Source organism: Miniopterus schreibersii, assembly GCF_964146895.1.
Source record: "Miniopterus schreibersii genome assembly, chromosome: 9".
Classification (NCBI taxonomy): domain Eukaryota; kingdom Metazoa; phylum Chordata; class Mammalia; order Chiroptera; family Miniopteridae; genus Miniopterus; species Miniopterus schreibersii.
The window spans coordinates 45997629-47151061 of record NC_138118.1 but is presented as its reverse complement, the minus strand read 5'-3'; the positions used below and the strand labels follow the sequence as shown (position 1 = coordinate 47151061).

The following is a 1153433-nucleotide window of genomic DNA, read 5'->3' as shown; positions in this document are numbered from 1 at the left end:
ACACACCTTCCAATTATTTCTGTGTTATCTCATCATACTGGGAGCACCTGGATTCTTGCTTCTTGATCTGGATTTCCAACTCTGAACAGCACAACTTGCTTTGTGCCTCAAAGAAGTTAATGGGCTAATGTGAGCAAATGAGCAGCTAGCTATAAGATAAGGACTGGGGAAAAAAGAGTTAAATACATATACAGAAACAAAGACTGGCACATGAACACACAGATACACAGATATATAGCAGAACTCAAATTTTAAATTTTTTATTGTGACAAAATAACTTATATACTCAAAAAGTACATGAAAACATATGGATACCTTACTCAATTTCAAAGTAGACACATATGTAATTATCAACCAGGCTGAAAAATAGTGAGGGACTCTTTTAAGTCTGGCACAGATTAAATATTTGCTACATATACATTTTTATTATTGTTTTTATTAACTGAGGGATATATAAACATTTTCACTGGTGCTCTGGAATTCTCATTCAACAAATATTTATTAGGTGTTAGCTATTTGCCAGGCATGGTGCAAGGTGCTGAAGCTATAAAGGTGAACTAGACAGAGCTACCCACACCACAGAGAGCTTAGTCTTTTAATCATCAGGAAGTTAACTCTACAACTAGTTACATAATTGCAATTGTAATGAGAGCTACACAGAAGTGAAGAAACCAGAGGTGGGTCCAGCGGGGGCCCAGTGGGGCAGGAGACACATCTGGGAAAGCTTATCCTAAGGACTTGGCTTCTGGACTGAGAGCTGGCTGAACTTGGGCAGGTGTCAGAGGGGGGAGTCCCAGACTCAGAGAACAAGGTGACCAACCCACCCCAGTTTGCCAAGGACTGGCCTGGTTTTAAAACTTTGAGTTGGTATCCCAGCAAACCCCTCAGTCCTAAGCAAACAGGGATGATTTGGCCACCCTAGAGGGAAGGCACATGGACCAGGCTGGCAAATCTGAGGGCCAGATAGATGTGGTTGCCTGGGGAGCAAAGGATGATGAGAATTTGCCAGCAGGAAGCTGGAGATCCACAGCACCCAGATCTCATAGGGGCCAACAGGGTCTCCATTTGAAAGGCAACAGGAAGCCAAGGACAGGTTTTCACTGGGCAGAATGATCTGATGTGGTGTGGGTTTCCTGTACATAACACTTTGGCCTGGAGGGGAGACCTTTATGCGCCCCCTTCTCCCTGCCTCTCTCCCTTGACCTTTAATCCCTCTCTCCCAGACTGCTGATGCTGAGCTCAGCCTCCCCCAACTTCAGTCTCAGGCAGATGCCAGCCTCTCTGGGAGGGCTCAGGGGGCCTTGCTGGTGAATTTGCAACAATGTAAAGAACTCTCCTGGGCAGGTGTCTAATCAGTATACAGACTCACAACTTTTGTTATAGGTTCTCTGTTTTTTCCCCATCATCCTGGTTTAGATTGCAGATTCATCTCCTGTTTCTACAATTAACCTTCACAATGCATATAATGGGTGCTCAGTGAATACTTGCTGAAGGTTAGATAATTTTTTCCTAATTGGCCTCATCTCTAAATCCAACATAGTTTCCCTTGAATAAGAATGGTTTTCAATACAGTAAGTGGCTCTTACTAGTCAGAGTGGATAGTTATTTCTACAAAATTCTGACAAAGGGGCTTGATGTTGTTATTTGAGCAACACTTAGGATGAAGGCTAGGTTCTGCAACTCACCAGGTCTCTTATCCAAAATAAGCCCAATAACTATTTCCCCTTCCTTCTGCTCATGCTCAGTCCCAGCCTCTTCCCAAAGGCAGCAGGGCCTTGTGTGGGGCTTGGCTCTAGCTCATACTTAGGGAAAGGAAGTTCAGGATCAGAGCAATGGTGACAGAGCAGGTCTTCTTGTTCCAGCCTTCCTTGCTCAAACCCAGCAGAAATTTTCCACTAGTATCCTTGGCTGAATTCTAGCACACCAGGTCCAGCTGGTCAGAGTTTCTTAGACTAATTTGGCCCCTTCACCGTAGATGTTTGCTGGAAGCACACAAAAGGCCCCTGTGGGTTTTGAACTTGGACTAATCCGGACTCCCTCTGCCTCTCTGCTCTAATTGCAGCTCCTTCCAATTACACACACACACCATGTGTCCCATTTTACTTCCTGCCCAGGATCGTCACTTGAGTCAAGCAGCCATTGAGTGACCATATTTTGGCGGGGCTATTCCACTCAACCTCAGCCCTGAAGCCTATACCAGGGTCCTGATACTCACCCACAAGCCACTTTGATTAAGAGACTCTGAGCTCCCTGCATTGACCTCTCATGTTCAAAGTTCTTCATGGTCTGCTCTCCACTAACCTTCCCACCAGTTGAGGCAAGTCATTCATGACCAATCCCCAAACATTTTCACTGTCTGTTTTAAGTCTGAGTCAACAAATACAAGACAAGGTGTGTGTGTGTGTTTGCCATTATCAAGGAGCTAATGGTATGAAGTCTTGGTAGAGTTTTAAAGTATAGTTTGGTATAGATTTCTTCAAGCATGAAGGAGCCATCTGGAACACATTAAGGGGGTGGCGGCAGCCAGGGATGATTTTGTCCTGAATTACTCTGCCAGGACACTTTCAAACAGAAGCAGTGAATTGTCTGACCCACTCCCAGAAGACTAGCTGCTATAACAAATAAATCCCACCCCTGTCCCCAGAAAGGCTTATTTATCACTCAAGTGAGGTCAGAAGTTGCTGGTTGAAGAAGAGCTTTTCTCTGTTTGGTGGTTCAGAGATCCATGTTCCTTTCATTCTTTGGCTCCACCCTCCCCTAGAGCCTTGCTTCTGAAAGAGTAGTCACAGTGCCAGCAGCACCGGCATCCCCAGGCAGCTTGTTAGAAATGCAAGACCTCCTGCTTCACCCTGGACCTCCAGACCAGCCATGCATTTTAAGAAAATCCCCAAGTGCGGGTGACTCATATACATACAAGTTGAGAAGCTCTGCCTAGAACCTCAGAACCCCCTGAATCCACATAGCCACAAGGGAAAGAGGGCATGGAGGGAGCACAGCCCCTTCTTTGCTTCATTTAAGCCCCAGCCTACAAATGACAGGTCACTCCCAATCTTATTTCATTGGTAAGAACTAGTCCTGTGGTCGCAACTGGACACAAAGGACTCTGGGAAATGTAGTTCCTGACTGGGCAGCTATCTGGCAGCTACCACTTCACACTGTGGAATTTGGAGGACAGACTTTGGTGGACACACCAACATTTTTGACTCACGATATTTTTTGTATTTTTTTCCATGAGAAGAAAGAAGATGTCCTCCTCTCCCCTAGAAACTGCCTTGGGGTAAGATGACATGGGAATCTTTCCAGTTTCTTTTGTCCCCCACCCCCACATTTACTGGGGAATAATTGACAAATAAAATACACATATTTACAGTGTACAATATGATGACTTGATGTATATATACCTTGTGAAATGATTCAAGTTAATGAACACATCTATCACCTCAATTTGGTTAACTACTTGTGTGCACAGTGAGAACTACTTCCAGCAAATTTCAGGTATACAGTACGGTGTTGTTAACCATAGTCGCCACGCAGCTCCCTTTGTGAAGCTGACCCAGCCTGTGATGTATGGGACAAGAAGATGTTTTCCCACAAGCCATCATATCCATGAGGGTCTGACCGCACGTGGTTTCCACCAGTGCTGCGTCCCTCCTCATGCCAACACAGAGGGCCTCCTGGATGACCTTATCTCCTGAACACATCCAAGGCATCTGACTAGGGATCAGCAAACTGTTTCTGTAAAATGTCAGATAATAAATACTTTGAGCTTTGTAGGCCGTGCTGTCTCTGTCACAATCACTCAGCTCTGCCATTCTAGTGTGAAAGCAGCCATACAAAAATGTAAATTCATTCACATTATATGAACACAGTATGGGAGAACTGCTTGCAATTCATGTCAAAAATCTTATTGAGCATGTGTTAAGCTACTGAATATCTCTGATCATGGTCAAAATGTAAACTCTGCGAGGGCAGGAGTCATATCTATCTTTTTCCTTATTATAGTCCTTGAACATAACACCGTAACTGACATATTTATAGAATGAAAGAATGAATGGTTAAATGAATGGCAGAGAAGGGAACATTTATAGATTAGAAGAGGTGTAGCAAACTCTCTGAAGCCCATCCTGGCCAGGGGACCTGCCTAGTCAGGATGGCCATGTAGCACAGAATCAGCATAAGACAAGAGAAAGTCATCATCAAGGTCATTTAGCTGTGGTGTCTGGCTCAGAAGAGGTTTTCATCTTCTTGTCTGATACATCAGCCCACTTAGCACCAGGTTGAACCATCTTTATAAAGAAAGCTGCACAGTCACTATAGTTAATAAAACGGTATTGTAGACTTGAAATTTGCTAGGAGTAGATCTTCTGTCCTCTCCACACCACCTCCTCCGAGAGCAGGCAGCCAAAGGGGAGACACTGTTTTGACAGCAAATACCTGCACCAGACCCTGCTCCGCATGTGTGTGCAGAGGAGAAATAAGCAGGACTCTATTAGCAGAAAACTTGTCACAGTGAGACTCCCAAAGTCAGATATGTAGGCTCTGAGCAACTTCAGAAGTAGCACTGAAGGGATTGCAAAGAAGAGAAAACTTGGTTAAGGTCAGGAGCAGTAACAAATAATGAGGAAATTAGCATTTAATTAGCACGAGCTGTGTGTCCAACACTTTCACATATGTTGTCCAGTTTTATCCTCACAAACATTCTCCCCACTCCTCCAAAATACTGCTATCTCATTCCAAGACTTACTGTAAAGTTACACAGAGTGTCCCAACCTTGGCAAAATTAACATTTTGGGCTGGATAATTCTTTCTTGTGGGAGGCTGTCCTGTGCATTGTAGGACACCACCTACCAATTATGACAACCAAAGCCATCTCCAGACATTGGCAAATATCCTGTGGGCTGGGAGGAGACAAAAGTGTCTCCAGCTAAAAAATCACTACGCTACAATAATCAAGACTGTGAGGTATCGGCAAATGACAGACGCACAGATCAATGGAACAGAAGAGAGCCCAGAAACACATTCATACATATACAGTCAATTTCTTTCCAACAAAGGTTCAGTGGCAATTCAAAGGAGACAGAATAATCTTTTCAACTATTGGATAAACACATGCAAATAAAAAAAATTAAGTACCTTGATGCATACCTCACCAATGTTGTAGGCATACCTCAGAGATATTGCAAGTTTGGTTCCAGACCATTGCCACAGAGCGAATATTGCAATAAAGCTAGTCATACAAAATTTTTGGTTTCCCAGGGCATATAAAAGTTATGTCTATTATACTAGACTGTATTAAGTGTGCAATAGCATTATTCTGAAAAAAAAAAACCAAAAAAACACACAACAACAACAATGTACATACCTTAATTAAAAATACTTTATTGCTAAAAAATATTACCCATCATCTGAACCTTCAGCAAGTCATAATCTTTTACTGGTAGAGGGTCTTACCTTCAACTTGTAAAAAATGACATATCTGCAAAGCACAACAAAGTGAAGCACAATAAAATGAGGTACGCCTGTAAATGTCAGATCCCGTTGACTGATCTTGCTGTTCAGTTCAACTGTTTCCTTTCTCATTTTCTGCCTTCTGGATCTGGCCTGGCTTAAATTCCATGCTCATCACATTACCTCCTTTGCACCTTGTTCCTATGCATTCACTTACCTAAACCACAGCTCTGGTTCAGTCCAACTCTCTGCATATGCCTCTCCTATCTCCACACATGTTGACTATGGTCAGAAAAAACACCCAAGCATGCTGACTGATGTCTCTTTAAATTCATGACCACCGACTTCAGGTGGGCCTTGTATGCTGCCCAGCAAATAGACAGACATTTTCTGGCCCATTTCCAGGGATCAACCCATTCCCCTCCCACTCTCATGGATGACTATTTCGTACGTTCTCATTACCCCTCAAATCACTAACACCTCCTTACTAATCCTCACTCCCTTTGCTTTCCAGTTTACTGAGAAAGGAGAAATTCTCACCACCATAGTTTTCAAGGCTTTGACTCACATTAAAAAATACATTCCGCATTATGTCTCAGTACACACACATATATCCACATACATACTTATACAAAGGTTCCACAAAATAGTATTTACCCTATAACATGCTCTCATGGTTTCCCATTCTGCTCTATTGCATTTTCTAAAATGTGGATAAGACCCACTGATAGGTCTTAGAGAACCTTCGAGGCAGTTCTCCACGAAGACCAATCCTCTCCATTGTCAAGCAACTTCCAGGTTTGGATTGCTGTGGGTTTGACATTGTCCTTCCAGGTGAGTATGGTGAGGGCACCCTCTGCATTGCCTGGAAAACAGAACCATCTGCCTTAGCAGATAGGAGAGCTGCGGGCAGGGCTGGCATTTTCTTGGGAAACAGAAATGCCTGAGGGTGAGTGTGCCTGAATTGAGCTCCTTGCTTGCAGCTGAGCCACAGGAATACAATGGGGCTGATGCTCATCATTGGTCTGGATGAGTGTTTATACATTTCAAAGACTCACAAAACTGCTACAACTAATCTTTCTTATGGTCATATCTCAGATGTCTAAACGGTCTCTGAGTCACTGGCGTTTGTTGCTTGAATTTCTGATTGTAAAGTGTTTTTAAAAAATCACTAAAACATTAGCCAAATGGCATAATTCGTGAAGCTAATGAAAAATTATGGCAAAGCACTTTTCACAAAGTGCGAACTCATCAGTGAGCCCAGAAAAGCCGATGTTGATGAAGTACCATTAAGTTACAGCATGAAATGCCACCTGCGGGTAAATCTGGGTCTAATTTGCCATTTTGCAAGTAGTTTTCTATTTATTTGAACATGAAATGAATCCAAAAGATGGTAAGTAATAAAGATGCTGCCCCTTCAAAATTTATTTTATTTTAAATGTATTTGCCCTTTTTTTTTAACATGTGGCTAAATATATACGTGTGTGTGTGTGTGTGCGTATAAATATATGTATATTTAAATCTTTCTTAAGTTTTAGCTCAGAAAGGCAACCAGAAGGGGCAAAATGCCCCTGACAACTATCTTGCTGCCCCTGCCCCCGCCACTCTGCCTGAGGGTTAAGATGCCAGGGAAAGGAAGGTGTGCAAAACAAAGAACTCAGAAATCAGGAGTAACAGAGGTTCTGGAGAGTTTCTTTTTCTCTCTCCTCTCCTTTTTGGCCCCCATTCCCCTCATCTTCCCTGTGGACTGTGCCCACTTTACTGTGATTTCTTTCCTAAGGTCAGGTGGCCTCATCTCTCCCCTCTCTTGTTTCCATTAAAACATTTCTGCCTTGCACCCTGGCCGGTGTGGCCCAGTTAGCTGAGCATCCTCCCATGCACCTGAGAGGTCGCAGGTTTGACTCCCTGTCAGGGCACATGCCCAGGATGCAGGCTCCATCTCCAGTAGGGAGTGTGCAGGAGGCAGTCGACTGATGTTTCTCCCTCTCTCTCCTTCTCCCTTTCTCTCTCTCTATAGAAAAATCTATAGAAAAATATTAAAAAATAAATAAACATACCTGCCTTTGGGTCTCCCTCCTGTAGGATAATGGATAAGTTTAGTGGATTTCTCTGTTCAGGTAACACTTTTTGTCACCTGAAGGAAGTAATAGCCAAATCCACAATGTAGGAAATTCTACAGGACAAATGGCCGTTTTTGCCACCACATGAATAGCATGGGGGTGGGGAGAATAAAGGTGTGCTGGGGAGGGGGGAGGAGAAGCTGTTATAAAATAACAGACAAAGGACATGTTAATCAGATTCAATCTTCTCTCAAAGTAAAATGGATCTTTAATTGCCCATCACCCAGCTTCAACATTTATCAATATTTTGCTCTTTTGGTTTCAGTTATTCACCCCAACAGATGTTTGTTTATTTGTTTGTTTTGTGAAGAATTTTAAAACAAATCCCAGAGTTCATATTATTTCATCTATAAACACTTCAATATGCACCTCTTGCAGAAATGTGCTTTGGCAAGAAGATTTCACCCTTCAGAGAGGGTCTCTACTGGGACATCTCTGTGGCTGAATGAGGGTTTGCTCTAAGGACATTATTGACATTTATAAAAACATGTTGCTCCTCTACACAAACCTCAGGATAAAATTCCTTCTGGACTTGCCTTAGAAAGGACACAATCTCCCAAAACACTGAAAAGTCAGTACATAATGATTTTTTTCATACAAGATGTGCTAGGAGCTTAGAGACAAACCTGTGGCCAACCATGGCACATGTCTGCACACTCTAATAGGAAGTTTTGTATTAACATCATTTCCAGCTCTAATATGGCCCTCTCCTCGTTGTTCCTTTTTCTTTCTCATCTACTTTAAATCCATGTCACTTTATTGCATTTGTGTATCCCTCTCAGCAGAGATGTGCTGGTGAATGATTCACCACTGGTTCTCTGAAAAAAAAAAATGCATATAGATAGATAGACAGATACATACATATATAAATTTATTACAAATTTTGCTGCTATAAATGTATAATGCACAATGAGTAAATAATAAAATACACAATGCTCATTATTGTCAATTTCATGCAGCCAATTGATTCTCATAGACTACTTTCATTGATTTTTGAGCAACTCTTTATCCATAGCTAACCTGTGGTTGCAATCAATAATCAAGAACAGTTCAGACAGGAACATTAGTTGATATTTTTATTACTTTAACAAGGAAGGTGAAAGTGAAACAACAAAGACCTATCTCATATGTCAGAACTTAATTCATTCCTCAATGATGTGAGAACATTCTTTGTTAAATTGGTTGTTTGCAAATACTAGAGGATATTTCCTCAATTCTTTTTGCTATTCAAAATGTCACTGCTGTAAACAAGGCATATTTTTAAGTTTACTCTGCACTGTTACCATTCTATCCATCATTTTATAAAGTCTAGACAATCGATAAAGCAATAAATACAGCCTTGATTTGGCACATTTGCATAGTGTAAATATTCCCACCAAGGCCAATTTCAAGACACCCACATGAGGCTGCTCAGCATGGGTTAGGAAGGTGTGCAGTAGGAAGTGTGCAGTAGGAAGGTGTGCAATAGGAAGTGTGCAGTAAGAAGGTGTGCAGTAGGAACCATTCTGTAGCATGTTCACCACATAGATGCAATAGGCATAAGTGACCTCAACAATATAAATAATAGTGAAACACCATTAGGAAGTGATTAATATATTTATTACCTTTGTTTTTAATATGTTATTTAATTGCAAGTTAATATAATTTAATTCTTAATAATGACTATATTTAACAAACAACTTGCAAGATTCCTGAAAGTTTAACAATACATGTTTTATAAGGCTGTACAAGATAACTCCAGCACACCACTGGAACCACCTAAAGTAATTTTGGAATTAGTTGGGGTATGAAAACTGGATAGGTCAGCACACTTGTGGGGATTCCTCTTCTGCTAGGATTATGGGTTACTATTGTAAAAATCCCTCCCTGAGAATGCTAGGTCCTGCATTACTTATGACGAATATACTTCTTAAAGTACAGCTGAATTATTTACAATAGCCAAGATATGTAAATAATGTAGGTGTCCATCAATGGCCAAATGGATAAAGAAAATGTAAAAGACACACACACACACACACACACACAGAAGAATATTACTTAGCCATACAAAGGAAGGAAATCTTGATATTTGTGACAACATGGATTGACCTTAAAGGCCTTATGCTGAGTGAAATAAGTCAGACAGAGAAAGACAAATACTGTGTGATCCCTTTCATATATGGAATCTAACAATAACCAAATTCATTGAAACAAATCAGATTGGTGGTTGCCAGAGTCAGGGGGAAAGGGGATTATCCTCAAGAAGACAGATGAAACAACCAAAATGAGGGAGTTTTGCACCAACAGAACCTGCACTAAGGAAGGATATACTTCAGAAGAAAAGACAGAGTTGAATATGGACTGTGAGTAAAGAAACTGGTAAACACAGAAGTAAATATAAACACTGTACAAAATAATAACAATTTCTAATTTTTTAAGGTTAAAAAAGGTATTAAAACATTCAGCAATGGCTTGGAAGTAAGGAGAGGATGCTCTGAGTTAAAGAGTCAAATGTCCTTAATTCCTTATAAGAAAAGAATTAAAGTATGATTAAATTTGTACTTTGGTAAGTTATGTATACATGTTAAAGTATCAAAGCAAACACTAAAAAAATATAGAAATAGGAAGTATAACCTCCCGACAAGTAAAGAGGGAGAAATGGAATAAGAAAAGCAAGCAAGCAGAGAAAGGAAATCCACCCACAAGAAGGTAAGGAAGATGAAAAAAAATAGCTGTGTATTTAAGTGGTGAAATTGAGGACAGTCACCAGGAGGAAAAGACTAACTTGGGGTATCTAAAGAGGAGTATTCCTTCCCTTGACTCATGGGCATCCATCCCTCTGCCCCCTTAAGCCAGGCTGTCTCCCAACTCTGTAGCCACCTGGCAAGCATGTGGGCAGGTGGGAGCAAAGGGTGGGCAGTCACAGTGCCCAGCTCTAGACACCCCTCCTCTGAGAAGAGGGAGGCTCTGCCCTTTGAGTTCCAAATCCATAGACTTCCAGGGCCTCCTGAGCAACTTTGACTCAGTCCCATTCTCCCTCTCCCACCTGCCCCCCAGAAGCCTTTGTCGAGTTACAGCAGTGTGACGTGCTGTGCTGTGTCTGTTTATGGCTCAGGCTCCTGCAGCACAATAACAATTAAGTGGATGGGCCTGGAGAGCTGAGTGGCCCAAGTGTCAATCCCTGCCCACCCATTTGTGCAAACTCAAGACACAGGTATCATCTCTACATTGATTTTCCTCATCTGTGCAAACAAGGAGGTTGAACCAGACATTCGGCCAGGTCCTTTATAGCTCTAATATCCCTTGATTATGCTCTTCATTAAATATGCATCAGATACATTCAGTTGTAAGCTTTATTTTCTGATAATAGTAAATTCTGTGCTTTGTGTATGGCCCTTGTAAATTGCTTATATAACATGTTCATTTGCTCACAAAACACGATAACAATATTCTCTCTAATAGCCTTGAGTTCAGTTATTGCCTTTCTTCATATCACTTTTCTAGGACCTCAAATGAGATCTTAAAAAAATAAAAAACAAAAAAAGTAAAAATCCCTCAGTGACTCCACTTTACTTTGATCTGTCTCCTTGAGCCTTTTCTCGTATGTTCAGGTGCATCAGTTCTGTTGAGTTGGCTCAAATCTTTTTTTTAAATGTTTTTATTTATTTTAGGGAAAGAGAGAGGAAAAGAAAGGGAGAGAGAAACATCGATGAAAAAGCAACATCGACCAGCTACCTCCTGCATGCCCCTTAACAGGGACTGAGCCCAAAACCGGGTCATGCGCTCTGACTGGGAATCAAAGCTGGGACCCCTCGCTACATGGGAAGATGCCCAAGCAACTGAGCCACGTCGCCAGGGCTGGTTAGCTCAAATTTTAAGTCCTCCTCTCGGGGACTTAGTGGACCTTTATCTGTCTGGAGTTAGAATCCAAGTCCTACTGACAGTGCACTATTAAGAGTTCAAAAAATGGCCTTTAAGTGGCTGAATTAAACGGTTGCTGTCCACCAGGATTCTACCTGATTTAAGTGATGCTTTGGATTCAATTAATCACAGAAAATGGCTTCACTAACTGTCCTCATTAAACTTTCAAGATTCTGCGCTCCAGTCTCTGATGTGTTTACTCCTGTCCATACCTTTCCCTCAGGCGGGTTTAGTGCCCATCATTCTAGCGGAGGCACCCCAAAGCCTGATGCTTCCAGTTATTCTCCTTCCAGTACCTCTCAGGCTCAGACATATCCACCTGCTTCACTAGAACAACAGTTGAGAAACAGAGCAGCCTCCTCCTTGAGTGACCATGCACACCTCCACCCATCGCCACCAGCCCCCTTCCTTGTCTCCGGCATTGTGCTCAGGTAGATGGCACAGATGCCACCACGTTCAGATTTTAAGACTAGGATGCCAGCCTCTTACCCCCACCATCCTGTATTTATTCTCCAAATCTGTGAGAATAGTCTCTCCTTTAAGGTCTTAGGAGTGTTCAAGAAATTCTCACCTCAGACTGACTGTTTACACCCTGTGTAATCTCAGTGAAACCACTATGTGCTATGCACCCAGGACCATCATGACAATCCTGTCCACTTGGCATCACTGTGACAAGCCCATTTTATTCTTGTAATACTGCCAAGAGGGTTGATATTCAGCTGGTCAGCACCAGGAAGTTTTAATGAGTGATTTACTATCTACAACCATTCTCGTTGGTCTGCGCTTATGCCACACCAGTTGTGAAATGCATTAAATATGGCCTGGAGGTAGATGCCACTCACGATTTATAAATGAGGAGACTGAGGCTCTGAGTTGCACGGGAAGAGGAGTAGGACACAAGGCACCCATTTTGCTGGTGCAGACCACGGCAGAGGGGGCCTGGAGCCAGGGGGATGTGGCAGCTTCCTGGCCGCAGTCAAGACAGCAACTCTTCGGCAGCGCTGTTCAGTAATGTGGTCTGGAGGGTTATTCCTGGAAGCCTGACCTAGAGTTTATTTCTTCAAGCCCTCCTAATTCTGTAAAATACTTCCCTTAATAAATGCTTTTGTGCATAAAGTAGTGCTGATGGATTCTGTTACCTGCAACTAAGAACCTTTCCTCTTCCTTTCTTTTTTTTTTTTTTAATATATCTTTATTGATTTCAGAGAGAGGAAAGGAGAGGGAGAGAGAGAGAGAGAGACATCAATGATGAGAGAGTCATTGATGGAGCCCACAAACCCGGGCATGTGCCCTGACCAGGAATTGAACCCTGTGAGAGAGAAACAACTATTGGTTGCCTCTTGTATACACCCTGACCAAGGATCAAACCTGCAACCTAGGTATGTGCCCTGACTGAGAATCAAACCCACAATGTTGCCCCAAACAACTAAGCCGCCCGGCCAGGGTGGAATTGTTTTCTTAATTTCTCTTTCTGATAGTTTATTTTGGTGTATAAAAATGCAACTGATTTCTGAATATTAATTTTGTATACTGATACTTTACTGAATTAATTTATCAGTTCTAGAAGTTTCTTGGAGAAATCTTTAGGGTTCTCTGTATATAGTATCATGTCATCTGCAAATAATGACAGTTTGTTTTACTTCCTCCTTTCCAATTTGGATGCTTTTTATTTCTTCTTCTTGTCTGATCGCTAAGGCTAGGACTTCCAGTACTGTGTTGAATAAGAGTGGGGAAAGTGGACACCCTTTCTTGTTTCTGATCTTAAGGAAAACACTTTTAACTTTTCTCCATTGAATATGATATTAGCTGAAGGTTTATTATATATGGCCTTTATTATGTTGAGGTATGGTGTCTCTGCACTTTGTTGAGAGGTTGTTTTTTTTTTATCATAAATGGATGCTGGATTTTGTCAATGCCTTTTCTGCATCTATTGACATTATCATAAAATTATTATCCTTTAATTTGTTTATGTGATGTATCACATTAATTTGCTAATATTGAACCAAACTTGCATCCCAGGAATAAACCCCACTCGATAATAGTGTATGATCTTTTTAATGTATTTCTGAATTAAGTTTGCTAATATTTTGTTGAGGATTTTGCATCTGTGTTTATTAGGGATATTGGTCTTTTCTTTTTTTTTTTTTTTCTTTTTTTGTAGTGTCATTGTCTGGTTTTGGCATCAGGGTAATGCCGGCCTCATTTGAAATAGTTTGAAAAGAGTGTTAATTCTTTTTTGGATGTTTGGCAAAATTCACTTGTGAAGACATCCAGTCCAGAACTTCTGTTTGTTGGGAGTGACTTTTATAACTGATTCAATTTAGTTAATAGTTATTGGTCTGTTCAGATTTTCTGTTTATTTTTTATTTAGTCTTGGAAGATTGTATGTTTCTAGGCACTTATCCAATTATTCCAGATTGTCCAATTTGTTGGCATTTAATTGTTCATAGTACTTTCTTATAATCCTTTGTATTTCTCTGGTGTTAGTTGTCACTTCTCCTCTTCTATTTCTGATTTTATTTATTTGGGCCCTCTCTCTTTTTTACTTGATTCATCTGGTTAAAGGTTTATCAATTTTATTTATTTTTTCAGAAAAAGAATCTCTTCCCCTGGCCAGTGTGGCTCATTGGTTTAGCATTGTCCCATGCACCAAAAGGTAACTGGTTCAATTCCTGGTCAGGGCACATGCCCAAACTGTGGGTTCAGTCCCCAGCCAGGATGCATATGAGAGGCAACCAATCGATGTTTCTCTCTCACATCAATGTTTCTCTCTCTCCCTCTCCATGCCTCTCTCTAAAATCAATAAAAACATATTTTTAAAAACCTCTTGATTTCAGTGATCTTTTGTGTTCTTATTTTTTAGAATCTATTTTGTGTATTTCCTCTCTGATCATTATTATTTCCTTTTTTTCCTACTTACTTTGGTCTGTTTTTTACTCTTTTTCTAGTACCTTTAGATGGAAACTTAGATTGTTTATTTGAGATTTTTCTTGTTACTTGAAGTAGGCCTACAAATTTCCCTCCTGGGACTGCTTTCACTGTGTCCCATAGATTTGGGGTTGTTGTGTTCTCATTTTCATTTGTTTCAAGGTAACTTTTGATACTTCTTTGATCTCATTGTGAACGTATTCAGTTTTTAGTAACATGTTATTGAACCTACATGTCTTTGTGTGCTTTTCAGGTTTTTTGTTTTTTTGGGTTTTGGGGGTTTTTTTTGTAATTCATTTCTAGTTTCATACCATTGTGGTCAGACTTCAATTTTCTTAAATTTATTGAGACTTGTTTTGTGTCCTGACATGGTCTATCCTGGAAAATGTTCATGTGTACTTAAAAAGAATGTATATTCTGCTGCTTTGGGGTGAAATACTCTCAAAATATTAATTAAGTCCATTTGATCTAATGTGTCGTTTAAGGCTGCTGTTGAGGTCAATGGGTAGATTGACTGTATTATTGTCAACCTCTCCCTTTATGTCTGACAATATTTGCTTTATATATTTAGGTGCTCCTATGTTGGATGCATAAATGTTTACAAGGGTTGTATCCTCTTGTTGGATTGATCCCTTGATAATTATACGATATCCTTCTTTGTCTCTTATCATAGCCTTTCTTTTGAAGTGTATTTTGTCTAAGTATTGCTGACCCAGCTTTTTTTTTTTTTTTCATTCACATAAAATATCTTTTACTATCATTTTATTTCCAGGTTGTGTGTGTCTTTTGATCAGAAGTAAGTCTCTTGTAGACAGCGTATGTATGGGTCTTGTTTTCTTATCCATGCAGCTACCCCATGTCTTTTGATTCGAGCATTTAATCCACTTACATTTAAATTGATTATTGATAGGTACATAGTGTTTGTGATTTTATTATTTATATTTATGTTCTTTATTTTTCCCTTCTTCTTCTTAAAGAAGTCCCTTTAACATTTCTTGTAATACTGGTTTGGTGGTGATTAACTTCTTTCACTTTTCCTTGTCTGGGATGCTCTTTATCTCTCCTTCAATTTTATTTTATTTCTAAAATTTTTATTAAAATTTTTAAATTTTTATTTTATTTTATATTTGTTTCAGGTGAACAGCATAGTGGTTCGACAATTATATAATTTACAATGTGATCTCCTTCTATTTCAAATTATAGCCTTGTTGGGTAGAATAATCTTGGTTGTAGGTCCTTAGTTTTCCTCACTTTAAATATTTTGTGCCAGTTTCTTCTGGCCTGAAACCTTTCTGTTGCAAAATCAACTGACAGTCTTATGACAGCTCCCCTGGTGGTAACTAATTGTCTTTCTCTTGCTGCTTTTAAGATTCTGTCTTTTTCTTTAACCTTTGCCATTTTAATTATGATGTGTCTTTATGTGGGCCTGTTTGGGACTCTTCTCACTTCCTGGATGTGTATGTCTATTTCATTCATAAGGATAGGGAGGTTTTCCATAAATATTTCTTCAAATAGGTTCTCAATCCTTGCTCTCACTCTTCTCCTTCTGGAACCCCTATGATGTGAACAGTTACACTTGATATTGTCCCAGAGGTTTCTTTAACTATCCTCATTTTTTAATTCTTTTTTATTGGATGTTTTCTGTTACCTTATCTTCAACTTTCTGATTTCAATACTCTTCTTCATTTAATCTTCTGTTGATTTCTTTATTTCAGTTTGTATTCTTTATTTATTTTTACTTTAAATAATTTTTTATTTTTCAATACAATTGACATACAATATTATATTAGTTTCAGATGTACAACCCAGTGATTAGACATTATATAACATAATAAGTGATGACCCTGATAATTCTAGTACCCATCTGACACCATACATAGTTATTATAATATTAATGACTATATTTCCTATGCTGTACTTTATACATCCCCATGACTATTCTGTAACTACCAATTTGTACTTCTTAATCCTTTCATCTTTTCACCCATCGCCCATATGCCCTCTCATCTGGCAACTGTCAAAATGTTCTCTGTATCTATGAGTCTATTTCTGTTCTGCTTGTTTATTTATTTGGTTTTTTAGATTCCACATATAAGTGAAATCATATGGCATTTGTCTTTCTCTGTCTGACTTATTTCACGCAGCACAGTACCTTCTAGGTCCATCCATGTTGCTACAGATGGGAAGATTTCATTCTTTTTTATGGCTGAGTCATGTTCCATTGTATATATGCACCACTCCTTTATCCATTCATCTACTGGTGAACACTGAGGTTGCTTTTTTGGCTATTGTAAATAATGCTGCAATGAACGTATGGATATATATGTCTTTTCAATTTAATGTTTTGGGTTTCTTTGGATAAGTACTCAGAAGTACAATTCCTGGGTCCTTCTTTGTCTTATGTTATATAGCTTTTATTTTAATTTTTTAAAATACGTTTTTACTGATTTCAGAAAGAGAAAGGGAGAAGGAGAGAGAAATAGAAACATCAGTGCTAAGAAAGAGCCATTGATCAGCTGCCTCTTACTGGGGATCGAGCCCAAAATCTGGGCATGTACCCTGACCAGGAATTGAACCGTGACCTCCTGGTTCATAGGTTGACACTCAACCACTGAGCCATGCCAGCCGGGCTAGCCTTTATTTTAAAGTCTATTTTGTCTGGTATAAGTATTGCTACCCCTGGTTTTTTTCCTCTCTTTTGCTTGCTTGTTTCCATTTTCATGAAATTGTTTCCATCCCTTTACTTTTAGTCTGTGTGTGTCTTTTGATCTGGAATCTTTTGTACACAGCATGTGTAAGGGCCTTGTTTTGTTATCCATTCAGGCCCCATATGTCTTTTGATTGGAGCATTTAATCCGTCTGCATTTAAAATAATTGCTGGTAGATATGTATTTATTGTCACTTTATTTTTCATACTTTTGATCTTTTTTTTCCTTCTTAAAGAAGATCCTTTAAGATTTCTTTGAAATACTGGTTTGGTGGTGATGAACTCCTTTGGCGTTTTATTCTCTGGGAAGCTCTTTATATGTCCTTCAATTCTAAATGATGGCTTTGCTGGATAAAATAATCTTGGTTGTAGGTCCTTGCTTTTCATCACTTTGAATATTTTTCCCCAATCCCTTCTGGTCTGCTAAGTTCTGTTGAGAAACTAGCTAACAGTATTATGGATGCTCCCTTGTAGGTAACTAACTGCTTTTCTCTTTCAGCTTTTATGATCATCTTTTTTTTTAATCTTTTACATTTTAATTATGATTACTTGGTGTGGGCCTCTTTGCATTCATCTTCTTATGGGCTTTACACTTCCTGGGCTTGTATATCTATTTTCTTCACCAGGTTAGGAAATTTTTTCATCATTATTTTTTCACATAGGTTTTCAGTTCCTTACTCTCTCTCTTCTCCTTTGGGCAACCCCATGATACAAATGTTGGTACTCTTGAAGTTGTCCCAGAGGCTCCTTATACTATCCTCATTTTTTTGAATTCTTTTTTCTTTTTGCTGTTCTTATTGGCTATTTTCTGCTTCCTTATCTTCCAAATCTCTGATGTGATCCTCTGCTTCATCTACTCCACTGTAATGTATTGATTTTCTGTAACATATTCTTCATTTCAGTTAATGCATTCTTCATTTTGACTGGTTCTTTTATATGTTTTCTATCTTTGCTTTTATGTTTTCTATCTCTTTGTTGAAGTTCTCACTGAGTTCCTCTACTCTTCCCCTAGGTTCACTGAGCATCCTTATACCAGTGTTTTGAACTCTGCATCTGGTAAATTGCTTGTTTCCATTTTGTTTAGTTATTTTTCTGGAGTTTTGTTCTTTCTTTTTTTTCTTTCATTTTTATAGAGTCTGTATTATCTTCCCAGGGTTGTCATAACAAGGTGTCCAAAAGGGTGACTTAAAACAACAGAAATGGCCCAGCCAGGCATGGCTCAGCGGTTGAGTGTCAACCTAGGATCCAGGTGATCAGGGTTCGATTCTCGGTCAGGGCACATGCCCAGGTTGTGGGCTTGATCCCCAGTCGGGGGTGTGCAGGAGGGAGCCGATCAATGACTCTCTCATCATTGATGTTTCTCTCTCTCTCTCCTTTCCTCTCTCTGAAATCAGTAAAGATATAATAAAACTTTAAAAAAACACACAAAAAAACCTGACCTTTAAACAAACAAACAAAAAAACTCAAAAATGTATTTTTTCCCAGTTATAGAAGCTAGAAGACTGAAATCAAGGTGTTGGCAATGCCATGCTCCCTCTAAAGGCTCTAGGTGAGGGTCTGTTCAATGCCTATCTCTTAGCTTCTATTGATGTTGGCAATAATTGATGTTCCTTGGCTTGTAGATGCATCACTCCAGTCTGTGCCTCTATGGTCACATGGGGTTCTCCCTGTGTGTCTTCATGTCATTTTCTCTGTGTGTGTCCTGTTCTTTTATTTGGGACATGTTTCTTTGTCTCCTCAATTTTGCAGCCTTCCTATGTTTGTTTGTAGTGTTCACTTCTGACTGGTTCTTTTTCTGGTTTCTATGTCTTTTTTAAGCTTACTATCTCTCTGTTAAAGTTCTCACTAAGTTTCTTGATCATCCTTAAAACCATTGTTTTTTTGAACTCTGTATCTGGTAGATTGCTTGCCTCCATTCCAGTTAGTTCTTTTTCTGGAGATTTCTCCTGTTATTTTATTTAGGTCATGTTTCTTTATCTACCCATTTTGGCTGCCTCTTTATATTTGTTTCTATTTATTAGGTATAGCTTCTATGTCTCCCAGTCTTGGCAGGGTGGTCCTATGTATAGGTGTCTTGTGGGACTCAGTGGTGCAGTCTTCCTGGTGACTTGCGCTGAGTGCTCCAGGAGTGTGCCTTGTGTGGGTTGTGTGTGCCCTCCTTTTTGTAGTTGATTCTTGAATGTGTTGGCACATCAGTGGGTAGGATTAACCCTCAGGCTGACTGGCTGTGAGAACTGCCAATTCCACAGCCTATGAGCTGCTGTGCAAAGGCTGACCCCATCAAGCAGGATTAGCCCCTGTGGGGTCTGGTGCCTACCAAGACTACTTTTTGGGTGTGCTGCTTGTGGAGTTAATCGGGTGGTACTCTGTTGTGGTCTGAAGCTAGCCACCAGGTATGTTAGTTCTGGAGTCTCTTGGGAGGAGCTCTTGTCTCTTGTGCAGGCCAATGTCAGACGCTGCCTGTGGCCAACCCAGAGCTACCTGTTTGGAAGTATAAAGTGATTCATGGTTGGTATCTGCCTATGCTGGGCCCAGATGCATGTGGGAGAGGCTATACTGCAAACTGAGGCTGACTGCCATCAGTACTGGACCTGGGGCTTCTCAGCAAAAGGCACAGGGCACCCCAAGGGCTGCCACTGTCTGTAAGGCTCAGCTACTGAAAGTGCATCAGGAGGTGCTCAAGTTGGGTGGGCAGTTCTCAGGGAGTCATCAGGGTGGAGTGAGTGGTATTCACCAGGTTAATGCAGATTCAGATTTGGCCATGTGGGGAGAGGGTTCAACACAAAAAAGACGGTTCCCACCTTCTGGCTGTGTGGGAGGAGGGTTCAATTAAGGGACAATGGCAGCTGTTTCTCTAGCCCTTGACCTGAAACCACACAACCCAGTTTCTCCTTGTATGACTCTGGCACCCCTCAAGCCACTGTCCCTTTGCCAGAGCCTAGGATGAGTGCCTGTGAGCAAGTGAGTTACACATGGACTCTAAAAGGACACCTGGGTTTTCAGCAGCCTTCCTTCTCACCTGGATGGACAGAATCCCCACTTATTTTCACATCCATATGTTGTGGAGTCTCCCTTTTCTGGCACTGGTGTTCTGGGCTGGGGAGCCCAATGTGGGGCTGGGATGCCTCACTCCTCTGTGGGGGCTTCTGCAGCTGAGATAGCCATCCTCAACTGCCAAACATGGGTGTGGGACCTGCTCATTTTGTGTCTCTGCCACTCCTACCAGTCTCAACATGGCTTCTTTTTATCCTTAATTATAGGACTTCTGTTCAGCTAATCTTCAAATGGTTCTCTGGGTTGATTGTTCTATAATATAGTTGCAATTTTGATGTGGTCATGGGAGGAAACAAATACAGTGTTTATGTACTCTGCAGTCTTGACTCGAACCCATATGTAATCTTCTTAACTGCAGTTTCCTTTGGTGAAATGGGCTAATTTTATAGTGGACTTTTGATGAGAAATGAGCTAATGCCTGTAGGGATAGCATAGTGCACACAGTAAAAGTTGGCTAGTATCACTATTATTGTGTTATCTGCATGAGATTATGAGTTTGACTGCTTTCAAAGGGCAGCAAAGATGTCTAAATGCTAGAGTACCTGTACCCAATGACAAAGTATCAGAATCTAGAGTTTTAACAATATCCTGTGCCTGACTTACCTTATCTACAGAAGAATAATCTAGCCCTTCAAATGTCACTCCCAGGCTGCTTTCCCCCTGACATCCACATGCCTTTAATCATCCAAGTGATTAAAGTCACGAAGAAGACTAAGGAGCTATAACCACAGGAGAATTATAGCCTCTAAGACAACTTGAGACTTTAAACTGTGCTATTTAAAAAACTGCTCAGCCTGGCCAGGCATGGATCAGCAGTTGAGCATCAACCTAGGATCCAGGAGATCGTGGTTTGATTCTCAGTCAGGGCACATGCCCGGGTTGCGGGCTAGATCCCCAGTTGGGGGCGTGCAGGAGGCAGCTGATCAATGACGAATCTCTCATCATTGATGTTTCTGTCTCTCTCTCGCTCCCTCTCCCTTCCTCTTTCTGAAATCAATAAAGATATATATTTTTAAAAGTAAATAAACAAAAACTGTTCAAACTCTAAAAATTCAAACAATCCAAAAAAAGTGAGAGGAGGATCCAAGATGGCAGCAGACTGAGGTGGAAACTACACTGACACTCTCCCAGGACTAAACTGTAATTACAACTAAAACATAGAAAAACCATCTGGAAACCAACTGAAGACTAGCTGGAGAGCACCTTCATAACCAAGGAGGAAAAGTGGAGACTGCACAGAGACTGGTAAGAAGTGTGGACATGAGAGGGCTGTCTGGGCTCCCACAGGCAGCAGCTGAAGGTCCAGAGGGATATCTCAGCTGTGGGGGTTCCCACTGAGGACTCTGGGGCCTAAACCCCAGGCTGGGCTTCCCAGCCCAGAGCACCAGAACTGAGAAAGGTGCCCACATAACATCTGGCTGTGAAAAGCAGCTGGGTTTCTGTCTGCCAAGGAGAGGCAGCTGGAACTGCAGGCACCATCTTAAAGAGCCAGTGCACAATGTTTCATGTGCAGCCACTCACCTTGGGCTCTGGCAGAGAGGAAGTGCAGTAGACTGGAGCTGTGTGAGGAGAGTCTGGGGTTGTGGGCTCTGGAGAGTGAGATCAGGGGACACTCATCTGGATTCCTGTGCTGAGTCATTCCCCAGACTGTGGAAGATATCTTCCTTGGGCTGTGAATTTTTGGCTTTTGCCTAAGGGGGGAAGCAGTTGCCCTACCCTGCTGGAAAGCCTCTTGGCCTGCCCAGAGGAGTTTCTATAACCTGAGGCTTGTTAAGAGATTGATAATAACCAGCCGCCCCACCCTGTGGAGCTTCTAGAGCCTGAGGTTCATTAAGAGAATCAGATTAATCAGTCTGCAGGCAGAGGCAGACCTCAGGGTGCTTTGAGTCTTTGCATGATCAGCTTCCAGACCCAGGCCTTAGAGAAGTAGACTTTGGTGTGCATGTTGGTCCTGTCCAAACGCACCCAGCCCCAGAAGTGGAGACCTCAAGCCTAAAGTTGTTGATAACTCCAAACAGGGTACTCAGAGCCAGTCACAAACTGCGCCTGAATTGGCTTGTACCAGAGACCCTCCAAGATGACTGAGAGTCCTAGTAGATCTACATAACACTTAAAAACAAACCCAAAAAAGTGGCCAAAATGGAGAGACCAAAAAATAAGCCTCAAGTAAAAGAACAAGAGAAGTCTCCAGAAAAAGAGCTAAATGAAATGGAGATAAGCAATCTCTCAGATATAGAGTTCAAAATACTGATTGTAAGCATGCTCAACAGCGTGAAAAAAGATATGGAAACTATGAAAAATGACCAGTCAGAAATGAAGAATGACATAGCAGAAATAAAGAATACATTGGAAGGAATAAACAGCAGATTAGAGGAAGCTGAGGATCGGATCAGTGAATTAGAAGATAGGGTAGAAAAAATCACTCAGAGACCCCAAAACAAAATACAATTAAAAAACAGGAGGACAGTCTAAGGGAGCTGTGGGACCGCATGAAACATAACAATATTTGTATTATAGGAGTGCCAGAGGAGGTAGAAAGTAAGCAGGAATTAGAGGACCTGTTTGATGAAATAATGGCAGAAAACTTCCCTAACCTGGTGAAGGAAAAAGTCACACAAATTCAGGAGGGACAGAGAGTCCCAAGCAAGAAGAATCCAAAGAGGCCCACACACAATATCATAATTAAAATGCCAAAAATTCAAGACAAAGAGAGAATCTTAAAGGAAGCTAGAAAAAAAGCAATCTGTTACCTACAAAGGAGTTCCCATCAGGCTGTCATCTGACTTCTCACCAGAAACTCTACAGGCCAGGAGGAAATGGCATGAAGTATTCAAGGTAATGCAAAACAAGGATCTGAAACCAAGACTACTCTATCCAGCAAGATTACCAGTCAAGACAGATGGTGAAATAAAGAGCTTCCCAGACAAAAAAAAAAAAAAAGGCTAAAAGGCATTATCACTACAAAACCAGCAATACAGGAAATGTTAAAGGGACTGATATAACTAGAAGCAGAAATAAAGAGAATGAGAAACATAGGCATAAAGAAACAAAATGGCAGCCCGGCCAGGCATGGCTCAGCGGTTGAGCATTGACCTAGGATCCAGGCAATCAGGGTTTGATTCCCGGTCAGGGCACATGCCCAGGTTGTAGGCTCGATCAATGACTCCCTCATCATTGATGTTTCTCTCTCTCTCTCTCTCTCTCTCTCTCTCTCTCCCTTTCCTTTCCTCTTTTTAAAAAAGAAACAAAATGGCAGTAGATAAGTATCTCTCAATAATAATCTTAAATGTAAATAGATTAAATGCCCCAACAAAAAGATATAGGGTATCTGAATGGATAAGAAAACATGACCCAAATATATGATGTCTACAAGAGACCCCCCTCAGAAAAAAAGACTCACAGGATGACAGGGAAGGGATGGAAAAAATTTTTCCATGCAAATGGAAATGAAAGAAAAGCTGGGGTAGCAATATTCATATGTAACAGAACAGACTTCAAATGAAGACCATAATGAGAGACAAGAAAGGTCATTACATTATTATAAAGGGATCAATCCAACAAGAGGATAAAACCCTGATAAACATATATGCACCCAATATAAGAGCACCTAAATTTATTAAAAAAAAAACTTCTAGAGGACTTTAAGGGAGAGATCGACAGCAATACAGTCATAGTAGGAGAAATTAACGCCCCACTGACTTCATTGGCTAGGTCTTCCAGACAAAAAATCAACTAGGAAACTGTGACCCTAAATGACACACTAGATCAGATGGATTTAATTGACATTTACAGAACATTCCACCCCAAAGCTACAGAATATACATTCTTCTCAAGTGCACATGTGACATTCTCAAAGATAGACCACATGTTAGGACAAAATACAAGTCTCTACAAGCTTAAGAAGAGTGAAATCATATCAAGCATCTTCTCAGACCACAGTGGCATGAAGTTAGAAATCAACTACAATAAAAACACTAAGAGACATTTAAACACATAGGAGGCTGAAAAGCATGTTTTTAAACAATGAATGGGTTACCAAAGAGATCAAGGAAGAAATCAAAAACTTCCTGGAAACAAATGAAAATGAACACATAATAACTCCAAATCTATGGGACACAATGAAAGCAGTCCTGAGAGGGAAGTTCATAGCACTATAGGCCTACTTCAAAACACAAGAAAAACTTCTAATAGACTCTGTAACCCTACAACTTAAAAACTTAGAAAGAGAACAGCAAGAAAAGCCCAGAGTAAATAGAAGGAAAGAAATAATAAAGATCAGAGCAGAAGTGAATTACATAGAGACTAAAAAAACCAATACAAAAGAACAGAAGATCAATGAAACCAAGAGCTGCTTCTTTGAGAAGATAAACAAGATAGATAAACCTTTAGCCAGACTCATCAAGAAACAAAGAGAGAGGACCCAAATAAACAAAATCAGAAACAAAAGAGGTGAAATAACAAGTGACACAACAGAAATACAAAGGACTGTAAGAAAATACTCTGAACAACTATATGCCACCAAGCTGGACAACGTGGATTAAATGGACAAATTCCTAGAAAACTACAACCTTCCAAAACTCAATCAGGAAGAGTCAGAAAGCCTAAATAGGCTGATAACTGCTGATGAAGTTGAAGCAGTAATCAAATGGCTCCCAGCACACAAAAGCCCTGGCTCGGATGGATTCCCAGGGGGGTTATACCAAACATGCAAAGAATAATTAACACCTATCCTCCTCAAACTATTTCAAAAAATTCAAGAGGAATGAGCACTGCCAAACTTTTTTACAAGGCCAGAATTATCCTAATTCCAAAACCAGATAAAGGCACTACAAAGAAAGAAAATTACAGGCCAATATCCCCAATGAACATAGATGCTAAAATCCTCAACAAAATATTAGTAAATCAGAATCAGGAATATATTAAAAAATCATACACCATGACCAAGTGGAATTTATTCCAGGGATGCAAGGTTGGTACAATATTCTCAAATCAATAAACGTGATACATCACATTAATAAATTGAAAGACAAAAATCACATGATCATATCAACAGATGCAGAAAAAGCATGCAACAAAAGGCAACACCCATTTTCTATAAAAACTCTCAGCAAAGTAGGAATAGAGGGATCATACCTCAACATAATAAAGGCCATATATGACAAACCTACAGCCAACATCATACTCAATGGGCAAAAACTAAAACCATTTCCCCTAAGAACAGGAACAAGCAGGGGTGTCCAATTTCCCCACTCTTATTCAACATAGTACTGGAAGTCCTAGCCACAGTGATCAAGACAAGAAGAAAACATAAAAGGCATTTAAATTGGAAGGGAGTAAACAAAGCTGTCATTATCTGCAGATGACATGATATTGTACAAAGAAAATCCTAAAGACTCAACCAAAAAACTGCTAGATTCAATAAATGAATTCATCAAGGTAGCAGGATACAAAGTTAATACCCAGAAGTTGATGGCATTTTTATACACCAATAATGAACTCTCAGAAAGAGAAACAAAAAAAAAAAAATCTCATTTCCCATGGCAACTAAAAAAATAAGATACCCAGGAATAAACTTAACCAAAGATGTAAAAGACCTTTACTCAGAAAACTATAGGACACTGAAAAAAGAGATAGAGGAAGATATAAACAAATGGAAAAATATACCATGTTCATGGATTGGAAGAATCAACATCATTAAAATGTCCATACTACCCAAAGCAATCTATAAATTGAATGCAATCCCTATTAAAATACCAACAGCGTATTTCACAGATCTAGAACAAACACTTTGAAAATTTATATGGAACCAAAAAACACCCCGAATAGCCAAGGCAATCTTGAGAAAGAAGGACAAAGTTGGAAGGATCACAATACCAGATATCAAGTTATACTACAAAGCCACTGTAATCAAAACAGCCTGGTACTGGCACAAGAACAGACGTATAGATCAGTGGAACAGAACAGAGAACCCAGAAATTGACCCATGCCATTATGGTCAATTAATATTTGACAAAGTGGGCAAAAACATACAATGGAGTAAAGACATTCTCTTCAATAAATGGTGTTGAGAAAATTGGACAGGTACATGCAAAAAATCGAAACTAGACCATCAACTTACACCATACACAAAAGTAAATTTAAAATGGATAAAAGACTTAAATGAAAGATATGAAACCATAAAAATCCTAGAGGAAAACATAGGCAGCAAAATCTCAGACATCTCTTGTAGCAGTATGTTTGCTGATACATCTCCTAGGGCAAGAGAAACTAAGGAGAAAATAAACAAACGGGACTACATCAAAATAAAAAGCTTCTGCACAGCAAAAGAAACCATCAATAAAATGAAAAGGGAGCCCATTGTATGGGAGAACATATTTGCCAATGACACATCTGATAAAGGGTTAGTATCCAAAATATATAAGGAACTCATACAACTTAACAAAAGGAAGACAAGCAACCCAATTAAAAAATGGCCAAAGGACCTAAATAGACACTTCTCCAAAAAGGACATACAAATGGCTAAAAGACATATGAAAAAATGCTCAACTTCACTAATCAAAGAGATGCAAATTGAAACCACAATGATGTATCACTTCACACCTGTCAGAATGGCTCCCATCAACAAATCAACAAATGACAAGTGTGGCGAGGGTGTGGAGAAAAGGGCACCCTAGTACACTGCTGGTGGAAATGCAGACTGGTGCAGCCACTGTGGAAAGCAGTATGGAGTTTCCTCAAAAGATTGAAAATTGACCTGCCATTTGACCCAGTGATCCCACTTCTAGAGTATATTCTAAGAAACCTCAAACACCAATTACAAAGAACTTATGCACCCCTATGTTCATAGCAGTGCAACTTGCAATAGCTAAGATCTGGAAACAGCCCAAGTGCCCATCAGTAGATGAGTGGATGAAAAAGCTGTGGCACATTTACACCATGGAATACTATGCAGCTGTAAAAAAGAAGGTTCTCTTATCCTTTGGCACAGCAGGGAGGGAACTAGAAAGTATTATGCTAAGTGAAATAAGCCAGTCAGAGAAAGACAAATACCACATGATCTCACTTATATGTGGAATATAATAAACAAAATAAACTGATGAATAAAATGGATACAGAGACACAGAAGCATGGAACCGACTGAGGGATTCAGAGGGAAGATGGGGAGGGCGGAGTGGGTAGGGAGAGATTAATCAAAGAACTTATATGTTTATAAGCATAACCCATGGACATAGACATTGTTATGGGGAAAGCCTAAGGGTGGGATAGATGTGGGGCAGAGGGGATCAATGGGGATAAAAAGGGAACATCTGTAATATTTTCAACAATAAAGATAATGGAGATCTAAAAAAAGTAAAAATAAAAATAATTAGAAGAATTAGAAGTTGAAACTGATCTTCATATATTTCAGTTACAATATTATCTAAACTATTTCATTTCAAAAGCAAATGACTTTTATGTAAGTTTTGCTTAAAACTATGTGAAACTTTATTATTCAATTATTCAAGGATAAAGCATTAAAAACCCCACATTACACCAAAGTATATTAATCAAAATAATGAAATGAGTTGGAAATATTTAATTAAATGATTGATAAGACATGAAATATTTTTTTAAAAATTGAAATTGAGGCTCAAAAGCTTTACTACCTTTAAAAAAAAAAAGTGATTTTTAATATTAGCAAGAGAGCTCAGAAAACCATAGCCTATAGACCTGTAAGTCCCGTGCCAAATTAGACAGGGGGCTCCCCATCAAAATGAAAAATGTAAGGTAGGCTAAAGCACAAAAAGGAGGTCACCCAGGAATGAGCAAGTCCAGCTTCCCCTCAGGAACTCTCTGGCTCCTCAGACTCCTAAAGGCAGAAATTTCCAGATTTTATCAGTAGCAGGGAAGTTGGAAGGGGGAGAATCTAACAACAAGCCCCCCAGTGTTTCATTAGCCAGGCTCACTGACTAAAAAGCAGGGCAATTCCTATAGGAAAGTTCAAGGCCAGAAATGAAACTAGGCCTTCCCTGTCAAAAACTTTCCCCACAACAAACTCTGTTCTCCATTCAAAGGCCTCTGCCGGGGTGCTCCAAACTACTCTTCTCATCTTATTCCAAGGGGTCTTCATCATGAATGAATATTGCTGGAACCTCCCAGATATTTATCCTCCCCATTCCCCAGGTGCCACTGGGCTGCCCTTTTCCACCTATCAAAATCGTATGTTTATGCTTATAAACATATAAGTTCTTTGATTACCCTTGGAAATCCAGTTCAAATCACTGCTCTCCATGAATTCATCGCTGATCACCCCAGCAGGAAGCCGAGACACTCCTTTGAAATTCAAAGGGAGTCACTGGCTAAACGTCCTCTATAATCATCTGATGAATACATATGACAAGTCACTTCAATATTGAAGAAGACTGTGAAGCCATGAAGAGTAGGAACTCTGCTATTGTGTTACTATCCCCTTCAGTACCAAGCACAAAGAAGGGGCTTCAGAATGAACAAATGAGTGAATGAATGAACGAGTGAACAAACAAAAGAATGTCTGAACTTTATGCCTCAGCTCAAGAAACTGTCAACCCCTTAAAATGAAACAACTTTCCTCTGAATGACAGTTTTAAGCCATGTACAGCTCAGACAATATACTGATGGACCAGAGAGAAGATCATCAAAAATGTGAAGCACTTTGTCATTGACACTAAGTACAAGTAACTTTATTACTTTTATTTTTCCCTCCCTTTTTGATGATGAGATAAATCCCCATTCTAGCAAATGGCAAATCTCTATTCTTAAAGTGCACTTGGACTTTACTCATTTACTTTGCTTATACGTAATTCAAAGGGAGATTTTATTTCAGTGCTTTATTTGAGCCTTCTAGTTGTTATTCCTTCTGGAAATGGTCCTTCACTTGCGTTAGGTCTGAAGCTCTTCTGCAGGTTTTTTGGGGTCTGGGTGTGTTTTTAACTACATTCTCTTAAGCCTGTGAAGTGGAAGAATCCATCTGGGTGATTGCTTCATGGTGATACTCAGTTTCTAGGACAATATAACCCTAATGAGGAGCGGGGGGGAAAGAAGAGGGATGAAATGTTGAAATACCAGAATACAGGCTGATGGTTTCTCGGAAAAGATCTTGTTTGAGCCAGAAGTCTCTAATTGCAGAGGAAATGGCCTCATTCAGAGTTTAATAGGCATTTCTCTTAAATGCCAGGAACTAGGTATCCCAGTGCCTGAATAAACACGATATTTTTAAGAAGAAAGAAAGAAATCCATCTTACCCCAGCACTGTGATGTAGGGAACTCTCTATACTGTGGGGAAACTACAACAAGAATCTCAGTGGCTTAAGAGAAAAGCACTGAAACCCCCAAGAGGGGCAGGCGAAGAAGAGAGCCGCCCCATCCATCTCTGCTTCCCAGGCTGCCTCCTTTCAAGTTGGATGTAATTATTGTGCTGTCTGTTTCCCGAGCCTCTGTGGGAGCAGAGATAACCCATAAGAAGCTTAGATAAAACATGATTTTAAATATAGTATTCAATTGCATGCCCAGGGCATCAGGAAGGGTATATGGACAGAGGGGGAAGGGGTCAGAGAAAAGAGGCAGAAGGTCAGATTTAGGGGGTGGGACTATCTACCAGGAAGTCTGACTCTGAGGAATCTTCTAAGCCAGCAGAAGATCTAACAAGGCCACTCCAGGCTGCTTTGCCCAACAGTGCCCCTAAGGCCACCTCTATGCTTAGGCCCTTATCTCAGGCTTTTCAGAGTTCAGTACAGATCTGCCCTTGACAGAGATCAGGGAGTCAGACTTAGTGGCAAAGAGTGGGAAGTCCTGGAGACCAATGAGAACTTTAATGGGCATCTGTGAGAAGATGAGAATAGGCTCTGAGAGGGGCAAAAACAAAGGGAGGCTGCACTGAGAGCACAGCCAGACTGTTTCCAGAACCATATGGCTAGAATGCTGCCGTGAGGTGCCAGGCTCATCTCTGTTGCTGAGGCCACCTGAGAAGGCTTTACCTCTGCCCTATCTTCATGTCTGTTACTCTTAGTGGCTAAGCCCTGGCATGTGCCCACATTCTGGCTGCCCCTGTGCTTCCCCTAATTTGGAATTGTCTTCCAATAGGAAAGTTTGGATACCAGGCAGCCCAAACAGCAATTACAAGAACTACTTTGCAAGGTCCAGGAACCTAAAGTATGAGGTCCCATGTGCCAGGCTGAAGCCAAAAGTCCTTAGCACCATGGCAGTCACTCAGTCCTAACCTCCTTCCAAGAAAGGCTGACCCAAGGCTGGCTTTGCCTCAGGTCATTCAACAATGGCCTCTAGCTAGACCACAGTACCATAGACTAAAGGGGGCTGGGAGACCATCCAGTCTAACAACCTGGATGAAGAAACTGAGGCTTCCAGAGATCAAGCCCCTGCCTCCTGTCCTCTGACTCCTGAAGGCAGAGCCCAGATTCCTTGCATCTCAGTGGGAAAATACACCCTATGGCTTTAACTTGCATGGTCATTGGCTATGAATCAGTCTGAACTCAAATGCATTAAAATATAATAGTTTTACTACCCTCAAAATAGAAACCCAATTTCTTTCCTGACATTTTCTATCTACCATTCTCCCTGCTGAGTTTTTCCTTTAGCTTTCTGCTAAATCTCTTGCTGAAACAATTCTGCCTGTTACACTCCTGAAGAATATGCCATAACTGCCTGGTGTGAATTCATTAATATTAGCCTAAATCCAGAGCTCCTCTGTGACTGGTGTGGGGCGGAGTGAGGGGAGGATGGGGAGATCTGGTATTATCCCAAGGATTTGTTTGGAACAAGTGTTCAACAAGGTAAGAATAAGACAAAATGACATTTCCATTTACAAATCCTTCGAACACTATAAGACCCAGTCAGTCCTCTTGGTGTTGTCTGTCATGATCTGCTTAATGACTGAGCCCTTGTTTTATTTAATCAATTCAAGAAACATAAACTAGCTTCATTTCATTAGTGTTTAAAATACTATTAAAATTAGGGCATTCAGCGGTGAATGGTTCTATTTGTGTTGTATAAAGTGAAACATCTATTTTAATTGTGATTAATGCTCTCAAACTAGTCAACTAATATCTTTAAGTATTGATGGGAGGAAGAAGACAAAAGGATGTTAAAATGAGCTCATCAAACATAGAAGGATATACTGTCTTTGACTTCAAGACTCACTTTTTCGAATTTAACATCTTTCAATCAATGGCAATCCTTTTTCTTTCTTGGTAACATATAAAATAATGATATATTTTACAATAGATGGCATCTTAGATTCAATAAAACACAGTCTGGAAAGCTACTTGTTCATATGTATGTATAATTTGGAGGGGAAATAGAATATACCCATTTCCTTCTACTAAGATTTGCATGTGAAAAATAAAATTATTCATAATATGTCTATGATGTGATGAAAATTCCAAGGATGATTTCCTTTGCTCCATTCCACTGTGGCCCACTTTACATTCAGTTTCTGGTAAGACCAGATGCTCGAAGGCTTCTATCATCTCTAACATGTTTTACTCTATTAGAGAAACAGACAAGTTTAGTGATCACAAGTGTCAAAGATGGTCTGAAAACACAGAGAAAAGTAAAATATAAGTTAACCTAGTAGAATACACAAAAAACTGAGATCCTAACTTCTACTATAGGATTAGTAGCATCAGTAGTTTTTTTTCCTTTTCTTTAAAAACACCACCACCATCACCACTGTGATTCATTTGAATTTCAATATTCATGATGATGATCTGCCCTGTTATTAGCACTTGCTGTGCTTAAAGATGCTTAACTCTCCCAAGGTGATAAAAGCTATCCTTAGAATCCAAAAGATGGGTGCCAAGTCAATTTTTTCAGCCTACGTGTTATAGCTGGAGCATGATACAGACAAGTGGCAGCTGGTTCAGACATGAGCAACAAATGATTTTAACAGCTTCGATGGAAAAGTTGAAGAATAGGGGTTTGACTGTGATAGAAATGCCAGCATTTCATCCCCATTTTATTTCTGGTAACCTTTCTAAACAAACTATTCACTTATACACATAAGGTAATGAAGTCTCGGGGCGGGAAAGAGCTTCTCTAAGATCTCACCACTGTTGAGTGGAAGGTGGGCCTGGCACCAGGCCTGTCTCCAAGGCCTATCTCCAAGGCCCATTCATGCTTTTACCTGATGTTACTTTGGGTGGTCACAGCCCTCTGTAGGCTTCTAACTGTGACTTTGTTCTTGAACAAGTGGACTACAGTCACAAAGAGCAGTTTCCTCAGGCTGGGTCAGAGATTTAAGTGCTAGCACACTGCACTCTTCTCAGGAGCCCTCTCCATTGACAGGGCTGTGTGTGCTGGGCAGACCTTATCCAATCCTGACACCTGAGCCACAGCCCTGGGAAGGGGGGGGGGGTCCTGTAGCGAGTGGTGGGGTGGTCCTGCTGGCATGCAGTGAGTATAGGCTACATAGATGCTTGAGGAGAGAGCTTGGGAGTGAAGGGCCTGCTTTCAGTGCAGTGTGCCTGTGTGGCTCTTCCTTCACTCTTAGAGAGACATGCTCCCATCCGCCTCTCACTCCCAGAGGCTAAAGGAAATTCTCTTCTTTTTGATACAGTCTGAAACTTTGCGAACTGGAGTCCTGAACTCAAGCTCCAGAGTTCCCTCTGGGTTTGTCCTCAGAGGCCTTACAGTGCTTGTGAAGACAGGGCTCCTATAGCCCAATGGCACAGCAACGGGTCTCAAGGTGAGTACGCATGACAGCCCACCTGGGACACTTCCTGCAGAGTCAAGGCAGAACCAGGGTGCCCAGAACGGGGTTCAAGCCAAGGAGTTTTCTGGATGGCAGTCAGTTTCATTCAGTATATATAAATAAATATATATATAAATATATATACATATATATGCCATATATATATATATGGTTGTTAATCCTCACTCAAGGATATTTTTCCATTGATTTTTAAAAATATATATATCTTTATTGATTTCAGATAGAGGAAGGGAGAGGGAGAGAGAGAGAGAACCATCAATGATGAGAGAGTCATTGATCGAGTCCGCAACCGGAGCATGTGCCCTGACCAGGAATCAAACCCCGATCACCGGACCCCAGGTAGACGCTCAACAGCTGAGCCACGCCCGGCCGGGCTCCACTGATTTTTACAGAGAGTGGAAGAGAGAGAGGGAGAGAGAGAGAAACATCAATGTGAGAGAGATACATCGATTGGTTGTTTCCTGCAGGCACCCTGACTAGGGCCAGGGAATGAGCCTGAAACCCAGGTTCATACCCTTGACTGGGAATTGAACTCACGACCCTTAGGTGTGAGGCTGATGCTTTATCACTGAGCCACACAGACCAGGGCTTAGTAGGTATATTTTACTCAAACACAATTTGATGTACACTAAGAACTTTTACAATTCAGCTTAGATGACCTCTAGCTAGACCATGGGAAACTCTGACAGCATCCAACTTGATTTTTTAAAAACTATTTTCAGCCGGCCGGGCGTGGCTCAGCAGTTGAGCGTCGACCTAGGATCCAGGTGATCGGGGTTCGATTCCAGGTCAGGGCACATGCCCGGGTTGCGGGCTGCAGCCAATCAATGACTCTCATCATTGATGTTTCTATATCTCTCTCTCCATCTCCTTTCCTCTCTTTGAAATCAATAAAGATACATTTAAAAAAAAAACAAACACAAACTATTTTTATTATAAAAGTGGCATGTGAACAGTGGAGAAGAGAAAATTAACATCACACATATTTTCACCTCCAGAGACTTTTACTAACGTTTCGAGTATTTCTCTCCAGCACCATCCATTTATGAGCATGCAACAGCTGAACGCCAGATTCTTTTTTTTTTTTTAATTTATCATCATTTGTTGAAAGTAATACAGATGTCTCCTTTTCCTCTCCATTGACCCCCTCCACCATGCTCCTTCCCCCTCTAGGTCTTCACTGTACTATTGTCTGTCCATGGGTTATGCTTATGTGCATATAAGTTTAGATAATCTCTTCCCACCCAACCACCCCCCCTCTGAATTATGTCAATCTGTTGATTGCTCAATGTCTCAGGATCTATTTTGTTCATTCGTCTATTTTGTTCATTAGAGTCCACATATAAGTGAGATCATGTGATACTTGTCTTTCTTTGACTGGCTTATTTCACTCAGCATAATACTCTCCAGGTCTCTCCATGCCATCTCAAAGGGTAAGAAATCCTTCTTTTTTACAGCTGCATAGTATTCCATTGTGTAAATGTACCACTGTTTTTTAATCCATTCATCTACCAACAGGCACTTGGGCTGTTTCCAGATCTTAGCTATTGTAAATGACGCTGCTACGAACATAGGGGTGCATAGATTCTTTCTAACTGGTGTTTCAGGATTCTTAGGATATATTCCAAGAAGTGAGGTCACTGGATCAAATGGAAGCTCCATTTTAAATTTTTTGAGGAAACTCCATAGTGTTTTCCATAGTGGTTGTACCAGTCTGCATTCCCACCAGCAGTGTACTAGGGTTCCTTTTCCTCCACCTCCTTGCCAGCACTTGCTGTTTGTTCATTTATTGATGGTACCCATTCTGACAGGTGTGAAGTGGTACCTCCTTGTCATTTTAATTTGCATCTCTCTGGTGATTAGTGATGTTGAGCATTTTTAATATGCCTCTTGGCCATTTGTCTGTCTTCTTTGGAGAAGTGTCTATTCAGGTCCTCCACCCATTTTTTAATTGGGTTGTCTGTCTTCCTTTTGTTGAGTTGTATGAGTACTTTATATATTTTGGAAATTAACCCTTTATCAGATGTATCATTGGCGAATATGTTCTCCCATACAGTGGGCTCCCTTTTTGTTTTGTTGATTTCTTTTGCTGTGAAGCTTTTTAGTTTGATGTAGTACCATTGTTTATTTTTTCCTGTTTCTCTTGTCCTAGGAGATGTATCTGTGAAAGTTCTGCTATGTGAGATGTCTGATACTTTGCTCCCTGCATTTTCTTTCTTTTTAAAAAAAATATATCTTTATTGATTTCAGAGAGAGGAAGGAAGAGGGAGAGAGATAGAAACATCCGTGATGAGAGAGTCACTGATTGGTTGCCTCCTGCACTCCCCCAATCAGACATGTGCCCTGACTGAGAATCAAACCCTGATTGCCCAGATCCTAGGCCGATGTTCAACTGCTGAGCCTGCATTTTCTTCTAGGATTTTTGTGGTTTCACAATTTACATTTAAGTTTTTTACCCATTTTGAGTTTATTCTTGTGTATGGTGTAAGTTGGTAGTCTAGTTTCATTTTTTTGCATGTACCTGTCCACTTTTCCCAACAGCATTTATTGAAGAGAATGTCTTTACCCCATTGTATATTCTTGCCTCCGTTGTCAAATTAATTGAGCGTAATGGCATGGGTTGATTTCTGGGTTCTCAGTTCTGCTCCATCGATCTATATGTCTGTTCTTGTGCCAGTATCAGGCTGTTTTGATTACAGTGGCTTTGATATCCAGTGTTGTGATCCCATCAACTTTGTTCTTTCTCAAGATTACTGAGGCTATTCAGGGTCTTTTGGTCCCATATGAATTTTTGGAGTATTTGTTCTAGATCTGTGAAATATGCTATTGGTATTTTAATAGGGATTGCATTGAACCTGTAGATTGCTTTGGGTAGTATGGACATTTTAATGATGTTAATGCTACCAATCCATGAATATGGTATATCCTTCCACTTGCTTATATATTCTTCTCTCTCTTTTTCAACACCCTGTAGTTTTCTGACTATAGGTCTTTTACCTCCTTAGTTAAGTTTATTCCTAAGTATTTTAATTTTTTTGTTGCAATGGTAAATGAGATTTTTTTTGTTTCTTTTTCTGAGAGATTGTTATTGGTGTTTATGAACACCAGATTCCTGTCTCTTACAGAACCATGAACTTTAGCTGGATCTATGGAAGGTTAATGTCCTTAAATTTAATACTAAATATAAACTTTTAGCTAGACTATAGCATTCACTTGGCATGTTGCCTTTTCATTTTGATAGTACCAATCTAAATATAACATGTACATAAGCTACATTCTGAAACTATGCCTAATATGGCACTATAGATCTTATTTTTCCATGTAAACAAATGGAACAAATGTTCCACGTAAACAAATGTTCAGACTCCCCATTTTTGTTCAGTCCTAGTGGACAAAAGGGAAAAACAGAGGAATGAGAATCCAAAGTGGATTGGTGGAGCGAGATTTTTACTAGAGGCTGCTGTTTCAGGGAAAGCACAGCATATTTTGCATACTAAGCATTTGTGGTGCAGTGAATAAGTCTTTCACCTATGTGCTCATTCTACTCTGCACTTCCAAAGAGGCTGGAGGTGATTACTCAACTAAATACTAAATCTGACGAAGACTCCACGGCAGCAGGAGATCATCCTCTTAGTTTTTTTAATGATTTGTAGTCTTTTTATATCAACTCTGACTCTACACCTGTTCCATATTAGGTTAAAGAAAAGACTCAGGTAGAACGGAATTAGACTTGAAAGGAAGCATGAGTCTGCTGCAGGAACTGGAATCTCTGACGGGGAATGCTCTGGGGGAAGCTGACTCTATTCTTGACATAACAAAAGTTGGTAAAAGGCCTCAGAACAAAGATGAAATCTAAACCATGCAGATGAAACACATGAAAAGCAACAGGAAAAGATGAAACTGTTCCTAAGAAAAGAATTGGGGACTAAGAAGAAGATGTCAAACTCCCAACATTGCTATAATAGCCACAGGGCTATATTTCTTTTTAAAACCATAAACACATAATAGGCATAGTTTGCTTCACTTCATGACACTTCAAGGGTTAGCCTGCCCAGCACCGCTCTGTTTACTCAGCTGCCCGGCTCCTTCTATGTGGTTCTGATGGGACTGCCAGTACCAATTTGTCTTCCACTTCCTGCTGAAGGAGAGGGCACATAACCCAGTCTGGCCAGCCTTGGTTCTCCATGGCCCTGTGTAAGGGTCAATGGTTCCGAGGACAGGCATGTGACCCAAGTAAAGCTGATGAAAAAGTCTTCAAGGGACTGGGCCTGTGGATGCGGGAAGAGTGCATCTTTGTCTCTGTCTCTGGGCTCATAAGCTCAAAGATCCATATGAGTTTAGAGCTTCTGGGGACTATTCTGTGGTTTAATGAAGAACAAAGCAAGCATAAGAGGGCAGAAGGGAATGGGTAGAAAATGGGAAGGAATTGGAATCAAAGGAGGAAGAGAAAGTAGAGTGAAGCCAGGAGACACTGTTCGAATGCCTGGTTTGCATTATATAGGTCTACCTAACCTATTAATAAGATGCTTAAAGAGGGTTAAAAAAGTAAGTTGTAAACAGAAGGTCAAACTAAACAATGCACAGAGAGCCAAGTGCAAAGGTTCTGTAACTACCTGGCAAGGTGGCATTCAGAGTCTAGTACCTGATAAGGAGTGGAGCATGGAGAGAGGGATGAAGTGGAAATCAGTCAATGATCCCATCTCCCAATCCTGGGATTCACCTATTTAGAATGAGGCAAGGCTGTAGAAAATAAGAAAAAGTTGCTCCCAAGAGCTACATTTTAGATATGGGTGAAAGATCAACGGGAGAAGAAACTGCTGTCCCCAGGGCCTTAAATAAGGGAGTACTAATAAGAAGTGGTGAGCTCTACGGTCAGAAGGTAAAATGCCTGAATTAAGGCACTGATTTCAAGGAATTAGGAACACATGAAATTGAAGAGTGTCTTGCCTGAACACCAAGTCTCTGTTTCAAAGTGTGATTGCTTTATCCCAGCAACCCGTAACAAATGAAAGCTCACTTGGGAACAGTGAAAAAGCCTAATTTGCTAAAGAGATGGACCATGGTAAGAAACAAAAGTGTCTGTAATATATTACCTATCCCATAAAAAATATGTTTCCTCAAATTAGAACAATAGATTAAAACAGACTTCTGTGAGGAGATTGCGGTTTGATTCCTGGTCAGGGCACATGCCCAGTTTGCAGGCTTGATCCCCAGCACGGGATGTGCAGGAGGCAGCAGATCAATGACTCTCTCATCATTGATGTTTGTCTTTCTGTCCCTTTCCCTTCCTCTCTGAAATCATAAAATATGTTTAAAACCAAAGCCAGACTTCTGTTAGAATAATAGCTAAATTTCTCCACAAGAAAACCTTTTAATTTCCTTTTAGAAACTAGATGCTTGTAAATTAAGTATTTACATTAGAAAATTACAACTGCAGTCTACTTTCTGAGAATAAAAGAATTCTTAATTCTACTGCTCATTAATAGTAGAGAAAGAAAATGTGAAGACAAAAGTCTCCAAATGGAAAAGCTGAATGGGACTAGATCGAGTCTAATTCCATCCTATCTTTATTCAGACAGAGGGTAAATGGCTACTTCAAGTCACCTAGGAAATCAGTCTAAGAGCAAAGAAACAAACCTAGGCTCCTGATACTCAGAGCAGGACCTTCCTTCTGTGATGCACCTCACTGTGTATTCAATTGAGATGAAAGCCATTATAGATGAGAAAAAATGATTTCAGGTAACCCACTAAGTAACAAAAGCACATGTAGAATCATAATGTTGAGGAGGACCCAATGCATCAAATAAGCTGGTGTTTGTTTCCAAGAAGGTGAACTCCACAATTGCCTAAAGGGTCTCTAGAGCTGGGACACCCACAACTTCTATAACATCCTGTGCTGAGGAAAGTACTTTATTTTTTGTGTGTGTGACAAGCCGAAATTTCACAATGCAATTTAAAGTATCTGTTGCTTGAAATCCTGGGGTTGATGAAGAGCAGCTGATCAGGGCCTTCGCTATAAGCTGTCACATGCTTGAAGACAAATGTAAGCCTTCTGTTTTTTTCATTCCCATACTGAGTAACCCAGGTGCTTTCTCCTGAAGCCTTGTTTTTCATGCCTTTAACAGTTTAGATTTCTTTAGACAGCTTGTTTCTGTGGTTTATTTTCCAGTTGAATAATTTCTTCAGTTTACTGAGATCACTCTGAATCCTTGCCTATTTATTATCCAAAAGGAATGCTAATAAAAGTAACAATGCTAATAGTTAATAGTTATTGGTTAATAGTTATTGTGAGATGACATTATGCCAGGCACCAAACTAAGCACCTTCCCTAAGTGGCAGGATAATTTGGGATAATTGCTGCAGGAAGAGACTCGAAAGAATGAACAATGTTTTCCCCTCCACTACTCTAAGAAAATAGCCACACAATCTTATTTTGAGCTTTGATATCCTCTTCTCCATGGTATTGTCTTTGGAGCTTCTGGATGGAGAACAGAAGTTGTGAAGTCCTGGAAGACAACTCCTCAGCCGGGCTTTGGGCTTGAGAGCAGCGTGTGGAAACAGAGAAGGTGGGAGCTTCTGGGAGGGTCCCCCAGACAGAATGCAGATGTGCCCCCTGGAGCAGGGCTGTGGGGTGTGTGGGGGAGTGGACGAGCACTGAAACCCAAAGCCTTGAAGCAAAGGTGAGGCACGTGAGGCTGAGACTATGGTGGGCAGGGGAGGACTTCTATCAGAGCACCTCTGGCCCATCCATGTCCAACAGACACTGGAGGCGTCGGCCCGGCAGAAGCACCACGATGGAGGAACAGCCGCCACAAAAATATAAGGACCAGGCCACTTCCGTATTTTCCAGGTACTCGCTGAATCCCCTGGGTTTTTACAATGGTCTAAGGGACAAGGGGCTCCTCCAAACGTAACAGGTTGAATTCTTGAGAGTCTTTTGAGTAGGTGCTCAATGCCAGATTGTTTGAGGACAAATAAATTGATGTTTTGTTGCCTGGGAAGGTTGGGGAACGAGTCCATGCCCGTTACACAGCCCTTCTCTGATTTTGTGCTCACAAGAACTGCACCGGCTCCAGCATTAGCAGCTCTCCACTTCATTTTATAGGTGAGGATTAGGGAGGTTAAGTAATTTACCCAAGGTCATACACATGGTGCACAGAATCCCAGCTCTGCCTGATTCCAGAACTCATATTCTTACCACAGTGCAGATGACTTGGGTTATTGGGTAATTTAGAAAAACAACTTCACTTTGCAAATAATTATAATTTAACTCCACCACCCAAATGTGGAGAAAGAAACTGAGGTCAATTTAATTATATATTGGATACAAATTTATGCCTTCAGATTTTTGATTTTGTTTTTAATTACACAAAAGTTCTAGCATAGTCCTTAACATGGACTAAAATTTTAAGTTTGAAAATTAATTCTCAGACTAGAGCTGTTCACAAGTGACCTAGTGAAGAATGTGACAATTCAGTTTGGTACTCACCAAGCAACTCTGATATGCCGGTGCTGGGCCATCCTAATCTACAAGGATAAAATTGAAATTCCTTGGCTCCACAGTCATTTCCAGCATTGTCTCCCATCCCTGGCCTATGCATGTCGTTTTCTCCAGCCATACTAAACTGCTGGCTTGACACTTACACTGGCAACTCCATTACAGCTCGTACTCTCTACTCACTGTGATTTGTTTACATGACTCTCTTCCCTCTTGGCTTCCGAGTGAAATGAAAGGAGAGACTAGAGTTTAATTTCTATATCCCTAGTACCTTGCTCAGTGCCTAGCACATAATATTAAAAAACTATTCATGGAATAGATAAAAACTGAATAAAATTGGGAGTTTTAAAAGTACTTGGTGTGTTTCTCATACTTCCTAGGCTAACCTCTCATCCTACTGTCTTCCCCTGAACAGCAGAATTCATGTTATGAGACTCTTTCAGCATCACTAATCTGACCTGGCAATTCAGGCTAAGAGCAAGAAGGGTATAAACAGAGAGCAGGGTAGCTTCCCATTCAGTCTGCATTTCTAGTAAAAAACAAATAAGTGCATTTGCAACTATGCAAATTGGCTATAGCCTTTAGCAACAAGACTATTTTGCCTCAATGTACATTTCTTAGTACCAAGGTTAGGAAAACCAGAAATTCCCATATATAAGTGATGAAAACTTGTAAGAGATTTGACTAAGACAACCCCAATTCCTAAAAACCTCTTAAGATTACTAAATAACTACAGAAAATTCAATGATTAAATTTAGCAGTATGAGTTGAATTTAGCTGTAAAAGACAAAGCCACTAATTTAAATTTCAGGTCATTGTTGAGTACACATAATTGAGTAACATTATAAAAAGGGACAAGAAAAATCTTAGCATTGAGATCGATAATTGTTTTGCAGACATAGGTGCCTAAATATATTGGAAGAGTAGACAGTGTAGATAGCCAAGTACTATTCTTGAATAGGTACTAGTAGAGATATATAGAGGGAGAGCCAGTTAGAGAATATAAAGGGCGTAAATTAAACAGTCAGACAAACGTGTGAGGCTTGCTGAGGCTGCAAGTCATCCTTTGGTTACTTCAGTTTATCATGAGGACATCTGGCCTCACAATTCAGGACACAAAATGAACCTACCCCAGTCTGAGATCAGGTCTAAGTAACCAGCAGCACCCCTGCCAAGCTATCATCAGAACTCTGCTTCTGCCAGTTTGGAGCAGTTCCTACTGGTTTTGTCTCCCTTCTCCACTATTACTACCTCTTCTCTAGTACTTTCTTGCTTTGCTTAATTCAAAGGCTTCTTTGGGGTCTCTGCTTTTCTAGCAACTCTCCCTGCTTAACACTGTGTCCTGCCTCAAACCCACAGTTAATAGACTGAATGGGTCTGCAAGTCACCGTCAAGGAGAGTGAGTGGCTCTACTGGGCAAAGCTCTCCTGCCTGCATGTCTCATAGGTTAGTCACGGGCCCATAAAATGGCTGGCTGCTGTAGGGCCAGGCACCAATCACTGACTCATTCAGCTGTGGCTGACAGGTAGTGATATCGTCCAATAAATCTTGAACACAAGTAAGTGACTTGTTCAGATGAGGGCAGAGAGTACAGCATGCCATCTATTATACAATGGTTCCAACCAACCTATAGACCTTAAATGGTGCTCTCATACTCTAGATTCAAGCACCTCTCATTGTAAGTGGCTGGTAACATAAAATCAGGAAAGGAAAAGATTAAAGATGGCAAGGGGAAAACTGAGGAGGTGTCATATAGCAGGCAGGGACAGAATCCTGAGCACTGATGGGGAGCTGGCCCCAGAGAGTAACATCTCTTTCACAAGCTGAAGAAGGGAGAAGATAGAATTCATGTGTTATGATTTTTATCTTTTTGGTGAAGTCAGAAAAGAAAAATGCTGATAGTTATAGACTAAGAGGAATTAGGAGCATATAAATGGACAAGAGATTAAAATGTCAAATATAGGACCAGAAGTTCCAGGAATATCCTGATAAGGATGATTTGTAGTAAGTCAAGTCAGATGTTCTCCACCTACTCAAAGCAGACAACTTAAGGTTGAGGGTTGAGACCAGGAAGATAAAAAGACTCTAGGGTGTTACTAGTGAGGGAATCCACATATAAATGAGACAGAGATCTAATAATAAAGACATGAATGGAATACACACCTGAGAGTTTAGTGAAATTACTCATAATTGGATATAATATGTAGGCTTATAAAAGAATAAGAAAACTTCCCTTCCACGTTTAAGTATGTATGTTTATGAAGAAAAGGAATGAAAACCCTGGCCGGTGTGGCTCAGTGGGTTGAGTCTTGTCCCATGCACCGAGAGGCTGCCAGTTCCATTCCTGGTCAGGGCACATGCCCCGGTTGCTGGCTCGATCCCCAGTAAGGGTCGTGCAGAAGGCAGCCGATCGATGTTACCTTCTCACATCGATGTTTCTCTCTCTAAAATCACTAAAAACATTAAAAAAAGGAAAGTCCAGTCCTTGTAAAAGAGATCAAGTATGATAATTTACATGAAGGATGATTGTTAATTATGTCTCATATTTGGCAGGGATGCATATATCTTATGTAATATGAATGGTTTTGCTTGAAAATTTTTGTGACTTGTTCTTGGCAATTACTTATTTGAAGGGGCAAGAAAACCACCAGTATTTGTGCACAACCAATACATGTCAGTTCCTGTTGTAGGTGCATTACCTGTTATCTCATTAATCCTAATAGCCCTGTAAGATAGGTATTACTCACAATAATTTATAACTGAGAAAACCAAAGCTCACAGAGATTAAATAATTTACCCAAGATTATAAAATAAGTCTAACTCCAGAGCATATGCTCTTTCCACACTGCAAAGTTAAACAGGGAGTCAAATGAATTCTGACTTTTCTATTGCCAAGGATTATTAGTTTATATATATCCTCACTACAAATAAGGGCAGATAATTTATCAATATCTTTGTTCTCTCCAGAATTTGCCTATGATTAAGTATTTTGATCAGTCAAGAGGTAAAGATATACTATTACAGAATATACCTTCAAAGGGAATAAAGGAGAGTATAGGTTCTATCATTAACTAACTAGTTGTGCAAACTTAGGCAAGCTTTTTAACTGTTTCTGTGGCCTCAGAATTTTTATCTAGTGAAATGAGGACTTTGGACTAGGTGATGTTTAAGGTTCTATTTGACTCCATCCAACCATCCACTCATTCATTCAGTAAATAGAGATTTTTCTATGTATCAGGCACTATATTATGTTCTAGGAATACAGTGTGAATACAATTAAAATCTCATGGAATTCACATTCTATAAAATTACTAATCTTAAAACAGTAATTCTCAATGTGGTGAGGAGCAACAGGTAAGACAAATTGCTTGGGGTATATTTTTACTGCCTCCTCAATTTGCAGTCTACTACAGAGGAAGCACACACTGTGGGGAGTCAGTGCTATTGATAAACATTTTTGGTATCCTTCATTCAAACTTGGCAGAAAAAAGGTTAAGAACTAGTGTTCTAAGTGATATAGCAAATCAAAGAGGAGTCAATCATATTGCTCTAGCTTGAAATCTGAAGGGAGACATAAAAGGAGTCAATTCTAAGCTTAAAGTTTGAAAATGCACTATAATTAAAAGTCCCTGATTAATTTAAGTTCTATAAACACTTGTACCAATCATAATGCTTACCCATCTTATTGTTGCCATGATCTCTTATGCTGCATTCATGTGGAAAAATTGTTTGATTAAAAACACCACTATCTGCTCTGGCCAGTGTGGCTCTGTTGGTTGGGCATCATCTTGTGTACCAAAAGGTTACCAGTCAGAACACATGCCCAGTCTGCAAGCTCGATCCCTAGCAGGGGATGAGTAGGAGGCAGTGATTGGTAGGCATTACCCTTTCACATTGATGTTTCTCTTTCCCTCTCCCTTCCTCTCTCTAAAAAAATCAATAAAAATTCTAAAAAAATAAAAAATAAATAAAACACCACTGTCCTTCTGACAAAGAGTTTTAATATCCCAGTGTTCTGTATTTAAATACAAACATGCGAACAAAAATTAATGATGTCAAATCATTAATAATAGGTCTGTGTATGTATTATGTTTTCATGTTCTGAGAATCATAACAAAATCTGAAATGTTGGGAAGTTTTAAAAAATTTATTTCCACTCCCCTCAAATCTAAAATCTATAACTAAAGCTTATGCTATAGTCAAACAAAATTATCATAGAAATGTACATGATTTGAAAAAGATTTTCAAAAATGCCACCTCCAGTTTAACTCTGTCAGTCATACAATGTTTTATTTTAAACTTGCTGTTCAAACTTTCAAATACAACATATGTGGCAAAGAAATAGTTAACACACAACATCTGCCACAATTCTATCTTTGAACTACCTTTTCTGTATTACGTGATATGTTACAATTTCAATTTCTTACATTCATGGTGTTCTTAAAGGCAGCAATGTCAATTTTTCTGCTTTGAAAACAGTTCCATTAATGTTCTGAAATTGCTTAAAATGACTTTTTCCCTTTAGTATTTCACTGTAGCTCACATTAGTGAAACAACTCAACATATTATTAATAAGTTGTTGAGAGGTATATGGTACTCAATAAGTCAACTCCCAACTCCAAGTTAAAATGAACTTCAATCCAAAACAAGCATTTTCCTAAATCAGTATACTCAGCTACTTTTCTCAAAAATATTTCCATTCTGAAATAAGTTTTTTTTGTGAGATACAATAGTTTCCTCTTTCATTCTTAACAGAACTCATGCTGTACTTTTTTTCTCAAAATATATTTGACATATTCTGTGCAAAATGTTAAGTTCTGAATAGCTTTGTACCTTATTTTGAAAAAGTTTATAAAATATAATTCCTGAAAACAACCTTAACATTAGACAATAGAGGAGGAAGAAACGTATCAGACAAAGCCTAATTTTTCACATGAGAAAATAAGTATGTTCTTAAAGCTCCAGTAATACATTCCTTGAAAAAACTCAGAATGCACTTTGGTCATTATTAAACATAGGCAAATAAAACACAATGCTTTTGTTGTTTTTTACAGAAAGAAAATATACTACAACGGCTGAATTGAGGCTGATCAAAGGAATGGTAGGAGCAAAGTGATATCATGACATGGCTCTGTTCTCTACGCATTCCTGATTTTAAGATTATGATATAGGGATTAAAACTGCACCAAATAAATCATTTACAATTAATTATTTTAAATTCCCTAAAATGTTTTTAAAAATGTGAAGATATTCAACATGATACACTTTGCACCAAGAAAATTCTAGGTTGTTTCAAATAAATTATTTTAAAAACTAGATGTCCAGTTTTAAAAAAATTGCAAATACATTTCATGTTTCAATTATTTCCTAAAATATTCTTGATTGTACAAATATAAGAACTTAAAATCAAGGCCCAATAAGATACCATCATATTTGCCCTATTACCTAAGGTGCCAACACAATAAGTTCTCATTTGGACACTTGGCAAATTATGTGGGGGGGTGGGTTTGGGGGTTGGTGTGGTGGGTTAACCTTCCAGGTTAAAAACATCTAAAATAGCCCTTATATAATTGGGTGGTGATGGGGGTGGGGAGAGGAGGAAGAGATACTAGATTAAGTTTAGAAGACAATTTATAAGCTGAAGCTGTCTTTTCTGAAAATTTAGGTATACAGTACTTTTATAATTATCAATCAGAGAAATATATCATTGGTTCTTAAGTTGTCATTTAAGTGTGGTATGAATAGCATACACTACAGTGTACCATGGGGGGAAAATTATTTTACTTAAGTAAACATAATGTACTTTAGTAATATCAATAGGCACTTCACTTGTGAGATGAGTAGATACCTCACTCAAAAGGATACCATATCATGCCCTAGTACACTATAACATATCCCATATAAAGATATGCATTAAAAGTAACAATTTTAAAAAGTGCACATTTTGAGCATGCACAGTTAGAGCTGTGCAAACAGCCCAGTGTTTCAAATAAATACAATTATTACTAGTAAATTTTTATCAAAATATCTTACAGTATGGTAACCATTTACAATTATTGCTCTATTAAGAGTTTTATCATCAAAGAGCACTTTGTTGACCTGCTACGTAATACTATATATATTAATACTGAAGGGTGCTTAACTGCAGCTTAATCAGTTTAGATCCTGGCATTGTTCCAAAATAATTCAAGAGAAACCCTGACTGGATCTTGATTTACTGAAGAAAATGCTTAATGGGTTTAGCTGAGTCCACTGCAATATTTCAAAGTTTAAGAAGTTTTCCTCAAGTAAGGCAAGTTCACGGCATTGATAGAGAAACAGTGCTGAGCAATGGCTTCTATTCTCACGATTTGCTGTTTTGTCAATTATTTATGAGCAAGTACCAGGATCTCAAGTATCTGGATATCAGTTTTATCACCCTTTTCATCAACAATTAAGTACACGTCAATGCTAAAAATAAAATATAAAGACTGGAGTAAAAGTTAAAAAAACAGTGAACAAGTAAAATAAATATAAGAATTGCACAAAACAGTGTGATGTAAACACTTCAATTTCCCAGCTGAAACTCCTGAAGCAGAGTCAGTGACTGCTTTCAGGCAGCTTAGTTGGTACTCTTATTCTGGAAAAGAGGCTACATCTTCTTTCCTCTGAATTGTCATGATTTGATCTTCCACAGCTAGTGAAAAAATCAGAAGTAGTGACCATTAGAGCCAGTTCTAATATCACAACTTATTAAATTATATCACATAATACTATTTTTATATAAATTTCATTCATAAACAAGTATTCGTTCTACTTTTTAAAACTCCTTTATCTTTTTATTTTCAAGGAGAATTCACCTTAAACAAGTAAAGGGAAAATCAGATTTCTCTTGCTTTCTTTTATAGGGAAGTGTCAATACACATATACAACTAGTTTAAGCTGAACAGTCTACACTTTATTCACGAACAGCTGAACGTATGTTCGAGGACGTACACATTGCTATATAGATAAATAATATAACTTTTGGCCAAAGAAAAAAAATAGGGCTCTTCTTTTTCTTTTTTTAATCACCTAAATTAGATTCAGATTATATGAGTAAAAATAAATACCTACACTTATTCCACAAAGTCCTATTTGTAATGAATACTGTTCCAAATTATGAGTTCCAACACTATTATAAATCAAGAATATTTATCATTCTTTGAAATTCAATGTGAAATTATTTTCACTAATTGTATACAATATTATCAAAATGATTCCATTACCGTGCACCTGAGATCTCAAAAGAGTGAGAGGGTAAAGAAATGTTACAAAAATGTAACAGGGCACTAAGTAATAAAAAAATACCTGTAAGTTCTTACCTTTAAATTAAATCCAAGCAAGTCACTGATAACACCAGAAACGGCTGACAGAATGACAACCTGGGTGATGTTATAAAGCAGTGGATTCATTGTAAGCCCATATAACCTAAAGGGACTGTCCAACTCCTAGAAGAAGAAAAATCATGAGCCCAGATTCATTAAGAAATATCAGTTAAACTAATTCAGGGAAATATATAATGAGGATTTAAAAAAAAAAACAACTGTTTTGAAAAACAGTTATAAGTTACGGATAGTTTTAGAAAAGATAAACACCCGAAATAAATAAATATACTTTAAGGTGTGTGTTTTTTTCCTGTTTGTTTTGTTTTTTTAAGGAGAAAGTGACTTCCTTTAAAAGAACTCTGTAACTAATTGACGGTTGCCAGATGGGAAGGGGGTTGGGGAGGATGGGTGAAAAGTGAAGATTGATTAAGAAGTACAAATTGGCAGTTACAAATAGTCACAGGTTGAAAAGTACAGCACAAGGTATACAGTCAATAATATTGTAATAACTGTGTATTGTGTGAAGTGGGTACTAGATTTATCAGGGCATCACCCTGTAAGTTACATAAATGTCTAACCATTTATGCATACACCTAAAACTAATATAATATTGAATGTCAACTATAATTGAAAAATAAAATAACTATATAATCTAAATTTGAAGCTCTAACTTCTATCCCAAATTAATGACTAGAAAAATATTGGTCCAGTAGCTATAAGGTTTGAGAACACTTTTTAGTATAATAATATAAACCTAGTATCTTTTTGCAGGATTATAAATGTAACTAGCCAATATTCTGCCAATATTAATACACACATAAAAACTCCCCTTTAAGACAATTAATTTTCAAATACATGAATTAATTAATTAATTGACTGATTCAAACATTTAACGTCCCAGGCCCTGTGCTAGGCTCTAGGAAGTTAAGATTCAGTTCCTGTGCTAAAGGACCTTATAGTCTAATAGACCTGCAAATATATAATTCAACTATAGAGTCCCACAAAAGAGGTATATAGAAAAGGCAGTGGGCCATAGAGGAAGGTACTCCTGAAACTTAGTGGGTAGGGAGAGCAGGTATTCCATCAAGACATCCAACAACATGGCACCTCTGAATTGCTAGAGGTTGCTCAGCATTGTTAGAGCCCAAGTACAAAGGAAGAATTACTTCGAATTTATAAAACTGGCTACTTATATAAGGGTCATTCTTTAGGCCGATTGTACTGACAGAATGGCACTGAAGGAATTTAATTAGGGGAGCGGCATATCAGATGTGCAAGTGAGAAAGATCACCAGGGCAGCGATGTGGAAGATGGATGAGAGCAGTGAGACCAAAAGCAGAAATACCTTAAGAGTTCAGTGTATCTAAAGCTTAAGAAAGATGATGAGGTCTGACTTAGGGTAGTATTGAGAGGGAAGAGGGGATGAATTGGAAGATATATGAGAGGCTGAATCAATGTGCCTGAGAGTGTCTTGGCTACAAACAATGAAAGAGAAGGAGCAATTTATGTTAAGTCCCAGGTTTCCAACTAAAAAACTGTATATGATAAAAAAGAATCACGCTTGTGTTGCATTTTAGTTATTTTTATATTTGTCTCTACTTTGAGATAGCAGCTGCTCTTAAATCTCATCTTTATAGCTTCCTCCTGTTCAGCATAGTGCCTACACTCTGAAGATACTCAATATGTATGTATCAAACAAACCCACCCTTCTCTTTTGAGCCTTTTCAGTGCCTAATATACTGTCAGGCACAGTCTACAGCAATTTAATACATTTTAGTTGAGTGAAGAATTAACCATAATACTGAGGCACGACTAATTTTATACTATTTTCTGAACATTTATAAACTCTAAGAATATTTCATTTGTTGTAATAACTGAGAAGTTAAAAAATATTTTCCTTTTAAGAAAAACATTACTAACACTGCAATGCAGTGATAAAAATATTTTATCAAATTACCTCCAAAGAGGTATTATGAGATGAGATATACTGAAATTATATTCTTTTTGATTATTACCAAAAATGATTTGAAAATATAAATGTTTATTGGTAATATGTATTATAATGATTTACATACTACTACTTTTTAAGTTAACACAAGCCAAGCAGAAGACTGCTCTAAGAAATATAAAATGAAAAAATTTCCAAATGTAACATCAAATCTCCTTTTTTGAAATCTATTTTAAGTTCTAGGAGGCAAAAATTTCCAAAGATGCCAATGTCTACAATATTCTAAACATTATTAAAAGTCTTGAAATTTTAAGTTATTAAAATTTCAAAATTAAATAATCTGGATTACTTTGTTTAGTATTGCAATGAGAAGTAAAATGTAAATTGTGTGAATGTGCTCAAACATAACTTGGAAACAATGTGGATAATCATGAAAACCAAATACAAGGTAGGATCTACAAACAAAAGACTCAGATATAATGCCAGAGCAGCATATTCTACATTATATCCATTTAAAATTTTTTTTTACCTTTAGCAGTTTAGTAGCCAGTTTTAAAACATTATTCACTATTGTCAGTTCCTCTTTTTTGTTAGGTTTCTTCTCCATTTTCAAGTATAGGTTTATCTTTTATTAAAAAAAGCAAACAAAAATACTTAAAATTTTAACAAATACTCATTTTTAAAAAAACCTGAAAGACATTCACTATAATATTAATGGTACTTCTCTGGTTATTGACACTATAGGTGATATTAATATTCTTCATACTTTACATTCTAAATTTCCTACAATAAACTTATTTTAGAAGAAAATAATTTAAAAACATTTTCAAATATAATTAAAAGCTGCAACAAGTAAGGAAAACTGGATGTCATTACTTAAAAGAGGAAACACTTTAATCCCAGAGCCAAATCAACCTGAAGAATAAATAATAACTAAAGTAAATCAATTGGTTTGTTTGCTATTTTCCCCTTTCATTTTAACTGAGCTCATTTGACAAGGTTACCAATTTTTTAAAATCAAACTATCCCTGACAAAAATACTCAAGTTCCCTGGCCAAAAGTTTCTTTGAATAACTCCTGTAAAATAGTAAGAAAGATATTAAACAAATTCATACAAAATAAAACTGACCATCAACATTATGATGCTTTATCCTTTCTATTGAATAAAAATTCACACTTATTCAAACATGGCTCTGCTACTCGGCAAACCAAACATATCCCACTACTGGTTTTAAATCCATCATTTTTATAAATTGTACTTACTAAGTGAAAATGGGACATAAAAACAGTAGATTAGATTTGAAATCTGCACCAAGGCAGGAACACTGAAGAAAGGCTTCAGGTTTTGCTTTATAACACAATGGTCCTAATCTAGGTTCCTCAAAAAATTTGAAAGTAAATGAAAGCATTTCAGTTTCATATGTATGCTGAAGACATTAACTTATAACATAATAAACATGTGTCCTCACCTGTTCAGTAAGTAATATTGAGGTATTGCTATATTTTTTACTTGTTTCTGATCCAAGGGTAACAAATCTTAGCAGAAAAAGTGTTAATGAGATGCACCAGATTACCAGCTCCCAATTGTAGTGACAATCAAGGAAGATCTCATGCACATGAAGCAACTAAAAGTGTTTGAAAAAGACAACATGAAGAAGCAATGTCAAACAATTTCTTAACAGAAAACAACATTTTACTTCATAGATTGACCATGAATATAGTATTGCATTTTAAAAACACTTCACAGTTATTATGAAATATTTCAAGCACATAGAAGTATAATGTAATCAAAACCCATGGGGCCTCTACCATTTTTGTCAAATCTTAATATTTTGCAATACTTATTTCAGATTATTGAAAACTAAAAGATAAAAGAGTCAGCTGAAGCCCCTTCAAACTTATCCTTAATCATGATTCCATTTCTTCCCTATCCCCTCTGTAAGGGTAATAAATTTTGTGTTTATCTTTTTCATGCAGTTTATAGTTCAGCTACACATATATCTTTAAACTATATTATTTTATATATTTTTTTAAATTTATAAAAATGTTATATTTTCGACATCATTCTTCAGTTTGCTTTTTATTCCATTGAACTTTGGTTTCAAGTATTATCCATGTTGATACATGAAGCTCAAATTCATTCAAACTCCTATAAGGTATTACAGTGAAAGAATCAAGCACAATGTATTGGCCTCCTCTCTCCATTAACATTTATTTTGTCTCCAATTTTCTGTATTACAAACAATGCTGTAATAAGCATTCTTTTATGCGTCTCTTTGTGCACAAATGTAAGGCTTTCTTTAGGAATTAATGTGTAGGAGTAAAATTGCTGGGTCCCTTGGATATTATTCACATATTCAACTTGATTAAGTATTATGAATTTGTCTCTGGAACAGTTGTCCCAATTTATACTCTCAGCAGTGTTATCAGTCTCCTTTGCCTCTGATTTTTGCCTACACTTGGTATTATCCAACTTTTTACTACCTGCTAATCTGATGGGTATAAATTGTTTTCTTATTGTTTTGATTTTACTTCTCCCAATTCTTAGGGAGGATAAGTATGTCTCCTATGCTTATTGATTACCGGGTTTCCTCTTCTATAAGTTAATTTTTTCTATTGCACATTCACTTTTTCTATATTAGGTTGTGTGCTTTTCTTATTGATTTCTGAAGTAATTTATATATTCTGAATAACAATGCCATTTAAGTCACATACTTTGCCAATTTCCTTCCCCAGACTCCCATTTTGTCCTTATGGTGTCTTTTGTAGTACTTAAAACTTTAAGTGAGGGGTGAGGGAGAAGAATATGAGACTACATGAGTCAGGCAAAATTCTAAAATATTTGCTATTTTACAGAGGAAGTTTGCTGCTCTCTGGCTTATAGGGATAAATTGATTTTTTTAATGCTGACGTGACCATTTTTGTTGATCCTTTTTTTTTTTAAATCCTCACCCGAGGATACTTTTTTCCATTGCTTTTCAGAGAGTGGGAGAGAGAAACATCAATGTGAGAGGGACACATCGACTGGTCACTTCCTTCACGAGCTCCAACCGGGGCCAGTATCGAGCCTACAACCAAGGCATGTGCCCTTGGCCAGAATCAAACCCAGGGCCTTTCAGTCCTCGGGCTGACACTCTAACCACTGAGCAAACCAGCTAGGGCCATTTTTGTTGATTTTGATCTTCTAAAAAATGTATCATATTTTATTTTGTCTATAAAGTCACTTGAAGTGCTATACAATCATTTAGTCTATGATTTGTTTTTTCCTTTTCAATCTTTATACAAGTCATTTCTTTTTCCTGTCTTTACTGGTTAATACCCTCTATCAAGTGGCAGAGAGGTTAAGTGTGCTATTTTTGTTTTTCAAATGAATACCTCTAAGGTAATAAATGTTTATGTACAATGTTTGCTATAATTTTTGAAAGATATACTTTATCAGATTAAAAACAGTACTTTCCAGACACTGCATTATAAATCTCCAATAAAATTTACCAATTTGTTTTCTGCACCTATTGAGATTATCAGACACTTCTTTGTCCTTTAACCACCTAAAGGAGCACAAACTAGATTAATGGATTTTCTAAAGCTGAAAATTTTGCATTCCAGGAATAAACTATCTTGATCATGGCATATTTCTAGTTATTAAACTGCTGGTTCATCTTTCTAGTATTTTGCATCTAAGTTATTAATAAGAGAAACTAACTCATCGTTTCCCATTTTCATACTGTCTCTCTGGTATTGCTATCAAGGTCATATTAGCTGCATAAAATGAATTGGGGGAATATGCCATTTTTCTATTCTTTTGATATTTTGTGTAGGATTAGGACTACCTGTCTACTTGAATATTTGGCAAAATTCACCTGTAAAACCACATTGGTCTAGAGGCTTTTTGTTGGTGGCAGATTTTTAAACTACTGAATCAATATTGCTTTATGGTTACAGATCTCAGTTTTTCAATTACTTTTTGAGTCAGTCTTAATAAATTATGCATTTCTATTAAACTGTCCACCTAAGCTTTCAACTTTAATGACATAAAGTAACTTACACCGGTATTCTTTTTAAAAAATCCTCAACTGTGCCAGTATTTCACAGTTTAATACTGTGCTTTTTATTTTTAAACATGTTATTTATGTTTTAAAATTTCCAAATGTATGAGGTTTTTTGTTGCCGTTACTGTTTTCTAACTGCATTACAGCTATATCAGTGGCCCATACAGTATCAGTTGAAAATTACTGTGACCTAGAACATGGAAAAGTTATAGCTGTCCTTATGCCTGAAAAGAGTACATATTCTCCAATTTTAGAATAAAATTTTGACTATCTTGTTTAGATACATATCTTCATTATATTTTTTTGTCTGCTTAACCTAGCAATTACTAAAAGAAATGTGTTGAAACCTCCAAATGTGGTATTTTGTCAATTTCTTACTATAGTGCTACTGATTTTGGTTATATATAGATATATTTAAAGTTATATGATCACATGCATACAAATTGGTCTTCTTGATGAATTATTCTTTTCATTTTTGTCAGGCTTCTTGGATTACAGTCTATTTCATTTGATATTAATGAAAGTTTACCAGCTTCCTCTTGGCTAGTGTTTGCCTACAGTAACTTTTTCTATTCTTTTACATTCAAAACCTTTCAATATTATTGTTTCATGTCTTTTGTTGCTAGCAATGAATAGATTTTATGTTTATAAAAGACAGAAGAATTATAAGATGCACTTCAGGAACATGGAAATTAAACCCTGAAGACAGATGCAATTAGAAATTTTCAGGACAGAAATCAGTCTTTTTCTTTTGGTTGCTTTTAAGATTTTGTTTTCAGTGTTCTGCAGTTTCTTTACAACGTGTCAAAGTGTGGTGAAAATTAATGTCTTTCATCAATTCAGAAAAATTCATAGCCATTCTCTCTCCAAATATTGCTCTCCCTCTTCTTTCCATCTGCAATTCCTGTTAGATGTATGTTGGATCTCCCATCTGTCTCAATTCCCTTTTCATATTTCAATCTCTTTATCACTGTCTTATATTCGGGGTAATTTTTTCCCTTCTCCCAGCTCACCATCTTTAGCTGTTTTTAATCTGCTATTTTTTCTGCTTGTTATGTTTTTAATATCAATGCCAAATTTTTTACTTCTCTGAATTATTGTTTGGTTCTCTTTCAAAATTTTTTTTTTTTAATAGTGTTACCTATCTTTAATCATTTTAAACAAGCTAACCTTATAGTTTCCATCTGATCATTCTATTATTTGAAGTAGCTGGAGATCTATTCCTGCTGTTTATTGATCTGTTGACACACTCATACTGTATTGTTTCTTCATGTGTTTTGAAACCTAAAGAGGCTTTATCTGTGAAAATCTTTTGAGTCCTAGGATGAAGTCATATACCCCAGAACAATCTTGGTTTTGCTTCCACTAGGTATCGAAGAGCCTAGGGCAACTTTTCATATTAACTTAACACAGGGGTTACAGGACAAGACCTATAATGTGCGTTTTAACCCTGAACCTGTAATAAGTGCACACCTACAGTTCTTAGGAGAGACTTTCCCCCACTTCCTTGCCAGAGTCCAGGCAGAGTCAGAGACAAGATTCCTTATCATCTTCCTGTGCTGGTGGGCAGACTGCTTTTCTTATTCCACCTTTTCATGGAGACTACAGGCCTGTGAGGGTTCTGGCTTTATGTGTAAGCATGTATAAGAATGTATGCATGCGGGTTGAGGCCTCATCTTCTGTCTTCATGTGGGCATAAAATCTCAAGTCTTTAGGATACTAAGATTGAAAATGTACCTTACTTTCTTATCCTAGGGCTGCTATGCATTAACACATATACTTAATTGCTCTGTTTTTCAGTTTTATCTTCATTTTGGTTCCTACTGTCTTATAAGCTCTCTCACACACACACATACACACACTACATACATATATATAAATAAAGCTGGGTTTTATTTTTCCAGGACTGTATGATGTTTTAAAGCAGAAGAATTTTCAGGTAATCTAGTAATGTCATATTACTTGAAGTAGAAGTTTAAATTTTATAGCACAAACTATAGGTCATGGTTCGAGTCCCAGTCAGGGAACATGCCTGGGTTGCAGGCTTGATCCCCAGTAGGGGGCAGGCAGGAGGCAGCTGATCAATGACTCTCTCACATCGATGTTTCTCTCTCTCTCCCTCTCCCTTCCTCTCTCTGAAATCAATAAAAAACATATTAAATCCTGAGATACTTCTGTGTTTCCTGACTAATCTTGGTCAATGAGAATTATTTTACAGAGAATGAGGCAGTCAAGTCACAGTGACAACTCAGATATAAAATAATTAATATTAAATGTGAATAAAGCAGAGATCCATAGAAAATTGTATGAAACAATTTATAACTATAGTCATTCATAAGTTTGCTTTGGGAAATAAAGATAACCAGGTGAATTACAGACAAAAACTAATTATTATATGTCCAATCAATAGACATCTGAGAATATGCTATCCACTAGTGTGGCACAGAGATGAATAAGATGCATTTATTTATTCTACTGAAAAAAATAATAAACTGCAAAAAGCCAATTTCAAAATTGTGTGACTCGTTTTACTTATATTATTACTTGTATTGTTTATTATTAGGAAACCTTTGAAGCTGAATATTTATAGCTCTGATTATATAATATCTATACAGAACAAGTTAACTCACCTGGGCACAACAGATAAATACAACTGAGATAGTCAACAAGAAAGCAGAGGAAACTATTACATCAACTGATCGTTGAGGACCTCGACGCTGGAGGAAAAAAGGGAAAACACTTTTAAATATATTTACTAATTAGCAGCCAATTCCATGCTTTCAGTTAAGGTGCTATCCATAACTACAGGTTAATCATAACTTACAATAATGAAAATATACCTAATTTGTTATATGAATTTTAATTTTAAAGTGTTACTATTTCCTGAGGATTTGCAACACAGTGGAAATGGTGAATATATAGCCTAGAATTCTTAGCATAATTTCCAAATATTTCATTTTTTCAAACACAAGTTATTCATTCAACAAATGTTTCTTAATCACCTACTCAGAATGAAGTACTGTGCTAGGTGGTGGAAATACAGCAGAGAACAAAACAAACACAGACCCCACCTTCACAGGAACTAATAGGGCGTCAGACATCAATCTCATAAGCACAGATATATGTGATAAGTTGTGATGAGTGCTATGTAGGAAAAGTATAGAATGCTTTCAAAAAATTGGTAGGGAGTTTGATATAAATATCGCTTCCTTAGAGAGATCTTTCCAGGCTCACACTCCTAACTCCCAATGTAAGATTGTATGGGCCTGGGATGACCTCCCTAAGAAAGTGATATTTATACCAATCTAAGGTGCAGGGAGGATAAGAAGGCACATGGCAATGTTCTTGGCAGAAGGAAGAGTACATGTAAGAACACAGAACAGGAAAGACCATAGTGCATTCAAAGAACAGAAGCAGTCTAGTGTGGCTGGAATGTAGGAAGAAAAGTGTTTAAATATTAGACAAGAAAGACAGGCTTTTGGCAAGAGCTGGGTCATGAAGGGCATCATAAGCCCTGTTAGATTTTGTTCTTTATCCTAAGAGCAATGAAGGTCCTCTAAAAAGTTTTAAGAATTATATGATCAAATCTACATTTAAAAAAGATCTCTGGTGGTAGACTGAAGGAAGTGTTAGAAGGAGGAAATCTGACTGCTGGAAGGCTAGTTAGAGGCAACTGCAGTAGCGCAAACTGGTTTCAATTAAGGTAGTGGAGATAGAAACAAATGTAAGTAAATGAATTCAATATATATTTTGGAAGCAAAGGGTGGAAACTGGTGATAAACTGGATGTTGGTAATGCAAGAGAAAGAAGTAAATTCCAAGGATAATTTATAGGTCTGCGGTTAAATGTCACTAAAGTTTAAGCTCATAAGAGTAGGGAATTTCATCTCATGGATAGTGGATGGCACATGGTTAGTATTAAATAAGTGTTTATTGAATAAAGTAATTCATGTACAAAAGAATGCAATACCTACGTAGGGTTGATAAAGGGAAATGTGGGGTGGCTTCTTGCTAAGTCATATTCATCCCTCCATACAACAGAAATGTCACAGTGAGAAAAAATAATCTACCCCAATTTGTAGCATTTCCCAATGGAGACTTAGTTGAATTTAACAAGTTAAATAAGCAGAATAATGAATATTTTAAATAGAAGGCTAGACAAATAGTGCAAAATTCTTTTCATTTCTTTCATTGTTACTTCAAAATAAAAAGTGTTAAAGATCTAGCTATGTTAGAGGATATTTGGTCTTTGGGTCAACTCTGTACATAATAAAATTCATTGCTACTCAATGCAATAAATAAATAATACTCAGAAGTGTTTTCCTAAAATTAATTCAGATATTTCCCATTTCTTCCTGAGTTGTGTTTTTTAAATCTACTTCCATAATTAGAAACGTTATTTTAAAAGATTAAAGAAAAGAACAGCATGAAAAGAATGGTTTAGAATTGCAAGCTAGTATTTTTAAATAGTAATAGGCCACTTCATTGAGGTGACTCTGATTACAAATTATTTTTGAGAAATTCTTTTCTAAGCAGTGGGCTCCCTCTGCTGGCTTGTGATAACCATTCTAGACAGAAACAAAATCTTTAATCTAGCTTTTGAATGAGTAGATGTTGGTGAGATTTATGAACAAAGATAAATTTAGAACAACCTAACCTCGAATCATCTACCTCAAATGCATTTAAGCCTTCTGGTGTTTTAGTAGAACCAGTTAAACATTTATTTTGAACCAGTTAAACATTTATTTTGGAGTTCTGCATATGGAGCATAAAGAACACGAAGTACGGCCACACAGCACTACGTGAGTACATACGTGAATACACATCTAGACATACCTACATATTGACAAAGAAAGGGGAACTCTGAGAGGGAGCCAGCACATTAAGAGTACTTTTATCACTAGCATTCTACCTTAAGATAGGACCGAAGAGAGAGCCACATTTTTATATTTTGTACTTTCTTCAACCTGAAATGAGGAACCTCAGATTTTCGAGCCCTCCTTGCCGATGTTAAATGTCCAAAGAGTTTTGCAAAAAGTAAGCGCTAAAAAAGATAAAGATAAGGATTAATTTTCAAGTAGATTACCATAGAAAAACAAAAATCAACAAAATATGGATTGTTATGATTTAGTTAAGTGCTACAAAACCAAAACAAGAAAAGAATTAGCAGCTCAGGGTGATTTAATGAAATGCTAAAATACTTCAGAAATACTTCGATTAGGGAAAGGATGAAGTGTTCTCTACTCAGAAGTCTGTTTATACTCACCTGTTTATAAGTTCTTTCTGCGACACAGAGCAAAAAAAAGAAAATCCACACAAGAGACACACGAACCACAAAACTTATAATAACCATACAAAGAACTATGACATCTTCATTAGAACCAAATGCAATCGCGGAAAGTTCTGAAGCCGAATGTGTTGTGAGTTGTTCCAAGTCTGTAGCTTGGGAGAGTCGGAAAACAAATGGAGTTAAACCCAGGATTAAAGAGATTGCATTTCCAAAAATCTGGTATCCTATTCCTGGTATATGGCTATTCACCTTTATAGAGAGAAAAGAAAAAAGAAAAAAAGACTTACACAAATTTCACCTACAGTAAAATGAACTATTAAGTAAAATTTTATTTATAGCAATATGAAATCAGTCTGTTAAAATATATTAATTTTAATACATGAATAATAATATTTAAATGTACTCAAAGTTTAAGAGCCTATTATGTGTAAAAAGTAAGCCATTATTTCTTCATTTTTCAAAAACAGTTCATTATCAGATCTCTAATTCACTAATAGATGCAAAACAGATGAACTATCTTGGTCTTACCGAGATCTTGAAAAAAATTCTATGTATCTCATTATTTCAAAAGTTAGAAATACTCACAAATACTGCAATATTAAAAAGAATGAGATCTCACATCTACTTAAATTTAGTTCATTAAAGAAAATGTCTAGAATTATACTTATTTATTTAATAAATTTATAATTTGTATTTTCTTCAAAGAGCTCAATATGGACGTCTCCATAAATTCTAAAACCATTATAGAAGAGAAAAAATGTTGGGGGGGGGAACAATTAAATAAGAGAAGGGAAAGAAGGTAGGGTTATTATTAAAAAGGAAACTAAAAATTAAATAATGGGAAAATATAAAAATGGTAGAACGAGGAGAAACCTTAAATATAATCTAACTAACTTTTATCATTCTACACATTATGTAAACAATCTGCTAGTTCACAGATAGTTAAGATGTAGAGCACCAACTAGAGACTCCTTGCCAATAGCTTTTCATTGCTCACACTGAGATATGAAAGAGGAAGTAGATCAATTTCTATACTGTTACTTTAATTCCTGTCCTACATAAAGTGTGTACAACAGTTCTAGCATAACAATGCACAAGAAATTTAGAACTGCAAGTTACATCATGACTAGCCATCCAGAGGAATCAGGTAAAAATTAAAAAGTAGCAATGATCTGATTAAAAAATGTAACGGAAACTGAAGTTAAAATCCACGGTATTTATACTCTGTTTCCAACTACTCAAGATGTTTACCTCTAGCCGCATTACTTCTATACATTTAACTAGGCAAGCAAGTATCAATACAAATTTTCTTGTTTGAATTTTTTAAAGTTCTGGGTACTAATAAACAAATGAGCCAGGAGGGATAAAGAAAAATAAATCTTCATCAAAACTTGTATATATCTAGCAGCTCCTCAACTTGATCCACTGAAAGCAAAAGAAAGAATAACATAAAAGAAGAAAATTTTAGATTGTATCTATTCTTGGTTGTAAGACTAAAAACAATAAAAGATGAGAGTGGTTTGCTGACAAATCACTGTTTAAATCAATGCGAAAGGCAAATACAAGTAACTTTTTTTCAGGTTGAAAAATGAGGTGAGTAGGTTATAAACATAACATTCCAGTAAGTATTTAATATATTAATAATCACTGTTTTATCCGTGAACTGAAAAACTCACTCTGTTCATTATCATTCCACTGATTTCAAGTACAGACATGTCTGCTTTCTTACAGTCATTGCCTTCCCATACTATAGCACTTATTTTTTCTAATCCCGGGTGGGAACTGTGGAGCCAGGGCAAATGACTCTATAAAAAAATAAATAGAAATTGGTGAATACGTTTATCTTATTTCCTAAATAAAACATACACATACACACACACACACAATTTTAACTACATTAAAAAACAGAAATAGGTGAATGCATTTATATTTTAGAAATAGAACATACCTGTGTGCTTAGTATCTATATTTATAAACACAGAATGTTAGTGACACTAAAATTCTATCTTAAAATTAGCATATACATTAAACAGATGGCATAAGATATTACAGTTATAAAAATGTATATGTTAAGAACTTCCTAAAACAGATATTAGGTGATATATTGTTCAAAACTACTCTAAAGTATGTCACCAAAAGCACTTAGCTGTCGATCTGTCTGTACAGCTAGTAATATACTAATGTTCAAAGACAAACAGATATCACATTGTTCATATTACTAACTGTCCAACTTATAATCATTCAATACAAAAAAATGACAGCTGAGATTTGAACCTCTTGAAAGACTAAATAGTGATACAATCTCATCCTGAAAGAGACTCTTCCTCACACACCTACCCTTAATACTTGACTTACTTTTCCTGATATTTTAATCTGGCACTATTCCAAAGGATCAATTTAAGTTTCTTTTCCTCAGAGCAAAAATTGTAAACTGAAGCACAAATAACTAGAATTACTTTCCCAAGTAATATAAAGTATTTCTTAATGTTTTAAGAAATAAAAAAAAAAGGTAAAAAGAAAAATTAAAAGCTTTAATGCAAAGAATCAGAGGGTAATGTTTGTTTTAGATCTATAATTAAAGGAATAAAATTTCAAAATAGGATAGTTGGGGGTTAATGATAGCAACAAAATTAATGAAACTAATTTTTATTTAGCAGATAGTGATAGGAGAAATAACACTGAGATTAGACCCAGAATGGGATGAATTTGTTGACATTATAGTACTTCTAACTTATTTTTATAACATATTTCATTAAAATAACTTCTAACAATGAACAGAATAATCTACTCTAGTTATAGTTATTATTTGGAGGACAAAATATGATTAAAATAGGATAAAGATATGCTTCTGTAAATTTAAGGAATATATTTCCCTCTAGGGGGAGTAAAGTGGCATTGATTCATTTTGATTAAAGGTATAAAACAGTATTTCAACAATACGTAAGAAAACATAAGGGAAATTATTATTATTCTGCCTCACACATTAATTTTATTTATGTAAAGCTATATATACCATGTTTACTATAAACAACATAAAAGCTGATGAATAATTACAAGCAAACCATAATGCCTGTAGTCATGCTATTGACAAAGCTTTTACATGTAGTTATTTGACTATCAAGAGGTTTCCTCTAAAAATTTATCTTTCCCAAATACATAGTATTTTAATATACATTAACCTTCATAATATATATTTTACTACTGGAGAACCTTAAGGGCTATGAGATACTGGTAATTAACCACTTTTCTCAAATGATGTTCCATAATTTATCTGCAAACAAAATATTCTTATTTGGGGTAGAAATAATTTGTACCAAAATATGTATCAAATTTTCCTTGGAAGCTTAATAATTATGAAACATAAACTAAAAAGCTAGGAACAAATGCAAGAAGCTGAATGGAAAGTGTTAAGCCTGAGAAGCAATAGATTGCAACCACTGACACTCAGGTGTGTGTTTTTTTTAAACTCTTAGTCTGTAATAGTGAATTAAAGGTTTTCCAATTACATGAAGCAAGGCCTATCAATACCAAGAAGGTCCATCTACAGAGAGAAATAGAAATCAAGAAGTTCTTCATTCTCCTTCCGAAAGTACTCATTTTGCTCGCCTACCTTCCCAGTTACTCTAACTAGATTTGTTATTATTTTCCTATTTCTAGAAAGCCAAAAGGCAAAAGAGAAGAGAGTTAATGAAAAAGCCCTATACCTGTGTATATGTTTGTCAAATGCATATATTCTAAAAAACAGTCTTGTTGAAACATGTACTGCCTAAATGTATGGAGAGCAGCATACATAAAACATCTTTTAAAAAAGGCTCAGGGAAAACACTGAAGCAAATAATTTCATTTTATAATTATATCACACAGATTCCTCTCTGTATACTTTTCAAACTAAAATCTGGAACTCCTTTAACGACTGCTTTTTATCCTCACTCTAGATCTTAACTGCTTTGCTTCTTGTTCATTCAAAATTGCCTGACAACCATAAAACTTAAACAGTGGCAGGTTTTATTTCAAATAAATTCACCATGACAACTGCTTTACTGGAGTTTCCACCTGTGGGAACTGTATCCATTAAAATCTGGCTTTCCCCACTAAAAGATGAATTTCACTTGAATATGGTTTTATATTTTATTATATATTCAGCTATGACTAGAGGAAGAAAATTTTCTCCTGTAGAAATGTTTCAGTTACTATTTACAAAGAAAATAGAACAAACAATGAAACAAAAACAGATTTGGTCATCCTGACAAGAATATGCTGATTCAAATGCTTAGTGTTTCTTTGTAAGGGATTTTTGAGTCTTAAAGTAGGCAGAAAAGGGTCCTCCAAACCTAATACAAGAAAGCAGCTGGCAGATTCTCATTAAAGGGAGCTAATTTCCATTACATGACTACTAGTAAAACTGAAAACCTGAGCCTATTTTTCAGAAGTCTGACAATAAGAAGTGTACGTAAAATCTAGTCTTTCATCCAAAGCAAAACCAATAGAAACCTAGAATACGATCAGATATGCAGAGTAGAACATTAAAAAATCTTTATCTTATCAAAAAAGGAGCAGAATGGTGTGAAAAATTTAGGACAAATTTATTCTGTATAGTATTTGTTAAAAACAATTTTTTAATCATTTAAGACAGGACTAATCAGCATGCTTTGAAAAATTTTTATTTCGTTTCATTCACTCAACTTATATTTATTAAACACCTACTATGTACCAGTTCTGTGTAATACAACAATGAGCAAAAGAACACATGGTCCCTGCTTCTATGCAGCTTATGGTACCCTCTGGGAAAACAGTTCACAGCCCAGCCGGGCGTGGCTCGGCGGTTGAGCGTTGACCTAGGATCCAGGCCATCGGGGTTCGATTCTATGTCAGGGCACATGCCCGGGTTGCGGGCTCAATCAATGACTCTCTCATCATTAATGTTTTTCTCTCTCTCCCCCTCTCCTTTCCTCTCTCTGAAATCAATAAAGATATACTTAGAAAAAAATAGTTCACAGGCATTTTCTTTTTTGAATGTTTTTGTTGTTTTTTATTGATTTCAGAGAGAGGAAGGGAGAGGGAGATAGGAACATCAATGATGAGAGAGAGAGGGTCATTGATCGGCTGCCTCCTACATGCCCCCCACTGGGGATCAAGACCAAAACCTGGGCATATACCCTGAAGGGAATCAAATCATGACCTCCTGGTTCACAGGTCAACGGTCAACTGCTGAGCCACACCAGCCAGGTATCACAGGCATTTTTATTTTTTTTTTTACTTTGCACAGTGCCTGGCATATAGCAAATGCTTATTAAATGTTTGCTATTATGATTACAACTATATTCCAACTATGTGGAATGAACAACTATAAATTCATGGTTTAGATTCTAGCTAGACCTTTACCAATGTGACTGTGACTTTTTAAATTGGCTTGAATACATGCACACACATACTCTCTCTCCACTATCTCCATTTAGCACAAATGATTATTTCAAGCCTTTATCACCATCCACAAGTCCCCCACCCTATCATCTCACTTCTTATTGTTAATAGACCCCCTAACCTCCTGCACTCACAGAATAGATATCATCAGGCAGTAACTCTCTCATCATCTTAGTGTTTCAGGCACTCTTCCTCTTCCACCTCCTCCTATTTCAACAGAAGATGTATTCCTCTTCCTATGGAAGAGGTATTTAAGCTTCCTAACTAGGTTTTCCTTCAAGAATCCTAAGAAACATCATTCAACTTTTTCTCCTGTACCTCTTCAATTTCCCCACTGATTTTCTCCTATGCACAGATGTGCTTAAATATTTCCTATCTTTGGGAGGGGGTGGGGACCCAAACTCTCTTTCCTCACCTAATCAGTACTTCATTTTTTCCAAACTTTCTCAGCCATGCTTCTTAAACCTCATTCCTCATTCTCAGTCCTCAATCCCTGTAGCAAAGCTTCTGTCCCCTGACACTTTCCTGTAGCCAATACCAAAACTAATGAATATATTTTAAAGTGAAACATTTCAATAAGAAAATAATAACACTCAGTTTTATCATATTTTAACTTTCTCCCTTATTTGCTGCAGATATTTTAATTTTAAAAATATTACAAGCAAAATTGAAACTCACTTTGTACAACATTTCCTTCTTATATTTCCCAGATTTATTATCCTAAATTTGGTGTTTACTAATCCCTTGCATGTTTTTATACTCTTACTGCATATGCTTTTATCCATAAACAATATATAATATAACCTGCATGTTTTAAAACTTTATATAAATGGCGTATTGTATGTATAGTTCTGGAACTTGATTTTTTCATTCAAAATTATATTCACAAGATTTGTTCCCTTTGATATATGAAGCTGAGTTCATTCAATTTCACTGCTGTATATTGTTATATCATATGCCATGGTTTATACTACTGTTGACTATTACATTATTTTTAATTTTTCACTATCATGCACAATGCAATACCATACAGATATAAAATATTTTTATATGTCTTCTTTGTGTCCAGCTTCTAAAGTTTCCTTAGAGATGAAAGAGTCTCAGAGTATGCAGAACTTCAATTTTACTCTATAATGACAAACTGCTCTCCAAAGTAGTTGTACACATTTATATTAACATCAGCATTGAATAAGAGTTCTTTCTTCACATTCTTGCCAATGTTGAAATTTATCAGATTAAAAAAATTTAGACAACCTGATCAATATGAAATTATACCTCATTGTTCTAATTTACATTTCCCTGATTACTAACAAGGCTGACTTGACCATTTTTACTTATTATATATTAGTCATCTAGGTGAGTTGCCTGTTCACATCCTTTGTCCATTTTTCTACTGAGTCACTTGTCTTTTACTTTATTCACATGTTGAAGTTCTTTGTGTGCTCTGTACAGTAATACTTTGAGTTATCATGTTGGAAGTATCTTCTAGCCTGTGACTTGTCTTTTAACAATATTTATGGCTTAATTTGTACCCAAAGTTTTACATTTTAAGATATTCAAATTCGCCAATTCTCTATTTTTTGTTTTTTTAGAGAGAGGAGGTGGGGGAAAAAACATCAATATGAGAAACACCAATCAGTTGCCTCCCATAAGGGCCCTGAACTGGGATCAAACCTACAACGTAGGTAGGTACCCTGACAGGCAATCAAACCCATAACCCTTTGGTGTAGGAGATGATGCTCCAACGAACCGAGTCACACCGGCCAGAGAAATCCCCCGATTTAGATGTTTGCTTTTAGATGTTTGCTTGTGCTTTTTCTATCTTGTTTAAAAAATTCTTCTCATACCTGAAGAAGCAAAGATTTTTCTCCTATACTTTCCTTCTAAGTACTTTTAAGTTTTGCTACTTCACATTTAAGAATGATGTGGAATACAGTTTTATGTATGAATAATCATTTGACCCACAACCATATACTAAATAATCCATCCCTTTCCCAGTGATTTGTAATACCACTTATGCCATATAGTAGGGATCCATATAAGCACATGTCTATTTCTGGGTTTTCTATTCTGACTCATTGGTCTGTTTGTTTATACACTGTCTCAGTTGGTTTCGGGTTGCTATAATAAAATACCATAGACTGGATGGTTTAGAAATAGAAATCTTATTTCTCACAGTTCTGGAGGATACAAAGTCCAAAGATCAAAGTGCCAACAGATTCAGTGTCTGGTGAGACCCCACTTTCTGGTTTAGAGACTGCCCTCTTTTTCCTGTAACCTCACATGGGGAAAGAGGCAACATAGCTCTTTGGGGCCTCTTTTATAAGGGCACTAATCCTATTCATGAGGGCTCTACCCTCATGGTCTAATTACCTCCCAGGTGCCCCACCTCCAAATAGGATCATATTGGGGATTAGGTTTCAACACATATATTTTGGTGGGGACACAAACATTCAGTCTATAGTATAAGTCTATATCATACATCTTAATTACTATACTTTAAAATACATTTTTATATCCAGTATGGAGAGTCCCCTGTAGCTCTTCAAAATTGTTTCTGCTATTGACATTTTGTTCTTTAATGTGAACTTTATATCTCTCTAAGTCCAACTGAAAACAGAGAGATAAACATACTGGTAGAATTTTCATAGAAAAAGTAGTGATAATGAGTATCTCTTGTCTTTAATAAAAATGCTCCTAAAATTTCAACATTAAATATATAGGTTTTTAGAAGATTGTTTGATAGCTACCTTTTATCAGATTAAGGAAGTTCCCTTCTATCTCTAGTTTTCTAAGTTTACTTGTTGGTTTTATTGTTAGGATTTCATGAGGACTTGGATAATAGAGAGAAGTAAGGAAGAGTTGACCACCGGGTTTCTGGACAAGTGAGTAGATGGATAGAGATGTCATTCACCAAGATTCTGAGTGCCATAAGAAAAACAAATTTATGAGGAAAGATGGTATGTTTGGTTAAATCTGATGTAATGGTGAAACATTCAAATGAAGATGTCCCATAGACCTGTGTTACCCACATAGACCTGTGTTACGTCCTACTCACATGTGGCTACTGAGCACATGAAATGTGCTTAGTCCAAATTAGATGTGCTATAAGTGTTCACAATAGATTTTGAAGACATTCGGTATAAAAAAATAAAAAATATTTAATTAATATTTTTCACATTAGTTATATGTTGAAGTGATATTTTGAATATACTGGGTTAAATAAAAGATACTAAAATTAATTTCAACTTTAAATTAATTTAAAGGCTACCAGAAAATTTTAAATTACACATGTGACTCATATTTCTATTGGTAGCACTACTATAGGCATTTGGAGATACAATCTGATATTCACGAAATATAGATTTGTGAAGTGAAGGCCACAGGTATAGATAAATCTGACATGAAGTATGTTGAGTGAGTAAAAGACTACTGCATCTAAAACACAATTTGACTTAACCAAACTCCATTTACCAACTTCTCAGAACATATGTTTGCAAGGTTAGAGACACAACCATAATATAAATACTGAGATTCTATGTTCCAATGAAGTCATCACAGCTCACATTAAAAAAATTTAAAAATTACCAGAATATTATTTTAATTGAATGTAAGCTCTTTTTTCAATCTCTGTAAAATTTGTACATACATTCAAAGGAGAAAAAAACCTGTAGAAACCACCAGTGGCTTAAATTATCTACTAATAGAAATTAAAATCAACCTGGAGAATAAAGGGAAAAATAGCCCATGAAAACTGTAAACCAACCTGGTGAAAAGGGTCATCTCTATATTCTTTTTTCACACATGGATTAATCTGAGGATTTTCCACATCTGTCTCACTGGTACAAGATGATCGGCATTCTGCACAATGTAACAAGTCTTCCCATAATATATCTTCTGTTTCAGATTCTGGCCTTGTGCTCTCAGAATCCTGTCTGGAACTTGAACAGCGAGAGCTGCAACTAGTACCCGATTTAGGGGCATCCTGAAATCAAGATATTCTTTGACATTAATACAATTTATGTACCGTTTTCAATTCAAAGGATTCTATTAGAACCATATATGGCTACTTTTTCCTAAAATAACATACACACTGTCAAATGACAGCGAAATAGGTAGCAAACCATTAAAAATACATACTAGTTTTTAAGGTGTAACAAAATTTCCTCATATCAAAATTTATTTCCAGTTTCAGCTCAAGTGTTATTTTGCATGCAAAGATTGTGCCTTCTTTCTCTTAAAATTTATACAAAGCTCAGAATTCAGGCAGGCAAAGACTAGCCTAAAGTGGGTGGATTGCATAGTAACCCACATTAATTGATGTGTTTAATGGTGTTTTCTTACTTAGTCTATTTTAGCAACAATATATTTCATTTATCTACTGTCTTTGTTTCTCAAACGGCAAGTTCAATAAATTGACAAAATTAACAGATTATGTATATTATAAAGTGCCAATTCATATGTTTGAGATAATCTATGATATGAAAGTAGAAAAATAAAAGACAGAAATTAAATAATTTTAATCAATTTACTTTTTTCATTGGAGTTTTTAATGTACAAAATAGATAGTTTTCAGTAAAATTTTAATTTCATGAATTCAAAATAACTTTTAAAGAATGATAAAAGTATCAAAGATGGCAGCAGACTGAGTGGAAGCTACACTGATACTCTCCCGGGACCAAACTGGGATTACAACTAAAATATAGAAAAAACATCCTGAATAATCAACTGCAACTGAATATGAGCTGGACAGCACCCTCATAACCAAGGAGGAAAGGTGGAGATGGTGCGAGAGGGCTGGTTGGGCTCCCACAGGCAACAGCTAACGGTCCAGAGGGATATCTCAGCTGTGGGGGGTTCCCACTAAAGACTATAGGGTCTAAACTCCAGGCTGGGCTTCTTAGCCAAGAGCACCAGAACTGAGAAAGGTGCCCACATAACACCTGGCTGTGAAAAGCAGCCAGGTTTCTGTCTGCCAGGGAGAGGCTGCTGGAAATGCACGCACCATCTTGAGGCGGCAGTGCATAAAGTTTTGCGTGCAGCCACTCACCTTGGGCTCCAGTAGAGGGAGGGCAGAGTGGACTGGAGCTGTGTTAGGAGAATCTACGGTTGTGGGCTCTGGAGATAGAGTTCAGAGGGCACCCCTATGGATTTCTGTGCCAAGTCATTCCCTCAGATTGCACAGGACATCTTTCTCAGACAGACATTTTGCTTCTTTTGCCTGGTGGGGAAGCAACTGCCTTACCCTGCAGTAAAACCTCTTGCCCCACTCTAAGAGTTTCTACAGCCTGAGGCTCCTTAAGAGACTGATAACAATCAGCCATCCCATCCTGTGGAGTTTCTATAGCCTGAGGCTCATTAAGAGAATCAGATTAATCAACCTGCAGGCAGAGGCAGACCTCAGAGTGCTTTGAATTTTTGCCTGATCTGCTTCTGGACCCCGGCCTTGGAAAAGCAGACTTTGGTGTGCATCTTGGTCCTGTCCAACCGCATCCTGCCCCAGTAGAGAAGACCTCAAGCCAAGGGCTGTTGATAGCTCCAAACAGGGTACTCAAGGCCAGTCAGCATAGCATCTGACATTGGCCTGCATCAGAGAACATCCAAAAGACTGAGTCCTAGCAGATCTACCTAATACACAGAAACAAACCCAAACAGGCAGCCAAAATGGGAGGGCCAAAAACAAGCCCCTAATGAAAGAACAAGAGATGTCTTCAGAAAAAGAGTTAAATGAAATAGAGATAAGCAATCTATCAGATAAAGAGTTCAAAATACTGATTATAGGATGCTCAACACCATGAAAAGATATGGACACTACGAAGGAAATTAAGAATGACAGCAAAAATAAAGAATACATTGGAAGGAATAAACAGCAGATTAGAGGAAGCTGAGGATCAGATCAGCGAATTAGAAGACAGGGTAGAAAAAATCACTCAATCAGAGATCCAAAAAGAAAAAACAATTAAAAAACAGGAGGGCAGTCTAAGGAGCTGTGGGACAACATGAAATGTAACAATATTCGCATTATAGGAATGCCTGAAGGGGATGAAAGTAAGCAAGAGTGAGAGAACATGTTTAAAGAAAAATGGCACAAAACTTCCCTAACCTGGGGGAGGAAAAAGTCACACAAATTCAGGAGGCACAGAGAGTCCCAAACAAGAAGAATCCAAAGAGGCCCATGCCCAACACCATAATTAAAATGCCAAAAATTCAAGACAAAGAATCTTAAAGGAAGCTAGAGAAAAGCAATCTGTTACCTACAAAGGAGGTACCATAAACCTGTCAGCTGACTTCTCAACAGAAAATCTATAGGCCAGAAGGGAATGGCATGAAGTATTCAAGGTAATGCAAAACAAGGATCTGAAACCAAGACTACTCTATCCAGCAAGACTATCATTCAAGGTAGACGGTGAAATAAAGAGCTTCCCAGACAAAAAAAAAAAAGGCTAAAGAAGTTTATCACCACCAAACCAGCATTGCAGGAAATGTTAAAGGAACTGCTGTAATTAGAAGTAGAAATATATATGTACAGAGAGAGAGACATAGGCATAAAGAATTAAAATGGCAATACATAAGTACATGTCAATAATAACCTTAAATGTAAATGGATTAAAGGCCCCAACAAAAAGACATAGAGTGGCTGACTGAATAAGAAAACATGAACCAAATATATGTTGTCTATAAAAGACCCACCTCAGAACAAAAGACACACAGGGAGAGAGTGAAAAGATCAAAAAAAATTCCATGCAAATGGAAACAAAAAAAGTTCGGGTAGCAATACTCACATCTGACAAAACAGACTTCAAAATGAAGAGCATATGAGAGACAAGAAAGGTCATTACATTATACTAAAGGGATCAATCCAACACGAAGATATAACCCTGGTAAACATATCTGCTCCCAATATAGGAGCATATAAATTTGTAAAAACACTTCTAGAGGACTTTAAGGGAGAAATAGACAGCAATACAGTTATAGTAGGGGACTTTCACACCTCACTAACTTCACTGGATAGGTCTTCCAGACAAAAAATCAAAAAGGAGGTTGGAGGAAGATGGCGCCCTGTGAGAAGCAGCAGCGCCCCCGCTCCAGCCACGGACTTGATTTCCTCTAAAATCCTATGTAACCAGCTTGAAAAAAAACAGAGAAACATACCTGAGTGGACGAAGTGTGAGTGGGGAGCACTGAGGAACCATCACGGAGTCCGGTAAGAGAGGGGGCCCTTGGAAGGGGGAGTCCCCCCGAAGCCTGTGCTGGGCTCCGAGCCTGAAGGCTTGGAGGCTGCAAAGCTCCACAGACAACATTCAAAAGCAGGGATCCCACACCCGGAGCAGAGAGAGGAAGGAGCGCCCCGCGCACAGGGCAGGGGGACCCAGGGGAGTGGTGAGTCCGGGAGGAGACAGCGCCTTCCTAGGAAACAAAGCCTCTAGTGGCGGCTGCGACCGGCGTCTGGTGCTTGGGGTGCTGACCATAGGGAAGGCTGTCCCAAGGCCTGTGGCACCCAAGTAGTGAGGGACCAGAGGACTGCGCTGAGCACCCGCATACGGGGACCCTCTGCCTCCCTGTGAGGCACTGTGTTGAGCCCCAGAAAGCGCTGAATCTGCGTGGCATGGGGGAGGGGAGGAGCCCTCCCACCCTGAGCTCCCGGTGCTGGGAGGCTGAGTTCTGCAACCAGCCCTGAGGGTGTCCTCCCGCCCTGAGCTCCTGGGTGCCAAGAGGCTGGGATCTGTGACCGGCCCTGAGGGGCCCCCTGGTGGCCTGTGAAGCCGCTCCACCTTTGCTCAGACCAGCGGTGTGGAGAGCTGCGTGGAGCTGACTTTGGGTCCCCTCCGGCTGGGTGCCTTGGAGCAAGGGCGGCGGGACCTTGCAGGGCGGACTCTCCGCCTGTGTGTTGCTTTGTGCCTTTGCGAGTTTGATTGCGGAACTGGTTCCCACCTTCTCGGCGTGCACTGCACAGACTGACCAGCGGAGGCTGCCATTGGGGTCTGCACAGTAGATGGTCTGAGGGGCGGGACTGGTGCGACCAGCCAACCAGAGCTGAGCAGGGAGGGGCGGAACCCGCAGGCCTCTCCTGCAGCAGGGAGCACCGTGCCCAACAGGAAAGGGGCAGGTCCCGCGCACTGAGGCCCCAGACACACCGGCAGGGCACAGTCCTGAGGGGGAAGGGAGAGCACCTCATAGGAGGGCTCTGCAAGAATAAGACTCTCGGGGACTGTCATTTGGGAACTGGAGGAAACACTGAAAACCCCTGCTGGGGGCTGGGCAGGCAAAGGGCCCACCAGAATGTGTTCTGAATCGAACCCACTGGGCCCTGGCTGCTGAAACAGCCCATACTGAAAAGGCAACAGGCTGAAATCAATCTGAAGTTGCAGCAGGACAGAGCCTGGGGAACTAGAATCAGAGGACAGGGTAGGGACTAAAGAGCTGGCGGTGGAGCAGAGACTAACTCCCGCAGAGTGAGCGCCTGACAGCGACACCTCTAACGGGAGTGATACCCCAGGCTACACTAGCCACCCTGTACCCTAAAGACTCTACAGAAGACTCTGGAGCAAGGCCAGACAACTACAAGGTTGCAAAATAGCTGAAAAGAGGAGGTGGCCCACTGAGAATCTCAGATCAACCATCTACGTAAGGACACCAGAGCCAAACCTAGACGGCTCCTCACATTGGGTGATACACAAGTACCTCCCAGGAGAACTGAAATCACAAAAAACAGCGACCCTCAGACAACATAAGTTGCCCAGAGGAAATGCACCTGATTGACTACCTTTTTCTCTGCTATTTTTTTGTCTGGTTTGGTTTTGGGGTTTTTTGGTTTGGGGGATTTTTTTGTTTGTTTTTTGTTTGTGGGTTTATTTTTTATTTTTTCCTTAGGAAGAAGAGAAAGGGGAGAAAATTTGTTTTTTCTTCTTTTTAAAATTTTATAAAAATCTTTTTTCTTTAATTTTTTTTAAACATTTTTTAACTAATTTTTTTCTTTCTTTTTTTTTTTTTATAAAATAATTTTGTCTTGCTCAGCTGGTTTTTGGTTTTGTTTTCGTTATTTGCTTTGTTTTGTTTTATTCTTGCTTCCACTATCAAGACTTTCTTGATATCCCTGCTTAACAACTGGGACTTTATCATTATAACCAAGTTTACTGCTTTCCTCTATAGTTTCCCCCAAATCTCTTACCAGACTCCCTGCCTGCCTGGGCTTTATCTCTCTCTCTCCTCTCAATCCATTGGCATAACGTTTTTCTTCTTTTTCTTCTTTCTTTTCCTACTTTTCTTTCTTCTTTCATTTTGCCCCCTTCTGTTTTCCTGTCCAATTGCTAGTTTCTCTTATTCTCTTTACTGTATTTTTGTTTTCTCATTTTCAACTATTATCCTATTCCTATTCTCTCCCTTAATTTTGTGCTGGCCCTTCTTTCAGAATCTTTTCTCTGCTTCTGTTATCCCCCAGTAGCTTCTCTATTTTTTACATTTTAGTTTATTATTATTTTCTAAATTTTCACCAGTATTAACAACAATATATACCTCTGGGCTCGACTGGACCCACAAGACAAAATTCCACCCCACAAGACTGGGACACAGCAAATATATCTAATATATAGATATAAGCACTAAGACCTACCAAAATGGGGAGACAAAGAAACAACCCCCAAATTAAAGAAAAGGAAACATCGCCAGAAAAAGACGTTGATGAGATGGAGTTGAGCAAGTTATCAGAAACGGAGTTCAGAGTATTGATAATGAAGATGTTCAAGGAACTTAAGAAGAACTATAGATGATAAGATCGAGAACCTTAGTGAAAACATGAAAAAAGAGATACATACCATAAATACAACTCAGACAGAGATAAAGAATGCTGTATCTGATATCAAGAATGCACTGGAAGGAATTAAAAGCAGGCTCAATGAAGCAGAGGATAGAATAAGTGACTTAGAAGACAAAGTAGAGAAAATCACACAATCAGAGCAGCAAAAAGAAAAAACACTTAAAAAGCATGAGGACAGTCTAAGGGAATTTTGGGACAACATGAAGCAAAACAACATTTGCATTATAGGAATGCCAGAGGGGGAGGAAAGAGAGCAAGGGATAGAGAACTTGGTGGAAGGAATAATTATAGAAAACTTCCCTAGGCTGGTGAAGGAGAAAGCCACACAAGTTCAGGAAGCACAGAGGGTTCCAAACAGGAGGGACCCAAAAAGACCCACTCCGAGACACATAATTAAAATGGCAAATGTCAAGGACAAAGAGAAAATATTAAGGGCTGCAAGAGAGAGACAAGCAGTGACCTACAAGGGAACCCCCATAAGGCTGACAGTTGATTTCTCAAAAGAAACTCTTCAGGCCAGAAGGGAGTGGCATGAAGTTCTCCAAGTAATGAAAAGCAAGAACATGCAACCAAGATTGCTTTATCCAGCAAGGCTATCATTTAAATTTGAAGGTGAAATAAAAAGCTTCCCAGACAAAAAAAGGCTAAAAGAGTTCAGTACCACCAAACCAGCACTGCAAGAAATGCTAAAAGGACTGCTTTAAGAAAAAGGAATAAGTGAGAGAAAGGTACATCAGCATAAAGGGGAAAAATGGTATTAAATAAGTTGATATCAACAGTAACCTTAAATGTAAATGGAATAAATGGGCCAATCAAAAGACAAAGGGTAGCTGAATGGATAAGAAAACAGGACCCAAATATATACTGTCTACAAGAGACCCACCTGAGAGCAAAAGACTCACACAGGCTAAAAGTGAAGGGGTGGAGTAAAATATTCCATGCAAATGGAAAGGAAAAGAAAGCTGGAGTAGCAATTCTTATTTCTGACAAAACAGACTTCAAAATAAAGACCATAACGAGAGACAAAGATGGTCACTACATACTAAAGGGATCAATCCAACAGGAGGAAATAACCCTTATGAACATTTATGCACCCAATACAGGAGCACCTAAATATATAAAAAGTCTCTTGGGGGACTTCAAAGGGGAGATTGACAGCAACACAATCATAGTGGGGGACTTTAACACCCCACTGTCAGCATTGGACAGATCATCAAGACAAAAAATCAACAGGAAAACGCAGACCTTAAATGAATCACTAGACCTAATGGATTTAATTGACATTTATAGAACATTTCACCCCAAAGCAGCAGAATTCACATTCTTCTCAAGTGCACATGGAACATTCTCAAAAACATACCACATGTTAGGGTACAAGGCAAGTCTCTATAAATATAAGAAGACTGAAATCATATCAAGCATCTTCTCGGATCACAGTGCCATGAAACTAGAAATCAAACACTATAAAAAAACTCAAAAATATTCAATCACATGGAGGCTAAATAGCATGTTATTAAACAATGAATGGGTTACCAAGGAGATCAAGGAAGAAATCAAACAGTTCATGGAAAGTAACGAAAATGAACAGACAACAACCCCAAACCTATGGGACACAGCGAAAGCATTCTTGAGAGGAAAATTCATATCATTCAAGAAAAGCCCCGAGGAAGTAGAAGGAAGGAAATAATAAAAATCAGAGCAGAGATTAATGACACAGAGACTAAAGAAACAATACAAAAAAATCAATGAAACCAAGAGCTGGTTCTTTGAAAAGGTAAATAAGATTGATGCACCTTTAGCCAGACTCACTAAGAAACAAACAGAGAGGACCCAAATAAATAAAATCAGAAATGCAAAAGGCGATATAACAACCGATCCAACAGAAATACACAGGATTGTAAGAAAATATTATGAGCAACTGTAGGCCAACAAATTGGACAACATAGGGGAAATGGACAAATTCCTAGAAGCATACAACCTTCCAAAGCTGAATCAAGAAGAGGCAGAAAACCTGAATAGGACGATAACAACTAATGAAATTGAAGCAGTAATCAAAAAACTCCCAGCAAACAAAAGTCCTGGACCAGATAGATTTACAGGCAAGTTTTACCAAACAGTCAAAGAAGAATTAACACCTATTTTATTCAAACTATTCCAGAAAATTCAAGAGGAGGGAAAACTCCCAAATTCTTTTTAAGAGGCCAGCATCACCCTAATCCCAAAACCAGATAAAGATACTACAAAGAAAGAAAATTACAGGCCAATATCCCTGATGAACATAGATGCTAAAATCCTCACTAAAATACTAGCAAACCGGATCCAGCAATACATTAAAAAGATCATACATCATGACCAAGTGGGGTTTATTCCGGGGATGCAAGGCTGGTACAACATGCGCAAATCAATAAATGTGATACATACATCACATAAACAAAATGAAGGACAAAAGTCATATGATCATATCAATAGACGCAGAAAAAGCATTCGACAAAATCCAGCACCCATTTCTGAAAAAAACTCTCAGCAAAGTGGGAATAGAGGGATCATACCTCAACATAATAAAGGCCATATACGACAGACCTACAGCCAACATCATACTCAATGGGCAAAAACTAAAACCATTTCCATTAAAAACAGGAACAAGACAGGGATGTCCACTTTCACCACTCTTATTCAACATAGTACTGGAAGTCCTCGCCATAGCCATCAGACAGGAAGAAAACATAAAAGGTATCCAAATTGGAAAGGAGGAAGTAAAACTGTCATTATTTGCAGATGACATGATACTGTACATAGAAAACCCTCAAGACTCCATAAAAGTACTACTAGATTTGATAAATGAATTTGGCAAGGTAGCTGGATACAAAATCAACATCCGGAAATCAATGGCATTCTTATACACCAACAATGAACTTTCAGAGAGAGAAACTAAAAAAGCAATACCATTTACCATTGCAACTAAAAAAATAAGATACCTAGGCATAAACTTAACCAAGGATGTAAAAGACCTGTACTCAGAAAACTACGTGACACTGAAAAAAGAAATAGAGGAAGATTTAAACAAGTGGAAGAAGATACCATGCTCATGGATTGGAAGAATTAATATCATTAAAATGTCTGTACTACCCAAAGCAATTTATAAATTTAATGCAATTCCTATGAAAATACCAACAGCATATTTCTCAGACCTAGAACAAACATTTCGAAAATTTGTATGGCACCAAAAAAGACCCCGAATAGCTGCAGCCATCTTGAGAAAAAAGAACGGAGTGGGAGGGATCACATTACCAGACTTCAAACTATATTACAAAGCCACTGTAATCAAAACGGCCTGGTATTGGTACAACAACAGGCATACAGATCAATGGAACAGTACAGAGACCCCAGAAATAGACCCTCGCCATTATGGTCAGTAAATATTCGACAAAGGAGGCAAGAGTAACCAATGGAGTAAGGACAGTCTCTTCAATAAGTGGTGCTGGGAAAATTGGACAGATACATGCAAAAGAATGAAACTAGACCACGAACTTTCACCATACACAAAAATAAACTCAAAATGGATAAAAGACTTAAATGTAAGTCACAAAACCATAAAAATCCTGGAAGAAAACATAGTAAAGTCACAGACATCCCACATAGTGGACTTTTCACTGATACATCTCCCAGGGCAAGAGAAACAAAGGAAAAAATAAACATATGGGACTACATCAAACTAAAAAGCTTCTGCACAGCAAAAGAAAACAGCCTCAAAATACAAAGGAACCCCACAGTCTGGGAAAACATATTTGCCAAAGATGAATCTGATAAGGGGCTAATTTCCAAAGTGTACAAAGAACTCATAGCACTCAGCAAGAGGAAGACAAACAACCCAATTAAGAAATGGGCAAAGGACTTAAATAGACACTTCTCCAAAGAGGACATACGGATGGCCAAGAGACACATGAGAAAATGCTTGACGTCGCTAATCATCAGAGAGTTCCAAATTAAAACCACAATGAGATATCACTTCACACCTGTCAGAATGGCCGCCATCAACAAATCAACAAACAACATGTGCTGGCAAGGGTGTGGAGACAGGGGAACCCTAGTACACTGCTGGTGGGAATGCAGACTGGTGCAGCCACTATGGAAAACGGTATGGAGGTTCCTCACAAAATTAAAAATGGAGCTGCCGTTTGACCCAGTGATTCCACTCCTAGGAATGTATCCTACGAATCCTGAAACATTCATCAGAAAGGATATTTGTACCCCGATGTTCATAGCAGCACAGTTTACAATAGCTAAGATCTGGAAACAGCCCAAGTGCCCATCAGTAGATGAGTGGATAAAAAAGCTGTGGGACATTTACACCATGGAATACTACGCAGCTGTAAAGAAGAAGAAACTCGTACCCTTTGGGACAGTATGGATGGACCTGGAGAATATTATGCTAAGTGAAATAAGCCAGGCAGCGAAAGACAAGTATCACATGATCTCACTTATACGTGGAATCTAAAGAACTTAATAAACTGATGAACAGAACAGATTCAATGACATGGAAGCATAGATGAGACTGATGAATGTCAGAGGGATGAAGGAGGGTGGGTGGGTGGAGGGGGAGAGAGTAACCAAAGAATTTATATGCATATATGCACAACCCAAGGACACGGACAATGGTGGGGAGAGGGACTGGGGAGGGGAAAGGAACGGGGTGGAATGGGTCATTGGGGAGAAAAAGGGACATCTGTAATATTTTAAACAATAATAAAATTTAAAAAAAAAAAGTAAAAAAAAAAAAATCAACAAGGAAACAGTGACCCTAAATGACACACTAGATCAGATGGATTTAATTAACATTTACAGAACATTCCACCCCAAAGCTGCTGAATATACATTCTTCTCAAGTGCACATGGGACATTCTCAAAGACAGACCACCTGCTAGGACACAAAGCAAGTCTCTACAAGTTCAAGAAGAGTGAAATCATATCAAGCACCTTCTCAGACCACAATGGCTTAAAATTATAAATCAACTACAATAGAAAAACAAAAAGACATGGAGGCTAAATAGCATATTTTTAAACAACGAATGGGTTACCAAAGAGATCAAGGAAGAAATCAAAAACTTCCTAGAAACAAATGAAAATGAACACACAACTCCAAATCTATGGGACACAATGAAAGCAGTCTTGAGAGGGAAGTTCATAGCACTATAAGCCTACTTCAAAAAACAAGAAAAACTTCCAGTAGACTCTGTAACCCTACAACTTAAAAACTTAGAAAGAAAAAACAAGAAAAGCCCAGAGTAAGTGTAAGGAAAGAAATAATAAAGACCAGAGCAGAAATAAATGATACTAAAGAGACGAAATAAAAGAGACTAAAAAAAAAAAAAAAAATACAAAAGATCAATGAAATCAAGAGCAGGTTCTTTGAAAAGATAAATAATATTGATACACCTTTAGCCAGACTCATCAAAAAACAAAGAGAGAGGACCCAAATAAACAAAATCAGAAACGAAAGAGGTGAAATAACTCACCCAACAGAAATACAAAGGATTGTAAGAAAGTACTCTGAACAACTATATGCCACCAAGCTGGACAACCTGGATTAAATGGACAAATTCCTAGAAAAATACAACTTCTCAAAACTCAATCTGGAAGAGTCAGAAAATCTGAATAGGCCAATAAGTGCCGATGAAGTTGAAGCAGTAATTAAAGGGCTCCCAGCACACAAAAGCCCTGCCCCAGATGGCTTCACATGGAAGTTTTCCCAAACATTCAAAGAAGAACTAACACGTACCTTCCTCAAACTATTACAAAAAACCAAGAGGAAGGAACACTTCCAAGCTCTTTTTACAGGGCCAGTATTAACCAATTCCAAAACCAGCTAAAGACACAACAGGGAAAGAGAATTACAGGCCAATATCCCTGATGAACACAGACGCTAAAATCCTCAACAAAATACTATCAAATCGGATCCAGCAATGTATTTAAAAGATCATACGCCATGACCAAGTAGGATTTATTCCAGGGATGCAAGGCTGGTACAATATTCGCAAATGAATAAATGTGATACATCACATAAACAAATTGAAAGACAAAAATCACATGATCATATCAATAGATACAGAAATAGCACGCAACAAAATGCAATACCCATTTTTGATAAAATCTCTCAGCAAAGTGGGAATAGAAGGATCATACCTCAACATAATAAAGGCCATATATGTCAAACCTAGAGCCAACATCATACTACATGGGCAAAAACTAAAACCATTTATCCTAAGAACAGGAACAAGACAAGGGTGTCTACTTTCCCCACTCTTATTCAACATAGTACTAGAAGTCCTAGCCACAATGATCAAGACAAGAAGACAACATAAAAGGCATCCAAATTGGAAAGGAGGAAGTAAAATTGTCATTATTTGCAGATGACATGATATTGTACATAGAAAATCCTGAAGATTCCACCAAAAAACTACTAGGTTATTTAATAAATGGATTTGGCAATGTAGCAGGATACAAATACCCAGAAATTGATGGCATTTTTATACACCAATAATGTACTCTCAGAAAGACAAACTACAAAAAAAATCCCATTTACCACTGCAACAAAAAAATTAAGACACTTAGGAATAACCTTAACCAAGAAGGTAAAAGACCTGTATTCAGAAAAGTACAGGACATTGCAAAAAGAGATATATCTTCCTTATAGAGGAAGATATAAACAAGTGGAAGAATTTACCATGTCCATGGATTGGAAGAATTAATATCATTAAAATGTCCATACTACCCAAAGCAATCTATAAATTCAATGCAATCCCCATTAAAATATCAACAGCATATTCCACAGAGCTAGAATAAACACTTTGAAAATTATAGGGAACCAAAAAACACCCTGAATAGCCACGGGAATCTTGAGAAAGAGGAACAAAGTTGGAGGGATCACAATACCAGATATCAAGTTCTACTACAAAGCCACTGTAATCAAAACAGCCTGGTACTGGCACAAGAACAGACATATAGATCAGTAGAACAGAACACAGAATCCAGAAATCAACCTACGCCATTATGCTCAATATTTGACAAAGGAGGCAAGAGCATACAATGGAGTAAAGACAGTCTCTTCAATAAACAGCATTGGGAAAATTGCACAGGTACATGCAAAAAAATTAAATTAGACCACTAATTTACACCATACATAAGAATAAACTCAAAATGGAGAAAGACTTAAATGTAAGATATGAAACCATAAAAATCCTAGAAGAAAACGTTGGCAGCAAAATCTCCGACATCTCTCATAGCAATATGTTTGCCGATACATCTAGTGCCAGAGAAACACAAGAGAAAATAAACAAATGGGATTACATCAAAATAAAAAGCTTCTGCACAACAAAAGAAATCATCAACAAAACGAAAAAGGAGCTCACTATAAAAATATATAAGGAACTCATACAACTTAACAAAAGGAAGACAAACACTCCAATTAAAAAATGGGCAAGGGACCTAAATACACTTCTCTAAAGAGGACATACAAATGGCAAAGAGACATCTGAAAAAATGTTCAAAGTCACTAATCATCAGAGAGATGCACATTAAAACTACAATGAGGTATTACTTCATACCTGTCAGAATGGCTACCATCAACAAATCAACAAACAAATGCTGGTGAGGATGTGGAGAAACCCTAGTACACTGCTGATGGGAATGCAGACTGGTGCAGCCACTATGGAAAACACTATGGAGGTTCCCCAAAAAATTGAAAATGGAACTGCCATTTGACCCAGTGATCCCACTTCTAGGAATATATCCTAAGAAACCCCAAACACCAATCACAAAGAACTTATGCACCTCTATGTTCACAGCAGCACAATTTACGATAGCTTAGACCTGGAAACAGCCCAAGTGCCCATCAGTAGATGAGTGGATAAAAGAACCTGTGGTACATTTACACCATGTGGTACATTTACACTATGCAGCTGTTAAAAAGAAGAATCTCTTATCCTTTGGGAGAGCATGGAGGGAACTGAAGTGTATTATCCTAAGTGAAATAAGTTAGTCAGAGAAAGACAAGTATCACATGATCTAACTCCCATGTGGAATGTAATAAACATAATAAACCAATGAACAAAATAGATCCAGAGACATAGAAGCATGGAGCAGACTGAGGGATCTCAGAGGGAAGGTGGGGATGGGGGAGTGGGTAGGGAGAGATTAATCAGAATATGTTTATAAGCATAACCCATGGACAGAGACATTGGTATGGGGAAGGCCTGGGGTGGGGTGGATGTGGGGTGGAGGGTATCAATGGGGGGAAAAGGGGGACATCTCTAATACTTTCAACAATAAAGATTAAAAAATGAATGATAATAGCCATGCTTATAACAAAGTATGCTGAAATTTTTAGATTTGTTTTTAGCTATCCTGTCACTAAAATTTGTCAATTTTACCTTTAAAATGCTTTAAAATTATCTCTTTCTCTTTTTCATGCTATCACCGGATATCATTTATACTTTGTTATAAAAGCCTCCTAATGGACCCCTACCTAAAAGCCTCCCCTCTTTCCAGATTAACCTTTCCTAAGTACAACTGTTCTTCTACTCCTCTGACCAAAATCCTTCTGTGGCTTCCCACTGCTGCTCTCCTGGATAAAGTTCAAATTCCTCCACCTACCATGCTTGTCTTCAAATGGCTATTTTTGGACCTTGTTTTCCACTTCTCTGTACCACAGCCTTCTCCTCCAGTGACACTGGGCTACTCCCTAACTCCAAAACAGTTTGTTCTTTGCCAATCCAGCCTCTCATTATGTTCCTACCTTTCAGGATAAATCGTACTCTGCTTTAAAGCCTACTCAACAAAGTGTCAAGAAATTACCATTTCTACCCCCTTCTAGCTTGTTTACCTTGTTTCTGAGCCTTAGTTTAGTCATCTGCCAATGGTGAATAAAACTCCCTACCATAAAGAGATATTAAAAAATAAATGAACACTATAGCTTTTAATACAAACCTGTACAAAGCAGGTTAAAGCCTAGCAGGACAAACGTTAGTTTAAAGTCTTCTATTTAGAGTGAACACTCTGTCCCTGAAATGAATTATTATACTATTAATTTGACAATGAATTTTGACTTGCTATCCAGCATCTGTGTTATCTGTGTTAATTAAATGCTCATGTATTTCATATACTCAAATAAATCATAACTCTCAAATACACTATAAGTCCACCAAAGACAGAAACCATCCTTACCACAGTTATCAAAGTATCTTGAATGAATGAGTTGTACTATTGGTAATTAACTTATGGATATTAGAATGGGGCACCATGTATATTTTAATGTGTGATAGAGTATTTGTGGGAGGGTTGTTTGAGAGAAAAGCAAAATTTTTTTAAGGAATTGAATAGGAAAATGAGTAAAAAAATAAAAAGAGAAAAAGTCACAGGAAAAAAGGGTAAAAATCATTTCGCCTTTTTTCTTTCTACAAAAAGCAATCCAAAAACATTTCAGATTCATTGCCAAGCAGAATACTTGGAGCATAAGCAGTTTTCATCACAACAGTTAGATAACAAGGCACAGAATGTATTAAGCAATAAGTAACTGCTAATTTAAATTTTTTCATAAAGCTAGCTTATTATCTATCACTAACTTCTGATGCAGACTTGCTGATCAGATACAGAAATAAGTAACAGATTAAAGGCCCAATGACTGTTTAACTAAAACTAATGGGTGATTTCAGGAATAAGGAAGTATCTATAATTCCTTATAAAACTATTTTGCCAAATACTGATTAATAAGTAGGCCATTTTACAAATGCATAATGTACAAATTATTGCCTAGAATTGCTTACATTTCAAACACTATTCTACCTGCAATGTTTAAGTGATCAATGGCCACTTTGAATTTCATTACAAATTGCTGAATAAAGAAAAAAAGTAAGAAATTTTAGAAATGAGGAAAAACAGCTCAAGTTAATAGCTCATTTAATTCGATTTGCTCTGCTCATTTCAAATCTTTGTATAGCTAAAACAGCATATAGCCAAATTAAGAGGAAAAGGATCATTTACTTAAAAGGAATAACGTGAGTGCTTTGTATCAGGCAATTATGCAAAATCTTATTTAATCCTAACAATCTGATGAGGCTGCTCACCTCTCCCCATTATACAGGCAGAAACTGAGACTCAGAGAAGTTAAATAATTTTTCCAAAGACACTTAAATAGTTTAATTCCAAGCCCATAGTTTCTTCATTATGCTTTGCATCAAATGTTACCTTTATTAGATGAAAATCTTATCTACAATAGGGGATAAAAATTGAAAGATACTTGTAGAGCTAACAAAGCAAGACAGAGAAGGAAATAAAACAAATGTTTAAAAGAAGCTATCAATTCCCCAGGATACCTTCTGCAACCCAGATAATCAAGTAATTCTATCACTTTCAGGTAACCGAAAGAAGCCAACCAGATAGATAGATAGAAAAAGGCAAGAAACTGGGTTGGCAGTGAGAGGTGGGGGTGAAGGAAATGGGATTAAGTAAAAGTCTACACACTGAATGACAAGATCACCACCTCATCCTCAACCCTTTTGGTGACAAACACCATGGCAGCCTAGTATAATATCGGGCACTCCCACAGACCAAAGAATGGACAATTCTACTTGAAAAATGAAATGCCCCTAAAAATGTAGATCTATAGATACTGATATTTGAGAAGCTTATACAGTCCCACCCATGCATAAAGTGCTTCCACAAATGATTTATTTGTGCCTCACCCATATAGAAAAAATACCACCAGTAATTTGAAGAAAGTATGGTAATATATACATAAAGATACAAAACAACACTACAGATCTTCTGTCTCAATTTTACTTAAAGGAGACTTTGTTTTGCCTTATTTAAAATATGCTATGAAGTTGGTTTGACTTGAGAGTCAAAATATTTTGGAACTGAAATTTAGATTTTAAAATATTCTAGTCTAAAGTTCCTTACCTGACAGATGAAAAATTTGAAGAGATTTTTTTTTTTTTACTGACATATTTTATACCATTAAAAACAATTTAAAACAAACAATGCCTACTAGGTAATCATCAGCCTTACTTAGCATGAAATCTAGAAGATTTTAAGCAACACACCTATTTAAAAGTTAACATTAATAATGCTCTGCCTTTCAAGAATCTCAATAGTTAAAAACACAGCTGCAAACCTAGAAGAACAAAGATTATGGAGTGAGAAAAGTATCTTTAAAGCCAAATAATTTATTCTATGGAAAGGTAGAGACCTTCTTCTATAGGAGGTCCTGAATCCCTTCCATGACCAACTGACTTCCAACTGTATGTAGAGTAAGACTTTGGATTTCAGAAGCATGATAATCCAGTTTTAGAACAGGAGACAGTAGTACATCAGAAGACATGGGTGAAGAGGCAATGAGGAGACCGACTGGCATTAGTGTCTGTATAATGGCAGCTACTGAGAGAAGAAACAGCCAGTTGCTAGAAAGATTAACTAGAGATAAAAACACAGAGAAAAATAGGTAAAGAACAAGTAACTCTTCACTTTAAAACCCTCAAAGTATTCACATTCCAGAATAGCGTATTTGATTTTTCAAAAGTTTAACCTTGTATCATTAAGAAAAAAATGCTAATATCATCCAAAAGAGTAGGTTATGTTTACCAGAGTAAAAGAAAAATTAATAAATTTGCCTTGAAGCGATAATGAAATATCTGTCTTTAGAATAAAAACTGAAAATACAATTGAATGAAATTCTTTGTCCATTTAAATAGTTTCAAGAGATGTGGTAACTTCAAGAGATGTGGTAAGTTAGAAAAGGGTTTAAAAAAAAACAACCATTAAGAAAGAAAAATAGAATCAAGGAAGAACAAAGACTGAATTTAATAGTATGGGCAACTTAATAACTGGTGACAAGAACATAAAGAAAGTCACTTAGAATAATAACTTTGCTACAATTAAGTAGTTATAAAGCCTTTCAAATTGCAGGAAAGACTAACTCACTGATTGCTCACAGGAGCTCACAGATTGTTTCTCCAGGACGGGCTTCTTTAAAAATAAAAAACAAACTGAATATATGAGTCTTCAGAGATAACACACAAGATGAATACAAATGTGTGGCTATTTATCATGTATACAACATGTAAGTCTAAAACTGCTACTCTATAAATCCAGATCATATAACAAGATATTGATACTGATGGGAAATATGTTCTTTTAATAATTATTAATTCATTGTTAAAAGAAGTTGTAAATTAGTAACATATAAAAAAGATATGTATGTATATATGTAAGGCCAAAGTATATACCTCATTAGGGTAATGTTTCTTATAATGGTGTGACTTTCTATTCCGAAGAATGCTCTCAGAAGTCCTGTCCACATGACGACGTAATGGGTATCCAGTTTCAGGACCTTCCTCGCTGGAGACTTCATCAGAGACATTTGTTATTGTCCTTTGAATATCCTAAAATGGGAGTACACAAAGAGGATTATGGTAATCTCTAACTTAACTTGCAGTTTTAAAAGTGTGAAATTTTCAATTATACATATATATACACATACAGCTTTAATACCTTCAAAAACCTCAAAGTGATTAGCACTACCTAATTTTCTGAAAAAAATCTTAAATCATTGACTATACTGGTATTTTAATGTTAAGAGAAATTCCACAGCCAGTTTTCAAATATTGTTCTATAATGTTTTTGTTCACAAAAGGATTTGAAGTAGCTTACAAAATTAAAAAATATAGGATAAAAGCAGAACAGAGTCCATTTAAAATAGAAGTGGGGAACCTTTTTCTGCCAAGGGCCATTTGGATATTTTTAACATCACTCCTGGGCCATACAAAACTATCAACTTGAAAATTAGCTATGAAAAAAGCTCCTAGATTTATTGAATTTCAAGTCCCAACTGTGGTTGCCTTGGCAGAGCCAGACCAAATAATTTCTCAGACCGGACGTTCCCCACCCTTGATTTAAAAGAAGCTGAGAGGAGAAACAGGATGGCAGCGTAGGTAACCGCTGTACTCGCCGCCGCCCAGAACCATACCAAAATTACAACTAAAATACAGAACCACCATCACTCAGAACCTTCTGAAATATAGCTGAACTGAAGCCCTACAACCAGGGAACTGAAGAAGCATGAGACTGGTAGGAGGGACAGAGACAGGCAGATGGGGGCTGAATCCCAGAGACTGCACCACAGGCCCACACCCAGTGCTGCGGTTTAAACCTGGGAGGGATTATCTCGGTGGTGGAGGTTTCCCAGAGGAGTGAGGGGTCCCAGCCCCACATTGGGCGCCCCAGCCCAGGATTCCAGTGCCGGGAAGAGAAGTCCCACAACTTCAGGCTGTGAAAACCAGCAGGGACTGTCCCTGAGGGACACAGAGGCTGTGGGACTCCCAGGCAGCTCCTCTTAAAGGGTCCGCGCATGGACTCACTCAGAGGCGCTCCCTCTGAGCCCCAGCGCTGGGCAGCAGCTTGAAAGGAACCTGGGACACTTGGGGAGGAACTAACCTGCCTGAAATCTGGGTGAGAGCCGGAGGGGCAGCTTTTTCCCAGACAGAAGAGCTGGCAGAGGCCATTGTTCCTTTGGCGAGCCCTCCCCCACACAGAGCAGGCAGGCAGGCGCCATATTTGAATCTCCAGCACCTGACTCACACCTTTGGCCCCGCCCCGTTGACTCCTGGAGGCCCCACCCCTCCCTACCTGCAAGCTCATCCAGGCCATTTCTAGTGGCTTTTCTATGCAAGTGGCCTCTCAAGCCTCATGTTTAGGACTTCCCTAAAATCTCTCAAACAAGCAGCAGCATGCCCCATACAGCTTGATAAGTGGCCCCAGGCCTGGCACTAGTGGTAGCCTGCATTGGTTCATAGCTTGGCCTCTCCTGGATACTTCCAAGCACAGCACAAGTAGCAGCCAACTACGATATGCTGTGTAGCTCATGCTGGATGGCCCTGGGCAAGGCACTGGCACAGGCTGAGTCTGTACCTCCAGGGAAGCCCCAGAGACAGTGCACCTGGTGGTCAGACTTGACCATGCTGGATTACAACCCTACCACATCCACGAGTGACACACTCAAGGGGCGCACTTGGTGAACACCAAAGCTCCACTGAAGTAAATCCTGCTCCATAGGGGAGTCTCCAGCACAGCAGCTCTTGGGTTGTAGTTGCAGCTGGTCCTCATAGCTGACTTGCCTAGGGGTCAATTCCTCCCAGTGATGCCAACAGCAACCAAGGCTCAACTACAACAGGACAGTGCACACAGCCCACACAGGGGAGCACCTAGAAGGCCCAGCTCAGGTGACTGGGGAGGCTGAGCCACTGGACCCTACAGGACACCTGCTACACAAAGCCACTCTACTAATTCCAGGAGACATAGCAGCTCTTCCTAATACATAGAAACAAGTACCTAGAAGCAGCCAAAATGTGGAGGCAAAGAAACATGTCACAAAGGAAAGAACAGAAGAAATCTCCAGAAAAGGAACTAAATGAAATAGAGCCAAGCAAGCTACTAGATTACAGAGTTCAGAATTATAGTTATAAGGATGCTCAAGGATATTAGTAAGACTATTACGAAAACAAGTGAGACCATCGATGACATAATAAAGTACCAATTTGAAATGAAGGCTACACAAACTGAAATGAAGAATAATTTCAGGGAATCAACAGTAGAGTAGAGGACGCTGAGAATCTAATCAGCAATTTGGAACATGATGAAACAAAAATCACCCAACCAAAAGAGCAAAAAGAAAAAAGAATCCAGAAATATGAAGATAGTGTAAGGAATCTCTGGGACAACTTCAAGCAGCCCAACATTTGTATTATTGGGGTGCCAGAAGGAGAAGAAACAGAGCAAGAAGTTGAAAACCTATTTGAAAAAATAATTTGAAAAAATAATTACAGAAACTTCCCCTACCTGGGGAAATAAACAGACTTACAAGTCCAGGAAGCACAGAGAGTCCCAAACAAGAGGAAACCAAAGAGGCCCACAGCAAGACACATCATAATTAAAATGCCAAAGGTTAAAGACAAAAAGAGAATTTTAAAAGCAGCAAGAAAAAAGCAGTTAGTTACCTACAAGGGAGCACCCATACGACTGTCAGCTGATTTCTCAACAGAAATCTTGCAGGCCAGAAAGGAGTGGCAAGAAATATTCAAAGTGATGAAAAGCAAGAACCTACAACCAAGATTACTCTACCCAGCAAAACTATCATTTAGAACTGAAAGTCAAACAGCTTCTCAGACAAGGAAAAGCTAAAGGAGTTCATCACCACCAGACCAGAAATGTTGAAGGGTCTTCTTTAAAAAGAAGCTAATCAACAAAAGAACCTGACAAACTAAATAGATCCGCAGACACTGATACATGCAACAGACAATCAGATTTCAGAGGGAAGAGGCAAGGTGGGTGGAGGGTGGGAAGAAATTAACAAAAGAAGTTATATGCATATATGCATAACCCGTGGACATAGAAAATAATGGGGTGAAGGCCTGGGAAGGGGGTGGGAGCGAGATGGAAGGGGTCAACTGGGGGGAAAATGGGACACCTCTAATACTTCCAACAATAAAGATAAATTAAAAATAAATAAAATAAAAGAAGCTGAGAGCCCAGCAGGGCATGGCTCAGTGGTTGAGCATTGACCTTTATATACATATACACATACATACATACATACAAATATATATATACACATATATATATACACACATATATAAAAAGGTTAACATCTCCTAAAAAAATTTAAAAAAAAAAAAAGTAAATAAATGAAGCTGAGAGACCAGAGATGAACTAATTATACTATTTTCGAAAATTGAAAATGTGACCAATTATAATACCGCCATTGATTAAATAATGGCTTACGAGACAAAAAGAGGTAAAATGGTAGTTGAATGGGTGTACAATCAGACATTATGCACATATAAATTTGTTTTTTGGTTTGTATTTTTAATCCTCCCCTGATGATATTTTCTCCATTGCTTTTCAGAGAGAATAGAAGGGAGAGAGAGAGAGAAACATCGATGTGAGAGAGACATATCGATTGGTTGCGTCCCACACGTGGCCCAATTGGGAAGGGCTTTGAGCCTGCAACTGAGGTAGGTGCCCTTGGCTGAAATCAAACCCAGGATCCTTCAGTCCGTGAGCGGAGGATTTAACCACTGAGCCAAATTACCCAGGGCTGCACATATAAATTTGTAAGACACATACAGATTTCAGAAATTCTGAAATTGAGAGACTCCAGAACAGAAGATTTATTGACACTTTCATGTTTCTTTCATATAGTTTTGGTAGGTAATACATGCCTGAAAGTGTGCTTGAAAGTTGAATGACTGAAAAGTTATTTGTTCAGTGATGATAGTAATGTGAGGGTCACGTTACCAGAGAGCTAAATGCTTCAACAATCTAAAATCAAGTAAGGGACTATATTTCCTTGCAGTCCCAAGCTATTTACTGTACAGCTACTGGTACTGAAAATATATGTACTGTAAAGTAGTAATACACACTTGATTCAAAATTAGAGAATCTTCTTTTCTTCTATTTATTTTCTTCAACACAAATGTTCATGCTCATATTCCTAAATTTAACAGTTTACATCTTTTTATTTAACCATATTATTTTACTGTGCCAGCTTTTAAAGAATAAATTAACCAGAAAAAAATTCAGTGAAACAAAGAGAAGATACTACATTAGGCTTTGTTACAATAACCCAGGGTGGCATAATTATTTTGGAAAAGTCAACAATTGTTATCTTAACAAATATGTGCTCAATAAGAACTTTTAATAATTAAAAACAAAAAATGTGCTGATACCAAAGGTAATAAAGTTAGAAAAAACAGGTAATATTATCTTATGGAAAACATGAATGGAAAAAATCAGGTTCCTAGTTTAGTTTCTAGAATAATTTAGATGTTCCATTTAAAACAAATTCTCACACACATGGAAATGGGGCAAGAAAGGGTAAGGTTTAATAAGCATCAACTATAAAATTATAAAGTGCTTTAACATTTTAGAAAAATTGGAGTCATTAATCAATTCAAGAAGGTACTAAGTTATATTGGCAATAAAGCTTATTCATATTAATTTATCTTATTTTCAGCTTCATCAATGTGATTTGTAAAGGCTCTGAGAATAAATTTTGGAGAAAATATTTAGTTCAAGGGAAACCACTATGTCTAAGTCACTTCCCATTAGCTAATGTAAAATCACACAAGCAAACTATTTTTCAAAAAATCACTTATGCCCAGCCAGTGTGGCTCAGTGGTTGAGCATCAATCTGTGAACCAGGAGGTCATGGTTTGATTACCAGTCAGGGCACATACCTGGGTTGTGGGCTCGATCCCCAGTAGGGGGTGTGCAAGAGGCAGCAGATCGATGTCTCTCATCGATGTTTCTATCTCTCTATCCCTCTCCCTTCCTCTCTCTCTAAAATCAATAAAAACATATTTGGGGGGGAAAATGACACTTACTTTGCTGGGAATGTTTCTCAGTGTTCCCTTGCTCCAGGTTGTCTCTTCTGGTCGAATAGTTTCACACTGAGGTTCATGGCTTTGTACTCCATCTTCACTGCTTTTAACAGTCTTTTTCCCATCAAGGGATACATAGCCATTGTCAGTCTCAGTTGATTTATCAATTGAATTCTTCATTTTCTTTGATCTTAAAAAAAATATTCAGAAGCGTGTTAAAGGGACTTAGCTTATTTTGGATGGGTTACTGATAGAAATTATGATTTGTTAATAATAAAATCTGGTAGTTACTTCTCAGAATTTTAATGGCCACTTCATTTTTACAACAAATAATTTAGACATATAGTATACATCATATAAAATAAACATGAAAATGTTTATTCAGCTTATTGTATAGGTTCATGAGGTCTTACGAATAGCAATTCTAAGAGACATGTCTTAACTTATCAAACAATTCTTGATCAAAATTACCTGTCTTTGAGCAAAATCTAGGATAAAATTTTTACCCATTTTATTATGATTAATAATATGTTTTTAAAGTTTTATTTTTAAAAAAGATCTCAGTAATTATCAAGTTAAGTTGCAGTAAGTGATTTACCTTAGTTTTAATATTCTCGTTACAAAAATACTTTACCATTAGTATATATACATAAATATCTCTGATAAAAATTTATCTTAATATACAATGAAGACATAGAATCTTTGTTACATAAAAATAGATGAAAAAAGGAAAAAAATTATACAAGCTTCTGAATAGAAGTAGAAATAAAGAACACAAAGAAAACAAAGTAACCTCTTTCACCCACTGAAATACTCTGAAAAAATATCAGTAATTGTGTAGTCACAAATGAGGTTTTTCGTTTATAGGAATTATACTTTTCTCAATACGTAAGATATGGTAGAAAATAATAAACATGATATTTTTGATTAATAGGCAAATGGTTGAGGAGTTCTCTTTAGAGACTCTAGTGGGTGAAAGAATGGCTATCCAAAGGTAATGGTTAGTAGAAATATAGTGTAAGTCCCACACAAAATTAAAATGTGCTCAATGCAGATTAAGTTTATCATAGACCATTATTAAAAGCAATTATATTTAATTATATTTAAATAAATCCCCTCAAATTTTCTCCAGAGTATCAGTTTTGCAAGAAAGAAAAAAATAAAACTAGTACATTGCCTTCATGTGGGCCAAAAAACAAAAGTTTTAAAAAATTCACCAAAAAAGTTATCTTTAACATTACAGTTACTCAATTTTACTGGAACTTTTTAGAACTGTGCAGGAACTTAGAACTCCCTATTTAAATGCTAATTTTGGAAATAAGGAATCAGAAGTATAAAAAGGTCTAAATGATTTATTTAAGGTCACACAGCCAGTCAGAGGCCAACATGGCATTAGATTACAGATCTTCTGACTATGAGGTTAACTTAATTCTCCACATTATCTCCAACTATCTACTCTTTGGAAAACTTCCTATTAGGATTTCTTGTTAACACACTCATCAAAGCCTAGAAAGTTTCTGTCTTATACAAATAGGCCCCTCTCCTTCCTGATCTTCTCCTACCAGGTTACTGAAAGGGATAGAAAGACCACACTTCCCACATGCTCTACTGAGCTCCAATACTCCCCCCGCCCCTTTTTAAAAAAATTTGTAGAGAGAGGAAGGGAGGAAGGGGAGGGGGGAAAGAGAGAGGGAAAGGGGGATAGAGAAACATCAACTGGTTGCTTCCCGTACACACCCTTACCAGGAACTGAACCCTCAACCCGAGTATGTGCCCTAACCAGGAATCAAGCCCACAACCTTTCAGTGTACTGGATGATGCTCCAACCAACTAAGCCACACCAGCCAGGGCACTCCATGCTTTCTAGTCATTCAGAACACATCTCCAGAGAGTTGTCAAGACTCAGAAGCCCAGTCTTCTGACCCTTCTCTTTCTACATGACCCTAAGAGACATGAAAAGGTCAAGGGAATGAGCCATAGAACAAAGATCACTTAAAGAGTGGCAGAGGGAGGGAGGAAAATGGATTATACTGGAGAGGAGAAAGGGCAAAAAGAGAAACTAAAAGGTGCATTGAAAGCTTGTGACCTTCCCTACCTGGGGAAGAAAGTGATAGAAACAGTTATCAATTGCTTCCTTTACCTCTCCCTTGAACTTGGAGATGTGGAAAAAGACCCAGAGAGGTGAAGTTACTTGATATTTTGAAAATGTGAAAACTCAAAGATAGAGGAGTTTTCTGGAAAGGTATTTATGAAAGTTCATGGAAATTATACTGGGCTGGAAAGGGAGAGGGAAAAGGAGGTGGAGGAAAACTGGAAAGTTGGTAGAATCATTAATCAGACAGGATATGCAAGAGGAGAAATTTATTTGGGAAGATGGAAATGTTAGACCTGCAGTGTCCAGGAACATCCTAAGATCAGGACGGAGTTGAAAATATAGATCTGGAGGCCAGTAGTCAAAGTAGAAAAAGTGGTTGAAAACTTGCAGAGTGAACCAGAACTGGAGAGGGCAAAAGTTGAGGGCCCAGTGAAAAGGGTTTTGAAGAATGATTCCTTCCTTACCAAGGACAGGGTAAAGACTATATTATGCCAGGGGGAAAAGTACTAGCAGCATCCATTCCATATAACTGACACCTCTCAGCTATCTCTCACTTCTTCCTTTCCTTATCTCTGCCTCCTTCCAACTTCTCTGGTTGTTTCTCTCTCCCCTGTCTCCTCAAAGTACGAGTAACACTATCAGGAGACAAGGACACTATGTTATTAAACTATGGTAGCTATGATGTTTCACATGAGCTAAATGCAGGTAAGTTGCGAACCAAGCTGAAATGACAAAGAAAATAATAAATATAAGACCCACCCCTAGGATTTACAAAGTAGATCAAAATATAAATCATGCAGCTTGGCAGTGACTGGTAATAATGGCAATTATAAGAGTATATCATTGGGATGGGACAACAGGGGCAGTCCATTTGAAGACAATTTTAGGGCAGGGTTCCAGGTACAGCCTAGCAGGATTGGGATATAGGCCACACACAGAGGGTTAATTGAGTAAGTAAGTATACTGAGGACAATGGGAATTAGTATTTCAGTGATGAACAAAAATATAAAGAGGAGAAAAGAAAAAATGAACTCTGATACTGTACTTGAATTGGAGCTATCACTAAACATTCATGGTTTATAATGTATCTAGATAGATATAGAAATAAATGTAAATGTAAAGGGATACACACACACACATTTCTTAGCTCTACCCACTGAAGAAGGCCTGGGGGTAGCAAAACCCCAATAGTAATGAACACATCTAGTACTCAGATCTTGGTTTCTATATACCACACTCTCCTTGAAGAAATGGCTGATTCCAGGACTGAGGCAGAGAAAGTACAAGTTGAAAAGGAAACATTACATTGTGCCTGAAAGTAAGGAAGTGCTCAAAGAATGATAGAAACATGTCAAAAAGAGAAAGAAATTGCTCAAAGGGGCTCCACTGGCCAAATTTAGGACAATCTGATCATCAAAATAAATGACAAATCAAATCAAATCAAAATCCACAAGTAAATGAAGAAGGGAAAGCTTTTCCTTAAAGTAGAATGCCAACTAGTAAATGTAGAAGAAATGATGGAGTTAGAAAAATCACCATTTGGCAACCATATAATAATTCAGGCAGGAATCTTCAATGGATGCTAAAACTAGAAGGTAAAGGTGTAATGAAAAATGAGTTATTTTTATAATATTATTATATCCCCACACAGGACATTTATTGATTATAAAGGGAAAAATAAATTTACAATGGGGAAATCTGGCAGACACTATCTCAATCAAGTGACTAATGTAAATATCACTAGTAAGGGAACAAATCAATATAGTTTGGCACCTATAGAATGAAATCAGAACAAAGTATCACTTCTATGATATTCCTGCCCCAAATGCATAACTTGGGTTTAATCATGAAGAAACATCACACTACTAACCCAACAGTGTGCTGCTAAATGTTGAACCACCAGCTCTCCAGTGGTAAAAAGCCCTTGTTTGTAGTGTTTCCTGACTTCTAAGGTATAAATAATCCCTCCATGGCCAATTTACAGTACCAACTAATAGCACTGAACATGGATTTGGGAAGAGGTACACATATTCAATTCTCACAAGTCACTTGGAGCCAGATCCAGACCACTGGCACAAATCCAAATCAAGGGATATTCTAGATAGTTACTGCCTAGAGTCTTCAAAAATATGAAAAACATGACACTTGTTTTAAAAGGTACAAACCGGTCCTGGCCAGTTTGGCTCAGTGATTAGAGCGTTGGCCTGTGGACTGAAGGGTCCTGGGTTTGATTCTGGCCAAGGGCATGTACCTTGGTTGCAGAATCAATCCCCGGCCCTGGTTGGGATGTGTGTGGGAGGCAACCAATCAAAATGTCTCTCTCACATTGATGTTTCTCTCTCTTCCACTCTCTCTGAAAAGCAATGGAAAAACTATCCTCGGATGAGGATTAAAAAAAAGTAAAATTATAAAAAAATAAGAAAATATTGAAAAGACTGTCTTTACTCCATTGTATGCTCTTATCTCCCTGGTGGGAATGAAGACTAGTGTAGCCACTATGGAAAACAGTAAAAATAAATTTTAAAATAATGAATAAATACATAAATAAATAAATTAATTAATTAAATTAAATAAATGCCCCATTCGCCAAGAGGTTGTTGGGTTCAATTCCCACTGAGGGCACATGCCCGGGTTGTGGGCACAATCCCCAGTAGGTGGTGTGCAGGAGGCAGCCGATCAATGTCTCTCTCTCTCATTGATGTTTCTATCTATCCCTTTCCCTTCTTCTCTCTCTAAAGTCAATAAAAACATACTAAAACAAACAAACTCTTTTTTAAAAAAAAAGTACAAACTGATTTGTACCCTGATTAAGTCATTCTCTGGATGTGAGTGTAGAGGAAATGCTGAAAGCAGAAACCACAGGAGAGCTAAATTCCAATTAACACAGGTAAAGAGGATCAAAAATTGGGACCACTCCAAGTGTAGTTCAGTTTTACCCCTGACTATACTATATCATTCATGTTGCAATTAATATCTGAAAGTCAAAAGAATATTAAGTTCTCAAAAAGAACACAGGTTATTAAGACTCAGGGGGGAGTGAGAGACTAAAAAAATAAATATTGTAAAATTCTACTTAGAATATTTTTTTTAAAGGAAAGCTATTTCTTTTTAAGTGAACTTTAAAATATGTACAAAAATAAACTGAAGCAAGGTAAATAGCATTTAGATTTTAAAATAAGCACATATCTAAATCACCATTTCCTACCAAAAATAAAAAGCAGGGTAAAAAGAAGCTGGTAGTATTAGGAATTAAAGTACTAAACTATACCCTAGCCAGTTTGGCTCAATGGTTGTTAGAGCGTGGCCTGCAGACTGAAGGGTCCAGAGTTGGATTCCAGCCAAGGGAACGTACCTAGGTGGCAGGCTCCATCCCTGGCTCCGGTCAGGGTGTGTGCAGGAGGCAACAAATCGATGTGTCTCTCTCACATCGATGTTTCTCTCTCTCTCTGTGTCTCTCTCTCCCTTTCACTATCTGAAAAGCAATGGAAACAATATCCGCAGGTGAGGATTAAAAAATAAATAAGTAAAGTACTAAACTACAGAAAGAACTGATAGTTTTTAGTACCATCCACAAAATGTCTACCTTTCAATAGCTACACTTAATGCATATAATACATTCATTCACTTATTAAAACCACAGTTAATAATATTTTCTTAGATCAACCCAAACTGGACCAGAGGCATTTGGGCAGTGAGATTAGCAGCATCTTGAAAACAGGAGACATACAAGTTTATGCTGATTTTACTTATTCCATGACAGAAATAGCATTTCCTGCATTGGATTTTGAACAAAAAAGCATTTGCAAAGAAACAATGTGAAATTTCATTGCCATGGTCAAGGCTTACTGTTTTATAACTAGACTACCACTTTAATCTTTGGATGGCATGACCTGTGTAGAATTTTCTTTCAAGAATTATGCTTGACATTCTAGCAGGATAGCTCTATGTCAAAAATATCCTTAGGAGGAAATGACCTTTAGAAATATATGTATAAAATTACTTTACTTCCTTTGTGAGATAAATGATGATCTTGGTCCTTTCTGAAAAAAATGCTAACAAATGTACAACCTATACCATAAATAAATCATAAAACTAAATGGTTTTTCACATTAAAAACTTTAACCAAAAAGTTAACAACTTTTAAAGAGCTTACTAGCTTATAAAATCTCAAATCTGTACCAAACATGAAAACCAGTGTGTTTCTATATTAAAAGCCTGCTCAGGTCATCAAAAATACTCCTGATACTCTGTATGCCATACGGAAAAAAAGCTGGAAGTATTTGCTGTTGCTCTCAAAAATATTTAGAGGTATATAAACAGATCCAATTGAAGATCATCCTTTCAGTATTAAAGGACTTCAGAGAGTTGCTACTTAACAGTAGGAGATAACTCTTGTTCTAGAATACAGTATGAAATCTCTACTTCTGATCTCATTTCCACAAGGTTAGGTAGGCATTAAGGGGGAAGGAAGGTTAGAGAAAACTCAATGCATCAATTTCAGATATAAGAGAATGACATAGGAGCCTATATATTTTACCATCACTGCTACCTGGAGCTATTCATATGCCTTGATTATATGTCAACATAGCCCTTCAAAGACTCTTGGGCCCTTAGGTATCCTCCACAACACATAAGTTCGAAAGGTATGCACCAAATTATGTTTATTTATGATACTCGTAATCTTTCTAGGACCAGTCCAACTCTAAAATACAGTGACTTTATTAAATTTAATGAGATATCTATTTGTGGTCATAAGATACTCTTTAAAACTCTGGAATATACTGGCATTTACATATCTTCATCCTTGTCTGTGGAAAATAGGCAATAGAGCTTCACCTAGTTTATAGCTTAAATAACTGAACTATTCAAACTAAAGTCACTAAAAACAAAATTTTAATCCCTGTACCAAAATTTTCTAGTGGGTCTGCATACCACTTTATCTCATATAGTGTACTCCATTATGTGAAGAAAATCAATTTATTAAATTTTTAACTTTCACTTTAGTGCTAAAAACAGTAAATAGGGAGACTAAATGGAACAGAAATATTTAAGGTAGAGCATGTAAGTTAATATGTAACCTGGCTTTATTCTGGTTTCTGTGTCTTATACACCAAGTCAATTTATGTAAGTTACTTTTTCTACTAAAAAAAGGCATAATTCCTTTTCACAATTTGTTTTTGAATAATACTGTGATAGTCAAATGAATCTTAAATGATATGAAAGAAAACTTAGGCTCTATGTGAATTCTGAAATAGGCATTATACGGGAGAGACATACAACTTAGATGTAATTCTTCCTATTCAGTATTTTTAGTAGAAACTATAATTATGCTAATTTAAGACTATAATACACTGAAATTATAGTACTAAACCCTTAGGAAATATGGTTGATTTCTACATCTTGGTTGAGCATCAACCTACGAACCAGGAGGTCACCGGTTCAGTTCCCAGTCAGGGCACATGCCCAGGTTGCAGGCCCAATCCCCAGTAGGGGGCACTCTCTCATCATTGATGTGTCTCTCTCCTCCCTCCCTCTCCCTTCCTCTCTCTGAAATCAATAAAAACATATATATTTTTTTAAATTGATACTTTCTTTAGCTTTGTTTTCTGAGGTACATAGAGTTCTTTTATAACAATTCCTAAATTTTTTCAAATGAGAAATACTATGTATGCTTTGTTTTAAGAAGAACAGTTTTATCTTGAGAAGGAAATGTACTTACAGATGATAAATAGGGCCTTTCCAACTTATAAATACAGGATGTAAGAACTGTAGTTTGCATCCTAACACCTAGAAAACCAGTAAGATACCATACTCAAAGCTTAAGTCCTTGTGTGGTTATGTATTTATTTTCCCATCAGTTGGGTTAATTCAGACACCTTAATGGAAGTATCCAGTGTTTCAATTTTTATCACCAGAAATAATTTTAAGTCTCAGTTGATTTTTCAGTTTAAGCCCTTCTGACTTATTAAAGCCTGAAAGAATAAAACATCATCAAGAGTTCAGAACTCAGACTAGAACTTCTAAAAATTAACATTTTTCTTAAGATCTTTCTGTACCTAATATTTAAAACAGCCTTATTCATAAACTGGCAAACCAGTCCCAGAATGAGTTTGTTGAAAACAGTGCATCTTTAAAAAGATGTAGATTATAGTTGCCATGATTAAAGGGAATAAACACAAAGGGATTTAGACATTATAATACCAATGACTGGTAAATCAAGGTTATGCTACAGCCCCAAACGAGGGAAATTGAACTCTGAATCTCATTTGAGAAACATGGTAGAATTCCAAAGGCACCAACCTACTACCTTTGGGGGATTCTGAATACTAAGTAATATAATATCAGTTCTGGACAACCAAAACAACTAAATGATTCCCCAAAAGGAAAACATATCTAGCATGCTATTTATAATTGCTTATCAAAAGTTCTTGAGAAATGTTTAAGAAACTGACTTTGCAGTGATAAAACTGTCACATCCTACTGTTAAAAAGGAGAGCTATTAAAAAAAAAAAAAAAGACTAAGAGATACAGACAGAATCCAATGCAAGTTAAAAACCAAACCAAACCTGTATCTTCTCTGGAGGAAGCAACTATATGAAATGTTACTACAAACTATAAAAATTTTGGAAAATTTTCTACAAAAATACAATCTATGAAAATATGTCGAGGATATAATTGCTTAATTACATAATGCATGATAAACTTTATCATAAGAGCACAATCACATATTAATGAAACAATGATATTACTAGAGGAGTTAACACAAGTGACCAAAGGAGTTATTTGCAGTATCCCTTTTCTTGATTTATTAATTTAGCAACTTTCATTAGTTATACTATTTTGATCATAGCTTTTTAGCTTTTTTCAAATTTATTATATGTATATGTGCATTAGTAATATAACCCTTAAGTGTTTTGAATTAACTATTCAAAATAATTATACAAGATTGAATTAGGTTTAATTTACTTTTAAAGTTTGCTACAATCACATTTCCTTATTTGGTAAATACTGTATAGTACGAACTATACAAAAAACCCAATATACAAAAAAGGGAATTTCATCCTATAGATACATTTTATTCTTTTAAATACAAATGCCTACATGTTTTATATCAGATGATTTTAGATAACTGAGGCAAGGATTAAATTTTTAAAATCATACAACTCTTATGACATATTAGAAAAGCCAATTTGACCTATAGTGCTAATAAAAATAACCAATTTAATAGAAGTAAAATAGGACTTGAGAAATCACAAAAGAAACCAAAATCTAGAAACCCAACTAAATATATTTTGATGATATATATTCATTCTCATATAGACATATTTATGCATATCCAAAAGTAAATTCTATGGTCTCTATTTTTCCATTATCTATAGTATTATAATTGATCAAAACAAAATCCATAATAGCTCTGTCATATATAAAGTCATTAATACTCATTACCTAGAGACTGACGTGTGCCAGAAAAGGGATAGTGCATCTCTATGCCATATAAAGCCTTGAATAAATACAAACCCTGATAAAAAGAAAGCAGCATGCCAGAGATCTCTGAAGACAGCGCCAATGCTGTATGAGGTGCTTGTACCGTGGCTCTGAACTGTTCCCTCCTGTGAATTATCTGTGGTACTAGAACCATCTCCTTCCCTATGTACTTCCAAATGGGCTGCTTTTCTTAATTTCCTTCATCAGAAGAGATTAAGAACGGAAGGTAGCTTTAAAATTTTAACAACCATTTTCTCTGTAGTATGTTCAAATTTTTGGTAAACATAACACACAGGAACTCTAATACATAATAAAATTCAGATCTACTGATGAAAGTTAACCCAAACATAAAGTACATATTCAAGACCAATTTCTATAGCCCGTCCAGTGTGGCTCAGTGGTTGAGCATTGACCCAGGAACCAAGAGATCACAGGTTTGATTCCTGGTCAGGGCACATGCCAGGGTTACAGGCTCGATCCCCAGTAGGGGGCATGCAGGAGGCAGCCAGTAAACGATTCTCTCATCATTGACGTTTTTACCTCTCTCTCTCTCTCTCTCTCTCCCTTCTTCTCTCTGAAATCAATAAAAACATATTATAAAAAAAAAAGATCAATTACTATAAATGGTAAGGTATTGTTCCTCGCTTATACTGACCATCAGTGGACATTAGGTTGTAAGGATCGAATTAGACAGACATTTACAAAAGCATTTCTTCCCTATTTGAATGCCACTTATCTGCAGTTAAAGAAGAAAATATAAATAAAAGAGGATTATAACCTAACTGATCAGCAATGCTATTTATCTATTTATCTTTTCAAAATGAAAAGGGCCTAGCCCTGGCTGGCATGGCTCAGTGGTTAGAGTGTCAGCCTGCACACCACAGGATTGCTGGTTTGAGTCCCGGTCAAGGACATGTACTTGGGTTGCAGGTCCAATCCCCACCCAGTCAAGAGGCATTCAGGAGGCAACCAACTGATGCCTCTCTCTCACATCAATGTTTCTCTCTCTCTCTCTTTCCTGTCTCTCTCCCCTTCCCCTATCCCTTCCACTTTCTTTATAGATCAATGGAAAAAATATCCTCACTCCTTGGGTGAGGACATATTAAAAAAAAAGAAAAGGGCTTAAATCTCAACATTCCAAAACTGCAAATGTCACAATCTCTTAGCAACAATATTCAAAAGAGGAATAGCTCCAAAAGACCCTTAAAGCACAACTCCATTTATGTTTATTTAATCTAGGGGGCAATATTAAAGTTACAAACAGCATTTAATTAATTAATCTGTTATCCTCATCCAAGGACATGTTTATTGATTTTTTAAGAGAAAGGAGAAAGAGAGAGAGACACTGATTGGTTGCCTCCCATACACACCCCAATGAGGGACTGAACCTGTAACCTATGTATATGCCCTGACTGGGAATCGAACCCAAAACCTTTTATTGTACAGACAATGCTCCAACCAACTGAGCCACCTGGCCAGGGCTCAAATAGAATTTAATAAATAGTATTTAGCTGAAATTTTTTCTTGGTTCTTGTTTCTGCCAAAGCATAAGTACAAAATTTTTTAAATAGTGGGAATTATTAGCAACTCCAACTAATATATATTCCCTACTTTGATATTAGATGCCTAGAAATTAGCTTTAAGAAAGAAAATAAAAACAAAAACAGGTATGTGGTCTCAAAATGACCTTGAAGCAAATACAGAAAACAAAAATCATATTTGGTAGCTGATTCTGAAGCTTACTGCTTTATTTGAAAGAGGAACTTTACAAGATAACATTTTATCGAAGGCAAGAATGGTTCTAGATTTAAATTACAGAAATCTACAAAAAAGATCACTTTTTAAACAAAGAGTACCTTCTTCTTTTACCCCCTGTATTTAGAGGAGGCTTGGGTGTTCTTGTTGAAACAATCTGGCAGTGCACAGTTCCCAGGAGCAGCATCAGCCATATCGGCCCAATCACTTCTGTCAGAGGTATGTTATGTGGGCTAGAAGTGGAACAGAACAATACTATTGCGGCAACTACAAAAAGGGAAAGAAAATATGTTATAGGTCTAATAGTCACTTCTTCAAAACTTTAGAAACTGTTTTAACGTTGCTTGTTGCCAAATTATTTTTCTAAGTTTAAATGTTTCTCCAGACAAGCTCTTTCAGGCTAGTTAACCATGCTTGTTGTTCAGTAATAAACACTTGGAACAAGGTAACACCCAACATGGTCTCTAAAGTACACACCTTAACACTACATGAAAACAAGATTACATATGGCCTGGCCGGGCGTGGCTCAGCAGTTGAGCGTCGACCTGGGATCCAGGCAATCGGGGTTCGATTCCTGGTTAGGGCACATGCCCCAGTTGTGGGCTCGATCAATGACTCTCTCATCATTGATGTTTCTCTCCCTCTCTCCCCCTCTCCTTTCCTCTCTCTGAAATCAATAAAGATATATTTAAAAAAAAAAAAAAAGATTACATATGAATCTAAGGCCATTCCTGGTAAGATCCCAGAGTGTCAACAGAACCACACTAACCTCAAGTGAACTTATTTCTTTATTTAATAAACACAGAAGTCTATGATAAATGTATTATAAGGTTATAAAGAGCTTCTTTTCAATAGAGGTCTCTCTACTCAGAATTAATAACATATATTTACTTGGACATATTTTTAAGGGAAGCCACTGAAAATCCATTATTGCTAACCACTGCCACATGAAGAAGAAATCTTGTTTTTGCCTGCTCAGCATCCCTTAAGCCTTCTAGACATAAACTCTTTATCTTTTGGGAATCTGCTTCCTTTGCCTGTCAATTGAATGGTCTTATTTCTCCCACCTCAGGGATAGACCTGTAATCTAGGCTTGCCATAGTCTTAACTCAGCACAGTAATTAATAAAAAGATGGGCATGTGACTTAAGCAGGGTCAATCAGAATCTTTCATAGGACTATGCACTATGAAAATAAGAAATTGCCAGGGACACCTCAGCCATCACTCAAAAAAAGCCTTCCTAAGAATGAGACCTGCTTAAGAAAAGCAGCTTGGACAGCAAAAAAGTGAAGACATCATCTAAGCCTCCAGATCCAGCAATGCTTGAATCAAGGGCCTAGGAGTACCTAATTCTTTTTAGAAACAATTGGAGAATTTGAGTATTAGGAGATTTCTGTTCCTTTTATTAGGTGTGATCATTGTCATGTAATTGTGTAATATTTTGAAGAGGTTCATACTAATGCATTCAAGGTTAAAATGCCATGATATACATAATTTAATAAAATAGATGAGGTAAATAAGCATGAGGACAGCACAAGTCAACCTGGATAGTTAGACAGTCCCAAGCAAATTGGAACATGAGGGTCATGAGGTTACTGCACAGGTCTATCTAGTTTCCTGGGGTTTTTGAAAACTTTTATGATAAACAGCGAAGACAAAAAGACTTTTTACAAAAGTTAGTTTGCATTTGGTTTCTGCCACCTGCAACTGAAAGAATCCTGGCCTAACATACCAAGATTTAAGCTTAAAACACACACTTTATTTTCTAAGATGTTTAAGAAGTATCATACAACAAATTTCAGCTTTATATTCTCCTGAGTAGTAAGGTACTTTAAAAAGGCTAAAATTTTTTAAAATGCCAGTCATCTTGATGACTTTAACTCAAGTTCTCTAGTTGTTTTATAACAGAGTCTGGAATTTAGAAAAATTTAGAGTTTTTGTTGCTTTTAATATGAAGTCTAATGTTATCCTTTATCCAGTTCCTTAACTTTCTGAGCCTTGGTTTATTCCTCTGTACAAAAATAGTACATAGATAGTTACATAGGTTTCAAATGGAGTAATACATGTAAAGCACTTTGAAAAGTGTAACTAACATTGATAAATAATACACTTAATAGCTATTCTTAACTATCTTTAAAATAGAGGGGATGCAAATACTCCTTAAAAGGTTCAGAATTTTAGGCACAAAGAAGAACATCTTAAAGTTAACTTCAGGTTTGATATAACTTCTTGCTGAATGATTATCTCTCAGCCCTATGACCATCATTTTCTGTAATGCTAGGGCTGGGAACCTAAAAACTGTATTTTCTATCTCAATAGGAGGTTGTTATATTCTGTGAAATTCTGTCAATGGAAAAATTACAAAAGGAGAAGGGGGCCCTGGACGGTGTGGCTCAGCTGGTTAGGCATCATAACCCACGCACTGAAAGGTTGCCAATTTGATTCCCAGTCAGGGCACATGTCTGGGTTGGGGCTCGATTCCTGGTAGCGGGCATGTAGGAGGTAGACAATCGATGTTTCCCTCAATCAATCAATCAATCACTCTCTTTCTCTCTTTTTCCCTCCCTCTTGCTCTAAAAATCAATTAAAAAAAATAACAAAAAAGTGGGGGAGGAGAAGCCACTTTATTCCCCTCTCTCTTTCCTTCTTTCTTCTGGCTGTGTCTCTCAAAGTGGCCATGGTCTCAGTTCCTGAGGCAGTGGTTCTTGTATCACCTCCTCCCTTTTGTTCCTACTTGAGTTAAGGGTTTGAAGATACAAGGAGAAAACATTCACTTCTCTGTTGTACTTTTTGATCATTTAATGAAGTCCTGTGAACTAGACTGTATGTTGAAAATTTCTGCCAGACAGTACTTCTAGAAATTTCTCCAAGAGATCAACTGAGACAAAATGTTATTTATCGGGCACAAGTAGTTCCAAGGCAGAGCTTCATATACTGGCCAAGTAGAACTCTAGGGACAATCATCAGGAATATAAAATTTCTAAAGTTTGATTTTTAGGTCTGTCACTCTTCAGGATTTAGTGGCTGGTGTTAGACATTGGGAGTAGAAAGACAAGTAAAACATAGTCTATGTTCCCTGCCCCTCCTCAGTTTAGAGGAAAAAAGGAGGGCATATAAAGAAACAATTAAAATACCTATAATGAATGGAATTATGTATCCACCCTCATAATTCCTATGTTGAAACCTTAACACCACCCCCCCCCCATGTGATGATATTTACAGACAGGGCCTATAAGGATATAATAAAAGGTTGAATGAAGTCATAAGGGTGGGGCCTTAATCCAATAGGTCTGATGACGTTATAAGAGGAAGAGATACCAGAGATCTCTTTCCATTCTGCACGGAAGAAAGACCCTGTGAGGATACAGTGAGAAGGCAGCCATGTATAAGTCAGGTAGAGAAACCGCACCAGACTCCAACCTTGATGACACCTAACCTTGGACTTTCAGCCTCCAGAACTGTGAGAAAATAACTGGCTGTTGTTTAAGCCACTCGTCTGTGGTATTTTTGTTATGAGAACCTTAGCAGACTAATAGAATACCTATAATAAATGCTATAAAATACATAGGAAAGACATTAACTAAACTGAGAAATTATGAAAGGATTCTGAAAGGTAATATCTGATGCCTAATCTAACTGTGAGGGAACAAACAGGAGTTGACTAGGTAAATGAAAGGGAAAAGGGCTACCCAAGCAAAGAAGAGCTGTATGTCCAAAGGCATATAGGCAAAAAAAAAAAAAAAAAAAAAAAAAAAAAGCACAGAATGTCAAAGAAAAAGCAGAGAGCTAATTTAGTCTGGTTACAGTTGGGGAGGGATACAACAAGAGATTGACTGAAAAAAGTGCCTTATATCTTGAAGTCAATAATAACTAGGAAACAATTTAGGACTTAAGTGCCTGGTTTAGATTTGTAATTTAAAAGGTAAATGGACAGAAGAAGGTATAAGGGCTCCTGGCAGTAATCTGAGCAAGAAATAGGAATGGAGCTGAGAATATGAAGTTGAGATACTTAAAAGGCATGTAACTGAAGTAAAAAACCCAACTATACGTAGTTACATAAAACCAAATCTGACTGCACATGATTCTACCTTTGGGAAGTTAAGGGTTAGACAGAGAATGAATATGTAACTCAAAGTCCTCAGAGTACTGCACCCTACTTTTAATTATTTTTATTTATTTTTTTTGTTGTTAATCCTCACCTGAGGATATTTTTTCCATTGATTTTTTGAAAGAGTGGAAGGGAGGGAGGAAGGAAGGGGCAGAGAGAGAGAGAGAGAGGGAGAGACAGATGGAAAGAGAAGCATTGATGTGAGAGAAACACATCGATTGGTTGCCTCCTACACCCACCCCAAGTGGGGTGGGGATTGAATCTGCAACCCAGTACATGCCCTTCACCAGGAATCGAACCCGAGACCTTTCAGTGTGAGGGCCAACATTCCAACCACCAAGCCACACCATACAGGGCTGCAACCTACTTTTATATGCATGGAAATGAGGCACGGGGGTTTCTGAATGTACCAGCAGACTGCTGAGGGTCATTAGGGTCACAGCATGACTCTGTCACTGGCTATGGGATTTGGGGCAGGTTAAGTCACTTCTTTAAGCTTTACTGGGGGAATTTTTAGTGTTCATGATTTATGAACACATGTTAAACTTCAGTTCTGAACTGAAAAACATCGTTTTCATGCCTGATCTAACCTGTGTTCCTTATTTAAAAGCCAGTGAGTAAGTTTCGGACACAATATTTTGTGAACATCTAGTTACAATGGAAACTAGAAAGCAACAGTATCAGAAAAGCAAAATGCACAGTAGTTTCAGTCAATGGTACTGATTAATTATTACTATATTGAGTAACTGTACTTTCTGACTGCTTTAGAATAAAGTTTTCTCCTTTAGGTAAGTTAGAAAGCATTAAAATATAATTATACTTAGATTAAATCCTTTTGGGAGCAAAGCAAACACAGAAAGTAACTATAAAAATTAAGATAAAAATACACTTAGAGGCCTGGCTGGCATGGCTCAGTGGTTAAGTGTCGACCTATGAATCAAGAAGTCATGGTTCTATTTCTGGTCAGGGCACATGCCCAGGTTGCAGGCTCGATCGCCAGTAGGGGGCATGCAGGAGGCAGCTGATCAATGACTGTCTCATCATTGCTGTTTCTATCTCTCCCTCTCCCTTCTAAAATCAATAAATACATATTTTAAAAAAAAAATACATTTAGAAGAACTATCATATAATGTAAACGTATTACTTAGCAACAAAGGTCAACTTCTTGAAAGTAACAAGATATTTGAAAATCCCTGGAAATGTTACTATACTTAATTGCAGGCATTCTAGGAATTTATCATAAGAAAGTAATTCAAAGTATTAAAAAACCTCACAAACTCTGTTCACTTTGGCATAAATTATAATAGCAAAAGACATCAAAAAGCTTAAATGCCCAATACTGATATAGGATAAGATATTTTCCAATAATTTAAAATTATATTTATAAAGACTCTAATACATAAGGTGAAAACAGAAATATAATTGTTCACACAGAATATCTCAACTATATAAAAAATGTTACAAATTTAAAGGCAAGATTATAGTTTTTCTCTTCAGTTTTTGCCTACATTTTCCAAATGTTCTGCAATGAACATGTATCATTTCTTTAATCAGAAACACACACACACACTATTAACAATGACAAAATCTTCATAGCTCACTGTTTTTATGTATATTAGATGTACCCTGGCTTAAAGGAAACAACTTTACCTAAGTAAAAATCATCAGTAGTTTTTATTATAATTTCACTTACTTAAAAGAAATTATCTTTTACTTAGAGCTTGTTACTAAAACATGTTTCAAAAATCATTCAGGATTAAAATCGTGTTTTTAAAAAAGACATTAAAAAGACTGAAAAAGTATCAACCAAATTAAAATCATTGTTTTGTTTGAGTGATGCAATGTGAGTGGTTTCTTCTTTAAGACTCCAAACGCTTTAGTCTTAAAATAATAATAATAATAATGATGATGATGCATATTATGCATTGTATACTGCTGCTATGACTGTACACTAGAATGCTGCTGTGGTGGGTGGCAGTGTAACAGAGTTGTTAAGCATGTGTCTCTGAGTCAGATAGTTTAAACTTGAAACTGGGCTCTACCACACTTGGTGATTGTGTGACTTTGGGCCCTCAGGTTCTTCAGGATCCCATGTCTATAATCTAGGTATAATAATAGTAGCAATACTTTACTGGGGGGGGGGGCATTGAGACTTAAATAAGAATCTGTGAAAAGCACTTATAATAGTGCATGGTATGCACAGCTTCAGTACAGAATGAGGACAGTCTCAGATTACAAGGGTTAAAAGAAAAAATAAACCCTGGCTGAGGCAGGAAAAATGAACTTGTATAAAAAAATGACTGGTTTGGTATGTATATGTGGGAGGTGCATTTTGAAGAGGCTTTATAATTTTTAAAAATCCTCTCAATTTGTATTTTTCTCTAGCCATCCACAGATTCAAATTTTCACAAAACTATATTGGAAAATAACTGCTTTGTTTTCTCAAACATTTTAAATATCAAACCAGTGTCTTATTAAATAAAATATTACAATAAATATTTATCTTCATACTCAGAAGTACTACATGTTTTTTAAAAGCCTTGGTAACCCTAAAAATATAATATCCTGAAAGTTAAAAGCAAAATGTATTCCTATTATTTAATTGTACCTTGAAGAAGATAAAGGACAAGAAGCCAGAAAAAGATGACTTTCGATGTTACTTGTAACCACCATCGGAAGAAAAAGGGAAAAAATACAACTCGAACAATCCCCTTTCTAGTCAGAGAAGTCCAAGGACTTTCAGGTTTTGCCTTAGCAAATGCAGACCCTGAGAAAAGTAAAACAAAATTACGGAGTACATTTATTAGTCTTTAATTTCCTTAGAGAAAAAATTTCAACATTTGAAGAAAAACAAAACATGTATAATTTTATTTTATACTATGCTATGAATAAGAAATGCCCAATTTTGGGTAGCAGACACTTTAAAAACATTCTTCATGCTATCATATTAACTCAGGTACTTTGAAAAAAATTTTTAACTGAAATAACAGCAGAATTTCTCCCACATATTTTATAAATATAAGAATATTCAAATGTCAGTTCCAGTTAGGAATTTTAAATTACCACTCTAAGCCCCAAAACTAATATAATATTGTATGTCAACTATAATTTAAATATAAATTTTTAAAACTGTTACCACTTTTATTTTTATAACCAAGCCTTATAGCTTGCCAAGCAAATATAAGCTGCTTTTCTTTTGTAGTTACTTCTTGGAATTATCTTTAGTGGGAGGAAAGACTAGTCAATGGTATTTAAATGCCTCCATTCTCTATTTTTTATGCAATTTCTGCCTTCATTTAAGCACACATTACTTTTATTTCTATAAACATATATATCTAACCCATCTTGAACTGTTTCTTCAAGGTAAATTTCTAATTGCATTAAGCATTTATCCAAGGCTCACCTCTTACAAGATCAACATCTATGAGGTCTGGTTTCACATGCGCTGTTTTCTTTGGTTTATTCCTTAATCCCTGTAATATATTAAAAGTAGTATTGGTGAGAGTGTAGATCTTAAAAGTCCTCATCACAAGAAAATGATTTTTTGTAACTATGTATGGGACAAATGTTAACTAGACCTACTGTGGTGATCATTTCTCAATATATACAAACATCAAATCATTATGTTGTACACCTGAAACTAATATATTATGTTAAATATGCTTTAATAAAAAAGTAGTATTGGAATACTATATATATTTAAATCCAGAAGAGAAAAAAATCATCTTTCCAAAAAGATAAATTTAGGGATATGTGTAACATGTGATGCCTGTTTATTACTAAAAGTAAAATTCTAAAACAAAGACGCCTGCTACCAATCAATTTCGATGTACAGCCTGAGATAGACTGTGTTGGGCCACATTTGCACAGGAGATTGTTGAGGCTGGCTGGGGAAGCAGTGGCTCTGAAGGGCCTTCAAGGAGTGATGCTGGAGGTGTTGCTACAGAAAGCAGTGGACCACAGAGCTGAGGAAAGACAGGGATGCAGACTTCTCAGCAGATGCCATCATGTAGGGGTGGTATTAGCTGAGACCCAGAGAGAATGATGCATATCTCAGGGCTGTCACTATGTTCACATGCATAACCAGACCACAATGCCACCTAATCACCTCAGAACTTAGAGGCCATGCCCAGTAGGTGGAAAAGAGGAAAGCAGGAGTCACAAAATGAATTAGTTTAAAAACTTGAAATTACTAAACACTAAGTTTCTGTCATCAGTGTACAGAAATGGGACTAAGGGTAGAGGTCAAAATTATTGGAAAAAAACCCCACAAAACTATGAAAAAATAACAAGTCTAGGATGTTAAGAATTGTAAGAGCTTAGGTTAAACTACTCAGGAGCCAAGTGCTAAGAGATGACACAGTGTTCAGATGATTTGTTGATTATTCAATTAACCAAGTGCTTTGTTTTGTTTGGTCCTAATCCAAGTAACTAACAACGACCACCTAAAGTGAAAATTTGAGTAAGTACTGTTTGCATCTAAAGCAAAGGACAGCATTTGAGCTCAGAATTAACTGAGATGTTTAAACCAAAAATGTACCCTGAAATCAAGATGCAATTAACTTTTGAACCCCTGCAAATAGCCTGTCCATCTGAAGTTAGGAATTTTAAATTATCACTTTAAGGGATGCAGAGATACAAAGATACAAAAACAAAACAGAAAGAAAGGGTCAGGGTTGAAGATATGTTCATGATAATTTTATATACAGCTGAATCTTCATCATATTCATAGATTTAATATTTGCAAATTCACCTACTCATTAAAATTTATTTGTATCCCAAAATCAGTACTTGCTGTGCTTTTGCAGTCATTTGCAGACACGTACAGAGTAACGATGGCAAAAAATTGGAGTCACCCAATGTGCACATTCCCAGCTGAGGTCAAACAAAGCAATTCTCTGCCTTCTTGTTTCAGCTCACAATATTGTAATTAAGTGTCCTTTTCACAGTCTATTCAGTGCAGTGTGATCACATGCTAATCATTTGTCAAATACTGTTTATGAGTGGTGACTCTTAGATTAAATATGTAGACTACAGTTGTAGATATGTAATATTTATTTATGTGGTGAAATTATTACAGTGTTTTTTCCAATATATGGCCTATTGCCTAAAATTTGTTAAAAATAACAGTGAATAAATAACAGAAAAAATATAACCTGTTAATTTAATTATAAGCAAATCTTGGTTAAAAGCATTTTCAAATTAGCAGGGCGTTAATTTTCACATATGACATAAGGACGGCAAATTCTGTCTGTTAAATCCTTAGTTCATTAAATAGAGATCGACAAACTCGAGGGTTTACTGTAATTTGAAAATAACCTTATAGCCAATGTTTTGCAACAAATCTAAAACTTAATTTACTGCTGTATACCTAAAATTATCAAGATAGTTTTAGGAACTTGAAGTCCTCACAAAAGAAACAGTAAATTATCTTGATGCATGTAGTTCACTTTCTATTTTATATTTCATTAAAGCATTTATTTTGAGTTACATTGTAGAGTCACAGCAAATTACCAGTTTTAATAAAACTTCCCCTTCAAGGTAGCCTATCAGAATATTTCCAAGGTTTAAAAAAGAAAAAGAAATATTACAATGATAAATCCAACATTAATGGTTTTGTTCACAAAAATAAAAGATATTAGCAGCAAGACATGAGCATTCATAAAATCTGATTTTAAGTATATATTTTAAGTTGGAAAATTTTTAATTAGCTTAGAGTAAACTACATCCATATAAAATAGCATAGCTTTCAGTACTAACTGTAATTATGGACCCTCAAAAATTTTAAGTGGTGAAAACAGACTTTTGGTGGTGAGCATGCTATAGTGTATACAGATATGGCATTATGTTGTACACCTGAAACTTGTATGTTACATAATCTTATGTTAAAAAGAAAATATAACAAAAAAGTTTGAGAACAAAAAATGAAAACTAAGTTTAAAAAATTTTTAAAATAATTAATTTAACTAGAAAGTAGAAATAATCAAGTAATACAAGTACAATATCCAAGAATTCAAATAATATATTCTTTATTGAATATACATTTAAATTCCTATAGTACAGTCCTAAAGTGCAATGACAAAATGAGTATGCAGTTTTGATTTTTTAAAAAATTTTAAGTATACAGATAACGCTGAGCCAAAAAGCTTAAAAGGGCTGTTTAAGAAATACTTCTGTTCAATGATTCAGACTTCCATGCCTGGAACTGTTATAACACTCAGGCTCCATTAAAGAATGTAACCATCAGTTTCAATTTCTGGAAATCCTGTTTAGTTTCTTCTATACCATTTTCCCTCTATAGTGACTTTAAATAGCCTAGTACTTTTTGTTGAAGCTTTAAAACTCTATTAGATACTAAATCAAGGGGAAATTCCACATTTAATTTTAAATTTGGGTCAAGGTGATCAGAAAATAAAAGCTTTCAGTTATATCTTAAAGGTTTAAGAAAAATAAATTAACCGATAAAACACTTTAGAAATATAAACTCTTGGCCTTAAATTTAAAACGAAAACATTTCCAAGAAACACAATTTCATGGCTTTCTTTGATTTCTCTAGTTGTTGCTCACTGCTTTGACAGAGGAGCAAATCAATAATAGGATGAACTCAATACATTTGGTACAGTATTGTACCAAATATTCTAAGCCACAGGTACAGTGTTTCTGTTGTTGTTGTTTTTTAATCAAATATTAATACTAATACACCAGTTATGCACTTGTCCACCTTTTTTAGAATAAGGGCAAAATTATCTAACACTAAAGAATATGCCTTCACTAGAATGTTTAGCAAGACTGGTTTTATGTCCTGGCCAGTGTGGCTCAGTTGGTTGGAGCGACAACTAACCACCAAAAGGTCTCAGGTTTGATTCCCAGTTAGGGCATACAACTAAGTTGTATGTTCCATCCCCAGTCAAGGCATGTTCGGGAAGCAACCTGTTGATGTTTCACTTTCACATTCTTTCTCTTTCCCCCTTCCTCTCTCTCTAAAAATCAATAAAAGCATATCCTTGGGTGAGGATTAAAAAAAAAGAATGATTTTAAGCCTGTCAACACAGTTACCCTTTTAATTCAAAATAACAAGAGTAAATTTTAATACTATTTTAATTCTTCAATTACCATGATAAAGTATTATCTTTAAAGGTAGACATATTTGAGAAACAACTTAGAGGTCTTAGCCTTCCCTAAATTCATCCTGTCAGTTCACCAAGAAACAACTAATATAATCCTTCCTTATCCTAACCTCTACTTAGGAATTAAAACAGTTCAAAAATGAGTGAATTACAGGAACTGGGTCTGGTAAGGAGAGTCCCTGGTCCCAGGAAAATGGGCGTGGCTGAAGAGCCTCCTTCCCCCCATACTGCCCAAGAGACAATGAGTGTTCATGGGGAACCTGGTGCTAAACCATTCCTAGACAACCTGCTTTGTGGGTAAGGATTTCGTAGGTAGCAGAGCAGCTCCCACACTGAGATCCATTAAAAGTCAGCCCTCGACACAAGGGTTTGAAAAATAAATAAATCAAATAAAAATAAGGAAATGACATAACATATAATTTGTGATGAGTAGCTTAAAACTAAGAAATTATATATATATATATTTTTTTTCCCTCTGAGATTTTCAAATTTCATAAACCATCCAAATGTGCCAACTGGTAACACAGCCTCTAAAAATACTTAATATTCCCTGTCCAACAAGTTAAAGACTGTCAAAAAGAATAAAAGATTTTAAGGCATCTTACTAGACATCTCTGCTGCTCTTTATTTGCTTGACTATTCTAACTCTTGACTATTGCAACTCACCAGACTACGGTATTATGGATCTCTTACTTCTCTTCCCTTCTTCATTTACATCTCCTCTTTCTTTACCTACCCATTAAATATTTGTTTCCCAATATTCCATTCTCAATTTTCTTCTTTCACCATTCAGTGCAAATCCACTCACTCCTAATAGCTGTATCTACATAATGCGTAGAATATATAATATATATAACACATACATATACACTTTACATAATGAGGACTACTTAATCTGTCACCAACATACCACTTGGATATTTCTAAAAAAGAATTCTTTATCTGTTTCTCTTCTAGTATTTGCCATCACACTTGGTAAAGTTGTAAAAATACGAATTTAACCAGGGAAACTTTTCTGCTTAAAATCCTTCAGTGTCTCCCCCCTCATTGTTTTCCAAATGATTTCTAGACTCTTGGGTAAGGCAGTCAGCCCTTTCATTGATGTGCCTTTCATTCTCATTTCTAATTTTACTTCTAAACACTCCAATCTCCCACCTCCATCCAACCTATTACCAATCAAACTCCTTGAGGAGTAATGATCCTTCATTCCTTTATGTGTATTTTCATATGCTCTTCATTCTGTCTAGAATGATTTCCTCATTTTCCCTAATGTCTCTCAAACTTAGCTCTTGAGTAACTTCCTTTGTGAAATCTTTCCTAACCTGCACAGAGCGACTTCCCCCTGAGCTCCCCAAAAGATACCTACATATCCCTTCTCTTAACTGGATTAGTCTCATTTGTAATTATGTACTTCATCTACAATTACTGAACTTTGTTAACTTTATTAATTTCTCATGAAAATAGTTTAAAAGTTGAAATTAACAAATGGCAAAGAATCTTGCTCGTTAATACAGATGACTAAGTTGTCTAAACAGGTTTTTTTGCACAGATTTTTAAGGTAACTAGAGACATTGGTTTTGAATCTAATGTAAGCCTTTCTATAGAAAATAGAAAATATCAAGCAACTCAAGTAACATTCTCTGGGCCCAGATTAAGTTTAGCTCGTGCAGGACCACACTGATTAGTATTACCTATGCAAATGAAAAATATAAATCTTATTACAAAAAAGGAGTGATTGCTGAGAAACTAAATTTAGTTAAAAAATAGTTTTCATGCTAGCAAGGTAGCCTATGAGAATGTTTTATCAGCATAAGTGATTACATGTTCAAGAAGAAACTACCTACTACAAAAACATTTTAATTAACGCTTTATTTTCCTAAATTCTTTTAAAAAATAACCAAATTTACAGCAGCTCTATTTGCGTCCAAGTCATTCTGTTAGTAGCATGAAAAAGCAGATCTCAATTAAAAAGAGCAGCATTTGCACAGAATCACTCAGGCGGGAAAAGTCCTGAAACACTTACCAGTTTAATAAACTGTACAGAGCAATGACAGCATCAAAAGGGAGGAAAAGCAAACTAGAAGTATAAGGTGACAAGTGAAAGGGGAAAAGAGCTGACAAAAAATAATCATTAAAAATTAAATTTTAAAAGAACAGAAATATGCTAAAAAGCGAAGAAAAAATCAGAGAGGTAAAGACAAAGAACTATGCTATCATAAAAGAGTTTACCTTCTGTATTTAAAAGTTTGGATAGAATAATATTAATTTATACCTTAAAAGTATATGGAAAGATACTTTATAAAATGTGGTTAATAATCAATTTATAGAACTCTGTTTCAGAATATACAAAATGAAATAAACATATTACCTTGATTTCTCTTTGTTCAACAGATTTTTCCCATATTTGTTGATCATATGCTCCAATCTATGAAAATAAATAAAATACTACATTAAATGACCACTGTGGGTATCCATCCTATGGGCATAACTCTGCATGCATTATAAGCAACTCAGCATTTATTAGGCACAGATTAGCTTCAGCTCTGTCCCAGACTTCCTGTGATCAATACTATACTGCAGTGGTTCTCAAAGTACGGTTTCAGGACCAGTTTTAGCACTACCTGGAAACGTGTCAGAAATGCATACTCTCTTCTTAGAAACATGCAATCTTCCAAAACTGAATCAAGAAGAATTAGAAAATCTAAACAGACTGATCACAACTAATGAAATCGAAGCAGTAATCAAAATACTCCCAACAAACAAAATTCCTGGACCAGATAGCTTCACAAGTGAATTTTATCAAACATTCAAAGAACTAAAACCTAGCCTTCTCAAACTGTTTAAAAAATTCAAGATGAGTAAAGATTCCCAAGCTCATTTTACAAGGCCAGCATTATTCTAATTCCAAAACCAGATAAAGACACTATAAAAAAAGAAAATTATAGGCCAATATCCCTGATAAACATAGATGCAAACATCCTCAACAAAATATTAGCAAACCAAACCCAGTAATACATTAAAAAGATCATACACCATGATCAAGTGGGATTTATTCTGGGCGTGCAAGGTTGGTACATTATCTGCAAATCAATTAACTTGATACACCACATAAAGGGTAAAATCATATTATCATATCAGTAGATGCAGAAAAAGCATTTGACAAAATCCAGCATTCATTTATGATAAAAACTCTCAGCAAAGTGGGAATAAAGGAAACATATCTCTACATAATAAAGGCCATATATGACAAACCCATAGCCAACATCATACTCGGACAAAAACTACAAGTATTTCCCTTAAGATCAGGAATACGACAGGGATGTCCACTTTCATCACTCTTATTCACCATAGTACTGGAAGTCCTTGCCACAGCAATCTGACAAGATAAAATAAAAGGCATCCAAATTGGAAAAGAAGAAGTAAAACTGTCATTATTTGCAGATGACATGATACTGTATATAGAGAAGCCGAAAGATTCCAGCAAAAAACTACTAGAACTGATAAATGAATTCAGTAAAGTAGCAGAATATAAAATTAATATTCAAAAATCAGTTGCATTTTTTATACACCAATAATGAACTACCAGAAAGGGAAACTAAGAAAACAATCTCATCTACAATGTCATAAAAAAACACATCTAGGAATAAATTTAACCAAGGATGTAAAAGACATATACTCAGAAAATTATGAGACTTGAAGAAAGAATCGAAGAAGATACTAATAAATAGAAGCATATACCATGCTCATGGAAGAATTAACATCATTAAAATGTCCATACCACCCAAAGAAATCTATAGATTCAACATAATTCCTATCAAAATATCAATGGTATATTTCACAGAACTGGAACAAATAATTCAAAAACTTGTATGGAAACACAAAGGACCCCGAAAATCGACAGATATCTTGAAAAAGAACAACAAAAGGGGACATATGACACTACTTAATATTAAACTATACTCAAGGCCATAGTAATCAAAAGAGCATAAAAAAAGATACGTAGATCAATGGAAAAAAACAAAGCCCAAAAATAAACCCACACCTATATGGGCAATTAATTTATGACATAGGACAAGAACATACAATAGGGTAAAGATAGTCTATTCAATAATAAATGGTGTTGGAAAAACTAGACAGGTACATGTAAAAAAAAAAAAAAAAGAAAAGAAACTAGACTACCTTCTTACCCCACATACAAGAATAAACTAAAAATGGATTAAAGACTTAAACGTAAGCCATGAAACCATAAAACTCCTAGAAGAAAACATAGGCAGTAAACTCTTTGACATCAATCTTAGAAATATATTTTTTTTAATATCTCCTCAGGTAAAGGCAACACAAGCAAAAATAAATAAATGGGACTATATCAAAGTAAAAAACTTTTGCACAGCAAAGAAAACCATCAACAAAATGAAAAAGCAACCTACTGAATGGGAGAAGATATTTGCAAACAATAACCCAATATGGGGTTAATACCCAAAATATAATAAGAATTCATAAAACTCAGTATCAAAAAACCCCAAACAATCCAACTAAAAAGTGGGAAAAAGACCTGAACAGACACTTCTTCAAGGAAGACATACAGATGGTCAATAGACATATGAAAATTTGCTCATTATCATTAATCAATAGAGAAATGCAAATCAAAACCACAAGATACCACCTCACAACCATCAGAATGGCTATCACCAATAAATCAACAAACAAGTGTTGGTGAGGGTGTAGAGAAAAGGAAATCCTAGTGCACTGTTGGTGAAAAAGCAGACTGGTGAAACCACTATGGAAAACAGTGTGGAGGTTCTTCAAAAAATTAAAAATGGAATTGCCTTATGACCCAGCAATTCCACTTCTGCGGATTTTCCTGAAGAAACCTGAAACACTAATTTGAAAGAATATATGCACCCCTATGTTCATTGCAGCATTATTTACAACTGCCAAGATTTGGAAGCAACTCAAGTATCCATCAGTAGATGAGTAGATAAAAAAGCTGTGGTACATATAAACAATGGAATACTATACTTGGCTATAAAAAAGAATTAAATCTTACCTTTTATGACATCATGGATGAACCTAGAGGGTATTATACTAAGTGAAAGAAGTCAGACAGAGAAAGACAAACACCATATGATTTCACTTATATGTGGAACCTATAAAACAAAATAAACAAACAACAAAATAGAAAGAGACTCACAGATACAGAGTACAGACTGACAGTTGACAGAGAGAAGGGGGTTAAGGGGCCGTGTGAAAAAGGTGAAGGAAGTGACAAGTACAAATTGGTAGTTAGAGAATAGTCACAGAGATGTAAATTACAGCATAGGGAATATAGTCAATAATATTGTAATAACTATATATGGGGCCAGGTGGATAGCTAAAGTATCAGGGGGACCACTCTGTAAAGTACATGATTTTCTAACTACTATGCTATACATATGAAACTAATACAGAATAATAGATATATTTTTAAAAATATATCTTTATTGATTTCAGAGAGAGGAAAGGAGAGGGAGAGAGAGAGATAGAAACATCAATGATGAGAGAGTCACTGATAGAGCCCACAACACGGGCATGTGCCCTAACCGGCAATCGAACCCCGGTCCCCTGGATCCTAGGTCGATGCTCAACCACTGAGCCACGCTCAGCCGGGCAAAATAATACTGAATGTAAACCATAATTCAAAAAATTTTTAAATGGCCTGTGAAAAAAAAAGTAAACTCTCTGGCCTCACCCTAGAGTTACTGAATCAGAAATATAGTGTAGCACCCAACAAACTATGTTTTAAAAATCTACCTCTAGATGATTCTGATACATTGCTAAAGTTAGAAAACCACTGCTCTAGGGAATCCTTTTTTTTTTTTTTTTAAATAACAGCCCAGCCCTGCGTGGCTCAGCTGCGGAGCGTTTACCTTTGATCCAGGAGATCACGGTTCAATTCCTGGTCAGGGCACATGCCCGGGTTGTGGGCTCCAACCTCAGTCAGGGGCGTGCAGGAGGCAGCCAATCAACAACTATCTAATCATTGATGTTTCTCTCTCTTCCTCTCCCTCTCCCTTCCTCTCTCTGAAATCAATAAAATATATTTAAAAAATAATAATAAATAAATAAATTAATTAATTAATTAAATAAAATAAACACAATTGCTACAGTTCTGGTATATTCAAGAAAAAGCTCCCAAGTGATAAATCCTTTATGGAGTTCATTTAAAGAAAAAAAATACCAATGTTCTAGAGAATTAAAAAATTCATAAACCTGTAGACCACAATTACCATATCAATTAAGGTCTAAATTAAAAAATAAAGTCATAAAAGCAATTGAAGACACAAGGAAAGCACCAAGGATCCCTTGTAGCTTCTGTGCCTATTAATCTTAGATGCTGGAAAGTTCTCTGAACTATAATCCTTCACCTGGGCAGGATAAACAAACCATTCTTACTGTTCTTCCCCAAGTTCTTTGCTGTTAGCTCCTATTGTCTCCAATTAAGTTTCCACTTAATTCCCTATATCCAACAGGACATTAAAAAGGGTCAAAAGCCTACAGTTTTACATAAAAAATTAAAATTACTTCAGATAATTATAATTAAGAGACTAGAGACAAATAGAGACCAGAGATAGGCAGAGACATGAGGAAATTTAGGAAAGTATTTTCTGACTCACATCACTCTACCCAAAAGTCTTTTTACTTTTAAAAATCTTGTTTTAAGAGATGAGAAATTCAGAATACAAGAATGGCTTAAAGATAGACATGAAGGAGACAGAATAAAATGATTTAAATGATTCCATAAGAGCCCTTCATTTCTATTATTCTCTCTTACACATTATTTATTCATACTAATTTCTCTGGTCCTTTAAATCCTGTTCTCTTTTTCATCTCTTCCCTGTGACTCTTCTTTTTCTTTCTAAAAATTTTTTTATACTCACCCAAGGATACATTTATTGATTTTAGAGAGAGGAAAAGAAAGAAGGGAGGGTGAGAGGAAGACAGAGAGAGAAAGAAAGAGAGACAGACAAACACATAGATAAGAGAAACATCAATCAGTTGCCGCATGTACACGCCCTGACTGGAAATTGAACCGGCAACATTTTGGGTGTGCAGGATGGCACTCCAACCAACCGAGTCACCCAGAGAAGGCTTCTTTCTTATTTTTAAAATCACTTTATGATATAACCTACAGATTAAACTCTTATAACACCTAGACCAACACACACAGAATGAAAAACTCACTTACATGTAAGCAGGGTTAAGAAGCCCTAGGTAAGCAATAACCAATTGGTCAGACTTAATGGAAGAGCTGACATGCGGTGACTAGTTGCTCTTTACCCTCTTAAATTCTGAATTGAAACAATCATCTTCCTTAAAGTCAGAAAAGGTAAGTATGAGAACATGGGTTTCCACAGGAGTAATTCTGTTTTAACTTGATAATTCAGAATGATTCTTTTAAAAGAACTATGCTTTTATTTCAAGATGATTCAAAAATATGGACATGGAAATATATGTCCCACAGTCCTAAAATCAGGGAAAATAAAATAATGCATATGCAACAGACCAAGTCAGAAATGCAGTTAGTTCTTGGCATAACCAGGTTCAGTGCAACACTAGCATGGTATCAATAGATCTAGGTTTTAAAAGGCGCAGAAAGTCTAATAAATCTTGCAGCAAAGCAGTGGCTAATGTGGAAAAACTGAAGACTGAGGTACTTATGAATAGCAGAATGCAACACTTACAAAAGGACAATGGTGGTGGAAGATTTTTTTTTTTAAATCCTCACCCGACAATATGTTTTTATTGATTTTAGAGGAAAAGGAAGGGAGAGGAAGAGAAAGACAGACGTCAGGGAGAAACATTGATCAGTTGCATCCTGTACATGGCCCGACCAGGGTCGAACCGGAAACCTGGGTATATGCACTAACTGGGAATTGAACCCACAACATTTTGGTGCAGGGGATGACACTCCAACCAACTAAGCCATCTGACCAGAGCGAAGATATTCTTACAAAAAGGATAAAGATGGCTTGTTTTACTGAAAATCCCTTTTTCCCCCCAAAGATTTAATAGGTGAGAGGAAGGACTTTTACTATAATCAAATACCTTGTGGAATCTTAATTTTTAAAAACTAAGTGTTAACTTCAATTACAAGCAATTAAGTTCTCCTTTGCAACAAACTTTTTTTGTTTCAACTATACTACCAGAATGAATCCTTTGGTTAAATAAGCAAATAAACCATTTTCTTGAAGAAAACTGGGCGGGAAAGGGTGTGTGTGTGAGGGTGCCTTAACATAGATAGATGCAGGTGCTTCAGGAGATGTTTAGGGTTCTGTTTAGTGATGTGTATGCCATTAAACAAATTACTCTTAAACCTGGATTCAGATTGTATCTGAAAATCGTTTGTTTCTTGGGATATATGTGTAGTATATCAGAGGCATCATGCAATCAAGGTGGTGGCAGGATACCAGAAGGGACAAGGAAAGAATTCTAAAGATCCCTTCTGACTTAAACCCTCATTTTATTCCACACTGAAATCTGGCAAGATAGAAAACATTATGGCTGGGGTAAAGCTTTTCCCCTCAAAGAATCATAATCTTATGGTCCATCATCATAGAGCAATAAAAGAAGTCAAACTTAGACTGAAGAAGAGAACCAAGACTTAGGGTTAGCTGTGCTAACAAAATTAAAAAACAAATAACCTAGTAAGTTTTCCAAAGATTCTATTCTACCTCTAACACACATACTTGGCAGACTTGATTAAGTCATCTAACCTTGACAGCTGTTACTATTCTTTGTATTTCTTCAACATAAAATAAAATATCAAGGTCGAGCTCAATTATAGTTCCTTGAAAAACCAGGAAGAAAATAACTATTTTAAAATGCCATACAAAAGATTAAAGGAAGATGAGTAGTAACACCTGTCTAATAGAACAGGAATTTTAATGAGATAATATGTTTTTCAATTGATAAAAAGATATTATGTACTATTTTGGCTACTTCCAAATTTCAGCTACCTTCTAACTGCTCTCCCCTGCCCCTCACAATGCCTCCACTGTTTGAGTGTTTAGAAAAGTGCCTAACATTCTATGGGAACAAAAGGGTATACATATGCAAATAATGCTTTATAGGTAGACAGATTTAGGTATACCCAAGTAATTAACATATAAGTAGTTTTCCATATTCTTCATAAGTGATGTGTTTCAAAGAGGGAAAAACATTTTTTCCATTGTATTATAAGACTCAGAATCCTGATTTACATTAATGTGCAGCCAAAATTTTATACATGTTAAGAAAGTGAAGTTCATTCTCTGGTGCTTGGTTATGGTAAATAAATTTATCAACACTCTGTTTACTACTCCCACAGATGTCCTGAACACCTTAAGTGTCTGGTAAACACCTTAAGCCTCTGGTGTACTCTTAGGGTCAGTTTTCTATTTAACTGATCCCAGAAGACCAAACACAGATTCATCCTGTATCTTCAACAATATGTATGACAATCCTGTATTAATCCTTTACAATACTCCCATAATGGCAGCAAGAACAATTCTAAATTTTCTTCCCACAGGCTTTAATTTCTAATTACTTTGAACCTTCCCATGACTGGCAGAACTTTTAGCCATCTACTTCAACTGAGACTCAAGACATAGATGGAAGTGTCTTCATTTCCTATCTTCTCCATCTTGTATCTGTTTTCTCACCAAATTTATTTTCTTTCCTCCTATCTTTATAAATGAACTTTCAGCTAATATAGAGGTTAAGACTGATTAAATAAATAAATAAATAATAAATAACTGAGGGAGCAGTGTCCTGAAAGTGGAAATAAATAAAGAAAAAAGAAAAAAAAATGAGAAAAAAATTGAGATGCTATAATTTAGTAATATCAAGTGGATTAAACTTGAACTAAATGAATACTCTAGATGCTTTCTGACCTACTGAAGACTGCTATAAAAGAAAAATGTACATGTTGTAAATTTGAAATTAATGTAGCTAATATGTTACATTAAATATATATGCAAACATATACAGCAGACATTTACAAGGATACTTGAAAACCATTAACAGTGATTATCTATGAGAGGTATAGAAGAGAAGAGTACTTTTTCTTTCTGCTTCAAAACCACTGATACTGTATCACACACACACCCCGCCCCGCCTTGGATATGTACTACTTTTATAAAGCAGGATTCTAACACAGGTCTGTTGACTCCAAAGTAATTTGAACTAGTTATCTAAGAAATTAATATGTTTCTGAACAGTATCTTTACATCTACCCACACCAATTTCTCTACACTTGGACAAACAAAATGAAGGAGAAAAAGAGGGGAGGACAAGGAGAAGGAGATGAAGGAGATAAAGTCAGGGATAGAGAGGGATGAGGGAAGGGGAAGATTATAGATGGAGAAAAAGATTATCTTTGTCTAGGCTATCTGTCAGTTAGTGAGCTCTCACTTCTACAAAAAAAATTTTTGCTAATAAATATAATGGGATCAAGAATACAAATGTTAAAACCTAGATAATTAGCCATGGCCAGTGTGAGTCAGTTGGTTACAGGGTCGCCCCATACCCTGAAGGGTTGCAGGTTCGAGGTCAGGCCACACACCTGGGTTCAGTTCCTGGTTGGGGTGCAGATGGGAGGCAACCGATCAATGATTCTCTCTCACATCAATGTTTCTCTCTCCCCCTCTCACTCTAGAATCAATGAAAAACGTCCTCCATTGAGGATTTAAAAAGAAACAAAAGACCCTAGATAATTAGATGGTGAAATGGGAAACAGGAATTCTAGAAAAGAAATATCTTTGAAAAACAATTTGAAAAACTAGTCTTAGGCGATCTGATTACCCCTTAGGTCATTATATTCAGAACAGCACTGGCTCAAATATCAAAAGGCTAAAGAGAAGGTGTCTTGCTTCAAAAAGGTAGCTACCAATAGTTTAATTAGAATAAGTGCTTAGATAAAAGATTTAGAGTTCACAAATAAATATAGGCAGGGCAAATAGAGGCCCAGATTTGGACACATAGTTAAGCACCTAATTTTGTTAACTAATGAACAGACATACAATAATACTATATGTCAAAGTCTTAATTTTTCCTAGTACTACCATGCTCCGATTCATTTTGGGGAATCTCATTTCAGAAACTCTGAAGAGCAAGCTATTAATTCTCACAAACATCGAATTTAACTCAATTAACAGAGCCAAAACCCTTCCTAGCTTGGCCCATTCAACAAATAACAGAGGCCAATCAGGTGAAAGAACAAACATAGACTACTTTCGTTATCAAGAATATGTTAAAAGCATGACAAAAATACCCCCAAGGCAATTTCTCCTTTAAAAAAAGAGAGAAGAAAAAGTAAAAGCAATACTTGTGCTCTTGGTGACCCTTTCCATCTCTAGATTGATAGTAAATATATTATATATTATCTGTGATTATTTTTTTTGTACACACATCATCAATTATGAGACCCTAACAGGTAAAGATCATGTTGCTTTAATAGCTAAGACAAGTACCATATTTTAACGGTGATTTAATAACTGTATAGCCAAAGTTAGTTAATTTTTATCTTTGAGTCTTTTTATAAAAGTAAGCATTATCAATCAGAATACACCCTTTTTATATTTGGAGTGTTTTTTAATCCTTTGCTTTCCACACTACCTTAGTCGATCAGTTCTTTAAAAAAAAAAAAAAAATTATTGATTCTTTTTTAGAGAGAGAAGAAGAGAGAGAGAAAGATAGAAACATTCATCAGCTGCCACCTGCACGCCCCATCCCCCTGATCGAGCCAGAACCCAGACATGTGCCCTGACTGGGAGTCCAAATGGCAACCTCTTGGTGCATGAGAGGATGCTCAACCAACTGAGCCACAGTGGCTGGGCTGTCGATCAACTCTTTTTTTTTTAAAAACATATCTTTATTGATTTCAGAGAGGAAAGGCGAGGGGGAGAGAGAGATAGAAACATCAATGATGAGAGAGTCATTGATCGAGCCCTCAACCCGGGCATGTGCCCTGACCAGGAATCGAACCCCGATTGCCTGGATCCTAGGCTGACGCTCAACCGCTGAGCCACGCCTGGCCAGGCTGTCGATCAACTCTTAATGTTTGCTAACAGGAGTAGAAAAGACCCTGGACTGTGCAAAAGAAGTACATTTTCATCCTGTCTCCACCATGACTAATCTTATGGTGTTGGGCAAGTTTCTTGACCTCTGAATGTCTGTAAAATGAGGACAACAAAACCTACTTCACAAAACTGGAACGTAAAAATGACAGCATCTGATACGTAGTTGGTGCTCCATAAATATCAGTTCCTTCCTTCCTTGAAAAAATCTCAATCTCTCCAGGCCTCAATAAAACTAATAAAGTTGAGCTATATTTAAATTAATTTATGACAATATTTATACTCACTAATGGTGATTTGGATGGCCATAGACAATTTTTATGTACCAGTATGGGGAGAGTAAAGATTCAGTGCTACTATAAAATAGGAAAGAACCATAAGGGTAGCTAGAAATATCTGGGCAAAAGGTATAAAGCGAGCAAAGGTACAAAGAAAGCAAAAACAAGGATGTAGAGGTAAATGTCTTTTTCTTAATTTATAACCAATGTAATACTTTTTAAGAAATGTTTATAAATGAAAAAACAGAGCTGTCAACTCCCCAAATTTCATTGCCAGGATATCTAAACTATATGGTTTTCATTCTCACAATGACCTATCTATAAGTTTGATAAAAAAGAGAAACTGAAGGATTGAGCAATATAGCAAAATTAAAGTTACTGGGCAAAACAGTGGTGGATCTGGGAAAAATATATTAATCACCAATGAAAGAAAATACATATATAATCCCAAAATTATGTTGTCATGGTGGATATTCTGAAATTATACCTTATACCCAGTACTTCTGTTCATATTGCTAAAACATACTGAAGGAACAATTAGGGCAACTTAAAATCATTAAGATTACTTATTAACCTTTAGAAAAATATCTACCCCAAATTAGTAGAAACTAATTCTTTTGAATTTTTAAAAACTTTTAATTCTTAAGCTCAGCTCTGAATGCTTTGAATAGCAAACAGGTTTTTACTTTTTTTTTGTTCTAACTACTGCCTCTTAAATAAATTTGTCTATTGAATGCTTAGGTAGGAATATCTCTGAGTCCTTACAACTGCTCCTAAAAAGCCTTGTTTCTACCCTACTATCTTGCCTAACAATTCCCATTATGTTTCCACTTTTATGCTATCCTATTCTATTCTCTTGTTTTTTCACAATGTCACACTTTAATCAAAATATTATTCAATGTTTCTGAATGCCCAAGACACACACACACACACACACCCCTCAACAGAAGTCAGACACACGGGTGACTTTAATGAGGAAGATCAAATAAGAAAGTTGAATCATTTAATCACATAATATAATCTATGAATGATGATGATGTCAGCAAAAAGAAGTGGTTATAAGGACATGATTAGTAACTCTTTGGAATATGTAATAGCTACCAAATTATTTTACCAAATCATATGTGAAGCCAAGTCATAGAAGTCTCTTACTCCAATTATTAAAATATTCCTGTATAATTCTAGTGTTATTTGGGAGAGGGGAGGAGATGAAATGGGTAAGTATTCAAAGTTAAGATATCCAATTGGGGAAAGAAGTCTAAATTATGAAATAACTATCTTATTTCATAATTATTTTCATTATATATGTGAATAATAAGGAAAGCTTTCTTTGCAAGATCTTTGCTTCAATTATAATTTATTTCTTCTGCTCTGAATTATTAGCAGAATCATATCATAACCAAAAGTGTTATGACAGAAAAGTAAAGCTGCTTCTGTAGAAGGCAAATAAAACTTTTGTAAAAGACTGAAATATTTTTTGGGGGTAGAATATAACTTTTCAAGGAAGAAAATAGATTTACAGAATTCAACCAATTTTAAAATAGATGTCTAGCTAGCCTCTGACATTTGGATCAAAATGTCAAAGTTTGAAAACATGACTCATCTAAATGCAAATTAAAACCACAATGAAATATCACCTCATATCTGTCAGAATGATTATCACCAATAAATCCAAAAATGGTAAGTATTGGTGAGGATGCAGAGAAAAAGGAACCCACAGGTACTGTTGGTGGGAATACAGATTGGTGCAGCCACTGTGAAAACAGTATGAAGTTTCCTCAAAAAAAAAAATTAAAAGTGAAGCTGCCTTAAAACATAGTGATTCCACTTCTGGGAATTATCCGAAGAAACCCAAAACACTAATTCAAAAGAATATACGCACCCCTGTGTTCCTTGCAGTATTATTTACAGTAGCCAAGTTATGGAAGCAACCAAAGTGCCCATCAACAGACAAGTGGATAAAAAAAGCTGTGGTACATATACACAATGGAGCATCACTGGGCCATAAAAAAAAATAAATAAACTGATGAACAAAATAGATCCAGTGACACAGAAACATGGAACAGACTGACAAATCTCAGAGGGAAGGTGGGGGTCGGTGGGGAGAGATTATAACCAATGAATTTATATGCATTCATGGACACAGATAATAGTGTGGTGAAGGCCTGGGGCGGGGGGGGGGGGGGGAGTAGAAGGGATCCAAGGGGGGAAAAAGGGGCATCTGTAATACTTTCAACAATGAAGATAAATTTTAAAAAATGAAATCTTTTGTGACAGGATGGATAGTGAAATTATTATGCTCAGTGAAATAAGTCAGAGCAAGGCAAATATCATATGATTTCACCTATATTTCAAATCTAAAGAGCAAAATAAACAAACAAACAAAACTGAAACAGACTCATAGACACAGAGAACAAACTGGTGGTTGCCAGAGGGGAGAGGGGTTGGGAGACTGAATAAATGAGGTAAAGGGATTAAGAAGTACAAATTGGGAGTGAGCACACAATACAATATATAGATGATGTATTATAGAATTGTACATCTGAAGCCTATATAATTTTACTAACCAATGTGACTACAATAAATTCAACTTTAAAAATTGGAGAGCCTGGCCAGTGTGGCTCAGTGGTTGGGAACTGACCTAGGTCCAGGAGATCGGGGTTTGATTCCTGGTCAGGGCACATGCCCAGGTTGTGGGATCGATTCCCAGTGGGGGCCGTGCAGGAGGCAGCCGATCAATGACTCTCTCACCATTGATGTTTCTATCTCTCTCTCTCTCTCTCCCTCTCCCTACCTCTCTCTGAAATAAAAATGATATATTTTAAAAAATAAAAACAAAATAAAAGTTGGAGGAAAACAAGAAGCACAAATTGGTAGTTACAAAATAGTCATGCGGACACAAGTAAAGCATGGGGAATACAGTCAATAATATACTGTGATAACTACATATGGTGTAAGTTGGGGTATTGGAAATATCAAAGGGAGCATTATGTAAAGTATATGATTATCTAATCACTACGCTGAATATTTGAAACCAATACAAAATAAAACTGAACAAAAAAAACAGGTCTCATCTGCAGATACTAAAATCTAGCTAATTAGCAGATTCCATTCTTATAAGTAATAACAGCTAAATCCATTTAAAATCTTCCCACATATTCTGTCAGGTTATGCATCAACTAAAGCCACACCCTTTCCTGCATTAACCCTAAGAATAGGGTATTACAGGCCACGTACATATAATCAAATCATGAATCATGACCAAGTTCCTATTGCCTAGGGAAAGCCAGTTAATGATATAGTAAAACACTGACTCAAGTTTAGAAAAAAGCCTTGAAGAGTATTCTTTAATTCAACAAAGAGATTATTATGATACAACTTGCCTCTAAGAAGTTTCAAATCCAAAGAGAGTTAGTTATAATTCAAAGCAGAATAAAATAAGCACTATTATACTATACATTAGTGAAAGATGCTCTGAAAAAGAACAGTATCTTACTAGATATGGGGATACTGGAAAAAGATAAAAATTATAATTCCTGGTTTAAGTACCTAGGATTGCACTAGTATCATTAACCATGACATAGAATAAAAACAGGTTTAGGAAAGACTGTTGAAGCTACACAACAGTTAGAAATTATGCCTAGAGTTCTAGAGAGTTGAGAAGGTACGAAATTTGGAACTCAGCAGCATAAACTAGGTATTTGGACATTATGTAGGCAATTTGAAAATCTAGGGAAATAGAACAGCTTAATGAAATCAAGAACAAAACATTAAGAGAAATAAATATTTAACTGTAGAGAAGTATCAAAGTCTGGGAAGAAGACTTTAGTTAAACATGTTTGTGTCAAATAAACTTGATCTCATTTGAAGAGTAGGCAAAGCCATTAGCTGAGATATGAAAGCTAGAGAGAGTTTTGGGAATGAGGGGCAATAGAGAAGGTAAGAACAACTAGTCAGGAAGATGGAATACAGTGTTAACTAGATTGTTAGATTAGGGATACCAGGAAGAACAAACATATCTGAATTGGTATTAGAAGCAGTCAGCTGAGTTATGTTTGTATTTTTCCTTTTTACCACCATAGCTCAAAAGCCCAGGATAAGAAGGGGAAGAATAAAATATATACACACACACACACCCTGCCACCAAATACCTACAATGTGCCAAGCATGATGCTATCTATGCACTTGACAAGGACCCTCAGTAAGTCTTCAAACTGTATAGCTGCCTTTCTCCTTCCCCTCTGCTTCTCCTGAACAAGTCAGTGTTAAAGACATGAGATACAGCAGATCCATGGGGGCCAAAAGCAGGGTGTCAGAGTCTGACACATGGGGGTGACCCAGGTGTGAGGTATCAGCCCAAGTGGGGTATAGAGGGGGAACCTTGTGGGGTCTGGGGAGTCAGAGCCCGAGCTGTGTGAGAAGGGTGACCACGTGTGGAGTGGCCCAGCACGGGGCGTTGAACCCCAAGCAGGGTGAGGAGGATATACACTTGGAGGATATCCTGATGTGGGGTGGCAGAACCCAAGAAAGATGAAGACGGGTTATAATAAAGAGCTTGAATAAGATAAAGAAGGTATCTATGAACAGGATAAAATGGCAGCTGAGATGGGAGACTGGTTACATATATGAGGACTGACATCTCAAAAGCTTGAAAATGTTCCTCTCTGTTTACTAGAAATCTGTATTTATAAAGCCATTACAGAAATAAGAGATTAGGTAAATGACATGGATGCTATATGTAAATAGAAGGGTTTAATAAATAAATTATGGCATATTTGTACAATAGAATATTATAATCATTAAAAATTTATGTTTTAAAAGGATATTTAGTGATGTGAGACAGCACTTTTGGTTATGTTACATGAAAACAGGGCAATAAAAAAACTAAATACAATATGATCCTAATTTTGTTGAAAAAAATTCACATTGTTAACAGTAGGGTAACAATGTGATTTGATTTTATTATGCTTACCTGCATTTACTTTTCCTATGATAGGCACGTATTACTTTAAAATTATAATTTTAAAAACATCATTTACAAAAATCAAGGTAAAATGAAAGCTAATATCTGAGTAGCATCAAGTGTTAGATGCTGAGCTAGGTGCTTCTGAAAACATTTTCCCATGGAAAAGTATTGTAAGTACTAGTTATTAGGAAAGCAACTACCACTGCTCAAAATCAACTTAATTAAGTCCCATTATGAAAATAAATAAGGCTTTTCCTATGAGTTACATAATAGAAGTTTTCAGCTAAGAAATTATATCTTAATAACAAAACTGAGAGAAACTCTAGTGTTATAAAAGAGCAGATAGATAGCTACCTACATCCTATGATATCAAGGGGGAAAATGAGTTAAAGAACCAAAATGCTAAATACCAAGTGCTCAAGAAAACAATAGCATTTGATATGGGGCTCTTGTGCCAGATAGGTAACTTAAATTGCATTAGGTAAGTGATGGATGGAATCCAGTTGGTTAACACAGGAAAGGGAGGGAATGGAAGAGAGCCTGGCAAACAGCTTCATGGCAGAACAGAGAAAACTCCAAGTTCTGGAAGACGCCAAGAAGGGAAGGCCATCACCAGCAACCATATAAGAGAAAGAAGCAGCCATGGCTGTCTCATTTGATTCCTCTCTTCTGTTCCCCTTTAATGAAGAGATTAAAAAGAGCCTTGGCTGGTGTGGCTCAGTTGATTGGAGCGTCTTGCCGTATATCGAAGAGTGGCAGGTTTGATCCCTGGTCAGGGCACATACTCAGATTTCGGGTTTGATCCCCAGTCTGGACATGTGCAGGAGGCAACTGATCTATGTTTTTTTTCTCATATAAATGTTTCTCTCTCTTTTTCTCTCCCTTTCTCTCTCTCTAAAAATCAATAAAAAAATTTTAAAGGAGAGATTAAAAAGATTCTCAGAGCTAATGAGACTTATTATATACAGTGTGATTTCAGGGGTCCCTCAATAGCCCCCCAAAATGCCCAAGCTCCCATCTTTAAGACTGAAAAGCAAATGTCTACTTGATTCAATACCTGTCTCTCACTTATACTTTTTTAAAAATATCTTTATTGATTTCAGAGAGAGGAAAGGAGAAGAAGAGAGATATAGAAACGTCAATGATGAGAGAATCATTGATTGGCTGCCTCCTGCACACCCCGGACTGGTGATGGAGCCCGCAACCCAGGTATGTGCCCTGACTGGGAATCGAACCCCGATCGCCTGGATCCTAGGTCAACACTCAACCACTGAGCCACGCCCAGCCGGGCTCACTTAAGTAAAATCACTGAATCATTAAGAATAAAGGACTGGAGGTCTGCTTTATTCTGAGGGGACTACCAAGGACCATGTCTCCACTACATTTGTTCGTGTACACATCCCTCCCCCATACTGATCCAAAGCTAGACAGCTGACTCAAGCAAGCCAGTCAGATTCTCTCTCCATCTGAATGTGAGAGAAATGAAAGAAACAGATGGTTGATAGCAGGGGATAAAATGAACATTAACAACAGAGTCCTACAGAGAAGTTTCTACAAATTCTACAGCCGAGGGGCCCAATACAGCCCTGGTTTGCCTTTTTTCCCCAGGTCTTGGCTGTCCACTGTTGGCACAGTTTATGTGTACTGAAAAGTAGAAGTAGAATACACTGGTGTTTTTTCCTAAGTCCAAACTTTAATGAGAACATTGCTGCTAATGCAAACTAACACCACTCTGCATAATTTACGAAGCCTGTTTATTTTCCAACTTGCTGGTACGTGGCTGTATGTTCTCAGTAGATTTATTAATAAAGGTACTGCCCGATTAATAGCCTTTCCCAAAAAGTCATCTTGGTAAAGATCATTTAACTTCTCTTTTCTACTTAACCTAACCTTACATCATAAATTGTGAAGACCATGCGGGTGAGGAAGAAAAGATCAGTAGTTTCTTTTATTAATCATATGAAATAATTCAAATATTCCTTACTTTATCAATCAATTAGAAGGTAAAAAATTACTCAGGGTAAATACTAAAGTTCTATTTAACAAACCTGTAACATTAATTCCCAGGTGTTAAAGCTTTTACAGCCAAACTCGTAACATTTTTGTTTAATCCTCACCCGAGGACACTTTTTCCATTGCTTTTCAGAGATAGTGGAAGGGAGAAAGAAAGAGAGAAACATCAATGTAAGAGAGACACATCAATTGGCTGTCTCCTGCACGGGCACTGACCAGGGCCAGGTATTGAGCCTGCAACCAAGGTATATACCCTTGGCCAGAATCAAACCCAGGACTGTTCAGTCCCCAGGCCAAAATTCTAACCACTGAGCCAAACCGGCTAGGGCAACCAAACCCATAACATTTAACCTTACTAATTATTTGAATTTTTCAATAACTGTTATTTCAACACTTAGAGTGGAAATTATTTTTAAATAGTCAAAATAAATTATTAAACTATTTAAAATAACTTTTAAAAAGCTATTATTTAAACAACTTAGTTTAAAAATATTAAAGTGGTTCACTACTTAAGCTTCTAAATAAGTGAAACAAAAAGCCCTGGCCAGGTACCTCAGCTGGTTAGAGTGTCAACCCTATATGCCAAGGCTGCGGGTTTGATTTCTGGTCAGGGCACATACAAGCAACCAATGAATGTATAAATAAATGGAACAAAAAATCGAGGTTTCTCATTCTCTCCCTCCCTCCCCCCTCCCTCCCTGCCTCCCTCCCCTTCTTCTCTTTCTCTAACATCAATCAATAAATTATTTTTTAAAATAAATAAAACACAGTGAAAGACTAAATATAAACTTTACCTTCATTTTACCACTAACAGTGCTGGCTCACATTTTATAATTCAAACTTAAGAAAAAACTTCCAGCCCTAGTGGGTTTGGCTCAGCAGCTAGAGCACTGGCCTGCAGACTAAAGGGTCCCGGGTTCAATTTCAGCCAAGGGCGCGTACCTTGGTTGCAGGCTCGATCCCCAGCCCCGGCTGGGAGGCAACCAACTGATTGTCTCTCACATCAGTGCTCCTCTCTCTCACAATCTCTCTCCCCTCCTTCCATTCTCCCTGAAAAGCAGTGGAAAAAAATATCCTCAGGTGAGGATTAAAAAAAAAGAAAAAACCTCCATAAAACAAGAACTTCATCATCCCACTTAGTCGAAGAAAAGGCATTCATTGATGATAACATAGGTCATAATTCTCTTAGCCAAACATGCACTTAGAAGAATTAATTGCAAATCTCTGATGATTAGCGACATTAAGCATTTTTTCATATGTCCCTTAGCCATTTGTATGTCCTCTTTGGAGAAGTGTCTATTTAGGTCCATTGCCCATTTTTTTAATTGGGTTGTCTTCCTTTTGTTAAGTTGTGTAAGTTCCTTATATATTTTGGATATTAACCCTTTATCCGATGTGTCATTGGCAAATATGATCTCCCATACAGTGGGCTCCCTTTTCATTTTGTTGATGGTTTCCTTTGCTGCGCAGAAGCTTTTTATTTTGATGCAGTCCCATTTGTTTATTTTCTCTTTAGTTTCTCTTGCCCTAGGAGACGTATCAGCAAACATATTGCTATGAGAGATGTCTGAGATTTTACTGCCTATGTTTTCCTCTAGGATTTTTATGGTTTCATGTCTTACATTTAAGTCTTTTATCCATTTTGAATTTACTTTTGTGTATGGTGTAAGTTGGTGGTCTAGTTTCAATTTTTTGGCATGTATCTGTCCCATTTTCCCAGTACCATTTATTGAAAAGACTCTCTACGCCACTGTATGTTCTTACCTCCTCTATCCAATATTAATTGACCATAATGGCATGGGTCAATTTCTGGGTTCTCTGTTCTGTTCCACTGATCGATATGTCTGTTCTTGTGCCAGCACCAGGCTGCTTTGATTACAGTGGCTTTGTAGTATAACTTGATATCTGGTATTGTGATCCCTCCAACTTTGTTCTTCTTTCTCAGGATTGCTGTGGCTATTGAGATATTTATTTATTTATTTTAATTCTCATCCGAGGATATTTTTTCCATTGCTTTTCAGAGAGAGTGGAAGGGCAGGGAGAGAGACCAAGATGGAAACACTGATGTGAGAGAGACACATCAACTGGATGCTTCCCATTCACATGTGGAGTGGGGCCGGGGATTGAGCCTGCAACCAAGGTACATGCCCGTGGCCGGAATCGATCCCGGGATCCTTCAGTCTGAGGGCTGATGCTCTAACTACTGATCCAAACTGGCTAGGGTGGGTTTGAGATATTTAAACATTACTAGTGCAAACTATAGTTCACTGCAACTGAGAAAATAAATGTTAATATAAAGAAATTGTCTATGCTGTATAAATAGTTACTAAATTTATATTATCTGGAATTTTAGGATTTACTTGAAAATAAACTTTTGAAATTATTACACAGATTATTTTTGCTTGCATGATCAGATAATTGCTATGCCAGTAAATGGTGATGAGATTTTTAAATAAAGGGCAGGGCTTTAAAGACAGAAGATATGGGCAGATCAAGGTTCTGCCATTTACTCAGTGACTGGAGAACTTTAAACAAAACAAACCAAATAAAGTAACCTTTGAGGCCTGTTTCCTCAGTGCCATTTTAAAAATTGGACAGTGATTGTAAACCATTTAGCATAGCACTTAGTATATAGTAGGCATTTAAGTTTTGTTTTTAACCTCAGCTATGTCTAGCATTACACAAAAATATCATCATATAAAATTAGAGAAAAATCTGTATAACTGGACTTCATCAGTAGGATCTATCTTGAATTTTTCAGTCAACCCTGAAATAAAAGTATGAGTTCTTGATTCCATGACACAATATTTCAAATACAATGGAAAACTGAGTAAATTTCTGATTTTTAGATAAACTGAACTATGATATGAACTTGTAAATGGAGATGACAAGTAATTAAATATTCATATTAAGAACAATTTAAGCTTTGAAGAAATTTAAAGTCATGTTAAATCACTTAGACAACAAGCAATTCTTTTGAATTTTATTTTTCACTTACAGTTTACATTCAACACTATTTTGTATTAGTTTCAGGTGTACAGCACAGTGGCCAATCACATACCCTGCAAAGTGATTCCCCCTCTCCATACCTCAAGCACCCACCTGGCACCACACAGTCACCATAATATCATTGACTATATACCCCATGCTGCACCCCACATCCCCATGACTATTTTGTAATTATCAATTTGTACTTCTTAATCTCTTCATCCTTTTCACCAGCCCCCCACCCCCTCCCCTACAACAAGCAGTTCTTAAATTGAAGTATTTATTGGAAAACCTAGCTCTCTTAGCCTTCAATTTTTGATATGTTCAACAATTCAAAGCATTATCAGAGCATTTCTCTAAATCTCCGTCTATACTTAGAAATGGAAGCAATTAAAAAACAAAACAGAACCTAGTCCCATGACTAACTTAGGACATTACCATGTTTACAAAGAGAAACGAAATCAGAAAATCTATATTCATTCTAAAATAATTTGTTTTATTGTTTATTTGTGAAAAGCAAGGGAGCTAAGTAGTAGAAAGGGCACAGAACTAAATTCCTGGATTTAAATTCCAGTCTCACCAGTTACTAACGCTATGGCCTCAATCAAAATACTTTGACTCCTCTGGGTTTTCTCATTTACTGTAGTAGAGATATTTCAAAAGAAATTTCCCATTTTTTAGGAATCTCTGCCTCCATCCGTCCACTCAGGAAACCATGTAATAATAACATCTGCACCAGGAGTTTTATTTGATAATATGCATAAAATATATTTATTTTATAATATGTATTAAAATTACGGGTAACTTGAAAGTAAAAAATGTATTATTATTGAGTAATATTCATGGAAACTAACAATGTTTAAGCCACTCAAGATAGCAACAACAAGTTGTCTAATTCTAAAATAACCACCTAAACACTGTAGCATGGATTGACTGGGATCCCAACTTGGATGAAAGGCCTCACCTGGTTACTGAAAGATATTAGAGTCTCTGGTTTCTACTCCCCTTGCCATTTGAGAGAGTCTATGTTGTTGATAATAACAATAAAAGCAAATAATTAGTATTTGTTATTTATCAAGTGTCAGAAACACTTTTCACTTATTAACTCACTTAATTCTCACAACTCCATGAAATAGATATTACTGCTATCCCTATTTTATAATTACAAAAATGTAAGTTGTATAAAGTTAGAGAGGAAGTAGTACAGAAATTCAAATCCAGATAAACTGGCTCCACAGCTGAGCCCTTACCAACCAGTAATTTCATTCATATCCTTACACAAAAACCACCCTATGTTCTCTCGCCTTGGCTTAGATCACTAACAGGATGGGTAGCACTTAACCCCTAATTATTACTGGATACTTCTTCCTTTACTGACTCTCCATGTCTACCTTGACAGAAGGAAGCTATCAGGCCCTGTTAAAACAGCAAATAAGAATATACAAAACTCATCATGAAGTCCAACTTAGCCCTAAAAATATGTAAACCAGTTAATATTATTAATAATCATAGAGTAACTACAAGAATTAAATGTGCTAGTGAGCTAACAAAATGTGACAGACACATAAGAACTCAGTAAATGTCATTTCAGTTAATTATCTCATGCTTCCTTTTCTTTCACATTGCAGCAGAAGACAAGGAAGAAATGGATATGCCTTACTTGCATTCTTTTAGCATTTATCATAGGATATACTCTGGGTTGTTATTCTAAAACATAATCCTGATTAAGCCATGTGTATGTAATATGACTCAAGACCACAGCACGTTCCTTGTTTACATATTTCTAACCATTTACTATAAATAGCATAAGAAGCTGTATTATATTTTTAAAGCAATTTAAATGCCAAAAGTATTAACATATCTTGGTTATTTAAAAATCTCTATTTTCGAAAATACCTAACAGATTACTGCTGTTCGTTCGATCATTTGAAATAAAAACTGAGAATATAAAACAGATCTAAATTATCCAAAATCGAAAACATTGTTTGATTCCCACTTATTTATATAGGGTAAAATTAAAATGGAGAAATAGTTAAGATAAATTGCTCCTGGGTGTTTAGTCCAGATTCACCAGAATTAGAATTTAGGAGGCCTAGACCACTGTCATCACTAATCAAGAAAATGTTTGCTGTAATTACAAGAATCCAAATGGGTACAAAATTGCTACTAAGAATGACTACAGGTATGCCTACAGAAGTTATACCTTTAATCTTCAGTATAGGATTAGGAAAAGCTGTGCAGAGGAAGAAATAAAAAATCCATAGACTGTTAAATTTATAATGAACCATTTATCTGGATAATGAGACTGTGATAAAATACTAATTTTTGTCAAGTGCAATCTTGCCTTGTACAGACCAGTATTAACTTCTTGTACTATAAGACAACTGAGGCTTTAAGAGGTGTCAGAAGGTTCTACATCTAGTATTTGGGAGCAGAAACCCAAGTTATGACTTTTAACTCTATGCCCTTTCCATTGCAACAAATTCATTTATATAACTTGGCCAGCATGTTCCACAGGTACTCAAGAAAAAAAATTAAGTCAAATAAATTGAGAAATTATGTCTTCTATTAGGCAGCCTGTAACACTGTGCGTTATTCACAGTATAAAATTCTGTAATCATAAAACTTGTTTACTTTTGTCTAACTTGATATTTCCCAAACTTATTTGAACACAAAATCTCTCTATTCTACTTAACAAAGAACACACTTTGGGAGATGTTACTTGTATAGATGTAGATGTGACCTTTGTGTCCTTCCATGCTGTGACCTTTGACCAACTTCACTGTCCACAGTGAGCACATCAAATATTTCCACTTAATGATTATTTGTGTTCCTTAAAATGTAACCATAAATACCTTTGTTAGTAATGGCCAGGATGATAACCAAGATGAATACTGAACTGGTGATAGATCTACCACCCAGAGTTATGGGCCCTGTAGCTACTGCTTTCTTTGTTCCTTTGTCTTTTCAATCATTAGTACCTGAGTGATATTATTATAAAAACAGTAAAGTAACAGTAATCTTTAGCAGAGAGTAATTTACATAAAACTGCTGCTCCAGCCCAATCTTCCTGTAAGTAAACTGTAAATTCTCTATAATAAATTCTATTATATTCAAAGGAGTTGCCTGCTTTGTCTTTCCGTGTGAAGTTACCTTCTCATTATGGTGGCATTATACTTTTGTCCTACCATTGGACAGTTACTGTAGACTAAAGTACTATGTTTAGTACTTAATGTAATAGATATTGGACATACAGAGATTATTTCACATATTATAACTAAAATTAAATCAAGTCATTTGAAATAAGAGTATAGTTTGGTGCATGGCACATCATAGGAACTCAATATAGTAATGAAGAACTACATAAACTTAAGAGTGTATTTAGAATGGTTAAAAAAAAAGATAAAGATCTTTTAGTAGCTTTCCCTGTCCCTACACAGAAAGGACTGATCCCATTTCAAATTTCTTTCCTCAAGGAAATTAAGTTTCTTTGGCAGACTCTTACTACTAGAGACTCAGAAGCCAACCTGAATAAGCTCCTATTGGCAAAAACAGAACAATCTGAGCATCAATAACTGCAACAGGGTGAAACACATCAAATACCTTTAAAGCCAAGAGTTCACAGAGATAATTAAAACAAACAACAGTGATGACTTTGGAGGATGCTAGGTAACTACCACATTACTTTGTAAACTTATAAAGAGAAAGCATCAAGAAGAAAAAAAAAATACTATACTACTGCTATAAAGGAGCGCACACAACTTTTCTATAGAAGGATGGCAGGGGACACCTAATCCAGTCTCCATAGGATTAGAAAGATGTCTTTGAGGGGAAGATACTAGCTTTGAGTTTTAAGGACCAGTTTGAATTGGTTTTTTAAAAAAGGAGAAGTGGACATCCAGAGCAGTAAGCTAAAAAAAAGTATGGGGAGACTTCAAAAAGTTGTATTTGTTGGAAGGATGGAGCTAGTGAGTAAAAGTTTAAGGCTGGATAGGGCTAAAAAGCTAACTGAAATTAGAGCAGAATAATTCTTAAAGGCCTTGTGAAAAAACCTGCGGTTTATACCTTATGCGAGAAGAAGTCTTTGAAAAGTATTATTAAATAGGTTAAGTGTCAAGGTCAAATTTTATTTATGCTAAATCACTCTGATGGCTGTGAGGAGAATATATTTAATTGGAACAAGAATGAAGAAATAATGAAGGGATATCACAGCAAATCTGAGCAATATTTAGGAGTTAATAGTAACAGATGGTGACTGGAAGAATAAATTTAGATGAAACTTTATGTGAGTTCCCACAGTGCTTTAAAGATAATTCTACCGTAGCACTTCCCATAAAGTATAATAGTTATTTGTTTGCATCACTGGGACTTGTTTTAAGACAAGTACTCAGTGCCTGATACACAGAAGGTCCATCATAAATGCTATTTAAATGTTGACGGGTACAAATTCTACCAGGACATTATTTTTCATAGAGAGAACGTCTTGGTAATAAATCTATAATCCTAAAAGTTAAACTATATTGGCAAAACAAAATGTATTGAATTTTTCCTATATGAAGTCGATGTAATAAGGTTTCACCTAGCAATTTTCCCTAGTTTTATACCAGTAAATAAAAATAAACAACAAAACAAAATGTTACAGTGACCATAAACAGTGATTTAAAATATATCGTGCTGTCTACCATTTTGAGATTGAAAAAATATGATATCATTCTTCTGATTCCCCAAAGCTCTAAAAGAATAAATTTAGTAAGGCCACTTTACTAACTTTCTCTTTATATACTGTGTTTTACCTGTTTAGAGCTACACACCAACCTACCTCTCCACAAACCAAGCAAGCCAGAACTCCTTATCATTCTAAACCCATCATGGGGAGGAGAGGGCACCAAAAACAGAAAGCAAACTAAACAAGAGTTCTCTTTAAATGACCAGGTATAATATGTCCTAATAAGGATATTAATTTGGGGCAAAAATTCAAATGGGAAATTTTTAGGCTGTATACCTTCTCCAACATTTAATTCTTGTGAATCAATCCTTGGTATTGTATTAACAATTTTTATTTGAATAAACTCTATGGGTCACTGGCAAAGAACAATTTAGCTTCTAAGTTACCCTGCTGCATAGAATTTATAAATGTCACTCTTTGTGGAGCTATAAAAATACAGCAGGTTATTAACACCAGTGTTTTAGACACTCTCAGGTCTTTCAAAGTTGATACACTGGCCTAATTTTAGGCTGCCAATGGCAACCTATCAACTTACTTTACCACCAAGTCTGTTACCATGGTTAAAGAAAGGCTGACTATAAGATATTTGGAATATAACTGGCAAACATTATATCCTTGACTAACATTTCTATTTGAAATCTATTCATCAGAAAATGAATGGCTCAGTGGTTGAGCATCGACCTAGGATCCAAGAGTTTCCTGGTCAGGGTACAGGCCCAGGTTGTGGGCTCGATCCCCAGTCGGGGGTGTGCAGGAGGCAGCCAATCAATGACTCTCTCATCACTAATGTTTCTATCTCTCTCTCTCCCTCTCCCTTCTTCTCTCTGAAATCAATAAAGATATATTTTAAAAAAAGAAAGAAAGAAAATGAAAAAGGTTAAAAACTAGTTTTTCAGTAGTATGTCATAAAGTTTTTTTCTTCCCAACTCCCAACAGGAATAAGTTTTTCATTAAAGATTTTCAACTCTATTCAAATAATATTGTTTTTTGGTTCTCCTTATACCTTTGTAAACACCTGCTTTAATTTTTAGGCACTGTATCTAGCAACTGCTATAGGCAAATAAAGGTTTTCTTTTAATGAGATAACTATTCTATTTATCAAAGAAAAAAGTCATAAGCAAATAAGAAAACTGCAGTATTTCAAAGAATTTAAGTACTATGCAGAAATTCCTAGTTCTGACAAAGTAAAGTATTTGCAAAACAAAAATGAAAACTTCTATTATCATATACTCAACTTCTAAAGAGGAAACAAAATAAATACTAAGCATTTGGGTATTTATGTATTCACAGTATCTAAACATGGTGAAAATATGTCTCAAAAACCTTGAAAATAGAAAAAGAATTTTCTGATATTGTTTTTGTGAACCCAGTACTTTTATATTCAGGAGTACTGAATATATATATCTGCCTGGAGTCTATAAACATTACTGTGTAGCAGCCCAGAAGGATATTGCTAAGGAATAGTACAAGGTATTTTTTTTTCCTATTTTCCATTTCCTTTACCCATGGGAGTTTAATCTGCTATCTCAGTTAAGTACAGGTACTGCTCATTCAAAAAGTGAAATTCTGTAACTCATGGTGTAGCTGACAAGATCTCTAGACTAGGTAAAAAACCAAAAAAACACACAAGAGTTAATTAATTTCATGTCTCAAAATGTCCTGAAAAACTGAGGCTCTTTCCATCTTTGAACTCTGCCATCTTCAGCTTGCTCTCAAGCTCCACTCATGAGAGCAAGTTGACAACAACAGCTTCAAGCAGCAGAGCCTCATCCACCAATGTCTAGAGACAGGAAACAGATACTCTCATTTCATTCATTTACCTTTGTTAAATTACTTAATATGCGTAAAGCTCTTAGAAAATGCACATAATAAATGTTATATAACTTCTGCTATTATTATTATTATTATTGTTGGGTCTCTTTTTAAGAGATGACTTTCTTAGATGCCTTCATGTTTCATTAGCTAGAACTGAAATACAGGTACCCTTTCTAAGCCAGGAAATAGAAGTCCATGATTGACTTAAGACTAATCAGGATTCACTGCCTCTGACACATTAGGTAAATACTCCCTGGCCATAAGGCTCTATGGAGGATAATGAATTCCAAGGCAAACATTTCTTCCAACAGGGAAAAATGTCAAGAATAGTTTTGCATGAGAAATCCACTTTATTCCATTCCTCCACACATCCTTTCTTCTTACAAAGCTATGAATAAGAGCCTGGAGAGGTGCCTCGGGGCATGTTTCCACAACATGGGGAAAGTTTTCTGTGGTAGGAGGAAATAAGCCAACTCTAGGAAAGCAGGGGAGGGAAAAGAGACAGATAGAAACACTTGATGGTGTTCCGGTGTTGCGATTCACCACTTTGCATGGTTTAGTTTGAAAGCCAATATATGTCCTCATTTTGTTAAGACAGTCTGTCTTAACTGCAAAAGAAAGGAAAATCTTAAGTGTAAATAACAGCTGTTTTTGGAGTTGGAAAGCTGAGATTTAATACTTCTTAATCATCTGTATGGCCCTGGGCAAGTTATCACTTTGAAATACCCTACTTATGCACTTAGTGTACACACAGACATGCATACATACAAGCACATATGCACAACTAAACTTTACTAAAAAGGGAGAGAATTTAAAGTTCCCAACTAGTAATAGGTGACAGCAGTTATCGGTCAATTTCAAGTTATTCAGGCTAGTTTCTCATTTATATTACTAAATAAACCCCACTGTTAGCTCATATTTAGAAGCCATTAAACATATTTATTCAAGTTTTCTTGCTGGCTACTGACTCCATAAAGGCAATGATCAAGATCTATATCATACAGTTCTTCCTCAGTTCTATAAGCTAAGTTCACTATTTTACTATCTCCATATAGTGTTACTAGTGCTTTTCTTTCCTTTAAAATTTGGGGGTTATTATGGGTCACCCTTTTCTAATATAATCTTCTGAAAATACAACTTCATTCTCTCATAATTTCACCTCCATATTTACAACAGAATCCTAGGGGGTCATTCCTTTTTTTAAAGGAATACTTAGTGTGTCAATTATTTTTGAACCTGTAAAAAATAAATAATCCCCTTTCCTCAGGAACAAAAAACTAGAAAGATGACAGCAGAGTACTGTGTTACAAAAAAACCATTCAATAGCCCAATATTAATCAAAACTATTCTGGTTTCTCCTGTCACCATTTTTAAGGCATTAATTGTTCCTCTGAATTAATGACTGAATGTTTCAAAAGAACATTCAAATTATTCTTGACTATGGATGACGACAAGTACAAAATGAAGTTTAAAATGAGATATTAAAGAACTTTAAAAACCTCAAAATCAAAACAAACTATGTAGAGAATAATTTATTAAAAGGTACCTGATAAGTAATTAAATCTTCTACATATATTTTAATACTTTAAAACAATTTGGTCGTATTTATTTTCTCCTGGGAATTTCACATCTGATTTTAGAGCTCAGTTTTACAACAGTCCACAAATCAAGTAATGGTATTTGGGCTAGCTAGTGTTCAGTACTCAAAACAAAAACATGAAAATGTTACCATTTTCAAGTAGGAAAGATGACTCTTAAAGTGAGTTACAACCAAACAAACAAATATTCAAGAAAATCAGTGTGAACATTTCTTGATTTTTATCTATAGCAATACCTCTTAGTATAAGCTGGATACTACTTAACAAAAATCAAAGAATGTCAAAATATTAAAACTTTTAAAATCATCTAATCAGGACTTCTTCATCTAGGGTTTAAATCAGATGTGAAATTCTGTTTAAGTGTACGTTAAATACATTTTTCTGGAAATAAGATCCTGGAAATTAAAAAATTTCATCACAATTTCAAAGAGATACATGATTGAAAAGAGACTGAGAACGATTATCTAGTTAATGTAGAGATGTGAGACTCAAAAAAATGAAATTATTTTCCCATAGTCAAATAATCAGCAAGTATCACTTTTGGTACTTAAGCCTCTTTTCACTGAAACATAAACAACTCTAAAAAGACTTTTTTTGTAAACATATATTTAAGAGAAAAACATATCTGTATGACCTAAATACAGAGAAGGGAAGTCTCAGGATGATGATAAAAAGAATACCGAGATGGCAGATGAGAGGTATAACTTCAAGAACAATTCATCCAGAATAGAGCAGGAGGACAGAGAGTTCTAAGAGGGCCATTCCCAAGAAAGAAAAAAAGAAACTGATAGAATACCTGAATGTGACTGACTGCAACAAAAGGAGTTTTACAATTCCAACAGATTTTGGAGAATTAGAAAAGCCAAACAAAAGGGGGGGAAAGTTGCATAGACAAGAAATATTATAGTACATTACATGACACAGCTCTAAACAATGCATATACAAACATAAGCCCTGAATACTGATTTAACAACAATTTATAGTCACTTGGAGGATGGGGGGAGTGGGGAGGGTTTGAGGGGAGCTCATAAAAAAGCTAAATCTTTATTATACAGTTGAAAATCAACAAATAACATCTACAATAAAATAATCAAGTAAAGGCAAGGTAAATATGTTTAAAAACAAAGAAAATACCATTAAATAACCCCAAACAGTGTTATTCAACAGAGCACTAATGCATTTTGAGTAGGGTAATTCTTTGTTATATGGGGTTATCTTAGAGCACAGGTCAGCAAACTGAAAGCCGTGGGCCAAACTAGCCCATTGCCTATTGTAAATTGTTTTATTGGAACACAGCCATGCCCATTCATTTCATTCATTTACGTGTTGTCTGTGGCTGTTTTTGCACTATGACATTAGTGAGTAGTTGCCACAGAGATCTTACTGCCCAGAAAGCCTAAAATATTTACTATCTGGCCCTTTATAAGAAAAAGTTTGCCAACTCTTGTTTACTGAATTGCATGTTAGTACTCCCTCAAAAGTAATTATGAAAACCAAAACTTCACATCCCACACTCCCCAAATCCCTACTAGTAATGAGAAGTAGAACTTGGTTTGAGAACCACTGAGTTATAAAAAATTTAAAATGTTTGTCCCTGGGGAGCAGAACTCAGAGATCGGGTAAGGACAGGCAGAGGGAGCACTGGAGGCTGCTTCCCCCCCACCAGTAAGCCTTGAAACATTAGTTAATCTTTTCAAAGTATTCACATTTCTTCAAGAAAATTAAATTTTAAAGAAAAAGAAAAAATACAGAGGAATCAAATCTAGTTAATGATTCTGGTGACTAACATAAAATGTGTGATTACATTTGCTAGATATAAATTGTGACATCTGTTATATTTGCTCTGGAGAATATTTTGGTTGCACACATCCAAAGCTGCTAGGTAAATAACCCTCAGATAAGGGTGTCACTGTGCTAACTTATATAATATTTCAAACCCCTCGGATCCCAAGAAGAGTCAGTCATGCTAGTACGTTCTACAAATGATCTTCAGTAACGTCTAAAATGTTTAACATAAAAAAGACAAATAGGTAAAATGTTTAATAAACATTACCAACTCTCATAAGTAGAAATTAAGAGAAAAGCTTTCAAAGATCTATGTAGCAAACAAAAAGTTTTTGTTTTGATTTTCTTTAATTCAGTTTTCTTTTAAATTGATTGGAAGTTTAAAAGTAAAGATGACACTAAAATAGAACCACAAAAGAATGAATTAACAGTATGATCAACACTTCCATTTAGTACTTCCAATTTAGTGCTTTATATGAAAAATGTGATACTGTATATCTCCGGTATGTTCTACCCAGAAAAGAAATTACACATCCAAAAATAGGCAGTATCCTTAGATTTGACTAATCTTTAAAGTGTTCTAACCACCACTTATTTCCAACTCAACTAAATTTTAAAATTATCTTATCTTCCCACACACATGAAAAGCTTTAAATATATTTTGTTAATAGGGACCTGAAGAATAGGAATGAAAAATGTTTTAAAATGTGAAAATAAACATAATTCACTACATACACCAAAAATCTAAGATACTACATATACCAATATACATTTTAAGGAGTGTAAACATTCTTCAGCAGTAAACAGTACACTATTTTCAAAAAGGCATTTATTTTCTTGAACTTTATAAAGAAAACATTACATTGGTAAAGCATATTTTGAAATGTATAGGATGACACAGCTAGTTAAGTAGTTACAACAATAATCCTAAAACATCAAAATAAACAATGTAATATTTCAGTTCGGAAAATAAAATCCTCCAAAGGTTTATTTTACTGAAAAGATTCATCTGTTGAGCTGTAACTTATAATAAAAAGATCAAAGCTATAGTTCCTCTTCTATAAAACAGTTACACAATTTTATAATGGCTCTGCTAACCTAGCTTTCTTTGAAAAGAAATACAAGAAAAATTTTAATGCCTTTATAAAATGCTAATTATATTCACAATCCTGGACATTATAACTGAAAATAAATAATCTAGCTACTTTGAAAATGTGGATTAAAAACTGGAGAAAAAATATTTTTAGGCATCATCCTTCTAATTTATTGAGAAGTAAAATTGGCACAAGGAAAACCAATATATTATTCCCCTTTCCATTCAAAAGACTTTAAGTCTATTTGTCATTATTTTAGGTAATATTTGACATAAATCCATAGTGTGTGTGTGCGCACGCACACACACACACACACACACACACACATACACACAAGCAATTTTAGAATAAAAACATTTAAAAGGTTAAAAGCTTTGATTATCAACTTACTTTTTTTTGATACCAGACTATAGCATCAGTTACTTTGGACGCCATTTATTCCACTGAAATCACACATTCGTCATTTTAAGCTGTTCAAGAGAGAAAAACATACAAATGACTTTACTTCCACCTTCCAAAAGGAAACTGAGCAACATGCATATCTAGCACTCTGGTTACTTGTACAGCAAAGGGTGTATGACTACACTTATATTACACCCTTCCTCATTACTATTTTAGCAACAGGTTCTCTTAAGTAAACAAAATCAGTTGCCATAATAAAAGGAGGATCTTTCTATGTGAATATAACACTTGAATTTTCTTACAAAATAGTTGAATTGGGTTTTTTTTAATTAGCTTTTTAAATAAATTTCAGAATTTCCTAGGTTATACTGGAAATTTTTCATTTATAAATTCATATATGATAGGAATTCACTCAGTAACATGAGTTTTGCTGAGCTTCTATCTAGGAACTAATGTTAATTACTGTTGCTAAAAGTACTGTTGATAGAGATGCCAAAATTTATAATCATATTTCATTTTCCCTGATACTCAGTAAACATAGAATTGAACAAGAATCAAATTGAAGAAACCTAGCTAATTTATATTAAATACTAAGCCAATATTAATTACATAGGAATAATTAATATGAAGGACTTCCCAGATACCACAGTTTGCTAATATTTAGAAATTTACCACAGACCATTTTATATGCATCTTTTTTGAGTTTGTCTAAAAACAGTTTTCACAGAATTAATTCCAAACTGATTCCAGTAATACTTTTCTAGCTGTAAGACCAAGCTGGATGGAGAGCACCTCTAGTATGGTGTTAAGAATAAGCCTAGCCCGGCCAGGCGTGGTTCAGCGGTTGAGCATCGACCTAGGATCCAGGCAATCAGGGTTCGATTCCCAGTCAGGGCACATGCCCGAGTTGTGGGCTGCAGCCGATCAATGACTCATCATTGATGTTTCTCTCTCTCCCTCTCCTTTCCTCTAGGTGAAATCAATAAAAAATATATTAAAATAAATAAATAAGCCTAAACAGGTTCAAACACAGACACTTGCCCCAGAACTTATTACAGGCCAGGATCATTCAAGGACACCAGATGTCAGGGAAAACCTGGAAATAAAGCACCCAGCTGAGCTGATCCTAGCGCATGCAGATCTGCAACTGGAGAGATTCTACCACAATTTGCCCAGAGTCAACAAAATATCAGAGGTTTATTTATCATTCTTGGGCATATATCAGGATTCAAATGTAATCATTATTATCAGCAAGTTAAAATGTTCAGATGATCAACCTCTAAAACTTAAGGTAGAATTTACTTAATGCCTATATTTTTGACAGTGCTATAGATCATTTTATTACCTTACCTAAGACACTGATTCCATCTTTACCAAAAAAATGTTTTTATTGATTTCAGAGAGAGGAGGGGAGAGGGACAGATAGAAACATCTTAATTGGCAGCCTCCTGCACACCCCCTACTGGGGATTGAACCCACAACCTGGGCATGTGCCCTGACCTGGAATAGAACTGGTGCATGGGATGACACTCAGCCAACTGAGGCACACCAGGCAGACCTAATTCTATCTTTAACTGATCAAATTCAAGCACACTATGCTTTGAAATTGCTGAAATGCATATGTTATAGGAGGAGCAGAGCCAAAAGACCTGGATTCAGATAGTCTTCCTCTATCTAGTGTGTAATAATGGACTTAATCTCTTGGAGGTCAGTTTCTTTTACTTGTACAGTAGGAAAAACTGTATCTACCCATCCCTTGACAAGAAAAAAAAAATCTGAGATGTTCTAAATTAAACCTGTAGCTGCTGAACAATGAGAGAAAGTGCCAGAAAAGTCAGCCTGTTAATAGCTGTGGACCAACTCTGATAAAAGACTGCTCACATTCCTGTATATCTGTTGGAATTCAGGATAAATTTCCAGGTGGCTATTTCTGCAATTATCCAAAAGAGGAGAGCCAGGCACAACAGAACCCCAGGAGTCTCCATTTTTTTATTTACACATGAACTTTCCAATCTGCTGTCCACAACTAATCCACAGGAGCGGACAGGATACTTCCTTGCAGGCTCCGCTGCACCTATCCTAGAACTAGCCCCATTTTTCCCATCCTCTCTGTCTATAGTTAACATAAATTCTTTCAAATGGCTTCCCCCTACTTGTATAAAAACTCTTGTAAAACCCCAGGATGACTGACAGGAAATGTCTTTCCTACCTAGGCATGCTGGTAGTGATTTAGGCTCCATGCTCAAACCAGTCTTCTTTTTGTTTTTTGCTGCCAATGGCCTAATAAACTCTTTTAAAAAGAATTTCAGCCGTGGAAGTTAAAACTTTTTGTTTAACATCCTTATAGGGGCTTTGTGACTGATAAGATACTATACATGAAATGCCTACCACAGCCCAATACATAGAGTAGGTTACAATTATTTTTATTATAATATTATGCAATCCAGGAAATGGCAAGTATTTATATTCCCTTTTTAAAACATGAAAAAGTTTAGAGAAGGAATACATGCAATCACTTTTTGTTGACCTTTAAAATAAAAATAGCTACCTGATTATCATAAAATCACAATGTCAATTCTCAACTACATACACATGGATTATTTAGATTTCAAAGGTCACCTCCAGCGAAGTTTCTCAGCCAGGTATGGCTACCTCCATTTCTCTCACCAGGGTTTTCTGTGGAAGCCTTCTCTTACTGACTATAGTGTCCCATTTTGTTTTTTCTGTCCTGGAGTCTTCTGGGGGTGATTCAATTGGCTTTAGCCAAATTTCATTCTATAGGTTTGCTCCACTGATTCTGCTAGGAGAATATTCAGTACAATATTACACCTCCATTATATGGGTGGGCAAAAGTAGGTTTACAGTTGCTAGTATGGAAAATTCAAATTAATAAATAATAATACAAGAATAAACTCTGTATTTTGTGTATTCCTAATGTATTTTGTGTATACATTTGCCCACCCCGGTATTTGTTTGCCAAGACAATCGTGTGTATTTTCCAAACTGATTATAACCCTCTCTTACCACTCCTCGCCCCACCCTCGCCAAAAACAAACTAAAAAACAAATGGTATAAAAAGTATGACAATATCAACTTATCACTTTACTCCGCCTTTCACTTTACCCAATTTTTAGGGTTATTCCAGATTATCTACCAAAATAAAGACCCTTTTACAACACCTCAGAAGAGTAAATGATATGCACTCATATGCAAAATGTGAAAGGATATTTTATTAACCTAATCTATTAAATGTATGAGATTTTTAATATATTTAAGGAATACTTAAATGGTCACAAGTAAATACTAACAATTTTTTTAAAGCTTCAATGGAAGTGAGGAAAACGTTGCCAACTTCAAATAAAATGATCTGAAAGAATTTTTTATATACTTTTGTTTACACCAACCTACACTTAGAAATAACTTTCAAAAATCAACTATAACAGTACACTAGGTATATAAAATGCTTTAAAATGTTTCAATTATATTTATTTGGATTTAGAGAAGGAAAAATTCAATTTTATTTTAAAACACACACCTTCTTTAGTAATGGTAAAGTTTGCTCTGCAAACTCATTTAATAGTTTTTCCATTGTGTCAACAATACTTCTGTGACACCAAGTGGCTCATATCTATTTTTAAAACAGGTTTTACAGCATGCTGAGACAGATTTCTGAATCAGACATTTGACAAAGTGTACTCAAAGACAAATTTCAATGAGTATAAAAAACAAAAAGCAATAAGTAAACAAATAATTTTATGAATAAAGATTACTTCTAAATCCTTTCTTTGATTGTGACAGTCCAGGAATACAGGTTTATAGTCTCTATTATGTTAGTTCATGTTATATAACTTTTAATGCTAAATTATGATATTAAAGTTAATTTACAGAGAAAAAAGTAGCATAGAAAGATTACTGGCTATCTTGAATACAGAATCTTAATCTTTTTCAATCAATGAATCTGATGGATGGGTATTAAGATATAAAAATAACCCAATAATAAAACCACAGAGTTAACTGCAGACATAACATTTCAATCTTACTATAGTTACACTGAGGTATTTCTCTCTCTTATTTTGTGTGAGAATGATTATGAATAATTGGGGGGGGGGGTGTATTTTCTTGAATTTATTCAGGTGACATTGGTTAATAAGTTTATATAGGTTTCAAGTGTACAGTTCTATACATCATCTGTATATTGTATTGCATGCTCACCACCCAAGTCAAGTCTCCTTCTGTCACCATTTATCCCCCCATACCCTCTTCTATCTCCCACATTCCCTTCCCTCTCGTAATCACCATACTGTTGTCTGTGTCTCAGTATTTTTGGATTTTTCTTTTCTTAATCCCTTCACCTTTTCCACTCAGCTCCACAACACCTCTTCTCTCTATCGTCTATCTATGAGTCTGTTTCTATTTTGCTTGTTAGTTTATTTTGTTCACTAGATTCCATATATGAGTGAAATCATATAGTACTTATCTTTCTCTGACTAGCTTATTTCATTTAGCATAATGCTCTCCAGGTCCATCCATGCTGTCACAAAGGGTAAGATGTCCTTCTTTTTTAGGGCTGAGTAGTATTCCATCATGTAAATGACCCACAGCTTTTTTATCCACTCATATACTGATGGACACATGGACTGCTTCCAAATCTTGGCTCTTTAAAAAACGCTGCAGTGAACAAAGGGGTGCATATATTCTTTTGAATTAGTGTTTTGGGTTTCTTCAGATACATTACCAGAAGCAGAAATGCTGAGTCGTAAGGCAGTTCCATCTTTAATTTTTTGAGGTAACTCCATACTGCTTTCCACAATGGCTGCACCAATCTACATTCAGACCAACAGTGCACTAGGGTATCCTTTTCTCCATGTCCTCACTGGCACTTGTTTTTTGGTTTTAAAATGATAGCCATTCTGACAGGTGTGAGGTGATATCTCATTGTGGTTTTAATTTGCATTTCTATGATGATTAGTGAGGTTGACAATTTTTCACGTGTGTATTGGCCATCTGTATGTCCTCTCTGGAGAAGTATCTATTCAGGTCCAATGCCTATTTTTTAATTGAACTGTTTGATTTTTTGTGTTGAGTTTTATAAATTCTTTATAAATTTTGTATATTAATCCCTTACCAGATATATCACTGACAAATGTTCTCCCATTCAGTGGGTTGTCTTTCCATTTTGTTGATGGTTTCCTTTCTGGTTCAAAAACTTTTTTAGTTTGATGTAGTTCCATTTTTCTTTTGTTTCCCTTACCCAAGGAGATACTTGTATATCAGAAAATATACTGTAGAGAGGGAAGATATCTGTACTATAACAAGAAGCAGAGCACCCTTGGTTCCAGGCAGAGACTGGATTTACAGCTAAAATACGGCATAGCTAGCTTGGAAAAACAAGAGAAATATACCTGAGTGGTCATATTCTGAGTAAGGGGGAGAGGTTTTCCAGCAGGGTGGGGCAATTGCTTCCCCCTCAGGCAAAAGCTGCTTGGAAGGTAAATGTCTGCCTGTGAAAGATGTCCTCTGCAATATCGGGGAATTACTCAGCACAGGAATCCAGAGGGGTGCCCTCTGAGCTCTATCTCCAGAGCCCACAACCCTAGATTCTCTTCACACAGCTCCAGTACACTCTGCTCTCCCTCTGCTGCAGCCCAAGGTGAATGGCTGCACACAAAACTTTGTGCATTGGCTCTTTAAGAGGGTCCCTGCATTTCCAGCTGTTTCTCCCTAGCAGACAGAAACCCTGCTGCTTTTCACAGCCAGATGTTATGTGGGAACCTTTCTCAGTTCTGGTGCTCTTGGCTGGGAAGCCCAGCTTGGGGTTTAAGCTCCCAGCTCCCAGGTCCTCAGTGGGAACCCCCCACAGCTGAGATATCCCTTTGGACCTTGAGCTGTTGCCTGTGGGAGCCTGGCCAGCCCTCTCACGCCTCCACACTTCCTACCAGTCTCTAGGTAGTCTCCACTTTTCCTCCTTGGTTATGAGGGTGCTCTCCAGCTTGTCTTAATTTCAGTTCATTATTCAGGATGGTTTTTCTGTATTTTAGTTGTAATTCCAGTTTGGTCCAGGAGAGTGTCAGTGTAGCTTCCACTCAGTCCATTGCCATCTTTAATCTCTCCTGGACATTTTAATGATTTTCATTCTTTGTATCCATGACCACGGTATATGTTTCCACTTATTTGTCTTAGATATCTTTCTTCAGTATCTTATAATTTTCCATGTACAGGTCTTTACAATTTGGTTAAATGTATTCCTAGATTATTTTTTTTTAAGCAGTTGTGAATGAGACTGTTTTCTTAGTTTCCCTAGGAAAATGCAAAGCAAATAGCCATACATGTTATTTGAGTATATGTAAACACTCTTAAGGGAAAAAAGGGGCATCTTTCTCCCTTTGTTTCTCACTAAGCGCCCAGTAAATTATAATATGCAGTAGAGGAAGTAGAGCAGAGGGGAAAAAAATGACTAAGCATCAGGAGAATTAAGTTCTAGCTATGTCCTAGCTATGTCCTTTTTAGTAAGTTACTGAGTTCTCTTGGACTCAATTTCTCACCAATACCACCTTGTCAAACATTCCATAATTCAATAAAACTTAACCAAATAACAATATTAATAATGTACAGGAGTTCTTCTAAGTTCCTTTACTATTACTCCCAAAAACATTAATACTAGTTAAATAAGTGTTATATATGTGGAATTTAACATGGCAGAAGCTGTTACGACAAAATAGAAAACATGTTGTTATTAAAAGGTGGTTTATGTAAATATCCTCAGGCCTCAACTAGTTGTTATCCTCTTCAACAGCCTTTATATCACTCCCGACTGCCCTTAGAATCATATTAGATTCTACCCTTCAGAATTATATTTAGGCCCTCTAAAATCTCACCCTGACCTACTTACCCAACATTATTTCTCACCATCTTCTCATATGTCTTAAGTTTCATCCATAGCCCATTTCCTACACTTTTCCACCTCTGTGCCAAAATGAACATTTCTTTTTCCAAAACAAGGCTGATTTCAAGAAGGCCTCCTAAATTCCACTTTCTCCACAAAATTCTCCACTAAAGATTTCTCATCCTGTTCTGTGTTCCCATTACACTTATATTCTGTTTTGAACAGACTTTTGTGAACTTGTCTATATATGCCCTCATCCCATCCATAGATTCTTAAAGAGCAATTCAATGTCTTTATTATCTCTGCATTATCCTACAGCTTTTTGTATATACCGCTGACCCTTGAACAACATGGGAGTTAGGGGAGCCCAACCCTGCTGTTGAAAATCCACCTATAACTTTTGACTGCTCCAAAACTTCAGTAGTCCCTCTGTATCTGTGGGGAGGAAGAATTGGTTCCAGGATCCCCACAGATACCAAAATCTGCATATGCTCAAGTCCCTTACATAAAATGGCATGGAACAATGCATACAGTTGACTCTGCGTATCTTCAGATTCTCAAAAGCTGATCAAAAATACTTAGCTCAGCCCAAGTGGCTCAGTTGGTTGAGCTTAGTCCTGTGCACCGAACGGTTGATGATTCGATTCCCCGTCAGGGTATGTGTGGAAGGCACCAATCAACGTTTCTCTCCCACACTGATGATTCTTTCTCCCTTCCTCTCTCTAAGCATGCCCTTGGGTGAGGATTAAAAAATAATAATACTGTCTTAGCACTGCAGTTGGTTGAATCTGTAATGTGAAACCTGGGGACATGGAGTGCCAACTGTATATTTATTGAAAAAAATCTGTGTATAATTGGACTAACACATTTCAAAGCCAAGTTGTACAAGGGTCAACTGTATTAAACAGTTACAAACCAAATAAAAAGCTGCCAACGAAAGCACCATCACAGATGAATGAATTTAAAGACCAGAATTGAGAATTCTACCAGTCCAACTCCTGCACTACCCCAACATGAGCATAAACACAGACACCGTACTCTTTCCTAGTACTAAAAGGTACAAAAATATTGTGAAGTATTATAAACATGGCTTATTTAATGACATATGACTCAATCAATCAATATATAACGATTTGCAGACCTAAAAAGTACAATGAAAAGGAGTTAAGGTTACACCAGCCAAGTCTAGTCTAACTCCATTCCTAAATGCTAAAGTTAAATATAATTCAGTTGCCTCCTCCACAGCTAAAATTAGCAATTTTTAGATTTCAGAAACTGGCAACAAAGCTGTTTTGCCCTTAAGAAGGTAGTAAATGCTGAGGTTCAAATAAAATTTTTCATATTGATAATGAAGCTAGAAAAAAGGTGAAACTCTCATAAGTAGTCCTTCCTTATCTGCAGAAGATATGTTCCAAAACCCCAGTGAATGCCTGAAACCAGATAGTACTGAACCTTAGTTTTTTTTCCTATACATACATACATATCTATCATAAAATTTAATTTATAAATTAGGCACTGTAAGATTAAAAAACAGTAATAATAAAATAGAACAATTATAACATTATACTACAATAAAAATTAAGTGCATGGCTTTGTGGCCATTACTTAGTAATATAAGGGTACCTTTAATATGGGCACTGTGATACCAGGATAGTTGATCTGATAACTGAGATGTCTACTAACTGACTAATAGGCCGGGACTTTGGACATGTTGGACAAAGGGATAATTTACATCCCCCTGAATGCAGCTCGATGTTATGAGAGATTCATCATGCTACCCCAAATGATGAGAAATTTAAAACTTATGAATTGTTTACTTCTGAAATTTTCCATTTAATATTTTCAGACAGCAGTTGACCCAGGTAAGTGAAAACACGGCAACTTAAATCGTGAATAAGGGGGTGGGGAACTACTGTACTAGTTCCAGGGCTGCGACTTTCTAATCTTGTAACCTAGCAATAGTTATATTTTCTTGGAAAGGTCTTAATTCTTCATGTGGAATGAGGATATTACTTCACGGAAATGCTGTGAAGAATAAATACCATATACTATTTGTTTAAAGTTGTTTTCAATCTTAGGATAGAAAAATGAAATGAAAAATGAGGTCTAATCAGCAGAGATATATACTTTCTATTATATCAGTTCATAAAAGGAATATGTGTAATTTTTATTTTCCTTCATGGAACCAGTACACCCAAGTCTGTGTATTTTGGGCTAGGGGATAACACCTAATCTAAGAATTATAGGCATCCTGTATTTACAAAAAAATCTGTGCTATTGTGAAATCTAACAGAATCCCTAGAGTTATAATCTTAATACTACCTACAAAGTCCACTGTAGAACTTCCTGATGGGTACAACCAACCCACCCTTTATGTCCTTTAAAGCAACTTTTTAAATTTTAGGGTTTCTTAAATTTAGCCAGTACTCCAAAATCTCTACTACTCCTTGAGCATTTGGGGTCTTTAAAAAAATACTTAAAGGGTCCTTTTGAGTATTCAACACCAAACTGAAGTATATTTGGTAAGTGCTTCTTATTTTATTTGACTGTTGTGCCTTGTAGAAAAATCAATGGCATACAGTCTATTTAAATGGTTTATCTTTCTTATTTACTTACAAAAAGATTTTACCATCAACCAATCAGGCTCCTCCCAAATATGTGTATGTTATTACTGGCTTCTAATAGAAATATTAACTAAATAAGTGTTCCAGGTACTCTTTATCAAAACAATTCACTAAATAATATTCAAATGGCTTAAGACTTTAATAAATCTTCAAAAGGATTTTACTTACAGATTAAAAATTGCTAACTATACCTCATCAAAATGCTGTAAATAAAATTTGAAAAGCATTACTTTAAGGACATTGCAGGCAGTAGCTGATCATTTAATAAAAATATTTATTTGTGAACATTTACTGTTCTAGGCACTGATGATACAACAATGAACAAAAAACAAGGCCCCTGCCCTGATGAACATTTATTTAAGATCTGTGACTCTGACAGATCACTTCAATAAAATCATGTGACTGATTTATGTCACCTAAAAATAGTATAATTAAAGAAGAAAAGGGTCGAGCCCCAAGTCTATTACTACTCAGAGGAAGTGGAATATAAGTAGAAAGAATGGTGATGTAATGTCACAGAATCCAAGAGAGAAGAGTCTTTCACAAAGGATTAAGTAAGCTGCTAAGAGATCATTGGATTTAACAAAAAAGAGGTTTAGAAATGACCCTGGCACGAACAATTTCAATGCAGCAGATGAGAAGTCAGAACGGAATGAGAAGAAAAAATTGTTGATAAAGAGGACATGCGTAAAAAAATAACCAGAGATTGCTAATACACTGACTCTATCGTCCTCTTCCTTTTGCAAAAATTTTTGCCCAAAAGAAAGACTTTTCCTATCTTTTCTTGCAGCCAAGAGTGGCTGTGACTATATTCTTGTCCAGGTACAAACAGAAGCATTACATAGAACTTCTAGTTAGGTCCCTGAAAAAAATCTGATTCAGCTGAAGAAAGCCCTTTTGTTCTTATCTTCCCATTTCCTGCTCCCTGGAACGCTGTTTTAGTGGTTGAAGCTCCAGCAGCCACCATGGACAGTGACACTGAGAGCAGAAGCCAGGTGAATTCACCATCCCAGTTCTGGTCTGCCTACCTCATTGCTTCTCATATCCAAGGCTATAAATCTTTCTAGTTTTAGTCATTGTTATTAACAGCCAAACCAAACCTGAGGCTTCTGAGTATATGTAGGTGTTCAGAACACGTGAACCCCCAAAATGTGCCTCTGTGGTATGCAGACTGTTTTGAGCTAGTCAACCAAGACCCTGTGGGCTCAAGAGAAACTTCTGCCTCCCCTTACCTACCTAGAAGACTATGACATATCTATTTGGCAGGGCGAACTTTCAATTACTGAACAACTGCTCATCTCACCTTCCTGCAATTACCTTCCTCCCCTCTGAAGTCCCAAGGTGATCCTTGGCTCAGAATGTCATATATACCTCATTTTTACCTTTCTGTCTTTGAATCTCTCATGTACTCGGGGTGCCCATACATATGTATGTAATTAAATTTGGTCATTTTCTTTTGCTAATCTGTCTCAGGTTTATTTATTAGGTCCTGAAAGAATCTTGAAGGTAGAGGCAAGTTTCCTCCTCCCTGTGAAAAGGGCTATGTAGTAAATCTGACAACTTCAGGGGGCGACATGTCAAGCCTGACAAGCTCAGTGACCCCAAAGTAAGCTCAAAGAATGATCTGATCATAAATTCCTAACTGTACAGGTCATGGTGGGCAGTCACCTACCAGGCCTACAATTTTCTTATTTAGTAAAAGGTTAACCTTTGCCTTAAGCATGCCCTACCCATTGTTCTTACGGATCTAAAATAACATACGGCCTGGCAGGGCGTGGCTCAGCGGTTAAGCATCGACCTAGGATCCAGGCGATCAGGGCTCGATTCCCAGTCAGGGCACATGCCCGGGTTGCGGGCTGCAGTTGATCAATGACTCTCTCATCATTGATGTTTCTATCTCTCTCTCTCCCTCTCCCTTCCTCTCTCTGAAATCAATAAAGATATATTTAAAAAATAAATAAATAAAATAACATACCTTTGAAATGTAAGAATAATGTTCTTTTCCAGACCCCTTGGAGGTGAGTCATAACCACCCTTATAGGAACACATGATCTTATTGCCTACTCACCATCCCTATTTAATGTAAATGTTAAATATACCCACCAATGTAAAAGATGTATCTTTTCATTTTACTTTTTATCCAATCATAGTGATTTCGCCACCTTGCCTTCTCCTGCTTCCTTAATCTACCACACCAAGGGTTTTCATGTAACCTTCCTTAATCACTCCTTTGATTCCAAATGCATAAAATTACAAAACTGCCATTCTCTGAAGCATTTCCCAGTCCTCTGAGATCTTGCTTCTTGGCACGTCCTCAGTTTGGCTCAAATAAACGCTTATAAATTGATTCTATAGGTCTGGACATTCTTACATTGACATCCTCCACACATAATACTTTTGGTTCACATTTTTTTCCATCAAAACTTTGTAAGCATTGTTATACTGTCTTCTGGAATTAACCATAACTGAGAAGTTTGTTGCTGGCTATATTACCACCCCCTCAAACCAGCCCCTCATATAGGTCATGCTCTCTTTTTGGTCAGGATGCCAAAATAATTCTCTCCTTAATTTCTAAGTTAGTAACTACTAGGGTATAGTCCATTTTAATCATTTCACAGGTGTGGTTTTTTTCCTGGTATTTAGTGCCTTGCAACCAACAAATGTACTTTTTATTTCAGAAATGTCTGTATTATATTTCTGAATACTCTATCTGTCCCACTTTTTGGTGTCTCTATTCCAGGAATACAAGTTATTCTTATGTAGGATAGTCTTTTCATGGTTATTCATTTTTTTCCTGTGGCATATTTGTAAAAGTTGCCATGCCATTAAAAAAAAATCTTGATCATGTTTAACATGGGAAGTACTAAACTGAGCTCCTACTTATTCTGATATCCAAAATGTTCTTCCTGACAACCTCAACACCCTTCTCACCTTAGCTGGAACCATTTGTATTTATGTGCATACATGTGCAGACACAGACACAGACACACACACACACACACACATGTCAGTTTAAGAACTGATTTTAATCTATTTTTCTATAACCTGAAGATGCAGGAAATGGGAGAAGGGAGAGTTTAATGTTTTGTAGGCCAAATCTTTCCTTAATCTGGCTTCTGGGATGTGGGGCTGGAATTACAGCCTTGTTATATACACCCTGTATCTGCTCATTCTTTCCCTGGCCTCCACTTTTTGAAGTATTTGGCATACAGTTGTACATACCCCTTTTTTGTCCACTTCTATTTCACTTTTTGCTCTCTCCTCTGTCACCTACTTTTCCTTCTTTCATATTGTTTTAGTGAAGGAAAATTCTGTGATCCTACTTCATTTTTACTTATAAGTCCCTACATTTATGTTTTTCACTATTTATTAAGTAGCAAATGCATTCTTTTGAGCACCAGCACTTGCACTTTACTTCTGTTATTTCAACCAGATGGGAGACCAGTTTCAATTCTTTTCATAAATTCAAGATACTAAACAGAATATATAGGGCCATAGATAAAGCTTTTCTGTGAAACTGTTATAACTACCTCAGAGAGAAAAAAATTAGATTTATTTTCCCTCCTCAAATTTACTTTTACTATCTACTCAATTTGCTACTCAAGCAATGAATCCTATAATCCATCTCGTCTCTTTCCCTTTCCCACCACCACCAATTCTATACCTGGCACATAGGAAGCACTCAATAAATATGATGGAATATATTAATAGTCTACTTGTCATACTTCCCAAAACCACCACCACTGACTTGGTACAAGACCATCTCATCTATTACCAGGACTACTCTTAGTAGTCTTTAATCATTTCTTTACTTTCAACATTTATCTTTCTAAAATACTGACCTCACCATGTTTCTCTCCTCAAAAATCTCTAATTATTTCCCACTGCCTAAGAAAAGAGTTTAATCAGCACGGTATACAAAACCCTTCTTTTACAACCTGATCATAGATTGCCTTTACAATCAACAGTATCCATCATCTCTGCCTTCTTCCACACACAACCTCATGCCTACCCTCTCCAATATGCCATCCATTTACATATCCAATCCTAAGTATACCATATACTCTCATGCTTGCTCTCTAGTTATGGTGATATCTCCTCTATGGAAAATAATTTTCTCCTTGTCCTGACCTATTTGACAAGTTACTTAGGATTCTTCTAAGCCCAGATCATTACAGGAAATTAAACTGTGAGAACATCCAAGCAATGGCGTTCAACTTACTTAATTATATAAAGAGTAATTTATTATTTAAATATTTCAAACTACCAGGAAAAAAAATGTTAGATTAAACACAGGCATCTAACTTCAGTCCCTTACAACATGCAATTGAAACTACAGCAAAGGTATACATAAGAATCCAAAAGGACAAGGTTTGGAAGGTTCCAGGTTGGCAAATGATTCCAGGAGAGTGGCATGGAAACTCCACCCTTCCCACATACCTTGCCCTATGTATCTCTTCCATCCGACTGTCCTGAGTTATATCCTTTTGTAATAAACTGGTAATCTAGTAAGTAAAATGTTTCTCTGAGTTCTGTGAGCTGTTCTAGATTTTAACGGAACCCAAGAAAAGGATTGTGGGAACCTCTCATCTATAGGATTGGCATCTGAAGGGGGTAGGAAGCAGTCTTGTGGGACTAAGCCCTTAACCTGTAAGATGTGATGTGTCAGAATAGAGTTGAATTGTATAGGACACCCAGCTGCTGTTGGAGAATTGTTTGGTTTTGGTATCAACTGTTGGAATTGGTAGCAGAATTGTACTCTTAAATATGTATCTGCAGAACTTTGTTAAAAATTGTGACTTGAAACAAGTTTTAGTTTTCAATTTCCAAATAGTTACAGCTTTGGTAAAATGGAATTCTAATATTCATAAATATGATTCAATTATGTGAATATATTCCAAAATATTCATTTAATGTATTGGACCTCTTAACTAATATAGTTCACTTTCATCATTTGCAGATTCTGTTATTTGTGAATTTGCTACTAGCAAAATTTTACTCATAAGCTTGAAGTCAATCCAGTACTTTCCTGATTATTTGAAGACATGCACAGAGTACCAAAAAAATTGAGTTAAGCCCTAGCCGGTCTGTCTCAGTGGTTAGAACATCGACCCACGGACTGAAGGGTCCTGGGTCCTATTTGGATCAAAGGCATGTACCTCGGTTGCAGGCTCAATCCCTTGCCCCGGTCACGTGGGAGGCAAACAATCGATGTGTCCCTCTCACATCGATGTTTCTCTCTCTTTCTCCCTTCCACTCTCTCTGAAAAGCAATGGGGAAAATATTCTCAGGTAAGGACGGAAAAAAAAAAAAATTAAAGTTGCCTAATGTGCATGTTTCCAGCTGAGATTGAAAAAGATGATGCACCATCTTCTTTAAATAGTTCTCAAACTGTAAACAAGTGTTCTTTTTGTGGTCTACTTAGTGATGCTTTCTTGCATTTTGTTTCTTATTACTCACTTTTTGTTTAAAATGCTGCCCAAGAATAGTGCTGAAGTGTCATTTAGTGTTTCAAAGTGGATCATAGCAGAATTTTTAGTCAACGTTGCAATATTTTCCAATGATAAGAAACAAATTATTATACCCTTAGAGAAATAAACACTTATTAATTTCCCCAAGTAATAATCAGGTCATGTTTTTCACACTCACTCTTCCTGTCGATGAAAAATGGGTTTTATATAAAAGAATAAAATGCAATTAGTTGCTTACCTTTTAACTCCTCATACATTCCTACCTTTGTTTCCAGGGAAACAGGAATGTCAAGGAAGATGAACAAAAACACACTCAGCCAGACAAACTATACAGAATACTTTGGTTCTGGCTATGCAAAGGTATACATTCTAAAATCATGGTATTTAATTTAAAAATACACTAAAACTACTACTTTATGTATTTTCTATTTAAATTACCACTTTAAAACTCAATATACAGTCTCAAAGGGTAAGAGATCCTTCTTTTTTACAGCTGCATAGTATTCCATTGTGTAAATATACCACTGCTTTTTTATCCATTCATCTACTGATAGGCACTTGAGCTGTTTCCAGATCTTGGCTATTGTAAATAACACTGCTATGAGCATAGGGGTGCATATCTTCTTTCTGATTAGTGTTTCAGGATTCTTAGGATACATTCCTAAGAGTGGGATCATGGGATCAAGTGGCAGTTCAATTTTAAATTTTTTGAGGAAACTCCATACTGTTTTCCATAGTGGTTGTACCAGTCTGCATTCCCACCAGCAGTGAACTAGGGTTCCTTTTCCTCCACATTCTTGCCAGCACTTGCTGTTTGTTGATTTATTAATGGTAGCCATTCTGGCAGGTGTGAGGTGGTACCTTACTGTCTTTTTAATTTGCATCTCTCTGATAATTAGCGATGATGAGCATTTTTTCATTTGTCTCTTGGCCATTTGTATGTCCTCTTTGAAGAAGTGCCTATTTACATCCTCTGCTCATTTTTAAATTGGGTTGTTTGTTTTCCTTTTGTTGGTTGTATGAGTACTTTATATCAGATGTATCACTGGCAAATATGTTCTCCCATATTGTGGGTTCCCTTTCCATTTTGATGCTGATTTCTTTTGCTGTGCAGAAGCTTTTTCTAAGTGAAATAAGCCAGTCAGAGAAAGACAAGTATCACATGATCTCACTTATATGTGGAATCTAATGAACAAAATAAACGGACAAACAAAAAAGATTCAGAGACAATGAAGCATGCAACAGATTGACATATTTCAGAGGGAAGGGGGGAGAAAAGATTAACCAATGAACTTACATGCATACATGCATAGCCCATGGACAGACAATGGTGCAGGGAAGGCCTGAGGAGGAGGTGAGAGTGGAGTGGAAGGGGTCAATAGAGGGGGAAAAAAGTGACATCTGTAATACTTTCAACGATAAAGATAAATTAAAAAAATAAAATCCTTCAGTAACAAAGCAAAAAAAAAAAAAGAATTTAATATACAAGATCTTCCACTTCTAGCCATGATGAAGTACCAGTTTAATTTTCCCACCTTAAAAACTAAAAAAAATGGACAAAATGTGTGAAATGTTTTGAGACATCTGGAAACAGGCAACACAAAGCAGAAATCTCTGAAAGAGTAAACAAGAAAGTGAGTCCTATGACTTCCCATGACACAATGCTAGGAGGGGAAAACCAGAGCATGGTTGAGAAGCCCAATTTGAGAAGACTAATTTGATTGTTCAGGGAAATTAGGGCAGCCAGAGTTCCCAGGGCAAAGTACCAGAGAGGAGAAAGTGGCACAAAGAAGAGTCTGGAGCTCGGCAGGGGAATCCCCCCTAAGTCTTCATCTGAGTATTGATCTGCATGTGTATGTGGGAAAACTACCTCACCCAGGGAAAGAACCACCAGAAAAAAGCAGGTAGGACAAGTAACCAAAGTTCACACGGGAATGGTAAGAGTTCACAGCCAGAGTAGAGAAATCCTGTAATAATGGGCAATAGCTAGAATATTCAGAACGGTATTGTCTCAGTAGTAAAGCCAAATTAGCCCTGTACTGAAGGATGCTCAGGTCTCACCTAACACAACTTAAAAAGCAAACCATGGAGGGTTAAATTGTTTCTAAGTAACTTAATTGTGCCCCAGAGCAAAGCTCAAAATATTTAAAAGAATACAAAGAAAAGTCAGCTCCAAACAACAAAATTCACAATGTCTGGCATCCAAACAAAAATTAGTAGGCATGCAAAAACAAAAGGAAACAGAAAAATATGATTCATAAGGCTAAAAATCAGTTCCTATAAGTGGACTCATAAATGACAAAGATGATCGGATTAGTAAGCAAGGATATTAAAACAGCTATTATATACAAAACACTGCTGAAAGAAATTAAGCAGACAAAATAAATGAAAAGAAATCCTATGTTCATGGATTTTTATATTATTACTTAAATGTCCACACTACCTAAAGCAATCTACAGATTCAATGCAATCCCTATCAAAATTCCAATGGCATTTTTTGCAGAAATTAAAAAACCTATCCTAAAACTTATATGGAATCTCGAGGGACCTCAAATAACCAAAATAATTTTGAAAAGGAAGAAAAAAGTTGGAGGGCTCACACTTTCTGATTTCAAAACATATTACAAGGCTATAGTAACCAAAACTGTAGTACTGGCATAAAGGCAAATAGACTGATTAAATAAAATAGAGACCAAAAATAAACCCTTACATATATGGTCCAGTGATCTTTGACAAGAATGCCAAAACCACTCAATCGGGAAAGGACAGCCTCATCAACCAGTGGTGCTGGGAAAACTGGATATCCACATGCAAAAGAATAAAGGTGCACCCTTATACCGTATTCAAAAATAACTCAAAATGGATTAGAGACCTAAAACTATAAAACTCCTAGAAGAAAACTTATAGGAAAAACTTCATGGTATTGTACTTGGCAATAATTTCTTGGATACGACACCAAAAACACGGGCAATAAAAGCAAAAATAGACAAATGGGACTATATCAAACTTAAAAAACTTTTGTCCATCAAAGGACACAACCAACAAAGTGAAAAGACAGAAAATATTTGCAAATTATATATCTGATAAGAAGTTAATCTAGAATATACAAAGAACTCCTAAAACTTAACAAAAAAAATCAAATAACTCAATTAAAAATGGGTAAAGGACTTGAACAAAGATTTCTCCAAAGATAATGTAAAAATGTCCAACAATAATATGAAAAGATGCTCATTACCACTAGTCAACAGAAAACGCAAATCAAAATCATAATGAGATATCACCCTCAAACCCATTAGGATGACTACTCTCAATAAAATAACAAGTGTTGGCCATGATGTAGAAAAATTGAAACCCTTGTTCACTGTTGGTGGAATAGGGAAGTGGTGCAACCACTATGGAAAGCAGTATGGAGATTCCTCAAAAAATCAAAAGTAGAACTACCATATGACCCAGTAATCCTACTTTTGGGTATATATCCAAAAGAAGTAAAAGTCTGGTCTTGAAGAATAGTTGCATATTCATGTTCACAATAGCCAGGAGGTAGAAGCAACCCAAAATGTCCACCAAAGAATGAATGGACAAAGAAAATGTGGTATACACATACAATAGAATATTATTCAGCTTTAATGGAAATCCTGTCACATGCTTCAACATAGATGAATCTTCAGAACATTATACTAAGTAAAACAAGCTAATTACAAAAATACTGTATGATTCCACTTATATGTAGTACCTAGTTTATTCAAATTTGTAGAGACAGAAAGTAGAAAAGTAGTTGCCAGCATCTGGGAGGAGGGGGAAAAGAAGAGTTGTTTAATGAGCATAAAAGTTTCAGATTTGCAAGGTGAAAAAGTTCTTAAGAACTTTTTCACAATGTGAATATACTTAATACTATTGATGTGTATATTTATTTATTTTATTTTATTTTTTAAAATATCTTTATTGATTTCAGAGAGTGGAAAGGAGAGGGAGAGAGAGAGATAGAAACATCAATGATGAGAGAGTCATTGATCGAGCCCACAACCCGGGCATGTGCCCTGACCAGGAATCGAACCCCAATCGCCTGGATCCTAGGTTGACGCTCAACCATTGAGCCACGCCCAGCCGGGCTGATGTGTATATTTTTAAATGGTTAAGATGATAAATTTTGTGCTATGAGTTTTTAACCACAATTTTTAAAAACCTGGCTATTACAGACCCCATATATTCAAGAAGGAAGAAAACATTGCCATGTTAAGGAGAGATGTGGAAGATATAAATAAGATTCAAATAAAACTTCGATGGAGGAAAGATACAACATCTAATAAGGAAAATACACTGGATGATATTAAGAACAGATTGGAAACTGGTAGAAGAAAAATATAGTAATTTGAGGATATAACAATAGATAATATCCAAATTGAAACGAGGAAAAATAAGACTTAAAAAAATAAATATCATCAGTTAGCTACGGGACAATATCAAGTGTTCTAATAGAATGAGTGGAGAGAGTGAAGGAAGACAGAACAACTTTTTGAAGAAATAATGGCCAAGCATTTTCTAAATTTGATGAAAATGGTAAATCCATAAATCTCAGAAGCTCAACCAACCCCCAAAAAAAGAAACATAATAATACACCAAAGCATATCATAAGAAAAGTACTTAAAACCAGTGGTAAAGAGATCATCTTAAAAGTAGCCAGCTAAAAGAGACACTTTCAATATTAATAAATAAGGATAACAGGTTTTGTGTTGGAAAAATGCAAATGAGAAGATACTGGAGCAATATCATTATAGTCCTAAAAGAAAAAAAACTATCAATCTAAAATTCTATACTCAGCAAAAATATATTTCAAAAATGAAGTAAAAAAATTTTTTTTAGACATACAAAAGCTGGAAGAATTCAACAGCAGTAGTGTAGCACTTCAATAAATGCTAAAGGAAGAACTCCAGGCAGAAGGAAAATGATAGCAAATGGAAAGGAATTTCAGAGGAATGAAAAGCCTTGAAAATGGTAAACATATGACTAAATATAAGAGCGTTTTTCCTAAAAATTATTTTTAAGTCCCTTTAAAGGAGAATTGAGCTTTTAAAGCTAAAAAAACTGAAAGCATATTATGGGGTTTATACCATGAATAGAACTAAAATGTACACTATAGCACAAAGCCTGAGAGGAGGAAATGGAAGTATACTGTTATAAGGTTCTTATAAGCCTAGGGTATGTGAAGTAGACGGTGATAAGTTAAAGATACATATAGCTACTATAAACAACCGCCCCCCCCAAAGAGCTATAGATAATAAATAAATAAGCCAATAAAGGAGAGTCATAAAATACTCAAATAATACCAAAAAAGGCAAAGAACAAAGAACAGATGGGACAGATAAAAAATAAATAGCAAGATGACAGATTTAAACCCAACAATATCAATAATCGCATTAAATGTAAATGGCCTAAATTAAAAGGCAGAGATTAGGAAAGTGAATTTAAATAAAGCAAGACCCAACTATATGCTCTCTACCAGAAATCCACCTTAACTATAAATACACAAAAAGGAAAAAAGGAAAAGGATTGAAAAAGATACACGATGCTAATACTATTCAAAAGAAAGCCTGAGTGGCAATATTGACAAAGTAGATTTCAGAGTAAATATTAGATTTCAGAGTAAATATTTCCAGAGATAGAGCCATTTCACAATAATAAAGGGATCCAATTCATCAAGAGATCATAACAAAGTTAAATATGCGTGCAACTAGTGATGGAAATTCAAAATATATGAAGCCAAACTTATAGATCTACAAAGAAAAATTGGCAAGTCCTTATCCACAGCCAGAAATTTCAACACCCTTCTCTCAAAATTTGATAGAACAAGTAGACATAAAATCAGTAAGGATAGACAACATATGAACAATTGTTATCAACTTGATCTGGCTAATATTCAGAGAATACCAAACATTCTTTTCAAGTGCACATGAATCATTTACCAAGACAGACCATATTCTGGGCTATAAAATAAGCCTCAATAAATTTAAAATGATTCAACTCATACAATGTATGTTCTTTCACCACAATGAAATGAAATAAAAAATCAGTATCTGAAAAATCCTCAAATATTTGGAAACTCATGTACTCATGTACTTTTAAGTAACTAACAGAGGTCAAAGAAGAATTCACAAAGAAAATCAGCAAGGATTTTTTAACTGAACAGAAATGAAAACCCAACACAAAATTTTGTGGATGCAACTAAAGCACTATTTAGAGGGGAATTTCATAGCATTAAACGTTTATATTACAAGATAATAAATTAATAAACTTAGTTTTCATTTTAAGATTTTAGCCTAATCAAGAGCAAATAAAATGCAAAGTAAACAGCAGAAAGGAAATAATAAAGAACAGAAATCAATTCAGAACATAAAATCAATAAAGAAAGCCAAAAGCTGATTCTTTGAGAATATCAATAAAACAGACAAACCTGTCCTACCCAGTTTGGTTCAGTGGTTAGAGTGTCGGCCTTCGGACTGAAGAGTCCCAGGTTTGATTCCGGCCAAGTGCACATACCTCGGTTGTGGGCTGGATCCCCGTCCTGGTCGGGATGCGTACAGCAGGCAACCAATCAAGGTGTCTTTCTCACATCGATGTTTCTCTCTCTCTCTCTCTCTCTCTCTCTCCCCCCCCACCTTCCACTCTCTCTCTAAAAAGCAATGAAAACATATCCTCGGGTGAGTATTTAAAAAGTAAGTAAATAAATGAGACAAACCTCTAACCAGACTGAACAGGAAAAACTGAGAAAATACACAAATTAACAGTCAGGAATAGGAAGGGGAGATAATGCTATAGATATTACAGACATTATAAATATAATAAGGGAATACTATAAACAATTTTATACCAATGAATTTAACTACTCATTAGATCAACAAATTCCTTGAAAGATACAAACTACTGATGCTCACTCAAAACGAAATAAATAGCCCTTCTATTAAAGAAATTGAATTTGTAGTTAAAATTTATTCGTAGTTTTCTCATACACACAAAAAAACTCCAGCCACAGATATGCAAGTTGGTTAGTACTGTCTTAAGTTTAAGATCCATGGAGGGATCAAATATTTATTAACTATCATGTGCAGGCATTTATGAATGTAAGTTTGATAAATTATGTTAGCATTTCAGCAAAATCATTCTGGAAGGAAGCTGTGTGGAAAATTAGTATGAGGCTAAATTAAAAGGAGAATAATGACAATAATCTAGGGAAGAAATTATGAGGGTGTGAAATAAGCCAGAATTTTTTTAAAAATTGGGGTGGATGTTGGGACAGGCATAATTAAAAGATAGATAACTAGTCGAGCAAATGACCAGTGTAGTGATTGACTAGACATGAAAGGTATGAGGAGTAAAAGAATAAGAATGCTCCATGATTCCTGGTGGGAACACAGGAACCATTCATTAGGACGGGTAATACAAGAACAGAAGAAGATTTGGAAACAAGAAAGTATGTTTATTTTCAACATATGGCACCTTTAGACATTCAGTGCCCAAAAGATACAGAGTAGGAAATGAGATATATGGAATCAACAATTAGGAAATCTGTGTAGTTAAATTAACGTGTTATCTCCCAGGATTACTTGCAATTAAAGCCTTCTTTATAGCTGTACAATTAATGGCTTTTCTCAAAAGAATTTTAGGGATATGAAGGTAGTTAAGAGGTTTGAGGAAAAAAAGTCCCATTTTATATAGTTAATTTACAGTACAAGAGTCCCAATTTCAGTGATCTTTTTATTGTTATTTAGAATAGCAAAACCCTATTTATTTACTCTTATCTGGTTTAATGAGTATGAGCTATTTTCTTCAGAAAAAAATTTGAGAATGTGATGCTCTCTCCCTATCTCTTCTCTTGTATGTGGCTGCAATGATTCAATTCTTTATTCAACTCTGCCTGTTACCTATTCCCTCTTTTTAAGGTTTTATTTGTTTGTCTGCCATATTCTGGCTTTCCTTACTCTGTTTGAGAATTGTATTTAAATATATACACATACATATACAATGTTCAACTTAATGAAACAATTGTGGCAACCATTTTTTGAGCAAGTCTTATAAGCCAGTGCTTTCCATTCATTAACTCATTTATTCTTCAAAATCATGCAAAGTAGGTATTTTATGAATAAATAAAACTGAACCTCACAAAGGTTCCATAATGAGCCCAAAGTCATCCAACAGGTAGACTGCAGAATTGAGAGTTGAACCTAGGTCTATAGAGCACCAAAACTTGTGTTAAATAACTTTAATAAGTTTTTTGCCATCTGTAACAGACCTTTTACTGAATGTTTTACTAAGATGCTTTCATTCATGCAACAAATACGAGTGCTTATTACATATCTTCCAAATTTCTATGGATATACTTCTTTTTTTCTTTTATAGAAAAGAAAGCAACAATTTATTGACTGCAGCAAAAATATACTTGTAACAGTCCCTTTCCCCTACTGTTTTTGAAAATGGAAAGCTGCATACAGTGCATTTTTCCCCCTTTACTTCCTCTCATTAAATGTCAAAATTAATCATGTTATGATTATTATCAGGTAGTGGTTCTGCCACAGCCATTTCCTGTCCCAGTTTCTGTTCACTATTCAGAAAGAAATCCAGTATATTTTCTTTCCTAGTGCTCTAAAACTACCTGTTCTAGGAAGCAGTTGTTTTTTCTCATCTGAAAACTCACCTCTGTATTTTGTGTCATTTTAGCGATATGTATGAGACTAACAAGTTGGACTCAAGATGCAGCTTTCCTAAATGTTATTTAATATTTTCAACTTAAGTCATATGATTCTGGTCATCAAGTAGTCCACATTTATAAATCGAATGCATTTATGATTCCGCACTAACCTGAAGGGAAGATACAAGCATGGGATTTTTTCTTGCATTTTCAAGGGCAGTCCCAATTTAAAACATTGTCATACTGTCATGCCTCAAGTTTGGATTTGGAAAAGACAGTCAACATATATGCAAAGGGTACTCTGCAATATTGATTCTAGGTAGTTACAGACTAGGTAAAGGGGTTAAGGGAAGGCAACAGTCACTTTAAGGTTGTTCTTCTATTTAATGAAATACCACAATATAATAATGAAATAGCTGCTTAGATGGATAGGTTTAAAAATGAAGTTTTTCCTGGCTGGGTTAGAACATCATCTTGATACAACAAGGTTGCAGGTTTGATCCCAGGTTAGGGCACATACAAGAATCAACCAATGAATGCATAAATAAGTGGAACAACAAATTGATCTCCATCTCTCTCTCTCTCAAATCAATAAATTAAAAAAAAGAAAATGAAGTTTTAACTTCATTTGAAAGTTTGAAAGTTTCATTTTCATTTACTATGAAGAAATAGTAAAGATAAATATTAAATAAAAATATAACACTGCACAAACTGTTGATGTTTCCTGTAATTTTAGTATCTATGTATGCGATTTCTAACCAGTAAAACTGGGCGGTAGTCACTTTTCCCAGCCACATTTATATACAATTACCATTTAAATCAGGCCTTCGCAAATAGTTGTTGTGTTTTAATCCTCACTGAGGATATGTTTTTATTGATTTAAGAGAGGGGAGCCCTGACGGGGTAGCTCAGTTGGATGGAGTATCATCCCGTGCACCGAAAGGTTGTGGGTTCGATTCCTGACCAAGGCACATTCCTAGGTTGTGGGTTTGATCCCTGGTCAGGGCACATATGGGAGGCAACTGATTGATATTTCTCTCCCCCCCCCCCCCAAAGAAACTCAATAAAAAGCATATCCTCAAGTGAGAATTAAAAAAATAAAAATTTGCTCTGGCCAGTGTGGCTCATTTGGTTGGGCATCCTACCAGCACCAAAAGGTTACAGGTTCTATTTCTGGTCAGGGCACCTGCCTGGGTTTTGGGTTGGATCCCCGGTGAGGGGTGTGCAGGAGGCAGCTGATGGATGTTTCACTTTCACATCAATGTTTCTCACTCTTTCTCCCTTCCTCTCTCTCTAAAAATCAATTAAAAATATTAAAAAATAAAAATTTGAGAGAAAAAGAAACATCGATGTGAGAGAGAAACACCTATCGGTTGCCTCCCATACACGCCCCAACCCCTGGGATCGAACCCGCAACCTTTTGGTGCACTTGACCAACTGAGCCACCCAGTCAGGGCCACAAATAATTTTTATACAAAGCCACAATTACTTGCCATTCCTTCAACCATCCATATTCCTGTTTAGTTCTATCTGTGTAAAATGTCCTCCTTCCCTACCAGAGGAAACTACCACTCACCCTTTAAGGCTCCAGTGATAGCTCCCTGCTAAACCCCCACAACCCCTTCTCTACTGTCTCTTAAAATTATTTGTTCTTTCTTCTTTATTCAGGGCATACCAATGTGCTAGTACTTTATATATTTTGTTTAATGGTTAATAATACCCTTTGAATTATTATCCTCTCCATTTTACAGATAAGGAAACTGAAGCTGCAAAAGGTTTGTTATCATGTTTAAGATCACAAAGCCAAACAGAAATTCAAATGCTTATCTGTCTCAACTTTAACTGAATTCTCTTTCCATGAAACCACAGACTCTACGGCACTCTCTTACAATATATATCATTGTTTGTTCAAATATCTATCTCTGCCACTAAAAAAAGTTCCTCAAAGACAGGGATAGTGACTCCATCCTTATACCCCCAGCAACACTCAACAGTGCCTATTATACAATGATCTCAAAGTATTACTGAATATATACAATATTCTTATTCAGTTTATGGTTTTGCAGCATTATTTTCCACTAATTAGTCTCCCACCAAATCTCTAAGAAGCCACTTTTACTGTGGTGGTAAAGCATAACCACCATGTAGGGTTGGTAATCAGATGCTTAGATGTGACTCACACCACCAACTTATTAGCTGAGAAATCTTGGAACAAGTAAGTTAACTTAAGTTTTGGTTAACTCATCTATAAAAAGGGAGGACATTAATTACAGTACTTACGAGACAGGATTATAAGGATTAAATAAGATAATATTTAAGAAATCCAACTACTTTTTGATCCCCATTTTTTTTGGCATGCCACCCGAATTTTACATGCCTCAGTCTAGTGAATAGTTTTTTCATCACAACGTCTCTGCAATTTTGCATGAAATGGACTAGCCAAAAAGGTTCATGGTATAAAAATTGCTTAGGCCATCTATTTGATTTTGAGGGCTCTAAAAAATCAAGTGCCAATTTGGACTCAAAGTTTACTCTTGGAGGCTTACCTGTGCATGAGTGCCTCTATTGTATACTATAGTTGATTTGCTTACCACATTTTCTTGCCCTACCATAAAGTGGTGAAAATTAGAACACAGAGACTTCCTACCTTACTTGTATGTGTCTTAATACTGTCTGATGCATGCTAACAACTAACCTGTGTGGGAGGCACACTATTTCCCTAGCAAGAAATTTTCCTGTAAGCAGCTTCTGTCTGGTCTCAGGCCCCAAACTTCATATTCCGAACCTGGACATTGAGTCACTACAACTAACAGGGGATACCTATTTCCTTCTCTTAAACTTAGCAACCCTTACTCCAAAAAGTTAGCATTTCAAGTTGTTATGCTATTTTAAGGCTCCCTAGGCTAAAGTACATAGTTTCCAAATTCTCAGAATTCTGCCTTCCAACTTTAAAAATGTTAGGAGAAAGTCCAGTTTGGGAGAAAACAAATTTTGTTAAAATACATAATCCCTAGAAACAAGAGCAAATTCTAAGGCTATAGTCAAAGTATCAGAGGAAAACAAAAAATCTTAAAATGTCTAGTGGGCTAAAGCTAACCCAAAATTATAAAATCAAAGTACACAAGAAACAAAAAAACCCTCAAAGTAAGCAGGACATACCATTAACAAAAGGAACAAGTGTAAATTACAAAATATTTAATACATTCACAATGAATTTAAAAATTACTTGGTACGGAGATACTTAAATTAATAAATTGTTCCACATTCTGTACTTCCCTACTCAGTTTATGGTGATATAAAGCAGTTCCTTTTTTTTTTTTTCTTGCCAGGCTAAAAATAAAAGGGGTGATAGATAGTGACAGAATGATTCCCGAAGTTATACAAGATGTATTGAGTTGGAAAGGCCACGACTAGAAGGGACAATACCAGAACACTGACTGTCAACATCAGGTAGATAAAAATAAGAACAGATGAAGCACGCTGATGGACCGCCGTACCGTTTCCAGACAGGAAATATCCCTCAAGGCCGGTGCAAAGGATTTCAGAACCCGCTTTGTAGTCAGTGCTGGAATCAGAAAACCAAACTGTTGCAGGCTCAGCGGGTGCTGGGCAGCGACCCTCTCTCAGCCTGCTTCCAGAGCAGAGTCGCCCCCTCCTCCCGAGCCCGCTGCTTCGGCCGCTAGCCGACCTCTCCCCACACGTCCGGAATCCGCCACCCAACTCCCCTGCAAGCCCTCCAGGACCGACGCACCCCCAGCGCCGCGCGTGTGGAAGAAATCGAAGAACAGGGGCCGGGGGAGGGGGCGGAGGGACAGAAGGCGGCGCCGGGCTTCGGCCCCGCACCATCAAGGATCGAAGACGGCGACGGCTCGGAAGAAGGGTGGCTGAGCCTCCGCCACCCGCCAAAAGATGGCACGAGACCGCAGTTGATCCCGGCGCGCAGGTGCCAGTGGCCGCTGAGGAAGTCACCGGCGATAGAGGGCGATGCGTTGGCCCCGAAGCCCTCACCTCCATCCCGCCCGCCGCTTTCCTTGCCGGTTCTGCTCCATCCTAAGGATTCTGTCAGAACCCAACGACCTACACACTGCCCGCCCAAGCGCGAAGGTGATGCCCGCTCTCACCTTAGGAGCGAGCGCCACGCCGCTAGGAGGCAGCTGGGGTGCGCGGGAGACACGGAGGCGAGCACCGCCACAGCGGCGAGAGACCTAGAGCTCACAACGAGGCTGCCGGCGGGCGCGCTGCCTCCACAGCCTTCGCCCCACCCCCTCTCCCGCAGGATTTTGCGCCTGAGCCTGCAGTCTCCGCGCGCGGGCGGGGAGGGCGATGGAAGGGGTGGAGCGCCCCGCGGGGGCGTATCCTAGCGGTGGTTAGTTTGATTGGCATCTTCCTGTCCAATGGGACTACGAACACTCCAGGCAGTACTTTGACTGACCTTTCTTGCAACCAGTAGTAATAGAGAGGCGGGCAAGCGGCTTCTTTTATTGCCGGCCTTTTAGCAAACCCGAACTAAGGAAAGGTCGGTTGGTTTGCACTGGCGGCCAAATGGTCCAATTACCGCAGGGAAAAGGCCTCTGAACGCAGATTGGCGTCCTTCCTACCTATACGGTAGGCCCAGGCGGTGAGAACCGGCCCCGGATGTGGGCGTGGCCCTGAGGTAGAAGTGAGAAATCCTCTACCGCGGTCGTTCGGAGAGCGGAACTGGGATCTTTTTCTTGATTATCATGTGACGGGTTCTGGATTTAATGGGGGGAAAAGTGTGGAATAGGCCAAGGATCCAAACTGGCGAATTCCCTGATCTTCGCGCCCCTCTCCGCTCTCCGGCCAGCGGTTCAGCCAGGTGAGTCTGGGGCTTCGATCGGCTGACACCCTGTACCGGCCTCCAGATGCCTGGGTGGGCTGTGCCGCCGCCTCCCTCCTCCCCCGCCCCCCTACTCCCAACCCCAAAAGCACATAAACTTGCTTGGCACCAGGCTTCTGTGTGCGTTGTGGGTCCTGTCTTGGAAGAACTGCCTTCAACTCCGCAATGTACTTGGGCCACAGCGCATAATTGGGGGCCAGGGAGGGGGAGTATGGTTGGGGCGCCGCGGGCTGACCCCCGCCCTTCGAAGACAAGGGCAAGGATAGTTTAAGAAGGTCCTGAAGTTCTAGGGTCTAGTAGGCGCGAAAATCAGTTAAGTTGTAAGCAGAACGATGTTCCTTTGAAGGATGGTTAAGTTGGCCAAGGTTGTAGCAGCAGGGGCCCCTCGAAAGCGACTCATTATTTAGAAGAGTGGTGGTGTGGGCTCATTAAGCATAACTGCCTTTGGCATGAGGCGAATTCACTTGGAAGAGTAATGGCAGTAGCAAGAGAAGGGAAATTGGGGTGGTATGGGAAGCACCATGGACAAATAAGACCACACACAACTGCACCGAGACCCCGGATCTGCGGGCAGGGCTCTTTATTTTTCTATTGAGGGGCAACACAAAGTTTTAACAATGGTTAGGAAGCATATGAACTAAATACTTAACTCTTTTCAAGGTACCAGGAATAACCACCTCAAATGAGAAATATTTAAGCTGAGCAAATTTTTGTTTTGGAGCATGCAAACCCCCTCCCTTTAAGGAGAAAGAAGAATAGTAGTAGGAAACAAATACGAATGCCTAAATTAATGATTTATTAATAAATTAATATAATTGGAGTCCTATGTAATCATTGTAGCCCAGCAAACACAATCCTTCAAGCGTCACTTAAATAGCAAACTGCTTCCTGGTTGAGGGCATTTTAGTACAAGTGCGTACAGAATTTTGTTGCCTCCCACATTGTAAAACTTGCGGCCACAAGACTGTTTTTTGCATCCTTTCCACCTTCAGTCCTAGAGTACCTGTGTTGAGTGCAGCTTCCCTTTCTATGACTAGTTGCTACTCAGTCCTGTATGAGAAAAAAAATGAAGTTTGATTCATCCAATGGCTGATGGAAAACTTATGTATAAGCAAGTATGTTATCATAGACTTCTAAAAGCAGTAAACAGGACCAGATGGATTAGCGATCGGGATTGAGCAAACTTAATTTACAGGATAAAATCTATCCATAGTTATCAATCAGTACACACCCCCTCCACCTTTCCATCCAATTTCAGCCCCACATCCCACTGTGACATCCTCTGGCCAGAAAAGGAGACCGCCAGCACAGAAGAGAAAAAGCATCTGCTTTTCGTACTGCAGTGGGAAGCACCTGCCAGCTGAGTAAACAAGTTGAGTGCATGCAGATGGGTATAGGGGAGAAAAGGGGAGTTAGATGACTCATAAGGCACTGTTGAAATAAAACAGATGTATACTCTTGCACCAAGGTAGCCACCCTTGTGTAGAGATAAAGCAAAAAACATCAAAATTCTAAAATATAATTCACGAAATGTGCTAGTCTAGGGCATTTGATTCATTTAGCCAGTTTCTTCACCTTTTGTCTTATCTTTCTGCATTTTTACTTTTACCACCCATGCTGTTACCCTCACAACCATCATCTGATCTTTTTCTCTTTCCATCAGGTATCCTCTCTCATCTTCAGTCCATCACTCCCCAGTGGGTTAAATCCCTGAGTTCATAATCATACTTAGATTTCTCCTTTACTTAAAATTTCTTGACTCTTTCTGAGTCTCATTATATGTCTTATCTTTCATCTTCTCCCAATGTTTCAAGGGGAAGTAAAATGTTGTCAGCTGTATTATCTTCTGTTGACTCCTCACCCACTGCATGTAGTCTGTCTTCTGACTTCCCATTCTACTTACCTTTCTTCCAAATGGTCACAAGACTGATATAAAGAGCTCAAATATGTATAGAACATAATGTAAACCTATATGTGAAGAGTAAATAAAAGCTTATATTCTAAGTATTATGATTAATGCCTTCCCAACCTTCCCAATAAAAATTCCAAGCTTTTAAGAATTAGTGAAAAAATGAAAAGACAAAATAGTAGAAAATATTCTGGAAAACTGAGTACTTACTAGGCCTTCCAGATATTAGAATATATCCTGGAACATATCCAGTAACATTCATAGAACTAGTGCAAAACAGAAACATAGAACAGTAAAAATAGGGATATAAGAAATAGCCTCAATTATTGAATAATTTAGCATCTAATAATAACAAAATGTCAAATTTTAAGTAGTCATGATTATTGAAAAGTAGTGAAAAAAATTATGATCTATACCACAAAGCAAAAAAAAAGTGTAAGAAAAAATTAGATTAAAATAGGTATTTATAAGAATTTAAATAAAACTTAACTTAAAAACATAAGATCCATAGGTTAAACTATGTGAAAATACTGTTATCAATGTGTTCTATATTATTTAGCCCAATGACCTATTTATAATCTTAAGTATACTTAATGTCTTAATTTTTATTAACCATTCCCTCCGTACTAAAACTCTCCTCTCTTGGCTTGACACCATCTCCTCCTTTTTCACTGCTTTGATTTTATATGCTTTTTCTTAGTACTCCTTGAAGCTGAATGAGAATTTGTAGGTGTGCAAATGTACAAAAAGAAGTTAAGAACATCCGTGAGGTGCAGGAATCAAGTCATGAGTGCCTAGACTTGAGTGATAGCAATAAAAAGCAACAGATTGTTCTTGAGACATATTGAATAGCTTATATCCAGGGGTATGCTAAATACTTTATTGTACTTTGTCATGGGCTAAAAGGAATGGTGGATTTAATGCTGTCAAAGATAGCTACAAATTTTATGGGTTTTGAAAGGAATAATGGTAGAATGTTTTCAAAATTGGGAAATCTGTGAGTGGGAAAGAGCCAGTTTTTTGTTCACCAGAATTGGAAGTGATTTTTTTTTTTTTTTTTTCTGGTATCAAAACCATCTTGACTTTCTTTCCTTCTCTTAGGACATATTTCCCATTTTTCGACGCTGCAACAGCCTCTTTAAACTGTTTAAATGAGAATGTCCTTGGCTCAGAGAGTACTACTCACCTGGCTTTTCACATTACTCTTCTTGATCATGTTGGTGTTGAAACTGGATGAGAAGGCACCTTGGAACTGGTTCCTCATATTTATTCCAGTCTGGATATTTGATACTATTCTTCTGGTCATGCTGATTGTGAAAATGGCTGGGCGATGTAAGTCGGGCTTTGACCCTCGACATGGATCACACAATATTAAAAAAAAAACCTGGTACCTCATTGCAATGTTACTTAAATTAGCCTTCTGCCTTGCACTCTGTGCTAAACTGGAACAGTTTACTACCATGAATCTGTCCTATGTCTTCATTCCTTTGTGGACCTTACTGGCTGGGGCTTTAATAGAACTTGGCTATAACGTCTTTTTTGTGAGAGACTGACTTCTAAGGACATCATCTTACTTTATTGCTGTTAAACAAGCTGTCATTAAAACGTTCTGAATCTTTGCAAGCTTGAAATATACCGGAAAACTGAGAAAAATACCAAATGTAGTTTTATACTGCTTCCATAAAATAGTCTTGGTGAATCGTGGACTTCCAGTCAATCCAAAGCTTAATTATTCAATATTTGAGTTATTGATATCTTTATTATTCCTATTTAAATAAAGTTTGTTTTGGACCTTATATTTCTACTTGACTTTTAAGTAATCTGTTGTAGGGATGGGTCAATATTTAAAGTAAGTATATACAAGCTTTTTAACCTATATATTTGGGAAGAAGTTTAATATATCATGGCCCCATTACAACCAATGTAAATGGTCATTTGTGCTTCTAAATAATTATGAAGGGAAAAAAGTTACTGAAATAATTAGGGGATGCTACTTCATGATTACATTTAGAAAGAATCTGAGAGTTTGACAGATTTTTGTCTAGGCTAAGTACTTTGTTTAGGACAGAAGCAGAAACTTGCCAGACAGGAAGATTTTGTAGTGCAGTAAAAACTGTATACATGCACGTATTGTCCAAGTGTTATCTCTCATAGGGAAAAGGAAAAGAAGGGATAGCCCACATGCAGAGAGTCAGCTAGTCCAGGAGTCAGTAAAATTTTTCTGTAAAGGGCTATATAGTAAATACTTTAAGCTTTCTGTTACAACTACTCAACTCAGGTCTTGTGGCAAGAAAGCAGCCACAGACTATGGCTATGTTCCAATAAATCTTTATTTTGGAAAATGAAATATAAATTTCATATAATTTCCACATTTGACAAAATATTCTTTTGATTTTTCTTTCAACCATTTAAAACTCATTCTTGCCTCACAGTCCATACCAAAAAGAAAAGAAAAGATATGGCCAGTGGGCAGTATTTGCTGACCCAAGTTAGGGCATAAAACAAAAACAGATCTGTAAGAGACAGCTAAAAGGAAAGGTGCGACAGGTCTCCAAGGAAATTGTGTAAGAATTAGATATAAAAGCAACATCATAAGTATTTTCTTACTTAATTTGGTATATTACCACATTAAATAAACAACTTGAAGCAGCACAACAAGTTATTGATGTGTGTCTTTCCAGTTCTGACACCAAATCAGATTCATGCTTTCCGCCCACACCACCAAGGAATGAATTCTGACAACTATCTACCTGGAGGTAGCATCACATTCACAGGTTAAGGGTTCAGTCCCAGAAAACTAATTCTTACCTCAAACTTCAGAGGCCAGCCCTGGCCAGTGTGACTCGGTTGGAGTGTTGTCCCATACACCAAAAAGTGGTAGGTTCGATTCCCAGTCAGCACATACCCAGGTTGCAAGTTCAATCCTCAGTTGGGGTGCATTCGGGAGGCAATGTTTCTCACATCAGTGTTTCTCTCCCCCTCTCTCTTTCTTTCCCTTCCTCTCTAGAATCAATTTAAAAACAAAAAACAATAAAACCCCCCAAACTTAAGACATCCAACATCCAGGTTGTCTGTGCTTCTGATATGCAATAATTGGAGGTGCCCTCCACCCCTTCCTCAGGTTAGATTAATTTGCTAGGGCAGCTCACAAAACTCAGAGAAATATTTTACTGACTAGATTACCAGTTTATTGTAAAAGGATATAACTCAGGAACAGCCAGATGGAAGAGATGCATAGAGCAAAGTATGGAAAAGAGTGCTTTCCAAGTGACCACTCTTCCGCCCTCTGCAATCTCTCTAAACCCAGTCCTTTTGTGTGTTTTTATGGAGACTTGATTACACAGTCATTAGTGAAATCATTGGCCATTGGTTACTGAACCCAATCTCCAGCGCCTCTACCCTGGGGGATGGAGTACTGAAAAGTTACAACCCTTTAATCACGGGGTTGGTTCCTCTGGTAACCAGCCCCCAACCTTAGGTAACCTAGGAGTTTTCCAAGTCACCTCATTTATCAGACTTAACACTTAGGAAATTCCAAGCATGTTAAATTCCTGTGCCAGGAATGGGAATGAAGACCAGATATATTTCTTATTAGGGATCACAATTTCACAGCCTTAGTTGAAATACATTTAAAACATTAAGTAATGAAAGACATAAAAGAAATTAGGCTTACAGATGGAAAAAGTAAAACAAATGGAATAATACATAAACAATTAGTATTGCAGAAAAATATCTTCCGATGTTTGTTTTTAGTTATAGGATATTTCCTTTTTAACACAGAGATGTTTATTAACAGTATTTATAAAAATAATGCTCTGCCTTAAGAAAGGAACTTGAAAAATGAAATGTTCTTAATGAAGCCATTATTTTGCAGGTCAGCATGGATGAGAAATAATTTAATCTGGCTTGGGCAAAAGATTTGTCAAAAATTCTAAGTAAAAGCAACTTGTGAACAAATAACTTTATAAGTCTTGAAACTATGAAAATAGAAAATAAAAAATGGAGCGCTAAATAGATATTTAGTAAATAGAGAGCTAAAGCTTTCTATAATTTTAAGTTATTAACCTTATAAATCAGTCTTTTTAGTATTATATTACAAAACAAGACACAAATTACCAAAGGAGTTTCCTGCCCTGGCCACTGTGGCTTGGTTGATGGTCCCATTCACCAAAAGGTGGTAGATTCAATTCCTGGTCAGGGCACATACCCAGGTTGTGGGTTTGACCCCCGGGGTTTGGGCGTGTGCAGGAGGCAACTGATCAATGTTTCTCTCACATCAATGCCTCTCTCTTTCTCTCATTTCCTCTCTCTAAAAAACAAAACAAGAAAACATCACTTTTCCTCAAAGTATTTACTGTTATCCCTATAATTTATGACATAGACAGTGAAGGTACACAGGAATAATAGAATATTAGAACCAAGAAAAAAAACCACCTCATTATAATGATGGAGAAACTAAAGCCCAGATAAATGAAATCAGCCCATGGTCATTGATAAATGGAGACACTGAACTCCAAATGCTACTCCCACAAATAGGTTTCAAATGCTAAAAATAACACGATTAAAAGCTTTTATGCAGGGATCTACCTAACACAGTTTTGCTCTCATTTTGCTTGCCCAGTGTTCAAGTCAGCTAAATCATACTGGTAATCTAACACAACAAAGCAAATTACTACCACTATCATCTATACACTACAAACAAATCTGTAATTCACTTATACCAGGAAAAGACAGTCTATGACAAAACATGATTTTGTATTTCCAGCCCTGGGCAAATAGTGAAGTAGGAAGAAGTTTTTTATGTCTTCCTGTCTCCACCATACCCTTGATGAAACTTTCTTCCCAGATGCCTATCCTCTGCCCAAAACTTGAGAGAACATAGAAGAGAGTGAGGAAGATGTGAAATAATTAGGGTGACCCAGCACACAGCTGTCTATTCTTTTTATTATGTTAATTCCAGGATCAGAAGCTAACATTTGTAGTTTTTATGATACGCTAAACAATGGGCTAAGTAAGCATTTGGTAAGTTCTATCATTTAATCTCACCACCAATTAACAAGTAGGTATTAGCCCCACTTTACATGACAAATGCAGACTAAGTGAAGTAATTTCTCAACATTGTACAAGTGTATTATTCCCACTGCTGTACTGCTACAAAAGCCCTCGGCATGTACCAGTGGTTTTATAGAAGGATGTCTGAAAATGTGCCACCTTTATGTACTTGTCCCACTCCTGCAACAGTATAGATACTGTAGACTAAAACTACTGCATGTCATCTTGCTTTTCAACCTGTGTTCACTTTTATCAGTAGGGTGAACCACACAAACTTATTCAGAATACCTGTTAGCCAGATAACCAGGTTTTATCTTGCAAAATAAGACTCAGACATAGGTAACTTCTGCTTCAGGTTATGAGATATTAAGATGCTTCTTACATATTTGCTATTTAATCTTTTTAAATTTTAAACCTTAATTTGTAATAATTTTCAGTGTTATCTCTAGTTGAAGGGAAAAAAGTTGAGTAAACTTTAAGATTTAATTATCAATACAATATTTACTGTCTCCACACTGCCCAACAGAACTAGACAGCAAATAGCTATCTTCTTAAACTATCCATAAGTCTGTGGTAAGTACAAAATAAAAATTTGGTTTCTTTATATCTACTGATCTAATTTTCTCCACTTTTCCTTCTGTCACAATTCTAGAATAACATTATGAATTAAGGTTCTTCTCACCCCTAAGATAGGCTTTAACTTTTGTTCCTTGAAATACTTATTAAACACCAAGTGTATATATTAGGTGTTGGGAATACAAAGAGAGATAAAGGAAATTCGTAAGTCTAGCTCATGGTTTAGCTAGACCCCCCAACATGTTCTTAACTAATACATATGTTAAATGGTATGTATGAACATATCTCTTGTGAAGAGATACAAGCAGCAGAGGAAAAAATTGGTTCTATACCAGTTGCAGGGTGGGGGGACAGTTGGAGATGAGATCAGTAAAAGACAGAGATGATGTTTAATGAGCCTTTGAAAAGAGAAGATTTCACTATGTTTTATTCCAGGCAGAGATTTCTCCCAGCAAAGGCAAAACTTTAAAAGTACACAAAGGGAATGGCAAGTACTGCTATCTGGTAAAGCTGAAAATTAGACATCGAATGGAAGAGATTGTAGTAGATGAGGCTGGAAAGGAAGGGCCATATCATGAAGGCTCTTTAGTGCTATGCGGAGCATTTGGCCTTTATTCTTCAGGAAAGGAGCCAAGGAATATTTTTAAGCAGAAGAATAACCATTATATCTACCTTAGGAAGGTTAACCTAGTGATAACATAAAGAATGGACTGAGGTGGCAGATGGTTACTAGATTTGTGATGATCAGTTTATAATTTATATAAATGTAAATCAGCATGCTGTACAACTAAAACTAATGTCAACTACATTTTTTTTATTTTTTTAAGTAATGTACTGGAATGGGGATAAGGGCTGAAGACTACAGGCAGCCTAGAACTTTTTAGGTGATTTTAAAAGTCCAGGTAAGATGAACACCTACAATGACTCTGACCATCTGTAACAAGAGTAGACACATTATAAACATTTCTGCGTCAACTCAAGAAAGTCTCATGATACACTGTACACAGAGGAAAAGATAGAGAAATCAGATTACTATGAGATGACTGTATAGAGAGAGAGTGATTGCCAACAACCAAATTAGGAGAAAAAGGAACAGCTAATCCTTGGGGGCAAGAGAGAAGAGTTTGGATTTAATTACAAGGATCTTTAGAACTTAAGTGAGAACCAAGGCTGACTAAAGTCATGGGATCATGAAGACAGTCCAGGGACCTAGTGTAGACACCAAAAGAAAAGAACTATGGAAACTATGTTAAATATTGGTGGAGAGGCAAAAGAAGCCATCCAAAGAAACAGAAAAACAACAGAAAGGAACAGATGAGTCATACAATTTTGAGGAATAAACGACTGATAAGTGCTGCAAGGTTTAAACAGAAGAATTAAGATATGCAGCCACTGGATTTGGCAAACGGTGGCCTTTGAGAGAACCATTTCAGCTGAGTGATTAAATCTGAGGATTAAAATTAAATTGTAGTGAGAGAAGGAAGTGAAGGCAGATAGAGATTTTCAAAAACTCTGTCAACCAGAAATAGAGATGGAAGAACAGGAGCATAAACAAAAGCCAAACTCAAGAGGTTTTGTGTGTTTTTTAACTGATTTGAGAGAGGAAGGAAGAGAGAGAGAAACATCGATGTGAGAAACATCCACCAGCGTGATGCCCTCTACTGGGAATCAAGCCAGTAACCTGGGCATGTGCCCTGACTGGGAATTGAACTGGCGACTTCTTGGTGCATGGGATAAACACTCAACCAACTGAGCCACACTTGCGAGGGCAAGAAGGGTTTTTTAAAAGAAGACGGATCTAAGATTTTTCATATAAAAATCTGACTCAGTTAAAAACAACAAAATCCCAAGAAAAGAAACTTGAGGGGTAGATCAAACTGTCCAAATAATATTATAAACACTGTATTACTCAAAATATTTGCAACTATATTGACTTGACTCAGAGTCTGCAAATTTAATAACCTTCAGTAGTACAACAGCAGTGAACTTGATAAAGTGTAAAGACGACATTTTAAAAACATGGCTTGCCCAGTCATGGCTCAGCAGTTGAGCATCAACATAGGATCCAAGAGATCGCAGTTTGATTCCCAGTCAGGGCACACGCCTGGGTTGCAGGCTTGATCCCTGGTTGATGGTGTGCAGGAGGCAGCCGATAAAGGACAACTCTCTCAACGCTGATGTTTCTCTCTCTCTCTCTTTCCCCCCTCCTCTCTCTGAAATCAATAAAGATATATTTAAAAACAAATCCATGGATGCATAAATTCTAAATTCAAAAAAGTATAAAATGTCTCATATTTTAATAGTGCAGTTCTTGGAAGGCAGATAATAGTAATAAAACATACAATCAGTACAATTTATTTTTAATTTCTAGTTAACACAAATTCTGTTTCCCCACATTTTGTCCTTAGCTCATTCACATTCCCTGACTGGGTCTGAAGTTCTAGAAGGGAAGATAAGCTGAAATGCAAGATGTTTTCCTCTCCTTTCCCTGCTCTCCCAATACATATGATATACAATGTCTATAAACTTAAAAAGGAAAGATATCTCTGCTTTTAGGCTCCTTATGCTTGACATTCTAAAAAGCGATCATTTCCATCTGCAATATGCATGCAGTAGGTTACAGGAAGAACTGAACAGAAAAGCCAGGACAGAGATAGATTTGTATCTCTCCTGAGTTGTCCTCTTAATTATCTGAGTTATACTGTCACTGCTGAGCATACCAAATATAACTCTTTTATCAAATAGACAACACATTCTAAAACCAGTAAAATTTTGTTTACATATCATAGTTATATCAGGGGGAAGAAAGATTAAGTAAGAACTATTCTACCACTCTGGAGACTCACATCACTTTTTACCATCTTAAAAATGTTTTGAAAATGATGGGACTTTTGTCCTTCCTTCCTGATATAGAAATAGTTGTCTCTAGAGGGAAGTAATTTACCATGCCATCCCAGCAGCCACACCTAAGTAGTTTAGTGAACTTGCTTAAGGTATTCCTCAATCTTTTCTGTTGGCGTAAGTCAATTTATGGTCATCGGTTAAGAGGAAAAGAAGACATTGGAATCACTTTCAAGACCTTATGGCTTTTGTTGAAGACAGAGAAGCAAGAACTTTTAGACAATTAAATGAAAATAAATGTCAAATGTAAAAAATAATTACAAAACAAAGGTAAAAAGATTATAGTTATCAATTTTAGTATTTATTGAAAGGTGGAAGACAAGGAAAATTCCTCTCAAACTCCAAAAACAAATCTTGCACCTTTGCTAAATGTAAAATGAATTTTGATATATTTGCTTTACATGACAATGAACTTGTCCAAAAAATAACTGAATGCAATTTACCAAAATAGGCTAACCTATTATTTACAAAAATGATCTCACCTGCCATGTGTATTTGAGAAAAAAACTATTTTACACTCAGGAACACTAATAAAATACCTTGAAGACTTAACCCAAGAAATAAAACCTTTCCTACCTTCCAAGACCCCGCCCCCAAAAAGTTATAAAATGGATTAAAAATGAATATATGTGGAAACAATTATTTCCAATAATCTTATACACACGCGCGCGCGCACACACACACACACACACACACACAGAATGTTGTACTAAACCTAATTTTTATTGAGGGTTAATAGCCTTAGAAAGATAATGAATATGGCTTTTGTAAAGTTTTCAACTAATTATCACAAATGCTTAATTCTTTTGCTACCTAATCAGCTAACCTGAGTATGGAATATGAATTACTTAGATAGATAAAAGGGTATAAACAAAAGTAATTAAAAAAAAAAAAAAGTACTGTCATAGACACCACTGAGGTACCTTAGTTTTTTTGTAATGCTCTGTGTATCAATTTAATAATTTACATAACAACTGTTTATTCTATATAGTATAAGATCATATAGAAACTGTATCTTAAGTGCTTTATTGTTCTGGTCCAAGAAATTGGAAATAACAGCAAAAAAGTGTGTTCAGGTGAAGAACTGGAATGTACTAACTAGGAAATATTGCATCAGTATAATGCAATATTGAAATAGAAATTATTTGTGTATAACAAAGGTAGTCAAAAAGTTCTCAGATTGCATCTGAAGAGGATTTTAAAATTATAACCCGTAAAACAAGGAAGCTTAAGCATTATTCAATGTGACAAGGTTATATCTCGAAATCTGAACCCATTGATTTATATTTCATATCCACAGAGAAGTATGTACTTTACAAAACAAATATTCAGAAGATGGACAATTTGACTTTAGGCTACATAGGAAACAATACCTACAAAGTAACAGCTATTGTTCTGTTAGATATATCTTTAAATTAAATGTTTAATTAAAGCTCTTATATTTTGGAGGGATACCCTAAAGACATTTTATTACAGTATGATCTTATGTATCCATGTGTATGCTACTAGAAAATTGGAACTAAAATAAATCTTGTTAAATATATTACCCTTCAATTAAAAAAAGAAAACCAGGTGGGGATGGGAGAGTGGGTGGGAAGAGATTAATCAAAGAATTTATATGTTTATAAGCATAACCCATGGACACAGATATTGGTCTGGGGAAGGCCTGGGGGTGGGGTGGATGTGGGGTGGAGGGGATCAATGGGGGTAAAAGGGGACATCTGTGATATTTTCAACAATAATGATGATGAAACTGGAAAAAAAAAAAAGAAAACCAGAAAAACATCTCCTACTATTTCTCAATACTGGTTTGCCTCCCGAAATTGTAGGTGCAAAATACACAAATTTAGCTTTAAAGAGATTAAAGTGAGGAGTAGGATAAGACAGAAAGATAAAAGAAAGTCCCTATTTAGATTATCATGATTCCTTATTCCATGAAAATTCTTGTTACAAATATATTAATTTCCTACAAACTATTGAGATTTCCAACAATATTTGCCTACCCTTTTAAACTGGGGGCCAGAAATGACATCATTGTTATAGTTTCTTTTTCTGACGAAATGCCTCTTTCTAAAAGGCTTCTTCCTAACCAGAAAGATAAGCAGTTTTATGAGTACCACAAATGAGGATGGAGCAGAAACCACTGAAATGGGAATAGCAACTCTAGCCCAAATGGCAGCACAAAGAATCCCAGTTGAAAGTCATCAACCAAAGCATAAACCCAGAAAAATAACAAAGACAAATAAAATAGATTTGTAATGAGAAGAGTTGCTTACATCAAAGCATACATTAAAGACATTTGTTTGACTTTTAATTACAGTAGTGGAAGCAGTCTGAAATAGTGCTGAAGTCTACCATTGAAGACATTTGTTTTAATCATCTTTAGCTAGGCATTGGCAATCCTGTTTCCTACCCCAATTTTACTTTCTAGAGCTTCTTCTGAAAAAGTAGTACAGTTGACCCTTGAACGAGAGTTTGAACTGCGTGGGTCCACTTAGGCTTTTTTCAATTGACCTGCACAATTCAAACGTACATTATTCAATGGTCAACTGTAAGTTATTTACCTTGCTAAGGTAGGCAGAAGAATCCTTAGAAAGAAGAGATAACACATTTTGTTAGCTACATCTCTATATGAGTCATTGTCCTTATTTTAAGATTTTATATTTGCCGTATTTTCTTGTTTTGCAAGAAAAATGTAAAAGGATTTTAAATGCTCACAATTAAAATTTCTGTAAATACCTTTTACTCAGGTACTATTAAGTATAGCAAAGGTGCCTATTAATAAGAAACTTATCTCAACTTATCATTCCATACACTACAAAGAAAATTTGTTAGGGCTATGTAATCTGGCCACAAAACTTCATTAATTAGAAGGGTTAGATATCAATAACAGACTTTGTTTTGCCCAACTTTACAAAATTATTTCTATTACCTAAACTGCTTTCTTAATGTTGAATATAAATATTTTAAAAATGTATTCCAGGGAGTAGTGCTAGGAAGTTTCACATATTCATCTTACTCAGCAATTTAAGAAGTTATGTAAAATATGATATACATATATATTCCCATACACACACACACATAAATATGCTTTCATAACTGAATCTTGGTTTTAAAAATGCTTGTACAATGTGGGGAATTTAAATATTCACTAGATTTGAGTATGTACATTTATTTGCACTCCTTTACCACTCTAAATGGATACACCAGCAGACACATAATAGATCAAATAAATGATTTTAACTGAATTGTCATTTTGTCTTTTTGCACACCCGACAAGAGACATTTATTATGAACCTTTATTAAGTGGCTCACATTTCAATATAAATCACACTAAAAAATTTTTTAAAGCTATTTACACTACAGTGCTGACACATTTAAAATGAAAAAAAAAAAAAAGGGTATAAATAAGCTCTATGGGAAAGCCTTAAATTGTTGAAAAAGAATTCTGGCTCATATTACAAAATATATATATATATATATATATATATATATGTTAATGTCAGCTCTATTCTAAAACCTACAACTCCAACTCAAGTGACTTTTTCAAGACTCCATTTGTTTAAACCTGCAATGTTTACAGTGCACCTGGCCCTAAGTGCTTTGATGCTTCACAGTTATGGACAGGCACTGAGGAATGTTACAAAGCTAAACAAACTATTTTGTAACAGACTTGGGAGCAAGTCCTCGGCTTGCTTTCATAACTCATGAATCTTTATTACATTATTAAGTTGTTGTTTTTTTAAAAAAGGATTTTAAATGGTATGTACATATTTAATACAAAATGTCATCATCTTTTCTATCTTGATTTGAATGTACTGAACTATGTTGCCTTGTATCAACTAGACTTAAGAGACTTTCAGGGCACAATTCCTCCTTTAAATCTTTGTTGCTATTTTCAAATTTGGAGTCCACGTCAATCTTAAATTCTGTAAATTGAACATGATCCAATTTTGCTTTAACATTCTTGCCATCCATATTATTCGGTGCTCTAGTCTTTTCAGAAACGTAAACATTCACAGGTTCTTCATTGATTCTTACAGATGCAATAGGTTCATGTTTAATCTGCTGTACTTCATATTTAGAATGAAGTTTGTCTGAAAAAATAGACTCCAAAGAGGTTTTGCTTACAGCACAAATCATATTGTCATTGTGAGGTCCAAGAACTGATGATGTGGAATCTGGTGATGTGCCCATTTCATGAATAGCTGTATTCTGAGCAGTGTCCTCCTCTGAGTGATATAACTTGAGCCGAACATGCCATGCTAAACTGCATACAGCTGAAACTGTCTTAAACTGATGAACAACATTCCTTGGGATAAAATAAATGTCATTATCATACAGCTGAATCCTGGCATATCGAATGCCTTCCCTCCTCAGTTGATTAAGTTTTGCATCATCAACCCACTGGACACACTGAAAAAAGAAACAAGGAATACCAATCAGTCTTTTTCACAATAAAAATTTAACTGAAGACAATAATGGTTTAAAATATACCTGGGACAGTGGAGGTTCGTGTAAATCTAACTGCATTCGTTGAACAACTTCTAAGAAATCTTCAGCATGAAAACAAATAACATCTTTGGTTATTCGGGGTTGATCAAGCCTAAAAAAGAATAAGATAAGGAAGAATCTGCCATTAATATTTCATTCTGTTAAGTCCTTATTAAAAAGTAAAAAATAGTTTACAGTCAAAACCAAAGTGCTATCTTAGAAATAAAGTTAAATTATAATTAGCAGACCTCTTTACATATTTAAACAAAGGGATGATGCCATGAGTTTCAACCTAAACAGATAAAAAACAACTCATTTTATTATAGCGATGTGTAGCCATATTTTAAAAAATTAAAATGATCTGAACTGGTAATTATGCAAATCAAAAAACTAAGTATTTTGTCTTAAAGTTAAGGTCAATACGTCAACAAATTAAGTGCTAAAGTTGAAAATACTATATAAAAACTAGAGTTAAATATGGAGAAAGGGAATACTTTCTTTCAATAAAGACATATATAACTGCAATAATACCTGAAACCCCTAAATAACTTTTAATCAATTAAGAGCTATTCATTTAGAAAGTACTAATAAAAAAAACCTGTTACCACTCTATTTGCTTGTCTTTAAGTATAATCCTTAAAAAATCCCCCAATTCTTCAATTAATTAGGAATATACAAATATATTTTTACAGAAAATGCTTAAAAAAAGATTTTGGGATGAAATTACAAGCAACTAAATACAGAAAAAAAAAAATCATACCAAGGCAAATTATAAACAATTTTTTTAAATAGTGATAAAGAGGAAATTTAAAACTCATGCATTACATTGATATACAGAGAAAGAAGGATAAGGACGATTGCAGACTTCTCATCAGAAACAATGCAAGCCAGAAGAGAATAGACAATCTTTAAAGTATTGGAAGAAAAAGTCAATCTAGAATTCTATGTCTACCAAAAATACCTTGCAAAATGTGAAATAAAAACATTTTCAGGCAAATAAAAGCTGAGAGAGTCTGTGACCAGAAGACCAGCACAAGAAAAAATGTTAAAGGAATTTCTTCAGACTGAAGGAAAATGATACTTGGATGAAAATGTAGATCTATTCAAAGGAATATAGAACACAAGGAATAGTAAATATGAAAGGTATTTTATTCTCATTTTTAAAATCTCTTCTGAAATAGTTCCTTATAGCTAAAGTAGCATATTTGGGTATATAGCATATGTAAAGTACAAATGTACGACAATAATTAGCAGGAAGTCCAGAAATGGGGGGGATAAATGGCAGTATGCTACTGAAAGGTTTTTAACACATTACATAAAGAGGTATACATGTGAAGCTACACTGTGATAACTTTAGAGCAACCACTAATAAGCAAAGAGTGAAGGTATAACGGAATGCTAAAAAAGACAAGAAAGAGGGGAAAGGAAATAAAAACAAGGAGCAAATGGGAAAAAGTAAGATGGTAAATTTATACCCAAATGATACATTATATGTAAATGGTCTACATACTCTAATCAAATGACAGTTTGTCACTAAATTTTTTCAAAAGCAAGACTCAAAGCAAGATATATGGTATCTACATGAAACAATATAGACACGCAAATGAAAAGACAAAGAATGGACAAAGACATAACATGGAAACACTAATCATGAGAAAGCTAGAATGGCTATATTAACATCAAACAAAGTAGATTTCAGGACAAGGAATATTATCAAGGATTAAAAAGGATATTTTACAATGATAAAGAGGTCAATTCATCAAGAAGAAATAATTCTAAACGTGTAGTCACCTATTAACAGAGCTTCAAAATATATACCTTGAAAACAATACTAACTGAAAGAAGCTAATCACAAAAGACCACATATTATGTCATTCCATTTATATGAAATATCTAGAATAAACAAATATAGCGAGAAGAAAGCAGATTAATGGTTGCCTAGAGCTGAAGAGGATGTAATAGCTAAAAGATCTAATCCATAAACAAGGCATATATCTTTTTGAGGTAAAAATATTCTATAATTATGGTGACAGCTGCACAACTCTGTGAAGATACTAAAACCCACTGAATTATATACACTTTAAATGGGTGAACTGTATGTTATGTGAATTATATCTCAATAAAGCTGTTACCAAACAAAAATACACACAGACAGAAGAAAAAGAAAAAACCTAGCAAAACTGAAAGGAGAAACAAATTCAATGTTACAGTTGGAGATTAATAAAGAGACAAAAATGAGTAAGAATATACAAGACTTGTACCACACTATCAACAAAGTTAACTTAATTGGTATTAATAGAGCACTATATCCCCAACAAGAGCAGAATATACATTATTTTTGGTACACACAGAACATTCATCAAGACAGTCCATACAACAAACCCCAGTAAATTAAGAAAGACAAATTATACAGAGTTATGTTCTCTGACCACAAGGAAATTAAACTGAAAATCAAAACACCCAAAAAAAATCTGGGGAAAAATTATCCAATATTAAAAAGTAAACAAATTCTTCTCAATAATCCATGGTTTTTTTAAAAAGACACCAAACAAAATTCTAAAAATATTCTTAACTATACAGTAACGAAAACACACTATCAACATATGTGGAATACAGCTAATGTAGTACTTAAAATTTTAGTCTTACATACTCATTAGAAAAAAATGTCTCAAATCAATAATTTAAGTTTCTAACTTAAAAGCAAGTTCTTTCCTTAAAAGAAATAATAAAATAGCAAAAACAAAAATAGAAGAAAAAAAAATCAATGAAATGGCTGATTCACTCAAAAGATCAATAAAATTAATGAATTCTGGCAAGACATTAATATGAAAATCATTAACAATATTATGTTGAATCCAGCATTATTTAGTATATTATCAGGGGTGTGTGTGTATACATACACATAAAATATATATAATATATATACCAAATAATTATGTCTAAAATTAGGTATATATCAAACATACATATGTAACTCTTTTGGTTTTTCCATATTATCATTGCAGAAACCAAAAATGGAATTAAGGAATTACAGGGTCTTAGGGTAAGTGTGTGTTTGATTTTATAAGAGACTACCAAAGTTTTTTTACAGTTCCCAGAGAAATAAATGAAAGTTCTGATTAATTCACATCTTCACTAGCTTCTGGTATGGTCTTTTTAAAAATTACTATTATTAGCAATTTTAGTGGGTACGTAATGCTATCTCACTGTGGTTTTCATTTGCATTTCTCTTATGGTACAATTATATTGAACAACTTTTAATGCCAATATTTGTGGAATATAGCTAAAGTAGTGCTTAGAAATTTAGTTTGAAATACTTAGATTAGAAAAGAGCAAGTTCTTTTCTTAAAAATAAATAAATAAAGAGCATTTGTGTATTTTTTGTAAAATGCCTGTTCAAATACTTGCCAAATTTTATTAGACTGTTTGTTTTCTTATTCTTGAATCGTAAGACTTCTTTATGTATTTGGATACAAGTCATTCACACATACGCGCACACACACCTCAAATATTTTCTCCCAGTCTGTAGCCCACTTTTCATTACCTTAATGATATCATTTTCTCTTAGGGTTCATGAAATTTTTGCCTAATGCAAAATTTCCTCCAATGTTTCATTCTGCGATTTTTATAGTTTTAATGGTTACATTTAGTTCTATGATTCATTTTAATATTTTTGTATGGTGTGAGATAAGAGTCAAGGTTCATTGTTTTTAATTTTTGTTTTTGTGTATGGATACCCTGTTGTTTCAGCACCATTTCTTGAAAAGACTCCTTTCCCCACTGAATTATCTTGGCACCTTCACTAAAAATCAATGAACACTGGACACTATTCTGTTCCATTAATCTTAAAGTTTACCTTTATACCAACACCACCCTCTGTTAATTACTGTTGCTTCAAGGTAAGCTTTAAAATGACAGGCAATGTACTGTAAGTCCTCCAACATTATTTTTCCTCCATCCCTCCAAGACTGTTTTGCCTATACTAGGTTCTTTGTATTTCTCTAAGAAAACCTTTTTGGATTTTGATTAGGATTGATTTGATCTATACAGGTCATTTGGGAAGGAACTGACATAATAATATTGAGTCTTCCAATCCATACATAAGGTATTTCTCTACATTTATGTTAAGTCTTTAATTTTTCTCATTAGTGTTTTTACAGTTTTCAGCATGTGGTATTTATGATATTATAGGGGACATCATTTTTTCTATTACATTTTCCAAATATTTATTGCTAATATATAGAAATACAATTGACTTTCAATATTGCCTGATAAATTTGCTTATTAATTCTAGTATTCTTTTGTAGACTTAAAATTTCTCTGTACACAATTATTTTGTCTTACTCTAAGTGCATTTCTATATATTTACTAAAATGAAATCATATGTGTATATACAAAGGCTTGTAAGTGAATGTTCATAACAGCTTTATTCATAAAACTGTAAACAACTCAAATGTCTATCATCAGATGAATGAATAAATCAGTTGTTAAATATCCATACACTGACATATAACTCGACAAGAAAGAATGAACTACTAATACATGTAACAACGTAAATGAATCTCAAAACATTATGCTGAGTGAAAGAAGTCAGGCATCATGTATGATTCTATTTACATAAGATCCTAGACTAGGTAGTACTAACCTATGAAGACAAAAACAAAACAAGACAGATTAAAGAATGTCTGGAGCTGAGGTAAGGATGGGGGAGATTAACTGCCAAGGGATATGAAGGAAATAAAATGTTCTATTATCTTAGTTGTGGTAGTGGTAACATGGCTATATACATTTGTTAAAACACATTAAACTATATACTTATAATGAGTGTGTGTGTGTGTTATTCAATGTAAATTACACTTCAAAGGTCAATTTTTTTAAAAAACTGGATTTCAAAGAAGCAACCTCAAATATATAAATCTACAGGGTGGGGCAAATATAAGTTTACAGTTGTGAGTACACAAAACAGAGTTTATTCTTGTATTACTATTTATTAATTATTGTATTATTTTCCATAAAACTACTTTTGCCCCACCGTGTATATCAGGGGTGGGGAATGTCAGGCACGAGGGCTATATACGAAATCATTTGGTCTGGCCCTGTCAAGGCAACCGCAAGCGGGACTCGAAATTCAATAAATCTAGGATAGCTAATTTTTAAGTTGATAATTTTGTATGGCCCAAAAATGATGTTATAAATATCCAAATGGCCCTTGGCAGAAAAAAGGTTCCCCACCCCTGCTGTACATGAATCCTTCATAATACCTAAAGAAGCAATATAATTTGATCAATATTTCATAAGCCTATCTGGCTGAAGATTTCTATAAAGTCTAAATCAATACTAGTTTTTTATTTCAAATTAGTATTAAGCCTGGCTCTAAGATAAAGTAAAAAATCTAATACTCTAATACCTAATGTCTTCTTGAGAAAAAGAATTCAAAACACTAAGGAAAAAAAGGAATTACCAACTTCCTTAGTATAGCTTAATTTAACACCAAGGAATAATAATGAAGGGCTCATAAAACATGTTTGCACCGGAGCCGTGAAGCCTTCTTATAGCACCAACAAAATTATTTTCTTGCCATCTTTAGTATTAAGAGGTTAAAGCAGTATTGGTATAGGAAGCAAATTGTATTTTACAATAGTAGGAAAACTCATAGCTAACAATATCTCTTTCCAAAATCTGTCTCAAGCATATTCTTAAATCTGGCCACCCAACTTATTAGTACAGTAGTTTGGCAATAGTCCCTGTACTATGAAATTGTTAGCCACAGAAGTGTTTCTTTATTCAGCAGATATTTACTGAGAACTATAATGGACCAGTGAGGGACAGCACACAATCTCTAATCTCAAATAGCAGGTATAGTGAAGGAGAGAGTATATACCAACAATAACTTAAACAAGCTTAAAAGAGATTTTAACACAGTACTAAGGCCATGAAGCAGGAATAATTATCTGAAAGAAAGTGTAAATATGTAGCTAACTTTAATGAACACTCTAAATTAGATTTCACCCTAAATAATTCTTAATGCCACTCTTAAATCCTTTATACCAAACATTCAAGAGAAATTTCATTAATTTGAAATATGAGTTCATAATGATTTCCAGAGATAAATTTAGTGTTTTAAACCAGATTATAGAAAGAGCATAGAAACTATATGGAAATAACCACAGATATTTGAAAATTACCATTCAAGTTAAACATAATTCAATTATAAATTATTATTGAATTATAAACTATTGTTTTCTTAAGGATCTCCTAGAGTTAGTTTAGTACTAGCTACTTTGTGTACCTGAAACTGATAAAGTTTCATGTATGTTAAAAAAGAAGGCCAGCCCGTCTGGGCGTGCTCAGCGGTTGAGCATCGACCTAGGATCCAGGCGATCAAGGTGCGATTCCCGATCAGGGCACATGCCCGGTTGTGGGTTTGATCAATGACTCTCTCATCATTGATGTTTCTATCTCTCTCTCTCCTTTCCTCTCTCTGAAATCAATAAAGATATATTTAAATAAATAAATAAATAAATAAGAAAGAAAGAAGGCCAGTTTACACTGGCTTCCCCACTTAGTATTAATTTATAAAATACTATAAATTCACAAAAGATCAGTTCTGTATTAGTAGTCCTTGAAAATAAAATTTCCTCATGTAGAAAATACATGAGGTTATAGTTTTCATAATATCTTAGAAAACTATGCAACAATATTGATTTTATATTTTCAAAATTAAAAAGTTTACTTTTACTTAGAAAATGTTCTTGCATATTGTCTAATTCAATTGCTTTAATAAGTAAAATAGCATATTCCAACTTAAGTTTCATACCTAAACAGTACTCACTTTGAAAACAAAAACCTAACAGAGCAAACTTATCTCATAATATCAATATAGCTTTACTATGTTTTTATCAATAAATGGAAAATTTCTTAGAGAGAATCATTTTTTTAATCTATAAAAAGATCCAAAGTGAAACCTGCAAGTGAAGCTGGAAAAAATTAATACACTAAACCTTAGCAGGGAGCAGCAAGGTTGAATAGTATAAAGAGAAAACACAAGAGTCTGGCGTAAGATCTGAAATCAGTCTCAGCTCCTACCACTTATTAACTAACTATATAACTATGATAATGTTGTTTGACACCCCAAGCCTGTTTCCTTGTGTGACAAATATGGGCCTAAAAGTAGTTGAGAAAAATCTAATGAACATTTGTAAATGGGCATATAGTAAGCATCAAGTGAATCTTAGTTTTTCTTTTACCTTAGATTAAGACAGTTGTTTTCACCTCTAGTTACTTGGAAAATAAAATCAGTTCAGTCAAACCCAAAAGTCTAAATAAAACTAGGTTCTAGCAACTGAAAATCTTGTACAGTTATAATATCCAAATACAGGGAAAATGAAACTCCCCCGCCCCCAGTAAGGAGAATTACTGAGAAACTTCCCAAGAAAAATTTTAGAAGCCAAGAAAACATTTCATTAAAATAGCAGTAGTTAATATATACCACTCTCCACAGTGCACAGCCTTCAACACTCCAACAGCAGCTGTAGTCTGTCGTTCAAAACCTTGTCCTATATGATCTGCATGAGCTCTTGTCCTGTCTTCAAAGAGCATCTCACGGGGCTCACTAGTTCGAGGTAGGTACTGCAGGTTTTTTATTTCATTGGTAGTTCTGTTTTAAAAAAACATTACACTTATATTTTATATAGACCGGGGGGTGGGGGGTGGGGGGTGGGGGTGGATAGGTTTATGTGTTAAGGCTTAATTGCCTTGAAACATTTGTATTGATGTACTAAGGCTTAACTGCCAACAAGCATTTAGTAATCACATAATTCAGAGAAAGGAAATTTTAAATCATCGGCTCTAAAGTTTTATTTTTAAAATGAACAAGTACAAAAAAGAACACATATATAATCCACTCCTTTTAACACACCCTTCGTAAGTGGAAGTTTTTTTGTTTGTTTTTAATCCTCATCGAAGGATATGTTTTTATTGATTTTTAGAGAGAGGAAGGTGGGGAAGGGAAAGAGAGAGAAAGTGAGGGAGGAACACTGATGTGAGAAACTTCGATTGGTTGCCTCTTGTACCTGCCCCGACAGGACAACACACTCGAAACCTAGGTATGCGCCCTGACCTGGAATTGAACTCACAACCTTTTTGGTGTATGGGACAATGCTCCAACCAATAGAGCCCCTCAGCCAGGGCCAAAAGTGGAAGTTTTAAGGCAGTATATACTTGGATAAGAAACGAAATTACAGGTGGTGTGGTTTCCCCAGGTTTCCCTGTATCCAGAATCACCTGAAGTTTGGATCTAGCCTGTGGAAGCATGCCCCCAATCAGGTCACATGGCTAACATAAGGTAACATCTGGAACAAACAGGTAACTTTAAGAAATGTGTTAATTTAATATTTATAGAACACCTACCATATATCAGGTATTATCTAGGCACTGAAGCCAGTGAACAAGACAATAGTGTATAAGACAAGTTCCCTATTCTTGCGGAAGTTTATATTCCAGTGAAAGGAAGACAAAAAACAAAAAGCAAGAAAACAACAAGCATATAAGTGTTTCCACAAAACACCCATGGTTTCTTGGAGGTAGAAAGGAAAACCTTAGCTCACTCTTAGAGGATAGCCATCTCCCACTGGCTCTCTCCTCTACCGTTCACCACCTAGAAACTACATGCACAGAGGCTGCTAACTACTTAGCCTCACTCATTGCAGAAACCCTCTCCAATTTTGCTGTAGGAAGGGAAAGGGTGAGAAGAATCTCTTTGATTGGGAATCATCATCTTATCTTTCTATATGGTTTTTGTTACTTCCAAGGACAAATCTGATTGCCCCATAATTTTTTCCTCTCATCCTAGTCTATCTCATAGGGTCTCTTCCTTATTAATTCTCTAATTTCCTACCATCTATCTCTACTACTTACTGCTCTTTGTACACTGTGCATTACAGTCTTATTACACACTTATATACTTACACACACACACACACACAGATGGTGCTATAACATACTTTTTTGCTCTTTGCAATTAATGTTCTACAGGTGTCAGAAAGCTAGATGATGATGTTGCTTCCTGTGGAAAGCTAACAGGCTTTCAAGCCCATAAGTCTCATTAACACCACATTTTAATGAATTAAGACTTTATATAAGGTATTTAGCATAGTGCCTAAGGCAATGTTATTAGTTTGCTCAGACTGTAATGTGATATGAAATTATCATATATACCATGGATTTGTAATCCCTGAGGTGCAGGCAAATTCCTTAAGGGGCTGCTGAACTCCCTTAGATTATATGGAAAAGGTTGTACATATCCCTATCATTCTGGCCAGAGGCTTTCAAATTCTCAAAATGATTTATAAATCCAAGTTAAGAACCACTAAGAAACATCAATTCTACCATTTACTACCAACTTACAAATTATCTTATAAAAATTTCATTCAGCCCAGCCTGTGTGACTCAATGGTTGAGCATCAATCTATGATCCAGAAGATCAAGGTCCAAATTCCAGTAAGGGCACATGCCTGGGTTTCGGGCTCAATCCTCAGCAGGGGGTGTGCAGGAGGTGGCCGGCCGATCAATGACTCTCTCTCAACACTGATGTTTCTATCTCTCTCTCTCTCTCTCTCTCTCTCTCCCTTCCTCTCTCTGAAATCCATAAAATATATTTTTTAAAAATTTTATTCAACCAATAAAAATTTACTAAGCACTAAGTACTCCATTTAGGTGCTAGAGACACATTAGTAAAAAGCACAACATAGTCCCTGCCCTCATGCAACCTACAGTTTCTCAATGACTATTTTTCCCTGATTTTTTTTTCTTCTTTTTAAATTAATAATCACTGTAACCAGTGAAACCATTTTTAGTAATCTAAGAAAAAGGTATTATTTCCCCCAGCATCACCCACTCTGTTCCTACCAATGTAAACCTAGTGGACACTTTTCCACACTTTTCTCTGTGCTCACATAAATATATATTTATACATGTTTTTCATTTCTCCTCATAAAAACAGAATCATACTGGACATATTACTCCACAGTTTACTCTTTTCAAGTGTGATGAATATTATTCCAGATCAACGAACATAAACAATTTATTTTAACTATTTCATCATATTCTTTAATAGGAATGTGTCAAAATGTAGACAACCATTCCCATTAATGGTCATTCAGACCATTTTAAACTTTTTTCTCACTACAAATAATGCTGCAATTAACATTCTTATACATTTACCTTTAGGGCTTTTATGTCTTGGGACAGATTCCAAAAGTAGGGGTGCTGGATCAAAGAATATATATATATATATGTTAAACTTATGAGCTACTGTTGAATTACTTTCATAAAATGATTATAGCAGCTTACCCTTCTACCAACAATTTACAAATAACTTTTCCTCACATACCTACCAGTATATAATAGTATTGCTCTATTAATTTTTGCCAATGGATGGATAAAAATATCTCATAAGTATTTTAATATACACTTGACTGCCTGAGACCTATTTTTCTATTGAGTTGTTTTATATTTTTCCTGTCAATTTATATTAACTTTAGTCTGTCACGTTACAAATGTTTTAGTCAAGTCTATCATAGTTTTGAACTTTGCTGTTGATGTCTTTTCTCTCACTGATACTATTGCCATTATGCTTTTTTATTTTGCTAAGAAAGGTCTCTCCTAGGCTTCAAATTTTTATTTTTATTTTTTTTATGTTATGTTTAAATCTCAAACTTCTTGTATGAGGTAGGAGCTATAGCTTTGTTTTCTTTCAGATGGACTGCCAATTGTCATGATTATTCATTATGTAAATCTTTCCTTTCCAAATATACATTGCTCTGTTTTTATACTCTATCGTATTCTGATGATCTTTTTGAGCTTTATAGTAATTTTATTACCTAATAACATGAGGACTCCTCACTTATCTTCTCTTTGACAATTTTCCTGGATATTTGCTGGCATTATTTATTTTTCCTTATGAACTTTAAATTCATTTATCTAGTGTGAGAAGTATTAGTCCAATTGAAATGCTAAGTTTCAAAGAACTATCATTCTTATACAATCCAAAATATAGTAGGGTTTTCCATTTGTTTAGTTCTTATTTTATATCCTCTATAAGATGTTTTAGTTTTCCTAATAAGGGTTCTAAATATTTCTTATTAAATTGATTCCAAATAGTTTATAATGTCTCTATTGTGAATGACATTTTTTCCATTTCTAATTACAATTTGTCATTTGCCTACATTTCTCATGTCTTATTTATATTTGGTATATTTTTTAAAATTGTATCAGCATTTGTAGCCATTTTTGAATTTAGCTTCCAATTATACCCTAAACTTTCCCCTTCTTCTTCCTCCAATTTTCAACACACATACACACAAACACCCATCCACAACAATGCAAATTTGTATCCAACATACCTTTTCCTTTTGAAAGGTGACTTTGGCATATCAGCCACAGGGATCATTTGTTCTCCTGGGCGTACCCACATGATGGGACCATCATCACTATCTTTTCGACTCTCTAATTTTAGACTAGATAGTGTTCCCCACGGCAGTGTACACTAGAGGCAAATAATTACATAAAAATCAATTATTTTCAAAATGTATCCTTAAATATACATTAAAGAATATTGCCCCCTTGACAAACTTTCATATATACTTTTATATTTATGCACTTAAAATATATACCTATATTGAATATATCCCTATATATTCACACATTATCCATCAAAATATTCTATTCCAAACACATAGAGAATAATTCTTTTTGGGTGATTCCCTCACCCAACCATGTCACAGATATGATTCACTATATTCATCATTTGTTCTTCTTCCTTCCATCAAATATATGATGTTAATAAGTTGCCAAAATAAGCAATTATTCTCCATGAGAATCTATAAAAATAAACAATTAAGTTAATAAATGGTTGCCTCAAAAAAAATAGATACCTCTTTGATTAGTTATATCAAAACCTAATAAAAAAAAGAAAAATCAAAATTTATTTGATTAGTAGTTGCTTGAAAAGAGTACTGGTCTAAAAAGCAGAGATTAAAATCTTTGAAAAGAGAGAGAGGGTCTAAGGAATGGTAACACTGGTATTTTTTAAAAACCCATTTATCCCATACCTTTTCAAAAAGGGGAGAAGTATCTAATTAAATTTCTCCAGAAAGAATGCATTTGGCTCATTTGTTTTCCACTTAAAATCTGAAACATAAATATTTAAATAATGGTATTTTTAAAATACCATTCAAAACAAATGCAACCAAAGTTCATGATGTCACTAGTTGGGAGAAATAGAAAAGGAACATAAAGTTCAAAAGAAAAAGGAAATGAAAGGGAAATAAATGGGGTGAAAAAGAAAAGAAAAACATATATATACACATACATATAGATCAGAAAATTGAGCAAGCAGAAACGACAAAGAAGAAATGTTAACAGATTAAGTGGCAACCACTAGTGATAAACTGATCTTGACACATTCTGACCTTTGAATTACTAATTAAATAATCAACCTAACTACATAGCTCAGAGATGTCTCTCTCAATGGGATAGTGCCAATAGCCCACAAAAAATAAATACTTTCTGAAATGCAGAGACTATTGGGGGGGGGGGGGGGGAATCTAGCTAGAAATCATTTAAAGACTTTAAAGGGATTTTAAGCTACATATTTTAAATGCCTATTTTATGGATGAGGAAAAGAAGCCCAGAAAGCTTAAATGGCTTGCCCAACTCAGCTAGGTATAGCCAAGAATGAAATGCAGATGTACAACTTCCCAGGCCAGTTTTCCTCAATGCCAAATGGCCATTCCCTTCTCCTAAGCACTTTAATTTAGTAGACATCCTTCCTGTACTTCTTAAATCCCCTGGTACTCAGTCTATAGCTAATGAACAGATGAAACCTAATTTCCTAAAAAATGGCAGTAACAGGCAAGTATTCTTTTCTGGTACACCACTTAGCTTTGCCATTACAATTAGTACCTGAGAAGTCACAAACATACACTACACTAGAATTTAGTTTCTCATCTCTTCCTTTCCTTCCCTCTAGTTCAAATAAAATAAAAAATTTTATAATTCTGAAACAACCATCTGTATCACTGGTTGCATGAAAATAACACACACAATTTAGACTGCTTGATATTGTTTTCTCTTACCTTTAAAAATGGTGAGTCTTCCAACATATCAAGGAACTCAGGGAAGTAATCTCCCACTTCTTCATCAACTGCTCCCACCAAGCTGATTTGTCTCATTGGGCCAGCTCTGTAGGTACCATGAGAATACGTTCTTTTTACCTGAAGAATACAAAATTAAAAGTTATACATAAGATAATGTTTGCTCTGTGTAACACTAAATTATATTGTCCAAAAATAATGTGAGGCAAGCAAAACAAAACAAAAAGCCTTTACAAACAGTAAAAAAATTTAAAAAACAAACATCTGGCCCTAGCCGGTTTTGTTCAGTGGTTAGAGTTTATGTGCTTGTACTGAAAGGCCGCAGGTTCCATTCCGGTCAAGGGCACGTTTCCTCAGTTCCAGGATTGATCCCAGGCCCTGGCTGGGGTGTGTGTGGGAGGCAACAAATTGATGTGTCTCTCTCACATCAATATTTCTCTCTCTCTGTCTCTCCCTGTCCCTTCCACTCTCTCTAAAAATAATAATAATGATAAAAAATTCAGTGGAGAAAATATTCTTGAGTGAGGATTAGCAAAAATAAAAAAACAAAAACAACACCTGCACTAAATCAAGCTATTTTACATTCCCTTACTAGGCCTATGGCTTATGAGAACAGTTGCGATAAACAGCATAATTCTAAACAATTGACCATAACTTCTTATAAAATGTGAATTCATTGTTTGATAAATGATGCCACTTTAATTACATTCAAAAGTTCGTATACCTACATATTTCTAAATGGTTCATATCTTTTTATCAGAATTTTCAAAGTACACACTGTGAAAACATTTAACCATCACCAGTGGTTGATCTGTCTAAAAGGCCACCAGGAACGATCTTCCCTCCTAGATCTTACCATATTAATTAGGATCCAGTTTACATTTCTAACAGATGAAAAACTACTAGAGATTGAGAACCAGGCACTAGGTTCCAAATCTACCACTAGATAATCCAATGGGATTAATATAAATATATTTAAATTTAAAACTAAATTTTTAATTTACCATCAATGTGACCTTCAGATTTCACTTAAATTCCTTGAATTTTAGTTTCACTAACTGAAACAATTTACCTCAGATTGCTAAAGAAAACTTAATAATTATATAAAGGCATCTGCATAGTACTAGCAAATGGATATTATTCAAATATCAACCAAAATAAAACAGCCTACAACTCAAGAATCATTGGTACCTGAATTTTACAAGTATATTTAAATTCTGAAGAGTCTAAAAAAGACTTGTTTACTAGTTTTCATATACTAACACTAGTAAACAAGACTTTTTTAAGTAAAACAACTTCCTTAGATAAACAAAGGTTAAGCTAAATCCAAATTATCTTTTTTCTCTGGATTAGCCTTTGTGGCCACTACATTTAGGGAGATAAAACTATCTCAGTTTGCCTGGGGTCCCAGATTTAAAAAATAAAACAAAACAAAAACCTGCCTGGTTGGCATGCCTCAGCGGTTGAGCATTAGCCTATGATCTAGGAGATCAAGGTTTGATCTCAGTCAGGGCACATGCCCAGGTTGCAGGCTCAATATCTAGTGGGGGGCATGGAGCAGGCAGCCAATAAACGACTCTCTCATCATTGATGATTCTCTCTCCCTCTCCCTTCCTCTCTCTGAAATCAATGAAGACATGTTTAAAAACAAAAAAACCTTACTATAACATTATTAAACTATAGAGAAGGGATAAATACAATTAATAAAAACCCAGAACTAATTATTAACAAATTTAACATTAAGCCCTGTTAAGAGTAAAATTTCTGCTTTTAAATGTTAAGTAAAAACATGTATCATTTAGTAACCAAAAAATGGGTTAAGTTTCTTAGATGGTAATATTGGAGACAAATGTTATGTTTTATCTTATACCTTAAGGACTTTACTTTAACCAGATGTTCCCTTAGGTTAGAATGATCATTTTGTTGATTCAAGAGATTAATGACCTAGCCATGTCACTTCATTTAAATCACACCTTTACATCAATTTCCAAGTTTACAAATGTTCTTTGTTTAAAAATAAAATGAAACAGATGTCTAGTACAGAACTACATATTACAAACTTTAACATAAAATAAAGTAGGGCAAAGTTGATCCCCCACCCTTTGTCTATTATGGGGTTATCTAAAAAGAGGCTCTATCTTTTGAAGACTTTTTAAAAGTATGATCCTATTAAAATTCATAAACATTTCAAATGATATTTTAAAAAGTAAAGTAACATAGACTCTACTTTGATTATAATCTTAAATACTGTATTTGAATCTTTATAGTTAGTTCTTGTCACCTCATGGCAAAATACATATATATCATATGTAAAATTCACTTACACACATAATTTGCTATAATAAAAGTATAGGTCTCTTTCCTTTTTTCACCAAAATGTGCTAAAACTGTAAAGTATATCCTGTTTGTCCACTATTAAAACCACAGGTAAGTCCCACTAGAAAGTATGGTCTTTTAAAAACTATGAATACTTAGCTATTATGTTTAAAACAAAATAGCAATTTTCTTCTAAAACATTATTCTCTAAACATTCAATGTACTACTCTGATAACCTAATAGGACATCTACGGCCATCCCACCCAGAATGTGCTCAACCTCATCTGATTTTGTAAACTAAGCAGGGTTGGGCCTGGTTAGTACTTGATAATCCAATAGGATTAATATAAATATATTTAAACTTAAAACTAAATTTTTTAAATTAAATGAAAGTCATCAAAATATTAGTTTGTGAAACTAATTTGAATTTTAAAATACATTATAACTTTTAATTACATACCATTTAACATCTTCTAGTTTAATAACCCAATACTTCAAATATATACTAAATCAGTTGGAACCAATTACTTAATATTTTAAACATGGCAAGTCACATGTAACAATGTATTCAAATTCAAAAAGTATGTAACTCTTAATGAAATATATAGATGGCACTTATGCTGCTAAAACAAAATATAAAAATATAATCCATACACTTTTCACACAAAAAATACTTCTTGATTTAAGTGACAACTGTTTTACTGTAATACTATATAGAGCAAATACCAGTTTCCCCTATTACATGGAATAAAAGTAAATCTACAATATCATGAGAAGAAGGAAAAACACTCAATTCTCCAAAACTCATCTATCTAACAATTACAACTCAAGGGCAGTGGGGTGGGGGGAGGAAACAGGTAAGGTTTAAAGAATCACTAAAGAGCCAAAATAAATAACACAAAGACCATGACTCTTAAAAGGGTACTCTTATTACATATATATCTACAACATTAGGCATTATTCTAAGTAATCTTTAAAATAATAAAAAAAAACCCCACAAATTTAGAAGGGGGAGAGGGTCAGAGGAAAGCACAGCTACAGCTCCCCTAGAACATCAGTATTATAATATCATCATGACAAACCTAGACTGAAAATAATTAATCTGCATATGCTCAGTAAAAAGGCTATCTTCATTAAAATCTTAGTACTTAAAATTATATGCTTGTATTGTCTAGAAAAATCACTTATCTGGAAAACCTCAAATCCTGATGACACTGGACATGAAATTACTATATTTGTTCCTATTCACTTCAGTAAAAATTAATTTACCCATCAGCTTTCTAATGCAGTGAAAATATTAACCTGAAAATATCAAAACATGTCACTGCTTTAAGACATATCCTATATGCCTCCTACAAGAAAAATGTAGAGTTACAGTGTATACATACATATTTCCAATTTAGGTATATCACTCTCAAAAGATGACACAATAAAAGATAGAAATGATACTTTTATACAGTAATTGCAAATGCTTAATTTAAATAGTGTTTATATTTGATTAGTGCCTTTTGAACAGATACAATATTTTTAATCTAAATCTTCCAACAGTCCCTGTACCCACCCAAAACCTACCACCATTAAAACCACTTAACCTTTCCCCTCATGTTTTTTCTGCAAATGTTATAAAGGGAAAGAAAAAAGCAGAAAATAGGAGACTTCTTGTACCCACTGCCAGTAATCCTATTCATTATTCCTCATCTAAAGTAATCTTTAAAAAAATAACTTATGATTCTGAGGTTGGCTTGCTACAAAAAGAAAAAAGTAGCCTTATTGACAGGAAATACATTGCCAAATGTAAATCTCTAATACTTAATAACGCTTTCTCTTATTTTACTTATAAAAATTGCTGCAACAATGGAACAAGCAAATATGGTAATAAGTAATTTAAAAAACTTTGAAGAATGACTCACTTGAAACAACTTGCTGTTTCTCTAAATGTGTTCCCTAATGTGTCCCTGAAGAGAGGATTCTATAGTCCAGTAAGTTTGGAAAACTCTTCCTGTTTAGGAAGTTCACCACACACATTGGCTATTAAAGTTTCTGAGAAGTGTCACAGTAAATAAACATAACTTACTTGGCCCAGCATTACATAAACTATTTTGACTTCAAAACCTGGTTTTCTTACAGTTGTTTTAGTATACACAACCTAGCCATACCCAAGATATTAAAAGTTACAAAGAATACTTTAATAGTGATCCATAAGTCATTCAATATTGAAAACTCCCTTTCTTCCCCTAGAAGTTATAGGTGTTTCTAGCTAGTATTGGCATCAACTGGAAGAAAATACAAAAAATAGGATAGTTATTAGAGCCAAAAATTTAAGGAGGTGAGGGCAGAAGAGGCTGTTGGTTCAATTCTTCTGGTTGGTTTCAAGGGATTGGTCAGGATGAGGTGGGGAGAGGAAGATGAGAGAGGAGAGTCTCTTACTCTAAAAACAAGGTCAGCTCATTAGTCTTACTGAGGCAATCCAAACATCTAACATAAATGAGTGTGCCACAAGGGGGAGCCATTCCCCGTAACGCTTGGCATATCTTGTAATAACCCTGAATCAACATTTTATTTACAAAATATCCACATACCCTCAACTAAAATAACAATGAGAATGTTATTACTCATTTTAAAATTAGAACAACAGAGGAAAAAGAAAAAGGCTCTCTTTTCTCAGATCATATGGTACCTGCCATAGTATTTTGTATAGATCGGTTCACAAGCATTCAAGGATGTGACACACACAATTGGTCAAAATTAAAACTTAGTACAAAGGCAGGCAATGGTTCAAAGACAGCATATCAAATCATCTTTATTGGCCTAGCACAGTGACTGACCCCAGCATGAATTCAACAAATGTTCCTTCTCTCTCCTCATTCTGTAGAGGCAAGGCTAACATCAGATCAGGCTTAATAATTGTTTCACTATTGAAATATTAGCCATTTAATCATGAAATAACACCCTAACTTAAGTTATGTGATACAAACAACTTAGAACCAGAATAAAATATAAAACAAGATTTGGAGTATGAGGGAGGGGGAATGGGAAATTAAAAGGGACTTGCTTCAGTTTTCATTTTCTCACAGGTCTTACTGAAGGGCTCAGACTGTGTGACTAAATATTGAGTGACAAGATAGAAATCTCATGTATTCCTTAACAGATGAAATTCCTGTCTTACTTGCCTTCTTGTTTCCCTACCATCAAAGAAATAGAAGAATGATAAATGTCCAAATGAATATTTCAACAAAATAAAGATGGTAGAAAAACAAGGATGGATATGGAAGACTGCAAAATTCTTGGCCAAAAATTCTTTGTAAGTATATATGCGCTCTTCTGAGTAATATGACTGTGCCATTCCAATCATTGTGACTTTGGCCATGTGACTCCTTTGGCCAATGAGACATTAGCAAATACAACAAAAACAGAAGCTTGAGCACTGGGGATTGCCCTCTTTTCTGCTCTATGGAACCCTGCAACTACTACGTGTATGCACCCAGGCTAGTCTGCTAGATGATGAGAGAAACCTGATCATCACCCCAGTTGACACTGCACCAACTACCAGACATACAAGTGAGGTCTCCTAAGACAAATTGATCTGCCAACCACCAGATGTGAATGAAGCCATCAAGCCCCAGAAGAGCTGACAAAGGCAAAATAATTTGAGAAATAACTTGAAACCATAAGCTTTGAGGGTTTTTGTTTACTGCAGCGAGAAGTGATATAGATAGGTTACAAACTATGTTTCTATTCTCAAATACACTTTTATACAGTTGATTGATATACCACTCATCTCAGAGCCACATTAAAGAAATGACATGACCTATTAACATAATATATAATTCCACATGGTCTTCAAAATTTTCAGGTAACTTACAAGGATATAGATGAAGATAGAACATCAAAGAACAGTCCGGCTGGTGTGGCTAAGTGGTTGAGTGTCGACCTATGAACCAGGAGGTCATGGTTCAATTCTCAGTCATGGACACATGCCTGAGTTTCAGGCTCGATCCCCAGTAGGCGGTGCACAGGAGGCAGCCGATCAAGGACTCTCTCACCAGTGATGTTGCTATCTCTCTCTCCCTCCCTTCCTCTCTCTGAAATCAATAAAAACATATTTTAAAAAAAAGAAAACCAAAGAACAGGATGTCTTGATCCTTATCAGTGTGTGTGTGTGTGTGTGTGCATGCACACACACACACACAAAAACTCACATTAACATGTTAAAGGATAAAGGCTGAAGAGGAACAAAATGAGTTTTTCTGAAAACTACGTACAGAGTAATAGTACAGATAAACACCATCACTATAAAGATCACAGAAATTGCTCATAATTTGTCATCTTTTTGTTTCCAAAGAATTTAGGGCAAATTATTTTACTTGCTCTGATTTTACTATTCTTAAAAAAGAAAAAGAAAACCAGTCTCCTCAGTACACAAACCCAGCATGAACTTGATTTAGGTTCCACAAGCCACTGGTAGTCGGGCCATCAGGTTACACAATCTGGGGAATGTTACTCACATTATTGTGAATGCTGCAGTGACAATTTATGCCATCATACAATATAGTGGCCATGCTGGTAGTATTTATTCTTTGGATCTTATCTAAACCTGGACATAAAATTTTGGGAAGCTGTCTTAAAAATTCATATTAATGGGTTTTTATTTGCAATATTCCAAGCTTTACTATTTGCACAGGTTACAATATTAGAATACAAAAAAACCCACAGAATACACATTTTAACATTATATACTCTATTCTATCCATTAAAAAGTGTTAATTACATATACTCATTACCATTATCATGAATTTCCTTCTCTGACCATTCTAAATGTATTTTTAAAACTAAGATTAGATAAAAAGAATAAAGGTCAGATGCACACTCTATCAACTCATTCTATCTTCTCACATGTTCCTGGATCTTTTGGATATTCCTTTTTGAATTGGTTTTCACAGTTACTAAATAATAAAATTTTTAAATTTGAAACTTTTCTCCATAGGTCTGCTTTCCTCTGCTCTATAAAAACCGTTACCTCGTAACTAGAACACGTTCTATGGAACCTAAACTATTGAACTTAGTTAATGAAAAGTCATCATGACCAAACCATCAAGCTTTATTCCTGAGCAACCAATGGAGCATGAATTGGCTTTATTACCCACAACTTGTCTGTTATGATTGACATTAAGTGAAACTATCTTCTAATATTGATAACTCCCTTCTTTCCCCTAAACAACTAATACATATTAGCTCCATTAATATTATCATCTCAGCCAATTCTTTTCGCATGGCAGTATGTAGGTCAATTCCCTTGACATCATCAAAATATATAGCTTCACTATGTGATTCTACTAAAAAGAAGGCATGATAATGCCATATATAAGAGGGAGGGGGATACTGGAAGAGAAATAACATAAGATACATTTTTAATTTCTGAAGATGAGTGTTAATATCACACTCTAATAGGTGCTTAGAACTTCCAAGTTCTCAGAAAGAAAGATTAAGAAAATGAAGTCGTCAAATACTAGCAACAGATCTAGCAGAAGATGTGTAGGATCTGTAGGCTGAAAACCAAATTATACTGAGAGAGAGGGCAAAAAAAGGAAGGGAAATACCATGATCACAGACTGGAAGGTTCAATATTGTGAAGACATCAATTCTACCCAAACTTAGCTACAAATTCACTGTAATCACAATCAATATCCCAGTAGATTTTTCTGTGGAATCTGACATGCTAACCATCAAGTTTATATGAAAATTAAAAGAAGGAAATCCCAAAGAACAGCAAAATTAATAAACTTTTTTCTACTAGATATCAAGAGTACTATATAAAGTCATACCAACTCAGAGAAATAGAATAATGAAATTAAAGAGAGCCAGAAACCCACACATATATGATCAATTGATTTATGGCTAATGTGACAATGCAATGTAATGGGGAGTAATGTCTTTTTGGCAAATGGTTGTGGACACTGACTACCTTATGGAAAAATATGAACATTGATCTTTATCTCATACCATATACAAAAATTAATTCCAGAAGAACTATATAGATTTAAACATGAAAGGTAAAACAATAACAGTTTCCAGAAAAAAACTAAGGGGAATATATTAATTACCTTGGGGTAGACAGAAATTTCTTAAATACGATACAAAAAGCAATAATCACAAGTTGGGGGAAAAACCTTATAAATTAGGTTACATTAAACTTAAAAACTTCTAATCATTAAAAGACATTCTTTTTTTTTCTCAATATGCTTTTACTGATTTCAGACAGAGGAAGGAAGAAGGGGAGAGAGATGTCAATGACAAGAGAGAATTGATTGGCTGCCTCCTGCACGCCCCCTTTTGGGGATCGAGCCTGCAACCCAGGCATGTACCCTGACCAGGAACTGAACCGTGACCTCCAGGTTCATGTGTCAATGCACAACCACTGAGCAACACCAGGCAGGCAAAAGACATTCGTAACAGTGAAAATATAAACCACCAAGTGAAAGGAAGTATTTGCAATACATACAGCTGACACAATTCTTATCCACAATACAGGGGTTGGCAAAAGTAGGTTTACAGTTATAAGTATGCAAAACAGAGTTAAAGCTACTGTAATAATCATAACTTGCATGTCTTTTTCCATATGAACTGTAAACCTACTTTTGCCCACTCCTGTATATAAAGAACTCCAACAAATCAATGAGGAAAAGAAAGCCAATCAGAAAACTGGCAAAAGAGTAGACCAGGTACTTTTACAAAAGAGGATATCCAACTGAACTATCATTATATAAAAAGCTGCTTGACCTCCTTAGCCCACAGGGAAATGCAAATTAAATCCACAATGAGATACAATTATACAGCCACCAGGATAGCTAAAATGAAAAACATAGACACTAAGTGTAATCAAGGATGTGGCACACTGCTTGCTGGTAGCAATGTTAATTAGTATATAATAACACTGGGAAAACCTGCAGTATCTGGTAAAGCTGAACATTTGCATACCTTTTGATCTTGAAATTCCAATCTTACATATATACCCAACAGAACAAATACATATGCTCACCAAAACACATGTACAAAAATATTCATAGCTGTTACAACTGTAACAGCCCCAAACTGGAAAGAACTCAAATATCCGTCTATAGTAAACAAGGATAAATAAACCATGGTATATTCATACAATGGAATATCATACAGCAATGAGAAAATAAACTGTTGCTACACACAAGATGAATGAATCTCACAAACATACTGGTGAAGGTAAGAAGCTACACAAGATAATGTACATACTATTTGATTCTATTATATAAAAGTTCAAAACAGGCAAAATTTATCTGTGGTATTCAAAGTCAGAAGAGTGGTAACCCCGGTGTTTATGTACATCGGGGTGGGGAACATCTGGCAGTTCCAGCCATCACATTAGGGGTGAGTTAATTAAATGTTTGACCAAATATAGCAGGCTAATTTTTAAGTTGATTATTTTGTATGGCCCACGAATGATGTTATACATATACAAACGGCTCTTGGCAGAAAAAAGGTTCCCCACCCCTGATATGTAGTGGTGGAAGTGGGCAGAATAAAGAGGGGCTGCGGAGGGCTCTGGAAACTAGCAATATTCTACTTTTAAAAATCATGAATATGTTCACTTTGTAAAGATTCATCATTCATCAAGATATACATTTACAATGAGTGCATTCTGTGTACATATTACATTTCAATAAAAAGGTTATTTTAAAAAATCAGTTTTATAAAGCTTTAAAATGTTGTTTTTAAATTTTTTAATGAAAAATAGAACTACCATATGATCCTGCAATTCCACTTCCATGTATTTATTCAAAAACAAAATCACTGTCTTGAAAAGATATATGCACCTGCCATGTTCACTTCAGCATTATTTACAACAGCCAAGACATAGAAATAGAAAAAACCCAAGTATCCACTGATGATTGAATGGATACACACACACACACACACACACACACACACACAGAGAGAGAGAGAGACAGAGAGACAGAGAGACAGAGACAGATAAAGATATTATTCAGCCATAAAAAGAGAAATTCTGCCATTTGCAACAACATGAATGGACCTTGAGGGCATTATGCTAAATGAAAAAAGTCAGAGAAAGAGAAATACTGCATGATCTCACTTATATGTAGAATCTTTAAAAAAAACAAAACACCAAAAAAATCTGAACTCACAGATACAGCAAGAACTGGTAGTTGTCAGAAGTGGGGGATAAAAAGGGTAAAAGTGGTCAGAGGGTGCAAACTTCTTGTTATTTGATAAATAAGCCATGGGGATGTACTGTTCAGCACTGACTGCTATTAACAATACTGTATTGTATATATGGAAGTTGCTAAGAGATTACAATTTCTTATCGCAAGAAAAAAAAAGTTTGGTGATAGGTATAAAGTAAACTTGGTGATAATCATTTCACAATATATACATATATTAAATCATTATGTTGCAACCTAAAATAATGTTATGTCAATAATCTCAATAAAAATATCTCAATTAAAAAAAGAAAAAAAACTTCATACCCATTAAGCAGTTAGTCCCTATTTCCCCCTTCCCCTGGCAACCACCAATTTGCCTTCCATTTCTAATTTACCTACTGCAGATATTTCATATAAATGGAATCATACAACATATGGCCTTTTGTGGCTGGCTTCTTTCACTTAACGTTTTTGAGGTTCATCCATACTGTAGCAGTAGTAGTATTTTATTCCCTTTTATGGCTGGATATTTCATTGTGTGTACATATCACAATCAACTCTTTATATAAATGTAACCAACTATTTACCTGTATATTAAGTATTTATGGTAACTTTTGATCTTCAGTACCTGCTGAACTCCCTACCACTAATTACCACACGTTTTTTTTTTTTAATATATCTTTATTGATTTCAGAGAGAAGAAGGGAGAGGGAGAGAGAGAGATAGAGACATCAATGTGAGAGTCATTGATCAGCTGCCACCTGATTGCCCCCGACTGGGGATCAAGCCCACAACCCAGGCATGTGACCTGACCAGGAATCAAACCTCGATCTGCTGGATCCTAGGTCGATGCTCAACTGCTGAGCCACACCCAGCCGGGCCACCACACTCTTAAAGGTCCTCAGTCAGAAGGTAGTCATTAACTATTTAACAAAATGGAAAGCTGTTGTAATACGGCACTAAATCAGTATAACAACTCTTTTTGTAAAACTGGCTATAATCTACAGAGCATTTCTAACCACAACTCTGTCAACTGAGTACTATCATCTTTATCATTATTTTGTAGGTGAAGAAACTGAGACGTAAAGAGCTTAAGTAGCTATTCAATGTCATGGCTGACAAATGGCAGAACCAGGACTAGACCCCTTCCCTTTCCATCCACCCCATATCAGAGTTCATTCAGCTACCCACACTAACCCAGTCACAATTCAATACATTGACTATAAAATAATTCTACAAATAAAATTTGCAAGAACAGTTCTCACATTCAGGATAAGAAAAGCCTCAAGTTATAAACTGGTTTAGCTCTAAATATATGTGTGTAAGTTAGTCCTGTAATTCATAAAGCATTTTCCCAAACAGAAAATTGTATAAATGGTTTTAAAAATTCATTTCTTGGAAGGATAACACAAAAATAGGTTAAGAAATAGAGCTTTTAGTGAGTCAAGAAATTTTAAATAAAACTAAACCACAATAAGTATGCTCATTTTTGTTCTACTGCTTGTTGCTGGATCCCATTCAGTTTCATAAAGCCAGTGCTTATGGACAAACCCTAGGTTACCTCCCAATATGCAGAAAACACTTCTACAGTCTCCCAAGCTCTTAAAACCAAGCAAACTAAGAATCCAGTGTGTAGGAAATATCATATGAACAATTCAGGGCAGCTTTTCACTAGATATTCTCCCCTACACCATAGGAATGACTGGATCTGGAGGTCTTGTAATAAAGGACATAAACCTTGCACAGGCACTGTCCTAACATTAAGTCTAAAGCTAAAGAGGTAAAAGCAGTCCTTGCAGCTGACAGATCACACAGATATGAGGGCCAGAGCCACAGCTGGTAATGAAGATGATGTATCTGCCTAGAGAGAGTTTCCTCTGCAATATGTATTAGCCACACACTCTGAATAGGTGATGGCAACCAGGGTAGGTGGCTCTTTGAAGGACTTGAGACCCACAACCTAGCCACATACTGGCATGATTAACAAGTCTCACGATGTCATTTCATTTAATAACAAAAGCATGGTTTTCACCCTGGCCTGCAGACTGAAGGGTCCCGGGTCCGATTCCGGCCAAGGGCATGTACCTCGATTACAGGCTCGATCCCCGGCTCCAGTTGGGGTGCATGTAGGAGGCAACCAATTGGTGTGTTTCTCTCACATAGATGTCTCTCTCTTTCTCTCTCTCTCTCTCTCTCTCTCTCTCCCTCCTTCATCCCTTTCCTACTACTCTCTAAAAATCAATGGAAAAAATATCTTCAGGTGAGGATTAACAACAAAAAGTACGGTTTTCATGCTATACTTACTACACAGTTAAGATGAAAATTCTTATCACTTAATAAAAAATTAATAATTCCTAACCTTAAAAGAAAATTTTAAAAGCAAATTGAAGAATTATGACATTTAAAAGATGACTAAAATAAACTTGCATAGTATGACAGTGATGTACTATAGTGGAAACCAATGAGACTGGAAGTCAAGGGGCCTAGTATAAAACCTGACAAACTCTAGCAGACATATAATAAATGGCAAATAAATGAATGATCTAGTACCCAAGGACTTTGGACAAGTTATTTCTTCTCTCACTGTATCTGCCTATTGCTAAAATTAGATTGTAATAAAGATTGAATGAGTTATTACATATAAAGTGCTACAGTAGTTCTTGACACAGTCAGTATTCAATAAATAGTAGACAGTATTACTAGATGCCAATCTGGTTTTACCACTAAACTTAGGTATAATCTCAGACAAGTTACTCAGACAAGTTATTCTGGAATTCTATAAAATGACAGGGGCTCTAAAAAATATTTAAATTCTGATTCTCAAACATATTATATTAATGAATAATTCCTATACACATACATTAAATCTTTAAGTACTACCATATTTTCCAGACTGTAGTATTTACAGAATATATACCAAACATACTGTGAGGGTGGGAGGTTTGATACGTGTGGAAATGACTGGACATCCAGACTATCACCTAAGGTGGGGACTATAACTTGAACACATATCAAATATATACTTATACTCAGAATAAGGAAAAGAGTCCTAGATGAAGATTAAGGAGATTTTGATCTATTCCTGGCACTGCTGCCAACCTTAAAACAGAAAGTTACGCCTATCTACGTTTGTTTGCTTATCTGTAAGTTGAGAAAGGTTGAGATAAAAGATCACTGAGATCCTTTTGAGACTTTCTCCACTTTTTCCTCCTTCCAAACTAGAATAATGTCATTTATTACTTAGAAAACCAGGCGTTTTAGCACCAATAAATGTGAAAATTGGCTGATTTCCTTTACTAAGCGGACCCTGATCTGAGAGAGAGAAAAAAGAGCACCGGCCTCTTACGTTTTAAAAATATTTTTATTGATTTGAGAGTGAGAGGAAGGGAGAGGGAGAGAGAGCAACATCTGGGGATCAAGCCTGCAACCTGGGCATATGCCCTGACCAGGAATCAAACCAGCAACCTCTTGGTGTATGGGATGGTGCTCACCAACTGAGCCACCACAGCCAGGACAGCACTGGCCTTTTACATGGGCCCGCATTTACTTTCAAAAGCCAGCAGACTACATTCTGCCTCTGCTTTCTAAAAGTACAGGGTGTCCCCCCAAAATATATTCACACACTCTGAATAATTATAAAGGCAGTGTTTATTAAAATACATTTCATTTTCAAAATTGAGCTGTCAGCTGTTAAAGTGTGTACACATTTTGGGGGGACACCCTGTATATTCACCATAGAGATGGGTAGGAAATGGAAATTAGCTCAATATATGCACTGATATGCATTTTTAGTGCATATGAATTTTCTCATATAATCACACAATCAACTGATAATCCCCTTGTTCTACAATATATTTAATAGTCAAAATGTACTCAGCATCTACTATGTGATGGATCCAGTGCTAAGCACTTTTAAGACATTGTCACATAAACCAAGAAGTTAATTTTAGATGATTTTCAGGTAAAGAAAACTTCTGTAAGGACTGGAAAACACAGGGCTAAATTCATTTTATTCATTTAATTTCCAAGGTAAATCCTTGCAAAAAACACACAATAGAATCTTAATTATTTCATAAATTACCTTTAAGAAAAAAACGAGTTAAGTAGAAATCAATTTAAATTCTGATGTTCACATCAAGAATGTAATTTATTCTTAACATTCCCAAGAGGTTTCATTTCATATATATATCTTACCTTTTTATTTCAAACCTATAGTGAAATGAGAAAAAAAGAACAGAAACTTGTCTAAAACATATAATTGAAAGTTTCTTTTTTTAAAAAAAAACTAAAAACCTCTTACCTGAGCATGAAAATTGGACATAGTTGTTGTCTCTATATCCTTCTTTCCCAAAATCTCCATTTTCACTGGTGAATTGGGAAAATTAAATGAAAAGTAGTCTAAAAAGTCAGGTAAATAAGCAGCTGCCCCATGAACAATACCCATTACATAGAAAGCTGCAGAGTTTTCATTTTCACTGAACACTAGACCCACAAACTCTTCTGCAAACCTTTCCATCTCCACAGGAGACAGGTGCGTGAGTTCATTACTGTAGGCATGGATAACTGCTGCACCTCCATTAGGCTGGTGCTCAATATGAATGAGCTGTTTGAACTCCAAAGTGTCCAACCTTTTGAGGTTATTCTGAACCCGTGGCTCCTTTAATGAGACAAATGGAAACTCACTGTTTTCTGGAATTTTGGAATCATAGTTCTTGGTATCCAAATTCTTTCCACTGTAATCCTTTATGTTATCATTTAGGATGCCTTTGGCTTCTTCATCTTCAACATCGGACAGCAATCCTGAGCAGATGGTTTGAATAGATTTGCTATACATTTTTGGACGCTTCCGTTTTTCATTCTCTTTGTGTTTCTTTTTCTTTTTCTTCTTTACCTTTTTAATTTGTAAGTCTTCTACATTTGTTTTTGGTTTCTCCTTCCCACCTGTTGGGAAAAATTTGTTTTTGAAACTCCATATTTTAGTTACTTAAAAAAACATGCTTTAGGAACTATTTTATAATAAGCAAAGTTTACTCAAAATTAAGTTTATATTTGGGTCTCATTTACACATTTTATGATACTCATACTTTAGTCACTCTTGGCTTCTCTCTCTCTCTACACACACACACACACACACAAACCAAGGCTTAAGACAAAGTTACACCTTTGTGACATGTAACAGATCCTCAATCACTGTTTACTGAGGTAATAAAATGAATGAATGTTTTAGAAAGCACAATCTTCAAATTTTAAATGTAGAAAATCAGAAATGAAAAGTTGAACAAAGGTCAACATGAACAATGCCCTCCAGATATTTCCCCATGATAGATAAAAATATATGATGATATATACAGGGTGTCCCCCCAAAAATGTATACACACTCTAACAGCTGATAGCTCAGTTTTGAAAATGAAATGTATTTTAATAAACACTGCCTTTATAATTATTCAAAGTGTGTGTATACACTTTGGGGGGAACATATACATATATATGTGTATACATATATATATTTCATCATATTTGTCTAAGTTCTTAAAAGTGCATATACGTATCAAGATTTATAAATCAGCCCCGGTCAGTGTGGGTCAGTGGTTAGAGCGCTGGTCCATGCACCTAAGGGTCACCAGGTTCAATTCCAGGTCAAAGGAATATACCTAGGTTGCAAGTGGAGGCGAGTGCAGTAGGCAACCAACTGATGTGTCTCTCTCACATTGATGTTTCTCTCCCTATGCCCCTTTACAAAATCAATGGAAAAACATACTCAGGTGACGATTAACCAGGGGGAAAAAAAAATTTGTAAATCATAAAAAGGGAAAAATACTTGCTTAGTATAAAAGCAACAAGTGTCCAGCCAGCATGGCTCAGTGGTTGAGTGTCAACCCTTGAACCAAGAGGTTACTGGTTCACCCAGTCAGGGCACGTAGCCAGGTTTTGGGCTTGATCCCCAGTAGGGGTCGTGCAGGAGGCAGCCATCAATGTTTCTCTCTATCCCCCTCTCTTTCTCTCTCTTTAAAAAAAAAAAAAAAATCAATAAAAACATATTTTTTAAAAAAAGCAACAAGCACAGCAATTCCTTAGCTTTTTTACCATATTTCCTTGAAACTACTCTTGCATCTAAAATGGGCTATTTTAGGTCCACTAGAGTTTACAAAGTTCCCAGTGAAGACCCCAGAAGATACCATAAAGGAAATGACAAAACAAGAATAATTTCTCATGTCTTAAGCACAAATGATACCCATGTACCAATAAAGAGATAAATTAAAAAGTTTTAAAAAATACAAGCATGGGGTATTATAACCTTATACATTAACAAGCTTCTGTAACCAAAGCAAGTTAAGTACACTCTATGTCCAGAAATTTAGAACTCCAAAGAATAAAAAATTAATCCACAGACTTTTTACAGCTCGAGAATCTAAGTGTACATATAAACACTTAACATTATCATAGTATATTTATTTTTATACAACAGGAAAAATTTAAAAAAGTAAACACTGTCCCAAGAAATTATGCTTCCTAAGATATTATGAAAAAGCCATTAAGCTGTTGAGAAAAAAAGGTATTCACTGTTTTCACCTGTTATTTCACTTCTATAAATAACCAGCCTGAACTTAATCTTCCCAACAAACTTCTTTACCTAAATTTTTCCATCTCCACATATCTCTTCTATTCCTATCTCCAGCGAGATGTCCTGCCTATTTTCCAAAAATAAGTCCCTCCCACCAACTCCAAAAACATTAGCTTAATAGTTCTCTCTCCTTTTCTTTTACCAACAAACTTCTTGTAAAGAACAGTCTATGCCCAACGCATTCTGGATTTTTCCCCCCCTTTTTTTTTAAATTTATCTTTATTGCTGTAAATATTACAGATGTCTCCTTTTTCCCCCATTGACCCCTTTGACCCCGTATCCACTCCGACCCAGGCCTTCACCACACTGTTGTCTGTGTCCATGGGTTATGCATATATGCATATAAATTCTTTGGTTAATCTCTCCCCACCCATCCACCCCCACCTTCCCTTTGAGATTCATCAATCTGTTCCATGCTTCTATGTCACTGAATCTATTTTGTTCATCAGTTTATTATGTTCTTTACATTCCACATATAAGTGAAATCACGCATTCTGTTTCTTTTGCCTACCATTCTTATCCCTTAAATTATGGGTCTGCTTCCAGTCTACTCAAGTTTTCTTTCCCAGAATATTAAAATATCAGTGATATTCTCTCAAAGTATTCTTCCTGATCTCTTCAAGGTTTGAAAGAATTATCCAACTCATCTTTGATTTTTTACTTCCTTGATACCTTTCCTTAATTTTTGGCCTAATTGCCTCATGACTGTCTCTCATCCTGAATGCTGGAGCCATATTAATCTTTATATTCTATATATTGTTTTGATCATATTTATCCCTTGACCTAACTATTTTCAATGCCTAACAAATAAAATATAACCTCTCCAGTCTGGAAGACAATGCCCTCAAGTACCTCTTGCTCTGGTCAACCTGCACTACTTATAATTTCTTATAAGACATACCTAGTTCTACCTTGTCTTTCTACTACTGACAAAGGCATTTTCTCTCCCTAAAATACACTTGCCTTGCCCAGTACTTACGATTGAACTCGTTCTTACTCATCCTTTAAAAACTGTCATTTCCTTCATTTTGCTTTCCTTCATCTCTCCAACTGGAACTGAGATTACTTCACTCTAAATTTATTGTTATTCTATATTCCAAATATACGAGAATATGTGGTATAGTCATATAAAGTTATCATTTTTTTCACTGATAGAATACCTGTATATCATATGTCCTTAGGACATTGTGTGAGTGAAACAAATAACTTTTATATAAATTCAGAGTGAAATGATACTTTCCGCCATCATGTGTCCCTCATGGCATTTAGAACACTGCTACAAATGAACATTTAATGAATCTATGAATGAAAAGATTTCTCTTACCAACAGACTACCTGAGGTTTATAGGTTTTTTCCCTTGCCTCCTTTTCAGTCAAAGTTTTCTACCATATGAATACCACTTAATCCTAACCCTGAAAACAAAAACCACAAAAATTCTCTCAAGTTGATAGCAATTCTAAAAAGGGAAAGTTTAATGTTAATAATAAACCATCACTTCTAAAAATTCACAAGTATGCAATGAGGACCAAAAATCTGTCAACATTATTGATTACACAAGTTTGTAAAGTCATAAAATACAAAGTCTTAACTATATACAATCACTTAAGGAATATATTAACAAATTCATTCTTGCTTCCCTGATATAAATTATCTAAACATCAGATCAGATTAATATCTTCAGAACAAAACTAATAATGAAAAAGAAAAACAGGGAGTTAATCAAAATGAAAGATAAAAGAGGTGCATATATATAAGCCAAATCCAAATGAGTCAAGGACAAAAGACAGTAGTCAATTAAAAAAACAGAACTTAGCCTGGCCAGTGTGGCTCAGCAACTGAGCATCGACCTATGATCCAGGAGATCTCGGTTTGATTCCCAGTCAGGGCACATGCCCAGGTTGCAGGATCGATCCCCAGTGGGGGACATGCCGGAGGCAGCCGATTGATCTATAACTCTCATCATTGATGTTTCTATCTCTCTCTCCCTCCCTCTCCCTTCTTCTCTCTGAAATCAATAAAAATATGTATTTTTTTAAAAACAGAACTTAAAAAAGTTTAAAGGACGTAGGTATAATTAATAACTAAACAGAAAATACATGTAAAATTACACAAATTAAATGGCATGCCAAAATAAACAGAATTTCATTTGAATGAAAATATGTTTAATATTCTATTACATATACGCCTAACACATTTTTTAGAAGTTAAAATAGAAAATATCCAATCATTAGACTACACATTACTTTGATATAAAATAGTCACAAAAGTCTATTTTCTAGTCATGAGGATGGATGAAAAGGGTAGTATAATAGAAACTGAAAAATGCAAACCAGTAGGGAATCAATCAAGAGATTCTTACATCAAACATCGAGAAATTAAATTCCCATGACAAACTACTCTGTAATTAGGTACTAAAGTGGGCAAGTGTGCTGAAAAGAGTTAACACCTTGCTGACCCATCATGAGGTAACTAGTGTCCGCACTTACATGAATTTAAGTAATTTTAAACACCTTGCTGAATAGTCACGACAGAAAAGTAGCAGGCTACTACTTTTCCGGCTAGTTCTGGCTCGAAATAGCCGGTCAGCAAGGTGTTTAATACAACATGCTTGAGACTGCTATCCTTAGAAAGGCCTGCTTACAAAGGTTGGCCATTAGCTGGCATCTGAGAACTTCTTTTTTGGGAAGGTTCCCATCATTCCCTGATAAGAGTGGTTCACTGTCCCTAAACTGTTTGTGCAAACAATACTGTTTGTTTCAAATACCTGTTTCCCTTTTGGGAGTCTGGAATTTTGATATATGCTATAGAAAGGGTCACTATGTGACCAGCCCCCAACTGAAACCCTGGGCATTTAGTCTCTAATGAGCTTCCATGGTAGACAACATTTCACATGTATTGTCACAATTCACTACTAGAAGAATTAAGTGCATCCTATGCAACTCAACTAGAAGAGGACTCTTGGAAGCTTTCACCTTGTTTCCTCCAGACATCATCTCATGTATCTTTTCCCTTTGCTGATTTTACTTTACACCCTCCACTAAAATAAATCATAGCCATGAATCAACAATAGGCTGAGTCCTGTGACTCCTAGCAAATCATCAAACTGGGGGTCGTCTTTAAGACACCCCCCACCAATGGACACAGGTAAAATGCATTCTTTACATTTCACCTAAACCGAGGCACCAGTATTCACTAGATAAAATTTTCAAGTTTTATATAGTCTCTCATTCATTTCCTGTCTTGGACTGACATATGAAATGGAGTACATGTATATGAAGGACATTTTTAAATACTTTAAAATAAGACCATTTTGAATATCAATGTTCTTCTCTTATACTAAAAGCCATTTCAAATACACATTACTCTAAATCTGTAATTCTTCAAATAATGCCTAATAAATTACTCCTATGTTGTTGGTTTTTAAGAATTTTGGTAAGTATCCATAACAAAATAGAATTGCTCTCTACATAATTTGGACCCTCAAAAAGTATAAAAGTAAAAGGTTTATGGGGGACCCTCCTCCCACAGATCCACAGATGCATGCATACCAGTGGGTCCCAGAGACAGATACATAGAGTACCACTGACACACACATGCACAAAGAGCCAGAGAAAGAATCAGACACAGAGAAAAATGTAGACACATACATGGCCAGAAAAAAAGAGGCACACAGGTAGAAACAAAAACCACACACAGAAATATACAAACTGCATGTGTTGTTAATCGCTAATTTTACATACATATATATACACACACACACACATATAAAGCAACCTTTAGAAATACAAATTAACTGGCATTAATTTCCACCACTATCCTTAGTATATTTTAGTGTTAATAAAAAAAAGATTGCCCTGAAAAACTGAATCTGATTTCATCTCTAATATAGGAATTAATACACAGTGGTACCTCGGTTTTCAAATGTAATTCATTCCGGAAGACCATTCAAATTCTGAAAGGTTCGAAAACCGAAGGATCAACAGCCAGCAGCTAGGCCTCAGGATCTTGCACTCAGCAGAAGTTGTATGGCATGTTCAACTTTCAAGGCGTGTTGGAAAGAGGAGCATTTACTTTCGGGTTTATGGCATTGGTAAACCAAAATGTTCGTCAACAGAGACGTTTGAAAACCAAGGTACCACTGCATGTAACTCCACTATCATACATGGGGAAAAAGTAGTAATTAGCTTAGCTATTTTCAGCCTTAGTATATGGACAGAAAAAAGGCCTTTCTTTTTCTTTGCTGTGGCCTTCCACAATTTATAAGAAACACCTGGTAATTAAACCCCAAGACTGTTGGATCCTCTGATTCTAACAGCCCCTCAGTTCAAACTGGAAGATAAGCTACTTTCAAGACTACATTCTTGCATCCACCCCCCTCTGCTGTTTTCACAACTCAGGGATAATCACCACCAAGGAGTTTCTAGTTAGTAGAAAGTTCCCTTCCCCTCTCCCCTTCAAACAAGCCACTTTTGCACTCTTCATAACTTTTGCTCTAAGCATGTTTTATAGGCTTGGGAAAAATACTAAGACACCTCCCTAAGACATCTGCCGGACAGTCTCCTGGAAAGCAAACAAAATACAATTTTTCAAGACAACCTCCCTGGTATCTGCTCAACTTCAAGACAACCCAGACCCTGCCCTTTCTTGTTGCCTATCAAGGTACCTGTTTAAAAGCAGACTGGCTTTTTTGTTTCTTGCCCCTGTATTGATTAGCAATGCATTGGCCCTTTCCCTTCTGGGGCAAGTAAAAATAAACTTTCTTTATGCATCTATTCTCTCAGCTGTGAAATCTTTCACAGCCCGAATCACGAGCCCAAACCCTATCACTTTGGTCTTTGGAGAATGACTGCTTTTTTTATACCTTAATATTTTCACTCTTCCTGCCATGAATTACCTACCTGTGACCTTTAGTACACTACCAATAACCTTAGACATTGGCTTCTTTAACCTGTTACACCTGCTTGCCAGCAAGCTTCTCTGATATGCTATAATGATAAAATATACTATAATCATAACATCTATGTTCTTAGAACTTATCAATAAATAGCAAAAAAAAAAAAAAGGCTGGAACACATAAGTATGCTCAGAAAAAGTAATTGGTAGACATTAGATATAAAATGATGAGCAAAATAAGCTTATAATTCAAATCTATTTGTTCCTTTAAACTATTCTGATAAGGTTTTCACCATTTACAAGATTTCTGAATAAAAACTTTTTAGCATATATATAACTGTGTATATATCTCTCTAGTCATATTCAACTTATTGCAGCTTTTAATAAAAATTTGGAAGAAATGAGATTGTTCTAAGAGTTAACATCTATTTTAGATGTTCCAAGTGCCATCAACAATCAATCAACGCCTGAGTGTGCCACAGCTTGCAACATTAACATTATCAGAAGATTATAAGGAGAAAATAAAAGGAAAAAGCCTATAAAGGAAAAAAAAGGGCACAGTTATACATAATGGTATACTGCCCCCACCAAAGTGATTCTGCTGTTGCTCTAGGACACAAATAACAAACGATGCCTTTTCCTGATGTAGGCTCACTTGGGAAATCACCACATACGCAGAGCAAATTGTTTCAGCTAGCTAGTAACAATAGCTAACACTTGGTTCTTACAATGGGCTAGGCACTGTTTCCCAAAATGAATCATGTTCTTATTCACTTAATTATCTATAAACTAGCCATTGAAGAGAGTAGTTTTGTTGGTGGTGATTTTTTGTGTTTTTTTTTTCATCCTCACCCAAGGATATTTTTTCCATTGATTTCTGGGGGGCATCTAAGTAAGAGAGATACATCGAATGGTTCACTCCTGCACTCACCCCAACGTGATGGAAACCTGCAACCAAGGTATGTGCTCTTGGCCAGGAATCCAACCCGCGACCCTTTGATCCAAGGGCCGATGCTCTAACCACTAAGGCAAACCGGCCAGGGCTGCTGCTGTTGTTTTTTAATCACAAGAGTTAATCTTTCATACATGTTTATAAGAAAGATTCTCATCCACTTATTAAATATCTGTGGGCCATACACTGTAGTTGGCATTTCCCCCATACTTCATCTCATTTAATCCTCACAACCATGTAGATAGTAATGACCATATTATTTACTTTCCACTTTATAGTAAATACATTCTCCCATTGTCATCCCAAAGGTTATCAATTCATTTCCAAATATACTTCATTTTTTTCCCTTATCATCATTAGGTTTCAGTTTAACTTAGTTCAAAATATCTCCTAAATTTTTTATCTACTTTAAATTCAAGGTTACTATTTCATATTACTAAAAAAAAATCTCCATTTTTAAGGTAATTTTTAATTTTGTTTGCATATGTAATGTCTAGATTCACATATTTCACACATTAATGGTATGTTAGGAATCTAACATTTAACCGAGTGGCAGGAATTTACATCACTGTACATTTAAGTGGATAAGAAAATAATTACTATTTGACTAAACCAATAGGGTAAAGTTAAGTAAACATTTCAAGCATTAATCATTAGCCTCTGTACAGCAGTGGTGTGGTAGACTTGATTCCTGCCTCAAAGGCTTACAATCTAATTAGAAAACACAGGTAAAACACACTGGCAAAAGAGAACAAAAGGACCATGAGCATTAACTAAGTCGTCGTCAGCTTAACCTCTGACATGTTTCTTCAAGGTCAACATAATTTTACAGACAATTCTTGTAAGTAGAAAATACAGCTTAAATAAAGTGCCATCAAAGTACATATGTAAACATGACAAAGAATGAAATGAAAATACAGAATCTAATACTGTTTAACTGAAATAATATAAATTAACCAGTTATTTTGTTGCACATGCAATGCTATGGCCTTTTCTCCTTTATGTAGATATAAAGGCCTATTAACACATAAATTCAATATAAAATTAAAGTCAACATGTTTTGCTCTGCAAATTGTCAACTTGATAGGGCAGCTAATGAATTTATTAGCTGTCTAGCAACCAAATGCCACTAATTCTTCTTACCTTGCTGAGTGAATTTAAGACTGTCTTACTTCTAGTCTACCACAAATTCTCTGAATAGTTCAGATTTAGTGATACCATTTGTATTATTACCCAACGACCCACCCCATGTATAAACAGCAACTAAAAACAACTGTAAAGATAGAGAAAAAATAGGAAACAAGAGAATATTTTTAAGCATGTAAGAAACATACAGTAAAACAGTACAGCTTCTAAATTAGCTCAGAGTAAATTGTTCCCTCCAAATCCCAGACTATGATATGATTACTGTCAAATATTTGTAAGATCACTTCCCCCACCATCCCTATCAAGCTAAAAATAGCTTTAGCCTTTTATTTTAGATTATCTAAGTATGAATGAAGACTAGTAATGCAAACACAAAATTAGATAACCTATTTTTAAATAATTTAAGGAGCCTAACAGTTTAATGAAGTTTAATCCTTTACTACTTTTTAATGAATCACTAAATAAATATACTAAAGATGTATTACTATACAGATTCAAACTCCCCACTATTACACTTAATTTAATTTTCATATTCTGACCATTGTTTATTCCTAGAAAAATTCAGCACCAAATAACATTCTTATTTTATTCGCTAAGTCAATAAGTATACTGAACAATATAATACAACTAAAATCACTATAAACTTACTTTTCAGCAACATTTTTACTTCTCCATTTTCTTTCTTGATCTCATTCATTATTTTATGCTTCTTTTTCTCTCTCTCTTTTTCCTTCTCTCTCTCTTTAATTTTGTCTTTGAGTTTATCTAAAAGACAAAAAAGGAAATGTTTTCAACTATTTTACAATTTTATTTTTCCAATGAACTATAGTGCAATTTCTAAAATTTCCTTTCATATACTGAACATGGAATACATAATAAATGTCATAAACTACCAAAATTTATTATTATACTTTCATTCCTAGAATTATTTTTCACTTACTTTATGTCAACCACAGTATTAGACTAACTTCAAATCACTTAAAATAATTAATTGGCTAACTTTAATTGACACAGTAAACTACAGTGGAAAAAGTACTAACTTTGAAGTTGGGCATACCTAGTTTGGTAACTTAACAATGGAAAAATTACTCAATCTCAGTTTCCTAATCTGTAAAATGGTAGTTGATATCTTTCTCATTCGTTACTATAAAGACTAAGTGGAGAAAGATATAAAATGACTACCCAAAACCTGTTATATACTACTAGATGTTAGTTCCCTTAACCTTGCACCTTTTAAAAAGGGTATGACTGATCTGGCTAGTCAGTGATATTATGATATTAAGATAAAGGGTTTAAGAACTCTAGGAATTATTGTCTGCAATCTAATAATTCAAACTTTGAAAGTTTATAAAAGTATTTGATGTCCTATTAATTCTTGTTTGTTCAAGCACCTATGTACCCAGCAAAAGACAAGAAGTAGGGGAGAATTTAAAAATAGTGACACTGACCAGCCAGAGTGGCTCAGCGGTTGAGCATCAACCTATGATCCAAGAGATCACAGTTCGATTCCCAGCCAGGGTACATGCCCGGATAGTGGGCTCAATCCCCGGTAGGGGGCATGCAGGAAGCAGCCAATCAATGACTCTCATCATTGATGTTTCTCTCTCCCTCCCTCTCTCTCCCTCTCTCCCTTCCCCTTGCTGAAATCTATAAAGATATGTTTAAAAAAGAATTTTTAATAAAACGAAAATAAATAAAAATAGTGATATAGTCCTTGCCCTCAAAAAGCATACAATTGATTACAAAGCCACAATGGAAGCACACAAAAACCATAAAATATCTTTGATGTAACAGAAATTATAGTTATATGCATACTGCATAATTTCTTTTTTTTAAAAAATATATCTTTATTGATTTCAGAGAGAAGAAGGGAGAGGGAGAGACAGAGATAGAAACATCGATGATGAGAGTCAATGATCGGCTGCCTCCTGCACACCCCCGGGTATATGCCCTGACTGGAATCAAACCATGATCTCCTGGATCCTAGGTTTATGCTCAACCGCTGAGCCACGCTGCATAATTTCTTAAATCCCTCCTTACTTTCCTTTCTACCCTCATTCAGGCCCTAATCATTTAACGATCAAATTATCGTTTAGATCAGCACTGTCCAATAGAAATACAATGTGTAAAACATATGTAAATTTAAAATTTTACATAGATGAAACTTTAATAGTGTTTTAACTAATATATCTAAAACATTTCAAAACAAAACCAATGCTAAAAAATTAATACTGTAATTTTTACATTCCTTTTTCATAGTAAGATTTCAAAATTCAGTGTATATTTTACACTTAGAGCACATCTCAATTCAAAGTAGTTCCATGTTAAGTGTTCAATAACCACATAACTCAGGTCTAGACTACTTCAATAGGTCATTCTCAAAAAATTAAATCCATGTATTTAATAAGCATCTTAAAAGGTACATCCATTAATATCAAAAAAATCAAATAAGATATTTTCACTTATCAAACTGACAATATACTTTTTTTAAAGTGATAATACTGAAAGCAGATGAGAGGACAGGGATTCACTGACTTAACAAATATGCACTGCTGAATATAAGAAAAGGGTTAGGGTACAGAGGTGAACATCTATTCACATATAACTTATAGCATAAATTACGGTGTTGTCACATTTCAGATTAGTTTGCTACTCTTTTTGATTTTTAAAGTCCTTAAAATCCTGTTATACACCCATATACTGTTACTCCAAATGACTGGAGCATAGACACATATGTAAGTTACTATTTTCTAAATAACTACACATTTAAAAAAACAAACTCTTAATATATCATTTAAAATCACAAATGAAGTCACCTGAAATGTCTCAGCATCTCGTTTTCCAGTTATCTATATTAATCATATTATCCTAAAGTGTTATTTCAGAAACTATTAAACTTTTTTAACTTTACTAAAGTATAATACACATACAGAAAGAAAGTGAGTATACACCTCAATTTTTACAGAAAATGAACAAGCACCTCAAAACCCCTCTGTGCTCCCTTCTAGTCTTTTTTTTTTCTTAAATCCTCATCCAAGGATATGTTTTTCATAGATTCTAGAGAACGAGAAGAGAAAAGGAGAGGGAGAGAGGGAAATATCGATGTGAGAGAGAAACATTGATCGGTTGCCTCACGAACTCACCCCAGCCAAGGAGCGAACCCGCAATCCCCTGGTGCATCGCTCAATGCTCAACCAACTGAGCTCAACCAACTTCTAGTTTTTATGCTGCACCCTGAAGGGTAACGACATTCCTGACTTCTAACCACATAGATTAAAAACAACTATAGAATTTTACTGGTATATGTAAAGTATATGATATACTATAAATCTACTATAATAGCAAAATACAAATATTTTACAGGATAAAATTACATTAGCTTCTCAGGAAATAAAACTATAAAATGGTATATCCAACACATGGTTCTTACAGACTTTATTTGTAAGTATATTTATTTGTAGACTTTATTTTTTAGAGCAGTCTTAGGCTCATATAAAATTTGAACAGAAGGTACAGAGATTTCCCACATATACCTTCTGCCCTTACACATCCCCATTTTAAAAAATATGTATAATTAATACACACATTCACAAAACAGAGTGAAAGATAATATAGGGAGTCCCAAAACATGTATACACACTTTAACAGCTGATGACTACCTTAATTTCCACTCCTTTTCAGGTTTAACTGATTTGAAATAATGGGTGAAGAAAATTTATCCTAAAGTGCCACTAAGACTTTTTTTTATGGGGATACATAAAAGATAAAGTTTACAGTACAAAACCAGCAACCACTGACGAACTGAGGGCACACAAATACCAAACGAAATGATTCTTGATGTTTTCTATTCTATTGCTTCCCATTATCAGCAGTGCCTGGACCAGAATGGTCATCAGTTTAAAAACAGGAATTGACAAAAAAAATTATTCATCTCTGTAGATTCTTTTAAATTTTGAAAATAAACTGTATGTTAGTAAACACTAACTTTATAATCATTCAAAGTGTGTATACCCTTTTTGGGATACCCTATAGTTCAAATTATTAAAAGCCATTATTTTTCAGTGACAAAGGTTTCTAAGTAGCTGTAATTGAATAACTGGTTTTATAACACAGGAAAAAGGCTCTTGGAATATGCCTTCAAGTTCAAATAAAGTTAAACAGTTCAAATTAAAGATAAGTTGAAGGCGTGTAGTCATTATATCAAAAACATTCAACAGAGGTTCTGGTGAAGATGGTAGTACAGGTAAATGCAGTACTCAGAACCTCTAATAACCACATCAAAATTACAACTAAATTAAAGAATAACCATCATTCATAACGCCTGAAATCTCACTGAACAGAAGTCCTATAACTAAGGACATTAAAAAGAAGATACATCGAGACTGGTAGGAGGAGCAGAGAAAGAGAACAGACTAGTGCCACACCCACGTGTGGTGGTCAAAAATCAGGAGATCCCACCCAGAAGAGCAAGGCTTTCTGACCCCACATCAGAACCCCCCTGCCAAGATTGCCAGTGCCGGGAAGAGAAGACCCCATAACTTCTGGCTGTGAAAACCAGCAAGGATTATGGCTGAGTGAGACCAAGGCTCCTGGAGTCCCAGGCTTTTCTCTTAAAGGGCCTGAGCACAGACTTAATTGAACTCACTTGTGAGTTCTAGCTCTGAGTTCCAGCACTAGGGCAGCAATTCGAAAAGCACCAGGGACATATGGGGAGGAACTAAATTGTCTGGCTTCTGGGTGAGGGCTAGAGGGGCAGCTTCCTCCAGACAGAAGTGCTGGCAGAGGCACTGTTCCTTTGCTGAGCCCTCCCCCAATAGAGCAGGCAGGAGGGAGCCATATCTGAATCTCCATCAATCTGGCTAACACTGTTAGCCTGCCCTGGTGAGACTCTGCCCCACCCAACTTGCAAGACCACATAAGCCATTTCCAGTGGCCCTCCCTCCCTCCTTCCTTCCTTTACTTACTTACTTATTTATTATTTTTTACTTTTACTTTTTTAAATATATCTTTATTGAGTTCAGAGAGAGGAAGGGAGAGGGACAGCGAGAGATAGAAACATCAGTGATGAGAGAGTCACCAATTGGCTGCTTCCTACACGCCCTCAACTGGGGATCAAGCCCGCAACCAGGGCATATGCCCTGACTGGGAATCAAACCACGACCTCCTGGATCATAGGTCAATGCTCAACCACTGAACCACGCCCAGCCGGGCTCCAGTGGCTTTTCAATACAAATGGCCTATCTTGGCTCATGCTTCTTTCCTAAAATCTCTCAAATAAGCAGCATCTGTCTTCTGCATATCCCATACCTCTTACTAAGTGGCCCCAGGCCTGGCACTAGCGACAGCCAACCTCAGTTTACAACTTGGCCTCTTCCGGGGAACCTCTAAGCCCAGCCTAGCAAGTAGTAGCCATCTGCAGATCAGCTCATCTCAAGTACCCCGGGGCAGGGGGAGGTGCAAGGGGCTGACCTTGCACCTCCCAGGAGGCCCCAGAGCCAGTGTACCCAATGGACAGCTTCAGACCACGCTGGACTACAACCCAAGAAGCTACATGAGTGAGACTTTCAAGGGGTAATCTCGGTAAACACCAAAGCCTCACTGAAGCAAGTCCTGCTCCATGGGGTTGGCCTCTGAACAGCAGCTGCTCTACTATAGTCACAGTTGGTCCTTGCAACTGATGGGCCTGAAGGTCAATCCCTCCCAGTGACATGCCAACAACAATCAGGGCTCAACTACAACAGCATAGTGCAGACAGCCCACACACACCAGGTGCACCTGGAGCACCTAGCTCAGGAAACCAGGGAGACTGCGCCACTGGGCTCTACTGGACACCTAATAAATAAGCCACTCTACCAATTCCAGGAAATGTGGCAGCTCTACCTAATACACAGAAACAAACAGAGGGAAGCAGCCAAAATGAAGAGACAAAGAAGCAGGTCTCAAACGGAAGAACAGAAGAAATCTCCAGAAAAAGTACTAAATAAAACAGAGTAAGCAAACTACCAGATACAAACTTCAAAACAATGGGTATAAGAATTATAAAAAGTTAACGAAACAAAAAAAAACAATGGGTATAAGGATGCTCAAGGGACTTATGAGAACTTCAATGGCATAATAAATAGACATGGAAACCATAACAAAGATCCAGTCAGAAATGAAGGATACACTAACTGAAATGAATAAATTAAAGGAAATAAACAGTACAATAGATAAAGCAGAGAATCAAATCAGTGATTTGGAATGTAAGGAACAGTACAGTAGATAAAGCAGAGAATCAAATCAGTGATTTGGAATGTAAGGAAGCAGGGGAAAAAAATCAGAACAGCAAAAAGAAAAAAAAAAAGAGAATACTATAGGAAAACTTCAAGCATACCAATGTTTGCATCATGGGTTTGCTGGAAGAGGGAGAGAGAGCAAGAAACTGAAAACCTACTTGGAAAGAATAATTACTGAAAACTTCCCTAACCTGGTGACGGAAATAACCATATATACAAGTCCAGGAAGTGCAGAGTGTCCCAAAGAAGATGAACCAAAAAGACCCACACCAACACACATCAAAATTAAAATGCCAAAGATGAAAGAGAATCTTGAAAGCAGCAAAGAGAAAAGAAATTAGTTACCTACAAGAGAACTCACATAAGGAACTGGCACAAAATATTCAAAGTGATGAAAGCAAGGACTTATAGCCAAAATTACTCAGGAAAGTTATCATTTAGAATCAAAAGACAGATAAAGAGCTTCCCAGACAAGAAAATGCTAACTGAGTTAGTTCATTATCATGAAACCAGTATTACAAGAAATGTTAAAAGCTCTTTTTCAAGAAAAAGAACCACTAAGTCCCACAAAACACGTACTACCATAAGGCCACCCCATGAAGTGTGGGAGGCATAGCAGTCTGAGCTAATACATAGAAACAAATGCAAATGGACAGCAAAAACAGGGAGACAAAGAAATAACCCCCAAATGAAAGAAAAGGAGGAATCTCCAGAAGAGGAACTAAATAAAATGGAGGCAAGCAATCTGTCAAATAAAGAATTCAAAGTAATGGTTATAAGGGTGCTCAAACAACTTAGAACTACAAGCAACGTAATTAAAAATGTATGGAACTTAATGAAAACTACACCAGATTGGAAAAAGAGGTAGAAACCATGAATAAGAATCAATCAAAAATGATGAATGACATAGCTGAAATAAAAATACCCTGGAAGGAATCAACAGTAGACTAGAAGAGGCTGAGGACTGAATCAGAGAATTAGAAGAAAAGGTAGGAAAAAAACACCCATTCAGAGCAGCAACTGGGAAAAAAATTAAAAAGCAAGAGGAGAGTTTAAGAGGTCTTTGGGACAACATGAAATGTAACATCTACAACATAGGGGCACCAGAAGAATCTGAGAAAGGACTAGAGAAACTATTTGAAGAAAAAAATGACAGAAAATTTCCTTAACCTGGTGAAGGAAAAAGTAACTCAAGTTACTAATCAAGATGAACCCAAAGAGACCCACACCTAGACACATCATAATTAAAGTGGCAAATGTTAAAGACAAAGAAAGAATCTTAAAGACAGAGACAAAAAGTTACCTACAGGGGAGGTTCCCATTAGACGGTGAGCTCATTTCTCAACAGAAACTCTTCAGGCCAGAAGGGAGTGGTATGAAGTATACAAAATAATGAAAAGCAAGGGACTGAATCCAAGGCTACTCTATCCAGAAAGGCTATCATTCAAAATTGGTGAAATAAAGAGCTTCACAGATCAAAAAACGCTAAAAGAGTTTATTACCACCAAATCAGCATTGCAAGAAATGCTAAAGGGACTGTTGTAAGAAGAAACAACAGAGGGTAAGAGAAAGGAACACAAGCATAAAGGATAAAAATGGCAAGGAATAAGTACCTATCAATAATAACCTTAAATGTTCCAATCAAAAGACACAGGGTAGCTGAATGGATAAGAAAACATGACCCATATATATGCTGTCTACAAGACACCCGCCTCAGAATAAAAAACTCACACAGGATGAGAGTGAAGGGATAGAAAAAAAATTTCCATGCAAATAGAAACAAAAAAAACTGGGGTAGCAATACTCATATCAGACAAAATAGACTTAAAAATGAAGGCCATAACAAAAGATAATGAAGGCCACTTCACAATACTAAAGGGATCAATAAAACAAGAGGATATAACCCTGGAAAACATATATACACCTGATAGAGGAGCACCCAAATATATAAAAAAACTTCTGGAGGACTTTAAGGGAGAAATTGACAGCAATACAGTCATAGTAGGGAACTTTAACACCTCACAGACATCACTGAATAGAACTTCTAGACAAAAAATTAACAGGAAAACAGCACCCCTAAAAGACACACTAGATCAAATGGATTTCACTGACATTTACAGAACATTTCACCCAAAAGCTGCAGAATATACATTCTTCTCAAGTGCACACAGGGCATTCTCAAAGATAAACCACATATTAGGACACAAACTAAGTCTCCATTAATTCAAGAGGACTGAAATCATATCAGACATCTTCTCGGATCACAATGGCATGAAACTAGAAATCAACCACAATAAAAAAATTCAAGCCCGGCCGGGTGTGGCTCAGCGGTTGAGCGTCGACCTAGGATCCAGGCGATCAGGGTTCGATTCCCAGTCAGGGCACATGCCCGGGTTGCGGGCTTGATCAATGATTCTCTCATCATTGATGTTTCTATCTCTCTCTCTCTCCCTCTCCTTTCCTTTCTCTGAAATCAATAAAGATGTATTTATAAAAAAAAAAAAAAAATTAAAAAAAAACTCAAACACATGGAGGCTAAAAGCAGATTATTAAACAATGAATGAATTACCAATGAAATCAAGGAAGAAATCAAAAGCTTCCTGGAAACAAATGAAAATGAATACAAAACAACCCAAAATCTATGGGACACAGCAAAAGCAGTCCTGAGAAGGTCTACAGGCCTACCTCAAGAAACAAGAAAAATTTCTAGCAAACTATCTAACCCTACAACTTAAAGACTTAGAAAGAGAACAAGAAAAGCCCAGAGTGAGAAGAAGGAAGGAAATAATAAAGATCAGAGTGGAAATAAATTACACAGAGACTAAAAAAAAATATAAAATGTCAGTGAAAACAAGAGCTGGTTCTTTGAAAAGATAAACAAGATTGATGAACCTTTCACCAGGCTCATCAAGAAACAAAGGGAGAGGACCCAAATAAATAAAATCAGAAATGAGCCCAATCAGGCGTGGCTCAGTAGCTGAGCGTCGACCTAGGATCCAGGAGATTGGAGTTCGATTCCCAGTCAGGGCACATGCCTGGGTTGTGGGCTCGATCCCCAGAAGGCGGAGTGTAGGAGGCAGCCAATCAATGACTCTCTCATCATTGACGTTTCTATCAGTCTCTCCCTCTCCTTTCCTCTCTCTAAAATTAATAAAGATATATTAAAAAAGAAAAAAAAGAAAGGGAAGAACAAACAACTGACACCAATAAAATACAAAGGATTTTAAGAAAATACTATGAACATGTATATGCCAACAAACTGGACAACTTGGGCAAAATGGACTAATTCCTAGAAACATACAATATTCCAAAATTCAATTAGGGAAAAACAGAAAACCTGAATAGGCCAATCACAACTAATGAAATTAAAAAAGTAATTAAAAAAACTCCCAGTAAATAAAATTCTTGGACCAGATGGATTCACATGTGAGTTTTACCAAACATTCAAAAAAGAACTAGCACCTATCCTCCTCAAACTATTACAAAAAATGCAAGAGGAGGGAAGACTTCCAAGCTATTTTTAGAAGGCCAGCATTAGCATAATTCCAAAACCAGATGAAGACACTACGAAGAAAGAAAATTACACTACAAAGAAAATTACAGACCAATATCCCTGATGAACACAGATGGTAAAATCCTCAACAAAATATTAGCAAATCAGATCCAGCAATACATTAAAAAGATCACACACCATGATCAGGTGCAATTTATTCCAACAATACAAGGCTGGTACAATATTCCCAACTCATCAAATGTGATAAATCACATTAACAAAATGAAGTATAAAAATCACATAATCATATCAATAGATGCAGAAAAGGCATTTGACAAAAATCTAGCACCCATTTTTGATAAAAACTCTCAGCAAAGTGGGAATAGAGGGAATATCCTTCAACATAATAAAGGCCATATATGACAAACCTATAGTCAACATCATACTCAACGGGAAAATACTAAAAGCCTTTCCTTAAGAACAGGAACAAGACAGGGTTGTCTATTTTCACCACTCTTAACATAGTACTGAAGTCTTAGACCACAGAGAACAGACAAGAATAAAAAAAAAAAAGGCATCCAAATCGAAAAGGAGGAAGTAAAAATGTCATTATTTGCAGATGACGTGATATTGTACATAGAAAACCCTAAAGACCCCACCAAAAAACTACTAGATTTAAAAAGTGAATTCAGCAAAGTAGCAGGATACAAAATTAACAACCAGAAATCAATGGCATTTTTATACACCAATAATAAACTCTCAGAAAGAGGAACTATGAAAACAATCCCATTTACCATTGCAACAACAAAAAATAAGATACCTAGGAATAAACTTAACCAAGGAGGTAAAAGACCCGTACTCGGAAAACTATAGGACACCAAAAAAAGAAATAGAGGAAGATACAAAGAAGTGGAAGAATATACCATGTTCACAGATTGGAAGAATTAATGTCACTAAAAAGTCCATCACCTGGCTGGGCATGGCTCAGCAGTTGAGCATCGAGACCTAGGATCCAGGAGATCGCAGTTCGATTCCCGGTCAGGGCACATGCTCAGGTTTTGGGCTTGATCCTCAGTCAGGGGCATGCAGGAGGTAGCCGATCAATGACTCTCTCATCACTGATGTTTCTATTTCTATCTCTCTCTCTCCCTCTCCCTTCCTTTCTCTGAAATAAAGTTTTGTTTTTTTTTAAATGTCCATAATACCCAAAGCAATCTATAGATTCAATGCAATCCCTATTAAAATATCATTGGCATATTTCACAGATCTAAAACAAATACTCCAAAGATTTATATGGAACCAAGAAAGGCCCAGAATAACCACAGCAATCTTGAGAAAGAGGAACAAAGTTGGAGGGATCACAATACTGGATATATAACTATACTATAAAGACACTGTAATCAAAACAGCCTGGTACTGACACAAGAACAGGCATATAGACCTATGGAACATAACAGAGACCCCAGAAATCAAATGTTGCCAAGATGGCCAATTAATATTTGACATAGGTGGTAAGAGTATACAGTAGAGTAAAGATAGTCCCTTCAATAAACAGTGTTGGGAAAAGTGTACAGGTACATACAAAAGAATGAAACTAGACCACCAACTTACATCATTCACAAGAATAAACTCAAAATGGATAAAAAACTTAAATGTAAATCTTGAAACTACAAAAATATTAGAAGAAAACATAGGCAATAAAATCTCAGACATATCATGGAGCAGTATTTTCACCAATACGTCATTGCCTAGGGCAAGGGAAGCAAAGGAAAAAATTAACAAATGGGACTACATCAAACTAAAAGCTTCTGCAGAGCAAAAGAATCCATCAACAAAATGAAAAGGGATCCCACTGTATGGGAGAACACATTTGCCAATGATACATCTGATAAGGGGCTAATTTCCAAAATATAAAAAGTACTCATACATCTCAACAACAGGAAGACAAACAACCCAATTACAAAATGGGTAGAGGACCTGAATAGACACTTTTCCAAAGAGGACATACAAATGCCAAGAGACATATAAAATGCTCAACATTACTAATTATCAGAGAGATGCAAATTAAAACGACAGTGAGGTACCAACCCCACACTTGCCAGAATGGCTACCATTAATAAATCAACAAACAACAAGTGCTGGCAAGGATGTGGAGAAAAAAGAACTCTAGTACATATACTGTTTGTGGGAATACACACTGGTACAACCACTATGAAAAACAGTGTGGAGCTTCCTCAAAAAATTAAAAATAAAACTGCCATTTGACCAAGCGATCCCACTTTTAGGAATATATCCTAAGAATCCCAAAAAAACAGTCAGAAAGAATATACGCATTTCTATGTTCATAGCACAGTATTTAAAATAGCTAAGGACTGGAAAGAGCCCAAGTCCCCATCAGCAGTTAAGTGGATAAAAAAGCTGTGGGGCATCTACACAATGGAATACTATGCAGCTGTAAAAAAGGATCTTATCCTTTGCAACAGCATGGATAGAAGTGGAGATTATTTTGCTAAGAAAAATAAGCCAGTCAGAGAAAGACAAGTATCACATGATCTCACTCACTTATATGTGGAATCTCATGAACAAAATAAGACGACAAACAAAATAGGTCCAGAGGCATGGATGCATAGAACATACTGATAGATCTCAGAGTGAAGTGGGGCTGGGGCAGGAAGAGATTAAACAAAGAATTTATATGTATATATACATAGCCCATGGACACAGACAATAGTGCAGTGAAGGGCTGGCATGAGGCGGGGGCTGTGTTGCTGGGGGGCAAAGGAGGACATCTGTAATACTGTCAACAATATAAAATAAATTAAAAAATAAAGAGTTGGATTTCACAGTCCTCCCACCCTCATCCCAAACAGTCTGGTAATCCTTTAAATCTCACAACTTAATGCACACATTGAATTTTCATTTTCTGGAGAAAATAAACAGGCTTCAAGACTCAGGTACCCCAGGCAAGGTAAAAGATGGAGCTGAAAATGAGCTGGTTGTTCTTTCCTAATATGTTTAAACTAAACTGAATCAGGATAACTTTTGGAGATTAAAAATACAATGGCAAAGTCAAAATTCTTAACTAAAAGTTTGGAAAATAAATTTGAGATAATCTTCCAAAATAAAGAGCAAGAAGATAAAGTGGTGGAAAATAGCAGAAAATAAGATGACCTAAAGGAGCTACTCAGAAGATCCAATATCAAATTAACTGAAATTTCAGAAAAAAGAACAGAATTTTATAGGGGGAAAAAATATTTTTTAAGAAAAAATAAATTTTCGTTAAAAAGATCATTCTCAAAATGAAGACTCCATCAAGGGATGAGTACAAAGAGTGGAATTCACCACCATAACCCCCCTTCCCACACACAGGCCAGGCACACCCGCATGAAATTCAGTACACTGAGGATATAAAAAAAGACCTTAAAGGCCTCCAGATTGTGGCGGAGAGGTGGGGGAAGGGACATCATATATAAAAGATCAGCTAACAGTGTGCAAATGGACTCTTCAATGTTAACAACAGATGTTAGAAAGCAATACAGCCAAACCTTCAAAATTCTGAATGAAAATAATTTTTAACCCAGAATTCTAGAATCTGCCAAGCTAACAAGTATGACGAAAGACATTTTCAGACAAGAAAAGTTTAAAATTTTTACCACACACAAATCATTTCTTAGGAAATTACCTGAGGTCGTGTTCAAATTGAGTAAACAAAGAAGGAAGAAGACAGGAAAACCAAGAAACGAGACGCAGCACAGGAGAATACACAAAAAATATAAGTATGAAAGCTGTGCAGCTGGCTCAGAAAGTAACAGTTCAGATCGAAGTACAAGAATAAAGCACTGAGAAACAAGATCTCCAGGAACAAAAGGGAATTGCCACATTAACTCTTATCACAGAACACAGAGAATAGGGCACAAAATGAAGCAATAGGGTGTGTGTGTGGGGGGGGGTGCATATAAGCGGATAAAAAATTTATATATCATTTATATATATATAAATGAAAAGGAGAGGCAATTTTTAACTCCATGAAAACCAAGAAGGCCATACAGAAAAGGATCTCTGATCTGCACTGAACAGAATTTGCAAAGTCATAAGCAACTGATTATTGCTTTAACTAAGGTTTATGAAATTACTGAGAGAGAAAAGAAGCTAGGTTATCAAAGTGCTAAATTCTTTATATGTCTAAAACTGATCAATCCAAAAAAAGGTAATATGAGCATTTTATTCAGAAATTTGGAATTAAAGGAAGATGAGAACTAAGAGTTACTAAAGAAAATTAAAAGAGCTTAAGGTTCTCATTATAAACCTTTTAGCATTGTTTATTAAAAATTAAATTTCATATTAAAAATTTACAAAGTCGTGGTCTTCATCCCAAAAACTCATAACTGCAGTCTAATCACAAGAAAAAAAAAAAATCAGACAAATCCCAACTGAGGGGCGTTTTACAAACTACCTGACTAGTACTCCTCAAACTGTCAAAGTTACTAAAAACAAAAAACATGTGAGAAACTGCCACAGCCAAGAAAAGCCTAAAAAGAAATGACTAAATGTAACATGGTATCCTGAAGGGGATCCTTGAACTGAAAAAAGGACTTTAGGTAAAAACTAAGGCAATCTGGCCCTGGCAGGTGTGGCTCCTTACAGCATCAGCCCACACACACCGAGGGGTCTCGGGCTTTATTCCCAGTCAAGGGCACATACTTGGGTTTCGGGTTCACTCCTCACCCCCGAAGGGCAACCAGTCTTGATGTGTCTCTTTCTAATCCATGTTTCTCTCTCTCTCCCTCTCCCTCTCTCTCTCTCTCTTGATGTGTCTCTTTCTAATCCATGTTTCTCTCTCTCTCTCCCTCCCCTCCCCACCACCTCCTTCCCTTCCACTCTCTCTGAAAAGCAATGGAAAAAATATCCTCAGGTGAAGATTAACCAAACCACTAAGGAAATCTGAATAAAGTATGGATTTTGAGCTAATGATAATATATATTAATGTTGGTTCATTAATTGTGACAAATGTACTATACAAATGTAAGATTTTAATAATATGAGAAAGTGAGTATAGAATTTTGGGGGGAACTCCACTATCTTTGCAACTTTTCTGTAAATCTAATACTATTCTAAAATGAAAAGCTCACTAAAATTGTTATTTATATAAATTTATAAAGACAAAATGTAGTTAATGAAAAGAAATACACAGACTCACACAGGTAAGTATGTATGTGTGTGTATAAGTTTAACACTATGTAATAGAGCTCCAAGGCACACTGCTAAGTAAAAACAGCAAGTTACTGAAAAATGCATATAGAATAATTAGATTTTTAAAAATAAGTTATATATGCCCTAGCCAGTATAGCTCAGTTGGTTGGGCCTCGTCCCGTGCACCAAAAGTTGCAGGTTCGATTCCCAGTCAGGGCACATGCCCAAGTTGTAGGTTCATTCCCAGTGGAGAGCGTGTACAGGCAGCAGCAGATCTCACATAGATGTTTCTCTCTCTCTCTCTCTCCCTCTCCCTTCCTCTCTCTGTAAAAATCAATTCAAAATCTTAAAAAAAAAAATTTCTTTAAAAAAAAAAGCAATATAATCTTTTCTGTGTATGTGTACATATGTATACATGTAAATGCACAGAAAAAGGTCTGAAAGGACAAACACAAACACCTAACAGAGTTTATTCATGAGGAAGGAACAAAGAAAACTCTTGGTTTTTATTTCATGTACTTCTAAAATATCTGAAATTTCTACAACAGAAAGGGATTCATATTCATGTATTACCTGTGTAATTAAGTTGTTAGCTTAAATCTCCTTTTTGAAAGAATACTTGACAATTATATTCAGACAAATATTTTTTTTTTAAAAAGACTTAGAATCACTTAAGGTATATTTGAAGAAAAGAGATAAAAAACACTTCAAAATATCACAATGAGTTAATATATAACCTAATACACACACATGCACGAAAGTAATCTTGCTTTTTCCAAAATGCTCCCTTCATTAAAACTGTTCAAGTGCATTTCTACCTCATCTTACATACATTATCTCAAGATTATGTTATAGTTAAAAAGAGAACAAAAGAAAAGAAAATATAAAATTATATACATATGAGGTGGGCAAAACTAGGTTTACACCTCATATAGAAAATAATACAATAATTAATAAATAGTAATACAAGATAAACTTGCGTATTACAACTGTAAACCTACTTTTGCCCACCCCTGTACTCTGAATATTGTAGACGTACATACATTATTAGTTAGATTTAATAGCTTTTAAGGAAAAGACAGAAATCCCATAATATAGTATGACTCACTAAACCACAGACTTTTGTATAAAGACGGATCTTCATATAGCTTCATTAGATTTCATTTCTTAATAGAAGTGTCATAAAAATCCACCCTGGCAGTTCTTAAGAAATGTTGGTAGAATTTCATGCTAGAGCTTTCAGCCACAATACATTCTTGTAGGACAAACCTCAAAGAGGCTTCATGCTATTACAGTTTTGCCTGCTTTGGATATGTCATATTTCACACTAATAACGCATTCCATGAAATAAGTTGGTTTGAGTAACAACACCCATCTCCTACCTACCCCAACCAGGAATATATATGTTTGGAAAGAGATGTGAAAACAGGAAGGACACAGGAGAAAAAGAGAATACAGAATTTAAGTGGAGAGGCAGAAGGTAAAGTACCATTATGAAAAAATGGCAAGAATGTTAAATGGAAACTAATAGATGAAGGATACAGGAAAAAGAAGAGAATGGACTGCACATACAGTGAATGGGGAAAGAAAAGACTCTGTCCTAACAAAACTAAACAAAACTACTAAATCCAATGCCTTCTCAGCCCTTGTTTCTTGGTCCTCACTGCAACAGATATTATTGACCTCTTCCTCAAAACATCTCCCGTTCTTTAAGTCTCAGTGAAACTCTACTATCCTATCTGACTACTCAATAACTCATGATCCTATCATCTAAAGCTGTGCGTTCCCCCAGGATCTATCCTAGGCATGCTTCTCTCTTCTTTCTCTATATACTTCTTCTAAAAATGCACTCCTATGGCTTAAACTATAACATTTAGCAAATAAATCCCCAAACTAATCTCCCCACCCTCACTGCCAAGCTCCATAAGAAACATTTAACACCCAAATTATGTTTCTCATATAAGTAAGGTTCACTCAAGCTCTCCTTCTAATTCCCTATTTATGTTAATGGCACAACATCCTCCAACAACCAACTTCAAAAAATTCTCAAAATCCTTTATACCTTCTTCTTCAGTTTCCCCCTAACACACATTAAATAACTTGTTCAGTTTATTTTTTTCCATTCAAATATGTTCATCTGTCTTCCTTTCTCTTTCCACAGCCACAATCAGTTTCTTTCCTCTCCACCAATTCACTAAGCATAGAGTGATCAATAAATATTCCTTGAAAGTATAGCTTCTTCATGTCACTCTCTTCTGCTTTAAACAAACGAACAAAGGTTATCAAAAATTTTTTTTAAATCCCACAGTATGTCATTCAAGAATCTTCATAATCAAGAATCACATCTTTTATCATTTTTTCCACTACTCAAACACATGTGTATGTATATACATAGAAGTCCGTATTATTTGATTCAGTATTACTCAAAAGTCTTACTACAATAGTTTTGCTAATAACATTTAGCTAGAATGCCTTCACTCATCCCAACTCTGCCTAACTAAATCCCACACATCCTGTAAAAGCTAGCTGAAATTCAGCTTCTTTCATTAAGCACTCCTTGATTCCTACAACTAGAAATGATCATGGCCTTTCTCCCTCTCTTATAATTTAAATTCTGATTCTTTGTATAGCTGCTCTATTTGCTTTAGTGATTATAAACTCTTGCAGTTATCATATCTTACTCATCTTTGTTATCTTCTATAGAACCTAGAATAGTGTCTTGTACATAACTGATGCTCAATAAGAATGAAGTTTCCAAGGGGCAAAAGAAGAAAAGGGTTAAAAGTAAATAGAAACAAATTACTAGTGCTAAACATCTCAAGGGCAGCAATCACAGAAGACCAAAAAAGCAATATACACAAAAAAAGCAATACACAGGAAAAGAAACAAACAAGGTAAGTATCAATACAGTATCTCTTACGTTGCAGCTACCTCTCCAATTAAATTACAAATTCTCTCAAGACACAAAATATAAACATTTTGTCTTTGCATGCATGCCCCATCCCCCCCAAAAATGCCAAGCACACAGCAGGCAGTAAATAAATGTTTGCTGAATCCACATAAAAAACAAGCAGAGGACAAATGAGAGAAATCATGTAAATATGTATAAAAGACTCTAGAAATAAACAGAATATTGTGAGGCACAAGAAGAAAATAATACATTAAATAGTGCTGGAGGGGCAGTTGCCAGAAAAGTTTCCACAGAATTAGTTTTCATAGATGCAACTTAGAGATCTCATTTTAAAGAGGGGGAAAAAATTCCCTGAGCATTTAAAAATTTTTCCCAGGGACAGAGATTGAGTAAATGGTAGAACTAGGACAACTCCTAACACGTCTCTTACTAATTTCTAGTTAAAAACTCTCATACCATGCTTTAGAAAAGAAAATCAATAAATATAATGACAATTATTTGGTCCACAAATGTTTTACGGAATTTGGCTACTAACAGTTTCTGACATATAACCTGCACATATAAACATTACTTCTAGCTATTCTGCACCAAGTCTTCCCCAGCAGATATAGTTCTATAATAGGGGAAGGGATAATGCAGAAGTGGGCTCCAGAGACCAGGAAGGAAAAGAAGAAAATCCTTCCTTCCTAAATAAGAAATAGCTGAGATCTAACAAACATGAGGCAGATGGTATTTAAAACACCTGACTCCTCCTCTAGAGTTGTTTGCCCATCCATATTGAGGAAAACTGCTAAAAGGGTGAATGGTCCTTATGAAGATAACTGTAAAAATAGACACATGTTAAGAACCCTGAGATCCAAAATTTTGACTTGTGCAGATCTAGTCAACTAAGAACATAAGGACTTGTGAATTACTGTACTGAGAGAGTTGTGGAGCTTCTGCTGCTTATACTTATAACATAGGGGGGTTGTACTTCAGTTACTTATAAAATCAGGGGCTTATACTAACTGATCGCTGAAGACCTCTTTTTTTTTTTGTAGTATTGCTTGATTCTATGTTTCTATATTTTTAATAAAGGGGGAAATTTAGTACAATGACTTAAATAGTAACAACTTCCCATGTTTTGTACAGTAATGCAAAAACTGTTTCTGCCTGAAGATATTATGAGGAAGTTCAAATTGTACAATATAGTACTTACCTCTCTTATGTTTCAGGAATAGACAGGTTGCTTTAGCTAACATATTCAAGCCCCCTCCCCTTCCAAAGGAACAGAACGTTGAAAATAAGACAGTTTAGGATAGCTGGGGATTAAGAAACCCTAGGTATACTATAATACAGTGGAAATAGTTGAGACTTTGTAGTTAGACATGTTTAAGTTCAAATTCCACCTTTACCACTAACTGAGCAACTGACAGAAAACAACTTACTTAACTGCATTGTGCCTCAGTATTCTTATCTGTAAAAATAATAGCACTTATCTTTTATATTTTTATGAGGATTAAAGACAACATACGCATTATTTCCAACACTATGACCAGTATATAATAGGCACTTGACAAATATAACTATTATTATTAAATACAAATAGAAGAATTCTATTAGGAAAGCATCTAGTAACATGCATAGAGTGGCAAAATAGTATAGCAATAGTAGTCACAAGAACACAGAAAGAAGAGTAATAGGAAAACAAAAAATAAATGCATATACACCTACATGAAAGCCAAGCCAGGAACAATATGAAAAAGTGGTTTGGGCTCCCTCTCCTGCCATAATGAAAATTTTCGGGTAAGAAATTCCTCACTGACCTACCAAGGAAAGATTTGCCTCCAAAACAGAGGTACAATTACTTCTTCTCCTCTCAGTATATTGTAAAACCAAGACATAAAGTAGAGAGACATTATAGTTGGTATCTAGGTTACAGAATTAAATCTCTCTAGTCACCAAGTCTTATACTATAGCTATCAGATAAAATGTGACTCACATATAACCTGGGGCATTCTAGACCTCAAAATCAACATCATACAATAATATAATTTAATTATACTCTAAATTAGACTCTATTATAATGAAAACTGTAAATCGTATAGTTCTTTCTGGTTAATAAAAACATATGTGGGAACCACTGCTCTTGTTTTATTTTATTTTTAATATGCTGTTACTGATTTTTAGAGAGAGAGGAAAGGAGAGGAACAGAGAGATAGAAACATCAATGATGAGAGAGAAACATCATCAATCAGCTGCCTCCTGCACGCCCCCTACTGGGGATTGAACCCACAACCCCAGCATGTCCCCTGACCAGGAATGAAACTGTGACCTCTTGGTTCCTAGGTTGATGCTCAACCACTGAGACACACCAGCCAGGCTCTGCTCTTGTTTTATACTCCCAATTATATTTTTCCATACAACCAATACTAAAGTTATAAATTTTAAAAAGTTATATATTTAGTTAATATTACCAAATAACTCTGCTATGGGTGCTTTATCTATTTTAGTTCCATTTAAAATGTGCTCTAAACAAAATTTTACAAAACAAATATATCTATTAAGGCCTAGAGCCCTAATATGTGTATAGGGAGGAACTGGTTCAGACTTCCAAAGCTATGTTATAAAAATCCTTGCTTCCACCAGGTCTCTTGGAATCCTAAGCTGCCACGTAAGAAATCCAGCTATCCTGACAACGAGATCATATGGAATGGCTCTGAAATGACATGAAGAGGGGCTCAGCTCAGCACCTGACAAGGCAACAGGCACATGAGTATGAGTAAAGTCATCTTGGACCTACCAGACAACACCAGTCACCAACTGAACACCACTGAGCAATCCCATATGAAGCCGAAACACCTAGCCAATCCTGCAGGAATTCCTGATCTATAAAAATCGTCAGATATAAAAGGGTTGTTGTTTTAAGCCACCATGTTTAAGGTCAGTTTGTACATATACAAGGTAAGTTATGTATGTACAAGACATTCACTGACTTCACAGAAATGTTAAAATAGAATTTGTCTTATAAAACATGCTGATATTTTAAAATCTAAGAGTGAAGGGCTGGAATAAAGATGCTTAGCAATATATAATGTCAGAGCTAGAAAGAGAATCAAACATCTCAAAATTATTTCCTCCCTTAGCTTCTGTGACATTACACAGCTCAGTTTTCCTATCTAGTCCCCATGAATGTTACACTTATATAATCTCTCTACCTAGAACTCCTTTTTCTTTATTGAAATCCTACCACATTGTCCTTCAAAGTTTTTCTCCAACATCCCCTCCTCCCTCCTGCATTCCTTTCTCCTTTCTTAATATCTGCTTGCCCCTACCACCACTACTACCACCAGTACTTTCCATTTGTCTTATGGTATTTAACTTACTGCATTAAATGTTATAATTACTTCTTGTAGTATCCTGCTAGAATGTTTAAACTACTTGAAGGCAAGGACTGTAATGACGATTTTGTCATTTTTGTTAACACCTACCATAGCATCTAAGTACTACAAATGTTTGTCAAGTTGAATAGTTATACTCTGCTAATAGAGACCTCAGATTTCAAAGACAATCACAATGCTTGAAGTACCACAAAGAAATCACTTCTGAATATTACAAAGTATCTTACTATAATTTAATCTGTTCCTGATTAAAAACCATTGATAACCTTTCACTATTATAAAATTATATACCCAATTACTAAGTATATGTAGAAAAACAAAAACTTTCTTATATACCAGAAATAATCTGCTAAAAAAAAAAAACAAAATAAAACAAAGTACCAGAAGAAAACTCAACCTATATTACATATCAATAAATTTTATGGAGATATAAAACGATAAGAAAAGCTAAAGAGATACATGTAGTTTTCTGTAATGATTACAATCTGCCCCTAATTTAATCAATAAATTTAATAAAAGTTCCCTACGGGATTGTGGAGAGTGGGTAACTTTACAAAACAATCCTGAAGTTAATCAAAAAGAAAAAGTAAGAGTAAGGGAACCTTGATCCAAACCTCACATACAAAAATTCTCAAGATGCACATAGACCTAAATGTAAAATCTAAAACTATAAAGTACCTAAAAGAAAACATAAGAGAAAACCTATGTGTGACCTTGGGTTAGACAAAGCTCTCTTAGTTAAGACACAAAAAGCACAGACTATAAAAGAAATGATAAACTTCATCAAAATTAATTTTTCTACTGTGAAAAATTGTGAAGGACAATATTAAGAGAATGAAAAGCAACAGAATGGGAGACTGGATACCTGATAAAGAACTTGTACATAGAATATGTAAAAAAACTTGCACAATTTAATAACAGAAACACACCCAATAACAGACAATTTGAATACACACTTCACCAAAGAGATAGGGATGGAAAATAAACACATGAAAAGATGCTCAACATAATAACTAGTTATTAGGGAACTGCAAATTAAAACCACAATGAGCCCTAGGTTTTGTTCAGTGGTTAGAATGTCAGCCTGCGGACTGAAGTGTGCCAGGTTCCATTCCAGCCAAGGGCACATACCTTGGTTGCAAGCTCAATCCCCAGCCCAGGTCGGGGTTTGTGTGGGAGGCAATCAATATACCTTTCTCACATTGAACCCTCTCTCTCTCTCTCTCTCTCTCTCTCTCTCTCAGAAGCAATGGAGCCCGGCCGGGCGTGGCTCAGCGGTTTAGTGTCGACCTAGGATCCAGGCGATTGGGGTTCGATTCCCAGTCAGGGCACATGCCCAGGTTGCGGGCTCGATCCCCAGTCAGGGCACATGCCCGGGTTGCGGGCTCGATCCCCAGTCAGGGGCGTGCAGGAGGAAGCCGATCAGTGACACTCTCATCATTGATGTTTCTATCTCTCTCTCCCTCTCCTTTCCTCTCTCTGAAATCAATAAAGATATACTAAAAAAAAGAAACAATGAAGAAAAAAAATCCTCGGGCAAGGATTAATAAAATAAATAAAACCACAATGAAATACTACTATATATCCACTATGGTGGCTAAAATGTAGTAAACTGCCAATATCAAGGGCTGGTGAGAATTAAAAGTGATACAGCCACTTTAGAAAAGAGGTATTTACTCAAAAGAAAGGAAAACATATATCCATTCCAAGATTTGTATATGAAAGTTTGTAGCAGGCTTACTCATAATCATCAAAAACCAGAAACAATCCAAATGTCCAACAACTAGCAAATGGGAAAACAAATTGTGGTATCTCCATACAATGAACTACCTCTCAGAAATAAAAGGGAATGAACTAAATGATGCAACAATACTGATGAATCTCAAAAGCAATAGGCTAGCCTAGCCCGGCATGGCTCAGCAGTTGAGCATTGATCTAGGATACAGGAGATCAAGGTTCGATATCCAGTCAGGGCACATGCCCAGGTTACAGGCTCGATCCCCAGCAGGGGGCATGTGGGAGGCAGCCAATTAATGACTGACTCTCATCATTAACGTTTCTCTCTCTTTCTCTCCCTCTCCCTTCCTCTCTCTGAAATCAATAAAGATATATTTAAATAAATAAAAAAAAAGGCTAAGTGAAAGAAGCCAAACACAAAAAAGCTAGATAGTGTATGATTCAACTTATATAACATTCAGGAAAAGGCAAAACTATTGGGACAGAAAAAAGATCACCCCTGGGACTAGAGGTAGTGGGGGAGCAGTGAGTGGCAAGACGAAACTTTGAGGTGACAGAAAACCAACTAAGATTAAAAACAAAATATTCTCTTTGGACAATGCAGTTATGTTACATTTTTTGGAGGTTAAGAGTATACAAAATGGCAATTCTGATAACTCAAGGTTAAACATATTTCAACTAGCATTATCCACACAGTACATTTCCTTTCTAGTTCTCAAACCATTAATATCTGCCTTTTTTGCTTACTTGACAATTGTTCCATTGTCTGTGAGCTGCTGATCAACTTCTCATCCCATTATCACCTTTCTGCTGTTCTCATTTTGAAAAACACCTGCCAAAATTTTCCTGAATAATTACCAGACATCTCTTCTGAGAAGGCAAAAATGGGCTGCAGTGCAACTCATTCACTTTCCACATAGTTATTGAGTACCTAAAGGTTGAGGGCCTGACCTGAAGCAAGATAATCATAGCTTCAGATTTCACAGGGCTTACATTCTAGTGAAGACAACTAAACAGATGATTAAAATTAAATGAAGAAAGTCAGAATAGAAGTACACAGGGATATGGGAAGAAATAGTAAGGGGACTTACCCTAGCCCAAAGAGTAGCAAAGGCCTCCCTTTCAAGTTGAATCCTAAAAGATGAGTAGACATTAGCTAGATGTAGAAGTGTGGAACTAGGGAAGGAAGGATAAAGGATATAGAAAACTCTACACATCAAGGAGCACTGAGAAGCTGAAGAGCTGAACAAGGGTATGATCATCCAGAGCCTTGGAGGACATTTTATATATTTTTAAATTTTTTTTAAATATGTTTTTATTGATTTCAGAGAGAGGAAAGGAGAGGGAGAGAGAGAAACATGAATGAGAGAGAAACATCAATCGGCTGCCTCCTGCACGCTCCCTACCAGGGATCCCACCCACAGCCTGCCCTGACCAGGAATCAAACCCGAGACCTCCTGGTGCATGCATGGAACGTCACTCAACCAACTGAGCCACACCAGCCAGACTTGGAGGACATTTTAAGGAATGTGAACATCATCACTTAAACAGAAAAGTGACATATCAAATACTCATTTAGATCTTTAGTTGTCACTCAGGCTGCAGTATGATGAATTAATAGAAAGATCATATTTAATTTTTTTAAAAATATGTCTTTATTGATTTCAGAAAGAGGACGGGAGAGGGAGAGAGAGCAATGGAAACATCAATGATGAGCAAGTCACTGACCAGCTGCCTCCCACATCCCCCCTAGTGGGGATCAAGCCCAAAACCAAGGCATGTGCCCTGACCAGGAACTGAACATCTATCTGCTGGATCATAGGTAGATGCTCAACCACTGAGCCACGCTGGCCAGGCAATCTTGGGGTTTTAGAGAGACCTTTTAAAGGCTATGAACAGCCAGTTACCTAAGAACTACAAGAGGATCTGAGATTATCTGCTCCTCTTACAAAAAGCAACCACTACTATCTGCCACTATAAGAACACTTTAAAAAGGGTCCCCTCTAGCACAGCCAGGGTGGCTTAGCGGTTGAGAACTGACCTATGATCCAGGAGATCGAGGTTCAATTCCAGGGCAGGGCACATGCCTAGGTTTCCGGCTTGATCCCTGGTAGGGGGCGTCCAGCAGGCAGCCTATCAATGACTCATCATTGATGTTTCTATCACTCTCTCTCCCTCTCCCTTCCTCTCTCTGAAACTTATAAAAAAATATTTTTTTTTAAAAAGGGGGTCCCCTCCACACAAGCAGACAGACACTAACTGAACAGATCTATAAAGAACTTTTTTAAACCTTTCCAATAGACTCATTGCTAATGTGATTTGCACCTGGTAACAGAGCTCTAACACTATAAGGTATTTGCCTGCATCTCAAACTCATATCCACAGCCCATCCACATTTTTTCAATGATATGCTTGTTCTCTCCATCTGAAATCACAGAATTACACATAAACCCTCCTTTCTTGCTGCATACATATTCAATAATCATGGTGCCCCTATCATATACTCCCTCTCAAAATCTTCCTTTCTATGTCCAGGAGTACACCAATCATTTTATCACTAAAATCACTGCATCTTACTACTACAGTAGTCTCCAATATCCTTGTCTCTAATTTTTCTCTCAGCCAATCATTCTATACACCACCACCAAAAATACTGATTTGAATATATTATCACCCTACTAAAACAACTGTGTCTTGCTGTTTTTGACCACAGAATAGTCTGAACTCCTTATCCTGGCAATTAAAAGGCAGATTGTGGAAGACTTTCAACTGCCATGCCACTATCCTATATCCCAATTTTGTACAAAATCACCAACCAGCCAAATGGTTCTATTCACAGGCCACTGAACATGTTGTGTACACTCCAGTCTCTACAATCTTACTACACCATCCCCCTGCCTACTTAACAAGTCAGTTTCCATCATCTCCATTTAGCTAAAACCTACTTTTCCATCAAAGACCAGCTCACTTATTTGGCAAACTATCTCAAAATGAAAGGTACCCTTCTTGATGAAGGAAATTTAAAAATATTAACACAATTTGCACAGCTTAGAGTTGGAGCTCTGAAGTCAAACTATCTAAAGATCTGAAACCTAATTTACTACTTAATCTTACATTCTTGGGCAAGTTACTTAAATCTTCTGAGTTTCCATACAAAATTATAAAAGGTTAATATCTAACTGAACTCTTTTAAAGTTCTGAAAATTAAATAAAAATACATATAACGTGCTGAATACAGTTCTATAAATGTTAACTATTGTTATTATTGTTTCAGTACTCCAGAAGCTTATTTTCTAGCTCAAGCTGTACCCAAGTACTCACTGCATCAGCTTGTCACCCATCTCAAAAAAGCTTGACAGAATTTACCATATGATTCTACTTATACCAATAAATTTATAGTATTTGCTGCTCTTAATTTCATGATCAATATATCCATCCCACACACACTAAAAAATTATAGTACTTATTTTGGTGTCCGAAATCAAGAGAGACTGCCAAATTTTAATCTAGATAGAAGAGCAGCAGTAAAGCATAGGAAAAGAAGTCATGCCTATGTATGGTGTCAGTTGGGTACTGGAAATATCAAGGGGAACACTTTGTAAAGTATACGATTGTCTAACTACTATGCTGTACACCTGAAACTAATATAAAATAATAGTTAATGTAAACTGTAATTGGAAAAAAAGAGTATCAATTTATTTTGAATTCCCCACCCCCAAAACTAATTCATTTTTTATTTAGAAAGAGTTTGGTATCATTTTTTTTCTTTCTTTTTTGTGTTAATCTTCAACTGAGGATATTTTTTCCATTAATTCCTAGAGAGAGTGGGAGGGAGGAGGGAAGAGGAATGGAGAGGGAGAGAGAGGGAAAGAGAGGAGAAAACATCAATGTGAGAGACACATATGGATTGGTTGCCTCCCACATGCACCCTGATAGGGGTCAGGGATCAAACCTGCAACTCAGGTACATCCCCTTGACCAGGAATCAAACCCAAGACCCTTCAATGCACAGGCTGAGGCTCTAACCACTGAACCACACACACCTGCCAGGGCTGGAATCATTCTTTAACCCCTCATGAAACAGTTTCCTCAGGCAAGGATGATTAATTGATACTAGCCATTAGGCAAAAAATGGTTGGCGAATTGGGTGCTGACAAAGCATCACCTCACAGATTACAAACTAAATGCAAATAGAAAAATGAACTATTACAATGGTGACAACGGTCGCCTCAACAAAGTGATCAAATTTAGCATCTTTTCTATTGCCCCCGGATGTAATGCAATATGAAATACACCTATGAAATAATCTTACCCAAACTATTTAATCTGAATTTAATCAAGCCTTTACACCAAACTTCTGGTTTACAAGAAATACAAAGGATCAAGTTATATACCACAATAAAACAACTGTTTAAAAATTATGACTATAGGAAAACCTACAAGATAACAGCTTTGTTGAACTGCTATCTTCAAACAGTCAATGTCCTATGGAAAAAAGTAGGACAGGTCTAGATATAAATAAATAAACAGATGTAGTATATTTTGGATATAATAGAATTGGGGTAATTGGAAGAATCTGTATATGGACTGGATATATGATTATTTTCTTAAGTGTTTTAATGTTTTGTGGTTATGCAGTTAATAAAATGAAAGCTGAGATACTTACTAATGAAGTATGATGTCTACAATTGACTTTCAAATGATTCTGCACATGCGTGCACGCATACACACGATAAATATTAACAGCTGTTGAATCTAGGAGGAAAATCTACAAAGGATCATTGCATTATTCCTACAACTTCTCTGTATAAAAATTTTTTATAATAAAAGTTTTTTTAAAAAGAAATAACTTGGAAAAAATTTTAAAGTTTATCTTTACCTTCTTCCTGTTTACCAGTTACCACAGTCTAAAGGGAAAAAACTTAAGTTAACTGTAGCATTGTATAGTTAGGCTCCAACCCTGGGAGAGATGGTGTTGATCCAAATTCTTTATAACTAACTATGAAACTCTGAACTAGAAAAAATTCAGAATTTTAATCTAAAAATACTGAGATAATACCATGGCGCCTGGCAAGCACTCAATAAAAGCCCACCTAATCTCAATATTTTTCCTATGCTAATGTGACTGAATGCACACCAACTTCATAAGCACCTGCTTCACTTAGCTGTTATGGGCTTTTTGTTTGCTTACATTATTTACTTTCCTGATACTAAACAGATATTGGTACATCCATGCTCATAAAGGCAATTTTCACAATAGCGAAAAGGTAAAAGAACTCGAGTATCCATCAAAGGATGAATGGATAAACAAAATGTGGCATATACATACAATGGAATATTATTCAGCCTTAAAAAGGACATTCTGACATGAATGAACATGGGTGAACCTTGAAGACATTATACTAAATGAAATAAGCCTGTCACAAAAGGAAAAATATATTTTTAAAATATTTTTATTGCTTTTTAGACAGAGAGGGAGGGAGAAAGAGAAACACTGATGTGAGAGCAGAACATGGATCAGTTGCCTCCTGCATACCCCCTACCACGGATTGAGCCAGCAACCCAGGCTTGTGCCCTCACCAGGAATTGAACCAGCAATCTTCTGAGTGCACCAGATGACACCTAACCAACTGAGCCACACTGGCCAGGGCCAAAGGAAAAATATTTTATGATTCCACTCATATGAGGTACTTAGTTAAAGTAGTCAAATTCATAGAGACAGAAAGTAGAATTGCGGTTACCAGGGGCTAGCAGGGGTTGGAGGGGCTGTTATACTTTGTTTTGTTTTTTTAAGTTTTACTGATTATTAGAGGGAGACGAAGGAAGAGGACAAAGATCAGTATGAGAGCAAAACGTCCACCGGCTGCCTCCTGCACACGCCTACCAAGGATCAAGCCTGCAACCTGGGCATGTGCCCTGACCGGAAACCAAATGCACAACCTTTTCAATGAACAACATCCAACCAACTGAGCCACTCAGGTCAGAGCATACAGAATTTCAGTTTGGGAAGATGAAAAAGTCTGGAGAGGGACAGCAGTGATGGATGCACAACAATGAGAACATACTTAATGCCACTAAACTATATACTTAAAATGGCTAAAATAATAAATTTTATGTTATGTACTTTATCATAAATGTAAAAAACAATTTTTTAAAAAGCTAACCTAAAAAATATACAAGCACATCTATTCCACAAATATACCAAATTGTTAATGATAGTTTGGGAATGGGGAAGAATTTCACTCTTTTTTAATTTCCCGAGTATGTGCCCTGACCAGCATGATGACTCTCCAACAGTGAGCCACACCAGCCAGGGCTGTTTTTCCCATTGATTTTAAAGAGAGAGGAAGGAAAAGGAGGAGAGGGGGTTTGAGAGGGGAGAGAGAAAACACTGATCAGCTGCCTCCCGTACACACCCCGACCAGGGACCAAACCCGCAATCTGGGTATGTGCACTGACCAGGAATGGAACCCGAGACCCTTCAGTGCACGGGACAATGTTCCAACCGAACCATACAGCCAGGGCAAGAATTTCACTCTTTAAAATATACATATATATGTTTTTGAAATTTTATAAGCACTATTAATTCTGTAATGGAAAAAATGTCAATCCTAGTTATTTTGGGGTGAAATTATGTATGTTGGGAATATGCATTAAAATATCAGAGCAAAAGATAAAAATAAGAGGAGGAAGGCAAATGAAACATAAATTGTAAAACACTGTTAAGTGTTGAAAAAGGATAATGGACAGACCCAGAATTCATTACAATATTCTGGTTTCCTTAGTATTAATTAAAAATTTCATGATAAAAAATTAAATATTTTCAATCTACAATTCAAGAAAAAATATGTCCAACATGTTTAATGTTCCTTCAAACATGAAATGTTAGAGGTTATAATAATATTAGTTTAGTTGGTAAGAATGCACGTTTTTTATCGATTTTCAATCACACAAAAAAAGATTTTATATAAGCGACAATATTTCATAATTCTTTTCTCTACTACAAATTAAGTATTATTATTTTTCAATATTCTATTTTAAGTAGTTTATCCATAGTTTGAAAGTTTAATTCCTTTAAGGATGGTGAAAAATCAATGGCATTTACTATAATAACTTTCAACTGCTGAAATATAAATTTCTGTCAAAAAGTTAGTATGGTTTATACTCACACACACCAGAAATTCCTAGAAACCAGGATACCAATGGGAAAACAAGTTATACCTATCCATGAATTCAGTGAAACCAAATATCTCCAATGTATTAAATGGTAGGAAAAAAGGGTTAGGAACTAACATCTCTCATGAAGGCCTACAATATGCAAAGTTCATATAATTCTCACCATCATGCTGTGAAAAAGAGAGTATCTCTATATAACAGATGAGTATAGGCTCAAAAGGATTGGCTTCACCAATGTCAGAAAAACAGGAACAAGTCAAAATAAGGCTAAAATTTAAGATCTCTCCTTGAAAAACATACCCAAACAGGGAGAAAAAGAATCAGAAATTCCATCTTTGATGTAAAGTAGAAGACACTGTAACTGTAACCTGAAATACAATGTATAAAGACAGAAAGCTGATGGTGAAATAGTGACTTAGAATAGAAGGTTAATGTTAAGTCCCTACAAAAAGAGATGACAATCCTATTTACTCTGAAGTACTACAGAAAGGCTTAGTAATTGAAGGCGCTGGGAGAGGTAAGAGAAAAGAAGCCCCCCCCAACACACACACACGTGCGCACACACAACTAACGTAATGAGAGATATGGTCTCCAGCAAAACTGAATCAGAGTTGCTCCAGGCTTAGGGTGATCCCACACACAAGTTAAATGTTGGTATGAAAGCAGGGAGACCAATTGAAAATTTATAAACTGAATGGTGAGATTTGCAGCTTTCTTTCCCTACCTAGTATTAGTACTCTGCCATCTAAACTCATAATATCTGCCAATCCCCTCCTCTCTCCATTATTCGATTTACCAACAGACAGGAAAATGAAGGACCTTTATCTGAAGAAACTGAAAGCCTTCTTATTCACCACCCAGAGAAAAGAAATAAAGGTAAAGACATGGGAGTTCACTAGTCATTAAGGCATGTTCGTGCATGCCCAGTGAGCTTTCTATCACCTTTGGAACTTTCTCTTAGTTATGAAGGAACTGCTAAGGATCACAGATATGAAGAAAGCCTCCAACAAAAAGAGACCAAAACAAACAGAAGTCAGAGGAACCAAAAGCAATGCAAGGAATAGAAGAGCATGTCAAAGAAACGACAATATCCTTGAAGAAGTAACAGATGTTGTATCCCATGAAAAAGGAACAAGATGCTATAATATGGGAACAATGAACAAAAGCTCATAAAACATTTTGCTGAATTGCTAAAATTCAGTGAAAGGGTTCAAATCTCCCAGGCAGTTGACCAAAAAACAACTTTTTGGAGATCAAATCTTGAAACATCAACACTGCAGCCAAGCAATAAGGGAACACCTCTAAACTTTTGAGGAAAATAATTTCCAATATAGAAATCTCTCAACAGCCAGTCAAGTGTGAAGATAAAAATAAAATCCCCCCAAAAACATTCCCATACAGCCTTTCATAGTAATAGTAGAGGAAACCAAAATGAAGGAATAAACCAAAAGGCAGGCACGGAATCCAGAAAAAAAGGACTCAACTGATGTGAAAGAAATTCCCAGAATGTCAGCAAAGGGAAGTCCCAATTTGACAGCTCTGCAGCAGGCCTAAAAGGAAGCAATCCAGAAAAAAGCAGGAAGGACAGCTACAGAAGAGATGGATGACAACAGAACACATGGAACTGGTAAGTATATCTGAGAAATCTGACCATGTGGAAAATTGTACTGAGAAGCATTTTATGAAGCTGCTGGAGAGTATAGAAAGACTTTGCCAGACAAAACTAACCCAATGAAAAAAATGAGGCATTAAAAACAAAAGAAAAATGAAACCATAATAAACTATCTCAGCAGTGACAAATATTTGATGAAAACTCTGAATATGAATTTAACCTAAAACTGTGCAATAACAATATTAGAAAGATGGAGAATAGTCTAGTTTGAAAAACCTTTGAACAGCTATCCCTTTAAAATCACTGACACTGACTTGGCCAGGTAGCTCAGTTGGTTAGGAGCATCATCCTGATATGCTAATGTTTTGGGTTTGATCCCTGGTCAGGGCACATACAAGAAGCAACCAATGAATGCATAAATAAGTGGAACAATAAACTGATGTTTCTCTCTCGCTCTCTCTCTCCTCTCTCTAAAAAATCAATAATTAAAAAGTCTTCAAAAAAATAAAATCACTGACATTTTACATACCTCAAATTATTTCATTCTTAGAAAAGCCTCTATTATTATTAGAGTTAAATTCTGTAACTACACTTTCAAGTCAAAAATTCAGTAAAATGCTCTGGTTTTGTCTTGGGATACTTCACAGGGTCTAAGAAAAAAGAAATAATAAATGCAAAGCAAAAACTAACAAAAATTAGATGATTTATATAAGTTTTATTGGTTACTGGTATCAGTTAAGGAATTTTGTTATCAAATATGCTTGTTCTGTATTATAATATAACTCTAAATGTTGGATACCTTCACTACATGTCCCACTTTTACTTCCACATTTACTGATTCAGTAAGTTATTCAGTCGCACAAGAAAATGGGCTGTGAACTCTTTAGCAGATTACCTCTATAAGCACCAAAGCCTGGTTATTTTCTAGTTTTAAAAAGCTAAAATGTTTTGCACACTTTTTATAAGAAATTTAACTTTTACTTGATAACTCAGGCTATCATGCAAGACAGCTGCAGCACTATGGCAGAGGCTTTAGGTGTGTAAGGCATCAATCCATATACTAATGGGCCTAGACTGGTATGCTTTTATAATTCTCTTGTTTATCACTCTTAACTTTCAAATCTACTGTCAATGATCCTTCCTATATCTGAATTGACCCACCTTTTAATTTGTTATGAGATTAACAAAAACAAATGATCATGCTTCTGACTCAACGTTTACTAAATGTCCTGCCCATAATTAATAATAATACAAATAATATGTTAGAATGTTAGCCAATGCTAAAAAACTAGCAGTTCTTACTAAAGACTTAAAAATCACACACAAAAAAACTCTACTACAAATAAGTAAAGGAGCAGTAGCTTAATGAAGTTGAGAGGCTAGATCTTTTGGATTTTTGTATGTTTTTTTTGTTTGTATCTTGAAGGAAGGATCTATTCCTTACTTTGGTGTCTTAATAGCTAACTTATGGTTCCGATTCAGACTGTTCAATCAATGAGCAATGAGATAACTGAGGGGGTTCACTGAACTCTCCTATGTGCAATCTATGAAATATCCAACTTAGAGTAACACTAAAAAATAGGTATATGTACCTAAAACAAGATATCTAGTTATCCATTCACTAAGGTTTTTATAAAAAGCACAGAAAAATACGAACTGTATTACAAAGTAGGAATTTTATATTTGCAATTATAATGACAGGGTGAGGCAAAAGCAGGTTTACAATTGTGTGAGTACACAAAACACAGTTTATTCTTGTATTACTTATTACCTATTGTATTATTTTCCATATGAACTGTAAATCTACTTTTGCCCCACCCTGTATATTGAATGCATGTATATATCTTGCTACTTTAATACCACTGTTGCTTAAGAATCTTCTTAATTGATTAAAACAGAACTAATTCAGTTATATCTGAGCTTTAGAAGGATATAAGCACTTCCCAAATTAAGAGGGAAATATTTTCACCATTAAATTCACCACCAAGATACTGAAAGCAATCCTCTTTGATTTTTAGTTTTTTTCTCAATAAAATAGCAGCATTTCTGTCAAAAAATGAAAATCTTACAAGTTTTAATATGTAGTCACTAATCAAAAAAACTAAATAAGTCATGGAAAAACATCTTCCCCACATCTTAATGTAAAGCTATCATTGTTTATATTCAGGCTTAATAAGGTAAGCTGCAGCCTTCAAGAAGAGGATTCTAAATGCAATTTAAAAGACTAGAAAAATTTCTCTTTTAACAGCCATTTCACTTTAAGGGCCATTTATGTGTTCCATATTTTAAGTCAGAATAGTTGAAGAATGCTTACTTATTTTCGGCCATTCCAATACACTGACAATGTTATATCCATATTCACTTCCTCATTCGAATAACTTAGAAAAGCAAACACTGTTTACACATTTGCAATGCACAGACTTCCAGGTACTTAAAATTTTTAAATGTAACCATTAAAACAAAGTAGCTTTAAAATACTAACCAACTACAATTCCAGACTAATAGTAGTATAAAAACCACTTTCCTAGAGCCAACATTCTCCAAAGCTGAGAGATCTTTACCTTGTGCAGGAGTACATGGTGGCTGTGCTTAGATGTCAAAGCTCAGGTGGCTATGCTTAGATGGCAAAACATCAAGGAAGAAGTTAACTGTTGCTACATATTTCTGTACAGCATTTTAAAAAATTGTGAAAATAGCCATTCTAATTCAAATATACAGAGAATTTTTCATGATGTAAGCTACCATTAGATCAGCAATGCTTACTGCTTGCCATTTCATTTTTCCTTTCAAAACGAAAATACTTTGCCATACTGTGTATCAATGTATATTTATATTAAAGACCATTGTGTACTTTAAGTTTCTGATCACATGAAGATCTAATTTTCAACCAGTCTCCATGTTGTACCACTGTCGTATTCTTGTGTATCAACAGCTATATAGGTAGGACCATCTATTTTAAAGAAATGCTTTCTGAAAATTATATGGCTAGCCTACATTTTAAAACTATCTAGCCGTGTCTGAAAAGGACGCATAAGAATTTTCCTTTTTCTGATGCTAAAGCATTTTGCAGCGACTTGCTCTGGCCCCAAAACGTTAACGCTCCTGATTTTATTATTCGCTGCAGGGGGAAAAATTTTATACACACACATATATGGCTTAAAATGCTTTCTGAAGGATATAGTATTTCAAACAGGACCACTCAAAACAAGACTGTGGAGCGGAAAGGAACATGAAGGGAGGGTTCCGAAGGTACCTTACGAAACACCATACTTTGGGCCCTGCACGCTACCTCATTTCCCTAATAGGGATGAAAAGCTCAGGCCTCTGGTAGCTTCCAGCTGACGCCAACGCTCTCCACACCCCTTCTGACAGGATTTTCTGGCGCTAGAGCCTTGTCAAAAACATGAATTCCATGATCAAGTCTAAAAGATCTAATAAGCAATCGAGCGACTCTTATAAGAACCGACCCTTCAGGATCCCGTTCCCTACCATCTCCCTCCGTAGCCAAACACTCCTAGACTGGTCTTCTAGACCAAATTCTACAAATCTTGTAGCGTATTATCTGAGAGACAGAAAAGATAGAGTTTCGGCCATTCCCCTCGCTGCGACCGAAATTACAGACTCCATTTCCTGTCCCCACGAGGGCTGCAAAATCGCCTGCTGAGAACTGGACGCCTCGCCCCCTCCAGGCTGGCGCACGCGGCCCCCGCACTCCCCGGCCCGGACCAGGCTGGCGCGGAGGGGTGGCTGCAGCCGGGGTGCCCTCCCCCATTACGGCGCCGGCACCGGCACCCACCTCGCGGCGGCGGCTTCACCTCCCCGTTCTCCTCCCGGGCGGACCCACAGGCCTCGCCCGCCCCGCCAAGGCCGTGCCTCCTCCTTTCCTTCTCTCGCTTTTCCTTGGTTCGGCGCGGCTTGGCGTTGGCCGCGGAGGCGGCGGCCGGCAACAGAGGGTGAGGCTGAGCGTGCAACAGCGTAGGAGGGACCAGCAGTTTGCGCGGCACCGGCTGAGACGAGGAAACGGAGGCTGAGGACGGGACGGCCGTGCCTGCGGAAAAAGAGAAACTGCTCCGAGCAGAGGATGGGGAGGGGGCAGCAGACAGAGCGGCGAAGCTCCAAGACGCGGGGCTGCCGTAGCTCTGAGGCGAAGGTGCCACCGGCGGCTGCAGCTGCCTGCTGTTCCCGCCGCTGCCCCCTTCTCCGTTCAGTCTCCGCGGCGCCTTCTTCTCCTCAGTCCGGACCTTCTTGGTGGACAGAGGACCCGGTGGGTCCCGGGAGGCAGTCTGCAGCTTGCCAAACGGTTCTTTTCCCGAGACGGTAGCGGCGGCGGCAGCAGCGCTGTGCGCTGGGTTCGGCGGTTCCGCCATTTTGCGTTCCTGTTGTATTTACTCTCCTCCGCTCCCAGGCGCGGGGCAGGGGCGGGCCCTCAGTGAGGGGCGGGAGAGGGGCGGGGCGTCGTGGCCACCGGCCTGGCCCTTCATTGGGCAAGCCACCCTGAGCGATCTCTCTAAAAACCAATTAATGGAGCGAATCTTGAGCCGAAGAGGCGGGATCGCCAAGTGGACTTGCTTTGGAGGTCACAACTCCGCGGGGCTCCACTAGTGGCCCCGAGAGCTACGAGAAGGAGGGGTGTTTTGAATTGTCGCCACCGTGAACTCCGGTGGCCCGTGAGTGTTAGGGAAGAACCCCCACTCCGGACCCAAAAACTTGCCCCGGCCCCGGACGTCTCTGCTTCGATGACTGTCGTATCGCTTTCTCTTCATATTTCCCTTGAGTCCTTTCAGTCCCTCCCTGCCTCTTCGCGCCCAGAAAACCGAATTTCGCAGATGCACAGCTCAAAGGAGAACATTTGCCCGGGAATTAAGTCGTTCCTTTTTGTTGGCAGTATTCGATTGATGGGAGGGACTAAAAGTCACTTTTGTAAAGATTCGTTACTAAATCTTTTGCTAAAATCGTCTACTCTTAAAGTTTGAGGGAGATAACTTCCTGGAAACCTAGAACTTTGGGATTACTTCTGAGTTTGAAGGTAAGAGTCTCCGTGGATAAGTACTTTTTCACTTTTGTGATTGGACCCTTAAAGATTTTAATTTTATCATAATTATTATAACTCAGACTCGCCAAGAAAAATCCGTTAGTGATATTTATAGTTGTTTGTAAAGCAAGGTTTTTTCAAGTTTATTTTAGTGTTTAGTTAACATCCTGAGTGTTAAATGTTTTGTAAGCGTGTGCTTTGATGTTTAGAAGATAAGGAATTTGGGGAAATGAGTTCACAGTAATACTCTTGCAAACAAAACGAGGAGCACGATTTTAATTAAGCTCTGAGGTCTCACATGAGATTGAAAGTCAAAGGAATAGACTGTAGAAATAATAGTCAAGTCAGGAGATGACCAGTCGAAGGATATTTTTAGTCCTAAAAGGAGGCCTAAGTTGCTGTAAACTATCTGGAAAACAGTTAAAAGTAACTATCCAGGATTGCCAATACTTACTTTTGACTTAATGAAGTTTAATTTTTGACACCATCCCCTTTTGTTTTTTCCTTTTTTAGAATATTTTGGGGTCAAAATTTAATATTGGTTTATAGACTTGTTGTTTGAGGTGCCTCCAAATTTTAAAGTGAAAGTATTTACTTCCATTAATACCTAACAATGAAAGCAAGTGAAAATTTTGTAGTTGGAATTGACTGGTAGCAGATGTCTTGACGCAAAGTAGCATTGGTGGAAGAAGACAGAGCTGGAAATCATCTACTAACCAGCTTTGTGACCTCAGTCTAGGTGCTTCATCTGTCAGAACCTCTGTTTTATTGGTTAAGTAAGTAAATTTCGTTGCTTGATTCCTAAGATCCCTTTAAACTTCTGCCTGCCGTATTCAAGAAGCTTTTCAAAATCACACTGAAACCATTACAATTAAAATAGTTTCTTAATTGTTGACCTTCCAGATATAGAAAAGTGTCTCTTACATACATTAATGTAGTGCCTGGAAACTTGCACTACTTATTTCCTCATCTCCCACACAGAAGTCAGGAATATCTGACTACATGAGGGCCCAGCTAAAGTGAACTGCCATCTGTGTGAATTTGTTATTCCTTGCACTATACTGTTTTAAATTTGCAGAGCCTGGGCAAGAATGGCTATGGAGGCTCACATACCATGTGTCCAAATATTTAAGTTATAAATCAAACTGAGAAAGTTTTTAAAAAATATATTCTGCTTTACTACCTTGACCCATCTACTTAAATGATTATCTGGAAAGCTGGGTTTAAATTTCAAGTTCTCAGACTCTTAGAGATCGACTGACTCCATTCTCTTCCCATTCCTAGCTTCACCTACCACACCAAAAGGGACCATGCATGCATGCAGTCAACATGTCCAAGCTTATATACACACCCTTCATCCCCTGCAAATAGTGATGCATAATCAGCAACTAGGTCTGCCCTCAGATCTAGCCAGTCTAAAGAGGAGTGCAGGCTCCAGGCAGGCACGGCCCCTTGACCTCATAGACACCTTGCCGTTTGCCACAGAATGAGGGTCCTTACACAAGTCTAAGGACAGTACTATTATAAAACCTACTCAGTTACCTGTTTTCTCTCCCATGTATTCAGCCATTCCCTTTCAACTAGATCATTCCTAACAACATTGAACTAGGAGAGAATTCCCACCACTATCACCAGTTCCTACTGGCTTCATCTCTGCTAGCACTAAAAACCATCCATTTCTCTCCATGTCTACTGTTGCCACCCTATTCCAAGTACCACCCCCTCTCACCTGAAAGACTACATTAGCCTTTTTTTCTGGCCTCACTATATTCTAGTTTTCTCAAATCTGTACTCCATTCTGCCTAGCACACTCTTTTCAAAACTTAAATCTGATCATGTCACTTTCCTTGCTTGAGACCTGTCAATGGCTTTCATTGCTCTTAGGATAAAGAACAAAATCCTTAATATGACTACAAGACCTATCATCTACTCCTTCCTCTTCCACGTCAAGAGAAAAGGTCTTTAAAATGAAAAAACAAAATAATAAAAGAATGAGGGGAAAAGAAAAGAAAAACATTAGAGGAAAAAGAGAGAAAGAGAAAGGTCTTTAATTAGCAGAATGCACCATGCTATCATTCAACATAGAACTATTGTAGATGTTTCCCTCTGCCTGGAATGCTTTTCTCTTTTCCTAATGCTTATATGATGGTTTGGATAACAAATGATTATATGATGAGCATAACAGAAGCAGATGTCATGAATACCTCCTGTATTTCTAACCTGAATGACTTGATGGACAGTGGTACCATTTACTGAGCTAATAAACAGGAAGAATGACAAGTTTGGAATATTCTCTGACCTTGGTCCTGATGAACATGAGGTGCTTGTGAAACATCAAATCCTTTGGATCTCAGCGCAAGCCTCACTTCCTTGGAGAAGCCTACTGTCTCTTCTCTGTCAACACTAGATTCCTTCCTCTGATACTTGGCTCATGTTTATCTCATCTACTCTCCAGCCATCATTTTAACTGACCTCATTGTCCATGCTAATGACCTATCCAATATTTTTTCCTCAGTATTTCTTCTTGGACCTGCATATCCATTCAGTTTCATCCATAAACTCCAATGGATCCTTCTTAATCTTTTTCATCACCCTTTCATCTCTGAAATCCTAAACTGCAGTGTTTGAATATTCAGCTTTCTTACTCCTTAACACCATTGCCTTGCCCTTTGACCTCAGGATAGCTCCCAGACTTTCTTTTTCACCTAATTATGGTTACCAGATAAGATATAGGACACCCAGTTAAATTTGAATTTCAGATTAACAATGAGGAAAATTTTAGTATGAGTATGGCCCATACAATATTTGCCAACTTTCATGTTGGCAGTTCTAATTTATCCCACACCTAGTACAGGGTTCAGCAAACTTGTGTAAAGAGCCAAATGGTAAATATTTTAGGCTTTGCAAACCACATGATCTGTGTAGCAATTACTGCTTGTAGCCCAGAAGCAGCCATAAATGATAGATAAACAAAGGTGAAACTACAAAAATACTAGGAAGGATAGAATTGATCTGCAAGACATAGTTTACTGACTTTTACTATAGGATTGTGACTTCTACCTTTATACCATTTGAAAAATAATTGAACATCTCATGCCACACTCCCCTTTGCTCATGCTGCATCAGCCACACTAGTTTTCTCTCTTTTCCTTGATCTTGCCCATTCCTGCCTCAGACCCTTTGCCCAGGCTGTTTCCCATGCTTGGAATGGTTCCTTCCTCCCACCCTCAATGCTCACTTCTTGCAAATGTCATTAAATTGAATGTCACCATTCAATTTAAGGTGGCTTTCTTTTCTTTTTAATATGTTTTTACTGATTTTAGAGAGAGAGGAAGGGAGAACGAGAGAGAGATAGAAACATGGATGAGAGAAAAACGTTGATTGGCTGCCTTCTGCACACCTCCTACTGGGGACCCAGCCTGCAACCCCGGCATATGTCCTAACCAGGAATCAAACTGGTGACCTCTTGGTGGGTAGGATGACACTCAAACAACTGAGCCATACCCACCAGGCAAGGTGGCTTTCTTTTCATTATTCTCTATCATAGCATTCCCTTTCTTTCAGAGCACCCATCACAGTTTGTAATTATTTTACAATTATTTCTTTACTTGTTATCATTTGTCTCTTAAGTAAACCATAGCTCCATGGGAAAAGGAACCATATCTTTCTTAGTCACTCTTATTCACCAGTGTATCTCAAGAATCTAGCAAAATGCCTTGATAAAACACTCAGCAGATGTTTATTGACTGGATAAACCAATCAGTAACTCAGCCTGAATTCTGATTAGCCAATTTAATTGCTTATGCCAGAAACTGATAGTTCTATAGTAGTCCCAAGGTATGCCCACAAAAAAGCCTGGTAAATTAAGTTATACCTACATGTATGTTTCAATCATAGTGACTTTTTTAATGCATTTGTTTCATTTTTTTCTTAATGTATTTGTACATTGATAAGTTGAAAATTAATAGAATTTTCATTTCAGAGTACATTTCTAGAACTCTTTCCCAAAGGGGCAGAACTAGCTCTAGCTGCATATATTAATAGGTGAAAAAACACCAAGTTTATAGCATGAGATTTTATGTGGTGTTGTGCCTCATGTAGGGATTATCAGAGCTAAAAAAAAATACTGACATAGTCCTGTCCTTTAGAAAGTTCTCTTTGGGTAATAGATAAAGTAGTAAGAGAAATTAAGAGGGTCAGTTTCGATTCTTCAATACCTGTCTTTAAAACCTTGGAGTTAAGCGACTGAATAAATTTCAAAAAGAACTCTATTAAACTAGAATGGAGCATATTTAAAGCTAGTCTCTTTTTATTCATCTGAAAACTTCCTGTTGTGCTATTGAAGTAAAAAAGCCTATAGACATTACATCCATCCATAGCTAACCTGTTAAAAGAACTGTTGGAATTAACTGTTGAAAAGAAAACTTATTAAGCTGCATAACATTACATTATTACCCATTTTGTTCACAAATAAAATTCCTATCAAGGTTAAAATCCATATATACGTATATGAGAAGAGAATCCAGTGAACCATAGATTTATCATTAAATTTCTGGCATCTACCAAACTGGGCTCTGTAATGATTATGTAAATCCCTTCCCTCACCCTGGTTATAATCATTATTAAATTTAGGAAGTAATAAAGAACCTAATTGAGATCCCAGGGTTGAGACATACTGCATGTTGTAAATAGAGGTGTTACATACACCTCTCGTTAAAAAAATAAAAGGCAATTATTATGAGATTGGTTTATAAGAAAAAGATTAAAATACCCGTATAGCATTTGTTTAGCCATACAGTATTTAAAACAAAGTGGATTTTTTAAAAATAAATGATGAATATGGGGGCACTGGGAGAGAATTAAATTCAACTGCCAGTATCAGTTTGCTTGGATATCTTTAAAACATTTCATAGACCAATGGAACAGAACAGAGTCCCCAGAAATAGACCGAACCCATTATGGTCAGTTAATATTTGACAAAGGAGGCAAGAGCATACAATGGAGAAAAGACAGCCTCTTCAATAAATGGTGCTGGGAAAATTGGACAGGTACATGCAAAAAAATGTAACTAGATCACCAACTTTCACCATACACAAAAATAAACTCAAAATGGATAAAATACTTAAATATAAGTCGTGAAACTATAAAAATCCTGGAAGAAAACATAGGCAATAAAGTCACGGACATCACACGTAGTAGAATTTTCACTGATAGGTCTCCTAGTGCTAGAGAAACAAAAGAAAAAAGAAACATATAGGACTACATCAAAGTAAAAAGCTTCTGCACAGCATAAGAAAACAGCCTCAAAATACAAAGGAACCCCATGGTCTGGAAAAACATATTTGCCAAGGATGTATTCATACAACTCAACAAGAGGAAGACAAGCAATCCAATTAAAAATAGGCAAAGGACCTGAATAGACACTTCTCCAAAGAGACACTTCTCCAAGAGATGGCCAAGAGACATATGAGAAAATGCTCAATGTCGCTAATCATCAGAGAGATGCAAATTAAAACCACAATGAGGTAACACTTCACACCTGTCAGAATGGTTGCCATCAACAAATCAACAAATGTCATGTGCTGGCGAGGGTGTGGAGAAAGGGAAACCCTAGTACACTGCTGGTGGGAACGCAGACTGGTGCAGCCACTATGGAAAACAGTATGGAGGTTCCTCAAAAAATAGAAATGGAGCTCTCTTTTGACCCAGTGATCCCACTTCTAGGGATATATCCTAAGAATCCTGAAACACTAATCAGAATACATGCACCCTTATGTTCATAGCAGGGCAATTTACAACAGCTAAGATCTGGAAACAGCCCAAGTGCCCATCAGTAGATGAGTGGATAAAAAAGCTGTAGGACATTTACATCACGGAATACTACGAAACTGTAAAGAAGGATCTCGTACCATTTGGGACGGTATGGAAGGACCTAGAGAATATTATGCTAAGTGAAATAAGCCAGGCAGAGAAAGACAGACATCACATGATCTCACTAATATGTGGAATCTAAAGAGCTTAATAAACTGATGAACAGAATAGATTCAATGACATGGAAGCATGGATCAGACTGAAGAATCTCAGAGGGATGGAGGAGGGTGGGTGAGTGGAGGGGGAGAGATTAACCAAAGAATTTGTATGCATATATGCACAACCCAAGGATGCAGTACTTTTAGTGTGCTGGTAGACCATTGTTTTTATCTCATAGAAAAAATAGGCCAAGAATATTTCTAAGGGAAGGAGTGAGAGTGGGAAAGAGTAGAGACAGGCAGACCAATATATACAGTGGCTTGAACTTCTAGAGATACTATAATTCACTTACCCAGGGAAAGTCTGGATAACCTGAACATCCTGAAGCAAGTTTAACAGATTCTAAAAGGGAATGACCCACATTTAGAAGAATTAGTTTTGTGCAAATACTGCACATGACCTAGAGACAGGAAATTAACAAAACTATGACTGTCACAAAGTTGTTATTTCATTATTGTAGTTTCACAGATTCTACTTTGAAAAGCTTGTCTGTATAATTTATGTGCAGTGCTTTGAAGTAACATGTATCTTGCCTCAGATTTAAGGGCTGGCTCTTTGATTTCCTTGAGATGAATAACTACTTATGTACCATTAGATTGAAAAATAGATATATAATCAAAACAGCTAAATTAAAGGAACCATCAAATAAATAGTCACTCTTTTACTTTTTAAATCTAACCCAGGCTATGATTAAATTTGTTTACATTGTAATTCCGATTCTTAGGACTTGCGTTCTAGCCTTTTCCCTGTTTAATTCCTATATTTTATTTCAATGAATGGAAAATAATACTGTTTTAGCCTAATGTCACTGGGAGTTTTACGTTGTTAGTGAAAGAGGACAAAAAAGAGGTACAAAGCAGGTACCTGGAAACCTTGAATACCAGAACACTCAACCTGGGGTCAAGGTTTACCTAATCCAGCCTTGCAAACGTGGACAAGTCCAAGTGTTGAGCAAAAATGATAACCTTTCTATGTGTAAAGTTCTTGTAACTTTGGGTAGAATTTGCCCTGACGTCTTAATCTTGCCATCTGAGTGTACAGATACTACCAGTGTACTTTGTGCATCACGTTGATCTAGGTTAAAAGTGTGAGTAGTGTGGACATTCAGTCTCTTCAGCTTCTTCAGAGTGAACTGTCAGTAGTACATAGGCATAGGAATGAGAAGCATACAGGTTCTCTTAAATATTGTTTGATGATGATGCCAAGGGAAGTGCTTCCATGATTGCCATAGGAATACAAGCCTAAAATAATGTAGCAGGTATACAGTCATAATATGGTGTGCTTATAAATGAATAAATCAGTTTGAGGATTAAACACCACTTATGATGCCCCAGACAGAGGCATTGAATGGAAAAAAAACAAATACATTAGTAGTAAATGATACAGATTTTTTTTGCAGATGTGAAGGACATAATTATTTTTATTTCTATTGACAGACTGATCACTTTGACTAATTGAAAGTATAAATCATATTTACATCAACTTATATTGCCTGTCCCCCCTCCAGATAATCTTTCATGTTTTTAAAAAAAATTTATTGATTGATTTGAGAGAGAAAGAGGAAGGGAGAGAGAGAGAAACATCAAGTTGTTGTTCCACTTATTTATGCATCCATTTTTTGTTTCTTGTTATGTACCCTGGAGATCAAACCCACAACCTTGGCATATCGGGATGATGCTCTAACTGACTGAGCTACCTGGCCAGAGCCATCTATCACGTTTATAATGACATGTTCAGTAAATTACAAAAATTTGGGGGGTAATAAATTATATTATTTTCTATTATTTCTTTATTTTTTGTACTACCATTTATGCTAGAGGTGCTTCTCTTACTACATATTTATGAGTCCCATTGTTTAGTTTATCTTCAAGTAATTATTAGTCAGTCTGCTATTTTCCACAAACATTAAGTATTTAGTTAGTAAATACTTATTAAGCACCCACATGGTACCAGGCAGTAGGCTAAGGCTAAGTGCTAGGAAGATAGCAATAAACAAGGCAGACATAGTCCCTTGTCCTCATGGAGCAGACCTTACTTACTCTGTTGTCATAATTTCTGTTTCTAAACAAGCTTTTCATCGGTGCTTTGTTATTCAAGACTGTCATCTCATTTCATACTCATATATACATACAGCGAACATTACTGAGTATCTATAGTGTACCCAGCACTGCATGATGATATAATTGAGAAGATAGATCTTATCAGATAAATTATAACACTATGGTTAAAATAATGAATGATGGCATGGATATGTACAGTGAAAATACAAAAGGAAGATCAACATCTTAGCTGGAGAAATGAAGAAAAGCATCCCAGAGAAGATGACATTTGGGTTGAATTTTTAAAGATTAGTTGGCAAAGAAGATAGAAAAGAGCTTTTGAAGCAGAGAAAAGAGCATTGGGAAAAAGATATGGAATAATGACATGTTCAGTGGGGTGGTGTTCTCTGTGAGAAGTTCATTGTAGTTCGAGTGTAAGGGACATGAAGTGCCATAAAAGGAAAGGAGTCTCTAAAATGGACTAGAGCCAGATTGTGAAAGGTGTTTGCTCATGACTGCCTTGGCATGCTGCAAAGTCAGTGAACACATTTGTTAACTTAAGGGCTTTAATGAGAAAGAGTGAAAAATGTTCATGTAATGTTTCGCTTCTTGCTAATTGCCCACCAGCTTTACCAGGTACTGCTTCCTAACGTTAGCTGAATACTTCTACATGCTGTGCAGGACCCATTTGCCTTTAACTATCCATGTAACACTTAAACACAATTTTGTTATCAAAGTTTTTCTACAAACTGAATAATATTAGGAAAAACTTGAAATTCTTTTTTTTTAAAACATATCTTTATTGATTTCAGAGAGAGGAAAGGAGGGGGAGAGAGAGATAGAAACATCAATGATGGGAGAGTCATTGATCGAGCCCGCAATCCAGGCATGTGCCCTGACCGGAAACCGAACCCTGATCTCCTGGATCCTAGGTCGATGCTCAATCGCTGAGCCACGCCCGCCGGGCAAAACTTGAAATTCTTGAAATTAGATTTACCTTTGCTCTTACTAAAAAAATGGCAGAATTTTATTTATTTTTAAAATATATCTTTATTGATTTCAGAGAGAGGAAGGGAGAGGTAGACAGAAAGGGAAACATCAATGAGAGTCATAATTGATCGGCTGCCTCCTACACGCCCCCGCAACTGGGGATGGAGCCCGCAACCCGGGCATGTGCCCTGTCGGGGAATCAAACTGCAATCTCCTGGATCATAGGTCGATGCTCAACCACTGAGCCACGCCCTGCCAGGCAAAAAAAAGAGGCAGAATTTTATACTTGATCTTAGCCTAAAGGCTGAGAAGTGATGAAAAATTGTTGGAATTTTAAATCTCATATTCATTTTACACAACTCATCTCTTTATTTAGCTCTCCTACTTATATTCCTATTTATGATTATCTACGTTTTTATCTGAAAGGATAAAAATATTTTGAAATTAAAACAGTAAAATAGTGAAATATTTTTATATTGGTTACAAAATACTTCTAAGGTGGCTTCTTTCTGCTTTTCCTCTATTTTTTAAAAAGCAATGTCTCTTTTGAAGAGATTTTACCACACATACAGATGCAAAAGCAATGAAAAATGCTTTTATTTTATTTATTGATTTTAGAGAGGAAGAGAGGGAAAAAACATCAATTTGTTGTTCTACTTATTTATGCATTCATTCATTGGTTGATTGTGCCCTGACCGTGGATCAAACCCATGACCTTGGCATATGAGGACAACACTCCAAACAGCTGAGCTACCAGGCCAGGGCCAAGGAAAAATACTTTAAAATACTGCCAATGAAGTTTAAACCAATAGTTATTTTTATAGGAGGGATCAAGTCAATACATGCCCCAATCTTGAAAAAGAAAAATCTGAAAGTGGAAAGTTTGTGGTGTTACAATAAAGCCTTTCCTTAATTTCAAGAAACATATTAAGAACTTACTGATGCTAACCTCCATTTTAGTCACTGGAAATATAAAAATGAATAAAACAGCCTCTCCTCTCAATAGTATCTAGTGAAATATTAAGTTGAGCCACATGAAACTGCATCATTTTTAGGTCAAAAATGGTCAAATGTAAGTTCAGCCTAACATATTTATAAACAGAAAGTTGCAATAATAAAGATGAATAAAGTGGTACCTGCGCTGAGAAAGTGCTTCGTGCTGCCTAGAGCAATCCCTGAAGGCTTCTCAGAGATGACATTTGAGCTGAGTTTCAGAAAATGATTGGGAGTGCACCTTGTGTTCACAGGAAGTAAAGAGAACAAGGGCATTCTAGAAATAGGAAACAGCATGTCCAGAGTTATTGAACTGACAAAGAGCCTAGCTCATGTGGGAAACTGCAAATATTTCACACTGGCTGGAATGCCAGATATTGGGGGTGACAGGAGATGAGGCAGGCGAAGTAAGCAGTGGACAGATCATGGAGGGTGGGATATATCTAGCCAAAGAATTTGATTTTTACTTGAGATTAGTGAAATGTGTGTAATCCAGGGAGTGTACAAAGCAATTTGTTAGGGTTCAGAAAGAAAATATTACTACTACTATGTATATTTAAAGTTATTGTGTAGGTGTTACAATGTATATAATTCTTATTGCAGTACTGGATGTAAATAATTTATAAGTATTATGGTGTGTTATGGGTTGAACTATATGTCCCCCCAGAAATTTATGTTTAAGTCCTTAGTGTCTCAGAATGTGACCTTATTTGTAAATAGGCTCATTGCAGATGTAATTTGTTAAGATGAAGTCATACTGGAATAGAGTGGGCCCCTAATCCCACATAACTGGTGTCCTTGTCACATAAAGATGAAGGCAGAGATTGGGGTGATGCTTCTACAAGCCAAGCAACTTTAAGATTGCCAGCAAACCATCAGAAACTAGGAAGAGGCCTAGAACAGATCCTTCCCTCCCAGACCTCAGAAGGAACCAACCCTGCTGACACCTTGATCTGAGACTCCAGTTCTCTAGAACTGTGAAACATAAAATTCTATTGTTTAAACCACCCAGTTTGTGATACTTTGTTATAGCAGCCCTAGAAAACTAATACATGGCGCATGGTCTAAAGGTTTAGAGTAGAGACCTTGATTAAATGATGGGGAGCCATGGAAGACTTGGAGTATGTTTTAAGAGTCCAAGTTGTTTATGTCCTATCTTTATTCAGTCTCAGTATTCCATAATTAATTTGAAGTAATTTTTTTAATCCTCACCTGAGGATATTTTCTCCATTGAGATACATTGGTTGCCTCCTGTACACACCCTGACCAGGGCAGAGAATTGAGTCTTGTGCAACCAAGGTATATGCCCTTGGTCGGATTGAACCCTGAACCCTTCAGTCCACGGGGCCAGTGCTTTAACCACTGAGCCAAACCAGCTAGGGCAAAGTGATTTCTTGACTTCTTAGTAATTACTCTACTTCTTAGAGCCATTATAATGGGAAAGCAATTTGTTCACATTTGTGTTTAAAAGAAAGAATTAGGAAATATTTGGCCTTAAGTTCAAGACAGGATGATAGTATGCAACAATTTTAGGAGGGGAAATTTATATTTAAGAAAAAAGTATCATCTAACCCCATTAGGCAGAAGTGGAACCAAAATCAGAAATAGGTTCCTACCAACAGGAGTCATAAGCTGTAAAGAGTTTAATAGTATATCATCAGTGCAGAGAGATTGTAAGCAATGCATGCATTATTCTATCTTCAAGTATTAAGGACAGCCAGTCCTTCTTATACAAGTCATACATTAGTCATGTGCCTGGGATTCCAAAACAGAATGATTGAGAGACTTTTCAAGGCCAAGGATAATACCCTAAACTCAGATGTACCTCTTTTGAGCCTCTTTGTAGGTTAGCAAAATCCAGAAGTCAGCAATACATTAATTAATTAACATATTAATAAAATATTTTTGAGCCTTAGCCAGTTTTGCTCAATGGTTAGAGCATTGGCCCGCAGACTAAAGGATCTCAGGTTCAATTCTAGCCGAGGGCGCACACCGTGGTTGCAGGTTCAATCCCCAGCCCCAGTTGGGGCACCTGCGGGAGGCAACCAGTCGATGTGTCTCGCATCAATGTTTCTCCCTCCCTACCTCCCTCCCTCTCTCTCTCTCTCTTTCTCCCCCCCTCCTCCCCCCCACTCTCTCTGAAAAGCAATGGAAAACATATCCTCGGGTAAGGATTTAAAAATTTTTTTTTTTTTTGCGTATTATATTTGCAGCATTTTAGATCTTTGTTGTTCCATGGAATATTTGATGATTTTTGGCCTTATTTGTGCAAGTCAACTAAAGCATTTTGAAATACTACTACTTTTTTAAAAGTCCACATGTATTTGTAATAGTTCTGCCATCCATTAGACAAGAGATTTTCAGACTTTTTTAAAGTAATAGAACCCTTTCATTAAATGAACTCCTGTGGAAGCCCAATATGCAACAGGCAGTTTACCCCATCATGGAGGACTATACCTTGATATTTTAAAGCTTTGTTTCTTATATCTAGTCTGGAAGTTCTATATTTTGTGATTATATATTCTGTATTCATTGGGTAACCTATTAGCAGAATGAGAAGGAATTTACATGGATGGAGATAATATGCTATTGACCTATACTTGGAGTTGCTTTCCAGTAGTGGGATTGGATTTCTAAAAATCCATCCATCCATCATCTCTAATTTGACCCTCTGTGTGACAAACACAACAGTCTGTGACTTATAGCTACTTGTTCAAAAATATAATGTTTACTGCTCCCTAGAAACACATTTCTCCTTAAGGGATGTCCTTCCCTGCTTTCACCACTGTTCTTTTAGCAATTTTTGCTTTTCCTTTATATTGATTTTACTACACTGTTGCTACCTTTGGACTCTAATAGACTGAAAAACCTGTTTTTCCAGTTTAATACATGGTTATTGTTCCCTCATTCATGAATTATAATCATACTGCTAGAAGATGATAAATATTTAGAACTATATATACTTTTATATGCTTAGATTATTATAAAAACTAGGAGAGATTGGGGATAGCAGCAGAGTATTTATGGTATGGCTCATTTTTCTTATTTTTTAAATTTTTTAAAAAAATTTATTGGAATAACAGTGGTTAATATGAACATATAGGTTTCAGGGGTGGGTTTTTATGTTATAAGATCTGTATATTACACTGTGTACCCACCACCCAAAGTCATATATTCTCCCATCACCATATGTTAGGACCCCCTTCCCCCTCCACCCTCTTCCCTCTAGCAGCCACCACACTGCTGTTTGTGTCCACAAGTTTCAGTTTTATATTTCACATATTAGCTTTTTCTGACTGACTTATTTCGCTTAACATAATACTCTCAAGGTCCATCCATGTTGTTGCAAATGGCAGTGTTTCATACTTTCTTATGGCTCAGTAGTATTCCATTGGGCACATGTACCACATCTTCTTTATCCAGTCCTCTATCGCAGGACACTTTGGTTGTTTCCATGTCTTGGCACCATCTTGGCTGCAGTGAACACCGGGGTGCATATATCTTTGCGAATACATATTTTTTAGTTTTTCGGGTATAAACCCAGGAGACGGATTGCTAGGTCATATGGTAGCTCTATTCTTAATTTTTTGAGGAATCACCAGACTGCTTTCCATAGTGGTTGTACCAGTCTACATTCCCACTAGCAGTGAATGAGGGTTCGTTCCTTTTTCTCCACAACCTCTCCAGCACTTGTTACTGCTTGTCTTGTTGATAATACCCACTCTAATAGGTGTGAGGTGGTATCTGATTGTAGTTTTGATTTGCATTTCCTTAATTTCTAGCTTTTCATATATCTATTGCCTGTTAGTATGTATTCTTGGGAGAGGTGTCTGTCTGTCTGTTCAGGTCCTTTGCCCACTTTTTTTTTTTTTTAAATATATCTTTATTGATTTCAGAGAGAGGAAAGGAGAGGGAGAGAGAGAGATAGAAACATCAATGATAAGAGTCATTGATCAGCTGCCTCCTGCATGCCCCCGACTGGAGACCAAGCCCACAACCTGGGCATGTGCCCTGACCAGGAATCGAACCCCGATCGCCTGGATCCTAGGTCGATGCTCAACTGCTGAGCCACACCTGGCTGGGCACTTTGCCCATTTTTTGATTAGGTTGTTCGTCTGGTGTTGAGTTTTATGAGTTCTTTATCTATTTTGGAAATTAAACCTTTTTCAGAGCTACTGTTTGCAAATATCATCTCCCATCTGGTTGGCTGCCTCTTTGTTTTGTTGTCAGTTTCTTTTGCTGTGCAGAAGCTTTTTAGTTTGATACAGTCCCATTTATTTATTTTTGCATTTACTTCCCTTGCCTTTGGGGACAAGTTCTCTAGTACTAAGGTCCATAAATTTGGTACCTATGTTTTCTTCTGTGTAATTTATTGTTTCGGGTCTCATGTTTAGTCTTTGATCCATTTTGAGTTAATTTTTGTACAGGAGACAAATTGTAATCTAGTCTCATTCTTTTGCATGTGGGTTTCCAGTTTTCCTAGCACCATTTATTGAAGAGACTGTCTTTACTCCATTGTGTGCTTCTGGCTCCTTTGTCGAAAATTATCTGCCCATATACATGTGGTTTTATATCTGGGCTCTCTATTCTGTTCCACTGAGCTGTGTGTCTGTTTCTTTGCCAATACCGTGCTGTTTTGATTATTGTAGCTTTAGTATAATTTGAAGTCAGGTAGCATGATACCTCCAGCTTTGTTCTTTTTTCTCAGGATTGCTTTGGCTATTCCAGGTCTTTTGTGTTTCCATACAAATCTGATGATTTCTCATTCTATTTCTTTAAAAAATGACTGGTATGTTGATGGGGATTGCATTAATCTGTATATTGCTTTGGGTAATATGTCCATTTTAACTATGTTGATTCTTTCAAGCGATGAACACAGGATATTTCTCCATTTTGTTGTGTCTTTTTCAATCTCTTTTAATAATGCTTTGTAATTTTCAGTATATAGTTCTTTTACATGCTTTGTTAAGTTTATTCCTAGGTATTTTATTCTTTTGGTTGCAATTGCAAAAGGAATTGGTTTTTTTCCATTTCTTTTTCTGAATTTTTGTTGTTAGTGTACAGGAAGGCAATGGATTTTTGTACATTGATTTTGTATCCTGCAACTTTACTGTACTTGTTTATTGTTTCTAATAGTTTTTTGGTGGACTCTTTAGGGTTTTCTATATACAGAATCATGTCATCCACAAAAAGTGATAGTTTTACTTCTTCTTTACCTTTTTGGATGCCTTTTATTTCTTTCTCTTTCTCTTGCCTTAATGCTCTGGCTAGGACTTCCAGAACTATGTTGAATAAGAGTGATGAAGGTGGACATCCCTGTCTTGTTCCTGATCTTAAAGAAAAAGCTTTCAGTTTTTCACCATTGAGTATGATATTAACTGAGGGTTTATCATACGTGGCCTTTATTATGTTAAGGTTCTTTCCTTCTATTCCTATTTTATTGAGTATTTTTATCATAAATGGATGTTGTATTTTGTCAAATGCTTTTTTTGCATCTATTGATAAGATTATGTTATTTGTATCCTTTCTTTTGTTAATGTGGTGTATTACATTGATTGATTTACGTATTTGAACCATCCTTGTGCCCCTGGAATTAACCCCACTTGATCGTGATGTATTATTTTTTTGATGTACTGCTATATTTGATTTGCTAGTATTTTGTGTAGGATTTTTGCATCTGTATTCATCAGAGATATTGGTCTGTAGTTTTCTTTTTATGTGTTATCCTTGCCAGATTTTTATATCAGGGGTATATTGGCCTCATAAAATGTGTTAGGACATACTGCATCTTCAATTTTTTAGAAGAGTTTGAGAAGGACAGGTGTCAAATCTTCTTTGAACATTTGGTAGATTTCACTGGTAAAGCCATCTGGTCCTGGACTTTTGTTTTCTGGGAGGTTTTTGATGGTGGTTTCAATTTCCTCTCTAATGGCCAGTCTATTTAGATCTTCCAGTTCTTCATGATATAGTCTAGGAAGGTTATATATTTCTAGGAACTTATCCATTTCTTCTAGGTTACTGAATTTGGTGGCCTATAGTCTTTCATAATATTTTAGTATGATTCTTTGTATATCTGTGATGTCTGTGGTGATTTCTCTCTCATTTCTGATTGTTTATATGGGTCTTTTCCCTTTTTTCCTTAGTGAGTCTAGCCAGGGGGTTGTCAATTTTAATAATCTTTTCAAAGAACCAGCTCTTTGTTTTATTAAATTTTTTTTGTCTAGTCTTTTTGTTCTCTATTTTATTCTATTCTGCTCTACTTTTTATGATTTCCTTTCTTCTACTGACCTCGGGTTGCTTTTGTTCTTCTTTTTCTAGTTCTTTAAGATGTGCTGTTAGGTTATTTACTTGGGATTTCTCTTGTTTCTTGAGATAGGCCTGTAATATATAAACTTCCCTCTTTTTACTGCTTTTGCTGCTCCCAGAAGTTTTGATATATTGTATTGTTATTCTCTTTTGTCTATATCTTTTGATCTCATCTTTTGTTTCTTCTTTGACCCAGTCATTTTTTTAGTAGTATGTTATTTAATCTTGTATTTGTGGGTTTCTTTACTTCCTTTTTGTAGTTGATTTCTAATTTCAAGGCATCATGGTCAGAGAATATGCTTGCTATAATTTTAGTCTTTTTGAATTTGTTGATGCTAGTTCTGTAATTCAACATATGGTCTATCCTTGAGAATGTTCCATGTGCACTGGAGAAGAATGTATAATCTGATGTTCTGGGATGGAAAGTTCTGTAAATGTCAATTATGTCCATTTGATCTAGTGTTTCATTTAAGGCCAATATTTCTTTATTGATTTTCTTTTTGGTTGATCTGTCTGAAGCTGTCAATGGAGTATTAAGGTCCCTAAATATGATTGTGTTTTGATCTGTTTCTCCCTTTAGTTCTGTGAGTAGTTGCTTTATATATTTTGGTGCTCCCTGATTGGGTGTATATATATTAAGAAGTGTTATGTTTTCTTGATGTAGTGTCCCCTTTATCATTATGAAGTGTCTATCTTTGTCTCTTGTTATCTTTGTTGTCTTGAAATCTATTTGGTCAGATATAAGTATGGCTATACTTGCTTTTTGGTGGATGTATTTTCTTGGAGAATCATTTTCTACCCTTTTACTTTGAATTTACCTTTGTCTTTGCAGCTTAGATGTGTCTCTTACAGGCAGCATATGGTTGGGTTTTGTTTTTTGATCCACTCTGCTTCTCTGTGCCTCTTTATTGGTGAATTCAGACCATTTACATTTAGGGTAATTATTGATGTAGGAGGATTTCCTATAGCCATTATCTTTTGTTTTCTGGTAGCTCTGTGCCTCCATTGGTTCTTTTCCTTTGTACTTCTGTCTGCTGTTTTTGTTTGGTAGTGTTTCATACTTCTTTTCTCTGTGTCCTCTTTTATTTAAGCTATGTGTCCTGGTTTGGTTTAGTGTGGTTACCATTAGGTTTATAAAAAATCAAGTTGCATATATACAATAAGTTTTTTTCTTTTGAGTGCATCTGATGTCCATCCTCCTTTGCCAGTTCAGACCTTTACCCCCTCCCTTTTTATGTTTTTGTTGTCACAAATTATCCCTGTTTATGCTGTAAGTTTTTTGGTGATCTTACTCATAGTATTGTGACCTTATGTTCTTTGTTTCAGGTAGAGTAACTCCCTTGAGTATTTCCTGCAGTGGAGGTTTTCTGGTGATAAAATCTCTCAGCTTCTGTATGTCTGGGAACATCTTTATTTCTTCTTCATATTTAAAGGATAATTTTGCTAGACATATTATTCGTGGCTGGTAATTTCTCTCTTTTAGACGTTTGAATGTGTGGTTCCACTCTCTTCTGACTGGTAGAGTTTCTGCTGAGAATCGGATGAAATTCTGATGAGTTTTTCTTTGTAGGTCAGTTCTTTCTTTTATCTGGTTTCTTTGAGAATTTTTTCTTTGCCATTAATTTTTGACAGTTTTAATACAATGTACCTTGAAGAGGGCCTCTTTGGATTGAGGTAACTAGGTGTTCTGTTTGCTTCTTGGATTTGAGGATCTAGTTCTTTCCATAGGTTTGGGAAGCCCTCATCCATTATTTGTTTGAATAGACTCTCCATTACCTTTTCCCTCTCTTCTTCTTCCAGAATGCCTATTATTCTAATATTGCTTTTTCTAATGGAGCCACATAATTCTTGTAGAACTTTTTCATTTTTCTTTATGCTCAGGTCTCTCTCTTTTTCCCTGTGCATCACTTCTAGGTTCCTATCTTTGACATCACTAATTCTTTCCTCCATCTGGTTGGCTCTGTTTTCTGTGCTCAGTAGCTCATTCCTAATCTCCTTAATTGCATGCTTCATTTCCAGGATTTCTGATTTATTTTTTTTTAAGTTTCAATCTCTTTGGTAAAGTACTTGTTTTGTTCATTGATTTGTTTTCTGAGTGCACTGAGTTGCCTGTCTGCATTTTCTCGCATCTCGTTGAGTGTTTTCAGAACTGCAGTCTTGAAATCCCTCTCATCTGTATCACATATTTCAATGTGTTCCTGCTTGCTTTCTGGGAATTTTTCATTTTCTTTTTTATCATCCTCATTACTGTGGTTATTCATGGTTTTTGCTACTCTCCTTTGTCTAGGCATGAATATCCCTTTTATAGCAGCATTCTCTGAAGAGGTCTTTCCACTGTTTTCCAGTAGTTGGCGCTGAATTGCAAGATTTTTTTTTTACCTCTGTGATCTTCCAGACTTGATCTTCAGGGCTTCTGTAAAGTAGTACAGCTGCTCTGCTTGGAAATGGGATTTGTTTTGCCCTCACTATAATGACAACCAGCCCAAGCACCAAACCCCGGGATCAGCCACAGAGGGAAACAGCAGTTCCACTGCAATAGCTCTTGGTTTACAGATAAAATGTTCCTCAGCCCAACACCAAGGGCAACAGGAGGTGACTTTTGGGAGTCCAAGGGGCAGCAGGGCTCTGTAGTTCCATTTCTTTGTCAGAAACACCCCCGCCCGACAGTGTACAGCGAGCAGCAGAACCCCACACTCTGTCAGGTGTCTACTGGTTCAGTCACTGTTTACTCCACTTGCCCTGCTGGACTGGTCCCCAACAGCTCTCTGTTCCTCCTGGCTGAAGGAAGCACCTGCTACTGCTGGCTTCCTCCCCTCTCCCAGCCACACTGCTCCCATGAGCTTCCGGCTGCAGGGCTGCATCTGAGGGCTGTCTGAGCTTTCGTCCCTTCTCATCTCCCAGCTTATTCCCAGGTGCCCACCTTTAGATGCTTCAATGCATGAGTCGCTCAGGCATGCCTCTGTATTGAGTAGGGAATTCTTTATTGAATTATAGTCAGTTAACTTGTTGAAATTTCAGGGGGAGAGGCCAAGGGGATCTCTCATGTCGCCATTCCTCTGATGTCATTTATGGCTCAGTTTTCTAAGATCGTGATAGGTCAGATGGCCAGACTGACAGCCCATAAATCATAATTCAGAGATCTTTCAACATATTTCTAAAGTGTACAAATAAAAGGATATAAATCACAGGCTATTCAGATAACTTGGTCATCAATGAATCTTTTCAATGAAAATATACCTAGATCCCAGCCCAGCATGGCTTAGTGGTTGAACATCCACCTAGGATTCAGGAGATCGCGCTTGGATTCCCAGTCAAGGCATGTGCCTAGATTGCGGGCTTGATCCCCATTCGAGGGCATGCAGGAGCTAGCGGATTAATGACGACTCTCTCATCATTGATGGTTCTCTCTCTCTCGCTCCCTGTCCCTTCCTCTCTGAAATCAAATATGTATGTTATGTGTATATATATACATATATATATACACACAGAGTATTTTTTTAGCAAATGTTTATTGAGCCCCTACCATGTGCTAATAGTGATCATGCTAACTTTTAAGTATCAGTGGCAAATTAGATGGACACAATCCTGGCCTCATGGGATATATTTATTAAACAACAAAAAATGATATACATAGTTATATATAAACTATGTAGATATACATAAGTAGTCTCTTATATGGGTTATAAAGGAAATAACAGTTCTTTTTACAGCAGGAGTAGAAGATGATACTTTAAATATAAGTCAGGAAGGGAACAAGAAGCTAAAAGAAAAGCACTCTAAGCAGATAGAATAGCTTGTGCAAAGGCCCTGAGACAGGAAAGAGCTGGGCTTGTTTAAGAACAAGAAGAACATTAAGTTCCATAAGGAAAATATTTTTTCTCTCTTTTTTAACATATATTTTTATTGATTTCAGAGAGAGGAAGGCAGAGGGAGAGAGATAGAAACATCAATGATGAGAGGAAATTATCGATTGGCTGCCTCCTGCACACCCCCTACTGGGGATAGAGCCTGCAATGCAAGCATGTGACCAAGAATCAAACCATTATCTCCTGGTTCATGGGTCAGTGCTCAACCACTGAGCTACACCAGCCTGGCAGATTTTTCTCTTTTGTCTATAGCATAATGTATGTTACATAATAGGCACTACAGAATATTCGTATATGACTGAATGAATATCTGTATACCTAGGATTTAGTGAGTATAAGATAAGGTTAGAGAAGTAGACAAGGACTAGACCATGCCAAGCCCTGTTACTGACTGGGGAATATAATTTACAATTTATAATGATAACCGACAACTGTATGAGGAATTACTCAGTGGGAAGCAAAAATGGAAGAAGGGAAACCCAGGTACATGGTGCAGTGGAGGTAGAGACAAGGGGCCCAAAGAAATCACCAAATAACTAAATGTTAGAGCCAAGGTTAGTGGGTTTAATTTCCTGCTTAATTCACCTCTTCAGCAATTTAGCAAAGTGTTGTATCTGATTTATCTTCATATCCCTAGGACTGCCACAGCCCCTCAACCCCCACACCAAACCTGGAAAGAAATTAACTGTTGGCTAAGAATGTAATCAAGCCCTTAAAGAAAATAATTTCATAGTTTCTCTTGGGTCTTCCTATAATTAAGTAAGTGACCCATCTTAAATGAAGTCACAAGAAAGATCAAGAATATGGATTATATTACAACAGATTTGATCTTGTGAAAAAGTCAATGTCATAGGAGAAAAAATGGTAGAGAAACATTCCAGCTATCTACTGCTGTGTAACACTATGTCCCATGAGTACCACCCATACAGAAACAAAAGCAAGGGAAAAATCTATTTAAAATATTGTTATATAAAGCCAAAAAACTTAAACTAATGGTTATTCTTATAGAAGGCTTGCCCCTCTAACACCTCTGGGACTATCCTGAGGGGATAGCTTCTTTTCATGGAGACTGCCTGTAGTTATAGGCAGTGACCAGCAAAGCTGATCAAGCCTAGGGACAGGCAGAGAAGTATCTGTGAAGCTAAAGAGTGACTGCTCAGTGGATAACTCAGGGAACATTAAGACAACACTTTTCCCAACATATACTGAAAATCTGTGTGCATCTGCAAGGCTGACAGCTGTTTTATAACATCGATTAGCATATCGATTCTCAATGAATGGGGATTTGCTACCTCACAGAGTAGCCTGTTCCATTTTTTTATTGCGCTAGATGTTAGGAAGTTGTTTCTTTCGCTTAATGAAACATTTTTCCCCTCTGATTCCCACCCACTGTACGTTGTTTTACCCTCTAGAACCTCAGCAAATAAAGCTAATCCCTTTTGTTGGAATTTTAAGATTTAATTTAATTTACTTTGGAATGGCTGCCTAGGCTACTTTTAATCGTATTATCTGTTTAAGAGAAATTGAAGCAATGACAAGAATTAAATTTACTGACACAGTAGACAAAGTGCCCCATGTGAAGGCAAGTTTTTGTCTTAAGATTTACCAGTCACTGCAGCCTTTTTAATGAGGCGACTCAGTCTGCTCCTGCATAAGTGCCACAATTATTCTCCCAGATCTTAAAGGAGTCCCAGCTTCCAGGTGGGCAGGCCTGTGCTGGAATAATAACAACAATAATAATAATAACCAAAATAATTAAAAGCCAAATAACTGCCCTATTTCCTTCCCCCTCCCGGGACATCTCTAAACCATTTACATAACTGGTAAAATGGTATCAAGATCCTTCCTTTAAGTTCTAGGATATTCATCCTCTCAATACATTGCTCTTAGGGTGCCATGGTGTTTCCCATTCCTGAGATACTCTCAGGTTCCACAGAAAGGAGTGTCTGTCTCCTTGGCCTCATTCTCCCTCTCCGCATACTCTGTACTGCACTGTCCCCTGTCCTCTTTCTTCAGTACCTATTCCAGCACCAGTTCTGTAATCCAGAAACGTAATCTCTCAACCATGGATTGCTCTCTGCCATTCTCTTCATGTTGTAGTTTTATACCTTTAAAAAAAAAAAAGACCTGGCTGGTGTTGCTCAGCAGTTGAGCATCGACCTAGGATCCAGGAGATCGTGGTTTGATTCCCAGTCAGGGCACATGCTTGGGTTGCCTGCTTGTTCCCCAGTAGAGGGTGTGCAAGAGGCAGCCAATCAGTGACTCTCTCATCATTGATGTTTCTATCTCTCTCCCTTCCTCTCTCTGAAATCAATAAAGCTATATTTTAAATAAAGAATTTTAAAAACCGTTTCTCATCATCATAATGAAGCTCCTTGGGGGAGAAGAGATAAATATGCACTTTCAGCCAGTCAGCTTGAACCAGAAACAGTAACACAACATGTATAGTCAATTGTACAAACATTTTAAAGAAATTTTGAAAACAGAAAAGTAAAAGTCTATAATTGTGCCACACTAACACAAACCCATTTATAAGTTTATTTGTACATTTATTTATTCATTCAAATTACCAGATATTTACTTAAATATCTATGATGGCCTAATCACCGTGCCTTCTAGGGAATTAAAGTCTAGTAAGGAAATTGTAGCAAGGTAGAAATAATCACTAATAATATTTTGGTATATTTTCATTGAATCCTAATGTTATCATAGTTTGTTTTTTCTTACACTGCAATTATACTCTCTATTCAGTCTTATCTCCTTTGTTTTATTTTTTAACTTACAGCACAGTGGGAGTGACAAAGGGGGCAAAGCTCTTTTTCTAGATTCTTGTTTATCAGGAATAAGATTGTTCTTTTTAACCAGAGCCTGGAGTATACTAATGTTTTGTAATTCATATAGCAGGCCCTGTTCCTTTTCTGCTTCACAGAGCCTGCCTGTAATATACTGTTTCTCCACTTCCAACTGGGTCCTGAGCTGTGGGTAGATACGTATACCCAGTAGTTCTCAGTAAGGGTTATATAGCTGATAGAGCTCACTCTTACCAAAATGGAAGCCAGGCAGAATAGGCATCAGTCTGGGGAGACAATCATCAACTTTTGTGCCCTCGTCCAGCTACTTCAGTCCCTTATAGATCAGCCTGCACAGTGCATGGCCGTGGTCTCATGGCCTAGGCCATAAGAGAATGACCCTCTGCGTGTTTTCTTGTCTCCTAACTCAACTCTTCTTTATTTACCACAGTCCTTTTTTACCCCTTCCTCTTCCAGAATCCTGATTTTCACAAAAGACTGCTTGGTTTTGTTTGTTTGTTTTCCCTGGAATGCCACCTCTCCCCTCAAAAAAAGGGATCATCATTTGATCCCTTCTGTCTTACAGATTTTATAGCCTCAGGCTTCCATTCAAGGCCTATAGCTTTAGCCCTTGCCTAGTTTCTGCTCTCTATAGTTACAATCATATTTTAAATATAACAGAATCATACTCCAGTAATTTTTTTTTACAATGCAGGGCTTTTATTATATTTACAAAGTTGTACATCACCACCACAATCTAATTTTAGAACATTTTCATCACCCCAGAAAGAAACCAAATACCCATTAGCAGTCATTCTCTATTTCCCCTAGTCTTCTGCCAGCCCAGGTCAATCATTAATCTACTTTCTGTCTCCATAGGTTTGTTATTGCTCTTTGTAGTGAGGACAGGTACAGATGGGGAGAAAGGTGAGCTCTAGTCTGGAAGTGAGCTTCTACTTCTGATATCTGCTTGTCTTCTCTCTCCAAAATTTGAAGTTAAAATTCCTTGTCCCTTTGAAATTTCCTTCCAAAAATTCCCATCTGATCTCTAAAAGATATATTCAGATATGATATCTGTAAACATATATATACCTAAATTTTTATCTTATTTCATATCTTTAATCCTATTTATTGTGAATGAGTAGCCCTAGTACACATACAGACGTATCCATCTTGCCCTGAGTTATATATATTTCATAGCCTTCTTGTCTGAACTTATAATGGGGGCACCATGCCTCAAACACTTTCCCCTAATTCTCTAATTCCTAGGTTTTTCAGGTCAGGATGCCATACCTGTATCTTGCTGATTTTAGATAAGATAGCCATAGTACTAGGTACAGTGAAAGGTAGGAGACAGTAAAATGAACCATGAGGAATGGCTTGGAGGAAACACCCCCCTCTGCCATGTACAAAACTAGAATTGAACATGGGGAAAGGAAGAGGGGTGGGAGGTCAGTATCGAAAGGCTCTTTAGTGGGTACTTTTTCCAACCAAAGTATCTTGGCCTCCCCAACATCCCCCCACCTCCCCTCAGGAATGGTCCTTTGTGATGTCTGAGCTCCCCCTAGCAACCCTTGGCTGTGGGGAGTGCCCCTAATGACAAAACAAAGCTGAATTTTGCTGGGGAGGGGTATATATACAGAGGACAGGACTCCTGGGGTAAACAATTGAGAGCTTAACCATGGCAAAAGTGACCAAGAAATCATGGGTGCCACAAACCACAAGCTCCAAGCGGTGGAAGAAGAAGACCCGCTCTCAACCTAGATCAAGACGCAGTAACAAGGTCAGATGACCCTACCCAAGCCCCTCTTTTACTTCCCCATTTATGTCCTCTACCTGCCACCCTCCCCAGATAATCCTGCCTCTGCCTGGCACAAATCTCCTTCGCTACCATTTCCCACCCATCCCCATTTTCTTCTTCCAACCCAGTGCCCTCTGGGCTGACTTTGTTGCCTTACCAGGTTCTGAAGATATACAAGAAGATAAAAAGACCATTTCACATGACCTCAAGAAAAAAATACTCTCCTAAAGTTACAACTACTTCAAGAAGTCAGAAGAGAGGGAGAAGAACCAACAAATTTTAGCCATTACAATAGACTGAGCCATAAGTAGCCAGGCTGAGCCCAGCAGACCCTATAGAAACACACCCTTTCAAGGTAAGATCCCTGCAAACAGAACCTGCAGAGCAAGCTTCAGAGACCTCAGACTGTCTGCTGCTTCTAAGTCCTGGCTGCTGAGAAACGGCCAACTGCATAGGGACCTACTCAGACACTAACGTGGAACATGGATGGACCACAAATGGTGGTTATTAAAATAAACCAACAAGATGTGAGAAACCCCTCCAAAAATAAAATTAGGCTCTCTGCACAGAAATTGTGTTGCATTAGTGTTTGAGATTATCCCTGAAAATGAGAGAGTGAAATAACAGAAGCTCAGAATCTGCTGAAAAGCAAGCCCTCTCCTCTGTTCCCCCACATCCACCTGAGGAGAAAATGTACGTGCAGCTTCCAAGGATGGAAAGATACCATTTCCACCAGATTCCCCAACTATGGGAGACCAATTTAACAATTTCTTTACTTGGTACTCAATATGCAATTTAAATGTGAGTGAAATCAGCAGAACATAGCACTGCCCATGTACGCTATAATGGGCTTAAAGGCAGTGGAGAAGGGAAAGGGGGGAAAGAAAAGGGAGAAAGTAAAGATGTCCCCAGGAGGCTCTGACTTTCTCAATCATGCAGAACTGAGCTGCTCTAGTCATATGGGAGTAATTCGGTTGGAAATTGAAGGCCATGATGCTTCATAGACTCCCTTATCCTCTGTTGACCTTGAGGTGAGTTGTAATAAAGGACAGAGCAGCACCAGGCCCAGCCATCAGGAGAGGAAAATCATGTGGCCACATCATAAGCAGAGATACTCATCTCTGGTCTGATTCTGCCAGTCTTACCTTCCCCATCAAGTGTTCCTTCCCCTTTAAAACCTAGAATGGAGAGCTCAGAGTCCCCAGCAGAAGCAGAAATGATTAGCATTCCAATATTCATAGGTTAGAATAGTGATCCTCAAAATATTTGTGTCTCTCTGAGAGAATTTGAAACACTATGCACCTTCCTGTACAATTTTAAGTTGACATCCAAAAATTTTTATCATGAATTTAACTATTTACTGAGTGTAATATTGTATTATAAATATTGATATTGAAAATAAAACTGTTAATGTAAATTGAGTTTCTATGAACATAGGGGTGCATAAGTTCTTTCTGATTGTTTCGTGTTTCTTAGGATATATTCCCAGAAGTGGGATCACTGGGTCAAATGGTAGGTCAATTTTTAATTTTTTGAAGAAACGCTATACTGTTTTCCATAGTGGCTGCACCAGTCTGCATTCCCACCAGCAGTGTACTAGGGTACCCCTTTCTTTACTTCCTTGCCAGCACTTGTTTGTTGATTTGTTGACGGTATCCATTCTGAATCTGAATCAAAGAACAAAGAACTTATATGCGTAAATGCATAACCCGTGGACACAGACAATAGTATGGGGAAGACCTGGGGGTGGGGCGGATGTGGGGTAGAAAGGATCAGTGTGGGGGGAACATCTGTAATACTGTCAACAATAAAGATAAATTTAAAAAATAAAACTGTTAAATTAGTCCTTTTTTTTAACTTACAGTTAGGTGTATGTTTTTGGTCAGATAAAATCCATCCCACTTTGCTATGGAATTAGACAGGGGAGGTGCCACCAGACAGGATTATTATTAGGCCTGCATTTTTCTCAACAAGCTTTGACTCTGTTCAAGTATTTGAACAAGCACATGGTTGAGATTCAATTCTTTTCCATGCTGTGTGAATGAGATTATTTTTTCTGTATATTTTTAAAGGCTACTATTATCTGATATTGGCTTGAACCATAAGGGTAAGTGCCAGCCTGGCCTCTGTGCACTCTTTGTGCCTGCAGGACACATTAGCTGCAAACTACACCCAGCAGTGGAGTGAATTGAATTGATTGTATGCAGTTGTTTAGTAGTGTTTACTTAAAAATCAGATGTCTAGGGTTGTGTAGCATCTTTTGTGCGCATGAATGTCCTGACCATTTTTTAAAACTATGTTTTTATTCTTAGAGAGGAAGGGAGAGGGACAGAGAGAAACATCAGTGAGAGAAACATCATCAGTCAGCTGCCTCCTTCACGTCCCCTACTGGGGATCGAGCCTGAACCTGGGCTTGTGTCCTAACTGGGAATGGAACCATGACCTCTTGGTTCCTGGGTTGACGCTCAACCACTGAGACACACTGGCCAGGTCTGACCATTTTTTGCTAGTGAAAAATATAACAGGTGTATTTATATAGATTTGCTGAAATTTAAAACATTCATGGCATAACATTGAAAACTCTCTACTATCCCCCTTTGGCTCTTTCCGTATCTTTTTAGTAAATTTAAAACAAGTTCCTTTGTCTCTACAAAGAAGGATCCATGAAAACTGATAGCATTAGTTGCTTCCAAGAAAGAAAACTGAGCAGCTGGGACAATGTGAGGGAAACTTATTGTATAATCTCTTGTATCTATTGAATTTTAAGTAATCTGAATGTATTGCATATTCAATTTTTAAAAATAAAGTTAACTAATTATGTAATAACTAAAAAGCCTATGCTTGCCAGAATTGTAATAATATGTAGTTATTTTAATTTTCAATCATTAAAACATTTCTTTAGTTCTTAAAGATTTACCCAACAAGTGTGCACAATAATAGCGTAATGGCAACAAGAAAATCACTGGTGGGAAGACACCAAAACAGTATAATGAAGCCAGATTAGCAAAAAGGGGCTCAAACAGGAAACTAAGATTCAGTGTATCCCAACTTTTAATTTAAGAAATCTAAAGATTAATACAGTGAACACTCAGATTAACGCTCTTCACCTAGATTTCACCAGTTAAGTGTTGTAGATACGGTAGCGTATTTGCTTTATCGCTAATATGTATTGGTCTTCAGTAGGGGCCCAACATACCCCAGTGCTGTTGTAGACTTGTTTTATCTTGCTTTAACAGCTTCATCAGAATGTCCTACCAGCCCTATGAAACCCTATAACACATTCTATCCCCAGAGCTGCTGGTATGGTATTCTCACAGATACCATAGACCTGAGGGTGCAACCCGCTTTTACAATTTGGATCCGGGCCCTTTTATGGTGAATGGAAATCAAGAGAACTCAGCATTTACTGAGTTGATCATTAACTTTTGTCAGGTGTGTTGTAGGGCGGTGCTGTGGAACTGGTATAAGGGAAGGAAAGAATTAGGGCTCCTTGGAGGAGTTATATCCATTTATAATAAACCAGTAATCTAGTAAGTAAACTCTTCCTCTGAGTTCTTTGAGCCACTCTAGTAAATTAATCAAGGCCAATGAGTGGGTTGTGGGAACCTCTATTTTATAGCCATTTGGTCAGAAGTACAGGTAACAACTGGGACTGGTGATTGGATCTGAGGTGGAGGGAAGTCTTACAGGACTGAATCCTTTAACTTCTGGGACCTGATGCTGCCTCCAGGTAGATAGTGTCAGAATTAAGCTGAACTGGATACCCAGCTGTTGTCTGACAGTTGCTTGGTGTGGGGGAAAAACCCACACGCTGTAATTGGTGTCAGAATCATAAAAAACAAGCAAATGGGTGCAGGGTTCAGATGCCAAATAGGAAACAAGAACACTTAAATGAGATTTCTGTTAGAATATCTACATTACATCTAACTTAAAAACAAATTATCAGGTTAATAGAAAATCTTTAAAAGAAAGTGGTCAGACTTTGTGGTGTCATCTTTCTCCCTCTGCATTTAAGCGGTAGAGTGTAGACTAGAGAATAAATATTTGTCTACATGCTTTGCCCACAAAAATTTCCAAAAGGAGAATATACTTTAGAAAGGTAACTGTGTTCATTAGACAAAAGGGGGAGAATATTTAATAGTTCAGGATCGTTCTGGAGCAAATTATGTATCTCATGGTGGAGATTCCTAGTGAATCCAAAAAGGCCAGAAAAGCTGCCCACTATGCTGCCTCCCCCATCACACACAGGGATTACCCTTCTGCAGGCGACAGACCTGATATCAGAGCTCCTTTATGTTCTCTCTAACCTGGGTCCCAAAGAAGGCCCCCAAATATATCATTTTTTCTTAAAAACATTCTTGATATGTGATCTGATGATTTTTACTTTTTAAATGCAGTCCACCGAATGCTTTTTCTATTTTCTAAGTTATTTCTATTTAAGTAAAAACTGAATTTGTTTTAATAATATATGCAAAATTCCAGATTATAGATAGCTCCATTTGTCAATTTGTTAAAAGCTTTTTAGTTTGTTTTCACGATATGTAGTTTCCACTTGCATTGCTCTGGTATTTTGTTGTTTTGTGCTCTTAATCCCATGATTTAGCTTTCTGTTTAATTTAAACCTCAGACTTGGGAACCATGTCTTCACATACTTGTAGTTAATTGTTTATCTGCCTGAATGTCTTGCATTTGACTGAACATGCCCAGTTCTTTTAACAGTGTCTCATAGGTCTAATTTCACAGACCTTTAATCAGTTGCTATTCTCCTCTGAACACTCTCCAAGTTTTTTTTTGTTTGTACAGTATGGCATGTAAAATTAAATATAGTTTGTTCCAACTGAAGTCTGACCAGTGCCAAATAAATAAAAAATAATTGCTTCTCTCCTTTTTCACACATATGCCTTACTACAACCCTATAAAGTATTTGTCTCTTATTTCAACATAGAGACTCATCCAACTTAATATCAACCATAATTGTTGGATCTCACTTGGCTTTGTTTCAGCTATGGCTGTCTTAGCTAGTATTTCCACATGTTTGCTGCAATTCAGAAGCATATTAAAAATTAAATGTTAAGTCCATAAAAGTATTCCCTCCATATATTTTTCCTTCAAAGATTGTTCAATGAACAATTGTTATAAATAAGAACTTAGTACCTGGCCAGTGTGGCTCAGCGTGGCTGAGCATGGACCTAGGATCCAGGAGATTGCAGTTCAATTCCCGATCAGGGCACATGCCCGGGTAGCGGGCTTCATCCCCAGTAGGGGGTGTGCAGGAGGCAGCCGACCAGTGACTCATCGTTGATGTTATTCTCTCTCTCTCCCTCTCCCTTCCTCTCTCTGAAACCAATAAAGACATATTTTTAAAATTAAAAATAAATAAGAACTTAGTGGGTCTTAAGAACTTGGGGTCTCCAGAACTAAAGCTTGAATGATTCTGAATATTTTTGTGATACGAACTAAAAAGGATTCAGATGGTTAGATACTAAGAGAGACTGCAAAAACTGTGGAATAAGCAGGCTGCCTTTGTTTCATCCTGTCAATTCATTTGTACGCAATTCCTGCTAACTTAAGCAAAGGGGAATTTATTGGAAAGATGTCAGAGGATTTTTCAGACTAGAGAACCATGCTTGGACGCCAGCAAACACCAAAAATGCTCCAAAAAGCAGAAATCTCAGCAGTGCTCTGTAGAGGAAGAACATTAACATCCACTTGTTGGGACTGTTCCCTAGTCATTCAGAGTTCTAAACCTTGGGCACTGATCTTAGGCACTGGGGAAGAGGGGGATCCTAAAAGCAGTAAGACAAGATCGGTGCCCTTTAGAATAGTATAGTCTAGGAGGGGGGAAAAAGAGATACGCAAATAATGAAATATAAAACCAAGTCTTGGTTATGCTATAAGAAAAAAATGTTCTAAAAGCTGACTTCCAGGTTGTCTCCTACTTACAGAGAAAACAGACATTCCAAATAACTCAGTATAAATATGGTTGCTGGTAAGGTGCATTTAACCTGTCCTTAACAACCTCTCATTCAAGCTCTCCTCCACTCAGGTTCCATGATATTTCCAGTCTGGTAAATGACAAAGTGAAAAGCACTGATCCTTAAAGATACAACACATGGCTTTACAAACATGTTGGGCTTTATAAACGGCACCCTTAGTGCTTATGTCTTAACCCTGCTCTAGGAAATTCTCACTTTCAGAGAATAACTTCTACATCATTTTCTTGGATGTCCTCTCATGCAGCATTTCCAACCTCCATGAAATGACACATTGATGTGTCACCTTTTGAGATGAGGTGGTCACAGTAATTATTCAGAGTGGAGAGGGGGGTGTATTATTAAAAGAATTCAAAAACACGAAAATAATTCAAAGTGGTGACAAAGATAGGCTGTGGTTTATGAGAACTCACTGCGTGCCAGCTGTAATTTTACCCTTTTCTCTCAGGAAACCATATCAGAATGCCAAACAGTTGTGAGTATATGTACATGTACATACATACAAATTCAACAAGGAAGAATGAATACTCACAGGTCATAGTAGTCTATGGCACATTACGTGTTCTTTTCTTTTATTAAAGTGTCCATAACAAAATTTGCCATTTTAACCCTTTTTGAGTATACAACTCAGTGACATCAAGTATGTTCACATTTTTGTGCAGCCATTACTACCATCTACCCCCAAACTTTTTCATCGTCCCAAACTGAAACGCTATATTTTATCAATTTTTTATACATCCCTTGAGAGAATTTGAGGTGCTTTGGGAAGCTGACAACAGGAGAATTCCTGTTCTCTACCTATCAGTAGTTTTCCTCTTGTTCAGTCTCATGTCCAGTCCCAGTATAGGAAGAATGAACTCGTAAGCATGATGATTATTTTTTGCATTATAGAATCTTAATTTGGGAGAGAGTTGTTTAGACTGTCAAATTTCCAAAATAACTTCTTAGAGATTAACATGGAGTTTTTTCCTTTCATTTTTGCCTAAGTAAGTACAGTGAAAAAACAATCATTCATCACCACTACTCACAAAAAAGACATCTTAGACATCCTACCAAAATAGATAGGAAAGTCATAAAGACATATAAAAAGGAAATTTATATTTATGAAAATGTTGCTCACTGCATGTTTTTTTATTTCTTGAATGTACCACCATGATAGAAACAACATTCTGAGAGAGCAAATGAATATTTGGTCTCAGTCAACCACCCTCCACCAATCTGCAGTGCCTCTGATGGCTCATTTGGGAGGGTGTATTTTCTCTAGTTACACTTTTTTCTTTTAATCCTCACTCGATTTTTTTTGCGTTGATTTTTAGAGAGTGGAAGGGAGAGAGGAACGGGGAGAGAGAGAAACGTTGATGTGAGAGAGGCACATTGATTCGTTGCCTCCCACATGTGCCCCAGCTGGGGCTGGGGTGAGTGAGGTATGTGCCTTTGACCAGGAATCTACCCCAGGACCCTTCGTTCCGCAGGCTGACGCTCTACACACTGAGCCAGATCAGCCAGGGCTCTAGGTTACACTTTAAATCAGTGATCCCTGGCCGGGTTGAAAGCCTTGTGTGGGCCTACATAGCATACATTTCTTTAGTGAGGCAGCAGCACTAGGTGTAGCAGGAAATTGCTTGCACATCTAACCTTTTACAGCTTATGTCATAAGATTTCTCCAAATGCCCATTATGAGTATAAAATACAAGGTGATTTTGTTTTTTAAATCTCTCTATTCTCCCTGTCCCTGGATTTTTCACCTAGGTAGGCTGCCATTGTGACCTCTAACGGGAAGACTGATAGATTTGAAATTATTTATGTTGCACTCTATACAGGCACAATAAAAAAATAATTTGTCTCATTCTCCTGTAGAGGCAAGAATTTTTGTTTAATCTCGTAGCTCTTGAGATGTGTGCTAGCTTGATGAACTTGTATCAAAAAAAATGATCACCTTAAAAAGATAATTTAAAAATTGCAGTGTACTTGAATTTCCTGAGGTATCGATCACCAGTGTGAAGGTACAAAAGGGGAGTAACATTAATAGTAATGATTCAAATTCCACTTGACTCTTGCCCCTACTGATTCACAGAAGACATCAACTCCATTTCAAAACCACATTTGAGTCTGGGAAGACCCAGAGGCATTTAAAAAGTACCCAAAAAATTCTGGGAAGCTTTTCTCTGGCCCTACCAGCAGGCATGGCTGCTTCTGCCAGCCATAGGCATCTGCAGAACCTGCCCCAACAGAGTCAGTGGGAGATGCAACTTGTGTAGGCTTCCGCTGAATTTCCTGCCACATGCCCTTATTTTTATGGTAAGGCTTATTTTTTGTTTAAAAACAAACAAACAAAAATACTGTGATTAGTGGGGGCATTAAATGTGTGATTATATTTGGAACCAAGCATCTGAGCTCACTAATTCCTTCAGTGTTCTACATGCTGGAGATAAGTGATAAAAATAAAAACTCTTAAGCCCTTACTCTCCTGGAAAGTAACAGTTAACTAATTAATATTGAGTTCATGATACCATCTAATTTCCACAATTACAACATTTTGATTTTCATCAAGTTTTCTGAGATTCTGATCTAAAGAATTGCTACCTTCAATAGCACAAGTCATTTGAAAGGAAGAGGGGGGCCAGATATATATTTTTTCTTTTATGATTAAAGTAGCTGTAAAAAGAGTGGAGTTATGGGGGGTAAAGATAAGGGTTGAAATCTTGCTAGATTTCAGGTTGCGTCTCTCTCACTCTAGTTGATGCCATTTATACTCCGCGCAACTCCTTCCCTAGACCTTCCCCAGTACTGGACACTATAGACTAATAATTTACATCCCAATGCATTTTATGGCATTTGGAAGCCCTCCAGTGGCCAAATGCTATACCTGGGGAAAAAAATCTATCATGCTGAAGTGTTAAGATGTGAAGTGTACTCATGTTTGCAATATACTTTGAAATTTATCAGAAAATAAATGGATTAATGTATGAATAGATGGTTACATATGAGATAAAGCACATATAACAATTATAGAATTCAGGTGACAGGTGTATGGGTCGCTATATCATTCTTTCTGTGTATTTGAATATTTATGTAATAAAATATTGAATAAAAATCTCTGCTAGCTCTGAAGATTTATACCTTGAAATTCACATTATTGAATTAAAATTTTGTTAAAACAGCATTTAAACTACCTTTCAATAAAATTGTCTTCATTAATGGACATGGATTTTTCTTAACATGGATTAATTTTTAAATGTTTAAAAAGCACTTACGTGTTTCTATTTAGAAAATTCATACAACAGGAGTGTGAAATAGCTAAATGATTGCTTTGTTTTTAAAAAGGGGTTATCTTTCTAGAATATCTGTTTTACATACTCACAACTTGTTAACAAGATAACTAGATTCACTTTGTTTTTTTAAATCACAGAGGTGGTTTTTTCACAATACTCTCTTAGAAGAGATGCATTGATCAGGGTTTAATGCAGAGAACAAAAGCCACCCTTAAGTAATTTAAGCCAAAAGGGATTTATTGCCTGGTATATTACAAATGGTTGGCACGGTTGAAGAAACAGCCTATAAACTGAACTTCAGGATTGACTCACAAATTCATGCTATGGAACTGGCCTGTCAAAGGACTGTTGCCATAATCTGGAGGTCACTGCTGAATGGGGAAGCCACCCCACCTTTACTATAAAGCACCCCCTTAAGAAGGATGCCTCAAGTCCTGGCTGGTGTGTCTCAGTTGGTTGAGCGTTGTCCTGTGCTTTGAAAGGTCACTGGTTTGATTCCTGGTCAGGGCCCAGGCCCAGGTTGAGGTTCGGTTCCTGGTCAGGGTGCGTATGGAGGCAGCCAACCGATGTTTCTCTCTCAAATCGATGTTTCTCTCCACCACCCCCCAAATCAATAAAAACATGGTGTGTTTTTTTAAAAAAAAATGATGCCTCATGACCTTCCTCTTCCCCACTCAATTTTGTATTGTTCACTATACTCACTACTACACACAAATGTCTCCTTAGAATTTCAACCACATTCATAACCCTAGCTGCAAAGTAGTTTGAAAATACATTTTCAGCCTTCCAGACACTATAACCCAGTAAGGTGTTTTAAGAGGAGGATGGCATTAAATGAAAGGCTGTTGGAAACTCTTTAATAGACAGATTTGGCTGACAGTACCTGAACACACTGATAACATTACCACTGAGACTAGTAGACATTATGACCTTTCTGGTAAGTGTAATAAATAGATGTCAGCATCTATGAAGCATTCTTGCCCCAAACATCAAACCTGAATCTGAGAAAGCCTCCAGATCCAAATACCAAGTTTACAAGAAATAGAGGGATAGAAGCACATGTTAACACCACAGGGATGCAATTAGCAAAACCCAAAGCATGTGAAACTACAGGACAAATGACAGTTTCTTCAACGAATACATGGCAGAAACAAAAAAGGGAGAGGAACCTAAAATTGGATTTAAGAGACTGATGCAGTAAATGCAGTGTGTGAATCTCGATGGATCTTGATTCAAACAAATCAGTTGTCAGAAACATTTTATGAGACTCTCAGAGAAATACAAACATCCATGTACTTGGATAATTGAGCATATTAAAGAATTAGTTAATTATTTTAGATAATAGTAGTATGATTATATCAACAATAACTTCAGTCACTTTGGCAATAATCTCTCTGCTTTTTCAGACTTATATATTGTTCATTTCATAATTTATGGCTCTGGGTTTTATACTGGAAAGTTTATTGTGCTATCCATTTTACATAGTTAAGTAATGTAATCTTTATATCAGTCCTGTGTTAAAGGTAAATTATAATGTTCATTAAGGGAACACCTATTACAGCTTTTCTGAAAGTGGGTAAAAACAAATGTCTATTTTAAGTACACTTGGTATGTCTAGGAAAGAGCAAGACAGCAAGCAGTCTTTCAGGGAAGGAAGAGCATCAGGCATCTTAGCTAATAGCTAAGGTAAAGTATCAGATATCTCTTTTCAAGAAGATAGATTTAGGTTTACTTTAGATTCCACAAAGTTAACATTAGACTCAATGTTCAAAATGTTTTCAAAAATGTTCCTTTGTCCTTGAAACTATGAGAGGGCAGCTATTGTCTCATTTCAAAGATGAGGAAGAACCCACAGCATGCCCCCAGCCAGAATGATGGAAGTGTGAGAAGCACATTAAGAGGTGTGGTGTTCTCAGACACACCAAAGGGAATGACACCTGGGTCATGAGTGTCCCCCAAAATCATTGGCCAATATGGAAAACAGTATGGTGTTTTCTAAAAAATGTAACTGCCTTATAGCCCAGCAATTTTACTTCTGGGAATTTATCATAAGAAACCCTAATTCAAAAGAATATATTCACCCCTATGTTCATTGCAGCGTTATTTACAATAGCCAAGATTTGGAAGCAGCCCAAGTGCCCGTCAGTAGATGAGTAGATAAAAAAGCTGTGGGACATTTACACCATGGAATACTACTGGGCCACAGAAAAGAAGGAAATGTTACCATTTGGGACAGCATGGATAGACCTGGAGAGCATTATGCTAAGTGAAATACACCAGTCAGAGAAAGACAAATACCATATGATCTCATATGTGGAATCTAATGAACAAAATAAACTAGCAAGCAACATAGATTTGTAGATAGGGAGCAGGCTGACAGCTGTCTGAGAGGAAGGTGCTAGAGGGTTATGTGGAGGGATTGAGCAAAAAAGATAAAAAGAAAAAACTCATGGATATGGACAACAGTGTGCTGATTGCCAGGGGTGGGGGTGGGGAGGAAGGTGGAGGGTGTAGGGGGATAAATGGTGATGGACAGAGACTTGACTTGGGATGGTGAACACAGAATACAGTGTACAAATGATGTGATGTAGACTTGAGCACTGAAACCTGTATAATTTTGTTAATCAGTATCACCCCAATAAATTCAATAAAAAGAAAAAAGAGATTCATCCCAGAAACACATTTGCTGCATTTTATTGTTCAAAGCAAGACATGAGGCCAGCTCACATACTAGTGGTGGGGAAACAGACCCCACCTCCATGGGAGGAGCTGCAAAATATTGTGGCCACGATTTCCAACCTACTACAGTAGTTAACTGTAAAATTAAAGTTGCCCGGCCGGGCGTGGCTCAGTGGTTGAGCGTCAACCTAGGATCCAGGAGATCAGGGTTCGATTCCTGGTCAGGGCACATGCCTGGGTTGCGGGCTCGATCCCCAGTAGGGGGCGTGCAGGAGGCGGCTGATCAATGACTCTCATCATTGATGTTTCTCTCTCTCCCTCTCCTTTCCTCTCTCTGAAATCAATAAAGATATATTTAAAATAAAAAATAAAATGATTGCTTTTAGGAAATAAATTATAAAAAATAAAAATTAAATTAAAGTTGACCAAGTTGGAAAAATTCCAGAATCTGACTCTTGCCCCACACAATGTTTATCCCATTGTGTCCTAGAAATTACCCTACTTACTACTGGATAGGAAGCAAGCAGATACAGAGGAAAACTATGCAGATAGCCTTCATGTTTTCAAGCTATATGTTTTAAAGTCCCTGACAGACATTTAACTTAAGTAGCCCCTCGTCAGTTAACTAGCACACACGTTTCTTGCCGCCCGCTAAAGCCTACACACACCTAGCTTCTCTGAAATCTAGAGGTATATAGTAGGGTCAGTAGTTAAAAGCAAGGATTTTGGAATAGGAGCTAGGTTTAAATTCTGGCTTTGCTACTTTGTGTGACTTTGTAAATTACCTAAAGTCTATATTCCTGTTTCATCCATTAAACATGAATATATCTACTTGGCAAGGTTTTTGTGAGCTTAAGTAAGATATGTTTTCAGAGATCAGAGTGCTTGGCACATGGTAAACATTCAGCAAGGTTAATAATTTTTATTAAATAGGACTGAGTTTGCGTAAAGATACACTGATGCCTTAAGATTTGCTCATGCCTCTTAAAAAGTGAGGCACTTGGCACGAGGGCCTTCATAAACACTTTCACACTGTGAAGCCACCCGAAAAGCTTTTGGTATTAGACTTCTGAATTTTCTTGAGTACCTTCCCTGACTTTTTTGACCCATAAATTTCCCCTTGGTTTGCTTTGCTACCCCCTTCTGGTAGAATGGGGAAAAATTCAATGATGATCCAACCGGTGCAGCTACAGAAATAAAAGCTATCATTATTTGGAATCTTTAGTCAAAGAATCCAACTTTCAAAGATCTTTGTTCCTAAGTTCAAGTGAATTCAAATTAAAGTCTAAATGTAAAACTGCTACATATAAATTTCATTTTATTTCTGTTACATGGAAGTCAATATTGCCAGAATAGTATTAAAATGGACAACTCACTTTAGGTTGAAAAGATGTTAAAACAACTTTATTATTCTGAATGGCACTAGGAAATCTATAAACTGTATTTCACCTCCCTTAAACAAAATGTGTCTCTATAATTTTTATTTAAAAAATGTTTTTCTAGTGTTAATCTAATCTCTACATTTTTCAAATTATAAGACATATGTAGTATCCCTAGCTTGGTATTTTAATTTTTTCGCACAGCCTGGCTGGTGTGGGTCAGTGGTTGAGCATCAACCCAAGAACCTGGAGGTCCCAGTTTGATTCCAGGTCAGGGCACATGCCTGGGTTGTGGGCTCGATCCCCACTAGGGGGTGTGTAGGAGGCAGCCGACCGATGATTCTTATCATTGATGTTTCTCTCTTTACCTTTTCCCCTTCCTCTCTCTGAAATCAATAAAAACGAACTTTTTGCATGGAAGCTGCATTAAAATGTTATTGTGTACTTACTTAATGCTAAATTCTTAGATTTTATATTTAATGCAGTAAGTTAAGTGTTTTTTCACATTTTAGTTTTAAAAGGTATTAAAAATATTCTAATAGATTATATATATGTAATAAAGCTAAAATGTATAAGGCATAATATGAAATATCCCAGATGTATATAGATCAACTGTACACTTGTGTACTCATTTAATCCTACTGGAGAATTTTTAATGATATAATACTGGACTGTATATGTTTAAGTTGCTGAGTGGATTTCTAAAGTTCTCATCACAGAACAAAATTGTTAGTAACTATGGAAAAAATTAAAAATTACTGATAAAGAAAATCTATTTTAAGGAAGAATTTAGAACTTTTTAAATATTTGGCTATTTGGGAATAAATCTGTAATAGCTACAGAATATGTTCTTGCTGAAACATTGGCAAGAGAATCCTAATCACAAATGCTATTATATCATATCATGGTAACAGTATATATGCCATGTTATCTCTAAGGAAAGTAAAATGACTGGAATCTTTGGAATTCCCTTCCCCCTCTAATTCAACAAAGCCCAGATTTGTTATAGTTTAGAACAGATACATCTCCTTGAGAGTTAGCCAAGCGTAGCTGCTTTTCATGGTTTAAAATGTTTACGATCTAAATACTGGTCATTTACATCTCACAAGATTTGTGCACCTTAAAGCAAATAAAAAGCAGAGGAAATATTACAGGAAATCTGTTGAGTAGTTTATATTCAAAAATAGATCTACTTTGCACTTTTAACATAATATGCACGGCTGCTTATTGAGTAGATATGTGCCACAATATCAGTTAAAGCTTTTGTAATCCTATATGTAGGGTTAATTTAGAGGGATTTCATGGATTGCAATCAAGAGTACCAAATATATATTTCAACAAAAAATATTAGAATAAATGTATAATTAAGATGTCATTCTCCACTTGAATTTCTCTCATATGCTTCAGATTGTAACTTGCATTCTTTTTATTGCCCTCCTTCACATTTAGCACAAAATGGCCTCTTTTTAGTTTAATTATGAAAAGGTCCCAACACATGTATTGATGTCTTCAGAACAGTGTCAAGTATCCAGCTTGGAAACTACGGGTGTATTCTTAGCAAATTAGTGGATGAAGTTTTTGACTATTCTGTGCTCCAGGAGCAGAGACAAGTACAACTTATTAAGCCTAACTCCATGAGTGTGTTTAAGTAGATACCTTAGATCATGTCAAGAGGTATTAAGTTTGAAAATACAAACTTAATAGAAGGGTAGTTAGTAATATAAATCAAAGCCAAGTATGGACTAGCTACCTTAATATGTGGCATTTACTTTCTACTCTGTCAGGACAATGTTTAAGAAAATATTTATGTTCATAATTCTACTTTGCACATTGAGCTGCTTTTAAAGTGTGTATATACATATATATATTTCTCTCAAAGGGGCAAGTGTAGTAGGGCAGAAAGTTCAAGTGTACTGACAAATTAATAGGGTACAGTACAGACACAAAGATTAGTTGATTGACTTGGGAAACAGGACAAGGTAAGAGGTTTAATAGAAGAAATAACATTTGAACTAAGTCTTGATACATGCATAGGGCTCACCACTACAAAAAAGAAAAAGTGTTTAAGACAGAGGGTATAATATGAGTAAGGTCGGGGACTGAAGAAACTTTTAAGTAGTTCCTTATGGCTGGAGCACAGGTGTGAACACAGGTCAGCAGCAGCAGATAGATCTTGGATGGGGGTCTTGAGTGATCTAAGTTTAGACTGAATCCTGTGGGCCTGTTCTCGTTTCATTATGCACCCGAATCACCTATGGTGCTTGTCTAAAACATATTCCTTAGCCCCATTCTAACTCAGGTCCACACTAGTGCCATGGAACCTGAATTTTAAGGACGCTCCCTAAATACTTAGTTCAGAACCTGGACCACATTTTGAAGAAACATTACCACAGGCAATGAGTAACCATTAAACAGTTTTTAGTGGAGAAGTAACAATTAGAAAAAGAGCATCAGATTGGCCTTTTAGAAACATCAGTCTGGTGGTAGTGAGGAAATTGGATTCAAGAGATCAGCACCTAGTGTGCAGAATGAACCAGATGACTGGCAAGGATAATGGGAGAAAGGTGATGTGATCGTGCCCATGGTTAGCCTATGTTGTTTTTACAAACAGAAATGTTGCCTGGCCAGGCGTGGCTCAGCGGTTGAGCGTCGACCTAGGATCCAGGCGATCGGGGTTTGATTCCCGGTCAGGGCACATGCCTGGGTTGTGGGCTCGATCAGTGACTCTCTCATCATTGATGTTTCTGTCTCTCTCTCTCCCTCTCCTTTCCTCTCTCTGAAATCAATAAAGATATGTTTTTTAAAAAATTAATTAATTTTACTGTATTACAGCAAAAACTCATTTAAATATAAAAATTCTCCCTGGGATTTTTGTACACTCATTCCTGTATTAATGTCCTAATTCTGATCTCCAGTCTGGACATTTCTTCTGAACTTCAAATCTGTGGACTGAGTATCACCTCCTGGGTGCTGGGTATGCCAGGTGTCTCAAACTCAACATATTAAACATTGAGATTTTCCTTTCCAAGACAGAATCCTGGGAACTGAGACCCTCCCTCCCTTTCCCTCATACCTACCTACTTATCTAAATAGGACTTATTATAAATTCAATGTCAGAAGATAAAAAGACAAACTGATACGGAGTGAGCCCTTCACATTCAAGAATTTAACACTCAGTTTTAACTATTTTAAGTGACTGCAGAGGTTTAGAACATATAGTGTGTAATTTCACTCAGGCAAAAGTCTTAACCACATGCCCTATGAGGCTGTTATATGTGAGCAACTCACTTAGCTAATAATTGCATGTTAGCCGAGCGCTGACATTAATTACGGCTTTATTGCTCTATCAATATATGGAAAAAATATCCATAAAGTGAAACATACTATAGTGAAAAGTACTATTTGTAGAAAATTGCTTCCAAAAGAAAGTTAACTAGTAATGTTATGATGGAAAAGGAAAGATTTAAAGGTCCTTGAAGCCTTACTTAAAAGGTAGAGGTTTTAGACAAAGTGGCAGGATGATTTGGCAGTGGCTTATCTCAGATACAAATGAGCTTACCGTATGCTTTACACAGAAAAATAAATTGTTTTCTCCAGTGTTGCAGGCAGTATAAAAATCATTGGGTGCCCTGGCCAGTGTGGACCAGTGGCTAGAGTGCTGTCCTGTGAACCAGAGGGTCACAGGTTCAAGTCCTGGTCAAGAGCATGAACTTGCAACCCAGGTTCAATCCCCAGCCCCGGTTTTGGGAGGCGACCAAATCAATGTGTCTCTTTCACACTGATGACTTTCTCTTTCTCTTCTCCCATCCCTACTCTCTCTAAAAATCAATGGGAAAAATATCTTCAGGTGAGGATTAATAAAAAAATAAAAAAGGCAGAATTTAATAAATCATCATAAAGATAGGCAATGGAATAGAAAGGAGAAAAATCTAGATAACTCACAGATCAGTGGATACCTAAAACCTATGACAACCTATGTAACAGTGGAGAAAACATTAAATAGGGATTGGTCAAAGGAAAATAAATCTTTAGATAAAAGCGTAATATAAATTTTTAAAAAACTTCTAGAAAGCTGTAGAAGATCTTGATTTTAGATAAGCAAAGATTTCTACAAGAGGATACCAAAAGGCATTGATAAAAGATTGAGAAATTGGGACTAAATTTAAGAATTTTTGTTTATCAAAAACAAACAAAACACCATTAGTGTGAAAATGCAAATCATAGGCAAGCCCAAAAGGATTAAAAAAGGATTTCTAACAAATAAGAAAAAGACAGACAACTCAAAAGAAAAACAGGTAACAAAATTGCCGATTATAGGATATGTGCATATTCAGCTTTAATAGATACTGTCAAACAGTCTCTGCCAAAGACTTGAACAGGTAGTTCAGAAAAGAGAATATCCACATGATCATTAAAATAAATGTGTTCAACCTGTCATAAGGGAATACCACTATGTACCCATTTGAATGCCTAAAATGAAAATTAATTACAATACCAAGTGTTAGAAAGGATATGTAACAATTGGAAAACTGTTTGGCAGGACCTACTAAAGCTGAATATGCATGCATACCCTATAACCCACAAATTCCACTCCTTTATATACGCCCAACAGGTCAATGTGTATTAAGTGCACCAAATAGCTTGCTAAAATTGTTCACAGGAGACTAATTTGTAATAGTCTCAAACCAGAAACAACTCAAATTTCTGGTCTATTAAGAGCAGAACGGACAAAATGTGGCATGTTCATACAATGCAAAGCTCTATAGCAGTGAAAACCGAGCGAACAACTGCTAGACATGTAACAAATTTCAGAAGCCCAAGTGAGAAGCTTCTTAGTGGCTGGTCCTGTTTTACTGCTCTACCTAGGCAGTGGTCACACAGAAGTGTATATACTTTGTGATGATGTCTGCACCCTTCTGAATACTTCAATAAAGATATTCCAAGTAACTGGTCCGTCCCCCCCCAAATCTTTATAAATGATTTTACATAAATCATCAAGTGTATGAAGGGGAAAATATTTTTTTCAGTTATACATTTCAGTTTAAATTTTATTAGGAAAATGATATGCTATAGAGGTGTCTATTTCTTGTGAATGTCAAGAGTCCATTATATTCACATCTCGAAATTCTAAAGGAGCAACATGAAGACCATTTGGCTTTAAAAATATTGACTTGACGCTCCAAACAGTGTAGTTCAGGGGTGTCGGCCCATGCACCTGTCTTGGGTTTGATTCCTTCCTGATCAAGGGCATGTACCTGGGTTGCAGGTTCTGCTCTGGTCAGGGCACATGTGGGAGGCAACCAATCAATGTGTCTCTCTCACACTTATGTTTCTCTCTCTCTTCCTCTCTCTCCATCTGTCCCTCCCTCCCTTCCACTCTCTCTAAAAATCAATGAAAAAAAAATAACATCCTCAGGTGAGGATTAACAACAAAAATATTTTGACATGAAATTGTATTATTTCTCCTCCACAACAATCTCCCTTCCATTCACATAAGGCGACTCCATCTCACTTTAGTCTCTTAATTTCTTCCCCCTTTGGTATGCAGAGGGAAAATACAGGTGCCCACTAACTTTTTTAAAAAAATCCTCACCCGAGGATATGTTGTTATTGATTTTAGAGAGGGAGGGAGGGGGAGAGAAACATCAACCAATCAGCTGCCTCCTGTACACGCCCCGACCAGGGAACAAACCCACAAGCTGGGTATGTGCGCTGACCCACAACCTTTGGGTGTATTGGATAATGCTCCAGCCAGCTGAGCCACCTGGCCAGGGCTCATGTCTACTAATTTTAATCCATGATGTCACAATTCAAACTTGGTACTTATGGGTGAGACCTGTGCTCCAGTAATGTGATGGGAAAAAACAGTTTCCCTTTCCTAACCTCACATCTGGTTTGGTATTTTACTAGGATCTTAGTAGGCAGTAATGCCTAGGGCTGACTTAAGGATAGGTGTTAAAATTAGTTTAAGTATTACAATTGCAAAGACATGTGTTTGCAGAAGGTGCTCCCTTTTATTTAATTAAGAGATTAAACCCCATTTACACTTACTTAAAGGTAAGACTGAGCCAGCAGATATTAAGTCTAATTTCCTAGGAATGAGGAATGAAAAACCAAAACAAGTAAGCACTGTAAAACTGTTTTTGTTTTTTTAATGGCAGGTCAAATATCCTGAAACATACATATATTTTGATAGTCTTCTAATCCCAGTTGAGTTCAAATATTAAAGTAACACACACGAGCTAAGAGAATGCAATATTGTTCCAAGGCACTTACTGAATCTCCATGACTAGATGAAAACAAGAACAATTAGACAGTATATAATATAAAAATAACTTTTTGCTTACAATTTACAAAATGTATTATTATTACAATCTTTGATCTCTCATAACCTGCAATGCTGGTTGCATGAATCCAGCAGTTTTAAAATTCAGAAACTATTTTCTAAAACTTCAGGGCAAATAATTTACAAATAAGGTACACAAAGATTTAGACCATGCAGAAATTTCTTACATCTTCTGTTAATAATATTTTATGACTGCAACTTTATCAAATTATATACCTACTTGCCCTGTACATATACAAAATAATGCATACATGATAAAACATTAGCAAAAGAGTAGTCCTTAAACTCAATTTATCATAAAAGTATTACTATATTAACATGTCTACAAGCAGCGTGTAACAGGGTTAAGAGACATTAAGGCAATAATACTTGAAGTTACAAAAAACAAAACAAAACCATATGTAATACTTTTTCCTAAGTGTAGTAAGGCAGGTAGATGGTCCTAGCAAAAAATGCACAGGTAACAATCTACACTGCTGCTAGTCCCACATTTTTAAGATGGAATACTATAAATCTGGCTTTCAGTGGCACTTAAATTTTCCAGTATAACTTAAAGTGGTTTTTGGCTCCCTGAATCATGTCCATTCTGAAGGTGGATCTCTTGGTCCTTTGGGTTTTCCACAGCGATTACCAAAACCTATAATCAAAACACCACAATAATTGGTCAGTGTTCAGAAATATTTTTATAGTGTTAAAACCATGTCAGACATCCTTATTTTCTTGACCAAATAAATTTCCACATGGGAATTTAGAATTTAAACTGAACAAAACTCTATAACACAAACCAACTTTAAATTTGTTTTGGGTAGTTCATTTAAGAAACTGAGTAAGTCACAGCACAAAATGTGATAAACTTTGCCTTGAGGAAATCCTGGAATGATGGCAAATGACCTTTTTTCATTTTTGCCAGCATTAACAACATAATTCCAGTTCTAAAATTACTAGTATCTGTGGCTTTTGTTGGACTTTCTGGTATTTGATCTTTCTTGTTAATGGAAGTAGGTGGACATTCTGTACAAGTCTCTGTGTGAATACCTCCTGCTGGATGATATGAAATGCAAAATAAAGCTGCTGTTGATCACCATTATTTGTAGCATCATATGTAGAATCCTCTGATTGTTTTAAGGTGGACAGTAAGTTAAAAGAGCAAGAGTCCTCTCAGGGGCATCATGATTTTAGAGGTCCAGATAAATATAAATGTTGGGGTAGTGAGCACAGGAAATCATGCTAAGTGTTCTTCAGGGCACCTAGAAATCTACAGTGAGTATTTCTGCAATGTGAAGACGCTCCTTATGCTCTGACTTTATTTAATAAACCTAGATCTTGGAATATTATGTTTCCTTAAATTGGTTTTACTGTATGCTAATAATTGCAACTAAAATGCGTTTATATGGAAATCAATGGCAAGCAAGTTCACAGCTAAATAACGGACTTACTTTCTGTAATAATTCTTTTCTTTTAAAGTTTTACATTACTTAAATTCTAGTTAGTTTGCTTACTTAATTATTAATGTATAAGGTTAGTTAACAAAAGAAATAAATGCTATAATTCATTCATTCTTTCACAACCTTTATCACATCCCCTACACCTCCATAAGAAACTTTTCTGGAAACTTGGGAGTACAAGTTAAATGACCTTCTACTATATGTTAACTCCTTTCTTATTTCTCTTCCTTCCCTATCCAATCTAGATACCATCCTGCATCACTATAGTCACTCACAATTATCCTCAACTTTATGATCCTTGTCCTTAGATGCTTAGAGTCCAGAGAGGGGTCAGCAAACTTTTTCTGTAAAAGGCTAGAGAGTAAGTATTTTAGCCTTTACAAGCCAATACAGTTCTATCACATATTCTCCACTGATTTTTGTTTCTTGGTTTTGTTTTTTAAAATACTCTTTGAAAATGTAAAAATCATTTGTTCAGATCAAGGGCAGAACAAGAAAAAAAGCCAACGGCAGAATTAGGCCTATGTGAATGAAACAGTTTGCTAACCCCTGGTTCAATTAGGAGACACAGAAAAGCACATTAATTAGTAAGTACTGTGATAAGTTTTATAATAAAATTATACATAGGGTGCAATGGGGCAGAAGAGAGGTATGTAGGTGGAACTAGTGGTGAGGTATTCAGGGCTGGCTTCTAGGAGGAAATGATGATCTAGTCTGAAGGCCTCAATTTTCTCAATGAAGTAAAGGTCATCATCTACTAAGAGTTAGTGGGATTGATGATTTTAGAAGTAAAGATTTGGACAATTCAGGTACCAACTAGAGTATATAAAATAACCAAGCAAAGCTGTGGGTAGGCTTAGCTACAGTATTCAGTAAGCCCAAGGGATAAAATAAAATGGTATGGGAATTAGGAGCAAGAAAGTTGAAGATAATTTTCACTGTGACTAGAGTGATGGAGGATAGTAACGACATTGGTCAGGGAATGAAGAGAAGCCAGAAAGGACTGAAAATATATTAAGAAAATAAAAGATCCAGGGATCTAGCCACAGCAGTAATAGTAATATAAAAAAGAGAGTAATAATAGCATTGCTGCCATGTGAGTGTCTATAATGTGCCAGACACAGTGTTTGATACTCTATATATGTGATCCAACAATCCTCTACTATTAGAGGTACTATTATCTCCATTTCACAGAGAAGAAAACTGAGGCTCAGAAAGATTACGTAACTTGGGCAAAGCCACATAGTAAGTAAAATGGCAAAAATGGGATTCCAGTCCAGGTGGGCTTGACTCTAAAGCTTTTGCTCCCTTACTTATGTTGCCTCAGAAAGTAGATAGAGTAGTTGAAATGGAGCCCTTTAGGCAAAGATCCAGAGAGAGAAGCTGAAGCAGAGTGGAGGACACAGGCACAGACGATGAACTGGGGGAATTGCACAGGCTAGGCCGTTTCACGAGCTGTTTACATGGCCACCGATCTGTAAGCATGTAACTCGATCTGTTTTTGTTTTAGCATGATAGTCAAGGTAATGTGGTAGGAAAAATTAATTTTTAACGGCATTATAGCACTCGGTTGAACCACATCATCTTATGGTCTTCACATATGTATTAAGTGCTAAAAGATTTCAAAACAGTCTATTTTTAGGGACACAATTCAATCACCTAGGTTACTATGGGCCATATATATATATATATATTTCTTTTTAACCCTCACCCCAGGGTATTTTTTCCATTGCTTTTCAGAGACAATGGAAGGAAAAGAGAGAAAAAACATTCATGTTCGAGAGACACAGCAATTGGTTGCCTCCCACGTCTGCCCCAACCAGGGCCTGGGATTGAGCCTGCAACCAAGGTACATTGCCCTTGACTTTAATTGAATCTGGGACCCTTCAGTCCGTGGGCCAATGCTCTAACCACTGAGCAAAACCGGCTAGGGCAATATGGGGCATTTATTTAAATCATTGCCAGATCTAGATCCTAAGTGTTTTAATAAACAACAGAAAATAAAATACTGGGAAATACTTTAAAATAATTTCTTTCCTGTAAGGCCATAACTATTGATAATAAATGCTGTTATTTTCCAGATCAATAATAATCTCTGGAATAGTCATTAATTTGGAAGAATTATACTTCATAATTCAGGTTCTAAAAGAGATGTCCTACATATTTTCACATACAGAAACAACCAAATAAATAGCATATACCATAAGACATGCCATTTTATAAAAATTATTCTATATAAATCTATAGGAAAAAGGAACAAACTCTAACTTACCACATTTTTCACTTCCAGAGGTTATCAAACCCTATAAGGAAGACATTTAATAGCTTTATGAACAAATATGTTATGATTATATATCCCAAGAAATTTTCAATTAGGCTTACAAATTTTAAATGTATGGTACTTTATATTGGGAGTAAAAGGATAGGGAAATTCCTTTTACGTTCTAGATGAAAACTGAAAATGCAGGATCTACTATACAAAGAAACATACACACTACTGCACTTTGCCAGTCTTCTACCATATTTATCAAATTATTATACCATGGATTAAAAGACATAAAATCATTACAGGTTACCACTATTTTATGCGACAAAGTATATCAGTGGTTTTTAATCAATTGCAAAGCGTATCCCAATTTCAGTGATATTAAAATATGGGAGAAATAGGAAAAATATTAAATGTTGATGAAAAATGATATTTTCCATGGCTAAAATATTTAACTACCAATACATTCCCTGAATGTGGAAGGAGACCTCATGTGACCAGAAAAAGCAAAGGAAAGGACTACATATCTAGTGTTATAATGGAAGGAAAAAAAATCTAGGAAAGTACTATGACCCTGAAAATAGTAAATCCTGTTCTACTCATACCTCCAGAATGATTTGGAACATGGCACAATTTACAAATTTCAAAAGCAGCTTGGGAAAATAACACTCTGAAGTGATGTGACCATGTGTAGACCATGTTGCCCCTTTAAAAAATTCAGATCTCACATTTCATCCGAAATCTTAGCACAAGAAATGCTGATAAAACATTGTATTTAATAGTCTTAAGCTGACAGTTATTACAACTGACAACTGTAAGATAAACTAACAAAAGAGCAAAAATATAAAGCTCTAGCTGTTTTAATGCCAAAAGGACTCACTTCAGATTTTTTTTGTTCAGACTCTTCCTGACTTTGAAGTTCACTCCATTCAGATCTTACAGGTGTATCTAAGAAAAATGAAATCTTACAATTAAAATTAACATATTTACTTCCTGAAATTTCTTGCATTAGGTAATATACAAAAACATTCAACAGATTTTTAGAAACTATCATAAAAAATTTTCTTGTTTATTCCTTTAAGTTTCTTTCCTTAAAATTTAATTAAAATAATTTAGTCGTCAGAGTTTATTAAAAATTATAATCTATAGATTTGACAAACTTAGACTTACTTAATATTACTGAAGTATATGGCTTCACTGTTTTTAACATACTTAAAGTCAGTTAAAATTAATAAAATATTGGTAAAATGTAATACAGATAAGACTAGTGAAAGCACCTCCACTGAGCATGGGACACTGTAAATATATTAAAACTGTTTCTGTACTCTTTCTCTGGAGGGGAAGAAGAAAAATACATTATCTATGTTTTGAAATATGATCACTTTTCCCAGTTCTCAATGTAACTCATGTGGCCTTAAGTGTCCCTCAATTAATACCAACTGAGTGATGCCCACCTACAGCCCAACTTAATGTTTACTTATCTGAACTGGCACCAAGTGAACCAATCACTGTTTTTTCATAATGGATAAAAAGACACCAAATTTCAAATACATTTATAATTGCATTTAATTGAATTATAGTATCTAACATAAATGGAGCCATTTTAGCAATGTTAGCAAGTAAAAAGACTATTTAAAAAAATATTTTTCATACAAGGAATTACAAACATTTGTCAATATCAATTTAACCCTGTTTTTGAATTTAATTATGTAGTTCAATAGCAACTAGATTAAAATCAGCCATGTTTTTCAGAGTTTAAATTAAAGTATGAAGTATTTTTGTAAAAACAGAAGAGATACTCACTATGTTCACTCGCTACTACAAAAGATTCGGGAGTTCTTTCAGGGAGTGGAGGAGGTAAATCTTCACTAACATCAGCATCTATATTAAATACATAAAATTTAGACAAATTATGAACTTGTTAAAAATGCTGGCTCATTAAAAATGAACTTTTTATCTAAACGAAGTAAGAGACCTTTCTTGACATTCTAAAACTACCACAAATATCTAAGAGAACCAGTTTTTTTAAATGCGAAAAATAAACAAATCTTTACCACTTGACTTGTTGTCAACAATTACAAGGCATACTGAACAAATAAAACCCATCACACAGAGAAAATGATTCTCTCATAACTTTCCCAGCACCCTGCAAACATTATCACGCTGTCCTCTAAGTAGAAGGCAGTCTCCAGTAGAAAAGACAGTGGACAAGTGACTTCTCTATTGAGGGGGCTGATGATGCTTTGAGTCCACAATGGAAAGCTTTGGTTATTTGACTTAAGCCAGTGTTTCCCAAACTGGAATCAACTGCTTAACTGCATAAGTTCTGCCATACTTCGTACCATCTGTCTTATTTACTTTTTAAATTCCACTCATTTTTAACTTAACTATGTATGTATTTCATATTTTAAATAGTAATGACTAACAGATTTGAAGTACTAGTTATTTTTCTAATATACATAACAAGTTTTTTTGAATGTTCATTCATTGACTAAAATCTTAACAGAGGCACATGACTCTATTAGAATACTGACTGAAGCCATATAAAAGCTTTTCAATAAAAACAAAATTAGCTCTTAGCTCTTAATAATACATTAAATAAGCCTAATCAGCCTTATTATGGCATAGGGTGAATAATGTAATATTAGATCTTTTGAGGTTTCACTGGAGGTAGAGAAAGAAAACATGAGGATACAATTCCACTCTCAGGTTAGGAAGGACGAGGTAAAGAAAGGGAAATGTGAGGATCCTGTAATTATTAAAAAAAGAACAATCTCGCCTTGATACTTTGCCATTTTACATCTGATAAGCTATGCATTAAAAAAAAGACTGAAAATCAAGTAAAGCATTCTCAATTTTCAAGAAGCACAAGCCAAATAGGATTGCTCTTTTCCCTTCTACATTTATTTAGATGAAGATATAAGAAAATATAGTTCTGCATCCTGCTGAGAGGAGAATTCCAGTTCAACTTTATATATCTAACACAAGTACTGGAACACTCTCTTGCATAAAAAGTTAAGCCATTCAAGAACTAGCTACCTTATCTAGTAGTAACAGTCTGAGCCATCATCATTCTTCCCCTTGCCCTTTTGTTACTAACACCTCACAGTGAGGAGATGGCTGCTGGAAGGAAGGGATGCATAACCTTGGCATTGTGGTGCCATTTCATAATTAAGTCAACAAATCAGAAAGGGCTGCCTTGCTTGATAACATTAATTATCAATGATCTTTCAGGAACTCTATACCTGTTCTCTAATGACTCTTAAAGTCCTCACTCTAAAAGCCTTTTTTGTTTTACAACTGTGGTCCTTGCTTCTCAACTGCATGTTTTGGATTGTCTTTACTATGTTATAAACTTGTTTTAGACATTATTCAACCAAAGACTGCGCATTTTACACAGGCTTTTGCAAATCATATACTGTATGAGGCCTAGTGTAGCCAAGTTTGAGAAATCTTTCAGGACACCCGCGTCCGTTTTAAAATCAGAATTCATAGCCAGGAATTTTTGTCAGGCAGTAACTTATACCAAAGGTTGTTTTAGGTATCAAAACAAAATTATTCTCTTTAATTCCCTAACGAATTCTAAAACAAACATACATCTACTTGAGCCAATGGTTCATCTACAAGGTAAATAATTAATAACATTAAAAACACGACTACTTGTATTTACACTGCAGCACAGAACACTTATACAGGAAAAGCTTTAGTTAATACCAAACTAATGTAGCATAGTCAGGGCAGAGTAAAAAGAAACCAGAAATCACATTTATAGCTCTATCTTTGCTTGGAAATACAAATAAAATAAAGCAGAAGTGAACTGCTATACAGTAGGGTGCTTTCAACTATCCTTGAACAGTATATGGTATTTTAAAGAAACTCCTGTTATCACCAAAAGACTGGGCATGTGGCAGTAAATTTAATAAGCATATCACATCATGCATCCTTCCGGTCCTCACCAAATCCTATTTCTAGTAGTCGTTAAAAAAAATACATTTCCTAAGCTCAAGGCACATGCCTGATATGCCAAAAAAATTTAAAAAGCCCCTAATGAAAATTTCTTGTCTATATATTTTCTTGAGAAGTTACAACTTGGTAGTTATTTTTCAACCTCTGAAGTTGAAAAATATCTTCTGAAGATCCTTCAAATAAAAACAAAGAATCAAGAATATAGAGAATCCTAAAATTTAGGAAACTAGTCTAGACTCTTACCTACTCTATCAGATACATTCTCAAGATAAAAAATACAGTATGTGTGAGCTGGAAAAAGTAAAGGCACTATAGTATGGGTGGTACTTATTGGGTCAGAAAGAGAAAAAGAAAATCATCTTTCAAGTTCACAGTACTTATTTTGCCAGCACATTATAAATAAGTCTGCATATGTCACTACTAAAATTCACTAACAAATAAATGACCACTGATAATCTATCAGTAAATAGCTTTCATGTTTATACATTTGCTCTCAACTATTTGGTCTGTTTAAGAAAGGATTATTTTTACCAGATCAAAGTTTCAACAACCAATAATGTATCTTGGGAACTAAGTGCTCGCATTATGTAGAACTGCTAAGACTGCTTAATTAAAAAACAGCCAGTGAAGACTAGATACAGATATATCCCACTCACTACTGATTGGATTAAAATTCCCAGTCTGCTGAGTAGTTGCAATATTGCTTCTTGGGTTAAACTCAGGATTGAAAGCAGCCTCTTTTTCAAGCACTTAAGAAGAAAATTTTAAACTTTTGTTTTTAAAAGGGCATAAAAAAGATAACAAAGTAAGTATTTGTTATAAACATGAGTGGAATTAAATGGCCAATCAAGCCATTCTACAATATTTGTGCCACTGTTACTTTAAGCAATTGTCTTCCTTAAATTATTTCTATTATACAGTCAGATTTTTGACCCATGTAAAATACTAAAAGCTGTAATATAGAAGAAAACGAGAAAAATATTTCAACAATTGAAACATTTTGAAAACATAAAATCCAGCAATGCAACACGATCAAATTAAGGTAATAAATAAAAGCTTACTTTAAAAAAATTGTGTGTAAAATAATGAAATTTTGCTGTAGGTTCTAGAGTAAAGTGTGGAATAAAGCATAATGAATTAATACAGCTAAAGTGCTTAGAACAGTGACTGGCACATAGTAAAAATATTTAAGTGTTAGATACTATTATTACCTTTTTCAGCACCTGAATGTATTGTTCCTGCTATATCATGCCTAGCAATGGACATTGGCAATACTTTCCTTGTAGAAATGCTTTCAGTACTAGTGGCAGCAGAAACTGTGGCACTTGCTGTTGAAATATTAGTTGTATTCTTGGTGACAGCACCGTCACAGTTTCTTTCATCTGAGTCTGAGTCATCCGAGTGAAGAGGATTAGTAAAACTGAGGGGTGCTCTGAATAGAGGTGAACTGCTATGATGATCCACAAGATCATGGGTTTCAACTTGTATTGTGGGGCTCGGTGTTAAACTCACAGTTTTCATGGTTTGACAGAGGGTATCTGAGGATTTCCCTTCAGATGAATCAGGCATGGATAGGGTATTTTCGGGTCCATGAAATGACCACTTTACATGTCCTTCTTCATCAAGAGGCAAGCAGTCTGGCCTTGGAGGTGTGTCTGAATTCTGTGATTCTTCTTGTGGGATAACTGGAGCTTTATTTGACGGTGTTCCACTGCAGTCCACGCAAGAATTCTGAGAAATACCACCTTTTAGATCCCCTGAACTCAATTCCTGTGACTTAGAGATTTTATCAGCTATACAAGGTGAAGCCGATTTAATTTTAATTGCGTGTACCCTATTCAAGAGTGTGTTCCCATCAAAACTTTTTGGTCCCTCTTGGAGAGGGACCTTCTTAATTTCAAAACTTAAATTTCGCTCCAATTTTTTATCTATCTGTTCAGTTGATTCATTTTTCCCTGGAAGTTCTGCTGATTTGTTATAATTTCTGTTGAGGTCTGTTGAATGTTGTTCTGATGAAACCATGTGCAACACTGGCTTTGGATGGTATCTGTCATTGTCCTGCCACACAGTAGTGACCGTTGGAAAAGCTGAAGGGGGAGAAGGTGTCAAGATGGGTGGCACTGGGTGAGGCTCTGGTGGCTGCAGTATTTCTTCCTTAGCATCCCCTTCTACAAGGCAACTGAAAACAAACATTAACAAAAGGCTATTGTAAGAATGTTCGTTCTTTGTAAAATAAGCTGATGCGTAACAATTATGCAGTTAAGTCTATTATATTAAAAGTCAGTCGAGTCTTTGGTTATGAGAAAAAAATCATAATTTGTCAAACTAAATGTTTAACAAGGTAATACATGTATTCAGTTTAAAAAGTCAAATACAAGAATTTTAATGCAAAACTGTAATCCCTCCCATACCCTTTCAGCTACCCAGATATCAACTTTCAACATTTTTAAGTAGCTGCTTCTAAGATTTACCTTCATCTCAAAATGCATAAACTGGTGTGTTTTTTATTATCTATTTCATATGTTCTCTATAGTCTTCCTCCTATGTGTCTTCTTCATCTTCCCAATACTCTAATACTGTAATTTTTGTTTAGTTCAATCTGACTATAGTTTAATTATTCTTACCAGTGATAGCTGATTTTATATCTCTTCTTATACAACTTCTTGTTTTCCCCTACTAATTGATTTGGGTTTCTGATGGTTTGGTTCTCTGTGTATCATCAGTAATTCAGCCCTTCCTCTAACTTCACTGCAAATTTGTACACCTCCTCTCAAGTAGTCGAGCACACCAGGTAACTTATCAACACCACAGGCTTCCCTCTTAGAAACTTTGGGCCTCCTGCTCTAGTGTGGGCTACTGCTTCCCTAGGCTACCACAGAGCTGATGTTCAATCCTGTTTCCCAGGTCCCATCTTCCTTGTTCTAGATACACTCCCTTGCTTTGGTGGGTTATATCCTCTAGCCTAAGAACTATATATACGAGGCAAATTTCTTGAGGCCTTGTATATTTAAGTACTGTATCCTCAAGGTTATTGATTTTTTTGAAAAGGTATATAATTCTAGATTAGAAATAATTTTCCCTTAGAATTTTGTAAATCTAATTCCTATTCCTCTGAACGTGAATTGTATTTTTGACAGACTTCCTGGTTTGATCTTCTAATTTCTTATCTTCTCTCTCCGATTTTCTATCTGTTTCTATTTGTTCATACTCATGGGAGATTTCCTTGATTCTCTTCTGGCTTTCTGTTTTAAAAAGTTTTGCTGCCCGGCCAGGCGTGGCTCAGTGGTTGAGCATTGACCTAGGATCCAGAAGATCACGGTTTGATTTCTGGTCAGGGCACATGCCTGGTTTTGGGGCTTGATCCCCCATCGGGGGGCGTGCAGGAGACGGCCGATCAATGACTCTCTCATCACTGATGTTTCTCTCTCTCCCTCTCCTTTCCTCTCTCTGAAATCAATAAAGATATATTTTTTAAAAATTAAAAAATTTTTTAAAAATAAAGTTTTGCTATTACTTCCAATAGCTAATTTTTTACCATCCAGTTATTTCATGGGCAGGGGAGCTGGAGGATCTCATTATTCAGCATGCAGATTCCGGTTTTCAGTAAGACACTACAACCCCATCAACTGGACCTGATGTCCCTGAATCAAGAGATTCCCTGATTCAGACACTCCAGAGTAAATCCCTCGTGTGTATGACCAGGTATGGGAGAAGCAATCATCTGTCTGCTCAATTTTTAAAAAATATGTTTTTATTGATTTTTAGAGAGAGGGAGGAAAGGAGAGTGAGAGACAGAAACATCTATCAGCTGCCTCCTGTACCCCCTACTCGGGATGGAGCCCGCAACCCAACCATGTGCCCTGATAGAGAACCCTGACGTCCTGGTTCATGGGCTGACGCTCAATCACTGAGACAAAGCAGCCTGGCTGTCTGCCAGGTGGGTACTAGAATTATCAAGGGAATCACTTAGAAAATTATATAATTGTCTAACCACTATGCCACACACCTAAAACTAATATAATATTGAATGCCAACTGTAACTAAAAAATAAAACTAAAAATAAATGATCTCAGTATGAAAGAAAATCTTGCTAGTAATGTTATGAAACATCTTCACATAATTTCTTCAATATGAATGCAATTTTTGGCAATCATATTACCTGTACAGTTATTAAGAGAAATTGTAATCTTTAGAATATTTAAATTTTTACTAGTACCACAAACCAAAACATGAGCTATAATCAGATTCATGGTTTATGCATCACTGTTCTGATACAGTATACTACTGAAATTTTATCAAATGAAACAAAATTTATGTACTACACCAGTAACAAATTAGTTGCCATATATATGCTACATCCTAAACAAAGTAATAGTAAAAATTATAAAGAAAACTTAAAGTATTCAAAATTTGTTGTTTTAATTAACAGTGAGTAAAATAAAAGTATCCTTTCAAAGAAAATGCGACGTACAATACCTGCGGGTCCTTGGTGGTTTGGGAGGAGGAGAATCTTGTTTGTCAGGATCTATGGAGCTGATCATATTTTCAGTGTTAATTTCATTCTGCCAAGAAAGAAAAAAACGCTTCATTAAAGTTAGAAAAATAAGTTGATTTCCTCTTTTTTTTTTTTTTTTTTTTTAAAAAAATATATATCTTTATTGATTTCAGAGAGAGGAAAGGAGAGGGAGAGACAGAGATAGAAACATCAATGATGAGAGTCACTGATCAGCTAGCCCACAACCCGGGCATGTGCCCTGACTGGGAATCGAACCTCGATCGCCTGGATCCTAGGTCGACGCTCAACCGCTGAGCCAAGCCCGGCGGCCAGGCTAAGTTGATTTCCTCTTATTTCAAATAAATTGTTTCTGGGCTTTTGAGTTTTTCAAATAATACTAATTCTTCCAAGTAACAAAATGGATATTATATTTTCTATACTGTAGCCTGAAGAACTATCAAAACCCAGTCCATCTCCAGTTACTGAAAAATCAATTGTGTACAGTAGCATTTCAACATATTTCAAGTGCTACTGTAATGCTACTGTAAAAAGAAATAGATTTTCCTGGGTTTCGGCACCAAAAACAAACAAAAAAACCTCCCAAAATCAAAACAGATTTCCCAAGAAAATAAAGATCAAAGAAGATAGTTTTTTTAAGGCATCACTACACTAGAAATTTAGTACGTGGAGAAAGGAAAAAAGCCAACAAAATAGGGCTTATACCTTTCACTTTTCCAGCCTTTTTTGGACTCCTATTGCTACCTAGTACTTTTATTAAACAGATCCCAGAACTCACTTTAATCATTCCTTATCCTATCCTCCCTCTTTCTCTATGGTGTGCCCCCCTCCATTAGTGTATATAGCCCCAATATCACTGCCTGACCAAATGAATCCCAAAAAGGCAGGGAGAACCCACCCAGGAATACCCTCAGTTCTCAGTGGTCACAAGGACCAGGGATATCACTAACACAGTTGCTCTAGTGTCAATACAGCTATAAGAATCCTAGGTGTGTTTAGAATTGTGAGTAGAGGAGCTATGAAATTATGAAATAAACCATTGCCTGGAATTAGTTTCAGTCTCAGTAGTACCTCATTTTTATCCAGCTAGGCTATGTTAATTCTGGACCAGTGAGTAGATAAGAAATTATTTTTCACCAATGCCTACACCTCAGATAATTTTAGGGGGGGAAAGCCATCTCTGCATGTACTCATATACTATAATCAATTAAGGAACTCTAAAACTTTAGTTACCTTCTGAGAAAATAAAAATGCTATGTCCATCATGGCAGCCTCTTTGTCTTTATAACTGTTTCTTGCCAGTGTCCTTTTTTATAAGTACTCCCCACTAAAAAACACAGAGATCTCAACTTTCCATCAATTTCTAGTGCATCCTGTCTCCTAATACATAATCAGATGTATTAGAAGAGTTTTATGCATCTTACTCTGGTCAGAACAAAAGAGATACATCATGAGACTGAATGTTCTCATTCTTAAAGCCACTTATAACAGAGGCACCTGTTGCAGGGATATCTGCTATAGGTAGGGTGAACACATAATTTATTACCCAAGTCTGGGCTTTTGAGAATGAAAGGGGGAGCACTATTATTATACCTAGACAACAAGTATAAATTGGTATTGCCTCAGAAAAATCAAGACTTCTGGTCACTTCACTTTTAGATCCTCAGATATCTTCAGAATTTAGAGACTATTTGGTTGGTTGGTTGTTTTTATTGATTCCAGAGAAAAGAAGGGAGAGGGAAAGAGATACAGAAACATCAATGATGAGAAAGTCACTGACCAGCTGCCTCCGGCACGCCCAATACTGGGGAATCAAGCCCACAACCCGGGCATGTGCCCTCACCAGGAATGGAACCTCGACCTCCTGGTTCATAGGTCAGTGCTCAACTACTGAGCCACGCCAGCTGGGTTAGAGACTCTTTGCATCATAAAAATACCTCTGACATATTAATGATTCATTTGTTTACTATCCTATTAATTATACAACCATTCCTATAACACATAAATATTTTTGTACCAAAATCTATAAATACCACATTAAGTAGGTTAAATAAAGATGAAGGGTGAACCACGTGAAACGGCTTCTACTAATCTGTTTCTAACCTATTAAAAAAAACAGCTATTTTTCCTAGTTACAACATAAATATCAGCCTCATGTCAAGTAAAGTCAGGTTTTGCTGCCAAATGAGTATAATACCAAACACACACACAGGAAAACAACTTTAGGTTTTCAGAGCATTTTGAATTTTGAAATAGTAGGTAAGGCTTTGTGGGTCTACATGTGAAATGCACTGAAGAGTAAGCACTGAAGAAGGTACAAAAATGTAAAGGAAACAATATTTAACTTCAAGAAGTGTATAGTCTGATAATATCACCAAACAAAAAAGTAAAAGGTTAATAATAAAACCATAAAGTGGTAAAATCAGTACTAAGAAGCTACCAAATCAGAGAAAGGAGACTATTAAGAATATATTTAGAACATTAAGAAGTTGAAAATATTAAGGTAGCATGTTGCATGGCATTAAGGAATCAATAAGACTTTGACAAAAACACCAGGATGGAAGGGGGAACAGCTGGGAGGGGAACAAGAAGAGAAAGTATGGGCATTTGCCAGCAAATGACTACATATGACAAAGGAAAGGTGTCATGAAGGATCCCTCACTCTAGGTAAATAAGAGAATGGTGGAGCCATAAACAGAAAGGAAAAAAGAGAAAGAGGAACTTCTGGAGGAGGTAAGCTTTTTGAGCATGTGAATTTCATATGGTGAAAGGAATCAATGTGGCAATACTTAGGGACCCATTGCCTACATAACATGACAAAACTTCCTAGTCACTGGACTTCGGAATAGAACAATGTTGTTCTTGGACTCCTAGTTTTTACCTAAAATGATGTTTACTGTACTCTTATACATTTTTGGCACCACATTTGTCCTAATGTATATAGCTGTTTGGCTGCTTTTTATTACCAGTTAAAATAATCTCCAACTTTTGAAGTTGAAAGGGATTTCAGAAATTAACCCATTGAAGACTAGGTTCTAGTGTATTCTCTTGCTTCAGGCAGAGCTTGGTAAAGTTATTATTATTATTATTTTTCACTGTTGACCACCTTCACCCATTAGCAGAAGTGATTTTGTGTATTAATATTCCCCACATAACAGAGATGTATCAAAGGCAGTAAAACAAAAAATCAGAACCTAATTATCAAACACTTATGGGTATATCATCAGCTATAGAAGAAAATAAGTATTAAAGCAGGGTGCTTTAAAATTAAAGAACATTATTTGAGGAAAAAAATATTCAGAATTTAGTATCACATCTAAAACGTACAACACAAACACAGCAGGACCACAACACAAACTACTGTTGCTATTATACAATCATTCTAGAATTGAAAATCCTGGTGTTGAGAACTGGTGGTGGTGTCTTTTATATACAAGATAAAAAGGCATGAACGCATACCTTACAGATAGTTTGCTTACTGAGGTGTCTCTAAATCCCAAGAAATACAGTACTGGATTTCAGAATAAATTTTCTCTTTAGATCTCCTAGTCTGGAAAGTCATTTTAATTATAAATACCTCTAATAAACAGCATTTATTATAGAGTCTTATATTGCTGACTAGCATTTCAAACTAGTATTTCTACAAAAATATTTCTGGAATGTAGAACTTGTTTTAAGAGCCTTTTTTCTTTATTTTACCTCTAAATTAAGTTGTCAGAGAAATAATAAATGGAGATCTATGATGGTGTTTCACACCATAGGTTCAGAAAGGTAAGTAACATTATTTCAAATCATCTTATTCAACTACACAGTTTTAAGATAATTTCCCCCAATTTTTTAGATTCTATATTTTCTCTAACTGGGATTCAGGGTCTCCAATCATGTGTAAAAATGCTATAAGAACAGTCACCTGTATTTAAAAGTACTTAGAAAACAAAATTTTTTAAGAGGAAAGTATTAGAAAATTATCTGAAATGATAAGCTATCTTTTCTTCTATCCATTTGTTCTTCCATTTTTTTATCCATTCATCCACTGAGTTTTATACATACACCATATAGTGCCAGACATAATGGTACACAACTTTAAGCAAAATAGATATAGCATCAGATATAGCACAACTTCCTCAGAATGGATTCTACAGGAATCTGATACTCTCATCAGATATAGCATAGCTTCCCCAGAATGGATTCTATAGGAAGTTGTTTTTCCGTTATACAAAATAGGAAAGCCCATCTTGTCCAAATGGAAAATTCAGCAGTCGCCATGTCAGCTTATCAAAATGCAAAGACATAGTTTAACATTTTAAGTTCAGTTAGCAGACATTTAATGTGTATATTCTATGTACCAGCAATGAGAACAAGAAAGTAGGTTTAAAGTAACCACTGATCTGCTATTGGGTATTATTTCATCTCATTTCATACAATGTGTGATTTTTCTTGAATTCCTTAGCTATCTGTAAACCTCTGACTGACCCATGAGACAAAAACAATCTATAATTAAAATTATAATCCTAGTGCGAAGTTCAGGCGAGTAAAAAGGGAGTTTAATTTATAGATAAAAACCTAAAAATTAAAAAAAATCAGTAATGAAAAACAAAAGTATGAGAGCAATACAATATTTATTACATATCATTTTCTGGAGATTACTTAAATATAGTTTAAAAGGTTTAAAAATACAACATTCAATACTGCATTAAAATTTTTTCTAGCAAAGGCAAAAGCAAAAGTAAACAAGTGACACTACATTAAACTAAAAAGCATGTGCACTGCAAAGGAAAGTATCAACAAAATGAGAAGGCAACTTACCAAATGGGAGAAAACATTTTCAAAGCATATATCTGATAAGGGCTTAATATTCAGAATATATAAACTTACACAGCTCAATAGAAAAAAAATCCAATTAAAAAATGGTCAATCTGAATAGACAGTTTCCCAAAAACATATAGATGGCCAACAGGTACATGAAAAGGTGCTCAACATCACTATTCATGAGGGAATTGCAAATTTAAACCACAACGAGAACTGTTAGAATGGTTATTATTTTAAAAAACAACTAGTGTTGGAAAGGATGTAGAGCAAAGGGAACCCTTGTGCACTATTGGTGGGAATGTAGATTGGTGCAACAACTATTGAAAACATTATGGGGAGTCCTTAAAAAATTAAAAATAGATCTACCATATGATCCAGGAATTCCAATTATGGGTATTTACCCAAGGAAAGGAGACAATAAATTCACAAAGATATATGCACCCCAAAATTCACTGCATCTTCATTTACAACAGCCAAGACACAGAAGCAACCTATATGTTTATCAGTGAATGAATGGATCGAGTAAATGTGCTCTCCACATATACTAGAATACGATTCCGCCATAAAAAAGAAAAAAAACCTTGCCATTTGCAACAATATGGATGAACCTTGATGGCATTAATACTAAGTGAAATAAATCAGGGAAAGACAAATACTATATGATCTCACTTATATGTGGAATCTAAAAACAAAAAGACAAAACAGAACTAATAGATACAGAGAACAGTATGGTGCTTGCCAGAAGCAGGAGTGGGAAATAGGCAAAATGGGTGAAAGGGGGTCAAAAGGTGCAAACCTACAGTTATAAAATAAATCATGGGGCCCTGGCCAGATGGCTTAATTGGATGTAGCATCATCCCATACACCAAAACGCTGTGGGTTCAATTCCCAGTGAGGGCAAATAATTAGGTTGTGTGTTCGATCCCTGGTAGGGGCACATATAGGAGGCAGCTGATAATGTTTCTCACATTGATGTTTTTCTCTCTCTCTAAAATAAGTAAACATATCCCTCTGTGAAGACTGAATAAAGTCATGGGATGTAATGTACACATGGTGACTGTAGTTAACAGTCTGTATTATATATTTGAAAGTTCCTAAGAGAGTAAATCTTAAAAGTTCTCATCACTAGAGAAAAAAATTTTAAACTATGTGTGATAATGGATATTAACTAGACTTATTTTGGTGATCATTTCACAATAGATACAAATATTGAATCACTATGTTGTACACCTGAAACTAATATAATCTTGTATGTAGATTATAGCTCAATAAAAAATAAATTTAAAAAATTTTCTATATGACTAAAAATGTGATGGTTAGGGTGAAGAGAAGGTACAAGAGTGTAAAGGGGGGATGAGAGGTGATGGAAGGAGACTTGGCTTGGTGGTGAACACACAATACAGTGTGCAGATCATGTGTTGTGGAATTGTGCACTTGAAACCTATAAAATTTTGTTAACCAGTGTTACCTCAATAAATTCAATAAAAAGGAAAAAGTAATGGTTAGAATATTTTTCACTTCTATATACTAAGGAAATGGCAGTCTAAAACATCTATATTTCTGTAGTATAAAAAACTTAACTTTGAAATTAATACTGCATTTATGGGGAAATAACAAGTATATTTTTCAATTAAAGTTTAAAGAAAAATGAATAACCTACTTAGCTTTTTGAAATATTAAATGAATCTCAATTTAGGTAAGACTACACACAATAATATATTAGCATTCTATTCAATATTAGAAAATACTTGGCCACAGTCAGCACAGGTTATAACAGGCTTTATATAACTAAAAGGGAAAAATGATGGCAATAAATGAGGCCAAGGTGCACAATCATTCTTATGTTAATGAAGAAGAATGAGGTCATATAAATTAATCTTAAAAATCTAAAATTTTCACTTGGCTAATAAAGGAAATACACAGTCCCTAAAACTCATGAATCAATGTTAGATGACATTAACACATTGAGATCAGCATTTGATAACAAATCTCTCATTTGTAAAACCAAGAAATTTCACACAGTCTGGGAAACTGCCAAAATCATGTAAAGAGGAAAAAGGAAAACAAGTTACAAAACTTTGCAACTCATTTCCTCATTTTATTTCAATTATTGGAGCTAAGTTGGTTTATCATGTAGTTGTCTTAGGTTCAGTGATAAAAATGTAAAAAACTTTTACTAAAAAAAAAAAAATAGCCCCAAATCTTCAGGGACAAGGTGATTAAACAGAGAGAGGAAATAAGAGAACTAGAGACAGAAAACAGGCAGAAAAGAGAACAAGATAAGAATATATGTTTTTATCAGGTTAAAAGTTTGAAGAGCCACTAACATCTTTTTTTCTAAAATTTATATTTAAATTTTTTTTAGGGGGGGAAAGAATATATACCTGATTTTAAAACAAAATTATCAAAACAGTGTTATCTGTGAAAGACTGTAGGATGGTGAACAATAGACATTTGTTCTAAGAACATCCTGAAGCATGGCAACTTGAATTGTCATATATATGATTTCCACTGAGTATTTGTAAAAAAAAAAGAAGAAATTAGCTAAATTTATTCCTGGAATGCTTCAATGGACAGATTTTTGTTGTCGAAATAGAACAGTAAATTATTTAACCACTCTGGAAAAAATATAAATAAATGAGCTGATCTGATTAGATTACAGAAACTAAACATTCTTATAATTCCCAGGAAATAGAAAAACTAAAATTGCTATAATTTTAATGTGCCAGTCTTCTCAGAAAATAAAATATTCTCACAGAAATGACTAATGAAGCATTTTATGTAATAATACAAATTCCTTTATTTTTTAAATTTTTTAATCCTCATCTGAGGATATGTTGTTGTTTTTAAATTGAATTTTACGTGAAGAATCAAGATGGTAGCGTAGGTAACAGCTGTACCCGCTGCCTCCCGCAACCACATCAAAATTATAACCAAAATACAGAATCACATCACTCAGAGCCTCCTGAGATCTGGCTGAACAGAAGCCCTGCAACCAGGGAACTGAAGCAGCATCAAGATTAGTAGGAGGGGCGGAGACGGGGGTGGATCGGGGCTGAATACCAGAAACATGGCTGTGGACCCACACCCGGTTTAAACCCAGGAGAGACATCTTGGTGGTAGAGGTTTCCTGGAGGAGTGAGGGGTCCTAGCCCCACAGCAGGCCCCCAGCCCAGGGCTCCAGGGTCGAGAAGAGGCCCCCCCCACAACTTCGGGCTGTGAAAACCAGCGGGGACTGTGGCTGAGGGTCCTGGAGGGTGTGGGAGTCCCAGGCTTTCCCACGGATTCACTCGGATGAGCTCCCTCTGAGCCCCAGTGCCCGCAGCAGCTTGAAAGGAACCTGGGACATCCGGGGAGGAACTAACCTGCCTGAAATTAGGGCGAGAGGTGGAGGGGCAGCTTCCTCCCAGGCAGAAGAGCTGGCAGAGGCCATGGCTCCTGTGGTGAGTCCTCCCCGCACAGAGCTGCAGGCTCATCCAGGCCATTTCCAGGGGCTTTTCTCTGCAAGTGGCCTCTCGAGCCTTATGCTTAGAACTTTCCTAAAATCTCTCAAACAAGCAGTAGCGTGCCCCATACAGCTTGATAAGTGGCCCCAGGCCTGGCACTAGCAGCGGCCTGCATTGGCTCATAGCTTGGCCTCTCCTGGACACCTCCAAGGGCAGCACAATAGAAGTCAACTACGATGTGCTGTGTAGCTCATTCTGGGTGGCTCTGGGCAAGACACTGGCACAGGCTGACTTTGCACCTCCCAGGAGGCCCCAGAGACAGTGCACCTGGTGGTCAGACTCGACCATGCTGGACTACAACCCTACCACATCCACGAGTGACACACTCAAGGGGCACACTTGGTGAACACCAAAGTCCCACTGAAGTAAATCCTGCTCCATAGGGGTGGCTCCAGCACAGCAGCTCTCTGGCTGTAGTTGCAGTTAGTCCTCACAGCTGATTGGCCAGGGGGTCAATTCTTCTCAGTGGTGCCAACAGCAACCAAGGCTCAACTACAGTAGGACTGTGCACACAGCCCACACAGGGGAGCACCTACAAGGCCCAGCTCAAGTGACTGGGGAGGCTGAGCCACTGGACCCTACAGGACACCTACTACACAAAGCCACTCTACAAATTCCAGGACACATAGCAGCTCTACCTAACACACAGAAACAAACACCTGGAAGCAGCCAAAATGTGAAGGCTAAGAAACATGTCACAAAGGAAAGAATAGAAGAAATCTCTAGAAGAGGAACTAATGAAATAGATCCAAGCAAGCTAACAGATACAGAGTTCAGAATTTTGTTCATAAGGATGCGTAAGGGTATTAGTAAGAGTATTACGAAAATAATTGAGAAAATCAATGACATAATAAAGTACCAATTTGAAATAAAGGCTACATGAACTGAAATGAAGAATAATTTATAGGGAATCAACAGTAGAGGATGCTGAGAATCAAATCAGCAATTTGGAACATGAGGAAACAAAAAACACCCAACCAGAAGAGCAAAGAGAATCCAGAAATATGAAGGAGCCTCTGGGACAACTTCAAGAGGCCCAACATTCGTATTACTGGGGTGCCAGGAGAGGAAAGAGCAAGACATTGAAAACCTATTTGAAAAGATAATTACAGAAAACTTCCCCCACCTGGGCAAAGAAATAGACTTACAAGTCCAGGAAGCACAGAGGGACCCAAATAAGAGGAACCCAAAGAGGCCCACAGCAAGACATCATAATTAAAATGCCAAAGGTTAAAGACAAAGAGAGAATCTTAAAAGCAGCAAGAGAATAGCAGTTAGTTACCTACAAGGGAGCACCCATACGACTGTCAGCTGATTTCTCAACAGAAACCTTGCAGGCCAGAAGGGAGTGGCAAGAAATATTCAAAGTGATGAAAAACATGGAACTACAACCAAGATTACTCTACCCAGCAAAGCTATCATTTAGAATTGAAAGTCAGATAAAGAGCGTCACAGATAAGAAAAAGCTAAAGGAGTTAATCACCACCAGACCAGCACTACATGAAATGTTAAGGGTCTTCTTTAAGAAGAAGCTAATGAACAAAAGAATCTGACGAACTAAATAGATCCAGAGACATTGATGCTTGTAACAGATGATCATATTTCAGAGGAAAGAGGGAAGCGGGAGTGGGAAGAGATTAACCAAAGTTATATGCACATATGCATAACCCATAGGCACAGTCAACAACGGGGTGAAGGCCTGGGGAGGCAGTGGGAGCAAAGTGGAGGGGGTCAATGGGGGGGGGAATGGGACACCTGTAATACTTCCAACAATAAAGATAAATTTTTTTTAAAAAGTAAATTGATTTTAGAGAGAGAGGAGGGGGGGAAGGAGAGAGGAGTGAATGAGAGAGAGATGTGAGAAACATCCATCAGTTGCCTCCTGTATGTGGCCAGACCAGGGATTGAAACCAAAACCTTTTGGTGTACGGGATGATGCCCCAAATAACTAAGCCACTCGGCCAGGGCTAAAATTTATCTTAAATTATAGTTGACACATAATATTATATTAGTTTCAGGTATATAACATAATATTAGACATTTATATACCTTAAGAAGTGATCACAATATTTCTAGTAACCATCTGGCACCATACAGTTATTACAATATTATTGACTATATTCCCTATGCTGTACATTACATCCTGGTGACTTATTTCTAAAACTGGCAGTCTGCACTTCTTAATGCCCTTCACCTTTTCCACCCATCTCCCAACCCCCCTCTCTCCACCATCTTGATCCTGCCCTCTCTCTAGTAAGATCTTTTAAGGCTAAAATGACATTGAATTTAATCATGCCAAAAAGAGACTCAATTGTGGTCCTATAATTCTACATAATTAAAAAGCATGTACAAAATAACTACAAAATTTTACAACATTATGACCAAGAACAAAATAAAATTCATGTAGAATCAACTTATAATTACTTAGGTGGGGCTGGCAGGGAGGAGAGGGAGGAGGAGAGAGAACTATGAAGGAAAAGGGGGCTGCCTGGCTACCTGACAGACCTGACAAGCTCAGGGGACTAGCTGGCAGACCTAACAAGCTCAGTAACTAAAGGTAATAACATGGGATGTGTTGATCATAAAAATTCCTAACTGAACAGGTTATAATGGCAAGTCAGGTCCTAGGCCTATGTGATCAATCAATCTTTACCTCTAGCAAGCCCTATACATTGTTTTTCTGTATCTAGGATAACATACTTAAAGTGTCACAATGATCTCTTCTCCAGACTTCCAGAGATAAACACCTCGGTACTGGGACAAGACAATCCCAACATTCCCCATCGTTATTCTCTATCTGCATACCTCTATAAAGTACATATATTAAATGTTAACTATCCTGTACCCACCACTGTAAGAGAAATATGTACCTCTCCATTTTGCTTTTTATCCAGTACTAGAGATTTCCCCATTTTAGTTTCTCCTGCCTCCTTAATCTACCACCAATGGAATTCATGTCACCTTCTTATATCTTCTTTGATTTACTGTATACAATAAGCTGCAAAACTGCCATTCTCCAGAGCATTTTCCCAATGCATTGAGATTTTGCTTTCAAGTCTGGCCCTCAGCCTTGGCTCAAATAAACTCTTTAAGCCTTTCTTTAGGTTTGGAAACTTTCGTTTATGGAACAATGCAGCTAATGTTTTAAAAAGTAATTTAGTCTTGAAACAAAGAATTATATGATTTTTGCATAAGAACTATTTTCCCAACGATATTTTATTTAGAATATTACTTAACTTATATTGGAGTTATTAAATATCCATCAAAATTGGGTGTTTCAAACAGGAAGGAAAGGAGTTAAAATCAAGGTTAAATAAAAATAATAACAGTCACAGATATTCTCATGTTAGATAAGACACAAGATGACAATTAAAAAGCTAAATATTACATCTTGGTAAAAAGTTTCCTAAAATTAATAGGCCAAGAACACCTACCACTCCATCAGCAATTTTTTGGCCTCCATGAATTTCATACAGTTGTAGCTGTTTTTCAAACAGTTGGGCGATAGCTCTATGAACAAGCTCATATTGCTCCTATTGGAGAGATGAAATATTAAACAAAGGAAAGACATTTAAAAAAGCCAAAAAGGCATTTCTAAAAGTACAGTTTATAAAGTGAAACAAAAAACTATACCTTAGTTTGTACTGCAGAATGCCTCTGTGTTCTCATTTCTTGTATTAAATTAAATACATTAAACTCCTCTGGTATTTTCTAAAACAAAGAATGTAATTCATGAACTCTGGATAACTATTCAGAAAAACTGTAAAATAGTCTTCAACTTTTCATATAGACCTTATATATATGCTGGCTAACTGAAAATATTCTCTGAGCACAACCTACCTTGTATCAGGAACTGCTTGGCATTGTAAACACAAAGCTAATCTTGACGCTCAACGGTCAAGCTAGTGAGCCAGATGTGAACAAAACAATGTCGAGCCAAGCCATGACTGCAATTCAACAATGCTGTGACAAACTATGATTGGTGTGTGGAGTAAAAGTGAAGGAAATATCTATTTGGAGACCTGAGAAGCTTGATGTGGATAAAGCCTAAGACTAAAAGAAGGAGTATTCAAGAAGGAGAGAAGATAGGCTACTTGGTTGGGATCATACTATATAAACACAATAGAGTTTAAACTCATTACATAGCCCAGTGTTTCCTGGGCTAGCTACAGAAGGACCGGCTAAGAGAGCTAGGTAAAAATAATCAGATCTCTCAGCTACATCTCTGGAGACTGACTACCCTAGACAATTCTTTTGTACATTTGTAATTAAAACTACTGCAGTAGGCAACGCTGACATGAGAAGACTTGATATTCAGGCAATTTCTGTAGCAGGGAGGATGGCATTCTTAAAAGAAGAGAAACTTGGTAGAGATTTACTGAACCAGTATAAAAAAAAGAAAGCCCTAGTCAATTTGGCTCAGTGGTTAGAGTGTTAGCCCGTGCACTGAAGCATCCCGGATTTGATTCTGGCTAAGGGCATGTAACCTGTTTGCAGGCTTAATCCCAGTCCTGGTTGGGGCAAGTATGGGAGGCAACCAGTTAATGTCTCTCTCTTCCACACTCTCTGAAAAAGCAACAGAAAAAATATCCTTCGGTGAGGATTTAAAAAAAAAAAAAAAATTAAAAAAAAGGAAGGTAGACACAAATTGCAGGCACATTTGAGGCAAAACTATTAAAATTTGGGGATCAATAAGAATATTTTGGAGTGATGAAGATAGAAAGGTTCAGAACAATTCCCAGATTTACTGCTTGGGTGTCCTTATATATATATCAAAAGGTTTTTACACCAACCTAAGGCCCAAGACTATATTTACACTAAGTCAAACTGAATCAAATAGGAACTATATTAAAAGTATACAACTTCTGAAATGATCAGATGTTTATTTTGCTTGCTGGCATTCATCTAAATGCCTCTTCCTATCCCAATTTTTTTTTTTTTTACGTTAAAATGTGATAGATTCCTACCTAAATTTAATTCACTTAAAATTTTTCAATTTAGTATTAGGAGATGATTACAGTTTTGAGGAATACAAAAATAAAAAAATATCTAAAATTCAAATATTCCCTAGCAAAAGTGAAAAATGGCAAAAAACCAGGGGAAATAAAAGGAAAGAATAGAGGGAGAAAAGGAAAAGAAACTAAATATTTTATTAATCCTATTTTATACAAGATATAGATTGACATATTCAGGGAAACCACAAAGCTATGAGGAATTAAAAGCCTTCCACTAATGCACAGAAAATGAACATATTATAGAATCAACAAATGAACTAAATCTATGTACAATAAGGGGAATTGTGTTTTTCAAATCTGTAACGAGGACTGGGTTTTATTTATCTCTATATCCTTCATAGTACCAAACACAATTTCTTTAAAAGAGTAGTGGTAATAAAAGCAGCAATAAAAACTACCACTGAACTGAGGAGTTGCTAATTGCCACACATATAAAGAACTTTACAATGATTAAGTTAATTCTTATGAATTATTAATACTGATTCCCATATTCAGATGAAGAAATTTGAGGCACAATGAGATTAAGTAATTTGACCAAGATTCCACAGCTGGTAAATGACACAACCAGAATATTAATCTGGGCAATTTGGCTCCAGAGTCAGCATTCGTAACCATTATACCATATTTCCACTTAGGCATAAATATTTACTGAATTAATTGTACTTACACCTAAAATAAATATAAAAAGACAATGAGGATTCTGTATTTTGAAAAGTCAATGCAGAGTTTACATCCCTAATGTAAGTATTAATTCACATAGAACAAATGGATGACAACATGTTTACCTTGCTGCCCAGTGTATTATCTCAAGGTAATATGCATCATTCATATTTTCCCTAACCTGTATTTCTTATGTAGCAAAGCTACTTCTAAAAAAGTAACACGTATAATAAAACATATACTGTAATTTACTGCAATTAGTCACTGTATTTCAAAATCCTAATAGTTCAACTGGATATAATGTTACATAAAAATTATTCTTACCCCAGCTTTTAGTAAATTCCACGTATAATCTATGGCACAAATGGCACCTGTTCTTCCACAGCCTGCACTATAAAGTTTGAAAAAACAATTTGATTTTTGTGATTAAAAAAACTATAAAATAAACATGTTAATATATTTAGAAGCAAAAAAGAAAAAAATTAAGAAATTTGACAAAATTCTACTTAAAGCACTAAATGTGCATGGCAAACATCCTTAACATTGATATTTAAGTCTTGTTTTTATTAAATTTAAAGAACTTCCAACAGTAAGTGACTCAGAATACCTACAAGCCTTTACTGTGGAAGTCTAACTCTACCTCAGAAAGCTTGTCTAGCTAACAAAATATCTTGCAAAGATATTCCACAAAAGTATAAGTAGTTTGTTAAACACGTAATCCAGCAACTATGATTTTCAAAAAGCTCTTAATAATGAATATCAGAAATATTCATTTTAAACCACTGATACTTTTGCCAGTTCCACACATTTCTTAAACATTTCTAGAATTTTAGAGCCAAGAATTACTAGGGCTAAATAATATATATTTAAAACTTGATGGATGAAAGTGTAATATTACAGAGACACAGACTACCAAATAAATGAAACACAATAGAAAGTTCAGAAACAGATCTGAGATTATGTAAGTATTTATTACATAATGGTGAATTCTCCAATCAAAGGGGAAAGACTAGACCACTCAATAAATGGTACATGGAAACTTAGCAGGAGGCAGCAGATCAATGTTGATGAATTCTTACCTCATACCTTAATCATAAAAAAATTTATAGATGGATTAAAAAGAAAATGTAAAAAAACCCACACCTATAAAGTGCTAAAAATGTAGGAAAAACCTTAAGCACTACTGTGTTAGGGAAGAACTTTCTGAGTATATCTCAACAGAAATAAATCATAAATGAAGAGATTCACAACTCTGACTACATAATAATTTAAAATTTATACATGGCAAATCAGACAGAATAAAAACCATGACTAAAAGTTAACATCTTCAATATGTAAAGAATTCATAATGTATAATTAGTATGAGATAAATGATTAATACTATAAAATAATTTGGCAACGTATACAAACAAGAAATTCACAAAAGAACATAAATGACCAAAAAAGGGGGAAAGCTTTCCTATCACAGGCATTAAAACAAAGACTGGGGCAACTCTGGGGAAATAGGCACTCCCACAAACTGGCAGTGGTAGGATTAATTATAATTAACATCAGCTTTATGAATAACAAATAATATGTATGAAAAACATTAAACATTTCATAATCTGCCAGCCAGTGTGGCTAAATGGTTGAGTGTGTCTGCCCATGCACCAAGGTCACCAGTTTGATTCCGTGCAGGAGGCAAAAGATCAATGTTGATGTTTCTCTTTCTCTCTCCCTTCCTCTCTCTCTAAAAAAATCAAAAAAAACATTTTAAAAAATATGTATTTCAAATCCTTTGACTTAGAAATCCCACTTTTAGATCTCTATGCTGCCCTGGTCTGTGTGGCTCAGTTTGTTGAGCATCATCTGGTGCACTGAAAGGTCACTGGTTTGGCTCGATTCCTGGTCACCCTACTGGAGGCAGCTGATCAATGTTTTTCTCTCACATCAACGTTTCTCTCTCTCAGTCCCTTCTCCCTTCCTTTCTCTCTAAAATCAATAAAACATATTTTTAGATATCTATCCTTATGAAATAATTACAGATGTGCTCAAAGATTTTGCCACAAGACTGGCCACTGGATATTTTAAACTATTGTTTATAATTTCAAATAACCTGTAAAGAAGTCAACAGTGGCATAGAAGAATGGAACAGACTCACAAATCTCAGAGTGAAGGAAGGGGTGGGTGGGTAGAGAGAGATTAACCAAGAATTTATATGCATAACCCATGGACAAAGAAAACAGTGTGAAAGCCTGGGTGGGGGTGGGGTAGAAGGGGTTAATGGGGGGAAAAAGGAGGACATCTGTAATACTTCAACAATAAAGATAAATTTAATAAATAAATAAATAAGTCAAGTCAAAGAATTTGCTTTATCTTAATTTTACAATTAATTAGTTTTTTTTCTTTTTAACCAATTGACTACTTGATTAAAAGGTGAACTAAACACTGAATTAACTACAGAAAAAAAATATATTTTAATCCTCACCCGAGGATATGTTTTTACTGATTTTTAGAGAGAGGGAGAAAGAGGCAGAGAGAGAGAAATGTGAGAAACATTGACTGGTAGCCCTGGAGATCGAACCCACAACCTAAGTATGTGCTCTGACTGGGAACTGAACCCGCAGCCTTTTGGTGTACAGGATGCCACACCAACTGAGCCACCAGTCAGCGACAGAAAAATATTTTTTAATTAACCAAGTTGTTAACTGATTGTCTTATCTTCATGGTCAAGTCACCTTGCTGGCCCATAAATAAAAAAGCAGCCCTTTCACTAATGTAGGCATTACAATCAGATCAATTGGATAAGAAAGTATCTTCAGTGTTCCTTTTAAATACTGAATTAACCAGTAAATATCCAAGTCACTTAAAGAGATAAATTGATAGCAATTTTATGAAAGAAGTACTATGAAAGTCTTTTTAAAAAATCTAATGTAAATTAAAGGTAAAGACAAGAAAAATTACCTCCGGGTTCAGGTACCTTTTATAATTTGAAAACCCACATAATGATGTAACGCAAATCCAAAAATTAGGTTTTAAAATTCTTTTGTACCTGCAATGAATACAAATAGGCACATCTTCATGTTCTTGGTATTTCCTCATTAAGCTTATCATATCCAGAATAGAATCAAATGATGAGGGAACATCATGGTCTGGCCAGTTCACATAATGAAATTGATATAGCCTCCGAGATTCCTTCAAGAGTAACAAAAATTCAATAATTATGAAAATACATTTGCAAATTTAAAACATATAGAAAAGCTGCATATCTCACTTTACTGCAATTTTAAGATAGTTACGTGGTATTCAATATTACATTACAAAGAAACACCAAATAAGTGATAGTCTACCTTTATTGACTATCACATACCTGGTACTAAGGGCTTTACATGTAACAATTTACTTAATCCCCATGTAGTGTCACAAGGAAGGTAATGTTAACACTATCCTCAAAACAGAGAGAGATGATTAAATAACCTGCCTAACATTTCATAGCAAGTGACCAACGTGGGATCTGAACTCAGGTAGTTTTACCTCCAGAGCACACTCTTTAACCATTACACTATATATACCATAAGCATTGTGTTAGACTCTACCGCAATTAGAAGACTAATAGAATATTTAAACTGAAAAAGAAAATTAGAAACGAACCTGTCCAACTCCAAATCCACTTGTCTTGTCTTATTTCAGATCAGTATGGTATGGAGGGACAGCCAACCTCTGACACTTTCAGGGAGTCCGTGAGTTTTAAACTATTTTCATAATAATACTAAGGTATTATTTGCCTTTTCCACCCTCATTCTCTCATGTGTGTACAGCAGGGTCTTCCCAAGACTATATGACTTATGACAATATTATCACTTTGACAGCTAATAGAATATATGTTTTGTGTATTCATGTTTTTTTAAAAAAATTTCTCAGTGTAAATTTCAAATACAGTAAATATTGAAAGATATAACCTACATAAACAAAAGCTCTTCGGAATCTTCAATAATTTTTAAGAATGTAAGAGTCCTACAATCAAAATACTTTGAAAATGGTTATTCTACATGTTTAACTGAAAGAACACCTGATTTGAATCCAGGTTGAAACTGTATTCAGATTCTAACTCTACCAGTTACTGAGTAACTTTAGGTAAACTACTTAACTTCTTAAAGACACTATATCTTCATCTATGTGCAGAGATAACAGTGTCTATCACTATTTATGCCTGATACACTGAAATTTAATAACGTACCTATCATTATTATTATAAATTTAAAAATAGCAACCAAAGTATAATAAATGACTCAGCTAAAGGGACATGATTAGTCAAGTCAGAGGGTTAATAAGAGTACTGGAACCATGTCTTCTTATAAATAACAAGGTAGGAGTTGTAAGTATGTTTACAAATGCACTAGTTGGGGAAGAATGATGAACTTCTTGGTCAAGCTAAATTACATAATATAGTTTAAAAAATAAAATAATAAAAAGAGAAAATTGACAAAGAACTTAACAAGCATTCTGTAATGTCCCTGAGATTTTTCTTTGATTTTTTCCTAGACAAATTGTCACTGTATATAGCTCTGAAGCACTAAAGTCAAGGACCTCAAGTAAAAACAACATATATCTAAATAACGACAGCTTCGATGGTGGCTTCTCTGTCTCTCTCTCTAAAATATTGTAAACTGTAAAAGTGGGTAATAATTATCTAAACAACACCATAATATGCTATTACAATAGAAGAAATACATTTATAGCAAAGAAACCAACTATTCCAAATACAGTAAATTTAATTTAGGGAAAGCTGTTCTAAGTAAGTTAAAACTTATATTACTTTATTTATATTACTATTATTTATATTACATTATTATCTAATTATGTAAGCATAAGCCTCAAGACACTAAATAAAACATTACACTCTGATTTTCATCACTGTACATAACTAAAAAAATTTTTATATCTCCTTAACTATATAAGATAGTATACTATTTATGTCTTCTCTTTAAAAAGTATTCTTAGAGCCTTGGCCAGAGTGGCTCAGTTGGTTAGGCATCATCCCATGCACTGAAAGATTTCTGGTTCAATTAAGTCAGGGCACATGCCCAGGTTGCCACTTGATCTCCAGTAGAAGGTGTGAAGGAGGGAAGATCAGTGTCACAGAGATGATTCTTCCTCTCCCTTCCTCTCTCTCTAAAATGCAATAAAAAATCTTAAAAAAAAAAATTATCCTTAGAAATTATCTCTAAATAAAAAATACTTACATTCTGAAATTCAAGTAAGAGTGTCCTAATGAAGTAGTCTGGTCTCGCTTGTTCAGCTTCCTAAATAAACGGAAATGTTTGTAAGTCAGTGACAACATTAAAACAAAAACATACAGTACATGCCAAGTAATAACCTTGTATTTAAAGCCTTCAATATAAAATAATTAAAATTCCTGGTGTACCTGGTAATTATAATAATAACCATTCTAAAAGTCATAACTTTGTTTAAGTTTTGCTTCTGGAAATACATACATACATACATATATGTATGTGTATATGTATATTTCTGGTCAACAAAAGGGAAACTTTATTGAGGCCCCAGGGTCAAGGGGTTCAGGTAGAAGGCTGCTATGTGGGCAGAGGAAGTAGATGGTAGAGGGGCCTTATTTAACCCCTTGGGGCAAAGGTTGTTGATGTGGCCATACTTCTTGCAGCAGTTAACAGCACGAGGGTGCAGGCAGGCATAACAAGTCCAAGTTGTATTTCTGGGAGAGGTGGCAGAGGAAGGGCTCAATGATGCCACCCTGCAGACAAAGCAGCAAGCACAGGGGGGACTCTTTCTGGGTATTATAGTCTGAGGGAATATGGCCATCCTCCAGCTGTTTGCCCACAAAAATCAGATGCTGCTGGTCAGGCAGGATGCCCTCGTCTTGGATTTTACTTTGATATTTTCAATGGTGTCACTGGGCTTAACCTCAAGGGTGATGTTCTTGCCAGTCAGGGTCTTCACAAAGATCTGCATCTCTGCCTCTGCTAGGGAGGCTGCTTTGCTGCCTCTTTGAAGAGAAAGAGGCTGTGGTGTATATATATTTTTAAACAAAAGTATCTGTTAACCCATTACTTAGCTAAATGTCTATTATCCAATAAATGTAACAGCCACCACCAGAATCATGTAATAGAAATAATACAAACAAAATGTCACTTCTTAGTAGCACCACCTTCAACCATTACATCTTTCCATAAAGTTTGATTTTCCCTACTTAACATTCCACTCTGTTAAACTGGATGCCAACTGTAGAAGGAGGATACATGCAGAAATTCACAAATTGTTATTCTGATTAAGGATAACATAACCACTTTAAAGTCTTTTACTGACACCCTGGCCGGTGTGCCAGATGGTTAGAGCGTTGGCCCATGCACCAAAGAGTTGGATTCCTGCCCCCACCCTGGGGTCAGGGCATGTGTGGGAGACAACCAATTGATGTGTCTCTCTCACACAGATGTTTCTCTCCCCACCCCTCCCCCTCCCTTTCACTCTCTCTTAAAATCAATAGAAAAATATCCTCCGGCAAGGATTAACAAAACAAACCAAACAAAAAAAAAGACTTTTACCGGTATTTGTCAAAGTATTAGAATAAAGCCTCTATGTCAATTTGTCCCTATTCTTTACCTTAGTAGTTAAAAGACCAAAGATAGTCTAGAAGAACAGTGATTTGTCAAGAGCAACATATTCGGTTTTACTGATAAAAAACAAATATTCCTGCTTTCATTTTTAAAGCCATACTAATTTACTTGGAACTTTTCAAATAATATTAAGGAAAAGTTTGTATTTTACTTTCATCAAAAATGAGGATGGACAAAGACATTGATCCAAGACTTAATTTTCTCTTGCCTATAAAGGGTGAGCTAGTAAATATTTTTGGCTTTGCAGGACATAGTTTCTGTCTACTCAACTCTGCTATTGTGACAGGCAAATACGGAAATTAACGGGACTGGTCATATTCCAACAAAACTTTATTTACTAAACAAGTTGTGGGTTAGACTGACCTATGGATAGTGTACCAACATCTGGTCTAAGCGGTTTACATACAGCAACTGTGAGTGAGCTCCTGCTAGCCAGTCCTCCCACTTCCACTAACACTTTACCCTCCTCACCCCCAAACCAAAAAAGCTCCTAATACTGTCCTCCTTCCTCAATCTCAAACATTCTGACTGGAAAATAATCAAGTCACTTACTATGATTACTTTCACCAACTTGCATTCTATTTCTAAATTTGATTTTTACTTAGATAAAAATAACACTTAGGGTTTGGTGATAACAAACCCTAAGTTGTCTGAAACAATCACAAGACATACAAACTACCTTCCGTTTTGAAATCTTGTAAGAAAAGTGTTTCTTCAGCAAGGATCAATCCCAATGCTGACAAATCAAACCAGCTGTTACTATCAAATCAAACCTCATCAAGGACTTTTTAAATTATTTTTAGTTCAATTGAAAAGCCATCCAAAAATTCAATTTATCTTTTTTCAAATTATAAACTACTACTTTCTTTTCTCTATTCATTATTTTAAGTTGTTTATTTATTCATAATCCCACACTGTTCAAAATTTAAAGTTCTTCTGTTGTTGAATGTTAAGCACTATATATTTTCATCTGAATTTTAACTCTGAGTACAATTATCACATTTAAATTTGCAAATGTTCACTGGACCAGTGTGGCTCGGCAATTGAGCATTGACCTAGGATCCAGGAGGTTCGATTTCTGGTCAGGGTACATGGCCAAGTTGCAGGCTCAATCCTCAGTGGGGGGGGTGTGTGTGTGTGTGTGCAGGAAGCAGCCTATCAATGACACTCACCATTGATGTTTCTCTCTCTCTCTCCCTCTCTCTGAAATCAATAAAGATATATTTCAAATAAATAAATGTATGTGCAAATCTCCAACACAACAACACTGCACAGAACTTGGTTTCCTGGACTGTTTAGGGAGTTAATATTGTAGAATACTTCCTGGGTTGGTGAGGGGGTAGGTGTTCTCTCATAGAAGTAGACAATGTGGTATGTACTGGTTTCTATTATTTTCAAATAGTATGAAACGCAGTATGATTTTTTGAAATTCTTATATTTAACCCTCAAACACTTCATTCTAATCAGAACTTTGAAAAAGCAGACTTTGGTGTGCATCTTGGTCCTATCTAAACACACACGGCTGCAGAAGAAGGAACCACAAGCCATGGATTGTTGATAGATACAAACAGGGTACTCAAGGTCAGTCACAAACAGCATCTGACAGTGGCCTGCACCAGAGACCCTCCAAAAAGACTGGGAGTCCTAGCACATCTACCTAATACGTAGAAACAAACTCAAACAGACAGACAAAATGAGGAGACAAAAAAAAAAAAAAAAAAAACCTAAGTGAAAAAACAAAAGAATTCTCCAGAAGAAGAGATAAATGAAATGGAGATAGGCAATCTATCACATACGGAGTTCAGAATACTGATCGTAAGTATGCTCAACAGCATAAGAAAAGAAATGGAAACTATGAAGGAAATTAAGAATGACATAGTAGAAATTAAAGAACATTGGTAGGAATAAACAGATTAGTGGAAGCTGAGGATCAGATCAGCAAAGTAGAAGACAGAGTAGAAAAAAAATCACTCATTTGGAGAACCAAAGAAAAAAAACAATTAAAATGCAGGAGGACAGTTTAAGGGAGCTGTGGGACAACAGGAAATGTAACAATATTCCCATCATAGGAGTGCCAGAAGAGGTAAAAAGTAAGGAAGGGTTAGAACACCTGTTTGAAGAAATAACAGCAGTAAACTTCCCTGACCTGGTTGAGGAAAAGGAAAAAGGTACGCTAGTTCAGGAGGCACAGAGAGTCCCAAGCAAGAAGAATCCGAAGAGGCCCATGCCCAGACACATCATAATTAAAATGCCAAGAATTCAAGAGAGAATCTTAAAGACAGCAAGAGAAAAGCAGTCTGTTACCTACAAAGGAGCTGTCAGCTGATTTCTCATCAGGAAGTCTACAGGCCAGAAGGGAATGAAAAGCAAGGATCTGAAATCAAGAATACTCTATCCAGCAAGGCTATCGTTCAAAATAGATGGTGAAATAGAGCTTCCCAGACAAAAAAAAAAAAAAAAGGCTAAAGGAGCTTATCACCACCAAAACAGCAGACTGCTCTAGTAAGTTGAAATAGAATGAGAAACATAGGCATAAAGACATAAAATGGCAATAGGTAAGTACCTATCAATAATAACCTTAAATATAAATGAATTAAATGTTCCAATCAAAAGACACGGGGTAGCTAAATGGATAAGAAAACAAGACCCAAATATATGCTGACTTCAAGAGACCCACCTCAGAACAAAAGATTCACACAGGCTTAAGAAAAAACCAAAAACTTTTGGAGGACTTTAAGGGAGAGATCGACAGCAATACAGTCATAGTAGGGGACTTGAACACTCTACTGACTTTACTGGACAGATCTTCCAGACAAAAAATCCACATGGAATCAGTGATTCTAAATGACACACTAGATCAGGTGGATTTAAATGACATTTACAGAACACTTCCCCCCAAAGCTGCAGAATAGGCATTCTCCTCTAGTGCACATGGGACATTTTCAAAGATAGACCACATGTTAGGACACAAAACAAGTCTCTACAAGTTCAAGAAGATTGAAATCATATCAAGCATATTCACAGAAATCTACACCATGGAATACTATGCAGTTGTAAAAAAGAAGGATCCCTTACCCTTTGAAACAGCATGGTGGGACCTAGAGAGTATTATGCTAAGCAAAAGAAGCCAGTTAGAGAAAGACAAGTATCACAGGATCTTACTCACATGTGGAATCTAATGAACAAAATAAAGTGATGAACAAAATAGATCCAGAGACAAAGAGGCATGAAATAGACCATCAAATCTCACAGAGAAAGTCGGGATGGGTGCGTGGGAAGAGATTAACGTAAGAACTCCCATGCATATATGCATAACCCATGGACAAAGACACAGGGTAGTGAAGGTGAGTTGCAGGGTGGAGGGGGCAAATGGAGGGGGGGGCAAGGGGGACATTCGTAATACTTTCAACAATAAAGAAAAATTAAAATATATAATTAATAAATAAATAAAATAAATCCAGGCAGTTGAACTCTGAGTTATAGTTAACATTACAAAAACACATTGTATTTATAAAGGGAACTATGTAACACAAGTTAAGTCTTTTTCTGTATTAACCTAGGAAGCACTAAATTTTGGGCATGTATCAGAAGAATTCATAAGTTTTAAGTATAAATAAGTCATAAAATTATGAACTTCTTGAACTCACCAATGACAAAGTCATAGAAATTGTTTTTCATTTAACCATTAAAAACAAAGTAAAACAGAAGCAACTATGAGATAGGAAACATGGTAGTTAATTTTATGTCAACTTGGCTGAGCCACTGAATGGTCAATATCAAATGTTTGATATTAAGTAAAACATTATTAATTTTTTTTTTAGTGTTTTTATTGATTTCAGAGAGAGGAAGGGAGAGGGAGAGAGACAGAAACATCAATGATGAGAGAGAGAATCATCAATCGCCTGCCCTCTGCATGCCCCCTAGAAGGGATTGTGGAAATCAAACCGTGATCTCCAGGTTCACGGGTTGATGCTCAACCACTGAGCCACACCAGCTGGGCTCAAACACTATTCTTGGTGTTTCTGTGAATATTTTGGGGTGAGATTAATATTTAAATCAGTGGACTTTGAGTACAGCAGACTGCTCTCTATAATACGGTTGGCCTTCATGTAATTAGTCAAGGCCTAAATAGAACAAAAAGACCAGACTCCCCCAAGTAAGAGAGAATTCTCTAGCAGACTGCTTTTATCTGCAATATCAGTTCTTCCTGGTTCTACCAGACTGTCTTTGAACTGGAACTGAACATCAGCTTGCCTGACTCTCCAGCTTGCCCACCCATTCTGCAGATTTTGGACTTGCCAGCCTCCATAATCATGTGAGTCAATTCCATATAATTAATGTTTCTCTTTACAGATACACACGGTATTGGTTCTGTTCTGTGAAAAACTCTAATATAGGTAAATTATTTAATTTTCATGTTTGTTCAATCATGGATCTTTTGAGTTGGGTAAATAAGAAAATACATTTCTTTCAGGTGATTAAGAAAGATGCCATCATGTGTACCCCAAAGCAAATTGTTGTTTCTATTTTAAAACTTGCTTATATTTTACTTTTTGTTTTTCCTTCATTGCTTTTTAAATTCATTTTCTCAGATTTATACTGTTTTTAGAACTTAAATTTAATTCAAGTTCATTAAATAGTTATAAAGTTTCTTATCAAATTATCTGCCATAAAAGATCAATCTTTACATCTAGGATGGGAATTCTTAAACCCATCTTTGTATATAATAAGAACATTCTGGAGAGCATAACAGATATGAAAGATTAACATGATAAACTATACTTCAGTCATCAAGGGTTTCAAATAGATCACTCAAAGCACAATTACTCCATTTACTCATATATCAACACTTATTATAAACTTATATACAAAGACTAACACAAAATTAACCTAATAAGGGTACAAGTGAATTATACATTTATGAAGTCATTTCCAAGTTTCTAAATTTTAAAGAAGTGTAAAAATTAATGTTTTAATATTTGTTTAGTATAATTAAGTGTAGACTTACAGTGGAAACATTGAGTGAGTGGCTTATATAAAACTGAGTTCATACCAAATTATAATTTCATTATTCATCAGTCTAGCTTGCCAATTTTCTGATTAAGTAATGTATATAAAAACAGATACTTACACAAGAAATTTTAAATGGTGCGAATGTTATAGGGTCTTCTCCATACAAAGGCCAATAGCGCTCACATTTTTTCTGTTGTCCAAAAAAAAAAGTTAGTAATCTGTAGCAAAGTTTTTCTTGAACTTTATAAATAGAAATATTTTGTGTCCTGGTGTTTAGCTTGTTGTTCCCAGAAAACAGAAAAATTACCATCAGTTAGGCAAGGAGCTGAGAGAGCTCATATTTATCCATTGTTCTTAAAGATGGGCTATAGTGTCCTCTCCAAGATTAATCATAAGAGCATTATTAACATCCTCCTCCATGGGGAAAAAAACCTGCTTTTACAAAAAGTGCCTGGCACAAGATCATTTAGAATGAAGGGTTGCTAGGCAAGTTTTAAGCCTATAAAATGGCAATCTCTGTAATATCTGGCTGAATTCTCATTAAATGTAAAATTTGTGGCATAGTCGAAAGAGCATTCAACTTGGTATCAGAAGAATTTTATAAGTACTAATTTTCCTGTTTAATTGATCTTTAGTTCCTTTACCTGTAAAAATAAGAACAGTATATTTCAAATGTTCTATTGATGTAAAAACTCATCAATACAAGCATAATGTATAATTTACACTATCCACTTTTATTTGAAATTACATAAAGTGTAACCAGTTTCCCCTCTTACCTTCCCGTTTTAAACAGGTATAGAAATAGAACACTCAATTTTCATTGGCTTTCTAATATCAAACCCCATCATTTTAGAAAATTAAGTAAGTAAATGAAAGCCTAACTTAATTAGAATATACAATGATTCTGATGCCAAGAAATGATACAATTTTATCAAAACCCAGTAAGATGAAAGCCTTTAAATAACAATCTAATTTAAACCCTCAAGGCAGTGGGAAATGTATCAGTTCTTACTAAGTTCCTGTAGCTTCATACATAGTAAGTGGAATTATTACCTACAGGCTAGAATTAACCGAAAGCTGACAATACTGCTCAGAAAACAACAAAGTAGAACTGTCTAGTATATTAGTTTTGACTTGTAAAATATTATTAGTATTTTAGAAGGCTTAAAACCTCAGACCTCATTTCCCAGTAGTTTATAGAAAATGGTAAAGTTAATTAAATTATGTTTGAGGATTTTTTTTTTCTACCTTGTAAAGTTTTAACATCTTGAAGTAAACAGAAAACAAGTTATACAAGATTAACTTAGTAAGAATTGAAGCTGTGTTACTAACATACCACAGTAACTGAGTAAGGATTATATTGGTATTTATACTCCAGGTATAAACTCATGACTATTAATATCAAAAACTGTGTTAAGCATCATACACACACAACCTATAATTATATATCATTCATGTTAGAGATGAGAAAAGTGAAGCTCACAGGGGGCAGTTCACTGTACCATGGTCAAAACTGCTAGTTAAGTGTACGTTCGTTTGATTTCATTATTTATGCTCTTTCCATTATGTCACATTCTAAGTCAAGATTTAAGTCAAGCGTATCAGACAAATTAACAGGCGCTAACTCACTGACTATTTACTACTAATGAAACACTATCAATTCCAAAATCTTTAGTTTCAAAAAACTTTGCACTCAAAACAACTTAATTTTTCATCAAGTATTATTACTGATATACAATGGAAACTTATTAACAGAATGAAAAGAGAAATAAGTCCTAAACCTTAACAGCAACTTAAGAAAATATTAGGAGAGTAAAATTTAAATTTTCTAATAAAATCAATTACATATAATAATGGTACTGAACTACATACTAACAGTACTTAAACAGATAAATTAACAATTTCCCAGTCTGTATAATTTCTAATTTTAGAAAATATTCATTTTCTGTCCAATATTACCGAATACTTCCACAACTGGTAAAAATTTGATTGGAAGGAATGACAAAAACTATCAGTTCAAATAAGCTTTTCCAGTGATTTATGTATTATAACATCTCACACAACTGAGAGATGTATACTATCTTGCTTTTGCAACATACCCTTTACTGAAAAATAAAATTTGAATAATTTTTACAACAAAATAAATTTTACTTTAATTAATGAATCACATTAGTATAAGGAAACTTCAAATCACCACGTAACTTGTTTATGTAAGTTTGATTTAGGTGTCAGATTTATAGAAGACCACACATAAGCTTCATTTAATACCTATTCTATAAATATAAAATCGCCTCCAAAAATGAAAACACAGTAGTTGATGCTGCAGGAGATCAAACAGGTCTGGAACTAATTTCACTTGCACAAGGCATAAAAACACCATTATTAAAAATTTCAGGTTAAAGGATTTTCTTTAAAGATAGCATAAACAAACAAAAACTGTAGTGGCATTTGCAAATCAAAATATTCAAGTTGTAAATTTATTAATAATTAATCAGAATTATTTTATTTAACTCACTTTCATTGCTCAATTTTATTCCTATTTTTAAAATACCTATTTCAGTCCATAAATCATATTCTACTGAGAACACCATTAAATATTTGAAGACTAACAATAAAAATCTGTTATTTTAATTATATAATAAAATGTACTTGTATTTTGTTCCTTTAATCCAATAAAAGCAATAGCACACACAAAAAAAGTACCTACTTTAATTACTAGGGCCCAGAATATAATAAAAGACCAGGAATATATATCCATAGAAATGAAGTGACAAAAAGGATAAGCCATAATTATTTTAAGTGTTAACAGATATACATACCCTTCCCATCTCAAATTCTCGACAGGCCATTACAATGATCTAAAAAAGAAGTAGGGGTGGGATAAGAGGAAGAATTTATCAGTTAAATACAATTTTCTCTTTTTAATAAAATATAAATTTCAAGAATTACTTTTTACTCTGAGCAAAAGTATAGTTGGCCTATCAAAAAAAATAGTTTTAATATGAAAAGTATGAGTTACATAAATGAGCAAAATTGCACCTTCCAAACAAGGGCTATATAGCAACAAGTTAAACTGACTTCAACTGACATGATGTATTCATTCAATTTGAATTAAATTTTATGAATCTTATAGATTTCTGACTTGAAATTACATTTAATAAAATTATCTAAAGGTTAAATGCATTTAACTGTCTTTAATTGTAAGGGTATTACATTTGCTTCCCCATTCTACATTTTATAATGTAATGTTTCAAATATAAAGCAAAATTGAAATAATTTTAGAGTAAACACTATATATAACTGCCATCTGTATTCTACAATTAATATTTCACTATACTTGATTTATCACATAGCTATTCCTCTATCTATATATCAATTCATCTTATTTGGTAGCTGCCTTATTAGTTAATGGCATAGGACAAAGTTTAAAGTGTTACCACACTTTCTTCCTTAAAATCAATGATACATCCTAGAATCAGTTTCTGACTTTTTAGTAAACATTACCTATAATTAAGATATCATTATGGCTAAAAAGTGCTTCCAAGTCTTAATTCAGTAAAACATCCTATGTCACTACATGTAATACTTCTCAACATAGATTATGAAAAGTAAATTACTTACTACAACATTGTACTCCCATATCATCCTCCAAAAATCTATTACTGTATTTGCTAAGGGACCTTGGGTTGCCACATATGCTTTTGGCCCATAAACACCCTAAAATGGTTAAAAGCAAATTTCATTATGATTACCAAAAATACTTCCTCACCTAAATTTTAAGGTTTCAAATTTTATTAGTAATACTGCTGCTTTCAACTAAAGCATTTCCAAAAATTTTTCTTTCATAGTACATAAAAGCATGACAAAATACTATAATCAATTCACTTCAGCTTTTGGAAAAATGTTATTACTTTTGTGTATTAATTAGACACAATACACAGAATTAGTATTAAACTACCTAAAGTTAATTTAAAAATTATTAGTTACCTAGGAATTAAAAACAAAAGCCCCAATACTAAGTCAACAAAATTAACTGCAGCAGAAACATAAATGCATTTTTTTATTCTAAGAACAAAAATAAAACTAGCTAATAGTTCTTTCTTAGCTAGATTTTTCCATAGCTACACTTTCAATTATTTATTTAATTTAAAGTTTATTGCATGCCTACTATATGTTTCTAATAATGAACCTGAGATTAAACCAAACAAGATCACACAGTAAAATCTAAACCAGCATGCAACAGAATGCAACAACTCAATGTTATTAAAGTGCCATTAAAAACTAGAACTTTTAACAAATGTCCTATAACAAACATGTAACAAACGTTTATAGAAGAACATAAACATGAACAACATTTGAAACAGCAAAATCACTTATGTATTTGTTTTTTGTTTAACCTATTTGTTTGGGGTTTTGTAATAAAACTGTTGGGAAAAACAGATTTTTATTTGAAACCATGAGCGTTCAATGCTGACATAGAAAATATTAATTTTACCACATAACTTTACCACTTTAATTCTTTTGTCAACAAAATACAGTATTAAACTTTGTATAAATACCATATGTAAAATAACTAAAATTACGCTCTCATATAATTAGAAAGATTCAAAAACACAGAGCAGCTAATGGAATAGTGTCTTACTTAATCAAATAGCAGTTTGAATATATCTCTGTATTGATAACCATGTAAAAACTTAAGAACACTAGAAGACAAAGTACATAAAAGGGCTGTGATTTTGTTTTTTTCTTTTTCTGTCATCATGTTTAGGCAATTTAAAATAATTTAATAAACTAGTATGAAGGAAGACATTAAGTATGGCAGAGAAATATTTAAAGTTAATATACATACCTTAATAAAATTAGCATTGATATAATCTGAATCTTGAGAAGGAGTCTTTAGAGTCAACTTAACTCGGCTGTGATCAACTATAAGAAAAAAAAAAGCTTTCACAAATTATGTCCTGTTGGCATCCAGGTGTTTTCTAATGAACCATAAGTAAGATTTAAATAAATAACTAAAAGTATTTACTTGGAAAAACAGTAAAAATTGACTCTGGGTATCAGAAGGATAATTTCTAAGATCATATCAACAGGAAGTCATTCTTTTTTTTCTTCTTTTTTTAGTTAATCTTTAACCGAAGGATATTTTTTCCATTGATTTTTAGAGAGAGAGAAAGGGAGGGGGTGAAGGGGGAGAAAGGGAAAAAGAGAAACATCGATGAGAGAGAGAGACACATTGATTGGTTGTCTCCCACACAAGCCCTAACCGAAACCAGGGATTGAACCCCCAATACTTTAGTGCATAGGCTGATGCTCTGATCACTGAGCCACACTGGATAGGGCAGAAGTCATTCTTTAAAAACAAAAATCTGATGATGAAAAGCTGGGTTTTAAAGATGCAATCAGTATAATCTCAGGAGCTCTTTTAACATACAAATTCCTGGGAATCATCCCATATTTAGTACTAGACAAGAGTCTGGGTTTTAAATCTCTGTGGCTTTTACAAAACATACCATGTGGTGAGCACTAAGTTCATTTGCAAAAATTCTTATTTATACTATTTATTATTTGGTAATGTCTACTTAGGATATAAAAACAACCTTTATAGTAAAGTCCAAAAATATAAATTTTATAAAATTGTGTAGGTTTATTTTTAAAATAAAAGTAATATATATGATTTTTAAAAATTAAATCTTAAAGAAGATATAAAATGAAAAGCAATCTTTCCCTGTCCTTGTATTCTAGGGAATTCTAGGGCTCTCTCTTTCCCAACAAAGATACCATATTAAGGTTCTTTTTTGCCTTCCAAAAGTAATTTTTATGCGTATACCTAAATACTTTGAAAAACCACACATATGCAATCATACTATACATGTTGTTCTGTATCTGTTCCTTTTTCAGCCTCTATTCAAAATATCTCAAAGGTAGAGAGACTTTGTATAATAGTTGGTTTACCACTGAATACTCAAGAAAATATTTCTGGGGATTATGAATCCAAATAATTACAGAGGCTCCCAAATGATACTCGAGACTGGTGCCAGGGTTCTACGTGCAAGCTGGGAATTTTTGAAATTTTCTATGATGAAAAATTTTATGCATATATAAAAATATAATAATATAATGAATCCCCATATATCCATTACCAGGCTTCAATAATTATTAATGTTTTACTACTCTTATTTCATCTACCTCTAATCATACAACAGCTAGGAGCTGGAGAAAGCAAATTACAACACAAGATCCCTGAGTCCCATAGTGTAATAAGTTTAATTCAGTAACTTCAAAATGGGATACAGAAATGGCTTTTTATAAAAAAACTTCTAAAGCACAGGGAGATTTTGTAGTCACTACTTTATACCCCATACAATCACAGTATGTTATTGAGAATTTAAAAATTAATATTATGCTGCTTATATAATACATCATCATGTGTATTTTAACATTCTTCACTGGTACTGCTATTAAGCATAAAAATAAGTAGACAGAACGTAAAGAATAACAGCAATGAAAACAATCATTTCTTCCCATGGTTTTGCTGGCTGCCTCTAGAATCCTCCAAGAGCCCAACTCCAAATAGATAAAAATCAATGTTGGCTACCCAAGGGGCCCTTTAAACCAGAAACCTTTTTTCTTTTTGAACAAACATCAACAACCTATGGCAACAAAAAGAAAATAGATAAGATTGTGACCAAGGAAAGAGAAACCTCGGAGTAACTAAATCTAGGTCTAAGAAATAAAAGGATCTCCATAATTAACATTAGATAGAGTACCCTGACCCCATCACTCCTAAAGCCTAGCCAACTCAGTTTCTCAACACACAAACCACAGGTCATCCTTGACACAAGGAGTACCTAGAAATTTCTTAATTGTGGTACTGGCTTCAATGTTCTAGTATAAAATAAACCAAATATCCAAGATAGCTCCAGAAAAAACTTAATTGATCTTTGAATAGTGATGAAGCTACTTTTAATTGATCAAAGCAAGGATGTCTACTCTTGTCACTTCAAGTCAATATGACTGTCATCATTTGCAGATGGCATGATTCTGTATGTAAAAAATCCTAAAGGATCCACAGAAAACTACAAACTAATAAATGAGTTCAGGAAGATCACTTGATTAAAAAAACACCAATATACAAATGTAAATTGTATTTCTATATACAGTTGACCCTTAAACAAAGTATGGGTTAGAGACACTCACTCCCCTCCATGCAGTCAAAATCCGTTTACAACTTTTGAGTTCCTCAAAACTTAAGTTGTCCCTCGCTATCTGTGGGAGATTTACTTGCAAATACCAAAATCTGCAGATGCTAAAGCCCCCTATATAAAATGGCATAGATCAATGCATAGTCGGCCCTCTGCATCCATGGACTCCCAACCTCAAATCGAAAATAGTAGCTACTGAAAAAAATCGTGTACAAATGGACCCACACAATTCAAACCCATGCTGTTCAAGGGTCAACTGTATCAGTAAAAAAGAATTTGAAAATAAAATTAAAATAATTCCATTTACAACAGTTAAGGAATTAAAAAAAAAAAAAAGACAGGACTTGTACACTGAAAATCACAGAACACTGCTGAGAGAAATGAAATAAAATCTAAATAAATGACATTCCACATTCATAGACTGAAAGAGTCAATATGTTTTAAGGTGATAGTTCCTCCCAAAATGATCAATAAATTCCTACTGGGATTTCTGCAGAAATTGACAGGCTGATCCTACAATTTATATTGAGATGCAAAGGACCCAAAAGAACCAAACTAATTTTTAAAAATAAGAATACAGTTGGAGTGACTTACACTTGTTGCTTAAAATTTACTACATAGCTGTACAGTAATCAAGACAGCATGATTTTATATGTCCATATAAAAATTTGTATGGAAATGTTTATAACAGCATTGTTCATAATGCCCTTCAACTGGTAAATGGTTAAACAAAATGTAGTGTATACCATACAATGGAATATTAACTGTACAACAGAAAGAAATGAACTACAGTACCGAATGCATGTTACATGGATGAATCAAAAAACTTGCTAAGTGAAAAAAAATCAGACACAGAAGACTACATACTGTATAATTACATTTACATGAAATTTCCAGAAAAGGAAAATCTATAGACACATAAAGCAGAGAAAGCATGGGGCATAAATGATCTTTTTGGAGTGATGGAAATGTTCTAAAAATGTGTTGATGGTTGCACAACTATACAAATTTAGTAAAAATCACTGAATTGTACACTTACAATGGGTAAATTTCATAGCATGTAAATTATATCTCAATAAAGCTGTTTTAAAAAATACTGTATCTGCAAGCTCTGGACATGCTAAACATTAAACATGCAAAAGAAATTGATGACTTAACATTCTTATAATGGTAAGTAAACATACATCTCTAAGTACAATTACTTTCAATATAATTTTCTAAATTAAAGTGACTAAAAACTTATTGGAAACAGACTTATCAAACCTTATAAGATTTAAAGGAAAAAAGGCAATGCCACTCTGACTATAGCACAGTGATTAAGAGCTCAGGCTCTAGGGCAAGGTTTCTCAACCTCAGCACTATGGACATTTTGGACTTGGATAATTCTTTATTGTGGAGAGGCTGTGGCCTCTGTACTGTACGCATACTATACCCACTAGATGCCAGAAGCCACCTGTCTACTGCACAACCAGTTCTGACAACCAAAATGTCTCTGCACAATGCTAAATGTCCCTTGAGGGGCAAAATCGCCCTAGCTGAGCACCAATGTTCTGGATATAAAGTGCCTGGCTTTAAATTCTCATCAACTCTATTGGCTGTTTGACAAGCTATAGAACCTCAATATGCCTCAGTTTCTCATCTGCAAAGTGGCATATTATAGTATTTACTTCATAGTTTTATTGATTATGGCAAACAATCCATTTACTACAGATACTGGCAAACGATACAAAATTAGGGCTGTTATTTTTCAGAGGGCCAGTTAAACGACACACCATTGACCCTCCGTCTCTATTTAAAATTATGAAGTGTCCCAATTCTATTCTCAGCTTTCTCTATGCTCCATATTCCTACTATATTATTGTGAACACAGTACTACTCACCATTTGACAGACAACCTATGTTATTTGTATTCATTCTCCGACACCTTGACCAAAATATAAACTTCATAAGGGCAGGAGATTTTACCACTTTGTTTTCTACAGTATTCCCAGGGCTACAGTACATATAAAATCAATGAATGAAACATAACATATAAAAACAGAAACCTGGAGCTGTTTAAGATTTATTTCCTCAGATGATAGAAAAAGGTGGAGAAACTGTCTTTTTAAGAGTGTATGTATTAATTCCAAGCACAGTAAGAGTATTTCAAGATTATCTTGTTTAACAAACACTGTCCAGAAGAAACTCATACCATCCACTATTCTGAGGTGAGCTGGAATGAAAGTGGAGTGTACCTTCCAAAAGCTTAATGGGTGGTTAGTAAGCTATTTGAGAATATAAATACATTATTATTACTAGAATATAATGCTATCAGTACAGAGTGGGGTAAAAGTAGGTTTACAGTTTTGAGTATGCAAAACACAGAGTTTAATCAACAAAGGTTCTTTTTAAAAATAAGAGTTTACTGATTTTAAGAAAGGAAGAAAGGGAGAGAGAGAGAAAAAAAATATCAACGTGAGAACACAACATAGATTGAGTGGGAATCAAACCAGCAAACTTTGTGCACAGGATGACGCACAATAAACTGAGGCACACTGGCTAGGGCTTAACAAAGGTTCTAACTGTGAATAAACATCAAATAAAAGTTAATATTTTATCATTTTACAAAATTTATTTACTTTTATTGAATTATCTGTCTATAATATATATATTTTAATTGATTGATTTTAAGAGAGAGAAACATTAATTTGTTGTTCTACTTATTTATGCATTCACTGGTTGCTTTTTGTATGTGCCCCAACCAGAGATCAAACCTGCATCTTGGTATCAAACCTGCATCTTGGTATATCGAGACCATGCTCTAACCAACTGAGCTACTCGGCCAAGGCCTATATTATTTTATTTTAACAAAATAACTTTGAACAGGGAATCCACAAAAATATATTCTTACTTGAATTTTTCAGTATTTAAAAGAAACTTAAGCCCTGACAGGTATGGCTCAGTTGGCTGGGTGTCATCCCAGGCACCAAGGAGACCGGGTCACTGGTTTGATTCCTGGTCAGAGCACACACCCACGTGCAGGCTTGATCTCAGGTAGGGAGCATGCGGGAGGCAGCCAATGCTTCGCTCTCACATTGATGTTTCTCTCTCTCTCCACCTCTTCCCCTCTAGAATCAATAAAAACACATAAAAAAATAAAAATAAAACTACCATTAGAAGGAAAACCAAGAAGCATAAATACAAATTATTATCATGTAGTGTACCTTGAAAAAGAGGTTAACTACTACCTCCTGAACATTCAAACTCAAAAACACTAAAGTGAGTGTAGGCTACAAACTGCTAATTAGCATGTCTTTCTATGAAGGGCATTTCAAACTTACATGGCAGTATGTCCTTATATCTGTTCTTTTTAACATTTTCTTCTTTTTCTCCAGTGGCTGTGGGATAAATCTTTTCTGTTCTATATTTGGTAGACAATCTTCTTAATCGCTTAAAATACAAAAGAAAAAGAAAATTCAAGTTTAGAAAAACGTTACTAATTTCAAATTTTCAATGATTTACAAATAGCTCTTCACTGAATTTTGCTAACCCCAATTCCTCACAACTAATTTCCCTAAGTTCACAGTATCTCCCCACCCCTTAATAACTAACCCCAATGATGACTTGCTTTAACTAAGTGCAAATATAAGATTAACATTCCAAATAGCAGTGAAAGAAAGAAAACTAGAATAACTAAGTAATTTTGTCAAAGAAACTAATAAAGCTGAGTCAGAATATTTAACTCAGTCCTTTAACTTACTCAAATACTTTTTGTGTTTCAACAAGGGGTTCCAAAAACCAAGTTTTAAAACCATGCCTAGAGACTTCCAGTCACAATGGCAGTGTAGGTAAACATGGTACTAGCCACCTCACAGAAACACATCAAAATTACAACTAAACTACAGAACAAACATCATTCAGAACCGCCTAAATAGAAGTCCTACAACTAGGGAATTAAAGAAGCAGCCGCATGTAGACTGGTTGGAAGGGTGGAGACATGAAATGGGCTGGTCCAACAACCACATGTGGTGGATAAAACTGTGAGGTACATTTCAGGTGCAGAGGTTCCCACTGAGGAGAAAGGGGTCCCAGCCCTAGGATGCAGTGCCAGGAAGAGTATTTCTCATAACGTCTGGCTATAAAACCAGGGGGATTGAGGCTGAGGGAGACTGTGGGCGGCTGGAGTCCCAGGCAGTTCCTCTTAAAGGGTCTGCGCATGGACTAACTCTGAGACTCCCTCCCTCTGAGCTCTAGTGCTGAGGCAGCAACTTGAAAGACACCAGAGACATATGGGGGGAACTGAATTGTTTACCCTTAGGGTGAGAGCTGGGGATTTCTCCCAGACAGAAGCTCTGGTAGAGGTCATTGTTCTTTTGAGGTTTTGAGAAGTCCTCCCCCAACAGAGCTGCCAAGCAGCTCTGAGACTCCATCAACCTGGCTCATACTGTTTGACCTGCCCTGGTGACTAATACTCCAAACAGCACCCAAATTTCAGCCCTACCAAAGTTGTTTCCAATGGCTTTTCCATACAAGTCACTTCTCTTGGCTCATACTTCAGATTTTCCTAAAATCTCTCAAACAAGCAGCATCTAGCCTCAGTGTACCCTGTACCTCTTGCTAAGTGGCCCCAGGTCAGGCATCAGCAGTAACCAGCCTTGGTGTGCAGCTTGACCTCACCAGGGCACCTCCAAACCCCAAAAAAATAGCGGTCATCTGCAGATCACTTTGTACCTCATGCCAAGTGGCCTCGAGCACAACACAGGTGGCAACTGACCTTGACCTGCAACCTCCTGGGGGGCCCCAGAGCCAGTGAAGCCAGTGGACAGCTTCAGACCATGTCGAAGCACCACCACCCAACCACCTCCACAAGTGACACACTCAAGGAGCAGACTCAGCAGCACCAGAGTCCCACTGAAGTAACTCCTTCTCTATGCGGTGGGCTCCAGTACAGCTGATCCTCCACAGTGGCTGTAGATCAGTAGTGCAGTCAGTCCTTGCAGCTGACCGGCCTGGGGGTAAATCCCTTCTACTGACGTGCCAGCAGCAATCAAAGCTCAACTACAACAGGAGGTATACAGAGGCCTCACTGCGGGTGGGGCACCTCGACTGCCCAGCTTGGGTGATCAGGGAGGAAGCGCCACTGGACCTTACAGAACAAATACTACATAAGGCAACTCTACCAAGCTGGGGAAACATTTAGCAGCTTTACCTAATACACAGAAATAAACACATGGAGGCTAACAAAATGAAGAGACAAAGAAACATGTTCTAAATAAAAGAACAGAACAAAACTCCAGAAAAAGAACTAAACAAAAAGGAAACAAGCAATCCACCAGATGCACAGTTCTGAATACTGGTTATACTTGATGCTCAATGAACTTACAGGAAGAGTAGATGAACTTAGTGAGAACTTCAACAAGGAGATAGGAAACATAGAAATAAGAGACAGAAAACACAAAAAAGAACCAATCAGAAATGAAGAATACACTAACTGAAATGAAGAATACATTACAAGGAGTCAACAGTGGAGTAGATAAAGCAGAGGATCAATTCAGAGATGTGAAAGATAAGAGAGTGGAAAACACCAAATCAGGACAGCAAAAAAATAAAAATAAAAAAATAAAAAGTCCCAGAAAACGAGGACAGTATAAATGGCCTCTGGGACTGCAAGCATACCAACATTTGCATCATGATAGTACCAGAAGGAGAAGAAAGATATTGAAAATATGTTTGAAAAAACAATGACAGAAATCATCCCTAACTTGGTGAAGGAAATAAACATACAAGTCCAAAAAGATGAACCCAAAGAGGCCCACACCAAGACACATCATAATTAAAACGCAAAAGGATACAGAGATTCCAAGGTGGTGGTGGATTAAATGGAAGCTACAATGACACTCTCCCAGGGCCAAACTGGAATTACAACTAAAATATAGGAAAACCATCTTGAATAATCAACTGAAGATTAGCTGGAGACAACGCTTATAACTGAGGACCTAAAGTGGAGACCACACAGAAACTGGTAGGAAGTGTGGAGGTGCAATAGGGCTGGCTGGGATCTCACACGCAGCAGCTGAAGGTCTGGAAGGATATCTCAGCTTTGTGGGGTTCACACTGAGAACTCTGGGGTCTAAATCCCAAGCTGGGCTCCCCAACCCAGAGCACCAGAACTGAGAAAGGTACCCACATAAAAACTGGCTGTGAAGAGCAGCCGGGTTTCTGTCTGCCAGGGAGAGATGGCTGGTAATGCAGGCACATTCTTAAAGGGCCAATGCACAAAATTCCATGTGCAGCCAAGCACCTTGGGCTCCAGCACAGAGAGGGCAAAGTAGACTAGAGTTGTATGAGAAGAATCCAGGGTTAGGGGTTCTGGGGAAAGAGCTTGGAGGGTGGCCATCTAGATTCCTGTGCTGAGTCATTCCCCAATACTGCAGAGGAAATATTTCTCAGGCAGACTTTTACCACCCAAGCAGCTTTTGCCTGCGTGAGAAACAACTGCCCTACACTTTAGAAAACTTCTCACTCTCCCCCCACACCTGCCCGTGGAGTTTACACTTTCCTGTGGTCTGCAGCCTGAGGCTCATTAAGAGACTAAGAATAACAATCAGCCTGCAGGCAGAGGTGGACCTCTGGGTGCTTTGTCATTGCCTGATTTGCTTCTGGACCCAGTCTTGGGAAAGCAGACATTGGTGCACATCTTGGTCCTTTCCAAATGCACCCAGCTTCAGCAGAGGGAACCACAAGTTGTGGAATATGCAAAACTTCAAACTGCGTCTGACACTAGCCTGCACCAGGGACCATCCCAAAGCCTGGAATTCTCAGCAGATGTACCCAATACACAGAACAAGTCCAAACAGGCAGGAAAAATGGGAAGACAAAAAAACAAGCCCCAAATGAAAGAACAAAAGAATTTCATAAGAAAAGATACATGAAATGGAGATAAGCCATCTATCATAGATATAGAGTTCAGAATACTGATCATAAGGATGCTCAACAGCATGAGAAAAGAAATGAAAACTATGAAGGAAATGAAGAATGACAAAGCAGAAATAAAAAATACATTGGAAAAAATAAACAGCAGAGTAGGGGATGCTGAGGATTGGATCAGTGAATTAGAAGACCAGGTAGGAAAAAAATCACTCAGAGACCCAAAAAGAAAAAAATGGAACAGTTTGAGGCAGCTGGAGGACAACATGAAATGTAACAATATTTGCATCACAGAAATGCCAGAAGATGTAGAAAGTAAGCAAAGGTCAGAGAACCTGCTTGAAGAAATGATGGCAGTAAACTTCCCTAACCTGGTCAAGGAAAAAGTCACACTAGTTCAGAAGGCACAGAGAGTCTCAAGCAAGAACCCAAAGAGGCCCAAGCCCAGACACATCATACTTAAAATGCCAAAATTTCAAGACAAAGAGAGAATCTTAAAGGCAGCAAGAGAAAAGCAATCTGTTACCTACAAAGGAACTCCCATAAGGATGTCAGCGACTTTTCATCAGAAATTCTACAAGCCAGGAGGGAATGGCATGAAGTATTCAAGGTAATGCAAAACAAAGATCTGAAACCAAGAATACTCTATCCAGCAAGACTATCATTCAGAATAGATGGTGAAATGAAGAGCTTTCCAGACAAAAAAATGCTAAAGCAGTTTATCACCATCAAACCAGCATTGCAAGAAATGTTAAAGAGACTACTGTAATAAGATGTTGAAATAGAGAGAATGAGAAACATAAGCATAAAGAAATAAAATGATAGTAAATACCTATCAACAACAGCCTTAAATACAAATTGATTGAATGTTCCAATCAAAGGACATAGGGTAGCTGAATGCATAAGAAAACCAGACCCAACTATATGCTGCCTACAAGAGACCCACCTCAGAACAAAAAACTCACACAAGCTAAAAAAAACACACAACAACAACAAAAAAACAAAACAATAAAAACATCTGGAGGACGTTTTTAGGAGAAAGCAACAGCAATACAGTCATAGATTTTAACACCCCACTGACTTCACTGGCTAGGTCTTCCAGACAAAAATACATATGGAAACAGTGACTCTAAATGACACACTAGATCAGATGGATTTAATTGACATTATGGAACATTTCACTCCAAAGCTACAGAATAGGTATTCTCCTCAAGTGCACATGGGACATTCCCAAAGATAGACCACATGTTAGGATGGGGGGGGAGGTGAAGAGGATCAATGAGGAAAAAGGGCACATCTGTAATACTTTCAATAAAGGTAAATTTAAAAATAATAAGTAAATAAATAAAAATACAAAAGGATAAGGACAAAGAATCTTAAAAGCAGCAAAAGAAAAGCAGTTAGTTACCTACAAGGGAGTCAACTGACTCAACAGAAATTGTGCAGGCCAGAAGGGACTGGTAACACAATATTCAAAGTGATGAAAAGCAAGGGCCTACAACCAAGATTACTCATTTAGAATCAAGGAATGATAAAGAGCTTCCCAGAGAAGAAAAAGCTAAAGGAGTTAATCACAAATCAACATTATATGAAATGTTAGGAGGCAGGTTGGCTAAGATCGTGGCTATGGTCCTACTCTATTCCTCTGATCTTCTGCTGGGGCCCGGGGCCCACATAGAGGCCCCTGCGGTGAAGACTCTCTGACCCCAGGGAAGCTTGCCCACCTCCCCTGAAGGATATTTGCGATTACAATGAAGTGAACATGGCATGTATTCTGGAACAGTGGAAGAAAGATGATGACCTAGAAGGAGGAGACCTCCCAGAGCACAACAGACCCTCAGCTCCTCTGGATTTCTCACAGGTATCCCATCAGGCAAGCCAGAGAGCGTATTTAAAATAATGAAGAAAGGGAAGAAATTCCTGTTTGTTAACTGCATCAGGAAGCCCCAGGGAGAAGGAGAGGGAAGAAATCACCAGCCTCTGGCCCAAGGCAGCCTTTCCAATGCCAGCTACGACATCCAGAGGTTCATTGTGGGCCAGACCATTCCATCTTCATGCTGTGTGATGGGAGCTACATCTGGGAGATCAAGGACTTTTGGGTCAGTCAGGACAGGTGTGCTGATGATGTCACTCCGGAGGGACAGGTGTACCCTGGCAAAGGAGGAGGAAGCAAAGAGAAAAAAGCAAGCAATAAAAGTACAAGAAGGAGGGAGACACAAAATCTTAGGCTTCAAAGGAAGGCATTCGAGCTGGAAATAGATGAGAAGATCTGTATCAGGGCAGCTGTGGACTCTGCCTGGAATACATGGGATAGTTCTCAGCCAGGGCTCGCAGGGGTGGGAAACCGTACACTGGAAAGAATTCTAGTTTTCTATATAGAGGATCTGCCACATGAACAGTTTGTGGTCAGAGTAAGAATTACTCTGTTGAAAAGGCTTCAATAAGATAAGTTTTGTATGAACATTAGGCACTGCCAAATTCAGGTTTACTATAAAATCACTTTATGGTTTTATTGATTTTAGAGGAAGAGAGAGGGATAGATAGAAACATTGATGAGAGAGAATCATCATCAATCAGCTAGCCGCCTCCTGCACGCTTCCTACTGGGGATCGAGCCCGCAACCCTGGCATGTGCCCTGACCAGGAATTGAAACAGTGACCTCTTGGTTCACTGGTCGACGCTCAACCACTGAGCAGCACAGGCTGGGCCATAAAATCACTTTCCATGGAAACCTGTTGCTTTTTCCCATTTAAATTTGGGGGAGCCACTGACTGCTGTGTCACCACCCCCTCAATGCACCTGCTCTGATCTCATGTCCTGCAGTGTCTGTGCTTTTTATTTTCTGTTAACTGGAAGGACACTAGGTTCTAATGAGACAGACAATAAGATAGGATTTAACTGAATCAGGCTTTTCACACCAGAAAAACATTCCCATTATTGTGAAATTAAAACGCAACATGGGAGCCCTGCATGGAACTCTGTATTTAAATATACAATCAGGATGCCAGGATGTGTAAATCCCACTACATCTTCAAAAAATGCAGAGAACAGAAAATAATGTAACTTGGAGATCCTAAGTATTTCCTTTGGATTTCTTGGAATTTAGAGAGAACTCCTGGTACCTGTCAGCTGTTATGTGGTCTGTGAAGTTCAGGGATCCTGTTCTGTGTCATTATTTAGGAAAGAATAATGCTGGTGATGAGGTTCGTGTGTTCCATTTAATATGACAACTTTAAAAGGTATAAATAGGGAAATCAGCAGAGTCCTTTGCAAAGTGTGGCAGAAGGCTCGATAACTTCATTCATTTGTAAATTTGTTTCTTTGATAAAATGCCTACAAATTTGTGCCATTTCTGTATGATACATGATGCCCTGCCTGCAGATGTCTGATTTTGCTGTTCAGAACTACTGGAGCCTATTCAGGGTAAGAGTTATGGAACTTATATACAAATGTCATTTTTATGAACTAAACTTGTTTGTAAAAATCTTCCATTGTGCCCTAGCTGGTTTGGCTCAGTGGTTAGAGAGTCAGCCCATGACCGAAGGGTCCCGGGTACAGAACTCAGTTTCGGGAGGCAACCAATGTGTGTGTCTCTCTCTCCCTTCCACTCTGTGAAAAGCAATGGAAAAAATATCCTCAGGTAAGGATTAAAACAAACAAAAAAACCTTCCATTGTGATTTTAACAAAATAGCTTAGAAAATGCTATTGTTAAAGAAGGGTACCAAGCGGAAGGTCTGTGCCTAACCACCGCTGCCACTATTGTCCCAGCAGGAGCTGCTGTTAATGTTTCCAAAAACACGTATTTACCAGCTTGTAAAAATAAACATTAAAGGGTCGTCTTTAAGAGGAAGGGAAAAAAATATTAAAAATATGAACAGTAATATGGCAATAATACATATCTATCAACAACTGAATCTAAAAACAAACAAAATAAACAAGCAGAACAGAAACAGACTCAGAGTTACAGAGAACATTTTGACAGTTGCCAGATGGGATGGGGGTTCAGTGGGTGGGTGAAAAAGGTGAAGGGATTAAGAAGTACACACTGATAGTTACAGAATAGTCAAAGGGATGTAAAGTACAGCATAGGGAACAGTGAATAATATTCTAACAACTATGTAGGGTATCAGATAGGTGTGAGATTTATGAGGATGATTATTTAGTAAATTATGTAATGCCTAATCCTGAGGATATACAACTGAAACCAATATAATAACGCATGTCAACTCTAATTGAAAAATTAAAGAAATGGTTTAAAATAAAAACAAATAAATAAAACCATTCCTAAAAAATTATGTACAATTTACTTTACTCTGTCCTAAACCTTGAGCACTAATGATGTGCCAGGCTCCTTCTAAAACATAAGCAAATAATTAACTTGTAAGACACTGCAAAACAAAGTTCTTTCACATATTGAATTGGGAATGTCCAACAAAGACCAATTCTGCTTATTCACTGTATTACAGAAGTGGTTTGTGAGTTAGTGACAAATTCTTACCACATATGGTGGTAGGGATGTTCTATGGGCTGGAATATTTCTGCGTGTCAGTAATACACTTCCTGCTTTCAGAAGCACTGAAAGTCAGCATTGTGAATTGTTTAAATTCACTACTCAACTACATTGCTGAAATTTAATTTCAAAGAAGCCTAGTTTCTTCCAGGCTTAAAGACATATTGAAGGCATTCTGGTTTTACTATTCTACAAATTATCAAATACAAATGAAATGAAAAAGAAGTCTAGTAACACTTAACATTTTCACCATTTTACTTTTGCTTCCTGAGATGCTGATATTTAAGCAATTAAGATTATGTCTATATTTTTAAAAAATCACAGATAGAACTTTAACTCAAGATTCTTAACTTATTCTTGCTATGATATACTTTAACATACAGCACTTGAAATAATCTTACAAATAGGCACTTACATATAGAACAGTGAACCTTTTGGTTTTCTCTGAAAAACTAATAAACTTTATCACTACAATCTTAAGAGTCCTGAAACAAGAATACACATTTTTTTTTCCTTTAAGATGAAAAGACTTACTAGAATCTTGCTCTGCATTGTCACAATGACAAAGTAAAATTCCCCACATTTACTGTGCTAAAGTTAAAGTTCTCAAAGTTTATTAGGGGGGGGAAACTGTATTTAAAAGCAAATGGACTGTTGGTGAGGGTATGGGGAAACTAGAACTTCATTAAATGCTGGCAGGAAAGAACATTTTAGCATAACCCATAAGGAAGGTAATTTGGCAATTACAAATAAACATAACCCCTTAGCCAGGAATTGTACTTCTATAAATTTGTCCTCTAGATAAATAGCACACACAGAAAACGATGTATATACAAAAAGTTACTTATTGCAGCATTGTTTATAAAAGAAAAAAAACTTCAAAGAAGCAAAAAAGTCTACTACTAGCTAAATAGACTTGTTTCATTCATATAATTAAATATGATATAGCTGAAAGCCAATGAGGAAGCTCTTTATATACAACGATATGGAAATATCTCAAAAAACATATTACGTGAAAAAGGCAGGGAACGCAACAGTGTATATAACATATTACTATTAGTGTTAAAAAGATTTTCATTTTCAGATACTTATAGTACTTTAATGCATTACGACATATTATTTGTGAATGTGACTTTAGAAGGATATCAATCTGAACAGTTGCAGAAACACAGGAGGAAAAGAAAGGTACCTTAAGTAACTGTCATTGGAAAAAACACACGTATGTAACTACAAAGGAAAAGGGAAGAAGGAATAATTTAATTTATAAAATGTGAATACACTTCTGCAACACCTGCTGCAATCACTCCAAGCATTTCTTCTTTTATGTGACAAATTATGTTGAGAATTGGGCAAAATAAAGTTTTTATGTGAAATGACTTTTTACTTCTCATATAATGAACCTTAAGAACTTCTGTGTACAAATAAGTGCCTAATTTGAGTATACATTTTTACATATTCAGTTTTCTTAAAACCTAACACAGAATGAAATGCTACATTTAAGCTTCAGATGAAGAATGTCCTACTTAAAATACACTGACAGCCCTGGCCCTTGTGGCTCAGTTGGTTGGGTGTTGGCCTATGCACCAGGAGGTTTGCTGGTCTGATTCCAACAGGTAAGGGCCCGAGTTGCGGGATCCATCCCGGGTAGGGGGCGTACAGGAGGCAGCCAATCCAATCGATGCTGCACTCTTGCATCAATGTTTCTCCCTCTCCTTCTCCCCCTCTCTAAAAATCAATAAACTATTCTTTAAAAATAAAAAATAAGTAGACCTAAGTACTATACTTAGAAATTTTCATACCCATCAGAGATACTAATCTCTGATATAGTATAAATAAAACCAAGGGGGTCCATTAAACACATAAAAACTTTATACTTTAAAAAAAAAAACTGGAACAAAAAATGGTCTCAATAATGTTAGCTATTATTACTTAGCTTACTTACTACAGATTTATTTTCTTCTTTGAAAGCTTTCCTAAATAAATCAGAGATCAAAAGAAGTCATATATTCTGGGCCAATTTGTTTTCTGGGCAATGTTGAATATTGTAAAACATGTTTCATTCATATTGTCAAATTTGAACATGTTCCAGAATCACCCTGAGGGTTAAAACATAGATTGCAGAGCCCCAACCTCAGAGTTTCTGACTCAGTACAGCCTGAGAACTTGTATTTTTTAAAACAAGTCCCCAGATGACACTTGCTGCTGTCTAAAAACCATACTTTCAGCCCGGCCGGGCGTGGCTCAGCGGTTGAATCGGGGTTCGATTCCTGGTCAGGGCACATGCCCGGGTTGCGGGCTCGATCGATGGCTCTCTCATCACTGATGTTTCTTTCTCTCTCTCCCTCTCTCTCCCTCTCTCTCTCCCTTCCTCCCTCCCTCTCCTTTCCTCTCTCTGAAATCAATAAAGATATTTAAAAACAAAACAAAACAAAACAAAACATACTTTCCGCACCACTAGTATAAGGTATAGGTTCAAGAGAAAGGAGTATTGCATGGAATAATAGAGGTTGATTTTCAACAATTCTTAGGTTATTCTGTATTTTATGTACAGTTTGGCAGCATCAAATAATTTTGAAAAAGTGATTAGGGGTTTTCCTCAGGAAGTAGAAGATGAATTAGGGATGAAGAAGGAAAAATGCAATTCTCAGGTAAAAAAATAAGGGATAGGGGAGGAGATCATGGTTCAGAAGCAAGTCAGAGCAAAAAAATGCACCAGCTATAAACAAAAAAATCTTAAATAAAACAATTAAAAGGTTTTGAGAGTAGACACTCAACTGGGAGACATAGTAAATAGGAAAATACTCATTTCTCAATCTTTTTTCAATCTCTTAAACATCAATATAATTCAACATTTTATGGACCTGGTAGCACTGACACCAGCAGTGTGTAGCTGTAAAACAAACACCATGAAAGGTGCTTTCAAATTTCAAAAGGTACTTTAAAATTTCCCCATAATTATCTTTCTGTTTTTGTGTACACTTTTTCTTTGCTTCTTAGTGGTAATTCTACTCACATACCCCCAAATCTTATCCATCTTTTAAGTCTTATTAGCCTCCTTTGGAGTTTCTTATCCCATTGATGCAAAAATATTTCTCTTTTGAGCTCTTTTTAGACTTAAACATTATTTCCTTTTGTTTATTTATGATAAATACATAAAATACATTTTTCTTCCCTTCCTAAACTCTAAGCTCTGTGAGCACATTATTATTAAATCTTAGAAAAAAATTTTAATGTTAGCCTAAACAAAAAAAGGTTTTTTGTTTTTTAATATCCCATCAAAATTAATGCCAAAATAGCAGTTGAAGTAGAGGGTAGCACCAAAGTTCATTTAACTATATGAAATGGAAAGTATATACACAATTTCATTTTAACTTCCTGAAGACTATTTTCCATGGTCTGTAGTGAAACTGTTACTAGGAAATAAACTGAGAAACATGCCACAATATACTAAGGGAGTTTATTCATAAGGTTAGTGCTTTGGGACAGACTGTATGAGAATAGCACTTAACTACACATTAATAAAATGATTCATTTATTAAATTATACATAATTATTCAATATAATTCTAAAGCAAGAAAGTACTTTGAATCACCACTTACTGTCCTAACTGGACAAAAATATAGCTAAATGATGATATATTTACATAAGCTTATACTCACCACATCCTTTATCATGTATGACTTTTTTTAAAAAATTAAGCAAACAAAAAACCAAACAAGCCTTTAAAAAGGCATTCCATTTCTCTGTCTGATTTATTTCACTTAGTATAAATATGTGGACTCTAAAGAACAAAAAAACTAACAAAATAGAAACAGAACAGGCCGATAGTTGTCAGAGGGGTGAGGATTTGAGGGGCTTGGTGAAAAGGGTGAAAAGAATTAAAAAGTACAAATTAGGGAGTTACAGAACAGTCACAGAGATGTAGATTACAGTATAAGGAATATAATCAATAATATCTTGATAACTATGTATGGGGCCAGGTGGGTACCTGAGGCAGCTAAAGGGACCACTCTGTAAAATGTTCTAATCACTTTGCTGTATATCTGAAACTACTATAGAATAATAACAAATATAAACTGTAACTGAAAAATAAATTTTACAAAAGACATTTTCAATTAATTCTACCTGTAAAAGTCTTAGACAAAAAAAAAAATCAATATACTTCTTAAATAATTTCATTTGCATCTCAGCATTTATATTAGACAAGTATGATAGTTTTAATTTTAGTCCCACACTTACAAAGCCTCCAATGGGTCTATCACCTCCAAGATAAACTACCAATATCTTAGTTCAAATATAACATATTTTGAATGCTGCCTGTCCAATTTTCCAAATTCCTAGCTTCTTTTTTATAACAGTCTCTTACTTAAGAGTTTTATGCTTCTTCAGTTATATAGAATTACCACCACCATAACCAACCCTCCACCCCTTGACATCCGAGTTTCACAATTTTTACTCATGTTCATGAGTTAATAGTAGGACTCTGGCGGAAGTGTTATTTTCTCACCCCTTCTTAACCACCCCTCAACCTCCAGCACATAGTCAATAATGGACTGCTCTCTTACCACTTGTAAAAAATATTTCCGTAATTGTCTATCTCACCCACTTATAAAACTGAAGGCAAACACTGGACTATCTTACTGGACTTTATAGGTCAATATCTAATACAATGCAAATCACATTAAAAATGGGTAAATTTAAAAATTATTTGGGCCTTCTCAGACAAGTCATAGAGATGTCTAATATTGGAATTTTGGGGACAAACAAAAATTAAATTTAATTTTCACTGTTTTAAAGTTCAAATTATTTTCACATTGTCTCTTAAAACACAAAAGTTTTATTCCCCTAATCCTAAATCAATAAACTGATTCTCAAAGGCCTCTAAAAGTCACATGCAATATGACTATCTTAAGGTACCCTTCGTGCGTCAGAAAGAGAAGAACAGTTTCATTTTACCTAAGCACCAAAGCTAATGAGAACATGTTGTATGATGTTTGTTGAATCTCTCCAGTCAAATAGCTGTCTAATAGACTGTCCACTCGAGTGTCTCATGGGCATCACAAACCTCCAAATAGACCACCATTCAACAGTTACTCAAGTCTAAAGTCTAGGAATCATACTTGATTCCTTCCTTTACTTCCCAGATAACCAATCTATCAGCATATTGTGTTAGCTCCACCTCTAAAATGTATTTAAATCTCTTACTTCACAGTCACTGAACAGACTTAGAATTCAGAATATATTTAGACAAGGGCAGGGACATTTATTAAATTTAATTGTTGGCTAGATTTTACATCAGGGTAATTAAAAAAACAAATGGACACAAAAAGTAATAGAGCTAAAATGGAAATTAAGATAACTCAAATTCCTTTTGGAATGAGATATAAAGAAAATAAATATTGGAGCTCAAGACTTCTCATGCTGTTACTACTCCACACACTACTGCCCCAAATTCCTCAATGTCAAAACACTGAAACAGTATGAGTTCCATAAGACAATACTTTTAATAAATATGCACACAATATACAAATTTTAAAACTGTACCTTAAAGTGAAATAAAAGTGGAATTACTTTAAGCTTAAGAGTTACAATCTGGCAAAATATAACAATAACTAACCCATAAAATAGTACTGCTTTTGCTATTGCTTTGAAAAATTTGAGGCAGTTACTGAAGAACCCATCTGGAATTTTAAAAGGTGGGGGGGTACATAGTTGGCACTCAATAACAACTGTTAAATGAATAAGTTCATCAAGTTTGATACCTGAAATATTTAATTGTCTTAAGTCACAAAAGCCAGTCAATCTAATACTACTAAGTTAACCCTACCAAACAAGTTGCATAATTATTAAACCAAAATAAATTTTTCATTAAAAACCTAAATACAAAGTAACAGTAACTAGTAAAATCAAAGTATAATTTCCACCGAAAGCATACTATCACTAACTGGCTGTTCTTAAATTCTTACAAACGTATTTATATAAAAATACACATACCTCTAATAATGTTACAAGCAACTAAAACCACCAAAGGGTTTTTCAACTATGCAATTGCAATGCCCATCTTTAATTGCAAAATATGCAACTCTCTTTTCAAAATTCATCTTATCTTTGCTCATGCTTTACCAACTGCTGCATGACAAACTTGCCTGCCATTCTTTTTCAGAAATGTATAAAGAGTTCTCATATGAAGCTAAGTCAGGACTGATGTTAAAGGACATAACCTTAAGTAAATAGAGGCCAATCTTATGGGCCTTTGGGTAACAAATGATTTTATTCTTTGATCATGTTGATTTCAATGCTTCAGTTATTTTCCTAGTAGTCTGCCAAGCAAACTCCTTGCTTTCTTCTGGCTCAATACAGAAATCACCTTGCTGAAACATTTCCTGAGACTAGTACTTGGCACCCACTACCCCCACTTCCTCCAAAATTGCTTCCTCATCTCTACCCACAACTCTTCAAATATACCTCTAACTAGGACATATCCCAATGTACAATAATTATTCATATATATGCACAGACCATCCCTGATAGGACATGAATTACCTGAAGATGCATACCTGATCTTGTTTTTCTACTATTACCAGCTAGTACCAGCATAACCTGTGACAAATAGTAGCAAGTCAATAAACAGTTTAGGTCTTTTCATGTAGTAATGGTCAGTTCAGAGAAAAGGAATGAAATCAGAATTGACCAATATACTTAAGAAACGGTTTTCTCTCCCCTTACACTTCATTACTACTTCACAATGGAACTGCTTTGAGTCAGAGAAGCTGAGGTTCAATTCCATCAACTATTAGGAAAGGTCTCAACATAGCAGTTATATAATTCTCCCTGAGTGAGTGTAGCATTAGGCCTCCCTTACTCTAGAGAATTTGTTTCTAAATAAAACTTTGATCTACAGGCTTTATATTTAAAAAGGAATACGGGGAAGCATAAAAACTAAAAGAAAAAAGGTAATACAAAATTTTCACAACAAGCTTTATTCAATTTTTTTCAACAGCTTAGACAACAAGCAAATGTTTTCTTTCCTCTTCTGGTTGGCAAAGAAAGTATTTCCGTATAGTGTGTTCTCAAGATCAAAGTAAGTTAGGAGGTGTAATCCAAGTTTATCCTCTCCTTACCTCCATGCTACATTATTATGGAAATAAAGTAGAATCCCGTTTGAATTCAGAACAATAATGTTTGGTCATATATATTAATTTTAGTGAACTGAAGATATTTAATACCAAATGGAAAAGTGGTCCCAGATCTGATTATTTTATTCCTACTTACAAAGCCATCACCTCCTCTTTCATCCATTTTTTCATCAACTTTATCTAATGCCCTTCTAACCATTTAACTCATGAAACCATTGGTTCCACAATTTCCAGGTCAATCTAGCATATTGCTCAGAAATTCCAAAATCTGGGTATTAAAACTATGGCTCCTGACTATGCCACCCTTCATCTAATTTTGTGTCTTGATTTAAGAAAAGAGCACTGTAGTCTTTAGCCTTCAGACTCCATTGCCAACCCAGACTCTCAAAAGTATTCCAAAGCAATCTCTATCACTAATCTCATTCCATAATATATAAACATACAGTAAAATTGAGAAAGAGTTCCAGCTTTAACATATTAATATCAACAGTCCAACTAAAAATTAAAACAAAGAAGACCCCCAAATTAATAGTATGCATGCAGAATTCACATTTATCTTTGCAAAAACAAATACAGCACAGGAAGAGTCACCTCTGCAGTTTAAGACAGCTCAATACATACATATTTACAACTATATGGAAAGAAATGATCTTTTGCTTGGCCAGGCTGCCACAAAGCTGTGGTCAACAGACCAAACTTTAAAGAGAAACTTACACTTCCTGGTGAACCATTAACTCCTTAAGCCCCTGAAAATTTCATTCAGAAAGTACTTCTATGAAGTCACCAATGATTTCCAAAGGGAATCTAAATCTCAAAAGCCTCAATTCATGTAGTTTTTGTTTTTTAAAACACAGGTGAGTACTTAACTCCTTTTTTAGATTCCATGAAACTGTCTCTTAATTCTTCTCTCATCTGCCAGTGAGTCCTTTCTGGTTCCTCTTCTCATCAGCCTCTAAATGTATGTTTTCTGAAACTGTACTCTCCTCAGATTTTGTCTTTTAGCAAGCTTCTCTCCTCCCTATCGTGCCTTTAACTATTACATTTCTGAACATCTCAAAATCTCTATTTCTCTTCAGTTCCAGTTCCATATTCAAACTGCTTACTGAACATACCAACAGCAATTCAAATCTAAGTAGAGAAAAATAGGTTCACTTCATTTTTCAAACGCTTCTATGTCCCATTTAATTTTCATGGCACCTCTGCCTTCCTTATCCACTCAGGCTTAAAACGTCCTAGTAGTTTTGGACTTTCCTCCTTTATCTGTCCACTTGCTTCCCCCTCCCCTCACATCCAATCAGTTTCAAGTTCTGACTAGCCCACCTCAGTAAACATCTCCCAAACCTGGCCCTAACTTTCTAGTCCTACGACCAAAGAAGAAAGACAGTTGTTTTAGTACAGGATCACAGGTAACAATTTTCTTTCCTTGGGTAATTGTCATTTAAATTAAAAATAAAAAGATTTAAGAAACTCTCTGGCCCTGGCCGGTGGCTCGGTTGAGCATCGTCCTGTGTACAGAAAGGTAGCAGGGTTCATTCCGGTCAGGGCACATACATACCCAGGTTGTGGGTTTGATCCCTGGTCCGGGTGTGTACAGGAGGCGACCAATGTCTGTCTCTCTCCCCCATCTCCTTTCCTCTCTCTCTAAAACTCAGAAAAAAACAAACAAACAAAAGAAACACTCCAAATGACTGAGGCAAAAAGGGAAATTTGGTGGGCACAACAAAATAATACTATAAATTAATCAATTAAGTCAAGGAGTAGAGACAGAAGAAATGCATTTATGTTTGTTAAATCATGTATGTAAGTACCCTACGCAACACCTAGCATAGAGCATATCTTTAAATATGTGAAAACTGAGATGACTATATAAGATTTATTAATAGATGAGGAACTTTTAAAATTATTTTATTTTCCAATTACACTTGACATACAATATTATACTAATTTTAGGTATAGTATACAACATAGTGATCACATTTATATACCTTATGAAGTGATCATCCTAGTAAGACTAGTAACCATCTGAAGCCACATATAGTCATTACAATATTACTGACTATATTCCTTATGCACAGATGAGGAATTTAAAGGAAAATTTGAATCAGCTGTCTCGGATTAGCTTAATTGTTCTTGAAACTAACAGATACCAAAATATATTTGTACATTCAAATATTGCCAAATTTTTTGTTCTTAAAGAACATTTTAATCCCTTTTTGTGTGTATCCTAAAATCTGGTGCTATACCTGAGTAGGAAACTTGAGATTACACTGCTCATTACCAACTCCAGTTCCTGTTAAAAACTCAGAAAGTAATTTTTAACTGTATATTACAAGTTTACTTAGATTGCATTAGACAAAATAAATCATGGGCCAAATTCTAAAATGGTAAACTGTCACCTCTGTTCTCCCTAATCCTTCCATTATCAATCTACACAAAGATCACATTTAACTCTTAACTTCTGTATCCAAAAGCTTCAAGGTTACCTGGCAAACCAAACTAACTTTATAGGCTATATTTTTGTACTTTACCATTCCAATTTCCCAGGTCCAGTAACACACGAGGCATTACCATTAAGGGATATGCTATGCCATTTTCTCTATCAGTGCATAAAAATGCTCTTTGCTTAATATAAAGTACTTATGTTTTTAAGATATAAAATATTAAGGGTAATAAAGAATCTACTTTAACACAGCATTATTACTTTTCAAAAAGAAAGAGAGACCAACCAGAGATAAAATCAAGTTAGGTTGCTAAACTTTTGTCTGCAGAATTAAGTTTTAAATTCTTAATAGAAACAGAATTTGGCAATTCTTCAAAAGATTAGAGTTACCATAGACCTAGCATTTCCACTCCTGGGTATATATACCCAACAGAACTAAAAATACATAGCCACATAAAAACTTGTACACAAATGTTCACAAAAGCATTATTCATAAAAGTGAAAAAGTAGAAACAACTCAAATTTCCATCAACTGCTAAATAAACAAACAAAATGTGTCCTGGCCAGTGTGGCTAAGCAGTTGAGCATCTACCTATGATCCAGGTAATCATGGTTCAATTTGCCATCAGGACACATGCCCGGGTTGTGGGCTCAATTGCCAGCAGGGAGAGTGTGGGAGGCAGCCAATCAATGACTCATCACTGATGTTTCTCTCTCTCTCCCCCTCTGAAATCAATAAAAATATATTTTTAAAAAATAATTATAAACAAAATGCGGTATATTCATACAATGGAATATTATTTGAGCATAAAATGAAGTACTAATACAGTATATCCCCCAAAACTGTATACATACTGAATAAATTATTCATTCCAATGGGTTAAATCTGAAAAGAGAAACATCAATTGAACTATCAAAAAACATATGTATATACATTTTGGAGGAGATACCCTATATATGCTCAACAGATAAATCTTGAAAACATTATGCTATGTGAAAGAAGTCAAGCACAAAAAGTATATATTATGATTCCATTTATATGGACTATCCAGAATAGGCAAACCCACAGAGAGAAAGTGGTTTCCAGGGTGTTAGAGAAGAGTAAATGAGGTGTGAGACTATCCTAAAAACCACTGAAATGAATATTTTAAAGAGGTGAATATTGTAAGTGAATTAATCTCAATAAATGTGAATTTATCTCAACAAAGCAATTTTAACAAAAATGACGAATCTGATCTAAATAGGAATAACATGAGGAAATTACAAATGAACAATTAGGTCTATTAGAAACTTTGGCCAGTGAACTTAACATAACTTTTTCAGAAAAGAACAGGTAAGCATGATGAATAAGAAAGACAAAAGTACGCAGTTTTTAATATGAGTTGATGCCCAAACCGCAGTAATAAAGCTAGACAACTAATTTGGAAGACTAAATATTTATAAGAGGAAGATAAGTAGTAAATGCAAGGGAGGGGGTGAGGAGGAATAACTGATAAGCCACCTAGGATTAGGGTTAAAGTTTAAATTCTGAAACTTCTATAACTAACCCAGGACCAGGAAGAAGGATTAAAAATAACAGAATTAAACCACAACCTGGGTAATTAAGCAAATATTTTTTTCTTCAAATTTTAGTATATTTTTCTGGAGAAATGAAATAGAGATTATTTTTGATACCAAACATTAAGATTCCTTGCAAAAACCATTTCATTCTAACACTTATAGACTTGGTCCTGAAAAGGCCGGACCACACTACTACAAAGATATGTGCACCTCAAGTTACCAAGAACATGATTTTTGTCTTCATATATCTTTGTAAAAATGATAAGCAGCACTCCTCTTTCTTACATGTAAAATCAAACAAAAAACCCAAACTTCAATTATAATAAAAACTAGTACCTACCCATACATACACAATTTTCAAGATTTCCACTACATTTTAAATAAAGAGACAAACTCATGATATATTTTTCATAACTAAAATAATGTATAATCTAGAATGGGTTTCTAAATTATTTTTGTAAAGATATTTTAGAATCCATCAATTGAAATAAGCCAAGATTTTAAATAAAATATGTGACATTTTGACAACTTTCAAAATCACGGTCAAACTCATTAAAGAGAATTTACTAGTATTTTGTCCAGCAGAAACTTTACTGAGATACAAAGAAAGTATGTCAATCTGTATAATAATCGTGAAGGAAAAATTATAAGTAACCGAAAATTCAGCTGATTATAAGTGCTAATTAAAATGGGATCATGAAGTCACATTAACTGTCCTATATGATGATAACATTTTACTTTGAAAATGAATCACAAGTATTGTTTCATTATGATTTTTAAATTTTCATAAACTGGTGCTACTCTTTGTGTTAAAGATGGGTATGTAAAAACACTGATATAAAGAACTACATCTCAACAAAAAAAACCCACACAATTAAAAAATGGACAAAGGACCTGAGTAAATACTTCTCCAAAGATATACAATGGCCAAACAAGCATATGAAAAGATCATTAACCATCAGAGAAATCAAACCAAAACAAAATATCACCTGGACCCATTACAATGGCTATTATAAAAACAAACAAGTGTTGGTGAGAATGTAGAGGAATTGATGGACTGTTAGTGGAAATATAAAATGGTACAGCCACTATAGAAAACAGTATGTCAGTTTCTGAAAAAAATTAAAACCTGAATTACCACATCATCCAGTCATTCCACTTCTGGATATATACTGAAAGAATTGAAAATAAGGTCTCAAACCTTTGTAAAATTATATCTATGTGTACACTCATGTTCATAGCAACATTATCCACAACAGCCAAGAAGTAGAAGCAATTCAAGTGCCCATTGATGGATAAATGGAAAAACAATTGTGGTTTATACATACAATATAAATTATTCAGCCTTAAAAAGGAGGGACATTTTACACACGCTACAACATGGATGAACCTTGAGAACATTATGGTAGCTGAAATAAGTCAACCACAAAAAGACAAATATTTTATGACTCTATTTAAATTAAGTATCTAGAGTAGCCAAACTCATAAAGATAGAAAGTAGAATGGTGGTTGCCAGGAGCTGGGTAGAGGGAAATAGGAGTTGTTTAATGGGTATAAAGTTTCAGTTTTTCAAGATGAAGAGTTCTAGAGAATGGTTGTACAACAATGTGAATATATTTATCAATACTGACTTGTACACTTATAAATTAAGATGGTAAGTTTTATGTTATATGCATTTTACAATTAAACATTTCTTTTAAAAAAGGAAAATAAAATCATTGTAGTTGTTTACATAGAAATGAAATGTCATATCCAGTACAGTAGGGGAAACCAGCTGATTGTGGGTAAGTGCCATTAAAGAAGCTCAGATTACCAGGCCACATAATATTCATATAACATTAGATAGCTCTGCTCTACTCATGAATTAAGATTTTTTTAAATCTATTTTTTCAGTTTGCTGACATACTGGGTCCAGGCATTTACAATAAAAAGAAAAAGATTTAATTATCAGCTTCTTGAGGATAACTGGTCTCATCATTTACTCCTAACCTATCGTATATGCCAGGTACTCTTTTAGGTTCTAAAGATATAGTGGTGACCCGGACAAAATCCCGATCTTCATGTAGCATACACTCCAAAAGTACATACGAGTCATGTAAGTATTTTTTACTCCTGCCTTTTATATCCATCATTTGTTTACACATTTTATCCTATTACTACCACCACTGTTGCCACCCAAGATTGTAATTCCCTGTCTGCCTGAGATAATCTTTTATATTTCTCTTTATTCCCCCATAGTACCTAGTGTCTTTCCACGTGTCATATATTTAATAAAGCATGGCAAGTGTTTTAGACATAATGGGCACTGATAACCACATTCAGAACATCAGTCAATGAACTGGCATCTTACAGTCACATTTATAACATATTTAGTTCAATACGTTGAGATAATATAGTTTGTATAAATGGAGAGTATGAACTTAAAATGCTACTTGAAATTTGATATTTGTGGTTTACCATCATATTGCCTTTGAAACCGATAAACTATAATTTCAAATAATTTACCTAAAGTACTATCTCCTTGTCCTAAATAACGTAACTCAAGACACCTCATATCCTTAGAGATGAGGTATATATGTGTGCTTAAGTATATACACACACATAATTTAAACATAATATATTAAATTTAATGTTTTAAAATTTATATAAGCAATACATGCAGATACTAAAATATTCAAACCATACTGGCAAGTTGTATCATTGATTCCCAAGACCACCTTCAGGTTTGATGATTCATGAGGAAGAGTCACAGGACTGTACATATAGTCATATTCACAGCTATGATCATTACAGCTAAAGGATACAAAACAACAGCAGCAAAGGGAAAGGTGCATGAGGCAAAGTCCAGAAGAAAGTAGGCATAAGCTTTCAAAAACCCTCTCTAACAAAGCCACACAGGACCCACTTAATTCATCCAGGAGTAAGTTGTGACACCACCTGTGGATGTGCCTACAGGGAAGCTCATTAGAGATTCAGTGTCTAGTGTTTTATTGGGGGGTTGGTCACATAGGCACATTCCGCCTAGCACAAACCAAAATTCCAAACTCCCAGAAGGAAAATAGGTTTTCTTCATAAACCATATTTGTATAGGCAAGGCAGAGTGAGCCACTCTTATCACAGAATGAGATACCCTCCCAAAAGTCCAAGTTCTAGAAAGGGCCAATCTTGCAAGCATGCCTTTCTAAGGCTAGCAGTCTCAGGCTTGCTATGTTAACTCTTTTCTGCACCCAATTATAAAATGAAAAAGTAATCCTCCCCCCATCTCCCTCTCCTTTTAAGTAGCCAACCATGGTGAGCCTCCTTATTAATAGATATTTTATACTGCTTCACAAAAATTGATGCAACTAACATAGTTGGACATATTCTGTTATATTTTAAAGATTCCTAGAAGTTGTTGACATGCTGGGTCAAAGAATATGCACATTATCAATTCTATTAGAAGTAGCCAAACTGCCTTCCAAAAAAATACTTCACCAATTTACTTAACTATCGACAGATCCAAAATACCAGTTTTTCTATTACCTTACCAACATTTGCTATTAATTTCTAAATTACCATCCATGATTAACAACTTTTGAATTTTACCAAATTTGACAGAATCTGGTAGACTCCTCCAAAAGTTAATGATGGACCCAAAAGTTAATGTTGGCTATTTGCATTTCTCTGATTATTGGAGAGGTTGGTGACTTTTCTTCCTGTTTTCAGTAGTTATTTGCATTTCCTTCCGTTAATTATCAGTCATAGCATATGTTCATTTTTCTACTGCAGTGTTCTTTTCATTGATATATAGAGGTTACTTAAGTATTTTAGATAATAATCCCCCATGTGTTAAATGTGTTAAAATATTTTATCTTTATTGCTCATCTTTGTGTTACTTTGTATTACAGATGTTTAAAATTTGTATAAGGTCACATCTGAACTTTATTATAATATTTGTGGTTGAAGAAAAAGCACTCTAATTCAAACTGATTTTACCCCTTAATGTCTCATCAGTCTATTTATTTTTTCATACTGTCTCCCTCTAGACAACTATTTCATAAAAAGTTTACACAAATATGGTGGCTATATCATTTTCTAACTTGTTTTTTTCCAAAAGAAAATGAAGAAGTCTTATGATTCAGCTACCATTCTATATGACAAATGGAAGTCCTAGGCAAAATGGTATTCTCTTGCATCACTTTGTAAAGTGACAGTTCTTAGGGACCAGCTAATGAGGCCATAAGCATGAAAATACTTCACTGTCCGTGCTTAACTTCTTTGAGCCATACAACATTGTTTGTTTAAGTCTTAACACTTAATATGTGCTGTGGGTACACTGGCAATCTGTAGGATTAAATTATTTTAGAGCATGTACCTTATAATCAAGTAACATTTATTATTTAAATTATTCTACTGGTTAGAACATTTCATGAATGAGAAAGACCAAATCAACTTTTACCTGTTGAAAGCTAACTTAGTATTTACTCTAAAACAAATTTTTTGTTTGTTGCCTTAATACTTTATATATTCACCAACAGCCCTAGTTATTTCTATAAATGTTCTTTTTGATTGCTCTGTTTAGTGAATGCTGCTACTAACTGCTGTTTCCTGAAGTGTCTTCATTATTCCCACCTGTATTTGTTTGCTCACGGGTTCCCTCTACTTGTAAAGTACCCCCACCAAACTTTACCTATCCTTCTGGGCTCAGTTTAAAACTGTTCTTATAAAGCACTCCATGACTCTCCTAACAATATGTGAATTTTCCCTTCTAAGAATCTACATTGCACAACAATGTGAATGTACTAAACTGTACATACAGTTAAAAATGGTAAATTTTGTTATGTACATTTTACCACAATAAAGAAGTTGCAACAACAACAAAAGAATCCTCATACAACTTTGTCCCATGGTATTGTCTTCAGTTTCCATTTGTTATCTGCCTACATCTTTATTTCTCCATCTATACGGAAAATTCCCTTGGAAGGGGGTCATATAAGCCCAAATGCCATTGAAATGGGGTGAATTTACCAGAAAACTCAAAATAATTCGCGCAAACTCAGAATGATTCTATATACAGTGGTGCTTCGGTTTCTGAACATTTCAGAACTCCAACGGTCTTCTGGAACAGATTACATTCGAAAACCAAGGTACCACTCTATGGCTCACTCCAACTCTGATGTTTAAGAAATATAGGTGACCATTTAATATCTGTCTACACAACTTTGGTAGGTGAAAAGGAGCCATTCTGTCTTTTACATACTAAATTAGTGCTAAATTGTATTCTCAACAGAGAATTTTATGTTTCAATGAAGTTGCTATTGATAGAGCAGACTTTAAAACCATTGGAAGGAACCACATTATTTATCAAAATACACACTAATTAGTAGAATACTACAGGTATATGAACAGGGATGCTATCATTGATAAGTTTGCAGAGATGGAGCCACCTCCTCATCCTACCTTGTGATTAAAAATAATTTACATGCACCTTTGTTTTTAATTCCATGTTAACAGACATGGGACACTAACATGTTCAATCCATACTCAACTATAAGGCAAAAATTCTGACAGTTCACAAGTAGAAATGTTAACAAATTCTGTGGTGTCAAGCAACCACTTATTTCAAATGGTCTCCCCCCGGCCCCCAATCCCCTGAAATAGGAATGGATAATCTTGTTGCTGGTGCCCATAATGACCACACTGAGAGACAGCAAAACCTCATAGTCAGAATCCAAGATGACAGCAGATTGAGTAGAAGCTACAATGACGCTCTCCCAGGCCCAAACTGGAATTACAACTAAGATATAGAAAAACCATCTGGAATAATCAGCTGCAACTGAAGGCTAGGTGGAGAGCACCCTCATAACCAAGGACCTAAAGTGGAGACCGCATTGAGACTGGTAGCAAGTGTGGAGGCACCAGAGGGCTGACTGGGCTCCCACAGGCAGCAGCTAAAGGTCTGGAGGGATCTCTCAGCTGTTGGGGGTTCCTATTGAGAACTCTGGGGTCTAAACCCCAAGCTCCGCTTCCTAGCAGAGAGCACCAGAACTGAGAAAGGTGCCCACATAACCTCTGGCTGTGAAAAGCAGCAGGGTTTCTGTCTGCCAGGAAGAGATCGCTGGAAACATAGGCACCCTCTTAAAGGGCCAACGCACAAAGCTTCGGGTGCAGCTGGTCATCTTGGGCTCCAGTGGAGGGAAGGCAGAGTGGGCTAGAGCAGTGTGGGAAGAATCAAGGGATCCTGGCTGGGGGAATAGATCTCAGAGAGCAGCTATCTGGATTCCTGTGCTGACTGATTCCCTCATACTGCAGAGAACTTATTTCCCAGGCAGACCATTACCTTCCAAGCAGCTCCCCCGCCCCCCCTGGGGGAGCAACTGCCCCACCCTGCTAAAAACCTCTCACCCCACCCTGTGGAGTTTCTACAGCCTGAGGCTCATTAAGAGAAACAGCCTCTGAGTGCTTTGAGTCTTTTCCTGATTTGCTGCTGGACCCAGGGCTTGGTAAAGGCACACCTTGGTGTGCATCTTGTTCCTTTCCAAACACACCTAGCCCCAGCAGGTGAAACCACAAGCTGTGGAGTATGGAAAACTTCAAACAGGGTACTCAAGGCCAGTCATAAACAGCGTCTGATAGTGGCCTGCACCAGAGATCCTCTAAAAGGACTGGGAGTCCAAGCAGGTCTACCTAGTACACAGAAACAAATCCAAACAGGCAGTCAAAATGGGGAGACAAAAAATAAGCACCATATGAAAGAACAAAAGAATTCTCCAGAAAAATAAATAAATAAAATGGAGATAAGCAATCTATCAGATACAGAATTCAGAATACCAATCATAAGGATGCTCAACAGTATGAGAAAAGAAATGGAAACTATAAAGGAAATTAAGAATGACGCGGTAAAAATAAAAAATACATTGGAAGGAATAAGTGGCAGATTAGAGGAAGCTCAGGATTGGATCAGCAAAGTAGAAGACAGGGTAGGAAAAAAAATAAAAATCACTCAATCAGAGACCCAAAAAGAAAAAAAAAACCAGGATGACAGTTTGAGGGAGCTGTAGGACATGAAATGTAACAATATTCCCATCAGAGGTGTGCCAGAAGAGGTCGAAAGTAAGAAAGGGTTAGAGAACTTGTTTGAAGAAATAATGGCAGTAAACTTCCCTAACCTGGTCAAGGAAAAAGGCACACTAGTTCAGGAGGCACAGAGAGTCCCGAGCAAGAAGAACCCAAAGAGGTCCGTGCCCAGGCACATCATAATTAAAATACCAAAAATTGAAGACAAAGAGAGAATCTTAAAGGCAACAAGAGAAAAGCAATCTATTACCTACAAAGGAACTCCCATAAGGCTGTCAGCTGATTTCTCATCAGAAAGTCTACAGGCCAGAAGGGAATGGCATGAAATATTCAAGGGAATGCAAAACAAGGATCTGACAACAAGAATACTCTATCCAGCAAGGCTATCATTCAAAATAGATGGTGAAATAGCTTCCCAAGCAAAAAAAAAACCCATAAAGGAGTTTATCACCATCAAGCCAGCATTGCAAGAAATGGTAAAGGGAATGCTATAAGAAGTTGAAATAGAATGAGAAACATAGGCATAAAGAAATAAAATGGCAATAGATAAGTACCTATTAATAACCTTAAATAGAAATGGATTAAATGCTCTAATAAAAGGACATAGGATAGCTGAATGCATAAGAAAACAAGACCCAAATATATGCTCTCTACAAGAGACCCACCTCAGAACAAAGACTCACACAGCTGATAAAAAGCAACAAAAACAAAAAACAAAATAAAAACTTCTGGAGGATGTTAAAAGAGAGATCAACAGCAATACAGTCAGTAGATTTTAACTCCTCACTGACTTTACTGAATAGATCTTCCAGACAAAAATCAACAAGGAAACAGTGATTCTACATGACAAAATAGATCTGAAGGATTTAAATGACATTTACAAAACACTTCATCCCAAAGCTGCAGAACATGCATTCTCAAGTGCACATGGGACGTTCTCAAAGATAGACCACATGTTAGGACACAAAACAAGTCTCTACAAGTTCAAGGAGATTGAAATCATATCAAGCATCTTCTCAGATATTTACACCATGGAATACTATGCAGCTGTAAAAAAGTATTCCTTACCCTTTGAAACAGCAGGGTGGGACCAGGAGAGTATTATGCTAAGCAAAATAAGCCAGTCAGAGAAAGAAGTTATCACATGATCTTACTCATATGTGGAATCTAATGAGCAAAATAAACCAATGAACAAAACAGATCTAGAGACATAGAAACATGGAACAGACTGATGAATCTCAGAGCGAAGGCAGGGGTGTGTGGGTTGGTGAGTGGAGAGAGATTAACCTAAGAACTTATATGCATAACTCATGGTCATAGACAATAGGGTGGTGAAGGCCTGGGGGAAAGGGGAGAAGGGATCAATGGGGGAAAACGGGGGACAGTTGTAGTACTTTCAACAATAAAAATAAATAAATAAATTTAAAAAAACGTAATATTTAATAGCATTGGTTTTATAATCAGAATAGTTCTGCCAAATTACTACCAATATGACCTTGGGCAAGTTCAGTTTCCTAATCTGTAAAAATAGGACTTAGATTAGTCTTCGGATTCAATGTAAAGGCCCTAGTAACATTTCTTACAGAGTTTATGTAATAAAAAAAAGTATACAGCATTATATATGTACCATTATTTGTGTTGCCTATTAAACATACTTTGTAAGCATATTACAATGATTAATTTATTTAACAAGATTTACAATGACCTCTCATGGTCACTGGCTATGTTCCAAAAATATAAAGGCAAGACAAAGCCAAGATATTAGACCTCTAAATCTCTGGTCACTAAAGACCTTACAACCTAGTAATATAAACAGAAAATTATATATAGAAGGTAAATATGTCATACCATTACTCTGTCAAACCCAGTTTATTTCATCAATAGTATTCTGTTATATTGTATGATACCATTTAATGATTACCACTCCCACCCTGTCCAAATTGAACCTTAAAGGGGAAAAGTTCTGTACAGTATTAACTACTATTGGAGGTCTACCACTCCCAATGCCCTCACCAAGCTGAAGGACGATTTGGCAACTGTTTCTTCATCTATAAAACAGACATATTTTTCTCAATAGGTTGTAGTGGTAAGTATGAGAGTTCATTAGGCACAAACTGGTACCAATTCAACACTTGTAAGGGTTTTTAAGCACTTTCTCAAAGCGTTTAAGACAGCTCAGGTTGCAGTGGACGGCCATCTTGCTTTGAAGGTAAAGGGGAAGGAAAACAGCAGCACAGGGTGGCAGAGTAGAGGGCAGAAATGGAAGAAGAGATCCAGGGTAAAAAGAGGAGAGAATAATAAACCAATCAATAGATTAGCTTTTTGACCTGTCCTCACTCCTTTCCCCAACCTCTTTTCCCAAAATGACCACAGCAGGTTTACCTTTTCAGGACAACTAACATAGATGATAGATTTCATACACAAGGGTAATTCTACTACTGCTTTAAAAAATAAAATAAAATCTATTCTTGCCTACTAACTGCCTAAAACTCTTAATATCTTCCACTAAAAAAATAAAGCAAACTTGTCCTACCACTTTCTCAGTGCTTTTGACAAGGTAACTCATGATTTCTATTTCCAAATCCAGACTTAAATCCAAATTCTCTTTGAAATTCCTCAATCTACTTGGCCTCTATACTACCCTCCAGGTTCTGCTCCTAACTCTATAGCACTGAGAGTTTATCATCATCAAACAGACACCTAAATGCCCCTAATATTCTATATTCCTCTTCTCAGTATATATATTTTTTAATCTCGAAAATCTCATCATCTTTCATGAGTTCAATGATCACCTATACCCCCCAAAATTAAAGATCTATAGGGCCAACCATGACACTGGCCTGAAATCTAAATTCAACTCAAACTCAATTATCTAAAATTGAACTTAGTACCCCATCTTCAAACCCATCTTTTCTCCTGTATTCCCTAGCTCATTACTATCACTTAGGGTCTAATTTAGCTTGGGTAAGTTTTTCCTCACCCTCCAAAATCACCAAGTTTTATGAATGCTACCTCAGAACTGCCTTCCAGTTCACCCTTTTTCTTCATATTCACTGTCACTGTCTTTAGTTTAGACCCTCCTACTTGAACTACTGGAATGGCTTTTTCTAAGTGAACTCGGCCACTGTCCTTACTCCTCTACATGTTCTCCACCCTGCAGCCAAGGAGATCCTTTTAAAATGTAAACTATCATCATACCTAAGAGCAAAACCCCAAAAGTTCTCATCTCACTTAGACTAAAAGCCAAAGTCCTTACAAGAACCTAGATGGTCTGCCATAATGCCCAAACCCACTGCAAATCTATTAAATCCTCACCCACACTGGCTTCCTTGATATTACTTCAACACACTCAACTCAGATCCTTGGGCACACAATCTTCTTTCGGTCAAGAATGCCCTTCTCACAGATAACTGCATGGCTCATTCCCTCACTATTTCAAGTCTTGGTTCAACGTCTTAATCATTCTATGTAATAATAATATCCCCTATACCCAACATATGGTAGATTGATCACATTAATAGCCTATTTTTCAACCTTCCCTGTATTAAAACCATGCGACTTTGCAGTTCTTCTGACTTAAAAGGTGGAATCTACTTCCCCACTCCTTGTAGTTGAGGTGGTGTTATATATCCTACTTTGGCCAACAGAATATGAAGGAAATGATAGTATGCCAGTTCCAAGCCTTGACAGTACTTGGGTATTTTTCCCTCACTTGCACCTCTGCCACAGCCAAGAAAATGTGCCAGGTAGCCTACTGGGGAATTAGAAACATGTGGAGCAGGGACAAGCAATCCAGTCTTCCCAGCCACAGCCAGACTAAATGTGCTGATAGCCAGCTGACCCATGGAAATGTGAATGAACCAGGTTAAGATCAGCAAAGCTGCCTAGTAGACAACCAAAACATGTAATAATATTTCTTATTGTATGACACTAAGGTTTTGTGATTGTTATACATTATTATTGTGGTAATAGATAACTACCTCTACTCCTTTTTCTCCTTCCTGTTTTATTGTTCTCCCTAGCATTTAATATCTGACCTATTATATATTTACTTGTTTATAAAATTATTCTCTGAGTCTTGCCAATAGAATGTTAAGCTCTATGAGGAGTTGTAGTCTTCAGGGTCTAGGATAATGTCTGGCACACAGCAGGCATTCAATAAATATTTGAATAAATAAAAATGAGCATGATTTAGTAAATCATTTAGATCTATGTATCTGTGGTTAGATATCTTCTATGGAAGCTATTAAACTCAGAACCAATAATTTGAATCACTATTTCACAAAGTGTTAAAATCAAGATTTTTACAAAATGCTATTTTACTGAGCGAATATGCTTTATGTGCCATTAGTAAATAATTTTTTGAAAATTAGGAATATCATTTAAACAGGCTTTATCTCATCCTATTCTAATTTTGATGTATTTTATAATAATAAATTTTAGCATGGTAGTACAACTATATAATTTATAAATTAATGAAACTATATTGAGAAGGCACATGCTCAAAAGTTTTTACTATGATCAAAAGTTTGGAGATCACTGGTTTGAAGCATAAAGTCAAAACTCCCAAGTTACCATCAATGATATCTAAACATAATAAACATACTATACACATTAATTTTTTCCCTGTCATCAAAGAAGTCCAAATGAGAAAAAGAGCAAGGGGCTGCTTTTTACCCTCACCTTTATTTTACTTCTTAGTTAATACCCTCAATCACGCTTCCTTCCTCACTACCACTTACTTGGAATAGCACATGACAGTACACTATGTCCTTTATTCATATTATTAATTCTCACAATGCATAATATTCATGTTTTACAAATGAGGAAACTAAGATTGAGAGTAGTATAAATAACTTACTCAAAATTACAGAGATAGTAACTAATGCTGGGTCTATTCCAGATATTAACTGTTGTGATCTACATCAACTGAAGTATCCAACATAATGCTACATCAAATTGTTAAAATCAAATATATCATCACAAAGATATGCTACTTCTGTCTGGTTCTCTTTCCTGCCACTTACACATTTGTTCCTTAATCACAAATAATTAAGATTCCCTCCCACCAGCATCAAAGATTATTTGTCTTCCCCCTTCTAGCTATAACATATCTTAAAGATAATGTAGTGACAGTTTGTGTATATGTGTGTGTGTGTGTGTGTATTCAATCCATGTTCTATTTTAAATAAAATTTTCTAAATGTTCTTAACAGGAAAAATAATAAATGGGGAGATCATTCTGAAATACATTTGAACATATTAGATACAGCATACACAACATGGTTTATAAACAATATTAAAAACTGGCACCTAACAAAGCAATGACAGAAAACTACATGTATTGGTTGTACATTCACTCTATACTCTTAGATTGATTTTAAAATACTTTACAAATTAATCTACCAACCATCACAAGAATCTAAGGAATGAGAAAATAGCAATACTTTATTATTCTCTAAAACTCTTTAACAGCATGAGAATAATCCATGTCACTGTAGTCAGTTTTACAAGATTAGTAATATTCCTTATTTCTAAATAGTCAAGCATTCAATTATATTTCCCTTAGGACCCAAGAGTAGAAAGTACGCTATATCTGAGCCAATAACAGAGGAAAGAGACTAAAACATAGGTGAAACATCAAATATAAATAATGCACTGACATCAAGGGAAGGCTTTAAAAATAAAAGTGAACAGTGCTGAATGCTAAAGAGGAATCAAAGATACATACTACTGTAAACTATCTACTGAATAAGTCCAGGAGACCGATCTAAGGTAACCACAGTAAATGAAATTTCAGCAAAATGGTATAACCTGAAATCAGCTCATAGTGAGAGTTAAAGGAATAGAGGAGCTGAGGAAGTGGAGCTAGGCCTACACCTAATTACTTATTCACAATAGCTTACTTTAAGCCTTCATTTTACCGTTAATTTTTTTTAAAAAAAACACACATATCTTTATTGATTTCAGAGAGAGGAAAGGAGGGGGAGAGGGAGAGATAGAAACATCAATGATGGGAGAGTCATTGATCGGCTGCCTAGCTTGCAACCTGGGCATGTACCCTGACCGAGAATCGAACCCCGATCTCCTGGATCCTAGGTCAATGCTCAACCGCTGAGCCATGCCCGGCCGGGCACCATCAATAATTTTTTGAATGTTGATGTTTCACAAAGAAAAATGTTCTGTTTCTAGTTTTTAAACTATTACAACCCAGCCTCTTTACATTTCCATAAAATGAAAAGACAAAAACATATGGTATATTAAACATTAAAACATTTCTCTACTTTAATAATTAATTTTATATCTAAATTATAAAGTAATTAAAAATAAAACTTTTAATTCTGTGCAACATCTAATAATGCCAATGAATGGTTTTAGAGATAAATATTTGAACATATTCGATTACTTCAGTTGCAAAATCCTATTATTGATATCCACCTATTCTGTTCCTCCTTGGCATTTATATATAACCCATTTACAGTATTAAAAGAATTATAAACAAGTAGGCATAAATTACAGGAAATTTCTAAATTACATAGTGGCATTTTCAAACCACAGATGTGGAGACCTGACTATAGTTATACATAGATTTTTTACTACTCAGGGGTCTGTGACCCTATCCCCAGTTGTTCCGGGTTCAACTGTACATTCTGATCAATCTCTAACACCAATTTCCAACACATTATCAGACCTTAGGCACAAGCAGATCACTGGACAGAGCAGAGTAAGATGAATAGACAAATAGTGATGCACAGGGAGGTACAAAAGCAGGCAGATACACAGCAGAGAGACAGGCACACTGACAACTAGGCAAACACGGTATTACTGTATTTAAATTTTAGATGATTTGGAAACTAAAAGAAACTACAGTTAGACTTATTAATGTAAAATCTATTGTGTAAAATACACAGTGTTATATTTCAGATATATATTCAGGGAATAAATGACTAGATATAATACTTTGATAAAACTTTCCTTTAGAATAATATTTCCTTGCAACAGGTAATGTTTTTGGTTCCATATTTTAACACTGAAAAATTACAATTTAATCTTAGCTACCATAAACATGCAATTTACAGATTATCTTAATTTTATAGTTTCCGCACAGAAACTTTAAAATTTGCCTGACATTTGATATCACTGGATATGTGAAATAATGCTCTGCCAGAGCCAAAAGAATGTTCTCTCAAGTCATAAGGACTCTTTTGCCTTCTTTCCTTCTCTGAAATAAGGTAAATGGGATTTATTTGGAGCTGAAACCTTAAAATAGTTAAAAGTTTTTTCCCAATTTTCCTTCAAGGATTTTTGAACTAGATATTCTTTGCCTCCCTGCCTAGTTAGTGAACTACCCCTTCTCTATCACAAAGAAAAGTCCCTTCCATACACATCTAAACAAGTTCCCCACCTTGGTCAACTTCACACGTTTCAGAATTCAAAGGGTCTTCTGGAACGGATTATGTTCGAAAACCAAGGTACCACTGTACTAAAATACCCACCTCACTGGCAAGTTAATCTTTCCAGGAATGTGAAAGTGAGACGTATCAATTCTAATCATTCTGAGGTCTTCCCCAACCTGAGATAAAGTGAATGAAACAGGGTGGTCACCATAGGAATGCCTTTATTCAGCACATTGCAGAGAAAGATAGATTAAAGCAGGTGCACAGAGAAGTAAAGGCAAGTATCCAAGAAGTCCTAGAGAGACAGAGAAACTGATAAATACGGAGAACCACAGAAAAACAGAGGAGCTGAAATGAAGAGAAGAGTCACCTAGGTTATGGATGGCTCTCCACTTCTTGGTTTCTGCCCTTCAAGCAGTTCAAGGTTAGTATTCTATTGCAATAAACTCTTTTTCCATTTAAGCTAGTTTGGAAATAGGCTGCAACCAAAAATTTACACTGACAATTTTTCTGTAATTTTCACAATACTTACGCCCTCCTTTCCTTTTTTGACTTTTCCCCCTAAAAAGAATGCAAATGCTGGCTTAGGCAACATGTCATAGAAAGAGGTTATGCTTTGATAATTGGGACAAACTCAGATCTGCCAACTTCTAAATGTAAAACCTGTAACAAGCTCCTTATTTCTAAAGAGCTTTGATGTTTCTTCTAACCAAAGGGTCTATGACTTATGAGTGAATCCACCATACACATGTGGGGAGATATCCAGAAAAGCTATTTTCTATGCTTTTGTAGCATGGGATCTAAAACTCCTTCCTTTTCCTACTATAGTTCTGGTCCCCAAAGTGTGTAGTCTCAAAACCTCTGAGAGAACGCTCAAGAGTCATCTCCTGAAAAACTCAAACTTGTGAGGAATACAAACGAAGCATAAGGCCTAGCATCAGAAATAATTTCCCCAGGTTCTAAAAACTTTTTTAATGTAATTTTTTTTACAAGGCACTTTAAACAGAAGCCAATGAAAAACACTGATCTAACCATCTAAGTACTACATAAACAGAGAAAGCACTACTTTATAAACCTGGGATAAAGTAAAATTACCAGGTTTAAGACCACCAACCATATCACTTAAACTTGATTTTTAAAAGATCCTTCATACCAACCAAACAACACTTCATAAGACTAAACTATGTGACAATAATAAGACATCAAAACACTTCTCACCAAAACATTCAGGAATGTAGAGACCAATTTCATATTCATCTCATACTCAGCATGTAAGTTGTTCTCCCTTAGGGAACTACCTATTATTTGGGTATATGGGCTTTGCTTGCCACCTTGGTTCCTCTCATCTAAAACCCACAGTTCTTAGCATCGGTCTTTTGCAAGTGCAGTTTGTTTTCTATATCTGAAATGCCTTCTATCCTAGTCCACCTGACAAACTGTTCCTTCAAGGAGTCAGCTTAAATGGAGGCGCTTTTTATTTACTTATGTTTATTACAGACAGTATTTACAGACATCCCCCATTTCCTCCCCTCCACCCAGCCCCGCCCCACTCCAGGCCTTTACAACACTACTGTCTCTGTCCATGGGCTATGCATACATGCATATAAAGTTCTTTGGTTAATCTCTTCCCATACCCCCCAACCTCTCCCCTCTGAGATCTGTCAGTCTGTTCCATGGATCTGTGCCTCTGGATCTATTTTGTTCATCGGTTTATTTTGTTCATTAGATTCCACATATGAGTGAGATCATGGAGTATTTGTCTTTCTCTGACTGGCTTATTTCACTCAGCATTATAATCTCCATGTCCATCCATCCTGTTGCAAAGGGTAAGAGCTCCTGATTTTTAGTCACAGTATTCCGCTGTGTAAATGTACCACAGCTTTTCTATTCACTCATCTACTGATGGGCACTTGGGTTGTTCCCAGATCTTAGCTACTGTAAATAACACTACATGAACATACAGGGTGTATATTTTATTTCTCAATGGTATTTCGGGATTTTTAGGATATATCGCCAGAAATGGGATCGCTGGGTCAAATAGCAGTTCCATTTTTAATCTTTTGAGGAAACTCCATACTGTTATCCACAGTGGCCGCACCAGTCTGCATTCTCACCAGCAGTGCACTAGGGTTCCCTTTTCTCCACATCCTTGCAAGCAAAGAAACCATTATCAAAATGAAAAGAGGTGCTTGCTTCACCAGCACACATGCTAAAATTTGAATACACAGATGATTAGCATGGCCCCTGTGCAAGGATGACACACGAATCTGTGAAGCATTCCATATTTTTTGTATTTCAGAGGGAAATGTGTGGGGGGATTATGAACTTATATGCATAGCCCATGGGCAGACAATAGTGTGGGGAAAACCTAGGGTGGGAGCCAGGCTGGGGGGCGCAGTTAATAGGGTAAGGGAACATTTGTAACACTTTCAACAATAAAGATAAATTTAAAAATAAAATAGGGTATATAAATATAATAAAATATTATTTGGCAATAAACAAAAATGAAGTACTGAAAAAAAAAAGGGGAACCCACTGTATGGGAGAACATATTCACCAATGATACATCTGATAAAGGGTTAATTTCCAAAGTATATAAAAAACTCATACAATTCAACAAAAGGAGGACAAACAATCCAATAAAAATATGGCCAAAGGACCTGAATAGACACTTCTCAAAGAGGACATACAGATGGCCAATAGACATAGGAAAAAATGTTCAACGTCACTCATCATCAGAGAGATGCACAGTAAAACTACAATGAGGTATCACCTCACACCTGCCAGAATGGACACTATCAATCAAACTAACAAACGAGTGCTGGCAAGGATGTCAAATGGGGCCTCTTTGGCGAAATTGTCCACGAGTTTCCAGGCTGATTTAGTCTCTGCTGCCTCTATGGTTTCAATCTTGAATACATTTCCATTAGAGTAATACGACATCTTGAATTATTACTGAGTACCTTCTACATACTTCTATGAGAGGAGCTTCACATACGTATTATCTTGTTCTTAGTCCTTCTTCCTGGTAGGTATTATATTCCCAATTTCCCTGGATAACCTGCTTATATCATAGCAGGGCCAGGATAGAAATTCCTATATGGCTCCAAAGCTCACTACTAGCCTAGAGGTACTAAGGTTTTTGGAACCCAAGCCCCTTGAGAAACTAAGAGCTATGAATATTCTCCACTCCACCTCACCCCACGTGCTTACACACAAAATATTATGTGTAAATCAAAAGGATTCAGAGACCCCGAGGCCCATCCACTGCACCCAGGAAAATTTCCTGCTGCTTCTCACAAGTGTGTTCACAGCAGGTAAATTGACTATCTTATTTTCAATCGCCAATTCTAAACACAGTGCCTAGGCCACAGTGGGCAATGAATGAATATTTTGTATAAATGGTAGATGGTAGGAACCAAGGAAGGACAGGGACACATTTTTGCATTCCTTCTGAGCCTACCAGGGTAGCTACTCAAACATTAAATAGTTTTTCAAGTGCAGGTTACATTTAAAAACAGTCATTACAGGAAATGTAGATATTAGCATACATCCCAAAGCCTGAGATTAACAGGATCCACACTGCACATTCTCCAGGAAAAACTTTTAGAGAGAAACTATGTATATCTGCCATAAGCCAGTTCACAGAGACTATAATATTGTATAAATGGAAACATGATTTTTATTGATTTCAGAGGGAAGATAATTGATTGCATAAATCTAAAATATTTAAATGCTATAGGAAGTATAAAATGCTAAGAGAGGAGCTCTACTTGGAAGACATAAGTGGTTTAGAACAACTGGCTGTCACTGAACTTGCCTTAGCATACCCGTCTTCAACTCAAATCTAATTAAAGGTTTTTCCCCCATGGTATTAAAAATCAAATTTTACAATGGAGAACAAGAACTTTAAGATAAACTGGGCTAAATATTTATCCCAGAAAGTGAGAATTAATTACATTTTTGCTTCTGAGTTCTTGGTGAACATGGTAAAGTCATTCTAAATTTTTAGTGTTCTGATCTTCAAAGTACTGATCTATAAAATAGAAGAAAACTTTTCCAAGAGAAAAAAGTTTGTTCAACAGTATAACCACAGATAACCAAGATTTAATTCATTCAGCAGGTATGCTCAAAGACAAGAAATAGCTTATTCCAAAAGGTAAGAGAGGATACATACTGCAGAGTACAGAAATTTAACACTGGAAAGGTAATGTGAAACTATGTTAAGGCAGCTCCAGAATACCAAGCTAAGAAGTATAGACTTTATCCTAATTGGCCTGTGATTCTTAACTAGGGCAAAACTTACAAAATCAGGGGTACAGAAGAAACAGAAATTGGGAAAACAGACTAGGCATACAATTAGTTTGAAAAAAGAAGAGCTTGGATCTGATGCTTTGAGTTGGCTTAGGCATTTAAAATTCCTATTATTGTATTTTATTATTTTTTAAAATGTATCTTTATTGATTTTCAGAGAGAGGAAGGGAGACAGAAATATCAACGATGAGAGTCAATGATCAACTGCCTCCTGCATGCTCCCTACTGGGGATCAAGCCCGCAACCTGGGCATCGAACCCGGATTTCCTGGATCATAGGTCGATGCTCAGCTGCTGAGCCACACAGGCTGGGCTAAAATTCCTATTATTTTAATGGTCAAAGGGGGCCTTCAGGTTTTTGTTTTTGTTTTAATTTACTTTTTTTTAAATCCTCACCTGAGGATATTTTTTCCATTGCTTTTCAGAGAGTGGAAGGGAGAGAGAGAGGAACACTGACATAGGACACATCGGTTGGTTGCCTCCTATACTCAACCCAACCAGAGCCAGGGATGGAGCCTGCAACTGAGGGATGTGCCCTTGACTGGATTGACCTGGGACGGTCTAACCACCTAGCCAAACCAGCTAGGGCATGAATGTACATTTTTTGATGATAAAAATGAAATCATGTTTCCAATATGGTCCTATATGAATGTATTAAAGAAACAGAATCAAGCAGCAACACTGGGACTCAAACCCACATCTCCTGATTTTTCAACCAGTATGCTTTTCTTTACTACACAGATGCCAACACTTGAAAGCAGTATTTTAGGAAAGTGAGTATGGATTGGATGAGCTAAGAAACTAGAGGCAAGGGGAAAACAACAGCTATTGCTATAACCACTCCCCAAACTCCAACGTTATAAGATACCACTATTTTTGAAGAGATGCCAGTGACATATCTGGATTTTATTAATGCAATCTAAAACCAAAAGTTAAAAGTGGACATTTTATTAAATTTAATATTCTAAGATAATGTTTTCACAGTATGATTCATGGTGTGGGGGATACACAAGTGGTCACTTTCAGTAGTTCCCTGAATCCTTACGTACACCAGCCAGTGTATAGAAAAAAATATGTACTAAGCTATTTTTCATATTTACGTAGAAGATATTAAAATTAAGAAAATCATATTTATTTAAAAGTTGTATCGAATTCAGTCTAGTACTTTATCTTGTATTTTCTTTTTCAGTGGATATTAAAAATACAACCACAGTTGTGTAAGCACACCTGTATGCATAGAAGGGGGAAAAGCAGTCTTCACACTGATCTAACAGACAAGCCCCTTGGACCATTTGAAGAATCCACCTGAAGAATAAATCTGTCTTACAGCACTAAGCTGGCTATAATTTCCGCTCATGCTATGGCCATTAATGCCTATTAATTGCCAGACACTATATTAAGCAATGGGGATACAGAGATAATTAAGCCCAAGTCTCTAGCCTTGGAGGCTTTCAGTCTGGGGAAGTAAAAAATGTACATGTTTATAAAACTAATGAACTGAGTACTTCGGTAGTGTTTAACATATGAACAAAAAAAAATTAATCTATATAAATGTTAATGTCTTACTTTCAGTTTCACCCTTTCAAAAACCTTTTATGTATTAAAGGAAAAAAACTAGCAATATTCTAAAAGTAAATACAGTAAAAAAATTCTTTAGAACTAACACTTGAGGTAAATTTTTAGTGGCTATTTCAGTGAACCATGTCTGGAAAGTTAAAAGTTCCCTTCCACTTGTGAAGTTAATTAAATATAAGTTATGTTTGGCTGGACACCCATCAAAGGATGGATAAGAAAATCTTAACTAAACGAGTAGCACTGGGAAAGCACTAAGAGTAGCTCAAATGCAAAGACTGAAAAATATTTTCCATCACTCTAGCTTTGAAAGACACATGAGACATATAGCACCATTTCTATAAACGTACTAAGATATTTTACAAACCTACAAGCCAACCACAAGATACCACTTCTCACTCACAAGGATGGCTATAATCAAAAAGACAGATAGTAACAGTGCTAGTGAAGATATAGAGAAACTGGGGGGAATATAAAATATGTATTCTACTAGTGGGAATGTAAAATGTGCAGCAGCTTTGGATAACAGCCTGACAGTTCCTCAAAATGTTAAACATAGAGTTACCACATTACCCAGTAATTCTACTCCTAGTAATTCTACTCCTAGTAATTCTACTCTATATACCCAAGATAACTGAAAACATATATCCTAACAAAAACTTATACACAAATGTTCACCATAGTATTAATAAAATACAAAATATTATATTTTATATATTATTGTAGAATACAAAATATTCCAGAGTGTAAACAACTCACATGTCCACCAACAGATAAATGGATAAACGACATGTGGCATATCCATACAATATTATTCAGTCATTAAAAAGGAATGAAGTATTTTTGATCCATGCAACAACATAGGTGAACCTTGAAAACATTATGTTAAGTCAAAGGAGTCAAGTCATAAAACACCACATTCTGTATGATTCCATTTATATGGTAAGTCCAGAAGCCATCTATAGAGACAGAAAATACATTAGTGGTTGCCTAGGGTTGGGGACAGGAGGGAGAAAGGGAGAAATGACTTCTAATGGGCATGGGGTTTCTTTGAGGGGGAGCAAGGGATAAAAATTAATTATGGTGATGGTTGCATAATTTTGTGAATATACTAAAAGCTATGAAATTTTACACCTTCAATGAATATATTTTATGGTAGGTGAATTATATCTCAATAGTTCTTAATTTTTCAAACACCTACAAGCCACAATATTGAACAGTTTAACAAACAATAAAAATGTTTATAATTATCTAGTCTATGTAGCATAAGATCTTGCCAGACTTTGTCTTTCCTTCCCTCCTGTTTTCTAACATTTCAAATCCAAATTTTAAATTAAAAAACAAAAACAAAAAATTCAGGGGTCTTAATTAACCAAAAGACAAGTTCTTGTTATCTGTCTTTAAAAATTGTATTTAAACAGCAATCATTTTACAAAAAAGGATATACCTATAGGTAAGAAATATATGAAAAATATTGTCTCTATGCTATCTTTTTTTGAAAAAGCAGAGGGTAGGAGGGGAGCACTCCTTCAACCTGTGTCTTCCTCTAACTTCTGCCATCTACTTTCAGGTTAAAGTAAATGAAGGAATTTATAGCCACTTCGCCTGTTTTCTTCTCAAACCCCTATAATCTGGCTTCTTCCCATACCCCAACCCTAAACTGCTTTTCCTAGCCACCAAATCACTCCTACTTGGCAAACAGAATGGGTACTTTCTAAACCTCACCTTACCAGTCCTCCCAGATTTGACTTTGGTAACTACTCCTTTTCCTGAAACTCTCCCAGGTTTTCTGGCACTCTTTGGGTTCCCTTCCCTCTTTTTTTTTAAAAATGTTTTTATTGATTTGAGAGAGAGGAAGGGAGAGGGAGAGATGGAAACATCAATGAGAAACATCCGTCAGCTGTCCCCTGCACTCACCCCACCAGGGATTAAGCCCGAAACCTGGGCATGTGCCCTGACTGGGAATCATCCATGACCTCCCGGTTCATAGGATGACGCTCAACTGAGCCACACCACTAGTACTTCCTTTCGGGGCTGCTCTGTAAATGCTGATGCTCTTCAACCTAAAGTTGGTCATTCTATATACTTCTCTGAATACGTTCACTGACTCTCATGTTTTCAACTACCTCTCACGTGCCCAAATCTTTAACTCCATCCCATCAGCGCTCTTGACATCTACACATCTATTAGATGTCTCATAGGCACCTCAGTTTTAACTTGTCTTTTAACTTAACTTTTAACTTCCCTCCTACCATCTCCAGCTTGATCCTCTCTACTTGTTACTTCTCCTTTACTTGTCACCCTACCAAATGGTACCCTCTAATTTAGGTAATAGTACACCAAGCTAGAAACCTTGGGGTCATACTACAATATTCCTTTCTCCTTTACTACCCACATCTAGTGCATCATTAAGACTTCTTTCTTAATCCTTATCAGATCCTTTATAAGTTCTCTACTCCACTACTTTATTATTATTTTTTTTAATCCTCACCTGAGGACACGATTTTCACTGATTCTAGAGAGAGAAACATAGATGTGAGAAACACTAATTGGTTGAGTCCCTACGCAACACCAACCGGGGAGGGCACCCACAACCTGGTATGTGCCCTGAACAGGAATCAAACCTGTGATCCTTCAGTGCACAAGACAACACTCTAACCAACCGAGCCACACCAGCCAGAGCTCCACTAGTTTATTTTATTTTAGTTTACTTCAGACCCTCATCTCACTTTATAGTTTAACAACTTCCAAAATGCTCTGCTTCATCCGCTAATTCATCCTTCATACTGCCATCAAAATCAACTTTCTACAACACAAATCTGTCAAATGACTGCTTACCTTTCTTAAAACAGGCGGTGGCTCTCCAGAGACCCATAGTAGTGATTCTCAGCTTTTCTACCAGAACCTATCTGAGCATCATCAAAGGCTCATAGTAAAGCACGCTGAGGAAAGAAAAGGGGTAGGGTGGTCATAGCAGTTGGAGGTGAAAGAATACTGTTGGAGTGTTGGCAGCTAGAATGTGTATTTCTTTTTTTGTTTTTTTTAAATATATCTTTATTGATTCCAGAGAGAGGAGAGGGAGAGAAAGAGATAGAAACATCAATGATGAGAGAGTCATTGATCGAGCCAGCAACCCGGGCATGTGCCCTGACCGGGAATCGAACCCCGATCGCCTGGATCCTAGGTTGACGCTCAACCGCTGAGCCACGCCCGGCCGGGCTGTATTTCTTTTTTTAATACCTGCCCACTTTCCCTGTGAATATAAGAACAGTAGTGTAGAACTGTTCAAAATTACCATTACTGATATACAAAACACAGCATAGATGCAAGAACAATCTGACCCCTACCTAATTTTCTCAGCATTACCTTTAGCCTCTACCATATATTACCTCACTGATTCATAAAGTATGGTTCAGAAATGCCTACTCCAAAATCATTTTAGAGAGCCTATGAGATCAAAACTCTTTTCCTAATAATACTAAGTTATGTTTCCTCATCTGTAAATATGAGATTGCACAGACTTTAGTATAACAATTTTTTTTTAATCACACCTCTCTTAGGTGTGTACAGTGGAGTTTTCCAGAGGGTAACAGATACATGATACTGTGTAAAATGTGACATTGCAACAGTATGAATGCAGCAGGTATGAGAATCCAACTCTCTCTATTAAGCCAAATATTAAATAAATTTGCAAAAATATAAAAACAATGCTGCTTCAAACCAACGTTTTGTTTTGAATAATTCAAATATTATATACAAGTAAATATGGGGAATGGGTTTATTATCATTATTTTAAAGTGAATTATTATTTTAATATGTTTTATTTTCAAATGTAGTAAATAGACAAAAGCTCTTTGGGATCCTCAATAATATTTAAGATTGTAAAGGACTCTTGAGACCAAAAGGTGTGAGAACTGCTGCATTACTTACAACAGATTATCTACCCCTCCCCAAACATGTTCAACTTTAAAACCTTCATCCTTTTTCATGGTATTGCACCCTCCACCACTATCCTAGTCCCAGCCAGGTCCTCAGGGACCTCAGATGCATCCTGGAGAAATTGGATAAAAAGAAGAGAGGTTTTGAAGCTAGGCTAGATAGATACTTAACTTCTCAGACTGTGTTTCCTCATCTGTAAAATACAGGTTTTATCTACCTCATAAATTGTTATGTTAAATAAGACAACGTAAAATATCTGGCATAGTTTTTAGCATACAGGAAGAAGGAAAAATGTTAATTTCCTTTCTACTTAAAATAATTTATAAAATCACTAACATTCTGTAGTAAAATAAAAACAATATAATTACTTAATCATAACAAAGCAAGCAAACTGGTTGTTTTAAGCTGTTGTGTCAGGATCACTATTTGTAGAAAACATGCTTTTTACAGACTAAATCCCTTGAAATGCATAAATTACATGACAGTTCTGTGGTTACCTTTAATTGATAAATCAAACTCAAATTAATTTTAAATATCAGTTATTTTAAGTAGCATTTTAATATAGAATGGTTTTATATCTATAAATCTTCTCCTCCAATGTTTCACAAAATTACATAATATAATTCACACTTCTGCTGCATCCTGTTTCTTATTTTTCTTTTTAAAAAATCCTCACCAAGGATATTTTTTCCATTGCTTTTCACAGAGAGAAGAAGGGAGCGAGAGAGAGACATCGATGTGAGAGAGACACATTTACTGGTTGCCTCCTGCACGAGCCGTGACTGGGGCCAGGGATCCAGCCTGCAACCGGGGTATGTGCCCTTGGTGGGAATCAAACCTGGGACCCTTTGGTCCTCAGGCCGATGCTCTAACCAGAGCCAAACCAGCCAGGGCTGCATCCTTTTTTTTAAATACTCCAGAGTCCACTCATTAAATTTTTGTTTTCATCTTCATAAGTGGAGAGAGAACTGATTGTTAAGCTGAAACAGCCATATTTACTTACAGCTTAAGTGTCATCTTTTGGATTTTTTATATACAAGTGTTTAACACACATTAGATAACATTTACCCTGATCAGAACAAATCTACTTGTTTGAGATTAGACATGATAAAGCTTTAAAACGCAAAAGAAAATGATGAAAACAAAAGCCCAAATACATATTTCCTTCTATCTCTAGTTATCTGTAACTGAAGATATATATTAGTTATATGATGATAGACAGACCTTAGCACAGTAATTTGTTAGAAGACCCTAAATATCAGTGCCATACTTCAGCCCTGAAAAGGAGGTACACTTTTCGTCTTTTAAAGATGAGAGAACTCAGTCATTTCATTTTCTGTTAAGTGGCCTGCCCAAAGTCAGGTATCTAGCCAATGGCAGGGATAGGAGTAAAACCCAGGTCTGCCAACAAGCATCTCATAGAATAGTTAATGACAGATGGAAAAATTTCTACCCTCACCAGTCATCAAGAAATTCAAGTTAAAACACATGAAATTCAAATTAAAACAAGATACCATTTTTCAACCATCAAATTATCAAAGATTAAGATAATTATCATATGAACACTTGCACATTACTGACAGTTGTATAAAATGACACTTCAAAGTTATTTATAAACATGTATTAAATGTTTACATCCTTTTACCTAGTACTTCCAGTACTATATCTTATGCAATAATCCAAAATAAAGAAGTTTTATGCATAAATGTTCATTACAGAATTATGATATATAATAGCAGAAACTAAACAGCCTAAACATTCAACCACAAGGAAATAGTTAAGTTACAAAATAGTTGCCAGGTGAAATATTATGCAGCCACTCTTAAAACTATTTTTACAAATGAAAAGCACGTATCAAAATATTAAGCTGAAAAAAACACACAACACCCAAGAATATAAAACAGTATATGTAATATGGTCACAGAGAAGCATTAAAACATTAACAGACTAATATAATATTGTATGTCAACTGTACTTTAATAATTTTTTAAAAAGAACTATATTGATCTAGATATACTTCTAGAATCATGTCCAAAGTAAGATATAAACTAATACATATAGTTCAAGCCCATTTGCATAAATAAAAATGTTATATAGATATTAAAAAAACATTTAAAAAGATAAGTCTTTGGGTGATGGGACTATAGCAGCGATTTTCAACCGGTGTGTTGTAAAAATTTTTAGAACAAGCAATACCTGACTATTTAATCAGGGGCATGACCTCTTTTCCCTTAGATTATCAAATTTAAAAATGACAACAGCCAACACAACAATAGACATCTGGTGTTAACTAATCAAAACTATACTTTTGTGAGATCAGCAAAAAATGTATTTTTTGGTGTGCTGCAGAATTTGAGTAATTAGTTTATGTGTGCCATAAGATGAAAAAGGTTGAAAATTGCTGGACTATAGGAAGGCTGGATAGAATAATGGAAAGAGCACAGTTTAGATGCTTTCCTAAAGATAGGGCATTATTTTAATTATTATTCTATAATTTCCAAATTTTAAATGATGAAGATTATTATTTTATAACTGAATAGGGTTATACAGGCTAGATTGTATCTAAGGCTCAGTTCAAAAATGCTAAAATTTTAAAATGTATTTTTTTAATCCACATCAGAATTTAAGAATAACAGAACAGTTAGCTGATCTTCTATTCTCTATGGCAGAAGGTACATTGTTTCCCCCAATCTTCCAGTCAAGGGGAAAAAGGGTACCAACTAGCAGCCTTAATTACAGCTATTGCTTATCAAGTCACTGAATTAAAAAAGCAAGCACCATAAAAGAATGGCCTCAGTCATCAAATCTCAAATGTAGAATCACCCAGCTATCCCTAGGTATTATGGAAAAAGGAAACTCATTCAGTCCTTGAGAAATGAAATCTTCAATAGGAATCCCTGACTCATCCCTAAAGCATGAACCCTAGGGCTACTTCCCCTGTACCGGAGTTCAGAGACTGGGCACCTGTCCTGATGGCCTGCATCACCGAACAATGCTTTTTCCTGACAGAATAAGCCCAGAGATAACAAAATGACTAGCTTGCAAAGAAGTAGCCGGAGACCTAACCACCTAACCTTCCATAACCAAAATAAGCCTGCAAAAGCCTAGCGTTAAACGTTTTAAATACTCTAAGTAAACATTTTCTTCTATTTTTGATAGAGTAGTAAAATGGGGACTCCATCCAATTATTGACACTATTCAAAGATACCAACACCATCAAAACTCTCAGTCTTAAGGGAAAACGTCCTCTTTTCTTTACCATTCTCAGATCAAAAAGTAATTTTTCAAAAATACATAGGCTAAATAGTAAGAAAAACATGCTTAAAAGAAGGCATAGATTATTTAAATCTATACTTTTCCATCGTCAAAAGATACTAACAAAACCTTACTCCTATCCTCTATTATTGGTCTAGAAAGGCGGGAATCACAAAGCTCAGCAACACTGTGGATCTGTTAAGAGTTGTTCATTTTAACGCTAAAGCTTTACTAGACTGAAATCTCTTTAAATTGTGAACAAGTATCTCAGTACTAAAAGTCATTTCACCTGCACCTTATAAACAACCATGCTTTGAAGCAAAAACTAAACAATGTGTGCGCTCACTAACGTTATATACATTAACTGTATATACTTTTCACAATCCAGAAATAGGGGGTTAAGTGATTATTCTTGGGGTGTACTTTGCCCAGGAGCAAAATTTCCCCTAGCTTATTTCCCATTCCCAAATCCCGCCAAGGCTAAGCAGCAACCACTTCCCAAAGTCCCACTTCCTTTTCCATTCCCCAGACCTCCAGGGTTTCCAACGCCCCGGTCTTGCGCAATATCCGTAGGAGCCGCAGCCGCAACTACCGCCTCCTAAGCCGGGAAACAACCCTAAAGGAACATTGTCCAGCAGAAAAATAAGGGCGGGGGGGGCAATGTAGGAAATCGACTTCTGGTCCCACGCCTTCTGATCTGACCCCCTCCCCTCGTTGTGATGTTTCTAGAGCAATTTCACCAACTAGACTTTTAACCTCCTTCCCAGGCCGCCTGCACTAGCAGAGGGCGGAAAGGGGGGAGGGGGGAGGCTGCGAAGGTTATCTCCCAGCTCAGGGCTTCGGCCCGCACCATCGCCTCCGCCCCACCAGGACTATTGTTCCCAAGTTCCCCACCCCCACCCCGGATAGGAAGTGATAGTCACATCCCCTCCGCCTTCGGCAATATCCCCTAGGGAGTCTAAAGGTTTCCTTCAGGATAACCCTTCCCCCTCCACACACAATTAACCCCCTCAACCTAAAGTCACTTTGACCACCAACACTGTCCCCAACCTGGTTCTTAGGAGACAAGAGACCCGACAGAGGTAAAAGGGAATTAGGCAAACCACGAGATACCTTATAGGCAATCATCTCCCAGGCGTTTTAGGTAACAATTGCGAACCCAGAAACGGCAGAAGTCCTACCTTGCCCACTTTTGAGACCAGCTTGAGTACAGGGACCCCACAAATTAATGCCAATCTCAACACCCTCGTTCCTCGGTTAGCCACGATCCGCTCTCCTCACTGAGCAGACACCCTGCCTCGACTCTCCCAAGAGGGGCAGGATGGATGGGGAGGTAAAGAGAAACCTCACTCGCCTCCAGATCCCGGCACGGGAAACAATAGGTGGTCGCCGGCGGCGGTGCAGAGTGCAGGCTCGGCCCGGTGGCCGCTCCCTTTGCACCCAGAGCGCCTGCGGAGGTGGCCGCGAACGCGGGAGGAGGGCAAAGGAGGCCGAGGGGCGGAGGCGGTCTCACCTCCCGCCGGCCTCCGAGACCACCCGTTCCTTGGGGTTGGTGCGCGCCTCTCCGCCCCTCTCCTCACTGTCGCACACAAAGCGCTGGCGGCCCGGGCCCGCCCGGTAACGCGGCGGTAGGCTCCGGTGCCGACGAGAGGAGGCGACAACTAGGGGAAGGACTCACCATGAAGTCCCGAGCGAAGTTGTCCTCCCCATTGTGGTCCGGACTCTTCATGGCCTGAACCCTCTGGATGAATTTCCTCAGGATCTCCACTTGCTCCATCCTCCCGCGTCCCCCCGGCTGCGGTCGCTGGCCCCCCCGCCGCCGCCCGCCCGCCCGGCGCAGAGCCCGCTCCGTCTTCCCCAGCTCGGTCCCCCAGCTCGTCCCCTCCCTCCCGATCCCCGCTAACCCCCGCGGCTCCCTCCTCTTTTTCACCGCGCAAGGCGGCGGCACCGGCCCCGCACCCGACCCTACAACTTCCAGGAGCAGCCGCCGCTCTCCTACAGTACTCGGCGAGCCGCTGCAGCTAGCGCCAACCCCAACCCCCAGCTTGCTCCATCCTCCTTCCCCGCCCTCCTCCTCCTCCGTCGGAGACGCCGCCACCGCCTCAGGAACACGGCTCTCCGCTGGCCCTGCCCTCCCCTTCCCGGTTCCTCCTTTTCACCCCCCTCCCCACCAGCAGCCGCCGCCGCCGCCTCTCCCCACCGGCGCGCCCCAGGCCGCCACCCAGACGCGCGGCCCCGCGCTGCGGCTCCGCCCCGAGCGCTACGCCACGCCGATCCGCCCCTGCCCGCTCCGCCTCCTGGCCTCTCCCCCCCCAAGCCCGCCCCTCCGGCCCCAGCCCCGCCAGGAGTGGCTGGAAGGCGCTTCGGCTGTCAGCCAGACGACTTGATTCCACTTCCGGGGCGGGTTCCGACCGGAAAGCTGTTAGGTGTGAGGAGAGCTGCGCGGAGGGAATTCGACTCGGAGCAGGGCAAACCCTAGTCAGTCGCAGGAAGAGTTTAGTTGGAGCTTGCAGTCTCACCGCCGACTAAGTGGGAAAAGCGTATTTATAGACGGCTTCCGCGCCGCCGCCTGCCGTGGTCTGGGACTACAAGACCCGGCGGGCAAGAGTCGCGGGACGGGGCGGGAGAGAGCCATGGTGGGAAGAGAGGCATGCTGGGAACTGTAGTAGTATCAGCTGCTTGTTCACAGCGGGTTTGTCTTAACGTTACTAATGGCTTGGCGACTGCGGACTGCAATTAGAGCTCAGTACTTTTGGAAATGGCTACGGCCAAGAGAAACGAAGCGCATCTGTTAAAGGACTTATGCTTTTTGCAGATCCGTCTAAACCCTGGCGAGTGAGTGCTTGAGATTCCAAGTGCGTCCTAACACTATACATACCACGCATATGGTGGGGACTCAGTGTTTGCTGAACTGAACGCAGTCAGTCTTCTTGCCTTAAGAGTCGCAACACTTTAGAACTGAATAGACTCTTCTCCGTAGAATGCACTTTTTAAGTCTTTATACATCTTTGTAAGTCTAGTAAACAGAGAATATCCTAGTCTAATAATCCATTTTACAAAGAACGTGGTTTGCCCAAGGTCCCCCAGCACATTCTTAGTAGAGCCAAAAACGAGAACTCAAATCCTTTTGCTTTCACTACAACACCATATTGGCTTTCACTAAAGACTGTAAACTTGTGATAATGTGACAGTTGTGGAAGATTTGATTCGTGGACTTAGCCCACAAACATTTTACAGATCAGATTGGTCAGGGAATTTGGTTAAAATAGGGAGTATCAGTGGTAGGCCCCTTTTCCCAGATGAATGTTTAGAAGTAGACTGGACAGAACTCCGGTGAGCATTGAATACCTGGCTGAAGATTTGAACTTCTTACTTTTGGCAGTGGGAGCCACCAAAGTTTTCTGAGTATAGAAGTAAAATTTGAAAAATATTACTCTGTCACTTTTGGATAAATTGTGAATTTATTATTAAAGGGAGAGAATATAATGAGAGATATTGGAAGCCAGTACATGAAGCAATAAAAGTTGAAATTAGGGTCATAGCACTGCGATTAGAAAGACAGATGGAGGTGAGAGAGACTGAAAGAACTCACAGAATGAGGTGACTTACTGACTTAGTGGGCAAGAAAGAAGGTAGATGAAATTACCAGATTGGCAGAGGTCAGAAAGTTTGACAGAACACAAGACTGTGCATGGTATGGACTAATGGGGACATTCGTGCACAGATGGTAAGAGAAATTGGCACATCTTTGGAGGCAATTTGGCCATAAATGTATCAAAACTGAAAAGTCATGCATGCTTTGACTGAAAATTTTATAGGTAATATTTATAGCTGTGTACAAACATAAACACTTATTGCAGACTTACTTGTAATGGAAAGAGTGGAAACAACATACCTGCCTATCAAGAGGACACTGGTTAAAAAACAAAATCACATGCATATAATTAAGTTCTATGACACTTTAAAAAAAATGAAAATAGATATATATGTTGCTGAGAATAGGCTATAAGATCTATTTATTAAATGAGGAAAGCTAGACACGCATGTTTATGGTATTCCACTTACGTAAAATGGAATGTGGATAAAATGCTTGAACATACATAGAATTTTTCTGAAGGATACTTCAAAAACTTAGCTGTGGTCACCTCTAGGAGGGCCTTGAGAATCTTTGGTAGAAAGGAGACAACTTTTACTGTGTGTGTGTTACTTTTACAACAAAATTAATTTATTTAAAGAATTTTTAGTCTTCAGTCTGGGTGATAAGAAGTATGGCAATATCTTTCACAGAAACATTCAAATAAAAGGAAAAAAAATATCTTGTTTGGGAGATTTTTGGGGAGAGGAGAGATGGCACAGGCTAAGTTTCAGAATTTCCACCTACTTACACCACAATTCTCAAGGAACTTGACTGTCCTGCTTAGCCTCAGCCACAGCCTCAGGTTTGGGCACTTGACCCAAGTTAACCAATCCATGTAGACTGGCCAGCAACCTGTGGCCTACTGTAGGCACATGATCTGGTCCAATCAGTTCTCACTGTTAAGAATCTGAACTAGGACACCAAGAGAGAATAAGTTATTAAGCCACAAGGACAAAAGCTGGATGCCATGGGGTAGAGTTAGGGATTTGGCAAGCTGAAGCCTTGTGGGAGAATAGAAAGTATAAAGAATCTGGTTAGTCAAGAAAGGAGTGTTAAGCAGGCATGCAGAGATATGTAGAGACGTCATGATATAACCCATGTAACCATGGGAGAGATGGGGAGAATCCCAGGAACAGCTTGACTTCCTCATAACTTTCAGGACAGGTTTGATGGACATTTTAATTCTGCAGATAAATTCTGCTTCTCTTGAAACAGAAAAGGGTAATAATAAAGAGCATGAGTTATGCTCAGGGAAAGTTATTTAACCTCTCTAAGCCTCAGTTTCGTCTTCTAGGAAAGCCGCCTGGTGCTGTCTTACTAAAGTGTGTTTCAGAATTAGTGTATCACACATGACACTTGCTCATAGAAAACACAAGAACTGGTTAAGCAGGCAAAGAATGAATGATTTCTAGACCTACTTTTTTTTTTTTTTTTTTTTACCTTTCCTTTCTTTATGCTCATTCCCTACTCACAAGCCACCTGCACTCTGGGTAAATGCATAAGGGAAGAGAAGAAAGCCAAATACCATTTTCAAAAATTTCTTCTTAGTACTTTCGTGAAGGTTTGAGTGGGAGTTTAAAACTAGTAATCAAAAAGAGGTTTCAGAATTATCTACCTGTTTCACATTCACACAGCATCCCTTTCCCCTCTAGCTCAGATAAAAGTAGTGCTTTATATCTGTATAAAAACTTTTGGAGTATTTTCACATCTATTTTTTCATGAAAGCTACCTTTCTTACTGTTTTCATAGCATTACAACTCTTTGTGAGTTATTTTTTTAAACAACCTTTGGAAGTAATTTGGCCTCATTGTCCTCATTAATAGATGAAAAACTAAATAAAACACAGGAGTAAACATGACTAACTCACTTATAAAAAAAAAAAAAAAGAAAGAAAGAAATGTCAGACTCATGGCTAGAACCCACAGGTCCTGAGTTTCCAGCTTGTTGCATAAACCACTGAGTCACAATAGTTTTGTACCTGGTGTAAGTTAAGTGAAAGTACAGATGAGGATTCAAACCTGAGATTCTCCCAAAGTAACACTTCTAATATTAACTTGTCATTTCATTCTGCATCCCTTAGTGCTTTCTATACTCCCAGATTAAAGGACTCACAGCTGGGAAGTTATGGGAGCGTGAATAAGAAAGAAGGGAGGGAAATTCTTCTCTAGTTTATTCTTGGTATCCCTTACTCCCTCATTCCTAGACCTAGTCACAGCAAAAAAGCTGTTGACCAATTTTTAATCTGTGAGTTTATTATTGAAATGTGTTATCCATTAGATAGGGACTAGGGGAATAAAGGAGCCTAACTTTTTAGTCCAGGGCAGCATAACATTTTTAGAAGAAAGCCATATAAAAATGGAGAGAGGTTTAGAAAAGATTGAATTTATTTAGTACTATATATTTCTAAAGCTAATATTTCAGAGCTTTTTCATGTAATACTCCCTGATTATTCTCATAACTCTACCCTAAAGTAGGTAGGCCAGGTATTATTATCTCCACTTTTATTTATGCATTAGAATTTTAGTGGGGATAATAATGCCTAAGCTTAAAGAAATGAAAAGATTGACAAAGGTCATACAGATGGCAGAACTGGAACCAAAACCCACGAGGCTCTCTACTCAATGAGAACTTCAGTGTTACACAACAAAGGCTAAATGCTGAAGTGTAATAATAAATACTAATTGCAAGAGAATGTAGTAATTAAATCTACACTCTTCTCTAAATTTTCTGTCTCATATTTCTTATGCTGTTTCATTTAACATTCAAAGAAAAAATTAACATTTTATAAATAACTTCAAAGTCAAGTACTACCTGAGCATTTAATTAGTGATCCTTCAACATGATGACATTTAGTTTCTGCATTCAGGAATGGATCATTAACAAGGGCTATGAAATATGATTGCACCATATAATTCATCCAGTATATTGATTGAGCTCAGGCTCAACTATCAGGAAAATGCCCCAAAACAAGCAAAAAATCCTTTTTAGTGACTGCTAATATTTTAAATTAAAAATAATCTGTAGCCCGGCAGGACGTGGCTCAGCAATTAAGCGTTAACCTAGGATCCAGGAGATCGTGGTTCGATTCCCGGTCAGGGCACAACTTGATCCTCATTTGGGGTGTGCAGGAGGCAGCTGACCAATGACAGCTCTCTCATCATTGATGTTTCTATCTCTCTCTCCCTCTCCCTTCCTCTCTCTGAAATAAAAAAAGATATATTTTAAAAAATAAGTTGTAGATAAAACAAATACCATATGATCTCATATGTGGAATCTAAAAAAAATTTTTTTTAAACTCACAGAAAAAGAGATCAGACTTGGGTTATCAGAGGCAGAGGGTGGGAAGAGGCAGAATTGGAAGAAGGGTGTCAAAAGGTATAAACTTCTAGTTATAAATAAGTACCAGGGATTTAATGTACAACATGATGACTCTGGCTAACACTGCTGTATGATTATAGGAAAGTTGTTAAAAGAGTAGATCCTAAGAATTCTCATCACAAGGAGAAAATTTTTATTGTATTTTATTGGGATGATGGATGTTAGCTGAACCTACAGGGTTGGGCAAAAATAGGTTTATAGTTGTGAGTACACAAAACAGAGTTTATTCTTGTATTATTATTTATTAATTATTGTATTATTTTTCATATAAACAACTGTAAATCTCCTTTTGCCCCACCCTGCATTGTGGTAATAATTTCATAATACATATAAATCAAACCATCATGCTGTGCACCTTAAACTTACACAGTAATATATGTCAATTACTTCTGAACAAAACTGGGGGAAAAATAAAATTGCGATTCCACTTATACAAGTTATCTAAAGTAGTCAATTTCATAGAAATATAAAGTAGAATGGTGGTTACCAGGGGCCGGAGGTAGCGGGGAATGGGCAGTTATTGTTTAAAGGGTTATTGTTTCGGTTTTGCAAGATAAAAAAGTTCTGGAGATCTGTTTTAAAACAATGTGAATATAATTAACATTGTTGAACTGCACATTTAAAAGTGGCCAAGAAGGTAAATTTTATATGTGTTTTTACCACAATATAAATAAATAAATGATATTGCTTGGGATGATTAAAAAAGTACTGGGGATGGTTAGTGGTGACAATAATGTGAAGAGACTTAATGTCACCGAACTGTATGGACTGAAACATGGTTACCCAGCTGCAGTGGCTCATTTGGTTGAGTGTCTTCCTGTGCACCGGATGGTTGCTGGTTCAATGTTTTTTTCTCTCTCCCCCTCCCTCCCTCTAAGTATGTCCTCAGGTGAGGATTATTTTTTAAAGGGTTAAAATGGTGAATTTTATGTTAGGTATATCTTACCACAGTTAAAATGCTGTATTTAAAGTACCAATGTGATTTTAACTTTTTATCCCATTCACTATCCTGTAAAAACGCTTTCCATGTTTCTGCACAGGCCACTATAAAGCTATGTCAAACATAAATAATCAGTGTTGTTAGGGAGATATTTAAATCTAAACTAGAAAGGGAATTTTCATTTCCAAGACTTATCATCACATTATGCAAAAAACCTTTTAATGCTGTGGAATTCCACAAGGCACCTTATATGCATATTATTTCATTCAGTGAAATCATTAGATGATTACCTTGCCTTGTCAGTGACTATCACATTTCAAGATGCCCATTTCGTAGTCATATTCACGTTCATCCTGTAGTTGAAAATGTGTTTAAAGGCATTTAGTGTGAATAGCTAGTTACTCATTTTTCTTAAATTTCAACTAATAAGCATTTAGGGGTTTAAAATTGTTTTAAAATTTCCTTTTAATGCGCTTTACCAATTACTTAAAATTTCTTAGTTATCAACTGATTTGAGAGAGAGAGAAACATCGATTTGTTGTTCCACTTATTTATGCATTCATTGGTTGCTTCTTGTTTGTGCCCTGACCAGAGATCAAACCTGCAACCTTGGTGTATCAGAGCGATGCTCTAACCAACTGAGCTACCCAGCCAGGGCTAACAAAAAACAAAACAAAGAAGCTTTAAAAATACTTTATTGTAAACTTTAAGACATATATGTCCTTCTTTTTCAAAGAAATAGATATGTAATTCATTCATCCAGGCAATTGTTATCTACCCTTATCAGTTTTTAAGTAGTTCCATTATTTCAAAATTCTAGTGGAATATTTGCTTATATCTTTCTTTAATAGTAACTTGTCTCCTGGAGAGCTTTCATTTCCTTTCCTAGTTGAATGTTTGATATTTAATGTTTCTTCAGTAGATTTCAATCTGCTCTTTCTCCAGTTATCCCTGACTGATCTTTCTGTTGCATGTTACATAAAGACTATTTTAAGTATATTCATAATATGTCACGAATCTAGTATCATGTGTCATAGAGATGGTACTATGCAGTAGTTTTATTTCTGATTAACAACTTGTGAGACAATATTAATTATACAATGCTTTTAACAATTAAGCTTTTTTACTTGTGGATTTGTGTGGGGTGGGGGAGATATTTATGATTTCCACTAAAGCCCTCAAAGCTGCCCAGACAGCCCCCTTTTTACTAATTCTTGGTGAACTTCCACGGCTCCTCAAGCCCTGCACCCTGCTTCCTCATTCTTGGAAAAAATAGGAGTTACCAAGTACCAACTCAGTCACTCCCCTCTCCAAGTGAAATTTGGAAATCACAAATTTATCTCTTTATTTGTTTCTCTCCAATATTAGGATTTGTAATCCTTTCTGAGGCTAACACCTCTCCTACTGACCCTCTATCCTCTTTTATCTTTTTCTAGTCTTGCTGTACAAATATCTCCTCTCCTATGTCTATCTGCAGTCTTTCCCTCTCCACTGACTCCCCTTATCCTACAAAATGCTCCAGACTCCCTCAGTACTGCACAGGCCCGGCTATTGCAGCCCACAACGATCTGAGGACTGGCACATTTCTCCTAGAAGGACCTCCTGCTGGCCAGATTTAATGACCTCTTAGTTTATACCCTTTTTTACTTTTCTGTGGTATTTGATCCCTTTCAATAAGTACCCGTCCTCCTTGAATTCTCCCTTTTCTTAGTTTTCGTTTTAACTCAAAGTGAAATTGACATAGCATGAAATTAACCATTTTAAAGTGAACAATTCCGTGGCACTTAGTACATTCAGAACTCTGTGCAACTACCACCTTACCTCTGTATAGTTCTAGAACATTTTCGTGACCCCAAAAGGAAAGCCCATACCCTTTGAGCAGCTGCTCCCTGCTCCTCCCTCCTTCCACCCCCTGGCAACCACCAACCTGTGCTCTGTCTCTATGGACTTACCTATTCAGGATGTTTCATATAAATGGAACCAAACAGTATATGATCTCTTGTGTCTGGCCTCTTTCACTTAGTGTGGTTTTGTTTATTTTGAATCCTAATATTTTGCCATATTTGCCTTAGATTTTATTTAAGTAACAAAACATTACAGAGAGATTGAAGATGCCTTTGTAACCCTTCCCTTCCCTCCCTCCTCAGAAATAACTATTATCTTGGATTTAAAATTTTTAATGTTCTAATGTTCCGTGGTATGTTGAGTGGTATGTTTTTTAGAAATTATAGTAAAAAAAATGTAACAAAATTTATCATCTCAACCATTTTAATCTTTTATTGCTGTTAATCCTCACCTGAGGATATTTTTCCATTGCTTTTTAGAGACCGTAGAAGAGGAGAGAGAGAGAGAGAGAGAGAGAGAGATGTGAGAGAGACACATGGGTTGGTTGCCTCCCACACACATCTGGACCAGGGCCAGGGCTGGAACCGGCAACCTGGGTGCGTGCCCTTGACCGAGAATCAAACCTACGACCCGTTGTTGCACAGGCCGATGCTCTCACCACTGCCCAGGGCATCTCAACCATTTTAAATGTACAGTTCAGTAGTGTTAAGTATATTCACATTTTTGTGAAACAGATTTCCAGAAGTTTTTCATCTTGCAAAAGTAAAAATCTATACACATTAAACAACAATTTCCCTTTTTCCCTTCCCCTCAGGCCCTGGTAACCACCATTCAACTTTCCGTTTCCATGCATTTGATTACTTTAGATAACTAAAATAAGTGGAATCATACAGTGTCTGTCATTTTGTGACTGGCTTATTCCACTTAGCCTAATATTCTCAAGGTTCCTGCACATTGTAGCATGTGACAGGATTTTCCTTCCTTTTAATGACTGAATAATATGCCATTGAATGTATTATACCATATTTTGTTTATCCATTCATCAATGGATGTTTAGGCTGTTTCCACCTTTTGGGTGTTGTGAATAGTGCTGCTATGAACATGTGTGTACATGTATTTGGAGCAATTATTGCTAGATCATATTATATATTTAACTTTTTGAGGAACCACCAAACTGTTTTCCACAGTGGCTATACCATTTTACATTCTCACCAGCATTGTACAAAGGTACCAATTTCTCCATACCCTGGCTATTTTTCTTTAAAAGTTTTTGAATTTTTAGTCATCCTAGTGGATGTAAAGTGGTACCTCATTGTGGTTTTGATTTGCATTTTCCAAATGACTAATGATGTTGAGCATCTTTTGAGATGCTTTTTGGCCATTTGTATGTCTTTGGAGAACTGTCTATTCAAATCCTTTGCCCATTTTTTAGTTGTGTTCTTTGTCTTTTTGTTGTTGAGTTGTAAGAGTTCTTTATATATTCTGGATATTAAACCCCTATCAGACATATGATTTGCTGATATTCTCCTCCATTCTGTAGGTTTTCTTCTTTGGGTTTAAAATTCTGTTCTCTGCTATTTTCTTTCCTGTCTCTCTTTCAAACAGTAAGTTTATTCAACAGAATAATTTTGAACACCCAGTACATTGTTAGGCACTGTCTTAGGTACTGGCAGTAAAAATACAAATATTATTTACTCTCTAACACCTTTTTATTTCTTTCACTGTCTTCTATTTTTTTAATGCCTTAATGTGATCATTTTTGGAGTTATATTACATGCTTTGTGGAGGCTGCCTACTTCCTTTTGTCCCAGAAAAAAAGTCTATTTAACCTTCAGGGCCCAATCTGAACATCAAACCTTTGGGAAGGTTCTGTGATTTCACCAGGCAGAATCAATCACTCCTTCTTTTTTCCTGTAGCACCTTATACATTTAACACAATATTATAGCCCTTACATTGCTTTATAATTGCCTGTTTAAATATTTAGGATGTGAGCTCCTCCATGTAGAGACCTTATCCTCACAGCTAACAAATCTCTCCCAAGCTCCTAGTGAAACCCTGCACATAGCAGTTATTCAACAAGTACTGAATGCATTACCATGCCCTGGGTTTTTTAAAAACTTTTTATTATGGAAAACTTTTAATTTATAAAAGTAAAGAGAATAGTGAGATGAATCACCATTACTCATTAATCAGCTTTGACAGTTATCAACATAGGGCCCATCTTAAAACAAATCCAGCATAATCTCCTAAATTTCTACACTTATAAAGGCTCTCAGATGACAAACTGATGTTCCTTACACTGAGCTTAAGGTATTGCAAGATCTAAATTATCAAAGAAATGGCTAAGATAAAATGTTACTTAGGCAAGAACTATACTTTTTGTGGTAAAGTTTTTTAAAAAAACATTTTTGTTGAATTTCATTTCACCAGAAAATAATGCTTTGCTATATTTAAATTTAAAATGACACAAGTAGAGGCCCGAAGTCATTTTTAAAAAAATATTTATTGCTGAGAGTTTTACAGATGTCCCCTCCTTTTTCTGCCTCCTTGCCACCCTCCTCCTGGGCAATTGTTCCCACCCCAGGCCTTCACCACTCTACTGTCTGTATCCATGGGCAATGCATACATGCATATAAGCTCCCCAAAGTGCTTTTTAATTGCATTGAATAATGAAGTAGTGTTATATGAATATTGTCAAGAATAATGAAAATTACTACTTTTTAGTTCTTTTAATCTAATACATTTTTTGAGCTCTTTCTGTTTTCTACATGTTCTTTGGGGGGATCTGTTTGAAAGTTTAAAAGGTCTTTTCTGATACATTTGATGATTATCACTTTGCTACTCCTCTTGGCCACGTCACTATCATCTCTCATCTGCCTTTTATGAAGATAGCCCTCTAACTGGTCTCTCTGCTTCGACCTTGGCCTGCCTCTGCTCCAAAGGTCAAACAGTCCTTTTAAAATATGTCAGATCCTATCATTCTTCTGCTCGAAACCCTCTATCAGCTTCCCATCTCACAAATTCCCACTATAAATAATTGTCTGTCATCCTTCATGACTTTTAAAAAAATCAATTTCAAGGTACAATTTATATAAAATAAAATGCATCAGTGTACAGTTTGTTGAGTTTTGATAGATGTGTACACTGATGTAATCATTACAGCAATCAAGGTATAAAACATTCTCATCACCACAAAAAGTCCCTTGGTGTGCCTTCTGCATGACCTTTGAATGTTTTGGACATTCTTGAAGGTGAAAAACCTGTTTATAATGATCTGAGCCTAGAACCCAACTCTATTTATATATAAATACAAAATATTTTTTGCATGGTTTTAATGTACACTTGATTTTCCAGAAATGCAACTATCATGTAAATTGAGGGAAGGTAATACTGTAACCAGAACCTCAGTTCAGCTGCCTGCTGCCCCCAAAACCAAACTCATTAGACAGATGCTGGTGAAAAAGGAAAGAGGTTTTATTCAAGTGCCAATAACCTGAGGAGATGGGGGGACTCCTGTCGCAAAGCCCATCAACATCTCAGTGCAGGCAGAGGTTTTTATAAGGGAGGAGAGGAGATGCAAAACAAAGAGATCAAGGGGAGGGGGTTGGAAAGTCCTCTACGTGCAGCCAGCACAGTCCATTCCGATAAGGACCTGGATTCTGGTCAAGTGGTGCTCTGACGTGCGTCATCCTGGTCTTCGTCATCCTGGTTCTATGTCATCGTGGTTTTACGTTTGAAGGTCAGCAAATCTCCCGGAACTGGGACTTCTGAAGATAGTTCCTAGGATCCTTATACAAACGTGCTGTTTATCTGCAAGCTACATATTAGTCAGAGTCAGTATTTACAGAAACAATGTCAAAAGAATAATGAGGTGGGTTACAATTTTCCACTGTTACAGTTCTCTACTGAGGTTTGCTATTTTGGAAAATCATGTCAGAGACTTTATCAACATCACCATTTGTGGCATTTGAGTTTCCAAGAGAATACTCTTCTTTTAGCCTACATTTGTAGGTGTCACACTTACAGTGGTTCTACATAAAGGTGAATAATTTCCTTATGTCTTTTATAGTGTTCATGCCTGAACATTTACATATTGAAATAGATATTATTTTATTATAAATTACTTTCATATATATGATAGGTTTGGCATTATATTGGTTCTTTTGAAGTTAGATGTGCAGATAGGTTGTATTATCTATGAGTTTAATTTCAGGATAGTAAGTGAAAAGTACAAACTATTGTAAAAAGAGAGCATTGGCCTATGAGATTAGAGAAGCACTGCCCTGAGTATTTGGATCTTGCCCCTCTTCTCCCCTAGGTTACCTCTCTGATTTAATCTACCGTTTATTTTTCATTCTCCTCTGCATTCCCTGCTTCCCTCCACTGGCTTCCCTGTGCTGGAATGCTCTCTGCTGAGGGCCTAAACGGCCCATTCCCTCCCTTCCTTCAGCTCTTGGCTGAAATGCCGCCTGCTCACGGAGGCTTTCCCTGACCGCCCTATTTAACATTGTACCTCTATCCTGCGGCACTCCTCGTGTCTCTTCTCTGTTTTATTTCTTTTACAGGACTTTCTATTCTCTGGACAGACTTTATATTTTACTCATTTGTGGTTGTTTTGTTGTTGTCTATTAACCTGTACCCTCCCCTCCCCACCACCACACTAATATGTAAGCTTCATGAGGACAGTTGCAAAATGTAGGTTTGTCGTGGTGAAAAACATTGTCCAGTTATCCAGCATTTGTTTTGCTGGGCTACACAGTCGGCCCTGGGCCCCCTTCTTATCTTTCAGCCTGGTATACTGTACTGGCTTCCCCACTGCTTGGTCCTCTTATAAAGGAGCAGCGTCCCTAGAAGTTAGAACAGTGCGTATAGTAGGTACTCAATAAACATTTATTAAATGAATGTCTTTAGAACTCCAAGAGAGGTGTTTTTATGTGATTTTATCTGAAAGTTTGAAAATTTAAATGTTTTTACTTTTATATTTATATGGTTTTCTAGAGAGTAATGCAAAGTATCTTACCTGGAGAAGTGCCATTTATACTCCTTTATGCTGTAAAAGGTGTTTGATTCATAATTGGTTCTTTAAAGGTCCTATTGTATTCTTTTCCTCATTAAGAGGATTCACAGCTATAACTTAGTGTTATTTATAAGCCATACCCATAAGGCACACTGATATGTGCCCTACATATGGTATAATTAACTTGAGTCATAAATTACTGATCAATCATTTGCCGCCCAGGTGTCAGAGGTAATATATGGTGCCTTTCTTTGTTGTTTCTTTTTTATGGTGCCTTTTTAAAGAATAAAACTGGAAAAACATTGTTAATACAAATATACCTCATTGATTTGAGCCCCTGTTTTAGAAATTGAATTAATTTGCTTGAACTAAGCTAAAATTTTAACCCTTGCATAACCCCTGAATAAAAGCAAATGACTGGTGTAAAGAGGATTGCACCAAGGTGATCAACCTATTGAAGAGAACAACCTACTTGGAAGTAATCATTTGAAGTAATTATTCATTGATTTATTCAGCCAATATTTACTAAGCAGGTCTACGCACCAAGCATAGGTCTGGAAAGAAAAGGACAAGTAAAGCAGAGTCCCAACTTAGCATCTAATAGATGAAATACAAGCATGTTCGTAAGTACAATAAAATGTCATAGTTGCCAAAACAGCAGTCTCACAGGGGACAGAAAGGGATAGAGGTGGGAGTGCAATGGTTTTATCTACCTGAGGGAATTGGGAATGGGCAGAAAAATCTTCAAAAAGAAGGTAACACTTAAAATAAATAAACAAACAAATACACAAATAAAAGAAGGTAACACTTGAACTAAATCTCCAGAGTTAAGAATATGGTTGTAAGGGCTGAATGAGTGAGATGAGGGTATCTAGGTATAAAGAGCAGCGTGACCCACCTGGCTAGCAGAACCGTTTGACAGGGTCAGAACACAGAATATTGCTGTGGGAGTGAAGTGGGATAAGGCTGGAGTGGTGGGCAGGGGTGAGGGCATGGACAGCTTGATACCATGGATTAAAGGAATTTGAGCTTGGTCCTGTAGGCAGTGGAGAGAGAGTGCAGTCCTTTAGGCAGGATAATATCAGTTTATTTCACTGGTGTGTCAGCAATGGATTAGACTGGGGAGCTAGAAGTGGTTAAACTGTTAACAGTAGTACAGGTGAGCAATGGTTGATATCCTGAAGTAAAAACATAGGAATTGAGATGAAGAGGAGATAGACTGGAGAAATGCTAGAATTTGTAGGTCTTGCTGATTGATTATAGTGCAAGTATGGGCTGAGGAAGGCATTGGGTCTCAACCATGGTTACATATTAGAATCATCTGAGGGACTTTAAAAAATACTGGTGCCCAGGCCTACTCCAGAGCAATTAAATCAGTAGCTGTGTGGGTGGATATTTTCTTAAAACTTCCTAGTTCATTCTATGGTTTATTTACATGTTTGAGAATTATTCATCCCATTAGAGTCACCTTGAACTGATTGGGGAAAAATTATACAAAAGTAGAGTTATTCTTATATTTATAATAATAATACTAGTAATTGCTATTGTTATTATTCATAAACTTAAATGTGCAAGAAATAATACATTACTTTCTGTTATAGTTCAAATTCTATTTTGTGCCTCCAATCCCACCAAGTTGAAAGAAAATTTAAGAGCAATTCTTTAAGCATCCCCTTCTCCCTCAATTACGTTAGGTTCTGATATCTTACACATTGCCAACTTGTCAAGTTATCGGCATCTTGTTCAGGTAATCAGGCAATGCTGCTTGCTGCTGAAACAGTTACCACCGCAATTGTCCTGTGTGGTAACCAGCTTCCAAGACAGCACCCGGTGATCGTTACCTCTTGATTTTCACACCATTGTGTAGCCTCTTCCAACATTATACCAGGGTTGGTCCATGTGACAAATAGAATCCTGGGGAAGTGACAATTTATGACTACTGAGACTAGGTCAAAAAAAGACATTGCCACCTCTCACTTGTTCTCGCTCTGGGTAAAGCTAGCCACCATGCTGCTAACATACTCAAACAGCTCTATGAGAGGTCCACGTGGTGAGGAACTGAGGCCTCCTGCCAATAGGCAGCACCAACGTGCCAACCCTGAGAGTGAGTTGTCTTTGAAGTGAATTCTCTAGCCCCAGTCAAGCTCCCCAATGCCTGCACCCATGGCTGATATTTTGACCACATTCTCGTGAGAGACCCTGAACCAGAACCACCTAGCTAAGCTGTTCCTGAATTCCTTACCCTCAGAAATGATGTGAGATAATAAATGTCTGCTGATATTTTAACCCACTAAGTTTTGGAGTGGTAATAAGCCATGAAACAATACACAACTAATACAGTATGTCTCGTTTAGGTCTAAACATTTTCTTTTGCTTACATGACACCGCAGGAGCGCAGGAATTCTCCTGCTGTTTCATGAGGTACTGGAGTATGGAAATTACTGTGCAGTTGTCTGTGCCCTTTATTCCCCAACACAACATACAAGTATTTCTCCACTAAGATTGTACATTCCTCGTCTCTCTGCTCAGGAAGCAAAGCCTAAGTTCCCTCTTCTCCTAGAAGCATAGAACTATTTGCAGAGCTACCATCCTTCATGCCTAACCTTGTCTTTTGTTTCTGTTTTGGAGGAACCTTTCTATACTTTTATGACCATAATATTTTGTACTTCAATTTTCTCACCCTCTCCAGGACTTTTAGAAATAAAAGTTAGAAACTTGTAAGCTTATCTTTTTTCTGCGATGTTATAATCCCTTTCCTGAGACAGTCAGTGGACACATGGCTATCTCCTTGAATTCTGAGTGGTAGATAAAGAAAGAGGAAAATGGAGGGAAGAAAAATCACGGTAAATATCTCAAAATACTATCCTACTATAATTATCAGTATGTGTTGAGTATTTACTCTGCACCAGATACTATACTGAATGATTTAACTATTTATCTCCCTGAAACCTTACAATAACTTATGAAGTAAGTACTATTATGCTCATTTTACAAACAAGGAGGTCAGGTTTAGAGAGAGATTAAGTAACTTGCCTGAGGTCTAAAAGCTTGTAGGTGGCAAAGCTGGGACTGTACCAGGCATGTGTTTCATTGAGAAGCCCAGGCTTTTGACCATTACCACGCAGTTTCTTTCCATGTGGTTGGGTAGGGTGGATCTTCTTTGGCTCCATTTGTTCACATAACTGAGTATGCCAATCACAGCTAAGATTTATCTGTTCATTAAAACATTTCCGACAGCAGCTTCTATGTGGCAACACTTTTCAGGCAGGCATACCTATTCTGTGCACCTGAAAATCAGACATTTTATTTACTTATTTAGGTCATCCATCCATCCAGCAAATGTTTTCCAAGTGCCTGTGCTGTAGGTACTGTGTTTGGTGCTGGAGATACCAAGATAAGTTAAATACTCACCATGAGCTATATGTGTGTTTGGATGGTGCAGACATATAAAATAATTATAGCAGTGAGATAAGCTTTGTATCTAAATAGTATATGGACAACATGTTCTGGAATGCAGAAGAGAAATACTAAGCTGAGGTATGACACCAAAAAATTCCCGGAGGTAATGTTTCAGCCTTCAAGGGTGAGTAGAAATTCACGAGTAGGGCATTCTGGAGAGAGGAAGTGACAGGAGCAAAGGTGCTTGGCAATTTTGGAGAGCTCCACATAGTTGAGAATAACTGAAGAGCAGGATGGATGCTTCGTAGGGACCAGATAACGAAGAGTTTTGTTATACAAGTAAAAAGGAGTAGAACTCTTAGCCCATGGGTGGAGCCTTCCCACAGATATGCCTTGTTTGGCAGAGTTTTTAAAATTTGAATGCCTGCAGTTTTCTGTCTCCTCAGGCCACCTCTCCACATTATATTCGGCCTAATAACATATTTAGGATTCCTGTCTACCCCTAAAGACATGTGAGTTTACTTCTGCTACAGCATGGGGAGTCACTGAAGAATATTTTAGAGCAAGAGAACATTTGCTCTTTTAGAAGAGAGAGTCCTGGCTTACTGTGGAGGATGAATGATGAGGCCACAGGCTTAAAAGCAACATTAAGTGACTGGCTGAGGAGGATGAGAGGGGGGAAAGAGTCCTGAGTCCCAGGTTCCCACTGAATGAATGGTGGTGCCATTCACCAAAAAGAAAAAAGAAAAAAAGGAAGGTTTTACTCTGCATGTTATATAATGTAAAATTCCTTGGGAAAGATTGTGCAGTGCTTGCTAGAGTCCACTTAGTAGCTATCAGGAGTACATAGATGAGGTTCACCTGGAGGATTTTCAAAAGTAATGTAAATATGTCAATAAATATTCTGATATATTTATGTCACAAATCAGGATACATTTAGGACACGTTGGAATGATTAAGAATTTTTTTTTATACTGATGGTAAGAATGAGACGTAATGTTTAAAATAGGGACTGTTCCGGAAAATCTGGTGCTTATGGTCACTGGATATAAAAATTACCTTGTTGTCTCATCTGGGCTCCCTTTAATCAGAGGTCTCTTTGAATGGAAATATTATGTACATAGTATTAAAATAAATGTACATGTTATAAAAACAGAAAATTTATAAAAAGAATGTACATATTTAAATAAACATGTTTCATTTACATCTAGTCAATCTATAGATGTTTACTTATTCTCAACTTGAAAAATAATTTAAAACTCTTCCTTACCATACTTTTCACCAGAGCTGTTATTGGGAAGCCCCATCAACTCACTTGAGTTTTCTCTCTTTTTCCTCCAGCTCACATTCACTGGAGGTATTAATGGGCAAGATAATGTCTAAAAGATAGGAAGCAAGAGAGACATGGCTAATCCTCCAACTGGATACTCAGGTACTGAATAATCTTAAATCTACAAAAATCTGTTTTGCAATCTGTAAAGTATCTAGCACACTCAAAATGCAAAGTAAGTCTAAGAAGAAAAACTACATTGTAACAATGTCCCGGTTATTCCATACATGTTAGTGTATTATAATTTTTATATCTATTGTTAAACCTGATTTTACAATAGAAATCATTATGTCACAGACTTTCTCAAAACTCTAGAAACACAATTAACCTACCAAAAATATTGAGTGAGATACTACATAGAATGCAAAGATATATGAAACATGATTCCTCCCAAGAGTTTAATACTTAATAGAGGCAATAATACACATTTATAAAAAAGATAACATAAGCTACTATCTGATCTGAAAAAAATTAGTTCTAAAAATAAGTACACACTTGTAAAATAGTATGGCAAGTATACAAATGATAAGTAAGTAATGTATTTTTTTTAATCTGAGGGGCCAAAACAGTATTTGTTTATAAAATGGACTTAGGCTATTTACAATGAACACATAAAAATACTCAGAAATTTTCTAAAAGTAGTCAGGACAAAAATATGCTCATGATACTCAGAATAATGACAATGAAAGATAGTTTCACTTTTTAATAAATCAAGTACTGTTACTAAATTCTAAATTAAAAAATAATAAATTCATAAGAAAGTCAAATGTTGCTCACATTAAAGTCTTTTATAAATTATGGAGAATATATATATTTTTTAAATTTATTTTTCAATTAGAGTTGACATTCAATATTATTTTATCTTAGTTTCAGGTATACAGCATAGTGGTTATACAATTATATTGTTTAGTAACATGTTATTTAGCCTCCATGTGTTTGTGTGTTTTTCAGTGTTTTTCTTGTAATTGATTTCTAGTTTCATATCATTATGGTTAGAGTAACTGCTTGATATAATTTCAATCTTCTTAAATTTATTGAGACTTGTGTTGTGTCCTAATATGTGGTCTATCCTAGAAAACATTCCATGTGAAAAGAATGTATATTCTGCTGCTTTGGGCTGAAATACTCTAAAAATATCAATTAAATCCATCTGGTCTAATGTGTCATCTAGGCCCGCTATTTTCTTGTTGATTTTCTGTCTGGAAGATCTATTCATTGATGTCAATGAAGTGATAAAGTCCTCTACTATCACTGTATTACTGTCTAACTCTCTTTTTATGTCCATCAGTATTTGCTTTAGGTGCTTCTATTTAGGTGCTTCTATGTTGAGTGTATAAATGTTTATAATGTTTATATCCCCTTGTTGGATTGGCCCCTTTATCATTATAAAAAAGCAGTTTTCAACCGGAATGCCACGGCAGGCTCACTGGTGTGCCGCAAGAATTTTTAAAACATGCAATACCTGACTATTCAGTCAGGGGCACTGACTTCTTTTCCCTTAGACTGTAAAATAGAAATATGACAACAGCCAACACAATAGTCATCCGGTGTGAATGAAAAAAATTATACCTACTTTTTTGTCAGATCTACGAAAATATATTTTTTAGTGTGCCACAAAATTTAGTAGTTTATGTGTGTCATGAGATGAAAAAGGTTGAAAATTACTGTTATAAAATACCCTTCTTTGTCATTTATCGTAGCTTTTGTTTTAAAGTCTATTTTGTCAGGTATAAGTATTGCTACCCCAGCTTCTTTGTTAGTTTGTTTGCATTCGCAAGAAATATCTTTTTTCATGCCTTTACTTTCCGTCGGTGTATGTCTTTTGATCAGAAGTGGGTTTCTTGTCGATAGCATATATATGAGTCTTGTTTTCTTATCCATTCAGCTACCTCACTTGAGGATATATATATTTTTTAAATATATCTTTATTGATTTCAGATAGAGGGAGAGGAGAGAGATAGAAACATCAGTGATGAGAGTCACTGATCAGCTGCCTCCTGCATGCCCCCAGATTAAACCTGCAACCCAGGCATGTGCCCTGACCTGGAATCAAACCTCGATCTCCTGGATCCTAGGTTGATGCTCAATGGCTGAGCCATGCCTGGCTGGGCCCAAGGATATTTTCCATTGATTTTGTTATTTGTTTGTTTAATACTCACCTGAGGATATTTTTTTCCATTGCTTTTCAGAGAGAGTGGAAGAGAGAGAGAAACATTGATGTGAGAGACACATCAATTGGTTACCTCCCCCATGGAAATCAAGCCTGCAGCCAAGGTACATGCCCTTGACTGGAATTGAACCCAAGACCCTTCAGTCTGCAGGCCGACACTCTTTAACCATTGAGCCAAACTGGCTAGGGCTAAGGTTCTCTTTTAACCTTTGTCATTTTAATTATAATGTGTCTTGGTGTGAACCTTTCTGAGTTCATCTTGTTTGGGATTCTCTGCACTTCCTGGACTTGTGTGTCTTTTTCCTTCAACAGTTTAGGATAGTTTTTAGTCATTATTTCTTCAAATAGGTTCTCAATCCCTTGCTCTCTCTTCTTTTTCTGGTACTCCAGTGATGGGATATTATTACACTTGATGTTCCAGAGGTGCCTTAAACTATTCTCTTTTTTTCATCGTTTTCTCTTTTCCTTCTCTGGTTGGGTGTTTTCTGCTATGTTGTTTTTCAGATCGCTGATTTGACCTTTTGCTTCACCTAATCCACTGTTGATTCCTTTTAGTGTATTCTTCATTTTAGTTACTATATTCTTCATTTCCGACTGGTTCTTTTTTATGGTTTCTGTATCCTTTCAATGCTTCCTATTTCTTTGCTAAAGTTCTCACTGAGTTCAGTTGTTCTTCCCCTAAGTTCCTTGAGCATCCTTACAACCATTGGTTTGAACTCTATATCTGGTAGATTGCTTTCCTCCATTTCGTTTAGTTATTTTCCTGCCATTTCTCCTGTTCTTTCCTTTGGAAGCATATTTCTTTTACTTCCCATTTTGGCTGAGTCTCTGTGTTTGTTACTATGTTTTAGGTAGACCTGCTATGTCTCCCAGTCTTGGTAGGGTGGCCTTAAGTACTAGGTGTCCTGTGGTTCCCAGTTGCCCAGTCTCCATCATCACCTGAGCTCCAGGAGTGTCCCTTGTATGGGTTGTGTATTGAGCCTTGATTGCTGTTGGCTGTGGATGGGCTGACCCTCAGGCTGGCTGACTGTGTGGATTGGTCATGACTACAGTGTATGAGCTGCTATGCAAGAGCTGACCCTATGAAACAGAATTTGCCTCAACAGGATCTGGTGCCTGTTGAGACCTCCCTTTGTATGAGCTGCTTGTGGAGCTAATCAGGTGGTGCTCTGCTGTGGTCTGAAGCCAGCTGCCAGGTGTGTTGGTTTGGGGGCCTCTTGGGATGGACTCTGATGCAGGTCAATGTCAGATGCTGTCTGTGATAAGACCTGGACTACCTGTTAGGAGCTACAAAGCCATCCATGGTTGGTAGCTGCTTCTCTAGACCTGGCTCATGTTGGAGGAGCCAAGCTGTGGTCTGAGGTTGGCTGCCACCAGTATTGGGCTTGGGGCAGGTAAGCAAAAGCCCAAGATACCCCAAAACCTGCTCCTGCCTGTTGGCTGCCTGTTAGGCTCAGCCACCCAAAGATCCTTGGGCAGTACATGAGTTGCATGAAGCAGCTTCTCAGGGACTCACTAGATAGGGTAGAGTGGGGTTCACCAGGCTAATACAGTTTCAAACTCGTTGCCAGTGCTACGTCTGAGGCCACTCAACAAAAATCTCAGGGTACACCAAGACCAGCTGCCAGCTGCCACCTGCCTGAGGCCTCTGCAATAGGACGGGGTCTCAGGGAGTTGTCCAGGTGGAACTAGTAGAGTTCACCTGGCTAAAGCGGATTAAGATTTGGCTGTGTGGCGGGAGAGCTTAACACAGGAAAGGTGTCGCCCTTTGTCCATGCGGGAAAATGGACCTTGCTTTGAAGCCGTACAACTCAGTTTCTCCCTGTGTGTCTCTAGCATCCTCTGAGCTTGACCAAAATTCCTTGAGAGCTTTTCAAGAAAAACTGCAACGTGGGCCCAGGCTGGCTGTTGCTGACAGAGCATCTGGCATGCATGAGTTGGCCAGGATGGGGCCCCAGGCAGAGCTAATATAGCTCACCAGACTATGCTATGCAGGGGGAGTGCTTAACCCAGGAAAGATGGCACCTATGGGACATAGGGTAGGAGGACTCAACACAGGCATTGGAGGCTATTCCTCCAGGCTTCACCCTGAAGCCCCACAACTTAGTCTCTCCCTGTGTGACTCTGGCATCCCGGAGTCACTGCCCTCCTCTAGAGCCTAGGGTGAGTGCCTGTGAGTGAGAGTTTGTACATTCTCCCTTTAAAAGAACACCTGGGTTCCCAGCAGCCTTCCATCTCACCCAGGTGGGTGGAATCCCTGATGATTTTCACAGCCAGATGTTATGTGGGCTCCTCTTCCCAGCACTGGTGCTCCAGGCTGGGGAACCTGGCATGGGGCTGAAACCCCTAGTTCCTCTAGGGGGAACCTCTGCAACTGAGATATCCCTCTGGATTCTCAACTGCCACACATGGGTGTTGGGCTAGCTCGTTTTGAGTCTCCACCTCTTCTACCAATCTCCATGTGGCTTCTTCATTATAGCCTTTATTATAGGACTTCTGTTCAGCTAGTCTTCAGATGGCTCTCCAGGTAGAATGTTCTATAATTTAGTTGTAATTTTGATGTGGTCATGGGAGGAGGTGAGTTCAGCTTCCACTTACCCTGTCATCTTTGGATAATACATTTTAAAGATATAAAATAAATAATTGTTTTTAGCATTACAGCTTTTATTTTTTTAAATTTATCTTTATTGTTGAAAGTATTATAGATATCCCCCCCCCCACATTAACCCTCTCCACCACAGGCCTTCAGCACAATATTGTCTGTATCCATGGGTTATGCATATATGCATATAAGTTCTTTGGTTAATCTCTTCCCACACTCCCTTCTCCCCTTCCCTCTGAGATTCATCAGTCTGTCCCATGTTTCCATGTCTCTGGATCTATTTTGTTTGACAATTTATTTTGTTCATTAGATTCCACATACGAGTGAAATCATATGGTACTTGTCTTTCTCTGACTGGCTTATTTCACTTCATATAGTGTTTCCAGGTCCATCCATGCTGTTGCAAAGGGTAAAATTTCCTTCTTTTTTATGGCTGAGTAGTATTCCATTGTGTAAATGTACCACTACTTTTTTATTCACTCATCTACTGATGTGCATTTGGGTTTGATTCCAGATCTTAGCTATTATAAATTGCACTGCTATGAACACGGGGGTGCATGTATTCTTTCTGGTTGGTGTTTCAGGATTCTTAGGATATATTTCTAGAGCTGAGATCACAGGGTCAAATGGCAGCTCCATTTTTAATTTTTTGAGGAAACTCCACATTCTTTTCCATAGTGGCTACACCAGTCTGCATTCCCATCAGCACTGTATTAGGGTTCCTTTTTCTCCACAACCTCACCAGCACTTGTTTGCTGATTTATTGATGGCAGCCATTCTGACAGGTGTGAGGTGATACCTCATTGTTGTTTTAATTTGCATCTCTCTGATGATTAGTGACATTGAGCATGTTTTCATATGTCTCTTGGCCATCTGTATGTCCTCTTTGAGAAGTGTCTATTCAGGTCCTTTGCCCATATTTTTATTGGATTGTCTTCCTTTTGTTGAGTTGTATGAGTATATATATTTTGGAAATTAACCCCTTATCAGATGTATTATTAACAAATATGTTCTATTCAGTGGGTTCCCTTTTCATTTTGATGCTGGTTTCTTTTGCTGTGCAGAAGATATATATATATTTTAAATGTAGTCCCATTTGTTTATTTTTTCCTTTGTTTCTCTTGCCCTAGGTGATGTATTGGTGAAAATTCTGCTACGTGAGATGTCTGAGATTTTGCTGCCTACGTTTTCTTCTAGGGTTTTTATGATTTCACAACTTACATTTAAGTATTTTATCCATTTTGAGTTTATTCTTGTGTCATTATAGCTTTATATTAACTTGTATTTTTTTCTTCTTCCCAAAGTGTACATGCAAAAAAACTTTTTTTAGCAAAAAAATAGTAGTTTTAATATTATAAAATAACTTGTAGGGTAGGTTATTTGGACCAATCTTCCTGCTAAAAATAACTAAAAATGCTAGAAAAAATATATATAAAGAAATATTTTTAAAGCATTGAAGATGTGGGAAAACTGGAATCCAGAGAATTTAGTGAGCAAAAGGACATTTGCTAAAAACATGTGCTGATTCCTAGCAAATTTCATAGACTTTGCGGTCAAGGGCACAGAAATCTAGGCCCTTGGCTCACACAGCAAGGAGTTCAGTAGGCAATACAGACTTGCATAGTAAGTTGGAACTCCATAAGAATACACCTTTGTAGTAAAGGTAAACTGGACATAAACCAGTGTTCAGTACACCAGCTTTGGGAACTCAAGTTGTAGTATTTCAAATTACAACAAATACAGGTTAATAACACTGCAATGAACACACAAGGGTGCATATAGTCTTTCAAATTACTATTTTGAATTTCTTCAGATATATTCCTAGAAGTGGAGTCACTGGGTCATACGGCAGTTAATTTTTTGAGGAAACTCTATACTGCTTTCCATAGTGGCTGCACCAATCTGCATTCTCACAAATAGAATACTAGGATTCCCTTTTCTCCTCACCAGCACTTGTTGATTTGTTGATGGTAGCCAGTCTGACAGGTGTGAGGTAATATCTCATTGTGGTTTTAGTTTGCATTTCTCTGATGATTAGTGACGTTAAGCATCTTTTCATATGTCTCTTGGCCATCTGTATGTCCTCTTTGAGAAGTGTCTATTCAGGTCCTTTGCCCATTTTTTAATTTGACTGATTTTTTGGTGTTGAGTTGTATGAGTTCTTTATAAATTTTGGATATTAACCCTTTATCACATGTACCATTGGCAAATGTCTTCTCCCATTCAGTGGGTTCTCCTTTCATTTTGTTGATGTTTTGTGTGGTTTTTTTTTTGCTGTAGTCCCATTAAAAAAAATTTTTTTTTGTTCCCCTTGCCCAAAGCAATATATCAGAAAAAAATATTGCTATGAGAAATGTCCGAGATTTTACTGCCTGTTTCCTTCTAGGATTTTTATGGTTTCAAGTCTAACATTTAAGTCTTTAATTCATTTTGAGAGTTTTTTTTCATTAATCCTTACCCGAGGATATTTTTTCCATTGATTTTTATTTTATTCTTATTTTGTTATTATTATTATTTAATCCTCACCCAAGGATATTTTTTCTATTACTTTTCAAAGAGAGTGGGAGGGAGAGAGAGAGAGGGAGAGAAACATCGATTGGTTGCTTCCTGCATACACCCAACCCTGGGCCAGGGATCAAGCCTGCAACTGAGGTACATGCCCTTGGCTGAAATCAAACCCAGGACCCTTCAGTCTGAGGGCCGACTCTAACCATTGAGCCAAACAAGCTAAGGCTCCCACTGATTTTTAGAGAGAGTGGAAGGGAGGGAGAGGGAGACAGAAAGAGAGAGAGAGTGAGAAACATCAATGTGTGGGGGATATATCGATTGGTTGCTTCCTGAACTTGCCCCAACTGGGGCTGAGGGCCCAACCTGCAACCCAGTTACCTGCTCTTGATTGGCAATCAAACTCGAGACCCTTCAGTACATGGGCTTCTCTAACCACTTAGCCACACTTGCCAGGACCATTTTGAGTTTATTTTTGTTTATGGTATAAGAAGGTGTCCATTAATAGCATTATTTACAATAGCCAAGATTTGGAAGCAACCCAAGTGTCCATCAGTAGGTGAGTGGGTAAAAAGGCTGGTGGTAGATTTACACAATGGAATACTACTCAGCCATAAAAAAGAAGGAAATTTTACCCTTTGCAACAGCATGGATGGACCTGGAAACACTATATGAAGTGAAATAAGCCAGTCAGAGAAAGACAAGTGCCATATGATTTCACTCATGTGTAATCTAATGAACAAAATAAACTAACAAACAAAATAGAAATAGACTCATAGATACAGAGAACAGACTGACAGCTGTCAGAGGGTGTGGTGGGTTGGGGGCTGGGTGAAAAAGGTAAAGGGATTAAGCAAAATATCCCAAAAACTCATAGATACAGACAACAGTATGATGATTACCAGAGGGAAAAGGGGGTGGAGGAGGTAGAAGAAGGTGAAGGGGGATAAATGGAGATGGAAGGAGACTTGACTTGGAGTGGTGAACACACAATACAATATACGGATGGTGATATATTATAGAATTGTACACCTGAAACCTATATAATTTTATTAACCATGTCACCCCAATAAATTCAATAAAAAGTAAAAACAGCAACAACAACAATGACAATAATACAGGTTTATAATGTTCTTCCATTTCTAGGAAGGTAATTAGTTCTGGTACTTAAATTAGTTCTTTGACCTGCCAGTCTATCCAACGTAGGGAAATGAAAACAACCTTAAACAAATAAACTGAAAAAAACACACAAAACTAGCTGTTAGAGCCCTGTATCAGTTAGGAATAAGTTCAGCTATAAGTAAAAGAGCCCAAATAACAGTGGCTTAAAGAAAGGTAGTCTTTTGTTTGTCTCTCATATAAAAGTCTGGAGCTAAGGTGGTCCTGGGCTGTTGTAGTTTCCATTCCCAAGATCACCCCATGTTCCTACTAGACTACTCCAGGCATCACTTTCCAGTATGTGGGGAGGAGGAAAAGAAAAATCGGGGGAAAGGATATATGCCAGCTGTCTTTTAAGGGTTTCTGTGCTATACTTTGCTTTTCTATAAAAAAGAGCTGCCTGACACCAACATGAGACAAACCAAAAAAACAAGGCTACAAATAATTATGCCTGAACACAGATAAAAATATAAATATTGACCAAACTGCAAAGTGACCAAACATCTATCCTGCCTAATATGACTGATTACTACTTTGTTACCAATTCATCTTTAGCCATGTTTCATTCTTCCTGATAATATTTTAGATACCTTCTCATAGAATACCCGTTTCCTGACAGCATTCAATCCAGAGTAAAACCCTACTTCCTTCATCCCTCCCTAAAATTGTCTAACACAGGCCAAATCCTACAGTAAAGCCTTTCTAACATTTCTTACTGCAATACCCATGGTTACCCATGGTGTGCATGCTTCTTCATAGCAACAAGCAATAAATCCAACTTATTCAACCACTGGTTTATTCCTGTGGTCTCTGGATGAAGGGCACGGACACCTATTATTAGCAGTAATTAGTCACAGGAGCACACTCAGTTGACTAGAGTTCCTGAAAAATGTACTCTTTTTCTTGGATCAGTGAATATCAGGGTTTCTATAGTCATAGAAGGGAGAAAGATTAAATATACAAACCAAGTGATCAAGTTAACATCACTAATGAGAAAAACTCTTATGGTGTCCCCTCTGATGTGATGCACTGAGGACACATCACTTACTCAGCATTCTTGCAAAAAAATACATACTTTGATCTAATAATGAGGAAACTCCAAAGAAATCCAAATTGGAGGATATTCTATAAAAACAAATGGGTTGTATTCTTAAAAAATGTCAATGTCATGAAAGACAGAGGAAGGCTGGGAAACTTTCCAAATGAAAGGAGATTAGATATAACTAAGTGCAATGAGTGATCCTGAATTGGATCCTGGATTAGGGGAACTTTTGCCACAAAAATCACTATTGGGAAATTGATGACATTTGAATATGGACAATATATTAGATAATAATATAATATTGTATTAGTGTTAAAATTTCATATGAGAATATCTATAAATATAAATAGATAGAAACATAGACAGACATAGCAATGACTAAAACTAATGTGACAAACTGTTAAAAATGGATAAATCTGGCCCAGCCAGGCATGGCTCAGCAGTTGAACATCTACCTAGGATCCAGGAGATCGTGGTTGGAGTCCCAGTCAGGGCACATGCCCAGGTTGCAGGCTCAATCCCCAGTCTGGGGCGTGCAGGAAGCAGCCGATCAATGACGACTCTCTCATCATTGATGTTTCTATCTCTCCCTCGCCTTTCCTCTTTCTGAAATCAATAAAGATTTTTTTTTTTTTTTTTTTAAAAGGTAAATCTAGGCAAAGAGTATCCAGGAATTCTATGTCCTATTCTTACGATTATTTTGTAAGTTTGAAATTATTTAAAAATAAAAAATTCAAAAATAATCTATATTGTTTCAGAGAAAGCAACTGATTTTTTTGATGCAACTAGTTGATTTTTTAAGTAAAATTTATTTAGAAAAGGCTTATAAGTCCAAATCAAGAATGTCTTACCTTAACAACCTATTAAGATTAATTTATCATAATGGATGCCTTATTCTCATGAATGTGCTTAAAAGAAGTAATGAGGGTGATGAATTCTCTCTCATTCTTTTTATGGGTGGTTTCCCCAGGCAAGTACAATGTCATGAATAGATCTGCATGTAAAAGTTTGCATTATTGCCCGGGCAGCCGTTGCTCAGTGGTTGAGTGTCAACTTAGGATCCAGGAGATCACAGTTCAATTCCTGGTCAGGGCACATGCCTGGTTTGTGGGCTCGATCCCCAGTGGGGGCCATGCAGGAGGCAGCGGATCAATGACGACTCTCTCATCATTGATGTTTCTCTCTCTCCCTCCCCCTTCCTCTCTCTGAAATCAATAAAGATATAATTTAAAAAAAAAGTTTGCATTATTAACGTGAACAGAACTGATAACTCACTAGAAAGCAGCAATTACAATGAACAGTTTTGAATTTCCATATGCAGAAGTTGGACCTGGCAAATAAAAATTAAACCTTTAGAAAAAATAAATTTCAATTTAGCATATTGATCTTCAGAGAAAACTATTAATATATACACTTTGAAAAATAATTTAAAATATTTTAGATTTTTCTCTGAGAATTTAAGAACATATTTCTCATGTAACTCTGAATTCTAGAAGCAAGATTAAGTTTTACTTTCTGGTATTTAATATTTCAAAAGATAAAAGGGGGTCTTGAATGTTTTAGTTTTCCCTCTTTATTAGGAATGTTAAATTCTTTATATGTAATAGTCAAAATATGCTGTTTTTAACCAACATAAAAGTGGTACTATTATTTGGATTTGCATAATTTCTATATTCTCAACTATAATTTTGGATTCTTTTTAAAAATAAAAAGAGTGAATTTTCTTTATAGAACTAGCAAAAACCAATTGCTAATTTTTGTCATATATTTTCCAGTTGAGAATGGCCACATTCCAGTTGAGAGGCCATGTGTGTCAGGGGGTGGATGAAATCATTCCTATGTTGTGGAGGCTGAAGTGCTTTTGTAAGTCCATGGGTGGTCTGGCCGGATTTCCGGGTTGAGTTAGAACAGTCTTTTTATGTCATGGGATGCCTTGCCCAGGTTGTGCAATGTAACCATTAAAACCAAGCAAACCTGTTACTCAACTACAATTCTGTTTCTTCTGTATCCAAATTAGATTATTTCCATACAAACATGGTTCAGTAGAATATTTACCAGGTGATAAGAAGGATTGTAAAAATTTCTGTGGACTTACTGAATAATAAAATTTAAAAAAACTAGTTTGAAAATATGCTGTGAGCCAGGTGGGGCTTGGAAGGCACACTGAGAAACAGGCTTCTTTGTTAAGATAAAATTCAGGTTCAACCCAGAACAGGTGAGATCAGATGCAATAGTTCTTTACAGGTGGTTCCCCTTTTCTCCTTTCTACCCACCTGAGCTACCCACAAACTCCTTTATTTCTCATCCAAGGACTATACCACAGGTGTGGTAGGTGTGGCCCTGCCACTGGCATAAAGCTTCCGCTTTCCACTAAGGCCCAAGACCAGGCAATTGGAGTTGGAATGGATGGGGTTGTTCTTGCTCTGGGTAGAAGGTGGAGAAGAAAGAGAGAGGAGTACTGTATGTTAATCATCCTGTCAAGAGAACATATTAAGTCCTTGTTCCAATTGTTCCATATTTCTTTAGTTTTTACACAATGGACTTACACCATGGAATGCTATGCAGCTGTAAAGAAGAAGGATCTCGTACCCTTTGGGACAGTATGGATGGACCTGGAGAATATTATGCTGAGTGAAATAAACCAGGCAGAGAAAGATAAGCATCACATGATCTTGCTTATATGTGGAATCTAAAGAACTTAATAAACTGATGAACAGAATAGATTCAGTGACATAGAAGCATGGATCAGACTGACAAATCTCAGAGGGATAGAGGAGGGTGGGTGGGTGGGTGGAGGGGGAGAGATTAACCAAAGAATTTATACCCATATATGCACAATCCAAGGACACGGACAATAGTGTGGAGAGGGACTAGGGAGGGGGTGGGATGGGGTAGAATGGGTCATTGGGGAGAAAAAAGAACATCTGTAATATTTTAAACAAAAATAAAAATAATAATAAAATTAAAAAAAAAAAGTCGGTCATCTATTTCCTTTAAAGTAGATGATTAATTTTTTATTGCTTTGTGTTCTGCCATCCAAATTTATTTCAGTAAAAATGTGGATCAATTAACTTTGAACTCAATTTTAACTGGTACTTAATTTGTGAACTTCTCAAGTGTTAATTCCTCAAAGAAAAATAAAACAAGTATGATCCCGAAAAATGGATTTAGAAATTTTATTTTTAAAAATAAATTGCTAACATTTCTTTGGACAGTTCTGTGCTGTAACTTTCCACTGTGAACATCTGAAATTTCCATGGTTTCTTTACAAAAACTGCTCTTGCATAAGATTTTTCTTCTCCACTTTACTCTGTAATGTTTCGAGCCCACAACTACTTTGATGCATTATGAGGATATTTCAGGGTCTAAACCACAGAGATATACAGATTATTAAATGTATTATTAACTGTATATACTAAAAAAATGATTATTGAGGACCTACTATGTGCCAGTCACTGTCTCTGTGCCAGAGATACAAAAATGAAGCTCCTAGTCTAACTGGGGGAATACATAGATATCTGATTAATTATAAAGTAGTCACAGAAGAGTTAAAGAGATCTACAAAGTACAACTAGGACTAGACAATGGAATAACTAATAGTGCCAAAGAAAGTTAAGGAGTGTGGTAATATTTGATCAAGATCTTAAAGGATGGCTAGAGATTCATTCACCTAGTGGGTCTACCCAGTGGGAGTAGGCATTCCAGTTACAACGAACATTGTTTGCAGAAGCAGGGAAGCCTGAAATGCAAGATAAATCCTGAAAATGGCCTGGAATCACTGGAATTTAGGGTACAAAGATTATGCATAAGTTCCTTTCACCAGTTAGCTGGCTCTCCCAGCTGCCTCTCACATTCTCCTCTTAGATTTTTTTTTTAATCCTCACCCGAGGATATTTTTTCCCTTGCTTTTCAGAGAGAGTGGAAGGGAGAGAGAGAGAAACATCGATGTGAGAGAGACACATCGACTGGTTGCCTCCCACACATGCCCCAAATGGGGCTGAGGATCGAGCCTGCAACCAAGGCACGTGCTCCTGACCAGAATCAAACCTGAGGCCCTTCAGTCCAGGGGCCAATGCTTTAAATACTGAGCCAGACAGGCTAGGGCTCTCACATTCTCCTCTTAGTTTCACTCCTGCTTCAGCTTCCAATACAACAAGGCTCTTTTTCTCCCCAAGCACTTCTGGTCATTGAATAGGTAATTTCTCAACTACTTTATGAGCATCAGACTCCTTTCATGGAAGGGATACACCTTGTGCCTCATATTACTTTCTTTAACAAAACCAGTCATGCACATTCTGATTACTCCCCCTGTTTATTTCTCTGAAGACTTGACTGTTTTCAAGTCAAGTCCATCTTGGAAGAGTGAAGATTTTTCATCATTTGGGATAATTAAGGAACATATAGCAAATTCTGAAAATAACCCTGAGAAGTATTCCAAAAATGTTTTGAGAAATGCTAGCATCACTTATAGCCTTTAAAGAAGATTCTTTGAAAAGAACACTCCTTTGGATGTGCAAATTCTAGCATATTTTAAAATAGTCACATATTGTTATTTTTTAGGTGTGATAATGATATTGTGGTTATTTTTTTAAGGTCATTTTTTGGAGATACATACTGGAATAATAAGGTGAAATAGTGTGGGATTTGCTTTAAAATAATCTAGTGGTAAATAAAATCAGAAATGAAAGAGACAATATAACAACCGGCCCAACAGAAATAAAAGGATTGTAAGAAAATACTATGAGCAACTATATGGCAACAAACTGGACAACATGGATGTAATGGACAAATTCCTAGAAGCATCCAATCTTCCAAAGCTGAATCAGGAAGAGGCAGAAAACCTGAATAGACTGATAACAACTAATGAAATTGAAGCAGTAATCAAAAAACTCCCAGCAAACAAAAGTCCTGGACCAGATGGATTTACAGGTGAATTTTACCAAACATTCAAAGAAGAATTAACCCCTATTCTATTCAAACTATTCCAGAAAATTCAAGAGAAAGGAAAACTCCCAAACTCTTTTTATGAGGCCAGCATCATCCTAATCCCAAAACCAGATAAAGACACTATAAAGAAAGAAAATTACAGGCCAATATCCCTGATGAACATATAAGTTAAAATCCTCAACAAAATACTAGCAAACCAGATCCAGTAAAAAGATCATTCACCATGACTGTGGGATTTACTCTGGGGATGCAAGGCTGGTAAACATCTGCAAATCAATAAATATGATATATCACGTAAACAAAATGGACAAAAATCATATGATCATATCAATAGATGCAGAAAAAGCACTTGACAAAATCCAGCACCCATTTCTGATAAAAACTCTCAGCAAAGTGGGAATAGAGGGATCATACCTCAACATAATAAAGGCCATGTATGACAAACCTACAGCCAACATCATAGTCAATGGTGAAAAACTAAAACCATTTCCCTTAAAAACAGGAACAAGACAGGGATGTCCACTTTCACCACTCTTATTCAACATAGTACTGGAAGTCCTTGCCACATCCATCAGACTGGAAGAAAACATAAAAGGCAGTCCAATTGGAAAGGAGGAAGTAAAACTGTCATTATTTGCAGATGACATGATATTGTACATAGAAAACCGTAAAGACTCCACCAAAGTATTACTAGGTTTGATAAATGAATTTGGCAAGGTAGCTGGATACAAAATCAACATCTGGAAATCAGTGACATTCTTATACACCAACAATGAACTTACAGAGAGAGAAACTAAAAAAAAACTACCATTTACCATTACAACTAAAAAAATAAGATACCTAGGCATAAACTTAACCAAGGACGTAAAAGACCGGTACTCAGAAAGCTACAGGACACTGAAAAAAGAAATAGAGGAAGATATAAACAAGTGGAAGAATATACCATACTCATGGATTGGACGAATTAATATCATTAAAATGTCCTTACTACCCAAAGCAATTTATAAATTCAATGCAATTCCTATTAAAATACCACCAGGATATTTCACAGATCTAGAACAAACATTTTGGAAATTTATATGGAACCAAAAAAGACCCCGAACAGCTGCAGCCATCTTGAGAAAAAAAGGACAGAGTAGGAGGGATCACTTTATCGGAAATCAAACTGTATTACAAAGCCACTGTAATCAAAATGGCCTTGTATTGGTACAACAACAGACATATAGATCAATGGAACAGAACAAAGACCCCAGAAATAGACTCATGTCATTATGGTCAGTTAATATTTGACAAAGGACACAAGAGCATCCAATGGAGTAAAGACAGTCTCTTCAATAAGTAGTGCTGGGAAAAATGGACAGATAGAGGCAAAAAAAATGAAACTAGACCACCAACTTTCACCATACACAAAAATAAACTCAAAATGGATAAAAGACTTAAATGTAAGTCACGAAACCATAAAAATCCTGGAAGAAATCATAGGCAGTAAAGTCACAGATGTCCCATGTAGTGGAATTTTCACTGGTACATCTCCTAGGGCAAGAGAAACAAAAGAAAAAATAAACATATGGGACTACATCAAACTAAAAAACTTCTGCACAGCAAAAGAAAACAGCCTCAAAATGCAAAGGAACCCCACGGTCTGGGAAAACATATTTGCCAAGGATGTATCTGATAAGGGGCTAATTTCCAAAGTGTACAAAGAACTCATACTACTCAGCAAGAGGAAGACAAACAACCCAATTAAAAATTGGGCAAAGGACCTGAATAGACACTTCTCCAAAGAGAACACACAGATCGCCAAGAGACATAAGAAAAAATGCTCAATGTCACTAATCATCAGAGAGATGCAAATTAAAACCACAATGAGGTATCACTTCACGACTGTCAGAATGGCTGCCATCAACAAATCAACAAACAACATGTGCTGGTGAGGATGTGGAGAAAGGGGAACCCTAGTACACTGCTGGTGGGAATGCAGACTGGTGCATCCAGTATGGAAAACAGTATGGAGGTTCCTCAAAAAATTAAAAATGGAGCTGCCTTTTGACTCAGTGATCCCACTTCTAGGAATATATCCTAATAATCCTGAAACACTAATCAGAAAGAATATATGCACCCTTATGTTTATAGCAGCACAATTTATAATAGCTAAGATCTGGAAATAGCCCAGGTGCCCATCAGTAAATGAGTCGGTAAAAAAGCTGTGGGACATATACACCATAGAATACTATGCAGCTATAAAGAAGAAGGATCTCGTACCCTTTAGGACAGTATGGATAGACCTGGAGAATATTATGCTAAGTGAAATAAGCCAGGCAGAGAAAGACAAACACCACATGATCTCACTTATATGTGGAATCTAAAGAACTTATTAAACTAATGAACAGAATAGATTCAATGACATGGAAGCATGGATCAGACTGACGAATGTCAGAGGGATGAAGGAAGGCAGGTGGATGGATGGGAGAGATTAACCAAAGAATTTACATGCATATGTGCACAACCCAAGGACACAGACAATGATGTGGAGAGGAACTGGAGAGGGGGATGGGACGGGGTAGAATGAGTCATCTGTAATATTTAAAAAAAAATAAACAACAACAACAAATAATAAAATAATCCTATGGTGGAGAGAAAGGGCAGTGTGGGGAGTAGATGAAATAATATTAGTGGATAGACACCTGGGGTTCATTGCACTAGTGTACTTTTGCATGTTTAAAATGTTCAACAATAAAAAGTCACATTATAGTCACATTTCATCTTGCCATTGTAGGTGAGAAAGGAATAATCAGTTTTACAAATGTAAAAATACATGGAGGAGATCCAAGATGACAGTGGTTTGAGTGGAAGCTGCACTGACACTCTCCCAAGACCAAACTGGAATAACAACTAAAATATAGAAAAACCACCCTGAATAATCAACTGCAACTGAAGACTAGCTGGGGAGCACTCTCATAACCAAGGACAAAAAGTGGAGACTGCATAGAGACTGGTAGGAAATGCAGAGGCGCAACAGGGCTGGCTAGGCTCCCATACGCAGCAGCTGAAGGTCCGGAGGGATATCTCAGCTGTTGGGGGTTTGCACTGAGAACTCTGGGGTCTAAGCTCCAAGCTGGGCTCCCCAGCTCCGAGCACCAGAACTGAGAAAGATGCCCGCATAACATCTGGCTCTGAAAAGCAGCAGGGTTTCTGTCTGCCAGGGAGAAATGGCTGGAAATGCAGGCACCCTCCTGAATGGCCAATGCACAAAGTTTTATGTGTAGCCACTCACCTTGGGCTTCAGCGGAGGGAAGGTAGAGTGGACTAGAGCAGTGTGAGGAGAATCCAGGGGGCCTCGCTGGGGACTAGATCTCAGAGGGCACCCATCTGGACCCTGGTGCTGAGTCATTCCCCCATATTGAAAAGGACATCTTTCAAAGGCAGACATTTACTTTCTAAGAAGCTTTTGCCTGGTGGGGGGAAGTAATTGCCCACCCTGCTGGAAAACCTCTAGCCCTACCCTGTCAAGTTTCTACAGACTGAATAACCACCTCTGGGTGCTTTGAGTCTTTCCTTGATTTGCTTTGGAGCCCAGGGCTTGGAAAAGCAGATCTTAGTGCATATCTTGGTCCTGTCCAAACACACCTAGTCCCAGCAGAGGAAACCAGAAGCTGTGGAGTATGGAAAACTTCAAACAAGGTACTCAAGGCCAATCACAAACAGCATCTGACAGTGACCTGCACCGGAGACTGTACAAAAGACTGAGAGTCCTAGCAGATCTACCTAATACATAGAAACAAATCCAAACAGGCAGCCAAAATGGGAAGACAAAAAAATAAGCCCCAAATGAAAGAACAGAAGTCTCCAGAAAAAGAGTGAAATGAAATGGAGATAAGCAATCTATTAGATACAGAGTTCAGAATACTGATCATAAGAATGCTCAACAGCATGAAAAAAGATAGAAACTATGAAGGAAATTAAGAATGACAGTAGAAATAATAAAAAAATTGGAAGGAATGAACAGCAGGTTAGGGGAAGCTCAGGATCGGATCAGCAATTTAGAAGACAGGGTAGAAAAAAAAAAATCACTCAACTAGGGATCCAAAAAGAAAAAACAATTTAAAAAACAGGTGGACAGTTTAAGGGAGCTGTGGGACAACAGGAAATGTAACAATATTCCCATCATAGGAGTATCAGAAGAAGTTGAAAGTAAGAAAGGGTTAGAGAACCTGTTTGAAGAAATAATGGCAGTAAACTTCCCTAACCTGGTCAAGGAAAAAGACACACTAGTTCAAGAGGCACAGAGAGTACCAAGCAAGAAAAACCCAAAGAGGCCCAAGCCCAGGCACATCATACTTAAAATGCCAAAAATTGAAGACAAAGAGAGAATTTTAAAGGCAGCAAGAGAAATGCAATCTGTTACCTACAAAGGAGCTCCCATAAGGCTGTCAGCTGATTTCTCATCAGAAAGTCTACAGGCCAGAAGGGAATGGAGTGAAGTATTCAAGGTAATGCAAAACAAGGATCTGAAACCAAGAGTACTCTATCCAGCAAGACTATCATTCAAAATAGATGGTGAAAGAAAGAGCTTTCCAGACAAAAAAAGGAGTTTATCACCACCAAACCAGCATTGCAAGAAATGTTAAAGGGACTACTGTAATAAGAAGTTGAAATAGAGAGAATGAGAAACATAGGCATAAAGAAATAAAATGACAATAGATAAGTACCTATCAATAGTAACCTAAAATATCAATGGATTAAATGCCCCACTTAAAAGACACAGGGTAGCTGAATGGATAAGAAAACGTGACCCAAATATATGCTGTCTACAAGAGACCCACCTCAGAACAAAAGACTCACACAGGCTGGGAAAAACAAAACAAAACAAAACAAAACTTCTGGAAGACTTTAAAGGAGAGATCAACAGCAATACGGTCATTCTAGGGGATTTAACACCCCACTGACTTTACTGGATATGTCTTCCAGACAAAAAATCCACATGGAAACAGTGACTCTAAATGACACACTAGATCAGATGGATTTAATTGACATTTACAGAATATTCCAATCCAAGACTACAGAATATGCATTCTCCTCAAGTGTACATGGGACATTCTCAAAGATAGACCACATGTTAGGACACAAAACAAGTCTCTACAAGTTCAAGAAGATTGAAATAATATCAAACATCTCAGACATTTACACAATGGAATAGTATGCAGTTGTAAAAATGAAGGGTCCCTTACCCTTTGAGACAGCATGGTGGGACCTGGAGGGTATCATGCTAAGCAAAGTAAGCCAGTCAGAGAAAGACAAGTGTCACATGATCTTATTCATATGTGGAATTTAATGAACAAAATAAAGCGATGAACAAAATAGATCCAGAGACATAGAAGTGTGGAACAGACTGAAGGATCTCAGATGGAAGGCGGGGGTGGGGTGGGTGGGTGGGGAGAGATTAACATAAGAATTTATATGCATATATGCATAACCCATGGACACAGACAATAGGGGGGTGAAGGCCTGGGGGGAGAGGCACAGGGGGAAGGGATCAGTGGGGGAAGAAGGGGGACATTTGTAATACTTTCAACAATAAAGATAAATTTTTAAAAAATAAATAAATACAAGCACATGGAGTACTATAATGTTATCAGTTCATTAGCCTCTCCACAAGTTGAGAGAATCTGAATTCTTTATAAGGAACTCTAATACCTTTTGCTGTAAAGGATTTTATATTTATACATAAATAAATAATATTTTAGTATTTCTAAAGATAACTAAGTAGGCAATTAAACAGCAAATCTAACAATGCATACTAAAAATTATACCTTTTTACCCCAAAGACTGTACCACTTCTTATTTTAGCTTGTCATTGTCTTTTATTTTACAGCACAACTACACTATGAATACTAATGAATAAAAATTATCCAGTGTAATTGTAAAGGTATCTTCCTCCTGTTACAATGTATCAAGTTATATTGATTCATTGCCTTCCTCCACCTACATAAAATTTTTAAAAGAACTCCAGGCATTTTTGGACAATAAAAATCTTGTTAAAATCAGGTCTCAATTTAGTTGAAATTGTGTAGCCTGTAGAGTAGCTTATAGAGGGAGATATTTTCAGTTCCTCTTAAGCATGTAAAATGTTTTGTTACAAGAATGGTAAGGTAACTCAATGGGTCCTCTTCTTCCCCAGGTGAGCACACAGACTTCAGAGCACAGGGTGAACTCACCAGGCTGAGCTCACCTTCGGACCTCAGAGATGTTGGAGATGAACAATTACCAAAGGCAAGTTTCTGCTCTTCTTTTTAAAATCAATTCCAAGCTCATAATATGCACATTTTGTAGTGGTTCTCCTTGCTCCAAATCCAGCTTAATCAACCTTAATTCTTAACCTTTTCATTTTGTAAATCACCTCTACAAATTTCAATTTATACATTTTCCAGGATACTTTCCCTTTGGTGACTATTCCCAAAGTGTAACCTAAGGGCCACTTCTGTCCAAATTGCTTGGAGTTCTGCCCACTCTCACAGACATTGTGGATCAGAATCTCTGAAGGTGAGGCCTGGGAATGGGGCTCCAGTGCACATTAACAACTGGCAACTAAGCTTAGGAGGAACTTTTCATTTGGCTATGGAATGGCAGGACCAAGAACAGTAAACCACTACTCCTCTCCTGCCTATCCCCTTCTTTTGAAGTATATTTCCTCAAGCTGTTAAATGTACTATCGATTAATTTACAGATTCTTGCGCAAAAAGAAACCCTACATTTTTGATGAAATTTTAGAAATATTAAATGCAAAAACATCCATCAGTTCTAGATATGGTGACATTGCACATACATTTCCCAGCTGTTCCAGTTGTCAAGTCACTTAAATAGCAAATTCTTTTAAAATACAGGTTTAATCATAAAAATCCTAGAAGAAAACATAGGCAATAAAATCTCTGACATTTCTTGTGGCAATGTTTTTTTCTGATATGTAATCCCCAGGTAAGGAGAAGATAAAAAATAAACCAATGGGATTACATCAAACGTCAAACTAAAAAGTTTTTGCACACCAAAGGAAACTACCAACAAAATGAAAAGAAAACCTACTGAATAGGAGAAACTATTCACCAATGATACCTGATAAAGTGTTAATATCCAAAATTTATAAATAACTCATATAACTCAACATCAAAATAATAATTCAATTTACAAATGGGCAGGGAGCCTGAATACATACTTCTTCAAAGAGGATGTTCAAATGGCCAATAGACATGTGAAAAGATACTCAATGTCACTAATCATCAGAGAAATGCAATTAAAATCACAATGAGATATCACCTCCCACCTGTCAGAATGGCTACCATCAACAAATCAACAAACAGCAAGTGTTGGTGAGGATGTGGAGAAAAGAGAACTCTTGTGCAAATTGGTGCAGGCACCATGAAAGGTTCCTCAAGAAATTAAAAATGGAGCTGTTTTATGACCCAGCGATTCCACTGCTGGGAATATATCTGAAGAAATCCAAAACACTAATACAAAAGAATATATGCACGCCTATGTTCACTATAGCTTTATTTATAATAGCCAAGATATGGAAGTGACTCAAGTGCCATGAATAGACCAGTAGATAAAAAACAGTGGTACATATATAGGATGGACTATTACTCAACCATAAAAAACATTAAATCTTTCCATGTGCAACAACATGGATGGAACTAGAGGGTATTATGCTAAGTGAAATAAGTCAGTCAGGGAAAGACAAATACAATATGATTTCACTTATATGTGGAATCTAAAGAATAAAATGAATGAATGAACAAAATTGAAATAGACTCATAGATACAGAAAACAGACTGATGGTTGCCAGAGGGGAAGGGATTTGAGGGTCTGGGTGAAAAAGTTGAAGGGATTAAGAAGTACAGATTGGTAGTCACAAAATAGTTACAGGGATTTAAAGTACAGTATATAGAATACAGTCAATAATATTGTAATAACTATGTATGGTGTCCAGTGGGTACTACAAATATCATGGAGAATACTTTGTAAAGTATATGGTTGTCTAACTACTACGCTTTACACCTGATACTAATACAAAATAATATTGAATGTAAACTGTCAATGAAAAATAAAATTTAAAAATGAAATTAAATAAATACTGGTTTAAATGGTTAGTCATTATCATTCTTTTAAAAATTAGTGAGTATTTTATGTCAGTGAGGAGATACTACTTCGGTAAGTTATACTGTTTTAGAGTAGCAGCCTTCAAACTATACCTACACATGTAAGATGGTATAGGAAGACTTTATAAGAGCTATGAAGGCCAAGGAAAGTTTTAAGGAATCAGGATTCTGTATATTCCATTTCCCTTTGCACTCTTTAAAACTATTCCGAAAAAATATCTGGAGAGAGGACCAAGAGGGCAAAAGAGGAGGCTCCTCCTGAGCCCCCGTTCGCCCATGGACGCACTGATAGCACAGCTATACACGGAGCAATTCCCTCTGAAAGGGATCCGGAAACTAGCCCAGCAACTCCCACACATCAGACAAATAAGAACATACCCACATCAAAACAGTTAAGAAAGGCTGAGACACTCTCTCGGTAAACCTCACCCCCAGCGTGGCACCATACAGTAAGGAGGGAACCTTCTCCGGGGGAGTGAAGGGTTTGGACTCTATATTTAGTGCCCCAACTTTTAAGATTCTCACTCAACTGGCCCCCAAAACACCTAGCTCTGAAAGTCAATGGGCCTTGCTTCCAAGAGACCCACAAAATCATAGCAAACAAACATAATATTGTCAATAAACAGTATTGGGAAAATTGGACAGCCACATGCAAAAAAATGAAACTGGATCCGTCTCAAAGGGGATTAAAGACTTAAATGTAAGACCTGAAACTGTAAAACTCCTAGAAGGAAACATGGGGGGGAAGGGGTAAGCTCTTTGATATTGGTCTTGACAGTGATTTTTTTTGGATTTTACACCAAAATCAAAGGCAATAAAAGAAAAAATAAACACGTGGAACTACATCAAACTAAATGCTTCTGCACAGCAAAGGAAACCATCAACAAATGAAAAGGCAGAGAGAGAGGAAGGACCTCTCAGCGACGGAAGGGTTGTTTCCCCGAGAAGACGGAGGCCCAGAAACCGGGGCAGGAGACCGGAGTCCAGGGGAGAGAAAGCCTCCGTTTTTTTGTTTTTTAAACCCAGAGCACAGGAGTTTCATTTGCAGCTCCTGAGGCTTTGGTGGCGGGAGGGCGGCGCGGACCGCAGGCGCCTCGGGAGCGGGTGGGAAAGCAGCAGCCGGCCTCCGCCGGAGGTCCCCGCCCGCCAGCCTTGCGCATCAAAATGGCCATTTTTCTGAGCGGTGCTAGCTCCTCCCAGAAGCCACGGCTCAGGAAAAGGAAACCTCCCGCCCCCAGGTGATCCAGCCCACCACACCCCGCATCTCGACCTTTGCGGAGGAGACGGGTTGGGGGGAGGCCGTCCGCCCCACTACCCCGGGGACCTGGCTGCGCTTCCCTGCGGGAGACCGGATAAAACCCAGGATCCCCGAGCCCCTGGACTGCACAGGAGGATGCGCCCAGCCCGGGCAGGCACAGGTTCTGGGCACTCTCAGAGGAGTAGCCCCCGACGGAAAATACACCCCCCACTTTCCCTGAAATCTGAACGGCACCTCCCCGCACAGGGGACCCCAGGTCTGGACTCCCCATTCCACCCGAAGCCCTTTCAGAGACAGACTTGAGCGGTTAAGCTGGGCAGCCGGCTGGCGGGCGAAGGCGGCAGAGGGGCCCCCCGCAGGACCCCGGAAGGCTGCGGACCCAGCCCTGGGCCCCCGCGGACTCACCCGCCTGGGAGCAGCCTGGCCCCCCCCCCCACGCAGCCAAGCCCTGCGGAGACAGACACAAACTGTGGGTCACTCGGAGGTCCGAACAGGTGCTGAGAGCCAAAGGAGGGCAGTTCGGACAGCGGTTAGCACCCAGTCCCTCCCGGGAGGCCCAGAGCTGGCAGACAGAACAGTCGGCAGTCATCAGGGTCCCAAGGGCGCTGCCAGGGGCACCCGCTCTGCTGAGGCAAAGCTACTTCACTTTGTTTTCTTGTTAAAAACTTTTATCTATCTTCTTTATCTGTCTGCTTTATCGGCTGGTTATTACTTTAGTGTCTGTCGTTTCTTTCATATATCTAATCTTTCTCTCTTCCTGCTGGTCCCCTTCCTTTCTCTCCTGCGCCCTCATCGTCTGTCCTTTCCGTATCTGGGGTCTACCTGCTTTCTTCTCTATTTTCCTTTCAAATTTTTTTCTTCCTTTTTCTTTTATACCGTTTTCCCAAGAAGTCTGGGAGGCATAACAGTTTGATCTAACACATAGAAACAAATACAAAGGTACAGCAAAAATGGGGAGACAAAGAAACAACAGCCCAACGAAAGAAAAGGAGGAATGGCCAGAAAGGGAACGAAACGGAATGGAGGCCGGCGGCCTGTCAGGTAAAGAACTCAGGGTAAGGGCCACAAGGGTGCTCAGGCAGCGCCGAGAACCGCAGGCAGCTTCATGAGAACTACTCCAGCATAAAAAAAGAGGTAGAGCCCGGCCGGACGTGGCTCAGCGGTTGAGCATTGACCTAGGATCCAGCAGATCGAAGTTCGATTCCCGGTCAGGGCGCAGGCCCGGGTTGCGGGCTCGATCCCCAGCAGGAGGCAGCCGATCAATGACTCTCATCATTGCTGTTTCTCTCTCTCTCTCTCTCCCTCCCTCTCTTCCTCTCTCTGAAATCAATAAAGACATTTAAAAAAAAAAAAAAAAAAGAGAGGTAGAAACCATGAATAAGAGCCAAGGGAAACGATGAATGAGGTAGCTGAAGTAAAAAATACCTGGGAAGGAGCCAACAGTAGACTATAAGAGGCAGAGGACTGAATCAGCGAATCAGAAGACAGGGCAGAAAAAACACCCATTCGGAGCAGCAATTGGGAAAAAAGGTCAAAATGAAAAGGCAACCTATGGAATGGGAGAAGATATTTTCCAGTAAAAGGTTATTATGCAAAATGTGCAAGGAAGTCCTACAACTCAGTAGCAAAAGAGGAAATAATCCAATTTAAAAATAAGCAAAGAATCTGAATAGACATTTTTCCAAGGACATGCAGATGGCCAAACAGGTACATGAAAAGGTGCTCAACATCACTAATCAGCACAGAAATGTAAATCCAAACCACAATGAGATATTACCTCACACCTGTTAGAATGGCTGTCCTCTAAAAGACAAGAGATACATACTGATCAGGATGTGGAGGAAAAGGAACTGCTGTACACCACTGGTAAGAATGTAAATGGGTGCAGCCATTATACAAAACAGTGCGGAGGTTCCTCAAAAAATGAAAACTAGAACTACCACATGATCCAGCAATCCCACTTCCGGCTCTATATCTAAAGGAAGTGAAACGACTACTTTGAAGAGACATCTGTACTCCCATATTCAGTGCAGCGGTGTTCACAGCAGCCAAAGTGTGGAAACAACCTGCGTCTGTTGTCAGGTGAATGCATCAAGAAAATGCGATACACACGCACACACACACACACACAGGAATATTATTCAGCCTTCAGAAACGGTCTTGTCATTTGCAACAGCATGGATGAAGCTGCAGGGCATTATGCTAAGTGAAATAAGCCAGAAAGAAAAAGACAAATACTCCACGGTATCACTTATATATGGAATCTAAAATAAAATAAAAAAGTAAAACTCATAGATACAGAGAGTAGAAAAGTGGTTTCCAGTGACCGGGGGTTGAGGGAAATAGAGAGGGGCTGATAAAAGGATACAAACTTTCAGTTATAGGATGAATAAGGTTTGAGGGTCTAATGTATAATATGGTGACCGTAGTTGACAGCACTCTATTGCATAATTGAAATTTGCTAGGAGAGTAGAACTTAAATGTTCTCACCATCCTTCCCCACCAAAAACGTGAGGTGATGAATGTATTCATTAAATTGATGGGACAAATCCTTTCACAGTGTATACTTATATGAAATTATCACATTATACACTTTAAATATTTTATCACTTTATTTGTCAGTTATACATAAATAAAGCTGAAAAAAATAATTTGAAAAACCTGATCTATCTGAGGATAAAAAATTTCCACCTCTTCTTTCACATACCTCTTCCCCATTATGTCATATTTTAAAAAAGAAAGGCCCCCTCTTACTCTAATATTTCTATAGCATATTATTACCTTGTGGTAAAAAAAACACCTCTGTAATCCACAGGGATAGTTAGAAATACAGTATTGGTATTGTGTTGAGAAAGGAGTCACACTAATAAATAACAATTCCATTTGCAATTAGATGGTTTTCTATTTTGCTTTCAGAGATCTGCAATCAAGTTCTCAACGGATAGTACATTAAAAGCAAATTTTGGTGCTAGGTTTCCCCATGATTTTTGGCATATGATTCTGAGAGTCATATTGAGGGAATTGCTGTAATAAAACTCCTATTCCCACCTTCCTATTTACATGAACAAATTTTACGCAACATTTACATTAATAATAAAACACAAAAAGGTAGGGCAATAAAACTGAGATTAAACCCTATCTCAGTTTAGCCATATAAATAATAAGTAATTATGCTGAATTGATACCTGACCTAATTTTAGCAAAAATTACTTACTTGGCCTAATTTTAACAAAACCAACCAGTTCCCATCCAGCTCAGTAAGAAATAAATTAAAACAAAAATTTGATTTTTCTCTCTAATAATTACTTATCAAATATAGTTATGCTGTTTTTATCAATAGTATGCTGATGGTAATTGAAATGATAACTTAATCCAGAATATTTTTTAACCACAGCTTTTTGGTCACCAATAATTTAAAAATGTAATTTCAAAGGATATGCCTTTTGTTGTGATAATTAAGATAATTGACAAAAGACTTTCAAGAATAAAAATATGTCACATTAGGAATTCTTTGAAATTCTATGGTAGAAGCAGAATAGAAATATGAGTACAAGGAGAAAAAAAGGAAAGATGCAAAATCTCTTATTAAAGAACAACTTGTTTATATATTTAAAAAAATAGATGACATGATATTTAGATTACATTTGATTTTTTTAAAGTGCTGTAATATTTTTTAATGACAACATTTACAATAAACTGGAAGTTACATCCTTTGCAACTATTTTAACTCGGGATGAAAAGTTTAAAATGTCAGCTTAATAATGTGCAGGAGGATACAAAATTTTACAAAATTCTTTTGAAAGTGTAAAAGTTTGAAGACCGTTATTTTAAGAAACCTGGTCAGAGATCAGTGTGTAGAAGTGACTAGAACGGAAAAGAATGGGGAGGAATTGGGTAGGACACTAGTTAGGAGACAATTGATTTTTTCCAGGTATAAGGAATTTGAACTATATTGGGCTCCCAGTCATGGAAATGAATAGAAACAGACTGAAAGCAAATGCTACTAAGAAATGAGAATTGCTAGTGTCAGTCTCTGCTTCATTTCATGTTAAGTTTAAATACTGACAAACAGAATTTCCTAATCTCAGTTTGGTCCTTCCCTCCTGTCCTCCTCCTGTTCATCCGTCTGCTAAGTGCTTGGACTTCTGAACCAGTTAACATCAGGTCTCTGGCCTTTGATAGCCTCCAGTCTAGCAGAGAAGCTTACAGCTGAGTACGATGCCGAGAGAGATGCCATCATACATGGCCCACATTACTCCACCTCTCTCCCCTTGTAACATCCTAGAGGATAGAGAACTGAAGCTTCCATTTCCCAGACTTCCTCAGATTCCACATGTGGCCCAGTATCTCTGCCAAAACAGACATATGAATGTCATATTTTGAAGACAGAGGTGTCACTTCTGCTGTTTCCATTAGCAAGCAGAGATGTGGAGGCTCTTCTTTTCTTTGTTTAAATATATCTTTATCGATTTCAGAGAGAGGAAGGGAGAGGGGGAGAGAGATGGAAACATCAATGATGAGTCATTGATTAGCTGCCTCCTGCACGCCCCCTACTGGGGATCAAGCCCAAAACCCGAGCATGTGCCCTGATGGGGAATCAAATCGAGATCTCCTGGGTCACAGGTCCATGCTCAACCACCAAGCCACGCAGCTGGGTGAGGCTCTTGTTTTTCTATGGCAATGTAGCAGAGGCTCCACTTGTTCTAGTTGATTCTCTCTTTGGTGAACTGGGTGTCTCCCGCCCTATCCTGGTGAAAGCTGTTCATGAATGTATCTAAATGGTGGCTTCAGAGTACTGAACCCTTACATACTATTTATGTACTCTGTTTTTCCTGCCTCTTTGTTCCGCCCACTTGCCTTGGACTCCATTACTTCCTCTTGTGCCCTATGAACAGGGTGCCTTATGTAGCTCCTCCTTCACAGTGTGTCTTTTCTGCAGCTGGGTCATTTCCTTTAGGGTATTCTGTTTAGTTGGCCTAAGAAGTTCCCTGGGAAGCTAATTTAAAATGCAGACTCCCCACCCCAACCCTGATGCAGTACGTCTGAGGTGTGGCTGAAAGTCTGCATTTTTAACAAATGCAGCAGGGCATCCTGACCCATTGGCCTTGTACTACACCTTGACAACTCTCTGATGTCAGTGCTTAGGACAGAGAGTAGGCCCTTGTTCCTTGCTTCTTCCCTGTACTGTGGAGGATGAGAAAAGAGAAAAGTCAAAGATAGCTCTATGCTGTAAGTTTCGATGACCAGGATTATGATTGCAGCACGGTTCCAACAGGGCAGTGAATAAGGTAAGCCAGTTTGTGCAGGACACAATGAATTCCATATGAGGTATGTTGGGCTTGATACCCCAAAGAAGATGGTACATTGTTGGCAGCCTGTAATAGATTGATGACTTGGCCCTGGAGGTTGGTTAGTGGGAAGGATTCTCTGTTGAGTAGACTTCAGAGAATCACTGCTGTAGCTAAACTATTTCTTTAGTGGTGCAACCATGATTGTCCTGAAGATGACATACACCTATTGGCATCATTCCCAGTATGACATGGAGTCAAATATATTTTGTATAAGACAAAATGTGAGAAGATTCATGGTAAGATAATCAGTGTTTTAGGTTGCCTAGGAGATGCCCAAGGCCCAGCTCTTTCCCTTAGACCTCTCCCTCTCTTCTTGAATCCTTTCTTCCCTTTTCTCCAGCCCAGTGGTAAATATATCTTAATTGTGTAAGTTGTGGAAGGAAAATTATGTAGGATAAATGTAAGAGAAGAGAATAAAAACTAAAACTACAAGTATTATTGTATATATTTCAGTTGGCCACAAACTAGGTAGGGTAAAATAATGCTCTTCCTGCAGCTGTCTCACAGGTCTTTGCATAAAGGAAAACTCTAGACTCTTATTCCAACCTATTGTAAAAGATCTGTTTCTTCTCCAGGACTTAAAGTCATTGTTTTAGAGAGGCTTTCAAGCTCTTTCTTCAAGTGAAATCTTATGCAGAAATAATATCTCAGAAATGTAATTATACTTGATTGAGTTCAAATGTATACCATTTATTTATTCTGAAGTTGTTGCCTAGGTTCATGAGGACAATGTGGCTATTTTTATGAAGATAAAAATTTAAAACTAGGGTATATGGACAATGGTAGTATGTGGGCAAACAAATTTCTATCCAAATTTATATTGATAAAATCCTGATTTATTCAGAAAAGTGGTTCAAATGGAATAAATTTTTTAACATGTTTTGTAATCTTGGGATACTGTAAATAAACAGATATGACACCAGAGCCCTAATTCCGAAATCTACCCTATAATGATTTAACTTTGTCAGTGATTCAGTCATAAATATTCATTGAACACTTAGTATGTTTTAGATACTGAGATTATGTTAGAGAAAACAGACACCTGGAATTTATAGCCTAGCAGGGAAGATAGACATTAAACAAATAGTTGTAAATCATTATAAGTGCATAAATTACAAGTTGAATTCTGAGTATGCTGGGAATATATGACAGGAGATCTAACTTGTATAAAAGTGGTCAAAGATGTTTTTCCTAAAGAAATGATGTTTAAATTGAGACATGAAAGGTGAATAGGCAAAAGGAAGGGCAAAAAAAAAGTATTCCAGGCCATGATGTGCAAATACCCAAGGTGGGAGAGGGCATGGTCTGTTTGCGAAACTAAAAGTCAGCATAGCTTTTACCCAATAAAACTGGAGAGACAGGTGAACTGTTTTTAATGCCAGTACTATATGATCCTTCAACCCTCCACCATTTGACCTATAAACTAAGAGGCATTCCTCCAAGAGGTAGAGTGGATGCCACAAAGAAAGCCGGTAACAGAAACTTTGAATTTTGAGCTTTTAAGACTAAACTAAAATAGTAACAGTCTGGGAATTAGCAAAGTTGGAGCAGTGTACTTGCTGATGAGAGTATAGTATGGGGCCTGCACAGGGGGCCTGAGAGAAGCACTTGGGCACTGTCTCACAGATAAAAATGATCCCCAGTCAGCTGTAAGGAGCAGCCAGATATTTTCCAATGTGGCAGAAAGTGACACTGAAGAGCAAGCACCAGGAGGGTGCTGGTGAAGCAATGTACACACCGATCAGCAAGTGTCTAGAGAAGGAGGAACAAGGGATCAGTGTATACTGGGGTGGGTTTGGAGTCCATCAGTTAATATTTCTTCTATCATCCTGACATATATATATTAAGTATTTGGGCCTTATATAAAAGATAATGGAAAGCCACTGAAGGATTTTATTTATTTATTTATTTATTTATTTATTTATTTAAAATATATCTTTATTGATTTCAGAGAGGAAGGGAGAGGGAGAGAGAGAGATAGAAACATCAATGATGAGAGAGTCATTGATCGAGCCCGCAACCCGGGCATGTGCCCTGATCGGGAATCGAACCCTGATCGCCTGGATCCTAGGTCGACGCTTAACCACTGAGCCACACCTGTCCGGGCCATCTGAAGGATTTTAAATAGAAACTTGAATTGATGATATCCTTCTAGCTGGGTATAGAGAATGGTTTGGAGGAGATTAGACTGATCTGGATGGGAAAATACTAGAAAGATATTGCAGTAGTCTAGGCAAGAGATGATGATAGCATGTACATGGTTGGTAGCAGTGGAGATAAAACAAAATAGACAGTTTATAGATATCTGTCTTAGTCTGCTCTGCTGCCATAATAAAATATATAATAAAGGCTGAGTGACTTAAAAAGCAGGAATTCATTTTCTCACAGTTGTGGAAGCTGGAAATCTCAGATCAATGTCGATGAGGGTTGGTTTCTGGTGAGAGCTCTCTTCCTGGCTTGCAGATGGCTGTGTCACACAGCAGAGAGAGATCTTTCTTCCTTTCTTTCTTTCTCTCTCTCTCTCCCTCTTCTTACAAGGCCACAGTTCTATAGGCTTAAGGCCCCGACCTTATATGACCTCATTTAACTTTAATTGCCTCCTAAAGCCCCTATCTCCAGATATAGTAACAGTGGAGGTTAGTGCTTCAACATATGAATTTTAGGGAACACAATTTAGTCTGTAGCAATATCTTATATTTTTAGGAAATAGTGCTTGATTGGATGCAGGAATGAGGTGGAAGAGGGTAGGGGAGTCAAGGATAACACTTAGGTTTCTGGCTTGAGTAGAAATGATAGTTGCCATTTTTAGAGATTGAGATCACTGGAGGTAGAAAATATTTTGGGGAGAAATATTTGAACTTAATGTTATATGTGTTTATTTTGAACTGTCTATGAAATATCAATAAAGGAAATGCCAAGTTGGCTGTATGGATCTGGAATTCAGAAAAGACAAATGGGTACAAATGTAGATTTAGGACTCATCTGCGTAGAGATGATCATTAAGCCACTGGAGTAGGTGAGAGTCCCTAGGGCAGTGGTTCTCAATCTTAAATGTGCATCAGAATCTCTTGGGTTGCTTGTTTAAAACAGATTGCTTGGTCCACCCCAGAGTCTCTGATACCACTGTACTTTCAGAGGCTAATGAATATTTTAAAGCTTTTAAGATATAGTGGTAAATTACTTTCCAGAGAGCTCAGAACAATTTATATTTTTTGTCATTAGTATATAAAGGCCTTCTCACTGAACCCCTTACTGCATTGAATATTGTAATTTTTTAATATTAGAGGCAAAAGAGTGAACTCATTGCAATTCTTTTTGCACATCTTTGGTCATCAGTGTGATGGGAAACATTCTCTCCTCCCCCCCATACTCCTCCCTCCCCATTTTAAAATGCTGTTTGCATGTTTTTTGGTTTTTGGTTAAAAACACTTTCTTTGTTTACATATTTATATTTTAGCCCATTTATTCTTTGACTCCTTCAATACACCATTGCATTTTGTGATCAGCATATTTGGGAGATAATTCACCCTGATAAAATGTATGTGAATCGTCATAATTAGGCAGGTCTTTAATATTCACCCCTGTGGATATGATGAAAATACTGGTATTTTTCCAAGATGAATAATATAAAAATGTGGCCTATATAGTGCTAGAGGCAATTTCCATGTATATATAGGGTAAGTAAAATCAAGACATTGTCATTCTGATTGACCTTAGGTTTTCCTATGGCCTTTTAAGGGGGCAGTGGCCCAGAAATTCTTCCTCTTTTTCTAAATGTAAAACACACTTGACTGGCCCTGGTAAACTGTCCATGACCTAATGTTCCATCTTACACAATCCCATTACATGTGAAAGCCAGCCCAAATGCTTAGCCAGACAGCAGTGAAACTACTGATGACAAGACCAGACCCTGCTGGGAGCTCAGCTGTCTTGTCTCTGTGGCTCTTTCAGTCAAAACTGCGTTACTTTTCCGACAGCCTCTTTCAGTGAACAATGTTAGATGGCTTGAAATTATACTTCAATGTATGCTTCAAACACTCTATGACTCTTTCCTGGCCTGCAGCCTCTTTGCTAATTTATCATAACATCTGCTTTGGCCCCCTGTCATCACTTCTTTTGGCATCTGACAACCTCAATGCAATGAAGCTGGGATTAGGTCTGGTTTGATGGCTGCGAAGCAAATGTTCCCACAGTCATCCTCAAATTGCATTTCTTAAACACCCACCCTAGAGTTAGTTAATCATAGAGATACTTTCTGGCTCTTTGAAGGGAAGGATAGCCATCAGATTGTGCAGAAATGCACAGAGGCATAATTTGGCATCATAGTTAATTCTCTTCATGTCCAAAGGACATTGGATTTTACAATATATTTTGACTCTGAATGGAGATTTTGGGATCCTCTACCTCTTCTTAAATTGGTGAAATGGACTTGAACTTTGAGCTTAGACAGACCGGTCTTCTGGTCATGTGACCTTGAGCAACTTTCTTCATTTCTCAGAATTCATACCTTCATCTGTGCAATTGGGTAATATATTTCCCACAGGGCTGCTGTGAGAATGTGGAAACATGTAAAACACATTGCAAGTGCTCAAATATCAGTTCCCTTCCCTGCTGACTAGGAGTAGCCATCACTTTATGAAGAGCTGTCAGTGCATGACTAAGATTCAGAAGGTACATTCTGTAATGAATAGCCTGATTCTTGAATAATAATGGCTCAGCAGCAAGGGCTTGAGTAATTGTTTTATTACTTTGAACTTCCTTTGACACAGGGCCCCACCCAGCCCATATGAAAATGAATACTACTGAGCAGCCAAGTGTTCCTCAGTTGTAAGCACATTCAACACAATTTTTAAAAAAAGAATTTAAAGGCCAGGAATCAAATAACTACACTTGAATATTGCATATGAAGATAAAGATTCTCAATACATCCAAGGACTCTTATATGTCACATCCTTAGCATGACTATCTCCCCGTTTCTTTTTACAGTTCATGATGGATGATATGAGGAGACAAAGAACTAGAGACAGAGAATGTTCCTGTTCTGGGCTCCATTGAGGGCCCCTGATGCAGTTTCCTGCCAGGCCTCCACTTACTCTTTGTTGAAGATGTTTCACAATTATAGTAACACCATAATTAGAACTTCTGAAAATCACAAATTAGATAAAAGCTGGCTTTACTTTAGACCCCATTGATGTAGGGTGAGATGGAATATGTGATATATACTAATTATCTATCAAGCATATCCACTTATTAAAACAGAATCTCTAATCTCTAAGCAAGTCATCGTCAGCTTAGTCTCACTGCCATGTTTATGCCAAAGAAAAAAATTGTTCTAGATTAAAAAAAATATATTTCACTCCTTTGATTAATTCAGATTATGTGTACACACAACCTCCAACACTTTCTAGTTCAAATTTAACAGATGTAATTATTTGAATGTATTTTTCTTTAAGCATACTCAATAGAGATATGAAAATCAAAATTTATATAAAATATAGTGTAGTTTAGAGGCTGGTTATTAACTTGATGAAAAAGATTTCCTTCTCTAGTTGAAACTTTTCTGGTTCAACTAAGTTGCTGATAAGATAATGGAAAAGCCAGGCAGAGAAGAGCTCTGGTCTAGATTCTAGGGCCGTTACCCAAACACTTCTGCCTTGTTGGTTATAATTCTCTGGTCCTTAGTTCTTTAATATTAGAGGTTTGAACATGATAGTCTCTATGGTTTCATCTATAAAGTCAAGTTAAAAGAACTCATCTATTATATAAACCCAAGGCCCAAATTTCTGTCTTGGACATTGAGTCACTTAAGGAATTGTTAGTGGCACAGGAATTTTTCAAACTCTAATAATCCCCATAATTTCTTAATTCTATGATGAAGTGACACTGGTAATAGAGTTCTAAATATTTTATTATAAAATAGAAATTTAACATTAAATTCAAGGGCATATTGAGAAAAAATGGTTCAAGTTAAAAGCATGCTACTGTTTCATATGATAATGAATTTATTCAAAAAGCTTGCAAAATCTCTAACTAGTGCAGTATTATGTTTTACAACTTATTTGTATAGTCTATTGAGCAGTGCCTTTCCTATTTGATTCAAATTTTGTAAGTTCACATTAATGAGTACATTTTCCTTCATATCACACCTATCATAGAACATGACTTGAGTCCTAAATTTAAATTCATATTGCATTACAATTCCCTTGCCTTCTTCTGATATATTTAAGAAGGTAGGTGGAATTAATCACATTTTTGGACATTTAGGATAACTCATTATTTAAAATAAATTTGAGAACTGAAACTCTACTAACCATAAGAATGGCTTTAAAAGTGAGTCACTCAATTTAGTGGTCAACCTGTTTTTCAAAAGTTAGGTCTGAATGGAAAATTGAGACAGCAAAGGACTATTAATAATGACAGGAGGTGGGTGAATAAACAGGTGTAGTAGATTGTGGTGACAGATATGTGAAATTGCTGCAATTCTAAAGAACCACATCCCCATTTTTTTTGTCACCTTCTCAGCAAATGGTGGTTTTATGATTTGGAAAAAGATGTACTGATGAGACAGATGAAACCATCAAAATCTTTTTCATTCAAGAGAGTGAAAAGATTTCAATATAAAATTTTAAGACTCAAAAATAAGAATGAGTAATATTTGTTTTAATCTGAATTTTATACTAACCAAACATTTTCACAAGCATTTATACTGATCCTGACCAGGAAGTCCTTCCTTTCTCACACCCAGGACTTGAACAGGTCTTACTGACTCTGTATCTTAAATATCTTCAGTTGCATTCTTTTTTCTTTGTCTTCACTTTCACTAGCTAGGCTGATACCATTATATTTCTTACCTGGATGACTGCAGCAGCTCGCAGCTGCTTGCCCTGTTTCCAACATTGATTCTCTGTTCTGCCAACAAATTGACCTTCTAAAACACAAATCTGATCATGGCCTCCTTCTGTTTAAAAGCCTTCAATGTATTCCCATTTTCTCAAGAATAAAATTCAAACCTTTAGCATGACATACAAGATTCTTTATGGTCTAACATTTGCCTTGTGTTCAGCCTTGCCTGTCAGCACTCTGTTCCTCTCTCCAACTTAACTTCTTGGTCATGCTGAACTAAATTTTAGTTCCCTGAATTCACATGGCTTTCTCATCACACTTCTCTGCACATTCTGCTCCTCTTACTTGGAATGGCTTTTCTCACTTCTTCATCTAGGAAACCCTTACTCATCCTTTAAGACTCAGCCACCACCTCCTTTCCTTGTCTTTAATCATTCTTTCATTTTGGTGTTACGCCAGTGTGTTCCCATGCCTATCTCACTGCATACTTCACTCTACTCTAAATTGCACTCCATCGTTGCACTTGTCATGTTCCTCTGTGCTGAGATCTAGAGGAAAAGGACTGTCTTGTTCACCCTTTTCTTTCAACATTTAGCATTCATGCCTGGCACAGAGTGGGCATTCTGTAAATGTATGTTAAATAACCAATGCATAAGTAATCCAGGAAAGAAAAATTCAACATGAAACAACTTTAAAATGGGATTATTTATGACAGTTACCAGTTCAGATTGTTTTTAATGCTATTGCAGCTGCTCCAACCTACTACTGGAAGGCCCAAAGACATACAAAAAACTCACAGTAAACATGATTTTCTACCTAACTGAAAAGAACCACATTAAAACAACCACCTTTCCTGGTACTCTTTTATTTTACTTGGAAAGGAAAGACAACCTTCCGTCCCCTAATTTTATCAGTTCATAATTTTCCTTCTCTCAAGCTGCAATTATCACTGGCATCTGAAATCTCTGTAACCTTTTCAATCCCAGTTAAAACAGAAGAGATAACTACAGTTTACACCTCTTCAAAGGTTTTTGTAAAGTTATTAGAAATCTTACTTATATGTTCACAAGGTAATCTGTGAAAAATGCAAGTTCCAAAACAGTATACTTTCATAGAGGGAAACAAAAGGCAAAGCAAGGATGAATCTCCATAAACTTGAGCACCCAGGAAATATTTCCTTATTTTTCTATATGCCTGTCATTCTGTGAACTTAATTTCTATATAAGCCCCAGTAGAAAGGCTAGAATGAGAGGTGACATAAACTTAATTGCAGTCAATTTGGACTTCTCTTTCCTTCTTGATGTCTAGGGGCTAATATAGTCCCTGGGTGTTAGAGAGGTGCAGAGAAGGGGTGCTTGGTCCTTACTCTCGTTATGTAACCAACTATATATGTCGAGTGTTTTTGTAATGTATGCATGAACAAATGACAGGGTACAACGACAGGCCACACCCAGTTGAAAATTATCTGAAATTGGCTATTGTAGACATCTGAGATACTGAAAGCAAAAGTGGTAGCATAGTGCTCTCTACCAGAACCAAGTGATCTATTTTATTATCTAAACTCGAAAGCATTTCACATGTCTTCTTAGAACCTCAAACCAATTTCAAATAAGTTAAAAATGCTATACAATGTTAATGCATGTAATGAGTTCTACATAAACTAAAATATTCTATAAGGTTCTATATATGTAACATTGGATTGAACAACAAAGTTAAAAGTAGATGATTTTATTTATAGGAAATCATGATCGCCAAACAAATTCTATAGTTTTAAAAACAAAAGAAAATAATAATGACTTTGAAGTACACAAAAATATAAGCCCACTCAGAACTACATTTGTGTTCAGGTAGCTTTGTATGTAACAATAGAAAAATATCAGAAAAATACATTTTGAGGTATTAACACTGATTATTCAGTAGCAAGACCACTGATAATTTAATAATTTTTTCTTTTATTTTTCTCATTTTGTAAATTCTATAATACATATGTATTATTTTTAGAATAAAAATAATTAAATTGCATTTCTAAGCAGGGGTTGCATGTGTGCATGTGTGTGTACCTGATAAGTGTGAAGGTAGCATGAGAGCAGACTATATTCTAGTGCAATAGAGAGAAACTAAAGTGATGATGGAAATGGGGAGAGCATGCAAGTCATATAGATGAAAGAAGGCAGGTAAAGTGGAAAGGGCACACCTTGTCTCAAGGGAGCAGCTGTTACTCATTGCCATCTGACTGTTGCTATATTGCTATAGCTCTGTATCAATTTTTCATGAGAAGCCAGATAACTAGAGTTTTATGTGAATTTTTTAAATGTTGCAAATAAATTATTTTTTAATCATCAACACTGTATCTGCTAAACCAAAGATGTCTGCAGGACAGATGTAGCTTCCAGGCAGCACATTTGGCCTTCTGCGCAGACCTGTTAGTTCATATTTTGATAAGTTAGTTTATAATGCTTCCCAACGTATTTGATCCCAGGGCACACATAAAAATGTGATAATATTTGTACAGCACATTGAAGGAAGCTTCCTGCTGCCTAGGGGTATCTGAACTGTGGCCTCCTAATGCTAAGGTCTCAGCCCTCACCCCTGAATTATTGAGGAGCTATCTTGGGCACCCCTGTAATCTATTTTAATCCATTGGCAACACTCACTATGGCATGCCCCACTCTGCATTAGAAAACATGGAATAATGTCTGGAGGAAATGAGATGAGCATAGCTTTTGTTGTTGGTAGAATAGGGAACAAGGATGTGAAGAGAAATCCCAGGACATGGAGAAGTATTTGGTGGGAAGTAGGGAGGCTGGCTGGTTGGGCTGGAGCACCTCAGTGAAGAACCCAAATCCTGATCAGCTGGTGTAAGTTTCTTAAAGACAAGGAGTGCAAAGGTCTTTGTATCCCTAGTGCCTGGCACAGAGGCTGATGTAGAAAGTGCCTAAAATGTTTGTTGAATGAAGAAATGAATGAAATGCAATCCCAGGAGGCTAATCCAGGAAGGAGAGGGCTTATCTCAAGGTTCTACCACTTTTTGAGGATGGAAGGTAGGAGTGGTTCCTTATCTACCTGACCCATGGGTACCTACCATTCCTCCCCCTGGACCCCCAATCCCCTTCCCTGAAGAATTTTCCTTATCCCTTAAAGAGTACTCTCAGGTTTATATTGTCTTTCCTTTCTCCCCACTCCATGGGGTATAATGGGAGAAAGAAAAGACTATTTAGTTTCAATCAACTAAGGGTGCACAAAGATTTCTAAGGGGCAAGAGGGCCTAAAGATAGATTTACTGGATAGATCTAGCTTCTGGATCGTCAACTTCCTTTATTCTTCTTCAAATTGATCTGAGAATACCCTTGCTTTGTGCTCTTTTCCTCTTTCTCACCTTTCCTTACATAACCCCCTCCTCTCCTCCTACACCATGAAAGAAAGGCTGCCTTCCCTCTCAGATGTTATAGCAGCACACTGCACTGGGGTGGAAGAACCTCTAAAGTGCCAGACAAGAAGATAATTCAGGCCAGCAGGGCGTGGCTCAGCAGTTGAGTGTTGGCCTAGGATCCAGGAGACCGTGGTTCAATTCTAGGTCAGAGCACATGCCTGGGTTGCGGGCTCCATCCTCAGTCGGGGGTGTGCAGGAGGCAGCAGATCAATGACTTTCTCATCATTGATGTTTCTCTTTCTCTCTCCCTCTCCCTTCCTCTCTCTGAAATAAAGATTTTTTTTTTTTTTTAAAAAAGAAGATAATTCAAATTAATGGTGTACACAGTGAGAGGGAGGCATAATTATAATAATCCATTTGAAACTCAGAAGGTTTTCAATTCTTCACTCTCAACAAAATTGAAGGAGGAATTAATTGACTGGTCACTTGGTGACTCATTAAACATAATTTTTAATGATACATTAGTATGTGATTTTAGTTATATAACTCTAAGAGGTTCAAATAATTGCAAGCTATTGATGTAATAAAATTCCTTTCAGCTCCACCTCCTCATTTATGTGAATAATATTTTTCAGAGCTTACATTTAAAAAAGGAATAAAATGTATGTCTAATTCTGGCAATAAATAATATTCACTCATAGATATATAAACTAATTGAAAAAAGGCCCATTCTCTCACTAAAAGATACATTTGCAATAAAATTTTAACTTTTTATACTTAACATTTATTTAAATGTATCAATTATGTTATTTGATCAGTTTTATCTATTTAATAACTGTGATGGTAACTAAAATAGAGAAGGAAAAACAGTATTACAGAACTAGAGAATATTTCAATTTGCATATTTTTATTGCAAAGAATTATGATAGAATGATCAAAGATTTTCAAGCATCAAAATGTGGCATATTAGGAAAAATCTTGGGGGGAAATGGAATTGAAATATGAGTTCAAGGAGAAAAAGAAGTGATGTAAAATTTCTGACAATTGATATTTATCCATATATATTTTTATTTTTTATTTTTATTATTTTAAAATCTTTATTGTTGAGAGTATTATATATGTTCCCCCCTTCCGTCCCCCATTACTCCCCTCCACCTGGATCCTGCCCCATCCCAGGCTTTCACCACCTATTGCCTGTGTCTATGGGTTATGCATGTATGCATATAAGTTCTTTGTTTAATCTCTTCCAGCCCCTCCCCCCCTTCCCTCTGAGATTCGCCAGCCTGTTCCATGTTTCCATGCCTCTGGTTCTATTTTATTCATCAGTTTATTTTGTTCATTAGATTCCTTGTTTATTTATTTTGAATTTTAGATTCAATTGTTGATAGATAGATATATATTTATTGCCACTTTATTGTTCATATATTTATCTTTTTCTTCTTCTTCTTCTTCTTAAAGAAGACCCATTAACATTTCATGTAATACTGGTTTGGTGGTGATGAACTCCTTTAGGTTTTTTGTGGGTTTTTTTTTGCCTGTGAAGCTCTTTATCTGACTTTCAATTCTAAATGATAGCTCTTCTGGGTAGAGTAATCTTGGTTGTAGGTTCTTGTTTTTCATCATTTTGAATATTTCTTGCACTCCCTTCTGGCCTGCAAAGTTTCTGTTGAGAACTCAGCTGACAGTTGTATGGGCGCTCCCTTGTAGATAACTAACTGCTTTCCTCTTGCTGCTTTTAAGAGTCTCTCTTTGTCTCTAACCTTTGGCATTTTAATTATGATCTGTCTTCGTGTGGGTCTCTTTGGGTTCATCTTGTTTGGGGGACTCTGCACTTCATGGACTTGTACATCTATTTCTTTTACCAGGTAAGGGAAGTTTTCTATCATTATTTTTTCAAATAGGTTTTCAATTTGTTGTTCCCTCTCTTCTCCTTCCAGTACCCCCATGATGCAAATGTTGGTGCTCTTGAAGTTTTCCTAGAGGCTCCTTACACTAGCTTCATATTTTTGGATTCTTTTTTCTTTTTGCTGTTCTGATTAGGTGTTTTTTGCTTCCTTATATTCCAAATTGCTGATTTGGTCCTTGGCATCATCTACTCTACTGTTGATTCTCTGTAAATTATTCTTCAATTAAGTTACTGTATCCTTCATTTCTGACTGGTCCTTTTTTATGTTTTTGATGTTCTCACTAAGTCCCTTGAAAGTGTCACTAAATTCCTTGAGCATCCTTATAACCACTCTTTTGAACTCTGTATCTGGTAGTTTGCTTGCTTCCATTTCATTTAGTTCCTTTTCTGGAGGTCTCTTCTGTTCTTTCATTTGGGATATGTTTCTTTGTTTCTGCATTTTGGCTGCTTCCCTGTGTTTGTTTCTGTGTATTAAGTAGAGTTTCCATGTTTCCTGGAATTGGTAGAGTGACCTTATGTTGTAGGTGTCCTGTAGGGCCCTGTGGCTCAGCCTCCCTAATCACCTGAGCTGGGCACTCTAGGTGCACCCCTGTGTGGGCTGTGTACTCTGTCCTGTTGCAGTTGAGCCTTGATTGCTATTGGTGTCCCTGGGAAGGGTTGACCTTGAGGCAAATCAGACCAGCTGCTGTGCAGGAGGTGCCCCTATGGAGCAAGACTTGCTTCAGTGGGGCTTTGGTGCACACCGAGTCTGCCCCTTGAGTGTGTCACTAGTGGAGGTGGTAGGGTTGTAATCTGGTGTGGTCTGAAGCTGACCACTGGGTTCGCTGACTCTGGGGCCTCCCAGGAGGTGCAAAGTCAGCTACTGCCTGTGCCCTGCCTGGGGCCACCTGGCATGAGCTACAGAGTGATGTGCAGAAGGCTGCTATTTGTATTGGGCTTGGAGGTGCCCAGGACACGCCAAGCTGTGAACCAAGGCAGGCTGCTGCTAGTGCCGGCCTGGGTGATTTAGCAAGTGGGTGGGGCTGAAAACTGGGTGGGGTAGGGTCTCAGGGAATCACCAAGGCAGGGTAAACAGTGAGGGCCAGGTTGATGGAGACTCAGATATGATGACTGCCAGTCAGCACTTTGGTGGGAGGTCTTGGGAAAGTAACAATGGCCTCTGCCAGCACTTCTGTCTGGGAGAAAGTTGTCCCCAGTTCTTGCCCTGATGCCAGACAATTTAATTCCTTGCCATATGTATGTCCTGGTTCCTTTCAAGCTGCTGCCCCAGTGCTGGAGCTCAGAGGGAGTGAGTCTGAGTAAGTCCATGCATGGGCCCTTTAAGAAGAACTGCCTGGGACTCCAGCAATCTCCATGTCACTCAGTCACAAGCTCTGCTGGTTTTTATGGCCCTAATTTATAGGGACTTCTCTTCCTAACACTGGAACCCTGGGATGAGGGGTCTGGTGTGGGGTTGGAGCCTCTTGCTCTGCACGGGGTGGGGGATGGGGTGGCTTCACAGCCAAGATATCTCTCCCGATTAAAAAACTGCCACACGCGGGTGTTGGACCAGCCGGTTTTGCTCCTCTGCCCCTGCTACCAAACTCTATGTGGCTTCTTCTTTAATTCTCTAGTCGTACGACTTCTGTTAAGCTAGATTTCAGGCAGTTCTGAATGATGGTTGTTCTCTAGTTTAGTTGTAATTTTGATATTGTGGGAGGAGGTGAGTCCTGTGTTTACCTACGCCACCATCTTGACCCTCCAGATGTCCATATATATTTTTTAATGGATGATGGTGGGAATCAAATCCCTATGGTATTTAAATTCCGTGATTGTATTTGAGTGATATAGCACTGTAATTTAAACATTTCAATATTATAATGCACCAGAAATTATATCTTTTGCCACTATTTAAATGATGATGAAAAAGTTTAGATGTAAATTAAAAAATGTGTGAGGGAATATAAAGTTTTTCAAGATTATTTTAGGGAGCATGCAAGCAGAGTCTAAAGACCACTGGTTTAAGAGTCAGGCCTAGAATAAAATAAAATTCTATTTACTTTTTTCAGTGGTAAGATAGTCTCCATCTTAGAATTGTAATAATTGGTCTTATCTTTTACTTCTTCAGTGGAGCAGATATGAAAATGCAACGAGAAAATCTCAGTAATTAGCTGTTAGTAATAAGGAGCAACATCTAAAGTATCTAGCTTTAAATGACTTCTAAATGCAGATGACTCACAAACATATAATTCTAGCCCAGATCTCTCCTCTGTGTTCTAGATTTACATTTCCAGCTACCTGTGACAGATCCACATAGTCTCTCTCATCCTCAGTTTACCAATATCATGTCCACTATTCCAATTCTGATACCATGATTACCTTCCCCAGACCCCAAATTGGTTTATTTCCTCAATTAATATTTCCTTCCTCAGCATTTTAGGCACTCCAGCTCCTGCTGCTGTGGTGGCTGCCACCACTGGAACTTCTAGGTTACCTGGAGGATGGAGCAGGAAAGGAATAAGAAAAAGGGGGAAAGAAAGATAAAATAACACTACTAAGGGATTTCTTCAGTTTTTCTCTGAGTGTTAGGGTCCTCTTTCTTGCTCCTTGGGCCATAACTCAAGTGTTCCTCTAGAGCTCTCTCTGTCCAGGCCCGGTTCCCACTTTCGGTTTCAGGCTGTCCCTGAGTCCAGGCTAGGAGATACTGGAGGGCAAAGAAAATGGGAAACTCCCTGCTGGTTCAGCAGGACTTCAGATTCCCATCTTCTTTTCTAGCCTGCCTGCTGAGATTTCATTTTAGAATAGTCATGTTTGCTGTCCATTTTATATTTGCAGTCAGCGGGAAATATAGAATAGAGTTCGCTTCTCTGGAACCGGAACCTCTATATTCTGTGCCTTAGCTTCTTATTCTAGGATAAGCATTTTCCATTTTTGTTAAATAGTTAATGAATGCATACTACACTCTTGATTGGACATTTAGGTTGTTCCCAGTTTCTCCCTATTTAAATTATGATGGTTAGGAGAACTCAGGAAAATTTCTCTCTCTTTGTGGGGCCTAGGCCTTCCACGCAAATTCTTTATTGTAATGAGACTTTCTCCTTTTCACCATCAGACTGTCTCTCAAATTAGCTGAAGCTAGTAGGTGTTAAGTTATAAGCAAGATCAAGCAACTATGTTACAGTGCAGTGGTTTGAATTTAGGGGCAAATTTTGTATTTGACCTGTAAGATGGTGAGTGGCCTATATAGCATTGTAATTTGAGGGTGCACAGATGGTCCAGTCCATGTATGCCTGGCCATTGTTGACAAGACCCATGACTATATCTGGATAGCCCCATAAACATTAGAACCCTTTGACTCTCCCTGGGACAACCTGGAATAATAGGATGCAGGTCAGTGTGATGTGTTACACTTGCTGGAACCTGCAGAAAGTACCACTTTCCTCTCCTGTGGGTAGGAGGCAGATCCCTGTGATCCTGGGAGACTCATAGGCATCCAGATGCTTCCAGTCCTCTCCACTGTCAGTGTGCTTTTGCATCTCTCCTGGAGTGGTGAGAATTATAACCCTTACTCTCTCCTGGGGCAAAAACCTTGCTCCTGCCCACCCCCGCCATGGAGACTGCAGAGGGCCGGAGGTGGCATAAAGCTTGCTTTTTGAATCATATATCATATCATGAGTCTGTATTCTTTGTGTAAGGGCTCACTTGATTTAAGGAAAGAGAACCAGATTTTAATTCCAGCTTGGGTAGTAGACAATTACTCTGATTTTCTTCTGTCAGGATTAATCTCTCTATGTGGTTAGATTTTTCTCTGGAAAGATGGTACCAATTTATATTTCTACTAAAAACATATTAAAATGCCTGTTTTATTGCACCCTTACCAATAATTCTCATTTTTAATATTCATTAATTTGACAGATGAAAGATTTTTTTTGGGGGTCTTAAATGTTTATTTTTTTAATTGCCTGTGAAATGGAACATTTTTCCATTTTCACTGCTAGTTGAGTTTCCTCTCTTGTGAATTTTCTGTTCTTGTTCATTCCCCAAGTACTTCCCCACAGTTCTTAAGTGTTCCATATTTAAAGATTTAACATTTGATATTTATTGTTTAGAAAAATCAGAGTGGAAATATAAAGAAGTATAATGAAATGTTATTCTCTAGTTCTGAAATTATTTTGCTGCATTGTTTATTCTAGGTCTACATAGGAGAATGGTGGCAAAGTTTTCATTAATAACTGAAATCTAGAATTACTCCAAGAGCCTAAATTAAGGCCGCGACTTAAGTTTTGTTCTTCCAACTTTTTGATCAAACATGCTGTCTTCCTGCCCTGCCTGCCCTCTGGTGGAGGTGCTAAAGAGCAACCAGGAGATCAAGCAAGCCTTAAAGGTTTGCCAAAATGGCAAGCCAGCCCCTGAATAATTAAAGAGCCAGTGTTTGACTAAACAAACCTCTGTTCCTTGTTTTTTCTAACATTAAATGGGGCCGACAGAATTTACCACGAGGCTATTATTCCCAAGCTAGTACCTTTCCATGTGCTGCTTTCCATCTTTGGTCTTGTTGACCTGATGATTCCTGCACAGGAGAAAAAAAAAATCCTCATCCCCCCAATTCTGTATCTAGAAAAGAACACAGGTTGCTATAGTGTAAAGAGCAGTGGGCTGTAAAGTGAAGATTATGGTCCTAGCTCTGGTACTTGCTAACTAGCTGGGAGGCCTTGGATAAGTCCCTTAAGCTTTCCGTGTCTGGGTTTCTTCATCTGTAAATTAATAACAGTCATATTAATAGGTTTATTATGAGGCTCAAGAGAGAGAATGTTAGTGAAAGTGCTTTGTGAACAATAAACCTCTCTACAGATCTAGGGAAGCAATTTTCAACCTTTTCATCTCATGGCACACAGAAATTAAATTACTAAAATTCTGTGGCACACCAAAAAATATATTTTTTTGCTGATCTGACAAAAAAATAGGTATAATTTTGATTCATTCACACTGACGGCTATTGTTGTGTTGGCTGTTGTCATTTTTTTATTTGACAGTTTAAGGGAAAAGAGGTCAGTGCCCCTGACTAAACAGTCCGGAATTGCTTGTTTTAAAAATTCTTGCTGCGCACCAGTTGCAAATCGCTGATCTAGGGTAATATTAATAGTGTTGACAACCCTTCTCTCTGAATCAGTGTTTAACTTGACAGTTGCCTCTGCATTTTAGAATAATAAATAATCAGTTTATCTTTTCATCTTTAGCAAATAAATGGAGCCTTTGGTCTCAGATCCACAGAAAAAGCAAATTACATGTCCTGATGTGACTCAGATCTCTGTGTGTACTCTCTAGATTTCACTTTCATTTTTGTTTTAATTATAACATTGAAAGAGTGGAAGGTTTAAAATAGTACCCTTCAGAATCAGTCATTATTTACTGACTCTCCATTTCAAAAATATTGCTCATGTCTTTAAAAAAAATGACCAGTTTCTTTTATTGTTACCTTGACTTAAATATGAATTTATTGACATGGTAATGATAATGATTTTTAGTTTGTTAAAAAACTTTTTCTTGAAGCTGTAATAACTAAGAAGATTTAAATATTTAAACATATTAAATGTTTAAATTGTTTAAAATTTTAAATTAAATTGCTTACATATTTTTTGTGTGGCTGAAGATAAATGTGAAAATGCATAGAATTATTTAACTAGAAGAGTTGAGAGTTCTGCGTTCCTTTCTCTAGTATACACACCATGTCTCCCACCTCCTCCAACCCACTTTAGTGCACTATCCTAGAAAAAAACCCAAAAAAGGTAGCTATCTGAAAAGAGATAAAACTGTCAAAGGTGCCTGTCCAAATCACCATTATTCTTGCCTAGGTGTTTACAATGGCCACCTATCTGGTTTTCCAACTACCATCTGTTCTTGAAAGAACAGGCAGAATGATTCTGTTAAAATCCAAGACAGATAATGTCCAATGACAGATATGCTCAAAACTTCTGATGGCCTTTACTCTGTGGTCCTCTTTTCCTGCTCACCCCTTCATTCCTTCAGTCCAGCCACACTGGCCTCCTGGCCACACCATGTCCACTTCAGCCTTGCCCTGAAATACGCTTCCCTCAGATACCTGCAGGACCAGCTTTCTTACCTCCCTGTGGTCTATTCATTCTCCCAGTGACATCTTCCCTGTCACCTCTTTTAAAACACAACTCTGAAACCACCCTTGTATTCCTTCCTTCCATAATATTTATCACCATCTACATACAATATGTTTACTTATTTCTTTTTTTTTATTATCTGTCTCCCTCTCTAGAATGTGAACCCCAAAGGGCAAAGGGTTTGTCTGTTTTGTTAACTGTTTTGTCAACATCCAGAAGAGTGCCTGGCTCATAGTAAATGCTCGGTAAATGTTTGTTGAATGAATAAACGAACGAATGGATAAAACAAAGATTAGTCATGGTCTTGTTTGATTTGCAACACTGTAAAAATTGCAAAATTTTCATCACAAGTTTTTAAAAAGCCACAAAACTTTGAATATATTCTGATAATGAGACTTGCTACTATAATACCCAAGGTATCAGTGTTCTCTTCTTCCACCCCCTGCTCCATATATTTTGGTTATTCTATGTCTCAAGAATTAAGATCTCCATTAATTCATTACTGTCTTGTTTCCTGTGAGTATAATTGAATGCATCACTTGTAGTTTGGCATGAAAGGAGGAAAGAATTGAATAATAATGAAACATCTGTCCTTTACTTTCTTTGACACTATAGTCTCCTGATGATCTTAGTAGGGGCCACCCATTGTCTGACTTATTCTCTCCCGTTTCCCAAATATAGGTATTAATAAAAGATCTTGCTTGGATCTCTTGCTTTGCATGCTCATGTGGTTTCTCTTATCTCCTTTTCTCAGATTACTCTCAAATTTGTAAACCCAATCTTGACATTTCTTATTGGCTCCCAGTTCTGTATTTCCCAGACTGAGCATCCATCTTTCAAGTTCTCAAACCTCATATGTTTAAAACCAAATTTATCTTTTTCCATTAAAACTGGATCCTGTTTTAGCAATTCATTTCTGTTGATGACCCTGCCTTCTTCCAAGTTTGGAAACATTTCCAAGGTTCATGCCTTTTTTCATATTGTCAATTGCCAAGCCTTGTTGCTTGTACTTCTAGAATACCTCTTGATTAATCTTCTTTGTTTTCAGTGGAGTGGGGCTGGGGTCTGAGATTGTGCATTTCTAATATGTTTCTGAGTCAAGCTGATGTTTCTGGTCTGTTGACCACACTTTGAGTAGCAAGGGCCTGCTCTAGGGTGACAGTGACCACCCGAATCTAGTCTCCCACTTCCCATTCCACGGCCACCTCTAAGAAAAACTCAATTATTTTCCAAAATGGAGATCTGATATTGCCCAGTTTTGCTTTGAAAGAGAATAGGTCTTTTCTATGTTGTAGAAGATTTGGAAAGTTATAGAGTCAGGAGATAAAAAGTTCAAATCAGCTATAATGGTCAATTCACAGTCAATCATTAATGCTTTGGGGTATATCCTTTTAGTCCTTTTTTTCTTTGCATGTAAATATATGTTCAGGTTATACCTGTATTTTTAAGCTATAAAGGAATCATTTATATCTTTCTTTTGTTGCCCAGTGTATGCCTTTTCTCTCCGAGTGTGCTGAATCCTCTGTCTTGCAAAGTAGAATCTGCCTTTTCTATAGACACTCAATGCTCCTTTTCTCAACCTCCCTTACATCTGGGAGCTGGGGACTTCATGCAGCCAAACAGATGCATCCTCTCCAGACTTTAATTCAGGAGCTGGTGACTCAAAGCGGCAGGAATGACGCAGAATCCATTCTGGCCAGGGGATGGCAGCCATGGCAGCTGCATCCGGTTTCCCGTGGCAGGAGAGACAGCTGTTCCATGGCAGTGTGGTGTCCAGCATCTGAGGACTTCTCAGTACAAGCCGTGGGGTCAGTGCTTGGCAGCTGTGGTGGTGACTTCACAAGACCAGCTCTGTGGAGTGTTTTGGGTACAGTTCTTGCCCAGTGTTTTGTCTTTCCACCTTTACTTCTTAAGTGAGCTTAAAAGTTGACTTAATTTACTGACAACAAATGCTAACAGTAAGTAACTCTTAGTGCTTACTGTCTAAGATAATGTGTCAGGCAAATTTCAAAGTGCTTTATGTGTATTAACTCATTTAATTATTACAACAACTCTCTGATGTATGTTTTGGTATTATCTCCGTTTTATAGATGCTGAAACTGAATTACAGAGATGTTAGGTTACTTGATCAAGGTCACATGACTGTAAATGGTGGCTCTGAAATTCAAACTTAGTCAGTCTGATATAGTTCTTAAGAGTCCTGACTGACACACATATATTATAACCTAATTCTTTTCATATACCAAAATTTCATGAGCATTTCCATGTTATTACATATTCACCTAAATATTTAAAGTAGTTGTATAGTATTTACCTATAAGGATGATTCATGATTTATTTAACCAACTTGATATTTTTAGACATTAAGAATATCCTGATGGCTAAACTTAAAAAAAAATCCATGACTATTTCCTTGGAATTAATTCCTAGAAGAAGAATGCTTGGTCAAAGGGTATTCAGATTGCCTTCCAGAAAGATTTTCTCAGTTTACACACCCAGATATATATGAGAGCAGCTAGCTTTCCTGAGTCATTATTAATATTGAATATTATCATTAAATATTTTTTCTTTGTGGTACTGAAAATAATATATAGTTTTCTTTTAAGCCTAAAATGTTTTAAGCATTAAAAAATACACTTATTGGCCATTTGTCAAAAGTTCTTTTGTGAATCGACTTCTCTGTCACCTATGGGATAAGGTTGAAACTTAGAAGGCAGTGCAAGGCTCTTCCTACTCACCTCAACTACTTATCTAACTGATTCACAATACATTCATCCTACACACCATGGGAATTATTTTGTATTAGATCGAACCCTATGACTATACTATTTCTGTAGGCCAAAAAATGGTTGACTAAATTTCATATGGTTACCCCCTTCATATGCCCACACACATCCACACAACTCTGGCCTTTTTTTCCCTTTTTGTTCATTAGGCATGTCTGTGCTCAGGATTTTGCCTTTTGTAAGTGGGTTTCTTTAACCACAATTGAACCAGGGGACTGGTTCAATTTCCAGATCCAAAGATCTGGAAGATGTGTTTAAAATTTTCTTTCTTTCTTTCTTTTTTTTTTTTTTGAAATTTAGAAACAAATTTTAAGATCTGAAATACAGTTCCTAAAATACCAACTTCTCCAGAAAACCATGGCTACACAATAATGCATTGCCTCTATCATGTTAGAACGCGCATTAGACTCAAATACAAAAACCATGAGACAAATCACCATCCTTCAGCAATTTGAGCAAAGATAGAATGCCTAAGGAACAACACAGATGGACTTGCAGAGGATGGGCTGTTTTACTTCAAGCACCATTAAAAAAAGAGCACAAATGCATGGGTTTTCGGTATATACATTAAGTTGAACCTTTGGCACTAGGAAATCAGGGCATTTTTATCACGTAGCATTAACACATAATTAGAAAATTGTGTACTGTCAAAGGGATAGAACCACCAGCATTCAAGCAATGTTGCCAACTATGCAAGAAAATGTTCTACTGAATGTTTCTTCTTTGTCTAATTACTGCATACACTGGTAGCAACTTTGAAATGAGAAAAGGAGCTTGTACTCCTTTTATTTTCTGTTTAAAACGAAACAGAAAAGCTGAAATATAAGCCCTGTTATACATTAAAGATTTCAAAGGACATCAATTATACAAGAAAAAGACTAAGAACAAAAAGAGTGTTTACAGATACCAGACATAATAGTGAGTGGTCAGTAGACCCTCACAGGGCTTTGCGGTGGTACTCAGCCGAAGCCAACTTATAATCGCTGGCAGTAAACAGAGATGCAGCATTCTTTGCCAGATATTTTAGGAAATCATGCAAATAGCCCAACAATAATGCAAGGCTCTTCTCATCAAGGGGCGTATATGCCAGCATTGCTCCGATTCTTACGAATAATCTCAGTAGGTGTGGCGCTCCATGAACCTGGGACATCGGCGCATCAGGGTGAGCCAAGAGGATTTCGGCATACTGGGGCCTCTCAAATTTGTAGAGCAGCTGAGTGCCCAGCATCACGTTGAAGTATTCTTTTATTCCCGCGACGACTTCATTCACTGCGTATTCCTTATTGTCGACATTTCCCTGTGATTTCTTGCAGCTTGCATACTCTTCTAGAATGGCATCTACATTCTTCTTAGCAGGAAGTTGAAACAGCTGCTTCTGCCTGGTAACTAAGTCCCAGTCCTCAACAAGCCATGGTTTTAATTCTTCAGGAATCTTCACTTTAACTTCCATTCTATTCTTAAATGCATCCTCGCTTTCAACAGTGGGGTCAGCCCGGGCCCTTTTCTTCCGAGGTGGCTGAGGGGCTTCCCTGGTACTGACACCATCTCCGTTCCCAGGAGACTTCTGCTTGTTCTTTCTTGTCTTCCTCACAGATCCTGAACGGGGGTTCTCTGCAGAGCGACCCCCCGATCTGCCTGGGAGAGCTGGTTCCAGATTCTTCTGCTGTGGACCAGCAGTCTTCTTTCCTGATGAGGCCCCTCTCATCTTACTTCTCTGCATATTGCTTCTAGTTGGTTTTTTGAAGTTGTCTTCTTCTGCAGATGGTTGTCCACGAGTTTGAGAAGCCTGCTTTCTGGAACTCATTCAACCCTGTTTTTATTTCAACCAACAGTCCTCTTTCTTCTTGCTCTTCCAAGAACTCCTAGTGTTTTCCCAGGTGGAATCTTACAGATCTTCTGGGATGGTCTGGAAGGATGAAGTGGGAGACAACCCAAGATTCTGTAATTAGGATCAGACCTTCTGATCCTTACTAGGCAGCAAACTTAGCTTTTCTGATAAATGGCCTTTTTGTCCTGATCTTCAAGCACCGTGCCCTTCAGGCAACTATGCACTGTTCTGTTTAAGATTTTCAAATATATATATATTTTAAATCTTTATTGTTCAGACCATTACAGATGTTCCCCTTTTAATCCCACTGATCCCCTCCACCCCACATCCATCCCACCTCCAGGCCCTCCCCACACCAATGTCCCCATCCATGGTTCATGCCCATAAACATACAAGTTCCCTGATTAATCTCTCCCCACCCACTCCTCCCTCCCTGCCTTCCCTCTGAGATCCCTGTTTGTTCCAAGCTTCTATGTTACTGGATCCACTTTGTTCATCAGTTTATTTTGTTTATTATATTCTACATATTAGGAAGATCATTTGGTACTTGTCCTTCTCCGACTGGCTCATTTCACTTAGCATAATACTCTCTAGTTCCCTCCATGCTGTGCCAAAGGCCAAAAGGTCCTTCCTCTTCACAGCTGCATAGTACTCCACGTGTAAATGTGCCACAGCTTTTTATCTACTTATCTACTGATGGGCACTTGGGCTGTTTCCAAATAGAGGGTAGGATGTTTTCAAATAGAGGGTGGGATGTTATTTTTTTTTAAAAAGACTGATAGTAACAACTATTGGCAAGAATGTGGAGATACTGAAATCCTTATTCCATTCCCACACTTCTGGTGGGAATGGAAAATGGTACAACCACTTTGGAAAACAGTCTGGCAGTTCTTCAAATAGTTAAACATAGAATTACCATATAATTCAGCAATTCCAAGCCTAGATATATACCTAAGAGAAGTAAAAACATATGTCCACACAAGAGCCTGTACTGGGATATTTTTTGCAACATTATTCATAATAACCAAAGAGTTGAAACAATCTAAATGTCCATTAGCTGGTGAGTGAATAAATAAAATGTATTTGGCAAGTACTGATACATGCTGCAGCATGGATGAACCTTGAAAGCATGCTGAGTGAAAGAAACTAATCACAAAAACACCCCCAAATTACTGTATGGGTCTCTTTCTATGAAATGTCCAGATAGGCAAATCTATAGAGACAGAAAGTAGATTAGTGGTGGCTTAGAGTGATGGCTAAGGGGAATATGGTTTCTTTTTGAGTCTAAAATCGACTGTGGTGATGAATGTACAAGTCTGAATATTCTTAAAGCCATCGAATTGGACACTTGAAATGGGTGAATTGTACAGTATATGAATTATATTTGAACAAAGCTGTGAAAAAGAAAAAAAGGTGTATGGCACTTTTTGTTTTTTGTTTTTTCTCATTTAATTTTGTCTCCTAGCTTTGGTTAGCTGAACATTCCCATGGCTAATTTCAGACTTGCTTTGCCCTTTAATTCTGCTTGAAGTCCAGCCAATAGCTAATGTGGCAGGGTGGAAATTTAACTCACACTACAACTCAGACATGAAAAGAAAATATAAGTTCTTTATTTAGTCTGTAACCAGTCTGAGTTTCCTTCTGGAGTACCAACTGATGGATAGTGGGAAAAATGAATGGCATCCTTAGTCCCCAGTGTCTGGGAAGTCGCTACAGTGGAAGGAATGACTGGGACTGATTTATCTGCAGCTAAAACATACTATTTTTTTAAATTAAATTTTATTTTTTTATTAAATTTATTGGGATGACACTGGTTAATAGGATCATATAGATTTCAAGTGTACACTTCTATGATACAAAATCTGTGTTATTGCACTGCGTGCCCACCATCCAAAGTCAAACCATCTTCCGTCACCATGTATTAGGCCTCACCACCCCACCACCCTCTTCTTCTGGTGACCACCAACTATTGTCTGTGTCCACAAGTTTCAGTTTTATATCACACATATGAGAACACCATGCACTAGTCTTGCTGTAACTAGACCTGCTCACATGACCGATGGGTAAGACAGTGTGTGCTCCATGTGCATGACTGTGAATTCTTGTTTTGATTCCTGATTCTGTGCCTTGCTTTGGCCTCTGTTACCTATGTGATTCAAAGCTTGCTTTGAACACCTGTACGTGTGTGCTCCATAACTCACCATGGCTCTCCTGACTGCTGACTGCTGGCTCTGCCTTGAACACTGGCTTCCAGGCAGTCTCTGGGTTTGCTGTATTCCTGTAGCTGGTCACAAAGGTTCATTGTTTCAGTCTCCTAGTCATGGCATCTCATCCCATCTCTAGGATCTCTAGTAGCTGGGTAGGGTCATAAAATGATTGTTTTGTGGTTTCCTGAAGCATTAGAGCTTAATAGAATACATTCACTTATTTATTTCCTTCTTCCAAAACTGTATTTTAAGTACTCCAAAATGTTTTAAATAAAATTTGACATGTTTTTATAATTTTGAATTGATGATTCTGTGAGTACTTATTTTACTTTAAAGCTGCACTTTTTTGTTTGTTTGGAAAGAGGACTGCCTGACTATTGGTGCTTTCAACCGAGGAAAGTACAAAATAGTATTACATTAGTTGACCCAGGAGGGAGATACACTGTGATGTACATTTGTTTTTCAAATTGTTTTATCTTGGCCAAACCAAGTTAATGGTGTGACAGTTCAGAAAGGAATTTAGACTACTTACTGGTTGTTTTGAGTGATTTGTATTCCGAAGGATTGTGACTTCTGTAAACAACCCAAAACATTTTAAAATTGGTGTTCACTGAGGACTGAATATGACCTTAGCATCGATACAGTGCCCTACCATCTGAGTGCCAATGCCTGGGAGGTTATTTTTATTACCTATAATACATTATTTTGGAAAAAAGCAAAAAAGTTAAGAATATTTAACATTATATGAATATATATTGAGTTTATAAAGAGACAAACTTGATTAAAATATTTGACTACTAAATGAAAAGGATTTGATAATATAGTTTACAGGGTTTTATATTCAATAGAAGTTATCTTGTGTCCATTATAGACATACATACAAATTAAAAATTTAGGGGTATATATAAATATAAAAAATAAATGTTTATAAATAAATATACATATTTATATTCTTAGATATGTTATCCCAAGATTCAGCTGGATATAATTTTCACATTATCACCTTAATCAATATCATACCTATTAATTCACTGGGAAGTGCAAAGCTAAGTATTACTTTTGCTTTTGCCGTCATTCTTTAAGCTGTACTAATTTCCAGCCCCCATCCTTGGACTGACCATGCCATGGGTCTTGTTCTCAAAGCCGTAATAGAAGAGCACATTATTTTTCAAAGTATTATTGTGTTACCCAGTTACACATACTTGATTTTGCCAGGAGTCTACACTTAATTTTATTTTTTTAAATCTTCACCCAAGGATATTTTTTCCATTATTTTTCAGAGAGAGTGGAAGCAGGAGAGAGAGAGAGAGAGAGAAACATCGATGTCAGAGAGACACATCGTTCGGTTGCCTCCCTCTCAGTGCTGAGTGGGGCCAGGGATTGAGCCTACAACCGAAATACATGCCCTTGGCTGGAATCAGACCTGGGACACTTCATTCCTTGGGCTGATGCTCTAACCACTGAGCCAAACCAGCTAAGGCTACATTTAAACTTGATGAGAATGATGAAGAGGACTAGTTGCCCGTTCCTACATGCCCCACAGAAAGAAATAATACTGGGCCACAAAAACAGAAATAGTTACGGAGAATGTCTAATTCTAGCTCTGTTTCTGTCCCAGCATCCTCAGTGAAGTGAATAGTTTCCCCTGATTATAAAATAGAAATAGTTCTGAATGCAACATTACATGAAGAGGCATTTATTTTTATTCCTTCCTCTGTCTTGGAAATAGTAATTTGTCTTCATTCTCAATGTAAGTTAGAACTTATACTGCCTGAATAGAAAAGATTTCAGTTTTCATTCATTTAGCAATAGTATGTTTTCTTGGGAGAGAGATGCTTAGTAAACAAAAAAATGTGTGGGATGTTAAACTTTTATAATTCTTTAAAAGAAATAATTCTAAATATGCTACATTAATATGACTATAAATTGGAAGTTGTCATTTTTGTGAATGGGGAGTTTATATAGAAAGAGACATGATTCTTGCCTCCACCTAATCCATTTCCACATCTGACCTTTTTTTTTTTTTTAAACTTTTATTTTTTTATTATTTCTTTTAAATATATCTTTATTGATTTCAGAGAGAAGAAAGGAGAGGGAGAGAGAGAGATAGAAACATCAACGATGAGAGAGTCATTGATCGAGCCCGCAACCCGGGCATGTGCCCTGACCAGGAATCGAACCCCGATCGCCTGGATCCTAGGTCGATGCTCAACCGCTGAGCCACGCCCGGCCGGGCCACATCTGACCTTTTGAATAATCATTTTAAAAATGTAAATTGCATCACTACCCTCTTTTGCAACTTCCCATTGTACTTAGAGTAACCTTCCATCTCCAAGGCTCTGCAGGCCCTGTCCTTGTATTCTTCCCCAGTGTCATCTCAAGGCTTTTCCTCCTTGTTCATATTGGCTTTCCATTTCTTGAAGGAATCAAATCCTTTTCTATTCCAGAGCTTTGGGATATGCCCTTTGCCAGGAATGTCCTTTCTCTAACCCTTCACAAGGTTAATTTTCACTTATTCTTAAAGTCTACTGTGATTTTAGGAGTCTCTCTTTTTCTTCATATTGATTGTCACACTTTGCATTATGTATTAATTTGGTGCTTATTATTTATTTTCTAAATTAGATTATAAACCTGTAACATCAGAGATCATAATCCATTTTGTTTACCTCCCTATGATCACTGCCTATTGTAGTGCTTAGCACATAGTAGGAATTCAATAAGTATCTTTTAAACAAAATGGACACTGTGGTTTGAAATATAAGTGATTAATTATCACTTATAATTTTAACATTGCAATATGGTGAATTTGATCGTCCACAAATGGATTGAATTCCAAAATTTGCAAACTGGTTATTTGATACTCAGATTACATATCTCTAAAGAAAAACTGTCCTTGTTGGTCCAGGCCTGTGCCTGCTGAAAATAAAAATTACAGATCTGCAAGCTCACCTATCCATATATTGATGTCATTATACATCAATTTCCAACTCAGGATGCCTAGTTTTCAGCCTCCATATAATTTTCTGAGATTTTTGTGTGTGAATTTCAGATAGAAATGATGTAATAAAAAGATGATTTTTAGTTTTCTTCTCTCCCAATGTCTCTTTCATGATCTGAATGTTTGCATGAAGAGAAACATTGCTGTAAAGTTCTGCTCAGCATAAGGGGTTGCCTTAAGTAGCTGGGAAAAGGACAGCTTCCAATAATAGTTTGGAACGAGATCTGTCAACACACCGCAGTAGCTTCCAGTGTAGAAATGTGTTTGTGTGTATGTGGACCTAGGGTGGCGGAGAGGGAGATTCTGCTTGGAGGAGGGGAATGACCCTGAAATCATCCCTCGTACACTGGAGTGTTCCCTGCTGTTAGTCACAGTGGCAGCTGCACATCCCTAACTACTGTTGGAATGCTAGCTCTTAAATACCTCATCAATGGCACCGAGGTGGCCACCCACAAGTGCAGATGTATTTCTTAAAGGCTCCAATGTTAGTGGGGCATCATAAGAACAATTATTCATTGCAGCTCTCTCTCCTTGAGGTCAGTTCAAATCAAATTCAATTTTGCTTTCAAGTCCCTGCCAGACCTAGAGAAGCATATTAAGTGGCTAAAAATTTCCTGTCCAGAACAAGAATTTCTGCTACAGCGCCCTGACAGGTGTTCCTCAGCCTTTGAAAGCTCACCTCCTTAAAAGCCAGCCCACTTCAAATTTGGGCAGGTCTCATTGTTACATATCTCACTTCCTTACACTGTAATGAAATCTGCCTCCTTAGACTTTCACCCCATTTGTCTTTGTTCTGCCCTCTGGAGCTATGCAGAATATGTCTCATCCTTCAACATGATAGTTCTTTAGACATTTGAAGACAGCTGCCAGATCTTCTTTCCTAAATTTTTTCTTTCCCAGGTAAAATAGCCTCAGATCTTTCAATTGTACATTTTATAAATAGTGTAATAATGTGGAAAATGTATAAACAACAGTCCTAGGCAGACCTAGGTTATGTTAATTTGTTTATTCAATTATTTAATCTTTTCGCATTTATTACCACTAACAAGTAGAATAAATATGATAAATCCTGCAAAGGAGTGCATGGTTCAATGAGTGCAGACACTAGGGAGGGATTTACCAAGGCAGGGGAAGTCAACTAAGGCTCTCTTAGGAAATCAAGGTTAAACTGAGCTGATGGGTGGGTAGAGGAGAGGAAGTACTTGCCAGGCAGAAGGAGTGATATGTACAAAGGCCCTATGGTAGGGTGGGAGGGGTATATAATGGAGGTATCACTTATCCTCTTGATCTTTAATTTCTGTATATATGCAAAGATTGATTATAAAAACTTTTCCCTTAAAAGATATGTTCTAAGGATCTTATGAGATGGATATGAATTTGCTTGAAAGTCCCAAAGTCCTATGTTATTATTCAAAGTAGGATGATCCATTAACCCAGTCAGGCTTCTTCCCTCACTGTTCCATTAGGCATTCCCCTTTCTGTCCTTTCACTTCTTCTCTTCGCTTCTAGACAGGTCTCGCCTTTCTCTGTTCTCATTCAGTCCTTGCAACTTTTAGTGCCCATTTCCATTTCTTTCCTCTGGAAGGCTTCCCTGGACACTCAGGCTCAGATGCATTTCTGTAGAGTAATGGTTAAATGCAGGGCTTTATAGCCTTGGGTTTTTAGTCCAGGTTTGATTACAGACTACCTGCACAAATGCTTTAGGCAAATTGCTTAATTTCTCTCACATTCAATTTCCTTATTTGTGCAGAAGTGGTAATAACAGTAACTACTTTATTAAAGTGGTAGTGAGGATGAAGTGAGATAAATATGTGTATGAAACAGAGCCCTTCCTTCTTACTTCCTGGTCCTGTATCTCCTCTGTGCCCACATCAAGTGGCTCAGTAATTCTTTCTAAGACAAATTCTGAGGCTAGAGGAGTGGAGAGGAAGCCATTTGCTTTGCTTCCAGGTAATTGAAGCCTCTGGTACCATGGCTATTGCTGCTGCACATTGGGCAGAAGTGCCCGCACAGAGAGCCCACATTCTCACAGGACCTCTGAGCCACTCACCAGCCGGTCCAGTTACCTTAGGACTCCCCAGGCTGGCTCCAGCTCACCGTCACCATGAATGACCAGTCCAGCCAGTGAAACTGTAGAAGGCAAGTTATATTCATGTTTTAAATGGCAAGTAATTTTTTTTTTAAAGAATGTCATGTCCAAGGCCCTTCTGGATTAACAATTCTTCTGTAGAATCCTATTTCATAAATATAGCTTTCTGTGACAACTTTTGTAACAGAAAAACAAATGGTTTAATTCCTAAATAAACATGTTCTTAAAGTAGTTGCATTCAAATGAGGTTAACTAGGTGAAATTGTAGTATTATCTTTTAAGAGATTGCAACCTATATGTTAAGACTGCAGGCAAGGTTGTACTGGCAGGATATTGAACTTACATTTCGAAAAAAGGATGGAAATGTGCTAAATTGATTAAGACCATTGACTTAAGATTCTTTATGTTTACAGACTGCAGACAATAGTGGTTCAATATTGCAAGCTTTTTCTTCTTTGGAGAATTAAAAGAATCTGCAAAATAGAAACTAAATCAATATTGCATTTGCAATTTAAATATAATCCCTTTTGAGCACCACTCTGCATTTATTTCGTACTTCAGATGCTTCTCATGCTCTGCTAGGTCAGGGACCATCAAAGATATATTAATGCATGTCTAGTTGTGCAATCCATAAAGCTAATTTAAACTATCCTTTAACAAGCAAAGTAAAAGATTAATATTTAGGTCTGGAATTAACAACTGAAAATAGGCCATTCTGTGATATCCTCAGGGACACAGCACAGTTTAGTGTTTAAGGCTCAGAGAAAATCTATTTTGAGACAAATACTTCATTATGGACAGATGTGTGTCCCACTAATGATGATTACTTTCAGTTCCCGAAGCATTATCTCTCTATTGTGATATAACACTTCTTTCCCCCACCAACCTCAGTTCTATCAACTGAATTTTTCTGCCCTTCCCTTTGTTTTTAAAATGGAGCCTCCAGTCACATTTACCTTGATTACTATATTGGCAGATTTTCAAACCAAGATCAATGTGTTTATTTTTCTGTTGCAACCATTTTGACTGTAAGTATTCAAATGGTACATAAAGTCTCACTGAAGCACTTAATTCAGAAGCTGAAAATGTGTGTACAAAAACACCATGATTCTGGAGAATTCAAAATTGGCCATTTGGCTTTCTTATAAAATTGGTCACAATGAAAAGGTACACTTTGTTCTATTCATTAGCTTTTCCCTGTTCTCTTTAATTCACTTTTATTTCCTTCGCTCTTATTGCTAGTCTTTCCTACCCCCACATTGATTTTTCTTTCTGCAGATCCCTTGAATGATAGATGTTGACATTGGTGTTCACAGTTTTAATACTTTTATTAAGTCTAATATCTTTCCTAAAAATTCAGGTACACCTTAGGGAACCAGAAACTTACTAAATGTTAACTAACCTCATTTTATGCCCAATTCCTTCTTTTCCTGTTGCTCTAAAATTTATTTTTATCAACTGCTCTTATCTTCTGATCAAGTATCATGATAGGAAATACAATTGAAGTTTCATTTTTTTCTTTTCATCACCCAACATTTTATTTTGATAAATCAGAAAGGCTGAAATATCTGGATAGTGTTTATCTTTACACTGAGCCATACATATTCTACTGTGAACATTGTACTATATTTGCTTTGTTACCCAACTATGCATTTATCCATTCCTTCATCCATCCATCAGCCTGTCTTCATTTTTGATGCAGTAAGTTGCAGATATCGGTATACTTCATCTCTAAAGGCTTCAGCATGGGTATCATTAACTAGAATTCTAATTGGTTTATAGTTTTTTTCTTTTATTTCAAGTAATGTGTACATGTAATGACCTGCACCAATCTTAAGCGTATCATTTGCTGAATTTTGACCAATGTATACATCTGTGTAGCCTACACCCCTATCTAGATGGAGAACATTACTATCACTCCAGAAAGTTTGCTCATGCCTCTTTCCAGTTGATCCTGACCCACTCTCCTCCTACCCCAGGCAACCGTTGTTCTCATTTTTTTCCACCACAGATTAGTTTTGCCTGTTTGACAACTTCATACAGATGGAATCATAAAGTACATACCTTTATGGGCAAGACTTCTTTCATTCAGCATCATGTTGAGATTTAGCCATGTTGTTGGTGCACCAATAGTTCTTTTCTACTGCTGAGTGGCATTCTGCTACATGACTGTACCACACTTGGTTTATCTATTCTCCTATTGATGAACACCTGACTGGATTCCAGATTTTTGGCTATGAATGAGTAAAGCTGCTTTTTTGTACAAGTGTATCTGTGAACATGTGTTTTCCTTTCTCTTGGGTAAGTATTTAGGACTGGAATTGTTGGGCCATAAGGTAGGTGTGTACTTAATATAAGAAAGTACCAGGCCTGATTCTAAAATAATTTCCATCATTAATGTATGAATTTTGGTTGCTCTGCATTCTTGCAAGCATTTAGGGTTGTCAGTCTTTTGAATTTTATTTTATTTTGTTTTCTTAATATGTTTTTAAAATTGATTTGAGAGAGAGATGAGAAACATAAATTGGCTGCCTCCTGCACCACCCCCTACTGGGGATCAAGCCTGCAACCCGGGCAGTGCCTTGACTGGGAATCGAACCAGTTGGTGCATGGGATGATGTTTAACCCACTGAGCCACACAGGCTGGGCAGTCTTTTGAATTTTAACTATTTTGGTGGGTATATAATGGTATCTTATTGTGACATTCATTGGCATTTCCTGATGACTAATGATGTTCAGTACTTTTTATATGCTATTGGTCGTTCATAGGCCTTTCTTTGTGAAACATCTGTTTAAATCTTTGTTCACTTTTCTATTAGGTGGTTTAAGTTTTTAAGACTGAGTTATAGTTCTTTATATATCCTGAATACCATTCTTTTGTCAGATATGTTTGTGAACCCATTTCTTCTTTGATTTCACTAATCTTGGTTTCCATTTGTAGCATAATTGAACCTGTGTCAAGCATTGTCTACATATTTATCCAAAGGCCCTTCTTACAAGTTTGTGAAATAAATAGCGGCTAAGTGGTATCTTTATTTAATGCCATACAAAGGCAATCATGAAGTCCCAGAAAACTTAAATGTCAGGGACTGTTTTTCCTATTTGCCATCCATAGTAGTAGTGGTTACTTTCAGGATGGAAAGTACTGCTTTCTTAGTTTACTTAAAAAAATAAACAATTAGTATCCATCAGTAGATGAGTGGATTAAAAAGCTGTGGTATATTTACACAATGGAATACTACTCTGCCATAAAAAAGGAAGAAAATTTTACCCTTTGCAATAGCATGTATTTTACCTGGAGAACATTATATTAAGAGAACTAAGCCAGTCAGAGAAAGACAAGCACCATATGATTTCACTCATATGTGGAATTTAATGAACAAACTGAACTACCAAACTAAATAGATAGAGAGCAGGCAGACACCTCTGGTTGGGGGTGGTGTTTGGGGGTGGGAGTGAAGGGACTGAGCAACAAAGGAAAAAAAAAGAGAACTCATGGACATGGAGAATAGTGTGGTGACTGGGGGGTGGAGGTGGAAGAAGACATAGAGGGGATAAATGGTGATGGAAAAAAATTATACCTCAATAAAGTTGACTAAAATAAAAGTTAGCAAATGAAAACAAACAAACAAGTAACCCCACACTAGTTAGTAAGAACCTATGCATCCACCTGTAGGGGACCAGTTCAAATAAATTGTTTCAGACCATACAATGGATACTTCCCCTCTCTGTCTCCTCCTCCTGGATATATCTCTTATGTTGTTTTTTCTTTCATGATTTCATAACCATAAGGTTTTACAGATGGAAAGAACTTTGGGGTCATCTGATTCTATCCCCTCATTTTACAGAGGAAGAAAAACTCTTCGTGAGATTAAATAAAATGCCTTAAAAAATAGAATTGACAACTTTGAGAGTTAGGACTAGACACAGATCTGATTGAATAATCTTTTGGTTTGTTTTTTTTTTTTCTGTTGTCAAGCCCTGTGGATTTGTGCTTTAAGATGACATTTGCACTATCCCTTCCTTTTTTAAAAAAATTTAAAAAATATGTCTTTATTGATTTCAGAGAGAGGAAGGAAGAGGGAGAGAGAGAAACAAAAACATCATTGATGAGATAGTCTTCATTGATTGGCTGCCTCCTACACGCCCCAGACTGGGGATCAAGCCCGCAACAGGGGCATGTGCCCTGACCGGGAATGGAACCGAGATCTCCTGGATCCCGGGTGGTGCTCAACTGCTGAGCCACGCCTGGTCAGGCTATCCCTTCCTTTTTACTGAGCTTGCCAGTGTGGTAGGTCTCTAGTTATATCAAAACTGGATTCACTCAGACTAATCTTTTTCCCTTGGGTCTATCTTGCACTCTTGTCTCAGTGATTTTCCTAATACAGACCTTTCATTAGATATCTTTGTATTCCAGAAACTTCAGTGGTTTCCACTGAAATCAGGTCCTAAATTTTCAAGGATCCCAATACTCAAATCCCATCCTGCCTCTTCATCCTTATTTCCCACTCTCCCCAACCTTTACCTGTTCATCAGGATGATTTCACTGTCCCCTAGCTGCATGTGAATTTCTGTTGTGGTTCCTTACTCTAGATCCCACCCACCTCACCCCTCTCCATTTAGCCACTTTCATACAGCTCATAGTTCAAAATCCTGCTCAAGTTCCACCTTCTCCATGAAACATTTTCTAATTTTTCTCACCCCTGATTTTACATGGAAACATCCCACTTAGCAACTGTTACTAGCCTCTATAACAGATAAAATCCCAAACATCAGTGGCTTAACTTCATAGAAGTATACCTGCTGTTCATTGATAACAGTGTGTAAGTATTGGTGTATTGGCAATGACGGTGGTAGAGCACTGTGCTTTTTGCAACCATTTAGGTACCCAGGGTAATAGAGGCTCTGCCATCTTTAACACAAAGCTCCCAGAGTTGCCCAGACACTGGAAGTTGGAGAAAGAGCTGAGAAGGCACATCTGCTTCTTGATCACCTCAGTCCAGTAGGGACACGTCATAGCACTTTTGCTGCTGAGAGCTAGTCACAGGGCTCCAATCTACCTTGTGCTGGGAAATGAACCCCCTGCCCAAGCATCTGCATCCCTGAAACTACCATGTTCTCTGGTGGGAAGCACAAATCTCTAGAGGGTAGCTACCTAGTTTTGTTACATACATTCTTATTCTATACTGATTTCTAATTGCTTGGTCTCCTTGTATCCCCAGCTGGTTTTGTACTATAGCTAAAATTCCACAAATATATACAGCAAAATGCAAGTATAGCACTTAGTATATGTTCAGTGAATGTTTGTTAAATAACAGTAATTTACATAGCCTTTTTAAAAAAGTTCTTAATTCCTAAATTAAACAAGAAAGAAACAAAAATTAAAAAACCCCCAGTGGTTCTGTCTCTGTCTTTTTTAAGAGCACATTTGCAATGTATTTTTATTTTACACACACAAAATGAAACTTAGCTGAATTTTCTTCAAGTTCAGAATAATTTTTTTTCAATGTCAGAAACCATTTTCAATTGGTGCATCTTGTTTCTTTTTCCCCCCTAAATCTTTTCCATTATAGGAAAATTGACATATATGAAAATAGAATATTACAATAAAATCTCATGTACCCACTATCAGGTTTCACTAATTACTGACTCATGACCAGTCTTGTTTCATCTATATGCCTCACTCCCCTGCCACAAAAAATTTTTGAAGCTAAACATAAATATCATATTATTTCATGCGTAAATATTTCCATTTGTATTGCTAATAGATAAGGCCTAAAACACCCACAATACTATATCTCATTTAAGTAATAACAATAATCCCTTATTATCATGAAATCATCCAGTTAGTATTCAAAGTTCGCCTACATTTGAAAAACAATTGGTTTGTTCAAGTCAATATCAAAATGAAGTTCAGAGGATTAAAGATGGTGGCGGACTGAGTGAAAGTTACACTGACATTCTCCCAAACTGTAATTACAACTAAAATATAGAAAAACCATTCTGAATAATTGACTGCAACTGAAGACAAGCTGGAGAGCACCCTCATAACCAAGGACCTAAATTAGAGACTGCATAGAGACTGGTAGGAAGTGCGGAGGTACAAGAGGGACATCTCAGCTGTAGGGGGTTCCCACTGAGGACTGTGGGGCCTAAACTCCAGGCTGGGCTTCCCAGCCCAGAGCACCAGAACTGAGAAAGATGCCCACATAACATCTGGCTATGAAAAACAGCAGGGTTTCTGTCTTTCAGGGAAAGATGGCCGGAAATGCAGGCACCCTCTTGAAGAGCCAACACACAAAGTTTTGTGTGCAGCCACTCACCTTGGGCTTCGGTAGAGGGAGGGCAGAGTAGACTGGAGCTGTGTGAGGAGAATCTAGGGTTATGGGCTCTGGAGATAGATATCAGAAGGCACCTGTCTGGATTCCTGTGTTGAGTCATTACCCCATACTTCAGAGGACATCTTTCTCAGGCAGACATTTTGCTGCTTTTGCCTGGGGTGAGGGGAGCAACTGCCCCACCCTGCTAGAAAATCTCTCACCCTGCCCAGAGGAGTTTCTACAGCCTGAGGCTCATTAAGAGAATTAGATTAAGCAGCCTGCAGCCAGAGGCAGACCTCAGAGTGCTTTAAATCCCTGTCTGATCTGCTTCTGGGCCTGAGACTTGGAAAAGTAGACTTTGGTGTGCATCTTGGTTCTGTTCAACTGCACCCAGTCCCAGCAGAGGAGACCTCAAGCTGAGAGTTGTTGATAGCTCCAAACAGGGTACTCAGGGCCAGTCAAAAACTGTGTCTGACGTTGGTCTGTACCAGAGACCCTCCAAAAAGAATGAGAATCCTAGCAGATCTACCTAATACATAGAAACACACCCAAAGAGGCAGCCAAAATGGGGAGACCAAAAAACAAACCCCAAATGAAAGAACAAAAGAAGTCTCCAGAAAAAGAGCTAAATGAAATGGAGATAAGCAATCTATCAGATACAGAGTTCAGAATACTGATTGTAAGGATTCTCAACAGCATGAAAAAAGATATGGAAACTATGAAGGAAATTAAGAATGACATAGCAGAAATAAAGAATACATTGTAAGGAATAAATGGCAGATTAGAGGAAGCTGAGGATTAGATCAGCAAATTAGAAGACAGGGTAGAAAAAAATCACTCAATCAGGGATCCAAAAAGAAAAAACAATTAAAAAACAGGAGGATAATTTAAGGAGCTATGGAACAACATAAAATGTAACAATATTCACATTATAATAGTCCCAGAAGGAGAAGAAAAAATGAAGGGTTAGAGAATCTGTTTGAAGAAATAATGGCAGAAAATTTTCCTAAGCTTGTGAAGGAAAAAGTCACACACAAGTTCTTGAGGCACAGAGAGTTCCAAGAAAGAAGAATCCAAAGAGGCCCATGCCCAGACCCATCATTATTAAAATGCCAAGAATTCAAGCCAAAGAGAGAATATTAAAGGCAGCGAGAGAAAAGCAATTTGTTACCTGCAAAGGAGCTCCCATAAAGTTGTCACCTGACTTCTCATCAGAAACTCTACAGGCCGGAAGGGAATGGCATGAAGTATTCAAGGTAATGCAAAACAAGGATCTGAGACCAAGATTACTCTATCCAAAAAGACTATCATTCAAGATAGATGGTGAAATAAGAGCTTCCCATACAAAAAAAGGCTAAAGGAGTTTATCATCACAAACCGGCATTACAGGAAATGTTAAAGGAATTGCTGTAATTAGAAGTAGAAATAGAAAGAAAGAGAAACATAGGCATAAAAGATTAAAATGGCAATAGATAAGTATTTATCAATAATAACCTTAAATGTAAATGGATTAAATGTTCCAAATAAAAAGACATAGGGTGGCTGAATGGATAAGAAAACGTGACCCAAATATATGTATCTACAAGAGACCCACTTTAGAACAAAAGATGCACACAAGATGAAAGTGAAAGGATGGAAAAACTTTTTCCATGAGAATGGAAATGAAAAAAAAAAAAAAAAAAGCTGGGGTAGCAATACTCATTTCTGACAAAATAAACTTCAAAATGAAGACCATAATGATAGACAAAAAAGGTCAAAACATAATACTAAAGGGATCAATCCAACAAGAGGATATAACCCTGATAAACATATATGCACCCAATATAGGAGCACCTAAATTTATAAAAAAACTTCTAGGGGACTTTAAGGAAGAGATCGACAGCAAGACAGTCATACTAGGAGATTTTAACACCCCACTGATTTCACTGGATAGGTCTTCCAGACAAAAATCAACAAGGAAACAGTGACCCTAAATGACACACAAGATCAGATGGATTTAATTGACATTTACAGAACATTCTACCCCAAAGCTGCAGAATATTCATTCTTCTCAAGTGCACATCAGTAGATGAGCGGATAAAAAAAGCTGTGGGACATTTACACCATGGAATACTATGCAGCTGTAAAAAAAGAAGGATCACTTATTCTTTAGGACAGCGTGGAGGGAACTGGAGAGTATCATGCTTAGTGAAATAAACCAGTCAGAGAAAGACAAGTACAACATGATCTCACTCATATGTGGAATATAATGAACAAAATAAACTGATGATCAAACTAGATCCAGAGACATAGAAGCATCGAACAGACTGAAGGATCTCAGAGGGAAGGTGGGGCTGGGGGAGTGGGTGGGGAGAGATTAATCAAAGAACTTGTATGTTTATAAGCATAATCCATGGACACAGACATTGTTACGGAGAAGGCCTGGGAGTGGGATGGATGTGGGGTGGAGGGGATCAATAGGGGAAAAAAGGGGACATCTGTAATACTTTCAACAATAAAGATAAATTAAAAAACAAACGAACAAGCAAACAAAGCCTAGGCAAAGCCTAGGCAATACATTTTATACATTCCTCTTTCTTTAATATTTTAAAAATTGTAATTTTCCCTCCCTCCCCTCATCTTGGAATTTATTTGTTGAAGACACCAAACCATTTTTTATATAATGATACTAACATTCTGGATTTGGCTGATTCCATCTCATGGTTTGTTTAACAGTTTAGTGTACTTCTGTCCCCAGCATTTCCTAAAAACTGGAGTTAGGTTTACAATCTTGATTAGACTCAGGTTTGATTTTTCATCATAAATGAGTTAATGGGGTTTTTATATTCCTTCATCAGAAGACACATATATCTTGTTATCGATCTCTCTCTTTTTTTTAAAGCTTCTTTATCTTTATTGTTGAGAATCTCTCTTTTTTTATCCTCACCCAAGGATATGTTTATTGATTTTTAGAAAGAGGAAGGGAGAGAGAGAGAAACATCGATCAGTTGCCTCCCATATGCATCCCAACCAGGCATCCAACCCGCAACCTAGGTATGTGCCCTGACCAGAACTCAAACCGCAACCTTTTGATGTAGGGGACAACGTTCCAACCAACTGAGCCACTCAGCCATGGCTGGTTATCTTTCTCTCTCTCCCTTTTTAAAAAAATATATTTTTATTGATTTCAGAGAGAGGAAAGGAGAGAGAGAGAGAGAGAGAAAGGGGGGGGAGAGAGAGAGAGAAACTCCAATGATGAGAGAGAGTCATCGTTTGGTGGCCCCCTGCATCCCCCCCACTGAGGATAGAGCCCACAACCCTGGCACGTACTCTGACTGGGAATCCAACAGAAATCTCCTGGATCGTAGGTCTGTGCTCAACTGCTGAGCCAAGCTGGCCAGGCTGGTTATCTCTCTTTTCGATGTTAACTTTTATCAGTGAGTTTGAGACGTCTCCCTGATTCATTCATTGTAAACTTCTCCCTCAGCTTTTCACCTGTCTGCCACTGATGATCATTACTTAGATCCATTATTTCATCTGCACATCTTGTGTCTTTTTACAGTAAGAGCTTCCAAAGTTTTGAAATATTTTATTATTCTTTTTCATCTTATTGCATTAAATATATTTAAGACATTAAAACATTTTCCACAGTCATAATAATGGTAATTAACATCTGTTTTACACTTAACACTTTACAAAATATTTTCACACACATACTATTTCACAAATGTTATCTGATCCTCTCAAAACACCTCAAAACTCGCTCTGTGACCTTGGGCAAAGGTCCTCATCTTAGAGATGAGGAAAATCATAACTATCTCTAGGATTGTTATAAAAAATAAACAAGTTAAATACGTGCAAACTGCTCATCATATTATAGTAAAAAATAAACACTGCTGTTATTATTAATATTGTTATGTTGTTATTAATCAAATTTTCTTTCAATATTAATTTATTATGTTGCAGTTTTATTTTAAAATTTGATTTTTTAGTTTTTATGTAAATTAATAGGAACAATTTAATTTCTGTTTTTATATAATTTTGTAACCTCCATCATAATCTTGATTAGCTCACATGTGATATGAATTTAGCTCTTACTATCACTTATTGCTAAATATTATTTAGATACTCTATTTTCTTTATTCACAGAAGGTCAACTAAAAGTTATTTTTTGCCAAAAAAAGTAAAAGGAGATGATATTTAACTTACACTTTTTAGGCTATATATAATATATCATATTCTCTTTTGTGAGAAGAAAAAAGCAATATACTTTCACATATTTTATTTAAGTTTTTAACATGTTTCAGAATAAACTTTAATGGACTTATGTAGTATTAGAGCTTAAAGGATCTTGGGGAGCACTCTTAGCATTTTATTTACAGGCGAATAAACTGAGGATTCATCCAACTTGTCCAACTTCACATGACTAAGCCTTAACAAAGCCGGTACTAATACCCAGATCTTAAATCAAAATCAGCCCAGGTTTCAACCTGTTTCCATTATTACGCATGATGCTAAGTTATTTTCAATGTTCTTCCATTGATTCTCACAACACTACTTGGAGTTAACTTTTTTACTATTTAAAAAAATTTTTAATTGAATTTATTGGGGTGACATTGGTTAATAAAATTATATAGGTTTCAAGTATACAATTCTATGCTGCATGGAGTTAAAAGTGAGAAACATGAGCTGCATGCTTGAAGACACACAAATGTCAGCTAAAGCAAGCAAAGTGAACCCAGGAACTCATCTCTGTTTAATGACACTTGACCGACAACAGACAGTAAATGTATATAAGACTAAATGTGTATATACATTCATGCCTAGACATAAAGAAAAATGACAACTATTTTCCACTGACACAGTATGTCTAGTAGTATGTGTCTAGTCACACACAGTCATGTATGAAGGGTAGAACTACAAGGCAGATTTTATTTTTGGCTTTTAAAAAACCTTCCATTGTAAAGAATTTAAAATATACACAGAAGTAGACAGAATGGAACAATGAACCCTATGAACATATCACTCAGCCCTACTATCCATCAACCAAAGCCCGTTTATATCTCATGCCTTTTCTCATCTACCTCCCCTTTCATGTTATTTTGAAGCAAACATTACAAACATCAGATCATTTCATGTAATGAAATTTGAAGCTTATTTCTTGAGAAGACAAAAATAGTTTAAAAAATATAACAAGATCAATTATTATGCTTAAAATTCCTTAATGTAATTGAATAGGCAGTTGGTATTCAATTTTCCCAATGTTTTATAAACATCAGCTTTTTCGATTTCTTTTTTTGAATCAAGATCCAGTCTCCCACAATGTGATTGTTTCTCTTTAATCTACATTATTTCTCTCTTTGCTCTTTGCAATTTATTTGTTGAAGAAAAAAGATTTTTGACCTGTAGCTTTCCCCACAGTCTCGGTTTTGCTGTTTACGTGCCTGCGATATAGTTACAAGGCAGCTTTAAACATTAAAAAAATGTTCGTGCACATTATTAGTCAGAAAAGTCAGGAGTGCGTGAATGTAACTTTGTCTATAACTGAATTCTACATAACACACACACCATGGTTTCCAGTTGGGAAAAAATAAACTTGACAATTCATGATAATCATTTCCACATTGGAACTTTTTGTCTTGTGACTGAGCACCAAGTCAAATTCAATTCTTCCTTCCTCTTGTCTTCTCCCTGGGGAGAAAGAACTAAGTTCCTGGGCCAGGGTCCTCCTATATATATGCTGTTCTTTACTAGTCCTCTTTTTAAACTGAGGTTGAGTATATTTCTTTATTCTGCATTTGCCCCAATTTCATAGGCTTGTTGTAAGAACTCTATGGCCAGTCAGTCCTCTAAATAGACAAGGGGAAATTCAGAGGAGGCGAAAGTAGACTGCGGATGCTAACGGGTGCTGAGAAGCTGCCCCTGGCACCCTGTCCCCTACTGGGGCAAAACCAAAGGAGGTTATTGTAATACCCAGATTTACCTAGATGAATCTCAAGTTTCAAATAGCACCCTCACAATAAGAGACCTGGGCAGCAAGGACTGAAGGAGTCCTGGCAGATGGGCTGAAGGCAGCACTGTAGAACCCTTCATATGCCAGGATGGTGTAGGGGAAATCGCTTAGAGGTTTTACATTCATGAGGAGTTTGAGGGTGGTGGCAAAATACCAAGAGGTCCAGAGAACCAGGAGGGACCTAGTGTGTAGATATTGAGGCTGAAACAATGTCAGGAACCATGGATACCAGCAATGGGTTGCATATAACATTTGTGATCAACTATACCTCAGGTGATGCATGTATGTGACCCACCAAAGACTGTGGACAACTGCACTGCAGAAGCCCATCATCCCCTGATGCTGGAGGGAGTTTAGGCTTCCTGGTGAAGTTGGTTCAATCTCATGGGAAAGGAGAATAGAAAAAGGAGAAGAACTTTGAATCAAAATAAATATTTATTAGTTTAAAAAAAAAAGACTGAGCCCAGCTAGGCGTGGCTCAGCGATTGAGCATTGACCTAGGATCCAGGCGATCAGGGTTCGATTCCCGGTCAGGGCACATGCCCGGTTGCGGGCTCGATCAATGACTCTCTCTCATCATTGATGTTTCTCTCTCTCTCTCTCCTTCTCCCTTCCTCTCTCTGAAATCGATAAAGATATTTAAAAATAAAAAAATAAAAAAAAATAAAAAGAAAGACTGAGTTATTTTCAAGTGTCAAGACTGAGTTAATATTCCTTCAGTCAGCAGAAAGAAGTTTCCATCAGAAGAGATAAAGACTCATTCCAGTACATCTGGGTTGTAACTATAAATTTTCAACTGGCTACATAACTCACACTTATGTTTATTTTTAAACGTCTACCTTTATTATATTGTAAGTTTCATGAGGACACAGACCATCCCTTTACATTCTTAGCACTTAACTCAGTGCATTGCACCATTCTGAAGAAGAATTTATTGAATGACTATTATACTCATGTATGAAAGCTCCTTCCATAGTACTTGATACAGAGAGGGTACTTCATAGTCTTTTCTCTTCCTTCCTAGGGGAATACGTATTTCTCTGGGCACTGTCTTGCTGTTGAAAGCCAATTCTGTCTTGGATGGCTCTGAAGGTAAATCTGCTTTGGTTGTTTTAATGGGAGTTACTTAAGAAACCGAAGACAGTATTTGTCTTCTCTGGCCATATTTGGTACCCAAAGGGTATAGTGGATACAGCAGTAGTCACAGCTGCAGTTGGAAGATGCTAAATACTCAGTAGAGACTGCCCCACCACCAACATAGTCCCGTCCTTTCCTTAATTCCAACACTTTCTCTCTGATTCCCTCCCAGCCTGGGACCCCACCTGCTCTTATCCTCCTTTCCATTTTCTGTGCCACTTCTCTGATCTGCCCTTTATGCCTCTTGGCCAGACAGGGGCCAAATGTCCAGGATGGTTCCCATTTCAGGTAGAATCATCTTCTTCTTTGGGAAAACCAAAAAGGAATTTGATAAAACAGTCAGAATTCACTTTAGTATCTATATCTTTAAACTATTCATTTGTATTCCATGTCATTTATAAAAGTATTTGAGGTAAGTATATCTCAGCAAAACATTTCTTGTAAATAAACTTATTAACAAGTAAAAAACACACCTGCGAGCTCTGATATTGACCTGGAAAATATGGACCCCATAGTACAGGCATACCTTGGAAATATCGTGAGTTCAGTTTCAAATAATCACAATAAAAGCAAAGATGGAAATAGGTCAAACTGTAATCTTTTTGTTGGTGGAGGATCTTGCCTTCAATTTGTAAAAATACACAAGAGCTGTGAAGCACAATAAAGAGAAACTCAATGAAACAAGGCATTCCTATGCAGTATTTGCTGAACTTGCCTGAGAAGAATTACCTGGGCCACTTGTTAAATACACAGATCCTTAGCAGCCCTTCCCCTCCCCCGGAGATCCATTGTGTGGGCCCAAAGTTGTTGTTGTTGCTTTTCTTTAGATGCTTCTTTTCATTTGGTAAGTTTAAGAACAATTGCCAATGTACATAGCAAGGACTGGGAGGGTGAAGACATGAGGAACAGGGACGGGAGTTCTGGGGAGGGACAAAGAGTTCTGAGTGAAAAGGAATTTGATCCAGCACTCTTTACTCTTTTCCCAGTACGGATATATCTGTGCGAATGCTGATAATTAAAGAAGTCCACTGGATTATGGAAAACTGATGATATTGATATCAGCAAAAGATAAAGCTATCAAAGTAAAAAAACAATCAGGGTTAAAAACAAAACAAAAAATGTTGGTCAAGCTGTGTGAAAAATGCTAGCTATTTCAGTGATCTCTTTACCGCAGGATCTTATTGCCATGCAGCAGTGTACGATTAACCAAGCTGTCAGTTTTATTGATTAGAACATATTCCTCCCGCTAAATACCTATTGATATCTGCATATAACCAACCTTAATAGGTAATTGTATATGCAGCATGTTACACTCTCAATTTTAAAGTATTAGAAGGAACACTGCATAGGTACGGCCCTTTATTTTTATTTTTTTGAAATCTAAGGCAAACACCTTTTAGAATAGCAGGTTACCCATTTCATAATCTCTGCCTCTTTTGAGAATTTTGCTTGTTTCTGCCCCACCCCCTTGAACAGGGGAATTCCATACTTCAAAACTTACTGCATGTGGTAAAGAACACTACTTACAGAAAAGGAAAACCCCAAACCTTTGTACTTTGAGGTCCCCACCCTCTGAGGGCTTAGTGGCCTCTCATTCCCTGTAGTCTCAGGATCACTGGACGAAGGCAGCTGGGAGTGTGAGGGGCAGGAACAACAAGGGCCCTGGAGAGCTGGGATGGCCTGCTGCTGCTGCTGAATACCTCGACATGGGGATACGGGGGAGCCTCATGGAAGCCGGCAGTCTGGAGCCTTCCAGGCCTTCTGGCTTATGGACCTGTCATAGTGTCCATTCCTTAAAAGTCGAGAGTATTAAAACTTATTATTCCTAAAGGATGCAGTTTTTGTAGTATGAATCTGTTCTTAATGAAGCATGGCATGATATGAAAGAGGGCCGGCGGTGCAGGTACTGGGGTCGTTGCATTCTCTCCAACAGTCTTGTGTTCTGCTCTTTTGTGTTAGCCGTCTGGCTTCTGGCCACAGACAGCAGATTTTCTAAGCCTGTTGCACTCAAAACTATTGTCATTCAGAAAAATTCCCAGTTGCTTAGTACTTCCCAAATGTTGGGTACTTTTAGAAGCTTGAGGCCTTGCAATTGTGTGTATTAGTTTAACATTACCCTGTCTCTGTCTGTTCTTATGCAAATAACAGTGATCAGGTACTGATGGAATTCGGCCTTGGTGGACCTTGATCATGTTATCCATACAGAAAATTGCATTTTGGTTTCCATAGATCCATGCACTGCTGCTATCTATGTTTACCAGCCTCATCATGTCCTCTCTTTAGATGTCTCTAGAGAGTTTGGGACATCACTAAAGAATGATAACAGTGCTTTCAGAGTTTTACACAACACATTTTTATGAATCAAAGGAAACTGGCATTGATCCTAGAGGCAGATTGTATTAGAGTTATTTTGGCCTTTAGTTGGCTTTCTTTCCTGACTGATTCAGTCCCCTCTTTTGTGTCTGCCCATCCATCTGTGGAAAGGGGATAACTACAACTGTTCCTCATTTGCCTCAGAGGGATGTTACAGAGATTCATTTTAAAAGTCTATAAAGCTTTTTAAGTGTGGAAAAGTATAATTACAAGAAAATATATTGTCATTGCAGTGGTCCTTGCAAATTTTAAGTAATTCCAGTCATCAATATATTGATGAATATGCATTATTCCATTTTATTAATACAAGTTAGATCTTCGTGCTCTGTGAGTTTTTCCCAACATCTGTATGTCTAAGAGAAAGGAGTTTGGAGAACAGATAATCAGCCACAAATGTAGGTTTTAAATCATCCATTTTCTTTTAGCTCACTTGTATTCAGGCTTGAAGCTAAAGAAAATGAGCTAAAGAAATGACATGAAGTAAGCAGCAATCCTGAGCTCAACTGTGTAGACTAATATTTTTCGGGCTTATGACCAAAAGTGATCACTTGAGTTAGAAAAGATTTCTTCAGGTCAGAAGTGCCTGTTTCTGTTTTTTAAAAAATAGTTCCTGTGTAAATCCTGTCAAACCACCTGTACCTTTTTAAATGACAAGTTTTCCTAAAGATCTGAAAGAAAATCAAAAGTCAATTGACATGCCCCCTGTAATGTCTACTGTCAATTATGGAAAAGGCAAGGTTATCACAGATACATCAGAAACACTAGTTTCTTCCAAAATATCATTTGTCCTATTATTAAATCTTCATTGTTTTTCAAGGAGAAAAGTGTTGCTTTCTGAAAATTGTTAAAATTTCATTAACAGTGCTAAAATTGCATCAACATCATGGGAAGCAGAGTGAGTAGAAGTACAACAAATACATAGAAATCCAGAAATCCAGAATGAAATAATTCCTATTTTCTTCTGTTCCACAGAATGCATTTCTGACCTCCCATTATGAAAATGAACAACAAATGTTCGTAAAATACCTGCTATGTGCTGGATTAATGGTTCTCAAGTATACTTCCCCAGACCAGCAACATCAACATCACCCCAGAGCTTGTTAGATATGTAAATCAGAGACTCTGGGGGTAGAGCCAGTTTTAACAAGCCCTCCAAGTGGTTCCCATACATAGCAAAGGATGCCTCTTACAACTGGAATTTCACAGGATCATAGGGAGGTGGGGACTGGGCTGGGTATTCTGTGGGCAGTACAGGCAGTGACTGAGCTCATCCCTCTGACTCATTAGGGGTGCTCCTCTGACTGAGCCAGCTCAGGAATTGAATTTTGGGAGGTGAATTATTCTCCTCTGGGATTCAGATTTCATTTCAGATAAGTGTTCTAATGAGAGATATTTTGACTTGTGGTTAATATTGTATTCCACGAAGACAAAGTTTTTCTCTATTGCTCTTATAACATTCCTTTACAGAGCTGGAGGAAGGCCCCAAGATGGAGAGAAAAGGGACAAGAGGCCCTGAAACAAGTTTGATCCCTACCATTACCATCTTTCATCTCTGCTACCCCCTCCCACTACTCTTTTCCCCTTTTCTCTTGACCTCCCTGTGTCCAGCATGCTCTCCAGTGAACACTGGGAATGGTGACAGAATGAAGGTGACATGTGTGCTAGAGATGGTTCAGAGAGAGGATACCCCAGGCTAGTCCTGGACCTCACCCATTAGCCTGCAAGATTCTGATGCCGGAATTCTAATTGCATCTTAGCTAACCATAACTATACCCTATCCAGCCCCACTCCCTCCTCCCTCTCCTCAGACAAAAAGCAAGTCCTGGAAATAGAAGTTGTCTTTCACTTAAACAGATGTTACTATGATGTATGCCCCAATTTCAGCTGTTGGTGACCTACTTTCCAAATGGACTTAATATCCCCACCCTTGTTGGAGAGTGGCTAACAATAGGGCCAACTTCCTGAGGCGCATGGAGCATATCAGTCCTGCTCACACATCTTAGCAGTCAGATTTCGGGACTAGTCCATATGTGGAATCAGTATTCCCTGCAAGAAACCTTCCCTTAGGAAGCTTTTGATCTTTGCAACATCAAAGAGAGACTGGGAGAGAGCAGGCATTAATTTTCACCTATGGTTTAAAATTAATATGTAAAATATATGAAAGAGGGAGAGAAAACTGAGTGGACTCAGCCACCCGAGACTCTGACTCTTTATTTCTTACAGTATTAATCTTTTTGTGAGCTAATTATTCAGCTGCACACATTGAAAGAGACTTCTGACTTAAGGACAGAGGACAGAAGTGTTGGTTTTTTTGGAGTCCATATAATCAATAAGCAGGGAAGGCATTTTAAAGCAAAAATTAGCAACACTGCTTGAATCTCAGAAGTTCTTAACTACCCCCAAGGACCTCTTAGGCATTTATCCAGTGGTCTGTGGATAAATCTACCGTTTGCTTTGTGAGGGGGAATTGGAAAGAAGAACCAAACTGCTATTTTTTAAAACTCCCTAATATTCCTTAATCCTCAATTCCATTTTCCTGGGTTGCTTTGTAGAATGTGCCTCATCCCGCTATACAGGGTATCTTTCACTGTTAAATTTTTGTTTCCATGGATACTAGATTTGTAAACCCCCCCCCCCCGCAAGCTTCTCTCCACATATGGACCTGGTGACAGAGGTTGATGAGTGGGTATCTTTATTAGATGATCTTATTGCTACTATAGTTAAGAATTGTAGAACTGTTTATAACTAAAAGGGACTTTGGGGGTCATAGTGCAATTTCTTTTATTTTACAAACAAGGATTTAAGTCCAGAAAGTTTGAGTGAGTTGCCAAAGGTCATGAAGCTACTTGATGAAAAGGTTGTGACAAGAATTCAGGCTTCTTAATTCTCAGTCAAGTACTGAGTACATCACCCTTTTGCTTTGCTAGTTTTCTTTTCTTTCCTTTTTTTAAAATTTTTTATTTTATTTTTTATTATTTTAAAATTTATCTTCATTGTTGAAAGTATTACAGGTGTCCCATTCCCTTTCCCAATTGACCCCCTCCACCTCAATCCCACCCCCTCCCCAGGCCTTCACCCCTTCATTGTCTGTGTCCATGGGTTATGCATATATGCATATAACTTCTTTGGTTAATCTCTTCCCTCCCTCCACCCCCCTTCCCTCTTCCCTCTGAAATCTGATCATCTGTTACATGTGTCAATGTCTCTGGATCTATTTAGTTCATCAGATTCTTTTGTTCATTAGCTTCTTCTTAAAGAAGACCCTTCAACATTTCCTGTAGTGATGGTTTGGTGGTGATGAACTCCTTTAGCTTTTCCTTGTCTGAGAAGCTCTTTATCTGACCTTCAATTCTAAATGATAGCTTTGCTGGCTAGAGTAATCTTGGTTGTGCTTCCATGTTTTTCATCACTTTGAATATTTCTTGCCACTCCCTTCTGGCCTGCAAAGTTTCTGTTGAGAAATCAGCTGACAGTCGTATGGGTGCTCCCTTGTAGGTAACTAACTGCTTTTCTCTTGCTGTTTGCAAGATTTTCTCTTTGTCTTTAACCTTTGGCATTTTAATTATGATGTGTCTTGCTGTGAGCCTCTTTGGGTTCCTCTTGTTTGGGACCCTCTGTGCTTCCTGGACTTGTAAGTCTATTTCTTTCCCCAGGTAGGGGAAGTTTTCTGTCATTATTTTTTCAAATAGGTTTTCAATGTCTTGCTCTCTTTCCTCTCCTTCTGGCACCCCAGTAATACGAATGTTGGGCCTCTTGAAGTTGTCCCAGAGGCTCCTTATGCTATCTTCATATTTCTGGATTCTTTTTTCTTTTCTCTCTTCTGGTTGGCTGTTTTTTGTTTCTTCATGTTCCAAATTGCTGATTTGATTCTCAGCATCCTCTACTCTACTTTTGATTCCCTATAAATTATTCTTCATTTCAGTTCGTGTAGCCTTCATTTCAAATTGGTGCTTTATTATGTCATCGATTTTCTCAATTATTTTTGTCATACTCTTACTAATATCCTTGAGCATTCTTGGAACCATTATTCTGAACTCTGTATCTGTTAGCTTGCTTGGATCTATTTCATTTAGTTCCTCTTCTAGAGATTTCTTCTGTTCTTTCCATTGTGACATGTTTCTTTGCTTCCACATTTTGGCTGCTTCCAGGTGTTTGTTTCTATGTATTAGGTAGAGCTGCTGTGTGTCCTGGGATTTGTAGAGTGGCTTTGTGTAGTAGGTGTCCTGTAGGGTCCAGTGGCTCAGCCTCCCCAGTCACTGAGCTGGGCCTCCTAGGTGCTCTCCTGTGTGGGCTGTGTGCACAGTACTGTTGTAGTTGACTCTTGGTTGTTGTTGGCGTCACTGGGAGGAACTGATCCCCAGACCAATCAGCTGTGAGGACCAGCTGCAACTAAGGCCAGAGAGTTGCTGTGCTGGAGACACCCCTATGGAGCAGGCTTTACTTCAGTGGAGCTTTAGTGTTCACCAAGTGCGCCCCTTGAGTGTGTCACTCGTGGCCGTGGTAGGGTTGTAATCCAGTGTGGTCAAGCCTGACCACCAGGTGCACTGTCTCTGGGGCCTCCCGGGAGGTGCAAAGTCAGCCTGTGCCAGTGCCTTGCCCAGGGCCACCCAACATGAGCTACACAGCACATCGTAGTTGACTTCTATTGTGCTGGGCTTGGAGGTGTCCAGGAGAGGCCAAGCTATAAGCCAATGCAGGCTGCTGCTAGTGCCAGGCCTGGGACCGCTTATCAAGCTGTATGGTGCACGCTGCTGCTTGTCTGAGAGATTTTAGGAAAGTCTTAAGCATGAGGCTCGAGAGGCCACTTGCACAGAAAAGCCACTAGAAATGGCCTGGATGAGCTTGCAGGTGGGGAGGGGGCGCCTCCAGGAATCACCGGGGCGGGGCCAAAGGTATGAGTCAGGTGCTGGAGATTCAAATATGGTGCCTGCCTGCCGGCTGTGTGTGGGGAGGACTCGCCAAAGGAGCAACAGCCTCTGCCAGCCCTTCTGCCTGGGAGAAAGCTGCCCCTCCACCTCTCTCCCCAACTTCAGGCAGGTTAGTTCTTCCCCATTGTCCCAGGTCCTTTCAGGCTGCTGCCTGCCGCTGGGCTCAGAGGGAGCTCATCTGAGTGAGTCCGTGCACGGGCCCTTTAAGAGGAGCTGCTGGGGCTCCTGCACCCTCCAGGACCCTCAGAGACAGTCCCCGCTGGTTTCACAGCCTGGAGTTGTGGGGTGTCTTTTCCCAGTCCTGGAGCCCTGGGCTGGGGGCCTGCTGTGGGGCTGGGACCCCTCACTCTTCCGGGAAACCTCCACTGCCGAGATTCCCTCCGGGGTTTAAACCGTGGCATCGGGTGTGGGCCCACGGCCGAGTCTCCTCGATTCAGCCCCAATGCACCCAAGTCTCCACCCTTCCTACCAGTCTCTGTGCTTCTTCAGTTCCCTGGTTGTAGGGCTTCTGTTCAGCCGGATTTCAGGAGGCTCTGAGTGATGGCGGTTCTGTACTTTAGTTGTAATTTTGATGTGGTTGCAGGAGGCGGCAGGTATATCTGTTACCTACTCTGTCATCTTGTTTCCTCTCTCTTTATTTTATTTTATTTATTTATTTTTTATTTGTTTTTTTTTATCTTGTTTTTTTTCTTTCTTTTTTTAAAACTATTTCTTTATTGATTTCAGAGAGAGGAAAGAAGAGGCAGAGAGAGAGATAGAAACATCAATGATGAGAGAGTCATTGATTGAGCCCGCAACTCGGGTATGTGCCCTGACAGGGAATCGAACCCTGAGCACCTGGATCCTAGGTCGATGCTCAACCTCTGAGCCATGCCCAGCTGGGCTCCTTTTTTTTTTTTATATACTTGAAATTCTTTACCCTCTTGAGACTGAGCTGAGTGGTTGGCCAACCTGGTGTAGATATCAGGCTTTTTCTTAAGCAATGAGGTTTTGATACTATCGCAGAACACCCAGACTGGGAACTGTACTATCTGCTCCCAGGGGTGGATACAGATTAGATGGGCATTGGGAAAGATGGAGGCCCTGAAGGGAAAGGTGACACATTACAAGCTTCAGGCTGCCATTACTACTAAGCACTCTGATAGTTTTCTGATTCCATGCAGGGGAGAGAGAGAGACCTCTTTCCCACTGGATCTAATTTTTCTCTGTAGTCCTTCTTTCAGCAGACCTGAGACCAGTCTTGACTAAAATGACATAGATACACATTATCTTTTTAAAGGAAAATTCTGTGATGGAGGTAGAAAGTTCGAAATTTGGAAAAGTTTTGTATTTTTCAGAATTAAGAAGGTTTAAATTAAATACTTTAAAAAATTAAATGCACATGAGGGAGAACACTCATAGAACCCTCAATAAAAAAATTTAAAAATCACCTACAAATCTCAATGCTTCCACAAATTATTTCCAGAAAATAATGGGTCTTAAGAGGACTAATGTAGAGCCATTTTCATGATTAACTGCTTAAATCCTCTTTTGTTTTAAAAAAATTCAGTTACAATTGACATTCAATATTAGCTTCAGGTGTACAGCATAGTGGTTAGACATTTATATAACTTACAAAATCGCCCTCCCATAAGTCTAGTGCCTACCCGGCACCATACATGGTTATTCCAATATTATTGACTGTACTCTTTATTATGCCCTTTCTATCCCCGTAACCATCAGTGCTCTTAGGTCCTTTTTTGAATGTGCCGGGCTGGTTTCTATTTCTCTGAAGTAGTCTATATCGTTAGAATGCACACAGAGAAAGGTTTAGAGGCTTGCTCTTTTTTTATTTTGGCACAGTAAAATCTTTTTCAAAAAGATTTTCTATGATATGGATGTTTTTTATACCTCAGGTTAAATCACATCCCCTTTGTATTGTGATTCATGGTAAGATAAATAAAAAATAAACTACCACCACTGAAATTTTAAAAGAAGCTACTTAATGAAGGAGAAGATCTTAAGTAGCTACTGAGTCAGTGTGTATTCACAGGACTTTGATCAGTGCTTGCAGGGACTATTTTATGTGAGAACAAAGACACCAAAGAGGGCCACTGGGAGGACGCCGGAGGGGGCAGGGGAAGGCTACTGTGGAACACTGGGATCAGAAAAGTCCCAGTCCTAATTACCAAAGCCAAGTGGAAGACAGAGGAGCTGGAACAAATTTAGAATAAAAAACAGGTGAAAAAGCAGGAAATGCAATGTTCTTAGCAAGGAATAACATCTTTCATTTTAAATCACTTACAACACATTTAAAATGTAAAATCTTGTCCAAGGAAAGAGGTTCCTCTGATTCGACAGCCTATCATTTCCCCTCCTCCCACAACTGACACTCGCCAGAGGGACACCAGAGTCCCCTGAATTGGAACATTACATCATACAACAAAATATTTCATTTTAATCGAACGTGTTTTCCTAGGAGCATTCAAAAGAGCACAGTAACTCTGTGCTTTCGAGATGGTAATTCATTTGCATAGTTTTTGTTTATTTAAGACCCTAGATTGGCTGAAGCAGTCCCTCCAGGAATTGCCCCTCCAGAGGCGGTGACAATAGGTCCTCTGTGGAGGGAAATGCTGGGAGGGCGCTCAGCTTCAGTAAAGGCAGCTCTCAGGGAACGCGGGAGCTGAGGGCCTGGCTGCCAAGATTTTAATGAATTGCTTCAGATATTCTCTCTCGTGGCTTCCACTGTGTTTAAAAATCTGAAAGGAAAAAAAAAGCATCTATGTTCAGAACACAGGCAATTGGACATTAAAAATCTGCCACATACACAAATATCTGTTATAGGTTTCTTTTTAAATGGCTAAGTGCTGTTCATGAAACTCACAAAGAATTTCATCAAGTTAGTGTGTGCATTTTTAATGAAAAGATTTATGTAATAGATATTATTTTTTTGCCATCAACTTCCCTATGAAATAAAGTCATATGACAGCTCTGAAAAAAAAAGTCTTAGTAATTTTCCCCCCTCTGGGGCCAGTTAATGGAAGATTCCTGTTAAGGAAAAAAGATGGTCATTTAAGGGTTGAAAATACAATTTCCCATCATGTTTCTCCTTTTAATTTCAGCTAGTTTTGGAGAAATTACTTCATAGAACACAAGGTTAATAAGTTCAGTAATCTAATGGGTTTACAGTAGAGGAGGAAAATGCAATTTAAAGGCCTTGCATCTTCTAATCATTCAGTGTTTTAAATAAAACCCACCCATGTCACTAAAGTTCATTCTTAGCAGTATAGGAGATGCTAATTCCTTTTATGGGGAAAAAAACCTTTATGAGGCTTCTGAAACACCAATCATTCGGATAACATTTATATTTTTAAAAATAGTTTTCATCTTGAAACAATCACAAACTTATAGAAAAGTTGGGCTATTATACAAATAACTTTTTTTCTGAACCATTTGAGAGTAATTGCTTATCTGATGTCCACTACTTCAGTATGTATTTTCTATAAACAAGAACATTCTCTTATATAACCACAGGACAACAATCAAAATCAGGAAATTAACTTTGATACGTCACCACCACCTAATCCTCAGATCCTTTCAAGTTTATTCAGTTGACCCAATAGCGAATTTTATAGCAAAATTATCCAGGTCATGATCACATGCAGCATTTATCTGTCATGTTTCTTTTAGCCTCCTTCTGTCTGGAACAGTTTCTCAGTCTTTCAATGGCTTTTATGACCTCAACACGTTAAAAAATAACAATCTAGTTATTTTGTACAATATCCTTTAATTGGGTTTGTCTGATGTTTCCCATGATTAGGCTAAGTTATCATTTTTGGAAGCGATTGTATCCTATAATTTCCATTGGTCCCCTTACTGATGACATTCTCTTTGATCCTCTGATTTAGGTGCTGTACACCAGGCTTAATAAGCATTTTGTGGGGAGGTACTTGGAAACTATCTAGATATACTGTCCTGCATCAAACTTTCTATAAGTATATTCTTTTGGTTTTCTGTTTTATTTAGTAATTTTGTTAAATTAATTAAACAAAAAGGCCATTAGATGGAAGTGGCTCTTAATGCCATGGCAGCCTACTTAAGCAAACCAAAGTCTAAATCTATAAATACCTCAAGGTTATGAAATTAAAAATTAAGGACAGCCAATCACAAATAGCCAATCAGGCTTTAAGTTACAACAAATTAATAATTTCCTTACTTTGTTTTTGCCTTTTCTCTATAAAAGTTTTTCCTCAGTGGAGAGCTTCTAATCTGTTCCTGTTTGATGCTGCCTAATTTGATTAGATTTTGTTCAAATAAACTCTTGAAATGTTAATATGCCTCAGTTTATCTTTTAAGAGTTCATAATCCTTTATTATCATTGATTATTTTGATGCCCACCTTGTCCCAGATTTGGCCAGTTGGGAGCCCCTTCAGACTGGCTCCTTTGCCCTTCTGACATATCCTCAGCATACCTGGAGCGTATTCTTGCTTTCCGTCACTACGAGATGTGCCAGTCTCATCTTGCTATTTCCTTGTTCCAGGTGTGCTCATTGATATCAGGGGTATTGCTACCCCCAGGCTTTCAGTGGACACAACTAGGGAATCTATATGTATATGCATATACACACACATATTTACTTTACCATCTACATGGATATCTATCAGCATCTATCTAATGAAAACTGGAAATTTAGACCAATATCTCCAGTTTCAATCCAACACTATAGAGTTTTAGTTCTTTCTCTTTTCTTGCCTGCCAGTGGGAAACATAGCTTGTGTTATTCTTAATATATTTACTTAACTGATCATTCCCATGTAAGTAGCCAATCTCCCATCTCAGCTGCCATTCCCACGCCTGTGCAGATGCCCTCCTCAAGCCACTTAAATCTGATACTCCATGCTGGACAAAACTACCCACCCCTATCTACCCAAAAGGATGCCTCACTCATCCTCATTGGACTCTGACACTTCACACTGGGTGACAACCCCCTCCCTCTTGAATACCCTCTACCCTGCTTTGCCTCTGAAATCCAAAGTTTGGCCAACAATCTGTCTTCAAACCCATCTGTACAGATATTGACCTTTCTTTTCCCTACCTGATGGTTTTAGGATGGAATTGTTTAGGAACAGAGGGGAAAGAGAATGAAGGGGGAAGGAAATGGGTGAAAAGGTGGAAGAAAGGGGAAAGAACAAATTTATGTTTAAATGAATTACAAGTAGGCATAGTAAGTTTAAATAAGAGGACTCTAAAAGAGCCACTTAGAAATGGAGTGTTTTCTTTTTTAAAGTATTTGTTATCAATATATTATTTATTTATTTATTTAAAAAAAATATATCTTTATTGATTTCAGAGAGAGGGAAGGAGAGGGAGAGAGAGAGATAGAAACATCAATGATGAGAGAGTCATTGATCGAGCCTGCAACCCGGGCATGTGCCCCGGGAATTGAACCCCGATTGCCTGGATCCTAGATCGACGCTCAACTGCAGAGCCACGCCCGGCCGGGCTGGAGTGTTTTCTGACTGAGATAGAATATAATATTTAGGCCCCTGGTTATTATAAGTTATACCAAAATCCATGTATGACAGCCCATCTTTCACATGATTGTATATTTTTGATGATCTTTTCATACTTTGTACATTTCATTGTTCTTCCTATTTGAGATATAGTAATTCCACACAATTAATAATATTCATTATCAGCAAAATTTTAAAAGGAACTTGGTGAAACATTTTTTGCTGTCAGAAATATTTAGCACCCTTTCTAACTTTTTAACCAAATTTTTCTTTATTTCCTGATTAATTCAGGCATAATTCCTTTAGAATGGATTCAAACTATTGTTTACTCCATTCTGTTAAATGGCAATTCTTTATCTCCTTCCAAATCATAGGACTATTATTCTTTAGGACATTTTCTTAAAAGATCTATGTCAGTCATCTATTCAACAAATTGCAGTGAGAGTGCTCTCCCACTAACATAAAAGATAAGCAAGTATATTTAAACAGTTATTCTATCAATCACTGCTAAACAGAGTGTCAGCTCTCTAAGAAAAACATAAAAACAATATATTATGTCCCTTGCCATTCAGGCATCTCTGCAACTACAGAGAACAAAAATTGGTACAAATTGTCAGGAAGAGGGTCCCTTAAAGCGTGAACAATAATTTTTTTTTAAAAAACCCCTTAATTAATTAATTAATTAATTAATTATTGGTTTTGCAGAGAGGAAAGGAGGGGGAGAGAGAGAGAGAGAAACATCAATGTGAGAGAGAAACATCGATTCGTTGCCTCCCACACTCACCCTGACCAGGAATCAAACCCACAACCTGGGTATGTGCCCTGACCAGGGATCGAACCTGCCACCTTTGGGTATATAGGATGATGCTCCAACCAACTGAGCCACACTGGCCAGGGCTGAACAATAATTTTATTACCAAAATCAGAGGGAGTATACATTTTTTAAAAATTAAAGCTAATTTTTAAAATTAAAAAATTAACATGTGCCTAAATAAGGTTTGATAAAAAAATTTCATATAGTTACATTTCCTAGATATAACTGTTATTAACAGTTCAGACAGTCTTTGGAATTCCATGTGTAACTGGTAAGAAATAGGACTATATCTTCTATTTTTAAACATATCTAAATAAGTTTCCTAACCTAGATGAAGATGAAGATGAAGAAAATGTGTAGGATGTCAAAATGCTTCATTTTCACTTCTAGGACAGAATTTAAAAACACTAAGAAATAACTGCAGGAACATCGTATCGAAACAGAACTTGGAATTGGTGGTTTAGTGGCGTATAGATTATCTACCTTGAACATCTTACAGATTTTAAAAAATTCTCTAGAAAGGCCACATCTTTTTTCATCTCCTATTACATAGATCTCTAATACTGCTATTGGAGTCATGTTAAGAAAAACACTGAAACGTTTGAACGGAGGTAAAGAAGATCTTGATTTAGGATGCCCATTTATTTTATTGAGATCACTGTGTTGTGATTTGCACAGAGTAGGTATATTTTGGGGGGACTCTCATACTCCTATCTCTTTGCCTTTTGCATCTTGGAGTGAAGTTTCTGCTCTGCACCAAGTCAACAAAGGCCTGAAGCTCAATAACTCAGTCACAAAGAAAAGAAAACAACTCTATTTAAAATGTATGGTAGCTAGAACAGTGCTTCTCAAACTTCAGTGTGTATGAATCATTTAGAGAGCTTGTTAAAATGCAGATTGTGATTCACTGCCTTGCTTCACCTTTTTTCTTGCCTTGTGTTTGAATCTCTCCTAAAGGTGTCAGTACTTTAATCTTTGCCCAGACTCTGCTTTCTAAAAGTACTGGGATAAAAGCTTTTTTCTTTTTCTAAAATATCCTTACTTCAGTTCCTGTTTTTCTGTGGTCTGCTACTAGGACTTGTGACCCATGGCCTGGTTCTAACTTATGGAATCAGTACTCACCCCTACTTTAGATTTCTCTCAGCCAAGACCTTCAGCTCTGGGGTATCTCCATAGCTAGTCCAAGCCTATCTCCACCTGGCCTCTCTGTGGTAAAAGTAAGGGTAGCAATGCACAGGTGGAAAGATCCCGGCATAAGTAGCAGAACTTTGCTATTCAAAGCATCGTCTATGGACTAGCTGCATCAGTATCACTTAGGAGCTTGTTTAAATGTAGACCCTGCCTGTTGAATCAGAATCTCCAGTTTAACAAGATCCTCAGGTGATTTGAATGCTCATTAAAGTTTGAGAACCCCGGATTTTGGTGCTTTTAGTAGAAGTAACTGAAAATTCAATTCAAACTGGCTTATATAATAAAATAAATTTATTGGCTCATGTAATTGCAAAGTTTGCTGACAGAATGAGCTTCAGGTATGATCTAATACAGAGATTCTTAAGTTATCAAGGCTCAGGAGCTATCTCTTTTTTCTTATCTAGGCATTTCCCCCCATAAACCTACTCCCTTACCATTATTTCATTTTATGTTAATAAGAACAATACAGATATTTTAATTTTAGGCATTGTGAATGGGGTCTTTGTCTTTAAGAGAATTGAAATTATTCTGCCTAAATTGGGAATGGGCCTTCAAAGGAAGCCCTTAAGCAAAGATTGAAGGCAATATGTGAGAATTCCAATTGATTTAATCTTGCTGACACGTGGTATTGGCAGTCATTCTAATTTAAGCCATTTTGGCCCTGAAATCTTTATTTAGATTCATCTCAAAAGCAAGCACCTGCAGAGCAGCTTACATGCTGGTTTTGGGGTTGAGCCTCACAGTCAGCTAGCCTGAGGGTTGATCCTACACACGAATGGGCTAATAGCAATTAAGACTCAATTATAACAGAAGGGCCCACATAACCCATATTAGGGACATTCCTAGAGCACCCAGCTCAGGACAGCAAGGTGACAATACCACTAGGTCCCACAGGACACCTACTAGATAAGGCCACCCCACAAAGCCTGGGAGTCATAGAAGATCTATTTAATACATAGAAAAAACACACACAAACAGATAGTCATAATGGGGAGACAAAGAAATAGGCCCTAAATGTATGAACAGGAGGAATCTCCAGAAAAATAGCTAAATGAAATGGAGACAATCAACTGGTCAGACATAGAGTTCAAAATAATGGTTATAAGGCACAAGGAACTTAGTGAGAACTATGACAGCCTAAAAAGGACATAGAAATCATGACAGACAACCAGTTGGAAATGAAAAATACCATATCTGACATCAAGAATACACTGGAAGAAATAAAAAGTAGATTGGATGAAGCAGAGAATCAAATCAGTGATTTGGAAGACAAGGTAAGAAAAAAACACCCAATCAGAGCAGCAAACAGAAAAAAGAATTTAAAAGAATGAGGATAGCCCATCTGGCATTGCTCAGTAGTTGAATATCAGCCTATGAACCAGGCACATGCCCAGGTTGCAGGCTCCATCCCCAGTAGGGGGCTTGCAGGAGGAGAGAATCAGTGATGATTCTCTCTCATCACTGATGTTTCTATCTCTCCCTTCCTCTCTCTGAAATCAATAAAAACATAAAAAAAAGAATGAAGATAATTTAAGAGAGCAAGGGATTGAGAACCTATTTGGAGAAATAATGACCTAAAACTTCCCTAACCTGGACACACAAGCCAGGAAGTGCAGAGACACCCAAACAAGATGAACTCAAAAAGACCCACACCAAGACACATCATAATTAAATTGGCAAAAGTTAAAGACAGAGAGAATCTTAAAAGCAGCAAGAGAAAAGTAGCTAATTACCTACAAGGGAGCTCCCATAAGACTGTCAGCTGATCTCTCAGAAATATTTCAGGCCAGAAAGGAGTGAAATGAAATATTCAAAGTAATGAAAAACAAGGACCTACAACCAAGATTACCACTTAAAACTGAAGGAGAAGGGCTTTCCAGACAAGAAAAAGCTAAAGGAGTTTGTTACCACCAAACATGTATGACTTGTTAAAGGGCCTGCTTTAAGAAGTAGTAGTAGTAATAGTAGTAGTAGTAAAAGAAAAAGAAAAGAAACAGTTAAAATAATAAAATGGCAATAAGTACATAACCTATCAATAATCACTTCAAGTGTAAATGGCTTAAATGCTCCTATCTGAAGATATAGGGTAGCTGAATGGATGAGAACACAAGGCCCACATATATGCTGCCTAAAAGAGATTCACTGTGGCTAGAACTTCCAGTACTATGTTGAATAAGAATGGTTAAAGGGACATCCCTGTCTTATTTCTGATCTTAAGGGAAATGCTTTTAGTTTTTGCCCATTGAGTATGATATTGGCTGTAGGTTTGTCATATATGGCATTTCTTATGTTGAGGTATCATTCTTTATTCCCACTTTGCTGAGAGTTTGTCTCATAAATGGGTGCTGGATTTTGTTGAACGTTTTTTTCATCTATTGATATAAACATGTGATTTTTGTCCTTCATTTTGTTTATGTAATGCCTGACGTTTATTGATTTGCAAATATTGTACCAGCCTTGCATCCCCAGAATAAATTTCACTTGGTCATGGTGTGTGACTTTTTTAATGTATTGCTGGATTTGATTTGCTAATATTTTTTGAGGATTTTAGCATTTATAATCATCAGGGATGCTGGCCTGAAATTTTCTTTCTTTGTAGTGTCTTTATTTGGTTTTGGAATTAGACTAATGCTGGCCTTGTAAAAAGAGCTTGGAAGTCTTCCCTTCTCTTACATTTTTTGGAATAGCTTGAAGAGGATAGGTGTTAGTTCTTCTTTGAATGTTTTGTAAAACTTGCCTGTGAAGCCATAGGACTAGGACTTTTGTTTGCTGGAAATTTTTTGATTACTGCTTCAGTTTCATTAGTTGTTATTGGCCTATTCAGGTTTTCTAATTCTTCCTGATTGAGTTTTAGAAGAGCACTTGTTTCTGGGAATTTGTTCAATTTCTAGGAATTTATCCATTTCTTTCAGATTGTCCAATTTGTTGCCATATGGTTGTTCATAGTATTTTCTTACTATCTTTTGTATTACTGTGATGTCAATTGTTACTTCGCCTCTTTCATTTCTGATTTTATTTATTTGGGTCCTCTTTCTTTGCTTCTTGATAAGTCTGGCTAAAAGTTCATCCATCTTGTTTATCTTTTGGAAGAATCAGCTCTTGGTTTCATTGTTCTTTGTATTGTTTTTTAGTCTCTATGTCATTTATTTCTGCTCTGATATTTATTATTTCCTTCCTTCTACTTCCTCTAGGCTTTTCTTATTCTCTTTTTAATTCTTTTAGTTGTAGAATTAGATTGTTTATTTGAGCTTTTTCTTGTTTCTTGAGGTAGGCCTCAGTGTTATGAACTTCCCTCTTAGGATTACTTTTACTGTGTCCCATAGATTTTGGGTTGTTGTCTATTCATTTTCATTCATTTCCAGGAAGCTTTTGATTTCTTCCTTGACCTCATTGGTAACTCATTCATTGTTTAATAACATGCTATTTAGGCTCCATGTGTTTGAGTGTTTTTAAGTTTTTTTTTATTGTAGTTGATTTCTAGTTTCATGCCATTGTGATCTGAGAAGTTGCTTGATATAATTTTAATCTTGAATTTGTGAAGTCTTACTTTGTATCCTAACATGTGGTCTATCTTTGAGAATGTTCCATGTGCACTTGAGAAGAATGTATATTCTGCCACTTTGGGAAGAAATGTTCTGTAAGTATCAATTAAATTCTTCTCATCTAGTGTGTCATTTAGGTGGCTGTTTCCTTGTTTCTATCAGCTCTCTGGTAAGGAGAAAGCACTAGTCATGTCCCCAGGAAAGTGGGGGAAATTACCCCACCCCAAAGCAGTTCACTGATGCCCTCTCTGACTGCCCAGACCTATAAGCTTGGCCTCTTCTGCTGCCTCCTCAGCAGGGGTCAAGATGCATGGTGGGGCTAGTGGGATTCCTAAGGGTGGGGGGAATGGGATTCTTAGAAGTGGGGCAAGCTATATCCCTGAGGGTGAGGTAATTGCCATTCTCTAAGCTGTTGTTCTGGGAGGGGCTTGCACTTTTCAGGAAAAATGGTTTCTGCAGTATGGGTGGGATGACTGAGAGCTAGCGATTTCTCTCCCAGGTCAGCCCCCAATGACTCCCATCCCAGACTCTCCTCAGGTGAGTGACTTCAGTTCACTCCACCCTCCCTCCAGGGAAGCAGAGGATGAGTGGCTGCAAATGGAAAAAAAAAAGCTTTGCATCTGGCAGGCTCCATCTCTCCGTGGGGGATAGAAGCCCTGTTGGCTTTCACAGCTCAATGTTAAGTGAGCTGCTGTAACGGGAGCCCAGCCTGGGGTCCGGGTCCCTTTTGCAACCCTGCCCTTCCTACCAATCTTGAGGTGGGTTTCTGCCCTTCCTTGTTAAAAGTATCCTCTGTAGCTAATTTTCAGTTGGTAATCAAGGTGAATGTTGCCCAATATAGTTTCATTTCCAGTTTGGTTCTGGGAGGAGGTGCAAGAAAGATCCACCTACAGTACCACCATTTTGAAAACCCTCTTTTACCTTTATTTAGAGTAATTTCAAACCATAGCAAGCCTAAGATCACCTGAGGCTCTGGCAAAAAGGAACATGTCTGGGCCTTGTCCAGGTCTAGACTTGAGCCCAGGAGTCTGCATTATAAAACAGCTTCCCAGATGCAATGCATGTAGTTTTCAGACCCTAGCTTCAAGGAACACGTGACAAAGCAATTTTTCATCTATTACTGTCTTCACTCATTCTTCAATAACTGCCAAGCGCCTTCAAGGTACTCTGTTAGTCCCTGGGAGGAGGCAAAGGGGCAGAGAGGTGTGTGCCAAGACTCAATTTTCACATCTCAAGGTAGTACAGGGTTGTCACATGGGGCATACTAGGAATACCTCTCTAGAATTTCAGGGCTGGGACGGTCACTGTGGGCTGCTGTTGTGAGAAGGCTTTGTGGATCCAGGTTGGAAGCATCTGGTGATTTCTTTCCAAGGAAGGAGGGTAGAATCAGAGGGGTTCTGGAAGTAAGGTTAGGCTGGAGCTGAAGTTCTGGGTGAAAGGCTGGACGGGTTCAGTAAAGTGCAGGCACTTTATTCTGAGGCAGTCAGCTGTTGCTCAAGATCTCTGTACAGGGCCATGAGGACAGCTTTTTTTTAGGGTGAGTAATAACCTGGTGTTGATGTTCAGGAGGGACTGGACCTGGCGTGCCAAAGGCACAGCAACCAGTAAACTTACGATGCTATGGGCAGGAATGAAATAAATTGATGAACAAGATAGGACCACAGACATGGAAGCATGAAACAGACTGACAGACCTCAGAGAGAAAGTGGGAAGGAGAGCGGGAAGAGATTGACGAAAGAACTAATAAGCATATGTGTACAGCCCATGGACACAGACAATGGACAGGGAAAGAACTAGGGAGGAGTGAGAGACGGGGAGAGGGGGTAAAAGGGAGGAAGTGGGGGACATCTGTAATACTTTCAACAAAATAAATTTTCAAAAAAGAAAAAGAAAACAGCTGTTGACAAAAAGAAAAAGAAAAAAAGAAAAGAAAGCTGAGTGAGGAGATTCAGAAAACGCTGCATATACATATTTGTGGTGATGGGGATGAGCAGGCGCCCCCACAAGAATGAGAGCACCTTTTAAAAGGGCCATTCGCGGGGGGAATCCTACACTATTCAGCTGTACTGAAGCCAGGGCGGACCGTCGGTTAAGCTGATTAACCCTTTCCGGGGCCTTCAGTATCTCTCTTAATACAGAAGCATCTTACACCATTCCTCCTGCTACTTACTACCTAAATACTACAGATGAAGCATCACTACCTGAAACTGGGTCCATAGGCCCCAAATGCTGCCCACTTCTGCCCCTGCGATGAACTTGGACCTTCTCAGAAGACCCAGCTGCTAATCGTTCTAGCCGAATGGGTTCCAAACTTGACTGCTCAGTGGAATACCTGGGGATTTCAAAAGAAAAAGAAAAATGCCTAGCGCCCACATCTAATGCGCCACCTAGTTTGGAAACCACTGGTGCAGCCACATCTCCTCCAGAGCCCTTAAAAACCCCCAACCCTTCCCTCGCCCGGAGGGCGCACGTTGAGGGTCCGGGGCCGGGTGAGCCAGGTCCCCGCGCCTCGGTCCCCTCCCCCAACCCTGCGGGCCTCGCTCCGGGCTCGGCTGCTCGGTGCTGGGCGCGGGCAGGAGGCGGTGCTTCGGCTGCTTTGGCCACGACGGGGCAGAACCGAAAGCGCCGGCCAGGGAGGCGGGGAGAGGGGCGAGGTGGCGAGGTGGCGGACGCGGGGCGGGACCTCCCTCGGCGGGCCGGAGCCGACAGGTGGCCGCGTCGCGATGGCTGTCGGCCTGGTGGCCGCCTTCGACCTCCAGGAGGACGTGCTGCGGCGGCTGCGGGCGCGGCGCGCGGCGGGCGCCGGGGTCAGAGGCGGCGGCGCAGGTGCTGGCGCGGGTGGCAGAGAGCCCCTGGGGCCCCGGGGCGGGCTGAGCCTTTCATCCTGGGGGGCTCCGGGGCACAGACCAGCCCGGAGGGGGTGGGCAGCCGGTGGCCTCTGCCGACCTGTGAAGGTTAGTGCCCAAGGCACGGGCTTCCCTCTTGGGAGTGCGGGCTGTGCCGCCCTCGGCCCGGCCACTGGGGGAAGGTAGGAGGAGCAACCCTTGGCCGCATTTCTTTTTCTAGCGAGTCCTTCAGCCTCCGGCTGGCTCGTTGCCCGCAGTAATTCCCCTTCAGAGAGGCCGGGCACTAGTGGTACCCTCAGCTCGATGCATCGGCGCGGGGCGCGGAGGAGCCGCAGCCCAGGCTCGCCCGGGCCCACGGCCGGGCGCGGGACAGGGTCGTTCCTCGTGCTCCGTTCGCAGTTCACCTGCCAGGGGAAGGAGGGTCATCACCCTCCTAGGGGCTCTGGCAAGACCAGGGGCTCCGGGAAGTTCTTGTGTTGTGAGGGAGGAAAGAATCATGGCTACCAAGAAAATTATATAAATACTTAACAGTTGCACAGTTTGTCCCCCATGTGTGAGACGTGCTTCTGCATCTGTGCGCACAGTGTCTGTGAGCTAGTGGCCAGGCCGCTTCGGGTGTGAAGTAGGAGAGCGTGGGGTCCGCTTGCCGGCTGCTCGGCTCAGCAGCCCCCGCCCCCGGCGCATCACACACCCGGCCCGCGGGCGGCGGCCGAGGCGCGCGGAGGGACGTGCAGGTTTCCCGCCCAGCTCCGGGGTGTGTGTGTGTGTTGGGGGGGGGGGGGGGGTATTGGAATACATTCCTGGCAGTTGAGGCGTCATTCACAAAAATCCTTTGTTTTGACTTTTGATGAGGGAGTGAAAAGTGGCTTTTGAACCTTCCCAGCATGGGTCAACCAAAACTTTAAAGAAGGGGAACGCAGTGATTTCCCAGAGTGTGAGGGGGCGTGCGGGAGGCAGCTGGTCAGACTCTCATCATCGAGGTTTCTCTCCCTCTCTCCCCCTTTCCTTTCCTCTCTCTGAAATCAATAAAGACATTAAAAAAAAAAAAGTGCTGTAAACAAGGGTGCATCTTCAGGGCTTAAATTCAGCTTCAAAGCAGTGATACCCCTGGATCCCACCTTGTGCACAGTAGCTCTCCACTCCAGCGTGCTTGGCTTTCCCTGTTTTTCTTTAAATACCGTAGACTGCTGGAGGACACTTTTTGGAAGGACTCTCAAATTACCCATATTTACAACTCCTTTCTCCTTAATTCTGGTGAAAGTTTTCAATCCTTGTCTTTGCATGTTGGTTATTCCAAATAAGTTATCATGTTTTTGTAGCTCAAGGTTTGAGTTTGACTAATCACTAGTGTCATTATTAGCAAAACTTCTCATTTTGTAGGAAATTTTAAAAAGTCACCTGAATAAAGAGTTTTTGAAGGTTTAACTTTGAAAAATACAGTAGGCAGCTCCAAGTCTGTTTTCCACCCCAAAGTGGTCCTTTCTCTGAATGTCCACCTTATACAGCTAAATGGCAGGTGTCTGCAAATGAGAAGTTAGATGAAGTGTGAAATGCCACAGTCTTAAGTTTCCGTAATGTGTGTTGTGATTGAAAATCTCTGTGTGAGCCAGTCAGATTTTGGCTTCCTTATGTCTTTCACTCATCTGTGAAGAAATATAAATTTGTGTATTGACATTCCATTAAACAACAGATACGCTTGGGTCCTCAGAAAGTAAACTTACTAGAAATGCCAACCTTTTAAAATATTGGTGGCATTTTGCTCTTTCAGAGCACCTTAGCAAGATATTAGTGTTATACTAAAAGAAATTGTAACTACTGATAATTCCAGTGGGTGGTAGCTCAACCCTCACCCCCCCCCCCCCAAGTTAATTCCCCTTCTGCTATAATTTGTAGCACTGGCAAGAGGATCTGGGAATCTATTTTATTTCCAGCACAGCTATTACTCCACACATGTGTGCAAATTATTTTCCTTTCAAAGTCCCAGCTTTTCAAATGTAAATTGTGAAAAATTATACCATTTTAATGTCTCCTGTCTGCACACTTGCTATTTAAATTTAATGTTTTTACATCAACAGATACAATTGAAGATTGTTTTATTGTTTTTCCATATTGGTAGCTAATTGACCTAGTATCACTAACCAGATAGCCTTCCACTTCTCACTGACAGCAAAGCCATTTCTGTCACACACCAAATGTTCACATAGATGTGGGTCTCCTTTTCTGGCTTCTTAATTGTGTTTTGTTTACTGTTCTTTTGGCACTGTCCTTCCTTTTTCCTTTTCCTTCCCCTACCTCCCTAGTCTCCTTTTCTCATTTTATTCACAATATGAATTTGAAATCACATAATGATGTTTACTTTGTAAGTTTAGGAATTATAAAATATCTGGTCATGTGGAGCCTGAGGATTTATGTGAATTATTTACAGAATATAAATGTCATAGCTGTAATATTTTGGCACCTCTTGATCTGTGTGTTAGGAACTAGTTCAAATTTTTCTATAAGGATGTGAGGTTCCCTACCCTCCCATATGGCCACTGGAAAGACAAGAAATACTTTTTTATTTGATCTTTGTCTCATAGTGGCTGGGAACAAAATTTACATATTTGGCAAACATCTTCCTCTAAAGTGAAATCACTTGTGTTTAGCAAAGAATAGATTGAAATGGACAATAACAGCTGGCAAACTAGCTTCAATTTTCCATGAGCTATTGTCAACACCTTTAATACTAGGCACTCTCCTCTTCTTTAGCAGGTTTTCTTATGCAAGTATCTTATCTATCAAAATGCTACATTTTTTTTCTGCAGGAGCACTGAGTACACTAAACTGTAAAGTTAAATCTCATTTCCTCATTTGAAATTGCTAAACTTCCTCCTCTGGACTTTCCAGTGATGACCTACTAGGAGAAGAGTCAGGATGAATAAGCAAAGAGACTATTGAATAGTTTTTTCAAAAGGGTGTGTCTAAAACCTGAGCAACTAATCCAGGGAGGGCTGATGGGTTAATGGTGTGTGTTGAGACATTGGTCTCCGGATTTCCCACAATGCCCAATTTGTCTAATTCAAATGTTTTTGAGATGAGAACCATGTACATAATTGCAGGATTATTTAAACTGAAGTTATTACTACCTAACAGACCCATGGATGCATTCTTTTTATTATTTCTTTCAACTGTCTACCATGGTTATATTATAAGCTGGTCCTAGTAATGCTATATAATGAATATTGCTTGATATACAGGAGTTGGCAAAAGTAGGCTTACAGTTGTTCAAATGGAAAATAAGACAATAATTAATAAGAAATAGTACAAGAATAAACTCTGTTTTGTGTACTAAAAACTGTAAACTTACCTTTTGCCCCACCTTATATATTATAAATACGTAGTTTAGTGGTTCTCAACTCTGGGTGCACATTAGAATTACCTGGGGAACTTAAAAACACATACACCAGAGACTAGGCCCCTCACCAGCCCAATAAAATCAGAGTGTTTTGGGGTAGGGCTTGGGGATTAGTGTTCTTTTAAAAGCTCTCCTGATGATTTTAGTACACAGCCAGAGTTGAGAACTACTGGTTTAATGGAATAAGCATATACCATTTGTTGTGATCTGTACTTTTTGGAGAAATTTTTTCTCTCAATTTTTTAATGATATGAAAATAGGTGTGCTGCTGCAAGGAAATTGGATTTTCTTAGCAAGATTTATTATAAAGGAGTTTCTTATCTTAGTTGAAACCTTTTAAGTGTACTTTGGAAAAAGCCTCTCCCAGTATCTTTATAATCTTGAAAGAAAAAAAAAAACAACTTCTCAAAATATTGACACATTGCATTCCAAAAGTTTTGAGTCATGTGCAGGATGCAAAGAAACTCACTGAAATTCTCCTTAGATGTCTACAAAATCTACCTTAAAAGGATTTTTCAGTAATTATCTATTTTCCCATTGTAAGCGTGGTGCAGGAAACTTAGTTCATTCTCTTTACCATTTTTTAGGTTTGAGTTTAGTTTGTGCCACTTTTTTTCATGTATGATACTGGCCAACTATCTTAACCTCATTTAAACTCAATTGTTTTATCATTACCATGGGCCTATAATACCTTACATAGTGTGGATGAGATAGAAATGAGAACTCTGAAAATTGCAAAGTATAATTTAGCAGCAAGCTGATTGAATCATATTAATCTTCTAAGAGACCAAGTCATTATCCTTATTTTTGAAAAATATGTTTTTATTGATTTTAGGGAGAGAGAGTAGAAACATTGGCTGCCTCCTGCATGCCCCCTACTGGGATGGAGCCAGAAACTTGGGCATGTGCCCTGACCAGGAATTGAACCAGTGACCTCTTGGTACAGGGGTTGACTCTCAACCAACTGAGCCACACCAGCCAGGCTGATTATCCTTATTTTTTAAGTCAGTTGGAAATTTGTCTGAGAGCTCAATATACATCGAAAGTATGTATACCATATATAAAAAATACTTCCCCCCTTTCTTTGTCTTGCGCCCAGAATATCCATGCAACTTCTTCCTGTCAGGAGCAGGGAGGAGAGATCTCAGGATTATCCCTAAATCCTCAATGAAACCTACTCTGTCTCTCTAAATGTTTCCTACCTCCAGCTCTGGTGCAGGGGTTCAGCTCACCAATTATCCTTATTTTTTACCTTGTTTTTTCCTTTCTAATCAGAAATACAAACTAAAATTTGGTTTGGATTATAGGATATTTTGCATATGTTATGTCTAAATATTGGAACTTGTCATAAGATAATATTTAACATCTGAAAACACTATTCATGTATGAGGAAAATGAGTCAAGTTAAAGCAGTTTAATTTTGAGGAAATTGGGGAAATAGACATTTCTCTTCAATTAATGATGATAACTATCAATGTTGTATCTACCAATGTTTAAATCCTTTAACTTTAGAATTGGGAGGACTATCCTCACATTTTAGAAGAAACGTGACAGTCAGCTAACTTACAAGTTAAATATATTGTGTTAAGAATCTTTATATCCTTCATCAAAATATGGCTTTCAAACAGAAAAGTACATAAATCTTAAGTGCAACACACCCATGTACCTAGCACTCAGAGCAGGAAAGAGAACATTAATAGAACGCCCAAGGTCCCCTTCATGCTCCTTTCAAGCTATCACTCATCTATCACCATAGACTCATTTTGCCCTTTTTTGAAACTTGTGTGTAAATTAAATCATATAGTTTGTGACTTTTTGGGGAGGGGAAAGGGTCTGGGCTTCTTTTGTGCAATTATTTATGTTGTATGTTATAGCAAATTAATTAATTCTTATTGTTGTATAGTATTCCATTGTTTGGATATCCGCTGTATAGATATTTTGGGTTTTCAGTTTTGGCTGTTATAAACCATAGTACTATAAACATTATATGTGTCATCTTCCAAAATATGCATGTATTTCTGTTGGGTTATATGTAAAAATGCTGTTGCTGAGCCACCTATGGTCAATTTTAGTATATACTACCAGTTTTCCAATTTACACTCCCATTAGCAGTGTGTGAAAGTTTCAATTTTCAAATGTTACGCGGTGCCAAGAAAGTACAAATTTCTTGGCACCACATAAAATTAAAGCATAATAAGTTAAGGGTTCATATTGTAACCCTTAGGGTAACTAATAAAAAATAGCAAAGACTATATAACTGACAAATTAATAGGTCGGAGACTGAAATAATAAGACTTCTTTTAGTCCAGAAGGCAAGGACAGAGCAAAACAGTTGAGTTACATAGAAAATAAATAGTAGTGATTGATATAAATGCAATACACCACTGATTACATTAAATGTAAATGGACTACATACATTAAAGGATACTGCATTAAGATACAGCTTAAATATAAGGATACAAGAAGAGTAATAATAAGAGGACAGAAAAAGTTATAGTCAGCACTAGCCAAAAGAAAGCTGATGTAGTTATACTGATTTCAGAAAAAGTAGCCTTTAAAGTAAAAAGAATTATTAAAGGATATTTTATAATGAATAAAAGGGTTGACTAGTCCAGCTCCTGGTTAAAAACCTATGCGTGATTTTTTTCAAGCCCAATCGTATGCAATTACAAAATCTTTACTTGGCAGGCCTCACGGGGGAAAGCTGCCCTCTCCAAACCAGACTTGGTGCATAGCCAGTGCCCTTCAGGCCTAAAGGGAGTTGCAGTCAACGCTCCCCTGGTTGACCATAATCTTATAATACATAGCTGTGTTCCCAGCCCAGGTGCCTTCATTCAGAGGCTTCTTTATCAGGAGCCTTAAAGAGATCTTCCTTAGGTGCCTCTGATGAAAGCAGCTTTGCAGGAAAAGGAGGAGAGCCTTGAAGATACTTTTTCTCCACTTTGACTCAGTACTCAGCACTTTTCCCCTCTTGGCTCTTCTCTCTCTCCCTTCCCTGAGCCTTGGGTCCACCATGCTTCAGGAGCCTTTTGTTGGAGGCTCCTTGAGTAGTGAGAGATCCCCACCTCTCTGCTGATGTACCGGACCCTCCACTCATTCTGTAGAGGGCATGGACTGGGAAGTGGTGGTTTCTCTGGTTTAACCTTTTGCTTTACTCTCAGAGTAAGTGATAAAAGGCTTGTTACTTGCTTTTTTAGCACTTTGCTTTAATCTGCTTCTCTGACAGCTCTGCTGAGTTTCTGACAGGATAATCCGCCAGGAAGCTGTAACAGTTCTAAATTTCTATGCTCCTAATAAATAATGTACATAAAGCAAAAACTAATAGATACTTAAAATTTATTGAAGTATAACATAGATGCAAAAAAATATACAGGATAAGAGTGTACAGCTCAGTGAGTTGTTACAAAGTAAGCATACCAGTATACCCAACACATGCAACATTACCAGCATCTCAGGAGGCTCCTTTGATATATAGGGTGTCCCAAAAAAGTGTACACACACTTTAACAGCCAATCACGCACTTACTTTCCACTCCTTTTCAGGTTTAACTGATTTGAAATAATGGGTAAAGCCAGACTAAGCATTGAACAAAGAAAATTTATCCTAAAGTGCTAGTAGAATTTTGTGTGTGGGCATACATAAAAGATAAAGTTTACAGTATAAAACCAGCAACAGTCAACAAATTGAGGGCACACAAGTACTGAACAAAATGATTCTTGATATTTGCGATTCCATTGCTTCATGTTATCAGCAGTGCCTGGACCAGAATGGTCATCAGTTGGAAAACGGGCATTGACAAAAAAAAAAGCTCATTTCTGTAGATTCTTTTAAATTTTGAAAATGAACTGTATATTAATAAATACTCACTTGATAATCATTCAAAGTGCATATACATTTTTGGGGGGATGCCCTGTATATACTTCCCAATCACTACTCCTTTCCTCTTCCTTAAAGATCACTACTATTCTGACCTCTAATTCAATAGATTAGCTTTGCCTGTTTTTAAATTCTATATAATGGAATCACCAGTAAGTATTCTTTTGTACTTGGCATTTCACTAATATTATATTTGTTAGATATATCTAACTTGTTATTATCTTTTCAGATATTTTAGAAAATAATTATGAGAGCTTGCGTATATTAAATGTTGAAAGAAATGGAAATATAATCTATACTTATAAGGTATGTATCTCTTTTTTTCATTGTGGTAAAATATACATAGCATAAAATTGACTATTTTAACCATTTATATTCTCTTTTTATAAATTTTACACTCTATCTTATTGGGGGTAACAAATAACTCTTGTTGACATTTAACCTTTAACATATGACTTTTATTTTTTGAGATTCAATAGGGTGATTTAAATTCAGTCTTCTCTTTTTTAAATAAAATAAAACTTTGCATAATGTCTGATACAGTGCTCAGTTTTTTTGAATAAACAAAAAGTTCCATTTTCTAGAGAAAAAAAATGCCAAGGAGAAGATGTTTAACCCTAATTAGCATGTTAAATGTTTATCTTTGAGGAACTATCAAATATGAGTATTCTACATCACCTGTTCAAATTCAGATATGCTCAGACTTTTGAGGCATATTATTTAGCAATATATTTTCAATGTTAAGTGTTCTAAGGGAAGGAAATTTAACTTTACTTGTAATTTTATTATAGTAGAGAAACATGAAAATAATTTCAGTAGCCAGTTTGCTTTGCACAGTTATAGGATTATACATTTTTTTTTTTGCTTAGAAAAGTTATTATTTTAAATTGTGTCTATAAGTATGCTGCATTTAAGAAACTGTATGATTCAAAAAGTTTTACTTACAAGAATATCATGGTCTTGATGTAGCCACTCCCAATATTCATCATATATATTCCCTTAAATAAATGGAAGTACAAAGAGATTTGCCCCTTTACCATGCTCAGTCTTACTAGACAGTGTCCCCTAAATGCACTGAGCTGTACATTCTTAATCCATTTTACCCTTTGAGCCCAGATGAGGAGTTGAAACAGGTTTGGTTCCTTTTTTTTTTTTTTTTAAATATATCTTTATTGATTTCAGAGAGAGGAAAGGAGAGGGAGAGAGAGACAGAAATATCAATGATGAGAGAGTCATTGATCAAGCCCACAACCCGGGCATGTGCCCTGACCGGGAATCGAACCCCGATTGCCTGGATCCTAGGTCACCGCTCAACCGCTGAGCCACGCCCAGCCAGCGTCTGGTTCCTTTCTGATAGGCACAGCATGCTGCCTTTAGAGTGCTTATTGCTAATATTAATCAAATTACTACAGGTTTGTTTTAAAACTTTTAACATCCTACCTTTCTAAACAATGACATTTAATGAACATCTGGTTAATTTTTTTTAGGATGATAAGGGAAATGTCTCCTTTGGACTATATGATTGCCAAACCAGACAAAATGAGGTAAAAATCACCATTAATTATAGATTACTCATTGGCTATTGCTTTTAGAGTTTTCCTTCCTTATGCCTTCTTTTTCTAGATACAAATTCTCATTTTATTTTCTAAAAATTTACTTTTTATTTCTTTGCCTTTTTTCTCTTCTCCCTCTTACACTCTCTTAGCACCATTATTATTATTATTTTTTAAAGTGCAAAGACTTTTGGACCAAAACAACAGCTGAAGTCTCTTCGTCCTTTGAGTCTTAAGCAAAATTGACTCAAACCAATTGCCCAATATTCTGTAGGAATGTAAGGAGCCTAGTCCCTCCCCAAGACTTGTGTGCTTCCAAAAGCTTAGGATCTCATAATGACCTCTAGCTCTGAGTTCTGCTTCTGCTTAACCTTCACTTATCTTGTTTCTCAAAGATCCAGGTGTAGAACCTAGTTTGCTTTTCTTAATTTTTCCCCAAGCCTCTCACAGAGGGCATTAGATCAAGAGTGGGGAACCTTTATTCTGCCAAGGGCCACTTGGATATTTATAACATAATTCGAGGGCCATACAAAATTATCAACTTAAAAATTAGCTATAAAAAAACCTCCTAGATTTATTGAATTTTGAGTTCCGCCTGCGGTTGCCTTGGCAGAGCCAGACCAAATGATTTCGAGGGCAGTATAGGGCCTGTGGGTGGGACGTTCCCCACCCCTGCATGAGATAACATGATGGGTTTGTCTAATTCCTGGGGAAAATGGGAGGGGGTCATTTTGTCCCTATGTAAAAACAATTTACAAATATTAAGGGATTAAGAAGTCTAAAAATGTACACTTACACAAAAGCTTCTCCAAAGCACATTGTTACATGAAAAAAGCAAGTTGCCAGGATAATACATTCCATTTAAGTTTTAAAAAATTGCAAGAAAACTATGCAACACATGTGCATAAATATATATTAAAAACATATTTCAAAAGCCCCAGAAGGCTAAAGAGCAAATTACCAACATGTTTCATTTTAGAAGGGAGTTAGGATTGGGTGAGCATAATGGGGAGCTTTGACTTTTTATCTGGTAGCTTTGCATGTTTTAAATACTGAGATTATGCTCCTATATTATTTTATAATTAAAAGAATAAAACACTAAACATTAAATGTATACATCCATGATTCTTCTTACTTACAAATTAGAATTCCTTAATCAGAGCAAGAGTTAAAGGAAACCAAAATTTCTCACATGAATTCAGACCTTTCTTATTCTTCGTTCTTATTCAATGTTCACTTTCTGTAATTAAGGGTTTTCTGAATTCCCAACATTTTTTATCAACTTCTGGCCAGAGGATCCTAGTGTGTTCTCAGTGCTTTTTTGTTTGCAGGTACTAATTACCTTCTTAATACGTCTACTATTTGCCTTCTACTATTTACTGCTTCTCTTAGTCCATTCTCTCCTGACGTCTAAGGCTCTTTATATTTCCGTATCCTCTCAGTGTACTTTATAAGTTTGCGAATGTAAGTGATTACCTCCAGTTCCTCAGTCTTTCTCTCACATCCTCCTTCTGCATGACCATTTTCTTTAATATTCAAGGAAATGGAATCTTGCAACATTTCAAACAGCAACAAGACAATAAAAAAATAAAGATTAAATAAAGATAGAAGATTACTTTGCCAGTGCACTAAATATGAGTCCTGTAAGAGATGTACTTATAACAGTCTCTTAGACATAGCTAGTGGTAACATGTTATATAGTTTGATTAAAACTTGACTTGCCTCAGTAACTTTAATAACTAACATTTGAGTGCTTATTATGTGTGGCAGACATTGTATTAAGTGCTTCATATGGATTATCTCACTTGATCTTTCTAATAATATCATAAGGTGGGTATTATGATTCCTGTTTTCCTGATGGGGGATAGAGAGGCTGAGTAACTTGTTCAAGGCCACACAGCTAGCAAGTGGCAGAGTCAGGATTAAAACCTGAGTCTAGTTTGGCTCCAAGGCCTGTGCTCTTAATCGCTATGCTCTGTTGCCTCATGGCTAAGTTTCAGTGCCAAGCATGGCCTGCATATCACACTTTAAAAAAAAAAAAAAAATTCAGAAACTTCTCAGTACAAATAAAGTGGTTCAGTGAGGGTTCTTTAGTAAAATGTTTGCCACAGTAATACTTGGTAGACAGCTAAATGGGAATTTGTATTTATAAAATTATTATTTAATATGAAACTCCTAATTAAAAAACACTTTGTTTTAATAGCATCTCTATACATTTGAGAAAGACTTGCAAGTTGTCAGTTGTTCTGTCAACAGTGAGAAAACTTTGCTTGGTAAGTTGAACTCTTTTATTGCTACATGTCAAGAACTAAACTACATCTTTTGCATATCAAAGTATTGGATTTTTATAATATTTGATTACTCTATTACAATGATTTTCTGTGAAGAGATGCTCTTAAGAGATTAGATGTGAAATAAAGAATCTGTTGAGTCTACCTACAAAAAGAGATTGCTTTATATTCCACCTTAATCATCCACTGACAGATCCTTTGAGCCCTCACTTACTTCAGATAGAAAATGGTAAACTTGAACAAGCCACTGCATGGATCATTTGTTAATGACTTATATTTTTCTTTTTCCATTAGCTGCAAGTTTAGTTCAATCTACTAAAGAAGGAAGAAAGAATGAGCTTCAACAAGGTAATGAAATTATAATTTTTAGTGCCTATTATTGATGAAGATTTATTGAACTACTTAGTCAAATTTCAGGCATCTTTACAAATAGCTTTACCTCAAAATGAAAAGGTAAAGGTCACGTCAAGCATGAAAAAGTTTAAATTTTTTTCAAGTAAACACAAAAGTACAGAAAATGTTATAACAGTGAATAGCAGAAGCATTCAAAAGGCAATTATTAGAGATCAAGAAAGAAATAAAAAACTTCCTGGAAACAAATGAAAATGAACATGCAACAACTCCAAATCTATGGGACACAATGAAAGCAGTCCTGAGAGGAAAGTTTATAGCACTACAAGACTATCTCAAAAAACAAGAAAAACTTCTAATAGACTCTTTAACCCTACAACTCAAAAACTTAGAAACGGAACAAGAAAAGCCCAGAGTAAGTAGAAGGAAAGAAATAATAAAGATTAGAACAGAAATAAATGACATAGAGACTAAAAGAACAATACAAAAGATCAATGAAACCAAGAGCTGGTTCTTTGAAATGATAAACAAGATTGATGAACCTTTAGCCAGACTCATCAAGAAACAAAGAGAGAGGACCCAAATAAACAAAATCAGAGATGAAAGAGGTGAAATAACAACTGACCAACAGAAATACAAAATATTGTAAGAAAATACTATGAACAACTAACTATATGCCACCAAGCTGGACAACCTGAATGAAATGGATGAATTCCTAGAAAAATACAATCTTTCAAAACTCAATCAGGAAGAGTCAGAAAGTCTAAACAGGCTGATAAATGCTGATGAAGTTGAAGCAGTAATCAAAGGGCTCCCAGCACACAAAAGCCCTGGCCCAGATGGCTTCATAGGGGAGTTTTACCAAACATTCAAAGAAGAATTAACATCTATCCTCTTCAAACTATTTCAAAAAATCCAAGAGGAAGGAACACTTCCAAGCTCTTTTTACGAGGCCAGCATTAGCCTAATTCCAAAACCAGATAAAAGCAACTACAAAGAAAGAAAATTACAGGTCAATATCCCTGATGATCATAGACGCTAAAATCCTCAACAAAATATTAGCAAATCGGATCCAGCAATATATTAAAAAGATCACACACCATGACCAAGTGGGATTTATTCCAGGGATGCAAGGCTGGTACAATATTCGCAAATCAATAAAGGTAATATATCACATAAACAAATTGAAAGACAAAAATCACATGATCATATGAATAGATGCAGAAAAAGCATTTGATAAAATCCAATACCCATTTTTGATAAAAACTCTCAGCAAAGTGGGAATAGAAGGATCATACTTCAACATAATAAAGGCCATATGTGACAAACCTACAGCCAACATCATATTCAATGGGCAAAAACTAAAACCATTTCCCCTAAGAACAGGAACAAGACAGGGGTGTCCACTTTCACCACTCTTATTCAACATAGTACTGGAATTCCTAGCCACAGTGATCAAGACAAGAAGAAAACATAAAAGGCATCCAAATTGGAAAGGAGGAAACAAAACTGTCATGATTTGCAGATGACATGATATTGTACATAGAGAATCCTAAAGACTCCATCAGAAAACTACTAGGTTTAATAAATGAATTCAGCAAGGTAGCAGGATACAAAATTAACACCCAGAAATTGATGGCATTTTTATACACCAATAATGAACTCTCAGAAACAGAAACTAAAAAAACAATCCCATTTACCATTGCAACTAAAAAAATAAGATACCTAGGAATAAACTTAACCAAAGATGTAAAAGACCTTTACTCAGAAAACTACAGGACACTGAAAAAAGAAATAGAGGAAGATATAAACAAATGGAAAAATATACCCTGTTCATGGATTAGAAGAATTAACATCATTAAAATGTCCATACTACCCAAAGCAGTCTATAAATTCAATGCAATCCCTATTAAAATACCAACAGCATATTTCACAGGTCTAGAAAAAACACTTTGAAAATTTACCTGGAACCAAAAAACACCCCAAATAGCCACAGCAATCTTGAGAAAGAAGAACAAAGTTGGAAGGATCACAATACCAGATATCAAGTTATACTACAAAGCCACTGTAATCAAAACAGCCTGGTACTGGCGCAAGAACAGACATATGGATCAGTGGAAGAGAACAGAGAACCCAGAAATAAACACACTGCTTTATGTTCAATTAATATTTGACAAAGGAGGCAAGAACATACAATGGAGTAAAGACAGTCTTTTCAATAAATGGTATTGGAAAAATTGGATAGATACATGCAAAAAAATAAAAGTGGACCACCAACTTACACCATACACAAAAGTAAATTCAAAATGGTTAGAAGACTTAAATGTAAGGCATGAAACCATAAAAATCCTAGAGGAAAACATAGGCAGTAAAATCTCAGACATCTCTCATAGCAATATGTTTGCTGATATATCTCCTAGGGCAAGAGAAACTAAGGAGAAAATAAACAAATGGGACTGCATCAAAATTAAAAGCTTCTGCACAGCTAAGGAAACCATCAACAAAACAAAAAGGGAGCCCACTGTATGGGAGAACATATTTGCCAATGACACATTGGATAAAGGGTTAATATCCAAAATATATAAGGAACTTATACAACTTAATAAAAGGAAGACAAACAATCCAATTAAAAAATGGGCAATGGACCTAAATAGACACTTCTCCAAAGAGGACATACAAATGGCTAAGAGACATATGAAAAAATGCTCAGCATCACTAATCATTGGAGAGATGCAAATTAAAACCACAATGAGGTGTCACTTCACAACTGTCAGAATGGCTCCCATCAACAAGTCAACAAACTACAAGTGCTGGCGAGGGTGTGGAGAAAAGGGGAACCCTAGTACACTGCTGGTGGGAATGCAGACTGGTGCAGCCACTATGGAAAGCAGTATGGAGGTTCCTCAAAAGATTAAAAATTGACCTGCCATTTGACCCAGTGATCCCACTTCTAGGAATATATCCTAAGGAACACCAATCGCAAAGAACTTATGCACCCCTATATTCATAGCAGCGCAATTCACAATAGCTAAGATTTGGAAACAGCCCAAGTGCCCATCAGTAGATAAGTGGATAAAAAAAGCTGTGGCACATTTACACCATGGAGTACTATGCAGCTATGAAGAGGAAGGACCTTTTGGCCTTTGGCACAGCATGGAGGGAGCTAGAGAGTATTATGCTAAGTGAAATGAGCCAGTCGGAGGACAAGTACCAAATGATCTCGCTAATATGTGGAATATAATAAACAAAATAAACTGATGAACAAAGTGGATCCAGTGACATAGAAGCTTGGAACAAACTGAGGGATCTCAGAGGGAAGGTGGGGAGGGAGGTGTGGGTGGGGAGAGATTAATTAGGGAACTTGTATGTTTATGGGCAAGGCCCATGGACGTGGACATTGGTGTGGGGAGGGGTGGGGGTGGGATGGATGTGGGGTGGAGGGGGTTAGTGGAGTTTAAAGGGGGACATCTGTAATGGTCTCAACAATAAAGATAAAGAAAAAAAAGGCAATTAGCACCTTCAAACAAAACACTGAGAACACACTAGAACCTCATGGTCAGAAGCTCGGTAAAGGGTTGGTAAAATCTTGATATTCCTTTAAGAATACCATTAAAAAATTTGATTAACTATTGACCAACACATATTGCATTATGAATAGTCTACCAATTCTAAATATAAAATCAGTTCTACTCATTTGCTAAGGCCCACTTCGTAGTTTATTATCTATGTGATACCTGCCCTCTCCACTATCCTTTTGACATTCTATAACATCCACCTATCTGTTCAGAACTCAATAATTATTGAGTGCCTGCAGTGGGTTAGGCAGTATGTGTTGTGCTGGGGATAAAATGGTTTGCAAAGAGGTGTGGCAATTGGCCTCAGGGTGAGTTATAGGGACTAGTGGTGGGAGGGGGTGCCCCATTGAGCATGTGCCCCATCTTCAAAGGAAGCCCAGTGGGACCAGCTTTTCAATTTATCATGAGAAGTATGCCCTGACCAGGTGGTTCAGTTGGTTGGAGCATTGTTCCATACACCAAAAGGTTGTGGGTTCTATTCCCAGTCAGGGCACATACCTGGGTTGTGGGTTTGATCCCCGGCTGGGATGAGTGCGGGAGGCAACTGAGTGATGTTTCTCTCCTGCCCCTCCTCTCTCGAAGTATGGACATTGATATAAAAATTTTATTTTTAAACGTTGGCTCAAATACTTTTTAAAATTTTCCTCAGGCAATGATAACCACCTGTGGCTGGGTCTAGCCTGTATACTACCATTTTTCAACCTCTGGTCTAGTGGATCTCATTTTAATCTCTTACTATTCCAATCCTGCAGTGTGTTCCATCTGTTCTATTTATTTGGCACTTAAACTCCTTTAGTTAACATAGTTCCCACTCAGATGTGTTTTCCTGCATTTGCATGTGATGGGAAAAGCCTTTTACATACTTTCCACATGAGGCTTATGAGGCAGTCCTGGGCTTCCACAGAGCCAGCTTAGAGAGTGTCAAGTCTGGGTAGGACCTTCTCAGGGACCTCAGCAGAAGAGTTTCTGGGAGATGTTAGTGAGCAGGATGTGTTCTCTGAAATCTCATGTATATTACTCATCCAGCCTTCCCTCCTGCCATGTCACACTGAGGACCACAGTAGTCCTCTTCCTTCTTCTGTGCCATGTCCTGCTCTTAGTATTCTCTGCTTTTCTTAGAATGGGGTGCAATGCTCACTTCAAAAGTAATGGAACTGAGTGAGCTTAAGTGAAATAAGATATTGGTGTCCTGACCTTTAAAACAAGGGTATGGACAAAATCAGGATGTGACCTTGATTTCCTGGCTAATAAACTCCTTTACCAAGAAGAGAAAGGGTCAGCTGCTTGTATTCTTCCCAATCACGAGGCTGGATTAGATCCCCACACCTCCTAGTTCTTGAGACTTATTCCTTTTAGCCTTAGAAATTATTATGCTGGTAAACCCATTAGTAACTATAATCTTTACATGGTGTTTACCATCTATGCCTGATTGCCATGCAGAACAAAGGCAATTACTTATATTATAAAATGTACTTTCAGACCAACTTTACTGTAAGTTTTGTTTGATTACAACATTAAATCCTATACATGTATGTTTACTCAGTTTTGGAGGTTTGATGCAAGTGAGATTGGATGCAACCTCTAGTGAGATTATCTGATTGCTTCTTTAAAAATATTAGAATGAACATTGTTAGTTATTGGATACCTCACACTTTATCTTCTTGGCTCACCTTTTATGCCAGCCTTGCAGTGAGAACCAGCTCTGTCCAATTGCCATTTGACAGACAGTGCCTCACCTCAGCTGCTTTACCTACTTCTTGCTTTTTTGCTCAGAGCCCTTGGGAAAATCTGTTTACTACCCGCGTATGCATCACCTGGGAGTATGTTTGGAAAGGATTCCCAATAGTGTAAGCCATGGTCACTGAGGAAAAGGGAGGTGAAGGATAGATAGTCCCCCTTTCCATCACTAAAGTGGATAATTCTGAGGTGCATTCCATGCAACTCAAGACCCAAGGTGGTCACTAACTTGATAATGCCCCTGTTACTGGCATCTTCTCCCTGGTTCAGGCTCTCCTCACTCCCTCATGATAGCTCCTCATGACTAAAGTGATTCTGCTCCCTGAGATAACTTCTTGTCTTAAGTTTGGGTTTCCCGCCTGGCCGGGTGTGGCTCAGCGGTTGAGCTTCGACCTGGGATCCAGGCGATCAGGGTTTGATTCCTGGTCAGGGCACATGCCCGGGTTGTGGGCTCGATCAATGACTCTCTCATCATTGATGCTTCTATCTCTCTCTCTCTCCCTTTCCTTTCCTCTCTCTGGAATCAATAAAGATATATTTAAAAAAAAAAAAAAAGTTTGGGTTTCCCCATGAGTAACGGCTAAGGCGAGTATTCATTTATTTGGGGGAGGATCCTAGCAAACACTATTAGAGGAGTATTTAAGCAGAGATCCAAAAGAAGGGAGGAAGCAAGTGTGTGGCCATGGGGAAAGTACAGCTAGCACAAAGGCCCTGAGGCCAGAGTGTACTTGATAGACTTGCTGTTCAAGGATAGTGAGGAGTCAGTGAAGCTAGAGTGGAAGGAACAAGGGACTGAGGCCATAGGAGTACAGGGGTGATGTGCAGACAGATGGTGCAGACCTTTAGGAGGCTTTTGTTCAGTTGAGACTTCAGAAATGATATCACCAGAGAGCACTAGAGGATCTATTATAATGTTTTGTCCTTTGAATAAGTATTTTGAAAAGGCTTATTTTATCTGTCCATGACTGACTTGGTAAGCCATTTGATTATAATATGTAGTTGGCCTCAAGGTGTTATTTAACACTCTGTTGTTTATAATGAGATTTGTTTCCATTGCAAATGAGACAAACTATAACATCTTTCATATGAAAGGTAGGTTTCCTTAGTCCACACAGTTTACAACACAGTTTTTTATCAACAGTGCTTATCGTCTTGGCTGTGGCCATGCCAGTATTGTTTTATTTAGAAAATGACCCACCATAGGAAGCCAGGCCCAGCTGTCCCCTTCCCCTGCCCCTGTGGAATTCATTAACTCCAGTGCACAGAGATCTCCACTGGGCAGCAGTTGCAGTGACCACATGTGTTGGGCCCCACTGCCACTGAAATCTCCAGAGCCCCCAAGTACACTGCAGACAGTTAAGTGCTGCAGACACTCCATTTATGTGCTCTAATAATCAGAGCTTCTTCATAGCCAAGCCCAAATGGATTTTTCCAACCTTGTCACCATTTCTCAACATGTGCCTTCACCTGCATTAGACCAGCTTCTTTTGCCCACTCTCCACCCTTTCCATGCCATACCTATTCCTGTGCTTTTTTCTAAAATTTTTATTCAATTTTTTAAATTAAAAAAAAAAATCACCCGTTTCTCCCACCCCTCTACCCTCCCTTTCTTGCAACCACCAGTCTATTATCTGTATCTATGAGCTGGTTTTTCATATATGCATATGGATTTGAATTCCACATGTAATAGAGATCAGATGGCTTTTGTCTTTCTCTGACTTTTTTTACTTAGCATAATGCCCTCGAGGTTTATCCTTGCTGTTGCTTTTGATCCTGCCCTTTTTGCTTCCTGGATCTTCATATCCTGCCCAGCCCTGTCTTTCCCTTCAGTGATGCCCTGCCAGTCTCCACTGATATTTGGATAACTGTTGTCTCTAGAATCTTAATTTAGAGTGCTTCCTGTTACACTATGAAAGCACATGGTATGCTATTGAGAGAAATTCCCTTTTGCAGGATTACCGTTATCATTATGCTAATTGTATTAGTTACATATCTCTCTGATGCTCTAAAGAAGGGCAATATTAGTGTAGGAAGATGGTTTCTGCCCTTGAATATCCTCCCTTCAAGGCAAGTTAATTTAGCTGATAGCTGGTTATCTCATTTGGGTACAAAATCACTGTAAAAAAGGCCAAATATAAGCTGATTCCTCATTTTACAGTGAGAAGATTCCCTTGCCTGTCCCTAGAAAGGTGTTTTTTTCCCCAATTAAAATTTCTTTAGAGCAAGAAATAAAATAGTCAAATGCCAGCTGTACTACTTAATGTTAATTTAGTTATACACAATTAAAATAACTAAAATAATATCAGGAAGTTGCTTTCTCATTTTCACATTAAAATTAAAAAAAAATTTTTAAATTATAGTTGACCTCATTCTCACATTTCATAGAATATTTCTATTCTATTTTTCATCACAGGTATCTTGACACCAATGTCTATCTTATTCCTGGAGCCATTTTTTGAATCATCAGGCAAATTCCTAAAGCACCTCGACTTTATCTCTATCCCATTTATTAGAAATACAGCCCTTTTGAATTGGTGTATGATCTTGGATTTAAATATGTTTTTATTGATTTTTTTTTTAAAGAGAGAGAAAGGGGGGTGGGTCAGAGAGAGGGAAACATCCACCTGAGAGAGAAACATCAGTTAGTTGCCTCCCTCAGGTGCCCCAACAGGGATTGAACCCACAACCTGGGTATGTGCTTTGACTGGGGAATTGAACTGGTTACCTTTCAGTGCATGGGACGATGCTCGACCAACAGAGCCACACTGGCCAGGGCAGGATTTTTATTCTAAACTACAAGTACCTCTTTACAAACAACATTTGCACTTGTTCTGTTGTTGTATTTGTGATCCCACCTAATTACTCACTGCCTTGATTTATAAGTAATCTTTAAAGGCACATTTACAGAGATGTCCAGTCTTCGCAATTATGAAGACTATCCTAGAAATTATTTTACGCTCTTTACCTTTTTAAAAATTTAAATGAAGCAATGCTTTCAGGTTACTTTCTTAAATAGTTAAAACTGGCTTGGATTCAATTCCAGGCTGCTGTGCCATCTCCAAATTGTGCATTGTCATTCAAAATGAAGTCATTGAAAAGTACCAGAGAATAGTAGAGTCTTTATAAGGCAACTCCTTTTGAGGTTTAATCTTGGGGGAAGGGGAATTTTGGCCTAAATTTGGATATCTGTGATAATCCCGTTATAGCCTGTGTCCTAGGACTTCCTGCTAATTGCTATCTTTGATAACATTTGCTCAAATGTGACACTAAGGAAATAAGTGGGTGTTTATCAGAGCAGCTCTGCCACGTTCCTGAGGGAAGCCAAGGCTGTGTCCTACTGATGGGCACTGTGAACTGGAACATGCTCATGCATCAGGAGTATCTTTATATTTCCATATACAAACAACCTTTGCCATCATGCTGCAGAATTGGAGTGACACTGAAGTGAGTTGTGTTATTTAGACGTAGAAGCTGAGAGGGCCGGTGAAGCTGTGCTAAAAGTGGCTGAGGAAATGGAGGAATTTGTTCCTTACTCCGTGGGCATCGACTTCTCTGTTATGATGTTTTCTGTATCTATTTAGTGTTTTAAGAAATGTCAAAGTAAATTTTAAGAAAATTACTTTTCTCTGTGTAATACAATAGGCGGTGCATTTACATTTTCCAAGTTCAAATCTATATGGAGAAAATAATGAATGATTTTCTGGTCTTCATTTCTCAAAGCCTCCTTTACTTTGTAGGATCAAAGTGCTTAACTCTGTTGGTAGAAATCCACCCGGTTAACAATGTGAAGGTTCTAAAAGCAGTGGATAGCTATGTTTGGGTTCAGGTAAGTGAGCGTGTCATTTAGCACTTATCTCATTAATCAAAAGGAATGAACCTAGAGACAAAGGTGTTTACAAAGTGCTTTCACACACATTATCACATTTTATCCTCAAAGCACTCTGATAAATGGTAAGGCAGGAATTACCAGCTCTTCCTTTGCAAACATGGAAATCTTTAAAACTCAAACCTAGTTCCTCTGTCTCTATTATATCATGGTTTGTCTGATAGTAAAGTAAGGTTTTACATGATAAAATATTGAATATCAAAACATATTTAGGGTAAGTTTAAAATACTTTATTTAATGTATTCATATAGTTTACAGATCAAATATCTATGTTTAAATGACTTAATCCCATAATTTATCAACTCCAGGAACTGATGCAGAAGCACTGTATGTATAATACAGGTAGACTAGATATAGTCAGTCCTCATTACTTGCACATTCTGAATTTAACAATTCTACTAGTTGCTAAAATTTATTTGTGACCCCAAGTCAATACTCATGGAGCTTTCACAGTCATTTGCAGACATGTTGTAAGTGGTGAAAAATTTGTTACCCAATGCACACATTTCTAGCTGAGGTGGAGCAAGGTGACACTGACTTCTTGATTCACTTCTCATACTGTAAACAAGTGTTATTTTTGTGTTCTATTTAGTGCCATGATTTTTTAAAATTTGGGTGCTTTTGTTAGTGATTTCACTGTTTAAAATGTCCCCCAAGCATATTGCTGAAGTGCCGTCTAGTGTTCCTAAGTGCAAGAAAGCTGTGATGTACTTTAGTTAGATAAGCTTCATTCAGGCATAAGTTATAGTGCTGTTGACTGTGAGTTCAAGGTTAATGAATCACCAGTATATAGTAAATAAGGTGTCTTTAAACAGAAACACACATTAAACAAAGTTATATATTAATTTGTTGACAAAAATGTTGTGACTAGAGGAATCTATCCTAGTACCTCCCCTAGGAGCAATGGTGAGTATTCAGTATACACTGTTCATGACTTTATAGAATATACCAACCACACATACTTGCTCATGCAGTGTCACAGCACAGTTTCCTTGTGTCACATGAAGTATCTGCCTCTTGCCCTCCCCCCACCCCCCCAGCCTGGAGCCTATGATCTCCCTCTTGCAATGTGTGTTAGCAAAGGGGATTGTCTGTCATCTGCTCCTCCACTGTCAACAGTCCTTCCAGTTGTACATTTTCACCACCACTCCTGGCTTCACTGCGGGCCGCTGCTCGCTTTCAGACAGGGCCTGGCTGGAGCTCCTGAGCTGCATCTCCCTTCCCCCAGGAAGCCATGCTGTTTACACTGTCACCAGTGCAGGGGTAACTGTGGGACAGAGCACACTTCCCTTCCTTCCTCTCCCCTTTAGAGAAACATCCTTCACTGTCCACTGAATTTGGTCTTGCCTTTTGATTTGTCTCCCTCCTTCTTATCAAAACATCCATGGTGGTCACCAGTAGCACATTTCCCTCAGCATACACGCACTGTCTTGACCTCCTTCACAAAGGAACTTCATTCAGCAGAACAGTAGTGGGTGGGGTTTAGATGCTAACCAGGTGCCCTTTGAGATTCCCTATCAGCATGAGGTGCATCTTCCAAATAGTTCCAGTGGATAATTTGACACCTATCTGCACCCCTATGGTGCAAACTTCCCAATGAAATAACCAGAGCTCTGTATTTGTGAAGATAAATATTTCCCTAAAATCTATATTGATTCCTACTCACCCTGAAAAAACCCCCACAAAAAAAACCTTGCTGTGTCTGAAGCCTATTTATATTCTGACTTCTAGACCTTGCTCTAGCATTTGCTGCATAATAGAAAGAAAAACAGCCACCACCTAAATGGGACTTTTAAAATCATGTTCTCACTGATTGCCACACAAAGACCAGGCAAAGGTTTGGAACCTCATGGCACCTTAGTCCCCTGTCATAACCCCCCCTCCCCTGTGGCAATGCCCGGGCCCCAGGGGAGACCACTTCATCTTTTGTAGGAGCACTGTTTTGTTTTGCTCTTTCGTTATCTATATGTTGTCACTCATCTTGGCTTCTCCTCAACCCCAGTACTCAAAGTATCCTGCTTGATGTGCCCATTTCACAAATCAGGAGATAATAATTTCTATATTATTTTCATAGCTGAATTCTGTATTTGCTATCTATTTTATAATTTCGAGGCTATTGCTATGAAGAATAGTATATAGTTAATGTTTTGTTTTTCAGTTCTAAAAGAGATACCTGACTACAGATAATTTTTTAAATTGACCAATTCTATTTCTAATTTGTCATTATGAAAAGTTAGGACACCAGGTAATATATTTTGTCAAAAATTTTCCTAGTCTGAGGAGAGGCTGCTAGCTATAACAAAGGGGCATAAAAGGTTATGTTGTTTCATTATGCTTTCAAGTTTGGAGGGAAAATGCAAAATTCACTGGTGGATCTTATGTAGTAAGCTTTCATGTTACAAGATGAACCTGCTGATTTATAGTTACCCTTTTGATGATGAAAGAATTAAGTCACTGGAGTCATCCCATGACCAGTGTTCCCTCATATCACAGCAGAGAGCATCAGGCAGTGGGTTTCTGGCTGCCTGCTTGTCTCACATGGAAGAGAACAGAGGAAGAGGAATGGGGTTGGATCAACCTTTCTTCCCAGGGGCAGTGATTCTATGCTTTGAAGCTTTTAAGTCCTCCACCACATGCCATACTGTGACTCACTGTCCTTTCTTGGAAAGTCCCTGGCTATGTTGTGCTTTGTCTCTTGGATCTGAGACTTGAAGTTGTAATGGAAAGTATGTTTACTTAGCTCTCAAATTAAATACTAGGGTTTAGTTGCCCAACCAATGTATTGATCGCTCTTATTTTGTGCATGTGAGATAGAACTTTCTGTACAAATGTTGTTACATTGTTTCTGATTGGCTTTAGAATCACATATTTGAAATAGGAAGCACCATGACTAGAAATAGCTTACTCTTTAGCCTTACTGTTTAAATGGATTATGTTGGACCTTCGGTCACTTTCCCCCTGGAAAGCTGAGCTCCTAAAAGTGTTCCATTTTCCTGCTTGCTTCCATCTGTAACGTGTGCATGCCTAAATGTGTGACTCACCTAGACTGCTCTGTGGTTCCCAGTCCCTTATATGGTATGTAGTAATGTAGTGATCAAATACAACTTTTGAAATACTAGTTGTGTAAACAAGGTAGTTGCTTATGGTTTTGATTAATTTCCTTTTTGTAGTTCCTCTACCCACATGTTGACAACAGTCATCCTCTTCCAGAGAACCATCTGTTACTGATTTCAGAAGAGAAATGTAAGTGCATCTTTAGGTGGTATACGGGGACTTCATGAGTGGCACATCTCCTAATGAAGTACGGGATGTGACTGAATCTTCTAGAGGTCTACTCACCAGTGCTGAGGGTCTGCTGACTGTTGATGCCTATTTGAGATCCAGGACTCCTGTGGAAGGGCTTTTCATTTGGCCCCCACTTCTTGTTCCCCCAGACTCTGCTCTGTTTCCTCATCCTGGGAATGATGGGCTCCTGCTTATTTGGATTTCCAGTTTTGTCACATGGAGGAAGTTTGTAGAACAGCTATGCAGGTCATTTTTGCCTTCTTTAGTCGATCCTTGTTTAGGATGTCTGTCACAGTGGATAACGGTGATATAAGGAGAAAGGCTTAGATGGAGAGAGGGGAAGGCATTAGAAGCTAGAAGAATTTCATGGCAGAACTTAAGGACACATGCTAACTTGGTCAAATCCAGGTATAGAAAAATAAGATTGGAACATCCTTTAATGATGTTTTCAAGTTGGGGGATGGAAGGAGAAAGGACAAAATGCACTGGTGGATCTTATCTAATAAGTCATCTTTCATGTTATAAGATGAAACTGCTGATTTATAACTGGAAAAACAAACCTGAGGGTTGTGTTTAGTTCCTATGCTCTTGCCTAACTGTCTCACTTTTTTTGTAACTAGAACTGGCAGAAGGTAAGTATGATGAACGAATCTAAATTGTTTACTGAGAGACCAGCTGGCGTGGCTCAGCTACTGAGCACTGACCTATGATCCAGGAGATCGTGGTTCGATTCCCAGGAGGGGTACATGCCTAGGTTTTGTGCTCCATCTCCCATACGGGGTGTGCAAGAGGCAGCCGATCAGTGACTCTCTCATCATTGACATTTTTATCTCTCCCTCTCTCTTCCTCTCTCTCTGAAATCAATAAAAATATTTTTTAAATAAATAAATAGTTTACTGAGAGAAAGGAATCATCTACAAATTGACCCAAAATGTTTGGTTTTGTTAATGGGAAATTGATCCCTATAAAAATGCCTCCCCCAGATATCTTGTATGAATTTTCTACCTGATATTTTCATATAAACATGTTTGGTATTTGGAAACTGAAGGTAAACCCTGATAAATGAGCCCTTGTCAGCTGCACATAAGACTGATGGTATAGGGGAGGCAAAAGCTTGTTGAGGGAATTCAGGAGCAGAAAGGTTAAATGCATATATTGTTGATATTGAGGAGCAGAGTAAATGCTGGACTTGAAACAGACTGTAAAGAGGGGTTGAAGAAAGGTGGGTTGTGTTTTGAACCTTTATTGTGAGATTGCTGTCTGAAATATCTTTCGGCCAGTTATTTAATCTCCATTTTTTATAAAAAAATTATTCACAACAGTTAGGTGAAAAAAGTACTCATGTTTTTTATGAAGGTTAAATTATCTTTCTGTTGTTTCTTTGTTTAAAGATATTGAACAATTTCATATCCAAGTCATCCAAGAAAATGGAAATAGAGAGGTAAATATTTAAAATTTCTTTTGCTTCCGAGTTTTCCCCCCACAAAAAGTGACATTTCTAGACTGTTAAAGATAGGTTAATGTACCCCGGCTGGTATGACCTCAGTTGGTGGAGCATTGTCCTGTGCACTGAAAGGGCACATACCCAGGTTGTGGGTTCCATTCCCTGTACGATTGATGTTTCTCTCTCTTCCTCTCCCTCTAAAATCAATAAAAACCATAAAAAATAATGTTATAGAAACAATACTTTCTTTATTTGCTGTCTTTCAAATTATATTGCTGTTGTAAAATGTGAACTAATATAAGCTATATAAAGGGTTTAAATGTTCCCTTTACCTCTTTCTCAGCCTCTGGTCTCAGTCTCCTGAGATAACAATAATGACAGCCTTGTGTGACTCTTTTCACGCTTTTACCTTGCTTGGGTGCACGTATACAAGGATTCAGTTGTTTTTACCAAAATAGAATCATAACATATAAATTTGCTGCTTTTGTTTTTGCTTTTTACTTAGTATACCAGGGGTATCCCTATAGGTTACTAAATAAAGATATAACTTTTTTTCTCTAATTTTTATACATAGATACATATACATACACATATAATAAATGGGATCATAACATATATGCTGGGATTTTATATAGTTTAATTTTCTTTCCTCTTTTTTGCTTGTTTTCCACTTCTCCCTCACCTTTTCACCTTTAACTTTTGTTCACAACCTTGTATGTGTCCTTTCACACTTTTCTCTATACGTGTATTGTCTATCATCCTCACTCCTGACACACCCAAGGGTTTGTTTATTGTTCACTCCTTATTCACCTTTGTGGAATTACCTAAAAGTCAATAGAATACTTCCAATTATTCTCTTTAGAAGTACATAACAGTCCCTGAAATGAATGTACATAGTTTTCAACCATTCTCCCATAGATGACCATTTACTTGATTACCATTTTTTATTTTATTATTTTATTTTATATTTGCATTAGAGATAGCCTCAAACATTTTTGTGTCTATAGCTTTACATATTTGGTACACATATCTCTTGGGGATAAATCCTCAGGGATGGATAATTGGGTTGATGTTTAATACATTTCAATAGATTTTTACCAGAATGCTTTTCAAAAAAATTGTAACAATTTGCAGTTTTACAAGCAAAGTATAACAAAACCGTTTTTCTATCCATACTGCTAATAGGGTGTATTTGTCTTTTTTAAAAAAATTCCAATTTGATGGGTGTAAGTTGATATCATTATTATTTTAGTTTGCATTTCTCTTAATATTAGTGAGTTTGAGCATCTACTCTGCTTATTGGCTATTTGAACTTTTCTAAAAATTGCTTATATTCTTGTCTATTTTTCCACGGGGTTGTCTTTTTCTTAACAAATTGTATGAGATAGTAATATCATTGATATTTAAAATGATTTCCTTCGCCCGGCCGAGCATGGCTCAGCAGTTGAGCATCGACCTGGGATCCAGGCAGTTGGGGTTCGATTCTTGGTCAGGGCACATGCCTGGGTTGCGGGCTCAATCCCCAGTCGGAGGCGTGCAGGAGGCACCCGATCAATGACTCTCTCATCATTGATGTTTCTATCTCTCTCTCTCCCTCTCCCTTCCTCTCTCTGAAATCAATAAAGATGTATTTTAAAAAAAAGATTTCCTTCAGTGTCTAAATAGTCTGTATCCAAATAGTTTTTGCCTGAAGATTTTAATGTTATATGAAGAAAATTGAAATGGAAAATGCATTTATTAATATATATCTACTATTGATTGCCTCATATCAAGAGGCTGGGCTAGAATATGACCGACCATGTGTAGTTAGAAGAACATGTGTGGCTAGAGCTCTGGGCCACCAGTGGCTAAGTGGATGGGAGGGTGAGATCAGGGTCAGTAGTCAGAGAAGGGTCAGGTCAGAGAGGAAAGAACAAAATAGGATCCCAAAGCCAATGATGAGAATTTAGGGGAGAGATTTAAATAAACAAGTAGGGATCAGAAACTGGAAATGGGCATAGACACAGGACTGGCTTGTTGGAAGAGGGTTTGGGAGCCAAGAAAACACTGCAGAGAGAGTGAGGGAGGGACACCTTTCAGCAGTCCAGAAAGGATTCTCCTTGCCAAGACAGTGCAGACTCAGCATTCCTTTTTCCATGTGTGCTCTACTGTGAGAGGCACTTTTGCCCTCATTCATCTTTTCTTTTAAAAAATGTTCTTATTGATTTTTAGAGAGAGAGGAAGGGAGAGAGAGATAGAAACATTGATTGGTTGCCTCCTGCAGCCTGCAACCTGGACATGTGCTCTGACTGGGAATTGAACTGGCAACCTCTTGGTGCATGGGTTGATGCTCAACCACTTAGCCACACCGGCCAGGCTTATCCTCATTCTTAAAGGCTTACACAACACCTTGAGGCAGTGTGCAGTTTCATGAACTTCTCACAATATTCCTGCATGATAGAGGTGGTATTATACTTATCCCAGTTTTTACAGAAAAACACACAACCAAGACTCAGAGGTGGTGTGACGTAGCTCTAGAGATGTAACCCTGGGTTGCCACACTCCAGTGATGAGGTTCTTATCAGTATATACCTTTATCTGGAAGAGTTCCCAAATCTCCCCCAACCTAACACATTTCAGGAAAATGGAAACAAGATGGGTTTCCAAGGTTTAGAGACAGACAGGCCCTCTTGGATCTTTTCTCCAGCATCACTTTCCTCTAGCCTAAGTGTAATGGACATCGTCGGCAAGCCAGAGACCGAGGTGCATGATTCTGCATGCCCTGTGCCTCCCTCAAGGTCCAAGTTAGCCTCAGTTGTGAAATCTTTATTAGGATTAGAGAGTGTTTAGGGATGAAAATGAACCATTCTGATGTTCCCCTTTTTCCTCATTTCTTCTACCTCAGCCTGTCCACATTCTTTACTCGTCTGTCCCATTATAGATTACTTTTGCTACATAAGCATTTTGAGGGAAGTGAATACTTAATTCCTTGTATTAAACTTGTAATATCTTTGGCAATTTACACACCTTATCTGATTTTTCTTCTTTTGAATAAGCATCCCTTGAGTACTGTTACGTCCTAGAAACAAGGCATTGAAAATATGAAGGTGTTATAGAAGAGTGCATACTCACTGGGGAGACTTAGAGTATTAATTAAAATGTAACTGTAATAGAAGTGTGCCAAAGTGCCACAGGAATACCAAGGTGGGGAGCTTTGCCTTTGTCTTGGGCCCAAACTTTTCCTTGGCATCCCAGCCTCTGTGAAGGCCTCGTCTGCAGAGACCTGAGTGGGTTATGTCCAGAATAGGAAGCTCTGAGTCTTCTATTAATCTATCTATTGATTTGTGGTGGGCGTGGCTTTGCCTTCAACACCACCAGTCTGTCTGTTAAACCAGGAATAGAGGAAAATGGTATATTACAAAGTGTTTGGGAAGAGTAAGTAATGAAATGATGCCTTAAATCTTTTCTGAAAAGACTTTCCATATGTATGTGTTGGGGGGCGGCTGCTGAAAATAAACTGTGGAAATGTTTACACATATTATTCAGATAAAATATGAAAATTAATAATGAATTCCAGATCTTATATCTTTTAAAATAGTTACTTATTTCTAAAATCTTTTTGCCTCTTTAGGTGATTAAAAATTATGGCCATCTCCCAAGAGAGAGAGTAGCAGAGGATTTTGTTTGGGCTCAGTGGGATATGGCAGAGCAGAGATTATACTACATTGACCTGAAGGTAAAAACTAGCCCACTGGCCCTCCTTTTTATAGGTACGATTGAATTTCACATTATTATTATTGTAATTTATTAATCGCTGCATTTTCATTAATGGTTTATTAAAAATAATGAAAAGGTTTTCATTATTGTTTGCTTCTTGACTGCTTCTCTCTTGCACACATGTGTGCATTTTTTTTTTTTAAACTAGTGTTTCTGTTGATTTTGGGGGCGTAAAATGTCATTTATTCTATTTTCTCTTTTAGAAATCAAGGAGTACCTTAAAATGCATCCAGTTTTGTGCTGATGAGAACTTTAACCTAATGGTAAGTCCAGAAAATAATTGGGCTAGAGGAAATTTTTTAACATGTTGCTGCCCCCTGTTACCATAAGCAGCTATTTAGTACTCCTGATGTCCTGTTAGTTGTGTGAGCAAGTAAAATAGTTCTTGCCATCTCGAGGCTTCAGCACTGTGACAATTGCAATTAATATAAACAGAAAATTTCTGCTAGCTGAATGCCTCACATTAAAGAAACAAGTATAAGAGTGGGGATTAGTAGAAGGTAATAGGTGTGTTCTATAGTAAGTAGCTTTAAGTGGTTATAAGTCATTGATGCCAAAGGATTTGTGAGGTTGGAGGACTTGAGAATAAGGTCAGTGAGAGGGTATAGTTTAGTAAAAACCTAGCATTACTCCTGAAAAAAGCTATTTGAAATGCTAGCTTTGGGGTGAAGAGTCATAAATATTTTTATCTGTAACAGGCAGTACTTTATTGTTCTTCCTAACCACGACCAATATTGGTGTCTAGATTGGTATCATACCATTATAAGAATTTCACTTACTCCTCCTGCCCCCTCCTCTTTTTTGACTCATCCACTCTCTTGCTAAGACATACAGTTCTTCCCTCCTTATGTGGTCTTCTGTGTCTTGTAAAAGTTTACTCCTTCCAATTGGTTTGTTATACAATATGTTTATGATATTCAAATCTGAAACAAAGTTTGCAAGGATTAGCCATTTGAGAAATAAATGTATGTGAAGCTTGTGATTATATGTAAACTCCAGAATATTCCTGATGGACTTTCTGTGCTGTGTATCTGCAGAATAACCTTTGAAGACAATGATGGTTAACTGGGCCTTTCATCGTTAAGCAAGAACAGTGTTGTCAGGCTTGCTCTGGTCTTCAGAACTATTGTCACTTAATGTCATTTTTTGTTTGTTTTCTCCTGACTTTTTGACAGTTTGAAGCACCTTTGGACATATCATTAAGTGACTCAGGATTTAAGTAAGTATTCAAAGATTTCTATTAATTTTCATAGACACTGGTGGGCAGATTGATTGTATTTATATCTAATCTATGGTATGCAGATAAAAGGATAATTTGATATTCCGTGTGTGTGTGTGTGTGTGTGTATGTCTTCTTTTATACTTTTGTTCTCTATAGGGAATAGAAACAGCTTTATCAAGCATGAACACAGGGTTTTTCCATGTAAAGCCAATCACATTGATTTTTGTAGCTGTTTATTTTCTGTAGGGTGTCTCCACCTATTTTGATCTACAGAAGTGCTCTTCTCCCTGTGATTCAATAAAGGGGCCAATGAGCCTGAAAGAGCTATATTTTGAATCAAACATCAAAACCCTTTTCTTGTAGCTATCAAAGAGGAAGTCAGAGGTCAATCCACTTGTAGCTCAGCTAAATCTGTTGCTTTATTTAAAACAGGTGAGTTTTTTCCCCAGACTATTTTAGTAAAAACATGAAACACTTTTGAAAAACTAGATACAAGGCCATCAGTGCACAGAAAAAGAAAAGTCTTGAATTAGAGAACTGATAATCCCAAACTATTCAATGTTTTACTAGCTTTATTTCATCATATATAAACATTCACTTGTGCTTATTTTGAGACATGCAGTCCTCTAAATCAGGAAAAAAAGGAAGTTGAAAGTAATTTTTTTCTCTGACCACATCATTTATGTTTCATGTATATTTAAAAAAAACCCCAAAAAACTGTTTTAGCCCTGGCTAGTTTGGCTCAGTGCTTAGAGTGTTGGCCCATGAACTCAGGGGATTTGGGTTGAGTTTTGGCCAAGGGCACATACCTTGGTTACAGGCTCCATCCCTGGCCTGGTTGGGGCTTGTGCAGGGAGGCAACCAATTGATGTGTCTATCTCACTTTGATGTTTCTCTCTCCCCACCCCCCTTCTACTCACCGGAGGATATTTTTTCTCAGTGGAAAAAATATCCTTGGGTGAGGATTAAAAAAAATTTACTGTTTTTTGGAATTTTTAAACAAAAAAGAGTATGTACTTAAATTTTCAGGGACATGTTTCTATTTCTATAGGTATATTTTAGTGGTTCTATCCTTTATGAGGGAACTTATTTTTAAATGCATTCAAAATTTCTTGTCTTTTATGTTCTTAGACTTGTCAACTTTGGATGTGGTTATCTTCAAGACCAAGAGAAGTTACCCAAATGCCTGACTCTGTGTGTTTTTACCAACCGTACAGGTAGAACCAGGGTTGCATTTATCAATTTGTTCAACTATACTTGAGTTCTATACAAAATTTGGTCATTGTTTAGTTGTATGGATCTTGAAAATGAAATATAATAGCCACATTTTCCCATAAGTGATCATATAGATATTTATATACCCAATTATCTTCTCCACTGTAATTTTGTACACCTGCTATCTATGTAAAAGAAGCCACAGTTAGCAAGGTTATTGTTCTAATAGTTATTTTTGTATTATTGTTCTAACATAGGGGATGGATTCACATTTAATAAGTCTACATTTTCTCTCTTGCTCTATCTTTTAACAAATGGCACAGTGGTGGGGATGCTTTTTGCATTAAGCTGACTGATGTGTTTGGGTTCTAAACCTATATACTTAGCTGCTATAACCTACTGAGCTAATAAATGCTTGACATAAAGTTGTTAGTGTACAGTCTTCTGTCTCTTAACACTTGTGTATTGTAGATAGAGAAAATAAAAAGGGGAAAAAGAATACCTGAAAATGAGAGAGAAGTATGATTACATGAACAAATTTGGTGGAAAATCTCATTAACCTCAACAATCATCTAAATAGTCAACTCTAATAACTAAATCTAATAGCCATTTTTAATATTGCAACTTGAGTGGACATTTACCATGTGAGTTAAGTAGTACTTGGACTAAAATTGTTTTCCTTTAAAGCCAAATTATGTAGTATTTATTCTTTAGGCTGACAAGCACTTTCTGTATGCTAGGTATCGGGGATACAATGATTAGTAAAAATGACCTAGTCTTTATTAATATAGAGGATGCTATTGGTGTGGATTTTTTGACTTTGAATAAGTGCAGTTATAGTTTTTAAAAAGAATCATGATAGATATTATGAGTGAGAATAATAGGAAGCTGTGAGAGCATATAATGGAGGTTTAATGGAAGATACTAGTATCTTCAAGTATGTTCCAGTTTGGCCAGTCCACCTCTGTTTCTCCCTCTCTCCAAGACATCCCATCCTGTTCTGTTTTAGTCCTGAAAATTGCTCCCTTTCCCATTCACTCCTTCATAATTCGTCACATGTTTTTTCCTGTCCATCTTATCTGCCTCAGCCATATGAATTCCTTTATAAACCAGTCTTGGGGAATTTAGGGAAGGAAGTGATATTTCACTTAAAATTTGAAGGATGTATATGAACTATAGAGAGAGCAAAGGGGAGAGGAGAGTATTGTCAGAGGAAGCTGAAGAGGTAGGCAGGGAACAAATGAGGTAAGGCCTTGCAGACCATGGAAAGATTTTAGATTTCATCCTAAGAGTCATGAGAAGTCATTAAAGGGTTTTTGTTCTTATTATGATATTTTATTTTAAGAATGCTCAAGCATACAAAAAAATTCAAGATTATAATGAATACCCATGTGCGTTTTACTTAAATAGTTGTATCATTTATGAGTAAAGCATTAAGAATGCTTTATCATTCTCCCCACATATAGGTACTATCTTCTTCCTTTTGGCAAAATCTTTTAAAATTAGGTTGTAGCCCTGGCCGGTGTTGCTAAGTGCTCAGAGTGTCAGCCTGCGCACTGAAGTGTCGCAGATTCAATTCCCAGTCAAGGGCATATACCTGGGTTGAACGTGCGGGAGGCAACCAATCGATGTGTCTCTCTCACATCGATGTTCCTCTCTCTCCCTCCCTTCCACTCTCTTTAAAAATCAATGGAAGAAATATCCTTAAGTGAGGATTAACAAAAAAAATAAAATAAAATTTAAGTTGTAGGCATCATGATGATTTTTATCACTAAGTAATTCAGCATGTATCTCCTTAGGTTAAGGATACTCTTTTATATAACCTCAGTTCCATTATCACTGAAAGAAATTAATTATAAACTATTTTATATTCAGATTTCCATAATTATTTCAAAATATGTGTATATGTATATATGTGTATGCATCTAAATAGAGTAAATATGTGTATATATGTATATGACTTTTTTTTTTGATCCTCACTCGAGGATATTTTTCCATTGCTTTTCAGATGGAGTGGAAGGGAGAGAGAGAGAGAAAGAGAGAGAGAGAGAAACATCGATATGAGAGAGACACATTGATTGGTTGCCTCCTGCACGAGCCCTGACAGAAGCCAAGCCTGCAGCTGAGGTACGTTCCCTTGGCTGGAATGGAACCTGGGACCCTTCAGTCCATGGGCCGACCCTCTCACCACTGAGCCAAACCAACTAGGGCTATGTGTATGACTTATAAAGTCAGGATCCCATCAAGATTTGTGCATTACCTTTGGTTATGTCTTTGCAGTCTCTTTTTTTCTTTTCAAAACATTGACATTTTGAAGAGTTCAGGCCATTTGTCTTGTAGAATGCCCTATATTCTGAATTTGTCTAAGTGTTTTCTTGTGGAATTATTTAACATTTTCCTTTATCCCCTACATTTCCTATAAATTGGAATGTAGTCCTAAAGGCATTGTTAGATTTAGGTTAAACATTTTTGGTAAGATCACTTGATGACATTGTGAACTTTATTTGTACCAGATCAGGAGGCATATAATGTCAGAATGTCCTAATATTAGTGATGCTACGTTTGGCGTTTGGTTAAGTGGTAACCAGTCTATTTTCCTTGTAAAGGTACATTTTAAACTTTGTATTACTAATCTGTAAGCTGATGCTTTGGCATCATGTGACTATCCTATTCCTTAACAACTTCTCACTCATCAGTTTTAGGATTCATTGGTGCTCCTTCACGGAAGTGTTTTAAGTGGGCAGTGATATGATTGCATATGTAGTTTTAAAAGATCACTGTGGCTTCTGTTGGAAGAATGAGTTGGAGGAGGCAAGAAAAAGAACAGGGAGATGAGCAGTTAGGGTGAGGTTGTAGTGCTCATCCTACATTTGAGAAGAAGGTGCTTAAACTAGGATGGGCAGTAGAGGCAGAGAACTAGATGGATTTGAGGTGCATTTTGGAGATGGAACTGAAAAGACTTGCTATAAATTAGATGGAGAGGAGTGGTTTTCAGATTTCTGGCATTGGCAAATAGGTGAACAGAGTGCCGTTTACTCACATAAACAATTATTTTAGGCTTTTATTCTATGAAGATTTTATTCCTTTTAATTTTATTCCCATAAGAATGTCTCATGAATAGTAGCAGCTATAATTGATAAATGGGCTATCTATGACATATCTGACTTAATAAAATGTCATGTTTACTTGGCATGAGATGGAAGTCTGTTTTTCCTTTCTCAGCAGTGTCTGGGAGAGCAGAAAATGAGACTTGCTCTTCACAGTCAGCTTTGAAATAGAAAACATAAGCCTGTTTCAAATGGGATGCTTCCAGATTTCATCTGAAACATGACAGAGAAGCAACTTTTTGGTTTTTGACTAATAAGTTATCAGTTCATGTATTTTCCAAATTCCTTTTTTTCATAATATAATTTTATATTTAGAAAACAAAAAATGTTTACTTTTATTATTATAAAATATTTAAGTCATGCAAAAAACTATAACGATAATATAAAAAAATAACCATGTATACATTACTAATTTAAGAATTAAGGGCAACAAATATAGTTGACACTCTCTGCCCTATGAACCCAATCACTTCCCAGAAGTGGCAGTTTTCTTACTCCTGTTTATTATCCTCCAGGCCCTTTTTTGAAAGTTTTGAATTATATGTCCTGACACAAAATATTCTGTTGTCTCATATGTTTTCAAACTATTTAAATGGCATTATACAGTATGTAGCTTTCTGCAGCTTGTTTTTATTGCTCTCATTATTATGCTTTTAGATTTATTAATGTTGTTTCACGCAGCTCTGGTTCGTTCATTTTGATTGATGAATAGTATCAAATAGTATTCACTGTTTGCATCCATCACAGTTCATGTATCTGCTCCTCTGCTGATGAACACTTAAAGTTATTTAGGAAGGAGAATTACTAGCAATTGCTACCGTGAAGATTTTTAGAGTGTATCTGGGTGCACATATATGATAGTGAAATTGTAGGGTTCTAGGGCGTGCATATCTTCAAATTTCTGTTATTTTGATAAATTGCTTTCTACAGTGGTTGTACAACTTTTCCCTTCCCTACACCAAGCAATTTATGACAGTCTCTGTTGCCTGACATCCTCTATTACTTTCAAAATTTTAGTCTGATGGTTGTGAAATGGGATCTCATAATAAGTTGTCAGTTAATGTATTTCCCAAATTACTTTTTAAAAATGATTTTTTACCTTTGTGGTTAAACAAAGAAACAAACAAAAAACAATTTCAGTGAAGTAGAAATGGAGAAGGGAGCAACTAGTCTAATCCCTACATAACTCCCTCTATAATAGCTTTGTTTTCCAGAAAACATGGTTCATGAAAGGAATGCCGATAGGCTCTGGGCCGTATGCAAACTCAACTTCTTTTAACTATTTACATCAATGATGATGCTATAATAATATTTGATGTTCACTTGTCACATATTCATCATTGGGAGCTACTTTGCCCTTTTACCATTACTTCTTACATTTTGGAAAACCTTTGTCCTGAATCTACTGCCCTAAGGAATGAAATCCGAGAACTTGCAAGGAATTAGAGATTGAAGCCTGGTTGATGAGTTGCTCCCCAGAGTTGATGGTGGGCAAGAGTGTGGCTGCTGTTGTCCGGCCACATATATTCTAAGATTGTGAGTTCATGTAGATTTTTCTAATAAGTCTTCTACTGTAGAAGGGTAAATCAGAAACTCCCTAAAGCATTAAAGGAAAGAAAATATTCTCATTCCTTTCCTGGCTGATAGTCAACCTTGAAGCTGTGATGAGAGCACTTTCATGTGTTCTAAGTCATTGGCTGTAATTCTTTTTTGTGCACCACCTACTGGGAGGTAGTGAGGGGTGAAAAGTGTAAATTCTCCTTCCTGTAAGAGTTGCTCTTCACAAGTTCCCAGAATGAGGCCTGTGTTTTAGCATTTTGTAGAACCTTTTACAATGATATAATTTCCCTTGGAAAACTTTGTCCGTATAGCTTTTATTGTCCAAATGGTTTCCCAAAGGCTAGCCAACTTTGAGATGTTATCTTTATCATTGATGAATATTTATTAAACATCTCTGGATACACCATTAAAAGCACGCTTTGTTTTTTCAAATTGTGACTTTCCCCAACTTGTAAATAGCAGCAAAATTATTCTGAAATAGTAATAATAGCAGCTAACCTTTATCTCACTTAATTCTCACATAATAACCATATGAAGTAGGGTTTATATTTTGTTTATTTACAGATGAGGAAACTGAGGCTTAGATAATTTAATTAATTTGCCTCAGGCAAATTTAAAAATATTGATACCTTGGTCTCACCCCTAGAGATTCTGATTTAGTTGACTTAAGGTGGAACCTGGGTAACTGTGAGCCCAGGTAAGTTTAATATACTTTAGGGTTTAGAACAAATGCTCCAGAGCTGTGTTGTCCAATATGGTGGTCATTAGCCACATATGGCTAAAATTTAAGTTAATTAAAATTAAATAAAATAAAAAAGAAGTTCCTAAGTCACACTAGCCACATTTATTTACTTATTTTAATTTATCTTTATTGTTGAAAGTATTACAGTTGTCCCCTCTTTTTTCCCCATTGACCCCCTCCACCCTCTCCTACCCCCTTCCCAGGCCTTCACCACACTATTGTCTGTGTCCTTGGGTTATGCATATATGCATATAAATTCTTTGGTTAACCTCTCCCCATCCACCCACCCATCCCTGCCTTCCCTCTGCGATTTGTCAGCCTGTTTCATGATTTCATGTCTCTAGATCTATTTTGTTTGTCAGTTTATTTTGTTCATTAGATTTTACATATAAGTGAGATCATGTGATACTTGTGATACATGTGGCTACAGGCTACTGTATTGGACAGCACAGATGTAGAACATTTACATTTTCAAAGAAAATTCTATGACTGGGGTAGCTTTGTAGTGCCTGTGCATACCCCATTTCACCTTGCTGTTTGTTTTTTTTTCTTTCCCCTTTTGGGATTGGGTGGGGGGGAACTAAGCCACAACCTATTTGGAAATATTTGCTTATGAGATCTGAGTATGGCTCTCAGTGTATGTAATTAAGTACATTTGTTCATTCTCTTTAGGATGGTGTGTGGGGAATTTTGCTAGAATGGAGGTTGTGATCTTCCTTATATCCTGATATAAACATTTCATGTTTATTCCTCATAATGGATTTCTAAATAAATTATTACTGGGTAAATAGTGTGACTATATTTAATCCTCCATAAAACTGTTTTTCAGAGAGATTGTAGCAATTCACTCTTTCACTACTATTATTTGAGAATGTTCTTTCTACTGTTCCTTTGACAGAATTATCATTTTTAAAACTTGGCTAATTTGAAAGGGAAAATATGGTGCCTTGTTTTAATTTTTATTTCTTTGTTATTAGAGAGGCTGAAGTTTTAACTATGTTGATTAAAAATTTCTTTCTCCTTGTGATCACGGAACATAAAAGGACAGGATAAACCAGTCGTTTTTTGCTGGTAGTATGTTTACTCTATGAAAGTAATTAAAGTGCTACTTGGAACTTTTGTAACTCTTATAATTATTATTTTTGTTTATGCTTTAGTATAGCATTACTTTTATTCTTAGTGAGTCTGCTGTAATTTTAAAGAAAAGTTATATCATTGTTTACTCAGTAACCATAACAGTAATTTCATATCTAACAGAATTGTTATTATTTTTACCTGATAAAGTTATTCTTTTTTATTTTTTGTTTAAGATATTGCAATAAATTGTACTTCTAACAATATATTGCAGTCATTAAATGTCATTAAAAATAGTCATAAATGATATATATCATAAGAGAATGCTTATAATAATCCTTAAAATAACCTTTTTAGGGGAAATGGACTTTTTTTCCCTACCATGATCTTACATAAAGGAACTAGTGGAGTTCATGGAGGAAATAGTGTAATTTACTGAAATAGAGTAATGATTGAATTTACACAGCAAGTTAAATATTAGCTTGGGGACTAGAACCCAAGTTTCCAGACTCTTCGTCAAGTTCCTTTCCACCTGGGAAATCTCCTATTTCAGTTAATCACATAAACATTAGCATTAGAACAAAGTATCAGTTTAAACATAATGCCCTCATTTGTAGACCATTGATGGACATTATCTGATTGTCCACATAGCAACAGTTGTTAGAGATGATGTACAGTTTCACATACATAGAAGGAGGTGGGAAGGCCAAGGATGCTCAGGGCTCTTCTGGAAAGCCACCCTATGCTGAGAGCTCTCCTTTGCCCTTGGGCCAAGGCCTGCAGTTACCCAAATGTGGGTGGGTATGGGGTGGGGGGGGGCTCACACACCACATTTGTTCTTATTGCTCCATAAGATCGCCCAGTTTGCCTCTTATTCTAGGTAAATAAGAAGACTGGAAACTTTTTGTAAAGAGGAGACACATTTTATGTAAAGTAGGGTCTATAGCTATTAGTAATGACTGGAAGGCAAGCTGGATAAGAGGGCAGGGCTATAATGTATATTAGGAGAATCTCATGAAACTTTGCAGACTTCTCTAGTCTCACATGATTTCACACACAGGAGTGTGTCTCTATTCATTTTCCTTCCCATCATAGCTTATCACAATCCACTGCTTACAGTGTGAGCTGAGGAGTGGTTGTATTGAAATTTCTTAGCAACATGTTAATAGACGATTTCTAGAATTTGGGAATAATCTATGAGGTAAATTGAGGCAAGATATCTAAAGCAACACAAGTAAGGTTAAGTGGTTTAAAAATCTTTTTATTTGTTTATGATTCTACTAAATACCTTCTTACTTCTAGGAAGCTTATGTGTGTGTTACAGCCCGAAGTTTGACTCTTGGGAACAAATCACATATTCAGTGTTTTACTTTCATAAAGGTACCTTTCATTTACTTTGTTTTTTACTTTCGTGTAATCACTTTTTCCAAATAGTAGCAAATTCGATAGATTTTAGTATTATTAAGTACATTCTATACATGTATACCTATATAATACATATTTCCTGAAGAAATTCACTACTGATGAATATTGTTAGCTAAATATTTTTATATATTATATGCTTTTTATCCTGACCTATATCTTTTTCTAGGCCTATAGGTCAATCCTAATGTACATATTTGCCCAAAGTGTGTCTGTCTGCTCTTCTATTATTACTAATCGGAAAGTGTTGATAGATTTAACTTACAAAGATACCTAAGGTTTTAGTTAAAATCTTCCATGATCTCAAACCTTAACAGGTCTTAGACCTAAGATATATTTATTTCATTTCATACATCTGTGATCCCCTAAGATATATTTATTTCATTTCATACATCTGTAAAATTAATATGTCAACAGCCAGCCTTGGGGGGAGGAGTGAAGTGTGCACCCTTTTTCAGTTCTGTAGTTGGGCACAGTATGAGCCATGTTAAGTTTTAGTCTGTACCATGCTAAGGAGTATTTAGTTTATTTAGTTCCTTAAACATTGGTATTTATGTAGTATATACTATAAGTAAAGTTGAAATTTTTAAAAGATAGATTTTTTTCAAAATGGAAAAAATTTTATGTCAGGCCATACCAGTTTGTTATTCTGCAAGTATGCCTACTATTTCCTTCAGGAGTTAGAGATCAAGGTAAAAAAGTTTAATAACTTAATAATGAAGAAAATAAAAGTAACTTTAGAACTAGACACATATCCATGTTTAATAGTATAAGGTTGATATGTTTTGGAAAGTTTTCACACATTTTTCTAATGATTAGTGATTAAAACCAGTAAAGAAAACTTTCCTGAAGATTAATAAGAGTTAGAAAAGTAGAGAGTGAAGCCTAATACACTAAGTTTAGTATATAGTCTAGTACCCTGTCTAACTCAAAGTGGTATTATGAAATGACTCAGAGAAGTCTCAGAGGGTCTTATGACTTCAGGAGTGTTGCAGTGAGCCTTGAGGCACGAGGATCAGTGAACCACCTGATCTCCTCCATCTCTTGGATCCTTAAGTAGATTCCTTTGGATTGTTCCCTCCCAGCACAACCTACCTGTTAAGGTCAGAACAACTACTGTAATGTGACTGTGCTCAGGTCATCCACCCTTAATGCTGGCTTTTGGAAAATGATGGGGAACCATGAAATCTGGAAGTCAAAGATGCTTACTTTATCAATGTCACAGGTACTAAATGTTGAGAGTATTCCATAGAGTCACTGCCTTAGGTGGAATTCCAGCTCTTTGTTTCTTAACATGCATTCTCTGGCTTCATGCTCTCTCTCTACAGGGTACAGCAAGACCTTCACTGTTGCTCTGGGGAGTGCTCACTCATGTGTGACAAAGGGCATTACTTTTCTTAACCTTGGTGAGTGAGAGAGAGGCATCTCTCTGTTTTGATCCCTCCTTCCAATACATGTTATGCCTCAGCCTCTATATTTCACTTTCTTCTCTGTGCACCCCATCTTCTCATGCCTCTTTGGGACTTGGATTGCGATGACAATCACTGACCCTTTTGAAGCCTGATAGGAGGAGGTTTTCTCTGTCCCCCAACTCCATCAGCTTTTATGGGGGTCTGAGGTGAGGATGCATTCTCTTTTTAGAGTACCTACACTGTGAACTTTCTCATGTTTTCAGTAGCTGTCATAAAAGCCATTTTGTTATTGTAAAAATGATGACAGTAAACGAGATGTTCCCTAAAAGACTATGAGAAATAATACATCATGTTGGCCCTTGATTCTAGAGAGGACAAAGGCATTTGGGAAATTGTCCATTCCCTGTCGCTAGCTGTTAAAAGCTTCCATGTCCCGCAAATGATTAATGGATCAGCTAAGTGAGTTGTTCTTTATTGAGTACGGTAAAGGGAACTTGATTGTATTAAGGGAGTCTACGAAGAAGAAAATAAAGAAGAGGTTTATTGTATCTCTCTACCGAAAGTGGCTTTTCCGTGCTAATTGGGATGTGGGACACAAGGTCAAACAACAGAACTGTTGCTTGTCTACATATGGGACATGGCACAATATTTAAAAAGGAAAAGCTACTGTCATGACAGAGGTTTAAGAAAGTGTGATGTGAAGGAGCTGGGCAAAGTGAGAACCAAAATAATAAGAATGTTTATAAAAAGAATTTTATTTTGAATGATACTATTGGTGAGGTGAGGTATCTTATGCTACGTGGGCCAGCATGTGGCAGATTGTATCATGAGCCCTGATCCTATGGGAAATGGCCTTAGAGAGGCCTAGTGCTACTGCTTCCTGTGGTAAGAGAGATAAATACAAGACTTCTTGGGACTAGGACGTGATTCTTATCAGCATCCCAACTCAAGAGTGATTCAGGAAATTTTCCACTAAAAAAAACTTAGCATTTTGTGAGGTCAAAGGTACCCTCCCCCCTTTTTTACCCCTGGGAATGACTTTTGAAAAGGGCAGGCATGATTTAATCTATGATCCTCAGAATGTGGAGAAGGCAGAAATACTGGAAAATAGGCTGTCTTACATAGGTTATCTTTCCTTCTTAAACACATTTTATAGGCAGAAATACTTTGTGAAAATAGGCTGTCTTACATAGGTTATCTTTCCTTCTTAAACACATTTTATAGGCACAAAATTGTGCCTAGTTAAAACTGTTCTAGAACTAATTTTTATGACAACAATTTTGCTTTTTTGAGTGATGTACTTTTTGCTGTTAATTGCATGCAGTTTCCCTAAATTGCTACCCTGTTAATAGGAGCTTATATTGATTGAAATATTAACAAATAGAGTGCTTTTGGAAATTTTCAATGAACCCCCAAGCACCACTATGTAAGAAAGATATGTTTATAAATAAAAAGCTTCTATTTTAAAAAAATGAACACTATATGCTAACTTTTTTTACTTAAGTTGTCTTGATTATTACAATAATTTTGCTTGGTGAGGCTCAGAAAGGCTGAGATTAGTGCCCAGGCTTCTTTTTGTATCTCTTAGGAGGGGCACTACTATAATTTCTTATTTCTTTTGAAACCAGTCACTATAAATTTAGGGCTTAAAACAACACATTCTTGTATGGTTTGAAGGTTAGAATTCTGAACTGAGTCTGGAGGAGATAAAATCAACATGTGGACAGAAATGGCTCTTTCTGGAGATGCCAGGGAAGAAAGGGTTCTTTTCCCCCTATAGCACCTAGAGTCTAGCATTTCTTGGCTTGTGACCACATCACTTCAATCTCTTTCGTTATATGATCTTCTCTTCTGTAGTCAAATCTTCCTCTTATAAAACATTTGTGATTACATTGGGTCCAATGGGCAATCCAGGATACTGTCTTCATCTCAAGATCATTAATCACATCTGCAAGGTCCCTTTTATCACTTAAGGCTCTGGTGATTAGAGCATAAACATTTTTGGATGCCATCACTCGGCTTAACCACAGATACTATTGACATTTTTGGTGAGACAATAATTCTTTGAGAGTGTCCTGCACATTGAGAGATATAATATCCTTGGAGTCCACTCACCAAATGGCAGTAGGAATCTCTCTCCACCTCAATGATTGTGACAACCCAAAACACCTTCATATATTTCTAAATGCCCCCTCTCCCAGGGACATAGTGCCATCCTAATGAAGTGTTAACCTAGGTTATTTGATGCCCAACCCCTTACCACTGAGCCCTACTACATTATTATTGTGTTTTTCTACTTAAGGTTTGCCATAGTTATATTATTGCAACCATTTGTGCTAAGCACTTTAATATCACTTGCTCCATGGTGACTGGTAAAACTGGTTAGAGTTTTACATCCTCTTTCCTTTGTGTAGAATGCCTTCTGTGCCAATGATTAGCATATGCTTCTTTGGAAAATAAGATCGCAGCTGGCTCACTTATAATTTAAATGTTTCATCTGTATGAAATTCACTACAGCCATGTGACTTTCTGTTTTCCTAATATCTGAGAAAAATTATTGGTATTTCTTCCCTCCTGTTCTCCAGAAATCTATTTTCACACCTTGGCTTAATGTGTTTACAAATGTTCTTGGTACAAAAATATCTAGTGCAGGGACCATGAAGGTGTGACTTCTATAGAGGCAGCTAGCTATGCAAGGAAATAAATTTGTACTTCATAAAGTATCAGAATGCCTGCAGAGATTGTTTTGATGAATATCCATTTAAAGGTTCTCTAAACAAATGATGATAATGATGACAGTGATAAGGATGACTATGATGATGATGATGAGTGGATAAACATAGGACACTAAATTTTAGAGCTTCCCCAAACTGGCAGAAACTATGAAGGGAATTCCCATTATAAACTATTCCAAGTTTATCAGATTAAGGAGTAATTCATATTGCTTAACATTTTCTATTCTCATTTGTCCCCGAAGATCATTTAGATTCATATAAAGCCACAATTCACTTAGAAACAAAATTATAGATTAAATTAAGGTAACCATGGCTAAATGTCTGAGTAAAATTAGCCACGATAGAAATAAATGAGATCTGGCTGGTTAGATGAAATGTACTGACATCAGACAGTTTATTATCACATTGGTCAAAACTTTTGTGTTTTAAGGGATTAAAAAAAAAATGGGGATACTGTGAAGTTCTGGGCTTTATCTGTACCTGTACAGCTCTTACCAACTGTAGATGACTTAAATCTTTCTCTTCTACAGATTATTACGTGGCTGTTTACTTACCTGGTCATTTCTTTCATCTACTTAACATTCAACATCCAGACCTGATCTGCCACAGTCTGTTTTTAACAGGTACAGCTGTAGCTTTTCCCTCGTGAACATGGTCCATTTGGATTTGTTTTGACTTTAATATTTATGTTTGGGTGAGAAAGTTTCCTTTTATTTGCTGATTTTTAAAATTTATTATTTTTTTGATCAGGAAACAATGAAGTGATCGATATGCTACCTCATAGTCCTCTACAGTCACTGTCAGGGTCCCTGGTCCTGGACTGGTGTTCCGGGAAGCTCTACAGAGCGTTCCTCAACCGGTCGTATTTGTTGCAGTTCCTGTGGAAAACCCGGCTGGACTATGAGAAGATGGCCCTGCTGCACTGCATGCTCTCGTGTGGCCGAGACCCAGAGTGCCTGGAAGCCAAGGTGGGGATATAGCTTAATCTTAAAAACTGGCAAGTAAACAATATACAGTTGTTTAGTGGTTGAACATGAACAGAAGTTACTTTTATTTTTTAACAATTAATCAAGATTTCCGTCTCCATCCTGATTTGAATATATTTTTCTCCTGCGCTCCGTTTTAATGGACCCCACCAGACCTCAGACTGTGAGGGTGTGTCTGTTCTTTTGACTCTCTCTTTTCAATATTGTGAATAAATGTTTAGCTACATCAGTAACATTCTAAGGAGGTGCTCAGTGAATAATGAGTTTCTCAAATATCTACTTTTTCACCTGTTCTGTATTTGGTGTATATTGTCAAATGGGCTAAAATCTAGTGGCACATATTTCATTGAAAATTACATTTATATTTCACATTATAGTTTACAAAGCACCATTACACATTCTGCCATTTAATTTTATAGCTATCCCGTGAAGTCAGACTTAATTGGGACCAATGGGCGGTTGGTTAATTGAAAAAAGATATCTTAAATATTTTATTTTAACTTAAAACATAAATGTACATTTATTCACCCATCTTCTGATGTAAATGAAAACCCTTTATTTGAATGTCAGCTAATTGAAGTTCAAAATCATTTTTCTTACGTTAAACAACTAGTAATGTGTTCTCTTCCAGTTAGTTTCCCTTTTTTCTCTTTTCCTAAGGAGAGCAATAATTTCAAAGCAATCTGTATATAGGGCAATTTTTTCTCAATCTTTTATAGTTGTTTCACCTCTACCTAGTTTTTTAGTAAGTGTTTTAGAGTCTTTCCTAAGCCTCCAACTTTTGTTGACCCAACAAGACTCTTTTTGCATCTGTTTCGATTGTCTATAGTAATAGTCTGTTAAATTACTTAATTGTGAAAATAAATACAATTAGCATGAATTGGTTTGGAAAAAAAAAATATTGGTAGGAGCAGAAATGTGAAAGTTGACTATGGCTAAGCAAGCCTTATAGTACCCATCAATTCTAAGGTAGGGAACGAGGGGCTTTATTCCTCTAGCAGATGAGGATGATTTTAGACACTATGAGAGAGCTGTTGATATCACAGGGAGTATCCCTCCCTTGAGAGGATAGGACAGTGCTGTTAAATCATGTGACAGTGTTCATACTGATTACTGAGCTGGAAGTCAGACCCAGATCTGCTGCCTCCAAGCTTAGTGGGTTTGTTTTCTCCTTTATCTCATAGCTCTTCCCACTGGTTCTTTGCAAAAGTACCAAGGACCTCCTCTAGCAAAAACAAACATTGGGTTGAGGAAGGTTTATTTGGATTCTAGCCAAGGGTACTTATTAAAAAGACGAGTAGCCCCGGCCGGGCGTGGCTCAGCGGTTAAGCGTCGACCTAGGATCCAGGCGATCAGGGTTGGATTCCCGGTCAGGGCACATGCCCAGGTTGCGGGCTGTGGCCGATGCAATGACTCTCTCATCATTGATGTTTCTAGCTCTCTCTCTCTCCCTCTCCTTTCCTCTCTCTGAAATCAATAAAGATATATTTAAAAAAAAAAAAAGACGTGTAAAAAGGACCTCATTTGTAATACTGTTTTACCCACACAGTCTTCCATTATCTATCTTGTAGATAGTATAGAAGTAAGTATATTCTTAGGCAATTACAAAATAGATATAGAATTAACAAGATTCACATATATTTTATACTTCTTTGGTGGTGGGGGCATTGTGCAGATTTAAATATTAACAGAATTGTCTTCTTACTTTTTAAAGATCATTCAATGGATTTCTGAGAACATCTCTGCCTGCTATTCATTTGACCCCATTCAGGAATTTATAATTGGTAGGTGTTGCTCATGTTGTGTGTTAGGGTGAATCCTTGACCTTTTTGCCTGAAGGAAAACAGTAAATTGATAATACCTCAACCTGCGAAACTTCTGGTTAGGAGCTTTTCCCCCCCTTGCTTTTCCTCCCTCTCTATTGTAGTCAGAAGCTAATTAAATTTCATTCTCTTGTGGTTTTGTGAGAAGCTGTGGCTGTTCAGAGACTGATGAGATATAAGATATGGTTTTGATTCTATAACCTCATCAATGATTTTCCCCCCCAATAAAATGTAGCTTTCTTAGCTCAGTTTTGTGTTGGCTGGTTTGATATGAAATGGTATAATGCCATTTGGATAGATATAAGTGCCAAATAATGTTTTTAAAGCAATTCTTACTTTTATTTATTTTTTAAAAATTATGAGAGGAAGGGAGAGAGAGAGAGAGAGAGAGAGAGAAACATTGACCAGTTGCCTCCTGCACGTGCCCCGAGGGGGGTTCAAACCCTCAGCCTAGGTATGTGCCCTGACAGGAATTAAACCCTCCACCTTTTGGTGTATGGGACAATAACCAACTGAGCCATGCCGGCCAGGAGTGCCGAATATTTAAAAAGCATTTATTCTCATTGTCAAAAGCAGAACCTGAACATTTTAATCAGCAGATAAAATTACAATGGTTAACGTTTAGAGGATGAAAACTTTTGTTGGTTTGCTCATTTTGGCAAATCACAGTGTATCCTGCCTGATTATCATTAAACCATGTCTATTTTTTTTCTTTCCAAAACCTGCTCAGCTTCTTCATATTGGAGCATATACCCAGAGACAAGTAACATGGATAAACTTTTGCCATATTCCTCGGTGCTCACTTGGAATCCAGTAAGTTAAAGCTTTTGTGTTCCTTACGTAATTAAAATGGACTCACAGCTGTGGGTCAGTTGTAGGACGTCCCTGTAACTGAGGTTGTGATTTCATTTTGACTGATAAGGAACTGTATTTTTGTTTTCTGGCAGAAAGATAATCCTTGCTGTTGGCCAAAAGTATTTATAAAACAGGAGAATTGAGGAGAAGGTATAGAATATTTGTCACCCTTCCTACTACCAAGCAGACCTAAGCCTTTATCATGTTCAAATGATTAATATTTTATTGGCACCTAGAGTGGATTAAAATGTTTCTTACGGTTCTATACATGAGGAATTCTGGACCACTGCTGTTAATCTGAGTAGCCCTCTTTACTTAGTATAGATTAGGACCTTCCTGACCCCTTTTCCCAGCCTTACAAAGAAAATCTGTAATAACTCTAGAGCTTTATGATCAGTAAAAGTCAGTAACCTTAAGCAACTCACTCATTTAACCTTTTCTGCCTGTTGGTCCAGATGCCCTCTTTTTAAATTAGGAAGTGCTGAGCTAAAGTGTTGTTCATTTTCTCTTTTTTATTTGTAACTTTTTAAAAAAAATGTTTTTATTGATTTTAGAGAGACAGAGGAAGGGAGAGGGGGAGACGGAAACATCAATCGGCTGCCTCCTGCATGCCCCCTACTGGGAATTAAACCCGCAACCCAGGCATGTGCCCTGACCAAGAATCGAACCAATGACCTCTTAGGTGCATGGGTCAACACTCAACCAACTGAGCCACATCGGCCAGGGCTTTCAATTTCTATTGAACATGGTGCAGTGAATTGTACTTTGTTGAATCAGAAAGTGAAAAGAACCCCTGAAAAAGGTTCTGCTTTCTCTCCTTTCATATTTAGATGTCAGAACTACATGTTTAGTCTTGAGGCAGAGGTTCGTATCAAAAAGGTGTTTAGAAAAATAAATTCAATTCTAATAACACAGACCTAGGAAAAGCTGTACCAGTATAAACTGTGACTTTCCCACTTAGTAGTTAGACTTTTTAAATACAGCTCTTAACAAGGATGTATCAGGTGTGTTTGATTAATACCTCAATTTTTGGTATGCACAATGGTAGTGTTTTCCTAAAGGCCCTTTGTTCTTGTCTTTTACTGTTAGAGTTATTAAGCTTCCATGCCTCACTGTGGAATTATAAGAGGAAGATCTGAGCTTATAACTGGTCTTCACTGTTTTCTTTAAGAACCCTTGTGAATATACATTCAGACACTGTGGTAATGTGGCAGGAAGTTTGCAGGTTAAACCACCCAGTGTCAGGAAATGCACATCTCAGCTTCCTCCGCTCACCACCCATCTCTCTCCCTTGCTGCCCTGCCCTAGTAGGTCTGGGAGGCACGGACAGGACCTTTAGTTCCCAGGGATGTGTTTTAGGAGAAGCACATCAGCCTGACAGGCAAGTCTTCACTTTTGCATTTCTCATGACTTTGCGCTGCAGAGGAGCCGCTGTGGACATGTAAAGTGACATCCTACAAGAAATACAATATAAAACCCCCCAAATTATAGCCATCTGTGTACTAAGCTTATTTTAGGGTTTGCCACGTTGCTTTATAGTTCTTGTGGTTGGAGTAGATTACCTTGAAGTTCTCTTCTAATCCTGAAATATTATGTCTATGCTTATACTTAGCAATGATGCAAATCATTTATTTTCTTTCTCTGATCTGCAAATGCTCTCAATGCTGCACCCTTCATAAACACTTGTCATAGTAGAAAACATTAATTTCACACTTCTGTACAGAGGCAGATTATTTTTATAAATAACTGAATTGGGTTTTTAAAGATACTAGAAAATATGCTGCTCTTACACATTGATAATCCTGAATTATGCTATGCAAACAGTTTGCCTTGTTATACCTATTTTAAGATGTTATTTATAACCTAAGGCTGTAGTGACATTTTGATGCTTGTTTTTGAAGTGTCCTGTGTTGTGAAGCACACAGAAGATTCTTATCACAGGCTTTTTATCCTCACAGTGGAGAACTCAGTTGCTTGAATGTTTTAGAAATTTATTTCTCCATTTGCTGCAACCCCTTTCACAACATTGTTGTATATCAATAAAATCCAGGATATTTAAGTCCTATCCAAATATCAGATTTTATTTCTACACACCTTCTAAATTATTTTCTCATATTATTTAATTTTTTTAGGAAGTGAAAGATGAATTGACTAGTTGAGAAGCTGTTATACATAATTCACATAGAAACACACTTTGAAAATAGCAGTGAATAAAGGGTCATTTTGGAAGTTTATCCTTTTAGTTAAGTGTCTGTTTTAATGCTCACTAGTTAGCAGGATGTTGTCATTGAACTTCCTGAGAACACTGCACATCCTTCACATTACATGATGGCAGAGCTGCTTCAACTTTATGGGGTCCTCTTAGCTCTGAAATTAGGGTGGGGGATGAGGTACAGAAAACTTTTCTACTAAAGTCATACAACAGTCCCCTTAGTCTTGGCTCCTTCTAGTGAGGGGGAACCAACTGCAGTGCATTTAAACAAAAGAGGAGAAGAGGGAGGAAGGATTACAGAAATGGGAACATGTCCCCCTTATTATTACGCTGACAGTGCAAATGGAAATGGAAATATGTAAACAATATACCGTTTGCTCTGTGTTTCTTCATTAGTCCTCTAGAAGCTCTGTCAAGTATTATAATCATAACTTTAAAGAGTATTTTTCTTGCTGAGGCAAGGGATCGGCTGTGTTCACTGTTATTTATAAACTCCGAGGTTTATTTAAAGGAGAGGTTAGCAAACTGGGAACTGCCCTCAGCTTCTGTCTGTGCAGAAAACACTTCCTGAAGGCTTGAGCTTGTGGTAGTTGATCCTGTGTGTCCGTTTCCCCCCACTGCAGGAAATTCCTGGAATAACCCTTGTGACGGAAGAGATCACATTGCCTCTAATGAAGGTGAGTCCTGTACAGTCAGACTTATGGGCACAGACGTGCCTGGCTTCCTTGCTGCCTCCACACTCCTGGAGCTCAACCTCTGCTGCCCAGCATATTATGGTTGTTCCAAAGAGATTGTGAACTGTCAGGGGAGGATGGGGGTAAAAGTTAGGGCTAGTTTTCTAGAAAATCCTAAGTAGTTGAGTACCCACTAGGGATGATATTATGGCATTCTTAGGAATGCTCTTTGAAGAGGGAAGCTTTCTGAAGATAGAGAATTACAGGCTCAACATAAACCATATACAACTAGCACTCTCTACTGCGCCTCAAACCTGTCAGTTCTTGTAAATTATTTTATAGGGCCTGGTAGCTGTTTATTACTTCATGTGTGCTGTTACCCCCTCATAACACACATGCACACACACATGCACACGTACACGGACACATGCAGAATCTTAAAACCATTAAGTAACCTGGCTAGGATGATTTCCTTTCCTTCTGGTTCTAAGAACAGCTTTTCTGTTTCTAAGAGTGGCCTGGCTTGGCTGTCTGTGGCCTCAGTCAGGCTCTGTTCTCCTCCTTCCTGCCCACCAAGCGGTAGCTATTAGTGTCTTTCTGCAGCCTGGTGGTTTAGGAAGATTGCCTGAATACCATAGGGAGGATGGGGTGGGGTGAGTGAGTAGGAGAGAATGCACATGTAGCTAAAAACTGGGGAGTGCTTTAACACAATCTCCTTGAAGCTCCTTTGTTGTTTTTGGCATTCCCTCCTGTTAATTATAGATTGGTGTGTGCTGGGAAATCTCAACTTTTGGCAGCAGGCAGCTCAATCTGCTGCTGCCTTTTCTATACATTTGATTCTTTTGGACCCCTGAAGGGCCAGCCAGGCCTGTGCAGCTGGGGGAAAGCAGTGGGTGTTTGAGGACACAGTGATGCTGGGGATGAGAGAGGGCCAACAGAGACAGGCTTAATGGATCTGGTTTTGGTAAAAAGGGTGCTTTAAGAAGAGACTTACGAGAGGAAACAAGATGGCAGTGTAGGTAACAGCTGCACCCGCCGCCTCCTACAACCACATCAAAATTACAACTAAAATACAGAACCGTCATCACTCAGAGCCTCCTGAAATCTGGCTGAACAGAAGCCCTACAACCAGGGAACTAAAGGAGCATGGAGAGCGGTAGGAGGGGTGGAGACGCGGGTAGATCAGGGCTGAATTTTGGAGACGCAACCGCGGGCCCACACCCGGTGCCACAGTTGAAACCTGGGAGGGAATCTCGGTGGTGGGGGTTTCCCGGAGGAGTGAGGGGGTCCCAGCCCCACAGCAGGCCCCCAGCCCAGGGCTCCAGGGCTGGGAAGAGATGTCCCCACAGCCTCAGGCTGTGAAAAGCAGCAGGGACTGTCTCTGAGGGTCACAGAGGCTGCGGGAGCCCCAGGCTTTCTTCTTAAAGGGCCCATGTACGGACTCACTCAGACACACTTCTTTGGAGCCCAGCGCCGGGCAGCAGCTTGAAAGGACCTGGGACACTTGGGGAGGAACTAATCTGCCTGAAATTGGGGCCAGAGGTGGAGGGGCGGCTTTCTCCCAGGCAGAAGAGCTGGCAGAGGCCATTGCTCCTTTGGCGAGTCCTCCCCACACACAGCCAGCAGGCAGGCACCATATTTGAATCTCCAGCACCTGACTCACACCCTTGGCCCCGCCCCGGTGATTCCCGGAGGCACCGCCCCTCCCTACTTGCAGGCTCATCCGGGCCATTTCCAGTGGCTTTTCTGTGCAAGTGGCCTCTTGAGCCTCATGCTTAGGACTTTCCTAAAATCTCTCAAACAAGCAGCAGCATGCCCCATACTGCTTGATAAGTGTCCCCAGGCCTGGCACTAGTGGCAGCCTGCATTGGCTCATAGCTTGGCCTCTCCTGGACACCTCCAAGCCCAACACAAGTAGCAGCCATCTACAGTTTGCTGTGTAGCTCATGCTGGGTGTCCCTGGGCAAGGCACTGGCACAGGCTGACTTTGCACCTCCTGGGAGGCCCCAGAGACAGTGCACTCGGTGGTCAGACTCAACCACGCTGTATTACAACCCTACTACATCCACTAGTGACACCCTCAAGGGGCTCACTTGGTGAACACTAAAGCTCCACTGAAGTAAATCCTGCTCCATAGGGATGTCTCCAGCACAACAGCTTTCTGGCTGTAGTTGCAGCTGGTCCTCACAGCTGATTGGCCTGGAGGTCAGTTCCTCCCAGTGACGCCAACAACAACCAAGGCTCAACTACAACAGGACAGTGCACACAGCCCACACAGGGGAGCACCTAGAAGGCCCAGCTCAGCTGACTGGGGAGGCTGAGCCCCTGGATCCTACAGGACACCTACTACACAAAGCCATTCTACAAATTCCAGGACACATAGCAGCTCTACCTAATACATAGAAACAAACACCTGGAAGCAGCCAAAATGCAGAGGCAAAGAAGCATGTCACAAAGGAAAGAACAGAAGAAATCTCTAGAAGAGGAACTAAATGAAATAGATCCAAGCAAGCTAACAGATACAGAGTTCAGAATAATGGTTATAAGGATGCTCAAGGATATTAGTAAGAGTATGACAAAAATAATTGAGAAAATCGATGACATAATAAAGGACCACCTTGAAATGAAGGCTACATGAACTGAAATGAAGAATAATTTACAGGGAATCAACAGTAGAGTAGAGGATGCTGAGAATCAAATCGGCAATTTGGAACCTGAAAAAACAAAAAACACCCAACCAGAAGAGCAAAAAGAAAAAAGAATCCAGAAATATGAAGATAGCATAAGGAGCCTCTGGGACAACTTCAAGAGGCCCAACATTCGTATTACTGGGGTGCCAGAAGGAGAGGAAAGAGAGCAAGACATTGAAAACCTATTTGAAAAAATAATGACAGAAAACTTCCCCTACCTGGGGAAAGAAATAGACTTACAAGTCCAGGAAGCACAGAGGGTCCCAAACAAGAGGAACCCAAAGAGGCTCACAGCAAGACACATCATAATTAAAATGCCAAAGGTTAAAGACAAAGAGGGAATCTTGCAAACAGCAAGAGAAAAGCAGTTAGTTACCTACAAGGGAGCACCCATATGACTGTCAGCTGATTTCTCAACAGAAACTTTTCAGGCCAGAAGGGAGTGGCAAGAAATATTAAAAGTGATCAAAAACATGGAACTACAACCAAGATTGCCCTACACAGCAAAGCTATCATTTAGAATTGAAGGTCAGATAAAGAGCTTCTCAGACAAGGAAAAGCTAAAGGAGTTCATCACCACCAAACCAGCACTACAGGAAATGTTGAAGGGCCTTCTTTAAGAAGAAGCTAATGAACAAAGAATCTGATGAACTAAATAGATCCAGAGACATTGATGCATGTAACAGATGATCATATTTCAGAGGGAATAGGGAAGGGGGGTGGAGGGTGGGAAGAGATTAATCAAAAAAGTTATATGCATATATGTATAACCCATGGACACAGACAATGATGGGGTAAAGGCCTGGGGATGGGGTGGAAGGGAGGTGGAGGGGGTCAATTGGGGGGAAAAAATGGGACACCTGTAATGCTTTCATCAATAAACATAAATTAAAAAAATAATTGACTTACAAGGGATGTTTCTAGACTACTGTGAAGCTACACAAAGGTAGGAAGATGAAAGGAAAAGAAAGGTTTGATTAATAGTTTAAAAGGGTCTTATTAAGAGCCTCCATCCTTTCATTTTATTGTTTCTGTTTCTACTACTCATCCTGCCAAACCCATAAATTGTTTAATGGACAAACTAGTGAAGCAAATTTTAAAAAGAAACAAATGTCCCCCATCATTCTACAGCTCCTGTCCATATGAACTATTTCTTCCCGCTTCCCTTGGTCTTTGTCATAGGTATGCATTTTTACCTAGTAATAATAGCAATCTAGAGATATTCAATAAAAACTACAAATTATAATATATCATCAACATTTTTCATGTTGCTACATAAATTTCATAGTTATGATTACTAAGGAACTCATGGATTCTACTGGGTCGCTTTGTCTTAATTACTTAATCATTCTGTTTTGGGACAATTAGTTTTCTCCGGCCCCCTCTTTAAAAAATTTGTGATTACAAATAATCTTGCAGTGAGTATTTTTATACAGACAGTTTTTCTTTGGATTTACTTCTGTAAGGTTAAATGCTCAGGAGTATTGGGTGAATGGCTATGAAAATTTTTATAGCCTTTGATTCTTATCGCCAAATTGATATTATAATTTATACTGTTACAAGGGATTTAAGTTTATGGCTTTATTATAATCTTATCAATGTTGTGTATTTTTATTTAAAAAATTTAGTAGTGATGGGAAGGTTCTCTCAAAGTTTTTACATGTTGGCTTATTCTAAGAATATGTTATTTAATTTTTTAAAAAAATATGTCTTTATTGATTTCGGAGAGAGGAAGGGAGAGAGAGAGAGAGAAATATCAATGATGAAAGAGTCATTGATCAGCTGTCTCCTGCACACCCCCTACTGGGGACTGAGCCCACAACCCAGGCATGTGCCCTGACCAGGAATAGAACCGTGATCTCCTGGATCATAGGTCAATGCTCAACTGCTGAGCCACATGGGCTGCGCCCAAGAATATGATTTGGTTTTGCTTAGGAACAAAGTAGCTTAATTTTGCACTCTCTGGTTTTTGGTTTTTTTTTTTTTTTCCTCTCTCTCTGTGTAAAATGTGTATCTTTATGTTGTTCATCTTTTTCTTTCTCTCTGGCTGCTCATTTTGCCTTGTCACTTTTTCTCTTCTCCCTTAACTATCTTTAGCATTTGGCCCTGCAGACAGTTGTTTCCCATTAACTATTCTCAAACATGCCTGAGAGTGCTTTAGTGACTCTACATGTGTCCATATGCTAGTAGGAAGTGTTACCTAGGACAAGTTTGAGCTGAAGATCTCTTCAGAATCTACACCATCCCTGGGGGTAGGAAGACATATACTGCTGGGACTGGCCTTGGGCTTGGGAGAAGACAGAACTGGGTTTGGCTTGGCCAGCTCCCTCACCCCCACCCCAGTCACTCAACCTGGGGGACTAATCAATCCCTTCTGGTTCACAGCACCCCTGGCCCTGATATCTCTAATTTGTTTCACCGCCTTTGCTTATACTCATTACTATAAGCTGCTGCCTTTGACCTACTTTTTCTACCCCAACTCCCAGCTTAATTATATTTTAAGGGACTTGGTTGTGGTGACACACCCAACTCTCTCCTCTTCCCTCCCAGCCCCAGTTATAAGACTCTTCTTGCCATGCTTACCTGATAGGACTTGGCTCTGAGCACCTATGACCTGATCATAAGCTACCTTTGAAAGCATGCTTCCTGCCAGACTTTCCATGAGTCCCAAGGGACCCCCTATTTACTCTGACCCACACTTGTTTCTGTTCTCTTTTGTATGACTGCCCTGGTAAGGGGTTGGGAGAAGGAAGGGAAAATGAAACTAGATACACAATTTTCTCCTGCTCTCTCTGCAAATAATTTTAGTTTGAAGTGGAGCACTTTATAAACATTTAATATTTAGGGGTGGGTAAAAGTAAGTTTACAGTTATAATACAAATAAATAATACAATAATAAATAATTATATAGGAATAAAACTGTTTCGCATACTCAGAACTGTAAACCTACTTTTGCCAACCCTGTATGAACATGTTAGGATGAATCAGAAAATTGTCACCTGAAAGACAAAAGGCTTCCTTACTTTATAAAATGACTTCCAAAAGAATTTTAAAAGTGAAAAAAGAAGTATATTGAAACAAGTCTCTCCCTAAAAGGCATGTAATCAAAGGTGACTTCCTAAGAATGATTTTATCCCTTCTTAAAACATGGTTTTCTCTAGGGAAATGGCAACTTTTGTAAAAGATTAAAAATTAGCCTTGATTTTATAATGAGAGGAGAAACTACTGAAACTGTCCTACCACACGAAGCATGCATGGTTTAAAAAACAGAAAGAGTAACTTGAAAATAAAGATAAAAGTTGAAAGAGCATGCCACAGATGGAGAAATGCAGTATTTTTACCCAAGTATTATTTAAGCTAGACGTCTTTAGTTTCATTTTATAAAGTAAGGAAGCCTTTTATTCAATCATTTGTTTAGAGGTTAGTAACTACCTGACACAGAGACTGGAAAGTCCAGAAAGACTTAAAACCCCATCGCACTTTTGGCCACTCAGGAGTGAGGGTGTCTATCAGGCATCTACATGCTCCTGAGCAATTAGGAAAAGAGTAGTTGACACCTAGGCTGTTCTCCATTTAGATTTGTTTATTTAATTATGCTTCTTCTCTTAAAAAGTAAAAAAAAACCCACTGTTTTAACTGGGCAGAGCATGAGTATAATTAATTGCTTAGTGAAACCAAAAAGACACCTTTTCCTTGACCCCCCCCCCCAATACAGACAACCACCATCACTGAAATAAAAGGTTGATAGAGACCCGAAGTATTGATGCAATTCACAGTGTAACAGCTGACATTTTTTTTAAGCCAGTGGACAATGGAATGTCACCATTATTTTATTTTTTAAAATTTCATACTAAGGCTGTGCCATACTTTATTTAATTAATATTACTATTGATAGTATTTAAGTTGTTTCTGCCCTTTTACAGTCACACACAATGTTGAGCCTCAATGATAAAGGTTCTAGTACATGTGTGTGAGATCACCAACAGGTCTTAAAGCAGGATCACCATGCTTTGTGATTCTGACAGATGTGCCCGGATTCCCCCATGTAGCTTGTCACATGTCACAGTGAAATGACAGCTTTAAAGTACTGGGTTGTGGGTTTGATCCCCGGTTGGGGTGTGTTCTGGAGGCAGCAGATCCATGTGTCTCTCTCACATCAATATTTCTTTCTCTCTCTTCACCCATCCCTCCCTCCCTCTCTTCCTTCCTCCCTCTCCTGATTTTTCCTCAACATTTAATAGACTTTGTGGGACACTGCTGCACCAGTAGCCACACCACCATCCAGCCCTGAAGCCACAAGGCCCTGGGAAGCAGTGCATTGCCATGGCCCACAGCTAACAGTTTTTAAAAATTATAGTTGTTGCTTTGACAAAAATGTAGCATTTTCAGAAATGTAAATTGGTTATGTGGGAAATATTAATTGATTTTCCAAAGTTCAGTTTATGCATATGTGATATTGTGTTATAATTAGAAATATATACTTGGTCTTCCAAATATATCCATAGTTCCTGACAGAGCTCCTAAAATCCTTATAATTTCCTAAGTGATAAATGCTACAGGGACATCTTTTGTTACAATATTTAGTGTTTGTTCCCAGTTTCTGAAATAGCTCCACAGCTCACAAGTGAGAAGAATGTCTTTTGTTATTTATAACATGCCCCTTTCAACCACATCTGAGATTATGATAATGAGATGACTTTTGAAAAGCACCTAAGGATGGGAACTGTGGCTCTGAGAAGCAACCATGTGATTAGAGTGTTGGAACTTTCGGCCCCACCTCCACTCCCCACCTCCTGAGGTGAAGGTGGCTAGAGATTGAAGTCAGTCACCAATGGCTAATAATTTAATCAATCATGCCTTTGTAGGAGAGCCTCTGTAAAGAACCCTAACTGAAGGAGTTTGGAGAGCTTCTGGGCTGGATGAACATGTGGAGGTACTGGGAGGGTGATGTGCCTGGAGAAGGCATGGAAGCTCATAGCCCCTTTCCACATGCCTTGCCCTATACATCTCTTCCATCGGACCATTCCTGAGTTGTGTCTTTTTATAATAAGTAAATGGTTTTCCTGAGTTCTGTGAACAACTGTAGCAAATTATCAAACCCAAGGAAGAGGTTCTAGAAACCTCCGATTTATAGACTGTCAGAACCTGGACTTGCGATTTGCATCTGAAGACAGGGAAAATTTTTATAGGCCTGAGCCCTTAACCTGTGGGATCTAGTACTGTCTCTAGGCAGATAGTGTTAGAATTAAGTTAAATGGTCAGACACCCAACTGATGTTGGAGAATTGATGGATGTGGGCAAAAACCCCTCACATATTTGCTGACCAGAAGTGAAGTATTCTGTGAATAGACTGTTATAGACAAAAAAGATGAACTTTTCCTATACAACATATTTTTCTGGGGCAGTGAGTTATGGCAAGTAAAATTAATATTGTAAAACAATTTTATGATGCTACAAAGAAACACTACTTAATTAGAACAGAGCACCAGGCTGGTAAATTCACTTCTGTCATATCTGTAGAGATGGGGGTAGCTTCAGTGTACTTCCCAGATGAAATCGAGGAACATACCCAGTATTAAGGATTCTTGTTTTTTTGTCTCTCCTACTAGTCACTAGACTGTGCTGCTCTTATTCATAGTTTTGGTTGGAGACATATGTTTAATTCTTAAGCTTGAGAGGAGGGAAATACCTTAGCATTGGATTTCTCAGGGTACATGCAGATTTTGAGATGGAATAATTTAGAGCCATATTTAGCGGTTACATTAAAAATCCAACCTATGAAAAATGGTTAAGAGAACTACCCAGCTAGGAAAAGAAGAGAGATTTCTTTTTTACTAGATTTTGGGAAAAGGAGGAAGTCCATTTATAAATAGGAGGACTAGCACTTGCAACATGCAATCCCCTTAACAGGAAGCCTCAGTGAAACCAAGTCCAAGCTTGTACTGTTCTCTGCATGGCAGCCAGTAAGTTGAGTGACAAGGTGTTGAGGCAAGAAAAAAGCGACTTTATTCAGAAAGCCAGGAAGCCGAGAATATGGTGGACTAGCATCCTAAAGAACCATCTTAAGAAAGTACAGAATTCAGTCTTCTTTTATATCAAGGGAAGGGGCAATAGGTGATTGAGGATGGCAGACAGCTGGGCACCAGCAGGGGTCCGAGGAAGATTGTGAAACTTCTTTATTTTTAACCCTTTGACTTTAGTTCAGGGGTGGGAAACGTCTGGCCTTTGGGCTGTGAAATCATTTGGTCTGGCCCTGCCAAGGCAACCACAGGTGGGACTCGAAATTCAATAAATCTAGAAGCTTTTTTCATAGCTAATTTTTAAGTTGATAATTTTGTATAGCCCTTGAATGATGTTATAAATATCCAAATGGCCCTTGGCAGGAAAAAGGTTCCCTACCACTGCTCTAGTTGATGTGAGTTCAGTCATGAGGTTCCTGCAAATCTTTGATAAACAATTATTATTTTTGTACTTACTTCCCTTATCTTCTCAGGAAAGGTACTTTATGGTAAGGGACTGTTTTTTAAAACTCAAGGTGTAAATGGAATTCCTCTCATGAGTAGCATGTCTATATGTAAGAATAAGCAGAGCTACTAACCTGAAGGCCATGGGAACAATGCAGGCCTGCAGTTGGAGAGGCTGAGCATTTCACTCCATTACATCAGGAGTTCCAGTCACTATAGCATCTTGGCTTAGAATGGTGCCTTGCTAGCTTCATGGACGCATAGTTGTTTCTATTTTATTCTGTGCTGGAGGTGGTGGGTCATTGTGTTTCTCTGGGCTGCAAGTAAAAGCTGGTACTGAGGTGGTATCCACTGAAGAGCCAAAGTGCATGGAGCTTTAGCTCTGCTGATTGAGCCCTGGCATGGAGAGTGAAGGTTCTCTCTGAGTGAGTTGGCTTCCTCTCCTGTGAGAAGATGCTGGTTAATCAGAAGACTTAGGACAAAAGCCAGAGGGCTGTTTAGAAATGAAGGGCAGATATTTTTTCCTGACAATAATTTACAGATGAGCCAGTACCACAGGGCTTTTTTTTTTTTTTTTAAATTTTTTTAAAATCAACTGGCAATCCAAATCACAAATGAGAAACAGTCCCTTAATGTAACTCTTTTGTTCTTTTGTTCAATTAATAATTGTCATGGTCTATATTTGTTATTTATTTCATGTCATCCTAGGAGACAAAAAGAGATTATTTCTCAAGAAAAGACCTCTTTCAAAATCAAAGTTTAAAACTCCCCCTTGAGCAGGAAAATGCTTTAGGATCAGCCCTGGAGTATCTAATGGGCTCTAACACCAAGTCTCCCAGAAGTAGCTAAATGGGTATTTTTCTTATAAAGCTTTTTGTGTATTTTAAAGCTTTATGAGTTCTTTTAAAGTAGCTGGCAGTGCGTTTCTTGGGCTTTCACTTTGCTCGGTTGTTTCTGATGAATACAGCGCTTAGAACTCAACCAGCTCCATAAGTGCTAGTTGACTGAGAGGAGTGGTTTTCTGTGCTCCCAGGTTGGCTGTTAGGATGTGATTGTGCAGCTTCCACTTCCCCCTTCTACCCCCCCTTACTATTATGTTACAATATCTAAACTTTTATCTTGGGGTTCTTTTATTCTTTGCATGAGTGAGCATGCTGGTGTTAACTGGCATTTGAGATCCTTCACAGATTGGCTCTCACCTGCTCTTTAATGCTGCCTCCTGTTGTTTAACCACACAATCACAGTCTTCCTCAGCCTTTTAAACCAGAGGTGCAGATTGAGGAAAATGTTTGAGGGTGGGAGTCGAGACTGGGATTACCTGGACATGCTCAGGCAGTGTTCTCAGCCCTGGCTGAACATTAGGATTGTCTGGGAAACTTGTAAAACTCAGGAGGCTCAGGTCATACCCCAAACCAGTTAGATCTTTAGAAAATGGGATCCAGGTAGTTGCTAAAGTTTGGAATCAATTCTAGAGGCTCAGGAGGCTCAGGTCATACCCCAAACCAGTTAAATCTTTAGAAAATGGGATCCAGGTAGTTGCTAAAGTTTGGAATCAATTCTAGAGGCTCAGGAGGCTCAGGCCATACCCCAAACCAGTTAAATCTTTAGAAAATGGGATCCAAGTAGTTGCTAAAGTTTGGAATCAATTCTAGAGGCAGATTGGTTATTTACTCTGCTTTCTCTAATGCTCTGCCTCTGATCTAAACTCAGAATCCATATTTGGGTTTCTCAATCTTCATTCACTTCCTCAGAGCCCCACCTGGAACATCCTCTTCTTATCCGTCACTTACTCAAATCCATTTGCATCCTCTGGGTCTCATCTAGTAATCAGACTTCTGAATAGACCTTCAATTTACAATGATCTCCATGAATTTTTGTAACTTAAAAACTTGCACCACCTATCGAGTAGATACCATGTAGTGACATATGCTACGAATTGGTTTTTCTCTGTACTCTCTCAATAGCTATAGTATAACATGCAGCCCAGTGAAGTTCTTGAAAGACCTATAAGTTTATATTAAAATATTTTGGGGACTTTTGGCTAACAGTGCTTCTCATTTAAATGTAAGCTGTTGTTATTATTTTAAACTTCGATTCTTTTCCTTCAAACTCAGTGGTTTTAAACTATTTTTAGGCCATGGATACGTTGAAAAATCTGGTGCAAACTATAGACCTTCCCAGAAAAGTGCTCATACAAATACTCCATTTTATATCCCACCAGTGGGTTCATGAGCCCCTGTGAAGCCTGTCCACTGACCTGTTTTACCTGCTTTTTTTTCTCAGCTGAGAAAAGGGATTTTTTTAAATGGAGTGAGGAGAAGGAAGGTAGTTTGGGAAAGATCTTTTCTTAGGAACCACAGTATGGGTGTGTGAATGGGGTCTTCTGATGGGAGGGTGGCATTTGGTCTGAGGGGAAGAGGCCCTATGACAGGTGAAGGACACCAGCATTCCTCCTCTGGCATATCTCGTCCTGAGTCAAGTCTACTTGAATGGTAGAACTCCTGTGGCAAAGTAGGCAGAGCCAATTGCTTAACTGACCACTAGATGTCACTACAACACCAATACGTTTTCTGGCTTTTGGCAGTAGCTGCCTGAGCCGAGGTAGAATAGCAAGAAAGCTGCAGTGACTTCCCTTTAGGGACCTAATATTGCCCAATGTCAGCAGGATTTGCTTTAATTATTATTATTTTTTCAATACAGGTAAGGCCAAAGGGTGAATAAAGATACATTTAGGATAAGTAAATGGAAAGGGAAAGAACAGGTGAACAAGATAGGTCAAGTTGGGAGTATGACTGACCTTACTCCAGGTGTTCCGATTTCCCCTAGAAATGACACTTTCTTGGAAATAGTTTTTTGTCTTTGTGAGAAGAAATGTTGGCTGGACTGGGCTTTCAGGTTCCTAAAACAGCAAGTTATTATTATATAACTCACTTTACAGATACTCCAAAATCCATTTGAAACCAACTATGACTGTCTTTTTAATAAGAATTTGGATAATGTGCTCTTATTTAACATAAGGGCATGTTTCTTTTCTTTTTAAAAAAATGTGTTTTTATTGCTTTTAGAGAGAGAAGAAAAGGGAGGGAGAGGGAGAGAAGAGAGAGAAACATCAATGTGAGAGAGAAACATTGATTGGTGGCCTCCTGCATGCCACCTACTGGGGATCCAGCCTGAAACCTGGGCGTGTGCCCTGACTGGGAATCAAACCCATGACCCCTCTATGCTCAACCAACTGAACCACAACGGCCAGGGCAAGGGCATGTTTCTTTTCTTTTCTTTTCTTTTCTTTTCTTTTCTTTTCTTTTCTTTTCTTTTCTTTTCTTTTCTTTTCTTTTCCTTTTCTTTTCTTTCTTTTCTTTTCCTTTTTCTCTTTCTCTTTCTTTCTTTCTTTCTTTCTTTCTTTCTTTCTTTCTTTCTTTCTTTCTTTCTTTCTTTCTCTCTTTCTCTCTTTCTCTCTTTCTCTCTTTCTCTCTCTCTCTCTCTCTCTCTCTCTCTCTCTCTCTCCCTCCCTCCCTCCCTCCCTCCCTCCTTCCCTCCCTTCCTCTCTTCCTTTCTGCTTTTTTTCTTCTTTCTTTTTTAAAAAATATATCTTTATTGATTTCAGAGTGAGGAAGGGAGAGGGAGAGAGATAGAAACATCAGTGATGAAAATCATTGATCAGCTGCCTCTTGTCCACCCCCCACTGGGGATCGAGCCCACAACCTGGGCATGTTCCCTGACTGGGAATCAAACCCAGATCTCCTGGATCATAGGTTGATGCTCAACCACTGAGCAATGCCAGCCAGGTAAGGGCATGTTTCTTGATTGAGGCATATTTTATTTCTTTTTTCATTCTTGCAATATAGCCAAGTCTGTTACGACAGTAGGAATTAGCTCATTTTGTTTTATGGCCACATATTGCACCCTTGACCCCAGTCAAATCTTTTATAATTGCATATTTTTGGCAAGAACGTGTATATCATAAATTTATCTTCACTGATTTAAAAAACAGTTTGTGTTACTATATCCTTCGACATTGAAAAAAGGCATAATATTGCACTTAATTTAAAAATGAACCTAATGAATACATTCTTGCTTCAGGGCAGTACAATTTTATCAATAAGTCAAAGACCTAGATGCCAACTATTCTGTTCTGGAGTATTTGACAACTGGATGTAAAACTAGTTCACTTTGCCTTTCTGATTCCTAGGTTTTGGGAAAAAAAAATCCTTTCGAAGTAAATAAACTTAGTGGGAAAGTAAGCCTATTCCATGTGCTCCAAATCTCATGAACATGCTCTGACTGAACACAGCATTATTGATGCAAGACTGTGTTTAACATAGGCTGAGCTGCTTAGCTTTAACCCAGGGGAGTCATACCAGTGTGGGGAAGTGGGCAGAGGCTCTCTCTGTGTAAAAGGGAGTAGGAAAGGAATTGGGGAATGCAAGACTCTTTAATTCTCTCTATTTTAGAACCCCTATTGGGATGAAAATGCCATCCTTTGTGGGAAGTATTCACTCGGAAATGCTGCCCCATATGAGCTGAGGAAGTAAGGGAGCCCAGGTTTGCAGCAAGGCTTGTGTGGTCCTTCTGGGTAGTTTGGCCAACAGGGCCCACTGCTCAAGCTCACTGATGTTTTTGTCTCCTACAGGTGCATAGCTTTAGGAACTACTGGCAAAAACTGAACGCCAACCTGGAATATGTTAAGTACTCCAAGCCACACTTACACTATAACAACAGTGTGGTCAGGAGAGAGTGGCACAGCCTGATCTTGGAAGAGGTATGCATGAGTTAATGAGGACAAAGCCAGAAGCCAAAGCGTAGCATGTTAGATCCAGGTGATACCTGCAAGTCATAAGGCTGGCTTACATTTGCAGCACTCCCATTTGCCAGGCACTTTTACATTATTGCTACGATCTCACAACAGGCAGACAGAGGTGGTTCTCTGATGCTTCTTTGGGCGATGGAGCCCTTTTGTCTCTTGATTACAGTGGTCCATGAATCTATGCATGTGATAAAATGACAGAACTGTACACTCACTGTACCACTGTCAGTCTCCCGATTTGGATAGTGTTCCACATATAGTCATTTATATGAGATGTAAATGTTAGGGAGAGCTCCGGTACTCCTCATCTGAGATCTCTCTGTAGGATTGTCATATATGGTTGTAGTGTTGTTGTATGTAATATATAGTTGACTTGCAACCTCCTATAAGTCTATAATAGTTTCAGAGAAATAATTTTTTAATAATCTAGGTATTTTACCTGTTTACCTAGAAAGTATATTTATTTTTCCTGAAACTCTTAATTGTATTACAGTATGTCCTTGATGTATAAAAGTCACTCACCAGACTTCAACTTTCCCACCTCTGACATATTCTCACTCCTAGAAAACAGGAAAGAGAAGGTCCAAGGCGTACGTGAGGAATATTTTTGATAATGCAGTAAAGTAAGTAAAATTGGGGATTCGTGTATCTGTAAGATGGGTATCATTTGCATTATTTTCTTGGCTACTTTTCATGGAAGTAGCTTACATTTTTTGTGTATCCTTTGTGTATGAGGCTGTCAGTTTACTGAATGCAGCCACCTGGGCCCTATTCTGGAGTTTGATGCTAGAGTTTCTAGTGGAAAAGTTTATCTGTTAAGCCTTATAGGTTTGCATTCTATGGATGAATGATATAAGGAAGTGGTAAAGAAAGCTCTATTAATTGAGCACTTTAGGTGGGTACAGACAGAAAACTGACTTAAAAAGTGCTAGTGGGATGGTGAGCTGGCTCTTATTTTGAAAGCAGGTTTTCTGAATAGTGAGTCATCTCAGTGCTACAAAGTATAGGCCCCATTCCAACCTCTGTTCTATTTTCTGTTCCCATTATTTCGAATAACTGAGAGCTGCAATTGTTCTTAATTATTGTCATTGTTTGCACTAAAGGGCTTTGAGTTTTATAATTGCCTAATGTGGCTTTTGCCAAGTTGATTAAAGTTTCTGAGGCTTTCACCAGCCTGAGAACAGTTTCTGCAGGGGTTTTATGGGCTGATAAAGGAGGATTTCTTTGTATGGTATTGTGGCTTTCATCTAAAGAAATAGTGCTTCCTGTGTGAATAACATTGGCTAATTTCTTTGTAGGGTGATTTCTAACCTACAAGCAAGGAATTTGGGTAAGAGAAAACCCTGTATTCAAGCCTCTGGATTCCAGTCAGTGTTTTGTTTGTAACACCCCTCGTCTGTACACTGTGGGTTGGCAAGAAAACCACTTCCAACAGTGTGGCGAAGCAGCACCCTTAAACATCTTCCTGTCAGAGAGGCTGCCCGGCTCCTTCCATGTCTCTCTTGGCCCCAGGACCTTCAGGGACATGTGCTTTTCCTGGACGGTCCCTGAGTGCTGGCCTCTGGTTTTCATTATTTTCCCTCATGGAGTTGATCTAGTTAACATGCCTGCTGGCTGTACCCACAGGATGTACTTTGGAAATTCCCTTGTCTCAGGGCTACCTGGTCATACAAGGGCCTTTGATTGTGTGCTCCTTTCATTTTGGTTGACACTTGTGCACTCACTGGGAGAGGCCATAGGGGCACAAAGTGAGGAGCCTCTAGGTAAACACTGTGGTTGTGAGGGAAGAGCATGGGCTTGGAGCCAGACAGAACTCAGCTTAAATTCCAACTTTGCCACTTGCTAACCGTGTCCTCTAAGGCAAGCCATTTATCCATTTTCTGTGGTCCTCCTGGCAAGGGTGAAGAGAAAAGGGGAGTAAATGGGGTGATGTTTGTAGCGCCGACTACAACGCTTGGCCCCGTGTGGGATACCTGGGGTGGCTGGTTTATCATTAGTGTATGAGCAAGAAATGCTAAGACATTATTTCTGAACCAGGTGACTGGTGTTACGTAACCGCAGGGTGCAGGGGTGAGGGGCAAGGCCAGGAGTGGGGGTGGTTGGGGAAGAGTCTTGACAGCCAAGGGGGACATAGCTGGGTGAAACGGGGAGGGGGGGGGGAGAATGCTAAGCATATTCAGGGATGAGCCCTTTATGGTTTTGTCAGTGGAACTTTTTCCTGGCTCATAAAAGTCAATCTTTATTTGCGGGCCTGGATGTTTAGGTATATGTTGGGTGACCCTAACGGAAATTGTTTTACATAGCATGTTGCTGCACATCCGCAGCTGTGCACACAACCCACATGAACCATGACGGTGAACTTGTCAGCCAGCCCAGGCAGACAGAGCCTGGGCCCACTGCACAGCCCCAGGGACCAGCCTCTGCCCTGCCACCAGGTCATCCATGTCTGAAGCTAGGGTTCTGTCATCAGCACCAGGCAGCAGCAGTTGGCAGGGTCCTGTCCAGTGTGCAGGGGTGTGAATGTGTGTAATTCAGGGGTTTGCAATATGGGAAATGTTGCTGGTATGGTTTATTTCTGTTGTGCTTACCCTCCTTCCTTCTGTTAGAGCCCCTCCTGCTCTATCCTTCAGGCCTGCTCGCATCCTGTGACTAGTCATTTTCTCTTGACACCCATTTGGGAACTTGCCCCCTTCTCTCACTACTTTGCTTATGCTAGGTTCCTAGGAAGGGTGACATCACTGTCAGAGGTGGAACACTGTGTGATATTCAGGGCTGCTGGGCTCCAGCCTGCATTACTTCATCTTAATCATGAAGGTTATGTAGGATCCAGGTAGGATTTCTCCCGAGACATCCAGAGGCATCCATGCCCTCCCATGAGGGGATGTCAGCCCAGGTACCAGCTAGTTTGTCTTCCTGACCAGCTGTGCCTCAGCAGCTCTGGGACAGGAAGAGCAGGGCAGAGGTGTGAGGTGCCCTTAGAGGAGTGTTAGGGCAGATCTTCCAGTCAGGCTGCTTGCCTGCCCTTCCAGCCTTGCTGGGGAAGTACAAGTCATGGTGGAGAAAGTGCCATTCAATTTGACCTTACATGTCACTTTTCCATCTTGATTTAGTTTCCTTTCAGTCTGAAAACTTATGCCAATTAGTATTATTGCAACAGTAATTGACTGGTCCCCTCAGTTTAGTAATTCCCAAAGACACTGAACTGTGGGAGGTCAGAAAGAAGAGAGTTGTGTGATCCTTCCACCAAGTTCCTGTCCCTGGGTTTACATCCCCCTTAGAGTTAAGAGAGGTTACTCTGTCTCCAGTGGAGCAGAAATTCTTAGACAGTGGTGAGTTTTTGTGTTGAAGAGAAATCAAAGCCAGAGCCTGTTGGTGTTGGGATATGTGTTCCTTCTTCATCTTTTCCTTTCTTCCTCCCTCCCCTCCTTCCTTTGTTCCTCCCAGGTCTCTACCTGTCTCTGTTGCCCAGAGCTCTATGTGAGCCACCTGAGAGAGAAGTTCAGCTTGCAGGACTAGGTCACGCTAACCCAGTGAAAACGTTTTATTTTATCGGGGAACTGTTATGTTTTCCCAATGACTAAGAGAGGGGAAACCCTGACTGATTCCTCTTTCTTCCAGCCCATTTCCTGTAAACCACTCTGCTTGACAATTGCTCTGTTTTGTTTCAGAGCCAAGATTGATACCTCTCTTCCAGGAGGAAGACAACCACCAGAGGCTGCTTGTGGGACTGGTAAGCGGTCTGTGGGCTGTTTAGGCAGAAGCAAATGATGGGCTCCACAAAAGCAGAAAGGGCTAGATTGTACTTCTCATTCGTATCTTGTTTTTCATTCTTTCAACACTGAGTTGTGCCCAGCCACTGTAGGCCCTGTGCGTTCAGTGGTGAGGAAAGCATATATGATTTCTGCCCTCTTGGAATCATAGTCTAGCAGGGGAGACACACATTAATAAATTACCCCAATAAATATTTAATTACAAAACATCATAAGGAAATGTACATTGAGAGTGTTTAAAATGAGGAAAAAACAATGTTTCTGTGGCATTTGTATTTCAGGTTTAAAATAAAACAGAATGAAGTATTTTTTCCCAAGAAGTCCTACTACTAGGAAGACCAAAGAAATAGAAAGTAAAATAAATTAAGACCAGAATTGGTAAATAACTCCAAAATCTTTAAAAGACTAATTAGAGACATCAGGAAAGTCTAATAAAACATTTTTAATTCCATACAAGCTTAGGAATGGGATAATCTATTACTAGATATGGCAAGTTAAAAAATATGAGAAAAGTATGTATAAATACATATTCATACACGTAAAAATTCTAGTTAAACAAAGTATCCTTGGCAAATGGAATGACCAAACTTGAGCCAAGAAGAAATAGAAGACCTGAAAGCATAACAAAAAAATAATTAGAAAAACATGTCAAAGATTATCTCCAAAAAAGGCCCCATGTTATTTAATGAGTCTGTTCTTTCAAACTTTTAAGGATCAGGTCATTCTCATGGTATGTAAATTATTTTTGAAAAAAGCTTCTTAACCACTTTAAAAAACTAGCATAACCTTAAAACCAAAATCTGACAATGATCACTTTTACTTATGAATATAGATACCACAAGCTTAAAGTACTTTCCAGTGGTCTTTTTGAAAATATTGTACAGTGTATCCAAGTGGGGTTCTTTCTAGGAAAGTTTAATATTAGGAAATATATTAATGTAATTTATCACATTACTAAGTCAAAGAGGAAAAGTTGATAAAATTAAAATTCTACTTTCAGAATATAGTAACTCAATAAGACAATAATCTAATACTAATAGTCAACACCCTTCTTAATGGAACGTTGGAGGCATTCCTCTTAAAATCAGAAAGAAGTTAAGAATCCTTGTGATATCCACTAAAATTTTACATGGTTCTGGAACTTCTAGCCAATGCAATAAGAAACAAAAGTAAAAGAAGATGTTAAGACTGTCTAACACTACAAACAAAATAATCAACTGGGAAAATGAAAAATAAGGATCAAGTTAGTAAGTTGGTGACTCCATTTTTATTTTCTTTCTTTTTAAAAAAAATTAGGATTAACTAGTTAGAAATAATAATGGAAAAAAATATTCTGTTTACAAGTACTTAGCATCTAGGTTCATAACATACAAGCAAAAAGCCAATAAAATTTCTCTGACAGTTGACTGAATGACTGAGTTGACACAGTAAAGAGATGTGAGACTGTCATTACCAGATATCTGAATGTGTTGATATACATTGACAGCAACAATATGGTGCTTGTACAAAAATAGACAGTCAGTAGGCTCTAGTTTAAATTAGAACCTTTAGGCGGGGGAAGATGGCGGCACTGGGAGCAGAGCACCCTTGCTCCCAGCCACGGACTCTATTTACTGCTAAAATACTGTGTAACCAGCTTGGAAAAAACAGAGAAATACACCTGAGTGGACATATTTTGAGTAGGGAGCACTGGATAAACATCACAGAGTCTGGTAAGGGGGGTCATAAAAAGGGGGAGTCCCTCCCTGAAGACTGTGCTGGGCTTTGAGGCCCTAGGGCTAGATGCTGCAAAGCTCCCTCCCCTTGGGAATGTGGACTGGCATCCAAAAGCTGGGATCTCAATCCCTGAGCAGAGGAGAAGGGAGAGCCCCATGGGGAGGGAAGAGGGACCCAGGGGAACAGTCTGCCTGCGAGGAGGGACTGCACCTTCCTAGTTAAACAAAGCTTCTAATGGTGGCTGTGATAGGTGTCTTTCACACCAGGTGCTGACCATAGGAAAGGCAGTCCCACAGTGTGTGGCTCCCAAATAGAAAGGATCCAGAGGTCTCCACTGAGCAGCCACATTCAGGGACCCCCTGCCTTCCTGTAAGGCATTGTTTAGAACACTAGAAAGCATTTAATCTGTGTGGTGCATGGAAGGAGAAGAGAGCCCTCCTGCCACCAGAGACGGTGGAGCTGCTGTGGGGTGGATAGGTTCTCCAGCCAACTGAGCTCCTGGAGGGGTGAATCTGGGAGTTTTGATTGGCCCTGAGGGGTGCCTGGGTAGCATGCAAGGAGCTTCCCCAGATTTACTGAGATCAGCTGTGCAGGAGAGCTGCATGGGGCTCACTTTGTGACTCCACGTGCTTGGTGCCTAGGGGTGGGGGTGACAGGTCCTTGCAAGACAGATTCTCTGCTTGTGTGTTGCTTTGTGTGTTTTTGAGTTTTTGATCACTATGCGGGTGTCTACCTTCCTGGCTTGCATTGGGGTGATGGACCAGTGAAAGCTGGAATTTATGTCTGCATTGTGGAGAGTTTGAAATTAGCACACTGCCTGCAATCAGCCAACCAGAACTGGGAAAGTAGGGGCGAAGCATGCCTACCTCTCCTGCAGGCTAGGAGCACCACCCCCAACAGGAAAAGGGCTGGTTCAACTCACTGAAGCCCCAGATATCCCCCACAGGGCACAGTCCTGAGGGGGGAGGGAGAACAGCTCACAGGAGGACATTACAAGAATAGGACTCTCAGGGACTATTGTTTGGGAACTGGAGGAAAAGCTTAAAACCCCTGCTGGGGGTTGGGAAGGCAAAGCACTCACTGGGATGTTTTTTAATCAAATCCACTGAGCCCAGGCTGCTGAAACTGCCCATACAGAAAAGGAAGCAGAGTGAAGTCAATCTGAAACTGCAGCAGGCCATTGTATGGGGAATTAGAATTAGAGGACAAGGTAGAGACTGAGGAGCTGGCTTTGAAGCAGAGACTAACTTCCCCACAGTGAGTGCCTGACAGCAAAACCTCTAAGTAAGGGGAGTGATATCCTGAGCTACACTGGCCATCCTGCACCCTGAAGACTCTTCAGAAGTCTCTGGAGTAAGACCAGGCAACCACAAAGGGGAGGCAAAATAGCTGACAAGTGGAGGTGGTCCACAGAGAGCCTCAGGGCAGCCAACTACTTAAGGACAACAGAGCCAAACCTAGGCAGCTCCTGACATTGGCTGATACACAAGTACCTCCAGGAGAACTGAAATCAGCATACAAAACAGTGAGCCGCAGACAACATAAGCTGCCCAGATGAAACTCACCTGATTGACTTTTTATTTCCTTGGGAAAAAGAGAAAATAAAAAGATTTTTTCTTTTTAAATTTTTAAATTTAAAAATTTTAAAAAAACACTTGTTTTGCTTTGCATGTTTATTTCTTCTTCTTTGTTTTGTTTTGTCTTTTGTTCTATTATCAAGATTTTTCCTGATATTCTCTGCTTAATTGCTGGGACATTATCATTATAACCAATAAGTTGACTGCTTTTCTCTATCATTTTACCCATATCTCTTATTGGACTCCCTCCCTACCCTTGTTTTATCTCTCTCTCTTCTCATTCCATTGGCCTAACTTTTAAAAAAATTTTCTCCCTTCTGTCTTCCTGTATTTTTGTTTGATAGTTTCTGTTTATATCTTTACTGTATTTTTATTTTTTGTTTTCAACTGTTTTCCTATTCCTATGCTCTACCATTAATTTTTTGCTCACCATTCTTTTAGAATCTTCCTCGGTCCCTTTCATCTCCCAGTAGCTTCTCTATTTTTTACTTTTTTTTTTAGTCTATTATTATTATTTTTAATTTTTCTATTATTATTAGCAATAATATCCTTTTCTCTCTATTTCTCTCTCTATCTCTTTTTTTCTTTTCTTTCTTTTTGCTTTAGCATTTATGTTCTCACTTCACTCTCCCAATTCTATTTTCACTTGGGACATTTTCATTGTGATTGTCAAGATAGCTTGTAAGATACTGCTTGTTTCCTGGCAGTTTGGTTGTGTGTTGTCTTGCCTTTCCAGCACTTGTACAACAGCTCACATGACGTGGTTGGGGCTGAGACACACAGTTAGCCAACCTGAAATGAGAGTCCTCCCAAGAATGGGTCAACAACAATCTAGACCCAATCACAACAGGAGAGCCCAAAGAACCCAGAAAAGGGACACACACAAAAGGGACACACTTAGAGCAAATAGCTCAAAGTATAAGGAAAACACACCTCTGGGCTCCACTGGACATACACTACAAAAATCCCACCCCACAAGACTGGGAGACAGCAACTATATTAAGTATATAGTTACAAACACTAATAGCCACCAACATGGGGAGACAAAGATACAACCTCCAAACTAAAGAAAAGGGAAATTGCCAGAAAAAGACCTTGATGAGATGGGCGTAAGCAAGTTATCAGAAATAGAGTTTAGAGTAATGGTTATAAAGATGCTCAAGGAAATTCATGAGAACAAGACACTTAATGGAAAGCTCAAGGTATTTAGTGAAAACATGAAAAAAGAGATAAATATAAATAATAATCAGACAGAAATGAAAAATACTATATTTGATATCAAAAATATGCTGGAAGGAATTAAAAGCAGGCTGAATGAAGCAGAGGATAGAATAAGTGACTTAGAAGATATGGTAGAGAAAAACAATCAGAGCAGCAAAAAGAAAAAACACTTAAAAAGCCTGAGGACAGTCTAAGGGAGCTTTGGGACAATATGAAGTGAAACATTTGCATCATAGGGGTATCAAAGGGGGAGGAAAGAGAGCAAGGGATAGAGAATTTGGTGGAGGAAATAATAACAGAAAACTTCCCTATGCTAGTGAGGGAGAAAGCCAAACAAGTTCAGGAAGCACAGAGGGTTCCAAACAAGAGGGACCCAAAGAGACCCACTCCACTACATCATAATTAAAATGGCAAATGTTAAGGACAAAGAGAGAATATTAAGGACTGCAAGAGAGAGACAAGCAGTGACCTACAAGGGACCCTCCATAAGGCTGACAGCAGAGCTCTCAACAGAAACTTCAGGCCAGAAGTGGGTGGCATAAAGTTCTCAGAGTAATGAAAAGCAAGAACATGCAACCAAGGCTGCTTTATCCAGCAAGGCTATCATTTAAAATTATAGGTGAAATAAAGAGCTTCCCAGACAAAAGAAGGCTAAAGGAGTTAAGTACCACCAAAACCAGCACTGAAAGAAATGTTAAAAGGATTGCTCTAAGAAAAAGAAGAAATATTGAGAGAAGGGTACATCAGCATAAAGGGGGAAAATGGTATTAAATTAGTATGTATGAATAATAACCTTAAATGTAAATGGAATAAATGCTCCAATCAAAAGACATTGGGTAGCCTGGCTGGGCGTGGCTCAGTGGTTGAGCATCGACCTAGGATCCAGGCAATGGGGGTTCGATTCCCGGTCAGGGCACATGCCCGGGTTGCGGGCTGCAGCCAATCAGTGACTCTCATCATTGATGTTTCTGTCTCTTTCTCTCCATCTCCTTGTCTCTCTCGGAAATCAATAAAGATATATTAAAAAAAAAAAGACATCGGGTAGCTGAATAGATAAGAAAACAGGACCCAAATATATGCTGTCTACAAGAGACCCACCTGAGAGCAAAAGATTCACACAGGCTAAAAGTGAATGGATGGAAAAAAATATTCCATGCAAATGAAAACTGAAAAAAAGCTGGAGTAGCAATACTTATTTCTAACAAAATAGACTTCAAAATAAAGACCATAACAAGAGACAAAGATAGTCACTACATAATACTAAACGGATCAATCCAACAGGAAGAAATAATCCTAATAAACATTTATGCACCCAATATAGGAGCACCTAAATATATAAAAAACTTCTTGGCAGACTTGTTTTTTTTTGGATTCAATCATCTTTATTAGCCTATCAATGTTATATTTTATACATAATATCTATTTGTCTTTTCAAAGAGATCTACTTTTAGTACATCATGTTAATAGTAAAAAGCCAAATAAGATGGCTAAATTTCAACCTAACATTTTAATAACCTCTGGACAAGGCAAGCTATAAAGTCAACCCCAAATCTATGGGACACAGTGAAAGCAGTCCTGAGAGGAAAGTTCATAGCAGTACAAGCCTGCCTCAAGAAACAAGAAAAAGCTCTCCTAAACCATCTAACACAACTAAAAGAACTAGAATGAGAACAGCAATACAATCATAGTGGGGAACTTTAACACCCCACTGTCATCACTCGAATGATCATCAAGACAAATAATCAACAGGAAAACACAGATTTTAAATGACACACTAGACCTAATGGATTTAATTGACATTTACAGAACATTTCATCCCAAAGCAGCAGAATACACATTCTTCTCAAGTGCACATGGAACATTCTCAAAAATAGATCACATGTTAGGGCAAAAGGCAAGTCTCTAGAAATTCAAGAAGACCGAAATCATATCAAGCATCTTCTTGGACCATGGTGCCATGAAACTAGAAATCAACCACTATAAAAAAACTCAGTAATATTCAAACACATGGAGGCTAAATAGCATGTTATTAAACAATAAATGGGTTAACAATGAGATCAAGGAAGAAATCAAACACTTCCTGGAATAAAACGAAAATGAACAGTCAACAACCCCAAATCTATGGCACACAGTGAAAGTCCTGAGAGGAAAGTTCATAGCAGTACAAGCCTGCCTCAAGAAACAAGATAAAGCTCTCCTAAACCATCTAACACAACTAAAAGAACTAGAATGAGAACAGCAAGAAAAGCCCCGATGAAGTAGAAGGAAGGAAATAATAAAGATCAGAGCAGAAATTAATGACATAGAGACTAAAAAAACAACAAAAAAATCAATGAAACCAAGAGCTGGTTCTTTGAAAAGATAAATAAGATTGATGCACCGTTAGCCAGACTCACCAAGAAACAAAGAGAGAGGACCCAAATAAATAAAATCAGAAATGAAAGAGGCGATATAACAACTGATGCAACAGAAATACAAAGAATTATAAGAAAATACTATGAGCAACTATATGCCAACAAACTGGACAACATGGATGTAATGGACAAATTCCTAGAAGCATGCAGTCTTCCAAAGCTGGATCAGGAAGAGGCAGAAAACCTGAATAGCCCAATAACAACTAATGAAATTGAAGCAGTAATTAAAAAACTCTCAGCAAACAAAAGTCCTGGACCAGATGGATCTATAGGCGAGTTTACCAAACATTTAAAGAAGAATTAACACCTATTCTCCTCAACTATTCCAGAAAATTCAAGAGGAGGGAAAACTCCCAAACTCTTATTATGAGGCAAGCATCATCCTAATCCCAAAACCAGATAAAGACACTACAAAGAAAGAAAATTACAGGTCAATATCCCTGATGAACATAGATGCTAAAATCCTCAACAAAATACTAGCAAACCGAATCCAGCAATACATTAAAAAGATAATGCACCATGACCAACTGGGATTTATTCCAGGGATGCAAGGCTGGTATAATATCTGCAAATCAATAAATGTGATACATCACATAAACAAAATGAAAGACAAAAACCATATCATCATATCAATAGATGCAGAAAAAGCATTCGATAAAATCCAGCACACATTTTTGAAATAAACTCTTAGCAAAGTGGGAATAGAGGGAACGTACCTCAACATAATAAAGGCCATATATGACAAACCTACAGCCAGCATTATACTCAATGGTCCAACTAAAACCATTTCCCTTAAAAACAGGAACAAGACAGGGATGTCTGCTTTCACCGCTCTTATTTAACATAGTACTAGAAGTCCTTGCCACAGCCATCAGACAGGAAGAAACATAAAAGGAACCCAAATTGGAAAGGAAGAGGTAAAACTGTCATTATTTGCAGATGATATTGTATATAGAAAACTTAAATTCTCTATCAAAGAACTTCTAGATTTGATAAATGAATTTGGCAATGTAGCTTGATACAAAATTAACATCTGGAAATCGATGGCATTTTTGTATACCAACAATGAATTCTCAGAAAGAAAAACTAAAAAACAATACCATTTACCATTGCAACTAAAAAAATAAGATACCTAGGAATAAACATAACTAAGGATGTAAAAGACCTGTAATCAGAAAACTATAGGACACTGAAAAAAGAAATAGAGGAAGATATAAACAAGTGGAAGAATATACCATGTTCATGGATTGGAAGAATTAATATCATTAAAATGTTCATACTACCCAAAGCAATTTATAGATTCAATGCAATTCCTATTAAAATACCAACAGCATATTTCACAGAGCTAGAACAAATATTCCAAAAATTTATATGGAACCAAAAAAGACCCTGAATAGCTGTAGCCATTTTGAGAAAGAAGAACAGAGTGGGAGGGGTCACTTTACCAAATTTCAAACTGTACTGCAAAGCCATTGTAATCAAAACAACCTGGTATTTGTACAACATCAGACATATAAATCAACGGAACAGAACTGAGACCCCAGAAATAGACCCACGCCATATGATCAGTTAATATTTGACAAAGGAGGCAAGAGCATCCAATGGAGTAAAGACATCAATAAGTGGTGCTGGGAAAATTGGACAGATACATGCAAAAAAGTGAAACTAGACCACCAACTTTCACCATACACAAAAATAAAATGGATAAAAGACTTAAATGTAAGTCACAAAAACCATAAAAATCCTGGAAGAAAACATAGGCAGTAAAGTCACAGATATCCCACGTAGTGGAATTTTCACTGATACATCTCGTAGGGCAAGGGAAACAAAAGAAAAAATAGACACGGGACTACATCAAACTAAAAAGCTCCTGCACAGCAAAAGGAAACAGCCTCAAAATACAAAGGAACCCCATGGTCTGGGAAAACATATTTGCCAAGTATGTATCTGATAAGGGGCTAATTCCCAAAGTGTACAAAGAAATACTACTCAGCAAGAGGAAGACAAACAACCCAATTAAGAAATGGGAAAAGGACCTCAATAGACACTTCTCCAAACAGAACATACAGATGACCAAGAGACACATGAGAAAATGCTCAATGTCACTAATCATCAGAGAGATGCAAATTAAAGCCACAGGGAGGTATCACTTCACACTTGTAAGAATGGCTGCCATCAACAAATCAACAAACGACATGTGCTGGTAAGGATGTGGAGAAAGGGGAACCCTGGTACACTGCTGGTGGGAATGCAGACTGGTATAACCACTATGGAAGACAGTATGGAGGTTCCTCAAAAAATTAAAAATGGAGCTGCCTTTTGACCCAGTGATCCCACTTCTAGGAATATATCCTAATAATCCTGAAACACTAATCAGAAAGAATATATGCACCCCTATGTTTATAGCAGCACAATTTATAATAGCTAAGATCTGGAAATAGCCCAGGTGCCCATCAGTAAATGAGTCGGTAAAAATGCTGTGGGACATTTACACCATGGAATACTATGCTGCTGTAAAGACGAAGGACCTCGTGCCCTTTGGGACAGTATGGATGGACCTGGAGAATATTGTCCTAAGTGAAATAAGCCAGGCAGAGAAAGACAAACATCATATGATCTCGCTTATATGTGGAATCTAAAGAACTTAATAAACTGATGGACAGAATAGATTCAATGACATTGAAGCATGGATCAGACTGATAAATCTCATAGGGAAGGAAGAAGGAATGGGTGGTGGGGGAGAGATTAACCAAAGAATTTATATGCATATATGCACAACCCAAGGACACAGACAGTGGTGTGGAGAGGGACTGGAGAGGGGGGTGGGGTGGAGTGGAAGGGTTCAATGGGGAGAAAAAGGGACATCTGTAATATTTTGAACAATAATAAAAAAAATTAGAAACTTTAGTGATGATATGTGAGGCATATAGAAGTTAATGTGCAAATAAGTATTTTTAATAAATCAACCAGTCAATGGTTGTCTATTTAGAAAAGAAAATTAAGTTAGATTTCTCCTATCCCAAATGCCACTTTATACCATAAACCATTAATTTTCAACCTTTTTCATCTCATAGTACTCATAAACTAATTGCAAAATTCTGCAGCACACCAAGAAATATATTTTTTGCTGATCTGACAAATAGGTATAATTTTGATTCATTCACACTGGCGGGCTGTTGTGTTGGCTGTTGTCATATTTTTATTTGACAATCTAAGGGAAAATAGGTCAGTGCCCCTGACTAAACAGTCAGGTATCACATATTTTTAAAATTCTTATGGCACACTGGTTGAAAATCAGTGCCATAAACCAACAGAAATATCAGATAGATAAAGGAGTCTAATATAAAATATTTAACTATATGAAAGAATTTGAATAAAATAAGTGGATAAATAGTTCTGAAGTAGAGAAGAACTTTTAGTGTATTACTGAACATAGACATATAGAAAAAGATAGATTGAAAACTTAAGACATAAACATAAGAACAGAAGACAATAAATTTGGAAAAAATGTTTGCAATATATGTGATGAATGATTAACATTTGCTGTATAAGTAAAATTTATAAATCGATAACAACACATCAGAAGGGAAATGAATAAATGTTGTGACCAATGAATTTTTGAAAGTAAACTTAGACCAAAAATCTCAAGTTGGGGAGAGGAAGAAAAAGAATTGTTTACCATTGCTATAATCAAATGATAACTAGAGCAAGTGTTTTTGCTTGTTTGTTTTTTATTGCCTATCAAACTGACAAAAATTTAAAAAACATACTAGCAAAGTTCAAGGTACAGGAAGTTGTATAGCCTCATACAATGCAGTTGAGAGTTAGTGCAACCACATGGAAAGGCATTTTTGTGGATTCTCCACAAACCTTAAGTGTGTGACACAACAAATTCTATTTCTAGGAATTTTGTCTGACAAAATAATTGGGGATATCGCAAACAACTTTTGTTTTAGAATTCTTTGGAGAATTCTCATCAGGGCTTGGAGCTCGACTCTCAGCTGTTCCCTGTCCTTTTGCAAATCAGTAAGAGTTCCTCTTGAAAACATTGGTGCCCCTGATTTGTGCTCATCATAGGAAGACTGAGGGTTGTGCATTTCTGCTGGTGGGATCTTTGGACCCAATATTTTTGTATTATAAGGAATGTTAATAAATGGATCTAATTCAAACCAGTTGCAGTTGTAAGTGGGTGGGTTGTGACTTATCTAATTTATATCCTGTTTTCAGATGGTGTCTGAACTAAAAGACCATCTTTTGAGACACCTACAGGGTGTAGAAAAGAAGAAAGTTGAACAGATGGTTCTGGACTACAGTTCAAAACTGGTTGGTTTTGCTTTTTGTTCTTTGCCCCCTGACCCCTCCTATATAGTTCCTATTATGTGGTTCAGTATGTTTTTCAAATTAGGTTTTTGGAGGTCTCCCATTCTCAAACCAGTATATTTGGTGCTATACATAGAGGAAAGGAAAAAAAGAACCTTAAAACAAGGAGAACTTGGATTTGAAAGTGGTTTATTGCACTCCCTTCAAATAGTGATTATATGCTCATGAAGCATAGAACAGTGATGAGTTTATCATGGTTACCTAAGGTTCACATCTCATTTTGGCATCTTCCAGTCTCTTATTAAACAGTAGGTAATAACTTCTGCACATGGAGGTTTATGCAGACATGAGAGAACATGAACTTTACTTCTTAATTAGCCCTGACAGCCCAGTTAGGCCAGATGCCAGTTGGTTGTATAAATACTACCACATTCAAATCTGCTGATAAGATTGGTAGCTCATCTACCAGGTAGCCACTTATTAAAACTGTGTAATCTAAATTAATAATACCAGCTCATGTGTAAAGAGAAGTGAGGTTGTTAGATTGAATTTTGAGGCTGTCTTGGATCCTTTAAAAAGCATACAGAATTGAAGCCTCACCCTGCTTAGAACCTAGAAATAATGTTGGGGAAAAAATTTTAAAGTATTTAAATATACAGAAAAAGAAAGAACACTCCATTTCTCCATGTTTGGGGAAGACCATTATGCGAATGAGCCAATGTGCAAATACATAGCTTTGCATTGAACTCTGGAAGATTAAATTTATTAGATAAATTTATCATTTAATTTCATGTTTAATTTTAAAGTTTCTGCCTTTATTGTAGTCATTAGTGTCTCTTTTTAAAATAATATCTTTGAATTTAATAGTTTTTACCATATTAGGAGAGGTTGGTATTCTCATATACTGATATTTATAATCAGAGCATTGAAACTTTCTTAAATAATTCTCCCTTGTAGTAGAACTATACTGAGGAGATGACTTTTATCAATACTGATGTTCCCCATGTTGGTATTAACTTGCTTTCTTAGTCCTTTAACTAATAACTCACAACTATTTAACACATCCTCCTATCACCTTTATATCTGTTGACTTTAAATTTCACCTTCCAAAGTGCTGAGGTTTTGTTCAAGCATCATTCTTCCCCATAGTTAATCACATAAAAGTTTTAGCACTAGTGTTAACCGTGCCTACAACCAATAGGACCAGAAATGGTATAGATGTAGTCTCAGAAAACTCTGTGCCCCTGACTTTCCACCTCAGAGGTTACTGATTGAAGCTAAATCTGCCTGCCCCTGCCCAGCAGCAGCCAGGTCTCCCAGGGCCCTCTCAGGAGGGTGACTGGACAGCCTTTCTAAAACAAATCCTCAGAAGTTGCTGAAGAACCTGTTTGTATTACTCGGGTGTTATCTTACCCGATTTCAGCCTGAGAGAAACTGAGAATCTATATCACTGAGAATAAATGGCATTTGTCTGTGCCTGTAGGGAGACCCTGTCCTTCGTACACCCATGCAATGCATGGATCCATGGCTGATAACGGCTCGGTGGAGACTGTCCTCTTATTGACACACTAGTAAAATGGGGAACCTGGGGACTGAAACAAATCTTACTTCATAGCCCATGCTCAGGACTTTCATGCTATTCAGTATTGCCTTTCTCTTCACTATAGGCTGTTGGCCATTGCCACATAGCAGACTTAGAGCAAACCCAGTTGCACTTGACCTTCATTGGTGGAGGAGGGCTTGTTAGCCAGGCTTGGGGAGCTCAGCTGGGACACTGCCCGCACAGACAGAGGGTGGCTCTGTTAGACTCTGGGGTGCATTTCAGTCTTTCCATTTTGGATTCCAATGCCTCAGAGCTGATCTCAGAAAGGCTGGTCTGTGTCTGGTAACAGCAGGAGGGCCAGCTGCCATGAATGTGCCTGTCAGAGTGTGGAGGGGTAGCTATGAGGCCCCTGAGGGAGAGGATGAGCAGGGGTTGACAGACTGTCTTTCCCCTCCAGCTGGATCTCATTTGCCAAATACTGGAAACTACTTGGAGGAAACATAATCTTCATCCCTGGGTTCTCCACTTGTACGCAAGTATTTCTTGATCTTCTATTACGCTGTGCAAAGAGCCAAAACAACTCTGATTGCTACCTGTTTTAGAAAAGCTTTTTGAAACTTACCAATTGAAAGCAATTCTTACCAGTCTTGACACCATCAATCTTAGTTCTGAACTCAGAAATTAAAGTTATGCCCCTGTTATTCCACTCATCCTTGTTCCTGGCATATGGTTGATGCGGAGGGAGGGGCACATGAGTTCAGTATTGCCAAGAAAAGGAATTGAAGTTAACATAACTTATCATTTATCTAACTATCTGGGTAGATTCTAGGCATTAGGCTGATGGTCACCATCATATTTTTGAAGCTTTCCACAGGACCTTTCATGATTAGTGGGGATTCCATCTATCTGTGATACTCAGAGTACTGCTTAGACACTGGAGTTTCAGAGATGACCTCCTTGGCTGACACTCTGCTTTGGCATTTTCCCCAGCAATAGGCGGGCTAGTGCTGCTGAATTCGCAGTCTTCCACATCATGACCAGGATTTTGGAAGCTACTAGCAGTTTGTTTTTACCTCTGCCTCCTGGTAAGTCTTGGCTCTTTTATCCTTCGTTATAATAAGTTTGCTCTTTCTTCTTCACATGGTCCCTAGACTTGGGCACATTATGAGTTTAAGGATGAGACCTGCTATGCCTGAGAAATTGTGTGTCTGGTGACACTGTGAGAGATGGGCTTGAGGTTGGTCTCTGCTGACCAGATCTCCTCCAATTATTAAACTATACTGTAGTTTCTCACTAACTTTAGGGAGCCTAGGCTGGTCCCCATGTAACTTTCTAGGATACTTGGAACCAGTGGAGCTGATCCAGGGAGACCTTTCTCTGATGTCTGTAAGCCTAGTTCATCTGATCAAGAAAGTTAATACAGAAGCAAGTGGGTCTGGCTAGGTGTCAAAATTGAGCTGATTCTCACGTTCTTGGAAGCTAAAAATTTCCCTTAGCATTTTGGAACAGGACCAAATCAGGTCTCAAAACACCCTTGGCACATGTGTATGCAGTTGTTCATTTAATTGGTCATTTGTTCATTCAATCAACAAACATTTGTTGAGCAATTATTACATGCCAGGTACTGTGCAAGAAATTAGAGCAATTCTGAAAATTAACAAAAGCCTAGTTGGGAAGATGTGCATATAAGTCAGTAATCATTATAAGAAGCAAACTAGCTCCTGATTGCTATAAACTACCTGCCTTATGTTCATTATATACAAGTCCTAATGTAAGCTTTATGATAGCTATCACTACACATTATGTATCAGCCAGTTTTAACATATTTTTATTTTTTTTAATTTATTTTTTATATTTTTATATTATGAGATGGTTATAGCTAGAATGTCTGTAACCATGTAGAAATTAAACCCTGTTAGCAAAAATACTCTATTCTGTTTTGGGGAGCAAAATGCAAAGGCTTCTGTGAAGTAATAATCTTTCTATTTTAGTTTGTGAAACTCAGTTGTAGTAAATTCCTACCCTAATTATCCAGAAAGTGAGATTGGAGGAAAGAAGTCAGTCGGGGCCTTTCTTCTTAAAAAGAAAAAAGGCCAGGTGGAAGAGATGAATAGGCCAGGCATGTCTCAGTTATATTATCCTAGTGTTGGAAGATTATCAACATAGTAGTAAGTACTGTTTCTGAGAGTAGAGAATACATGGCAGAAGATGTAGATTGTGGTTTCTGCTTACTTTTTTGGGTCTTCTTTAAATCCTATCAAAGAGAGCTGCATTTCCCAACCAAGGCACAGGAGAGACTTCTGCAGACACAGCAGGAGCTCAATCTGATGTGCTCCAAGTAAAGGTGGCCTGATGGGATGAATTTACCCCTGGAGGGAATGGGTAAACAACTCTTTCCAGGACTGAGCCTTAGAATTGAGCTAAGAAATTGCATTGTAAATGAGGTCTCAAGGGGTCTCTCCACGGTCTTCAAAGTAGGATATTTGGGAACTAAGTCAAAGGAGACCTGAAACATTCTGGTTTGCCTGGGACTCCCAGTTTTAGCCCTGAAATTCATGTGCCCCAGGAAGTTCTTTTCTTTTCTTTTTTTTCCTGACCAATCTCCAAAACCTTGCACCTTAGACCTGCCCTTTTTTTTTCCCCCCTAATCTTTATTGTTGAAAATATTACAGATGTCCCCTTTTTACCCCCATTGATCCCCTCCACCCTATCCCTAGGCCTTCCCCATAACAATGTCTGTGTCTATGGATTATGCTTATAAACTATAAGTTATTTGATTAATCTCTCCCCACCCATTCCCTCATCCCCACCTTCCCTCTGAGATCCCTCAGTTTGTTCCATGCCTCTATGTCTCTGGATGTATTTTGCTCATTAGTTTATTTTATTACATTCCACATATAAGTGAGATCATGTGGTACTTGTCTTTCTCTGACTGGCTTATTTCACTTAGCATAATACTCTCCAGTTCCCTCCATGCTGTCCCAAAGGATGAGAGATCCTTCTTCTCTACAGCTGCATAGTACTCCGTGGTGTAAATGTACCACAGCTTTCTTATCTACTCATCTACTGATGTGCACTTGGGCTGTTTCTAGATCTTATCTATTGTAAATTGTGCTGCTATGAACACAGAGGTACATAAGTTCTTTCTGATTGGTGTTTCTGGTTTCTTAGGATATATTCCCAGAAGTGGGATCACTGGGTCAAATGAAAGTTCCATTTTTAATTTTTTGAGGAACCTCCATACTGTTTTCCATAGTGGCTGCACCAGTCTGCATTCCCACCAGAATGTACTAGGGTTCCCTTTTCTCCACACCCTTGTCAGCACTTGTTGTTCATTGAACTGTTGATGGTAGCCATTCTGACAGGTGTGAAGTGATACCTCATTGTGGTTTTAATTTGCATCCCTCTGATGATTAGTGGCTTTGAGCATTTTTTCATGTTTCTTGGTCATCTGTATGTCCTCTTTGGAGAAGTGTCTATTTAGGTCCTTTGCCCATTTTTTAATTGTATTGTTTGTCTTCCTTTTGTTAAGTTGTATAAGTTCCTTATATATTTTGGATATTAACCCTTTATCCAATGTGTCATTGGCAAATATGTTCTCCCATACAGTGGGTTCCCTTTTTGTTTTGTTGATGGTTTCTTTTGCTGTGCAGAAGGTTTTTATTTTGATGTAGTCCCATTTATTTATTTTCTCCTTTGTTTCTCTTGCCCTAGGAGATGTATTAGCAAACATATTGCTATGAGAGATGTCTGAGATTTTGCTGTCTATGTTTTCTTCTAGGATTTTTATGGTTTCATATCTTACATTTAAGTCTTTTATCCATTTTGAGTTTATTTTTGTGTATGGTATAAGTTGGTGGTCTAGTTTCATATTTTTGCTTGTACCTAATTTTCCCAACACCGTTTATTGAAAAGACTATCTTTACTCTTATGTATGTTCTTGCCTCCTTTGTCAAATACTAATTGACCATAATGATGTGGGTCAATTTCTGGGTTCTCTGTTCTGTTCCACTGATCTATATGCCTGTTCTTGTGCCAGTACGAGGCTTTTTGATTACAGTGGCTTTGTAGTATTACCTGTTATCTGGTATTGTGATCCCTCCAACTTTTTTCTTCTTTCTCAAGATTGCCGTGGTTATTTGGGGTCTTTTTCAGTTCCATGTTAATTTTTGAAGAGTTTGTTCTAGATCTGTGAAATACACTGTTGATATTTTAATAGGGATTGCATTCAATTTATAGATTGCTTTGGGTAGTATGGACATTTTAATGATGTTAATTCTAATCCATGAACATAGTATATTTTTCCATTTGTTTATATCTTCCTCTATTTTTTTTCCAGTGTCCTGTAGTTTTCTGAGTAAAGGTCTTTTACATCTTTGGTTAAGTTTATTCCTAGGTATCTTACTTCTTTAGTTGCAATGGTAAATGGTATTGTTTTTTTATTTTCTGTTTCTAAGAGTACATTATTGGTTATAAAAATGCCATCAATTTCTGGGTGTTAATTTTATATCCTGCTACCTTGCTGAATTCATTTATTAAATCTAGTAGTTTTTTGGTGGAATCTTTAGGATTCTGTATGTACAGTATCATGTCATCTGCAAATAATGACAGTTTTACTTCCTCCTTTCCAATTTGGATGACTTTTATGTTTTCTTCTTACCTGATCACTGTGGTCAGGACTTCCAGTACTATGTTGAGTAAGAGGGGTGAGAGTAGACACCCTGTCATATTCCTGCTCTTATGGGAAATACTTTTAGTTTTTGCCTATTGAGTATGATGTTGGCTGTAGGTTTGTCATATATGGCCTTTATTATATTGAGTTATGATCCCTCTATTTCCACTTTGCTGAGAGTTTTTATCAAAAATGGGTGTTGGGTTTTATGGAATGCTTTTTCTGCATCTATTGATATGATCATGTGATTTTTGTCTTTCAGTTTGTTTATGTGATGTATCACATTTATTGATTTGCGAATATTGTACCAGCCTTGCATCCCTGGAATAAATCTCACTTGGTCATGGTGTATGATTTTTTTAATGTATTGCCGGTTCTGCTTTGCTAATATTTTGTTGAGGATTTTAGCATCTATATTCATCAGGGATATTGGCCTGTAATTCTTTTTCTTTGTAGTGTCTTTATCTGGTTTTGGAATTAGGCTAATGCTGGCCTCGTAAAAAGAGCTTGGAAGTGTTCCTTCCTCTTGGATTTTTTGAAATAGTTTGAGGAGGGTAGGTGTTAATTCTTCTTTGAATGTTTGGTAAAACTACCCTGTGAACCCATCTGGGCCAGGGTTTTGTGTGCTGGCAGTCGTTTGGTTATTGCTTCAACTTCATCAGCAGTTTTTGGCCTATTCAGGTTTTCTACTCTTCTTAATTGAGTTTTGGAAGGTTGTATTTTTCTAGGAATTTGTCCATTTCATCCAGGTTGTCCAGCTTGGTGGTATGTGGTTGTTCATAGTATTTTCTTACAATCCTTTGGATTTCTGTTGTGTCAGTTTTTATTTCACCTCTTTCATTTCTGATTTTTATTTGAGTCCTCTGTCTTTGTTTCTTGATGAGTCTGGCTAAAGGTTCATCAATCTTGTTTATCTTTTAAGAACCAGCTCTTGGTTTCATTGATCTTTTGTATTGTTCTTTTAGTCTCCATGTCATTAATTTCTGCTCTGATCTTTATTATTTCCTTTCTTCTACTTACTCTTGGTTTTCTTGTTGTTTTCTTTCTAAGTTTTTAAATTGTATGGTTAGAGAATCTATTAGAAGTTTTTCTTGTTTTTTGAGGTAGTCTTGTAGTGCTGTGAACTTCCCTCTCAGGAATGCTTTCATTGTGTCCCATAGATTTGGAGTTATGTGTTCATTTTCATTTGTTTCCAGGAAGTTTTTGATTTCTTTCTTGATTTCTTTGGTAATCCATTCATTGTTTAATTACATGCTATTTAGCCTCCAGGTGTTTGAATGTTTTTTAGTGTTTTTATTGTAGTTGATTTTGAGTTTCATGGCATTGTGATCTGAGAAGATGCTTGATATGATTTCAGTCTTCCTGAACTTGTAGAGACTTGTTTTGTGTCCTAACATATGGTCTGTCTTTGAGAATGTCCTGTGTGCACTGAGAAGAATATATATTCTGCAGCTTTGTGATGGAATGTTCTGCAAATGTCAATTAAGTTCATCTGAACTAGTGTTTCATTTAGGGTCACTGTTTCCTTGTTGATTTTTTGTCTGGAAGACCTATCCAGTGAAGTCAGTGGGGTGTTAAAGTCCCCTCGTATGACTGTATTGCTGTGGATATCTCCCTTAAAGTCCTCTAGAATTTTTTTTTTTTAAATAAATTTAGGAGCTCCTATATTGGGTGCATATATGTTTATCAGGGTTATATCCCCTTGTTGGATTGATCCCTTTAGTATTATGTGATTAACTTTCTTGTGTCTCATTATGGTCTTCATTTTGAAATTTATTTTGTCAGATATGAGTATTGCTACCTCAGCTTTTTTTTCATTTCCATTTGCCTGGAAATTTTTTTTCCATTTTTTCACTCTCATCCTGTGTGAGTCTTTGTTCTGAGGTGGGTCTCTAGTAGACAGCATATATTTGAGTCATGTTTTCTTATCCATTGTGTCCCATAGATTTGGAGTTGTTATGTGTTCATTTTCATTTGTTTCCAGGAAGTTTTTGATTTCTTTCTTGATTTTTTTGTTAACCCATTCATTGTTTAAAAAACATGCTATTTAGCCTCCAGGTGTTTGAATGTTTTTTAGTGTTTTTATTGTAGTGGATTTTGAGTTTCATGGCATTGTGATCCAAGAAGATGTTTGATATGATTTCAATCCTCCTGAACTTGTAGATACTTGTTTTGTGTCCTAACATATGGTCTGTCTTTGAGAATGTCATGTGTGCACTTGAGAAGTCTCAAGTATCTTTTCATTGGGGCATTTAATTCATTTATATTTAAGGTTATTATTGATAGATACTTGCCTATTGCCATTTTAATTCTTTATACTTCTGTTTCTCTCTATTTCCGCTTCTAATTATAGCAGTTCCTTTAACATTTCCTGTAATACTGGTTTGGTGGTGATAAACTTCTTTAGCCTTTTTTTGTCTGGGAAGCTCTTTATTTCACCATCTATTTTGAGCGATAGCCTTGATGGATAGAGTAGTATTGGTTTCAGATCTTTGTTGTGCATTGCCTTGAATACTTCTGGCCTGTAGAGTTTCTGATGAGAAGTCAGCTGACAGCTTTATGGGAGCTCCTTTGTAGGCAACAGATTGCTTTTCTCTGTTTTACCTTAAGATCTTTTCCTTGGCTTGAATTCTTGGCATTTTAATTATGATGTGTCTGGGCGTGGCCTCTTTAGGTTATTGCTTGGAACTCTTTGTGGCTCCTGAACTTATGTGACTTTTTCCTTGACCAGGTTAGGGAAGTTTTCTGCCATTATTTCTTCAAACAGGTTCTCTATCCCTTGCTTTTTCTCTTCCCCTTCTGGCTCGCATATGATGTGAATGTTATTACATTTCATGTTGTCCCATAGCTCCCTTAGACTGTCCTCCTGTTTTTTAATTGTTTTTTCTTTTTGGATCTCTGATTGAGTGATTTTTTCTACCCTGTCTTCTAATTTGCTGATCCAATCCTCCACTATCTCTATTCTGCTGTTTATTCCTTCCAATGTATTCTTTATTTCTGCTATGTCATCCTTAATTTCCTTCATAGTTTCCATATCTTTCTTCATGCAGTTGAGCATCCTTACAATCAGTATTCTGAACTCTGTATCTGATAGATTACTTATCTCCATTTCATTTAGCTCTTTTTCTGGAGACTTCTTTTGTTCTTTCATTTGGGGCTTGTTTTTTGGCCTCCACATTTTGGCTGCCTGTTTGGGTTTGTTTCTATGTATTAGGTAGATCTGCTAGGACTCTCAGTCTTTTTGGAGGGTCTCTGGTGCAGGCGAATGTCAGATGTAGTTTGTGACTGGCCTTGAGTACCCTCTTTGGAGCTATCGACAACCCTAGGCTTCAGGTCTTCTCTTCTGGGGCTGGGTGGGATTGGACAGGACCAAGATGTGCACCAAAGTCTGTTTTTCCAAGGTCCGGGTCTCAAAGCAGATCAGGCAAAGACTCAAAGCACTCTGAAGTCCTCCTCTGCCTGCAGGCTGATTAATCTTATTCTCTTAATGACCTCAGGCTGTAGAAACTCCTCTGGGTAGGGTGAGTTTTCCATCACGGTGGGGCAATTTCTTCCCCTCCTTGGCAAAAGCAGAAAGTTGTCTGCCTGAGAAGATGTCCTCTATAGTCTGGGAAATGACTTGGCATAGCAATACAAATGGGTGCACTCTGATCTCACTCTCCAGAGCCCACAACCCTAGATTCTCCTCACCTAGCTTCAGTCCACTCTACCCTCTCTCTGCTAGAGCCCAAGGTGAGTGGCTGCACATGAAACATTGTGTATTGGCTCTTTAAGAGGGTCCTGTATTTCCAGATGTCTCTCCCTGGCAGATAGAAACCCAGCCGCTTTTCACAGTCAGATGTTATGTGGGCACCAGTGGGAACCCCCCTCTCCAGCTGAGATAGCCCTCTGGATCTTTAGCTGCTGCCTATGGGAGCCCAGCTAGTCCTCTCTCGCCTCCACACTTTCTACCTGTCTCTGTGTGGCCTCCACTTTTCCTTCTAGGTTTTGAGTGTGCTCTCCAGTTTGTCTTCAGGTAGTTTTCAGGATGGTTTTTCTATATTTTAGTTGTAATTCCAGTTTGGTCCTGGGAGAGTGTCAGTGTAGCTTTCACTCAGTCCACCACCACCTTTAATCTCCCAGGAAATTCTTTCATAACATATTTTTAGGCAATTCTTTAATCTTATTATCTTTTTTAATCCTTTTTTTCTTATTGGTTTTTTCAATTACATACAGTATTATATTAGTTTAAGGTGTATAGCATAGTGATTAGACATTTGTATACCTTACAAAGTAATCTCCCTGATAAGTCTAGTACACATCTGACACCCTACATGGTTATTACAATATTATTGACTATATTCCCTATGTGTACTTTACATCCCCATGGCTATTTTTTTTATAACTGGCAATTTGTACTTCTTAATCCTCTAATCTTTTTCACCCGTCTCCCCGACCCCCCTCCCATCTGGCAACCATCAGCTTGTTCTCTGTATCTGTGAGTTTGTTTCTATTTTGTTTGTTTATTTTGGTTTTAAAATTCCACATATAAGTGAAATCATATGTTATTTGTCTTTTTCTGTCTGACTTATTTCACTTAGCATAATACCTTCTAGTTCTATCCATGTTGTCGCAAATGGCAAAAATTCATTCTTTTTATGGCTAATATTCCATTATATATATGGAACACACCTTCTTTATCCATTCATCTATTGATGGCTACTTAGGTTGCTTCCATATCTTGGCTATTATAAACAATGATGCAATGAACACAGGGATGCGTATGTCTTTTTGTATTAGTATTTTGAATTTCTTCAGATAAATACCCAAAAGTGAAGTTGCTGGGTCGTATGATAGATCTATTTTTAATTTTTTGAGGAACCTCCATACTGTTTTCCACAGTAGCTGCACCAATTTATAATCTTACCAACAGTGCACAAGGGTTTCCTTTTCTCCACATTCTCACCAACACTTGTTTGTTGATTTATTGATAATATATCAGCCTGTTTGATTTATTCATATACTGCTATCCATTCATCCCCATCATTAATTCATTTCTTTATTCATTCATCTTAAAACAACTTGTATTCTGTGCCAGGTACTGTTCTAAGTAGTTTACATAGATTAGGACATTTAATTTTCATAACAATCCTGAGTGATAGGGGCTTAAACTGAACCATATTAAATTTTAACGAACACAAATGGCACTTTCATACGGTTTCACTTAATACTGTTTCCATTTAAATTTGGTGAAATTGAGGCACAGAAAGTTTAAAACTAACTTGCCTAAAGCACACAGCTATTAAACAATAGAGCCAGTATTCAAATCCAGGGAGTCTGGCTCCAAATTCTGTGCTTTTAACTACTATTCTGTCCTGCCTTTTGAATTTTATATTCCAGTTGAATTAGTAGATGCTCAGACTTTGGCTATTTATGGGACCAAAAAGTTCCTATAGCATGTCTAATATGCAGAGGCATTTGTAATATATCTGATATAGTGTGGAATCCTTCATGCTTTCTCTATCCATACACCTTATCTTATAAGGTCTGCATGTAGTGGAGGTACAAAATGGGTTTCTTTTGACTTTTTAAGAATCTGAAAGTGGCCATGTATGAGGAGAGTGGATGGCTTTAAATCATCGCAATGAAATATGAATTATGAGGTGCCATCTAGAAAGAGTGAAGGGATTTCATGAAAACTCTATATGGCTTTCTGGCTTAAATTCTTAATTATTTGTGATTAACACAAAAGACTTAAAAGGAATGAATTGACACTTTCACATTTGTTCACCATGGATGTTCAAGCTCCTTTTATAAATAAATGAAACTGAATTACTGGGGACAATGTTATTCCTGGGAAATCATAAAAATTTACTTTCTGCAGAACATTGTATTCTTTCACAGGGATGGATAAGAAGGGAAAACATGGAAAATGTTATACAAAGTGATTGAGAATTATTTTGAGTAGACTTAATGGCTTGTTCCATGGGTCAAGTAGGAAAGAGCATTTTCTACCCTTTTTCTCTTAAATGTTTGTTTTCCTCATCTGACATAGAAGTGGAGGTGAAGTGATGCTGGATCATGTGTGTGCACGCATGTGTGTGTAAATACTGGGTATTTTTTTATTTACATGTGTCAGTGTGCATGCTCTCCAGGCCTCCTAGAGTAGTAAAAATGGAGTTTCAAGTGTCAAAAACATGTAACCTGAAATGGTTAATGAAAAAAATGAATGAGGATCACAAACATGAAGTCATGGTCTAGAGCTGGAGCATTTGCTGTTTAACAGGGACCTGCGTTCCCCTTGCTGGTTAGAGGAGGCCAGGACCTTTAGAGGATGAGGACAGGAGTTGGCTGGAAAAGCTCTTTCAGAACTGATGCCTACTTCTAGCCAACTTTCTCTGTTGCTAGAGCTGACATGCAGAGAGGAGGCCAAGAATGGACTGTTGAATTTGGAACTGTGCCCCAGGGATAGAGGATGAAGGGTCATCAGGGATCTTTAGGACATGGATACAGGGCTGGAGAGGAATTTTGAGTCCAGAAAATCTATGGGATTTATAAACTTTTATTCAGAAATAATTTCATAACCTTTTTAACCTTGGGAAGAATATCTAAATCCATTTGAAAAACCTCATGTTGTTAATTAGCTAGTAAAATCACTATTTTTTTTTTTTAATTCAAGGAAATTAGTGGACTCATCCACTGTTAGCCCAGTAACATCTGCTTGTGGGCAGAGCCTGCATTTTATCTGACCCTCAATGTTGCCAGGACTTGGAACTCAAGTCCCTCACTGCTCATGATTCATGTGCTCAGAGAGAAAGAGAACTCCATGATTTGTCTGAATTCAAGCCCCTGCTCTTTGGGTATCATTTCTTTGTCATGTAAGCTCCCAAGACTAGGCTATGATTCTTTGTCATTTCCTGCCCACTTCATATCAGTTTCCAAACCTGTACACATTGCCATCATGCCTCTCCCATCCCTTCCTTCCTCTTTTACTGTCAACGCCCTCATCACCTCTTTTTTTTTAAAAAAAATTCTTTTTATTGTTGAAAGTATTAGAGATATTCCCCTTTTCCCCCCATTGATCCCCTCCACCCACATCTACCAGGCCTTCACCACCAAACCAGCATTGCAAGAAATGTTAAAGGGACTGCTGTAATAATAATAAGAAATATAGAGAGAAACATAGGTATAAAGAATTATTATCTATGTCCATGGGTTATGTATAGATGCATATATGTTATTTGATTAATCTTTCCCCACCCACTCCCCCACCCTTCCCTTCCCACTGAGATTCATCAGTCTGTTCCATGCTTCTATGTCTCTCAATATATTTTACTCCTCAGTCTATTTTGTTTATTAGATTCCACATATGAGTGAGATCATGTAAAACTGAATCAGGAAGAATCAGAAAACCTGAATAGGCTAATAACAACTGATGAAATTGAAGCAGTAACAACAACAAAAAAACTCCCAGCAAACAAAAGCCCTGGTCTGGACAGCTTCACAGAGGAGCTTTCTAATTCTTTAAGTTGTAGAGTTAGGTAGTTTATTAAAAATTTTTCTTGCTTTTTGAGGTAGGCCTCTAGTGCTATGAACTTCCCTCTCAAGACTGCTTGCACTGTGCCCCATAGATTTTGGGTTGTTGTATGTTCATTTTCATTTGTTTCCAGGGAGATTTTGATTTCTTTCTTGACCTTATTGGTAACCCATTCATCATTTAATAACATGCTATTTAGCCTCCATGTGTTTGAATGTTTTGATTGTTTTTACTGTAGTTGATTTCTAACTTCATGCCATTGTGATATGAGATCCTAACATGGTCTGTCTTTGAGAATGACCCATGCGCATTTGAGCAGAATGAATATTCTTCAGCTCTGGAGTACAATGTCCTGTAAGTGTCAATTAAATCCATTTGATCTAGTGTGCCATTTAGAGTCACTGTTTCTGTGTTGACTTTTTGTCTGGAAGATCTATCCAGTGAAGTTAGTGGGGTGTTAAAGTCCACGACTATGACTGTATTGCTGTTGATCTCTCCCTTAAAGTCCTTAAGGTTATTAATGATAGGGCCTTATTTATTGCCATTTTAATTCTTTATGCCTATTTCTCTCTCTATTTATTCTTCTTATTACAGCAGTCCCTTTAACATTTCCTGCAATGCTGGTTTGGTGGTGATGAACTCCTTTAGCTTTTTTTTTTTTGTCTGGGAAGCTCTTTATTTCACCATCTATTTTGAATGATAGCCTTGCTGGATAGAGTAGTCTTGGTTTCAGATCCTTGTTTTGCATTACCTTGAATACTTCATGCCATTCCCTTCTGGCCTGTAGAGTTTCTGATGATAAATCAGCTGACAACCTTATGGGAGCTCCTTTGTAGGTAACAAGTTACTTTTCTCTTGCTGCCTTTAAGATTCTCTCTGTCTTGAATTCTTGACATTTTAATTATGTGTCTGGGCGTTGGCCTCTCTGGGTTCTTGTTTGGGACTCTCTGTGCCTCCTGAACTTGTATAACTTTTCCCTTCACCAGGTTAGGGAAGTTTTCTGCCATTATTTCTTCAAACAGGTTCTCTATCCCTCACTTTTTCTCTTCCCTTTCATGCTGTCCCACAGCTCCCTTAGACTGTCTTCCTATTTTTTAAATGTTTTTTCTTTTTGGGTCTCTGATTGAATGATTTTTTTCTACCCTGTCTTCTAATTTGCTGATCCAATCCTTAGCTTCCTCCAATCTGCTGTTTATTCCTTCCAATGTATTCTTTATTTCTACTATGTCATTCTTCATTTCTGACTGGTCATTTTTCATAGTTTCTATATATTTTCTTATGCTGTTGATCATCCTTACAGTCAGTATTCTGAACTCTATATCTGATAGATTGCTTATCCCCATTTCATTTAGCTCTTTTTCTGGAGCCTTCTCTTGTTCTTCTATTTGGGGCTCATTTTCTGTTTCCCCATTTTGGCAGCCTATTTGGATTGTTTCTATATATTAGGTGGATCTGCTAGGACTTTCAGTCTTTTTAGAGGGTCTCTGGTGCAGGCCAATGTCAGATGCTCTTTGTGACTGGCCTTGTGTACCCTGTTTAGAGCTATCAATAACCCACGGCTTGTGGTTGCCTCTGATGGGCTGGCTTGTTGTTCCCTCTGCTGGGGCCGGGTGTAGTTGGATGGGACCAAGATGTACACTAAGTCTGCTTTTCCAAGCCCCAGGTCCAGAAGCAGATCAGGCAGACTCAAAGCTCCCAGAGGTCTGCTTCTGCCTGCAGGCTGTTTGATCTTAGTCTCTTAATGAGCCTCAGGCTGTAGACTACAGCAAAGTGTAAACTCCACAGGGTGGGGTGAGAGGCTTTCTAGTGGGTGGGGCAATTGCTTCGCCCCCCCAGGCAAAATTTGCCTGACTGGCAAAGGTCTGTTTCTGAGAAAGATGTCCTCTGCATATGGAGGAATGACTCAGCACAAGAATCCAGATGGCCAGCCTCTGAGTTCTGTCTCCAGAGCCCAACACCTTAGTTTCTTCTCACACCACTCTAGTCCACTCTCCCCTCCCTCTGCTAGAGCCCAAGGTGAGTGGCTGCACATGAAACTTTGTGCATTGGTTGTTTAAGAGGGTGCCTGCATTTCCAGCCTTCTCTCCCTGGCAGACAGAAACCTTGCTGCTCTTCGCAGTCAGATATCATGTGGGCACCTTTCTCAGTTCTGGTGCTCTGGGCTGGGTAGCCTAGTTTGGGGTTTAGACCCCAGAGTTCTCAGTTCCCACTGAAAGTTCTCAGTTTCTCCCCACAGCTGAAATATCCCTTCATACCTTCAGCTGCCACCTGTGGGAGCCCAGCCAGCCCTCTGGTGCCTCCACACTTCCTACCAGTCTCTATGTGGTGTCCACTTTAGGTCCTTGGTTATGAGGGTGCTCTCCAGCTAGTCTTCACTTGCAGTTGATTATTCACAATGGTTTTTCTCCATTTTAGTTGTAATTCCAGTTTGGTCCTGGGAGACTGTCAGTGTCGCTTCTACTCAATCTACCACCATCTTGGAATCTCCCCCTCATTACCTCTTTCCCAGGTTCATGCAATTCCCTCCCAACAGGTCTTTATACCTTTTGTAGCAAACCGTTACTCCAGCCCCTTCTTTGCCTGTTACTATTTTGATATTCCATAAGTAAAGCTCAAATGCCCTTTCCATGCCACTTAAGAACTTTTGATGACCACCCCCCCCCAAGTGTACTAAATAATAAATTCCTTGCTGTCGTTCAGCATTCACCCAGTCACATTTCCTAGAGCACCCTGTACTTTTCTTTCATAGAACTGGTTACTTAAAAAAATAGACATTGTTTTTTGTGTGATTATTTGACTTTCTGTCTCCCCTCCAGACTGGAAGTTAGATGGGAGCAGCTGTTGTGCCTGTTTTGCCCCTTGTGGTACCCCCAGCCCCTTGCCTGGTATATGAAGGGATTTGCTAAATCAGCCTTTCCAACTTTACCTCCTGCCGTTCCTGTCATACACCTGTTCTAGCCAGATCACTTAATGTTTTCTGAACATGCTCCATACTTTCTTATATTTGGGCTCCTGTTCTTATCATTTTGTTAACACAGCTACGTTATTGGGGCAGGATAATGTTATAGTAGAAGCCTAGGCTAATGCCCCATGGCCTGCATTCAAATATCAGCGTGGCCATTTACTATTTATATGATCCTGGGCAAGTTTCCTAGCTCCTGTGAATCTCGGCTTCTCCATTTACAAACTGGTTCCCACTTCATGGGGTTGTGTGAGGATCAAGTGAGCCAGTGTGTAGGTTGAAGGCCTCAGTACACTTTTGGTACTAGTCAGTGTTGCTATATCACGGGCGCTCCATAGACCAGCTCTGGTTCTCAGAACAGCCCTGCGAGAAAGGTCCTGGTGGTTCCATTTGAAGGATGAAGAAACGCAGGCTCACAGAGGCTTAGTTGCCTGCAGCTGGTAAGCGGCATGGCCGGACTCCAGCCTCAGTCTGCTTATCCAAACCTGGCTTTTCCTACTCTCTCCTGTCTGTGTCCTCCTGCCACATTTCCACCCCCAGGATCTCATTTCCCCTTCGTAGCTCCCCTCACATGCTGTCTTTTCCAAGAGGGCTTTTCTGATTCTTTCCTTGCCTGATATTTCCTTCTCCCATGGATGTTATTTTTATTGTTTATTAATAGTGCCCTTAGCGCTCCAGGTTTCTGCGTGTTTGAGCAGCCTTCCCCATGATACTCCGGCTTGGGGGAGCCTTCCTCTCTCCTGGCTTCTTATAGATTTGCTAATTCTTTTATATAATTTAGTCCAAGTAGACCCCAAAAGCAAACCTAGAGACTAGGCATATAAGTTGGCTCCTTCTGGTTCAGATCTTTTTCTCTTTGGCAAAATGGTCCCTATCCATCAACCTTTTAGCCTGGGCACGTGGAGTCTGAAGGTCTCCCGTTAACTGTTCTCTTTTGCCATCTTACCATATAATTGCCAACCTGTCAGGCTGTAAAACCATTTTTCATCAAGCAGTGTTGCACACTTTTCCTCTTTTTTGCCCAGGAAGAGAAACAGGTGAAGGGAATACAGATTTGGGAACTTATACAACCAGCACAAGGCTCTGTCTTGTCTTCAAGCAGCGTTTAGTTGACTCTAGGGGCCAAGCACTGAGCTGTGTTTATGAACACCATCGACTTTATTCCGTCTGAAAGGCTGGAGATGCTGGCTGACCGTGCTAACCCTCCCGCATCTCTCGTCCTAGGTTTTCACACTCTGCACACGATCCTTGGTGTCCACTGTCTCCCGCTGCATAACCTGCTGCATTACATTGATAATGGGGTGTTACTTCTCACAGAAACAGCTGTCACAAGGCTCATGAAAGGTAAGAGACTCTGAGGCTCTGAGTTTCCTGGGTGTTAGTTCCAGTCTGAGCACCACCAGGCTGGCCTCGAGACTGTGGACCTGTGCGGTCACACAGGGCCCAGCATGCGGAAGGAAGGGCTCCATGCCTAGTTTAATGCTTTGCATTAAATCTTGAAATTCTTAATATTTGGTCAAGGGGCTCCTCATTTTTTTATTTTTATTTTTGAATTGGGCTCCATTATGCAACTGGTCCTTCTGAGTACAGTTTGTTTCCTGTAACCATACTTTGGGCTAATTCAAAGTGTCATCGCCCTTCCGGAGACCCCAAATGGCTTCTCAGTCCACACACACTATTAGACTCCTTTTCTGTCCATGAGGGCACTTGAGGATAGGAGGCTCTGAAGGCATGTTTCTCAAGAAGATGTCATGAAATGGCTTACTTTCAGCTGGTTAACTCTGTCATTGAAAAGTTACACTTGAAATACAAAAAAAATTAATGAGAAATGCAGTGCTATGTGAACTGGAACTTTAAATATGGTCTATAGTATAACCACTCTCACTTGATTCAGTCATGGTATTTTACAGATAAATTTTGTTAATATATATTCAAGTATTTCCCATTCCTTAAGGGACCTTCTGTTTTAAGTTAGTCAATAAAGTTGTTTAGCAGCCTTTACAGAACCATGATCCTTGATACAGAGAAACAGCTTCATTTAAAAATCCCTTTTATCCAGAGACACACAAACTAAAAATTTCAAAGTGTTAGACTTAGCTTGAGAATACAAGGTTGGGATATGTGTTATAGGATGAACCATTGAAGTATTAGTAGCTCATTCAGATATTTAAATGGAGACTTCTTTTTTGTTTGCCAATCTAACTTTCTTATAGATCTGGACAACACAGAGAAAAATGAAAAACTAAAATTCAGTCTCATCGTGCGGCTTCCTCCGGTAATCCTGAATTCTATTTTATTTTCTTCTTAAGCCTTGGCATGAACCTCCTTCAATTTCGTCTTGTAAAAGAAGCATTTACTTGATTTGGGCTAAAGTCAGTTGAATTGTTTCACTTTTCAGCTCTTTCCAAGAAATCCCATCCGTCCCCACCCTCTGCAGGCTGCTCCCGCTGGGCTTCTAAGAGCTCTCTCCTCTGGCTTTGTTCTGCTTTGGCACAGCCCACCTAAAGCATTTAGCCATTTTCTTCTCTTAGGAAACGGCACTAATATTTTCATCTGGGAGCCTGAGGGGAGGGAGAGGGGAAACATGTGCTTTTGGCTTTTAAACTGATAAGAACTTTAAATACAGGTGAGGTCAGAAGGTTCTGGAACTCCATTTCCTCCCACTATCATTTCCACCAGGGCTGGAAAACACTCCAGGGTTGAAGGAAGAATGAGAAACATGAGAGAAAGCGTTACATAGGCACTCCTTGTTTTTGTGGGGAATATTATCTCTCGGAGTTAAAAATGCTGTGAAAATATGAAATTCCACAGCAAGGTCTTCAGAGCCTCTGACTGTGAACTTCCTGACCCTGGTGCCTTGGCCAGCTCTGTGCACTTGTACCTGGAGCACTTGTATCTCTGGCATGACCCTCTCACAAAGGGGTGTCTGTTGTCTTCCTGGACCTAATCAGCTTGTTTTGTAACACCCTCTCCCCCTCACAGGCTTACTGAAGCAAAGGAGAAAATAGAAAACAAAGCATGTTTTCCATGGCTAGATCTCTGGGGATTGTCTCTGAACATTTATTTTGGTCTCTGATTTTTTTTTTTTGCCTCATACTCTTAGGGAATTAAAATTTTCTGGGCAAGACATTGGCAGAGAACATGCCTATAACCTTTAGTTTCCTATCAAAACATCACTTGGAGTTGGCATGCAGGACCGTAGCTTTGAAGAGTTGCCCATGAACTCCGTTTCAGGAAAATAATTTGGCAACATCAGTATATAAACTGTTTTCTCAGGGTCGCATTTAAGGGAGTATTTACTCAAAATTCAGAAGCATACCTCCTAGGAAATGGCCTTTTTCCAAGAGTCGTTAAGCATAAAGAGCCTTTTAGGCCAACTAGTGACTTTGGAATAATATTTTAAAAATTATGAATAGATATAAGGTACATTTACTTAATGCAGAGTGAGCTATATTCTCCTCTATATGTTTTTCCATTCTTTTATTTTTATTATTGACTTTATTTTTTAGAGTAGTAGGGTTCACAGCAAAATTGAGTGGAAGGTATAGAGATTTCCCATACTCTCCCCTGCCCCCACACATGCATGGCCTCCCCCAATATCAACATCCCCACCAGAATGGTCCATTTGTTACAGTTACTGAACCTACCTCACAATCCGAAGTCCACAGTCAACCTTAGGGTTCACTCTTAGTGGTGTTCATTCTTTGAATTTGGCCAACATTATAGTGTTGTACTTTCACTGCCCTAAAAATCCTCCTTGACCTATTTTTTAATTTGCATAATAGCTTATTGGTAAGCAGATCTGTCGACTTTGGGATCATCCTATGAGTTCTAACATTATTTCCCGGAACCATGTGAAGCGACTACTTCAGAACTATAAGAAACAGGTGAGTCAGTGTGAAAGCACAGCCCCACTGAATGTTTTTTGGATCCTATTTGCCCATTTCAGCATATCTATATGGACAGAAATTGTAGTTATTACCACTTTTTTTTTTTAAAAGATAAGCCTGTCCTTGTTTTGGATAACCAACTAATATCAGAAGAATTTTCCTTTTTAGCCTCAGAGTTCTGTGATTGACAAGTCGTCATTCAGTGTGGAGTTTCTGCCTCTGAACTACTTAACTGAAACCTTGACAAATATAGAATCCTCCAATGAAGGTAATTCACTCCTCTGTTCTCAGTTTTCTCCTGCCTTTCTCTTGACACATCAATCAGTCCCTATTTACTTTGCTGTACCTTTTTTCTTTCCAAAATGCCCCTTATTTATAAGTAGGTCCTTATTGCAATTGGCTTCAATTAGCAGTACACAATTTACCTAAATTGCCAAAGGAATGATCACCTCGGAAGTTTTAAAAGGGTTTAAGATGTTAAACACCCATTTGGTTGATGCCAATAGCCTCTCTTGGTTCTGAGGTTTAATTAATTTTAACAACACATTCTCAGAACAGTGTGTTTTACTAAAATATAAAATGATTTTGATTTCAAAGAGCTGTGGACATTATAAATGTTGCGTGGCTTCATAGTAACTCTCCTCTCTCTCTCTCCCTCCCACCCCTCTCTCCCTCCCTGCAGCTCTGCATGCTTTTATAGGGCATGACAACGTGGATGCGAAATTTGTGGAGGAAGCAGCTCTGAAACACACCACAATGCTTTTAGGCTTATGAAAAAGAAAATATAATTGCATCGGCTTCCAAGTTTTAATCCTGCTCATTAGCTGAATTCTTCTACTGAGAATTCTCTAGCAATATTTAAAGTTGGTTACCAATATCAGAATACATTGTTGAACCATCTGAATTTCAGTTTGGTACTTGTTCAGACAGAAGTCAACTGCTGTAAACTCATTCCAGTTTTGGGCAGCAGATGAGCAGTCAAGTGTGGAGAAATGTCCGACAGACCAAGGAGGCAGGCAATGGCATAAATGATGCTCTTCCTGGTGGCTTCATAGGCCCCAAACTAGTTTCTGTTGCACTCTGAAATAAAACATGCTTTAAACATAGACTGAATAGTGCTTAGAAAAACAAAAACTAGATGTGTCATTGAAAATAACATATGACAAGTGGAAAAATTAAATGTTGCATAAAAACTGTATTTGTAAAGAGGATAGTTTTTAAAAAACTGAACTTGGACTAAGTCAAATCTGCTATTTCCAGTATAGAATAATTTGCAACATACAGCAGTTTGTACATAGTCTATTTAGAGTAAGATTTGCCTTTTTGTGATGGTTCAGATGGAACTGTATTTAATATTTTTAAGCTTTTTTATATTTATAAAAGTTGATTTAGAAATACCTTATCATTAACCCCCCCCCCCCCACACACACACTGAAAGTTTGGGCCTGACTTTTTTGTCCTTTCTACAAAGCCCTTTTTTATTCCAGCCAGGAATCATGAGTTTATAAACAAGTTCCCCCATAGGCTCCCATGTCCTCTAACTAGTTCTCCCACTTTTTCCCCTCTCTTGTCTACAGTGACTTCATTATGACACATTAATACAGCTGCTGCCTAGGGTCAGCCCATGACCCTTTGCTTTTCTCTTTTCACATTATTTCCCTCAATAAACTTGTGAAATTAAAAAAAAAATTTCTTTATTGATTTCAGAGAAAGGAAGGGAATGAGAGAGAGAGATAGAAACATCAGTGATGAGAGAGTCATTGATCGGCTGCCTCCTGCAGGCCCCCTACTAGGGATAGAGCCTGCAACCTGGGCACGTGCCCTGACTGGGAATTGAACCGCAGTCTCCTGGATCATAGGTCGATGCTCAACCGCTGAGCCACACCAGCTGGGGAAAATTTTAATCATTATAAATATCATTAGCTGGTATAATAATTCAACTTCTTTTCTAAAACGATCATTGTATTCTAAAACTTGACCTCTCCTACAGAATTCCCCCTTTTGGTCAAATACTTCATGGTGACTAAGGCTCAAAATCTTGGAGCCATATGAGCTAGGCAGTGCTGATTTTTTCTCTTCCTAAGTTCATTATTTTTCATTCCCTACCCTTTTCACACCTCGCTTGTTTCAGTCACTTTCTAAGGTCTAATTCATCTGACTTATATTTGAGATAAACACTAGCTTGATCTGCTCATAATCCTTCAATAACTTGCCATTCATTACAGGATAAAATTCAAACTCACATTCAAAACCACAGGGTAAAAATCCAAACTCACCCTAATCCTGACCTTGTACAGTTCCCCAACATGAACATTCTGTTCCAGCCAGCCCAGTTCACTGGGCCTTGAACACAACTTTTGTCTTTCTACTTCTAAGCCTTGCTCAGGATATTTCCCCTACCTGGAATCCCCTCTATAAATTGAAATCTAATTTATGCTTAAGGGCCAGGTAAAAAATTCCACCTGACTGTAATCCTGGGGCATTCCAGCACAGTGCCACCTTTCCCCTCTCGACCAGTAGCACACATTGCAATATTTAAGTATCCATCCCTTTGTGATTTAAAAAAATTGTTTCCATTCTTATGTTGTTAAGTTTCCTATGTGTATATTTTTTGAATCCCTAATGTGATTGCTAACTCCTACAACACAGGAACTGTATTTATGCATTTCTTGGTGTTAAACACATGATTTATACAGTGTTACTTATAGGCATCTCAAGGAATTGCTTTTCAATAACTTCACAAAACAATCAGGTTAGATTCAGGACTTGTAGACTGAGAATGAGATTAAATTTCCCTCCAATCTGGCAGGATAGGGGCTTGGAACAAGTTTTGTTTGATTTAGCAAAATAAAGGAATGTGGTATTTCTCACGCCCAGAGTTGTGAACTAAAATTCATAACTGATAACAGTATTAAAGATAGACTGAGCATATTAATGAATGTAAAATCACGGGTTTGAAATCTTGTGTATATTCATACATGAGAACATGTAAAAACAGAATTAGAAATAGACTTGGGTGAAATGCAATAAAATTAGTCATAAAATAAGAGGAACTGGCCTTTTTTCAACTCTTTCACATGCCATATTATAAATATTTTCATTGACATTTTGAAAAATCTGGTATCAAAACTGAAAATAATCATGATTTTATTTGTATCCAACATTTTGATAAATTTAGATTTATAAGAAAGATAAATTAGGGCATAATTATTTTTGTAGCAAAACGATTAGTTACTTGTAAAAAGAATCACCATAACATTATTTTGAAACCCGTAAGCTTCCCTACTGCTTTTTACTTGATTTAGATTTAACATCAACTTCAAATGTAACCATTTACATAACAAAGGGAGTTAAGCCCCTGTGATACTTGGTCATTCTTCTTTTTCTTTAAAGTCAGTATTTTGAACAGTATCCTTTTTTTCTTTAATAAATAAGGACCACTCTGCTAATTTCTGTTCTTCATTGAAAATGGATTTATTTTTATTGGATTTTATAGCACCTGGCCTACTATATATTTCTGAAAGGTTTCAATACAGAGCATGAAAAAGAGAAATGAGCAAGGCAAATATATGCTTTGACATAGTTGTAGAACAATTCTATGTCCTACTAACAACATGTAAAATACAGTAGTTGGTGAGTATAAAAGGAAGCTATGTCATTTCTGTTGCTGATTAATTGTGGATGTTGTATATGTCTGTAATTTTGAGCTATTATAGTGACATAGTCCAGCTGTGGATATGGGGAAGCCTGACTGAAGTGTCTCCTTGAGGAGCCTGGATTAGTTTACATATTCAGATTTCAATTGGCTTTATAACAGGCTTCCTTATGTGCCTCATATTGGCCCCAGGTTCGCTGGGCTTAAAAGGAGCCAAAGCACCGTATGGTTTCGGCAAAGGAAGAGTGGCTTCTGCCTCTGGGATGTAGGCATTTGGACGCATCTCTGCAGTCGTGAGAACACCATTGGGCAGCTGGCGATTTTCCGCTTCCAATGACTCCTGCAAAGAATGAAGTTTCCTTTTCAGTTTTCTGAAAACTCTGGTGAAGTCACTTCACCCCAGGGCCCACCAGACAGCTGGGTCTGAGCAGGCTTAGGCTGTGCTGGCCAATATTCTCCCAAAGGACAGGAGGGTATGAGGGTGAAGTCACTACACACACACTCTCACATGTTGCATCACACTGGAATGACCCATGTTCTCAAGCATCATGCCATTCTGGGGTTTATGGTTTATCATAAACTGGTTGGTGGGTTCTAAGTTTCATTGTATCCCAACCTTAGTATCTTTCCTTAAATACTAATTACTTCCATGGTTTGTTTTTGACAAGAGGTAGGACAATCTATTCCCTTTGGTAAGTCATTGGTGAACAAATGTTAGAAAGGGAAAGAAGGAAGAAGGGAGAACCAGAGGACAGAAGTGGCCAGAGCTCGCCTTGAGACTCAAGGTCCTCAAGATTCTGCCTGTGCTTCTAGAAAATAGAGGATTCTCTCACAGTATTAAAAAGAATTTTAAATAACGGAGACAGGTAAATGATGCCGGACGCCATAGGTAAAATCTGAAGCTCTAGAAAAAAGTCCCAGGCAGTGTGGGAATTACAAATCAGACAGTTCTCAGATATTCTTAATATGTGTTTGGAATGCACCTTTTTCTTGGGCTAGTTAATGAATAGTGATCTTTTTGAGGATGTCTACTTGAAAGTTTGAGAGTGGATTGTAGGTCCCCAAGATGTAGTCTCCTTAGAAAGAGATACCTAATTCCGTTCTAAGAATACTGAAAGGTCATGGGTTTCAGCAGAACAACTGGGCACCCAATGTGCAGATGGAATGAGTGATAGACCTAGACTTAGGCCAGTGGCAGGAGAAAAAAGGGATGGCATTGAGGCCAAGGATGCACACCAAGTGCAGAGTCTGCAAAGGCTGTAACAACCTTAATATGCTGGAGGCCTCACACTATGCTGTGATGGCCGTAGCAGATAGACATGGAAGAGTAAGGTGTGGTTTGAGCAGGGGTGCAAGGACAGAGATTGGAGACCTACAGATAAAATCAAAGCCAGCCTGGTCATTGCCATGCCAGTGGGGTTTATGGTGTTCAGCCATACCAGCCAGGACATGAGATTGTGGGGTGGAACTTGGTGCTTGCCAAGTGTTCTCCAGAGAATATTATGGTGCTTTGGACTATTGTACTTGGATTTGCCTACATAATATCTTTAAAAAATCCCAAAGCTTTCTTCTCACTATTTGGACTATAGGTAGAGTGGGAAATTTTTTATATATTTTGGGAGGGTTGAAACCCTTGAAAACATCCCTTCCTGGCACTTTACAAATGCAATATGAAGCTTAAAAGTACCTGAGACTTTTCAGCAATGGCCAAGGCATACATTTCTTCATCACGAAGTACCTTCAACCATTCTTTCTCAATCTCTTTATTGAGTGGCAGACCCTTTTCTATCCTGGAATTGCAAGAGAAGATGAAGTCTTCTTTCTCCTTGACTTCCTTTTGTAGCTCAATAGTCAGAGCTTGTTTCATGGACAGCTCAGCAACAAGCGCCATCAGTTTTTCAGTTGCATCTTTGATCTTTTTCTGGTAGCCATTCATCTAGAATTAAAGAGCCGAAGGCTTAGCCTATGTATACATTCCATGAAAACTGAAGAATATGGCAGGCTGCTGGCTCTTTATAATGTGGGAGGGATTCTTGCCTGAAGGAAAGAGTCTAAGTGGAAATTTATAGAAAATAAGAATTGGAGGAAACTTCAGAGATTGAGCCCAACACCCTAGCTGTGTAAATGACAAAAAGGGAAAAGAAAGAGATATGTTTATCGAGTTACCAGATGTCCAGGTGGAAAGCATTGAGGGGAATAGTTAGGTGATAAGGAGAGGGGAATAGAATGTTCTTGATGTCTAAGTTCTGGCCTAATTTTGCCATGTTATTAATTTGTCACTTATCCAGTGAAAAAAAATCTAGTAGAACAAAACTATATTTAAAAGTTACTCTTTAATTATATAAGGTGATCAGCAGAGGTCCTGCATCTGAAATTATTGTTAATGGAAATATCACACCTCAACATGTTTGTATTATTGATCATAATTTTGGGGATGCATAATTATTAGGTCATAAGCAAGCATGAGCTGAACTGGGGAAAATCTGGACAATAATTTGAAATGAAATGTACTGGTTGTGTGTGTGTTTACCATTTCACGTCAGGTATTTATCATCAAAGAATTAAAAGATAGGACTTAGTGGAATAACTGATTTTAAAAGACCAAAAAGAAGTAAAAGTAGAGTTGGTGGTTCCTCTAAGCTCTCTGGCCCATGGCACAACCTTTCCATGTGGCCGTAGCCACGGCGGGTCCCTGAGTGGTGACTCCTCCCATCTGCCAACACTGTCATATTACCTTGCTTTATTTTTAATCTATATCCTGTTCCACCGACGCCATCGTATTACATATGTATGTGCTTGGCTATTCGGCTGTAGTCTGCCACCCCCCAAGAATGTGCTCTTCTTGAGGACAAGGCCTATCTGTTTTATTCATCATATCCCCAGTGTCCAGAGTGGTGCTTGAACATAGGCAGCAGCAAGCAAAATTAAAATCGAATGGTTGTTAAGTGAAGGAATGAGTAAATTATTAGTCTATTTTAACCCTTCAGTCCTCGAAACACTCTCTTCTCCTAACAGAGCACACACTGGTCTATCTTAGAGGAATGTTGCTGCTGGTGATCTGCCTGCCTTGGAAAATGTAGTGACTGATTATTATGTACACACTTTGTCTCCTTAAGGGAATATACACTGAATCAAAGGCTACCATTTAAAGTTTCAGGGGTGAGTCAATATCCTTTCTAATTTCATTAATTAATCAGTCACCACACACTTGAGTGTGTGTGTATGTTTAACTAGCCAACATCCTCTATAAATCAAAAAAAGGATGGTATTATTCTGGGTTGCTCTAAGTCTTTGCTGAGATTTTCCATTTTCTGTTCATTTGGAAAACTTGGAAGATGAGCCATAAGCTACTTAGGAAAGATGAGAGCCTTGAGGTGGCATGCATTCTTGTTGAGAACCCACAAAAAACTAGGCTACTTCTTCTTGACTATGTAATGCTTGCAACAACTTTAGCTGATATCACACCCATTTCATGGATCAGGAAACAGTTTTACAGTCATTTATGTACCTTTATCAAGGTCATTTGCTAGTGTCTGAGATCTGAACACATTTCTACCTCCAAGTCCTGGGTACTATGAGGAAATTATAATTTTAAATGAAAAAAAAAAAAATACAGAGGGAACGTGGGCAGTGGGGGAAGGAAAAGGCAGATAAATCACTGGGCCAGAACTCAGTTACACTAGGACCCTCCTGGCACTTTCAGCGTTTCTCCAGCAGTACTGTTGGCTTCAGGAGAAGCTGCCATCAGCTTTGACAAGCCAGCCTTCAGCAAACACTGACCTTCTTTAAAGAAAAGGAAGTTCATTTTTCAAAAGGAAGGAAAGCAACATTTAAAGAAACATTGGACATGCTAATTCAGGCAGAGTTCATGAGCCTAACAAGTCTTACCATTCTTTATGAGGTAAAGTTGTGAACTGCACAAGCACCGCTGCACTGACTATCTGCCAGTGTAAGTTATCATAGTGAAGTGTAAAAGCCAGATAAGTGACACAGGTGGCTTGAGACTTAGTAATTTCCTCTTTGTTTAGTGGGCCAAAACTGTTTTTACAAAGGGATAGACATTTACTACTCAGTAACTGTTCCGGAGTTTAGTACACACTAGGCTTTGGGGAAACTAAGAAGAACCAGGAACAGTCATCGCCCTCTGGAGCCCACAGTCAGGTATGGGTGTTACCATGACCTATTTTCCCATCTGTCTCACTGACTTGGCACTATGAACAGTGTGCTCCTTCCCTCTGTCTGCCCCCATGTCTAGCATGAGGGGGAGCACATGGCACCTAAGTACTGCTAAGATCCCTGTGCTGTCACAGTGGGATGCCCCAGGGGGCCACCGAGGCCAGGCGATCCTCTGACCACCCTACGTCACAATCACCAACCTCCATCCTGCTGTCTGCTCCTTTCAAGGTACTTGCTAGCAGTCCCAGTCTGTCCCTGTAGCTTTGAATCAGCACTCCTATTACAGTATCTTAAGTTTATGCAATTAGGAAGCTCTGTGTTACTGGCCTGTCCTCATTAGTGGGGCCTACTGGTGACTCCGCCCCATGGTCTAATAGGCCCATGTTTGTGTGACTTGTCTTTAATGGTCCCTTTCCATTTCTGGGTTCTGGCTGAGTTCCCATGCAGTTCCCATGCAAGACCGCTGTTTAACTGAAGCCTTCCAATCACAAGGAACTAAAAAGGATTTAACTTGGCACATGGAATATAAAGATAATAACTGTCATATTTGAGAAGGTGGCCAGTTAAGTGAAACTTGCATACTGCCATTTAAAAGCTTAGGTTTTGCCACTATAATGTGAATTCACTCAGGGAACAAGATTGGAACTTACTTTGAACAATTCTCTAAGAGTCATCTTTACATTTTTAATTCTGCATCTTTATGTTTCTCTGTCACAAAGCCTAATTCTCCAGTGCTCTGCTCCATGAGTAAAGCAGTCTGTGGAAAATGAACCGCAATAGAGCAGTGAGGGCAGAAGAGAAAAGAGTCTTAGACAGACCTTCTTGGCCAAGAGCAGTGTGTCCTCCTTGCTGGCCTGAGTTTTGCTGCAGATCCTGTCCATGAGCCGGGAGACCTGTTCATAGATGAAGTCCTTTTCCAGTAACTGCTCCTCCTTCTTGGCCAGCTGTAGTTCCAGCTACAGTTGAAAATAATTGCAATAGGAAAGGGGAAAAAAGGTCATGCAAGTCAAAAACTTCTTCCCCTCCTTAATGAAGACACATTGCTTTTGTAGTTGCTACAAAACCTCTAGAAGGTTTTTAGAGCTGAGCTACGTCATCACCTCCCCTGCCACAACTGCCTCCCAACAGCTCTGGGAATTCTTCCTCCCCACGGTAGAGAATGTCCCTCTCACCTCCACCTACCTTCTATTGCCCTTCCTCTGATATGTTCTCATAAGGAAGACAAATTAATCTCTTCAAGATGCCAAAGTTTTTCCTCTGGGCTATGATAAAAAGGTGGGCATCTTGAAACCACTCAATTTTTACCCCTTTTGGCAATATTTAAAGTCAAGCTTAGGTTTTGTTACTAGATTGCAATGAAAGGGCTATATTAGTGGCTAGAGTAATGAGGGATAAATATGTCCACACAATATGAAACACTAGTCCAGATATCTGTGACACTGAATAGCAACGAGCAAATAGATGCTATTTTAAGAAATAATATTTGGGAATCCAAGGTGGCGGTGGAGTAACTAAAAGGTACACTCACTTTCTCCCGGGACAAAACTGAGAGAACAATTATAGAACAATCAAACTGAATAACCAACTGAAGACTAGCTGAAGAGAAGTCTTATAACCAAGGATTTATAAGGAGCCACATCAAGGGTAGTAGAAAGGGCAGACATGCAAAAAGGGCTGGCTCTACTTCCATGGGCGGCAGCTGAAATTCTGGAGGCATATCTTAGCTGTGGGGGTCTCTCGCTGAGAAGCATGGGGTCTCAACCCCACACCAGACTCCTCAGTCCAGAGCACAGAGCTGAGAAGAGGCACTCACATAACATCTGGCTGTGAAAATCAGCAGGAATTCTGATTGCCATGGAGAGACAGGAGTCTCCTAGAAACCCAGGAGCCCTCTTAAAGGGCCAACACACAAAATCTTATTCACAGACACTGACCCTGGGCTCCAGCAGAGAGAGGGCAGAGTGAACTAGAGTCATGTGAGGAGAAACTGGAGTGGCTCTGGGGAGAGAGCTGAAGGGACAGCCACCAGCTGAGCTGAGTTCCTTTCCCACACTGCGGAGGCCATCTTTCTTGGGTGGAGCACTCCCCTCCATAAGGCATCAGCCTGGGGGAATGCAATAGCCCCACTCTCTGGTGTCCCTGCCACCCTGCCCTGTGAAGCTTGTGCCCTGCTGAGGGGTCAGATACCTGGGCCTGGTCGGGTTGTAGAGGTCTGGGCAGGCTCAGGGGGTGTCAGTGACTGAGTTCTGTGATTTTGGGGTAGGGGCCATTCCTCTTACTTTCCTGTGAACCCGACTGGTTCCTTCTCTTCATGGGAGATCCACTAGCCCCACTAGCCAGGCTCCTGGTGGCCCCATCCTACTGACTCCTGGTGGCTCTGCCCTGCTGAGAGCTGGGCAGAATATGGGACAGACTGAGTTGTGTAGCTCTGGGTTGAGGGTGACTCTCCCTACCTTCCCCCAAGCCTGACCAGTATCTCCCCATCACAGGAAATCCACTAACCCTACCATACCAACTCCTGGTGGCCCTACCCTGCTGAGATCAGACTCTGGGAAGAATCTGGAACAGACTTAATTGTGTAGCTCTAGGATGGGGGACATTGTTACCTCACATGCCTGACTGGTATAAAGCCTTCCCTCCACACAGCCAAATCTTGGTCTGTTTGGGCCTGATAAATTCTGCAGGCCTTACCCTGATGACTCCCTGAGACCCCATACCACCACAGAGGTGTGTGAGCACCCAGCATATGGTAGCAAGACTTGGTATACTCTGGGACATTTGCTAAGTGGCCTTAGACCCAACACCACCAAGACTGAACCTTTATCAATCTGGCCAATGCCACTAACCCTTACCTGGTTACTCACTGAGAACCTACTTCATGCTACTCAAGTACTGCCAGAGGCTCATTTAGTGATTGACCCTAACAAGCAGCTGGCAGGCAGAGGCAGGCAAAGGTCCTTGGGACTTTTGCTGATGTTTCCCTGGGCCCAATGCTGGAAAAAACCAGCCTTGATGTGCAGTTTGCTCCTTCTCATGCACACCCAGGCTCAGCAGAGGCAGCTACAAACTGGATAGCTTATGATCTCTAAACAGGTTGCCCAGGTCAGTCCCAGGTAGCGTCTGACTTGGACCTGCACCAGAGTACCTCCCAAGCAGCCCCAGAACCAACACACCTAGAGGTCAGCTCCAGACAATATCAGAGCGGGACCCATATACCTTCACAAGCAGCATATACAAAGGGAGATCTTGGCAGGCACCAGACCCTGATGAGGCAAATTCAGCTTCATGTGGTCGGCACCTGCACAACAGCTTGTACACTCTGATCAGGTTTGATTCTCACAGTCAGCCAACCTGATGGTTGACCCCATGCATGAACAGGCCAATAGCAATCAAGATTCAATTACAATAGGAGGGCCCACATAACCCACACAAGAGACATTCCTAGAGTACCCAGCTCAGGTGATCAAGGAGATTACACCACTGGGTCCCATAGGATACCTACTACATAAGGTCACCCTACCAAGACTGGAAGTCATAGCAGATCTACCTAACACATAGAAACAAAGACAAAGAGGCAGCCAAACATGCCCCAAATAAAAGAACAGAAGAAATATCCAGAAAAAGAGCTAAATAAAATGGAGGCATGCAATTTATTAGATATAGAATTTAAAGAAATGGTTATCAGGAAGCTCAACAAACTTAGTGATAACCCCAACAGCATGAAAAAGAACATAGAAAACATAAAACAGAACCAGTCAGAAATGAAGAATATTATATCTAAAATGAAGAATGCACTAGAAGAAATAAAAGTAGGTTGGATGAAGCAGAGGATCAAATCAGTGATTTGAAAGACAAGGTAGCAGAAAACACCCAATCAGAGCAGGAAAAAGAAAAAAGAATTTTTTAAAAATGAGGAAAATCTAAGGGACCTCTGGGACAACATGAAGCATAACAACATCCTCATGATAGGAGTACCAGAAGGAGAAGAGAGAGAACAAGGGATCCAGAACCTATTTGAAGAAATAATGACTAAAAATTTCCCTGACCTGGCAAAGAAAAAAGACACATAAGTCCAGGAAGTGCAGAGTTCCAAACAAGATGAACCCAAAGAGGCCCACAACAAGACACATCATAATTAAAATGACGAATGTTAAAGACAAAGAGAGAATCTTAAGGGCAGCAAGAGAGAGAGACAGTTACCTACAAGGGAGCTCCCATAAGACTGACAGCTGATTCTCAACAGGAACATTTCAGGCCAGAAGGCATTGGAATGAAATATTCAAAATGATGAAAATCAAGGACCTACAACCAAGACCACTTTATCTACCAAGGCTATCATTTAAAATTCAAGGAGAAATAAAGAGCTTCCCAGACAAGAAAAAGCTAAAGGAGTTTATTACCACAATACCAACATTATAAGAAATGTTAAAGGGCCTTCTTTAAGAAGAAAAGAAGAAGAAAGAGGAGTAGGAGGAGGAAGAGGAGGAGAAGAAGGAAGATGACTATGATGAGGAGGAGGAGGAGAAGAAGAAAAACAGAGGAACATAGTTAAAAGAATAATCACTTTAAATGTAAATGGATTAATGCTCAAATAACAGACGATAGTGGAATGGATAAGAAAACAAGATCCATATATATGCTGTCTACAAGAGACCCATGTTAGAACAAAAGATACACACAGACTAAAAGTAAAGGGATGGAAAAAGATATTTCATGCAAATGGAAGTGGAAAAAAAAAAGTTGGGGCAGCAATACTTTTATCAGACAAAATAGACTTTAGAACAAAAGCTATAATAAGAGACAAAAAAGGATACTACATAATGATAAAAGGAGCAATCCAGCAAGAGGATATAACACTTATAAATATTTATGCACCCAACACAAGAGCACCTAAATATGTAAGTCAAATCTTGATGGACATAAGATTTCCATCAATAGTAATACAGTCATAGTAGGGGATTTTAACACCCCACTGATATCAATGAATAGATCTTCCAGACAGAAAATCAACAAGGAAGTAGAGGCCTTAAATGACACACTAGATTAGATGGATTTAGTAGATATCTTTAAAGCATTTCACCCCAAAGCAGCAGAATATACATTCTTTTCAAGTGCACATATAACATTTTCTAGCATAGATCACATGTTAGGACACAAAACAAGCCTCGATAAATTCAAGAAGACTGAAACCAAATCAAGCATCTTCTCTGACTATAATGGTATGAAACTAGAATAAATCACAAGAAAAAAACTGAAAAACACACAACGACATGGAGGTTAAATAACTTGTTACTAAACAACGAATGAGTTAACAATAAAATCAAGAAAAAAAAATCAAAAGATAGCTTGAGTCCTGGCTGGATGGGTCTGTTGGTTGGAGCATTGTCCTGTATGCCAAAAGGTTACAAGTTTGATCCCCATTCGAGGTGTGTACAGGAGACAACTGATTGATGTCTGTTTCTCAGATCAATGTTTCTCTCTCTCTCTCCCTCTCTCTCTCCCTCTCTCTAAAAATCAATAAAAACTTATCGTTGGGTGAGGATTTTTTAAAAAGATACCTTAACACAAATGAATATGAGGACACAACAACCCCAAATCTGTGAAACACAGTGAAAGCAGTCCTAAGAGGGAAATTAATAGCATTAAGGAATACCTCAAGAAGTAAGAAAAATCTCAAACAATCTGACTTTACATTTAAAGGAACTAGAAAAAACAACAATATACAAAAGCCGAAAGTGAGAAGAAAGAATATAATAAAGATCAGAGCAGAAGTAAATGAGTCTTAACAAAACAATAAAAAAGATCTATGAAACCAAGAGATGTTCCTTTGAAAAGATAAATAAGATTGACAAACTTTTAACTAGACTCATCAAGAAAAAAAGAGAATAGACCCAAATAAGCATAATCAGAAATGAAAGAGAAGTAACAACTGACACTAAAGAAATACCTACAAATGATTGTAAGAAAATATTACAAACAACGATATGCCAACAAATTGGGCAATCTGGAAGAAATGGATAAATTCCCAGAAACATACAATCTTCTGAAACTGAATCAGAAAAAACCAGAGAATCTGAATAGATGGACTACAACCCGTGGAATTGAAACGGTAATAAAAAAAACTCCTGACAAACAAAAGTTTTGGACCAGATGGCTTGATGGGTGAATTTTACCAAACTTTCAAAGAAGAACTAATACCTATACTTCTCAAACTATTCCTAATATATCTTAAGAATCCTGAAACACCAATCAGAAAGACTATATGCACCCCTATGTTCATAGCAGCACAATTTATAATAGCTAAGATCTGGAAACAGCCCAAGTGCCCATCAGTAGATGAGTGGATAAAAAAGCTGTCGGATATTTGCACCATGGAATACTATGCAGCTGTAAAGAAGAAGGATCTCTTACAGTCTGGCACTGCATGGATGGACCTGGAGAATATTATGGTAAGTGAAATAAGCCAGGCAGAAAAAGACAAATATCACATGATCTCACTTATATGTGGAATATAAGGAACATAATAAACTGATGAACAAAATAGATTCAGTGAAATAGAAGCATGGGACACACTGATGAATCTCAGAGGGAAGGCAGTGGTGGGTGGGTGAATGGGGACCGATTAACCAAAGAATTTATATGCATGTATGCATAACCCATGGACACAGACAATAGTGTGGTGAAGGCCTGTGGTGGGGGGGTGGATGCAGGGTTGAAGGGGTCAATGGGGAAAAAAGGGAACATCTGTAACACTTTCAACAATAAAGATAAATTAAAAACAAGCAAATGAAAATAACTATTCCTAAAAAAATTCAAAAGGAGGGAAGACTCCCAAGCTCATTTTAAGAGGCCAGCATTAGCCTAATTCCAAAACCAGAAAAAAATACTACAAAGAAAGAAAATTATATGCCAATATCCCTGAGGAACATAGATACTAAATTCTTCCACAAAATATTAGCAAAGTAGAACCAGAAATACATTAAGAAGATCATATAGCATGATCAAGTGGGATTTATTCCTGGGATGCAATGTTGATACAATATCTGCAAATCAATAAATGTGATACATCACATAAACAAAATGAAGGCTAAAAAACATATGATCATATCAATAGATGCAGTAAAAGCGTTTGATAAAAATCCAGCACCCATTTATAATAAAACTCTCTGCAAAGTGGAAATAGAGGGAACATACCTCAATGTAACTAAGGCCATATATGACAAATCCACAGCCAATATCATACTCAATGGGCAAAAACTACAAGCATTTCCCTTATGATCAGGACCAAGATGGGACATAAATGGTGATGGAAGGAGACTTGACTTGGGGTGGTGAATACATAATACAATATACTGATGGTATATTATAGAACTGTACACTTGAAACCTATATAATTTTATTAATCAATGTCACCCCAATAAATTCAATAAATAAATTAGAAAGAAAGAATATTTACCGAATCTAATTTTTTGATCATTTCTTCTTTAGTCATATCTTTTCCTGGAAGGAAGCGGGTTCTGTTTTTACCCTCAGGATTTATAAACCGTTTCTCCAGGTTTTTTATTCTGTCTATACACTGTGAAAACTATTAAACAAGAAAGAAACATTAACTTTAAAACTAACTCTCTTGCTCATAAATTTTAAAATCACATAGCCAAAGGTCTTTAGTGTCTTTGAGTAGGACTGAGACAGGCAAAAGTGGAAGACAATTCTTAAAACCCAATCAGCTGGGACTTGGGGTTGAGCAATGTTTCTGCTCATTTATGGTGCCATGGGGATGATGTCTGTAACTGACCCTACAAAGAAAGCAATGACTGCTGAGTCATCAAAGAAAAAGCTGGCTTTACAACCAGTCCTTTGTTATTTCCCATTTCGTGTTATACTCATGGGATGTTGTGTGGCTGCAGAACTCAAACTGTACAGACTTGATGTCTTTATTGAAAGTTGTTACAGAGGCCAAGGTAGACAACATACAAAATATAGAGCATAATAGACTAAAGTTTTAAACCCTTTGCTGGCAATAGGCTTAATGGCTTCCCAAAGAAGAATGAAGTTAATTACTAGGCCAGTACAATGTGCAGTCTGTGAGGAACAGACTGAACTATTTATATATTTTTTGCTAAACACCCAATATAATGTCTTATATATCAACTGTACTTGTTGAATTAATGAGACTGGAGGTAGATGAAGAAATATGGCCACTGCCAAATAGAAGTGGCAGCCACACTGAGTTTTTGTTTTATTGGGAGAGATGTGGAACATGGTGAGAACCAAGAGTCAACATTTTTAGCTTTACTGAATACCTGCATAATTTCAGGGAAACCATTTATTTTCTCTAAACCAGTTTTCTCAACTGTCAAATTGGAAGATAAGGCCTAATTTCAAGGTGTTGATCCATTTAAATGAGATAACATATTTCAAGAACTTTACATGTCCAAGGTGATACAGGTAGAGTAAAAATTTTTTAATTTATGCTCCTATTCCTGACAAAAATAATTTTAAATAGTGACATAAATAATTTTTTATTTTTCTTCCCCTCTCTCCACACTTCTTAATTGCTCTCAATATGGAGTTAAAGTATACATCCATATGTAATCAAGCATTTGTTGTATTTATTACTAACAACACAATGTTTCCTTTTCTAAAATGAGAAATTAAATAGGAAGCAAAAATATTGTACTTGCTTATCCAGTGGTGCCTTGATTGATCTTATTTCCCCTGGGCCATTGAGGAAAAACTGTTCACTTTTTCTATATAAAATGGTGTTCTTGCATCCAAGTTCATGTGACTTCCAAGATTCCTACAAAGGACCTCTTATTGCAAGCACCAGGAATATATGACTCATGATAATCCTTGGATTAAACTGTTGGATGATTAAAAACTATTTCAAACAGCTGCAAAAATGCAAACCTTAAGAGAATTCCAAAAATGATGCAAAAAATGGAAAGACTGTAAAAAACACAAAACACAGCAGCTTGAACAAATAAGGGGCTATGACAGGGGACCGGCCCTGTAAGGCAGGGTACAGAAATGGCTTGCCTGAAGCTCGAAATTTCACACCACGTCCTTTCAAAGGGCCCACGTAGTTAGTGCTGAGTAGACAAATAATTAAGTGAAGTGTGGAGACTAATGGGAAACTTTCTATTCAACTGTTTTTAAGTTTAGAACTAACTCTGGTAGAACAGGCAACTGATATAATACATAATCCATATGTCTCAATTCTTATGCAGTCAGAATGGTAAAGGCTCACATTAGGCAGTGCACACTATCACTAAATGCATAATATTTCCTCTTGGGTAAACTGAATTAATATATCACACTGGATAAGTGGTTCTATATAATGAAATGCCAAGTATATATATTTTAAGAACAACTAATTTTATTCATTAATAGAGTTATTGATTTGCAATTAGCTCAAATAAAATGCTTACATAATAGAGAGTGAATTTTTCTTTGTGGACCTTATTGAATTTAGTTCTTTTGTTCTGCTGGGCATCTTGATAGTTTAGTGGGCAAAGATGGCCCTGAAACTATGTTTTGGGAAAGAGCTGGAGAGCCACATTGTTCTGTAAAATGAAGTGAGACAAGTATGAGGTGCCTGGGGGACTATCTGGGATGGTGAGGCCATGAAGGGGAGATGGGGGATGAAAGATGGAAAGAGAAGCCAGTGAAATGGAGCTAGGCTAGGGTAATCCATGTGGGGACTGTTCCCAGTGATAGGGTGAACCTATGAACTTTGAGGGGCATGGCTGATATTTCACTTGAAGTTCTTTGCATTTCTGTACTGTACCCTTTCACAAAATCTTCAAGAAAGCCAGTTCACAGACAAAGGCCTTGCATGAATGGTCTCGTGCAGATGCAGACTGAAGAAGGAGCGAGTCCTGAGTCTGTGCTCACATGGCACAGAGGTGAACCAGGCACTGTGCATGCAGCTGAGGAGGGGATCTGTGAACCCCCTTGATGTGATTAAATTAAAAAGGCAGGGCCAAAACTGTTTACAACACAAACGAATAAAAACCATTTGCTTATACATATAGAGAAAGGCTAGAAGGATCTCTTCCAGATTTTTGTTAATTTTAATAGTGATTATATCTTGGGGATAAAATTTTATTTTGTTCTTTAAAAACTTTGTATTTTTTTAAAACTTTATTAACTAAATATATCTTAATTTTATACCAGAAAAAAATCTGAAATCAAACCTGACATTTTAGAAAACTTGTTTTAGGTTCAAATTTGTTCCTACATTGAGTCAGTGGAAAAGTGTTTAAGCCACAATTTTTTTTTGGTTTATTTTTTTCTTATGTTTTTATTAAGAAAAAAATGCAATTATTACATGCGAAGAAAGTAACTTTATTTTCTTTCTTTTATTTGCTATTTTGTGTTTAATTTTTTTGGCTTTATTACACATTTTTAAAGGCATGTCAGAGGTCAGGTTATTAAATTGCAGGGAAACTACAGGGGTTAACAAAGAATCTAATTATATGTGATTGCCTATTAATAACAAACAACAATCTCGGCTCCACAGGGCAAGAGTACTTAAAATGAGAGCTAGATCTTTCCAGGAAGCATCAAAAACATAATTATGCTGGCGGTAGTGAAATTTCTTAAGTTTTGAGCTGTGAGAAAGCTGAGCTAAAGCTAAGATGTGGAAAGGCAGAAAATGCTTCATGGGGAAAAGATAGCTGTAGCTCGGCCCCTGCAGCAGTGTTCCTCGACATTTTGAAACAAGCCACATAAGTCATGGGTTCTTACAGGTTCCAGGAGTAACATGGCTTGATTTACTTGTAAGAATTTAAACAACCTACAGACCGATAATGGGGGGGGGGGGGGGGGAAGCAAATGGTCCCAGGTAGTGTCTCACGAGCACGCTCCCACCTGAATCTGGAGCACTGCTAGGTCGGCATCCAGGGACCTCTTGGCTGGCAGTAACTTCTGGGTCACATGAATCTGTCTTTGCTTCTCAGCAATATTCAGTTTCAGGAATCGGATTTTTTCATCCAAGACATGTATTTCAATTTCTGCATTTAGTTTCATCTTCTCCTGGATATTTATTTTTTCATAAAAAATGCACACTTCTTCTTCCCTTTCTATCAGCTGAACACCGCTGTGGTGAAATTGAGAGACAATAGTTAACAGGATGTTGAGATCACAGTTTTACTAGCTATTGTGGTTCCCTCTGGATTTGCGTGCAAAATACACATAAACACTGCATAATTCTAGAAGACAATAGATATTTGTCAGTGGTTTTCTGGTGAAACTCCATGCTTTGAACTTTGGGGGATAGGAGAGGATGGTTGTTTAGCATCTAGACTCTGAGCTGACCATGTGGTTGGCTGGCACAGTATCTCTCCAAGTCTCCAAGGTTTCCTGGGGTGGGAAAGAATGTCATTCCTGTGCATGAACAAAATGATGCCATAGTCTGATTTTCTGCAGAACCTCTTCTTGGACCAGACTTGCCAATCAAAGTCTGGCCAGCTGTGCCCAGGCAGGGGGCCAGGGAATGTATTTCTGCAGTGATTCTCTTCTATGTAACTTGTCAAGCCCATTAGGTTCTTTTAAAGCAGACTGTTTCTGATGCACATTTCCTAATTATAAATTCTGTCATTTATAATAATTCCAGGAGAAAGACCCCTGTGTGTGAGAATATGGGGAAGAAACAAAGTAAGAAATTTCTAATTCCAGCCCCACGGATCTGACCAGGGCCTGGGAGTACACTGCCTAAATGCCTTGGTTTGTGCCAGGAGCCAGATAAGATTTTGTTTTCCCCCAGAGAAAACACCTGCCAACTCTTTGAAAAATGGGATTCTTAAGCACCCTGAGGTACTTCCCACACACTGCACATCCATTATCCCAGAGTTCATCTTTCGTTGCTTCTCTCTCTCTAGTCTCCTCAAAACATGTGCTTACATAGTTGCTTTTGACTCATCTTAGCTCTATATTTTGCCTCATTTGACATTTATTAGTTCTTCTCATGATGTCAGTCCTCTTGAAAATAGAAACAAGGAGCACTGCCCTACCATCCTTTTGTGCTTTCAGGTCTCAAGACTTACACAGAACACAGCTAAGGGGTGATAAAAAACAATCTGATACCAGATGCAATTACTATGGGGCTCTACAATCTCACATGCCAGATTTCCCAAAGCACAAGAAACTTGGGAAAACTGCTAAAGCATAATTGAGTGTTGAGATAATTGTAGCCTGGAAGAAACTATGCTATTCCTAAAGTTCTTACTTGCTTGCTGAGAAAATGAACTGGGAGAATGGCTGAGTGAATATCATAATATGAACAAACCTGTCATAAAAATGGATACATGACCCAAAGACTTATTTATATCCATTTGACTGAAATAACTTGATGGTATCAGAGGCATCCTGAATGGTAATGTGAGAAAGAACTTTATCTTCAAGTAAGGAGCTCCCCAAAATCGACTCTCCCCTGTCTCTCTTACAAGGACAGAGTTAGTTTCCTCCCTCCCTCCCTCCCTCCCTCCCTCCCTCCCTCCCTCCCTCCCTCCCTCCCTCCCTCCCTCCCCTCTTCTTTATTTTAAAAAACTTTTTATTTATTGATTTGAGAGAGAAGGAGAGAGAGAGATTGAGATTGAGACTGAGATTGAGATTTCGTTGTTCCACTTATTTATGCACTCATTGGTTGATTCTGGTATGTCCCCTGACTAGGGATCGAACCTGCAACCTCAGCATCAGGACGACACTCTAACCAACTGAGCTGCCTCCCCAGTGCCAGGGTTTCTTATTTTCAGGCAAAACATCAGCTACCCCTCCTCTTCAAAACTAATAAAACCTGAATGTCAAATGTCCCCCACTACCCACTGCCAAGTGTAGACAGAAAAAGGGGAAACATTTCTAAATACGATCTCTGGGTGCTTTGTTCTCACAGTAGGTTCCTGGTTTTTACCTTTCATTTCGAGACTGTACGGCTCGTTCGTATTTTTTGCGAAGCTGCACCATCTCCTCTTCAATCATTGTGATCATATGGGCAAGTCTGTCGATGTTATTTAACTGGACTTCCTTCTTCTCTTTCATTTCCTGAAGTTTTCCCATAATTTTGCATACATCATTTTGCATGCTTTCTCTGATGGTAACATTGTTGGCATGTTTCAGCATGCAATTTTGCAGCTTTCTTTAAAAATAATGGGAAACAGATAAGATTATAATTTTTTTAGTTTCTTTACAAATAATGAAGACTGCAAAGTACAAACTATATCAAAGTAGCTCTTGCTTTTAGTACATCCCTTGAAATGACAATATTAATAATGCTATTCATCATATGATACTCTTCAGGAATTTCTGAAATCTTCCCAGGTCTCAGATTCCCCCTCCATCCAGATTATGACATCTTTCTTTTGTGCCCCAAGACACTCCTGCTCCCCTTTATCAAAGCAAGAGACTACAATAATTCATTTACTGCTCTGTTGTCCCCAGGGGACTGTTCTCACTCAAGAGCAGAGATAGTTATATCCGATAATGTCCATTGGATCTAAGGTGGCCCTTGACTCGATAAAGCATCACAATAAATACTGGATGAATGCACGGCTTCTGTAAATGATATATTACTTTTACGTAGGATTAGAACCTGATAAGGAAATTAGATTTTCCTTTTCATACACATCCCCTATCCCCTTTATTCCCACCCCTCCATTACCCACACACAAGGGCCCATTTTATAATATCTTTATAAAAGGAAACTGGGCAATAAAGGCCACCAGAAAAATTTCAAGTTATATAGACTCAGTAGATCAGGGACGAAATATAAGTGAAAGAGTCAAACCTATCTTGGCACATGCTAAGTAATAAATTAAAACAGCAACAACCATTTGCCAGACATTTCTGAGTATTTTTACATGGTTTAACTCATTAAATAATAGAAGTCCTATAAAATAAGGACAGTTTTTATGGGTAAGAAAAGTAAGCCCAGAGATGTAAGGTGTTTTGCCCAAGGTCACTCAGCTAGTAAATAGCAGGGCTGGGATTTGAATCTAGAAAGTGACTCTCTTGACCACTATACTGCCTCTCACAAGCACATTAGGTGTTCAAATCTACAACCAGGGAATGCTGGTTTATACACATTTGATTGTCTTCTAACTTTAAATGCAAATGATCAAGTTGGTGCTTTTTTTCTAATTGGATAAATGAAAAGAAGCATATTAAGCATAGTTATATACTATAGTTTTTCATTCACTTAAAAAATAGATGGCTCTCAAACAGTAGAAGCATAAGGACCACATTCAGATGCTTCGATTGTCATCTGTAAAGCAAGGTGTTTAAGGGCCTTTCTAGTTCTGTAAAAGACTCTTATTTTCTACTTTATCATTTCCAGAGTATTTTAGCATTCAGTGAGTCAGAAGACTTTGAAATGATAATAGTTATTTTAACACTTACCTTTCTTGAGTAACTGCACTATTTCTTAAAATTTCCAGTTCATTTAATGACATTTTATGCCTTTCTTTTATTTCATTAACTTGCTGGTGAGCTTTGTGAAGTAAGTTAACAAATTTGTTTCTTTCATTTCGAATAGTGTCATACAGTTGAGCAAACTCTCCAAGTCTGTGAAAATACAAGTGTTTTTGAAACTTGTGAAATTAGGATGTTTTCCCCTCACTAACTAGATAAATCATCATGTAATTCTTTTACCTCCGATGAATTTCACGTTTCTTCTTCTTATGTATCTTGATTTCAATATCCTTTGCTTTGATCTCCTTCACAATGTTGATATATTTTTGCTGAAATATAAAAATTATATGTGAAATCATCATCATAATAAAACCAAACACCAACATTTGAATACTCCCAGCCTCACCTCATCTCATTCCTATCCATTAAGAAAAATCCCTTATGCAGATTTGGTGAGATCTGAAAATTGCCTAACCATCTGAACGAAATCACACTGGCTAGGACAAAGTGTTAATTAAGGAAGCGAAGAAATAAGAGAGGAGAGAAAGAAAGAGCCTGTACAGGATGAGTCTGAGGAAAAGTTTGGGGAACATTTGAGGGAGCCAAAGAGTGGGCAAGGTGAGTGGGGAAGGTGTGGAATATTGATGAAGGAAGGGATTTGTAGCAAGTTTTGATAAATGTTATTTACTGAATCCTCTGTGGTATTTTGTGAGAGACAAGTCATGAAGTAGGCACTTTTCCATTTTTTTGGTGTGTACATTGACTGTGTTTCCTACACAATAAAGCACCATACTGAGATCAGCCACAAGGAGACATTACAGATTACACATAAATATTTAAAGTAGGCACTTACAGTTCTAAAATCCTAAAAATATACCAAGTCTAAATACACTAGTTACCTTCTTCAAATATAAAGATACTGTGTAAGAAACATTTTCAGAGATGAAGTGTTTGCTGATAGAAAGCAGAGGAAATAGTTTCTGTTGGCCTTCTTTGAGAGCTGTGAAAGCCAAACCCATTTGGCATCAGAGGTTAAAAAGAGATTAGGCATCAGAGCCGAGATTGGCTTGTAGCAATTTTATGTTGTTCTTCAGAGAATAAGAGTCAGGAGGAGATAAATATTTCAGTAACTCTATGTGTGAAGAATGAAACATATAAAACTTTAGTAGCATCAAGCCCATCTTGGGGATAATAGCAACATTGTTTTTCCTTCACCCTTTGCCTTTGGGGGAGGATGTGGGTGGTGCGAAAGATGAAATATGCTGACGGCTGCCTTATGGGACTTTCAGTTTGCTCAGGAATGTTTAACAGACCGACTCCCATCGCCGAGCACTGGGACAGCAATACCTTGATCTCCCTATTTCAAGACAAAGAACTGTGTGCTTTTACAAGAAAGAGTTCTTTTAATAATGAGGTTTGGTTTGATACATAGATAACATATGTATAAATTTTTGAGATTAATTTAAAAATTGTCTAATTTGTAAAACAGGTCACTGTCCCTGGTAACAAGTATCCCTTTGCCCTCTCCTTCCCTTGTTTTGCTCCGGCTGCCGGGCCCCGCGGCCCCGCGGCCCCGCGGCCCCGCGGCCCCGCGGCCCCGCGGCCCCGCAGCCCCGCAGCCCCGCAGCCCCGCGGCCGCCCTGTTCTCTGCAGCTGCCTCCTCGCCGCTCTCCTCCCGGCCTCTGCCTTTCCTTTCTCTACCCTGTGAAACCCAGCTACCCTATGAACTCGACTGGGCCAACCATGCTGAACTTCTTGTAGTTTCTCAAATGTTCTAAGGCGGACAAAATAAACAGTTAATGGGAAATCTGAAGAGTTTGCTGTGGGTTGTGTGGTGATCTTTTCCTCAGTCTTCTCTGCAAAAACTTTATTTAACCTCATTGCTCACTATGCTTTGATGTGAGTTCTTTCTGGGGAACAAAGAAGAAATGCTACTCTGTGTAAACACATGCTCAGAATTAGAACAAAGGTTGCACCTAGAGATGGCCAACATCTGGGCCACATGGTAAATTCAGGTTTTCTAGTTTCTAGTTTCTATTCATAAGGATATAATCCTTAAGTGGAATAAATGGTTCTAATGTTAGAGCTTTAGCTAGCCTGACCGGAGGGTTGTTTTTGCCATCAGTTTTACTGTTGTTTTCGTTTGAGGATGTTGTGCTGGGTCAGCTCTGATACTTTGTCAGGGGCTCAGGAAAGTTACGGGGTGAAGCAGTAACTAAGGGTATCTTAGCATTGGTTTAAACGACGATGGCTTGATGAACTTGGGAGGGAGAGAGGTCTAATGCTACCTGCTCTTGGGTCGTTCTGAGGCAAATCACAGTTGGATGTGAGATCTCTGTGGCCTGTGCAGCTGTCAGCCATGTGCACCACCTTATTCTTACTGATTTGTCATCTGTTCAAACCCTCTGCTCATTGTGACTGACCTAGCTCTTTCTCTCTCTAGATTGTTGACTACTGCTGATGGAATCCTGGGACTATTTTTCAAGCATGATTGAGTCTTGCTTTGGGAAGACGTATCATCACTGGAATTTGAAGGAGATTTAACAATTACAGCTTTCTCATGAACACTGTGTTAAAATGAGGCTACCCTGAACTCTTGTATTAATTTATGGGTGGTTACAAACATGCAGTTACCTGAGCTTTCAGGAAATCCTTGGATTTTTGCTCCTTCTCATCAAGTTTGATTTGAGTCATACGGATAAGGCTGAATATCAGCTCTTGCATGCTTTCTTGATCCTTTAGAAGCTTGTTTTCTTCTGCAAGTTGCTGTTCTACTAACTTAGACTCGGCTTCTGATAGGATTTTCTTTTGAAAAACATAGCATATGATTATTTCTCTGAAAGAACACACTAAGGCCATCTCTTAGACTGTTTTTAAATTCCTATGTAGAATTTCTTTTATTAAAACATAAAACAAAGTAACTCTGTTGCCTTAGCTCCAAGTATTTTTTATCGTATAAAAGAATGTGCATCCCTGGCAGGTTTGGCTCAGTGGTTAGAGCGTCAGTCCACGGACTGAAGGGTTCCAGGTTCGATTGAGACCAAGGGCACGTACCTGGGTTGCAGGCTCGATCCCTGGCCACGGTTGGGGCACGTGTGGGAGGCAGCCAATTGATGTGTCTTTCTCACATCGATCTCTCTCTCTCTCCGCCCCCCTTCCTTCCACTCTCTCTGAAGAGCATTGGAAGAAATATCCTTGGGTGAGTATTAAAAACACACACATAAGGACAGTGCAAATATGATAACATGTTTAACACGACAGAACTTTTTCTTATTCAGACTGTATTTTCAAGTAAATTTAAGAAAAAGCATGTTTTAAAATATTTTGACCATGGCTTGAATAAACAAAATTTAAAAAATTTAAATTAGACATTGGTGAAATAAAGTGTTTATTATTTATTTTTTAATATGATCAATAGTCCTATTTTAAAATCTCATGAATTTGTATAATTTTTGCTGGTTCAAGCACATCCTTCACACCCTCAAATTTAATGTAGGGTTGGAGTGGACTTTAAGATGAAGAAACAAACCCACGTTAAGTGGGATCATACTCTTTGCTGATTCTCTTATTGATGGGGTTCCGTGGAGCACTGCTTAAAACCCAACTTCGTATAAATCATTCTTAGATAAAAGCTTAAATGAGAGGTGATATTAACCTGTTGGGTCAAATTCCTTTTAGCTACTTCGACTTCCTTGTGGAGTTCTCTCCTCCTCTCAGATAAAGTAGAATCATCTTTAGGGATAGCTTCAATCTGGAAGTCAAAATTTAAAGCAGGCATTTATACAAGAAAGAAATCTTCAAGGTCATGGAGTGAAACCATCATGTACCTTTTGAAAATGGTGGGCAAATTATGATTCTCAATCTTATAGGAACTGCCTATTTTGCTGAATATTTTTTATAAAGTCATTGAAAACTAAAACATAGAGACCTGCAAAAAAATCTATAATTCTCTAGCTGCAAATACTGCTATTCTCATTCATTTGGAAATAAAATAAGTCTTACTAATAATAGCTGCTAAAATTTATAAAGCATTAACTATGTGTCAGGCAAAGTTCTAAGTGCTTATATGTACAGTCTTATGTAGTCCTCACAATAACTCCATGAGGTAGGTAATATTATTATTATCTCCAATTGTACAGATGAGGAGAATGGGGAACGAAGACATCTAGGCAACCCTCACTGGTGTAGGTACAAACCCTGGCGGTTAGACGTGGAACCCATGATCATAACACTGCATTTTACTACCTCTCTAACTCATCACTCAGCACTTTGGAAACATGTATGTTCAAATTATATTCATTATACTTATAAAGTATGAATTCATTTATTAAATCCTATAGATTAAAGAAAAACAGGAGCTACTTATTACTAACAGTGAGAATAGTTGGCTAGTCTTACGTAATAGTTTGATGAGCAGCTGGAAAGATCCTACACAAAAGAAAAGCCTCTTAACATTTTTTGTTGATGCCAGAAATTACACTGTCACATTTCTATTGTATTGACTTGTGCTTCTGTTCCCTGTTGAAGTACTTTTGGGGAGAAGGCAACATCTCATTCCATCATCTTTGCTGCCTTATTAGGAAGGAGCTTGTGAGATACTTTAGGATAGAGAAGAGAGAAGAGAGGAGCACACATGGCAGCTGCTGAGGAAATAGCCCCAAGGATACAGGAAGGCTTATCGTGGGGCAGACAACATTCTTGACTTAGGGCAGGTTTAGAGTTGGACCTTTATACTAAAAGCACATGGCTCCAATCTGATGTAGTTTATCCCCTGCTGTGAAAGCACACGCTCCTAGGCACCAAAGCAGAATACTGGGTAAAATTTCTTCCAAGAAGGGAGGATCATACTGTTTAGTGATTTAAAGATCATCTAACATGATCCTTTGGAGGTTCATGCTACTCTTTTAACCTAGCTAAAGGGTGTCTTTGGAGGCCCCAACACCCATGAACCTGCAAATCCTCAATATCACCTTCTCTACCCTCAGAAGCCCTGACCTCAGGGCCTCTCCTGTCATAGAGAACTAGCTGTTGAGAAGCACACACTGGACATAGGGAGATAAGACATAGTCCTGTGAAATCCATAATAACAATATACAGAATTTGTAGTTTGATCAGATAATTGCTATAGCAGGTCAGAAAAGGGAGAGCCCAACATAGACTTGCATAATCAGGGAGGATTTCATGGAGGAGCTAAGAAATCAGCAAGGAAGAGTTTGATTTCTTCTGCTGGAAAGTGGAGTTAATTCTTCTGCGAGGGAGGAAGTCCAGCGGGCATCCTGGCGCCTGCCTGATTCTCTGCCACAGGTGCCCAGGAGTGGGCTGCTCCAAATGCTTCTTTGTTCCCAAGTGTAGGCAAATCTGTACATGAACGATAACTGGAACCAGGGATGCTTATAAAGCTTTTATAGACGATATGATAAGAGCACATTCACCAGTTGTTCTGTCAACTAAAGGCTCTTGACTAATTTTCTTGATTTCAGGTTTTAGACATTTAGTTATTTCCAATGTTTTAAATTACAAATAATATGGCAATAAAGTGTATTAATGTTTGAACTTGGGCTAGCTGCTTCCCTGACACCTTTCCCAATTCTCCATAAACACAATCCTCTAGTTTCAGGCAGGCATTAAGTATACATGCTTTGTGGAAGAGGTAACAAGGCGAGCCATTGGCAGCAGAGCCTGCTGGCCGCCTAGACAACAATATCCACCCTCCACTTTGACCTTACTCCAGAACCGTAGGTTTGTTCAGTGCTACAATGTATCCAGGAGCCCTCAGGCTCCTCTGCAGTGGAGGGGTGACCATACGAGCCAGGACAGGCCAATGAAGTGAAGTGAAAGTCTGCTGCATAGGGCTCCTGGGAAACTCAGTTGCCATGTGCCTTTTGCTCTCTGCCCTCCCCAGCATCAGTGTGATCTCTTGCCTAAAGGTGAAATGGCCATCCTGTGACCTTGGAGACATGTTAAGGATGACAGATGAAGAAGCTAAGAGGATCCTAGACTTTTCATTATACGAAATTACCTGCTGTGTCTACCTCTGATTACCCAATATTTTTATTGTGTGAATAAAACCACCCTCCATGTAGGTGCCACTGTAATTGAGTTTCTATTACTTCTTGCGGCCAAACTGTAAACCTAATTGCTTCTAGTTATCTTCCAGCTATGTTATCATACTGGAGTGACTTGAGGTATTTACTTTTATATCCAAGCCCCAAATTGCATGTATCAGCAGGTTTAATACGCTTATTTATTTCAGTTCTTTGTTTTGGTTTTTATAGAGTAGCATTTCATACTTTAAAAAAAAAAAGTGTTTGTTGTAACCATTAAAAAATACGTAAAGTAAGAAATTAAACGTCTCTGCTTCCCACTTCTATTTTAAATGCCACTCCCCAGGAGTCCCTGTTAATAGTTTGGAGTCTGTTCTTCCTGACATTTTCAGTGCATGAACAAATATCAGTAACTTTCATAAAAGTTAAGAAGTTAGACATTATTCTGTTGCTGTAAACATCTCAGTTACTTGATATCAGTGAACCTCAGTTTCTTTAAGGCTTTGAAATTTTTCTGAAATATTTCAAACATTCATGAGGTTTGTGGCTTGAATTTCTGGGACAGTCTCTATGATCAAAGGCCATGAGAGAATCAAAAACTGTCTCTAGGGGAAAACAAATTCTGAAAAATAGCCAGAGCCCTTCATGCTTACCTTTTATCTCTTTCCTTTTTGGATTGTATGCAAGTCTAAAATGTTCATTCAGGATGGGAGTAACTGGCCTGACCCATTCCTATTTTCAAGTACTGCCAACCCACTGTGGGACTGTCACTGAGACAATAAAGTCACAGTTCAAAGAGGAAGTTAGTGTCTCATTGAAACTGTACTAAGACAAAAACATAGATTTTTCTTAAAATCAGTGATGGAGGAGGATTTTAATACATTTTCATTTCTGTTAGTTTTATAATCTATGAGTGCCATTTTGTGAACTTAAGAGCTAGAAGTGTCCTCATATAAATAGCATTTATTTATTAAAATATAAGCAACTTGTGAACATTTTACTGTAATCTCCTCTTTGGTCAAGGGTCATTCCTTGTATATTTGTGTCCAGCTAGATCAACCTATAGTGGGCAAGTCTCACAATCAGAAACAGCATCCAATCAGCTTTATAGTATTGCACTCTTAAACATAAATAGATAGCTAAGGAAAGTTAGCTACCCTGAGATATTTGAGGAAAGTTTCTAAAAAGAAAGAGGCAAAAACAAACACATAAATAAAAAAACAAGGAACAGGAAAATGTAATTTTCAGAAAATAAAGTCTATGCAGAGAAAAATAAAAAACTATCATTAAGATCCTCAATGAAATAAAAGATATGAAGTAAGAATAAGGATAATATAAAAAAGAAACATTCAGAGAAAAAGAGCTCATGAAAATTTAAAATATGGTAGCAGAGTGAAAGACTAAATAGGACTGGAAGGAAAAGTTGAGGAAATCTTCCCTTGTAGTAACTCCAAAAGGCAAAGGAATAAAAAGTAATAGAAAAAAGATAAGAAAACTAAAAGACTGTTTAAAAAGGCCCAACATCTGGATAATAGGAGCCTAAGAAAGAAAGAGTGAACATAATTAAAGAAACCATTCAAGACAGAGTCTCAGAACTGAAGCACATACATTTCTATATACAAAGAGCCCACTAAATGCTCAGCACAATGGATAAAAATAGAAGACCCACAAGTAGGAACATCATTGTGAAATTTAAAAATTCTGGAGTTATGTAAAAAAATCCTAAAAGCTTCCAACATGAAAAATAAAACCAAACTGGCTTTAAACAAAAGATCAAGCATCAGAATGACTCAAAGTTTCTTAATAGTGACTCCAGAAGCTAAAAGACAATTGACCAATCGCCTGGCCGGGCTTGGCTCAGCGGTTGAGCATCGACCTAGGATTCAGGCGATCAGGGTTCGATTCCCGGTCAGAGCACATGCCTGGGTTGCGGGCTCGATCAATGACTCTCTCATCATTGATGTTTCTATCTCTCTCTCCCTCTCCTTTCTTCTCTCTGAAATCAATAAAGATATATTTAAAAAAACCAAAGACAATTGATCAATGCCTTCATTATGAGGGAAAGTGATTTCCAAGCAAAAACTCTATATCTAGTTAAATTACTAATTATCTGTAAGTCTATTGAGAAGTTAAAATATTTTCTGACATGCAAGGTATTCTGACATGCATTTTCTGACACACAAGACCTTAAAAAAATCACTTTCTGTTTACCTTTTCTCAGGAAGCTATCGGAGGGCATGCTCCTTTCACAAAAAGAAAGTAAGCCAAGAGTGAGAAACAGAAGAGGTCCATGAAATAGGGGATCTAACATAGGAGAGGGGTAAAGGGAGTCATCAAGATGATGGAGTGTCTCCTAAAATAAAAGCTGGTAGTACAAATATAGAGAAATGGGATCAGTAACAGATCAGAAGACTGAGAAAGAGAAAAGCAGCCCCTGGCATTCAGGAGCTGACCTGGCACTCACAGCTAGGCCTTGGTGTTCTCCTGTTGAATACAATTTCAAAGAAAATAACTATCAGACAAGACCATTCTATGATCATAGACAAAAACAAAACCACTCAGTATTTGTGTTTCATCACAGACAAAAACATGAACATTGTTTAATCTGCAAAATATCACATATTCTCATTTTACAATCTTCCTTTCCAATTACAGTTTTAGCCTTAATCTAGTTTTTCTCTTTCTAGGAAGATTTATTAAGATCCTCAACCACAGTATTATTTTCCCTTTCTGATAACATTCAAATCCACAGCAAAGCCCATTTCCTTAACCCTCCCCCAAATCATATAACACAAGCTCAAATCCTGTAAGTCATTTCTAATACCCTCTAGAGAGACACCCTGCTGTTCCCCAAGGTGTATGTTTGTCCTCACTGCAATGAGTAATAAACTCAGTTAATTCAACTACAGATGTGTTCCTAGTGGTCTTTGGTTACAGGACATTGACTTGTCTCAGAAGTGATTACTTCAAGAAGACTAAATTAATAGACTACCAAATAGTTTTTAACCTACTGTGAGGAAATTTTTACAGTTAGAGAGCATCTTGGGTTTGAACTAATAATGATAAGTATACAGAAAACTACAAATGAAAATACAGGTTATTTATAAATTTCTTGGAACACAAAATTTTGTAGGGAAGGAGAAAAAAAATAACATTATATGACTCAGGTGTAAATAGCCTTTACATCTTCATAATAATGTAAACATCAAATTTTGAACTAGCTAAATGATGACATGATGGTCTTCAGTGTATGGAAAGATGAGATATGTATGTGTTGAACAGAATTACAAAGAAAGCTTATGAGATTCCAAGATAGCGGTAGCTTGAGTGGACGCTACACTGACACTCTCTCAGGTCCAAACTGGAATTACAACTAAATATAAAAAAAACATCCTGAATAATAAACTGCAACTGAAGACTAGCTGGAGAGCACCCTCATAACCAAGAACCTAAAGTGGAGACCACATAGAGACTGGGATGAAGTGAGGAGGTGCGAGAGGGCTGGCTGGGCTCCCACAGGCAGCAGCTGAAGCTCCTGAGGAATATCTCAGCTGTGGGAGGTTCCCACTGAGAACTCTGGGGTCTAAGCTCCAAGCTGGGCTTCTCAGCCCACAGCACCAGAACTGAGAAAGGTGCCCACATAACATCTGGCTGTGAAAGGAGCAGGGTTTCTGTCTTTCAGGGAAAGATGGCTGGAAATGCAGGCACCATCTTAAAGGGCCAATACACAAAGTTTCATTTACAGCCACTCATCTTAGGCTTTGGTGGAGGGAAGGCAGAGTGTGTGAAGAGAATCCAAGGATGCTGACTGGGGGAATAAAGAGCAAGGGGAAACCCCTTTGATTCCTGTGCTGAGTCATTCCCCCATACAGCAGAGAACATCTTTCTCAGGCACACATTGACTTTCCAAGAAGCTTTTGCATGGGGGATAGCAATTGCCCCACCCTGTTAGTAAACCTCCCGCCCCACCTTGTGGTTTCTACAGCATGAGGCTCATTAAGAGACTCAGAATAATAATCAGCCTCTGGGTGCTTTGAGCCTTTGCCTGATTTGCTTCTGGACACAGGGGTTGGAAAAGCAGACCTTGGTGCACATCTTGGTCCTGCCCAAACACACTCAGCCCCAGCACAGGGAACCACAAACTGTGGATTGTTGATAGATCCAAACAGGGTACTTAAGGCCAGACACAAACAGGCAGCCAAAATGGGGAGACAAAAAAAACAAGCTCCAAATGAAAGAACAAGAGAATTCTCCAGAAGAAGAGATAAATGAAATGGAGATAAGCAATCTATCAGAGATAGAGTTCAGAATATTGATTGTAAGGATGCTCAACAGCATGAGAGAAGAAATGGAAACTATGAAGGAAATTAAGAATGACATAGTAGAAATAAATTAAAAAACATTGGAAGCAATAAACAGCAGATTAGGGGAAGATGAGGATTGGATCAGCGAATTAGAAGATAGGGTAGAAAAAACCCCACTCAATTAGAGAACCAAAAAGAAAAAACAATTAAAAAGCAAAAGCAAGACAGTCTAAGGGAGTTGTGGGACAACATGAAATGTAACAATATTCCCATCATTGGAGTGCCAGAGAGGAAGAGAATAGGCAAGGGATAGAAAATTTGTTTAGAGAAATAATAGCAGAAAACTTCCCTAACCTGGTCAAGGAAAAAGTCACACAAGTTCAGGAGGCACAGAGAGTTCCAAGCAAGAAAAACCCAAAGAGGCCCACACCCAGACACATCATAGTTAAAATGCCAAAAATTCAAGACAAAGACAATCTTAAAGGCAGCAAGAGAAAAGTAACTTGTTACCTGCAAAGGAGCTCCCATAAGGCTGTCAGCTGATTTATTATCAGAAACTCTACAGGCCAAAAGGGAATGGCATGAAGTATTCAAGGTAATGCAAAATAAGAATCTGAAACCAAGATTACTATCCAGCAAGGCTATCATTCAAAATAGATGGTGAAATAAAGAGTTTCCTGGACCAAAACAGGCTAAAGGAGTTTATCACCATCAAACCAGCATTGCAAGAAATGTTGACGGGACCACTGTAATAAGAAGCTGAAACTGAGAGAACAAGATACACAGGCATAAAGAAATAAAATGGCAATAGATATAAGTACCTGTCAATAATAACCTTAAATATAAATGGATTAAATGCTCCAATAAAAAAGCATAGGGTAGCTGAGTGGATAAGATAACAAGACCCAAATATATGCTGTCTACAAGAGACCCACCTCAGAACAAAAGACTCACACAAGCTGGGGGGGGGGGGGGAAGGGGAAAAAACTTCTGGACGACTTTAAGGGAGAGATCACAGCAATACAGTCATAGTAGGGGACTTTAACTCCCCCCTGACTTCACTGAATAGATCTTCCAGACAAACAATCAACAAGGAAACAGTGACTCTAAATGACACACTAGATCAGGTGGACCTAATTGACATTTACAGAACATTTCCCCTCAAAACTGCAGAATAGGCATTCTCCTCAAGTGCACATGGGGCATTCTGAAAGATAGACCACATGTTAGGACACAAAACAAGTCTCTACAGGTTCAAGAACACTGAAATCATAGGAAGCATCTTCTTGGAGAGTTATGCCACAGAATACTATGCAGCTGTAAAATGAAGAATTCCTTACTCTATGAGACAGCATGGTGGGACTTGGAGAGTATTATGCTAAGTGAAATAAGCCAGTCAGAGAAAGAAAAGTATCACATGATCTTATTCATATGTGGAATCTGGAACAAAATAAAGCGATAAACAAAATAGGTCCAGAGACATAGAAGCATGGAATAAACTGACAGATCTCAGAGGGAAGGTGGGGGTGGGAGGGTGGGTGGGGGAGAAATTAACCTAAGAACTTACATGTTTATATGCATAACCCATGGATAAAAACAATAGTGTGGTGAAGGCCTAGGGGGATGGGTGCAGGGGGGAGGGAATCAATGAGTGGGGAAAAGGGGACATTTGACTTTCAACAATAAAGATAAATTTAAAAAAATAAAGAAAGCTTAGTCTTCATCTTTTATAATCAGAAGTAAAAAAGTGAAAAATCAAGAAGTAGTATTTTAAGCATATTACATAATGTATGAAGAAAATACCATAAGAATCAGGTAGAGGAATAAGACTTGATTGGGAGTAGAAAATGCATGAAGTATTTGCTATTATTTGCCTTTCTATACCTGAGGAAGATATCACTAATCAAACATAGAGCTGAGCCTCAGAATCCTTTGCAACATGGTCACTATAAGGAGCTACTACCAATTAAATGGAGCAGGTACTTGAGATGAAACCCATTTGCCTTCCTTAGACCTTATGATTTTATGATTCCTCTAAGTTCTTTCATTCTATGATTATGTAATATAAGGAACACAAAATGTCTTGAGCAGGTGAATGACACATGAAAGTGTAACTTAAGAATGTTAGTTAGGTAGCAAAATGGAGAATAGATTGACGTGGAAGGAACAGAACCAGAGGAGAACAGCTGATGGGCATCTGCAGTCATCCAGATGACGCAATATGGGTACTGAGAGACATTTCCAAGGTTAATCAATAGGGCTTGATGGTGAATTGTCTCTGAAATTTTCTTGAGCCTTTGATAAACTTCATGTGTATATTGAAAGGAAAGCAATTTACTTCTTGGTATCATCTTCTTCATAGTACACACTTTCACATTTGTAATCACTTTTACTCCTTACAATAGTCCCAGCTGAAAGATTTGGAAATGCCAAACATCAGAGGAGTTCAGTGGATCTAGGATTTAAACCTGTCTCTACTGGACTCAATGCTGTCTTTGATTAAGAAATCCTCCACATCCCAATTTGTCTTGCTAACCCACATGTTCATTAAAAGCTCTGCTGATTTTGCCTAATCCCAGTGAAGTCTCTCTATGGCTGGCTCATCTTTTACTTGCCCATGCATAGACTTGGTAAATGCCCCTGGGAGGAAAAAGGCTACCTCTCTCTGTTCACCTAGGAAGTGCTTCTGCCCTTGTGGAATTTACTTCCCTCAACTTTCATATGTCTTTATAAAATATACATTTTTTAGTTAATTTTTATATAGCCATTATGGCAGGAACAATGGCCCACTGCAATATGTTTTATTTTAACTGGAAGTAGAAATTGCAGAATTATATTTTATATTATGTTTACATGTCTTTTCTATTTTACTTAATTTATATTTTTCTGGGAGGGACAAACTTAATTCTGTTTAATGTGTGTCATCTTTTAGAACCAATCTTGTGACTTTCATCAATTTATAACTGTTTTTGAGATCACTAACTGACAATTTATCTTATTGCTTCAATTTAGGTTATCTTCCTCTTCACTTTTAAGGGTAATGTTTTGTTGATTCAGCATTAGAAACCTAATTAACAGAAAATTTTACTTATTACTGGAATCATCTAAATAAGTTATTAAAGGCAATGATAATTTTTATCCTATTATTGTTTAAAGAAACCTTACTTATGGTTATCTGGTCAATAAACAGGGATTATTTTATCAATACAAGCAACACTTGCTGGTTTTAGGAGTCTCCTATTCATCCTAGTTAGGTTTCCATCAATACTTGGAACAAATATTATACCTGCCATTTACTGGAAATCTCACTATAATTAAGGTGTAGTGCCATAGGGTAGGCTTTGGGCTAAGATGGAGCAGCTTATAGTAAACCAATGCTTCCAACAAGAATAACTTGAAAAGTTGGATTAAAATATACCTTTGAAGGCATAAGAGTTGCAAAGGTAAATAGAGTTAAAATCTTCAAAGGTTCTAGCATTGTCTGAGATGTAGTAAAAGTATTAGTTTATACTGAGCTCTAATAAGTCAAAGATGAATGTGGTAATCTTTAGGGTAATCACCCAAAGAATGGAGAATGCAAAACTAATGCATGTCAAAAACGAGGAAAATAGAACAATATAAAATAGAAACAGAATGATTTTTTTTTTTTGATTAATCCAAAAAAACGGAAGATAGGAGAGAAATTAGAACATAAAACAGATGGGACAAATAGAAAACAATGGTAATATGGTGTATATAGCCCAAGAGTATCCACAATTACTTAAATGTTTTTGGACTAAATACAAGAATTAAAAGGTAGAAATTTTCAGATCAGATATTAAAAAGCATATACTGTGTATGAAAGATACAACAAAGTAAGGACACACAAATTATTTAAATAAATGGAAAAGGAAATACCATGCAAAATCTAACCCAAAATAGCTAGTGTAACTGATAATGTCCTAACATCAGGTGAAGTCAACTTTTAAGGCAAAAAGCATTTCTAGAGTTCAAGAGGTTTCTCAGTAATAAAAGAATCAATCTACCTGCTAGACCTGTAATAATAATATTAGAAGTATATGAGAAACATAAATAACTATTCTACTTGTTTTTCGAAAGTGTAAAAAGCACATCTCACCCCACTGAGAAAAATAAAGTTCCATGTGTGCCATCAGCAAGACCAAGACCTTGTCATTTGTAACACTCATAACCCTAACCAATTATTTTCACACCTTGCTAATGGTTGGTCTTTCAGTCAGGATTGGCTAGATTATGCTTCAAAAATAAACAACCCCCTTTTCTTTAAAGATGGGCAAAGGGCCTGAATAAACACTTTTCCAAAGAAGACATACAGATGGCCAAAAGACATGAGAAAATGCTCAACATTGCTAATAATCAGAGAGATGCAAATTAAAACCACAATGAGGTATCACTTCACACCTGTAATAATGGCTACCACAAGAAAAAGCTCATGAACACGAACAACAGTATGGTGACTGGGGTGGGAGGGAGGGAGAAGTGGAAGAGGGTATGGGGGAATAAATGGTGATGGAAAAAAGAAAAAAAAAAATAATGGCTACCATCAACAAATCAACAAATGACTTGTGCTGGCAAGGATGTGGAGAGAGGGGAACTCTAGTACACTGTTGGTGGGAATGCAGACTGGTGCAACCACTATGGAAAACAGTATGGAGGTTCCTCAAAAAAATTAAAAATGGAGCTGCCTTTTGGCCCAGTGATCCCACTTCTAGGAGTATATCCTAAGAATCCTAAAATACTAATCAGAAAGAATATATGCACCCCTATGTTCATAGCAGCACAATTTTCAATTGTTAATATCCAGAAACAGCCCAAGCGCCCATCAGTAGATGAGTGGATAAAAAAGCTGTGGGACATATACACCATGGAATACTACACAGCTGTAAAGAAGAAGGATCTCGTACCCTTTGGGACAGTATGGATGGACCTGGACAATATTATGCTAAGTGAAATAAGCCAGGCAGAGAAAGACAAACATCACATGATCTTGCTTATACATGGAATCTAAAGAACTTAATAAACTGATGAACAGAATAGATTCAATGACATGGAAGCATGGATCAGACTGACGAATGTCAGAGGGATGAAGGAGGGTAGGTGGGTGGAGGGGAAGGGGTTAACCAAAGAATTTATATTCATATATGCACAACCCAAGGACACGGACAATGATGGGGAGAGGGAGTGGGGAGAGGGATGGGATGAGGTGGTATGGGTCATTGGGGAGAAAAAGGGACAGCTGTAATATTTTAAACAACAAATAAATAAATAAATAAATAAATAAATAAATAAATAAATAAACAAACAACCCCCAACTATCATGGCTCAAAACCAAGAAAGCTTATTTCTTGCTCTGACAAAGCCTGTGGCCAGTCAAGACAATTCTCCAAGACCACTATTGGCTCAGCATTCCTGGCTGCTTCCATTTTGTAACACTTCCATATCATCATGTACTTCCACAAATACCACAGGAGGTGGAAAAAGAGCTAGAGGGTCTCACATTGGCAATTAGATGTTCTAGGTTGGAAGTGACATGTGTCACTGCTCACAGTTCATTGGCTAGAACTAGTCATATGATCCTGCTCAACAGCTAAGGGTGCAAGAAATTATAAACTTTCCATGTGCCCAGAAGGAGAGGAAAACTAGGTATAGGTTAGGGTCAGAAGTGTCTACCACAGTTGGAAATTTCTGCTTAAATTTCTGAGGTCATGAATCTCCATAATGTCAGGGAGCATGACAATACTCAAAAGAATGAATATGATTTCTATACATCCCACTGCTTCATTTCAGAGATTGATGAGCTCTTTCAAGTACTGGCCAAGGTCCAGCAGAAGGATGAAGCCTTTCAGCAGTGCTTGGCTGATTAGCACAGAGAATCAGAGGCAACAAGGCCCAAACCCCTCACTTGGGAACATAAAGGTAGCAAGAAAGTAACAGCTGTCTTGACCATTCTCTGACTAGAGTACTCTCTGGTACTGCACAGAATTGGCTGGGTAGCCTAGATATTGGGTTCCAATTGCCCTGGCTAGTTGGAGGTGCAGGCGAACTGATCTGTTCAAATCCTGTTATTTCGACAGAATTTGATCTAGTCCCTGTTAGTCTACAATGATGCTATTCTGGATCTCTTTCCAGAACAGGTAAAGATAGTGGTTGACTTGGTCCTATGCTGTAGTGACTGGAAGGTCCAACTGCTTCCACTGGCCAGGCTGATGCCAGATCCAAACAAGACATTTCTCTAATCTTGGGATAGCAAATGGAGATTGAAAAACTATAGGACTATAGTATAGACTCTATCATTGGTTTGATGCATTTTAAAATGACCTTTTCTCTGTTCTATTTCTCTCCTTGTTGATAGTAAAAACAACTTCTTAAAATATTTTTACTTCAAAAAGACAGCACTGAGTGTACAAGTCAGACAGTGGTATACAGCACCTACCTCTAATAGCAGCCTTTGATGCAGTGCTTGAGTTTGAGTGAGGGCATCCCAGGACACTTTCAATAGTAGCTCCATCTTTTTCAGATTTCGAACATCTCGTTCTTTTTCTCTTTGCTTCCGAGAAAGTTCATCATGGTAGTTCTGTTTGTCAATGAGACAGTTTCGTAAATTGAGATCCAAGATCCCTCTGTTCCAGGAAAAGAGACAAAAGAAAGTTATTAGTCATCAGCTGCCCTTTGTGGTTTTAAAGACAGCATGCTCATCATATACATACAGAACTATTTCATGTTAGAATCAAGTTGTAAATAATGCCCAAAGCAACTTTGTTTGCAAGTTGGTATCATTTAAGGCCACAGTCTTATAAAAACCCCAAATGGAAGAGCAGATTGGCAGAGACAGAGGCTCCCAATTTCCCTGCAATTTTACTTAAAATTAGGAAGTAACACTCTCTCAGGAAACCACATCACTAAATTGCTCCCATCAGAAAAAAGTCATAATTACCTCAGAAACACCATTCATTTGTAGAAAAAAAAAAAAAAATCTTTCAACTATAGCACTCTGCAGTGATATAATTTCCCAGAGGCACATTTCAGAAACTTATAAAATACAACAGGTCATGTCCTTAAAATCTCCTCACAGGCAATTAAAGAAGACAATGAGTAAAGGATGGAAAGGACGATTTCTAAAATGCTTTATTAAATAATATATGTTTTATTAATGGCAAAAAAAATTTATTTAAAATCCTATAAAATTGCAAAGCTGTATCAAAAGCAACTCTGGTGGAGATTGTTTTGAATCCTTATATATAAGTTAAAGAAGAGTTTAGGTAACAGACGCACATGTCACTAACCTTTCAGTTAGTGAAGCTGCTTCATTCTCCCTGGTTAACTCCAGCAGCTTGACCAGCTGGTTACATTCCCGCTCTTTGATTTCCAGCAGGGCCCGTTTGCCCTCCACTTCCTTTATTACGTCTTCCTTCTCCTCCACTAGAGCATTAATTTTGGTTTCGACTTTCTTTAGGGAGTCATTTAGTTCTTTGAGTTCATATTCCAAGATAAGTTTTTTCTTTTCCATTTCTCTGTGAGGGACACATACATACCTATACATGTGTGTATCTTTGGCTACATACACACATTCATATACACACACGTACACACACACACATTTGCCTTATTTGGAGCCCATGCTGTTTTCACCTATTTTTACTTCCTCACCAGGCAGCGGAAGAGCTAGTCCTAAGTTCCATCATCTCAGAAGTGGGGTGAAGACAACAGATGAATGGGGCTCAGAGGGCATCTCCACTGAGTGCCTCTGAGGACAGGGATTTGCCCTGCCTACCCGCCTTCTCCCAGATCCTGGGGCTTTACCTTCATCCTGACCAGCCTCCCAGAATTGACCCGAATTTCTCAACTTTGGTGCTGGCGGGCTTGGCTTTTAGAACCATCACCAGTGCCTACTTCTTTTTTCCCTCTTCTTTTGAGATTGGTCACCAGAGCAATCACATCATTTCTCCAGAATTTTTGTGTCTTCACTTATCTTTATCTTTTGTAGTTCCTCTAAACCTTAAAAATTTCCTCAGTGACTTCTGCCTCCAAATCTGTCCTTAATGTTGTGTGTGTGTTGGGGGTGTCACGTAGGTGACTAGGTGGCAAGGAGTTCCTGTCATTTGGGCTTTAGGCTTCTTGCTGGCTGATATACTTCTGAACCAGGAAATTTTACACAGTTTGAATAATTTATCCCTTGAACACCTCTATTAAAGTCAATTGGAGATCTCCATAAAGATATGGTTTATAAATTGGAAAGAGAATATTGTCCCAAAATAAGATATAAACAAGTGTTATGAATGAGTAATATGCTGCACTACTTTCCTTTAATGAACTTGATATACACAACTTAGACAGGAACAAATGCAAACATTTCTAAAATTGTAACAGTAATTTGATGTGTTCAGCGGTTAATATTCTTGTTTTAGTGTGCACACATAACTTGGGGGAGAGTGGACTGGGAGGGATTAAAAATAAAAATATTAAATCATACACTTTTTTCCGTGTTGTTTTTTCTATCTCTTTTCCAATTTGTACAGGAATGGCTTGATGGTGGACCACTTCATCCTAGTAAAGAAACAAACCATGTTGAGTTATGTAAAATAAGCAAATGAAATAGGAGAAAAGGACTACAATATGTAGAACTTTCACTATCTGTCCTGTACTATGCAGGGTGCTTTAATTATTCTATTTCATACTCTCAATGAGCTTACACTATAGCTACGGTTGTTACCACTTTAAAGAGGAGATAACTGAGTCTAACAAATACAGCTGATGCCCTGCCCAGATTCCCTTTATGGAGGTACACCCAACCATCAGAGGTTGCAGGAATGGGCTGCTCACAGCTCATGCTTGTTCTCTTCTCCATAGCTGAGCAGAGCTGACTTGTTGGGGAATAAGGGATGGAGAGAAGGGGAGAACAGGCTGTGAAATGACTAACTGATGTGGTGCTATAACAGCCCATCCCATCTGCCTCTGAGTGGAACAACCTCTGCGGTGCAATTCGCAGTCAAGAGCTCCTCATGGGATCAGATTGATACTAAGATTCTCCTGAAACTATATTTTGGCCCAGTTTCTTCCTCAGCTGCTTCCTCACTTCCTTATCAGATTCTCCTTAGAGCCCTTCCTACATGAATGCTTGTTTTAAACTCTGTTTCTAGGGAACCTGCCTAAGACTCATGCTCAGAGATGTCAAATAATTTTCCCAAAGTCATGCAATTGCTAAGTATCAAGGCCAAGATCAGAAGCTAACCTTGTCTAACACCACTTTCCACTATGCTCTATGCATTCATAAAAGGTTCAGTTTTAGCCTCAAGAATCTTATGTACGCGGTGTGGGTTATGGAAGAGCCCCCTTCTGTCTGAGGATCATAGTGGACTTTGGGGGCCTGGGGTAATGCATGCTTCGAGGATGAACACATCTCTGTAGTGTGTGCATTTCTCCCTGGGCTCTTGCTCAGTCCTGAGGCAGATCCAAGTTTTGTGAGGCTGAAACTTGTACAATGTTGTTGTTTTTTTGTGGGCAGGGAGCTCTTTAAGAAAAAGAGTAGAAAATTACAAATGCTGAATTAGGTACAGGGCTTTGGAAGAGGTTCATGCAAGTGAGAGGCCTGAAGCTTTAGCTTCATTAGGTTCCTCATAAACCCATCTCTGCTTAGTTCCTAAGTTTCAGGTAGCAGCTGGGTACATCTTGGCCAACTGCTCTAAGACTCAAAGGCAAAAAGAGGTCAACGTGTATCATAATTGTCTTCTAAGCCAAAGAGTGTCAGATGTTATTTTAAAAATAACTCTAGGTTATTTAAATTGTTTTGAGAGTTATTACACATTTTTCAAAATAAAATGAATTTAAATTATCTCCTAAAACATAAATAGAGGCTCCTCATCACTTGCATGGTAAGAGGGAAGTAGAGTGGAATCAAACAGACAAGAATAAGGTGATAAAAATATACATAAGAGGTTAGGAAAATTGGTGTGTGTTTGTGACACTTATTTCTAATATTGAAAAATGCTTGGGGAAGTCTAAAGAGGCCTATCCCTAGGTAGGGCTCCAAATTGCAATGATTCTACTGAACAGTCTACAGACTTTTGTGAATTCTCAGAGTCCACGTTTAGTTTGATTGACTCCCTCACAATGCTGAACATTTGTTTGTGTGATAATACTCCTCTTTGTCAAACCTATGCAGCCAAACTTGATATCCATGCATTTTTATGTCCATGCATGCACAATGTCTGAATATTTATGAACTGTCAGTATAGCACACCTTTAAGTTGACCTGATAGTCCAACAATTCTTCTAGTTCCTTCTGCTCCTTTAGTAATTGCTTCTGCTTAAATGTTAAATCTTCCCGTAAATTTTTAATTTCTAATTTCTTCTGCATTATTTCTTTACGTAATTCTTCAGTGCTTTCTTTCAATATTCTCATCTTCTTCTCCATTTCCTTTAAAAGTTGTGAAAATTATTAGGTTATTTAGGGTGTGAGTAAATATTTGTCTATCTAAATATCAAATTAAAATAATTTTACTCACCGTTTTGTTTATATTTGTTTTGAGCTTCATGAATGATATCAAGTTAAATACAATTTATGATTTCTGACATTTTCAATAAAGGCATGACAATTGTACTGCATGTATTAAACATTTTACATTAGGTTCATACTCATATTTTTACTGGTGCTCTTTTCTATCCTCGTATATTTTATTTATTTATGTATGTTAATCCTCACCTGAGGATATTTTTTCCATTAATTTTTCTTTTTAGAGAGAGTAGAAGGGAGGGAAGGAGGGAAGGAGATGGGGAGAGAGAGAGAAGAAACATCGTTGCGAGAGGGACACAGTGATTGGTTGCCTCCAGCATGTAGCTTGATGGGCTGGGGATCGAATCTGCAACCACTGACTGGGAATTGAACCGGAGACCATTTGGTGCAGCACCCAATGCTCTAACCACTGGGAAACACTGGCCAGGCCCTCCTATATTTTAAATGTTTTCTTTTTCTGAGTTAATTTTTATCTTATACCAAAAAGTATTAGTGAAAATTTCCAGGCTATTTTCTAGTAGCTTTGTGATTTGATAAAATTAGATGCCTTTGAATATCTGGCTTCTGTTTTACCTGAGTCCCACATGAGATTAGGGAGTTTGTATTTGGAATTCCAAATACCCTTGCACTCTTAATCTCCCACCTTCTTATTGATATTACTTCTTCCATTTCATGCACATTTTCTTCAAATACCCTCCACCTCAGACTCATAACACATCTTTGTTTCATGACACATTATTTGGGGAGTGTTTGACTTATGGAAGAGAATCATTTTTATACTCAAAGTCTACATAGTACTAAACTGAGTGGATGGATCCATTTAGTCTGCTTTGGGTTTTCTGCATATCTCTCTCCACTGCTGCTGGCAGAGGTTAAAACTGGTGGTCTCATGATCTGGAACAAAAATTCAAAATGCTTTTTCCCATAAAATCTGTGTTGTAAATCGTGAGTAGGTAGCCTTATATAATACTATATGTTATATATGCTCTATATTATAACTGTATATAATATATATTCATATATATACTTACATATAAAATAGTATTTTGCTTTATGCTAAACAGGTTTTCATGTCTTAGAATTAACACCAACAACATGCTTTTGAAATATAACCATTCAAAAGGTGAAAGCAATACAAAGTGTGATGATCTTTCTATTTACTCTGTATGATAGATTGCAAAAGTTAGACACAAATTCCTCTTATTTCTGTAAGTCTTTGTCATTCTTCCCATTAAGAGGTAGGGCTTATTTCTCTACACCTTGATTTTATACTTGGCCATGTGACTTGCTTTGACCAATGCAATATCCCAAAAATGATTTAAGCATAGGCTTAAAAAGTGCTTGCATGTTGGGGTTTGTCCTCTCTTCAGTCTGTCTTTTTCTTGAGGCTGGCAACCCTTCCACCACCATGTGACTAACTAGTGACATGTGACCTTAGACCAACTAGCCTGCCAACTGGCTGACGTACAAATGAAACCATCCTAGACCACCCAGCCCCAGTGATCCAACTTAAACCAGAAGAATTCAGAACTGTGAAAAATAGAAATGGTTGTTGTTTTAAGCCACTGAGTTTCGGGGTGTTTTGTTATGCAGGAATAGATAAGTTGATACATCTTCCTTATAAAAATTTCTTGTAATAAGCTGTTCAGGAAACTATGAGGGTAATAGCTATAGCAAATGTAATGTTTTAAAATGTCAGCCACAGAATCCTTTTCTTTTCTTTTGGAAACAAAGCAAATATTGTCCAACTAAACACCTAAATGGTACCAAATAGCTAAAGCCTGTAATAGGCACTACCTATGTTTACTCCAGAAGTTATACAGATATTCCTCTCAGCATTGTCCATAGTTAAGACTCCTCAATCTTTCAAATGTTTCAGGGTGTGGCTGTAAATTAATATTTATCAAAAAGGATGTTTGACTCCAGCTGTATTTAACAAACTCTAGACCATCTATATAAGACTTACTCCTGGCTTAGGGATCTTCTCAAATTCCTTTATTATGAGGTTTTTTTCTTCCATTAAGCTGCAAAAAAAAATAAAAAGGAGGTTTGACAAAGTATGAAAGAGATAGCTAATTCTGCAGTAATAACTTTCTCTTCTCTTCTCCCAGTGTACTTCCCATGCTTGTTTGCCAGGCCCAGTGTTCATTCTTTATGATGGCTTCTGTGACTCCCACAGGCCCATTTACGTGCTTCCTTCTAGTCCTCCCACAGCACTGTGTACACACCCCCATTGGAGCAGTTACCCCATCACACTATAGCTACTCGGGAGCATAACCTCCCCCCTACACTCTGCTCCTTCCAGGCAGGCTCTGGGCCTTTTCTTCTTTATTTTATTTTCAATGAACTAATGTATTCCTAGATTACTGCAACAGTTTCCACTGGTTCCATCAAATAAGCAGGTCCTACTAGCCACTATGTCTGGGAACATGGAGCTAAAGATGCATCCACATCAGGTTTTATTTTTATGAAATTTTATTTGAAATAATGTAAATTAAGGTTAGTATAATAAATATGTGCCGTATGGCATTTAATATAGGTTAGTTTTCTTGGCCACAAGCTAACGCTGTATTTTTCAGAGCCTTGAATACTTATGCCTTTGCTTTGCATATAAATTGATAGTTTACCTCACCCATCCTGCCACGAGGGGGCGGTAGTGTGCTGCCATCTTTTGGTCTAAAGGCAACCTTTTAGTGCCCTTGAGTTTCAAAATGGTGACAAGAAGCTCTTTCACAAGTCAAGACTAATAATCTTTTCTTTAAACAAACATAAAGTGACTAATTCTTTAGGGCAGTTTTAACTATATTTCTTTTATTCAATTTTCTCTTTTTTATTAAGAAACACTGATTGACTTTTAACCTTTAAAAATGTATGTTTTTGTATTTATAGAGACATACTGTTGATTGTTGAACAACAAGGATTTTAACTGCAAGGGTCCATTTATATGCAGTTTTTTTTCAATAAATACTGTAAATGTATTTCCTCTTCCTTATAATTTTCTTAATAACATATTCTTTTCTCTAGCTTACTTTATTGTAAGAATATAGTATATAATATATATAATGTACAAAATATGTGTTCACTGTTTATGTCATTTATTGGTATAACCTTCTGGTCAACAGTAGGCTATTAGTAGTTAAATTTTGGGGGAGTCAAAAGTTATATGCAGGTTTTTTACTGTGGGGCTATCAGTTCCCCAACCCCCCATCATGTTGTTCAAGGGTCAACTGTGTATCATTCATAATCCTACCCCCTCACACCAGTTGATCATTTTTATCTTCCTTTTAACATCTTCAATATTACTTTCATATCTTTCTAATAAATCTAATAGATGTAATAAAGATCTAATATTTAGATTTTTCATATCTAAATATTAAAGATATTTAATATCTTATTTTAATTAACATATATTATTTTCCTTTTACTACATTTTAATAAAATTATATTAAATCTGTATATATGATTGAATCCATTTTTACCCAACACGTAATTTAAATATATTCCCAGTTGCAAAACAGACTTCATAATATAATAATTTAATAGCTATGGTTTTAAGGTTTTCTAGTGGGTGAATATACATAATAAAATAATCCTAACTATTATCTATCTTTTACTGAACCTATTACAAGCAGGTACGTGCATCATTTATAAACTTGTTAATAAGTATTGTTATCTTCGTTGCACAAATGGAGAAACTGAGGAGTTAAGCACCTTTCCAAAGTCACACAGTCCAGGCTGGACTGCCATTCAAACCATTCCTATCTGACTCCAGAGGGCTTTTCAGTATCAAGCTGCCTCTGGAATATATTATCATTTTAACATTCCATTGTTTTTTAGAATTTGGATTGCTTTCAATTTTTCACTTTCACAAATTATAATGTAATAAACATATTTATGCATAATGTCTTTTTTTTCTCCTTTGGATTCTCATTTTTGCATGGAATTGTGGGGATTAACAATTTTTTTCTTAACCTTTAAAACTGACATTAAAATGGAAACCTGTCTGACATGTTCAGCTTTCACGACTAAGAGGTGCTTCAACATCAAAGCTCCTCAGGATTCATTTTCTGCAGCAAGAGAGTCCTAACTAAAACCACGTCATCAAAAGTTTTGGGTTGTAAAGACTCATGGGTGAACAACAATGCAGGAACCCTGTGTGCTGCCATGTGCAAGAGGCATTATTCACCATCAGCAGAGCCAGCCCAATGGGTGGAGGCTGCAAGAAGGTAGATTTTTAAACCAGTACAAGCAATGACCATCTAAGAGTCAGGCTGTCTAGAGCTGGCATGGCTGCACGAGGTGTGATCCTGTCCTTGGAGGTGCTGAAGCATAGACTGAGTGGTCACTGAGAGAAGACTTGGGTGGTTCTCACATGCAGTCAGGGCTGAGAACCACTTCTGGGACCAACAGTTCTCAAACTCTAATGTGAATCAGGACCACACAGAAAGCTTGTAAAAAATTAAAATGTCACCTTAGGTGGGAAAGCTTGGAAAGAAATCAGAATCATTAGGGTTGGATCTGCCTATTAAACGAGTATCTCAGGTGTTTCTCTGTTGGTTAAGGGGACTACACTACACTGCAAACAAAACCTGTTCTAAGCTGGTCCTGTACTTGGTTGCCCCAGGACAGACAGGCAGGAAAGATATCTTAAGTTCAGAAGGTAAAATCTGCTCCAGCTGTGAGGTTTTCCTCACTGCTAATCCTGATGACCTGTATGCCCCTCTGCCATATTCTAACTTACTGGAATTTCAGATGCATTGCTAAAATAATTCCTGTTCCCTTCTTACTGTATGTTTGTTTTGATTCCAACATTGCTGTCACTACTGGAGTAAGAATGGAAAATAATTACTACGCTCTGGGAGAGCACCAACAGGGACGACAGGAACCACTGTGGGAGAGTAAATAGCGGCTGAGACCAGGATCTCATTGGGACAGTCCCCACACGTGCAGCACAAGTTTCCCTACTCTCCACAGCCGTTCCAGTGGCGGACAGCGTTGACAATGGCCTTTTTCCCCAGCTAATCAGCACTTGCCAGAATGCATCTGATTTAGCATGAGAGACTCAATTTATTTGTTTTCCAAATCTTAGGAATTACTAGACAGCAGAGAAGTAATAAAAAGGTAAAGTGAATGCAAGGAAAGGTTGAAAAGAATATTGGGAAATGTTTTCAGGGAAAGTTTCTAGAAATATAATGAGTTCTTTGTTTCAAAAGTAAATTATGAACAGTATTTAATTACTTCATTATTTATTTAGAATGCACTCATTTAACTTATTTAAGTAGGCTATATATTATTTCCTGAACTGTATATTTATCAAGAGGTCCTCAATAAATATTAATCTCCAAACCCAAACTACATATTATAACAGATTTAATTATTAACTGACCACATAATTATACTTATGGTTAGCATTTATTAAAGAATTTATATTTTGTGAAAACATGAGAAAATAAACCAAATTGTAGAGTAAAATCCTTTCTCTATAGTGTACTTGAACAATATATTATTCTTATTTGTTGCTGGTGACTCAGAAGTTCCTCCAGATTTTGGGATGGAGGAGTGCTAGTTATTTGGGTTTCTATTATTTAGACCCTGAATAAAATGAGGGTTTGTTGTGCCGATGTGAAGAATATCATCTGTATGTTTGGATGAATAGTCTCTCACTGGCTTATTTTTATGTGGGGATGGAAATATCTACTTTTTTCCTGGGGAAAGAATGTTGACTGAATTTGCTTCTGTACCAAGCAATACTAAGTATGTTAAGCCAATGAAATAAGCAGCCTATTATTCTTTCCTGATATCTATTTAGTTATCACCACTATCTTTGTGAAAATATGTTTGTTACTTCTTGAGCTGTTAGCATTTGGGGCTGCTCAAGCTAAAGTATCTTGCATTACAAATCCAAAAAGAATACACACTAAGCATTTTTGCAAATGAGCATTTTGAATATTCTTGTTCACTGTTGGTCAGTGTACACGGTCCCTCACTGTCCCAAGTAACTCAATGAACAATTTGCTTGTCTATACCTAAAAGGCAAGCGTCCTGGTTGTCTTTTTCCCTCCTCCTCTTGGAAGGAATACTTGGAAAATTTAAACAACTTAAATATCAAGTGACTTATGTTCTTCTTACCCTTTCATGGAAATGTCAAGCATTCATATTTTCAATACTAATGAACAACCACCAATTGTTTTAATTTCATTTTCTCAACTGAAAGAGTGCTTACAGAGCACAGAAATAGCTAGGCTTTCTTTGTATAGATCTCACTGGTGAGACTGAAAGACAAAAAAGAACTCAGAAGATTTCCTCCTGAATATGTTTCTCCTGATTAAGCTAGCCTTCTTTACACCCCAACTGAAAAAATAGGCCCCAAAGAGAGGATTCAAAACCCAGGACTTGCAAGGTCCCCAGGAGGTCACACAAGTCGTTTGCTTATCCATCAGCAGGACTGAATTACATTCCCTTGGTCACAAATCTACCTACTCTTAAAAATAGTCAGAGAGAGTTATGCCACCTTAAATGGTAACCGATGCTGGGAAAGATGGTTTGGCTTTCTCTCTGGTACCTAAGTACAGCACACAGCACACTGTAGCACAAAACCTGGATTACACTCATTTTGAAATTCAACTTAAATAGTGCGATTGTTGAACAAACTCTCCCCCTGACTTGCTACTCACAGGAGGAATGTTAGTAAAGATTTTGGAAATAACATTTGCCCTTCTAGCAATACATTTCTGCTTTAGTTCATTGAATGGCATACTGTAGATTTAAATAAGTAAATGTGTCTTCCAAAAGGAAGTAACTTTCTTTCTTGATCCTAAGGAATAGGTTACTAATAGGAGAATGAGGTTCAATATGTGGTCTGAGTTCTGATGTTAGAAGACTAGAGTGAGCCAGATATGACCCTCAGCTCATATAGGCTGGTTTGGAAAGTGCACATGGGGCACCCGCTGTGCAGATGTGTGACCTGGTGCTGCAAACAGGGACCCATCAGGGCTGCAGAGGGTCAGCCTGCGCCAGCCCTTGTTCTGGGGAGTATGTTCTTTGGCTGCAACGCCCAATGCTCGTGGCTTCCCTGACACATGGAAAACACAGCAGGAAACTCCTTCTCCTGAGAGTGTCTCCCTGTCACCTGAGTTTTTTCTAGAAGTTGTGTGACCTAATTGTTCAGGAACTGCCTGTTCTAGGGAATCAAGGAAAGAGATAGGCTTGTAATCATCTAAACATTACTGCCTCATACTCACTGTACCTAAAATTCCTCATTTAGTCTAATTTTTCTAATTTTGTTTATGTGGAAACCGCTTGGCTCATATCTGTCTTCAATGTGCTTGAGAGAGTCGTGTACTTACCTATTCAGCCTGTACTGATTATGGTACTCTCTTTCCTTCACTGCATTATATTCATTTTGGTACTTGAGAAGCTGTTCTCTCATTTTGGAGACCTCGGTGGAGAACGCCTCTGGAAAGTTATCAGCTTGCTGCAGGTGGAACTGCTGCTGTTGTATTCGCTCCGTGAAACGCTTGGCATTCTGGAGCAGCTGGACCTCCGATTCCTGTGTGCTATGTTCCCCAAGAACAGAGGTTCACATAATGAGTACACACAGTGCCTGTTTTCTCCCAGAAAGCAGGTGGCCAAGGCGGTTAGGGTTCCAGCCAGAACACAAATGGTAATATAGCCACATGGACTTGAAATATAGTGTCAGCAGAAGAGAATCTAACAACTCTTATAACATAGCTTCTCTGGAAAGCTCATCAGTTTCAGTTCAGCATTTCCAGCCTATACGTGCCCTGCTACAGCCCCAGCGGCAACAGTGAAGGGTCCACTTCATCACGCCTTTCCCTCCTGCCAGGCGGTGGGAGAGGGAGAGAGTGGTGGGTGTTTGTAATGACAAAAAGGAGAAGTAAGGGGTCCAGAGGAGTTAAAATGTGGGTGGAAGGAGAGCAACAGTTTTGCAACACAACTGGGAAGGAGGAAGAAGTAACGTCATAGCCTTGGTCCTGTGTTGCTGTCTGTGGCTGGGAGCCAGGAACTGTCTGTGGGCCAGGCCATGAGGAAGCCACGCCAGCACCCGCAAGTCTCTGCAGGGCTCTAGATTAGAGCTACCCAGAGGGTGGGGATGTTGCAATACTCCTTGTATCTGCGAAGGGGTTCGGAAGGATGCCTCAAGAACTGCGTGGAGTTTTCTCCCAGTGAAGCAGTGTGAAGTGTATTGGCAAAGATTACCCCAGACTCCATGTAAATCCTCAAAGTTCCTGAGTCTCGAGAATAACTTGCACATGTGGCGGGGGGACTGACTGTGGGACATGGAGTCTCCATTAGGGATGAGGGTGAGGATTAGCTTGGGGATGGGAGGAGGGGCCAGCTGAGGGTCTGAAGTGTGCTTAGGGGCCTCTTGGAGCTGAGGAAGTATGGGGCGGGTGGAAATGAAGGGCTCATGGGGATGCAGCTCTGCTCCCCACGTCCTTCACTCTTGCTCCCATTCTCGAAGTGGCCAAATGACCAAACAAGGAAAGAAGTAGGGGTAATGGTTGGAGACTGGGGGAGAGGATGGCTGGGGGATGGCAGGATGGCGTTTCTATCCATTGCCCTCTCTCCTTGGCTTTTGATGGAGACATCATGCACGGCTGTGAGGCAGGAGGTGGGGAAAAGGAGGAGAGAAGTGTGGGAGTAAGGAGCAGCTGCAGAGCAGGGGTTCCCTTCTCTCCACAGGCTTCTTTCCACTTGGTTCCCAGGGGCTGACAGAGTGCACTTAGGAAATCTAGTTGAATCATTCTGTATACGCAGGTGCTTCTGACCTGCTGCTGACTGGCACTGAACTAAGGTGGGTAGCCTGGGGTAGGACAAGAGGTGAGAAGTAAAGACCCAAGTCTCAGCAGATGTAGGTTGGGGTTGTCCTAGAACTTACACCTCTGAGTGGTGAAGAGAGGTGAGGAAAAGGATCCTATAGGAGTGTCCTGTAGCAGATAATGTCAGTGACGCACTAAAATCCCACTGGCCCACTCTTGTGTATGTCAACAGCACCTGTGTGCTTCTGGGAATACTCTCTGGCCATAGGAGCTTGTTCAGCTTTTCAAAGGGCAAGCTAGACATGCCTGGAGCTCATCTTCCTAGGAGTAATCCTTAATCAAAACGGGGTGGACAAGTACCCCAGTTTCCTCACCCATTAGTGGCAGAGTTCTGATGTATGTTCTACACAGTCACACACAGTGTTCTCGGGGAGAATGAGCCCCAGTTGCCCATAGTATTAATCAGAAGATTAACACATCCCCAGCTGGATTGCTCCCATCCAAGTCTCACTTCCCCACTCTCTCACGATACTTTCTGGTATCACTTCTCAAACTACTTGACCTCAAATTGTTGCCCCAGAGTCCACTTTTAGGGGAATGCAAAATAAGGTGGGTCCCATCACAAGTAAGAAATATAAATATGATTGAAGATGTCTCCACATCAGTAAGTAGCATACCTTATAACAATGTCATGCAGAAAGGTGTACTTGGCTTTTAATTCTGCCACTCTGGCTCCAGCAAGTTTTCCCATAGCGTGTAACTAGCAAAGAGAACACAGGATCACTATTAGTCATCACCCTCTTTATGCTTTAAGCAGAGATAACATGGATATATGGACATCTTATAAAACCTTTCAGTTAAACACTAGAGAATAGGTGATGTTTGGAGAGAATATTTCTTTTTATTTTTTATAGCAGATAGTTTTTAAATTTAAAATTTTTTTTATTTATCTTTACTGTTGAAAGCATTACAGATGCCCCCCCTTTTTTATTTCTAGTTCTATACAGCCTCCAGCAAGCTCAGTGTCCTTGGGCAAGTCTGTTTCCTCTCTAGATGAAGACTGGGATTTCTTCATCTGTAAATTGAGGGAATGAATTGAGTTAAATTCCTCCAATTCTGAAAAACATATTTCTAGGTTTAGCAAACAGCCTTAATAGTGTAGATTACTAGGATGGCTGTTTGTATGTTGAGAGAACTAATAATTATTTGAGAAAGTCTTGTACATCAGCTCCAAAAATCCACATTCACTCTCTTGTACCATGAAGCCTCTGTTGCTCCTGACAAAGGAACATGAAAGTTTACCTGGTACATAAAGCAATATTATTTATTCCTTTTTCATTTTTGGTAAAATAACTTTTGATTCACTCTCTGAGTAAGGTGGTAAGTAGTTAATAGACATCAGAACACAACATCAAATACTAAAGTTTTACCATAATGCAATGAACATTTTGTATTAGGTTTGACTTAAACTGAACTGCTAGTGACATAGTATCGAAAAATAGAATTGAAGAAAAGATTTGTGTTTTTCATGCCATGTTGTTCTTACCTTTCTTGAATCTGTACACTTTCCTCTACTCTTCCCTGATCTCACTAGTCTAAGTCACACCATCTGTCAGGTGGACCAGTAAAAACCTACACTGTTCTCCCCTCCCATCACTGTTTCCACTTAGGGACCCTGTCCATCTACTTTCCATGGAGATCTTTTTAAAAATCAAATAAAGTCTTGTTATGCTGGGTGATCAAAACTCTTAAAGTCTCATAGAAGTCAAGATCCTTGAAATGACCTTAAGGTCCTGTATGACCATGCCACCCTCCCAGTCTCTTTCACAACACCCTCCTCACTCTCATAGTGCACTGGCCATACAAGCTGCAGTTTATTTCATAAACTCACGAATCTCTTTACTTCCCCAGGGCTTCTGTATTGGCATTCCTCACTTTACCCTGACTTCACTCCAACTCTTTCTTCATACCTCAGTTTAAATATCAATACATAAGACTGCCTCCTCTAACTTCTAAATCTTAGATATTCACATACATCACCCACCCCCAAAGAACTGTTTTTTATATTACAATATGCAGTAACAAATTTATTTGATTAAAACAAATGTTACTCCCCAACTATTAAATAAACACCATGAGGAAAGGGCCCAGGTTTCCTTGCTCTTCACTGTCATCAGCCAGTGGAACCACAGGCATAGTGTAGGTGCTTGGCAAATGTTTGCCGAGGGAGCAAATGAAGGAATGTACCTGATAAAATGCAAACGTTTAAGTCTACATAGTGAGGTATCATGGTGTTTCTACCCAATCAGAATAGAAAAAATTACTAAATGCACTATAAAATCATTATTTTTCTGTGAAAGAGTTGGGATCTTTCATGAAGTCCCTACATGCTGGTGCCAGGTCTGGGATCCAATCCCCACACCCTTTATTTTTAATATATAGGTGAAATATAATGAACTGATTTTTAAAACCTTTGAGGAAGTTCCACTACTCACTTTATGATAGATCTTTAAATGTATTCATATGTCACCTTAAATATAATTTTTATGTAACTTTTTAAGTGTTGATTTGCTGTTGGTAGGTTGACTTAATGTTATATTTTATAGGTATTTAATTAAACACACTTATTTTGGTTCTGCAGTTTTCTTTCTTTATTTTTGAGATAATATATAATTTATTTCAGGTCTCAAGTATTTTTATTGGTTCCTAAAAAAGGGGGTAGGACATAGGCATTATGACTTTAAAGTCTAATACACTAAAAAAAAAAAAAAAAAAAGCTTTGCATACGGGCACTCTTACAGAAGAAAAGTTACTGGCAAAAAGCTATGAAGAGATAAGTGTAAGAGAGTGTGTTTGCATATGTATGTGTGTACTGTGAAGGCCATGTGGGGCCAGCCTTGTGACTAGCCAACAAGCTACTTACAGGAGGTAAGCCATTGGGTAAGGTAATTATGGACCCATGTTTAAAAACACATATAGTATCTAGTTTTGTTTTTAAGATGAAAAGACTATTATCTCCTACCTGCTGCTCTGCATGATGGAAACAGAAGTGAATGTGACAGGCCCCATCCTCAGGGAGCTCACAGGTTGAAGAGAGACACACAAAAGAAATTACAGAACACCTAAACTACACTCAGTAGTTTTCTTGTTAGTAAATAACTATATTTGGCATTTTTTCCCCTTCATATTTGTAAGTTAAAGAAAATAAGTCAAATTGTAAGTTATAGACCACTGCCAGGGGTGGAGCTGCAGAACAGCAAAGAGCTTGATGAAGTCTCTTCCTCCAAAAAACATTGATTAAACTGGTCAAAAACATCTAAGACAATCATTTCTATTCTCTGGAAATTCACCTAAGGGAGGGCAAGAAACAACAACATTTATTCAACAGCATATACTAAGGCTCAGTAAGAACAATGGAAGACCGTGGCATTTGAGCCATGCATTGAGTCTGTCACCCCCAGCTCCATGCTGTGGAAGAACTATTCGGGCAGGTTGGCGGCCAGGGAAGAACCCATCTTCCCCACCTTCCCTTCAGGTGGGCGGGGCAGCCCCAGAAAACTGCTGCTCTCATCCTCCCCCAGCCCCAGGTCTACTGTGAAAGAGCTTTACTGGACCGACAGCTGCAGCTGTTCAATGGTGCCCATCCCCGCACCCCAGGCTCCTGCTTTTTAGGGAGACTCTGGGTAAAGCAACCCAAGAAGATCAGAGTCGCCTATCCCCCAACTCCTGCAGATCAAGTTGGGACTGAGTAAGCTGTGAAAACTTAAAGCTCTGCCTGAGGATGTTCACTTTTTCCTTCATTGTCAGAGACAATAGATGTCACAAGGGTTAATAGTAAGCGGAGGATAATAGCTTAGTGATACCAGGAAAGGCAGAGGAGCAGAAGTTTAACAGAGAAATTGGGATCTGGGACAGCTAGAGAGGATCCTGCTAAAATCACTGTTGGTAATGGTGGTCCAGAGGCTGTGGAAAAGCCCAAGGCTGTGACCATGAAGGAGCGACCACAGAGAGAACGTCCAAGCTATCAGTCCCTGAGCTAAAAGGCTGGGCAGATAGGTAAACTCCCTGAGCTCTAGAAGTGGTCCTCAAGCTACATACAGACTCAGCAGGAAAGGATGGAAATGTTACTGGCTCAGGAGGCTTAAACACGATCTCTGACCAACCAGTGGCTGACCACTAAGTTATGTTGACACAGGGGCAATCACCAGGAAACCAAACTTAAAAATAAAAACAAGGAAAGAATATCTAAGCAGAGACGTCAGAAGCTGAACACAACAGGGGAAATACACTTCATAGAATTAGTGCAGCCAAGTCACTAAACAAATAAACTTATGAACTATCATAACAAAACAAAAAACAGCAACAACAAAAAGCTGAGGAGGAACCAGAATTGCTACAATATATCACCTAAAAGGTCCTATTTTCAAAACAACAAAAAAATTATGAGACATGAAGAAACCCGGGGGGGCGGGGGGGAGAGCCTGGCCGGGGGTGGCTCAGCGGTTGAGCATCGACCTAGGATCCAGGAGATTCCTGGTCAGGGCACATGCCGGGGTTGCGGGCTCAGTCCCCAGTTGGGGGTGTGCAGGAGGCAGCCAATCAATGACTCTCTCATCACTGATGTTTCTATCTCTCTCCCTCTCCCTTCCTCTCTCTGAGATCAATAAAGATATATTTTTAAAAAAAAGGAAAGAAACAGGGAAAAGGCAGAAACTGCTTTGGGGGTACAAATGTTGGACCTAATAAAGACTTCATGCAACTATTATAAATATGTTCAAAGTATGAAAGAAAATCATATTTAAAGAATTAAAAGAGTATGATGACAATTCATCAACTGGAGACTATCAATAAGGTATTGATCTAAGAGAGTAAGAATTAAGACGTCAAAATGATGCTCTTTGGATAGTAAGAATGTATGAATTTTATATTTTTATTTTTGCTTACCTGTACTTTCTAACTTTCTCTGACATATATTTAATGCTTTTAATAATAAAAGGTGATTGAAATAAGCTTGAAAACTAATGAGCTTGAAAACAATAGGGATTCACAGAAGAATTTCAAACTAGAGAGTACTATGAGCAGATCCTAATGGCAGATGAGGCCAGATCCTAGCTCAGACTTAGCAAAAACTCAGCTATATTTCCCTAAGTTGATTTCCTCTCAAATAGCAGTAGTTTGAAGCCTTTTGGGAGGTGGGTCAAGGATGCATGTTGGCAAGTTTTATGACCACAGGAAAAGCAGGAGGCTGGAGAGGTTTCCTTTCTTATTTGCTGTTTCCATCACTCCACTACCTTTGGTGCCTAAGAAACTGAATAAAGTTCTACAGGGCAAACATCTGATATCTCTGTAGTCTCTACACAAAATTGGAAAAGATTAAGTCATAGATGTTCAGAAAGAGGATTAATAAACTATGTTTTATTTGGTTTACTCTACTAAAAATAAATTCTCAAAAAAAAAAAAAAAAAAAGACCAAACTATGAAGAATGGATTTAACCCTCAAAAATAAAAATCATAATCTGAAAGTTAATATTCATAAAAATATGACATTTCTGTAAAATTTTAAATTGTCTCTTTAAGCAGGTCCAGCTCTGGTTAGAAACTTCAGACTCAATTCTAGTAGATGAAATACTTTCCGCATAAACATAACATGAAAAAAATAGTTGCATTTTCACACTGCATGATACAAATGGGTACCAAGTTTGTCATGTTTTAAAAATGCAGAATCTAAGAAACAGAGCACAAAGACTAATCTTAAGCTGTCAAAGAGTATATACAACGAAAGGTTAGATATAATGTCATAAGTTCATAATTATGATTTCACAATGGATACTTGTGTTACTGAATTTGCCTTGTTGGTAATTGAGACTGGAAGGAAACATTTACTCTAGAGCTAAAAGTTTAACCAGAGTTCATGATTCATAGATGACATGCAACAACATGGAAAAAATTTTAAAAATTGAAATTCTAGGACATTCCAAGGAAATTAATAGCTCGGTAGGAGCTTATACCAAGGGAACTTATCTGGAAGGGGGTCAGCATAAGAAGACAATTAGGTGTTTGTGTATCTGCAGGGCAACCAAGGTGGCCACGATAATTACTCTATTCTTGTGGCCTCCTTTGACATTACCTATTGGTTTGGTCTCATTTTGAGAAATAGTTGCCATGCTTCGGGAGGTAGCATAAACTTGAAATCCTTACCATCCTCATCTCCCTCACTCTGGCACTTTCACTGCTGGAAATACACAGCATAGCCATTTGAAGTAGTTTCCAAATACAACTGGGCTCTCAACAATGATTCATCACTCCTTTTGTTTAACTTTTCCTCTTAGCGGTTATATGAAGCTTTAGCTTTTCCATATAACTAACCTGTTCACCAAACAAATTTAGGCCACCTAAACTCATCCCCCACATCAACAAACCCATTTATCTACACTCACAGTCACCTTTTATTTCTTTCACCAAATCTCAAAAATGAAGTCTTCCTTTCCTTCTGGTTAATATCAACTCATCCACCCATGCTCCCAAATATATACTCTTCGAACTCTTTCTAGACATTAAACCATCAGTTATACCTTCTCCCCTTTATAACCTCTACTTCTCCCCATTTGCTGGCTAAGCATATAGTAGTCAAGTATATCACAAGTGGATTTGGTTTGAATTCCAGCTCTGCTACTTTTAAACTATGTAACTGGGAGTAATATTGAATCAATTTGTGCCTCAGTTTCTTCACTTGTAAGAGACAAAAGTATCCAATTTCATTAGACTGTAGTGAAGACTAAATGACAGTATCTGTAAGGTATTTAGTATAGTATCTAGCACACAAGTGAGGTCTTAATCAATATAATTTATTTTATAATTATTATCAATAACATTATATTCAACCTATAAGTTTAAGTTTTTCTCAATAAAAAGAGCAAAATCCACCTTGGATGCTATGTTTCATCTAGTCAGCCCTTTCTCTCCTTCATTTCAGTTTTTCTCAAAAAGACTAGTCTCTGCTCTTTAGCTCCACTGCCTTATTTTCCAGTCACTCAATAGTCCATAGTGACCAGACTACCAGTATGTCACCAAATTGGTAAACTGACCAGTGACTTCTTCATATCTCTGGCTGATTTTGATATTTTTTTCTTCATCACTGTTTTTCAGCAATTTGTGTACCATGTTTTGATGTGGTTTTCTTTTCTTTTTTTTTTTTTTAAATATATCTTTATTGATTTTCAGAGAGAGGAAAGGAGAGGGAGAGAGAGAGATAGAAACATCAGTGATGAGAGAGTCATTGGTCAAGCCCACAACCGGGGGGGGCATGTGCCCTGACCGGGAACCGAACCCCGATCTCCTGGATCCTAGGTCAACGTTCAACTGCTGAGCCATGCCCGGCCGGGCTGATGTGGTTTTCTTTGGCTTTAGGTTTGCTCAAAATTTTGGATCTGTGGGTTTATAGTTTTCATCAAATTTGGGAAATTTTCTTGTGTTCTTTCTTTCTTTCTTTCTTTCTTTCTTTCTTTCTTTCTTTCTTTCTTTCTTTCTTTCTTTCTTTCTTTTTTTTTTTTTAATATATCTTTATTGATTTCAGAGAGAGGAAGGGAGAGGGAGAGAGAGAGACAGAAACATTAATGATGAGAGAGTCATTGATCCACTGCAGCCCGCAACCCGGGCATGTGCCCCTACCGGGAATCGAACCCTGATCGCCTGGATCCTAGGTTGATGCTTAACCACTGAGCCACGCCCGGCCGGGCTTGTGTTATTTCTTTAAATGTTTTTTCTGTCTCCCTCTCCTCTCCTTCTGTGATCCTAATTACTCATATGTTTGGCCACATGATGTGCACAGATCACTGATGTCCTGTCATTTTTAATGTCTTTCTTGTTTCATTTTAAATAGTTTCTATTGTTATATCATAAAGCCCACTGTCTTTTTTGTTAGTGTCTGATCTGCTGTTAATCCCATCCAATGAATTTTTTTTTGTCTCAGCTACTGTACTTTTCATCTTTATTTTTAAATGTTTTTTATAGTTCTGAATTGTTTCTTTTTTATTGTAGCAAAATATACATAATACAAAATTTACCATTTCAATTATGTTTAAGTGTACAGTCCTGTGTCACTGAGATTGTTGTGCAACCACACCATCAATCTCCAAAACATTTTCATCAACCCAATCTGAAACTTTGTATTTATTACACAATTAAACAATAGAGATAACTAAGGTGTTTCTCTTTTTGCATAATTAAAAATACAAATCTAACAAGTAGAAATTTGGTGTCAACTATTGCAATGTAAAATTGTGATCTTTCATTCAATTTTCAGACCTAAGTTCACAGACCCTGAGCCCATTAATTGTAGGTGAGCTGGGAGATCTCTTAAAGAATTCTGCAATGCCATTAGAATATATAAAATAAACTCTTGTTTGATTCTTTCTTAAAAAGACCCGATGCTGTTTGCCAGATTAACTTTGTGGTAAGAAAACAGGATTGGAGTATGAATTGACATTTATACTAGGGGACCTAAAACAACATCATGGTTCTCCAGGTAGACTGAGGTTTTGGCCCATTTATTTCAAAGCATATTTCACTGGTCTTTGCACCATTTACAGTTGTTTTCTCATATCTTGAAAGTATAATTGGGATAGATACAATTAGCAACTGGTAGGAACTTCTTAGTTGTATGTGTCTGTCTATGAAATAATGACCATTACAAAGAAAGGGCCTTTTCTGCTACATTATACACTGTTGTCTCCTTACTCCTTTCTTAAAGTCTCTACTTGTTTGGCTTTCATGCCCTGATCTTTTTTTTTCTTTTTTTCAAATTTATCTTTATTGTTGAAAGTGTTACAGATATACCCCCCTCTTTTCCCCATTGATTCCCTCCACCCAGCATCCCCCCTCCCCCCCAGGCCTTCACCACGCTATTGTCTGTGTCCATGGGTCATATATATATATATAAATTCTTTGATTAATCTCTCCCCACCCACTCCCCCACCCATGCCTTCCCACTGAGATTCATCAGTCTGTTCCATGTTTCTATGTCTCTGGATCTATTTTGTTCCTCAGTCTATTTTATTAGATTCCATATATGAGTGAGATCATGTAAAACTGAATCAAGAAGAATCAGAAAATCTGAATAGGCTAATAATAGCTGATGAAATTGAAGCAGTAATAAAAAAAAACTCCCAGCAAACAGAAGCCCTGGTCTGGACAGCCTCACAGGGGAGCTTTCTAATACTTTAAGTTCTAGGGTTAGACAGTTTATTTAAAAATGTTCTTGCTTTTTGAGGTAGGCCTGTAGTACTGAGGAACTTCCCTCTCAGGAATGCTTTCACTGTGTCCATAGATTTTGGGTTGTTGTATGTTCATTTTCATTTGTTTCCAGGAAGTTTTTTATTTCTTTCTAGATCTCATAGGTAACATATTGCTTTTCTTTTGCTGCCTTTAAGAGTCTCTCTTTGTCTTGAATTTTTGGCATTTTAATTATGATGTGTCTGGGCATAGGCCTCTTTGGATTCTTCTTGCTTGGGATTCTCTGAGCCTCCTGAACTTGTGTGACTTTTTCTGCCATTATTCCCCATTAGGGAAGTTTTCTGCCATTATTTCTTCAAACAGGTTCTCTAACCCTTGCTTACTTCCGACCTCCTCTGTCACTCCTATATTGTTATGTTTCATGTTGTCCCACAGCTCCTTAAACTGTCCTCCTGTTTTTTAATTGTTTTTTTTTTTAATTCCTGATTGAGTGATTTTTTCTACCTTGTCTTCTAATTCATGGATCTGATCCTCAGCTTCCTTTAATCTGCTTATTCCTGCCAATGTAGTCTTTATTTCTGCGAAGTAATTCTTAATTTCCTTCATAGTTTCCATATCTTTTTTCATGCTGTTGAGCATCCTTACAATCAGTATTCTGAACTCTATATCTGATAGATTGCTTATTTCCATTTCATTTAGCTTTTTTTTGTGGAGACTTCTTTTGTTCTTTCATTTGGGGTTTGTTTTTTTTGTCTCCCCACTTTGGCTGCCTATTTGGGTTTGTTTCTATGTATTAGGTAGGCCTGCTAGGACTCTCAGTCTTTTTGGAAGGTGTCTGGTGCAGGCCAATATCAGACGCTGTGTGTGACTGGCCTTGAGTACCCTGTTTGGAACTATCAACAATCCATGTCTTGAGATCCCCTCTTTTGAGGCTGGGTGCATTTGGACAGGACTAAATTGCACATCAAAGTCTGTTTTTTTAAGGCCCAGGTCCAGAAGCAAATCAGAAAAAGACTCAAAGCACTCTGAAGTCTGCCTCTGCCTTCAGGCTGATTAATCTGATTCTCTTAATGCTTGTTATCAGTTTCTTAAAGAGCCACAGGCTGTAGAAATTCCTTAGGGTAGGGCAAGAGGTTTTCCTGCAAGGTGGGGCAACGGCTTGCCCCCACACCCCAGGCAAAAATAGCTAAATGTCTGCCTAAGAAAGATGTCCTTTGCAGTGTGGGGGAATTATTTGGCACAGGAATCCGGAGGGGTGACCTCTGAGCTCTATCTCTAGAGTCCACAACCCTACATTCTCCTCATACAGCTCCAGTCCACTCAGGTCTCCCTAAGCTGGAGCCCAAGGTGAGTAGCTGCACATGAAACTTTGTGTGTTGGCTCTTTAAGAGGATGCCTGCATTTCCAGCTGACTCTCCCTGACAGACAGAAACCCGGCTGCTTTTTACAGCCAGATGTTATGTGGGCACCTTTCTCAGTTCTGGTGCTTTTGGCTGGGAAGCCCAGCCTAGAATTTAGGCCCCAGAGTCCTCAGTGGGAACCCCCCACAGCTGAGATATCCCTTCAGACCTTCAGCTGCTGCCTTTGGGAGCCCAGCCAGCTCTCTTGCACCTCAGCACTTCCTATCAGTCTCTATGTGGTCTCCATTTTTCCTCCTTGGTTATGAGGGTGCTCTCCAGCTTGTCTTTAGTTGCAGTTGATTATTCAGGATGGTTTTTCTCTGTTTTAGTTGTAATTCTAGTTTGGTCCTGGGAGAGTGTCAGTGTAGCTTCCATTCAGTCCACTGCCATCTTTAAGTTCTACTTTTCATCTTTAGAAGTTTGATATGGGTCTTTTTATAACTTCCACTTCTCTCATTATGCTCATGCTTTCCTCTACCTTCTTTCCAACATTCAAAATATGTATAACAGCTGTTTGGATGTCTTTGTCTACTAATTCTATTTCTGTGTCTACTCTACTAATTGATTTTTCTCCTAATTATATGTCATATGTTTCTGTTTCTTTACATGCCTAGTAATTTTTGATTGGATGCCAGACATTGTGAACTTTACACTGTTCGGAGACAAAATATCTTTGGTGTTCCCTTAAATATTTTTGGGTTTTATGAATCATAGTTAAGTTACTTTTAACAAACTGTTGGGAACAGTTTGGCTCTTTCAAGACTTTCTTTTAACTCATCCACCCATGCTCTCAAATATATACTCTTCTTATAAATATATAATCTTTTGTCTAGGGCTAATTTGGCCCCACTAGTGAGTCAATACCCTTCTATTCAGAGCCCATGTACAGTCAAACCTTGGTTCTGAACCATTTCCCATCTAGAACAATTTGGTTCTTGATCAAGTTGTTCACAGAAAAATGTCTCAGGAGGAAAGATGGTGGCACTGTGAGAAGCAGCAGAGCGCCCCCACTCTCAGCCATGGCCTTGATTTACTCCTAAAATTCTACGTAACCAACTTGAAAAAACCAGAGAAACATACCTGAGTGGTTGGAGTGCGAGTGAGGAGCACTGAAAAAACACCACGGAGTCCGGTAAGGGGGGGCAGTGTAGGAAGGGGGAGCCCCCCTGAAGCCTGTGCTGGGCTCCAAGCATGGAGGTTTGGAGGCTGCAAAGCTCCCTCCCCTCCGGAGTGCGGATGGCATCCAAAAGCGGGGATCCCACACCTGGAGCAATGAGAGGGGAAGGAGAACCCCGTGCACAGGGCAGAGGGACCCAGGGGAGCAGTGAGTCCTGGAGGGAATGGAGCCTTCCTAGGAAACAAAGCCTCTAATGGCAGATGGCGCCTTCCTAGAGAAACAAAGCTTCTAGTGGACGCTGCGACCAGTGTCTAGTGCTTGGGGTGCTGACCATACGGAAAGCTGTCCCAAGGTCTGTGGCAGCCAAGTGTAAAGGGATCAGAGGACTGTGCTGAGCGGCCGTATACGGGGACCCTCTGCCTCCCTGTGGGGCATTGTGTTGAGCCCCAGAAAGTGCTGAATCTGCATGGTGTGGGGGAGGGGAGGAGCCCTCCCGCCCTGAGCTCCTGGTGCAGAGAGGCTGGAATCTGTGACCAGCCCTGAGGGTGTTTTCCCGACCTGAGCTCTTGGTGCCAAGAGGCTGGGATCAGTGACCAGCCCTGAGGGTGTTTTCCCGACCTGAGCTCTTGGTGCCAAGAGGCTGGGATCAGTGGCCAGCCCTGAGGGGCACCATGGGGGCACTTGAAGCCGCCCCAGCTTTGCTGAGACCAGCGGTGCGAGGAGCTGTGTGGAGCTGACGTTGGGTCCCCTCCCGCTGGGGGCCTTGGTGCACGGGCAGCGGGACCTTGCAGGGCGGACTCTCTGCCTGTGTGTTGCTTTGTGCCTTTGCAAGTTCGATCGCAGAATTGGTTCCTACCTTCCCGGTGTGCACTGCACGAACAGACCAGCAGGGGCTGGGATTGGGGTCTGCACAGTAGACGGCCTGACGGGCGGGCTTGGTGTGACCAGCCAACCAGAGCTGAGCAGGGAGGGGCGAAGCCTGCCTGCTTGTCCTGCAGCCGGGAGCACTGCCCCCAACAGGAAAGGGGTGGGTCCCGCTCACTGAAGCCCCAGACACCCCCGCATGGTGCAGTCCTAAGGGGGAAGGGAGAGCAGCTCACAGGAGCACATCACAAGAATAAGACTCTCAGGGACTGTTGTTTGGGAACTGGAGGAAACACTGAAAACCCCTGCTGGGGGCAGGGCAGGCAAAGGGCTCACCAGAATGTGTTCTTAATCGAACCCACTGAGCCCAGGCTGCCGAAACGGCCCATACAGAAAAGGCAACAGGCTGAAATCAATCTGAAGCTACAGCAGACCAGAGCCTGGGGAACTAGAATCAGAGGACAGGGTAGGGACTGAGGAGCTGGCTGTGGAGCAGAGACTAACCCCCACAGATTGAGAGCCTGACAGCGACACCTCTAAGGGGAGTGATACCCTGGGCTACACTAGCCACCCTGCACCCTAAAGACTACAGAAGACTCTGGAGTAAGACCAGGCAACTGCAAGGTTGCAAAATAGTTGACAAGAAGAGGTGGTCCATGGAGAGCCTCAGATCAACCATCTACGTAAGGACACCAGAGCCAAACCTAGATGGCTCCTCACATTGGCTGATACACAGGTACCTCCCAGGAGAACTAAAATCAGCACACGAAACAGTTACCCTCATACAATATAAGTTGCCCAGAAGAAACTCATCTGATTGACTACCTTTTTTTTTTCTGTGTTGTTATTTTGTTTGGTTTTGGTTTTTTGGTTTTTGGGGTTTTTTGTTTGTGGGTTTATTTTTTCTCTTTTTTCCTTAGGAAGAAGAGAAAGGGGAGAAAATGTGTTTTTTCTTCTTTTTGAAAGTTTATAATAATTTTTTTTAAACATTTTTAAATTAAATTTTTTTTCTCTTTTTTATAAAAGAATTTTGTCTTGCTTAGCTTGTTTTTAGTTTTGTTTTGGTTATTTGCTTTGTTTTGTTTTATCCTTGCTTCTAATATCAAGACTTTCTTGATATCCCTGCTTGACTACTGGGACTTTATCATTATAACCAAATTTACTGCTTTCCACTATAGTTTCCCACAAATCTCTTACCGGACTCCCTCCCTGCCTGGGCTTTATCTCTCTCTCTCATCTCGATCCATTGGCATAACTTTTTGTTCTTTTTCTTTTTTCTTTTTGTACTTTTCTTTCATTCTTTTGTTATCCTCCCTTCTGTCTTCCTGCCTTTTTGTTCGATTGTTAGTTTCCCTTATTCTCTTTATTGTATTTTTGTTTTCTCATTTTCAACTATTATTTTATTCCTATTCTCTCCCTTAATTTTTTGCTGGCCCTTCTTTCAGAATCTTTTCTCTGCTTCTGTTATCTCCCAGTAGCTTCTCTATTTTTTACATTTTAGTTTATTATTATTTTCTAAATTTTCATGAGTATTAACAATATACATCTCTCTCTCTAAGCATTACTTTTCTTTCTCTTTCTTTTTTTTAAGCATTTGTGTGTGTGTGTGCATGTGCGTTCTCCCTTCACTCTCCCAGTTCTATTTTCACGTGGGTTGTTTTCATTGTGACTGTCAAGATATGTTGTAAGATACCTCTTGTTTCCTGGAAGTTTAGCTGTGTATTGTCTTGCCTTGCCAGCACCCGTACAACAGCTTACACGACAAGGTTAGGGCTGAGACACAGTTAGGCAACCCGAGAGAAGGGTGCTCCTAAGGACTGATCAATGACAATCTAGACCCAACCACAACAGGAGAACATAGAGAAACCACAAAACGGACACCCACAAGGGGGACACACCTAAAGTAAAGAGCTCAGAAGTATAAGGAAAACACAGCACTGGGCTCCACTGGACCCACAAGACAAAATCCCATCCCACAAGACTGGGGGACAGCAAATATATCTAATATATATGGGGAGACAGAGAAACAACCCCCAAATTAAAGAAAAGGAAACATCGCTCTAAAAAGACTTTGATGAGATGGAGTTAAGCAAGTTATCAGAAACGGAGTTCAGAGTATAGATGATGAAGATGTTCAAGGAACTTAAGAAGACACTAGATGATGAGATCGAGGACCTTAGTGAAAACATGAAAAAAGAGATACATACCATAAACAAAACTCAGACAGAGATAAAGAATGCTGTATCTGATATCAAGAATGCACTGGAAGGAATTAAAAGCAGGCTCAATGAAGCAGAGGATAGAATAAGTGACTTAGAGGACAAGGTAGAAAAAATCACACAATCAGAGCGGCAAAAAGAAAAAACACTTAAAAAGCATGAGGACAGTCTAAGGGAGCTTTGGGACAATATGAAGCAAAACAACATTCGCATTATGGGAGTACCAGAGGGGGAGGAAAGAGAGCAAGGAATAGAGAATTTGGTGGAGGAAATAACGATAGAAAACTTCCCTAGGCTGGCGAAAAAGAAAAACCACACAAGTTCAGGAAGCACAGAGGGTTCCAATCAAGAGGGACCCAAAGAGACCCACTCCAAGACACATCATAATTAAAATGGCAAATGGCAAGGACAAAGAGGAAATATTAAGGGCTGCAAGAGAGAGACAAGCAGTGACCTACAAGGGAACCCCCATAAGGCTGACAGTTGGTTTCTCAACAGAAACTCTACAGGCCAGAAGGGAGTGGCATGAAGTTCTCCAAGTAATGAAAAGCAAGAACATGAAACCAAGGCTGCTTTATCCAGCAAGGCTATCATTTAAAATTGAAGGTGAAATAAAGAGCTATCCAGACAAAAAAGGCTAAAAGAGTTCAGTACCACTAAACCAGCATTGCAAGAAATGCTAAAAGGACTGCTTTAAGAAAAAGAAGGAATAGTGAGAGAAAGGTACATCAGCATAAAGGGGAAAAATGGCATTAAATAAGTTGATCAATAGTAACCTTAAATGTAAACAGAATAAATGGTCCAATCAAAAGACAAAGGATAGCTGAATGGATAAGAAAACAGGACCCAAATATATGCTGTCTACAAGAGACCTACCTGAGAGCAAAAGACTCACACAGGCTAAAAGTGAAGGGATGGAGTAAAATATTCCATGCAAATGGAAAGGAAAAGAAAGCTGGAGTAGCAATTCTTATTTCTGACAAAACAGACTTCAAAATAAAGACCATAACAAGAGACAAAGATGGTCACTACATATTACTAAAGGGATCAATCCAACAGGAGGAAATAACCCTTATGAACATTTATGTACCCAATATAGGAGCACCTTAATATATAAAAAATTTCTTGGGGGACTTTAAAGGGGAGATTGACAGCAACATAATCGTAGTGGGGGATTTAACACCCCACTGTCAGCACTGGACAGATCATCAAGACAAAAAATCAACAGAGAAATGCAGACCTTAAATGAATCACTAGACCTAATGGATTTAATTGACATTTACAGAACATTTCACACCAAAGCAGCAGAATACATATTCTTCTCAAGTGCACATGGAACATTCTCAAAAATAGACCACACGTTAGGGCACAAGGCAAATCTCTACAAATATAAGAAGGTTGAAATCATATCAAGCATTTTCTCGGATCACAATGCCATGAAACTAGAAATCAACCACTATAAAAAAAAACTCAAAAATATTCAAACACATGGAAGCTAAATAGCATGCTTTTAAACAATGAATGAGTTACCAATGAGATCAAGGAAGAAATAAAACGCTTCATGAAAAGTAACGAAAATGAACAGAAAACAACCCCAAAGTCATGGGCCACGGCGAAAGCAGTCCTGAGAGGAAAATTCATAGCATTACAGGCCTATCTCAAGAAACAAGAAAAAGATCTAATGAACCATCTAACACAACAACTAAAACTTTTAGAACAAGAACAGCAAGAAAAGCCCCAAGGAAGCAGAAGGAAGGAAATAATAAAAATCAGAGCAGAGATTAATGACATAGAGACTAAAAAAAAAAAAATACAAAAAATCAATGAAACCAAGAGCTGGTTCTTTGAAAAGGTAAATAAGATTGATGCACCTTTAGCCAGACTCACTAAGAAACAAAGAGAGAGGACCCAAATAAGTAAAATCAGAAATGAAAGAGGCGATATAAAAACTGACCCAACAGAAATACAAAGGATTATAAGAAAATATTATGAGCAACTATATGCCAACAAATTGGACAACATGGGGGAAATGGACAAATTCCTAGAAGCATACAACCTTCCAAAGCTGAATCAAGAAGAGGCAGAAAACCTGAATAGGCCGATAACAACTAATGAAATTGAAGCAGTAATCAAAAAACTCCCAGCAAACAAAAGTCCTGGACCAGATGGATTTACAGGTGAGTTTTACCAAACATTCAAAGATGAATTAACACCTATTCTATTCAAACTATTCCAGAAAATTCAAGAGGAGGGAAAACTCCCAAACTCTTTTTATGAGGCCAGCATCATCCTAATCCCAAAACCAAATAAAGACACTAGAAAGAAAGAAAATTACAGGCCAATATCCCTGATGAACATAGATGCTAAAATCCTCACTAAAATACTAGCAAACCGGATCCAGCAATACATTAAAAGGATCATACATCATGACCAAGTGGGATTTATTCTGGGGATGCAAGGCTGGTACAACATCTGCAAATCAATAAATGTGATACATCACATAAACAAAATGAAGGACAAAAATCATATGATCATATAAATAGATGCAGAAAAAGCATTCGACAAAATCCAGCACCCATTTCTGATAAAAACTCTCAGCAAAGTGGGAATAGAGGGATCATACCTCAACATAATAAAGGCCATATATGACAGACCTACAGCCAACATCATACTCAATGGGCAAAAACTAAAACCATTTCCATTAAAAACCGGAACAATACAGGGATGTCCACTTTCATCACTCTTATTCAACATAGTACTGGAATTCTTGCCATAGTCATCAGACAGGAAGAAAACATAAAAGGTATCCAAATTGGAAAGGAGGAAATAAAACTGTCATTATTTGCAGATGACATGATATTGTACATGGAAAACCCTAAAGACTCCATTAAAGTACCACTAGATTTCATAAATGAATTTGGCAGGGTAGCTGGATACAAAATGAACATCCGGAAATCAATGGCATTCTTATACAACAACAATGAACTTTCAGAGAGAAACTGGAAAAGCAATACCACTTACCATTACAACTAAAAAAATAAGATACCTAGGAATAAACTTAACCAAGGATGTAAAAGACCTGTACTCAGAAAACTACGTGACACTGAAAAAAGAAATAGAGGAAGATATAAACAAGTGGAAGAATATACCATGCTCATGGATTGGAAGAATTAATATCATTAAAATGTCCATACTACTCAAAGCAATTTATAAATTCAATGCAATTCCTATTAAAATACCAACAGCATATTTCACAGACCTAAAACAAACATTTCGAAAATTTATATGGAAACAAAAAAGACCCCGAATAGCTGCAGCCATCTTGAGAAAAAAGAACAGAGTGGGAGGGATCACATTACCAGACTTCAAATTGTATTACAAAGCCACTGTAATCAAAATGGCCTGGTATTGGTACAACAGCCATATAGATCAATGGAACAGAACAGAGACCGCAGAAATAGACCCACACAATTATGGTCAGTTAATATTTGACAAAGGAGGCAAGAGTATCCAATGGAGTAAAGACAGTCTCTTCAATAAATGCTGCTGGGAAAATTGGACAGATACATGCAAAAGAATGGAACTAGACCACCAACTTTCACCATACACAAAAATAAACTCAAAATGGATAAAAGACTTAAATGTAAGTCACGAAACCATAAAAATCCTGGAAGAAATCATAGGCAGTAAAGTCACAGACATCCCATGTAGTGGACTTTTCACTGATACATCTCCTAGGGCAAGAGAAACAAAAGAAAAAATAAACCTATGGGACTACATCAAACTAAAAAGATTCTGCACAGCAAAAGAAAACAGTCTCAAAATACAAAGGAAGCCCACGGTCTGGGAAAACATATTTGCCAAGGATGTATCTGATAAGGGGCTAATTTCCAAAGTGTACAAAGAACTCATAGTGCTCAGCAAGAGGAAGACAAACAACCCAATTAAGAAATGTGCAAAGGACTTGAATAGACACTTCTCCAAAGAGGACATACGGATGGCCAAGAGACACATGAGAAAATGCTCAATGTTGCTAATCATCAGAGAGATGCAAATTAAAATCACAATGAGGTATCACTTCACACCTGTCAGAATGGCTCCATCAACAAATCAACAAATGACATGTGCTGGTGAGGATGTAGAGAAAGGGGAACCCTAGTACACTGCTGGTGGGAATGCAGACTGGTGCAGCCACTGTGGGAAACAGTATGGAGGTTCCTCAAAAAGTTAAGAATGGAGCTGCCTTTTGACCTAGTGATTCCACTCCTAGGAATGTATCCTAAGGATCTTGAAAGAATATATGCACCCCGATGTTCATAGCAGCACAGTTTACAATAGCTAAGATCTGGAAACAGCCCAAGTGCCCATCAGTAGATGAGTGGATAAAAAAGCTGTGGGACATTTACACCATGGAATACTACGCAGCTGTAAAGAAGAATAATCTCGTACCCTTTGGGACAGTATGGATGGACCTGGAGAATATTATGCTAAGTGAAATAAGCCAGGCAGAGAAAGACAAACATCACATGATCTTGCTTATACGTGGAATCTAAAGAACTTAATAAACTGATGAACAGAATAGATTCAATGACATGGAAGCATAGATGAGACTGATGAATGTCAGAGGGATGGAGGAGGGCCGGTGGGTGGAGGGGGAGAGAGTAACCAAAGAATTTATATGCATATATGCACAACCCAAGGACTTGGAAAATGGTGAGGAGTGGGACTGGGGTGGGGGATGGGATGGGTGGAACGGGTCATTGGGGAGAAAAAGGGACATCTGTAATATTTTAAACAAAAATAAAATTTGGAAAAAAAAAAAAAAAGAGTATGGATCTTGAGATGGGTGAGATTATTTTGGTTTATCTGTCTGAGCCAAATCTAATCCCATGAGTCCTTAGAAGCAGAAACTCTTTTCTGGCTGAGTTAGAGAGATGAAATGAAAAAAGGAGGAAAGACTGGAAGTGTGAGGGGGACTTGACCTACTAGATGAAGGGGGTCATAAGACAAGGAATGTGTGTAACCTCTACAAGTTGGAAAAGGCAGGGAACTAGATACTCCCCAAGGGCCACCAGTAAAGAATGCAGTCCTGCCTACACCTTGATGTTAGCCCATGGAGACTCATGTTGGACTTCTGACCTACAGAAATAAAGATAGTAAGTTTGTGTTGTTTAAGCGACTAAGTTTGTGCTAATTTGTTATGACAGCAATAGAAAACTAATATAGCTCTCAAACTGTACCATGTCTGTGCATATTATATTCTCCTATCTTTAATTTCTTCACTATCTTGTCCCCTTGGAGAACTCTTTTTTAAAATCCTCACCTGAGGATATTTTTTCCATTGCTTTAGAGAGAGTGGAAAGGAGAGAGACAGAGACAGAGAAACATCGACGTGAAAGAGACACATAGATTGGTTGCCTCCCGCACGTGCCCCGACTAGGGCTGGGGATCGAACCTGCAACCAAGGTACGTGTCCTTGGCAGGAATTGAACCTGGGACCCTTCAGTCTGCGGGCTGACACTAACCACTGAGCCAAACTGGTGGGGGCCCTTTGGAGAATTCTTCTCTTTCTTTCAAAACATCTCAAAACATGGTCACCATGTATAGATCCTTCAAGAGACACCTGCAGGCAGAATTACTTTTCCCTCTATGTCTTCTCTATTTTTAGGTGCATCTAGTATTGCACACATTGCACACTATTATTAACATGTATTTAAATATATCTCCCCACTAAGCTGTGCACTCCTTGATGATGAGAACCCTACTGCAATAATCTTTGAGCCTCAGCACATAGCTTGGTATCTTCCAAGTGATCAATCATGTTCATTAAACTGTTGTTTTTTGTTTGTTTACAAAAAAATTTTATTGAATTTATTGGGGTGACATTGGTTAATAAAATTATATAGGTTTCAGGGGTACAATTCTATAATATATCAACTGTATATTGTATTGTGTGTTCACCATCCCAAGTCAAGTCTCCTTCCATCACCATTTATCCCCCCCCTTTACCCTCTTCTACCTCCTCCCACTCCCCTTTCCCTCTGAAAATCACCATATGTTGTCTATGTCTGTGAGGATATTTTGTTTAATCCCTTCACCTTTTTCAGCTAGCCACCCAACTTCCCTCCCTTCTGACAGCTGTCAGTCTGCTCTTTGTATCTATGTCTGTTTCTATTTTGTTTGTTAGTTTATTTTGTTCATCAGATTCCACATATAAGTGAAATCATATGGTACTCGTCTTTCTCTGACTGGCTTATTTCACTTAGCATACTTCTCTCCAGATCCATCCATGCTGTTGCAAAAGGTAAGATTTCCTGCTTTTTTATGGTTAAATAGTATTCCATTGTGTAAATTTCCCACAGCTTTTTAATCCACTCATCTACTGATGGGCACTTGGGCTGCTTCCAAATCCTGGCTATTGGAAACAACACTGCAATGAACATAGGGGTGCATATATACTTTTGAATTAGTATTTCAGGATTCTTGGGATATATTCCCAGAAGTGGAATCTGGGAGTCATAGGCAGTTCCATTTTTAATTTTTTGAGGTAACGCCATAGTGCTTTTCACATTGGCTGCACCAATCTGCATTCCACCAACAGTGCACGAAGGTTCCCTTTTCTCCACATCCTCACCAGCACTTGTTATTTGATGATTTATTGATGATAGCCATTGTGACAGGTGTGAGGTGATATCTCATTGTGGTTTTAATTTGCATCTCTCTAATGAATAGTGATGTTGGGCATCTTTTCATATGTCTCTTGGCAGTCTTAAACTGTTCTTGATTTAAGCTTAAATAAAATCCAACAATATAGTTGGAAGAAGTCTTATTTATTCATTTCTGTTCTAATTTATCTGTCAGAGAAGGCAATGGGAAAGGAGGAATTGTGAAAAGTAACTTGGTCCAAGCAGAGAATCTGCCATAGAAAACTGCCTGCCTCATCCACAGCTTCTGTTAGCTTCTTTTCTCCCTTCTGTGTGGTTGGCAAGGCTCACAGAGGAGAGATCCGGGGCTGTTCTCTCACAGCTGTCTGTTCCTCCTTTGGTGGCCCACCACAGGAATGTGATGAGGAGGCTGCAAGTGACAAATGGGGCCTCCCAGGAGTTAAGGTGTCAAATGTAATGGATATTGTGGATGAGCAATGCAGGTGCTTAGCCATATGTAAGACTTCAAAGTTAAGTTTACCATAGTTTTAAGATAACATGTACAGACAACCAGGTAAAAAGCGTGCCTAAGCACATACATACCAATGAGTGGTATTCCTTTAAAAACTCACATTTGTGCCAGTGAAACTGCAATTGCTTGGAACTTTAACAATAATTTAACCCTTGTTTAAAATTATTTCCCCCCAACTTTCAAAGATCCTGGGGAGAGTTGGTAGCAGGTTGGAGTGGCTATAAGCCTGGAAGGCAGGAAACAAGTCAGACTGAAACCCAGATGCCTCTTCAAGAATTTCAAAGGGTAAACCTAACTGGACCAAAGCCATGAGGGCCATTCACATAAGGGTCAGGAGATCATCAGAGTCAGGAAACAGAGCCAGGTTAAAACTAATGAATGACTAAAGTCACAAAACAAGAACCAGAAGACTACGGGTGGTGCAGGATTAGCAATGGTCCCAGAAAAAATTGTGTTGCCAGTTGACTCTGACTGTTTAGCTTTCAGTTCTTCACATATAAAAGTCCCACCTCTAGTGCACTTTTAAGGTCCTTGAGTGAGTTTAGGCAGTGAGAAATCTAAACGGAGCTGCCTTAGAGACCAGAGCATCTCCCGCACAAGGGTCACTAATGTATGAAGATGATGTCCACAGCTGATAAATTGTTTATCTCACTGTCCTGCCCTGACCCTATCCCAAGTGTCTGTCACTGTAAATGCGGCTGAACCCAGAGAGCAGGGGGCTGGATCCCTGGGACTGGCTGTTTCCGATGCTGCTGAGTAGGTGTGGGTGCCCTCCTCTTGTGTGCTGAGAGCACTGGCCCTCTCAGCTGGCTGTCAGCCAGTGTCTCCCAGCTCTAGGCTATGAGGTTTCAGGAAAGGGACATAGCCACTACCCACAACAAAGAAACTTGGGACCTCTGGTGCCCACCTTCCTGTTTTGAGAATGCTTCTGCCCACAGCACCACTTCCAGTATTCATAAATAACTATTTAGCACAGAAGCATACAGAAGCGTATCGCTGCGGCACTACCCTCCACTTCCCCTTGCAGCAGGCAGATTGGGATGGACAATGAAGCCTTTCACTGCTAATCATAGAAGTGCTCTTTAAAAAAGAACAAAAACTCAAAGCTTCAGCTTGAACTTCCCCACTCATACCATAAAATGGAAACTTTCGAACAGAATATGGGGATGTTTAGTTCCATTCTTGCTAATTCACTGGTAAGGGAGCCTTAGATCCTGGCAGCATATTTAGATGAGCTATTTAATTTTTATTATTTCTAAATATTTTATTCTTTTTGATTCTATTATAAATTAAACTGTTTTTGCAATTTCATTTTTGGATTGTTTATTGCTAGTGTATAGAAGTCATTCCATTTTGTTGACTAAAATTATTAACCATGAAAATATAGGCTAATCCTCACAATCCGTCTTCCTTCAAATGTTTCAGTTAGAGCAGAATACCTTTGACTCTCTTGTTCACTTGATATATCATTAGTATCTAGAACACTGCCTGACATAAAGGTGCTCAAAAATACTTAATGAACGAGGCTACTATATTTCACACCTTCCTCAATTATGGCACTTATCTTGTGTTGAAATCATGCTCACATGTCTGTCCACCATATAAGAAGCTCTCTGAAGGCAGGGGTCATTCCAGTGTCTCAAGAATCTTTCATAGTTCGTGGCACACAGCAGGTGCTTAGCACATGTCTGAAGAATCTATCAATATCTAGCAAAGTGGGGCGTGACATGAAGGGTTGAGCATATCGCAGAAGGAAATCTCAGTGTCCAGCTTTCCATTTCCTCATGCTCATGGGAATTGGACCAAAAATCATCATTAAGGACATCAACAAAAGAAAATAAAGACATCAGTCTAGAAGGAACAGCTGCAGCCTGAAGGGTAGGCATGTGTGTGTGCAGGCGCACACCCATGTGTAAACTTAGGAGGGAACCTTAATGCTGACTGTGGGAGATTTATGGGCTGGTTTATTGTATGCAGAGCACATATTCCCTGTGCGGGATGGGATGGAATAGTAAGAGCCTCTGAATGGGAAACTTGTCAAACATTTTCTCCTGACAGCTTGCCATCCAGGGAAAGTACTTAACATGATTGACTTCCAAGGACACTCAACTCAGCCCATAGTTACTTAACACAAATAACTACTATGGATGGGTGGCCAAATTTAGGATTCAGAGAGATTCAAATCCATTAATAAACCAGAAAATCCAGTACCTGAATATTTGAATCCTAACAAATACTCTTTAAAGGGCAATAATAGAATTTTTAAATAACTAAGTGGGTATTATAAAGTGTTACATTTAAACTTAGTTAAACCTAAGGAGCTTTTAGTTTATGAACTATTATGAACCAATTACTTACCTTATAAATTTCTAGAACTACTTTAATGAACGGTAACAGATGGATGGCTATTACCCATGGCAATTATACAACAGATTATTCTTGAATTTCCTCAGAAAAGGGTGGAATGTTCAGAAATTAACAGTTCCCCAAGAGATCTGGCTTTTATATTTGGAGACATAGTTCTTTAGCTTGTCTTAGTTTTTGAGAAAGCAGAGAAAACTATATAGTATCACCAAGTATAAGTTTAACTTTTTCACTTGATACCAACTTTGATACCCAAGAAAAATAAAGTAAAATAAATTTTTAAAAAAGGCATAAAAATAGATTCTAGCAAACATTTCACCAAACACAGCTGTTTTTAGTTCACTAAACTGACTATTACAAAATATTTTAATGTGCTTTCTGGCAAACATAAATAGCCTCATTTCATGGAAATGCCACATTTCCAGTTATTCATAATAGGTTGTAACAGTTTAAAGATAAGTTACTATTTCTACAGATTTCTATATCAGGAAAAGAAGGAGGATACTACCTAAATCTCTTAAAATATGTAAGGTAGAACTTAATTCACATTATAACAGTGTATTTCATGCCAGAGATTGCAAACTTGTAGCCAATAGTATAACTACATTCTGCAGATATTTTTAGTATGCACAATTAAAACTTGGTGGATTTGCCATAAAAAATCTGAATTGTCAGTCTCTCTTGAAAAATTATTATATTTGATAACACTGGATTCATATTCTAACTTTACAACAATCAACTGGCACTTAGCTGAGACTTTCAGAGGTACTAAAAGAGGCTGCCCCTTTAAAAAGGAGCACAGTCTGCCCCACCCATTCAATGTAAATTCGATGTACTAACATAACACCTAGGCTGTTTCACTCATTTATGTCACTTTTATGGACCTTGTAGGCATTTGAGACTGGGGCCCTGCTTTATACTTATTGCATATATATAATATATATTTATTTACTTATATGAATATTTTCTACTATGTATATTTAAAGGTAGAAAATAATCAATTGATTGAGAGAATGGCTCCACTTATAAAAACTCTTGCACAGACTTTTTGGAATGTCATGTTCTTCAGGGTTGTGTCTGTCTCTCTTTCCTGTCTCTGTATCTTCCTTAGCATAAGGGTGTATGACTACATCATCTGAGGATTAGAACTTAATGCTTTAAAGTTTCTGAAATTTTCTTACTGTTTTTCCACTTTACCTGCTAATAATTTTATGAAAAGATTAAATAAACATGAGTCTGATACTTTTTAACTAACTGAAATATTTAAAACTTATTTAAATTGAAATATTTTGTCACTTGGGTAGTCAAATGTATTTTCAGCTAAAAAAACCAAACAAACCCATATCTTGGAACAAAATATAACCTAAAAAGATTATGAAGACACTGAAATTTTGTTGTGTCAGCTAAATTTTGTTGGGGCTTGAAAACAGGAAATATTCAGTTAACATAAAGAACTTTTTCTTCCCTAGGAACTAATGTTTCCTTTGGCTCTGTACTTTATGAGCTTTGACAAAAAAAAAAGCAAATTGTAATTTGTAAGGGAAGTGCAGATAATTTCTGAACAACTTACCCCAGCATTTATCATTTTAGTAGAGGTTTGAGCTAAACAGGAAGTGAACATCCAGTAATATCGTCAAATGAGTAAATTATTTCCAGGCAAATCAATCACCAGTACACTAGGGATTCTAAGAGGGGCGTTATCAATATAAAAATAACTCACTCAGAAATAGCATAATTTATTATTTCTGGTAAAACAGAAGACTGGAAGTTTTATTAAAGTAGGGACCACGTCCATCTTTCCCATTACTATATTGCCAAAGTCCAGCTCATGTGCAACTCATAAATGCTCGTTGAGTAAGTGAAAGAGTACATTGGAATGCTTAGTAAATAACAGTCATTCAATAAATATTTACTAAATAATTCACAAAACAAACTTATTCAATACATATTTACCAAATGAATACATGAAAAGTATAAATCAACAATTCTTCTCTTATATCTTATTGAAAGTAATGATTACCATTGATTGAGCGATTGATAGTTATTATTAGGTACTTTATGTATGTTATGTTATTTAGTTCTCACAATAACCCTATGAAATAAACATTACAATACAAAATTTTAAAAATGAAAAAAAATAAAACTCAAAATGGTTGAGTAACTTGAGCAAGGTCACAAAGCTGGTGAGAGGCTTTGTAGGGATTTGATCATGATCCTATTCTGTTACTCATTTTTAAGTGAATTAGAGAAACTCAGAAATGAGTAGCATAGTCTTGTTGATGCTATAGAAACAGTGTGAAACACACTGAGAGAACTTAGGTAGTATAGGTTGACTGACATAAAAGGCCATGTAGAGGAGGACAATATCTACGCCATATTGATGCTGTGAGAAAGGATAGGAGAAGATACATTATCTAATTTCAATACCACTTACAGTGTGAAACCAAAAAATAATTATAAAAAAGAGGGAAAAGGGCGTTAAGTAATGGTATGAGTATAAAGATAGCCATTATAACAAAAGCACAAAACTTCCTAAATTCCAGAAGCTATACTGTCAATAAAAAAAGACATATATAAATATACAGAAAGAATAAACCTTGAAGTAGAGTTATCCTATAGGAGGAAGGAGGGAACAGGGTGGAGGGGATAGAGGTAGAAGCTAGAATTCTTTGACTATACTCAGTTAGTAGATATGATCTAGCATATATTATCTACAAATAATACCTTAATTATGAAATTATATACCTTTATTATAAAATTACAATTAAATTTAAAAGTAATTGCTAAACATTGAAAACAAAATAAATCAATTGATTATAACTATATCAAGTTGGTCCATAATTGCACAAAGAGGAACCTTTCCAATTTGACTATAAACCCTAAGTATTTATATCATAAGGACAAAAGACCTACATCTGTTTTCCATAATCATACTGCTGGTGGTAGTGTTATTCTGAAACTATTATGTGTGTATTGTGGAACAAAATCAATGAGTAATTATGCTAGTGTCATTAAAAACCATGGTTTTGATGTGGGGAAAAGAGATATGTCTATAAGATTGATGAGGTTAAGTAAATTCCCTGTCTTACTGACTTTGATATATCAGGTTGTATTATGTATCATATGAATATATAATATTTCCCTGCTCTGTCCATTAAAAAGGTATAGAAACAAAGATCAATCTAGTGGCAATGAGCACCTCCAATCCTCAGATTCTAGTCTCCAAATACTACCCACTAAAAGAAATAGGGCTCCTTGGAGAAGTGACAGATTCCAAGTTTGGAGCATGAAAAGAACAAATGAGCCTGGATCACCTGTCACTTCAGAAAGCAAAAAAAAAAAAAAACTATCAAAGGCTATTAGAGTTACGTCACAGGGATACAAAATCATGTCAAAAGACTCCCACTGGGCAAAATGGGTCAGGCTGACTGTCAATAAGGATAGTAACTCTAAAATACTGAAGTGAATATGTTTAAATAAATGAGTTTATTAAAAAAAAGAAAAAAACCTCTCACCTTTGGAGGACTGTATCAATTAAGCATTTTGAAAACTGGTAAATCAAAGGAACAAATCAAGTATTTATCATGCCTCTTCTGCATGAACTCTACCTCAGGGTAGACAAATAGTTGATGAAAGAAAGTTTCTCTTTTTAGAAGAATTCTGATTAAAAATGAAGAAAAAATGACAGCATTAGAAAATTATCATTTTGCAATCCCTAATGAATGAATGGATCTAGACAAGGATAATCAATGGCTGGTGACCTCACCGAAAGGGAGAAAACCAGTATTATGTGCCTCCTAATGAAGCTTTATGGCACCATTTAGAAAGTAGTCTTGCCTAACCTCCCATCCTGCCATATACACACATATTTCAATGTGACTCAGATTAAGCCTCTATGAAAGCAAAGGAAATACAGGAAAGGGAGCATGTTAAACAAAATGATGTGATGTAGTAAGCAAAACCCAGACTGTGAGAAATTTCATGGGACAAATGACCTAGTCTCTTAAGCAAAAGGGTTTTTGGGTTTTTATTTTGCTTGAAAAAAATTTGATAGGAGGAACCTAAAGAATAAAGATTCAGTTGCAATGGTTGGACCTTATTTGGATTCCAGTTCAAATCAGCAAACTATAAAAAACAAAACAACAAACAAAAAAACCCAACAGTAATAACAAAAATTCTTTAGGGCAGTTAGGGAAGTATGAACACTGACTGGATGTCTGATGATATTAAGGAAATTTTGTCAGTTGGGGGAGTATGATAATGGAATTGTAGTTACATTTAAAAAGAGCTCTTGTCTTTTAGAGATACACACTGAAATTTTTACAAACAAAATGCTTTGTTATTAGGGATCTGCTTCACAATAATCTGGAGTTTGGTGTTGTAGGAAATGAGTGGGGATGAAACAAGATTGGCCATAAATTGATCATTGCTGAAGCTCGGTTATAGGTACTTGGGGATTTATTCTTCACTTTTGCATAGAATCATTATTAAATTTTTAAATTTTTTCATTAACAAGTTATATATTTCTTGATAACCAGAAGTATCAGAATTTAGATATCCAAGTGACACTTTAAAGGCTACCAAGTTATTCCAATAATATTATATTGTTTCTATATACATAAGTTATAATGATCAGTATTACAAATACTTACTCATAAGTATAGCCAACCTTACTTTTAAACAAAATCACTATCAGTTGGCTTTCTTTCCTACCTCAATCACCAGAATTATCTCTACATAAGCTTCGGCTCTCCTCAAAACCCAGGTCCATCCTCAGAGAGTAAACATTTGCCAGCCATAGAGATGATGAAAGAATGTACCATATAATTAGAAAAGACTATATCAGCTAGTTTAAAAAGAAAGCATAAAGGAATAAAATTTCCTAGAATGTCTTACAAAAATAGTTTGAACATTTAAAAGTTTGAATGTTCAAGTAGCATTATTAGTAATAAATGAAAGTTGGAAACAACCCCAATATCCATTAGCAATATAATGGTTAATTGTGGTATAACCATACAACAGAAAAATACCTGCAAAAATAAGAATGGCTCCCACAAATACAGAGTGAAAGAAAAAACACACAAAAGAATACATTTTATATGATTCTATTTATATCAAATTTTAAATATAGGCAAAACAAAAGTGTGGTGTTTACGGATTTGTGTTTAAGTGGTAAAACTATGAAGACTTACTAGAAAAGGATTATCGTGAAAGTCAGAGCAGTAGCTCCTACAGGCTGAGTACTGGGGCATGTGGGGGATTTTCAGGAGCTGGAAATATTTTATTTTTTTACCTGGGTAGTGGTTGAGCATTTGATTTGAATTGCATCTTTATATTTTGGATACTTTAATGTATGTGTATGATACTTCACAATTTAAAAAGATTAAAAACTATGTAGAAGATGGTCTAATTTTTATAAAATTAGCATACACATACACATATATTCAGAAAAATAATTTAAAATATTCCAAAATGTTCATAAAAGTAGTAATATTATACTCAACAAATATACAACCCAACTCAAAAATGGACTAAGGACCTAAACAGAGATTTCTCCAAAGAAGGATATAAATGGCTAATAAACACATGGATAGACACTCAACATCACTTATCATTAGGAAACACAAGTCAAAATCACAATGAGATACCGCTTCACACCCATTAGGATGGCTATTATTAAAAACAAAACAAAACAGAAAATCACAATTGTTTGCAAGGATGTGGAGGAATTGGAGCCCTTGTGCATGGATAGTGGGAATGTAAAATGGTGGGCCACTGTCGAAAACAGTATGGTGGTTCCTCAAAAAATATTAAATGTAGAATTACCATAAGATCAATCAATTTCACTCTAGGTATATATACAAAGAAATTGAAAGCAAGAACTTCAACAGTTATTTGTACACCCAAGTTCACAGCAGCATTATTCATCATAGCCAAAGGTGGAAACAACCCAAATGTTCATTGACAGATGAGTACATAAACAAAACGTGACATATATATTATAATGAAATATTATTCAGCCTTAAAAAGGAATGACATTCCGATACAGGCTATAACGTGAACTAACCTTGAGGACAGTATGCTAAGTGAAATAAGCCAGATACAAAAGGACAAATATTGTATGATTTCACTCATACAAGGTACCTACAATAGCCAAATCCATAGAGATAGAAAGCAGAGCAGTGATTACCAGAAGCTGGGACAGCAGGGGATGGGAAGTTAGTGTTTCATGGATACAGACTTATAGTACAAGCTGATAAAAGAGTTCTGGAAATAAATAGCACTGATGGTTGCACAGCAACGTGAATGTACTTAATGCCACTGAATTGTACACTTAAAAATGGTTAAAATGATGAACTTTATGTTATGGATATTTTACCAGAATAAAAAGTGGTAGGATTATAGCTGTCATATGCATTTCTGTATTTTCTAATATATATATATATTTTTTACAATGAGCAGGCATTTCATTTATATTAGAAAAAAATTCTTTTCAGAAAAAAGATTTTTAAAAAATGTGTCACATGCCTTCTAGAATGCAGCTCTGGGCAGGGTGGGGCACATGACATTTTTAAAAAGAAATTATTATTCTAAGAATTTATACTCTACGCCAGACAATGCATATAAGCATAAACATAGAAAGGCAAATGGGGAAAAATGTATAAAGACATATTAGTATGTATGAGAGAAATTGTCTGAATCATTTTCATGTATAGGAAGGCATGTAAATAGCACTGGGAACTCCCAATTATTTTGAAAGACCTGAAGAAATTGTGTGGTTTTCTAAAATCCCAGGAGCATAGTGCAAGAAAAGTTTTAATATGTGCAAACTGTATTTTTGTGGCATCTTTTCTATAGTCTAGCTACAAATTTAGGGTATAGAGATCAATCTAGAATGGATGGACCGGAAATTAGAGATCTGAGCAAACTTGGTCAGGCTTGGACAGGTCATTGAGGTTTTCCTTAGATCTGTTTACTCAGTTGTAAAATGAAGGGGCTGGTCTTGATAACATGTAACGTCATTTCCTGAGGTTTTATGGCACTGTGAAAGATAAGCTTAAAATAGCTGTTTAATATTAAAATTGCTTTAGTAAACTCTAATTGCTCTTTGTTCTAAATATGTTATATTAATTACTGGAATATGTATCTGGTATAATCAACTTCCAACTTAGAGTGTTATTTGCTGTCTGTTGTAGTGCTGGTGTTTTAAAATATGAGAAATTAAAAAAATTACAATAAGTTAATTGCTGAGTGAGCAAATAGTTGCACAGCCAAACTCCTTTAAACATTTGGAAATTGGGTATGTCGGCTAAAAATTCACACTGTTTATAAAGTTAAGCTGTTTGGAACTTGTATGTCCTAAAAGTTTATTTAACTTTATTGATAGGCAATATAATAATATAATCTGAAGCATGACTGGCCATTGCCAAAATGATGGAGAAGGCATTTATCTTTGATGCGCTAATGCTCTGATACTAATAATGTCCTCTAACTTTGTTCTTTCCATATCCATTCTTGAGAACAAAAGTCCTATAAAATTAGCTTTACATATGGACTTAATATCTTCATTAAATAAAGGATTGTGGTGCAGCTCCCACCATGATTCAATTTTTCTCCCCTTTTCCCTTGAGTCCCTTCTCTTCTTTCTCTGTCTGTCATGTTCATCCCACCACTTTCATCACTCTGGGCTCCATTTCATTCCTCCCACTATATTCCTGTCTTCTGTGTTTGGGTGGGAATTAGAAAAATTAGAGAAGATAGGCCACATAATAAGCAACAGATGATGGCTATTTGTGGAGTGGCGAGGAAGAAAACCTTACACTTGGCCTAGATTTTCCAAGTGAGGCCAGACCCCTCTTCTGGTGCTTGCCTTAGAAAAAAGAAAAGTAAAATCCCCAGATCCATATGCTTTTAAGTTGCTAAAAAGCAACTTCTCCCTCCTCCTCCTTACCCTCGCTGCTTCACAACTGCACAAGCAAAAGTATAAAAAGGAGGGGGAAATAGGGATAATAGCAAATGTTTAAAAAAGTTTTAATATACAGAGTGGGGCAAAGTAGGTTTATAGTTGTGAGTATGCAAAACAGACTTTAGTCTTATATTCTTATTTATTAATTACTGTATTATTTTCCACACAAACTGTAAAACTACTTTTGCCCCACCCTGTATTTACCTCGTGTGTTCTAATATTTTCAATGTTACAGCTATATCTTTATTCTGTGCATTCTGCAGAATTTGTAATTTATTCTTTTGATAAACCCTACACTCATTAAATAAATTTTAGACTAAGGGAAGTTACAAATGTCATTTTTATGCGATAAGAATTTCTTTTAAAAAGTTCTTTTCATTCTAAACACTTCCTTTTTCTGCTTTTAAGTGGGAAATTTTGGAGTGGTGGTAACTAGAAAGGTGGGTTAAGAGGCAAAGAAATAAAGTGAATAAAGGAGGGAAACAGGAAGCTTTCTTCTCTGCCCAGGCAGCATATATCCAACACAGCAGTGATTGTTTACAGACACTGTACAACTTTTGTGGTCTATTGAAAAAATGACTATAAAAGTAGCCATTTCAGAGTTAGCAAAAGGAGAGGTGAATACCATGGTATACTGGGAGGGAATGAGGGGTTCAGAAAAGGCCTTGGTATGCATACTGGACCCCCTCTAAGGCCAAAGCCATTGCCTCTGCCCAAGGCTAGCTCTAGCTTGAAACATGTCGCTCTGCAACTTAACGCTCCCCTAAGTGAGGGATATGTCTATTTTTTCACCTTTGCCATCCCCAGGGGTAGGAACAGAGCATGGTTCAATAAATGCAAAGTAAGTATTCATTGAATGAATGAATACCTAAAACAAGGTAGATATTTATAATTTTCCCTTGGAATTAATGATTTAACTAAAGAACAGTCTGTACTTATGTGCACATTTCGATGATTTGCTTTGCTATTATATGGCTTCTAATTAATATTTAGAGTTATAAACACCTGGAAAGGACCTTAAAGACCTCTAATCTGACCTTCTCATATTACGGATGAGAAAGCTAAGGCCTAATTTAAGCTGTGAGATAGTGGAAGATTCCTCACTGAAAACATGGGTTCCATGACTACCATCCTAAGGCTCTTTTCTCTCATGTCATGCTCTTTTTGAGATGATCACAGTCATGAGTGGGATTTATTTTAAATTTATATTTATAGGTAACTATGCAGTTTGTGTGTCTATTTTGTCATCGTTTTGTGCAACAGCAATTGTTGAAACTCAACTTTGTATCAATTGTCAAAACACATGCCATGCCATTTATACATGTAAACATGATCAAAATAATTTTGTGTTAAATACACAAGACAAGGAAAGCTGTGATAAATAACAGTGGGTACTTTAAAATAAAATAAGGGCCAAGCAATTTTACATCTGTTGATAATGATCATGAAGTGGTTTCTTCTTCTTTGAAAAGTTTCCACTGAAAAGAACAGGAAATGACTCAAATCATAGATATTATCAAACTAAAAGCAGAAAAGGAAATAAAATAAGATGGTATGCTTTAGAATGCTATACTTAAATCATGTAAAAAGATTTTCTTAGAAGAACTTGGATGATGAGCTATCAGTGTATTTCAGTGTTTGCTATTAATACTGTAACATTTACCCCATTTCATAACTTTTCTTTAGTTACCAATGCAGTGGAAATAACATTTAAATTAACATTTATTGAGAGTTTACATGCTGACATACATATTTCATAAGATAATCTTGAGTCTTTTATTTTTTTATTTTTTAAAATATATCTTTATTGATTTCAGAGAGAGGGAAGGAGAGGGAGAGAGAGAGATAGAAACATCAATGATGAGAGAGTCATTGATCGAGCCCGCAACTCGGGCATGTGCCCTGACCAAGAATTGAACCCCGATCACCTGGATCCCAGGTCGACGCTCAACCGCTGAGCCACGCCCGGCTGGGCAAACTTGAGTCTTTTAAAAACGTGTTTCAAAGAGAGCAAGGCCAGGCATTTAAAAGACATGCATTCAGCATGAAATTATTCAATTAGCATGGAATTAGTTTAATACTTTCACTTTTCCATAATAATTTAAGATGCACACTATTCTTATGAATAAACCAAAATATTAAAATAAGTTCTTGAGCTAAATTTTGTTTCAATTTATATTTATATGGATTACATAACACATATATAATGTTATATGACATATAATGTATATACATGTAATATGTTATATAAACTCATATTTATATATTGTTTTAAAGTGCCAAATAAAGACAGACAAAACAAACAATACCCCAAGGAATGCCAGTAAAACAGGCAATACCAAATTAATCATATTAGCTTAGAATGAATGTATAAACATTTCCAAGAATTCAAAGCTATGAATTTGGTAATAATGTAGAGTCAACCCTCATTACTCATGGGTTCTGTATTTACAAATTCACTTACTCATTAAAATTTGTTTGTAACCCCAAGACAATGCTTGTGGGCTTTTGAAATCATTTGCAGACAGGTGTGTAGGGTGGTTGAAAATTTGAGGAGCCCAACACGCACATTTCCAGCTAAGCTCAAAGAGGGCAACACTCTGCTGTCTTGTTTTAGCTCTCATACTGTAAACAAGTGTCCTTGTGGTCTAAGTATCATATTTTTCATTTTTGTGCTTTCTGTTGGTGATTTCATTGTTTAAAATGGCCCCTGAGCTTAATGCTAAAGTGCTGTCTAGTGTTCTTAAGTACAAGATGGTTGTGATGTGCCTTATGGAGAAAACACATGTTAGATAAACTTCCTCTTCCTTCAGGCATGAGTTATAGTTCTGCTGATCATGAGTTCCATGTTGCTAAGTCAACTATATATATATATATATATATTTATTTATTTATATATTTATTTATTTATTTATTTATATATATATATATTTCTTTTTCTATTTTTTACCCTTTTTTATTTTAAAATTATAGTTGATATACAATATTATATTAGTTTTAAGTGTACAGCCCTGTGATTAGACATTTATATAACTTAAAAAGTGATCATCCTAATACACCTAGTACTCATCAGACACCATATACATAGTTATAAAAACACTATTGACAATATTCCCTATGCTGTACTTTACATCCTCATGACTCTTCTGTAACTACCAATTTGTATTTCTAAATCCCTTCACCTTTTTCACCTATCCCCCAACTTCTCTCCCATCTGGCAAAATGTTCTCTGTATCTATGAGTGTATTTCTGTTCTGCTTGTGTTTTTTTTACATTCCACATACAAGTGAAATATCTGGCATTTCTTTTTCTTTGTCTGACTTATTTCACTTAGCAGAGCACCCTCTAGGTCCATCCATGTTGTTGCAGATGGAAAGATTTCATTCTTTTTATGACCGAATCATACTCCACTGCATATACGCATCACTTCTTCTTTATCCATTTATCTATTGATGAACACTTATGTTGCTTCCATATCTTGGCTATTGTAAATAATGTTGCAATGAACATAGGGGTGCCTACGTCTTTTTGATTTAGTGTTTTGGGTTTCTTCGAATAAATACCCAGAAGTGGAATTGTTGGGTTTTTCTTTGTCTCTTGTTATAGCCTTTGTTTTAAAGTCTATTTTTTCAGGTATAACCATTGCTACCCCAGCTTTATTTTGCTTTGTTTATTTCCATTTTCATGAAGTATCTTTTTCCTTCCCTCTACTGTGTCTTTCCATCTGAAGTGAGTCTCTTGTAAACAGCATGTGTAAGGTTCTTGTTTTGTCACCCATTCAGTCACCCTATGTTTTATTATTGGAACATTTAATCCATTTGCATTTAAAGTAATTGTTGATAGATATGTATTTATTGCCACTTTATTATTCATATTTAAAATTTTTTTCTTATTATTGAAGAAGACCCTTTAATATTTCTTGCAATACTGATTTGGTGGTGATGAACTCCTTTAGCATTTTCTCGCCTGGGAAGCTCTTTATCTGTCTTATTCTAAATGATAGCTTTGCTGGGTAGAGTAATTTTGGTTGTAGGTCCTTGTTTTTATCACTTTGAATATTTCATAACAATACCTTCTGGCCTGCAAAGTTTATGTTGAGAAATCAGCTGAAAGTTTTATGGGAGCTCCTTGTTGGAAACTAACTGCTTTTCTCTTGTGCTTTTAAGATTCTCTCTTTGCCTTTAATCTTTGGCATTTATGATGTGTCTTGGCGTGGTCCTCTTTGGGTGCATATTTTTTGGGACTCTCTGAGCTTCCTGGACTTGCACGTCTATTTCCTTCACCAGGTTAAGGAAGTTTTCTATCATTCTTTCTTTAAATAGGTTTTCAATTTTTTGCTCTGTCTCTCCTGGCAACCCCATGATATGAATGTTGGTATTCTCGAAGTTGTCACAGAGGCTTCTTACCTTTCCTTATTTTTTTGGATTCTTTTTTATTTGTCCTGTTCTAACTGGGTGTTTTATGCTTCCTTAACTTTTAAATTGATGATTTGATTCTCTCCTTCAGCTTCTCTGCCGTTGACTCCCTGAAATATATTCTTCATTTTAGTTAGTGTATTCTTTATTTCTGACTGGTTCTTTTTATGGTTTCCATGTTCTTTTTTATGCTGTTGAAGTTATCACTAAATTCTGTGAGCGTCCTTATAACCATTGTTTTGAACTTTGTATCTGGTGGTTTGCTTGCACCCATTTCATTTAGTTGTGTTTTTTTTTTTTTCTGGAGATTTCTTCTGTTCTTTTATTTGGGACCTGTTTCTTTGTCTCCTTGTTTTGGCTGCTTCCCTGTGTTTGTTCTATGTACTAGGTAGAGCTACTACATCTCCCATACTTGGTAGAGTGGCCATATGAAGCAGGTGTCCTGTAGCCACAGTGGCACAGCTTTCCCAGTCACTCAAGCTGGTACCCCCAGGTGTGCCTCTGTGTGGGCTGTGTGCACTGTCTTGTTGTAGTTGAGCCTTGATTGTTGTTGGCATGTCACTTGGGAGGGATTGACCCCCTCTGCACCCCAGAGGCCAATTGGCTGCAAGGACAGGCTGCGACTACAGCAGAGCAGCTGCTGTGCAGGGGCCAACCCCATGGAACAGGACTCGTTTCAGTGGGGATTTAGTTCCCGCTGAGTCCTCCCCTTGAGAGTGTCAGTCATGGAGGTGGTTAGGTTGTACTCAGGCATAATCTAAAGCTGTCCACAGGATACACGGCTCTGGGACCTCCCAGGAGGTGCAAGGTCAGCCACTATCTGTGCCCTGCCTGGGGCCACCTGGCATGAGCTGATCTTCAGATGGACAGATGGCTGCTACTTGTGCTGTGGTTGCAGGTTCCCTGGGAGAGGCCAAGCTGTGAACTAATGCTGGCTATTAGTGCCAGGCCTGAAGCCACTTAACAAGTGGTACAAGGTATACAGAGGAAAGATGCTGCTTGTTTGAGAGATTTTTAGGAAAGTCTAAAGCATGAGCCAAGAGAAGCTATTTGTATGGAAAAGCCACTGGAAATGGTTTGGATGGGCCTGCAAGTTGGGTGGGGTAAGGTCTCAGAATCACCAGTGTTAGCCAGGTTGATAGAGACTCAGATATAGCACCTCCCTGCTGGCTCTGTGAGGGGAGGGCTGAGAAAAGGAACAACGGCCTCAGCCAGCACTTCTGTCTGGGAGAGAGCTGCTCCTCCAGCCCTTGTCCTGAAGCCAGACAATTCAGTTGTTTCCCATATGTCCCTGGCACCTTTCAAGCTGCTGCCCCAGTGTTGGAGCACAGAGGGAGTAAGTCCAAATAAATCTGAGTGGGCCTTTAAGAGGAATACCTGGGACTCCAGCAACTCTGTCTCCCTCGGCTTCAATCCCTAAAGGTTTACAGAGCCAGAAGTTATGGGGACTTATCTTCCCAGCACTGGAACCCTGGGTTGGGGGTTCTGATGTGGGACCAGGGACCTCTTGCTCCTCAAGGGGGACCTCTGCAGCCAAGAGATCTCTTCCATATCCACCACGTGGTATGGGGCTGCCCAGTCTGCATTTCTGCCTCTACTACCAGTCTCCATGTGGATTTCTAGTCTGAATCTCGTCATTTATGCTAGAGTGAGGTACTCATTCGTAAGACCAAAGAAACCCAACTATTCTAGTTTTAACCAAAATCAGGCAATTCTTGACCTCTCTATGGGTGTACTTTTGTTTAAAGTTCAGGGTTTTGTTTAACATTCTTTTCATGAAATTTATAATGAACAACAACTAAGAGCACTAAGGAATATTAAAGTAAACATTATTTATCATTGAAATTTCAGATAAAGTAGTTATAAAATGAATGTTTTAAATTTGTTTTAAAGCATGCATTCCCTAAAGAATAATCAAAGCTTCTTGAATTTAATAAATCAGCAACTATAAATATGTTAAATTAATAAACATAATATCAGTGAAAGGATCTCAGTACTATAAATAATTGTCATTAAATTTACTTCTTTTGGTACAAATAGAGACACATAGTGTTTCCTTAAAAATAATGTATTTAGAGGAAACTAAAATTTAGTTTTGGAATCTGATCCAAATACAGTAAATACAATCCTCCCTTGAATATACTTTGTATAAGAAAAAAAAGAAGTCTGAATATGTTGTGAATGTGACTGTAGACTGATGAAAGTAATTTTCACGAGTATTACAGGAACAAATCTTGTTACTTTGAAATTCCACCATATGTTGGTGTTAAATAATTTGTTTAGGTCTGAAAAACAAATCTAAATGAGCATAATGTGTCAGTTCTATGTTGGGAGCAGATCAGTGGACGATAGTAGGAGTCAGGGCAGGCTGCGCAGGAAAAAATGCAGAAAGCTTTCCAGCAAGAGGAAGGAGGCAAAGGTCAAGGTCAGAGGATGGGAATTCTATACTCGCCAACCTACTGCCCCCTCTCTACTCTCATTACCATGACATTACTTCAACCACAGTCATATTTCACAATTCTCTCCCTCAACTCTCCCTCCTCTTCTTCCATTTCTCATCACTTATCAGATTCTATGGCTTCTACTACTCTTTATAATAATGTTTGCAATCCTTTTACTACCCTTCCTGCCACTACACTGGTTGACCACTTACTTAGTACCTGCCACAACACTAACACCTCTCACCTAGAACACCATTTCCTGGTGGTATCTAGAAGAAGATTCATTCCTAAAAATGGTCCTAGAAAATAAAAGGTTCCTATTGTTAACTAACGTTTGAAAAGTGCAGCATACATCACTTTCCTCTTGGCCAGCCATATACACATTAGCATAAGACTGATGTTTTTCAGAGGTGCTTGTCTTGGAACTCTGTTTTCATATAACATTCATCAACATCTAGTCACTCATGTTCCAGGAAACAATGACTTGCTGTATTTAAATGGCCTCTAAATTGCTCTCTTTGTCTAATCTTTTCCTTTTCCAATGCATCTAGTATTTCACTGATAAATTAATTTCCCTGAAGTGCTGAACTGATTACATTATTCATTTGCTCAGAAACCTTCCGTGACTCCCCACTGATCTAAGCAGTGTTTAAGCACCAGGCTCTCCACAGCATGCTACCAATATGCCCAGCTGTGTGGCATAGGAGAAAAAACATGAACTTTGGAATCAGATCCAGGATCAAGTTCCAACTCTGTATCTTAAATACTATAAAACCACAGGCAAGTTGTTTATTGCTTTGAGTCCTTTCTTTGCTCATCTGCAAGTGTAGGCAGTAACTGCAGAGAGGGTAGGATGCGGTGAGATGGGTCTGTGAAAGTTTCTTATAGTAATTATAACACAGCACTCTCTGGCCCCACAGGTTATAAATCACTAGGCAGACTGAGCCTCTTTCATGTTGTAGTTACTTAGTGTCTGTCTGCAGTAAGTAACCAATGATTTTCTAAATTGAGAACCCAGAGGATCACCTATCAGTATAAATAAAAACTGACTAATAAAGCAGTTCTCACCCTCACCAGTTTGTCTCAGGCCCTGCCTTCATTTGGGGAACGTTTTTTGGTCCTGAAGGAACAGGAGCCAGTTCCCACAGCATATTCAACTTTTTCAGGTGGAACTATGCCATTGTCCCTTGGTTAAGTGGGGTGTGCAGGGCCCAAGAACCAGCAGCAGTGCTTGGAAAGCAAATCCTGGACTCAAAGACACGAAACAAATCCCATTACAAGACTCAGAAAGCTGCTCTTTTGTTAGATTTAGAAACCTTTAAAAGTGTTTCCAATTTACTTGATAGTCCCACAGGAAGAAAATACAAGGTCCTCAATACATCTTCCAAACAAGGGAAAGAAATTTTTGTTTGATTTGCTCACTAGTGTAGCCTAAGTGCCTGGAATAGTATCTTGTGCATAGAGGGTGCTCAGTTACTATATGATGGGTGGATGGATGGATGGGTGGATGGATGGATAAATGAATGAATGAACAAATGAAAGAAGCCGTGGTTTGCATCTTCTATATGTTCTAGCATAGGGCCGAGTATACAGAAGATCCTTAATAAATACTTGACTGGCTAAATATATGGACTTACATATACCTTAGTCAGTCAAGAGCATTTAATAATGTACCTTAAGCCAAACATTATTCTGATATATTTCTCCTTTACACAATATTATTATATAATATCTGTATTCTCTATATTCTCTTTCTTTTAAAATATTACTTTGTTTTTTATGTTTCTACTTTATAAAATATTTTTTATATCATCTATATTATCATCATTCTCTTTCTTTTAAAATTTATCTAACCATTTATTCATTTCTGCCCTCACAACAGGGGAGTATCACAGCTTGAAAGTGGGTGAGGAGAGAAAAATAAAATTAGGAGACTAAATAGATATTTTTAGTCAGAAAGGAAAAAAATTTTTGTGTAAAACTGATTTGAGTATATTGAATGAAATGAAGAGAAAAACAACTTAATTTTTTAAAAGACTGGAATAAGATGGAGAAAAAATGAGGCATAGGGTGTGTAGAACATGTTTCACAAATTTGTTTGGAAAGAACGTTACTTTTATACACACATTTTCTTTCCCTGAAGCCCTCCACTCAAAGTTTTTTATAACTATCATTCCTGTATGAAGGAAAAATGGCCAAATTCCTCCTTCGCAGCTACAAGAACCAAGGCTCAGCAAAGCTAATGATCTATATATCCAATAAGAGGTAGATCCAGGGGCGGGATCCAGGCCCCCAGAGTATTCAAGAGCAAATACAGTTGTAAAGTGTAAAGTGAGCCTGACACAATTAGAGAACATGAATCGGGTGGTTTGGCTGGAATGAGGTGGGCATAGAAGAAAGTCAAGAAAAGGGATAAATATGAGATAGATTACAGAGTCCCTGAAGTAATATAATAAAGTTTGGATTTTTATGCACTTTAGTCATTTTGAAATTATTTTTAAAGCAATAAGATTCTTTTTAAAAATAAGAAATCTTATGCGAGATGCCAATATGCAAAACAAATTAAAAGGAGGTGGTGTCTCCAGCTGAAGCTGCTCCTCTTTCTTGCCCTTGGCCTCTGAGGAGAAAAGTTTGAAAACTGAAAAAATATGAAACTGAGAAGTTTGAAAAGTCATGAGTGCTGACATGTTATACCAAGAGGCACAGAGAGCGGGTGAAGGCTCCCACTGTAGAGACAGGAGTCACGGGAGTGGGACCGTCAGGGCTGCCAGATGCTCGGAGGCAGAAGAATCCGAGCGGAGGCAGGAACAGTTCAGAGACTTGGGCAGCCGTGGACGAGGGCGACATAACCTCAGGCAGGGCGAAGGGCGCAGGAGGAGGCTGCTGGTTTTGATGAAGGACAGTGCTGCACTTTTAACTGTCTTAGTCATTCCGTCATTTGTGCTACACTATGTTATGGTCAAAGGAATAGAAAGCAGCCCCTTTTTCTCCACCAGTTTTCTTCCCTGTTTCAAAGAGTCCATGACACAAGCCAGACGGCTGCACTTTGTTATATTTTTAAAAATTTTTAAGTGCTTAATATCTCACCTGAATGTCCAACATGAAGAAAAGGTAGGATTCTCAATGCCCCACACTAAAACGGGAAAAGGAGCATTTCCATTTTCATAAAAATTTCTGTTCTTCAGACAGTCTGAATAGCACTTAATTTTTTATCTTAAAAAATATTTTTTCTAGTGAAGTTAAGTACAGTTAAATGATTTACTTCAAGCACAATTATTTTGAAATACAAGATTCTTCTTGAGCTTTATAAAATAAAGGATGAACGTAACATTTGTTCAATATGTGCATCCTACCCACTAATAGTAATTCCAACGACTATACTTTTGACTGAGAATAAGTAACAGTTTTGGGCAAACTGAGTTGGATGAGGGCAAATCTCCTCGTTTCTGAGTTTCTGAAACTTGTGATGCAAGTGCTCCCGCCCTTTTCTGACCACACACGCGAAAGCCTGACTCAGGCAGGCAGCTGCGGCTGCTAAAACAGCCGAGCCCTGCAGGCTTCCACACTCCCTGCTGGGCGAGCGCACCGCGGACATGAAGCTGGCGACCTGGTGCTGCCTGAGCTCGGCCGTCCTCGCTGCTTCTGGTTTATTGGTTACGGCAAACAATGAAACAGAAGAAATTCAAGATGCACCGGCCAAGGGCGCCTGTCCGGTGAGACTAGAGAGCCGAGGGAAATGCGAGGGGGGAGGCGAATGCCCCTACCAGGTGAGCCTGCCCCCGCTGACTCTTCAGCTCCCCAAGCAGTTCGGCAGGATGGAGGAGGTGTTCAAAGAAGTCCAGAGCCTCAAGGAAATCGTAAACAGCCTGAAGAAATGTTGCCAAGACTGCAAACTGCAGGCTGATGACAACCGAGACCTGGGAAGGAGCGGACTGCTGTTACCGGGCACAGGCGTCCCGGGGGAGGCTGATGACAACAGAGTTACAGAATTAGAGAGCGAGGTGAACAAGCTGTCCTCTGACCTAAAGAATGCAAAGAAGGAGATCGACGGGCTTCAGGGTCGCCTGGAGAAGCTGAATCTTGTAAATATGAACAATATAGAAAATTATGTTGATGACAAAGTGGCAAATCTAACATTTGTTGTCAATAGTTTGGATGGTAAATGTTCATCTAAGTGTTCCAATCAAGAACAAATACAATCACGTCCAGGTATGTACACCATTTTCTTATCATTTTTCATGAATGTTATATAGCTAGACAATATCTATAAACATTAACTGGAGCAAGTAAGTTAAATAAATGATAGATTAAATAAATTAAGCCTTTTATTCACCAAGGTAGTACAGGAAAAACTCAATTATCTTTGCATATATGTGACCACAGAAATGATAGTTACAAAAATCACGATTAGTCCTGTATCCGTTAGAAAACGCTTTTAATTTCAAAGACCTTTGCTGATGCCAAAGCTACACACAAACAGAAGAAGAGAAATAGAATTCCTTAATGTTTTAGTGCATTTAACTTATTTATCTCTTTACTAAAGCATTTGAAAACAACAGAGATAAGGCAGAGTTTGCGGTAGTACTCTGTTCCCTGAAAATCAGTTTCTTGTGATCTGTTGCTGACTGCTCCTTTTCCTGTGGCAATAAGATCTTGAAAGATTTTAGCAAGTAATCTGCAGTTCATAATCCCAAATATCTAGTGAAAATTGGAAATTTTATAGATAGAATAAAAGCAGTCATATGGTTTCATGTGTGTGTAAAACTTTTTGCTTTGAGACCTACTGATACAAAAACATTTTAAGGGGAGTTTTGGAATGCCACTAAGGGAAGGAATACATTCTTCTTTCTCTCTTTTACCTTAAACTAGAATCCAAGCATATAACAGTAGAACCCATCCTCACTATCCAGATTACCTGAATTAACTTTAATAAATATATGTTAAAGATAATACACCTAACTGACTACTCTGCGCATGACCCAGCTGTGGCACTGGATCCTCCAAACCCTGGCTTTTCATCTGAGTTCCTGGGGCCACTGCCGCTTATGGTCTTGTTACACTTTGGAAAGCCATCTCTGCATTAGGACTAGGACTTACCATGAGTGTGAAGTTGAAGGGATTTGGTGCCCAGGGCAGGGATCATGTTCATTTGGAACAAGCACCTCATGCATGTTCCATCCCCAGGGAATCTGCCAGTGAAGGTGGGTAAGGGTTTCAGGGGCCACTGTTGCTAATACACCAGGCAGCCTAGGCAGAGAGGTTCACATCTTAGGTGACATCTTGGGTGCACATTAGATTCTCTTGTCTATTTTTTTACTAAAAGTTTTTGAAAAATATCTGAATATTTTGAATTCTAGATACACATGAATAGATTTCTTGTGCCTCAGAGTAGTTTATATTAAACTTACCTTATTTGGCACAAATTTTTATCAAAATTATCTGGGAGTAAGTATCTGTATTTGAGTCCTACGGAACCATGTTAACTCATTATTACACTTAGCCTGAACATAATCACCTGTCGTTTCTTTCTAGAAACCAAACATATGAAATCTGGCTAAATGCTTTCCTGAATTATAAATTCAGAACAAGAATATCAGTATATTATTGAAAAACATTTCCTTTTTACTTGAGCTTCTTTATTTAGTGGTCAAGCAAGTAAAAATAAATGTGAATGTATGCTCAATGCGGTACATTAGAATTTTAACAAGTCATTTGGAACATATCCTATAAAACTTTTTGGCAGTGGAGGCTATCAGCCTCTGTAGATGAAAGGAAATAGAAGCCTATGATTCCTCTGTATGCATGGAATAGGAGAGTTGGAATCATCATGGACTTTCAGGACCAAGGAATGCAGTGGTCACAAGAGCAAACTTTGCAGCCGGCTAGATCTGAGTCCTGACTGACACTTAATGCTTCTATGAACTTATGATCCTCTTTGAGCATAAATATTCTCACCAGCAGATTTGCAATAATATCTATATCATAAGGTTCATGTGCAGATTGAGTGTAAAAATGTTATCAAGCCTTTGGCAGAATGCCTACTGAGGATATCCCTCACTGAATACTACTAAATTATTAAAACTATTATTTTTATTTCTTCTTCTTCTCATTGTTCACTGTTGATGTCAATATTATTACCAACCAAGAATATGTTGTCTGCTTTATAATACTAGGTTCTTATTCTAAGTCTGTAACAAACGTTTGCTAAACAGGTTCAAGTAAGTTTAGCAGAGCAAGGTTCCATTATCACCATTGATGGAAATGTCAAACTGCTTTGTACATACAAAGAATTCTTCAGATGCATAGTTTTAAACAAAATCCAATGTCTTTCTTTTCTTCCCCCTCCAGTTCAACATCTAATATATAAAGATTGCTCTGACTACTACGCAATAGGCAAAAGAAGCAGTGAGACCTACAGGGTTACACCGGATCCCAAAAATAGTAGCTTCGAAGTTTACTGTGACATGGAGACCATGGGGGGAGGCTGGACAGTGCTGCAGGCACGTCTCGATGGAAGCACCGACTTCACCAAAACATGGCAAGACTACAAAGTAGGCTTTGGAAACCTCAGAAGAGAATTTTGGCTCGGGAATGATAAAATTCATCTTCTGACCAAGAGTAAGGAGATGATTCTAAGAATAGATCTTGAAGACTTTAATGGTGTCAAACTCTATGCCTTGTATGATGAGTTTTATGTGGCCAATGAGTTTCTCAAATACCGTTTACACATTGGTAACTATAACGGCACAGCTGGAGATGCCTTACGTTACAGTAAATTCTACAACCATGATATGAAGTTTTTTACCACCCCAGATAGAGACAATGATCGATATCCCTCTGGGAACTGTGGGCTCTACTACAGTTCAGGCTGGTGGTTTGATGCATGTCTTTCTTCAAACTTAAATGGCAAATATTATCACCAAAAATACAGAGGTATCCGTAATGGGATTTTCTGGGGCACCTGGCCTGGTATGAGTGAGGCACAGCCTAGTGGCTATAAGTCCTCCTTCAAAAAGGCCAAAATGATGATCAGACCTAAGCACTTTAAGCCATAAATCACTAATGCTCATTCCTCTGAGTATTGTTCTCTAGTAGGGCAATTAATCCCTTTTAGTACTCCTTTTCCATGGTTACAAATTTATCCCTGAGCAATGGGTTCTTATGCTACACAGCATTTGAAATAAAGCTGAAAAATATATAATTTAAAGGAGTCCTTTGTTGCTGTTATGCTGTTATGCAAAAGAACACTTGCAAGCACCTGGGAATATTGAAAATTACACATTAGATTTATAATTCTCTTAATTTCTATTAATTGAAAAGTTTTCTATTAGTTGTATCACTTGTTATAATTTAAAAATAATTGTTTATTCAGCAGGTTAGATTTTACACAAGTAATTTTTATTTTGGCTATGACAAACACATCTGAGGGTATATCATTCTTTTTGAGCTATAAAGAGTTATTTGGGTATTTATTTCTGTGTAAATACCCTAATCCTTATTCTGAGATAAACTCATTCAATTTATGGCATTTTCTTTGGGTCAGAAAGACCCTACAGCATTTTAGTTCCCAGGCACATTAATGCTGTTCATGTACTATAGTCATGAAATGTAAAATATTGATCATTTAAAATATTTTAAAATGTGGTAGCATAATGTCACTCCTAAAAGCATTCAGAAAATTAATTTGACCATAAGTACCATGGTTTAAAGGTAATTCATTCACAGTTTATAACTCTTTAGATGTTTGATAGTGAAAACTACTCTAACATAAAAATTCTTTTCTTTTGAGTTCTCTGTGCCTAATAGTTTTTAAGTTAAGATTGGTCACTGCTGAGCAAGACTACTGGTAAGCTTTCTTTTGGAGAGGTTGGTGTGGGTGAAGAATGAAGCATTTATTTATAGGCTATAATACTCTGAAAGCCAATTTTATATCCAAAGGAATAATAGCTTTAAAGCTAAGTTTTATAGGACAAACAGATAAATCTATTTATAAAAAATATATGAATTTTGAAATATATAGAACAGTAGTTCAAACAGTATATATTTTAACCCTAGCTGATGCGGTTGTTTTACTACCAGAAGATTCAAATACAGCTGTTTATTTTTTTAACCAAACAAAAGTATCTGGATCTTTTATAATTAATTAATTAATTCTGGGATGCAAATATCATACTCAAAAGGTTATAAAAAAAATAATGTGTTAAGTTTCATCATTGTAAAAAGGGATCATTTCAGAGGGAACAACAGTATTCTGCTATGTTCAAAATTACTCTAGAATAAAAATTGAAATACTCATTGTATGTGAGTCATAGAAATACATTTAATATTTAATTTCTAGTGTCTGTTTCTATTGTAGTAACCAAGATTTCAAAATACATTCACAAAGATGTATCTTTAGTCGTTATTTAAAAATGATTAAGAAGGATAGTTGCCTTAGGTAACAAGTTAATTTTTCGGGTATTGCCCTTTACAGAAAATTTTAATAAAAAAGCAAAAATTATTTTAATAATATATGATATCCAAAGCTTTTAGGTAAACATGATGAAAATTAAGTTTTATGAATACTATTAAAATTTTAAAGACAAATACAAATACAATTAAGTTATGAGCAAAATGTATCACTGTAGACCAAAATCTAGCATTGTAGATTCTAAAGGATGAGTATCTGCCCAAAAGGATATCAAGTGTAAATGTTGTAACTGGTTTACTCTTTCTCTCTTTTGTTTTTTTTTAAATGAACATTTTGATATTATACAATGTATTTATTACAGATAAAGGCATTTTTATTTACTACATACAATTATTAATATATGTATAAACTTAAGTAGAATTAAATTTCTGTGGACTCCTCACAGAACAAAGTTATAAAGAAAAATAGCTCAGACAGTGAGTGTGCACTGACTTAATGAGAACTAGGTATCATTTTGGGAGAATCTGGCATATAATTCATTAGTTTATGTAAATACTCAAAAGCTTGTCCTTCTGTCTTATTTCAAAAAATCAAAATTTTATTTTCCATTATACTTTTATGGCACTTTTCTAATAAAAAATTCTTCAATATAGAACTTTCTTTTTGAAGTCATTTCATGCCACTTATTAAATATACTTTAGATTTTTATGATTTTTAAAGTGTTGATGGAAGTAGATTATTCTAAGAGAGTCTTGCCTTAAAATAACTATTTACTAAAAAAAAGACAACTATTTACTAATATACGCTAATGTTCATAAATGTGGATTTACTATTAACAAACATTATTTTAGAGTTTTGTCTTGGTTCCATTTTAATGTTCAGTATTTGTTATCTTCATTAAGACTATTTCTGAGCTTTATCATTCTTTGAAAATAGAAACTAAAACTGGTCCTTAGAAATTCCTAGTGGAACTGATTCATTCATCAGTGAGGAAAAATATAAAAGTTTTCTGATAAGCAGTAATGTGCCAATGAATTAATGACACATCTGTCTAATAGGTAAAGAGCTTAAATATGCAAAGCATAGAAGATATTCTGGTAACAAAATTTGCTGGTCCTTATTTTTGAATGGACCTACCCAAGGAAAGGTTTTAAAGGTAAAAGTGATGGGTAATGTCATCACAATAAGCTCGTTTATAATTTTTATTTTTCTTTATGTATAAATACATGTTTCATGTCCTCTAAAAACCCTGTAAAATAAAAGATTTAACCTTCACATCTATTTATTTCAACATGAAATTATTAAACATTATTGTCTGTGAAATAATATTTATATATGTACTCTTGTCTGAAAAGTTGTATAATGTTTACCTAACCAGACAATATCGTTCACTTTGAAGAATTTAATGAGTATTATTTTACTAACAGGAAGACAGAGGCAAATACAGGAACACTATTATCTTATTTCCCTCTATTAGAATGCTGTTGACACATCTGAAATTTAAAAGTTTCAGTTTCATTTTGACGCATTCAAAGCCATCTCCTCTTTTTCCATTATCCATGTGCTGCTCTAGTTCAGCCCTCATTGTCTCCTCAGGATAATGCAAATGCTTCCTAACAGTAAACTGTGCCTCTAGTTTCAATCTATTCCAACCTATCCTCATATCACTGACAGAGTGATTGAAAAATACAATTTTGATCATGTTATTGTCCTGCTTAAAACCTTTCAACAACTCCTCATTTCCTACATGATAAAGTCCAGCAAATCAGCTGCTTCGTGAACTGGTTTCTGCCTACCCTTTTAGTGTCTTTTTCCACCTCTACTCACACTCCTGCCATAGTGAATGCCTGTTCTTGAGCAAAACATGTTCTTTTATATTTTCATGACTTTGTGTATACTATTCCCTCAGTTTACATAGAATGCCATCCTCAACCCCTGCTGAGTTTTATCTCCTTAGCCACGATTTAATAGCAGAGACTCAGGAGCCAGACTTGCTAGGTTTGAATTTTAGCTTCACCATTTGCAAGCTGTGTGATCACATGCAAAGTCACTTAATCTCGCTGTTTTTTGGTCTCTTCAATGATAAAATAGGGATAACAAGAGAATGTTCCTGATAGAGTTATTGAGAGGATTAAATGAGATAACATATGTAAAGCACTCAGAACATACATATGAATCATCATCATTATTATCCTAACTAGTTATCTCTTCTGGGCAGTCATCTCTGATGACATTAGGAGGAGTTGGGTACCTCTCCTCTTTGGTCCCATACCACCGTAATATTCCTTATTATACATTACATCATTTTACAGTTATCTAAGTTCTACCCTGAAATCAGTCTGTTTGTCTAGGATGTAAAGGAAATTTGAAACAGGAGTGTTGTTACTCAAAGTGGCTCATGAATATGTTACTATAGATGAAGGACTATAGTCTAAAGAAGCCAGAGTTATAGTGGGGGAAGAAGTGGGTACTTTCAAAAGGAGGATTTGGGAGATGGTACATACAGGTGAGAAGTGATTGAAGCCAGGGGAAAATATGGCAAGACAGGATCAGATATATACTATAGGATTGGGTACGTAACAATGGCAAACTTTTAGAAGGGATTTTCTGGGAACTGAAGTAGATTAGTAAGAAACTAAGAAAATTCTCTGGCAAGTGGAATGAGGAAACTGAGACAAATGGTTGAACAAATGGCCGGGATAGCTGAGCAACTAACAGCCAGCTAATAAAGCACAAGATATTGTTCTCCCTAACCAAAGACACCTAAAAGGAAATAGTGAGGTATTTTGTTATCTTTCAGGGAGATAACAAAATACCTTTCTGAGCTCATTTAATAGATTCTGAAATCCTGATCTGGTCCTCCCCTGAAACAGGTTTGACATCACCTAAGTAGAGAAAAAAATATTTTCTACGTTTTGATCTTGAGGGAGAAAGATAACAAAAAAGCCAATTAGTGACAGACTAATCCAAGATAGAGGAGAAACCAGAGAATGACCCTTGACTCCACTATATGCTCATTTTGCTGCATCAGTATTCTAAATGACAGACCTGTAGATCTAACACATATTCAGTTCAGATCCTCCCCTGGCACCTCCCCTAAAATTCCCGCCTATAGAAAATAGATAAAACCCCCAGCACATGTTCTTCTTTGAGCATGTTTGCTCCCTCCTCTTTCCTCAGGCAAGTACTTTGCTTCTATCCTAAACTCTAAGGGCCCCAATGAGACCTGCACCCAAGGGAGCAATGGGCAGTGGCAGCTAGTCCGGGGCTTATGCCCTTATCCTGTCTCCAGGGGCCTCAATGCCCCAAGCTTTAATAAACTTACTCTCACTCTCACCGGGACTCCTGTCTTAAAATTCTCCTGCACAAGTCAAGAATCTGGACATCACCTGACACTCGAAAGCTCCCAGATCCTGCCAGGGCAGGGCCAGCCCCTGGCATGGAAATGGTTCAGTTACAGGTACATGCCTCTCGGTACATGTCATGTAGAGGGTATGGCTGTACTGGGCTGGACAGTGATTGTCCTACCTGAGTTTCTAAAGAAAAAAGTATTTTCACATTTTTATATTATAATTTTGAAATTAATTTTAATCTTACAAGATCCATGAATGCTTTAATTTTTTAAAATTTCAGATTAGACAAAGGCCCCTTTGGAAACTATCTTCAATTCCAAATCTCCTCTCTCCCCCCTGAGGTAACAAGCAGAGTTGGTCCAATCCAAACTGTAATTTCATTCTGTGTGTTGCCAAGTTGCAACATCTGCCGAATCATAGCTTTGCCAGGTTTCTTTTATCAGTTGGGTAGAGTTGGAAGTGAGAATAGACATGAGAGAAGTTGGCTATACTGTACTTGGGGAACTCAGAGGCCCTGAATTCCCAAAAGTGACTGAGCCTCCCTTACTCCTTAAAGTGGTCCCTAAGGCTCCTCTCGCTGGAAGACACCGTTGCTTTTCCTCATAGGTAACAACCTTAATTCTCCTTTAGGCTCCTTCATCCCACTCTTCACCATCTCCAGATCTGTATCCAGGGCATGCCCTAAGGTCAGATATAGTCAAATTGGAGGAGAAGCCTTTATACTTTGCTAATTATATCAGCAGAAAATTGGAGAATACATGTGGAGACAGATTATAAGGTTGCTTGACTAAGGAAGAAAAAACAGCATTTCAGATGTGATTGGATTCATTGATATAGGTATATTTACCAGAAATTTTTAAATCAATGGGCTGGCTTGAGCAGACGAGTTTGGTTCTAATGGCTTGCTTGATTAGTTAACACAGACTTAGATTCAACAGCAGCCATACTAACTAAAGCTGAGAAGCCAGAAATATCTTGGAACTAAGAGGCTTATGGAAATAGAAATGTTGGAGGGAATTTAGCTGTAATTCACTCAAAAAGTATTTATTGAATGTATACCGTGTGCTAGACAGTCTTGTAGGAAGCCAGAGATAAATATCAGTAACCAAAACAGACAGAAACCCTACACTTGGGGAGTTTATATTTTATCAGAGGAGATGAATAAACAAACTATATGATAAATGCCATAAAAATTAAGCAGGGTAAGGGAGATAAGGAGTATCAGAGGAGGGGTGCTATTTCACACAGGTGGTCTGGGGAGACCTCTCTGAGGAAGTGACAGTTGAATAAAGATTTAAAGATATCTGAGAATAAGCCAGGCATATATCTGGGAGAAGTATGTTCCAAGCAAAAGGAGCATCAGGTGCAAAGGTGCTTAGTATGTTTTAGGGTCAGTAAGGCCAGTGTAGGAAAAGTAGACAGTATGGGGTGGAGATTCAGGACATGAGCTCAAAGAGAGCTTAGGAAGTTGGGGTTAAATAAGGGGCGGGGTCAGGGCTGCCAGATCTAGACCTTGTACGTCATGATAAGGATTTGCCTTTACTCTGAGTAACAAATGTAGGGTTTTGATCGGAGGAAGTACATGATCGCTTCCAGTTTTCAAAGGATCACTCTTGTTGTTGAGTGGAGAACACTGTTGGGAGACAAGATTGCAGCATGAACACCAGTTTGATGGTGTCTGCAATAATCTTGACGAGAGATGATGAAAGCATGCCAATGGTGGTTGCAGTGAAGTGAATCTTTAAGGTAAAGTTGACAAAAATTGCTGATTAAAGATCAGAGGTGGACAGTGAAAAGACCAGGTATCACCAAAAACTGAAGGATTTTAGCTTGAGCAACTAAGAAAGATGAAGCTGCTGTTATCTGACATGTAGAAGACTGCAGGGGGAGCCTATTTAGAAAGAGTGAGTGGGGTGTGGGTGGGGATCAGCAGTTTTAAACATTCTAAGTTCAAATATCTATAAGACATTCAAATGGGTAGCATTTGAATATTAGCGTGACATTCAGGGAATACATCTAGGGTTTAGAAATACATTTGAAAGTTGCTAGAATATAGATGGTAATGAATCCATGGGGTTAGATGAGATAAACTAGTAAATGATGTACATGGAACAGAGACTTATACAGAAGGAGTTGGAGATATGGAGGAACCAGCACAGTTGCATCCACCCATCCTGTAACTATGTCATTAGAGAGGTCCCAGGGTTGCTTCCTAAAGGAGAGGACAGAGATGTATTCCCACTGGAACAGATACTTTCTCTAGATTATTTTAGATTTGGATGTGCTTTTTCTTGTTTCTGCCAGCAATTATTTTTTTGAGTTAGTATACATCTTAAAAGCCATTATGGTATTCCACAACAGTATTCTACGAATCATTGCTTTAGACTTAGGCAATGACCTATTGCATCTTCTGAGAGACACCACCTTTGAAGTTGAAGTGCTGTCATGTAGGATTCAGTGTGTGTGTGTGTGCACGCATGTGTGAGTGTACACATACATATAGAAAAAAAAAAAGTGAATTAGGTCAAAGACCAAAAAACGTTCTTTGTTAAAGGATAATGCCCAAGTTTGAGGAATGGCCATTTTAAGTTATAAGGGCACTAGTTTAGTTAAGCAGAGATATTTTTTACTCCTTTCCTCTTTATTTTAGAGACATTAATGATCTTAAATCTTGTTCCATCCACAAATACATTCCAAAAGTTATCCGAGTTAGAAGAAACCTAAATCTAATATTTCTAATAGCTCTCAAAGTATTAACACTGGAATGGCTATAAATGAATCTGACTGGCAATGTTCACTTAATGTTGGGGCCAGCTTCAGGTAGTTCTTTTCATATGGGTAGGTTTCCTTGTGTACACACATACACACACACACACAAATAAAACACATGTATACATATGATGCACACACATGCTAAAAGTGCTATTTGTAACACATATGCTATAACATGCAAAGAAACCTGCCCATTGAAATAAAATGGGTATGCAGCTCTTAATGTAGTCAAAAGTGAATACAGCCCGGCTGGGCATGGCTCAGTGGTTGAGCGTCGACCTAGGATCCAGGAGATCAGGGTTCAATTCCTGGTCAGGGCACATGCCCGGGTTGTGGGCTCGATCAATGACTCTCTCATCATTGACGTTTCTATCTCTCTCTCTCCCTCTCCTTTCCTCTCTCTGAAATCAATAAAGATATATTAAAAAAAAAAAAAAAGTCAATACAACAAAACCTACCATGGGCAATAAGCTTATTTTAAGCAATATTATCTAAAATATATGAAAATAAAATAGAACTTTAGTCTCTTTAAGTCCCCTCTAATAAATTCTGTGCTATTAATTCTGCTGCTCTTCCTTGAATGGGTCCTTCTTTACTGCCTCTCTTCTCCTGCACAACTTCATGGAATGACTGCTTCTAATTTGCTCTTTCTATGCCCTGATGAGTTCCCTGTCATGCCAGCAGCCTGCTGTCCCAATGCCATATTCAGTTCTGCCTCTGTACCTTTGTTCACCAGAGTCTCAAAGGTAAACCAAAATTAAAACCATGAGCTAGCTAACTTGTGATCAGCATCTTCCCTGACATCACATGATCTCTCAAAAAGATCTATATTATTTTATTAGCCCTCTTCAGAAGAAAATCTACACTATGCCTCTGAGAATATACACTTTTTTGAAAGCAAAAAATAAAAAATCACATTTTAAAATAAACAGCCTTTTTTATCTTAGCCCCTTAAAGTAACTGATACAATATTTATATTTATTATTTTAACCCAATAAATATTTATCACTTGTCTAGCATAAGCATAGCATGGTGCTATATGCTTACTAAAGTATTTTGATTAAGATTTTTTCCAAATAATAACTTTCTAAACTCTTAAAAGCTGAGTTTAATCTCTAGCATTCAAGATTTCCTCTGAGTACTTAAGGATGGTACTGTTTAGGATAAACTGCCTCTCTATTACAAAGGCCTCATACAAAGGTTCAGCATCTGGATCTCTAAGTTGGCTTCCCTCATCTTCCACAAGAAGCAAATAATTTATGCTTATGTTGTGAAAGTTTATAAGAGAAGGGTCCACAAAACTAGTTGCTTGCATTTATTTCCCACTCAGTAATGGTAGTATCAAAATTTTTTCAGTTTATCTAAGTAAACTGTTTTAATTTTTGTTTAGAGATTCATGCTTCTAAATACTAATAATGATAAGCAGCTGTCACTTACTGAGTGCCACATGTGCTGGACACTTTCCTAGGAGCATTTGCAATGTTATCTGCTTGCTGTGATTAATGCTGCAATAAGGAGGTTTTATGCTCACTAAAGTTTCCCTGGAAAACTCACACAAACCTCTGTCATCTACAAACTGTTTATCATGTGTGGACCATTATCCATTTTGAGCTTTCCTGACTTTCTTGATGTATTTCTCACCAAGTGGGCTAATTTTCCATGATAAATTACCCATGGTAATTCCACAGTGAAGTATCCACATAGCAAATCTCAGTACACCCTGCTCTGATTTTCTGTGTAAATCTTTAAAGTGGGAAATGATTCCATTTAAATCTCAGCTTAGAATGAAACATCTCTTTTTGTATCTTATCAAAACCATTACATAATATTCTGTTGACAGGGGGTATTTAAAAAATTAATATAGTTTCCAAGTGTGTTAATGTCCCTACTTAACCTAAGTTAAAAATTATTTTCTTTCTGCAGCTAAGTCAGAATTTATAACAACTCTGACAGAAAAGGCAAACAAGTTTCTATGCTCTCCAAACACAATTTCACTTCCATGGTTACGTGGCAGAATTCACTGATGAGAACATACTGCTTAAGTTCAAAGCACTTTGTAAGTTCTTTGGAGGCTGAAAGATTTCTCTGGTAAACACCAATGTTCTTATTTTCATTTATTACATAAAATAAGTAATTTAAAATGTAAATACAATTTACAAATGAATGATGTCAACAAAGACTTTTTAATTTCTATTCTATAACAATAATTTTGTCTTTATCTGATCAAATAAATGATTAGAAATCTAAAGAGGCTCTGATATCACAGATAGGTATGGAAATTGGACAGGAAGACTGATACTTTTATGATGAATACAGTATTGTCATTTAACATACTGGATAATGATACATGAAACACTGTTCATATAGAGTAGTTCTGCTTTTATTTTATATCTTGGGGCTCCACCTTCAATTTCACTTAAAGAAAAGGTTTTGTTTTGTTTTCAAAAAATATTTGAAAATCATTGCTTCCCCATTGCATATTCCTTTGGGAGCTCAGCCAGCAAAAAACAAAACTGGAATAGATGCATGATGGTTCTAATGTGGTGTGATATTTCTAACATTAAACATTTAAATATCTGAAAATTTAGATGGACTTGATGTGGAAAATACATTCAGAAGAAATTTCTCCTTTTTAAGTTTACCTTGTAATGTGATTATTTTGGTGGAGGGCCTTACTAATTACTATGTTCATCATTCCTTTGAAAATGGCATGGCTACATGTGAAATAGTGAGCTAAGAGTTCACAAGGAATATCAAGAACATCACAGGCTTCCTGCTTTCAATGCTCCTAAAGCTACTATCAATTATCTTCAAAAACAGGAAAGAAAATAATTAGTGGTGTAAGGTATGTACGAGCATGATGCAAGGTTACAGAAACAGAAGTGATCACACTGTCAAGAAGTGGAATACTTGAAGATGGGTAGAAGTCTGAAGCACAGAAATGTGGAGAGCATTGCTGACCTGGGTACAGGATGTGAGAAGGCATCAGCAAGTTGGAAAATCAGGAGCTAGATAGAAAAACAGCAACAGGTCTAATTTCACTGGAGTATAGGGTATGTGGCAGGGGTCAGTAACAAAAGGAAGAAAGGAATGGTGGATCAGACTAAGTAAAGGGATTTGACTGTAAGGTCAAAGATGTGACATTAATCTTTGTGATAGGGCAAGGAAAATTCAAATCTAAGTATCTCAGTCTCCCATGCCACCTATTGATGCTCAGTTCTGTGCCCAGGCCTGTGAGGTGATGATAGGATGCTGGGTGGGAAGGAAAACTGGAAGGAACTCTGAAGACTGTTTTACAAAATAATGAAATAGTCAAAGATATCAAGGAGAAGAGGGATTGAAATACAGAGGGGGAGAAAACCAGCCTGAGGATAAGAAAACAGCTTTCTGGAGAAGTTTTTAAAAGGGTGATCAAAGGGGTGTGGGAGAGGCATCTTTTGTGATGAGGAATTTTCGGAAGTTTTGCTGTATGATGTGCTTAGGAACTCCCCTTTCGATTCCTGAAGGAAACTTCAATACAGTCAAATTGCTTTTCAAGGCATTCTGGAGGCAGATCTGTGTTTTGGCTGTGCTGAGATGGGTTTGAAGGTGGGAGAGAGAGGGCTCAGTTTTACTAAGTCCAAAAACTATCTGTACAGAGCATGGGTTTTCCTAGTGTGCTCAGGGGCTTGAGGCAGTGGCGCTGGTGGTGATCATAGATGTGAAGGGGTGAGAACAGGGGACCTTCACCTCTGCATCCGCACTTCTACATCCACTACATCCAAATCTGTTCTACATATCGTGCTTCTGTATAAGATTTCCACTGGAAAAAGTGATAAATGTAGTTAAAAATAGGATGAAACTACTACGGTAGGCAGTGAGGTACCCCTGAAGGATGATAAGCTGAGAAATGTACTATTAGTGTAAAGTTAGGCTCCGAGAACATAAATGACTTACTGAAGGCTGCATGGCTAGTACATGCAGAGCAGAGCTAGGACCCATTTTTACTGAACCACTCCCCCACCACCAGCCAATCAGAGATTTTTCTTTTCAAACTATTAAGATTTAAGATATTTTGAGCCTGTCCATTCTTAGACATAGTCTTTACAAATAGCAATACTCTTGTCTTCTTAATTTGAGGTTTGATGTCCAGTAATTCTTGTACCTCCTCACTTCATCTTTCTGATGCCACCCAGGTAAGCCTGTTGGCCTCCAGCCAGGTACATATGGGCCTGGAACATGGAAAGAACTTTTGCCTCAGAAGATAAGAGTTTGGCATTAAGTTCTAAGCTTGTTGCTGGCACCTCCTTTCTGTTTCCCCTTCCACCAACACACATGCCGATGGAACAAAGGTTAAAATATGATGACTCAAACTATCAACGTACTAGGAGAAAACAGGAAACAAATTTATCATCTCAGAGTAGTACCAAAGGTCTTCTTAATGTGATACAAAATCCTGAAACTGTAAAAGAAAAGCACATACAAAAATAAATTTTCACATGGCTGAAAAAACTCAAAGGAAATTCAACAAGCTGAGAGAAAGATTTTTGCGATGGATATTATACACAAAGGCCTATTTTTTAAATGTATAAAGAGTTTCTATGAATCTATAAGTAAAAAACTACACAACGGAAAAAGATGTGAATAGAGTTCACAAAAAAGGAAGTACAAATGGATCTTTGTATTAACCATGCTTTTAGCTCCTGTGAAGTTGGTACTTTAACATCTGCCCTATATGCTTATGCTGGCCTCACCTTGTTCTAGACAGCCTGATAATATTCCTGAGTCACCTTGCCTTGGCTTCCTGGCTTCCTCATTGGTCCCCTACCCCCACCCCACCATTGAGTGGAGTTCTCCTTCAGGGGCACACATTTCAAGTACAAACCAACCAATCCAGAGTCACACTTTTCAACCATCTCCTTCATAAGGTTCTTATACTCAGGCCATGATACACTTGACCTAATCACCCCAGTGCCAGGTACCAAATAACTAGGGACATCTCCTATGCACCAGAGCAGACTGAAATGATTCAAACTAACCAATCCTACGCCTCCTTACCCTGCTGCACCCACTCCTTCCCAGGGAAACCACAATCAAGGCCCTTGTCCACAATTCCTCCCTCTCCCTCTCCCTCCTGACTGACCCGGTGCTTCCCCATGTGAAGCCCTGTAACATGCATGCCCTTTCTCTTAGGAACTGTGAGTAATAAACTGTCATTTCAATGGCAATTGTCCCCTGATCTGTTGGCCTGCCTATACCTCACATTTTCTATTAATACACTATATTTTAAAACAGTCTTAAACATATAAAAGGAAGCTCTACTACACTCACTTTAAGATAAATGTAAGTAAAGACTATAATGAGATATATTTTCCCCCTATCAAAGTGACAAAGATAAAAAAGTTGCATAGCACACAGTGCTGGTATGAGTAAATAGACATTCATTTATTGCTGGTGGGAACATACATTATTATAGCCTCTCTGGAGAGCACCTTGGCAATAAAAACAAAATATCAAAATGCACAAGCTCATAATATGACAATTCTACTTCTGGGTATGTATTCAAAATAGCTGAAAGTAGGATCTCAAAGAAGTATTTGTATACCATGTTTGTAGCAGCAGTATTCACAATAGCCAAGAGGTGAAGGTAACCCAAGTGTAGACTGACAGGTGAATGAATGGATAAACAAGATGTGGTGGGTACATCTAATGGAATGTTATTCAGCCTTAAAAAGGAAGGAAATCCTGTCAAATGCTACAACATGTAGGGACCTTGAAGATGTTTTGCTAAGTAAAATAAGCCAGTTACAAAAAAGACAAATATTGTAAGATTCCACTTATATGACTTATCTACAATGGTTAAATTCATAGAAACAGAAAGTAGAATAGTGGTTGCCAGAGGCTGGGAGGAGGGGAAAATGGGAAGTTGTTTAATGGGGACAGAGTTTCAGTTTTACAAGATGAAAGGTTCTGAATATTGGTTGTACAACAATGTAAATATACTTAATATCACTGAACTGTACACTTACAAAACAGTTAAGGTGGTATATTTTATAATATGTGTATTTTCCTACAATTAAAAAAATTTTAATGAGCAAACTCATTTATCCAGCAATCCCACTATTTGAAATTTGTCCTTTTATTATGATGATTTTCTTTTTATTATGATTATTCCAGTGTGAAATGATGCCTGTATAAGGTTATTGACTCATTGTTGGAATAGCAGAAGATTGAAAATTAACTAAATGTCTTATAATAGGGAATTGGTTCAAGTATGGTCCATTGAAATACTATATACAAGCATTACAATAATATAAAAATTGTATATGTGAAAAAAAAGCAAGTGCATATATTATACTCCCACTTGCTTGTTTGTTCATTTACTTCTGTACGACTCAATAATAATAATTTCCCTGTGTGCTGGAGGATTGTGGATTGTGGAATGGGATAGGAGGCTGACTTACTTTTTACACTGTACTATTCTGAACTTTTGATTTTTGTACTATGGCACATTTTATGTATTAAAATAGTTAAAAAGAAAAAGAACTAACCCCATAGCTGATAAAACATTATTACCTGGCTCTCTGATACTGTTAATTAGCTTCCTAGTATGGCTTGTATTTCACTACTTGACCACTGAGACCCTGATCTTGCTTGCTTTATGAAACTCTGTAATGATTGCCTTGTTATAGCTGAATTTCCTGGTGTTCACTACTGCTGACTCATAAATTCAGTCACTGGATAGTCAAATCCCCAATCCTACTCTCTTCTGCTTTATTCCCCAAAGAATCTACCCAATAAAGATACCCTCTCCCCACCCACCTATATACAATAGATTTTAATTGAAAAAGGCATTATTTATTTTAATCCTTAAGCTTTCATCATTAGTACCTAATATATTCACATAAGGATGTCTTGGCCAACAACAAACCACATAGAAATGGTGGTGCCATAAGATTAGAATGGAGGTGAAAAACTCCTACCATCTAGTGACTTTGTAGCTGTTGTAAAGTAGAACAATGTATTACTGTTTTGTGTGGGTCTCAGTCTATTGATAGTAATGCTCTGGGCTAGAAATGCCTAGGGGCATTCACCTGGGCCCTGGTGAGCATCCTGCAGACATCTCCCTTTTCTAAACCAGTGTTAGAACTGGACAAAGTCATGGTTCTTAGGATTACAAGATGTCCTTCAGCAATAACCATTAGGAAACTTTGAAAGAAAAAGTGTATTACTTATAGCCCCTGGGGCATACAAGGCATGCCAAAAGCCAGGGGCACGGAGTGAGGTCATGGGGGGAGGGGCAGAGAAAATGAGAGAAAGAGAGAGAGAGGGAGGGAGGACACATACAGGCCTGGGGGCCTGCTATTATTGGGGTTGGTGAAGGCCTAGGCTCACTTTTTATTGGTGAATTTAAAACATAAGGGTGGGAATTTAAATTGAAAGAAAATTGAGGGAAATAGCTTAAATGGTCAGTTATTTAAATCAACCAAGATCTCTAAAAAAAAGACCCTCAGCAGGGTTGTGGAGGGTTGGGGAGGTGGGGGAGAAGACCTGGCTATTTATCTAGTGTGTGGCTGCAATGTGTTTATTGGAAATTGACTGCTGAAGTGGATGCCTCACTGAAGTGGATGCCTCTGCAATTTAAGTCAGGCACTTAAATTGAAAAAGAAAAGTCATCTGCAGGGGTCTATGCTACAACTGCTCACGTGTGTGGTGATGCTGGTGTAACAAACCTATTGTGCTGCCAGTCATGTCATAGTATAGTACATAAAATTACATCAGTAGGCTGAACCACCTAGGCTTGTGTTAAGTACACTCTATGATGTTCGAACAGTGAGGAAATCCCCTAACAGTGCATTTCCCAGAGCTTATCTCAGTCCTTACTTGGTACATGACCGCAGTTCTTAGATTACTAAAGGTAGTACTATGTTTCACAACATGCACATTCTCTACTGAGAGCCACAAGCTTTTAAAAGCCAACCACTTTCCTTCTCAGGTACTTTCTCAAAAGAGAAAACAATACAATTAATTATTTTTCCTAACCCTTATTTTTTAAAATATATCTTTATTGATTTCAGAAAGAGGAAAGGAGAGGGAGAGAGAGAGCTAGAAACATCAATGATGAGAGAGTCATTGATCGGCTGCAGCCTGCAACCCGGACAGGTGCCCTGACTGGGAATCGAACCCTGATTGCCTGGGTCCTAGGTTGATGCTTAACCACTGAGCCACACCCGGCTGGGCCCTAACCCTTATTTTAAAACATCTTATTTAAAGCAACATCCATCCAGTGACTGTTAAATAAAAACCCAGCAGCATACTTTAGATTATTATTTTTAATATTTAATCAACTTGCTACAATGTTAGCTAAAGAAGCAATGAAAAATAGAGGTAATTAAAACTTTGTTAAAGATATAATTAAAAATAAACACTCCAGCATGCACACACACAAACTAGGTCCTCATTATGTCAGTAAAGGAATTGAAAAAGAGAAAGGGAAATCAAAGAAAATTAACCATACAGACAGGGACAGATGAGCTTCTGAGGGTAGGCCTGCAGCCACATTTCCCTCTGGTTACTAGCCCTGAGTCTGGCATGTGATTGATGCTCAGCATAAAGATTATCAGAATGAGTAAAGAAAGATAATCCCCAGGCAGGAGGCAGGGGAACTGTCAGTTCTTCTCTGTTCCTGATATGAACACTTTTCTGACTCCTACTTGCTACTGATCATAGTCTGTTCAGATAACAGAGTTTTCCTGACAATACCTCAGATTCCTGGCCAGAATCAATCTTCATGTTTTTTGTGGGTTTTTGTTTTTGTTTTTTCTTTTCATTTTAAATGTGACAATGTAAGAATACCCTAACATGGGACCCTGCTTTTCTCTTATCCTGAATACTTTTGCAGTGTATACTTTTACTGATTGAATTTAGGGGTGTTAATCTACTTTGCAAAGTGGGATATGGCTTGTATTCCTGTAATTCTAATGTACATGTTTAATCTTGGTACATAGATATGAGCCATGGCAATACTTCAAATGTTTAAGTGCATTCCTGGCATGTCCCAGGGTTTTCTTCCATACTGGAAATATTTTTATATTTCCACCTAACTGTCAGAGTTAAAAAATGAAACAAAACAAAAAAACCTTTATTAGAAAATGGAACCTATTTGTATTGTTTAATAAGTTATTAGTCTGTTTAAAGTTTCTTGACAGTCAAACAATTCTTGCAAGTCTGCTTGGATGTGTGAAGGAAAAGCAAAAACATGCCAACAATAGCAAGACTTGTAGAAAGATTTTAAAAAGAAATTTAGTAGTTTATTTTAGTCCCCTAGGTACAGTTATTAGTGAGGTGTGATAACTAAGGAAGGTCAGAGAGACTAAGGAGAAATATTTAAATAGAGCATTAAATATTTATCATTATTTTTTTCTTTTAATATACAGTTTACTTAAAAAGTCAATTCGTAAAATTCGAAAATAGCAGTGTTTAGATGTGTGAATGTCAAGTGAAGACTGTCAGATGAAATGTGTGTTAACATAAAAGACAGGAGACTGAGTTCCACCCCTGGCTCTGCATCTGCCCAGATGGAAAACCCAAGGTAAATATCAATCTTTCAAAAGTCATAAGATGAAAATAATCTCAAACCTCTATTCCTTATGGAATCATTGTGAAAATTAAATTACATACTTGAAACTACATTTACTGAAAGCTCGTTAAGAATGGGAATCTTATATTTTCATCTTTGTTACCAGTTACTTGATTAATTAATTCATGTATGAAAGAAATAGGAAAGTTTTTAATTATTTGAAAAACATTTTAAATTTCATTATGTATTATCTCAAGAAACTCATCAATAACTCTATAGAAGGTTCAACCTAGAAAATACAGGAAGCTTCAATAGCATCAGAAAAATCAATATTTTTAGTAATTAACCTAAAATTTTTATTAAAAATTCCAAAATGTATTTAATCTGTTACCAGCCTTAAAAGAACAAAATGAATACAAATAAGAAAGTATCTTTTGAACATGTGAAGATCCCAGTAAAAGAGATAATTTTATTTATTTTATTTCATCTTTTTGTTGTTAATCCTCACCAGAGGATATTTTTTCCATTGATTTTTAGAGATAGTGGAAGGGTGGGAGGGAAGGGGGGAGAGAGAGAGACATCAGTTGGTTGCCTCCCACATGCACCCCGACCGGGGCTGGGATAGAACCTGCAATCCAGGTACTTGCCCTTGACCAGGAATCAAACCTGTGACCCTTCAGTGCATGGGCCAGCACTCTAACCAATGAGCCACACCAGCCAGGGCAAAAGAGATAATTTTAAAAGTAGGGAATTAGTAAAGGATGGTAGCATCTTTTTATGAATACACAGTGGTAGACTGTGCGGTTAAATATACATAAGAAACAACATGCAATCTTTTCAGAAAGCAATATGAATACAATCAAGAACCTGTTATGACAATATCTCCAGCCCAGGGACTTCCCTGGTAAACCTGAGATCCACATATTGGACATTTCCCTCAGACCTGCTGCTTCCTCTGAATTCTCTGTCATACCATACTTCAGCCACTTTCAGAAATCAGAAATCCAAGCTTCAGTTTAGACTCATCTCCCCCCCACCACTCACTCACACACTAAGTCCAGCATTTTATACTTCCGTGATCTCTCCGCTATGCATATTCTACCCTTTTTCCCATTGCCAGCCCTTGGTTCAGTCTCTCTTTATATCTTATCTCCATCACTGAATAGCATTCTAATTGGTGGTATGGCAGGAATGAAAAGGAAACAAATTTAGAGTACCTCAGAGAGAACCAACTGACTGAGTGCAGGTGGAGAACTGGGCTTGGGGGGAGAATACTGAGTTTAGTTCCGAGCATGTTGAGTAGCTTGGGGCCATCCCGGGGAAGATGCTGCTTGTGCATGTCTGGGTGTGGGCAAAGCTTAAGGATAAGAAGTGGGTTCACAGTGGAGGTCATGGATATGGGTGAGCTATCCCCCCTCATGTCTGACTGCCTCCAAAAAGCTTTTTCCTAATCATCTCATCTTACAGTGAACAGATAAATTCAAGAGATATCTAAAAGAGATTTAACTCTCAAACTGACAAAGAGAACACAGGAGGAGAATTAAGATTGAGAGAATGATGAATTCAGTTCTGAACATGTTGGTCACAGCCATATGTAAAAATTCATCAAGTTGTACACTGGATATTTGTGAGCTTTACTGTGTGTACATTATACCATAAAATTTTTAAAAAATAAAAATAAAATAGAGCAGGATCCAATTTCCAATGGGACAAGAAAAGCCTGTGGAGTGCTAGGCCTCACAGTTAGGCAGCAATAGCAGAGTTGGGGAGCAGGTGTCCAGCACTGAGCCACACAATCCATTGATGGGAATTATGTAGCTTAGTTCCCAAGCATTACTTTGAATCTTCACCCCAAAGTATGAATTAACACAGTAGTTCTGCCCTGTTAGGTCTTTATTGATTATTTTTTTAGAAAGAGGGAGAGAGAAACATCGATCAGTTGCCTCCTGCAGGCACCCCGACAGGTGATCAAACCTGCAGCCTAGATATGTCCTCTGACCAGGACTCGAACTCACAGCCTTTTGATGTATGGGACAATTCCCAGTCAACTGAGCCACCCACCAGGGCTGCCCTGTTAGGTCTTGCTGCTTAATGTGATCATAATGTCAGTGAAGAATTCTAAATTTTCTACAAGAAATATTTTATGATGAGATAATATTCAATACATATTTGTTAATGACCTTAGTACCAAGTGACAGGTATAACCTACAAATGCTGTAATAGTTGAGAGGTTGGAGAAACCACTGTGAGCTGACTGCTCAGGCAGTTTCTCAGAGGACTTGAAAATTGAGCCAGACTCTAAAAGGTTAGGACAGATATAGGGTTTGCAAAGTGTGGCCTATACAAGTATTTTATTTGATCTTTTAGTTTGAATGGCACAGTTTTCCAAGAGGTACTGAGGCTGGAGGATTTGTGGATATCCATGACCTTGCATTATGCTTTGTGAATATGCACCAGTTTCCCAGGCATCTGAATATGAAAGACTTGCTAAGGGAGCAACATAAACAGAAGATCATGGGGTCTAAGTGAATTATTAGTTGCAAAAAGAGTTAGGGCACAAATTGCAGAGTGCCATGAATGTCATACTGAACACATCCTATATGCAATATTAGATGAGAGCATGACATCCATGTTTTGCAGCTCAGTAGTGCTGAGCCAGTTGTGCGACTAACATTAATAACAATAAATGCCACAAGCAGCTTCTGGTTCTTACAATGTGGTATCAAACATCTGGGTGTTTGAAAGTGGATTCTGACTGTTTTCTTTCAGTTGCTATCTGAACTCTTGCTATTCTGCAGATACAGCTTCTATTTATACAGCTTAAGGGGGATAGCTTGAACAAAGGTTAAATTTCTTGTAAGTTTCAAAAATCTTAGAGGAATGTTGAAAAAATTAAAAAATAAAGTTAGAGATGCCAATGGGAGTAACCTCAGTGGTATTTACTGTGGAAATAAAGTTGTTTGAGGCCATTAATTCATTCTGTAATAATTCATTCTGTAAGATTTTGCTGGCTTGAGGAACAGTTCACATGCAGTAAAATTACTGATGTACTTATTGGTGTTATTTTACTCAGCAATTTTATACTATTCAAACGGGTAGGTAAGACAGTTCTTTGATGCTATAATCTAAGGTATCCACTTCGTCAAACACTGGTCATATCTGAAAGCACAGCTCTCAAGCATAGCATGGTAACAGCTGCATTCATGGCCAGTTAATATCTTTTTTTAATCCTCCGTAATGGGCATTTCGTAAATGTCCATCTCGTTTTAGAAACAAATCAGACAATGAGAATATGTATCATATTCCTCGTTTTGCTCCTCTGCAGAAGGAAATAGCAGGTTTCAGTGCCTGTTACAGTAACTACATTTAGTTAAGTAAATGTGTATTCTCTCTAGCATTATATGACAAGGTCTTTTATCTTCTTTTTATGGAAGTGAATGTAGTATATCAATAATGAAATAAATCTCTTTTACTTCATTTACCAACCTATGGAATGTACTTAACTGACTCCATATATGCAAATATTTATTATCAGAACCTGCACTGACAAACTCTTGGAAGAAAAGGTAGCACTATTTTATTTTAAAATGTTTCAAGCTATACATATTACCTACAGGTTATATGTAATATATTATTTTAATGATATTGGCTTCATCTAAATTTTTAGGTAGATGATTCAGGTCTTACTATAGTAATATATAAAAAAAAATAAATATACCTCGTGCAGATAAATGAAAGCTGGAGTTGTAGGTAAATCGACAAGCCGCTCATCTTGGATGTTGATTGTGGGAGGTGCTATGGCATGAATGGGATCTTCTTGATCCTTCTCATGTTTTTCCGCTTCCTCTTCTGGCTCTGTGTCTGTGGTACTCTCTTCCATTTTTCACAATTCTAAAATAAAATCATTCCATGTTCAGCTACTTAGGGATGTCTTCACTTATGAAGTAAAATTAATGGAAAATAATAAAAGAAAGCAAAACAACGGTTTAAGCTATTCTCTAATGGAACTACCTAGGTGAGGAAAGTTAGCTATTATAATTGTTATAAAACTCTGCTTTGTTATAAAGATACTCTTCATTGTTACACTTAAGTCAATAATGCTAATTTTAAAAAGTAGATTATTGTTCCATTAACTGGAAAAAAATACATATAATTAGAATGTAAGCTCCATGAGGACAGAAACCTAATTTTGTTTACTGAGCATTGTAGTAGGTACTCAATTACTATTCACTGATTGGGCAAGTAAATAAAACTTCATCCTTAAAATGCCACACAAAGTTTATTCAGTTTATTTTTGGAAAATAAAACCAACACCCCGGGGTGCTCCATTCTGCCTGAGACATGCATCTGCACACCAGGCCACCAGGCTAAGTGCTCAACACCCACAACTGCCTGCTATGGCCATAGCTTGGGCCTATGCTTGTGTGCACTGCGACCTGGCCTATCTCTTCTGCTCATGTGTATGCTCAATTGCCCTATCAGATTTCACTTACAAAGCATAAAATAAAAAATAAAATTACTAAAATATCAAGATGGTGACACCAGGGCATTAAACTAAATGCAAGACCCTTTTGAGAGCAGGTCCATATGTGATTGCACAGGTCACACACCTATGAAGCCAGCCCTGTGTATTGGCCTTTGATTTGCTCATGTATTCAAGTAGACCCAGAGCAGTTTCTAAAAGGGCCCCTGTCTTGGCCTGCGAGGTTTTTATTGGCCCACTTTGGTGGCATTGGGATGGCTGCCCTTCCAAGAGAGAGCTGAAGAGAATGCCAATGTAATCATTAGCTCTTTCATCTCTGAAACATATGACTTTACATGCAACAGAACAGTATATGTGCACCCTTCTCTTGCCAAAGAGGATAACTCCAACTGTCATAATTTTTTCTTTTTTTTATTAATCCTCACCTGAGGATATTTTTTTCCATTGCAACCCAGGTATGTGCCCTTGACTGGGAATAGAACCTGAGACCCTTCGGTGAGCAGGTCAAGGTTCTAACCACAGAGCCACACCAGCCAGGGCAATTTTTCTTTTTTAAAAATTAAGTTTATTGGGCTGACATTGGTTAATAACATTATATAACTTTCAAGTGTACAATACTATAATATAGCATAGGTATATTGCATTGAATGCCCACCATACAAAGTCTAATCTCCATCTGTCACCATATATTAAACCAACTGTCATAATTTTAAGGTCTGGATCTTCTGCTGAACACATATCATCTCTCATGTCTATCTTATCATATAAGCTGCTCCTTGATGATAGGGATCCCTGTTCTTTTACTATGGAAAGCATATCTATAATATGAATCTAGAAGGCCAGGGAGGCTCTGTTTCCTGAATTTATTAGTCAAGTGGCCACAGGCATGTCATTTATTCATTAAGTCTCTTTCTTCCTCTCTAAAATGGGAGTAACAGTACCTAATTTTTCTGCTTCAAAAAGAACATATCCCAGCAAGCCCGGCCGGGCGTGGCTCAGCAGTTGAGCATCGACCTAGGATCCAGGTGATCAGGGTTCGATTCCCAGTGTGGGCATATGCCCGGGTTGCAGGCTCGACCCCCAGTTGGGGGCATGCAGGAGGCAGCCGATCAATGACTCTCTCATCATTGATGTTTCTATCTCTCTCCCTATCATTTCCTCTCTCTGAAATCAATAAAGATATATTTAAAAAAAAAATATATATATATATATATATATATCCCAGTGATTTTCAACCTTTTTCAGTTCATAGCACACATAAACTAATTACTAAAATTCCATAGCACACCAAAAAATATACTTTTTGCTGATCTAACAACAACAAAAAAAGGTGTAATTCTGATTCATTCACACCGATGGCTATTGTTGTTTTGGCTGTTGTTGTTTTTAAATTTGACAATCTAAGGGAAAAGAGGTCAGTGCCCCTGACTAAATAGTCAGATAGTGCATGTTTTAAAAATTCTGAGGCACATCAGTTGAAAATCGCTGATATATGCAGATTAAATGTGATAATGCCTCTGGACTGCTAGCTTCTACTCTCTATTTCTAATTTTCTTCCATAGCTATAAATTACACATGCATTTGTTTTCCTCCTCCCACTACAAAAATACATCTTAGGTGGTAGCATGTACTTCTATCAGGAGGCACTAAATGTCAGGTTGTCTTAATATGATATTAATAGATATTGATATTGTTTGGACTTTCCCTCCTTTAATACACATATATGTTGTCAATGCCATAAAGTAGTTTTTAAAAGAAATTATTATTATTATTATTATTAATTTAAAATATATCTTTATTGATTTCAGAGAGAGGAAGGGAGAGGGATAGAGAGAGATGGAAACATCAATGATGAGTCATTGATTGGCTGCCTCCTGCATGCCCCCAACTGGGGATTCAGCCTGCAACCTGGGCATGTGCCCTGACAGAGAATTGAACTGCGATCTCCTGGATCATGGGTCGATGCTCAACCACTGAGCCACGCCCAGCGGGGCAAAACAACCTATTATTATTAAGGCATCACAACACTTTACATTTGGTAAATAATCAGTTTATTGTTTAAATCTTCAGGGAGAGGAAAATGGTTTGATTATATATCTAGATTTGTTTGTGTTTAATATGCTAAAATTTGTATGTTAAATCATTTTATGGATGTCAAATGTTAATGACTATCCCAGAAAAATATTTCCTTCAGAATGTTAGACCATACCTGTTATTTTTAGCTTTTTCTTTAAGAAAAGAAAAATATAAACAAAAGCTGCAGAATAGCACAATGAATCCTTAAGTACTCATCAACCATCTTTAACAAATATCGATCCATAAGCAATTTTATTTTATTTAAACCCTTCTTCTCCTCTCCACTCTCATTATTTTGAAGCAAAACCTAGGTATACAGACATAATAATAGACCCTGAAGCACTCTATAATAATATACAAAAATAGTTATCATTCTATTATACAACTGCATTGCACTCCTTTGTATAGATGCACCATAAGTTATTCAAACAACCCCCAATTTATAAACATATGGAATATTCCCAGTTATCTGCTATTACAGTTTTGCGAAGTATAGTACATCTATTTATTTAAAAATATTTTTAGAAGACTTTTGGAATCTTGGTAATCAAGATGGTATTAACTTTGAAAACTTAAGTTAAGGCAACCTTCTTAAAGCACTACACCTTTAAATATGACACAACTTACCTAGGCAAAGAAGTCAGGTATTATTTATGTTGAGTTTATACAAATCCTCATTCTGCTGAAGTTTTCATTTTCTATTATCTTGAAAACATTCTAAATATTTTAAAGCAGGTTAAACTTTTATTTTTCAAAGGGAAGCAACTAAAAGACACTATGACAGAGTTCTTATGGACATTATCAGACAAACTTTAACCCTTAGAAAAGAAAGGGAGAGTGAATAGGAAGGTAAGAAAATACAATAGAGACAAATATATAAGTATCATGTGGATTAAAACCTAAAACACTAACTAATCTAATTAAATAATAGGATGGAAAGGGCTTAAATAGATACCAAAGTTTAATAGATAAAACAAATATTCAAGGTTTCATTAATATAAGATTGTAAAGCCTATTGTATTAATATTTCCATGCTGCAGGCAATATGATTAACAGCTGTAAATGAAACAATGGAATAAAATGTATTCTCAGTTCTACAGTGATATAAACAAGGGAATATTTATAAAACATCTTAAATTTGTGTGGGAAGAACTACATAGCTATCAAGTATACTAATTCTAGAAATATCTCCATAGTAAGTCAATTAAACAACTACTAATTGAATTTTATAAAAACCAAGAGTTTACAAAGATGCATGCGATTTACAATATAAAGAAAAAACAAGGCAGGGAAATAACTAGCTCTGTATCAGACAAGGTAATGTAAAATAAGCCTAAATAAAAAGCAACATTCTCAGGAAGGTAGACAAGGCTTAAAAAGCATCGCGTAGCCTGGAATTTAGATTTTAATCTACATGTATTGGAAGTGATCACTTTTTTTTTTTTTGTATAAAGAGTTATCTGAGTTTGTAAACATATTGGTGACAGTGAGAAGACTGGTTTGGAAAGGATGCGAATTTGGAGGCAAGGAGTCAGTTTAGAGGCTATGCACCAGCCACTGTGCTGTGGGTAGGAGATTCGGTGGTGAGCAAAACCAGACAAGGTCCCTGACCTCAAGGAGGCTCACAGACTGGTGGGCAAGACAGAAATTAATTAAAGAATCACAAAGATATGTGTAAATATATATATGTGTGTGTGTGTGTGTGTGTGTGTATACATATATATATATATATACATATATATTCACCAAAATAGGTGCTATAAAAGCCTAGACCAGAGAAGTAGGGTTGCTGTGTACTGCACAATGCCTGTGGGTACCATTCGCATAGCAAGTTCTGCAGTGAAGCTGCCCTCATAGGAAGGTTAGGTGATGAAAGCCAGAGCAAAGGCAAAGGCAGAATTGTCTGTGCTACAGGAGTCCAAAGAAGAGAGGACATGGTTTTATGAGGCTTTCAAAAAGGAAGAGTATGTGTACTGAGCTTTGACACAGAAAAGCAAAAGGCCAGTGAAGGAGAAAGGAAGGTAAAGTTTTAGTCCTATTACAGAAGAATATTGAACCCTCTATTATTTAAACTTCATCTCTGGGTTAAAAGATACTGTAAAGCCCAAATAGGAAGCTTCACAAAGAAATATTAAGCAATGAACATTGCAGGGTATGCCTTGTATTGTAAAACACACCACTACTTCCTCTTTTCTAAATCTAAAGAAGAGATCCATTGTTTTGTCTTCATTTTGAACTCAATGAAATTTTTCTTGACAGTTACAAGGAGCATGTACAAAAACCAAATACCCATGCACTAGTGCATGGGGCAGGATACACAAACGATGTGGCCTTTTGAAGGTAAAATGGCAATGCTTGCTCTAAGAAAGATGTAGCAGGAAACCACTCTGTCTTTCGATATTACTTGTCACTAAACAAGCACAAGTTTTGCTCATTTTAGAAAAGCAGGGTATAATGTAAAGTCAAACATGGTATTTCTCTCCTAGTCTCACACAGGACCTGAGCATTGTTTCTCATCATTTAGCTCTTCTAACTGGCCTGGAAATGTGATCACATGCTCCTTTCCCCAGCCGCCCCTTGCTATAGGTTAGTTATGTGACCATTTCTATGTAACTCAGAGCCAGACCTCTCGGAAGAAGGGAGAAGTCTGGGACACCAAATTTTTGTTGCTGTTTCAGTTCCCTATATTTATTTTAAAAAATAGATATGTTGCCCTGGCTGGGTGGTTCAGTTGGTTGGAGCATCGTCCCATACAACAAAAATGTTGTAAGTTATATCCCTGGTCAGGGCACGTACTTGGTTGTAGATTTGATCCCTAGTTGGGGCATGTGGGTGGCAACTGATCAATGTTTCTCACATCAATGTTTCTCTCTCGCCCCCTTTCTCTCTCTTTGAAATCAATAAAAACATATCCTTGGGTGACAAAACAAAATAAAACATAGATATGTCAAAACAGGGCAACAAACATTGTGTTATATTTAAATTTGTGTGACAAGTTCCTGTCAATTCTGTCACTGTATGTCTGTGATTGTATGTATATTCTCTTTTGGAAATAATGTTAAAAATCTACATTAAAGGCCTTTTCTAAAAGGCCTCGGGTCCACGATATGAGAGGCTTACAATATTGGGCAGCCAATTTGACATGCAGCATACAGTCACCTTGATCCACTTAATCTGACAACAACAAAATCATCAGATGCTACCAACCTGGCAGTTCTAAATGCAACCTATACAGTTATTGCACTTATTCCTGTCTAGATTTTTTTATTCTACACCCTATTATGTAATACCCATTATTCCTATATAAAGACAAGATTAGACTTGAAACTTTTTTTAAAGATATAAGTACAGTTTCAGGTCATGTTTTAAAAAAGAGGGGGTAGAGACTTCTGGTCAAGATGACAGAGTAGGTAAATGTTGTGCTCACCTCCTCCCACAACCACTTCAAAATTACAACTAAAGTATGGAACAACCATCCTAAAGAACCACCTGACAGTAGTGGAACAAAAACTCCTATAACTAAGGACATAAGAAGCCACATTGAGACTGGTAGAAGGGCTGGAGAAATGGAAGTAGATGGTCCCACAGCTATGTATAGCAGTTGAAATTAGGGAGGGATATCTCAAATGTGGAGGTCCCCTAGAGGAGTGAGAGGTTCCAACCCCACATGAGGCTCCCCAGTCTGGATCACCAATATCGAGGAGTCCCCACAACATCTGGCTGTGAAAATCCATGGGGATCCTGTCTGTGTGAGACAGAGGGCTGCTGGAGACCCAGGCATCCTCTTAAAGGGTTCACACACAGACTCATTCACTCACAAATACTTCCACTAAGCTCCAGCAAAGGAACAGCAGAAACATATGGAAAGGAACTGAATTATCTGGCTTCAAGGTAAGAACTGGAAGAATTAAAGTGCTTGCAGGTGCCACTGTTCTTTTCTTGAGCTTTCCCCCGACACAGCCAGCAGCCACAGGTGGGCACCCAGTCTGAGTTTCCATTAGCCAGGCTAACATAGCTCTTGCCCCACCCTGGTGATTCTCTGAGACCCCACATGGCCTGAACCTCTTTCAGAGGCTAATGCACACAAGCTGCCTGCCTGGTCCCACAGTGCAGACTTTTCTAAAATCTCTCAAAGGTCCACAAACCCCAAATAAGCAGTGGCTGGCCTCAGCATGCCCTGCACCTCTTGCTAAGCAGCCTAAGCCTGGCTCTAGTTCACAGTCAGCCTTGGTTCAAAGTATAACCACTCCCAGATGTCTCCAAGCTGAGCATGAGCAGCTACCGACTAAAGATCACTTTCTAGCTCCTACCAGGTGGCCCCAGGCCAGACATGGGCAGTGGCTCACCTTGGCCTGCACTAGAGCCCTTCCCAAGCAACCCCAGAACCAATGCGCCTGGTAGATAGCTTCAAATCACACCAGAGCACCACCTAATTAGGACCACAAATGACACACCCAACTCAGGAGGCACTGGAGCCCCACTAAAGCAAATCCTGCTCCAATGAAGTCAGCCCCCACACAATAGCTTGTCCTCTGTAGTCATGGACAGTCCTCACATCAGTCAGCCTGAGGGTCAATCTCACCTACTGATGTGCCAACAGCAATCTGTAGGAGAGTACACACAACCCGCACAAGGGATACCCCTGGAGCATCTGGCTCAAGTGAGCAGGGAGATTAAGCCACTGGGCCCCACAGAACACTTACTACATAAGGCCACTCTGACAAGGCTGGGAGTAGCACACAGGGAGGCAGCCAAAATGAGAAAAAAAAGAAACATGTCCCAAATGAAAGAGCAGGACAAAACTCCAAAAAACAAGGACTGAACAGAATGAAGGAAAACGATCTACCAGATGCAGAGTTCAAAACACTGGTTATAATGATGCTCCATGAACTTGAGCGAAGCACAGATGACATCAGTGAGAACCTCAACAAAGAGAGAGGAAATGTAAAAAAGGAGATAGAAACCATAGAAAAAAGCCAGTCACAAGTGAAGAATACAGTAATTGAAATGAAGAATACATTAGATGGACTCAATAGCTGATGAGATGACGCAGAGGATCAAATAGGCAGTTTGGTAGACAAGATAGCAGAAAACACTCAATTGAAACAGGAAAAAGAAAAAAGAATCCACAAGAATGAAAATAGTTTAAGTGACCTCTGGAACAACATCAAGCATAATGACATTTGCATTATAGGGGTAACAGAAAGAGAAGAAAGCAAGGGATTGAGGTCTATTTGAAAAAATAATAACTGAATACTTACCTAACCTGGTGAAGGAAATAAACAGATAAGTCCAGGAAGCTCAGAGAGTCCCAAACAAGATGAACCCAAAGAGACCCACACCAAGACACATGATAAGTAAAATACCAACTGTTAAAGATGAAAAGAATTTTATAAGCAGCATGAAAAAAGCAATTACTTACAAGGGAGCTCGCATAAGACTGATTTCTCAATAGAAACTTTGCAGGCCAGAAGGGACTGGCACAAAATATTCAAAGTGATGAAAAGCAAGGATCTATATAACCAAGATTACTCTCTACCCAGCAAGGGTTTCATTTAAAATTGAAAGAGAGCCTGGCCGGGCATGGCTCAGCGGTTGAGCATCGACCTAGGATCCAGGCGATAGGAGTTCGATTCCTGGTCAGGGCACATGCCCGGGTTGTGGGCTCGATCAATGACTCTCTCATCATTGATGTTTCTGTCTCTCTCTCCCTCTTCTTTCCTCTCTCTAAAATCAATAAAGATATATTTAAGAACTTAAAAAAATAAAAAAAATAAAATAAAATTGAAGGAGAGATAAAGAGTTTCCCAGACAAGAAAAAGCTAAAGGAGTCCATCGCCACCAAACCAGTATTACAAGAAATGTTAAAGGGTCTTCTTTAAGAAGAAGAAGGAAAAAAATAAAAATTATGAATAAGAAAATATTGCAAAGAAAATAACTCTCGCTGACAAATGCAAACATAATAAAAGCAGTGAGCAAATCAACCGACACTAAAACTATTACAAAGGTTAAAAGGCAAAAGTAGGAAGATCATGTGTAATTACAACAGTGAATTAGGGATATCACACACACACAAGTAAAAAATAACAACAAAGACATAAATGTGGTGGGGGGTGCATAAAAATGGTAATGATTGCAGAATGTGTTTGAACTTAAGTGACCCTTAATGAAGCACGTGGTAACCATAAACCAAAAATCTACGAGATATACAAAAAAATGAAGAGAAAGGAATCTAAGCACAATGCTACAGAAAGTCATCAACATATAAGAGAGCAAGAGAATAAAAAAGGGATGGAGAAGAACTATATAAACCATCAGAAAACAATTAATAAAATGGCAATAACTACTTCCTATCAATAATTACTATGAATGTAAGTGGATTAAATGTTCCAAACAAAATATAAATGAATGGAAAAAGTAGTGGTACATATACAATGGAAAAATACTGAGCCATAAAAAAGAATAAAGTCTTAGCATTTGTGACATGATGGACCAAGAGGATATTGAGCTAAGTGAAGTAGTTTGGACAGAGAAATACAAATACCATGTGATTTCACTTATATGTGGAATCCAAAAAACAAATGAACAAACAAGACAGGACCAAACTCACAGATAGAGAGAACAAACTGATGGTTGACAAATGGGAAGGGGGCTGGGGTGAAAAAGGTGAAGGGATTAAGAAGTACAAATTAGCAGTTACAAAATAGTCATGGAAATGTAAAGTACAGATTAGAGAATATAGCCAATAATATTTTAATAACTATACATGGCATCAAGTGGGTGCAAGACTTAGAGGAAGGATCACTTTGTAAGTTACATAAATGTCTAATCACTATGCTATACAACTAAAACTAATATAATATTGAATGTCAACTGTAATTGAAAAATAAGTATTAAAAAAAATAGAAGTGGGTAGAAAAGCTTTGTTATTCAAAGACTCAACAAACCACAACTTCCTTCTGTTTAAAAGAAAAAAGAAATAAAAACCCCTCTCAAAAAAGAATCCCTCAAAAAAAAAACCCAAAAAAACCCATTCTGGCACAGAAAAGAATAAAACCAGTGCAGTAAGTATGTGCAAATAAATTTGCCTCATAATTGAAGTGTTAAAGTAATAATGTGGTTTGGGCTACCTTTAATTAAAAACAAACATACACGTGAAAGAAAATAAAATTCTCATGAGGAGGCTCCAAGTGCATATCTAGCTTTAAAGTAAGTGTTCACAGTATTAGACAGTTAAATCTTAAGTCGTATAGTGTCCAATGATCATGAAGAACCTAAGACTCTGTTACAGAATAGGCTACCTGTCTGGGATGGAAGGATGCTGGAAGAGTTAGGCCTCCTCCTAACTCATTTCTCTCTCCCTTTTTATCCCTTTGCCTACTCTCACACCACCCCAAACACAGACCTTCTTCTATTTTTCCCCCTTTCTGCTCAGAAACCTACACAGCCCAGAGGAGCTCTATATTTTTCATTTTTGAGTGAGTATAATATATAGGGTCATGATGGGAAACACTGTCCACATGAAAGAACTATCATAGAAACAGACATGATTTTTGTCTCTAACATATCCTCCCGATCACCGTCATTAGCATGCACACTCCTGCCTAGTGGTCACTCACCTGTGCACCTGATAATAACAACATTGATAAAACTCTTCACAATTTAAACAAAGCTTTCCCTCATATTATTTCACTTAATCCTTACAACAACCATGTTTCATAAGAATTAATTATGTCAATTTTATAGATAAGAAAATTGAAGTTCGGAGAAAAGAAATGATGTGCCCAAGATCTCACAACTATACAGGGCAGTATTTATTCAAACTCACACCCACTGGCTCCAAATCTCTTACCATTTTCTATTACACTGTACAGGACTCTCACCAAGGCCATAGCAAAGCCCTTTCCTTGTGATCTCCAGTAGTGGAAAGCAGAATCAAGAATATAGGCAGGCTGATGGAATTCAATTTGCCATCGCAAAGGTATAAAACTAGGGCCCCTTTAGCAAAGAGCAGGTTAACACTGTGTAAATCAATTAAAGACAAATTAATTCTTGTAGAGCAGTGATTAGGCAGTGCATGAGGTGGTTAGACTGAGTTGTGCAAAACAATGGGCTACAGAACTTGTTGCTATAGTTTCAAACCAAAGGAAAGCCTTCACGTATACAAAGTGTGGCAAGAAACACTGGTCTCATATCTGCAATAATTTTGTCATTCTGAAAGTCCATTCAGGTTTCAGAAATTCAAAGGGTGCCTGAGAAGCCCTATCAGTTCCCTTAATAGTTTCCAAATAATTCAGTAGTGAGCAGAAACTGAGTTCCAAATCCTGTGGGAGGTTTGGAATGCCCAAGTAGCTCTAAAGCTGACAATCTTCCAGAGGGGCTATAAAGCAGAGTACATGTTTGCATGTAATCTAGAACCCTCACATTGCAGGCCATTCTGCACTACTGCTATGAGAATGTATATGTTTTTCAAATTCTACTGTCTTTCCTTGAATTTAAAAAAATGATACTAGAAAGCACATTTATAAAATTAGCATAATAGTCTATGTATCCTATCTAATTAGGCCATTGCCTTGCAAACCTGCTCTTTCATACCCTTTTCCTCTTCTCCATACCTTAGTAAAATCTGTGGGTCTAGATGTGTTTGTTTCTTTAGCAAAGAACTTCATGAAATGATCTGCAACAGCCCAGGTTCTTTCTTTCCCTCTCTCTCCTTCCCTCTCCTCCTCCTCTTACTTCTCCTTCTCCCCATATTATTTCATCTAAAAGGATGATTAGAGGTTTTAACTTAGTCTACTAGGATGACAGCATGGGGTAAAGGAAATGACTACTTTTAAGTTCATCAATTTAGGCCTGAATTTCATTACTCTCTTCCTGTGTGACCTTGATTGAGCAAGATATTCAACCTCTAAGTGGCTGTTTCCTTAAATGCAAGATGATTTAAAAGTTGTGAAGGTTAAATGGGACAATGCATGTGAAGTCTCAGCCCAGAGCCCAGCATGTAGTTCCTCAATAAATATTAGCTGCCTTGCACCACTGCCTGGTCCTCTTGCTTTCATGTATAATATGCCTTAAATTATTTTGATAGGGAACAAAGAAATAGAGGTCAGCTTGGGAATCCATATGCTGGAAAAGGTGATCTGAGTCCCAGAGTACTCCTTAGGATTTGGTGTGAGGCTCCCGGTAAACCTAATCTTCAAATCTCACTGGGAGATGTTTAAATCTAGGATAAGAAAGACTGTTTAGGACACTGGCTGCTAGAGAGGGAGAGAGGAAGCAACACATTATTTTTTAGAAGTCCTTAAAAGAGTATGTGTCAAATCCAAATATGGGCAGAGCCAGCTTTAGACAATTAAGTAAAACAGGCAAAGTTCCCTCTTATGTCTAGAAATTTCATAGTCTTCTCTTCTCGTTGCACAAGTATTACCTATTCTCTGGTCCTGGGCAGCTTCCCTTACTCAATTTATTTCCTTCCTCTAAAGGCAAAGGCTCTTACATTACTTATGTTACAAGAATATTTACCAAGCCAATCTTCCTATTTTACATTGGAAGAGGAAATCAAAAATAAAAATAAACAAAAAAACCTTTCTCTGATCTGGGGAGCAAGGAGAGTTGGTGATAAAACAAGTTGGCATTGGGTTCCTAGGTACCCTGTACACCCAGGACCAGGCTCAGAAAATGAAATAGTGGAACATGGATACATAAGAACATCAGAGGGATAATGTGCCTCTGATCCTAACAGGGACCTGGGGGAAGTGGCAAAGTTCCAGAGCCATCATCAACCATGATATAGCAGAAAGGACTATTTAGGCAGAAAGGGCCCAAGAGAGTTCACAGAGTGGCATGGGAGAGATTTAGAGGCTGGCTGGGAGTACTACATCCCAAGAACCCTTGACATTGTGATAAAAAGACACTGCTTCATATAGTTTTATAGACCATACAACTGAGAATGAGATGGGGGTCAGGATTCTCAGAAGATGCCAGCATGGAGAGCCATGTGTGAAACCAGGTGGTCAGCGTGGTCAGATACCAGACAGCCATTCTGAAGCCCTAATGATACCTAATAACCTGGAACTTGGGTCTCGGGCCCACGAGAAGGCAAGGAAAAGGGAAACATTAATTAAGTTTTATTTTTCAAAAAGTAGCTTTAGTTGGATTCTAGGTTAGGGCATGTGCCTGGGCTGTGGGCTCTATCCCCAGTAGGGGGTGTGCGGGGGGCAGCCAATCAATGTTTCTCTCAGTAATATTCCTCTCTCTCTCCCTCCCTTCCCCTCTCTCTAAAATCAATAAAAACATAAAAAGCATTCTGCCTAATACACATTATATAATCTCACTTATATTTAATCCCTATAAATGCATGTGTATGTATACAAATGCATAGAAAAAAGTCTGAAAGCTTAAGTGCTCATCTATCATTTATGGTTACCTGTGGAAGAGGAGAGGTATGGTATGGCTGGGTATGTACGGAGGGTGAGGATTAGAAAGAAAAGCAGAGAAGGAAAGGAGACTTGGTTTTTAAAAATATCTACTTTGTATTATTTGAAAATTGATGATCAGAGCATATTAATGAACCATTGTATAATTAAAAATAAACTGTACAGTATAAAAAATACAGAAGTAAAAGCAATCTAGTTACAACATAAAAAAAAAGTAGCTTTATTTTTTTAAATAGAAATCATTGGGGTGACATTGGTTAATAAAATTATATAGGTTTCAGGTGTACAATTCTATAATACATCATCTGTGTCTTGTATTGTGTGCTCACCACAAGTCAAGTCTCCTACCACCATTTATCCCCCCTTTACCCTCTTGTACCTTCAACCACACCCTTTTCCTCTGGTTATCACCATACTGTTGTCTGTGTCTATATATATTTTTCTCTTAATCCTTTCATATTTTTCATCCAGGCCCCCAAACCTCTCTGACAGCTATCAGTCTGCTCTATATCTATGAGTCTGTTTCTGTTCTGTTTGTTCATTTATTTTGTTCCTTAGTTTACACATATAAGTAAAATCATATGGTACTTGTCTTTCTCTGACTGGCTTATTTCACAAAGCATAATACTCTCCAGGTCCATCCATGCTGTTGCAAAATGTAAGAGCTCCTTCTTTTTTATGGCTGAGTAGTATTCCACTGTGTAAAGGTACTACCGTTTTTTTATTCAATCATCTATTGATGGGCCCTTGGTGTGCATGTGTTCTTTCGAATCAGTGTTTCAGTTTTCTTTAGATATATTCCCAGAAGTGGAATCACTGGGTCATAAGGCAATTCCATTTTTAATTTTTTGAGGTAACACCATACTGCTTTCCACTGTGGCTACATCAATCTGTATTCACACCTACAGTGCCTGAGGGTTCCCTTTTCTCCACATCCTTGCCAACACTTGTGTTTGTTGATTTGTTGATGATAGGCTTTCTGACAGGTGTAAGGTGCTATCCCCATGTGGTTTTCATTTGCATTTCTCTGATGATCAGTGATGTTGAGAGCCTTTTCATATGTCTACTGGCCATTGGTATGTCCTCTTTGGAGAAGTTTCTATTCAGGTTCCTTTGCCCATTTTAAATTGGATTGTTTGGGTTTTTGGTGTTGAGTTTTATAAGATCTTTATAAAATTTGAATATTAACGCCTTATCAGATGTATCATTGGTGAATATGTTCTCCTATACAGTGGGTGATCTTATCATTTTGTTGATGGTTTCCTTTGCTGTGAAAAATCTTTTTAGTTTGATATGGTCCCATTTGTTGACATTTTCCTTTGTTTTCCTTGCCTAAGGAGATATATCAGAAAAAATAGTGCTATGAGAAATGGCTGAAATTTTACTGCCTATGTTTTCTTCTAGGACTTTTATGGTTTCAAGTTCCACATTTAAGTCTTTAATTCATTTTGAGTTTATTCTTGTGTATAGTGTAAGAAGGGGGTATAGTTTCATTTTTTTGCATGTATCTGTCCAATTTTCCCAACACCATTTATTAAATAGACTCTCTTTACCCCATTTATGTTCTTGCCTCCTTTGTCAAATACTAATTGACCATAAAGGCGTGGTTTACTTATGGGCTCTCTATTCTGTTCCATTGATCTATATGTCAGTTTTTATGCCAGTACCATGCTGTTTTGATGACTATGGCCTTGTAGTATAGTTTGATATCAGGTAGTGCGATTCCTCCAACTTTGTTCTTCTTTCTCAGGATTGTGGTGGCTATTTGGGGTCCTTTATGGTTCCATATAAATTTTTAGAATATTTGTTTTAGTTCTGGGAAATACACCATTGGTATCTTGGTAGGAATTGCACTGAATCTATAGCTTGCTTTGGGTAGTATGGACATTTTAATGAAGTTAATTCTTCCCATCCATGAACACAGTATATGCTTCAAATTATTTCTATGTTCTTTGGTTTTTTTGGGTTTTTTTTTTTTGCATGCAATTGTAAATGGGATTGTCTTCTGTTTCCCTTTCTGATAGTTCATTATTGGTATATAAAAAATGCAACTGATTTCTGGATATTTATTTTGTATCCTGCTATTTTACTGAAATCATTTATCAGTTATAGTAGTTTTTTGATGGAATCTTTAGGGGTCTGTATATACAATATCATCTGCAAATAATGACAGTTTTACTTCTTCCTTTTCAATTTGGATGCCTTTTATTTCTTCTTGTCTGATTGTTGTGCCTAGGACTTCCAATACTATGTTGAATAAAAGAGGTGAAAGCGAACATCCTTGTGTTGTTCATCATTTTAAAGGAAACACTTATTTTTTGCCCATTGAGTATGATGCTAGCTGTGTGTTTGTCATATATGGCCTTTAGTATGTTGAGGTATTCCTACTTTGCTGACAGTCTTTATCATAAATGGGTGCTGGATCTTATCAAACGCTTTTTCTGCACTTATTGATGTGATCATGTGGTTTTTATTATTCATTTTGCTTATGTGGTGTATCATGTTTATTGATTTGCAGATATTGTACCAACCTTGCATCCCCACTGTAAATCTCACCTGATTATCGTGTATGATTTTTTTAATGTATTGCTGGATCCTGATTGCTCAGATTTTGTTGAGGATTGTAGCACATATGCTCACCAGGGATACTGGCCTACAATTTTCTTTCCTTGTAGGGTCTTTATCTGGTTTTAGAATTATGGATAATGCTGGCCTCCTAAAATGAGCTTGGAAGGCTTCATTCTTTTTGAATTTTTTTATTTTTTGGAATAGTTTGAGAAGAATAGGTGCTAGTTCTTTGAATGCTTGGTAAAATTCATCTGTGAAGCCATCTGGGCCATGATTTTTCTTTTTTCTTTTCTTTTCTTTTTTTTTTTACTGCTTCAATTTCATTAATTGTAATCTGTCTATTTGAATTTTCTGATTCTTCCTGATTCAGTTTTGGAAGAATGTATGTTTCTAGAAATTAATCCATTTTGTCCAGGTTGTCCTATTTGTTCGCATATAGTTGTTCGTAATACTTTCTTGCAATCCTTTGTATTTCTTTGGTGTCAGTTGTTACTTCTCTTTCACTTCTGATTTTTATTTGGGTCCTCTCCCTTTTTTCTTGATGAGTTTGGTAAAAGGATTGTCAGTGTTGTTTATCTTTTCAAAGAATCAGCTCTTGGTTTCATTGATCTTTTAGACTCTATTTTGTTGACTTTTGTTCTGATCTTTATTATTTCCTTTCTTCTACTCACTTTGTTGTTCTTTTTCTAGTTCTGTTAAATGTGACATTAGATTGTTTATTTGGGATTTTGCTTGTTTCTCGAGGTAGGCCTGTGATGCTATGAATTTCCCTCTTAGTGTGGCTTGTGATTTGCCCCACAGATTCTAGATTGTTGTGTTCTCATTTTCATTTGCTTCCAGGTTTTTTGGGGTTTTTTTTATCCTCACCTCAGGACATGATTTTTATTGATTTTGGAAAAAGAAAAACAGAGAGAAAGAGAAACAATGATGTGAGAATAAAACATCAATTGGTTGCCTCTCACATATGCCCCAATCAGGGATAGAGCCCACAACCTGGTATGTGCCCTGACGGGGAACCAAACCCACGACCTTTCAGCTTATGGGATGATATTCCAACTGAGCCACACTGGCCAGGGCTGTTTCAAGGTATCTTTTGATTTCTTCCTTGATCTCATTGCTCACCTTTCACTGTTTAGTACGTTATTTAGCTTTCATGTCTTTGTGTGTTTTTCAATTTTTTTCTTGTGATTTATATCTAGTTTCATATCACTATAGTCAGAGAAGATGCTTGATATGATTTCAATCTTCTTGAATTTGAGACTTGTTTTGTGTCTTAACATGTGATCTATGCTAGAAAATGTTCCAAGTGCACTTAAAAAGAATGTATATTCTGCTGCTTTGCGGTGAAATGCTCTGAAGATATTAATTAAATCCATCTGATCTAGCCTATCATTTAAGGCCTCTACTTTTTTGTTAATTTTCTGTCTGGAAGATCTATTCATTGATGTCAATGGGTTGTTAAAATCCCCTACAATGACTGTATTTAACTGTCAATCTTTCCCTTTATGTCCATCAAGGTTTGCTTTATATATTTAGGTGCTCCTATGTTGGGTGCACAAATTTTACAAGGGTTATATCCTCTTGTTGAATTGTTCCCTTTATCATAATATAGTGTCCTTTTTTGTCTCTTACTATAGCTTTTGTTTTAAAGTCTATTTTGTCTGATATAAGTATTGCTGTCCAACTTTTTTTTTTCATTTCCATTTGCATGAAATATCTTTTTGCATCTCTTTACTTTTAGTCTCTGTGTATCTTTAGTTCTGATGTGGGTCTCTTGCAGACAGCATATATATGGGTCTTGTTTTCTTATCTGTTCCACTATCTGTTGTCTGTTATTTGAGCATTTAATCCACTTACATTTAAAGTGATTATTGATAGGTATGTATTTATTGCCATTTTATTCTTGTATTTATGTTCCTCCAGTTATCTTCTCCTCCTCCCCCTTCTTCTAGAAGACCCTTTAATATTTCTTGTAATACTGGTTTGGTGGTAATGAACTCCTTTAGCTTTCTCTTGTGTGGGAAGCTCTTCATTTCTCCTTCAATTTCAAATGATAGTCCTGCCCAGATCTTGGCAGGGTGGAGCCACCAGGAGTCAGTAGGGTGGGGCTGTCAGGAGCCTGTTAAGTGGGCCTAGTGTATCTCCAGTAAGGGGGTGGGGTAAGTCAGAGTCAAGGGAAAATGGAAGAAATGGCCCCCATCCCAAAGCCACCAACTCAGTCACTGACACCCCTGAGTCTGCCTGGACCTCTACACCCCGGCCCAGGCATCTAACTTCTCAACAGGGCACAAGCTCCACAGGGTGGGGTGACAGGGAGTCCAGAGTGTGGGGCTATTTCATTCCCCCAGGCTTATGCCATAAGTAGGGGAGTGCTCCAGAAAAATGGTATCTGTGGTGTGGGACAGTGACTCAGTACTGGAATCCTGGTGGCTGTCCTTTCAGCTCTATACCCAGAGCCACAGAGCCCAGTCTCTCCTCACATGACTCTAGTCCACTTTCCTCTCCCTCCACCAGAGCCCAGGGTGAGTGGCTGCAAATGAAATTTTGTGTGTTGGCCCTTTAAGAGGGAATCTGTGTCTCTAGCAGACTCCTGTTTCTCCCTGGTGGACAGAATCCCTGCTAATTTCACAGCCAGATGTTATGTGGGCACCTCTTTCTGGCTTTGGTGCTCTGGGTTGGAGAGCCCAGCTTGGGGCTGAGAGCCAACTCTTCTTAGGGGGAATCTTTGCAGGTGAGATATCCCTTTAGAATCTCAGCCCTCCCACCCCCTTTGGGATTGGTGCCAGCCCTTTTCCTGTCTCTGCCCTTTCTACCAGCCTCAATGTGGCTTCTTCTATAAACCCTTGGTTATAAGACTTGTCTTCATCTAGTCTTCAGTTGGTTATTCAGGATGATTATTCTATATTTTAGTTGTAATTTCATTTGGGTCCTGGGAGGAGGTGAGTGTAACTTCCAATTATTCCACTTCCATCTTCGATCGACCAAAGAGTAGTTTTATTGAAGTAATGTTTACATGTAAAACCCCCACAATTTTAAAGTGTACAACTTGATTAGTGTTTACAAATATTGACCATTGTGTAATTACTGCCACAAACATTCTGATCACTCTAAAAAGTTCCTTTGTGCCTCTTTACAATCAGTGCTTCTTTCTATCCCCATCCTCTCCATCTCAGTCACCTGGTGATCACTAGTTTTGCCTTTTCTAGAATTTTGTGTTAATAAAATCATAGATGTCTGACTTCTTTCATTCAGAATAAGTTTTTGAAATTCATCTGCATTGATGTAGATTATCAGTATTTCGTTCCTTTATTCCACTGCACAAATACATCACAATTTATTTGCCTTACTCCAGCTGATGGACATTTGCTTTATTTCTTGTTTTTGGTTATTATAAATAAAGTTAGGAACATTTGAGTACAAGTCCTCACGTGTGTATATGCTTTCATTTCTCTTGGGTAAATACCTAGCAGTGGATTGGCTGGGCTATAGGGGAGTATATGTTTAATTCTATAAGAAACTGTCAACTTATTTTCCAAAGAAGCTGGACCATTTTATATTCTTGCCAGCAATGTAGGATGGACCCCTCTATTCCACCTTTTCAACAGTTGGCATTGTCAGTATTTTTAGTTTTAGCCATTCTAGTGGGTGTGTAGTGGTATCTAATTTTAATTTTTAATTTGTGGTTTTAATTTGCATTTCCATTATGATTTATTATTTTGAACAGGTTTATTTGCCAATTACATATCTTCTTAGGTGAAATGTCTATTCAAAAATTTTAGAAAGTAAAGTTGTTTTTCTTCCTATTATTTTTGTAAGGGTTCTTTGTACATTCTGGATACAAGTCCCTTATCAATATGCTTTGTAAATACTTTGTCTCAGTTTCTCCATCTCCTTAGTACTGTTATTTTGAAGAACAAAAATTTAAAATTTTGAGGAAATCCAATTTGTCATTTTTTTCTTTAATGGTTTATGTTCTTTGTATTTTATTTAAGAAATCTTTGCCAAATTCAAGGTCACAGATTCTCCCCTATATTTTCTTCTACAACTTTTATAGTTTTAGCTGTCCTATTTGCATCTTTTATCTATTTCAAGTTATTGTGTGTGGTGTGAAGTCTGGGCTGATGCTCTTGGGTGCAGGGTGGGGTGAGGTGGGAAGCGGTCTCCAGGCGTCCCAGGGCCATTCGCTGGGAAATGTGTCCTCTTCCTATTCAGCTGCCATGGCAGCTTTTTCAAAAATCAATCAATCAAATATGTGTAGTTTTATTTTTATATTCTCTATTTTGTCCCATTGATATAAATTGTATTGATTATTATAACTTTACAATAAGTCTTAAAATGAGGTAAGTCCTCACAATGAGCCTTTTTTTTGACATTGTTTTGGCCACACGGGGTACTTTACTCATCCATATATATTTCAGAAGCAGCTTGTCAACTTCTGTTTTTTAAAAAGCCTGTTGGAATTTTGACTAAGTAATGAATTAATACATCAGTGTGGGGTGATATGCCATCTTAACATTGAGTCTTATGCCATCCTTGAATATGGTATTTCTCCCCACTTATGTAGGTCTTCGTCAATCTCTGTCAGCAGTGCTTTATGATTTTCACAAAACAGATTTTGTATATATTTTATTCAACTTATCTCTATGTATTCCACATTTTATATGTTATTGTAAATGGTATTGTTTTTAAATTTCAATTTCCAAATGCCATTGTTAGTCCTTCGAAATAAAGTTGATTTTCGTTATTGACCTTGTATCTTGTAACATTGTGAAGCCTTTTTATTAATTCAGTAGTTTGTATAATATTCCTTAGAATTTTCTACTTAGATGATCATGTTGTCTACAAATGAAGATAATTTTACTTCTTCCTTCCTAATGTAGATTCCTTCTATTTCTTTTTATTGTCTTATTGCATTGTGTAGGACCTCCCCTACAATGCAGAATAAAAGTGGTGAGAGTGCCTTGTTTCAGATCTTAAGGGGGAAAGCATTCAGTCTTTTATAGTTAAATGTGGCATTAAGTGTACGTTTTTCATACATGCTTGTATTTGGTGAAGGAAGTTCTCTCCCAAGTTGTGGAGAGTTTTTATCAGGAATGGGTACTGAATTCTGCTAAATGTTTTTTAAAAATCCATTGAGATGATCATATTTTTCAACAAATGATGCTGGACCAATTGGACATCCTTATGCAAAAGAATGCACCTCAACCGATACCCTGTATCCCTTATAAAAATTTACTGGAAATGAGGCAAAGGCCTAAATATAAAACTTAAAGTAAAAAAAAAAAAAAAATCCTGGAGGAAACATAGGAGAAAATCTTTGAGACCTAGGTGGTTTGGAAAAAGGTTTTTTTAAAAGATAGGACACAAAGTTACAAATCATAAAGAAAGAAAGGAAAAAAAAGGGTAAATTGGACTGATTCAAAATTTAAAAGATCTGTTCTTTAGAAGACAGTGTTTGAGAAACTAAAAACAAAAGTCACAGATGGGAAGAAAATATGTGCAAATAATGTATCTGACAAAAGGCTGGTATCAAGAATATATAACTCAATAATATGAAATCAAAGAGACCAATAGAAAAATGGACGAAATATTTGAACAGATATTCACCATAGAAGATATACAAATGGCAAATAAGAATGTGATAATATTCTCACTTCATTAATAATTTCAGAAATGCAAATCAAAATCACAATGAGATATAACTACACACCTAATAGAGTGGTCTTCAAAAATGTGACAATACCAAGTGTGCTTGAGGATGTGCAGTAACTACAACTCTCACATATTGTTAGTGGGAATGAAAAACTGTATAGTTCCTTAGAAAGCAGTTTAGTTATTTCTTATAAAGTTAAACATACATTTACTATATGACCCAGACATCCCACTCATATGTATCTATTCAAGATAAATGAAGACATACGTCCATTCGAAACTGTACAAAATGTTTATATTGGCCTTAATCATATTCACCAAAAACTGGAAACAACCCAAATATCAACTTGTGGAAGTATAAATAAATTATGGCACATTAATACAACTGAATTCAACTCAGATATGAAAAGGAACAAACTATTGATACATACAACAACATGGATGAATCTCAAGTGCATTATACTAAGTCAAATGGCTATGTACTATATAATTACACTTATATGAGTTTCTGGAAAAAGCAAAAGAATAGGGACAGATAATAGATCAGTGGTTTCCAGGGTTCTGGGTTTTGGAGGAGAAGGACTGATGACAAAAGGTATAAGGGAACTTTTGGCATTGATGGAAAAGGTCTATATTTTAAGTGTCATGGTGGTTATATGACTGTATACATTTGCCAGAATTCACAGAGCTGTACACCTAAAAAGGGTGAATTTTACTGTGTGTAAATTATACCTCGATAAACTTAACTTTAAAACAAAGCAAAGAAAACAAGAAGAACTAAACCTATACAGAGTGTTAATTAAAACTGCAGACTATTGCCCGGCTGGGCGTGGCTCAGCGGTTGAGCATCGACTTAGGATCCAGGCTATTGGGGTTCGATTCCCGGTCAGGGCACATGCCCGGGTTGCGGGCTCGATCAATGACTCTCTCATCATTGATGTTTCTATCTCTCTCTCTTTCTCCTTTCCTTTCTCTGAAATCAATAAAAATATATTCTAAAAAACACACAAAAAAAACAAAAAAAACCCTGCAGACTATCAAAATAAAGAAAAATATTCCAAAAATAACCGAAGAGGAAAAAACAGATTCTCTATAAAGCAACAAAATTAGACAGCTAGAAGACTTCTCATTAGGCAAAACTGTACTTCTTCAAAGTAGTGAGACACAGTAACTCTGAATTAAATTATTTAAAAGTGAGGGTAAATAAAGACATTTTCAGACAAAGCCTGAGGAAATTACTCACTGACTCATTGAATATATATAAAGAATATACTTCAGTAAAAAATGAAATCGAATCTAGAGGAAAGCAGTAAATTGGTAAACATTGCTAAGTTTAAAAAAGCACTGAATAAAAACAGTGACAACAATAATAACTACTTGTGTGGCTTCAAAAACAGGGTGGAACTAAAATACACCAGGCAATAAATGACACGGAAGATGGAAGGGAAAAGATTGATATTAAAAAATTCTGTTGTTGCCCGGCCGGGCGTGGCTCAGCGGTTGAGCATCAAGCTAGGATCCAGGATACAGGGTTCGATTCCCTGTCAGGGCACATGCCCGGGATGCGGGCTCCATCCCCAGTCTGAGGCCTGCAGGAGGCAGCTGATCAATGACTCTCATCATTGATGTTTCTACCTCTCTCTCTCCCTCTCCCTTCCTCTCTCTGAAATCAATAAAGACATATTTAATAACAAAAAAAAAATCTGTTGTGTGAAAGGAGGATGAAGATTTTGATTGATTGTTCTTCTGCTAAGTCCAGTAGGTATGCTATCATTTTAAGGATAATTATTAGAAGAAAAGAAATAGCTTTCCAAATTACTATAAAGGAAAAAGGTGAGTAAAGAAAAACATTTAGACTAAAAGAAGGCGTGAATGGAGAAAAAGAGGAACAACAAAAGGCAAGGGTAGCGGAAAACACAAAACAAAATGGTAAGAATAAGTATAAATGTAAAAGTGATTATGAAAAATGTAAATGGATTAAATTTACCTGCTGAGACAGATTCTCAAATTGGATTTAAAATATCAAGCTTTATTCTGTTTATAGCAGACAAGTCCCAAATATAATGTCACAGTTTTGAAATAAAAGGATGAAAATATAATTCGATGAAAATATACATCAAGAGAGAACACAATACTATAGATAAAGAGGGTCATTATTTAATGACAAAAAAAGTTATCAGGAAGCACTAATAGTCCTGAACCCATATATAACAAACAACATAGCCTCAAAATATATAGAATGTAAATACAATTTCTACTGGAAGGATATATTAGTGCTACTACTGTGTGGTTGAAACGCTACTGCTACTTGTAGAAATGGAATGAAACATTAGCATCACAAGAACTCTAGTCTAAAGTAAGCTTTTAAATTTATTGCAACATTGTGGTTGCAATAAAAATTATCTTTTTAAAAAAATCCTTACAGAAGAATTTTTTGTTTTATGAAAGAGATAGAGAGAGAGAGAGAGAGAGAGGAGAGAGAGAGATGCCTCTACTGGGGATCAAACCCAAAACCTAAGTATGTGCCCTAACTGGGAATCGAATCCACAATCTTTTGATGTTCGGACGATGCTCCAACCAACTGAGCCACCTGGCCAGGCACAATAAATACTATCTTAAACACACACACACACACACACACACACACACACACACACACACACTGCTTTAATGTATAAAGTACTCATATCCCCCTACCTCAAGAATCTTCCTGAGATATTTGTAACCTGGGTAACTTCTCAAGGTGTTTAAAGTGGGAAAATATGACTACATTAAATAACAAAGATTTTCCTGTATATCATCTGCATGGAAATAAATAACATGTAAATTTCAATGAGACTACCTACCTAGTCATTAAATACTTCTTAGTACTGTTAGTAGTTTAGATTATTGAGTTTATTAAGATTTCATAAGAAGCAATAAGATATATTTATTTTAAAAGTTTATAACTGAGAAAGTTAGCAAATTCCTATGGCTTCCCTCACTTAAACTGAATTCCATAATCCTTGTTTAGGTTACATTTTTCTGAAAACTCTCTCATGCCCTCTGCTGTTCATTTATGAATATAAGTTATTAAATAAAGTAAAATATTTGTGGGCATTTACATATTGAGTCACTCTTAGGAAGCAATATATACTAGAAAATGTGTTAAGTATTTAAAATTATAAATGTAATATGTTTACTACTGAAAAACATGCACAAAAAATGAAGAAATAATTCATTATCTCACTACTTAGTGATAACCATTGTTATCAAGTTGTGTATTTTCCCCTGGAATTGTTTCTATGGAATATATTTTTAAATATAATTTTATGTTAAAATTACTATTATTATTACAGCATTGGGATGATACTAGACATACAATTTGGTATTCTACCCTTTTCACTTAATATTACTGAGGGCAGGAGCTTATTCTATTCCTGTGGAGATGGGTACATCACCCTCTTGGTGTGAATATGCTCTACACTAATTCACACCAAGAGGGTGACACACCCCATCTCTACAGGGATCATATCCACACTAAGAGGGTGACATACCCCATATCCACAGGGATAGAAACTTCTGCTCTTGGGACCCTCCCAGACCTAGCACTACTTATCTCTTCATTTTGGCTGTTTATCTGTATCGTTTATCATATCCTCTAATAAACTGGTGAATGTAAGTTAAATGTTTCCTAGAGTTCTGTGAGCCATTCTAGCAAATTAATTGAACCTAAGGAGATGGTCATGGGAATCTCCAACTTGTAGCCAAATCAGACAGAAGCTGTGAGTAACCAACTATTTGTGACTGGCATCTGAAGTGAGTACAAGCAGTTTTATGGGACTGGGTCCTTAACCTGTGGGACCTGACATTATCTCCAGGTAAATAGTGTCACAATTGAGTTAAATTGTAGGCGATCCAGCTGGTGTCACAGGGAATTGCTTGTTATGGGGAGAAGGCCCACACATTTGGTGACCAGAAGTGTCAGAAGTGAAGTGTTGTGAGTGTGGTAGTAGTGTGAGAGTAAAGGGGGCACACGCAGAAGGAGAACTGCAGATTTTCCCTTTACAATTATATTATGGAAAAATTCCCATATCTTTGAATAGTCTTCAAAATATAATTTTAACTTGCTGTGTAATATTCCAGATGTATACTAATTTATGCAATACTCCTATTTTTGAACATTTAAGTTGCTTCAATTCTTTACTATCATAAAAAACCTTGTGGAACAAAATTCCATGAACATAAATTTTTTTGAATATCCCTAACTTTATGCTTACATTAAATTCCAAAAGGACAATATCTAGGTCATGGATACACATATTTTTTTAAGGTGCTTTATGTATATTGATGAACTGATGGCTGAAAAGTTTGTAATAAGTTACATTCCCACCAGCAGTATATGTTCATGATCACAGGAACAACTTTTTAAAAGTTGAAGATGTAAAAATATCTTACAAATAAACTCAAAATAAGGGGGAAAATTTATACATGATTCTCTATTTGATGAATAATTTTTTTTCTTCAAAGGTGTCAGGAAGATAGGATCTTTTGGTAGAGTAGTGAGAGGGCCAGACCTTTTAACTGTTTAATCTTAAGCTTTCTGAATTTGTTTCCTCATCTCTAATATGAGGATAGTAATACTTGCCCTGTGAAACACAGTGTTTTGTGAGGATACCTGAGATGATACATATGAACATGCTCTGAAAACTACGTCATTCAGATGGAAGGTAGTATTTTTATTAGTCATTATTAACATGTGGACAGATTTGATACATAAATCAAGTACTTTCTAAAGTATCAATAACTTTTTAATATATTGTATTAATCTTGTCAATAATTTTCTCCATTTTCAAACTCATATGACCAAAAAAGTAATTTTTCAGTAAATGATCTTTAGTTTTATTATATTTACTTCAAAATAGTAAAACAATCATTTTGCCATATAGACAATTAAGGGTCAGTTGCCAATTCCATTTATTTGGTTTGCCTCAGAAAAGAAATTACCATAGAAACAAAATTATCTATTAGAAAGCCCTATTTAATCTAAAAATATATGGCATGTGTCCAACAAATTTGAGTGAATTCTCAACTAGCTTAAACCAGTGCCTTTTTCAAATTTTTTTTCCAAGTTATCCCCCTGCGTTTTCATCAAAAAAGACAGTTTGAAGATCAGTCTGAATAATTATGACCAAATGAAACAAAAACCAAGAACAGAACTTGATGAACCTAAAAGCTAGCACCGATTGTGAGCCTTCATCAGGAGGAAGAATGAGGGAGGAAGGACTAGGACAGAAAGGAGGAAAGAGTAACTTAAGACTACACTTTAAGAAAGGTAATGGATAGCAGAGAGCCCTGTGACTTGGGTCAGTAAAGACTTTAACCCACCTCATTAGGACTCTAGCCCATCTCTATCATTATAGCTCCCAGTAATTCTGGTTATTGCACTTGGCCAAGGGCTTCAATTTTTTTTTAAGGCATTCAGTTTCTGCACTTGTATTTTATTAAATGTCATTGTTTGCAGTGTGTCTTTGCTGAGAATTTAAAGAATAATTTGTAGGAGGAGGAAGTGGCACCAAAAGGGAAAAATCAGGACAAGAGAAAAAAAAAATTTTTCTTTTTCAGTTTTTAAATTACCCACAGAATAATAAAAGGTAAAAGAGACCTTATAGAGTCAGTCATTCACTACAATCCCTCTTCATCTTAAGGTTGAAGAAACAGATCCAAGTGATCCAGAGCCAGGAAAATAATCAGTCCCATGTTTTTCCCATTGCACTATGCTGACTCTTTTTTGTATTTTATTTTAGTTCTAAAATCAAGGATCATTTGTAGACAAAGAGATCGATGTTGCTGTCAACACAAGTCCTGATCTCTCAGATTTTCCTTGGTAACTTATAGTCAATGTTATCCCTAAAATAAAAATACAGTACTTTACATTGCAATTTCGTGGCCTGTGCTCTGAGTTCACGTCGATTATCTCATTTGATCCTTACAAAAACCTTTTGAGGCAAGTCCAATAAGGTATTGTTGACCTTATATTAAGAGTGAGCAATTAAAACACAGAGACATCCAATGACTGGCCTAAGATCATTTAAAGTCAGAATGAGGCAGGACTCTAACTCTGTTCCAATATATTCTGTCAAAGAGGAAGTAACCTCAAAGAGCTCCAACCTGGCTTTTTAACCTCTTGTCAAGGTACCCTCCAACCCAGGGTAACCCGTTCCAGTTTAGTGAAGTGTGGACCTAATCACCCGCTAAGGGTACTCCTAGTCTGCATCTAGTTCTCACCTTTAAAGCCGCAGTTTCTCACTCCTTCCCTCGACACTGATCCTTATTTAAGCTCCCGTGTTTCCCCGTAGGTTCGCCTCCAGCGTCTCACTCTAAAGCTCCACCCTCTCCAAAGTCGCGTCCTCGGTATCCAAGGAAACCACATAGCCTTGCCCACCTGGCTCCTTCCGCGCTTCCCATTGGCCAGCTGAATTATCACGTAATCCATCGTTCCTTCCCTCCAATGGCTAATGGAGTTGAGGCAAAGAACGCGCGCCCTCCGAGCACAATCTAAGACTGGCTCAACGAGCTTTCTACCCTGCGCATTGCCTCCTGGGATATGTAGTTTCCGAGCAGCCCGGAACCGTTGCAGTTTGGCTCCCTTTGTAACTATCTATCCCGTCTGCCTTTGCGAAAGGGGAGGCTCCGGGTCCGGGTGCAGACTTACAGCTTTGAAATTCCAACTTGCCGCTGAGGCACGTGCGGCTGAGGTTTACATTGCTGCACACAGTGAGCAGCCTTGGTCCACTTCAGCAAACCCTCGCAAACATCTCCTGACTTGAGCAGGCGGTGGTGAGACTGGCCTGTGGCTCAAGTGATCTGAGGCAGCGCGAGAGGGGCGCGCCATGTTCGTGCTCCGCTCCGGCCGGGGGCTCCGCGGCGTCCTGCTCTGTGACCCCCGAGTGCGGGCCGGCGAGGCCGCGGGGCGCTGGGCGTGCGGGGCTTGCCAAATCCGGCTGAACGGCTCAGGTGCGGGCCAGCGCCGGCCCGGGTCCGAGCCCGAGGCCTCCGTGCCTGGCCCTGCGCGCGGGACTCTGAAGGAGTGGGCGCTGCCGGTGAGCCCGTTCGGTCGGCTGCGGGCGCGGCTTCCGTGCCACCTGGCCGTGAGGCCCCTGGACCCGCACACCTACCCGGACGCCGACCGCGTGCTGGTCGCCGCGAGCGGAGCGGGGGGCGGGGCGCAGGACCTGGCCGGCCTGCAGGTGACGTACGACGAGGCGCTGAAGGAGGTGGCCATTGTGTCTGACAACATTGACCCCCAGGCGTCCGTGGAGGTGAACGCGCCCCTGAAGTTTGGCAAGTGAAGAGAATTTACAACGGCTTTGGGTCCCAGGCCGACGTGCACTTTTAGTTGGTTCCTTTAGATCTGACTTTCTAAGCTAAATTACGATTGTCCCCTTAAAAAGCTTTCTCTTTTTTTCTGTTCTACTTTGAGTTTCCCAATGGTAGTTACAAATTCGTTTCCCATTTATAGAAGTTTTATAAATCGAATGGAAACATGGTTTGGAATAATCTAAGTCAAGTAACATTTATGAAGCCCCTTATGTTCTCCTTTGGCACTTTGTTCCTATTTCTGTTACTGCACTTTGTCAGTAGAAAAGCAGCTTATTTTTCAGGGTCCACGTTTCTTGATAATCCCTTCATAGTATGGCAGTCCATCCACATTTCCCCTTTTGCGTCTGCCTCAAAACAGCCCTGTCTATTGGATATTCCACTTCTAACCTGGACCAAGTGTTTGGTTTCAAATAGGCAACCAGCTTCTTACTGATACCTCTTCATTCAGTTTGGCCTAAGTAAATTTTCCGTGAATAGCAGGTTTTGAAGAAAAACACATCGTAGTAAGAGTGCCTGGGAAATATACCTTGATAATGCCTGCAAGATATGTTTACTAGGTGTTTGGATTGCGTGTTATTTCTCAAATGCAAGCCAGCACTTTTCTAGGACAGTCTCCCCAGGCTTTCCTCCTTCCTGAGACTGAAGGATATTGTTGATAATACTAGCTGCTAACACTTTTCTAAAATAATCTTTTCTAATCTTTACTATTGCACCTATAAAGTACATAAATGTTCTTGTCGCCATCTCAGACAAAGAAATTGAGATGCAGTAAGTTTCATAAAGTATGTGTTTATTGTGGGTGAACAAATGGAATAAGTCCATGCTTTCATGAAATTTATATTCTAGTGGAGTTAGATCAAGAAATACGCCTGTTTGCTCTCAAATAAAAAGTGGTGGAACTGGGATTTAAACTGACGAGTCTGCTGAACCACTATGCTTTATCTCTTCTCTACTTCTTAGTTAGGTGAGTAAGAGACCCTTGACCTCAAAATGTAACAGATTATAGTATAAAACAGACTTGAGAATTGAAATAGAGATACACAAAATCTTATGGCAACACAGATAAAAGTGGAACTACCTGTGTTGTTGATCCCAAACCTCATTATTTGTTGATTCCTTTTTTTAGAGCCAGAACTCCATTTCCAGTGGACTTTTCCCATGTGTTGATTCCACCAGCCCCTTAAATCAACAGAATTCCGTTTTCTTCATACTTGTTCCTCCAGTATGTCTAGACCCATTTCAGTGAATGGGTAAGAGTAGCATGTCTGCCATTCAGTGTTTAGCCTTAACTTCTACCTACCTAGTGAGGGTAGAGTATATTTAGAATCTGTTTCCTTCTTTACACATCTATCAAAGCTGCCTTAGATCAAGCCTTATGTTGTAAAAAAATTGGGTAAATATTTGCAGTTATATTTGCATCCATGGAAGTATGAGGTAAAATTGTCTTTTTATATATTTTAGATTAATCCCAACCCAAATATTGCTGTTATTTTAAGCCTTTATAGACTGCAATCTACACAACGGTAGAAATTTATTTTAATGCCATAATTATTGCAATTGTGGTGTTATACCCCAGTAGTTTGGAGCGCTATAGTATTTATTTCTCTAGTCTGGTTTAAGGGAAATCATTAGTATTTATTTGAATTAGGTATTAAATATCATTGTTTATTATTTTCTTATTTTTATACAGAGACAACTATGAGTACACCTTAAATTGATAGCTAAGGATGGCACCTATGACACTGTTTTCCAATTTTCTTTGTGTAATACTGTTATTCACCCACAATTTTGAGGTTTTAATACTGTTTATTACTAGGTTTTTCAAGTTGTTCCCATTTTTTATTACTGAAAATACCTTGTGATGTAGCTGCATGGTAATATCCTCTTTTTTAGATACAAAAGGTTTGAGGTAGGATTTGAAATACTAAGTCATGATCATGTATGCTGATCCATGCTACTTCTGCGAAATGCTTTTAATCTGGGGGAGGTTTGGGAATGAATTTTTGTATCTTCATGAATATAAGGAAGAATAGGCTAATTGACTTACTGTATCCAGTTTACCATGACTTGTTAACTTGCTATATTCTTATTAGAACTCTGTGTATGTGTTTTCTCAATGGGAAAGAAGCTTCTATGATCTTTCCCAGTAGTGCCTATTTCTAAAAACTGGCAGAAAAAGCCGTTACATTTGGTCCGGTTGCCATAGTTCAGCCCCCTTACCCTTAGAGAGAGACTACTGACAACTATGCTCTCTCCAGGGTCCAGTAATATTCTGAACATAACTGAAGAACTGGATTTCTAGGGGGCATTAAAATGCTTTGGAGCCTGTTAACAATAGTACTAACTTGTATTTTCTTTTTTCATTTCTAGATTTGAATATTAAGTCATCAGGGTCTGGCTGTATAAAAGTCCAAAATATTGAATGTGATAATTGCAAAATTGAAACTGAGCAGGGGACTAGTATCTTACAGTCTGTTAAGGTATAAGCATTTTTCTAATTTTATTTCAGCACTATTTGAAATAAAAAACAACCTTAAACTATGAACTGTAGTATCAGACTAAAGCTATTATTCTGAATATAATTTATTATGAATATTGAGTATCATTTATTCATCACTCAGAAATTACTTGCAAAAATTTTGCCTTGAAATCAGTTCTGTACTGGAAATACAGAGGTTGTAGCAACTTTGAAGATTTTTTTTCCTCATATTCCTTTTAGATTTCATTTAATGTACCAGTTAGCTCATTACTTAAGGATTAAATAGGTATTTGTGCTAAGCAGCAAATGATTCATCTTGTTTTGTACTTGTTTTTAATACTTCATTTTCTTAAAATTAGATTGGTCTCAGTTCTAAATTATTTCAAATACATCTCTTATAGGTTCTGGCTTATCCTTACTACTGGTACTGTGCTTCTTATACTTGTATATTCAAAATATTCACAATACTTTTGTGAACTTTGATGGTAGATAACTTTGTTGAAGAGAAGTCAGTCATCTTTGCTTCATAATTGCAAAACACTTTCATTTTCAGATTTATAAACTAATTAGAATGATTGACTTAATGCATTAAAATTTTTTTATATTTATTTTGTTCTAATCACCTTTATTTGCACACCTGCCTTTAGTATCTGTCCACATGTGAACCATTTTAAGTAAATTTAATTGCACAAATATAAAAGAGTAAAGAATATTGTAACACGTCCTTGTAGCAAAATGAAATGATTCAGGTTCTTATTATAAAAGACTGCACAATGAAGACTTCATGTTGAATGACTAACTGGAATGGAATATTCCATTTCTTTTTCTCTTTAGGAAGATATTGTTGTCATCAATGCTTGAGTTTCAGAAAATTCATATAAAATATTGTCCTCTGAAGACTCAGAGTCTTAGATTTTCAGTTTCACAATCAAATTCAGAAGCTGCCCTGCCTGGGTGGCTCAGTTGGTTGGAGCGTTGTTCTGTACACCAGAAGGTTGAGGGTTCGATCCCTGGTCCGGGCGTGTATAGAAGGCAACCAATCAATGTTTTTATCTCACATTCTTCTCCTACTCCCTTCCTCTCTCTCTGGGATCAATGAAAACATGTCCTTGGGTGAGGGTTAAAAAAAATAAAAAATCAGAAGCTAGTATGCTGCTGTCATTCATCTTTTGATTCATCTGATAATTCTAAAAGATCTTTTTGTTAACTTTCTTCTTTCTGCCATTGTGTGCATAAAATGAAAAATGATTTCTCAACTTTGGTGCTGTTGACATTTTGGGCCAGATAATTCATTGTTATCAGGAGCTGACGTAAGCACTGTAGGATGTTTAGCAGCATCCTTGCCCTTTATCTACTATATGTCTGTAGCACACTCCTTAGTTATGACTGAAAAATATTTTCACTCATTGCCAATGTCTCTGGGGGACAAAATCACCTTTAGCTGAGAACTAGCATTCTAGGCAAGTCCATCATCCTATTGCCTTATTATTTTTCCTTTTTTTTTTTTTAGCTTATTTGGGAATAATTGACTAATGATGAAATAATTTCCGGGACAATGAAATAGCAGTGTTATAAGACATATGAAAAATAAGAACAGGAAGATCCTGTAATGTATTTTTAGATTTACAAAAGAGCCCAATTGACTGGTATATTAATTTTAGGATAGAATGAGTTTTATTCTATTTTTTAAGAAATAAGAAAATTTTCTATTTGTTCTTTGGAAGACCTCTAAGAAAGAATAAAATCATGAAATATCAGTCTTTACATATAGAACAGCTCAGAAAATAAATTCCAGAACTGTAATTGGGTCCAGTGCATCCTAATGGTGTACACCAAAAGTTAAAGGAATTGTTCTTGAGATCGTAGGATTTAACTGACTTAAATTCACAAATGGGAACATTTGGTAAAATATCTGTTTTAAGTTTTAAATATGGTACAATATCATTATCTTGAATTAATGATAACCTATTATGGAACCTCTGTTCCATTCATTTTAAGGTCCTGAAATATATTTGATCTATGTAATAAAATGTTTATAGCAATGATAATAGCTAGTGTTTACCAGTCCTTTCTATGTACCAGGAAACTTAAACAAATCGTTATTTAATCCTTGAATTACCTTCTTTTTATCAAGGTAGAAATTAGGAGGCACCAAGAGATTGAGAAACTCATTTAGGTTCACATAGCTAATAAATTGAACTGAGATTTGAATTGGGTCTTTCTGATTACCAAGCTCATGATCTATCCACTTTTCTTTATTGTCCAAGCAAAATGTATGGCAATACTACATTTAGTCAACATTTTTTTTTTTTATGTATCTTTATTGATTTCAGAGAGAGGAAGGGGGAGAGAGAGATGGAGAAACATCAGTGATGAGAGAGTTGTCATTGATTCGCTGCCTCCTGCATGCCCCCGACTGGGGATCAAGCCCTCAACTCAGGCATGTGCCCTGACCAGGAATTGAACCCTGATCTCCTGGATCCTAGGTCAATGCTCAACCACTGAGCCACACCCAGCCAGGCTATTCAACATTCTTAGAAAATAACTAAGTAAATATTTTAGGCAATAGACCCTGAACTCATTGATTGCCACATATAGGCATTGCTTAAATGCAGTATAATAGTTTATATTATTAAGTAGTTAGTGATGTAAACATTTATTTTAACTATTTTGTTTTTAATATTTTAAAAAATTTTATCTGGCCCGGCTGGCGTGGCTCAGCAGTTGAGCGTCGACCTAGGATCCAGGCGATTGGGGTTCAATTCCTGGTCAGGGCACATGCCCAGGTTGTGGGCTTGATCAATGACTCTCTCATCATTGATGTTTCTATCTCTCTCTCCCTCTCCTTTCCTCTCTCTGAAATCAATAAAGATATATTTAAAAGATAAATAAAAATAAAAATTTTTATCTGCTTCACATTTTTTAAGTGTTTTAATTTATCTTTATTGTTGAAAGTATTACAGATGACCCCTTTTCTACAGATGATCCCCTCCATCCTGCACCCTGCCTCCAGGCCTTCACCATACTATTGTCTGTGTCCATAGGTTATGCATATATGCCTCTAAATTCTTAGGTTAATCATTCCCCACCCACGCCTGTCTTCCCTCTGAGCTTTGTCAGTCTTTCCTGTGCTTCTATGTCTCTGGATCTGTTTTGTTCATTGGTTTGTTTTGTTCATTAGATTCCACATATGAGTAAGATCATGTGATACTTGTCTTTCTCTGACTGGCTTATTTTGCTTAACATAATACTCTCCACATCCCACCCTGCTGTCTCAAAGGGTAAGGGATCTTTTTTTTACAGCTGGATAGTATTCCATGGTGTAAATGTCCAAGAAGATTCTTGATATGATTTGAATCTTCTTGAACTTGTAGAGACTTGTTTTGTGTCCTAACATGTGGTCTATCCTTGAGAATGTTCCGTGTGCACTTGAGGAGAATGCCTATTCTGAAGCTTTGGGGGGAAAAGTTCTGTAAATGTCAGTTAGATCCATCTGATCTAGTGTGTCATTTAGAGTCACTGTTTCCTTGTTGATTTTTTGTTTGGAACATGTATTCAGTGAAGTCAGGGGGTGTTAAAGCCCCCTAGTATGACTGTATTGCTGTCAATCTCTCCCTTAAAGTCCTCCAGAAGTCTTTTCCCCCCTTTTTTTCCTCTCAACCTTTTTTTTCCCCAACCTGTGTGAGTCTTTTGTTCTGAGGTGGGTCTCTAGTAGACAGCATATATTTGGGTCTTGTTTTCTTATCCACTCAGCTACCCTATGCCGTTTTATTGGAGCATTTATTCCATTTATATTTAAGGTTATTATTGACAGGTACTTATGTCTATTGCCATTTTATTTCTTTATGCCTATGTTTCTTGTTCTCTCAATTTCAGCTTCTTATTATAGCAGTCTCTTTAACATTTCTTGCAATGCTGGTTTTATGGTGATAAACTCCTTTAGTGGTTTTTTTTGTTTTTCGTTTTTGCCTGGGAAGCTCTTTCTTTCACCGTGTATTTTGAATGATAGCTTTGCTGGATATAGTAGTCTTGGTTTCAGATCCTTCTTTTGCATTACCTTGAATACTTCGTGCCATTCCCTTCTGGCCTGTAGAGTTTCTGATGAGAAATCAGCTGACAGCCTTATGGGAGCTCTTTTGTAGGTAACAGATTGCTTTTCTCTTGCTGCCTTTAAGATTCTCTCTTTGTCTTGAATTTTTGGCATTTTAATTATAATGTGTCTGGGCATGGGCCTCTCTGGGTTCTTACTTGGGACTGTCTGTGCCTCCTGAATTTGACCAGGTTAGGGAAATGACCAGGTTAGGAAAATGCTCTGCCATTCTTTCTTTAAACAGGTTCTCTAACCCTTGCTTACTTTCTAGATCTTCTGGCATCCCTATGATGGGAATATTGTTACATTTCTTGTTGTCCCACAGCTCTCTGAAACTGTCCTCCTAATTTTTAATTGTATTTTTTTCTTTTTGGATCTCTGGTTGAGGGACTTTTTCTACCCTATCTTCTAATTTGCTGATTCAATCCTCAGCTTCCCCTAATCTGCTGTTTATTCCTTCCAATGTATGTTTTATTTCTACTGTATCATTCTTAATTTCCTTCATAGTTTCCTTATCTTTTTTCATGCTCTTGAGCATGCTTACAATCAGTGTTCTGAACTCTATAGCTGATAGATTGCTTATCTCCATTTCATTTAGCTCTTCTTCTAGAGAATTCTTTTGTTCTTTCATTTGGGGCTTGTTTTTTGTCTCCACATTTTGGCTCCCTGTTTGGGTTTGTTTCTATGTATTAGGTAGATCTGCTAGGACTCCCAGTCTTTTGGATGGTCTCTGGTATAGGCCAATGTCAGATGCTATTTGAGTACCCTGTTTGAAGTTTTGTGTACTACACAACTTGTGGTTCCCTCTGCTGGGGCTGGGTGCATTTGGAAAGGACCAAGATGTGCACCAAGGTCTACTTTCCCAAGCCCTGGGTCCAGAAGCAAATCAGGCAAAGACAAAGAACCAAGAGGTTCACCTCTGCCTGCAGGTTGATTGATCTGAGTCTCTTAATGAGCCTCAAGCTGTAGACCACAGGAAGGTATAAACTCCACAGGGTGGGGCAAGAGGTTTTCCAACAGGGTGGGGCAGTTGCTTCCTCCCCAGACAAAAGCTGCTTGGATGGTAAATGTCTGCCTGAGAAAGATGTCCTCTGCAGTATGGGGGAATGACTCAGCACAGGAATCCAGATGGCTGCCCTCTGAGCTCTATCCCTAGAGCCAACATCCTTAGAGTCTCCTCATACTGCTCTAGTCCACTCTGCCCTCCCTCTGCTGGAGCCCAAGGTGAGTGGTTGCATGAAAAACGGTGCCTTGACCCTTTAGAGCGTACCTGCATTTCCAGCCGTCTCTCCCTGGCAGACAGAAACCCTGTTGTTTTTCACAGCCATATGCATGTGGGCACCTTTCTCAGTTCTGGTGCTCTGGGCTTGGAAACCCAGCTTGGGGTTTAGGCCCCAAAATTCTCAGTGGGAACCCTCCACATCAGAAATATCCCTCTGGACCTTTAGCTGCTGCCTGTGGGAGCCCAGCCAGCTGTCTTGGCACACTACACTTCACTTCCTACCAGTCTCTATGTGGTCTCCACTTTAGGTCCTTGGTTACGAGGGTGCTCTCCAGCTAGTCTTCAGTTGTAGTTGATTATTCAGGGTGGTTTTTCTATAATTTAGTTGTAATTCCAGTTTGGTCCAGGGAGAGTGTCAGTGTAGCTTCCACTCAGTCTGCCTCCATCTTGGAATCCTCTTCACATTTTTTTGGAATTAGATGAGCTTTAAATGATAATAGCTCAACATTTTTGAGCCTTGACCTCTTTGACTATCTGATGATTGTCTCAGAAAAAAAAAAAAGCACATGTATATGAAATTTTGTTTACAATTTTATAATTTTCAGACTCTAGAAATTCAATATAGGCTTGGTTAAGAACCCTTGATTTAAAATAGCAGTTGTTTTGGAGATACTCTTTTCTAATGGTCATCAATTACTTGTCTGCTTGATAAAGACTATATTGTATACCATTTCACTTCAGACTAATGTTACTATAGACATGAAGTAGTCTATTATGCTGTAATACAGATAAACTTTTAAGAATGATTCATTTTACCCTTTCAGTAAAATTTCCCCCCTGAATAAAGCAATTGTAAGGTAAATGGTTGTTTCGAATTTTTACTCCCTGTGTTTTAAACACTTCTCTGCTCTTGCTGGTCATGTTATTGGTGATTTTGCTTTACCTATTTTTCTTTTCTCTGCTATTTACCTATTCTTTTTATAATTGCGGCAGAACTGAAGATGTATGTAAATGGTTAAGTTAAAGCAAGGTACTCTAAAAAATAGATAAAACATCTAATGGCTCATATATAACTATAGTTTATTTCTCACTTGTGTCTAAATATGTGGGTGGCTCTTTTCTATTCAGTGATTCTAGGTTCTTTCCATCTTCTGGCTCTGCCATCTCTTACAGCCTTATTGTAACCTTCACTCATCTGGCGGAAGGGGCAGAGCACAGAGAAGGCACACCAACTCTTCTAAAAGCACAACCCTGGAAATTGCACATAGCATTTCCACTTACATTCTCTTGGCAAGAACTTAGCAGCACCTAAGAGATGGTCTCTTCATGGGCCTAGCTATACTCCTAACTCCTATTACTTTGCAGGGAAGAAAGGATTTTTATAGACCAATAATAGTTTCTGTCACAGTTGTCAAATGTGGAATCAAGTTACACACACTCTTTTTTTGGGTCTGGCAGAGGAGGTAATTTGCGACTGCTGTTTTATTTGTGCTTAGAGGAATTTTCACTTAATTCCAGTTTCTGGGGTATTATGCTACAAAGTTTAGTGGGCTGTTATCCTCAGTGTAAATATATCCTTCAGATGAACCCAGCCGTAACAGTGTGGGTTTTGAAATTATACAGAGCTTGATTCTGTCTTATTTTTTTTCTAACTATGTCACCTGATAAAGTTATTTAACCTTTCTGATTCTTGGATTTCTCCTGTAAGATGGGGAAAATATTATACCCATTTCTCTGAGTTGTTGTGAGGATTAAATGATAGTTAATGTAAAGTAGTGAAAGAAATGCCAGATAAGTGATAAATATTGTTATTAATGAATATTAATAACAATGAACAGTAACTGTGATTATTGTTGTCATCCTCCTTATCATTTACGTTTAGTTAGCCAGTCAGTGATTTTTGATTCCTAAGTTCTTTTTCAGTGAAGCTACTGGAACACCCAAGTAGCTCTTTTTTCCCCTCTGAATCCACATGACTTATTTAATCTCCTTAACAGCAGTTGACATTCTTTTCTAATTGATGTTATTATTCCAAACAGTGCATTTCTATTTAATTCCTGGTTCCTCTTTTCTGCTTTGTTATTATTTTAAAAGAAATGTCTGAAATGTTATACATCTTATTAGTATAGGTCAAATTTATTCTCTTTTTCTCTATATGTATTTTTGTATTTGTGTTTCAGAGTCAAAAACTACGTGTTCAAACAAAAGGAGGCAACGTGATCTGTCTGGGAACAGTTTATGGAAACATAGATATTCATGCATCAGATAAAAGTGTAAGATTAAAACTCTTTTTTCTTTTAGTAATTTCAGTTTTACATCAAGTTGGCTCATACAGTGGGTAGGTTCTATAAAATTTGTGGTCTAACATTCCCTTTTACTGTATTTTAGTTCATTAGTAAATTCAAATTTCAAATTGAGGTGATTAAATATTATACAATTTAAATTTTAGTTTGTGATTTAATATTTTTGACAGTTATTTAGTTTCTTATTTAGAATCAAATAGCATCTTTAAATACTCAATATTTAATTCTAATTCTGAAGAGATTTTTATGATCATGGATTAAAATTGATCATTAAGTAGTACCTCCATAATTGGGATTAAATTTTTCTTCTGTGTTAGGTTTGAGTATTTTTCCAAGACCTGTTTACTTTGCCTTTAGGCAATAGGAGGATGAGTTTCAAAACTCAACTTTCTTCAGTATTTTCCACAAGATGGCACCACTAGATAGCATAGCATTACTATTCTCCAAAATATTTTATTAGCCATGGGGATTTTGCATGTTATGAGATACTTTGTATTTTTTTAATCAACTTTTGTTCCTTTCTATAATTTAGCACAATATTAAGAGTAAAGGTATAATTTTGAAGTAGACATTATTTCAATTTTTTAAAACATATTGATAATGTTTTAAATCTTTGAAAAATATCTGTCACCTTTTATTTGCACTTACACAGTTTGCAAGGATCTTTTGTTACAAATTTGTTAAATTTCATACTGAATTTTATTCTCAGATAATTGGTAGGGAAGAGTTGTGAGTGTATCTGATAGGTAGATTACTGTTGGCATACTATAAACAAGGTAGATTATAACACTAATTGTTTCTACTATTGTCACTTTTATTTTCTGTCATCAATCTGTGGGAGACTGTTTAAACCCACACATTTAAATTTAACCTTTAAATTGAACTGGGAAAGTATTGAAAGATACCTCCTTGCCTTATGTGGCAACTCTTTTGAGATGGCATTGAGTTTCACCTCTCAGATTGCTGTGGTCTTGGAGATACAAAAGGGAAATTGGACAACTATTTTTAGCTCCTTCAAACTCTGTGCGTTAAATGATAGCTTATGTTATCTGAAATGATCTAAGTTACCAGAATATTACATATTGACATTCAAATATAAGTATCAGAGAAGAATTTAAATCATCTCTTAATTATTTGCTATTTTGAATATTTTTGCCACTGTTTCTACTCATTATTTCTTTCTTTCAACTTTCGTGGTTTATCACATATTCATTTATTCCTATTTTCTATTATACTGTTTTGTTTTCTTGCTTGAGTTTTGTGTTGTACTAAAGAATCAGTCTAGATATTTCTTTCTATTTATATTATAGTTTAATTTTTAAAGCATATTTCTAAGATTAAGGGGTTTTTACATTAAGTAAATGCTTATGAAATATGTTAATGTTTAATATACTACTTTTACAGACTTGTGCTTTGCATATTTGAGAGGCAGCATTGTGAATTGGTTAAGAGCACATAATTAAGCACCAGACTATCTGGGTTTCAATCCTGGCTCAGCTACTCACTAAGCTCTTTAACTTCTGACAAATTACTTAATCTCTTTGTGTCAGCATTTTCTGAAAAATAGAATAATAGTAATGTACTTCACTCAGAGGATTGTTATGAGGATTAAATGAGTTAATATAGACAACGTACTTAAAACAATGTCTGGGTCATAGCTAACTCTAATATAGTGTTTAATACAATGATGATGATAAAGGTAGATGAAGTATAACAAAGATAACTTGATCAGTCCTGATTTGACCAGTTAACTTTACTGAGACTTCGTTTCATTATTCATAAAATAAGGATGGTATAATTTGTTTTTCCTAGTCAACAAGATTATGAGAATCAAGTGAGTTCTATAAACACTTAACAGCATTCTTTACTTGTTATTTTATATGGAGTTGCTATTTTTAAATTATATCATTAATTCCAGTATCCTAAGTTTGGTACAGAGAAGATAGAAATTCATTTGACTATTGGGTGAATTAATGACATAGTTATCAATTGACTTTCTTAGGTTGGACTACAAAGCCACAGTGCTTCCTTAAAACGTGATTTTCATTATATGTAATGTTGATTTATAATAACTAAACTTATGAAAAGTTTTTCCTCTCATATAGAAAAGAAAATTATTAATTTATAGCAATACCTCTTTCAGGAATTGATTTTGATTTTTTAATCTATTTTTTCTTTCTTTCAATAGCTATTTCTGTTAATAAGCAAGTTATATAGTTTAATCCAAAGAGTCTATTTATGATTATTTGTTTTATTATAATTAGTAACTATAAATCAGAGCCTCAGTGTTTTGATATAAACTGTGGTGTCTTAAGTTTAATTGTTCTAGTTATTATTTGATATAGTGTATTATATTAATGAATTTTGAATTTGTTTGAAATTAATTTTAAAGAACGATCGGTTAAAATAACTATATTATTGTGGTGGGAGAATTGTTGTACTTTCACTTGCATTCATTTGCTTTGGTGGGGCAGTGGAGGATTTTTTTCTTGCTTCCTACAGATTAAAATATTTCATGTTTAATGAATAAAGTAAATCCTTGACATTTTCCAGATATTCATAAAGAGTCTCTTAAAGGCTTTATTTGGTTGTGGGGAGAATCTAATCAAAAGTGCCCCTTTGCCAGTTGAATTAAGTTTCAACTATTCTCTCAATATTTATCTATCTTTTGGTGATCCCTAAAACAGCTTCTGTATTTGTAAAAAGCTAGAGTATTCCTACTTGTTAACTAGTTTATAGAAACTTGGAGAATTTAAAACCATGTATAAGGCAACTTTTCATGAAGAAACTTTGTAGGTAAAAGGTAAATTTTTCAGGAATTTTATACCTTTACTATAACACTGAAGACTGCAAAACATTTGTATTCTCACAAATTTGAATATATCTATTTTCCTTTGACAGAATTATTAAAACTAAATTTAAAGTAAAATTCCTGTGAATCTATAATTACCTTAAAACAGGCTATAGTAGGTAAGAAGCTGTTGGTTGTATATATATATTTAATCAAAGCCCATTAAAAAAGAACGTTATAGATTTCAAATCCAAGGCCAAGTATTCTAATCTGCTTCCCATAAGAATCTCAAGGTACTTTTCTTTCTTTTTTCATAGTTATATTTCTCTTCTCATATTTTAGTATTCTTGAAACTGAATTTGTATTAAAAATATTTTGACCTTTTAACAGTTTTTGAAAGACATACTAGGAGCAGGTTACACTGATGCCCATGTGTTGAAAAACAGTGATGTTCTTTCTTTAAACACCTCAGTGTAATACTTGAATTTGACTCTGGGCAAAACTGGCAAGCCTTCCTGGTGACTTCAGTTTCTATATCAACAATTTTATGTTGCCCAGCAGGCTGTGGCTCAGAGGTTGAGCATCAACCTAGGACCCAGGAGATGGCGTTTCGATTCCTGGTCAGGGCACATTCCCAGGATTCGGGTTCCATCCCCAGTTGGGGGCGTGCAGGAGGCAGCCGATCAATGACTACTCTCCCATCATTGATGTTTCTAGCTCTCTCTCTCCCTCTTCCTTCTTTCTGGAATCAATAAGGATATATTTAAAAATAAACAAACAAAAAAACAATTTTATATTAACATTCACTTTATGCTTTAAAAATATTTGTTTAAAATACTACAAAGATGATTTGCAATCCTAAACTAGATATCTTCATTTAAATTGTGCTCAGTATTTGAGACATAAATACTATATTTTGTTAGGGAAGCTTAGGGATAAATACAAAAGTCCTTCCATTTTGTTCAGTGGAAAGCTACTGCCTTAATAGATGTAAAGTGGAAAATTTCTAAAAATAATAGTGCATTCATTGCATTAACAGATGAAAGGAGAAAAATCATGATAATCTAATAAAATCAGATAAAGTATGTGCTAAAATTCAAAACCCATTATGATTTAAACAATAACAAAACAAACTTGAAATATAAGAGGACTTCCTTAATCTGATAAAAGAGATCAAAAAGGGATCTAACAGCAAACACCTATTCAGGGATGCAGTGTTGTCAGCTTTCCCTCAGAACAGGAAAAAGGTGAGAATTCTTGTGGTCCCGTGGCTTCTATTCACCATTGAATTGGAGGCCTCAGCCAGATCGTATGAGAGGAAGCAGCAGGAAAATCAATAATGTAAAGCGTGGAAGGGAAGAAATTCAACTATCACTTGCAGATAATATAATTGTGCATGTAGAAAGCATTTTTTAATTCAGGTAAATTATTAGAATTAGTGAGTTTAGTGAAGTTGTTGTATTTAAGGTCAAATAAAAAGGCCAATTAAGATAAAATGAAGTTAAAAATATCTTTTATAATAGCACTTAGAAATATCAAATAGGATAAGTTTAACAAAAGATGAAAATATAAAACATTATTAAAAGAAATTAAAGAAGATCTAAATAAACGAATATAATGGGTCTATTTCACATTCCACAGAGAGTACACTGTTCCTCTCAATTTTGTAATTGACCTATTTAGGGAATCAAAGTCAATAAAGTGATTGGATACTAACTTTTTATGTTGTTACCTACTACTTCTGTAAGTACCATTTTGGCTTTTTACCAGTCCTTGTTTTATAATGAACTGACTTGAGTCTTTCTCTTACTAGACTGTGACCGTAGATAAACTGCAGGGAAGTTCTGTTACTATAGCTACTGAAGATGGTTTGCTGAAAGCCAAGTATCTTTACACAGAATCTTCATTTCTATCTTCTGCTGCTGGGGATATTACACTAGGAAGTGTTCATGGTAAGATGACAGACGCCTAATACATTTCAGACTTTCCACATAATGTAGATTTTAAGAGATGACTCTGTTTCTCTGTATTTAAAGGATCTGCCATTAGGAAGCTGTCCTTCTAAATAATTAATTACAGAGTAACCGTCTTTTAAAAAACACATAAAATAAAGCAACTTATAAGCTGTTTAATTTTGGCAAGAAATTAAGTATTATGCTGTTATACATAAAGGTAATAATAATAATGCTGATTTTTAATGCATTTCCTTAAATAAGAAAATATATGCAGGAGATATTTAGAGGAAAGCACAAAGAAATAAAAGAAATAAAAGCAGTGTTAAAAATAAATATGGGTTTTGAGTGGTTGCTTTTATGTTATAAGAAAGCTAAGGATTAAATAAATTAATGAAGTATTTGTGTGGAATCTAATTATAGTAACTTAGTGATACTAATTCTGACTGAAATATTTTATGTGTGTTGTGACTTTCAAAACATGTCTCTGCAGACAAGTAATATTATTTAGTTGATTCACTTTATTGAAAGAAAAGAAGAGAGCATAATAGTGAAGAAGTATGGCAAAGGGCATGCTGGTATGTAGTGTCACTCAGCATGCCTCTTAAGTTTTCACATAGCAGATGATTCAAATTTAGGTATGTTTTCTGAAATATACATAGATAGAATTAAGTGTCACTTATCCTGGAAAGATCAACATTATATGCACATCTGCTAAATGCCTTTTGGACCATTTTCCAGGGAATATAGTCTGAAGCTTTTTCCATGTGGAGACCACTCATTTAACTTCTATAGAAAAGCTGAATACTGGGATCTATACACTTTGGCAAAACCTTCAGATTTTAGTAGTGAGCATGAATTATTAGGTGATATTAGAAAGCATGGCTAGTGCTAGCCAACCTGTGTAGCAAATTAGCAAATAGTCTTATAGTTTCAAAAATCTTGCCTTAGCCAATGTGGCTCTGTTGGTTGAGTGTTGTCCCTTGCATCAAAAGGTTGCTGGTTTGAGTCCCAGTCAGGGCACATGCCCAGGTTGCAGGTTGTGTTCTGTTCAGGAAGCAACCAATCACTGTTTCTCTTTCTCTCTCTTTCTCCCTTCCTCTCTCTGTAAAATCAATAAAACATATGTATTTTTTTAAATCGTAGGAATTGAGTACTTGTAGTCTTGAAATAATCCTTGAACCTCAATTTAATAGTTAAACTTCATCAACCATTATTGCAATGTTAAGGTATTATTTAAGCCCCAAATAGCTTGAGTCCAATGGAGCTGTGTCCAGATAAAGCAAATAGTTTTGTGGCTTATTCATTTATTTTTCACTCAGCTGTGCATTGAATAGTTCTTATAATTTGTAACTGTTCATATTTTAATAGTGACTTTTTTGTAAGCATTGCATTTCTGTCAATTGCAATTAAAAGTACTATACTTAAGCCCTGGCTGGGTGGCTCAGTTGGTTGGAGCATTGTCCCATGTACTAAAAAAGTTGCAGGCTTGATTCCCGGACAGGGCACACACCTAGGTTGTGAGTTAGATTCCCAGCCGGGGCGTGTATGGGAGGGAACCATCAAAGTTTCTCACATCAATGTTTCTCTCTCTCTCTCTCTCTCTCAAGCTCTCTCTTGTCTCCCCCTTCCTTCCTCTCTCCCTTTCTCTCTCCCTTTCTTCCTCTCTCTCTAAAATCAATAAACATATCCTTAGCCCAGCTGGGTGTGGCTCAGCGGTTGAGCATAGACCTAGGATCTAGGAGATCACGGTTCAATTCCTGGTCAGGGCACATGCCCGGGTTGTGGGCTCGATCCCCAGTCCGGGGCTTGCAGGAGGCAGCCTATCAATGACAACTCTCCCATCATTGATGTTTCTATCTCTTTCTCTCCCTCTCCCTTCCTCTCTCTGAAATCAATAAAGATATATTTAAAAAAAAACCTTAAAAAAACAAACAAGAAACATAACCTCAGGTAAAGATTAAAAATAAAAGTACCGTAGTACTTAATGCATTGAGTAGCTTTTAGTGGTGAAGCAATTCCTTATCAACTCAGATTTAATTAATGCCCATAAGAACAGCTCTGTTCTCTGCAGTGCTTTATACCATGTTTACACTAAATTCATTGTTTAATTTTTTATTTTATTTTATTTTTTTGCTTTTAAGTTAGACAAGAATTGCATTTGGTAGTTTATCATTAATAGCTTACATGATAGTAAAACAGATGCACTTTTTTGAGGCAATCCTCAAAATACTCTAGGTCTCTTGATTACTTAAAGTAGCTGAAATGGAAACAAATTATAGGGATAAAAGAGTTTATCATTCCTTAGCCTTTGTAAACCCTTTTATATTTACTGACTTTTAATATGAAGTCAAATACCTTTCCTTGGGTAGTTTAAATCTGGATCAGACCTAAATCCTCTTTTGTCTCAGGTTGGGTTTCTTGAAAGCAGACTCTCAGATGGAAATTAGAGTGTAGCAAATTTACTAGGGAGGCCTTTTGGGACCAATGCCATACAAAGGAAGGAAGCCCAATTTCTGTGGAAGTTGGACTGTGATGCAACAAACCCAAGAGTGAGCTCTGAAGCTGGGGTGATCCTCATAGTTGTCTCACTTTGGGGTAAGGGGAGCTGGGTCTTTATATTCCCAATTATTATGTTAGCAGATGGCGACTGGGCCCGGAGCAGGTCTACCTCGGGCTGGCCTGTAGTATATGGGTTCTTGACATCCTGCAGGAAAGATTTCACAGTATGAGTCCAGGTGATTTTGAGAGTACATTTATTAAAATGGGGGGCAGTGAAACAAAGGAAGGACTTAGGGTAGAAGAAGCAACAGGAGAGAGCCTATGTGGTGCTCTGCTTTAGCTCCCTAAAATGTGAGCCCCAAGGCAGGGCTACTGTTAGCTCGCTGGGAAGTAAAAGTCACAGTGACAGAGATAAACCAGGGTGGGACTGTTTTTACCTTACTGGAAAGTCAGAGAAAAAGGGGGCTTTGGAGACAAGTTCAGGTGGTAAGCCCTGGACAAGCTTCCACTACCCGCTGCTCCCCTGGTTGCAAGTCTCATGGGGACCTCAGAATTTAGGAGAAAGGAAGTAAAAAGTTCATTCCTGAGAAGGGGCATGGGCGTGCTCCAGAGAGAGCCTGCCCAGCATCCTTTGTCTTGAGGGTTTTTATCTCTCTTCTGGGAGCGAGAATCTTAGGGGAGGGTTTCAGCAGAATATTCATCAGCTTTCCAGGTGCATTTTTAACATACTGACGCATCAAAGTGAGCATATAGGGGAGTTTGAGATTATCCTCTGCTCAGTTTCACTCCTTTACTTTTATCTTGGGTCTGTCTGGCTGTAATTGGTTTTTGGTATTTGTTCCTCTAACTTCATCCATCCTTAGGTTTGGCTGGCACAAATTGCATTAATTGAGTCTCTGTCCTCTATCTCCCTCACCTGGGCGATTTAAGCTATTTATTCTTTGGTCAGGGAGGAGAGGTATAAACCATTTGTTCTCAAATGTCCTTGGTTAGGGATGATAAGGTCTTAACGATTACTAGCTGGCTGTAAATTGGTTAAATTGTTTGGCCTTGTTTAATTATCTTGTCTCAGTTTCCACATCCCACTTACCCAGAAATTTTCCTGGCTTCTTACTGTCCTGCCTCAATTAGAGTCAAGCTGCCTCAGGAAGGAGTATGATCTTAGGCCAAAATGGCTTTTTATTCGACCCCCTAAGAAAGCTGACATCTGAGGGCTGTCTGCCAGCATTACTCCCAACAGTTGGGAAAACAAGCCCTTCAGTTATGAAGGGGTTCTGAATGATGAGTCACAGCATTCACTACAGTTATATTTATTGACTCATTCAACACACAGCGTGTGGCAAAAGTAGGTTTACAGTTGTGACTACATGATGCAGTTTATTCTGGTATTATTATTTATTCTTATATTATTTTCCATACAATGACTGCAAACCTACTTTTGTCCCACCCTGTATTTTCTAGTAGTGAGTAATGAGTAATGACTAAGGTAACTGATGAATAATATTTTCTATTTGTAAAGTTGGTTGAATCAAAATTATTATGTACTTATGCCTTCTAATACAAAATAAACTAATTTATTCATTGATTCAACAAATATTCCCCACTGTTCCGGCACTAGGAGTCTAGTGAGAAAATAGGTACTTGGATAGTTTGTTTTTAGATAAAAGACTTTGTGACAGTATACTATTTTGATTTCCTTCTAAGTTATCAAAATTAGATAATAAGTATATTTTATTACACTCTGCTATTTGAATATTTATGGTTTTAAAGAATTTTATACATATACATGTAAAACATATGTATTTACATGTATTCCACTAAATGTGTTTTTAATATTTAAATATATATAGTCTCCTGACTCTTTTAGAGAGGAAGAAAAGTTTCCTTGAATTGGTTTGTTGGGATTGGTTTTACACACCCAATTGATAACTTTGATAGCACTGAGAATTTTATAAAGAAATGTCCCAGTTTGCCTTAAGAGTGACATGTGGTCACTGATGAATTTATAAATCTGCCTTGTAAATTTAGAAAGTTAGAAATAATATAAAATTTTAAAAGAAAGAAGCTTCTATTGGATTAAACAGAACTTTTCATGAAGTTTATGAAAACACTTCGTTCAAATTCTAGTATTAAGTCCATTGTTAAATTTTTGGTTTGATTATCATTTTGACCTATGATTATGTTACGTTAATGTTGAATCTGGACTTAAAACATTTTTATAGGAAATACTAGAAAGGAATTACAGCTTCCCTTGTGGTATAGATAGCATAGATTTTTTTCAGGATTTAGACATGAGATACTAAATGTTGCTGTTCCATGCCGTTTGCACTCAGCTCAGCTCCTTGGAGGGACTCGACTTCTTCCACAAAGGTGATGCTGCCACGTTCAGTGTGTGACTTCCAATCTTCCACGGAAGGAAGAGAGACCATAGAGGATCATATGAGAAGTTTCAGAAACCAGACCTAGAAGTGCTTACACTTCTTCTGTCATATACTTTTAGCCAGAATATTTTTATATGACTTTCTCTGACTCCAACAGGCTGAAATACAGAGTTTAATAGTGTTCTAAGGAAGGAGTAAATACACACATATTAGGGGGCACTGGTGGTCTTTGTCAGATCTTATAATTGCTCTTAACAAACTTCTGTGAGTTCCTGATTTTTCCACCCCATTGGTATTCTCCAGGATTTCTTCCTTGTTCTGTTGTTCTTTCTCTTCTTTCTTTTCCTTAGGCATCTAACACACTTTGTGTCTTAACTACCCTTGTATTCTAATGATTCAGTTTTATATTTCTAGCCCTGATTTCCAACTATACATCCATCTGCTTGCTGTAGACATAGCCATTTGGATCTTTACAGGTATCTCAAACTCAACATTTCTTTTCTTTTTTTTTTTTTACTTCTCACCTGAGGATATTTTTCCCATTGCTTTTCAGAGAGAGTGGAAGGGAAGGGGGGGGGGGGAGAGAGACATTGATATGAGAAAGATATACCAATTGGTTGCTTCCTGCATGTGCGCCAACCAGGGTCAGGGATTGAGCCTGTAACTGAGGTATGTGCCCTTGACCGAAATCAAACCCAGGACCCTTCATTCTGAGGGCCAAAACTATAACCACTGAGCAAAACCTGCTAGGGCTCAAACTCAACATTTCTAAGTCCTTTCTCCTACTTTTCCAGCCCCACCCAGCTCTATCCATATTTTATTCCTCCATTTTTACTTCCATTTGCTGTTTTTGATATTACCATGTATCTGACTCCCCAAACTAGAGATCTAGAAGTAATATAGGCATACCTGGGAGATATTGTAGGTTCGGTTCCAGACCACCGTAATAAAGTGAGGGTCTCAATAAAGCGAGTTGTAATCTTTTTGCTAGTGGAGGGTCTTGCCTTTGGTTTGGGGGGGAAAAACACACCTCTGAAGCACAGTGAAGTGTGGTAACCACATGGTATAACCTGTACTAAATTCCTCTCTCTCCTTCACCTTCCACATCTCATCAATCACCAAGTTTAGGTAGGTTTTATCATCTAAATATTTCTTCAGTCTATCCCATCGTTTTCTTTCTAATTTCTACTGTTCAGCTTCAGATTCTTGTCATCTCTTGCCTTAACTCGAGCAATAACTTTGCTTCCAGTCTTGCCTTCTTCAAATCTAAACTCACTATAGCTATGGTTGTTTAATATAAATGCACATTGAACATGGTATTCTCTTACTCAAACCTTTTCCTCCTTGACCTGGCTAACTTACCACTTCCCTCTTCTGATCCTATGCTTTGTCTTCCAGAATTAGACAGTCTCTTACTTTTTCCAGCATACATTCTTCCGTGTTTTATACTTCTGAGTCCTTGATCAGAGCATTTGATCATACTGATTATTCTGTTTATAGTCTTCCTAAAATGCTTCCCCAGCTTTCCTTATCCCATTGACTTCTAGTAATCTTCCAGTACTCAGCTAAAGCATCTTCTCCTCATCTTTGACCTTGAATTCTTGCCTAATTATAAACTGCTTAGGAACAGTTTTATTCATCTATGTATTCTTATCATTTAGGACTGTGGCTTGCAAATAGCAAGTGCCTCCCTTCCTGTCTCCCATCCCTAGAGAAAAAACACAAAAAAGGGATTTAACCTTTAAAGATATTTGATTGCTCTGTTTGGATTATATAAGTATATGTGCTGTTTTAACCATAATAACATTTCTTTTAGTGAAGAAAAATAAACTATTTATTTTTAAATTGATAGCTTATTTTTCTCCCTGACCATGCTAGAATGGAGTTACTAGCTATGAAAAACTGCATATTTTCCTTAAACACTGCAGTTTGTGGAAAATTTGTGTAACTTGAGAGTAGAGTAAGCACACATAGTTATTACAGACTATATGGCATCTGCTTTATTGGAAAGAAGACTTTTACAGAGATCTACTCCTGTCAAATAGTTGATTTTTTTATTGTTTTCAGTGATTGGAGATGAAATAGGTGAAAACAAAATACAGAAAATTGTGCTAGTAATGTCCACTTGGTTGATTTATGTACTTTTAAATATTCTATCTCATTCCATAAAATATTTGAGGTAAGAGACCCATTTTGTATATTCTATTAACTTTGGAATATTTCTGTTTACGGTAGAGATTTTCTAAAAATTCTGATATGAGTTGAAAATATGTATTTTGTTTATTGCTTTGAAAATCCTTTAGCATTGACAAAAATATTTAAAAATATTCGTTATATTTAAAAATATTTTTTCCATAGTATTCTTGTTCTACTATGCTTTTACTATATTGACCTCTTATATTCAAGTGAGATATAGTCTGAAACTATTGGTCCCACTATAATATGAACTAGTCCTCATTCTTTAATGAATTTAAAACTTCTATTTTATGGTTCTAGGAACCATTATTTTCTTGAGATTGCTTTACTTTCATCATGAGCACTAATGATACAATCTTTAAGAAAGACCGTATTTTCATTAAAAAATAGTAAGTTTTTACTGCATTCACTGAAGACTAGTATAAGATAATAAAGCTCCTTTGCCTTGCTGAGTGGGTGACTGGACTCACTAACTAAATGACTGACTATAAAACTATGTCATTATTCTTTACTAATACTTAAAATGACAAATACTCAGTGTCTGATTCATATTATTTTTTTAAATATATTTTTATTGATTTCAGAAAGAGGAAGGGAGAGAGAGAGAGAAACATCAATGATGAGAAAATCATTGATTGGCTGCCTCCTGCACGCCCCCTACTGGGGATCGAGCCCACAGTGTGGGCATGTGCCCTGACTGGGAATCGAACCTCTATCTCCTGGGTCATAGGTCGGTGCTCAGCCACTGAGCCACATTTGCTGGGCTGATTCATCTTATTTTTGAAGTGTTCAGGAGGAGGAAGCAGTAAAGAGAATTCTGAGTGGAAGGATCCGCTGTCTCACACTAGGTTAATTGTCCTAAAGCATGGTTTTTGTGTATTGGTTTCCATCTTGAAATTCTTTGCTAACTCCTTCAATGTAGGATAAAGTCAGTAAACTGACATTCCATGGTTCTGCTACAGATTGATCTTTACCCATTTTCCCAAACTAAATTTAAACATTTGTTTAAAAAGTAATCATGTTTACTGTGTATGTACCGGGCACTGTGCTAAGCTCTTGAAATATAATGCCAAATAAGATGTCATCCCTGTCCTCATAGATGTGCCTAATTGCTCCAACCCAGCTGATCTGCATGATTTAAACATAACATGTATGGTTTCAGCTTTTTATCTTTGCTTATGTAATTCTTTTTCCCAGAAAATCCTTCTCCCTCAGTATATTCAAATTTTATCTATGTTTCAAATCTCAACTCTGATGATAATCTCCAATATTGCTATTCTTCCTGTGTATGTTAGGTCATTTTAATCTCTTTTCTCTGAATGGCTCTGGCACCTAGTTCATACTGTTCACTTACGAGGTTAACTTACAATGATTAATAAATACTAATTTTTAACTTTTCATGTATGCATCTCCCCAGATATCCTATAAGGTTTTGGGTGGCTAGTCTGTCCTCTACCCCACCTTCTCCCTCCCACCCTGCCATGATGCATATCCCTCCCACATGCAAAATGCCCAACCTTCCTTCCAAGGATTCCAAAAGTTTCATCCCATTTATACATCACTTCAGAGTCCAGAATCTCTACATCAAAATCAGATCAAGTGTTGATGAGGCTCCTCAGGTATAGTTACTTAAGTACAGATCTTCAAGTAGAGGAATACCTTGTTTTATTATGCTTTGCTTTATTGTGCTTCATAGATGTTACATGTTTTATAAATTGAAGGCAAAATGATTACAGCTCACTTTATTGCAATATTTGCTTTATTGTGGTATGGTACCAAACCTGCAGTATTTCTGAGGTATGCCTGTATTGTAGTTCCTCTGAATCTGAAGACCTGTGAACTAAAGAAACAAATTATCTAGCCCCGCCACTTCAACCCCTACATACACCACCTACACACACCACCTACACACCCAACATACAGTGATAAAACAGGCATAGGATAGTTGTTTCAACTTTCCTATTCTAAGGGGGGAAAGTGAGAAGCACAAAGGAGTCATTGGTCCATAGGGATTTTGAAATTTGAATGGGCAAGCATTGGAGGTTCCTTGATTAAACCTCAAGGCCTGGGAATAATTAGGGTTCCAGGCTTTGCTCTCTGAGTTCTAGGTTCCTGCCACTGAGTCATCCTTTCTTTTTCATGAACTGTAGCATGTATTTGAAGCTGAGTAGTTTTCTCAGTCTATTTCCTGCCAGTAGAATTTTGTGGGTCGAATGGTCTCTTCATTTTGTACTGTCACTGTCCCTTTTAGTCTACTTTGCAGTGTGTTTGCTGATATAATTCTGTCAAAACTTTTGTCAGCCTCCTGTGAATCACATTGGGGTTTATTCCACTAGATAAAAGCCACATCTAAGAACCTTTTGAAAATAGGGGCTTCTGCAGAGGTATTGAGAGCTACAATGCTCTCCAGCTTTCTAGAGGGCCTATTGTTTGATTGAGAGCATCTATGAGACATACCCTTAATCTTTTTAAAGGACCTTTTTGTATAACATTAATACTGTAAGGTACACTCTCAATCTTTCCAGGGTCTTAACAAAAGGTTTTACAGTTATCCCCTCAGCTTCATTTTTAGGCCATGTGTGGCAGTGCCCTGGATTCAAAGTTTGTTTGGAAGCCATTCTTTACTTTAGCATATTTTGCCATCTTGAGAGACTGAGAATTTTCAAAAACATTCATGTCCAGATTCTTTTTTTGTTTAACAGTTCTTTAGTTTTTCTCTCTTCTCTTGCATTTTACTGTGAGCAATAAGAAAAAAAGTAGGCATCACCTACAACACTTTGACTTTGCTCAGGAATCTTAGCTAGATCATTCAGTTTATTAGGCATATTTCCTACTTTCCATGTTACTGATGGTGATAGTGTTGCTAAGTTTCTGTTACTGCTTAAGGATCCTCCTTCCTCCAATTTCCAAAAATATTTTTCCTCACTTCCCTTTAAGCCCTCATGGGAAGCATACTAACAATTTGTTCAAGGCAACTTAGGTCTTCTCTAACATGCTCCTTAAAATCCTTTCAACCTCTACCCACTGCCAAGTTTATAAAGCTACTTCCACATTTTTAGGTATTTATTATGGCAGCACCCTCCCCCCCCCCCCACTTCCAGCTTTTAAAATCTGTGCTAGTTACCTCTTCCTCTGTTACAAATTACCCCAAAACTTAGCAGCTGAAAATAACAGTTTTTGTCTTATAGTCTAGATGGGTCAGGAATCTGGGTGCAGCTTAACTGGGTCCTCTGCCTCAGTATCTCTTATGAGATTGTGATTGTGGGCTCATCTGAAGGTTCAACCAGGGGAGAATCTGCTTCCTAGCTCACTTGTGTGGTTGTTGGTAGGATTCAGTCCAGATCCTGTTAGATGGAGGCCTCTTTGAGTTCCTTGCTTGTGAGCCACTTTCATAGGGCAGTTGACAACATGTCTGGCTCCCTTCCATCACAGCAAAAGATGGGTAGCCAAGACAGAAGCCAGAATCTTTTTTGTAACCTGATCTTGGAAGTAGCATCCAATCACTTTTGCCCTATTTTCTTTGTCAAAAACAAATCATTATGTCCAGCTTACACACGAGGGGAGGAGATTATACAAGGCAGGAATCATTGTAAGCCATCTAAGCAGCTGTATGATCTTTGGCCACTATTTGCATGTGATGGCGAATCTGCATTTACTGGATTTAAAATTAGAAGAGTGTCTAGAACACACCAGTGAAATAATATTTACATAACACATTTAACAGTTTCTTTACAACCTAATAATTTACTGAGACTTCAAAATAATTTTATGGGCTTAACTTCACACAAACCAAGTTTTGTTCCTATACAAATGTACCCATTGTTCATATATTCCCATGAAGTATGATGGAATATAAGACTTTTAAGAGATTTTTGTAATCAAGCACATCTGACTATTGGACAAATGAATCATGTGCCCATGAAATGAAATAATAAATGAGTTTACTTACCCTAGATTAATTTTAAGATAGTAATTATTCCTTTACTTTTAAGTGTAGTTTTTGAATTATGGTAGAAGAGGTAATATTGCTTACACTTTCAGTTGTAGTAAATGTGGTTAGTATTTATACATACATACAAACACACATATGAAGAAATATCTTACTATTTTTGGTATTGGAGGAGGGGGACTGGGAAGAATGGTTGCAATAACCCATACTTGTCCTGGAAAGTGTATATTCATTGAAACATGGAACCTTTGAGGCTTTTTTCTTTGTTAGTCATCTTTCAGTGTATTCATTATTTCTGCCCTAAACTTCTTTAACTGTTGCCACAGAAACCACTTTAATCTAAAATATAGGCATGGCACACTGGCTTGAAAAATAATAGTAATTATTTTTTCTCATAGATTATTTTAGTATTACTTGGTTCAGAGCTTGGCTTTGTGTTGTCTGATAAATACAGTGATGTTTAGATTGAAAATGCATAGTCAGTGCATTTAAGTAATTTTTTTCTCTTTTTAATTGTTTATATTATTACTGATATCCCATTTTCACCCTCCTTTGCTCATCTCCACCCAGCCCTCACCCCCCTTCCCTCTGTCCAACACCAAACTGTCGTCTGTGTCTGTGGTTTATGCATATATGTTCTTTGACTAATCCTTTCACTTTCTTTCATCCAGTTAATTTTCATTTGTGGATTTTAGAAACATGATGTTTCTTTCATATTTCCCAGAATGTATGGTGGTATATTTTATAGTTCTACTAAAAAGCTTAAAATGGAATGGAGGAAGAGAGTGCACATAGATGCCTAAAGCTTTTTATTTCAGAGTTGCAACTAAATTTCTGATTGTTGTGTGATACTGAGAAAAATTGCCAACAATAAAAACAATATTATTAAATAAATAACATTGTGGATATCCAGCCATGTTCTAGATTATTCCTAATATATAAAATTGTTTTTCTTTTTCTCTCTTTTACAGGTAATATAACATTACAAAGCAAGATGGGTAATATCACAGTAGGTATGTGCTAAGATGCTAATTAATAAATTTTGCATGCTTTTTAATATGGCTGTATTTGTGATATTTTGTTAGGGTAAATAAAGTCTACAGTTTAGCTGATGACTTGATAGGATCCTGATATGCAAGTTAAATATAGGCAGACCCAATGTATGAATATGTGAAATTGTTTCTGGAAATGTATTGGTTCATTATCCTATAAATATTGTATAATTATTGGTTTGGCATTAATCAGAATAGGGTTAGAATTCTAATTTCACCACTTTCTATACATGGGCAAATTACTTAACTTCTCAGTTTCCACATCTGAAAAAATAGAAATAATAGTAAGTTCCTATCATATAGGGTTGTTATAAGGATTAAACATATATATATGTACTTTAGCACAGTGTCTGACATATGGTAAAAATTTAATAAATAATAGCCATTTTTGTTACTGTTATTGTTCTAATCTTAGGCCAGAACAAATTGTACATTAGACCTAATCACCACATGTGATGCTGTGCCTGCTGGAGGAAAAGTTCAGAGTTCAAGATAGTTTAGATAAAGCTTTTCTCTATCCCAAGTAGTATCTGCTTGCCTGTTAGGTGAAGGCGCACTCTGAGCTCTCGGAGTGGTGGTGGTCTTTTAGTCCTTAGAGGTTCAGGGGTTTGGAATGGGGAGCTGGGATCCTTGTGGGGGAGCTGTGGCTCATAGCCAGTATAAATGCCTGGGACCTCCTGTTTTTGTCCTTTTTGACATATTTTTTCTTCCTTTGTGCTGATTGAAATAGTATGGCCAACAACCCTTTTCACTATCACTTCTGGATTTTCTGGTTTAAAGTGCACCTCCTTCTTTAAGTTTTCTAGAGATTGCAACTTTTATGTTGAATGGGAGATAAAAAGAAGATAAAGACTTACTCAGTGATAATTGTAAATCATTTTAACACATGACAGAAGGACTTAACCTGTGTTCCAGTGGCAAATCAAGATTTACTGTTGACCCTTTGTGCCGTTTATCAGAGGACACATCTGAGAATAGTAAGGGGAGTTTCTAGGTTGAGCAAAAAGGTACACTGGCAAGAAGCTGAGCTGGCTGGGGAGAAGTCCTAGACGTGGGCGGAGTTTGTAGCAGTAAGGGAAGGGGAAAAGAAGGGGAATATTCCAGATTGGAGGCACAGGGAGTCTCACTACCTACTAGCAGCCCTTTAGGCAAATGTGAACTTGGGGAATACATATAAAATAATATAATATAAATATAATGCTAATATTATTCTTCAGTAGAAATGTGGGAACATAAAGTGAAAAACATTCGGTCTAAAATTGGAAATAAATAGTTATTTCTCCATACTGGAAAAAAGTAGTAATAATAAGGATGAAATGTGCAGTAATTTACATCTTTGAAGATGATTTCATAGAACTCTGTATAAGTGATTAACGTTATGAATTCTTGTTAATTTTCCCTATAAACGTCCCCCTTTTCCCACTGTTAAGTATTAGAGGGATTTTAAGGCAAGGTGTATTATTTTTCTTAGATAAATCTCTCCACTCAAAGAAAATTACCTGAGCCCAGAGATAAGAAATATTTTATAGATATATATAGACATCCTATATATATCTATAAAATATCTACATCTAATGTTGTTTTTAAAAACTTTTTTAAAAAATTTAGATTGTTCTTAAAAATACACAAATATGTAAAGGTAAATAAAGGTTGTATTTCTTATTTTGTAAACATCATTGGTAAATCTTGAGTTCTATTCTTGAATCAAAATAAGAGAAAAAAGCATGCATTTGTAAGTTATGTATTGATCTGTGGTAGTGTGGAAAAATATGGACCTTAAAAGTAGATTTGACTGAATTTTAGTCCTACCACATAGTAAACTGTGTAACTTTCAGTAAATTATTAAACCTCTCCAAGTTTTCATTTTTATACGTAAAATGGATACCACCTATATAGCACAAGGTTGTTGAGAAATTAAAGTATAAACAGTACAGACCAATGCATGGTAAGCATTCAATAAACTATCCTCTTTTCTCTTACAGTTTATTATTATAATATAGAACCATTAAGCCACTGTGTTTTAACCTTAATTGTAAGGGAAGTGTTCATTTTGTAAATTCCTTTAATTCTTTGAATATCTATGTTAAGACTTTAGAAGAAAGAAAGATAGAAACTATTTCGCTATTTGTTGTTTTCAAAATTATGTTAGCATTTGAAGAGAACACTGGGTATGGCAGTAACTAGTCAACATATTTATTGAGTGCCTATTCTATGTCAGGAACTCTTAGGTACTGGGGAATAAATTGGTCAACAAGACATAGTCTCCATATTCAACTTAGGGCTGAGAAAAAAGACAATAAGCATGTAAATAAGAAAAGATCATTTCAGTAGCGAGATGAATAAATAAGAGAAGGTAATGGGATAGAAAGTAGGGAAAAGAAAGCTATTTCATTTAGCAATCAGGGAGGGTCTGGAGAAGGGATATTTGAACTAAGGTCAGAATAATGGGAAAGAGTCATGTCAAATTCTAGATGCAGAGCTCCCTGGAGGAACAGTCAGTGCAAGTCCTGAAAATGGAATGAGTTTATCATTTTTGAGGTATAAAAAGAAGACTTGTGGAGAGAGTTGTAGGAGATGAGGTAAATGAGGGCTAGATCATTGGGCCTTGAAGATATGGTAAAAATGGGGACTTTATTCCAACTACAACAGGGTATTAGCAAGGTTGGGGTGGTTAATAGATAATTGATATTTTAAAAGAGCAACCCTAGCTGTTGTTTCATAATGTGCCAGAAGAGTGCACAAGTGAAAACAGGTGACTAGAAAGCTTAATTTGTTGATCCATTCTCCTGATACTGGATACCTGGGCTGTTTCTAGTTTTGGGCAATGTCAGTAAAGCTGCTATGACCATTCTTAGACCAGTCATTTTATGGAGGCGTGTGTGTGTGTGTGTGTGTGTGTGTGTATTTATATATATATTGATTTTTCCTCTTGGGTAAATACCTAGGAATGGAGTTGTTGGGTTGAGTGGGTATATATATATTTAGTTTTGTGATAAACAAACACACTTTTTCCCAGAGTTCCATTTTATACTCCCTCCTATAATGTATGAAATTCTAGTTGCTCCACATTTTCACCAACACTTATTATGGTCAGTCTTTTAAATTTTATGCATCCTGGCATGTGAATAGTAGTATATCTCTGGTATTAATTTACATTTCCCTGATGACTACTAATGGTATTCAATATTTTTTCATGTGCTTATTGATCATTAGTATATCTTCCTTTATGAAGTTTTGTTCATATCTTTTGCCTATTTTCAATTTGATTACTTTTCTTTTTATTATGGAGTTGTAGGAGTTCTTTATATATCATGGGAACAAATTCTTTGTCAGACATTGTTTTTCTGTATTTTATCTCAGCCTATGGCTTGCCTGTTTATTTTCTTAATAGTAAGCAAACAGGGACAATGAGAAGTTAGAACTACCTTTAGACAACAAGTTTTTTCATATCTATAAGCAAGAATTTTGTAACTAACTATATATTACTTGTCCCTTAGGAAAAGCTGGTTTTCAGTAAATTGGTAAATCTCTTTGTCTTAAATAGAATCATATTTTACATTTTTTTTGGGGGGGGGGGGCAAGCTCGTGTCCTGTAAACAAAATGGTTTTCTCTAGGTATTGGCCAGCTTTATGAGTAAAGGCCCAGATAGTAAGTATTTTTGGCTTTCTGGGCCACACATTCTATCTGTATTATAAAACTCATTTTAACACAAAAGCAGCCATTGATAATACACAGACAAATGGATGTGTCTGTGTTCCAATAAAAGACTTTTAATTAAAACAAGAGGTGGCTGTAGTTTGGTGACCCTGCTCTAGAGCCTACCTAAAATCCATTGTTGTTATGATTCTGGAGAAATTTTGGATTTGATGTCTTAATCCCAAAGGTGACAAATGGGTAACGTTTATTTGAAATTCCTTGATTGGTTGGTTTGTGTTTTCCTTAAAAGATTTACTTGAGAAAGTTGAAGGCAGCCAACCTAATTGAAATTTACTGAGGCCCTGGCCATGTAGGTGGCTCAGTTGGTTAGAGCATCATCTAGTACACCAAAGGGGTTACAGGTTCGATTCCCAGTCAGGGCACATACCTAGGTTGCAGGTTCAATCCCCAGTAGGCATGTGCATGGGAGGCAACTGATCGATGTTTCTTACATCAATGTTTCTCTCTCTCTCTCTCTCTCCCTCCCTCCCTCCCTCTCTCCCTCCCTCCCTCTTTCTTTCTCTCTAAAAATCAAGAAAAACATATTCTTGGGTGAAGATTAAAAAAAAAAATAGTCTACCGTGTAGCTTGGATTTTGAGGAATTGAGATCAGCAGAAGCAGAACAGTTACAGGAACAATAAGTGATTTGTAGGAACCTGAGAGGAAAATATGTTGGCATAGCAGGAGCTTCAAAATATTGGAGTGGGTGTTGAGCAAAAGATATATAATATTATTCAATTTGAATATTAAGAGACTTGAGATGATTTAGGTATTATTCTGTCTGATTTGAGGAAAATAGACTGTATCTTCTCTATGATTTCTTTATTAAGAAGAATATGTATAACTATGGTCCGTTATTTCTAGTTTAGATAATATAATTAATTGGTCAGCTTCTTCAGCAATCTCATTAGTCATTTGGATTTTGTATGTACATTGTAACCTACCTTCCAAAACCCTGTTCTTGCTAATTTCCATAATACAGAGCTCTCTCAGAAGCTGAAGTACTATAAAATACTTTATTATAAAAATCCTGATTCTCCTTGAACTAATTTTTAAAAATTGATTGGAGAGAGAGGAGAGGAGGAGAGAGAGAAAGAGATTAATCGATTTGTTGTTCCATGTATTTATGCCTTCATTGGTTGTTTCTTGTATGTGCCTTGACCAGGGATCAAACCCACAACCTTAGTGTATCAGGACAACACTTACACCAAATGAGCTACCAGGCCAGGGCTGAACTCGTATTTTTATAAATAATAACTTTCTTCTGGAACACCAGGCCATGTTCCATTTTAAAAAGGAGAGAGTAGAGCTTGATAATAGATAATAGTGGGATAGGGGTGTTAATAGAGTTGCTCACCTATCTTTACTTTCTTTGTCCTATGTTGCCTCTTTCAGGAAGGCGTTGCCTGAAGCTGTGTACTGGCAATTATATCTTTAAAAAAAGAATATTTTCATTTGGTGGTGGTGCAGGGGTTGCCTTGTGTGTTTTTTCTAAGCCCAGCCTTCTACATGCTCCTTCCCAAATACAGAATACCTAAGCAGGACATTAATTTAGAAAACTTTACTTGAAGGGACCTTAAAATTCTGCCTTTGCAAATCCTTTACTATAATACAAATGATTGCAACTAAAAGTTATTGAGTCTAATTAAGGCTTATATATTTAGTCCTATATGTAAAACTTTTTCCCTATTCTTGCAGTTAGTGTAGCTTTGGAAGCATAGGAATCAAGTTGCAAAAATCAAGAAATGTCTTTTGTGTTGCTCTTCCTTAGTATCTACATGTTGAAACTTGAGGTAGAACTATAAAACTTCAGAAGAACTTTCTGAATATGCTTGACCGATTTTGAGAGAATTCTCCTTTATCCGAAGGAAAATTGCAAAGTTTGGAATTTTAGCCTTTTAAGTTTATTTGTTATTCTCTGCTATTAGTAACATGCATATTACAAATATCTGTTTCTTTGGTTGCATATAGTGTTAGCTGATAGTTGACATCAGTTTCTTTTTCTTTTTTATGTGTAATTTTCCAGGGAAACTCAGTAGTCTCTGTCAGGCCAATAAGACCTTTGTCCCAAATTGTGATGATACAAAACTGTAGAGTCAACTTATTCCAACCACTGTCTGGACTAACAATTTCTGTTAACTTCTTAATCACCCTCTGTTCACTTCCCTTAATCACCCTTAAGGGAAGCCTTATTTCCCGTAAGGCTTCCTCTAAGAACTATAGCATTTCTCCATTATGTGAATCTCCAAAATATGAAATTCTGTGAATGAAGCCTTAATTTGACCCTTGATAGTTAATTTTTAGTTCCAATCACTTGTATTGTAGAAAACAAAAAACTGTTGTATATTTTGCCACATAGCTTTTTCAATATCACCTTTGCTTTCTCTTTTGAAAATATATCTTGAGCTAGAAAGTTTTTTTTGACAGTCTCCAAGGGATGGGCCATTATCAGAGCTCAACACTGATAACATGAGAATGTAATTACTTAGAGGCTTAGGATATAATTATTTATCTGTGTTTATTTCCCATTTTCGGGGGGGGGAGGGGGCAGAGAAGTGAGAAGTATTTGTAAATCACATAAAAATTTTGTACATTTTCCCCCTAGAGAAAGCAAGAAATCAAATTAATGTTTCAACTATTTTATTTTGTTCAACTTGGGATAATGCACACATTGTGTAGTCCACATTTTTTATCATAATATATTTTTACTTGGCTTCTTTTAGGATGCAATAAGGGGCTTTAAAAGGATTTTCTGTTAGTACTTAAGGAGAGAAATATTCATCTTTGTCCAGCTGTTCTATGTCATTTATCTCTAGTGGCTTAATTTCCCAGTATTTTAATGTTTTTTGACAGTTAAAAAATTAAATAAATATTGAATCACTATATTGTACATCTGAAAGTAATATAACATTGTATGCCAACTATACTGAAATTTTAAAAATTAAATTGGTTCTGATAAAGGCCATTTTTCAGGGTAGACTAGAGGTAACTTATTATAAATTATCTTGGAGTCAGATTTTAAACAGTTCATTTCCAAGTTGTCTTTGGAGTCATCTAAAATTTAAAGAAAAATGTTGGCTCTTTTATGAGTATACAAATGTTTTTTCCTCCATATTTTACAAAAAGCGTAATGGTATAATTTTTGGTATTAGTTTCATCACACTCTCTACTTACTTTGTTTCCACTTTGAAGTAATAAAAGCTCCAGATAAAATATGCTTTTTAAGAGGCTTCTCTAAAAAATATGCTTCTATTTTCTCAGGGCAGTCAGAATATTTAATTAAAGATTCAGTTGCTGTGGGAGAGGAGGAAGGAGAAGCTACTTAGCACTGACTCTTCAACATCATTTTCTTCTTTATCTCTGTCTTGAACTTGAAATGTTGGCTGATTGAAAAATGTAAATCAGTGATGACATAAGGAAATCTGTCAAATCAGGACCACCTTAATTATGATTTTCTTCCACTGACTTAAAGATATCTGTTCAATTCCAGAAACTTGAAAAGAAATATTTAGATATATAAACAAGCTTCACCCACTCTTCAAATGATTCCACCCCCCCGCCCCTCTAAGAAATACAACAAAACCTTATATAGAGTAATCTTTCACCCTGAACAGCACTTTCTAGTACTAGTTTTTATTTTTGTTAACTTTGCCACTACTTATATGTGACTGCACACAAGATATAATTCTTTTAATAAAGATTGAAAGTTGATAATAAACTAAATGTATCAGTGATGCTTAATGGCCTTGACTGTCAAGGATTCATTGCTTGTGTACTGTCCTTCCTACACATTAGATTTTAGAGTAAACATGTTTAGATAGGGTGCCTTAGATGTTTAGAGATAAGTTATGCAGGTTACTATAGACATGGGAACTTTTTATTGTCCGGTTCATAATTCTAGATTTCTGTTCCTGTTTTCATTTAAAGCAGATGACATAGTTATAAGAAAAATTTAATAAACCTTGCAAAACTCTTAGCTCCTTATCCTAATGCTGAAGCAGAGCTTTTTATTTCAAGTTTATAATTCTGGTTGCTCAAGTAAGAATGATTATGCTTATGGCTTTTTTCCTTCCTCCTAGATTCGTTGTCTGGATGTCTAAAAGCCTCAACTCATCAGGGTGCCTTAGATGTTTATGTCAGCCAACTGGGGAAGGTGGAATTGGAATCCCATAAAGGTTAGCCAAGTGGAATGTTTTATTTTGACATGTGGTGTAAGGAAGGTTTTACATAACATTCAGGAAACAGATGCTCAAATTATCTACAGTACTGACTGATTTCAAGAAAATTTCTTCTGATAAAACCTGATTTAAAGACTGGAATACTACTCCTATAGACCAATGATCTTTGAAAAATTTGGGGACAGATGGCCATGAAGACTGTCTTTCCCTTTGTAGTGCAAACAAAAATATTGTAATATATTGATTCTCTATTATAAAATGTTCTAGTGTTAGTGTTCCAGTTTTTCAGTTTAGCTTTCTGTCTGAAATAGAATATTCTTTGGAAAATGCTCTCTCATACATTCCTTTGGCAGCTTTTCTACCAGTCCAGATGTGGACTTTCTGAGGCCATCACTCTTATAGAGTAATACGTTTCAAAATGTGAACCTGAAATAAAGGTATCACCAGGAGGGTCTTCTAAAGTGATTGCTTAGTTTCTTGAAGTATCACGACTTATTATGTGGCCCTGGCCCCGTAGCTCCGATAGGCCACGATTGTGGGTTTAATCTCTCCAGTTAGAGCACATTTAAGAAGCAACCAGTGAATGCATAAATAAATGAAACAAATCGATGTCCTTTTCTCTCTCTCTCTCTCTCTCAAATTAAGAAATAAAAAAAATTTTAAAAAATTAAAAAGACTTATGTGTCTCTTTCTGTAATCTTATTTCAGATAAATTATTTTAAGAGTCCAGGTCTTTCATTAAAAGTGATATACTTTTGCCTGGCCAGCATGGCTCAGTGGTTGAACATCGACCTATGAACCAGAAGGTCATAGTTCCATTCCCAGTCAGGGCACATGCCTGGGTTTCAGGCTCGATTCCCAGTAGGGGCTGTGTAGGAGGCAGCCGATCAATGTTGATGTTTCTCGCTCAGTGATGTTTCTCTCTCTCTCTCCCTTGCCCTTTTTCTCTCTGAAATCAATAACCAAAAAACCACACATATTAAAATAAAGTCTAGAAGCTCTTGTATATTGGCCAGAACAGGGCTATATGTATAATAAGGAAAATATTTCCTTACAGAGAATGGTTGTTCCTGCTGTTAGTAATTTCTTTCCCCCATTGGTTTTTTGGTCAATGAGGCTCACTTGTCAGAGTGTCAAAATAAAACTACAAATGCAGAGAGGTCTGAAACTGAAGTTATTGCTGACATACAGGTATGATTTGATTTCTCAAGATTACATTTTTTTCCTTTAAATATGTTCTGACTAAATTTCTAAGAGCTTCGTTAATGTAGTTAGGGTATTTTGTGAATGCCGTAAAAGTCATATAATTGCATTTTCTTATTATGAAGACCCAAGGAGAAAACAAACAATTGCTACGTTTAATGTAACTAGTAACAGACTAAAAGCTCTTGCATGAAACTTTTTTCCTGTTGTGTATGGATGGGCAGAAGAGTAAAACAAAACAAACAAAAGACATTGTTAATCTTCATCCACTTGAAATATTTTGAGTTTTATTTGAAGTGTTCCGGTAACCTATTGAAATGGCATATGATGCTGCAAAATTTGATTAGGACAACAATTTTGTGTTTTCCTACTGGAACCATGTTATTAGTGGAAGCTTAAAGATAACTGGAAGCAAAGATTTCTGCCTTACTTTAGGTCTCTTCTTACTACATTTGGCAACAGTAACTTTTCAGAGTAATGGAAAGTTATTCAGGATTCTGTTGCTTAATGCTTAGTGAAGACATCTGGAATCCTTTCAATTGTACCACTGTCTTGCTGTAGGGTTCAGGAGAGCCACTTGAGTCTCTTAGGTCTTCAACATTTTGCCATGTGAAAAAGAGTGTTACAGTGCTTGTTTTCTCTCCATAAAAATCAACATGGGACCTTATTAATTCATTCAGAAAGGGTGAGTTTATGCTTGAGAGTCAGGCCTGCATCTGAATACTGACTTTTTCGCTCAAAATTTGTCCTTGATAGAACTGCTAATCTCAATATAGTATTCTTTCAATAAATGGTGGTGTTAGTATTAGTTTTAATATTAACTTTTTAATTTTAAAAGAATGGTGTTGATGTCAGTAACCATGAAGCAGTTGATGAAGTGAAAAGAGGTTGAAGATACAACAAGAGCTCTCCTTTCTTAAAAAAGTGTTAAAGAGGGGACATTTGGGAGTTTTCAAGTCGTGAGAATTCTTCATTCGCAAACAGTAATGGAGTACTGGTAGTGATGGTTTTTGTTTTTCAAGGATGTGGAAAGAGATGGGGATAAAGCTATTTGCACTGCTTAACATTTTAATAGCTCTCACAGATTTAAGATCCCTTTATTTAAAAACAGAAAAAAATTATCACATTTGATGTATTTAGAGATATAAAGGCCTCAGAAAATTTTTAAAATTTGTTATTTTCTACTTTTTAAAGTATGTTGATAGACAAACATTTCTTTTCCATTCATCTGGAAAAATTTTAGGGTTTTTCCCCCTAACGTCCTCATATCTGTTGTTCTGGAGAATCTCCTGTCAGTAGTTTACATGTAAACTCTGAAAAGCAATTTGTTTTTTAAATGAAATAAACCAGTTGTAGTGATGTACTTAATTACCTCCTTTTTTGGAGGAGTAAATATGAGAGTTCATCAGTCTTACCTCAGACTTCCAGCTCTAGTGAGGAAGGCTAAGAGGATATGAAATTACTTAAGGAAACTTAAGCTGATATTAACCAAACTAGAAGGCAAACAATGACCCATAAATAAATGTATTCTAAAAGGAATCTTTACAATATTCACAATGTCATCCTGACCATCTTGTCCATAGAGCTGGGGTTAATGTTTTATGGCAGGGGCCTCTTACTTTTTTGATATACGAGAAAGAGAGAAAGAAAAACTTCTGGAAGAGGACTGTGCTGATGAGTTTGCAATGCAACCCACGTCATTGTTTTGAAAAATGATTCCTTAGCTAACAGAATACTTTTTCTTATTTTCTCCTTTAGAAGCTTGAATTACTACAAGATTATAGTGGAAATTAAGTTGAGTGTCTTGCCTCAGGTACCCAAAAGACTAATCCATTGAAAAGATACGTTAGTTAAAATTCAAATATTCTTTTTTTTTATTATTATTATCCCCTTGGCCCTCACAACTGAAAGCTCAAGAGCTCAGGGTTCTAGTTGTGTTCCAGTGATGAGTGAGGTCACAATATGATGAGGTAGCAGTGTGTGAAATACCACATTAAGAGCATGGGCTTTGTTGTCACTGAACTGGATCTGCAGTCTAATGGGAACTTGAGCAAGTTCTCATCTGTAAAATCAGGATTATAGTAATACCTCATAATGTTCATATGGAGATTTAAAGAAGCATGTAATTAAGGTATAATTACATTACACCACAGTAAATGCTCTATTGATCAATCCTTTCTACAAGCTTCATGTGTAACAAACCACTCACTTTTCTGTGATGAGGGCTTTTCACAAAAGAAATACCATCCTAATAACTCACACTCTTGACAGAAGTTACTGTGAATGCCTTGGGAATAAGAAAATGTTGACCCCTCTGAAAGTAAGGAAAAGACTGCTGTTTGAGTAAAGTGCACTGAAGAATAAAGCCAGTGTAGCAGGAGTAGTGCTACCTGCTCATCAATTTTTTGTAATAAGGTCTAGTACTTTTGATTCCTTTGAATTAATAAGCTCTCCTATAAACTTATTACAGGTTCTATTCTTGTCAAGGTTCCATCTTCTCTTCAGGCTCATTTGCAGTTATCAGGAAAAGAAGTCGATGTGGACTCAGAAGTCCATGTTCAAGAGATGGCGGAAGCTCATAAAGATGATGGTGTAATAATTACTGGTAAGGAGGCTACAGTTTACTGTGTAAGATGGATAGTCATTGTCCACACATAAGTATAAATATGGTATGCTTAATTTCAGTTTTAGTCTTTTATTCTTTTTCATTGTCACATTTTGGTGTTTGACACTTTTTTCTTCTAACTGCTTATCAGTAACACAATGCAGACATTGTTTGGAATACTCACTAGTCCTATCATTGGATAAAATTGATTTTTAAAATGTTCTTATCTCGAAGAGACATTTGCCCACCATGTTTATAGCAGCATTGTTCACCATAGCCAGGGGTAGAGGCAACCCATATGTCTATTGATGGATGAATGGGTAAATGAAATGTGGTATATACTACATACAGTGGGATATTACTCAGCATTAAAAGGAAGAAAGGCCTATCATATGTTATAATGTGGATGAACCTTGAGGACATTATGCTAAGTGAATTCAGCCAGTCATGAAAAGACAAACACTGTATGATTTCACTTATATGAGCTACCTAAAGGAGTCAGATTCATAGAAACAGAAAGAAGGGGGAGGGGAAAATGGGGAGTTGTACAATGGGTATAGAGGTTCAGTTTTGCAAGATGAAAAAGTTCTGGAGATCTGTTGCACAGCAGTGTAAGTATACGTACCACAACTGACTGTAAACTTAAAAATGGTTAAGATGATAAATTTTATGTTATGTGTTTTTACCCCAATTTAAAATTTTAAAAATCATACAAAATTTTTTTATGGCACAGCTGCCTTCTGATTCTTGGACATAAAAATCAGCTAAATACATATAATGCAAAATTTAAAGTTAACTTTGTATGATGAGAATAAATAGGAATTTGGTTTGGTATTACACACATCAAAAACTTGTTCTTTTAGTAAAACAAATTCTCAATCCCAGAAATATGAATAGCTTTGTACATTTTTCCTAATTACTTCTGGCTATATTGATCACTGATACTTTTAAAAATATTGTTTTAAAAATATTTATTGTAAATATTTAGTATGTACTTGTAGGTAATATATGTACATACTAAAAAAAAATTAAATTAAATTAATGCTGGTGAGGTTTAAATCTTACCAGTTAAAAAACCAAAGTGTGTGATTGTGGTGGTGGCAGTGGCAGTGGTGGTGCTGGCTATGAGGTGTCTTCATAAGATAAAGCTTCAGTTTTAAATATTCATTTTATATGTTAAGAAAGTCTGTTAAAGATCATAGAATATTATCAAAAAGCCTAATGGTAATAAAAATAACACCTATACACTCTCAGATCTAACTCAGTAATTAATGGGCAACTCTTAGGTACATGATGAAAATTTAAGTGTATTAACAAGTATAGTAAGAATCAGCTTCTTGTGGTGATCTCTTGAGTTTGATAAGCCAACAGAATTACCCTTTTTGGTCCTATAATCTAAAGATAATATATATTTGTTTAACAGTGTTCCAAATGATAGCGTAATCAAATTATTTTACATGTGTTAAGAATGTTTGAATTATAAATTAACGTTATTTTGTCATTTTTTATTCTGTTACTCATAAAATCATATGCCTTTCTGAAATTTCGATTTCATTTTAATTCAGTTTTAAAACCCCATTCTCATCCCTTCAGCCATTAAAACAAAGGCTTTATTAAATCATTTAAGAACACTTACTAGTTCTGTCGGATAAAATTAGTATCTGCAGACCTGATCTCTTTATTAACTTCTTGCCTATTTCTACTCCACTAAACCAATACCACCTCAAACTTAATATATTTAAAAACAAACATTATCTTTCACTAGTCCAGCTCTTCCCCCTGCTGCTTTCTGTATTTGCCTTCATTTGGTCAGTCAGTAAGTCAACAAGCATGTATTGAGTCAGGCATGACAAGAAACCAGGAGTACAAAGCTGAAAAATTTGGTCTGTCTGCCATCTGAGGAGCTTACATTCTAGTGAGGCAAGACAAACGAGTGAATACAGTAAAGTGAAAAAATGTTAAAATATAGTTATATATGTGGTACTGTGAGAGCATGTAGGTGACACATCTAAATTAGACTAGCACTATGAGTTTGAGGAAGAGAGAGATGTCCAATATAGCTAGAGTATAGAGAGTAAGGGGGAAAGTGGCATAAAAGGAGGCTGGAAAGTTGGCGAGGGGGTCAGATCATATAGGGCCAATTTGGATTTTATACTAAATGCGGTGCAAAAGCACTGAAAGGTTTTAATCTGGGGTTCACATACTCAGATCTGTATATTAGAAAGATCAATGAATGTTGAGTGGGGAAAGGTTAGAAAAGACAATGGTGGAATGAAGAAAAAGCTAATTAGCAGCAGGTTACTGCAGTAATTCAGGAGGAGTTCAGTGGCCTGGACTTCACAGTGATCTATGTGAAATTCAACATGTAAGTAAACCTTCAACAAATTTTGGCTGAAGAAATAGATAAATGGATGCTCTGAGAAATATGCATACTTACCTCATTGGTTATTATGAAGCTTCTCAGCCTATTTAGTTCTTTTTGTGTGTAATTTGTTATGTCTTACACTCTATCCCCTACTTCCTAAACCAGGAAGGCTCAAATTGCAGAATGAATTTTATTTCCTGTTCATAGAGCAAGATCCTAGGTACTGATCAGCAGAGTTCTTTTGTAGAGTAGCAAATGACAGACTATGAGGTTGGGCCCCAGATGGATCTGTAGGTTGACTCTGATATTAGATTAAACCCATTAGTGTAATAGTACAGAAGGACCTCAGATAAGGTCAGAGCAGTCTTTTTTGGAGAGAACTGTGTGAATAAGTGATTGGGTTTAGAGAAACTTTCATAATTCATTTTGATTCTAAACCTGTTTGGTGCCCAGAAGGCCATAGACATATTTATCAAGTGAATGGAATGTTTTCAGAGGCTTAGAAAATTAGGGCAGATTGCTTTTTCTGTGGAGATTTTCAATCTGAAGCCCAGTTTTGGAAATAATGAGCAGCTTTATACATGAATTACAGGCAGTTGAGCTTAGCTCTGCTCATCTGGGTCTTTCTTACAGAGCCTATGAAGCATAGCAACAGAAATATGCTCTCTACTAAGACGTCTGGATTGTATCTGTAGCATGACTTCTGCAAGAAGCCATGCCATAAAATTTAGTCTTGAGGGCCTAGGCTTCCCACAGGGTTTGATGTTTCAGCCCTGTAATTTTATTTGATTTCCTGCTTCATGGTTTGTCTTGCTGTTGCTGTCACTGATAAATAAAGATATATCGTATGATTCTTAAAGTGATTTACAAGTATTATGTGCTATTTTGAGGTCAAAAGAAAGCCTGGGACTCTCTCAGGCTGAAATATTTACCTACTAAAAAGATGTGCACATGTATGTATTCTTTGGGGTGCATTCTCTAATCCTCATTAGTACTTGGTTCTTACTTTTGTCTCTATCCACATATGGCAAATTCAACTGATGGTAAATGGTTTAGGTAAGATATTTCTAGGAAGTTGACTTCTCTATTAGGTTTTAGACTTGGTTCATCAACTTAGATATAAAACCTCATTGTGGAATATCAAGCCCCAAAATGCATGTGGTACAAAGTCCTTTTGTCTTTTTAAAAAATATATATTTTTATTGATTTTAGAGAGAGAGGAAGGGAGAGGGAGAAAGAGAGAGAAGCATCAATTGGCCGCCTCCCGCACGCCCTTGCATTGGAGCTTAGAGGGAGTGAGTCCGAGTAAGTCTGTGTAGTCCCTTTAAGAGGAACTGCCTGGGACTCCAGCAGCACTGTCTCACTAAGCCACAATCCCTGCTGGTTTTTACAGCCAGAAGCAATGGGGCTTTGTCTTCCTGGTCCTAGAACCCTGTGCTGGGGGTCTTGGTGTGGGCCTAGGATACCTCGTTCCTTAGGGGGGACCTTCACAGCCAAGATATCCCTCCCATTTTTATCTGCCACATGTGGATGTGGGACAAGCTCATTCTGCGTATTAGTCCCTCCTATTAGTCTCCATGCTTCTTTTAGTCCATAGTTGTAGGACTTTGATTCAGCCCAGTTTCAGGTGTTCTGAATGATGGTTGTTCTGTAGTTTAGTTATAATTTTGATGTGGTTGTGAGAGGAGGCAAGTACCTTGTTTACCTACGCCACCATCTTGACCAGAAGTCCCAAGTCCTTTTGTCGTAAAGCTCCCAATTTAGGTGTTTAGAGAATATTAGAAAGTGTGTTGCCAGCCAAATGATTGTTGTTTGTCATAGACATAGTAGGGAAGGTGGTACTACTGGTTTTACTTTAAACTGGAGATGTAAAGCATATAAAAATAAATTCATTTGGGATCAAAATCAAATTAGAAGAGATTTCTCATTTAACTTATTTTTAGTTGGGATAGTTATACACTTATGGTATTGTGATTTATGATGGGAAACTGGTTTGTGGGTTAGAAAAGAGGTTGAAATAGGACTAAGCCCACAGGATGGCATTTTTACGATCTAGAAAAACTGTTTTCTCTCCAAATGGGAAAAAATCTAGTCTTTTGATGTGACTTGTAGAAATCCTTTTTTTTTTTTTTTTTTTTAGAGTACTCTGAAATTTTGTTTTTTTCCAAGCTTATAGCAAATAGACTGTGAGGCTGGGCCCCAGATGGATCTGTAGGTTGTCTCTGATGTTAGATTAAATCCGTTAGTATAATAGTACAGAAGGCCCTCAGATAAGGACAGAGCAGTCTTTTTTGGAGAGAACTGTATGAATAAGTGATTAGGTTTAGAGAAACTTTCATAATTCATTTTGATTCTAAAACTGTTTGGTGTCTAAAAGGCCATAGACATTATTTATCAAGTGAATGGAATGTTTTAAGAGGCCTAGAAAATTAGGGCAGATTGCTTTTTCTATGGATTTGTCAGTCATGTAGATGTACTTCAGGATGACTTAGAAGAAATTTAGTAATAGAGTGAAGAATGCTATAGGCTCATGGCTGCTTAAAAATACTTATATAGGGAGTTAATGTAGGAACTGCCTTCAGTCATTTATGCTGTTTTTGTCTCTCCATCATTTTGTAAAGTGCAAGATCCTGGAGTATCATAGATAATTAAACATCAACTTTGTTAACGTTTAAAAAAAAAAAGACAGGTTTTGTTTCTACTCATTTTCAAACTTTATATGTAAGGCTGAATAGTAAATATGTTAGATTTTGAAGGCTACATCTGTTTTCTGTTGTATATCCTTTTTTGTTTTTGTTGTTTTATAACATTTAAAAATGTAAAAGTCAGTCTTACCTCTTAGGCCATAAAAAACAGACCTCAGGCGAAATTTGGCTATAGTTTTCGGACTGCTAGACTAGAGACCAAAGTACAGGCCCCAATTATAGAGCATTTGAATTCTGTTTGTACTGCCTGGAGTTTTGTTTGTTGGTTTTTGGTTTTGTTTTTATTTTGATCATTCAAGAAATACTGAACCACAGCCAAATCATACCCTGAATGAACTCTTCCCAGTTGTGAACTAGAAATGATTTGTGCACATAAAAGTATAATCATGCCTGGCCGGCGTAACTCAGTGGTTGAGCTTCAACCTATGACCCAGGAGATCGTGGTTGGATTCCTGGTCAGGGCACATGCCCAGGTTGCGGGCTCGATCCCCAGCAGGGGGCATGCAGGAGGCAGCTGATCAATGACTCTCACATCGATGTTTCTCTCCCCCTCCCTTCCTCCCTCCCCTCCCTCCCCTCCACTCTCTAAGGAAATCAAAGGAAAAAATATCCTCGAGTGAGGATTAAAAAAAAAAGTGCAGTCGTGTAAGATTTAATAAACAACGCAACCACAGGAGATATATGATGGCAAGTAAAAACACAAAAACATGTTCAACATCACTAGCCATTAGTGAAGTGCTAATTAAAACCAGAATGAGAGCCGGCCAGTGTTGCTCAGTGGTTGACCATGGACCTATCATCCAGGAGATCACAGATTCCTGGTTAGGGCACATGCCTGGGTTGTGGGCTCGATCCCCAATGGGGGCGCGTGCAGGAGATAGTGGATCAATGACTCTGTCATCATTGATGTTTCTATCTTTCCCTCTCCCTTCCTCTCTCTGAAATCAATAAAGATATATTTAAAACGAAACAAAACAAAAAGCCAGAATGAGATACCTACTTAGTAGAATGGCTAAAATGAAAAATACAAATAATACCAAATGCTGGCAAGGATGTGAAGAGATTGGATCTCTCCTGCATTGCCACTGGGAATGTTAAATGATACAGCCACTCTAGCGTTCAGTCTGGCAGTTTGTTAGAAAGCTAAACATGAAACTACCATATGACCCAGGAGTTATACTTCTGGGCATTTCTCTTGGAGAAATGAAACTTAATGTTTGCATAAAAACCTTTACACAAATATTGATAGGTTTATTTGTAATAGCCAAAGCTGAAAGTGACTGAAATATCCTTCAACCAGGAAATGGTTATACAAACTGTGGTCTGTTCATATAATGGAATACTGTTCAACAATAAAAAGGAACAATGTATTGATATACACAACTTGGATGAAACTTAAGGGTATCATGCTAAGTGAAAAAAAAGCCTAAAAATGTTACATACTGTATGATTCCATTTATATAACATTCTTGAAATGACAAAATTATAAAAATGGAGAACAAATAGTTGCCAAAGGTTAGGGAAGGAGAGGGAGGATGACTCTAAAGAGGTGCCGTAAGGGACTTTCTTTGTGGTGATAGTATCTTGATTATAATGATAAGTTATATGAATCTATACATCTGATAAAATGTCATAAAAGTGTACCTAAAGCATACAAAAAAATTGAGTATGCAAAAAATGGTGAAATTTGAGTAAGGTCCATAGTGTAATTATTTGTACTTTGCCAACTAATCACCTGGTTTTGATAATGTACTGTGGTTATATGTAACCATTGGGGAACTGGGCAGTGGGTGTGCAGGACCTCTTTATACTATTTTTGCAACTTCTTGTGAGTCTTTAATTGTTTCAAAATAAGGAGTTAGAGCCCTGGCCAGGTAGCTCAGTTAGTTGGAGTATTGTCCTTATACACCAAGGTTGCAGGTTCAATCCCTGGTCAAGGCACATATAAGAATCAACCCATGCCCTGCTCGGCATGGCTCAGCGGTTAAGCGTCGACCTAGGATCCAGGCGATCAGGGTTCGGTTCCCGGTCAGGGCACATGCCCGGGTTGCGGGCTAGGCAGCCGATCAATGACTCTCTCATCATTGATGTTTCTATCTCTCTCTCTCCCTCTCCTTTCCTCTCTCTGAGATCAATGAAGATATATTTAAAAAAATACATATTTCATAAAGCATCAACCCATGAATGCATAAGTAAGTGGAACAACAAAACAACAAATTGATGTTTCTCTCTCTCCCTCTCTTTTCCCTTTCCCTCTTTCTCTAAGATCAATCAGTCAATAAAAAAAAATTTTTTTAATGGAGTTAGAGTGAGAACAAGTAAGAACAAGATGGAAGGAGGAAGGGAGGGAGGGGGGGAAAGAGAAAGAAAAAAATCAAGGCTTCCAGGCAGGAAGTGGAGTAAAAAGGACTTATTTACCCTTCTACCTAAAACAGCAACAGCACAATATTTTAAACAGACAAAATACGTGAAAAACAGTTTCCAAGACACTAGATATTAGGAAATGAAAGAAAGTGATCACAGAGATGGGAAACAACAAAATAAGCCACTGCTAACTGCCTTGGGAGTCTCCAGGCTGTGGTTAGTACAGAGGGAGAGGGATCTATTATGGAACCCCCCAATCTCCTGAGTTGAGGAGACCATATTGAGAGTCCACAGAAACCAAGACAGCTATAGTTCGTAGGACAAAATACCAGAGGGAATAGAACCTGGTGCTCACACAGGTCCAGGAATAATACCTATGCTACTTGCCAGACTGGAAAAAAATTATAACTCATGGAGCATTGGGTAGAGGACTTAGTAGTTGGAAACAGCCCTAGACTGAGCATCCGTCCACTGCCTAGTAAATTATAAAAGGAAGCTATGAAAGGCTTAAACTGTTTACAAGTAACTTAACTGCATCCCTGAACAAAGCTAAAGATTTACAGGAATACAAAAATATTCAACACCCAACAAAATAAAATTCACGATGTCTGGCATCCAATCAAAGATTATCAGACATGCAGAGACAAGTAAACATGTAGCACCATAATGAAGAGAATATCAATTGAAACCCACCCAGAACAGACACAGATATTAGCAGAAAAGGAAAATGAAAGTTATTATAACTGTGTTCTACATGTTGGAATAAAGATATGATATGGAAAATATAAAAAAGACCAAAATTGAATTTCTAGAAATAGAAATGAAAACTACAGTATCTGAAATGAAAAACCCAGTGGATGGGATTAGACATAGAAGATTTGAGGAAGAAAAAGTCCAAGAATATTTCTTGGGCAAAACTGATTGACTGTATACTTGCTCAAAACCTAGAGTACAATTATCTTTGTTATTATTCAAAGTAATTGAGAGGAAATACAATGATAGTTACCATTAAAACTAGCTTAAAAATATTTTCTTGTCAGTAAAAGTTTTTGTCAAGATATCTTGGGTTTCACTTCTATAGGGGAGGACTGTAAACAATTAAAAAATGTTGACAATAAAGTATTGGTTATGGAACTGTGTGTGGTATTAGAGGTTTTGTTTGTGAAATACATGCATTAAAAATAATTAAATTTCAGAATAATTACTTTCATGTTGTTTCATAAGTATATGATTTATTTTCGTAGCCAGCTGGTAAGCTTTTGAGGGTATTAGCATGTCTTTTTACATCTTTTGACCCACCCTGAAATACATAGTGGTGCTTCCCATAGTGGGTGGTCAGTAGAGTTTATAATGTAAAAGAGAGAACCCACCAACTATGATGCACTGAAGTTTAATCTGGGGCTAATAAGGCAGCACCAGAATTATCCCTCTGAACCAAATGTAAATAAACAAAGCCTGTTATAGGGTTGGGGGCAGAGAGAAGCTCATCTCAGCCAAGAAGCGTTTCAAGGCTATTTTAAAACCAGAGAACTAAATTCTGCAAATTATTCCTAGAGCCCTATCTTTATCCACAGCTAGTGCTGATTAAATCAGGTGCATTTGGAGTTAATGACTAATACTTCTCAACTAGGTATTTGGGGAAATAAATAAATAAAAAGAACTTGGACCTGACCGGGTAGCTCGGTTGGAGCATCGTCCCAGTACACCAAGGTTGCAGGTTCTATCCCCTGGTCAGGCACATACAAGAATCAATCAGTGAATGCATAAATAAGTGGAACAACAAATTGACATTTTCTCTCTCCCTTCCTTTCTAAAATCAATATATACATCTAAATACGTCTAATATATATATATATATATATATTTTAAAACCTTAGGCTAAAAAATAAAAAAAACTTGGAGATTTATATATTTGGGTAGATTTGGACAGGGTAGATTTAGAGTGTGAATGCTAGAGTTTAAAAATGTCCTGTGAAGAAACTTTTCTTCCCGTTTAATGGATGCAAAACTACCTGGGGATAGGGTGAGCATTTCCCATTTCTTGGTCAAATAAACATTGTCTGATTTTCATTGGCAAAGGGATTTAAATAAGGAACAAGATTCCTGCAACCCCAAGTTCCAATATGTGTTACAAGATTTTTTTTAGGAAGGAATTTATAAACTTTACAAATTAGAGTCTCCACAGATTCAGGCCAAAGTATGAAGAGCTTTCAGTAAATTACTTTTTGGCAAGATAGAGAAAGCTATTTCAAGGAACCAAAATGGAATTTTGTAAACTATCTTATTTTTTTAGTATTGTCTCTAAGCTAAAATTGCTTATGTGTTCATTTTGTTGGTAGCAGCAGCACCATGCATGACCTCTACTGCTGCAGAAAGAAATAGGTAGATTGGCTTCTCTCTCTATAAGCAAGTGAGTGCATGATTGGGAAGGTGACAAATAACATATAAGGGAAAAATCTTAGATATTTGGGGAAACCTTACTATTTTTGATGCTTTACCTATTGATGCTAAATGGTGTAAAAATTATAAAGTTAGAGCAACCAGTGTTCAAGATTTTCAGTTCTTTCCTCTGTGTTTATATGAATCACTAGAAAAAGAATTTCAGTCTTATAGAAAGACTTCTGGGTACAGGGACCTTGAAATTCTGACCTACCAAATCAGCACAGGCATAAAAAAAACAGATTAAAATTGACAAAGCTAAACCCCTAAACGATGAGTAATTAGAAGAAAAAGAGAAGCTTCTAACACAGGAATTTACCAATTGGAATGAGATTTTAACCAGTTTAATGAGAAGTAGGGTCATAATGATATTGAAAATATAGCAAGAGCCCGGCTGGGCATGGCTCAGTGGTTGAGCGTTGACCTAGGATCCAGGCAATCGGGGTTCGATTCCTGGTCAGGGGACATGCCCAGTTGCGGGCTTGATCAATGACTCTCATCATTGATCTCTCTCTGCCTCTCCTTTCCTCTCTCTGAAATCAATAGATATATTAAAAAAAAAAAAGGAAAGAAAGAAAATATAGCGAGAGAAGTAGAAGGAAATACTCTAGAGGAAGTCATTGAATACTCAGCTGTGTTCTAGGAAAGATGCAGTGAACTGTAAGACATAAATAAGATTATGGCTCAGATTAAATGGGAGATGCAAGAATTCAGAGAAGAATTTGTATCAAAGAGCACTTGACACAAAGATTGAATGGTACAAAGCAGCTTTTCATCAGCTGGGAACATATGGTACTAACAAAGGAAAAAAACTAAAGAAAAGGATTGTGGGATTTGTGTGCTTGGACTCAACAAGGGACATCTATATGATGAATTGAGACAGTATATTCACAACTCTCCTCAGTTCAGCTTTGACTGGATTCTTAAGGACAGAATTGCAATGGAGTACCAGAGGTGGTTTAACAACCTATTACCTTGATTGAGAGAAAAAACAGAACTAGAAGAATTGAGATGGGAAATGAACCAGGTGAACTCTATGATTGCCACAGCCTATTACCTTGAGAGAATTTACAGGCTACAGGGCAGGGAGGGGTAAGAGGCAGAGCCCAACAGACTCTCCAGTGGAGGAGACTGAGCTGAGCATCTGGGGAGACCAGGGCTGCTGGAGTTGACAAGAGAGTTCCACAGAGGATGGAGCTGCCTGCACACGGTGCCCGTGAGCATTTAGCAAAGTACTAATCACCCTGTGTGTGAAGAAACTACCTAACACATGCTACAATGTGAATGAACTTCAAAATAATTATGCTGAGTGAAAGAGCCCAGATTTTGAAAAAAGTGTATATACTGTATGATTCCGTTTATTAAAATTTAAGAAAATGAAACTAATCCGTTATGACACAAAGTGGATTAGTGATTGCTGAGGGATGGGGATGGGGGGATCTGGAGGTAACAGAAAAGCACAGGAGGGAAAGCTTACAAAGGGGCACAAGGAAACTTGTAGGTATGATAGATATATATTTATTCTCTTGGTTGAAGAAATGGTTTCACAGATTTTTTACATATGCCAAAACTTATTACATTGCATCCTTAAAAGTTCATTTCATCATTTGTGCTTAAATAAAGCTCTTTTTTAAACTTGCATAAAAAACAAAACAAATAAAAAACAGAGTGGTGTCCCTTTTAGAGGTGTTCTGAGAATATGAAAGGAGAGAACAAGCCCAGGTAACCTCTTGGTAACCCTTTCCCAACTCTATCTTGACTAAGATTTTTTGCTGTTCCAAAGCGTTTTCAGTTTTAGAGATGTATTGTTAGGAATTATGTAGTCAAATACTGCTATTGTCACTCAAGATATAACTTCATCTTCATGCATTTTGTGTTTCAGGGCTCATGAATCAAGGAAGCCAACATGAAAAATGGATTAAGGCTGATGCCCCAAAAGGCACTGTAAGTTTTAGAAGTCAAAGCTGGTTTCAGTCCTTGAAACTGCAGGACTAAGATTGGTTTGAGTTGTATTTATAATTTTAACAATAATTTGCCTAGCTGGGCGTGGCTCAGCGGTTGAGCGTCGACCTAGGATCCAGGCGATCGGGGTTCGATTCCCGGTCAGGGCGCATGCCCGGGTTGTGGGTTGCCGCCGATCAATGACTCTCTCATCATTGATGTTTCTATCTCTCCCTCTCCCTCTCCCTCTCCCTTCCTCTCTCTGAAATCAATAAAGATATATTTAAAAAGAAAAAAAATTAGTAATCCATGACTACAAAAATGCAAATACCACTGTTTGTATAAATATTGATAATAACAAATTGGATGAGCACTAGTGAATTGTCTTGTGAGAGTGGGGAGAGATTCAAAGTTTTTACTTAGCTATTGTTATTAGTTTTCTTATTGCTGTATAACAAGTTACCACAAACTTAGTGACTTAAAATAGCACCCACTTGTCAGCTCAGAGTTCAGCAGGTCAGGAGCATGGCTAGATTCTCTGTTCAGGGTATTCACAAGGGTGAACTCAAGATGTTGGCTGGGCTGAGTTCTCATCGGGCTGCTCATGTTAAAAAAAAAAAATCTTCCAAGCTCATTCATATTGTTGGCAAAATTTACTTCCTTATGACTGTTTAAGGTCTCTGTTTTCTTGCTGTCAGTAGGCATTCGCTCTAAGCTTCTAGAGGCCAACTGTATCCCTTCTCATGTGGCCCTCTTCATCTTCTAGCCAGCAATGATGCATTCAATCCTTCTAATAGTTTGACTGTCTGACCTCTTCTGCAGCCAGCTGGAGAAAACTCTGCTATTTAAAGGGCTCATTTGATTAGGTCAGGCCTACCCAGGGTAATCTTTGTTTTGCCATAGAATATAACAATTATGGGAGTGATTGTCTCATCATATTCACAGTTTCCACTCACACTCAGGAGAAAGAAATTATACAGAGACATAGGTAATAGGGGGAGGGGAGCAGGGAGTTATCTTAGAATTTTTTGTACCATGGCTCTCATGTAACCTGTTTTCTTAGTATTTATTATGACATCAATGTAAGTTTAAGCTGTGAATAAAACACATAATAAGTATGATGTAATTGCTACTGATTCTTCATTTTATTTGTATAATTTAAGACATAACTTGTTAGTGGGGGAGAAACATTCAGCTATTTTGCAGCCTGATGTATGAAGGTATATTTTCACTTTTATAATGGTGTATTGTGTAAAGTTATTTTATGAATTCTTTCAAACCTTACTTGTCTACTCCTACAACATTTAAATTATACAACACTGAAAGACTATCTATTGGTTTAGATTTTTTATCATTAGGATACATCAGTTCTTAAACATTGATTTCTAATATACCTTTACAAATAGTGTGATTTATAATAGTCTCTTTTTGTTAATATTTCAGTTATTTATAGTTGTCTGTTTTTAACTTACTTGTAAAAGAAAAAAATCAGCTTTGTGGGATTTCTCAAAGTCTCCTTTTAGTTTACCCTTAATGAAATCAAAATTAGTATAAGTTTGGATGATACACATTAGGATGGTTGATGTGGTTGTGATGTGCATGCATGTGTGTTTGTGAAATATTAAGTAGAGGAAACTGAGGCATTGAGGCAACTTTTATAATCTTTTTTCACTCTTATGCAATTACATAAATATTTTCATGACTAAAAATAAAGTTTATGAAACTAGTCAACAATAGCCAGAAAGGTCATAAACATAACATCAGTCAGCTGTATTTAAAATTATTAAAGGAATTGTACATATTTGGGATCACATAATCAGGTCTAAACAGAAAGGAAAAGCTTCCATATTTTGCTGTCTTGAACACAGACTGATATATGTCAAATGCTTAAGAGCTGAGACCTAAGAAATATGTTGGATACCCTAAGATTTTGCTGCCTGTTCACTCTACTTTTTTTTTTTTTTTTTTTTTTTAGTAATATGTTTTTATTGATTTCAGAGAGAGGAAGGAAGAGGGAGAGAGAGGTAGAAGCATCAATGATGAGAGAGTCGTGACTGATTGTCTGCCTCCTACATGCCCCATACTGGGAATCGAGCTGCAGTCCAGGCATGTGCCCTGACCAGGGATCAAAATGTGACCTCCTGGTTCATAGGGTGGCGCTCAACCACTGAGCTGTGCTGCAGGGCTCACTCTACTTCTTGATCCTCTCTTCATAACCTACTTTTTCTAACACCTTTTCTTTCATTTCAACAGCTATAAAATTTATCTCCCCATGAAAAACAAATATGTCTCCTGTGGAGAGGGAGGGAGAAGGAGAAACAGATATGAAAGCTGAACATCAATTGGCTGCCTGCCGTACTCCCCCTACTAGGATGGAGCCCACAACCGAGCTTATGTCCTGACCTGCAATTGAACCAGCAACCTTTTGGTGCATGGAAGATGCCCAACCAACTGAGCCACATCGGCCAGGGCTCTCCTGTTCTTATTTAAAAGAGGATCTTAAAGAGTTTTGAAGCAAGATTTGACTGTTAAACACCCTGCTTGATTACTAGAGAACATAACAGGGAGTGTCAATCCTTACCCTGGTCCCTGGTCTTCCCCATGCAGTTGTTATTGCTGTAGAAAACAGTTGCCCCTTGTATAGGTCTCTCCAGTTGTGTGCTTGAGACACTTAGGGGTCGGACACTTAGTCGTCAGTAACCAACTTAAAAAAATTTTTTTTAATTGACAGAGAGAGAGAGAGAGAGAGATGGGGGGAGGGGGCACGACACACTGATTTGTTGTTCCATTTATTTATGCATTCATTGGTTGATTCTTGTATGTGCCCTTACCAGGGATCAAACCCACAATCTTGCTGTATCGGGATGATGCTCTAACCAGCTGAGCTACTCGGCCAGGGAAGACTACTTTTATGTAGCTGCCAGAAATCTCCAAATTTAGTTTAAAAATCACCCTCTTAGAACAATCATCTTAAATCTTTTGACTCAGGTCTTAAAACTTCCTACTTAGCTGATTCCCTTGCTTTCCACTTTCGGGAACAATTTCTATAGCTAAGTGATACTACCTTATTTCAAAAACTCTTTCAAAATCAAACAAAGATAGGGTAAAATTATTAAAAGTATTTAGCTAATACAGAGTACCCTATAATAATACCTGTAGAGCCCTTTAAAAACTTTTCAAAATAATTTTCACATTCTTTATCAAAAATTTTATCTTCCAAATTTGTGGGATACAAAAAGATAGTGATTAACTCCATTTAAGAAATAAGTAACAGAAAATAGAAGGATTAAAAAACTGATCTAATATTACTGACACAGCTTCTTTGTGGCAATCACAACAGTTGTGCTATCCCCTGGACTCTATGAACATCAGTCTACATGATACTAAATAATGTTACAAATAACCCATATCTCTTAGCATAAAATTGAGAAAGCATCTTTTTTGGGATAGCATAGTTTAAAAATCCCCCTATTGCCCAGCCAGTCACAGCTCAGCAGTTGAGCATCGACCTAGGATCCAGGAGATCGGGGTTCTATTCCCAGTCAGCGCTCATGTCCAGATGTGGGCTCAATCCCCAGTCGGGGGCGTGCAGGAGGCAGCTGATCAATGACTCATCATTGATGTTTCTATTTCTCTCTCTCTTCCCCTTCCTCTCTCTGAAATCAATAAAGATATATTTTAGAAAATAAAAATCCCCCTATCATGCAAATCTGATTAAAAAGAGATTTATCTAAGACATTGCAGGGACATTATTCACAGATCGTTCCTGTTTCTATTTAATTTGCCCCTAATAGTTAAGTCAGATGTTGAGATGAGTCCAGGGTTAATTGGCATTTAGTTCTGTCTTCTTGTTAAGTATCTGGAAATCACAAGAAAGCCATGTTTCCTTTTAAAATGTATGATTATGTCCTTTATAGTAAAGCTCCACAGATCCTAAATTTTCCCTGGCTCAAACTCTTACTCTGACTTACAAGGCCATTTCTGCTTTCTTTTCTAAAGAGAAGCTTCTAAATTTCTTGACAAAAAACATCACATCTCTCAGATTTGTTTCATATAACTGTAACCTCAGATTTGATAATCTCATACTATTGGCTTGATAAATTTACATGGAAAATTTATATAGTAGTACTTGATTTGGCTTTTTAAAAATCATGATTATAGACAGGAGAATTAATGATGTATTTAGAAACATTTGTAGTTGGAATAAGAATCAGGAGATAATTTGCTGCTGTTTACACTGTTGAGATCCAGCTAATAAAAATACTTGCACCAAATGAAGTTGCCAAATTCTAGATGTTTTTGTTCTTCCTGCTTGAGTTGAAGGCCATACTACTTCCTCTTCACTATTGTATGTTGACTCTTTCACTGTCAATTCTGTGTCTTTAAGTGGTGGTATGTCCTGTTGCTCTCTGTTAGAGACTTGCCTTCTCCATCATAGGTGGAGGTTCATTAGGGCTGTATTCCTGCTGCTGAACTATAGATGACATTTTCTTAGCTGCCTCCCTGTAATAACAGTGATTAGCATTAGCTAGTTGCAGAAATAATCACTAGTGCAAAATTTTCAAACTAGATCAAATTTGGAGTTGAAGAACTCACCATTAGGAGTTGAGTTCACTTTTCATAGTTTTCTTGCCTTCCTGAGGGGGAGGGTTTGGGTAATAGGGCTAATAATCAGGGTCCCACAGCTTAAGTAGCTCAGTAGCTCTCCAATTCAAAGATTAACAGGCACAATGAATGGTAAGGAAATAGCATGGCCATGGAGTGGGAATATTGAGGCAACTCTATAGTGCTCTTGAGTAAGCCCTCTGCCTGCTATTTCCAGAGTTTTAAATGAGGGAGTACCTTTCCCAGCCAACCTGTGAAGGATAACTGTGCACCTGAGCAGGAGCTCTTAACACAAGGTCTGTAGATCCCTGTTGGATACATGGATGAATTTCTGGGGGATCCATGAACTCCTCGAAAAGTCATGCAGTTTTGTATCTTAATATACTTTTTTTCTGAGGAGAGGGTTTGTGACTTTTCTCAAATTCTCAAAGACGTCTATGACCAACATGATTAAAAATACTACTACTGTCTTTCTTAGGAGGAAGAAAGGAAGGAAGCAAAGAGGGCATGTAAAATTGTTCTGGACCCCAATTCCAACATGGGGCGATGTGTGTTGTTGGGGGATTCCTCCATACCACCAAGCAATTCTCGGATACCAAGCTGGGTGTCCTACAATTGAATTCATTTCTAACACTGTCTAACCCAGCGATAGCATCAGATTCCACAGGTTAAGGGCTCACTTCAACAAGACCGCCCTTCACTTCAGACACCAATATCAAATCCAGGTTGTCATCTGGGTTTCTGACTCACCTGCTGTATCGATCAGAGGTTCCAACAACCCCCTCCTTGAGTTCGATTAATTTGCCAGAGCTGCTCACAGAACTCAGAGAGAAACTTACTTACAAGATCACCAGCGTATTATAAAGGATATAACTCAGGAACAGCCAGATGTAAGAGATGCATAGGGCAAGGTAAGGGGAAAGGGCGCAGAGCCTCCATGCCCTCTTCACTCAAAGCCCTCTCCCCAAATCTCCACGCATTCACCAACCCAGAAGCTGTCTGAACCCTGTCCTTTTGGGTTTTTCATGGAGATTTCATGACGTAGCCATGATTGATTAAATCAATGGTCAAAGGTGATTGATTCAGCCTCCAGGCCCTCTCACCTCCCTGGAAATCAGTCCCACACCCTCTCTTTATGGTTGGTTCCCCAGGCAACCAGCCCCAATACTAGGTACTTTCCAAAAGTCACCTTATTAACATAAACCCAGTTGTGGTGGAAACAGGCTTGTTTTGAATAACAAGACACCCATTTCACCTTTATGGCTCTGAAATAATTTCAGGAACTGAGAACCAGAGACCAAATATGATAAGAGATGTTCCCTTTGCTCTTATCACTCAGGAAATTCCAAGTGTTTTGGGAGCTGTGAGCTAGGAACCTTGGAGGAAGACTAAATATATATGAGAATTATAGTTTGGTCACCTGACTAATATAGCATCAGAAAAAAAGTGTGTATCTAACTTGAAAACAGTGCCTATTTGAGGATAGAAGTATTTTCCTAGGAAGGTGGTTTGAATCTTGAGAATAGTACTAAAAAGGAAATGAGTACTTAACAACTTTTGTAGGATTAGAAATGAGTAATGTGCCTGGCCAGTGCTGCACAGTGGTTGAACGTCAACCTATGAACCAAGAGGTCACAATTCAATTTGCAGACTGGGTACATGCCTGGGTTGCAGGCTCGATCCCCAGTAGGGGACTTACAGGAGGCCACCAATCTATGATTATCTCTCATCATTGATGTTTCTCTCTCTCTCCTTCTTGCTTCCTCTCTCTGAAATCAGTAAAAACATTTTTTTTTTTTAAAGAAGGAGGAGGATTATAGTTTTAAAACCCAGACCTTAATGAAAAATGGATTAATAAAAATTTTTTAAAAAAGAAATGAGTAATGTTTGCCTATGAAGGAGCTACTTTGCCCACTATTGCCATATATTACATTGAGTTATTAATTGCAGAAGTCTGGAAACTGAGTCATTGATATGGAAGCTGTATTACCATATACTTGTAGTTAAATTTGTGCTCAATGGCTATGTGAGTTCAAGTAGGGCAGTGAAATTGGAAAAGGCTAAGATACATCAGTTGTTTAAAATGCTATTTCACCCTAGCCGGTTTTGCTCAGTGGTTAGAGCATCAGCCTGTGGACTGAGGGGTCCCAGGTTCGATTCCAGCCAAGGGCACATACCTCTGTTGCAGGCTTGATCCGGGTACGAGAGAGGCAACCAATTGATGTGTCTCTCACATTGATGTCTTTCTTTCTCTCCCCTTTCCACTCTCTCTGAAAGCAATGGAAAAAATATCCTCAGGTGAGGATTAAAAAAAAAAAAAGCTATTTCACTTGAATCAAATCTTAGAAGTATTAAAATAATTGTAACCAGATTCAACAGGGAGAAAACCAAAGCATTGCTAATTCTGTCTCCTACCACATTGCTTTTTGGCTTATATATTTTCACTCACACAAAACTTACACAAGTTTAAAGAACAATTTGAGTGAAAGAAATTGTTATACTAATTTAAGTATAGTTCTATATTTTAAACTTCTTATATAATCTTTATATGTCCTCTAAATAGGATTTTTTCCCCCCAAGATCTAATTGGCTTTATTAACTGATTCATGAATGGGGGCAGTATCCCTTCTAGCAACTAGAAGGTTGCTCTCAGTAGGATATTTTTATTTAAAAATAATAGTGTTATATCTTTAACTTTCCCATTTTCTTCTCCTGAACATATTTCTCCCTTTTCAGTTCTAAGGAGTTGAGATTGCCATGTTTTTAAAGGTGTTTTTTATGAGATTGTTTTTCACTCAAGCACCTACCACAACATAATACCAAATGTTGAGGGAATCTGAAGTATAAAACTTTGGTACCTTCAGTTTCAAACAGGTAAAACTGTCCTGGGACAACAGAGCTCCATTGTTATTTACCCTTCATCTCATCTCTAACTGTCTAAACTTTATCCATCTTTCAAAACTCCAAACCAGTCCAGCCTCTTGTAAAGACCCAAACCCTATCCCTTCCTCTTCTGAACCTCTATAGGAAGTTGATCAAGAGTTAATTTCTTTCCAGTACATAACTTCATGACATTAATTATTTATAATTTTAAATGGTTATTTTCCTTTTGTTTAAGAAGGTAGTAAGTTATTTAAGGGTATATTACATTTCTTTGTATCACCTTGAAACCTAGCAGGAACAGCCAAAACAAGAGACTTCAGCAGTTTATACCAAGGGAAGTCCTTTAGCTCTCCTGTCTTCTTTTGGTTTGTTGGCTTTGAAGGGGTATTCCTAGATTCCTACTTCCAACACCCTCCTGACCCCTTCCTCCCAAAGAGCAGAGCTCTGGACACAACTGTAGTTCGCCATTGTTGGTAATGATTCAGTGCCACTGATGATAACACTACTGCAGTTAAAGGCGACAATAGTCTTGACCGATAGGAAAAGGACATGTTTGTTTGGGGAATAAAAGATTTGTAAGTAGTTGACCAAATTATATGTAACTTTTGGCCTCATAAGAGCAGTAGTTTTTGAGAATTCTAGGTAAATGGTAAGAGGTTAAGTACTCAATGTTAAGTGTGAGAGCATATAAATATTGAGTCATACAGTTTCTCAGTCAACTATAAGCCAGGGTAAATTAGGTGGTAATTGTCAGGTAAAAACAATTTGCAAATAATTGGAGTTTGAGAAAATAATAAGAAAAGAAAATTGGGGATTTCGACTCCTCAGTATAGACAAAAAAATAGGGAATGAATGGGAAGACTACTTTTTAAACGCAATATGATGGGACAGAATCAAAATGAACTACATATTGAAGTCCCCAGTGGGATACACATGTCTTAAATATGTTTATTTCTTAGCTCCGGGCCTCCTTTACCTAAGCACTGCTCTCCATTCTACCTACAGTCAGCTTCAGTGAAATTAAACATCAGAGGGCCGACCGCCTTACCATTGAAGGTCATTCTTACAGACTGGAGAGGAGCAAAGGATCATGTCATAGACCCCTCTTCCCTCAGTCTCAAATACCAGGAGGTTAAGGCTTCCTCCAGTGTAGAGTGTCTCTAGGGCCTGTCTTAGTCCTACATGATTTCACAGCAAGGGTGGTCCTGGGGGAAAACCCGACAATCTGAATCTGTCCTGTGGCAAATCTGGGAATTTTTTAGAATTTGTGTGCTAGTGTAGATTATTCCCTAGCCTACTTCCTCTCCACTCTTCAGAAAATCCTTAGCCCGTGAACTGCCTGTTCTCACCACCTTATTAGGACCTTTGACATCCTTACATGGACTGACTCCTAAGACCTGACCAAAAGGGAAGACCAGCATAGTGACTGCAGGCAAATTTCTCTGTGTTCCATCCTGTGTAGCTGTATGTTTGCACACATGCACTTTTGAAAAGTATCAGGAGCCCTGCCGGGCATGGCTCAGCAGTTGAGCATCGACCTAGGATCCAGGAGATCAAGGTTCAATTCCCGGTCAGGGCACATGTCTGGGTTGCGGGCTAGACAGCCGATCAATGACTCTCCCATCACTGACGTTTCTGTCTCTCTCCCCCTCCTTTCCTCTCTCTGAAATCAATAAAGATATACTTTAAAAAAAAAAAGTGTCAGGAAACTTAAAAATGTAGAAACTGCCCTGCCGGGCGTGGCTCAGCTGTTGAGCGTCGACCTAGGATTCAGGCGATCAGGGTTCAATTCCCAGTCAGGGCACATGCCCAGGTTGTGGGCTCAATGACTCTCTCATCATTGATGTTTCTATCTCTCTGTCTCCCTCTCCTTTCCTCTCTATGAAATCAATAAAAATATATTTAAAAAAAAAAATGTAGAAACTGAATGCTCCTGCCAGAAACAGCTCTCTCTCTCCCTTCCTCTCTCCCTCTCTCCCTCCCCCTCTTCCCTCCTCTTGGTGCTTTAGTATGGTCAATACACAGGAGCTAGGAGATGTTGAAAAGAAAATGTATATTTAGGGATCACCGTGTGTTCTAAGTTTCTTAGGGTTCCTTTGACTACCTTCCACTCTGCTTCGGCTTAAGTGACTCCAAAACCTTGTATGAGATGATTTGGGAACTGAACCAGTCTACTGCAATGGTTAATTATCATTACTCATTTAACCTGGTGAGAGAGGTGTCTTTGGATCATATAGAGCAGTGATTTTTAAATATGATATGGTACAAACAGTAGTAAAGTATCACATTAGATAGTTAATAATAATGATGTACTGAAGTTTGTAAGTGATATATATATATAAACGTGGATTCAAGGTTCCCCCTGTAATAACATTACTTGCCCTTGTTCACATTTCCTTCTAGTTTCTTGATTAGACCTAAAAAAGGATTGGTGGGGGGAGGGGGGACGTGTTAGAGTCAACACTAGAGACTACTTATAATCAGCAGCCTCTCTTATTTATGCATCAGCAGGTATATTGGGCACAACAGAGCACATACCCATGTTGATCAAATCCATTAAATGTTAGAGCTTTAAAAAAGCTTGATTAGGGTGAGCACACCATGCAATATACAGATGACGTATTCTAGAATTGTAAACCTGAATCTTATATAATGTTATTAACCAATGTCATCACAATAAATTTAATTTTTAAAACTTGAGAATCACAAACCTAAAAGGCAAAAGAGCAGCATAGTAATGATTAAGGCCTAAGTACAGAGTATGGCTGTGCCTTTCATTTGTATGACCTGTGTAAACTTGTTTCCTCATTCATTTTCATGGTAATAGGGTATTTGTGAGGATTAGATGGGATAATAAACATAAAATAGGATTTAGTATGTGGCACATAATAATTGTTAAATGATATTATTTGTTTATACTAATAAGTCAATAGCTCCAGATAACACAGGCCTTTCCACAAAGACCTTTTCATGAACTAGAGAGGAGAGCTCTAAGAGTTTTATTTCCTAGCAGCACAGTTCTCTCAGGGTGCCTGGGTAATAATTTATGCTGCCAGCAACTGCTAAAGAAGGCCTTCAAGGAATCTGTACTGCTTTGGAAGTTCTGAAGGCCACCAAGACTTTCTCTACTGATCTCTCTAGAGTTGAAAGTTTAGGGATCCTGACACAAAAATGTCAGAAAGATCCCTTTCCTCTTTGCTAATTACAGACTTAATAGCTCTTCTACCTCTCTGTGGTTCAGACCCTCCTGGGTGGTAGAGACTATTGTTTGGATTTTTCTCCCTCTCTTCCACTTTGCTTTTCTTCATCTCCATTGTCTGTCTTGCTTTCCTCACAGAGGGGCCATAAGTTGAAAGGCTGTCTGTACACAACATCTTCAAATATAGATAGCTAGATTTTCTTGTCATGTTTATGATCACAGTTGTTACTTCTTCCTCCTTAAATTAAAGGAGACTTTATTGTGCCTCCACATGGGACTTCTGAAATCACTTCCTGGGATCCCTTCAGGCTTTGGGGTTGGCAGAATGACAGCCTATCTCATGCTGGAAGCTCCTTTTCAAAGAGCTACAGCCAGTTTGCTCAGTGACCAAAACTTTGCTACTCCCCTGGTCAGAAAGGGTGGACTGAACAGACCTCTTTGATTTGCAAAGCTGGTACAATATTTTCAGATTCCATTGAGTATGGTGGAATTTGTATGTAGATCACTTTATTCTGACTGCTGTAATTGGGTTTTAAGGGCTGAATCATGGATGTTTTCAGCCCGGCCTGGCATGGCTCAGTGGTTGAGCATCGAACTAAGATCCAGGCGATCAGGGTTCGATTCCTGGTCAGGTCACATGCCCAGGTTGTGGGCTCAATCAGTGACCCTCTCATCATTGATGTTTCTGTCTCTCTCCCTCTCCTTTCCTCTCTCTAAAATCAATAAAGATATAAAAAAAAAATTATAAAATAAATCATCGATGTTTTCAGATTCAAATGGGATCAAATGTGTGGGTCCACTGCTTTGTGATTCAATGTCGTTGAACCTCTTTCCAAGCAAGAAAAATGTCTATCTCAATTAAATCTTGTTTCACCCAGGCAAACAAAGGCCCTGCAGTTGAGGAACCCACATTGACTCTTGTAAGAGCAAACAACTATGCTCTTTTAGAATGAAAATAGGTATGAGCTTGGGTCTTGAAGGGTCCACATACTTTGTGCAGCTTTTCCAATTCCACCAAGAATCTCAGTGGAGAAGGAAGCTGCTGTACAGACCCTAGAGCTGACCCCCCCAAGCAGCTGCATGTGGCCAGGCCTTACTAGTCAAAGTTATGAGGCCTGGGTATCTTGGGAGCTCCCTAACTGACAAACAGCACCCTCTCCTAGATGTTGGAAATCAAGACATGCCCCTGGAGCATTACTAATCCAAACACTGGGACTCCCCAAGGCACTCTGCTGTGGGGACTACCCTTCTCCGTTGCTAAACAAAGATAGAATTTAAAGATTCTAGGCCTCTTAGTCCTGCTGGAGTTTAACGGGTGGAACTATAAGAAACACTAAGGTGTTTTGGCTCCTTTAGACAATGAGATGGGCAGATAAGCCAGCTCCCCTCTAGGCTTTAGGGCTAAATCTCTGCTTCTTGCTGAAAAGGACAACTGGGATTGGTAGTAGAAAGCAAAAGTGGCCTTTTGGCTGTCCTGGCTTAGGGAAAGGAATTTTCCATAGATCCAGCTAGTTAACTAGAGTTTTGCATTGGGTTTTGGGAGCCAAGTCCAGCCAGTAGTAAAATTTTATTTTGGCTTTTTGTTTTCTTTGCATATTTTTTAATTTATTGGGGTGACAGTGGTTAATATATAGGCTTCAGGTGTGGGTTTCTATGTTATAAGATCTGTCTATTGCACTGTGTGCCCACTACCCAAAGTCATATCTTCTCCCATCACCATATATTAGGACCCCCTAGTATATTTTTTATCTAATGACCTTGCAAGAGGAATGAGTAATCGAAGGTAGGATTTGGATATTAATAAATATCTTGGGTCTTCTTGACTAAACACTTTACTTAACACACTTTAACATCCCATACTAGATTAGATTCAGTGATGCCCTTGCCAGAAATTCTCCATTCATTCTAGTTAGAATCCCAATTATTAGTTCAAAATATTACTTCCCAAAGAATGATTGGCAAAATACAATAAAAAGATAAGGAGCTTAACTCCTTTGAATATGTTATCCATTCACTACCATCTGCCCAAATTTGGTTGTTTAATGGTATGCAAGGTCAGCAGATTCCTAGACCTCTGCATACCTATCTGGAAGAGCTGAGTCACCACTTCTCTTCAGAATTTTTCAAGGACCTGCCCCCTTTTATCTGACCCAGCTTCAGTGGGCTGTCTGACCCCCTCCCTTCCTCCCTACAGTCCTGGGCTCAGAGGGAGTACCTATTTTACAAGTTTTTGCTTTGTTTTAATTTCATTTAAGTACACACAGCCTTGGATCAGAAACTGTTTTCTTCCTCAGGCCTCAAGTGACCAGTTTTCATGGTTTAGCTCATGCCAGGTTTGCTTAATTAAAAAGTTCTCTGAGCCCTGGCCGGTGTGGTGTGGCTCAGTTAGTTAGAGTGTTGTCCTGTGCACTGAAGGGTCGCAGGTTTGATTCTGGTCAGGGCACATACCTGAGTTTCGGGTTCAATCCCTTGGTTGCATGAGGGAGGTAACTGGTAGATGTTCCTCTCTCACATCACTGTTTCTCTCTCTCCCCCTTTCTCTAGAATCAGTGAAAAACATATACTCAGGTGAGGATTAAAAAAAAAGTTCTCTGCGAAATCTACATGCTTAGAACACATTATGCACTTTATACTTTGATAATATTATTCATTTTTCCAGCCTGCAGAAAAGAATATTTGGGAGATTGGTCAAGAAATCTCATTTTGTACACTACACAGGTAACTTCATCAGGTCAGTTAAAATACTTGCATGTTTACTCTCAGTCAATAGGAAAAAACTGAACAATGGAGCAGATAACTGCTTTCTATTTAAAAACTCACAAGGTAGACACCCTAGACCTTCTACCTTTAAAAATTGCTTAGGGAGAGGAAACAAGATGGCGGTGTAGGTAACAGCTGCACCTGCCGCCTCCCACAACCACATCAAAATTACAACTAAAATACAGAACAGTCATCACTCAGAGCCTCCTGAAATCTAGCTGAACAGAAGCCCTACAACCAGGGAACCGAAGAAGCATTGAGACCTGTAGGAGGGGCGGAGATGTGGGCAGACCGGGGCTGGATCACAGGCCCACTCCCGGTGCTGCGGTTTAAACCTGGGAGGGAATCTCGGCAGTGGAGGTTTCCCGGAGGAATGAGGGGTCCCAGCCCCACATCGGGACCCAGCCCAGGGCTCCAGGGCCGGGAAGAGAAGTCCTCACAACTTTGCGCTGTGAAAACCAGCGGGGACTGTGGCTGAGGGATGCGTGGAGGGTGCAGGAGTCCCAGGCTTTCCTCTTAAAGGGCCTGTGCATGGACTCACTCAGACGCGCTCCCTCTGAGCCCCAGCGCTGGGCAGAAGCTTGAAAGAAACCTGGGACACTTGGGGAGGAACTAACCTGCCTGAAAGTGGGGCAAGAGCTGGAGGGGCAGCTTTCTCTCAGGCAGAAGAGCTGGCAGAGGCCATTGCTCCTTTGGCGAGTCCTCCCCGCACACAGCTGGCAGGCAGGCACCATATTTGAATCACCAGCACCTGACTCACACCTTTGGCCCCGCCCCGGTGATTCCCAGGGATCCTGCCCCTCCCCACCTGCAGGCTCATCCAAGCTATTTCCAGCTGCTTTTCTGTGCAAGTGGCCTCTCGATCCTCATGCTTAGGACTTTCCTAAAATCTCTCAAACAAGCAGCAGTGTGCCCCATACACCTGATAAGTGGCCCCAGGCCTGGCACTGGCGGCAGCTTGCATTGGTTCATAACTTAGCCTCTCCTGGACACCTCCAAGCCCAGCACAAGTAGCAGCCAACTACGGTTTGCTGTGTAGCTCATGCTGGGTGGCCCTGGGCAAGGCACTGGCACAGGCTGACTTTGCGCCTCCCAGGAGGCCCCAGAGACAGTGCACCTGGTGGTGAGAATGGACCACGCTGGATTACAACCCTACCACATCCACCAGTGACACACTCAAGGGGAGAACTTGATGAACACCAAAGCTCCACTGAAGTAAATCCTGCTCCACAGGAGTGTCTCCAGCACAGCAGCTCTTTGGCTGTAGTTGCAGTTGGTCCTCACAGCTGATTGGCATGGGGGTCAATTCCTCCCAGTGATGCCAACAGCAACCAAGGCTCAGTTACAACAGGACAGTGCACACAGCCCACACAGGGGAGCACCTAGAAGGCCCAGCTCAGGTGACTGGGGAGGCTGAGCTACTGGACCCTGCAGGACACCTACTACACAAAGCCATTCTACAAATTCCAGGACACATAGCAGCTCTACTTGATACATAGAAACAAACACCTGGAAGCAGCCAAAATGTGGAGACAAAGAAACATGTCACAAGGAAAGAACAGGAGAAATCTCTAGAAGAGGAACTAAATGAAATAGATCCAAGCAAGCTAACAGAGTTCAGAATTTTGTTTATAAGGATGCTCAAGCATATGATTAGGAAAACAACTGAGAAAATCAATGACATAATAAAGTACCAATTTGAAATGAAGGCTACATGAACTGAAATGCAGAATAATTTACAGGGAGTCAACAGTAGAGGACGCTGAGAATGAAATCAACAATTTGGAACACGAGGAAACAAAAAACACCCAACCAGAAGAGCAAAAAGAAAAAAGAATCCAGAAATATGAAGATAGTATAAGGAGCCTCTGGGACAACTTCAGGAGGCCCAACATTCGTATTATTGGGGTGCCAGAAGAGGCAGAAAGAGAGTAAGAAATTGAAAACCTATTTGGAAAAATAATGACAGAAAACTTCCCCTACCTGGGGAAAGAAATAGACTTATTAAAAGTCCAGGAAGCACAGAGTGTCCCAAACAAGAGGAACCCAAAGAGGCCCACACCAAGACACATCATCATTAAAATGACAAAGGTTAAAGAGAAAGAGAGAATCTTAAAAGCAGCAAGAGAAAAGCAGTTAGTTACCTACAAGGGAGCACCCATACAACTGTCAGCTGATTTCTCAACAGAAACTTTGCAGGCCAGAAGGGAGTGTCAAGAAATATTCAAAGTGATGAAAAACATGGAACTACAATCAAGATTGCTCTACCCAACAAAGCTATCATTTAGAACTGAAGTCAGATAAAGAGCTTCACAGATAAGAAAAAGCTAAAGGAGTTCATCACTACCAAACCAGCACTACAGGAAATGTTGAAGGGTCTTCTTTAAGAAGAAGCTAATGAACAAAAGAATCTGATGAACTAAATAAACAGATATATTAAAAACCTTTAAAAAATTTCTTATTTACCCAACTGTTATTTCATTGGAAACATTTTGCAAATTGAAGAAACAGGCATTTAGCCCATAACAGTCAAGTCAGAATACTTTCCTCTGCACACTACATCTTATAGGATATCCCCAGTTAAATGAATAGCAACTATCAAGCAAATAGCTTTGGGAGTTATGAGGCTTAGGATAACAGTAATTTGTATTTATTTGGGAACTGGTTTAATCCAATTATTTTCTTAACCCCAGGGGAAATTAACTGAATGGAAATTTTTTGAGAGAGGAGAGGAAGAGTTAGTGATCATTTGGACGTCTGCAAGGTCAAGGAAGGAGAAGTGCTTAAAAGTAGAAGGTCTCCTGGGACAGGGATATAAAACCACAAAGACCATTTTAGAAGAGAGCTTCCTTTGGTTCAGCTCAAAATGTTGGCTTCAATTAGGCAAAATATAAAATGAAACTTCCTACGTCTGAAAGGCACGGAGTGTTACAAATGCCATAGTCATGTATACTGTTTTCTCAGAAAGTAGTTCTCAAAGCTTCTCATATTCAGGTGAACACTTACTTGGAAATAAGTCTGCAGTTTTGCATCTTAAGGATCCGGAGTTGTTTGCAGCCTCTCTGAAGATCTTCAAATATTTGGTCGGTAAGCAGGACACAACCAGAAATATCCAAAATGTGTAGGTAATGGCATTTTGCCGATAACATCTCCATTGCTGAGTCAGTAATCTGAACACACAGCCAAAGTAGGTTCTGATTATTTTGATGAACTTCATCCCAGGAAAGAATAATGTACTAGTCAGTTTGGGCTGCTATAATAAAATACCATAAACTGGGCAATTTTAACAATAGACATTTATTTCACAGTTCTGGAGGCTGAGAAGTCTAAGATCAAGGTGCCCACAGATTCAGTATCTGGTAAGGGCCTTCTTCTTGGTTTGCAGATAGCTACCTTCTTGCTGTATTCTCTCTGCCTTCTTGGCAGAGAGAGCTCCACTTTCTTCCCATTCTTTTAAGGACACTAATTCCATCATGGGCGCTTCACCCTTTTTAATTACTTCCAGAGCCTAACTTCCTTACACCATCACATTGGGTGGGTATGAGGATGGCAAAATGTGAATTTTGAGAGAGCACAAACATTTGGGGGGGATGGCACAAACATTTAGTCCCTAGCAGAATCAGGACACTTTCAGGTTCTCTTTAATCAGCTTGTCACACAATAGATCTATAACTCAAGTTAGTGATTTAACTGTTTTCAGACCAATACAATGTATGTTTCAAGTGGCACCAACAGAATTTGTGATCTTGCTATTCTTTTTAGAGATCTCTTGTTTAAATTAGAAACTTTATCAAAATTTCCTTAGTAGTACCTGTTACATCAGTATCAGTAACTTATTAAATGCTACAGTAATGAGATTTATAACATCACATGTTACAGAACTCTAAAATACATATATCCCCTGAAGTTAACCTGTAGACAGGGTCAGATTGCTGTCAGAAGGGATCTGGACATTGCTGATGGTTTGCATGTGAAGTAATATGGTTCTGGGAAAGGACAAGTAAGTGAGACAAATGTTTGCAGACAGAAGGAGAAAGAAAAGCAGAAGCCACAGAGACTACATGAATCTCACTCTGAGAAATTCTGCTGAGCGTTCCAAAGTCTTGAAAGTTTGTCCAGATGTTTTGCAGAAGTAGATTATTTCACCTATTCAGGATCTAGCTTTTGTATTTATAGTTGAACTGAGACTCAGAATCAACTAGATTACTCTCTCTAAAGGAGTTTTTTGTCCAACTGGATTTAATTTCTTACTTTAAATGTTTGAACACTCTAAAACATGCCATGAGACTTCACTTTTGTTTTTAACATAACATTGAGAGAGTTATGCAGAAAAACCATTCAATTGAAATGTATACACTTTTTAAGTTTGGAAAAATAGATGTCATTGTTTAAGCATGCCCTTTCCCCAGAACATGCTCAGGATCAAGATTTAACATTGTAACTGATTCTCACAAAAAATGCTTTCATACATTCCTGCCATACTATGTGGGTCTCTGAGGATCTGATGTCGTTGGGGGGAATAAAAGCCCTCAGAATTATAGAGGAAAGGAAAGAAAATGAGGTTATAGAAAAGTCTAGGACAGGTGCAGTTCAGAGTGCTAGGTTTTATTGATTCTGAGGGAACTGAAAAGGAGCCCATCACTTCCTGTAGATCAGAAGCTCAAGATATTCAGTAACTGAGGTGGTGATGTCCGAACTTTTGGAGGCTGGGAACTAGAGGTAGAGATAACTGGCTACATTCTTAACTCCCAGATACAAGTCCTACTCTGAGTCCTGTTCAGCAGAGGTTATTCCCATTTTAATGCTGGGTAAGACAAAGTCACAGGACTGCTTACTAACCAGAGAGGTAAGCTAGTTGCAAGAGTTGACTGTCCAGGAGATTGATAAGGTGACCATTCAAGATAAACCCATGGGCTTTGGGAAAACCTAGCCTAGAATAATGAGCCAGACACTAAAGTGTTTTGTGGCTCATCAAAAAAAAAAAATGTAGGTAGGCTGGAAATGTATTAGACTGGACCATAGCCCAGTGGTTTTGGGTGAGGAATATTCAGATTGGCTCAAATTGTGGTCAGCACTTTTTCAGAATCAGGAGACTCATTTGACCTGCATACATGGTCTCCCTTACACTGAGGTTCTGAAATAATCCACTCCCCTTCCTTTTTCTCACCCTAGATCTTTGATGTAGAGCGATTCGTTTCATTATATATTATTCGTGCAACATCCTCCTTCGTTTCTAGGCTGGGCACTGACCACGGCACAGTTTATAGAAAGAATTCCCTTAGTTTCTCCTTATCAAAAACCAAAACAAAATGAAACAAACAAAAGTCCTCTGCCTCAATTCCTGTTCTCACTGGAGAGTTTCCTTTTCTCGGTCTCCTACTTTCCTCTGTAGCTGCCCGAGCCGACTGCTCAGGCTGCAGAGGGTCGTGGTCAGTGCTGTTACTGTGCTGAGTTTCTTAACCCCTCTCACTTCTAGAACCAGATGATGCTGACCAGAAAGACACCTGGTTTCTCTAATTTGAAAAGGGTACATTATTAAATAAAAGTTCTGCTGTGAACTTTCTAGATTAATTTTGTCATGATTTACCATATCTTTTCCCCAGCGCCTCTTCCTCCTTAACTATGGAGGAATTAGGAGGTTCTAGCATCACACTCTTAATCCACTCACCACACAAACTAAACAACTGAGAAACCAAATTTTTAGACTAGCTAGCTTCTCTTTAGCGAAGAGAAGCCCATCGGTATATTTAATAGAAGAGAACAGTGCTGTTAAGCTTGCAATTTCTGAGAATTTTTTTCAAAAGATTTTTTAGTTTTCTTAACTCTACGTAATTTGCTTCCACCAAGTTTTTCTATCAATTTGTTTTGATATCTGTCTTCCATATAAGAGGCTTTCTCTTATGTCTAATAATTCTTGATTATCTGCTCATGATTAACAGTGGAGGGGCTTCCTTATTTTAAGCTTCAGAAACCCCAGATGTCAGTGTTTTTTGGTCTTTCATCTTGGGCTAGTTAGAGTCCCCAGAAAAGAGACTTCCATTCTGCCTGGAGGGAAAGATCTGGCAGCCAAATTCTGGATGCTGTGTTGAAAAAGAGCTTGAATGTCACTCTGTATTCAGCATTTAGTCACTTAATTCTCTTTCTCACTTTGTACCCAAGCTCTCTATTATACAGGGTGTCTCCCAGACTAGCAACCTCAGTTTTACTATCTGCAGACCAGATAGTAGAGTGATTGGCCCCCAGAGAACATTTAGCAATATCTAGAGACATTTTTTATTGTCATGACTGCGGGTATGGGGGGCTGGGTGATACATATAGTGGGTAGAAGGCAAGGGTGCTGTTAAACATCCTGCAGTACATAGAACCACCACCCACTACAAAAAATTACCTCATCCAAAATATCAGTAATGCCAGGGTTGAGAAATCTGGCTCTAGGAAATAGATCTCCAATCATCTGGTGAGTGTGGGTATGTGCAGTTGACCAGAGGTGTGGAGTAGGGGGAGAGATTTAAGGATCTATTTACTTCTCCAGAACTTTTAACCCACCTCCCTTATTTTAGCCACTCTCTTAACCGAGCTCCAGGTGCACTGTGCTCACAGGTTTGAAGACTATGATGTAAGTCAGTTTTTTCCCTCAGCTTTCTGTTGACTCAGTATTCAAAGCTATCTCTAGTCTGCTAAATTAGTCCATCTATTTTCAAGCTTCCAAATTTTGTTGCTCTTGTCTCTTCTCCTGTTTTCCCTATCAACATGGGCCCTCACCCTTCTTCTGCATTTTTGGGAACAAAACTATATGTATATATTCAATCTGCCATATTAATCCAGAAGCACAAATCTCTATTTCTTGACATAGAGATATGTCCATAGTATATTAAGAGAACAAAAGTAGGTTACAATGTACTTTGGAAAATATGATTCTGTTCTTAAAAAAACCCACAAAACACAAATCTTCTATAACTTTTCTAATTTCTTTGTACGTAGAAAAAATTCTACAAGAATAAGTATAAAATAACAATAGTCTGGATGGTGGTATGACAATGAATTTTTACTCTCTTTATGCTTTTATATATAGTCAATATTTTACAATGAATACATCTTTCTTTTATAAACAGATGTCAAGAAAAATTGTCAAAAACTTGAAGTCATACTGAAACATTAACAGGCCTACCTGAGGGATTCTATAAGGAATTATGCCTTTATTTGACATACTGTTTACTATTAGGGCCCAAACTCAGTGATGTTATATGTTATAACTTGTTATATTTTTGTCCAGAAGAGATGCAAATTATTTTTGTCTGGTAGAAACTATAACTCCAAGGTTATGAATTTATTACCTTATAGGTTATTAACCAATTTTGAATCTAACTCAATAATCACATTTCAACATTCTTTCTTCAGTTCCTGTAAGTAGTCAGTTCGACCAAATGCACTAGTAACTGGCTTTACCATTTTGTTGGTTCTCTCATTAATGAATTAAATAAGTCTTTGACACATTTTTATATTTGTGTCAGGATTGTTTCTAGCTTTTTGAAAATTCTATTTTAACACAAATGAAATCATAAAGCTATTTCCAATTTGGGGAAAGAAAGAAAAAAAGTCTAATGACTACCTCACACATGGCAAAGAAAAATAAGTTCTATTGTGAGTCCAACCCCTGACTGCTACCCTGCCTGAGTTCTTTGACAGTGCTTCAATTTGACATTTCTGAGATCTGACTTCTGCACATACCTTTGAACAGCCAGCAATGCTAAAAGATGTGAGGTTAAGGCAATAAATGGCCACTGTTGTAATAAACTCATCTGATAGTTGGGAGCAGTAAGAGACATCCAAGTGTTCCAAGATCTGTGAGCCTTTGCAGAATGCCTGCAAGAAATTCTGAAGTCAAAGGTTTTTTTTCTTTTCCTTAGTCTTTATTCAAATGTTATATGCATCTAGAGCCTTCTTACCCATAGCAGTTTACTTAGTATGCATTTCAGTCCCTGAAATATAGATGTGTTACATCTTGTTGAAAAAAAACACAAAAAACCACAAACAAACAAAAAACCCAAAAAGATATTCACACAGCAGCTTAACAGCTTAGTAGTATTCAAATTCCTGACAACAGATTTTGGTTTTCTTGAAGTTAGTGCTAATAAAATTTTACCTGCATAATCAGCATCTGTTAGCATTATATTCAGCCAAGTGAATGGATGAAAAGAAATCTGGAGGTGAGAATTAGATGGCAGACACTGTGCTGATAGTATAATGGGAAAGCGCAGTCTTTGGAATCAGGCAGACCTGAGTTGTAATTCCATTTCCACCACCTATTAGTATAGATCTTTCTGAGCCTCATTTTCCTCTTCTTTAAATTAGGGAAAATACCTCAGTATCCACAGGAGATTGGTCCCAGGACCCCCATGTACACCCAAATCCCTTAGTTGGCCCTCTGTATCTGTGGGTTCTGCATCTACCAACTAATATGTACACTCTAGAATTGTTTTGAAATGCCAAAATATTCATCTGAAATTTCTAGGACTAGTAAAGTCCTGGAAATTATTGGAATTTCTTCCCTTTATTTCAGTGGTTCTTAATTTTCATTCTCACTTTTCAGTAAAAAAAAAGAAAAACAATAGAACTAAGTAATAATTAGAATCCACAAGGAAATAACAGTCAAAAGTTTATAATTCAGGAGTTATACATGAACAAAATGATCCACAAAATAAACCTAACAGTAACTGTTAAAGTATCTGACTAGGTCAAGATGAGTAGAAATTGGAAACCAAGTTTCTAGTTCAAGATACTAATACTGTACTTAGAAGAAAATTCCCTCCCTCAAGTTGTAAGAATTACAACTATCAATATGTGCTCATCACTCTAGAGGTGAAGCAGCTCGGATTCTTAGGGTATTAAACTAGAGACCTCAGTAAATGTTTACCCTTAATTGTAGTTATAAGTATTAGGTTTTAGTAACCCTAATGGGTTGTTTGTAAGGCATTCCTTATTTCTATATGAAAATGGGTTCCCAGGACTACATGTCATTTCCTCTCAGAACTAAGAGAAGGACCTGGGCTGTTGGATGACATCAGGATGACTCTGGAGGTACAGCCACCCGTGGGCTTCCTTCCCTCCCACTGATTATGCCAATTTCCCTTCGTTTTAGCCCTAGGAAGATTGGAAATTTTTCAGGAGAGACAGTTAAGCATAGCAGATAAAACTTGAACTGGGTCACAGGTAGAGTGGGGATAAAAGCCTTGCTCTGCTGTTGTGTGGGTTTACTGAAACTCTTTGAGCCACATTGTCTCCTTTAGTAAAATAATAATGATAATATCTATATCAAAGGACAGTTGTGCAGATGATATGAAATAATACATGTATACCTGATATGGTTCCTAGCACAAAGGAGATTCTCATCTAGCTAGCTATAAAATTTTATATACAGTGTTACTTGAGAGGGAATATAGCGTATTGTTAGTGCTTGACACATAGTAAACACTCAGTAAATGTTAACTATTGTTGAGATTTGCATATGACACCAATAATAATAAAAGTGCATGTTTGTACTGTACTTTGAAGACAACTCAAAGATATTACTTATTTAACTGTAAATCATTATCTTTGCCTGACCACAACAACCGGCAGTGATTCCTTTTTCCTCTGACCTCATGCAGAACTTGTCTTTTTCAACTCATTCGACACTTACAGTACTTGACTGATTCCTGCATTGTGGCTAACTTTGTGTTGAAATCTGTCTTTAGCAACTAAGTGACATAAAAATTGGAAGGAGCACCTTGTCAGGAAATAGTGAGTTCCTTGTTATTGGAGACAATCAAGTATAAGAGGGCACGCCCACAGTGCGCAGAGGGGAGTCTAGCTTTGAAGGATTGGAATTAGTGGTCTTGAATCTCAGCTCAGACGGAGATAAGATTTTCAATAAGAATGCAATAAGTCTCTCAGAGGTACTGTCTGGAACTCTGCTAGTTTTTTCAATACCCTTTTCACAAGCATCATATTTAGAATACAGTAGATTCTCAATAAATACTAGTTGGTTGATCGATCCTTTATAAGTGTCTTCAAAGATATAAAGAATTCTCTTTTAAGAATACAGGAATTCTTATCTTTCAAGGAGTAGGATAACTTTGTTTTTAACTCAGAGAATGTATAATGTTCAATAAACCAGCCAAAAGGAATATTTAAACTCTAAGAATAATTTATTAAGAGATGAAATGAGCTTTAAAGGGAGATTCGAGGCTCTTAGTGTCTGAAAATCCTTCTTGGTAGCATCTCCCTCTCAATGTCTTGACTGCCTGAATCAGTTATGCTTTAAGCTTTTTTTTAAAAGCTCTAATATTCTTTGAAGTTGAACTTTCTTGGAGGTTTAAATTAAACAATAACAAGAAATGATTACAATGTCTATGATACATTCATGGTAGCATTCTCATCCATGGAAAGTCTGAGGCACACAGATTGGTGTAAGGCTTTCTGCTTGGCATAAATCAGTACAGATCCAAGAAGTAAGTCAGAACTTTTCCTCTCATATTCATATTTTCCTTTAGAGACATGTAAGTCATAGTAAGTACTTAAGTCTATAAGCATGTTTCAACATAATCACTCATGAAATTCCATTTCTCCCCTACAGATAAGATTATTATATACTTTTCTGGCTCCTGTGGTGCAGAATCATACATGTATCAGTGCTGTTGATATTCTTTGCTTGGAAAGTGGTAGGCTAAGCTTCTTCCAAGTCAAAATCCTTTATGATGAAGATGGAGAGAAAAAGCAAAAAACATCAAGTTTGGCTCCCATCACACATATCAACCAATTTTGCTGTGGGTTAACAATCTTGAAGATAACTCCCAAATCTCTTAGTGAGGTAAATAATTTCTTCTCAGTATCTTCTGAGCTGAGTCAGTGTGGGGCTTAATGGCTGCATTCCTAAATTGGGTATGTAGAGGAGACTTTCACTCACATTTATTGACTGTCACAATAATGTGCTTCTGCCCAAATCCCGATTTAAACCATCTCAACAGGTGGCAGCTCCCAGACTTAGAAAAGTTCACCTCATGTTGCATACTCATGACACCACCTCTTGACTATTTGCCTTGTTAGGTTTGATTAATTCTACCACAGTTCTGTGGGTGTGTTTTTTTCTATTGATAATTATGGAAAAATCTTGTACTGTCAAGAAACATTTTCTATAATGAAGACTTTTTGGCTGCCTCAAAAGCTGAAATACAACTTGCACAATTTTAATAAACTAAATTCAGAACTGTAGTTTCTTGTACCTTGTATATTCCATAAGCTGTAGAGCTACACTTCACCAAAGAGAGACTTGTTCCCAAGTCTCAGATCAGGAGGAGTGCTTGTGGCCTGAGAACACTGAGTTGGGAAATCTGGGCCTTACCACCAAAACCAAACTATGTAGAGCCTAAGAACTCCCCTCCTGGTGAGATACATTTCCACCCTCCATGCCAGGGAGATCAGGCTGAGAAAAGCTTAGCTAAGGCCCAACCTTGGAGGCCCATACTGCTGTTAAATATGGAGAGGACTCTGAAAGGGGAAAAGGACAAGGCCAAGGCCCCAAACAAGTATTTCCAAAGATACTTTCATGAAATTTGTTACCGAATTATATTATGATTTGGGAAATGAACATTAGCTTCAAGGCAGCTCAAATATGGCTTACTCCATGAAGTTTTCCCCAATTCCTCTGGAAGAAATGCCTCTTCCAAATTCCTATAGCTTTTCCAAAAAGTATTTATTTATTTATTTATTTATTTATTTATTTATTTATTTATTTATTTATTGGTCTTTCTCACTTTCTACTTGTACTGTAGCTATATAATTGTCTTATCTTCTACATTGACTTTAGCTTCTTGAGAGCAGAACCCATATCTAATTTAACTTTGTGGCTTCAATATCTGGCATGCAGAAGAGGTTCAATATGGGAACGTGTCCAAAGGAATGAGCCTCTTAGCACAGGAGTGAGGAGAATGAGCTCCCACAGATCACTCTCAGAGCATTAAGCCCATCCTTCCTCACACTGTTTAATAACTGTCGGAGACAGTGTACCATGACGGTTAAGAGCACAGAGGCTGGATCCCACTAGCCTGAGTTCAAATTTTCCCATTTAGTAGTTCTGTGTCTCTAGATAAATTACCCAGCCTCTTGATTCCCCAGTGATCTCATCTGCAACTGGGAATAACATGGTCTTTAACATGGTATACCTACTTCATAGAGTTGTTGGGAGGATTAAGTGAGTTAAGATGAATAAAGTGATTGAACAGTACCTGGCACACAGTAAGCAGTCAATAAGTAGTAGCTGGTACTATTATTTGTATTCACTGCTTCTCTACGGCCATGACTGCCAATATCTAAAATTATGCACACCAAAGTAAAAATATTTTGAGCATATACTTTCAATAAATGTATATTAATGTACTTGTAAATTATATAGACATACAGCTATTTAAATATGCATTATATCTTATCAATTATGTGTTGATGTAAGAAATGCTCAAATCTGTAGAGAATTTTTGTAAGAGTTTATTTGAGCCAAACTGACCACATGCCAGGAAGCAAGATCTCAAATGCTCCAGAGAATGACAGTTTTGCAGTTTCTTTTACACATTTAGAATTAAGGAGGGAGTGTAAGGAAGATTACATGAACGTGGAAGAAAGCAAGGTACAGGATAGGTAACAAGATTATGTGCTCCTCTGAGAGTAGTTATGCCTTTGAGGGGTCTGAAAAAGAGGATTACTTCTAACATTTCAAAGGCATGTTTTCTAGATGCATAAGGAAAATGGATAGGGCCTGCTTAAAAACCATTTACTAAGCAAGTTATAGGCCTAGGGTGTGACTACCCACCATGACATGCCCAGTTAGGAATTTATGATCAGATCACCCTGTGAGGCTACTTTCAGTCAGATTTATTACAGAGCCCATTTTTCAACCATACATATAAAAACAAATAAAATGTATGAGATAAAAAAATCTAAATAGAAGTTCTAATTTTTTTTGGTCACACTGAAATAGATTTTCTTATTCATTTGCCAAAGTAAATGCTTTCTCTGGAGACACCTACTCAACAGTACACCTTTGGTTGTCAGTAAACTTTGACGACTTACTGGCTGCGCAGACCCTGGATATTTGATGAAAACAAGTGGATTACTTTTAAAATATGTGCCATGCATAAAAAGACATCAAATGCGGGAAAGTTAAAGAACAGAAAGGGTAAGTAGTGAAAAAGAACGTGCATTGGAAAGAAGACTAGGAAAAGAATGGAACAAAATATATTTGAATCATATTTTATAATTAGGATCTGTTGGGGGAAAAATCCAGAATCATTGCAGGCTTTAGACTTTATCTCCAAAATAAAAATGAGCCAGGGTTGGACTACCCAAAGATCGATCAAATATTTTTCTTGTGGCCTGTGGCGTAATCCATATTTTCCATTTTTCTAAGATAAGTAAAAAAAACAGGTGTCCAGCAGCCTAATTACCTGGCACTCCTCCAAGGGCCTCTGAGGGACAAGAAGGTCATGGAAATTATGTAAGCTGTATTAACCAGCCTGAAGGAGTTGATGGGTTTCTATTTGCACAGTTAGCCACCCCACTTTTTCTCTTTCTCATTCTTTCCCAAGAAAATGGCAGCACAGAACTTTTACTCTAAGGACAAAATCACACTGTCCTTTCATGACCCCTTCCATTTAAGAATCTCTAGGAAATAATGTGCTCATGAACCATCAGTGCTGCTTTGATCTTTCATTTGGGGACATATGAAATAAGAGGTGATATCAAGAGAGGCTACAGGTCTAGTAGAAAAGCAAAGGGCCTGAAATCAGAAGTTACGTCTGTGACCTTGAGCAATTTACTTAACCTGGAGTTTCCTCATCTAAAGGGGGGGATGAAAACAGCTGTCTGCCATCTCACAGGCTTATTGGAAGTGTATACTCCAAAAGCACTTGGCCGACATAACACCCTACGCAAATGCTTTTGTCAGCAGTGGAAACAGAAACCCTGGAACAATCTCATAGTTTAAAACCTGAGAATACCACTTCACCACCTTCAACATGCTGAAGACTTTGGAATGAGGAAATACCATGCACAAAATTTAACTGGAATCTGATAAGAGAAGGTTATTAGGAGTCATAACATGGAGAAATCATAGCTCCTGTGATACATACCACAGTGACTCAGTTCGTGTCAGGTGAGGCACAGTGAGCAAAGCCCGGGCTTGTTGCATAAAAGATCAAAAACAGACTGGCCATTTAGGTTTAAGAAGCAAAAGAAGCATAAAGTCATACTCTTGTAGGAAAGTAGGATTCTGCTGTTTGTTTTTCCTTTTTTTGTCCTTCAGACAAGCTGACAGGTTTTATTTAACTCTTGGCAAATTTCATCTTACATAGGATAAACTAATGTTCCAGGGGCAGTTTAAAGGCTGGGAGAGGCCTCCAAAGGATTATCTTCCTTTTAACACATTCTCTTTAGAGTTGTTCTCTATGGATGCTCAACATGAAAATAACAGATGTGCACATTCTTTCAGTGAGTCCATCAATGCTTCAGTTGTCCGAGAATGGTTCTCCCCAGCGGGAGTGGGCAAGAAGCCAGGACTGGGGTAGGGTGTTCTTAGAGTCAGCTGTTTATCAGCCAAGAAAACATGGTACCCACGAATCCAGTATCAGAGCCTTACAGACTGTGGGAAAATGACAAACTGTCAAATCCCACATCCTTTGAAGTTGAACAAATTTCTAATCCTACTGAATTGCCTCTGCAATTGGAAACACAGTAGTATGTGAAGCAACGGAGAATAGCCAGCTTATTTCTTTTGCTCACAGCCTTTTTTTTTTTAATCTTCACCCGAGGATATTTTTTCCATTCCTATTCAGACAGAGTGGAAGGGAGAGAGAGAGAGAGAAACATCGATGTGAGAGAGCACCCCAACCAGGGCCCGGGATCGAGCCTGCAACTGAGATATGTGTCCTTGGCTGGAATTGAACCCAGGACCCTTCAGCCTGAGGGCCGATGCTTTAACCACTGAGCCAGACTGGCTAGGGCTTGCTCACAGCCTTTGAAGAGAAAATAATGCCTAGGTATCTTAGTAGGAGTTTGTCTGTGATCCTCAGTTGATTCTAGGTACCTTGGGTCTCTTAATGGTATGTTGTTCTATTATAAATTCTAGGAGACCATTCTTGGCATGAATTGCACAGATTTCTGTAACAAAGCTCTTATTGTTTCAAGTTTTGTGGGAGTTGCTTTTTCCATTAGATACCAGATACTCACTTCTTAATTCCACCAGAGGAATTCCTTAGTTCCTTCTATCAAGACCCTGTAAAATTATTCTGAACCTGGGATCTTCTGGGATCTTTATCACAGACAGTTTAGTCAATTAATTCCTAATAGTAATTCTTTACTGGGTAGGGTAAAGAATTTTCCTGAGCAGTATGGCCAAGAGATAAAGTATCCAGACATCTGGATGTCCCATCTCCCCACACAGGAGATTTCAGAGCTTCCACTACCCCAAAGGCCAAGGATTAAGGCCATTTTGGAAAGGGATCCTATGTGTGTTGCTTTAACTATCCCTGGAGAAGAGGTGGAGTTATTGAAATCCCATGCTTTGATAATTCTCGAATGATTTAATCTTGGAAACCAAGTAGAAATTAGTGTTGGTTTAAAAAAAAAAAAAAAAATGTTGCTATGTGGACCCATCCTTGACATTATAAGTCAGGGTGTGATTCAAAGGGCTCTAAAATCAATTTTGATTAAGCACTAGGAGGTGGAGTCTTGTCAACTGATGAACATGAGTGATGAGAGTCTTGCATAAACAACATTTTATAACTAGTCAGAAAGTTTAGTGACTCAAAGTAACAGTTTAAGATTAGAAAAGAGTCTCTGGAGAGTAATCCAGTTGTTGCTATTTGGGCAAGAATGAATCCAGCTCTTCTTACACTCGAGAGAGAAACATCCAGAACAGACTGGCCATAGGCCGTTCTTGGGAAAGAAGACTCAGATGGGACTGTTGCTGAGTGAGGTGGATGCTCCTGGGCCTTTCTGCTCTGACTGTTCATGTAGATATTCCATACTAATTATAAGGGTTTCAGTTTTATAGTGCAGAATATAGGACTGAGATCCCTGAACCCTCAGTCCCCATCTGGACTTAGCCTGGAGCAGACCCATATCTACAGAACCGACTTACTAAGCAGCCCTGGCTCAGGCTGAAAGCCATGTGAACAGCAATGACTCTTGCTCTGCTGTTCTCCCAGCTATGAGGTGGCTCATGGTTTGCCCCACACAGGCACCCTTCCTTACTCCTTGATCTTTCTGCTCTACTTCCCTTTCTATTTGTAAATCAAGATAAATCTGTTACTAGATTAAAGATAACCGAAAAGCAAAAGTAAAAGTTTGTGACCTGAGAATGGATAAGAGAGGTTAAAACACACTGAAGATTAAATGAACTTGTCATCTCGTGTCCAAGCAGTTAAGGCAAGATTGAGGGTCTCAAAAATGAGGGGACCCTGAAAGAACAATGAGGGAAATGGAGGTTCTAGCATCTCTGCTGATGCTTATACCCCATAAACAAAAGTTGTCAGATACCTTTGTGATCATCAGAGAACATGACACTAACCTAGGCTACAAATAGGCTCTTAAAATTCCTCAGTGACGCCATTTGCAAGATATCGGTAAACCGGCTTGTGAAGAATATAAGCCACAAGCTCGACAGAAAAAACAGAAAAGAGTGGATGAGGCTGAGCCTCCACCGCATACCTCTTTATTTCTCTTATGTAGTTATCAATATACCCACTGCATTCTGGTTGCAGGCTTTACAAAACAGATATCCATGTCTGTTAGAGATACTTTTTCATAATAAAAGATAAGAGGAGGCCATGTTTGGGTTTGAAGAACAGGGACAGCCTTCAGATTACCTGTAAGTAGAGTAAAAACAGTAACAAATTCCAACAGAGCTCCCTTAGCTTGCCTGCAGCCACCACAAGCCTTTGGAGAGAGTGGGAGAAGGAATGCTTAAAAGACTCTTGTAAGAGTAGAGGGGTGCAGAGAGCTCAGAGGAAGCACAGAGAAAATCACAGGAAGAGAAAGTGCCACAATAAAGGCCAAAATGCTGAATAGGACTTGGGAGTTCTTAGCCCTGCTACATGACTTGGCTGTGGAAAAGGGCTTGGAGATGAGGGTGCGACTCCTGGGCAGCCAAGTCAGATGCAAGTAGATCATCTTTAAACCATGTCTCCACCCGTCTCCATCCAAACTATCAAGTTTCATGGATTTTGCTATCTAAAAGTTCTCCATTGCATTCCCTTCTCTCCAACCTCACTGTTGCTGCCCTTGTTCAGGCTGCCATCCTCTCTCCCTTGGACGATAACAAAACCTCTTATATTACCTTTAATCTAGATAGCTGCCCTCTCTCCCCATTGCCCTATATCTAACTCACTTTAATAAAATCTATGCTGGATTAAGTACCTCTCTGAATCTTTCCATAGCTTCCTCTATTGCACTGTAATGACTAGAATTGACACTGTGGAATCAGACATTGTGTACCCTATCTCATGTGCGTGTTTCATGACTTGGGGCAAGGTTCTTAATCTCTTTGAACCTCTGTTTTCTTCTCTGTAAAATGGGATTAAAGGTATTACCTGCCTTATAAGGTAGGTAATTAATACATGGAAATACTTAAAACAGTGCCTGGAATGTAGTACATGCTAGATTAATGTTAGCTAACAATCACCAAATGCTATTGTATTTTTCTGTTTATAAGTCTGCCTATCTCACTAGACCTAAACTCATCATTTAAAAAGAATTTTTTTAGAATGGTTTCTGTTTCTAAAAAACAGATTATCTCAGTGTCTACTACATAGAAAGTCCAGACCAAATGTTTTTAATCACTGAACAAGATGTCACATTTTCACAAAATTAATTAATCTGAATGAGACAGTTTGAATATTGTCTTAAATGAGCCATGGAGTTATTAATCTATATTGAACTTAATCATCTATGTTTTTTCCAACTTGGTTATTGTAGATAATATCCTACTGTTGTACTAAGAAAGCTTAAGAATATTTCTGAATGGACATGACCAAAGTACCTGAACTCTGTGGCAGCCCCAGGCCCCACATATAGAAGCATAACCAGCCCAGCAGGCTGCATACTGCAGAGAGTTCAAAGAGCGGAAGCTCGTGACAGCCAAGGTGCAGTGCCCACCAACAGTGGCAGCCTACCTGCCCAGCCCTCCGCTCTTGGCTCCTGAGCCCTCTAGTTCCTGACTTCATTCCTGGTCTCTCAACATCTGATTCAGAGCCTACTCTACATTTGTCATCCCTTTTGGATACTATTGATTCAGCCAGAATCCATGGGGCCAAAAGTAATGTTCTAGACTTCCAGTTTCAAGTCTGTTATGAGAGTGTGGGACTTACCACTTCCATCCTCAAAATAAGGAAAAAGCTGAGAAAACTGAAAATCAACAACTTTTACTTGATTCATCAGATAATTGAGGTCACAAAGCAAACTGCCACCATGAGAACTGGAGAAACAGGCAAATACAGAGAATCAGGGCTTACTAGGAGCAGTAGCCTGAGGCTGGAGCCAGTGTTAGAAAGAACATTTAAAGGGTAATTGACTAGCTGCTAGAGACTGAGTGAACTAGCTTGAGAGAAAAATTCCTGGGAGCCCGCCTTAGATTGGGTCCCTATACTTTTGTGAGTTTTACTTCCTGGTGGCCTGTTAAGTTCTCAGGGTGAATATCAGAGAAAAATCCCCTCCTGCTTCCTGCAAAGGGAGGGGGAAAGTACTATTTTGAAATACCCCCAAAGTATCTGTTCTTATTAACAAAGTTCTGCTATCTAGGAAAACTATTTACCAGAGCCTAATCAACATGGGTTTTATGAGAGCCAGTCTAAAAGAGGTAAGGGAAATACCCAACTCCAGCCCCCTCTGACATTCCTCTCTTACCTAAGTATAGCAGAAGGTGGGGAGAAGAGTGAAGGAGCACTTGTAAAGATCACTGTCCTGGGGCACAGGCCCATTAAAAGACTGAAACCCAATCACATGACTATGGAATGCCCCCACCCCCACACCCTACCAGTACACAAATAATGTTCCTGTATAATAACACCTTAGCAAAACGGTTAGAAATCATGCACAATGGAATTCAGCTGACCACAATGGAATTAAACTAGAAATCAGTAACAAAGATAGCTAGAAAATCCTAAGATATTTAGAGGTTAAACAACACACTTCTAAATAAAAGATGGGCCAAAGAAAGAATCTTGAGAAATTTTTAGATATTTTGAACTAAATGAAAATAAAACATCAAAATTTATGGGATGCAATGAAGAGAGTGTTTACAGGGAAATTCATAACACTGAGTACATATACTAGAAAAGAAGAAAGATCTAAAATCAGTAACCAAAGCTTCCATCTTAGGAAACTAGAAAAAACAGAGCAAATTAAGTCCAAAGCAAGCAGAAAAAAAAGAATAAAAACTAGAGCAGAAATCAATGACATTGAAAGTAGGAAAACAATAGGGAAAATCAGCTACACTAAAAGCTGGTTATTGGAAAAGATAGTAAAATTGATAAACCTCTATAGCCAGCCTACCCAAGAGAAAAAGAGAAGACACAATTACTTGAATCAGAAATGAAAGAGGGCTCATCACCACTGATCCCATAGACATTAAAAGGCTAATAAAGAAATAATATAAGCAGCTTTATGCCTACAAATTTAATAACCTAGATGAAATGGACCAATTCTTTGAAAGAAACAATCTACCAAAACTCACATAAGAAGAAATAAATCATCTAAATAGGCCTATACCTACTAAAAAAATAGAATCAACAATCAACCTTCTAAAACAGCGATTTTCAACCAATGTGCCTTAAAAGGTGCACTGGTATACCGCAAGAATTTTTAAAACACGTAATACCTAACTATTTCATCAAGGGCACCAGCCTCTTTTCCTTTAGACTGTCAAATAAAAAATGACAACAGCTAACACAACAATAGCTGTCTGGTGTGAATGAATCAGAGTTATACCTATTTTTTTGATCGACAGTTTTTGGTGTACCACACAATTTTAGTAGTAATTTGTATGTGTGTGCAGTGAGATGAAAAAGGTTGAAAATTACTGTTCTAAAAGAAAAAGCACCAGGCCCAGATGGCTTCACCAGTAAATTCTACCAAATATTTAAGAGAGAAATTGCACCAATTGTCTACAATCTGTCCCAGAAAATAGAGGCAGAGGGAACACTTCCTAACTTGTTTTATGATACCAGCACTACCCTAATATCAAAAAACAACAACATAGACACAAAGAAAGGAAAGTTACCATGAGACCAATATCCCTCATGAACAAAGATGCAAACATCCTCAATAAAATATTAGCATATCGAATCCAACAATAACACATAAAAATAGCTATACTTCACAACCAAGTGAAATTTATTCCAAGTATGCAAGGCTAGTTCAAAATTTTGAAAATGAATTGATCTAATCCATCACATCAGTAGGCAAAAGAACAAAAACCTATGATTATATCAATAGATGCAGAATTTCATTTGACAAAATCCAACACCCATTCATGATAAAACTCTCAGCAAACTAGAAATAAAGGGGAATTTTCTCATCTGGATTAAGAACATTAACAAGAAACCTACAGCTAACCTTATACTTAATGGTGAAAAACTAGGTGATTTCCCCTAAGCCAGGGTAAATGGCAAGGATGTCCTCCCTAGCCACTCCTGTTTAACTTCATAGTGGAAGTCCTAACTACAATAAGACAAGAAGTATAAATAAAAGGTATACAGATTAGGAAGAAAGCAAGTTGCCTTTAGCTTGCAGATGGTAGGATCATTATGTAGAAAATCGCAAAGAATCAACAGCAACAAAAAGGCAGACCACTAACTTGTGAAACTAACAGGCATTTATAGCCAAGTTGCAGGATATAAAATTAATATATAAAAAGGAATGTTCCATCTGCCCATTTTGGCCCCATAGACTCTCCAAGATTTGACCAGCCTACGCATATATGGGTGGGAGGTGAGAGGGCTTAAACAGAGGGGCCTGCATTTGTGTAATACTAATACAATGCATAATGTTAGGAGATGAACAGAAGTAGATATGGACTCAGGCTGAAAAACGATGAAAAACACTCCTATCTGGGGCTGAGGACACATGTAAGTTGCTATAAGCAAATAGCGTTAATTAAGTGCCTAAGTGTGTATATCAATATTCTAAGTATTATATTAACTGGGATGCTGCAAAATAGATTTACTATCATAATCCAAATGAAAAACAATGACCCATTTTCTTTTTACCTGGTTTATTCTCTTATACTGTTTTCAAAAATAATAGCAATATTTACTTAGTGTTATAGAATTTTTAAAACCTCTTACATACATAAATTTACTTAGTCAATTATAATTTAGGTGCCTCTGAAAAAGGCTTTGGTTCATTTTTAGGAGTAAAAATTAGTATATTATTTCTTCCAAGAGCATATTCTAACCTATTTCCTTGCCTTCAGAAGCAAGTTGGCTGTTGAGATAACCTGTTTTCTGACTGTGTTTAAGTGAAATAAATTTTCGAACTTCTATACTAAAAATGTTTATTTTTTATTTACTAGTATATGTTAGTTCTTTTCTTAAATATAATAATAATAGTAATAGGTAATATTCATTGCACACTTAACTTTGTTCAGGAACCATACTAATTACTTCGATATTTTATGTCATTTAATCCCACAACAAAAAGACTTTTATTTTTACACCGGTTTTTACAAGTGAGGAATATAAGGCTCAGAAAAGGAGCCTTGCCCAAAGTCATACATCTTGACAGAGTCAAAATTAGGAAGTTCTGTCAGGCTCTAGAGCAGATGTTGCAAAGTACCATTTTACATGTGAGTCAAATCTGGTGTCACCTGTTTTTGTATGGCCCACAATCTGAGAATGGTTTTTACATTTTTTTAATGGTTTGAAAAAATCAAAAGAAGAATAATATTTCATGACATGTGAAAATTACATTAGATTCAAATTTTTTTGTCCCTAAAGTTTTATTGGAAAACAGGCACTCTCATTTGTTTACATGTTGTCTATAGATATTGTTTAAAATAGCAAAGTTGAGTAGTTGTAACAGAAACTGTATGGCCTACAAAGCCTAAAATATAAACTATCTAGCCTTTATAGGAAAACTTAACAGAAAGAGTACCACAAAGGGCTGACCCTTGCTCTAGCAGGAGCAATGAAATGTGATGCTAAGTGAATTGCTTAAAATGATGTGACCATGTAAGAGGCAGAATCAGGATAAAAATTAGGACTTTTGATTGCTAGGCCCACATTCCTAATATGATAGCATTGCCTTTGCTATCAGAGAGCTAATCCACATACTTCCATAGGTAAAGAGCCTTGTCATTTCCATGGATATTTTTTAAAATTAAAATATAAACAAAAAGATAATTTTTAACTAATTTTTATTATTTGCCTTGACTATTAACCACCATTTATTTGGAAAGCCTAGATATATGTAATCTTATAATATCTCTATACATAATTTGGGCATAATAAATATACAGACACATTGATATATGTGTGCGGTCTAATGTAAATTAAGATGTGTACATATATTTAATTTAATCACATATACTAGACATACAGATAATACATTTATATATTTAAACATATATTTAAACATATAACCTAACATACAATAAACCCTGTACACATTTCATTTGCACACACATACTACACATGGGTATACATTACATATATTTTATACATAAACACACATATGTACATTTTTCACTGCATACACACATGTAAGTCCTTGTGGTGGGTCACAGCTCACCTTGACTTTTCCCTCTCTGATGCCCTTTCTTAACCAACTACCTCAACCTACCAACACTGAAATAACTTTTTAAAAATTGTCTAGCTGCAAAGGTTTTCACTTACAAATAACCTGAATAAACAAAAATGTACACATGCATATGTATGAATATTACATTAATGTATTTGTAGCACACTACATTCCTCAGAATGGAATGAGAAATATAACCTAGATTAAGGGAGTAGAAAAAGCAACCAGAGTGCGTAATTGGATTTATTCCATTGTTCTGTCCAAACAATAAGACTGGACTTCCAGTTTATCTGTATTGTGACATCCCAATTAAACCAGTTCTTTTGCCAAACTTGAGTCTGTTATTTAATTAAATTTATAAAATGCTCAAGGAAAAGGTTTCTTGAGAAATGCTCAATTATGACTGTATCAAGCACCTCTTGCAAAATGTGTTGTCTTTCAAGAGCACCAAATAGTTTTAAACGTGATCATGTGTTGTGGTTTTCAGTAAAACACTAAAATGAGGTAATTTTTTTTTCTTATGTTTGACTCTTGCAAAACTTAACCAGAGTAAAAATGTTGACTTCCTCATTTTTCACATTAAATCATTATGTAAAATATAAGTTTTCAATGTCTTATGCTAAAAAGAGAATCTCCTATAGTTCTACCTTTTATAAGTAACAAGAAAAAGAATTCCTGGTTAATTGTGGATAATTCAAACATCTCACTTTAATCATCTCACTTTACTCCCTTCCCCTCTCTTTTGTAATCTAGTTAAGGAATTGTGGAATTGACTTGCGTATCACTTTCTCCCCTCCCCCCTCCTTTGTCTTGTTTCTTTGGGGAGTTAATAATTGGGCTGCGGGAGGCACAGAGGAAAAAGATTACCACGTGCCCAGAAGTGTGAACCTTGGAAGGGGTAAAACTGGATAAAAGCCATCACACACACACTCTCTCTCTCTCCAAAAGCAAGAAGAAGAGGGATAAGAGAGAGAAAATTTTTGTGAGCTTGAACAGAACAGCTGATGGTGTGCTACTAATAATTAAATAATTCTATATTTCTATGCTCCTGTATTCCAATTTTTTATCTTTTAGATCACTGAAAATAAATATACACCAATTTTTAAAAAGATTACATTTTTAATTTTTATTAGTTAATCCTCACCAGAGGATATTTTTTCCATTGATTTTTAGAGAGAGTGGAAGGGAGGGAGGGAAGGGGGGAGAGAGAGAGAGAGAAAAGAGAGAGAGAGATAAAAGAGAGAGAGAGAGATATGTGAGATGTGAGAGAGACACATCAATTGGTTGCTTTCCGAAAGTGCCCTGCCCAGGGCTGGGGAACCAACCTGCAACCCAGGTACGTGCCCTTGACTGGGAATCAAACCTGAGAGCCTGCAGTGCACGGGCCAGTGCTCTAACCACTGACACATGCCAGCCAGGGCGAAAGATTACATTTTTTAAAGCTATGCTAAACTCAGCTGTGTGGTCATATAGTTAGCATATGGGTAAATGCTCTAATCTAAAATCTCAGAGCGCCTAAAAATAGGGTAATTTTCAAGTTCTAAAGAGTGAAAATAAAAATGCCTAGAATCCATAGTCTCAAAAGAGAAATGGCAAAAAGTGCTGGCTTCCTGATACTTAGCCTCAGCCTTTGATCAGCACTCTCTCATCCCAAGGAGCATTTTAAAAATTAGTAAGTGATGGATATTAAGAGGCTATTTCAACACTATGGTGGATTTCAGTACTTCTGAATGATTCATAGTTATTGGTCAAATGTAACTGATTACTATCTAAGAAATATAATTCAATATTAGAAATATTAGTATTTAACTGTTTTATTTTAATAACCTTTGCTTTATCACCTTGTCAAAGACCTTTTGAAAGCCTGACTAGATTATATTCAGGGATAAAGTTTTGTGTAAATGCATGTTTAATCCTTAAATGAACTGCAATAGTTAAATCATGGTTTAACCTCAGAGGAAACTTTTGGCTTTTTCTCCTAGTAGGTTACATGCCTCTAAATGTTTTGTAACCCTTTTTGTTATTGTAGAGTTACAATCTTGTGGTATATGGAAGTTGTTGAATTCTCTGTGATCTTTGTTTTGAAGGATAGTGTCTATTCTTTTTAATTCTTTATATAATTGAATATACTAGGAAGCACATTTGTTAGGAACTTCTTAGAACCTTAGTACCCAGGGTCTGAAATTGGGAGAAATTGATATTGCTTGACACTAATGCCCCTTAAAGAAGATTTCTTAATGGTGTTACATTTTCCCCCTAAGTAACATTACATTGTCCAGACACAATGAAATATAGGAAAAATAATTTGAAAACAATTTTCCCCACTAAGCCATATTGCCAATGAACCATTTAGAGGAGCAGTCCTCCATTTCTACTCTTTATTTTCGTAAAACTGTAGAATTATATGCTAAAGTCTACAGCACTGTTTGACCTGGCGCCCTCTATATCTCACCAGTTTATATAATATTTTAACACTCTCCTATTAATCATGTTAGAACTTCTTATAAAGTCCATTGCAAACTCATGGAAGACAACTTCAAGTTTTCCGTGCTCTGTGGACTTGTCAGTTATCACTTGTGGGATAAATCCTTTCACCTCAATAAGAAAGTTTCTTTATTTCTTTGAATTATTTTTCCTAGTTTAACCCCAGGTCTTCATAAATCGTAGAGATTTTGAACTCTCAGGAAACTTTATATGGAGCTTCCAGTGTGTTTAACAGTTTGCCCATTTCTAGGGTATTGGTTCCCTTTAAAAATGTTACCTTCTATGATTTACTATTAGGTAATCAGATTTTATCTTACTTTAATACATATATAACCTATGATTCTGTTTTTTCTATCTTAACAGCACACTGAGATGCTTCATGTTGTTGTGCCTTGCTCACAGTAGCTACTTTATGATTTCCTACCTCTCTCTCAAGTCAGGTCTAAGAAATTTACCTTTCTCATGAGTTCTTAAAGTACCAATTGAACATGTAATCATTTATCCTATCCAGTTACTTATCTCATGCTTTCCAGCCTGGTGAACTATGCTACCCACTGTGTTTGAGTAACTTAAGTTCCTAGTTATTAAGTACCTGGTATAATTTTTCTAAATCTCCCAATTTTCATGGTTAGACTCTATAACATTTCTGTATACAGGACTCTTGTATATGATTACACTTTAACCATATGCATTTCATCATTCTCCAAGTAAAATGTCTACCTATCCCTGTTTATCCTACGAACCCAACAATGGGAAGGAAGAAAGTAAATCGGAAGATTAGAAAACAGATCCTCTCGGTCACTTTAGGCTGCAGAGACCTAACTAAAGGCCAGGAATTTATCTTGTCTTAACCAAGATCACATATGTGTTGTTATATTTCCAACCCACTTTTTTCCCACTGTGAACTACAAAGTTTATTTAATTTGTGCTTAATTTTCAATCTTAATTCTTTATCAAAATGACTCAGTTATCTTACCTGAATTCCAGCATTGGTGATTTTATAACACTCAGATAGAGAAAGTTCCTTTAATTTTCTATGTCTAGAAAGTATCGCCAAACCCTAAAAAATTTAATATAAGTATTATTTTGTGGTTATAGTTTAGTTAGAAGGTACATTTCCAATAAGATAACAGCCATTTATACAAAAAAATTTAGCTTCTGTCTTATATTTCTTTACACTTAATGAATCATAAAATAAATTTGGTTAAGCAGCATCATTAAATAAAAATTTTAGGTTGTCTCTAATGTTTTGCAAAAAGTGTCACAGTACCCCAGAGCCAGAAAACTCCTTATTTTGTCACCTGTTTCCAAGTAAATGTTATCTAAATCAATACAAACAAATCTTAAAGACCCCTAAATTTACAACTTTATTTTGAAGACATTTCATGTGGCTAATGAATCTGTTTTTCAATAATTTATTATTTATGCCTCACCTAAACATCTAAAAATCTTTAGCTGATTTTATTATGTTTAATTGCTTGAAGAGAGGGAACAGATCTTTATATAAAGTCCTGTGGAAAAACAGTCATCAATAGCCCACTTCGTTTCAGTTTAAAAGCTTTGTTTCTTATTATTTTAAAAAAAATAGACTGCCCTTTTCAGTCCTTAAATTTTAAAAATCTTTTCAAACTTTAAGTAGAGTTTATAAATAATATTATATTCGTTTCTGGTGTACAATATAGTGATTTGACAGTCATATACCTTACAATGTGATCACCACACTAAGTTGTAATCCTCTTTACTGTGCAAACTCATCACAATGCTACTGACTATATTTCCTTTCACTTTTTACACCCATCCCCACCCCCACCACCCCTATGGCAACCATCAGTTTGATCTCTATTTCTATGAGTCTGTTTTTGTTTTATTTGTTCCTTTGTTTGTTTGTTTTTTAAGATTCCATGTATAAGTGAAACCACATGGTATTTGTCTCTCTCTGTCTGACTTATTTCACTTAGCGTAATACCTACTAGGTCTATTCATGTCACAAATGGCAAGATTTTATTTTTTTAGTTTTTTGAGGAGTCTCCATACTGTTTTCCATTGTGGCTGCACCAGTTTGCATCCTGTTAACAGTGCATGAGGGTTCCCTTTTCTCCACATCCTCACTATTCTGTTATCTGCTGACTGTTGACTTAGATGGTAGCCATTCTGACTGGTGGTGACGTGGTATTTCATTGAGGTTTTGATTTGCATTTCTCTGATTACAGCCCTTAAATTTTTTTTTAATTATTTAATCCTCACCCAAGGATATTGCTTTTCAGAGAGCGTGGAAGAGAGGGAGGAAGGGAGAGAGAGAGACAGAGAGACAGAGACAGAGAGAAATATTGATGTGAGAGACACACATCGATGGGTCGCCTTCCACACTCACCTCAACCAGGGCTGGGGATGGAGCCTATAATCGAGGTTCATGCCCTTGGCTGGAACCAAACCTGGGACCCTTTAGCTCGAGGTCCGATGCTCTAATCACTGAGTCAAACCAGCTAGAGTAGCCCTTAATTTTTTTATGAGTGGTTTTGCTGTCCCATTTCTCAGTACTCTCCCCCCTAAACTGGCATACCTCTCGGATAATGAACTGATTGATTAATAATGTGCCTTATAGATGCCATCCCCCTGTTTGCATTCAGGATCACATTACTTTTAAAGTTCTGTAAGAAATGCTTCCTAGACTAGATGGACGAGAGCAGTTTCTTCTCATGCTCTTGTCCCAGAACTGACTGCAGGGAAAATACCAAAAATAGTATATGAATTTCTCCTTCTAAATTTTATTTGCAGGACTGGTTTGCATTTGACTGATCTTAAACTCAACATTTGGACCATAATTGAAAATGATTATGAAAATATTGTATCTTGGTGTGTTTTTTCCCACTGATGCACATAAAAAAATCCAGATCAAGGGAAAAAGTGTTTGGAAGTCTTATTAAATGAAGCCACTGTTTAAACTGCAATCTAATTTCATTTAACATTTTTGTGCACCACTCAAAAATAAACTCACTCTGTTTATTCTTTTAATTATTTTATTGCAAATGTAGATCCTTCTGTTAAGAACACATTATGTTTTCTGCCTCCATATTTCAAAATAAAGAATGACCAGTCCCTGTGGAGCCATTCACATATGGTCTGGGTTCCAGATGTGGATGCTATTTTACTCATGTTAGAAGAACTGTATTTAGATATTCCCCCAACAGATATAATATTTTCATAATCTTTTTCAATTATAGTCCAAATGTCGAGTTTAAAATCAGTCAAATGCAAACCAGGAAGCATATCTTACGGAATTTTAAAAGTAATGTGATCCTGAATGCAAACAGGAGGATGGCATCTATAAGGCACATTATTAATCAGTTCATTATCCGAGAGGTATGCCAGTTTATGGTATTGTTTGAACAAAAATATTAAGTAAGAGATGCAAGGTTTGTCTCTTGCCCTATACTTGATAGTAGCTAAATATATTTTATTATATTTATTATGTAACCAAGTTAGAATTTTTTAAGATGAGCTGGAAATGAAGTACATTTGCTAATTATGATATTTAACAGTCGACAGTCTCTTTACCACTTTATTGAAAATCACTAAATTTAATATTCACTAATATTAAAATAGAATGCCATGTTTTATCACTATAATTGTTCATGGAAATGTATGACCTCAAAATTTAATTAACATCATTAGCTATTAGGTAAATGCAAATCAAAACCACAATGAGATACTACTGCTACCTACTAGGATGGCTGTTCTTAAAAAGACAGATAATAGAAAGTATTGGTGAGGATGAGAAGAAATTAAAACTCTCATTAACTGTTGGTGAGAATGTAGAATGCTCCAATCACCCTGGAAAATAGTTTGGCAGTTCTCCAAAAAGTTAAAAATCAAGTTACCATATGACCTAGCAATTTCACGCCTAGGTATATATCCAAGAGAAATGACAACATATCAACGTGAAAACTTGTACACAAATGTTCCTAGAAGCATTACTCATTTAGAAAAAAAGTGAAACTAGACAAATGTTTCAAATGATGAAAGATAAATGTGTTATATTCATACAATGAAATATTACTTGGCAATAAAAAAGTACTGATGCATACGAGTATAGATGAGCATTTAAAATGTTATGCTGAGTAAAAGAAGCCAGACCCAGCCCTGGCCAGTGTGGCTCCGTTGGTTGGAGTGTCGTCCCACGCACTGCAGGGTCTTGGGTTCCATTCCTGGTCAAGGCACATACCCAGATTGCAGGTTCGATCCCCAATTGGGGTGTGTATGGGAGGCAACCGATTGATGTTTCTCTCTCACATAGATGTTTCTCTCTCTCTCTGTCCCTCTCCCTTCATCTCTCTCTAAAATCAATAAAAGCATGTCCTCGGGGGAGGATTAAAATAAAATTAAAAGAAAAACAGACCCAAAAGGCCACATATTTTATGATTCCACTTATCTGAAAAGTCCAGACTAGGCAAATATATAGAAACAGAAAGTAGATTAGTGGTTACCTGGGTTGGGCTGGAGAGTGAGTCAGGGATAGGAAATGACTGCCAGTGGGAAGGGTTTGTTGTTGTTTTGAATGATAAAAATGTTCCTCAATACACTAAAACCACTGAATTGTACACTTTGAATTGGTGAATTTTATAGTATGTAAATCATACCTTAATAAAGATGTTTATAAAATTGAATGATGTAATAATTGCATAACTAAATACAAATTCGAAATATTCCTACAGCATCCTTCAGTCCAAACCAAAATGAATACAGAAATTGCTCAGACTCTGCTGACCATTCTGTTATTAGCAAATCAGGGAGCAAGAGATGTCCTCATGCTGTGTACTGGACAAGTTATTGTAAGACCTTGGTTCTATAAGTAAACACAACTTTGTAACTGAACAGCAATAAGTGTAAGGCAGCTGGAGGAGTCGAGGTCCCCACTGAAAACTGCCTTGTGCTGGTTATGGGAGGCCAGCTTCTCTGAACAAGTGAAACACACTATTCCAGTCAACGGGGTTTGTATTTTTTAATGGCTTTCTGACTCAGAAGCTTTTCAGAGTAATGACCTAAAGACTATCAGAACCAGCTAGGTAAAATGTTCTACTTGGCACCATGAGGTTCATAAATGCTCCAAATTAGGAGGTGTTCTCTGAAACAAGTGATGGTTCCAACATTTTACAGACTTTCTTTATACCTTTATAAAGTTTTAAATCCCAGGTCTTGGCAAAATTCATTCATTGTTAATTCATATTCATTTGATAACTATTTACTTAGCATGCATGTATTATACTGATCAGGCTCTGGGATAGAAACTGGGAATAGTATCAAGGTAAATGAGGTGCAGTATTTGCTCTCAAGGAGCCCACAGTCTGGCGTGGAAGACAGACACATACAGCAGATTATTACAACCCAGTAAAAGGAAAACACTGTGCACAGTGGTGGTACCAAGGAGGGAAGATGAAGCCAACTACTGTGGATTAAAGAAGACTCCATGGAGAACAGTCATGAGTGGGGAAGTGTATGGTGCCAAGAAAACTAGAGAGAAGGACATTTAGGCAGAAGGAACAGAATTGCAAAAGCATTAAGATTTAAAACAGCATAGCATGTATATGGAACTATACAGCATGGCATGAATAGATTTATAACAAATTTTAAAAAAATATCTAAAGAGCTGACACAAGAATTTCTCTTGAGAAAACTGTGGGGTTTTGTTTTGTTTAATACCTTGTTAAATGTTTGGGATAAAAGTCCTGGGGCTTGGATGGTATTATGCTTTTACTTCTGGGAAAGATGGAAAGAGGAGAGTGGGAAGACAAGAAAAAATAAAGAGGAGTGAAGAACCAACAAGGTGGAGTAACTGGGCCTCAGTAGGGCAAAAGGCAGATAATGCTTGCTTTTCAGGAAAGTTGTAACATCATGAAAATTTAAAGCTTCCTTCATTTTCTTCAAAAGTCAGCTAAACTCATGAATGCTTTGCAGGAAAGGTTTTGGTTTTATTTTCCCAAAGTGTTAGGAGCAAAATTTATTCAGGTGAAACACAGAGAAAAACAGCTGATGTGGTAGCCTGGAAGAATACCAGGATTGCAGATTGGATGAAAATGTGAGGCCCCAGAAATTTGCAAGAATCCTGGTGAGTACTTTGCTCCTTCATAGGCCATAGAATTCAGGGATCTGAATATGAGGAAAACAGGAGTCTCTAGTAATTGATTAATATTATAGCTCTGGTATGAGGTCCATTGAAATGAATGTTAGGACATAAGACCCAAAAGGGAGTAGGCACTGAGTAATGAGAGCTTCGTACATTATTCTAAGGAATTTGGATTTCATCCTATGCAACAGAGTTAAACAGATCTTTCCCTTGGTAGGAATATGATGTTATATAAGTGACCATAATGCAAAAAATAAAGATGTGTTTCAAAAGAGGTACAGGGGCCACAGAGCAAGGACTGATTGCTTCTAGTTGTAGGAAGAGGTGGCAGTTTAGAAGAGACTTTCGTGGAGAAAGAATCTGAATTAAGCCTTAAAGACTGAGTAAGATTTTAACAAGCAAAATAATGGGAACAGTGTTTCAGGCTGAGGAAAGAGCATGAACAAAGACTTCATTTGGAAAGTGTGAGTTGTTTGGGAAGTTATTCAGTTTGGGGTCACTGGTAATAGTGAGAGGGGACATTGAACACTGCAAGGAATGGATACATGGACACAAGGCATTTAGAGGCAGAAAAATCCTTAAAAACTATTCTCCCCCCACCCCACCCCAATTTTACATCTGGTATTGCTTAGCTAATGAATATCACCAACAAAAATATAAAACATCCCTTCCCTTTAGTTTTAAAACATTCAAATCCACAGAAAGGTTCAAAGAACAGTACAAGAAACACCTATATACTCTTTACCTAAATTCACCAATTATAAACATTTTGCCACATTTGCTTAATTGCTATGAGTGTGTGTATGAGCACATATAGTTTTATTAATATATATATGGATATAGTTTTATATTTATACATATACTATACATAGTATATATCACACACACACACACACACACATTGCTCTGGAACATTTGAGAATAAGTTTCAGATATCATGATGCTTTCCCCTAAATATTCATTCTGTAGCTCATTAGGAATAAGGAAATTTTCCTTTATAACTATATAGTATGCTAATACTATATAGCATACTATATATATCCAGGCTGGCCACAGATTATGTGGAAGCTACACTGACACTCTCCCAGGACCAAACTGGAATTCGTTTTAGAAAAACCATCCTGAATAATCAACTGAAGACTAGCTGGAGAGAACCCTTATTACCCAGGACATAAAGTGGAGACTGTAGAGACTGGTAGGAAGTGTGGAGGCATGGGAGGGCTGGCTGGGTTCCCACAGGCAGCAGCTGAAGTTCCAGAGGGGTATCTCAGCTGTGGAGGGTTCCCACTGAGAACTCTGGGGTCTAAACTCCAAGCTGGGTTCTCCAGCCCAGAGCACCAGAGCTGAGAAAGGTACCTATATAACACCTGGCTGTGAAAAGCAGAGCAGTTTCTGTCTGCTGGGGAGAGATGGTTGGAAATGCAGGCATCCTCTTAAAGGGACAAGGCACAAAGTTTTGTGTGCAGCAACTCACCTCAGGCTCTGGCAGAGGGAGGGCACAGTAGACTAGAGAGTTGTGAGGAGAATCCAGGGTTTAAGTTCTGGAGATAGAGCTCAGAGGGCACCCATCTGGATTTCTGTGCTGAGTCATTCCCCCATATGGCAGAGGACATCTTTCTCAGGCAGACCTTTACCATCCAGGCAGCTTTGGCCTGGGAGGGGGGAAAACAATTGCCCTACCTGTTGAAAACCTCTCACGCCATCCTGTGGAGTTTACACCTTACTGTGGTCTACAGCCTGAAGCTCATTAAGACACTGAGAATATCAATCAGCTTACAGGCAAAGGAAGACCACTGAGTGCTTTGAGTCTTTGCCTGATCTGCTTCTGGACCCAGGGCTTCAAAAAGCAGACCTTGGAGCATATCTTGGTCCTTTCCAAATGCACCTGGCACCAGCAGAGGGAGCCGCATGATATGGATTGCTGAGGCTCCAAACGGAACTCAAGGCCAGTTACAATCAGTGTCTGACACTGGCCTGCACCAGAGACCCTCCAAAAAGGCTGGGTGTACTAGCAGATCTACCTAATACATAGAAACAAACCCAAACAGGCAGGCAAAGTGGGGAGACAGAAAAAAAAGTCCCAAATGAAAGAACAAGAGAAATCTCCAGAAGTGCTAAATGAAATGGAGAAAAGCAATCTATCAGATATAGAGTCCAGAATAATGATGCAAGGATGCTTAACAGCATGAGAAAAGATATGGAAACTATGAAGGAAATAAAAAATGACATAGAAATACATACATTGGAAGGATTCAATAGCAGATTAGGGAAAGCCGAGGATGGGATCAGTGAATTAGAAGACAGGGTAGAAAAAAACACTCGATCAGAGAACCAAAAAGAAAAAAACAATGAATAAACAGGAGGACATTTTAAGGAAGCTGTGGGATAACATGAAAAAGCTGTGGTAGCAATACTCATATCTGACAAAATATACATCAAAGTGAAGGCCATAACAAGAGACAACAAAGGTCACTACATAATACCAAAGGAATCAATTCAACAAGAGGATATAATCCTGGTAAACATATATGCACTCAATATAGGAGCACCTACGTATATAAAAAACTTCTGGAGGACTTTACGGGAGAGATCAACTGCAATACAGTCAGAGTAGGGGACTTTAATACCCTACTGACTTTACTGGATATATCTTCCAGACAAAAAATCAACAAGGAAACAGTGACTCTAAATGACACACTAGATCCGATCGATTTAACTGATATCTACAGAACATTTCACCCCAAAGCTGCAGAATATACATTGATCTCAAGTGCACATAGGACATTCTCAAAGAAAGACCACATGTTAGGACACCAAATAAGCCTCTACAAGTTCAAGAAGATTGAAATCATGTCAAGCATCTTCTCAGATGTTTACACCATGGAATACTATGCAGCTGTAAAAAAAAAATGGTCTCTTACCCTTAGAGACAGCATGGTGGGACTTGGAGAGTATTATACTAAGCAAAATAAGCCAGTCAGAGAAAGGCAAGTATCACATGACTTCACTCATATGTGGAATCTAATGAACAAAATAAAGCAATGAACAAAAAAGATCCAGAGACATAGAAAGATGGAACAGACTGACGAATCTCAGAGGGAAGGTGAGGGCAGGGGATGGGGGTGGAGAGGTCAATGTAGTAACTTATATACATATATGCACAACTCATGGACACAGACAATAGTGTGGTGGTGGCCTGGAGGAGGGAGGGGCAGGTGCAGGGGGAGGGGATCAATGAGGGGAAAAGGGGGGACATCTGTAATACTTTCAATAGTAAAGAGAAATTAAAACATGAAAAAACCTATATAGTATTATGTATATAGAGTATGATGACACCTAAAATTAACAGTAATAAAAGACTAATATAAAGTCAGTATTCTAATTTTTTTATTATTCAGGACCCAGTTAGTTCATCTTGGCATTTTGTCATATCCCTTTACCCTTTTTTTCTTTAAATTTCTTTCAAACATTGACTTTTAAAGATCTAGGCATGAATAGACACTTCTCCAAATAGGACATACCAATGACTGGTAGACATATGAAAAAATGCTCAACTGTCACCAGTCATCAGAGATATTTACAGAATGTTTCATCCCAAAGCTGGAGAATATACATCCTTCTCAAGTGCACATGGGACATTCTCAAAGATAGACCACATCTTAGGATACTAAATAAGTCTTTACAAGTTCAAGAAGATTGAAATCATATCAAGCACCTTCTTGGATCACAATGGCATCAAACTATAATCACTACAACAACAAAGCTCAAAAACATTCAAACACATGGAGGCCAAATAGCATGTTATTAAACAATGGATTACCAATGAGATCAAAAATGAAATCAAAAAATTCCTGGAAACAAATGGAAATGAACACGCAACAACCCAAAATCAATGGGGTATAGAGAAAGCAGGCCTGAGAGGTAAGTTCATAGCATTACAGGCCTACCACAAGAAGCAAGAAAAATCTCAAATAAACAATCTAACCCTATACCTAAAAGAGCTAGAAAAAGAACAACAAATAAAGCCCAGAGTAAGTAGAAGGAAAGAAATAATAAAGATTAGAGAGGAAATAAATGACATAGAAACTAAAAAAGCAATACAAAAGATCAATGAAACCAAGAGGTGGTTCTTTGCAAAGAAAAACAAGATTGGTGAACCTTTAGCCAGACTCATCAAGAAACAAAGAGAGAGGACCAAATAAATAAAATCAGAAAGGAAAGAGGAGAAGTAACATCTGACATCACAGACATACAAAGGTTTGTAAGAAAATACTATGAACATCTATATGCCAACTAATTGGACAGCATGGGCAAAATGGACAAATTCTTAGAAACATACAATCTTCCAAAACGAATCAGGAAGAACTGGAAAACCAGAATAGACCAATTACAACTGAGGAATTTGAAGTAGTAATCAAAAAACTCCTAGACCAGATGGCTTCACAGGTGAATTTTACCAAACATTCAAAAAACAACTAACAGCTATCCTCCTTAAACTATTCAAAAAAATTCAAGAGGAGGGAAGAATTCCAAACTCTTTTTATGAGGCCAGGATTATCCTAATTTCAAAACCATATAGAGACATTACAAAGAAAATATATTTTAGGCCAATATCCCTGATGAGTGTAGATGCTAAAATGCTGAACAAAATATTAGCAAACTAAAACCAGCAATACATTAAAAAGATCACACAACATAATCAAGTATGATTTATTCTGGGGATGCAAGGTTGGTACAATATTCACAGTCAATAAATGTGACACATCACATAAACAAAATGAAAGACAAAAATCACATGATCAATCAATAGACACAGGAAAACATTTGATAAAATCCAGCACCCATTTATGATAAAAACTCTGAGCAAAGTGGGACTAGAGGGATCATACCTCAACATTATAAAGGCCACATATGACAAACCTACAGCCAACATCATACTAAATCAACAAAAAGCATTTCCTTTAAAAACAGGAACAAGACAGGATTGTCTTCCTTCACCACTCTTATTCAACATAATACTAGAAGTCCTAGCCTCAGCAATCAGACAAGAAGAAGAAATAAAAGGGATCCAAATTGAAAAGGAGGAAATAAAACTGTCATTATTTGCAGATGACATGATATATTGTACATAGAAAACCCTAAAGACTCCACCAAAAGACTACTTGGCCTAATAAATGAATGAGCAGAGTAGCAGGATACCAAATTGATATTCAGAAATCAGTGGAATTTCTGTACACCAAAAATGAACTACCAGAAGGTGGAGGAATCATATTACCTGATATCGAACTATACAACAAGGCCATAGTAATCAAAACAGCATAGTACTGGCATAAAAACAAACAATAGGTCAATGGAACAGAATAGAGAGCCCAGAAATAAACCTACACCTTTATAGTCAATATTTGACAAAGAAGGCAAAAACAATGTGCTAATGATAGTTATTTAATAAATGTTGGGGGGGAAATAGAACAGATACGTGCAAAGAAATGAAACTAGACCAGCAATTTACACCATGCACAAGAATAAACAAAATGGACAAAAGACTTAAAGGTTAGTCTCAAAACAATAAAAATCCTAGAAGAAAACATAGGCAGTAAAATCTCAAACATCTCATATAACAGAATTTTTGCCAAAACATCTCGTAGGACAAGAGAAACAAAGGGAAAAAATAAACAAATGGGACTACATCAAACTAAACAGCTTCTGAACAGCAAAAGAAACCATCAACAAAATGGAAAGGGAGCCCACTGTATCGGAGAACATATTCATCAATGATACGTCTGATAAGGGTTAATTTCCAAAACACATAAAGAAATTATGTAACTCAACACCAGAAAAACAAACAATCCAATTTAAATGTGGGCAAAGACACTTCTTGAGAGAAGACATACAGATAACCAAGAGACATATGAAAAAATGCTCCAAGTCACTAATCATCAGAGAGTTGTAAATTAAAACCACAATGAGATATCACCTCGCATTTGCCAGAATGGCTACTGTTGATAAATCAACAAACAACAAGTGCTGGCGTGGATGTGGAGAAAAAGGAACACTACTGGGGGAATACAGACTGGTGTAGCCACTGTGGAAAACAGTATGCATTTTCCTCAAAAAATTAAAAATGTAACTGCCTTTTTACCCAGTGATCCCCTTTCTGGGAATATATACTAAGAACCCCAAAACACCAATCAGAAAGTGTATATGCACCCCTCTGTTCATAGCAGTATTATTTATAATAGTCAAGATCTGGAAACAGCCCAAATGCCCATCAGTAGATGAGTAGATAAAAAAGCTGTGGTGCCTTTACAGAATGGAATGCTATGTGGCTGTAAAAATAAAAAGAAGAAGAAAATCTTACATTTGGGGACACCATGGAGGAACCTGGAGATTATTATGCTAAGTGAAATAAGCCAGTCAGAGAAAGACAACTACCATATGATCTCATTGATATCGGAACCTAATGAACAAAATAAACTGATGAAAAAAATAGAAACAGAGGCATGGATACAAGGAACTGCCTGACATCTGTCAGAGTGGAGTGGGGTGGGGGCAACTGGATGAAAGAAGGTGAAGGGATTAGCCCAAGAAAATTTATGTAAAACCGAGACACAGACAACAGTGTGGTGATGGCCAGAGGGAAGGGGGTGTGGAGGCTAGGTGGAGGTAGACAAAGGGGTGGTAGAAATGGGGACATCTGTAATAGCGTCAACAATAAAAATAAAGTTAAAAAAAAAGAATGAATAACGAATGAAATTTTTCAATGTTTGTAAAAAATAATTTTAAATAACTTGCAAAAAAAAATACATGAGTCCATTAAGTGTTTTTGTATATCAACAAAGAATTATGTAAAATATTGACATCTTGTTTAATTCCTTTACATAGACCCAAAACAATTCTGGGCAGTTTACTGTCTGTTTCAAACAACTATATTAGCACAAAAACAGAAATATTGAAGCAAAATACTAAGCTATGAATGTTAACATGGTAAATATTATACACAGATGAACAATTGTTTTTTACAGAAATTCCTAGAAACTCCTCTAACTTCAAATTACTTGATCCATCTGTGAAGTTGGATCTTGCTGACAATCTCCTGCTTTTTGAAAAACCACGTCCCTTGGTTCCCATGACATCACTCTGAATTCTTTCCTCACCTACTTCTCTGCATGTTCATTTCAGTTTCCTTTTTGTGTTCATCTTTCAAATTCACCTAATAAGTGCTATTGTTCCTTAGAGCTTTGAACTTGACCTCTCTTCTCCTTCTGTCTCTCAACCATGGCTTCCTCCACTTCAACCATCTCTTAAATCTAGCCAAAATCTCTCTCCTGAGCTACAGATCTTGTTTCCTAACTGAAAATTAGACACCTGAATATGCCATAAGCACCTCAAACTGAGCACTGTTGCTTTCAGAGGACTAGTATTCAAACTGGAAGCCACAGTTTTAATGGGTTCTTTTCTAGTCTTTCTGCTAGTTTCAGTAAGGAGCCTGGTTAAAAGTGAATGGCTCATGATGGAATTTTTATTGATTTAAGTACATTGCTCCTTCCTCTGCATTTTGCAACTTTTATGACCCTCTTTAAGGGGTCTGTGCTTCCCTTGCTGGGAAACCCAAAAATGTAACCTATACAACTTAGGATATTTGATATTTTAATACAGGATATTAGAAAATACATTCCATGAAATAACATGGAGTGGAATACCCAGGAGTCCAGGATGGCTGAAAACTCTGATGTAATTATTGGGGAGTTAGGTCATGGGAAATCTAAAAAGAACAAAAGGTCCCTGACAGCAAACATAAGAAACCTCCTTTCTTCCTGCATTTTTCAAGAGTGAAATGGGATGTAAGTGATACAGGAGATAGAATTGGGAGTGGGGTGTTAAATCCTTGTGCCAATTTTCTGCTTTCAGTACTGCTTGAATGGGAATATACCTAATTCCTATCATTCCTTGCCAGACATACTGAGGAACAAAACGAAACGAAAATGGAGATTCCGAAAGTCAAATGGGTGTCTTCTTTTTGTCACCCAGGCCCAAAGGGTCCCATAGTGCACAGAGATGTGTTCTGGTACTGGAATTAAACATATCTAAAGTGGAATTCAGGTGCAGCCAGTGTGGTTCAGTAGTTGAGCTTTGACCCATGAACCAGAGGTCACCATTTCTATCCTGGTCAGGGCACATGCCCATGTTGCTGGCTAGATCCCCAATAGGGGGCATGTTGGAGGCAGCCGATCGGTAACATTTCTCTCTCATCAGATGTTTCTATTTCTCTATCCCTCTCCCTTCCTCTCTCTCTAAAAATCAATAAAAACATTTTAAAAAAAGAAAAAGAAGAAATAGCAACAATATATATTTTTTAAAATGGAATTCAGCATCTTTGCTCCAAGTCCTAATCCTTCTCTTAGGTTCTTTTCCTGGTTAATGACACCATTATGTCCACAATTGACCAAATAAAAACTGGGCATTGTCTATGTCTCTTCCTCTCCCCTTTGTTCCCCATATCTTGCCAATCAATCACCAAGCCTTATCTATACTACTTCCTAAATATCTCTCATACATGTCCCTTCTGCCACTACTATCAAAACCTTATTATTTCTAGCTGTCATTGCAGTAGCTCACTCTTTCTTACATAGATCTTCCTTCCTGCTGTTTCAGTGCACAAATCTATGAGTCCTACACAGAGTTCTCCAGTGGCTCCCACTGCATATAGCATGTAGTCTGAATGCTCTGTGTGACATCTAAGGCCATTTACATTCTTCCCTCTACCATGTTCTCCAGCTTCACCTCCTGATGTATCCCTTATCTTCTTGGGCCATCCTGTGACAATATAAAGTCACCTGTGGATAGCCAACACACAACTCTCTCATGACTCCATACCTTCCCACCTGCTTCGTCCACTGAGAATATCCTGTTATTTACCTCACAAATAACCTACTAAAGCTTTCGGCTGCACCTCAAAAGCTGAAAAGCCTCACCCGACTTCTCCACAGAGACAACAGAGACACAGCATTCACTTTCCAACTCCTCTGTTCTGCCAAGATGCAGAATCTGTGCCAAGATGCACAAATCTGTATTATAGCAAATATGCCTCATTATTTCATAATTGGAGTTAATTATTGCTAAGATGTACTGCATGCTTACATGTGCCAGGCACTACGTTAAGTAGTTTACATTCATTATCTTATTTAATCCTCACAACACTGAGGAAAGTAATATTATAATCACTGTTCCAAAGAGAAGGAAACAGAGGCACAGAGAGGTTAGGTAACTTGCCCAAGGTCGCATAGTATGCTGGCACCAGCCAGGATGTAAACCACACTCTGAACTGATGCTTTTAGTAATCTGTAACCATGTAGTGCTGTTACTATTGTTGTTTTGGCACTAGACTGTACCTTGAGACCAGTACTATGGCTTTAAATCTAGTACTCCCAGAACCTACCACAGTGTTTGACACTCAGTTGACAATGAATAAATATTTGTGAATGAATAAGTAGTCTATAAAATTAGCTGTTTTTAATAGATCCAGTCTTATCTTGCTGGCATATTCTCAGGATTCTTGGTTGGAATCTATTTCCCTTTGTAATTGTGAATCAGTGTTTATATTTCATGTTTCTTTCCGAAAGATTTGCTCTGTTTGGTGCTGCCTACCATGTTATTTTATGAATAAAGAACAAAACTTCTGCTTGGAAATATGTTTTATCTCACTTAACACATTCCCTTTCTAAAATAACTGATAACACTATCTTGTACAATGTCCTTAAAAATGTATCTTAACCTCGCAAGTGATTTTCCCATTAATACTCTGGTTAGCGATTACAATTTTATAAAAATAACTTACCTTTTCTTCTCATTTTGGTTTATTTCTACTTATTTGTTAGTATGAATTCTGTAATCATATTTATTTTTAAAATGTATCAACCTCTTTGACCAAATTTATTGACCTACAGCCTAAAGGAAAGCAGACTGGTCAAGACACAGAAATAGATCCTTTACATGTTTATAGAGGGAAACCAGCATCTCTGTTAATCTGGAAATAGAGCAACTTGCCTTGAGACCATTTGCCTCCTACCTGATGGAGGTTGAGAGGAGGGTTATGCCACCAAAGAATTCCTTGAGGGAAGTGACAAAAGCTTAAGTTAGTCACTTCTTTTTGCAATATTTTTGGTAGGCATTTTGCTGGAAACAGGAGACAACTGACTATAATCTCCATGAGGGAAACCACGATTGCTAGTTATGTGACCAGCAGATTCATATGAGGCCACTGGCTGGGGAGAGGGGCCTGGAAAGGACTAAGAAGTCCAGTTTCATCTGAAAAAAGTAGAGTAGGGCAGACTGCTTGTTATGTGCAAATCTATTTGTCTCTTAGTTAGCCTGCTTCCTTTTAACTCCCATTCTTTCTATTTTTTAAATCCCAAGTGATTTCATATGTTTCCTGCTTTAGAGGTCTTGCTTCACTGAACCTCAGGCTTTATGTGTGTGTTCCATGCAGATGGGTGGTCTCTTGAAAGTGTATCATCAGATTAAGACATGCAGCTGTAAGCACTCCCTCTCTAGCTCAGAGCTTTGCTGAGAAAATGTGGAATTTAAAGAAGCCCTGCTTGGTTGAGAGGAAGTAAATGGTACCACATCCATTCATTCACTCACTCACTCACTCACTGCTCAAATATTTTATATTGATCTTAAATTCTAGGCATTATACTAAGCATCCCAAAGATGGGATGATCCAGCCTCTGCCCTCAAGAAGCATATAGTGCTATAGGGAGACAGGCTTGGAACAAATGTTAAAATATAATGAGCTGATTGCTTTAGTGAAGGCATTATAAAGTACAGTGGAAATAAGAGACAGGGAAATCCTAAACCTGCCCAGGAATTCCAGCAGAGCTTCACACAGCTAAAACTTGAGGGATAAGGGGAGAGGGTGTTTCAGACATAGGGAATAACTTGCAGAGATGGGAAGGTAAGGAGAGTATCACAAGTTGAGGAGCTATATAAGAGAGTCATTCCTGTGTCTCTGGAGCTGAAGATGAAAGGTGGGAATCGGCTGGAAGTGAGGCTGTAAAGGTAGGCAGGGGCCACCTCAGGAAGAGTTGGTCCTTTACACTAGATTGTTTAGACTTTATACTGTAATCAGTGTGGGACTCCTGAAGAAATCTGAGGAAGGAAATCATAGGCTCAGATTTGCATGCTGGAAGGTCACACTGCAGCAGAGTGGAGCGTAGATTTGAGGACGGTGATATTTAAGTCAAGAGAGGTTAGTAAGAAGAAATAGTGCTTGAGCTATGGCAGTGGCATCAAGGATGGAAAGGAGGAAGAGAAACAGATATAAGAAATATTTAGACTACACCAATGATTGTTAAAGTTCCTACATTGGCTTCTTTAGTCAAAGATTTTTTTGGCTAGAAATATCTGAAACTAGATGACCTTATAACGTATACAATTAAAATTAACATGGATATCATGAGCCAATATTCAATTAGGATTATTTTTTTTGCAATTCAATTTGAAAATAATTTGTGTGCTTTAATAATTCAAGAGCCATTATTACTGTGAGGTCATCTAAATAGATAACACCCTTCTAGGGAACTGTGCTGTAATGTGGCAGACATGAGATTACAGTACCCTGGGAACTAAAGAATGCTTACTTATTTAGAAAACAACAGAGACATTGGTGTCACATGTGATTTATGTTTTCTTAAAGAAAAAATGCATCAATAAAGTAAAACCTATTGATATTGCCTTGAAGTGACATAGATTGAGAAGTGTGATTTGCTGATAATTAGGACAGCATGGAAAATGTATATTATAGGTAAAATTATGTCAAAAAAAAAAATTAAAAGGCACCATTACTTTAAGTCAAGGGGCTTTAGCTATTGCCATGATCATCACTGATTACTTGTTCAGCATCTACTTACTCAGGCACATGAAGAATGGAAGGACAAGTAGCCAGAGCAATCAGACAGGAAGAGAAGAAATAAAAGGCATCCAAATTGGAACGGAGGAAGTAAAAAATGTCACTATTTGCAGATGACATAATATGTACATAAAAATCCTAAAGACTCAACCAAAAAGCTACTAGATCTAATAAACAAATTCAGCAAGGTGGCAGGATACAAAATTAATATTCAGAAACAGTGGCATTTCTGTATACCAATAATGAACTATCAGAAAGAGAAACTAAGAAAACAATCCCATTTACTACTGCAACAACGACAACAAAATATGGCACCAAGAAATAAATTTAACCAAGGAGGTAAAAGGCCTGTACTTGGAAAACTAGGACATTGAAGAAAGAAATTGGAGAAGATACAAATAAGTAGGAGCATATACCATGTTCATGGACTGGAATAATTAATACCATGAAAACGTCCATACTACCCAAGGCAATCTATAGATTTGACACAATTTCTATTAAAATGCCAACATCATATTTCACAGATTTAGAACAAAGGTTCCAAAACTTTATATGGAACCAAGAAAGACCTCGAATAGCCTCAACAATCTTGAGAAAGAACAACAAAGTGAGAGGTATCACAATACTTGAAGTCAAACTATATTATAAGGCCATTATAATTCAAATAGCATGGGTACTGGCATAAGAACAGACATATAGATCACTGGATAAGAATAGAAAGCCCAGAAATCAACCCACCTCTTTATGGTCAATTAATATTTGACAAAGGAGGCAAGAGTATACAATGGAGTAAAGACAGTCTGTTTAATAAATAGTGTTGGGAAAACTGGACAGGTACATGCAAAAAAATGAAACTACACCAACAATTTATACCATGCACAAGAATAAACTCAAAATGGATAAAATAATTAAATATAAGTTGTGAAACCATAGAAATCCTAGGAGAAAACATAGGTAGTAAAATCTCAGACATCTCACTTAACAATTTTTGCCAAAACATCTCTTAGGGCAAAAGAAACAAAGGGAAAAAAATAACAAATAAGACTACATCAAACTAAAAAGCTCCTGCAAAGCAAAAGAAACCATAAACAAAATGAAAAGGGAACCCACCGTATAGGAGAACATATTTGCCAGTGATAAATCCAATAAGGGCTTAAGTTCCAAAATATATAAAGAAATTATGAAACTCAACACCAGGAAAACAAACAATCCAATTTAAAAATGGGCAAAAGACCACAGCAGGCCAATAGACATATGTTAAAATGCTCAAAGTCACTAATCATCAGAGAGATGTAAATTAAAGATACCACCTCACACCTGCCAGAATGGCCATTATCAATAAATCAACAAACAACTGCTCACAAGGATGTGGAGAAAAGGGATCCTAGTGCACTGTTGATGGGAATGAAGACTGGTACAGCCACTGTGGAAAACTATGCATTTTCCTCAAAAAATTAAAAATGGAACTGCCTTTTGACCCAGTGATCCCCCTTCTGGGAATATATCCTCTAAGAATCCCAAAACACCAATCAGAGAGTGTATATACACCCCTATGTTCATAGCGTTCATAGCAGCATTATTTCCATTAGTTAAGATCTGGAAACAGCCCAAGTGCCCATCAGTAGATGAGTGGATAAAAAAGCTGTGGTGCATTTACAGAATGGAATGCTATGCGGCCGTAAAAATAAAAAGAAGGAAATCTTACATTTTGGGACGGCACAGAGGAACCTGGAGATTATTATGCTAAGTGAAATAAGTCAATCAGAGAAAGACAACCATATGATCTCACTTATATGTGGAATCTAATGAGCAAAATAAACAGCCTAACAAATGGAACCAGAAACATGCGTACATGGAACCGACTGACAGCTGTCAGAGTGGAGGGGGTGGGAGGAACTGGATGAAAGAAGGTGAAGGGATATGCAAAACCAACAGAGACAACAGTGTGGCAATGGCCTAAGGGAAGGGGGGTGTGGGAGCTCAGTGGAGGCGGGTAGAGGTATGAGGGGGTGGAATGGGGCCATTTGGAATAGTGTCAACAATAAAGTTTTAAAAAACGTTGAAAGGACAAGTGTCTTAGACAAAGGGTACAATGTGTAGAAAGGTGGTTCAATAGGAAAGAATTTGGCTTGTTTGAAGAACTAAAAGATGGCAGTGGAGCTGGAGGAAAGGGAATGAAGTGAGCAAGGGCATGAGATGTTAGCAGAGGGGTAAGGCAGGGATCTGTTTAATTAATGGTAAATGTTCTTTCAAATTTTGGTCTTTCCCTGATTTAATTTCTCTGTTCTGTTAGACACTGTTGGTTATTCCCACAACACTTCACACAGGACTACACTCACCGGGTTCTCTTACAACCTTTTTCACCTTCTTTCTTTAGTATCCTTCATAGATTCATCATCTTCTTCCCTCTCCTTAAATATTGATATTCTGTTGTGTTCTTTGAGTGCTCATTTCTTCTCACCCTCCCCTTTTTTGAGGATCTGGACCACATTCACACCTCCATGCTGACTGCCATATCTAAATCTCCCTTCAGGGTCTCTCTCCAAGCCTTTGGCCTGAATACTCCACACAGCTCTCACTAAGTCTAATAAAATGAAGTCACCTTTCCCTCAAAACCTTTTATCTTTCTTACATTATCTGTTTTGAGAAACGACCTCCATCCACCAGAAGTCATGTTTTTGGAATCATTCTTATTCTTCAATGCCCCGTCCCCTAGGTCTTCATCTTCCACAACAAATCAATCACCAGATTATTTCAGTTTTACCTCCCATGTATTCTTGAACATGTCCTTCCCATGCTAGTTCTGGCTTCTGACCTAGTTCAAGAACCCATCATCTCTTTTTTTAGCTACTAAAATACTTCCCACTGGTCTCCCTTCCTCTAGTCTTTCTCCTCTCTAATCTATCCACTAGAGAACAACCAAATAATCTATATAAAATAGGAGGCTGACTATCACTGTGACTACCCTACCAATCAATTGCAGCTTCACATTTATTGGTTCAAGGCCAACCTCCTGAGCATAGCATGAACTTCCCTCAGTCACACCTCCTTTTCATGGTATATAACAAGTATGCATTTTCATGCTTCTATGTTGTGCTGGCTGAGTTCAGATATCCTTTCCTCTGCTTCTTCTGTCATAACACCTGCCACAACATATTTAAATTATCCATACTTACCCTTCCCAACTGGGCCGTAGAGAACAGGTCTTATTCACATTTGGTAATCTACAGCTCAGCATTTGCTCTTTTATTCAATGAATGTTTATCTACTACTCCCCAGGGTTCTGGGAAACCATAGTGAATAAAACAAAGTCTCAGTCTTCATGGATCTCACATCCTAGTGAGGGGACTACAGGAGATTGCTTATGTAATGGGTGCTCAAGCTAGTACTCACAGTGAAAATTTTTGAAAATCAAGCAAATGAAAATCTTCTTAAACCATTGTCTAAGTACACCATCTGGAACATTGCTCTGACTGATTTTCCCTTTAAACAACAAATATGGTGGTGACTAAGGCAACTTATGCAACAGATTGAACTGCCCTAATTGTGGACCTTTTGGTCTTTGGTAAATGATAATTCTCCTGACTGGTGGAAAACATTTTCCCATATAAATGAATTTTTAAAGATACTTTTAAAACCATCACATTAGTAATCTATTTCCCTCACTTATAAGCCCTGTCCTCTTTATATCAGAAGAGGAAAATTGACATATTTCCTTTCTCTAAAATGTGCTTATTAGATAATTTCTTAACTTTTGTTCGTGGATGACACATTAGTCACAATTTTCTACAAAGGAATGACTGAGGGAAATAAAATTATTATAACAAGTGTATACAGTTTGAAATAACTGTGTTCTTTTTGCTTTCCCTACTTAAATTAGCTCCCTCAATTAAAATCTTTCTAAATTTCTAAATATCTATATTTTTGCCTTTGCTAATTAACGTCATAAGTTTCCATGGTTTTCAGAATGCAACACCCCTTCACCCTTTGCAAACCTAAAAGCTCTTGTCCCTCTGAGGAGTGAATTGCAATGATGTCCCTGCTTATTTTCTGCTCCTCTCACTATGGAAGGCACACAGGTTAGTAAGGGACACCACCATTTATACAGATGCTTAAGCCAAAACTCTGGCATCATCCTTGCTTCCCTCCCACTCGTCTTTACCCCAGTACTCAGTCTATTTCTATCTCCTGTTGATTCTTCCTTCTAAATGTCTCTCAAATCTGCCGACTTTGCTCCAGCCATCTCCAGGCTCTAGCTCTAAAGCAGACCCTCATAACTTTTCACCTGATTTCTGCTTCATAATCAGTCACTATTTCACTTATTATCCCTATGTCCCTCCAGCAAACAGAGTGATTTTTTAAAAATGTCAATCTGACCATATCTAATTGACAACACTGAATATTCTTTTATTGCCAAAAGGGCAGAGACAAAATTCCTCAATGTGGCTTCTTGGCCCGTCATGAGCTGGCCCCTGCCTACCTCTCAAGCATCATCTCTCAGCACTCTCCTCACAATCAAGCTATACCTAAATCTGCAGATTTCTTTCATGCCACCATATTTTAAACCTCTGTATGTTGGTTCAGACTATTTTGTTGGTTCATCCCACACCCATTCTCCTTCTCTTGGAAAAGGTCAGGTCTTCCTTGAGTCTCTGAGCCATTGTTTCCCTTCTCTTTGTTTCCCACATCCATCACACTTTGTCACCATTTGTTCCATGCCTTTCCACTAGAAAGCAAGTGCTAAGAAGAGGGGCCACGTTTTGTTCATTCTAGCATCCCCAGCACTGAGCACAAAATAAATATTTGTTAACTAAATTAGTGTGATGTAACTAAAACCTCATTGAAAAGAATTGAGAGTGAACGTAATTATTAGAAAACATAAGAAACTTTTTTTTTTTTTCAAAAGGCACAACTGGTCACATTTGGTCTCTGGTAAATATCTGCAGCACTCCAGAGTTTAACTCTCAAATGTTAAGTCTGTAGCCGCATTTACATTTCATCAGACCTACAATCCAGACTTAGTGTTCAGCTGCCCAAGTTGACATCTGGGCTGATTTATTTTAATTTGACTGTTAGAAGTTAGCTTCCACAGCTGTTGTGGTACTGTATTGTCAATCATTTGACTCCTTTTAGATAAGAGTTTTATTGATTTGGAGGGAAAAAACAATAACCTTCAGAAGACTCACTTTTCAATCTCTTAGCAGAAAAAAATTAGCACTCCTCCCCACAGATATGCCTTCACTGCTCTCTCAGATTGTGAATATTCTTTACAAGAAAATGAAAGCAGTGAATGGGACTTGAGGCTATATTTTTAAGTTTTAAATCGTCCTCAGTAGATAAAATTTTAATATATTGTCTTTGAAAACAAAAATGGAGTTTTTCACAAAAGCTAAAAACTAAGAGCATTTAATCCACACTCCCTTCATTCAACAAGGCTTGTGATGAGCTCTGTGGCGGCATTATACTTTAATGTATTTTATAATGTGCTTTGGCCCTCAACTTATTGTTACCCTGTGACCCTTCATACAACAGCTGGGCATTCTATTTGTATGTGTCAAGGAAGGATTTTTACAGAACACAGGAGGAAAAAAAAAAACCTTTCTCTTTAAACTTTTATGGCCTTTAAGCTTCAAATCCCAAACCCTGAAAGACTTGGGGCATAACATTTTTTAAAACCATGCAATCAGTTGGAACATTTTTTCCACCCACAGATTAGATATGGAATCTATGCCAAGAGCAAAGATGACAAGCAAAGAAGAGAGGAGGGGAAAAGAGCAAAGGTGGAAGGAGAAGATAAGGGAGAAGGGGGAGGGAGAGGAAAGGAAGGGAGGGAAAAAGAGGGGAAGGGAGAATCAGAGGGAAGCAGAGGAATGACATGCTGGAGGACCCTCATAGATCTACTCTTGACTTCCCTGGACTCAGCTGGAGAAAAAGTAGAAATCTCCTGATAGAATCGGGGTTCTAAGTAAATGGGGACCAATGCCACCTTCCCTGGTAGGGTTGTGAAAAGCAACAAGGCATCTGGGTTTTCCTGTGCTCATCATGTATCAGCTAAGATCTAATGAGGAAAACAGAAACAACTCTATTTAAGACTGAGGAAATTTAATTGGGACAAGGAATTGCTACATAGGTGGTAGAGAAATGGAGAAGTCAAAGGGATGATGACACAGCCTAGAGATTAGCAGCAGCAGGAAGCCACTACTGACTCTGTGCTGGAAGGACAATGGGAAAAGATGGTGTTATTGGAGCCCAGGGGCCAGGGTTACCCAGGGAAGCTGGAACCACAGGAGGCCTGACTAGACAGGCGATCATAAAGGAAATGTAGCTGCTAATGATGATGCAAAAAAGGTGGAAGAAAATCCTGGTCTCTTCCTTCTTCCCACCTTCAGTTGCTCACAGGTGCCTCATAAGCACCAAACCCAACTGTAATCTAGCTAACATGAGTCAGCCACTCTGCAGCAGAGTGAGAAATGGGTGAGGCACGGGTCTGAGGGCAAATACACCCTGAGAGCAGGAAAATGTCTCCAGTAGATGTCTAGGACTATGGACCTAAGACAGCCTCACAGAGTCCCCATGGCCCAGCATGACCTAGAGGAGACCAGAGGAAGGCACATATGACAAGGGAGCCTGAGAATTGAAGGAGCCTTGATGTGGGACAAGGAGGACACATAAGGATCTACCTAGACAGGAAACCAAAGACTAAATGGGCCCTCAGAGATTTCAGTGGATTCCAGCTTGTACAGAAGTCAACATTGAGAAGATAATACTTGGCTCCACCATAATGAATTAGCTATGTATAACTGTTCCCCACCCCCACTCTCACACCACTTGATATTCCAAGGAAGGGGAGAAGAGACCATATAGCAGAATGGAGGCTGAATCTAAATTCACCATTAAACAAAAAAAGAAAGAACCTAAACCAATGAACAGACATAGTACTTCATCTAAAAGAGCCAACTGAGTGGTGGGGAAGGATGGACATATAACATAGACATCAGTAATGCAGTGAGAAACAGGTCATGTTAAAGGATGCACTGGGGCTAGAGATGCATATAGAGAAGTTCCTGTACTTGTAAGGTACGGCTTCTCAGAGAAGGCATCACAGACAGGTGACGTTTGGTGAAGTTAAGGGATTAATGGGGATTTAGCAAGCAGATGGAGGGGAGAGCCTCCCCTCTGTTGTCTTCCTATATCCCTCTTAATGCCCTGATTTTCAAGAGAAGCTAGTACATTAGTTATCTAACTATAGCCCATTAAAGTCTTTCAGCATCATGCCAAATCTCTCCAGATTTATCATCCATTTGATAGTAAGTGAGGCAGTGCTGAAGTGCCAGGATGGATGTGACCTTAGTTTCAACTCTAATGAGTAGCATCAGCAGCTTGCCGGAAATGAGATCCTTAAAATGTATTCTCTTGTAAATTTGATGAGGCCATTTTTAGACTTCAGTTTTGAACTAGACTGAGATCTCAAGGCACTCAGGTAGCCTTATAGAATATGTGATCCACAAGAAAAATATACATAAGCCATCTAAAATATATTATTTCCACATTGATCAACTTCTATTATGCAACAAATTTCAGATCTGTCATGTAACGCTCTGATCTGCCAGGACTCTCCTCACAATACTGCTTTTTGCCATTTTTTTAAACAGAGAAACAAGACCATGATTTACAAGTAACCTCATCTATCACTATTCCAGAAACAATATTCCTAAACTTGCCTTTTGTAACCTAATAATTTAAGAAATAAAAATAATTGTTGTTCTCTCCATTGTTTATAAAATGGAAAATTATTATATTACAGAAAACAATAAAAGTTATTGAACTGTTTTGAACATTTTTTTACCTCATTAGAGATATCTGTTCCAGAGAGATCTAATGATATCAAGGAGAAGATGTTTACGATATATTCAATTCCTAAGTCAGTCAAATATTCACAATTTCGTAAATTCAAGTAGTTTAAGTTAGGGCAGCTGAAAGAAAGCAGCATGAAAAATTAATTTTAGTTTTTAAGTACACTGTCAGTAACAATTTCTTCACATAAAACTATCTGGGAAAGCAAATGGTATTGAAGCAAGGATTTCACTTTTCTCAACAAAAAGTAAGTTTAAAAGTGGAAAATAATTTGGCATTACAAAGTTGGATGAAAATGAGGTGAATTATTACATAAGACATTCTTTCTCTTATTTCGTTTCATATTGCAACTTCCAATAAGAAAAATATATCATATACATATCATGTAAGTAACACATGATAAATGACCACTAAAAGTTCCAGGTTAAATGTCTTACTTATTCCATATGAGTTTGCTACAGGAATTAGGTTTGATCCTTGTGTACACAAGACCTCTAACAAGTAAGGAGAATCAAGAATAAATCTACAGCTAGAACATCCCTTAGGAAATGCTTGAGTAAAGGTTTACATCAAGATAATATCCTTGAAAAGTACAGGGAAGTCACTCATGCCTAGATAGTCATAACTTCATGAATGACTCCATTTCAAACTTTCTCTAAGATGAAATTAACAAGAAACATCTCAAATACAATCAAAAGATTAGTTTACTATATGACTCCAATGTCTGTTCTTTGATTTCATTGAGTATTAGACCAGCTTTTGGGCATCACTGATGGTTTCCAAATGACTTTGAAGGTCTATCTCTGATCTCTCCTATTAGCAAGTATACAATTACTAATGATACACTGTAAAGTATTATTGTTTTATCATACCAGTCTGATAGTTTCATAATAGAGGCATCACCCAGTTGGATGCAGTTACTTAAATTTAGCTCTCTCATCCTTGTGCTCGCAGGACCATCAAGAAATTGCTTTAGTCCCACATCACCAATTCTGTAGGAAAGAGTAAAAAAAGCTTTACATGTGATTTTTTTATATTTAAGATATAGAATGCTATTTAATTAGTAGTTACTACACCCATATATTCCAAAATAGCAAGATAATATCTTTATACTGGTATTTTGTCAACATTTTAAAACCAGACTTGATTATATGGCTTTTGGTTTAAATTTTTTTTAAGTATAAATGATAGTAATGGGAGAAGTTTTAATAAAAATGCTATTCCTGTTCATTTGTTCACTTAAGTGGCATTACTATAATTATTAAGAAAACAGATAGTCCTTAGGTTTCTTTCCCTTGGGTTAAAATGTGATCAAGTTAAGCAGTCTCTGATGCAATTTCTTGCAAAATAAAAAGACCAAAACTATGAGACTAACAATCACACTACTGCCAGAATCTTGGAGGAATTTCCACTAAATACAAGGTCAATTTAGTTGGACTGGGAACCCAATAAGTGACCTATGGATACTTTCCTTCTGAAGCAGAGAAAACCTGGAAGAAGACCTTGACCTCAGTCTTCCCACATTCCCTAATCAGAGAAAGCTGTGTGTCATGACCATCCCTAAGGGTGTATCCTGCTTTATAAATGGTTGGAGGTCTATTTGGCCCATTAGTTCCCTGTTTTCTAATGGGACCTTTATTTCTAACTCCTTTTGGGGACCGCCAATTCCTTTTTAAAAAGTATTTCCAGGAGAGAGGCGAGATGGCTGCAGTCTAGGGAAGTTCCGTCCACTCGCTCCCAGCACCAGACCGGAATTGTGGCTAAACTGAACATCTGAAATGAAAACCCAGCTGAAAAATAGCTGATCTGAAATACTGTGAAGCGGGTAGTGCAGAGAGGGGACGGAAGAAGCGGGCGGGGAGCCAACTATCCTGCAGCTGGAGGACCGCGGGAGGGCGCAGCGGTGCAGCCCCGCCCCCTGGGAGCGTGGGTCTCAGCCCCACGCAGGTATCCCCAAAGCAGAGCAACAGAGAAGGGGAGGGGAGCCCGTGTTGCACCGCACAGTGGGAATCGGTGGTGATTTGGCCCACCTGGGAGACTCAGGCCACGCTACCTCCGGCAAACACCAGGGCTTGGCTGCAACACCAGCCGGGAAGCTGGCCCCATCGGTGTCTGCGGAGAGCACACAGCAGAACTCTGGACCGGCCGAGGGCGCAGAGTGGTTCACCCAGCAGTGAATCTGAGGGTCTGATTATTCTCCGAAAGAACTTTTGGCAGACAGCAGGTCCCTGGTAAAGAGGTGCCATCCTCCCCACCTCGAGCAAAGAGGAGGCACCCCCCCACACCTGTGCAATGGCTGCGGGCTGGAAATCCGCACCCCTGGGCTGGGCCTAGCAGTGAGGGGGATCTCTGACATCTGGCCTGGTAGGAGCCTGGGCACAGCACTGTCCACCGAAAGCCAGCCCTGCTGAAAGATTAGAGAGCCAAGTGGGGCAGGGTTTTGCTGTGTGCTTTTTTAAAATTTCAGTTATTTTTTATCCCTTTCTGCTTAGGGTGGCAACAAGAGGGTGCCAGTGACCCAGTATTAATAAGATTAATAGGTTAATATTTATTGATTAAAGGTACCACCCCCAGTAAAGATAATATGATTGGGTATAGAATCTTGGGATCATATTATTCCGCCCTTGAAACTGTGTAGAGTGAAATGGTATAATGATGTAGTGATAAAAAAGTATGTGTGTCTGTATGTGCGTGTGTTATCAAATATAATCAAGACTGGCCTTGTTTTCTCCTCTACAACAGAATTACCAAATGCATGTATAATATAAAAATATAAAGAAAAATAATATAAATATCCATTATAAATATATTTTCTGTTACAGAGGAGAAATCTAAGACCAGTCTGATTTTTTTTTTTTTTGGTAATTTTAGTTATGAACTTTTATGCAACATATAACATAGCATAAATACAAAATAAAACAAAAATAATTAGAAATCAAAAGGAATGTAATTAAGATACAATTTTGTGGTAAACTCAGCTTTTGACAAACATAAAGGGACACAAAAATTTGAATAATATAATTAATGTAACTTAAGTTCCACAGAATATTTTATAATATTAAAATGCTAAACAAGACAACCATCATCTTCCCCAGTACACTTAGCCCTAAGTAAAAAGCTCTTAATTCCAAAAGACAGAAATTATGCAGGTCATAATTTTGTACATGAGGTCATAAAACTAAAAATTAAGAATACAATGACAATTAGATATAAACTACTTGGAAATTTGAATACATTCGTAATAACTAATTATTGGATAAAGATAAAATCATATAAGTATTATAAAACTACATATTTTTCCAAAATTAATTTATATATGTAACACAATTTCAATTAATATCTCAATAGAATTTTTTCTGAAATATGACAAAATTATTCTAAAGTTTACTCAGAAGAATAAACTGGCAAAAATATTTAATTTAAAAGAAGACTACTGATGAGAGTCTCATCCTATTAGATATTAAAACATTATAAAACAATAATAATAACTATAATAATAGATAACAGTTATTCAGTGCTTATTATGTGCCGGACACTTTTCTAAGCACATTACATTAATTATGTGATCCTCATAGCAGTCCTATGTCTATACTTGGATTTTCCCCATTTAACAAATAAAATACCATGCAAAATTAGGTAGAAGACAGATAAATGAGTGGAACAGAAAAGATAGCCTGAAAACAGATACACACACATGTATGTATGTGTATGTATGCATTATGGGTATGTATGTGTACTTATATGTATATATAAATCTATATTATAATCCAGGAGGAATCAAAGGTGAAAAGAAAAGGATTATTTGGGTAATTGTCCAAGTTAATTGGTTAATGCAGTTAGTCTCAAACCTGGCTGTGCAGCAAAAGCATCTATTTTTTTTGTGTTGTGGTTTTTTTAAATACACAAGCTGGGGTTGTATCCCTAGTCAGATTCAATAGCTCTGGGGTAGGGCTCTGGATGTAGTGCTATTCAGCTCCTCAGGTGATTCTGATGCCCTGGAATTTTTACTTTAAATCATATATGTATTTTAATGTATCTTTTTGTTTCTGATTCCTAATTGCATTGTAGTGAGAGGATATAGTTTGATACCAATAATTTAAAAGTTGTAGGAACTTGCTTTAAAACTTCACAGTTGGTCCATTTTTTTAAATGTTTTTGTTGATCTCAGAGAGTGGAAGGGAGAGGCAGAGAGAGAGAAACATCAACAATGAGAGAGTCATTGATCAGCTGCCTCCTGCATGCCCTCTGCTGGGGATTGAGCCCACAACCCAGGCATGTGCCCTGACCGGGAATCGAACCTTGCTCTCCTGGATCCTAGGTCGATGCTCAACTGCTGAGCCATGCCCACTAGGCTACAGTCCATTTTTAAAGGATTAATGTGTGGTTGAGAAAATTTATATTTTTTTACTCTCAAGCTTATTGTTTTAGGTGTATCTTTTGTAAATGAATTTTAAAAATCTAATCTGAAACTCTGATACTAAGCCTTCTCTGTCTTTTCATCCTATGTTATACTCTTTCATCTTTTTTTTCCTCTGCTGTCATGTGAGTGGCTATCTTCCAGCTCCATACTTCTCTGCTCAGTGAATTCTAATCTTCTGATTAGCAATCCACTGAGTTTCTTTATTTCAATAACTATATTATATTTTTATTTCTAAAAGTTGTTTTTTTCTACAAATAAATCTAGTTATTTTTACATTTTGTTGCCTGCTTGTATTTCTGATTCCATTATTTATTTCTTCAAATATATCATGCATAGTTACTTAATATTCTACATCTGATAATTCTAATATATGAATTATTTGAAGATCAAATATATTTTGCTGTGTCTGGTGACTCCTCATGGTGACTCATATCTTTGTACATTTGATGATCTCTAATTGTGAACACCTATTTATTTGATCTTAATCTATGGGAATCTGAAGGCCTAAATAGAAGATGCTTTCCTACAGAGAAGCATTGAGCTAACTTCTTCCATAAGCCTGGGTGCTACCTACCTGAGACCAATTCATCCCCCTTGACTGAGACTGGAAGGTCTGCTTCCAAGCTCACTCACATGGCTATTGGCAGGACACCTGAGTTCGTTGCTGCCCATTGACGGGAGGGGGGGGGGGGCTAATTTCCTAATCCATGTTTTTCCCATTTCGAATTCTATGTTACCTCCTTCCCAGACACATGGTGCTTCCCCATCTTAATAGATAACATGGCTTAAGATTTTGTGTAGCTTAGCTTCTTACTCTGACTCATCTTATGTTTTCCCAAATATTAGCCAACTTCATAGGATCAAATGCTATTTTGTTATCCTTTGGCCCTATAATATTACAAGAAACTTACATAGGCAAGAAGCTAAGATATTCACTGGTGAAGAGATTTCAGTAACAATTTGATCCTTGCCCAACTGAGGATACTGGGATAGAAGCCCAACAGTAGCCCAGATAAAGAAAGGGTTTTAGTAAGAACTCACCATCTGTCCATCTGTTAGCAAATTGACACAGCGGAAAAATCTAACCAGTACCCAAGACTGGTTCCCCATAAGCAAGTCCGAAAGTCCATTTGGGAAAAGACCTGATAATCGAACTAGCTGTGAGAACACTAGCTAGGAAAGATAGCCCATAAGTGTTTCTGTGAATTCATTTAATCTTAGAAGGGCCCGAATTTCCACTTATCCTGAGCTTTCCCTGAGAATCTCCCTGCACCTTATATAACCAGTCGGGGTTGGGTGCCCCTCCTTTGTGTTACCACAGCCTCTACACTTACCTCCACTTGAACTCCTGACTTTCATGTTTACTCAACTACCAACGAGCTATTTAAGGGGAGCTGGCACATTCCAGATTTTCAATGTTTCTTGAATATATTACTAAATGATTCATTACCTTACACAATTTGCCAAATTCAACACACTAAGTTGCTTCAAAGGTGAGAGTGACTTGAGGCTACCATCTGTTATTCCCTTGCAGTTCACCATGTAAATGTGACTAATGTTTGGATAATGCTTGTCTATAAACTTGAAGCATGCATCAGTAATCCTTTTATTTCCTGTTTAAAAACAAACACAAAAAAACAGAAGAAAAGACAAGTATTTAAATTGCCACAAGAGGAAAAGTTAATGTTGAACCACATTTTTAATATCACAGACCTTCAAATCGTATCTTGCTGAGGTTACAAGCAGAAAGAGCTTTGAAAGCAAGATCGGAGATATGTGGCGCACCAATGAAAACCACTGATGTAATACGATGACATTTTTCAACTAAAGCCTTTAGAAGAAAAAAGATGGTTAAATTAACCACAATACAAGGTTAGCAAAGTAATGAGATCATTTTTTCTCTCAATATTTTCAGAAATAGACACATAAACTATTAAATTTTCATTTTTTCAAAGAAAACAGGACTTTTTTCAATATATTTTAGCATATTTACATTAGAATAATGCAGAGGAATCAGAATTAAATCATGTTATGAAACTATGGGAAAATATGGAAAAATAGAATGCTGAAAAAATCACTACATTTAGAAGCTTCACATGTAGAACTAAACTTAAAATTTATGCTTAGGCTATAATATCACTGAAACAAAAATATCCTACCTGTGAAACAAAGTTTCTTAGGGTATTTAAGGAGTCAAATGTTTAAATGTGTGTGGGGGTAAATTTTAAATGATTTCCTTACTATATATATAAAAAAAAAACTAATATGAAAAGGCCATTCATATTTTTCAGCGGTTCAAGTCACTAGAAAATGTGCCCATCTAATAGGACTGAGAAGAAAATGTACTTTCCAACAACTTACTTTTAAACAGCTGTCTGTCAGAGTTGGCATATCATTGATGGTCAGATGCATGATTCCAGTGCAGCTGCTTGCAATGTTCCTGAAGCCTTGGACTGAAATCTGAATTGTACAGAGTAGGTAGAAATAATGGGAGAACCCATTAGCATAAAATTTAATAAAACCCTCTGGTAGTAATTACCAAAGGTATATCATGATTTTGCTACTGTGTTTTAAAATGGAAACCAGAGCTAGCCATTATGGCTCAGTTGGTTAGGCATTGCGTGCAAAAGGTTGCCGGTTCAATTCCCGTTCAGGGCACATGCCTGGTTTCCACCTCAATCTCCAGTGTGGGGGGCAGCCAATTAATGTGTCATTCTCACATTGATGTTTCTCTCACTCTCTCCCTTTCTCTTCCTCTCTTCTCTAAAAATCAATTTAAAAATTTTTTAAAACTTTTTATTTTTAAAATAGGGCAAACAAAATGTGGCAGAATAGAGGTAAAGAATCTAGTCTTGATTTCTTTCTTTACTATTTAATATTTTACATGTATATATTGTGAAATGATCATCACAAGTCTAGCTAACATATTAATTATCTGAGGTAAAATTCACATAACATAAAATTAATCACTTAAGCCATTTAACCATTAATAATTTTGTGCAAGCACAACCTCTAACTAGTTCCAAAACATAGTATCACCCTAAAACAGCAATTTTCAACCTTTTTCATCTCATGGCACACATAAATTAATTACTAAAATTCTATGGCACACCAAAAACTATTTTTTGCCAATGTGATGAAAAAAATAGGTATAATTTTGATTCATTCACACCAGATGGCTATTGTTGTGTTGGCTGTTGTCATTTTTTTATTTGACAATCTAAGGGAAAAGAGGTCAGTGCCCTAACTAAATAGTCAGGTATTGTATGTTTTAGAAATTTGTGCAACATACCGGTAGAAAATCACTGCCCTAAAAGAAAATCCTTTACCTATTCAGTTGCTTCCCATTCTTGCCTTCTCCCAGTCCCTGGTAAACATTAACCTGTGTTCTGTCTCTATGAATTTGCCTATTCTAAATATTTTCTATAGGTGGAATTATATAACATGTGGCCTTTTATGTCTAGTTTCTTTCACTTAGCATATTTTTGAGGTTAATCCATTATGTAGCATGTATCTATCTTACTTGTTTTTATGGCTGAATAATATATTCTATTGTATGGATATACCACATTTGTTTATACATTCACCTGCTAATGAATATTTGGATTGTTTCCATCTTTGGGGTACTTTATATGGTGCTGCTATAAATGTGCGTGTACATCTATTTGTTTGAGTGCAAGTTTTGACTTCTTTTGGTTATATATCTAGGAGTGGAATTACTGGGTTATATGGTAATTCTATGTTTAACTTTTTAAAGAACCACCAAGGTGATTTCTAAGGTGCCTGCACCATTTTACATTCCCAGCAGCAATCTATGGGGATTCCAATTTCTCTATATCTTTGCCGATACTTGTTTTCCATATTTTTCTTTTTCATTTTTTAAATTTCCTGATGGGTTTGAAGTAGTATCTCATTGTGATTTTTATTTTCATCTCCCTAATTACTGATAGTGAGCATGTTTTAGTCATTTGTATATCTTTTTTGGTGGAATGTCTATTCAAGTCATTTGCCTATTTGAAATTAGATTGTCTTTTTGTTGTTGAGTTGTAAGAGTTCCATATATATTCTGGATACTAGACCCTTAGATACATAACTTGAAAATATTTTTCCCATTGTCAAGTTTTTAAATAATATCTTTTGCCATACTACCCAAAGCAATCTATAAATTCAATGCAATTCCTATCAAAATACCAACAAACACTCCAAAATTTCACAGACGTAGAACAAACACTCCAAAAATTTATATGGAATCAAAAAAGAACCGGAATAGCCATGGAATGCTTGAGAAAGAAGAACAAAGTTAGAGGGATCACAATACCAGATATCAAGTTACACTACAAAGCCACTGTAATCAAAACAGCATGGTACTGGCACAAGAACAGGCATATAGATCAATCAAACAGAAAAGAGAACCCAGAAATCAACCCAAGCCTTTACTCTCAATTACTATTTGACAAAGGATACAAGAGCATACAATGGAATAAAGACAGTCTTTTCAATAAATGATGCTGGGAAAATTGGACAGTACATGCAAAAAAATGAAACTAGACCACCAGCTCACACCATACACAAGAATAAACTCAAAATGGATAAAAGAATTAAATGTAAGTCATGAAACCATAAAAATCCAGAAGAAACCATAGGCAGCAAAATCTCAGACATCTCTCATAGCATTATGTTTGCTAATACATCTCCTAGGGCAAGGGAAACAAAGAAGAAAATAAACAAGTGGGACTACATCAAAATAAAAAGCTTCTGCACAGCAAAAGAAATCATCAACAAAATGAAAAGGTGAAAAGGGAGCCCATTGTATAAAAGAACATATTTTCCAATGATACATCTGATAAGCGATTAATTTCAAAAATATATAAGGAACTCATACAACTTAAGAAAAAGAAGATAAACAATCCAATTAAAAAATGGGCAAAGGACCTAAATAGACACTTCTCCAACAAGGACATACAGATGACCAAGAGACATATGAAAAATTGCTCAAAGTCACTAATCATCAGAGAGATGCAAATTAAAACCACAATGAGGTATCACTTCACACCTGTCAGAATGGCTCCCATCAACAAGTCAACAAACTACAAATGCTGACAAGGATGTGGAGAAAAGGGCACCCTAGTACGCTGCTGGTGGGAATGCAGACTGGTGTGGCCACTATGGAAAACAATATGGAGTTTCCTCAAAAAATTAAAAATGGAACTTCCATTTGACCCAGTGATCCCACTTCTAGGAATATATCCTAAGAAACCAGAAACACCAGTTAGAAAGAATATATGCACTCCTATGTTCATAGCAGCACAATTTACAATAGCTAAGATCTGGAAACAGCCCAAGTGTCCATCAGATGAGTGGATAAAAAAGCTGTAGGACATTTACACCATGGAGTACTATGCAGTTGTAAAAAAGAAGGATCTAGTACCATTTGGGACAGTATGGACAGAACTGGAGAGTATTATGCTAAGTGAAATAAAACAGTAAGAGAACGACAAGTATCACATGATCTCACTCATATGTGGAATCTAATGAACAGAATAAACTGATGAACAAAATAGATACAAAGAAACAAAATTAATAAATAAATAATAAATAAATAATAAAATCCTATTATTATAGCATAGTAAAAGCTAGTAAAATTCCAAGACAAGAGGACTAAGAAAAGTTAGTTAACAGCAGTCTGCAGCCACCTAGCAAATCCTATCTTCCCTAAACCAAGGATATTTGACAGTAAATGGTTTTCATTTCTCCTCCCCAGCCAGAGAGTAGATAGCTTAAATCACTCTATTCATGGAGACAGATAACAGAAATACAATTAGTGCTATTTGCCAACCATACCCAAGGACAAATGAAGTTAAGATAATAAACCTCATTTTGGTACATCAGCATAAAGTTGATGAATACTCAGCCCCTGGCCCCTGGTACCTTCCCTAAATGCCCAGCCTTTAAAACCACTGAAAATGAAGGTCCCAATGTGCCCCCCACCCAAGGGAGCATGCCAGTGCAATCTCCTTCCCCCTTCTTCCTTCTGAAGGAACCCCACTAGACTTGCAACCAGAGGAGCAATGGGCAGAGGCAGCTCAGTTCCAGGGTGCTCTCCCTCCAAAGAGCAGGCCTGTGCTATTCCCTTCCCTTTCTCCTTCACCCACAGGCATGTGTCCCCTAATGTGTAAGGGACCCCATGAGACTTGAAACCAGGGGAGCAATGGGCGGCAGCAGCAGCTCGTCCTGGGCTAGCCGCCTGAACCTGTTTCCAAGGCCCCCTTCTCTCTCTGACTTCTCAGTACCCAAAGCAGCCCAGCCTAGGCTTTCCTGTTCCTTCTTCTATGCCCTTCTTTGTTCCATTGTCTTAAATATATTTTTGCTGCAGTCAATAAATTCTTGCTTTCTTCTCTACACTTTGTCTCTTGATTGAAATCTTTCCCTCAAGAAGACAAGAACCGAGGTCTTGTCTCCCCATCTCCCTGGTAATACTCTGATATACAAGTTTTTAATTTTAATGAAGTCTAATTTATCTATTTTTGTTGTTGTTGCTCATGCTTTTGGTGTTCTAGCTAAGAATCCATTGCCAAATCCAAGGCCATGAAGATTTACCCCCAGTGTTTTGTTCTGTTTTATCATTTTAGCTCTTATATTTAAATCATTGGTCCACTTTGAGTTAATTTTTATATATGGTGTGAGGTAGGGTCCAACTTTGTTTATTTTTTGTATGCAGAATCCAGTCGCTCAGCACCAATTGTTGAAGAGAGTATTCTTTCCCCTATTGAGTGGTCCTGGCATCCTTGTCAAAAATCAATTGGCCATAAAAGTATAGGCTTATTTCTGTGTATGTCTGTCCTTATGCTAGTACCACACTCTTTTGATTGCTGTAGTTTTGTAGTGCTGACTTCTTTCTTTCAACTATCATCATCCATATTAATGGAAGCAGCAGTGGTAGAGTGCGCCCAAAATAATGACTGATTGAAAGATAAAATATATTTGCCTATGATGAATTACCTTAAAAAAATTTGTTATTTAGGCTTTATTTCCGATGACAAATGAGCATGGATGGGAAATCAGATGACGTTCGGATTCAGTAATGGGAAACTGAGCCTCTACACAGGAACAGACAGCAGAGGCAACAGCCCTGCTGTGTCATCTTCATAACCTGACAGGGAGAATGAGGAGCAGCAGCTACCATGAACCCCTTGGGAGACCTTGGAGACGCATGTGCACCATCTCTCACTAAAGGTGATTTCCAAGTTTCTGTCATCAGAGCCTCCACATTTTTGAAAAGGATTAGTCAAGAGTTAGGGAACTGAGTACCACAACTGCACAACAACTACAGCTCATCTCAAATGCTACTTCCTCAGGAAGTGTCCCTGACCCTTAGATTAGGCTGGGTTATTGTCATACACTTACAGTACCAATTATCATAACTATAATTAAATTAATTTTACAATTAGTTATTGAACTAAACCCCTATACCCCAGCTCCCAGCAGAGTGCCTATAGTACTAACTGAATAAATGATCAAATAATATTATTACATAATAAATGGAGGACCGTATGAATGAATGAGATCCATGTGTTTGGGTAGGTTCTGCTGCCCCGCAGACACTGACAATGTGAACACCTAGCCTAAGATGAGGGGAAGCCCTTTAAAACAGGGGGATGAGCACGCAAACGTGAGTTGCTGTAGAAACCAAGCTCTCAGGTGGGAATATATTTTTTGCTGTGATCTGAATGTTTGTGCCCCCCACCAAAAAAATGTATATGTTGAAATCCAAAACCCCCAAGATAATGTTATTAAGAGATGGGTCCTTTGGGAGATAATTTTGAGTTCTGCCTTCATGAATGGGAATAGTATCCTTATAAAAGAGGCCCCAGTAAGATCACTCACTATAACCCACTTTGTAAGGCTACAGAGAAAAATTGCTATCTAGGAACCAAGAAGTAGACCCTCACCAGACACTGAATTGTCCGGCACCATGATCTTGCACTTTCCAGCCTCCAGAACTGTGAGAAATAAATGTCTGTTGTTTATAAGCTACCCAGTCTCCTGGTATTTTGTTATAACAGCATGAATAGACCAAGATACTTGGACAATTTTTTCTAAACAGCTTTTGGGAACTATGTTTCTAAAGTCTGAACAATGTATCTATTTGGCCCTGGAATTTCTTTGACAAAATTATCTTAAGGATATAATGCTACACACAGAGATTTATATATAAGGATGTTCATTGCAAAATTCCCTAAAATTGAAAAAAAATGATACCAAACAAAAATTCCAATAACTAGAAATGGGTTAACTAAGCTGTGACAACTCCTATGATGGAATATAATAGTTGCTACAATTATGTTTTAGGAGAATAACTGAGACCATAATATAGTTTAAAAGAAAAAGTTGGTTATAGGAATCCATGCTACTCAAAGTGTGGGTTATAGACCAGCAGCATGGGCATTACCTAGGAGGTTATTAGAAATGCAGAATGTCAATCCACCACCTACTGACCCAGAGGCTGCACTTGAACAAGATTTCCAGGTGATGAACATTACACATGCCCATTATAGTCTGAGAAGCGCTAATCCAGAGGAAATGAGTGAGCAAAACAATGGTGGCAAGTGTATTAGCTATGGTTCTCCAGAAAAACAGAGCAAATTGAATTTATAGCTAGATAGAGAGAGTCATTTTAAGGAATCAACTCATGTGATTGTGGGTGCTGGCAAGTCCAAAATCTATAGAGCGGATGACAGACTAGAAATTCAGGGAAGAATTGATGTTGCAGTCTTGAGTCTGAAATCTGCAGCCTGGAACTCAGGCACAGCTTGTTTCAATATTGAAGTAGAATTGCTTCTTCTTTGGGTAGCCTCAGTCTTTTTTCTTAAGCCCTTCAACTTTTTGGATTAGGCCTACCCACATTACTGAGAGTAGTCTGATTTACTCAAAGTCTACAGGCTTAAACACTTATCACATCTGAAAAAACACTTTTGTGACAACATCTACACAGGTGTTTGACCAAACAACTGGGCACCATAGCCTAGCCAAGTTGACACATAAAATTCACCACCATAGCAGGAAATGTTAACAGAGATTACCTCTAAAATGTGGATAGTTTCTGTATTTTTCAAACTTTCTACAATAACCACGTAATATCAGGAAGAAAAGAAAACAACAACAGAGATGAGCATCTTTTGGGGAGACAGCATAAGGAAGTCCTTAGGCAGTTTTTGAGTCATCTCTTGCTGTGGACTTCTCCTCGCAGGGAAATATTAAGCACAGGCTTGGGGAGCTCTGCATTAGCCCTTCTGCTACAGCCCTTGACTCTTCCCTGTGGACATGTCGGACCCTCCTACTTATAACACCATCTTTTCACCTTTGTTTTAAGACTTCTACTCACTGAACACTTGCCCGGCCCTTGGTATTGTGCCCTCAGTGGTTGCACACTGGCAACCTAGAGCTTTTAAACCTGAGCCAGGTCCCCTAACACAAAAGATCTAAATGTTTCTTTCACAATGACAGTAGAGGAAGAAGACCCTAGCGGTAGCATCTTGGTTCTGGTCTAACTGTGGGTATAGTACAGAATACAAGCTTATCTCTGAGATGTTCAGGTTCAGTTCCAGAGCACCACAACAGAGTGAATATCACAATAAAATTAGTCACACAAATTTTTGGTTTCCCAGTGCATATAAAATTGTATTTACACTATACTATAGTCTATTAAGAATACAATAGCATTATGTCTCAAAAATGTACATCTTAATTGTAAAATACTTTATTGCTAAAAAATATTGACCATCACCTGAATATTCTGAGAGGTGTAATATTTTTTGCTAGTGGGGAGTCTTGCCTCAATGCTGATGGCTGCGGACTAATCAGCATGGTGGTTACCAAAGTGTGGGGTGGCTATAGCAATTTCTTAAAATAGGACAATAAAATTTGCTTCATTAATTGACTCCCTTTTATTAATGATTTCTCTGTAGCATGCAGTGCTATTTGATAGAATTTTTATCCACAGTAAAACTTCTTTCAAAACTGTAATCAATGTCTGGCCAGGAGTGGCTCAGCTGTTGAGCGTCGACCCAGCATCCAGGTGATCGGGGTTCGATTCCTGGTCAGGGCACATGCCCAGGTTGCAGGCTCAGTCCCCGGTGGGGAGCATGCAGGAGGTAGCCGATCAATGATTCTCTCATCACTGATGTTTCTATCTCTCTATCTCTCTCCTTTCCTCTCTATGAAATCAATAAAGATATATTAAAAAAACAAACAAACAAAACTGTAATTGATCCTCTCAAACCCCGCCACTGCTTTATCAACTAGGTTTATGTAATATTCTAAATCCTTGGTTGTCATGTCAACAATCTTCACAGCATCTTCACCAGGAGTAGATTCCATCTCAAGAAATCACTTTCTTTACTTATTTATAAGAAGCAACTCCTCATCTATTAAAGCTTTATCATGAGATTGCAGCAATTCACTCACACCTTCAGGCTCCATTTCTTTTCTTTTTTTAAATTTTTTTATATATCTTCATTGATTTCAGAGAGAGGGCAGCAGAGGGAGAGAGAGATAGAAACACCAATGATGAGAGAGTCATTGGGGATGGAGTCCGCAACTCGGGCATGTGCCCTGACCAGGAATCAAACCTCAATCTCCTGGATCCTAGGTTGATGCTCAACTGCTGAGCCATGCCTGGCTGGGCCAGGCTCCATTTCTAATTCTATTTCCACCACATCTGCTGCTATTTTCTCCATTTGAAGTATTGACCCATCTGAGTCATCCATAAGGGTTGGAATCAACATCTTCAAACTCTGGTCAATGTTGGTATTTTACCTCTTCCCATGAATCACAAATGTTCTCAATGGCATCTAGAATGGTGAATCTTTTCAGAAAGCTTTAAATTTACTTTGCCCAGATCCATCAGAGGAATCACCATCTAGGGCAGCTATAGACTTACAAAATGTATTTCTTAAATTTTAAGACTTAAAAGTCAAAATTACTCTTTGATCCATGGGCTGCAGAGTGGATACTGTGTTAACAGGCAGGACAACAACATTAATCTTGTATATCACCAGTGGAGCTCCTTGGTGATCAGGTGCATTGTCAGTGAGCAGTAACATTTGAAAATAAATTTTTTTCTGAGTAGTAAGTCTCAACAGTGGGCTTAAAATATTCAGTAAACCATGTTGTAAACAGATGTACAGTCATCCAGGCTTTGTTGATCCATTTATAGAGCACAGGCAGAACATATTTAGCATAATTCTTAAGTGCCACGGGATTTTTGTAATGGTAAATGATCAATGGCTTTAACTTAAAAGTTATCAGCAGCATTAGCCTTAACATGAGAGTCAGCCTATCCTTTGAATCCTTGAAGCCAGGCAATGACATCTCCTCTCTAACAATGAAAGCCCTAAATGGCATCTTCTTCCAACATAAGGCTGTTTTGTCTGCATTGAAAATCTTTTATTTAGTGTAGCCACCTTCATTCATTATCTTGGCTAAATCTTCTGGATAAGTTGCTGCAGCTTCTTCATCAGCACTCAACTGCTTCACCTTGCACTTTTATGTTATGAAAGTAGCTTCTTTCATCAAACCTCATGAATCAACCTCAGCTAGCTTCAAACTTTTCTTTCACAGCTTTCTCACCTCTCTCAGCCTGCATAGAATTGGAAAGAGTTAGGGCCTTGCTCTGGATTAAGCTTTGGTTTAAGGAATTGTTGTGGTTGGTTTGATCTATTCAGACCACTAAAATTTTCTCCATATCAGCAATAAGGCTATTTTGCTTTTTATCATTCTTGTGTTCATTGGAGTAGCACTTTTAATTTCCTTTAATAACTTTTCCTTTAGATTCACAACTTGGCTGTTTGGTGCAAGAAGCCTAGCTTTCAGCCTGTCTCGGCTTTTGACACACTTTCCTCACTAAGCCTAATCATTTCTAGCTTTTGATATAAAGTGACAGATGTGCAGAACTCTCTCTTTCACTTGAACACTTAGTGGCCATTGCAAGATTATTAATGGGCCCAATTTTAATATTGTTGTGTTTCAAGATATGGCTCTGGAGAGCCAAGGAGAGCAAGATAGGGGAATGGCAAGTCAGTGGAGCAGTCAGAACACATACATTTATTGATTAAGTTCACCATTTTGTATGGGTGTGATTCATGGTCCCAAAAACAATCGCAATACTAACATCAAAGATCACTGACCATACACCACAATAACAAATATAATAATAATGAAAAAATTGAAATATTGTAAGGATTACCAATATACAACACAGAGACATGAAGTGAGCAAATGCTGTTGGAATAATGGAGCTGATAGACTTGCTTGACACCGGGTTTCCAAAAACCTTCAATTTGTAAAAACCACAATAGCTGCAAAGTGCAATTAAAGTGAAGGACAACAAAATGAGATATGCCTGTACCAGTCTCTCAGAGGTATAATGACACTCTACAACTCAAAGGCCTTGGTCCAATTTCCATTTCAGAGTATTTGTGAGCCTCTTAACATCCCACTAGGGCATCTATAGAAATATAGAAAAATATGAACTCTCACCACACTGTCAAACTCTAAAACTTACAGTTAACTCAATGCCAGAATATGGGAATGGTATTCTTTACCTGCAAAAGTTATATAACTATATTAAGAAAAAAACAGCTAGGTCAGAGTGTGGGAGGCAGGCTCTTGCACACACTGCTAGTTGGGAGTAGAAGCTGTGACATCCTGTCAAAAGGAAATAGGCAATAGGCATCAAATGCTTTAAAAATGTTTACACTCTTTCACTCAGTAATTCCCCAGTAGAAATCTATTGTCATCATTCCTAAAAGTTATTGAATATTTTGTATGTGACAGGCATTATTCTAAGGACTTTCTACTTCTCATTATATTCTCACAATATATGGTCTTCATAAGGAAATAAAGATTTATATAGATAATATTTTATTATAAAATTTATTATAATAAGAGAATTGGAAATTGCTAAGATGTCCATTAAAATTTAGATTTCAGGGGAGAAACAAGATGGCGGAGTAGGTAACAGCTGCACCCGCTGTCTCCCGCAACCACATCAAAATTACAACTAAAATACAGAACCACCATCACTCAGAACCTCCTGAGATCTGGCTGAACAGAAGCCCCACAACCAGGAAGCTGAAGAAGCACCGAGAGCGGTAGGAGGGGCACAGATGTGGGCGGATCGGGGCTGAATCATGGAGAAGTGGCCGTGGGCCCACACCTGGTGCCACTGTTGAAACCCGGAAGGGAATCTCAGCAGTGGAGGTTTCCCGGAGGAGGGAGGGGTCCCAGCCCCACAGCAGGCCTTCAGCCCAGGGCTCCAGGCCAAGAAGAGACGTCCCCACAACTTCGGGCTGTGAAACCAGCGGGGACTGTCCCTGAGGGTCGCTGAGGCTGCGGGAGCCCCAGCAGCTCCTCTTAAAGAGCCTGCGCATGGACTCACTCAGACACGCTCCCTCTGAGCCCCAGCGCTGGGCAGCAGCCTGAAAGGACCTGGGACACTCGGGAAGGAACTAACCTGCCTGAAATCCAGGCGAGGGGTGGAGGGGCAACTTTCTCCCAGGCAGAAGAGCTGGCAGAAGTCATTGCTCCTTTGATGAGTCCTCCTCGCACACAGCCCACAGGCAGAAGCTATATTTGAATCACCCGCACCTGACTCACACCTTTGGCCCCGCCCTGTGGTTCCCCGAGGCTCCGCCCCTCCCCACCTGCAGCTCATTCAGGCTATTTCCAGTGGCTTGTCTATGCAAGTGGCCTCTCGAGCCTCATGCTTAGGACTTTCCTAAAATCTCTCAAACAAGCAACAGCATGCCCCATACAGCTTGATAAGTAGCCCCAGGCCTGGCACTAGTGGCAGCCTGCATTGGCTCATAGCTTGGCCTCTCCTGGACAACGCAAAGCCCAGCACAAGTAGCAGCCAACTACGGTTTGCTAAGTAGCTAATGCTGGCTCGCCCTGGGCAAGGCACTGGCACCGGCTGACTTTGCATCTCCCGGGAGGCCCCAGAGACAGTGCACCTGGTGGTGAGAATGGACCACGCTGGATTACAACCCTACCACATCCACGAGTGACACTCAAGGGGCGCACTTGGTAAACACCAAAGCTCCACTGAAGTAAATCCTGATCCATAAGGGTGTCACCAGCACAGCAGCTCTTTGGCTATAGTTGCAGCTGGTCCTCACAGCTGATTGGCATGGGGGTCAGTTTCTCCCAGGGACGCCAACAGCAACCAAGGCTCAACTACAACAGGACAGTGCACACAGCCCACACAGGGGAGCACCTGGAAGGCCCAGCTCAGGTGACTGGGGAGGCTGAGCCACTGGACCCTACAGGACACCTACTACACAAAGCCATTCTACAAATTCCAGGAGATATAGCAGCTCTACCTAATACATAGAAACAAACACCTGGAAGCAGCCAAAATGTGGAGGCAAAGAAACATGTCACAAAGGAAAGAATAGAAGAAATCTCTAGAAGAGGAACTAAATGAAATAGATCCAAGCAAGCTAACAGAGAGTTCAGAATAATGGTTATAAGGATGTTTAAGCAGACTGTTAGGGAAATAACTGAGAAAATCGATAGCATAATAAAGTACCAATTTGAAATGAAGGCTACATGAACTGAAATGAAGAATAATTTACATGGAATCAACAGTAGAGGAAGCTGAGAATCAAATCAGCAATTTGGAACATGAGGAAACAAAAAACACCCAACCAGAAGAGCAACAAAAAAAAAGAATCCAGAAATATGAAAATAGTATAAGGAGTCTCTAGGACAACTTCAAGAGGCCCAACATTCGTATTATTGGGGTGCCAGAAGGGGAAGAAAGAGACCAAGGAACCTATTTGAAAAAATAATTACAGAAAACTTCCCCTACCTGGGGAAAGAAATCAACTTACAAGTCCAGGAAGCACAGAGGGTCCCAAAGAAGAGGGACCCAAAGAGGCCCACAGCAAGACACATCATAATTAAAATGCCAAAGGTTAAAGATAAAGAGAGAATCTCAAAAGCAGCAAGAGAATAGCAATTAGTTACCTACAAGGGAGCACCCATACGACTTTCAGCTGATTTCTCAAAAGAAACTTTGCAAGCCAGAAGGGAGTGGCAAGAAATATTAAAAGTGATCAAAAACATGGAACTACAACCAAGATTGCCCTACACAGCAAAGCTATCATTTAGAATTGAAGGTCAGATAAAGAGCTTCTCAGGCAAGGAAAAGCTAAAGGAGTTCATCACCACTAAACCAGCACTACAGGAAAAGTTGAAGGGTCTTCTTTAAGAAGAAGCTAATGAACAAAAGAATCTGATGAACTAAATAGATCCAGAGACAATGATGCATGCAACAGACGATCATATTTCAGAGGAAAGAGGGAAGGGGGTGGAGGGTGGGAAGAGATTAAACAAAGAAGTTATATGCATAACCCATGGACACAGTTAATAACAGGGTGAAGGCCTGTGAAGGGGGTGGGAGGGAGGTGGAGGGGATCAATTGGGGGGGGGGAAATGGGATACCTGTAATACTCTCAAGAATAAAAATAAATTTAAAAAGTAAAAAAAAAAAAAATTTAGATTTCAAACTATATTTAGTGAAAGAAAAATGCTTACAATATAATACTATATAAAAATCAGGGTTTGAAATTGACTGTAGATATTATCACCTTGAGTTTGTTTAAAAAATGTGTGTCACATACAAATAGACCGTAATTAGAAAGACATTTCAAAATATTGCTTATTATCTTTGGATGCTAAGATTATGGGTGATTTTTACTTTCTTTTATACAACTTTTGTGTTTTTAACAGTTTATTTAATGCACAAATATTCTTTTGTAATCAGAAAAAATAATAATAAAGGAAAGAAGGAAATTCATTTCTCCTCAGAGAGTAGGCTTCTAGTCATATACCTGAAGAAATCTAATGTGTGCTAGAAGTGGGCATCTGTGAGTACTTCTGCTCTAGAACATGGTCCTTTTAACTTAATGAAAAGCCAAGCCACTGGGTAGTAACTGTCCAAAAAGTATCCTGTCTTCTGTTGGATGATTCCAAAGACTTCCTGGTAAAGTTCAGCAAAACATTTATGGAATCCCTCTTTCCCTCACTCCTTGGTCATAGACTGAAAGAAAAAGTCGCTGATCAGAAGACCCAGAATATTCTATGAGCATCCCAGATGAGCTCAATGAGTCCAGGAGGGTTTATAATAGCTACCATTTAAGTAATATCTATTGTGTGCCAGGTACTCTTTTAGGCAATTTTCATATAGTGGTCTATATTTTTACCAGAACCACCTGTTAGATAGGTATATTATTGTCTCCATTTTTACAGATGAGAAAAATGAGACCCAGTGCAGATAAGTAAAAGTCTAAGGTCATTTAACTCATAAATAGTGGAGCCAGGATATGAATCCAGACAGTTTGATTACAGAGTATGCACTCTTAATCATCAAACTACACTGCCTCTAAGAAGATCAGCTTGTATTGCCGTACTTAGGAAGCAAAAGACCTTTCATTGGACTTTAGAGAGAGACCTGCTGCTTTAATCCTTCACTCTTTGATCCAGATCCTATTGCTACTGTATTAGTCGGTGTTTTTCAGAGAAGTAGAACCAATAAGAGAGATGATAGATGATAAATAGATAGAGAGATGGATAGATAATAAGGAATTGGCTCACACAATTATAGAGGCTAAGGAGTCCCATATCTGCAGTTGATAAGCTGGAGACCCAGGAGAGCTGACAGTATTGTTCCAGTCTGAATATGAATCTGAAGGCAGAAGAAGACTGAAATCCTAGTTTGAAGATAGTCAAGCAGAAAGTGAATTCTCCCTTACTCAGCCTTTTTATTCTATCAAGGCCTTCAACAGATTGAATGAGGCCCACTCATGCTGGAGAGTCCCATTCTGCTTTACTCAGTCGACCAATTTAAATATTAACCTCATCCAAAAACACCCTCACAGACAAACCTACAATGTTTAATCAAATAACTGGGCACCCTGCGGTCCATTCAAGGTGACATATAAAATTAACCATCACAGTTACTTTGGACACTTTGGATACTGATGTTTCCTAAGACTCATGGCTGATGCTGTTTGCTCTTGTCTATTTTGCCTTGGCTGATCATCTCAGTTTGCCTGATTATATTTTTATCCAGATCAGCATGTTTGAGACCATCCACCTTATCTGACACCACTAACCGCCCTGAACCAGACATAACTAAAAAGAAAGCCTTAAGATTTTATTGTTGCCTCACATTGTCAAGCTAAAAGAAACCCTTGAGAAGACTGAAAGATGGTGGCAGATTAAGTGGAAGCTATAGTTACACTCTCCAAGGACCAAAATGGAATTACAAATAAAATATAGAAAAACCATCCTGAATAATAACTGAAGACTAGCTGGAGAGAACCCTTATAACCAAGGACACAAAGTGGAGACCTCACAGAGTCTGGTAGGAAGTGTGGAGGTATGAGAGAGCTGGTTGGGTTCCCACAGGCAGCAATTGAATTTCTGGCGGGATATCTCAGCTGGGGGGGGGGGTTCACACTGAGTCCTCCAGGGTCTAAACCCCAAGATGGGCTCCCCAGCCCAGGGCACCAGAACTGAGAAAGGTGCCCACAAAACATCTGGACATGAAAAGAAGTGGGGGTTCTATCTGCCAAAGAGAGATGGCTGGAAATGCAGGCACCCTTTTAAAGGGCCAAGGCACAAAGTTTTATGAGCAGCCACTCACCTTGGGCTCCAGCAGAGAGAGCGCAGAGTGGACTAAAGATGTGTGAGGAGAATCCAGGGTTTGGGGCTCTAGGAATAGAGCTCAAAGGACACCCGTCTGGATTCTTAGACTGAGTCATCCCCCCATGCTGCAAAGGACATCTGTCTCAGGCAGACATTTACTATCCAGGAGGCTTTTGCCTGGGAGGGGGGGAAGCAATTGCCCCACCCTGTTGGAAAATCTTTTGCCCCACCCTGTGGAGTTGATGCCTTGCTTTGGTCTACAGTCTGAGGCTCATTAAGAGACTGTATAAAAATCAGCTTCTGGTGCTTTGAGTCTTTGCCTGATCTGCTTCTGGACCCAGGGCCTGGAAAAGCAGACCTTGGTGAACATCTTGGTCTTTTCCAAATGTGCCCAGCCTCAGCAGAGGGAGCCACAAGATGTGGATTACTGAAAGCTTCAAACAGGGTACTTAAGGCCAGTCACAAACAGTGTCTGACATTGGCCTTCACCAGAAACCCTCCAAAAAGACTGGCCATACTAGCAAATCTACCTAATATATAGAAACATATCCAAACAGGCAGCCAAAATGGGAGGGGGAAAAACAGACCCAAATGACAGAACAAGAGAATCCCCCAGAAGGAGAGATAATGAAATAGAGAAAAGTAACCTATCAGATACAGAGTTTAGAATACTGATCATAGGGATGCTCAACAGCAAGAGAAAACATATGGAAATTATGAATGACAGAGTAGAAATAAAAAATGCATTGGAAAGAATAAACAGCAGATTAGGGGAATCTGAGGATCAGGTCAGTGAACTGGAAGGCAGGGTAGGAAAAAAAAATCATTCAATCAGAGATCCAAAAAGGGAAACAATTAAAAAACGGAGGACAATTTAAAGGAGCTGTGGGATAACATGGAATGTAAAAGTATTTTCATCATAGGAATACTAGAAGGGGAAGAAAGTGAGCAGAGGATACAGAACCTGTTTGAAGAAATAATAGCAGAAAACTCTCCTAACCTGGTCAAGAAAAAAGTCACACAAGTTCAAGACACACAGAGAGTCCCAAGCAAGAAAAACCCAAAGAGGCCCATGCCCAGACGCATCATAATTAAAATACTAAAAATTCAAGACAAAGAGAGAATGTTAAAGGCAGCAAAAGAAAAGCAATCTGTTATTTACAAAGAAGCTCCCGTAAGGCTGTCAGATGATTTTTCATCAGAAAGTCTACAGGACAGAATGGAATGGCATGAAGTATTCAAGGTAATGAAAAGCAAGGACCTGAAACCAAGACTGCTCTATCCAGCAAGATTATCATTCAAAAATAGATGGTGAAATAAAGAGCTTCCCAGACAAAAAAAAGGCTAAAGGAGTTTATCACCACCTAACCAGCATTGCAAGAAATGTGAAAGGGACTGCTGTAATAAGAAGTAGACATAGAGAGACATAGGCACAAAGAAATAAAATGGCAATAGGTAAGTACCTATCAATAATAACCTTAAATGTAAATGGACTAAATGCTCCATAGGGTAGCTTAATGGATAATAAAACATAACCCAAACATATGCTGTCTATAAGAGACCCACCTCAGAACCAAAGACTCACACAGGCTGAGAGTGAAGGGATGGACAAAATTTTTCCATGCAAATGGAAATGAGAAGAAAAAAAAAAGCTGGGGTAGCAATACTCATTTCTGACAAAATGTACTTCAAAATGAAGGCCATACAAGAGACAATAAAGGTCACTACATAATACTAAATAGATCAATCCAACAGGAGGATATAACCCTGGTAAGTATATATGCGCCCAATATAGAAGCATCTAAATATAAACAAACAAACAAACAAAAACTTCTAGAGGGCTTTAAGGGAGAAATCAAGAGCAACACAGTCATAGTAGGGGACTTTAACATCCCACTGACTTTACTAGGTAGATCTTCCAGACAAAAAAATCAACAAGGAAACAATGACTATAAACGACACACTATGTCAGATGGATTTAACTGATATCTACAGAACATTTCACCCCAAAGCTGCAGAATATATATTCTTCTCAAATTATATACCACATATTAGGACACAAAACAAGTCTCTGCAAGTTCAAGTAGACTGAAATCACATCAAGCATCTTTTTGGTCATTTACACCATAGTATACTATCCAGCTTTAAAAAAGAAGGATCTCTTTCCCTTTGAGGCAGCATAGTGGGGCCTTGAGAGTATTATGCTAAGCAAAATAAGCCAGCCAGAGAAAGACAAGTATCACATGATCTTACTCATTTTTGGAATCAAATGAACAAAATAAAACAATGAACAAAATAGATCCAGAGACATAGAAGCATGGAACAGACTGACGAATCTCAGAAGAAAGACAGGATGGATGAGTGGGTGGGGAAAGGTTAACCTAAGAACTTATATGCATATATGCATAACCCATGGACACAGGCAGTAGTGTGGTGAAGGCCTGGAGGGAGGGGAGCAGGGTGGAGGGGGGATCAATGGGGTGGAAAAGGGACATCTGTAATACTTTCAACAATAAAGATAAATTAAAACATAAAATAAAATAAAAATAAAAAGAAACCCTCAAGGCCTTGAAGTTCCAATCCCACATATTTAATTAGGGAACTTCAGTTTCTTTCTTTCTTTTTTTAAAAAAATATATCTTTATTGATTTCAGAGAGAGGAAAGGAGAGAGAGAGAGAGAGAGAGACAGAAACATCAATGGTGAGAATCATTGATTGGCTGCCTCTTGCACGCCACCTACTGAGGATTGAGCCTGCAACTTGGCGCATGTGCCCGACTGGGAATCGAACTGCGATCTCCTGGAATATAGTTTGATGCTCAACCACTGAGGCACGCCTGGCTGGGCAGGAAACTTCAGTTTCTTAAAGATAAATTACTAAATTGGTAGGGGAAACATTCCATTTTTAATGCATGTGTTTAAGTATTATTTAACTTGTATAGCTTAAAATTTATTATTTAGCTTACGTAGCTTTTATGAGAAATCGTGTTTTTCAGCAATGTCAGATTTCTCACAAAGCGAATGTGATTATAGCATGTTATACAAAGTCTCAGCTCATAACTGACTCCTTACACATAATGACACACTACAAAATGGCTGGAGGTGGGAACAGTAGGAGAAGAGGCAGGCTATTCTAAAAAGTTCAACCTCCTCCATGAGCTGAGGAAACAGCAGCAAATCCTTGATTGATTTTCCCCAGATTACAGATTGACAGAGCAAGAATACAGGTGTTCAAACTCTTGATCCAGGACTCCTGATTAACATTCTTCAACAACTGTCCCATTCCAGTTTCTAAAGTTCTTCAAACCTAGCTGCTCTAGCCAGAAAGACACCTCACTTTTCCATATTCAGTTGATCTCTCTGCTCTTTTTCTGACCTTGTACCTCCCCCTGCCTCTCTGTCCATCTAATCAAGCCTGAACTATTCAATGCCAATGACTCCAGCCCTATCCTGCTACTTTTCTTCTCTTAACCTTACAAGTCCATAACTATTTTAGCCCATAATTCTTTCCTATAATCTGTGCATGTCTTATTTCCACAAAGAGATGATCTTATATTCTTTTTTCTTAACTTCTTACCGCATTGGACAAGTATTAGGGGCTCAATGAATTAAATTTAGGAGTTAGACAAATAAAGTCTTGCCCTGGCTGGTGTAGCTCAGTTGGAAGGGCATTATACCATGCACCAAAACGTTGCCAGTTAGATTCCCAGTCAGGGATCCATCCTGGGTAGGGGGCATGCAGGAGGCAGCCAATCACTGTTTTGCTCTCACACTAATGTTTCTTTCTTTCTTACTCTCTCCCTTTCTCTCTCTTAAAATAATAATAATAAATAATAATAATAATAATAATAACAACGACGTACGGAATTTGGCAACAGACAAGATTGAAAATTACTCCAAGTGCAAGGTAAAGTACAAGCAAAGGCAAAGCAGTGGGAGCACTGGGCTTGAATGAAGTGGTAAGATCACCCTTGGGATGGATAAGAAAAGTTTAGTAGGTGAGGAGGAAGGGAAAGCTAATGGAAGACCCATAAGGCAAGAACGAGGTCTTTTGTATTATACTGCCATGGATTCTTGAATACATTTTCCATAAGTACTCCCAGAAAAAAGTCCAGAGGAGATTAATGAGCATTAAAAATCTGGAGAACAGAGGAGGAAGGAAGAATGCTGGGCTTGGAGTCAGTCAGCAGAGCTGGATTTGAGACTGGCTTTGCTTCTTTCTCTTTCTCACTTATCACAAAAGGCAACTCAATCTCTCTTATGCTTAGTTTTCTCATCTACAAAATGGGTATGATAATACCTATTTTAGGAGATTCTTTAGAAAATGAAACGGAGTGATGTATATAAAAATGGTTAGCACAGTATCTGGCATGACTGTTGGATACCAGCTTTCCTGTTACTGTTCTGGGTGCATTGTGCTCCTACAGAAAAATAAAGATTTGAGAACTAGAGGTAGAGTGCCTTGAGAGATCATTCTAACATATCCCTCACATTGCAAACATAAAGAAGTGGTATTCAGAGACGTGTGATTTGAGAACATGTTCCTTATCTATCCATTACCATGTTGAACACTGTCAAACAGAGTGTGTGCTCCATAAGTACTGAATGAATGAACAAATGGTCTTGAGTCACACTGCTGGTGGCAGAGCCAGGGCTAGAAGCCACCTCTCCTCATTAAGACACACAACTCCTGGGATGGGAACAGTCATTCTTTACAAAACTTCTAAGTTCCTCCTCTTTATTTCAGACCCTAGTCCATTACCCTAGCACTAGTATCTCCAATAACAGTTTCCCCTAAACAAATGAACAACTTTTTCTCTCTTGCTGTCTTGGAAACATGTTCCTGACTAGATTTTCTGTTCAGGGCGGGGGGAAATGATAGCAGTAATCAGCCATAGCTTAGTGATTCCTTGCAATGCAGCGAAAAACTTGGTGCTATCAACCAATAAGAAAAGGGGGTCAGGGAGACCTCTGAGAAAGAGCTTTTTAGTTTTGTCCTGTCATAAAATGCTTAGCTCTCTACACAGTTTATTTTAGGATATCCAAAAAGATGTTTGGCTGATATTTTATGACTCAAATATTCCTGCCAGAATCTTCTAGCCAACCAATTATTAGTTGTCCTTACTCTTCACTGAAATAATAGGATATAAGCCTGAAATTAAAAATTCCTCTCTAAGGGAAAAGCAAAATATTTTACCACGTTAAAATACCAGGCCTTGCCACTGTTCATATCTGTGCATTTTCTGTGTAGGATTCTCACAAAACTTGGATGTAATCTCTCTTTGTTTAGTTGTGATTTTTTTTTTTAATATATCTTTATTGATTTCAGAGAGAGGAAAGGGGAGGGAGAGAGAGAAACATCAATGACGAGAGAGTCATTGATCGAGCCCGCAACCCAGGCATGTGCCCTGACCAGGAATCGAACCCCGATCGCCTGGATCCTAGGTCCACGCTCAACCGCTGAGCCACGCCCAGCTGGGCGTGATTTTTTTTTTTTAATAGATTTTTTCTTTAAATATATCTTTATTGATTTCAGAGAGAGGAAAGGAGAGGGAGAGAGAGAGACAGAAACATCAATGATGAGAGAGTCATTGATTGAGCCCACAACCCGGGTATGTGCCCTGACCGGGAATCGAACCCTGATCGCCTGAATCCTAGGTTGATGCTCAACTGCTGAGCCACAACTGGCCGGGCTAGTTGTGATTTTTTGCTTCAGTTTTGACACCACTGGAGCCCTGCCACTCTGCTCTTTGCTGGTTAAGCTCCCATTGGTTAGGAAGTTGGGCAAATTGGCCACATCAGCGTTGTTCCAATGTCAAGTCCCATCAGAGAGTTATGGCTCCTGATGGGGCAGAGCAGCTTTGGTGATCCCAGGAAAATTCTCTCCATCTGCCTCTGGTAGGTCTCAACCCATCAGCACAACAGCACAGAGCTGTCTGTGAAGGAAATGAGTAGTAAGTGAGCCATACAAAATGAAGCCCAAAGTGCTGAGCACCAAGGACTAGCTCAGGTCCCTCTTTGCTGCTCAAACGTGGTAAAAAGAAGGAAGGAACTTACCTCAGTGAGGATAACATCTTACCAAGCTGCCACGTTCTACTCCTTTTTACAACACTATCTCTGAATCAATCAGCTCAGCAACACAGAAAAGAGATGTCATAAGGCAAGAGCCTCTATGACAGTGAGAAATATCCATCTTAGATAAACATGGCCCAAGTTGTGTTCCTGTACCATTTCCAGCTGTTTCTCTCACTCGACAGTGCTGTAACCAATGACTAATGGGTAATGTAATGATGTTAGTCATGTCTATATATCCTTCACAACCTCTTAGTGACCCCAAAGGAGCCTGGCTTAGCAGGAGAATGAATTGTTGGAGAAAAACAAGATTTCTCTAAAAACATTATAGAACATTCTGTTTTATTGCATTCAAATATATGCCACAAGCATCTTTAATAGAAACACTTCTCAGGGTCTGTGTTAAGAGGGCTGGAAAGCTTTTAAATATTGTGTCCTCTGTGGCGATAGAAAGAGAGGCCTAGTTATTATTCCCTTTGAGGTCCTGGTATTCTTTCTTTGGATGACTCTGCTTTCTAGTCTATCTATTCTTCGTGGCCACCCCTCCATGTTCACTAATGCACTTCTCCCAGGTAGGCCTCCCTGATCAATTCAGGCAGAGCTGTTTCTTCCTCTTATATCTCAGAGCACCAAAGAACACAGCCCTCACTTTGCAGTTTGTATCTCCTGCCTTGTATAATAACTAACTGTGCACATGTCTAATATCCCTGCTGAGGAACACAGACAGCATCTTACCCATCATGTCCCTTACAGTACAACACGGCGCCTGGCACAGAGCATGAGGCAACAAAGGTTTGTTAATAGACCAAGTCGCTGTTGAATAAATTATTTGTAGAATGTAAATTAGGATTAGTAGTTCCAAAACGGGAGGAGGTAATCAATATGGTCATTTGTTAAAGATTACAATATTTATCTAAAAACACTGGAGAGCCAAACATGAAAAAAGTTTCATTTTCCAATGTGAGTGAGGAACTAGAACACAGATGAGTGAAGCCTACAGATGCCAGGAAGGCAAGCATGCCTGCCAACTGTGCACTCACTGCACAGTGACTCAGAGCTGAGATCTGCAGAAGTAAGCTTACCCTTCCCAGACTTCATCATTCCTGTCTCAAATTCACTGTCCTGTTCTTTTCCTCACCCAATGGCCAAATTGCTCACAGCTTTCCCTATATTATAAAGGAGCTTTATCTCCTTTTTAAATGAGACAATCACAACCATAATACTTTCTTCTTGCAGCACAAGATCCAGAAAGCTATTTGACTTGTCTAGATTTATTGAGGTGAATGGTGGCTTTATAGCTGCAGTTCTAACCACAGGCTTCACCCAGGTCCAAAAACCTAAGGAGACTGTTGTGAACAGTTCATGAAATCCTGTAAGTCACTCCCTAAGATAGAGAACAGTGAAGAAACAAAAATGAGTATTCTTTTTCAGAAATCATTAAAACATTTTTCAAACCATTTTTCAGGAGTGGGAAACATGATCTTACTCCCCCGAGACTCGTCATTTTGTCATTTGATTCTTCAAGATCTAAAAATTGTTGCCAGATGCTTCATATTTTTACTATTTAGTGCAATAAACATCTTTATACATTTTGCCTACAGAGAGATTACATTAAGCTATGGACGCTAAACAATAGGTGTTTACTATATTTCTTTATGTTTTACTTTCAATATGGCTAGCATAAAGTAAATTCAAACTAATAATTATAAAAAACATTTAAATTTATGAGTCTTATCTACAAGCAACATGAAAAGATTTTCATGAATTCTTTTCTTTCCAACAACAGGTTGGACACAAAACATTCCTTTAACTAAAACGGGGAACTGAGGCACCAGAACCGACCCAGAGCCCTAGGCGGTTTGGCTCAGTGGTTAGAGTGCTGGCCTGTAGGCTAAAGGATCCCGGGTTCGATTCCAGCCAAGAGCACATACCTTAGTTGCAGGCTTGATCCTCGGCCCAGGTCAGGGCGATTGCAGGAGGCAACAAATCGATGTGTCTCTCTCACACCGATGTTTCTCTTTCTCTCTCTTTCCCCCTTCTACTCTCTCTGAAAAGCAACAGAAAAAATATCCTTGGGTAAGGATTAAAAAAAAAAGAACTGACCCAGAGAAGCAGAAACTGCACTGGGATTTTTCTGACTCTTGACTGCTTTTCCACAAGAACTCCTTATTGATGAGACTTAAGAGCAGATTTTTTTCAAATAGAAAATGCACCAATATTTTTTCTTTTTTACCATATGCAGTATATAGCACTTTACAGTTTTACAAATGATATTCTAGTGATTAAGAGCCTGGTCTTCAGAATTAGGTGGGTCAAGGTTCTAATCTTGGCACAGGTATTTTCTGTATGATCTTAGACAAGTTACTTACCCGTCTTAGCATCATTTTCAGTGGTGTGTGGAGCCAGCTTACTAGCTTGTGAGAGCAGAAAGTTAAATTTTTAGGAACTCTGCAAGTCAGTTATTAAATACAGACAGCTTAAAATTATATCTCATAAACTTGAAATTAAATAAATTATATTAAAGGTAGTGAATACTCAAAGTCATCACTTCCTAATTTTTTATTACACGTTACCATTATCTATGCTCTTGAGGATACTTATGTTTATCGTATCTGTATGGTGAAAATATTACATAATGGTGCATCACTGTACATATTTTCCCAACTCCCTGTTCGATGACCTCTCATTGGTAGCTTAAAATAGGCCACAGTGAGAGTATTTACACCATGGAAATCAGCAACCACTGCAAGCATATTAGGGCTTCCCCTGCTCCCAGACAATTATTATGTGTTTACTAGCACACCACTGTTCTTCCACATCTCTAAAATGGGAATAATAAACACCCACCTCGTATAGTTATTTGTAAAGATTAAATGAGATAACAAATGTGAAGTCCTTACCTGAACACCTAGTACATAGTCAATACCCAACAAATGGTGTAATTATTATCGGTATCCATTAAAATAGAGAATAAAGAAAATGGAATCAAACAAATATAAGTGAATTATAATTTTGAATTTGTTATCAGTTCATTTGGGTATGTAATCTGCTTATTTACAACTGGTTTAGCTAGTTACACAACTCTTATTGTTCTAATTAGCCCTTATTGACAAACTGCCTAATCTCTACCTCCACTCGCAGCTCTGCTCCCAGGCCCAGGCTTCCATTTTGAAGTAGCTCTTATAATTGACACCCAGATGTATCACAAGAACCTCAAATTCAGCCTTTCCAAAATAAAATTCATTATTCTTCCCCCCAATTGCTCCTTCTTTGATGATCTTGATTAGTCATCATACAGATGCACAAAATCCTAAAGCTGAAAAAGATCTCAGCGATCATCTAGCCCAACCTAGCCATTCTACAGGTGAGGAAGCTGAGGCAGAAAACCCAGTGTCCAGGGTTGCACAATTGGTCAGTGGCAAAATCCCAGGTCTCTTAATTCTAATTTGGGGCACCTTTCACCCTCCATTGCTTTCTGCTGAGTGTGTGTGTGTGTGTGTGTGTATGTGTGTGTGTGTGCGTGTGTGAGAGAGAGAAAGAGAGAGACAGATAGCCAGAGAGAGACAGAGACAGAGACACAGACAGAGACAGAGACAGAGAAATCCCTTTTCATTCTTGTTTTGCTTACGTAATCTCATTCCATTTAGCTAGTACATTCATCCCTCGATGTGCCTCTGTGGCTTTCTCCCACCTCCACCACAAAACCAAGGGAGGAGCAAGTAAGACTGTCCATGATCTCTGCCTCTCTGAAGAGGGAATTAGGAATTTATGTAGCCTAGAGAGAACTGAAGTGACCTTGGAATTTTCCAGTTTGCAGTTTGCACGGTCTACCTTTAAGATTCTTGACTCCCAGAGAGAGTTAACAGTACAAGAACTACTGATAAACCCTTATTACTGCATTGAGTATTCCAATCATTTCAACATTTCTGGGATGCTGTCCCTTTTCATTTTTCTTGACTTGTGTGTAGTGACTGAAAAATAATTGATGAAAAAATACTTTTACTTTAGTTATTTCATAATTTCCTAGGCTCTTTTCTCCCTGTAAATGTCAGACTCAACCCTTACCAAGAAGAGATCATCAGACCTAGCTCTAGCAAGTTGCCAACTTCTCAGCTACCTAACAGGACTCCTGAGCTTGCACCTAAGCACCTAAGCCATGCTCTAAAATTGGCTACATTTTCATTCATTATTCATTCACTCATTCATCAAACATTGATCAAACTCCAACTATGTGCCAGGTACTGTATTATGTGCTAAGGATACAGGCATGCCAATATATAAGGCATCATTCTGGCCATCAAGGAGCTCACAATGGGGAGGAGAGCAGACAAATAAGCAGACCACTGCACACATAGAGAATGCTTAGTGAAAGTGCAATGATAGAAGCACACACAGGAGGAATCATAACCCAAATTGGGCTGGGGGAAAGAAGAGACAGTGAGGGCTTCCTAGAGAAGGTTGTGATTGAACAGAGCCTATGAATATGTGAAAGTTAACCTGGTAAATGGGAGAAAGGTACAGTATCAGGATGTTTATGCAGACAGCAAAAGGTGAGCCTTGTGAAACAAATGAGGCCAGAAATGAAGAACAAGGGAGGCAGAGAGACAGAAGCTCCTATTGCAAGTTTACTTACTCTCTGGTTTAATTATCTTAAATCTAATCTTGGTCCAAGATTAAATCTGCATCTTGGTCCAAACTCCCCACTCTTCATCTGGTTCCTTTTATCTTCCCTATTCAGAGTTGTTGGTTTCTGGCATTTGGGTTTCAGCCTGGGCTTGGCTGCACCCCAGCCTTCCTTCCCAGCAGAGCTGTGCTCATTCCATGCCTGGTGTTCTATACAGGGCTATAACCACTGACTGCTACATACCGTCAGAGATGCATGAATCTACAGGGAAAGTGGCTACCCAACAGTAGCTTCAACAGAAAAATCTGTGGAGTTACACGCAGAGCAGAGGATAAAGGGAAAGGACAATCCGGAATCACTGCCCTCCTAACTGGCACTTCTCATGCACAAATAGGATATCTTTGCTGTTTCCATTAAAACTCTTAATGCTACCCACATTTTCCACTTTTATATTTTGAAAGAAATTGAACATATTTTAAAGAGCTCTAAAATGAACAGGGAACTAACACGGATCTCTTTGGAGCACTTTAGCTGATGCTTTTTTATCCATTTACTCATTCATTATGGGGAATGTGAGGAAAGACTTAAAGGAGGTGAAGTAGTTAGATAATTACAGAAAGAATATTCCAGGCAAAGAAAATAGCCAATGCAAAGAAACCCTAAGGCAAGACCTTGTGTGTTTGAAGAATAGCAAGGAAGCCAGTGCTTCAGGAGCAGAGTTAGTAAGGAAAGTAGTAGTAAGTGATTCAGAGAGGCAATTGTGGGAAGAGGCAGATTACATAGGGTCTTGGAGGTCCTTTCAAGGTTTTTCTTTTATTGAGTGAATAGGAGCTTTGCCAGGTATTCGAGCAGAAAACGGACATGGATGTGGGGGTTTATTTAATTTATTATTTTTTTTAAATTTATCTTTATTGTTGTAAGTATTACAGATGTTCCCCTGCCCCCCCCATTGACTCCATTCACCTTACTCCCACCCCCTCCCTAGGCTTTTAAAAGATCACTCTAGATGCTGTGTTGAGAGCAGACTTGTAGGAGGCAGAAGTGAAAGCAGAGACTAATTAGGGGGCTATCACAATAATCCAAGCAAGAGATGATGGTGGCTTTGAGTGGGTGGTAGCCGTGGAGGTGGTGAGAAGTGGTCAGATCCTGGATGGATTCTGAAGTAATAGTGAACGGGACTTCCTGATGGAGTGGGTGTGGAGAGTGATAGAAAGAAAAAAGTCAAGGATATTGTATTAGTTTGCTAGATCTTCTATAATGAAGTACCACAAACTGTGTGGCTTAAACAATGGAAATTTGTTGTCCAACAGTTCTGGAGACTATAAGTCCAAGATCAAGGTGTCAGCAGGGTTGGTCCTCTTGAGGTTGCTCCCTACATTGTGAGGAAAGGGTATGGTCCAGGCCTCTCTCCTTGGCTTCTAGATGGCTATCTCTGTGTTCACATGGCACTCTCCCATATGCATGTGTCTGTGTTCAAAATTCCCCTGTTTGTAAGGACATCAGTCATATTGGATTAGAGCCTAACCTAATGATCTCATTTTAGCTAATTACATCTGCCACAACCTTACTTCCAAATAAAGTCACATTATAAGGTACTAGGGGTTAGAACTTCATCATATGAATTTTGGGGAAGTACAATTTAATCCAAAACAAATGACTCCAAGATTTTTGGCCTAAGCAACTATAAATATGAAGCTAGGGAAGGCCAAAGGCAGAGCAAGGAGTTATTTTTTAAAGCAGGGATTTTAAAAAGTTTTTTAAGATATAAGAGTCTAAAATTTAAGAGGGAAGTCTGGGTTGGCAATATATATTATATATCATATAAGCGTGTATGTATTTATGCATATATACATACATTACTTCTATAAATATATTGCATATATACTCATATATATATCTACTTCCATAAACATATATATGGATACATATATAAACACACCTCTATATTTATTCACATAGATATAATATATATATACATATATTCGCTCATGATTGTAGGTGATATTTAAAGCCATGCTCTAGGTAAGATGACCAAGAGAGTAGGTATAGGCTGAGAAGAAAAGTGAACCAAGAATTGAATCTTGGGGCCCTCTATGATTAAGGGGTTGGAGAGCCACAGCATTAGCTTTCTTGCAGAAATCACATCTACATGAGTTTTCTAAATCATAAAAATGTCATTAGGATTGACACAGCCAATTTAAGAAATTAATAATATCAACAAAAGACAAATATACACATACTTTATGACCCAGCCATTCAACTCCTATGTGCATACCCAACAGAAATATGCATTGTGTTCATCAAAGTAGGTGTACGTAAGTGTACATAGCATTGTGCATTTTCTGTATGTATATTATACTTTGATAAAAAGTCATTAGGGAATGCCTTTACTCATTAGGTTCCAACTCTCAGTCAATTCCAGCAAAACAGGAAGCAGATTTAATCTGGCTTCTTGGGTGTTAAGGGTTGCTTTTTGGTCAGTCACAAAGCATGTTCAAAGCAACAAATTCAGGTACATGGTAGAACTCAAGCGTGTAAAAAGCCACAAGAAACCTTCACAACTTTCTCCCTTGGTCTTAGTTTTTGTTTGTTTGTTGCTGTTTTTTTGAAGAGATAATACTGGATGTATTTTATTATGCATTTTGGAATTTTGATAAATTCCAAGAGAAAGCTACCTAAAAGAAATGACATTTTTATATACTTGCTAGTATACTATAATATTTAGACAATACTAAAATAATTAGATGCTACTTTATAATACATGAGCATATGGTAATGTAAATATTTCTCTCAAATTATCTATGAATTAATCAAATAATCATTTTCATTGCTTTATACAGATGAAATATATATTGTTATATATTATATGCATATAATATATTCATATATCAGTTCAGTTATGTATGTGTTTGTTTTTATTTCTTTTTAGTTCAGATTTAAGAGTTCTTATTCCATCATATTCTAATGCTTCAGGTATACAAATTGTATAATACATTTGAAGAGAAAGTTTTTACAAAGAATTCAACAAAGGGAACACTTTTGTAACAAAACAGGCCATTTCATCAAGTTTACTGAAAAATGAAAATGTGTAGAATGATTGCTTCTTAAAAGAAAGAAAAAAAGAAGAAAAAGAAGAAAGAAAGAAGAAAGAAAGAAAGAAAGAAAGAAAGAAAGAGAGAGAGAGAGAGAGAGAGAGAGAAAGAGAGAAAGAGAGAAAGAGAGAGAAAGAGAGAGGGAGGGAGGGAGGGAGGGAGGAAGGAAAGAAGGAAGGAAGGAAGGAAGGAAGGAAGGAAGGAAGGAAGGAAGGAAGGAAGGAAGGAAGGAAGGAAGGAAGGAAGGAAGGAAGGGAGAGAGGGAGGAAAGAAGGAGGGAAGAAGGGAGGGAGGGAGGGAGGGAGGGAAGGAAGGAAGGAAGGAAGGAAGGAAGGAAGGAAGGAAGGAAGGAAGGAAGGGAGGGAGGGAGGGAGGGAGGGAGGGAGGGAGGGAGGGAGGGAGGGAGGGAGGAGGGAAGAAAAAGAGAGAGAGAGAAAGAAGTTGGGAAAAGTTCAAGAACTGGCATTAAAATGCAGCTCAGCAAAGGGCTAAATACTTTGCCTTTTCATAACGATTGATTACTGTATAAACCTTAAAATACTGAGTAGTATAAGTGGTTACTATGTGTCAGTAGTTATTTTTTATTTATTTATTTTTAATCCCCACCTGAGGATATTTTTTCCACTGCTTTTTCAGAGAGAGTGGAAGGGGTTGGGGAGGGAGACACATGGATGTGAACACATGGATTGGTTGCCTCCTGCATCCTGCCGGGGCTGGGGATCAAGCCCACAACCAAGGTATGTGCCCTTGGCTGGAATCGAACCCTGGACCCTTCAGTCTGAGGGCCGATGCTCTAACCACTGAGCCAAACCGGCTAGGGCCCATGCATTATTTATGAATGTCATTTTTCTCTCAGCTCTGCTTGGGGTAGCAGACACTCCCTGATGAGAGCTTTGATTATTAGTATTAAAGGAATGATTACAGGGTTGACATTTTTGTATAAAAGACTAGAAGTTGAATAAGGCGTCATATTGCTCTCTGAACTGGTTTATAGACATATTTGCAAAACTAGCCAAGGTTTTCCTTGGGAAATGGATTTGGATCTCTCCTTAGTTGAGACCCCAAAGATACAGACTACGGAGCAGAGAAGACATGGACATATTTCCCTGGAAATATTTCCAACCACAAACTACCATCAACATAGTCACAGAAAAATCTTGTCAACTTTCTTCACCACAGAAAATTCTCAGTAAGCTGTTTGTGATGTCTGGGCAACACTAATGTACCACCTTATTTGCCTGTTAGAATGAGTTACTTTTTTTGTTTTTTGTTTTTTAAATATATCTTTATTAATTTCAGGGAAAGGAAAGGAGAGGGGGAGAGAGAGATAGAAACATCAATGATGAGAGAGTCATTGATCGGCTGCCTAGCCCGCACAATCCGGGCATGTGCCCTGACCGGGAAATGAACCCCAATCACCTGGATCCTAGGTCGACACTCAAACAGTGAGCCACGCCCAGCCGGGCAGAATGTGTTAGTTTTAAAAGTGTAGTCCTGACAGCCATTGAGTTGCTATACTCTATAGAGGTACATGAAACAAATAGAATCTAGACATAGTCTGCCCTCTCTTAATCTAATTCATTCTGACCCATCTTTCTGGTATGAGCTAGATACCAAGCATCAAAATCTATAAAGGCCCCTTCTAGTCTATGATAATCAACTAGGGCATTGGTCTTTTTTCCCCTCATGATAACAGGGTTTTTTAAAAAATTTTATCTTTATTGTAAAGTATTACGGATGTCCTCTTTTTCCTCCCCATTGCCCCCCTCCACCCAGCATCTGCTCCCATGCCCCCCTTGTTATTTGACCCAGTGACCAAGGAATATATCCTAACAAACTTGAAACACCACTCAGAAAGAACTTATGCACCTCTATGCCATAGCAGCGCAATTCACAATAGCTAAGATCTGGAAACAGCCCAAGTGCCCATCAGTAGATGAGTGGATAAAAAAGCTGTGGGACATTTACACCATGGAATACTATGCAGCTGTAAAAAAGAAGGATCTCGTACCCTTTGGGACAGCATGGAGGGACCTGGAGAGTATTATGCTAAGTGAAATAAGCCAGTCAGAGAAAGACAAGTATCACAGGATGTCAGTTATATATGGAATCTAATAAACAAAAATAAACTGATGAACAAAATAGATACAGAGACATAGATACAGAACCATGGAACAGTCTGATAAATTTCAGAGGGAATGCGGGGGTGGGGGAGTGGGGAGAGAGTGATTAATCAAAGAACTTATCTGCATATGTGCATAGCCCATGGACACAGACAACAGTGGGAGAAGGCGGGTCTTAGCTCTTTTCTTTCTCTTGAGTAAGGCTCTCTCTATCAAGCCCAATCAGAAGTAGTGTTTGCTCTCCCAACTGAAGGCTAAATAGGAATCATACCCTCACCAGTTGTCACTTTCTTTCAGCTGCAATGATGGAAATCCAACATAAACTAGCTTAGGTAGAAAGGGAGTTAATGGTGTGTACTATGGTATAACTGAAAGTCTAGCTAAATAATATGTCATCTCTCCTTCCCAACACATCATCTCTCTCTCTCAAAAGTTGGCTTCTTTGTGATGGTTTTGTTCTTTCCCACTGCAGACAAATTTCTTCCATATTCCTGGGCAAGAGAAACACAAATCAGCCTGGACTTACACACCAGACCCTGCAACTTCAGGGAAAAGAACATTTCTTTTTCCCAATGTTGAATTGTTCTGCTAGGGTCATACTCTGCCTAGAAAAATCACAGCCCCTGCATATGAAATTTAGGGCTGTCTAGGCCCCAGCAAGTGACCCAGGAAAATCCTAATACCAATGCTCTAATAATAATAGCTAATGCTGATGAAGCATTTATTATGAAGCCACTGTTCTAACCTTCCTATATGTATCAAATCATTTCATTCACACAACACATTTATGAGGTAGGTACTAGTATTTTCCCCATTTCATAGAAAGGGATACTGAGGTACACAGAAAGCTTAGGCAACTTGCCCCAGTCCCATAACTAGTGAATAGCAAACTCAGGATTAAAATGCAAGTACCCCAGAACACATGCTCCCAGTACTATGGTATATTCTCTCAAGGTGCCATGAGTGACAGCTCCACAAAACCACAAGGGAGAGGAGAATTCTCTGAAAAAGTATGAGGTGCAAAAGAAAACTACCAATATCTCATACAAAAGCTCATTAGTCTCATTTATTTAACTAACAATTAATCCAAATATTCAATAAACATCTATAAAAGTCTACCATGAGTTAGGTCACATGGCATTTCTTAGAGCCGAGACCAAAATGGACCCATTCATTGTTGCTAAATGTCTCCAAGACTATGGATAACAAAGGAGTACAGGAAAGGGTACTTTCTTTACATGATGAAACCATTTTGTCTCCAAAACGTCCTCCCAAATTGTGTTTAGACATGGGTTTTTAAAAATTATTTTATGGCACAAGCTTAGATTTTATAACTTCGAGTAAATGGTAAGTATAAAAGCAAATGAATTAAATTTGTTCAACTGATTTGACCAGAATTTTTTGTCTAGTAAATGTAGATTTTTTTTCCCTTCTGAAAATAGTATAAAGAAAATATTGCACTCAGGCTCTAAGAGAAAATTTTTATTTAATTCCAAAAATATCTTAACAATGGAAGCTTACTGGAATAAGAATGCTATCATTCAATAAATATTTATTAAATACCTGGGTATAGTTTAAACTTACATGACCAAATAAATATAAATTAAAAATATAAAATATCATGTTCAATGTTAAATTGGCATAAGATTTTGAAATATATTTATAAAGATACCAAACATTATTCTACATTTATGGTAATAAGTTGACTACCTTTGTAAAATATGGATGGTCTTAAAAATAACTATATCCTCTGCTCATTTCACTTCTAAAAACTTGTACCCCCAAATTGCATAGCTATGCAAAGATATGGCTGCAAGAATTTTCCTCACAGGTTAATGTTGATAGCAAAATATTTTGTTATTGTAGGCCAGTAATGAAAAGTGAAATACATATTGGTGCTTTGGTACAATGAGATACTATGTAGCTATTAAAAGTTAGAGGAAAATATTTTATGAAATAGATGTTTACTTTATAGAATAATAAATGAAAGACATGTGTACTATATAATCTATTTTAGTTTAAAAGAATATAAGTCTGCATAGAAAAGAGACCAAAATGCTTTTTTACTAATAGTGTTTATTAATTCTAGGTGGTAAATTTTTAGGTAACTTAAATTTTTTTCTTCTTTTCTCTCTTTGTGTATATGTGTGTTTAACATGGAACAAGAAAAAAAAAGGAATTTTTTTTTAAGTGAAAAAAAGAAACAGAAAATTCAAGATGACAAGTATATGGTTAGAGGTCTGCAATGGATAGCAAAAGAGCACGCTGGAGAGCCCTATCCTGACTTAGGGCTGAGTGTGAGCAGAGGCTTCTTTGAGGAGGAGAAACTGAGCAGAGGCATCGCCTCAACCACATCAAAGATGATGACATGTAGGTGCAGCTGTAAGTGGTAGTATTTGTTAGGAAATTGGTCACATTACTTACAGCATCTACAGTGTTTATCCAGTCCCAAAAGAATGCAAAATATTTCTAAAATATATGTAATTGATTTTCACTTTTCCTTGCAATTCTCCATTATCAATTTATTTATTTTTTCAAACAAGTATGGTTAAAATTCTTTCACAATGTTGTATAAATACATCTTTCCTTTTTGGGGCAGCTGTGACTACGTTAAAGCTTAGCCCTTGACATATTTCATTTATGTTAATCCAGAGTTCCTAGAAGAAAGGAATGCTGAAGACAGTGCCCAGTGCTCAGCAAGCACTCAAATACCAATGAAAAGCATTTAGTTGTTAGCTTCTACTCTGAAGTCTTTTGTTTTATTAGGACCTTTCTTCTTGGTCAGATATATTAATACATGACTTCACACTGCAAAATTTCCAGCATAAAAAAGAAAATAAATTTCAGTTTCCAAGGGGAGAACCTGGAAACTCTGTGAGTTGTCAATTTTCCTTCTTTGAAACCATTTTTGGGCTGTCATATCAATGAAAGAGTAAAACTATTCTCACACCCAGAGCTGAGGAGGTGGAGAGAGTATCCTCAAAGGACTTGAAGTCCTTTGGAGTAGTAACATCCAACTTCACCTACTCTTTCTGCAGCTACAGCAGCAGCCATTTTAAAGATATCTGTGGTTAATAATGAGCTCATTTCTTAACCCCAGTGGGCCTAATGGGGCTCAGTTTTAATTTTTAAATTTTGTTTTTAATCCTTACTTGAGGATACTTTTCCCATTGGTTTTCAGAGAAAATGGAAGGGAGGGAGAGTGAGAGAGAAAGAGACATCTATGTGAGAGAGACATATCGATGGTTGCCTCCTGCATATGTCCTAACCAGGGACTGAGCCTGCAACCGAGGTATTGGACCTGGGACCCTTCGGTCTGCAGGTAGATGCTCTAACCACTGAGAAAAATGGTCTAGGGCAAGGGGCTCAGTTTTAAATGGTATGATTTCCAGTGCCTGAAACAGTGCCTGACACCTAGAGCTAAATCTCTGTTAAATTATTAAATGAACAAATGAAAATGGAAGAAGAATGAAAAAATAAACCAACATCGTTTTGCATAATGATGTGAAATACTAATTTCTCTGTGGCTTGAAACTTACAAATTAAGGGACAATCAAGAAAATAAATCTATTCTTTATACATTCAGACCAAGCTCAAAAGCTGCCAAGGACAGGTAGGCTATGCAATTAAGTGGTAGCAGTCTAGGTGTAAGTGCATGTATAGACGTTACTGCGTAGAGGAGAGGATGTCAAACAGGGGAGCATGCTCTGTCTCAAGGAGGTGAGGCTGACTCAGCTCCAGCCCATTGATGCCATATGGGAATGCAGGCCCCATTTTGCCAGTTCTTCCAGTTTTTTAGGAGAAGTTTGAAGTCCAGATTTTTATGTGAAAACTCCAACATAATAAATGTTGCCTCAAAATGTAAAGAGAGACGATGTGTGTTTTGCACACAATCTAGCCAGAGGGTCACTGATTTGAAACTTCTCATTTCAACTTTTCTTTTTAGGATATTATAGTTTATTAATTAACTTACTAATACACCTTTGTAATACTTTTATCCCCATTTTTAGCTACACACCCTTTGATGGGCTCTTTATGTAACAATTTGATATTCTGTAATATTTTTTACATATGAAATAAAAAGATAATTGTCTTCCCTCTAGAAAGATTAATCAAAACTTTTAAATTGATAGTACAGGAAAGCTTCTTTTAACATCACTCTTTATTATAAGTAATGTCATGTAAAATTTTATAATGTTAAATTTGGGAATACCTCTATAAATCTTCTTATATGAACTTTAAGATTTCAGGATATTGCAAATTTGCTTGTGCAGTAATATGTATATAATTACATTATATACCAGGATATATGATAATAGAGACAACTTATTCTTATTGAATGTTTGGATTTTTTCTGTTCTGTTTATTTGTTTATTTTGTTTTTTAGATTCCACATATAAGTGAAATCATAAGATATTTGTCTCTGACTGACTTATTTCACTCAGCACAATACCCTCTAGTTCCATCCATGTTGTTGCAGAGGGCAAGATTTCATTCTTTTTTACGGCTGAGTCAGATTCCATTGTATATATGCACCACTTCTTTATCCACTTATCTATTGATGGAAATTTAGATTGTTTCTATATATTGGCTATTGTAAATAATGTTGCAATGAACATATAGATGTATATGTCTTTTCAATTAGTGTTTTGGGTTTCTTCAGATAAATACCCAGAAGTGGAATTGCTGGGTCCTTCTTTGTCTCTTGTTATAGCCTTTGTTTTAAAGTCTATTTTGTCTGGTACAAGTATTGTTACTCCAGCTTTTTTTGTTTGTTTCCATTTTCATAGAAATATCTTTTTCCACCCCTTTATTATCAGTCTGTGTGTGTCTTTCAATCTGAAGTGAGTCTCTTGTGGACAGCATGTGTAAGGGTCTTGTTTTGCTATCCATTCAGCCTCCATATATCTTTTGATTGGAGTATTTAATCCATTTGCATTTAAAGTAATTGTTGATAGATATGTATTTATTGCCATTTTATTATTCATTTTTTATCTTTTTTTATTTTTTCTTCTTCTTAAAGAAGGCACTTTAACATTTCTTGTATTACTGGTTTGCTGGTGATGAACTCCTCTATCTGTTTCTTGACTGGGAAGCTCTTTATCTGTCCTTTGATTCTGAATGATAGCTTTGCTGGGTAAAGTGTCAACTTTACTGTCTGAGAAAATTTATCCTTAAGACATGTCTACGTGTATTTGTGTGTCATATGTATTGTGTGTTGTTGCTACATTAATTACCTCATGAAAACTGAGAACAAGGAGGTAAGTCACACTTTAGGGGAGGATTTTTAAGCATGGAGTGAGGTAGTGGAAAGAATCAGAAGATGTATATTTAGGGAAAAGCACAATCAATGGGATATGTCAAGCACATAGAAGTATTCTTGAATTTGCAAATATTTTTCTCTGTGATTAGGCCATCTGTGTTTGCTAATGGACCCATATCAAAGTTAGGCTCCTATCTTCCCATAGAGACTGGGAGATACTGGTGTTATCTCCCTTGACGATTACATTTCAAAGCATGGCTTCCAGGTACTTTAGAAAGGCTGTCCTGGGTTATAAAACTGGCAAGACGCTTTTTAGGTTTACACCTTAAAGGGAACAGAAAAAGAATGTACAACTGCAAGTTTTCTAAAGTAAATAAGTGCTCTAAGAAAAAGGAGGCTAGGGCCTAAGACTCAGAAAGAAGCCTGTCTAAAGTTTAGTCAAGCTGGAGGTAAAACCATCTGGGTCATGAGAGTGATGGTAGATGTTATTCAGTTACACATCATTATATCATTAAAAATGTCAATTCTAGATGTCTCTGCCCTAGCTCAGAGTCCTCTTCTCCCTTCCCCTATGTCCTCCCCACTGTCTAGTAACTATGAAACCGAGGTATTACCAACAGGTGCTTATCAGCTGTGCAACTTTGGGAACCTTGGTCTCTTTATTTCTAAATGGGCATCATAAACACATACTACACAGCATTTGTATGAGGAGTAAATCCGATCTATGTAAAGCACTCAATATGGTGCCTAGCATATAGTAGCTCAATAAAAGATAAATATCAATATTTCATCCAGTTCTCATCTGTGCTATTATAGTATAGAATGAACATACTATGATACTAAATCAGTAAAATACACAGAAAAGAAGTGAAAAGAATTATTTACCAAAATAGAGCGGAAGAAACTATCAATGAGGCAGCACCTATTTCCAGAGTTCCATGTCCTACCCTCCACCTAATTTTCTGCCCAAATTTCTTCAGTCTGTTCTTTCATACTTAAATATTTCCCCGTATAGATCTCAAATCTGCATGTTATTTAGCCTAAGGACATAATGCAATTTTTAAAATTACAATCTTTGTTGTATTTCCTTTCTTACACTTGAAGTATATTTACTCTTTGAAAGCCCATGTGGGAGCTAATTGACTTTTCAGAAAGCTGCTTGCAAATTCTCCCTCAAAAAAGTTTGCTTTGTTTTTATCTTGGTAGCATTTCTAAAATTTCAAGATTTGGACTCTGGCATTATAACTGTTCAGAGTATCTACACAGAAGTGGTCTGTTTCATCATCCAATGAGCTCTGCCTGTGTGTGGATGTGACACCCCAGTGGAAGGAAGCCAAGGGCCTATAGTAGCAATCCTGGGGAAAATTTAAGCAGCTGTGGCCATGTAATTTAAAACCTCTGAAAAGTGTGCTGCAGTCTGTGCACAGCGTTAGTATAACATGAGGACTGGATGTAGCCCGTTCTCCGGAGGACTTCCTTGCCTGCTGCAGGAAAGAGAAGACTGAAAACTGAAAAGACAAACCTGGGTGCAGCCAGAAAGGTCCAAATAGATGAGCTTGTGGCATCCATTCCCTAAACTCAGGTACTGTAAACCTTTGTCTGTGAACTTTCTGCAGTAAGCCAAACTAAGAATCTGTAAATTGTGGAAGTGCCTGAAAAGACAGGGTGAGAGGAGAGAGGAAGGAAAGTGAATATAGTTGTTTTCTCACATCTTTCTTAAGCCACTATGACAAAGAGAAGTAAAACTGTAAATTAATCTTTTCTCCTTGCAAATGTTCAACAGTTGAACCTTATTGTTAATTCTCTTCCTGTTAAGTAAAGGAGACTGCAGTAACATATCAGATAATGCCTAATTACATTTCAAATGAAAATAAAGATGTGCCTAGATTTTTAAGAAAGCTGATTGAGATAAAGCTTTGGGGGCAGGGAGGTTTGTGCATTCATATTGTTTGGAAGTTAGCTTGTGCTTGAAAGCAAAGTTACAGAGTTTGCATTATTGTTGCATTTTAGGTTTTATCTGTGAGGCACCAAAGTAATGTGCAAAATGTCTAGAAGTACAAACCCTTTGTAAACATTTAAATGGCGATTAGCTGTTACATGAGAGTGAGGATTTGGGCAGAAAGGAGGCAAAGTTGAACACAACAGGCTCTTAAAATGGACATGATCAGCAAATGCTTTGAAAAATCAAATTTGAGTATGCATGATTTTCTAAGTTTCATAACTGTAGTTAAAGAAAGACTAATTGATATACAGAGCTTAAAAATGGGTTAAGAAGGACAGTCTGCAAATGGGTGGGCAGCACTGTCAATCTCCCTGGAGTTGAAACCTATTAAATATGGCATTACCACCATGACCAAAATGAGAGCTTCCAGAAAAAAGGAAGGTAATTAGGACAAACCTCCACTACCATGCAAGGGCTCACAGTTTGAGGACACTCAGTGGACTTTCCAGACTTTCTTTAGCCTGGCATTTTTTAAAAGTACAAGAACTCCCACTACTGCCTGCTCTTGTAATGAAATTAACAACATGCTCTTGATTTGTGATCTGCAACAGTTTAACAGCAAATGAAAAAGAAAAAAAGAACAAAAGTGAAAGAAGATGCCTCTCTGTCCAGCAAAAGCCCACAAATGAAAAATAAAGTTTACCTTCACATAAATGGGAAATAAGATCTGCAAGCATTGACCATTAATCAAATTTATTCCTAAAATTTGAAAAACACATGTATATGATGTGATGATTTCCATTCCATAGAAAATCATTTGGTTCAGAACACAGATTCCCTCTGGTAATTGCTGTGTCTATGAGATTCAACAGAACAAACAGGGCCGCCTTCTGGATTCCCCAGCTGCTGGGTGGGCAGGGCTGTGAAGGAAAAGCAGCACTAACATCCCAAAGACACATCCCCTCTCGTGGGTCCCTTCAGTTAACTGAACTATGCCAAAGTTTTGGAAATGCTTTATTTTCCTCTCCTTGGAGTATACCCTTGTGATTCAGCTGGGGGGTGGATGTCATTTCTAACAACCCTTTAGCTGTCTAATTCAGAGAAAGGAGTAGTGAGACAAGCAGGACACAATGGAAAATATGTAAGGTTTTGGAATCTGACCAAATTAGATTCAAATCCCAGCCCTCACACTTACTGCAACTTCCCTAACCTCTCAGAGATTGTTTCTGTATTTGTTAAGTGGAGATAATAATATATATTTTTTTAACCCTAATTGTGGGCCTCCAGCTTTCCTGAGGTTCATTTTCTCATCTTTAATATGGATGTAATCCTTTCTGCTCTTTCCTCTTAGAGATGTGACAATTACATGAGAATATAGGTGTAATAGTATTATATTGAGGGTGATTTTTGAGAATTAAAAACAGGAGGGATAAGTGAAATAAGCCAGTCAGAGAAAGAGAAGTATCACATGATCTACTCATATGTGGAATCTAATGAACAAAATAAACCGATGAGCAAAATAGATCCAGAGACACAGAAGCATAGAACAGACTGACAAATCTCAGAGGGAAGGTGGGGTGGATGGGGAGAGATTAACCAAAGAATTTATATGCATATATGCATAACCCATGGACACAGACAATAGTGTGGTGAATGTCAATAGGAAAAAAGGGACATCTGTAACACTTTCAACAACAAAGATAAATTTTAAAAAATAAAATAAAATAAATAAAAACAGCAGGGATACAGTAGAGGCTTTAAATATATATATTGTTATTGCTACTACCTCAAATAACATATTAATTGTTCTTATGAAGCTTGTACACCACCTTAATGGAATAGATACTCATCTTACAAAAGTGGTGCATAAAACTGACTCTAAGAGTTTGGGGAACTCACATTGCATCTACACCCTCATTTTGGTCATAATAGTAATGCCATATTTAATTGGTTTCAGCTCCAGTTTGACTGACAGTCTCGATTGTAGTTTTTACTCCTCTCATGTGTTGCTTACTCATTTGCAAACTGTTCATCTTATGCCATTTTTCAGCTCTGTTTATCAATTAGTCTTTATTTAACTATAGTAATGAAACTATTTCTTACAAAATCATGAGTATTCAAATATATTTAAACCTGGTCCAAGCCTATTCTTCAATTTCTTAAAGTCCATGTGATCACTTATCAAATAAAAAAAATGAGAATTGAGCTAGGAGTTCTTAAGTTTTTGTGTGTCAGATACCATACAGATCTATGGATCCTTTGTCAGCATAATGTTACTAATGCATAAAATAAAATACTTAAGATTACAAAAGCAGCCAATCATGTTGAAAGTCATTATTAAAATATTTTTTATATGATCTAGTAGAGATCTAACAACTACCATGATTTTGAAGTAGTGGTGTCAATGATATTTTGAAATATTTGTAACAAATATAATAAGAAAATATTTGTGATTCATATGGTTGAAAGAGTCCCATAGGAGGTTGAAAGGGGCGGCTGTTACTACTCTGATTTTTTACCTACATTTCAGTTAGAGCTCAGTGAAAATAGAGATGCCCCCCCCCCCATCAAAATTCATGGAACCTCTGTATTTTATCCCTGGTCCCCTTGGGGGATCCACTAGCCCCAGGTTAAGAACTTCGTGTCTGGCAGTAGAGGTGTTCATTAGAGAAAATGACTCCCAGATTGAAAGTCTCTAGATGGCTCTCTTCAAAGTGGAACCTCATGGGAACCATTGGTTTGAAAGCAAAGTACAGAAATCTTGAGCGGCCATGTAGGCCTTTCTAGGGATTTACAGGGCTGCAGATTTGAAACTGCTGAGGAAGGGAAAAGTATCAATTGACAATGAAATTGCATTTGGCAAATTTTATGCAATACTGCTACTTTTTATTTTGAATTTTGGCAAAGAAATGTGTCCCTTATATGAGGAAGATCTGGATCACAGTTTTCCGAACCCAGAAACAACTTTATAATTCAAATTCCTCTTTGAGGCAATGTTTGCAGTCTGTGTTTATCTTTTCCTAATTATTTGATAACTAAAATTTTCCTATGTAAGGGGAGGGTTTCTTTTTGTTATTTATTTTTCTACTGTTACCACAGTCTTTAAGAGATCACAATTCTTATAGAAACTACAGAAATAATTTTTTCTCCATTCTTCTGGCTTTTTTCCATTAAAGAATTGAGGCCTTCTGTGTTAGATCTCCAATACTTGAAGCAGTTACTACTGGAAAGAGTGTAGAATTACAATGTATTTTACCTAAAGTTTCTCTGAAAGATCACCAAGACAAGGCCCAGTCTGTAAAAGAGAGGATTTACATGTGGATTCTATTGAATTGAGTGTTGGGCTCTTTAGTTTCACAGAGGCAGTTTTGCATGATAGAATTTCTACAGAAAATCCAAGTGCGGTGATATGACCTCCTATTTACACCTTAGACCTTGGGACGTCCAGTCCAGCCAGGCAACAGCTTCCCCTCTCTGCCCCACACTGCTGAGCACTGGTGAGACTATACAGCATGAGAATGCCTGCCAATAAGAAGTTTCCAAGCCAACTGAAAGATCAATTCACCTATATGAAAAATAATGAGACCCCATGCCACCAGAGCATATAATAGTCCATTAAGGAGCAAAGATCATAATAGCTTTAATCACCCTGTTTGCTAGAATGCCTCACACATAGTAAGTTCATCAATATGTGGTGAATAAGTGAATGAATGTTGCTATTAGAATCCAAGGAAAGGAGAAACCACTGTAGACTTCTGGTAGATGGTATAACTTGAGGTGTAAAGGCTGTGAATTAGCACAGACAAGGAGAAAGGCATTCCATCTGTGGAGAAAGAGAAGCATGTGGCAATCAGATGACCAGAGTTAAGCACTTCCCTTGGGAAACCTGGGCGGATAAATTTGATTAGATAATGTGAAGGGACAGTAAGGAAAGAGTCAAGACTTCAAGCATGTCAAAGACATGGTAAGACTATTGTTCCAGGATGAAACTTCTTGCAGCCTAAGGCAAAGCAGACTGAAGGGAAAAGAGACCAGAGGCTGAACCATCAGGATGCTGAGCCAGATGAAGTGCAGAGTGTGCCACCTAGGTTGTGGCTGGCAATGGGCATAAAAGGAAAGGGTTTCATTCAGGATATATTTAGAAGCAAAAAATGTCCAGGAATGGGCATGAGCTGTGGGTAGCCCTCATTTTCACCTTTAGAAAACTGAACAAGTCTCCATCCAAGTGAGAAAAAATATTCAAATAAAAAACTGGCAAATCAATGTTGCCAAGAAGGGCAAACAAATTACATCTTTCTTCTGGCAAATAATTTCTTTGGAAAGAAATACTAAAGGCACTGAAGAGAGAATGACAGCAGGAACAAACAATATTTCTCTGCTTATTTATAGCTTAAAGAACACTTTGGTCATACCTAAGCATGTTTGAAACAGTGGAAAACAAAGCAAAAATAGAGAATCATGAAATGTATTTTCATCATAGATAAGAAAGTCAGTGTTCATTTTTCTCATGTGATAAACACACACATCTGTATTGAGTAGCATTTACTCTAAATGTTCTCTCAATAGCAAGAAGTGAAAGTTAAAATCACAACAAAATTCTAACTTTCGGTCCATTTTTCTATCTTTTTTGCCACTTACACATTCATACATGCACATATATTCATACAACATATAGCTTAATGTGGAATGTCTAGAGAAAAGTAGTGAGTGATGTTTCCTAGGATTAGAGAACCTTATGGAACTCCAGCTCATGAGAGCCTGTTGAGCATCTCTTCCCAACTCCACATTCAGTGACATCATGTTGGTAGCTTAAAACTGGCCATGGTGGAAGTATTTACACCACAGAAATCAGCAAACTCTACAAATTAGAACATCCCCTTTCCCCATAGCCTAGCCAGTTATTAAACATTTACTGAATACTGCTATCCTTGGAACACACTTTGAGAGCTACTGACATAGCGAATACAGTATGCTGAGGAAATGTATATAGAGATAAAAATGAGAGAGAAGATGACAGCTTTGAAAGACAGGAATAAAAATTCTATCTAAATATAAAAGGGGATTCTTAAGCTAAAACTGGAACAAATGGAATAGAAGCATTATAAAGAAAAATACCTTTCTTGGCTGAGAAAAGAGCTAAGCTTTAATGTTCAGAAGGTTTACCATGTTTCAGGAAAATTAATTGAAAGAACACAATTAAACTTGGAAAATGTTTTTAATTTCTCAGAGAAAAAGAATTTCTTGCAAGCATCTTGGCAGAAAAAAATAGGATACCAACAAAGGAACAAAAAATCAAGCTGACTTTAGACTTCTCTTTAACCAGAAATCTCAAGATTATGAAACGATGTTTGTAGGGTTTTAAGGATAATACCAGGGCCATGGTTCAAGAACTACACACCAAGAGAAGAAGTTATTCGTTCTCCAAGCCAATAGAAAGTCATTTTCAGAAAGCAATGGCTGCAAATCTAACACTTGCACATCTTCCCAGATAAAGAGTTTTTAGAGCTATAATTCCAGTTATTTTTTTAAAAAATATATCTTTTTCAGAGAGAGCAAGGGATAAGGTGGCCGAGAGACAGAAACATCAATGATGAGAGAGTCATTGATTGGCTGCCTCCTGTATGACCCCCACTGGGGATCGAGCGTGTAACAGGAGCATGTGCTGTGATCAGGAATCGAACCTCTATCGCCTGGATCATAGGTCGATGCTCAACTGCTGAGTCATGCCAGCCGGGCTATTTCCAGTTATTATAGAATAAATCGAAATAAAAATCAAAGAATAAGAAAATTGTGGAACAAATGGACCATCAATGAATATCAAAACTAGAGTTAGGACTACATAATCATTACAAATATGATTACATTATCGAGTACAAATGCCAAAAATCAACATTAAGAGGAAGTTAAATGATTAACAAAAATTATGATTAATATGTGTCTATATACAGGGGAGTGGAAATGGAGGCGCATCAAGTATGGGGAGAAGTAAAGCATGTTAGAGCCCTTGTCTAACACAGGGGGAGTCAAAGTCATTGTTTCATTGTAACTTCGATAATCAGAGAAAATTATCAGAGAACACGTTAAAGCATCCTCTTAAAAAACACGCAAACAACCACTAGCTAGAACATACAACAGAACATGTACATACTTTTGAAATACCTTTAGATTATTAAAGTAAACAACAGTTTATGTAGCAAAAGGCAGAAGTGGTGAGTACAGTAACATAAAAATTTTAAAATAAAAAACATAAAGCAAGATGATAAAAATAAAAATACATTCCATTTTGACAAGAAATAGTAATCTTTTAAACCACCCTCTTAAAAAGGCAAAGAGACTGAAAATTTACAAATAGAAGTTAGCTTTATGCTGCATATAAAGACGAACCCAAAATCCAGTGGCACAAAGGTTAAAAATACCAGTATACATAAAGCTAGCCCACAAAAGCACAAGCAAAAGAAAACAAATGTGACTGTACTAATAGCAGATTAAAAAAAAGAATTCAAGACCAAAAAAATTGACCAGAATAAAGAATATAATTTTGTGTGAATAAATTGATAATGCAACATACTACTTATGAATCTTTATGTACAAAACAATAATATTAAAATAAATTAAGGAAATCTTGATTATAATCGGAGACTAATATGTCACTATTATACTATGACATATCAAGAATTGAGATGTACATGCACACATACACACACAGAAAAATATTCTCTAAAAGAAACTCTCTCGTTATAAACATTCATGGATGATTTGCTAAAACTGATTATATAAACTACTCCACCAACAAATCTCAATAAATTCCAAAAAGCAGAAAAAATTCAATCTGCATTTCTTTTTAAATCAAAAATATATATTTTTTTAATTCTCACCCCAGGATATGTTTATTGATTTTAGAAAGAGGAAGGGAGGGAGGGATGGAGGGGAAGAGAGAGAGAGAGAGAGAGACAGAGACAGAGAGAGAGAGAGAGAGAAACATCAATTGGTTGCCTCCTGTACACACTTAACCAGGAATTGAACCCACAACCAACTGCACCACCCAGCCAAGGCTCAATCTACATTTCTTGACCAGAGAGTACAAAGCTAGAAATTAAAAACAGAAGTTTAATAAAAGAAACTTCAGCCACTTGAAACCAAAAATTCTCTTCTAGATAATTATTTGGTTAAAGAGAAAATCTAATGTACAACAGTATAGAAAATAAGAACTATACTTATCAAATCTTATAAGCTTTTCCTAAATTCTTATTTAGAGGTAATTTCATAGTCTTGCTTTTTATTATAAAAGGAGAGAAATCAATTCACATACAAATGAAAAGTTTAAAAAGATATCTGCACTTCATACCCGAAGTCCAAAAATGACCATTCAGAAAATAAAATGAGAAAATATAATCCGAAAAGATACCATTCACAATAGCAACTAAAAAGATACCTAGGAATAAATTTCATAAAATTATCCATGTGAATAAAACAAAATTATATTCAGACATTTAAGAACATTTGAAAAAATATTAGAAATATACTATGTTCCTGATAGGAAGACTAAATATTGTAAAAATATAAATTAGTTCTTATTTTATTTTTAATTATGGGCATATGAGTAAATTTCTAACAACTGGACCTTCAAAAATTATACATATAAATGTACATTCATTTTCTGTAAATTTGTACATCTTACTATTTTACATTTACTATTTTGTAGATATAAAAGTGTGTAGCACACAACTTACAAATAATAGCAAAATACACAATATTCCTTATTGTAAATTCCATGTAATCAATCAAGTCTCACGCAATGCTTTCATTGACTTTTGCCAAACTCATTAATGTAAATTGTACTTTTGTCTTCTATATGCTCAAAGGAAAAATAAAAACTGTCACTCTGCTGTATTTCTAGTTTTCACCCAAAAATAAAAATAAAGTTTGAAAAATTAAGAAACAGGTATAGTTCCAATATGAATATTTTTATTTACATTTATGAGTAAGACAGACATGAAATCCATATGTATATCCAGACTTCACTCACCAATTAATGATGTGACTTCTTTGCTAAATCAGATAATAGTTTTCAAGTATTAAATGAAATTTTCTCAATTTTTTGTGCTATTAACAATATTGCAGCTACACACATGATGCACTTTTAAATTTAACCTGCTTCATTTATTGTTTTCCCCATCATTTTATTAAGTTTATGCAATCAACAAAAAAATAAATAAAGTCCTAATTTGGATTGCTTGCCATTTTCTATTGTGTAGTATTCTTCCATTTTGGCTAATTCCAAGCTTCCAATGAAAGGTTTACCACTACTTTTAGGCTTGCACATTTTCAGAAAATGGTTAGAGACAGAAGAATAACCACCTAGAAGTTTCAATTTAAGCTTTTCCAAATGTCTCATTGTTATTTTTCAAAGAATCTCAAAAAATTATACTCTTAAAAATGGTTTATTTTTTCGCAATAGTTTGAAAGTGTTTTTTGAATCTCTCCCAATATAATCAAATACTCTTCCAAGTCTTTCCTTGGTGAAAATAAAGAATAATTAAATGGCATGAGTTTGTGATAAATTTGAATATTCTGTCAACTCTTGTGTTCTTCTGTTCTTTCTTCTAAAAAAGTGCGGGCTTAGACGCAGCATTTGTGTCTAGGGTTGTCAACAGTCCATACATCAAAATACAGCCAATATTAGGTTTCCTGGAGGTAGTGGGGTCCCAACAGGTAACTAGAGCATGGCAACAGGGAATCTGGGATGCAGTGCTCAAAGTATAAGGTATCCTATTGTAGAGAAGTCCCAGACACCGGACTGGAATTTAGGGTCCTGGCTTCAATGCCCAGGAAGGGACACCAGAAAGAGATAGCAGAGCCTAACTCAAACTACTAGGCACATTGCTACAAGAGACACAAAAATGCTGGTTAAATTCGAGGACCTGGGCACACCAAGAAAGAAGATAGGCACAAGTTTGGAACTTGAAAGCAGCAGCCCTGCTATCAAAATATCAGTGCCACACTAATGGAGGTGTTAGTAAAATGAGCACTGCCTTTAGGGGATGCTAGAGCAAGCCCGAGCCTAGAGGAGCACAATTATTTTCAGTGCAGTACAAATAAAACAAACATTACCTTGGTAAGAGTCGCATTGTCCTGTTGGTGATAGTTGTGTTAGACAGATTGAGATTCAGGACTCCAGGACAACACTCAGAGATGTATCTCATTGATTCATCCTGCATAAAACAGAGAGGAGAATCTTATCAAAGCCTAACAGACTTTGCTATTCTCTCTATAATCTCCCTGCTCCAGAAAAGTATATGCATGACTTAGTCTCTTCATATTCTTTGGTATTAATAGAAAATCAAATTAAATAGAAGGTATTGTTTTTGCTTGAAGCTCCATTCCTTCCCCCTTTCCTCCTTTCATCACAACGACAGTACATTAAAATTTGAATCCTTACAAGTTCAACTCTGTGACAGGTAATTTGACCTCAAGTGTTAAAGTAACAAACACTCCTGACTCTTCAGATGCATAAAAGTGATTGAAAATGGGTCATTTTTTAAACTTACTGAAATTATTGTGCAAGAGTAGTAAATGCTCTTAACTAGACTTCATTAAAAGTGAGTCCATGTTTGCACATCTATATTTATTTATAGATGTATGTGTATGCGAGTATATGTGTAATTGAGTTTCTATGGTTCTGTTACTCAATATATTAAAACAGCTAAACAGATTTGCACCAAATTTATAGCATGCTTGAGATGGCCTTAAGTAAAATAGAGGCTCCAAACATATTGAACATGAAATTCAGTGTTGGGAGTACTGTGCATGAGAATCTCAAAGATTCAAGCAACCCTCCCCCAGAGAGCTGAAACTGGGATGTAAGAGAATGGTGTGACTGTGACCTGAGAGAGACAGAAAACAAACAGTGATTTCAAGAATGAGCCCTAATTGACATTTACGAGACCAGATGAATTGCAAGCTTTGATTGCAATGGAGCTGCTTCTCATACGGGTGACTACTTACAAGCACTCTAGAACGAGTAGCAGCAGGTTTTTATATATTTAATCATGGTTGATGAGTCTCCCCAGGAACACATTGAGGCGGTCAGCTAGTTTAAAATATTTATGGAACATCCTTTCTGGAAAGAATAGGCCATTGCAGGAAGAGGTAAATTGTCACTTGGCTAGGCAATGTGGTTTGGGGAAGCATTCTGCGTGGCCAATATGGTCGCCTCAAACACCACTAAGGATGGCAAAGTTTTATTTTCAGCAGGATCATCAATGTTTAACATTCAATTCCTAGTTATTTCCTGGAGTCGTGGATATTAAAATAACAAACCCTGCAGGTCAAGCTTCTATGACATGGGATAGGAACTGGTTGATTTACAGAGGCAGCAAACCACACCTAAAAAGGACCCAAGGTTGTTTTTGAGGTTGTAAAACTAGTTCCGCTGTAGGGAAGGTTCTATGTGCCAATGCCGCAGGAGTACAAGGGCAGGGCTTTCGATAAGCACTATACTCTTGCCACCGCTTTTTCTAGATACCCCACCACTAAAATGTAGGATTTGGAGTTACGTGGAAATTACAGTATAATTTTCCCAGAAGGTATGGAGAGAAAAATCATAATATGTGGCACCATTTGTAGTTTAATACAAACAAAATCTATCTTCAAAAATATTCATATGCCGATCAAATATCAAAGTGATTGTGGATCTTTTGGAAGACTCTGGCAAAAATGCAGCTGGGGCAAGAAAAGTATAGAAAGCTGGTTCATACAACATTAGGAAGGTAGCCACAGAAAAGATGAAAATTTCAGGACCAGGAAAAGGAAGATGGAGTACTCTTTATGCATCAGAGGAATCTGACTTTCCTTGTGATATGAGGAAGCAAATCATCCTCTGCATTTTCCTGTTTGGAAGAAACTCAAATGAACCCTATTCTCAATTTAAAAATAAGTCAAGGTTCAATCCCCAAATGTTAGAACACATAAATGCAAAACCTGTATGAGCGTCTACACTGCAGAATGGCTTATGGATTTGACCACAATGAACTCAAACATTTCTGAAGGTAATACATTCACAAGGCAAGCTCCTTAGAAATGAAAGCTTTGTGAATGAATGCTACTCAACTCCTTAAATGTAAATGTGTCTCCCAGTCTATGTCTCAAAAGGAAAAACAATAGTAAAATGTAACTGGGTAAAATGACCCTCCCTGTATATTATTAGACTCCAAAATTGGCACATATTTTGTTCACAAATTCAATGCAGGTGGCATTGTTTTGACTTTCCTATTAGAAAGACAAATTTAAACAATATGATCTTTTAATCAAGTGCAGCACTGAATCTCCCTGAAGACAATAATTAAAACTTGATTTATTTTTAAATCCCTGTAACACCTATATTAAGTAACATAAATTCCCTATATATCTCTCTATATGGAGATAAATATATCATTAACATAGTATATTACTAAAAATATCCACATAAAGAATGAAATAGAGATAGAGAGATGCAGAAACATGGAGCAATCAGATGAATTTCAGAGGGAAGGTAGGGGTGGGGAGTTGGGGAGGAATTAATCAAATAACTTAGATGAATAAATACATGACCTATGGACACAGGCAATAATGTGGAGAAGACCTGGGGGGAAGGGGTGGATGCCTGGTGGAGGGGTTCAATGGAGGGAAAAAGGGAGACATAAAAAAAATGAAAGAGTAGGAAGTTGAAAGAAAGAATAATGATGAGACTGGGGAGGCAGCAAGGAGGAGTCAATTCCTGAGGTCTCTTCACCTGCGCCAAGGGGGTTGGTCTTCATCCTGGAGCTGGAGCTTAGTGAGGGCATGAAACAATCAGACCCTTCATTCTAGTTCCTCATCTCTCCTCAGGGACTTGCTCCATTAGTTGCTTCAAGTGAGTCTCCACCAGCTTCTAAAATCCTAAAACAGGTGTTTCTGCCTCTATTTCCCTTCTGCCACCCCCTTAGCCACTTTTCTGGAATGACAGGTTTACAAACCTAAAGCCTCTTTTTCTCACCTCTTGTCCACTTTGCAATTCACTAAATTAGATTTCTGCCCCAATAGTCTATGGAAACTGTTCTAACAAAGGTCACCTGCTAATTCTCAAATCCAGAAGGCATTGCCCAGTCCTTTGCTCACTTTGGTAACTTCCTTCTGAAACTCCACTCTCTCGCCTTTGTAATACCTCTGTGTTCTCAGCCTACTTCTCTTATATTCCTTATTAAGATCTTTTGATGTTTTTTCTCTGACTGATCCTAAAAGTAAGTATTCTCTGAGGTTCAATGATAAGGTCTCTTATCTTCCATGCCTTCTCTCTATCTCTCTCTCGATCTTATTTATTCCTGAAATGTTAATTATGACATATAGATGTCAACCCAAGATGGAAGCTTGAGTTCTAGTCAACGTTGTCCATTACCGACTAAATATCTCCATATAGTTTCATTCATTAAACATATACAGGGTGGAGCAAAAGTAGGTTTACAGTTGTTCCTATGGCAAATAATACAATAATTAATAGAATAAATTCTGTTTCTCGTACTCACAACTGTAAACCTACTCCTTCCCCACCCTGTATTATAGAGTATTTAATATGCAAGGTCTGTGCTCTGTGCTATGACTACCTCAAAAAATGAGACACACCCCCTGCCCTTTGGGCCTCTTGGGCTAGTGGAGGAGACAGAACCACTGTGATCAGGACAACTTATGACAGAAACCCAAAGGAGCAGCAGCGAACCCCTCCCTGGGAATCATTGATGTCTTGGGAAAGAAGGTGGGGTCTAAAGTAAGCCTGAAAGCCTGACAAAGAGGAAAGCAGCACCTGAGGACTAGGGAAGGGGTATTCCAACAAAGAGCACAGCATGAGCAAAGGTAACAGGAAGCAGCAGCTTGGTGAGCCAGCAAAGAAAGCAAAGCAGCTGTGGTTGCTGAAACAATGTGCAAGCAGTGTTCGGAGCAAGATGAGGCTGGAAAGGGAGGCAGAGGCAAGCCCACAGAGGGTCTCCAAGGCACAGTAATTTTAAAGAGCTTTTACTTTATCCAATAGTGTAGATGATGAGTGTGTGTATAAATGATGGAAAATGGGAGTGAAATGGTCAGATCTGCCTTTTAAAGTGTCAGTGTGCTCACAGGGTGAGAGACGAGGTAGAGGAAAGCCTGGAGATGGACCAGGAAGGAACTGCTAGGGTTCCATGTTCATTTCCATCTTCTTTGGCACTGCCATCTTGAAAACCATAAAAATGAGCCTATTGTTTCTGCTGGGTCCCAATTTTTCTGTCTCATATACACATGGCCTTAAATATAAATGTAGTTCATGTTTGTGCAATTGTTGAATTATTTCCACTTTCCAAAGACTCCAAACTTGGACATATATCTACAAGATTTATAATAGCATTATATAAATGGGGAAAAATTTCTTGCCAATGTTTAACATAGTTTGCTTTTTTCCATATTTAATCCTAAATGAGCACACAGGCATGTATTTTGGCAAAACCTCTGTGTTTTAGCACTCCAATGTAGCAAATCCAAATCTATGTAAACAACAGTAAAATAAGCTTCTTATACTCACCGTGAGTGTTGTACAGTCAGAGACATTCAGCTCTTGCAAATTTTTACAGAGGCCTAAATTAAACAAGTGACACGTCACTAAACAGCATATTACAAATGTTTAAACTTAAAGTTTTTCCATCCTATATTCAATGCAATGTATTCATTAGAAAACAAACAAAAATCTTGGCAAGTCTTATTCTAAGTATTGGTTTCTTTTCCCAGAAAAATGATTTATTTTGGCTTTAAAATTAAAATATATACACATGTTTATTATTGTTTCAGGATTACAGAAGGAAGCAGAAAAGAGAAAAATACTACTTTGGGGAAAACAGTATATATTTAGAGCTTTTAGCTTCAGAGCACTTGAAGGAAACCAACCTGCTTTTTTGTGGCATGACTTTTTGTTCTTTTTGTTTGTTTTCTGTTTCCTTTTAACATTTTATTATGAAAAATTTCAAACATACAAAAACGTTGAGAGAATTGAAGAATTATACAGTGAATATACCTACCCCCATATTCTATAATTTATATCATATTATATTTGCTTTATCACATATCCACTTGTACATACATCTCTCTACTCCTCAATCCATCTTATTTTTTATGCATTTTCAAGTAAGTTGTAGACATCAGCATACTTACCCCCAAATACTTAGCATGCATATCATAAATAATTCAGTAAGCATAATTAATAAAACATTTATGATTTTTTAAGGTTAGATTCACATACAATTTACAGTGAATTACAGTTAGAACAGTAGATGATTAGAAAGGCCAAGTGCCTGATTAGCTCTGGGACCAGAGGCAACTGTGCAGCTTATGGTCTTGCAAGGAAGACAAGACATGTGCACAAAGAGCTAGATGGCAAAGTGACACACAGTCAGCACTGGGTCTAGACTGACAGGAAGCAAAGCTCCAAATCTGAGACAATGGAGAAGCAGTGAGGAGTGGGAACACAAAACAGTGCACAGGAGGAATGCCTGAGGCAAAGAAAGGCAAAGGCATTCTAGGTGGGGGAGACCCCATTAAGAAAGAAAACTCTAGGCTAGGGAGTGATTCTGGCATTCACAATGCTACAATGAATAGAAAACACATCTGCCATTCCTAACTGAGTAGCCCCACGGTAATAACAACAGAAATGTTATTAATTATAAATCCATTTTGAACATTTCTTCCTCTGCCAAGAATGGACTATGTCTTAAAGTAATAAATGCTAAACAAAACCACTTTCAGGATTAAAAAATGGAAACAATTCTTTAAAATGTGCAGATCTTGGAAGCCATCAATAATACTTGTTAAGGAAAAAATAGATTGCCCCAAAAATATAACAACTAAGTTTATGAGATTAATATTTTTATAGAATAGTTAGAGAGCAATTCATGCATTCAACAAGTTTTTATCAAGAATCTGCTTTGTGCTAGAACCTCTATAGGTGCCAGAAATACAGCAGTAAACAAAATAGACAAAAATCTCTGCCCTCGTGGAGTTTACATCCTAGTTTGGGAGGGTGGGAACTGATAGTAAACAAAAGAAGTTAAATATCTACTTTGACAAATGTTGGTAAGTGCTCTGGAGGAAAATAAAACAAGAAAGAGGGTGGAGAGCAGCCGGGAATGGAAAGGGGTGTGACATCCAATACAGCTGAGTAGTCTCACTGAGGTGACCTTTGAGCCAATTCTTCAGGAGATAACAAGGACAGTTGTAGTTCAGTTTACCCTGAGCATTTCTCTAGTGCACATTCAATATGGTTGGTGACTGGGAGACAGTAAATGGAGGAAAAAAATAAGCTCAGGAAGGCAGCCATTGGAGTCCTCTCTTGTTTGCACATCTCAAGACTGCAAGGAGAAACCCTTTAATTCTTGAATCCAGTGTGATGATAAACTACAGATTTCCTTTTTCACAGTGCTAAGCCCTAACACTGTGGAATACTTCCCCCAGACCAGGCACTGGGAAGTGTCTTACCCACAGGAGCCCATTTCACCCTCTCAACAATACTAGAGATATCCTTCTGTTCCATTTTACAGATGCAGAAGATGAGGTGAAATAATTAGCCTGAGATCACACAGTTAAGCAATTAGGAGAGCCTTGACTCAAACTCAGGCCTCAAACCTTTAGCCACGAAACAAGGCAATTGGAAGGTGCAGAGCCTTATACACCACTGTTCTGCATATGCCTTTATTATGTGCAATGCCTTTGCTCAAAAAAATAAAAGTAAAAAAGCTGCTATTATCTGTCAGTAACAGTGCTCACAAGGGTCCTTAACTGAATATTTTTTTCTCCTGCAAACTAGGGACTCCAGGGAACCTCAGCTGGATCTCATTGTTCCTGATCTGCATTAGTTAAGATTACCCAAACTTGGATTTCAAAGGAATATTTTCATTGTTCCATCTGTCACACTAAGTAATTGGGGCCAGCTGGATGTCAGGATGCGCGTGGTTACCATCATAATCCTGCTTTTCTTTTGTAAAGCCGCTGAGCTCCGCAAGGCAAACCCTGGGGGGGTGAGAAACCGAGCTAATCCTGGCCGGGTGGGTGGGGGCCGGAGAAGCTCCAACCCGGTCAAACGCTATGCACCAGGCCTCCCCTGTGAAGTGTACACGTATCTTCATGAGAAATATTTAGATTGTCAAGAAAGAAAACTAGTTTATGTGCTACCCGACTGGCCTCACGATTTGCTGCACATGTTGTTAGCAAGAAACAAGATCCGCATATTGAAGAACAACATGTTTTCCGAGTTCAAAAAGCTTAAAAGCTTGGATCTGCAACAGAATGAGATCTCCAAAATTGAGAGTGAGGCTTTTTTTGGTTTAAACAAACTCACCACTCTGTTACTGCAGCATAACCAGATCAAAGTCTTGACAGAAGAAGCGTTCATTTATACACCTTTGCTGAGCTACCTGCGCCTTTATGACAACCCCTGGCACTGTACTTGTGACATAGAGACCCTTATTTCAATGCTGCAGGTTCCAAAGAACCGAAATTTGGGGAACTACGCCAAGTGTGAAAGCCCACAAGAACTAAAAAATAAAAAACTGCGGCAGATAAAATCTGAAGAGTTATGTAATGAAGAAGAAAATGAACAATTGGACCCCAAACCTCAAGTGTCAGGGAGACCCCCAGTCATCAAGCCTGAGGTGGACTCTTCTCTTTGCCACATCTATGTGTTTCCCATACAGACACTGGACTGCAAAAGAAAAGGTAAGTTTCTCTTTTTCTTTTTCTTTTCTTAAAGTTAATTTCAGAGAGAGGAAGAGAGAGAGAGAGAGAGAGAGAGAGAGAGAGAGAGAGAAACATTGATCCGTTGCCTTCCATAAGCACCTGAACTGAGACTGAACCCAAAACCTGGGTATGTGCCCTGACTGGGAACCGGAACCCGCCACCTTTTGGTGCATGGGACAACTCTCCAACCAACTGAGCAACACCAGCCAGGGCATGTAAGTTTCTTACACTTTCACTTTCATAAGCAATTTAAAATGTTCTTTGAATCTTATAACTCATTCCTATACCCAGTCATGCCCTGAAATTTCTGGTGTAACTTCCCCCAGAAATCTTTCTCCAATGACAATGGAATTTACTCCAAGCTTTTACAGAGTCCAGAATGGTTAGTGGTTTAGGGGACATTAGAGGAGAGTAGGAAGGACAGCAATTTGGGTCCTACTCTTATTCGGCATTGCAAACTCTGGCTATAAGGGATTCCTTTAATCTTAAATCTAATGTAACTTAATTTATGTAGGTAAATCAGTTGGTATGAAAACAAGTGCAAAATGCTGTCTACATAATCTGACTTACCCCGAGTAAAGTCAGAACATGGTGTACATCTGTGGGGAAATGATAACCTCGAGGAAAACCATGTGCAGAGCAGGGCAGGGGAAAGCACTGTCAAAGGGAAGCCCAGCGGGATGCAGTGATGGTGTATCTTATTATTTACTCTTAAGGTTTTAATAAGCACTTGCTAATATCCTGTATTTTAATTGTCCCCAAGTTATCCAAAATAAAACACAAAAATATTTTTAAAAACCTAAATTGAAAGTATTTAATCCAAGAACTATGAGACTAAGGGAATCTTTCCAGAATGTTATCTACTTCCTGAACATCATTACTAAGTTTTATATCCCACACAATCTTGGGCTAGTACTGTGCAGGATTCACACATATAGGATAAATTCATGAAATAAGATAGAAGGGTTTAGTTATGCTCTTAACATGTTAGTGTAGACATTCTCAAAGTGTAATCTGGGAACCACTAATCTACCCTTGGAAAACAAGCCATCGGACATTGTCTGTCTGCTTCATTTATGGCATGGATTAATAATTTATTTGTAATATTAAATTAAAGCCAGATGTCACTGAATTAGGGTCTTGTGGGTCATGGTGTCATTCTTTCCGCTTATTTGGGGAGGTTTTGCTTTGTTTTGTTTCTTTAAGAACAGAAAGGGAAGACTCAGAACATAGGGACTCTGGCTTCTCTCAAGGGAACCATAGGCAGAAATTTGCTGACGCTGAAGAAGCAGGCAATCTGAGCCAGCAGTAAATTTGTTCATTTATCAGCGAAGTCATGCTCAAGCCTTGCCCCCTACTGTCTGACTCTGGAAGGTGGCACCTGGTTGGATCACATCACAGCCATGTGGCATGGAAAGGTTTGCTTACTATGACACCCTGTAAATGCTACACAATTTGATGCCATAGTAGAGCAATTACAGCATCTTAACCTGGGAGATGCCATTCTAGGGTCCTCTGAATTTAAGAGTGTTCATTGAGAACCTACTATGTTCCAGGCACTCCGCACACAATACTGTCCACAGTTGACTACCAGGGAAGGTAGCAGTATCTCCATTTACAGTTGAGGAAAATGAGCCTCAGGGAGGTTCAGTCATTTGGCCAAGGTCTCACAGGTAAACAACAAAGCCAAAATTTGAACCTTGGTCTGCTTGAGCCTGCTGTCTTCTAAAATTAATCTAATTATATTCACACAAACAGCATATTAACAAGGGAAACATTAGAGAATTCCAGAAAAGTCAGTATACGTAGTTCCTCTGTAGTCAGGTTGGGCGGAATTTCTCTGATATTGGTACGGTGAGAAATGCTTCATTCTAAAGAGCGTGTTTTACTAGGATTTCCTTTGTGGTACTTAAAAACTTCAATTACATATTTTTAAAACTACAAAGCTACTAATCCTAGACTTGTGTTAGAAAAATTACTTGATATTGTTGAGGTTCTATCCTCAAGCTAATTTGCACTTGGTGCATCAGGTGAGAGAGTGTAAGTAGGTACCTTTAAGTTCACTAATTGTCCGAGGAAAAATGCCATCAGCACAAAGTTAAAGACTTCTGTAGCTACACTACACTGTCATTTAAGAAGACATAATTTGTTCGGAAATTTCCATTTTACTGCCTTTCTATTCTTGGGCCATTCGCTCCCCATGACCCTATCTGCCTTTGTCTTTTTCCATGATATTTTTGTCTCTTTTTCTCTTGGCAAAAATAAACTTCCAGATATGTCTCATAAATTCATTCTCCCTGCTTTAAAAATACACATATTATTTACTGAAAAATAAAATTTAATGACATAAGCAGCATATATAACATAGGGTCACACACTAAAAGACAACTCAAGTTCTTCCACATGTTTAGGACGACATAAATCAGAGGCTATACTTTTTAGATTAATAATGTAGATAAAATTTAGATTAAAAGAAAAGTAGTTTTCTCTTTTAATATAGTCCATATAAATCACTTTCACTATGGTCTATATAAATTTATTATTTTTAATTTTTTTGGTGTATTGTTGATTTCTATAAGTTTAAAGGCAAAAGTCTTGTCTATTAAATGCCCTTTGGTGCTGCCTGGCACAGGGCATGTCGTTCAGATGGATGATAATAATTGAGCTGCTTTCTTTGCTCTTGCAAAGCAGTAATTTAAGTAACCTTTAAAAATAAAAATACATAGACATTAAAAATCATGTCTAGACCAAGCATGACAATATGAATATAATTCACTGTAATTTTTCTTATTCCATTCTATAAATAGGTAATAAATGTCAAATGCTAAGAATAATTGTTCTGCAATGTTCATCTTTAGCTCCCTGCCAGAATGTATAATACTTTTGATTGTGCACCACATGTTGGACACTATCTAGGATCTAAAGAAGCCTAAAACATACCATCAAGAGTGAAACTAGCAGTGATATTAATGAATAAGAGCTTTCACCTAAATGCTTGGTGTGCCTAAGATAGCAGTTTCATACATTATTTCATTTACTCCTCATGACCTTAAAAGAAGTACTATTATTATCCTCATTTTATAAATGAGAAAACTGAGGTGTAGAGAAGTTAAGTTGCCCTTCTAAGGTCACACAAGCAGTCCCCAAGAAGAATTTATGAGAATTTGAACCCTCCTCTTAGGCTCTTACAGTATACCATGCACATGATCCCACACAGGGACCTGAATACAGATCCCCCTAGCTCAGGAGTTGTGCCTTTCCCGGCTGACAGATGATGAGTCAGATGGTGTGTGTAGGGCACCTAATATGTTCCAATTTGACCACATAGACCTCAAAGATCACTATTTTTGCCTTAAACATCTGACAGTAAGAAAAAAATAATAGCTTTATTCACTGGGAAACAGGCACTTTGCCAACAAAACTAAGTCTTTCAAAGGGAATAAATGTAAGATTAGTTGAAAGACATGGTTATGCCATATTGAGGCAAATGGATTTGCCAAAAACACATGAAAGTAGTAGTTTTAAAACTGCTTTTTAGCTTCACATTTACCAGAATAATTTACCATTTTTGAGGATTCATTTTACCTCTAAGATTAGGGCTGGAGAGAATTATGCCCATAAATTCCTCCCAGCAGCCTCTGAAGTTAATTTCACCACTGACTTGAACAATAATTAAGAATTTTTTTATTTGCAATAAACAGGCCCATTTATGTCTCTTTACCTACTACTATCAATCCTTCAGAGTAATTCTGACATTGCTGACAACTAACATAGCCTACTCAGTGGGAAATTACATGGAGAAACCTTCCCAATTTCCTCCTCAAAATCAGCAAGGCTTGGCTGCGGAAGAGGCAAGGCTTGTCGGGTGACAATCAAGTACATATGGTATTTGTTGAGCATTTACCAAGAATTTCAGGTGGCATCAAATAACCATGTGGTGCCTGACCCAGAAATGGAGCACTGACCAAATATGACTTATGCCCTGGGGAAATTTGTGTCTATGTAATCTTTATCAAAACAAACATGCTTTACATCAATATTTTCAATTCTCATTCAAGTTTAAAGTAAAAGAACTAAAGAACTATTTTTACTCATCAATACAATAAAAATTTTTCATGATTTTCCAAGCCATACTAGTAAAGGCTTTGGTTTGCAATTCCTGGTATTACTTGTGGATCCTATTTTTACCCAGGGTTGCTGCTAACAACACCAAAGTTGGTTCCGCAATTCATGTTCCCTGTCCAGCATCCACAGGTCTGCCACGTTGCTTAAGCTGGGTTTCAGGGTGTTCTCATAAACATTTTTTTCTACCCATTTATTTGTGGTTAACCCACTTTAGCTTGTCCTACAGTGGTCTCAGACCCAGCCCAGCAGATGTGGGTTCAGCAAGCAAGTCTTGATAAAAAGGCTGCTTTCCAGAACCTAGGAGATGCTGACTCTGGTGACGAGGAAGACCTAGAGCCTTTAATGGCTTTACAGTGCCTTGGTGAGGACTTGGGCTTTTTATTCGGAGTGAGATGGAAAGCCACTGAAGGAGTTTGCCATCTGGAGGATGGGAAGTCATCTGGGAAAATGACAAAAAATAACATGATCTGACTTAGATTTTAACAGGATCACATAGGTTTAGGACACTATTGGGATAACTTAGACAAGAGATGATGGTGGCTTGGACCTATGTGGTAACAGTGGAAGAAGTGAGAAGAGGTGGGATTCTGGATTTTAAAATAAAGCCCTAGTCTGCTTTTAACAGCCTTCTAAGAAGATGCCACAGCCATTCTCAGTAGTTATTCCAAATGCTAAATGCCAAGAAATTATTTCTACTATCTCTTCTCAGCTGTCTCTTTGGTTTTCAATTAACTACCAGGATCCCCATCTCCCTGTTTAAATGTAGTGCCCAAGAGAGACTATAGCTCTCCAGTGAGGGTCTTGCTGACCCTAAAGGGAGAATTACCTCACTGTTGCAACATTATAGTATATTCTAGTCTTAAAATCTTTCACCTTTCACTATGTTGACCGACACAACTCTAGGTCAAATGAAACAATACCTTATCGGAGGACAGAAATAAGATCACTCCAAATTTGCAAAGCACTTTCATTACCAGAGGCCTCAATATTCCTAAATCATTAAACTTAACATTTAATGAGCTCCTATTATTTACTATGGGCTAGTTATCAATTGATGCCTAACTAACCCAAAACTTAATGGCTTAAAACAACACACTTTATTATCTCTCTGTTTGTGTGGGTCAGGAAACCAGACATAGTTTAGCTGGGTCCTCTGCTTTATGATCTCTCACAATGTTGCAATCAAGATATTGACCAGGGCTCAGAGCTGTGGTCTCAGCTGAAGGCTGAACTGGGAAAGGATTCCCTTCCAAGCTCATATGGCTGTTGGCAGGATTTGATTCCTTAAGGGCTGTTGGTCTGAGGGCTGGAATTCCTTGCCAGCTAGTGGCCAGCGGCCACCTTTATTCCTTGCCATGTCAGCCTCTCCAACACAGCAATTTGCATCATCAAAGCCAGCAAAAGAGAGTCTGTTAGCAAAATGAAAAGTCACAATTTCTTGTAACCCATTTGCTGCATTTTATTGTTAGAAGCAAGTCACAGGTTCAGCCCAAACTCAAGGGGAAGGTTTGCACAAGGGCATGAATATCAGTAGAGGGGATAATTAGGTGCCATTTTAAGGGTGTCTGCCACAGCCCTGGCCCGTGTGGCTCAGTTGGTTGAGTGTCATCCTGTACACCAAAAGGTGGCAGGTTCAATTGCCAGTCAGGGCACATAAGGGAGGCAACCGATTGATGTTTCTCTCTCACATCGATGTCTCTCTCTCTCTATCTCTTCCTTCCTTCCTCTCTCAAATCAATTTTTAAAAAGCATGTCATCAGGAGCAGATTAAATATATACATATATATATGTATTTTAAAAAGGTGTCTGCCATATACCACTTATTTATGATATATTAGGTATTGTTCTAAGCCTCCCTCATGAAACTTCCATGGTGAGGAGGGGGCAAAAACAAAAAAATCAGTAAAATTTACACTATGTCTATTGTTGATAACAACCATTGAGAAAAAGCAGGGAATGGTGGTATTATTATTATTACCCACTTGAAAGCAGGAGATGTTATTTCAAATACATACAGAGCCAGAAAGGTCTCATGGTCATCCCAATATATTGACTCCACCCAAGTTGTTCCTTACCCCCCTATCACCCTACATGACAACCTTGAGGGTTCTGAGCAGATGGAACAGCATAAATGAAACAGAAAGGTACTGTGAATAAGCAGCAGAGCATAGTGGTTAGAAGCATAGATTCTGCAGCCAATATGTTTATGTTTAATTCCTAGGAGTGTGACTGTGGGCAAGTTGTGCCTGTTTCATCATCTATAAAATGAGAATAATAATGGTGCTTAGTTCACAGGGTTCTTGTCATTCAATACTTATTAGAGCACCTAGAACAGTTCCTGCACATTGATACTCAGATACCAAGATCCCATCAAGAAGAGAAAGCAAATTTAACAGAAAAAGGAATACTAAAGAAGGAACTACCAATACCATCCCTTTAAATGGATTCTGAGCCGTTAAAACCTGGAGGGAAATAAGCCTGAGTCTTTTTGAAAGTAAATATACTATGGGTTAAGAAATCATAGATAACAGAGGGTTTGGGAAAATTTATTAACAATTCATTTATTCTGTACCAAAAGGGGCATAAATGGGTACCACCTTTCATAACTTTATTTTACTGTATCCAGTTCAAAGCATCCCTACTTATTCAGAAAGCTTCTGGCTCATGCTTTTTCTCAGGTGTCAATGAATCTGGATATTTTACTTGTTTCTTCTAGATTCCTTTTGTGGGAACAGGTTTGTTTCTCTTCTCAGGCTTCACCTGCCCTACTTAAAATGGAATAAGATCTCTTCAGAATATTTTGATAAAGGTTAAGAGAAAGGGCAAGTATTATGCTAAAACATAAACACACTGCTTTTTTCTTTTTAAAACAGGGCTTAAAGACAAACATAAAGAGCAGGAGATAAATTAGGTTAGCCTTGATTTCCTATTAACTGTGAAAAAAACCCTGGACTCCTCTTCCAGAGGCATTTCCTGTGGCAGCAGCAGTAGAACTGTTGCTATTATTGCTGTTCCTGAGGAGTCCACTGGCTGCTGTCCCCAGGGGAGAGTCGGGGAGTGATGCAGCATGAACTAAGTCACAAGGGCTCAGGGAATAAGTACATGACGAGAAGCAGAGGCAACAAGCCAGGACCACTTTCTTGAATTTTGGCATCATAAGAAAGGAGAAACAAGATAACAGCTTGAGGGTCACTAAGGTCAAGAGCTTTCTGTTGGTTTTTTTAGGGTGGAGAGACCTGAGCCTATTTATTGATCTGAGAAGAGGCATAAAATGAGGATGCTTCAAAGAGGCAATAATTAATAATGAACACTCCTAGGGAGGAGGAAGGGAATGGGAGGGGACACAAATAGGTTTGATCTGTTACATTTCATTTTAGTTTTCTTTTCTTTAAGCTCCCTAGGTGATTGTAGGGACAGGCAGGAGTGAACCCACCGCCTCAGCTGATGACTGAGCCAACTGAACGGTGTTGTCTCCTGTCTCCTTGATTTCTCAAAGCTGCCTGGAGGAAGTTTCTCGGAACAGCTCAGCAATGAGTTGCTCCTTATGCATCATGCACTTGGTTCACCAGGCTTTGGTGGAATTTAACACGTGCTAATGCTTGTGCACACCCGTGTTCTTTGGCATTAGCTATCTTTTTCCCCTTTAAGAGCTGATGCTTCAGTCACACAGGTGTAAGAGTGGTAAGAGCAAAGAGGACGAGAGGAGAGCTTGATAACCTGAATATTATTAATTTTTCCAGAGTTGAAGAAAGTTCCAAACAACATCTCTCCAGATATTGTTAAACTTGACTTGTCATACAATAAAATCAACCAACTTCGACCCAAGGAGTTTGAGGATGTTCATGAGCTAAAGAAATTAAACCTTAGCAGCAATGGCATTGAATTCATTGATCCTGGTAAGTTCCACAGGATAGCCCTTTTAACTGGTGACAGATGTTTTCTGTTTTTCCCCCTATGGCAACATTTATAGTAAATACAATTTAGTTTTTAAAAAAAATAATAAAAAGTCTGAATTTGAATTAAACACGATTAATTTAGAACTTGTTTAATTAGAACTTGTTTAGATTAGATTAGATTAAATTAAAACTTGTAATATTTGCCAAAATGTTGTTCTATGAAGTATGTAATACTACATATTACTAAGCAACAGTTATTTAATTGGTCCACATAAGAGTGTTTTATAGCATACAATAAAAAATAAGAATATGTGGCTAGTGGTCAATAAAATTCCAAACATATGATTTTTAAAGGGAAATTCAGATTTTGCATTTTCTTTGCTATTATTTAAGTTCCAACTTGTTTAAAGTAGGATTTTAACAACTTGTTTATAGTAAATTTGAAATAATCTGTTAAGCATCAAGTTCATAAATTAAGATAAAATGTCCTCAAATCAGGGCCAGTCTTATTTTATCTAATCCTAGATGAAGATCAGTCCTCTTTCCCATCTATCAATTCGCTTCTCCATTTTCTAAGCAAAGCCTCTGGCAAAAACAAGAGTGGTAAATCACACACTGGATTTAGAAAGAATATTTACTGTAATATTAATCATATTTATAACAGACATATTATATGTGCCTTCACAGTGCTATTTTAATTCGAAAAGTCCTGTCTATAAAAAAAATGGTTATTAATATTATTAATAATGCAATGTTAATGTCATAAACATTTTGAGTACAATTTTCTGCTTTTCTTAATGGTAATTTAATACTATTAATAGAACACTGAGATTTTCACAGTGTAGAAGTGAAAATTGAAAATGAATGTTCTAGAACTACACAGGCATATTTTAGCATTAATAACATTGTTTTTATTTATTTAAAAAAAATTTTTAATCTTTATTGTTGAGAGTATTACATATGTTCCCCTTTTCTCCCCCTTGCCTCCCACCACCTGGTTCCTGACCCGCACATTGTTTTAAAATATCAAGAAATAATAATTTTTAAAAATTTCCCAAGGGAACAGCAATATGCTACACGTATACCTTAGTCTGTAGAGATAGTGTAAACTTGGAAGTATCTTTAAATTGTGAGGTCAAAAGCAATTTTCATTTCACAGTGAATAAAAATGCTACAGAGGCACCTTTTTTCCAAATGAAGCAATCAGCATACTAGTGTGCAGGTCGGCCAGGCCACAGGGTGAAGAACCTGGAGGTGTGGACCCTCTTTTGCTCCATGAGAACCAAAGACCCTCAAGACAAGCGTGCTGTATTGCAGGTCCCTGGGCAGGTGTCTAATTCTTTCTGACCCTGGCTAACCAACTATCAAAAGTATCCATGAAAACAAGTTTTAGAGCTGTCTCTAAGAGAGACTAAAATGTTAGTGGCCTACGTTAAATGTATTAAAATAGTGAGTAACAGTGCAAACAATGTTTTAATTATAATAAAACTACATTATGTAAAGAAAACTAGAGAAAAATAAAGAAAAACAATACAGAGATATAGATAATAGTACAAAATGGGTTTGTTTTACTTCTAGTGATATTTTCCCCTCATCAGTTATGAAGTTCCCATAATTGCGAGGATTCCTTTTCCATTCTTGGGATTTCCTGAAGGCCTTTTAATATTGTTTACCCACTGAATTTTCCTTGCTGACACACAATGCAAACTGTTAGCAGCAATAGTATTCTTTTTCTCCTTTGTTCAATTCAGTCCCAGGAAAGTATTTTCTACAATAACAGATGTGTATTGAACACCTACCAAATGCCAACCACTTTTCTTGGTATATCTTCTGGAACAAAAATGTATCTCAGCACTTAAGTAAAAATGACCTAAAGAAATTTTAAAATAAAAGACCTTTATATTTTGGGGCTTTTGAGATGAAACACTGCCAAAGTAGGCTTACTTAACGACTTATGCTGGTAGATACACAAATGCAGTAAGATCCACCAGTCTTTAAAAGGTGTAAATAACAATCTCATAAAATTCCAGATACTATTGCAAAAAAGGGAAAGAAGACACCCTATTAGAGGTTTTATCTCCTTTAAGAAACAAATGAATACTAGCTTTTTAAAGGGCCTGGATACATGTGGTTTAAGTAACAACTATAGTGCTTTCAAAATAAAATCTAGGAATGTTTACACATGCTTTCAATCTGAAGGGCTGACTGTTTTAAGAAAAGTAAATTGTTGAGATCATTGACCCACAAATGTTAGCAAATGGAAAATAAAAAATGCAGTATCGTCAGAACTCTCATTACAAGAGCTGACCTTTTGCTCCTCTCCATCGCCTGCTCTCCCCAACCTCACATCCCCAATAATTTGCACCAAAATAGAATTCTTTTTAGGGGGAATTATGGATTTTATCAGAGAACAAATACTATGAAAATGCTTGATGGTATTGGTATGAGAACATGTTTTCCAAACTCAAAATAAGGACACTTTATGCTCTAACAAGAGTATTTTAAAACAGCAATGAGAAAATGTTTGAAATAGAAACAAAATATTTGAAATTAGGATTGACCTATAAATTCCAGGGTATCTAGTCAGTCCACATAACTAAAATAGGGATAATCTAGGTTTAGATTTCTTTACTCAAAAAAAAAAAAAAACTCACAAAACTTTTTGTTGTCTTTTTTTGTTATGTGTTTGATATTTGTTTTAATTATCCATCCCCCCAGCAGAATTAAACACATATGGATTCAAGGCTGATAGGTACCGTAGTTTGCTAAAACACAACCAGATGTTTTCAAAATGTTGATAAAATTGCCGCTTTTGGTCTTTACAGGAATATAATTCCCTCCCCCTAAACTGGGAAAAGGCTGGTTTTTGACATTTTTTGGAGTTTATTGATATCCCAGGGAGCTGTCAAATAATCACCAGACATATTTTCATTTTTTATGCACTTATACCTTATATTTGAAATATTTTCCTAAGTCATGCCTTTTTATGGCATCTTTCTAGTGAATATAAAAAAAATGCACATAAGCTCAAAATACATCTTTTAGAAAGCTAACTTAAAACTGATTTCACATATAAAATATTGTGTTGTAGTCGATTTAATCAAGGGAAAAGTTTGTTTGAGTAGAAACATATTTTAGAACTTCTCATTTAAATACATGTACTGTTAGGGAAATATAATGAAAACTAAAATCTTCTCCCAACACAGAAATCCTCTCCACAGAGATAGTAAAGAAAGAAAATACATTTATTGCTGAATAAGCATTAAGCCAGAATGTGATGCACATCACAGGCCATCTGCTAAGAAATTACAGAGACAGAAAGAAATCGCACATTTTACATCACCCAGCAGATACAAGCCAACACATACATGTTTTCAGTATAAGTGATAACTAGTCCTTAAGTAAGAAGACTTGACAGCAGCATTTGTCACACACAGTTCATCCTAACTTTACATGGTAATTGGGGTGACCAACTGTGTCAGTGAATTGGCTTTATCAAGAGGAAAACAAACTTTTATCTTTATGACAAGAGGTAGTTTTGCAACTTGGAGCAAGGCTCCTACCCTCCCACAGAAACTGGGAGATTGGGGTGCTATCTTTCTTGATGATTACATTTCAAGGGGAGGGCTCCCAGGTCCTTGAGAAAGACATTTCTGGCTCATAAAGCTGACAAAAGGCCTTAGTCTTCTAAAGAATATGTACATACTCAAAGAAAGAAGAAAGTACTTAGAGTTACAAGTTTTCTAAATTATGTGCTCTGAGAAAAAGGAGGGGAGGAAAATCTCTTCCTTTATTTTCAACAGGGTAAATTAAGTCTCTTATTTTTAATTTATATTTGTTCTTATAAACACCATACAGTTGCATTTAACCCAATTACTCATTAGTTTAATATATGTTTTCTGTTTCTAGCTGCTTTTTTAGGACTCACACATTTAGAAGAGTTGGATTTATCAAACAACAGTCTGCAAAACTTTGACTATGGAGTATTAGAAGACTTGTATTTTTTGAAACTCTTGTGGCTCAGAGATAACCCTTGGAGATGTGACTACAACATCCACTACCTCTACTACTGGTTAAAGCACCACTACAATGTCCACTATAATGGCCTGGAGTGCAAAACACCTGAAGAATACAAGGGGTGGTCTGTGGGAAAATATGTTCGGAGTTACTATGAAGAATGTCCCAAAGACAAATTACCAGCATACCCTGAAACATTTGACCAGGATACAGAAGATGATGAATGGGAAAAAATACACAGGGATCACACAGCAAAGAAGCAAAGTGTAAGAATCACTATAGTGGGATAATTTAGAAATTCTTCTAGTTGCAGCTACTTATATATTTGCTATACTGGTGTCAGAAAACCATGTTTACATTTTGATTAACTGTGTTGCCTATTTATGCAGGGTTGTCCAACTAAAGGAAGGTTTCTTTAATTATTTTTATTATTATAATAATCAAGGGAATACTCTCATCCTGTTTGCCTGCCTATTTGCAGAACAGCCTTTGGTGGGTATTCTATACTAGTAACCTGCAGAAGTTGGGTCCTAATGATGACATTAGAATTTCATAATGTCCTGTATAAATGTTTTTACTGCTTTTTGAAAATAATTTTTTAAATGTTCATTTTTACATGCCTTTTATAGCTGCATGGACATACCTAAACATGATCAAAATGAAAAGATACAAATACTTTGTAATAATAAAATGTCATTCTCTCCCCTCAGTCCCTACCCCTACTTTTTTTTTCATTAAGTCAGCTTATACATTGAATAAATTTCCATTTCTGATTCTTGTGTATTCCAAATTCTCAACTACTCTTCATTGATTCTTGCAAAACTGTCAAGCTAGATCTGAAGGAGATTGTCACAAGCAATAGTAGAGAATCTGATAATTATATTGGAGGCTGGTCAGAAAATGGGACTCTGATCCCAGCCGGGCGTGGCTCAGCGGTTGAGCGTCGACCTAGGATCCAGGCGATCGGGGTTCGATTCCCGGTCAGGGCACATGCCCGGTTGCAGGCTCGATCGATGACTCTCTCATCATTGATGTTTCTGTCTCTCTCTCCCTGTCCTTTCCTCTTTCTGAAATCAATAAAGATATATTAAAAAAAGAAAAAAAAGAAAATGGGACTCTGAGAAGGAGTTGCAGGTGAAGTGACTCATGAGCCCTGAAGAGGTAGAAATACTAGTGAACATGAAAATAGAACTAGTTTTTCAATAGCATTCTGACTTGGAAGCCATCTGTTAGGGAAAAGGGCCTGAGTCCTTCATGCTAAACTAGTATTTCAAGGAGCATAAAACAAAGGATGAAATTAAGACTCAGAGTCAGGATTTGGGATAAAGCAAAAACAAAAATGAAAAAGTCATATCAAAGGAAATGAGAGAGGGGTTGGTGTCTAAGAGAAGTCCTATCATTTGGGTTTGCAGATTAAAATTAGCTCACCTAGAGAAACAGATCACCAAAACAAGAGGAAATACCTGGAAACTGACTGCACCAGTTTGCTTTTCTTTTTAATCCTCACCTGAGGATATTTTTTCCATTGCTTTTCAAAGAGAGTGGAGAGAGGAGGAGGGGAGAAAAACATCAATGTGAGACACATCAATTGGTTGCCTCCCATTCGTGCCTCAACGGGGGTCAGGGATCAAGCCTGCAACCCAGGTAAGCGCCCTTGACCAGAATCGAACCTGAGACCCTTCAGTTCTTGGGCCAGTGGTCTAATCACTGAGCCAAACTGGCTAGGGCTCAGTTTGCATTTTGATAGTCAGCTGTACTATTAGAAAGAAAAGTGAAATGAAAGAAATATGTACATATCCCTAAAAGTCCCACTTTTTCCTGTTTACACAGATTTCTTATTCACATGGAGTTAAATATATTTTTATTTCTCATATCAAGGTATTCCTAAAAAGTTTATCAACTGGTTTTATTTGATACTTGCACAAATTCCCAAAGTGCAGAAAGTGGTATAGAACAAATAGTAATGAGCATTTCTTAAGTACCTACTAGATGCCACACACTGTATTAAGAGCTTCACATATTCTATTTCTAATTCATAAAAGATTCCTCTGAGGTAGGTAATATATTATCTGCCTTTTCTAATGAGAAACCCAAGGCTTAGAGTTTAGGTAACTTGGACAAAGTCACAGTGCTGATAGGTGGCAGAGCTAGGATTCAGGTCCACGTAAGCCCTTTCTGCTGTGTAGGGCAGCAGAGTGCTCTTTATTGTTTTTTTTATTACAGCTGACATGCAATATTATTTTGTATTAGTTTCACATGTACAGTACAGTGGTCAGACAGTCATAAACTTCACAAAGTGCTCCCCCTTATATATGCAGTACCCACCTGGCACCATGTATAGTTATTACAATATTATTGACTATATTCCCTATGTTGTGCTTTACTTCCCAATAACTATTTTGTAACAACCAATTTGTACTTCTTAATCCCTTCACTTTTTTCACTGAGTCCCTCAACCCCTCTCCCCTCTGGCAACCATCAGTCTGTTCTCTGTATCTATGAGTCTGTTTCTATTTTGTCTGTTCATTTATATTGTTCCTTAGGTTGCACATATAAGTGAAATCATATATTTGTCTTTCTCTGGTTTATTTCACTTAGCATAATACCCTCTAGGTCCATTCGTGCTGTCACAAATGGTAAGATTTCATTCTTTTTTATGGCTGAGTAATTATTCCATTGTATGTATATACCACTATTTTTTATCCATTCATCTACTGATAGGCACTTGCGTTGCTTCCCTATCTTGGCTATTGTAAATAATGTTTTTACAATAATGCTATTGTAAATAATATCTTTTAAAATTAGTGTTTTTGGTTTCTTCAGATATATGTCCAGAATCGCTGGGTCATAGGGCAGTTCAATTTTTAATTTTTTGAGGAACTTCATCCTGTTTTCTATAGTGGCTGCAACATTCTGCAATCCAACCAACGGGGCACAAGGGTTCCCTTTTTTCCACATCCTCACCAACACTTGTTGTTTGTTGATTTATTGATGGTAGCCATTCTGACAGGTGTGAGGTAATATCTCATTGTAGTTTTAACTTGCATTTCTCTAATAACTAGTGGCATTGAGCATCTTTTCATATGTCTATTGGCCATCTATATGTCCTCTTTGGAGAAGTATCTCTTAAGGTCCTCTGCCAATTTTAAAATTGGTTTGTTGTGTTTTGTTTTGTTTTTGGTGTTGAGTTGTATGAGTTCTTTATAAATATTGGATATTAACCCCTTATCAGATGTATAATTGGTGAATATCTTCCTCCATTCAGTAGGTTGTCTTTTTGTGTTACTGATGGCATCCTTTGCTGTGCAAAAACTTTTTAGTTTTATGTAGCCCCATTTGTTTCTTTTTCCTTTTGTTCCTTTTGCCTGAAGAGGTATATCAGAAAAAGTACTATGCAGAGCACTCCTGACCTTGTTGCCTTGCATCAATCTTTGAGAACCAGATCCCGAAAGAGGAATAATAGGTATCAGGAAGGTTAAGCTCTTCTCTCTAAAAACACCCATGAGGTCATTTGGCAGGAGAGCATCTTTGACCCAACTCATTTAAATCTGTATTAAGCCCTAGCTGATTTGGCTCAGTAGTTAGGGTGTAGCCCAGCGGACTGAAGTGTCTTGGGTTTGATTCTGGCCAAGGGAATCAGGCTCGATCCCCAGCCCTGGTTGGGGCAGGCGGGAGGCAACTAATCAATGTGTCCCTCTCACATCGATGACTTTCTCAATCTCTCTCTCTCTCTTCCACTCTGTCTGAAAAGCATGGGAATATATCCTTGGGTGAGGATTTTAAAAAAAACAATCTATATTAAAAGGTCTATTTGCTTGTCTTGGAGCACTGACCTGAGAGGCAGACTTCAGGTTTGGCATACACCTAGTAGTCTACAAAGCTGTTCTCGGGAATGTAGCCCTGTGGATGCCATCTTTGTGCTTTCCCTCTGCCTTGCTACAGCTTGCTGGTATCTCTCAGAAGAGAACTTATACACTTGTCTGAAGCCACTATTTTTGCAACAGCTGTCCAGTGGACAGTTCCATATTGCCTGGCTCTGGTGGTCAGTGGAGCTTACACTTGTGGAACCACAAGAATGTATATATGAATACTTGAAAAGATGTTGCCTGAGGGTTTAACTTCCAATCAGCCTGAACCTAGGTGCTGACTGAGATCCCCCCTTTTGGGAAACTGACAGGTCTTGGCACACCCTGAACTACTATGAGGTATTAAAAATAGAATAGGCTGCTTGGACAATCATAAAGGTTTGAGAGACAACTTAGAGCTAAAGGAGGGTTGAACAACAAAATTCATTTCCTACACAAGGCCACTCCTTCAAGACAGGGAGGGGTGGTTGTTGCATTTAATGTATAGACACCAACACAAAGAGTCAAACAGAATAAAGAAACAAAGGACTATATTCCAAATGAAAGAACAAGATAAAGCCTCAGGAAAAACAAACAAACAAAAAAACTTAATGAAATAGAGATAAGTAATTTACCTGATAAAGAGTTCAAAGTAATGGTCATAAAGATGCTCACTGAACTCAGGAGAAGAGTGGATGAACCCATTGAGAACTTCAACAAAGAGATAGAGAGTATAAGAAATCACCAAATTGAAGTCAAAGAGCTGAAGAATACAAAACTGAACTGAAAAAAACACTAGAGAGGTTCAAAGCGACTAGATTAAGCAGAAGAAAGCATCAGTGAACTCAGAGACAAGGCAATGGAACTCACCAAATAAGAGTAGCAAAAGAAAAAAGAATGAAAATAAGTGAAGATAGTTAAGTGACGTATGGGACAACATCAAACACATGAATATTCACATTATAGGAGCTCCAGAAAGAGAATAGAAAGAGGCAAAAAAAAATCTTTTTAAAGAAATAATATCTGAAAACTTTAACCTTGAGAAGGAAATAGACATCTAAATCCAGGAAGCACAGAAAGTTCCAAATAAGATGAAAGCAAAGAGGCCCACACCAAGTACATTATAATTAAAATGTCAAAAGTTAAAGATGAGGAGAGAATTTTAAAAGCAGCAAAATTATGTACAACAGGACCCCCATTAGATTGTCAGGAGATATTTAAGTAGAAACTTTGCAGGCCACAAGGGAGTAATACAGTATTTTCAAAGTGCTCAAAGAAACAATTTCCAACCAAGAATATTCTACCCAGCCAAGTTATCATTTTAAATGGAAGGAGAGATAGCTTTCCAGACAAGCAAAAGCTAAAGGAGTTTATCATCACAAAACCAGCCTTATTCAAAATGTTAAAGGGCCTTTAAGCTGAAAACAAAAGGCAATAATTGTAACAAGAGGAAGGGTCAAGATGGTAGAATAAGAAGGCCCTGAACACACCTCTTCCCATGAACACATCAAATCTATACTTACAGATAGAGCAATTCCCCCTGAAGAATTCAGAGGACTGATTGGACAGCTTCTGCACACATACACACACACACACACACCCCCACAAAAAAAGAGACCACATAGAAATGAGTATGGGACATGGAGACACAGTATTGTGATAATCCCACCTCCAATACACAGAACTACAGTAGCGAGGAATTACTGAGGGGCCAGTGCCAACTTGCCTGCCATGGGGCATAGAGAAAAAACAGTGGTTTAAAGGGCACCTAGAGGATATGGGAAGAGAGAAATTACTAGCCAAGAAAAATATATGCAGCAAAGGTATCCTTTAAATATGAAGGACAAATAAAGACTTTTCCAGACAAACAGAAGTTAAGGGAATCTATCACCAGAAGACCTCCATTGTAGGAAATACTCAAGGGGGTTATTCGACCTGAAACAAAGGACAAAAGGTGACAAAACTATGAATAAAATCACCAACACACTTACAGCATAAACAGGGATAATCTGTGAAAACAAAAATCTAAAAGGGGGGGGTGTAAAGGTCAGAACTTGCAATGGAGGATGGAAATCAGACAGTTCAAAAGAAAAAGGACTATCGCATAATGAAACTTTCTTTTTCATAAACATAATGGTAACCACACACACAAACTGAGACACATAACTTAAAAAAGAGGAAACAGAATAAAGAGGTATGAAACACCACCAGACAAAAACAACAGACAGAAACACAAAGGAAAGAACAAATGGAGGCACAGAGCTACCAGAAAACAAAAGATAAAATGCCAATAGGAAATCCCCATACATCAATAACTACCCTGAATGTAAATGGACTGAATTCACTAATAGAAAGGCACAGAGTAGCCAACTGGATTAAAAAATTGACAACTCTATGCTGTCTTAGGAGACACATCTATGCTGCAAAAACAAAGTTAGACTCAAAGTTAAAGGGTTGAAAATGATTCTCCAAGCAAATAGCATCCACAGAAATCAGCTGGCGTAGCAATACTTACATCCGACAAAATAGATTTCAAGGTAATAAGAGACAAGGGTGGACATTTTATAATGATAAAGGGGATACTACATCAAGAAGACACAACACTTCTTAATATATATGCACCCAATCAGGGACCATAGAAATATATAAAGCAACTACTCACAGAACTAAAGGGAGAAATGAACAAAAAGACAATCATAGTTGGGGACCTAAACACTCCATTGATAGCTCTAGATGGATCATCCAAACAGAAAATCAATAAAGAAATATAGACCTTAGCCCTAGGCAGGTGCTTGGATGGTTGGAGCATCATCCCATACACCAAAAAGTTGCAGGTTCAATTCCCAGTCAGGGCACATACCTAGGTGGCAGATTTAATCCCCAATCAGGGCACATATGGGAGGCAACCGATCAATGACTCTCTCTCTCTCTCTCTCTCCCCCCCCCTTTCCTCTCTCTCTAAAATCAATAAAGAAACATATCCTCAGGTGAGGATTAAAGAAGAGAAAAAGAAATATAGGCCTTAAATGACACATTAGACCTAGTGGACATAATTGACATTTACAGAGCCTTTCATCCAGAACATCAGCTTATATATTCTTCTCCAGTGCACATGAAACATTCTCAAGGATAGACCATACTTTGGGTAACAGAACTAGCATCAACAAATTCAAGAAAACTGAAATCATACCAAGCATATTTTCTGACTATAATGCTTTGAAATTAGAAATCAACTACAAAATGGAAGTAAATAAACCCACAAATATGTGGAGGTTAAACAATGTACTACTAAAAAATGACTTGGTCAAAGAAGAAATAAATGGTGAGATGAAAAAATATCTATGGAAACAAATGAGAATGACAATATGACATATCAAAACTTCTGGGATGCAGCAAAAGCAGTAATAAGAGGGAAGTTTATATCATTGCAGGCCTAACTCAAGAAACAAGAGAAATCTCAAATAAACAACCTAACATTACATCTTAAAGAACCAGAAAAAGAACAAGACAACCCAAAGTTAGCAGAAGAAAGGAAATAATAATAATTAGAGCAGAATTAAATGAAATACAGGGGAAAAAAGACTATACAAAAAATTAATACAACAAAGAGCTGGTTCTTTGAAGAGATTAATAAAATTGACAAACCCCTGGCTAGACTTACTAAGGAAGTAAGAGAAAAGACTCATATAAATAAAATCAGAAATGAAAAGGGAGAAGTTACCACAGACATCACAGATATACAAGGAATCATACTAGAAGACTATGAAACACTAAATGCCACCAAATTCAATAACCTAGAAGAAATGAATAAGTTCCTAGAAATATATAAGGTGAAGAACCAACATGGAGGTGGGCAGGACCAGAGTGAGGGTGAGAGTATTAGTGGGTGAGTGTGTATGAGGAAGGGTCTGAGGAGCCTTTGGCTGCCATTGCGGGCTGCTCGGCCAAGCAATTCACTTCAGGTTGAGATTGGCCAGCAAGCCATTTTGGAGAGTCCTCGGGGTCCTCCTGGGGAGGAGGCTGCAGGGAGTGACCATCACCCAGGCTCCCAAGGCCACAGACAGGCACCCACAGCCCCACCCCTGAGACTCAATGCGCCCCCCATGAACCAGTGCCCCCAGATGGCCAGCCTTGCCTCCTTGATGCAGTACACCTGGCCTGCCTACCCCTCCACCTTAACCTGGTGCACCAGGTACAACCATTGTGGGCCAATGCTCCCCAGAAACTACACCACTAACTTATACCATACACAAGAATAAAGTCAAAATGGATAAAATACTTAAATGTAAGTCATTAAACCATAAAAATCCTAGAAGAAAGCATAGGCAGCAAAATCTCAGACATCTCATGTAGCAGAATTTTCACTGATACATTGCCTAGGAGAAGGCAAACAAAGGGAAAAATAAACAAATGGGACTACATTAAAAGCAAACAAACAAACAAATAAAAAACTTCTGCACAGAAAAAGAAACCAGCATCAAAATGAAAAGCAAATCCATTGTATGGGAGAACATATTTGCTGAAGATACATCTGATAAGGGGTTAATTTCCAAAATATATAAAGTACTCATACAACTCAACAAAAGAGAGACAAACAACCCAATTAAAAAATGGGCAGAGGACCTGAATAAATAGTTCTCCAAAGAGGACATACAAATGACCAAGAGACAAATGAAAACATGCTCAAAGTGACTAATTATCAGAGATGTAAATTAAAATGACAATGAGGTACCACATTACACCTGCCAGAATGGCTACCATCAACAAATCAACAAGCAGCAAGTGCTGTCAAGGATGTGGGTAAAAAGGAACCCTTAGTATACTGCTGGTGGGAATGCAGACTCATAAAACCACTATGGAGAACCGTGTAGAGTTTCCTCAAAAAATTAAAAATGGAACTGCCATTTTACCCCGTGATCCCACTTCTAGGACTATATCCTAAGAATCCTGAAACATCAATCAGAAAGAATATATGCACCCCTATGTTCATAGCAGCATTATTTACAATAGCTAAGACCTGGAAACAGCCCAAGTGCCCATCAGTAGATGAATACATAAAAAAACTGTGGTCCATTTACACCATGGAAAATTATGCAGCTGTAAAACAGAAGGATCTATTACCCAGGCATGGATGGACCTGGAGATTATTATGCTAAGTGAAATAAGTCAGTCAGAGAAAGACAAATATCACATGTTCTCACTTATATGTGGAGTTCAATGATCACAATAAACTGATAAATAAAATAGAACCAGGGGCATGGAAACATAGAACAGATTGACAAATCTCAGAGGGAAGGGGGAGGGGGAGTGGGAAGAGATGAACCAAAGAACTTATATGCACTGCCCATGAATTCAGACTATAGGACAGTGAAGGCCTGGGGTGGGGCAGGAACCAGGTGGTGAGGGGAATGGGGGGGGGGGGACCTCTGTAATACTCTCAACAGTGAAGATTTAAATAAATAAATAAATGTGGAAAAAATGCACACTGGGTTCAGATGTTTGGAATTAAACATGTTTGTGTGATGCTCAAATACATTTATATAAAAAGTTCCTAGACTGAATCATGATGAACTGGAAAACCTAAATAGACCAATCAACAGTGAGGATATTGAAACAACCATCAGAAACCTCCAAAAAAATAGAAATTCAGGACCAGATGGCTTCACTAGTTAATTCTACCAAACATTCAAAGAAGATTAATACCTATCCTTCTCAAACTCTCCCAAAGTTAAAGAAGAGGCAATACTCCCTAACAGATTTTATGAGGCCCACATAACTCCGACACCAAAACCTGACAAGTATAACACACACACACACACACACACACACACACACACAACTACAGACCAATGTCTCTGAAGAATAAGGTGCAAAAATCCTAAACAAAATACTAACAAATCAAATATAACAGTGCATCAAAAAAATAATACATCACACTCACCTGGCTTGGCTCAGTGGTTGAACATTGACCTATGAACCAGGAGGTCATGGTTCGATTCCCAGTCAGGGCACATGCCCCGGATGCAGGCTCAGTCCCCAGTAGGGGCCCACAGGAGGCAGCTGATCAATGACTCTCTCTCATCATTGATGTTTCTCTCTCTCTCCCTCTCCCTTCCTCTCTCTGAAATCAATGAAAAAAAGATTTAAAATAATAATAATAACAATAATACATCACGATCAAGTGGGGTTCATTCCAAGAGCACAAGAATGGCTCAACATATGAAAACTGATCAATGTAATATACCACATTAGTAAAACAAAGGATAAAAATCATATGATCTTATCAATAAATGCAGAAAAGCATTTTAAAAGATACAATATCCATTTATGATTAAAACATTCAATAAAATGTGTACAGAAGGAATGTACCTCAAAATAATAAAGGTCATATGTGACAAACCCTCAGCTTACATCAAACACAATGGTGAAAAACTGAAAGCTTTTCCTCTAAAATCAGGAACAAGACAAGGGTGCCAACTCTCACCACTCTTATTCAACATAGTTCCTTCCGGAAGTCACAGCCAGAGCAATTAGACAAGAGAAAGAAATAAAAGGCATCCAAATTGGGAACAAAGAAGTGTCACTTTTTGCAGATGACATGATTCTGTATACAAAAAAACCCCACCAAAAAACTATTAGAAACAATAAACAAATACAGTAAAGTTACAGGATACAAAATCAATGTACAAAAATCCACTGCTTTCCTCTATATTAACAATGAAATTTCAGAAAAAGAAATGAAAAACACAATTCCTTTTACAATTGCAACCAAAAGAATAAAATACCTAGGAATTAACTTAACAAAGAGTGTGAAGGATGTATATACTGATAACCATAAAGCATTATTAAGAGGGATTTAAAAAGACACAAAATGAAAAGATATTCTATGTTCATACTTAGAAAAATCAACATAGTTAAAATGGCTTTATTGCCCAAAGCAATGTACACACTTAATGCAATCCCCATCAAAATCCCAATGTCACTTTTTAAAGAAATAGAACAAAAAATCATCAGATTTGTGTGGAACCACAAAAGACCCCAAAGCAATCCTGAGAAAAAAGAATGAAGCTGGAAGTATCACATTACCTGACTTCATTTTATACTACAGAGCTAAGATAACCAAAACAGCATGGTATTGGCAGAAAAACAGACACACTGACCAATGGGACAGAATTGAGAGCCCAGAAATAAAACCAGATATATATGGGCAGATAATTTCTACAAAGGAGGCAAAAGCACACAACAGAGAAAAGAAAGCCTCTTCAGTAAATGGTGCTGGGAAAATTGGAAAGCCACATGCAAAAGAATGAAACAAGGTTACAATTTGTCCCTGTGTATAAAAATAAATTCAAAATGGATCAAAGACCTAAATATAAGATCTGAAAAAAGAAATTACATAGAAGAAAACATAGATACTAAACTTATGGGCCTTGGTCATAGAGAACATTTTTATGAATTTGACCCCACAGGCAAGGGAAGTAAAGGCAAAAATAAATGAATGGGACTATATCAAACTGAAAAGCTTCTACACAGCAAAAGACACTGCCAACAAAACAAAAAGGCAATCAACTGAATGGGAGATGATATTTGCAAACAACAGCTCCAACAAAGGGTTAAAAACCAAAATATATAAAGAACTCATACAACTCAACACCAAACAAACAAACAATCCAATTTAAAAATGGGTAGAGGACCTGAACAGACCCTTCTCCCAAGAAGACATATGAATGAGCAACAGATACATGAAAAGATGCTCAACTTCACTAGGTATTAGGGAAATGCAAATCAAAACTATAATGAGGTACCATCTCACACCCGTTAGAATGGCTATTGTCAACAAGACAGGTAATAATGTGTTCAAGAGGTTGTGGAGAAAAAGGAACTCTCATTCACTGCTGGTGGGAATGTAAACTTGTACAGCCACTATAGGAAACAATACAGTAGTTACTCAAAAAATTAAGAATAGAGTTACCATATGACCCAGCAAACCCTCTTCTGGGTATCTGTCCAAGACACTCAAAAACATTTATTTGCAAAGATATATGTACCCCTATGTCCATTGCAGCATTACTCATGCTGGCCAAGACATAGAGAAAACCAAAGTGTCCTTTGTTAGAGGATTAAAGAAGATATGATACATATATACTATGTAATACTACTCAGCCATAAGAAGATGAAATACTGCCATTTGTGATAACATGGATGTACCTTGAGAATATTATGCTAAGCAAAATAAATCAGTCAGAAAAAAACTAAGAACCATATGATTTCACTCATATGTGGGATATAAAACTGAAACTGATGGATACAGACAACAGTGTGGTGGTTACCAAAAGGAATGGGGTGAAGGGGCAGTAAAGGGTAAAGGGGGCCAAATATGTGGTGGTTGGAAGATGATTTGACTTTGGGTAGTGGGCACACAATGCAATATACAGATTATGTATCATAGAATTATACAGTTGAAACCTATATGATTTTATTAACCAATGTCACCCCAATAAATAAAATAAAAATTAATAAAGTAGATCCAATAAAAAAAGGAAGATCCTCCCTGCTCCACCAACAATGCACTAATCACTGCATGCAGCCAATGAGAAACTGCCACAACCTCAAACTCATGTTCTCCAATGAACTTTTGTTCAAAACAACGTCACCGATTTCCTCCAAAAACCTAAAAAAAGCTAACTTTCCCTTTGTCTCCTTGGACTTGCCTGTGACTCTCTATAGCTTGCTTGTCCCAAATTGCAATTTTGCTATTCCTGAATAAACACATTTTGCTGGTAAAATAACTATTTTATTTTTGAACTTGACATATTCTGCACACTTAACTGTCGAAATACTTTAACAAGCATTTCCCTCCCCTGCCCTCATTTGCCTTTGAAACATTTTAAGATAACATTTTTTATCATCAAATTATTTTAATGGAACATGATTCTGGCTCCATTTCTTGGCTGGCATCTTGGTAGGCATGTTCAGGCCCATCTGATGATATATTTCAGCATTTTGGTGAAGTCTGACTGTGTAAGCCAATACTAATTAACATGGCTCATCTCAGGTACAGTAGAACATAATTAAGTTGGAATTAAGGGTCCCCTACTTCAGAACCTGTGGCAACATAGATCTTCATGGTTGGCCTTTGCACTACATAATGAAAAGAGCCTTGCTAAGCAAGTTCATGGAATAATCAACAATTGCAAAGCAAATGTTTAACCTTCTAAAGAAAATAAACAGTTTTAAAGAAGTTGAACTTAATCAGTATCAATGTCTTATAGTTTTCCAAGTACAGGCATTTTACCTCCTTGTTTAGAAATTTATTCCTAGGTATTTCATTCTTTTTAATGCAATTATAAATGGGTTTATTTTCTCAATTTTTTTAATAGTTTATTATTGGTGTATAAAAATGCAACTGATTTATGAATATTAATGTTATATCCTGCTACTTTACTGGATGTGTTTATTAGCTCTAATATTTTCTGGTGGATTCTTTAGGGTTATTTATATATAGTATCATGTCACCTCAAATAATGAGTTTTACCTCTTCTTTTCCAATTTGGATGCCTTTTTTTTCTTTTTATAGGGTGATTGTTAGGGCTAGTGCTTCCAATGCTTAGTTGAATGAAAGTGGTGGAAGTCGACAACCTTATCTTGGTCCTCATATTAAGGAAAAAAATTTCAGCTTTTCACCGCTGGGTATGATGTTAGCTGTGGGTTTGTCATATACGGCCTTTATTATGGTTAGATATGTTCCCTCTATCTCTCTGATGTAAGTTTTTATCATAAACAGATATTGGATTCTGTTAAATGCTTTTTCAACTACTGCTATGATCATATGATTTTTATCCTTTATTTTGTTTATATCATATATCATGTTAATTGATTTGTGGATATTTAATCAACCTTTCGTCCCAGGAATAATTCCCACTTGATCATGGTTAATGATCTTTTTTAATGTATTGTTGAATTCAGTATGCTAATATTTTGTTGAGGTTTTCTTTGCATCTATATTCATTAGGGATATTAGCCTATAATTTTTTTTGTAGTATCTTTGTCTGGCTTTGGTATCAGGGTAATGCTGGCCTCTTAAAATGAGTTTGGGAGGCTTTCCTCTTCTTCAATTTTTTGGAGTAGTTTGAGAAGGATAGGTATTAATTTTTCATTGAGTGTGAAGCCATCCAGTCCAAAACATTTGTTTGTTGGGAGTTTTTTTTATTACTGATTTGATTCTGTTTGTAGTTATAGGTCTGTTCAGATTTTGTTTCTTCTTAATTCAATCTTGAAATATTGAATGTTTTTAGAAATTTATCCATTTCTAAAAATAAGGAAATTCTGCCCATCTGGCATGGCTGAGTGGTTGAGCTTTGACCTATGATCCAGGAGACTGAGGTTTGATTCCCAGTCAGGGCACGTGTCCAGGTTGTGGGCTCGATCCCTAGTAGGGGGCATGCAGGAGGCAGCCAATCAATGACTCTCTCTCATCATTGATGTTTTTATCTTTCTCCCTTCCTATCTCTGAAATAAAAAATCAATAAAAAATAAACAAAAACAAGGAAATTCTGACAAGTGCTACAACTGGGGTAAACCTTAAAGACATTATACTAAGTGAAATAAGCCAGTATCAAAAAGGCAAATTTGTATGATTCCACTTATATGAAGAGCCCAGAGTAGTCACATTCAAAGAGGTAGGAAGTAAAACAGTTGCCAAGGGCTGCAGGGATGGGATATACAAAGTCAGTGTTTAATTGTTTACTTTCAGTATTGCAAGATGAAAAAGTTCTGTAGATGGATGGTAATGATGGCTGCACATAACATTAATGTACTTAATACCACAGAACTGTACACTTAAAATGATTAAATCATAATTTTTATGTTATATATATTTTACTACAATAAAGAAAGAAATAGAAGTTTGCTGTTTGAAATGATTAACAAAATCAACAAACCTTAAACTAGACTGTCCAAGAAAAACAAGAGGGAAGACTTAAATTTCTAAAATCAAAACTGAAAGTGCATACTTTACTATTTGCTTCACACAGATAAAAAAGATTATAAAAGAATACTATGAACAATTGTACCCCAAGAATTGATCATTGAAATTAGATTACCTACATGAAATTGACACATTCCTAGAAACACACAAAGTACCAAACTTATTCAAGAAGAAACAAAAAAATCTGAATAGAAATAAAACAAGATGTTAAATCACCAGTCAAAATCCTCCAACATAGAAAAGTCTAGAACTGTATGGCTTCACTGGCAAATTCTGTCAAACATTTAAAGAATAATTAACACTAATCCTTTCTAAACTCTTCCAAAACATGGGACAAAACACCTCCTAATTCATTCTATAGAGCTAGTATTACTCTGATAATAATGCCAGACAAACAAATCACAAAAAAAAGGAAAACTACAGACCAATATCCCTTTTAAATATAGATGCAAAGTTTTCAACAAAATATTAACAAACACGATACAACAGCATATTAAAAGGATTATATACCATGAATAAGTGAGATTGATCCCAAGGAATATATATATATTTAAAATCTATAATATCCCTGGAAAACAAAGCAGGAATGGTCTTGGTGGATCTGAAAATAATAGTTTCTAAAAATATGAGGCAGACATGACCAGATTAAATGAAGAATGTGCAGGACATAGCCGCTGTAAAAGTGGGAATAGCATTATATTCCTATATATAGTGTATCCCAGAAATTAACAGACGTAATAATATTAATATTATTCTCACTAAAAATAAGAAAAGAGGAGTCAAGCCCTAGCCAGTTTTTCTCAGTGGTTAGAGTGTTGGCGCTCGGACTGAAGAGTCCTGGGTTCAATTCCAGCCAAGGGCGCGTACCTTGGTTGTAGGCTCCAGCCCCCGGGCTGCATGCGGGAGGCAACAAATCAATGTGTCTCTCACATAGATGTTTCTTTCTCTGTCTCTCTCTCCCTTCCACTCTCTCTGAAAAGCAATGGAAAAAATATCCTCAAATGGGGATTACAAAAAAATAATTAAAAAAATAAATAAAACAGTAGTCAAGAACAAGACAAGATGGCTGCATATCCCTGCTACTGAAAGAATAAAATAAAAAGATACAATAGGAATGAATAAAAATAAAACTGTTAATATCTCTACATGATACAATAGTTTACCTAGGAAACCCAAAAGAATCAACTAACAAGCCAATAAAACCAAGACATGTTAATGTATGATTAGATACAATATCATACACAAAAGACCGTATATCTTTCTTCAGCACCAGCAATAACCAATCAGAATTAATTCATTTTGTATATTTTATTTCTTTTTCAATAAAAAATTACAAATACAGTTGAAACTCCTTGTGAGCCTCTTCCTGATTTCATTCAACTCTCTCCAACTCAGAGGTAACCAGTATCTTATATTTGGAGTTTTTCATTCCTATGCATGCTTTTTATGTTTTGCCGTGTGTGTGTGTGTGTGTGTGTGTCCTTAAATATGTATATTATTGAAATTATTTCAAAATATAAAGTAAATTATGTATATTATTTGAATAATGTATATTCAAAAATTGCACAAATGGTATTAGATTATATATATATATATATAATTCTGCAACTTGCTTTCACTCATTAATAGCTTTAGACTCATTCATGTTAATATTTACATGTTTAGGACATTCTTTCTCATCATCTGAAATCAATGTGGATGCACACCTTTTGAAATATTCATTTCCAGAAATGTTTTGGGCAGTAAAAAATGCACCTAAAAAGATATATGGGTTAATGCAATGGATGAATGATTGTGTTCCCCCAAAATTCATATGTTAAAATCCTAACCCCCAATGTGATGCTATTAGGAGGTGGAGCCTTCAACAAGTAATTAGGTCATAAAGGTGGAGTTCTTGTGAACAGGATTAGGGAAAACCCAGGGAGCTCCCTCACTCTTTCTCTGCATGTGAAGATATAATGAGAAGACGGCAGTCTGCAAATGGGAAAAGGGCCTTCACCAGAACCTAACCATGTTGGCATCCTGATCTTAAACCTCTAGCCTCCAGAACTGTGAATAATAAGCCACCAAATCTATGAAACTTTATTCTAGCAGCCTGAAACTAAGACTGTTAAAAACAAATATCACAATGAAAGTAAAAGCAGCTTGGAAAAAGTTGGAAACAACTTTAGTGTTCTTCAATAAGAAGAAAGTTAAATAAATTATGGTACATCCATAGTATGGAAAATGATTTTAAGTATTTAAAAATAATTTGGGAGATGGGGTAGAGGAGACCAATATGGGGGGAAAGGGGGACATCTGTAATACTTTTGACAATAAGATAAAGTAAAAATGATAATAATAAAAATAATTTGGTAGATATATAAGTATTGACATAAAAATATTTCTAAGATATAAGAGAAAATATAAACCAATATGGTCTCTTTCATGTTAAAAATTTTAACTGCATACGTTTAATCACATATATGTAAATACATTTTAGAAAAACAGTTAGAAAACATAATATTGAGTACCTTTAGTAACTGAATGAGTGTGAGGGAAATATTAGCTTTTATGGTATATTGTTAGAATTTTTTAAATGAGACTATGTTTTTCTACTGTAATTTTTAAGAAATAAGTTGATGATACATAGATATACAAATGTTAGACAAAAAAACTAATCAATTAAAATAGACAAAGAATCAACTTCCAGGGAATACAATCCAGTAAAAGCTAACTATATTATAAGCTTTTTAGATGCTTGTAATTGGCATTTTTATGGCCTATGACTATAAATGAAGTTTCCATTTTATTTTCACTTTTCTTCATATTTGTTTAATTAAAATACAAGAAAGCAAAACAGTTGTAATTAATATACTTACTGACAGATCTCAACGTTTTCCATCGCAGAAGACAACCATGAAAATTCAAGCGCAGCACATTTAGACGCCACCTTTGCAGAGTAGACACTATATATTTATCCATGCCCACATTTTTTACTGTGGAAAAATCAATCTAAAAAGGATAAACAAAAGATATCAAGAAATGAAAAGATCTTTTGCATGTAAAATTTTTAAGTATTTTTAAAGCATCAAGGACTAAAATTCCTTTATCACATCACTCATTTGGGGGGCTTTTGTTGTTGTTGTTTTTCATGGTCATTCCCAGCTTTAATTACAAACAGATTTTCTTATTCATGGTAATTCCTAGGTTTAATTACAAACAGATTCAAAATGTTCAGTCCAGGTCAACAGCTGTAAGGGTAGTGGCCTCACATCCGCTCAACCTGGGTCAGTTATCCCCCCATCATCCTAGGTGAGCCCCCACTCCAGTGTCAATGCAATCTGGGTTAATATTTCTGCCTATTGTTTTATGAGCACAGACTGTATGTTGAGTCCTTGACTATGGGAAAGACAATTTCAAAGTGTGTAGTTTATAATGACCTTTTCATAAGTCATAATTTGGAGGTTATTCTAGAGAAAAGGAAGGATGATCTGAGTGGACCTGGCTGACTGTATGTAATATTGAAGAGCACAGAGGTTTATGTGAGTTGTTGTTTTTTTAATTTATCTTTATTGTTGAAAGTATTACAGGTGTCCCATTTTTTCCCCCCATTGACACCCTCCACCTCGCTCCCATCCCTTCCCAAAGCCTTCACCCTGTTATTGACTGTGCCCATGGGTTATGTATATATGCATGTAACTTCTTTGGTTAATTTCTTCCCATCCTCACCCCCCTTCCCTCTTTCCTCTGAAATATGATCATTTGTTACATACATCAATGCCTCTGAATCTATTTAGTTTGTCAGATTCTTTTGTTCATTAGCTTCTTCTTAAAGAAGACCCCTCAACATTTCATATTGTGCTGGTTTGGTGGTGATGAACTCCTTTAGATTTTTCTTATCTGTGAAGCTCTTTATCTGACCTTCACTTCTAAATGACAGCTTTGGTGGGTAGAGCAATCTTGGTTGTAGTTCCATGTGTTTCATCACTTTGAATATTTCTTGACACTCCCTTCTGGCCTGCAAAGTTTCTGTTGAGAAATCAGCTGACAGTCATATGGGTGCTCCCTTGTAGGTAACTAATTGCTTTTCCTTTGCTGCTTTTAAGATTCTAGCTTTGTCTTTAACCTTTGGCATTTTAATTATGATGTGTCTTGCTATGGGCCTCCTCAGGTTCCTCTTGTTTGGGACCCTCTGGGTCCTGGACTTGTAAGTCTATTTCTTTCCCCAGGTAGGGGAAGTTTTCTGTAATTATTTTTTCAAATAGGTTTTCAATTTCTTGCTCTCCTTCTTCTCTTTCTGTTATCCCAATAATATGAATGTTAGGCCTCTTGAAGTTGTCCCAGAGGCTCTTTATACTATCTTCATATTTCTGGATTCTTTTTTCTTTTTGCTCTTCTGGTTGGGTGTTTTTTGTTTCCTCATGTTCCAAAGTGCTGATTTGATTCTCAGCATCCTCTACTCTACTGTTCATTCCCTGTAAATTATTCTTCATTTCAGTTTGTGTAGCCTTCATTTCAAATTGGTACTTTATTATGTTATCGATTTTCTGTTATTTTCGTCTTACTCTTACTAATATCCTTGAGCATCCTTATAAACAAAATTCTGAACTCTGTATCTGTTAGCTTGCTTGGATCTATTTCATTTAGTTCCTCTTCTAGAGATTTCTTCTGTTCTTTACTTTGTGGCATGTTTCTTTGTCTCCCCATTTTGTCTGCTTTCTGGTGTTTGTTTCTAAGTATTAGGTAGAGCTACTATGTCTCCTGGAATTTATAGAGTGTCTTTGTGTAGTAGGTGTCCTGTAGGGTCCAGTGGCTCAGCCTCCCCAGTCACCTGAGCTGTTGTAGTTGAGCCTTGGTTGCTGTTGGCATCACTGGGAGGAATTAACCCCCTTGCCAATCAGCTGTGAGGACCAGCTGTAACTACAGCCAAAGAGCTCCTGTGCTGGAGACACCCTTATGGAGCAGGATTTACTTCAGTGGAGCTTTGGTGTTCACCAAGTGAGCCCCTTGAGTGTGTCACTCATGGATGTGGTAGGGTTATAATCCAGCATGGTCCAGTCTGACCACCAGGTGCACTGTCTCTGGGGCCTCCTGGGAGGTGCAAAGTCAGCCTATGCTAGTGCCTTACCCAGGGCCACCCAGCATGAGCTACCCAGCAAACCATAGTTGGCTGCTACTTGTGCTGGGATGGACATTGTCCAGGAGAGGCCAAGCTATGAGCCAATGCAGGCTGCCACTAGTGCCAGGCCTGGGGACACTTATCAAGCCATAATGGGCATGATGCTTCTTCTTTGAGAGATTTTAGGAAAGTCCTAAGCATAAGGCTTAAGAGGCCACTTGCATAGAAAAGCAGCTGGAAATGGCCTGGATGAGCTTGCTGGTAGGGAGGGGCAGGGCCTCCGGGAATCACTGGGGCAGGGCCAACGGTGTGAGTCAGGTGCTGGAGATTAAAATATGGCACCTGCCTGCCAGCTGTGTGCGGGGAGGACTTGCCAAAGGAGCAATGGCCTCTGCCAGCTCTTCTGCCTGGGAGGAAGCTGCCCCTCCAGCTCTTGCCCCAATCTCAAGCAGGTTAGTTCTTCCCCAAGTGTCCCAGGTTCCTTTCAGGTTGCTGCCCAATGCTGGGGCTCAGAGGGAGCGCATCTGAGTGAGTCCATGTGCGGGCCCTTTAATAGGAAAGCCTGGGGCTCCCGCAGCCTCTGTGTCCCTCAGGGGCAGTCCCCACTGGTTTCACAGCCTGGAGTTGTGGGTACATCTCTTCCCAGCCCTGGAGCCCTGGCCTGGGGGCCTGCTGTGGGGCTGGGACCCTTCACTCCTCCAGGAAACCCCCACCGCTGAGATGTCCCTCCCGGGTTTAAACCGTGGCACCTAGTGTGGGCCCGTGGCTGAATCTCTGGGATCCAGCCCCGATCTGCCCGCATCTCCACCCCTCATACTGGTCTCGATGCGTCTTCAGATCTCTGGTTGTAGGGCTTCTGTTCAGCCAGATTTCAGGAGGTTCTGAGTGATTGTTGTTCTGTATTTTAGTTGTAATTTTGATGTGGTTGCGGTGGGTACAGCTGCTACCTACATGGCCAGCTTATTTCCTCCCCCCCTATGTGAGTTCTTAATGGCCAGGGCAGGTTGGTAAACAATAACATTGATAGCATAGTGTTAACAGTATTTTTCAGTTGAAGGGGTAAGTTAATAAACATCCAATTTTTTGCCTTCTGAACAAAGTAATTCTTAGTGCTAAAATGCTTTTTATAGTTGTGCCACATTTGAGCATTGACAAATAAAGCCAACAGCTAACTGAAGATGAAGGGCAACATAGAATTGTGGAAAAAGATATTTGCTCAACATAATGAAACTTAACTTCCTATCCTGGCTTTGTTCCTCACTGCCATGTGCTCATATGTTCTCCATCTTTACCCAATAAGGTCTTGAGCAGAAGTGCTGGCTTTTCCTGCCAGGCTTCTGCAGTATTTGTCTTGATCTTAACATTGTACATATTCTTTCTCTTCCAGACCATTTGGATTCATTTTTTCCTACTTTATGGGTTTTCCAAAGGAGAAAAGTAACACCCCAATCTGTCACAAAGTAAATTTCTTGCTTTTAATCCCACTTTACTTTGATTCTCAAAGTGTGGTCCTAGGACCAGCAACATCAGCATCACCCAGAAACCTGTTAGAAATTAAAATTGTTAAGACCCACCCCAAACCTACTGAGACTCTGGGGGTGGCAACCAGCAATTTGTTTTAACAATCCCTTCAGATGATTCTGATACATGCTAAAGTTTGATAGTAACTGCCTTAAACTAAAAATAAATTTAAGACAGGAATACTTAATTTGTTAGCCGTTATGGGTTACCTAAGACAGAAAGTAGTACATTTTTTTCTTACCATTGTTGCACAAGATAAGAGCAGAACAGTACAGTCCAGCAATGGAATGGTGCTCTGATGGGATATAAAAATGTTGAGATGACTTATCGAACTAGAGCTCATGGCATCTTGTCAACTCCTCTTAGTTTCTCTGTGTAAGTTTTAGAGTTTCTGCAGAATGGCCCTGGCCATTTATTCATAGGTGAGTCTGAGCACATGATATCATTAGTCCTCCAATTATCAGGAATTAAATTGTGATGGCAAAGTCAACTGTTGACTGGACTTTAAGCAACAGAGAAAATATTGCCACTGCAACATTTGTTGATGGCATAAATGATAATAGTTGTTGAGATTAAAGTATCACCCATGAAACAGAATAGAGAAGTCATAGGAGATAATACATGCTTATTTTTTGTTGTTGGCTGAGACCTCTCCTCAGTGTCTTTTTGGAATGAGAAACACAGGCATGTTCTAGGTTACAAGAATAGTAAAAAAATAGTATGATGAGAAGAAGAGTACAGAGGCAACAGCCTAGAAAGTCCATATTTGAAAATGCCTGAGTGTATGCGTGTCTGTGTGCATGCAAACACACTAAGAATATCAAACAAGCTTTGTTTATATGTTGTGTATTTTAGCCCTATTTCATACTTTGTTGTTGTTTTTTTTTACTCCATATTTTGGGCTGCTTTGTTATGTTTGTTGAATGAACAATATAGTTAATACTTATTTCATTCTCCTTACATACAGACTCTACACTCAGAACTTAACTTGCATCATCTCCATTTACCTCTGCAGCATTCTGAGTTAGGCACTGGTAAGCCTAACAGGTACATTAGAACTTTGTTTCAATCCAAAAATAATATTCAATTTACTTCCACCATTTAAGTTAGAAAATACTAATAATGTACCTCTTAAAAATAACATTACCTTTTTATCTCATTCTTCAGGCTTGTAGCGGAACAAAAGAGAAACAGGTGCACCTACTCTTGGTGGCCATATAGTGGGGAGCAGGAAGGAAGGTAGTCACTACTACATTTGGCTTATAGCAGCCCATTCTCTTTTAAGAACTAAAATACAGTCAGGCACCATATAACAATATTCTAGTCAACTACGGACCACACGTAAGAAGGTGGTGGAATAAGATTATAATGGAGCTGAAAAATTCCTATCACCTAGTGACACCGTAGCCATTGTCACATCATAGTGCAATGCATTACTCATGTTTATGGTGATGCTGGTGTAAACAAACCTGTGCTGCCAATCATACAAAAGTATAGCACATATAGTTATGTACAGTACATAATACTTGATAATAAATGAATATGTTACTGGTTTAGGTATTTATTATACTATTTATAGTTATTTTAGAGTGTATTCTTTCTACTTACAAAAAGAAAAAGTTTGCTATAAAACAGTATGCTGTGTTATGCCAGGCAGCAGCTTCATACATCTCATGTTTACCACATCTCTTAATTGCATCATTTTCTCTTATGCTTGATTTAATCTCATGTTGTTTTGTAGAGTAACATGCTGTGCAAGCTTGTAGCCAAGGAGCAACAGGCTACACCATATAGCCTGGGCGTGTAGTAGCCTATACCATGTAGGCTTGTGTAAGTGCACTCTATGATGTTCACACAATGACAAAATCACCTAACAACACATTTCTCAGAACATATCCCCATTGTTAAGTGGCACATGACAATAGCTTCAGGTAATGACTACTTACGTAATTCCACAATAAGCTGTTTTGTGTCATTGACATCCAGGAGTGACAAACTTGACCACATATTACCACATCTCTTAAACTGAGATAGAAGAAAATCTAAACACAAAGAGAATATACAATTTTGAAAAATGAATTTTGACATAACTCTTCCACTTACCTTTTTTTGCTATTAATAATGATAATGTAATCCATATATTGTAGATGCAGGGATTTAAGTGCTGGAACTTTATCTAAAGATTAGAATTTCATCCAACGTACCATAACCTATCTGTTGATGCCTTTGATATAATGTGATCTTTTTAGTTGATCATTGGAGAGGATGATAGGCAGATTTGTTTTCTGAATGAAAGTAGCATCCTCCTAGAAAATTAGTGATTTCTAAATAGTGGCTGGGCTGGTATATAGAAGGCATTCAGTAACAGTTTGCTGAACTGGATTCTTTCTAAAGTAATAGGATTCTTGGGAAAGATCAATAAACCCACCTTAGACTCTATTTATGGGAAAAAATGGTAGGTAAGAAAACCTGGAAATCCTCTTGACACAAAATATCAGTACATAATAAATAAACATTTTAAAAATATTTCTTTAAATTTTTTAAAATTTCAGCTTCATTAAGGTATAATTGACATACAAAATTATAAGGTATTTAAAGTATACATTATGATTTGATATACGTAGGCACTGTAAAAAGGTTTCCTCTCATCTAATTAACTCATCCATCACTTCACATGTTTATCTTTGTGTGTGTCTGAGATAGGGAGAACATTTAAGTTCTAGTTTCTTACAAATTTTAATTATACAATACAGTGCTATCAACTACAGTCACCATGTTTTACATTAGGTCCTCAGACCTTATTAATCGTATAGCTGAAAGTTTGCATACTTTTACCAGCCTCTCCCTTTTCCCAGACCCATCAAACCCATGGCAACCACTTTTCTACTTTCTAAAACAAACATATTTTTAAAAAACAGAACTGAGTTTTCAAGAAAGTAGGAAAAATATCCAGGGCGTCAATCCTTGTAAACCCAAACTCATAATAAGGTGTTTGTGCAGTAGTTGCTCTGATGGGGAAGCAATGGAGATGACTGCTGCTTTCATCAATAAATAGGTTCAGATTTTACTGGTCATGCAGGGACAGAAAAAGTAACTAGGCTTGTACAAAACAGGGAGTCATAATTGAGAGAGAGAGAGAAGGAGAGAAAGAAAGAGAGAGAGAAATCCATGATTATGAAAGAGATTTAAAAACAACAACAAAAACACCTGCTTATTGGCAACAGAGAAATTAATATACTTGCCTTGAATATTAAAAAGATTCCAAAAGAATTTGTAACAAACCAGCTAACATGGCAATTGGGATTTGAAGTTTTAATTATTTGTGGGATCCAATTTGAACTTATTACCATTATAATTGGATTTGATACATTAACATGCAAAGATCTTCCAAGCTGGTAGTAACAGTGAGACATTTGGCAGAAATAAATACTACTCTCTCTAAAGAGACACATCCTCAAACCAGGCCTTATAGGATTTCCACAGATTAAGCCTCAATAAAAATTACAAAACACATGAAGGAAAAAAATCCAGCAATATTCAACAACAAAAAATAATAACTTTATTAATAAAATTGTGACATAGTAATTATAAAAACATTAAGGTGATAAAGACAAAGAAAATTAAATTCTTGAGAAAGGCTGTTGTTGAGAATAAAACTGGGAAGATTTATAAAGGAACTAAATTATATTTATGGGAATTAAATATATAATGATTGAAATTAAAAAATCAATGCTTAAGTTATATAGCAGTTGAAACCTAGCTGATAAGAGAATTAGCAAACTGAAATATGTATTGAAAGAAATTACAGATGATAAGGCATAGAGAAAGGAAGGGATGGAATATACAAAGTGGGGGTAAGAGACACATTTTTATAACACAAAAAGGCCCAGCATCCTATATATCTTTATAGAATTTCCAGAAGTAGAGAACAGAGAGAATGGAATCAAAGCAAAATTCGAAAACGTCACAGATAAAAATGTTCTAGAACTGATGCAAAGCAACAGTTCTCAGTTTCAAGAAGTAAAGAAATCCCAAACAAGAAAATAAAAAGACGCCATGGTATTATAGTGATATTACAAAAGGGAAAATTACAAAAAGGAAAATCTTAAGTGCAACCAGAGATAGATTACCTACTAAAGAATGTCTCCTAGACACACAGAAGGCAGAAAGCAGAAAATACTTATCAATCTCAGATGCCACATACAAGTCAGTTACAACTCAAGGATGAACATTAATAAAGACATTTTAAGACAATGAGAGAGTTTGCCTCCAATAGACCCTTCACAAAAGAACTTCTGAAGGGCACTGGGATCTGAAGAAAGAAGTGAGATGGAAACAGAAATGATGGGCAAATAAACTAAGATGAAGCCATTAACCTAAACAAAAGGATAATGATGATGACTAAGGTGGGGAACAGAGCACTAGATAATACTAATATTCTAAAACTAGAGAGAGTGTTCTAAATTCTGGTAACTATTCAGGAAGAAAGTATAGGTATTAATTACTTTAATCTTTATTAAGGTAAATGCACATGCTAAACATATTTAAGAGAAACCACTGAAATAGTAGAAATAGAATATGTATCTTCTAAAACATAAAAATGAGGATAAGGGGGTAGATTTTAAAACTCAATAAATAAAAGCAGGGAAGAATAAAAAAAGAAGTTATATAAAGGAGGACAAGTAGTATACAATGAGATGAGAAAAAAATCCAAGTATATCCAATAACAATAAATTTAGCAAGTTTCACTGGTTAGAAAACAAAGATTATCCCTAATAATGCCTTTCCTTTAATGTTTTTCCCTCTGATATTAATATAGCTATTACATTTATTTTCATTTGTGTTCATCTTGTTCAGTGTAGAATTTTAGGTGGATATTTAAAGCTTATCTGATGAAGAGGCTCACTACATAATAGTTAAAGAAAACAATTCATACAATTCACTGGACACATATAACAATTATAAATGTGTAAGCATCTAATAACATAGCCATGAAGATACAAGGAGAAATTGAAAAATTCACAATCATGATGAAAGATTATATCAAAACTCTCCAATGAAATCAGTGTGAGGAAATAAATCTCCCCTGGATTTCCCAGTGCTCAGGTAAAAAGCTCTAGCCTCTGGAGACACAAAAATCTATTATGATATAAAGGTAATGTTTTGTCTACAAACATCTTACTTCCCACATACTATGGAGATTAGACCTGTAGCAGTTGTCTAATTAATGTCTCTGATCCAAAAGGATAATAAAACTTCTCTTGTCTTCCTAAGAAGGTCAAATGGTTATAGTTTGGACCAGTCAGGCTCCCAAGGTGCCAGGAAGATCCCCAAAATTTATATCTCATGGAGAAATGTGTCCCTGGACTTTGGAGATATCTTTAGGTCATAAGAGTTGGAGGCATGAGGGCTTATCTGGCCCTTGGAGGGAGGTCCTGACTCCCTCTTTCACTTATAAGGACCCTTGTGTTTAAGGACTCACCCAGATATTCAAAGATAATCTTACCATCTAAAGACCTTTAACTTAATCATGTCTTCAAAGGCTCTTTTGCCACCTAAAGTAACATATTCACACTTTCTGAAATTAGAACATGGATATCTTTGGGAGGCTATTATCCTACCTACTATATTATGTAAGAAAATGATAAACACTAAATGTAAAGAGCAATTACTTCTGATGGAGGGAAGAGAATGTCATCGGGGAGGCTTTAACTGAATTTGTTAAGCTTTATTTTTTAAACTGGGTGGTGATTATGCTGGTGTGTTTACTATATTATGTTTCTTTACATGCCTTAAATATTTTATTTTAATAACTCCACTTTTGAATAAAATGTTTAGGAATAAATTTAACTAAGAAGATGATAGATTAGTACACTGAAAACTGCAAAGCATTACTGATAGAAATTAAAGAAGACCTAAATGAACAGATATAACATGTTCATGGATTGGGAAACATAAAAATGATAAGGGGAATTGAATCAGAATTTGAAATATGTTTATGAATAGATACATACCAAACAGACACAGGCCCAGAGAATTTTACAAGAGTATTATATCAAATATCCAAGGAATAGCTAATACTAACAAGAAAAATATTAAGATATCAATACCACCCAAAATGATCTGCAGGTTTCATGCTATCTCTATCAAAATTTCAATGGTTCTATTTCCAGATATGAAAAGACCAAGCCTCAAATTCATATGGAATTGCAAGGAGGCCCAAACAGCAAGAACAATTTGAAAAAGGAGAACAGTTAGAGGACTCACAATTTCCAATATCAAAACTTAATACAAAGCTACAGTAATAAAAACAGCATGATACTGGCATAGAATAAATATATAGACTAATGTGGTAGAATTGAGAGCCCAGAAATAAACCTGTACATCTATGGTCAATTGATTTTTTACAAGGATGCCAAAACTGTTCCAATGGGACAAGAACAGCCTCTTCAACAAATGGTGCTGGAACAACTGTGTATCCAAATTCAAAAGAATGAATGTGGACCCCTACCTCACACCATATGCAAAGTTAACTCAAAATGGATCAACAATCTAAGTAAAAGAGCTAAAAGCCATAAAACTCTTTGAAGAAAAACATAGGGTAAGTCTTCATGACTTTGGGTTTGGCGGTGGTTTCTTAGTTATGACACCAAAAGCATGAGCAACAAAGGAAAAAATAAATTAGACTTCATCAAAATTTAAAACTTTTGTGCATCAAAGAATTTTTTCAAAATTGTATGTATAACAAAGGGGAAAAATATGTCACTAATTAAGTCAGTCACTGAAATGGTTAAGAAGCATTGGAAAAGTATGATGGTAGATCAGGCGATCTGAAAACTGTACTTGCACAATTTTGTGCATGGACTGTACTTGTATAGTGTTTTTAAGAGAGAGGAAGTATTATGACAGGGCCTATGCCCAGAGAGGTTAACACAACCTAGAAAAGAAGCTGCAGCACAGAATAGCAGTAGAAGCATAGGGTCAAATTTCTGATGGTGTAAGAGATACAAGAAAAAATGACTTGTGTAAGAGTTGCCTAAGAATGACTTAGAGAAAGAGGGAGGCAGGAAGCAAAGCCCTAAGGTCTGCAAACTATAATAGAACTAATCAAAACCTACATGACTGATTAAGCGAGCACCTCCAACACACAGGAAGTAGACAAGAGGAGAAGTAAGAGCACAGCTGCTCTGGGTGGACTGAGCCTTTATTTCTGGAATCTTTATTCCAGAACCACCACTACTCCTTGGAAGATTACTACCTTAGTTTCCTAAGGCTGCTGTAACCAATTATCACAAACTGGGTGGTTTAAAACAATAGAAATATATCCTCTCACAGTTCTCAAGTTTAGAAGTATGAGAGATCACAGTGTTGGCAGGGCCACCCCCCTTCTGAAGGCACTAGGAGAGTGTCCTTCCTTGTCTATTCCTAGCTTCTGGTGGTTGCTGGCATTCCTTGGCTTGTAGCTACTTTGCTCCTGTCTTTGCCTTTGTCATCATGTGGCCTCACTCCTCCTGTGTGTATCTGAATCTCTCTCTCCTTCTCTTATAAAAACACCAGTCATTGGATATAGGACCCACCCTAATCCAGGGTGACCCCCATTTTAGCTCATTACATTTGCAAGGATCCAAATAATGTCACATTCTGAGATTCTGGTTGGACATGAATTTGAGGAGAATACTATTCAACCCAGTACAGTTACCTAACTCCTCTGAGTCTGTTTCATCAGCAAAATAAGGCTCTTTGATGAGATAATCTCTCAAGGCCTCTTCCATGCCTAAAAGCTTATAATTACTACTTTGATTCATTGTCAAATAGTTAAAACTAGACTCCTGATTGATTGCTATTGTGTAATAGTTAATGTTAAGTTTAAGGTGTTTACTTTTTCATATCTTGTGATTAAATTATTTTCAACTACAAATCCTAACAGGATATTACTTATAACCAAAAAAAGTATATATCTAATTAGGCCCTACCCATCATGTAGATGCTAGATTCCTACATAAGTGGAGACAGACTTTTATCTGAAAGGTGTACTTCCATTCTTGTCTACGTAGTAGAGAAAACAGGAGCTATTAGAAAAAGGCCATATAATGCCTTTTCCAATATATGGGGAGTTATTCACTTATTTACTAGTTCATTTAACACATTGTTAAGCACCTACTCTATGACAATCATACCTTACTAATTCCATAGAACATTACCCAAAAACACTTAAAAGGAAGGTGTTCTACATCTCACTGTGGAATAAACTTTGCAAAGAATTTAAGTGCAATTATCATGAACCTCACTTTCTCCTAAGGAGTCATGCCATTGTAGTATAATGTATATTGAAAATTTTTAAATGTTAAATGCATTTATTCTTGGAAAGACTAGAAAATAATTCCACAAGGAACACAGGCTGTTGACAACATGGAAACCTGGGAAGAACATCAGGGCAGGTGAGTGTGGATTTTTAATTCAATTTCATAGATAACTACTTCATGGTTATTCTCATGGGCAAGACATCCTAACCCCCAAAACTGAAAAGATGTAACACAGAAGAAAAAAAGAAGTTTTAAGAAAACTGTATGCCAGTGAAGTTGTATATAAGTATAAAGTATGAGACTACTCAATCTTCTTATTCAATATGTATCAGTACCTGCTAAGTGCCAGGGTGAGTTTGGATCTTTAGAAGGAAAAACACCTAGGAGTCCATGAACAGCTAATGAGGTGAGCAAGGGGAATGAAAGCCCATGTAACGAGAGAAATGAAGGGATGTAACAAAGAGGACAAAAGATGAGAGAGGAACCTTGTACCCCAGCAGGGAGAAAACAAAGAAAAAGAATTCACATGTGCAAGGGAGCCTGCTCTGCCTCTAAGCTGTTGAAATGAATCCTGGTAGTATACGATCCCAGTTAAAGAACATAGAGGCAGCTGCAAGAAGAGTCTCCCTAGAGTCTGAGACTTGTCAAGCCTCCTGTCCACTCCTTGCACCTCCTGACTCATGTGGAGATGAATGACCCTCCTGGAAGGGACCAGGAATGGTTCTTGGGATGAGAAGACTATGAAATGTTGACAATAATCTGAAGCACCAGGAGCACAGCAGATATTTTCATTTTGACCTCAAATTATAGAATTAGGGTCCCTGGGAGGGGAAATCAATAACAGACAGATATCAGCTTTATCTAAGAAAAGGCCTCTAGGTTAGTCCCTTCTAGCACAAAGACTAAATGATTTTAAGATTTTGTAACTTTCTGCTCTCTAAAACAAGCAAGTTCCAAAAGCAACAAATTTACAATGTTCATGGTGAGAAATAAACATATTTCCTAACCCCCTGTGGTAATAGATTGGTATTGGGGTATCAGCACATGTATTGCAAATGGAGAAAGATCTCTACACAGGGAGAGGCATCAAGGTAGAGCTAAAATCGAGTGGGTTGACTGGGAAGGGTTCCTGTTCACTGACCATGCTAAAGCACTGAGTGTGTTACTGAGGGGATACTGATTTGGGGTGGAGGAGCCTGTTGGAAGGGATGAACTTTGGGTTCCTTCTAGCACAAACATTCTACAAGTCTATGATTTTGTAATGCCTTGCTCTCCAAAACAGGCCAGTTCTCAAAGAAAAGAACTTTGTGAGAACTAAATCTATTCTCCAGTAATAACAGCACTCCCTACTTACTTGTTAGATTATCTGGATAGTAATATATTTCATGTGAGCATTCTCACTGTAAGCACAATGGACATCAAACAAAAATAAATCCAGACACTATTGGCTCTGGTGGAAAATGTTACAGTATAAATCTTCTAAATTACACACAATTTATGCATCACAGAATCACATGACCCTGTACACCATCAAATAACAGTAGCAAGACCTCCCTAGCAACTATGTAGCATTTAGTTTACAAAATGCAATGTTAAAGTTGCTGGTCAAGTTGAAGAAGGGGTTTCCATCAGGTCAAGATATGTATATTTCACAAGGCTTATAAAATAAGAAAAAGGAGAAATGAGAAAAACATTCCAGTGAAAGGTTGATTTTCATTAAGCTAAATTGGGTAGCAATGACTGAGTAGGTGAGTCTGTTAGTGAGTTCTATAACCAAGAGACCATACCTCAAAGTTGGCAAAATGGAAAAGATCCTTTCTCTTGATGGAAAATAAAATAAAATAAAAATTAAAAGTTCGATTTTGGTCCATTATACATAATGTGCCAGAGCCTTCATGTAGGCCTGGTCCTCTGCCCTGGAGCAAAGGAATGATAGAGGGGTGGACAAATCTGATTCCTTTCCTCTTTCTAAAGCCACCAGGTGGGGTCAACAAAGTAGGCATCTGTGTGGAATGTGAGTAATAGACTCTCCCAGAGGAGGGTGTCAGAGCCCAAGCTAAGTGTGGAGAATGTCCACTTAGGAAGGCTGCTCAGTGTAGATGTCCAAGTGTCAGTGGGGGAAGCTGGCATCCAAGTGATATGGGGGTGAGGGTGGAGGGGTATGGAGGGGCTTGGTGTGGAAGGTGGGAGCCCCAACAGTGTAACGAGGCTAGTCTGGCACAGAGCTTAGAGCACAAATACATGGGAAAGTGGTCTAGTCAGGAAGTGGGGACCCCAGGGCAGATAAGGCAGGTGGAGCTTAGTGGGGTGAAGAGTTTGTCTATTCATGGGATGAAGGGCTGGCTTGTGTGGAATATCAGAACCAGAAGCGTGTAAGGTCAGCATTAGTACAGGAAAGGTGGCCATGGCAACAGAAAATTGGTACATATGGGGGGAGGTGGTGGATAGAACCAAAATAAGTAAAAATATTAGGAAATTGGGAGCCAGGTTTCTCACTCTTAGGAGAAGGTAGTTACAAGTATGAAGAGGAAAATACTGAAATGAACCTTGTGATATTAGACTGGAATTGGGGTATCAGTGGGAAACCATGGTTTCAATATATATTATTAGATAAGTGAAGCTAGGGGTGAGAAAACCCTCCCCTGAAGTTCATGGAAAGTGAATTCCTGAATCAAATCAAGGTTCTTCTGACAAGGAAGAGGGGAGGGATTGACTATTAACTAGCAAACATCTTGCCAGTCCACTGCCCAATAGATCATCAAAGTAGGGAGCAAACGCCCTTGGCTCCAGGACAGAACTCACATTGATATTTGCTTGATATCTTGCTTTCACCAACTCCAATGTCCTGGGTCATTCCCACTAAGCTATATATTTCTAGAGTATTAACTCTAGGTCAGCAAATTTTTTATGAAAAGGGCCAGATAGTAAATATTTTATACTTTGTGCACCAAGAGGCAATCTTCTCAACTTTTTGAGCAAATAGTTCACCAAAAAGTAAATAATCATTTTTAACATTTTTTTTACATTTGAAAATGTAAGAACTATTCTTAGTTAGAGGTCTGCACAAAAACAGGAGAGGCCAGATTTATTCCACAGTCTATAGTTTGCCAATCCTGCTATAAACCACCCTAATTCCCAGCATTCCCACGATGGCACGGTGACTCTTATGGGACTTAACCTGCTAGACCAATAGCATTGGCAGGATTCCTTGGGGCAAGCCAAATTCTTAACCCTACTTGCTTCTTGTAATCCCTGTCCTTAGGGCCACCCATGCCCTGAAATACTCATTTCATCAAAACAAACAGACCAAATTTAGGAACAAGAAATGAAAATTCCCCAAAGATCTTTTTGGCAACACACATTGCCTCAAAAAGGCCAGTTTTCACAATTCCCAGAGATTAAAAATAGAGTTTTGTTAGAATGTGAATGTATTTAAACATTCACTAGTAATTTAGATCACTGTTAGGTAGCTTGGACATAAGTATTTTTAAATGTCAGAGTAAAGCTTTCAGGGCCATTCCACCATTGACTATCCACCAGTGGGAGTGTTCAGTATTGGTTTAGAATTGGTTTAGTCATGTTTAGTATTGGTAGGCTCATTCACAAATATTATAGCTAACAACTCTATTTCCATCACACAAATCAGAAAACTGAAGATCAGAAAGATTAAAATTATATACTACAGGTTACATAGTGGATTAATTAGCTCATGCTGCTATAACAAAATACCATACACTGGCTGTCTAAAATGACAGAGATTTATATCTCACAGTTCTGGAGGCTAGGAAGTCCAATATCAAGGTGGTGGCAGATTTGGTTCTTAGTAAGGGTTCTCTCCCTGGCTTGCAGACAGCTGCCTTCTCACTGTCTCCTCACAGGGCAGATAAAGGGAGCTCTTTTATCTGTTCTTCTAAGGGCACTAATCCCACATGGGGGATCAACCCTCATGACCTCATCTAATCTAATTACTTCCCCAAGCCCCACCTCCTAATACCATCTCATTGAGGGTTAGGGTTTCAACATAGAAATTTGGTGTGGACACAAACATTCAGTCCATAACACACAGTTATGCTGAGCTGGGATTCACATTCTAGTTTTCTACATTTACGATTTGTTTCCCTACACAATTTCCACAGAAACTTTAGCCCATTCAAGAATGATAGATTGTTCTGGCTTTACTGCCATCCAGCCTAGAATAGAATGAGTTTATTTATTTATAAAACACACTTCAGCATAAAATTCAGTCCTCAGCATATAAACTCGATTTTGACCATTTTCCAAATTCTCGTAATTATTAGACATTACCCAATCATAAACTACCTGACAAGTGATGATGATTTCCTTCACTTTTGCTGACAAATTCTCCTAAGAAATATTCATGTCAAAGTTCTGCAAGTACCCATCTACTTGAAGGCAAAATGTATTCAAAAGTAAACCTCAGTTGTTTAATGAAGTCAGATCTCTTCACCCAAAATCAAAATGAAATCTTGACCGGTCAAAAGTTTCCTGTTCCTTGTTTAAACTAACCATTCCTTTTTATATGTCAAAAAATATAACAACACTTTCACTTCCAAACACTTACAGAAAAATTTAGCCACATCCCCTTTGAATAGAATTCCCAAGAGTAAAATGCTTAACGGCTGAACAACCCAAGTCCATGGCTAAATTGCATGTTTCATTTAAACAATCTTCAAATGATTTAAATATTGATACAACAACTGGACTGTTCTTAGCAGTTCTCTTGTTCTGCCTACCCAAGTTAGGACATTCTATAGACATTAATTTTCTTTTTAATGTGGTATTTCTGATGCATAAAATGGTAGATATTCTAAAATTTTCATAATGTGAGCTTCTCATGTATGTAGAATCTTAAGAAAAAAATATAAATTAATTAATGTCCTAGTTTTTCACTCTGTATTTTTCTTCTGTTTCTCCCTAATTCAAACTTATTCTCAAAGAAAACATATGCCACTTAGAATATAATTTCCTAAAAAAAATTGTACTATGTTTCCCAAATGCCATTAAAAGTCAAATGCTGTTTTGGATATAAGTTCCATATGTATTTGACCGATGGTGGTTGTAGTCCAGCATTCAAGTATTGGATCCCAGGGACATATAGACCAATATTTCCATAAGTGTTACTTAGAATATTTTAAAATATTTTGTAAGAAAGAAAATGATTATGTGGTCAAATAAGTTTGGAAAATCCTGATCAAAACAAAGTAAAACATTATGAAACATTTAAACGTCTAGAGAAATTAATAACAAGCACATATCCACTAATCAAATTTAACAAATATTACCGTTTTAGAAACTAAAGTCAAGAACGTTTTCTTTAGGACTTTCTTTTATCCCCAGGAAGACAGTGACATTAACCATTTACCGCAGAGCTCATTTTTGTTTTTGTATTTGCTTTTGTATTGTTTTTAATGGAAAACCTCCATTCTCCCACCTTCTAAGATGCCACATTAACCATCTTGATGTTTCCCTGATTACCCATTCCTGGTTCTCTGCTTCCTCCATTTGTCCTTGTATTAGTCCAGTGAAACAGAACCAAAAGGAGATATACAGACATAGATTTATAGATTTATATGTATTTATTATATATATTTGGGGTTCTTTTGTTTTGGGGAGTTTTTTACTATAAGGAATTGGGTCCTCCAATTATGGAGGCTGAGAAGTCTAAAATCTGTAGTTAGCAAGCTAGAAACCAAAGAAAGCCAACAATGTTGTTCCAGAGTAAGTCCAGGGCCTGAGAACGAGGAAAGACAATGGTGTGAATTCCAGGCTAATCCAAATCAAAAGGGAGTAGATTAGATGTCCCAGCTCAAAGGCAGTCAGGTGTAGAGAGAATTCCTTCTTATTCAGCCTATTATTCTTTTTTTTTTAAATATATCTTTTTTGATTTCAGAGAGAGGAAAGGAGAGGGAGATAGGTAGATAGATGATGATAGATAGATATAGATGATAGATAGATAGATGATAGATAGATAGATAGATGATAGATAGATAAATAGATAGATAGATAATAGATAGATAAATGATAGATATAGATAGATAGATAGATAGATAGATAGATAGATAGATAGATAGATAGATAGATGATAGATAGATAGATATAGATGATAGATTAGATAGATAGATAGATAGATGATAGATAGATAGATAGATAGATAGATAGATAGATAGATAGATAGATAGATGATAGATAGATAATGATAGATAGATAGATAGATAGATAGATAGATAGATAGATAGATAGATAGATGATAGATAGATAGATAGATGATAGATAGATAGATAGATAGATAGATGATAGATAGATAGATAGATAGATAGATAGATAGATAGATAGATAGATAGATAGATAGATGATAGATGATAGATAGATGATAGATAGATAGATAGATGATAGATAGATAGATAAATAGATAGATAGATAATAGATAGATAGATGATAGATAGATAGATAGATAGATAGATAGATAGATAGATAGATAGATAGATATAGATGATAGATGATAGATAGATAGATAGATAGATAGATAGATAGATAGATAGATAGATAGATAGATAGAGATAGAGATAGATAGATTAGATAGATGATAGATAGATAGATAGATAGATAGATAGATAGATAGATAGATAGATAGATAGATAGATAGATAGATAGATATAGATAGATAGATAGATGATAGATGATAGATAGATAGATGATAGATATAGATAGATAGATGATAGATAGATAGATAGATAGATAGATAGATAGATAGATAGATAGATAGATAGATGATAGATGATGATGATAGATAGATAGATAGATAGATGATAGATAGATAGATAGATGATAGATAGATAGATAGATAGATAGATAGATAGATAGATAGATAGATGATAGATAGATAGATATAGATGATAGATAGATAGATGATAGATAGATGATAGATAGATAGATAGATATAGATAGATAGATGATAGATAGATGATAGATAGAGATAGATAGATGATAGATAGAGATAGATAGATGATAGATAGAGATAGATAGATGATATAGATAGATAGATAGATGATAGATAGATAGATAGATGATAGATAGATAGATAGATAGATAGATAGATAGATAGATAGATGATAGATGATAGATAGATAGATAGATAGATAGATAGATAGATAGATAGATAGATGATAGATAGATGATAGATAGATAGATGATAGATGATAGATAGATAGATAGATAGATAGATAGATAGATAGATAGATAGATAGATAGATAGATAGATAGATGATAGATAGATAGATAGATAGATAGATGATAGATAGATAGAGATAGATAGATAGTAACATCAATGATGAGAGAGAGTCATTGATCAGCTGCCTCTTGCACACGCCCCACACTGGAGATCGAGCCCGCAACCTGGGCATGTGCCCTAACCGGCAATCAAACCTCGATCTCCTGGATTCTAGTTTAATGCTCAACCACTGAGCCGTCCCCAGCCGGGCAAGCCTATTGCTCTTTTCAGGCCTTTTGTGGACTGGATGATGCCTGTCCATTAAGGAGGGCCATCTGCTTTAGTCAGCCTACCAAATCAAAAGTTAATCTCATCCAGAAACATCATCACAAAGACACTCAGAAATGATGTTTGACCAAATATCTGGGCACCCCATGCTCCATTCAAGTTGACACATAAAATTAACCATTGTGGTCCCCAGTGGTAACCCTGCTTTTCTCCAATCATGGGTATTCCCCAAGACTCACTCTTTGACACTTTACCCAGTGATCCCACTTCTAGGCAAATATCCTAAGAAACCTGAAACACTAGCTAGAAAGAATCTATGCACCCCTATGTTCATAGCAGCACAATTAACAGTAGCTAAGATCTGGAAACAGCCCAAGTGCCCATCCTTAGATGAGTGGATTAAAAAACTGTGGACATTTACACCATGGAATACTATGCAGCTGTAAAAAAGAAGGATCTCTTACCCTTTGGGACAGTATGGATGGACCTGGAGAGTATTATGCTAAATGAAATAAGCCAGGCAGAGAAAGGCAAGTATCACATGATCTCACTCATATGTGGAGACTAATGAATAAAATAAACTGATGAACAAAATAGGTACAGAAACATAGAACTATGGAGCAGTCTGGCAGAATTTTAGAGGGAAGGTTGGGGTAGGGAGTGTGGGCAGAGATTAATCAAAAAACTTTTATGCACATATGCATAACATATTGACACAGAAAATAGTGTAAAGAAGGCCTCTGGGCGTGGAGGTGGATGCCAGGTGGAGAGAATCAATGGGGGAGGAAAAAGGGACATCTGTAATACTTTCAACAATAAAGATAAATTTTTTTTTAATTATTTTTTCTTTTTGCTGCTCTGGTTGGGTGTTTTCTGCCACATTGTCTTCCAAATCATTGACTCTGTCCTCTGCTTCATCTAGCCTGCTGTCGATTCCTTCCAATATAGTCTTCGCTTAAAATAGTGTATTCTGGTGGGTTCTTCTTTATAGTTTCTATGTCCTTTTTTAATGTTTACTATTTCTTTGTTTAAGTTCTCACTGTGTTTATCCATTCTTCCCCTAAGTGCCTTGAGCACCCTATAACCATTGTCCTGAACTCTGTATCTGGCAGGTTGCTTGCCTCCATTTCATTTAGCTCTTTTTCTGGGGAGTCCTCCTTTCCTTTTATTTGGGGCATGTTTCTTTGTCTCCCCATTTTGGCTACCTTTTCTCTCTGTTTCTGTGTTTCAGGTAGATCTTCTGTGCCTCCCAGTCTTGCTATGGTGGCCTTGTGTAGCAGGTGTCATTTGGGGCTCTCTGGCTCAGTCTCCCTGATCACCTGAGCTAGGTGCTCCTGGAATGTTCCTTCTGTGGGCAATGTGAGCCCTCCTGTTGTAGTTGAGTCTTTTTGCTTTTCTTTTTCTTTTTTTCCTCTCACCCAAGGATATACTTATTGACTTTAGAGAGAGAAGAAGGGAAAGAGAGAGAGAGACATCAATGTGAAACATAAACATCAATTAGTTGCCTCCCATATGTGCCCTGACTGGGTGTTCAACCCGCAACTCAGGTATATGCCCTAACCGGGAATCGAACCCTCAACCTTTTGCTGTATGGAAGGGGTTAGGAACCTATTTTCTGCCAAGGGTCATTTGGATATTTATAATATCATTTGTGGGCCATACAAAATTATGAACTTAAAAGTTAGCTATGAAAATAACTCCTAGATGTATTGAATTTTGAGTCCCGCCTGCAGTTGCCTTGGCAGGGCCAGGCCAAATAATGATTTTGCAGGCAATATACAGCCTATGGGCCAGACATTCCCCACCCAAGCTGTATGGGATGATGCTCCAACCAACTGAGCCACCCATCCAGGGTGGTAGTTGAGTCTTGATTGCTGTTTGCCTGTCCATGGGTGGGGTTGACCCCCCTGCTCGCTTACTATGAGGATCAGCCCTGACTGCAGTGTACAAGCTGCTGTGTGTGGGGGCTGATCCCATGAAGTAGAATTCACCCCAACAGGGCAGTGGTGTCCACTGAGATCTCCCTTTGGGTGTGCTCCTCATGAAGCCACTTGGGTCATGTGCTGATATGTTATAAATCTCACCACCAGGTGTATGGGTTCTGGGGCCTTTTGGAAGGAACTCCTGTGCAGGTCAATGTCAGGCACTGCTGGTCACTGACCCTGGGTTGCCTGTTTGGGGCTACAAAGCAATCCAGATTGTAGCTGCCTCTGCTGGACTTGGGTGTGCATGGGAGGGGCCAAGCTCTGTACCAAGGCTAGTTTCCACTAGCACTGACCATGGGAGCAAGTCAGCAAAAGGCTCAAGGCACTATGAGTTCAGCCTCTGCCTTCCAGCTCCATTAGGCTCAGTCACTGAAAGAGCCTCCGGCGATATATGAGTTATGTGAGATAGGTTCTCAGTGAGTCGCTAGGTAGGAGCGAGTGGTGTTCACCAGAATGATACAGATTCAAACTCAGTGCCACTGCTGGATCTGAGGCCACTCAGCAAAAGTCTCAGGGCACACCAAGGCCAGCTGCCATCCACCAGGCACCTGTGGACCTTTGTGATGAGGCAGGGTCTCACAGTGTTATCAGGGTGAGGCCAGCTGAATTCATCAGGCCCAAATAGACGAAGATTTGGTCATCTGAAAGGAAGGCTCTGCACAGGAACAATAGTGCCAATCAGGCCTGTGAGGGAAAAATGGCTCCCATGCTAGAACCACATAACTCAATCTCTCCCTAAGTCCACCTAGAACTCCTCAAGAGTCTTCCAAGAGATTCTGTACCACAGGCCCAAGCTAGCTAATGGGGCCAGGGAAGGCACAGGGAAGGAACAGGGGTAGCAGCTCTCTCCTAATTATTTTTATCTTTTTTTTTTTAAATATATCTTTATTGATTTCAAAAAGAGGAAAGGAGAGGGAGAGAGAGAGGTAGAAACATCAATGATGAGAGAGTCATTGATCGAGCCCCCAACGCGGGCATGTGCCCTGACCGGGAATTGAACCCCGAACGCCTGGATCCTGGGTCAACGCTCAACTGCTGAGCCATGCCCGGCTGGGCTATTTTATCTTATAGTGAAATAAAGAAAAATTGTCTTCTGAACATAAAACATAGACTCTTGAGTTAATTGGTAAATTGCTTCAATGCAGATTATAAGCCATCTAGAACAGATGGTAACTGCTAAAGTGAATTAGGCTCAACCAGCCATTTCAATGGAACTTTGTATGGTATGGAAATAAAAACACTTGGCAAGACAGGAAGCATGAGTCAGGAATAAGTGGTGAGTGGTGTGAGTCATGCATTTAAGATCAATAAAGAACCTGGCTCTGCTCCTGACTTTATTACTTCTGAGCTTCCCACCCATCTAGTCACCCAGGCTTAATGCTATACTTTTGGCCTCTTCACTCACCCTTTCACTCCACAGACTGCTGGTTCCAGAATTCAGCTTTGGTTCTCACATGGGTCCTTTCCTTTTCATTCCCACTGATGTTACCCTAGTGCTCATTCTTAGAGAAGACCCTTTCTGACTACCCTAGGGCTCATTCTTAGAGAAGACCTCCAGACTTTACCTAACTCCCTTGACCCAAGCAAGGCAGGGGTAGGAGAGAGAAGACAGATGAAGGGTAAAGAGAACAGCTTTCTAAGTCAGCTATCATTTCAGTGCCCACTTGCTTAAGCCCAACTCCTGAGTGGACGCTCAAGGTCTCAACAGTATAGCCCCATCCCATCATTCCAATTTTATATCTTGCTACTCTCAACATAAATTCTCCATTCTAGCCAAACTGACATACTCAACCACCCTGAAATGTTACTCCCATTTTCCTGGCTTTATTTTTTCTTTCAATTCTTTCAACAAATATTTCACAGAGAGAAGACCTTCCCTGACAGCACTGTTTAACACACCCAAGCCACTCTTTTTCAAAATTGAGACATAATTGACATTTAACATTATATTAGTTTCAAGTGTACAACATAGTGGTTCAATTTTTATATATTGCAAAATGATCACCACAATAAGTCTAGTTAACATCCATCACCATACATAGTAGCAAGTATTTTTTTCTTTTGATGAGAACTTTTAAGGTCCACTCTCTTAGCAACTTTCCAATATACAATACAGTATTATTGTCACCATGCTGTATATTACTTCCCCATTACTTATTTATTTTATATCTAGAAGTTTGTAATTTTGACTCCTTTCCCCAATTTTGTCCATTCCTCTACCCTGTTCCTCTGCCTCTGGCAAATACCAGCCTATTGTCTGTGTATCTGAGTAAAGTTTTGGGGCTTTCTGTGTGTTTTGTTGTTGTTGTTGTTTATATCACAGTATTTGTCCTTCTTTGTCTGACTTATCTTACTTAGCATAATGCCTTCAAGATCCATTCATATTGTCACCAATGGCAAGATTTCCTCCTTTTTATGACTGGGTAACATTCCATTGTGTGTATATACCACATCTTTATCCATTCATCCATCAGTGGACATTTAGTTTACTTCCAAATCTTGGCTAGTGTAAAGAATGCTTCAGTAGACATTGGAGTGAATATATCTTTTCAAGTTAGTGTTTTCATTTCCTTCAGATGACTACCCAGAAGTGGAATTGTTGGATCATATGATAGTTCTATTTTTAATTTTTTGAGGAACCTCCATACTGTTTTCCATAGTGACTACACCAATGTATATTCTCACCAATAATGCTTAGAGTTTCCCTTTTTTTTCACATCCTCAACAACAGTTATTTGCTGTCTTTTTTATCATATCCATTTTGACAGGTGTAAGGTGATATCTCATTGTAGCTCTGATTTACATTTCCCTGCTGATTAGTGATGTTGAGCATCTTTTCCTGTAATTGTTGGTGATCTGTGTGTAATCTTTGAAGGTTCCTATTTGATTGGTTTCCTTTGATGTACAGAAGCTTTTTAGCTTGGTCTAGTCCTACTTGTTTGTTTTTAATTTGCATAATACTTTTATTAAGCATATTACTATCTGAGAATTAAAAGAAAAAAATATGAAGCACATTTTCCATGGGACAGCCAAAAAACTTAATTAGAACAAAAGAATTCTTTCTTGGGCTCCAACCCCAAATTTCTGAACCAGAATCTCTAGAATCTTCAAGGGATTCTTATGATGAGGCAAACAGGAAACACCTAAGGGAAAGCAAACAAATATTCTACAATCTAATGCTTTTGCTAAGTATAGGGCATGTGCTAGGCAACATATATTTATGTCATTGTCCCTCTTTTTAAGTGTACACATCATTTATTACAGTCTAACAACTTCACAGGTTTCTAATACCAACAGTCATGTGGTAATCGCCATTAAAATATTTCCATGAAGTTTAAATTTATGTGAAGTCATTTCCTACTCTAAAGTCTATGCGCTAGATTGGAGAAGTCGTAGTAGAAGAGTAGTTAGTTCTACCACATACAGGACAACCCATCAGTTTGGGGAGCTTTTATAAAAATAAATAATGAAAACTATATGTGCTTATGCTCTTTCCTTAAATATCATTCTATAAACCCATTGTCTGAACAAATTACACCCATGTTAAAAATACCATATTTTGAGAAAGATGAAAATATAGAGGGAATTTAATGTTTATTGTTTTGAAGACAGACATCTTCAGAATTAAATGATCAATTTAGCTACTAAACCACTTTTATTTACAAGCTTTTATATAGTATTTACCATATGCCATGCACTATTTATAAATATTAACTCATGTAATCTTCACAACCTTATGAAGTACTATTACTACTCTATTTCAGAATTGAGAAAACAGGCATAGAAAGGCCAGGTGTCAAAATTCCAACCAAAGTGGTATGCCTCCAAAATCCATGTTCTTAACCACACTATTATCACGTAAAAGCATTCTTCAACTATTAGCCTTTCTGCTTTTTGTGTTTAATTTGCAGTTCAAAACTATCAAAAACTGAAGCTCCTATATTCTGGAAAGCAGATTTATTTGAAATAATTCTGTATAATGCTTAATAGTTGCTACATGACCAGGAACTCTGCTGATGCAATCATGAGGTGCTGATGCACCTAAATTCAAAAGCAGAAACAAAAAACTTTTTCTGGTGAAAAGCACTATTTGCTACTTCCTCCCAACAATATTAATCTACTAGAACCCTAGATCAATCCTACCATTTTCTTCTGGAAAATATGCAAGGTCATTTTTACTGGATTCTATTTCTGACATATGGTCAATTCTTGATGTCTACACCTGAATACTATGCTTATTTCTTCTTCTTCATGAAATCAACTATTCTGAAGGGCCCCTTCACCTACATAATTTAGAAGAATTAAATATAACTAATGGCTTCTTACAAGTTGTTACTAAAATATTTGGGGGAGAGGGAAGATGGCGGCACTATGAGAAGCAGCAGAGCACCCCCGCTCCCAGCCATGGACTCGATTTACTCCTAAAATCCTACGTAACCAGCTTAAAAAACCCAGAGAAACACACCTGAGTGGACGGAGTGCAAGTGGGGAGCACTGAAGAAACATCACAGAGTCTGGTAAGAGAGGGGGGGTAGGAAGGGGGAGACCCCCTGAAGCCTGTGCTGGGCTCCAAGCCCTAAAGCTTGGAGGCTGCAAAGCTCCCTCCCCTCAGGAGTGCGGACGGCCTCCAAAAGCGGGGATCCCACACCCGGAGATACGAGAGGGGAAAGAGCTCCCCGTGCACAGGGCAGAGGGACCCAGGGGAGCGGTGAGTCCCGGAGGGAACGGCACCTTCCTAGGAAACAAAGCCTCTAGTGGCGGCTGCGACCCGTGTCTAGTGCTTGGGGTGCCAACCATAGGGAAGGCTCTCCCAAGGTCTGTGGCACCCAAGTGGTAAGGGACTAGAGGACTGTGCTGAGCAGCCGCACACGGGGACCCTCCGCCTCCCTGTGGGGCATTGTGTTGAGCCCCAGAAAGCGCTGAATCTGCATGACGTGGGGGAGGGGAGGAGGCCTCTCGCCCTGAGCTCTGGGTGTGGAGAGGCTGGGATCTGTGACCAGCCTTGAGGGTGCCCTCCCTCCCTGAGCTCCCGGAGCCAAGACGCTGGGATCTGTGACTGGCCCTGAGGGGGCGCTGTGGTGGCATGTGAAGCCACTCCAGCTTTGCTGAGACCAGCGATGCGGGGAGCTGCATGGAGCTGACTTTGGGTCCCCTCCCGCTGGGTGCCTTGGTGTGCAGGCAGTGGGACCTTGCAGGGTGGACTCTCTGCCTGTGTGTTGCTTTGTGCATTTGCAAGTTTGAATAAGGAACTGGTTCCCACTTCCCGGCATGCACTGCACGGACAGACCAGCAGAGGCTGGGACTGGGGTCTGCACAGTAGACGGTCTGAGGGGCGGGCCTGGTGCGGCCAGTTTTTTGTTTGTGTTTTTTTTGTGAGTTTATTTTTTCTCTTTTTTTCTTAAGAGAAAGAGAAAGGGGAGAAAATTTGTTTTTTCTTCTTTTTAAATTTTATAATAATTTTTTCAAACATTTTTTTAACCAGAGCTGAGCAGGGAGGGGCAGAGCCCGCTGGCCTCTCCTGCAGCCGGGAGCACCGCCCCCAACAGGAAAGGGGTGGGTCCAGCTCACTGAGGCCCCAGACACACCTGCAGGGCACAGTCCTGAGGGGGAAAGGAGAGGAGGTCACAGAAGCACATTACAAGAATAAGACTCTCAGGGGCTATTGTTTCGGAACTGGAGGAAATGCTGAAAACCACTGCTGGGGGCAGGGCAGGCAAAGGGCTCACCAGAATGTGTTTTTAATCGAACCTACTGAGCCCAGGCTGCCGAAACAGCCCATACAGAAAAGGCAACAGGCTGAAATCAATCTGAAGCTGCAGCAGGTCAGAGCATGGGGAACTAGAATCAGAGGACAAGGTAGGGACTGAGGAGCTGGTGGTGCAGCAGAGACTAACACGCACAGAGTGAGCACCTGACAGCGTCACCTCTAAGGGGGGGTGATACCCTGGGTTACACTAGCCACCCTGCACCCTAAAGACTCTACAGAAGACTCTGGAGTAAGACCAGGCAACTACAAGGTTGCCAAATAGTTGACAAGAGGAGGTATTCGACGAAGGGCCTCAGATCAAGCATCTACCTAAGGACACCAGAGCCAAACCTAGACAGCTCCTCACATTGGCTGATACACAAGTACGTTCCAGGAGAACTGAAATCAGGACACAAAACAGTGACCCTCAGACAACATAAGTTGCTCAGAAGAAACTCACCTGGTTGACTACCTTTTTTTCTTCTGTTTTTTTGTTTGGTTTGGTTTTTTTGGTTTTGGGATTTTTTGTTTGTTTTTTGTTTGTGAGTTTGTTTATTTTTTCTCTTTTTTCCTTAGGAGAACGAGAAACAGGAGAAAATTTGTTTTTTCTTCTTTTTTAAATTTTATAACAATTTTTTTAAACATTTTTTTAACTAAATTTTTTTTCCTCTTTTTTATAAAAGAATTTTGTCTTGCTTAGCTTGTTTTTAGTTTTGTTTTGGTTATTTTTTTTTTATCCTTGATTCTAATATCAAGACTTTCTTGATATCTCTGCTTAATGACTGAGACTTTATGATTATAACCAAGTTTACTGTTTTCCTCTATAGTTTCCCCCAGATCTCTTACCAGACTCCCTCCCTGCCTGGGCTTTATCTCTCTCTCTCATCTCTATCCATTGGCATAACTTCTTTTTCTTTTTTCTTTTCCTACTTTTCTTTCATTCTTTTGTTATCCACCCTTCTGTCTTCCTGTCTTTTTGTTCGATTGTTAGTTTCTCTTATTCTCTCTATTGTATTTTTGTTTTCTCATTTTCAACTATTATCCTACTCCTATTCTCTCCCTTAATTTTTTGCTGGCCCTTCATTCAGAATCTTTTCTCTGCTTCTGTTATCTCTGAGCAGCTTCTCTATTTTTTACATTTTAGTTTATTATCATTTTCTAAATTTTCACCAGTATTAACAACAATATACATCTCTCTCTCTCTCTAAGCATTACTTTTCTTTCTCTCCTTTTTTTTAAGCATGTGTGTGTGTGTGTGTGTGTGTGTGTGTGTTCTCCCTTCACTCTCTCAGTTCTGTTTTCACATGTGTTGTTTTCATTGTGACTGTCAAGATATTTTGTAAGATACCTCTTGTTTCCTGGAAGTTTAGTTGTGTATTGTCCTGCCTTGCCAGCACCCATACAACACCTTACATGACAAGGTTGGGGCTGACACACAGTTAGCCAACCTGAGAGGAGGGTCCTCCCAAGGACTGATCAATGACAATCTAGACCCAACAACAAAAGGAGAACATAGAGAAACCACAAAAGGAACACCCACAAGAGGGATACGCCTAGAGCAAAGAGCTCAGAAGTATAAGGAAAACACACCTCTGGGCTCCACTGGACCCACAAGACAATATCCCATCCCACAAGACTGGGAGACAGCAAATATATCTAATATATAGATACAAACACTAAGACCTACCAAAATGGGGAGACAAACAAACAACCCCCAAATTAAAGGAAACATCGCCAGAAAAAGACGTTGATGAGATGGAGTTAAGCAATTATCAGAAACAGAGTTCAGAGTATAGATGATGAAGATGTTCAAGGAACATAAGAAGACACTAGATGATAAGATCGAGGACCTTAGTGAAAACATGAAAAAAGAGATACATACCATAAACAAAACTCAGACAGAGATAAAGAATGCTGTATCTGATATCAAGAATGCACTGGAAGGAATTAAAAGCAGGCTCAATGAAGCAGAGGATAGAATAAGTGACTTAGAGGACAAGGTAGAAAAAATCACACAATCAGAGCGGCAAAAAGAAAAAACACTTAAAAAGCATGAGGACAGTCTAAGGGAGCTTTGGGACAATATGAAGCAAAACAACATTCGCATTATGGGAGTGCCAGAGGGGGAGGAAAGAGAGCAAGGAATAGAGAATTTGGTGGAGGAAATAATGATAGAAAACTTCCCTAGGCTGGCGAAAAAGAAAAACCACACAAGTTCAGGAAGCAGAGGGTTCCAATCAAGAGGGACCCAAAGAGACCCACTCCAAGACACATCATAATTAAAATGGCAAATGGCAAGGACAAAGAGAAAATATTAAGGGCTGCAAGAGAGAGACAAGCAGTGACCTACAAGGCAACCCCCATAAGGTTGACAGTTGGTTTCTCAACAGAAACTCTACAGGTCAGAAGGGAGTGGCATGAAGTTCTCCAAGTAATGAAAAGCAAGAACATGAAACCATTCTGCTTTATCCAGCAAGGCTATCATTTAAAATTGAAGGTGAAATAAAGAGCTATCCAGACAAAAAAGGCTAAAAGAGTTCAGTACCACTAAACCAGCATTGCAAGAAATGCTAAAAGGGCTGCTTTAAGAAAAAGAAGGAATAGTGAGAGAAAGGTACATCAACATAAAGGGGAAAAATGGCATTAAATAAGTTGATATCAATAGTACCCTTAAATGTAAACGGAATAAATGGTCCAATCAAAAGACAAAGGATAGCTGAATGGATAAGAAAACAGGACCCAAATATATGCTGTCTACAAGAGACCCACCTGAGAGCAAAAGACTCACACAGGCTAAAAGTGAAGGGATGGAGTAAAATATTCCATGCAAATGGAAAGGAAAGGAAAGCTGGAACAGCAATTCTTATTCCTGACAAAACAGACTTCAAAATAAAGACCATAAAGAGACAAAGATGGTCACTACATATTACTAAAGGGATCAATCCAACAGGAGAAAAAAACCCTTATACACATTTATGCACCCAATATAGGAGCACCTAAATATATAAAAAATTTCTTGGGGGACTTTAAAGGGGAGATAGACAGCAACACAATCATAGTGGGGGACTTTAACTCCCCACTGTCAGCATTGGACAGATCATGAAGACAAAAAATCAACAGGGAAATACAGACCTTAAATGACTCACTAGACCTAATGGATTTAATTGACATTTACAGAACATTTCACCCCAAAGCAGCAGAATACACATTCTTCTCAAGTGCACATGGAACATTCTCAAAAATAGACCACATGTTAGGGCACAAGGCAAGTAACTACAAATATAAGAAAATTGAAATCATATCAAGCATCTTCTCAAATCACAATGCGATGAAACTAGAAATCAACCACTATAAAAAAACTCAAAAATATTCAAACACATGGAGGCTAAATAGCATGCTATTAAACAATGAATGGGTTACCAAGGAGATCAAGGAAGAAATCAAACACTTCATGGAAAGTAACAGAAATGAACAGACAACAATCCAAAATCTATGGGACATGGCGAAAGCAGTCCTGAGAGGAAAATTCGTAGCATTACAGGCCTATCTCAAGGAACAAGAAAAAGATCTAATGAACCATCTAACACAACAACTAAAAGAACTAGAACGAGAACAGCAAGAAAAGCCCTGAGGAAGCAGAAGGAAGGAAACAATAAAAATTAGAGCAGAGATAAATGACATAGAAACTAAAAAAAATACAAAAAATCAATGAAACCAAGAGCTGGTTCTTTGAAAAAGTAAATAAGATTGATGCACCTTTAGCCAGACTCACTAAGAAACAAAGAAAGAGGACCCAAATAAGTAAAATCAGAAACGAAAGAGGTGATATAACAACTGACCCAACAGAAATACAAAGGACTGTAAGAAAATATTATGAGCAACTATATACTAACAAATTGGAAAACAGGAGAAATGGACAAATTCCTAGAAGCATACCATCTTCCAAAGCTGAATCAATAAGAGGCAGAAAACCTGAATAGGCTGATAACAGCTAATGAAAGTGAAGCCATAATCAAAAAACTTCCAGCAAACAAAAGTCCTGGACCAGATGGATTTACAGGTGAATTTTACCAAACATTCAAAGAAGAATTAACACCTATTCTATTTAAACTATTCCAGAAAATTCAAGGGGAGAGAAAACTCCCAAACTCTTTTTATGAGGCCAGCATCATCCTAATCCCAAAACCAGATAAAGATACTACAAAGAAAGAAAATTACAGGCCAATATCCCTGATGAACATAGATGCTAAAATCCTCACTAAAATACTAGCAAACTGGATCCAGCAATACATTAAAAAGATCATACATCATGACCAAGTGGGATTTATTCTGGGGATGCAAGGCTGGTACAACATCCAAAAATCAATAAATGTGATACATCACATAAACAAAATGAAGGACAAAAATCATATGATCATATCAATAGACGCAGAAAAAGCATTCGACAAAATCCTGCACCCATTTCTGATAAAAACTCTCAGCAAAGTGGGAATAAAGGGATCATATATCAACATAATAAAGGCCATATATGACATATCTACAGCCACCATCATACTTAATGGGCAAAAACTAAAACCATTTCCATTAAAAACCAGAATAAGACAGGGATGTCCACTTTCACCACTCTTATTCAACATAGTACTGGAAGTCCTTGCCATAGCCATCACACAGGAAGAAAACATAAAAGGTATCCAAATTGGGAAGGAGGAAGTAAAACTGTCATTATCTGCAGATAACATGATATTGTACATAGAAAACCCTAAAGACTCCATCAAAGTACTACTAGATTTGATAAACAAATTTGGCAAGGTAGCTGGATACAAAACCAACTTCCGGAAATCAATGGCATTCTTTTTTTTTTTTTTTTTTAAATATCTTTATTGATTTCAGAGAGAGGAAAGGAGAGGGAGAGAGAGAGAGAGAAACATCAGTGATGAGAGAGCCATTCATCGAGCCCGCAACCCGGGCATGTGCCCTGACCAGGAATCGAACCCCGATCACCTGGATCCTAGGTCAACGATCAACCGCTGAGCCACACCCGGCTGTGCTCAATGGCATTCTTATACACCAACAATGAACTTTCAGAGAGAGAAACTGAAAAAGCCATACCATTTACCATTGCAACTAAAAAAATAAGATACCTAGGAATAAACTTAACCAAGGATGTAAAAGACCTGTACTCAGAAAACTATAGAACACTGAAAAAAGAAATAGAGGAAGATTTAAACAAGTGGAAGAAGATACCATGCTCATGGATTGGAAGAATTAATATCATTAAAATGTCCATACTACCCAAAGCAATTTATAAATTCAATGCAGTTTCCATTAAAATACCAACAGCATATTTCACAGATCTAGAACAAACATTTTGAAAATATATATGGAACCAAAAAAGACCCCGAATAGCTGCAGCCACCTTGAGAAAAAAGAACAGAGTGGGAGGGATCACATTACCAGACTTCAAACTGTATTACAAAGCCACTATAATCAAAATGGCCCGGTATTGGTACAACAGGCATATAGATCAATAGAACAGAACAGAGGCCCCAGAAATAGACCCACACAATTATGGTCAGTTAATATTTGACAAAGGAGGCAAGAGTATCCAATGGAGTAAAGACAGTCTCTTCAATAAGTGGTGCTGGGAAAATTGGACAGATACATGCAAAAGAATGAAAGTAGACCACCAATTTTCACCATACACAAAAATAAACTCAAAATGGATAAAAGACTTAAATGTAAGTCACGAAACCATAAAAATCCTGGAAGAAAACATAGGCAGTAAAGTCACAGACATCCCACGTAGTGGACTTTTCACTGATACAGCTCCTAGGGCAAGAGAAGAAAAGGAAGAAATAAACATATGGGACTACATCAAACTAAAAAGCTTCTGCACAGCAAAAGAAAACAGCTTCAAAATACAAAGGAACCCCACAGTCTAGAAAAACATATTTGCCAAGGATGTATCTGATAAGGGTCTATTTTCCAAAGTGTACAAAGAACTCATAGTGCTCAGCAAGAGGAAGACAAACAACCCAATTAAGAAATGTGCAAAGGACTTGAATAGATACTTCTCCCGAGAGGACATACAGATGGCTAAGAGACACATGAGAAAATGCTCAATGTTGCTAATCATCAGAGATGCAAATTAAAACCAAAATGAGGTATCACTTCACACCTGTCAGAATGGGTACCATCAACAAATCAACAAACGACATGTGCTGGCGAGGATGTGGAGAAAGGGGAACCCTAGCATACTGCTGGTGGGAATGCAGACTGGTGCAACCACTATGGAAAACAGTATGGAGTTTCCTCAAAAAATTAGAAATGGAGCTGCCTTTTCACCCAGTGATTCCACTCCTAGGAATGTATCCTAAGAATCCTGAAACATTAATCAGAAAGAATATATGTACCCCGATGTTCATAGCAGCACAGTTTACAATAGCCAAGATCTGGAAACAGCCCAAGTGCCCATCAGTAGATGAGTGGATTAAAAAAGCTGTGGGACATTTACACTATGGAATACTATGCAGCTGTAAAGAAGGATCTCATACCCTTTGGGACAGTATGGATGGACCTGGAGAATATTATGCTAAGTGAAATAAGCCAGGCAGTGAAAGACAAACATCACATGATCTCTCTTATACGTGGAATCTAAAGAACTTAATAAACTGATGAACAGAATAGATTCAATGACATGGAAGCATAGATGTTACTGACAAATGTCAGAGGGATGGAGGAGGGCAGAGGGGTGGAGGGGAAAAGAGTAACCAAAGAATTTTTATGCATATATGCACAACCCAAGGACAGACAATGGTGGAGAGAGGGACTGGGGAGGGGGATGGGATGAGGTGGAATGGGTCACTGGGGAGAAAAAGGGACATCTGTAATATTTTAAACAAAAATAAAATTTTAAAAAATAAAAATAAAAAAATAAAAAATAGAATAAAATATTTTGGGTCCTCTTACTTAGGAACTGAATGAAAAGTAATTCCATATGCCCACATTATATCTGATCATGTAGTCATTCTGTTTTCTAACAGGCTGTCATCATTTCTTCAGTCTAAAGAATATCTCATATGATACAATCTCACATGTACATACTAATGGCATCTAAATATAAACCATATCTTATTCCTTCTGGAGTATTTCTTCAGAAAAAAATCCATTTTAGAATTTTATTATAAACAATATGTAGTTACTACTAAAGAGCTTCCAAACTAATTGTGAATTCCTAGCATGCATCTAGTTCACACATTCATTTCTTTATGTGATTGTAACCAAAACACAAATTCGACTGCCTGCCACAATGAAAGCCAAACTCATAAAGCAGGTGATGGTGCAAAAGGAAAGAGGTTTATTCATGTGTTGCAACCTGAGAGAATGGTGGACTTCCATCTCAAAGACCATTCTCCTTTTCTGCTCAAACCTGAGTTCTTTTGGTGATTGGGGGGGGGGGGTCCTATCCAATTATTTTGCTAGCTTCTTGTGTGCCCACACCTTGTCCATTCATCTCTCTAGTTTATGGCATGCTCAGGTCCTGTCCATCTTTCTAGCTTTTGGCACATCAGTGTTAAGAACCTCCCTGAGCTATCTTGGCCAATGGGGGAGACTCCCCAGCACTCCCTGTCTGTCTACAATAATAGTTCACTCCTTCAAAGCTATAGACCAGGGGTGGGGAACCTTTTTTCTGCCAAGGGCCATTTGGATATTTATATCATTCACAGGCCATACAAAATTATCAACTTAAAGATTAGCCTGCTATATTTAGTCAAACATTTAATTAACTCACCCCTAATGTGATGGCTGGAACTGCTTCTATTTGGTGAAGTGTGTGATGTTAGCTGGTATTGATGTTGCTACTCACAACTGCTTATCCAGGTTTGTGTTGTTCAATCTCGAGTACAGTCAACTCTTCACAATGGTAAGTTTTGAAAAGACCTGCTCACAGCAGTAAGTTGCTCCAAACACAGATGCATATTTCAATGCATATCTCCTCAAAGTAGGAAATTCATCATTGCTTATGTAACGTTTATAGAACGCAAGCAGTGGGAGGTTGTTGTATCTAGCTTTCAGCTCATTAATGCTTTGCAGCTGAATGATTTTGCGTTGTAGGTTACCAGGCACATCAGCTGGTTCCACATTAAATGGTGTAGCGAGGATGTTCAATTCCATTTGTTTATTTTTCACATACTTGAATCTTTTATTAAATGCCTCAATTAGTTTCACACATTCACCAGCATATTCAGGTGTCATAGAAGGCTTTTGTCCTTCCAGAGCAGGGAAATGCACCATGTAATTCCTTTCAAGTTGTAATTTCCACAGCCTTAATTTAGCTTCAAATGATTTCACATTTGAAAGCAGGGAGCTGAGAAGCTGGTTGGGGCCCTGCAGCTTGACGTTCAGCTCTAAGAGGTACTTGGTAATGTCCACCATGAACACTAGATCACACAGCCACTTGCTATCATTGAGTTCCTTGACACATTTTCCTTTCATCTCCATGAACTGCTTGACTTCATCCCACAGTTTACAAAATCTCATGAGCATGTTCCTATGACTCAGCCTCCACACTTCACAGTGGTAAACAAGGTGACCATACTCAGAGTCAAGATCTCTCAGCAACTCCTTAAACTAACTGCTGTTAAACCCTCTGCCTTTGACAAAATTTAGGCATGGCACTACTGTTGACATCACATTGTTGAGCTGCAATGACTGTGCACAGAGACTTTTTGGTGTATGATGCAGTGGCATATAATTAAATCACTTGGATCAAGACTGAGATGATTCAGTTCTTTTTGACAAATGCAATTAACACTTTTTTCAAGCCAACTATGGCTGGAGCTCCATCTGTAGTAAGGCCATTTAACTTTTCAAATGTTAGCTCAAGTTTTTTCATTGATAAAACAAGTCTCTCAAACAAGTCCTCACCTTTTGTAGTGCCATGCATGGCTTCCAGTGACAGCAGTTACTGTCATGTGTCAAATTCTGCAGTTATCCCATGAACAAAATGGCCAGTTGGGCACTATTTGTTATGTCCATTGTCTCATCACAAGCCAGAGGGAAAAATTGGAAATCTGCAGAATCCTTCAGTGTTTTTTCAATATCTTGTGCTAAGTCAGCAATCCAATCTGAAATGGTTCTCTGAGACAGACTAACACTCTGAAACAATTTAACTTTGTCTGGTGTTAACAACTCCACAGCAGCCACCATGTACTCTTTCACAAACTCTCCCTCTACATGAGGCCTCAGCTTCTTTGCGATTAGCTCACTCACTACATAATTCATCTGAATAACGTTGTCTCTGTCACAACGAGACCTCGTGAAAGCAGCTTGTTTTGATTCCAAATGCTGCTGAAGAGCATTGATTTATCCAGACACATTTGGCCTCTGAATTCATTGATTTTAGCATGTTTTGAGCTGTAATGGCATTTTAGATTGGCTTTTTTCATTACTGCTAATTCATTGCCACAAACTAGATGAACAGATTTGCCTTTGACTTCAAAATAATAATAATAATAATTTGTCCATTTATCTTGTAAAGATCAACACTGTGCATCAATTTTTCTTTTCTTTGTAGTTTCCATTTGTAGGATGTCACATCACTTAAGTATTAATAACTATCCACTATGTGTGTCACCAGCAGCACAGTTATTTTGCTTTGATCAGTGTTCTAATCTTGCATCTTGGATTTGGAACATATCCAACATTCACACCATCGACTCTTGAGGTCTTTTCAGTATACTGTAATTTCCTTAATTTCCATCTGAGATTCAGTTTTTGCAAGGATTGTTGATCAAAGACATGTGGATAAAGGTTGGATTGAAGTTACCATCTGTGTCAACCAAGAAGTTGACAACATTGGAGTCAATCAATGGAGCTAAGGTTATCCATGTCACGAGGAATCATCTCATTGCATCTCGCCTCATCATCACAGGATCTCCATAGTTTCACCACAGTATGTTAACACTTTCAAAACCTGCATACTCCCAGCCTGCCTGGCACTGACAGTCCTCTGAGTCACTGCAATATAGGCAGATGGGCCCCGGGCAGCCAATGAGAGGCTTACTTGTCTGTCCCATCATGTATTCATATGTTTCCTGTCTATCCTGTAATGGATGTTCCTTGCTTGTCCCTCAAAGTTTTCATTATTATTATGATTCACTTAATATAAATTTATGTTGCTATGAAAAAAACTCCTAGATTTATTGAATTTCAAGTCTTGCCTGTGGTTGCCTTGGCTAGGCCAGACCAAATGATTTCACATGTGTTATATGGCCCACAGGACTGCTCGATCCCCACCCCTGTTCTATGGTATAGTTTCTCATCCTACAAATGGATATACCATTTCACAAGGTTGGTCCTTGCTAAAATTAATGTAGCATCTTGTACAATTTAAAAGTCATTAAAACTTTACAGCAAGATCATTTATAAACTACTTAATTTAGACAGCATTACTGATTACTGACATGATGAAAGCAAGGTCTATGGGCAGAGCAATCTTCTACCAAAAATAAACTTATCCTAAAGCAATTTTTAGATATTTTGCTTCATCTGCTTTTTCACCCACATCATGAATCAAGCCAACATACACATAGTTCCTTCATAGAGCAATGTGGTTTTGGAAACTTCCCTTATCTGCAGCTCACACAGTACATGCCTGTGAATCCTGGGACCACTCTCTGCTTTGTTCAATTGAGGTCAGACTGACCCCTGAGGTTATCAAAACATGGATTCAAAAACTCATTGAGAATACTCTTTTGTTTAGCAGTTCTAGGTAACTTAATCCAAAAGGCCTGAACCATCTGGTTCTTCTCCTGCAATGTGGTTTGAGTTTTAATAGCTATCCAGAGTTTTGATTCTTTTTTTCCAAGTGAGAAGATGAGTCATCAATACTATAAAATCTGAAGGTGATTTTATAACTTTTTGCAAGTCCAAATGCTATATATCTTTTACAAACAAACAAAAGTAGTAGTTTAAAATGAAAGATACTTGTAACAGAAACTCATACTTGAAACCTATAGTTCATATAAGCCATTGTCACCTCAATAAATTTAATTTTTTAAAAAAGAAAGATAGCCCTAAGACACTGCTTATATTTTTAAACTAATCGAGCAATTTTACATTTTAAGAAAACTGCATTACTTAACAATATTATTTAGACTTTCCAAATTTATCAACATAAAGCTTTTCTCTGTATTGCTTGCCAAACTACACACATACAAAACAAAGTGAAACAAAATAAAACAAAACCAAAACCTTGCATTTTCATGGAAAATGGTCTTTGCCAACCCTCCCACTAGCTCTGAGTTCAACTGATAGTGTTGAGCCCTACCATCTGCTAACTAAGCAGCCTTTCCTAATGACTAAGTGATACTAAGAAAAATGATTATAAAACAGAACCTGACTTGTTTTCATGAGTTGATGTAACTAAATTAAAAAGCAAGCCTACGGTTTAAATGTTTTCCAAGTTCAAATTGTATCCCATTCCAGATTGCTGTTTTTAATTACTCCTTCACAACATTAGGCAACCTAAACGTACAAATCTCAATTCATTTTTAAAACTACTTCCAAAGCTTTAAATAAAATTAGACCCAACTCACATTATATTTTTATGTTTTTACACCTTTGTTTCCCGAGTCCCTGAGAATTAATCAACCAGAGAAGTCACCAAATTAAATGCCATTTTAAAACTAGGATTTAAAAAATTAACTTAGTAGATCTATTGCATAAATAAGCTTAACAAAATCAACCATTTAATTCATGAGTGTTAGAATCATTAATTTCTAGTTTTATACTATTATATAAATACACTCTTTATTACCTATGCATTTTTAATGGACATTCTTGACAATTTATTATATTGAGAAAAATTTGAGAATATCTTCAAAAATAATACTGTGCTTCGTCATATCAAAATTTAGTCATTTTAAAAAGAAACAAGGTTACTCATATATCTTTAAGGGGAGTAAAACTATACAGATATATTTAATTTTTTTGTCTCAAGAATAAAATATTCACACACACACATATATACACATATATATGTGTGTATATATATACACATACATATATATATTCTATTTCTTTAGAATTCTCCTAGAAGAAGATAAAATGATATAGAGGCTATAATTCAAGCAAGGATTTAGGGAAACCAGGTTCTGGTTTCAGTTTTATAGTTATCTGATTTTGGGGATGTCATTTATTTTCTGAGATCCTCAGTTATCCCTCCTGAAAAAGGAAAAAGCTTAACACAAAAATCTTGTTATTTTCTAGATCATGATTTGAGCATTCTGGCAGACTCTATAAATCTGATCCCCAAAGGCCTATACATCATTCCACATGGAAGTGGATGGGGGGGCGGGGGGGCTGGAAGATGGCACGGGAAGCCAGATTATAACCCATGACATGATACTGAGGCAAGATAGTAAGAAGCTAGGAAAATTCCTGGGCAAGTAAAATGGGGAAACTGAGACAAGATAATTAAACAAGGCCAAACAATTTAACCAATTTACAGCCAGTGAGTGAATCACAAGACCTTATCTCCCCTAACCAAGGACCCTCTAGAACAAATGGTTTATACCTCTCCTCCCAGACCAAAGAATAAATAGCTTAAATCACCCTGGTCAGGGAGATAAAGAACAGAGACCCAATTAATTCCATTTGTGTCAGCCAAACTCAAGGACAGACGAAGTCAGAGGAACAAATACCAAAAACCTGATTATAGTCAGACAGATCCAAGATAAAAGTAAAGCAGTGAAGCTGACCAGAGAATAATCCCAAACTCCCCTATATGTTCATTTTGATGCATCGGCATATTACAAAGGCACCCAGAAAGCTGATGAATATTTTGCTGAAACCCTCCCCTAAGATTCTCACCTGTAAAAGAAAGATAAAAACCCTCAAGACAAAAGATGCTAGGCAGGGTCTCTCCGGAACACACCCATGCCTGTTCTCAGGCATGACATTTTTAGTTTCTTTCTCCTAAACTCTAAGGGTCCCCACAAGACTTGCAACCAGGGGAGAGCAGCAAGCAGTAGCAGCTCATCCCAGGCTAACCCCATGAACCTGTCTCCAAGGCTCTCTTTTTCTCTGCCTTCCCAGTGAGCTAACAGCAGCCCACCTTGGCTCACTTCTTTCCTATGTTTCTAGGAAGCCAAAGTAGAGCACCATCTAGGCTCTCTCTTTTTGCTTCTTCTACCCTAAGACTTTTCTTTGTTCCACCATCCCCAGCTTCAATAAATGTACTCTCAGAATCACGTGGCCTCATACTGTGAAATTTTTCCCACATGAAGTCAAGAACCCACACACTACAGGCTGGCCTGAGGCAGACCCTATCTGCGCCTGGTCCCCAGTGGTGACAATATCAGAAAGTAATATTTAAAATGCAAAAATTAACCAAAGAACTTAAATGCATATATATGTGTCCCCCATGAACACAGACAATAGTGCAGTGAAGGCCTGTGGATGGGCCAGGTGCAAGATGGAGAAGGTCAATGGAGAAACAGGGGGACATTTGTAATACTTTCAACAATAAAGATTAATTTTTTTAAAAAAAATTCAAAAACTGACAAAGATTTCACTGTCCTGAGCAATATCCCCAATAATTCTACACACTTCTGATATTGTGAAATGGGATTTTCCAAAAGGAATTCTACAACTTCAATTATTCCAACATAAACTCTTATAAGTTTCTAGTTTGGTTAGGGAGATGAGAATAGGGATGTTTTAAAGAGTAAGGGCTGAAATTTCCCAAGGTCATATTGCTAATAAGTGGCTGAGGCAGGATATGAACCCAGTTCTCCAGAGCAATGGAGCCTGGACTTTTTTTCAATCACTATATTATCAAATTTAAAGACCTGTTATGAGAAACATGCAAGTTCATTGCTTGTCAAAACTGTTAAAGTTCCCATGTACAAGTCTCTGTTAGATCCTGGATGATGTTATGAGATGGTTTGCTGACAATGAGCATTATGGTTCTTTATTAGTTGGCTTTTTTCTTTAATCCTTACTGGAGGATCCTTTTTTTCATTGATCAGAGAGAACGAAAGGGAGGGAAGAGGGGAGACACAGAGAGAGAGAGAGAAACATCAATGTGAAAAAAATATTCATTGATTGGCTGCTTCCCGCACACACCTGACAGGGGTCAGGGATCAAACCTGTAACCAAGGAATGTGCCCTTGACCAGGAATCAAACCTGCAACCATTTGGTCTACAGGCCAACACTCTAACCACTGAGCAAAACCACCAGGGCTATTAGTTGGCATTTTTGGTCTCTCTGAATTAGGAGATGGAAGCACATTAAACCAAAGTTCCATTATGTACTGACCTTTTAATATGTCTTTGTTTTTTATCTGTTGCAGTTGTGTGGGGATTCTTTTATTTATTTTGTTTTTGCCTTTTTACTGCAACGAACACATCTTTTCTGGCAAGGAGCAATGCCCTTTTAAATACTGACTGAAGACTGGCCGTTCCAATCCAGGTACAACAAGACCTACTGGCTAATTAACTCACCCAACCCCTTTCAAAGTCCCCTCTTGCCTAGCAACCTTGCAATTAGACATGGTCTAGTATAAAGTTCTAGCCTAAAATACATCAATGAAAGTCTTGACTGTGGAGTCTTGGGGAAATGTTGGCTTTCCTAATAAAGATAGACAACCTTTTGCTTTCTATCACTGTAACTTTTCCCTTTCTACAGGCCTGGTAGCTGAACATGAGACTGAGTGGAGTAGCTATATTGTAACCATGCAATAACAAGCAAGAAGGTGCTAAGGATTTAGAAAATGCGGTGAAAAGGTAGAAGGATTCCATTTTTGTTGGAATTGTGGAGGGGCAGCCTTGCATTGTCTTCCTCTGGGCTTTGTGTTAGAAAATACAAATAGGACCTTATTTCTTTAAGCCCCACCTTCAATCATATTTCTTTACATTGGTAGGTGAATGCAGTACTTAGAGAATTACTAGACCCAAATGTTGTGCTTAAAAAATAGCTACTATGGAGCACACTGAAGAGTTTGCAGCCAATCAGTCAGCTTCTGAGACTATAAACTTAAGTGATTTTAGGCTTTCCTTAAATCATCTATTTGGAGGCCCTAAAAAGATGGTATGTTCTGGAAAAAAATGTGAAGCCTAGAGATCTTACAAAACTTTATTCCTTTTCTCTTCTGTTTCAACCAGCACTAGAATATTTTTATAGTTATTGAAACCTTAACTTTTATGACAATTCATCAATAATTGTTTAGAGACTTGACTTACACAAACAAAAGAAATGGCCTGGAGAAGATACTGATGCTTTTATTATAGAGATGCACCGTCTTTCTTAAAACTGAATTGGAACAAAATAGAGTAATTTTTTAATGATATGTTCATTACTTGATAATTTTTGTATGCTTATAAATCAGGGAACATGAATAAGACACAGTCCTAGAAATCTAAGATTGATTCAGCATGACTGAATCATTGAATGCCTTAGTTAAGAGGTAACAAAAATTGCATTAAAAAAACTAGTATTTGATTTTAATTTTGCATGTGTCAACTACTTTTCATTGACACAAAACTGATATTTATAATGGTCTGAGAATAAGAGTGCATCACTATCTGTGGCAGAAATTAAAGAAAAGCATCTGATATAAATATTGTACATTATATAGGCAAAATCTCTTGAGATAGAAAAGGAACAAAGAAGAATACGTCTAGTATATTTTAAAAAAGGGTAGGGAGATAAGGAAAACAAAATTGAGGAAAGGGGTCAGGAAGTAAGTTGAACGAGCTCCTACCTTAAGGTATTTATTTTCTCAGTGAAGAAAGATGGAAAGTGAAGATGAAGGGCAATGATGTAGGGGATTTAACATGAGAAAAAGAAATGTTGTATTAGTCTACTCCTGCTGTCATAATAAAACACCATAAAGTGAGTGGCTTAACCAACAGAAATTTATTCCTCATAGTTCTGGAGACCAGGAAGTCCAAGATCAAGGTTCAGGCCAATTTGATTCTTGGTGAGAGCTCTCTTCCTGACTTTCAAATAGCTGCCTTCTTATTGTGTCCTCTTATGGCAGACAGAAAGCTCTGGTGTCTCTTCCTCTTCTTACACTCTTGGACCTCACCTTTATGACTTCATTTAACCATTATCACCTCTTTACAGACCCTTTCTTCACATGTAGTTACATTGGGAATTAAGCCTTCAACACAGGAATTGGGGGATAGGGAATGGAGACACAAACATGCAGTACATAATAAGAGTTTAAACAATCTCTGTAAGAAATGAAGGAAAGAGACCAAAGAAGGATAGACAGTCACTGTTCTGGGCCACTGAGATTGAATACCATGTGGGTTCAGAAAGTCACCAATAGTCTTCCACTTTGACCCATTCTATAATGAGTTAATTGGTACCAGACTACCATTCCCACCATAAACAATTAGAGAAATTAACAAAATACATAAAACAACTGCTTTTAGATGTTGGAAAGCAGGTATCATAATATTGTGATCTCGGAAAGAAGGAAATACATAAGATGAGCCTTTTGCCGGGAGGTTTATTAGCTGCTCGTGAAAGAAACAGTGTCTGCTGGTCTCACAAAGCCGAGGAGATAAATGACGGAATTCAAAGATTTTGAGGTTGCTGGAATTTATATGTAGAGCACTTGGAAAAGTGGGAGTTACACAACAAAAGAGCTAGAGAAATATGCATAGAGATCCTTGTGTCTTTGTATTTTAAGCTATGTATGTTAGCTGACACTCAAATGAGGCCAAATAAAAAATAACTACCAGGGAAAAAGCATCTACCAGAAATCTGTAAGCAGAGCAACTACTGCAGTTCATAGAGAATTAGGAAATTTACAAGTTGAAACAAATCACAATGGATACCCATTGAATACTTGGGGCAATCAATAAAGACCCAGAAAGTTCACATTATAGGATAATGATAAGGTAGCCTTAGAGTAAAAGTTACTCTAGACTTTCCTTAATAAAGCTCAAATATAAACTAAGAAAAGATGAAGCTTCTCTTCAAGTAAATTAACTGACAAGTAAATAAAATTCAACACACCTTAACAAAAGACAAGAACATCCAGGCATTCAACAATGCAACTTATGAAATATCCAGCATGTAATAAAAATTACTTAACCTGTGATGGGGATTCCAAGATGGTGGCAGATTAGGTGGAAGCTACACTGACAGTCTCCCAGGAAAAAACTAGAATTACAACTAAAATAGAGAAAAATCATCCTGAATAATCAACTAAAGACTAGCTGGAGGAGACTGAAGATGGCAGTGGACTGAGTGGAAGCTACATTGACACTCTCCCAGGAAAAAACTGGAATTACAACCAAAATATAGAAAAAACATCCTGAATAATCAACTGTAACTGAAGATGAGCTAGAAAGTACCCTCATAACCAAGGAGTAAAAGTGAAGATGGCATAGAGATTGGTAGAAAGTGTGGAGGTGAGGGAGGGCTATCTAGGCTCCCATAGGCAGCAGCTAAAGGTCCAGAGAGATATCTCAGTTGAGGGGGGTTCCCACTGAGGACTCTGGGGTCTAAATGCCAGGCTGGGCTTCCCAGACAAGAGCATCAGAACTGAGAAAGGTGCCCACATAACAGCTGGCTGTGAAAAGCAGCAAAGTTTCTATCTGCCAGGGAGAAATGGCTGGAAATGCAGGCACTCTCTTAAAGAGCCAACATACAAAGTTTTGTGTGCAGCCACTTACCTTGGGCTCCAGAAGAGGGAGGGCAGAGTGGACTAGAGCTGTGTGAGGAGAATCTAGAGTTGTGGGCTCTGGAGATAGAGCTCAGAGGGCACCCCTTTGGATTCTGTGTTGAGTCATTCCCCCATACTGCAGAGGATATTTTTCTCAGGCAAGCATTTTGCTGCTTTTGCTTGGTAGAAGGGAGAAAGCAATTGTCCCACCCTGCTAAAAAATCTCTCACCTTACCCAGAACAGATTCTACAGCCTGAGGCTCAAGAGGCTGATAACAACCAGCTACCCCAAACTGTGGAGTTTCTATAGCTGAGGCTCATTAAGAGAATCAGATTAATCAGCCTGCAGGTAGAGGGAGACTTCATAGTGCTTTGGGCCTTTGCCTAATCTGCTTCTGGACCCAGGCTTTGGAAAAGCATACTTGGGTGTGCATCTTGGTCCTGTCCAACTGCACATAGCCCCAGTAGAGGAGACCTCAGCTGAAGGTTGATAATAGCACCAAACAGGATACTCAGGGCCAGTCACAAACTGCATCTGACAATGGCCTATACCAGAGACCCTCCAAAAAGACTGAAAGTCCTAGCAGATCTATCTAATACATAGGAACAAACCTCAACAGGCAGCCAAAATGGGGAGACAAAAAAATAAGCACCAAACGAAGAACAAGAAAGTCTCCAGAAAAAGAGCTAAATGAAATGGAGATAAGCAATCTATCAGTTATAGAGTTCAGAATACTGATTGTAAGGATGCTCAACAGCATGAAAATGATATGAAAACTATGACAGAAATTAGGAATGACATAGCAGAAATAAAGAATACATTGAAAAAAATAAACAGCAGATTAGAAGAAGCTGAGGATTGGATCAGTGATTTAGAACACAGGGGAAAAAAATCACTCAGAGATCCAAAAAGAAAAAACAATTTAAAAACAGGAGGACAGTGTAAGGCAGCTGAGGAACAAGATGAAACATAAAAATATTCACATCATAGGAGTGCCAGAGAAGGTAGAAAGTAAGCAAGGTTTTGGGAACCAGTTTGAAGAAATGATGGCAGAAAACTTCCCAACCTGGTCAAGGAAAAAGTCACACAAGCTCAGGAGGCACAGAGAGTCTCAAGCAAAAAGAATCCAAAGAGGACTATTCTAAGACACATCATCATTAAAATGCCAAAAATTCAAGACAATGAGAGAATATTAAAGACAGCTAGAGAAACACAATCTATTACCTAAAAAGGAGCTTCCAGAAGGCTGTCAGTTGACTTCTCATCAGAAACTCTACAGGCCGGAAGGGAATGGCATGAAATATTCAAGGTAATGCAAAGCAAGGATCTGAAACCAAGACTACTCTATCCAACAAGGCTGTTATTCAAAATAGATGGTGAAATAAAGAGCTTCCCAGACAAATAAAGAAGGCTAAAGGAGTTTATCACCACCAAACCAGCATTGCAAGAAATGTTAAAGGGACTGTTGTAATAAGAAGAAGAAATAGAGAGAGAAACATAGGTATAAAGAATTAAAATAGCAATAAATAAGGACCTATCAATAATAACCTTAAGTATAAATGAATTAAATGCTCCAATAAAAAGACATAGGATGACTTAGTGGATAAGAAAACATGACCCAAATATATGCTGTCTACAAGAGACCCACCTCAGAACAAAAGACTCACACAGGATAAGAGTGAAGGGATGGAAAAAATTTTTCCATGGAAATTGAAATGAAAAAAAAGGCTGGGGTAGCAATATTCATATCCGACAAAATAGACTTAAAAATCAAAACCATAATCAGAGACAAGAAAAGTCATCACAAAATACTAAAGGGACTGATCCAACAAGAGGAGATAACCCTGATAAACATATATGCACCCAATATAGGAGCACCTAAATTTATAAAAAAAAAACTTCTAGAAGACTTTAAGGGAGAGATTGACAGCAATACAGTCATAGTAGGGGACTTGAACACATCACTGACTTCACTGAATAGATCTTCCAGAAAAAAACTCAACAAGGAAACAGTGACCCTAAATGACACACTAGATCAGATGGATTTAACTGACATTTACAGAACATTCCACCACAAAGCTACAGAATATACATTCTTCTCAAGTGCTCATGGGACATTCTCAAAGATAGACCACATGTTAGGACACAAAACAAGTGTTTACAAGTTCAAGAAGATTGAAATCATATCAAGCATCTTCTTGGGTTATAATGGCATGAAATTTGAAATCAACCAAAATAGAAACACTAAAAAACATTCAAGCACATCTCGGTTAAATAGCATACTATTAAACAATGAATGGGTTACCAAAGACATCAAGAAAGAAATCAAAAACTTCGTGGAAATAAATAAAAATAAACTCAGAACAACCCAAAATCGATGGCACACAGTGAAAGCAGTCCTGAGAGGGAAGTTCATAGCACTACAATCTACCTCAAAAAAGGAGAAAAACTTTGAATAGAATCTCTAACCCTACAATTTAAAGACTTAGGGAAAGAACAACAAGAAAAGCTGAGAGTAAGTAGAAGGATAGAAATAATAAAGACCAGAGCAGAAATAAATGACATCGAAACTAAAAAAAAAAAAATACAAAAGATCAATGAAATCAAGAGCTGGTTCTTCGAAAATATAAACAAGATTGATGAATCTTTAGCCAGACTCATCAAGAAACAAAGAGAGAGGAACCAAATAAACAAAATCAGAAACAAAAGAGGTGAAGTAACAACTGACCCAACAGAAATATAAAGGATTGTAAGAAAATACTATGAACAACTATATGCTACCAAACTGGACAACCTGGGTGAAATCGACAAATTCCTAGAAAAATACAACCTTCCAAAACTCAATCAAGAAGAGTCAGAAAACCTGAATAGGTTGATAACCGCCAATGAAGTTGAAGCAGTAATAAAAATAACTCTCAGCACACAAAAACTCTCATCCTGACAGCTTCACAGGGGAGTTTTACCAAACATTCAAAGAACTAACACCATCCTCCCCAAACTATTCCAAAAAATCAAAGAGTAAGGAACACTTCCAAGCTCTTTTTACAAGGCCAGTATTAGCCTAATTCCATAACCAGATAAACACTACAAAGAAAAAGAATTTCAGGCCAATATCCCTGATGAACATAGATGCTAAAATCCTCAATAAAATATTAGCAAATCAGATACAGTAATTTATCAAAAAAGTCATACACCATTACCAAGTGTGTTTTATTCCAGGGAGGCAAGGCTGGTACAATATTCACAAATCTATAAATGTGATATATCAGGTAAACAAATTGAAAGATAAATATCACATCATCATATCAATAGACACAGAAAAAGCATTTTACAAAATCCAGCACCCATTTTTTATAAAAACTCTCAACAAAGTGGGAATAGAGGGACCATACCTCAACATAATAAGGGCCACATATTACAAAACTACAGCCAACATCATACTCAATGGGCAAAAACTAATACCATTTCCTCTAAGAACAAGAACAAGACAGGGCTGTACACTTTCACCACTCCTATTCAACACAGGAACTCCTAAGTTTAGGAGTACCCAATATAGGAGCACCTAAATTTATAAAAAAAACTTCTGGAGGACTAAGAGATCAGACAAGATGAAAACATAAAAGGCATCCAAATTGGAAAGGAGGAAGTAAAACTGTCATTATTTGCAGATGACATGATATTTTGTACACAGAAAATCCTAAAGACTCCACCAAAAAACTACTAGATTTAATACATGAATTCAGCAATATAGCAGGAAACAAAATTAACACCGAGAAAACTATGGCATTTTTATACACCTACAATGAACTCTCAGAAAGAGAAACTAAGAAAGCAATCCCATTTAGCATTGCAAAAAGAAAAGTAAGAACTTAGGACTAAACTTAACCAAGGAGGTAAAAGACCTGTACTCAGAAAACTACAGGATGTTGCAAAAAGAGACAGAGGAAGATATAAACAAGTGGAAGAATATGCCGTGTTCATGGATTGGAAGAATCAACATCATTGAAATGTCCATACTACCAAAGCAATCTATAGATTCAATGCAATCCCTATTAAAATACCAACAGCATATTTCACCGATCTAGAACAAACACTTTCAAAAATTTATATGGAACCAAAAAAGAACCCGAATAGCTATGGTAATCTTGAGAAAGAAGAATAAAGTTGGTGGGATCACAATGCCAGGAATCAAGTTATACTACAAAACCAATGTAATCAAAACTGCCTGGTACAGACACAAGAATAGATATATAGATCTGTGGAACAGAATAGAGAACCCAGGAATCAACCCAAGCCATTATATTCAATTAATATTTGACAAAGAAGGCAAGAACATATTGTGGAGTAAAGACAATCTCTTCAACAAATGGTGTTGGGAAAATTGGACAGGTACACACAAAAAATGAAACTAGATCAGCAACTTACACCATACACAAGAATAAACTAGAAATGGATAAAAGACTTAAATGTAAGACGTGAAACTATAGAAGTCATAGAAGAAAACACAGGCAGCAAAATCTCAGACATCTCTCACAGCAATGTTTGCTGATAGGTCTCCTAGGGGAAGAAAAACAAAGGAGCAAATAAACAAATGGGACTACATCAAAATAAAAAGCTCTTGCACAGCGAAAGAAACCATGAAAACAAAAAAGGATTCAACTGTATGGGAGAACATATTTGCCAATGACACATCTGATAAGGGGTTAATATCCAAAATATATAAGGAACTCATACAACTTAACAAAAGGAAGACCAACAATCCAATTAAAAAATGGGCAAAGGACCTAAATATACACTTCTCCAAAGAAGACATACAGATGGCCAAGAGACACATGAAAAAATGTTCAAAGTCACTTATCATCAGAAAGATTTAAATAAAAACCACAATGAGACATCACCTCACACTTGTCAGAATGGCAACCATCCACAAATCAACAAACAACAAGTGCTGGCAAGGATGTGGGAAAATGGAACCCTAGTACGCTGCTGGTGAGAATGCAAACTGGCTCAGCCACTATGGAAAACAGTATGGAGTTTCCTCAAAAAATTAAAAATGGAACTTCCATTTGACTCAGTGATCCCACTTCTAGGAATATATCCTAAGAAACCCAAAACACTAATTAGAGAGAATTTATGCACCCCTAGGTTCATAGCAGCACAATTTACAATAGCTAAGATCTGGAAACAGCCCAAGTGTCCATCAGTATAAAAGTAGATTTAAAAAAAAAAAATCTCTTCCTTGGGATGGCCTGGATGGATCAGGAGAGTATTATGCTAAGTGAAATAAGCCAGTCAGAGAAAGACAAGTATCATTTGCTCTCACTCATATGTGGAATATAATAAACAAAATAAACTGATGAACAAAATAGATCCAGAGACATAGAAGCAAGGAACAGACTGACAAATCTCAGAGGGAAGGCAAGGATGGGGGAGTGGGTGGGGAGACATTAATCAAAGAACTTATATGCATTTATGCATAACCCTTGCACACAGACAATAGTATGGGGAAGGCCTGGGGTAGAAGGGATCAATGGGGGAGTAGTGGGGAAAAGGGAGATATCTGTAATACTTTCAACAATAAAGATAAATTTTTTAAAATAAAAATAAAAAAAGAAGACAAAAAATAGATCAAAAATATGAACAATAAAATGGCTATAAATATATATCTATCAAAGATTGAATCTAAAAACCAAAATAAACAAACACGGAATCTAATGAACAAAATAAACTGATGAATAAAATAGAACCAGAGGAATGGAAACATGGAACAGACTGAAGAATATCAGAGGAAAAGAGGGAGAGGAGGCAGGAAGAGAATAACCAAAGAACTTATGTTCATATATGCATAACCCACGGACACAGACAATAAGGAGGTGAAGGCCTGGGGTGGGGCAGGATCCAAGTGGAGGGGGCAATGGGGGATAAAGGAAGGGCAACTCTAATACTCTCAACAATAATGATTATTTTTAAAAGAAAAAAAATTACTTTATCTGTAAAAAATCTGAAACATAACCAAGAGAAAAATTCAAAATGTAGACAGTCCTAGCCATAGCAATCAGACAAGAAAAAGAAGTAGAAGGCATCCAATTTGGAAAGAAAAAAGTAAAACTGTCATTATTTGCAGATGACATGGTACTATATAGAGAGAACCCTAAAGACCACAAGAAAAAAACTATTACAACTGATAAATGAATTCAGTAAAGTAGCAGACTATAAAGTTAATATTTAGGATTGGTTGCATTTTAATGCACCAATAATGATCAGAAAGAGAAATTAGGGAAACAATCCCATTTACATTTGCATCAAAAATTATAAAATACCTAGGGATATACAGGGCATCCCCCAAAAATGTATGCACACTTTCACAGCTGATAGCTCAATTTTGAAAATGAAACATTATAATAAACACTGCCTTTCTTATTATTCAAAGTGCGTGTATACATTTTTTTAGGACACCCTATATTTAACCCTATATTTAAGAGAGTAAAAAACCTATATGTGGAAAACTATAAGACATTGAAGAAAGAAATTTAAGAAGATGCAAAAAAATGTAAGGATCTACCGTGCTCATAGATTGTGAAGAACCAACATCGTTAAAATGCCCATACTGTCTCCAAAGCAATCTACAGATTCAGTGCAATCCCTAGCAAAATACCCATGGCATCTTTCAAAGAACTAGAACAAATAATCCTAAAATTTATATGGAACCACAAAAAAACTTGAATAGCCAAAGCACACTTGATAAAGAAGAGCAAGTTAGAGGTATCATGCTACCTGGTATTAAACTATACTACAAGGCAAGATGGCATCGGATTAGGTGGAAGCTACACTGACACTCTACCAGGACCAAACTGGAATTATAAGTAAAATGGAGAAAAAAACATCCTGAATAACCAACTAAAACTGATGAAGAGCTGGAGAGCACCCTCATAACTAAGGACCTAAAGTGGAGAACACATAGAAACTGGTAGGAAGTGCAGAGGAGAGAGAGGGCTGGCTGAGCTCCCACAGGCAGCAGTTGAATGTCTGGAGAGATATCTCAGCTGTGGGGGCTTCCCACTGAGAACTCTGGGGCCTAAACCCCAAGCTGGGCTTCCTAGCCAAGAACATCAGAACTTAGAAATGTGCCCACATAACAGCTGGATGTGAAAAGCAAAGGGGTTTCAGTGTACCAGGGAAAGATGACTGGAAATGCAGGCATCCTCTTAAAGGGCCAAGGCACAGAGTTTTGTGTGCAGCCACTCACCTTTAGCTCTGGCAGAGGGAGGGCAGAGTGTACTCCAGCTGTGTGAGAAGAATCTGGAGTTTCGGATTCTGGAGACAGAGCTTAGAGGGCGGCCATCTGGATTCCTGTGCTCGGTCATCCCAATTCTGGAGACGGAGCTTAGAGGGCGGCCATCTGGATTCCTGTGCTCGGTCGTCCCGATTCTGGAGACGGAGCTTAGAGGGAGGCCATCTGGATTCCTGTGCTCGGTCATCCCCATATAGTGGAGAGGATATCTTTTTCAGGCAGACTTTTGCCACCCAGACAGCTGTTGCCTGGGACCCAAGCAATTGCAACATCCACTGGAAAAACCTCTCACCCCACCCTGTGGAATTTATGCCTTGCTGTGATCTATAGCCTGAGGCTGATTAACTGACTAAGATCAATTAGCCTGCAGGAAGAGGCAGACCTCTCGGAGCTTTGAGTCTTTGCCTGATCTGCTTCTGGACCCCAGCCTTGGAAAAGCAGACTTTGGTGTGCATCTTGGTGTCATCCAAAACACGCAGCCCCAGCTGAGGGAAAAATAAGTCAGCCCAGCAGAGGGAATCACAGGCCATGGGCTGTTGATAGCTCCAATAAGGACACTCAAGGCCAGTTACAAACAATGTCTGATACTGGCTTGCACCGGAGACTCTCCAAAAGGACTGTAAGTCCTAGCAGATCCACCTAATACATAGAAACAACCTAAATAGGCAGCCAAAATGGGGAGACAAAAAAATAAGCCCCAAATGAAAAAACAAGAGAGGTCTCCAGAAGAACTAAATGAAACAGAGATAAGTAATCTATCAGATATAGAGTTCAGAATACAGATTGTAAGGTTGATCAACTGCATGAGCAAAGATATAGAAACTATGAAAAATGACCAGTCAGAAATGAAGAATGACACAGCAGCAATAAAGAATACATTGGAAGGGATAAACAGCAGATTAGAGGAGCCTGAGGACCAGATCAGAGAATTAGAAGACAGGGTAGAAAAAAAATCACTCAATTGGAGATCCAAAAAGAAAAAACAATTAAAAAACAGGAGGACAGTTTAAGGGACCTGTGGGACAGCACAAAACATAACAATATTTACATTATAGAAGTATCAGAAGTGGAAGAGAATAAGCAATGGGTAGAGAATCTGTTTGAAGAAATAATGGCAGAAAACTTCCCAACCTGGTCAAGGAAAAAGTCACACAAGCTCAGGAGGTACAGAGAGGCTCAAGCAAGAAGAATTCAAAGAGGCCCACAACCAGACACATCATCATTAAAATGCCAAAAATTCAAGACAAAGAAAGAATCTTAAAGGCAGCTAGAGAAAAGCAATCTGTTACCTACAAAGGAGCTCCCAGAAGGCTGTCAGTTGACTTCTCATCAGAAACCCTACAGGCCGGAAGGGAATGGCATGAAGTATTCAAGGTAATGCAAAACAAGGATCTGAAACCAAAACTACTCTACCCAGCAAGGCTATCATTCAAAATAGATAGTGAAATAAAAGAGCTTCCCAGACAAAAAAAGGCTAAAGGAGTTTATCACCATCAAACCAGCACTGCAGAAAATGTTAAAGGGACTGCTGGAATAAGAAGTAGAAATAGAAGCATTACAAGAAATGTTAAAGGGACTGCTATAATAATAAGAAATAGAGAAACATAGGCATAAATAATTAAAATGGCAATAAATAAGGACTTATCAACAATAACCTTAAGAACTTTAATGGAGACATCAACAGCAATACAGTCATAGTCGTGGACTTTAACACCCACTGACTTCGCTGGATAGATCTTCCAGACAAAAAGTCAACACAGAAACAGTGACTCTAAATGGCACATTAGATCAGATGGATTTAATTAACGTTTCACTCCAAAAACTGCAGGATATACATTCCTCTCAAGTGCACATGGGTCATTCTCAAAGACAGACCACATGTTAGGACACAAAACAAGTCTCTACTCCTTCAAGAAGATTGAAATCATACCAAACATCGCAGATCACATTGGCATGAAATTAGAAATCAACTACAGTAAAAACACTCAAAAATATTCAAACACGTGGAGGCTAAATAGCATGGTATTAAACAATGAATGGGTTACCTATGAGATCTAGAAAGAAATCAAAAACTTCCTGGAAACAAATAAAAAATGAACACACAACAACCCAAAATCTACGGCACACAGTCAAAGCAGTCCCGAGAAGGAGAGGGAATTTCCTTAGCACTACAGGCCTATCTCAAAAAGCAAGAAAATTTTTTAATAAACTATCTAAACCTACAACTTAAAGAATTAAAAAGCTCCCTTGTGAAGCCATCCAGACCAGGGCTTCTGTTTGCTGGGAGTTTTTTTTTATTACTGCTTCAATTTCATCAGTTGATATTAGCCTATTCAGGTTTTCTGATTCTTCCTGATTTAGTTTTACATGATCTCACTCATATGTGGAATCTAATAAACAAAATAGACTGAGGAACAAAATAGATCCAGAAACATAGAAGCATGGAACAGACTGATGAATCTCAGTGGGAAGGCAGAGGTGGGGGAGTGGGTAGGGAGAGATTAATCAAAGAACTCAAGGACACAGACAATAGTGTGGTGAAGGCCTGGGGTGTGGGAGTGTGGATTCAGGGTGGAGGGGAACAATGCAGGGGGGAAAGGACACCTATAATACTTTCAACAATAAATATAAATTTAAAAATTAAAAATAAACTAGGCTACAAGGCTATTGTAATCAAAACAGCATGGTGCTGGCATAAAAAGAGGCACATTGATCAATGGGATAGAATAGAGAATCCAAAAATAAACTCACCTATATGGTCAATTAATCTATGACAAAGGAAGCAAGAATATACAATGGAGTAAAGACTGTCTCAGTGGTGTTGGGAAAACAGGACAGACACATGCAAAAGAATGGAATTGGGTCACTTCCTTACACCAAATACGAGAATAAACTCAAAGTGGATTAAAAATTTAATTGTAAGACTCAAACCCATAAAACTCCTAGAAGAAAATATAGGTAGTAAACTCTTTGGCATCACTCTTAGTAATATTATTTTATATATGCCTCCTTGGACTAGGAAAACAAAAGAAAAAATAAATAAAGGGGACTACATCATAACAAAAAGTTTTTACACAGCGAAGGAAACCTTCAGCAAAAAAAAAGAAAACGTCTTGAATGGTGGAAGATATTTGCCAATGATACATCTGATAAGGGGGTAATACTGATACTATATAAAAAATTCATTCAACTTAACACCAAAAAAATACATAACAAAAAAACAAGCTGATAAAAGAAATGGGCAGAGGACCCAAATAGACATTTCTCCAAAGACATACAGATGTCAAATAGATATATGAAAAGATGCTCAACATCACAAATCATCAGAGAGATGCAAATTAAAACCACAATGAGATATCACCTCACTCTTGTTAGAATGGCTACCATCAACAAATCAACAAAAAACAAGTGTTTTTAAGGATGTGGAGCAAAGGGAACCCTCATGTGCTGTTGATAGGAATGCAGATTGTTGCATCCACCGTGGAAAGCAGTATGGAAGATCCTCAAAAAATTAAAAATTAAACTACTATATAACCCAGCAATTTCACTTCTGGGTATTTATCAAAAAAACAAAACAAAACAAAACCCAAAACACTAATTCAAAAAGACATAGGCACGCCCTGGCCAGTGTTGCTCAGTTGGTTGTGCATCATCCAGTGCACCCAGAGGTTGCTGGTTCTATTCCAGGTCAGGGTACATGCCTGGGTTGCAGGCTTGATCCCAGGTAGGGGGCGTGCAGGAGGCAGCTCATTGATGTTGCACTCTCACGTTGATGTTCCTCTCTCTTTCTCTCTCTCTCTCTCCCCCCCTTCCTCTCTAAAAAAAAATTTAAAAACCTAAAAAAAAGCCTTAGCTGATTTGGCTCAGTGGCTAGAGCATTGACCTATGGACTTCAGGGTCCCGGGTTCCATTCCGGCCAAAGGCCATACCTCGGTTGCAGTCTCAATCCCCAGCCACAGTTGGGACGTGTGTGGGAGGCAACCAATCGATGTGTCTCTCTCACATCAATGTTTCTCTCTCCGTCTTTCTCTGTCTCTCTCTCTTCCACTCTCTCTGAAAAGCAATGGAAAAAATATCCTCAGGTGAGGATAAAAAAAAAAAAAGACACAGGCATCCCTAGGTTCATTGCAGCATTATTTACAATAGCCAAGCTATGGAAGCAACCTAAGTATCCATCAATGGATGAATGGGTAAAAAAGAAGTGGTACTTATATACAGTGAAACATTATTAAGCTATAGAAAGAATCAAATCTTGCCAGATCTTGCCAACATTTTGATGGTTGCCAGATTGGACGGGGGTTAAGAGGATGGGTGAAAAGGGTGAAGGAATTAAGATGTACAAATTGCCAGTTATGAAAACAGTATTGGAAGCCCTGAGCTCAGTTGGTTAGAGTGTCATCCCCATATGCCAAGGTTGCATGTTTAAGCTCGTCAGGGAACATACAAGAAGCAGCCAATGAATGCACAACTGGAACAACAAATCGACCTCTCTCTCTCTCTTTCTCTCCCTCCCTCTCTCCTTGAAAGCAATTAAAAACAGAAACAAAAACAAAAACCAGTCATGGTGATATAAAGTACAGCATAGGGCATATAGTCAATAATATTGTAATAACTATGTATGATGTCAGATAAGTACTAGACTTATTGATGTGATCACTTTGTAAGGTGTATAAAATGTCTAATTATTATGCTGTACATCTGAAACTAACATAATATAATATTGTATGTCAACTGTAATTAAAAATAAAATATATAAACAAATTATAGGGATAATAGAACTAGTAGACAAAAGTCTTTAAAACAGCTATTATATTCAACAATAAAGATAAATTTTTAAAAAACAGCTATTATAAAAATGTTCAAAGACTTAAAAGAAAAATGAACTTAATAAGGAGTGACGTGGAAATCTTTTAAATAAACCAAATAAAATTTTTAGAATAGTGAAAAAATTCCCTGGACAGTCAAAAAGGTGAAAAGGATAACCCAAGGGATGATGTTGGAGCCAAAGAGGGATGCGGAAGGTGTCCCTAAAGGGCAGGCAGAGTGGCATGTGAGAGCCTGAGCAGAACAAGGAGAGTAACCAAGGAAGGGAATCCTTGTGTACAGTACCAGGGGCCAAGTGGGATGTGGACAGTGGCTACGGGTCTGGAAGGAGGGTGCATAGCACTGGGTAAAGAGCCTATACAATATAGGGAAGGCATCCTCAAAGAGGGGCAGCCTATGCATGGGGGCAGCACCTGAATAGATAAGGAGGCATCTATGTAGGAAGGTGCTCAGGGCAGGTTTTTTAGCTCAAACAAACTTAGCAAGGCAACTTCATAGCGGGAAAGGCACCTGCACAGAATGTCAGAGCCCACGCGCTGTGAGGAAGGCCTCTACATAAGAGGGTGACCTGATAAGGGATGTCAAAGCCCAAGCAGGATGAGGAAGGTATCCACACAGGGAGGACACAAGGGCAGAAATGTGTGTGACTGGTTATATACAGGGGGAGTGAGCAAATAAGTAAATATATTAAGAATAATAAGAGCTGGGATTCTCACTGTTGGAGAAGGACATTGCAAATTGGAAAGGGAGAAAACTAGAAATGAGCCCTGTGGTGCTAAACTGGAACTGAAAGTATCCATGTGCAATTCAGGTTTTCAGTATGTAGAGGTATGTAGATATGGAAATAAATGTGCATATATTTGTGCTACTTATAGTCTCTAGTTATCTACTGAGAAAGAACTGGAGAAGTGTCACTCCAATGGCAATGAACACAGGTAGTGCTCAAATTTGGTTTCTATGTATAATTTTCATTAAAAAGGACTCAGGGAATCTTGCAGCAATGTGCAGCAAGGGAAGTGCAAGGAGAGCCTGGGACATCACGCTGTACTGCAAAGTAAGAAAGTGCTCAAAGGATGATGGTTGCATATAAAAAGGACACTGAAGGCAACTGGAAAGGACTCTTACGGTCCAAATCTGGGACATTTTGAACACTAAAATAAATAGTGATAGTAAAGGATTATACCCCATTGTAAAAATAGAAAGCCAGGAGCCCATGCTGATATAAATAAACTGAAAACTTGATGAGGAATGGGAATATTTATATAATTTTAAAGTAAGCGCCCACAAAATGCATATCAATTACAAAAGGGGGAACTGAATAGTAGAGACGCTGGGCAGCACCACCTTAATCAAGAGATCAAAGTGAACATCACCAATCATGGGCCAATCCAAATCCTGTGCCAGTGACACAATGCAGTGAGAGGAGCACAGCGTAATGTCTGATATTTCTTAGAAAAATGCATAAGCTCAATATATCCTTGAGGAAACTTAAAGCAAGCTCAGACTGAAAGATATTCTACAATAAAACTGGCCTAATCTTCATGTCAAGGTTATGAACACTAAAGAAAGACTAAGGACCAGTTGCAGACTGAATGACACCAGGGAGATGGGACAATCAACTGTTATGTGTGGTTCAGACTGGATCCGTTTGAATTACTGGGGGACATTACTAGGGCAAGTGGAGAAGCCTGAATTGGGTCTGAGGATTTTGATAGCTAACTATAAGAGAATGTTCTTGTTTATAGAAAATACACTGGTTATATTTAGGGTGATGGGGTATCATGTCAGCAACTTACTCTCAAATTGTTCTGGAAAAAAAGTTATTTGTACTGTACTTGCAACTTTTCTGTAAGTTTGAGATTGTTAAAAATAAAAATAGCCTTCTCTACCACCCCTGGTGCTGCTTGTGTGCTCGTTGGGTGTGAGTCTGGTATTTCTTTTGTAAAGTGGCAACTGAGCAGACTCTGGTGCTTGCCATGGCTAAGGAGAAATCAAAGGAAGGAGTCAAGACTGAAAACAAGGATCTCATTAATTTGAAGGTGGTGGGGCAGGATAGTTCTGTGGTGCAGTGTAAGATTCAGAGGCATACGCTACTTAATAAACTAATGAAAGTGTACTCTGAAAGACGGGGTTTGTCAATGAGGCAGAACAGAATCCAATTTGACGGGCAGCCAATCAATGAAACAGATGCACTTCACAGCTGGAAATGGAAGATGAAGATATAGCTGATATGTTCCAGCAGCAGAGAGGAGGTGTCTACTAAAAACAGAACCTGCTACTTTACTCCAGAACTCTGTTCCTCCAGACCAAGACATTCTCAATTACAAAACTGCAATTTGGTTCCACCACATCCTGACTACTACAGTATAGTTTTCTACATTCTTTCATTTTCCCCTTCCCCATTCTTTTGTTGTACATAAAGCAACTGATGTATGTGCAAAAAAAATTAAATTAACTATATATATATATATATATATATATATATATATATACACACTAGATAAAATATAATTGACTGTTTAAAACAAAAATAATAAATTATATTGTAGGGTTTATAAATACATAGAAATAAAATGCATGGCAATAACAGCATGAAGCACAGGAGAAGGAAAAGGAAAGCATACTCTTGATAGGTTCTTATATGTGAAGTGGTAAAAAACTATTTGAAAGCATAATTTGTAATAAGTTGAAAATGCATATTGTAATCCCTTGTGCAGCCAGTGATAAAATAAACAAAGAAACAGTAGTAGTCAAAGGTATAGAAATCCAAAGACAAAAAAACAGATACATAACTGTAGGAAGGAGTGTGATATGGCTTAGAAAAACAGCTAAAAATTGCATATTAGTATGACCCAAAAAGAGAAATAATTAGAGCAACATAGATAGACTTTATTACATAAAGTTTTAAAAGTTCTCTCATCAAAAGACTCCACGGGCAAAATTGAAAGCAAACATTGGGGAGGGAGGGGCAGGAATCTCAAATATATTCCAGGCTAAGGGTTCTTATTACCAATATGTAAAGAGCTATTACAAACTAGTAAGAAGATTATAGGAATTCAAATTTTAAGATAAATAAGATATGAGCAGGCAATTTATAAAAAAGGAATAATGGGCAAAAAAAAATTTATCCTAACTTCATGCTATACATAAAGTGCAAGATTAGATATAGATAGATGATATAGATAGATATAGATAGATGATAGATAGATAGATTATAGATAGATAGATGATAGATGATAGATAGATAGATAGATGATAGAAGATAGATAGATAGATAGATAGATAGATAGATAGATAGATAGATGATAGATAGATAGATAGATAGATAGATAGATAGATAGATAGATGATAGATAGATGATAGATAGATGATAGATAGATAGATAGATAGATGATAGATAGATAGATAGATAGATGATAGATAGATAGATAGATAGATAGATGATAGATAGATAGATAGATAGATAGATAGATAGATAGATAGATAGATAGATAGATAGATGATAGATATAGATATAGATAGATAGATGATAGATATAGATAGATGATAGATAGATAGATGATAGATATAGATAGATAGATAGATAGATGATAGATAGATGATAGATAGATAGATAGATAGATAGATAGATAGATAGATAGATGATAGATAGATGATAGATAGATGATAGATAGATAGATATAGATTAGATATAGATAGATGATAGATAGATAGATAGATAGATAGATAGATAGATAGATAGATAGATGATGATAGATAGATAGATAGATAGATAGATAGATAGATAGATAGATAGATAGATGATAGATAGATAGATAGATGATAGATGATGATAGATAGATAGATAGATAGATATAGATAGATAGATAGATAGATAGATAGATAGATAGATGATAGATAGATAGATAGATATAGATAGATAGATATAGATAGATAGATAGATGATAGATGATAGATAGATAGATGATAGATAGATAGATAGATAGATATAGATAGATAGATAGATAGATAGATAGATAGATAGATAGATAGATAGATGATAGATATAGATAGATAGATAGATAGATGATGATGATAGATGATAGATAGATAGATAGATTAGATAGATAGATAGATAGATAGATAGATAGATAGATAGATAGATAGATAGATAGATGATAGATAGATGATAGATGATAGATAGATGATAGATGATAGATGATAGATAGATAGATAGATAGATAGATAGATGATAGATAGATGATAGATAGATAGATAGATGATAGATAGATATAGATAGATAGATAGATAGATAGATAGATGATAGATAGATGATAGATAGATAGATGATAGATAGATAGATTAGATAGATAGATAGATAGATAGATGATAGATGATAGATGATAGATAGATAGATAGATAGATGATAGATAGATAGATAGATAGATAGATAGATAGATAGATAGATAGATGATAGATAGATAGATAGATGATTGATAGATAGATAGATAGATGATAGATAGATAGATGATAGATGATAGATAGATAGATAGATGATAGATAGATGATAGATAGATAGATAGATAGATAGATGATAGATGATAGATAGATAGATAGATAGATAGATAGATAGATAGATAGATGATAGATGATAGATAGATAGATAGATAGATAGATAGATGATAGATAGATAGATAGATAGATAGATGATAGATAGATGATAGATAGATAGATGATAGATGATAGATAGATAGATATAGATAGATAGATAGATAGATAGATAGATAGATAGATGATAGATAGATAGATAGATAGATAGATAGATGATAGATAGATAGATAGATAGATAGATGATAGATAGATAGATGATAGATAGATAGATAGATGATAGATAGATAGATGATAGATGATAGATAGATAGATAGATGATAGATAGATAGATAGATAGATAGATGATAGATGATAGATAGATAGATAGATAGATAGATAGATAGATAGATAGATAGATAGATAGATGATAGATAGATAGATAGATGATAGATGATAGATAGATAGATAGATAGATAGATAGATAGATAGATAGATAGATAGATAGATAGATAGATAGATGATAGATAGATATAGATAGATAGATGATAGATAGATAGATGATAGAGATATAGATGATATAGAAAGATATAGGCAGATGATAGATATAGATTATATAGGTTATATAGATACAGATAGATATAGCTAGATATAGATAGGTGATATAGATACAGGTAGAGATTATATAGATATAGAGATTATATAGATGATATACATATAATAGATATATAGATCTTGTCCCCAAAAATAACGTGCTCAATTCTGTACATTTAAAAGAGTGGATTTAATACATGGGATTTGACAATGTAAAGCTGCCATCAACCAGAATAAGGTACTATTTTATAACTCTTCTGCCATCTCTCAGGTAGACCCAAACAGTGAAAATTACTTATCCATCAAAATAGGACAGAATATAACCAGTATTTGGAATTATGGTTTATTTTTCATAGATCAACTCAATGAGTTATAAGATATAGATACATGATTCTTGTTTTTATGAATTCACAATCTAAGGAAGAAAAATGATATGCATAAATATTTTAACTAACTGAAAGTTGCAATAAGACAAGCCCATGCACATTCCAGAGTGGAGGCATAACATTAAGACTAAAAGATTAGAAATTAGAGATTAACAGGAAAGCGTTGGGTATCTAAAATCTGTTGCACCTTAAATGACAATATATGTTTGAAGGAGAAAGAAAAAACATTCCTTTCATTCTAATTTCCTATAGCTTTAATTTCTCCATTTTTGATTATTATATTTATCTGGTAGCCATCCAAATGGATAACCTCCAAAAAATGAGATAGCCCACAGCTAATTTTAAAAAATATATTTCCTCAAAATATGGCTTCCATCATCCATGTAAGGTTCATAAAACCACTCTTTAAACAAACATTGTGAAAATAACTAGTTAAGATATAAATTCATACAAACCTGTAATACTGCTCTTTCTGGTAATAGTGAAATGTCACATTCATAAATCTCACTTACAGAAGAGTCTCCAGACAGACTTTGTTTAGGAGAAATTAATTGTTCTTCAGCAGCTCTTTTGTATTTTATCCTGTTTCTCCATTTTTTCAATTGAAGTTCATGTTTTAATATCTGCCATGAAAACAATTTAGAAATTCCATGGAATTGTTGCAAGGGTTAAATGAGATGATATATATATAAAGCACAAAGCTTGACACAATGATAGCATCTATTAAACATTATTATCATCAGTACATAAAATATCATTATCCAGAGCATATTTAATAATCTCTGAACCATTAAAGCATTATAGATCATTTACATCAGTGGTCATACAACATTGGCACAGGCATCCACCTGAAAATGTGGTCTATCCTCCTTTTTAATAAACAAAGAAGCTGAAGCCCACAGTGTCAAGATTCTGGTAATAATAGAACCTGTATTTGGGGCATAAAGGGAGGGAGGGAGCATGGAAACTAAAAGGAGAGTCAGAAAGAAGGAATTTGGGGATTTGCTTGACTTATCATTACAAAAAGTCCCAATTTTAACTTTCCATAGAGTCCTGAAAACTGCATAATAAAGGAAAAAACCTTTAGGGTAAATAAGTGTTTCACCCATTCACACACACACACACAATCTTGTTTTAATATATAGGGTGTCCTCCAAAAATGTATACACAGCTGATCACTCACTTAATTTTCACTCCTTTTCAGGTTCAACTGATTGAAATATGGGTGAAGCCAGACTAAGATTTAAACAAAGAAAATTTATCCTAAAGTTCCACTAGACTTTTTTAGGGGGATACATAAAAAATAAAGTTTATAGTTCAAAACCAGCAACCGTTGACGAATTGAAGGCACACGAATACAGAACGAAATGATTCTTGATGCTTCACATTATCAGCAGTGCCTGGACCAGAGTGGTCATCAGTTTGAAAATGGGCATTGACAAAAAAAATTATTCGTTTCTGTAGATTCTTTTAAATTTTGAAAATGAACTGTATGTTAATAAATGCTAACTTTATAATCATTCAAAGTGTGCAGACATTTTTGGGGACACCCTGTATATATGTATCAGAGCCTCAGGAAGAGCACGTGTTGCAGAACTAGCCCACAGAAATGTCCCCTGACCCTCACCCTGGACACAGACATCCTCACTCCACCTAAGCTCGTGCAGAATGGCTGTGAGGCCAACAAGTCACATAGCTAGAAGAAAAGGTGTTGTCTAGGTACCCAATTAACTATACTATAATCCACATCCACATTAAGGGTAATGTTATTATTTTTATATATAATATGCATTATTATATATTAATATATATTAACTGTGTGCAAAACATTATGTTCAGTGTGTGGAGATGCTTAAGAGAACAACATTCCTCTCAGGGATGTTCAGTTTAAGGGGCAGATTGGTCACATACAGTTACCTATTTCCCCATTAGACAATCAATGATCAGACATGGGGATCTGGGGTCAAAATTCTATCTTAGGACACAAAGTGGTGGAAAACACTGATTGAGCAGACTTAAAACAGTGGTACCCAAAGTATAACTGTTTAATTGGCAAGGTTAAAAGTATAGTCCACAAAAGGCAAAAGCTAGGAGATATCCTGCATTCAATATCAGTAGATGATAAACTTCTAGGAAGCAAGAACTATGCTTTAGGCATCTCATAGCTACCACAGACTCTAGCAACATTTCAAGCAATATGTGAGTAATAAATATTTTCCTACTCTCTTCTCATAAGTGTGTAGTATCATCAGTCTCAACATCTGAACCAGTTTGGGGTGGGAAGCATTGATTTTGCCTTCCTCAGAGGCAACCTCAAAACAGAGGGTTTAATTTCTCCCTATTTTTCTCTTTCCTTTTTATCTTGAATTTTCATTTCAAAGAATATTAATAAAGCATTTCCTACTAAACAATGTAACTACAAAATTTTCCAGCATCTTTTTATGTATAACCCAAGGAATTCCTGTGAATATTTTAAAACATTAAATAATAATATATTTATAGCTTAACCAAACTAGAGATATTTTTAAGTTTGGAGGAGTTTGCTTGGGTCCTCTATTTTAATTGCTTTAATTGCTAGTGGGTGTCCCAGGTAAGAATGATCATTTAAGCTTAGCAATTCAGTAATTTTAAAAATAATTTGATATTAAGATTATAATGTATTAAATTGGATATTGAAAAAGAATAAATAGCAATTTAATCTTATCTAGAAAAAATAAATTTATCCCATCTTTATCATTTATTTCTCTATTATAATCACATCCAATAGTTTCTCTTCCATTTTAGACATCTATATCCATCTAAATACTTGCTTAAACAAAATTCTTAGTATCTTTCTCAATAAACTTAGACAAAATGTTAAACGATTTTTCCTTGACGTTTATAGTTGAAATGAAACAACAGAATTTATTAGGAAATCTTTTGGGTAGCTGAAGTGAAATTTAAATTATTAAGTTAAAAGAGTAAGGACCCCCCGTCAAAAGCACATAACAGTTGAGATTTTAGTATTTTCCACACATAGCATTATCATCTGAGGCAATGTTAATATAACAGCAAAATTCAGTTTCTAAAAAAAATTAAGTTTCCAATATACCATACCAGATAATTTTCTCTCTCTTGACACTTAAGTCTTGCTTTATCCCTCCATTTAGTTAGTATGATTATTAGCCTGTTACACTGGAATATCTGTTGTATCCGCAATAGTGTATCTGAAGAAAATTTATTAGATTACAGTATATAGTTAAAGATGTTTCCAAAATAAGTGTTTAATATTCTATCATGAACCAATGTTGTGTCTAATAGTTTTTGTTTTATTTTAATTACATCTGAAATTAATTACTTTTTACAGCAGTAGATAGTACTCCTGAGACTTTATTACCTGTAAACATCAACTTTTCCCTTAGAAATTAAGACATAATAAATGTAATAAAATGTCAAAATATATATATCACTTCTTACTCAAACAAATCTGTTCTTTACGAAACCAGAACTTCCAAATTTATTCATAGAAATACAATAATGAAGTAGTATTTTGAATTAGTTAAATGTCCTATGATTAAATAGATTGCCCCATATATATTTTTTTAACCAAGAGTCCAAAGTTTAAATACAGGGGCCAAGAAGGAGAATGATTAAGGCAGACCTGGAGACACCATGGCATTGGCTTCTTTAGAGCACATTCCCCTTATGTTTTAAAACCTTCAGAGGATCAACTGAGAGCAGCCATCAAAAGGCAATGATTCTCTATGATTTGCAGCAGCCACAGACAAATCAGAATCTGGTGAGCTGGACAAAATCTAAGCAAAAGGCTGTAGTTCTCTATCCCTGCTCTTAAGATTACCTATATTATAACCATCAAGGATTTACAACCATCAAGGATTTAAGCAAAAGAAATTTATTTTTCTTTAGGTTTCCTCATGTATCCCTAAATGCAATATCTACACAGAATACAAAGCTCTCTACAAAAAATTGTCAATTTTGGTACCTATCTATAATATACCAGCTCTTCATGATGTAAAAAAAGCTAATAGTAGATCCTTATTTATATTTATATTTGTGTGTACATCACAAAAATACATTCAGAATTTTATTTAAAATATGCCTTGAGACAAATCTTAATATTTTAAATTAGTGGTTTTATATTTAATGAAAATTCTCTAGACATAAAAATAATTTCTCAATAGAGACAGACTCATAGAGAGCAGGCTGACAGCTGGGGAGGGGGGGGAGGTTGCTGCAGGGTGGAGGGATTGAGAAGAGAAAGAACTCATGGACACGGACAACCGTGTGGTGATTACAGGGTGTGGGTGGAGGTATAGGAAAGTATAGGAGGAATAAATGGTGATGGAAAAAATAAAATATATATATTTTAAAATAGCACTAGTAATAAATTCTTTAGTATAAACTATGCTTAACTGTTAAGTGTTTTTATTCTTTGAATACAAGAATACAGAAAATAATTGCTACTATGTAAGGATTTACCTTTAAGTTGTTCTTTTTGATCTTTCACATAAGAGTGCCAGTGACAAAATATGTATTTTTGAAGTCTGAAATTGTCATATTTTGTTGCTTTTTCCATTTTTTTAGCCAGAATGTCATCTTCACTTGTGCGAGGTATTGCTATGTCTTTCCAACTACTATAGGCAGAAAATAGAAAAAATAATATTTTAATGTTATGGCAATAACACTAAATAAATCGAGAGGGAGAAAAAGTAATACCTCTTTTACTTCCTCAAAAACCACAGCATAGAAAGAAATCATTAAATTACTTTTATTGCTTAATTTCTAGGCAGTCCCTGCATTCCCTTTGAGCTTGCACTTCCCTTTTCCACATTTCTGAAGCCCAGAAAACTCTTAAATACAAAAGTGTTTTTCCATAACCTATGTAGAGGCAAAACTAGACCTGGCCTAGGGTAATTTTGCATCACAATTTCTGCATCTGGCACATGGCTGTTCATAGTCTTTCTTCATTTCACTCAGAGTAAAAATATATATTTTTCACACTGTAGAAATACTAATACATTCAAATATATTTCATTACAATGTGCCACCCAGACACCAGTAAAGATGTTATATAACAAACATAGTATGTGCGGAGATCACCTTTCTAAAAAAATTTTTTTAAGGAACCAAAATTCCAAAACATATATGGCTCCAAGGGTTTCATATAAGGGAATTATGGACTTATATTTTCAATTTTAGAGTTTTATTTACTTTTTAACGTTTTTATTTATTTTAGAGAGAAGGAGAGAGAGAAACATCAACAATAAGAGAGAGTCATTGATCCGCTGCCTCCTGCACACCTCCTGCTGGGATTGAGCTCGCAGCCCGGATATGTGCCCTGACCAGGAATCAAATTGCAGTCTCCTGGGTCATAGGTCAATGTTCAACCATTGAGTCACACCAGCCAGGCAGGAGTTTTATTTTTTAAAAAAAGACAAAGTGATACCTTGAAGAAATAAAGAACATATTTTAAGTAAGTATAAACCAATTAAGCATAAAATACATAATAAAAATGGCAGAAAGACAATTACATAGACAAAATCAGCACAACTGGCCAAAAGTGAGTTTTTCTTCATATGGAGACTATCAAGAATAAGAGCGCAGCCCTAGCCAGTTTTGCTCAGTGCTTAGAGCAACAGCCTGAGGACTGAAGGGTCCCGGGTTTGATTCTGGCCCAGGGCACTTGCCTTGGTTGTTTCAGTGCATGTGGGAGGCAACCAATCAATTTTAGAGAGAGGAAGAGAGAGGGAGAGAGAGAAACATCAATGATAAGATGAGTCTCTCTCACATCAATATTTCTCTCTGTCTCTCTCTCTCTCTCTCCTTTCCACTCTCTCTGAAAAGCAATGGAAAAAATATCTTCCAGTGAGAATTAATAAAAATTTTAAAAAAGAAGAAGAAGAGTACAAAGAGAAAAAAGAGTGTATAAAAATCACATTCTTACCAAAAGTGAGTCTTCACTAAATGTCCAGTGTAAAAAGTATATGCTTTTATCATCAATTCTGGAGTCATCTAAAATAAATAAATAAAATAAACATTAGAAATAAATGCAATGCACAGGTCACCTGTGGGAGGTACACAGGAAAATGAGACCAATGGTTGCATCTGGGGAGCATAACCCGGCAGTAGGGAGACAGAAACAGACTGGAAGAACTATACACTATTTATATATTTTAGATTTTTTTGGATATGTCTATAAATATTTTTATTGCTTTTTGGAGAGAGAGAGAGAAAGGGAGAGGGAGAAAGAAACATCAATATGATAGTGGAACATTGATTGGCTGCCTCCTCATGCCCCCTACTGGAGATGGAGCCTGCAACCTGGACATGTGCCCACACCGAGATTCAAATTGGCGACCCCCAGGTGCACAGGATGACACCCAACCAAGTGAGCCACACAGGCCAGGGCCTTATTACCTATTATTTTAAAGTTAAAATCACAGCTTAAAAATTTTCCGTTATATTGCGCTTACTTTAAAGCATTTTAAGGTAAGTACTATGGCATTATTATTATCAGCTATATTGATAGGATTGATAGGATTATAGAGTTGTGGGTCTGCTTGTCACTGAGTCACTATTAAACTGAATGATTTTGCCTTCTCAAGAACATAAAATGAGATGGTTTCTCTTTAAAAAAAAAAAAAAAGCATGCAAAAATGCCTCAGTTACCAAGCAGAAATAGAAAACCACATAAATTAAAAGGATGTAAAAGACCTGTGCTTGGAAAACTACAGAACACTGAAAAAGAAATAGAGGAAGATATAAACAAGTGGAAGAATATACCATGCTCATGGATTGGAAGAATTAATATCATTAAACTGTCCATACTCCCCAAGCAATTTATAGATTCATTGCAATTCCTATTAAAATACCACCAGCATATTTCACAGAGCTAGAACAAATATTTCAAAAACTTATACGGAACCAAAAAAGACCCTGAATAGTCACAACCATCTTGAGAAAGAAGGACAGAGTTGGGGGGATCACTTTACCAGATATCAAATTATACTACAAAGCCACTGTAATCAAAACTGCCTGGTATTGGTACAACAACAGACATATAGATTAATGGAACAGAACAGAGACCCCAGAAATTGACCCACACAATTATGGTCAGTTAATATTTGACGAAGGAGGCAAGAGCATACAATGGAGTAAAGACAGTTTGTTCAATAAATGGTTTTGGGAAAATTGCACAGGTACATATAAAAAAATGAAACTAGATCACCAACTTACTCCATACACAAGAATAAATTTAAAATGGATAAAAGACTTAAATGTAAGTCATGAAACCATAAAAATCCTGGAAGAAAACATAGGCAGTAAAATCACAGACATCTCCCGTAGTGGAATTTTCACTGATACATCTCCTAGGGCAAGAGAAACAAAGGAAAAAATAAACAAATGGGACTACATCAAACTAAAAAGCTTCTGCACAGCAAAAGAAATCAGCCTCAAAATACAAAGGAACCCCACGGTATGGGAGAACATACTTGCAAAGGATGTATCTGATAAAGGGCTAATTTCCAAAGTGTATAAAGAACTCATACAACTCAACAAGAGGAAGACAAAAAATCCAATTATAAAATGGGAAAATGCTTGGCTGGGCGTGGCTCAGGGGTTGAGCATCGACCTAGGATCCAGGAGATGACGGTTCGATTCCTGGTCAGGGCACATGCCTGGGTTGTGGGCTCTATCCCTAGTTAAGGGTGTGCAGGAGGGAGCCGATCAATGACTCTCTCATCACTGATATTTCTATCGCTCTGTCTCCCTCTCCCTTCCTCTCTCTGAAATCAATAAAGATATATATATATATTTTTTAAATTAAAAATGGAACTGCCTTTTGACCCAGTGATTCCACTTCTAGGAATATATCCTAAGAATCCTGAAACATTAATCAGAAAGAATATATGCACCCCTATGTTCATAGCAGCACAATTTACAATAACTAAGATCTGGAAACAGCCCAAGTGCCCATCAGTAGATGAGTGGATAAAAAAGCTGTGGGACATTTACACCATGGAATACTATGCAGCTGTAAAGAAGAATAATCTCGTACCTTTTGGGACAGTATGGATGGAACTGGAGAATATTATGCTAAGTGAAATAAGCCAGGCAGAAAAAGACAAATATCACATGGTCTCACTTACATGTGGAATCTAAAAACTTAATAAACTGATGAACAGAACAGATTCAATGATATGGAAGCATGGATCAGACTGACAAATCTCAGAGGGAAGGAGGGGTAGGTGGGAGATTAACCAAAGAATTTATATGCATATATGCATAACCCAAGGACACAGACAATGGTGTGGTGAGGGACTGGGGAGGGAGGTGGAAGGGGTCAATGGGAAGAAAAAGGGACATCTATAATATTTTGAGCAATAAAAAAAAAGTTTATACTGAGGAATATGCTGAAAAAGATGGCAAATTTATCATTTGCAACTATGCACAATAATGCACATTTATATGTGGGAAAGGCTAAGGATTACTGAAATCGTCTACCTCCTGTCCCTTCTTTAATATATTAATACACTTATATGTACCTGACTACTGCAAAGTGCTAATGCTGTACATTTTCTTTTACATTATTGCCACCCTCTTTACCATATAAATGCACAAACATGTGGTTCACATCTATCTGATGTAGAGATGTCTGGTTCATATCTATTCCAACTGCCCAGAATTCTGAATTCTACTTTTCTAAAACAACCCTTTTTCACCTCTGCACATTGCTGTAAATCTTTATTTGGTTAATAGAAACAGCAAATACATGTTAATCATGGATTTATTTCAGGCATACAACAAAGGCCCTTGGGTCCCCTGATAGTCTGCTTCATGTTCAGTGACATTTGGAAATCCTCATTTTTTATTGGGATTATAAACAAATTATTCTGTGGTGAGGGAGAATGTAAACCACTGAAGTCATTCTTTACTAAATTCTGACTTAGGGGCGTGAGGTAGGGGTAGGAATCCAGATGAGGAAAGAGTATTAGGGATATCACAGTAGGGAAGATAATACCAAAAATGGAATAAGGTGGCAGAGGCAAAGACAATTTCATCTACATTACTATTTTTCAGCTCTGCTGTTGGTCCCTCAATTTCTTAAGCCTAAACTTCTCTTTAGAAGATATAACTTGGAAAGTGGTATATAAATATCTATAATAAATGGTATAGCTCATAAAATATATTACACAATCGAGTGAATAGTTCAGAACATTATGGTGATAATGACTTTGAAAAGAAAAATTATAATTCAACCAGTAATACTTGACTTGTCTTCTCTAGTGATCAACTCTTTAAATCAACATAAAAGTGTTGTTTCTATTCTGTTGTTGAGTTTGTAATTGTAATAGTCCCTTCTTTTAGTAGTTCTTTCCCTAAATTCTTGTTTTAATTTCACATATATTTTCCTTCCAGTTAAAAAACCCCAACACTAATAGAATTTAAATAACCACCATTTTTCCTTACTGTTGGCACCCTCTCATTTTCTCCATAGGGAAGTGTAGCTTTAAGAGAGCTGGCCTGCAACAAGTGCTCCAGGCCAGTGATGCCCTGTCCTCCACTTGGAGCTGGGCATGTGTCAGCTCTGCTGCTGCTGCTTAGCAGCACCTCTAGCAGTCTAACCATCGGTCACAGGCCTATACCCTGGGTAACATGATTTAACTTCTAGTGCTCAATATTTTCACCATTGACGCTCCTGCAGCATGCTTTCTACTCTTCATAGCCATTGTATATTGGTTAACTGCTTGTGACTGGAAAATATTCTCTGGCCTTTTTATTCCAGCTGGCAGTGTATTGCACAAAGTAGGAGCTCAACAAATATGTACAGATTGATTGGATTAGACAACTGCTTAGATGTAGGCTGATTTTCTGCCATATGGCCACTATAAATGGAAGGTAAAGGATTCAGGCAACTTTGTGGGGAAGTTGCTGGATAAAAAAAGCAACTTGGTGTTGATACAGAGGACCTCAGATTGAGATCCCTGTTTTCAGGCCCTCACAAACCACTCACACCAATTTCCCACAAGGGCTGCAGCACACAGGCACCTGCTAGTTATAACTGAAGAGAGGGAGAAGGTGTGGAAGGTGCATCATCATATGATTTCTGAGAGTCCAAATATTTTGTAAGATTAGTTTCAAGTCTGAAAATTAAAAAGAAAATTCTGCTATGAGAGATGGTTTCTAAAGTTAAAGAGTGGCAATGTCAAAGTAATAAATTAGCTGTAAAAGAACTTTTCCAACATTCACTTAAAATTGGACATTCCTCTTTTCTTTTAGACCTGTGGTCCCTTCTCCAGAGGTTGATTAGAATCACCTATGAAACTTCTTTTAAACTACCCATGCTCACTCCTCCACCTTCATTAAGGTTCCCTCACTCCCTTCCTCTGAATTACCGCTATGATAAATCACTAAGACATACTCTAAGACTCCTAAGAGTATGTCTTATCCCTCATCAACACTGGGGACAGAAAAATGTGAAGGCCCACTGTATTAAGCTGAGTTCCAACAGGATACAATATGATTCATTGAAAATACTCAACTTAACACTCTAGTTTCAAGGAAACATTTTTTTATAGCTGGAAGAAAGATAAAAAGAAGTAAAATACAACATGATGCTTTTTTAAAAGATACTATACATGGCATAATACAACTTGGTCTTAAAAAACTTTTTTATTTTTTAAAATTTCAAACTTACAGAGAAGTAGAATGAACACCTGAAAATTGTAGTCTAATTTAACATTGTCAACATTCTCCCATACTTGCTTTTTCTATTTTGAAGTATATAAAATATATAAATCATGACATAATCACTAACGTCTTTTCGTATCTATCTCTATGCACATTTTCTTCACAACTACAATTCCATTATCTGACCTTAGATGATTAATAATAATTGTTTAATATCTAATACCCACTCCATGTCCAAATGTCTGAAATGGTTCCCCCAAATGTCTTATATAGTTATATTCAAATTAGGATCTAAACAAGGGCCACATAATTGCATTGACAACTCAGGTTACATGAGGAATCTGCTACCTTATTTCTTTATTATCCTTTACTGAATTTTTCAACAATTAATGAACATTAGGGGCAAGGAAAGGATGGTCTCAGCCTAAACCTGATGAATTCAGTTTTATCTGAGCAACTCTAATGAATTTTTAAAGAAAAAGTTCTGTAAGTCAATTTAGATATTTTTGTTTTGAAGTTGTTTTGACAAGAGGAAGGAGTTTTCTTCTATCATCTGAATGAATGACTAGAATGGGGGGAGAGGGCCACAAGGCATCTGTTTTAGCACCGGATAACTGAATGGATTTTAAAAAGAACATTACATGCCCAACCGGCCGTGGCTCAGTGGTTGAGCATGGACCTAGGATCCAGGCGATCAGGGTTCAATTCCTGGTCAGGGCACATGCCCAGGTTGTGGGCCCGATCCCTAGTCGGGGGCTTGCAGGAGGCTGCTGATCAATGACTCTCTCATCATTGATGTTTCTATCTCTCTCTCTCCTTCTCCTTTCCTCTCTCTGAAATCAATAAAGATATTTTTAAAAAATAAAAATAAAAAGAACATTACATATGCTGCCTGTATGAAACACACTACAGATCAAAAGACACACACAGACTGAAAATAAAGGGATGGAAAAAGATATTTCATCATTCCAAGATGGCAGCAGATTGAGTGGAAGCTACACTAACACTCTGCCAGGACAAAACTGGAATTACAACAAAAATATAGAAAAACCATCCTAAATAATCAACCGAAGGCTAGCTGGAGAGCACCCTTACAACCACAGACATAAATGGAGGCCTCATAGAGACTGGTAGAAAGTGAAGAGACATGAGAGGGCTGGCTGAGGTCGCACAGGGATATCTCAGCTGTGGGGGGTTCCCACTTAGAACTCTGGGGTCTAAAGCCAAAAATTCAAGACAAAGAGAGAATCTTAAAAGTAGCAGGAGAAAAGCAATCTGTTATCTACAAAGGAACTCCCATAAGGCTGTCAAGCTGACTTCTCATCAGAAACTCCACAGACCAGAAGGGAATAGCATGGAGTATTCAATACAGTCAAAAGCATGGATCTGAAACCAAGAGTACTGGATCCAGGAAAGCTATCATTCAAAATAGATAGTGGAAAAAGAGCTTCCCAGACCAAAAAAAAAAAAAAGGCTAATGGAGTTTATCACCACCAAGAAATATTAAAGGGACTGCTGTAATAAGAAGAAACAGAGAGAAACATAGGAATAAAGAATTAAAATGGCAATAGATAAGCACCTATCAATAATAACCTTAAATGTAAATGGACTAAATGCTCCAATCAAAAGACATAGGGTAGCTAAATGGATAAGAAAACATGACCCAATTATGTACTGTCTACAAGAGACCCACCTGAGAGCAAAAGCCGCACAGGATGAGGATAAAGGGATGCAGAAAAGAAGCTGGGGTGGCAGCACTCATACCTGACAAAATAGATTTAAAAGTGAAGGCCATAACAAGAGACGACAAAGCACTACATAATACTAAAGGGTTCAGACCAATAAGAGTATATAACCCTGGAAAACATATATGCACCCAATATAGGAGCACCTAAATTTATTAAAAAAAAACTTCTGGAGGGCTTTAAGGGAGAGATTGACAGCAATACAGTCACAGTAGGGGACTTTAACATCCCCACTGACTTCACTGGGTAGATCTTCAAGACAAAAAATCAACAAGGAAACAGTGATTCTAAATGACACACTAGATCAGAAGGATTTAATTGACATTTACAGAACATTTCACCCCAAAGCTGCAGAATATGGATTCTTCTCAAGTGCGCATGGAATATTCTCAAACATAGACCACATATTAGGACACAAAACAACTCTCTACAAGTTCAAGAAGATTGAAATCAAGCATCTTCTCAGACATTTATACCATGGAATACTATGCAGGTATAAAAAAAGATCTCCTACCCTTTAGGACAGCATGGTAGGACCTGGAAAATATTATGCTAAGCTAAATAAGCCAGTTAGAGAAAGGCAAGTACCACATTATCTCACTCATATGTGGAATCTAATGAACAAAATAAACTAATGAACAAAAAAGATCCAGAGACATAGAAGCAGGGAACAGATTGATGAATATCAGGGGAGTAAAAGGGGACAGGAAGTGGTTCAGTGAGGAGAGATTAACCTAAGTACTTATATGTATATATGGGTAACCCATGGACACAGGCAATAGTGTGGTGAAGGTCCAGAAGGGGGGAGCAGGTACCAGGTGGAGGGGATCAATGGGGGGGGAAAGGGGACATCTATAATACTTTCAACAATAAAGATAAATTAAAACATTTTTTAAAAAAGAAAGAAAAAGATATTTCATGTAAATAGAAATGAGAAAAAAAGTTGGTATAGCAATACTTATATTAGACAAAATAGAATATAAAACAAAGGCTATAACAAGAGACAAAGAAGGACCCAGAAATTCTACATCTGGGCACTTATCTGAAGAAAATGAAACACTAATTCCGAAAAATATATGCACCCCTATGTTCACTGCAGCATTATTTACAATAGCCATGATATTGAAGCAACCTAGGTGTTCATCGGTATATGAATGGTTAAAGAAGTGGGGGGAGTGTAATATTACTCAGCCATGAAAAAGAATGAAATTTTGCAATTTGTCACAACACAGATGGACATAGAGGTTATTATGCTAAGTGAAATAAGTCAGAGAAAGACAAATACTATATATTTCACTTATATGTGGAATCTAATAAACTAAACCAATGAACAAACAAAACAAATAGGCTCATAGATACAGAAAAACTTATAGTTGCCAGAGGGGTGGGGAGATGGGCAAAAAGGTGAAGGGGATTAAGAGGTACAAACTTATAATTATAACATAAATGAGGCAAGGGAATGTAAAGTACAGCAGATATTATAATAATATCATAACAACTTTGTATGGTGACAGATCAATACTGGACTTTTCATGGTGATCGCTTTGCAAAGTATATAAATGTCAAATCACTATGTTGTACACCTGAAACTAATATATATTGTATATCAACTATATTTTAGTTAAAAAGAGCTTTACCTTCTAGAATAAAAAATAATGTAAATCATTAACTCCATATTATAATTTTTGGATTTTAGCATATTATAACAATTTCTCTTCTGGTGGGCAATTTCTTTTTTTGCTCAGTTAACCCTTAAATCAAGAAATTATATATTTAATTGTCTTAAGATATCTCATCATATTTTAAAGTATCATGACTTTACTTCATGCATGAACTTCTTTAATGCCCCAGATAGTATCATTCTAAAATAATGTTAGCAAAAAGTATGTTTGCTATAAACTGAATGTTTGTGTCCCCAAAGACATGAGGGTGGTGCTCTCATGAATAGGATTAATGCTTTTATAAAAGTGACCTCAGAGAGCTCCCTCACCCCTTCTGCCAGGTAAGGTTATAGCAAGAAGATGGCAGTTTATGAACCAGGAAGCAGCCTCATACTGGGCATCACATTTTCCAGCACCTTGATCTTAGACTTCCCAGCCTCCAGAACTATGGGGAATAAATTTCTGTTGTTTATAACCACCCAGTGTGTTATAAACAATATAGCATCCTGAACAGACTAAGGTGAGGTTTATAAATATGTGTTGAATGCATAGTTTAATTTAAATCCCTCCCAACTCTGAATTTTTATTTTCCATAGGCTATAAAAGTTACTAGTAACACATAACAACAACAGTAAAAAGAAACCATGCTTTTAATTCAGAAGTGAGCAGTATCTGTAACATATAGTACCGTGGCATGGCATCAGGATTGGATTGTTCATGATCAGTTTCTTAACTTTTGATCTTCTGCAAATTATTTAAAGAGATTTTAATGTCAGTGGGCTTTTGTGCATGGAGAGAAATACTCACTGCTATTTGTATTTTAGTGCTCTATTTAATAAACAGACTTAAATAAATACAACTTGGAAAAGCTAATTTTTTAAAAACATGTGAATGTTTATAAAAAACTTTATTAAATAAACTCCCTGAAACAATTTAAAGTAAAAATTTACAAATATGTTGTTTAGAACTCTCAAACGCCATACATAAATGACATATCATTAACTGTTATTACTTATTTTACACTTAAACTTATCCTACAGTAAATAACATGAATCTAGTTCATATCTTCATTATTTCTACACATCATTATTTTTATTCCTTCCAGGTTACAGTAATACTTATTTTGATGACTTCTCAGGAAACAATAATCTACCCAATCTCAAAAGGAAAGGAATACTTTTGCAAACCAGCAAGGATATTAGATATGTTTATCGACCGGTTAATTCTTGTTTGGGGCACAGGATCTGTCTGCCTCTCCCAAATGGTTAAAACCCCAGCCCCTGGAGTCATATGTTTCCTTTTCATGGTTAAACTCCGTTTGTTATATCCACATCTTTCATTTGGATTTTAGGATTTCGTTACACAATGCTCCCTATGATGACACAATTTTAAAAGTCCCATAGGGGAGTGATCTCTTGGACATACTGAGTGAGAAAAGCAAGAAGCAGAAGGCTATAGTCTGCTACTTCTGTGTAAGAAGTCAGAGGGGGGGGAATATATAGTGAATTTGCTAGTATTTTTCAAAAAGCAACACTGGAAGGAGACGAGCTAAAAATTAATTGGCTACCTAGAGAAAGAGAGGGAATAGGGAGGGTAAAGAGGCAGAAACGCAAGCGATATTTCTCTGGATACACTTCATTTTATTGTTTTGATTTTGCTGCCATGTAATGTCATACATAATTAAAAGAAAAGGTGACCACTGATACAAAAAAAGAATTAATTAGTTAACAAAAAAAATGCATTATTTTTTACTGAAAATACCTGGTAGTAAATATACATCTTAAAGGCAAAAAAGAATTGCATGATTTTCTTGAACTGCAGTAGTTTTATTGTTAGTGGCCTTGTGGTATGGTTATTCTGAAATAAAAATATTTCCTTGAAGGATAAAGACAAGATTGCATTAAAGGATAAAACTAAATAAGCAATTATATTAATGTCTGTAGATATCAAGATTCATTACAATTGGTTCCTCCAGCCCTAGCCGGTTTGGTTCAGTGGTTAGAGCCTCGGCGCCCCAGAATGAAGGCTCCAGGTTGGATTCTGGCCAAGGGCACCGACTTCGGTTTCAGGCTCAATCCCCAGCCCCCCCCCCCTTGGTGCATGAGCGGGAGGCAGCCAGGCCCTGCGTCTCCCCCCATCAGGTGTTTCTATCTTTCTCTCCCCCCCTTCCACTCTCTCGCTCACTTTCCAAGATAGCAGCCGGCAGGACCCGACCACACTGAGAAGGTAGGTGGGTAGGTGTGGGGGTGAGTGTGGGGGCATCTGTCGGTCAGTGCAGAGCTCCTTGGGGGTGAGGGAGCTCATGGCAGAGGAGCTGCTGGGACTGCAGCGCTGCTCAGCTGGGCGCTTCTCTCAGACTGAGTGGAGAGGGATCCCCAGGGTTCTCCTGGGGAGGCTGCTGGGAGCAGCCCGGCCCAGCGCCCAAAGGCCACTGACAGACACACCGCCTCCCTGACGCTGTATCCACAGCCGGCCTACCTGCCCCCTTGACTGGGTCCGGCCTCTCTGACCCTGTGCACAGACCGGCGGACAGCTGGCCTCTCTCCAGGGGCGCCTCCTCGACCCGGCTCCCACAGCCGGCGACTTGACTGCCACCCTGAGCCGGACAGGCCCTGGGCCTGCCTGCCTGCTTCCTTGACAGGGCTCCACGGCTGACCTGCTGCTTCCCTGCCAGCAGCGCCTCCCTGACGGGGTGCCTACAGTCGGCCGGCCGGCCTGCCTGCCTGCCTGCCTAACAAGGACACGCGGCCATCTGCCTGCCTCCTTTACAAAGGTGCACAGCCGACCTGCCTGCCTGCCTCCAGACCAGCAGCATCTTCCTGACACCCCACACAAGGCCGGCCTGCCTGCCTGGCCTGTCCCCTTAAGGTGTGTACCCTGCCTGCCAGCCTGCCTCTACTCCACAAGAAGACCTGCCAGGCCTGCCTGCCTACCTGGTCTACAGCCTTCACGTAGTGCACCTGGCCCTGCCCTCCTCACTCAACTCATAGGCCTGCCATCAGGACCTGGCTGACAAACTCTGGGCCCTGGGACTACCAGAAACTACCAGAAATGCCTTGCATCCTTGACCTGGTACCCCACGACAACCAGCACAAGAAAATGGGGAGACAAAGAAACAATACCCAAATGAAAGAAATGGAGAAATCACGAGAGAAAGAACTAGATGAAACAGAGGAAAGAATTTATCAGATATAGAGTTCAAAATAATGGTTATAAGGATGCTCAAGCAACTTAATGAGAACGTCAAAAGCCTGCATAAGAATCAGTTAGAAATGAAGAATGACATAGCTGAAATAAAGAATACACTGAAAGGAATCAACAGATTAGAAGAAGCTGAGGCCAGAATAAGCGAATTAGAAAACAGGGTAGGAAAAAACACCCAATCAGAGCAGCAATTGGAAAAAAAGTTTTTAAAAGCCTGAAGACAGTTTAAGGGAGCTTTGGGATAACATGAAATGTAACAATATTTGAATCGTAGGGGTACCAGAAGGAGGAGATTCCAAGCAAGGTTTAGAGAACTTGTTTGAAGAAATAATGACAGAAAACTTTCTTAACCTGATGAAAGAAAAAGTCACTCAGGTTCAGAAAACAGAGAGTCCCAATCAAAATGAACCCAAAAAGACCCACACCTAGACACATCATAATTAAAATGGCAAACATTAAAGATCAAGAAAGAATCCTAAAAGCAGCAAGAAAGAGAGACAGAAAGTAAACTACAAGGGAACACTCATGAGACTAACAGCTGATTTCTCAATAGAAACACTTCAGGCCAGAAGGAAGTGGCATGAAGTATTTAAAGGAATGAAAAATTAAGGACTGAACCCAAAAATACTCTATTCATCAAGGATATCATTCAAAATTGAAGGTGAAATAAAGAGCTTCTCAGACAAAAAAAAAAAACAAAAAACAGCTAAAGGAGTTCATTACTACCAAAACAGCAATACAAGAAATGCTAAAGGGGCTGGTATAAGAAGAAGAAGAAATGTAGAGAAAGAGAGGAACAGAGACATAAAGAAAGAATGGCAATAAATAAGTACTTATTAATAATAATAAATGTAAATGGCTTAAATGCTCCAATCAAAAGACATAGGGTAGCTGAATGGATAAGAAAATACAATCCATATATATGTTGCCTACAGGAGACCCACTTCAGAAAAAAGAACTCACACAGTGTAAAAGTGAAGGGATGGAAAAAATTTTCCAGGCAAATAGAAATGAAAAAACAAAAGCAGGGATAGCAATACTCATATCTGACAAAATAGACTTCAAAATTAAGACCATAACGAGAGACAATGATGGTCACTACATAATACTAAAGGGATCGATCCAACAAGGGATAGAACTCTGATAAACATATATGCAATCAATATAGGAGCACGCAAATATATAAAAAAACTTCTGGAGGAATTTAAAGGAGAGATTGACAGCAATACAATCATAGTAGGAGGCTTTAACATCCCACTGACATCACTGAATAGATCTTCTAGACAAAAAATCAACAAGGGTACAGTGATCCTAAATGATATACTAGATCAAATGGATTTAACTGACATTTACAGAACTTTCCATCACAAAGATACAGAATATACATTCTTCTCAAGTGCATGCGGGACATTCTGGAAGGTAAACCACATGTTAGGACACAAAGCAGGTCTCTACAAGTTCTAGAAGATTGAAATCATATCAAGCATCTCAGATCACAATAGCATGAAATTAGAAATCAACTACAATAAAAAACACTCAAAAACATTCAAACACATGGAGGCTAAATAACATGTTATTAAACAATGAATGGGTTACCAAAGAGATCAAGGAAGAAATAAAAAACACTTATTGGAAAAAAAATGAAAATGAACACACAACCCAAAATCTATGGGACACAATGAAAGCAGTCCTGAGAGGGAGAGGGAAATTCACAGCACTATGAATGTCACCTTACCTCAAAAAACAAGAAAAACTTCTAATAAGTTAGCTAACCCTACAACTTAAAGACTTGGAAAGAGAACAACAAGAAAAGCCCAAAGTAAGTAGGAGGAAGGAAATAGTAAAGATCAGAGTGGAAATAAATAACATAGAGACTAAAAAACAATACAAATGGTCAATGAAACCAAGAGCTGTTTCTTTGAAAAGATAAACAAGATTGATGCACCTTTAGCCAGACTTACCAAGAAACAAAGAGGACACAAATAAATAAAATCAGAAATGAAAGAGGCAATATAACAACTGACCCAGCAGAAATACAAAGGATTGTAAGAAAATACTATGAGCAACTCTATGCCAACGAACTGGACAACCTGGAGGAAATGGACAAATTCTTAGAAACATACCACCTTCCAAAGTAGAATCAGGAAGAATCAGAAAACTTGAATAGGCCAATAACAATTAATGAAATTGAAGCCATAATCAAAAACCTCCCAGGAAACAAAAGTCTGGGACCAGATGGATTTACAGGCAAGTTTTAACAAACATTCAAAGAAGAAGTAACAACCATTCTCCTCAAACTATTCTAAAAACTTCAGGAGGAGGGAAGACTCCCAAGCTTTTTTTATGAGGCCAGCATTATCCTAATCCCAAAACCAGATAAAGACACTACAAAGAAAGAAAATTACAGACCAATATCCCTGATGAACATAGACGCTAAAATCCTCAACAAAATATTAGCAAATATTAAAACAGGTCCAGCAGTACATTAAAACAATCATATACCATGACCAAGTGGAATTTAGTCCAGATATGCAAGGCTGGTATAATATTCTCAAATCAATAAGTGTGATATATCATATAAACAAAATGAAGGACAAAATTCACATGTTTATATCAATAGATGCAGAAAAAGCATTCAACAAAATCCAACACCCATTTTTGATAAAAACTCTCAGCAAAGTGGGAATAGAGGGGCCATACCTGAACGTAATAAAGGCCATATATGACAAACCTACAGCCAATGGTCAAAGACTAAAACCATTTCCCTTAAAAACAGGAACAAGACAGGGTGGTCCACAGCAATCAGACAGGAAGAAAACATAAAAGGTATCCAAATTGGAAAGGAAAAAGTAAAACTGTTATTACTTGCAGATGATATAGAAAACCCTAAAGACTCCACCAAAGTACTACCATATTTGGTAAATGAATTTTGCAAGGTAGCTGGATACAAAATCAACATCCGGAAATCAATGGCATTTTTATATACCAACAATGAACCCTTAGAAAGAGAAACTGAAAAAAAATCCCATTTACCATTGCAACTAAAAAAATAAGATACCTAGGAATAAACTTAACCAAGGATGTAAAAGACCTGTACTCAGAAAACTACAGGACACTGAAAAAAGAAATAGAGAAAGATACAAATAAGTCAAAGAATATACCATGTTTATGGATTAGAAGAATTAATATCATTAAAATATCCATACTACCCAAAGCAATCAATAGAGTCAATGCAGTTCCTATTAAAATAACACCAGCATATTTCGCAGATCTAGAACAAATATTCCAAAAACTTATATGGAACCAAAAAAGACCCTGAATAGCCACAACCATCTTGAGAAAGAAGGTCAGAGTTGGGGGGATCACTTTACCATATATCAAACTATACTACAAAGCCGTTGTAATCAAAACAGCCTGGTATTGGCACAAAAACAGACATATAGATCAATGGAACAGAACAGAGACCCCAGAAATCAACTCAAGTCATTATGGTCAATTAATATTTGACAAAGGAGGCAAGAGCATACAATGGAGTAAAGTCAGTTTGTTCAATAAATGGTGTTGGGAAAATTGGACAGGTACATATAAAAAAATGAAACTAGATTACCAACTTACTCCATACACAAGAATAAATTTAAAATGGATAAAAGACTTAAAAGTAAGTCATGAAACCATAAAAATCCTGGAAGAAAACATAGGCAGTAAAGTCACAGAAATCTCCCATAGTGGAATTTTCACCAATACAGCTCCTAGGACAACAGAAACAAACACACAAAATAAACAAATGGGACTACATTAAACTAAAAAGCCTCTGCACAGCAAATTAAAACATCCTCAAAATACAAAGGAACCCCAAGGTATAGGAGAACATATTTGCCAAGGATATATTTGATAAGGGGTTAATTTCCAAAGTGTACAAAGAACTCATACAACTCAACAAGAGGAAGACAAACAATCCAGTTTAAAAATGGGCAAAGGACCTGAATAGACAATTCTAAGCGGGAATACAGATGGCCTAGAGGCATATAAAAAAATGTTCAATGTCGCTAATTATTAGTGAGATGCAAATTAATACCACAATGAGGTATTACTTCACACCTGTCAGAATGACTACCATCAACAAATCAACAAATGACACGTGCTGGCTAGGATGTGGAGAAAGGGGAACCCTAGTAAACTTCTGGTGGGAATGCAGACTGGTGCAGCCACTATGGAAAACATGGAGGTTCCTCAAAAAATTAAAAATGGAACTGCCTTTTGACCCAGTGATTCCGCTTCTAGGAATATATCCTAAGAACCCTGAAACACTAATCAGAAAGAATATATGCACCCCTATGTTCACAGCAGCACAATTTACAATAGCTAAGATCTGGAAACAGCCTAAGTGCCCATCAGTAGATGAGTGGATGAAAAAGCTGTGGGACATTTACACCATGGAACACTATGCAGCTGTAAAGAAGAAGGATCTCATACCATATGCGACAGTATTGATGGACCTAGCGAATATTATGCTAAACAAAATAAGCCAGGCAGAGAAAGACAAATATGACATGATCTCCCTTATATGTGGAATCTAAAGAACGTAATAAACTGATGAACAGAACAGATTCAGTGACATGGAAGCATGGATCAGACTGACAAATCTCAGAGGGAAGGAGGGGTAGGTGGGAGATTAACCAAAGAATTTATACGCATATATGCATAACCCATAGACAGAGACAATAGTGTGGTGAAAGCCTGGGGCGGGGAGTGGGTGGGGGGTGGAAGGGGTTAATGGGGGGAAAAGGGGGCATCTGTAATATTTTCAACAATAAAGATAAATTTTAAAATATATATATCCTCCAGTGAGGATTAAAAAAAAAAAGCGGGTCAGTCCAACCTTGGGTACCTCTTGATGTGATGCCCTAGGAAGAACACAACACTCCCTATGTAGTATTCTTGTCAACAAGAGAAAAAAAAGACCTTGAATATTACGTTTGTAGGTCTGACTACAACTTGCAGGAAATACAAGAAAAAGAACAAATGAAATGACACCAAAGGAAACAATGAGAATGTGGGACATTTTACACGACAGATGATATTTTCTTCAATAAATGACATGGGGAAAAAGAAGGAACAATTGTAGATTGCAAGAGACATTAGATACATAACAGTGAAACGAATATGTGGGCCCTGTATGTATTTTGACTTAGAGCCATAAGTAAAAAGGCATTTTTGAGGCAATTTGGGACACCCAAATATGGACTGAATATGGAATTTATATATCTGAATATAATCAGCACTAGATTATATTCAGGAATTATTGCCAACTTCATTACGTAGACAATGGCACTGTGGTACATTCTCTAAAAATCTCATTTCCTGTTAGAGATGCACACTGAAGTTTTTATTTACTGGTAAAATAATATAATTCCTAGGATTTGCTTCCTAATGCTCCACAAAAAAGGGTAAGGGGAAAATAATTAACAAGAATGGCAAAATGTTGTTTATTGTTGAAGCTGTATGATGGGAGATCATTATTGCATTCTCTGTACTTTTGTGTTATGTTTTGTGTTAATGATTTTTTTAATGCCTTTTCTTCTTGTAATTAGTAGGTCCATCTGGAGATTTAATTTCCTAAGAAATGAGAATCAAGTCTGTGAAGTTAGTTTCCTTCTTACAATGGTTGATTCTTTCATCTTGGAACACACAGATAAACTATATATCTACTGTTATGAGAACATTTCCTGTTTTTTGTATAACTATTAGATTTACAGTTTCCTGTAGTAAATCTTCTCTGTTTGCATAAATAGGAACAAATGTATATTTATATATAGGCACATTCAGGCAGACCTTTCTGTGCAGGACTGTGTAGTGTAAGACCATAAAAATGACTGCATGCTAAAACTATGCAAAGCAGTACTAATAATCAATAGGAAAAATTACAATTGTTGGTGGCCTTTAAAATGTTTTTTCAAAACATTAAAAACTCTCTTACTGGCAGTTATTACTAGATAAAAGAAAATTTAAAAAGGAAAGCTAATATTTATTTAGTATATGTAATTTAAAATATTAGAAACATTGCAAATTGGTGTCTTATTTCTTTGTTTAAAAAAACAACAACTTTCCAATTTTCACTGAGGGTGAAGGAAAAGTGAATTAATCTATATCCAACCTAGGTTAAGGCCTCTAACTAAGCAATCCAAGGCACCTGGAGATTTACATTTTGCAAAGTCACATCTAGTTTCTATTTTTCCTAACTTATGACATGAAGTGGACATCTTTCTTATGGCTTGGTGAATTGTCATACTCCTTTCTAAGTCAGGATCAGCTTCCAACATTTTATCCTTTGTGCTTTCAACATCATGAAATAGCTCTGAGAATTGCTTTTTAATAAAACTTTGTGTTTGAAGTAGCTATGATGTCTGTTGAAATTCTGTGCATTTTAAAAAAAATCTTTATAGGCTTTTATCTAAACATTGGACACAATCTAATTGCATTTTATAAGATTGCTTTCAAAATACTGACAATGAGGTTTACCCCTCTAGATCAGTAGTTTAACAATTTTAGTATCTTATCAGCAATGGTCTTCAAGCTTTTTTCAAGTGATGTTATACTCTAAGCAGAACAATTCTAGTGTGTAAGGGTGAGGATGCGGGACCTAGAATCCCATCCCCCAGGTCTTCCCTCTCAGCTCCTGAGGTTGCCCCCAAACATCTCCAGGAACTTGGTTTTCAGTTATCTGCACTCACAGTAGATCAGAGGTATGTGTTTGATAAAGTCAAGTCATAAAGACACCACACACAAGGATGCAGATCAACAAGGATCAGACATGTTGATCAGACATGAGTGCCTCAGAATCATTCCAGGCTTGGCAGAAATATCCCATCCCTCTATTTCTCTCTATTGCATACCACTGATTAGGATCCAGTGTTACTCTCCACCCATCCTTCTAAATAATGCTTCAGATTGTTCCTGGCTCTTGGCACCAACCTTGACTGAGGCTTTCATTCCACTTATCAAAGCTCAACTTCACCAGCAACTCCCCAGCCCTGCCTATGCTTACTGAGACGTCAGCCTGGAATCTGGAGGTATCACACATGGTCCCACACAAACTAATTTGTCTCTGTATTTCTCTCCCCACATGCCTTTTGCTGTTTTAGCTTCTCTTAGATACACAGTCTTTGTTCTAAAAGTGTCCATGTCCTGAATTACTTCCTTGCCCTCTTTACAGGATCAAAACCAGCTGTTGGAGCTGGCTGTTCCTTTCATTGACAATCAGCCTGACTTTTAACTTAGATCTCCTTAATGTTTTGGCCATATCTTTATGAGCGTAATTCCTGGGTAGATGGCAGGGAGAATGAAGGGGGAAGGAATACAGAAGGAAGTAGATTAGGATGGAAAGAAAGTATCCTCCTTTAAAGCTTCCACCACACTATTTTTATCATTATAAAGATGCAAGAGAGGAGGGGAAGAAGAAAGGGGGAAAATGGAAATTTAATATAAAGTTTTTATCAGAAAGAGGAAGAATAAATGCCTGTCTCAATGCTTCTTGGAAATTTGTGGGGGGTTTACTATGAGTGTAGCTGTGTGGATGTGTGGATGTCTCGGTGTGTGTGTGATGCCCCGTCACTTTTGGGAGTGTCCCCAGTTGCAAAATCAGTCTGCTCTCACACCACTCATAAAATCTAAATTGTACATGAAAACTTCCATCAAAACTTAAAAAATATTTTTTAGAATGCTTGATTACTAATCCCTACCAGCTGATCATCCAATCCAAAAAGTTGTTCCAAGTAAGTTTCAGATAGTCTCCGAATTTTGGGTTTCATTGATGGATCAATGCACATATCCCTTTAATAAAATCAAAAAACACAGTCAAAAATTAGTTTCATTTTATAGTAGTTAGTTCCATAATTAAATCAGTGGTTCTTTGGACGGATATAAGGGAGGGAAAGGAAAAGACAAGTCCCTTGGGAGAAGCATATCAAAATCACCAGGAGGGCTTTTTCAAACTACCCCCATCAACATTTTGCAGCATTCCCTGTGAAGGCATGCCTCCCCTTCCTCATGTCCAACTTGAAATAAACTGCCCTAGAGCATATAGTATCGATGAAAACACTATTTCTCAAGTTGAGAACCAGTGGGCAAATTGTGGAGGGATTCTTTTAACAATCTTGAGATTGGAAGCATCCAATAGCAAGACCTTTTTTGATACTATACAATGAGTATTTTACCTTCAAAATATCTCCCTACCACAAATTAAAACAATACTCACCATAGAAGACTTTCGAGGCCATTTTTCATTATAATGACGATCATTTCCTCTAAATACCTCAGCGGATCCTGAGGACAAGTAACAAGTAGACCACACAACAGAACCTGGGGAAAAGAAATAAAATCGTTGTTTCTGGATCTGCATGTTCTCAAAGCAACAGCTAGACTTCTCGCCCTACTACGAAGTCAAATGGTATGACAGGTTAAAGTATGCATGCTTTATAGCTATCCCGCTATATTTATTCAGTGTTAATATTGTGCTAAAGTCAAACCAAAATGCAGTTTACCTTTACTCTTTTTTTCACATCCATCATAAACAACACAATAGAGTCCCTGCACAGTGTTTTGCATTAGGTAAGGAGTGTTTTAGAGCCAAATTGAAGACATTATTGTGATTCTTTAGATTAGTGGTTTCTACTCTTTTTAAGTATGAGGAACTCCTTTTAAAAGTCAAGAATTCCGCCCGGCCAGGCGTGGCTCAGTGGTTGAGCTTCGACCTAGGATCCAGGTGAACGGGGTTCGATTCCCGGTCAGGGCACAAGCCCGGGTTGCGGGCTCGATCCCCAGTCAGGGGCATGCAGGAGGAAGCCGATCAATGACTCTCTCATCATTGATGTTTCTATCTCTCTCCCTCTCCTTTCCTCTCTCTGAAATCAATAAAGATATATTTAATAAATAAATAAATAAAGTCAAAAATTCCTCAGACCCAACTACAAAAGTGATTGAAAAAATCCACCACCAAAATCTACTGTGGGGTCCAGTCAAGATGGAGGCGTAGGAAAATGAACCACCCACAACCACATGAAAATTACAATTAAACTACAGAACCACCATCATTCAGAACAGCCTGAAATCTAGCTGAACAGAAGTCCTATAACTAAGGAGATGAAGAAACTGCATGGCCCTGGCCAGGTACCTCAGCTGGTTAGAGCATCGTCCCTATATGCCAAGGATGCAGGTTTGATCTCTAGTCAGGGCATGTTCAAGAAGCAACAAATAAATGCATAAATAGCTGGAAAAACAAATCTATGTTTATCTCTCTCTCTCAAAATTTGTAAATAATTTTTAAAAGAAGAAGAAGAAGCCACACGGAGACTAGCAGGAGGCATGGAGGGGCAGAGAGTGGAATGTGTAGTGGTTAAAAATCAAGAGGGGTATCTCAGCTGCAGAGGTCTCCCTTGAGGAGTGAGGGGTCCCAGCCCCACACCATGCCCCGCAGCCCAGGGTCCCAGTGCTGGGAAGAGAAGTTCCCATAACTTCTGGTTATGAAAACCAGCAGGCATTGTGGCTGAGTGAGAAGGAGACTTCTGGAGTCCCAGGCAGTTCCTCTTAAAGGGCCCACATGGGATGTAAAGTACAGCATAGGGAATATAGTATATTGTAATAACTATATATGGTGTCAAATGGGTACTAGATTTATCAGGGTGATCACTTCATAAGTTATATGTCTAATCACGGGGTTGTACACCTGAAAGTAATACAATATTGTATGTCAACTGTAATTTGAAAACATTTAAATTTTTTCAGTGGCTTAGTTGGTTGGGCATTGTCTGTGCACTGAGGGGTTGCTCATTCAATTCCTGGTCAGGGCACATGCCCAGGTTGCGGGCTCAGTCCCCGGTGGGGAGAGTGTAGGAGGCAGCCGATCAATGTTTCGCTCTCATATCGATGCCTCTCTCTCTCTCTCCCTCTCCCTTCCTCTCTCTCTAAAAATCAATAAAAAGGATTTTTAAAAGAAAAAAAAATTAAATCTGCGAATTCAGAAGCCTTTTTGAAATGTTTTGGTATTTTATCATTCATAAGATCTACAGATTTGGAAAACTGTAGCATGGTTCATGTAGATGGGAAACAAATGACTTACTGTATCTAAGAACATGTTTAAAGCACATGAAACTCAGAAAATTGCTGCTGTCATATTTTCCTATTGAGTTTCTCCCCAAAGAAGAAACTTTGGTGAGATATACAGAATTATTTCATATTTTTCCAGTTGAGAGAGAAAGGTTTACAGCACACATCCCACAGAAATCACCTGGAATCCCAGACAGTCTCTTTGCCTTCCCATTCACTGTCTCCAGCAGGGTGGGGTAGGGGGCTTTCTTTGGCCTTTCTTTCACATATAGCCTATTCTTGCTAGAGTTTTTCCTACTCCTCTCTCTCTCATGAACAAAATAATTCCACCCCTTGAGCGATGCACAATTCTTCCCACCTCCATGGGCCAACTATCAGCAGATCCTTAGGCTCTCAGCAGTTCCCATAACATTCCTCCAAAAAAAAGAAGACAGTTTCTCCTTGAACCCTTCACAACACATTTCCCACTTTGCAATAGCTCTATGTCCCCCTCAGAGTGTGCAGCCTGCAGGCTGAAAATCCAGCCCTTAAGACTATGAGAAAATGGCAAGGCCTAGCTGTCTCTCCCTCTCCAACTCTGCCTCCTGACCTAGCCCCACAGCTGCTCACAGTGAGCCCTCAGCAATCTGCACACTGACTTCCTTCTCCTCCAAACCTGGAAAATATACTTGCACAGGAGATCAGGGGTTCTCACCACAGCTGCGAGCTGGATTTGAATAGCCTTCTATTCCCAAAGGGCTGAAGTCTTCTATTACATGGAGGCCAGACTTCAGACAGCTCCCCGCACAGTTCTGATGAAAGGTCACCTGCTCCTTTGAATTTGTGTGCCTGGGTCCCCAAAATACTAGTTTCTGTACTCCCTACTCTGTGCTCCCTCTCCATCCTATTCTGGCACCTTGAAGACATCTGCATCAGAATCACCTGGGAAGTGATTTGGTCTTTAAGGACAGTACCTATGAATCCATATTTTTATTAGATTCAGGGCAATACCTACATACATGGACTCTCAAGTCTGAGAACTAGTCCTTTATGGAATTCACCTTTAAGGTGAGTTTTTAAGAAAGTTGGGATCTAATTAATGGATATGAGAAATTGCTTTTTTATATATATTTCCTAGCTCCACAGATCAGAAAACTACATTTCCTGAAAAGTTAACTTGCAGAAGTCAATTCAGGTTGAAAGGATAAGTCTCTGGAATGCTAATAAAGGCATATGGAACCAGCACAGTTCAAATGTTCACTTTGCAAAACAAATCTCTCAGTTCATAATTTCCCACTAGGCAAAATAAAATAGCCTGAGGTGGGCTTTTTTGTTGTTGTTTTAATCCTCACCTGAGGATATTTTTCCCATTGCTTTTTCTGAGACTGGAAGGGAGAGTGAGAGAGAGAGAGAGAGAGGGAGAGAGAAACATCAGTGTGAGATGTGAGAGAGACACATTGATTGGTTGCCTCCCACACACAGCCACCAGGGATCAAGCCTGCAACCGAGGTGCCCTTGGTCAAAATCGAACTCAAGATTCTTCAGTCCATGGGCCAACACTCTAACCACTGAGCCAAACCAGCTAGGGCTAGCCTGGGGTTTTATATATTATTGTGTGAACTGTGCATAGCTACATGCCAATAAGAAACCATAGTTAGTAAATTAATAGCTTTTTTTCTTATTGAAAATAAAAATCACAAAACCATTAGCTTGGTCTTCATAAGCAGAGGTGAAATATGTAAACATTATCACAAGATAAATGTTTGACTCTCAGAAACATTAATCAGGGCTTTATTATTGCTCTCTGTCTTAGTAAAAACTTACACAAAAACTTACACACAAAAAGACTGTGACTTAATTATCCAAACTGACTTTATCAGCTTGTAAATTCACAGAACTATTGTATAATCCTCAACTTTCTTTTGGCTCTGCCTCCCTAATCTCAGTCCCTAATATTTTTCAAATATTCTGAAAGCTGTCTGGATACTGATGACAAATGTGGGTTAATCCAGGACAGTCGCATCTACTTTCTACTACTACCCATCTTTCAAGGAACAAGATAATGCAGTGGGTAGAGCCCACTGGGTTTAAATCCTGGATCTGAAATCTTCTAATGTGTAATCTCTGACAAGTTACTTCTCTGTTCCTGTTTCCTTAACTATACACGGGATAATGAAGGTACACATTCCATATGACTATAATGCGAATTAAATTAATATATGTAAAGGACTTTGAAAATTGTCTAGCACAAAATAAGTACTCACAGCAAGCCATCATTATTATTTTTAACCATTGCATGGCTAATTATCACTGCCATTAGAGGAAAAGACTTAAAGGGGGAAAAAATCAAAAACATTCCCTTGTACCATTCAAAGGCCAGTGTGATGACAGAGAGAAACTGACTATATACCAAATCTAATGGAAGAGATTAGTATGAATGCATTTGGGGAGAAATGGTTGGGAGAGAGAGCTTGATAGAACAATAGTTTAAATATAAATAGCAAGATAGTAACTATTAGAATTATGGGTAGATACAAGACATTTAAGAGAGCAAGTCTTACTTACCTTTTAAGCTATTCAGATAAACAGTGAAATATGCTAAGGGCCTAAATAGCAATACAGAAAATAATTGTTCCATGGTTGTAGAAATAAAAGTGATTACCAAATGCTTGTGCAGTCCTTAGCAGTTGGAGAATCTTCCACCTGGCAAGGACAGGGCTGGGGGCTTAAAGGTAGTGTCTTTCTCTTGGCAAGAGCAAAGCATTGGGGCCCAGACCAATTTGGTTGGAGTACAGGATTAATGTAAGAAAGAAGCAGGCAGAGCCTCGCTGTGAAGAAGTCAGAGTTCTATACTAGACCCTGGGACTAGATCTCCTCTAGACCTAACAGGTCATTCATGATCAAACCTCAGCAAGATCAATCACATGGCAAAAGTCACAGATGGTCGTGCCTCAGAGAGGCACAGTTCAGTTAGTTTCCAAGATCCCACTAGGATGGCCTTGACTTTTAATGGGTGTATTCTTGCTTCTGGACTTCACAGATAAGGCAAAGAAGGGCGAGGCGATTAACAGAGCCAGGTTTTGAAGCTACAAACCCAGGGCTTCTCCCTTACCCATACCATGCACTCACGCAAAATTGTGTGCATGTGTATCTTCCTCCAGAACTTAAAGAGTTTTGGGGGTTTTCTGGTATGATATCTATCTGGAAATATTCTATTCATATGCAAACCCAGAAACACACTCTTCTTTTAAATAAGTGGTAGGATAGTCGACATACAGCTTGCACCTTGTTCTTTCTTTTTTTAGATGAGAATGCATTTAAAATGCAATGTCAGAATCCCGGTTACAGAAACCCCTTTACTTAGGAGCAGGTTTAAGTTCCTAAACATCGTTCAAAGTCCCTTCTACTTCCATACCCTCCCCAGCCCCCGAAAGAAGTCCAAAGTGACATTTCACAAATGCGTGAAATTCCCATCTGTGATGGAAAAAGAGTCAAGATGCTGTTTTTCTAGGGGAAAGCTTAATTTGTTTCTATGGGAGTAGGTAAGTTAAAATTTTGAAAATAAAGGGGCTTCTGTGTCTTGTCAATATTTAAATAGAGGGTACACCAAGTTTTTATTTTAGAAATTCTAAAACTGAAAGCATACTGAAGATTATTGAAAGGGGCCAACTGGCTTCAGCCATTCAGAAGGGACCTCAGGGAGGGGAAGCAGCTCCTCAAGGCCAGAACTTGAGGGGTTTTAGGGCAGACTGGACAGGGGAGGGTATGTAGTCTCTGTGGGGTGAGAGCAACACAACAGATTCTGACAGTGGCTGGATTGTGCCTGGCCCACAAGGGAGGCAGTTACCAGCTCTCTAATCCCTGGATAAGTGAATTGTTACTGGAGAAGTAATAAACCATATGCTTTTTGGTTGTTTAAGTGTCCCATAGGTTTGCCTCTAGAACTGCATCTATGAATTGGTTGGCTGGGCTGAGGGAACTCCGCAAATATAACCGCCCTCAGGAGAAGCCACAACCTTCTAGCCCCAAGGTCCAGCAAAATGAGTTAGTATAACCAGTTCCTTCTCTCCTACACTGGCTAGTGGTCCTTTGCTCACATATTCAGTAATTCCTGATTCCTGAATATCTGGCAAATATTTATAGCAACTAGTCCCTAAAAAACCATAATTGAGTCTGAATGTGATTTAGAAATAAATATATCTTTAAAACAAAGGTTGGAAAAGTAGTCATAAAAGAAACATAAAGCATAAAAACTGCATAAAATCATAAAAGTAAAAAATGTACTTATTTCTAAAAGTAGAACACTTCGCATAAAATCATGATTTGTAATTTAAATACGCCCTCTGCTGGACAGATCTAGTTTTGCAAATTCTTTTATTCTTTCTTAGATTTTAAACCAAAATCTAACTAACAATTTGATAAGCACTTTTTTACTCAGATACAATTTCATGAATAGCTGCTTAATAATTTTGTAGACATTACACCATAATATCTCACCCATCTTTGGACACTATTGGGGCACGCCTTGTTTGTGGACAGTGTGTGAACTTCTGCCTACTAAAATATTAAGGAAGACAGACTTCTAAATATTTTTGATGACCTACTGTCTGAAATTCCTGTTTGAGCCCTATATTAATGACATCTTTTAAAATACAATGTCTTTTGAAATGAATATCTCCAAGGAAGGCAATTCCATTTAGTGGTGGGGTGCATATCTCATAGTTCTCAGAGACAGAAATGATGCATTCAGTCAGAGTGAGGAACCAGGAGGCAATATTGTTTTCCCACAGGTCTATCTAATGCAGGCACTGAGTGTCTAGATGCTAAAATTTATTTTTCCTGAATCTTAATATATAGAAGGCATTTTATTCTTCAAATTCCCAAGTATCTGACCACTTAGTTAATTTATTTCAAATCTAAAATTAAAGTTTAAAAAGATACTTGACTCCAAGATCTTAAAAAAAAAAAAAGGCCATCCTCTATCTCTATGTTTATGTCTTTTGTATAAACATTACATGTAGGTTTCATGAAAGCCATACCAGATGCCAATGGTCTATGAGGGAAAAGACTGGCTTCCTGCAACACTGAGAACATGAACAATGAAGGAAGAGATTATTTCCTGACAGAACCATGATGGTTGATCACTGTGGTTTCAAATGTACTTTGTAAATTAGAAAAAAAATATATTTAAAAAACAAAACTCATGGGAATCCCAAAATATAATACAGATAAAAGCAGAGTTGCTCTTGATGTTCCAAGATGGGTGTAAATGGGAGAAGAAGGACTTTCTTCTTCCCAGTGCCCTTTCTCTATCTTAAAACTCTGGGGTTCTGCTAAAAAAAAAGAAAAGAAAAAAAAGAAAGACAGAGAAACCACTTCTACCAGTATGCACTGTATGCAGCTAGCCACAGGCTCAGCTGGAAGCTGAACTAGAGTGAGAGGGTTTTAGGAAGGTGCCAGCTGTGACAGAGGCTGGCCCATCGAGGAAACAGGATGCCCAGAGACCTCAGCAAAATGGCTCTCGTCCCCGGGAGACCAGAACAGGCCTGCAACCCAGCCAGCCAGCTGGCTACCTACAATAAGAAAACAGCGTTTCCCAGCAGTTTCCCATACTTTTATGCTTCCTGGACGTCTTTGTTTATTCCTAAAATTGATTGCCTGAGGATACATTTTGTAGTTTTCTTTTCTCATTTTTTCCTTTCACAATCACTTTCTCTCACTCTAGAAAATAAAGGCCTGTCTCCCATCCATCTGGAATCTTACTACAAGAAAACTGAGGCAGAGAGATTCAGAAACTTGCTCAAAGTCACGCAACTAGTAATTGGCAAGCCAAGAATCAAACCTAGGCAATCTCACTATAAAAATAATACCCTTGTATTGTTTCAAATGCTTTAGGTTTCACGTAATAAACCTCAACTCCACATAGGATTTATTGTCTCCTACAACTAAAAATTCAAAAGATCAAGCTTCAGGTGGGTTTGAGGCAGGATAGTAAGAAGCTAGGGAAATTCCTTGACAAGTGGAATAAGGGAAACTGAGACAAAATAATTAAACAAGGCCAAACAATTTGAGCAATTTACAGCCAGCTAATGAATCACAAGGTTTTATCTTCCCTAACCAAGGACACTTAGGAGCAAATGGTTTATACATTCCAGACCATCCCAGGGCAGACTGGCCTGGGTCCCAGTCCCTCTTAGATGTTCTTTGAAAATAAAACTAACCAGAAAAAAAACTCCTGACCCCTTTATATGCACATTTTGATCAGTCAGCGTATTGAAGGACACACCCAAAAAGCTAATGAATATTTTGTTAAGACCCTCCCCTGTGACCTCCCCTAGGATTCCCGCTGGCCAAAGAAAGATTAAAAACAGGTTCAAGACAAAGGAACCAGGGTGTGCTCTCCCTAGAGCATGCCCACGCCTTATATCTCTGCTCTTTTTCTCCTAAACTCTAAGGGTCCCCGTGAGACTTGCAACCAGGGGAGCAGCAGGCAGCAGCAGCTTATCCTGGGCTAACCCCCTGAACCTGTCTCCAAGGTCCCTTTTCTCTGACTTTCCACTGGGATGACAGCATCACCACTTTGACTCACTTCTGTCACTGTGCCTTTTATTTCTTAGTGAGCCAAAAGCAGCCCCACCTAGGCTCTCTCCTGCTGCTTCTGCACCCATAAGCCCTTCCTTTGTTTCACTGTCCCCAGCTTTAATAAACATACTTGACTTACAGCATGCTCTCATTAGAGCATGCCCATACCTTGTATCTCAGCTTTCTTTCTCCTAAACTCTAAGGGACCCCATAAGACTTGCAACCAGAGGGGCAGTGAGCAGCAACAGCTCATTCCAGGCTTACCCCCTGAACCTGTCTCCAAAGCTCCCTTTTTCTCTGATTTTCCAGTGAGCTAACAGTAGCCCTGCCTTGGATCACTTCTTTCCTATAACATTTCTAGAGAGCCAAAGCAGCCCTGCCTAGGCTCTCTCCTGTTACTTCTTCTACCATAAGCCCTTCCTTTGTTTCACTGTTCTCATCTTTAATAAACATACTCTCAAAATCACCTGGACTTGTGAAATCTTTCCTGCATGAAGTCAAGAACCTACACACTACCAGCCAGCTCAAGGGAGACCCACCCCAGGCCTGGACCCCATCTGGTAACAAGTTTAACCCAGCAACTTACTGATGTCACTAGAAACCTGATTTCTTTCCATTTCCCCACTCTGCCTTCCTCAGAATCCCCTTTACCTTTAAACCATCTCTCATTGTGGATACAAGATAATTGCCAATGTCTCCCAGGGCTACATGCTTCCCCCATGAATATCCAGAGATGGCAAATTTCTATTCCAGCATTACAAGCAATCAGACTTAAATTGGCTTAGATGACATCTTGCCCTCTCCCATGGTCACAAACATCATGGCCTGGAAAACTCAATGCATTGGCTGTGTAAGTTAATCAGACGCCAACCCCAGAGATAGGGATAATCAGTTTTCCTGAAGCACATGGGCTATGAGGGAAAAAGATAGGTTATAAAATAAAAATGTAAGATATATTTGGAAGAGGAAAGGGGAAGTAGATGTTGTGTAGGCAACTTGTTAATGTCCAGTATATATTTGCTCCTCAGGAACATAAAAAAGAAAGAAGAAAAGATCATTATAGAAGGGTTCGAACCCACTTCCTGGGTGATATCTTTGTGATCCACATCTTATTTGTTCAGCTAATGCTGTGAAATACAAATTGATTCCAGATTCACTTTGTATGAACAAGCCAGGTGAGTCTGATTGTATTTTCCAGAATGGCTATGACAATATTTCCCATCCTGCAGGCTCCTTTTGCAATGTGACTACACTATGTCTTCCATCAAGAAGTGGGGTCTAGCCCTGGCTGGGTAGTTCAGTTGGTTGGAGCATCGTCCCCATAAACCAAGATTGCAGGATTAATCCCCGGTCAGGGCGTAAACTGGAGTCAACCAACGAATGCATAAATAAGTGGAACAACAAACGAACATTTCTTTCTCTCCTTTCCTTCCTTTCTCTCTCTAAATACATTATATATATAGTTAAAAAATTAAAATTAAAAAAAAGGAAGAGGGTCTATGTTCCGTAAATGGAACTGCCTTTGACCCAGCGATTCCACATCTGGGAATATATCCAAAGAAACCCAAAACACTAATTTGAAAGACTGTATGCACCCCTATGATCATTGCATTATTTAAAATAGCCAAGATCTGGAAACAGCCCAAATGCCCGTCAGTAGATGAGTGGATAAAAAAGTTGTGGTACATATACACAGTGGAATGCTACTCAGCCATAAAACAAGAAAAAAGGAACTCTTACCTTTTGCAACAGCATGGATGGACCTGGAGATTTTTATGCTAAGTGAAATAAGTCAGACAGAGAAAGACAAATACCATATGATCTCACTTATATGTGGAATCTAATGAACAAAATAAACTGACAAACAAAATAGAAACAGAGGCATGGTTACATGGAACAGACTGAGAGCTGTTAGAGGGGAGGGGCATTGGGGGACTGGATGAAAGAAGGTGAAGGGATTAAGCAAAAAAATACATGCATAACCCTCGGACACAGACAATAGTGTGGTGATAGACAGAGGGAAATAGGAGTGGGGGTTAGGTGGAGGTGGGCAAAGTGGGGGAAATGGGGACAGAAAGAGACTTTGCTTGGGGTGATGGGCACACCATGCAGTGTGCAGATGATGTTTTATTGAGTTGTATACTTGAAACCTGTACCCCAATAAATTCAATTAAAAAAAAAAAGGAAACCAGTTCGGTGACAACAGATAGCCAAGACAGCCTTAGCCCATTTTGAGACTGTGCCAGAATTAAAGTGATGATACTGTGTTGCACTTTGTGAAGATTTAAATCATACAAATTTGAGCTGGTATGATGTAAAATACCAAGTGTCACATTGTGATACAAATCCCACAAATATAACTCTTAAGAATGACATGAAAATATAAAAAAAAGTGGGGTCTATGTTCCCTCCTTTTGAATGTAGGAGAAAATAACGTTATGTTGACTTCTGAGCCTAGGTCATAAATGGTGATATAACTTCTACTTAGTTCTCTCTGGGGACGCTAGCTTTTAGAACTGAGCCACCATACTGTGAGGAAATTCAAGCAGCCCATGGAGAGGCCAATATGGAAGAACCAAGCCTACTTGTTCACAGACCTAACTAAACTCCTAGCCAACACCCAGCACCAACTTGCCAAGCATGCAAGAAACAACTTTAAAATAGATCTTTACCTGGCTGGTGTGCCTCAGTTGGTTGGGCATCCTCATGTGCACCTGAAAGGTTGCTGGTTTGATTCCCAGTCAGTGCACGTACCCTGGTTGCAGCTCAGTCCCTGGTAGGCCACATGCAGGAGGAGATCGATGGATGTTACACTGTCACATTAATGTTTCTCTCTTCTCCCTTTCTCTCTCTTTAAAAATTAATAAACTATTCTTAAAAAAAAAAAAAAAAAAAAGGATCTTTAACCCCCTGTTGATCCACCCCAGATGGTACCACATGGGGCTCTCCCTGAAGGACCGTGCCAGAATTTCAGATTGTTGAGCAAACTAAATGATTCCTGTTGTTTTAAGTCACTAAAATGTGAAGTTGTATTACATAGCCATGGATAATTGATATGGCAAGCAAACACAGAAAATGACTTTACAGCCAAATCAAGCCTGTTATTCTACCCACCCCTAGCTATATACATTATGAGAAAAAAACACCCAGACATTACTATCCTTTAACTTTTTATTATGGAAAACATCAAATGTATATAAACAATGAACCCCTATATACTCACCACCCAGTTTCAACGATTATCACCATTCTGTAATTCTTATATTATTTATATATCCATCCATTCTCCTGCCTGTTCTCAATTATATTTTTTAGGTAAAATTTACACAAATTCAATTGCACAAATCTTATGTGTGTTATTTCAACAAGGGATACATCCATACCTCAGTCATTTTCCAACTCCCCAGAAAGTTCCCTTGTTTCCCTCTCCAGCTAAGCCTTCTATATCAGTCAAAGTCCAGTCAGGAGACAGAAAACACATGAGTGATTTAAATAAGGAATATTTATTCTATTTTAACAATTAAAAGAATTTAATTCAAAATTGCATTGACAACAATTTTAAGAGAGCAAAAATTAACATGTTAAAGAAAACAAAATAACAGACAAAATGGATGAAAAGTCGCAGAACTTTAATCGGAATGTATAAAAAAGTATCAAATGGACATTCTAGAACTGAAAAACATACTGTCTGAAATTAAAAATTCATTTGATGTATTTAACAGTAGACTGGATAAAGCATAAAACAGATTCAGTAAGCTCGAAGACAATCAGTAGAAAAATATCCAAACTTTAACACAGAGGGAAAAAAGAATGGGGGGAAAAACAGAACAGAGCAAAAGGGGCATGTAGAACAAAGTTAAAAAAAAAAAATCTAGCATATTTTTTATTGGAGTCCCAGAAGAAGAAAAAGAGAATTGGGTAAAAGAAATAGTTGAAAATCACCAAGAATTTTCTAAAACTGATTAAGAAAAATATGAATCAACAGATTCAGTAAGCGCAATAAATCAAGCAGGATTTTTTTTTTAATCAGCCTCTATTTAAGAGGTTTGCAGGAAAATGATATTTTAAGTAGACACCAGGTTTTATTTAAGACAGACAGATGAAGTTCAGAGGAGGTTAAACATACAGGGAAATCTTAAATAAAAGATTAGCTATTCCAAAGCTTGCAGAAGATGGGTTTTAGAAGAGTGGGAGGCTTGGAAAATTGCGTCAGATGGACAAATGTACAGGGATAGGAGGAGCAATGGGATTCATTCTGGTAGTCTCTTAGGGAAAGCAAAAAAACAGGTTAAAGTGGGCATGTGGGGACCCATAAGACTGCTCTTTTGCACTGCTGGCAATGTGGCTGTAGAGATGAATGAAGGACTCCTCAAGAGGACTCCTTAAACAACAGGGAGAACTCCTGAGGGCCTCCTTTCTCTGGGGGCAGAGCAATACAGTAGGCTGGTGAGGAAGTGCTCACACAGAGGAAGAACCAGGGATGCCTCTTGCAGCTATGTAGTGTTATAGCAAGTGGAGAGCAAGGTGAAGAGAGGCTATCACTTCCCTCTGTTCCCTGACCCTCAACTCAAGTCCACTTCTGCTACCCGCTCCATGGCCAACCTAGGCTGTCATCACTCCGAATGGCTCTATCCTGAATCTTAAATATAAATATTCCAATTTCTGACCCCTACCTCCTACTTTTCCAGCTCCCTCACTCAATTACTACCTCTAGTCCTCTTCACTCACCTCTTAGGAACCTCCACTGTCTACCCACGTATCAGTATCATGTCTTTTTCCCACCCAGTCCTTAGAGTCCTTGGCCCATCACTTCAGGCACTCTCAAAAACACAGCACCCTCATCATTGCCTTTCCACTCTATATGCCTGGCAAATTCCTATGCTGGATGAAGTCAACTTAGTGCTACTTGAGAAAATCACATAATTGGGAAGATGAGTATCATGCTCTCTACATATTTTCAAACATAATTATATAAAGGTAAAATGTAAATTCAATGCATCACAGAAAATTAAAACAATACAGATGTATATAGAGTGAAAAATTAGACTGCTCCTCTAAAACCATCCCCCAAAACATTTGCTGTAAATAGTTTGGCATATATTCTATACATGTATTATTGTCTTAAATATAGATACACATATATATATAAATACACATACACCTATACATACATATGTGAAATCAGATAGGTAGCTAGATTTTAGTAGACACTTTGTTGGGCAATTTGTATTTTTTTTAATTTAATATGTCTTGGAGAACTTTTCTTCTCAAAAGGTAAAGATATACTTAATTCTACATAATATCCTGTATTCACATTTAGGTTATTTACTATTTTCACTATGTAAAAATGTTATAATGACTATCTTTGTGCATCCTAATCACATATGCAGGTGTATCTCCATCGTGGATCCCTAGTAGAGGAAATGCTTGGTCAAAGAGCAGATGTAGTTGACATCTGAATGAATACTTCCAAATTACCATCCAAAAAGGAGGGGGCCCAAACTGAATTGCCCTCCCAACTGCCTAGGAGTCGCTACCCCAGCTGGGCTCTCAACACTGCCACTACCTCCTTCCTTCCCTAGATTCCTCTCTGCCTCATTCTCCCCATAACTTACCGCTGCTCTCTCCATCCCTACCCAGACATGCACGTTCTTGGCAAAGACCTCACCAAATGTTTGTAGGAAACAAATACAAGTCACCAGAGGAGAACTTTCCTGGCTTTCTACCTCCAAACCTACAAAACCTGCCCACCCTCTCCCGTCCACCTTCCCTCCCGCTGCGACGGTGAGGAATGGGGGCAGTCCTTCCTCCGGCTGAAGGAAATCCTGGGTGTAGGGTCCTGCCCCTCACACAGGGCTGCCTGCCTTCCCTCTCGAGGTCTCTGCTTCCCCTTCCTCCTTAGCTAACTTCCATCTATCTTCTGCCTTCATCGCTCCCTGAAACCCCCTGCTCGACTTGGGCCAAATCCACTACACCCCTTCAGGTCCTCCTCTCGGGTGACACTCTCGTCATAAAGCCACACTGTCCTGCTCCCCGCCTCTGTCTCTAAGGCACTCCTTTCTCACCCTGACCTCGTCCCCGGGCCCCTCTAGCCCAAACCTTCAAAGTAGGAGTTTGGAGTTTCTGTCTTGGGGCCCTGCGCTCCTTCTCCCTGGGAGATGTCACACTGCCCCCTTCGGCCGCCGTCACCCCCTCGGTCTTCCCCGGGATCTCCGTCGTCAGCGCCGCCGCGAGCAGCCCGCAGTGGCCTTCCCCCTCTCCCTGCCGCCCCCCTGCCGCCACTCCCTCCCCGCCAAACCCGAGCCCCTCCTCTGGGAACCCCTTCCAAGTCCTCCCTCTTCTAACTCCGCCGCCGAGAGGCTCCAGTACCTCGCAGACCTGAGGAATGTAGTTCTCCTTGAAGTAATTTCTCAGCCTGGGGCTGGCGCGGCGTAGCGAGGCCATGGCGGGAGCCCCACTGAAACTGCGCTCCCAGCCTCCTCTCAACGCCCGGAGCGGCCGAGGCAGAGCCAGGGCCAGGGCCTAGCGCGTTCCGACGTTGCCGCGGCAACCGCGGGGGCGGGGCGCGGGGCGGGGCGCACCAAAACCGGGGGCCCCCTGGCAGGGGGCGGCCAGGAGGCCGGCGGGCTCGGGCCGGGAGGGAGGCCTGAGAAGCCCGCGTCCGGTCGGCGGCAGTCCCCTGGCGTCCTTTTCGGGTCGCGCGTTGTGGCGGTTCTCGGCGTCCGGCTCTCCTCAGCCCGCCCCTCGCCCCATCTAGGGGGAGCCGCCGGGATGTGTCGTGGCTGGAGTGGGCGGTTTTACTATTTTCGCTGGGCTGTTTCCGAGAGGCGGAGCTCAGACTCCCATTTCCTTTCTCCTCCCGCGGTTCGGGCCCAGCTCGGGTGGCTTCGGGGCCCGCTTGCTTCGCAGACCCCCGCGCCGGCGCCCAGAGCCCCCCGCGCCGGGCCCCAGCGGCAGCATGGGCGGCGCCCGGGACGTGGGCTGGGTGGCGGCCGGCCTGGTCCTCGGGGCCGGCGCCTGCTACTGCCTTTACAGGCTGACGCGGAGCCAGCGGCGAGGCGGCCGGGGGCTTCGGCTGCGCCCCTCCCGCTCTGCAGGTGAGGCCGGGGATACCGGCAGGTGGGCGGGGCCTGGGAGGGACGTTGACGATGCCCCAGGCGCTCATGGCTTTCGGGCGCTCGGAGTGAGAGAGGCGGCGGAGCCGGAGGAGGGAGGAGGCCCCTGTGCAGACGGCGGGTCGCCCACTTGATTGGGGTAGCGTTCTGAGCCGCTTCCCTGCCTCCACTTTGTTCAAATCCTGGGATGAAAAATTGCCCAAGCTTTCTGAGTCCGGCGTCACAGTTGAAGATTCGATTTCTCGAAAGCATGCTGGTCGCCTGTCACGTTAAAGCTTGCTTCCGGCCTTTGTGTTACGGAGGGATTCCCCCGACCGTGGACCGTGTTGCGCGGCCTGCAGCAGTAGGTGAAATTCTGCGGGCAGGAACCCTGGGGGAAAGTGCGCCAGTGGGGCAGTTCTGCCTGGACACAGCCCAGCCTCGGAGAGGGGGGGTACCTAGAGGTCACCGTGGCCCATATATATACAGAGTTGCAGAGGGATGCCGGAGATAGATGCAGATACAGCTTTTTCAAAATGGAAGTTGTCTGCATGGGGGACACCCTCCTGGCGGGCAAGTACAGGATTAGGTTTCTGTTCAGAAGTTGATAGGTGCGTTCAGAATGCTAACAATTTGCTGAATGTTCTGGAGGGGTATTTCAGACCGTGGAAGCTGTTAGGGAAACAATTAAAATCGCCTGCCAACCAGAAACCTCCTCTCTACAAATGGAGAGAAGAACTAAGTAGCTTTATTATAGAACGACTGTTCAACCAGGTTGCTACACCTATCACAGGCAATCTGCTGAGAGGATTACAAAGACAAAGAGTTCTCACCTCTTTACGCACCCAGGCAGATGTAAACTATTTCATATTACCTACATGTTCTCAAGATAAACAACCTGTTCTTAGGAGGACTTGACAGCAGCGTTTGCTACAGGGAAGTGCAGGGAAGCCCACCTCCCGGTAGTTCATCCTAAGTGCACTGGTAGTTGGGGTGGCTATTTATCCAGAGGGAAAATAAGACTTCTCAGTACCTTTATGATAAGCAGGTGGTTACAATATGGAGCCAGGTGCCAAACCTAAACTCAGAGACAAGGAGATCAGCTCCATCTGATGTTCCTTGATGTTTACATTTTCTTTTATTTTTTTACTTTTTTTTTAATGTTTATGTTTTAAACACATAAGCCCCTAAGAAAGAGTTTGTTGGGTTGTAAAGTGGCAAGAGGCTTGCTTAGCTTTTGAAAAGGTGTATATTTATGTCAAAGAGACAGATAAAGTAATTACAAGTTTGCTGTAAGAAATGGGGTGGTAGGGGAAGGTCTCTTTCCCTTTATGCACAAGGGAAAAATCTTTTTTCTTTTTTTTTAAAGATTTTTATTTAGTCCAGCCGGCATAGCTCAGTGGTTGAGCATCAACTTATGAACCAGTCAGGGCACATGCCCAGGTTTTGGGCTCAATCCCCAGTGGGGTCATGCAGGAAGCAGCTGATCAATGACTCTCATCATTGATGTTTCTGTCTCTCTCCCCCTCTCCTTCCTCTCTCTGAAATCAATTTAAAAAAATTTTTTTTGCATTTATACTTACTTACAAAGTCTAATATGTTGTCTTTGTGTCAGAGATGTTTCTGTATAAGTAATTAGCCTGGTGGCCTGGACTCATATACCTTGTCCCTTATACTGATGAAGAATGACAGTCTTACTTTTAAACTTAATTTTAGCATGTCCCAAAATCACCATTACCTTAGGTCAGGAAGCTTACAAAATAAGTTGCTCACAGTACCTTCTTCCTGAAGCTACACGTTTATCTTTGAAGAAGATTGAGAAATACCCATTTTGTCAGCATCATTCTTAGATTTTAGAGAGTGATCTTTTTTTCTAATTGAGGTAAAATTAACATATAACATTCTTTAGTTTTAGGTGCGAAACATAATGATCTGATATATGTATACATTGCAAAATGATCACCACAATAAGTTTATTGACACCTATCACCATACATAGTTACAAATATTTTTTTCTTGGGATGAGAACTTTTAAGACTTATTCTCTTAGCAATTTTCAAGTATATAATAGAGTACTGTTAACTATAGTTACCAGGCTGTACATTAATTACAGTCCCAGGACTTATTTGTACCTTTTAACCACCTTTACCCATTTTCTTCATGGAGCCTCCACCATAGCCTCCCACTGCCACCACCTCTGACAACCACCAGTCTAGTCTCTGTATCTGAGTTTGTTTGTTTTTAGATTCTACATATAAGTGAGATACAGTTTGTCCTCCTTTGTCTGGATTCTTTTATTTAGCATAATGCCCTCGAGATCCATCCACATTGTTACATACAGTGAGATTTCCTTTTTTATGGCTGAATATTTCATATATATACACATACACACATATACACACAGCTTTTTCTTTAACCATCTGTCAATAGACATTTAGGTAGTTTCCATATATTGTAAATAATGAATATGGAGGTGCAGGTATCTTCAAAATAGTGATTTTGTTTTCTTTAGACAACACCCAGAAGTAGAATTGCTGGATTATATGGTAGTTCTATAATTAATTATTTGAGGATCCTCAGTACATTCCCACCAGTAGTGCACAATGGTTCCCTTTTCTCTACCTCACCCACACTCGTTCTTTCTCACCTTTGTGGTAGACGCTCTAACAAGTGTGAGGTAGTAGCTCATTGTGATTTTGATTTGCATTTCCCTGATGGACCTGTTGGCCATGTTTATGTCTTTAGAAAAATATTCAGCCCTGGCCGGTGTGGCTCAGTGTTTAGAGTGTAGGCCCACACAGGGAAGGGTCACAGGTTCGATTCCAGGTCAAGGGCATGTACCTGGGTTGCAGGTTCTATCCCAGCCCTGGGTTGAGGCGAGTATGGGAGGCAGCCAATCAATGTGTCTCTCTCACATTGATGTCTCTCTTTCTCTCTCTCCCTTCCTCCCCTTTCCTTCCCCTCTCCCCTTTCCACTCTAAAAATCAGTGGAAAAAATATCCTCGGGTGAGGATTAACTATATATATATGTGTATATATATATAATTTTTTTTTGTATCCACTGCCCATTTTTTAATCAGATTGTTTTGTTTTTTTCAGCAATTGAGTTGCATAAGTTCTTTATATGTTTTGGATGTTAACCCCTTATGAGATACATGATTTGCAAACATTTTCTCCCATTCCATAGGTTTCCTTTTCATTTTGTTGATGGTTTCCTTTGCTGTGCAGAAACTTTGTACTTTTATATAGTCCCACTTGTCCATTTTTACTTCAGTGCTTTTGCTTTTAATGTCAAGTCCAAAAATCATGACAAGACCTATGTCAAGAAGCTTACTGCCTATGTTTTCTTCTAGGAGTTTTATGGTTTCAGGTCTTACTTTCAAATCTTTAGTCCATTTTGAATTGATTTTTGTGTATGGTATAAGATAGTAGTCCAGTTTTAATTCTTTTCCATGTAGCTGTTCAATTTTCCTACCACCACTTATTGAAGAGACTGTCCTTTCCCCATTGTATATTTTTGGCTCATTTGTCATGAATTAATTGATCATGCATGTATGCATTTATATCTGGAGTCTTTAGGCTTTTCTATATATCATATTATGTCATCTGCAAATAGTGACAGTTTTACTTCTTTTCCATTTTGGATGCCTTTTATTTTCCTTTCCTAATTTCTCTGGCTAGGACTTCTAATACTCTGTTAAACAAAAGTAGCAAGAGTGGACATCCTTATCTTGTTGCTGATCTTAGAGGCAAACCTTTCAGCCTTTCACCATTCAGTATGATATTAGCTATGGGCTTGTCATATATGGTCTTTATTATGTTGGGGGACATTCTGTCTATACTTGTTTTGTTGAGAGTTTTTATCATAAGTGGATGTTGAATTTTGTCAAATGCCATTTCTGCATCTATTGAGATGAGATGGTCATATTATATTTATCCTTTATTTTGTTGAAGTGATGTATCACATTGACTGATTTGCAGATGTTGAACCATCCTTGCATCCCTGGAATAAGTTTCAGTTGATCATGTTGCCCTGGAATAAGTTTCAGCTGATCATGTTATATGATCATGTTGAATTCAGTTTGTCTCTATCTTTTTGAGATTTTCACATCTGTGTTCATCAGGAATATTGGCCTGTAGGTTTTCTTCTCTCGTGGCATCCTTGTATGGTTTTGATATCAGGGTAATTCTGGCCTCAATGAGTTTGGAAGAGTTTCCCCCTTTCTTAGTTTCCATTTCCTTTATTTCTGCTCTAGTCTTTATTTCCTCCCTTCTACTAATGTATACTATATAGCATTTTTAAATTATCATTTCTGATTTTAAAAAATTGCAGCAAGTTAGGAATAAATAGAAGAAAATGTTCTTAAGTTAATGAAGAGCACCCGTCAAAAACCAAAATCAAACATTATATTTAATGGTGAAACACTAGCATCTTTACTTCATTTATATGTTAAAATTGAAGCCAGCTCCTTAGGCCACAGCTACTAAGATAAGCAAATAGGCCTCTTTCTGGGGGAAAAACTGATTTCAGTCTACTGCCTCTGCTGGGCCCCCGGGTGTTATCAGAGCCTTTTAATAACTGTCTCTTAATGTGCCATAGCCTTATGGGTCTTGTGGATACTAGCCCCATTCTTTCAAAGTTAGATGTTTTGGGGACCCATCTCTCAGGTGGAAGTCTTAAAAATTAAGGCACAGGGTGTGGCATCCAAACCCTTCACTCCTCTGAGAGAATCTGGAAGTATGATTTCCCTCCCAGTTGTGTGACACTGCAGCAAGGGTGAGGTTTATGGCAAGGTTTTGTCTCATTTGCCCAATGTGTAGGAGCCACTCAGTTTTTGGATTTCTTTCAGAAGGAATTGTGCGCTGTGTAGCTGTAGATTCTGTGTGTCTGTAGGAGGAGGTGAGTTCATTATCTTCTATATCACCATCTTGAACCAGAACCAGGTGATCTTTTTCTTAAAGTTTAAGAAATTTAAATTCCTCTTTAAATTCCTATACTGTTAAGATGGTTTGAGATCATTGAAAAAGATAGAAACAGTCGCAGTTCAACAACCCTGATACCAAAACCTGACAAGAATAGATTTAAAAGACTATAAATCTGTCTCAATTATGAATAAAAATCTTAAATAAAATATTAGCAAATAATATCCATCATGGGATTAAAGTAATATACCAAGGCCTGATGGATATGTAAGGAAGATTTATATTGGAAAATATATTAATGTAATTTATTGCATTAATATAGAGTAAAAGCAAAAATATAATGACCTCATAATTATATAGCATTTTAAAATTATTTCTGATTTAAAAAAATTGCAGCAAGTTAGGAATAAATAGAAGAAAATGTTCTTAAGTTGATGAAGAGCACCCATCAAAAACCAAAATCAAACATTGTATATAATGGTGAAACACTAGCATCTTTACTAAATTCAAGGGCAAGAGAAGGGTGCCTGCTGTCACAACTACTATTCAACATTGTCCTGGAGTCATAGCTTGATAAAACAAGAAAAACATGCATAAATATTAGAAAGGGGACAAAATTATTATGAATGACATAATGATTTATTTAGAAAAATCCAAGAGAATCAACTGAGTAACTTTTAGAAGCAATAATAGTTTAATAAAGTAATTTGAATGCAAGATAAATACACCCAAATCAGTAGCTTTTTATTTATTGTTATCATAAGTGAAATCTTTTCAATTAAAAATTTAAACTGGTAAGTTTTAATTGAAAAGATTTCATTTATGATAGCAATAAAAACTTTAAAAACTAGCTAGCAAGAAGCCTATATGAAGATTATTTTATTTTTTATGAGGATAATTTTAAATGAAGGACATAAGACTATAGAAACAGGAAAGCATATTATGTTCCTGGTTGGAATGAGTCTGTGCCATGATAGTTATCTTAAAATTTACCTTGCTATAATGTTATTATTTGGTAGTTACTTTTCATTTCCTTTGAGAATTGTAGTATCTCCTCAGTTTACCCAAGGCAATGATGAACCTCAGAGCCCAAACTTCTTTCACATTCTTAACGCACAAAGCTAATTGCAGAACTAGGACACGTTTGCCTCACCTTTGTATTAGCTGTTCAAAAATTCATGAGTGGAAAAGCTGGGTATTTGGTGACCACTATCCTCTAAAGGGTTTAGAGTTTTAGGTTTATTTCTTTACTGAAAAAGTAACATATGGTTTTTATTAAAAATTCAAGCAGAGAATTTAGGATATATTTACAAAATGTAAATGATTAAATATTAATCATTTTAATAGATTAAGAGGAATGGTTGTGTATGGGGGGTGGACTAGGAGTGAAAAGATCTAGATTCTAGAGCCAGTTTTGTTATTAACCAGCTATGGGTCCTATTAATAAAAATAATAACTAAAATATTCCTTTGTGCTTCACAGTATTTGAGGCACAAAAATGCTTTGAGGCAGGCGCTATTAACTCCTATTTAATAAATGAAGAAACAGGCTTAGAGAGGTTAAGTCTCTCATCTGGTAAATAGCTTAGCTGAGATTAGAACTAGACAGTCTAGCACCTTTGCATTGGCTTACTCTGAACTACCATGTTGCACCTCTTCTCTTCAAGTGAAAATTCTGATTTAACACTTTTCCCTGTAGAATTTTATTTAGCCATGTATAACTAATTTATATATGTATAAAACTTTTTAATGGCTTTGTATGGAAATATATAAGGAAGTAATAGGATTTTAAAATGTCTTCGAAGTATGGCTGAGTTAAATGTATTATATTTCTGCCATATATATGTGTTTAAAATCACACAACTTCCAAGTTGCATAGAAACCTTTGGGACCAGTTACAGTCTTAGACCAACTCTTTCATTTTACAAATGAGAAAACTGAGACCCGAAAAGAAGTTAAGTGACTTGGTTGCAGCTTCGTATTTTCATTTCTCTGGTCTCCGCTGCTAACTCCTGTGTGACTTAGGCAAATCCTTAAGTGGCCTCAGTTTCCTTGAGTGTAAAATTGGAATTCTTTCCATTCTAATTTGTCATTCTTTCACTTATCTTTTCAGGTATTCTTTGGGTGAAACCTTGTTTTATAAGGTGTAAATGAGTGGATTCAGGACTAAAAGCAGAGCCTGCCCAGAGATCCTGATGATAAGACTTGGGAGTGAGAATCTGCTAGCTTTTTAGCTTTGAGATTTTCCTAACAGTTGATTTCTTCTTTGGCTTCTTCAGGACATCATATCACTTATTGGTTCCCATAATCTATTCTTTTCCCCTTCCCTCATAGTTTTTGTGATTCTTCTTTAAGTAGTATACTTAATTATTTATTATTTTTTTAATCCTCACCTGAGAATATGTTTATTGATTTTAGAGAGAGGAAGGGAGAGAGAGAGAGAACATCAATGTGAGAGAGAAACATTGGTCAGTTGCCTCCCATAAGCACCCCGACCAGAAATAGAACCCGCAACCTTTTGGTGTATGGGATGCCACTCCAGCCAATTGAGTCATCCAGCCAGGGCTACTTAATTCTTTTAATTACAGCAGTAATGCATGTTTATTGTTTACAGCAGTAATGTATGTTTATTATTTTTTAAAAATCAGTACTCAGCATGGGCTGGAAAGTAAGAGTCATTTTTAATTCCAACACACAAAGATAACCACCTATAATAATTTGGTACCTATTTTTAAAAGAAAAAGTACAGCCCTGGCTGGTGTGATTCAGTTGGGTATCGTTCTGTGCACGGAAAGGTTGCTGGCTCAATTCCGATCAAGGGCACATGCCTGGCTGCAGGCTCAATTCCCCATAGGGGGCCTGCAGGAGGCAGCCAATGGATGTTCCACTCTCACATCAGTGTTTATCTCTCTCCTCCCCTCCCCTCCTCTCTTTCTCTAGAAAATCAATAAAAGTATTTTTAAAAAGAAAGAAAAAGTACAGATGTGCCATCATATATTACAGTGGTACCTTGGTTTTTGAACTTCTCCATTGACAAACATTTCAGAGCAAATGCTTCCGCTTTCCAACACGCCTGGAAGTTGAACATGCCACATGGCTTCCGCTGAAGGCAAGATCCTGAGGCCCAGCTGTCGGCTGAGGATCCCTCGGTTTTCAAACGTTTCATAACCCAAATGGTCTTCCGGAACGGATTGCCTTTGAAAACCGAGGTGCCACGGTACCTATTTTGTGTAACCTTCTCCTTTTCCCCCACCCTCATAGTGTGTTGTGGACACATGCGTTGTCTGACCTACATAGTTTCACTTTTAAGAAATTATGTTCTATATTTATAACACAATAATGGTGTTATAAAAATGGTTTTTGTTTTTCCTGTGATTTCTGCAAAGAGGGTTTTTTTAAAGGTTAGAACTATAATTCTAAAAGTCACTGAGCAGATCCAGCATTTGACTATTCTAGCATTTACTCAGAATAGCAGCTTTTCTTTTGTCATCGCTGGAGCAGGACAGAACTGTTATCTATCTAGCATCCCAATCATCAATTCCTTGTTCATATAAACCAAACTAAAATGCCATACCAGAAACACTATTGGGTTACTCCCATAACTTTTTCTCCTGCCAGAGGTGCTCTTGAAATTGTGATCAGAAAAGGTCTGCTTAATGCAAATCACGTTCTTATAGGCAAGTTTCTTTGGATAGGTGTGCCTGGTTTTTAAAAGAAACAGAAAGCCCTGGCTGGGTGGCTTAGTTGGAGCATCCTCCCGAACATGAAAAGGTTGCAGGTTCGATTCCCGGTTGGGACATGTTTATGAGGCAACCAATCAGTGTTTTGCTTACATTAATGTTTCCCTCTCGCTCCCTTCCTCTTTCTCTCAAAATAAAAAATAAAATAAAATAAATCAATAAAAGCTTCCCTAGCCCGTGTGACTCAGTGGTTAGAGTGTTGGCCCTCACACCAAAGGGTCTTGGGTTTGAGTCCCAGTCAGGGGCACATACCTGGGTTGCAGGTTCAATAGCACCTTGGTCAGGGCATGTGTGGAAGGAAGACAACCAGTCAATGTCTCTCTCTCACATCGATGCTTTTCTCTCTCTCTGTCTTCCTCCCTCCCACCCCTCCCTTCCATTCTCTAAAAATCAATGGAAAAAATATCTTTGGATGAGAATTAACAACAACACAACAAAAATCAATAAAAACATATCCTCGGGTGAGGATTAAAAAATTTTTAAAAACAAACAGAAAATGCAGTTGGTGTTAGGGGGTGTATGTAATTTGCATGCAGTGTCTTACTAAAAGAAAATGCCAGCTGACTAATTTCTTAATGTCCGTAAGCCTCAGTTTCCCATCTGCAAATTGAGAATTACAATAGTATCTTCTTCCCAGGGTTACTTAAGAATTAAATGAGATAAAGCACATAAAGTGCTTAACACTGTGCCCGGCATCAGAGCATTCAATACTGTTTTTAAAATTTTTTAAATCTCATATTGATTTTAGGTGAACTTTAAATAATTTTTTTCTTATGCAGAAGACTTAACCAATGGTTCATATGATGATGTCCTAAATGCTGAACAACTTCAGAAACTCCTTTATCTCCTTGAGTTAACTGAGGATCCTGTAATTATTGAAAGAGCTTTGGTCACCCTAGGTAACAATGCAGCTTTTTCCACTAACCAGGTAAGTGCCATAGCCTTTGCAAACCAGCTCCCGCCATTCTTACACACCAGCAATGATTGTGACCCTGATGAGTTAACTGCCTAGAGCAGGATATTTATAACATCATTCTCGGGCCATACAAAATTATCAACTTAAAAATTGAAAAAAGCTCCTAGATTTATTGAATTTTGAGTCCCACCTGCAGTTGCCTTGGCAGGGCCAGACCAAGAGATTTCATGGCCATATATGGACCAAGGGCCTGACATTCCCCACCCCTGGCCTAGAGCCTCAATTTCCTTATCTATACAATTGACTACTTTCACCAATAGCATAAGGTTTGTTTTCTTCTGAAAAGCACAGCCTAATAGTGATATGCTTGTTAATAGGTTTCTAGATCCCTATTAAGTTGGTTACAAGTAATCACATTCGTAATAAGTGTATCTAATTAACGTTCAGCATTGCAAGGCCTTTTTAATTATTTAAAATTCAGCAGTAGAACAATGAAAGCATCTAACATTAAAGTACATGCTATACACTGTAATAACTCTTGTGAGGATGGTTCTGGTGCAGGTGGTCCCTGGATCACTCTGACAGCTACTAACCAGTGTAAACAGGTTGTACAAGTAGAGACTTGACACCAAGACTAAAGAGCTTAATTTGAAAACTTTCATCTCTGCCCCACCCCCACTCCCATGGAGAAAAAGTAAAAAGTTTTTGTTATTATTTTCAGCGAATGCCCCTTGTTAACAGTGCCATGAATGCAAAATTAATTTGAATTTATACTTTATTTCAGTCCAGTTTTCTCCAGTATGGCAAGGTTTCATGTAAAGTTCTAGAGATTTATAATGAAATATAAAGAATATTTTTGTATTAATTACATTCTTTCAATTGCAAGTAACAGAACCCAACTTAAATTATTTTAAACCAGAATGGGAAAATACTGAGCTCAGTTAACTTGGACATCCAAGAATAGCACTGGTTTCAGGCACAAGTGAATACTAGTCACGGCTACGGAAAGTGTTATCAGAGCTCTCTATCTTCTGTCTTTGCTAACCCCTGCTTCTTTTTGTGTATTGGTTTTGTGTCTCTGGCCACAAAGAGGTTTTCTTCATGGGTATGGAAATAAAGCCACTGGCCTCGGAAGCCTTCATCCCTGTAGCTCGTAATCCAGAAAGTGGAGTTGCTGTGCTAGGATCAAGTGCCAACCCTTTGGATCAGTCGCTGGGACAAGGCACCATGATTAGCAATGCCTGGCACACATGAGCATCCTACAGCCATACAGCAGGGATGGGTATGAACACAGGTGGCCAGCAGTCCCACCAGGGGCTGTATGGGATAGAGGAGGTGCCATGTCTGCCCCAGTGGAAGGAGGGGTGCCAGGCAAACAAAAGCAACAGAGAATAACTAATTTATTAGCATGCCTGTATTGGGGTACTTCTGATGCCATAGTTTTACATCCCTCTGAAACAAACTATACTCAAGTGGGTCAATAGCCGCTGGTAAATAAGTACTTTCTTGGGTAATGGGAGTTAGTGCCTTCATCGTTAATTATAATGCCTTGATCTGCTTTAGCAGTACAGTAGGGGAGGGGGGGAAAAGGCTGTTTTCTAGTTAACCACAAGTCCTTGGGAAGAACCTGAACCTGGAATTACAGAGGGAAGTTTTTTCCCCCTCTCAATGCTATGCCCACCCTTAACAATACAGTAAGGTTATTGGGCTTTTGATAAAAATGACAGTAGTCATTTTCAGCCTATGTTTCTTGTAACAACTGAAGCAGGTGTGTCTTTCAATGTCATGGCCAAAGGCACATTGTATCTTAGTGTTGCAATCCCTTGTAAGAAATTCCCAAGTTATTTTTCCTTTGAAAATTTGAGAACCATTTTTCAAACTGTGGAATTCCCATTCTGCAAGATGTTAATAGGTATTCCTTCCATCCCCTCCCCACTGAAAAATGACCCAGTTCATAGAAATACAGTTGACTCTTGAACAATATGGGGGTTAGGCATACCAACCTCCGTGCAGTTGAAAATCTGCAAATAACTTTTGACACCCCCAAAACTTAACTACTAATAGCCTAGTGTTGGCCAGAAGCCTTACTGATAACATAAACAGTTGATTAACACATAGTTTGTTACATGTATTGTGTACTATATTCTTAGAATAAGGTAAGCTACAGAAAAGAAAACAGTAAGGAAAAGAAAATACATTTATAGAATTTATTGAAAAAAATCCATATATAAGTGGACTTGTGCATTTCAAACCTGTGTTGTTTAGGATTCAGCTGTACTATATTCAGTACTCCCCTCTTGGAGCGTCCCAACACACATGAACATTAATGCATCACAATAAAGAAATATGTTTACTCTTGTTATACCCAAAGTTTCTCACACTTGCTTAACCATAAAACCTCCCCTTTTTAAAATGGAACATCCATTAACATCTTGAGGGATAGTATTCCAAAGGATACATTTTAACAAAACACTGCTTTAGTATTCTAAATCATAATACTTTCATGAATTTGCCTGTATAGAAAGTGATGTAACTTATTTCAAAGTAAAATAATTTTGTTTGTAAATAGCTTTGAGATCATTATAGTTACTGTGCAAATCTTTGTACATTGCCATTCTATAGTTTAAATAATTACATCTTAATTTTATTTTCAGTTGATTTTCTTTACCTGTAATAATATGGATGGTAAATTTTTTAAAATAGGAGTTATGGATTGTATATAGGAAAAATATTTCCAAAGAGTCATTAATTTTTTTATTTGTTTGTAGATGCAAAGAAGTCAATGTAGGGGGCTATATATTGAATTTATGATCCTGGTTTTTTTCCTCTTAGGTCACTATTTGTGAGTTGGGTGGTATTCCAATTGTTGGAAGCAAAATCAAAGATCCCAACCACAGTATTAAAGAGAAGGCTTTAAATGCACTGAGTAACCTGAGTGTGAATGTTGAAAATCAAATCAAAATAAAGGTAAGCTATCTGAAATCACAAATGTGTAAGGTTATCCATAAATGAAAGAGAAAATAACCAAAAGGTCAGAAATGAAATTTTAGTAGACTATCATTTATCACTTTATGGCCAAGAATTACTCTTTTCCCCCAGCTTTATTGAGAAATAATTGATATAACACTGTGTGAGTTTAAGGTGTACAGAGTGATATTGCAAAATGATTACCACCATAGTGTTAGCTAACACCTCCATCATCTCACATAATTACCTTCTTTTTCCCTGTGGTGAGAACATTTAAAATGTACTCTTTTAGCAACTTTCAAGTATACACTACAGTATTATTAACTATGTCACCCTGCAGTACATTAGGTCCCAGAATTTATTCATCTTATAACTGGAAGTTTGTACCCTTTGACCAACATCTCCCCCGTTTCCCCTGCGCCCAGCCCCTGGCAACCACCCTGCTACTCTGTTTCTATGAGATATGCTTTTTTAAATTCTGTATATAAGTGAGACCATTCTGCATTTGTCTTTCTCTGTTTGACTTATTTCACTTCATATAATGTGCCCTAGGTCTATCCATATTGTTGCAGATGGCAGGATTTCCTTCTCTTTAGTAACTGAATAGTATTCCACTATGTATATCACATCTTTATCCATTTGTCGACAGACACTTAGGTTGTTTCTTTGTCTTGGTTATTGTGAATAATGCTCCAGTGAGCTTGGCAGTACAGCTATCTCTTCCAGATAGTGATTTTGTTTCCTTCAGGTAAATACCCAGAAGTAGAATTGCTGCATCATCTGATAGTTCTATTTTGTAATTTTTTGAAGAATCTCCATACTATTTTCTATAGTGGCTGCACCAATTTACATTCCCATCAACAGTGCACAGGGTTCATTTTTCTCCACATCCTCGCCAATACTTGTTGCTTGTTGATTTAATAATAATAGCCATTCTGACAGGTATGAGGTGATATCTGTCTCATTGTGGCTTTGATTTGCATTTCCCTGATGACTAGTGATGTTGAGTATCTTTCCATGAACTGTTGATCATTTGTATGTCTCCTTTGGAGGAATGTCTATTCAGGTCCTCTGCCCATTTTTTAATGGGTAGAATAAGGCAGAGGAGGAAGGGATCTGAACCAGCCAGCAGGAAGTGCAGTGACCTTTTGAGCTTGGGGATTAAGTTTAATCCAAGTAGTAAAGGAACCAGGCCAGAGTCAGATTACATCAGCAGAAAGATACAACAAATTAGGAAATTATGTTAACGTTTATTCAGCTCCTGATCTGTGGTACAAAGTTAAGAAATGAACATGATTAACATCTTTTTTAAGAAAGCTAGGAGGCGGGATAAGGTAAATTCATAAATGGTTGTAATCAAGGCAGAACATGATGAAGTACTTTAAGGAAAAATATAACTAAAAACATCATTGAGTACATAGAAAGGGGAGATCACATCAAAAAGTTTCTGTAAAAGGTGGAGTGCCACCTGGCTCTTAAGGTCTAAGTTTTCTACAGGTAGAATTGGGGAGGAGGGAATTCCAAGAGAAAGGAACAAGGTAAGGTGGGCACAGGTCCAGGAATAACTGAGCTGACCCATTTGGTAATCTTGTTGCTAGAACTGAAATGGAAAAAGGTTCAGAGATAGTAGGGATGTAAAAGCCCAACACATTTTAGGAAATGCTTTGAGAGACATCAGTATCTTACAAAAATATGACTTTTAAAGAGCTAAGTAAATGCCATGTTGTTTTTTAAAGGATGGATGTGTAATAAAATTGTCACCCAAGAGAGCTAGTTGACTTATAGACATCATTTAGATCTTGAAACCATATTAAAAATGTAATCTCTCTTTGCTTTACTACCATTGCTTTAGTTTCTATGGTAACATGGATACATGTAGATATTTTTTAAATGTTAATACTGGCTTATGGTACAATTTATAATTTCTTGACATTTTATATTAGGAATTTTTCTTACCACTTAAAACTTTTGGTGGGGTTGAGATTTAGTTGGGTGAATACCAGTTATCTGCGAGATATAATTTTTCCATGGTGGAAAGATCATGGCCAGACATAGAAAATAAAGTTCAAAAAACTTTCCATCACATTGGGTTTAGTTCTATTATGTGTGAAATAGGAGTACTGCCACATTGCATTACTTTTTGCCAGTGGTGGTTAACAGTATTGTGAAGGAGTAGTTCATATACGTACCCTTAGATATTTATGAACCTTGGGCCAAATGTAGTTTTGCTTCTGCTCATTTTTGATAGGATTAACTCTAAAGAAAAATTCTGTTTTACTCCCCTGCCCCCACCTATTTTTCTTCTAACTTGATGTACCTCTTAGACCCTACTGTTAAGGTACTTAACCACAGTACAAAGTGGCTTCACACATGTTCCTGCTTAATTCGGGTGTGCTCAGACCAATTGACTCAGAAAGTAGACTGAGTTGGGAGGTCCCCAATAAGTGAGAGGCCACTGGTGTTGAGAACATGGCCTCTGGAATTGGACGTTGCTCCCACACCGGCTGGCTTATACTGGGAAAGGGATGCAAACTCCTTGAAGACTTTAAAGTCCTTTTCTGTAAAATGTTCATAATAATACCCACCTCATTAGAATTTTACAGATTAAGTGAGGTATATTTGTAAAATGCTCAGCATAGTGCCTGGCATTAACAAAGGCAGCTTTTTAAAAAAGTTGCCAAACTCTTGAGAGTTGGAAAGAAGTGTCTTCTTTTCTGAGGAGTCAGTCTCATCCTCAAACAGTCATCCTGTCCCACTGTGCAGAAAAGTTAGTGTTCAATAGAAAAATTTTGGAGATTCTAAGATGCTCATTTTTTTCCCTCCGCCTCCAGGTATACATCGATCAAGTCTGTGAGGATGTCTTCTCTGGCCCCCTGAACTCCCCTGTGCAGCTGGCGGGACTGAGATTGTTAACAAACATGACAGTTACCAATGACCATCAGCACATGTTTAGCAATTACATTACAGACCTGTTCCAAGTGTTGCTTACAGGAAATGGAAGCACTAAGGTACGAAGGAAGCGATTATTACTTGAAGTATGAAGAGCTATTGCATCAAGCTTATAAGATTGGCATTGAATTTCCAAGTCCCTCAAAAAAGAGAGAATGTTTAAAGTTTATTAAAAACTCGTACATGAGTCCAAGAAAGTAAATTATTTTTATCCCCTAATATTGAATTTCAAAATTAACTTGTGAAAAAATATATTTCACTTATCAATAGATTGGTATTTATTTGGTTTTCTACACATCTGTTTACCTTTTCTAGCTAGCTTCCCCTCCCCCCCAATAAGATATAGGAACATTGTGATTAAAAGGCATCTTTGAATGATAGTGCTGGTTAATTGAATTTTTGCTTACCTTAGGGTTAACAAAGCATTTTTTTGATTCAGCTGTTATTAGTTGAAAAATCTTTTTACAACTACTTTTAGATTTTAGTAATGGACATCTCAGTGCTTCACTTTGACCTGTTATCTAGACACAGAAGGCAATAGATTAAACTGAATTAAGTAGCATCTCAAGAGACACCCTATGAAAGTTACTTGAGCAACCCCTCATATTAGTGTGCATTCTTATCAAGTGCCATTATTCAAGAAATAGCATAAAAACAGAAGGTAGATTAATTATAAAGTTGTTGATTAGTTGGGTTCATCCATCAGTGTTTTACTATATTGGCCTCTGTTTTCTGGCACAGTTGACAGAAAAATGCACAAGCATTTTATTTTGTTTTTATTTTTCATTTATTTTTTAATCCTCACCTGAGGATATTTTCATTGTCTTGAGAGAGACGGGGGGGGGGGGGGGGGGGGGGGAAGGGAGGGGGAAAGAGGGAGAAAGCAAAACATCGATGTGCAAGAGAACATTGATCTGTTGCTTCCCCAACTGGGGATCAAACCTGAAACCTAGGTATGTGCCCTGACCAAAAATCAAACCCGCAACCCTCTTGGTATACAGGACTGCACTCAACCAACCGAGCCACCTGGCCGAGCAAAATGCACAAGCATTTTAGAACTAAATGTGAAGCCAAACTCCAAATATTCAATGTCACTGCAGTTGGTTTCTGAAGTTATCAAATTGTGATTATAGTAGAGCCTCATTATAGTCCTTTTAAAAATTGTTCTGAGATGTTTTTATATTACCTTTTCATATTTTCAGTATCCAGACTTATTTGGATGTACCCAAAGGCATTCAAAATTAAATGTAATAATCATATTAGTAATATTTTAACAATATTGCTCCATCCATAGGCAATTTCCAGAATGCATGCACCCATCACCATCTCTCTCCAGGAGACCCACGTATAACTTCCAGCCCTTGGGGGCTCCATAGAAACTCTGTTCCCTCTCCCCCATGGCCTTGTGGCTGTAGGAAAATCTCTCCTCTGCCTTTCTCTGCAGCTGCCTTACCCAAAACCCCAAAGGAATGCTGAGTTCAGAGCCAGGCAAGTCTGGCCTTGGGGCTGTAGACATCTGTCTGAGACTTGGTCTGTGTTTTATGACTTTTTAAAGGGTGACTCATGCTCTGGCCAGTGTGGCTTAGTTGGTTGGAACATCATCCCCTACACAAAAGGGTTGTGGGTTCAATTCCCAGTTAGGGCACATAACTAGGTTGCGGGTTCTATCCCTAATTGGGGCGTGTATGTGAGGCAACAGGTAGATATTTCTCTCACACATCGATGTTTCTTTCTCTCCTCTCCTTACCCTTCCCTCCCTTGTTCCCTTCTCTCTAAATCAATAAAAGGTGTCCTTGGTGAGGATTATTAAAAAAAAAAAAAAAAGGTGACTCATACCACAATAGTATGTTCTATTTCTGTTTTTCCATTACATTGCCTAGTACATTATTTCTGGAATAGAAAATTTGCTTTTTTGGTCTGTCTGGGAATCTAACCACCAATTATAACATTGTTTCTCTATAAAAAAAAAATGTAAAGTTCCAACTTGCAAATTAACTTTTGGATAGTAATCCATTTGTAAGTGGGAAAATGTATTCGTTTTAGATATTTTCTTAGTAAATAACCACCAAAATGACTTTTTCTAAATCTTATTTTTAGTAAGTGATCTTACTGTACTACCTTTTGGGTGCAACACTGATTGATAACTAAATACAAATATTGGAAGATTAATGTAAGTAAACTGTTTGCTACATCTACAGTGAGGGCAAAGAAAATTAATGGCTTAAAAGAAATGTCCCAGTCACCACAAGGTGGCACATGTGATGAGACTTAATGTGGTTTCAAACCAAACTACATAATCTGTAATTGCACTCTAACTTGTTATTTTTTTCATGTTTAACTCTCTTTTAGGAACATAGCAATGTAGAATTTTAGTTGAGGATACTAGATTGCTATTGTAGTTACTATTTCCTGGTTGTAAACCTGCCCTCATTGACCACTAGTGGGCCTTTTAGATTTTGTTTATTTCGTAGGTTTGGGGCCATCCTATTTCAGAACTCTTGTACCTGTTTTCTTAATCAAAACTTCATTGATATTGGAGACAAGTGTTTTATTCCAAACACTTATTCTCGGTGTTGCTGACAGCCAGTCAGGCCAGACCAGATCTGACAGTAACTACAGGGAGTGCAATAAAGAAACGTCAAAAGTGGTCTTTACTCTTCTAAGAGGCTGAACTTTTATAAAGGATATCTGTTTGAAAAGCATGCTTTCCACACATACAAGAAATTGCTGCCCGTGGTTTTCACTGGGGGAGTGCACTGGACAGATAGGATGGTTGCTTTTGTTTTTACCTTGTTTCCTCCTGCACTGTTTGAAATTTATCATGATCATTTATTCCTTTTATTAAAAAATTTTAAGGAAAATAAAGTTTAATATCAATATTTCATGCAGTGGTTTTCCACAGGGAAAAAATTTTTTGATGTTGATTAAAAAAATAAAATTAAAGTTATATATTCTCCTCAACTAACAAATCAGTATGTACATGTTCAAAAGAATATATGAGTATATAGGATAGATACATAAAGATCAGGGAGAAAATACCAGACCTTAATAGTGATCATTTCTGGTCATGGAAATATGGATGAATTTCCTTTTCATGCTTTTTAATCTTTTTAATTAATATTCTCTAGTAAATACATAACGCCTTTGTAATCAAAGAAAGTTTTGTCAAATAAACATCCAGGTTCCTTTTCAGGTCTAATGGAGAGCACATTTGTCACGTTTCCTGACTTCAGCACCCCTTCTTTCCTCCTCACTCTGTAATTTCAAGTATCTTCTAGAAACTATAGTTTTACTTGGCCTTTGTTTTTAAAGTAGGAATTCTATTTGGATTTTTTTATTACTAAGTTTTCAGTTATCAGTGATAAGAATGCTGATATTTTAGCTACTCAGCTATGTTAACGTTTGTTTGCTGATTATATCACTGCCTATTTAAATGACTGTAAAACATTTTTCACATTAAAAAGATTAGCTCATGCCCTGCTGGCATGGTTCAGCAGTTGAGCATCAACCTACGATCCAGGAGATCGTGGTTTGATTCCCTGTCAGGGCACATGCCCAGGTTGCGGGCTTGATCCCCAGTGCAGGAGGCAGCTGATCAATGACTCTCTCATCATTGATGTTTCTCTCTCTCTCCCCCTCTCCCTTCCTCTTTCTGAAATCAATAAAAATACATTTAAAAAAAAATTTTTTTTTTAATTAAAGAAAAAAAAAGGTTAGCTCAAAGATTCATTGTAACCTAAGAAGGGCCATATTGTTATTTATTTAGTCTTGGTAACCAAACTGTTTTAAAATTTTTATACTTTAAATAGAAATAAACTGAGCTTTGAGAGATTCCCTTTTTGTTTCAAAGATCATATTTCACCTAACAGTAATCATAATAAAGATCACTTATGTAACACATGTTAAGCCTACCATGTGTTAGGTATGAATGTGGGTGGGGGTGGATAGTGAAGACATTCACAATTTTCTATCTCCCTAACAATGTAATTGGAAAAATACGGTTTAAATAGCACTGCCAGCTGAGTGTGAAATAAACCAATATTATTTTTATTTCAGGTTCAAGTTTTAAAACTACTGTTGAATTTGTCTGAAAATCCAGCCATGACAGAAGGACTTCTTGGTGCCCAAGTAAATAGCTTACATATTTGTTTTGTAAATATACAAATATATAGATTTGGACACATAGATCTGGATAGATTTATCTCTTTTAAAATGTTAACAGGGACTATCTCTGAGGAAGCAATATTGTGTTTTTTCTTTGGTTCTGAATTTCCTAAATTTTTTGTAATGAACATATTTTACTTTCAAAAATTGTTTTTGAAAAGGTCTCCCTAGCAAAAATAATAATTCTTCTCTCTACCCAATTTGGGGTACATTTATGTCATCACACTTTTATACTTGTTTATGTTCACATGTATCTTATTATCTGCTGAAGCACTAGTATGAAACGAGTCCCTAGTATGTTCCAGACGCTGGGCCGAGGGCTAATATCCCAGTGAGTACAGCATAACATGGTGCTTGCCCTGTCCTTATGGAGCTTAGAATGTAGGGAGGAGACAAAAATATGTAACAAACGGACAAGATAATTAAAAGATAAGTGTTCTGAGGAAGCAAAGGTGGTGCAGTTAGAATGACCTCAACTCCTGTGGAAGAGACCCTGTTGTATTCATCTGCTCATCCCTGTGCCCTGCAGGGGGGGTGTGCAGTAAATGTTTGGTGAATTAATGAGTTTCCATGAAGACTGTATGATGGATGTTAAAAAAGGAAATGGGTGTTTTTTCCAAATGTCTTGTATTTTAGGATTCTAAGGAAATAGTATTTTTCAGCTAAAACATGAAACCTCTTTTTCCCATTAGTATACAGTGTGAGAGTACGTAAGATTTTGCATTTATGTTATACAATCTTAGGGTTAATGTTCTATAAGATTTTTAAAATGTATTCAGGTTTTAAAATGTAAAAATATACACAAAAAAGTTTTCATATATTAATACTCATTGTTTCCTATTTCAGGTGGATTCATCATTCCTTTCCCTTTATGATGGCCACGTGCCAAAGGAGATTCTTCTTCGAGTTCTTACACTATTTCAGAATATAAATAACTGCCTCAAAAAGGAAGGCCATTCAGCTCTTCAGCCTTCTTTCACTAAAGGGTCACTGTTTTTCCTATTATATGGAGAAGAATGTGCCCAGAAAATGAGAGCGTTAGTTAATCACCATGATGTGGATGTGAAGGAAAAGGTAACAATAATACCCAAGTTCTAACTGGTAGGTCTTATTTTCCAAAGAATAATGCAGTCTGGAAGTAATGCATGTAAACATCTTTACAAAAGGATTCTTTCAGCTGCTGAATTTAAACAGTACATAGCAGATTTCATCATTTCCACAGCTATACTTACCATGGTCTTCTGGTTTATTTTGGATCATTTTATTGATACCAAATGAATATAACAGCTTGTTCTGAAACATTTCTTTCTTTTTATTTTGCTGTTTGCCAAGCTACTTAAATTATTTCCTCGGCATAAAGTGACAGTGACCTTTTTATTGTAAGCTACTCTTCTGATGTTTGCTGAGATTTGCAGTTACTCACCTGAGAGAGCATTAGTATGTGATTGTTTCAGAACTGCTGTAGGAATGACCTTGTTCTTTTAGTAGCAATGAGATCCTAAGCTGCCAGCCTAGCCACACTCCTTTCGAAAGTCTATTCTAGTCAATGAAAATTGTAAACTTTTTGGAGAGATGTTTCCTGCTACTCACCCACTTCCATTCAGTGTGCCAGTATGGAAAGATGCTGTGTATAAAATAGTGGGATCAATCAAAATGTCCACCTATAGGCAATTGCTTAAATCAGTTATCTAGCCTTAAAGAACTAAGCAGGTCTGAATGTGCTAATGTGGAAAAACACCCATGAAATACGGATGTTTTTAAATGAAAAATATTTATGCTTATGTATGTTCAGCACATTTCTAGAATGATACCCAAGCTCCTGGGAATGGGACTGCAGAATTAGGAAATGACTTTTCTATGTACACCTTTTACTGTTTGAAATTTTTACTATGGCATAAATTTTATAATAATTTTTTAAATAAAAAGGAAAAAATAACTCACAAGGTTATGTTTTCTCCTATTAATTGATATTACTTTATTCATTAATTTTCATCCATATTTTACTTGACTAAAATTACAATATATGAAAATTTATCAGCTATTATCTTTAATATTTTTGCTCCATAAGCTACTATAACAGTTCATTGATATATTTGAATTCAGCCAGGTTTTAAAATATTCAAGTTCATAACCACCACCATGCTTAGTATTAAGTAAATCAAATGCAAGCAGAAACTTTCCTACTCATGTATTTAAGGCAAAGCTTTAATAGTACTTTAAATTTCATTGGTAAATACATGGATTTCCACAGGAAGTCACAAATCCTCAAACAGAAAAATGTGTGTTCTCACGGTTATCCTAATACAGAAATCAAACCTGGAAAAAATATTTTTACAGTAGAAAAAGGATCAGTATTGAGATGGAAACATGTAAATTCCTAATTGGCTATAGTAGTAATGTACAGATGATGGCTAAGAATAATACTTTTATTTACCAGTGATGCAAACATAAGTATTAATTCCCTGAAAGATATATTTCTTCATAATTTTTAAAATCTGCCTCCTTATTCACTGAAAATATATATTCAAAATGCACATATTAAAAACCAGGCTTTGCATCCCCAAGATGAGTGGGATGAAGCTCAGGACGCCATGGAAGAGCCACAGTCATGGGAAAGAACCTGAACCAGGCCCTTTGGATCTGCAGGCCCTGGGTTCTGCCCACAGACCCTCATCTCTGTGATTCCTGGAGAGCCACGTTCTGGATGAGGAGGTGACACTCATCAGGAGGATGGGCAACACCTGGCTCACCTCCACTGGCTGGCTGGCCCCCAGGCTGGGCTAGGTGAGCATCTCTTCCAAAGGCTCACCCTCAGACCAGGAGCCTATGGAGCCCAGAGGCCTTCAAAGGGCCCCTCAGCGTCACCCTGGTGTCTGGCCTCTGCCTGAACCTCTCCCTGAAACCACCATCCTAGAGCCCTCTCCCATGCACTGGACCAAATGGGAACAATAAATTTTTCTGCAAAAACACCCCCCTCAAAACCAAAAAATGATAAAAACCAGGCTTTGGTTTTAGTGTACTTTAGCAGCACTGGATTCTAAAGCTGTCTCCTTTTTTTCCATTAGTTTGAATAAATAATCACATATCCTGGAGATCACTGAACCTGAAATGTCAAAATGCTGGAGAAAAGGGGGAGTCAGTTTTAACTATCTAGAAAGTACAGAAGCAGATCTTTTATCTCTGTGGGTCATGGCACACCTTGGCTTTTACTAGGTGCGATTTCTCCTAATTGGTGGTTCCACCTCTTGGGCAGTGAGGAATATCGGTGTTCCTAAGTTCCCACAGGAGAAAGGGGAACTTCAATAAAGTCTCACATATCATGATGCTAGCTAATCAAAGAGGAAAATGAAATTGACTTACAGGGTAAGAGATTAAAAGGTACTGTGAAGTACATTAGACTGAATAGAGGGAAGAGATTTGTCTTATTTTTCAAATTTTTTTAGTTTTGCACATAAATCCTTCAAAATGTAGATAAGTAAAAAATAAAACAGTAACAATAAATGAGAGGCGAAGCCTGATGTACTTCTTAGCAATAAAACATCAAAGTAGAAAGAATGTGAATGGTAATTAAAAATTAAAGCTTGAGAGGCAGCCTAGAAAAATGAGGCAATTAAGTAGAACTAGAACATAATTTAAAGTGCTTAGAGACCATCAGTTGGTACATGTGAATACAAAAATAATGTTAAGGCCAGTCACAGAGAAGAAATAAACAAGATGTACTTGGCTTGCTTCCTAGAGCAGAGGTAAGATGCATTTTCCCTTCAGAGTGCAACAGCAAGGGAAGTGACCACAACACTGGCTAGAATTAGGGCAACGCCTCAAAACTAATCCACCACAATCCTAACATTCTGATTTGCATCTGCTTGCTAAATGCTCCTTTGAAGTGAAAAAGTTTATGCTTGTTCAGTTTTTTTCCTGAAGGTCTATTTTATTTTATGGGGAAATTTTTTGTGCTTTAGTGCCCCCTCTAATCACATACATTCACATACATTATATATACAAGTATTATATACACGATTCCCCTTGACTGATTTGCATCTTTGTAGGTTAAAATGCTAAATTTTGATTAAGATCACTTACATTTGTTTTGGCTCTGCAATTTTATAAAATGAGTGAGATAAAGTTGTTAGTCCTCAGTGTTCAGTGTCCTGATATATGTGTAAATATACAACAGGAACACTACATTATCAAAAGAATTAGCCTATTTTCAGCTTTCAGATCTACGTATCTGTATTAGGTAGGTAGTGATATCTTAAGAAATCACTTTGCCCAGCCGGGCATGGCTCAGCAATTGAGCATCGACCTAGGATCCAGGAGATCGGGGTTCGATTCCCGGTCAGGGCACCAGCCCAGGTTGCGGGCTGCAGCTGGATCAATGACTCTCTCATCATTGAGGTTTCTATCTCTCTCTCTCCCTCTCCCTGAAATCAATAAAGATATATTTTTTAAAAAAATCATTTTCTCATATTTTCAAAGTGCATTTTTAAAAAACCACTTTATTCACATTTTTTGGAGGTAGGTCAAAATTCTCGTTGCACATGAGGAAACAGGCACAATGAGCATAGGTGACTTGTTCCAGGGTACACAGAAAAACCCATGGTGAAGTTAACTGGCTAACATGTAGCATGCATATATATGTGCTACCAGCACTGCCTGGTAGCATTTGGTGTAAAAAACCTATTTTGATTATTTGTTATGAATAAAATTCATATCACTGAGACTATGGATCAGATAGAATGGGCCTCCAAATGTATCTAATCAGCTCTCTTCACTTATGATGGTTCAGAGTAATCAAGTGACTACAGAGCCCTTACAGGACTAAAGCTCAGATCAGCTGATTCTCCTCTCTCTCTACCATTTGTATTTCACGCTGGCTTAACAAAAGTAGAATCGTGCTGAAGGGGTAATTTAATATAAAAATATAAGACATCTGAATAATGTAAAACATAAAATATAAATCTTACTGATTTAGAGTAAGAGCTAAGAAACCAGAAAAAAAATGAGTGTATGGAGAGAATAAATTTAATTCAAAGTGCATGGTATATTAACATTTAAGATCTGCATTTATCTTTGTAAAATATTATTTCCTTGCAGCTATATTTGTGCTTAGCAGGTCTGACATTTAGATTAAAAATAGAAAATTTCATAAATGATCTCATAACCACACTCTTTCCGTCAGGGCTTTTGATTTGGGGATTGTAGACATGCAGTAGAAACATACTGTTCCCCTCTTTTAAAAAATTCTTTACAAATGGTAACTTAGCCCAACCACCTCTTTGTTTTTAAGCTTAAAAAAATATATCACTTAATATTTGGCGTGTAAGCTACTCTTAGTAGAACAAGAAGTGCTATGAGCATGTGGGAGTCAATTTTATCAATTAATATGAATGTAAGAAATACGTTTATGTGAGCAGTCCTCTGAAAAAAATCTAGGTATATAGACAGGCTTAACTAACTTTGCAGAAGGCTTGTAAGAATAGAACAGAAATGAGTCTTTAAAATCAGTTTTAGCCAATTCATTACTTAAATGATCCATACCTGAACTCTTTTCTGAATGACAATTGTATCAGTAAAGTTATTACACAAAACAGAAACTTGCAGAAGTTTCCCAATGTAAAAAAGAAAATCATAATCATGAATTTGTGATTTTAAAAAATCATAAATCATGAAATTTATATCAAATTTATTTCATTAAAAGCTCCTGTGCTCATATTTATTCAAAGTTTTCTTCATCAGTATTTAAGTATCTTGATTCTCCATGCTTCAAGACAAAAAAATCTTCAGTCTTAAGTCCATATCTTTCTAGAGCCTCATTCAGTTTCACTGGAGGCTCTAAGTAATGCTGGCAAAGGGCAGAGAGAGAAAAAAATGAAAAAAGATTAACCAAACATGTATTTGGGGGATATTTCAAATAACAATTCAAACTAAAACAACATATGCCTACTTAAAATAATGCCCTTTCTTTTCACTGAAGCATTAGCAAATAAATTAATCACATTTTCTAATACAAATGTTAAGTCGAAAGAAATGTCGTACTTATCAATCTATCTAAACACCGTGTATGTCAAATTTGGTGCCAACTTACACTGCACATTATTAGACTGCATGACATCTAATCACTATTTCACTACATGAAATTTCAATCTAAATGGAACCAATACCTAAGATAATATTAGAGAATTAAATATTACCAATATTTTTAAAAATAGAAACTTACATTATAAGAGGGTTGTGTGTGTAAGCAAATGCTAGAGAAATTTTTTTGGATGAAGAAGGGTTATTATCCTCAAACCCCTAGCAATGTATCGATACTGTAGTGTACAGAGTGAAAGAGGGACACAGATACAACAGGTGGAATGTCCCTATTTCCCTTTGTTTCCTCATCTTTTCAAATCTAAAAATAAAGATAGCACACTGTTGCAGAATGTTTTAAGCTATCAGTTTTCCAAATAACCTGAATATATGTTATTCTAACTACTAATTTAAAAGATATAAAAAATAAATCATCTCACCAGTTATTTCTCTTTTGGTCTAAATCTTTACATTGTATAATTGCTATTTTTTCCCCTTTATTTCAAAGGGGTTTTCCCAAATTTTAATTTTAAAAGCTGTAAAATGTGTAAGTAGAAAGTAATAAAAATCAAACTGTCTCATCTAATCACCAGGGGTAAGTGTGCCTCCACCCTTCACGCATTGAGTATCCTTTGAGCACCCAGAGTAGCCAGGCCAGGGAACCAAACAGAAACCCTTACTTTCCTGGAGCTTACATTCTAATACAGACCAGATAAGAAATGAATAAATAAGAAAACAGTGCCCCACCAGGTGTGGTTCAGTGGTTGAGCATCGACCTAGGATCCAGGAGATCGCGGTTCGATTCCCGGTCAGGGCACATGCCCAGGTTGCCGGCTTGATCCCCAGTCGGGGGCGTGCAGGAGGCAGCCGATCAATGACCACTCATCATTGATGTTTCTATCTATCTCTCCCTTCCTCTCTCTGAAATCAATAAAGATATATTTTTAAAAAGAAAACAGTATCTGATCTGAGTGGTCGATATATTCTGGGGACAAAATGGGGGTAAGGTGGGAGATGGAGGTTTAATTTTAAATACAATTTTCAAATTGAGGGGGACATTTGAAAGTAGACCTGATGGGGCAGAATGCACAGGACTTTGTAGGCGATTGTGAGAGCTGTGGCTTTGACTCCGAGTATGATGGGAAGCTACTAGGTACTTCTGGCAGAGGAGTGTCATGATCTGATTCACGGTGCAAAGGTCTGTCCTCTGCAGTGTTGAGAACAGACTGTAAGGGTCAGCATTGGAGCATTGAAAGTGATGAGAAGTGGTCAAAGTCTGAATATAATCTGAAGGGTGAGCTGACTGCATGTAGTTCAGAAAAACTAGATGGAGGATATAAGAGAAAGGGAAGTTGAGGTTTTGGACTACATTAACTGGAAGAAGGGATTTGCCATTTACTGAGATGTAAAAGAAACAAATTTGAGAAAGGATCCGGAAGTTTGGTTTTGGACTTAGATTTTGGTACCATTGTTAAGAAGGCAGTTGGAAATATAAATGTGGATTAGAGAGGAAAAACTTGAGCTACAGAGGTACAGTGGATGCATGGTATTTAAAGCCATTAGACTGATGAAATCCCCAAGGGCTAGAGAAGAGATCCATGGACTGAGTTCTAAGGCACTCACTGTTTAGAGGGAGCGTAAACAAGGAACTAGCAGCAGAGACTAAGAGGGACAGCTGGTGATGTACTAGAAAAACCGAGAAACTTTTCTGTCTTAAAATGCCCAGGTTTGGCCCCAGCTGGTGTGGCTCGGTTGGTTGGGCGTCGCCCCATGCACCAAAAGGTTACTGGTTCAATTCCCAGTCAGGGCACAAGAAGAGGCTGCGGGCTTGATCTCCAGTGGGAGGCGTGCAGGAGGCAGCCGATTGATATTTCCCTCTCACATCTATGTTTCTCTCTCCCTCTCCCTCCCTCCTTCTCTCAATCAATTTTTTAAAAAATGCACAGGTTTGCTAACAGTTATTGGCCACACAGGGTTTTTTCTCCCCATTTGCTCACTTCTAGGTTTATGTCTATGTTTAGAGGGTCAGGGATGCCTTTCCACTGAGTGCTGAATAACTTAGGTTTTAACGTTATCACCAATAAAATGTAACTTTAAGTCATAGCCTAAGTCAAGAAATTGCCCTTGCAAAATTATTTTAGTTTGAGATTTCAAAATGATGAAATTCTTTCCCACTAAAAAACCACTTGTTTTGTTGAATTCTTTTCCTCCCATGCTCTATAAGTCTTAGCCAACAATATACTTACACAATCACCCTATACTAATAATTTCTTTACCAAAATATAACTTTGGTTATAATCTGTAACTTAGTATGGATTTTTATACTAAAATATCTGACTTTCTTCATAGGTCAATTCTTGGCTGTTTCAACCATCTAGAAGAGGGGTGGGAACATACAGCCTGCGAAATCATTTGGTCCAGCACTGCCAAGGCAACCATAGGCAGAACTTGAAATTCAATAAATCTAAGAGCTTTTATCATAGCTAATTTTTAAGTTGATAATTTTGTAAGACCTCAAATGATGTTTAAATATCCAAATGGCCTATGGCAGAAATAAGTTTCCCCACCCCTGATCTAGAAGATAGGCCTAGAAGAAGGCAAGAAAGTCTTCTGAGTGAATGCAAGCTATCTCATAGTGCGAGCACTTCAGTCCCACAAGGTAAAGACAATATCCCACAGCCCTGGGACCAAACAACTATGTATAAAGCAAGACAGTCGATTAGAGGAAAATAGAGTAAGTGGTGAAGCAGAAGCTTCCAGCTTCAGGACCTTAAGGGCCAGGCAACCAGCCCCAGACAACTCCTAAGTTCCCTTTTAAGGGGTATATTTTATGATCTACTCCAACAGAAGATATTCATAATAAAGACCCTGGTCATTTAAAAGGTTAACATATGTTTTGTAATGCTTGAAATTTACTTCCCCCAAAACTGAGTTGTTTTAAGTTTTAGTGCTTAAATATATCATCTAGGAAATTCACTCATCATTTCCTAGATAAATTAGATATTGTTACATGTATAATTTCAAAGTGTTGCCAAGTTAAGAATGTCCTTAATCTGTTTATATTATAGTAAGCAGCTAGTATAAATAGCTACTTACATGCAAATCATTTTAAAGTGTTTTACATTTAAACATCGCCCCATAAATTCCATCTATTTTATAATTTAACAAACTCGTGGTTATCAGGTTTATTCAATGCATGTCAAAATGTGAACAAATTCCAAACTGCTAAGACTAAAGGAGTTTTTATTACCTGCTTTCATTAAGAAAGAAAGATGGAAGTTAGATTTTTAACAGAAATAATTCTTGAAGACTGAGTAATACAGTAGCTCGTGAAGACTGGGGTTTTCTATCCTCTCATCTTCCCTATCTCAGGAAAGATCATAACTATCTTCCCAATCACTGAAGTTGAAAATCTAGGAGTCACCCTAGATTCCTTTTTTTTGCACAGGTTTAATAAAATAATTCATCTAAGTCATTGGTATATATTACACATGGAACATATATATACACATATGTCTATATAAGGAAAACACACCCAGAATAAGAAATGCCACCGAATATAGTAGTATACCAATGGAAACCAGTATCAAATTTCCCCCTTCTCCAAGTACACAGACACATATTCTCATTCACCCTCCCCATCCCTGTGGTCATTCATTCCATGCCATCTCCCAGCCATGTGGCTCAGGGTTGCTGCATCACATGGAAATTTTGATTGGGGGTAACGGAGTAGGCAGGCAGTGTATTCAGTAATTTTGGAAAAAGTTATAACCTAGGGAGAGGGCAGGCCAGAAACAGGACAGAAAAAGAGTGCTAAAAACAGCATGAAAACAGGGTTCCTGCCCTGGGATGTGGAAGATGTCACATAAAGAGAAGTAGAAGCCAACCATCCATTTCTAAATTTTGCTTAGGGCAGGCCCTGGATCCAGGAAAGAAAAGAAAGCTTTCTTTTGTCCTCTTGCTTGACACCTGAACTGCCTAGTAGCAGAGTTCTAGGGCTCTGCTACCTTAGGCAAAAAAATCAGCTCTTCTATATTAGTCTCGGTAAAAGTACCATCTATCCCAATACCGGGAACATAGCACACGCTGAAGTGATGTTTACTGGATGAATAACATTTCTAAAAAGTTCTAAGCTGTCCAGCCTTAGTTCCTCCATTGCCCTCCATATGACATCCATACTCTGACTGAACAGAATTCCTCACTATCCCCCATGCTTGCTGCCTCCAATCCTATGCTCTGCCCTTTCCTCCTCTTGAAATGCCTTCTCACGGCCAAGTTCAAATGTCACCTCTTCCATGAAGCTCTCCCTGATCCCTCCAATCAGTAATTATTCCTGACTCTGAGACCACATACCCGTTTTCACAACTGTTTTAGAATCATTATGTACGTCTTATACGTTTTGCTAGAATGAAGGGCTCCCCGAGAGACAAGACACAATGGTTCATTTTTCTGTTTCCCAAGACCACACACATTTTTAGTTATATAAACACATGATTTATTAACTATAGAAATAAGCCAAAAAAACAGCATGAAATGATTTTTTTTTTAGTATATAAATATTGTTTTACTAATTCATGATTTACCACTTTGACTATGAATCACACAGGTTCTGATTCCAGTTTTATCTCTTAACACACTACAGGGTGTGGTGATGCCTGAATCCTATCAGAGGTCAAACACACAACCAGTTTTATCACAATCAAACTCACCTCATTTGCTAAGGCAAAAGTTCCCCAGTGAATGGCCACAGATTTCTTTGTTTGAACGTCAATATGAACCCTTACAGCTTCTTCTGGGTCTACATGCTGGTATTTCATAAACCACCTGGTGAAACACAGCAATTTACCAATTCTAGCCTTTGAAATATATAATGACTGCTTCATCTAATCAACTTTTAAGATTCTGCACAGGAATAAATCACAGTAGGCAAAACCATCTCCTTTGAGTCTACTTTTCTTCTGGAAAAAATTAAGCAAAAATATTTCGTGTACAAACAGCTATACAATAGATATGTCTCAAGCAAAACTCCCTTTGAATAATAAGATTTTGTGTTATGTATATTTTGATTTTACTGATGATTTATTCTGAAAATATGTCTTACTGTTACTTTGAAAAAATAGTTTGGCCTGGTCAGGGTGGCCCAGCAGTTGAGCATCAACCTATGATCTAGAAGATCTCGGTTCGATTCCTGGTCAGGGTACATGTCCAGGTTTCAGGCTTGATCCCAAATAGGGGGCATGCAGGAGGCAGCCGATCAATGACTCTCATCACTGGTATTTCTCTCTCTCTCCCTCTCATTGAAATCAATAAATACATATTTTTAAAAATAAATAGTTTGCAATCCTGGTATGAATCAAAACACTGGGAAAGAATTAGAAACTAAAAGTCTAATTGCAGAAGAACCTGAATAACTTGCTAAAAAAATTTTTTAACACTTGCTAAAGTGAAAAGTTAACAAAAATTCATGCATAATATTTAAAGATCGGGAGCAAAAACCCAATTACCATTTAAGGATTTTTATTTAAATAGCGTACCACTGAACAGTGAGGTGTTTGTTGGGCAAGAAGACAGGGTTCAAGAGGGGGACTAATTAGAGAGACTGTAGAAACACTGAAAGGCTGCCCAACGCCTCAGACAAAACAGGGAACACTTTCAGAAGAAAAAAATTACTATTTCTGATACAAAGGGAAGTGTACTCTCTACAAGCAAATCCTCTGCCTTCCCAGCCATCAGTTTAGAAGAGGAAAAACAACATTGTCTTCACGTTATTTATATTCTGGGTCTGCTACTGCCAAGTACTGCTGCAGTCAAGACTAATGGATATGGACTCAGCACAGGTGCTTCTGCACTTTATTGAACACATCATGGGACAGCTCACCCATCTGTAAGAACCAGAGGACTGTTATTTACTGTGGAAGGTGCCGAGCCCTATGGGAGCCTAGAAACAAAGACACTGTTCTCGGCAGCGGAGTAGAGAGGCACTGTTCTGCCATAGCTCCTGACACTCAGAATGCAGGGTGAGATGAAAACAGTTATTGGTGTTCGTTTTTTAAAACTTCTACTGCAAATCAAAGGGATCAACTTACTTCTTTCTACCCTCATTCATATATGAACTAAAAATTTTACTCCAGTGTGAATGTCAAACAAAACCTTAAAATTCTAACTAACCCAAGTTAGAATTCTAACTGATCCAATAGCATAATCCCCAAAGTAAGGATGACATTCCATGCCTATTATTGAAAGTCATTTCTGGTGTGACCATCTTAAATGTACAGAGCACTCTAAAGTTTTGATAGATAACCTTAATTCTAAAACTGTTAATACTATGCAGAGATTACACAGTAGAGGCTACCACAATTTAATTTCTTAGAGCAAATAATGTCCTCATATCCTTTTACCGTCTCAGTAACAAGACAATACAAGCAGAAAGGGGGAATTACAAGTGAATTTATATCATCACAGATATATGGTAAGTGTATATTTTGCTACATATGAAAACTTATTTTCATAATTATAAATGAGATCTTCTAACATATTAAGAACATATTGCCCGGCCAGGTATGGCTCAGCGGTTGAGCATCGGCCTAGGAACCAGGAGATTGTGGTTTGATTCCCAGTCAGGGCATGTGCCTGGGTTGTGGGCTCGATCCCCAGTTGGGGGCGTTCAGGGGACAGCCAATCAATGAGTCTCTCATCATTGATGTTTCTATCTCTCTCTCTCCCCATCTCCTTCCTCTCTCTGAAATCAATAAAGATTTTTTTTTTTTAAAGAATATATTGAGTAAAGATCAATATCATATAAAATTGATTTATAAATACCTTGATTGATGTTTTGAGAGGTTTCATTACAATTCAGAATTCGAATTAAGTGGAAAAGTGAAATTCAAGCACTATTATTTATTAAGAATAATTTTTTAAAATAAGGTAAAAATATCTAGCCCCTTAGAGAAACTAGAAACATAAATGGGAGAAATAAGAATAAATAAAGACAGTGAAGAAATGGTTTTAGTGAACTTAGAAAGTTAATTAAATAAGTAAAACAAAATGAGATGGAAACCAATGATCAGGTTTGCTCAGTTCAGTATGTATTAGTGTTCTGCTTGCAGGATTGCCTAAACAAAATGTCACCCTACATACAATTCTGTAGGTATCTATTTGTGCATGCACTTTAGAAAATAAAACATTTTTTAAATTTTTTAAATTACTAATGCTATAAGGCCTATTCCTGGCGCTCCTCTGGCACACACAGGGAGTTCTAGGACGGTTGCATTGCAGTCATGGAGCAGAGAGGGGCTGTTTAAGGAGAGTATCTTCCACGTGAAAGGAAGAACAACAGGTAGGTTTGATATTGGCTGATCAGTTTAACTTTAGTTAAAATGGTATGTGAAGTTCTGGGCGAGGTATAGAAATTCTTTTTTCTTGGTAATATAATTTCTGGTTTTGAATAATTATTTAACTAATATGACTAGGATTATTTAAAATTTTTAATTGAATATGATACACCAACCCCAGCTAATGTATAACTAAGGTCACCATTAAAATCACAAATTACACATTACTACAAAATCATGACTACTTTAAAGTTCAGTTAGCTTACTATGATATAATAACAGCAGGAATATATTCTGTGACAGTCCACATACCTTGGTTCATACGCTCCAATGGGAATAGCTGCAAGGTCAAAAGGTCCGAATCTTTTTCCTATCTCTTGAAAAGCAGGGCAATACCCAGTGTCTCCTGCGAAAAAAAATCGATTCCAAGGGCCCAACACAGACCAGCTGCCCCACAGAACCTTGTTGTCATCCATTAGAGTCCTTTTACACCAGTGCTGGGAAGGTGTAAAGACAAAAGTGACCTTATCATGTCCTGGGACACAATTCTCCTCCCACCAGTCCAGCTCAATCACATTCTCACAGCCACATTTCTGCATCCAGTCGAGGAGACCCAATGGCACAAACCATCTCAATTCATTACCAAATCGCTCATTCAAAGCGATGACAGAATTGTAGTCCAGGTGGTCATAGTGGTTGTGACTGATAAGGACCGCATCTATCCGGGGGAGTTCACTTATAGAGCATGGGGGATGCCGAAAACGCTTTGGGCCCATGTGCTGCAACGGTGAAGCACGTGAGCTAAAGATGGGGTCTGTGAGAAAGATGAGCTCATCCATTTCCACCATTACCGTTGCATGTCCCAGCCATGTGACTCTTAAGCCAGCTTCCCTCACTCCAGCTGCTTCAGGGTCATCGATAAAATACGGCTTAACCACTGGGAGTTCTTTATCAAGTTCCTAAGTGTATAAAAAAAGAAAAGCAACTATTAGAAAAAAGCAAAAGATATTATGTCATCACAGAACATATTTCACATAAATAATAGAAGAGCTATTTGGGGAAAATGAAGTCATTCAATAAATTTGCTATTTTTGCTTTTCTCTTGAAAATACACACTTCTTTCTGAATCTTCCCCATTAATCATGACAATATAGTAATGTAAGATCCTCTTAGCCCCAAATGCAAGTAAAGGAAATATTAAATTTAAAACTGAGCACTACTGAATGTACTAAATATTTAAAGCTCTCTTCTGTAAGTACTAGTGGCAGACCAGCCTAACTGCGGTCACTTTGGTACTGCCATTTCAGCTGGCTGGTGCAGCTGCTGCTTAAAAACTGCCTCAGACACAGGTCAGTCCCTGGAAACAGTAAAGAAAACTTACAACCCTTTATATACAGATCTTGGACCTCAGCTATGAATCTGACTTTCTGAGTACATAGAATTCAAAGCAGAGCAATGTGATGATTCCTGGGCAGATCACAATCACAGAAGGTTCTCCTCATTCTTCCTCTTAAAGTTTTCTACCATTGATCTAACCAAAGTAAAACATGGTCTCTACCTGGGAGAAGTTGATCATTTTGGGGGGTACACAGATGTAAAACAATAACTACAACAAAATGTGGTACGTTACTCCTTTGGTTATTCCACATTTTATGCTTGATTAAGCTAGACCAAGAAGCAGGTGGGTTTTAGGGCCATAACAATGGCTGTTATAAAACTGCTTTTATAAACTGTGCTTTGGTATCATGCTATACAGCTGCATCAAGGTCTCTGATGAAGCCACCTCATGAAACTTGGCTTGGTACCACCTTCACCTCTATCTTTCCACTCACTCCAGAAACATTTCTCTCAATTCTTAGTAACAGGAAAAGCTCTTCTCCGGAACAACTGCCTTTATGCACTGGACTGTCATTAGGGAAACTCCAAGTTCGCGGTTCCCTTTTCACTTTGACAGGATGGATGTTCAGAGTAAAAGCTGAAGCTGCCTCTAGCAATGTGCAGGCCATGATGGAACATATTTCTATACTAACTTTATTCTTGACTTTATTTTTCTATCCTCATAGTCCATTTGCTCTTATATGTTCATTCATCTTTTACTACTGCATGTATTTTTGTAAGTTGTTGCAAATCAGTTTTGAAAAGCGTATGGTACTGGATAATTAAATACAAGACATGCTATATAGCCTAATAAGAAGAAATGAAGAGCCCTATTGCCACAGGCATTGCAGACACAGTAACCTGTGTGAGTGCCTGAAGAATGATGAGAAGTTCAAGATGCAGAGAAAATGGCATTTCAGGTGGAGAAAGTGCCCAAGCAAAGGCAAAGAGCCAAAACAGGAACTGGTGTTTTGGGGAGCAGGAGAAAAGCTAAATCTATAAAGGATCAGAATACAGTAAGAGCCCTGAATGCCATACTTTGCCCAGAGACAATGAGAAAGCATCTTAAAAATACAAAAAGACATGACCCAATTTCTGTTTAGAGAAATCACTGTCAGAGTGAAAATGATGACCTTGGAGCATGTCACAATAGATGCCATGAGCAATGAAGACCTGAACAAAGGAGATGGCAATGAGCAGAGACGAGACGGCAAATGGAGGAGATGCTGGTAAAGGCAAACTGAGAGCTCACTGAAATAGTCTGAGGGGGAAAATGGCCTGGACAGAAAAAGAGGAGCAGCAAAACCAGACAATAAACATTTCTCTTACCCACCCTAAGTCTTAGTTTCCTCATCTGAACAATGAGTACAATTGTCCCTACACATTTCATTGCTGTGGGGACTGAACTACTGGTGGCTAGCACTCTACAAGTATTCCAAAAGAAGAAAGCCCAAACCCTGACAACCAACCAGGCACCAACCCTACAGATCTCTTACAGCTTACCTGTTTCCTTTCTCATAGTTGCTAACCTGCCTAAGATCCTAAGTAACATCCAGACACTTTAAAGTCCTAATTGCTCAACTGTCTTCCTGTCAACTCAATCCACACAGGAGTCACTTCAAAAGCAATCTACATATGGTATAACTTTCTCCCTGCTGAAAAATCTTTCCTGGCTCTCTACTGCTTGACAATACACATCTCACCTCCTCAGGCCAGCAGCAAGCCTGTTTGGACTGCCCCAATCCCCCTTTCCAGCTGTTTCACTCAACTCCTCACTGCTCTGTGTCCCAACTACACCAGCACTGCTCTCTGTTCCCAAACTGAACCGGAGAGCCATGCATAATACTGACCCCATTTCTCAGGTTAAAATGTCTTCCCCTCCATCCCCATGAGTCCTTAATAAAATGGCACACCCTTCATGAGACCATCATCCCTTAGTGTCCACTACTAGAAGCAAGCATTCCCACATCTCAACTTCCATGACACTTTGTTCATGCATCAGCAATGACTATTCTGTCTTATACCCTGGCTAAATATATACAGGATGTATATATTTATACATGTCTCATGTCTTATTCAACTCAGAATCACTCACAGTAGTGGTTCAGTAATGAAATACAACATGTGTTAATAAAATTAGTTGGATGAATGAGTGAATGAATGTAAATTTTTCAAATCAGTTCTCAAAGTTAGTAGTCAGGGTTAGTGAACAATAACAAATGCTATATAGTGTACTTATCAAGAGTTAAGGCCCTAGCTGGTCCTACTCAGTGATTAGAGCACTGGCCTGCAGACTGAAGGGTCTTGGGTTCGATTCCGGTCCAGGGCACCCGACTCAATCCCTGGCCCCAGTTGGGGCATGTACGGGAGGCAACCGATCAATGTCCTTCCACCCCCGCCCCCCGCACTCTCTCTAAAAATCAATGGAAAAAATATTCTCAAGAATTAACAAAATAAAAAATATATCCTCAGGTGAGGATTAAAAAAAAAAAAGAATAAGAATAAAGACACTTCAGACAAGCAAAGTATCAAAAGCTGACTTCCCAAGTACCCTTTTCTCAGGAAGCTCATTAAGAATGTGCTCCACCAAAATGAGAAAATATCCAAGAAAGAGGAACAAGTGGGATGCAAGAAACGGCAAACACTGAAGTGGTAAAGGAGCCAGGATGATGGTGAAGGAAGACCCTAGAACAGAAGCTGGCAGAGCCTGGCGGGCTGTCAGCCCAGATTATAGCCCTGTACTGAAAGAACAGTTCAGGCTCTCCCTCAAGAAAACTGTATGGAGGAGGAGAGAAATGATCAGTCAGAAAGTTAAGCAGATGAAAAAAGAGGTATCATTAAATCCAGGGGGGACAAGTATATAAGAAAGGAAACATAACCATAGTACATTACTCAATTAGTTCATCACTGAAAAATATTGAAAACAATATAAACAGTAAAGGGAAAGTCAAACAGAACCAAGCGAGAGAAATAGGGAGGGGGACAGAGTGAGCTAAATCCAATAGAAAATATGAAGGCCCACAGAAACACAAATACTGCACAATTCCACATATCTAAGGTATATAAAATAGTCAAATTCATAGAATCGGAGAGTGGAATGGTGGTTGCCGGGGCTGGGGGGAGAGGGAAATGGGAAGCTGCTACCAGGGAGCACAAAGTTTCAGTTAAGCAAGATAAAGCTCTAGAGACTATTGTACAATATTGTACCTATAGTCAACTACAATGTACACTTAAAAATTCAAGACAGATCTCATGTTAAGTGTTCTTACCACAATAAAATTTTTAAAAATATGAAGGTAAACTCTAGAGGAAACAATTTAAAAGGGTAGAAAGTTGTTGCAACTGGGGACGGAGATGGAGTAGCAGGGGCTGATTAGGAGACGAATATTTTTCTAATAAGCCTTTCAGTACTAAGACTTTTTAAAAACTGCATACATGTATTTTTTCTCTTCATAAAAATAAAAGAGCAACCCGTTAGCATACTACAGTATAAATATAAAATAACTGGTATGTTTCATTTTTCCAAAGGGCACCCTATTCTTCAATATCATACAGCCAAAGATTGCATTATATTTTCAAAGTACTTTCATGTGCCAGGTGAACCAAAAACTACTGCAGTAACCTAAACTGTCTTATCCTAACTTTACAGACAAAAAAGGAGTTCCCTGAGGGATTGTGACAGAAACAAGGTCACAGACTGGGCAAGGAACCCTGAGCCAGAATCTGGCTTCCACACTCCTGGTGTCCAACTTTTTCTACCAGGCCATGCTGTGCAGCCTCAGTTCTGCCTCTCACACCCCAATTGACAGTCTCCTGCTCACTTCTATAGCAATAACTAATAAGGACAACCTCCTTCACCTAATAAAACTCAGGAGGTGCCTGGCTCCTCCCTCTTTGAGATTCTCTGTCTCTTTTCCTGGCTGGTGACAATAACAATCGGGCAAGTCACTGAGCCAATTGCAGCCCTACAAAACAATGACAGCATCTGAATAATGCCAAGCCTGTGCACTGCACACTGCTCTACAGACCCAGAAAAGGAAAATATCAGGAACTGCCCAAATAAAGAAATATCATCAAAACAGAAACAGAAATTTATGTCCCACTCCTCAAATATATAAAATTTGTACAAAAATACTGTCTATGAAAATGATTTTTAATCTGTAGACTTAATATCTGGGAGATGTCTTGATATATGAATCCCATTTTTTGAGGTGTGGTTGTTAATAAATCTGATCTTTAAAATTAAAAAAAAAACAACCCACACTATTCTTTGAGAATGCAACTAAATTGCGTAGCTCTGCTAACGACCCCTTTTCATTTTACTTATACCTGTTCTATTAGTTATATTATACTTTAATCATTATTTCTCCCAAAGCATTTTCATATTTATATACCTAAATATAATGGTATGAATTCTATAATATATAGTGATTATAACCCTGCATATATCATAAAAAAACCCTGAAAATTCAAGCACCTTCCTGGCACCAAACAGAGACATTACAATATTATTGACTATATTCCCTATGCTATACTTTACAAATCCATGATTATTTTGTAACTACCAATGTGTATTTCTCAATCCCTTCACCTTTTTCACCCAGTCCCCACACAACTCTCCCATCTGGCAACCTTCAAAAAGTTCTCTGTATCTATGAGTCTGTTTCTGTCAAAACAATAATTTGAAGTTGCTTTTTATTAAACTCTAGCCTCCCAATGCCTAACAAAACAATTCCCAGAAATGTGATTAAATTCTAAACTGACCCACCAGGCCGGTGTTGCTCAGTGGTTGAGGGTCAACCTATGCACCAGGAGATCACTGTTCAATTCCCGGTGAGGGCACATGCCTGGGTTGCGGGCTCAATCACCAACAGGGGGCCTGCAAGAGGCAGCTGGGGGATGTTGATGTCGATATTTCTCTCTCTCTCTCTCCTCTCTCTGAAAAATCAATAAAAACATATTTTTAAAAATATATTTTTTTAAATTCTAAACTGACCCAATTATCTGAATCAGGTGTTCTTTACATGGTTCTTAATATGTTTTGGTTTTTAGATTTTTTCCCCCCCAGAAAATGTATGACTATCACATTTAGAAGCTGGTAAAAGTTAACAATTTGGGCAATTTAAAGGAATTAAATATGGAATGAATTACAGTTACCTATGAAAATAACAAGTCAACATGCATTGGATCTAGTTCTAGGCTTTTACTGGAACAAGATATAGGTAAGAGAAAAGAAATAAAATATAAACTGGAATAGGGCAAAAGTGTCCTTTCTCCTTTTATGTGATACATATGTAAGTGGTACATATTGAGATCTCCTTTGACATTTTCTTTAAAAAGAAAATCTTCTGAATTAAAAAAAGTTTAAACTTCATTAAAGAATGCAGCTCCTACCTCCATCACCCCTAACTTCCTCCTCTGCTTTATTCTTATTCAGAACACCAATCATCTTTTAATATACCACAGAATTTACTCACTTGTTTACTGTCTCTCTCATCCACTAAACCAAAGGTCCAAGGCAGTTAAGGGTGTTTTTCTGCTTGGTCACTGCTCTACGTATAGCACCTAGACATTTCTTTAGTTATTGAGCACCTGCTCAGTAAATACTTACTAAATAAGTGAATGAATAAATGAGCTAATGGACTGCCTTAAAAGCACCCAAGAACTCCCTACAATTATAGTAAAAGGCAATGTGTTTATGTGCATGTGTATATTTCCCTAAGAAGAGGGTCTACAGCTTTCATCAGATTTTCAAAAGGGGCCAGTATCCAAAAGAGCCTAAGGACCACTGGCCTGGCGAGTTCTCAGAGATTCAATATTTTCTAGAGTACTGTATCTTCAAATTACTAGACTGCAGAGATGTACTTGTTTTCACGTGGTCACTCACTTCCTCTTTGAAATGAAATCAAACTAAAGGCACCATTGCTATCTCTATTTTTACAAGCCGTGGCTCAAAAACCAGGAAGAATTTACCGCAACAGGCAGCCTACCCATCAATGGCCTCCTGCCTAACCCTTCTCTTCACGGTTCGACTCCATGTTTCTCTACACATGGGGTTCTCCAGAAAAAGATTTTTCTTGTTCCTCCCATCCTCAAAATTGAAATATGCAACACGGTTTTATCTATTAATGTCCTAACTCATTCTTAAAAAGTGCTGGTAAGATATTCATGTTAATCAATTATGTCTATTAGGATTAATACTTAGCATCTAAGCAGTGTCAGGTTTTTTATCCCATATCCTTTTAAGAAAAATGGACACACATACCCAGATATAGTATCTAACACTACCACCACCCACCCACCTCCTCCCCTCCTGCCTCTTCAGGGCTGCCACCACTCCCAACATCAAGTTCTTTATCTATCAACTCCCCATAAATCCTGGCAGGATATGGGGTTAGTGGAAACTGGCCAGGGGAGATAGGACATAAGAGAGGAAAAGGAATTTAAGAAAGGAGAAAAGAGAAAAAGGTGCTACTACAATTAGGAGCCACCCATCCCTGCCAAAGTATAATCTCATTCAGCTAATAAACCTTATGAGAAATGTAAGTTTTAGTCTAAGTAAAATCAGCATATTGAAAGGCCAGTAACCTACTGTCAATTTTTAAAGGTCTGAAAAAGTTATCTGAAGATTTCTTTTACAGATTTAGCAGCTTTATCCAAGGATAAAATACCAAACGCCCTTGGGCCACACCTTAACCCTCATAATTCATATTCCAAACACAGGTTACTACTTTGTGGAACATGCACTTTCTTACCTTCGTGACCTTGTCCATGCGACCTGGAAAACCACTTCCAAATACTTTTTCTCTCTCTAGGCCCACGTCAAATACCACCTCTTCTATGAAGACATTTCCAGCCCCACCAGTGAGAATTAACTGCTTCCTCCTTGTACTTCTAAAGTACTCTGTTCCTGCCACCACTGCCACCAGATCAGTATTCTGCTGCTAAACCATGAATGGGAAGGCACTTTATTCACTTCATCTCCCGAGAGCCTAACCCTCGGCTTTATCATATAAAAGGGACTCAACTAACTTCAGTGTCATAACACAATTCACAGTAAAGTTTTTATATAAAGAGTAAATACAGCCCGGCCTGGCGTGGCTCAGCAGTTGAGCATTGACCTAAGATCCAGGAGATCATGGTTCGATTCCCAGTCGGGGCACATGCCCGGGTTGCGGGCTTGATCCCCAGTTGGGAGCGCACAGGAGGCAGCTGATCAATGACAACTCTCATCATTGATGTTTCTCTCTCTCTCTCCCTCCCTCCCCCTTCCCCTCTCTGAAATCAATAAAGATATATTTATTTAAAAAAAAAGAAAAAGAAAAAAAAGAGAGAGTAAATACACAGTACTCAAAAGGGCCAAACACTACCTCTTTGGAACAAGGAATGCTGCTATGATCTTTCTCCATTATCAGCCATCTTAGAACATTTGGGATAGAGAGACTTTTCCACGTTGGCCAAGGATTAATGAATCTCCCATCCTTTCCTTTCTTTGATTTAGTTACATCTTCCTCTAGTCTGTAATCCAGTTTGAAACTTCTCCTAGAAAACCTAGAAGAAGTACTTCCTCCAGAATTCCGTGCAGCATTCTGGCGTTTTCTTACTGCTTCTTTAGGATATTGGCTGTCTGTCATCAGGGACTGGTTGCTTTCATTTTCATCCATGTCCTTTGGAGAACTAAAAAAAGGAAGAAAAATACTGAGTTTAATATAAAGGCATTAAAACATATTACATAATATATTTCTTAGTCAATAAAAATTTCCTCAAATTTATAAAAACATTATGTCCCTATTAGCTCAAACTGTCTTGCTGTAAAACACAAGTTTAGAATCTAGTATTACTGCATACTATAAAGATGTTTACCTATTCCTGCCAAACCTTTTAAAAATTCCTTATCAGCTGTAATCGAAAGAAACTATTCCACCACCCAGCATTTAAACAAGAAATTTTCCATTGCAATGACATCTTGTAGAATAAATTAAAGCACCTTCATGAATGTGTAATATGTTCATACCTGGATTTTAAAAATATTATTGTTAGTAACACATAGTAAGGAGTACCTTAGTTCCTTGAGGATACGTCAGTAATTCAAGTGATTACATATAGCCCACTAGGCCTATTCATTTTTACTTTGAAGATAATCTGTTTCCATGCCCCTAAAAAGTGCAATGAGTCCAAATCACAGGAAGGAGATAAATAAGGCATTTCAATAATGTAGTTAACTGGTGAACAATACAAATTTGAATTAACTCAGATTTAGAACTGCCAAGTCAGTGCAGTGTGTATCCTAGCTATGTGACCTAAGGTAAGTTTCCTAATCTCTCTGTGGCCCTATTTCCTCGTGTATAAAATGGAGATAACACTACCTGCCTGTGGGGTTTATTCAGAGAGAATTTAAAAAGCTATAAAAAGCTAATACAAGTAAAATATTTAGAAATGTGTATATAACAAATGTAGCACACATGTACGCACATGATAACAACTGTTGTTGCTGACCTTGTTATTACTGCTATCACCACCACCACTTAACGCAAGGCACTGAAATCCTTGATTTTGAACTATGTATACAGGACTCCAAACACATAAAATAAGCAATGTAATAAGAATATGCATTCATCTGCCATGAATTTCATTTCTTTCCTATTGTACTAAACAAATATTTGCTTTCTGTCTAGTTTAAATACAATGCATACACTTAATACACATAACCCTAAGAAAATAAGTGCAATAACAGGAAGCCAAATATTATTGTTTATGACTTCAATAGTGTTTAAGTAGAAATACTGTCCCAGAGAAAAAGGGGAAGAACACAAACCATAGGATGAACACATTCACTGAACCATTCACTTATTTTTTCAAACTATCCGGAGTAAATAGTCTGCATGTCTAGAGAACAATCCGTGTTCAGAAAAAAAACCACAGCTGACAAAAGCACTCACTGTTGCTGAGCCTTCACTGTCTGTGGGAGACAGTAGCTAAGAGAGTCTAACAAGTTTTATATCTTGAGCAAGTAACTTAACCTTTCTAATCCTCAATTTTCTCATCTGTTAAATACCTACTTATCTCATAGGGGTTTCAGATGATTCAACGACATAACGCCCATAAAGTGCTTGTCATTCACCAAATGTTAATTCTTTTTTTACTTTCCCTGCTAACTAGCGACTCATCTAAATTCTTTAAATTCTATTAGAAAGCAAAGGGTCTAGGTGAGTTATGTCAGTTCTCCTCATAGAATCGATCCACCTGGGTTATTAAGTTCAGGCCCAGGCCTTTACAAAAGGCAGAAACAAAGACCATCCATTTTAACCCCACTTCTTTTAACAGAGGTAGACACACACATTTAGAGACTAAGTTATTCTCAAAATAATATGTCTAACAGATGGAAGAGACAACTTTATGCTACTCCTTGTGATGATAGTTTGAGGCACGTGCATATGTCTGAATATATACACATATATTCATATTCATAGTGTCCCAAAAATATATATATACACTTTTACAGCTGATAGCTCAATTTTGAAAATGAAATGTATTTTAATAAACGCTGCCTTTATAATTATTCCAAATGTGTGTGTACATTTTTCAGGAGCACCCTATATATAAATACATATATAATTCTACCAACTATATAATAAACTTTGGGCTCATTTTTTCAAACAATCAGGGGATAGGGAGAAAGGAGAAAAGGGCACTCTGAATCAAAAACCACAAACGCAAAGTCAAAATAGGGCTTTTAGACAACATCTAGTTGTCTAATGCAGCTGGGACATAAGCAGCAAGAAAGTCCTGTGAGAGTCAAGATGGTAAAGGTAGGAGTAAAGGATGGGGTCATTAAACAACGGGACTAGATTTGGGGCCTGGACTGAGACGTTAAGGAGGTTTGGCTACACTGTAGGCAATGGAGAAAAACTGAAGGTGCTTAAAAGGGGGCGTATTTAGAGAAGTCCACTCTAGCAGCAGGACAAAAACAAAAGGGTATGGCTAAAACTGGAGCCAGGAAGATAAATTAGTGAGTAGAAAACAAGCCCAGAACATCTACTAATAGTGAAACACTATGCTACATATTCTACACACTTGATTTAAACTACTGCTCCTAGCAAAATTTCAAGGTGGGTAATGTAATCCCCAGTTTTTAACTGAAGCACTGAAAGGTTGTCTTTTTTGTATCAAATTTACCTTTAAAAAGATCAAAAAATGATGAGGCAGTGACAGTGAGAAGAGAAAGAAGAGAATAAATCCAAGAGACAATACAGCCAAATCATTAAGACTACAGAGTCTCTGGATAGTCCCAAACTTTGGACAATTTGTAGGGCAGATGGGAGTGGGGTGGGGGGTACTGAAGTGGGAGGACTCAGAAGTGGCAGCACCACTAACCAAGTAAAAGAATAAGGGGAAAGCAAGTATTTGGAGTACAGAAGAGAAGAGAGGACTGATTCCCTTTGGTCACAGAATGAGAGTAAAGGTCAGTAAGATAGTGTGTTTCTTACTGACCATTGCGTCTGGGGTGGGCGTTGAGATCATGGGGAAGCAAGAATTCAAGCATAAGTGCTCAGATACCCAGTGGACATGGATGCCCCTGGGATCCAGGTTGCTGTGGGGGAAATAAAAGTGAGAGTAAAATAACAGCAGTTTCCAGGGGCCTAGAGAGTAAAATGAGAGTGAGAGTTCAGTGCTCTGTTTTCTCCCTGAACAATAACCTTCCAAAGTTGTTTATTCATACTATCCCCATTTTCTTACCTTCCATCCACTTAGGTTCTCATCCCAAATCAATCCAGGGGAAAAGTCTGTTTATCAAAATAGCCATCCTCTCCTAACATACCCCCTCATCCAACACACACAAAATCCAGTCTTTCTGGAGTGATCTTTTTAAAGGTAAATTTGATACAAAAAAAAACAAAAAGGGGAAAGACCAGAGGATTCCTTTTGGTCTCAGAATGAGAGCAAAGGTCAGTAAGATAGTGTGTTTCTAGCCCTGCCCACACTGGCCTCCTGTGCTCCAAACAGTGGCCTTGGTCTGTTTCCTCAGGGCCACCTACTGCTATCACAGAGCCTTGGCACAAGATTTTTTAAATATCCTTGGGATGGGAGGAGGGAATGTATGGACATGGATTATTCACAGAATTATGAACTACTATGAAAGTTGTTCAAGCAACAAAATGTTGGCACTAAGATGCACCATTTCACAGAATGCACTGTTAACTGTGAAATGCTGGGAAGGAACAGAAGGACATAAAAACCTGAACCATGACAATCTGGACTTGTTCTTTTGTAGGAAAAGTACTGGAAGTCCATTCAGTGAATATGCAAAAGGTACTCCAGTGACAAAGCAAGCCTCAGCCGCTGGGCTATATGGAGCCAGCCTGAGGGCTGGGTCAAGAGATATCAGCCTTCTGGTCACTCTGTAGTGGATACAGCCACAGTCTCACAAGGGTCATCCTTAAACATCAAAGAGAAAATGATAGGAAAACTAGAAATGGGGTGGACAAAAAGGGGGCTACATACTAAACCAAACAAGCTCAGGGGAGGCCTGCATGGTGGGCCTTACAAACTCAAAGAATAAAAGTAATCACATTAGAATAGTCTGAACATAAAAATTCCTAACCAAAAATGAGTCATGGCTGACAGTCACATCCTAGGCCTGTAGCTTCCTTGACAAAGGTCAATCTTTACCGTAAGTAAGGCTGTGCACTGTTTTTTTTGGATCTAAGATAACATACCCTTGGAATGTCAAAGGAGTTCCCTTTTTTCAGACCCCTCAGGGTACACCCACAGCACCAGAGCAAGAGACCACAGAGCCCCTTATTGTTCCCACATACCATCTCTATGTGCTATAAACGTAATTGTTAACTATCCTATACACACCCATGTAAAAGAAGTATTTGTCTCTCCATTTTACTCTTTATCCAATCTCAGAGATTTCCCCACTTTGCTTTTTCCTGCCTCCATAATCCACCACCAATGAATCTCATATAACCTCCCTTAGGTCTGTCTCCTCCTTTGATTGTAATGTATGAAATAAGCTGCAAAACTGCTGACATTCTCTAGAGCATTTTCTCAATCCGTTGAGACTTTGCTTCCTGGCAACTGTCATCAGTTTCACTCAAATAACTCAAAAAATTCATTACAGGTGTGGACGTTTCTTATATCCACATGAGAAACCGCAGGTGCTATCTGTGGTGCTATTAACTAGATTTCAGCCTTGCAAACTCAAACAAACCCCTTAACATATCTAGGCTGGTGTTTCTTTAATTAAATGTAGCAAATTTCCCATTACTTTTGTTATATTCCTGTCTCCAAAACTAACAATGTAAGTGAAAATTCTGCCTTGATTTTAGGCCAATGGTAAGTGAAAGATGAGCACACTTATGAGTACATGCAAACTGTAAACAACCTGTGTATCAACAGGGAGTTTCAAACTTGATAAAGATCTTTACATTTTACTGATTTTTCATCCAATTTAAAACAACATGAATTGTAAGGTACACTGTTATTTATGTGCCACTAAGAAAGTAAAAATGTTATTAATTTAATTATATCATGAATTATGACATATCCTGATAGCACTGGTGTTCAAATGTAAATAAAATGCATGTCTTAAAATTGATGAAATACAACATTTTATATATGAAAATATATATTTTGGAACAGGAGTAAAAACATTAGCCTTGGTAATTACATATAATCAGAACCATAACCATAATTTGCTGACCCTCCTTTTCTCTATGAACAACAGCTAAGTTTGAACTACAAAGCTAGAAACCAGAAGCAAATTTAAAGGTAACAAAGACCTATTACAACTGATAAATATAAAAAATAAATGTTCCTTTTTAAAGAACAATTTGTTACAAAAAGGACAACATAAATTCCACCTAGTAATTATAAACTACATTCTCTACATTTCTTTGAAGATTAATTGCCTACTTAATAGCAGAAGGAATTACCCCCATATCTCCTCTAACCATATCTCTGTGACACTTGGTAAAGACAAGTCTTCCAAATACAAATATTTTACTTCAATAACTTGCATACATGGGAAAAATGCTTTCAAAAACCAAGAATTCTCTATTTCAAAAGGAAATGTTTCATCCTTCCTTTCTTTGGCATTTAAGGTTTGCCAGTTGCCTAGAATTGAATGCATTGCTTTATAATTAAAAAAAAACGGGGGAAAAACAGCATTACAATGTATGTTCAAGACTGCAACATATTCATAAATCATGACATTGCAAATCATCATTCCTAGAGTTGACATTTAATAAACACTAACTGAGAAACTCCATTACATACCAACCAAAATAGTTACATTAATTCTGGAAAATATTCAAACTGTATTTTCAGATATCTAAAATAACACTTAATTTAAAATTTTATATTAGCTCTCCTGTCTCTAGTAAAGAAAAGGGTGCTTTGAATATAATGCTAGAGAACATAGTCAATGAAACTGTTTCAATTCACTGAAATGTCTGCAAAGGGCTTTGGTAGGTTAAATTAAACTGTCCCCATTCTTCACATGCAATACAGATTTCCCTTGAGATTGCCATTAAACCCCACAGGCATTTAGGAGACGGGTGGGAGAGTAGATATGTCCAAGCGTGGGAAGTCTACTGAATAACGAAAGGGAGAATGTTCTGTGGGAGGTTATGTACACAACATACATCATAAAGAAAGTACTGCATTGTTTGTCATCACTGAATTTCATTTTTAACTAACATTATTGACTTAACCAATTTTGCCAAAAAGCTAAAGGCAAGGAAAATAGCTTAATATACAGAACCTAAGAGCACACTAAAAATAACATTTAATAATAATCGTTGAGACAAAAATATTAGAATATACATGTATACATAAATAAATATACATTTAAGCATACATATATATAATATAAATATACATATCTCACCAAACAACTTCTCTTCACAAAAGTGAAAAGAACTTAAGTTGGGAGTCAAAGACAGGACTCCAATTCTAACATTAATCAGAGGTATTAGTTTGGGCAGAGTAACCTGACCTTTCTAAACAAGGGCTTATTCATCTATTAAATAAAGAAAACTCCTAAATATCTCCATGAAGAGCTATAATGCAGAGAAATGAGATCCTGGGTTAGTATTTCAAAGCGCTACACAAATGCAAACAGTTATTACTAGTATTTATGTTCAGTAAAAGAGTAAATAATAACTAGAACCTTTTGATCCAATTGAGTTGTTTGCAGGTAAGAAATAACACTCTAGAGTTTCAGACAGATTTATATTTTTATTTATTTCAGAGAGAGGAAAGGAGAGGGAGAGAGAGAGACAGAAACATCAATGATGAGAGAGTCACTGGTCAAGCCCACAACTGGGCATGTGCCCTGACCGGGAATCGAACCCTGATCGCGATTCGAACCCTGATCGCCCGGATCCCAGGTTGACGCTCAACCACTGAGCGACGCCCAGCCGGGCCAGACAGATTTAAAAACTCAGATCACTGAAATTTTTTTCCTTAAAAATATTATGTTAAAAAAAAAAAGGGTACTTTGGTTCCTCAAAATATCAAACTACCATATGACCCAGAAATTACACTTCTGGTTGTTTATCCAAAGAAATCCAAAACACTAATTCAAAAAGATATATGCACCTATATGTTCACTGCAGCGTTATTTACAATAGCCAAGATATGAAAGAAACCTAAGTGTCCATCCATAGACATATAAATAAAGAAGATGTAGTACATATAGAATATTGCACAGCCATAAAAAAGAATGAAATCTTGCCATTTGCAACAGAGATGGACCTAGAGACTACTATGCTAAGTAAAATTAAACAGAAAAACACAAATACATTATGATTTAACTTATATATGAAATCTAAAACAAAATAAATGAACAAACAAAAACAGAAACAAAATAATAGATACAGAGATCAAACTGATGGTTACCAGATGGGAGGTTGGAAAGTGTGTGAAAAAGGGGAAGGGATTAGGAAGTACAAATCACCAGTTCTAATAACAGTCATAGGGATGTAAAGTACAACACAGTCAATAATATTGTAATAACTATGTATGGTGTCAGATGGGTACTTAACTCATTAGGGTGATCACCTTGTAAGGTATATAAATATGTAATAACTATGTTGTAAACCTTAAACTAATATAATAATGTATGTCAACTATAATTGAAAAATAGTTATTTTAAAAGTAGTTTTATAAAAAGTCTAAGGTTCCTTATCCTTTATAAAAACACAATATATTCTCATGTTTAAAAAAAGAACTTTAGGGGATTCCAAGATGACAGTGGATTAAATGGAAGCTACCCTGACATTCTCCAGGACCATGCAGGAATTACAATTAAAATACAGAAAAATCGCTCTCAAGAACCAACTGAAGACTAGCTGGAGAGAACCCTTAAAACCAAGGATGTAAAGAGAAGGCCATATCAAGTCTGGTAGGAAGTGCAGAGGTACAAGATGGATGGCTGGGTTCCCACAGGCAGCAGCTGAAGTTCTGGGGGGAACTCTCACCTGTGGGGGGGTACTCCCTGAGAAGTCTGGGGTCTAAACCTCAAGCTGGGCTCCTCAGCCCAGAGAAACAGAACCGGAATGGTGCCCACATAAGATGTGCCAATAAAAAAACACCAAGGGTTCTGTCCAGCAGGGAGAGATGGCCAGAAACAGAGACATTCCCTAAAAGGAAGGGCCAAAGCACAAAATTGCATTTGGAGCCACTCACCTTGGGCTCCAGCAGAGGGAGGGCAGGGTGGACTAGAGCTGGATGAGGAGAATCTGGGGTTGGTGGCATGGGGGAGAAAGCTGAGAGGACAGCCACCAGGATCCCTGTGCTGAGTCATTCCCCCATGCTGCAGAAACCATCTTTCTCAAGCAGAACTTTCCCATCAATGCAGCTTTTGCCTGGGGGGAAGCAATTGCCCCACCCACTGAAAACTGTCTCACCCCACCCTGTAGATTTTATGCCCTGCTGAGGGCTACAGCCTGAGGCTCATTAAGAGACTAACAATGAGCCTGAAGGCAGAGGTGGTTCTCTGGGTTCTTTCTCTCTGTCTGATCTGCTCCTGGGCCCTGCTAGCAAAGGCAGACCTTCGCGTGCAGCTTGATCCTTTCCACACACACCCAGCCTCAGCAGAGGGATCCACAAGCTGTGGATCACTGATAGGTCCAAACAGGGTACTCAGGGCAAGTTACAATCAGCATCTGACACTGGCCAGCACCAGAGACCCTCTGAAGAGGGCAAAATCCAATAAACCCAGTGGCCAGCTTGGGACAATAGAGCAGGATCCAGTAAGATGCACAAACAGTATATTAGCAAGGAGACACTGGCAAGCTACAAATCCTAATGAGGTGAATTCTGCTTCACATGATATGCACTAGCACATCAGCCTGCACGCTGCACTGGGGGTTGAGCTAGACTGTCGGCCAATCTGAGGGTCCAGCCCACGCACCAACGAGCCAATAGCAATCAAGTCTCAATTACAAAAGGACAGCCCACATAACACACACCAAGGAGCATCATAAGTGCACCCAGGTTTGGTGATAAAGGAGACTGACATTGAGTCCCACAGGTCACCTACTACATAAGGCCATCCTACCAAGACTGGGAGTTGTAGCACATCTATGTAATACACAGAAACACACCCAAACATGCAGCCAAAACGAAAGGACAAAGCAACAAGACCCAAATGAAAAAGTAAGAGCATTCTCTAGAAGAAGAGCTAAATGAAATGGAGATAAGCAATTTATCAGTTCAGAGGAATGATTATAAGGATGCTCAAAGGCATGTAAAAAGCTACAGAAACTGAAAAACAACCAGTCGGAAATAAAGAATGACATAGCAGAATAAAAGAATACACTGAAAGGAATAAACAGCACATTGGAGGAAGATGAGAATCAGATCATTAAATCAGAAGACAAGATGGGGGGGAAAAACTCAACCAACCAAAAACAAAAAACACTTAAAAACAAGACAGTTTAAGGGAGCTGTGGGACATGAAACACAACAATATGAGCATTACAGGAGACTCAGAAGGAGAAGAAAGTAAGCAAGAGATAGAGAACCTGTTGAAGAAATAAAGGCAGAGAATTTCCTAACCTGGTGAAGAAAAAAGTCACACAAGATCAAGAAGTGCAGAGAGTCCCAAGTAAGAAGAACACAAAGAGGCCCACGCGCAGACACATCATCATTAAAATGCCAAAAATTAAGACAATGAGAGAATCTTAAAGGAAGCATGAGAGAAAAAACTTGTTACATACAAAGGAGCTCTCATAAGGCTGTCAGCTGATTTCTGATCAGAAATTCTACAGGCCAGAAGGAAATGGCATGAAGTATTCAAGGTAACACAAAACAAGGATCTGAAAGCAAGAATACTCTATGCAGCAAGGCTATCATTCAAAATAGATGGTGAAATAAGAGCTTCCCAGACAAAAAAAGGCTAAAGGAGTTTATCACCACCAAACCAGCACTGTAAGAAATGTTAAAGGGACTGATGTAAGAAGAAGAAAGAGAGAGAGAAACATGGGCATAAAGAATAAAAATGACAATAAATGAGTACCTATCAATAATAACTTTAAATGTAAATGGATTAAATACTCCAATCAAAAGACACAGTGCCTAGTTGGCATGGATCAATGGATAAGCACTGACCTATGAACCAGGAGGTCATGGTTTGATTCCCAGTCAGGGCACATATCCAGACTGAAGGCTCCATTCTCAGTGGGGGGCGGCCAGGAGGCAACTGATCAATGACTCTCTCTCATCATTGATATCTCTCTCTCTGTCCCTCTCCTTTCCTCTCCCTGACATCAATAAAAACGTATTCAAAAACAAAAGACACAGGGTAGCTGAATGGGTAAGAAAACAACACCCATATATATGCTGTCTATAAGAGACCCACCTCAGAACAAAAGACTCACAAGGGATGAAAGTGAAGGTATGGAAAAAATGTTCCAAGGAAATTAAAACAAACAAACAAACAACAAAAATTGGGTAGCAATACTCTTATCTGACAAAACAGACTTCAAAATGAAGGTCATTAAAAAAGACAATGAAGGTCACTACATTAACACTAAAGGGATTGATCTAAAAAGAGGGTAACTGGTAAACATATATGCACCTAAAATAGGAGCAACTAACTATACAAAAATACTTCTGGAGGACTTTAAGGAAGAGATCGACAGCAATACAGTTACAGTAGCAGACTTGAACACTCCACTGATTTCACTGTATAGATCTCCCAGACAAAAACTAAACAAGGAAACAGTGACTCTAAATGATATACTAGATCAGATGGATTTAACTGACATGTACAGAACATTTTGTGCCAAAGCTGCAGAATATACATTCATCTCAAGTGCACATGGGACATTCTCAAAGATAGACCACATGTTAGGACACAAAACAAGTCTCTACAAGTTCAAGAAGATCTGAATTTATATCATGCATCTTCTCAGTTCACAACAGCATAAAACTAGAAATAAACTACAATAAAAACACTAAAAAACACTCAAATACATGGAGGCTAAATAGTATGTTATTAAATAATGAATGGGTTATGAACAATATCAAGGAAGAAATTTAAAACCTCATGGAAATAAATGAACACACAACAACCCACAATCTATGGGACACAGCAAAAGCAGTCCTAAGAGGGAAGTTCATAGTATTATAGGCCTACCTCAAGAAACAAGAAAGTTCTCGAATAAACTAAACATAAAACTTAAAGAATCAGAAAGAGAACAAGAAAAGTCAAAGTAAGTAGAGGAAGGAAATAATAAAGATCAGAGCAGAAAGAAATGACATCAAGACTAAAAAAAAAAAAAAAAAAAAAAATACAAAAGATGAATGCAACCAAGAACTGGTTCTCCGAAAAGATAAACAACACTGATGAATGGCTGGCCAGACTCATCAAGAAACAAAGAGAGAGGACACAAATAAATAAAATCATAAACAAAAGAGGTGAAATAACAACTGACATCATAGAAATACAAAGGATTGTAAGAAAATATTACAAACAGTGATATGTCAACAAATTAGACAACCTGGGAGAAATGGACAAATTCCTAGAAACATACAATCTTACAAAATTGAATCAAAAGGAATCGGAAAATCTGAATAGACCACTAAGAACTAATGAAATTGAAGCAGTTATCAAAAAACCAGCAAACAAAAGCCCAGGACCAGACGGCTTCACGGGGGAGTTTTACCAAACATTCAAAGAAGAACTAATACCTATCCTCAAACTATTCCAAAAAATTCAAGAGGTGGGAAGATTTCCAAGCTCTTTCTATGAAGTCAGCATTATACTAATTCCAAAACCAGATAAAGACACTACAAAGAAAGAAAATTGCAGGCCAATATTCCTGATGAACATGGATGCCAAAATCCTCAACAAAGTATTAGCAAATCAGATCCAGCAATATACTAAAAATCTTATTCACAGTGACCAAGTGTGCTTTATCCCAGGGATGCAAGGCTGGTAGAATATTCACAAATCAATAAATGTGATACATCACATAAACAAAGAGAAAGATAAAAGTAATATGATCATATCAATAGATGCAGAAAAAACATTCAACAAAATCCAGCACCCATTTTTGTTCAAATCTCAGAGCAAAGTGGGAATAGAGGGATCATATCTCAACGTAATGAGGGCCATATACAACAAACCTACAGTCAACATCATACTCAATGGAGAAAAACTAAAACCATTTCCCTTAAAAATAGGAACAAAACATGGATATCTGCTTTCACCCCTCTTATTCTACATAGTACTGGAAGTCCTAGGCACAGCAATCAGACAAGAAAAAATAAAAGGGGTCCAAATTGGAAAGAAGTGAAATCTGTCATTATTTGCAGATGACATAATACTGTACACAGAAAACCCTAAAGACTCCACCAAAAAAACCACTAGATTTAATAAACAGCAAAGTAGCAGGAATACAAAATTAACACACAGAAATCAATGGTATTTTTATACACCAATAATGAACTCTAAGAAAGAGAAACTAAAAAACAAGCCCATTTACCACTGCAACAAAAAAAAATTAAGATACTTAGGAACAAATTTAACAAAGGAGGTAAAAGACTTGTACACAGAAAACTACAGGATATTGAAAAAGAAGTAGAGAACGATACAAACAAATGGAAGAATATATCGTGTTCATGAACTGGAAGAATTAACATCATTAAAATGTCCATACTACTCAAAGCAATCACTAGATTCAATGCAATCTGCACTAAAACACCAATGGCATATTTCACAGATCTAGAACAAACACTACAAAACTTTATATGGAACCCAAAAAAGACCCTGAATAGCTGCAGCGACCTTGAGAAAGAAGAGCAAAGTAGGAGGGGATCACAAATACCAGATATCAAATTATATTACAAAGCCATTTTAATCAAAACAGCCTGGTATGGGCACAAGAACAGGCATGTATATCAATGGAACAGAACAGAGAGCCCAGAAATCAACCCAAGCCATTACGCTCAATTAATATTTGACAAAGGAGGCAAGAGCATACAATGGAATAAAGACAGTCTCTTCAATAAATGGTGTTGGGAAAATTGGACAGGTACATGCAAAAACATGAAACTAGACCACCAACTTACACCATACACAAAAATAAACTCAAAATGGATAAAAGATTTATTATTATTATTTTTTTAATATATCTTTATTGATTTCAGAGAGAGGAAAAGAGAGGGAGAGAGAGAGAGAAACATCAATGATGAGAGAGTCATTGATCAAGCCCGCAACTGGGCATGTGCCCTGACCGGGAATCGAACCCTGATCGCCTGGATCCTAGGTCGATGCTCAACCGCTGAGCCACGCCCAGCCGGGCAAAAGATTTAAAAGTAAGTCATGAAACCACAAAAATCCTAGAAGAAACCATAGGTGGTAAAATCTTATACATCTCTTGTAGCAATATGTTTGCCCATACACCTCTTAGGACAAGGGAAACACGGGAGAAAATTAACAAATGGGACTACATCAAAATAAAAAGCTTCTGCACAGCAAAAGAAAGCATCAACAAAATAAAAAGGGATCCCACTGTATGGGAGAACATCTTTGCCAATGATACATGTGATAAGGGATGAATTTCCAAAATACACAAAGAACACATACAACTTAACAAAAGGAAGGCAAACAAACCAATTAAAAAATGGGCAAAGGACTTAAATAGACTTCTCCAAAGAGAGCATACAGATGGCCAAGGTACACTTGAAAAAATACTCAAAGTCACTAATCAGAGAGATGCAAACTGAAATGACAATGAGGTATCAACTCACACCTGTCAGAATGGCTGCCATCAACAAATCAACAAACAAGTGCTGGAAAGGATATGGAGAAAAGGGCACCCTAGTACACTGCTGGTGGGAATGCAGACTGGTGCAGCCACTATGGAACGCAGTATGGAGTTTCCTCAAAAAGTCAAAAATTGAACTGACATTTCACCCGGTGATCCCACTTCTAGGAATATATCCTAGGAAGCTCAAAACACCAATCAAAATGAAGTTATGCACCCCTATGTTCATAGCAGCGCAATTTACAATAGCTAAAATCTGGAAACAGCCCAAGTGCCCATCAGTAAATGAGTGGATTAAAAACACTGTGGGACATTTACACCATGGAATATTATGTAGCTGTAAAAAAGAAGGATCTCTTACCCTTTGGGACAGCATGGATGGAACTGGAGAGTATTACACTACGCGAAATAAGCCAGACAGAGGAAGACGAGTACCACACGATCTCACCCATATGTGGAATATAATGAACAAAAAAAACTGATGAACAAAATAGACTCAGAGACACAGAAGCATAGAACAGACTGAAGGATCTGACCCATATGTGGAATATAATGAACAAAATAAACTGATGAACAAAATAGATTCAGAGACACAGAAGCATAGAACAGACTGAAGGATCTGAGGGAAGGCGGGGGTAAGGGAGTGGGTGGGGAGAGATTAATCAAAGAACTTATACGCTTATATGCATAACCTATGGACACAGACATTAATATGAGGAAGGCCTGGGGTGGGGCAGGGGCTGGGAGGAAGGGGGCTAAGAGGGGGGGAAATTGAGGGATACCTGTAATACTGTCAACAATAAAAAAAAAACTAAAAAATTTTAAAATATTTTTTTTAAAAACCTTTAAATTTGTCTTATAAAGTGCTCATCTGATTATATGCAGAAAGTTACTTTGACAAATAATAAAGTTAATTTGTATATCAGGAACCACAAAACTGGGGCTGCCCAAGTGGCCTGGCCCATTTAACAAAACTAAACCTAAGTTAGCCTGCTCTTATGAGAAACACCTGTCAAGGAAACCTAACAGCTCAGCTTACCTAGCTTACCTTATCCTAGAAAACAGGACAGGTCAGCCTTATAAGGAAAGCCTCAACCTCCTAGCCAATCATGTCCTGTCCAATCATATCTGTGATGCCTCTTCTAACTCTATAAAACTCACTCTTGCCCCCAAACCCTAGGGAAGGGTGCTCTACTGCTTGTGAGGCACTGTACTCCCCCAGTGCATGAGTTGTTTTCCCTTGAATAAAGGACATCAAACTCATTACTAAATTGAGTAATTTTTGTCATTTGACATAAATAATTCACAAAGCAATGTTGACTTACCAAAGCATCATAAACTTTGAGAGGAATGAATGCAAAACATAATCAGACTCTTCAGGACACAAATTAAAACATATGTTTTCTTGCCCAGCCAGCATGGGTCAGTGGTTCAGCATCAACCTATGGTCCAGGACATCATGGTTCAATTCCCGGTCAGGGCATATGCCTGGTTGCAAGCGAGATTCCCAGTGGGGGCAGGAGGCAGCCAATCAATGACTCTCTCATCATTGATGTCTCTATCTCTCTCTCTCCCTCTCTCTTCCTCTCTCTGAAATCAATAAAGATATATTTAAAAAAAAAGGGGGGGGAATGTTTTCTTTTCAAAAAGCAGTCAAAGACTTGCAATAAATGTTCTTGATCACAGAATGCCAAAGTCTTGGAAAACTCTTCGCTATTCGACGGAATTCAGTATATTGAACTAAATCATTTCACAGGCTATTCACAGATTTTAAGTCACCAAAATACATAAACAATGTAGGTCATTCCTGTACAGTAAGTTTTTCCTGCCTGGCTGGGCGTGGCTCAGCGGTTAAGTGTCGACCTGGGATCCAGGCGATCAGGGTTCGATTCCCGGTCAGGGCACATGCCCGGGTTGTGGGCTACAGCCGATCAATGACTCTCTCATCATTGATGTTTCTCTCTATCTCTCCCTCCTTTCCTCTCTCTGAAATCAATAAAGACATATTAAAAAAAAAAAAAAAAGTTTTTCCTACGTGTAAATAAGCAAGCAAAGCTTTGATTAGAGTTAGAAACAATAAGGAAAACATTCCGCTTAACACCAAAGCCCATTTTAAAATATTATTTACATACTGCAACTAGAATCCTTAGGATAATCAAATGGCATGTTATAGCAAATTGAGAAAACATGGATAAAATAATATGTTTATTGAAATGACATAGTTATCACCTCCTTAATATTGTAAAAAATACTACTAAACAAGTACAGATTCATTCCTGGTGTAATCAATACACAACTGTTTAGTTGAAATGGCTGAGGAGAATGGGAGGAAATAGAATTAAATTGGTGAATGACTATAAAACTTAAAAATGTATCCTAAATATGTAAAATTATCTCAAACGTTCATTTACTATTCCTAGAGCCAAGAATTAAAAATATACTTTCAAAATGTGCCTCTCTCATTCTGATCTCTGAATCAATTATGAAAAACAAAAACATGTTTTTAAAGTATAATCCATAAAGAAAATGAATGAAGAAACATGTGTCTTCATAGCTCCTGGACAGAAAGGAAGGACAATGAGGGGAAAAGCATACTCTTTTACTTCTGACTTCAGTTCTGATTCCAACATTACAGGTACTAGATTCTGTAACCTTTAAAAAATCATTTACTATCACTGAGAATCACTTTCTTCATCTGTAAAATGAAAGGACTGAGGGACACTGTTCTTCCAGTGTCTTTTCCACCTCTAAAATTCTAAAAATCTTTGGCTGCACCATACAGCCAGCTTAAGCCACCAGAGCTGTCCCCTCTAAAACAGCAAGACAGCCTTGGCCTTGGGCTGTGTCCATGACACACACACAGACACCCCTGGCCGAAGTTCCACTCCCTCCTAGGAAGTAGCCACTCAGATCCAGCCACTTTCCCTAGGCTGGGTTAGAAAGGGATAAGCACAGCACTTTTCTCCTGAGAACAGCAAACTATTGGCACAAAGTATACAGGGTGGGGCAAAAGTAGATTTACAGTTGTTCCTATGGAAAATAAGACAATAATTAATAAATAATACAAGAATAAACTCTGTTTTGTGTACTCACAACTATAATTCTACCTTTTTTTTTTTTAACCCTCATCTGAGGCTATTTTTTCCATTGCTTTTCAGAGAGAGTGGAAGGGAGAGAGAAAGAGAGAGAGAAACATCAATGTGAGAGAGACACATCGATTGGCTGCCTCCCGCACAGGCCTCGATGAGGGTCGGGGATCGAGCCTGCAACCAAGGTACATGCCCTTGGCCGGAATCAAACCCAGGAACCTTCAGTCCACAGGCTGAGGCTCTAGCCCCTGAGCCAAACAGGCTAGGGCTGAAATCCTACTTTTGCCCCACCCTGGTGGTTTCCCAAATTTACCAGGAGGTTATTCCAAGAATGAAATATTTCAGGAGAGATTTCATGACAAACCTGATACATTAAACATCAGACTTTCAACCATATAAGATTTCAGATATAATTTTTAAAGACCTCTAATGAAATCACAGTTAAAGTAGCATTTAACAAATGCTGTTTGAATGTCTACTAAACCTAAGTTCTAGCTCTTCAGTCACAATGAACAATGCAAGCATCTGACCTCCAAAGATTTAAAATCCTTTAGGGGGGGAAAATTATAAGCAACGAAACAGACTGATTTTGGCTCAGTATCATGTTTACAGAAATATCAGCTCTAAATAATAAAAATTGTATAGTCTTTAGAATAAGGCATTTCCAAAACACACTGGCCCAAATTCTTGAAATGATTAATACTTTTCCTTATACACTGAGTAGTCCACACTGACAAGAAAGTCCTGTGATCCACGAGGGTCAGTAACACTGAAAAGGCTTCTAACTTCTGAATTTGACCAACAAGTTAAAGGGCCCTGATGTCAACAAAGCAGGGAATGGAAAGCAAGAAAGTCACTAGAGAGGTTACCTGAGCCCTGATTCATTTATGAATGAATGTGGCAAGAAGGGCAGACATTATCTGGATGTCAGCCTTGCCAGTCCTTTGTGAGAAAAAGGTAAATGACAACAAAACAAACCAACAATGGGGGTTTTTACAAGGAAGCAAAACCCTGGGGCCTGACCTTGTTCAGCCCATCTCCTAACAGGTTCAGAGTAACACCAGGTTCAGAGTGAAGGCCTTAAGACATCCTCAAAATGTCAACTAACAGAATATCGAGGTTTAAAGGAACTTTGAGATCCCTGAGTTCAATTCAGTATATTTTAAGAATACCAGGAAGTTAACTAACATTTGACAAGGGAGCCAAGAATACTTAATGAGGAAAAGACAGGGTTTTCAATAAACGCTGCTGAAACAGTTGGATATTCACTTGTAAAAGAATGAAACTGGACCCATATCTTATACCACTCACAAAAGTTAACTCAAAATGGATTAAAAGACTTACGTTAGACGTGAAACCATAAAACTTCTAGAAGAAAACAGAAATAAAGTTCCTTGACATGGGTCTTGGTAATAACTTTTTTATATGGCACCTAAAGCACAAGCAACAACAAAAATAAAGCAAGTGAGACTGCATCAAACTAAAAAGCTTCTGCACAGCAAAGGAAACCATCAACAAAGTGGTAAGACAACTTATGGAATGAGAAAAAATAATTTCAAATCATATATCTTATAAGGAGTTAATATCCAAAATAGATAAAGAACTCATATGCCCTAGTCAGTGTGGCTCAGTTGGCTAGGACACTGAGGTGTTGCCAGTTCAATTCCTGGTCTGGGCACATGCCAGGGTTGTGGGCTCGAGAGGAGCCAGCCTATCGATGCTCTCACATCGATGTTTCTCTATCTCTCCTTCTCCCTTCCTCTCTCTCTCAAAATCAATTAAAAAAAAAAATCTTTAAAAAGAAAAAAAAAGAACTTATACAACTCAATAGCAAAAAAACAACCCAATTAAAAATGGGCAAAGAATCCAATTAGATACTTCCTTGAAGATATACAAAAGACTAATAGGAAAATGTTCAAAATCATTAGTCATTAGGGAAATGCAAATTAAAATTACAATGAGATATAACCTCACAGGTTAGAATGGCCATCAACAAAGACAAGAGATAACTAATGCTGCTGTGGGTGTGGAGAAAAGGGAAGCCTTGTACATGGTTGGAGGGAAAGTAAATTGATGCAGCCACTATGGAAAACAGTATAAAGGAGCCTCAAAAAATAAAAAATAGAACTACCATATGACCCAGCAATTCTACTTCTGGAAATATATCCAAAGGAAACAACACTAATTTGAAAAGATAGCTGCACCTTTCATGTTCATGGCAGCATTATTTACAATAGCCAAGACATGGAAACCACCTAAGTGTCCATCGGTAGATGAATGGATAAAGAACTTGTGGACCATACTTACAATGGAATATTTAATCAGCCATAAAAAAATTAATCCTACCATTTATGACATCATGAATGGACCTGAAGGCACTATGCTAAGTGAAATAAGTCAGAGAAAGTCAAATACTGTATGATCTCACTTATATGTGGAACCTTTTCTAAAAAACCCAAACTCATAAAAAAGGAGATCAGACTTGTGGTTACCAGAGGCAAAGGGTAGGGGGGAGGTAAACTGAAGGAAGATGATAAAAGGTACAAATTTTTTCCAATTATAAGATAAATAAATACTAGGGATATAATAAGTAGGGATGACTACAGTTAACACTACTGTATGATAAATAGAAAATTTGTTTAAAAAGTAAATCCTAAGAGCTCTTATCATAAGGAGAAATTTTTTCTATTTTATTTTTTAAAAAATTTTTAATTCTCACCTAAGGACATGTTTTTATTGATTTTAGAGAGAGAGGAAGAGAGGGGGAGGGGGGAGGGGGAAGAGAGACAGAGATAAAAACATCAAGAAGTTGCCTCCCAATCTGTTGCCTCCAGTATGCACCCTATGGATCAAACCCGCAACCTAGGTATGTGCCCTGACCAGGAATCAAGCCCACAACCTTTTGGTGTACAGGACGACACTCCAGTCCACTGAGCCACACCAGCCTGGGCTCCTTTTTTATTTTTATTGTATTTGTGGTAGGCAGTTAGACAGATTTGAGCACAGCAAAGACGATGGGCTAGATACAAAAGGTCACCAGGGTGGAACACCCTGGGTGCCTATCAGACAATTGTAGGGTGGGACCTCATCCCCAGGGTGACTTTTCTTCCCCTAGCACGTTGCTAGTCATGTGGTTTGGATCCCCTGACTTTTCATATGGCTGGTCATTAGGTTTCCACCCCCTGACCTTTCCTCCCTAGAGATAACATCTAGGCCTCAGTTCTGCTTCAGCTCCAGGCCCAGAAAAGCAGCAAAACCAGGCAAGTGATGCCATGGCTGACCTCAGGACCAGCTGCATTGACTACTGACCCCTCTGCCCTGGTGCCAATCAATCAGTGGAGACAGGACCCTGAAAGGGAACACCTGGAAAGCTGCTGTATTCTATTGAGATCTTCCCCTGGAACCTCCCTTAAAAACCCCACCCTTAAAACCCTCAGGAAGGTAGACCCAGCACCTCTCCTTCACCCTCCCAGGAACACACCCATGCCTTTCCCTTCCTCCTTCCCCTCCCCATCTCCCCAGGCACATCACCTTTACCTTCCTCACTTCTAAGCTCCAAGGGACCTTCCTTTGTCTCTATAACTTGTTTCCTAAGCCCATTTCTTCTACGAATTACTTCTTCTACCTGTGTGATTTTCTAAATAAATGTTCTCTTATAGTTTGAGTCTTGGCTCTGAATTCTTTCCTAGCCAGAACTCAAGTACCAAGGTTGCTGAGCCCAAGTCAGGTCTGACCTCACTGGTCTAACACCTGGTACTGTTCTCACTGCCACCAAGAAACCTATATAAAATTAATGTTAGCTGAACATACTGGTGATCATTCCAAAATACATGTAAATCAAACCATCATGCTGTACGTCTTAAACTTATACAGTCATGTCAATTATTTTTCAATAAAACTGGGAGAAAAAGAATGCCAAGAAGTATGTAGTAAATTATAAAAGCATATCAAAAACGGATATAATTAAAATATACTTGAATTGGTTATCAGGGAAAATCACACTACCAAGAAAAGGAGCACAAGGGATTTAAAACATTTTTAAATAAATACTTCTCAACTTGGCACCCTTGTCATCCTTTCTAAGTCTTGGTTTCCTTGTCAGGTGCCTATTCACTGGGCTACTGAACAAACTGTACATAATCCTTAGCCCATGTGTGGCACACAGTAAGCCCTCAATTACTGTAAGCCACTGTTCAATTATGTTTTAAACACTGTTTAGTAAGGGTTAGTGGAATACATATTCCATTTTGGAATTTCTACATTGAGGGCAATAGCATAAATAAACTGAAATGGAATAACTCTGGAATGTGTTTTCTGTTCTAATATGTGAGTAGAAGCCCTGGTCTTCCTGGAATTCATACAACTCTTAAAACAAATAGGAAAACACAATTCTCCACAGGATTCCTATCTGATCCCACAGCTCCTTGCAGCTTTGTCAACTCCCCTGGATTCACCAGAAGGTTCTCATAAACTTTGAGAGTGGCCTGGTTCTGAAAATAAAAATCTTCTCTACCCTCATGCCCTTCCTCTCCCCTTATTGCCCCTGCAGGGAGCAAAAACGTGCAAACTCAGGATACTAACAGCAGCCATATCTACAACCAGCACTGTCCCCAGAGCCTGAGACTATTACCAAGGTTCTTTGGCTCAAAGGGTAAATTTCCTACAAGAACAGGCAAAATAGGTAAGGAAGGTCAGTTTTAGCTAAATGTCCCCTAAAGCATTTGTGTTTTACATCTCCCACTTGAGTGACTACTAATCTCAGAGCTCTCTCACCTCCTCTCTTCCAGTCCTCAAAACGGATTTTCAAGGAAGGATCTGATCTCCAGTAAGACTGATAAGGACCAAGTGGGACTCCTCCCTAGAGGAGTACAGCTGGGTACAAAATTTAAACCTGTGATTCTCAATGCTAGCTGCACATCGGAATTACAGATGCTCCTTGACTTACAATAGGGTTACATCCAAATAAGCCTACTGTCAATTGAAAATATCAGAAGTCAAAAATGCATTTAATACACCTACCAAACATCATAGCTTAGCCTGGCCTACCTTAATCTTGCTCAAAACACATTTGCCTACAGTTGGGCAAAGTCAACTAACACAAGCCTATTTTATAATAAAGTGTTGAATATCTCATGTAATTTATAGAATACTATACTAAAAGTGAAAAACAGAATGGTCGGTTGATTACCTACCATCAATGTACACAGCTGAAAGCACACTGACCCTAAAGAATGTTTGAAGCACTAAACAAACAACAACAAAATGCTGCTAGTCAGGAAAAAGATCAAAATTCAAAATTCAAAGTACAGTTCCCACTGAGTGTGTATTGCTTATGGATCATACCATTATAAATCAAGAACTGTGTACCTGTGGAGCTTTTTAAACTACACCTGAATCAAAATGTCATGTGGGAGCCCCCTACGTAGTTTTGATACTGAATCAAAATGTCATGTGGGAGCCCCCTAGGTAGTTTTTAAAAGCTCCGGGGGTGATTCTGATATCTAGGAAACATTGAGAACTACTACTTTGAATCAGTCATTGGCACAAAGGTAGGGCAGACATTTAGGAAGGACCAAAGGGACTTTCTGGTACCCCAAATTTATGCCAGCCTGGCAGCTGCCAATCATAAAGCCTACTCTTCATCCCTGTCCCATACTCCAAGTTACAGAGGCAGCTATGCAGGTCTGGGACTGGGAAGACTACATTGCTAAGGACAAAGTTTGGTAGGTCACAGACTTGTAAGCAGTCCAACTGAGTCACAAATTTGACTCTGCGCACAGGAAGCCAAACCAAGAAAAGGAAACACAATCAGTGATATTCACATTGTCTATAATAACCCCACAGCAGCCTGTGCATGATGAGTAGTCAATAAATACTTATTGGATCAATAAATAACAAACAGGAGCTTAAACTTCTAATTACTTTTCATTGGGATAAAGTTAACTGCTTTTGAAAAGCTCTGTTGGGAATCAAATTACAGCAGAAGCAAAAGTGAACAAAGGGCGGTGAGACAAAACTCAACAAAGGACATTCCAACTAACTCTACTAATTATAGAAACAAAAACTGAAAAGTCTTGGGGAATACTTTATTTGAACTCTATGGTGGTAAAGTGCTGACACAGTCGTAAAAACTAGAAGATGCCTACCATAAAATCTAGTCTCCCTTTTCTCCTCAGTAACAGAACTCCAGTTTTACTTAGGATAGCTATGCACCAGCTAAATGACATTTCCCAGCCTTCCAGCTAGGAATGGCCATATTGACCATGGTTTGGTAAATGTGATACAATGAAAAGTTTTATATGGTGCTAATGGGAGTCTCCTCAAAGGGAAAGAGAATCGATTATTCCTGCATCCTGTTGCCTAGAGCCACCTTGAGCGGAATGTGAGGGCTACTTCCTAGGAATGGCACAGATAACTAGGACTTGGGAGGCCACCCCACCAAACCTGGACCTTCTAGCTCTGGACCTCCCAAAACTAATCCTAACTGATACAATGACCATAACTGGGAAGTTCATGAAGTTGTAAAAACATAAAAGGCAGTAATCCAAAATACAGTCTTTGTAATACAAACATGGATACGCTGCGCAGCACATGAGTGCTATAGTTTAGATGTTTGTATACATTCATTATCACATTTAATCCTCACAACATTCCCAGGAGGTAGATATTATCCTTATGTTGCAGGTGATGTAACAAAGGTTCACAGAGTTTAATAGTTTTCATAAAGTCAAAAGCTAATAACAACTGGACCTAGAGATCCAATCAGAATCCAAAACCCATCCTCTTTCCACTAATCATGTTGAATCTGCAAGAAAAACTCTATAAATTTATCTTCAATAGGTATCTAGGTTCTAAAACTAGTGTATAGCCAACAGCTTTGGTTTCAAGGAGAAGACTAGCCATTTTTGCTTTCAACAGTGTCCTTTTTTTCCTTTTTCAAAGTAAACAGCACTCAGTAAATAATAAATATTAGTTCCCTTTTAATATAATTGCCCTTTTAACTTTACATGAACATTTCACATGATGTAACTATTCTATTTAATTGTAAATTGTTCTGTTAAACAGAAAAGAACCAACAACAAATAAAAAATTAGTCCTAGCCCTGGCCTGTGTGGCTCAGCTGGTTGGAGCATCATCCCATACACTGAAAGGCTGCAGGTTTGATTCCTAGTCAGGGCACATGCCTAGGCTGCCTGTTCAATCACGGGTTGGGGTGCATCCAGGCGGCAACTCCGAATGATGTTTCTCTCTCACATCAATATTTCTCTCCCCCCGCCAGAATCAATGAACATATCCTCGGGTGGTGATTAAAAACAACAATTAGTTCTATATTTCAGTCAGATAAAAAGAAAAAATACATGGGGCCTTAAGGATATTTTCCTTGCCTTGAAAGATGTCTAAGTTCAAATGGAAAAACTTACTAATCAAGTTCATTGAAGAGACACATTCAGGCAGGTGGACCAACACATCTAGTGTGCCCAGGGCTTTCCCAGTTTTAGCACTGAGAGTCCTGTATCTTGGGAACCCCTTAGTCCCAGGAAAACCTGGAGAACTGATCACTCTCTGGCCTCAGGGTACCACATAAATGCATGGTTATGTCTCCAACAAAATGTAATAAAATGTAGGCAGTGTATACTAAATTGGAGATGAGCATACTATAAAGTATGATTTTAAGATATTTGAGCAGCTAGCAAAAAGAAATTATGCTTAACCAAGAATGTTGCTCAGAATGTTGCTCAGTTTGTCAAATCCTTCACTGTGATGATACTCAGTATATGCAGCCAGTTAAAAAATGGGCTCCGAACAGCACATACACACTTACACACATTGGATATTTTGTGTACATATAAAATTGAGACACTATATAAGGAAAGAATGAGAAAGGAATCACATTTTATCCAAGAATTTTAAAGTATCTCATCCCTGTGAAAAGTGAAAAAGTCTAATTTTGATGTTTCAGTTTTGTGGCATGACAGGTAAAAAGCTGTCGTAAAAGTCGAAAAAAGAAATCTTAGGGTTAAAGAGCTTGGACTGGGCACATACTCTCAAAGGTCCTTTCCAACTTGAACATTCCATGACTCTGTGACCCCTTTACAGATGAAGTCAGTTCAGATTTACACCATTCCAAAGGTCCAGTTCTGGCTGGTGATGGAGCCTAGACTGTTTATTAGCCATGCTCTCATCTTAGGTATGCTTAGAAACACTCAGAACCAAAAGAGTATATGGTGAGCATGGAGAGATAAATGACACATTTCACCTCATGTGGGGTATTTTACTTAGTTTAGATCATAAACAGATAAACTGGCCTCTAGTTTAAAAGAAGGACTTTGAGCCCACAAATTCCTTAACCTGTCATTAGGTATTTCAACCATAAAATTGCACAACATTCTGAATATACATAGCAGTTGTTTCCATGAACTCTCTAAACAAGCCAAAAAAATGATCACAGTAACTTGAAAAGAGGACAAACATCTTTGTAGTTTGAAGGTCCTTCAAAATTCAGAAAACAAGTTTCATAACAAATTATTGCTGTTGTCCAGTTGTCCAAGCATTGGGTCTTGTAAGCAAAACAAGCCCATAGTTGTTTAAAGAGGGCCAATGAAAGCTTTGTGTTTTTCTAATCTGACTTTATTCTTACCACTGAGATTACAAAAAGTCTACAGGCATTTACTGTTCAATCAATATGTTAGCGCTCCTTAATCTGGAAAGGACCCCAAATAAGATAAACACAAATATCTGATGCCTTCAAGGGGAAAGATGGATTGTTCAAAGTAGCAAGTACATAATGAGTTGTTTTTCAATCATGCTTTTGAATTTATGCTGATTTGTCTATATGCCAGCCCTGTACCTGCACAACCAATGGTACAGACCATTTACAACTGGTTTAGGGGCACAATCTTATGGCTGTGATGCAGATCAAGGCTTGCTGACCCATACCACTCTACCTTGGCTACACTGGTACCCCTTTCCAAGAAGAGGCAACAGTGTATATATTCTGCCAAAGGACAGTGCTGCTGTGCTTAGGGACCTTAGACAAATCACTGAAATCTCCAAGGCCCTCAGTTTCCTGTTTCCAAATCTGTAGAATGGGATTAATAATCTCATATACTATATGTCTACAAAATCAAACTAAATATGGTTAAAAATACTTGAAGGAGCCCTGGCCAGGGTGGCTCAGTCATTAGAGCATTGACCTGTGTACCAAAGGGTTGCGGGTTCGATTCCCAGTCAAGAGCACATACCTGGATTCCAAGATGGTGGCTGACTGACTGGAAACTACACTGACACTTTCATACTACAAAACTGAAATTACAACTAAAATATAGAAAAACCATCCTGCCTGGCCGGGCGTGGCTCAGCGGTTGAGCATAGACCTAGGATCCAAGAGATCGGGGTTTGATTCCCGGTCAGGGCACATGCCCGGGTTGCGGGCTGCATTCGATCAATGACTCCCTCATCATTGAAGTTTCTATCTCTCTCTCTCCCTCTTCCTTCCTCTCTCTGAAATCAATAAAGAAATATTTTTTAAAAAAAAAAAAAGATCAATGAAACCAAGAGCTGGTTCTCTGAAAGGATAAACAAGATTGATGAAACTAGTCAGACTCATCAAGAAACAGAGAGAGAGAACCCAAATAAACAAAATCAGAAACAAAAGAGGTGAAGTAACAACTGACCCAACAAAAATACAAAGGAGTGTAAGAAAATACTATGAACAACTATATGCCACCAACCTGGACAACCTGGATGAAATGGATGAATTCCTAGAAAAATACAACCTTCCAAAACTCAATCAGGAAGAGTCAGAAAGCCTGAATAGGCCAATAACTGCTGAGGAAGTTGAAGCAGAAATAAGAGGGCTCCCAGCATGCAAAAGTCCTGGCCCTGATGGCTTCACATGGGAGTTTTATCAAACATTCAAAGAAGAATTAACACCTCCCCTCCTCAAACTATTTCAAAAAATCCAAGAAGAAGGAACACCCAAACTCTTTTTATGAGGCAAGCTTAGCCTAATTATAAAACCAGATAAAAATTCACAACAAAGAAAGAGAATTACAGGCCAATATCCCTGATGAACATAGATGCTAAAATCCTCAACAAAATATTAGCAAATCAGATCCAGCAATATATTAAAAAGTTCATACACCATGACCAAGTAGGATTTATTCCAGGGATGCAAGGCTGGTACAATATTCTCAAATCAATAAACATGATGCATCACATAAACAAACTAAAAGACAAAAATTACATGAACATATCAATAGATTCAGAAAAAGCATTCGATAAAATCCAACACCCATTTTGATAAAAACTCTCAGCAAAGTGGGAATAGAAGAATCATACCTCAACATAATAAAGGCCATATATGACAAACCTACAGCCAACATCATACTCAATGGGCAAAAACTAAACCACTTCCCCTAAGAACAGGAACAAGACAGGGGTTTCCACTTTCACCACTTTAATCAACATAGTACTGGAAGTCCTAGCCACAGGGGTCAGACAAGAAGAAAATATAAAAGGCATCCAAATTGGAAAGGAGGAAACAAAACTGTCACTATTTGCAGATTACATGATATTGTACATAGAAAATCCTAAAGACTCCACCAAAAAACTACCAGATTTAATAAATGAATTCAGGAAGCCAGCAGGATACAAAATTAACACCCAGAAATCAATGGCATTTTTATACACCAATAATAAACTCTCAGAAAGAGAAACTAAAAAAACAGTCCCATTTACCAATGCAACTAAAAAATAAGATACCTAGGAATAAACTTAACCAAAGATATAAAACACCTGTACTCGGAAAACTATGGGACACTGAAAAAAGAAATAGAGGAAGATATAAACGAATGGAAAAATATACCCTGTTCATGGATTAGAAGAATTAACATCATTAAAATGTCCATACTACCTAAAGCAATCTATAAATTCAATGCAATCCCTATTAAAATACCAAAAGCACATTTCACAGGTCTAGAACAAACACTTCAAAAATTTATATGGTACCAAAAAACACCCCAAATAGCCACGGCAATCTTGAGAAAGAAGAACAAAGTTGGAAGGATGACAATACCAGATATCAAGTTATACTACAAAGCCACTGTAATCAAAACAGCCTGGTCCTGGCACAAGAACAGACTTATAGATCAGTGGAACAGAACAGAGAACCCAGAAACTGACCTACTCCATTCTGGTCAATTAATATTTGACAAACGAGGCAAGAACATACAATGGAGTAAAGACAGTTTCTTCAATAAATGGTAATGGGAAAATTGGACAGGTATATGCAAAAAAATGAAACTAGACCACCAACTTACACCATACACAAAAGTAAATTCAAAATGGGTAAAAGACTTAAATGTAAGACATGAAACCATAAAAATCCTAGAGGAAAACACAGGCAGCAAAATCTCAGACATCTCTCGTAGCAATGTATTTGCTGATACATCTCCTAGGGCAAGAGAAACGAAGGAGAAAATAAACAAATGGGAGCACATCAAAATAAAAACCTTCTGCACAACAAAAGAAACCATCAACAAAACAAAAAGGGAGCCCACTGTACAGGAGAACACATTTGCCAATGACACATCTGATAAAGGGTTAATATCCAAAATATATAAGGAACTCATACAACTTAACAAATGGAAGACAAACAAACCAATTAAAAAATGGGCAAAGGACCTAAACAGACACTTCTCCAAAGAGAACATACAGATGGCCAAGAGACACTTGAAAAACTGCTCAACATCCTAATTATCAGAGAGATGCATATTAAAACCACAATGAGGTGTTACTTCACACCTGTCAGAATGGCTACCATCAACAAATCAAGGAAAGACAAGTGCTGGTGAGGGTGTGGCAAAAAGTGCACCCTAGTATACTGCTGGTGGGAATGCAGACTGGTGCAGCCACTGTGGAAAGCAGTATGGAGTTTCCTCAAAAGATTAAAAGTTGATCTGCCACTTGACCCAGCGATCCCACTTCTAGGAATATATCCTAAGAATCCCGAAACACCAATCACAAAGGATTTATGCACCCCTATGTTCATAGCAGCACAATTTACAATAGCTAAGATCTGGAAACAGCCTAAGGGTCCATCAGATGAATGGATAAAAAAGCTGTGGCGCATTTACACCATGGAATACTATGCAGCTGTAAAAAAAGGATCTTTTATCCTTTGGGACAGCATGGAGGGAACTAGTAAGTATTACACTAAGTGGAATAAGCCAGTCAGAGAAAATCAAGTACCACATGATCTCACCTATATGTGGAATACAATAAACAAAATAAACTGATAAACAAAATGGAGACATAGAAGCATGGAACAGACTGAGGGATCTCGGAGGGAAGGTGAGGAGGGGAGAGTGGGCGGGGAAGAGATTAATCAAAGAACTTACACGTTTAGAAGCATAACCCATGGACACAGACACTGGTCTGGGAAAGGCCTGAGGGTGGGGTAGATTCGGGGTAGAGGGGATCAATGAGGGTAAAAAGAGGACATCTGTAATATTTTCAACAATAAAGAAACTTAAAATAATAATAATAATGAGATACCACTTCACATCCTCTAGGGTGGAATTTAATGAATTAAATGTGGATAAATTGGAATTGAATTGATTGTATAATGATGAAGCTGCTGTGGAAAATAGTTTGGCAAGTCCTCAAACCACTCCTAAGTATCTACCCAAGAAAAATTAAAACATAATCCACACAAAACTTGTACCCAGATATTCACAGCAGCATTATTTATAATAACCAAAAAGTAGAAACAACCCAAATGCTTATTGACTGATAAATGATTAAAACATGGCATGTCAATAAAATAAAATATTATTTGTAAGATAATATTTTACAATCTGTAAAAAATAAATAAATAAATAAATAAATAAGAGCAAATACCTGGCCCCAGTCAGGGCTTGTGCGGGAGGTAACCAATCGATGTGTCTCTCTCACATTGATGTTTCTCTCTCTTTCTTTCTCTTTCTCTCTCTCTTCCCCCCTCCACTCTTTCTAAAAAAAAAAAAAGGAAAATATATCAAGTGGGGATTAACAAAAAAAAAGAAAATGCTTGAAAGAACTTTGTAAACTATAAAGTTATAATACATTACTTAACCAGCTGAGTTGGCAAAAGACTATATCTCTGCAATAACAAAACTGCCCCCTAAGGAAATATTTATAATACACAATAAATAGCTATTAAATTAAAAAGACAACCCATGTAAAGCACTATAAATTATAGATAGGTAGAATCCTTTAGTTTTATAGCAGTTAGAATGGTGTATTACTTGAACCTCATGCTGGAAATCACATAGGTGATTCTTTTAATGCTCACTTTATACATGCCCTCAAAAGCCTTCAGGACAAAGGTGCTTGTTAACCATTAACTACGTGCAAGCGCAAGTTCATTTCCCCAATACTTCAATGAAAACACATTTTTACTTGTACGCATTTCAATCTAAAATGCCCAGACCAAACAGCCCTCCAGCTACAGCCATATTCTAATTTACATAAAGAGTGAAATGAAATGGGGGAAAAAAACCACCATTATCCACAGCTATCTACCACTACAAAGAAAAAGCAGAATGAAACAAAATTAATGCAAATAGTACTTTTCCAAAGAATGACAAAAATGTTCTTAAAAATCCCGTTTCCCAAACTCACAAATACCCAAAGTAACAAAAACACCCTTTTCAAACACAACGATGACTGTAACAATAAAGCACAACCAAAACCCTTTGATGGAATACTTCTATTAAAATGTCCTTCACACATTTATAACTGGACTAATTTTAAAATTAAATTTTGCAATAAAATATCTATACTGTTTAATATAATTTGGAACTGTCAGTGAAAATAAGGGTATGAGAAATACACTAAACATTTTCATCTCTTGGAGACTTACCAAAATTCCTGCAGCAGGAAAGCCTGCAAATATAATGAAATAAAGTCTTTAAAAATTGTGACTATATTTTAATTTGTTTAAAAGTTTTCACTGAAGTCAACATCTCTCTTAAATTCTTATTTTAAAGAAGTACACTTGTCCTAAATTTTCTCTAACAGACCTAATATTTTCCTGCAACAAAATCAGACTACTGTGGGATATAGGCAATCTTTTCTTTTTTAAAGATTACATAATTTCTTTCTAAAAGACATCGGTGTCTGAAGCAAAATCAATATAACTGAAACTGAAATGAAACTGCTTGATATCCATTTTTAACAAATATGGAAATTATTCTTACTTTCAGAGAGCTGTATGCCAGGATTAACTTTCTCCATGAATTTATCAGAATTACGTTAAATAGCAAACACTTCATGTTAAGCGAAAGTAAACCAGGTGAGTCATATTGTAACATACACAGGACAACCTGAAGTAAAGGCAAGTACAAGAACTAAATGACGTTTTAAAGCTTAACTTTTCTCATTCTCTTAATACATATTTTCCAGGTTCAACTGAAGTGTGATGATGCATCAGACTCCGGAGCCTGTGGAAGCGAATTTATCTCAACTACCAGAATCCTAGCGATTTCTACTCAAGGGGTGGGGGAGGGACACGTATCTGAATACCTGTTTTGAACAGCCTGCCATAATACCCAATTTACCAACCAACCAACCAACCACAGTACAGAAAACTCAAGAAAGCACCGGCTTCCACCACCCCGGCCCACCATGCTCCATTCTTTTACTCCGCATTTCCATTCCTTGGTTAATTTTCAAGATAAAAGGGGAGAAACCTGTGGGAATGGATTTTTAGAAGATAAATATTACAGATAAAACAGAAATAAGTTGCTCCAAGAAACCCATTCATTTACATACAACCAAAAGACGATACGCCCACGAGTATTCCGGTCAGTGAAGATGCAACCTATGATTTGCAAAGAAGATGGGATCTAAAACAAATCCCAGAGACGGTTTCTTTCCCAAGGGAAAAAATAATAATAACGTGGCTCTTCACCCAGGCAGCTTTAGACGCGGGCTCCGCAACTCGCGAGGTGCGGAAATTCAAACGAAGCCCTGGCGCTCACAAGTGCAGCATCTCCACTAGGAGGCAGGACGCGGGACCGAATCCCACGCACAGCCTGCGCTACTCAGCCGAGTCCACACAGCCCCAGGCCAGGGTCCCACCCGGACACCGAGGAGAAAGCAGCTGCGCGACGAAAACGAACAGGGGACGGAAGAAGCCGCCTCGCGCGAGACCCCAGAGGGCGCGCGGCGCTGGGGCTGCTGGGGGCGCAGTGCGGGCTGGGGGCGGGGGCCGCGGGCTCACCTAGCGCCTGGGACCGCAGGACGCGCGCGCCGGCTCCGCTGCCTCCGCCGCTCCTCCGCGCCGAGACACAGCGCCCCCGCGCCGCGGGAGTGGCCGTAGCGGCAGGTGCTCGGGTTCCTCCGCCCCCGGCTCCGTCGAGCCGGCTCCTCCGCAGGAGCCAGCAGCTGCAAGCAGCGTCTTAGCGCTCGCCGCCTCACCATCCTTGGAGCGAGCCTGTGTCGAGCCCGCGGCTCGCCCGGCGCCCCGGGGCGCGCGGGGCCCAGGCCCCAGCTGTGTTCACTCCACGTTGTCCGGTCCCTCACCCACTGTGACCTTCAAATCTGGTAGCCTTGCCAGCGTCAGCCTCGCGCTGGCAGCGGCTCCGGCCTTTACAAAGATGGCCGCCCCCGTGGACCCCGACGCTGAGGCCATCTTGGTTAAGAGGGCGCCTCGGGGCGTGCATTAGCCCCACTCCCGACCCCGCCCGAGCCCCAGGCGCACTCCGCTGGAGCCCGAAGACCACTTGGTTACGTACGGGTGCTAAACCAAAAGCCAACTCTCAGTTCGCAGGAACACCTTCCTAGGCACCATCCGTAATTGCTAAAACTGAGACCGTGGCGGCCTCTGGCAGCCTGCGCAACCAGTAGATAAGCACTTGGCGGCAGCATGCTTGTAACCTAGGGCGCCGCGAGCCTGGTGCTGAAGAAACTGAACGGCAATTGAAGTTTACAGTAGGTATTGAATAATAGTGGCAGCACTGACTCGTCAGTGTGCTCATTATCCTTTAAAATGATGTCAGCCTTCTGGTACACATGGTTCTCATCAAAATTTACTTTAAAATTTTTTTCAGGATAAGAGCATAAAATTGTGATTCTGAGTTTCTCCCAGGATTTTATTTTTTAACTGCAGGATGAGATTGTGTGTTTCAAGAAATAATTTAAGTATAGTCAAACCAGAATAGAATTCAACAATGGTTGGTTGGGCAAAAAGATTCCTCTATAAAGTCATCTGGGGTGTGACCACCCGCTAGAAAGAAATGCCCTCTGAATAAAATGTTAAATTAAAAAAGAAATGCCCTCTACATGGGGCTTGAGTTTATTGGCAAAAAGGAAAGAAATACAGGTCCCAAAATGCAGATATGACTGCTGGAAAAGGCAAACCAAACTAATTTGCATTTTGAAAGTGAACCTGACTGAGTAATACTGTAGAAATGTAAAAAAGACTATGCTTGGTGTGACCCTTTGCCCCTCAAGCTAGCTTGCAGTTGTTGCTGACTCTCTTGAACTTAAATGTGATTAAGAACTGCTTGCGCCTGAATGGGGCAAAGACTGCACTGGCTGAATGGTGCCGGAGGTGCAGCAACAATCAAAACAAAACAGCGATACAAACCCAAAGGGTATGATGTTACTTGGCTAAGGAACTTTAAAAAGATGCCCTTTGTTCCTTTCACCCCAATTATTTATTATGAAAATTTTCAAAAATACAGAAAATAGGTATGTTTTTTAACTAGGATACTGTCTATGGCCAAGTATTGCATTTGCTTACTATGCTTAAGAAACAATTTGAAATGTTCACTAGATAACTATTTTCTTTTTTTATGTTTTTATTTATTTTTAGAGAGAGAGGAAGGGAGAGGGGGAGAGAGAGAAACATCAATTGTTTGCCTCCCACACACACGAGACAAGGGCAGGAAGAACCTGCAACCCAGGTACCTGTCCTTTGGGTCCACGGGCCAACTCTCTAACCACTGAGCCAAACTGGACAGGGCTTTTATTTTGGAAAGAGCAGTTTTTAACACCACATTGAGGCTATAATTGAGCTGTATTAAACAGTAATGTTTATGCTTTCTTAACTCCTGGAATACATAAACTTAATGGATTATGTTGGAATCTCTACTAAACCTGCCTTTTAAAGTTCAATGATTGAGTTTTTTTCTAGACAATGAAAAGAAGCCGTTCCGTATAATAATTTATATCACTCCAGACAAAACCTCTAGCTTGTCATGCTTCCCAGTACAGAACAAAATGAACACTGCACCCTCTGCAGTTTACTCATGGTTTAATTTTAGATCCTGACCTGCTGAACTGGGTTTTATTTGTCCTTTCCTTTTATGCATCCCTAGGAAGTCAGGAACTCAGCAGATAATGGTAACTATTTGTCCTTTAAGTTATTTAATTTTTAAATGTTAATTAATGCTATAAAGAAGAGGTACAAGTTTACACAATTCCTCAAAAGTGACCGGTCAGTGTAACTTTTTTCTGGAGACTAGAATTAAATAAGATTATTTTCATACTTCACAAAATATTAGGTGCTACTTAAACTCCTTCTGGAAAACCACATTTAAAAACAATTTCAGCATAATAGCTCCCATGTTTTAAGTAAGTTCTGTAATCAGTACTGTTCTTCTAGCTACAGGCCTAAAGGGACAGAGGTCTGAAGTAATATGTGACTTGTTACTAGAGGATTTCCATTCAATTCATATTTATAGCAGCATCTGTGGAAGTCACTTAAATACTGTGTTCACCTCCAGTTTAATCAAAAGTTGTTTTTCTGTCCATTAAGAATCTATAGATAACTCCAAATAGCAATAGGAAGAATCTTGGAAAGTTAAATTGTACTCTGTGCCCTACCATTCTCTACTAGGTACTCTTTGACCTTGGAAAATACCCCTTTCACCTCCCAGTCCCCTCACTCC

At 37.5% G+C, this 1153433-nt stretch overlaps 12 protein-coding genes and 2 pseudogenes across 29 annotated transcripts; 7 read left to right on the top strand and 7 right to left on the bottom strand.

Annotated features, from left to right (window-relative positions):
* Positions 1-44384: 44384 nt before the first annotated feature.
* On the bottom strand, positions 44385-175993 carry PHTF2 (putative homeodomain transcription factor 2; the record flags this gene model as incomplete). Of its 5 annotated transcripts, XM_081147181.1 has the most annotated exons (19): positions 175806-175993; positions 175182-175249; positions 148015-148094; positions 116635-116691; positions 110543-110612; positions 109748-109906; positions 103133-103298; positions 101310-101474; positions 91700-91886; positions 86546-86701; positions 68220-68438; positions 60709-60837; positions 59009-59281; positions 58655-58786; positions 56374-56460; positions 51164-51319; positions 50224-50319; positions 47744-47869; positions 44385-47076 (listed from the first exon to the last, which is right to left on the bottom strand). In XM_081147181.1, exons 3-19 carry the CDS (start codon positions 148057-148059, stop codon positions 47056-47058), a joined length of 2244 nt encoding a protein of 747 aa, XP_081003307.1. In that variant the 5' UTR covers positions 148060-148094; positions 175182-175249; positions 175806-175993. The 5 variants fall into 5 exon arrangements, with proteins under 5 accessions (XP_081003307.1, XP_081003308.1, XP_081003306.1 ...); XM_081147182.1 differs by lacking the exon at positions 101310-101474; XM_081147180.1 differs by lacking the exon at positions 175182-175249 and having other exon boundaries at positions 175806-175980.
* Positions 175994-176440: 447 nt separating this feature from the next.
* TMEM60 (transmembrane protein 60) lies at positions 176441-180247 on the top strand. Of its 2 annotated transcripts, none has more exons than XM_081147185.1 (2): positions 176441-176521; positions 179553-180247. In XM_081147185.1, exon 2 carries the CDS (start codon positions 179603-179605, stop codon positions 180002-180004), a length of 402 nt encoding a protein of 133 aa, XP_081003311.1. In that variant the 5' UTR covers positions 176441-176521; positions 179553-179602; the 3' UTR covers positions 180005-180247. The 2 variants fall into 2 exon arrangements, with proteins under 2 accessions (XP_081003311.1, XP_081003312.1); XM_081147186.1 differs by lacking the exon at positions 176441-176521 and adding an exon at positions 177832-177914.
* A 10411-nt stretch (positions 180248-190658) lies between these two features.
* Positions 190659-264930, bottom strand: RSBN1L (round spermatid basic protein 1 like). Its single transcript, XM_081147179.1, has 8 exons — positions 264320-264930; positions 229399-229515; positions 219437-220077; positions 204611-204748; positions 202877-203019; positions 198964-199131; positions 191478-191586; positions 190659-191396 (listed from the first exon to the last, which is right to left on the bottom strand). Exons 1-8 carry the CDS (start codon positions 264888-264890, stop codon positions 190755-190757), a joined length of 2529 nt encoding a protein of 842 aa, XP_081003305.1. The 5' UTR covers positions 264891-264930; the 3' UTR covers positions 190659-190754.
* A 44887-nt stretch (positions 264931-309817) lies between these two features.
* On the bottom strand, positions 309818-406958 carry PTPN12 (protein tyrosine phosphatase non-receptor type 12). 2 transcript variants are annotated; one of them, XM_081146793.1, is made up of 18 exons: positions 406825-406951; positions 358383-358491; positions 352707-352783; positions 351479-351574; positions 350677-350715; positions 347976-348047; positions 341441-341500; positions 339250-339392; positions 336543-336609; positions 334177-334254; positions 333978-334076; positions 322192-322277; positions 318927-319894; positions 315553-315630; positions 314630-314697; positions 313756-313786; positions 310981-311106; positions 309826-310675 (listed from the first exon to the last, which is right to left on the bottom strand). In XM_081146793.1, the coding sequence occupies exons 1-18, from the start codon at positions 406921-406923 to the stop codon at positions 310614-310616; spliced, it is 2358 nt and encodes a 785-aa protein (XP_081002919.1). In that variant the 5' UTR covers positions 406924-406951; the 3' UTR covers positions 309826-310613. The 2 variants fall into 2 exon arrangements, with proteins under 2 accessions (XP_081002918.1, XP_081002919.1); XM_081146792.1 differs by lacking the exon at positions 310981-311106 and having other exon boundaries at positions 309818-310675; positions 406825-406958.
* Positions 359972-364195, top strand: LOC308562007 (LRP chaperone MESD pseudogene; annotated as a pseudogene). Its single transcript has 2 exons — positions 359972-360111; positions 363679-364195. The product of its transcript is annotated as an LRP chaperone MESD pseudogene (transcript).
* Positions 406959-475495: 68537 nt separating the features above from the next.
* On the bottom strand, positions 475496-476938 carry LOC308561843 (mortality factor 4-like protein 2 pseudogene; annotated as a pseudogene). The gene has a single exon. The product of its transcript is annotated as a mortality factor 4-like protein 2 pseudogene (transcript).
* Positions 476939-518448: 41510 nt separating this feature from the next.
* GSAP (gamma-secretase activating protein) lies at positions 518449-621435 on the top strand. Its single transcript, XM_081147164.1, has 31 exons — positions 518449-518629; positions 526149-526225; positions 527407-527463; positions 529676-529745; positions 530058-530111; positions 539164-539252; positions 542483-542555; positions 543989-544038; positions 547652-547756; positions 548001-548060; positions 548973-549016; positions 550151-550236; positions 558020-558097; positions 559468-559545; positions 562817-562909; positions 563037-563254; positions 564987-565056; positions 565826-565908; positions 568786-568839; positions 582621-582749; positions 583359-583417; positions 584093-584124; positions 586463-586524; positions 597720-597815; positions 599813-599883; positions 600346-600440; positions 615730-615849; positions 616719-616780; positions 618291-618392; positions 618564-618663; positions 619078-621435. Exons 1-31 carry the CDS (start codon positions 518527-518529, stop codon positions 619167-619169), a joined length of 2562 nt encoding a protein of 853 aa, XP_081003290.1. The 5' UTR covers positions 518449-518526; the 3' UTR covers positions 619170-621435.
* Positions 621436-621526: 91 nt separating this feature from the next.
* On the bottom strand, positions 621527-765191 carry CCDC146 (coiled-coil domain containing 146). 2 transcript variants are annotated; one of them, XM_081147163.1, is made up of 20 exons: positions 765064-765186; positions 740768-740857; positions 737300-737472; positions 670972-671054; positions 668858-669067; positions 663478-663535; positions 661239-661415; positions 659472-659545; positions 658285-658512; positions 657435-657621; positions 644291-644386; positions 643270-643440; positions 640876-640964; positions 640624-640788; positions 639140-639364; positions 637102-637330; positions 633683-633811; positions 627045-627182; positions 623738-623986; positions 621848-622390 (listed from the first exon to the last, which is right to left on the bottom strand). In XM_081147163.1, the coding sequence occupies exons 3-20, from the start codon at positions 737459-737461 to the stop codon at positions 622187-622189; spliced, it is 2874 nt and encodes a 957-aa protein (XP_081003289.1). In that variant the 5' UTR covers positions 737462-737472; positions 740768-740857; positions 765064-765186; the 3' UTR covers positions 621848-622186. The 2 variants fall into 2 exon arrangements, with proteins under 2 accessions (XP_081003288.1, XP_081003289.1); XM_081147162.1 differs by lacking the exon at positions 740768-740857 and having other exon boundaries at positions 621527-622390; positions 765064-765191.
* Positions 713039-718960, top strand: FGL2 (fibrinogen like 2). Its single transcript, XM_081147172.1, has 2 exons — positions 713039-713696; positions 715836-718960. The coding sequence occupies exons 1-2, from the start codon at positions 713081-713083 to the stop codon at positions 716540-716542; spliced, it is 1323 nt and encodes a 440-aa protein (XP_081003298.1). The 5' UTR covers positions 713039-713080; the 3' UTR covers positions 716543-718960.
* Positions 765192-765447: 256 nt separating the features above from the next.
* FAM185A (family with sequence similarity 185 member A) lies at positions 765448-820849 on the top strand. Of its 4 annotated transcripts, XM_081147174.1 has the most exons (9): positions 765454-766119; positions 768529-768638; positions 776130-776222; positions 780857-780995; positions 792995-793036; positions 800853-800948; positions 804625-804759; positions 816515-816576; positions 818827-820849. In XM_081147174.1, exons 1-9 carry the CDS (start codon positions 765669-765671, stop codon positions 818830-818832), a joined length of 1134 nt encoding a protein of 377 aa, XP_081003300.1. In that variant the 5' UTR covers positions 765454-765668; the 3' UTR covers positions 818833-820849. The 4 variants fall into 4 exon arrangements, with proteins under 4 accessions (XP_081003299.1, XP_081003301.1, XP_081003300.1 ...); XM_081147173.1 differs by lacking the exon at positions 818827-820849 and having other exon boundaries at positions 765448-766119; positions 816515-817691; XM_081147176.1 differs by lacking the exon at positions 768529-768638 and having other exon boundaries at positions 765465-766097.
* A 60-nt stretch (positions 820850-820909) lies between these two features.
* On the bottom strand, positions 820910-1076328 carry FBXL13 (F-box and leucine rich repeat protein 13). The gene is made up of 21 exons (XM_081147178.1): positions 1075950-1076328; positions 1061173-1061276; positions 1060658-1060748; positions 1041561-1041628; positions 1040096-1040250; positions 1038713-1038822; positions 1036072-1036239; positions 978661-978756; positions 972954-973086; positions 940023-940075; positions 935573-935673; positions 926042-926171; positions 887993-888091; positions 887345-887462; positions 887082-887244; positions 882084-882203; positions 881204-881330; positions 856305-856388; positions 837749-837883; positions 833027-833190; positions 820910-821076 (listed from the first exon to the last, which is right to left on the bottom strand). The coding sequence occupies exons 1-21, from the start codon at positions 1076022-1076024 to the stop codon at positions 820986-820988; spliced, it is 2385 nt and encodes a 794-aa protein (XP_081003304.1). The 5' UTR covers positions 1076025-1076328; the 3' UTR covers positions 820910-820985.
* On the top strand, positions 925856-956035 carry LRRC17 (leucine rich repeat containing 17). Its single transcript, XM_081147171.1, has 4 exons — positions 925856-926101; positions 942294-943201; positions 951088-951243; positions 955153-956035. The coding sequence occupies exons 2-4, from the start codon at positions 942430-942432 to the stop codon at positions 955548-955550; spliced, it is 1326 nt and encodes a 441-aa protein (XP_081003297.1). The 5' UTR covers positions 925856-926101; positions 942294-942429; the 3' UTR covers positions 955551-956035.
* Positions 1076329-1076410: 82 nt separating the features above from the next.
* ARMC10 (armadillo repeat containing 10) lies at positions 1076411-1098300 on the top strand. Its single transcript, XM_081147177.1, has 6 exons — positions 1076411-1076677; positions 1086116-1086264; positions 1089085-1089219; positions 1092051-1092227; positions 1096225-1096296; positions 1097179-1098300. Exons 1-6 carry the CDS (start codon positions 1076539-1076541, stop codon positions 1097428-1097430), a joined length of 924 nt encoding a protein of 307 aa, XP_081003303.1. The 5' UTR covers positions 1076411-1076538; the 3' UTR covers positions 1097431-1098300.
* On the bottom strand, positions 1098293-1151099 carry NAPEPLD (N-acyl phosphatidylethanolamine phospholipase D). Of its 6 annotated transcripts, none has more exons than XM_081147167.1 (6): positions 1150760-1151075; positions 1149398-1149420; positions 1118483-1118789; positions 1110048-1110694; positions 1107114-1107228; positions 1098293-1102174 (listed from the first exon to the last, which is right to left on the bottom strand). In XM_081147167.1, exons 3-6 carry the CDS (start codon positions 1118774-1118776, stop codon positions 1102046-1102048), a joined length of 1185 nt encoding a protein of 394 aa, XP_081003293.1. In that variant the 5' UTR covers positions 1118777-1118789; positions 1149398-1149420; positions 1150760-1151075; the 3' UTR covers positions 1098293-1102045. The 6 variants fall into 6 exon arrangements, with proteins under 6 accessions (XP_081003293.1, XP_081003295.1, XP_081003291.1 ...); XM_081147169.1 differs by lacking the exon at positions 1150760-1151075 and adding an exon at positions 1150448-1150685; XM_081147165.1 differs by lacking the exon at positions 1149398-1149420 and having other exon boundaries at positions 1150760-1151099.
* Between the last annotated feature and the right edge of the window lie 2334 nt (positions 1151100-1153433).

Coding starts and splice junctions, on each gene's coding strand:
- TMEM60 (XM_081147185.1), top strand. CDS start 179,603: ATGAGAATGTCCTTGGCTCAGAGAGTACTACTCACCTGGCTTTTCACA.
- RSBN1L (XM_081147179.1), bottom strand. CDS start 264,890: ATGGCGGAACCGCCGAACCCAGCGCACAGCGCTGCTGCCGCCGCCGCT. Junction 203,020..204,610: donor AAGACTCACCATTTTTAAAG/GTAAGAGAAAAC, acceptor ATTTGCCTCTAG/TGTACACTGCCGTGGGGAAC. Junction 191,587..198,963: donor GCTGTGCACTGTGGAGAGTG/GTATATATTAAC, acceptor ATTCTTTTTTAG/GCTTGATCAACCCCGAATAA.
- PTPN12 (XM_081146793.1), bottom strand. CDS start 406,923: ATGGAGCAAGTGGAGATCCTGAGGAAATTCATCCAGAGGGTTCAGGCC. Junction 319,895..322,191: donor AAACCACCAAGGACCCGCAG/GTATTGTACGTC, acceptor GTTTGTTTTCAG/TTGCCTTGTAGAAGGGGATG. Junction 311,107..313,755: donor CTCTGGAAGTGAAAAATGTG/GTAAGTTAGAGT, acceptor GATCAACAGCAG/CTTTATTTTGCATTTCATAT.
- GSAP (XM_081147164.1), top strand. CDS start 518,527: ATGGCTGTCGGCCTGGTGGCCGCCTTCGACCTCCAGGAGGACGTGCTG. Junction 530,112..539,163: donor AAAGAATGAGCTTCAACAAG/GTAATGAAATTA, acceptor TTTACTTTGTAG/GATCAAAGTGCTTAACTCTG. Junction 616,781..618,290: donor TCATCGTGCGGCTTCCTCCG/GTAATCCTGAAT, acceptor TTTGCATAATAG/CTTATTGGTAAGCAGATCTG.
- FGL2 (XM_081147172.1), top strand. CDS start 713,081: ATGAAGCTGGCGACCTGGTGCTGCCTGAGCTCGGCCGTCCTCGCTGCT. Junction 713,697..715,835: donor ACAAATACAATCACGTCCAG/GTATGTACACCA, acceptor TTCCCCCTCCAG/TTCAACATCTAATATATAAA.
- CCDC146 (XM_081147162.1), bottom strand. CDS start 737,461: ATGGAAGAGAGTACCACAGACACAGAGCCAGAAGAGGAAGCGGAAAAA. Junction 623,987..627,044: donor CACTGCTCTTGGCCAAGAAG/GTCTGTCTAAGA, acceptor CTTTAATTCTAG/ATGAATGGCTACCAGAAAAA. Junction 622,391..623,737: donor CCATTGCTGAAAAGTCTCAG/GTACTTTTAAGC, acceptor CATTCTTTGCAG/GAGTCATTGGAAGCGGAAAA.
- FAM185A (XM_081147173.1), top strand. CDS start 765,669: ATGTTCGTGCTCCGCTCCGGCCGGGGGCTCCGCGGCGTCCTGCTCTGT. Junction 776,223..780,856: donor TTCATGCATCAGATAAAAGT/GTAAGATTAAAA, acceptor TTCTCTTACTAG/ACTGTGACCGTAGATAAACT. Junction 800,949..804,624: donor GGAATTGGAATCCCATAAAG/GTTAGCCAAGTG, acceptor AACTTATTACAG/GTTCTATTCTTGTCAAGGTT.
- LRRC17 (XM_081147171.1), top strand. CDS start 942,430: ATGCGCGTGGTTACCATCATAATCCTGCTTTTCTTTTGTAAAGCCGCT. Junction 943,202..951,087: donor ACTGGACTGCAAAAGAAAAG/GTAAGTTTCTCT, acceptor TAATTTTTCCAG/AGTTGAAGAAAGTTCCAAAC. Junction 951,244..955,152: donor CATTGAATTCATTGATCCTG/GTAAGTTCCACA, acceptor TTCTGTTTCTAG/CTGCTTTTTTAGGACTCACA.
- FBXL13 (XM_081147178.1), bottom strand. CDS start 1,076,024: ATGGCCTCGCTACGCCGCGCCAGCCCCAGGCTGAGAAATTACTTCAAG. Junction 1,060,749..1,061,172: donor GGCCTCGAAAGTCTTCTATG/GTGAGTATTGTT, acceptor ATTTTATTAAAG/GGATATGTGCATTGATCCAT. Junction 837,884..856,304: donor TCACCAATGCTGGAATTCAG/GTAAGATAACTG, acceptor AATTTCTTGCAG/GCATTCTGCAAAGGCTCACA.
- ARMC10 (XM_081147177.1), top strand. CDS start 1,076,539: ATGGGCGGCGCCCGGGACGTGGGCTGGGTGGCGGCCGGCCTGGTCCTC. Junction 1,086,265..1,089,084: donor CAGCTTTTTCCACTAACCAG/GTAAGTGCCATA, acceptor TTTTCCTCTTAG/GTCACTATTTGTGAGTTGGG. Junction 1,096,297..1,097,178: donor AAGGACTTCTTGGTGCCCAA/GTAAATAGCTTA, acceptor TTCCTATTTCAG/GTGGATTCATCATTCCTTTC.
- NAPEPLD (XM_081147165.1), bottom strand. CDS start 1,150,959: ATGGTGAGGCGGCGAGCGCTAAGACGCTGCTTGCAGCTGCTGGCTCCT. Junction 1,118,790..1,150,759: donor CCTGCGGTCCCAGGCGCTAG/GTGAGCCCGCGG, acceptor TCCTTTTTTTAG/TTCTCCAAAGGACATGGATG. Junction 1,107,229..1,110,047: donor ATTGGAGCGTATGAACCAAG/GTATGTGGACTG, acceptor GTGTTTCACCAG/GTGGTTTATGAAATACCAGC.